Raw genomic sequence first — 1,153,433 nt, 5'->3', positions numbered from 1 at the left:
CCATTCAACATCCAGTCTGCCCATAGTTTTTTCTGGGAAAAAGATCCCATACAGCTTGGTGTGCAGATACAGTGCAGTGGCCGAGTGCACTACCCTCTACCATCTGCATTATTTGCCTCATTCGTACATCAGTATCGTTGAACAGAGTAGACAGAGTTTGTTCTGAAAGAAATTCGTGTACATTCTCCCATTCAATCCGTCGTAAGAAAAAAATGGGGGAGGGCATCCCGTACTTACCTATAATTCCACCCCAGTAACTGGTGGTCTGTCGATCCATTGTTGTCGATAATCTGCTTCACACAACCATTGGGGGTTCACTAAAGCCCACTATTGTTTGGCAGTACGGTTTGACACACCTTTGCTGAAAAATGTAAGCTGGTCTATGAACTTAGTTTCTGAGAAACCCAATAGGTAGGCTTAATGCCCACTTACAAAAAATAAAGAGATTGGCCTTGTCTTTCCTTGAATGCCTTTGGTGCATGTGCTGGTATTAGGGTGCACATTTGAGTCTTTCAAAATGCGATGCACCATGCATCGTGAGATCTATAACTCCCTAGCGAGAAGCGTTGTACTGTTGCGTGGATTACTGTGTACCACACCCAATGCAATGTATTGTTTCAATTTTGCACAGCCCTACTTTGCTGGCGTTTCACCAGGCGCAAGTACCTTGAGTCTCTAACTCGTTCTACTACAGTCTAAAATGTGTCTGCACAAGGATGACTTCCAGATATCTTTCAGCGAGCACCTGAGCTGCCTCCCCGGCAACCTCATTAAGCATGCCTAAACATATAAAATTCATAGTGGGATGCACTATAGTAACAACAACTAAGCAGGATGCTTGTACAAGAAAACGTTATTAGCATCAACTCATTATCAAAATCAAGTCTGTTATTTCTGAAGGCGTGTATTATTCAGCAGTGTGGCATGGTGGAAAGAAAACTTACATGTGTCCACTATGTAAATCACTCTTCCATTTTAATAAGCCAACTTGCACAAATTTGGGTGTCTGAAATTTAATAGGCAATCCGTCTAGATGGTTACGGCAGCATGGAGGGCGAACTTGTATCCAAGTTACAGATGCCGATTCAAGAAAGTTCTTAACCAGTTGCCTGCTGAAACATCCCATATTTACAACTCCAATAATTCTGACCACAGCTGCCACCAAAATACTGTCATTAATATGACGAAGTTAAATGAAACTCATAGTGATTTGACAACGCTCGTTTTATTACAATTTAAACACAATCCAGATGCTCACTACGGGACTCATCACTCTTCCTCTGCAGACATTCATGCACTTAACACCGTTGGAATAGAGTTTTCCATTGTTGGCAGATACGTTACTGACGGTTTTAATTGAAGAGATGTTTCCTGTCTCTCTGAATACCTTCAGTTATAAGAATTAATTTTTATGCCCTGTCGTGCATAACATGCACACTCATGATCTTTTTTTTATGAAGACTCAGGCGGGGCTTAGAAATGATATTATCGTATCAAACTATTTCTTTTCTATGCACGATCACGCTGTGTGCGAGCAGCCAGGTCCTGACCCGCAATGTTACTCAAGCTCGCCTTCTCACTTCCGTGGCAAACCGTAGGTAAAACCTTCTAGTAAACAAGGGTTTCCCCAACAGCGAAGGTAACTCGCTGGAGCAAGGATGTGTAAGGGCAGATTGGGTCTGTCCATGACAGGGTTTGTATCTGTACCCTTACATCCCCTCAACAAATTTTTCCAAAATCAATGCGAATTAAAGGATATTTGGAAAGAAAAGAAAAGTCACCCAGTTTAATGATGTGAAGAAAAATATGCAAATTTGAACCCAAAAGGTAATGGAAATATCTCAGCAATAGAAATCTAATTGGGGATTGCAATGGCTTTCTCATTATTCTTAGCATTCATCTGAATGTCAATATTTTATAAGCACACGCTTCACTTTCATCCATCCCTACCAGACTATATTTCTTACCAAGTTTCTTTATACACAACATTAACTGTTTAAGAAAAATCGTGACAAGTTAAAATATTCTTTAGTTTTAGATCATTTCTATTTCTTCAAAACATGTTCAAATGTGTGTGAAATCTTATGGGACTTAACTGCTAAGGTCATCAGTGCCTAAGCTTACACACTACTAAGACCTAAATTATCCTAAGGACAAACACACACACCCATGCCTGAGGGAGGACTCGAACCTCCGCCGGGTCCAGCCGCACAGTCCATGACTGCATTTCTATTTCTCTTGGAATATTATTTCCCAAAGTGAAAGAAAACATCACATTAAAATACAGACATCACCTAATGTAGCGAAGCATACAAATTGTGTACATTAATGGTAAAATATATTTCTGTGTCCCAAGGTATTAGTCAGCACTTTCCAAGCAGCCTTATTTAGTCAAACAAGTTGAAAATTAAGTAAACATCAGAGACAGAATTCGACAATATGAAAATTTTGGGAAAAGTTAGTGTTGCTGGAAGGAAATAACGAAAGAACAACAAATGATTTCATCCATTTAAGAGCAAATCTTTTCACTGATAACTTTACTCACAGTGGGACACGACTGGATAGTATGGGGCTCACACACACTCAGCACATAGCTATTGTGGTGCTGTGCTGACTTGCTCACCCCACATGCCGCTACTGGTACAGTGCTGTGTTGCAGAGCGCAACGACTAATCAGCCTCTCATTGTCTGTTCCACATCAGCAGTGCTCGGCCGATGAGGTTCGTTCACCTCCTGAAGCCCCAGACGCTCCCAAAACGATCCTTGCTATGCAGCATTTGGCTGTCTCCACAGCAATGGCCGAGTGCTGCACTCTCTCGCCTGTGGCTCGCAACATTGTGGGTATGAATGCCATGCCGTCAGTGTTTATCGCATGGCGCGTCTTACCACTTAATTTAAAAGGGAAAGAAGTTAGGACTGCAATGGGAAAAGGGCCAATGTTATTCAATCTGTATATTGAGAAAGCAGTAAAGGAGACAAAAGAAAAATTCAGAGTAGGAATCAAGATCCATGGAGAAAACTAAAAACTTTGAAGTTTGCCAATGACATAATTCTGTCAGAGATAACGAAGGATTTGGAGCAGAATGGACAGTGTCTTGAAAGGAGGATGTAAGAAGAACATCAACAAAAGCAAAACGAGGATAATGGAATGTAATCGAATTAAATCGGCAGACGCTGAGGGAATTACATTAAGACACGCGACACTTAAAATAGTAGATGAGTTTTGCTATTCGGGGAGCAAAATAACTAATGATGGTCGAAGCAGAGAGGATGTAAAATGTAAACTTACAATGGCAAGGAAAGTGTTTTTGAAGACGAGAAATTTGTTAACATCGAGTATAGATTTAAGTCTCAGGAAGTCGTTTCTGAAAGTATTTGTATTTAGCCATGTATGGAAGTGAAACATGGACGACAAATAGTTTAGACAAGAAGAGAATAGAACCTTTAGAAATGTGGTACTGCAGAAAAATGCTGAAGATTAGGTGGGTAGATCACATAACTAATGAGGAGGTATTGAATAGAACTGGGGAGAAGAGGAGCTTGTGGCACAACTTGACTAGAAGAAGGGATCGGTTGGTAGGACATGTTCTGAGACATCGAGGGATCACCAATTTAGTATTGGAGGGCAGCGTGCAGGGTAAAAATCGTAGAGGGAGACCAAGAGATGAATACACTAAGCAGATTCAGAAGGATGTAGGTTGCAGTAGGTACTGGGAGATGAAGAAGCTTGCACAGGATAGATTAGCATGGAGAGCTGCATCAAACCAGTCTCAGGACTGAAGACCACAACAACAACAAAATAAATGTCACACTAAACTAATCTGGGACCGCTCTCCATAATGGGTACATAAAATTCCGCTTTGCAATTCATTTTATTCTTAACAGGAAACAAACCAACACTTTTCACTGACACTAGACGTCGCATAAAAGACATTATGAGCCCTTTTTGGTTGGGTTGACTACAGTCACTCAGTGTTCACAAAGAATTTCATATATGTGCTGAACCATCAAAGAAAATGCGCCTGATGGCTATTAGGAGGACACCCTGTATATCACTTCCTGAATATGTTTCATTAACATAGTCAAAATAAACGCATAGCACTGCATCTAACTTCATCATATGTATTTATTGTGTTAGTTTCACGCATCATTTTCCTTTAGGACGTGTTACCTGCACTATACTTCTTTTCAAAAATGTTGCCCATGGCGTCCCTTCCAATACTGCAGCTAGTGTGCGTCATTGTATCTTCTTGTATTTGTCTTTGTTTGTTATACAGAATGCATAGGTAGGAAATAAGCTTACGATGTTTCATTTTACTTTCCTTATAGTGGCTCTTTCCTAACTTCAGCTGACTTGGTGAAACTGCTTATAATTCTGTTAGTCTTCTTGATTCCTTCTGTTACAGACTCGTGATATCAATTACTTCCTGGCACATCTTATCTTTCAAAGTTTGAATTTCTTTGATTCTTCTTCATACATCACAATTCCATTGCATTGGTTAGTGATCATCATTGCATATATGGCAATAGTGGAGTAGGGTCAATACAAGTGGTGAATGTGCTGACATCAGCATCAGAGCTTTACTTATTTAATTATATGAAAAAAATGTAAATTAGTTACAAACTACGTCATGCACACACATTATTCAACAAGTAAATGTCACTACAGATATTCGGATTTAGGTTATGGCATTCGATATGCTTACCACGATTGGCGATGATGTGGCGCAGACGAATATCGAAATTCTGCATGTCCTGCTGAAATGTCACAACATCGAGGTTGTCGATGACCTCCTGAAAGGCTGTTTCCAGCTCGGCAATGGTTTTGGGGTTATTTCTGTACACCTTGTCTTTTATATAGCCCCACAAAAAAGAGTCGAATGCATTCAGATCCAGAGAATATGGCGGCCAATCTATGCCCTTGCCAGTGGCCTCAGGGTACCCCAGACCCAAAATGCCGTCCCCCAAGTGCTCCTCCAGGACATCAAAAACTCTCCTGCTTCGATGGGGTCTAGGTCTGTCTTACATGAACCACATCTTGTTGAACTCAGGGTCACTTTGGATAATGGGAATGAAATCGTCTTCCAAAACCTTCACAACTGTTCGGTAGTCACTGTGCCATCAAGGAATATTGCACCAATCATTCTGTAACTGGACATTGCACAACACAGAGTCACCTGTTGCCGATGAAGAGACTTTTCTCACGCGAAATGCGGATACTCGGTCTCCAAAATGCGCCAATTTTGCTTATTGACGACCATATCCAAATGTAAACGAGCTTCATTGCTAAACCAAAACATATTCACATCAAAGACCTGTTCATCAGTTCTGTGAACAGTAGTGATGGAGAACCACAACCGCTGTTCCACAGCCATGGGGCTTAATGGTTGTTGGGTTTGAATTTTTTATGAGAAGAGATGCAGGTCTTCAAAAACGATACGTCGCTGTGTCTAGCCATCCATTCACACCTGTTGTGCAGCTCGTCTGATCGATTTTCTGGGGCTGGTTTGAACCACAGCAAGTGTCTTCTTGATGTTTTCAGGAATGTTCATCCTTTTTGGACATGCCCAACAATGTCATCACAAACACTACCCGCTCTCTAAATCTTGCGAATCAAATTCTTAATTGTTAACGTACTTGGAACGATTGTCTTCAGCTTGAACTCAGGCGCAAACTTCCTTTGAGCCGTAGTCAGGCTCCCACAGTAGGCCATCCCAAGCGCTATATACTCACGCACGCTGTACTGTGACATTATCTTGTGCAAATGGCCGCCAACAACAAGGCGCATCCACATGAGCATACTAATTCCCATCATACCCCGACGCCAACCATGAAGTTTGAACGTCTTAATGCAAACTGTTCATAAGTTATGACGACTTTATTTCATGTGGTTCAATAATTGTCACCCTGTATGTTTGGTGTCTTATTACAGCTGAGGCACATGCATATGTTGTATTTTTCTGACATCAATATCAGCACTTTCTTATATGTGGTGTCATATTACAGCTGAGACAATTGCATTTATCAAATTTTGCTGACATCGGCAACAGTACTTCCTTATGTTCAAGGTCATTTCAGGAATCGTGACATACTGACACTTGCCAAGGTCAAGGAGAGCAAGGGAGGGCCAAGGTCCCGGAGGGCGCACCAGCCATGCAGTTATGCACAAAGCAGCCCCCACCCTGAGTGCCCCACCCTGCAGCCAAGTAAAGTATTGGCGCTGCCAAAAAAACTTCTTAACTATTTTTCCATTAATGACTACTAAAAACTAATTTAAGGATTGGCTAACACATTGGAAACCTTCAATTGCCTTGCTCCTGTCACTGGCAGATGGGTGCACTGTAAAACCAAGGGAAGTTTGAACTTTATACTATGATTTCGTGCTGCAACCAATTTACTGCTGCACAGTTTAGAACGCGACAGTGTAGTAAATCAATTATTTTCCACGTCTAAGATGTTGAAGAAATTCTAAAACGTCAGCAAAAAACGTCAATAGCGCGAAAAGTACGATGCTCATATTGCTAATGAAAAAAGCATTAGGACATGAAAAAAGCATTAGGACTCAAATGAATAACTGTGATATCACAATATTGAAAAAAAAACCATCTGCAGCGTAAAAGAAAGTGTACATATTCTCCAAATTGGTGCCCAAAATTCTAAAGTATGTAACCCAATGCCAAATTCCGTGTGCAATACCAGCTGACATTTTAGAAGTTAGCGTTAATAATTCGATGTCATAAACTAACCTGATTAGCCTTATAACTGCAGAAAAACACTTGTTAGCTAAAATATACTGCCCTAAGCAGGCAAACAGACAGACTGAATGTACAGAACTACGCTCACAGTTCAGAAGGTCGCAACAAATCCTCAAATGTAATATTTCTACGTTCAAATGGTTCTCAAGCACCATTTTAGGAGGGACAAAGAAATTGGGTCGTGTTATTCGCTATAACTATATAACAATGCAATAGATTGCCAATATTTGTTGTTATACAAATGACACAAGCCTACTGGAGACTATGTACAATAACATCAGTTTGCAGTCAGACCTATGGTAGTAATCGCAACAGAGTGGTAAAATAATTATTTCCCATGTGTAAGATGTTGAAAAAATTCTAAAATGTCTACAGAGTGTAACCTTGCAACAGTAAAAAATATAATTATAGTATTCATTCACATTCAGCGTGACACAGATAAAAATACCTCCCAACAGTAAAAAATAAGTAATTATTATTCACATTCAGTGTAACCTCCCAACATTAAAAATATTCCGTAACCTCGCAATAATAACTTGACTAGCCTCTCAATAAAACTGTGGCTCACTTATAACCTTTCAATAATTGACTGTGAACTTAAACTGGTAAATTTGGACGTCAGCAGTGCTGTGTCATGTCCCTGAAAGATCGTACTGAATAAATTGAAAATTCTTACCTCAGTAAGGTCGCCGGATAACGCATATATATCTGCTCCTATAAGAAATGTTTCTGGCACAGCCCAGTGCAATGCTGGCCGATGGATTTGTCGTGTATCGATGGAAACAACTGATTTTTCATTACAATAACCAGGATGGCCAGGGATTGGAGAAATTAGTAAATTCTTTAAATTGAGATGAATGATTATCAAAAGTTAATTTTTATAAGAAAGATTATTATTAAGAGATTTTTTTAAAAACATTTACATGGGACTTGATATAATAACAGTACATATGCGTGAGGCTGCTTTTACCTTATACTACATCACTCAGGCACTGCCATCGCTCCCCACGACCGGCCCTGCCAACTCCATCCACCAGACCGCTATAGTTCAATTCTTTTATCTTGGCGGCTCGCGCATGCCCGCCCAGACGCTGGAGATTGCTGCGTTGCCAGTTGCACACGACGCACGCGCCAATAGAAGCAGCGCCATAGTATAGCATAGTTCGCAAGCTTACGTGTAGGGGGGAGCGCGCAGTTCATGAAGTAAAGCCACCACGGCCGCATTAACCCTTCCGCTGCTACAAAGGCGTGCTCCCTGCATTCCGCGCTGTGGGCGATTTTGTCACTGCACTGCTCGCCTGTGCAGACACATTGTGTTCCAACTGCTTTGACACTCTTTATCATTCGATTCCACAAAAACTATTTGGCTCAAAAATTAGATTTTTACCTATCTTCTTGACTGATACCTTCCCCCAATAAATGACTTAATTTTGTTTCGATGTTCAACGCAGTTATTATGCAGCATTAAATATAGTAAACCTTTGCACGAAATTTTGCAGAGTTTGCAGAGGTAAAAGTCCATAGAGTATACTTTCCGTATGGTCGATTTTAGTTGCCACAATGTTGAGAATGAAATGTGGACAAGATACCCATATATTTCATTTAATTTAAGTACCACATACGTGTCGTATGTAATATTGAGAAGTATTCCACCTTTCGCGACTGTAACAAAAGTTTTACTTACACTGGGCACGTTTGGCTTTATTTTAAAGCACTTCAATCAATCAAAAGGAAGTAGACAAAATACATTAAACAAAACTGTGGACTTACAAAAACATTAGGACTTGAATATACCGTCTGTCAGTGAAGTGCTCAGAGCTATGTCAAATATAATTTTGTGTGTGGCACACAAATACAGCATTTATTTGCTAAAACACTGATGAGCCAACACAAACGTTGAATATTGTGCTACCGCAGCACAAAACTACGAAAGGTGACTTGGCAATGGAGGACACAAAATACAGTCCTCTTATAATGCTTCAAAAGAGAGAAACGCGTCTGGTCTAAATAAGTCGCTTATTACAGTTGCAGAAGAGGGATATATTTCAATACCATTGGTAAAACTGCGACTGTGGAACAAAAACAAGAAATAGAACATGAATACCATTGTGTATGTCCCATACCTTTCACCGATGGAAGTGCTTTAAAATAAAGCCAAACGCGCCGTGTGTACATAAAACTTTTATTACAGTCGCGAAAGACGGAATATTTCTCAATATTACATATGACATCTATGTGGTACTTAAATTAAATGAGATATTGTTATACAGTAAATATTATATGAAATTTAGGTATCTTGTCCACATTTCATTCTCAACATTGTGGCAACTAAAATCGACCATACGGAAAGTATACGCTATGGACTTTTACCTCTGCAAACTCTTCAAAATTTCGTGCAATGGTTTACTACATTTAATGCTGCACATCAAAACAAAATTAAGTCATTTATGGGGGGAAGGTATCAGGCAAGAAGACGCGTAAAAATCAAATTTTTTGGCCAAATAGTTTTTGTGAAATCGAATGATAAGTATGTCAAAGCAGTGGGAACACCATGTGTCTGCACAGGCGAGAAGTGCAGTGATGACAAAATTGCGCACAGCGCGGAATGCAGGGAGCACGTGTCTGCAGCAGCGAAAAAGTTAATGAAGAGGCAAAGCACTAGAAATTTAATTCAAACGAATAAAATTCGTGAAGTAAGGCACTCCAATATTGTTTTTAGATAAAGACAATATTAAGCACTGCTCAAGGTTTGAACTCATAACCTTTCACTTGGCAGCCCAACACCTTAACCGTTCTGCTACCTTAGCTCATAGAACAGTGTAACTCCATAAGGACTCTAACACCTCATGCAAATACTTATAAACACTGTTGGTACGACTATGAATTACTCACGCTTCGTCGAAGTGCAATAGGAAATAAACAGTTACCGCTGTTCTTTATTGCGAAGAAGCAGTTTGTGAGATTGAAACAAACACCTTTCCTTGCTATCGCCTGAATTAGGAGTCTTATTGCTTGTTTGGTTTAATTAATTAATAGAATATGAAGCAATTGGTATAAAGAATGCTTTTTCCAAACTTTCTGTAAAAGAAAGTCTGCTATCAAGACATTGCTTTTGTTCTATTACTTTATTTATGACTGAACGTTTCTAAAACTGATGACACTTGTCCGTGCTCTGCACTGCTGTCGAGATCTGGCAACGTCGTTCTCTGTTCATTGGCTGACTGTGTTTTGTGACGTCAGATGCGCAGAACGAACCTAAACTCGGCCGCCAAGATATATGATGCGCACTTTAGCTACTACTTACTTGTACTGCCACACAGTTCTTACTGCATACAACACTGCTCTCTGGTCTGAGATTCTCTTATAGCTTGCATATCACAGGCAGCGTGTGAGCAATCCATCGAAATTACATCTGCTTGAGTGCACTAGCAATAAATTACTTAGTCATGGACCTCTTACAAGAGTATGCAGGCAGCACAAAAAAGTACGACACTAACATTGCTGGTTGAGATTGGGTTGTTTTGAAAATCAGTCTTATGCAAACACAATTTTTTTTTTATTTTTGTATTTACCCAGACATTTATGATACCTATGCGTCATCTTCTGTGTGTCAAAATTTTATTTCTTAAAATTACATCTCTAAATGAACTGCATTATTATACACCCGTTTTTTGTGCTCTTTTTCATCGTTCTTTCGACAGCATGTCACCTGCAAGAAAAAACTTTTTCGCCCTGTTGCGTGTCTGGTTGGTGTCTCGACCAATGGCTATTCAAGTGTACTATTTCCACACACTTTTTCACACAATTTTTGCTCACTAGTTCACTTCACATGCACTTACACAAAATGTGAAGTAAACTAGTGAGCAAAAATTGTATGAAAAACTGTGTGGAATAGCCATTAATCAAGACACCATCCAGGCACGCAACAAGGAGAAAAAAATTTTTGCAGATGACACGCTGTCGAAAAAACGTCGAAAAAGAGCACAAAAACAGGTGTATAATTACGCAGTTCATTTAGTGATGTAATTTTAAGAAGTAAAAATTTGACTTACACATGATGACACATACGAGGGGCGTTTGAAAATTCCGTGCAAAGTCTGAGAGATGGTACCACTGGTGTGTATCGAGGTCATGTTTAGTTAGTAGCATCTCTGGAAAGAATCCACACCAAGTTTCAGCCATATTGGTCTATTTCATTGTGTCTGGCATTAGTGTCAATCAAGGAAGTCTAATGACTGTCAAAAAATGGACGAAGAAGAATTTCGTGTGGTGATTAAACATTACTTCATGAAAGGCAAAACGAATCAGGAGACTAAAGAGAAGCTTGATAAACATTACGGTGACTCTGCACCTTAGATTAGAACAGTTTATAAGTGGTTTGAAAATTTTCAGAATGGCCATATGGGCACAAGTGATGCTGAACTTTCTGGACGCTCTGTGGAGGTTACGACTCGAGAAATCATTCATAAAATCCATGATGTGGTGATGGATGACAGAAGAGTTAAGGTTCGGGAGATTGCTAGTGCTGTGGGCATCTCGAATGAATGGGTACATAATATTTTGCGTAAACATTTGAACATGAGAACGATATCCGCAAGATGGGTTCCGCAATTGCTCACGCTTGGCCAAAAACGGAATCGTGTGAAGTGTTGCAAGGATGGTTTGCAGCTGTTCAGGAAGTATCTGCAAGACTTTAAGCATCGTTTCGTTACTTTGAATGAAACATGGATACGTTGCCATACTTCTGAGACCAAACAACAATCTAAACAATGGGTTACCAAGGGAGAATCTGCACCAAAAAAGGAGAAGAGCAGTCCTTCGGCCGGAAAGGATATGGTGACTGTCTTTTGGGATTCGCAAGCGATAATCCTCATCGACTATCTGGAAAAGGGTAAAACTATTACAGGTGCATATTATTCATCGTTATTGGACCATTTTAAAACCGAGATGCAAAAAAAACCCAGGCGATGGGACCGCAAAGAAGTCCTTTTCCATCACGACAATGTACCAGCACACACCTCAGCAGTTGTGGTCGCAAAATTAATGGAAATAAGATTCCAACTGGTTTCACATCCGCCCCTATTCTCCAGACTTGGCTCCCTTGGACTAATATTTGTTCCCTGATTTGAAGAAATGGCTGGCGGGACAAAGATTTTATTCAAATGAGGAGGTGATTGCAGCAAGTAATAGCTATTTTGCAGACTTGGACAATTCCTATTATTCAGAAGAGATCAACTAAATAGAACAGTGTTAGATGAAGTGTATAAGTCTAAAAGGAGACTATGTCGAAAAATAAAAAAGACTTGCCCAAACATGTAAGTAGTTTTTATTTTTGCATGGACTTTTCAAACGCCCCTTGTAGATGACAGAACATGTCTGGGTAAATACAAAAATTAAAAAATTGTGTTTGCTTAAGGCTGATTTTCAAAACAACCCAGTTTAAAATCACAAATACAGAAGAACATCAAGAGTAGCTACCAACCGTACTAAAAATGAGTATCTTGCTAGCTGAGGCTAATAAATGAAAAAAAACACTTTAAAACTAAATCAATTAATGTACAATGTAAAAGAAAGTGTGGGCTAATTTCCACTTATACACATTTTCACCAAATCAGTGCCCAAAATTCTAACATATGTACCCCAATACTCGATTTCTATGTCTTATAACAGTTGACATTTTAGAAGTGCGCCCTAATATATCGATGTTGTAAAACTAACTTTACCAGGCTTCTAACTGCAGAAATAATATGTCTTAGCTAAGGAGGCAAATAGACAGACTGAATAAAACTAATTAGGCCTACTTTTGATGTAAGTCACAGAAAACCCTCAAAAGACACCCATCAAAAAAAGTTTTGCATCAGCCCTGTTCCCAGAATTCCGGAAGATAGACGCTGACTGTCGATATTGTTTCACATACACAGTCCCTCTGACTGTTCATAGATGTCACTTAACCCACCCAAGGATGTAAACAACTATGCATGAACAGCACCTATTAGATGGAGGGGGTCCGACAGCCAATCAGTTCCAGTCATTCCGCTAGGAAGGAGGTACACGGCTCATGTTGTCTGTAGTTCAACCATGCCTAGATGCTCAATACCTCGGTTCGATCGTGTCAGCATTGTTACTTTGTGTCAGGCAGAACTCTCAGCAAGGGAAGTGTCCAGACATCTCGGAGTGAACCAAAGCGATGTTGTTCGGACATGGAGGATATACAGAGAGACAGGAACTATCAATGACATGCCTCACTCAGGCCGACCAAGGGCTACTACTGCAGTGGATGACCACTACCGACGAATTATGGCTTGGAGGAACCCTGACAGCAACGCCACCATATTGAATAATGCTTTTTGTGCAGCCACGGGACATCATGTTACGACTCAAACTGTGCGCAATAGACTGCATCGATGCGTAACTTCACTCCTGACATCCATGGCAAGGTCCATCTTTGGAACCACGACACCATGCAGCACGGTACAGATGGGCGCAACAGCATGCTGAATGGGCCGCTCAGGATTGGCATCACGTTCTCTTCACTGATGGGTGTCACATATGTCTTCACCCAGACAATCGTCAGAGGCGTTTTTAGAGGCAAACCGGTCAGTCTTAACGCCTTAGATTCAGATTTGGATTTAGATTCAGTTTTAGTCCCCTAGACCCAAAAACTGAAATGATCTCGTGGATGTGGAACATGTCAGAAAGTGTAACATAAAACATTTGAATATAGTACTTACTACCCTGATCATTTTTCAGGAGATTGTCTAAATAGGGAATACAATGTGGTAAATTGGAACAGCTAATATTTACAGAATTAACACGCTCTCAGAATGAAACATTGTTATGCACTATTAATAAATTTATCATATCAAAATACCTAATCTTGTCTGTTGTGACCAAGTGCTATCAAAACTGGAATCCAACAGACATTTTTAATTAAGCTGGCTTAACAGTCTCTGTTAAGACACTGAACTATAGAGTAGAAGGAACTGCTTACCAAACTCTTTCAAACTCTGTTTAAACCGTGCTTTATCTGAAACCAAGTTTTTAATAGTTTCTGACAATTTACTGAAAATGTGTGTTCCTGAATATTGGACACCTTTTTGGACAAAGGTAAGTGATTTTATGACTTTATGTAGATTGTTGTTATTCCTAGTTGACACTATGTATTTAGCTATTGGTTAGAAATAGAGATACATTACTTGCAACAAATTTCATTAAGGAATAAATTTACTGAGAAGCAGTGGTTAGAATACAAAGTTCCCTGAACAGATTTCTACACGATGTTCTCGAATTTACACCATAAATGATTCTTATCACACGTTTTTGCACCCTAAAAAGTTTTGCTCGGTTTAACAAGGTACCCCAGAATATGATGCTATATGACATAATAGAATAAAAGTAAGCAAAGTATGCAAGTTTTTTATATCTGTATCTCCTATATCTGACATCATACTCACTGCAAATAGAGACTTGTTTAGGCGCTTAAGCAATTCAGTGGTATGCCCTTCCCAACTTAATGTGTTATCGAGTTGTAATCCCAGAAATTTAACACTGTCAACCTCTTCGAACTGCATGTCTTCATATGTTATACACATGCTGGAAGAACATCTCTTCCAGGTTCTGAACTACATACATTGGGTCTTCTCAAAGTTTCATGACCATGAATTAGCATTAAACCATATATTAATGTCAGTAAAAACTTGATTAGCAGCTATTTTTTAATCTATACTTGACTTGCTGCTTATTGCAATATTTGTATCATCTGTGAACAAAACAAACTTAGCATCTGGCAATGTAACATATGAGAGGTCATTGGCGTACATAAAAAAAAGGAATGAACACAAGATGGAACCTTGAGGAACACTATATATATATATATATATATATATATATATATATATATATATATATATATAATTAATTCCCAATCAGATGAAAACTGACTGCTTACTGCAAAGTTATTTTGCAGTGACACCATTTGTTTCATGTTAAATAGATAAGACTCAAAACATTTTGCAGCATTGCCAGTGACACCATAGTATTCTGATTTACTTAGGAGAATTCTGTAGTGAACACAGTCAAACGCTTTTGACAGGTCACAGAAAATACCGGTAGCCTCTAATGTATTATCTAATGAATTAAGTACATTCTCACTCTAAGTGTAAATAGCTTTCTCTATATCAGAACCCTTAAGAAATCATACCGAGCGAGGTGGCGCAGTGGTTAGCACACTGGACTCGCATTCGGGAGGACGACGGTTCAATCCCGTCTCCGGCCATCCTGATTTAGGTTTTCCATGATTTTCCTAAATCGTTTCAGGCAAATGCCGGGATGGTTCCTTTGAAAGGGCACGGCCGATTTCCTTCCCAATCCTTCCCTAACCTGAGCTTGCGCTCCGTCTCAAATGACCTCGTTGTCGACGGGACGTTAAACACTAACCACCACCACCTTAAGAAATCCTGTGACATTGACCATGTATTATTTGCAGTCAGATGCTTAAGGAGATGCTTGAACACAACCTTTTCATATATTTTTGAGAAAGCCCTCAAAAGTGAAATTGGTCAATAGTTTGATGGTATATCTTTATCCCCTTTCTTGTAAAGAGGCTTAACTTCAGCATATTTTAACCAGTCTGGAAATGTTCCGCTGATAGAGTTATTATACAAATAACTTAAGATAGAACCCAATTTGCATGAACACTCTTTGATTAACTTTGTTGATATGTTATAATACCCACTGGAATGCTTAGATTTTAAGGATTCTACGATGGATGCTACTTCTTTGGGAGACGTGAGTGTCATTTCCATTTTACTGAAGTTATTTTTAAAACCTGGTCTCAGATACTCCATTGCGCTGTTCAATGACCTTAAAACCTCAAGCTGTCAGAAACAGAAATGAAGTACCTGTTTAAGAGGTTTGCAACATAACATTTATTTTTAGAGCTACCTGTTAATCTTCGTTTTTGGCTCCACCTGTCACTGTCTTCACTATATCCCATACAGTGTTTATTTTGTTGCCTGATGTAATTATTTTTTTCTCATAATAACGCTGCTTGAATTTCTGGATTACTTCCTTCAATATTTTTCAGTATTCCTTATAATGCATTACAATTCAAACATCAAAGCTGCTCCTACATAGTAGATGCAGTCTCCTTTTTTCCCACATGATATCTTTATTCCTTGTGGAATCCCCAGTTTACCTTTTGACTTCTGTGTGATTTGAGTTACCTTTAGGGGAAAACCGTTTTCAAAAGAGGAAGTAACTTTATTAATCAATGATTTGTATTTTCCATTTATGTCAGAAGTATTGTAAACATCTATCCAGTTTTTGTCTGAGCAGTTTCCTGAATTTATCAATTTTTGACTTATTTATTACCCTCTCGTACTCAGATTTAATAGAATTTTTATCCTGACAAGCTTCAACATTTAATACAAGATGCTGCATGTCATGATCAGATAGCTCATTTACAATCAGTTTTGTGATATGACCTCTATCCTTAGATTTGTCTACAAAGATATTATGAATAGCAGTTTCAGAGCATTTACATATCCCAGTTGAAAAGTTCACAGTAGGAACTAACTTAAATAATAGTGTTATTGACTGCAATAACTGTTCACTGACAGAGCTTTGCAATAAATCTACATTAAAATCAACAGCAACCACTACTTCCTTCTTTTTTTACTGTGAGCTGGGACAAGAGAACTTCCAGATTTTTTGTGAAGAGGTTAAATTTTCCTGAATATGGTCTGTATATACCTATTACTATGAAGGACTTATTATGAAATATATTCTTTTGCACAAGCTTCTAAGTGCTGCTCTGAGCAAAATTAATTAGTATCAATATTCTTGAAATCAAAACTGTTTCTGCCAAATGTGGTAACTCCTCCTTTCTCCATATTTTCTCTACAAAAGTAAGACGCTAACTTGAATCCTCTAACATTTAACATATCTATACCAATGATCACATGATCAGAGGCAGATTATATCAACTGGTTTGCTCAACTCTAATTCTTCAACATAAATAAGCAACTCATTACTGCCGCACGGGGTAGCCGCGTGGTCTGAGGCATCTTGTCATGGTCCGTGTGGCTCCCCCTGTCAGAGGTTCAAGTCCTCCCTTGGGCATGGGTGTGTGTGTGTGTGTGTGTGTTTTCCTTAGTGTAAGTTAGTTTACGTTAGATTAAGTAGTGTGTAAGCTTAGGGACCGGGTCCCATAAGATCTTACCACAAATTTCCAATTTCCAATTCATTACTTTTACTCCTTAGTCCTCGGATATTCTGATGTAACAAGGATAACTGATTTTGTGGACTGGCTGAATTACAACTGGATGAACCTAATTTTCCATTCAATTTTTGAGTGTCTCTAGTTTCTATCAGAGGCTGTCTGCATGATTTGTGTACATTATAATTTGCTTTCTGGCTGCCTTTGTTATCAATTTGAATGTAATTTTCAGCCTGTCTCTGAACATGTTTTGTTTCTGCCCTCCCTACCCTAAACAAACTGCTGATCTGTCACTTGTAACCACTGGTACTTTACCACTTGTGACAGTGTCCCCCCCCTTAAGTTATTTGCTATTAGCCAAGACAGTTTTCCCTTCGCTTTCCTTTTGAGGTGAAAGCCATAGCTAGTATGGTCCCACCTGCTGATAGAGTCAACAGGAACCACACTGATATGAGATCCCATACCTGATCCAAGAACAGGTTCCACCTCTAAATTAACTCTCCTAACAGAAGACTTTAAATGAGGTCGGTCATGGAGCCTCAGAACAGATCCAAGCTGGACACCATTATGTCTCGTTGCTGAGGCTATCAGGTCACTCTCAATTGAATAATTAGGTTTCCTATCTATGCTGTTGCCCACACCATGCACTATTACCATTGTGTCTTCGTTTGTAAAGTCTTTACAAAATGAACCTACATCCTCTATCACCTGACCCAGACTTGCACTAGGCTGAGAAAAACTTGTGACCTGATAACCTGACCCTAGTTCATCCTGCAACAGTTGGCCAACACCTGTAGCATGTGACCTACCCAACAACAAAACTTTCTTCTTCACAAACTTTTTCTGACTTCATATTTTTCAAACACTCTTCGAAAGTTTGTTGTGTCCTGTCTACTGCTACATCTACTTGTAGCTCAGCAGTTTGCAACTGTGACAACAGACCAAACCTGTTTTCCACATTCACAACCACACTGCCTGAGTACGTCCTATTCCTATTTCTTCTATAATCTGTTGTCACTTCCCGCCTTTCTTTTCCCTACTCCTCACTTAACCTTTCCAGATCTTGTTTCGCATTATCTAGTTCCGCCTGAAGGGCAGCAATCTTTTCCTCCTGTTCCACTATCTTTCTGTCTCTACAGCAAATCCTACACTACCAATGAGCCTTGTTTATTTCCCCAGTTCCCAAGCCGCTACAATCGCCCACATGAAAGAAAATGCAACAGCCCTCACACCACACCCAGGAACTAACAATCCTACGGCAATTCATACACTTCTCACTCACAGCAAACGAATTTTAGCTTTAGTCCAAGTTAAAACGAGAATAACTTCATAGACTATGAAACGTCCCCTTTTTAGAACAATTATACAAGACTGTGCTTAAACTGACACACAATATTTTTAGCGCAACGCAATCTGACTTTCTAAAATCCCTACAAAAGAATGGTCCTGACTAACATTAACATATACCTTTCACAAATCACTTACCTCACCAAAAATCTTCGTTACTCGAACTACTGCAATACAGCGAGCGCCACTACTGCCAGCTAAATAAAAGATTCAAACTACCGAAGGCACTAACTACTGATAGGCATAGTTAGCAAATGAAAGATTTTAATAGAGGACAAACAATGTATTTACCTTAATAATGTTGAAAACTCATAATATACATAGCAGTTCATGACACACAGTTTTAAAAATTTCACAACTCCGCCATCTCTCTCCCCACATCCACCACTGCTGGCGGCTCACCTCCAACTGCGCAACGCTACGCGCTGTTCACATCCAGCTGCCGCTGCCCAACACTACAATGGCAGACAACAATGCAAACTAGCCACAGACTGCACACAGCACAGCCAGTCATTTTTCATACAGAGCGCTACGTGGCGTTACCAATAAGAAAACCTAAACAGCCTACTTACATAGCCCCCATGCTCCCCACAAAAAATTTTACAAATTGTTTTGGGCAGTGGCCAATAATGATTTGATAAAATTTTTTATAATTACAATAACAAATATATCAAATGCACACACTTATTGATACAAAGTTGGTCAAAAGCTAAAATTTTCTCACAGTCTATAAAGACAGTCCTGATCATTCATCACAGTAAAACTGCCGTTTCTTTTCTCAAAGTCTGAGCAGTTAAAGACAATGCACAAGGAAGTAGTGGATTTCCATGCAGTCTTGAAGAAGTAGTGTTGTCCTTCCAACAGAAAGACAGTGCTGACTCTTGACATGCAGACAGGTAATGGGTCACAACAGGGCAAACCCACAGCATAGTCATTCGAAGTTTTGAAGAATATTGGTAGGTAGGTCATCACAGAGTAGACCCACTGTAGTCCTGGTAGAGATTACGATATTGGTGGGCCACAAGAGGCGCAGACCCACTGCAGTCCTTGTAGAAATAATGGTACTGGTGAGTCAGCAAAGACGCTGACCCACTGTAGTTCTTGTAGAGACAGACAGCAGCCATCTGTTGCAAATGTGCAGGTGCACAATCACCATCGAAGAGTCTTGCGGACATTATAGCAAGTCCATAAACCACCACTTGCGCACACACAAAGTTTTTGAATTGTCCTTAGAACCAGCAATGCTGTTATCCAGTCCCTTGCTGAATTATTAACACACGTTCAAACACTAACAGTCGCTACTTCTCACATATTGTCCATATAGTATGACCAGCAGAAATGTGTGCAGTGAAATGAATGCTTACAAGTTACTTAATTTGCTGAACTGGTGTCAATTACAATATTATAACATGAGAATACAATAACTAAGGTACAAAATATATCATTAAAGAACATAACAATACAGATAACATTTGTGGTAATACAGACTTTACAAAAGAATTGAAGTAACATATACATCAGTGTTACAAGAATTATGACATAAGTAAATACATAAAAGATCAGAATAACTTTTGAAACATCAACTTTACACATGAGCATTAAAACAAAAAAGAATAAATAATGTCTTGGCATATTTACAAGGTAAATAACATATTATCAGAAAAATTCTACAACATAACTCTTATTAGCTAAACACATAAAGACAGGAAAAACACAAATACACAAGGGAACACAAACACATAGTGGGATAACACAAGGAAAGGACAGGTTTTGTTTTATTGCAGTATTTTGCAAACAAAACTTTCTTTGCTTCTTGGAGATCTCCCTTTATTCATCATTATTATTCCCAAAAAGTCCTATCTATACCTGCTTTCTGTATTCTATTCATATTTCTTTCAAAATAATTATTTCTGATTGTACAATACTCATTTTGGCCCAAATCTTTTTCATATAACTTCGCAATGCATTCTTTACCTATTCTCCATAGTCAGTTTCTTATATAGTCTACCCCCTCTTAAGCTAACTTAAATCTACTGAGCTCAGATGCTAAACTAAGGGACGAGGCAATGCAGCAGCACAAAACAATTAACGCAAACAGCAATGAAAAAAAATGCAGATTTGCGAAGCAAGCAGCATTATAGAAATTAGCAAAGCAATTGCAATATTAGAACTAATATAAGGCAATGTGCAGCAAACAAGAAAAATAAATCATTAGTAAAACTGGCTTAACAGAATAACGTAAAGTGAAATTTAGTAGCACTATGCCTGGCAAACAGCAGAAGCAAAAGCAATAAATTATATCTAAACACGACAATGCTCAAGCAGAAAAATATTACAGTAAAGTAAACAATCAGACAAGGGAAATGTGTATTTACATCGTAATGTCTATGTAATTAAAGTGGTGCACCACAAAAACTAATTCTACAAAAAATTACCAAGTACTTGAAAAGAAAATTATATATGCAGTTACTGTTATTAGCCCCTTCTTATTGTTCTTTCCATTCCAAGAGCTCCTTTTTCAAAGAATGTGGATCATAAAATAATTATTTAATAGATCTGTTGACAGAAAGTGTTCACATTAGCAAATGCATTTAATTTTAATTTATGAAACCAATGCTGCAAGACAGCTGGAAACCAGATATCAAATGAGATAAGCAACTATGTACAAAGTAAAGCATAAAATAGTCATTCAGTAGTCATGAGGCATTTCATAAGTTCGTAGAAATTCTCTCAGTTCTCGTAGAATTGTGGTGTGCAGATGTAAGAATGTTTCCAAGTAATGAGCGTGTCGTATTTGCGATGTTTTCTACAAAGGAATGTCAATAGCGAGGATAATGGCCTCTTTTTCTTCTCCACCTAATGGCTTTCTTTTGTCAGACGACTACCTCTCAGCTGGGCCCAAAAACGCATTACGTCAAGGTCACTTACCTTTCTTACTGGAATATCTACAACACCAGTTTGCACTACAGTGAGAGTCTAATAAAAAAAATTCACCGGTCGAGAATTTGTGCTGTAAATTTGTAGAAACAAAATCCTATGAATATAACAGTGTTCAAAAAGTTTTCGTCGGCATTGTGATACATTCGCGCATTTACACACATTTCATAACTCTTAAACTACGATTCTTGGTTTCCAACAACCTTTTTCACAAACCAGAGTCCCTAACCACTACTCGTTATTCCTTACCTTATTCGTCGACACTTCTTCAATATTTCATCATAACAAATACGTAGCATACTCAAATAACTCATATAGCATCAGCTTATTAATCATAAACATACCGCAACAGCATAATACACATCGTCGTCATAAAAATAGCATCATAACACTTCAGTCAAATCTCGAAAACGTCGTAGCATTCTGCAATAATGTCAAAACCTAAAAAAATTCTCTGCTCATGTCAGTAGTGTCATTTACCTCAAACTTACTTTAAAAATCATGCTCCCTTACCAAATACATCATTCAAAGCTCTCATGGTATCACAATGGTTCCGGAAAAATATGAGCATTTCACAAAGTACAGACAAAATACAATTTCATAAGTGTGAAATTATCCAACTGTGTAATTACGTAAACATCTGTCACTGATGTAGTAAAAAAATTTCTTTCTTTGTTAAATGATCAGATAGCTGTGTAATTCTGTGTTTGAGAAATATGGTACCGATGTGTGAAGTTGTATAAGCAAATACCATATTAGCTAGGGCTCCTTGTGCTTGCCAAACACATGGTACACAAAGTACGCGTGTACCCCCCTGAGGATTAATGTAATTATACCCTCAGGTGTTACAGATTATTGCAATGGAATAAAATGTATCACGGAAAACTTTCTTTGTAATTCAAAAACCTTTAAAAATAAATGTTTTAAGTATAAAATTAATCACTCAAATACATGTACTGTAGTGCTAAACTGTGCGTCTTGTTGTAAGATAATCTCTGTGGAAGTGTCTTAGTTGTCGTCCTCCGAAAGCTAAGTTCTACAGAAGTCAATGTACTTACCTCATGATAAACAAAAATGAAATGCTTTGCGTATAGATATCTTTGTTATTACGCTTATTGCCGTGATGAAGAAAGTACTGTGTTGTAACATATTGTTGTGCTACGGAAAAGGCTGTCTCATTGTAACTATACCACAAAAGTTACTACTAAGACATGTTTTACTTTCCAGAATAATTCAGAAAAACTGTGCAGATATAAAACAGAAACACCGCAAAAGCAACATTGTAAATTGTCGCTCATTAGTAACGTCGTGATATAATCGTGTAGCTGTCACATAAACTAACCACTGTCTCATCTGGTATCTCACAGAAAGTACTTTAAATCCAGAATGTACTTTCAAGTAAACCAAAATGTTGCATTAAAATCTCATTAGCAGTACTGGTAAATGTTCTAAGTGTGTAAGCCTTATAGTCGTTACATAATCATGCAACTAACAAGCAAGAATGTACACACACAATAACACTGTGACGTCTGTTCACTATAACAATGCATTAGTAATTTCTGTTTAAATAAGTTCTCTTGGTTCTTGATTGGATATTTAACTTCAAACATTGTTGTATGTTAACAGATTCTAAGTCTGACAAAGCATACTAGCAATGTAAAGTGAAAAGTTATATGGCAAAGAGAAAGTTAAAAAGCAGATTATCTTTCAATAAACGGTTTTACATCTGAAATGTGGTGTAAACCTTTACTCTTCCTAGTACGCAGAGTTTCAACTTCAACGCAATTATCATATGGTATACGTCGGATTCTGTAAGGTCCATTGTAAACTAGAAAGAATTTGTGACTCAAGTGTTTCTTCTTATGTGACAATAAATGAGCTTTAATGAGAACTTTCTGACCAATATACAATTTCTTTGCATTTGCTTTACCGTGTAGTTTTCTCCTTTTGTCTGCTGCAGATTTTATATTTTTAAGAGCCAAATCAATTATGTCTTTGTGTCGACGTTTACCTGTATTCGGGAAAGGTACAAGCTCTCTGATTCTGTTTGGTGGTTCTTCATTCTTTAGTACAAGAGTAGGTGGTAAAGCAGTGGAATCATGAGGCATTTCATTCAGTACATTTTGAAATAAGTGTAAATATCTGTCCCAATGCTGATGCTTTCTGTGACAATAAAGTCTGCAAAGCTTACTGATTTCTTTCATAATCTGTTCAGACGGGTTACAATGTGGTGAGTACAATGAAATAAAAACAGGTTTGATTTTATGATTCTGAAGCATGCGCGACCAAACAACAGATCTGAATTGCGGTCCGTTATCTGAAATGACTTTAGCAACGTGGCAAACTTCACGTAAGAAATTTTTAACAAAGGCGTTGGATACAGACCGTCCAGTGGCTTTACGTAACGGAGTGAAAGAAACAAATTTTGAAGTAAGTTCAACAGCGACTAGAACGTACGCAAATCCATTAAATGTTCTGACAAGCGGTCCCAAGAGATCAACAGCAGCAAATTGTTTTAATTTAGAAGGAATGATAGGAAACAGCGGAGCACGATGGGAGATAGTAGATGGTTTCGCCTTTTGACAAAGTTTACAAATAGACAAGACTCTTCGAATTCTCTTTTCCATATTGTTAAAATAACAAGTCGTTCGAAGAATATGATAACATTTTCGTGGGCCAAAATGTGCATAGCTGAAATGAATGTACCAAATGAGCTTATCAACAAAATCATCTGCAATGCAAAGTACCCATAGCTCGTCATCAACAGTGCAGCATTTGAACAGTATGTTGTTTCTAACCAGATAATAATGCCAAATCTGTGTGTGTCTTTCCATGCCATTTGCTCTTGATGTCTTTCCAAATCGGATCTTTATCTTGTTCATGAGCAATGTCCTTTAAAGATGTGGTGATGAAGTTTTGAAAGGCGACTTTCTGAATGTAAAGAATACTGAAATTTTTTTCGAGGTTGCCTTCTGTGTTACTTTTCTGAAGCCCAGCCGGTGCGCGTGACAGTGCGTCCGCAACAATGTTCTCCTTGCCGGGAATGTAGACTATTGTGAAGTGGAATTCTTGCAGAAACAATGCCCAACGTTTTAACCTTTCATGATTTAGTTTTGAAGACATAAGAAATTGTAATGCATGATGATCACTGTATACTTTTACGTGCTTACCAGAAAGAAAGAAACGGAACTTGTTAAATGCCCAAACGATAGCTAAAGCTTCTAATTCAGTAACGGAATAATTTTTTTCAGATTTTGTTAGCACTCGGCTAGCAAAAGCAATGGTTTTCTGAACGGTAGTGTCATTTTCTATGGCTTCTTGAAATAAGTGGGCAGCAAGACTGACTTTAGAAGAGTCCGTGCTAAGGCAGAAATCTTGTGACAGATCTGGATGAGCTAGTATTGGCGTGTTAAGTAGCGATTCATTCAAAGAATTGAATTCCAACTGTGCTTGTTCATCCCAGTTCCAAATAGTATTTTTTCCAGTGAGAGAACAAAGTTTTGGTGTAACTAGAATTTGCATATTCAGAAAACGACGGTAAAAATTTACAAGACCTAGAAAACTGCGGACTTGTTTTTTTGTGGATGGAACTGGAATGGCTGTTACTGCATCTAACTTTTCAGGATCCGGCTGAATACCTTCAGAAGAAATAATATGTCCCAAAAACCTCACCTTTGACCTACCAAATTCAGACTTTTCCAAGTTAACTGTAATTCCAGATTCTGCAAAAATACGTAACAAACTGTTGAGGATGCGATTATGTTGTTCCCATGAAGCTTCTGCTATTAGAATATCGTCCACATATAAGGTGATTTGACGTTTTAAGAACTCAGTTAATATGGAATTTAGCCCGTGAATGAATGCTGCCGAAGAAATGTTCAAACCAAAAGGAAGTTTCCGAAACTGATAACAAACGCCGAAACAAAGGAAAGCTGTGTATTTTCTACATTCTGGATGAAGTTCGATCTGATAAAAGCTGGATCTGAGATCAATGGAAGACAACACTTTTACACCATTAACGTTTGCGGCCTGTCTGTTTCAGGAATAATGATAGTATTGATTTGTCTCTAATCTATGACAAGCCTGATCGATCCATTTTTCTTCTCAACAACATGTAATGGATTGTTGTATGAGCTTACTGCAGGCTCAATAATGCCCTCGTCAAGCATAGATTGTATTTCTGTTCTAACACGGTCCCTATAATGTGCTGGAATTACGTATGGTCTAACACAAAATTTAGTATGCTCACGAACACGAAATTGGTATTGAAATCCCTTGATTGTTCCTGTTTTGTGAGTAAAAACTGTGGAATGTTCTTGTAAAATCTCAAAAAGGTCCTGCCTATCAGTGTCATTACAATTCTCAATTGTTTGAATTTTATTCTGAATTAACTCATTAATTTCAAATATCATCCCTGTCAGTACTTGCAGAGTGATTGTTAGTGTCTAGTTCCGTAGAAAATTCCGAACTGTTGTCCAACAGAAGATAAAGCCGATTAATTTCTTCGTCATGGTTTGAGAGCCAATCTTCAAATTTCAAAGCTATTGACTTACCTTCCTTCTCTAAACTTATTTCAGCATCGTGAAAGTTTAAGATTGCTTTTTATTCATTCAGAAAGTCTACTCCCAATATAATTTCCGTCGACAATAATGGAACAATAAGAAAGTTCATAGAGAAGCTGTGGCTTTGGCAAAAGAATTCTAAATTAGTTTGTTGGCGTACATCTACACTTTTTCCAAAGATTGCACCTTGTAATTTAATCTTACATAACGGAAGTGTGGGGCAATCGTTCGATTTGTTGCATTTGCTAAAAGCTGTTTCACTAATTACTGAAATGGGACTGCCAGAGTCAAGTACTGCCATAAATTTTACGTCATTTACAGTAATGTGAATCACAGGATATGCAATGTTGTTATGTTTTACGTCGTGTTCCTGGAGTAAGATGTCCCTAATGTCTTCCATTTTTACGTAATTACCAGCTACGGCAGCTGCGTCGTCAGTTTCATAAGTACGTTTTGTGGCTGCCAGCGGTGTGAGTCATTGCCTATTGTCTCTTTGTTGGCGCGCGTCATTATTGGGATTTGGAGACCTAACTTCTACAAATTCACCGTGACGAGAGGGCCTTGCCCTGTTTAAATCCCGCCAGTTCTGATGAAATTCAGGTCTGTCGTTACGATCACATCGTCTGTCGTCATGTCGGTAGTTCCTGTAGTTTCTTTCTTGTCGGTTAAGTGGTGGAGAATTTCTCCCTGAATCGTAACTGCGCGCTGGACCGTTGCGTCTAAAGTTATTCTGTCTCCCGTAATAATAATTATTTTGGTTCCCATATTGTCTGTTTCTCTGATTGTCTCTGTGATAGTCATTACTGCGGAGAGGTGATCTTTCCCTGTAATTATTACTACTCTGCCAACGGTTGTCATACGGGTGGTGTCTGTTTTGGTCACGATTTACGTTATAAGAATAGCCCTGTCGTGTATTATTTCTGTCATCGCGGAATTGTGACAGATGTGACCTGTAATTGTTGTGCTCCTGTTTTCGCGTTCCGCGATTGTCAGTGTCAATTTCCAGTTCTTGTAACAGTCCCTGAAAAGCTTCAATGTCGTCTTTGCAACGTCCTGCTAAAATAATATGCCGTAAATGTTCAGGTAATTTGATTAAGCAAATGCGGATGAGTTCTGAGGGGCTGTATGGGTTTGAAAGATACTGATTCTTATGCAACATGTCTTCAAAATATTTCATAAGACTGGAAAATTCAGATTGTTCGAAACGTTTCATCATTATGATGGTATGTTTTACTTGGTCTTGTGTAGCTTGAGACCAATACGCTGAGAGGAAGGCATGTTAAAATTCTCCTTCACTGTGACAATCGTGAATGACCGATCGCATTCTTACAGCTGGTTCATTCTCCAAGTAGCCACACATTAATTCTTACCTGTGCTCCAATGACCAGTTGGGAGGAAAACAATGAGAGAACTGATGGAACCACGCTTGTGGATGAATGTCGTTGGCAGAATTCTTAAACGTTTTGAATTTACGTGTAGTAATGAACAGCTTATAGTCAAAATAATCGGGTCGGCGAGCAGCATATCGGTCATTGTTACGTCGTGTCGGCGGTTCCATCTCAAAATCCAATGCGCCTTGCCAATTTCTTTCATAATTTCCGAAGTGTCCTGTGTTATTATTTTGTGGTTGTTCCATATTTCTATGTCCCTCTTCCCGTACTGGAGCGCGAGTGTCCTCTGAAATATGTAATTCTTGTATTACCTGTGTCAACTGATCTTGTACTTCCCGGATTTCTCTTTTGTACTGTGTATTGATTTGATTTTGATTTTGTTTGAATGTTCTAATTTGTTCATACTCTTCTGTGTCAGTGAAGGCTACAGGTCTTGTGTCATTCAGATCATCATCTACCTTTGTAGATAAGTTAGTGACCTGATCCGAAAGTTCGGCTACTTTCTCCGATAGTGAACACATTTCCTCAGTGTGTTTTTCTGAACCAAGTTTCAGAGTGTCCATTTGTGTTAAAATCGAATCTACTGTGTCCTTTAAGTTTTTCTGAGTTTTTGCAAGTTGCGTAACCGAATCGGTAGCTGCAACTGAGTCAATTTTAGCCCACAAGGTCTCATGATGTTCATGAACAATGGTTTGCAGTTCTTTTATGGCTGCTTCGTGATTCTGTAATGCGTTTTCATGCCGCGAATAAATAGGTTGAAAATGCTCACAAATTTGTGTTTTTACGTCATTACAGACTTTTTGACATATCGATTCAATGTTATGTAACTCAGTAGTTAAATCTTCACGTGTTTGTTCAAGCGTGGCGTGAAGATTTTGTTCCATTGCGTCTAACTGTTGCTGTGTTTGTCTCTGGTATTGTTCCATTGAGTCTAACTGTTGCTGTGTTTGTCTCTGATTTTGTTCCACTGTGTCTACCTTTTTGAGATTTTGTTCCACTGTGTCTAACTGTTGCTGTGTTTGTCTCTGGTGTTGTTCCATTGTGTCTAACTTCTGAAGATTTTGTTCCATTGTGTCTAATTTTTGTAGCCTTTGTCCCATTTGTTGCATTAACTGTAATAACAATGCACTGGTGTCTGAAACATGTTCCTCAGTGCTTTTCGGCAGTGAAGTTGCACCGGCAACATTCACATTTTGACAAGCAGAAAATGTTTCTTGACTCATTTGAAAAAACGGTGAGAACCCAAAGCCTGAGTCTACAGTATTTGCAATATTGTGTTCTGTCATTCCCGATTCCTGAGGCGAGCTGTTGCCGACCGATCGATCGATAATGCTTCCCTGTTCACTACCTGTTTCACTGTCTACACCATTATTTCACGCCCGCTCCATTTCCCTATGCACAGTTACCAAATTACTACTTTGAATGTCTGTTAATTCATTACACAGCGGTGCTGGTAAGCTACACTCGTCGTCACTATTATTTCTCAGTTTACTTTGGAGCCTAGTGTTACGTTTTTCACATGCCATTATTGTCACAATATTTCACACGATAACACAGAAAACCACAATTTGAAGAGCGAAAATAAGAGAACACATTAACATAGCACTGAAAATAATATCTCGTTAATTGCAAGCGCAGCAGCGAAATACTTGGTGCAAATCTACATGCATGCCACAACTGTTTTACTGTACAACAATGAAAGGCTGCAACTATAAAGGAGATTCTCTCTACAATTACGCGCTAGCAATAAACAATAGCTACACTAATTACACAAACTACAAGAAAAAAATCAGAAGATTCCAGTGAGGTATCCTGGCAGGGTCGACATATGAAACGTCCCGTTTTTAGAACAATTATACAAGACTGTGCTTAAACTGACACACAATATTTTTAGCGCAACGCAATCTGACTTTCAAAAATCCCTACAAAAGAATGGCCCTGACTAACATTAACCTATACCTTTCACAAATTACTTACCTCACCAAAAATCTTCGTTACTCGAACTACTGCAATACAGCGAGCGCCACTACTGCCAGCTAAATAAAAGATTCAAACTACTGATAGGCATAGTTAGCAAATGAAAGATTTTAATAGAGAACAAACAATGTATTTACCTTAATAATGTTGAAAACTCATAATATACATAGCAGTTCATGACACACAGTTTTAAAAATTTCACAACTCCGCCATCTCTCTCCCCACATCCACCACTGCTGGCGGCTCACCTCCAACTGCGCAACGCTACGCGCTGTTCACATCCAGCTGCCGCTGCCCAACACTGCAATGGCAGACAACAATGCAAACTAGCCACAGACTGCACACAGCACAGCCAGTCATTTTTCATACAGAGCGCTATGTGGCGTTACCAATAAGAAAACCTAAACAGCCTACTTACAACTACTCAATTAATATATCAAATTTCTTAGAAAGTTTAGGCCTAAAGTTTGGATACTAGTTCAAAACATCTGGAGAGATAAAAATGATTTAACCTGTATTGTTTACATGACTAAACAGAAAGTAAGAAAAGAACTGGGCGTACACTACATAAACTTTTCACTGATTCTGGAACTTTTTACTCCGGCTACTTACTAAGAATCAAAAGGATAGCGTGCAAGAACACACTAACAACACAAACTTTACTTTATCGAAATAATCACGTAATTTACAGTATACCACAACGTAAACAAATCCTAGTCCAAGATTCGCACCTGTGAAATGTTTTCTTTTTTCAGAAAATACGCAAAGAATGTCAAACTTTCAATTTATAGCTTACAATAGGTATTAATTTACTTTTTTATGGTGTTATATTGCGTTAATTTATTTTTATTACGTAATTAAACACTAATCTTTACGAGAGCTGTGAATGTGTACCACTTGTCAACCGAAGATGCAGCAAAGTGGAGGTTCCCTGCTGTTTTTGGGTGACATTATATGGGGCCGACGTACGTTGCTGGTGGTCATGAAAGGCGTTGTACCTGCTGTACGATAGGCGATTGCCGTCCTACAAGCGATAGTGCAACCAGATCGGCAGCATATTGGCGAGGCATTCGTCTTCATGGATAACAATTGGCGCCCCCCATCGGGCACATCTTGTGAATGACTTCCATCAGGATAACGACATCGTTCGATTAGAGTGGCCAGCATGTTCTCCAGATTGAGCCCTACTGAAAATGCATGGGATATATTGAAAAGGGCATTTATGGACAATGTGGCCCACCAACCACTCTGAGGGATCTAGAATCGCCGTTGAGGAGTGGGACAATCTGGACCAATAATGCCTTGATGAACTGGTGGATAATATGCCACAACAAATGCAGGCATGCATCAATGCAAGAGAACGTGCTACTGGGTATTAGAGGTACCAGTGTGTACAGCAATCTGGACCACCACCGCTACAGGTCTGGCTGTATGGTAGTCCAACATGCAATGTGTGGTTTTCATGAGCAATAAAAAGGGCGGAAATGATGTTTATGTTGATCTCTATTCCAATTTTCTGTACAGCTTCCGGAACTCTCGGAACTGAGGTGATGCAAAACTTTTTTTGGTGCATATATATATATTCCCACATTTAAAAAGTTCTCAAGCACCACTTTAGGAGTGACAAAGACAATCATTGTTTAGGCACTGGAAAACATATAAACAATGCTATTCATTGGCAGTTATTGCTATTATTACAAATGACACAGGTCTATTGGAAATTATGCGTAACAGCAGTCTGCAATCGTAAGGCTTCCTAAAAGCTTTGTAGACTGTATTTTTCCTATAATATTGCTCACAATGTTCTAAAACTAAGTCAGCAGTGCAAAAAGTGTGATGTTTATGGTGCAAAGTGTGAAATATTTGTGAAAACAAGGTTGACACTCGGTGTGGTGGTTGATAGGTATGACTATAAATGGGAAATACCTTTACAGTCGCTCCCATCAGCCACCATGCCGAGTGTCAACTTTGTTTGTGCATATACTACTCAATCTGTGCATTTACCTTTCCAAAAACTATGGCTTATGAAAATAAAAACTTGTAACCAAATACGCCACCATGCACACACACACACACACACACACACACACACACACACACACACACACACACACACAGCCCAGCAATTTCTTAGGTAAGGAAGGAAGCAATTAAGTGTTTCTTTACCAAGTATTACTCAGGTTACAAAAAACCATACACTGTTTGTAAACACACGACCAAAGATGGCAACAGAGGCAGATGTAACAGTTTCAAAGGCCATGTCAGAGTCCTTATCGTGAAAGAACTACGTAACATATACTGCGAGGTATCTCCCACTTAGCAAGTACAAGTTAAATATTGTCACATCTAAGTCGTTAAAATTCATGTTTATAGTAATATAAGCAAAATCGCCCCCCCCCCCCCCCCCCATGAACCATGGAACTTGCCGTTGGTGGGGAGGCTTGCGTGCCTCAGCGATACAGATAGCCGTACCGTAGGTGCAACCACAACGGAGGGGTATCTGTTGAGAGGCCAGACAAACGTGTGGTTCCTGAAGAGGGGTAGCTGCCTTTTCAGTAGTTGCAAGGGCAACAGTCTGGATGATTGAGTGATCTGGCCTTGTAACAATAACCAAAACGGCCTTGCTGTGCTGGTACTGCGAACGGCTGAAAGCAAGGGGAAACTACAGCCGTAATTTTTCCTGAGGGCAAGCAGCTTTACTGTATGATTAAATGATGATGGCGTCCTCTTGGGTAAAATATTCCGGAGGTAAAATAGTCCCCCATTCGGATCTCCGGGCGGGGACTACTCAAGAGGATGTCGTTATCAGGAGAAAGAAAACTGGCGTTCTACAGATCGGAGCGTGGAATGTCAGATCCCTTAATCGGGCAAGTAGGTTAGAAAATTTAAAAAGGGAAATGGATAGGTTGAAGTTAGATATAGTGGGAATTAGTGAAGTTCGGTGGCAGGAGGAACAAGACTTCTGGTCAGGTGACTACAGGGTTATAAACACAAAATCAAATAGGGGTAATGCAGGAGTAGGTTTAATAATGAATAGGAAAATAGGAATGCGGGTAAGCTACTACAAACAGCATAGTGAACGCATTATTGTGCCCAAGATAGATACGAAGCCCACACCTACTACAGTAGTACAAGTTTATATGCCAACTAGCTCTGCAGATGACGAAGAAATTGAAGAAATGTATGATGAAATAAAAGAAATTATTCAGATTGTGAAGGGAGACGAAAATTTAGTAGTCATGGGTGACTGGAATTCGAGTGTAGGAAAAGGGAGAGAAGGAAACATAGTAGGTGAATATGGATTGGGGCTAAGAAATGAAAGAGGAAGCCGCCTGGTAGAATTTTGCACAGAGCACAACATAATCATAACTAACACCTGGTTTAAGAATCATGAAAGAAGGTTGTATACATGGAAGAACCCTGGAGATACTAAAAGGTATCAGATAGATTATATAATGGTAAGACAGAGATTTAGGAACCAGGTTTTAACTTGTAAGACATTTCCAGGGGCAGATGTGGACTCTGACCACAATCTATTGGTTATGACCTGTAGATTAAAACTGAAGAAACTGCAAAAAGGTGGGAATTTAAGGAGATGGGACCTGGATAAACTGAAAGAACCAGAGGTTGTAGAGAGTTTCAGGGAGAGCATAAGGGAACAATTGACAGGAATGGGGGAAAGAAATACAGTAGAAGAAGAATGGGCAGCTTTGAGGGATGAAGTAGCGAAGGCAGCAGAGGATCAAGTAGGTAAAAAGACGAGGGCTAGTAGAAATCCTTGGGTAACAGAAGAAATATTGAATTTAATTGATGAAAGGAGAAAATATAAAAATGCAGTAAATGAAGCAGGCAAAAAGGAATACAAACGTCTCAAAAATGAGATTGACAGGAAGTGCAAAATGGCTAAGCAGGGATAGCTAGAGGACAAATGTAAGGATGTAGAGGCCTATCTCACTAGGGGTAAGATAGATACTGCCTACAGGAAAATTAGAGAGACCTTTGGAGATAAGAGAACGAATTTCATGAATATCAAGAGCTCAGATGGAAAACCAGTTCTAAGCAAAGAAGGGAAAGCAGAAAGGTGGAAGGAGTATATAGAGGGTCTATACAAGGGCGATGTACTTCAGGACAATATTTTGGAAATGGAAGAGGATGTAGATGAAAATGAAATGGGAGATATGATACTGCGTGAAGAGTTTGACAGAGCACTGAAAGACCTGAGTCGAAACAAGGCCCCCGGAGTAGACAACATTCCATTGGAGCTCCTGACGGCCTTAGGAGAGCCAGTCCTGACAAAACTCTACCATCTGGTGAGCAAGATGTATGAAACAGGTGAAATACCCTCAGACTTCAAGAAGAATATAATAATTCCAATCCCAAAGAAAGCAGGTGTTGACAGATGTGAAAATTACCGAACTATCAGTTTAATAAGTCACAGCTGCAAAATACTAACACGAATTCTTTACAGACGAATGGAAAAACTAGTAGAAGCCAACCTCAGGGAAGATCAGTTTGGATTCCGTAGAAACACTGGAACACGTGAGGCAATACTGACCTTACGACCTATCTTAGAAGAAAGATTAAGGAAAGGCAAACCTACGTTTCTAGCATTTGTAGACTTAGAGAAAGCTTTTGACAATGTTGACTGGAATACTCTCTTTCAAATTCTGAAGGTGGCAGGGGTAAAATACAGGGAGCAGTTATAAGAGTCGAGGGGCATGAAAGGGAAGCAGTGGTTGGGAAGGGAGTAAGACAGGGTTGTAGCCTATCCCCAATGTTGTTCAATCTGTATATTGAGCAAGCAGTAAAGGAAACAAAAGAAAAATTCGGAGTAGGTATTAAAATTCATGGAGAAGAAATAAATACTTTGAGGTTCGCCGATGACATTGTAATTCTGTCAGAGACAGCAAAGGACTTGGAAGAGCAGTTGAATGGAATGGACAGTGTCTTGAAAGGAGGATATAAGATGAACATCAACAAAATCAAAACAAGGACAATGGAATGTAGTGTAATTAAGTCAGGTGATGCTGAGGGAATTAGATTAGGAAAAAAGACACTTAAAGTAGTAAAGGAGTTTTGCTATTTGGGGAGCAAAATAACTGATGATGGTCGAAGTAGAGAGGATATAAAATGTAGACTGGCGATGGCAAGGAAAGCGTTTCTGAAGAAGAGAAATTTGTTAACATCCAGTATTGATTTAAGTGTCAGGAAGTCATTTCTGAAAGTATTCGTATGGAGTGTAGCCATGTATGGAAGTGAAACATGGACGATAAATAGTTTGGACAAGAAGAAAATAGAAGCTTTCGAAATGTGGCGCTACAGAAGAATGCTGAAGATTAGATGGGTAGATCACATAACTAATGAGGAGGTATTGAATAGGATTGGGGAGAAGAGAAGTTTGTGGCACAACTTGACCAGAAGAAGGGATCGGTTGATAGGACATGTTCTGAGGAATCAAGGGATCGCCAATTTAGTATTGGAGGGCAGCGTGGAGGGTAAAAATCGTAGAGGGAGACCAAGAGATGAATACACTAAGCAGATTCAGAAGGATGTAGGTTGCAGTAGGTACTGGGAGATGAAAAAGCTTGCACAGGATAGAGTAGCATGGAGAGCTGCATCAAACCAGTCTCAGGACTGAAGACAACAACAACAACAACAACAACAACAACAACAACAACATGCAAAATCGCTACGAAAATTCAATTTCATACACGTTGCAAGCAAAATTAACCATCGAAAGATCGCCTAATGCCCAATACAAGACATTCAATGATCACACTGCATGACCATAAATGCAAAACAAATGTTGCAACACATGTAAAGATGATATTATCCGCCACAATGTATAGATATGTGGATGTAGGTGTGGCAGTCGTCATATTAAAAAATAATTTGGGGATCACAACCGGAAATGATGTTAGAGACTGTGCCAACCCATCATGCTGCTTCAGCTGAAGTATACGCTTAACATCAAGTCCTGAGTCTCATTGTGCATATCTTAATCGAAGTGTCTGTAAATATTGCGAGATATGGTACCTCAACATTGCGGTGTGATAACATGAGTGCCAGTTTGCAGAGATGAAGATACCGACGTCTTAATAGATGGAAAAGAAAGACGAAATAATGTGCTTACAGCAGCAATAGCGATGGGAAGTTACCAATAACTGGCATAGTGACGTATTTATATTCCATAACGGAGCAGTTGATAAGATATATACAAGTCATCGTGTACATACTTGAACAGTCTTGCACAGGGATCAAACACACAGTCCATCTGTAGTGGTCTCTAGCTAGGTAATACCATGTTCTTTAGGCAAAGAAGATGTAAAAATTTTCCTGTAGTCACAAATCTTCCTACTCTACAAAATGATAAAGATTAGATTAGATTAATACTTGTTCCATAGATCATGAATATGACACTTCATAATGATTTGGAATGTGCCAGGTTAACAAAAGATGTCTGAACAACATATTACATTACACAAAATATTGCATGACACTAATGTTTAACGTTTTTTCCCCCTTAATTTATATCTAAAAATTCATCCAATGAGTAGAAGGAGTTGTCATCTAGAAATTCTTTTAATTTATATTTAAATGTTAGTTGGCTATCTGTCAGGCTTTGGATGCTGTTTAGTAGGTGACCAAAGACTTTTGTGGCAGCATAATTTACCCCTTTCTGTGCCAAAGTCAGATTTAACCCTGCATAGTGAAGATCATCCTTTCTCCTGGTGTTATAGCTATGCACACTGCTGTTACTTTTGAACTGGGTTGGATTATTAACAACAAATTTCATAAGTGAATATATATATACTATGAGGATCCCTAGATCCTTAAATAGATGTCTGCAGGATGACCGTGGGTGGGCTCCAGCAATTATTCTGATTACACGATCTTGAGCAATGAGTACTTTTCTACTCAACGATGAATTACCCGAGAATATGATGCCATACAAAAGCAGTGAATGAAAGTAGGCACAGTAAGCTAATTTACTGAGATTCTTATCACCAAAATTTGCAATAACCCTAATAGCATACGTAGCTGAACTCCGACGTTTCAGCAGACCATCAATGTGTTGCTTCCAGTTTAACCTCTCATCAACGGACACACCTAAAAATTTTGAAAATTCTACCTTAGCTACATACTTCTGTTCAAAGTCTATATTTATTACTGGAATCGTGCCATTTACTGTACGGAACTGTATAAAGAGTGTTTTATCAAAATTTAAAGAGTCTGTTTGCTGAGAACCACTTAATAATTTTGTGAAAAACATCATTTACAATTACATCACTTAGTTCTTAGTTTTTGGATGTTATTACTGTACTTGTATCATCAGCAAAAAGAACTAACTTTGCATCTTCTTCAATGTGGAATGGTAAATCATTAACGCATATCAAGAACAGTAAAGGATCTAAGACTAAACCCTGTGGGACCCCATACTTGATAGCCCCCCAGTTTGAGGAATCAGCTGTTTTAACATTACATGAACCACTTATTTCAACTTTCTGCATTCTTCCAGTTAAGTATGAATCAAACCATTTGTGCATTGCCCCACTCAAACCATAATGATTTAGCTTATCTAAAAGAATTCCATGATTTACACAATCAAAGGCCTTTCAGAGATCACAAAAAATACCGATGGGTGATGCCCGGCTATTCAGATAATTTAATATTTGATCAGTGAAAGCGTATATAGCATTTCCTGTTGAAAAGCCTTTCTGAAAACCAAACTGACATTTTGTTAGTACTTTATTTTTACAAATATGGGAGGCTACTCTTGAATACATCACTTTCTCAAAAGTTTTTGAAAGAGCTGTCAGAAGAGAGATTGGGCAGCAGTTGTTGACATGCGACGTATCCCCCTTTTTATGCAATGGTTTTACAATGGCATATTTCAGTCTATCGGGAAAACACCCTGCTCCAAAGAGCTATTACATACGTGGCTGAGAATCCTACTTATCTGTGGGGAACAAGCTTTAAGTACCTTGCTGGAAATGCCATCAATTCCATAAGAGCTTTTACTTTTCAGTGAGTTTATTATTTTACTGATTTCTGAGGGAGAGGTTGGTAGAATTACAGTTGTTTCAAACTGCACAGGTATGGCCTCTTCTATTAGTAGCCTTGCCTCTTCTAGTGAAGGTCTAGAATCTATTTTCTCCACAACATTTAAAAAATGATTATTGAATATATTTTCAGTTTCTGATTGTGTGTTAGTACACTTGTCATTCAGTTTTATGGCACTTAAGTCTTCCTGTGCTCTTGGTTGCCCTGTTTCCCTTTCAATAATATTCCAAATTGCTTTAATTTTACTATCAGAGTTACTGATCTCAGACATGATACACATCCTTCTGCACTTTTTAATAACTTTTCTTAGTACCGCACAATAGTTTTTATAATATTGAACAATTTTGCGGTCAGTACTCCCTCCTGCTGTTAGATACAGTTCTCTTTTATGGTTGGAAGATATTCTTATTCCTTTAGTTAGCCAAGGTTTTTTATATGTTTTCTTGGAATTATGTTTAACTATTTTCTTGGGAAAACAATTTTCAAATACCCTTAGAAATGTATCATGAAATAAGTTATATTTCAAGTTTGCATTGGGTTCCTTATACACTTCATCCCAGTCTAGCTGCTGCAGGCTTTCCCTAAAGTTTGCAATATTTATATTGTTAATTGACGCACTGCTTTGTAAGTCTGATTTGATATACTGCATGGAGCTATGTCATCTACTGTAACTAGCTGTGCACCATGATCTGAAAGACCATTCTCAACAGGATAAGCATTTATGTCCTTAAACTTATCTTGGTCTATAAAAAAGTTATCAATGTACTGCTGTTCTTTGTTATCCGAGTAGGAAAATCAATGACGGAGCTCAAATTGAAAGAACTGAGTAACACTACAAGGTCATTCTTCCTATTACACTCTTTCAGGGAATCAACATTGAAATCCCCACAAATGATAATTTGCTTCCCTGTCTGACAGACAGCACAACAAAGCATCCAAGTTTTCTAGAAATAGCTGGAAATTCCATGAGGGGGACCTATACACTGTTACAATTATGAACGTGCCATCATTTAGTTTAAGTTCAGTGGCACATGCTTCAATATGTTGCTCTACAGAAAATGTTTTAGTTTTTAAATTTTTTACACTGTGGAAGCTTTTGACATATGGCAACTCCTCCTCTCATCATATTATCTCTACTTACATGTGCAGCTAATTTGTACCCATTGATGCAAACTTTTTGCATATCAGTGACAATGTGGTGCTCAGACAGGCATAGTACATCTATTACATTCTCAGTTTCTATATCTTCTAAACAAAGCAGAAGCTCATCAATTTTATTCTTCAGTCCACCAATATTTTGATGAAGTTAAGATGAGTGAGAAGTAGATTGTTAGATTACTCAGACCTTAAAGCCATTAATACCGGCACTCCTGAACACTGCTAAAATGAATTATAATCCTGTCTCTTGATGGACAAAGAAAATGAATGTGCACTATAGGAAGACCCTAAACTCCAGACCAGTCCCGATCCTTAACAAATGTATCCAATAGGTTATAAGTTATACTAATAATTTTCCACTTCTTCTGTTTCATATTGTAAATAAAAACCCGGGAAGACACTTGAATTCCTGGCACCACAGTGGAAAGGACAGATGTACTGCATGATGAACGCCGTAGACAGCTAACACAGAAAGTGAAAGCATCACGAAGTGCAGTGCTACGTTATTAAACTGTAATTGAACCACAATGAGTCAACAGATGCTCGAACATTGTCCACTCTAGTTTAGTGAAAATAAGCACTCACTGTACTCATATATTAATTGTTAAGCTCAAGAGAAAGTAATTTCTGAATTCTATCCCCTGAAGAGCGAAATGAACGTTCACTTATTGTTATAAGCAAATATAGACCAAACTTAAAAATGCACATAAATGTTAGTCTTGGTATTATGGAATGAAGTGACTGATGAACAAAGAATGAAAAACTTTATTTTGAAAAATGATAAATATCTGATATATGTTTATAAATGTAATTTCAATTTAAGTACATAGTACACCAGTAACATTATGTAAATGTCACACCAAAAATCACGAATATCTCATGAGGACATGAGGATCGAGGTAATCCTTCGGCATTCCCTCTCTCCTCATGGGAGGCAATGAGATATTCGCTATTTTTGACTTCATTATAACAGCAAATACGAGTAGTTAATACTTTCAGCCAGAAGGCAAATACTTGTTTGTAAATAATGATTAATGTATAATGAGGCGTCGCATAGCGACGGTGGAATTTTCTAGTGATGTAATTTGTCGTCTTTGGGCGGCAATAAAAACAGAAAAATACGGATAGATATACGATCCTTCACTATTTTGTTCGCTGGAGAACAAATGAAGCCTTGAGCGCTAAGAAGACTTGTGCTGTTTCTCTGAAGTAAGACGGACGCAGATCTGTGTCAGTCTGATCTAATTTTTTACTAAATGTATAAAAACGTGTTATGTTTAAGTTTGAGTGAAGTGTAAAGAACTGTTATAACTTACCGTGACGACGCACGAGCGACTCAAAGAAGACAATGGCCATATAAAAGAGCGCTCAGTGGACATGATACGGACATAAAAATCTACCGTCATTGTAGTACTAAGCTTAAGGTACGAAACGTTTTAGTTTATAATAAATATTTGTTCTGGGAATACTGAATCATTTAGCAGTGCTCATTCCTATTATCTCCTCAGTATTATTTTCATTTTAATTATGCATTTTGCTAATATTACAGACACCAAGATCAGCAGTCTAATGTGCGTGTTACATTGATAAAAAGAAAACTGTTTTATCGTCTTCTTGCATCAGCTTTAATATCGAATTTCCCTTTTGTGTGATGTTACAGTTGTTTTTGCGCCCTTAAGAACTTTCTGGTCCCTTAGGAAATTGTTTTGTCATAACAATAACTTCACAACCGGGTATGATCGTATCTACGATCATGAAGTAATTAGAAAGACGATAACGCAATTTCTTAATCAATAGCACGCTAGTTGAGACTGCCTCAAGCCACGCGAAACTGCAAGTAGAAACTATTCACATCTCATAATGCAATATTTTATGACAATGGTCAATCCATGATTCTTACGCCAATTGCGATTGATAAAACAGTAAGCTAAATCTCAATTTCCAACTTTCCATTGAATAACAACATCACTTTTATTTTGTAACATCACACTTGGCGCCCGAACAGGGACTTGACCAAAAATTAGTTCAAATACTTGGAAAATTTTCTATGTGCTTTTGTTAATAAATGTTCTGTCGTTTCATGTACACATCACCTCTCTGTGAGAATGACGTAAAATATGCTGGTCAATAACGCAGTTTAATTACCGAGAGAAAAGAAAAGAAAAGAGACGTGAATTTGCTGAGACAACATAGCGGTAATCAAGCCATCAAAAAGTAAGTCAGAATTTTGCATACGCAGTGTAGTGCTTCAGTAGCAACGTTGCTTTTCCAAGTCGATCCACATCCTTTCTATCTCCTTCCCGCTATAGAAAATCTGCTTTATTTTATCTTTCAAAGTAAAATTTTTCGTAGTCTGATAATAGAAATTATTTCTCCCCATTGTTAGTATAGCTGTATTACATTTTCAACATGGTGGATAGTGTGTGCAATTTGCAGTGAAGAGCATCTTCATTCATTTGTCTGAAACGTTTAGGTTCCATCTTGTCTTCTCGCCAGATAGAATTTCATTTGTTGCTCACGCGAGAGTGGTGCTCTTAGCGGACTCACCACGTCACTGACAAACGACGAAAGCCTTGCGTAGCACGTGGTTTACTGACGAAAATGGCAGATAGTAAACAGAGACAGGTGACAACAGGAGACGGGAGTGAAGACGTTAATAGTATCCCATACCCTTTACGATCGCGAACGGTAGGTTCCCGTGTGGAAACTGAACTAACCATGTCTGTAACAGGGGAAAGTGACCCTAAAGTCCAAATTCTTCCCGCTGCAGCTACAAATGACCTCAGTGCGTTAATGGAATTGCTGAAACAACAGTTTGACGCAGTAAATGAGACTATAAAAACACAAAATGAGACTGTTAACGCCCGATTAAATGCTGTAAGCGAATCAGTAAAAACACAAAATGAGACTGTTAGCGCCCGATTAGATGCTGTAAGCGAATCAGTAAAAACACAAAATGAGACTGTTAACGCCCGATTAGATGCTGTAACGAATCAGTAAAAACACAAAATGAGACTGTTAACGCCCGATTCGATGCTGTAAGCGAATCAGTAAAAACACAAATTGAGGCTGTTAACGTCCGATTAGATGCTGTAAGCGAATCATTAAAAACACAGCTAGGCACAATCAAAACAGATCTGCGTAAAGAAATTACGGCTGAATTAAATACCCATTTGGGTGAGGTGCAAACTAAGATCAGTGATCAAATTCAGAAAATGCAGAAACAGGTGAAAAGTGAAATAGCTGAAGTATCTGGAACATTAAACACAAAAACTCAGGCAGCTACCAAAGAAATAAACTCAGTTAGACATGCAGTATCTGACATTGAAGGTGTAGTGGAGGATCTGTCGAGGCAGATAGACTCAATCAATATTGAAGAACAGGTTAAGAGCACCGTGAAAGCACACACGGAGGCATTGTCGGAACACTACGGTGAATGGATAAAGGGTAAAGATATTTTTATCGAAAAGAAGGTCAGGGAGGAGCTTAGGGAGACTGTCAAGGATGTAACTTATGAAATCTTAGCTGCTCCTGGTAAGTCTGGAGACACAGTGGTTTCTGAATTGGGACAGATTCGGAGGACACTTACACGGGATCTTCCCGAGTGGAAGCAGCAAGTAGTGGACGAAGTCAGAATGCTGAGAAACTGGGTAGAAAATCCGCACACGCATACGCAAACTATAGGGAACAACTCTTTAGACGGTGACGAATGTCAGTCAACTCCTTATCGTTCACCGCCTGATTACATGCAAAACGACAGTCCTGTTGAGTCCCGAGTAGGGAAAATAAATGATCCGCCCACAATCGTGAGTTTAATGCAAGAGGAAAGTGTGATTAAGCATCGCACTTTTCCTGTTTTTCATCCGCAGAAGCGAGAAATACACCCCATCGTGTTCCTAAAGAATTTTTCCGGCATATTTCCCAGGAGCTGGACAGACAGACAGCGTATTCAGTTCGTCACTGGCTTTATTTCTGGTGATGCAGCATTATGGGGAACGGAAATGGTAGACACGTGTAGGAATTATGAAGAGTTTGAGAAAATGTTCTTGGCAAAATTTTGGAGTAATGGGGTATAGCAAAGATTAAGGAAGGAGGTGTATGGTGCGGAAATTTTCAATGAGAAGCATGGAAGTCTCCGGCGATACTTCGAGAAGTATCTAGCAAAAATTAAATTCTGGGATTCTCCGATTTCTTCCAAGGACGTAATTATGATTCTCAAAAGCAAACTCCCTGTGTCTATTAGAGAGAAACTAGTAAATGTGTCCGAAGAAGACACGGATGCATTCCTTTCTGTGCTGGATTCCTTAGATTTAATTAGCGAGGATGTGCGCTCCAAGGTTGGCAGCGGCAAATTCTTCCCTGGCTGCCAGCAGAATGCATCGCACGCGGACAACAATGCGCCGAAGGAGAGAGCGAGCTACTGCGACCGCTGTTGCCAACCTGCCAGCCGTTATGAAAACGCAAATGGCAATAACTTTAAATGGAAGCAGAAAACCAATTACAGTAATCAGCAGAGATACCACCCAATTTACAACCACCAGGAACAACATCAGTACGGGAACCCACCCTTTAATTCTGCGCCTGAGCAGTATGGAAATTCTCCACAAACGATTGGTAATTTTTCAAATGGACCACTGTACAATCAAAGTTATAGGTCGAAAAATAGCAAGTGGCATGGGCAAGGCGGAGGCCACCCAGCACATCAGAACAACTTTTCACAGAATAGAGGACCGCGGAACAATTTTCAAACGGTACCAAATGCGAACTTTCCTTCACAAGGAAATGATTCTGCCGGCAACCAACAGATCGGGCGACAGCAGCCGTCTCAAGTATTTTATTCACAAGTGAATGCACCCAGTGGATTTTACCCCTCTACACCGGCATTTGTACCACATAACCAGCACCAATATGAAACGGAACAAACACTTAAGGCCATGAATGACAAACAGGTTAAACATCCTGCGGAAAATTAGAGGCAGCACCTTTCAGCCTCCTAGAGGTCGCTGCCGGTTCCAGTGGGGGTACTAACGAATACTCTGATTCTGAGTATGTTAATGCGATACGGTACGACCATGAGACCGACTTACGAGATGACCTTGCACCTGACCTAGAAGCTCAAGACATTAATGACATTTATGATGAACAGGTCCAGGCTTTGATTAAGATTTCTATTGCCAACATTCCTGTCACAGCCATTGTTGATGCAGGAGCAAACATCAATGTGATGTCATCATGTCTGTTCAGACAGGTGTCTTCTGTTTCAGAAGTTTTATCATTGCCGATTCAGGGCTGCTCCATATCGGGAGCGACTGGTCCATTGAAACAAAGAGTTAGTTTACAGACACAGCCTCAACTGCAGATAGAATCTGTTTCGGTTTCCTGCCTCTTGCGTACTGGAAATTTCCTTGTGTGAACTGTTAATAATAAGTATTGTGTTGAACAGCGCACTGACTACATGGTAACGGCTACTACATGTAAACTTTAAGTATTAAATGTTAAGTATGGAAAAATTGTTTATAGTGATGGACATTGAACTGATATTTCTTCAACAAGCTGAAGCAGGAAATAGGGGTTGCACCAAGAATTTCAATTTAATTTTAAGTTAGTATTAAAAAAAAAAGTGCTTGCGAGGCGATTGCCCGGAGCTATATAAATATGTAAAGGTGAGAAATGGAGAAGGATGCGTAAATAAGCACTTCTCTCAAGGTACAAGAAGATAGATTTATTTTTAGTAATGTAAGTACTTGAAGTTCTGTTGTAAAAGCCCAAATTACCTGCTTAAAAAAAAACAGGGTACATGTTCAAACACTCCAGACAGTGGACAGGAGTAGAAGAAATAGCTTAAAGTTCAGTTAAAGCGTGCTGTTAAATGGAAAAACAAGTGGTAACCCGCATGTGTTCACGCAAGGAGACAATAAGCTGTAGTAAACTAAGTTAGGTGAAATACAGTACAAATGGAGGCAAACCATGAAGCATCAATAATGTAGTGTAAGTACTCCACGAGGCCATTAATTGCTATGAAAGTATACTATTTCCCTGTGATCTGAGTCCAAGGTAAAGAGTATATGAGGAATGTTAGCTGACGAATTGATTTCAGTAGAATAAAGGTACTAAATAACCACACAGCAAGCCCCCTGTATCATAAATAAGTCCAAGTAAAGATCTTCAGAAGATTTGTAGTGTAATCTAGCGACCATTCAATACCCTAATTGAAGGCTAATCCAAAGAACAAGCAATTCAGAGATATTTAAACTTAATACTGACTATAACCAGAGTAAGACGTAGAAGTAGCAAAGCATGCTGTAATGAAAGACGTTGAAATTTATATATGTGCCTATGTTTATTATGATAATTTTATTTACATGCAGATTTTATTGTAAAAATGTCTCCTAAGACACTCCTCTTATGAAATCCATTTTCCTTGTGCCCGTTCCTTTTGATCCTGGTTCATTAACCCAGACCAAGGGTCGACTTGTAAAAGGCACGTGTGCTTCGAGGCAAAGCAGTGCTTATGAGAAATGAGACACGTAGCGTGATGAACTTCGCTAGCTTTGGTAATGTTTGTTATGGACCGGTTGCGTAAACCCAGTGAACTGTCGGTAATTCCATTCATCCGAAAAAAAAAGTAGACACGCGTTACCCTATTTTTTTTTAAACAGAGAACGATTGCTGAGTACATGAAGCGAAGAGGGAGACCTATTGTTATCCAGTCTGCCCTCAAATATAAAAAAAAAAAAAGATTCAGCGTTAAATGCATACTCGTTAAGTAGTAGATATTCTGCGTGGCAGTAGAAAATGATCTTGGGTGCACTAAAGAATAAATGCAACGAGTGTTGCGAAACCTGTAGTTCTCATAATGAGGAGATGAGCCCTTAAAAGAAAGTTTGAAAGAATATTTTTAGGTTCACTAGTGAAAGTAAACCTTGAGATATAAAGAGTCCATTCATAAAGCAGTTGTTCACTGGACATAACAAAAGGAGTGACCATTAATTGTAAATATTAGCTCGTAAGTGATCTTTTGTAAATAGTAGAATATAAGTCTTTCTGTACCAATGGAGGAAACCTGCAAAATTGGTTGTTTTGTAAATGAACTCTATCGGCGAAGGAACTAAGCACGAATGCTGTGTGAAGATGCACACTAAAGTGCGACATGCATAATAAAAGTAACTGTTCACTGTATATTAGTGGTAGTGTTGTACTGCAAGTGCAAAAAGAAGTCAAGGCTACGACAACAGGTGCAACGCGAAGTTCAGTGTTGTTCTAAGTGCAGCGACAGCTAAAACATTCGTCGTCACTTACCTGTGAGCCTCATGGGAGGCAGTCGACAGAGAAGTATGGAGGCAGCTTCAGTATCTGGCTCCTCCGATGGAAAACGCGCGCGAGGTGTTTGTATCGATGCACTCGTGTGATACGAAGTTCACAAAAAAAAAGGAGCACTCGACGACCAGCAGCTCTGTTACAGCCTGAGCGCGAACGGATACTGAGTGTTGGAGCTCACGCAACACTGTGCAGCCGCTGTGAGTGGCTGACGTGTGGGTGACGAAACAATCCAAACTTTAAACTGCTAACCGCCATGACTTCCATCGTACATACTGGAGGAAAGACATTTGTACACTTGTGTGACTACATCTTCATATGTAAATTAAGCGATTTTCTTGAGTTGAAGTTAAGATGAGTGAGAAGTAGATTGTTAGATTACTCAGACCTTAAAGCCATTAATACCGGCACCCCTGAACACTGCTAAAATGAATTATAATCCTGTCTCTTGATGGACAAAGAAAATGAATGTGCACTATAGGAAGACCCTAAACTCCAGACCAGTCCCGATCCTTAACAAATGTATCCAATAGGTTATAAGTTATACTAATAATTTTCCACTTCTTCTGTTTCATATTGTAAATAAAAACCCGGGAAGACACTTGAATTCCTGGCACCACAGTGGAAAGGACAGATGTACTGCATGATGAACGCCGTAGACAGCTAACACAGAAAGTGAAAGCATCACGAAGTGCAGTGCTACGTTATTAAACTGTAATTGAACCACAATGAGTCAACAGATGCTCGAACATTGTCCACTCTAGTTTAGTGAAAATAAGCACTCACTGTACTCATATATTAATTGTTAAGCTCAAGAGAAAGTAATTTCTGAATTCTATCCCCTGAAGAGCGAAATGAACGTTCACTTATTGTTATAAGCAAATATGGACCAAACTTAAAAATGCACATAAATGTTAGTCTTGGTATTATGGAATGAAGTGACTGATGAACAAAGAATGAAAAACTTTATTTTGAAAAATGATAAATATCTGATATATGTTTATAAATGTAATTTCAATTTAAGTACATAGTACACCAGTAACATTATGTAAATGTCACACCAAAAATCACGAATATCTCATGAGGACATGAGGATCGAGGTAATCCTTCGGCATTCCCTCTCTCCTCATGGGAGGCAATGAGATATTCGCTATTTTTGACTTCATTAAAACAGCAAATACGAGTAGTTAATACTTTCAGCCAGAAGGCAAATACTTGTTTGTAAATAATGATTAATGTATAATGAGGCGTCGCATAGCGACGGTGGAATTTTCTAGTGATGTAATTTGTCGTCTTTGGGCGGCAATAAAAACAGAAAAATACGGATAGATATACGATCCTTCACTATTTTGTTCGCTGGAGAACAAATGAAGCCTTGAGCGCTAAGAAGACTTGTGCTGTTTCTCTGAAGTAAGACGGACGCAGATCTGTGGCAGTCTGATCTAATTTTTTACTAAATGTATAAAAACGTGTTATGTTTAAGTTTGAGTGAAGTGTAAAGAACTGTTATAACTTACCGTGACGACGCACGAGCGACTCAAAGAAGACAATGGCCATATAAAAGAGCGCTCAGTGGACACGATACGGACATAAAAATCTACCGTCATTGTAGTACTAAGCTTAAGGTACGAAATGTTTTAGTTTATAATAAATATTTGTTCTGGGAATACTGAATCATTTAGCAGTGCTCATTCCTATTATCTCCTCAGTATTATTTTCATTTTAATTATGCATTTTGCTAATATTACAGACACCAAGATCAGCAGTCTAATGTGCGTGTTACATTGATAAAAAGAAAACTGTTTTATCGTCTTCTTGCATCAGTTTTAATATCGAATTTCCCTTTTGTGTGATGTTACAGTTGTTTTTGCGCCCTTAAGAACTTTCTGGTCCCTTAGGAAATTGTTTTGTCATAACAATAACTTCACAACCGGGTATGATCGTATCTACGATCATGAAGTAATTAGAAAGACGATAACGCAATTTCTTAATCAATAGCACGCTAGTTGAGACTGCCTCAAGCCACGCGAAACTGCAAGTAGAAACTATTCACATCTCATAATGCAATATTTTATGACAATGGTCAATCCATGATTCTTACGCCAATTGCGATTGATAAAACAGTAAGCTAAATCTCAATTTCCAACTTTCCATTGAATAACAACATCACTTTTATTTTGTAACATCACACTTGGCGCCCGAACAGGGACTTGACCAAAAATTAGTTCAAATACTTGGAAAATTTTCTATGTGCTTTTGTTAATAAATGTTCTGTCGTTTCATGTACACATCATCTCTCTGTGAGAATGACGTAAAATATGCTGGTCAATAACGCAGTTTAATTACCGAGAGAAAAGAAAAGAAAAGAGACGTGAATTTGCTGAGACAACATAGCGGTAATCAAGCCATCAAAAAGTAAGTCAGAATTTTGCATACGCAGTGTAGTGCTTCAGTAGCAACGTTGCTTTTCCAAGTCGATCCACATCCTTTCTATCTCCTTCCCGCTATAGAAAATCTGCTTTATTTTATCTTTCAAAGTAAAATTTTTCGTAGTCTGATAATAGAAATTATTTCTCCCCATTGTTAGTATAGCTGTATTACATTTTCAACATGGTGGATAGTGTGTGCAATTTGCAGTGAAGAGCATCTTCATTCATTTGTCTGAAACGTTTAGGTTCCATCTTGTCTTCTCGCCAGATAGAATTTCATTTGTTGCTCACGCGAGAGTGGTGCTCTTAGCGGACTCACCACGTCACTGACAAACGACGAAAGCCTTGCGTAGCACGTGGTTTACTGACGAAAATGGCAGATAGTAAACAGAGACAGGTGACAACAGGAGACGGGAGTGAAGCCGTTAATAGTATCCCATACCCTTTACGATCGCGAACGGTAGGTTCCCGTGTGGAAACTGAACTAACCATGTCTGTAACAGGGGAAAGTGACCCTAAAGTCCAAATTCTTCCCGCTGCAGCTACAAATGACCTCGGTGCGTTAATGGAATTGCTGAAACAACAGTTTGACGCAGTAAATGAGACTATAAAAACACAAAATGAGACTGTTAACGCCCGATTAAATGCTGTAAGCGAATCAGTAAAAACACAAAATGAGACTGTTAGCGCCCGATTAGATGCTGTAAGCGAATCAGTAAAAACACAAAATGAGACTGTTAACGCCCGATTAGATGCTGTAACGAATCAGTAAAAACACAAAATGAGACTGTTAACGCCCGATTCGATGCTGTAAGCGAATCAGTAAAAACGCAAATTGAGGCTGTTAACGTCCGATTAGATGCTGTAAGCGAATCATTAAAAACACAGCTAGGCACAATCAAAACAGATCTGCGTAAAGAAATTACGGCTGAATTAAATACCCATTTGGGTGAGGTGCAAACTAAGATCAGTGATCAAATTCAGAAAATGCAGAAACAGGTGAAAAGTGAAATAGCTGAAGTATCTGGAACATTAAACACAAAAATTCAGGCAGCTACCAAAGAAATAAACTCAGTTAGACATGCAGTATCTGACATTGAAGGTGTAGTGGAGGATCTGTCGAGGCAGATAGACTCAATCAATATTGAAGAACAGGTTAAGAGCACCGTGAAAGCACACACGGAGGCATTGTCGGAACACTACGGTGAATGGATAAAGGGTAAAGATATTTTTATCGAAAAGAAGGTCAGGGAGGAGCTTAGGGAGACTGTCAAGGATGTAACTTATGAAATCTTAGCTGCTCCTGGTAAGTCTGGAGACACAGTGGTTTCTGAATTGGGACAGATTCGGAGGACACTTACACGGGATCTTCCCGAGTGGAAGCAGCAAGTAGTGGACGAAGTCAGAATGCTGAGAAACTGGGTAGAAAATCCGCACACGCATACGCAAACTATAGGGAACAACTCTTTAGACGGTGACGAATGTCAGTCAACTCCTTATCGTTCACCGCCTGATTACATGCAAAACGACAGTCCTGTTGAGTCCCGAGTAGGGAAAATAAATGATCCGCCCACAATCGTGAGTTTAATGCAAGAGGAAAGTGTGATTAAGCATCGCACTTTTCCTGTTTTTCATCCGCAGAAGCGAGAAATACACCCCATCGTGTTCCTAAAGAATTTTTCCGGCATATTTCCCAGGAGCTGGACAGACAGACAGCGTATTCAGTTCGTCACTGGCTTTATTTCTGGTGATGCAGCATTATGGAGAACGGAAATGGTAGACACGTGTAGGAATTATGAAGAGTTTGAGAAAATGTTCTTGGCAAAATTTTGGAGTAATGGGGTATAGCAAAGATTAAGGAAGGAGGTGTATGGTGCGGAAATTTTCAATGAGAAGCATGGAAGTCTCCGGCGATACTTCGAGAAGTATCTAGCAAAAATTAAATTCTGGGATTCTCCGATTTCTTCCAAGGACGTAATTATGATTCTCAAAAGCAAACTCCCTGTGTCTATTAGAGAGAAACTAGTAAATGTGTCCGAAGAAGACACGGATGCATTCCTTTCTGTGCTGGATTCCTTAGATTTAATTAGCGAGGATGTGCGCTCCAAGGTTGGCAGCGGCAAATTCTTCCCTGGCTGCCAGCAGAATGCATCGCACGCGGACAACAATGCGCCGAAGGAGAGGGCGAGCTACTGCGACCGCTGTTGCCAACCTGCCAGCCGTTATGAAAACGCAAATGGCAATAACTTTAAATGGAAGCAGAAAACCAATTACAGTAATCAGCAGAGATACCACCCAATTTACAACCACCAGGAACAACATCAGTACGGAAACCCACCCTTTAATTCTGCGCCTGAGCAGTATGGAAATTCTCCACAAACGATTGGTAATTTTTCAAATGGACCACTGTACAATCAAAGTTATAGGTCGAAAAATAGCAAGTGGCATGGGCAAGGCGGAGGCCACCCAGCACATCAGAACAACTTTTCACAGAATAGAGGACCGCGGAACAATTTTCAAACGGTACCAAATGCGAACTTTCCTTCACAAGGAAATGATTCTGCCGGCAACCAACAGATCGGGCGACAGCAGCCGTCTCAAGTATTTTATTCACAAGTGAATGCACCCAGTGGATTTTACCCCTCTACACCGGCATTTGTACCACATAACCAGCACCAATATGAAACGGAACAAACACTTAAGGCCATGAATGACAAACAGGTTAAACATCCTGCGGAAAATTAGAGGCAGCACCTTTCAGCCTCCTAGAGGTCGCTGCCGGTTCCAGTGGGGGTACTAACGAATACTCTGATTCTGAGTATGTTAATGCGATACGGTACGACCATGAGACCGACTTACGAGATGACCTTGCACCTGACCTAGAAGCTCAAGACATTAATGACATTTATGATGAACAGGTCCAGGCTTTGATTAAGATTTCTATTGCCAACATTCCTGTCACAGCCATTGTTGATGCAGGAGCAAACATCAATGTGATGTCATCATGTCTGTTCAGACAGGTGTCTTCTGTTTCAAAAGTTTTATCATTGCCGATTCAGGGCTGCTCCATATCGGGAGCGACTGGTCCATTGAAACAAAGAGTTAGTTTACAGACACAGCCTCAACTGCAGATAGAATCTGTTTCGGTTTCCTGCCTCTTGCGTACTGGAAATTTCCTTGTGTGAACTGTTAATAATAAGTATTGTGTTGAACAGCGCACTGACTACATGGTAACGGCTACTACATGTAAACTTTAAGTATTAAATGTTAAGTATGGAAAAATTGTTTATAGTGATGGACATTGAACTGATATTTCTTCAACAAGCTGAAGCAGGAAATAGGGGTTGCACCAAGAATTTCAATTTAATTTTAAGTTAGTATTAAAAAAAAAAAGTGCTTGCGAGGCGATTGCCCGGAGCTATATAAATATGTAAAGGTGAGAAATGGAGAAGGATGCGTAAATAAACACTTCTCTCAAGGTACAAGAAGATAGATTTATTTTTAGTAATGTAAGTACTTGAAGTTCTGTTGTAAAAGCCCAAATTACCTGCTTAAAAAAAAACAGGGTACATGTTCAAACACTCCAGACAGTGGACAGGAGTAGAAGAAATAGCTTAAAGTTCAGTTAAAGCGTGCTGTTAAATGGAAAAACAAGTGGTAACCCGCATGTGTTCACGCAAGGAGACAATAAGCTGTAGTAAACTAAGTTAGGTGAAATACAGTACAAATGGAGGCAAACCATGAAGCATCAATAATGTAGTGTAAGTACTCCACGAGGCCATTAATTGCTATGAAAGTATACTATTTCCCTGTGATCTGAGTCCAAGGTAAAGAGTATATGAGGAATGTTAGCTGACGAATTGATTTCAGTAGAATAAAGGTACTAAATAACCACACAGCAAGCCCCCTGTATCATAAATAAGTCCAAGTAAAGATCTTCAGAAGATTTGTAGTGTAATCTAGCGACCATTCAATACCCTAATTGAAGGCTAATCCAAAGAACAAGCAATTCAGAGATATTTAAACTTAATACTGACTATAACCAGAGTAAGACGTAGAAGTAGCAAAGCATGCTGTAATGAAAGACGTTGAAATTTATATATGTGCCTATGTTTATTATGATAATTTTATTTACATGCAGATTTTATTGTAAAAATGTCTCCTAAGACACTCCTCTTATGAAATCCATTTTCCTTGTGCCCGTTCCTTTTGATCCTGGTTCATTAACCCAGACCAAGGGTCGACTTGTAAAAGGCACGTGTGCTTCGAGGCAAAGCAGTGCTTATGAGAAATGAGACACGTAGCGTGATGAACTTCGCTAGCTTTGGTAATGTTTGTTATGGACCGGTTGCGTAAACCCAGTGAACTGTCGGTAATTCCATTCATCCGAAAAAAAAAGTAGACACGCGTTACCCTATTTTTTTTTTTAAACAGAGAACGATTGCTGAGTACATGAAGCGAAGAGGGAGACCTATTGTTATCCAGTCTGCCCTCAAATATAAAAAAAAAAAAGATTCAGCGTTAAATGCATACTCGTTAAGTAGTAGATATTCTGCGTGGCAGTAGAAAATGATCTTGGGTGCACTAAAGAATAAATGCAACGAGTGTTGCGAAACCTGTAGTTCTCATAATGAGGAGATGAGCCCTTAAAAGAAAGTTTGAAAGAATATTTTTAGGTTCACTAGTGAAAGTAAACCTTGAGATATAAAGAGTCCATTCATAAAGCAGTTGTTCACTGGACTTAACAAAAGGAGTGACCATTAATTGTAAATATTAGCTCGTAAGTGATCTTTTGTAAATAGTAGAATATAAGTCTTTCTGTACCAATGGAGGAAACCTGCAAAATTGGTTGTTTTGCAAATGAACTCTATCGGCGAAGGAACTAAGCACGAATGCTGTGTGAAGATGCACACTAAAGTGCGACATGCATAATAAAAGTAACTGTTCACTGTATATTAGTGGTAGTGTTGTACTGCAAGTGTAAAAAGAAGTCAAGGCTACGACAACAGGTGCAACGCGAAGTTCAGTGTTGTTCTAAGTGCAGCGACAGCTAAAACATTCGTCGTCACTTACCTGTGAGCCTCATGGGAGGCAGTCGACAGAGAAGTATGGAGGCAGCTTCAGTATCTGGCTCCTCCGATGGAAAACGCGCGCGAGGTGTTTGTATCGATGCACTCGTGTGATACGAAGTTCACAAAAAAAAAGGAGCACTCGACGACCAGCAGCTCTGTTACAGCCTGAGCGCGAACGGATACTGAGTGTTGGAGCTCACGCAACACTGTGCAGCCGCTGTGAGTGGCTGACGTGTGGGTGACGAAACAATCCAAACTTTAAACTGCTAACCGCCATGACTTCCATCGTACATACTGGAGGAAAGACATTTGTACACTTGTGTGACTACATCTTCATATGTAAATTAAGCGATTTTCTTGAGTTGAAGTTAAGATGAGTGAGAAGTAGATTGTTAGATTACTCAGACCTTAAAGCCATTAATACCGGCACTCCTGAACACTGCTAAAATGAATTATAATCCTGTCTCTTGATGGACAAAGAAAATGAATGTGCACTATAGGAAGACCCTAAACTCCAGACCAGTCCCGATCCTTAACAAATGTATCCAATAGGTTATAAGTTATACTAATAATTTTCCACTTCTTCTGTTTCATATTGTAAATAAAAACCCGGGAAGACACTTGAATTCCTGGCACCACAGTGGAAAGGACAGATGTACTGCATGATGAACGCCGTAGACAGCTAACACAGAAAGTGAAAGCATCACGAAGTGCAGTGCTACGTTATTAAACTGTAATTGAACCACAATGAGTCAACAGATGCTCGAACATTGTCCACTCTAGTTTAGTGAAAATAAGCACTCACTGTACTCATATATTAATTGTTAAGCTCAAGAGAAAGTAATTTCTGAATTCTATCCCCTGAAGAGCGAAATGAACGTTCACTTATTGTTATAAGCAAATATGGACCAAACTTAAAAATGCACATAAATGTTAGTCTTGGTATTATGGAATGAAGTGACTGATGAACAAAGAATGAAAAACTTTATTTTGAAAAATGATAAATATCTGATATATGTTTATAAATGTAATTTCAATTTAAGTACATAGTACACCAGTAACATTATGTAAATGTCACACCAAAAATCACGAATATCTCATGAGGACATGAGGATCGAGGTAATCCTTCGGCATTCCCTCTCTCCTCATGGGAGGCAATGAGATATTCGCTATTTTTGACTTCATTAAAACAGCAAATACGAGTAGTTAATACTTTCAGCCAGAAGGCAAATACTTGTTTGTAAATAATGATTAATGTATAATGAGGCGTCGCATAGCGACGGTGGAATTTTCTAGTGATGTAATTTGTCGTCTTTGGGCGGCAATAAAAACAGAAAAATACGGATAGATATACGATCCTTCACTATTTTGTTCGCTGGAGAACAAATGAAGCCTTGAGCGCTAAGAAGACTTGTGCTGTTTCTCTGAAGTAAGACGGACGCAGATCTGTGGCAGTCTGATCTAATTTTTTACTAAATGTATAAAAACGTGTTATGTTTAAGTTTGAGTGAAGTGTAAAGAACTGTTATAACTTACCGTGACGACGCACGAGCGACTCAAAGAAGACAATGGCCATATAAAAGAGCGCTCAGTGGACATGATACGGACATAAAAATCTACCGTCATTGTAGTACTAAGCTTAAGGTACGAAACGTTTTAGTTTATAATAAATATTTGTTCTGGGAATACTGAATCATTTAGCAGTGCTCATTCCTATTATCTCCTCAGTATTATTTTCATTTTAATTATGCATTTTGCTAATATTACAGACACCAAGATCAGCAGTCTAATGTGCGTGTTACATTGATAAAAAGAAAACTGTTTTATCGTCTTCTTGCATCAGCTTTAATATCGAATTTCCCTTTTGTGTGATGCTACAGTTGTTTTTGCGCCCTTAAGAACTTTCTGGTCCCTTAGGAAATTGTTTTGTCATAACAATAACTTCACAACCGGGTATGATCGTATCTACGATCATGAAGTAATTAGAAAGACGATAACGCAATTTCTTAATCAATAGCACGCTAGTTGAGACTGCCTCAAGCCACGCGAAACTGCAAGTAGAAACTATTCACATCTCATAATGCAATATTTTATGACAATGGTCAATCCATGATTCTTACGCCAATTGCGATTGATAAAACAGTAAGCTAAATCTCAATTTCCAACTTTCCATTGAATAACAACATCACTTTTATTTTGTAACATCACAATATGGAGAGACGAACCACACCGCCCACCAGCAGCGCCCTCGCTGGTGGAACTGCAGAACTCAGCTGTCTTCGGCGTTGTCAATTGCCGCGGCCATCGGAGTACTCTGACGTCTTCGTCTGGAGCAGATCTTAGAGATGACGGGGTTCCACGCATTATCTAGCTGGTAGCCATTGTCACGGTTGCTAAGATTGTCTGTCATGCGAATTTCCACTGATTCTTTTATGACAGCGTCCCAAAAGGATGTTGCTATGGCCAAAATTGTTGTCTTGTCATACTCCATTGAGTGTCCAGTGGAAATGCAGTGCTCAGCAATTGCAGACTTGCTAGGTTGCAAAACGCGAGTATAGCGCTGATGTTCAGTGCAACGTTCTTCTACTGTTCGCAATGTTTGTCCTATATATGACATGCCACACTGACAAGGTATTTTATAAATCCCCGCCTTCCGCAATATCAGATCGTCTTTCACTGATCCTACCAGGTCGGAAATCTTCGATGGTGGGCGGAAAATTACTTTCACTTCGAAAACGTGGAGGATTCTTGCAATTTTGAAGGAAATGTTGCCAACAAAGGGAAGAAAAGTTAAAGATTTAGTAGACGTGCTCTCTTCTTTCTCCACTCCCTGTTTCTTTGGCTTAATTGCAAGTGCCTTGCTAATTTGCCGGGCAGAATATCCATTCTCTTTGAACACCCCCTTCAGATGGGCAAGCTCTTCAGGTAAACTATCTGCAGCTAACACTGCATGAGCTCAGTATACAAGTGTTTTAAGTACACTCATTGTTTGCGATGGGTGATGGCAGCTGGACGAATTTAAATACAAATCAGTATGTGTGGGCTTACGATAAACCGAATGCCCCAGAGAGTCATCACTCTTCCGTCTAACTAGCACATCCAAGAAAGGGAGGCAACCATTCTTCTCTAATTCCATGGTAAACCGAATGTTCTCATGAATGGAGTTGAGGTGATCTAAAAACTCCATTAATTTTTCTTCTCCATGAGGCCACACTACGAAAGTGTCATCCACATACCTCCAAAAAACAGTTGGTTTGAGGGCTGTTGATTGAAGTGCTCTCTCCTCTCCAAGCTAACGACGACCGGCTGCAAGCCCGAAATCTTTTTGATTATTCAGTTCGCCGGGAAATTTTTAAATTTCACATGTAAATACTGTTTGCTAATGCGAAATTCCAAATAAAGTCTGAACCTCATTGTCTGAACGTTATTGTACATGATCCAGACACTCACTAATAGCACTGTTTAATAGATATACACAACGTATCACAAAGGTCATGTGTAGGATTATAAATAGCATATAGCTACATATCTGAGCATGCTTACAAAAAAAAAGACATTTACTGTGCTTTACCACAGATACACATTAAGTTATGAACTGAGGAGTTTCACATATTGCAAGGGCAAAAAACACATTATTTGCTGAATCTGTCTTCATTATGTTGAATGAATACTGTAACTGTAGATGCTACATTCTCCCAACGCGGAACACACGAGGAATTCGTGCCTATGAAATGTTTGACACAGGCAGCAACGTGTCCACATGGATGGAACATTGCACCCACCTCTTCCTTGAAGCAAATTTTACATAGGTGAGTACCCTCAACCACATTATGTTCAGATGACACCACTCAAGTTTAATGTTTAACATGTCATATGCTGTAATGATCGCATTTTCCGTTCGAGAGATAGTATCCACAAAGTCAGTGCTCTCTGTACAAATCAGAAACATGCATTTAGTGAACCACAGACCATGTGCTGTCCATGGATCATCTTTTTCACGCCACAGCTTCAAATCACCACCATAAACAAAACGGACATTTCTACATCTACATCTACATTTATACTCCGCAAGCCACCCAACGGTGTGTGGCGGAGGGCACTTTACGTGCCACTGTCATTACCTCCCTTTTCTGTTCCAGTCGCGTATGGTTCGCGGGAAGAACGACTGCCTGAAAGCCCCCGTACGCGCTCGAATATCTCTAATTTTACATTCATGATCTCCTCGGGAGGTATAAGTAGGGGGAAGCAATATATTCGATACCTCATCCAGAAACGCACCGTCTCGAAACCTGGACAGCAAGCTACACCGCGATGCAGAGCGCCTCTCTTGCAGAGTCTGCCACTTGAGTTTGCTAAACATCTCCGTAACGCTATCACGGTTACCAAATAACCCTGTGACGAAACGCGCTGCTCTTCTTTGGATCTTCTCTATCTCCTCCGTCAACCCGATCTGGTACGGATCCCACACTGATGAGCAATACTCAAGTATAGGTCGAACGAGTGTTTATAAGCCACCTCCTTTGTTGATGGACTACATTTTCTAAGGACTCTCCCAGTGAATCTCAACCTGGTACCCGCCTTACCAACAATTAATTTTATATGATCATTCCACTTCAAATCATTCCTCACGCATACTCTCAGATATTTTACATAAGTAACTGATACCAGTGTTTGTTCCGCTATCATATAGTCATACAATAAAGCATCCTCCTTTCTATGTATTCGCAATACACTACATTTGTCTAAGATAAGGGTCAGTTGCCACTCCCTGCACCAAGTGCCTATCCACTGCAGATCTTCCTGCATTTCGCTACAATTTTCTAATGCTGCAACTTCTCTGTATACTACAACATCATCCACGAAAAGCCGCATGGAACTTCCGACACTATCTACTAGGTCATTTATATATATTGTGAAAAGCAATGGTCCCATAACAGTCCCCTGTGGCACGCCAGAGGTTACTTTAACGTCTGTAGACGTCTCTCCATTGATAACAACATGCTGTGTTCTGTTTGCTAAAAACTCTTCAATCCAGCCACACAGCTGGTCTGATATTCCGTAGGCTCTTACTTTGTTTATCAGGCGACAGTGCGGAACTGTTACCATTACTGGTGTAGATGCACCCCGTTTTACTTAACCCATCTGGTTGCTGCTTAGTAGCAAAAGGCCAATCATCAGATTATGCTAATCTAGCCTCTGGCCTGCTGTACTTCACCCACACTCGTTCCAGAATGATTTCAGTTCAGCTGCATATAGGCATTGGTTCTGGAATGGCATGGGGAAGTGTTTCCGTCCACAAGGCTCTTCTAGCTGTTGGCAAAGGTTGAGAACCTGGGAACCGATGACTTGGTAGCATGCTTGTTGGTGCAACTAGAGAACAGACGGGTCTCCCAGTAAGGAGCATCATGTGTGCCACGTCTGCTGGAGACATAAATTGCCAGGAAGCGAGTTCACTCTCTGCACACTGTGTGCACATCGGTTTATGTATTATACGATTGGGCCTTTAACATATATAGAGAGGCTCAGAACGAACTCTACATCCAAGCAGCAATCAACTGGCACTTTGATCACTGTATTGACTATGTCTCCAAAATTATTTCTCCTACTCTTGAAGTAGGGTACAGACGACATACATCTGTGAGTTGTTTGAAACCTGTGAGTGAGGAAGTGGACAATACAAAGTGAATAAATAGGTAACTAGATCTGTTCACAAACAAAATCATTTTTTGGTGGTCTCTGTGATGGTATTTTTGTGGACGCAATCAGTCTAGAGCATATACTCACGATGCAGCTGACCAGGCGATAGCTGCCCCAGATAGTTCTCAGCAGTCATACTAAACACAATATACAGAATGACTAATGCCCATTGCCTGACATCTGATGCCTGACACCTGATGCCAGACACCTGCTGCCTAATGCAGTAGTTGTGCATTAAAGCCACAAGATGCAGATAGATACTTGCTGTGCTCTACGTTTATATATACACTACTGGCCATTAAAATTGCTACACCACGAAGATGACGTGCTACAGACGCGAAATGTAACCGACAGGAAGAAGATGCTGTGATATGCAAATGATTAGCTTTTCGGAACATTCACACAAGGTTGGCGCCGGTGGCGACACTTAAAACGTGGTGACATGAGGAAAGTTTCCAACCGATTTCTCATACACAAACAGCAGTTGACCGGCGTTGCCTGGTGAAACGTTGTTGTGATGCCTCATGTAAGGCGGAGAAATGCGTACCATCACGTTTCCGACTTTGTTAAAGGTCGGATTGTAGCCTAACGCGATTGCGGTTTATCGTATCGCGACACTGCTGCTCGCGTTGGTCGAGATCCAATGACTGTTAGCAGAATATGGAATCGGTGCGTTCAGGAGGGTAATATGGAACGCCGTGCTGGATCCCAATGCCCTCGTATCACTAGCAGTCGAGATGACAGGCATCTTATACGCATGGCTGTAACGGATCGTGAAGCCACGTCTCGATCCCTGTGTCAACAGATAGGGACGTTTGCAAGACAACAACCATCTGCACGAACAGTTCGACGACGTTTGCAGCTGCATGGACTATCAGCTCGGAGACCATGGCTGCGGTTACCCTTGACGCTGCATCACAGACAGGAACGCCTGTGATGGTGTACTCAACGACGAACCTGGGTGCATGAATGGCGAAACTTCATTTTTTCGGATGAATCCAGCTTCTGTTTACAGGATCATGATGGTCGCATCAGTGTTAGGCGACATCGCGGTGAACGCACATTGGGAGCGTGTATTCGTCATCGCCATACTGGCGTATCACCCGGTGTGATGGTATGGGGTGCCATTGGTTACACGTCTCGGTCACCTCTTGTTCGCATTGACGGCACGTTGAACAGTGGACGTTACATTTCAGATGTGTTACGACCCGTGGCTCTACTCTTCATTCGATCCCTGCGAAACCCTACATTTCAGCAGAATAATGCACTACCGCATCTTGCAGGTCCTGTACGGGCCTTTCTGGATACAGACTGCTGCCCTGGCTAGCACATTCTCCAGATCTCTCACCAATTGAAAATGTCTGATCAATGCTGGCCGAGGAATTGGCTCGTCACAATACGCCAGTCACTACTCTTGATGAACTGTGGTATCGTGTTGAAGCTGCATGGGCAGCTGTACCTGTACACGCCATCCAAGCTCTGTTTGACTCAAAGCCCAGGCGTATCAAGGCCGTTATTACGGCCAGATGTGGTTGTTCTGGGTACTGATTTCTCAGGATCTATGCACACAAATTGCGTGAAAATGTAATCACATGTCAGTTCTAGAATAATATATTTGTCAAATGAATACCCGTTTATCATCTGCATTTCTTCTTGGTGTAGCCATTTTAATGGCCAGTAGTGTAGATTTTGTTATCACCAGTAGTAAATTTTTGTTAGTGTAGTGATGCATACTGAAGCTCAGCAGTGCTAGATAATGGAAAATTAATTAATGCTGTTACTAATATTGGTTATACGTTACCTCATTGTGACAGTGTTGATGGATGGCTTTTTTGAAAGTGAATAGAGCTGTTGGCTAATTTCATATCAGTCGATAGCTATTAGCGTGTAATACTCGGAGAGTGACGTTGATATGTGGTGTCTACGTGCCGACGCGAGTTGTCATTTTCTGGACTACTACGAAAAGTTGCGTGCCAGTGAGGAGAGCATACTCAGGTTTCAACGTTTTTTAATGCCTGCGAAACTAGTCTCATAGGTGCTGGATATCGTAGCAATTCTGGAATTATTCTTGTTAATTAAAGTCAGATGCGTTATCCTAAAACTTTTTCAACTACGAAATCTAACTAACATCGGCCTTCTAGCCCGAAATTGGTATTTGTCAAGGTTCAGATTGGTATTGTGTTTATCAGCGGCACTCTTCCTTCGGAGATCACCCATTAGTTTCGTTGTTGGTGAATTCTTCATTGTAAACGAAGTAATCACAGTTCACTTTTGGTCAGGATATTACAAAAGTGACTCGTCTAACAAATCGTTACTGACCTTCCATGTAGTTCCATCATATGCAGTGCGGTGTACCACCCATTGTTTATCGTCAATTGGACTGGATATACCAGGATTGAAAAGGCGGATTTTTTATAATCTGTCCACTGTGACACGAGGTGTCAATCTAATCTGCACAACGCATTACAACAGCCAGGTCGCTGTACTCAGAGCATTTATGGCCTCCCAATTCATCTCTCTCCCTGCTCTCCGTCGCCTCTACTACGACCCCTCTATTAAAGGTTACACAAGCACTTATAAGAACACTCTGCCCTCAGTTTCCTCATGTAAAAAAAAATCATAACCCACACATACTAGATGTAGTACAGGGGAACAACGAAATCAAGACTTACAATATGAATGTTGATCTGAATGACAATGCTGTTAAAGTGAGAGAGTGGCATACCACCGTTTATAGTGTGTGGACGTTATTTTGCTGTAACCATACATAGCACAGTTACGCCATTTCATGTGTTGGCTTGCAGCAAGGACCCACACTCTGTCCCTCCACTGACTCCAGAGATGTCATTGAAGGTGGTTGCAGCATCGGCAGTGGTGGCATCTGGTATCGGCTTGGTGTTGTATCTGAAAGATGGATCTTCCTGTGTTAGGTGTTGTAATATTGGTAATGGTGGATGCAAGATGGGGTACATCAGGAAATAATGTTCAGGCTAGCTCCAGCTTTTGGTACATTCAGGGATACTGTTCGGGGAGGATCCACATGTGAAAAGTCTTGTATAATGCTTGGGGTGGATCTGTATGCACATTAATTCTTGGATAATGTTCTTTATAGATCCAACCATATATCTGGGGTATCATCTGAAAGATGGATCTGTCAGTGCTACGTCCATGGACATTGTTGGAATGCACCCAGTATGTGGTAGATCGGGGAATATTTTCCAGACTAAGTCCAGCATTTGGTACATCTGGTGATACTGTTCCAGGTAGATTCACTTGTGTGAAGTGCAGGGTAATGCTTGGTGTGGATACGTATGTGCAGTAATTCCTGGATAATGTGAAGTATGGATCTGTCCACATATGATCTGTAGCAGCATCTAAAAGTTGAATCCTCCTACGTGAGATCCAGTGTTGCTGCTGCTACCACTGATGCCACTTCCAACAATGCCTCTGGCGTTGCTGGAATGAGGGAGTGGTGACCCCTGCTGGAAGCCAACATATGAAATAGCATAACTGTGCTTTGTATGTTTACAGAAGAATAATGTCGCCACTAGCACTAACAGCGATCCATGTACATGTGTATGTGTTTATTTTAGCGTTGACTTTGGCGCTTAGTGTTGCCATTTCGGTGAATAAGTAGATAACCTGACTAGGCTTGGACTCAAAATTGGATAGTGTAGAAAAAATAGCAAACCACATCTGGTTTTGTAAGCTGTAAGAACGTATTTATACTTGTTAATTTACATATCAAATATGGAAAAAATGGATATACACTCCTGGAAATGGAAAAAAGAACACATTGACACCGGTGTGTCAGACCCACCATACTTGCTCCGGACACTACGAGAGGGCTGTACAAGCAATGATCACACGCACGGCACAGCGGACACACCAGGAACCGCGGTGTTGGCCGTCGAATGGCGCTAGCTGCGCAGCGTTTGTGCACCGCCGCCGTCAGTGTCAGCCAGTTTGCCGTGGCATACGGAGCTCCATCGCAGTCTTTAACACTGGTAGCATGCCGCGACAGCGTGGACGTGAACCGTATGTGCAGTTGACGGACTTTGAGCGAGGGCGTATAGTGGGCATGCGGGAGGCCGGGTGGACGTACCGCCGAATTGCTCAACACGTGGGGCGTGAGGTCTCCACAGTACATCGATGTGCACGTGCCCGTCGACCTGGGACCGGACCGCAGCGATGCACGGATGCACGCCAAGACCGTAGGATCCTACACAGTGCTGTAGGGGACCGCACCGCCACTTCCCAGCAAATTAGGGACACTGTTGCTCCTGGGGTATCGGCGAGGACCATTCGCAACCGTCTCCATGAAGCTGGGCTACGGTCCCGCACACCGTTAGGCCGTCTTCCACTCACGCCCCAACATCGTGCAGCCCGCCTCCAGTGGTGTCGCGACAGGCGTGAATGGAGGGACGAATGGAGACGTGTCGTCTTCAGCGATGAGAGTCGCTTCTGCCTTGGTGCCAATGATGGTCGTATGCGTGTTTGGCGCCGTGCAGGTGAGCGCCACAATCAGGACTGCATACGACCGAGGCACACAGGGCCAACACCCGGCATCATGGTGTGGGGAGCGATCTCCTACACTGGCCGTACACCACTGGTGATCGTCGAGGGGACACTGAATAGTGCACGGTACATCCAAACCGTCATCGAACCCATCGTTCTACCATTCCTAGACCGGCAAGGGAACTTGCTGTTCCAACAGGACAATGCACGTCCGCATGTATCCCGTGCCACCCAACGTGCTCTAGAAGGTGTAAGTCAACTACCCTGGCCAGCAAGATCTCCGGATCTGTCCCCCATTGAGCATGTTTGGGACTGGATGAAGCGTCGTCTCACGCGGTCTGCACGTCCAGCACGAACGCTGGTCCAACTGAGGCGCCAGGTGGAAATGGCATGGCAAGCCGTTCCACAGGACTACATCCAGCATCTCTACGATCGTCTCCATGGGAGAATAGCAGCCTGCATTGCTGCGAAAGGTGGATACACACTGTACTAGTGCCGACATTGTGCATGCTCTGTTGCCTGTGTCTATGTGCCTGTGGTTCTGTCAGTGTGATCATGTGATGTATCTGACCCCAGGAATGTGTCAATAAAGTTTCCCCTTCCTGGGACAATGAATTCACGGTGTTCTTATTTCAATTGCCAGGAGTGTATATTGAAAAAATACGTGCCTTATCTAAAGCAGCCACATCTCCATGCTCATTGAGGAAAACGTGGACTGCTTGGGTATCGTGGTGTATAAATGTGTAGCAGGTAGATGCCTATGTATATCTCTTGAGCCTTACAAACTACAGATCTTGTGATTATTAACTTTAAATTCACAAAGTGGTTCTGTCTCACTGGAGTTACATTGGATGCCTTGATTCTCTGCTTGCTTAATACCTATATCACTGCACCACTGGTTACGTGTTGTACCTGCATGCCGGGCTTCAGACGTCAGGCATCAGATGTTGGGCGTTGGGCATTAGGTGTTCCATGTATTATGCTTAGTGTGAGTGCTGAGGGCTGTTTGAGGCAGCTATCGCATATGATCAGCTGTGTCGTGAGCGTATGCTCTAGACTGGTTGCTTTCACAAACAATACTGTCAAAGAATCAACCAATTATTTTTTTTGTGAGCAAATGTTTGTATTTATTTATTCACTTCCTATTTTTCACTTTCTCACTCATAAGCTTCAGGTGGGTATGTAACATACGTCTTCTGTGCCCTTCTCGAGGAATAGGACAAATAATTTGGGAGACATTGTCAATATGATGTTCAAAGCGCCAACAGTCAATTGTTACTTGCATCAAAGATCTCTCGCTAGCTTCTCTGTATATGGTAAAATCCCAGTCATCCAGTACATAAACTGATGTGCACATAAGTTCCAGAAAGTGAACTTGCTTCCTGGCATTCATGCCCCCAGTACATTTGGCACAGCAGTTGCTGCTAACCAGGATACCAATCTGTTCTCTAGTTGCACCAGCAGGTCCCAACAGACAAGGTGTCAAGTCGTCGGTTCTCAGGATATTGCGGAGACATGGCTTAGCCACAGCCTGAGGGATGTTTACAGAATGAGGTTTTTCACACTGCAGTGTGTGCCAGACCGAGACTCGAACTCGGGACCCGAGTTCGAGTCTCGGCCCGGCACACAGTTTTTATCTGCCAGGAAGTTTCATATCAGCGCACACTCCGCTGCAGAGTGAAAATCTCATTCTACTATCACTCTGTTACAGCAGGTGCCACTCACTGCATTCGATCACCCAACCAGGTGACGTGTTTTCTACGTTTGTGTGCTGTGGCCAGCTGAAGTGGCCGTGCGGTTATAGGCGCTGCAGTTTGGAACCGCAAGACCGCTATGGTCGCAGGTTCGAATCCTGCCTCGGGCATGGATGTGTATGATGTCCTTAGGTTAGTTAGGTTTAACTAGTTCTAAGATCTAGGGGACTAATGACCTCAGCAGTTGAGTCCCATAGTGCTCAGAGCCATTTGAACCATTTTTGTATGCTGTGGCTATAACAGTTCTACTAGCATTGGATCGGAAGTTCGTTGGGGTGCAATGGTTGCATCTTGATAATGGCGAGTCCTGAGTAAGAGTATTAAACGCACAAACGAAGTTGACACTCGGCGCGGTGTGTGATGGGAGCGACTGTATATGGCAAATGCCTTTACGGTCGCTCCCAGCAGCCACTGCGCCGAGTGTCAACCTTGTTTGCGGATACAGTACCGTAACTGTACTGTGCCTATTGCCTCCATGTGCTGTGAACGATTAGTGTACAGAGCAGTCACAGGATGGTGCTTTAACAATATGTCTGTTGTTTGTCAACTGCTGTATTGGTGACAGGTAATTACATTCTCTCTGCATACTGCTATAATAAGCTACCCTGGCTGCAACACAAGTTCTGTATTAGAAGAGGGAAAGTGTTGTTCCGCACAATACTATCAGCGGTACAGTCTATTCATTGCAATCTGGTACACAGTCACACAAAAATGGCGGAATTTACCACTAACTTATCCCGTTACGTTATTATTCGCTGCCGGCCGGGGTAGCACAGTCACCGTGGTGTAGTGGTTATGTTACTAGACCCCAGCATGAAGGGTCGTAAGTTCAAAACTCACTTGAATCGTAAGATTTACGCCGGCACGGTAGCTCAGCGTGTTCGGTCAGAGGGCTACTCGCTCTCTGTAATAAAGAAAAAAACTGAGTTAATTGATTAACGACGAACGAATCGGGTGTCTTGCGACGTCCGCCACGAGCAGATGCAACGAACGAAAACGAACAAAATGAGAATAAAAAAAAAAAGAGCGGTTCTAGGCGCTGCGGTCCGGAGCCGCGCGACCGCTACGTCGCAGGTTCGAATCCTGCCTCGGGCATGGATATGTGTGACGTCCTTAGGTTAGTTAGGTTTTAGTGTATCCAGAAAGATATCGTTCGGAAATATGCCTGTGTAAGACTAAAATCGAAGATTGCTGCTTCTAAAGTGGCATTAGACTTCGCACGAAAAACATGGATCAAAGAAAAAATATAATGGTGGTACAGCAGTTGGGATCACGTGAGTGCACACCTGAAATTAACGCACATACGAATTTCCTAAACCTTCTCATAGACTTACTAGATAAATAAGAAGTTAACCCAGTGTCACAGACGACATAAGGTTAGCTACAGTAACTTGTCTAACACAAAATTATTTCTGTTTCAATTACAGAATATACAAACAGTTGGACAGTCTAGCTATGTGATACCCTGAGTCCAGTCCTTGCTAAAATCTTCATGGGCAATTGTGAAACACAGTTTTTGGAAAATAATCCTCTCTTGCAAGGCTGGGTACTGGTTTAAGTATGTTAACGATGTGTTGTGCTTATGGACGGGCACTACCAGACAATGTCAAAAATTCCTGAAACAACTAAATTCTAAACACAACAGTATAAAATTCATTATTGAGTTTGGGGATAATTGCATACATTATTTAGATCTAACCATAGATATCAGTAATTGCATCCATACTTTCGAGAATTATAGGAAACCTGCCACCACAGATATAGTAATACGGGCCATTTCTCAACACTCATGTTTCATGTATTTGGTGGAAGACAGAGTTAGTGTTCCTGACTTCCGGACAGTGTTAAATGCATCGTGTGCTGTGGTCAAGTGACTTTAGCACTGGCGACTGCTTTTCGTAGTAAAATGTCATGGATAAGAAGGGAACAGACTATCACTCTCGTAAAACGTTGCTGTTTCGTCATGTAAGTTTACCATAGCTGCCTTTCATTCTACGATACATTGGCTAATATCCATCCTGATGAGTGAAGGCAACTTGCAAATGGAATTAAATGCAGTCAAACAAATAGCATCAAACAATGGCTATTCCCCTACCTTAAAAGAAGAAACAGGCGAACTCTCTTCTTTACCCTGTCATTGATCAACCACCTCAAGAACGCAGTAATTGGTTAAAAAAACAAACAGTTTGAACAGTAGTGCTGCTGACAAGATGACTCTCGCATATGCTGTTATTTATATGTATTTGACAATGCTGGTGCTGTTTTTGTCCTTAACATTTGACGACCCCCCCAAGGCTATAGTACATTAGGGCCAGTATGCCAGAATTCCACACTGTTATAAACAGCCCAACAGGTCTGAGCTGGATTGTGATGCCACAGAGCCAATGCCAGTGACAGTATTCCAAGACTTGGAGTCTTGCTGCTAGTTGACCCCTTTTTCTATTCCACCTGCATACGTAGCAACTGGAAAACGAATAAGTGCCTCTGCCAAGCAACTTAAAGCGTTCAGTTGTAGTGAACCTGTTGGGAAACTCAATTTATGGTGGTCATATCTTAAATGCTCTTCAACCATGTTTCATGTATTTGGTGGAAGACAGAGTTAGTGTTCCTGACTTCCGGTCAGTGTTAAATGCATCGTGTGCTGTGGTCAAGTGACTTTAGCACTGGCGACTGCTTTTCGTAGTAAAATGTCATGGATAAGAAGGGAACAGACTATTACTCTCGTAAGACGTTGCTGTTTCGTCATGTCAGTTTACCATAGCTGACGATTATTTTATAGGGGATGATGTGAACATATCATAATTTCCAAACTGTAACTAGATGCGAATTTCGCAAATAGTTGCTGTTAACAACTTTGGGAACCTATGAATGGGTTGTGTCAGTCAGAATGAGTGCTGTATTTTGTACCCAAGGTAGTAATTTCACCCTCTTAAAGTTTGAGACCATAGTGTGTAAATTTGCTAGCTGGGTATATGTTTAAGGACTGTTGGATGCCGTTGTATCATCATCAGCAGTTTCGTACTGTGGGTGTTCTGAATTCCCACCTAGTATGCACAAGTCTGATTCTCAAAGAAGACAGCAAAATTGTCTCCTAATTCAAAAACTGCACTGCTCGTGAGCTCCAAGGTGCAGTCGTTTCTGGCCTGTGGTAGAAATGTGAATACCTTAACGTGATTATCCAATGAATAGTACTTCTATATGTAAAAACTACGCCTGTTCTGCTAGTTTGAAGTTGTAACAGAAATGTAAAAAGTACTGTGCAAAAAATAATAGTGTAGATTCATGCAACCAAAGGTCTATATCGCCGTCGCTAGTCGGCTGTTCAGTTTTGGAGAAGTTCTTGTACCCTCTCTGGAGACAGAATAATAACATATATACCTACCCTTTCAACCTATAATGTGCTTGTTTCATCCATGTAATACAGAATCGCCACACTGAAAAGAGGCGAACCAACACAGCAATATTCTGTGTTGAGTTCCAAGAAATTACAGCACGAGCAAATACAGAATGTTAATGCAGGTATTATGAATGAATTGATGCGTTCCTACTAGATACCATGTTGTTCTTAAAGGAGGGGGGAGAGCGGGTTGGAGGGGGAGCTTTCTGTATTCGTTCACTACGCTGGATAATGTAACTTTCGATACGTTTTTCGTTAATTTCACCATAAAATTGACATGAAAATTCCCCATTACACAAATGAGTGAGGGCTCTATTCACTTTTAGTCCTTGGGCCATATCGACAGGATGCACTGTGACCTAGCTTCTGATACTGCTGACAGTTTTTTCATGTTGAAATGCTGTGGAGAAGAAGGATGCACGCTCTTACTATTGTATGGCGTCACTGTTTCTCATTATCTATATTTCTTGCAGTGTGATGGGCATGATTCAAGTTGTAAATAGGTATAGGCGTATTTCATTCCCAAATTTCTATGCTACGTGGTTTATGCTTATATGTTCGTGTGTTTGACAGTTTTGTGTATCATCATAGGCCGCACCACCCGCTCCTTCCGTCTCCATGATTTCTACCTCACCATTTATGGTCATCTCATCCAGCCCACTCCCACCCTGAGATATCTTGGCCTCACCCTCGACCGTCACCTCACCTGCACCCCTCATCTCCTGACCATCCAACAGATAGCCCAGTCCCACCTCCTGAAACTCCTGTCTGGCCGGACATGGGGATTGCATCCTTCCACCATCCTCCACACCCACAAATCCCTCATCTGTCCTATCCTCTGTTATGCCAGCATTGCCTGGATCTCTGCCACTCCCCACTTTTATATGGCCCTCCAAATCATAGAACGTCATGTGCTCTGCCTTGTCTTCCATATCCGCCTTCCGTCCCCCACACAACTCCTGTATGACCTCATCCCCTTCCCCCACCTCCTCCTTTTTCTCCAACATATACACATCCTTTACATTGTCCACGGCTTGATCTCCCCCCCCCCCCCCACATCCCCTGGTGTTCTCTTTCCTCTCCACACCCCACCCATTGTCGTGCCTCTATCGCAGTATCCCTCCCTCTCTCCACCTCCACACCATCCATCCCTTTCATCAGGGCAATTTCCGGCACCTCCCCCTCCCGGATGATGAACTTCACCGTAACATCTACCATTCCTACCAACTGTAGGCTGGGCTTGTTCTTCCCCTCCCCAGGGACACCCTGTTTCCTCTCCCCTCCTTTTCCTCCTCCCCCTCCATCGACTCTCTGCACCCCATCCTTGGCAGTTTCCCTCTCCCATCCTTCCCTCCAAAGTCCCCTTTGGCGAGTCCCCTGTTCATCTCCCCCTCTCTCCCCCCTCTCGCCCACCCCCCTTTTCTTCCTTTCTCCCTCATCTCTGTTCCCCTGGCAGATCGTCTCAGTTTGTTTGTTATCATCGGTGCGCTATGTCTGTGTTTTTTTTCAGCTTCAGAGCCTGCACACGAATGTCAACTGCCAAGAGGACGAATATGCATCTTCTGAGTTTCAGTTTCGATTCAGAGTGTATACGAGGTGTGATTGGAAAGTCTTAAGAATGCATCCGCTACTGCTTACTGGTTTGGCAGGCAGGTACATGGAGGGTGGAGAGTGAGTCATTGCCTTGTCCTTGAACTTGATCACCCTCTGACAGGAAACTGCGTTTCCTTTATTCAGTTCATTGTGGCAACTGGTTGAGTGCGGGACTGTAAGGGCTTGTTGCGGGATTCTGTCTGGGGGAAAATGGACGTAAAAATTGAGTTGGTGTGAAATTTTGTTTTAAAACCGGGAAATCAGTTGTATGAGCTAGTCAAATGTTTTTGTCTGGTTCAACAGATTTAAAAATGGCCACGAACCATGGTCCAGCCGTACTTCTACCTCAAAAACGAATGAAAATGTTGTGAAAGTTCGCGACTTAGTGCACTCTGATCGTAGACTTACAATTAGGGAGATGGCTGATGAACTTAATTTAAGTTTCTATGCAGTTCAGCCAATTTTAACCGAAGATCTGAACATGCGTCGAGTGTCCACAAAATTCATTCCAGAAGTGTTGTCAAGTGATCAGAGACAATATCGAATTGAAGTGTGCCAAGAACTGATTAATCGGATTAAAAATGACCCAGATTTGTTAAACAGGGTAATTACAGGTGACCAAACGTGGATATATGATCCTGAAACCAAAGTGCAGTCTTCGAAGTGGAAGACTCCACGTTCACCACGACCGAAAAAAGCACGACAAAGTCGGTCGAATGTAAAGACAATGTTGGTGACTTTTTTCAATTCTACCGGTATTGTGCATCATGAATTTACAGACAATTAACCAGGAATACTGCAAATGTGTCCTTGAGCGTTTGCACGAAAAGGTGATGAAGAAAAAGCCTGCATTGTGGAAAGACAGGAGTTGGGTGCTGCACCATGACAATGGTCCAGCTTATCGTGCCTTACATAATTGAATTTTTGACCAAATTCAAAATTCCTGTGCTTCCTCAACCGCCATATGCCCCTGATTTGGCCCCTGCGGCCTCCTGCCTGTTTCCTAAACTGAAATTTTCACTAAAAGGGAAGCGATTTGACTCGTTTGAAGTCATCCAGGCAAATATGGAGAGAGTCCTTGACACACTTCAGGAATAAAATTTCCAGGAATGTTTCCAAAACTGGAAACACCTTTGGAGTCGGTGTGTTCAGTCAGAAGGGGACTATTTTGAAGGAGATGCATCACATTAGCATGTAAGTACCACCATTGTACAATTACAAGCCCATCCTTAAAACTTTCCAATCACACCTTGTATATGTATGTACATTTGGGTTATAGACTATTGGTGCTTCTCACTAGCTGTCTCAGCGTTCCTCTCTCATTGCCTCTAGGGTAGATCTGGCTGGAGCAACTCTCTGGTGCGTCTCTGCAGTAACCATGCCAGCATATTCCGTATTGAGTAGACTTGGCTGGAGCAGCTCTCCTTTTGCTTCTCAATCGCAGCATTCCTCTCCCATTCCCACTGGTGTTACCCCTCACATGTCACTTGGGTTGAAGTACAAATGTTTTCACGTTTCTCATCATTTTCACCCCTCATGGCTTACGCAGTGCTGCAAGCCCTACAAACCTCTCTTCTGGCGTCAGCTGTGGTGTGTGGTGACATGGCTCTTAGTATCCATCATTTTTTAAACATAGAACATATGGAGTTAAGCTCAGGACAAGGTGTGTGGCTGCAGCGCTATCCTCTACTTCAGGGGTCTCCAAACTTTTTAGCCCACAGGCCACATTGACTCCTCCACGAAGTCATAAGGGCCAAGATGTGTCTAGTGGGATTAAAGCACCCTAGCACTCCATGATCACCGTAATGTAAGGCTAAAGGAAAGATAAAATCCCAAAAATCTAAGGTTGTGGGAATAGCTAACACTGAAACGAACTACTATTTTTATTTAATTACATAATTTTGATTGGTGGACATACCTGACCGAAATTCTGGCGTATTTTATTCTGGCGAATTTCACCGACTAAAAAGTATGTCACTGCACATTCTTCATGAAAGCGTCCTGCAAAGTTAACAAAATCTCAAAATCATTGTTAGCAACACTATTACTACAAGACGTAACAGGAGTAGAGTATGTCAACGCATTGTTATTTCAAGGGGCGCAACAATAAGTTTAGTTATGTAGTCTTGTAGCGAATAGCAGAGCCAGAGAATGTATTTGATAGTTCTGTTGCGTGATTGCGTCTTTGTTGCGAATGTCTCACGAGTTTTTTAGTGTTTTATGCGCTGTACTAGTAGGTGAGACGACGAAGTGTCAGACAATTCAAAGTTTGAATTCGAAGAGACAAGGAAAATCTGAAAATCAAAATACGTAATGCACGACTTGAGTATTTTTCCACTGCTTTTTTTTTTTTTTTTTTGTGGAACTACAGTGTAATTGTGAGTATTTAATTTAGTAATTAAAGTACCTTAAAAATAAATTCATTGCATTTTGTTTAGGCAGACTACTCCCTAGTTTTATTAGTATTAAAGTGCACGATTTTATTTTCAGGTTACAATCTTTTTTGGAGTTCTGTACAAATATGGAAAAGAAACGAAAGCTTGACAATGAATGTAGAATTTTTAAAGAGCAATGGGGATGTCATTATTTCGTAGTGGAGTCAAGCAACAAACCAATGTGTATTATTTGCAATGAAGCAATATTAGTCTTCAAAGAATACAATATAAAACGTCATATGAGACTAAGCACTCTCAGAATTACTCCAAGTTTACAGGATGCGAACGATTAGAAATGTACGAGTCTCTGAAACGCCAGCTAAAAACCCAGCAGTCGCTGTTTAAGAAAGTAAATGCTGAACAACATGCAGCAACTCGTGCTAGTTTTCGTGTGGCTCATTTAGTAGCGAAACAGTGTAAGCCATTTACCGATGGTGAATTGATTAAGAACTGCATTATTGCAACAGCAGGAGAAATATGTCCAGAAAAAGTTAATTTATTTAAAAACATAAGTTTGTCGGCAAACACTGTGGCTGGAAGAATAGATGACATTGCACAAAATATATCAGCACAACTGCGTGACAAAAATCAAAACTTAGATTGGTTCTCTTTGGCCGTGGATGAGTCAACAGATGTATCAGATACTGCTCAAGTACTACTTTTTATTCGAGGGATTGACAAAAATTATGAAGTGTATGAAAAGCTCCTTGATGTTCACAGTATTCACGGGACGACCACTGGCGAAGATATTTTTAAAGGAGTGGAAAGGGCAGCTCAGAAAAACAATCTTCAGTGGAAGAAATTAAAATGTATTACAACTGATGGTGGCAAAAACATGTGTGGGAAAACCATTAGTAGTGCATTGTATTATTCACCAACAGTATTTGTGTGGAAAACATTTAGATATGTCAGAAGTTTTAAAGCCAGTTATTTCAGTTGTTAATTATATCAAATCCCATGCACTCAGCCATCGCCAGTTCCGCGAGTTTCTTGAAGATATTGAGGAAAGCGACTTGCCATATTATGCTGCAGTGCGCTGGCTTAGCTGCGGTAAAGTTCTGACCCGTTTTTTTGAACTCCGAATTGTAATTGAAATTTTTTTTAACGAAAGGAATCGCCCTCTGGCTGAGTTACGGAACGGTGAGTGGTTATGGAAGCTAGCGTTTTATACAGGCTTAACTAAACATGCGAATGACCTTAATTTAAAATTGCAAGGTGAAAACCAGCTTCTTCCTGATTTATACATGCATGTTAAGTCCTTTTGCCCAAAGATTGCTTTGTTTCAATCTCAGTTGAACAAAGTATGCTTCACTCATTTTAATACGAGCCAAACATTCAGTCAGCAAACTGAGATTCTAGTTTCCTGTAACTTTCGCAATTTTGAATCACATTTTTCAGATATCGATGCAAATTCAAACAATATCAAGATATTTCAAAATCCCTTTGACGTCGATATAGAAGAGTTACCCGCAGAACTTCGGTTTGAAATTATTGATTTGCAATGTAGAGACTTTTTTAAATAAAAACATTCAAAGTCAACATTACTGGAATTTTATAAGCGTCTTTTATCCACACAGTTTCCAAATGTACATAAATTTGCCCATGGCTATTTTTCCGCTTTGGCACTACTTATTTGTGTGAAAAGACTTTCTCCAAAATGAAACATGCAAAAAGTATTTATTGACCAAAATTAAGTGCCGAGCATTTGAAGCCATTGATGATTATCTCTACCACTAAACTTGATCCACAGCTGGAGGTAATTATGAAAGGAAAGTTGCAGCTACATAAAAGTCACTAATTATCACTAAGATGTTAAATTTCTTTACGTGAATACTCTAACACTGCGAGTTTTCAAGATATAAATTAATTACAGTTATTTTTATATATCAGTTACAACTAAAATATCCAATATCATTACGTACACCAGGTATTGTATTTTCTTTAAATTGCCTTTAAATAAAAATGTTTTATACAATTTACTTGCTATGTGTATTTTACAACGTAATCAAAAGAAAGTGAAACCTCGCTTAAGAAGCACCTTCCATAATGACTGATTACTAAGGCTAGTCGCCGAAATGGCGTCCATTTGAAAGACTTGCACCAGACTAGTGAGTAGAATAAAATGCAAAGAAGTTTTCACTTACAATGTTTTCGCCAAACTATCTGTTAACCGTTCTTTTTATCACTATCGCACGAAGAATGGTCTGTCTGTTTATTGTGGATAGCCACAAGTTTAACCACGACCTTCCGCTCTGTAAAGATAGAGCTCCGACAATGTCGCGGTGTATTGGTCGCAATAGGCCTCGAAACTCAATTGTTGGCAGTATAGGTACCACCTCAAATATTTGGCGGACCGGATACCGGGGATGTCCGTGCAGCTAACGCGGGCCGGTTTTGGCCCGCGGGCCGTAGTTTGGAGATCCCTGCTTTACTTCATGTAAAGTTGCTGAATCGACAGTACACATGTGATGGTCCTGTACATGGAACTGTCACTGGTGCGACTCCAGGGCGAGTTAAAGGAAATGGAGTTAGGAGGAGCAGTATACAGAAATCCTATAAGAAACTATACACATATGAATAAGAGCCTTTCGCTCCCAGTGTGTGTTGAGATATAAAATGGAAAAAAATCAAATGTAGAGTTAGGAGAAGCAGTGACCATATACCTATGAGACAATAGTAGCTGGGGAAAAAATGATACAGGCCTGGACCTGCACAAACACCCTTTCCTCAGACATCACATGACCAGTATTCCGCAACTTTCATTCTGAAGTCATATAATCTGTCCCAGTATCTCAAGTCTGGGCCGGTTTCCTGGAATTCCGTACTGTTATAAACAGTACAACAGGCCTGAAGAGGATTGTGATGTCATAGAACCAGGACGAGTATCTCAAGTCTGTGCTAGTATGCCCCTGGTCACCATCTTGCATTCCAGGTCAGACATGTTGGATTTTGACATCATAGTTAGGCTGATGCTTACATTCCAAGTCTTGAGTTGTGATGTCATACTAAGATTGCACCAGAATTCTAGGTGGTCAATGTTTTATCCGGGTTGGCCATTTTGCATTGCCCCTATTTTCTCCAGGTCTGCCATCTTCTATTCTGACATCATAGCAAGACTACCAGTATTCCAAGTCTTGGATTGCAGGGTCACACTAAGACTACAACAGAATTCTATGTTGGCCGTGTCATATCCAGGTCAGCCACCTGATCTTGGAAATATATATTATCCAGGTCCGCCACCTTTCATTACTCTCTTGTATTCTGGGATCTTAGTACGTCTACACCAGTATTCCAAGCCTTGGGTTGTGACATAATACTAAGATTGCACCAGAATTGCAGGTCCGATTTCTTGTGTTGTCCATATTTTATCTGGTCAGACATATCTTGTATTCTGTTGTCATAGCAAGACTGCACCAGTATTCCAAGTCACAAATTCCCTGCCCCAAGCCAACCAGCATGACATGCACCATTTCGAGTTTCCCCCCATTTCATACTTAGGACAATAACCCTACTTTCACACCAGCACAATTGGGCTATTTTTTGAATTTCACACCAAAATTTGAATTCCCGTCATTTTGTACATAAGGCAATTGGCATTTTCTAGGTGGGGGTGGAGTGGGGAAAATCCATGACTCATAGATGAAACCATAGATGATGGCAATACACCAGGAAATCACGCCAGAACCAGTCCTGAATACCTAGTTCAAATGGCTCTGAGCACTATGGGACCAACATCTGAGGTCATCAAGCCCTAGACTTAGAACTACCTAAACCTAACTAACATAAGGACATCACACACATCCACGCCTGAGGCAGGATTCGAACCCGCAACCGTAGCACCAGCGCAGTTCAGGACTGAAGTGCCTAGAACCACTTGGCCACAGTGGCCAGCTCCTGAATACCTACTGGTGCATTATCTTTATCTCTCCTAAAATGGTGTTTGAGGGCAATTTAAGTGTTGGAATATATATTTTGAGGATATGTGGTGACCTCCATCATAAGTAGGCCTAATTTGTTACATTCACTCTGTCTGTTTTCCCAATTAGGACAGTATTTTTTCAGCTAGCATGAGTTTTTCTGCAGTTACAAGCCTGGTCTGGAAAGTCTAACGACATAGAATTATTAGCCCTACATTGTAAAATGTCATCTTTTCCTAGGGGCTAAAATATAGCACTGGGGTGTATGTTTTAGAGTTTTTGGCACTAATTTGGAGAAATGGTGTATACATGGAACTCAAATCATGCTTCCTTTTATAGTGCAGAAGTATGTTTGCAATATTGTAACATCACGTTGAATGATTTGAGTGCCACTGCGATTTTTCATCTATTAACCTCAACCAGCAATGTAAACAGTGCACTTTTTGCGCTGCTGACGTATCTTTTGGACATTTTAGAATACTGCAACATATTAGCTGAAGAAAATAATAAATTTATGACACTGTTATATTTTGTACTATAGAGTCATCTGTTAGCAACAGTGAGAACTACTTACTCATGGTACAACCAATGAACTTAGGACGATTTCAACAGTGGAGCCATCTATTGGCGTGGTACAAAGATCGAACTACACTCGATTTTTCGGTGCAAATATAAGCTAGTTACAGGAGGACATGGGATGTGAAACAAGACTTCCTTTTGTTTCGCGTTTTCTGTGGGGTAGTATTTGAGGTAAAACTCGTATTCAGCAAATACTAAGTCCTAATTTGGTACTTGTATTTAATAAGCAAATGTTGGTTTCTAATTATTTATAGAGAAATATCGATTTTTCAGCACAGCTATCTGCTGGTGATAGGAGGAATTGAGAAGTGAAACAGGACTTGATCTTCCTTCGTGTTTCCAGGGCTTGTGAGATAGTATTGAACATAAAATTCCTTTTCAGCAAATGCGAATTCCTGTTTCTTATTTATATTTTACAAGCAAATGGTAGTAATGAATTATTTATAGAGAAATATGCTGTCTACTCGTATCAGTGTTCTATGGGGCATCATATACAGCTTCAAATCAATGTTACCAATGCAACTGGTGAGTGAGTCCTTGAACGAACCTTTGGAAGTCAGTTATGCAAACATGGTTGACAAATTTTTCGGCTGTTCACATACTTCACCAGTGTTTGGCTGCAGAGTGGGGTTGCTCAGGTTGGAAGTGTGCTTCATGCAAATTGCAGGAGCATAGGGGAGGCAGGAGAGCCCTCCCCTCCCCCAGACCCTCCCTCCCTTCTTTGACCTTGGAATGTGGCAGGACGTCACGATTCCTGGAAGGACATTGGAGATCAGGAATGGCTGAAGCTGACATCAGCGGAATACGACATGTGCAATTGTCTCAGCTATAATATGACACTTGAAAAATGTTCTGAAAACTGCTGATTCAGGATTTTGATCAAAAATGTCTACTAGCATCATTCTATTGTTCACCTATATAGTATAATCTTAATATTTGCATAATTATGGCCTTCTTGTTTAAATGCATTTAATTCTTGTAACTAACCTTCTTGTACTTCATTTAAACTTCTCTTCTCACAGATTCCTGCCTCTGATTGACTTCCTGGTGTGCATCCATTCTCCCTGCGCCTTACTCTTCTCCACTTGGACTACACCCCTCCATCCTCTGCCTACTACCTTCCCTTTGCTGCTTCATCCGAAATGATATCTGCTGCACTCACCAAATTTACTGTCTCTTTCTACTCTGCAACGAATTCTTTTACTATGTCTGCCAATATCAAAGACCTTACTTTGCATACTATTCTTCTTGGTGCCACTGTTCTTACAGTTGTCTCTGTTAGGAGGCTGCAAATCTCATTTTCGATCAGGGTGAATATTACTCGTACTTGTTCTATTGTCATTTATTTATTTATTTATTTACTTTATTTGTCCAAGAATCATTTCAGTACATGTGATATATGACAGTGGTAACCCTAGTTAATTTTCAAAACAGTAGTCATTTTGACTACATTGTTGATATAATTGAAATGCATAATAATGTAGGTTGATGTACTACAGTGCTTCTGCATGTGATAATAACAGTTATTAAGTGAGAAGACATGGTAAGCACAATGTAAACTATATTATGAATTGACAATTAGTAAAATTTGGTAAGTGAGCTTTACTTATTATGGTGTTCCAGAAATTCTGACAACGAATAGAATCAGTGGTCAAGCAAGAACTGTTTTAACTTTTATTTTAAGTTCATTTAAAGTTGGTATGCACTTTAGGTAACAAGGCGGATGGTTATATAACATAGTTCCAGCATGATATACTCCTCTTTTGCATACGTTTGTATTTACTGTGTTCATGTGCAGGTTCATTTCTGCCTAGTTTCACATGTGTCTATATCATAGTTCCGTCTGAAGAGGTTTCCCTTTTTTGAGATGATGCCTTTTGTGAAAATAAGTATTTTGTATGAATACAAGCAAGGCGGCAGCAATATTTTGAGAGTTTTAAAAAGGGGCCTACAGAGATCCTTGCATTTAGGTTTTTTTATCGCCCTGATAATGTGTTTCTGTATTTTAAATGTTTTTGTATAATTTGTGGAATTCCCCCAAAAAATTATTCTGTACATAAGTAGCGAGTGTGTACTTCAATGGTACATCGTCAGCATTGATGAGCAGCTTGTATTCTGAGTGAGGATCCTTACAAAATATGATAGTGAATTCAGTCTCTTATTTAAATTGGTTAGGTGTACCACCCACTTCAGATCTGCCTAAATATGAATGCCTAGAAATTCTGTATGACTGACCTTTGACACAGTTTTTCCTTTGATAGTGAAAACAGGGTTTGTAGGGTGGAGGTTTCGTGTGCTGTGGGACTTATATGCCACAGTTTTTTCAGAATTTATAATGAGCCTATTGGTCCTGAAGCAGTGCATTAAGGTATGCATAACTGATATTACAGTCTCCTGCAGCTTTTCCTCATTCTGTGATTTAATTTGAATATTAGTGTCGTGGGTGAAAAAAGTACAATGGATCCATCAAGTATTTTACCATCCAAGTCATTTATATACAGCAGAAAGAGGACAACGTCCAGAACTGACCCTTTCTCCTCCTAGAAATTTTTTTTGTTTCACTATCTTTGTGTTTTATTTCTATAGTCTGCTGACAATTACTGAGGTAAGACTGAAGCCACCTTTCAGACTGGCCTCTAATTCCATAATTACTTAATTTACTCAAGAGAATGCCATGATCAGTAACGTCAAAGGCTTTATTTAGATCCAGAAAGATCCCAGGTATATGTTGCTTATCATCCACTGCTTTTAATACCTCATTTAAGAATGCAAAATTTACTGTCTGAGTTGTCTTTCCAGCTCTGAACCCATATTGGGAGTCGCTTATCAGCCTCTCTTTATTTAAGAAAACTGTTAATATCCTAAGGAACATATTTCCATAATTTTGTTGAAGCCTGACTATGCTGAAACTGGCCCATAATTAGCAGTATCACTTTTTGCACCCATCTTATGCAAAGGTGTTACTTTTGCAGTTTTTAGAGTATTTGGAAACACACCACACTCAAAAGATGAATTTACTATGTCTGTTAGTTGTTCCACAATAAATGTTGCGCTAACTTTGATAATAGCATTTGGTACCTCATCAACACCCACTGTATATTTATTAGGTAATCCTTTTAGGATTCTTGACACCTCCTCAAGTGTTGCTGGATACATGAATAATGTGTTTGAATGCGTTTTTTGATCTGAGTGACTGTCTGGCTGTTTGTCAAGGTGTGTATTTATTAACTATTGTGTTACATTAGACAAAGTTTTCTTTAGGTCAGAACTTTCTGATTGTGCTTCTTCACACTAATTCTACCATAGAGTCGTTTCTAGCATTTTTTGCCATCTACTTTCCAGTAGAAACTGTTGTGGACTGCCATTTATCGTCTGTTACTTGTTCCGTTAGAGTCTTTTTCACCCATTCTTGCACAGGTTCTTGTACATTGTGTGTCACTTGGCTTGAACTGTTTGCTTTGGATCCTATCTGGGTTAATGTCTTCATTGCCATTTTGGGCTGTTGTTACTGTTTTTCTGGTATGAGTGTTATTTATTCATCACTTTCCATATTTAATTCGTCAGATTTATTTTCTTGCCCATCACTTGACTCTCTTACTTCAGCTACAATATTTTCTTCCATTTCCTCGATTCCATAATGTTTCTCTTACTATTTGAGTAATATAATCTAATGACCAATGTAGTCCTGCCTTTGTAAATTTGTCAAACATGACCTTACTTTCATCTTCAACTTCTGTGGACCTGTTGTCCTTAGTGGCGTATAATATTATGGTGTGTTGATAATATTTACTTTTAGATCATCTAATTACAACTGAATGAAACAAAATTTTCATGCCATACACGTTTCGGCTTTATCCTTTGCAAGGCTTGGAATATGAACAGCATACTATCTGGTTTCCTCTACGCTGACTTCTTTGATTTGTCGATCTTCTCAGATGTTTCACATTTTGAATAAATCTACTCAAATCTTTACGTGGTTGACTGTTACTAGTGTGGTCTGCGTCACTACAATATAATATGCCCATTGGTGACCCCAGGCTGTGTTCCTCTCTGCGAAAATATTTCGATCGGTAGTGTTGTTTACTACGCACAATGGACCTTCCGCCATTACCAAGACATTTCCAGGTGCTTCCACAAGGCATTTAACATCAAGACTGTGAGACACCAGTGCAACATAAGCTCCAACAACCATTAAAATGGAACGTGCATCCGTCGTTTCGTCGTATCTACATGGCTAACCTATACGACTCCACAACAGCGTGGTTTTGGCATCTTACATTCCACATCTCTTCTGGGATTGAATTCTGTGTGCCTGCTCAGATTCCTCAACTTTCACCTCATGTGTGTTTCGAAGCTGACCTTACCACACAGTGTGGCTCCAGTACGTGTTCCTCCAGTGAACAGACATTTTGTGGCCAGGGTCCCACAAATTGTTACATCACATACTCGTTTTCGTTATCTGCAGCGATGGCTGTGCCTGTCACGCCGGGCGGCTGCGTTTCCGTGCACCTCCCCTCCCAGCATTGGGACCTTGGGAGACACACCATATGCCACATACATCGTCCTCACACTTTCACCCCACTCGAATCCGGCGATGGCGATCGCCGAAGGCACGCCGTTCGACCGAGCTGGATCCGCACCTATTCTGTGCCCTGCACATCATTATCACCACAGTGAGACTACATACGATGCACCCCACAATATGTTCGCATGCTCCCTGTTGTCGCATCTGATGATGGTGGCATCTTCTACCACGCAAGTCGACCTTTTCTCTGAGCCTGCTACTTCCCTCAGCGACCACCATGACAGCCCAGGTTGACGACCTCCTGAAAAACCCGCCGTACTCAATCAAGATTTCGCCTCTCAGTGCCGCCCCAGCTACCTCCCACACTGGCCTGCTTACTCACTCCACTCGCTCAGGGGCAAATTGCCGAAGTTGCCTCTACTCTTAATGGACAACCGACGCAATTGGTTTACTCTCGTCGAGAACAAATTAAATTTGCATGATATATTGGACGATGATTCTCATTTTGTGTACCTAATCACTCATCTCCACTACTACAAGGACCTAATTAATGACTTGGTGCTTTGTCCCCTCTCTCATCATAATTACTCAGTCACGAAGAACACAATTATCGAGTGTCTTTCCATGCTCCATCGGCAGTGCTTTGCCAAATTATACACGAAGTGTCTCTGGGGGATAGGATTCCTTCACAGCGTACCTGCTATACTGGTTTTACTCCACGTTCAAAGATGCTGCATGTAACTGTCGTCCGCCTTGCACATACCCAAACTCCATACATGGTACGGCTTAGGCATGCTGAACTGTGTGACTTCCTCTCGAGGCCTACAGATGCAACAGCCACCATCTGCCATGACAGACACTGGCGACTGCCTCTGCTTATTGAACAGTTTCTCCAGCTATAATTTTTTGGACAATACAGATGCTGAGACCAGTATGATAACCGCTGCACTAGCTCCAGCAAAAACGATGCCTACTAAATCGACATTATGCGCTGTGAGCAACTATTATTAAAATCCTCATTGCAGCTGAACTTTCAGTACAGCTCGCTCCTGGACTCATTTTTGCGTGGACTTTCCATGTGGCAGACACTGACGAACCTATTCTAGGCATGATCTTTCTACAACATATTCACGAAGCTGCCTTGCTGCATCATGCTTCAAGAACTTTAATTCCAGCTCGTTTGGCGGTTCTTCCTGCCTTCCACTCACACACTCTTTGGTCGCTTGCTCATCTCTAATGGCTCGCCTTTCAACTCTACCGCCTATCGCGCTGCAACCGATGCTTTCTGTAAGCACAACAACGTCCTATGACAATGGATCGACGCTGCATCTGAGAATTAGTTCAGGCACATCGGCTGCTGCAACAACTGTTATCTACACACCGATGTCACCACTCCATCCCGCCAGTACCGAGTGTGGACCTCACAACTGCTGCCTTAACTACTCACATCAGTAACACCATCCTTTTGGTACCAACTTACAGTGTTTTCCCCCTACACAAGTCGACCATGAAGTTCCCTTGTGGTGACAGATAACTCTCGCCCATCAGGCATTAGTAACAGTACTTATCATACAATCAATACTACTGAGGGGCCTCCTGTTCGTCACAAAGCCCGTTGGCTAAGTCCAAAAACACTGTGTCGGGCCAAATCCATCGTTAATGAGCTGCTTAGATCAGACATCGTTCGGCAATCAGATAGCAACTGGTCTTCTCTCATAAACCTCATCCATAAGAAATGGGTTTGGCCAGGCTCTGTGGTGATTATAGGGCTTTTAACACTCACACCATACAAGACTTTGCACAGCTGTTTAGTAGTGCACGGGTGTTCTGTGTTTTTCCTGCAAAACCTGTCATCAGATTCTAATAAACCCAGAGGACATTCTGCCGACCACCGTGATTACATCCTTTGGCTTCTTTAAATACTGTTATATGCCATATGGCTTAAAAGACGCTGCCCAGACCTGGCAGCGCTTTATTGATTCCCTTCTTTTTAAGGCACCATATGTGTATGCCTACCTAGACGACATATTCATTTTCTCCTCATCTGAGGTTGAGAAGGAATTACGCCTTGCTCATGTTCTGAACATACTACATAGGAACAGTATTGAGAAAAACCACGAGAAATCTCAGCTGCACCAAGGAGACATAAGCTTCCTTGGCCACGCAGTTTTGGTGGATGGCATCTATCTGCCTCTGACTGGGTTGATTTCATTAAACACCTCTCTCTTCCCAATGACTACCGATTTCTTGGCATTATCATCTTTTACAGACGGCATATTCTTCATGCTGCATCCCTTCAGGCCCACCTCACTGATGCCCTTAACAGCAAAAACATCTCTGGTGCCAGGAAGGTTCCTTAGATGAAAGACATGCATCAGGCTTTCGATGCCCTGAACTTGGCTCTTTCCCACACTGTCACTTTGGCCCATCCATACCAGACACTCGTACTGCGCCACATTGCTTCCACCACCGGTCCCTGCTGGCTGTATTTTGAAAGACGTGCATTTTGTTGCATTTCTCGTGAAGTAGTTGCTGCTGCAACTCATTCATTTTCAGTGTGTTTTATTTTATTACTGAAAAAAGTGAAAACAGTGGTTGGCAGCTTCTGGAACTACAAGAATAACAACCTTTGTTTGATATTATAAAAAAATGGTTCAAATGGCTCTGAGCACTATGGGACTTAACATCTATGGTCATCAGTCCCCTAGAACTTAGAACTACTTAAACCTAACTAACCTAAGGACATCAAACAACACCCAGTCATCACGTTTGATTTTATATGTGTGTTTGTGTGCGTGTGTGTATGTAACCAAGGTCATTTTCAAGGGTTGGATCCCGTCACTTCCAAGTCAGAGGATTACACTGCCTGGGCTACACCCTGGATGGAGTCAACGTATTTGGAAGAGACCCCGGCCCCTGCTGCTGCTGCTGCTGCTGTTGCTGTTGCAGCCGCCGCCGCTGTTAGTGGGAGCCAGCCAGCCAGCCAGCCATCGGTCCGTCAGACCATCCACCTGTCGGTCCATCCGTCAGCCGCATCCGCTAGCTGAGGATACCTGGCCGCCCCTGGTGCTGTCATCGTCCAGTCAGTGGCCTGAGACTGTTACCGCCTGCTGGAGGGGCTGCCCTCCCGCCCCCCACCCACCCACTGAGGGCTCCCTCGTTGCTGCTGCTGCTACCATCGCCATAGTCCTTCGCTGCCACTGCCGTTTCTCATCCCTACCACCGCCGCTGCTGCCACTGTCACCATCACCATCTTCACCCCCCACTTTCTCACCACCACCGTGGCCTACCCTACCGCCTCCATCATTTTCACTCCCCCTCAGCTGCTCCAAGCACCATCAAATGGAGCCCTACCATGGACCCCATCCCCATTCTCCCTTCCCTCCCTGTCTGCCCCAGTCCTGCGCCATTTTCAGCAGTCACTTCCCCTGACTCTCCTTCACCCTTAGCTGTCACCCCGTCACTATCTACAGAATTCCCACCACTCACTGCACCACCTACATCAGGCTCCCAGCCAGCACGGACCTCAGTTCGCTGTGCCACAGTCTCTGCCACACCCATGCCCCCACCCTCTGCTTCACCTGCCCCTCAGGGAGGACATGCCCCCTGACACCTCCCCTCCAACCCATCCCCAAGCCCCCTTCCCAACCTGTCCTGTCCTAGAAACCTACTAAACGCCCTAATGTTGACCCTGTCCCCACCCTCACCATAAAAAAAACCCTGTTCCCCGTGACCCACTCACTCCCATGGATGCGACCCCATCCCCAACTCCTACAACTCCTTCAACCCACACCTTCATCATCTCCAATCCTGACCCTCAATTCCTCAATGCCCATACCCTCACCTTGGCCATCCGTAAATACTCCTCCAGTGTCCCCATCTCTCTCCTCATTCCTCACAAGGACTCAGTCCTCACCAAATCTCTCAATGCTTCCTCCTACACCGATCTCCCCTCCAAAATCCCACATATCCAATTTGACCCATAGGCCACCCTTATCCCCTACCACACCCCTCCTCTCCCCAAAAGCTTCACCCTCTGCCGTCCACTGATCTTCACCACCGTGATTGCAAAGCTTAGCCCTGTGACCATGGAGGCTGAGGTGTTGGCAGAACTCAATTCCCATCCCGACATTGAAATCTGCTCAGCCTGTTGCATCTTTAATGATGCTGGGCCAACATACATTATGCAACTATTCACAGAATCCTCCTCCTCCATCGACCGCCTCCTTACAGGGGAACCCACAGCTAAAATAGATGTCACAAAGTGGATCCCCCCCATTTGCCCCTCCAATCCTACCACTATCAACATTGCCTTAAGTATAACGACCATGTCACTGCTGCTTGCAAGATTCCCCCAATCTGTCCCCATTCCAAAGATTCCCATTTCCTGAAGAACAGTCCCAAACTCGCCTCACACCCCTCCTGTAATACCTGTAATGAACCCCATCCTACCTACTCCTCTAAATGTAAAGCCAAACCTCCTCCCGTCACCCCAGAGCTCACCAACCCTATCTGCCACATAGATGATCCCATCCACCCCAACAACATACTCTGCCCTCCTCCTACTACAGAGGACATCATCCACTTTGTCACCATTGTCCTACAAAACATCCACCCCTTCCAACGCCTCCACACCATTTCCCAGATCACCCTCACTGTCCATTCCATCTTCCACCTATGCCACCTACTCCCACAATCAGGCCCATTTCAACTTTACCCCCTCACCACCCTTGTCTAAACCTCCCCTACCATGGTGTGACAACTTTACAGTATCCTTTACCATAATATCCTCTCCCTGCCCACCCACAAACTCCACTTCCTCCACACCCTCAATCAACACTGTGTGGATGCCTACAGCCTAAATGAAACCTTCTTCCAACCCCATTTCTCCATCTCCACAGCCCCTTAAATCCTCCACTGCACCGATAACCCATACCCTCTAGCATGTGGTGGGGTTGCTATCAACCACCTTAAACATCTCCCTGTTTGGCCCCAACATTTCCTCAACAGTCCCATCGAGCATCTCACCCTGAGCCTCTTCTTCCCCACCCTTACCATCTCCTGTGTCACCACCTACATCCACTCTCGTACCCCCATCCCAAACGATTTCCTGTCCCACATTGACCGCACCTTTTCCACCTACATTATTGCCGCAGACCTCAGTATCCACAGCCATGCTCCAGTCGATCTCCAGCAGTGGCATTGGTTTATCACCACCTTCCAGGGGGACCTGGTTCCCCTCCACCAACACACCCGACCCAAATATAACAACACTCCTGATGTGATCCTAGCCTCACCCAGCCGCCTTGGGCACATCACCGCAGAAGTCCTTACCTAATTGGCAGCGACCATGGCCCTGTCCTTCTCACTATCTCTGATGGTCGCCGTCCCCGCCACATTCCATCCGACCTCCCTGCCCAGCTCTGCCCCCACAGGTTGTCCTCCTTCGTGAATCCCATCGCCTCTACCGATCCTTCCTCCATGCTCGTGGTGGGACACACTCACCTACCATCAGCAATTTCAACGACACATTCCAGATGATCCCCAGTTCAATTATTCTCTCTTCCACGATGTCATCAATACCTCTGCTCCTCCCCTTGCTCCTTGCTTCCAGTACTTGCGCCACAAACCACCATCAGATTTTAATACTCCCATCACTAAACAGGACATCAGCCTCACACTCTGCACTAAACGCAACACCAACCCCGGCAACGCCCGCATTACCTAACGCCATCTCGAACACTGCCCTCCTTCCTTGCAGTGCTTGCCGCCCTTGTCACCAGCTTCTACCCTGACCTGTGGAAAATCTCCTGTATCCTGATTTTCCCCAAACATAATAGGCCTCTGTCTGATGCCTCTTCCTATCACCTATATGACTCACCTCAGTGTTCAGCAAGCTCTTGGAATCCATCCTTACCTGCCGCATCCATCACCACCTCCACTGACACCATCTCCTCTCCAACACCCAATGTGGCTTTCGTCTTCCTTCTCTGCTGACAACCAACTCCTATGCCTTACCCATCTCCTCTCCCTCCTGCTTAACTCCCGTTGCTCCACTATTTTTGTCTCCCTAGACCTCAAAAAGGCCTACAGTCGCATATGGCATCCTGGTCTCCTGTTTAAACTCCAGACCTACGCCCTTCCTGTCAACTATGTCCGTCTGATTGCCTTTTTCCTCTCCCGCTGCCCCTCCATAACACCAATTCCTGCACCTTCTACCTCTCAGCAGGTGTGCCCTATGGCTCTGTCCTCTCCCCTCTCCTCTACCTCCTGTGCACAGCAGATATTCCCCAACACTCCACTTCAGTCGACCTCCTGCAGTATGCTGATGACACCGCCTTCATTGCCTTCGCTCCTACCCTTCAACAGTCCCAGCGCCTTCTCGAGAATCATCTTTCCAAGACCCAGTCAATAATCATAGGTCATACCACTTGCTTCTTCTGGCTTCTTGATTTTTCCCTTGCCATCTGCACCTTTCCTGTCCACCTCTCCCCCACCCTCACCTACCTTGGACTCGTCATTGACTGTCACCTCACCTGGATCCCTCATCTCTGCTCTATTCAATCCAAAGCCCACAGCTGCCTCCATCTCCTTAAACCCCTCTCTGGCCAGACTTTGTGGTTGAACCGCTCTACCATCCTCCACACCTACAAATCCTTGATCCATCCCATCCTCTGTTATGCCAGTCCTGCCCAGATATCCGCCCCTACCCCCAAATTCTATAAGTCCCTCCAGATCCTCAAATGCCATGCACTCCACCTCACCATCTGTATACGCCTCTCGTGCCCCACATGGATCCTCTATTACCTGATTCTGTTCCCCCATATGCTTCTTTTCCTGGAACGTATCCAAGTCCTATACACCTTCTGCAGATTTGATCTCCCCATACCCTGGTTGCTCCTCTCCTCTCCACTGCCACGCCTTCACCATTGTGTCCCCCTACCCTCCACCTCTACACCCTTCATCTTCTTTTTTTCCAAGGTGGCTTCAGTCAACTCCCCCTCCCAGATGATGCCCTCTCCCCCTCCCTTTATCTCTTCTATCAACTCTGATCCTCACCTCCCCCTCCCTACATCTGTCCCTTTCCCATGCTTCTCTTCCCCCCCACCACTTTCTCCTGTTTTTGCTGCCTACCCTCTCTTTCACTCCATTCTCTCCCCCGAGTCCTTTTGAGTTCCCCTCCTCTGTCTTCCTGCCTTCCCCACTCCTCGGCGTCCGCCCTGCCCCCTGTTTTATGTATCCTCTCCCTCCATTGGCTCCCCCCTTTTTACTTTTCCTCTCCTCCCCCTTTTTCCACTCATCTGTCTGGGTCCTCCCCCCCCCCCCCATTTATCTGCCTTAGGCTGTGGTGTGCTTTCTTTGTGTCTACTCTATAGTGCAGTGTTTAAGTGAGTTTAGTGTTGTGCGTCCCCTTTTTAAGTGTTGCAAACAGAAACCAGACTGGTGCCATGTTTTTTTTTTTTAAATTGGGTGTGCCTGTCTACTTACTGTGTGTCTTCAGTAGCATCATCAGCCCCATATTTTTATATTTTAACTTCCACAACTGTCTGCCATTTTACAGTTTTTAAAAAGTCACCTATTTATCGCCTGTTTTTTATTGTTTGGTATCTTCTTGTTCTGTTTTTAACCCTTCTGTAAGCTGCTGCCAGCCCACTCCCCCTCTGGAGGGGGAACTGTTAAACCAAAAATTAGTTATTTTAAATGCGTACATCAACAGATATAATAAGACTCTAAAATCTTGGGAGTGTGGCGTGTCTACAGATAATATTTGATTTGATTTTAACAGGGAAGCTAAAACAGCTTAGGTCTAACCCACCACTGCCCACACCAAAACTAATTTTATTACGTGGTATCGCTCCCTGTCTATCTAGTAAAGCCAACTAGTGCCCTTAAATAGTGCAAGGAGTCGCTCTACCAGTTTTTTGTTAGATACAATTTCTTCAGGTCTAGCTGTCCCAAAGATTCTGTATCTTTTACTCTCCAGTGCCATGCATACGAAGATTAGGTGTGATGCACTTTCTTCACCCCAATCACAGATCCTACCTATGGGGTTCTCTTCCGTTATACCCATTGTGTGTAGGTGTTTTTTGAAATTCCCATGTCCAGTCATCAGTTCAGTCATGAGTTTGATCCCTTTCCTGTTCAATTCCATGATTAACGAGCTTTTTTTAAAACATGGGTTGGACATCATTACCTTACCATATTTCTGTTTATGGACCTTGGTCCAATATCCTACGTGCTGTTTACTAAGCCAGTTCCATAGTTCTAATTTAATCATAGCCTTGGTGATTGTCAGGACAGGTTCCAGTCTAATAAATGGAGTTGTGGCCCCCATCCTAGCCAACCTGTCGGCTTGCTCACTGCCACAGATCCCTGAGTGGCCAGGGACCCACACTAGGTTTACGCTATTGCTTCCCCCTAGCTCCATCAGAGCCCTGTGGCATTCTGCAATAATCTTAGATCTTGTTGCAGGAGCTGCAAATGATTTCAGAGCTGTCTGGCTGTCTGAATAGATGTAGATGCTATGGTCCTTGTATCACCTGCGCATATTCTCCTCCACACATGCCGTGATTGCAGTAATTTCAGCTTGGAATACAGAGGCCAGTTTTCCTAGAGAGATGATGCCCTCCAGTCTGAATCCCATACACCCCTGCCCCAACACCTTGGTCTGATTTCGACCCATCGTTGAACCAAACAATGTCCACCGTATGGTGTTGAACTGATTTTTCCCACTGCTCACTGCTTCCAATTATTATAGTGTAAGGTTTGTCAAAGCAGTTGGGAGTCATTATATAGTCGGCAGGCATTTCCCCAGCTATTCCTATATTTACCTCACTCACAATCTTAGTGTGTGCTTCTGGATATCCGAATGAGACCCAGTTTTTGCCAGTTTTAAGTCTGTTTGCCCCAGCTGCTGCCTCCATCTTGAACCAAAGGTGTAGTGGAGGCATGTCCAACATGGCTTCCATTCCACCGGGTGGTGTGCTGCTAATTCCGCCTGTTATGGCTAAGCAGGCCAATCTCTGCACCTTAGCAAGCTCCTTAGCTGCAACCCACTGTTCTACCTTCTTCCACCACACTACGGCCCTGTAGGAAGTCCTAGGTCTCACCACTGTGGTGTATATCCAGTGCATAGCCCTGGGGCTTAGGCCTCAGTTTTTGCCACAACCCCATCTAGCTCACCAGAATACTTTTTCCCTTGGAGCAGTTACTCTTAATGTGAGGGGGTCCATGTTAGGTTCTCATCTAAGCTTACTACTAAATACACTCCTGGAAATGGAAAAAAGAACACATTGACACCTGTGTGTCAGACCCACCATACTTGCTCCGGACACTGCGAGAGGGCTGTACAAGCAATGATCACACGCACGGCACAGCGGACACACCAGGAACCGCGGTGTTGGCCGTCGAATGGCGCTAGCTGCGCAGCATTTGTGCACCGCCGCCGTCAGTGTCAGCCAGTTTGCCGTGGCATACGGAGCTCCATCGCAGTCTTTAACACTGGTAGCATGCCGCGACAGCGTGGACGTGAACCGTATGTGCAGTTGACGGACTTTGAGCGAGGGCGTATAGTGGGCATGCGGGAGGCCGGGTGGACGTACCGCCGAATTGCTCAACACGTGGGGCGTGAGGTCTCCACAGTACATTGATGTTGTCGCCAGCGGTCGGCGGAAGGTGCACGTGCCTGTCGACCTGGGACCGGACCGCAGCGACGCACGGATACACGCCAAGAGCGTAGGATCCTACGCAGTGCCGTAGGGGACCGCACCGCCACTTCCCAGCAAATTAGGGACACTGTTGCTCCTGGGGTATCGGCGAGGACCATTCGCAACCGTCTCCATGAAGCTGGGCTACGGTCCCGCACACCGTTAGGCCGTCTTCCGCTCACGCCCCAACATCGTGCAGCCCGCCTCCAGTGGTGTCGCGACAGGCGTGAATGGAGGGACGAATGGAGACGTGTCGTCTTCAGCGATGAGAGTCGCTTCTGCCTTGGTGCCAATGATGGTCGTATGCGTGTTTGGCGCCGTGCAGGTGAGCGCCACAATCAGGACTGCATACGACCGAGGCACACAGGGCCAACACCCGGCATCATGGTGTGGGGAGCGATGTCCTACACTGGCCGTACACCACTGGTGATCGTCGAGGGGACACTGAATAGTGCACGGTACATCCAAACCATCATCGAACCCATCGTTCTACCATTCCTAGACCGGCAAGGGAACTTGCTGTTCCAACAGGACAATGCACGTCCACATGTATCCCGTGCCACCCAACGTGCTCTAGAAGGTGTAAGTCAACTACCCTGGCCAGCAAGATCTCCGGATCTGTCCCCCATTGAGCATGTTTGGGACTGGATGAAGCGTCGTCTCACGCGGTCTGCACGTCCAGCACGAACGCTGGTCCAACTGAGGCGCCAGGTGGAAATGGCATGGCAAGCCGTTCCACAGGACTACATCCAGCATCTCTACGATCGTTTCCATGGGAGAATAGCAGCCTGCATTGCTGCGAAAGGTGGATATACACTGTGCTAGTGCCGACATTGTGCATGCTCTGTTGCCTGTGTCTATGTGCCTGTGGTTCTGTCAGTGTGATCATGTGATGTATCTGACCCCAGGAATGTGTCAATAAAGTTTCCCCTTCCTGGGACAATGAATTCATGGTGTTCTTATTTCAATTTCCAGGAGTGTATTTCACTATCCCCTTCACAGGCAGAGTTCCACTGAAGAACTTTAGATTCCAACTTGAGTGTTGAATATGTCTCTTTGTAAATGACATTGCAACAATCTTCTTAGGATTAACTGTCAGATCCTGTTTAATGGACCAATTTTGCACAATGTCCAATCCTCCTTATGCCATATTTCTAACTGTGTCAGTAAATTTGCCAAGTACTACTATGACAAGGTCATCTGCATACCCTTGGCAGAAGCATTGTCTGGAATTTAGTTCCTCAATGAGTTCGTTCACCACTAGATTCCACAATATAGTGAACAGAACTCCTCCTTTTGGGCAGCCTCTAGTGGTGTTAATTACCATGTTTTCATTCACCATGGTAGTTTCTACTTTTCTTCCACTAATCATGGCCCTGGTCCACCTGCATGTAGTGGTCCCCAGGTCATGCACCTCTGCTGCCCTTACCTTGGAATCGAAGGTCGTGTTACTGACGGCCCCCTCGATATCCAGGAAGATGCAGAGGGCTATTACTTGGAAGTGGAGTGCTTTCTCCACCTTCCCAACAAGTTGGCGGAGAGCTGACTCGCATGATTTGCCTAGTTGATTTGCATGCTGGTTTGAATGCAGAGGGGCCCTACTTAGCCTCCTCTCCCCAACATATACATTAACCAGTTTTTCCAATGTTTTGAGAATGAAGGCAACCTTCACTGCCCTCCAAGCACTGGGAATAATTCTTATTGATAGGCTAACCCTGATTAGCCTGCATATGACTCTCATGAGATTCTCTCCTGACTGTTGTAGGAGAGCTGGAAAACTTCCATCTGGGCCAGGTGACTTGAATGGATGGAATGTTCCCACCACTCATTGAATTTTATTAAAGTTCACACACTCCTTTGCTGATTCCCAGTACTCTCTTCGAGTGCCTGAGAACCGTAGTCTCTCTGGGATCACATTCTGGACTGTGTCGTCTGGCAAAGCGTATTGAGGATAGAGAGTTTTGAGGAGCAGTTCCAGCATCTCATGTGCTGTCTTTGTATATTCCCCATCTTCCTTCTTCAACATACCTCCTGGATTGGTTGGTACTCTAGTGAGAATCTTGTGCAGTCTGGCTTGTGCAGCCGTGCTCTCCACTTCCTCACAGAATACCTTCCAGGATGCCTCCTTTGCTTGTCTGATTGCAAGATTGTAGTTGACAAGGGCCCGTTGTCCTTTACGTCTCGCAATATTAAACAGTATCTGTACCTGTTTTCTTTGCATTTCTAAGTTGTTATTCCACCAAGGCACACTCCCATTTGTGCACTTCTTGGTGATTGTGCAGTTGTCCTGATATGAGATTACTATGACAGAGGTAACAGCCTCTGCAGCTTCCTCCAATTCTACTGGATTCCTTATCGAGATTTTAATTTTCGATAAGCCTAAATTGAGGTCCCTCCTATATGTCTCCCAGTCTGTTTTCCTGGGATTCCTGGATAAGTATCATGCTAAAATCTGAGACTGCAGTACTATAGGTCTGTTTCCCTATTTCTTGCCTCGGTTTTTTCTGGACTCGCTTTTCCAGGGAGGAGGGAGTCTTTGATTCCTCCCTTATCCGCTTGCTACCTGTAGTTGATGTAGTGGGGGTCTGCTTATCCCCTTCAACCTGAGACAGTTTCTTCCTGGGGTTCTTAGGTTCAAATCCCTTTAATTCCCTCCACTTGTCTTTAGGAAGCCATTGTTTCCCTTCCTTTTTCCTCTGTTCCCTGAGTAGTTTCCTCCTCTGGGCCCCAGACAACCCTTTGATCTTAATCTGGTTAACCTCTTGGTTACAGTTACCACTTCTGGCTCAAATCAAGATCCTGATTCAGTAGTGGGAATGTCTTCCATCAGTACCGATCACGATGTTTGGATTTCTGAGGTGTCAGTTTGTTTCTCTACGTTTTCTTTAATAATGTCCATATTGGTCCCACTAGATTTGGGGATTACAAGGTCCACACGAATAGCCCACATGGTGTAAGGCTACTTACTCAGGGAGGTCACCCAGTATCAGTGAGACACATCTTCCCATGTGCCATGCACCCCTCAGTACGGATCGCATCACACCTTGGGTTGGGTCAGGGAGTTGGGTAGGACTAGGAGTGGACAGGGAAGATGGGACGTTGTGGGACGCTGTTAGTATGATCCGTTGGCTGAGGCCATTCCGGCAGTAGGTCCTATCTTCGGCATAGCCTTCAGCTTCACGCAGATACCCAAGCCTCCCCAGCTGCACAGACAGTGCTTTGTCAAGATGGTGTCCCCCGGAAAGGAGATAATATTTACACACCAGATATTCGTTGCTTTGCAGTATCAAACAACATTTTCATCATTATTATTTCTTTTATAAATGTGTTTATGGCTCTTGATTTACTGCTATGAGAAAAACATTTTTGGTTACAATATTTGTATTCATCTTCCTTGTATTTAACTGTTGTCATAGCTCTAATGCGACATCCTACACTATAGCATTGATACCCACCTATTATGAATTCAGTTGACACCAACTGCTTAGAATTTGTGACGTCCTGTGAGAGCGGTAGCTCATGATGCCACTAATGTAAGCTGTAAGCTGTGATGTCACATTAGTTGTGTGTATGGCCTAAGATAAATACAGGCAAAGCATATGTCTGTGTGACGTCAGCAATGTAGTGTTAACAGCTGGCCGACACAAACACATGCTTAGTCAAAGATTTTGTGAAACTTCTTTCACCAAATTACTCCAATGGAGCTATCACACGATCGTAAAAATCATAGTTGTTCGGGAACGGATGACAAATAGTAACAAACAGCATATATTGGTGGTGAGCACGTTGCTGGAAAGGACAGAAATGCAAACGATTGTGGGTAAAACCATCGACACCGAGTGGAGAAGCTCTAAGTGTTCACATGAATTTGCTTTGTGAACTACAGTGCGAGGACATTAAGAACAACGAAAATTGTTTGAGAATGAGCGAACAAACATTACAGTTTGCCCTCGTGAAAGTGGTCTCTAATATTTGCATACACAACAGTCATTTAAGAAATGCCATTTCTTAATTTCATTCATTGTAATCGATGTTTTTTTATGACTTCAGTAGTGAAATACTACGCTAGTTACGTATTTTTCATGCTTAATATGACGGTCTTAGAGAATTTATTCTCATTAGGAAATATGCACATAGGTATTTTATGTAGTGTTTGTGTGTGTATTGTTCCGCCTCTCTTGTCCTGCAGTTGCTATTATGGTCAACCACAGTTGGACAGATTTCCTCAGGGCGATTTTCCGAAACATCATATAAAATACCTATGTAAATATTTGCTCTTGATTATGAGAATAAATGTCCGCAAAGCCTTGTGCAAATCGTAAATAAAAAAAAATGAAAAGAAATTATGTAACTGGTGCAGTGTTTCTTTCTGTAAATCATAAATGCTCATTCTGCTAAAGATGATCTTGTGGCTAACGTAAGATTTTTAGCAACAGGGGAAAGCTATTCAAGCTTTCAATATAGTACTCAGCTCCCACAATGTACCATTTTACGTATTATCGCAAGAAAGTGTGAACCAATATATAAATCACCCAATGAGAAATTCATGAAGATTGTGTTAGGTTATTTGGAGTACAAATAAACACTTTTATGTCACTTATGTACACGTTGAACACACATGGCTTTTCACACCACCATCTCCTTCCATATCCTTCGTTTTTTCATGTAAGCTTAACAAGAAAATTCACTAACAAACAAATAAACGTTTTTATACAGAGACTAAGTGTAGAAACCTGGTATGAAGTGCATGCTTGTGAAAATACCAACAAAAAGTTTGAAAAATTCATGGAAATCTTCATGTCATACTTTGAAGCTGGATTTACATTAAAAAAAATTGTCAACTTAACTTCAAAAACAACAAATGAATTACAATAGGTATTACAATCTCTTGTGCAGAGAAAAGAAGATTACACAATACAGCAAAGACACAGATCATGCCTTATGAATTTCATTTGTACCTGAAGAATTACAAGAGAATCCTCAAAAAGATTGTAAGGAAAGCTAAAAAATGACAAATTACAAATACATTGAAAATTCGAAAAACAAATGTAAAGCTATATGGGGAGTTATAAAAAATCAAACAACAAGTGAAATCAAACAATATAAAAATATAAACTGATGTTATGAAGGACAAATGATTTCTTCCCCAATAAAAATTACAGGGACCTTCAACTAATATTTTGCAAACATAACTGAACAGTTGGTGAGTGGAATGGAAAAATACAGCGAAATATCACCTCCATCATCCATTAGCTTGAGAAATGTGTTTCCATCATTGTTCCTTTCACCCACAAATACTGAAGAGATTTTATCAGATATAAAAACCTTGAAAACATGGTACTCATATGGAATTGATGGAATACCAGACGCAATTATTTAAAAAAATGCTGTCTTGCCTTAGTCGAACCCTTGACACACTTGTGCAACAGCTCACTGGCGTCAGGACCTACCCTTCATGCTCAAAAACAGCAAAACTGAAACCACTGCTCAAAATAGGAAATCCAGAAGATGCTTCAATAGACCAATAGCCCTACTGCCTATATTTCCAAAAATTTTAGATCTTTTTAATAAGGGATTGTCTGATAGCCTAAATAAAAATAAAATTCTCTCCCCCTCACAGCATGGTTTCAGGAAAGGCTATTCAACTGAAAGTGCAATATTTGAATTTCTTAATGAAATCTATACTGAACTGGATGTGACTGAGTTTGTGATGGGCATATGTCTTCATTTATCCAAAGCTTTTGATGTCATTGACAATAATGCCCTTCATCAGAAGCTTGACCAATTAGGAATAAAAGGTATATCCAATGAGTGGCTCAGGACATACCTACATGGTCGCAAACAGGTGATTGAAGCGCAATATACTGACCATAACAAAATCAGCTACTACTATTCGGGATGTGAAAATGTGAAATATGGCGTCCCTCAAGGATCAGTATTAGGGATCATTCTGTTTCTCCTCTATGTCAATGATCTTATCTACAACAAATATTGCCAAACTACCCTCCAATTTGCAGACGATACAAGCTTCATTATTAGTGGTAAAACAGGAGAAAAACTTAAAGACTCCGCTATCCAAACAATGAACAATGTGGAACAGTGGTTCAGCTATAACAAGCTTATTATAAACAAAGAAAAGACAGTAGCATTGAACTTCTATAATCTAAAAGGAAGACACCACCCAAACATACAAATAGTACTAAGGGACAGAGTTCTTGAAAGTGTTGACAGCACAAAATTTCTGGGACTCTGGCTCCAGAACAACACAAAATTGGAGGTACTCATTGAATATTTGCAAAGAAAACTAGGCAAAACCTGCTACATGATAAGGATCTTAAAAACTTGTTGCAGCAAAGCCAGCCTGTTAAACGTATACTACTCCTATGTGCATTCTGTAATTAAATATGGCATAATCTTCTGGGGCAATGCAACAACAAATATTAATTTTTTCAGGATGCAAATGACAATTTTAAGAATTATTGAAGGGATAAACAATACGAAATCATGCAGACCCATATTCAAAAAACTGTCAATTCTCCCTCTTCCTTGAATTTTATCTACGAAAAATCAGTTTTCATCAAACAATATATTGATAGACATCCAGATATCTTACTAAAAAATGAAGATATACATGCATACAATACAAGGCAAAAATCTGACCTTCATATGAAACAGGTGAGAATATCACTGCGCAAAAAAGACACTTTACATACTGGGATAAAAATTTACAATAACCTGCCTAACCATATTAATTCAGTAAGGAAACTCAGTAGTTTAAAGGCTGAACTAAAGGCATATTTAATTGATCATTGCTTTTACAGTCTGGCAGAGTACCTAGAAACTAAACAACAAAAATGAAGATGCATTATAAATATTGTACTTTGCATGTTGCCTCTAATGTTTGTTTCTTTGTTAAATTACTTCAATATCTAGTCCTTAGGATTACAATACAAACTGTATTTTATCTTGTTAAGACCTAACCATGTCAAATATCCTTCTATATATTTTACATATGTCGGATTTGAAGGACTAAACAAAGAAATAAATAAATCATCAACAGGGCAGTAAATTCGAATGCTGCTGATTGCTGTAGCTACAAGATTGCAACCACTTAGTACGGTTTTTGTAGTCAGCTTGCTTTGTGGTCTGAAGAACTTCGTATTTTTCGTACTTTGCAACGATCACTTTGGTGGTACCCATTTTGGCTGTTGATATTTTAAAAATACGGGGAATCCGATATATTTATATTGAAAAAATATCAATGTATAATCTCTAAATATCGAGAAAGAATGTCGACAAATCGATGGAAAAAGTATTGACGTGCATGCCCATAAAAATATCGCCTTCGAATTGTAAATATAATGCCAATTTTAGAGCTGTATATTTAAGCGTTGATTTATTATTAGATATTCTGTACATCAACAAACCAGCAGCCTGCCTAAAACCCTTAGTATAAGAATTGAGAGGAAAACGATGCACGTTCACACGTGGCGATAACCACTTTGCTAACAACAGTAACTGCATGTAAGTAGCTTAATAAAAGGTGTCCTGTAAGTCCAACGCTCGATTTCGTCACATATCGGATTTGTCCAAAACACTTCATGTCTACTTCCCTGTTTTGTTTTTTTCATTCTGCCAGCGCTAGCGATCTAGCAGTTGTAGTGTCAAAACAGCATGGTGAAGCTAAATGCTGCAGTTTCTGTTGGTAACGCGAAGCGCCGATTGCGTCAGTATTTCCCCTCACACGTCTCCATCCAACGACAAAGACCATTCTCGTCATTTTAGATTTTTGTTCGTAATTTTCAGCAACTGTTTTTAAAGAATGCCGATGAGAAGAAGTACCACACCAGTTGCGTTAAAGACTGCTTTTTAACGTAACTGGTGTGCTACTTCTTCACATCAGAAATCTTGTTATTCCATTCATACTTCCCCCCTCCTTCCAACAGCATTGCAATTGGACTTCCTCTTTTGTGATATGATTCCATTGTTGTTTATAGTTTTTAAGCTGTACACCTTTGCAGAAAATTTGGTAACTGGTTCATTGTGCCCCACATGTGGGGTACAGTGAACCACTTTAGCCAGGTTCATTGAAAGAACCAGTTTAGCATACAAAGTAAGTGTAAATGTACTTTAAACATAATGTTTACATATATTCCAAGTGTGAATCATATAATTAAATCTGTAGGCACACAATCATGTAACTTATTTTGGAATTACTGAACATCAATGGCCTCCAAGCTGATTCCAAATTTGAAATATGATTTTTGTCTCTTTGTCACATCATCACTAGCAGGTTGTGGGAGCATTTAAAGTATGTTGCTAGCTGGAACAAAAGCTTCATTCTTTACCTGAGGAAAATAAAACTTCCCTCCCATTTTTTCACTTTTCCTCGAAAATGATACCTGTTAGTGTCCTGCATCATCCTTCAGTTTCAAAATCTTCCCCACTTAGTAAACGGGTGTTTTGTTCTACAGTTCAAATTTGGTCAAAACGAAATCATCTGTTTCTGGTAATGTGTCCAAGTCTTCAGAGTTGTACTCACATTCACCAGACACATCCACGTTGACATCGCTCTCTTCATAATGCGCCTCACTAATGTCGTCATCTGATTCCTGTTCATAAAGCTAAAGGTTGACCTTTTTGTTGGGATGTTTTGTGGCTTGCAACAAATCTTTCTCCAGTGTATCAGTTGCAATTAAACTTCGTCCTCTATTACATTTATTGCTCTTCTTTCTGTTCTCTCTTTTTGGGTATCCTTGAATTATTTCAGGAGAAACTCCATTAGGAAAAGCTGTTTGGGCGTTAATCACTGCAGATGGTCCTGCTTGCTGCAGATCTTGTGACTGGCTCACATTGACTGACGCTTGTCCTGCAGATTGTGCATCCTTGATATGATGGAGAGAATTAACATCTGAAGTTGTTCTGTTTGCCTCCATGGCCCTGTCTGTTACTTTGCTGACCATAAGTCTTCGTCAGTGCAGATGTCTTCATTAAATGGAAATATTCCACATTTCTTGAAAGCCATACATATGTTAGTGGATGTCATTGATCTGTTATGAGCAATTTTGACACATGCAGCTATATCATACGTAGTGAGAGGAGTGCCTTTCCTGTGTAGGAGTTATATATATATATATATATATATATATATATATATATATATATATATAGCATAGCCCCCAATTGGCTTTTGCTACATCTATTACCTCAATTGACAGATTGCATTCATGATTGTCTAAAATTAGAAGTGTAGGATTGTCTTTGCTACTATTGGATTTGTGAATAAAATGTTTCATGACATCCACAAAAACTTCGCTATTCATCCAGCCAGTCTTTCTTGCCAACCCCAGGGTTCCTGTTGGTGCATTACTTATCATATGTTCTTTAAAATGTACTCAAGGAAGTATCATTGCTAGGGACAGGAAAGTACCACTTGCACTGATTATGCAACAGATGGTCGCTAAGACACCACGTTCTCCACTAGTAGCTTGAGCAATCTGTTTACTTCCCTTTTGTGCTACTACTTTTGGAAGCCTATCTGGTACTGCTTTAATCCAGATTGAAAACCTTTGTACCATCATCGAAAGTAGGGTATCTCACGTAAAGGCCTTTCAAGTTTTTGAAGAAATTTGAAACAGTATACCGATTAAAGGACATTGCTCTGGATAAGCTGCAGCCCTCTGGGGTTTGGATACTTAAACTGGGACTTCGTTTCATGAACCCATAGAACCAGTGTACCCCAGCCATTCCCTCCATCCAGTTCTCAGAACATTTCAGACCATTTTTCAAAGCCAGCTCACTTGATAAGTGACTGCATGTTCCAGTGTCAACACCAAAGCACATCTTGGAAGAATGCAACAAATACTTCACTAATTCTTTCTCTTGCTCCACAGAAAATACCTTACGATTGTCATAGTTTGGTGTCAGTCTTTCACTGGAACCAAATATAAAGTTTTGAACATATTGTCGAAGAGTAGGGTAAGGTACAGAATGAGATTTAGCTGCTTGGCGAACTGCCATGCTCTTATTAGTAACATCCTATTCAGCATCTTGCATAACATGATGGTCAGTTTTACCTCTGTTTGTCTTCCTGCGGTATGAATGAACCATATTCAAACCTGATAATGTAAAACAGGAGTGCTAATCGTCTGTAATTTAAAAACCTTACATACCTACACATATGTTTTTACCCATGCTAAGGAAACAAAGTACAGAGTGCTTGTATTGGACAATTGAAATATTCCTGGGGCACAATGGACCACCCTGGGGCACAATGAATCATGGCTCATTGTGCCCCAGGAGAGCTTGGTTCAATGTGCCCCAACAGTACATATCTCAAACAAAGCTCAAGTGAGGTTATGTATGAACATTGTTAACATTTGAAGATCTATATCATTAAAATACAGTATTGATATTGTTAGAATGACTTACTTTCTCTAAAATTTGGTGACAAAGGATTGGAGAAAATTCAATCTATCTATGTCTCCAAAAATTACTTCACTACCACGAAACTAACATATCACCAGTACAACACTAATGGCGGGAACTAGATTCCGCAGAAAACAAATGGCAGTCAGTAGAGCAGTACTGACAACATATGCACAGAGGAAAAACTAATTTACCACCTTATACTGAAACTATGCTACCTGATTCATTGTGCCCCGTAGTTCAGAGTGACTCACTCTCCCCTACTTGTTTCACACCACCATCTCCTTCCATATCCTTTGTTTTTACATGTAAGTTCAATATCATCAACATGGCAGCAACTTCGAATGTAGCTGATTGCTGTAGCTATAAGATAGCAACCGCTTAATATGGTTTTTGTAGTCAGCATGCTTTGTGGTGTGAAGAAAGATTGGACATGCTGGACCTCAAAAACTAGAAAGACTCCTTCACACAGTGAAAGTAAAATTTTGTTCTACCACAGTTTCAAAAGAACAACTTCAAATTTGTACCGAAAATTGTGAAAAAAATAATATGGCTGGTATTACACTACAATATTTTTTTGTCAAAGATTTGATGAAAGTTGTGATCAAATATTCGTCAAATATATTTGACAAAGATCTTTGACGTGGCGCTAAAAAGGGGTATTACACTGTCATATTTTTCGTCGAGGTTCAAGATGGCTGACAACAACAACAACTTGTTATTAGCCACAGCAGTTGCATGTACCACAATTGCGCTGTGTGGACATGCGGAAGAGAAGCGGGGGAATTAAAAAGGAAACGTACCTGGGTGAAGCCATGGGTTTTACGACGACACGATAAAAGCATTCAACAAAACTTGTTAGATGAGCTTATAGTGGAGGACGTCAAGTCATACATCAATTACTTAAGAGTGGATAAGCATACATTTCTGTATGTGCTCAGTGAAGTGTATTCTCATATCACAAAGCACAATTCTCACTTAAGAACTGCTATATCTGCAGAAGACAGGTTCACTGTAACACTCAGATTCCTTGGTACATGAGGGAGTTAGCTTAGGTTAGGGACTGATGATGACCTTAGCAGTTAAGTCCCATAAGATTTCATACACATAGGTTAGGTTAGGTGAGGTCTCCAATCTTCTTAATCTATTTTTGTATTCAGGGTGCCTCATGTTGTAAAGCGCCTCATTAGACTCATACGGCTCTATTAATTTTGTAGTTGTCTGTACACACCAACTGTATTTACCGGCAATGTTTATAAAAACACTACAGATGACAGAACTCTGGAGCAATGCTAGCACTCAAAGTGGTAACATGTCACATTGCAGTGGAAAGAAGACAAGCGACTTCTTTGATCAAATCTACAGCGAGACCTTAGATTTGCTCAAATATTTGACGACATTGGACAAAGTTCACTATTACACCATCAAATTTCTTTGACAAAGATATGGACAAAGAAATTTGATAGAGTAATACCGGCCTATAAAATAAAAATATCGGCACTCGATATTGCCATTTTATTATTGATTTATCAGCATAACGATGGAAATAATATTGCCGGCATATATCGTTATCTTTCGGAAAATATATCGATATTTTACCAACTGCCTGAAGCACCACCATTTTGGTGTGTGTGTGTGTGTGTGTGTGTGTGTGTGTGTCCAACGTTAAGCCCGGTCCACACGCAACGATCTGTCTGTGCAGACATCGGCGCACATGTCTGTACATGCAAAAGATCGCTGCAAATGTGGTGTGTTCACACGGCACAAACCCCAATCCACTACTCGCCCGCCATCTGACGTTCTAGAAAAGAAATATCAGTGACAAGCGACTACGCTCCCCGTAAACGTCAAAAATTTATTCAGTTATTTTGAAATATAGAAATGGAGGACGTTCTGTTGTGGTCTGTGTTCGCAACTTGTGTTGCAAGAAACATTCAGACCAACCGCAGGAAACAGAGAAAGTGGTCAAAATGGTGTGGACAGTGGCTGCTAAAGCGAAAGCAGTTTTCTCACGTAAATTTACTGCGAGAGTTGCAGGGCGAACCTGTTTTGTTTTACATTACCTCGTGTTCCATTTCCTCGCACACTGACACTCCAATTTCATCTTCAATTGTACTCCTGCTTGGTCTTGGCGTTTCTTTATCACTAAGAAAGCCAAGCAGATCAAAATACCATAACGTTGGCTGGTATACTTGAGCTACTCCTACACCAGACCTTCTAGATTTCTGAACTTTGGATAACTCTTTTCGGTAAACAGTTCGCTGACAGACTTAATTTACTCGACTTGCCTTCATGAATTCATCCTTCAGGACAGCGTAAATAGCCTCACATGTGTTGGGTATTATTTCACTCAACGCTTGTTTCGCTATTGCAGTTGAAAATTCCAAATCCTTGTAGCTGCTTCCTGTTGCTAGGAATCTTAGTGTTACCGCCAGCCGTTCATGAGGAGAAATTGCCTTTCTCATACAAGTATTTTTTCTCGTAATATGAGGGGTTACAAGCTTTAAAAGATAATTATAAGTTTCGACATCCATCCGAAAATAATTTCACCAGTTCGCAACGAATTCATTTTTTTATTACTGTTTCTCTGTTTGCCGAGGCGTCAACTGCCCGCAATTTTTCAGTTAGAGCATTGTATGCTGCTGTCTTTTTGTATTGGTCACTATATTCTTTACTTTTAATCTTCCAAAAACATGGGTGGTTTGTATATATTTCAATGAATTCACTTACAAACTCTCGAGAACACTGACGAGTATCAGCCATTTTAATGCACTGTGCGCACAAATACAAACACTAGACTGAGCAAACAGCTGTTTCGCGACATATTTGCGGCGATCTCCTGTCCACACGCTCCAACTTGTCTGCGCAGATGTGGTTTGAACCCACAGATTTGAGAGGTTTCGCTCAAACCTCCAACTCCAACTTCCAGGTTTGCACACACCTCAGGTTGGTGCAAATCTTCTGTCCACACGCAACGATCTGTCTGCGCAGATATGATGTGCGCAGACAGATCGTTGTGTGTGGACGGGCCTTTAACACCGGTTGCCGTCAGATCACCGAAGTTAAGCGCTGTCGGGCTGGGCTAGCACTTGGGCGGGTTTCTATCCGGACTGCCGAGCGCTGTTGACAAGGAGTGCACTCGCCCTTGTGAGGCAACACTGAAGGGCTAGTTGTTTGAGAAGTAGCGGCTCCGGTCTCGGAAAATGGCAAACAAAAAAAAAAAAAAAAAAATGGCTCTGAGCACTATGGGACTTAACATCTTAGGTCATCAGTCCCCTAGAACTTAGAACTACTTAAACATAACTAACCTAAGGACATCACACACAGCCATGCCCGAGGCAGGATTCGAACCTGCGACCGTAGTAGTCCTGCGGTTCTGGACTGCAGTGCCTAGAACCGCACGGCCACCGCGGCCGGCAATGGCATACAGCTGGGAGAGCAGTGTGCTGACCACATGCCCCTCCATATCTGCATTCAGTGACGCCTGTTGGCTGAGGATGACACGGCGGCTGGTCGGTACCGTTTGGCCTTCATCGCCTGTTGTGGAGAAGTTTGGTTTTAGTTTTTAGTGTGTGTATGTGTGAATCCAGTTATAAGTTGCGCGTAGGTATACATGCATGACGACATCTACACATTTACATGCGACACATCTTCCGAAGGACGAAAACCGAATTTACAAAACCGTTTCTCGCTGTCTAGTTCACATGTTAAGATGTGTAAAGGATTTGCTAGCCCATTTAAATATGGCGCCTGGAAAACAGCTGTTACAGTTTCTGATTTAGTCAGCACGATCACTGTTTCTCTTCAATTAGACGAGGTATAAACAGCTTCAGTCAAATATATCTACTTATCCTTCAGTGTACAAAATGTCACTCGTCCATATTATCCGAATATTTTTAAAAACAAGACGAAACCTGACAGCCCAGCACTTTCCCAAACCTGCTGCGTTTATATGCGTGATTGCGTGCAAAAATCGATTGCGGTATTGAAAAATCGGCAACTGGAGGGAGCCCCATCTAAACGGGATGATCGGTTGCATGCAAATGCTTAAACGTGGATAAATGTATAGGCTACAAGAAATTAATAACACTTGACTTCTAGACTACGACTCATCTAAATCGCGTACTTCGAATTGAAAATACGGATTTTCTGGTTCTTATGTTCTCGCATCTAGAGTTCGCTGCCAGACCACTAGGAGAACTGTTGTCTTTTTGTTTCCTTGTCGTATTTGGAACTACCTCAGCTTTGAATCAAAAGTGGAAAACGTGTAAACCTAGTCTGTTGCCAGGTGGCGTTGGTACAGTAGAGGTGGGCCAAACGGTTATTCTGGAGTAACCGTTATCACAGTTCCAGTTATTCTTTGATAACCGTTATTGTTAACGGTTATTAATAACTGCCAAGTTATTTTTCGCTAGCGAATACTCGGTAATACTGAATACTCCGAGGAGCTACAGTTAAATAACGACATAGTTGGAATCCATCAGTTTAGTTATCAGTATAACTGCGAGTAGTGTGAAATGGCAGGAATGTCGTATGAATCGTGTCATAACCTTAGCTTATTAACTCCGGGTACATTTTAGTTGATGTTAGAACGGTTATTAGTGTTTCTTATTGTATGTTTGTAGGTTATCGGTCGCTATTAGAAGTATTATCTTCGCAGCTGCAACAGAAAGTACACGGAACTTCGCCACAGCACTGTTTAAGTAAAATGTTAACAACGTGCGTATGAAATAATATGTAAACTGAGTACTGTAGGTTAAATTCGAAGCTTAATTTCTTGTGCTGCTCACGTAATAGATAAAGTGTACAGCCTTGTAATACAACAAAAAATATACGTAATGGAGGAGGAGGAGGATATTAGTGTTTAACGTCCCGTCGACAACGAGGTCATTAGAGACTGAGCGCAAGCTCGGGTGAGGGAAGGAAATTGGCCGTGCCCTTTCAAAGGAACCATCCTGGCATTTGCCTGAAGCGAATTAGGGAAATCACGGAAAACCTAAATCAGGATGGCCAGAGACGGGATTGAACCGTCGTCCTCCCGAATGCGAGTCCAGTGTGCTAACCACTGCGCCACCTCACTCGGTAATATACGTAATGTGACAGATTCGTTTACTCCTGTGCTGCAAAAGATGTCCTGTTGGGGAAAGTGTTAGTACGCTAATCCAAGTTTTATGTGAGATTTGGAAACCGCTCGATTTCACCAGCTACAGCATGTTTATAACATATGAAGACATGCAGATCGAAAAGGTTGACAGTGTTACATTTCTGGGACTACAACTCGATAATAAATTCTGTTGGGAAGGGCATACCACATTTTTTCACTCTATTATTTCATAAGGGAGCATATTCTGTTGTAACTCGTCAAACGTAGCAAAAGTTTTTCGCATGTAAAAGCGTGTAATAAAAATCGTTTGTGGTATAAATTCAAGAACCTCATGTAGGAACGTGTTTAAGGAACTTTGTATTTTCATTTCATTTTATTATTTTCCTGTAAATCATTTACATGATGTAGGAATTGCCACAACAAAGTTATCATACTAGTACAAGTACTACAGGCATAATAATGGAATATCACTTTCAAGGCATTTTTTAAAAGTACAAATTTAGACATAGGCTATAAATTAAAATTTTTGGCAATAAATTTACACACAATCAAAGTACTCATCTACGTCGTAGAAAGTTGTGCTTAAAAGGTAATTTTAAAGCTCAGTCTTAAATTTTACTTTTCTATTATTCCTTCATGTACGCTGGCAGAGCATTTTAAAGTTTTATTCCAAAATAACTTACATACTTTTGGGTTTGTGTTGTCGTTACCCTTTCTGCATACAAACTGTTACAAGTTCTAGTATTATAATTATGGCAGTCCTCATTTGTATGTAGATTTTTCATATGTGCTCTTGTACACAGAATGCTTTTAAAAATACACACTGATGGTATTGTGAGTATTTGCAGTTCTTTGAAACGGGGCCTACAATGAGTTCTTGGAGAGTTATGTGTTATGATTCATATAGCTCTTTTCTGAAATTTGAAGATATCTAACCACTGCTTCCTAGTATATTTATTCCTTACTGAAATTTGTTACAAGTATTTCCAACCAATAGCTCAATAAAAAATATCAGTACTAGAAATAGGAACAGCAATCTACATAAAGACCTAAAATCACTTACCTTGGTCCAAAAGAGGTCCAATATTCAGGAACATGCATTTTCAATCAACTGCCAGCAAGTCAGCAACCATTAAACACTTGGTTTCAGATAAAGCACTGTTAACAGTGTGTTTGAAAGACTTTTTGATACAGAAGTGTCTGATTCCAACCGTCATCAATATGCCGGAAATGGGTATTTTAAGTGTGTCTGTGATGTCACTACATACACATGGCAACAAACACGAAGATACATATAAATAATACAATAACATCTCCCACCAAAAATACAATGAAACCAAAATGATAACTGCAGGAAGTTGGGGGTTTTAGGGTGAGGACAAGCTAGTAAAAAAAACACACCATGATCTCAAAACACAAACTGAAGAAGAAAAAGAAAAAAAATACAGCATTCTGCTACACCAACAAAAATCTGCAGGAATTGGACACTTCCCTTGAACACTGTAGGTCAACCATAGGTGACCATGCCAAAACACCAATACCCACAACTAGAAGTACGAAAATTGGAATCGGACATTTCCCTTGACCTACATTAGTCAACCTCAGATGACGATGTACATCAACACATACAACTATGAAAATGGGAATCGGTCATTTCTGGTGACTTATATAGGTCCACCACAGCTACTGATGCCAAAAAACCAACACCTACAATGCGAAAAATAAAACCACAATCCCAAAATTCCACAAATCAATCATCCCTACATAAATTAAATCACATTCAATACTCCATAAATACACAAAACATCACAGCTAGAAAAAAATTAATTACCACCAGTAAATTCTGGCACTCCAAACTAGATCGGCCAGCCCCCCTCCCCCACCCCACACACACAAACACAAACTCATAAACACCGTGCCGTAATGACATTCACACGCCACAACACGTTTACGTCGAAGCAGACGGGTGGAATCGGACGCTTCCATTGACCCCTCCTTCTACTCTGTAGATGAATATCGTAACAGAGACTGATAGACCAGCTTAGGTAAAAATTCTGCTATATTTCAGTTTTGACAGCACTTGGTTGCAACAGTCAAGATCGGGTATTCTCTGTATGATAAATTTATTAAAAGTGCGTAACTGTGTTTTATTCTGACAGTGTATCAGTTCTGTAAATATTAGCAGTTACTGTAACATATTCACGTATTTTGACAATCTCCTGACAAATGATGAGGATAGTAATTATTATATTCAGCTGTATTATGTTATACTTTCTGACATGTTATTTGTCATTCGCGATGGCCAGTGGTATTTCCGAAGAAGTACGTAAATATCTGTTCGCTCCACTAACTATCGTCTCTGAAATATCGCCAGGGTCTAAGACTGGAGTCACTGTGTCAGAAACACAGAGACACAGTTATTCCGTTACCAACTTCCAGGTTACCTGTAATGGTAGCCCGATAACTGCCAGAGAGCGAGAACTGTGAGCCAATAACGATTACTGCCAGAGGATAATACCGATCTCTGACAGTTATTTCCATAGTCGCTCGAATTCCTTATGGTATCTCTCTTTATACTACCCGTCCAAGCTAAATTGACATATGAGGCGGTGGCTTAAGGGAACGTCCGTACTTGTTAATGCCTGTACTGCAGCTCCTATCAGCCACAGCTCCGACATTAACTTTATTTAATTGTTTGTGCTAAAAGTAACGAAGGCGTACGATATAGTACATAGTTCTTATCAACAGATGGCGCGCAGTCTCACAGTGATTCCCATGACCTATAGAACCCCTTCCAAATGGTCTACCCTCTCCTTCGTTCCTAGACAGATCTCCGATGAGTTGACGGGAAAGCGTAGTACGATCTTCGGTCAACAGATGGCGCGAGGCACTGTTGACATTAGACAGTTATTGAAATAAGGCCGGTATTACACTATCAAATTTATTTGTCCAATATCTTTGTGAAAGATATTTGATAGTGTAATAGGGACTTTGTCAAATGTCGTCCAATATTTGATCAAACCTAGGGCCTCGCTGTATATTTGATCGCTTGTCTTCTGTTCACTGCAATGTGACATGTTGCCACATGGAGCGCTAGCATCGCTGCAGCGTTCTGTCATCTCTATAGTGTTTTTATAACCATTGCCGGTAAATACCATTGGTGTGTGCCAACAACTACAAAATTAATAGAGATGTCTGAAGCTGATGAGGCACTTTACAACGTGAGGCACCCTGAATACAAAAATAGATTAAGAAGATTGGAGACCTAACCTAACATAACATAACCCTCTCCTGTAGCAAGGAATCGGAGTGTTACAGTGAGCCTATCTCCTGAAGATGTATTTATTTATTTATTTATTATCATCCCAATGATCACATTAGTGATATAGGATTTGCCAGGGTACATTTTAACAACTATATAATATCTTTACAAAATTTGTATCTGTGCTGAATTCATACTAATCTATCTTATGTTTAATACAATATACAACTAATAAGTGTTTTTATAACATAATTTATTATGCACTGATGTAATTTCATTTGTCACATTAACTTAAACTATTATTTTATACAGTTGCGCAGAGATATTCACTTATGCTGTAATAGCATTTGTGAAGCATGTGGTTCTTTAGAACAGTTTTAAATTTATCCTCATTTTCCAGCTCTTTGATATGTTTTGTTAGTGCATTAAAAAGTTTGATGCCTTGATTACATACATGTTTCTGGCTTCGGGTCCTTGTTACAGCTTGTATGTGGAGATCTTTACATTGCCGTGTATTGTAATTATGGAAGTCTGTATTGGTTTTCATTTTGTCCTGATTTTTTTTGATCACCAACAGACATTTCAGAATGTATAATGATGGAATTGTTAAAACTTTCAATGCTTTAAAAACGGGCCTACAATGTGTTTGAGGTGGGCTGTGGGTCATTATCCGAATAGCACGTTTTTGCAATTTGAAAATCTCATTTAGACGACAATTTGTTTTTCCCCAGAATACTATCCCATAGGATGCAATGGACTGAAAATAGCCAAAATATACTAATCTGGTACAGTCATTACTACAAACTCTTGAAATTATTCTAAGCACAAAACATGCTGAATTTAGTTTTAGTGCTAAGTTCACCACATGGTCCTTCCAATTAATATTCTCATCAATGTGCATACCCAGGAATTTTGCACACTGTACTCTTTCAAGTTGTTTGCCCTCCATGGTGGGATTTAGGTCGTCCTGTTCACTTATTTTTCCATATTGCACATAATTAGTTTTTTTTTGCATTCAGTGTTAGCTTGTTAGCACTAAACCATTTTTGTATATCTTGTAGGACATGGTCCACAGTACTGTGCAATGACTGATTCATATCACTAACTATTAAACTAGTATCATCAGCAAATAACATGATTCTAGCTTTTCTCTCTGACACCTGAATATCATTAATGTAAATGAGGAACAGCAAGGGGCCTAATACACTTCCTTGAGGTACTCCTACTGTGACCTCCCTTGGATCTGATCTTAGTTTAATTTTTTGATTAATATTTGGTGCTGTAATTTCAACCACCTGCATCCTCTTTTCCAGATAAGACTCAAACCACTTTTTTACCGGTCCTCTGATACCTATAGCTTCAAGCTTTTTCAAAAGTATGCTGTGGTCAACAGTGTCAAAGGCTTTTGACAAATCTAGATTTATCCCAACTACACTATTTCCCTCTTCCAATTTAGTGATTATTTCTTTTGTGTCTTCTAGTACAGCTGTTTCGGTACTTCTCCCAGCTTGAAATCCATGCTGATTACTGTTTATCAGATTGTGCATATTAAGATAATGTGTGACTCTATATTTCATTAGTATCTCTAAAACTTTAGAGAAAGTTGGGAGGAGTGAGACAGGTCTGTAGTTTTCTATTTTAAGTTTATCACCCTTTTTCAACAGGGGAATGACTTTAGAAATTTTCAGTTTTTGTGGAAACACGCCCTCAGCCATTGACAAGTTTGCTATGTGCGTCAATGGTTTCGCTATCTGATTAGCTGTTTTCTTTACTAATATTATTGGCACCTCATCTACTCCAGCTGACATCTTGGACTTCAGACTTTTAATCACTTTTAAAACTTCTTTTTCGTTTGTTGGAACTGCCATCATACTGCTGGCTGCCTTGGGTGCTTCCATTTTAATCTGCTCCCCAAGATTCCTGCTTAATGTCTGGGGTACATATAAAAAATAATTATTTATATAATTAGGCATGGCATATTTATCTACCATTTTATTCTCCTCATCTTTTAGAATAATTTCCTTGTCTTTGGTAGGTACCCCGGTTTTTTTTCTCACAATTTCCCATGCTATTTTAGTTTTATTTCTGGACTGTTTTATTTCCATATTATTACTTAATAACTTTGCATTTGCAATTACTCTGCGGTATATTTTCCTATACCTCTTTACATATTCTATAAAATCAATATTTGTACACTCCCTCAACTCTGAATTCAGTTTTTTCATGTTTTCACATGATTTCTTAATTCCAAGACTCATCCAAGAACTTGACTTTATGTATCCAGTAGACTTGACTCTGGTCAGTTTCTTTGGAAAACACATCTCAAAGTTCATCATATAAATCGATGCAAATACACTATATGCCTCATGTGTACTTGACTGTTTCAAAACATCTAACCAATTTTCATTTTCTAAGATACTTATGAACTGATGACAGCTGTCCACAGAGAAGTTTCTTTTGTAAATATTATTTACACCTTTATCTTCCTTTGACCTTAAAGGGATTTCAATGGTGAGAGCATTGTGGTCAGACAATCCTAAATCTATGTTTGTTACCTCTATGTCAGTTTCTGACATATTTGAGAAAATGTTATCTATGAGGCTATTGGAGGTGTTTGTTATTCTAGTTGAATTGTTTATGTGTGGTGACATGTTGAAACTCTTTAATATGTCCAAAAATTGCCTTTTTTGTTGACTTTCAACTAGAAGATTAATATTGAAATCACCACAAAGAATAATCACAGTTTCTTTTTTGTAAATAGTATTTAGCAACAATTCTAATTTATCAAAAAAGACTTCTATGTTTCCACATGGTGACCTATACACTGTTACGACTATGACTTTTTTCATCAGGCCATATAGCTGGACAGCACCTGCTTCAAAAAACTTTTCAATACTTAAGTTCTCTGCTTCACATCTCTTTTTAAATTCTAACTCTTGTCTAAGGTAAATACCGACTCCACCACCTTTTGCAATTTTCCTACTATAATTATTTGCCAGTTTAAATGGATTAATATGAATACTACTAATTTCTTGGTCCTTACACCAATATTCTGTAATACACAAGACATCAGGTTGGGTCTTACTTACTGCTATTTCAAGTTCACAATATTTGTTCTTGAGGCACTGCACATTTAGAGTCATAATCTTCAGAACAGGGGAGTGAGCACTGGTGGTATTTCTCCTTTCGTTTAACACTGTTATCTTGGAGTTTTCGTTGTGGCTGGATACCAAAAATCCTGTTGTACCACAGGTTTCTTGTTTCTGTTGCTTTTCCTACTTGAAGTTGATGATGCTGATTGATTGTTTATTCTAGCTGTGGCAGCTGATGACATTTTAATATTTACAATAGCAGATGATGATGTTTTTAGTGCTTCAGCAAATGTTGCTCTTGTTAAGGTTTTCTTTTCTTCTGCTTCTGTCCTCACTTGGAGTGGGATTTTAGGGAACTTTTCTACTGTTATGCGGCTTATTTCTTCTAGTATCTTTTCACCCATCATCTTTTTTCCATAATAGTTCCTGTGCTGTCCATGCCTCGTGAAATGATTTCTCACTGAGCTGTTTGCATCCACAAAAGTCGCACACTTAAAAGCACAGCAGATCTTCCTGAATTTATTATTTGCTGACTTTATTTCTTTGTTTACACATGATTCCTCGATTAGATCATGTCTATGTGGCACACTTACAACGAGAACCTTTAAATTTAGATCTGACAGCTTTTTTAGAGCTGTTTGAAGTGCCCTTGTCGCTAGTTGGCTTTCATTTTTGTATATGTCATTTGCTCCACCTATTAGCACACAGCATGTTCCAGTCTTAACTAAGTTTTCACAATTATTTACTATTTCATTAAGGGGAGCACCAGGTTTGACAATGGCTGTTACTCTGAATTGCGACTGCCGATCATTTATTATTTGTGCCACACCCTTTGCATGACTATCACCTAATACACAGACTTGATATTTGTTGTTCTCCAGGTGCCCTCGTTCCGTCGTTTTTATAGTACACTTTGGAGAAACATTTCTCTCGTTAGAACACATAGATGATCTAGATTCGCTTTCACGTGTCTTATTTTTTGAGTTCACATTTCGTCCTGTCATGTCTTTATTACCCGTTTTTCTTTGCACTCTATTTACTGACGATGTCATACCGCCAGAAAGATTTCGTTTACTACTAGCAGAAGTTTTGTTTGAAACGAAAATTGCCGGTATGTTTTCATTACACTCGTTTTTTAAATCGTCATAATTCCGCTGCTTTATCAGTTCCTCTAACTTATTTACGTAACGATTTGCAAGCACAAGGTCTTGCTGAAGCGATGTAGTAACACTTTCTTCTATACAGTTATCGTATCTCGACAAAGCTACCGTTAGTAGATCGCAGCATTCCATGCCACAGTCACATTTCGCGTCCCATTCTTCCGTTCCCACGAAACACTTTGTATGAATCCATTTTTGCGACACTGCACATAACTTGATACCTTTCGCGGTGTAGTTATTGCACTTTATACAATTTATACTCGATATGTAGCCATTTACCGTGGAACTATTTATACACACTTCTACACGCGACGCCATCTTATACCTTCATCATGTAGCAGTTCTTAAGTGAATATTGTGCTTTGTGATATGAGGATACACTTCATTGAGCACATACAGAGATGTATGCTCATCCATTCTTAAGTAAATGATGTACGACTTGATGTCTTCCACTGTAAGCTCACGTAACAAATTTTGTTGAATGCTTTTATCGTGTCGTCTTAAAACCCACGGCTTCACCCAGATTAGATTAGTTTTTCGTTCCATAGATCCGTGCTGAGGAGATCCTCGTGGATGTGGAACATGTCGATTTTTTTAAAGCTGAAATAACAATACTAGTAGTATGAATAAATGCATCATTTGTTTCTATTAAAAATTTCGCCAATGGAGTAGGAGTTGGCCACTAGTAAGTCTTTCAGGGTCCTTTTAAACTGATCTTTATTTCTAACTAAATTTTTTATGTTTGCTGGCAAATTATTGAAGGTGAGTGTTCCTGAGTAGTGGATCCCTTTTTGAACTAAAGTAAGTGCTTTTAAGTCCTTGTGCAGCTCCTTTTTTTCCTGGTAATGTATATATGAACTGAGTTGTTTGCTGGAAAAAGAGATATATTATTTAGGACAAATTTCATTAAGGAGTAAATATATTGAGAGGCAGTAGTTAGTATACCGTTCTTTGAAGAGGTTTCTGCAGGACGTCCGTGAATTCACTCCACAAATAATACGTATTACACGCTTTTGGACTCTGAAAACTCTTGTTTGACTTCAAGACTTACCCCAAAATATTATCCCATATGACATTATGGAATGAAAGTATGCAAGCTTTTTCATTTTATGTTGCCTATGTCTGCTAACACTCGAATTGCAAATACAGATTTGTTAAGGCGTTTCTGCAGTTCTGTGGTGTGCTCCTCCCAACTGAATTTATTATCAAGTTGTAATCCCAGGAATTTAAGACTGTCAACCTCGTATGTATGGTTCCTTTTTTTCCCCCACTTCTTTTCCGCATGTGCACACAATGCAATTGCGGTACGTGCAACTGCTGCGGTTAATAACAAGTTGTTGTCAGCCATCTTGAACTTTCACGAAAAATTTGATGACAGTGTAATCCCCTTTCTAGCGCTACGTCAAAGATCTTTGTCAAATATATTTGACGGAATATTTGATCAAATCTTTGACAAAGAAATTTGATAGTGTAAAGCCCGGTCCACACGCAACGATCTGTCTGCACAGACATCGGCGCAGATGTCTGTACATGCATAAGATCGCTGCAAATGTGGTGTGTTCACACGACACAAACCCCAATCTACTACTCGCCCGCCATCTGTCGGTGTAGAAAAGAAATATCAGTGGCAAGCGACTACGCTCCCCGAAAACGTCAAAATTTAATTCAGTTATTTTGAAAAATAGAAATGGAGGAAGTTCTGTTGTGGTCTGTGTTCACAACTTGTGTTGCAAAAAACATTCAGACCAACCGCAGGAAACAGAGAAAGCGGTCAAAATGGTGCAGACAGTGGCTGCTAAAGCGAAAGCAGTTTTGTCACGTAAATTTACTGCGAGAGTTGCAGGGCGAACCTGTTTTGTTTTACATAACCTCGTGTTCCATTTCCTCGCACATTGGCACTCCAATTTCATCTTCAATTGTACTCCTGCTTGGTCTTGGCGTTTCTTGATCACTAAGAAAGCCAAGTAGATCAAAATACCATAACGTTGGCTGGTTTACTTGATCTACTCCTACACCAGACCTTCTAGATTTCTGAACTTTGGATAACTCTTTTCGGTAAACAGTTCGCTGACAGACTAATTTACTTGACTTGCCTTCATGAACTCATCTTTCAGGAAAGCGTAAATAGCTTCACATGTGTTGGGTATTATTTCACTCAATGCTTGTTTCGATATTGCAGATGAAAATTCCAAATCATTGTAGCTCCTTCCTGTTGCTAGGGATCTTAATGTTACTGCCAGGCGTTCATGAGGAGAAATTTCCCTTCTCATACAAGTATTTTTCTCATAATATGAGGGGTTACATGCTTTAAGAGATAATTATAAGTTTCGACATCCATCCGCAAATAATTTCGCCAGTTCGCAACGAAATTATTTTTTTATTACCGTTTCTCTGTTTGCCGAGGCGCCAACTGCCCGCAATTTTTCAATTAGAGCATTGTATGCTGCTGTCTTTTTGTCTCGGTCACTATATTCTTTACTTTTAATCTTCCACAAACATGGGTGGTTTCTGTATATTTCAATGAATTCACTTACAAACTCTCGAGAACACTGACGAGTATCAGCCATTTTAATGCCCTGTGCACACAAATACAAACACTAGACTGAGCAAACAGCTGTTTCGCGCCAGATTTGCGACGATCTCCTGTCCACACGTTCCAACTTGTCTGCGCAGATGTGGTTTGAACCGACAGATTTGAGAGGTTTCGCTCAAACCTCCAACTCCAACTTCCAGGTTTGCACACACCTCAGGTTGGTGCAAATCTTCTGTTCACACGCAACGATCTGTCTGCGCAGATGTGATGTGCGCAGACATTTGCGCAGACAGATCGTTGCGTGTGGACGGGCCTTAATACCGGCCGTATCAGAGGAACGGTTATCGCAGTAACCGCTACTTCTCAGTAACCGGTTATTTCTATCAGTTACGTTATTTTTTGCCACATCTATGGTACAGCTTTTAAGTGCAATTGAATGTCATGATCTTTTGCCCAATAGGCTCAAAAAAATTTTGTGGCCGTTAATTACAACAAAGCCGACCATGAAGATGAGGCATACGTGTATTATTTATGTTTACGTCAAATAGTTAAATGATATCGAAGCGGTGATTTTCATGTTTCATCCAACCCTAATAGGGCATTGCTTGTATACTACTATCTACAGACTTAATTTTTCTTGGCAAAGTTTTCGAAATAGGTGTGTGTAAGTTTTTGAATAAAGTGGCTTGCCTGTGGACCCAGTAGTGTGTGTGTTTCAAGGTGATAGTTCCATATTAATAAAGAATAGCCATAAGCACACTTAGCCGTCACACTTTTGTCTAGTTTGGTATTGTTCGTTAATGGTATTACGCACCAATTAAGAGTAATGTGACACCATTGCACTCAAGTCGTGTTAATTGGCCTCACTTCGGCGGAGAACGGCTTTGACGTACAGTTTCAACAGGTGATTATTAGAAAATTGGCTGTGTTGTTGCTGTGTGCAATCGTTCGTTGAGTGAAGGTAGGCTGTCGTGGACGCTATGCACATAGTGGTGGTTATATTGGACAGTAATTACAGATTACCTTATGATCTTGTTGTTATCAGAGTATTTCCACATCAGTTCTTCGGTTAATACCAGATAAGGTCATAAATGCCTCGTAAGGTGCCATAAGTGCCTATCCAAGCGCATGTGAATAATAAGGTAAAGGAAAGCGAATCTCCTTGTATCCGACAAAATGGAAAATTTCCATAACGACTGTTCACCCTGGGAGTCCCGTGATGGAACATATGAATGGCTGGGATAAAGAATTACACCGATATCTAATGTGATTAGCAGATGTACAGTATATTAAGGCTTGGTATGTAAAGTTATGGTAAGTGAGCCGTTCGCACAATTGACTTAGATCTTCCAAAAATGACAAGCTATTAATGAACTGCTAACAACCACCGATTTTGTACGGTAGACCTTTATTGTTATTGTTAACGGGTCGTTCTCTGTGAACCAAAACCAATTTTCCCTCAGTAAAAAAGAAATCAGATGAATCTGTGTGGTAGAAAACAGTTCTTGCTGAGTATATCCTAAGGATCTAAAGTGTTAACAGTTACAACGCTGTGTACACACAAGTATTTGATGCAAACTAAGAAAAACCACAAAAGTGTGCATAAAACCAACGTACCTTGAGAGGTGATTGACCCAAAAAGAAACAAAGATAGTTACATAAATGTAATGATAAATCTCTTTAGTAGCCTCCGGACTCAAATGTATGGAGTGTCATTGAATGCCCTCAGAAACACCCAACAAAAGCAGTAGAGGCAACATTTTTATTTTAGAAGAGTAAAAGATGGGATAATACCTGTTAATGCTGCCATAGCTCGTGTTGTTAATATAATGCGCTTCTGAATGTGTTTGTTCGTCTGCAGTGTACCATTTGAGTACAATGTGTGTGGGGCATAACTCATTTATGTTGGTAATGCACAGGCTTTACACACAGATGCCATCAATTACATGATGTGCTTGTAGATATATAAATTAACTCAAAGTTTTCAACTTGTCATTGTTCCAGTTACACTGGACAATCTGTTGTGTGTTGTTAGCTGTTGTTGTTGTGCACATACAGGTTTGATGCAGCTCTCCACGCTTCTCTGTCATGTGCAAGCCTCTTCATCTACTGCAACCTACATCCTTCTGAATATGCTTATTGTATTCATTTCTTGGCCTCCCTCTATTGTTTTTACCCCCACGCTTCTCTCCAGTACTAAACTGGTGATCCCTTGATGCCTCAGAATGTGTCCTACCAACCGATCCCTTCTTCTAGTCATGTTCTGCCACTAATTCTGTTCAGTACCTCCTCATTAGTTATGTGCTCTACCCATCTAACCTTCAAAGTTCTTCTTGTCTAAATTGTTTATTGTCCATGTATCACTTCCATATGGGGCTACACTCCATACAAATACTTTCAGAAAGGACTTTGACACTTGAATCTATAATTGATGTTAACAAATTTCTCTTCTTCAGAAACACTTTTGTTGCCATTGCCAGTCTACATTTTATATCATCCCTACTTCAAACACCATCAGTTATTTTGCTTCCCAAATAGCAGAACTCATCTAGTACTTGCAGTGTCTTGTTTCCTAATCTAATTCCCTCAGCATCACCTGGTTTAAGTAGACCACATTTCATTATCCTTGTTTTGCTTTTATTGATGTTCATATTATACCCTTTTTTCAAGATGCTGTCCATTCTGTTCAACTGCTCTTCCAAATCTGTTGTTTCGGACAGAATTATAATGTCGTAAGCAAATATCAAAGTTTTTATTTCTTCTCCATGGATTTTAATTCCTCCTCCAAATTTTTCTTTTTTTTTCGTTTGCTGCTTGCTCAATATACAGATTGAATAACATCGGGGATAAGCTACAATGCTGTCTCAGGCCCTTCCCAACCACTGCTTCCCTTTCATGCCCCACCACTGTTATAACTGCCATCTGGTTTCTGTACAAATTGTAAATAGCCTTTCACTCCCTGTATTTGACACCTGCGATCTTAAGAATGTAAAAGAGAGTATTCCACGCAACATTGTCAAAAGTTCTCTCTGAGTCTACCTATGCTAGAAACGTAGTTTTGCCAAGTCTACAAATGCTAGAAACGTAGTTTTGCCTTTCCTATCTTCTGTGGGATTTCTCACATGTTCCTACATTTCTCCTGAATCCAAACTGACCTTCCCCAAGGCCAGCTTCTACCAGTTTTTCCGTTCTTCTTTAAAGAACTCATGTTAGTATTTTGCAACTGTGACACATTAAGCTGATAGTTCAGTAATTTTCACATCTGTCAGCACCTGCTTTCTTTGGGATTTTCAGCTACTTCTCTTTTTCCCTATTTGGTCACTTGTGTTATTACTTTAGACAGTGTCCCTTTTGTAGCCACATGGCTTTTTTCCTGAGCTGAAACATAGTGCTGGCTTCATATTTAGCTTTTTCTGTTTGTTATTAGGGATATGAGCAATGATGTAATATCTTCAGAGTTACCTTGTAAATTTAAATCCTTTGCATATATTTTGTTTCTTTTGTGAATGTTCTATATTTCAGAACTGTAAAATGTAATTGAAGTACTACAATATTTAAAAGATTGTTTGTCTACAGATATTACTCTGCAAACCATTGTGAAGTGCATGGCATATGGTGCTTCTCATTGATTATTTGGGCTCTCTCCCATTCCATAACTGTTTCTGTGTGTGATGTAATTTGTCTAATCTTGTCTTTGCAATCCCTATGGAAGCAGTAAACAGAGGGCTGTAACATATTCCTAAATTTATCACGTAAAGTTGCTTCTAGAAACTTGCCAAGTACACACTCCCAAGGGTCTCACAAACTTGCGACAATTTGTGCTGCCCTTCTTTGTTTCTGTTTAATATCTCCTGTAAGTCCTATTTTGTATTGGTCCCTTACACATAAGGGGTGTTCTAGGATGTGTTGTGTGAGTGTTTTGTATACAATCTCATATGTAGATTGATTGCATCTCCCTAGTGTCCTATCAAGGAACTGTAGCCTGCCACCTGCTTTACCTATGACTAACACTATGGGATCATTCTGTTTCGTACCTCTACAGATTATGACACTCGGGTCTTTGTATGACATGACTGATTCCAGCAGTGATTCACTGATATTGTAGTCATTGGGTACTATGTCCTGTTAAGTGCACAATTTTACATTTCTGAACATTTGACACAAGTTGCCATCATTTGCACCACCTTGAAATCTTATCATGATATGGCTTTCAGTGCCTTCTCTTTTAAGAAATTTATTATGTTTTACCATTTGCCATTTCAAGAATGTCTTGGTTTTGCACCTTGTATCATATTGCAAATATTTGTAAGAAAGCTGGGCAGTTAGTGATATAATCTGGACACTATTACAGTACTACAGTGCTCTGAGCTATTCTTAAATTAAAAAATATATGTAATAGAGGGAAACATTCCACATGGGAAAAATATATGTCTGCTTGTGTCTGTTATGTGCGGATGGATGTATGTGTGTGCGAGTATATACCTTTTCCTTTTCCCTCCCAAGGTAAGTCTTTCCGCTCCCGGGATTGGAGTGACTCCTTATCCCCTCCCTCAAAACCCACATCCTTTCGTCTTTCCCTCTCCTTCCCTCTTTCCTGATGAAGCAACCAGGGGTTGCGAAAGCTTGAAATTTGTGTGTGTGTGTGTGTGTGTGTGTGTGTGTGTGTGTGTAAAAAATAAGTGGTATGCCTCCTGTTTTACCAACTAACACAGTGGAATTTCATTTCTTTTCCTAGCATAGTTTTGTCTCTTGAAGTCGTATGGACAGTGTGTTAAAAAATGCACCTGTAAACAATCTTTGCAGACAACACTCTTCTTGTGATAAAGTATCCTCCTGTCTAGGTTCCATGAAAACTCATCACATAAAAACCGTACAATGTAAAATACTATTAGTTAGATATGTGTGATTACTGTAAATCACAAGAGCAATAACTTCTCTCATTTGAAGTTGATGGTAAATCCACATAATAAAGGGTGCTTCTGTGAAAATGGCCATATATGTATTATAATTATCATCTTATTAAGCCGAGAATGCTTCTTGTAAGTATTCAGGACTGTAGGACCATCCCAGTATTCGAAAAAAGTAAGTGATAGAGAGTTGTCGATTCTCAGCAAATTTCTATTATTGAATATTCACCGAAGGTAACAAAGAAACTCATGTACAACCATTTAAAAACAGTTCTTGATAAAATCCAGTCCTTTGACAGAGCAGCAGTTAGCTGGATGTTACAAAAATAGATGTATTAAAGACATTTCAGATTTGTTATCCAGATTTTTAAATCTGTTTAATCACATGTAATTCACAACTGGGAGTTTTCATCTATTGAACTAAAGCTTCATCTAGTGTGAGATTCCAGACAACATGCATGACTTTTCTATGATAGTAGACTTGGTAGAACACTGGTAAGCTACCTTTGTAATCGGTAAATGACTCTGCACATATTTGCTGACAGACTTAAATATGCTGTAATTACACACATATAGAGTGGAGTTTTGCACTCTGGTGCAAAGGTCTTCAACAAGCTCCCATCTAACATAAAGCAACAAATTGGGAACCTTTCTAGTTTGGAAGAAAATTAGATGTGACTCAGTCCAAATGTCTGAAGCTATGACACTAAGACTTCTTAATCTAGTTTACTGAACATATAACAATATTATGAGAAGGATAGATTGCTACTCATCATGTAGGGGAGACATTGACTTGCCTACAGGCACAATGAAGAGATTGCTTCTCCAAAAATAGAAAACACACAACATTCACACGAGCGCAACTCTCACCTCACCTCATCATGCATGCATGACCACTACTGTCTCTGGCTGCTGTGTGCGCACCCACAGTGGCTAGAGACGGGAAAAGGGGGGGGGGGGTGCTGACTGATGCTGTTGCACTTTATAAGGGGAAAATGTTATTACCAAAAATCTCAAAGGTCATGACCGATGTACTTTAAATTTTTGCACAATGCTCTAATGAAAAGTCAGACAAAAATGAACTATGTATTTTTATTATATGGAGAGGGGGAGAAAGGAGGAGGACAAGGACAGAGATAGGGAGGGGAGAAGGAGATTAGGACATATACTCAATCCCCCAGACATGTTAGAAATGCATGCTTTCTTTTCTGTTTTCTTTCTTTTTCGTGTAACCAGACTGTGCCACAGTAAAATGTGGCTGGGAACAGCTAGTGGATTACTAAGAACTTGCCACTAAAAAGGAGACTGAATTGTGCTGCTGACCAAATTATTTTTCAAATGTTTTCTGACTACTCCCATCAAGTTGATCACTTTCAGTTTCATTATTTCCACTTTGTTTGTTTGTTTGTGCCAGTAGAACAACATTCTAGTCTGAGCGATTCAAGTATGTTGTGGTGGCCTCTTTCCTGATCATGTTCCAGTATTGGTTTAGGAAGTCGTTTATGACAGCTGCATCAGATTTTTGTGCATATTCTTCTACTGCAGCCATAAAAAGTTGTTATCTGTTCTGTTCTTTACAGATCATGGCAATGAAGGAAGGTAACATTTTATCCAAACTGTTTATGATACACTAAGTAAAGATAGTTTCCCTTTGTTTATTAACAATACAGAACTTACACGTGTTTGCTCTGCTGCTTGAGTACATTGTCAGAAGTGTCTGCTCAGATCACGTTTTGTCACATTTTGTGAAAATGCATATGAGGTGAAGTAGAGAGTGGAAACTTGTGAAAACTGAGTGAAAACAATGCACTAAATAGCAGTTGATCGAGACACCAACCAGAGACACGAAACAGGACGAAAAATTTTGCAGAAGACACGCTGAAAAAAAAAGCACTAAAATGGATGTATAATAATACAGTTCAGTTAGTGATGTAATTTTAAGAAATAAAAATTTGACGCACGGATGATGACACACAGGTGTCGACACGTCTGGGTAAATATTTCAAAACAACCCAGTTTTTTAGTTAGATTTGTTTGACTAATACCAGCAAATGACTTAAAGTAAAGCTTTGTATGTGTGTTAGTTCCTCATAATTTTCCTTCATTTACACCTATACTCCACAGGCGACCATGTGGTGCATGGCAGAGGATACCCTGTACCGCTGTTAGTTATTCCCTTTCTTGTTCCACTAGCTAATGGAGCAAGGGAAAAATGACTGACTGTATGCTGCCATACAAATGTAGTGAGCCATGCCATTCCCGGAAGGGCATGTATCATCTATGTCAAACATAGAGCTCGGAGTAAATAAGTGGGCAATCACAGTTAGTTTGCGAACATCAGGCCACATACTGTGGGAAAGTATTATTCAACAGGTGTGGAATCTACCTGCTGGAGAACATTTGTAATCTCTGTGTAGCAAGGAGGAATGAAGGAGCTCCGGCACCAAGGAAGACAAATATGTTGTATACAAGTGACTGTTGTTATATGCTATTCGCAGAATGTTAACAACAAGAAGTCTTTGAGACAATAATTTTAGTTGGTTCCCATGTAACCTTTTGGAAAGTTTGTGATAATATACAAAGTTAATTGGGACCAATCTACCCTTCATTTAAGAAGAGAGGCAGTGTTTTGTTTTATAGCCACTTCATGTTCAGAAATCTGCACGGAAGAAAGAAGTTCGATGCTGAGGAAGAACAGGGCACAGCATAGCAGGACCCTAAGGTAATACAATGGAGTTGCAAGGCTGAATATCTACACCAATCTAATAAAGGAGTATTAAGATGGTGGTATTAGGTATAGCTGCCTGGAGTAATAGGTCTAGAACAGACCATGCTCAAGCAGTCAAAACATTGTCCCACTAGTATTTCTTTACAGATAATCATTAAACTAAAAACAAAAAATCATGAATTTAATATGTAAAATAATAATTTAAAATGAAAAACAAATATAAGTCAAAATAATTAGAATAACAGTGAACATTTAGATTATTATTTTAATTAGGTACGTTGAAAATATTCCAACAGCATATTGTGTACAGCTTATTTTCATAAAATGATATTACAAAACCATGTTTAGTGCACATGGGTGGATGTGGTGAGAAAGATCCTGTAACTTCCGTTATAAGAAAAGTTTTCATTTTTTATCAGTAATTAATGGTGGTGGGACATTTTGCAAAAATTTCACATTATTACAATAGTTGGTTATACAGTTTTAAAGAAAGTTAATTACATTTCAACTTTTATTTGAAACACAATTTTTTATATATAATTGTTTTGAAGATATTACCTCTAAACCTAATACACCAAATTACCGTTTGGATTGTGTTTTACCTCTTAAAAGGGAAATTGGGCAAAAACAACAAAATATGTACAGCACTACTTTGATCCCTTTACATACCCACCAAGTTTCATCAAGATCATTTATTTAGACCAGGGGATGACCTATTGTTAGAGAAATGTGTGACAAGTAAAGATGTGAGGGATGGGAAAGACCAACCAGGGTTGGACAGATGTGTTAGAAATCTGCTACAAAAGCAAAGAGACCTGCACTCCAAATTTAACCATAGCAAAAACCTCACAAACAAATAAGAATATATAGAATAACCAGATCACTTTAATGAGAACCCAGTTTGTACATAGCTAGGCCGATTCCAAACAAATAACTAGTGCCCCGTGCCCTGTCAGGTGTGCGCAGAAATGAACTATAAATGGGGGGGGGCAGGGGGGGGGAGAGAGAGAGAGAGAGAGAGAGAGAGAGAGAGAGAGAGAGAGAGCACCAGACATACAGCCAATCCAACCCTGTCTACAGGATTATAACAGCTACGTTGCTAATCTGATTCACAAGGTGGCACTGTCCATGGGCAGTGTGTGCTGACCTGGCTATGATGCTGCCGTCGCTATTTGATCATGCCACTGCCGTGTCAACTGGACCCTGCCCCCAGATACTGGTGCAGGCAAGTAACAAGATGAGCTGGTGCCAACATGTCTTGTCAGGTTCACGGCCAGCTTGGCACCGACGATGTAATGCAAAGTTAGCACAGTCCTTTCCCGTAGTAGGATGACAGTGAGACTGTACACCTCTGATGGCCCCTCCCCCACAGCATGGGATGGCATACAGAATCCAGAAAAGTGATGTCCATATCTTCTGGGACTCTATTCACAGGTGCACATGGAGAACCAAAAGTCCTGTCAGCCAGCACTGGGGAATAGGGCTGGAAATGACCCTGGTAGTGACAGGTTGATTACCTGGGGATGTGCGCTGGGCAGATACCTGCTCCAGGAAATTCCAACGCTGGATGGGATCCATGGGTGGTTTGGGACTTAGGGGGAGTGGGCAGGAGCTGGTTGGTGTGGCACCCATTGACCATCTAGCCCCACCATTTACTGCTGAAGATCATACATACTCAGCCCCTGATGATCGCTTGGAGGGCTAGAAAAGACATCAGCAGATTGTGAATTAGGCAAGATTGGGCTGGGTGTAGCAGGTGTGGGCAAAAATGGAGAAGGGGGCCACAAGGATGGTGGGGAATGGGAGGATCTTGAGGATGCAGTAGTCGTGTGCAGGGGCGGCAGAGGCCGATACCCCACCTGTGGGGAAAGTTGGTTGCAATGGTGGGCCACGAGCCTGTCCTCTGTCTCCACTGAAAAGACTCTCCAGCCCTGCAGGCCTTGGACAACTACCTGGGTCTTACTCATGGTGATCAAAAGTGCGAGCCCAGGTAATGGCCTCTGGTGTGTATTATAGCAATGGAGGCATCTGAGGGGGTCGGGAGAGGCAGCAGGAGGTTGCAGACTGTGTGTGCCTGGCATCTTCGAAGCAGTTCAGCCGGGCTCTTCTCGCGCAGGGACATGGACCTATAAGAACTGAGAAAATGGGTGAATGCATCATCAGCCGGGGCATCCCCTATGTATTTCTTGATCTGTGTCTTGGAAGTTCAGACAAAGCATTCTGCCTCCTCGTTCAACTGGAGTGAAATGGGGTTGTCTTGATCTGGTGGATACCGTGTTGTGCACAAAAATTGTGAAAAGTTTATGAGATAAACTGTGGGTCATTGTTGGTCGCCAGGATGGGGGGAGACCTGTGACAGAGGAGAGCCAGGTTAGGTCTTGCACTGCTGATTCTGCCGTGTCAGGAGGCAGTTTATGATGTACGGAAACTAAGGATAGGATCTGTGAGCACTGACCAGTAAGCGTCCAGAAAAGGGACCCACAAAATCAACGTGGATTCACTACCAAGGCTGAGAAGGTTCCACCATGGAGAGTAGCACTGCATCGGGATGGCTTGGTGGCTTGCACACTTAAAGCAAGGAACAATGAAATGTTCAATTCGCTATTGATCTGTGGCCAGTAGACATGTTGGTGGACCAACTTCTTCATTTGTGATGTGGACCAGTGACCAGTTGCTGGAGGCAAAGGATGTCCTGCCTGAATGATGCTGAAATGACCACGCACGGCACAGTGTGTTTCGTAGACAAAAAAATAACTCCATCAACGAGTGTCAATCTGTGGTGCAGCACAAAATAATTATGAACGGGATCTGATGTATGAGCTGCAAGCTGTTCTGGCCACCCATGCTTTTGCTAAATACAGTGCCACTCCTGGCTAACACACAGAATCAGGCTGACCGTGTAGGTGAAGCAGGAGCCAGTAATAGGGAACTCACCCATTGTCTGTTGAGTTTCGTCATCAAAGTATAGACAGAGAAAATCATTGTGGTTGAAGCTGGGCTTGAGACACATAGGAAGGCAGTAGAGGGCGTCATCATTTGAGTGTTGAGCTGTTGGGCGAAAGTGGGTCACTTCGTGATAACCACTGAGGAACAGAGCCCAAAGTTGAAGTCTGTGTGTTGTCTTGCCTGGCAGATGTGCCACGGGCCTAAAGATGGAAGCTAAAGGCTTATGGTCCGCAACCAGGTGAAACTTGACACTATAGATAAACACATGAAGCTTCTTGAGTGTATAAATAATGATGAGGGCCACCTTCTCAATTTGCAAGTAATTTTTCTGTGCCAAGTTGAGCATCTTCGAGGCAAAGGCAATGGGCCTTTCCAAACCATCTGTAATATGGCGAGACAGTATGGACCCCATGGTGTGCTGCGGTAATTGGTAGCCACCATAGACTGGTGACCCATGCAGTATGTGGCCATAAACAGTGTGGAACACTAAACATGTTTCATTTTCTGAAATATTTGTTTACAGATATGGGTCCAAACAAATGATGCAAATATGCGACTATGGCTAAATATGCTGGAGCCTCTTCACATTAGTAGGACTTTGGAGGGCCTCTGTAGCCAAAATATGACTGCTCATTGGCTGTATACCCTGACAGGAACTGACATATTCCCAGGTATTCAATAGAGGGTTGGAAGAAAACGACTTATCTACATTACGCTTGAGATGTGCATCCCACAGTTCTGTAACAGAAGCTGTAGGTTGCGAAGATAGTCCTCAGTGGCTGGACTGTGGCAACAATCTCATCATGGTAGTTGATACAAGGAATTTGCTGCGTGAGTTGTTCCAAATAATGCTGAAAAAGAGCCAGAACGCTAGCAACTTCAAGAACAAACCACAGTACTGTTAGGTGCCATATGGCTTATTGGCAAAAAGCAACTGGCGTGGCTGACTCTTCATCAGACGACAGCTGCAAATATACTCCTGACAAATCCAATTTCGTAAAATACTGCACATCACCAATTTTGTCATGAGTTCTTCCAGTCATGGAATGGGGTACATGTCGACCAAAGACTGCAAATTGACCATCACTATCAAAGCAGAGCTTGCCCATTTGTTTCTTAATAATCGGTAATGGCATAGCCCATTGATGGGACAGTATAGGTTCCATAACACCCTACCTAGTTCTTCTTTTACTTGGTCACTCCTGGCCAGGCAACAGAAAGGGAAGGGGCAGGGGTCAAAGGAGGTTGTGCACCATTTTTGAGGGTGATATGTGCTGTGAAATATGTGGCCGTGCCTAGCGAAGGCAAAAAAAGTACGGAAAATTCCTTGCACAGGCATCCAGTTCTCGAAAGGGCGCAAGGTCTGACTAAATTTACTGAATTGGTGGCTGTGCTTCTGGAGGTGAGGAAAGCATCCAAGCCAAACACATTTTCGTAAAGGCACTGTTCACCACAAGGAATGTCAATGAACACGCTGCCAGTTTGTTTGTCATCTCTGTTGTAAATTGTGCCAGAATAGGAAATTGTTGTAGGTTATAACTGGCAAGATGGCATGAAGTGGGAAACAGCAGAGGCGAACCGAGACACAGGTAAGTCTTAAGAGTTCAGAAATGATGCTGCCGCATCCATATCCATATACAGTGGAATGGGCATATTATAGGGAAACACATTGATTAACAGTTTTGTTGAAACAATTGCAAAATTAATACATGTGAGGCTAATAACTATAATGTCCTTAGGCTGAGGGTTTGAAGTCACAGATGGAACCGACCAAGAGTTGCACACGTTTGCTAAGTGTCCTTTCTTTCAACAGTGCTCTCCTATGCTGAAGGCAGGATGACGGAGCATATTGAACAGAAAAAGTAGGACAGGAAGGCAGGGGCTTGCGGAAGTTTGTCCACCGCTCCCGAGCTTGTGTGGAGTGCAACAACTGGAGCTGCTGTACTACTATGAGTTAAGCCCCTGAAGGCGTGATGAAACGTGTGCCTGCTGTCACTCGAGTGACATCAGCCCAGGAATCTGACTGACGGCCTGTGGTCCGGGAAACTTCAAATGCTTGTGCTATCTTGGGTACTACTTCTCGAGAGGGGGCGGGGGGGATGTCTTAAAAGTGCAGTGCCCATTGGCAGATCTCTTTATTGGAGCTGACATAATGATAGTGTCCCGAACCACTGTGTTTGCATAAGATTCCTTAGATTGAGCAGTAATGAAATGACCCCTTCAACTTATACATTGCATCTCCACAGCCCAAGTCTGATAAGATTGACAGGGTTGCTTCCTGCCCTGATAAAACTCCATTCTCATGGAAACCACATGGGTATGCTTGTGATAATATTAAGTCAGCAAACAACACATTTCTTGAACGATAGAGGCACAGGATCCTGAAGGGAACATAACTTCCCTAACAGATGGTTCATTTAGGGAGATAACCATGACAGAAAGAGAGTTTTAAGAGTGTCAGTGTCTGTTACATTGAAGGCCATGACGTGTTTCTGTAGGCATTTCTCATATGATTCTGTCTTTGGCAGCTTCGTCATAAGTGGGGGAAGGTGGTGGATAGGACAGAAAATTTTGAGGCCACATTAACGGGCCTGTCAACTCCCTTTCCGGCATGGCCTTGTGTTTCTGCTGCATTTCTAGCCTCCTTTTGATTTCCAGTTGCTGCTGTAGTAAACTCTGAAAAACAAGTTCCAAGGATGCACCTAACTCCATTGCAACTTTGTCAAAAAAAACATGAAGAACGAACCATACTTGTTGCCATTTGCATAGCAACATACACAAGTAATAATGCATAGAGTAACCAAATCACTTTAGTGAGAATAGGGTTTAGAAGTTCTATACAAATTCCATGCACATAGCTAAGCAGAGTCCTATATCATAACAAGTGGCCTGAGAGGGGAGTCAAATGAACACATGAATGAAGCATAACAGAATGAGAGAGAGGCCCCCCCCCCCCCCCCCCCCCAAATTCCAGGATTGTAACAGGTAGGTTATTAATCTGCCAGAAGGTGGTGCGGATGAGTTAAATTGTAACAAGATGAATCAGTGTCACATGCCTTGTTATGTTTGTGGTCAGTGTGGTGGTGGCACAGTAGATGTGATAACATAGGGTTACCGCAGTTTCGATCTTATGTTAAAACAGTAAATGGATTGAAGCCATCTGTCCAGACATTGTGACCATAATGACGTTGAAGTGGAGGGTGATAGAGGGAAGGCTGTCAGGTTAAAAACTGTTTCACTAAATAAGTTCATACTATGATTCCTCCATTAAATTGTTGCATGAATGTCAACACCACAGATATCGAAATGGGTGACCATGGGATAGAAAAGCTACTAAAATTACTAAACAGTGGAAAGGCCATTGGATCTGGTGGGGTACCAGCACAATTCTACATGTAGTATGCAAAAAAACTTGCTCTGTTTCTAGCAGCAGAGTACTGTAGCTTGCTGGAAGAATGAAGTATTTCTAATGATGGAGAAAAAAAGCACAGATCATTCCCATTTTCAAGAAGGGTTATTGAACAGATGCACAAAACTATAAGCTTCATATCTCTGATGTTTGTCTGTTTTATTTTGGAACATGTTTTATGCTTGTATGTTATGACATTTCTGTAGGAATCAACATGTGAAATTTAACTTGCTCTGTTTGTCTACGAGATCCAGAAACAATAAATACTGGTTGATGCTGTGTTACTTGATTTCTGAAACCTGTTAGATACAATTCTGGACCAATTCATAATGAACAAATTAAGACTGTACACAGTATCAGACCAGCTGTGTGATTGTATTGAAGAATTTCTGGCAAACAGAACACAGCATGTCGCTCGAAGTGGAGAAGAAAACTTCAGACGTAGATGTAACATCAGGGTTATTCCAGGGGAGAGTTGTAGGTACATTGCTTTTCGCAGTACATGTAAATGACCTGGTGGGTAACATCAAAAGTTCCATGAGGCTTGCCATGGTGATGCTTTTATATACAGAGAAGTCACAACACCAGCAAACTGTGTCAAGCTACAGAAAGACATACATAGGTCTGATGCTTGGTGCAAAGATTGGCAGTTGATGCTCAGCATAAACAAATACCATGTTCTGTGGATAAATAGGCAGAAGGATTACACGATTGCAGAACAATTACTGGATGTGGTCACATCCATAAAACATCGAGGAGTATGCATATGGAGTGATTTAAGGGGAACTAAATGGAGGTTTGCCAACAATTGTTCTTCCCGTGAACCGTTCATGAGTAGAACAGGAAAGAGGGGGGAGTGATAGTGGCATGCAAAGTACCCTCCCCCTCCTTTCCATCCCCCTGCCACATACTGTAAGGTGGCTTGTAGAGTATACATGCAGATGTACTCTCTGTGAAACTGAATTGGTATTTCATCTGGAACTGACAACTTATTTGTTTTCAACTCCTTCAATGCTTTTTCATTATCAGGGATGCCTATTTCTGGCATCCATAGGCACGTTTGCGTGGTGGTCAAATGATTGGATTCCTGCAATACTCTGTGTGAATGATTTTTCAGAAGTGAGATGTAAAACTTCAGCTTTCCTTTTGCTGTCTTCTTATGCCACAACAGACATATCTACAAGTGAATGAATAGAATCCTTCGACCTTCTTAGTGAGTTTATGTAGGACTAGAATTTCCCAAGATTCTTGGCACTATTTTTCTTTCACTAACATATGACAATGGAAGTTGTGTGCTTTGCACAGACCTTTCATTGGTGCATGGATTTCTACTAACTTTTGTCTGTGGGTATTTCAGCATTTATATTTGAACAGTGTGTGCTACAGTCTGTTTTATTGGCATTTTCTAAGTTTTGTTATTAAGTCATGGTGGTTCTTTGCGTCTTTCATCCATTTACTTAGCACGCTTCTCCAGAGTATGATTTACAGATTTTCAATCCTTTCAAGGTCTGCTATTGTCATTTCAAAGAAATCTTCTAGATCTCCATGTTAAGCTTGTCTGGTACAGCTTGTAACAATGTGTCTGATCATCTGATGTTTATTGCCAGTGTCACATTGAGATGATGTAGCCTTTCCTGATTGGTGGAGGCCTTCTGCACAGATGCCATGGCCTGTACAAATTCTGTTAGTTGTTTTCCAAGCACATTGTGCTAATTCCATTCCAGCTGGTCTTGTGCTGGGTCTTAAGAGTGTCTCATATTCCTCATGGGCAGTATTTTCCCTTGCTTCTGACCATTTCCTGCTCATGTTGGAATCCACTGCTTGTGCCGATATTGACAATGTGATAGGTGACTGCCTGACTTAAATCAGCTCATTTTAAGTGCAGGCAAGTGAGAGTGAATTGAAAGCTGAGGATTTTTAATTAATTTTTGATATTCCTTGAGAAGGGCATTCTGTCTTTGAAGATCTGGTGGCACAATGTGTCATAGAGTTGGTAGCCAGTGAAGAGGGGTAGATCTGATGCAAGCTGTATTGCCCTCATTGCTGTGGTTGGCTGAAAATTGATTTCTCTCACATGTGAAATATTTAAATCACACAGAAACAAAGTAGATTGTCTGGGAAGTCTTGGTGGTAGAGGATATGACCATTAAAAGTGACATGTGGCTTTGCATTGGCCATTCCACAGTTAAAATAAAGCAACTAACTTCTGCCAAATTCATGCCAAATAAATTAACAAATGATGGGTTTTTAAAGTATGCTAGTGGCAAGGTAGTCAATGCCTTCTCTGCTTGATAGCAATGGAAATACTATCAATGACAGTGCTGTGAAATCAGAGTCACTAAACACAGCCTTTCAAAATTCCTTCACCAAAGCAGAAGAAGAAGAAGTAAATATTCCAGAATTCGAACCAAAAACCACTGCCAGCATGAGTAACTTAGATGTAGATATCCTCGGGGTGGTGAATCAACTTAATCACTCAGTAAAAGCAAGTCTTCTGGTCCAGACTGTATACCAGTTAGGTTCCTGTCAGAGTACACTGATGCAATAGCTCCATACTTCACAATCGTATACAACTGCTTGCTCAACAAAAGATCTGTACACAAAGAATGCAAAGTTGCACAAGTCACACTAATATTCAAGAGTAATCCACTAAATTACAGGCCCATATCATTAATGTCGATATGCAGCAGGATTTTGGAACATATATTGCTTTAGAACATTATGAATTACCTCGAAGAAAACAGTCTGTTGACACAAAGTCAGCATTGATTTAGAAAACATCGTTCTTGCGAAACACAACTAGCTCTTTACACACCCAACGTAGTGCGTGCTATTGACAAGGGATTTCAAATTGATTCCATATTTCTATATTTCGAAAAGGCTTTCGACACTATAACACACAAGCACCTTGTAATGAAATTGGGTGCTTATGGAATATCGTCTCAGTTATGTGACTGGATTAGTGATTTCCTGTCAGAGAGGTCACAGTTCATAGTAACTGACAGAAAGTAATTGAGTAAAACAGAAGTGATTTCTGGTGTCCCCAGGTTAGTGCTATAGGCCCTCTGCTGTTCCTTAACTATATAAATTATTTAGGAGACAATATGAGCAGCCATATTAGGTTGTTTGCAGATGATGCTGTCATTTAATGTCTAGTAAACTCATCAGAAGATCAAAACAAATTGCAAAACGGTTTGGAAAAGATATCTGAATGGTGCAAAAATTGGTAATTGACCCTAAATAATGAAAACTGTGAGGTCATACACATGAGTGCTAAAAGGAGTCTGTTAAACTTCGGTTACATGATAAATCAGTCAAATCTAAAGGCCCTAAATTCAACTAAATACCTAGGAATTACAATTATGAACAATTTAAGTTGGAAGAACATAAGGAAAATGTTGTGGGGAAGGCAAACCAAAGACTGTTTTATTGGTAGAACACTTAGAAAATGTAACAGATTTACTAAAGGTACTGCCTACACTGTGCTTGTCCATCTTCTTTTGGAGTACTGCTGCATAGTCTACCTGATAGGATTAACAGAGTTCATCAAGAAAGTTCAAAGAAGAGCAGCAAGGTTTGTATTTTTGCGAAATAGGGGAGAGAGTGTCACCGACATGATACAGGATTTGGGATGGATGCCATTAAAACAAAGGCGTTTTTCGTTTCAGCTGAATCTTCTCACAAAATTTCAATCACCAACTTTCTCCCCCAAATGCGAAAATATTTTGTTGACACTGACCTACATAGCTCACATGTAAAGATATAGGTGTTCGTTTTTCTGCTTGCTGTTCAAGAGTGGAATAATAGAGGATTATTGTGAAGATGGTTCAATGAACCATCTGTCAGGCACTTAAGTGAGGTCTGCAGAGTATCCATGTTGATGTAGATGAACTTCCTCAACTCTGTTTCAGAGAGATCAGATGTACATAAGTTGAAAAGAACTAGTGCTAAACCTTAATCCAGGAGAAGACCATTATTAAGTTTCTGTTTGCTTAATTGATTGCCGAGGACCACTTAGATATGTACCTCTCAGATGACATGTTATTTGTGAGCCTATTAATGGTTTGACACTGTATAACACTTGCAAGTTTGTATAGGAGTCCCTGTTTCCATAATATATCATAGGCAGCTTCAAGGTCAACAGAAACCACTGATGTTTTAAGTCGTCATTGAATTCCAGCTTCTATATGTGTGATTAAGTTAAGAACTTGGGTCTGTAGTACAGCTTCTGTGAGGTCTCAGTCCTGCTCGGTAGGTGGGAGTAACTCATGGATCTTTGGACTGATTCTGTTAAGGATAAATTTTTGTAATAAAAGCTTGTAGCAGCAGCTCAGGAAGGTGACTGGACGATAGCTAGCAGCTTTATTTGCTGGTTCAGCAGCCTTTAGTATAGCTACAATTTTTGTTCTTTTGATGGTTTTTGGAATGTTTCCTGAAAGCATAAATTGGTGAAGTAATCACTAGCCATGTGTGTGTCTTGTTTCCGCGATTGATGAGGAGCTCTGGGTGTACCCCCTCAAATCCTGGAGCCTTTATTATTATTATTATTATTATTATTATTATTTCTTTTTTTTTCATTTCTTTGAGTGCTGCATTGATCTCATGTAAGGTGAAGTCTTTGGAGTACTCTGATGTATTGGTGCCTTCTGCTTCATGTTGCTGAATTCGTTCTAGGTCATTCTTGTATGTGTCTTATATGAGAGTGCTCTGAATAGGGAAGTTGCAAGATGGGTGCTGCAGGGCAGATGAAGGAAAATTTCCCATTTGAATGAATTAAGGAGTTCTTTAGTGGGGTTCGCCATGTAAGGTCAGGCAGTGTCATGCAAAAACAAAATTTTGGACGTCACCTTTCCTCGGTGTTAGTTTTGAACTGCTCTTCCAAGGCTGTGCAAAGTTTGACAGTACTGGGCAGAATTTATGGCTGCTCCACATTCGAGAAAATCAGTAAGAAGCGCACCTTGCCTATCCCAAAACGCTGTGCCATCAACATGTTTGCAAACATTTTCTTGGTTATTGGGAGGGACCTTGTGTGCCCCCACTCCATGGACTGTAATTTTGTCTCGTAATTGACGTGTTTCACCCAAGTCTCATCACAGGTTTCGATTTGATCCCGTAATGAATCATCTTGTTTGTGGTAGGCCTCCAAAATTGTCAACGTTGCTTCCATACGCTGCTCTTTATGGTGCTCTGTAAGCATTTTGGGCACCCATTGTGCACAAAATTTGTGGTAGCCTAGCTTTTGAGTGACAATTTCAAACCACAAAGTCCATGGAACTTGTGGAAAAGAAAGTAAAAGCTCCGTTATTGTGAAGCAACAGTTTTCATGAATTGTTTCATCAACTTTAGTGACAGGATTGTCAGTCACAGTGCTCAGGCGTCCACTCTTCTCTTCATCATGAACATTAGTTCTGCCATTTTTTAGCCGAATGCACCATTTCTGGACGGAACATTCACTCATTATGTTGTTTCCGTACACTTCATACAGTTCACGATAAATTTCTGTAGGTTTTAGGTTTTTTGCCAACAAAATCTGTATTGCAGACTGCACCTCACAAATGGCGGGATTTTCGATTGCAGTGCACATTTCAAATTCGAATATTGAAAAAACCAGATGCGCAGAGACGTTCCCACTGTCACAGATGGATGCCGACTGAGCTGCCGAGCACGCACATACCAAAATATACGCGATCGGTGCACGCCTAGCGGCGTCAGTCAGAAACGCTCCCTACTTTCTGAATAGCCCTCGTATATTTGATTCTGTTTCGAGCTGTGATCTGATTTTTTGGGAATGTATCCAGGTCTCATACTGTTTTTATATTAAGAACCAGGCAGAGAAAATAATGTCATTTAAAAAGAAATGTTTACATTGGAGGCACTTTCTTCGCAGTTTAAAATCCTGGCCCTAGCGTATCTATACATACTTAACTTGTTTCACAATGCAGCATTAATGGCCAATCCTATGATATAAAAGCAAGAGTCACGTATATGACAATTGTGTAAAGTTTGGTGATCAAAATCCAGGGTAATTATAGAATCCAGGGGACTTCTCTCTCTCTCTCTCTCTCTCTCTCTCTCTCTCTCTCTCTCTCTCTCTCTCTCTCTCTCTCTCTGTGTGTTTGTGTGTGTGTGTGTGTGTGTGTGTGTGTGTGTGTGTGTGTGTGTAATGTGGCTCCAGCAAGTTAGTTTTAAAACTGCTGACAAGGGACCCACGAACCGTAATTGCTGAAAATGTAGGCAGAGAAGGTATTTTATGGGATAGAATTTGCCTGTTGTCTTATGGTAGTGAGTGTACAAAGAGCTTTTCATTGTAAGTTTCATGAGACACCACCACTTTATACAACAGTGTAGAGAAATGGTACAGAGAGGGTAAAGGTTTGTGCAATGCAAAACATTTGGGGCACCCAGACATGTCAGGACAGACATTTGGCCATGTGAGGGATCTGATGGTCTGAAGTCCCACAGACTCTATCTATCAAGCTAGTGCAGAATTTAACAGCCAATGGTGTGGAAAATCCTTCGTAAGTGTGGTAAGAGTGAAGCTGTACAAACTGCAGCTTCTGCAAACCATAAGCTATGATGATAAATTGTGCCATCTGCAGTTCTTTATTGATATGCAGAATCATCTTGAAAATGATGACTTCACAAACACATTAATCTTCAGTATCAAAACCACTTTTCATTATTTAGGGAAGGGAGCAGACCCAACATATTCGTATAGGAAACATGTACTGTTGAAATCATCTGGAATTCCAAGAAAATTGATTTATTCTGTGCCTTGTCTAATAAGACAGTCTATGGATCCTCATATTTGGGAGGATAACAGTTCTAATACCTGTCTAGCCATCCAAATTTAGGTTTTCTGCAATTTCCCTAAATTGCTTCAGGCAAATGCTGGGATGATTTCTTTGAAAAGGGCATGCATGATTTCCTTCCCCATCCTCTCACAATCCAAGCTTGTGTTCCATCTCTATTGACTGCACTGTTGGTGGGATATTAAATTCTAGTCTTCCTTCCTCTTCACTGAGAAAACTGTCAATGATATCACGTATCTTGATGTGTTGCAGTTGTGACTTATGCCACAACTTGAAACTGATAACAGGGATTTCACCTTTCAACAAGATGGCACCACACCACATTTCCGCAATTGTGTATGCCATTAACTAAATGGGACATTGCTACATCACAGGATAGGTGTGTTGCAGTTGCTGACCTTGTGCTATTTCATTGTGAAGTTGCCAGACTTGATGCTTTGTGATCTTTTTCTTGTGGGGTTACATCAAGGATAGTGTTTATGTTCACCAACTGCCACATAACCTGGACAACTTGTGACATTACATCTTAGCAGCTGTTCTTAACATCACTCATGACATGCTCTGCCAGGTATGGGCAGAATTAGACTACTGATTAAAATGTGTGCTGTGCAATGAAGGGTGGACACACAGAACATTTATAAACATTGTAAAAAGCTGTGAGAGTTTGTACTTCGTATACTGTTTCATTTGCTATGTTGTGCTTGGCCATTTATCTGTATCAGTTTTTTGAAGTATTTCATGGACTTTATAGTTAGCCTGTATATAGCCATCTTTCAGTGGACTTCATACCAATCAGACCAATAATATAAATGAAAGTCAAATTCAGACAACTATTGTTTTATCAGTGCTTCTACACTGTTAAGCAATTTCAAGAAATTGTGGGGATATCGACTGTGATATGCATCACTGGCGAATGAGGAGAGAAACATCTGTGTATGAGTCAAAGACTTCAGTGTATTATGAGCTTTGATACATAGTGGATATGCTATTGTATCGCGCTTTGTGAAGAAAATATTTGTACAATTGACCACCTTGTCTCCATTATTGGAGTCCCATCAGGAAATACTTCTATAAAATAAAGTTCTAATGCTTTAAATCAGAGTATTATATGAGGCTGGTTTGATAAATCTGGTAAAAAAGGAAGAGAATTTTTTTTTTCATAAACAAATCACCTTACTTCCTGAGATAGTCTCCTTTGACGGTTATACACTTGGTCCAGCAATCTTCCAGATTTTTCATCCTATGAAAAAAATACTTTGTCAAACTCTGCAGATTACTCATTGACTGCAATTGTCACTTCATCATTTCACGAAAATTTCTTCCCATCAAGCCAAGTTTCAAGTTAGGGAAGGGAAAGAAGTCACTTGGAGCTAAGCCTGGTGAATATGGTGGATGAGGAACCAGTTCAAAGCCCAATTCATACTCTTTCACCATTGTTATTGTTGAAGTATGGGATAGTGAATTGCCCTGCTGAAAGAACACTTTTTGGTGTGTCAACCTTGGTCCTTTTTCAGCCAACAATGAAGCTAGTAGAGTCCAGTTATGGTTCTGCCTCTTTGCAAGTAATGTGTGAGGGTTATTCCTTGGGAATCCCAAAAAACTGGCCACCACCTTGCCAGCTGACAAAATACTCTTTGCCTTCTTCGGTGAACTTTCACCAGTCTTTGTCCATTGTTTTGACTGCCATTTTGACTCTGGTGTGTAATGATGGATCAGGTTTTGTTAAGTCATAGATCGGCTCAAAAGGTCTTACAGTCTGTGATTAAACATCACCAGACCTTGTGTTGAAATGTTGTGCCATATGTGCTTTTGGTCGACTGTGGGCAATCATGGCACACGCCTTGCACACAGCTTCTTCATAGCCAATTCTCCCATGCAGGATATTATGCACTCATTCAGTTGAGATGCCTACAGCCTCATCAGTCTGCTGAATTTTTTTTCGATAATCTTGCATCACCATATCATTGAATTTGTCAATGGTTTCCTTTGTGGTGACCTCAGTTGGACGAGCAGAGTGCACTTAGTCTTTATTACTTGTCCAACCACTTTTAAATTCATTAATCCAAAAGTAACTGGTCTTTTATGATGATGCAGAGTCTACATGAGCTTCTTCCAAATTTGATTTGTGCAGCAGTCCAACCCTTCAGATGAAAATGTTCAGTAATAGCACAAAACTCGGTTTTCTACATTTTCAGTCTGGCCAATTCAGATGGATGTCAATAATGAACTATTCAGTGTACATTGTTGAAATTCCTTATGTGATCCTTGGAATAATCAAGCATACCAACCATGAAGGTACAACAAAAATGAGCCATTCTTCCATGGAAATTTGCCAGATTTATGAAACCACCCTTATATTTGTATGTATGTAATGTACATGTAAGTATTAAGGATATGTTTGTGGGAATTCCAGATGGCTCAGTATGTCCATTGTAGTTTTTTTATCCTATAATGGTTGTTTATTCTATAAGTCACAAGGTATGTTAACTTTTCTTGTACTAAAATTGCCTATCCCATATCAACCATAGAATTATGTACTTAATAGATTTGTAAGAGGAATAATTTATTTGCTTGTATATTCACTCATTCCATCATTTGATATTTACGGTTGATACATGTTGAATCATTACATGTAGGCTCTGACATTTTCTCTGTACGGTGACATTTACAAGGTGTACTCTACTATATAAACTATAGAGAGAACAGATTACAGCACAATAAGAATATGACATTTTGCAGTGTTTTAAGTTCTCCCTTGAAGTTTATGACTAATTCCATAATGTTTAAATTAACATACATTCATATGTTTACCAAATTGAATGAATCCTACTTCCGTTTTCATGCTGTTGTGTGTGTCATATTTTTGGGTTTAACTTCCAACAATCAGAAAATTCATTTAAGGAATAAAATGGATCTTTATGCAGTATTTATGTGGCTGTATGCTTAAAGGAGTTAATGTTCTTTATTTGGCTGGTATTGTTTGGAAGATAATCCATGTATCCGCATGTATATTATGCTTTTCTCATAATGACCTGTCATGTGTTGAATCACTCTTAGTTTCGAACAACTTCTTGTTCCTTATTGATGTACTTCCTCATTTTCCTTTAACTGGCTAATGTTTTTCTTAGTGTGTATGTAAAAATATCTAGAAGTTTGAATTTTGGTCTGCAGCTCGTTCAGTGCTCCTCATTGGTCCTTGTGTGAATAGCCATCTTCTGTATGATAAATACTTTCTTCATATTTACTGAGCTTCCCCATAACTCTGTTCTACATGACATAATTGATTAAGAGTTATAGAGTAAAACCTTTTAAGGGCTTCCATACAGTAGATCCTTGTTATTATGAAACTGGATGAACCGAAAACTTAGTTAACCCGTACTAGCTGTTCGGGTCCGGTCGAAGTACACTGAAAAATCTACTGCTTATACTGAATTTCAGATAATTTGTACTGCAAACTAAAATTTGATCTCAAACTTACAAATTTCATATCTTATTTTTTGTGTAAACCAAATAAGTATGTACTTATGTAGTGCTGTGCACAACAGTATTTTACATTACACTTTTCACACAATTTTTCTCACTGTACTGTAATTTTGCACCAGTGGCCAGATCACTTGCTTGCTGATCGTGTGTCACTTTGCACAGCATTAGACCCAAGGGCAGGGGAAAAGAGGAATTGCTGAGCAGACCATACACAGCACGACATGCAACAACATATTGAGCTTGCTGACTGTTTGAAGACAGAGAATAGACAAGCACTTCATTTAATGGAAAGAGCAAGTGCACGAGACCAGTGAAACATGAAGAAATGGAGGGTTTGTGGTTCAAATGGTTCCAACACATGCACTCACGGATTCCATTGTCTGTCCCCATGCTTCAAGAATAGGTTCAAAATTGTCCAGGAAAAGGGAATTTCTGGGTTTGAATATCAACAGTTATAGAAAGGGTAGATTGCACTCACTGTGAAGATGACACATTGAGTTGTAGACAGCACAATTAAAAAAAGAAAAAAATGGTTACTCATTAAACCTACAGCCAAAGCCTTAATCAAATAAGGAAAAACCACTCTTGCTTTCACACAAGTAAACATACATCACACACACACATGACTGTTGTCTCTGGCTGCTCACACTAGACTCTTTGTTAGTGACCATAGCAATTGAAAAAAAGAACTCAACAGTCACATATTTTTACCCAAAAAACAAAACAAAACAAAAAAAACTCATTAATTCAAACTTTGTTAAACCAGATTGGGCTATTTTTCAATCCCTTGAAATTTGGCTAAATGAGGGTCTACTGTACTAAAAGTTTTGGCTAACTACCATAATGCATAAGAGACTGAATTTGATTTACTACTTATGTTGTTGATGTGCTTCATTAATGTTAGTTTATCATCAAGGTGGAGACCCTTCTTTTCCAGGGTAGTATCCATTTATTATTTCCAAACCGACTGTCTAGCCTAAATAAAGCTCTTTCAGCTCTGTTTGTAGCTTCTTCCAGATCCACACCCACAGTTAAAATATTGATGCCATCCAAAAATAGGATGGATTTCTGTTGAACTTCATAAGGAAGGTTGTTAATATATACCAAGAAAAGCAGTAGTCATGGAACTCTTCCCTGTGATATACCATTTAGAATCTTCCCCAAGTCTAAGTAATATTTATTAAAGATTAAATGGATAGCTGATTGGTTGGACACACACATCAGATGTCCAGCGATCTACATGTTGGATATCTAGTGGCCGGATATTGAGATGAACAAGGCTACAGAGCATGTCATAACATGTATGTCTGAACAAGCTTGCAAAGATCATATGCAGATGTTCAGGTGAATTTTGACAAATTCGGGTATTGTCATTCATGAGTGAAGTGCACTAAAGATGATCTTAAGTACCGGTACTAATATAGTTTCACTTAGGTTAAACTTATACATGTAAATATAATGCAAATACCTTGTGCAGCATCAAGGACAAATTTTTGTATCTTATTAGACAATAATGATCTGCAATATATTACACCACTTCTGTTAGTTATGTAAACTGTATATGTACACAAATGACATCAATTGCATTTTTTAATGCCTAAAGATGGATAATAAAATAAATAAACAAATGAGGTATTGAGCGATTGACTTAGCTATTAGATTTGTTGGGAATTTGATCACTTTCAGTTGTTGTTATTTGAGGTTATTACTGAAAATAATTTGTTAATTACAAGATAAATTTAAAAAAATGTCCTTTGGGAATATTCTAATATAAACAGTGATAATAAAAAGTTTGTTTTTGATGCTGAGCTCAAATTTCACATTTTGGAGTTCTCACTTTCACTTGTTACTTAATGCTTGTACTGAAAATAATTTATTGAAAGATAAATTACGAAAAAAGCATTGGTAAAAAAACCTCACCTGTTCGGGTATATTTTATATAAACAGTGACAATAATGAAGTTTGCTGTTTGTTTATGGTACTGAGTTCAAACTTCTCATGATGGAGAGGGAAATAGCTTTTGTTTTGAATTTTTTAATTAAACTGATCAGTGAGGTATGGGAGGGGGTAATCAATAGTGACACACATCACTATCCAGAGAGCAGAATAATATCTATTACCTATGAGCGTGTCAAAGAAAGCAGTGTGTTCTGAGTCATGATATGATGTAGGCATGTTGATGTACCATGCTTTGTGAATAAAGTATTAGGTTAGTACATAAGTTTGTACCATTTTTCTTTTGCATGTTGGTATTCTGGTTGCTATGGGTTTATTTATCAATTGTCAGTGTTGCTATTTGAGTTTACGTATTGCCATTTTGAGCTGTGGACACTACAGAATGGAGTGCCAAGTGGAGAAAACATAACATTTCCAACATATTGCTCTGTTCTGAGTTCAGTACAGGGGTGACACAGTGACGGCAGCCACAAACATTTGCACCGTGTATTAATCCACAATGATGCTCATCAGTGCACTTGAGAACTGGTGAATGTGTTGAACTGTGATCATTCCATCATTGTCCAACATTTGCACTGGTGGAGAAGGTTGAAAAATTAGTTGTGTGGGTACCACATTCTCTAAGCCAAAATCACAAAAATCAGGAGGTGGAAATACATGCATCTCTACTAGTTTGTCATCAGTTGGCTCATGGACGACATGACCATTCCTATCCTGCATCATTACTGGTGATGAGAAATGATGTCTTTATACTAAGACAGGTTGAGCCCAAACAGAGCAGCAGCTCTCTGTACAAAAACCTGTGTGCATCCATAAAAGATAATGTTATGCATCTGTTGGAACAGCGACAGTGTGGTGTACTGCAAATTGCTCCCCGAGATATAACCATCACTGCTGACATTTATTGTCAACTACTGAGATGTCTTGCAGGTGAAAACAACAATGACAAGGAAGACTGTGTGAAGAGATGCTACTTCACGATAATGCCTATCTGCATTTTGCTGATCTGACAGAAAGCACTATACAGGAGTTGGGTTGGGAAGTCATTCTGCACCCACCTTATTCACCTGACCTTGCACCCTCAGATTTTCTTCTTTTCCGCTGTATCCAACAACTTAAAGGAACTTTCTTTGCAGATGAAAATGTCCTCTGAACATGGCGGGTGAGTTAATCACCTCAATACCAGAAGTTGCAGAATCAAAAAATTACCCCAGTGTTGGCAGACTGTTGTAAACAGTGAAAGAGAATATATTATTTATGACTAAAGTTTCTGTTATGTGTACCTTTTGTGTTTATTAATAATATGAAAAAAACACTACGAAGTTATGCAACCAGCCTGTGTATTCACCATCAAGCTTCTCAATTCTGTGTATGTGTACATTCTGTGTCACCTGATAGGGAAATACTTACATAGTGGTGACCTTGTGTGAGCCGCAAGATGCATCATGCAAGTTTTTGTATGAATCATTTTAAGTCATGTTAACATTGTGGCCATCTTTTGCTGTAAATGCAGCTCTGGAAGCTCCACAGAACATCATGTGCTGACAGTGCAGTCAATGTGTAGATCACTGACCTGTGATAAAACACAAGTTTACCATGGCTAAGAGTCCAGTGTTTTGACTGACCATAATCAAGCCATGTCACAGCCATTACCTACCTCACAGACTCTGTTCCCAGCGTAAATTGCCACCTTTACGACCAGAACAACCCGCTTCATGGTTCACTGCCATGGAGTATGTATTCAGTTCATTAGGCGTTCCAGATGCTGACATCCGATTCGTCAATGTGATCTCGGTCATCTGGTGGAACATACCAACCTAATCAGTGTCATTATATTAACACTACCTACCTAAAACAAGCATGATGCAACCAAATCTGCACTGTCACAACTCACAGAAAACTGAGCTATCTATGATGAACAATAGGATGACTGAATACTGTCTCAGCTTTGGTGATGACTCTGGGCTATACTTGACATTAATCCCATGCTGCATGCTGCCCTTTTGACACTCTGGATTGCTAAACTTCCACGACAACTACAATTGGCTGTGATATCACATGAAGCTGAATCCCTGGAGGAACAGTTGACTTAGACAAACAGAATATTTACAATATTACTGCCCAGCCAGAAAATCAACAATGTGAATTAGTCCACACCATGCAGTACATGACCATTGCCGGACTCCCTGCTGATTGATCTGACTCAATCCTCCACAGATACGCATGAAGGTGATGTCACTGCCTCCTGCCCAAAAGGAACAATGAGAAGCCTACGCACCACATCAGCATTACCTGCCAACAAAGTCACAGATGCTGCAGGTGCCTCAAGGTCGCAGCTGTGCTGGTACCATTGCCAGTCTGTCACTACCGCATGTAACTGTTGAGCACCTTGTGCATTCCCACACTTCATGCATGGGCTGCAGTATGCACATTGGCTTGCTTTGGACTGTCAAATCTCTGACCATCACTTAAGATGACTCAAGCACACGTGCCCTTGATTGCACATCTGGGATCCTGATTGTACATATTCGCCCTCAATTCAAGAAAGCACTTTTTGGTGGACGCCAGATCTGACATCAACTCAATACCACTGAAGAGGACATTGACATTTGATGAAATGTCAGCACCCACAATTGCTTGTGGATAATAAATCAAAGAGTACACTGCACGGATCTACCATATGTACCTTACAACTGGCTCCTCATCACCAACTCGCCTGGATCTCATGGAACCTGTAATGGGAATCAAATTCCTGCATCACTTCCATTTCTCTCTGGACGTACAAAATGCTATGCTCCTGTACCACGATACAGGTTGCTGCATTCAAGGGCTGTTCACACCAACAATTTCATTCTTACACAACATAACGCACTGCCCATTATGATGATTTCACATACGTCAACACGTTCAGGGAGTATGTCATTACATCAGAAAAACTGTCATTGGCAGATCAGCATTATAACAATTGTCGTGCAGCTTCTAGTGCTTTCTGTGCCAGGAAGATGATGTTCATACGGCGCATCAAGGACACATCCACTGCTCGGTCTAGTGCATGAGGAACCCAAAGTCTTCCCATGCACCTGCCACTCCATATAGCTCAAGGAGGCGGGCACAGTCTTGTTCTCACCAACTGACCATGACTCTCTGCCCACCCTGCTAGTAAATGCATGGCCAGTGACTCGGAGCACATGGCAAAAAAAGGCAGCACTTCAATGACCGGAAGCTTTCTCGGTCTGATTTCTGTTACACCTGTCTGGATGACATTCTCATTTTTCGGCTGTGCCTGAAGACCATAACTGACACCTTGAACTAGTTCCTCATGCCATAAAATATGGGAGTGTTATGCATGATGAGGACAAATCCTCCCAGTTATCAAAAACGGAAGTTACGTTCCTTATCACATAGTTTGTGCTGCAGGGATGAGACCGACCCTAGATCAAGCCAACACCATAAGACAGCCTCCCCTTCCCCAAAATTCCCAGACTTGTCATAAGCTTCATCGATTCTTAGGAATTATGAACTTCTATAGGTTCTCCTGCTGCAAGCATCGGCTGTACAAGCACCCCTCACCAATGCACTGGCAGAATCTAACATGCAAGGGACAAGGAAGATTGGATGGACTCCAAAGATGAAGGATGCATTTGAACTCACTAAAGACTGCCTTACATATGCAGTCGCATTGGCCCACCCCATCCCAAATGCACAACTCCTAATCATCACCAATGCAAGTGACACTGCGATTGGTGCCGTACTGCAGTAGTTAGTGGCTGGGAGGGGGGGGGGGGGGGGGGCGGCACAGCCCCTTCGAGTCTTCTTGCGAAAACTTACATCCTCTCAGTTCAAATAGTCAACATTTGACAGAGAACTTCTTGTCATTTATGAGGTTGTGATCTACTTCCATGAAGATATTGAAGATTGACATATTATAGTGCTTAGAGACCTTAAACCTCTTGCCGATGTCATATGCCGTCCATCGGAGGACATCAGCCCCCCAATGCTATCAATGCCTGGATATTTTGTCCAGTATTGTATCGACTTCCACCACCTGACGGTCTTACCACTGACTACTTATCATGAATCATTTTCATTTCCCTCCATTTTGATTATGAGGAGCTAGTCACGAGCCAGTGCAACAATGTAAGCAATGCAGAATTGATGCACATTGATGCTACCAACCTACAAATTGGACGGTGCACTGTTCTGAGCAGTGAAACACCGATCTTCTGTGATGTCTCTCTTAACATGTTACAACCTTTGGTGCCACAAAAAATGCATCAAACAATTTTTGACTAACTCTGCAGGCTGTTCCACATAGGTGTACTGTGCCAATGCAGCAAAGTCACAAGACATGCACAACCACAATTAGTCCAAAAGCTTGCTTCCACAATGTCCACATCGATCTCTTCAGTCCTCTTCCAGAGTTAAAGGGATTCAGGTATCTACTCTCAACGATAGAATGTCCCATTGGGTGCAAGCGGTCCCCCTCAAGGACATCATGGCCGAGTCTACAGCCCACACCATTGTAGAAACATGGATAGTGCATTTTGGCACACCAGACATAATAATTGCAGATCAAGGCTGCCAGTTCAAGTCAACACTCTTTGGCGCACTGTGTAACCTTTGTGGAATCAAAAGCAACTGCACTACAGGCTGTTGCCCCCAGAGTTAATGGGCTAGTCTAGTGGTGCAATAGGACTCTCAAAGCAGCCCTCATCTGCCTTGGCAGGTTCTGGACTGAAGCATTATCATGGGTAGGACTCGGCATCTGAAACGCTTTGAAGAAGGAGCCTTGTCCCTCGCCGAGATATTATGTGGCAAATCCCTGGTGCTTCGTGCTGAGATCATTCTACCCACACAAGACCTTGAGCAAATGGACCTGCTTGCACTGGTTCAGGGGCAAAGTTCTCTCACATTGCAAACACGTCACGTTATTGGATGACGTGGTCCAGTTGGCACTGTAGCCACTGTACAGAGGACCTTTCAAAGTCCTGTGTTTGGCATTCTAATTAATGATAAATCAACAAATGCTTCAATTAACCGCATGAAATCAGGCTGGTTTCTCCTGGAGAACATTGTTCCAAATGACAATAACAACAATGGTTACAACCAGCCACTATCCAGTGCGTAGGCAGCCAACTCCCAATGCAACACACCCTGTTATCATTAGGCTCGCTCCCAGAACTTCAAACCAGATGACATTACTGTCAGACTCATTGATAATGACCTGTGCCAAATTGCCTGCAATGACGACAAGCTCACGTGGTGTTGCATGCATGCAATGGTTAGACTTTGGACATATTGACACGCATCGCTGGCCAGAGAGCAGAGGAACATCTGTGGGGAGTTACAAACAGCAATGTCTTCAGAGTCAGAATACGATGTAGATGAGCAGATGTAGTTACAAAAAACCAACTAATAGAAAAACCTAACCTACCTTAAACCCAATGATATATACATATTTTTAACAGTATTCCACCTATGAAAAATCATTTGAATTTAAAACATCCAGATAATTTCGATGCAATTAATAAAGTTAGAGCCACTGATGTACCTACACAGTTGTTAGGCACCCATGGTACAAGTTTGTTTTCCAAATTGACAGAAAAGCAATTGACTATGGCAGAATCATTTTAAAGAAGGTTGCTTTTGGATGTAAATGATGCAAAAGTGAAAATAATCATTATTTTGTAGCAGAAATGATTCCACTAAACAATGCATCATTATCAAAGGAAGGACCAGATTTACAAAATTCATAGAACAAGTTTTGCCCCACTATAAAATTCCAAGCTTTATATACATTTCCCAAAATATAAATCCTTCCATCTACAACAGAATTTATGAAAAAGAATAAAAAGAAGCACTTCAGATGCTCTCACAATTACACAGATGGAACACAGAGTTCTTTCTATGAAACACTGTCTAGGTTCTGGCACTGGAGAAAATATAGTAAGGAAGCTTGATACTATCACAGATCATTGGGAAATTGACCAAAGCAAAATACATTTACTCATTCGTTATAGTGGCAGTAACATAGTGAAAGGTGTTTGAGCAGCTAAGTAGGATTCTGGTAGATATTTCACCCATTCGCTTTGGAGGTTTGTAACTGAGTCATTGAAGGTCCAGCCTGAAATTGGAATTATCACTACTGGTTGACATCTCATAATGTACTTAAGTCATTCAAGCTTAGCTCAAGAAAAGAGTTAGCAATTCCAAAGCAGCTAACTTAACCCAAACATGGTGCAAGGTACCAGTATGAGGTGGAATCCCATCCTTTATGTGGTAGAGCGCCTGTTGAAACAAGACCAGACTATGTCGCTGAATGCAATATGCATACTAATTTGATATCTCATCAGTGGTGTTTGATGGAACAATGCATTAAGCTTTTAAAGTCATTTGCAGAAATTACAAAAATAAATTCTGATCTCTCCTGTATATCTGAAGTAATAACACATGTTGTGGCATTAAATAACAGTTTAAATAAGGACAAAACAGCACCAAGATCCCTTGAGTTGCCACACGATGGCCTCGTTGAAAGTTGGATTAGAAATCTGTTTCTTCTCCTTAAATGAAGATCAAAATTATTGGATTACAACATGTCTAGACCTAAGACTTGGAGGTTGCTAATGATGAAAGAGCTTACCAGAAGATCCTTCTCATATTTTGCAAAGAATCTTCCAATGCCTGCTAAAAGAAGTAGAAGAGATGAATCTGAATCAACTTTTACTTGTGAAGGTCGCAACATGATCTGGGATTGCTTTAACAAGGTGGCAAATGAAAATTGGAATAACAGTCAGTGTGAGAATCAAGAAACGTTTGCAATTGTGGCAAGGGTGACTGTCATTTGAAGACAGTTCAGATTGAAAGCAATCTCAAGCCTTATATTTGGTGATCACCTAATGTTATTCTGTTTGAAACTGAAACTCAGTTCTGGTGAGATTGCACATCAGCATACTCATGTGAAGATGACAGCCAGTTGGTCCATTGAAATATTATGTCAAGATGACTAAATTATCCAGCTACATACCTGAGAAGAGTATCAATGCAAGAACTTATTGGTTTTGTTCACAAAACACTTGACAGGAAATAGTAATTGGGGTGTTCCGCAACCTGTCAAAAGCTTTTGATTTAGTTAACCACAAGATTCATTTTGAAAAGCTAAAATTCTTGGGTATGAATGGCACAAAATTCAATATATAAAAACTTACTTAGTGAACAGGTATCAGAAAATAGAAATATTAGATGAGGAGAGTAATAAATATTAGAGATGAAACAGATATCTCGCAACTATCTGGTTTCTGGACTATACAGCCTAATTTTACCCAGTTGGATACCAATTAGTAGGTCAACATGTGGTGGATACAAGAGTTCAATAAATTATGAAAAGTTCATAAAATTGACATGTGCAATGCTCCAAACACAAATAAAATCACAGTATGTTCAAATCAAAACACCATTTATTAACATTTTGACAAAATAATAAATTATTACTCATACTGAAGTAGAGGCAAATTATGGTGAATGAATGCAAATTTCTCTGCATTAAGAGGTGATAGCCAATTTCACTTGTGTTCATAAACAAGGCCAGTTTTGGAGGAAAGTCTTTCACAATATACAATGTTGCAAGGTGTTGAAAGAGAATTGTGATAAACTTTGCTAAATTCAGGCACTGTGTTGCATTAAAACCCTCTGAGCAAGTCTTGGAAGACCCAACAGTATCAACTGATGACCAAGTCATCCTCAACCAGCTGGCATCACTGGATGTGCATGTGAACTAGTAGCACACTTGTGGAAAAAATAAGCAGAATGATATACCACTAGCAGAACACTAATTAAAAGAAACCGCTGTGCTTAATGAAGACTGTTGTTGTTGTTGTTGAAATAAGATAAAATTGAATTCCACATCTTACTTAAAGGGAAATCCTTATCTCTATTAATAATATTATCAAATAATCAAAATTCAGTAGATTTCCTTAGAACACATTCCTGGTAGCAAGAAGAAGGAATGATCATTTGTGCCACATTACATATCATCTTATGTCCCTCATTAAGACAGTGTTCTGCAATTGCCAATTTCTCTGTAAGTGTGACAGTGGTGTTCTATGCATCAGTGTGGGTAGTTTGGCCAGTATAAGCCATCCCATAGTGTTAAGGAATATTGTATTCTCTGGGTTCCTTCAGCCCCAAGTCATCCTGTACTGATCCAAGAAGGGCTTAGCCAGTGATATACACACATCAAAACAAGTTTGCATCACCTCAGTTCTGAAAGTTCAGGAACCTGTACAGAAAATTGGAATAGAATCAACATAAACATTATTTCCGCCATTTTTACTGCTCATGAAAACCACACACTGCATGTTGTAGCACCATACAGTGAGACCTTCATAGGTAGTGGTCCAGATTGTTGTACACACAGGTACCTCTAATACCCAGTAGCACGTCTCGTGCATTGATGCATGCCTTTATTCGTCGTGGCATACTATCCACAAGTTCGTCAAGACACTGTTGGTCCAGATTGTCCCACTCCTCAATGACGATTTGGCGTAGGTGCCTCAGAGTGGTTGGTGGGTCATGTCTTTCATAAACAGCCCTTTTCAATCTATCCCAGGGATGTTCAATAGGGTTCACGTCTGGAGAACGTGCTGGCCACTCTAGTCGAGCGATGTCATTATCCTGAAGGAAGTCATTCACAAGATGTGCGTGATGGGGGCACAAATTGTCGTCCATGAAGGTGAATGCCATGTCAATATGCTCTCAATAGGATTGCGCTATCGGTTGGAGGATGACATTCACGTATTGTACAGCTGTTATGGCGCCTTCCATCACCACCAGTGACATACATTGGCCCCACATAGTGCCCCAAAAACAGCAGGGAAACTCCACCTTGCTGTACTTGCTGGACAGTGTGTATAAGGTGTTCAGCCTGACCGGGTTGCCTCCAAACATGTCTCTTTGAAGGCATATGCAACAATCATCAGTGAAGAGAATGTGATGCCAATCCTGTGTGGTCCATTCGGAATGTTGTTGGACCCATCTGTACCATGCTGCATGGTGTCGTGGTTGCAAAGATGGACCTTGCCATGGACATTGGTAGTGAAGTTGTGCATCATGCAGCCTATTGTGCACATTTTGAGTTATAACACGACATCCTGTGGTTGCACAAAAAGCATTATTCAACATGGTGGTGTTGCTGTAAGGGTTCCTCCGAGCCATAATCCATAGGTAACGGTCATCCACTGCAGCAGTAGCCCTTGAGCAGCCTGAGCGAGGCATGTCATTGATAGTTCCTGTCTCTCTGTATCTCCTCCATGTCCGAACAACATTGCTTTGGTTCACTCAGAGACTCCTGGACACTTCCCTTGTTGAGAGCCCTTCCTGGCCCAAAGTAACAATGTGGACATGATCGAACCATGGTATTGACCATCTAGGCATGGTTGAACTACAGACAACATGAGCCGTGTATCTCCTTCCTTGTGTAATGACTGGAACTGATCAGCTGTCGGACCCCCTCCATCTAATAGGCACTATTCATGCATGGTTGTTTACATCTTTGGGCAGATTTAGTGGCATCTCTTAACAGTCAAAGGGACTGTGTCTGTGATACAATATCCACAGTCAATGTCTATCTTCAGGAGTTCTGGGAACCGGGGTGATGCAAAACTTTTTTTGATGTGTGTAAATACTCTTTTGATGTCATATCTTCTTAAAATTATTGAAATTTTCCAGGATGTACTTGCAGCAAAGGGTAAAAAAAAGTAACAGATTTGGTCAGTACAACCATCGTCGTAACTGCCGTCTGCTTAACGTCTGCTGTGCAGTGAGCTACCTTAATTTAAGTATTAACTGTATTTTTCTTACTTGTCACTTCTTCTTCCGTGAGCTTTTGCTTTTAGGAAGCTTTAATTGTCATGTGCTAGTAATAGTGTCCCATAGATTTCGTGTTTGTTTTGAATACAGTCAGAGAGCGTCCCTTTAGTCAACCATGGTGCCAGTAGTGCTAGTGTTTGTTTTCAATACAGTCCAGAGACAGGTAGTGCTATTTTCATTGTTTTCTACAAGAAGTGGCTAGCAATCACAGTTTAGTCAACAATCAGCCACCTTTAGTGAATTAGCAGTCTAGTTAAAAGTTGATTAACTCTCTACAGTAAATTGATTTCTTAGGATGGATAGGATGTGTGACTGCTGTGTATAGATGCAGGAGGAGCTGGCCACTGTTTGCGAATGGCTGAGCGTGTTGATGGCCACGGTCAGCTGTCTTCAGGCTGCTGCCTCAGAGTGTAGCGCCAGTGGGGAGTCTGGTGCGTCACGTGGTACACCCCAGGTCTTACACGCTTCGCCCACGGTCCCTGCTGTCGAGACATCTTCGTGGGTACCGGGTGCGGTTGGGCCACCCTCTCCCCAAGGGGAGTGGCGGGTTCAGCGGCATTCGCGGTGCACGAGGCGGAGGGTAAATGTGGAGGCTGACCGTGTGGCATCGCCCGCTCTGCCTGTGGGTGGACATGTGGCTGCTCCTTCAGCAAGGTCCGAGCAGGCACACGGGGAGAAGGGTTTATTAGTTATTGGGAGCTCCAACGTTAGGCGGATGGTGGAGCCCCTTAGGGAAATAGCGGAAAGGTCGGGGAGGAAGCCCAGTGTTCACTCTGTCTGCTTCCCGGGGGGTCTCATCCGAGATGTGGAGGAGGCCCTGCCGGCGGCGATAGAGAGCAATGGGTGCACCCGACTGCAAATTGTTGCTCATGTTGGCACCAGTGACTCCTGCCTTCTGGGTTCAGAGGTCATCCTCAGTTTGTACAGGCGGTTGGCGGAATTGGTGAAGGCGGAAAGCCTCGCTCGCGGGGTGGAATCAGAGCTAACTATTTATAGTATCGTTCCCAGAACCGATCACAGTCCTCTGGTTTGGAGCCGAGTGGAAGGCTTAAACCAGAGTCTCAAACAATTCTGCGGAGGTCTGGGGTGCAAATTTCTCGACCTCCGCTCTCGGGTGGAGAAATGTAGGGTCCCCCTGAATAGGTCAGGCGTGCACTACACGCCAGAAGCGGCTACAAGGGTAGCGGAGTACGTGTGGAGTGCACATGGGGGTTTTTTAAGTTAGAGAATTCCCTCCCTAGGCCCGACAAGACGCCCCCTGAGACGCAGCAAGGTAGGAGTAGGCAAAATGCAACAGGGAATAACAATATTAATGTGCTAATAGTAAACTGCAGGAGCGTCTATAGAAAGGTCCAGAACTGCTCTCATTAATAAACGGTCACAACGGACAGAAAGTTGGCTGAAACCAGACGTAAACAGTAATGAAATCCTAAACTCAGATTGGAATGTATACCATAGAGACAGGCTGGACAGTGAAGGGGGAGGCATGTTTATAGCGGTAAGAAGTGCAATAGTATTGAAAGAAATTGATGGAGATCCGAAATGCGAAATAATTTGGGTGAAGGGCATGGTTAAAGCAGGCTCAGACATGGTAATTAGATGTCTCTATAGGCCCCCTGGCTCAGCAGCTGTTGTGGCTGAGCACCTGAAGGATAATTTGGAAAATATTTCGAGCAGATTTCCCCACCATGTTATGGTTCTGGGTGGAGATTTTAATTTGCCGGATATAGACTGGGGGACTCAAATGTTCATAACGGGTGGCAGGGACAAAGAATCCAGTGAAATTTTTTTAAGTGCTTTATCTGAAAACTACCTTGAGCAGTTAAACAGAGAACCGACTTGTGGCGATAACATATTAGACATTCTGGTGACAAACAGACCCGAACTATTTGAAACAGTTAACGGAGAACAGGGAATCAGCGATCATAAAGCGGTTACTGCATCGATGATTTCAGCCGTGAATAGAAATATTAAAAAAGGTAGGAAGATTTTTCTGTTTAGCAAAAGTGACAAAAAGCAGATTACAGAGTAACTGACGGCTCAACACAAAAGTTTTGTCTCAAGTACAGATAGTGTTGAGGATCAGTGGACAAAGTTCAAAACCATCGTACAATATGCGTTAGATGAGTATGTGCCAAGAAAGATCATAAGAGATGGAAAAGAGCCACCGTGGTACAACAACCGAGTTAGAAAACTGCTGTGGAAGCAAAGGGAACTTCACAGAAAACATAAACATAGCCAAAGCCTTGCAGACAAACAAAAATTACACGAAGCGAAATGTAGTGTGAGGAGGGCTATGTGAGAGGCATTCAATGAATTCGAAAGTAAAGTTCTATGTACTGACTTGGCAGAAAATCCTAAGAAATTTTGGTCTTATGTCAAAGCGGTAGGTGGATCAAAACAAAATGTCCAGACACTGTGTGACCAAAATGGTACTGAAACAGAGGATGACAGACTAAAGGCCGAAATACTAAATGTCTTTTTCCAAAGCTGTTTCACAGAGGAAGACTGCACTGTAGTTCCTTCTCTAGATTGTCGTACAGATGAAAAAATGGTAGATATCGAAATAGATGACAGAGGGATAGAGAAACAATTAAAATCACTCAAATGAGGAAAGGTCGCTGGACCTGATGGGATATCAGTTCGATTTTACACAGAGTACGCGAAGGAACTTGCCCCCTTCTTGCAGCGGTGTACCGTAGGTCTCTAGAAGAACGTTGCATTCCAAAGGATTGGAAAAGGGCACAGATCATCCCCGTTTTCAAGAAGGGACGTCGAACAGATGTGCAGAACTATAGACCTATATCTCTAACGTCGTTCAGTTGTAGAATTTTGAAACACGTATTATGTTCGAGTATAATGACTTTTCTGGAGACTAGAAATCTACTCTGTAGGAATCTGCATGGGTTTCAAAAAAGACGGTCGTGTGAAACCCAGCTCACGCTATTCGTCCACGAGACTCAGAGGGCCATAGACAGGGGTTCACAAGTAGATGCCGTGTTTCTTGACTTCCGCAAGGCGTTCGATACAGTTCCCCACAGTCGTTTAATGAACAAAGTAAGAGCATATGGACTATCAGACCAATTGTGTGATTGGATTGAAGAGTTCCTAGATAACAGAATGCAGCATGTCATTCTCAATGGAGAGAAGTCATCCGAAGTAAGAGTGATTTCAGGTGTGCCACAGGAGAGTGTCATAGGACCATTGCTATTCACAATATACATAAATGACCTTGTGGATGACATCGGAAGTTCACTGACGCTTTTTGCAGATGATGCTGTGGTGTATCGAGAGGTTGTAACAGTGGAAAATTGTATGGAAATGCAGGAAGATCTGCAGCAAATTGACGCTTGGTGCAGGGAATGGCAATTCAATCTCAATGTAGACAAGTGTAATGTGCTGCGAATACATAGAAATATAGACCCCTTATCATTTAGCTACAAAATAGCAGGTCAGCAACTGGAAGCAGTTAATTCCATAAATTATCTGGGAGTACGCATTAGGAGTGATTTAAAATGGAATGATCATATAAAGTTGATCGTCGGTAAAGCAGATGCCAGACTGAGATTCATTGGAAGAATCCTAAGGAAATGCAATCCGAAAACAAAGGAAGTAGGTTACAGTACGCTTGTTCGCCCACTGCTTGAATACTGCTCAGCAGTGTGGGATCCGTACCAGAAAGGGTTGATAGAAGAGATAGAGAAGATCCAACGGAGAGCAGCGCGCTTCGTTACAGGATCATTTAGTAATTGTGAAAGCATTACGGAGATGATAGATAAACTCCAGTGGAAGACTCTGCAGGAGAGACGCTCAGTAGCTCGGTAAGGGCTTTTGTTAAAGTTTCGAGAACATACCTTCACCGAAGAGTCAAGCAGTATATTGCTCCCTCCTACATATATCTCGCGAAGAGACCGTGAGGATAAAATCAGAGAGATTAGAGCCCACACAGAAGCATACCGACAATCCTTCTTTCCACGAACAATACGAGACTGGAATAGAAGGGAGAACCGATAGAGGTACTCAGGGTACCCTCCGCCACACACCTTCAGGTGGCTTGCGGAGTATGGATGTAGATGTAGGTTCTGCTCAAAAATGGCTTTAAGATGGTCCAATTTCTGTATTGAATTTTCTGTTTTGTAAATAGCATAGGCTCTCCTCACCAAAGTCTGCAAGACCACAGTTGCTTTGGTGTGGTGGATGACAGCTAGTTGCATGAAGATAACAATCAGTACGCATAGGTTTATGATATACACTGTGTCACCATGCCCCAAAATCCCACCGTCATTTCTGTGAACCAAAATATCAAGATGAGGAAGTTTTCCATCCTTTTCAACTTCCATCGTAAATTTGACAGTAGGATTAATAGAGATAAGATTTTCCCTTTAACTAAGAAGTGGAATCCAATTGTATCTGATATTCAACAACAATGGTCTTTGTTTTGATCAGCAGCTTCTTTTCATTAGTATTGTCTGCATGAATGGCCACCAACAAACTGTGACCAAGAAACAGCTGGACCACCCAGTTGCTGAGCGTGCTGCCTGACACAATGTCCTTCATACAATGTAGGCTTTCACGGCCGGTGTTGTATTCAGTTAAAACTTCCGGGCTGAGAGGCCGTGGTCGATGTATAAAGGAAATTTTATACATTGACCACGGCCTCTCAGCCCGGAAGTTTTAGCCGAAGACAGTGTTCTTCATTTCAGTGACTGCTTCATAGCCTCTCATTTGGACCCTTCCTACTAACACCAACTTTTCTGAATTGCGTGGGGGGGGACTCTCCCTGAAATATATCCCATCTTCCCGTAAACCTCCTGGCCTCGGTCTTCATCAGTCATCGTCCTTTACCCACCTGTTCCCATTCCAGCACTACACAGCCCTCTGTTCTACCAATGCACCCACAGTTTTTTTTTACTTCTTTTCCACTGCCCTGCCCCCCTTCTTTCCATCTAGCCTCCACACTGCATCTAGCTGCCCTACTCTCTCTCCACCTCGTCCCTCTATGCTGCTACAAGCAGCACTTTATTTCCTTCGCCCTCCCCCTCTCCACCCCAGACTCCTCCTTGCTCCCATCATCCAGACTACTTCTCCCATCATGCACTGCTGCTTGCAGTCTGGCCTCAGCAGCTAGAGACTGTGGTCATGTGTGTGCGAGTTGCATTTACATGTTTATATGGTTTTTTGTCTAGTTCTGATGAAGGCCTTTTTAGCTATAGCTTTTGTTTGACTGTCTTTTGTTGTGCCTATCTGTACTCAGCATCACCACTATATGGTGAGTAGCACTCTATCCTTTTCATAATATTGTCAGAATATGTTCAAATTTTTTTTATATTAATGCTATTATACTAACAGGTCAGTAGTTTTCATGTTATATTTAATCACCTTTTTTGTGCATGGTAACCACCAGCAATTTTAAACTCTCATGATACAATCCTCATGTGATGGCTTCGCTAATCATGTCAGTCAGAGGGTTAACAATCAATTTAGAAGATAGTTAGATAATATTATTTGGAATACCATAGCTGCCCTTGGTCTTGATGTTATCAACTTATTTATGATTTTTGTTATTCCTTTCTCACTTGTTGGAAACAGGTATATGGAATTTCTTAGTGGGCATCTTTTCTGTAGTAAAACATTTATAGCACTTTTTGGAGTTGGCATATTCTTTGTTATAAGAGGTGATCAAAAGTTTTCAGTCGAAGGAAGAGTCACTGTGAGCATTGAGGCAATCATCCTACTGATGCTCCAGATGAAGATACCCAGATGTAGGACTAGTCGACCCTCCGACACCTTTTTTAAAGGACTGAAGGTGTGATAAACACATGGGGAGAGATCAGGTGTGTAAGGCGGATGCTGTTTTGTGTCCCAGTGCTGTGAGTCTAGCCTACCTAATTGACCAGCATTTTGTGTCAAATCGCGACCAGCACAGAATCTTGTGCACTATTGCACAGTGGTGGTTTCCGAAAGACAAGCTGCCCCATAGACATTCTTCATTGTCTGATGGATGCCTACTGGTGTTTGTCCTCCAGCATCCAAGAAAAGAATAACAGTAAGTTTGCCCTGTTGGGATGTATTTTGGTAATAAGATTGCATGTTTCCGCATTTACCGCACAGTCGCCAGATAGATACAAATGCTATGCTAATCCGTTGCCTACATGTTGGTGGTTATATATCTTCATTGGAGTTGTGCTACATTGCTTAGATGCTGCAGCACTTCTCTCAAATGGAACTTTTTGATTGCCCCATATAGATTTTTGCATATGTTTATGAAATAGTCATTAAATGCTTTAGCTATAGTTCCTGGGTTTCTTTGTAAAGAATTATTTCAGCTAATTTCCTTGTGGCTTTGGTCTGTTCTATTTCTCAATTTATGATCAATCACACTGTTTTTGCCTTATCATCTGAATTGATAATGACCTTTTCAATATCCATTTCTTTGCAAATTTTAAGACTTTGGTGTAGACTTGTTTATATATATTCCTTGCAGTACCATTGAAAGTACAAGCAATTGGTTTTATATGTACTGATTCTGTGTAGTACTTTAAACCTTTTGCTTGAAACAATGCTGCCCTTTGTTATACATTTGTTTTGTCTTTCTTCATTTGTTTCGCATATATTTTTGATAGAGAATGGCTCTTTAAAATATTCAGAATATCTAGTTATGAAGAAACTAAAATTGTTTACACTGCAGTTGTCACTTTGGATATCAGTCTAGCCTTCATCAGTCAGATTATGGTTGAAGGTGCTTATGTTACTATTATGCATTGCTTTGTGTTTACTGTAGTGCTTCCTAGGCTTCAAATTTTATTCTACAGAGGGTACCTCTTCTCTTTGATTAGACTGATAATTCTCAATTATCTACATATATGTTGGTGACAATATAGTCTATAGGAGTAGCACTGTTTGTAGCTGTTCTAGTACAGTCATTGACTGTGTTATGTGAATTCTATGAGGTTGTGGGAACAAGAGACTGACCAGTGAAGTTTATTCCTCAGAAAAGTACCTGTTTGACAGTGAAGTGTTCTGTTCTGTTGACGTCCATTGTGGATCTGCCTATACTTTTTACAGTATTTATATTGCATCATGGAGCTACTGTTTCTAGTTCATTCCATTCAAGAAACTGAAGAAATTAAACAGACAATATGTTATTAAATTTAATGCTCATCAATATTATTTCAACATGTCAATATTTCGAACTTGAAAAACAGGAAGTGGCAATTTTGTGAATAAAGGGATGTGGCAATTTTGTATTGTAACAAATGTTATTCCTGCCAAGATAGGTGATGTGGTGAAGGAAGATAATACAACTCTGTATTGTACTGTAGTGCTGTTGTATAGTGATGTCGAAGATGTGGAGATTCACCTGGCGATGATGAACAGTGATGTGTTATACAAAATGTGAACAGAACACATTCAGCATTTGATAATGAGCTGGACTTCCAATTGTAATTCGAGTAAATAAATGTCTTTAAGTATATGTGTGTCTGATTTCTGATCTACAAGGTTGTTAGTGAGTAAATATCCTCTTAAATTTGGATAGCTTACCCTGTATAATCAATATTACAATTAGCACATGGTATTGTATTGTAACTATCTTTGCAACTGCTAGCCTTATTTACCACACAAGTTAGTTTTTCAAAAATGTCTTAGTGCTACTATCAGGCGAACAGAAAACATTAATGATGATGTATCTTGCAATATTAATTATAGTTTCAATTGACGAATGCTTGAAATGTCTTTCAGTATATACAGCTGCTACGATTTTTATAATCTGAGCAACAAAAGTGTGATTCCAATGAAAAGTTTTGCGTGTTACACAGAAGCCACGGTTCAGTCGCCACGGTTCAGTAAAACACACCACTGTTGGACTATCCACAGCACCCAATAGTGCTTGTAGGATTAAAACTTTACACCTTAAAGACTGAATATTTTGCTGCATGACTGATAGTTCTTTTTTTAGTGATTTTGACTTTGACATGCTTGTCCATAAAAAGAAATCATTGCTTTTGATACTCACTTTCTTGTTTCTGACTGACATATGAGTACCAGCAGTATCCTTCCTCTTGTCTGCAGTGGTGGCTGTGACTGCAATTTTAGTGCTGTCAAGGTAGCTGCTGGTAGCTGCAGGGACCTGTGAAGTTGCCTTTGCAGTGTGAACCAATTCAGCTGTGTCATTTATTTTACCTGCTTCTGTATTTGCTACACAATTGATTTTTTTCTGATTTCTTCATTCAAACAAAATTACATCATATCTCATATATATGGGGATACTAGATACTACCACAGCTGCATGCTTTAGCGTACATGACCTTAATCAATCAACCCCTGTAGGCTTTTCTTCACTATGGGATGTACAGAAAGCAATGTGTGAATGAATGACTAGAATAAGATAACTTCTTTAGGAGACCACTCACAAAAGAAAACTTGCTAGCTTTCAAGTGAAAGTGCACACTCGTTCTCTCTCTCTCTCTATCTGACACACACACACACACTCTCTCTCTCTCTCTCTCTCTCTCTCTCTCTCTCTCTCTCCCTCTCTCTCTCTCTCTCTCTCCCTCTCTCTATGCCCCTACAACATGGCATCAGCTGATGCACAAAGCCAGTGCTGCAGTATGGCTGATAGACTAGGTTGGAGTTGGGAATGTATCAGGTGAGGTGGGTAGAAAGAGGCAGAAAGAGGAGCTGGGGGTGGGTGGCTAGTGGCTCAGAGGGAGGTAGCCAGTCTGCTGGCTAGGAATGCAGGAGAGAGGGATGGCAAGTGCACAAACCAGGCATATGATGCATGGGTGTAGGAGCCGGTGGAGAGTGGTGCACACTGGAGGTGAAGTAGAGACATGAATTTGGGAGGAATGATAATATAGAGAGAGGGAAAACTGTGGGGAGGTTGTGACAACATTGGGTTACCAGAGATTGTCGCCAGGACAGCTGGTTGGAAGCCATACTGACACAAAAGTGGACTAGTGTTTCCAGCAGAGTTGATATATGACATGACTACTTTCACAAGTGCTGCACCCCCTGATAGGATAGGATAGGATAAGCGTGTAACAGGGCTGGAGCAGGAAGCGCCACCTGGATAAATTTGGGAACCTGACTGATCCACCTATACAGCGCTTCCTACTTTACGCTTCCTACTCCATTCCTGTTCAAAATGTCATTTTTTTTTCAATATATGTTTGTTAAGTGCTATTTTGTTCTAAGTACTCTATTACATGTCCCTAGGCTTGATCTTGATCCAGGTACCTAACACAGAGAAAGTCTTTCAAATATATGTTAGTAAATGTTGCATGGTCTTTGTGCCAAGCTATGCTTCCCTGTGGAATTCCGTAATTTAAAATATATGAGAATCAGTTTTTGTTGACAACAGTTCTACTTGCTAAAAACCTAACACTGTGTTTCTATGCTTACGTTATCACAAGTAAAATGTAGAGACTCAGTATTAATGGCACTTGAAACAAACATTTCATTTTGTTGAAAACTGACATTTTTGAGACCATGGGTACCGTATATAAAAACACGTATTAATGCTTGTAAAGAAGAAAACAGCAATCAGCCAGTGTTTGCTATTTATTTATGCAAATAGCACTGTTACCGTTTTCGAACTGATTGCTGTTCACATTTATATTACATTTGTTGTTGTTAATGTTAACTGTTGGAAGGAAAAAACTGGTAGCAACTAGTGTCAACAGCAAAGAAATGTAATACATACATGAACACCCATCTGAAGATGAACCTATCATTTCTAAATAGAACAACAAGCAAAAAGTCAAACACCAAGAATCCCATCCATAGAAAATATTTTGATCCTTTTTTTCCATTAGAGATGCTAGTGCAAAAAGTAGGGTAAGTGGTCGAACAAAAAATGATGTGTTCTATGTAACTAATTTTAGATTGCTCCATTAGAATGTTCAATCACTGTACAGTAAATGTAACAAGACAGAAATAATGTTAAATGATCTGAATGATATTTCTGCCCTATGCTTTATCTAACACTGGATTACACAAGATGTGTCAAGAGTTGATGTACCTCTGCAAGCATGTATTGCACAAAAATATTTATTCATGGGGACACCTGTCTATGTGTTAAAAAAATGTTGAATTCAACAGTGTAACTAAATGTCACAATCTGTTCAGTAAAAATGATTATAGAACTGGCTATATTTGAATCACCAAGGCAAAATACAATTATTATTTGTATGTACAGGTCACCAGATGGAGACAAAAAAGTGTTTTCTAATCGCACGGAGAAATATTTTCTTCCAATTATAATGGCAAAACAAAAATGCTAGAAATCACATAGTTTGTAATTCATGTCATATAGCTTATAACAGGAAAATGTATTTCTGTATACTTCTTGTGGACAATGGTATTTGAATGAAAAGATTTTTTTATGTTTTACATCTGTCAGGCTTACCATACCTACTCTATCCCTCACTCATGCTTTGCTGATGCTCAGTCATGTTTAAGGTGTTTGTTTATTATACGATCTCATCAATTTCATCTTAAAATGTTTTGTAACACTTTTTGCTGTCTATCCCTCATTCATTGTCAAAGGTGAACACTAAATCAGCAGAACCAGTCTAATAACATACAAGTTATCTCTTGGCAAATGCCAAGGTTATAGGTCATACTGATAAAAGTACATGTTTACATTTGCTCTCAGCTGAGACACAAGTGAGACATTCTTGATTTTCATGAGTTACTTCTGTTATATTTTTAGTCTTTTCAGGGAAACTTAAAAATGACAAGTTTTGTAAAACACATGTGGGAATATTTAAAAGGGAAGCAACAAGGTAGAGAGCATGTTTCACTAGCCCCTTGTGTGCTAGCACTTTGACAACAGATATATGTCTGACCATGCCATTTTGACAAAAGTACACGCCTAGTCTTGCTACATTCTCATGCATCTGTTGACACAAATTTCAAGAATGTCTATATCTGTCTCAGTATCTCCTATGTTTGTTGAAAATATATATTTTCTGAGTAATGCTCTCACCTACCACAAAGCTTAATTTTATAGCTCTTATCAAGCAAAAAAACCCAAGAAAAAGTAAATAACATGAATATAAAAGTATAAAAAACACTGCAGTACTTTTCATTATAATGAAATAACAGGTTAATAAGCTTGACTTGCAGTCGCATTGAACTACGAAAGTAATGATGTTAGAAATTTAGCACCTGTCATTTCATGTATACATGTGTGTACAGGTATTGCTGGTTTTGTTGTGAATAGAATTGTGGCATATTAACAGATACAGCCACATTTATTTTATATTATGTTTATGTCTTTTCTTTCATTAAAGCAGTGGTGAATTTCTTTCAAAACTAGTAATTAGCTTGAGATATTAATTTACAACATAAAAATACAGTAATTATGTAGAAGGTTTCACTTCCTAAATATATGCATGTTGTTGGTTTTTCCTCATACATTGAGAAGGGAAGAATTTTCAGTGTGTAACAGCTCTAGACTCTCCTTTTGAGGAAACACTAAAATCTTTATAAAAAACAGATTTCCTTGTTGTGCTCTGGCTATCAGAGTTGATCGAAAAAAAAAAGAAAGAAATTCTGTTGGCAGCACCAAACAAACTTAGTGAGTCCATATACTAGTATATTATAGTAAACATTAAAAAATCTCTCTAAGGAGCCCCTTCAGTACATTTTGTTACTTACTCTCTAGATTACAGTCTCTAAGGAAACACAGATAACACAATAACAAATTTTTATGCCTGTAAAAGTTATCAGCATTAGGTCAGTGGGTGAAAGGGGTGGCATTTTCAGTCTATTTCAGTTTATCGTTTATCTTACTATCCAGGTAGTTTAAGTGTGGAGCATGGCTATTATTCAGTTCTGTTTGATGTGTAATCTCTTCTCTACAATTCCTTTCTTACTGGCATACCAATTTTTGCATATCTTTAGATTTCTGCATTTGCAGTAAAGCTGGTGTTATTATTTTCTCGTGAGATTTTGACTGCTTGCTTAGCTCTCTTCCTCACGTGTGTCAAGCGCAGCTTTCGGGTACTTGCTGTGTTGGTGCCAACCGGCTTTGAATGGGATAAGCTGTGCACTACCTTTTATAACAGTGGCTATACTGACAGTAAAGTTCTATTGCAAATTTGTTTCAATAAGTTTTTGTATTGGGTGGACATTGTTCCAATAAAGAGAGCACTTAGAGAGCAGACTCTTAATTGAATACCATTGTCAGCGCTGGGAAACAATCACAGACATAAAAGGTGGTCCACAGTCTGTCTAGTTCACAGTTAGGTTGGAGTCCAGCCAATGAGCATATGAGATTTGTACTCAACCACATGAAGAGGACTTTTAGGCAAACTTAAAAAAAAATCGTTAGTATCCTCATTGACTGCAACCTCAGAAGTTAGAGTAATAAAGAAGCATGATAGTGCACATTTTTTGCAACTGAAGGAATAACTTGATAACTTGCGCTCTGCTCTAAAATAAAATTACCAATTAAAACTTTTATGAGGCTGCAGTTTTTGAAATTACTCTTTTCCAGATAGCATTGCAGGGCTATAAACATTAATGAAAGTCTCAATTTTTGTTTCAGGCAGTATGGGTAGAACGGGAAGATTAGGTCCTTTAGTTGGAGCAATTGATGAAGGAACAAGCAGCGCAAGATTCTTGGTGAGTAATATTGTTTAATACTTACATCTGAGTGAAAGCCTTGAGAATAAGTGTTTAGTACTCCAGTTCACTTTACTGCTGCCGAAGATGTAAATGAAAGTCATTTCAGTACATTTACTAAGGAAAAGAAACAATGTCAGATAATACAGAGTGATTATAATTAAAGTTAAACTTTCAAACTGCTGTAGAAATAACACCACTGGTCAAAATGATGTCAAATTGTAATGGAATATTATCGGAGAAGGGGAGAAATATATGGCAGAAGAAAAATAAATAGTTACAAAATGTAGCAATAGATGGCACTGTAAGAATCATAATTTAGTAGTGGTCGACTAAAAACGACAAGTGAATCATACAGCAATGCCTAAGGTGTATGTTTGGCGTTAAACAAATTGTACTTCTCAGTGTGAATGTGTTACAGGTGTGATACTGTTAGTTACATAACCCCATCCACCACGGCAATGCATATCACATTGGATGGGAAAAATTGGTTTTTAACTGTCCTGAGGCCATGAACTGCATAAAAAGCATCACTCACATCGGTTTTTAATTGTCCTGAGGCCAAACACCGCTTAAAAAGCATCAATCAAAATCAAATCGGATTATCTATTTCCATGTGACTGGCACAAAACATGTTCGATATGCTGTCCATTGTTTTCTGCAACAAGTTGAAATTGAGAAACGGCATGTTCCACAGCTGATCGAAGTGTTTCCGGGGTCACGTTCAGAATGAGTAGCGCAATGCAGCTAAGTTTGCAGTTGGAACATCTTTCAGATAGCCCCACAGCAAGAAGTCACACGGATTAAGATCAGGTGATTGGGATGGCCAGGCTGTAGGGAAATGGCAGTTCATAAATGTAGCATTTCCAAAATGGTGCTCCAACAGCTGCTTAACTGATTTTGCAATGTGTGGAGGTGTGCCATCTTCCATAAAAATTATCCCATCCACACATCCACACTATTGGAATGCTGGAATGATGTAGTTGCGTGAAAAACACTCATAGCAATTACCAGTGACGGTACAGGTAATAGGACCGGAAGCGCTTGTCTCTTCGAAAAAATATGGCCCTATGATAAATGATGCTGTAAATCCGCACCACACAGTGATCTTTTCAGGATGAAGTGGTACTGGTTGATTTGTGTGGATTTTTCATTATACATATTTGACAGTTTTGTGTATTGACATATTATGTCTGATGGAAGTGGGCTTCGTCCATCCACAAAATCTTCCACAGCCAGTCAGTGTCCACTTCCGTGCAATAAAGAAATTCTAAAGAAAATTGCTGGCAGGTCAACAGGAAGCGACTCATACACATGGTTAATTTTGAATGGGTTGCAAAGAAGGATGTTTTGTAGGATTTTACACACCGTGCCCACGGGTATGTCCAATGTTCGGGCAATTGTCCGTGCACTACACATTTGCACACCACCACTCGTCTCCTCCTGCATTTCTGTGGCCCCTGCTTCCACTGACATCGAACCAATTCGTTTCCTCCCTCTACCAGCTTGCATACCAAAAGAACCCGTCTTTTCCAATTTCCGGATCATTTTCTCCAGACCCACGGCAGTCATTGGACCAAAGCCTTTTTTCAAATGCTTCAGTGTCCATAACTTCTGCAGAGTGACGTGTGTACAGTGTAATGTAATTAACTGTCAGAGATAAAGTTTATCTCATGCGAAAAGTACGATGCCCACAGTAGAGAGTTAAGGTAACTTCATTATGTTGCCATACAATGTGTTTAATTTATTTATTTATGAATATTTTCTTTTATGATAAATAATGGATTTGTTTGAGATGTTAAATGTTGTATATTTATATATATTTATTTATAAGTGTCTTTGGAGAGTATTAAGGTCAGAAGACCAAAGAATCTGGAATGCAGGAATGTCTGCAACTTCCGGGCACATGTTGGCTTGCCCGCCACTTCTTTGTCGGTATTGGAGGGAGATGGACGTGTTTAAGTGACCAGTACAATATGGTGGCATCGTCCGGGATTATTGAGAATGTTACCGAAATAAACTACCACCGAGATTGCGAAGAAAACGACAGAATTCGTACATCCTGGCTGAAAATGTTAAAGGAAGTCGAATGCTGATACCTTCAAGACAAAGGAAGTCGAATGCTGATACCTTCTAGACAAACGAGATCTGCAGTGTGTAATCTTTCAGCAGCTACTAATAAATATGCCTTGCTGAAATTGTGCTGGAACTACTCGTATTATTATCAATTACAAACACGTGGTGCGAATGTGGTCTTACCACAATATACCGCGTTAGATTCCACATCATTCAGTTATCAAGAAACGAGATAGGTAACAACCAGTACAACGGTCATCATTCTTGTAATACACCTTTTTTCAAATGCTTCAGTGTTCGTAACTTCTGCAGAGTGACGTGTGTACAGTCATCACTCTTGTAATACAGCTTTACAAGCAGTGTGCGATCCAGTATTGAGACAGTCATGGCGAACATTGCAGACGCGAAAGGAGGAAAAGCCGTGTACCCAGTGTGTTTATACCAACTTCATTGGGTTGTGCACATGACAGATGTTTCATTTACATATTCTGACACACACAGCACCATCTATTGATCAATTTCCACACTTTTTTTTTCTTCTGCCGTATGTTTTCCCCCTTCTCCAATAATATTCTATTGCAATTTGATATTGTTCTGAGCAGTAGTGTTATATCTACAGTGTTTTGAAAGTTTAACTTTAATTATAATCATCTGTATAATGATGTAATGATAATAGTACAAGGGCATGCTGAAATGTAATGCCTCAAAATTTTTTACTTGAGGACTTGTAAAGCTTTTTAAATAAAACATGCTTTATTAACATGCCACATCTTCATTTCTCAACATAGTCACCCAGATGATGAACATGTTTCTTCCAGTGAGAAACCAGTTTGTTGATACCATCACAGTAGAATATTGGACTTTACCAATGGAGCCACAACTTCACCTCTTCTTGCACCGCTTCATTGCTATCAAAGTGAAGTCCTCAAAGGTGTTCTCTAACTTTTGGAAACACATGAAAATCAGGTGGTGCCAAGTCAGGGCTGTATGAAGGATGATCGATGACAGTGAACCCAAGGCATCAGATTATTGGATATGTCACAGCACTCATGTTTGGTCAGGCATTGTCATGCTGAAGTGGATGATCCTCTGTGTGGATGAACTCTCCTGTGGTTAGAATCTCGATTACAGCATGCTGTTTCTCACACACAAATGTTTTTACATTACACACCGCTATGTTATGCACCACAACTCAGAGCCCTCTACCAGCAAAGGATTGCAACTTGGGTCAGCAGTGTGAGAAACTTGACAAAGTAATATGCGTGATGTGTAACACCTCAACTGATATTGAGAACAGAATAAAATATTTGGGGGCACCACTTTTCAGCACACCCTCATAGTTAATGTTGATCAAACAGTCCAAGGGTGGACTGCCTGTTCTTATTGTCCAACGGGCACAATATTTCAGTGATTAGGCATGTCGACATTGTCAGGTGTGCTGACAAACTGAACTCCTGGTGTCCTCAGGCACAAGGGCTACACTGAGAAAATGGAGGGTCTGTTAGCTATGACTCCTACTGACAGATCGATACGGACTTCTCCAAGAATGTGGAAAACAAGACTAGGCCATTTCTCAAGGACTTGGATTTACCAGAGAGAGTTATCAAGAATTTGTTATAATGAGGACCTTTACCACCAAGGCATTATGGAGCTTCATAAGGTCCACAAAGAGGAGGCGCAGTTATGCGCCATAGTCAGCATCATTAGGGCTTGTACATATTTGCTAGCAAAATATCTAAAAAGCATAATAAATCCCTTTGTGGGTAAAAGCTTGCTTCATGTCTGCAAATCTGTGGATTTTGTGAAATATTTACAACTTTAAGCTGAAGGACTTTGACATCCTAGTGGGGTTTGATGTCATTTTGCTATTCACCAGGATGTCTCTATGAGAGTTGCTAGAAGTCGTTGGTCAGAAGTGTGACTCAAAGACCACTGACTTTTTCAGGCACATCATCATTGCCTCCATATATTTTCTACTTATTATACAATACTATGAATAGATGGAGGAAATTGTAATGGGCACCACAGTCTCACCTGTGGTTACAAATCTGTATGTGGAGCACTTTGATGAAGAAGTCCTGAAGCTATCCAAATGGAAATCCACTTGGATTTCCATTATGTTCATGACACTTTTATGATCTGGCCTCATAGAAGAGACAAAACTCAATGAGTTCCTTGCACATTTAAACTTCATACATCCCAACATCAGATTCACTGTGGAGACTGAGACAGAGGGAAGTCTATTATTCCTGGAGATCAAGAGTGGACGACATCCTGGGTCACAGTGAATGGAACTGTGTTCTGGAAAAATGGTTACTCAGAATGGCAGATTAGGTGCATTCTGCACCCTACCACTACAGCAGAACCTGTGGAGATTGACTAAGTTGTGGAAAAAGTGGCAATCTCTGCCTTTATACTGTTCACTGGCTTAACGTCAGGAAAAATTGGGTGCATACTGAAAAATCACTGAATAGGGCTTGTCTTTCACCCACCCAATAAAACATGAGTGTTACTGGGAAGCACCAAAGATGACCTTTGTTTTAGGAGGGGTGGGGTATATCAGAGTCCTTGGCAATGTGGTAAGACATATTTTGGATAAACAGTGTGCACCATCAAAGATGAATGCTGAGAACACTCTAATGGCTCTTACCATTCACTTCCATATCACCGAAATCTAGAGTGAAAATACCATGACCCAACTTGTGAATTAGTTTTCCCAATTGACAAGGCAAAAAGTCTGATCAGACTTACATTAGTTGTAATAAGTCTTGCCACCGAGAAACTGAGTGTAAAAGTCCTTACTCACTTCCTCCTAGTCACTTTGACACTGAATTAAATTTTCTTTAAATCTCAATCAGCTAGGTAGTATTATGCATTTGAATGAATGAGTTAATTAATCACTCTCATTAATTTAAATAAATACTTTTTTGAAGAAACTACTTTGATAAAATAAAGTAAGGCAGTTAATTGCTTTTGGTTATGAAAAAATTAAATACATAAGAACTGTTTGCTGTACACAATAACTAACCAGTGAACTCCTGAAATGATCCCATGTGCCTAAAACCATGACTTAGGTAATACGTAGTCTGGTACTGTGCGCCGCGGATTTGAATCCATGCCAGACGTCATGGACGTTGAAGACCCATAGAGGTCTCTGCACCATCGCGCCGTTAGCTGTGGCGGCGTGCGCCTCCTGGCCCACTTTCAGTGTGAGAGCGCCACAGTGGAACACGTGGTTCCAGTGGCCAATAGCAGCACGCCCGATAGCGTACTTAAGCGCCTGCCTCTCGCTCAGCCAGCCAGTCTAATCTCGCTTACGTCGGTTGACACCTCGTCTCGCGTTAGACAGCTTGCTTCCTTGTTCTGTGTACGAGTGGATGTGTTTGTTTCCTTGTGACTCCGTTGTTCGATCTTGTTGTATTCGTTCTGTCCTTTGTTGGTCCTGTCCGTCCTCTCCCGTTGTGTTGTTGTTCGCGGGCCTCTCCAAGGGTCCCGCCGCGCTTTCCGTCATTGCTACCCCGCAACCTTCCCGGTCGCAGTTACAACACATAGGCAATTAGTAACTGAAGACATAATGACACATAAGAGATTGGCTGTTGATGAACACCAACTCTTTATATCTGATTTCCTTCTTCTTTAGTACAATTTGTGGTAGTGCAATACGCCCAGCTAACCATTACTTACCATTAAACCATCCACCTGGAAGTTTAATGATATTGTGAAAGTCTTTGACTTGAAAACTGTACTGGCCTAGAAGTAGTAGTTAACTTAAATTTTGAAAAGTAATGCAGATCCTTTGGATAAAAGCATAAACTCTAACTTGGAAAGCTCTTATAGTATCTTAAAACATGAGTTGTTATTGTCAGTTGCGAGGGCTCTCTCCTTTCTGCTATGATCTTCTTACTTGTTTAGGACTCCACCAGACTTCTCTTGTGAAATGACTACTATTGCACAGTAACAGACACTAGTAGGTTTGCAGACAATGGTTTATTATTCCAGTTAAAAATTGGTTTAACTTATGATCACCGATAACTTCCTACAACCACTAACAAGAACAGACTCTCATGATGCCTCTGAGCAAACGGAATTCTGTACTATCTATGTGTCTCCCTCATTACCAAGTCCCACAATCACAGAACTTTCCCATGGATGGAGCTCCATGGCATGCCACACTGCTCTGCAGACTCTGAGCCCCACCTACTCTGATGTCACGAATAGCCGTCTGGTACCCCCGGAATATCTCCAATATAAATTGCCACACAAACCCAAACAGAATCTAATTTCCTTTTGTCTATATCTATTGTTACTTAAACCTAGTCTTTCACAGTTCATCTCTCAGCCTTATATATTTTCTGTAAACACAAACACACATGATCTCACAATCTCAAATTAGCGGTAACAGTTCACATCACCAACTCCCATTGACCACCATGCTCATTTGCATCAATATACAGTGTTAAAGATAATACTGTGTCAGTTAAAATACTGTGCAGCTTTTAAAGTTTTCTGTCTGCATGAATCTAATAGACTATTAACACTACACTCATGCTTAAGGATAATGCTGATACATGGTGAAACAACACTCCTGCGGTCATCGCACAGTGGTGCTGGCAGCAGTCCACATATGCAGAGGTGTGTCAGAGTACGGTGCAGCGAGTAAGTGTGCAGACGTTTGCAGACATGCTAATGGTGACTGTGTGTTGAAAATGGCTCAAAGAACACATATTGATGACGTTATGGGGGGTAGAATACTAGGGCGACTGGAGGCTCGTCAAACACAGCAGGTCGTAGTATGGGCCCTCTGTGTGCCACAAAGTGTGATCTCAATATTATGGCAATGATTCCAGCAGACAGGAAACGTGTCCAGGCACTACAGTATGGGACGACCACAGTGTACAAACAAATTTACGTAAAATGGAAGGGTCAAAAGAGAAGATTTCATTCAGCAGCAAACACTAAACATATTTGTTTTGTATTGTTCAAATTAGAAAAACCTTAATTATCTGCACCCTATTACAAAAATATAACTATGCAAGAATTCAATGTTGGCCTTTAGTGTACATGGTCAATAAATTATGATTTTGATTTGTGGTTGCTCTTAAATATGGCTCCATGTAACAGATATCAAGTACTTGTATACATGTTATCCTCTTGAAGTACCATTACATGCATTTACAATGAGGTGACAAAAGTCATGGGATAGCGATACATACATACACTCCTGGAAATTGAAATAAGAACACCGTGAATTCATTGTACCAGGAAGGGGAAACTTTATTGACACATTCCTGGGGTCAGATACATCACATGATCACACTGACAGAACCACAGGCACATAGACACAGGCAACAGAGCATGCACAATGTCGGCACTAGTACAGTGTATATCCACCTTTGGCAGCAATGCAGGCTGCTATTTTCCCAAGGAGACGATCGTAGAGATGCTGGATGTAGTCCTGTGGAACGGCTTGCCATGCCATTTCCACCTGGCGCCTCAGTTGGACCAGCGTTCGTGCTGGACGTGCAGACCGCGTGAGACGACGCTTCATCCAGTCCCAAACATGCTCAATGGGGGACAGATCCGGAGATCTTGCTGGCCAGGGTAGTTGACTTACACCTTCTAGAGCACGTTGGGTGGCACGGGATACTTGCGGACGTGCATTGTCCTGTTGGAACAGCAAGTTCCCTTGCCGGTCTAGGAATGGTAGAACGATGGGTTCGATGACGGTTTGGATGTACCGTGCACTATTCAGTGTCCCCTCGACGATCACCAGTGGTGTACGGCCAGTGTAGGAGATCGCTCCCCACACCATGATGCCGGGTGTTGGCCCTGTGTGCCTCAGTCGTATGCAGTCCTGATTGTGGCGCTCACCTGCACGGCGCCAAACACGCATACGACCATCATTGGCACCAAGGCAGAAGCGACTCTCATCGCTGAAGACGACACGTCTCCATTCGTCCCTCCATTCACGCCTGTCGCGACACCACTGGAGGCGGGCTGCACGATGTTGGGGCGTGAGCGGAAGACGGCCTAATGGTGTGCGGGACCGTAGCCCAGATTCATGGAGACGGTTGCGAATGGTCCTCGCCGATACCCCAGGAGCAACAGTGTCCCTAATTTGCTGGGAAGTGGCGGTGCGGTCCCCTACGGCACTGCGTAGGATCCTACGGTCTTGGCGTGCATCCGTGCGTCGCTGCGGTCCGGTCCCAGGTCGACGGGCACGTGCACCTTCCGCCGACCACTGGCGACAACATCGATGTACTGTGGAGACCTCACGCCCCACGTGTTGAGCAATTCGGCGGTACGTCCACCCGGCCTCCCGCATACGCCCTCGCTCAAAGTCCGTCAACTGCACATACGGTTCACGTCCACGCTGTCGCGGCATGCTACCAGTGTTAAAGACTGCGATGGAGCTCCGTATGCCACGGCAAACTGGCTGACACTGACGGCGGCGGTGCACAAATGCTGCGCAGCTAGCGCCATTCGACGGCCAACACCGCGGTTCCTGGTGTGTCCGCTGTGCCGTGCGTGTGATCATTGCTTGTACAGCCCTCTCGCAGTGTCCGGAGCAAGTATGGTGGGTCTGACACACCGGTGTCAATGTGTTCTTTTTTCCATTTCCAGGAGTGTATAAATATGGTGATAGTATTGCGTACACAAGGGCAATGGAATGGTGGATCTGTCATTTGTACTGAGGTGATTCACGTGAAAATGTTTCCGATGTGATTATGGCTGTACGACTGGAATTAATAGACTTTGTGCGTAGAGTGGTAGTTGGAGCTAGACACATGGGACATTCCATTATGGAAGTCATTAAGAAATTCAATATTCTGTGATTCACAGCGTGAAGAGTGTGCCGAGAATACCAAATTTCAGGCATTACCTCTCACCACTGACAATACAGTGGCTGATGGCCTTCACTTAAAGACTGAGAGCAGTGGTGTTTGTGTTAAGTCGACAGTGCTAAGACACAATGAACACTGCATGAAATAACCACAGAAATCAATGTAGGACACATGACGAATGTATTCATTAGGGCAGTGCAGCAAACTTTGTCTTTAATGGGCTGTGGTTGAAGTGTAGCACTGGCTCTGTGAAGCCATGGACCCAAGTTGTCAACGAGGCACTGTGCAAGCTGATTGTGGCTCCATAATGGTGTGTGCTGTGTTTACATGAAATAAACTGGGACCTCTGGTCCAATGAATTGGTCATTGATTGGAAATGGTTATATTTGGGTACTTGGAGACAATTTGCAACCGTTCATGGACTTCATGTTCCCATATAAAGATGTTGTGTTACTGGGCCAAAATTTCTCGCAATTGGTTTGAAGAAAATTCTGGACAATTTGTGTAAATGGTTTGGCCACCCAGACTGCCTGATATGAATCGCATCGAACAGGTCGAAAGGTCAGTTCATGGATAACATCCATAACATCCTGCACCGGCCAAATTTTCACATTTATGGATGGCTATAGAGGCAGCGTGGCTCAGTGTTTCTGCAGGGAACTTCCAACATCTTGTTGAGTCCGTGCCATGTTGAGCTGCTGAACTATGCCGGGCAAAAGGAGATCTGAATGATTTTAGGAGATATCTCATGGCTTTTATCACTTCAGTGTATACTCTGCACACTGCATGTGATGTAGACAATTTATTTTTAGTTTTGGGAAGAGATGGAAGTCTGACGGTGCCATATCAAGTGAATAAGGCGGGTGTGGTAACAATTTATACCTTAGTTCGTGTAATTTTGCCATGGTGACGGCACATGTGTGCGGATGCGCATTGTCTTGTCGTGGCACCCGTCTTTCAGATAACTTTTTCATTTCTAACTCTTCAATTAAAATGTGATATACCCTTTCAGATGACATTTGGCAAGCATGTGCAATTTCATGCACTTTCAATCGGCAATTCTCCATGACCATTTTGTGCACTTTCGCATTGATTTCTGGAGAAGTGACAAATCTTGGCCTACCACTGCACGGATCATAATATAATCTCTCCCAACCAAATTTAAAATCATTTGTCCACTTGGCATCAGTTGAATATGAAGGAGCAGAGTCCCTCAGTGTATTCTGGAAATCGGCATGAATGTCCTTTGCTTTTGTACCTTTCTTTATGATGTACTTAATCACTGCTCAAATCTCGATTTCCCCCCCCCCCCCCCCCCCCCCATCTTCGCAAATCACTACATGGGAACAACAACAGAGCCACGTTACCGCCATAGCTCTCTTCCAAGAGCATTGACAGGACACGTGTTTCCAGGCAACAGTCCAATGAATATCACTAGAACAACTCGTTGTGCTAGCAATGACCTCACAGTACATCTACTTCTCTTCCAAGAGCATTGATGGGGCACATGTTTTCAGGCAACAGTCCAATGAATATCACGTGAACAACTCATTGCGCTAACACTAACCTCACAGTACATCTACTTTAATATCATTCTTGTGTCAGATGATAGATTAGATACAGTTTTACTTGAGCACACACCAAAGTACTTCACACAATGGCACTCAAATGGTAGTTATGAAAAATGAACTTCATACACAAAATAAAATTCACATTTAGCACTGGTCAATCTTTTACTGACTTAGTATGGCTGTTTTCATATTGAATTTACTACAGTAGAACTATTAATTCCTCAAAGTTCTGACTCCACAGACTACACTGACTGCATCTCACTCTTTTTAATGGCCTTCTTCAAAACTGCTTTCTGGCATGTGCACTAACTTTGTGTGTCCTCCAAGTGATCAGTACATCCGTGCAACAGAGATGCAAACCTATCGATAATATTCAAGGTGAGGTTATACATCAAATTTTACATTACTATGTTCTTTGACATATTTCTGTTCAGTTTCCTTTATCCTAATTACAGTAGTATACAGCTGAACATAACTTGAATTTACATGAAATAATTTCAGTAAAACATTTAATAAAAATTCACAAGATATGTTTGTATAATTTTTTGTTCTTATGTTAATAGTTAATTGGTATAGGTCCATTACTAATGGCCCACATTTCTTTTAGTTATTCTGCAAAGGATGCCTACAGTAAAATGTCAACTGTCTGCAACTTATGTAGTAAGATTTGGGTAATATTACATATCAACAACGGTTATGTCAAAAGTTCTGCACACTGCACTTGTCTGACCATTACGGTGTCGTTACAAAGTTGAAATTCATGTCAGTTGTGAGTGGGACTTCAGGCGTGATGGTCATATTTGTGTCTGCTGGTTCATATGGCTGTGTCATGATTGAGTTTTAAAATGGAAGCTGAAACTGAGTCCTGTCAGATCATAAGTAGTGACCAGCATTCCTACCTGAAAATCGAATCCCTATATGGAAAGAGCCCAACTGCAATTTACAATGCTTTGAGAGAGGTGTGAGGTAATAGTGTAGATCGTAGCACAGTATCACGTAGTCTGCTTGTTTCTGTGTAGATCGAGTAAGCACTGAGAACAATACAAGAAGTGGAAGGCCATCAAACTGCAACAGACTACACCTGTCAGGTTATTGTTAATGACATTTTGAGAGAGGATCCACAGAAAACATCTGAAGAAATTGTACATGAGGCCAAAATGTCTGTCACTTCAGTTTACAGAACCATAACTGAAAAGTTGAAGATGAGAAAAGTTGCTTCCAGATGGGTTCTGCATGATCTGAGTAAAGAGCAGAAAGCAAGTTGCAAAAGAATCTCAGAAAAATTTCTTTAATCTTATTGAACAGAAGGAGAACAGTTTCTGGAAAGGACTGTTGTGCTTGATGAAATCTGGATAGGATATTTTGAGCCAGAACTGAAGTCTCAGTCATTACAGCGGAAAAGCTTGGACTCTCCATACCTAAAAAAATTCTGCCGAAAACTATCAAAAATGAAACTGATGACAATCTTTGCATATGCCATGAATGGAGTCATAGCTACAGATAGAGTGACGCAGGGGACATTTGTAACAGGTGTATGCTACAAGTTGTTTCTGTAAAGTTATGTGTCCAAAAGTTTGGCAGAGAAAGCCTGACATGCCTGCACCTGGTGTCCTCATTTTGTATGATAATGTGAGACCGCTTATTGCTCTATCATGTAGAGAAATGCTCGACATTATGAATGGAAACTACTTCCCCACCCACTGTACAGTCCTGATATGAGCCCACCACACTTTGAATTGTTTCCCAGATTGAAGAAACAACTCCATGGAAAATGTTTTTAGACAATTGATGAAGCTTCCAGTAATGTGACCCAAATAATGATACAGCTCAGCAGTGAAGGTGCCCTATCCAGAATACAAAAGTTGTCAAAACACTGGGAAGCTGTCATAAAGAAGAATGGAGATTATATTGAAGGCCTACAAAGGAATTTTGTTAAACAAATTGTTTTCTTCAGCTCTAGTTTACAGTGTGCAGATCTTTTCAAATGACCATCATATTTTATGCGTGACATATTATTCAATCCAGAATTAATATTCATATTACAGATATAATCTGTATTCATAAAAAATCAATTTTCACATTCCAGAATGAGATTTTCACTCTGCCAGTAAGGCCTCCAACTTTTAACATGAAAACTGTTATTAACATTCTACATCCTTACTCTTTATGGTTATATATTTATTTCTCAAAAGTCACTCAAACAATGACTCCCAACGAGAGAGCAGTTTGTTGACACTATCTCTGTACAATGCTTGAATTTGTTGACAAAGCCAGAACCTCACCTCCGTTTGCACTGCATCTTCACTATCAGAATGAAGTATTCAAAGGTGTTCTTTAACTTTTGGAAAGAGATGAAAATCAGGTGGGGCCAAGATGGGACTTTGTGGGCAATGATCGATCACAGTGAACCCAAGGTGGCGGATTGTTGCAGATGTCACCTCACTTGTGAGTGGTCTGGCATTGTCATGCTGAATGAGAGTGTGCTCCATGTGTGGATGAACTCTTGTGTGGCTAGGAACTCAACTAGAGCATGCTGTTTCTCATGCACTGAAGTATTTATGCTATTCACTGCTGTGTTACGCACTATAAATGTGGGAGAGGGCTGCAAATATGTTGACGTGAATAATAAAGATGTAGAATGCTTTTTTTTTCTTTTTTTTTCCAATTACCACTAACATACATAGATATAATCTGCATTTACATAAAGGAGAAAGGCTGGGCCTCATTTTTAAGGAATATAACATCAGATCTAATTTATTGTTTAGTTTTATGTATGTAATTGGTTTTCTACTTTACTTTGATTGTGCCTAGTTACTATCTTTTGTTATAGGGTGAAATCAGTAATTGTTTTGTAATGTAAATTCTGTTGTTGACGTATAAACAAATATAAATTCTGTAATAATTATAAACATTTGGGAGACGAAACAATTGCATTCTTTAAGTATTTATTTGGCTCTATTCGAAAAGCTGCTGAAAATTACATTAAAGAGCTCAAAAGGTGAAATTACTTAAACTGGTCCTACCTAATGACACAACAGTTAATTATATAATCTAATTTAGCTTCAAAATTCTATTAAAAATGAGGTCTTATGTTGCATTTGGAAGGACCCCCACTGATATGAGGTATACTTATGTATGAATGTATGAGTGTGTATGAAGACAAATGATCTGTGGAGTAGCAAGGCATATATGAATACTCATTACTGTGGGTGTAAAAGTAATGATAACTGTGACATAAGAGCTGAAAATGTATGCCAAAGTGTTCTGATACACACAGTGAGTTACAGGAGAATGACTGAAGTATCAAGTTATATATCAATTGACAGCATATGTTTTCACCTGCTAATGTAAAAATCTAGAATGAAATTTTCACTCTGCAGCAGAGTGTGCACTGATATGAAACTTCCTGGCTTAGCCACAAGTCTCCACAATATCCTTTCTTCCAGGAACACTAGTTCTGCAAGGTTCGTAGGAGAGCTTCTGTGAAGTTTGGAACTTAGGAGACAAGGTACTGGCAGAAGTAAAGCTATGAGGATGGGGCGTGAGTCGTGCCTGGGTAGCTCAGTTGGTAGAGCTCTTGCCCACGAAAGGCAAGGTACCGAGTTCAAGTCTCAGTCTGACACACAGTTTTCATCTGCCAGGAGGTTTCATAATGTAAAAATATTTAACAATATAAAGCAAACCTAGCACTTCACTTTCCATCACTCAGTTTACAACCATTTGCATTTTACATGAATTTAATATAGAACAAGTAATAGACAATAAAATACTTGCAGAAACTACATTTGTGAGCCATTCACAACATAAATACTAAGTAGAATACTCCGCGTTGGTTGTCCGTAAAGACAGTACATTAGTAAAATATTCACACATATCCATATAAGAACGTCAAAGAAATATGGATTACTGAAATTACCATGCAGGAGAACAAGATTAATTACGTAAATATAGTTATAAGAATGGCTGGTGGAAAAATGACCAAAGGTTGCTACATACTTCCTCACTGTTCAAAAGGTAAAATTACTGTTGCAATGGTGAACATTTATCTGCACATATTTAAAAAGTATTGAAGTAGGAGAGGTACAAACAATACCGCTAGTGCGAATTTGAAATAACATTTTGACACAACATAGTGCAAATACTATGTCACCTCCTATTTGGAGACATCTATATGTTTACATATACATGTTATAAGTAATAAGTAGGTAAATGTTAAGTTACACCACACCGTCTATTTTAATGTCTGTCTCAATGACATATTCCCATTGTAGTTTGGTCATGCCTTTTGTATTTGTAGTAGAATATGTATAATGTTGAATCTTATCTTAATTTCTGTGACTGAAAGACAGCTTTTGAGAAGATAAAGTAGTAAACTCTTCCGTAGATGCTGTTGAACCTAATTGCATTTTTGTGGAATATGGATTTTTGGTTAAGATTTTCCAATATTCAGTGTGGAGTTGATAATAATGTGTCTTTAAAATGAGAATTTAAAGAGCAGTGTGAAAGTATATATGGAAGACAAACTTAACTAGGACTATCATCATAACATTCAGTGAGAGATAAATGGGACTCGTGTAAAGTGAAGTTTGTAGAAAGGAAAAGTGATACAAGTCTACAATTAAAACCTCTGAATGGTTTTCAGTTAATGTATTAAAGTGACTTGTGCAGTAAAGTGTAGGCTTCAAAGCAGAATCTCAGGTACGAGTGAAGCTCTGTTGCCATAAGGTGGACTACATCAAAGTAAATTACAGGTACTTGGCAAAATTATCGGACTGATGTCTTGGCTGTGTATGCCATATCTTGTGTCATCTTCAGTTTCCACCAGGCCATGAGTGAACTGTCATAATATCCTGGTGATATATCATGAAGCCACAAGGCAGACACTGGTTTACAGCGTAGTCTACTTGTGCCAGCTGTTCACTCATGTGAAATGATGTCCTGACATTCTCTCTGAAGGCCAATTGTTAGTCCAAAACAATGCATCATGATAGGAAAATGGTGTTAGAAACATTGCAATCATAAAGCTGAATGTACAGTGTTGATTGCCATGAATTAATGAAAATATATGGAGTCACTCCCTAAGAAATAACGAAAAGACATTGCTTCTGTAGTAAATGCTCTCCTGAAAAGCATTTTTAAAAAAAGGCTGTTCAAAAGCAATAACCTTTATGTAGTCTTAAATATTTTATAATTGTTGTTTATAAAATTTGTTTTTCTGTTGAATGGAAGCTTCAGCTTTCATTATGGGCAGACAAATTGTGGCGGTTTGCCTACTTTGTTTTTTCGTTTGCTGTCCTCGGTGTCGAGGTACTGGCTGAAAAAAAAAAAATAGGGGGTGAATATGCAGTACTGTCTACTGTAAATGATGTAGCCGACAGATGCACAGTTGCATTTCACAGTCTTTTACTTTCACTTTTTACAACCCCCCAATAATACACAGTTATATATGGCCAGTGCACTGTTGTTCTAACTTCCCATAATCCTCATTAATAGTTAGTAGCCAAAAACCCACATACTGCTACAATAGTTTACTGTTGAACATCTACAAGCAGTAAAAGCCTAACCACAAAGTACACAGTTTCTGAAGAATGGAAAGGTACATATGGAGCAGACACAGTCACTGTTTTAACACACAACCTAATTGTATAACACTTATTACACTGTTAAGTTGATGCATTGTTGTCATTCTAACCAACACAGGTTCCTCATCTGAAACTCGACCGTAGACTGACTGTCTCATGACCAAAAATTGGGCTTTGCTAACATGTTTTTGAATAGAGCCAAATAAATACTTAAAGAATGCTATTGTTTCATCTCCCAAATGTTTATAATTATTACAGAATTTATATTTGTTTATATGTTAACAATAGAATTTACATTCCAAAACAATTACTGATTTCACCCTGTAACAAAAGATAGTAACTAGGCATAATTGAAGTAAATTAGAAAACCAATTACATATATAAAACTAAGCACAAAATTAGATCTGGAGTTATATTCTTTAAAAATGAGGCCCAACCTTTCTCTTTTATGTAAACGCAGATTATATCCACGTATGTTAGTGGTAATTGGTGAAAAGTGAAAAAAATGAATTTAAGGAGGCAGATGGCAAAACAAGAGGGGGAGTAAAATTATCCTGGCTTGCTTCATCGCATCACTCCCTCATTGGATTGACCAGATAGATATTGCAAATAACTAACTGGGCAATTAGTGATCACAAGTGACCCCAGAAATTGGGTTTAAAATCCACACACACAAAAATTACGTAAGTAATCTTATAAAAACTACACAGTATGTATGTTTTTTTTTTCAAATTTATACTCATGTGAAGTGGCCATACAAAAATCCCCATACAAAATATTTACATACAATGTATTGGAGAATGTCACAAAAAATCCACATGTTATACTTTTAACAGATAATTAGACATCTTAATCATAAGTGCTGTCCTTTTTGGGTAAGCGAAGATTACATTTAAAGATACATATCATTTGATACAAGTCCTGTCTTGCTTCAAATAATAAGTCCTCGTGGATTGCAATAGACAGAAATTTCACTTGCTCAACGTTTAGTATTTTTCACAAGCACATTCAATTTTTCAACGAGCTTTTACACATTTTCTCACCAAGTTGTCCACACCTTCAACAGGTCCAAGTGGTAGTCAGTAAGGACATGCACCACTATTAGTTCCCTTGGAGGTGGCTGTCCTCCTCCACAGTACATGAAAAAATCTGACAAAATACCCTACTTTAGTACACTTGCTTTTACTTGTAACTTAAATATAAGAAAAAAATGTTTAACGCTAATGGCAAATGATATACATTACATCATAAGTAAGTAATTACATAGTTCTCATAACATTACAATAATTAGCACTAAAATTGACTTTAGTACAAAAGGTGTCGACTAGTAAAATTTTAAAATTAAGTTCACATTACACTACTAAACATTAAACTAAGCCATAACTCTGCCGAAGCTGGTTAAACTTGAAAGATTTTTGTTTCCTTCTCATTTGCTGAAGCAAAAACTTAAGATGGATAAATTTACTAATCATTATGTTATGAAAAAAGAGTAGTCACCATTATCTAGCTTAATTACTATTCAACTCAAAATTAAAGGGATGGATGTTGTACCAAATCATTGCCCTATTCCTCCACTCTGAGTACTACTCTCATTGAACCAGAAAATTAAATCCTCACAAAATGTTACCAAATAGTTTACCTGTCAGAATATTCACATCAGTGTAGCACCACAGTTATCAGTTAATCAGCAAAATTACCCTTCCTTGCTCCAGTATTATCACCTCAAGCTCATAATTCCTCAGAATACAAACAGAATTTTTCAGGTAACCTATAGCTCCAATGGTCCAGCATTATATTACTTGTACTTCACTAAAATATTGCTCTTTCTGTTAAGCTCTCATTCCCAGCTGCAGTGTCATGAATTGCACAATATACACAGTACCCAAGATCATCTAGTTTAAAATTTAGATCATCAGTACAGTTACACCACATTTGTTTGTATGCAGTTATCTTTTTCATTACTCAGTCTTGACTGTCAGCTCCATTATTTTACTTTCATTTCTTACCTTGTTAGCTAGGGGAGTGCATACTCGAAAAGTATTCCTACTGGAGAGGCAGGCTCCCTAACCATTAAGACCCTAACATTATTCATTACTTTATTATTTCATTATTGTTTCATTATCTAATAATCCCCCCCCCCCCCCCCCCCCCCCCCCCCCCCATGGACCATGGATCTTGCCGTTGGTGGGGAGGCTTGCGTGCCTCAGCGATACAGATGGCCGTACCGTAGGTGCAACCACAACGGAAGGGTATCTGTTGAGAGGCCAGACAAACATGTGTTTCCTGAAGAGGGGCAGCAGCCTTTTCAGTAGTTGCAGGGGCAATAGTGTGGATGATTGACTGATCTGGCCTTGTAACATTAACCAAAACGGCCTTGCTGTGCTGGTACTGCGAACGGCTGAAAGCATGGGGAAACTACAGCAGTAATTTTTCCCGAGGACATGCAGCTTTACTGTATGATTAAATGATGATGGCGTCCTCTTGGGTAAAATATTCCGGAGGTAAAATAGTCCCCCATTCGGATCTCCGGGCGGGGACTACTCAAGAGGACGTCGTTATCAGGAGAAAGAAAACTGGCGTTCTACGGATCAGAGCGTGGAATGTCAGATCCCTTAATCGGGCAGGTAGGTTAGAAAATTTAAAAAGGGAAATGGATAGGTTAAAGTTAGATATAGTGGGAATTAGTGAAGTTCGGTGGCAGGAGGAACAAGACTTTTGGTCAGGTGATTACAGGGTTATAAATACAAAATTAATTGGGGTAATGCAGGAGTAGGTTTAATAATGAATAAAAAAATAGGAGTGTGGGTTAGCTACTACAAACAGCATAGTGAACGCATTATTGTGGCCAAGATAGACACAAAGCCCATGCCTACTACAGTAGTACAAGTTTATATGCCAACTAGCTCTGCAGATGATGAAGAAATAGATGAAATGTATGATGAGATAAAAGAAATTATTCAGGTAGTGAAGGGAGACGAAAGTTTAATAGTCATGGGTGACTGGAATTCGTCAGTAGGAAAAGGGAGAGAAGGAAACATAGTAGGTGAATATGGATTGGGGGGAAGAAATGAAAGAGGAAGCCGCCTTGTAGAATTTTGCACAGAGCATAACTTAATCATAGATAACACTTGGTTCAAGAATCATAAAAGAAGGTTGTATACCTGGAAGAATCCTGGAGATACTAAAAGGTATCAGATAGATTATATAATGGTAAGACAGAGATTTAGGAACCAGGTTTTAAATTGTAAGATATTTCCAGGGCAGATGTGGATTCTGACCACAATCTATTGGTTATGAACTGCAGATTGAAACTGAAGAAACTGCAAAAAGGTGGGAATCTAAGGAGATGGGACCTGGATAAACTGAAAGAACCAGAGGTTGTACAGAGTTTCAGGGAGAGCATAAGGGAACAATTGACAGGAATGGGGGAAAGAAATACAGTAGAAGAAGATTGGGTAGCTCTGAGAGATGAAGCAGTGAAGCCAGCAGACGATCAAGTAGGTAAAAAGGCGAGGGCTAATAGAAATCCTTGGGTAACAGAAGAAATATTGAATTTAATTGATGAAAGGAGAAAATATAAAAATGCAGTAAATGAAGCAGGCAAAAAGGAATACAAACGTCTCAAAAATGAGATTGACAGGAAGTGCAAAATGGCTAAGCAGGGATGGCTAGAGGACAAATGTAAGGATGTAGAGGCTTATCTCACTAGGGGTAAGATAGACACTGCCTACAGGAAATTTAAAGAGACCTTTGGAGAGAAGAGAACCACTTGTATGAATATCAAGAGCTCAGATGGCAACCCAGTTCTAAGCAAAGAAGGGAAGGCAGAAAGGTGGAAGGAGTATATAGAGGGTTTATACAAGGGCGATGTACTTGAGGACAATATTATGGAAATGGAAGAGGATGTAGATGAAAACAATATGGGAGATAAGATACTGCGTGAAGAGTTTGACAGAGCACTGAAAGACCTGAGTCAAAACAAGGCCCCGGGAGTTGACAACATTCCGTTATAACTACTGATGGTCTTGGGAGAGCCAGTCATGACAAAACTCTACCATCTGGTGAGCAAGGTGTATGAGACAGGCGAAATACCCTCAGACTTCAAGAAGAATATAATAATTCCAATCCCAAAGAAAGCAGGTGTTGACAGATGTGAAAATTACCAAACTATCAGTTTAATAAGTCACAGCTGCAAAATACTAACGCAAATTCTTTACAGACGAATGGAAAAACTGGTAGAAGCGGACCTCGGGGAAGATCAGTTTGGATTCCGTAGAAATGTTGGAACACGTGAGGCAATACTAACCTTACGACTTATCTTAGAAGAAAGATTAAGAAAAGGCAAACCTACGTTTCTAGCATTTGTAGACTTAGAGAAAGCTTTTGACAATGTTGACTGGAATACTCTATTTCAAATTCTGAAGGTGGCAGGGGTAAAATGTAAGGAGCGAAAGGCTATTTACAATTTGTATAGAAACCAAATGGCAGTTATAAGAGTTGAGGGGCACAAAAGGGAAGCAGTGGTTGGGAAGGGAGTGAGACAGGGTTGTAGCCTCTCCCCGATGTTATTCAATCTGTATATTGAGCAGGCAGTGAAGGAAACAAAAGAAAAATTCGGAGTAGGTATTAAAATCCACAGAGAAGAAATAAAAACTTTGAGGTTCACCGATGACATTGTAATTCTGTCAGAGACAGCAAAGGACTTGGAAGAGCAGTTGAACGGAATGGACAGTGTCTTGAAAGGAGGATATAAGATGAACATCAACAAAAGGAAAACGAGGATAATGGAATGTAGTCAAATTAAATCGGGTGATGCTGAGGGAATTAGATTAGGAAATGAGACACTTAAAGTAGTAAAGGAGTTTTGCTATTTAGGGAGTAAAATAACTGATGATGGTCGAAGTAGAGAGGATATAAAATGTAGACTGGCAATGGCAAGGAAAGCGTTTCAGAAGAAGAGAAATTTGTTAACATCGAGTATAGATTTAAGTGTCAGGAAGTCGTTTCTGAAAGTATTTGTATGGAGTGTAGCCATGTGTGGAAGTGAAACATGGACGATAACTAGTTTGGACAAGAAGAGAATAGAAGCTTTCGAAATGTGGTGCTACAGAAGAATGCTGAAGATAAGGTGGGTAGACCACGTAACTAATGAGGAGGTATTGAATAGAATTGGGGAGAAGAGAAGTTTGTGGCACAACTTGACTAGAAGAAGGGATTGGTTGGGAGGACATGTTTTGAGGCATCAAGGGATCACAAATTTAGCATTGGAGTCAGCATGGAGGGTAAAAATCGTAGAGGGAGACCAAGAGATGAATACACTAAGCAGATTCAGAAGGATGTAGGTTGCAGTAGGTACTGGGAGATGAAGAAGCTTGCACAGGATAGAGTAGCATGGAGAGCTGCATCAAACCAGTCTCAGGACTGAAGACCACAACAACAACAATCTAATAAATAAACACCTGCACTGCTTATCCAATGCAAAATTACTCTACTGAAAAACACTCCATGGTAACAGATCCTTATGCTGATGCAAACTTAACTCTCATTACTGACCAGACAAAATTATCACTGTATCCCATCAAATTGCTTAATATTCCAGCCTGAAGGGCGCTATACATCCAGATCTTGCTTATTATTTCCACACATTACTCCAAGCAACTATGTTTAAAGTTGTAATTCCTTAATGTTAGAAAAGACTGTATGATGACACAGATAGATAGTTATCTCCATATACTGACTGCACTGAACACAAAAACTTCTTATACGAAGTCTTCACGGGTTGTCAGCCGAGTAGCATCGTCGTCTCGTAGCAACGTTTCGATGGAATGCGTCTCCATCATCTTCAGGCAAAGTGTCGGGATATCGTCGGTCACAGGCTTATATCTCTGCTGGACTGCTCTTCACTTCCCGCGGCCAGCCAATCACACACCCGCGGAATCGCCCGATGCACCTGGATCGGGCGGTGGTGGGGGGGATGCGTGCGTGGGGTTCGAGTCCCGGCGTCCGTCTCTGTCTGCTCCGTCCGCGGCCCTTGGTGGAACGGAACATTCTTTTCTGATTTTCCTGATTGCAGGCTCCCAGGCTGTGCTGAGATGGTAGCCACTGTCGTGGTTGATTAGGTTGTCGTGTAACTGTATTTCTATGGACTCTTTGATTACTGAGTCCCAAAATCTGTTTGTACTGCATATTTTCTTTGTGTCCTCGAAATCGAAGGTGTGCTTCTCGTCAATACTGTGTTCTGCCACAGCAGATTTGTTGTTCTGACCCAAGCATACATGCCTAATGTGTTCACTGCGGTGCTGTGAGATGCAACGCTGCGTCTGTCCTATATATTGCATCCCACATTCGCATCCGATCTTGTACACACCTGGTGCCGTCAGACCTACTGGATCCTTGGTTGAACTGAGAAGGTCTTTGATTTTTCCTGCTGCACAGAAAACAGTCTTCACTTTATTTTCTTGAGAATTCTCGCGATCTTGGACGTCGGAGGACCCGCGTATGGCAAGAACCGACAGCCCATTGCTTCATCTTAATCCGGTCTCTCTTCTCTCTTCTTGTGGTCAGCCTTCAGAGCTCTCCTTATTTGTGTCTCACTGTATACATTTTTCTTGAAGATGTCCTTTAGGTGTTGCAATTCTCCTGGCAAACTTTCCTTATCGCAGATGGACCTGGCCCTGTACACTAAGGTGTTGAGTACAGCATTGCATTGCGCAGGGTGGTGGCAGCTATTGGCGTTTAGATAGAGGTCTGTGTGTGTTTTCTTTCTATACACTGTGTGTCCTAGCGTGCCGTCAATGTTTCTTGTGAGCAGGATATCCAGAAAGGATAAGCTTCTGTTCTCTTCTATCTCCATGGTAAATTTGATATTTCCATGTATGCTGTTGAGGTGTTGATGGAACTCTATCAGTTTGTCCCTGCCATGTGGCCAAACTACAAAGGTATCGTCAACATACCTGTAGAAGGCTTTTGGCTTGTGTTTAGCAGTGTCCAGTGCTAGCTTTTCGAAGTACTCCATGTATAGGTTGGTTATGCCTGGTGCTGTGGGGGAGCCCATAGCTACAGCATCTATCTGTTTGTAGAACTTCCCACCGCACTTGAAATAGGTGGTGGTTAGAACATGGTGAAAGAGCTTGATGATATCCTTCTCAAAGTGTTCTTCGAATAAAGCCAGGGAGTCTTCTGTCGGTACTCGTGTGAATAAGGATGTCACATCAAAGCTGACTAGTAGGTCTTCATTTTCCAGCCACATTCCCTGTAGTACTTTCACAAACTCAGCCTGAACTCGCATATAACAAAAACTTCTACCCTAATTAATATTAAGATCTCATATTTAAGATTGTTTTATACTGAATATTGCCTCTGCTGCTGCACCAATGAGCTGATTACTTCAGATGGTAACATTTTCAGTTAAGCTGCACCTTCTCCTCCACATATGCTGACCCTTTGTATTTTCTGTTTACCTTACCTCTCTTGATGGAAATTCTTTAACCATTGTACCAATTTACTTTCTTCCATCCTCTTATGATTCCATTACTTACAACTAACACAACATAATATAGATAAACACACAGATAGCACTAGTGAAACTTTTTCTAACATATTTCTATACTTAAGTATCCTACTGCACAAAACCACAGGAAAGTAGAAGATAGAATGGTTCTGATTTACTTATGAACTATAGATAGGATAGGAGAAGAGTTTGACTGCCTCAGGAAACATGAAAAATGAGACAGACAGCTGGGGTAAGCATTATCGCCACATAATGAATCCAGCACAGAATGTTGAACCCCCTACTTGCTAATTGCACAAGAAGTACGTCCCAAATATTACATCACTGCTGAGATTTTGAATTACCTAGAAATTGCAGTCCAACAGCTGTCCTGACAATTCCACAGTTAATACTACCTCTTGTGTCACACTCAGTGATAGCTTACTAGTAGCACAAATAATTTTTATTCCAGACACATGCATCACTCTGTGTTCTTAATAGATTCAAAACATGCCTGTGAAATGCCATTCCAATCACTACCACTGTCCAATAATGTCTTCTTTCGTAGCCATATTATTTATAATTTGCCTTACCATTGCTTCCAATTTTCTGTAACGACTATTGTTCTGCGAATCAGTCCCTATTAAGTCTTTCTGTTTATTTAAAAACTTAACCTCTACAGCTTTGTCCTCAGTCCCTGTCATGTTCATTAAGATCACTCATTATGTACCTCTTAATACAAAACAGCTTTTGCTATGAAATTATCTTATTCTCGTTCACTCTTCTTCTTCTTCTTCTTCTGCTGCTGCTGTTATCTGGATCTGCAAGGCTGCAACAAGTTGTAATTCTCTCGGCAAAGCATCTTGTTTATCTCGATCAGCTGTGCCTCTTGGCTGCTCCTGTACTCAGTGACTGCCTTCCTTTTAAAACTGTAAACTGCTCAAGTTCACACTTCACTGTCAAATTTCGTGAGTTCTAGTTTATTGTGCCCACGTACAATAGTCCTCACCCGGGGCACCACATGTAGTGGTTTGTTTCTTCATTTGTTGTTCTCAGTGTCGATGTACTGGCTGAAAATAAATAAATAAATAAATAATAGGGGGTGGATGTGCAATACTGTCTACCATAAATGATGTAGCTGACAGATGCACAGCTGTGTTTCACAGTCTTTTACTTTCACTTTTCACAACCCCCCAATATTACAAAGCAAATATGGCCAGTGCCCTATTGTTCTAACTTTCCATAAGCCTCATAATAGTTAGCAGGCAAACATACACATACTGCTACAATAGTTTACTGTTGAACAGCTACAATCAGTAAAAGCTTAACCACAAAGTTCACAGTTCTTGAAGAATAGAAAGGCACATATGGAGCAGACACACTCACTGTTTTAACACACGACCTAATTATATAACACTTATTACACTGTTAAGTTGATGCATTGTTGTCATTCTAACCGACACACATTCCTTGTCTGAAACTCGGCTGTGGACTGACTGTCTTGTGACCAAAAATTGGGCCCTTATATATCATCACCATAATAGGTGGCGAAACTACTCATTAAATTAACTGAATACATCGAAAAAATGGTTCTTTTTGACAGTTTCTTCTACTACAAGAGTTCAGCTGAATTATTTGTTTAAATGATGAAATTAACATATATAGCTATGCAAACAATACTTTTGATGAAACTGATAATTAGTTTGCAATTAATTAAGGCCTGGCTTTGCTAACATGTTTTCGAATAGAGCCAAATACTTAAAGAATGCTATTGTTTCATCTCCCAGATGCTTATAATTATTACAGAATTTATATTTGATTATGTGTCAACAATAGAATTTATGTTATGAAACAGTTACTGGTTTCACCCTATAACAAGATAGTAACTAGGCATAACTGAAGTAAATAGAAAACCAATTACATACATAAATTAAGCACAAAGTTATATCTGGTGTTATATTCTTTAAAACTGAGGACCAGCCTTTCTCTTATGTAAACACAGACCATATCTACGTATGTTAGTGGTAATTGGTTGAAAGTGAAAAAACAAATTTAAGGAGGCAGATGGCAAAACAAGAGGGGAAGTAAAATTACCCCAGCTTGCTTCGTCACAACATGATGATAATAAAGAGAAGGTATAAAACAATTCTTGACTACCCCATACCTATCCTTGGTCCAGTAATAAAGAAATTATATCCCAAGACCATGATCCTAATCCAATGGTATTCAAAGACACAAGAAAGTCAAAATTGTACCTTGTAAGTATAAAAACTATAGAAACTAATTTGAAACCTATGTCATTGTTTTATGGCATTGTTATTGTACATGTAAACATTTGTTATTTTATGTGAGATATCCAACTACTGTCTGCTATCATCGACAAGACTGAGGTGTTTGCTTCCAGCAGACAGTGGGGGCATATGTGATGTACCCTAACATATGTGTAGAAAAATGAAATGATAATTTTTAATGACAAATGGTACAGGGATAGATGACAGAAACAAATTTTTATTGACAGTCTGTGGTTATATTGTATAAAGATGTACAGTAAAGTTTTGTTGTTGTTGTGGTCTTCAGTCCTGAGACTGGTCTGATGCAGCTCTCCATGCTACTCTATCCTGTGCAAGCTTCTTCATCTCCCAGTACCTACTGCAGCCTACATCCTTCTGAATCTGCTTAGTGTATTCATCTCTTGGTCTCCCTCTACGGTTTTTACCCTCCACGCTGCCCTCCAATACTAAATGGGTGATCCCTTGATGCCTCAGAACATGTCCTACCAACCGATCCCTTCTTCTAGTCAAGTTGTGCCACTAACTTCTCTTCTCCCCAATCCTATTCAGTACCTCCTCATTAGTTATGTGATCTACCCATCTAACCTTCAGCATTCTTCAGTAGCACCACATTCCGAAAGCTTCTATTCTCTTCTTGTCCAAACTATTTATTGTCCATGTTTAACATCCATACATGGCTACACTCCATACAAATACTTTCAGAAACGACTTCCTGACACTTAAATCTATACTCGATGTTAACAAATTTCTCTTCTTCAGAAACGCTTTCCTTGCCATTGCCAGTCCACATTTTATATCCTCTCTACTTTGACCATCGTCACTTATTTTGCTCCCCAAACAGCAAAACTCCTTTATTACTTTAAGTGTCTTATTTCCTAATCTAATTCCCTCAGCATCACCCAACTTAATTCCACTACATTCCATTATCCTCATTTTCCTTTTGTTGATGTTCATCTTATATCCTCCTTTCAAGACACTATCCATTCCGTTCAACTACTCTTCCAGGTCCTTTGCTGTCTCTGAGAGAATTACAATGTCATCGGCGAAGCTCAAAGTTTTTATTTCTTCTCCATGGATTTTAATACCTACCCAAAATTTTTCTTTTGTTTCCTTCACTGGTTGCTCAATATACAGATTGAATAGCATCCGGGAGAGGGTACAACCCCGTCTCACTCCCTTTCCAACCACTGCTTCCCTTTCATGTCCCTCGACTCTTATAACTGCCATCTGATTTCTGTACAAATTGTAAATAGCCTTTCGCTCCCTGTATTTTACCCCTGCCACCTTCAGAATTTGAAAGAGAGTATTCCAGTCAACATTGTCAAAAGCTTTCTCTAAGTCTACAAATGCTAGAAACGTAGGTTTGCCTTTCCTTAATCTAGCTTCTAAGGTAAGTCGTAGGGTCACTATTGCCTCACGTGTTCCAATATTTCTACGGAATCCAAACTGATCTTCCCCAAGGTCGGCTTCTACTAGTTTTTCCATTCGTCTGTAAAGAATTCACGTTAGTATTTTGCAGCTGTGACTTATTAAACTGATAGTTTGGTAATTTTCACATCTGTCAACACCTGCTTTCTTTGGGATTGGAATTATTATATTCTTCTTGAAGTCTGAGGGTATTTCACCTGTCTCATACATCTTGCTCACCAGATGGTAGAGTTTTGTCAGGACTGGCTCTCCCAAGGCTGTCAGTAGTTCTAATGGAATGTTGTCTACTCTCGGGACCTTGTTTCGACTCAGGTCTTTCAGTGCTTTGTCAAACTCTTCACGCAGTATCATATCTCCCATTTCATCTTCATCTACATCCTCTTCCATTTCCATAATATTGTCCTCAAGTACATCGCCCTTGTATAGACCCTCTATATACTCCTTCCACCTTTCTGCTTTCCCTTCTTTGCTTAAAACTGGGTTTCCTTCTGAGCTCTTGATATTCATACAAGTGGTTCTCTTTTCTCCAAAGGTCTCTTTAATTTTCCTGTAGGCTGTATCTATCTTACCCCTAGTGAGATAAGCCTCTACATCCTTACATTTGTCCTCTAGCCATCCCTGCTTAGCCATTTTGCACTTCCTGTCAATCTCAGTTTTGAGACGTTTGTATTCCTTTTTGCCTGCTTCATTTACTGCATTTTTATATTTTCTCCTTTCATCAATTAAATTCAATATTTCTTCTGTTACCCAAGGATTTCTACTAGCCCTCGTCTTTTTACCTACTTGATCCTCTGCTGCCTTCACTACTTCATCCCTCAAAGCTACCCATTCTTCTTCTACTGTATTTCTTTCCCCCATTCTTGTCAATTGTTCCCTTATGCTCTCCCTAAAACTCTGTACAACCTCTGGTTTAGTCAGTTTATCCAGGTCCCATCTCCTTAAATTCCTACCTTTTTGCAGTTTCTTCAGTTTTAGTCTACAGCTCATAACCAATAGATTGTGGTCAGAGTCCACATCTGCCCCTGGAAATGTCCTACAATTTAAAACCTGGTTCCTATATCTCTGTCTTATCATTATATAATCTATCTGAAACCTGTCAGTATCTCCAGGGTTCTTCCATGTATACAGCCTTCTCTTATGATTCTTGAACCAATTGTTAGCTATGATTAAGTTGTGCTCTGTGCAAAATTCTACCAGGCAGCTTCCTCTTTCATTTCTTAGTCCCAGTCCATATTCACCTACTATGTTTCCTTCTCTCCCTTTTCCTACTACCAAATTCCAGTCACCCATGACTATTAAAGTTTCATCTCCCTTCACTATCTGATATAAGATATAATATTGCTGAGGAGGTCAACAGAATCTTAATTAAAATCAACATTTTCACTCTACTTTATCTTCTATGATCTGTTCTGTGCACTTGCATGAGCTGCACATAAAGTAGTGCCTGTCAGAATAATTCATGACAGAATTTGTATATCTAACTGAAACATACTTAAGCAAAGTGTGAAATATTGTCTCTGTGAGTTATTTAAAACCAGCATGCAAATATTAATCAGGAACAGAAGAGAAGATAGCACTCCAAACAAGTATGATCATCTTCCAGTAGAACTTCATGCTGCAGAAAATCTTATTAGAAGAATGGCAAAATCTACCACCTCCATAGATAATAAAATCTTCGAAAAGGTAATCTTTATTGAAAACCAGTTATAATTTCAGCTGAATGACATTTGAAAATACAGCAAAGAGTGTTACATCCAACTTTAAAGACAACTCTAAAAAATTTATTTTCTTTGCTTCTAACATTAATCTTCCTTGTGAGGAAAGCCATTTTTTTTCACTCTAATATAATAATAATAATAAATATTTCAAGCCATTCACCCCAGGAGTTATTAGAAAATATGAAAATAAATAGAGAATTTGGAGTTTGTTATTTCAAAATATCAATAGTAAAATATCATTACTCCTTTAACCAATTGTGATAGTCATATTCAGAGTCAGAGATCACAGGTTGCAGCAAAACCATAAACAGATATCTGCAAATGAATGACGATATTAGATTGGTGATGAGATCAAATATGAAAGCCAAAATATACAGTATTATTTAAATGTAGAATAAAAATTGAATTTGTAGATCTAATTCAGTCAAGAAAAGTTATGTAAGAAGTAACAAGCAAAACAATGTGGTAGTGTGAAGTACATAGAAGAAAGACGATAGAATGGCTAAAGGAAAGACAAAAGCATTTAGGTAAAGATAACAATTTCAGATGTGAAACAGGAAGCAGAGAGCACACTGAAATGAAATATAGTTATATAATATTGTGATAATAAGAAATTTGGGCTGGAAATGATGTAAAGGGAGTGGAAGCACACTCTCACCTGCAGGTAAATGAGTGGCTCATAGACATACTTAACAGTCAGATAATTACACTAGCATTTGAATCGGTACTTCTTCTACCTTTAATTTGAAATGCGATACTGTGGGTGACCCCCCCCCCCCCCCCACACACACACACACACACACTTACCTCCAGTGCAATAATAGACATGGAGGTAAGCATCAGTAAGTCTCTCTCTCTCTCTCTCTCTCTCTCTCTCTCTCTCTCTCTCTCTGTTTGTGTGTGTGTTGGGGGGGGGGGGGGGGGGGGAGGGGGTTGGATGGGCATGCCCACATGTGAAATACATCAAAGAAAAATCCCAGCTACCAAGAAATGAAGCTGGGTCCTCTGCATGGCACTCAGTCATGCTGATCGCTCAGTTTTGAGGTAACAACATAGAGGCATATGGTCAACAATTTATCCCTTGGTCAGTACACAAGTGGAATAGGAGGGAAAAACTGATATTAGTACCATTTACCCTCTGCAATACATTGCACAGTAGCTTGTGGAGTATGTGTGTAGGTGGAGATGGAGATATAGATTGGCTGCTCTCCAAACTGAACTGTAGACACTATAATAATTCAGTGTCTTCAACACTTTATAGTTAAATGTGTTATGAGTCTCTCGATCATTGATTGATAGGTTATGGTAGTATTGATATGAGGTAACTGTTAGCACATAAACAGCACATGCACTTCATAGGGATATGAAATGTAATCATTACATCGGATCTGTGATAGGTAAAGCAGGTGGTAGACTTCAGTTTGTTGGTAGAACACTGTGAAAATGCAATCAGTCTACAAAGATGGCTTACAAATCACATATGTGACCCATTCTACAGTATTGCTCAAGTGTTTGGGACCCATACCAAACAGGACTAACAAGGGATATTGAACATCTACAGAGAAGGGCAGCACAAATGGGCACAGATGAGTTTGATCCATGGGAGACTTACAAAGTGCCAAGAACTGGCTCTAAGTGACTATAGGAATATATTGCAACCCACTATGTATCACACCTGTTGGGATCATGATGACAAGATTAAATCAATTATAGTGTGCATGAAGGCACTTAACATGTTGACTGCTGCTTGCACAGTGGTGGGTGTTTCATTGCCAGGCCAGGCCATGGCACCAGGTTCTGCTGTGGCCATTATCAGTTTATGACATCAGGTGTAAGTGTATGCTGTGGCCATTGGTGGCCTTGCAGCAGTCATCATGCTAAACAAGCATTCTTTCTGTACTCCTTATGTGAATGAAACTGGAAAAAGTCCTAATAAATGGTACAATGAGACAAACCCTCTGCCAAGCATTTCCTAGTGGTTTGCAGATGTAGATGTAGATGTGGTCATGTTAATCTCATGCTATGAGATCTGGGCTGTAGCTGCAGTGACCATGGCATCTGTGAGGATTACACTGTTCATGTGTCCCATGTGTGTCAAACTTCTGGTCTTTGTGCCGGTTAGAGTACCTTGGGTAAGGTTGTTGGTAACCCTACTGCGTGTGAGTTCCTAGAATGTTGGTATTCCAGCCCAGTTGAAAATATGTTGAAAGTAGTGGTTTGAGGTTCCTTAGGCATTTGCTTTTTGCCACAAGGCATGCCAAGTTACTTCAGTGGCTATATTTTTCTATGCAAAACATGGGTAAATAAACAATAACTTATATTACTAACTATTATGCTAACTTTTGTTTGAGGATAATAAACTGTACAACTTAAGCAACTGAAGATGCGTTAGTGGAGTAGGAAGAGCGATTAACAACATCAGTTAACATGTAGTTGGATGTCTGAAGTGTAGCAAGAAAACTAAAGACAAATAGAATCAAAACCAGAAAGTATGTTTTATTGTAGAGCTAAAGACAATGGTAGAAATTCAATTTGTAGACATGCTGTAAACAATGAAATTAAAAACAATGTTGCTGATAATATTAAAGAAATCTCAGACTGAATGAGAAGACTTGTTTCAAAATGAATACAAGACATTCCATAGAAATCAATGTACTATGTACACCAGTTTGGTCACGTTTCTATGAACTATTAGAAACCTTGTATGAAGAGTTACAGAAACTGATAAATGATAACAAATCCCACTACAAGGTGATATTTGGATATTTTAATGCAACAGTGGAATCAAAAGTAAGAAATGAAGCTTCAATAATACACTTTTAGTATGATACCGTAAATGACAGAGATCATATACTAGAAGAATTTGCAGAGAAGACTAACTTCTTAAGTCTTAATGAAACTATAATTGTAGGCGATGCTATATTGTTAGACTATAAGGAATAGTACATGATATGACCGTTCTAAATTGTGTTGACTTTAAAGCACCTTAATCATAGACTATGTAGACTACTGAGTGCAGAGGAAACAATGCAAAACAAGAAGGAAATAAACATGTAAGGCACAAAATCAGGAATATACAATAAGAGAATTAATATCATCATCAAGCATTGGACATCTCATGCAGAATAAGATCTTCTCTAGACTTTTTCAGGTATTATGTTCTTCAGTGATATTCATCCACAATGCTCCTTTATGTTTTCTAGTTTCATCTACCCACCTCCTAGATTATCATTTCAGTATTTTCGTATCTTCTACAACTTCCCAAGTACATTTGCCTGACAACATTTCCTCCAACCTCCACTTCATTTTCATGACATTTTCCATATATTTCTTTCTTGCCCTGATCCTCTTACTAATCTTACTAATTTCTGACATGGATCTCACCATTGTCATTGAACAGTCCTTAATTTTTCAAAGGTATTCTGTACTGTGTGCTAGTGGCCATCATTACAGTTTCAGTTTTGGCACTCAGGTATGCCAGTTTACATAAATCGGTGGACACAATCCTCATTTTCGTTTTTACCTGGACAGTCAGTGCCTTGTCAACCTATTGTGCAAATCCAGTTGTTGTATAGGTAGCTGTGGTGGATGGGAGAAAGAATTCATCTGACTACTGCAGGAGCTCACGATATGCAGGCTCTGCCACAGACAATTGACATTTCTCACAGTGTGCAGCCTGAGGAGTACCAGCAAGAGTCTGTCAACCCAAGACCCAGTTGCATGGCACATGACAGCACCCTTAAGAAAGTTATGTAGGTATTCTACCATACCATTAAGTGTGATATGGCATCATTCTTCTGAGGTGGATGCCAGACAGTAATAACATGGTGCAATCTACTTCAGCCCCCTTTTGGCAGTCTTTCCTGGCTGGCAACTTTTCTACACTGCCACTGTGTACTATTCACACCCTCCACTACCTGACCTTGTAGTGGCCCCATCATAAACCAATAAATCACTGTGAGACACTAACATATGTTGTGAGATGCAAGCAGCAAGTCAATGAAAACTACATGCAGGTGTGCAAATTGTACATCAGGACTAACCAAGTTTCCAAGTGGTTAGGGCCAGTGCCATATTTCAGCCAGCAGATTTCAGTGAGCTAATAATGGTGTAGAATGATGATGCAGAACTGAAGGATCTGCAGACCTCCAATTGTGGCACATGCGCACTGATATAGCAGTACACTACAACAAATCCACATGTCAGCTGCAGCAATATGAACTCACATCTCTACAACATCACATACTCAAGTCCTTGCATGCACTAACTTTCCAGGCATCCATGCTACAAGGGCACTATAGGCACAGTCCTTTGTATGATCTAGTGTGCAGAAAAGTTACTGCCGATGAACCCAGGAATGTGTCCCCTACAATAAGAGTAAAGTGACATGCCATGCATAACCATCACTTGGAAATTTGGTTTCTCATGATGCACAATTTTGAGACCTGCATGTAGGTGTCATTGACTTGCTGCTTGTCTTCCACAACTATGTCAAATTACTAAGTGTGTCTAAGGCTTCCATCGAATCACTTATTGACCAGACTGGTGTGGCAGTAGAAGACAGCAAAACGAAAGCTGAAGTTTTAAATTTCATATTCAAGAAATCACACAGGAGAATTGTACAAATATACCATCATTTGACCATCAAACAGACTCCTGTAAGGATGGCATAGTAATAAGCATCCCTGACAGTGATAAAGAATTGAAAGAGTTGAAAACAAATAAGTCACCAGGTGTGGATGGAATCCCAATTCGGTCTTTCAAAGAATACTCTATGGCAGTGGCCTCTTACTTAGTTTGCATTTATTGCAAATCTGTCACTCATTGTGAAGGCCCAAGTGACTGGGGGGAGGGAAAACACCACATACACACACACACACACACACACACACACACACACACACACACACACACGAGACTCCTATGTATAAGAGTGGACCCACAAAATTACATACCAATATCCGTAACATGGGTTTCCTGCAGAATTCTTGAACATATTCTCAATACTGAGAAGCTTATGCCCACAAATGAGCATAGTTTTAGAAAGCACTGTGTGTGCAAAACTCAGTTTACCGTTTTCTCACATGATATACTGCAATTCATAAATGAAGGGCAACTGGCAGATTGCCTATTTCTAGGTTTCCGCAAAGTGTTTGACTCGGTGCTCCATTGCAGAATGTTAAAGAAGAATGGAATAGATTCACTGATATGTGAATTGCTCAAAAACTTGCTAAGTTATAGAATCCAGCATGTTGCCCTCAACAGCGAATGTCCATCAGAGTCAAGGGTATCATCAGGAGTGCCCCAGGGAAGTGTGATAGGACTGCTATTATTATCTATATACGAAAAATGACTGGCGAACATGATGGGTAGCAGTGTAAGGTGTTGAAGTGATTGTAGGAGGATACAGGATGACAGAGAGAAAATTTCTAGTTGTTGTGATGAATGGCAGCTAGTTCTAAATATAGAAAAATGTAAGTCAATGCAAATGAACAGGAAGAACAAACCCATAATGTTCAGATACAGCATTACTACTGTCCTGCTTGACACAGTCATGTCATTTGAATATTTGAGTGTAATGCTGCAAAGCGACATGAAATGGCATGAGCATGTGAGGATTGTGGTAAGAAAGGCGAATGGTTAACTTTGGTTTATTGGGAGAGTTCTAGGAAAGTGTGGTTCATCTGTAAAGGAGACCACATATGAATACTGGTGTGATCTATTTCTGGGTAGTGCTCAAGTGTTTGCGATCCGTATCAGGTCAGATGAAAGGAAGACATTGAAGCAATTCAGTGGCAGATTGATAGATTTATTATTGGTAGGTTCAAGCATCACACAAGTGTTGCAGAGATGCTTCGGTAACTCAAATGGGAATCCATGAAGGGAAGGTGATGTTCTTTTTGAGGAACGCTATTGGGAAAACTTTAGAGAACAAGCATTTGAAGCTGACTGCAGAACGATTCTATTCACACCAACATACATGGTGACAATTATTGAACTATATGAAATAAAACATCATAACTTATGAATGGTTTGCATTAGGACATTCAAATTGCATGGTTGGCCATGGGGCATGATGGGAATCAGTATGTGAATATGGTTTGGTTTAGTGACAAGGCCCACTTGCATTTGGATGGGTTCATCAATAAGCAAAACTGGCATGTTTGAAGGACTGAGAATCTGCATTTCACAATCAAGAAGTCTCTTCACCTTCAACGGGTGACTGTTGGTGTGCAATATCTAGCCATGGAATAATCGGTGTGCTATTCCTTGATGGCACGGTGACTACTGTACAGTACATGAAGGTTTTGGAAGATGATTTCGTCCCCATTATCCAAAGTGACCTGATTTCGACAAGATGTGGCTCATACAAGACGGAGCTCAATCCCATCGAAGCAGGTGAGTGATGTCTTGGAGGAGCACTGTGGGGACTGCAATCTGGCTCTGGGGTACCCAGAGGCCGCCAGTATGGGCCTCGATTGGTTCTTTTTTGGGGGGCCTGCGTTAAAGATGAGGTGTACAGCAGTAATCCTAAAACCATTTCTGAGCTGAAAACAGCCATTCAGGAGGTCATCGGCAGCATCAATGTTCCAACACTTCAGCAGGTCATGCAAAATTTCACTATTCACATGCAACACATCATGGCCAATGATGACTGTCATAACCTAAATCTGAATATCTGTAGTGACACTTACATCTTGAACAAAGTGTGTGCATGCCATAATTTGTAACTAAAATATGTTTTTTATATAATTCAATAATTGTCACCTGATATATTGTATGTAAGGCCCACTAAGATAAGCTACGAGAAATTAGGGCTCGTACAGAGACATATAGACAGTCATTTTCCCCTTGTTCTATTTGGGAGTGGAACATAAAATGGAATGACTAGTAGTGGTATGGGGTACCCTCCAATATGTGTCATACAGTGGATTGCAGAGTATCATTGTAGATGTACAACCACAGTTTTGGTACCAGTATGTGCCAAATGTTGGTCATGAACTGGACAATGAAATTCAGATGATTTAATTCGACTGGCAGATAGTTATTCCAGGGCTGCAAAAATGCTCCTTTAATAATGAAAAGGCTGCTGTCCCTCTTCAGGAACCATCCTTTAGTCTGGTCTCTTCAAGGTCTCCTTTGATGTGGTAGTGCCTACAGCATAGATGCTGATGCTACTGCTAAAGCTGCAACCATCCTGCCCAGGCCTGGAGCAATTCTGCCCTCTCTGAAGATTTCTGTGCTGAGTAACATAGGAACACTATATTGCTCTGGCATGAAACATTGATTTTCACTCGGTGAGTTCTCTTTATCCATCTCAGTGTGAAGCAATATATTGGGCAATCATTGTCATCTGTTTAATTGCAACCCTCTACCACTTTATACTCACTGTGCACTATTTTATAACCTATTTTTAGTTTTTTAATTTCTTACATTTTAATGTGTGTTCATTGTCTAAGCTATCTGAGGTTTTAGCAGATGCAGCACAGGCTATATAATGTCTTATTCTTTATGCTCACCATAGCAACATAGCAAAGGAGATATAATTTTTGAGAATAGTCACTAGTTGTCTCAAAAAATTTAATCAGCCAACCTCTTGAAGGGGTAAGTAGTACTAACTGTTCTTTATGCCTGTCATTGTGTCTGTTATTCTTTGAGTAGCATTCCAGGTCCGGCGTCATTAGTCCTTATAGTTTTACCCACCGTTTAGGTTCATATGTGCTACCAAATTCAAGAACCATGGAATTCTTTATTTTTTAAGTTATGATTTGGATGCTTTATGATCTCAGCTGCTTTGTTCTCTAAAGAAAGACAGGAGGGAAAGAAAGGGGGGGGGGGTCCATAGTTCATAGGAGGAACTTTGTAATTGGGTATAGTTGGTCACATGAATGCAAGTGGAAGTGAGACTTTTATGTATTAGTTTGTAACCATCACTCATTTACATTTTTTTATGACAATAAGTAGTGGAGTAACATATTTCTTGGGACATTGCCTGCATTATGTCATAGAACCAACCACAAATTAACGCTAAGATGAAGCATGCATATTTTACTTTGCTACAACTTCTGTAAGGAGACTGTATCTATTGTTTCTTTCCCAGGTGTTCTCTGCTCGAACATCTGAAGTAATAGCCTCCCATCAAATAGAATCATCATACATATTTCCACAAGAAGGATGGGTGGAACAAGATCCGCTGAAAATATTAGATGCTGTTAAGATATGCATTGAAAAAGTGGCAGAAGAACTTCAAGAGCAAGAAATAGAACCAAGTGATATAGTTACCATTGGTATAACTAATCAGAGGGAGAGTACAGTAGCCTGGGATTCCATCACTGGGAAACCTCTTTATAATGCTATAAGTATGTTGTGTTTTTATGTGTTTTAATATTTTTGTATTAACAATTGAAAATTAAATAGGATAGGTAACTTACACACACACACACACACACACACACACACACACACACACACACACACAAACAAATAAATGTACAACTTCTTGGATGTCATAATACTGATCAGGCACCATGCATGAAGATGACTGTCAGCAAAGAGGAGGCATATGTGCAAACTGAAGCAGCAAATGAAAATTTGTACCAAGGCTGGGGTTTGAAGCTGGAGCTCCTGCTCAGTAGACAGATGCACTAACCACCGCGCCAATCTGACACAGTGGCTTTGCACAACTGCTTGGACTACTGTAGCAGGCCTCCTCAGTCCACAAAGTCCCATTCATGCCTCAGCCCACTTAGTGTTCCCCGTGGCCTTGAACAACGTTGCAGAGACTCTACGACTGTACTGGAATAGTGCCTCAGCATAGAACATAATGTGGGATCCTGTATGAAACCTAGGCATAGGTGCTTTAATGAAATGTAACTCTATGTTTCCAGAGATCTTTACAAGTCTCAAAGTATAAATTTTGATTTGTCATTTCAGTCTTCATATGTACATCTTAGTATCTAAGACCTGAAAAGGTCTCTGGAACCATGTGGTTTCTTTTGAAAGAGAAAACAGTTGGAACTTTTGGATGTGTGTGTGGTGAGAGCGGCAATGGAGGCGGCACAGCCAGAAGCTGCTAAGGGATATGGGAGAGAAAACGTACAGTTGTTAATGATTATGAAAACTTTTTATTTATTTTTATTTACATGTCAAGTTCTGTAGGACTAAACTGAGGAGCAAATCTCTAAGGTCATGGAACATGTCAGTACATGAAATTACAACATAAAACTAATAACAGATAAAAATAAAATGTTTATGAACACAAAAAGTCAATCTATAAGTTTAAGTAAATGCAATCAACAATACAATAAGAATCAGCTTAATTTTTCAAGAACCACCTCGACAGAGTAGGAGTGACCCACGAGGAAACTCTTCAGTTTTGATTTGAAAGTGCATGGATTACTGCTAAGATTTTTGAATTTGAGTGGTAGCTTATTGAAAATGGATGCAGCAGTATACTGTACACTTTTCTGCACAAGAGTTAAGGAAGTCCAATCCAAATGCAGGTTTGATTTCTGCCGAGTATTAACTGAGTGAAAGCTGTTTATTCTTGGGAACAAGCTAATATTGTTAACAAGAAATTACAGTAAGGAATACTAATATTGAGAGGCCAATGTCAAAATACCCAGACTTGTGAACAGGGGTTGACAAGAGGTTCATGAACTTACACCACTTATTGTTCAAGCCACCCACTACTGAGTCAAAATTATCCTTTTTATAATGGGAAGAGTTACCCCAAAATATAATACCATATGACATAAGTGAATGAAAATAAGCAAAGTAGACTAATTTTCATGTCGAACGATCACTCATTTCAGATACCGTTCGAATAGTAAAAATGGCAGCATTAAGTCTTTGAACAAGATCCCAAGTGTGGGCTTTCCAGGACAGTTTACTATCTATCTGAACACCTAGAAATTTGAGCTGTTCAGTTTCACTAATCATATGGCCATTCTATGAAATTAAAATGTCAGGTTTTCTTGAATTGTGTGTTAGAAACTGTAAAAACTGAGTCTTACTGTGATTTAACATTAGTGTATTCTCTACAAGCCATGAACTTAGGTCATGAACTGCACTATTTGAAACTGGTCCAGTGTTGCACACAACATCCTATACAACCAAGCTAGCGTCATCAGCAAACGGAAATATTTCAGAATTACCTGTAATACTAGAGGGCATATCATTTATATAAATAAGGAACAGGAGTGGCCCCAACACTGATCCCTGGGCCACCGCCCCACTTGACTGTATCCCACTCAGACCCCACATCACAGCCATTAACAACATTGTTAATAATGACCTTTTGCTGTTTGTTGCCAAAGTAAGAGGTGAACCATTTGTGAACTACTCCTGGTATTCAGTAATGGTCCAACTCCTGGAGCAATATTTTGTGATCAACACAATCAAACGCATTAGTTAAATCAAAAAATATGCCTAGCATTTGAAATCTTTTGTATAACCCATCCAGTACTGTGCAGCACAGTACTTTAATATTCTGCTAGGCACTCCATCATAAACATGAGAGTCCTTAGTCTTCAGTGATTTAATTATTGACTCAATCTCCCCCTTGTCTGTATCATAGAGGTTTATTTCAGACATCAATCTTGGAAAGGCATTTACCAAGAATGTTGTGAGATTCCCTGTAGAAACTAAATTTTTATTTAATTCACCAGCAATGCTCAGAAAAGATTGTAAAATACTATACGTACATCGGATTTATCAGTAGCTGAAATATTTTTACTACAAACTGACTTTATATCGTTGACCTTGTGCTGCTGACCAGACACTTCCTACACAACTGACCATATGGTTTAAATTTTATCCTGTGAATTAGCTATTCTATTTGTATACCACATACTCTTTGCCTTCGTAATAACATTTTTAAGCACCTTACAATACCTTGGGTCAAATCTACAAATAATCAAAAATTGAAATGATAATGTGTTTTTGTGTGATAAATAGAGTGAAAGAGAGAAGGAGAATGGGGTAAAATATCAGATTGGGGGAAGAATTGGGGGTGGGGGTGAGGTGAGTATTTACATCAGGAAAGAATGAGGTCAAGGGAATGGAGGGAGTTAATGTGGTGCCAATGGACAAGAACAAGAAGAGGCTTAGATCGAGGGGTCTGTTGAAGTGGAAAATGTGCCGTAGGTCAAGCTAGACTTCTGGAATGGAGTCACAGTGGTGTGGTTTATATCTGGAAGTACTCGAAAGCAAATGGAGACCTGCAGTCAAATAGTCATTGTGATTCTTAACCTGAGTGGTTAAGTCCTTAGTAGCAAGATGAATGGTTAGGTCAGCCTTGGCTTTTAAGTCACAAATAGCCAATTGATACATAGCTGTGCTTTCTGACTTAATGAGAGAGGACTGGAAGGCAGGTATTCATCTACAGTTTTCTGTGAGTGGCTAAGCAGAAGAATGGAAGGACAAATGTCCACAATGCCATTATGGTGGAAGACAGTGTGTCCTAAAGTCTTAATGATCACCTCAAAGAGAAGTTGTATAATTAATTTTTAATTTATTTGTAGGCCTATGTCTGCAATCCGAGTACACATTGAAATCCCCAATGCCACAGTTCTGTAGCATGCCACTTGAGGAGCCAAAACAAAATGGTGTGGCCCATTGATAAAGACGACTATTGTGAGATAACATTTTTCTTTTTTTTCACGTTTGAAGGGGAACAACACTACAACAATCCAGGCTGAGTTACCAGAAATGTGTGGCAACAATTCACCGTCATTTGGCACTATGATTAGGTGGCACAGCTCTTCCAGTGTGGTCAGATAAATCTGAATGAACAAGAACAAAGTGGTAGACCATCTCTGTGTGAAGAACTGGGAATTGCAGGAGAAGTAGAGACCTTGGTGCTTAAAGACCAGTATATCACAATTGAGATGACAGTGGAAAAAGTGAAAATCAGTCAGCATCTTGTACCACATTTCAAACATGACAAAGGTTGTTGTACCTATCTGAAAAGCCCACAGAACTGGGGTAGCAACGAAAATGTTGCAACTATGTCTGTGATCCAGATGCCTTTTTTAGCTGCCTAATTACTAAGGATGGGTGCTGGGTGTATAACTATAACTCTGAGACAAAGGAGCAAAGCAAGCAGTGGAAACATGTGAATTCACCACAACCGAAAAAGTCAAAGACCCAACTATCATCAGTCACTGTGATGTTGAAAGTTTTTTGGGGCTGCCTCAATGTGGTGGTAACAGATTGTTTGAGAGGGTCGAACTGTCACAGGAGCATACTAATGAAATCTGCTGATGAGCTTATGGGAGGCCTTCCAGATGAAGCAGTGTGAGAAACTAACCAGGGGGTGTTTCTGCTCCACAAAATTCCCCACCTCAAGTTGATTTTTTTAAGGTGAAATGCTGTTGAACAGGTAAAACACAGATTTCTATAACCAAGGACTCTGTTAATTCATCCATTGTTTGGAAAAATTAGTCACATTGAAGGTTGAATTTGTAGAGAAGGACTAACACAATCACCAAGTTTCATGGTCACAGCTTGATTTTTCTTTTTTTAAATGTTGATTAATATTTATGACAACCTCTCTTACAGTAGTGAATCTGTCTTAAACACTGGATCATGAGGACATTTTTGGGATGAAGCAGTCATTAACAGAAAGCCTTTAGCACACATACCCCAATCAGTTTATGTTTGGCTTGCCCTGATAAGCTATCTGTCTGTGTCAACTTTCTTTCCATAGCTCCTTGCAGTGGTTCTATGTAGCTTACGGATTCTCATAAAATTCTTGTAATGGCTTCTTTGCTAAATCATTCCTATAGGGACCATCTGTTGTAAATATAAACAAAACACATGAGAAAATGTTTTACTTATTATTATACATCTAAATATACACCTGACCGGCTCCTGTAAAGTGCATGAAAGAGGGTACTGCATATTTGCATTTAGAGGAAGGAAAAGATGACTATCTGTTTGCCGTGGTTTGCATCCTTATATCTTTTGATATTCTCATGGTCCCTATGCTTAGGAAAACACAGGGGCAAAGAGTCATCTATCAATGGCAAGCCCGTTAGATTTACTTACACAGGCATTGGATGCTCCACCACCACACATCTGTTTAGGGGATCATAAAAGTCATTAGGCCACTAATAAGTACTAAATCTTTTGGCTATGATGGTATTTCAATTAAAGTACTAAAATCTTTTGCTAATGCGATATTGTCCCCCTTGAGTTACCATTGTAACCAGATGAGGATTCAGTTTGTATTTCCTGAAAGACTAAAGTAGGTATTAGTAAAATCTAAATAAGTTGAGACAAGCAAGTGTCCTCTAATTATAGGCTGATCTCCCACCTGTTTATGTTCTTGATAATGTTTCAGAAGGGAACTTAAAGCACAAAATTGAAGTACCTTTCTGAGAATATTTTTTAGTTCAGTTTAGCTTCTGTAAAGGCATCTTTACTGAGAAAGCAAAACCTTTTTTTAAAAAAAATCACCAGTCTTCTGGTTGTTTTGATGCAGCCCACAATGAATACCTTTCCTGTGCTAACATTTTCATCTTGGAGGAACATTTCACCCTATGTCCTCATATAATTGTTGGATGTCTTCCCATTTCTGTCTTCCCCTACAGGTCATTCCCTGCTGTCTTAACACATGTCCTGTCATCCATTCCTTCTTATTGTTAGTGTTTTACGTACGTTCCTTTCTTCACCGATCCTGCAGAGAACCTCTTCATTCCTCATCTTACCAGTTTATCTAATTTTCAGTATCGTTCTGTAGCATCACATCTCAGACACTTCAGTTTTCTTCTTGTATGGTTGTCCCACACTCACAGTTCATGAGCATACAATGCTGTGCTCCTAACATTCATTCTCAGAAGGATCTTCCTCAAATTAAAGACTATGTTTGATGCTAGTTTGCCATGATATGCAGTTGTCCTCTGCAAGTCTACTTTTTATATCCTCCTAGCTTCATCTGTCGTGTGTTATTTTGCGTACAAGGTAGCAGACATCCTTAAATTCATCTAATTTGTGGCCACAAATTTTGATGTTAAGTTTATGGGTAATGACATTTCTGTTATTCCTCATTATTTCCATCTTTCTTCGGTTTGCTCTTTTAAGTCCATGTTCTGTAGTCACTAAACTGTTAATTCCATTGAGCCGATCATGCAATTCTTCCCCAGTTTCACTGAGGATAGCGTGTGAATCTTATCAGTGATATTCTTTAACCCTGAAGTTTAATCCTTCTCTTGTACCTTTCATTTATTTCTGTCATTACTTCAAAGTTTCAAAATTTCCTGAAAATATCATCTTAAGAACATACGGTAGAAATCTTGATGATCTGCCATGAAGAGAAATTATAGAAGTGGCCATCCCAAATTGGTACCTTTGATACCTAAAAATCATAGTTTTTAGAAGTTTTCTCAGGAACCACCATGAACAAACTGTGCTGTTATAAGCTGCCAAGGTCCATCCTAGACCACACCTAAAGTAAAATAAGCAACCAATTTACTCAATTTGTCTGGGCTGGGAGAATTGCATTATGTTTAAATTTTGACCTAGTACTATGGGAATGCTACATTATGCCCATTCTTCCAGTAGGTATGGAAAGGACTATTGAAAACACTTCACCCCTGATCTCTGTGATGAATAGAACTCGAATATGACCCGTTTGCACAGGCTGATAACATGTTGCCAATACACATTCAGACAGTACATTGAAAATCCACAGTAATCCAAAAACAAAATAAAAGAATACCTCATTAACCATTACTACAATTTGTCAAAATATTAGAACTCAGGGATGTAACTTTCACTTAAGTCTAATTCTAATATTTGCATCAAACAAATCTGGTGTTTGTAGTATACAGGATAGTAGTTTATGTAACTTAAATGTTTTGTTAAAGTGCTAGATAAAAACAGCAATTGATTAGAGTCAGAGGAGGAGCAATTGCTTTTTTCGTAGTACCTGTCTTCCACGTAGTATGCTGATATAAATTAATTCCCATAAGTATCAGTGTGAGTTTATTTGCACTAAATGTAGCTTTTTCTTAGTGTACTTTACATAAGTAACCTGCAGAGGGCACTTGTGCCTGTTGATGTGTAGCTCGACTCATTCCACATCCCTGAAGGCTCTCCTTCATTATGGGATTAATGGATCACAATGTGTAAATTAATTAGAAAAACTAAAACATAAGGATTAGTGGCATCAGTATATATGTAGTTTCCTTTACAGATGTATTGCAATTTACTAGATCAAATCTGAGATTTCCATTCAGCTTCCATGTGTGGCACAGGAAACGGTGAGAGTGGGAAGTGGCTGGAGTGCTGTGATGGCATAAGTCTTTAACAAGTTTTACACACATTTATTAATGAAATTCACCAAATCAGAGTTCATGCATAAGATGGTCATAAGCAAATAATCCAGCGCCCAGTTTACAAATACTATCTTACTATTCAGTACTTTATAACATATGGTAAAGCTTCTACCCCTCAGAATATCTTCAGTTTTACAGATAACGGGCATGAAACAATATACTATAACTGTAAATTATAGAACACAGCTTGGTTAATAAAACATCAACAAAGTTACCCACTGCTAACCACAATCCACAATAAATGAGAGAGCATTTCAGTCAGGGCCAGCAGTAAAACAAGATCAAAATTTTGTACAGCACAATAAGCAATAAAATATAGATTGTCAGAGTTTAATACACTATGCCCTACAGCAGCTGCATTGTACTGGCAATATGACCTCTTCCACAATTTAAATTGCCGAAGCCAGACACAGTCATCAGCACAGGGTTTGCACTGAACAGGGTTTGCACTGAACAGAACTGGCGCAGCCTCCTTTAACTTTCATAGCTGAGCACTTGCTGCAGTTAATAACAACTTGTATCCTGGCAGCACCACATTCCTTGGATCCACAAAACTGAGCATCGTCTGCTTGTCCAGACCAGAACTGATGCCCCATCTGGACAGCATGCCACCACATGTCCAGACCACAGATTCCACCAGACTACTTTCACTGCTTTGCTGCATGAACTTCCACTATGCCTCATCGAGCTGGTTGCCCTCTTAGACAGCTGCTAGTTGCTGTGCCTTCCTGCTAGCCATCTTCATACTGGCACCTTTCCACTGAGGTTGCACACTGGTGGCAACAGCGTCCATCCTGTCCTCCTAATACAGTGGGCCACTATCATGAGCAATCTCCATGAGCCAGCAACGCCATGATGTAAATGTGACTAGGCACCATAAGTACTGTGGCCTTCCTACTGGGTCAGTATGCCAGTTGTCACCTTGCTGCAATGCTGCAAGTCACTATATAGCTGCTGCTGGTGTGGTCTGCTGTTATGGAAAGGAACACCAGTACTGATGTCAACTGCCAGATTGGGCATATGACTGTGCTGTGAGAATGGCTGGTACCTTGGGGTTGTCTCATTTCATACCTCTTTTTAGTATCGCTTTTACTTGTTTAACGGATGTGACAAGTTGCAGAAGTTAACCACTTTTCTTATAATCAGATACTACTGGATTCTTTCCCTTTGTTGTGTGTGTCATCAGCTATTAATCGCCACACGGTTTGAGACGTCCTGTCACAGGCTGCATTGCCCCTCCCGCCGGAGGTTCAAGGCCCCCCCGCCCCCCGCCCCCCCCCCCCCCCCCCCCGGGCATGGGTGTGTGTATTGTTTTTAGCATAAGTTAGTTTAAGTAGTGTGTAAGTCTAGGGACCGATGGCCTTAGCAGTTTGGTCCCTTAGGAATTCCCAAACATTTGAACATTTTGTGTAAGTCTAGTGACTGATGACCTGAGCGATTTGGCCTCGTAGGAATTTACACACATTTGAACATTTTGTTATTCACCCACATTCAGTATACCATAACATACTGTATAAGTCATTCTACATTTCCACACAGTCATCCAGTGATGATACATACATTCCTGTAGAGATTAGCTCCATCAGTGAACAATTGAGGGATAATGCTACCCTTATCTGTGAGAAATCAAGAATCTATTAATTAAATATGAGAATAGATTGCTCACCACACAGAGAAAGCACTGAGTGGTGATTAGTCACATTTAAAATTAGGCTAAGCTGGTAGACATAGTTCTGCCTCAGACGTAATACACACACACACACATACACACACACACACACACACACACACACACACACACACACACACTCACTCTCTCACTCTCTCTCTCTCTCTCTCTCTCTCTCTCTCTCTCTCTCTCTGTTGTTTCCTCCAGGTGCTGAGGTCCAAAAGCAGTGAACAATGTTTTTGACTGGGGCTGGGGGGTTAAATAAGATGTGTGGGGTAGACTGTGGACCTGTTGTTGAAGTCAAGCACAGAATTTTGTGCAGTATACTTGGTGACTAGATGGTCCAGTCGTCTCTTGGCCACAGTTAGGCAGTGGTCATTCATGCAGGCAGACAGCGGGTCAGTGCCCATGCCTGTGTGGAATACCACACAGTGTTTGCAGCTAAGTTGGTAGACCACATGGGTGCTATCACTAGTGGCCCTGCCTTTGACAGGGTAAGACATGCCTGTGACAGAAATGGAGTAGATAGTAGTCGGAGGATGTGTGGAACAGGATATGCATCTACATCTACTACAGGGATATGAGTTGTTGGGGTGTGGAATGATGTGGACAATTATATTGCATAGGTTGGGTGGTGATAGAGGGATATTTCTCATTTTAGGATATAACAAGAAGTAGTCAAAACCCTGGCATAGAATGTGATTAAGTTGCATAAGTCGTAGGTGGTAGTGAATCACAAGGGGGCACCCCTTTGTGGCCAGTTAGTAGGCATGGGCATTGGTATGTGACTTGGCAGACAAAGCATGGGAGATCTGTTGCTGGATAAGGTGGGAGAATCATGTTACACCATGTGGTGATCCGATGGCAATTCAGAGGAAGAGATGAAAATTTAATAGTCATGGATGACTGGAATTTGACAGTAGGAAAAAGAAGAGAAGGAAACGTGGTGTGGTTGTGTTTTTTATGGAGGGTGCTTGCAGGAGTGGGTTTAATAATCAATAAAAAAATAGCTACTACAAACAGCATAGTGAACGCATTATTGTGGCCAAGATAGACACGAAGCCCACACCTACTACAGTAGTACAAGTCTATATGCCAACTAGCTCTGCAGATGATGAAGAAATTGATGAAATATATGGTGAGATAAAAGAAATTATCCAGATAGTGGCGGGAGACGAAAATTTAATAGTCATGGGGGACTGGAATTCAATAGTAGGAAAAGGAGGAGAAGGAAAAGTAGTAGGTGAATATGGAATGGGGATAAAGAATGAAAGAGGAAGCCACCTGGTAGAATTCTAGAATTCTGCACAGACAATAGCTTAATTATAGCTAACGCTTGTGTTAAGAATCATGAAAGAAAGTTGTACACATGGAAGAGGCCTGGAGACACTGGAAGGTTTCAGATAGATTATATTATATGGTAAGACAGAGATTTAGGAATCAGGTTTTATATTGTAAGACATTTCCAGGAGCACGTGTGGACTCTGACCACAATCTATTGGTTATGAACTGTAGATTAAAACTGAAGAAACTGCAAAATGGTGGGAATTTAAGGAGATGGGACCTGGATAAACTCAAAGAACCAGAGGTTGTACAGAGTTTCAGGGAGAGCATAAGGGAACAATTGACAGGAATGGGGGAATGAAATACAGTAGAAGAAGAATGGGTAGCTCTCAGGGATGAAGTAGTGAAGGCAGCAGAGGATCAAGTAGGTAAAAAGACGAGGGCTAGTAGAAATCCTTGGGTAACAGAAGAGATGCTGAATTTAATTGATGAAACAAGAAAGTACAAAAAAGCAGTAAGTGAAGCAGGCAAAATGGAATACAAACATCTCAAAAATGAGATCGACAGAAAGTGCAAAATGGCTAAGCGGGGATGGCTAGAGGACAAATGTAAGGATGTAGAGGCTTATCTCACGAGGTGTACATGATCAAGGGCAGAGCCACGTGTGAAAGCACCCATGTGATTTACCAACTGACCTGCCTATCTAATAATGTACAAGCTTTCTATGTGGGAATGACCAGCAACAAACTGTCCATTTGCATGAATGGACACAGGCAGACAGTGTTTGTTGGTAATGAGGATCACCCTGTGGCTAAACATGCCTTGGTGCACGGCCAGCACATCTTGGCACAGTGTTACACCGTCCGGGTTATCTGGATACTTCCCACTAACACCAACCTGTCAGAACTCCGGAGATGGGTACTTGCCCTTCAGTTTATCCTCTCTTCTCGTTACCCATCAGGCCTCAACCTCCGCTAATTTCAAGTTGCCGCTGCTCATACCTCACCTGTCATTCAACAACATCTTTGCCTCTGTACTTCCGCCTCAACTGACATCTCTGCCCAAACTCTTGGCCTTTACAAATGTCTGCTTGTGTCTGTGTATGTGCGGATGGATATGTGTGTGTGCGCGTGAGTGTATACCTGTCCTTTTTTCCCCCTAAGGTAAGTCTTTCCGTTCCAGATTGGAATGACTCCTTACCCTCTCCCTTAAAACCCACATCCTTTCTTCTTTCCCTCTCCTTCCCTCTTTCCCAATGAAGCAACCTTTGGTTGCCAAAGCTTGAATTTTGTGTGTATGTTTGTGTTTGTTTGTGTGTCTATCAGCATGCCAGCGCTTTCGTTTGGTAAGTAACATTATGTCCAACATGATGTGCTTGACTTCAGTGTTTGCTGCACAGCCTTTGCCATCTAGAACCTTCCTACCAACACTGGCTTTCCTGAATTGCACAGATGAGAACTCTCTCTGCAGTATATCCTATGTTCCGGTAACCCTTCTGGCTTCAACTTTCATTAGTCACTGTCCTTCATCTACCCCCCCCCCCCCTTCCCTACTCTCACTCCAACAATACACATGCCTTGTATTCCACCAATACACTAGTCATTTCCTTTCTCTATACCTCTCCTCTTCCCTCTCCCCCGGACTGCCTCCCAAATCTTCTACTAGCAGCCCTGTCCTGTCCCCACCATGCCCCTGCTCATTCCCTCAGTAGCACATTGTCATCCTCCCCCTACCCTGCTAACCCTCCCCCTCTCCGCCACATGCCTCCTCTTTACCCCCACCATCCAAGCCAGATTGCTGCTCTCAGCAGATGTACATGCAGCCCACATAGGACCCAAGTTGCTATAAACATTAACCATGCAAGTGTATATCATACTGTTATGAGAGTAATGTGTTTTTTCTGCTTTTGAAGGAGAACTTGATCTGAAAGTTAAAAGTTTAGCAGTCTTTTCATTCTGTCTGCCTGGAATCTCAATGACTCCTCTACTGGTGAATAGCAATCTATCCTTTTAATATGTTGTTATTCCGGCCTGGACTTCTCATTGTATATACAAGGTATCCCAAATACAATGTGACAAATTTGTAGGGGAGGTGGGTCATGTCATAAGGATTGAGAATTGCATAGCAACCCATAGCTGCAAACGTTGTTGTATGCCTCTAGGTGATCCTGTACACGAAAGTACTGGAGGGGAATGCTGCTTGTTGGTGCTGTATATGAAAGCACTGGAAGGGAACACCACTAGGTGGTGCTATATGTGAGGGTACTGGAGGGGAATGCTGCTAGATAGTGCTGTAGATGAGAGTACTCATTGGGAACAGAGGATTTCCTCAGTCAAGCACTAGCCAGCATATGAGGAGCATGGAATGGAATATGAATTGTGAGCTTACAGACATGCATCTAATGTAAGGAATAGCTGAGTGCAGTGGACAATCTGGAGGACTCCTTTATTGAGAATACTTCCAAGATATACATCAACCACACCACAGTTTGTTTGTATCAAAATTTGTGCAAGTATGTGTCATTAAGAAGGCATGCTATGATTGGTGCATTCAGTCATTAGGGAGAAGATGTGTTGGATGCCATTGAATTAATCTAAGCACCAGCATATGTGACACTGCCTCAGACTTAAGAATGTTTCATAGCAGTGTCCAGCGTGCTTTGAACACTGAGCCGTTACATGCCTTCCATCTCTAAAGGATGCAGTTGCAGCACCGATGAATATCCTGCGCACATGTGTTTCGCAAAGTGGTTTCTACAACAAAGTGACAGACGTGCATGCCCCAGCTTATGTGTTGTTCACTAATGAGGCCACATTCACTAGGGATGGCATCACAATGGAGTATCACTTGATCAATGAGCTTATTGAATCTACTACCCGTAGCTGCCTTTTTTTCTTGCACTTATGTAATGCCACAAGTAATGAGGATAATGGGCAAGGGGTACTACATTCATAGCGTTGTTGTTGTTTTTAGGGAAGAGACCAACAGCAGGTCATCGGTCTCATCGGATTAGGGAAGGATGGGGAAGAAGTCTGCCGTGCCCTTTGAAAGGCACCATCCTGGCATTTGCCTGGAGCGATTTAGGGAAATCACGGAAAACCTAAATCAGGATGTCCGGATGCAGGATTGAACCATCGTCCTCCTGAATGCGAGTCCAGTGTGCCAACCACCGCGCCACCTCCCTCGGTATGTTCAAAGTGTTTGGATAAGTTGAGAATTTGGGTCTGATGGGAAGTGAGCTAGGGCAGCCTTTCCAGTTGCAATGACCACTGTGTCTGGATGGCTCAGTGGTCAGAGCATCTGCCTAGTAAGCGGGAGATCCAGATTCAAACCCCAGTCCAGCACAAATTTTCAACTTTCCCCATTGATTTCAATCAATGCCCACTTGCAGCAAAGGTCTGTAATTCCTTTGTGTCTTAATTAGTAATGGATGCTGGATAAAAAAAAATGGTGCCTGCTCTTTCGGACAAGTCCAAAAGAACAGACGCCACGTATATACATATGGTAATATCAAAACCACGTTTAAGGCATTTTGAAGAGAAAGGTGAATACTTTCTCAGTTGTATAGTAACCATTTATGAGATGTGGATTCGTCACTATGAACCACAGAGTAAGCAAGAGAGCATGTTGTGAGAAAAGGCATCTGCACTTGCAGAAAATAGTTCAAAGCCAAGCATTTTCAGGAAAGTTGATGATGGCAATGTTTTGGGGTATGTAAGGTTCACTCTGGAGGGTCAGACAGTTAATAACAGTAGCTCCTGTGAGCTACTGCAATATCTGAAACTCAAAATCAAACCAAGGAGGACAGAAAAGCTTTCAAAGTGTGTGATTTTGCTTGTGGATAATGCCTGTTCTCATACAGCTGGGAAAACAATGTAATGCATTCAGAAATATTGGTTTGAGCTGCTTGCGAACTCACCATACAGTACTGTCCTAGCTTCAAGTGATTTTCACCAATTTGATCGGATGAAGAATTACCTGCACAAATCCCAAGCTTTGTCAGATGATGAGGTCTGTAGACAGTGCAAGAATTGGCATGAATTGTACTACAAAGCTACTTACGGGATGAAATTATGACACTTGTCAAGGGATGAACCAAATTCATAGAGAATGGCAGAGATTATTATATAGAGAAATTATGTTACATATAATGTTGTTTTCCCAATAAAAAGTTTCTTTTAAAAGCATTGACTTTTCTTTTTAACCTGTCCTCATAAAAGCCAGTAAGTAATTGTGTTTCTTTTTTATGTGTGTTATTGTACATGTTTGACCCTATTTTCTGCGTTTTGACACATAGATAATTATTTTCACATATTATTTGTCTGCATTTTATGTGCATATATTTAAATTAAAACTGTCACTCTGTGGTAGCAGTATTATACCATGCATTTATATCAGGCATTTTTGAACATATCTGTATAAACTTTTTATCGAAACAGATGTAATGAAATTTCTCCAGCTCTGTTAATGTTGTATAATTATTATTTGATTTTACAGTATGGTTAGACATGCGCACAACTTCCACAGTAGATGAATTATTATCCAAAGTACCCAAGAAGAATAAGAATTGCCTAAAACAGTTATGTGGTCTGCCACTAAGTCCTTATTTCAGTGCTTTGAAAATGAGATGGCTTATGGAAAATATCCAAGAAGTTAAAGATGCAGTAAAAGGCAATCGATGTTGTTTTGGAACCATAGATTCATGGCTTATATGGGTATGGACCCTTGCTTTAGATACTACTTATAAACTATATCTGATGTTCAGATTTCTCTTTTCTACTTTTTCCATGTAACAATGATGTGAGATATTATTATGAATATTTCAACTTATGAATGGCATATAGACCTTCAGACAGATGAGTATAATTCAGTTACCCACCTGTGATATGTGTTTGCAGTAATTATTTCTTCTGTGTATGCATGTTTTTAATCAGATATCTTGGTCCAGTTTCTCACATAACAGGCCCATGTAATATATCCAAGAAAAGAAATAATAACATCAGACCTAAAATAGAACACCACATACCAGCAATGATAATAGCAATGTTAAATTCTAAAAATTGAATTTCTGGTTATATAACCCCAATGTATCTTGACTGCAAGATTTATTCATCTGGGTTATTACACTTGAATGAATAACTTGCCACGAATGGTAAATTCCATTTATTCAATAAAGACACAAGAAAAAATGTGCAGACTGGTTGTACTATTCAACAAAAATTTTACTTCATTGTTCATATTGCAAATTGTACTTTTACTACTGATTTTTTTAAATTTTATACATCCATTCCAGTATTGATTTAATACCCAGTATTGGTATTCAAGATCTGTCCACATATAAGCTAGAATTATTCAAAATGTTTTGTACAGCTGCAAAATTGTTTTGCCAAACTGTCTGATTATTATCATAAAGCATGCAGAACATCATTGTTTTAAACAGTGATCTTCACATCATGAATACAGCATTAACTGCTACATTTAATATGAAAATGTGTTTTAGATTCAAACTAGACTACTAATCATTAACTATCTAATGATATTTATTACAACAAAGACAATCAATTATTGACAAAATAATTTAATTGGATAAATAAAAAATTTAATTGTATAGATAAAAAATTTCTATGTGTATATTCTGCCGCCACTTGGTGAGTAGATTTTGTATCTGTCCAATTAAATTATTAATGATATTTATTATTTGACATAATAGAAAGACAATATTTCAATCACACATTTGCAGGTATCAAATAGTTCATTATATATTGGTATCAGTTAGCACATTAATTCCTAATATCTCACTTACATCACAAGCTTTAACAGAGTGTACATGCATTCACACACCCTCCTCCCCACATACACACAAACAGTGTTTTTTTATTTATTTATTTTTGTGTGTGTGTGTGTGTGTGTGTGTGTGTGTGTGTGTGTGTGTTTAAGAACTGGCAAGTAAAAGGTAATACTTGTAAAAGATACATACAGCAATGAAGAAATGGTAACAAGCTTATCAACGGAAACAATTTCTCCAAGATGACAACAATGATGGTGATGACAGCATAAAGATACATATTGAACATTACTGCCAAAGGTGCATATGAATAGCAAAGTAATTGCCTGCTTACAGTAGCTGATTTTTTTAATAATAAGAAAAATAAGTGAAAAATAAGTAAGAAAACAGTTTGATAATGTGAGAGAACAGCTTTCAATAAGAAGGGGGAATGGAATAATGGAAGTCACTTTCAGGCTAGAGAGAGGGAAAATGGTGTGACATGAACTAATGCTGGTTATGGAAACAGCAAAATGACATTTTACATTTGACAGGAAAAAATACACACACTTACGTGAAGAACAATCAGCATTAAGAGTGGAAATCAGGCTTCCTGATAGAAAATATAAATTGTGAGAAATAAAAACAACTGTTACCTAATTTATGTATGAAGTGTTACACAACAGAAATGTATTATGGGCTAATGTAAAATTATCTGAGTCTTCTCCAACAAGCACCAAACTAAGCCAAGTGAGACCAGTGCCACCTGCCCCAGTCAAAAAAACAAACATGCAGAAAGCCAATATTGTGGAAAGCAGGACAAACCCAGAAGATATAGCCTCAGCTCACTTGAGCAAGAGGGGCCAGCAACATGACTCCAGCGAGCAGAAGGCATCTTGTCATTCTAACAGCATAGCTCGATTTTGTAAGAGAGAGTAAAAGTTCCACAAGAGCGCCTATCAGCCCGCTGCTTGAAAGGTAACAAGGTGAAGCCCTCAAACCCTTTCTTGCAAAATAGAGGGCTGGTGAAGAGCACTGATGAGTCCCAGAAAGGACATTACACTTGGTCATTGCCAGCCAGATGTAATGTCATTGCATCAGATAAGCAGTAATAAATATTCATGCTTTCGAGTTTGGTCTCCATCTTTTACCTTGCATTACACTGCCTATGAAGCTGAACCTGTGATGTGCTGTTACCGTTTGCCAAGATGACTTCCGTCTTTGAGACTGCTGCTTGTCTGGTCTGCCTTACGTGGCTGATGTGAGCTGCTGATCTCACAACCACCGATGAGAAGACTTGAAGACTTCTGCCTCTGGCTTTCTGAGCCGAGCTGATGGTGTCTGGTGCACTGTCCACCTGTCACAGAATTTGGGAGGTGCGCTAACCGCTGCTGCCCCCAGCTACTGCCTGTAAGTAGTCATCGACATTTCTACCCTTCCTTGGTGGAAAGACTTTGGTGTTGCTCATCTTCACACTGTGCGGAGTTACTGAGAGATTACGTGAGCACACCCCTTCAGTGTCTACTTGAGCTCTCTGATAAAAATGCACTCTCCATCGTTGGAAGCAAGGCCTGTTGTACAGTCTACGCCAATTGCCAGCTCAAACTGCTGCCAGCCAGACACTATGGTTACATGAGCCAGACACTCCAGGATAACATCCTCCAGAGATTGCTGAAACAGTGCCAGCAAGTCCCAAGGACACACATTGCTCTACCACCAGTCTGGGTGCTGATTCAGAGAAGGATGCTCTAATGTAAATTCTAATTCCACTACAGTTTATCATTATCATCCAGTGTGCAGACTGGCCTGCTCCACAACACGCTATGCTCTGCCATTGTGATACAGCAGGGGCAAAGTAAAAATAATTTAACAGAATTTGTTGACCAAAGTCAGATATATTTTGCAGCCTACCGTTATTCCTGTATGTATTTTATGCTTTCTTAGGGTATTTACAGGAGTGCCAGTATAGCTGCTCCATGAAAGATACTGCCAGTTCCTCTCCCATTCTTTTCAAAACTGATCTACTGTTCCATTTCTTGTGAATGCACTGCTGACAATAATAGGGTCTTTATGTAACTATGTTCCTGTTGTTAGAAAAAAATGACGTCATGAGAATCAGATACTCATTTGCCAACTATCTGAGACATTTGTAGTTAAAAGGAGATCAAGACAAAACAGATACTTGTATTACTTTCATTTCTTCATAATAATGTTACATGGTCTATAGATTTTATAATTAAGGAAATTAATGATTGATTAATGCAGCATCTGCTGTTGATTTAATTCCTTTTATCGTAAATGCTAAGTAGTGGATAGGTACTGGCAGTTTAGATGTTGCAGTCAGGTTCTTAGACTCACTTGCATAACTCATCTGGTATGGGAATTTGCCACAAAATTCAAAGGCCTGGATTGAAGTCTCTGTCCAACACACAGCTTTAATCTGTCAGGAAGTTAGCATGGAGTATACGTTCCACTGTAAAAGTTATTGATTCATTCTCAAAATAATTCCTACATCATTGGCTTAGTTACTTTTGGCAGCCTAACCTCCATGGACTGTGGGAAAAGAAGAGGAATTACTGACGTATTGAAGCTTTGAGTGTGGTCATTAGACTTGTATAGCTAACTAGGGGATGGTCTACAAAATATGAGAGTCCTGGTTCAACTCCTTGTCTGACATACAGTTCTTAATCTGTCAAGAAATTCCATTACAGCATACACTCAGCTAAAGATAACAGGATTCATCTAGAGATCTCCAGACTGAAAGATTTTACTAGATATTTCAATAATTGTGTACCTGCCCAGTCCATGTCACACAGTAATCCTAAACTTTTTCTGGTGGTCTGTACCATAAAATAAAGTGATGATGGATGCTAAGTCCCTCATTTTAATGAATTTCCTATTCAACACTTTCTCATGCCTACTCCTCATGTAAAATGATTTTTTATTTGTTCACTTATATCTCCCAAAGTTAAAACATAGAACATTGCCTGACATGTTGTATTCATTATCGTTCAGCAAGAGGTCTTTTATTCAATTGTGAAGTACTGTTTAAATAATTTCAGAATCTCACTGGTGGTAGTAATGGTGGTCTGCATCTAACTGATGTCACAAATGCCTCCCGGACAATGTTAATGAACATAGCTACATTAAAGTGGGATCCTGAATTAAGCAGGTGTGTAAAGTGAATAAAGTGTATTTTCTTGTGATGTAATATTGTTAAGTCATTTGATTTGCAGTTCAGGCTGCATTTGAAGTTTTAAATGAAAAGGTTGCTTAAATAATGAAAAAAAATGACTTTTTTTTTTTTTTTTTTTTTTTTTTACAAATTGTTGTAATACGAAAATGTTAATACATAAGACTTTGTTGTCATGTTCTATTATTTGATAATACTAGTTCAGTGAGTCAGCAATATTCAATTTCATTATTTTATTTTGTGCAGTTTACAGACTTGTAAAGAACTCAACCGAGCAAGGAACTTTTCAAACATAAAAACAAAGAGTAAACATAACAGCAGTAAGATACAGCAGTAAGATGTGCCTGCAATCCAGTGAACAAATAAAATCAAATTTGCATCTTAATCTGAAGTCAGTGCTTCCACACAGCTCCACCCTCCATTGCAAGAGTGTAAAAACTGCTTTGAATATGCTAACGTAATTAGAGTGTCCAAAGCTCATGGTATAGTGGCTAGCATTGCTGCCTCTGGGTCACAGCTTCGATTCCTGGCCAGGTCAGGGATTTTGTCCACCCAGATACTTGTGTTTGTGTTGTCCTCATCATTTCATCATCATCATTCAGGAAAGTGATGAGACTGGACAGTGAAACGATTGGGAATTTGTATGTGCACTGATAACTTTGCAGTTGAGTACCCCACAAACTAAATATCATCATCATCTAGGTTAGAGAATTAAAATGGCCAACATATTTTGTTTAGCGCCACTCAACAACACAAACATTCCAATTCTCAAAGCCACAGGTATTATAAAAATTAATTTTTACACCTCTCAAAAGTATGCATTGGAAATCTGTGAGCTATTAGAAAAATTCCTGTCTTTTATTTATTTTTAATTGGTGAATTTTGCCATTTAAGATCAAACTACATCTCATTATGTTCTCTTTGTCCAGAATTTTGTCTGTTTCCAATGTTCCTTTGTATGGTAGCTTTGATGTTGGTCTTGTTATTCTCTCCATGTTCTTCTGGTCTTTATAGTTCTTCTTTCAACTTGAGATACTTCCAACTTTGTATTTTTTTTTTTTTTCAAAACATCTCCTATTCTAAAACGAGGGAGGGATTCTGGGGTGTTGGACCTCTCAAGGTCTCTCTGAGCTTTTTTCATTCCATGTGTTGGTTGTCTTCTAGTTCCAAAGGCAATCAGATATTTATTTGGACAGTCTATTTTTGTCCATTCTGTACAGGTGTCCAGAAATACCAGGCGCCTTTTCCTCATATTTTGCGAGATACTCTCTGCTTCTTTCCACTTCCTTGTTGCTCCTCAGTTTCCATCTAACATTAGTCTTGTTATACCTATGATTTTTTGGTAGGATTCTGCTTTTCAATACCTCCAACTTGTTTAGTTAGCCCTTTTGCTCTCTCCATTCTTGAGATCTGATTGTCTATTGCAGCTGTGTCTATTACATTTTCTTGTATGATTTCACCGTGGTACTTGAATTCCTTAATCCTCCTAATTTGACCTATCTCTGTTTCAAGGAAGTTCAGCTTATATCTCTCATTCATTATGAATGCGGTCTTTTCTATTGAGATCCTCAGCCCCATTCTGCCGGAATTCCCTTTCAGGAGGTTGATTTGGGTGTTCATTTCTTCTGTACTTTCCTAGAGCATTGCAATGTTGTCTGAAAAGACCAGGCAGTTGCCTTTAATTCCTTCAGATTTTTCCCTACTCCTCTAGCTGTTTAGATAGTCACCTCTTTTCTATTGAGAAGTATTTCTGATGGATTTCATAGGTGACCAGGAGGAGAGATACACCTCTATAGTTGTCAGTGTCATGTTTGTTCCATGTCTTATGAAGCAGGACAATAAGTGCTATCTTCTGTTCTTCTGGTAATTTCTTGATCTCCCATAGTGTCTCAAAGATTCATTGTAGGTCATCTAGAATTTTTGGTTCTGCCCATTTCAACATTTCTGCCATTGTTGAAACTTGTTTTTAAGGCTTTCAATGGCTCCTTTAACTTCTTCCTTCTTTGGCAGTATATCATCTCTTGGATTCTACTGTGGTGCCCAAAGACTCAGTTTGGAGGTTGGAGTTGGGCAGTTGAGGAGATTATGAAAAATATGTGACAAGGATCTCTTAGTTTTTTCTTGGTTGTGCAATCTCATTTTACTCCACTCATTTCTGAAACTGACTTTTGACACTTGATACCCTCAAAATTTGTTCTTAACAGCGTGGAAGAAATCACTGGAATTGTTTTTGATAAAGTTCTTCTGGAGATTTGAAACTGCACTTTTTCAAATGTTAATTGTATTCTTGGAAGTATCTGGGACATTTTTTTTTCTTTGTTGTTTAAATTGTTCCAGATGTTCCATCTTTCCAGAACATTTCCTTCTTTTCATTGCTCTGATCTCTTCACAAGTATGTCCTCATATTCCGCATTCCATCAGATTGCTCATTTCTTCTTTGCTAGCCTGAGTTCCTTCTTTGCAACTTTGTTAATCCTTATGCTAAGGCCTTGCCAGGGTTGGCCAGTGGTATAGATTTATTCTCTGATTTTTTTTAGTGAGCTTCATATATTTAGCGTCATGTCTGGGCATTTTTTACTTGGTGGGAGGATGCAGATTTTGATTTTGGAAAGGCACTGGTCTGAGTTGAATTCAAAATTTCTGATCATCTTGACAGTGATTATCCCTCTGGTACTTGTCCTGGTTATTGTCACATGGCCCAGTTGGAATTTTTCTAAGTTGGCATTTTGAGATATCCAAGTCTTTGATTCTCTTGGCAGTTTCTGGAAGTATGTTGACATCAATCTTAACTGAAATGCTTTGAAGAGTCTAGGGAGCCTTTTCCCTTTCTTGTTATCCTCCTATATGCTGGGTATTATTCTACCAACCACCAACAATACCTCCAACATGACAGCTGCCACCCATTTCATACCATGAAAATACAACCTAACTACTCGTGGCCTTCGCATCTGTAGTGATGTGCAGTCACTCTCCAAATATGCCAGAGGTCTCACTGAGGTCTTCACAGACAAAAATTATCTTCCCACTCTGTCCAGAAACAGATCTCCCATGTCTTGTCTCTCCAGTCACCTACCACTTCCCAAATGCCCATTGTCTGGCCATAAAGAAGCACTCCTCTCATGGCCCAGTACCATCCAGGACTGGAGCAACTAAATCACATTCCCCAGCATGGTTTTGGTTGCCTCTCATTGTGGCCTGAAATGAAGAATACCTTACCCACTCACCCTTCTCAGTGTGGTATTCTGCCACCCAATGAACCTATACAATATCCTAGTCCAGCCCTACTTCACACCTATTCCCAACTTCTTACCATAAAGCTCATATCCCTATGATAGAACCTAGATGCAAAATCTGTCCCTTACATCCTCCCACTACCACCTACTCCAGTCCTGTCACAGGCATCTCTTATTTCATCAAAGGCAGGACTACCTGTGAAGGCAGCTCTGTGATCCAAGCTACAACTGTGCAGCTTTTTAAGGGGTCATGACAACTAACAACAAACTGTCTTGGCCACCACTGAACTGTGCCCAAGAGACAGCTGGATGATCCATTTACTGAACATTATGTCCAACATGATGTGCTTGACTTCAGTGTTTGCTGCACAGCCTTTGCCATCTGGAACCTTCCTACCAACACTGGCTTTCCTGAATTGCACAGATGAGAACTCTCTCTGCAGTATATCCTATGTTCCGGTAACCCTTCTGGCTTCAACTTTCATTAGTCACTGTCCTTCATCTACCCCCCCCCCTTCCCTACTCTCACTCCAACAATACACATGCCTTGTATTCCACCAATACACTAGTCATTTCCTTTCTCTATACCTCTCCTCTTCCCTCTCCCCCGGACTGCCTCCCAAATCTTCTACTAGCAGCCCTATCCTGTCCCCACCATGCCCCTGCTCTTTCCCTCAGTAGCACATTGTCATCCTCCCCCTACCCTGCTAACCCTCCCCCTCTCCGCCACATGCCTCCTCTTTACCCCCACCATCCATGCCAGATTGCTGCTCTCAGCAGATGTACATGCAGCCCACATAGGACCCAAGTTGCTATAAACATTAACCATGCACGTGTATATCATACTGTTATGAGAGTAATGTGTTTTTTCTGCTTTTGAAGGAGAACTTGATCTGAAAGTTAAAAGTTTAGCAGTCTTTTCATTCTGTCTGCCTGGAATCCCAATGACTCCTCTACTGGCGAATAGCAATCTATCCTTTTAATATGTTGTTATTCCAGCCTGGACTTCTCATTGTATATACAAGGTATCCCAAATACAATGTGACAAATTTGTAGGGGAGGTGGGTCATGTCATAAGGATTGAGAATTACATAGCAACCCATAGCTGCAAACGTTGTTGTATGCCTCTAGGTGATCCTGTACACGAAAGTACTGGAGGGGAATGCTGCTTGTTGGTGCTGTATATGAAAGCACTGGAAGGGAACACCACTAGGTGGTGCTATGTGTGAGGGTACTGGAGGGGAATGCTGCTAGATAGTGCTGTAGATGAGAGTACTCATTGGGAACAGAGGATTTCCTCAGTCAAGCACTAGCCAGCATATGAGGAGCATGGAATGGAATGTGAATTGTGAGCTTACAGACATGCATCTAATGTAAGGAATAGCTGAGTGCAGTGGACAATCTGGAGGACTCCTTTATTGAGAATACTTCCAAGATATACATCAACCACACCACAGTTTGTTTGTATCAAAATTTGTGCAAGTATGTGTCATTAAGAAGGCATGCTATGATTGGTGCATTCAGTCATTAGGGAGAAGATGTGTTGGATGCCATTGAATTAATCTAAGCACCAGCATATGTGACACTGCCTCAGACTTAAGAATGTTCATAGCAGTGTCCAGCGTGCTTTGAACACTGAGCCCTTACATGCCTTCCATCTCTAAAGGATGCAGTTACAGCACCGATGAATATCCTGCGCACATGTGTTTCGCAAAGTGGTTTCTACAATGAAGTGACAGATGTGCATGCCCCAGCTTATGTGTTGTTCACTAATGAGGCCACATTCACTAGGGATGGCATCACAATGGGGTATCACTTGATCGATGAGCTTTTTGATTCTACTACCCGTAGCTGCCTTTTTTTCTTGCACTTATGTTTTGGCATTCAAATTTTGCAACAGCAAAAGAATCAATAAATAAACTTTCTATTCTAAAAGCTTTATCTGTGTCATCATTTGGCTTCATGAGCAGTTGTACAGATGTTCCAATGTCTTCTAGTTCACTATCTGACAAGCAGTCACCCAACCCATAACTCTGATCATGCAATGAAATGTCCCATTCACGTTCATTATAACCATATAACATTCAGATGTCTTTTCTTACTCTCTGAGGTTTAATTCCTCTTGCTAATCATCAGAGAGAATAAAAGAATCAGTGCTTTTGACAGGTAAGATGTTAAGTTTCATCTTCCTTTTCTTCAGAGGTTGAGTTCCTATTGCACACAATCCTGCAGGTAGTTGGTGGAGGCTTTTTTCCAAGTTTGTGGACGTCCAACTTCATGTTGTGTTTCAGTAGTCAGTATTCTCTTCAGCACGTCAGTTTTATTTAGAGAATAAATTCCAATTCCTCCAAAACCACCTTTGATGTTTTCTTCTATAGATCAATTGCTGCCTACACTGTCAAGATATGCCTTGAGCAATTCCTAAGCCAGGCTCATCCAAGAATTGCACCTGGCGGGTGTGCCCGCGCCCTGTGGGCACAAGGCAGTGTAGTTCAGCACCCCATCCGCAACCGTGTGTCGCTAGTGTCGCCATAGGAACGAGAGAGAGAGAGAGAGAGAGAGAGAGAGAGAGAGAGAGAGAGAGAGAGAGAGAGCTGCGGAACGAGTGAGAACGCACAGCACTGCTCTGGACTGTCCCGCGGTCATATCCAACGTAAACAAAATAACAGAGGAGGCGCACCTCTGTAAAAGAGGTCAATGAGCAGTGAAACAAGCAAACCATTTACTGTCTAGGCAACAACTAATGTTCGTGTGGCAGAATTACTGCGCAAAGCTTTAGGAAACAATATCCAAAACAAGAATCGAAGAACAGCTTAGTAGTTTTCTGACCCCAGGTTGATTCTATTAGTACTACACAAGCACACTCGTCATATGTACAATAGGCATCTTCTGAAAAATATATAGTCATAAATATTCTATTTTAGAAATAATTTTATGTAAGGAATATAGAGTCTCATTCTTACTGTTAGTAGTTACAAGTATATATTTTTTGTTGTACTTCATGCTACAGCTTTTTGTATCCCTTTTCAGAGTTTAGAAATCAGATGCTTAGTTTGCTGTTTTATATATAATAATTTTCACTGACCAAGTTTGAAAACTTATTAAAAATAGAATTAAGGTTATAAAACACTTTAATTCTTACAGTCATTTTTGTTAAAGAAGACAGTTAACATTTTACACGTTTTTCTTTTTCGAGGAAACGATTTTGACTAGGCTTGGAACAACATTCTGTGAGACTGCTAACCTCAAAGAATTAGCCAAATTTTTATCGCCAAGTAATGAACAGTTCGTAGTTTTAGCAAGCTTTAAAAGAGAGAAAAAGCGCTCTCCAATATACGTGGAGCCAAACATTGAGAGAACTTTAGCCGCGTGCTTGTGCAAAAGAGGATATTTCTCTCATGGAAGACAGCTATAGAAGTCATCCAAAGTTTTACACGTAAGAAAGCGGTCCTTCAGGCGGATATTGCATTGCAGGTCAATCAGCTCTAGTTGAAGCACTTGTGAGACGTCCTCTGCCCGAAGGCAAAACAGGCGAACAAATATATCTAAGGCCAGTTGAAGCTTACTTATCTCCAAAAATCTGTTTTCAAACTGTTCTTATAATTCACAAATGATTTGAACATAATCTGAAAAATCCACATCTTCTTCAATGCTGTTTAGTGCAGGAGAGTGTCCACAATTCTTCTCTCGCAACTGTTTTTCCCACAAAATAAGTTTTTTTTAATGCTTGAATTGACTGCACTAAATCAACAACAGAGTGATGCTCACCTTGGAGTGAAATGTTCAAAGTATTTTAATGACCAGTAAGGTCACTCAAAAAATCCAAATTCGCCACCCACTTAGGATCACAAAGTAATTCTTCTGGATGTCCTTTCATTTCCAAAAAGGTATTTATTTCGCCCCTCAAGGAGAAACACCGATGAAGCACCTTTCCTCTGCTCAGCCATCTACTTCAGTGTGGTAGGGTATGTCCAGGTATTCCTCTTCAATATCAGCCAGAAATTCTTTAAATTGGTGATGTGTGAGTCCATGCGATCGCAGATAATTAACCATTTGAAGAACTGCACCCATACCATTTTTTTATGTTGGCAATCTTCGCACAAAGTGCCTGGTGGTGTATCAGACAATGGATTGCCGCGAATTAGGAACAGCCAACTTCAGCCATTTTTGACCTGACAAAACTCAGAAAAACAGTGTGTATCCCTCATAGCGCAAGGGTTCCATCCGTTGTTACACTGGTCAGGCATTCCCATTTTAAACCCATTGACTCTAACATGTTTTCTACGGTTAGAAAAATATCCTAATTCGTGGTTGTGTCTTTTAATGGCATAAGGTCGAGAAATTCTTCTGTGACACGCAGATTGTTGTCGACACCTCGAATGAATATGACGAGCTGAGATGTGTCTGTAATGTCCGCAGACTCGTCAAGGGCGATGGAAAATGAAATGAAGTTTGCCGCTCTCTCCATTAATTACTGCTCATATCTGAGGCCATATTTTTAACTCAGCGAGCAACAGTTTGAGGGGAAAGAGCTATTTTTTCAAATTTTTCCGTGAGGTCTGCTGGACAAATACAAGCCGCCGAGATGACCAGGCAATCCTTGATGAGATTCCCAGCCGCAAAGGGTTTCCCTGCTTTTGCAATTCTCAGCCAGCATTTGTAGCTTGCGCGCAAACTTTGCCCACCTGTTTCCTGCTCCTACTACAGCAAAAAAGAACATACAATTAATTTTGTACAATGCTGTTTTTTAAAACACTTTTATCATTTTAACAATTAATTGTTTCATTCATTGAAACTCAAATAAAAACTAAAAAAAAAAATAGTTTTAGGTGCATTTTCCCCCAGTTCCTCTGAAAAGCAGCCTTAGACGCTGGCGAGAACAGCGAAATGTGGTTGCAAAATAAATTTTTATCTATTGGAATATTTGTGTTTTAATTAATTGAAAACATTGATGAAACTACAATATATGTTTTCCTATCCATAAAAACACAAATATACAAAAACAAAGAATGACTCTTAATGACACTTTGCTGCCCGAGAGAGTGTTTGTGAAGGTTTTTCAGAAAGTGGCAAAAAATCATGCACCTGAAACTTCTTATGTCTGTGCAACGCGATTTAATGCAACCCAAATATAAAAATTAACCGAAAAGAAATGTTCCTTGTTGCTGACAATCTGATATTCGATTACTGGCACATTGCAAAGTGACATATTAGATTATAAAATATAGTTTTATTTGTCATCTTTATAAATAATAAAGAGTCATACGATTGGAAACACTTAGTTCACAGTGATGCTGCTTGAAATTTTATTTCAGTCCTTCAAGCTTTCACTGGCGTTCCTCTTGTGACAAATTTTCAAACTGATATTTGTGACAGGTATTAAAGTGCCGTTCAGTCGAGTACTTTTTTTAAATACATGAGGTTCCGATGACATACTAAATACTTGGCAGGATTTTCAACAGTAGTACAAAGGAAATTAATTTCCCACTCAGTTTTAAATAGTGTGGACATGCCGCTCCTCTTTCTTTTTGTCTGCTGCTGTTGACCGTACATCTCAATCCACTGTAGCCTTACGTCTGTTGACTAATGGCATTGTTTCGTATCAATGCTTTTGACCACTGCTGGTGCAGCGGGCGGTCTGTCGTCCGTAAGAAGCGCATGTACAGGGGCATAGTGAGGCTCGGCGGGCGGTCCGCACAGCCAGCTAAACGATATGGCTTGGCCATTGCGACAACACACGAATTCGCCTGGGGCGCTGGCCGTGGGCGATCACAGGTGCTAGCGCCCCAGGGGCACAGTTTGGACGAGCCATCAGGATACACCTTGAGCAATCTAGGAATGTTATCTTGAGGCATTGTTCCTCCATGTTTGGATTTCCATTGATTTCAAACTTCAACCCACTTCATTTTTAATGTCCTGGGTAAAAAAAAAAAAGTCTCATTACTTTTGGCAAAGCACCAAGACCTAAACAAAAAAAGAGAGTAAAAATTGAACCATTCATTTTTTTTCAGTTTTATGGCATACCTTTGGGTCACCTTACAGTCCATAAATTGTACATGTTTTCTGCTTGATATACTATATGTGGTGGAGACACACAAACTAGTCTGACAATGGTCAACTATCTCCTCTGAATGATGACATCCTTGTATGGTTATAATTTTATCAGTGGTATTCATTTTGTTATAGTTCACTGTCAGTTCTGGAAAGACACCAGGCAAAGAAGTTTCTAATTTAAAATATTCATCTATGTTTGCATTCAATACTTCTGCTCTGGAACACTTGATGTTTCAACACAGGGATTCGGTAAATCTTATCTTCTGTTTGAGGAACCCAAGAACCCGTGCTTTTCCAGGCATATTATTCTTGAATCATTTCTTTAGTACAACCTTTTGGCCAGGAAAAGACTTTACTATCAAATGAATGTCAAATTATGTGAAAGGAAAACCCCAATCTGAAGATACATTGATGTACTCTATCAATATATTTTTGTCTTCTTCGATTAAAACATATGCTCAGTCAAATTTCTGGTCTTTTTTTCCTTTTATGTGTCTTTCAGTTCTTGACTTATTAATATCATATTTATCAGCTGCTTTCCTATAATGTGATCCAGCTTTTACAAGTGCCATTGCTTTTTCCAAATTTTCATCCATAAAAGCATTTTAAGTCCAGGTACCAACAGGTACGGAGTGTGGTAATTTATCAATTTTTTCTGCAATGAAATTAAGAATAAAATTTATGTACAATGTGTCCTTTCAGAAGTTCAGTACAGAAAATATATAAAAGTTTATGAGTTTAATTGATAACTTGAGACATGCTTGTAACTTGGGATGCACTGTCCCAAGTGGGCATCAAAGTGTCGATGAAGACTGAATGATGTTACATCATGACTCATGACTGAGGTTATGTTTGATGAAATCACAAAAGTCATAACTGCTTTTAGTTTGACTGTGGAGTGAAAGGTTTTCAATGTATTATTTTAAATGGAGTGTATCCAAAAAATTAAAATGAATATATTAGTAGATATAAATAAAATAGAAAGAAACATTCCACATGGGAAAAATATATTAAAACAGAGATTCCATGACTTACCACACGGGAAAGCGCTGGTAGACAGGCGCAATAAAAAACACACAAACACACACACAAAATTTCGAGCTTTCACAACCCCCAGTTGCTTCGTCAGGAAAGAGGGAAGGAGAGGGAAAGATGAAAGGATGTGGGTTTTAAGGGAGAGGGTAAGGAGTCATTCCAATCCCGGGAGCGGAAAGACTTACCTTAGGGGGAAAAAAGGACAGGTATACACTCGCGCACACACACACACACATATCCATCCACACATATACAGACACAAGCAGACATATTTAAAGACTATATATATTGTACTATACACTACACTTTGAAAAAGTGATACATCAAAACTGAGAGATGTGATCACAGAGAAATTTATTTCACCAAAAGGGTCATGACACTACACAAATGATTACCATTATAGACCTATATATGCACTGTGACTGTGGAAATTCAGTACCGAGTACATCACCTCGTGCTGCAATCAGAGCCACTAGGCACTGTGGCACAGGCTCAAAGAGCACATGAATATGCTGGGGAATACTCTGCCACATGGTTTGTAGAAGCATCCACAAAGCATCAACTGTGGCTCCAGGATGACATGAATGAACAAGTTGCTGACTGACCATATCCTAAACATGTTTGTTGAGTGACATGTCAGTGAATGGGAATGCCAGGGAAGCAGTGATACTGTCATTCTGTGAAGAGGGTTTGCACACTTCTCACTACATGCAGCCAGGTAGTGTTCTGCTGAAATGTGGCATGTGGAATGACCTGCAGGAGGGGCAGTGCCTTGGGCTATAAAACCCTCCTGATGTATGGTAGCTGTTCAAATTACCCTCAGGATGCGGGAGGCGAGATTGCACGTTATAGGCAATGTGTCTCAAACCATCACACTTGACATTTGTCCACTATACTGCTCAGCAACATCGTTTGCTCAATTGTGTTCACCACGGTGGTGTCAAACGCATGTGTGGCTATCACTGTAGGACAAGTTGAAGTGCAACTCATCCATAAACACTACATTTTGCCTCTCAGCATGTCAGTGTAGGTGTTCACATGCCCATTGCCATCTGTGATGTTAGTGGGTTCTGGTCAATTGAATGGCCGGTGTGCCACCAGTTCAGCCTGCAGAAGATGGCATCAAACCATCAATGGAGACATGTTCACACCTGTTGCAGTGCTCCAACATTGCGCCAGCACTGTGGCTGGAGCTGTTCTGTTTATCAGAGCCAAGCGGACAAGATGGCAGTCATTTCAAGCTGTTGTCACATTATGTCATCCGGTATCCTGTTGGGACTGTGAACAACCTTCTTCACTCCACAGGTTCCACACAAGCCTCACCACTGAAGTAGCATGCCCTGTACAAGCCGCAGTGTCACGGAATGACAGCCCCACCTCCCGGATACCAATCATTCTATTCCACCCTGTGATGTCAGTGAGGCATATTGGCACTTGGTTACGTGTTTCCACTTTGTACGGTGGCTCTTCCCCAACTGTCCCTGTCTGTTCACATAAATGAGGATGCTGTTGGATGTATGTCTCACCATCTCTCTGCCATTTAAATCACTTATTATGGTTCTGCTGTCCTGCACATCTCCTTATCGTGGCATGTTGCAGATCTCTGCTTCTGAGTGTTTCACTTTCTACAAGCAGGAGTGTATAAAGACTTATGTATTTATGGATACAGATAACTATTTCTGCTGAAAATACAAATCCAATTGAGTAAATATTCAGCTACCTTTGGAAGATACTGAGCTGATATTTAATATAACTGGCAACAGCAGCTTTCTTTTAAATTGAAGTGGCATAGCATGAATAGTATTAAGCAGTATAGTATAGTGATTTTTCTAATTATCATAGTGTATAAATTAAGCCTCTGTGATTTACTTGTTTTAATGTATACCTTGACTCACTCTACATCCTCTAAGGTTCTGCATCTTAATGGGACCTACAGAGCACGATACATGTATGAATGAATTAACACCTGGCTACATGTTCCTCCCACCTCAGTTTTCTTTTTGTCACAGTAAGAATTATGTCTGTTACTCTAGTCTACTCCCTGTTCCATTTGCTTGTTTCCTGTATTTGCTATTAGTGGCAAATATGCATCTCCCCATTTCTAACTGAACTACACATTGTCTTTGACTGGCTTTCCATTATATTGTGTCACTGGACACAGTCATTAATCATGATACAGCTTTAATCATTTCTAATCACTGGGTCATTGAGTTTAGTTAAACTATGAATAAAATGGAATTTATTTCATACAGGGTTGTCACAAATAAGCAAAAATACATAGCCTGTAAACCACTCTTAAATGAATCATTAGCCCAGTCATTATAGTCCACCCATTAACAGTCCAATTGCGAACAAGAACACAGCTATGAACACAGCAGCATCATAATCATAGAAAACTGAATGGAGGTTATTACTGGCTTCATAAGACGCTATGAACCAAGTGTGGAATGTTGGATTTGGCTGCCTTTCTACAATATGCATGTCAGTGGGACTACACATTGTACTCCCTTGTAGTGGCCTCAGCCTGTGTAATTCCATATCAGTAAGTGTCTGCTCTGCATAATATCATCAATGCTATCTATCTTGGTATCTGTGGTGACAGTATGCATGACTTTAGAGAGTACCACACCACAGTCGATAAGCCGCACTTGAAACACTCATAACATGGCAGCTGCATGGGTTGGCAGTACAAACTGTATCGAAGTCCACCAGGGGCAGCAGCTGCCAACCAATGGCCGTCATGTGTGTGGATAGTGATTGTTTGATGCCGTTTTAAATACTGGAGCACTGAGCTACTGCAAATAGTACACCAAGCTGTTTACAGTCTCCAGTTACCACCGAGTCTACAAGCTGCATTGTTTGTCCACTGTCTTTGAGACTTAAGCTCTGTAGCCATCATAGGCCAGCCATGGACACTACATAGGCATCTCTCAGAGGCACATGGCAGGACTTTAATATTTTAGAGGACTTGTAATAATTTCAAACATCTATTTGTTCTGGACATTTCACATGAAGCAGTATCATTTAAGTTGAGTATTTCTTCATATTTAATAAATATCATTTTACTACTAATTGTTGGGAATCTTTCTGATAGAAGACAACCTACGCCATCCTCCTGCATTCCCAACAGTATCGCTATCTGGTAGTGTGTCAATCAAATTGATTTTAACATCACTTTCTGGTTTTTGATTTACCCACTGCACTGCAGACTATTTATACTTTTCTGCTCATTTTTTTTTCTGTTCGTTTAGACATTGTCTTCAATTGGTTTTATACAAAAAGTCATTGATTGCTTTTTTTGTGCTACTAATATTTTTCATATATTGATTATACATTATTTTAGTCATATTGAAATTGATTTTTAAGCCTACCTTCAAACTGTTTTGATAATTTTTTCCAGTAAGTGTTAAATTTTATCTGCACCTGATGCTAATAGCACAATGTCATGTGTTAAAGAAAGGTGGTTCAAATATTTTTCATTAACACTTGTTCCCTCTTCATTTCTTCAGTTTAGGTTTAATAATCTCCTCAAACACACACAAACACATTTAATTACTGGAAATTAAGAATGTTTCAATTGATTTCAGATTTTTCAACATACCAATAAACCTTTTACCTGCAATACACAGTTCTTCAGAAATTTATGGACACATATCTGATGGACCACTAAAAGGAACACCAATATCTGGAGTGGGTAGCTAATATTACATGCATGTTTCATATGTTAAATTATAATAGTCAAGAAATGGTAATTTATTTTTCTTTTATATTTTAGCTAAGGTATTATTTTGGTAAGATCAGAACATTCCTTTTTATAACCATTGGTTTATATTTTTCTGTAGTGTCTAGGTGATCAACAGTCTGCATTGCTTGGTCAGATGTGTCTAAAAGAAGGACAAGCAAAATGCACTTATGGTACTGGATGTTTTCTTCTGTATAACACTGGGACTAAGGTAAACATCCTCAAAAAAATAAATATTGTAGTGTAGGAACTGTCAAAAAATGCAACAAACTCTTTCAAACTAAAGATATTCACTAGAAGGTCTTGATCTGGAATTGTTGGACACACACACACACTCACACTCACACTTGTTCATTCTCATCATGTCCTGTAAATCAAATCATAAAGGAGAGCCTTAAAGGATGAGAAATATATCTAGTTATAGATTAACAGGCAGAAGCAGCCTCAGCAGCCTGTATGTGTAAAGTATACTAACAATCGGCAGTGACTACAGGCAACTCAGTCATATTGATAATTATGAAAATAACCCTTCTACATTACTTTTATATAACTATTTTAGGGAAATTCAAATATTTGGTTTAGTCATAGAAGGACACTGTTACACATCATGTTTGAATACCTGGAAAAACAAATATCCTTCCTGATTTCTGTTTAAGACTTTTGCTCCAGAATATGATACTCCATTCTGAATCTTAGACATGGCTGCAAAGTCTGTATGGGAATCATTTTTACCTGTAGCTTTGTAGCTGTGAATTTTACAATTGTTCTTAATTTCATTCTTATTAATTATTAACTTAAAAACCATTAGGAATTAAATGTCTTGGGATATAAGAATATGGCAAGAGTGAAGTTGGTCTATAATTAGAGGTTACTTGCATAGCTCAACTTTAATAAATAGGTCTCACCACTACATATTTCGGGCTCCAGGAAAGATACATTAACTGACTACAAAGGTAACTCAAGTAGGACACTATAAAGTTGGCACAATATTTCAGTGCTTTGGCTGAAACACCATCAAAGTCAGAAGAGCTACTGCTCTTAAATGAGCTAATGATTTTTTCTTCTTGTATTTTATCTGGATAGAGTCATAGGTTTATTTTAGTAATGACTGGATTTTTATGTGCTCTACAGCCATCTGCAGAGCAGTGTTGCATCAGAAGCTTTATAAAACAGCTAACACCTGTCATTGTAAAAATAAAATCAGTAATTGTTCTTAGTTATAATAAAAGGAAAAAATAATCTTTTTAGTCACAATTTTCTACGAACTGGCAATTATGCCATACATTTCACAAAAGTAATGGTTTTTGTGATCTCTCTAACAGCTAAAGTGGCAAAACTGATGTCTGCTGTTGCAGTATGCAGTGCCTCTCCAAGCAAGTTTAATGGACTTACTCTATATGATCAACTTTTATACCTGACAATGAGAAACCCAGGATGGAATAATGTCAATATTATGAAAAAGATATTTGCTACTCATCATACAGCGGAGATGCTGTCTCACAAACGCAGGCAGAAGCAGCCTCTCTCTCTCTCTCTCTCTCTCTCTCTCTCTCTCTCTCTCTCTCTCTCTCACTCACACACACACACACACACACACACACACACACACACACACACACACGACCACTGTCTCTGGGAGGTCATATTGCAAGCATCAGCGCATGATGGGAGAAGGAACTGGGTGGCGGGGGCAAGGAGGATGGATAGCAGGGTAGGGGTAGGGTATGGGGTATGGTAAAGTACTGCCTGTGGGAGCCTATAGGGGTGAGGTGGAGAGAGGGTAGGGCAACTAGGTGCAGTTGGAAGGTTAGACAGATGGCAAGAGGGAAGGGGGGGGGGGCAGGGGAAAAGGAGAGAAGTAAAAAGACTGTGGGTGCCTTGGTGAAATAGAGGCATGTGTATGGATGTAGTGGGAACAAGGAATGGGATAGGTGGGTGTAGGACAATGTCTGACAAAGGTTGAGGCTAAGAGGGTTATGTGTTCGGCAGTGGGCTCAGTAGATGGGTGGTCCAGCTGTTTCTTAGTCACAGTTTGTCAGTGGCCATTCATGCTGACAGACAACTTGTTGGTTGTAATGCTAATGTAGAACTCAGCACAGTGGTTGTAGCTTAGCTTATAGATCAGATGATGGTATAAGTGATGATTGTGGCCAGACTGGAGTAGGTGGTGGTGGGAGGATGTATGGGACAGGTCTTGCATCCAGGTGTATTATGGGATATGAGCCATGAGGCAAGGGGTTTGGAGCAGGGGTTGTGTAGGGATGGACAAGGATATTGTGTAGGTTTGGTGGGCAGTGGAATAGTACTGTGCGAGAGGTGGGAAGGATAGTGGGTATGACATTCCTCATTTCAGGTTGTGCAAGGGATAGTCAAAACTCTGGTGGAGAATGTGATTCATTTGCTCCAGTCCTGGGTGGTTCTGAGTCATGACAGCAATGCTCCTCTTTGGCTGGGCAGTGGAACTTTGGGAGGTGGGGGTTGACGTGAGAGATAAGGTACAGGAGTTCTGTTTCTGTACTCTGTTGGGAGGGTAATTAAGGTCTGTGAAAACTTCAGTGAGACCCTTGGTATACTTCAAGAGGGACTGCTTGTCACTACAGATGTGTTGGTGACAGGCTGTTACTATTGGAATTTCTTACTGGCAAGTGGTTACTATCACTGGATGGACACAAAAACAATAAAAAGTAAATCTGACCCTGAGTGCTGTTGGTAAATTAAATAAATATTCAAAATGAAGCTTTTATTGTAATGAAACTGAACATTATCAAGAACTTCATATTAACTGTTTTGACTCATAACAGTGGCCATGATCTTTTAAAAGAAAGATTATCCAAAATTTGATGGTGGCTCTTTGACTTATGGAAAACACATGTTGCAAATTATTAGGAGAGACAGGAATGCAAATAAATGGATTAGGGAACAGATTAGAATGAGAGACAACTATCATAATGATTAAAAAAGTGGAAGTTGGCTGGACAGTACTCAGGAACTTGTACGGTAGGTTGCCAAAGGAATTTCTTTCCTGAGTTCCAAGAAATGAGAAAATACCTAGAGTACAAACTTTTGGACAGTAGGTAGATGACATTAGAAGACAGGCAAAAGTAACATTGATTCATGTCCTGAACACTGTAATGCATGAAAATGTCTGGAGGAGGCTTTTATACAGCAGTGGATATCAGTTGGTTGCTGCAGATGATGGTGTGTTATATTTGCTGCCTAACAAAACAGTGAAGCATACAGAGGACATGGTCAGATGTCAGTGTAAATTCATAAATGAGTCCATTATGAGCAGGTACATGGACACACCGTTGACAGGTATGTAAATGATTGCAGTTGCAATTCTCTGTGACAAACAAAATGACCAATAGAGTGCAGTAGTATTGTTTGTGTTTAGTAATGGTATCAAACCTGTAAGCAGATGTGAGGACTGTGAATGGCATCAGATGTTGAGTGATCACTGTAAAGGATGGGGAGATGCCACATAGTTGTGTAAGACAGTATTACCAGCACATGACACAGTTTGAAAATGGTCTAGAGTGCATATGGCACTTGGCAGAGTTGTTGGTGGTGGTGATTTCCCAGTGGCCCTAAAGACACACTGCTGACCAAGAGAAATGTTTTATTAATTTTCAATACTCATTACGTCATTAGTAAGAAAACACACGTCACTCCAGCGACCCCATCCAGCACTGGGTCATGGACAGCTGCTTCCGCCCAGCTGAGACACCTTGCTATGTTGATATCAGACCAAGTGATGACTGGTGGCCATGAAGTTGACAACAGCAGCCTTCCTCTGCTTTTGCTGCTTTCACTGACTCAGGCCCCACACACGTGCCCACTGCAGAGGAGGGTGGCGGCTGCTATGGACAGGGCACCACCTCTGCCCTCTGGCGGTAGTCTGGCAATGACATGCATGGACAGCAGTTCAGTGGTGCTGTGGCATCAACTCCCACAAAGATACCTTGTGCTGGTGATGGCTGGCCCATCCTGTTATTGAACCAATGGTGGCAGCTGGCAGTGCCCAGTCTTCTTGCTGTCTGAAGTGGTCCTGGACTCATGGTGGTGCTGCTGTACCCTGAATCAATCTGTCTCAAACCTTGAACCTATTTAAATGGCTGTGAAGTGCCTTCATTGCATTATGATCTGGCACCTGGTCACGTAACTCACAACAAGGGTCTTGTTCTGGTGTGGTGACATCGCTGTCCCTCCTTTGGCTATTACCGTTGCGTAGGGCAAGTTTCCACTGAGTATGGCTAGCGTGACACACGATCCTTTTGCACACAGGTTATTCTGACCCACATGTCACCACACTGCACTTCCTGGCCTGTGGTTGCTACCACAATACTTTGTGGTGACTTTCCTCTCTGTATTACTAATTTCACTAAAAAGTGGGTAGTGATACTACACTGCCCCCCTCCATGGGGAAGACCCAGCTGTCTGGGACATAATCAGGACTGATTCTCTTTCATAACTATGTCCACCCTTGACCTATAAAATCAGCACATGCTACTAGACTGGTTATTCTTAAATGCTGTAAACTTAATGCATTGACCTTTATGGCTGCACTCCATGTTCCTCAAGCACTTGAAATTCTTCTTTTTATGTATTTTTACTACTACAATTCTCACACATTTACTTTGACTATCATCACTTTGGAATCTTTCCTTGTATTGCTAAATCTCACATCATCACTCAAGGGTCTTTTGCCCTGCGCATTAACTCAGATATTGCAAGGGATATTTCACTGCTAGACCTCTTGCCGTGCTTATGCACAACCAGCCTTTAACTGTCCCTTCCACACTTACAAAGCAAAAATGGCATTCTTTCTTTCTTAATAAATTACCTTAATGTTTCACCTCAATAAAACATGGACTGGTTTGATTAAACTCTTACACTTGGCATCTTGTCTGTTTATCCTGTAGTTTTTTAACTGTAATTTTTAACCCTTTTTTTAGTAACCTTTGGAACGTTTCCCTTATGGGAACAGTTCTCCCCTAACAGTTCTCCCCTATACCTCCCAAGGAACCATATTCCCAAAACTATTATCACAAGAGAATCACATACACCATTACCATTCACAACACATTGACAGGTAATTCTACTTATCTCTCCCACTGTAGTGCTCATCACAAAGTAAATTGATTTTCTGGTATTCCTGCTCACCCAAAATAACTTCCTGGTGGCTGGTGGCACTATACCACACCAATTGTGCCTTACTTCATTTGTACATAGTATAACTAGTTTGTCTTGTACAACAGAAACTCCTCGTGACAGCTCTTCACTGGCAACAGCTTTCTGTCATCAAATGCTAAATCTGGCATGATATTCAGTCAGAATGTTTATTTTCAGACTTGCATTGTACCATTCACCCGCTGCATACTCCTTGCATGTATCAGACAGTGACTGTGCTGTAAACAGCTTGCTGTCCACATCATCTGCTTGCCCTAAAAGGCTGTGACCCAGTACTTGCACTCATGCTATCTTCTTAACCTCTGGCTGACACTCTTTTAACAGATTCAGCCCTGTCAACTAGATTGTCCACTCTACTAACTCATCACCTCTTCTTTTACCTCCATTCAAATTGCTTCTGAGAAAATACGTGTGCTTGTACCATTTCTGACACAACACCTGCCCAACTATCAACAACTTCTTGTACATTCCCTTTAGTATCTAAAACAACACCACCATCTGCAGTTCCACCCTGCAAGAAGCAAAAATCACTGACAATGCACTCTCTTGTGCATCTGGCCCAAGCTCTCCGGCTTCAACACAGCATCTGTTAAATCCCACCGGGGCTCATACTGCTGCACTTAAATCACTCATGTTGCAATCTCCACACTTAATCACTTTGCTACAGCCCACACTAGTTCTGGCTGCCTCAAACTCCATGAGTTCACTTGATATCACAGCTGGTACTTCTACAGTTTTCACCTTAACTTCAACAATGTCATTACTCTGTGCCTAGTTTAAATTCTCAGGAACTCATACTATGATGTCATCTACAAGTAATTCAATCTCCCCACTCAAAAGACCATCATCTCCTCTGTGACATTCTTCCCTACTCTACCCAGGACTGGCCAGTTTGACTATGTTAATGGTAGTCTGCCATCCTGCAGGAACAAATTAACTACTTACAAGCCCACTTCTCTCTCTTTCAGCTTATCCTTCTTCCTCCTCTCTGCAGCCTGTCTTTCCTTTTTCTTCTTCTTTTGCATAATCCATATATTCCTCACCTCCTGATCATTTCCGATCAGTCATGTGCTCTCTCCATAACTTCTCATTAGACTCCGGAGATTTGCGATAAGCTGTTTCCTTCTAGTCCGCTTCAAGGCTTCTGATCTCTTGAACTGCTTTGCATTGCCCTTTGCCTATCCACAGCTCGGTGCCTTCATTTAGGTAAGCAATCTTATGCAGGTCACCATCTACATTGTACACCTTACATCTGTCCAATCTGGTCCCTGCCCCACCCACTATCACTACCTGGTCATCTTTTGAAAAATCATTACACAAAGGCTGCCTACCCTCTATTACATGATCCAGCCTAGCACTCGGCTTGAAAATGCTGATGACCTGATACTACTCCCCTAATTTCTCCTGTGATGGACGGCCAACATCTCTGCTATGACTGCTGCCTAGCAGTAGTAGTCTTGTTTTCTTAATATTTGTGCCTTTCCTATCCTTACTACTAATGGGCAGAGTCTACTGCACATATCCCACTCCATCACCATCTCAAAGCTTTCCACTGAGCTCAGGCAGCTGGAACCTGTTGCTGGTCATCAGAACAAAACTGTATGACTGTTTACTCCTCCTACAAACTGCCAGTTCCAAACCACACCCATCACTTCTATCTTTCCTGATCCTCCCTAGTTCTGTCCTAGCTCAATCCAACTGTGCATGAAAAGCACACATCTTCCCTTCTTGCTCCTCTATTAACCAATTCCTGCAGCATATTTTACAATTTCAGAAGAGGGCCTTTGCGACCTTCCCATAGTCCTCTCCACTACATTCCCCTGCCCTGCCCCCCCCCCCCCCCCCCCCCCCCAGTGAAGCCATTACTACAGCTCCCACAGTCTCCATTTATGGTCAAATAATATCTATAGTGAAGAAAAAGAAATTTAAATGTGAAGTACTAAAGCAATATTGTGACATCTATTATATTTATTTCACAATGAAGAGAATGTAACCTAGTGCAAGTTCAGTAATTCAGACGCAAGGTTGTTCTATAAGGTTAAACGTACATACACAAACATTTGACAGTAGTAGATTCTAATAGAAATTTAAAACAACTTGAGATGTTTCATAAGTCTAACACAGAGATGTCAAATCTCCCATTGTGTGACAAGAAAAAAAAGACACTAGTGCAGCTATTCACAGCCAAGATTTTTTTATAAAAATATGTGCAATACATGTGACTGTACAGAGTTCATTACAAGCATTGAGTTTAGTATGTAAACCAAAGTAGACACAGAAAACAACTATCGGAACTTCAGTATAAGAGAAAACTTATGATATAATACCCACTAAATATACTGCAGAAGGTACTTAGAATGTAAAACAGACAGAAAAGAAAAAAAATACAATCAGAAAATATGATCAAAACTTATATTTTGACAAGCACTATAATCATGCTTATCACTTGGCTGCCATCTTGCCCTCGCCTACTGTATATGGTAAACACTAACTAAGAGAAGAGATAGGTTGCAGGACATGTGTAAAGACTTCAGGCATTAATGTCTATGAAGCTAGAGGGAGCTTTGGAAAGCAAAAATTGTAGGGGAAGACAAAGGTTAGAACATAGGCAACAAATAATTTAGGACATTTGTTGTATGTCCTACTCCAAGATTAAGAGATTAACAGAAGGGAGAAAATTATGTCAGGCCATATCAAACCTGTCATCAGACAAAATAATTCACTCAATGTGCTGTGCCTAATTAAAGTTGTATAAACAACTCTCCTTCCATCAGAGTAAAGTCTAGTTGAATTGGCGGGACATTGCTTTAAGATTGCACAAGATGAATCACTTGACTCTTAAAAGAGTCAAATTGGTTTTAGTCTTCCTACAGCTGCTATCGAGACTTGGGTTTAATATGGTTTTCACAGATACTTCAGGTGACTGATGAAGCTGTATCTTTCCCCCAACATTCCTAATGTGGGACTCTCATATTATTGAAACGCTTAACTGTTGATACAAGAAAAATCAATATTATCAAACCAATTACAGAACAATCAGAGTTACATCATAGGATGACTCTACTTTATAACTCAGGAGAAATATACCAGAAAAATAAAGAAAGTATGAAATAAAATCCCCTGTCGTTTGCATCTTCTTGTAGAGCAATAAAAGCTCAAATAATCTGTATACGCATATTAGTAAAATATCAATTGAGTTAGATTACTTCCCAGCTAAATGAGCAAAGACAACTACAGTATTATTAGTTCTGATGTATCTTCAGATTTTATTCTCATAATCAGAAATGAAAGTGTATTTCTTCTTAACTCCCCCTACTGGATCACAGAAGGCTGGCAATAATGAAAACAAGAACATGCATATTGTATAGCCGGACTTATTGAGGAAGATACGGAATCTTAGAGATTTAGCATTTTTTTAAATAAGAGAGCAACTAATTCATTCGTTCTTCTTGGAACTGTTACAATGTGAAGTCTGTAAGTGTAGGAAAGAACTGACGGGCCTAGAAATAATAGTTGTTTAAAACTGGTTATGTACTTTACTTGAATACTTTACTCAGTTATTTGTTGCATATGTTCTAATCTTGGTCTTCCCCTGCGATTTTTGCTTTACTCAGTACTTTGTGCACTTATTAAACTTCGGATATTGATTGCTAGGAGAAAAATCACATGTAAATGATCATATTTAAATTATGTACCTACTGGGCGTGTGACCTGTAGCATCTATAGTTATGTCAGAAGAGTTGTCTGGAGGGGATCATTAATCCTGTTATACTTTGCTCTGCCTGCATAAAGCAGGTGCACCTGTAAACAAGAGAAAGTTGTACACTGTGCAACATGGCCTAATACATTTTCTTACAAACACGGACATTAAAAGTGATGCATTTTGTCACCATTTATGCCCACAGTTTGGGGGAAGAATGTTTTCATGGCCACATATGAAGCACATAAGAAGTGTGGGGGAAAATGAGAGAGTGTTGAAAATATGGATCACTTGTACCATCACTGTCCTAGCATCCCACTGTAGAACATGAAGGTTATTTGTGAACTTGTAAAAAGTGACATTTATCTGAGCCTGAAATATCTCAGATATGGAAATCAGTTATGGAAGTATCCAGCATTTATCATTCAGAATGATTGTAGAATCATTAATTTACTGAATTTTGAGCTGCACATGTTACTATTTCTTGCACATTTTTCACAATGTATGCTTTTTTGATAAAAACTGTCACATATCAAGAGACTTGGTCTATTATTGTACCACCGAATTGAAGAAGGCCAGTATAGGATGGTGGGGGAGCAGAGCAGTGATAGGACATTGATGGTAGTTTAGTTGTCTACAGGCAAAATTGTTCTGTTCATAACTTTCCTGCAAGAATGCTGGCTCATTTATTCTGCCCCCTGATGCAGTTTTCTATGCCAAGTTTGAGCTGGAAAAGCCACAGCATCTGATTCAGATGTGTTGGTGCCTCAATGCAATGCTACAACTCACACCATGACAATCTCAATATTTTTTGACCAATATCCAATTGTACCGCCCTTGAACATCTAGACTGCAGCCACTGATTTGTCACCATGTGATTTCCATATGTTTAGGTCACTCAAGTAAGTTCCTGGTAGAGTGTGCTTCATGGCCAACACAAAGGTGCAACAGTTATTTCACTACTGGTTTCAGTCACATGCTCATAATTGTTTTGAAAATGGCATTACAAATTTTGTAACCAATGGAAAAACTGTATCAATAAGTTGGATGGGTTGGTAGAAAAATTACAGGTAATTAAATTTTGCTTAATAAAAAAAATAACGAAATGCTTGTTTATATTTGATCTATTTTCATGATAGTAAAAATCTGTTTCAGTTGAATTGTACTTTACCCAATAATATTCAAGATGACAAAATAATTTCTGTGGTCTTGGGTTGAGTGGTATTCTGTTCTCTGTACTCTGTTCTCCGTTCAATAAGCTCACATGTGACTTACACATCTAAATAAATATACCCCACAAGCCACTCTGCAGTGCATGTTGGAGGATACCTAGTACGAATAATTAGCAATTTTCTTTCCTATTCCAGTTGTGTACGTGCCTCTATAGGCATATATATCTATTATCGCATTATCATGATTCCTAAATGAGAGATGTGATGGTGGAAGCAGAAAAGTCATACTATCTTTTTCTGATATATAGGATGACTATAATTAAAGTTATAACACATTAGATTAGATTAGTACTTGTTCCATAGATCATGAATACGACACTACGTAATGATGTGAAATGTGTCAGGTTAATAAAAGGAGTCTGTACAAGATATTACATTTCACAAAATATTACATGACACTTAAATTTTTTTTTTTTTTTTTTTTTTTTTTTTTTTTTTTTTTTTTTTTTTTTGGGGGGGGGGGGGGGGGGAGGGGGAGATTACCCACTTACTATATCAAAAATTCAACTAATGATTAGAAGGAGTTGCCATTAAGAAATTCTTTTAATTTCCTTTTAAAAGCTATATGGCTATCTATCAGACTTTTGATGCTATTAGGTAAGTGACCAAAGACTTTTGTGGCAGCATAATTTACGCCCTTCTGAGCCAAAGTTAGATTTAACCTTGAGTAGTGAAGATCATCCTTTCTCCTAGTGTTGTAGCCATGTACACTGCTATTACTTTTGAATTCGTTCAGATTGTTAATAACAAATTTCATAAGTGAATATATATATTGTGAGGCTACAGTGAAGATCTCTACCTCTTTAAATAAGTGTCTGCAGGATGATCTTGGATGAGCTCCAGCAATTATTCTGATTACACACTTTCATGCAATGAACACTCTTTTACCCAATGATGAGTTACCCCAGAATATGTTGCCATACGAAAGCAGAGAATGAAAATAGGCGTGGTAAGCTAATTTACTGAGATGTATATCGCCAAAATTTGCAATGACCCTAATAGCATAAGTATCTGAACTCAAACGTTTCAGATCTTCAGTGTGTTTTTTCCAGTGCAACCCCTCATCAATGCATACACCTAGAAATTTTGAATATTCTACCTTAGCTACCAATTTCTGATCGAAGTCTATATTTATTAATGGTGCCATTCCATTTACTGTGTGGAACTGTATGTACAGTGTTTTGTCAAAGTTTAATGAGAGCCCATTTGCAGAGAACCACTTAATGATTTTCTGAAAAATACCATTTACAATTTCACCAGTTAATTCTTGTCTGTTGCGTGTATAGCCATACTTGTATCATTGGCAAAAAGTACCAGCTTTGCATCTTCGTGAATATAGAATGGCAATTCATTAATATATATTAAGAACAGCAGAGGACCCAAGACCGAACCTTGTGGCACCTCATTCTCAATTGTTCCTCAGTTTGAGAAATCGCCAATGTTTTGTGTATTATGTGAACTGCTTATTTCAACTTTCTGCACTCTTCCAGTTAGGTATGATTTAAACCATTTGAGCACTGTCCCATTAATACCACAGTACTTGAGCTTATCTAGAAGTAATCCATGATTTACACAATCAAAAGCCTTTGAAAGATCACTTCTGGTTACTCAGAGCATTTAATATTTCATTAGTGAAAGTATATATAGCATTTTCCATTGAAAAACCTTTCTGGAAACCAAACTGACATTTTGTTAAAACTTAATTTTTACAAAGGTGTGAAGCTACTCTACAATACATTACTTTTTCAAGAATTTTGGATAATGCAGTCAGAAGAGAGATTGGGCGGTAGTTGTTGACATCAAATATATCCCCTTTTTTATGCAGTGGTTTAACAATGGCATACTTCAGTCTATCTGGGAAAATACCCTGCTTCAGAGAGCTATTACATATGTGGCTAAGAATCCCACTTATTTCTTGGGAACAAGCTTTTATTATCCTGCTGGAAATGCCATCAATTCCATGTGAGCTTTTATTCTTGAGAGAGTTTATTATCTTCCTAATTTCAGAAGGAGAGGTGGGTGGAATTTCAATTGTATCAAATGGTATGGGTAAGGCCTCTTCCATTAACTGCCTTGCTTCTTCTAATGAACATTTAGATCATATTTTCTCAACAACATTTCAAAAATGATTATTCAAAATGTTTTCGACTGCCGGCTTGTTGTTTGTCAAGTTTCCATTCACTTTGATGGTAATGCCGTCATCCTGTACTCTTGGTTGACCTGCCTCCCTTGTAATAATATTCCAAATTGTTTTGATTTTGTTATCAGAGGTATTAATCTCAGACATGATGCACATGCTTCTGGACTTTTTAATAACCTTTCTTAATGTACCACAGTATTTTTATAATATTTGGCTGTTTATGGGTCATTACTCTTTCCTGTTGTTAGATACAGTTCCCTTTCGTGGTTACAAGATATTTTTATTCCTTTAGTAAGCCAAGGTTTTTTGCATGGTTTCTTATAATTAGAGTTAACTACTTTCTTGGGGAAACAGTTTTCAAATTCTCTTACAACTGTATCATGAAATAAGTTATATTTTAAAGTAGCATAGCATCAAGTTCTTTGCACACCTCATCCCATTCTAACTGCTGAAGATTTTCTCTGAAATTTCTATTTGTTGAGTCATTAATTGAATGCACAACTTTGGAGGGTAGTTTTGAATTACTGAATGGAGCTATGTCATATACTGTAACTATCTGAGCACCATGATCAGAAAGGCCATTCTCAACAGGACAAGAATTTATGTTTTTAAACTTAATTTGGTCTATAAAAGTGTCATCTATCAATGTGCTGCTGTCCTTTACTACCCGAGGAGGAAAATTAATGACAGATGTCAAATTGAAAGAACCGCCCAAGACTTCCAGGTCATTCTTCCTATTACCCTCTTTCAGTGAATCAACATTGAAGTCCCCACAAATAATAATTTCCTTTCCCCTATCTGACAGATAGGCATCCAAGTTTTCCAGGAATAAATGAAAGTTTCCTGAAGGGGACCTATATACTGTTACAATTATAAAAGAGCCCTCCTTCAGTCTAAGTTGACAGGCACATGCTTCTATATGTTGCTCTAGACAAAACATTTTTTGTATATAAACTTTTTACACAGTGCTAACTTTTGACATACATGGCAACTCCTCCTCTCATCTTATTCTCTCTACTCATATGTGCAGCTAGTTTATAACCACTGATATTTACCTTCTCCATATCAGACACAATGTGATGTTCAGACAGGCATAGTATATCTATTACATTATCAGATTCAATGTCATCTAAACAAACGAGGAGATCATCTACTGTATTCTTAAATCCTGGAATATTTTGGTGAAAAATGGTAACTGGTCAGGATGACATCAAATTGCAATGGAATATTATCGGAGAAGGGGGAAAACGTATGGCAGAAGGAAAAAAAAAAAGTGTGAAAATTGATCAATATATGGCACTGTATGTGTCAGAATACATAAATGAAAACACCTGTCATGCGCATGACCCACTGAAATTGGTATAAACATGTCGGGTACACGGCTTTTCCTCCTTTTGCGTCTGCGATGTTCACCATGGCTGTCTCAAAGCAGGATCGCGCTCTGCTTGTAAAGCTGTATTACAAGAATGATGACTGGGCACACATCACTCTGCAGAAGTTCCAGACACTGCAGGGTTTGAAAAAAGGTGTTGGTCCAATGTCTGCCGTGGGTGTGGAGAAAATAATTCGGAAATTCAAAAAGACGGGTTCCTTTTGGTGTGCAACCTGGTAGAGGGAGGAAACAAATTAATTCAACATCAGAGGAAGCAGTGGCCACAGCAGTGCAGGAGGAGACGATTGGTGGTGTGCAAATGTGTAGTGCATGGAGAATTGCCCAAACATTGGACATACCCATGAGCACAATGCATAAAATCATCTGAAACATCTTTCTTTGCTATCCATTCAAAATTACCCATGCGCACGAGTTGCTACCTGTTGACCTGCCACCAAGAGAGACATTTGCTTTAGAATTTCTTGCTCGCATGGAAGTGGACAATGATTGGCCGTGGAAGATTTTGTGGACAGATGAAGCCCACTTCCATCTGACAGGATATGTCAGTACACAGAATTGTCAAATTTGGGCAACAGAAAATCCACATGCAAATCAACCAGTACCCCTTCATCCTGATAAGGTCACTGTGTGTTGTGGGTTTAGGGCATCATTTATCATAGGGACATATTTTTTTGAAGAGACTGGTGCTTCCGGTCTTATTACGTGTACCATCACTGGTAAGCACTATGAGTGTCTTTTGTGCAACCATGTCATTCCAGCTCTCCAACAGCATGGATGTGTGGATGGGATCATTTTTATGCAAGATGGCGCACCTCCACACATTGCAAATATAGTTAAGCAGCTACTGAAGCACGATTTCAGGAATGCTAGAATTATCAGCCACCATTTCCCCACAGCCTGGCTGTCCCAATCACCTGATCTTAATCCATGTGTCTTCTGGTTGTGGGTCTATCTGAAACATGTGTTCAGTGTTCCAATTGCAGACTTAGCTGCATTGAAGGCATGCACTGCGCAACACATTCTGAATGTGACCCCAGAAACACATCTGTCAGTTGTGGAACATGCTGTTTCTTGATTTCAGTTGTTCCACAAAATGGTGGAAAGCATATTGAACATGTTTTGTGCCAGTCACACAGAAATTAATAATCCAATTTGTTTTGGTTGATGCTTTTTATGCAGTTTTTGGCCTCAGGACAGTTGAAAACCAATGTGATTGATGCTCTTTATGCGTTTTTTGGCCTCAGGACAATTAAAAACCTCTGTGATTTATGCTTTTTACGTGGTTTTCGGCCTCAGGACCATTAAAAACCTCTGTGATTGATGCTTTTTACATGGTTTTCGGCCTCAGGAAGATTAAAAATAGAATTTTCCCATACAATGCGATATGACCTTGCCATGGTGGATGGGCTTACGTAACTAACAGTATCACACCTGTACACCCATGCATATTGAGTAGTACAGTTTGTTTAATGTCAAACATACACCTGAGGTATTGTTGTATGATTCATTTGTAGTCGACCACTATTAAATTATGATGCTTACACCGCCAACCATTGCTGCGTTTTGTTACTATTTATTTTTCTTCTGCCATACATTTTTCACCTTCTCTGATAATATGTCATTGCAGTTTGACATAATTCTGACCAGTGGTGTTATTTCTACAGCTGTTTGAAAGTTTAACTTTAATTATAATCACCCTGTAGATTCTCTAAATTTATTCAATGGGGCTTCATAAGGATTATGTCATCTTTCTTCCAAGGGTTCCCGTTTAATTTGCCTGTGTGTTCTGTTACACTTTCATGTATATCATATTGTCCTGTTATGATCCTAGCAGTTCATCTCTGAATTCTTTCAGTATCTGTTGTACACCTATTTGATAAGGACTCCAAATGCTAGAATAGTGTTCTAGAACTGATCACACTAGTCTTGTATGCAATTTCTGTACCATATTCAGTGCACTTTTCTGGAATCCTTCCAATAAATCTGTCTTCCATTTGTCTCCCATAATACTGAGTTTACATGATCATTTTAAGTCACTTCTTAGTACTGCCCTAAGTCCTTATTTGGTATGATGTGTGCAAAATGTTCATTTGTAATCTTGTCATGGTTCTTTATGTTTTGTTTTGTGTGTGTTGTGAGAAATTTTTAAAATTCAGAATAAATGTCTCTGTAACTAGTAGATTATCTTGTTCATTCATTTGCCTGTTTTACTTTATCATTGAAACATGCAATGCTGAACTTATTTAATGCAAGGTTATTCTGTGTTGTCTCCCTAAAACATTGTTTATTGGCACCTAACTACTTCACTTTTGAGACCCAGGTGTACAAACAAATCAGAGAGGCTGTCACCCACCGTCACTGTCTGTCTCTTCCTAATCTGTAACATCCTGTTTAAACTTAATGACTTCCCCAAACCATTATTTCTATTCCAAGATCCCTACATATGCAATGTTCCACTGTGGAACCAGCTGGGTGCACCCATCCATTACAACCTACTCCTGTCCACCACTGGTAAATCAAACAATATCAGAGGTAGAGTAACCTGCAAAATCACTCATTGTTAATCAGCTAACTTATGTCCACAGTGCTGTGTGTAGGTATGACCATTACCAGACTGGCAGAACACATGAATGTGCATAGAAAAACTGTTCTACAGCATGATCAAGAGACACGAGTGCTTTCTACACTTCATGGGCTATTTGTATCCTCTCACCTAACACTGGTTACTCTGAACTCTGGATATGGGAACTAGTCCTGTAACACATCCTTTTGTCCTAATGCCCTCCAAGATTTAATCACTATAAATACGATTGTGTCTCTCTTTCTCCATTATACTTTTTTATTTATTATGATTCATTTATTTTCTGTGTTGTTGTTATTTTTTATGTTCACCCCGCCCCTCCCCCCTTTTTCTCATTTTTCCCTTCCTGCTGTATTTATTTCTCTTCCCCTAATCTGTCTTTACTTCTCACTCTGTTCTTATCATTCCTAGACTGAATTTGTCAAACTATTTGCCAACATACTATCTCTGACATACTTTATCTGATGCCTTCTTTGTCTATTCTTGTCCACGCTATAGGTGATTCACTCTTGTCCTGGTGTCTGAATGACCAGCCCATCATCTGTAATGCTCTCCAACCTACCCCTCTTTCCTCAATAAGGAAAGCACCATTAGTTCTGAAAGTTAGGCAGTGTGTAACTTTTAATTTTATATGTCTCTGTCAGTGCTGAAAGTTTTGTCTCCTGATGGTAAGAAATAGCCAACAGTTGTGTCTCATAATTTATTATTTGTTCAGTCTTTCACTTATTGTCTACCATAAAACCCATCTTACAGAACAGCACTCAGAAGTGCAGAATTAGTAAAAATTAATTGGTAGAAGTGCCCTCTGCAGATTATTTCTGTAAAGTATACTAACAACCAACTACAATTAGTGCTGATCTGCTCACATGGATAAATGTAATAATTGCATTCTAATTAATTTATTATTACAATGCCTTACATTTAAAAAATGCTGTTTTTCCTGTCATTTTACACATCTACCACTTTTACCTAATACTTTAAACAAAGCATAAACATTATGATCTTTCAGTTTACTAGAAAATTAGAATTTATGTTCAGTGTGAATGTTAGTGTTAACTAGAATTTATATCTCCAAGTGTAAATATTTCATTAAAATATAGAATAATGGCTAGTATTGGATCATAGTCCTGCATGGTATATTTCACATAGCCCATATAATTTTTTTCTGATCTTTATTCAGTGTGCTTTTATACAGATCCACATTCTGTTTCTCATTTATTACAGACTAATTCAGCTGTGTAACAATGAATTAATACAATAAAATTTTGCTCTTTTTGAGCTGGTCGAGTCAACTCATGGCCTTGTGACAACTGTGGCATACCAGATGGGCAGTTCACGTGCACCAGTATTTGCCCTGGAGGGGTCCGTTGCTGTAGCAGGAGCTGCATTGAGTTGGTTGCGTGACAATGTCTGTCTCTTGCATGACGTGTCAGAGACTGAAAGTCTTGCTAGTACTGTGAAAGACACCAATGATGTCTATTTTGTTCCTGCCTTCTCAGGGCTCTATGCTCCACATTGGCAGAAGGATGCGAGAGGGTAAAAACCTTTATTGTTACTGTTTATTGCATTATTGTGTGTTCCTATAAGTTTCTGAAATGTATCGTATATACATATAGCACTGGACCAGAAAAAGAGACCAAACATGAGGCTGAAATTCCTTTAAATGCAGAGTTCATAACTGTCCATTTGAAGGAAATAAACTGAAGCACAGTAAAAAGTGCTGTAAATGTTATTAAGAGTGCTAAAGTCATAGAACAGATGGTTCCTATCTGGAATCCAAAAAGAATAAAATGAATATAGCGATTGGTGAGTGTCTCCAGATGTATACTGTATTTTACAGACTGTAAGTTCCTATGGACTATAAGATGCATATTAATTTTCAAGCATTTTTCTAATGTTTTTACCATTTTTATTATTCGATTGCAAAGCCAGACTAAAAAAAATCTTAGTTTATAAAACCGAACTGACTTTTAAACCCATGAAAATTGTCATCTGAATTTCTTCTTCTTCTTCTTCTTCTTCTTCTTCTTCTTCTTCCTCTTCATCATCATCATTGTCCTCTTCATATATAAGATGGTCTTCACTGCGATCAGGAGCATTACTTATACCACACTTCTTCAAAAATTTAACAATAATGTCTTCTTTCATTCTTAGGCCATGACTGTTTTATCCACTAACTCACTTATTTGATTGTAGGTTGTTTTAAAGCTCCCTTCAGCATTAATTCACGTTGTTGGGTTTCATCCATCATTTGTTCTGTTCCTCTCTCATGTACACTTTAAATGGTTTATTTATCGAGACATCAAGGGGCTGCAGTTGTGAAGTAAGTCCTCCCAAAATGGCAGCAAGCTCTGTATTTCCCTGCCTCAATTTGTCTTTCACAGAATTTTTCAAATGACTACTAAACTGATACAGCACAAGAAGTGAACTCATCTTCAATAAAGCATCTTTCTTTCTCTCCCACACTCCATTAATCTGTAATTTCATCCCACCATTTTCATGTACGTGAACAACACCTGGCAGTATTTCAGGAGGTTTTGGCATTGTTTTGTGCTTAAAAATGATCATTGGATTGAGTTTAATACTGTCAGCACAACATGAAAGGACAACAGCTTAGTGCATTTTTGCATGTCCACTTGTTTTTATAGTTACAGTTTTAGCACCTCTCATGGCAACAGTTCTGTTACTCAGCACATCAAATCTGAGGAGTTTTGTCCATGTTCATTAGTTGGCTTGGTTCCACAACTGGTTTTCTGTCAATGTGGAATATGAAAGAAATGGAAAGATAATATTTTCTCTTTATTCTCTTGTGGTATTTTCTGAGATATTTTGGTTTTGGTTTTCATGCCAAGTCCGTGATGCTTCATAAACTGTAGAACCAACCAACTCCCCCCTTATAACTCCACTGCAGCACTAGCTTACAAGCATGTGTTTGGATTTTTGTATTAATTCCAATGCCATTTTGACAGTGTCTGTGAATCCATTTCAATACATCATCTACTAGTTTTGGCCATTCTGCAATCAGTCCTCTGTTTGCACATTTAGACTTGCTCATTTTTTTCAGTTCTTCTTTAGTAGCCCGCCAATCATGAATGGTTTTTATGTTGGTGGAGGCCAAAATTATACTCTGCTGCTCTGTTTCTAATTCCTCTGCATATGCTATTACTTTCAATTTATAGTCTGCATCATATGAACACCTTTTATTCCTTTCCATTTTGAAACTAGCTACTAACAAAAATATTGTACTATTACCGATAATGCAAATCACTTTTAATTCAAGTTCACTGGCACTGTTGACTGTAATGACACATCATAAGCTAGACAATGTTCTAGCTTTGTGATGGTGGGGTGGGAGGGAGACCGTGTTAGCAAGTTTGTGAATCCCCGCAACTCATGTGCATTGCATTGATCCACTGCTGCTGCCAGTTGAATCTAATGTTGCCAGATAGAGAGAGGTTTCCAATGGCATCAAATACATGGTCATGTTTAAGAATGGTGGGAATTTTAAACCAAACACTGGACATTTTTATATTAATTTCAAGTATAAGATGCACCTCAATTTTTGAGGCAGTTTTTCAAAGAAAAAAGTGCGTCTTGTAGTCCGTAAAATACGGTATACAGTGTGAGGCATCTGAAACAGACCACCCAAAAGGTATTCAGAATGAGTAAATACATTGAGGTGTGATTTTCACTAGATTATGGCAGATGATGAGGCAAATTTTCTAATGTACACAAGTAATGCCAAATTGTGAAACCAATTTTTTTTATGAAACTGGAAAGAACCTTTCAAGGGCTCTAGAGTGATATAATGCATGCAGAACTTGAGCAAATAGTAAAAAGATAACAGTGCCACAAAACACTGTCTCAAGGTCAAAAGAAGAAATCTCCCAAACAATTGCCCTATTGTACTAAATGTAAGCAAACATGTGACCAAGGTACAGTTCATGTGGGTAGCACATAAAATTGAGTAACAAATGTGAATATGAATATAAAAACTTTAAATCATTTGCCAGATTAAGTAATTTCAATATGTAATACAAGATTTAGGTAATAATTTATTGATTAACTAGCAAAAATGGCTCTTCAATATAAGAGAAAAATTCAGCTTTCCTTTCTGGCATATTAATCATTTTTATATTAAAGTATTTCTCTTTTCACAACATGATACTTAGTTCTTAGGATATGGACCCTGCTAATGGTATTAATGACTTGGGTAAATAATTACTGTAGGGTTAGGATCAACTATAACACACTCTGTTATGTTTGGAGTTTATGAGGGCATGTACATTTCAGTGTGCAACAGCACCACTGTTCTAACAGTTTGATGTCATTTGCCATACATGGAAACCATTTCCACTGTCCTAACTGTCATATATTTTCTGAAAATCTGAATTAGCTCTGCTCATGGAGTAGACTTTCTGGAAATGGAGGCTACACCCCATTTCTCTCAAAGACTCTTACTCACTCTAGTTAGAAACAAAGTGTGAGAAGATCATGTAAGTGAATCGAGCTCACTGCCTTTTGGTTTCTTCAGAAATTTTATTGGATTTGGGTATAATAATCCTCAGAAATTATTATGTTTGTGTACATTTTAGAAGGTTAAAATGCGGAGAAGAAGATTTTATTTTTAAATTTTCTATTACATTGTTGAATGCACAGGAGTAAAAGGTCCAGATTCATAATAGTGAATAAGCTATAAAATTGGCTTCGTGTTCGGGAGATGTTTTTCCTAAGAGAGATAGGTATGGAATGGTTTCTAGAGCACAATTAAATTCAAAGAAATGGAAATATATTTAGTTTTAACTTGAAGTTGTAGTGATTCGAGAATTTCTGTGTAAATTCTAGAACCACTCAGCCTTCTACCATCTCGAACACACAATATTCTAGATATGAGTGTGGGATTCCCTAAATTTAAGCCAAACAGAGATGTACATCTGACCCATTTCTTAGTAGGATTTAACCAAGCATTACCAAAAATTGGGAAGATTCTAAGAAAATTGAATTTGCTGTGGAGTACCTTCCAGGGGAAGCCTCAGAATGGGGAACGGTAAATATTGAGAATTTTTCCTCTTGGGAGGACTTTCGAAGGAGATTTAAAGAGAAATACTGGTCTGCCAGTGCCCAAGAAAAGTTGATATCAGATCCACGGGACCCGGGCAGTGTCATCTATGCCCCAGGGAGGTTAACATTCTAAGTTAACAGGTGGAGTGACAACCATCGGATCCTGAGTTGTTTTTGGTGTTTCTTACAAAATAGTCTTCCTGCACTGAATTCCTTTGAAATCTTAAACTATTCAGTCATCAATCCTTTAAAATCCAGAACTATCCTGGAGACTTATTGCTTAGAAAACTGGATATGACTATAAAATAGAGAACAACTTAAGAGAATCACAGAAATAAAGTGATATCTAAACAAAATAAACTGTATAGAGTATTATATTTGTGGCAAATGTAATAAGATGTGATTAGTTAAACAACTGCGATGCCATAGTTTATAGATTATCTACTTTGTATAGAGTATTTTATATCCCTTATGAGATGTGATATAGATGGGAAAGTTTGTATAAATTTTGAAAGGGGTGGGTATTGTAGATAAGGGCATGATTTACATGAACAGTTAAATCATGACTAACACAAAACACAGTGCACACCTTTCAAACAACCCTCACAAACAAGTGTGCCTGATTCTTCATCATTTGCCGTTTACATAGGGTTGCTAGGATTTCCTTCGGGGACCTCAAAGGGTGAAGGTGGGACAAGTCTGTTCTGTAGGAGATGATTTAACACCAAACCTCCTCCGGCGTCTCACTCAAGTATCTGAGAGGTAGGGATCCTGGGGAAGGGGGGTGGGAAGGGTTCCCTGTCTTTGGGGCTGTCTTCTTTCTCTTCTTTGATCCTAGCATCCACATCTATTTTTTCCTTTCTTACTTCTCATTTGAGGACCTGTCTATTTTTTTCCTCTTTCCATATTCATAAACTTCTATCACTGAAGTCCTTCCTTATTTCCATGGTTTCTCATAACCTACATTTTATCTTTAGATACGAAGGCTGAAGAATCAGACTACACAAACACACATCGACATATACACAAGTATACACTTAGACACAAACATACAGTTACAGACTAGAAAGCCTGTCACGATGTGAGAACTGCCAAGTGTTGTAGGAGAAAATGTGGGTACATCTAGAAATATGTACACATATATAGGAAGCTATGATGGTTCTACATCGGATATACATGAGAAAAGGTGTATATAAACTAAGAAAGAGGCATGAGCAAAGAGAGAAAATGAAAGCAGGAGAGAACATTAATCATGCTGATCAATAAGAAATGTCAGTATAATAAATACTCTAATGAATTGAATGATATATGTTGACATAACATCTTTTGAAAGTATAGAATTTGATAAGTAGAGGAGGACTCTAGGGAGAAAATGATGTATTAAAGAATAAATGTGAAGCTTAAGATAGATTTATATCTTTAGATTTATATCTTTACCACACTAACCAAAACGGCCTTGCTGTGCTGGTACTGCAAATGGCTGAAAGCAAGGGGAAACTACAGCCGTAATTTTTCCCGAGGGCATGCAGCTTTACTGTATGGTTAAATGATGATGGCGTCCTCTTGGGTAAAATATTCCGGAGGTAAAATAGTCTCCCATTCGGATCTCCGGGCGGGGACTACTCAAGAGGACGTCGTTATCAGGAGAAAGAAAACTGGCATTCTACGGATCGGAGCGTGGAATGTCAGATCCCTTAATCGGGCAGGTAGGTTAGAAAATTTAAAAAGGGAAATGGATAGGTTAAAGTTAGATATAGCGAGGAATTAGTGAAGTTCGGTGGCAGGAGGAACAAGACTTTTGGTCAGGTGAATACAGGGTTATAAATATAAAATCAATTAGGGGTAATGCAGGTGTAGGTTTAATAATGAATAAAAAAATAGGAGTGAGGGTAAGTTACTACCAACAGCATAGTGAACACATTATTGTGGCCAAGATAGACACGAAGCCCATGCCTACTACAGTAGTACAAGTTTATATGCCAACTAGCTCTGCAGATGATGAAGAAATTGATGAAATGTATGATGAGATAAAAGAAATTATTCAGGTAGTGAAGGGAGATGAAAATTTAATAGTCATGGGTGACTGGAATTCGAGAGTAGGAAAAGGGAGAGAAGCAAACATAGTGGGTGAATATGGATTGGGGGAGAGAAATGAAAGAGGAAGCTGTCTGGTAGAATTTTGCACAGAGCATAACTTAATCATAGCTAACACTTGGTTCAAGAATCATAAAAGAAGGTTGTATACATGGAAGAGTCCTGGAGATACTAGAAGGTATCAGATAGATTATATAATGGTAAGACAGAGATTTAGGAACCAGGTTTTAAATTGTAAGACATTTCCAGGGGCAGATGTGGACTCTGACCACAATGTATTGGTTATGAACTGTAGATTAAAACTGAAGAAATTGAAAAAAGGTGAGAATTTAAGATGGGACCTGGATAAACTGACTACACCAGAGGTTGTACAGATTTTCAGGGAGAGTATAAGGGAACAATTGACAGGAATGGGGGAAAGAAATACGGTAGAAGAAGAATGGGACACTCTGAGGGATGAAGTAGTGAAGGCAGCAGAGGATCAAGTAGGTAAAAAGACGAGGGCTAGTAGAAATCCTTGGGTAACAGAAGAAATATTGAATTTAATTGATGAAAGGAGAAAATATAAAAATGCAGTAAATGAAGCAGGCAAAAGGGAATACAAACATCTCAAAAATGAGATCGACAGGAAGTGCAAAATGGCTAAGCAGGGATGGCTAGAGGACAGATGTAAGGATGTAGAGGCTTATCTCACTAGGGGTAAGATAGATACTGCCTACAGGAAAATTAAAGAGACCTTTGGAGAAAAGAGAACCACTTGTATGAATATCAAGAGCTCAGATGGAAACCCAGTTCTAAGCAAAGAAGGGAAAGCAGAAAGGTGGAAGGAGTATATAGAGGGTCTATACAAGGGCGATGTACTTGAGGACAATATTATGGAAATGGAAGAAGAGGTAGATGAAGATGAAATGGGAGATATGATACTGCGTGAAGAGTTTGACAGAGCACTGAAAGACATGAGTCAAAACAAGGCCCCAAGAGTAGACAACATTCCATTAGAACTACTGACAGCCTTGGGAGAGCCAGTCCTGACAAAACTCTAACATCTGGTGAGCAAAATGTATGAGACAGATGAAATACCCTCAGACTTCAAGAAGAATATAATAATTCCAATCCCAAAGAAAGCACGTGTTGACAGATGTGAAAATTACCGAACTCTCAATTTAATAAGTCACAGCTGCAAAATACTAACGCTAATTCTTTACAAACGAATGGAAAAACTGGTAGAAGCCGACCTTAGCAAAGATCAGTTTGGATTCCGCAGAAATGTTGGAGCACATGAGGCAATACTGGCCCTACGACTTATCTCAGAAAATAGATTAAGGAAAGGCAAACCTACGTTTCTTGCATTTGTAGACTTAGCCAAAGCTTTCGACAATGATGACTGGAATACTCTCTTTCAAATTCTAAAGATGGCAGGGGTAAAATACAGGGAGCGAAAGGCTATTTACAATTTGTACAGAAACCAGATGGCAGTTATAAGAGTCGAGGGGCATGAAGGGGAAGCAGCGGTTGGGAAGGGAGTGAGACAGGGTTGTGGCCTGTCCCCGATGTTATTCAATCTGCATATTGAGCAAGCAGTAAAGGAAACAAAAGAAAAATTTGGAGTAGGTATTAAAGTCCATGGAGAAGAAGTAAAAACTCTGAGGTTCGCCAATGACATTGGAATTCTGTCAGAGACAGCAAAGGACTTGGAAGAGCAGTTGAACGGAATGGACAGTGTCTTGAAAGGAGGATATAAGATGAACATCAACAAAAGCAAAATGAGGATAATGGAATGTAGTCAAATTAAGTCGGGTGATGCTGAGGGAATTAGATTAGGAAATGAGACACTTAAAGTAGGAAAGGAGTTTTGCTATTTGGGGAGCAAAATAACTGATGATGGTCGAAGTAGAGAGGATATAAAATGCAGACTGGTAATGGCAAGGAAACATTTCTGAAGAAGAGAAATTTGTTAACATCGAGGATAGATTTAAGTGTCAGGAAGCCGTTTCTGAAGTATTTGTATGGAGTATAGCCATGTATGGAAGTAAAACATGGACGACAAATAGTTTGGACAAGAACTGAATAGAAGCTTTCGAAATGTGGTGCTACAGAAGAATACTGAAGATTAGATGGGTAGATCACATAACTAATGAGGAGGTATTGAACAGAATCGGGGAGAAGAGGAGTTTGTGGCACAACTTGACAAGAAGAAGGGACCGGTTGGTAGGACATGTTCTGAGGCATCAATGGATCACAAATTTAGCATTGGAGGGCAGTGTGGAGAGTAAAAATCGTAGAGGGAGCCCAAGAGATGAATACACTAAGCAGATTCAGAAGGATGTAGGTTGCAGTAAGTACTGGGAGATGAAGAAGCTTGCACAGGATAGAGTAGCATGGAGAGCTGCATCAAACCAGTCTCAGGACTGAAGACAACAACATCAACAACAACAGAAAATACTTAATTATGTTACACACAGAAATGTATACTAGGGTAATGAATCGTGAGGCCTACTCAGAAAGGATAAGGGGGGCGTACCCAGCATTCACTAAGTATAAAGATCAGGCATACCTACATGGACATAGGATAATCTGTGACCTAAAATATGTGGATGTTTTACAAGGGGCGTACCTACCAGAATGGAAAGAGGAAGTGCTCTCATAAGGTCAACCCACAAGCAAGCTATAGGTACTGATCCTAGGAAAAGGGGACAGTATCGTGACAAAAGTCACAAATTTTATAAGAATTATTTTGGAAAGGGTGAATCTATGGAGGACTAGCAATATTAAGTTTCATGTAAATAAATGAGTGCCCAAAAGAACACTTTTATTTTGCCCAGAGTACCTCCAAGCTACAACTAATGAAAATAGTACATACTAGGAAAAAGATAGTACAAAAAGTTAAGAATAGAAAATAGATTACTCATGTGTCATAAACACCTGAAGTTTTCAATCGATAAAGAAAAAGAAAAGTCCTCTCAATTCCTAAATATTTAAATATTAGTAAAGCTGACTAAAACCTTGAGTGAATGCTCATGTCTTAATGTCAAAGTAAAATAAGAATGAATAGCAAAACAGTAAGCGAAAGATTGTTCACGATTATTGAAAGGAACTAAATGTATACTGCTGAAATATAAAATGTTATTATGTGTGATATTAGTTGCATAAAGATTATGTATAAGATATTGTGTGTTCAATCAAAAGGGGGGGGGGGGGGGGTGTATATGAAGTGATTCGAGAATTTCTGTATAAATTATAGAACCACTCAGCCTTCTACCATCTCAAACACACGATATTCTAAATAGGAGCGTGGGATGGTAGAATCCTACCCACTGCGTGTCCCATGTTTGTGTATGCAGGTTTAAAGTCATTCACGAGAAGAAAGTAGATGCGGCGGTCAAACGGCATCGACAAGTACCTGTCGGACAAAACATAAATGGAACTTCCTGTCAGATTAAAACTGTGCGCTGGACCAAGACTCGAAGTCAGGAACTTTGCCTTTCGTGGGCAAGTGCTCTACCAACTGAGCTACCCACGCATGACAAATGACCCGTCATCACAGCTTTAATTCCGCCAGTACCTCATCTCCTACCTTCCAGACTTCACAGAAGCTCTCCTGCATACGTTGCAGAACTAGCACTCCTGGAAGAAAGGATATTGCAGAGACATGTCTTAGCCACAGCCTAGGGGATGTTTCCAGAGTGAAATTTTCACTCTGCAGTGGAATGTGCACTGATATTAAACTTACTAGCAGATTAAAACTGTGTACTAGACCGAGACTCGAACTCGGGACCTTTGCCTTTCGGGGGCAAGTGCTCTACCAACTGAGCCACCCAAGCACGACTCATGACCCAGATCCATAGATGTGTTAGTGAGTGTGTATAGAAGAACCATGCAATCTATATGCAGATCTGTGCCTATTGTGTCCATGACTAAAGTTATGTGAAAGAAGAACAGTTGAAAAAGTAATCTTGTGAACTCGTAATCCAGCCTTATTAGAGGCAAGACCTATTTTATGATTCATGTGAAGTAGAGTCATGCTTATAAGCCATCACTTTTATAAATGTAGGTAAATTTTGTTTCTGATGTTGGACGGAGCAAGTGACTTACTAGAAGTCATATACGTATGTGGAAAGAGAAAATTGTATCTGTATGGAGTTCAAATATACCGTTGGTTGACGAAAAGTAAAGTTTGCGTATCTACTTATTTCACAAGTAGAGAGAGAGGCTAAAATATTCCTGTACCTGGCATCATTCTACGGAGGAGAAGTCAAGAGAGTTTTCCAGTAGCCAGCTAGCCAGCAAAGAAGATCGGCTGCTAATTTCAAGTAAGTCACTTCGTATAAAAGAAGTGTGAAGTTTGTACGTCTACTTCATGCTTTAAATTGGCATCAAAACTTTAGAAAGAGACTCACAAATAATTGATGTTTCCACAATGGAAAACAGAAAAAAGGAAAAGAAAAATTATTTCTCCAAAGGTGAATTCTCGAATTCAATTCTCCGAAGTCACTCATTCACTTTTGACAACTGTCTATGTACAGTTATGTGTGGATTGTGATTTTTGTATGATTGTTGTTGTGGTGGTGGTGGTGGTGGTGGTCTTTAGTCCAGGAACTGGTTTGATGCAGCTCTCCATGCTACTCTATCCTGTGCAAGCTTCTTCATCTCCCAGTACCTACTGCAACCTATATCCTTCTGAATCTGTTTAGTGTATTCATATCTTGGTTTCCCTCTACGATTTTTACCCTCTACGCTGCCCTCCAGTACTAAATTGGTGTTCCCTTTATGCCTCAGAACATGTCCTACCAACCGATCCCTTCTTGTAGTCAAGTTGCACCACAAACTTCTCTTCTCCCCAATTTTTGTCAACACCGTCTTATTAGTTATGTGATCTACCCATCTGATCTTCAGCATTCTTCTGTAGCACCACATTTCGAAAGCTTCTATCCTCTTCTTGTCTAAACTGTTTATCATCCACGTTTCACTTCCATACATGGCTACACTCCATACAAATACTTACAGAAATGACTTCCTGACACTTAAATCCATACTCGATGTTAGCAAACTTCTCTTCTTCAGAAACGCTTTCCTTGCCGTTGCCCATCTACATTTTATATCCTCCTTTCAAGACACTGTCCATTCCATTCAACTGCTCATCCAGGTCCTTTGCTGTCTGTGACAGAGTTACAATATCACCGGTGAACCTCAAAGTTTTTATTTCTTCTCTATGGATTTTAATTCCTACACCGGGTTTTTCTTTTGTTTCCTTTACTGCTTGCTCAATATACAGATTGAATAACATCGGGGATAGGCTACAACCCTGTCACACTCCCTTCCCACCCACTGCTTCCCTTTCATGCCCCTCGACTATTATAACTGCCATCTGGTTTCTGTACAAATTGTAAATAGCCTTTCGCTCCCTGTATTTTACCCCTGCCACCTTAAGAATGTGAAAGATAGTATTCCAGTCAACATTGTCAAAAGCTAGAAATGTAGGTTTGCGTTTCCTTACTCTATCTTCTAAGATAAGTCATAGGGTCAGTTTTGCCTCACGTGTTCCAACATTTCTACGGAATCCAAACTGATCTTCCCCGAGGTCAGCTTCTACCAGTTTCTCCATTCACCTGTAAAGAATTCGTGTTTGTATTTTGCAGCCGTGCCTTATTAAACAGATACTCTGGTAATTTTAACAACTGTCAACACTTGCTTTCCTTGGGAATGGAATTATTATATTCTTCTTGAAGTCTGAGGGTATTTCACCTATCTCATACATCTTGCTCACCATATGGTAGAGTTTTGTCAGGACTGGCTCTCCCAAGGCTATCAGTAGTTCTAATGGAATGTTGTCTAATCCCGGGGCCTTTTTTTGACTCAGGTCTTTCAGTGCTCTGTCAAATTCTTCTCGCAGTATCATATCTCCCATTTCATCTTCATCTACATTCTCTTCCATTTCCATAATATTGTCCTCAAGAACATCACCCTTGTATAGACTCTTTATATACTCCTTCTATCTTTCTGTTTTCACTTCTTTTCTTAGAACTGGGTTTCCATCGGAGCTCTTGATATTCATTCAAGGGGTTCTCTTTTCTCCAAAGGTCTCTTTAATTTTCCTGTAGGCAGTATCTATCTTACCCCTAGTGATATATGCCACTACATCCCTGCTTAGCCATTTTGTACTTCCTGGCGATCTCATTTTTGAGACGTTTTTATTCCTTTCTGCCTGCTTCATTTACTGCATTTTTATATTTTCTCCTTTCATCAGTTAAATTCAATACATCTTCTGTTACCCAAGGATTTCTACCAGCCCTCATCTTTTTACCTACTTGATCCTCTGCTGCCTTCACTATATCATCTCTCAAAGCTACCCATTCTTCTTCTACTGTATTTCTTTCCCCCATTCTTGTCAATCGTTTCCTAATTCTCTGCCTGAAACTCTCTACAACCTCTGGTTCTGTCAGTTTATCCAGGTCCCATCTCCTTAAATTCCCACCTTTTTGCAGTTTCTTCAGTTTTAATCTACAGTTCATAACCAATAGATTGTGATCAGAGTCCACATCTGCCCCTGGAAATGTCTTACAATTTAAAACCTTGTTCCTAAACATCTTTCTTACCATTATATAATCTGTCTGAAACCTTCCAGTATCTCCAGGTCTCTTCCACATATACAACCTTCTTTCATGGTTCTTGAACCAAGTTTTAGCTATGATTAAGTTATGCTCTGTACAAAATTCTTCCAGGTGGCTTCCTTTTTCATTTCTTACCCCCATTCCATATTCACCTACTACATTTCCTTCTCTTCCTTTTCTTCTATCAAATTCCAGTCACCCATGACTAATAAATTTTCGTCTCCCTTCACTACCTGAATAATTTCTTTTATCTCATCATACATTTCATGAATCTCTTCGTCATCTGTGGAGCTAGTTGGCATATAAACTTGTACTACTGTGGTAGGCGTGGGCTTCGTATCTGTCTTGGCTACAATAATGCGTTCACTATGCTGTTTGTAGTAGCTTACCCGCATTCCTAATATTTTTTTATTCATTATTAAACCTACGCCTGCATTACCCCTATTTGATTTTGTATTTATAACCCTGTATTCACCTGACCAGAAGTCTTGTTCCTCCTGCCACCGAACTTCACTAATTCCCACTATATCTAACTGTAACCTATCCATTTCCCTCTTTAAATTTTCTAACGTACCTGCCTCATTAAGGGATCTGACATTCCACGCTCCGATCCATAGAAAGCCAGTTTTGTTTCTCCTGATAACAACGTCCTCCTGAGTAGTCCCCGCCCGGAGATCTGAATGGGGGACTATTTTACCTCTGGAATATTTTACCCTAGAGGACACCATCATCATTTAACCATAAAGTAAAGCTGCATGCTCTTGGGAAAAATTACAGCTGTAGTTTCCCCTTGCTTTCAGCTGTTTGCAGTACCAGCACAACAAGGCTGTTTTGGTTAGTGTTAAAAGGCCAGATCAGTCAATTGTCCAGACTGTTGCCCCTGCAACTACTGAAAAGGCTGCTGCCCCTCTTCAGGAAACACACATTTGTCTGGCCTCTCAACAGATACCCCTCCATTGTGGTTGCACTTGCAGTATGGCTATCCGTATCACTGAGGCACGCAAACGTCCCCACCAACGGCAAGGTCCATGGTTCATTGGGGCAATGTATCCATATCTGTTATAGATGCACTTGAAAATGCCTGAAACTAATAGTGCTGAATAAAATACAGTTTTAAAATACAGCATAGTGGAACAATGTCTTCAGATACTTCCCGTTGCTGTTTCATTTATCGTTTGGACTGTTTAATCTCAAATCATATGGAAATACAGAAATTCTATTTTTTTTTTTTTTTTTTTTTTTTTTTTTTTTTTTGTTTGATACAGTGATCTTCATGTCTTGGATGTTTTATAAGAGCTTTCCTTATTTTATTTTTCAAACAATTCATCCACAAGTCCAGTACAGGCCTATACTTGTTGCTTTGGGCTCAGTTTACTTGTTTCTGTTGTCATTTGTTATAATTTTTTCTGTAAATATATGCTGTATTTAGTCTCTAAATCCCACTTAGTAGTGTGTTCAGTTAGACACCATAATCATTTATATTTAAATACATACATTGCAAGCCTTCACAGCGTGAACGCAGAGTATACCTCCTGCCATTGCCGGTCATTTCCTTTCCTGTTCCAACTGCAAATGGAGCAAGGGAAAAACGACAATCATACGCCTCCATACGAGCCCTGATTTCTCTTATCTTCTCTTCATTATCCTTAAACAAGATATATGTTGGTCTGTAGCCTGTCACAAATGCAAGTTCTCTAAATTTTATCAGTAGTGTTTAATAGACAGAGCTTCTTTCTTCCATGTATTTCCATTTGAGATGTGAAGCATTTCTGTAATACTCATGTGTTGTTTGAAGCTACTGATAACCACTTCAGCATCATGCCTCTGAATTGCTTTAATGTCTTCCTTTAATTTCAGACACACATAAGCAGTACTCAAGAGTGAGTCACACAATTGTCCTGTATGTGGCCTCCTTTTTAGATGACCTATATTTTCCTGGAATTCACCCAATAAACTGATTTTGTTTTCTTTACAACTGACCATATGTGCTTACTTCATTTTGTGTTGCTTTTCTGTGTTATGCGTAGACATTTAATAGATGTAAATATGTAAAGCAGCACTCCAGCAATACAGTATTGAAACAGCAGAGGATTGTTTTTCCTGCTCATCTGTATCAACTTATATTTTGCCTGCGATTCATCAGAGCAAATAGAAATTTCATACTGTATGCTCCCGGTCAGTCAACAATGACATTCCCCCATACACTACAGTGTCATTAGCAAAATCACATTTTGCTACTCACACTTTTTGTCAGATCATACTGAGGGAAAGAGGAGTTCTGTCACATTTTCCTGGGGAAATTCTGATAATATCTTTGCCTCCAATGAACACTTCCTGTCGAGGACAATACACAGTATACAAAGAAAGTCTTAGAGCCACTCACATAGCAGAGAATCTATTACATATACTCATTAATAATCTGCAGTGTAGCACTATTTCAAACACTTTCCAAAAAGCTTTCTGTTACCCTTCATCCATGGTTTGCAGAATTTTGAGTGAAAAAGTATGATTTGTGGATAGACACTTTTCTTGCTCAAGGAAATTTATTAGATTTGAACTTAGAAAATCCCCGAGAATTCTGCAGCAGACTGATATTGAAGATACTGGACTGTAATTTTGTGGGTCTGTTCTTTTCCCCTTCTTATACACGGGACCATTTGCACATAATTGCTATTTGTATTTTTATCACTTTGTCTCCCTAAAAGGTTTGTTTAGCATCATTAGTATTTGAGCTTGAAGGCACTTACATGTTTATTATTACTGTAACATCTATATCACACCTGATACCATCCATATCACACCTGGCCCCCTCCTGTTCTGTGTAATTCATGTAAGATGACTCTTTATTTCAGCCTTCAAAACAGCTGCTATACATGCCCTGCCTGTAATGTTGAACACTGCAGTATATCCATGAAGAGTGATTATTTTATCAATATGCACTTCTTGTGACAATCTGATGTCAGTTTCTGAGGCACAGATCCTTAGACTTGTATTGTATTGTAGTTGCTAACTTTTGAATTAATGAAATGTGAAAAGATGGACATTACGTTACATTTATCATTTTCCATGGATCCCTTGGTGAGGAGTCTCTGGGATGTGGAAAGAGCTTCTCTATAATTGCCTGATCTAAAGTGACCTAGCCCAATTTTTCATCCACCTGATTGCATGCATCTTGTAATGAGACCAACCAAATTGATATGGGCTCCTCGATAGTTGTGTTGCTAATACCTGTTGTAGACTGATGACCATTTCATCAGATTTACATCTTTGATTACCAGTAATTGTGTCAATATATTATTTTCCAATGTTTGGTTCCATTTGAGTGCCTTGTCATGACATGTATTGTAACCTTCTTTCATTTCTCCATTTCTTCTTTTACCTCTTCCAAATTGTCTGTATTATTGGCCTCTTCTTAAATGCTACAGTCCACTCTCGTAACAATTATATCTTAAATGATTAATTTTTGTGTATTTTCTGTGCCTTTGGTTGTCACATCTATTGTTTGTCTTTTTCTAAAATTCTACATGACCCACTATTCAGTTCATTTGTGTTTTGTTCTTGTATCATTTGCATCCTGTACTTTTTGTGTTTTGTTTGTTCATTATTGATCTCATCTGTATACCAGATTACTTTGCATTCACTGGTGTATGATATCCTAGACCATGAGTTTTTACTTCTGTGGATTCATTCTGGGACACTTTTTTTATCGTTTTCTGGTTGTTAACCTTGTTGGACATTATTGGGACTAATGACTATTATGTATGTCACAGTTTCATGTTCATTCTCTTTTATTGAAGCAACAAGTTGCAGTTGTAGTTGTGCAGGTTTTCTGGTATTGGAATCCACTCTGATGTGGTTGGGGGAATTTCAGTATGTATGTGTTCTGGATTTTCCATCATAACTACAACACCCCTACACTCTTCAACATGTATGTAGAAAGGTATGTGCTTCTCTAATAACACTTTCATGTTTCATGTCTTACTTTCTTCTGAGTATCTAATGTTACCCACCCACGTGTTGCTTCTGGTGTTTGTTACTGTGAATACATTGACAACTTGATGAAGTATTTAAAATGTCAGATTAAAATTTCTGATGTTTTTTATGTTTACTCCTTTTACAGAAATTATTATGTCACTTTTTACTCTATCCTGATGTTAAAATTTAGCTCCATTAATAAATTCATCCTTAATCTTCACATCTGCACTCATACTTTTCAGTTTTATATTGTGAAGTCACACTAAATTCAAATATCATCACCTAGAAGATCGTACATCCAGTCTTGAACATTAACAGCTTTTGGTTGCACTACATTTTCTACAGACACGTATGTCAGAGTATCATGCCATATGCATCTAGTCATTTCATTGTATTCCATATCATAGCTGCACAGCACGGTTAATGTACCTTGTTGCTAACACAAACAAACAGACCTCCCCATTTGATCATTGTCAGCTGTAAAACTTATTCTCATTCCTGCCGGTCCTCAACAGCCACAGGTTGCAGACTGGATTATTGAGCCACTGTGCAACACCACTTGTATTTTTCTGCACACAATATATTTTATGGTTACAAACATTATAGTCTTCTCAGAGAAAAGGCTGTTTTATGTGGCACATGAAGTGTACCACAAGTACAGGTGTCAAGGAGCTGTTGCCCTGGAGGACGATTGATTCATGCCCTCCCATCAGTATGATGAAGAAGGTATCAGTATTCTTCAGACCATGCAACTCTCTGCCACTGTGCCAACGTCCAGTGCTGATGGTCATATGAACATATCAGTCATAGTTGCCAGTGTCATTGTGTTAACATTGTCTGATGCTAGTCCCACCACAGCCCTGCTTTATCAGTCTGCCCAGCCTATGACGTCCGACATTTACAATGAGGGGTGGCTCCCCAATCCCATTTTGTCTGGAAGTGATTTCACCTTGATTTTGCCACATATTGAAGACACTCACCCCACAGCACTCCTCGAACCCCCAACAAATTGAGCAGTTTCCGAAATGCTCGTACCGAGCCTCCAGGTCATCACAATCTGCCCTCAGTCAAACTACATCTACATCTACATCCACATCCACATCAAACTCCACAAACCACCTAATAGTGTGTGGCAGCAGGTACTTTTTGTACCTCTAACTGAGTCTTCAAACCGTGTTCCACTCGCAAATAGCGTGTGGAAAAAATGAGTGCCGGTAAGCCTATGTAGTGGCTCTAATTTCTCAAATTTTTTCCTCATGGTCATCAAGCGAGATGTATGTGAGGGGAAATAATATGTTGTATGACTCTTTCTGGAAAGTGCTGTCTCAAAATTTCAACAGTAAATCTCTCCGTGATGCACAGCACCTCTCTTGTAATGCCCGCCAATTGAGTTTGTTGAGCGTCTCTGTAACACTCTCGGGCTGGCTAAATGTCCTGTGACAAAGTTTTTGCCACTCTTCATTGGATGTTGTCTATCTCTTCTATCATTCCTATCTGTTATAGATCCCAGATATGTGAACAATACTCAAGAATCGATCAAACAAGCACCTTATAAGCCACTTCCTTTGTGGATGAGTCTGGTATCTGATTTTCCCACTAATTGTTTTATGTAGTCATTCCACTTAAGGTCACTCTGGATAGATACTCCTAGATATTTTACATTAGGTACTGTTTCCAGTAGTTTGTATCAATTGTGTAGCTGTACAGTAGTGGATTTCTTTTCCTGTGTATCACAATATGTTGCATTTATTTACATTCAGTGTCAACTGCCAGAGCCTGCACCATTCATCAGTTCTCTGGAGGTCGTTCTGCAAAGCGTTACTATCTTTGGCATTGCTACTATGTTAACCGCATCATCTGCAAACAGCCTTAAAGAGCATCCAGTGCTTTTGTACTAAATCATTTATATACATTGTAAACAGTAATGGTCCTATCACACTCCCTTGGGGTACTCCAGAAGTTACCTTTACATCTGTAGATTTTGTTCCATTAAGAATGATGTGTTGAGTTCTATCTGCAAGGAAGTCTTGATCCAGTCACAAATCTGCTCCAATACTCAATAAGCTCATATTTATTTCACTAAATGGCAGTGCGGGATGGTTTCAAATGCCTTCCTGACGTCAAGGAACGTGGCATCAACGTGAGCACGGCACAGTGGATCTCATGGAGGAACAGCAAGAGCTGATTTTCGCAGCATCTCTGTGTGTGGAATCCACGTTGATTTTTATAGAGGACATTTTCACTCTCCAAAAACTTCATAATTCTTTAGCATAAATATGTTTCATAACTCTACCACAGATTGACGTCAACAACATAGGTCTATAATTGTATGAATCTGTCCTGCGGCCCTTCTTAAAAACGGGAGTGATCTGCACTTTCTTCTACTTGCTAGGTGCCCTTCATTGCTCAAACTATATATGATAAATTACTACTAGAAGGCGAGCAAGTTTTTTTGCTTGATCTTTGTAGACACCTATAGATATCTCTTCTGGCCCTGACGCCTTTCCACTACTAAGTGATTGTAGTTATTTTTCTATTCCATGATCGGTTATATCAATATCTGCCATTTTGACGTTTGTACAGTGATTGAAATGAGGGACAATGTTACGATCTTCTGTGGTGAAACAATTTTGGAAAACCAATATCGCTGTTTCAGCCTTCTCTCTGTTATCTTCCGTTTCGGTGCCAGGATCATCACTGAGTCAATGAATAGGTAATTTTGACCTGCTTACTGATTTTACATACAACCAAAACCTCTTACAGTTTTTACCAGGTCAGTTGACAAAATTTTACTTTCAAAGTTATTGAACGCTTCTCTCATTGCTCTCCTTATGCTCATTTTCATTTCATTCAGCTTGTCAGCTATGTTTGTAATTTTCTTGAATCTGAGATGAAGTTCTCTTTGTTTAAATAGCAGTTTTCTGACAAGCTATTAAATAGTGGTGGGTCTTTCCTATCCCTTAAGACCTTACTCAGAACATACTTGTCTAAGGCAAATTGCATATGCCTTTGAATTTTTTCCATTTGTTCTCCACATCTTTGTCCTCATCACCGAATATTTGATGCTGACAGCTCAGATACTCCGAAATTTTTATCCTGTCACTCTTGCTAAGCAAAAAATCTTCCTACTTTTCTTGACATTCTTTCTAATACCCATTGTCATTGATGCTATCACAGCCTTATGATCACTGATACCTTCCTCTATATTAACTGATTCAATAATTACAAGTCTGTCTGTTGCCAGAAGATCTGTGATATTACCCTCATGAGTAGGTTCTCTATCTGCTCAAAGTAATTTTTGGTCAAGACATCCAGAACAATCTCACATGAATTCCTGTCTGTGGCACAAGTTTTGATAACATGACACTCCCAATCTATTTCTGGCAAGTTGAAGACACCCCTTATTACATTGGCAAGAAAAGAAGAATTATTAATGGTATTCTGCAAGTTCTGTCTGAAGTGCTGTACCACTAGAGCTCCTGATCCAGGCGGTCTACAAAAGCATTCAGTTACATTCTTTGATACTTAACTTCACCCTGGTTAATTCACAATCAGAATCCGTGATAACCTCACTACATTTTATAGAATTCTTTACTACAATAAATATTTTGCCACCATTTGTGATGAAGCAAGCTGGGATAAATTTAATTCCCCTTTTGTTTTGCCATCAGTCTCCTTATTTTTTTTCTTTCAATTTTAACTGATTACCATTAACATATGTGAATAGAATCTGCATTTTCATAAAAGAGAAAGGCTGACCCTCAGTTTTAAGGAATATAACACCAGATCTAAATTTGTGCTTAGTTTCATGTATGTAATTGGTTTTCTAATTTATTTTGATTATACCTAGTTAGTATCTTTTATTATAGGGCAAAATCAGTAATTGTTTCGTAACTTAAATTCTATTGTTGATGTATAAACAAATATAAATTCTGTAATAATTACAAACATTTGGAAGACGAAATACTAGTAATCTTAAAGTATTTATTTGGCTCTATTGAAAAACATGTTAGCAAAACCAGCCCCTCATTAATTCCAAAGCAATTAACAGTTTGGTCAAAAGTATTGTTTGCATACCTATATTTGTAAATTTCACAATTTAAACAAATAATTCGCCTTAACTCTTGCAGTAGAAGAAACTGTTAAAAAGAACCAATTTTTTGACGTATTCAGTTAATTGAATGAGTTAAGTTTTAATTGTAATTTCTGTAAATTAAACTTTGAACAATGTGTAATTTCAGCACCTATTATTGTGATGATACATAAGGGCCCGATTTTGGGTCACGAGTCGGTCAGTCCACAGCCGAGTTTCCGACAAGTAACCTGTGCTGGTTAGAACAACAACAATGCTTCAATTGAACTGTGAAATAATTGTTAAACAATTAGGCCGTGTGTAAAAACCAATGACAGTGACTGCTCCATACGTACCTGATTATTCTTCAAGAACTGTGGACTTTGTTGTTATGTTTTTACTGCTCGTAGATGTTCAACAGTAAACTAGTGTAGCAGTATGTGGAGTTTCGCCTGCATACTATTAATGAGGCTTATCGCAAGTTAAACAGTAGTGCACTGGCCATATAACACTGTATTATTGGGGGGCTGTGCACACTGAAATTAAAGTACTATGAAACACAACTGTGCACCTGTCGGCTACATAATTTGCAGTAGTTAGTGTTGGGATCCACAACCCATTTTTTCAGCCAGTGTAGCAATGCAGTACTTTGACACTGAGGACAACAATCAACAAACGAAGAGATAAAGCAGGTGGAACCACCACGCACTGGCGACTAATCTATCCTTATGACAAACATTCCAATCTGAACTTAGGATTTCATTGTCATTAATGTCCGGCTTCAACCAGATTTCTGTTCCTAACACTATCTGCTCATTATAACCTTCAGTAAGTGATACTAATTCTGGGACCTTTCCTTGGATGCTCCTGCAGGTTATTAAAATCATATTAATCTTTTCTATCTCTGATCTGTGGCAACAAACATTCTCTGAGGACATTGTAGCTAATTTATCAGGCAAATTGTCTTTGATCCCAAGAGAGGATATCTGTAACCTAAAAAAGCCCCAGATGCATGCTACATGTACTCTGCTACCCTAGTAGCTGATTCCCAAGTGTAGTGCATGCCTGAACTATTAAGGGGGAACACTACAATTCTGCACCCAATAGTGGTGGTCAAGAAATTCACATCCAGTACCGTCACAGAGTCATATGAGCCCCTGGTTTAGACTTTCCACTCTGCTCCAAACTAGAGGACTGCAATCAACCTTGGGTATGATGCTACAAATAGACAGTTTATCCTGCACCCTGCGTGCGATGCCAGTTGGTTTCACCAAATCAGCCATCTGCTGAAAGGAGCCAAGGATGCTCTCAAAGCCAGGCGATAGGCATCATTCATGCCAACATGTGCTACTATACGCAGCCGGTTGCTCCCAGTGTGCTCAATAGCCCCTGTCAGGGCCTGCTCCACATCACAGACGAGATCCCAACCAATCATACTGAGTGCACACTGGCATTCTTTCCTACTTTGCCTCCTATTTTCCTGAGGGGCTCCATCACCCTCTTAACATTGGAGCTCCCAATGACAAGCACACCCATCCACTGCATTTGTCTGGACCGGGCAGGAAAATCAGCTAACGGCCCAATGGGAGAGGCATCCCGTGCTGGCTCAGGCTTACCATCAACAGTGGGTAGCAACTCATATCTGTTGCTGAGGCGTAGGGAGCTGGTCGCATGACCTGCTCCCTCTTGTGCCTTCCGCCCAGTGACATGTGAACCTACCACTGTCTGCCACCCACTCTTGAGTGAGGATGGACCAGTCAGCCTCAGCTAGATGGCGTGCCTTCCCCATTCTACACATGAATAACTTTCATTGATACTACATGTACCTCGTGTGGGTCTCACTAGCAGTCATTCCTCACCAGGTGACACTGCTATCACCTGGATGGGTTTATATCAATAGTGGGTCAGTGGTCATAATGTTCTGGCTGATCAGTATACATAAGAAAATTCAGCACACTGTCTAGTATAGCTTAGCAAATGTTGCACCTCAGTATGTTTACTCATTCTGGATATATTTGTGGTGGCGTATCTTTGCTGCCTCACCCTGTATAGTAATGGAAACTACAGGCCTTTTAGTAGAACACCAGTCAAAAGAAACATGACTGTGATATTGAGATTGCAGTAAAACCATCTTCTACCTGAAGTTCTGCTTAAGTTAGTTATATCTTTACCTTCTTTTTCTTGCTGCTATGTACATCCACTGATTATTTATAACTTGAAGTGAGAGCTTTTGATTCTATAAACTAAGGGTTCCATCAAATTTTTCATGTGACTGTGTTTCTTCGCATCTACATGTTATTATTGTAAATGTAAGGTGCATACTGTTACATATTATATTAAGCATGTTCTTTGGAAAGCTTTATTTATGTTGTAGACTTTTGAATAAAATTTCATTTGTAAGTTTTTGTTTTAGTACATCCACAGTATATGCTGCTTAATGTTTTCATTGCATTGTTGGATTTTGTTTGTGGCTTTTCCTGTCCTTATCAGTGCTAGATATACAAGTCAGTACACGCATAAAAAAAATTGACACGGAGTGGACTTGTAAATGACGATAGGTTTCCTATAAGTTTTACAGAATCATTGTGTTTGACGTTCAGGAATGGTTTAAAAGCTCTTTACTATGACCCCCATCCCATGCCCTGTTCTGGCAGAAAACAAAGATTATGTCATTGTAATGTATCCTAGATATTTTCATAAGCTGTGCAAAATCAACTGAAGGTGATCTGCATTTGATAAAATCAAGAGAGTGTGATTCTTCACCACATACTGAATTAGGGGACAGAAAGATTGTGTGTAGTCTGATAACTATTCCCAACCAATATTTTCAGGTTGAAGACAATCTTTACATACGTTAATACACCTAATTCCAGTTATAATTGTCGTACACATTGTTATTGCCTCACAAAAAATTTATGTTTTTTTAATTAAATTTAGTTTTAGTTTGGATATTTCTTCATTATTTTTATTAGAATGCCAAATAAGGGTGATGCTACATAGGCAACTATTGTGCGATAGTTTATTCACAGATGGGCTATATCAATCATTTTTATCCTTCTTACAGAACAATATGTGGCATTAGTGAAGATACAACACAAAGGCATATAATTCGTGCTGCACTTGAAGCCGTCTGTTTCCAGATAAGAGACATCCTTGAAGCTATGAACAAAGATTGTGGAATTCCTCTTCAGAAGCTACAAGTAGATGGTGGCATGACTTCTAACAACTTATTAATGCAATTGCAAGCTGATTTGACAGGGATTCCCGTCAGTAAGTTACTGCATTGAGGCTGTACATGATTTTGCAACTGCTTGATATTTGTGAAGTACAATAGTACACTGTGTGGTAATTTTTTTTCGAACAGGTATTGGAACATTAGATATGATATGGAGAAATATTTACGAGGCACCCTGAGTCCTCTACTGCAAGCAGAAAAGGGATTAAAAATAAACAAATAGCAGTACAGTGGAACTTTGACAATTAGCATAATTCATTCCAGAATCTTAATTGTAATGTGAAACACTCATTAAATGAAATATTTTATCCCATATAAATTAATGTAAAATACAATAATGCATTCCATGCAGAAAAAGTTCTAAAAGTTTATCTTATTCATGCCATTTACTCAACAAAGATAATACATACATTATTATGTACTTTATTATTCACGATACATAACTAATTCTTTGTTACTAGGATGCTATCTATAGTCATTTGTTTCTGCCAATGCTTTGACACTTGGCAAAAGTGCGATACAGCAAGGCCTCTGTCAAAAATAGATCACACGGGAGCACGTGCTCGCACCCCCCCTCCCCCCCCCCCCCCCCCCCCCCCCCACACACACACACACACACACACACACACACACACACAGCAGTGCGTTTGTGCGCGAGTGCAAACACAATTCACACACACATGACTTTAGTCTCTGTCAGCTGCCAGAGACTGCAGTCATATGTGTGTGAGTTGTGTGTGCATGAGTGTCAGTGTGTGTGTGTGTGTGTGTGTGTGTGTGTGTGTGTGTGTTGTGTCTATGGCTGAAAACTTATTTTGTGACGTCTTTTTGTTGTGCCTATCTGCGACTCAGCATCTCTGCTGTATGGTGAGTAGCAACTATCCTTTTCATAATATTGTACATTCCTTGCTGGATTTTCCATTGTTTGGTTACTGTCAAACAAATTTGTAGCACACGTAGCCACTGCTTCATTAGGGTGATGATTTTCAATGTATGATGCAACCTATTACCATGCTTTCATAATTTCTCTTATTGCATCAGAAGATTGCTGCTTTGTTGTTACAGCCTCCTCCTCCTCCTCCTCCTCTGAAGAACTCTCCGCAACTTCCTGCTGTGAAACACACTATAGCTCCATAAGCTCTTCAGTGGTCATTTCTTGGCTGTGATTTCCATAAGCTCAGCGATGTCATTGCTATCCACTTCTAGTCCCATGCTCTTGGCCAAGGACACAATCTCATTGACTGCAGGCACCACAGGTACTGACTCAAATGCCTGAGAGTCACATTCAACAATGCACTCCAGGCAAAGCTTCTTTGAGGCAGAAGTGAGAGTTCTCTTGGTAACCCCTTCCCATGCCTTTCTGATCATCTGGATGCAGGCAACAATGTTGAAGTGATATTTCCAAAACTCTCTGAGAGTAGCTTCAGTCAACTGAAGGCAATGCTGAAAGAGTCCTTTGGTGTAGAGCTTCTTAAAGCTAGAAATAATCTGTTGGTCCATAGGGTAGAGTAACAGAGTGGTACTGGGAGGCAGAAATTGGATCTTGATGAACTAAAATTCTTCCAGGAACTGGTCTTGTAGGCTTGGAGAATGGACAGCAGCATTGTCCATAACAAGCAAGACATTGAGTGGCAGATTCATCTGAAGCAAATATTTTGTCACCAAAGGACCAGACACTTGATTGATCAAATCACAAAAAAAGATCACATGTCACCCAAGCCTTCTTGTTGGACCACCACATCACATTCGACCTGTTCTTCTGGACTGTACACTTCTTGAAGGCTCAAGGAGTTTCTGAACAACCAGCAGTTTAATTTTCAAATCACCACTTGCATTGGCATAGAACAGCAGTGGTAAATGGTCATTCATTGGCTTGTGATCGGACAAAGTGTTCTCCTCTACTTTTATAAAGGTACACTTCGGCATCTTTGTCCAGAATAGACCCATTTCATCACAATTAAAAACCTGTTGCGGCAGATAATCCTCAGAATTTGTGAGCATCTTGAAGTAGCTGATGAAGTTCTCTGCTGCCTTGTGTTGGAGCTGGCAGCTTTGCCGTACTCTATCTATCTCCTTCATCTTTTCCTTGTTCTTGAGGACAGTGCAAATAGTTGATGGAGACAAATTGTATGTGTGTGCTAAATCAGAAGTGCTCACACTGTGTCTGTGTTTTTCAATAATTCTATATTTCATTTCTAAGGTCTGTTTCTTTCTCTTATGGTCATCTTGTGGATTTATCTTTGGGGACATTTCACAGTGGTTACTAACCTGAAACTACATTACTTGTGGAAATGGAGTTCTACAGGTGGTTTGTTTATGTGCTCTTTACTGTTTGGCAGCATGCCATCTTTACAGCTACTTTGCAGATAACATGCTGTCAAATGGTAAAAGGCATATAAACAACCCAGCCTGTAGAAATTCACTTCCACAGGTAATGTAGTTTCAAGTGCGCAATTGAAACAAAATGAAATAAAATGCACATGTTATAGTTTTTAGGCTTAAAGTCATAAAACAGCCATGAACTTTGTGTGTTCAAATCAAGAGGCACAGAAGATGACATATAAGTGCTGAAACATGTCTGGAAATATAAAAAGAAATACATTGTGTTTTGTAGAAATCAGAATTTAAGAACCCCTAATTCATGCCACCACCTGGTTACCTCAACCTATGGTTTTTAGTATACCATGAATGAAGAGCCTGAGTTGCATTTTGTATGATTAGTGTTTGTGGAATCCATGCTTATTTGCAATGAAGAAAGCTAGTTTGTTATGTTATGATTGGTTTGTTATGAGTTTCTGTTATTCAGCAGCAAAATGGGATGATTGGTGTACAATGGTAGCCCTATATTACTTCCAACTGTTACCACTGTGGGTAAAGAGAGCAGACTAGAGGATGTCCCATCAGGTGCCGCACAAGCTTATTGTGGGTCGGTTTTGATGAGAATGCTCAACAACAGCATTAAAAATGCCTTGTAGCATGCATACAGAATTGCAAGAAGTTTGTGCAAGAGTATTGTTCTGCTGTCCCTGTCCAGCATCAAAGGAGGCATTTGATTCTACCCCAGAGTAATAACTGGCAGTTGGTCCTCACCATGTACCACAAGGTGATGCTTCATGCAATTTCTGAATGGCTTTGTGGTATTCAGGTGGGTTATTAAATACCCTTGCATGGGTCAGTGATTAAGCAGGTGGCCCACTGATCACCATGGGTAAGACAAGAAATTGAGAGGAAATGAAGTGCCCTCTGCAGTACAGAAGCAGCTCACCAGCTTCAGCATAGAAACTGGCTATAGGACTGATACTAGAGGCCCCTGTGGTCAGCTAATTGTTTCATTATGGGTAGTGGGATGATGTTAGGCATATAAGTGTGGTTGACCCATATAGATGGCGCTGATAACCTAGTCCAATTTGAATGAAAGTATTGTAGAATTTGAGCAAATATAATCTGCCCTCTGATACTTTGGCTTAAGTACAACATTAAATGTTATGGAGTGTCTAGCTTTTATTCTCTGAGGGGTGGTAACCATATAAGTTTATGGTTGGAGAACAGACCCAGAAACACCACTGAATCTTGTCATGCTCAGAATGGTGTGTCTCAGTCACAAAACAGGCAGATAGAAGAAGATATGTCAACATGGTTGTAATAGGACCACAAATCCTTCTTCATCAAGAACTGGAAGTCATGAACTGCCCACTTCTCCAACCTCGTAGCTGCAACTGATGCAGCCTGTCTGCAGGATTGGAAGAACAGCAAAATACAATAATATTATCTGTGTATAATGAGCAATGTAATGGCTCTTAACAGTGGAAGTACTGACATTAATAACACTGACAAAGATGGTGGCAAAGGGGAACACCGTTCTTACATATGAAATAGTCCAACCGACTTAGAAGAACCATATGTAGATGGGTAAATCCCTATAGAATATCCATTGATATAGCTGCCTAAGAAAACAAGGCTCCAATGTATCATCGACATCTCAAGATTGCTGCATCTAGCAGTGTCAGTTTTATCAGTGAAGGAATGATACATGAACCCATTATATAAACAACTAAGGAACTGCCTGGATTCAAGAACCCAGACAAGACAGCAGTTTCATGTTAACTATTCAAGTCTTCTACGGTTTCTGTAAGACTTTTCCTATCATTAGTTAGCTGAAGTAATTCCTACCAATTTTGCCTCCAGAATGCTAGTTAGTATTCTTTTGTTCAGCTAGTTTTCTTATTATTATTGTCTCTTTTTCAGTTAATTCTGTATTATTATCTCTTTTATTCAGGATGTTTACATTCCCAGATAATACTTTCACTATTTTCTTCAATACTTTCATTTTTAGTATTTATTTCCTCCAGATTTATTATTAGAATGTGTGGGAATGTGAAATTTGAAAGTGTTTGTTTAACATGCTCCACTGGTCACAAACATACAAACTATCTTTTAGGCATTACTCTGTCATTTAATTTAAATAACACTCTTTGCACTTTTGTCTCAGCTCATCTGGGCAAGTCTAAAAAAAGTGGAGTTCAGTAGGTGTACCAGTGGTGACCTACCAGTGAGTATTTCACATCAACTGTTATACATTCCCTGATATGCATATCACCTTGAGAGTGTCTGGTATCCCAGCTCAGGGAGTTTGAAAGCCTGCACTAAGGCAAGGCCAACCTTTAGGTAACACTGCTTCAAGCTGCAAGCAATGCTGTTGCAGCTGCAGCACTGGCTATAGAGTCATTCCCATCTGGCGAGCCTATTAGCACTCAAAGTTGTCCTTTAAAGCCAGCAGCTCAGTCAGTCAGACCATCAGTCAGTTGTGACTTCATTGTACTCTGGTGTTGATCTTGTTGCATATCATTGTCTTGGGACTAAACTCGCTATGTCTTAGGTTGTTATTCCTCTGTGCCATCTCTGTTGTCCATCCTCGTGTTGTTGTCCTACTGTTTACATTTGGTGACCTGCTATCAACACCTCGGCCGAGTGGCCAGTTGTCAAAGTCATTCCCGATCATATCACATTTCAGTCACCATAGACTGAGGTGTCAGTCGTAATGTTTCCTGTTTCATCTTGTGTGGCCTATTTATGAAATGGCATATTTTAACCAATCTGGAAAACATCCCTCTCTGAAAGCTTAGTTGATTATGAGCGAGAGGGGGTATGCAATACTATAACATACTGATCTCATTATTCTAGTGGAAACCTCAACCCAACCTACTGTGTGTGTGTGTATATATATATATATATATATATATATATATATATATATATAGAGAGAGAGAGAGAGAGAGAGAGAGAGAGAGAGAGAGAGGGAAACATTCCACGCGGGAAAAATATATTTAAAAAACAAAGATGATGTGACTTACCATACGAAAGCGCTGGCAGGTCAATAGAAACACAAACAGACACATACATACACACAAAATTCAAGCTTTCGCAACAAACTGTTGCCTCATCAGGAAAGAGGGAAGGAGAGGGAAAGACGAAAGGAAGTGGGTTTTAAGGGAGAGGGTAAGGAGTCATTCCAATCCCGGGAGCGGAAAGACTTACCTTAGGGGGAAAAAAGGACGGGTATACACTCGCACACACATATCCATCCACACATATACAGACACAAGCAGACATATTTAAAGACAAAGAGTTTCAGGCATGTTTGCGGAGGGAATGTAAATAAAACTTAATGGGGTCGTTGTGGGGGTGTTGTGAGGGTGACATGGTATTAGAAGGTGGAAAGTGTAACATGAGGAAATGAAAATGAAAATTAAAATATATGGGGAGGGATAAAGGTGGACTGGAAAGTAACTGGAGATCTGGTGTGAAAAAAGGCGAAAAGGTGTTGGTTACAGGTGGGCTATGTTGGACTTGGGTTGGTAGACAACGATGTGCACAAAGGTTAGATGGTTGTGTTGACGCCAAAACACGTTAGAGGACGGAGAAATTCGGGAAAATTTCGAAAAAACTGCGGCGTGTAATATATTAAAAGGAGTGGTTTTGTGGTGGCAGATTATGAAAATGAGGCTAACAATTGTCTGACGAAGAAATAATGACGTTAAAACCTGTGGGAAGCGGCTAAAAATTATCAGTGATGTGGGAAAAACGGAAATGGAAATAAAGCGAAAGTTAGTAGAACTAGCCGAAATGGTTGTTTAAAAGGTGAAAGGAACTGTTTGTGAACTAGAAATGGTGGATTTTATAGCGGCGGTAGTGTTGAAAGCGTCAAAAAAATTTTTTTGGTTATGGTTTGGAAGTGGGTTACATATTATTGAGTATATATAGGCAGGATAAAATTGTATAGCAGATTACGGTAAAAAGGAGAAGGTGAATACAAAGTGAAACTACTGGCAAAAACAGAAAGCGAAAATAAGACGACAGAAAAGATTTCGAAATGCAACAGTGACAATAACAAACGTAATTGTTGGGTTCAAATTAATGATGTCAATATAATAGAGGGAAACATTCCACGCGGGAAAAATATATTTAAAAAACAAAGATGATGTGACTTACCATACGAAAGCGCTGGCAGGTCGATAGAAACACAAACAGACATACATACACACAAAATTCAAGCTTTCGCAACAAACTGTTGCCTCATCAGGAAAGAGGGAAGGAGAGGGAAAGACGAAAGGAAGTGGGTTTTAAGGGAGAGGGTAAGGAGTCATTCCAATCCCAGGAGCGGAAAGACTTACCTTAGGGGGGAAAAGGACGGGTATACACTCTCACACACACACACACATATCCATCCACACATATACAGACACAAGCAGACATATTTAAAGACAAAGACTCTTTGTCTTTAAATATGTCTGCTTGTGTCTGTATATGTGTGGATGGATATGTGTGTGTGTGCGAGTGTATACCCGTCCTTTTTCCCCCTAAGGTAAGTCTTTCCGCTCCCGGGATTGGAATGACTCCTTACTTCTCTCTGCCATACTAGGAATTGTACTAGGTGGCGAGCAGTCACCAATTTTGTTACAACTCATAAAGATATATCTGAAGTATTCACATATGGCACTGGGATCTGTAACGGTCCTACCATTAATCATTATTTTAGAGAGACATTTTCCTCTCCATTTCACTGCAAACCCCACTTCTTATAACGGACCAAACAGCTTTGGATTTGTTTTTTGCATTTAAAATGAATGTCTTCTTTGCAGTCAATTTATTAGTTTAACTATTTTTTCAATTTTTCTGTATGTGCTTACATATTTAAGAAATTCTGGATTTCAATTAACGTTTGCCTCCAGATGCAGCTTCCTCTTCTTAATGCTAGACACTCTACTTCCTTTTGTGACCCATGATATACTTTTATGAGACTCAGTCCATACTGTAGAAAAATTGTCATTTGTTTTAGTGTGTTTGCTGACTGACCATATGGTAGGCTTAGTTTTTTAATAAATAGTTCCACATTTTCTTGGCTGAAGTTCCTACATCTATTTGTTGTGCCACCTAAATTTAAGTTTGGTAGTGATTCAAATAGTGCTGCATAGTCTGCTCCTCCTAAATCTAAAATACATTTTTCTTTGGCATTGTATTTATAACTACTTACAATATTATCAATATATGTTGAAGTAGTTTTCTGCAACTCTTGTGCATTGGTCAAAATTTAGATTTAGTGCATTTATGGCTATCAGATTCTTTAAATGTGAAGCAAATTTGTCTTCAGTTCTTACATCTGTGTTGCAGTCAGCACATATAAATACACACATCAAAAAAGTTTTGCATCACCTCGGTTCTGAGAGTTCCAGAACCTGTACACAAAACTGGAATAGAGATCAACATAAGCATCATTTCTGCCCCACACATTGCATGTTGGACTACCATACAGCCAGACCTGTAGCAGTGGTGGTCCAGATTGCTGTACACACCGGTACCTCTAATACCCAGTATCACATTCTCTTGCATCAATGCATGCCTGTATTCATTGTAGCATACTATCCACAAGTTCATCAAGGCACTGTTCGTCCAGATTGTCCCACTCCTCAACGACGATTTGGCTTAGATCCCTCAGAGTGGTTGATGGGTCACATCGTCCATAAACAGCCCTTTTCAGTCTATCCCAGGCATGTTCGATACGGTCATGTCTGGAGAACATGCTGGCCACTCTAGTCGAGTGTTACCATGAAGGATGTCATTCACAAGATGTGCACGATGGGGGCATGAATTGTTGTCCTTGAAGACGAATGCCTCGCCAATGTGCTGCCGATATTGTTGCACTATCGGTCAGAGGATGGCATTCAGATATCATACAGCCATTACAGCACCTTCCATGACCACCAGCGGCGTACTTCGGCCCCACATAATGCCACCGCAAAACAGAAGGGAAACTACACCTTGCTGCACTCGCTGGACAGTGTGTATAAGGCGTTCAGCCTGACCGGGTTGCCTCCAAACACATCTCCGATGATTGTCTGGTTGAAGGCATATGTGACACTCATTGGTGAAGAGAATGTGATGCCAAACCTGAGCGGTACGTTCGGCATGTTGTTGAGCCCATCTGTACCATGCTGCTTGGTGTCGTGGTTGCAAAGATGGACCTTGCCATGGCCATCAGGAGTGAAGTTGTGCATCATGCAGCCTATTATGCACAGTTTGAGTCGTAACACGACATCCTGTGGCTGCACAAAACATCATTCAACATGGTGGCATTGCTGTCAGGGTTCCTCTCATCGACAGTTCCTGCCTCTCTGTATCTCCTCCATGTCCAAACAACATCGCTTTGGTTCACTCCGAGATGCCCGGACACTTCCCTTGTTGAGAGCCCTTCCTGGAGCAAAGTAACAATGTGGACGCAATCAAACTGTGGTATTGACCATCTAGGCATGGTTGAACTACAGACAACATGAGCCGTGTACCTCCTTGCTGATGGAGTGATTGGAAGTGATCGGCTGTCGGACCCCTTCCATCTAATAGGCGCTGCTCATGCATGGTTGTTTACATCTTTGGGTGGGTTTAGTGGCATCTCTGAACAGTCAGAGGGACTGTGTCTGTGATACAATATCCACAGTCAACATCTATCTTCAGGAATTCTGGAAACTGGGATGATGCAAAACTTTTTTTCATATGTGTAGTTTCTTATGCAGTTTTTCAGTTAGTAATATATGTAACAGAGTTTCAAATTAACTAAGAACATACAGCTTATATGAACCCCAGGTATGCAATATATACTAATGATTAACATGTTACACTCTTTAAGTTTTGTATACAACTACTTTCAAGTTCTTCATTGAGATGGCTAAAATTCTGTCTGATTTCATAGTTTACTGAGGAATGAACTAATATGCAAGAGCCTCCATACCCGTTAGTTCTACAAAAGCTTGTGGCGAATTTGTAGCCTGGAAGTTTGTTGAGATGGTTGATATTTTCAGTTTTAAGCCAATGATAATTTAGACATATTACCTTTACTGATTGTTTCATACTTTCTAACAGAATTTGCATATCATAGAGCTTGCTGATCATTCCTTCAGACAGACCTCCAATGTTCAAAAATGCATAATGAAATTACTACTGCATAAATTATCAGGTAAAGCACCTTTAAAATTAGTTTGTTTACATGGTAAAGGAACTTCTACCTATGTATGGAGCACTTCTTCTGTATTGTTAGAGGTGGGCCAAATCCAACTGGGTTTTGCCCCTTTCACTAGTTTCCCTGCTAGCAGGCACTTAAGGATAATTTGCTTTTGCAGCTGTTTTCATGCATTATTTTGTCAACAGCCTTGTTTATATCTGATGCTAATCTCTTCTTACCAGATCAATTCTAGTGTTGTACATGTGTTGTAGAACTAAATTTTTCATAATTGTTGACATCAAGAAGTTTAACATTTTTAAATTTCAAACGGAAGTTTTTCACTCATTTGTCAAATTTCACTGTTTACGCAAGACCAGTCTGCCGGATCAAACGCCATACGCAGATTCGTTACTATAACGTTTGTAGTCAACAACAATTGCAAAATAAGGACCAATTTTTTTTAGAAATGCATTGGTCTCGTTGCAGTAAACATCGTTTGATCCCTCTATGAGAACAACGCAGTTTTAGTAGAAATGGCACATTCTTGTTTGACACTGTAATCACATTTTTGAACTTTGCTCCAGGCTTAATAAAACCTGAGACACTTGTGTTTTCTTTTGCAGAGTCTGATACAAAGTTTGAAACATTGTGTGCAGATTTTGTATCAGTTTTTGATAGTCAACTTTTGCACATAATTATAGGCAGGACAAGGGAGCTAAATATTTGGAAACATTTATTTTTGACCACTTTTAAACTCTTGCTGTTCCCCAGAATTTTCCATCTGTGTTCTAAAGCAGCACATTTCATCTGTAATGCTTCAGTATCACTTTGCAAAACTTGAATTATTGAATCCTTGTCTCTAATAATGTTTATATATTTTTCACAGTTTCAGTTGCACAGCCACCACATGGTCATAAGTAGTCCACAGTCACCAATGTTATGTTTATTTTGCAACAGTTTTCATGAAACCACCATTTACAATATTTACTCTGAATACCTTTCCTGACTTTCCTGTCACACAAGTTACAATTACTACCACTTTTGGCTCATTTTTATCATCTTGTCGACACCATCTTGACTACTTTCAGTATCTTCTTTATGTCAGCAACAAACTGTCATTTATGACAGGCTGTGGAGTTCTGTTGGGGCTTTTTATGACAATGATAGAACTCTATATGCACAGTAATGGTATGCACATATTTATGGTGATAATTTGACAACAATGTACACATTTATGTGAAAGTGATGCAAAGAGCAACAGCTGGTAGGTTCGAGGAGTAATCCAAGAAAAGAACAAAGCCTTACACATGTTCACATCAGTGACGCCAAAGGCGAGGAAGTGTTGCAGAAGCCACTTCTCAGAGGCCTCTCAGTCTTCATAAGGGGGAAAGGATGGTAAGTAAGCTGTAGGTGTTGAGCCTACATAGTCACTGTGGCTGACAATTTCATAATAGCAACCATAAGAGCCTGCTGCTGCTCAAGGAGAGACTGGAGCACTGCCTCCATTGCCAGAAGAAACAAAAGAATAACCAATAGACTGAGCACACAGAAGTGAACCCCACACTCATCACAAATTGTGTCATAATGTAAGACACAAACAACAGTATAGCCACAATGAAGCAGTTTATTCTTCTTCTACATACTAGCGAATAACAATTGAGGAATAGCCACATACACAGAAACAATCCAAGTACTGATACAAGCAGTGACAATAAGTAAGAACATATGATGAGAGCGAGTGCCTGCTGCATAGCAGTAATAAAGAGGAAGGCTCCGGTAGATGGAGCGGGGGATGCCATGCCATGTACACAAGTCATGTGGCCCCTGCAGATCACCTCTTGTGGCCAGCTCGAGCAGATGCCGTTGGCAGAATATTCTAAGTGTAGTGCACTGGTGGCATTGCGCCATGGTGCATATCTAAGTATTATGTACAGGGTTATAGCAGTTTCTTCCTTAGCCATGTACCATCCTTCCCATCCAGGTAGTTCAAGACAAGATTCCCCCATGTCAGGATATGCATTGTTCCACCATTGTGCCAAAGAGCACTAACTGAAGCATACACATGGTTGTAGTGCTCCACATTCACTATTTACTTTCACAGAAAAACAAAAACCAGAACTGTGAGCACTTCAATGAAACATGAAATTAATATTCACAATAATGCTAGATCAGAATCTGAATGCCAAACACATGGCAGGCAAACCCAAATATTGCTGTAGTTTGTCTCACATAAGATATGGCCTGAATTACTTCATAAAGTGTTACTTGAATCACTGCTGCACTCCTGATTATGTCCAGTGCATTGCATTACATTACAAACTGCCCTTGCTGCCTGTAGATTGTGCTGCGTTGCCTCTGGTTTACAGACGTGTCCATCAGTCACCAAACTGTGCTTGATAGGAGGCAACCTCTTTAGCTCAAGTTGGAAGTTGACACAATGCCCACTGTTTATATTTCTAGAAGACTGCCAGTGTTTTTAACACCCATAGCTGGAAACCGTGGCTTGCCAAATCTTTATCCAGCCAGCTCTGACCAAGTTCCCTGAGCTGCCCTCCTCCTTTCTGTCCAGTTCTGTGTCCTGGATTCAGTGTCAATTGTTCCTTGTTTTCTGCCCTCTTGCCCCACTAACACTTGTCTCTTTCTTCATCTCCTGAAGAAGTATCTAAGGTTCCACCCCCCCCCCTCTCTCTCTCTCTCACTCTCTCTCTCTCTCTCTCTCTCTCTCTCTCTCTCTTTGTCTCTGTCTCCCTCCCTCTCTCTCTCTCTCTCTCTCTCTCTCTCTCTCTCTCTCTCTCTCTCTGTCTCCCTCCCTCTCTCTCTCTCTCTCTCTCTCTCTCTCTCTCTCTCTCTCTGCCTCCCTCCCTCCCTCCCTCCCTCCCTCCCTCTCTCTCTCTCTCTCTCTCTCTCTGTCTCCCTCCCCCCCTCTCTCTCTCTCTCTCTCTCTCTCTCTCTCTCTCTCTCTCTCTCTCTCTCACACACACACACACACACACACACACACACACACACGAAATGGCCAGCTGCTTATAGGTCCTCAGTACTCAGTAGATTTTGGATGGTGTGTTAGACCATAATCATATCACCAGATAGATACCACCATAGGTGCTAGAGATCAAATCTAGACCATAACTACCTAAAGATGAGCATTAAAGCCTAGAAGTGTATAATACATTATTTGCAAAACTATTTGTGACTAATTACAATGACAATTTTTCTTTTATAGCCTAATACTTAATACTCTAAATTTTTTCATACAAAAATATCACTTTTCAGTACTTAGCGATGCAGTATTTTGTCAGTAATAATCTAGTTCATACAGAAATGGATGAATATTAATCATTTAAGGTAATATTATGAAAAGGGATAAGCTTAAATGTATAACAGCTTTTTCATTGTGTCTGTCTGCAACTCAGTGTCTCCTCTATGTTGCGAGTATTAATCTATTCTTTTCATAATATTTTTATTATTCCATTCTGAACTTCCCGTTGTTTAAATTCTGTTATATTTGTTTTACCCCATGTTATGATTGCTAATGTCTAACTCTTTCCCATTAGTGCTAATTTAAAACTGGGTGCCATGTCAGAGCTCAAACTCAGACGCTAGTTGTCATCCGTGGGCAGCAATTTCCTTCTTCTTCATCTTCTTTTTCTCCTCCTCCTCCTCCTCCCTCTTTTTATTTTATTTTATTTCCTTTTTTTTTGGGGGGGGGGGGGGATGTGGTTTGCATGTTATTCATTTCATTACATACATTTTCAATCTGTCTTGTGCACAGGAAGCATGTCAGAAATGTACATTACAGTTACAATAATTTTTACACCAATAAATAACAATATAACACTAAAATTATATTTCTGTGAACAGCTGTACACACTTAGTAGGGTATGTAACAAGTTGCATCAATTCAATCTAACAGTTTGTGACATTACCAGAGACTTGCTCGTGCAACGAGGGTCAGTGCACCTCATATTGTCACAAGTTCATCCTTCATTATTTTGTCCACTGAGCAATTGCATTTCACTATCAGTGCCTTGTATAGCTTTCTTTTCAGCGGACGTAACTTCATATCCATTAATTTTATCCTTTTTAATTTGTGATAAATTTTGATTCCTTTGTATTGAGGAACACAGGCATACAGCTTGTGACAGTTAATGGGAAGCAACAGTTTTTGTTTGTGTCTTGTGTCATATGTAAGAACAAAGTAATTTCCTTGAAATAATTTCTGTTTGATTAGTTGCTATAATAATTTCATAAACTTATAGGGATGGGAGAACTAATATTTGTAGGCTTCTAAATAACAGGCAACATGGTTGTTTCTGATCTACAGTGGGCATATTCCTAGTGATATTTCTTTTTGTATCTTTAGTACTGATACCACATGAGCCAAGTTTCACCAAAAACCAATACCATACATACTAAAGGATTCAAGTATATGCTACTTTTTACATGTCCAGGCCAGCTGAAGTTGATAATATTTGAACTGCAAATGAAAAACTGCTCAGTTTGTTAGCTAGGTACTTGATATGTGCCAGCTAGCTCAAATTTTTATGCAAATTTTATCCTAAGAACTTGACTGAGTCATCATTTTCTTCTATATCTTGGTTGTTGTGAATAATCTTAACCTGCTCATATTTTGACTGTTCTCTTTTGAACTGCATCATGTGGGACTTAGATACGTGAAGACACAACCTATTTAAAAGAAACCCAGTTTCTAAGCTAATGAGGATACTAATCAATGATTTGCTTGAGAAAACATCATAAGCCAAGCCCTCTCCATTGACAAATGATTAAAACAGTAAAATATTTTTAAGCTCATGGTGCTCAATTTCACAAACCGATACTTTATTTCATGTGTTGCTGTGCAAGAAACTGCGTAACATTTTCTTTTATCTTTGCAGAACGGCCAGTGATGAGTGAAACAACTGCCTTAGGTGCAGCTATGGCTGCTGGCAGTGCCGAAGGAATTGAGGTCTGGGACACCACAGAGCTTCATCCAACGCTCTGTGATGAATTTAAGCCTGCTATAAGCAATGAAGGTAACTATTTTGAATAACTTTCAAGAAAAAAGTTTAATTAAAATATTTGATAAAATGTTATTTTGAAAAAAGGTATTTCTTTCCTTTTATTGAATCATAATTATGAACGACTTAAGGAAGACAAAGCTTCTGAAATATTACTTTTCTCAGCCAGTGGAAACAATTTTTCGTTTTCATGCATGCACATTACATAAACAAAGCTGTGCACTACCCTACATCAATGTTTTTAGCCTATCCTTTACTCTCATTTCCTCTTTTCCTCACTCTTCCCCTCAACCAGTACACCTCCCCACTTTCCAAATACTCTCAGAGGCTTCCCCGCATATCTTACTGTACTAGTACCCTAGAATGTGGAATATCTGAGAGAGTTACTGGTAGCTAAAGCTCTGATTTGTGCTGTAAGTCATGCCTTGGTAGATAAATTAATAAGACAATGAAAATGATCAATTTTTGACAGTATAATGTAATTCGATAGATAAAAAAATCTGCTTGCCAAGTGTCGGCATGAGAACACACATTTAAAAATAGGTTTTAGTAGTTATACAAATTTTCACAGCCAGTGGCTCCTTCTTCTGGCAGAAGGGTTGAAAGGGAAGGAAGAGGGGTGAAGGGAAAGAAACTGGAGAGCTTTAGGAAAGAGGGAGGGGGAGGGGGAGTCACCCAGAATCCCGGGTCAGGGGACACTTACTGCTTGGGATGAGAAGGAAGTCTTTCTTTCTCATCCCATCCAGTAAGTCTCCACTGACCCGAAGTTCTGGGTGACTTTTCTGAACTCTAACCCTTTTCCTAAAGCTCTCCAGTTCCTTTCTCTTCACGCACTCTTCCTTCCCCTTCCACCCTTCTGCTAGAAGAAGGAGCCACTAGCTCTGAAAGCTTGCATAAGTAAAACCATTTTTTATATGTGTGTTCTCCTGCCGCCGCTTGATGAGTAGATTTTTTATCTATCCAATTACATTAAGTCGATAAGATGATTGATCACGAAAGCAAACTGCCTAGTTTAAGCCCTGGTTAAGTGTTCATGTTTATCAGTAAGGAAGTGTTGTTACAGTGAATGCTCCCTGCAGATTTGATCTGCATGACTCTCTTATAACTTTCTTGTATAGTCCATTTCTTCCAGTACAGATTTTTTAGGTTAATTAATTAATTTATTTTTCAGCTGATTTGTACAAAAGGCTCAGTAGTTTATCGACTTCCTCATAATTATTTTTATGTACTTAATTAATATCAAAGACTGTAACCTAATACAGGTACAAAACTTTTCTGGTGTGACACAACAGACATACGCAGAAACGGAAGGTGCTACAAATGCTAGATTTTGTAATCAGAGGTTGCTTCTTTCTGCTGAAAAAATGAAAGTATTTGGTGAATGAAACCATTTATAAATTACAGAAAGATTCTATACTCCCAAGACTCAGCAGTAAAGGACAAGAATAAAATCAGCAATGAACTGTTGATGACAGATAATGGTAGGGAGGAAAATTGAGAAGTCCGAGATAAGCGAAAAACAGACAAATTGAAGCACACATCAGCTGACAACAGGTAATGAAAAACAAAAATTAAGAAAGTTTTGAAAAAAATGTTCAAGGACAGGAATGACATTAGAAGCTCTGATATCAAAAGCTAGCATTTGTCTACATGTGATGATAGTTTCATTTCAAGAAATAATGTCTTACTCATATTCTTGTTTAATAAACTCATTTTCAATATTTAATACAGAGATTGTAATATTACACACTTTTGTTTACAGAACGAAATCTTCGATATTCAAAGTGGAAAATGGCAGTAGAAAGAAGCCTTGGTTGGCAAGTGGCAGACTCAAATGATGAAATATAGATATCTAAATGGTAGATGGGATTGTTTAATGTGACCTAATATGCTTGTGAATCAGATTTTTTTTTTGCAACTATCACTAAATGTCAACGAGTAAAGAAGAAAAAGAAGAAGAAGAAGAAGAAGAAGAAAAAGTAGTAGTTTCTCAGAGTCTGATTAATACTATGTCCTTTTCATATATGATGACTGAGCTTAAAGGTTTCTAGGTATCAGAGGAAATGTATTCATAAGAAGCAAGCTAATCAGTAAGAATGAATCTAATCAATCAATCAATCAATAATGTGATTCTCATTATCAGCTACTGCTACATCTAGTGCTAGACACACATGATAGTTTCTATATTTCAATTTGGTCTGTGTTTGTTTTTGAGATATGTTGTTTTTCAGTCCTACTTTTATTCTTATATCCATCTGACACCCAAGTCCAATTACTGATTTCATTTACAATTATGTGAAACAGGGAGAAAATTAATAATATCTAATGGAATGGGGTAGGGTATGGTGTGTGTAACATTTGAGCACCGTTAAAAGAAAATGGAAAAAGTATTACAGATGGATCAGTGACAAAGTTAAACTGGCATTATAAAAGTATAAGAGATATGAAGATTAAACTCACAGTTTTTTTTACCATCATGCAGAATGGCTGTGAAGTATGCGGAAGATATTAAACAACCAGCCTCCCTGAGTTCACAGAGACTAATATCCATCCAACGCTTGGTTGACCATTGTCATATCTGTACTTTCCATGTGATAATCATAAATTACTTAGCTGTCAGATGATGTTGCGTTTGCCAAAGGTGAAGCTTTTCAAGGGATTATATGATAATGAGCTTACATTACTTAAATTTGAGGCAAAAATTTTATTTGTCCTCATATACAGATTTATAATGCATAGAGCTTTGATTTTTTGCACAAATGTACACTGTACTGCATAGAGCTTGGATTTTTGTACAAATGTACAGATTAATAAAAATGTTGGAAAGAACTGTTTATTACAGCCTTATTTTTGGTTATAGCCTTATTACCAGATCAAAGAAAACTGGTATTTACTCTCGAGTATTAATCTAAAATGGTGGTGCTCTTCATGCAGCAGTATGTGTCTCAAACTTGACAGTACTTTGGTAGTTGATTATGAAGAAATTGGAGTTCTTTGCAGTGCAAACATTTATAGCTTCATTACACTTCTACTCCAACATATGATTCAAATTCATATAGTTATAAACATTTAACCAATGAGAAAAATATTTATTAGTGCACAATGACCACAACTTTGTGTAAATATTAAATCTTTTTTCAAACTGAAGTACATCCTTTGGACTTTGTGCCCTCCACTGCTAGAGATGTTAATTATATGAACAACAACTTTACATGACTGGTTTCGATTGTACCTAGCAGATAGGGTACAAAGAGTAGAGATAACACATACTTCAAATAGATCCAAACATTTAGTAAAACACTTACCAGAACCGAAATACATTAATATAGGGGTTCCGCAAGGTGGCATATTAGGACCAATACTATTCCTAATATACACCAATGACTTTCCCAGTAGTGTTACTCATGGTGAAAAAATTCTCTTCGCTGATGACAGCAATATTATAGTCACTGAGAAAACAAGAGAACTCCTTGCAGAGAAAGCAAATGAAACTCTCAAGGAAATTTATGATTGGTCAATAAGCAATAAAGTGACATTGATCATAAAGAAAACTGATGCCATGAATTTCAGTTTGAAGAGGAAAAATGACAATGTTAAGTTAAATGTAGGTGGCACCTCTATAAACAAATGCAAAATTTCTAGGAATGAATATTGATTCTCAGTTGAAGTGGTGTGAACACACGAAGGTACTTGCAAACAGAAAATCATCAGCATGTTATGTCCTTAGAATCCTATCACCAGTGTGTAACATGCAGTGTCTTTTAGTTACATATTATTCATATGTACACTCAATTCTTAGCTATGGCATTCTTTTTTGGGGAACAAATGCACAAAATATGAACACAATTTTAAACTCAAAAAAAGAGCCATAAGAATAATAACCAAAAATACTAGTCAAGCTCATTGTACTGCTCAAAACACATGTGAATACATTTACCAGTCAGTTGTACACATCAAAAATAACATTGGTAGTTACTCCACAAACAGCTCTGTCCTTGACCATGCAACAAGAGCTAGACTCAACTTACATTTGCCAAGAAAAAATAAACATAAAACTCAAAACAGCATTTTCTACCAAGGAATAAAACTGTACAATAAATTACCAGAAGAGATTAAAGAAATTGCAAAAATACACTTATTTAAAAAGACAGCTAAAAAGTACCTGTTATGCAATACATTCTGTACATTGAAGGATTACTTAGATAAAACAGAGTAGGGGTTTGCTAAAAAAATGTTATACAAATAAATAATAATAATGATTATAAAACATCCAATATTCCACATAACACCTTCATATTATGTATTTTTTTACTTCTTTTTTCCTTTCTAGAAATACTTACCCCCAAGATATGCATTGCACAATACTAACACCTCTTCCTCTTTCTGAGCTCAACATCGCACTCATTATAGAGGGATGCTGATTCAGTTTTTCAGGATAGCAAATTGGAAGATGTGTTCAGAAAATGGCCCAGAAATCACCAGTGCATGTGTGTGTGTGTGTGTGTGTGTGTGTGTTGTGTGTGTGTGTGTGTAGAGAGAGTGAAGTGAAGTGGCATCAAACAATGTGTGTATAGTGTGTGCAGTGACTGAAAGTGAGATATGAGTGAATAGTGTGGCATTAAATTTAAGTTATTTTTTTTTTAAAAAAAAAAAAGTGTATACCAGGGGTAAATCTAGTGATTGTCTCTAACTAGAAGTCTGTAAATATATGTGTATATGAATTAGCTTATTTTAAATTGGTCTAAACTTGTAAATACTTTGACATGTCCTATATCCTTGTAAAAAGAGGTCTAACAGATGAATAAAGCAACTACTACTACTACTACTACTAGATGGAGACAGGAAGTTGCTAACTCACAATATCTTGCCTATTATTATCCAATTTTTCAAAACTGTGAACAGGTTTTCTTTGACAAAAGAGTGCTTATTTATATTAAACATAATTACGGTTCTCGAGGCTTTAAAAAAGAAACATAAACATCAAGTGTAATATAACTGCTATTTGTTATTTTAATTTTCAATTCCTTGTGTGTTTGCATATTTAAGAGGTGAAGTTTCACATTTTAGAAACTGTGTAGTGTAGATTTACGCAGTCTGTACTGCAGTTGTCATTTGTTTTGAACAGCCAGGGTTCACTGGAGACAGCTCAGTCAGGTACTAGCCTCCATTTGTGACACACTAAGACAGTAGCAAGTTACATATTTTGCTTTTTCTGTTGTGTGCTTTTATAATTTAATTCTTAATTTAGTTGTAGCAGGATGGATATTGTATGTGCACGCAATGTGTGGATGCAGAAGGAGCTGGCCACAGTTCGCAAACAGCTGAAAACACTGTTGGCTGTGGTCACCATCTTTGGACTGCTGCCTCAAGGTGTAGTGACGATGCAAAATCTGGCACTTCACATGGGACATGTCAGGTGTTACTTGTTTCACCCACAGGCTCTGCAACTGAGGCACCTTGCAAGGGAACCACACTCACCGCACTGTGATTGGTTGGTTGTAACGCATTCGTGTTGCTCGGTGTAGAGAGCCACTTTATAGAAACTACCAAAAATTACTTATATCTGGTGATTTTAGTATTAATTTTATAAGTAAAACAGGAATTTTGTTAGTAATAGGGTAAATAGTCTTACAGACCATGATGAACAAATTTTAACACTAACACCAATTTGTGCCCACACGTGCACGCACAACACACACACACACACACACACACACACACACACACACACACGTTTTTAAATATAATTACAAACTATTTAGAAATTTTGATCCAGTGGCAAAAGAAGCTTTCTTAAGCCTCATCAAGAAACAAAAGTGAAAAGTTGTTTATAACTCTGATAATATGGATGATAAATATAACGTGTTCTTCAATAAATTTCTCATGCTCTTTGAAGGTAGCTTTTCAGTAGAACATTTAAAATAAAGTACTAGCATTAACAGGAAATCAGAATGGCTGACTACTGGGATAAGTATACGATTATAACAAAATGAGAACTATAATTAGAAACATATAGTCAAAACTGAGCTACTGTGGCCTACTACAAACAGTGCTACAAGGTGTGGTAATTCTCAGGGTAAAAATAAAACCATATGGTGATTTATGAAGGAAGTGTCTGGCCAACAGTGCAAGATTAAGAACATAAATCCAATACATAGTAAAAATCTTTTTGCTACTGATAATCAGTTTAACAGTCAGTCTCTGAAAACAGTGGGTGAATTCAATACAAACTTAGTTTCCACAGGGAATCATACAAATCCCTTAGAAAATGGCTTTTCAGTACTGCTATCTGAAATACACCTCCATGATACTGACAGTGGAGAGATTGGGTCAATAATTAATTCACTGAATGCCAGACTCTATCATGGATATGACAGGATATCTAGCAGAATACTAAAGCTCTGTTTTGCATATGTTAGCCCAGTAACAGTAACTTCTGTAATTTTTCTTTAAGGAATGGTCAGTTTCCTGAACAATTAAAGTACTCAGTAGTGGAACTGTTTTATAAGAAAAGGTAAACAGGTCGTATAGACAATTGTAGACATATTTTTATGCCACTGGAGTTTTGTTGTATATTGTAAAGGTTGTATATATAGAAGTAACAGATCATTTCAGTTCATCTGATTTGCTGTCAGTGTAGTTTGGTTAAAATTGGTTTAACAGCTGAAAATGCTATACTCTCTTTTCACTGAAGGCACTGGACAGATTAAACAAAAAGTTGTGAACACCTGCATCTTCATTTCATTGTGGTTCAAATGGCTCTGAGCACTATGGGACTTAACATCTATGGTCATCAGTCCCCTAGAACTTAGAACTACTTAAACCTAACTAACCTAAGGACAGCACACAACACCCAGCCATCACGAGGCAGAGAAAATCCCTGACCCCGCCGGGAATCGAACCCGGGAACCCGGGCGTGGGAAGCGAGAATGCTACCGTACGACCACGAGATGCGGGCATTTCATTGTGTTGAACACAAAATACTACTGGAGAACATGGATCATTATGGAATGAGAGTAGCTGCTCACAATTGGTTTGTCTGATACTTTAAGAATATACAATTAAAAGTCATTCTCTACAGTAATGAGAACTGGAGTCTGATTGGGGAATGGTTAAGTGGAAGGTGGCTCAGGGGTCTGTGCTGGAGCCACTACTTTTTCTGATGACCTAGCTTGGTAGTGAAGGATGATGAGTGCAGAATAGGCAATGTGTCAATAGTGCAGTTAAGACTCAAGTTCAGGCTTGTAGGAAATAAATGTATGCTAAATCACAGTAAGACTCGGTTTTCAGTTTCTAACATACAATTCAACTATAATTAATACTTTGGTTACACACAATTGCCACACAATTAGTGAGTCAGAATCATACAAATTCCTAGATGTTCAGATATGTGGTAAGCTATCAAGGAACAGTGATGTTCATGATCTTGTTCAAATGCTGAATGCTGCTATAGTTACCATTAGAAAAATATCTGCAATAAATGATAGTACACCATGAAAATTAATCTACTTCGATTATTTTCACTCTCTTAATACATATGGAATCATATTCTGGGGTAACTCTTCCCATTCACAAAGGGTATATTTTGGCTCAGAAAAAAGCAATTTGAGCAATACATCATGAAAATTCATGAACCTCTAGTCAGTCCCTGTTCAGGAGTCTGGGAATTCTGACAATTGTCTCTCAATATATATTTTCTTTATTGCCATTTGTTGCTAACAATATGAGCTCCCACGAATTAGAAGCTTTCACTCAATTAATACTAGGCAGAAATCCAATCTGCATTTGGCTCGCATCTCCTTGATTCTTTTGGAGCAAGGTGTGCAGTATTCTGTGGACCCATTTTCAATAAGCTACCACAAAAATTAAAAATCTTAGCACTAATCAGCACACTTTCAAATCTAAACTGAAGAATTTCCTCATGTCTCATTCCTTCTATTCTGTTGGGGAGTTCCAGGGGAAAAATTAAGCAAATTCCTTTGTTCCATTGCTGATTATGTTAGTAAACACTCGGCAGCTTGTCGTCTGCATAGGATTCACATAAATTTTATTTTATCCATTATTAACCTTTTTTATGTTAATTTCTTACACTGACTTGTTCCAAAACAATGGAGATTGGGTCCTGAATTTGGTCTTATGGAACTAAATGTGTTAAATAAAATACGGGGACTGGGCACCTGGTCTCGCCCATTCAGACTGTGAGTGAACAAGTGGCCACTCCTTCCAAAGGTCTGAACGGGCACACAGGAAGAGGGCTTTGCTAGTTCTAAGTAGCTTCACTGTTAGGCGCATTATGAAGCCCCTTAGGGAAACAGTGTCCATTCCTGGAAAAGAGTGTCATGTGCAATTGGCATGTCTGCCAGGAGTCTCACCCGACACATGGAAGAGGCCTGGCCTGTGGTCATCGAAGGTGTAGGGTGCAGTCATCTTCGAGTTGTGGCTCATGTCTTTACCAGTGATGCCTGTTGCATGGATTGTGAAATCATCTTCAGTTTATATGGGCAGCTGACAGGAGTGGAGGAGACTGCTGGCCATGCTCAAGAGTAGCAAGCAGAGCTCACAATTTGCAGCATCATACCCATAATTGACTGGTATTCTTTGGTTTGGAGCCAGATGGAAGGTCTCAAATAGAGGCTTCATCTATCCTATGACAGTCTTGTTTGCAGACTTCTGGGACTGTGTTATGGGGTAGATAATTGTAGGACTCCCCTCACAGGAAGCAGCCACTCAGGTAACAGAGTGCTTGTGGAGAGCACACATTGTTGTTGCTTTTTTTCTTTAAAGAAAAAGAAAGACTAGGCAATAGTTTGAGGCCCTCTGATGAGTGGTCTTTAGTCAATACACAGAGAGCAAAATCAGATTGCATACAAAATACAGATACTTCAATTATGAAAATTGTAACAGTAAATTGCCAAAGCATTTGTAATAAAGTTCCTGAATTAGATGCCACAGGTGTGGGGAAGGGGTTGTTTAATGTGATCAACAAAAATGTTGTGTGTATTGATGCAGAAATTAAATATGACTGTGAAGTTATCTCCACACGAGCATCTGGCCTAGAAGAACTAAAGTTGATCATTGGATTTGTTTATTGGCCACCTGATTCTGCCGTAAGTGTTGTAGAATTGCTCAAAGAAAGTCTACACTCAGGAGTGCCGAAATACCCTTATCATCCAATATTACTTGGAGGCAACTTTAACCTACCAAGTATAGACTGGGACATCTATGGATTTATTGCAGATGGTTCAGACAGACAGTGTTGTGAAGTAGCTCTGAATATGTTTCCTGAAAATTGTCTTGAACAGCTAGTTCAACAACCCCCAAACAATGGAAATATTTTTGACCTGGTAGCTACAAATAGGCCTGACACTACCAACAGTGTCAATACAGAGACAGGAATTAGTGAACATGATGTCATCATAGTGATGATGCTTACTAAAATTAACAAATACATCAAGAAGGCTAGGAGAGTATTTACACTGAAAGAGATGATAAGCTGTTGTTAGCATCCTACTTAGACAAGGAATGGGCTTCATTTAGTTTCAATGTGATGAACACAGAAGAATTATGAAAACCACGTTCTGGAGAAATATGTGCTGAGTAAGTGCATTAAGGACAGAAAGGAAGTTCCTGACATGGAGAAGCAACTGTAAGAGTTGAAACCAAATAAGTCACCAGGTCCACATGGAATCCCAGTTTGATTTCAAAGAGTGTATCTACAGCAATGACCCATTACTCTTGCCTAGCACTTTCCAGTGACAGGGAAAAAAATTGCAGGTGACTCTTGCATGTAAGAAGGGAAAGTTACAGACCAATATCCATAACATTGGTTTGCTGCAAAATTCTTAAACATGTTCAATGTTCAAATATAATAAATTTCTTTGAGACAGGAAAGCATGTAACAAGAAGTCAGCAAGAATTTAGAAAGCATCACTCGTGAAATTCAGCTTGCCCTTCTCTCACATGATATCCTGCAACCTAATGATGAATACCAACCAGCATATACCATATTTCTAGATTTGCAGAAAGTGTTTTGACATTGCAGACTGTTAATGAAGGCCCAAGTACACAAAATAGGTTCCCAGACATGTGAATGACCTGAAGACTTTTTAAGTAATAGAATACAGCATGTTGCCCTGGTTGGCTAGTGTTCTTCTGACACAAAAGTATTGACAGGAGTGCCCCAGAGAAATGTAATAGGACCAGTCTTGTTGTGTAAATACATCAACAACCTTACAGACTGGGTGAGCAGTAATCTGTGACTGTTTGCTGATGATGGTGTAATGTGGAAAAGTGTCATCAGTGAGTGACTAGAAGAATGTAGGTTGACTTAGACAGAATTTGTATGTAATGTGATGAATGGCAGCTTGTCCTAAATGTAAAAAAAATTAAGTTAATGCAGATGAGCAGGAAAAACAATTCTGTAATGTTTGAATATAATATTGGTGGTGTGTTGCTTGACGTGGTTACATCAATTAGGTATCTATGCAGAGCGTTGCAAAACAATGTGAAATGGAATAAGCATGTAAGTTCAGTAGTAGGGATGGTGTATGGTCAACTTCAGTTTATTGGGAGAATTCTAGGAAATCATAGCTCATCTACGAAAGACGACCTCATATAGAACAATAGTGTGATCCATTCTTGAGTACTACTCAAGAATTTGGTATCCCCACCAGGTTGAATTAAAGGAAAACATCAAAGCAATTCAGAGACAGGCTGCTAGATTTGTTACCTGTAGATCTGATCAGCTCAAATGGTAATCTCTGGATGTAAGACTATATGAAACACTGTTGAGAAAATTTAGTGCCAGCATTTGCAGCTGACTGCAGAACAATTCCACAGCCGTCAACGTACATTTCACATAAGGACTGTGAAAACAAGATAGGAGAAATTAGGGCTTGTATGGAGGAATATAGATAGACTTTTCTCCCTTGCTGTATTTGTGAGTGGAACAAAAAAGGAGATTGCTAGTAGTGGTACAAAGTACCTTGTGCCTGGCATCATACGGTGGACTGTGGCATATGCATGTAGATGTAGATGATGTGGTGGCTTTGAAATGGTAGTAATAACAATATGGAGAGGACAGTCACCACATAGAGGAGGCAATGAGCCACAGACAGGTACAACCAGACAGAATGACAGAAATTTTCAGCTATCAGACTAAGGTCTTCATCAGACAAAGAAAACACACACATTCACACATGACCACTGTCACCTCTAGGCATGAAGGCCGGACTATGACCGTGTCTGAGGTGAGTACCAATGATTGCTGGGGTGGGTAGTGGGGCTACAGAAGAGGTGTGGAGCGAGGAGGGATAGGATACCATGATAGGGGTGGGGGAAGATACTAATACTGCCAACGTCAGCATGCAGGAATGTGATGAAGACAGAATAGGGATGCTAGATGCAGCATCAGGTATGTGTGCCGGGGGGGGGGGGGGGGGGGGGGGAGTAGAGAAGGGAAGAGGATTGTACAGATGTGTTGGCTGGATAGGAGGTGTGTTACTGGAGTGGGAGAGAAGGTACACAGGCGGAGGATGAGATTAGTGAAGGTTGAGGTCTGGCATTTACAGGAACAGAGGATATGTTGCACAGAGAGTTCCCACCAGCACAATTCAGAAATTCTGGTGTTGCTGGGAAGAAACCAGACAGCACAGGCTGCGAAGCTGTCGTTAAATTGCAGTGCATCATGTCAGGCGGCACACTTAGCCACTAGGTGGTCCAACTGACTCTTGGCCACAGTTTGGCAGTGGCTATTCATGCAGACAGACAGCCTGTTAGTAGTCATGTCTATGTAGAATCCAGCATGTTGTTGCAGCTGAGTTGGTAGATCTCATGTCTGCTTTCATGGGTGGCCCTGCCGCTGATGATGTAGGAGATCCCTCTGACAGGACTGGAGTTGGTGATAGTGGGAAGACATTTGGGAGAAGTCTTGCATGTAAGTCTATTGCAGAGATATGAGCCTTGAGGCAAGAGGCTAGGAGCAGAGGCGGAATAAGAATGATTTTACAGTGGACTAGGTGAGGTCAGAAAAGTGCACGCTTGAATAAGGAAAGAGAAGGAAGGAAGATTAGAGTGTAATGTCCCATTGACAGTGAGGTCATTAGAGACATAGCGTAAGCTCTGATTATGAAAGAATGAGGGAAAGAATCGGCCATGCCCTTTTTTAAAGCAACTATCTCAGCATTTGCCTGGAGCAATTTGGAGAAATTACAGAAAACTTGTACCTCGATGGCCACACAGGGTTTTGAACCATCGTCCATCTGAATGCAAATCGTGTGTGCTAACCACTGTGCTGCACCACTCAGTAATAATGAAAGAGAGGGGAGGGGAAATGTTAGGTACAAGGTGCAAGAAAATACATGTAGTACAGGAAGGAACAGGAGAACATAAGAAAATAAGTGAGGATAAAAGGTAGTAGCGGAAATTTGCAGGTGTAGGAATAATTACCTTGATGGGAAGAACATGGCACATGAGACACTGCACCTACAATCAATGAGGGCATGTGGCCAGTACTTGTTGCACACGGATGAGACCATTGATACAAGATGGTTGAAAAGACAGATCTTCAAAGGATATGTCATTAGCGATGGAGAGTTTGTATGGCTTGGAAGGTGATAAGTAAATAAAGGAACAAAAGGATGAATACTGAGTAATGTAACGTGACAGCAAATAGTAACAAAGAGAAACAGTGCTGGGTTGTGAGATGCAAGGGGAGGACTCTTTTCTCCCCCCAACCCGTACCCTGCTATCCCTATCCCTTCCTTGCCCCACTCCAGATGGCTATTCACATGGAAGTCGCATTTCGATTGGAGCTGCTGGACGTGATAGTCATGTATGCATGAGGTATGCTTGCTTGTGTAAACATGTGTGTGGTTTCTGCACTGGAGAATGCTTTGGCTGAAAGTTTTAATGTGCAACAGTCTTTTCGTTGTGCCTGTCTGCAACTCAGTGGGTCACCTTTATGGTGAATAGCAATCTATCCTTTTCCTAATATTGTTGATATTCCAACCTGGGGTTTCCATTGTTTGATTTTGCCCAATGGCATTCTTTCATCCCACAATCCTGTGTTGTTTTCATTTGTTACTATTCTCTAAAGTATTACTTTTCTCAGTGTTCATTCTCTCTCTCCTCCTTCCTGTGTTATTTCATCACCTTCCTAACTGCACACACACTAACTTATAAGCCCCACTGTGTGAATGATCCTGTCTGCACACAACACATGATTACATGGCTGCATTCTTGCAGCAACTCATGCCACAGATTCTTCCGACCGATAATTATAATTATTCCTAATGATCATCCCCACGTGTTCAAATGTTCTTTCCACACCTACTTGTGAAACACAAACCCCCATGCAGTGTCTTACCTTTAAGAAGACAGAGTTTGAAGGGGCAGCATGGAGCAAAGGAAGCAAGCCCAGAACTCCTCAATGACGGACACGCAGGAATGGAAACAACACGAGGCTCTACCAATATCCGAACCATGTCTTCTGAACCCTAATCAAGCAATGAAAAGTCAGAACTAGAAGGTCAGTTGAAAAGCACTATGTTTTACCTGCATGCAGGATTATATTTTAAACTAAGTTACACAGGCTTTGTATTCTCACTTTCTTTTTTTCCTGTTTGAAGCTTGTAGCAAATTCAGCATCATTATTTCCGGTGATAACATTGTGGACTAACAGAAGAATGAAATATCTTGAGTGAGTGAATCTCAGGAATTGCAATATATTCACAAAAGATGACAGCTAAATATTTGTGACAATGAACAATGTAAATATCATTTAAGCTGTTCTCTTAGATTCCTGCCTAACTGCACTCTCATAAATCACAACATATTTGGAAATAAACAGCAAATATTTGTGACAAATGAGGGAAGCAGGAAAGTGCCCTAAACTGAACTCCCCTCCCTAAAGTAGGCACCTGAGTCTCTCGGTTATACTTTCTCCTGAAGTGCAGTGGAACAAAGTGTAAATAGTAGTTTAGGCTTCTATCACTCTGTAGAGAGGTGCACAAGTCACTCACTTCACTTATTACTTATCAGTTCATTATTATATACCGTACTTGTCCACGCAAAAAGTTTTACATTGTCATATACGAGGTGCAACAATAAAGTAATGAGACTGATGTGAAAAAAAATGTTGCTTACCGTTTTAGACAAGTTTAGTGTTATCTCCCTCAAAGTAGTTCCCTTCTGATTGCACACACTTTCTCCAGCGCTTCTGCCATTACCCAAGACCCTCACCACAGCTTTTTGGACATCTTGTGTTGTTTGAGGTGTCCCTTGACCGCTGTTTTGACTCTTGGAAGTAGAAAAAAGTCGCACGGAACAATATCTGGTGAATAAGGCGGCTGTGGTAGTACTGAAATTTGTTTTGAGCTTAAAAATTGCTGTACTGACAGAGCAGTATGGGATGGCACATTATCGTGATGCAGAATCCAATTATCAGCAATGTTGGCACGGACACAAAGAACTCTTTTTACGAAGTCTTTCTAAAATTTCTTTGTAGTAATATTGGTTAACTGTTTGTCCAGGAGGCACGCACTCTTTATGAACAATTCCCTTGGAATCAAAGAAGCACACAAGCATGCATTCCACTTTTGACTTTGACATGTGAGCTTTTTTTGGTCTGGGTGATCCCTTTGAGCACCATTGCGAACTTTGGCATTTTGTCTCTGGATCGTACTGAAAAAAACAACTTTCACCACCAGTGATAACACGGCTCAACAGTTCTGGACTGATTTCCATTTGCTCTAACAGATCAGCTGCCACATTTTTCCGTGTTTCTCACTGTTGTGGTGTGAGATTTTTGGGGACCATTTTTTGCATAAAGCTTTCTCATGCCAAGATCTTCAGTTACTATTAGACGGAGTGTTTCTCAATTGCTGTTTAGTTCTTCTGCAATCATTTTCATGGATAATCTTCGATCAGACAATACGAGTTAACGCACCCTGGCCAAGTTGACATCCATCTGTGAGGTTGAAGTTTGTCCACTGCGGTCTTAATCTTCAACATTTGTTCTGCCTTCACTAAACATTTTATGCCAATGAAAAACTTGCGCTCTCGACATAACCTTCTCTCCAAAAGCCTTCTGAAGCTTACCGTAAGTTTTTTTTGCTTTTTCACCCAATTTAATGCAAAAAGAAATGGCATACCATTGAGCAATATTATGCAGTTCCATTTCCATGACAAGAGACACAAACACATGTTAACTTATTACAGCACAACTCACGACTGAGCTGTTGCATCGATGTGCCGCTTGGACTAGAAGCAGTTTATAGACCAAGGTCAAAGATATTGTGCCTATGCAAGCCTGCAGGGTTGCCACGTCTTGTAAAGAAAATCAGTCTCATTACTTTATTGTCACATCTCATATTTTTGATAATTTGTCCTAGATTTTTAGTAGGTAAGCCTTTCAGCATGTGTGTGTTCTTGAATAGTAAGGTTTAAGTTGAATGATTGTGATTAAACCATTCGATTTAGATGTTTGGTTTGAAATTTACTCTGTTACAAAATTTTGGCTTCACTCACACAAACTGGGCCACTGAAGTTGCTTAAACTGGATCCCTTACTTTTTAATTTTAGTCTGCTTACATTAGAACACATCTTTATTCCCTTGGAATTCTCTTGCTGATAGGGAGGGTTGAATGCTATTCAATGATAACAATGCACCTCAAAAACAGGTAAGTTGGAAGGAGGTCAGACTTGGCAGAAATTCCTAAGAAATTTTGGTCTTATGTCAAAGTGGTAGGTGGATCAAAACAAAATGGTACTGAAACAGTGGATGACAGACTAAAGGCCAAAATACTAAATGTATTTTTCCAAAGCTGTTTCACAGAGGAAGACTGCACTGCAGTTCCTTTTCTAGATTGTCGCACAGATGACAAAATGGTAGATATCGAAATAGATGAGAGGTATAGAGAAACAAAATCGCTCAAAAGAGGAAAGGCCGCTGGACCTGATGGGATACCAGTTCGATTTTACACAGAGTAAGCGAAGGAACTTGCCCCCCTTCTTGCAGTGGTGTACCGTAGGTCTCTAGAAGAGCGTAGCATTCCAAAGGGTTGGAAAAGGGCACAGGTCATCCCCATTTTCAAGAAGGGACGTCAAACAGATGTGCAGAACTATAGACCTATATCTCTAACGTCTATCTGTTGTAGAATTTTGGAACACGTATTATGTTCGAGTATAATGACTTTTCTGGAGAATGGAAATCTACTCTGTGGGAATCAGCATGGGTTTCGAAAAAGACGATCGTGTGAAACCCAGCTCGCGCTGTTTGTCCACGAGACTCAGAGGGCCATAGACACAGGTTCCAAAGTAGATGCCGTGTTTCTTGACTTCCGGAAGGCACTCGATACAGTTCCCTACAGTCATTTAATGAATAAAGTAAGAGCATATGAGTTATCAGACCAATTGTGTGATTGGATTGAAGAGTTCCTAGATAACAGGACGCAGCATGTCATTGTCAATGGAGAGAAGTCTTCCGAAGTAAGAGTTATTTCAGGTGTGCCGCAGGGGAGTGTTGTAGGACCGTAGCTATTCACAATATACATAAATGACCTTGTGGATGACATCGGAAGTTCACTGAGGCTTTTTGCGTATGATGCTGTGGTATATTGATAGGTTGTAACAATGGAAAATTGTACTGAAATGCAGGAGGATCTGCAGCGAATTGGCGCATGGTGCAGGGAATCGCAATTAAATATCAATGTAGACAAGTGTAATGTGCTGTGAATACATAGAAAGAAAGATACCTTATCATTTAGCTACAATATAGCAGGTCAGCAACTGGAAGCAGTTAATTCCATAAATTATCTGGGAGTTCGCATTAGGAGTGATTTGAAATGGAATGATCATATAAAGTTGATCGTCGGTAAAGCAGATGCCAGACTGAGATTCATTGGAAGAATCCTAAGGAAATGCAATACAAAAACAAAGGAAGTAGGTTACAGTATGCTTGTTCGCCCACTGCTTGAATACTGCTCACCAGTGTGGGATCCGTACCAGATAGGGCTGATAGAAGAGATAGAGAAGATCCAACGGAGAGCAGCGCGCTTCGTTACAGGATCATTTAGTAATCAAGAAAGTGTTATGGACATGATAGATAAACTCCAGTGGAAGACTCTGCAGGAGAGACGCTCAGTAGCTCGGTACGGGCTTTTGTTGAAGTTTTGAGAACATACCTTCACCGAGGAGTCAAGCAGTATATTGCTCCCTCCTACGTATATCTCGCGAAGAGACCATGAGGATAAAATCGGAGAGATTAGAGCCCACACAGAGGCATACTGATAATCCTTCTTTCCACGAACAATATGAGACTGGAATAGAAGGGAAAACCGATCGAGGTACTCAAGGTACCCTCCGCCACACACTGTCAGGTGGCTTGCAGAGTATGGATGTAGATGTAGATGTCAGTAAACAGTTTAATATTCCTAAAACATCATTTATAAGGGTGTCCAACATGAAGTACAGTACACCTGAAGAAGAGGTGGACCTACAGTTTTCTGTAACAATCTTGAAGCAGAGTTGGCTTAGTATTGTCTTGCTATGGAAGCTTCTTTCTTCATGCTTACTCGCAACGACTTGCAAAGAATGGTTGTGCAACTGCCAGAGAGAAATAAAATTGAATGTCTTTTCAAAGACGAATATGTTGGGAACATTTGGGTTAGTCTTTCCCTTTATGTCGCAGTAAACCAAACTGTCAGAAAGTAAGTCTGTAGGTACATAATATAGCAGTTCCCTTGACTTCACTAAATAAAATGCTGAGAAATTCTATAGCCTCCTGGAAGATGTTATATTATGCCTAATTTGAAACTAGATTATGTTTTCTCTGATTACATACCTTTTTTCTAATTTTGTGTAGTGCTACGGTACTTTGATTATTTTTACAAGGGGTCCAACTGTGGCAGCTACTTTTGAAACTAATTACATATAAAGTTCTTTTTAAAAATAGTCTTTCTCAGAATAACTCTTTGCTATATTTTCTATTACCAAAATGTAAACAATGCATAATATTTTAAAGTAAATTTCACATGCTTTTAAAATACATTTTTTTACTATTTTATATTTTTTTTAAATCAAAAATGGGATTGGGGTCCCCTTTTAAGCACTTATCTCTCTAAATGCCACTGCTGCTCATTTATTCACAGTTTATTTAAGCTGTGCTCTCAGTTTCCTGCCCAAACACACCCACAGAAATGCGACATAGCTGGAAAAAAAACTTTCAAATATTCATGACAATTAAGAAAACAAATATCATTGCTAGGCTCAGAATCCATCACAGATGTGACGATGACGAAGAAGAAAAAAAATTGTCACACAACAATCCATAAACCCTGTTTCCTTTTAGACAGTAATATGTTGCCTCTAACCGCATGGCCGCATTGAACAGTGGGAACTCATATCAAAGTTATTGTTCATATTAGAATCTCCTAATGATTTTTACTATCACTGCATCATTAACTAATATTTAGTTATAAAATAATTATCCTACCAAGGGTGACATGTGAGACCTCTTCAATGCACCAAAACAACTATGGTGATAAAACGAATTTCACCCTGCACGCGGTGAAACTGCACTTTTTGTCTGGCCTGTCAGTTCTGACTTTTCATTGGTCGCTTGGTTAGAGCTCAGATGGCATGGTGGGGATATTGCTATACAGATCCCATGTTATTTCCATTCTATCTTACTTCTAGCGAAAGCCAGCGAGGCAGATGTGTGGTCTCTGCAACCTGCTACGCTAGCAAGGCTGATGCAAAGCTGTGACGGCGTGACTGTGCTGTGTGTGATGATGTTTGGTTCGTGGGGCGCTCAACTGCGTGGTTATCAGCGCCCGTGCAATTACCCAATCTTTGCTCAGTCCAATTTCGCCACTTTCCTGGATGATGATGAAATGATGAGGACAACACAAACACCCAGTCATCTCGAGACAGGTGAAAATCCCTGACCCCGCCGGGAATCGAACCCGGGACCCCGTGCTCGGGAAGCGAGAACGCTACCGCGAGACCACGAGCGGCGGACGTGACTGTGCTGTGGCGAGCTTGATTATTGTATGTCATTTTCATGACTCAACGCAGATTTGTTGTGTTTCACGCCACAGCATGGTCAGACAAATCAAAGAGAAGAAAGCTGATGCAGTGAAGTGGCCTTCGGTCATACAGATCATCGAGACTGCCGATCAACAGACCACAGAAGACCTCTGTACGTAAAATGCAGAGGTGCAGGTTGGACAGAAGTGTATGATTAGATAGTCTGCTGCTGCAAACACAAGTCTGTTGACTCTGAGGTCACAATCGTACTGCAAGTGCCAAACATGGCCGATCACAGTTCTCTCAAGAGCGCTGTTGCCATCCACATTGTGGAGGCACGTGGAAAGAATAAGAAGTCACCAAAGACGCATAAAAAGATGACCAAGGGGCTCCTCAATGGACTGCCCTAAATACATGACAAGGCAACAGTCAAGGAAGAGCTTTTGTTTTCTGGTTTTGGGAATGCAGCAGTCAGCTTGCACAACTGGACAAACGGGAGGAAGCTGCTGCTGTTGTAGTGGGAGGACCAATGACAGAAGGCATCTTCACCTTGGAAAACCTCTTAAGCTTCCAGATCCAAGTAGAAGCTCTTCCTCTAGGCCTGGACCATAAATGCCAGTGCTTCAGGTGCCAGGAAGAGAGCTATGTGGCTAAGTTTTGCCACAATGCTCTGATGTGCGTGAAGTGCTCAGGATGGTATGATAGCTGCGCCTGTGACAGAAAAAGAGAAGAAATACCAACATGTATCTTTTGTGGTGAGCCTCATATCGCAAACTGACGTGGCTGCCCAGCCCTCTCCGGACAAAATCAGGACGTAGATGGGGAGACCACAGCCAAGCAGAAACACAGGTGCAGGGGAAGGTGCAGAAAGAAGACAAAAAACAGTGTGCAGTGAAGGGCCCCACCACCACATAGTGATAGTGGTAGTGGGACGTGGCCTGATGCCATGTGCTGCAGCACAGGTCATTATCATTGAGCTGACGGAGTGGATGGCCGCACAGTTGGTGGCAGGAGTCATGCTGGCAACCATGCTGTTACCACACACCAATGCATACTGAGGCAGCCACAAAGATGGAGAAGCCAGCCACCATTGTGGTGCCTGCAGTGATACAGACGAAACAGGAGACTTCATGGGCAGCAATTCAGGCTGAGCTGGTGACCATGGAGGTGACCAATCAGACAGTCATTACAACTCATCACCAGGACAGAAAAGGATACAACTCGTCACCAGAACAGAAAAGGAGCTGCAAGATATCAAAGGACTGCTCAGGGAACTCAACACAAGATCATAATCCCTCTCACTAGAAGCATGTGGTAATGAAGCAGCAGCAATCCTGTGCAACATGGGGTGCCTTGTCCAGTCCCCGGCAAAAGTCAAATTACCAAAGAGGTCTCAGAAGAACTATAGCCCCCATCCCAACTTGCCCTGATGTGGTTATTATCCCTGCCTTACACAAGTCAACTGTGTCTCGTAAATCAGTTCTTCCAACGTGCTATCTCTGTCTAGCAAGCCAGGAAGTTATCTTCAGGTAATGAGGGAACAATCCTGAAAACATATCCAGGTCCCAAAAACCACCATCCCAAACACCACCAAACGTGTTTCAGGAAGTCAGATGGGCAAAGCCCTGTGGTTCTTCTTAACATATCGATTACAGATACACGAAGCACTTCTTGTGACAGGTGTGGGTGAGGAGCCATGGGGGTGAGAGAGGAGACGAGGCAGGCTTCCCCCTGCACTGCTGGCACTACATATGCACATCATGCTTGGAAGTAAAGTCACACATGGGAGTTAAAGTCACTTTAAATATTTTTGTAAACGGAACTGAAGTCATCTTACACATTAACATGGTTAATAAAGATCCTAACTGCAGCTACTAAGTATCCTTATTGCAAGGAAAGGAAACATTATGAAAGAGAAATAGAATTTACAACACAATGAAAGGCAGGCTAGTTGTGACATTTATTGAGGCTGTCATACTTTCGTAAAAGCATTGCAAACCGAGTGGTCATTCACTCATGCTGAGATGATTTTTCATTTATTTGTCTGATTCTTCCTTACTTCATCTTATATGTCTGTATTAATGATAATTTCATCAGCTGTGAGACTGTACTGTAATATGAATGTTTTATGAAATAATATAATAACCAGTGGTGTTTCCATAAAAAACAATACCGCAGTAATGAAAGGAACAATATAAAGTAATTCAGACGAAATGGAGGGCTTCATGACAACTACCTTGAGCATGCTATCTGAAATGGAAACAGATCTGTCGTTTCCAGGAGTTTTCAGTGATTCACCAGGAGATTCTTGGAAACTGTGTGAACCTTCCAATGCTACACATGCTTTGTCCTTTGTACATAGCAGCTCTCGGAGAAGATTTGTAAATGGAGGGTGGAGTAATTCTTTTATCTCACTTTCCATTTTGCAGTTGCACACAATATTATTTTGTGTGCATCACTACATACCACTGATTTCCTTGTAACGATAGGGCTACTGGTACCTGACTCCCTCATACCTCATTTTGATAATGTATGGTACTGCACAATAAAGAACACTCAGAACAGTTCAGTGCAATACAACAACAAAGCTGATGACAGTAGGTACCTCACGCAATATGTCAGCTACTTGGCTACTGCCAAAAACAAATGACTGCCGGCCAAAGCCTAATGACAACTACCGACTTCTACCGGTTCAGGACCAGGAAACGGTCTGCCAACTAAAAGTTAACACACTGTACCTCCCAAGTTCATTTTTTTCCACGTTTTTGTACGCTTTTTTCTTATTTGTGCAGCATATTTTCAAATATTTGTATGTTTCTATGTAATTGTGCGTGGTTTTGCTTGCCTGTACATATTTTTGCGCGAATTTTTCTGCCATCCGGCTCCTCTCAACAACCACCTAAACCCAGGCAGCTGAAACATGTCGCTTCAAGGTCACTCTCCAAGCGCCGTAGAGTTGGTAGTATAACTAACAAACAAGTGAGGAACGGGAGGCGCCGCGTCTTCTGAACCAATAACAGCACCAAACAAAAGCCGGTTCCGGTGTCGACGCTACCACGTTGCCGGTTTCCGTGTAAACATTGTATGTTAGTGCGCGAAAGCCTGCTGTTGTGTTGTGTTACTGCCTCACCTACAATTTTTGGTTTGTTAAACAATGTCACCAAAACGATGTCATTCACCAAGCGACAATCCGTTGTGCCGTAGAGTGCCATTAAATAGTCAGGCTTTGGAATTGCTACGGAGGACAGAAAGAGTTTTACGAGCAAGAAAAAGAATTTGTTTCTGGTCATGGGCATGCATCGATTCCTGCTGATAAAGTTTTAGAGTGTACCTCGAAAACTCTAGGACTCAGTGAAAGAATAGTTATAAGGAAAGGGGTGCTACTTCAAGACTTAAAAGACAGTGAAGTAAACAGTGTGGAAGAAAGCCCCTGTGGAAAAAACAGTGTGTTTTTAAGTACTCTGGGCAAGAAAAAAAAAAAGCAGCCTCGTCCTGTTATAGATATTGATTCTTTCCAATCCGATGCAGTTTGTCGGCACATATATGGATACTATAAAAGGAAATAATACCCCACAATAGTGAAGTTGCTAATTTCTTTAAAAGAAAGTGAACTTTTCTCAGGGGGGGAAACGTCACTTAAGATGATATTAAAAAGTATGGTCTTCCATTTTAAAAAGTTAGATGGATGAAAACTCTTACTAGAAAAAACTCATGTCATTGTAGCTCGTACCATTTTCTTACACAAAATTATAGGAAAGGGCATACACTCAGTTATATGGTTAAATGAAACCTGGGTTAATGCTGGAGAATCAGTCGAGAAATGCTGGACAGATGATACTCCGAATAGGAGCAGTCATCAGCCAACAGGAAGAGGATCCTGATTAATTGTGGCCCATGCAGGATCTTCAAACGGCTTTGTGCCTGAAGGACTTCTAGTTTTCCAATAGAAAAAAACCGGTGACTATCATGAGGATATGGACCACCCATGGTTTCTACGGTGGTTTAAAAATTTGTTGCTCCAGATTAGTGTTCTGACAGTTTTTGTGATGGACAATGCACCATACCACTCCGTGATTTTAGATAAAACTCTGACCACTAATTACTATACTATGGGGCAATGGTTGCAGGCGAGAGACATTGCTGCGGACATGAGCGTGACAAAGCTACTGTTATACTCGCTCGCGAAACAAAATAAGCCTGTGACACCTAAATACGTTGTAGATGAAATTGCAAGTGAACAGGAGCAATTGGTAATTAGGCTATCACCTTATCACTGCCATTTTAATCCAATTGAATTGGTTTGGAGTGAAGTCAAGGCATACATTAGAATTAAAAACAAGATTTTTACTATAACAGAAGTGGAAAGACTGCTACGTGAAGGTCTTGCTACTGTAGACACTATCTCATGAAAGAAAAATGTAGACCATGCTGCTAAACTCATAAGAGAAGCACAGACTATAGATGGCATTATAAATGAAAACGAGCAATTAATGATTTCTCTTGATGATGATGATGAGGAGGAGGAGGAGGAAGACAACGATATTGGCGTCAATTCCAATTATAGTGAAGGAGAACTGGATGGAATTGCGCCATTGACATCGTAAACTGGTGAGTGTAACGTATACAGGATTAATTATTTTTCTCTCTGCAATCGGGTAGGCTATGCATGTTTTGCTTTATTTCTTTCTATGAGTGTAGATAGCATGTTATTTGGTATACTTAGAGTTACATTATTATACGACGTTTTGCATGCAGCTATTACTGTAACTATTTGGAATGACTTTTCATAGATATTGTCATTAACTTCGGGTCTTTTTATTTCCCAGTTTCAATACTATCAAATGCTTAGTCTCTGTCGTTGTTCTCTCCATTATTAGAAAAACGTACTTTGTTGCACATTGATTGTAGCTTACATTTACAAAACATACTTTGGAGTTGTGGGCGTGTGTGGTGGCAGCTACTGCAACCTCGCAATCACAGTGTAGCCAACCATATGCAAGCTGTCAAGTGACATGTTTCACTGGCTCGAGTATAATGCCTTAATTTGCCCATTTCCTATATCATTTGCCGTTCCCCCAATGCAATCCTTGCTACAGTGGACCCCTGTGCCACCTTTCTGCACAAGCTTAGAAAAATAACCCTTTCCCTGTGTTATGTCCGCACTATAACACAACAAATATTCCGTGATAACCAAATTTATTTGACCTTCTGTCACTCAAAACAAAACTTATGTTTGACTACACAACGCTTCACTGGCTGTAGCGCCAAGGAGAAATCAGAGTCACTAGTAGAGAATACAAGTCCAAACCACTGCCAACCATTCGATACCGCCGCGTCGCAAGTTTCCAGCCAGGGAGGCCACAGTTCGGTTCGGTTGTCGTGAATCCAGCAGCCGGATAGCAACACAGCCATCGGCGAAGATTGAACTGTTTAAACGGGCTCAGGGAGCTTGCTTAAATCCACAGGTCCGGCCAATCAGAGTGTTGGTAGATGGCACCCTTATACGGTTGCTCACTCTGGTGGCACGGGCAGCTGCCAGGGTAATCCATACTGATAGTGCTGTGTACGCTGCCGCTAACCCCGCAACGATGCATTCACTTGCGCCAGTTGTCAACATCGTGTGCGGTGCCAGCAGTACTCGCTGTGTGCCGCGCATGTTGTAGCACGCTGTGCCGAGTTGACGGGTGCTGTGCGGTGGCCGATACGACACCCTGGCTAAAAAATACTGCCTAAACCATGGAATCTTCCCCTTCCCCTCCCTCTCGCCCTCTAAACGGCCTATCCATATACAGGGTGAAGCGAAATTCGTGCACACGGGCTTTGCAGCACGACTCCTCACATGCCAACGATAAATAAATGTCTGTCACAAAATTTTGTCCAGCGTCTAAATCCGATAGAAAAACGGCGTTAAAGAGAAGCAGTCGGACAACACGATAACCACATGTATGGTAACTACCTCTGTCAGCACCAATTAGTCGTGCTGCATGGTTTGTGCAGTTTATAGAGTTTTGGGTTAGCATGCAGAAGATCCAGGGTTGGAGCGCATTTTTATATATATATATATAAAAAATAGAGGGAAACATTCCACGTGGGAAAAATATATCTAAAAAGAAAGATGATGAAACTTACCAAACAAAAGCGCTGGCAGGTCGATAGACACACAAACAAACACAAACATACACACAAAATTCTAGCTTTCGCAACCAATGGTTGCCTCGTCAGGAAAGAGGGAAGGAGAAGGAAAGACAAAAGGATATGGGTTTTAAGGGAGAGGGTAAGGAGTCATTCCAATCCCGGGAGCGGAAAGACTTACCTTAGGGGGAAAAAAGGACAGGTATACACTCGCACACACACACATATCCATCCACACATACACAGACACAAGCAGACATTTGTAAAGGCAAAGAGTTTGGGCATTTTTTGGGCAGAGATGTCAGTCGGGGCGGATGTACAGAGGCAAAGATGAAGTTGAAAGACAGGTGAGGTATGAGCGGCGGCAAATTGAAATTAGAAATTAGCGGAGATTGAGGCCTGGCGGATAGCGAGAAGAAAGGATATGCTGAAGGGCAAGTTCCCATCTCCGGAGTTCTGACAGGTTGGTGTTAGTGGGAAGTATCCAGATAACCCGGACGGTGTAACACTGTGCCAAGATGTGCTGGCCGTGCACCAAGGCATGTTTAGCCACAGGGTGATCCTCATTACCAACAAACACTGTCTGCCTGTGTCCATTCATGCGAATGGACAGTTTGTTGCTGGTCATTCCCACATAGAACGCTTCACAGTGTAGGCAGGTCAGTTGGTAAATCACGTGGGTGCTTTCACACGTGGCTCTGCCTTTGATCGTGTACACCTTCCGGGTTACAGGACTGGAATAGGTGGTGGTGGGAGGGTGCATGGGACAGGTTTTACACCGGGGGCGGTTACAGGGGTAGGAGCCAGAGGGTAGGGAAGGTGGTTTGGGGATTTCATAGGGATGAACTAAGAGGTTGCGAAGGTTAGGTGGACGGCGGAAAGACACTCTTGGTGGAGTGGGGAGGATTTCATGAAGGATGGATCTCATTTCAGGGCAGGATTTGAGGAAGTCGTATCCCTGCTGGAGAGCCACATTCAGAATCTGATCCAGTCCCGGAAAGTATCCTGTCACAAGTGGGGCACTTTTGGGGTTCTTCTGTGGAAGGTTCCGGGTTTGAGGAGATGAGGATGTGGCTCTGGTTATTTGCTTCTGTACCAGGTCGGGAGGGTAGTTACGGGATGCAAAAGCTGTTTTCAGGTTGTTGGTGTAATGGTTCAAGGATTCCGGACTGGAGCAGATTCGTTTGCCACGAAGACCTAGGCTGTAGGGAAGGGACCGTTTGATGTGGAATGGGTGGCAGCTGTCATAATGGAGGTACTGTTGCTTGTTGGTGGGTTTAATGTGGACGGACGTGTGAAGCTGGCCATTGGACAGGTGGAGGTCAACGTCAAGGAAAGTGGCATGGGATTTGGAGTAGGACCAGGTGAATCTGATGGAACCAAAGGAGTTGAGGTTGGAGAGGAAATTCTGGAGTTCTTCTTCACTGTGAGTCCAGATCACGAAAATGTCATCAATAAATCTGTACCAAACTTCGGGTTGGCAGGCCTGGGTAACCAGGAAGGCTTCCTCTAAGCGACCCATGAATAGGTTGGCATACGAGGGGGCCATGCTGGTACCCATGGCTGTTCCCTTTAATTGTTGGTATGTCTGGCCTTCAAAAGTGAAGAAGTTGTGGGTCAGGATGAAGCTGGCTAAGGTAATGAGGAAAGAGGTTTTAGGTAGGGTGGCAGGTGATCAGCGTGAAAGGAAGTGCTCCATCGTAGCGAGGCCCTGGACGTGCGGAATATTTGTGTATAAGGAAGTGGCATCAATGGTTACAAGGATGGTTTCCGGGGATAACAGACTGGGTAGGGATTCCAGGCGTTTGAGAAAGTGGTTGGTGTCTTTGATGAAGGATGGGAGACTGCATGTAATGGGTTGAAGGTGTTGATCTACGTAGGCAGAGATGCGTTCGGTGGGGGCTTGGTAACCAGCTACAATGGGACGGCCGGGATGATTGGGTTTGTGAATTTTGGGAAGAAGGTAGAAGGTAGGGGTGCGGGGTGTTGGTGGGGTCAGGAGGTTGATGGAGTCGGGTGAAAGGTTTTGTAGGGGGCCTAAGGTTCTGAGGATTCCTTGAAGCTCCGCCTGGACATCAGGAATGGGATTGCCTTGGCAAACTTTGTAAGTAGTGTTGTCTGAAAGCTGACGCAGTCCCTCAGCCACATACTCCCGACGATCAAGTACCACAGTTGTGGAACCCTTGTCCGCCGGAAGAATGACGATGGATCGGTCAGCCTTCAGATCACGGATAGCCTGGGCTTCAGCAGTGGTGATGTTGGGAGTAGGATTAAGGTTTTTTAAAAAGGATTGAGAGGCAAGGCTGGAAGTCAGAAATTCCTGGAAGGTTAGGAGAGGGTGATTTTGAGGAAGAGGAGGTGGGTCCCGCTGTGACGGAGGACGGAACTGTTCCAGGCATGGTTCAATTTGGATAGTGTCTTGGGGAGTTGGATCCTTAGGAGGATATATATATATATATATATATATATATATATATATATATATATATAAATAATAGAGGGAAACATTCCTCGTAGGAAAAATATATCTAAAAACAAAGATGATGTGCCTTACAAAATGAAAGTGCTGGCAGGTCGACAGACACACAAACGAACACAAACATACACACAAAATTCAAGCTTTCGCAACAAACTGTTGCCTCATCAGGAAAGAGGGAAGGAGAGCGAAAGACGAAAGGATGTGGGTTTTAAGGGAGAGGGTAAGGAGTCATATATATATATATATATATATATATATATATATATATATATATATATATATATATATATATAGACACACACACACACACACACACACACACACACACACACGTTTTTCTAACAATGGAGAGAACGACGACAGAGACTAAGCATTTGATAGTATTGAAACTGGGAAATAAAAAGACCCGAAGTTAATGACTATATATATATATATATATATATATATATATATATATATATATATATATATATTTTTCCTTATTTCATACTGTAATATACACTGTTTCTTAGGTCACATGTATCCTAAATTTACAACATTTTGTAACACTGAACACAACAAATACGTGGTTAGACAAATAAGAAATAGACAGTGGAAACAAATGACCTGTCATAGGACAGAATAACTACAAAAACAATCTCAATTTCGAGATGCTAAATATGATGTCACAGTAAAATAATACAACATCTACTTGTCGTTTGTAATACATGTAATATGAGCACTCAGATATCGTGCATTAGCAACCAGCGACAATAATAATGTCCATATTAATGACTGCATGACCTTCACCACAGAATATGTTGTCCTCAGAACAACAAATGGTCAAAACAGCCTCCCTGCACATCCAAACATTGCGCAGCCTGTCAGATCATACAGCTGTGAACCCTTTGCAGCAAAGCTGCACCCACAGTAAGAACAGCAGCATGAACATGCACAACCAATCCTTCCACACTTGTCAGCGGACTAGAGTACATGTGCTCCTTCAGGTGTCCCCACAGAAAGAAATCCAGGGGATTTAGGTCATGTGAACACAGTGGCTGTGCAACTGGACCACCAAGTCCAAACCATTTCCCTGGAAATGTTCTGTCTAAAAGCTGTCGCTCATTAATTCCAGAGTTTGGGGGAGCTCCATCATGTTGCATCCATATCCTCTGCCAAAGCACATCAGGCAGATAGTTTGAAAGAAATGCATGAAACCTTTGTGCAGTCAACCGGTCCCGCAACAAGTAGGGGCCGAAACTCCTGCCACCCAATATTCCATCCCAGACGTTGATACCACAGCAAACTAGATACCCGTGGTCACGGGTTAACCTCACACATTGGGATATTGAAGAGACCCTCATGAGTGACTACTGCTTCATCTGACCATATTACGGTGTTCAGGAAGTCATCATTGGCTTCCTGTTGTTGTTGGAGCTATTCACAGAACTGCATCTGCTGATGGCGATCTGCAGGATGCAGGTGTTGGGTGAAAGCACAATGATAGTAATGCAGCTCATGCTCATGCATCACGTTAATGGCCATGTGTTGCAACACATGCAGCTGCCTTACTATGCTAAGTGTACTTGGCTGAAGTTCTTGGTGTATGACCTCCAGAATAGCTTCCTCAGTAGCAGGAGTATGACGAGTCTGTGGATGACCTCTGTCACTCAATGGTGGAAGGAGAGAACCTGACTCCTGAAGGTGCAGATGCAGGTGACGAAACATATTTTTATCTGGATGTTGTCGTGTCGATAAAGGATATCTAGCAGCATACCGTATTTACTCGAATCTAAGCCGCACTTTTTTTCCGGTTTTTGTAATCCAAAAAACCGCCTGCGGCTTAGAATCGAGTGCAAAGCAAGCGGGAGTTCTGAAAAATGTTGGTAGGTGCCGCCACAACTAACTTCTGCCATCAAATATATGTAGCGCTACACAGGCATCCTTTGTAGGCACAAAGATAAATACTGGCGCCAAAACCTCTGCGTCAGTAAATAAATTAAGAAAAAAAAGGTGGAAGACGAGCTTTTTTTTCTCCGCCCCGAGTTTTGACCACTGCGTTTTCATACATTATCCAACGAATTAAATACAAATTCCGTATTGTTCATCTTCGAATGTAGCAGAATTTCAATGTACTACGAAAATCTGACTGGCAAAAATTTTTGGGATGTTTGTCAATATGGCCAACTCTACGTTCTGAATTTTTTCCTACCTGTGAGAAGAGATGGTTGCTAATAGGAACCTGATGAAATGTGAATCACATGCAGTATTCTCTTCACCATAAGAATAATACGAATATAAACATTTTGCCATGTATTCTTTCGTGTTTGCTGCTATCTCATTTAAATCCTGTCTGCTTAATAAACTACGAAACTAGAGTGAAACAACAGCAAACGTGGAAGAATATACGTATCGTGTCATGTTTATATTTGTATTATTCTTATGCCTAATAGTGATAGTCAGAAAGGAAGTAAGGGAACTGAATAGATTTTTAAATCTAAGATGACTCTAATTTCTGTGCAGAATTTGATGTACTAAAGAAGCGGCCGCAAAGATTTTCCAACGGAGAAATATTTTCACAGTGTAAGTAACAACAAATAGCAGTCTCTTGCCATTGTTTCGCTAATGAGACAATTCCTCTCTTTTTTTTTTATTGTAAGCGGCGGTAGCGCACACAAAAGCAAGCCATGCCTCGAGCGGCAACAGGCCGTAAACATACAGTATCAGAATGCGACAAACAATGCATGACACAGTACAGTAATGTATTTTCAGCTTAGAGTGATGTAAACACCTATAACAAAGAAAATGGCACTTATCATATCAAAGCAAAATAAGCAATCGATTCAAACCAGACAAAGCACGTGAAAAAGGAATGGTACCCATGTAAATATGGACGGAGCACCTGACGCATAGCAATGGCTACCTGGTAAAGTTTAACTGCTAAGCTTACGACTCGAACCAAACTACTGTAGCTCTATCGTCATTCACTCGACCTAAATTGTGTCTCATATTACAATGGACCAACTTTGTTTCGATTTGGAGGTGCGGCCTAAAACTTCCCTCTCCCCTTGAATTTTAAGTCTCAAATTTCAGGTGCGGCTTAGATTCGGGAATTTTTTTTTTTCCTTTAATTCGAGTCTCACTTTTCAGGTGCAGCTTAGATTCGAGAAAGTACGGTATTCGTGAGCAGCAACACCAGCCCAGTTATCAGATGCATCAAGGACCAGAATCATACCCACATATTCATCATTTGTCCATGCCATATGTCTGCCACACTAGTTTAGAGGTTTGCAATGAGAAAATTCAATATGTTTATGCATGTATATTGAAGTCTGTCATCAGCGTGGTACTCTTCACACAACTAATCCCTGTCTGGGGACAGTGCATACAGTATAAACACGCCGTCAGTCCTGGGTGCTACATTACCTCACTCATAGATACCGTTCTGCATGGTTCATCCCGACACCGTTAATTGTGAAGTGTTCAGTTTCGAAGTACACTGTTTCCCTGATGGTAATTGATGTGATGTTTCCACAATCCCATTGATAGAATAATAATAATAATAATAATAATAATAATAATAATAATACTTTGAGATATGCACTAAACAGCATGTGGTTACCAGACTTATTGTTGAAATGCATAACTAGTGGGACCACGGTGATAACACATACAAATAGTAACCGAGTTTGGACATATTTGCAAAAAATGCTAGTCCTATTGGTAATGTAAGCCCCTAACAAAAGGTAATGCAGCTGAACAAGGCAAGAATAATAGTTGGTACTAATCTATGGGACCATTGGAGAAGGGTACAAAGAAAACAGGTTTGGCATCTAGTAGATGAAGTGGTGTGAATAAGTTCATGCCCACGATGTAGGAAGGGCTTCTTTCAAAGCTGACCAATCTTCCATTTCTACGATTGTGGTATGTAACTGCAAATGGTTTCTACAGGACCCGCTGCAATCGCTGTTGACAATAAAGATGCCAGATACTGTACCACCTGGACTACATTTACCAAATAAAAAACATATGCCCCTCAACCTGGGATCGAACCATTGATCTTCTGCATGCTAACCCAAAACTCTATCCACTTCACCAACTGTGCAGCACAACTAATGGATCCTGACAGTGTTGTTGTGGTCTTCAGTCCTGAGACTGGTTTGATGTAGCTCTCCATGCTACTCTATCCTGTGCAAGCTTCTTCATCTCCCATTACCTACTGCAGCCTACATCCTTCTGAATCTGCTTAGTGTATTCATCTCTTGGTCTCCCTTTTCGATTTTTACCCTCCACGCTCCCCACCAGTACTAAATTGGTGATCCCTTGATGCCTCAGAATGTGTCCTACCAACCGATCCCTTCTTCTAGTCAAGTTGTGCCACAAATTCCTCTCCTCCCCAGTTCTATTCAGCACCACCTCATTAGTTACATGATCTACCCATCTAATCTTCAGCTTCTTCTGTAGCACCACATTTCGAAAGCTTCTATTCTCTTCTTGTCTAAACTATTTATCGTCCATGTTTCCCTTCCATACATGGCTACACTCCACACAAATACTTTCAGAAACGACTTCCTGACATTTAAATCTATACTCGATGTTAAAAAATTTTTCTTCTTCAGAAACGCTTTCCTTGCCATTGCCAGTCTACATTTTATATCCTCTCTACTTCGACCATCATCAGTTATTTTGCTCCCCAAAGAGCCAAACTCCTTTACTACTTTAAGTGTCTCATTTCCTAATCTGATTCCCTCAGCATCACCCGATTTAATTCGACTACATTCCATTATCCTTGTTTTGCTTTTGTTGATGTTCATCTTATACCCTCCTTTCAAGACACTGTCCATTCTGTTCAACTGCTCTTCCAAGTCCTTTGCTGTCTCTGGCAGAATTACAATGTCATCGGTGAACCTCAAAATTTTTATTTCTTCTCCATGGATTTTAATACCTCCTCCGAACTTTTCTTTTGTTTCCTTTACTGCTTGCTGAATATACAGATTGAATAACATTGGGGATAGGCTACAACCCTGTCTCACTCCCTTCCCAACCACTGCTACCTTTTCATACCCCTCGACTCTTATAACTGCCATTTGCTTTCTGTACAAATTGTAAATAGCCTTTTGCTCCCTGTATTTTACCCCTGCCACCTTCAGAATTTGAAAGAGAGTATTCCAGTCAGCATTGTCAAAAGCTTTCTCTATAGTTATAATACATGTGGTTACAGTGTTGCCAGATTGCCACTCTTTAACATCCTTTTTCTGCTGATTGTACTCGTCGCACGAAATTCTGTGACAGACATTTTTTTATTGCTGCAGTGTGAGTTGTCGCACTGTGAAGCCGGAGTGCGCAAATTTCTCTGGATCCCACCCCTCCTTTCACAATGACCACTTTTTCAGATTCCACCAGTCCATGTCCCTCACAAACCTAGTACTGCAAAAACACAGTTCTAAGGCACAGGCATCCAAGAACCATCTCTGCTCCCTCTGCGAGATACTGCTACTGTGCAATCTCTGTGCCATACATGACATCTCTAAAATTGAATCCCTTGCTATCCAGCACCTGGAAAAGTATTCCATACACTACCTCCATAAGTTACCCAACTTGCTGCTTATGGGGCACCACTATCCAACCCCTATCCTATCCACAGTGTTCCTCCTCATAGCACCCAGATCCTGTCTAGTGGACCTTTTCAACTTACCACATCCACCAAAACTCCCTACCAACACTCCTAATCCAAATCCAGAGCCATAATAATCCTGAACACCAAAATCCTCAGCCACACACAAGTTTCAATCCTATCCAAAGGCATCACCTTCGGCCCTATACCCAAATTTAACCATGTTGACTTCTCAAAAACCTACTCCCTTTCTCCAGATCCCTTCCCAAAAACACCAAACATTCTGCAGAGGAGAGACAGCCATACACAGGCTCAAAACTAATCCTGATCTAATCATCCTCTCTGCAGATGAAGGCTCCACTGCTGTCATGATGAGTTGCAGTGACTACCTGGTAGAATGCTTCTGCCAGTTGTCTGACTCATCCACCTACAAACTCTGCCAGAGTGATCCCATCCCAGAAGTCAAACATAATCTCTAGTCACTGCTTAAAGCCTTAGTTCCTTCCCAGAACCTCTGTCCTAAATCCATTTCCCTGCTCACGCATATGACACCCTGCCCACCCACATTCTACATGCTCCTCAAAAGTCACAAACCCAACAATACTGGACACCCCTTTGTAGTTGGTTAGTGTGTCTCCACTGAAAGGATTACAACCCTCATTAACCAGCACCTCAAATCAACTGCTGTAATCTAGCCTCCCACATCAATAATACCAACCATTTTTTTCACCAACTCCCCACCATCCCCACCCCTTTACCTTCTGGTTCCCTACTGGCCACTGTTGATGCCACTTCCCTATACACAAATATCTGTCATGCCTATGGCCTCGCCACAATTGAACACTACCTTTGCCAACGTTCTTCAAACTGCAAACCCACTGCCTCATTCCTCATACACCTAACTAAATATATTCTAACACATAACTACTTCTCCTTTGAAGGGAAAGTATACAAACAAATCCAAAGCACAACCATGGGCACCAGTGTGGCTGCCCCCTATTCCAACCTGTTTATGGGTCATGTAGAGGAAACCTTCATAGTCCCCCAAAACCCCAAACCCTGGTCTGGTTCAGGTTCATAGATGATATCTTTATGATCTGGACACGGGCCAACACACATTTTCATTCACAGCCTCAACACCTTCTCACCCTTATACTTCACTGGTCCTCCACAACCTAGTCTGCCACCTGCCTGGACGTTGACCCCATCCTCTCTGATGGCTCCATCCACAACTTTGCCCACATTAAACCCACCAATCACCACAAAATCCCTCCCATATAGCATTTCCATACAGGTATGGCATATCTGCAGTAACAAGGACTTCCTTGCTCAGTATGCTGTAAGTCTCACCAAGGCCTTTACAGACAGGCTCTATCCCCTGGACCTAGTCCACAAATTGATTTCCTGTGCCATTTCCCCAGCCAATCCCAGTCTCCAACCTCTCCCAAAAGCCAGCTACAAAAGAATGCACCTTTGGTCACCCAATATCAGCCCAGACTGGAAAAACTAAAACACATCCTTCATTATGGCTTTGATTATCTATCATCATGTCCTGAAGTGAGGGACATCCTACTCAACACCCTTCCCACTTTTTCTAAATAGTGTTCCATCATCCACCCAACCTCTACAACACCCTAGTCCATCCATATTCCACTTCCAATCCCAAATCCTTGCCACAGGGAGATTTTCCCAACCCCCCCCCCCCCCCCACACACACACACACAGCACTTCCCCTTCTTCTCCTGTCACAGGTTTAGATGACCCCTATCAAAAGGCAGGCCACCTGTGAAAGTAACCATATCATATATCAGCTCTGCTGCAACCATTGCACAGTTTTTTTATATTAGTAAGACTACCACATAGCTGTTCACCAAGATAAACAGCCACAACCAAACTGTGGCCAAGAGCAAAGTATGACACAACATGCAGCTGAACATAAAATGCTTGATTTCAGTGGCTGCTTAACAACCCAGCCTATTTGGACCTTCCACTCCACCACCAGATTCTCTAAACTGTGCAGGTGTGAGTTTTCCACAACACATTCTGTGCTCCTGAAATTATCCTGGCCTCATCCTATGGTAATCTACTTTCTCCACATCCTCCACCCAACACCCTCTATCCTGACACCTCCTCCCTTCTCATGTCTCATCACCCTCATTGTGTGCTGGCCTCTGCCAGTGCACCTGCCTGTCCTTTCGCCTTCCCTGCTCCCTCTTCTTTCTCCCATACCCCATCTCCCAACACTGCACTTGGCAGTCTCATAAGGCCGCCATCTATTTCCTGCATACCCCACCAGACAAAGCTCTTCTCTCACCCCACCCTTACCCTGCTATCCCTCACCCTTCCCTGCACCACTCCAGATTGCTGTTCATGTGACAGTCACATTTCAGTTGGAGCTACCTGTAGCAGTAGTGGTCATGTGTGCATGAGGTGTACATGCTTGTGTGAATGTTTTTTTTTTTCTTTGCTGAAGAAGGCTTTGGCTGAAAGCTATCACATGTAACAGTCTTTTCATTGTGCCTGTCTGCAATTCAATGGGTCATGTTTATGGTAAGTAGTAATCTGTCCATTTCCTAATATTGCTAACAACAGGGAAAGGATAGATAGCTATTCTTCACACAAAGGATGCGATGAATCACAGATAGGCATAGTGAAAAATGAAAAAGAATGCTAGAAATATAACTCACACTAACATGTGGCCACTGTCATCTCCAACTGTTAAGGCCTAACTGCAGCTGCATCTGAAGTGAGCACCAATCTTTGCTGGGGTGGGTAGTGGGGGTACAGAAGAGGTAGAGGTATTGAGTAGGAAGGGGAAAGGATAGCAGCATCAGGGAGCATTCAGGAATGTGATGTGGGCAGGATAGGACTGCTGTGTGCAATATTAGAGTGTGTGGTGTGAGGGGGGGGGGGGGGGGGGGGGGAAGGTGTAGAAAGGCCACAGGACTATATATATACAGGTGCACTGGTAAGATGGAAGGTTACTGAAATGAAATGGGAGCAAGGGAAGGGGATAAGTAGGTGGAGGACAAGGACTAGCGAAGGTTGAGGCCAGGGGGTTACAGGAATGGAGGATATGTTGCTGAGAGAGTTCCCACCAGTGTATTTCAGAAATGCTAGTGTTAGTATTACAGCTCCAGGTGGTATCTAACTAAACGTCCAATCACTGTATGGTGCCCAAAGTCCAAAGAGGGCCCAGCAATACTGGTGTGATACAAAATAATAATATGGCTTTATGTATGAAAAAAGAAAGAAACTGAAAAGTATTCTCGTAAAGAGATAACATACTGAATAGGAAGCTACAAGTTTTCATATAATAATACTATAATGAATATTTTGCTAGTTAAAGAAATTATTATTTTCTAATGTGCATTTAGTATTTACTTTTTAATGGAGGGAAAACTGAATGATTGCACATTGGTTGCTCTGACATTTGTGACAAAGAAAGGAGTGGATTACAGTCAATTTCAGATAAGACAGTCACGAAATTAAATGAATATTGCATCATGATCAAAGGATCACAGTCAGTTATGCTTGTGTTTTGGCTCCAGAGGTTTCTTAGAGCATCTGTTGAGTTCTCCTTTGAATATTTTGGTTTAATTTAATGCAATAGAAACCCATCATTCCCAGGGGACTAAGCTTCGTGGATTTAGTTGCTAAGTGACCGCTTGACATAGCATGACAACATTAACAATGTATTATTTCACGTGTACATCACAGAAATATGTCAGAAGTCCAAGTTACTGGTGAAGATTTAATATGTACTGCTGGTTCAACTTTTCCTTACCTGCCAGTGTACGTTTATTTTATGGATACATATATAAAGGCCCTTGTTAATGATCAAACTTGTTTGTCAAATTTATTCTTACATAGTCAAGGATTTGTCAAACAAGCCCATACAAATACCGACAAAATTTGTCAATTTAACCTCACCGTTGGAGAATAAGCTATTTGTGTACCTAGTCTGCTGTATTTTGACACTAATGGAAATGGTTAAAAATGCAGATAAAGCATTTATAACATTGACTCTGGCACTGCGTTTAAGGAAGAAGAAGAAGAAACAACAAGATGCTTCTCCAGGGCATGGCTTAAAATGAGGGGGAAATATACACACAAAAACCTGTTAAAGGAAATGTTACACTTGGAACCTGGCAATTACATCAACTTTCTGCAAATGGACAGTGAAACTTTAATAACTTGTGAAGAGTTACTTCACCTTCACATTGAAAAAGAAGACAAGTATGCGAAAGTTTATTCTCCTCCACTTGGTCCTCCAATGAGATTTCACTAAAATCCCACAACATGCAGTCTACATCGTCTGTGGAAGAACCCGAGAACAACGATCTTTTTTTTTATTGCACTGTCACATGCTTGCTGTGCGTAGGATATTGATTTTCTTCTTAATCTCTCCTTACGTAATATGTGGGAACTTTGTGACAGTAAACAATATCACTGGTGGTCAACTGAGACCACGCACGAGTGATCTCTGACAAACAGTGTGGCTAATGTCTTCAACCAGTGCAGACGTAGCTCTACTGTACCAACTTTGCATGATTCACACGTCTGGAGAGCAATTCTCGAATTCTCGTACTATGATATCCAGTGTTATTCATAACATCCTAAATGCACCTCAGGTTGTCAAAGTTATAGTGGAACTCTTTATGACAGTAGACAATGATGCCGTACACTGGAGTGTCTTAGACAACCTACTCTGTGACTGCTCAACAGACTCCACTCTGCCAGCAAACTGGTCTACTTTCAAGCCATTACAAACTGACCGATTGGATTCTTGTTCATTCTCTTTGACCGAAGTGTCACCCGTACCTTGTATAAAATTCATTCGCTCCAGGTCTCATGCATCTGGCTGTATTATCCTCCGACTCACCTACTGCACATGAAGTTGTGCCCTGCATGGAACCAAACTGCACAACTGCTCTTCCTCTACAGATGTTGCTGCGGCAACCTTTTGGCCTGAGGACTCATCTTAAGCTGGATCAACCATGCCTGTTGTTCACCATCATGGAGAAAATTTTTGCTCTGTGTGATGTTGTCAGTGGCAGGGAAAAATTCATCACTCTGTTAGTCACTTGGGTGAACACATGGATACAGTCAGCAAAATCATCCTCGAGCAATCTCAACCCTTAAATACAAGGCTGCTAAAACAGCCCTCCTCCTCCACCTCTCCTGCTCCCAGGAAGAACAGTTACACCACATAGTACATGGCGAAGATTTAAAGGACAGAACTGCATCGTAACTATGGTGGCGGTTATGCACTCGAATAGACTTGCACCTCATGCCCGACTATACATGATGAATATTATGGGTTGCCACGCTGTCTCACAAGTTCAGCTACCTTTGGTTACTCATGAGCAAAAGCCACTAGAACGCACCTCAAACTTGCAGATAGAATATTTGCATCATTCAACATTCACAATGTATTAATATGCAGACAACAATGGCATTTAGTCTTACTTGCAACCAACCTCTAGCCTTCCACGAACCGAGCCAATCTTGCCAGACCTCTAGTGACACATCACTGCCGCCAGCCGCAGTGATGACCTATGCGCTGTCACAACAAACTCCTGTCCACCAGCTGCTCCTGCAAAGAACTGCTTCTGCTGGTTCCTCACACAATTCAGTGATTTAGCTCACAACTGTTGCCTGCCACGCAACTACCCACACTTGATGCAATGTGAACTAAAGCATGCGTGCTATCTAATCTGCTTAGGCACTCGTAACGACGACATCAGCTCTCTAATGCCTTGCTCTCATCATAACAACAGGCTTTTCGTTCTAAGCCATGTCAGCAGCTAGTACTTCCTTGTCGACGCCAGCCTAGAAGTCAGAACTTGGCTGCCCTCTTCTCCATCCCTGATGCCTGCTTGCTCAGCCATGTTTTCATCAGGACATTCATTGTTATAGATGCTAGTGAGGCAGTACTTGGCACACACTTCCGTTGAAACTTCCGCTGGGTTCCCAACCTGTATAGTGTCATTTTGACTCACACAGCTTGTGGCCGCTCTGCCACAGGTGTCACTGACCACACCCTTTCAGTGGCTCTCTGCAATGGCAACACTCACTTTACACAACAGCTTCTACCATTTACTCAAATGGCCAACGGCTACCGGTACCTTCAGGGCTGCCTTGATGCTATCGACCATATTCAGAAACTACAGCATCTCTACTTCAACTTGCATATGATGAACATCCATTTGCAACATGAAGATGACGCCATCCAGTATAGAACTCACAAGCTGAGGAAGCACCACCTCGACCAGCTTCATCAACTGCTCGACATCTCTAATCTTGAAGCTCTTTCGCCATCTGCGGATACACCTACACCATCAACGAACACAAAGATCAGTACCGCACTTTTTGTCCATTCTCTTCTGACATGTCTCCATGCTCCTCCCTGCAAGACTGGTTTGTGCAGTGTGGCATTAAAAACCGAACCATTCATGACATGAACACTACGTCCACCCCCACCCACCACTATGGCACAGACTCTGTGTAGATTGCCACCAGATCTACTCAGGGTCGCTAAAGCAGCAGTTAATGAACTCTTACAGGATGGCATTGTGCTGCCCTCCATAGGTCCTCGGTTTCATCCATCAAATTAGTTTAAAAAGAAGATAGATCCATCTTATTGTGTGGTGATTACAGGACTCTCAAAGCTTTTATCATACTGGATAGCTACCCAGTCCCAAACATCTAGGACTTAACTCATTATTTGGTGGACTCCTCCATGTTTCGTGTCATTCACTTCCAGAAAGCATATCTATAAATCCCTATGTGCCTGGAGGATATCCACGAACCGTCTTTATCACACCTTCTGGTTTGTTTGAGTTTATGTTTCTGCCATATAGACTCAAGAACACCGTTCAAACGCAGCACTATTCAAGATATGATTCTGTTACACTTATCTTGACGGCTGTCTAATAAGATCATGCATGAGTGATCTCTGACAGACAGTGCAGCTAATGGATTCAACCAGTGCCCATGTAGCTGTTTAGTACCAACCTTTTTTTATAATAATGTGTGCACTTATTCAAACATGGGTTGTGTTACTATACATTCCACGTCCCATCTAAAATTGAGCACTACAAATATATGTTCAGGAAATATGTAAAACCTCTACCATTTCAGCAACTGCCAGTGCTATTTTGTTTTCATCAGTTATCATAGTTTCTATAGTTGTTGACACTCGTGAGACAGTGACATAAATTGTAATAAAAATATTGTTTGTTAAACATCAACACAAATAACATTCGCCATCTTGTCAAATTTTCTGTCAAACAAAATTTCTGGCATGCATATCAAATATGCCCAACATTTCACAAAACAGTGAAATGTCACTGTGCATGGTCATATACAGGATGTCCCACATAAAATCAGTATGCCTCACATCCAAGATTCAAGTAACAATGAACTAAATAAAATGAACTGATGTTAGTAACATTAAAATAGGTAGTTACCTGTTTATAAGAGACGCTGGAACTGGTGGCCATGGGCATTCAGGCATCGCTGACTTTGTGTGATGACGTTACCAGCAACAGGCTGTAATTCTGCAGGCATGTTGTTGTTAATTTCTTAAGCAATGTTCCATTTAAGATTGTCTGTGGTGAGGTTTGTGAGCATACACATCGGTTTTTAGTGTGTCCCATAAATAAAAGTCATACGAAGTCAAGTCCGGGGACCTTGTGGGCCAGAGGCCTCTACTGGCAACCCAATCTTCAGGGAACATGTTGGTGATGTGGGCCATACTTTGGTTGGATGTGTGAGCTGTTGCTCCATCTTGTTGGAATAAGACATAGAGCTTCTCTGTATCTTTTAATTTGCTTTGGAAGAGTCAAAGATTTCTAGGTATCTGGCACTGTTTAAGGTGTAAGTGAAAAATATGGGGCCGATAAAGTGCATGCTGGACAATATGCACCAAACATCTATCTTCTCTGAGTGGAGGAGTTCTTCATGCAGAATATATGTGTTGTACTGCGGCCAGTATCTGCAGTTCTGGGAGTTTACATAACCTGACAAATGAAACCTGGCCTCGTTAACATAAAGTAAAGAAAGGTGTCCAAGCAACCATTACCAATTCATGTTAACAACCAGTTATAATACTGAACTCTTTTTTTTTCCCTTATCCTCAAATTTCAACTTTTGCACCACACTCACATGGCAGGCTTTTAATTTCATATCCTTTAGTACACAATGATATGATGTACAAGATACATCAGCCTGCTGCAATAACGCCCTTACCGACTTGGTGGGACTCATAATGTCCTTGCAAATTCTGTCTATAGTTTCAGGAGTCCTCACTGTCGATCGCCAATTCCTCTGCTCATTTTGAATGTCCTACAGCCCTCCATTTCCTGTACAGATCGTGGAGAGTGCTGATCTTGGGGATTTTTTACCAGGATACTTCTCTTGAAACATTTCCTTACATTCCTTGATGGGGCCTGTCTTTATGTCACACTCCATGACATCAATTCAGTGTTCTAATGCAGACTCCTCCATTACTTCTTACAACAGACGCGCTGACACGCAGCTACACTGAACTTCCCAATAAAATGCAGTGCCCGTGTCGCTAACTTTCGAGACGGTGTTGCCACTTCACAAGCAATTCGAGTAGGGATGATTATGTGGGACACCCTGTATTTGGTGAACATATTAAAACACAAATTGTTTGATCATTTATAGGGTCCTTATTATTTCTTTTTTATTTATTTCTTTCCTTTTGTGACAAGCCCATAAGGATAGGGAATATGTCTTCTTTTAAGTTGTAGATGACGATCCGTATGCTCTTTCTAAACATATCAATACATGGGAAATAATGGTATAAAGAAGAAAATTGTCATACCAGATCACAGTTACATTATACATGAACTAAACATAAAGAATTAAAAATAAAAAACGCGTATCTACATAATTTTTCAATCTTACATTATATTGATTCATACGCATATTTGCTAAGTTCTATGCGGCTTTTTCTCTACGACTAAAAGACACATCTGAAGTGTAAAATACCTTTTCCAGGATAAATGGGGTCAGAGGCTTCTTAAACATGGACTTGTTACCAAACTTGCAGTTAACATCTGGAGGGATAGCATTTCAAACTTTTGTGTCAGTATACTGCACACACTCCAGCACCACGGCCAGACTTGCAATCACTGTGTAAATTATGCTTTCTCCTTGTATTGTGTTCGTGATATTATTTCTTTTGTACAACCCAGTATTTTTACCAATGAAACACGTAAGTTAAAATACAAATTGAGAAGTAGTAAAAGACTTTTTGGTTTCCAGAAAAGATTTGTACAACTACATTTAAAAGCAACACCACTCACTATTCATACAACACGTTTTTGGACCAAGAATACTTTCATTGCTAGCAATTGATTTCCCCAAAATGTAAGTCCATGTCTTGAAGTGTAACATATCAGTTCATAAAAGTGACAAATTGCTATTGCGTCTGTTAACGTCGAAAGATGATTGTCATTTGCGCACAGAAATTGCACAAGTCTGTAATGAATGAGAAAATGAATATTGTCTACAAATTCGTTCATATGTACGTGAAATCAGGAGACTGGACCCTGCTTTTCTACAAGACACCCGTAAATCAGGGTTACTTTGCGCCTTGAGGGGCCACACTGCGACTCTGCGTCGCATTCCGAACGACTTTTGAAACGTATCTACATACATATAAAATCTGTGCATAGTGGCAGTGGTGTATTCCCTGCCGCCCACCCTTTCCATTTCACGCAGTTCTGCTGCGATGTGGGCGCCAACGGTACTGTAGCGGTCTTCATGGACAGGCATGGTTCTGGCAGCATCAGCCATAGCCTGAAGTGTCCTGCTGGCCTCCTCCATGACGTTAGTTGCCACGTCTGGCGTGACTTTCCTCTTTTTAGTGGGAGGCCGCTCTTGACGCAGGGGCTGTGCCTCGCTACATGCGACAGGCTCTTGCATCTCATGCTATAAAATAAAAGATAAAAGCCATTAGTTACGTACTTCCTTGCACATACATAAATCTTATTTATTTACAGGTACCCACAAGCAGAGGAGAGTGGGAGCAAATTGCAGAGGATTTCGAGAAGTGGGACTGTTATAACACTATAGGAGCAATGGACGGAAAGCACACTCGTATTAAATGTCCACAAGCTAGTGGATCTCACTTTTTCAATTATAAATCCATCAACAGTATCATTTTATTTGCCATGGTAGATGCTCCCTACAAATTTTTGTATGTAGATGTAGGAACTAAAGGGCGTGTTGGTGATGCTGGAGTGTTTTCAAAAAGCAAACTACGTGAGTGTCTCATTGACCGATCTATGCTCAACATTCCTGAAGGCAGGAAGCTTGGGAATACAAACATTACAACTCCAATGGTAGTACTGGCAGATGACGCTTTTCCTCTGAGTTATAACATTATGAAGCCATACCCCTTAAAAGGAATCACAAAAGAAGAAAAGGTTTTCAATTACCGACTGTCATGAGGGAGAAGATTAGTGGAGAGCAGCTTTGGCATTCTTGCAAGTCGTTTCAGGATTTTTCTTACTACCATTAATCTGCCTCCTGAAAAAGTTACCACAATAACACTGGCTGCCTGCACATTGCACAACTTGTTAACTGAAAGAAGAAAACACTTGTACACACGTCAGGAAACAGTGTCTGCCGTAGTAGGAGACTGCACTTATCTTGAGACACAAAGCACTGAGGACCTACAGCAAATGGAACCAATAGCTTGCCAAGCTGCTTCTGGACGTACAATACACGGGAGAGCAGTTAGGGAATACTTTAAGACATTTTACAATGGCGCTGGGAAGGTGCCCTGGCAAGATAATCACATTTAGTAACGTAAAATGTAAACAAATGTACATACCGCAAACATTTCCTCAAACGTCGGTGTGGCACGTTCACTTCCAGTTTTACTTTCCGTGCTCTCCAAATTGCACATACTCTCGTCGGCCTCTGTTGACTGGTCTAGAAATTTCAGCATTTGAAACCAGTCCACTTGTGGTGTATACGCCGCCTGCGCACTGGCTCCACTTTTGCTTTTATGCATCTGCAATATTAATAATGAAAATAATTTAAACTACTTGTAGGTTACGTAAACATTATTGTATGCTTCAAGTCGCTGCAGTGAACAAATTAATGCTAATCATTTGTATGACATGTACACTTTACTTGCATAAATAAATATAAATGAATATGTCAATACGTACTTTTGCTTTCTCGTACGAGTAGCTAGTACGGAGGCCATTTATCTTCCTCTTTATATCCTCGGCCGTACATCCTGGCCGTATGTAACGGCTGATAATCTCTGCCATATTTTTATAACTCTCCAATCTTCTTAATCTGTTTTTATATTCAGGGTGCCTCACATTGTAAAGCGCCTCATCCGCTTCATACATTTCAATTAATTTTGTGGTAGACGCCACACACCAATTGTATTTAGCAGCCATGTTTACAAACGCAAAAGATGACAGAACGCTCCAGCGATGCTGGCGCTCCGCGTGGTAACATATCGCATTGCAGTGAACAGAAGACAAGCGATTTCTTTGATCAAACATACGGCCTCGGCCTAGATTTGATCAAATATTGGACGACATTTGTCAAAGATCCCTATTACACTACCAAATATCTTTGACAAAGATATTGGACAAAGAAATTTGATGTGTAATACCGGCCTTAGGTATTTGCCATGTAAATAAAATTAAATAAATAAAATAATAACAATTTATCTTCATGAACATAAAGTGTATCGAACAGTTATTTACCTTCAGACAATGGTCCTTTAGTGCTTTATAAATTGCTTCACACGTTTCAGTCTGCAGCGGACATTAATGGACAGGTGGGATTTGCAGCATGCGACAGCCCGTGCACAACCGTCCACCTCTGGATATATCCAGGTTGCCTTGCAGCAGGCTGGAATAGAGGATGAAGATTCCATTCCATAAATATATATGTGTGTATAATTTTTGTATGTCTCCAATCTTCTTAATCTATTTTTATAATCAGGGTGCCTCACATTGTTAAGTGTCTCATCCGCTTCATACATATCAATTAATTTTGTGGTATCACACATCTCATTTGCCATGTAAATAAAATTAAATAAATAAATAAAATAATAACAATTTATCTTCATGAACATAAAGTGTATCGAACAGTTATTTACCTTCAGACAATGGTCCTTTAGTGCTTTATAAATTGCTTCACACGTTTCAGGTATTATTTTACTTAATGTGCATTGTGGAATTCGAGTGCTATACTGTAAGCTTGAGTAACTTTCTCGTGTAGCAAGGAATCGTAGTGTTACAGTGAGCCTGTCTTCTGCTGATATAGCAGTTCTTAGGTGAGTATTGTGTTTTGTGATATGAGGAATCACTTCACTGAGAACATACTGAAAAGTATGCTCATCCATTCGCAAGAAATTGATGTATGACTTGGCGTCTTCCACTATTAGCTCACGTAACAAGTTTTGCTGAAAGCTTTTTTCGTCTCGTCGTGAAACCCACGGCTTCACCCAGGTACGTTTCCTTTTTTTCCCCCGCTTCTGTATCTCATGTGCACACACAGCAATTGTGGCACAAGCAGCAGCTGCTGCGGTTAATAACAATTTGTTTTTGTCAGCCATCTTGAACTTTGACGAAAACTTTGATAACAGTGTAATACCCCTTCTAGCGCTACGTCAAAGATCTTTGTCAAATATATTAGACGGAATATTGGATCACATCTTTGATCAAATCTTTGACAAAGAAATTTGATAGTGCAATACATGAATCGATGATCGATAATTCATCTTTGGTTCGATAGTCGATATCGCGCAGCACATTTCGGAAGATATTTGGTTTTAAGAGACTTCTTTGGTTTGTTGTGGCTAGTAGTGGCTATAGGGGAGTGTCTCCCGACAGTACGCACTTGGCTGTTTTGACGTTTGGCTGCCGGAAGTTACGTGACTGTCCCTTCAGTAAACACTTGGCTGCGAGGACGGTTTTCATACAGTTGCACCTAGTGATGGGCTAAACTGCGATTTTCCGATATCAGTGATTTATGTGAATGCTACTTTTCAGTATCTGTTATTCTTAACTGTGATTTGTCGCAGTTAAGAGTCGCAGTTAAGGAACCTAAGTCGCGTATCCCTCCGCCACTGCTACTTCTGCTACTTCCGCGATTTCTGCGACTTCTGCTACTTCTGCGACTTCTGCTACTTCTGCGATTTCTGTGACTTCTGCTACTTCTGCGATTTCTGTGACTCCTGCGATTGCTGCGACGTACCACCGTATGAAAAAGTTACATCTGTCCACACAGAAAATTGCATCTCAACAAACCTGTCATTGGTAAGTATGTTTTACGTTTATTCTTCCGTTGGCTTTAATTTTGTATTAAAGAAACAACTGTGAAAATATTAATAGTGTAATTAATATGTAAGTAGCCGCACAGTACCGTAATAGTTCGTGTTTAGAAAATGAATTCTAACATATTGTTATGTTCATAGGTACCTGAACTACATTTCAGTCACTCAGTAAAGTGATAATTCAAAATATCATTGTCAACAGATCTGAAGAAATTGCCAGTCTTTAGACCGTTTTTCGTCAGACGAGAGGTTAGTTTCTAAGCGTTTTGATGGACTTAATTACTTCAGTGAGATCGTTCTTGCGAATGTGATATAGCAAATATTAGCAAATGTGATATAGCAAATATTAGCAATCTACTCTGTCAATTATATTGCTAGTAATTAGTGACAGCAAAAATTGTTTAATAATCCTTGTGTTTTTGCAGACGCAGTTCTGACTGATTACTGGTTGCTGTACGTATCTATCCACATCAAGGCTGTTGAGAGAGACTCGTGAAGATTCAAGACAGCTCTTAGAGGATTTGCAGTTTAAAAGTGAAATAATTATGAAATAAGTGTATGACTGATTAAAGTGTTTTATTGAAGTTGTTGTGCGATTTTAAAGGAATAATAAATGTTAAATACATTGAGTGAATAATAAAAATCTCATTTTCCACATGTTAAGCCGTCCTATACCCGTAATTTTCCGCCACTTATTTATTGGTAAACACTTGTTGGAGAGTGACATGCCGCCCCCCCTCCCCCCCCTTTCTCCACAATCTTGGTGTGACACTGACCTGTAACATATCCCGAAGTCTACAATATGCATTTTGAGGCTGTTGATATGAAAGTGGGAAGTACAGATCTTCCAGTTAAATCAGGAATAGCTTAAGTGCATTACTTGAAAGTGACACAGGAAAAGCTTACTTATGTAGGTGGTAGTAGTGTCGGCAAAAAGTTCTTGTGTGTGAAGTTGCCTTGTAGAACACCAGGTGTAAAACTTTTCTCCCGAGTCTTGAACTGTGAGGCATTCATATGACTGTTTTCATTTCTCTACACTTATACAGATGTCTGAGTTCTGCTATGTTAACATTGCAAAGTCCTGTAGGCATGTGGAGTATTAAGCAAAACTGTCATATTGGAAGCAGAATCAAACACATTTGTTACGTTACTCGATATTTTCAGGAGAAAAAGGCAATGTCGCTTCTTATTAATATAATACATTCAGAGTCACAGCAGTATTTGACCAACCATAACTGATGCTGAATGTGCATGTCGTCATATAATATGAAGGGCTTATTTCAATAGTGGTACAAGTCCATTACCTACACTTTTCTGTCTATAATGCTTCTGAAATTAGTGATCCAAACAAACATAAATAAAGGCTCATCTCTAGCAAGAAGCCATATGGTGAATATTTCTGGTATCTCAACTGCAGATTTTTCAGCACTCATTTAACTTTACGACTCTATATCTCAAAATTAACAAAAATGGACTTGTACCACTATTGAAATAAGCCCTTCACATGCACACACAGCACATCGATCTCGTGAGGCACAAGGCTCTCATAACGTACATACGTCGGTCAACAGATGACACTAGGAGAAGTATGTTAACTGCGCTTTTTAGTTGCTACTTGCGACTCTTAGTTGCGATTTGTCACAGAAATCGCAGTTTGACTCGGTAGCGAATAGCGTAGTATGAACTTTGCTCAACAGATGGCAGTGCTAACTGCGCTTTTTAGTTGCTACTTGTGACTCTTAGTTGCGACTTGTCACGGAAATCGCAGTTAGACTCCATAGCGTATCGCAGAGATGGACGTAGTACGAACTTTGACCCACAGATGGCACTGTTAACCGCGCTTTTTAGTTGCTACTTGCGACTCTTAGTTGCGACTTGTCACGGAAATCGCAGTTAGACTCCATAGCGTACCGCAGAGATGGACGTAGTACGAACTTTGACCCACAGATGGCACTGTTAACCGCGCTTTTTAGTTGCTACTTGCGACTCTTAGTTGCGACTTGTCACGGAAATCGCAGTTAGACTCCATAGCGTACCGCAGAGATGGACGTAGTACGAACTTTGACCCACAGATGGCACTGTTAACCGCGCTTTTTAGTTGCTACTTGCGACTCTTAGTTGCGACTTGTCACTGAAATCGCAGAAAGCAGTGCTAAATTCGACCAATAGATGGCTCACGTCTTTCAATGTGAAATACTACTTGCGACTGCTAACTGTGACTGAAATCGCAGTTAGATTCTGTAAAGTTGCTACTGTGATATCTGTGACTTCTCAGTCACTGTGATTTCTAACAGATACGCGATTTCCTGCCCACCACTAGTTGCACCCGTGAAGACTGAAGAAATGAGTTAAGCTTGAAGTAATTTCTATCTTATGTTTTAGTCCTTCATGTTCAATAAACAGAATAGTGTAAAAGTTCCGCAGTAGGCCCATATTGAAATTTACGTTATTGATATATGTGCGTACAGATACGCCGAAATATTCAGTCGATTAGTGTCGGTTTTTTTTCTGTGGATCTTAGTTGTTATAACGAAATGTGCGTTAAATATGGAAAATAAATGAGGCTAAAAAGTTAACACAAGGCTATACTGCTCCTAAGTTTGCTACCTCGGTTTATTTCGCATTCACATGTAGGGGGACCAAACCGGGGAATATCAAGTATTTTTAATATTTTGAACGACGAAAAGCGGCTTTGAAGTAGCCATAGTATAGTTCCAGCCCTGTTGAGAACCTGCATAAGGAATGCTGTATGGTAAAAAAAGATCATGACTACACCTGAACAGAGTCATAATTTGTACAACTCTATAAAACGTCATTAGCTTCCAGCAAAACAAAAAAAAACTTCCCTAAACATAACAACTTGACAGCTGAAAAGCTTTAAAGTGTTTACTCTGAGCTTAGATATAACGTAATGGATAGTGCTACATGGCCCAAAAATACTGCGATGTATCGTTTTTTTATTCCAGAGAGTCGCCAATATTCCTGTGAAATAATCTTTTCTGTGACAAACAGAAAGAAGAATTAAGTGTAAACGGATCACATACTACTCAGAAAGTTACTCCCATAATCACAAGCAGTGCCTGTGTCTTAGAACTAAACTTGGTGTGTTATCACTCTTTATAGAAGTGAAGCCAATTTTACTGTGTCTGTGTTAACATTGGTTATCAGCACAATAAACATCAACATGAATGGCGTCTTAGAACAGGATGCCTCGTCACGTGAGACCAACTTCCGGTCAGTAAACGTCAAAACAGCCAAGTGCGTACTGTCGGGAGACACTCCCGTGGCTATAGGTCTTCGACCATTATCTATGGTCGAAGCTATAGGTCCGCCTCCGCCATGTTTGAAGCAAATTGAAGTTCTGTCCGCCATGTTTTCTTTAGTCAAGGCATTCGTCTGCTGTGTCCCGCCCCCTTGTAACTAACTGCGTTTGACTTACTTGGAATAGCCCATACTAGCTTTATTTTTTCTAAAACAAGCAATAGACAGCAGTGATTTCAGTGTACACAGACAGGAAAAAGGGGTGTTTTTGTCGAAATATGGCTAAACTTTTCGATGTAGATAACACTACAAGACAACTCAAATAAGTCTGTCCATCCACTATAACGTTACTTGTTGCCCATAAATTAATGCAATTAGAGCAGGTACCACCAGAATATTACGGTGAAACTTCTAAACATGCTGTGGTTAACTATTAGAAACAGTAACGGGCGCAGAAATGCGATATTTTTGTCGCTATTTCAAAGTAAACTGTCAAAGCCTCAAAAACCAGTACACTGTGAACGAGAATATTATTTGAAATATGTGTTACAAGTAGTTAACACAAGCATAGTAATTCAATAATAATAATAATAATAATCATCTACAAGAAAAGTAAAATAATTTATTAACATTTAATTTTTACAATGTTTTAACTGACATTCTTATTTTTTCAGTCTTTTCACTGACCTTTAAATAAAATAAGCTTTGTGTATAGTTGTCTCACAACTTTACCTCTCTGCTCAGATGATTTTGATTTGCATAAGTGATTTATTCCACATACAAAATAATGTTTGAGCAGCAGTTTTATCAGTTTAACATAATGGGTTTCTTCACCAAATTCAGTTTCTGTAAAAAGATGTTCACTGTTTAAAATAAGGAGCCTCTCACCAATTGCAACACTTCTGTCTGGAACCTCAACAAAACGTTTTTCTGACATTTCAGGATTATGTCCTCATTATTTCTGAAAACCTTCTCAGCAACATTACAAAGCTTAACATCATTAGCTGGATTGTTTAAACTAGTTTTCACATCTTTCATTGCAATCAATCCAGTTCTTTTAGCCTCAATACAAGCAAAAAAAACTTCTAAGCAGTCAGTACAGTTAATTTTGTTTGTCACCTGTCTCACTATACTTCCAGCTATGTACTCAATGACATATTCTGAGTACATACTCAGTGAAGCATAATCTGGCACATAATCATGGTCTACAGCTGCAGGGCTTACCTTAGCAAAAGGAAGTGATGGAACAGTAGCAGGAGGTAGCATACTAGTATTTGATTCTTGGCAATTGCCATTTTGAGAACCTTCTACCTGTGCAATTAAGCATTTCCTGTAATCTGATCTAAACTGCACAGCATTTGGGTTATTTCTGTTTCCTCCTCTACTACGAATACTGGAGAAAAATAATTCCAAGTTATCTTGACTTGTTCTACGGGTCAAAATATAATTGAGCTCTGCATTTTCTTTCCAAACATACAATTCTGCAATTTGCCTTATGCTCATTAAATAATAACAGGACTTCCATAAGAAAGCTTTAAAGACTTGAAACACTTACTGCATTCATTGATCCTTTTACAGACTGTGTCTCTGTTCCCTCTGAAAATTGGTGCCTTAGTGCCCTTGCCATTGTGTGACAAGAATTTAATAAATCAAAGGCACTGTCTAACATTTTGGTATATTTAACTGTTGCCTCACACCCATAAAATTCTTTAATGCCTAAATCTTTGCAGAACAACATGGCATTTGCAACAGAATTGCTAAGGGTTTGTGCTGCCAAAGCCACTTTCATTTTTTGAGTATGGTACAGAATGTGCTGCCTCCTAAGTTTGTTTGCAGCATGCAAACCTTCCCTTTCATGCAAGTCCACTAACTTTTTAAAATATTCCCATTTAATTATGTTATCACTGCCTGACATGGTACCATCTAACAAAAAATTCTTTTCTGCAAGTAAATTAAGTGCCAGCTTTAGCATGTGAGCTGTGTCAAACATGCAAAATACCCTCATATTATTTGAAGGGTGGGGAAACCAACACTGTGCTCCCTGTTCATCGCATCTGATCCCTAAATTTGCCATTAAAGATCTACTTGTGGCAGTACCATCGCAAACCACAGCTACTATAGTAACACCAGTGTCTTCAAGTTTTCGGAGATTCTGTTGTACCAAATTTAGCTTTACAGTAGTAGATAGGGAGTGAACTAAACAATAACCCACAGGAATTTTCCAATTTCTGTTTAGCGCTGTGACCATGAGCACAAGAGCCTCTTTTGCTGCCTCGCTATCATCACTTTCTATGCCACCCTCCCCAAAATCAACATAGCCTCTTATTTTTTCCCCATCCCAAACAAGGTCCTTCTTAATTGCCATCTCATCAAACATCAATGTTGCAAACATTTGGGTTGTGCTATTCTCAACTTCAGAGGCAATTTTAGTGAAACCCTCCTCAGTAAAACCTGGATGGCCACCCACTGACATTGCCCAACGGCGAAGCGTTCTTGGGTGGGGTAATTTCACAAATTTTCGTAAGTAGCTGTATGCCTTGGCAGAATAAAAGTGTAGGGTCAGGGCAAATTTCCTTATTTGCTGAGAATAATGGCATACTTTAGCACTGCACTGAAGTTCCAATAGCTCCTTCAACAAACCAATTACATGTTCACTGTTTAACATATCAGACACTGAACTACATAGCCTTCTGCTCAAACCAGCACCTAAAGTCTGTAACTGCACTATTCTTCTTTTCTGTCGTACACTAAGTTGCTTCATTTGCTTTATCCGCTTCTTTAGTCGCACATTCTCTGCTTGTACTCTGTTATGTTGTGTTTTCAATTTCTTAGGGCTTGGTAGACAGTAATTGTGGTCAGCAGAAACAGATGTGGGTCCAACAGGCACTGAAAGAATGCAGTTACATCCTAAGTTTATAACAGAGTTACACCATAAGATTATAATAGAAAGTAGGTAATTCAAAGTAGTAAGAACACCGAGTAAAATTAAATTATTGACTTACTTTGTGCTAATGTCGTCACTGTAACAGCACTATCTTGCACATTGTCGAAAGATCGCTTTCTGGGTTGTGGTCGTTAATACTTTATCTTGCTTTTGTAAATGTGGTTGAAAGTTAAAGATAGTAGGTACTGCTTTTGACAAAAGGCGCCTCTGGACATTTGTGTGGTGCATATATTTCTCTTCAAAATGAGCTGAACAGCGGTAACTGGCTGTAGTAGGAAACGAGTTTTCTCGCTTCATATTTATAACCCATCTTTTTGTAATTTCCTTATCTTTTAAAGGAAATCTGTAACCAACGATATATAAATTACTTTCCTGCATTTGTCTTAAGCGTAATTACAGTTCCACTGCAAATGACTCTTTAATAAACATTAAAAAACGTGTGTCGTATTTCGGTATTGATATACTTACTTATAATATGAAATATTTGTTGTTTTATCGCTGCGATTTGTGCAGTTGAACGCTGAACACACTGCAGGCATGTTGACTTTATATTTTGTAACAAGAAAGCCATCTAGAAAAGCTAAATATTGCAGTAATATCACAACAGCTGACACACTTCCAACATTAACAACAGCAACGCTTTCCTAATGTTTTGACTAAGGAGAACACGACGGCCGAGTTAGCGTTGGTTGCCGCTAGGAGCGCTGTAACTAGTATCTCAGCCACTCTATGAAATTTTAACTCGTTGGGCTAGTACACGAAATTTTGCGTGTATTTAGTCCATAGTTTTGGCGTTATTTCTTTCGTGTGAGATCCACTATCTGAAAGTAATTTTGAGGTAAGGAAAAGTACATTGATTTGCAATTATTTTAAGATTTCTGTAACCTAAAATGTATTACTGAAAGTTAATATGCAAAGAGACAATTAAAGAAAGTGTAACGGCATGTCAACATTTAGGTTGCATTGGGGTTACATTGCGCCAGCTGTGTTGTGGATCAAAGTTGCCTCATCAGCTAGTTTCTAGAACTGATTCCCAATAATACTATATTACCAGCTGTGTTTATACTTTGTCCTTGATTTGTTATTCACACGACCTATGTTTCAGGTGTTGAATCATAAACATGCCAAGGAAATATACAGGGCTATTACAAATGATTAAAGCGATTTCATAAATTCACTGTAGCTCCATTCATTGACATATGGTCACGACACACTACAGATACGTAGAAAAACTCATAAAGTTTTGTTCGGCTGAAGCCGCACTTCAGGTTTCTGCCGGTAGAGCGCTCGATAGCCCAGTGAGACAAAATAGCGACAGGAGCCGAGAAAGCGTATGTCGTGCTTGAAATACACTCACATCAGTCAGTCATAACAGTGCAACGACACTTCAGGGCGAAGTTCAACAAAGATCCACCAACTGCTAACTCCATTCGGCGATGGTATGCGCAGTTTAAAGCTTCTGGAAGCCTCTGTAAGGGGAAATCAACGGGTCGGCCTGCAGTGAGCGAAGAAACGGTTGAACGCGTGCGGGCAAGTTTCACGCGTAGCCCGCGGAAGTCGACGAATAAAGCAAGCAGGGAGCTAAACGTACCACAGCCAACGGTTTGGAAAATCTTACGGAAAAGGCTAAAGCAGAAGCCTTACCGTTTACAATTGCTACAAGCCCTGACACCCGATGACAAAGTCAAACGCTTTGAATTTTCGGCGCGGTTGCAACAGCTCATGGAAGAGGATGCGTTCAGTGCGAAACTTGTTTTCAGTGATGAAGCAACATTTTTTCTTAATGGTGAAGTGAACAGACACAATGTGCGAATCTGGGCGGTAGAGAATCCTCACGCATTCGTGCAGCAAATTCGCAATTCACCAAAAGTTAACGTGTTTTGTGCAATCTCACAGTTTAAAGTTTACGGCCCCTTTTTCTTCTGCGAAAAAAACGTTACAGGACACGTGTATCTGGACATGCTGGAAAATTGGCTCATGCCACAACTGGAGACCGACAGCGCCGACTTCATCTTTCAACAGGATGGTGCTCCACCACACTTCCATCATCATGTTCGGCATTTCTTAAACAGGAGATTGGAAAACCGATGGATCGGTCATGGTGGAGATCATGATCAGCAATTCATGTCATGGCCTCCACGCTCTCCCGACTTAACCCCATGCGATTTCTTTCTGTGGGGTTATGTGAAAGATTCAGTGTTTAAACCTCCTCTACCAAGAAACGTGCCAGAACTGCGAGCTCGCATCAACGATGCTTTCGAACTCATTGCTGGGGACATGCTGCGCCGAGTGTGGGAGGAACTTGATTATCGGCTTGATGTCTGCCAAATCACTAAAGGGACACATATCGAACATTTGTGAATGCCTAAAAAAACTTTTTGAGTTTTTGTATGTGTGTGCAAAGCATTGTGAAAATATCTCAAATAATAAAGTTATTGTAGAGCTGTGAAATCGCTTCAATCATTTGTAATAACCCTGTAACAGAAAGCTTGGAAGTAGTCGTTATGCAGACTATTATTTGGAAATGCTACAGTCATGTTTGAGAGCAGTTAAGGATGGAGTCTTGTCAGCTAGGGTTGCAGAAAACCAGTTTGGAATACCAAGGCGTACAATAATAAATAAGTTAAAAGGTCACCATCCTTTGAAGCCAGGTAAAACAGCTATCTTCACTGAGGAAGAGGAGAAAGCGTTTGCTGACTGTGCTGTCACAATGAGCAACTTTGGATTTCCTGTAGATGGGTGGGAGCTACGTTCCATCATTGCATCCTACCTCCAGAGAACTGGGAGAAAGGTAAAAGAGTTCATAAACAACATACCAAGAAGGGAATGGGTCAGCAGCTTTTTGAAGAGGAACTTAGAATGAAACGTGTTTTTTGCTGCTAACATCAAGAGAGCAAGAGCCGCAATTGCAGAAGAAACTCTTACTGATTATAAAGATAATTTAAAACAGGTTTTGGAGAGAGTACCTCCAGAAACTATCTGGGACTATGATCAGACAAATCTCACTGATGATCCAGGTTCAGAAAGGATCATCACTAAACGAGGCATGAAATATCCTGAGAAAATCTGCAATGCATCCAAAGCCAACATACAGTAGAGCGTCGATTATCCGAAGTAATTGGGGGACATGGGTGTTCGGAAAACTGGTTTGTTCGGATAATTGAACTGTACATGTTTCTTTGCCAGAAAGAAGTACTGTACAGTAAATTTATTCATAAAAACAGGCATCTCTTTTAGTATTACAAAGTAACACACAAAGGCAACTTCAGTAGGAATATATAGTATGTGGCACAGTTTATTAAACAAAAATATATACATATTACATATGCATTTTGCATGAACAATACACACAGTATACAAAATCAGCATTTAAAAAAATCCTGTGTTTTGGTCTGTCTAAGCAAGCCTACACGCTTACGAGAAGCTAAGTCACGTACTTTCTTCATTACAGATATCTGAAACTGGTCACTTTCATCTTGGGCTTCAAACCATCTCAAGGCAGTATCTAAACAAGTGAACGCCTCAGAAGCTGTTGGTATACTTTCATCCTCACTTTCTGGAGCACTGATTGATGAGATGCTGGCGGCGTGATCTTTATCAGTGACGACGTTTACAATTTCGCTGTCCTGGATCTGCATCATCGATATTTATCCATTCATGAACGTCTTTTTCATCACATTCATGGCAATCTATTTCTTTTAGCATACTGAGAATTTCGGACATATTATTCTGTTTGTCATTTTCAATCATACCTTGTGAATTGCCTCCTGTGTCCAAAATTTTATTCCAGGCTGTCTTCAAATTATCTTCCTTTACACTGTTCCATGCTGTGCTGATCATGTAGGACACGTCTTTCAAGTCAATATTCTTATGATTTCTTAAGAGACTTTCTTCTCCATCCTCTTCTCTTTCTAACAATAACTTACACAACTATTCTTTCCTGTAATATTGTTTGAAAGTCTCAATAACGCCTTGATCCATGGGATGTAATAGGGAGGTTACATTAGGTGGACGAAATATTACCATTATGAACTCGTCTTTTTTGTTTAAAATATCACATGATGGATGAGTTGGTGCATTGTCAAGGAGAAGTAGTGTTTTCTCCCTCTTCCCATTCTTTAGATGATGAGCTTTTACAGAGGGTACGAAAACGTCCAGAAATATTGGAATTTGCGCAGCTGAATAAGAATTAAGGAGAAAAAAAGGACATTTTACTAATAACTATATTTGCACATTCAAGAACAAAAAAATGTACAGCGAACACAACAGAATAATTAGCGCACACAAAGAGCGTTAGGCAATGCCAAAGAGGTCTATTTTACACAGAGCACTTGGCGCCGTCACACACGAAATATATTGTTCACACAATTCCAACACCCCTCCTTGAACTTATATTTTGTGTGTTGCTTCCACAAGATAAACCAAATAGTCCCACAATCTTCTCAAACTGCTCCATTTCCAAGGGTTTGGTCAGAAGGTCAGCTAACATGTCTTCTGTGCGCAGATAGTCCACGGCAATGTTCTGTCGCTCTATGTGGTCCCGAATGAAATGGTGCTGTATATCAATATGCTTTGTCCTAGCACTAATAACATCATTTTTAGCTAGGTTTACGGCTCCCTTATTGTCACAGAAGATGGTTGCAGGTTCCTCAATTAAATTGGGTTCTATTTCACTTATTAATGTTCGTAGCCATAATGCTTCCTGTTTGGTGTAAGATAGTGCCATATACTCGGCCTCTACGGTGCTCAATGCAACAGTTTTTTGCTTTTGACAGGACCATGATGTGAGGCCCCCCATTAATTTAAAACAGCAGCCAGTGGTGGAGTATCTGTCTCCCAATTCACTCCCCCAGTCCGCATCACTATATCCCTCTAGTTTTGCGTTACCATTTCTATGGTATTTTAACTCATAGTTAATCCTCTTTACAGCTTTCCACTGCTTTTTCTTTGGGTCTCTGCAATATCTGATCACTGCATTGGTGGCAAAAGCAATGTCGGGTCGTGACGTTTGAGACAAATATAACAGACTCCCTACTGCTTCTAAATAAGGAACATTCTTGTCACATTCCACATCAGTCTCATTTACACCTAACTTCACTCCTACTTCCATTGGAGTACTTATGGGTTTGCAATCACTCATGCCAAATTTCTTTAATATTCTTCCGTGTATGATGATTGACTTATGTTCAATTCTTGTCTTTCTTCATCCTTAGTAATCTGCATAATTAAATAACGTTTGACTTCTCCCAAATCATGCACCTTAAACTTGGTTTGCAGCTGTTTCTTGAAAATTCTCATTTGGCCTTCACTTTATTTCTTCTTTTCTCCCCTTACAGTAAATGCTGGGATCTGCCTTGGATTGCTTCATATTCATATTTATTAGAGTTTCATGTAGACATCGATTCCAGCAACGTCCACTTTGTTTAAGTCCATAAATACTTTTTCTCAAACGCCAAATCTTTTTACTTTCTGATCTGGTTTTTATGGCTTCCCTTGGTGGAATGACATATATCTCCTCCTCCTATTTCCCATTTAAATATGTCGTTTTAACATCCATATGATGAATTATTAAATTTCGTTTTACTGCCAAGGCTAAAAGATATCTCAATGATGCATACTTGACTACAGGTGGAAAAAGTTTCTTCGTAATCTACCCCTTGTTTTTGTGAACATCCTTTTACCACAAGTCTTGCTTTGTATTTTGGTGATGAGCTTTCAGGGCTCTTCAAATTGAATACCCATCTTGCCTGCAGTGGTTTCTTATCTCCTGGCATATCTACCCATTCAAAGGTTTCGTTCTGATATAAAGATTCTAATTCTCTCTTCATCTCTTCTTTCCATTCTTGAGAGTTTGGGCCACTCATTGCTTCTTCTGCTGTTCTTGGCTCATCATTAAAAGACTGTGCTGTATACATCTCAAAATCCGGTTATTCCTTCGGTTTTGGTACACAAGAAGAACGCCTTACATTGTTTTCTTCATTTTTTTCATCCTCTAACTCATTGTCATCATAAATTGTATCCATTTGTCCTTGGCTGTCGTCTTCCTCTTCTTCACTTTCTATTTCCTCACACAAGATTTCACCTTCTGAACTAGGTGCAGTTGACTTAGTGGTTTTACTCTCTTTTGATTCCTTTCTATTTTCAAAGAATATTACATCTCTACTTGTGACAATCCATTAATCGGTAGCCCATTGAATTTTCACAATAGCCTACAAAAATATACTTTTTAGCTTTCGGATCCAGTTTTTCCTCTTAGCTGTTTTGGAATATTTGCCATTGCATCACACCCAAAAACCCTTATATTGCTTAGATCAGGTTTCTTTCCTATCCATATCTCATAAGGGGTTCTATTCTTTAATGCTTTTGTAGGTGATCTATTGTTCAAATATACAGCTGTTGACACTGCCTCTGCTCAAAAATCTTTGGATAATTCAGCATCAGTCATCATTCTCCTTGCCCTCTCAGCAACCCCATTTTGAGATGGGCTGTACCTTATGACAGTTTGATGCCTGATTCCCTTTACTGCCAGAAGTTTCTTTAATTTCTGGTTAATATATTCTCTCCCATTATCAGACCTGATGATCTTGATCTTCTTTCCTGTCCACCTTTCAACCATATTGCAATATTCCTCAAAGATATCTCTCACTTGGTCTTTAGAACTACGAAAATAAACATGAGTATATCGTGAGTAATCATTAATAAACGTAAGAAAATAATTACTCCCACCTATGAATTCACACTCCATCGGGCTACATACATCTGTGTGGATTAACTGTAAGACTTCTGTGGATTTACTCTTACTAGTCTTGAAGGGTAACCTTGTTTGTTTTCCCTTTATACATGTCTCACAAGGATCCTTGGACACACTAAAATTCTGTATTCCCTTTACCATATCCTTTATTATAGACACACTCTTTCTATTTAGATGTCCAAGCCTCCGGTGCCATAAAAAACCTTCTGCTGAATATACTGAATCACTAACATTTTTATGTTTACTGTCAATGGTATCCAACTTAAAAATACCCCTTTCGTTACTTGCTGTAGCTATAACTTCACCACTTTCACTGATTACTCTTGCACCCTGCATGTCAAAAGTGATTGTATTTCCTTTCTTGACAATTTCCCCTACAGACAGCAGGTTAGTTGCCACATTTTTCACATAATGAACGTAGTGTGCTGTAACCATATCTGATTCACCATTTACACGTACATGTAGATCTAGTTTCCCAGCCAGGTGACACTGGAGCTTGTTGCCATCAACAGTAGATATTCCCATATGAGTCTTATCTTTGATGTCATAAAGAAGTGATTTATCTTTAACAATATGCACAGATGCACCTGAGTCTAAAATCCATTCCATATCACGATTACTCATCCCACCAAAAGAATAAAAACATGAGAGTGCCTTACCTTTGTTATTGGTCCTTCTCTCTGGGCTATCAGTAACATACCTCTTTTGCTGAGTGTCTGATCTTGGGCTTACTTTTTCTTTGCACTGAGACGCAATATGTCCCATGTTCTGACATTTATAGCACCTCACCGGTTTCTCCTTTTTGTTTTTTGAGTAGAGAGCAGACGCACCTTCCTTCTCCAATGTACAACAGCCTGGAGCACTCTTTACGTCCTGCAGGATTTTCACCTTAACACTGTCGCCTGTGATTGGTATACTCGAGCTTTCAAGTCCCATAATCATAGGTGCATACCTTTCGGGCAGTCCTGCCAACAGCAATGTTCCTATCCATTCGTCAGCGATCTCTAATCTGATGTTTCTCAGTCGGTTCGACGTGGTTATTATTTTGTTAACGTATTCGTCTACACTCTTACATTTGTCCAGACGAGTGGTAATTAACTCGAGTAATAATCCTACTTTTCTCGTAAGACCACCATCCACGAATGCACTTAGTAAATTGTCCCAGACTTCTTTCGCTGTAGCAACTTTTTCAACGTGAACATAATTCACCGAATCAATCAGTAATACCAATTTTGATTTTGCTTTCCTATCCTTACTTGAATAATTCTGATCTGTGGATTTCATTGTCCCATCTACCACGTCCCATAGGTCGTCTAAACGTAAATGTGCTTCTACTGCGAACTTACAGGTTGCATAGTTTTCGCGACCTATAAGTCTTTCAACCTGTGTAATTTGTGCCGCACTCATTCTTAACGGTAACTTGCTTTTTATTGCCGTAAAGAACACCAAAAAATAATGCGGAAAAAAATTGCGAGCGTCTTGTAAGGATAACTCGCACTTCACGTAAATTGGAACTTTTCCCATACTTTCTCCCTACTATTTTATTGATATACTTATTCCAAATGCAGCCTGGGCCCATAAACTATTGGAATTTGCACAGCTGAATAAGTATTAAGGAGAAAAAAAGGACATTTTACTAATAACTATAGTTGCACATTCAAGAACAAACAAATTTACAGCGAACACAACAGAATAATTAGCGCACACAAAGAGTGTTAGACAATGCCAAAGAGGTCTATTTTACACAGTGCACTTCGCGCCATCACACACGAAATATATTGTTCACACAATTCCAACAAGAGACCACTTCATAAAAATCGTACTATCCATCCAGGCACTCTTTTGTGAGGTGTACACAACAGGCAAGGCTGACATATTAACGTGCTTGAAACAACGCGGTTTTTTACTTTTACCAATGACGAACATAGGCAGTCGGTGACTTCCAGTAGCATTAGCACAAGCCAAAGCCGTAATACGATCCTTGCTTGTTTTAGGACAGGTGCTGCTAATTCATGATGTGAAACAAGAGTTTTTCTCGGTAAAGCTTTCCAGTTAAGTCCAATTTCGTCAGCATTGTAAACTTTTTCGAGAGCATAATCTTCTTCCCGTAATACGTCCCTTAGTTTGACTTTGAAAGAATCAGCTGCTGAAGAATCAGCCGACAGCTTTTCTCCCTGTATTGTAAGCTCACGAATGCCGTGTCTTGACTTGAAGCGTTTTAACCAGCCTGTGCTCACTGTAAATTTCGAAGGCCCTCCAAGTTTTTCGTTGAACTGCGTTGCCTTCTCACACAGAATGGGACCTGAGATAGGTTCTCCTTCCGATCTCTTTTGTGTAAACCACTTGTAAACAGCATCATCTAGATCTGTGTTAGTGGCGAGCTTCATAGTTTTACGGCTTGTTGATCCATCAGTAGAATCAAGCATAGCTACAAAATTTGCTATGCTCGTCTATTGTTTTTTTTATATCCGTAATTGTCGACTTCCCCACCTTGTACTCATTGGATAAAGTGGTTGCAGATTCACCTTCTCCTAACCTTTTAATAATCTCGTACTTGTCCCTCATAGAAAGGACAACACGTTTACGTTTAAGCATTTTGTATCGTCAAGTTCACGTCTTCACGCAGCAGCACACAAGTGGTCGTAACAGAGAACAGAAGGTGACTGTTTGCACCGTGAGAAGCTCTTCTAGGGGGCGCGCAGTTCTTCAAACTGCGCGGAGCGGCACGCCTCAACTCTAAGCTGGCACAGCTGTTGCTGTGAACGAACAGCTTTGATACTGCCGCTACTTTTACTGCCAGTGTCAAGCCGACAGAAGTGTGCTGATTGTTGAAACACAGCGACTGGCGGCTTGGCTGGTCAGCAGCGCCTTGTGAAGGCCCCATTAGAAGCAATGTTCCACCAGCGGTGGCCCAGCGCGGCGACTACTGTGGGAAACTTCGTTTGGGAGTGAGGGGGATGATGGACGGTAGGGTGGGAGAGTAACAGGGGCGAGCGAGTACACAGTTCGGTTGAGCGGTCGTTCGGTTGACCGACGTTCGGAAATCGACGCTCTACTGTATCTGTGATGGTGAGTGGATCAGCTGCTGGTGAACTCCCACCATATGTTGTTTACCGGTTACAGCATTTGTGATCAACTTGGCAAGAAGATGGCTCAAAGATTTGTAGGTATAATAGTTCAACATGAACAGTCAGCAATCGGTTGGAGAATCAACTGTGTTGGTTGTATATGAGGGTAGGATTTCTGGAAGTTTATTACCCCTGAAGAAGACATGTGGGGAATTTGTGATTTTCACTTATGGAATTGAACTTTTCCCAGGAAAAATAACGAAATGCAACAGTGAAGAAGTGGTGATTTCTTCCATGCAAAGATCGAAGAAAGCATGGAAGTGACCAGTGACAGCTGATATTTTAACCTATGATTGGGAAGATGTTTAGGGTTCCATCAAACCACCGAAGCAATTAAACAATCGTGGTTACTTCAGTGTGCCTGAATTAAATGAAATTTGGATGTAAACTGAATTTTCAGAGTTTCTTGTGTAAAAGACTGCCTATTTTTAAAAAAATTCTAAATTTTCATATGCCTTATAAGTGCATTTGTGTATTTAATAAATAATTTCCCTTTTTAAAATTGTATATTTTTATTAATATAGTCCGAAGTAACGTTACCAAGTGGCAACTTTGCTCCACATGCATTTCTTGCTCTATATTGCACGCAATTCTTAAGTTGGTGCAAAATATCCACCCCCTATGAGGATACTTTGCACAATTTTTTGTTTGTGTATTAAGATGAAATTAAGAAATTTACAATGGGGAACCAATATACAACTGAATGAATATACCTTTGAAATTATCCATGCAAAAAGTAAATTTTGTACATCCAATGTGGGGTGCTGCAGAAGAATTTGAAGAAAAAGTGATGCAAAGTATACCCAGTTTACGGCATAGAAATCTTTGAGCGCCACTGGTCCATACAATACCTTTTTTGTTTTCAATTTTGCACGTGCACATCAATTTCTAACAGCGCAACTGTGCATGTGCATTTGTGCATACAAAATTTCCTGGAAATGGGGGCCATGCATAAGCACACCACATCCTGCCTTTGGTGAGAATCTTGGCGCTTTTCAGCAGATGACTGGCAGCTGTGTATTTGATTGTGTTGTGTGTTGACCTGAAGGCCACATCACATTGGCCATCATGTCACGTCATGTCCCGTTCCAGCAAAACACTCTGTGTAGTGCCTTTCAAATAGCAGCATCCACACTGGCCTTCTCATTTTTTACACTTGTCTCAGCACTGTCAATGTTTCTTGGGGAGAAAGTTTCGCTGGTGATCATCATTCATGCGTTGTTGACCACATGAATCCCGAGCTCATTTCCTCCCAGTACACAGCCAAGCCCATATCTCCATATTCCGTTTCACTGTGGTTTTTGTAGTTAATGTCAGTTGTTTTTCGTTTGTTATTTATTTTGTTACAATGTATAATAAATGACGAAAGATTAATTAAAGGAGTGAAGCAGCAACGGGAATTGTGTGGCATGAGTGTACTAGATTATTGTCCTCTACTACATTTGTAAAGTGGATTTTTGTATATACTGGTATTGTATTTAATATTTTACAATGAAACGCAATGCAATATGGCTCCAACTTGAAGTGGAAAATGTACTTTGGGTAGAATAAGATTGAGTAGTAGGTGGAATTTATTTTCATGTTGTCAGGAATTTGTGGCGTTTCATAAGGAAATGGACAGAAACATTCAGACACATCAAGTTGCTTGTTCAAATATTTGTTTGTGGAAGGCTTATTTATTGTTAAGTAGCTCTCTGGATTGGGTGGGATGCAGTTCTACAAGCGTCAGTGGTTAATATATATGTTGTTTCACTAGCTAACACCAGTACAAATAAAGCACTTGTGCTATTAAAGGCCAAATAGGAGACATAAAGAAAACATAAATCTTGAAGGGGAAGGTGTTGAGGGAGGTATGACTATTGCATACAAATGTGCCCTGGATCAGCAATTAAACTTATCCTTAAATAAACCAGTTTTTCACAGGATTTGAAGACAGCATGTAACACTGTGATCCTTCTAGTAATTTTGGGTGCAGTTTGACACTAGAAATGAAAAAACTGATGCTTCGACTATCTAAAATATATAACGAAGATTCGTCTTCCTCGAGCTGCATGTATAGCTTGTGAAATTACCCTTCTGTACCACTTAACAGCATTTTTCCGACCCACACCCCTTTTTTATTGTTGTTCTGCACTTCTGTCTTACTATACAATCCATCCCTGCAAGCTGTCAACCATTTTTGAGTCCAAAAAATGTCATTTTTGTAAGAATGTGGACTCCAGCATCCACGTGCAGGAGCTACCATTTTGTGTATGAGCACTTTTAGTGTAAAAACAGCGGAAAATCATCTTGGGAAGATCGCAATTCTCACGAAAAACCAGTTAAGAACAGCCATGCGAGTTGACATCACGTGACTTGAATTCACTTGACGTGCAGTGACATGGCAGACAGTGTGAATAGACCTTGATGTGATGGTGTCGTGACGTGATGGTACCGTGATGGCCAGTGTGATTTGGCCTTTATGCTGCAAAGTGGCTTATGTGCAATAATGTCTGTTGATTCCAAAGGAAGCACACTTAAATTTCTAGATTATTGTGGAGAAGAGAGAAAAATAAGCCAGAAATTTATGAAATGTGTATATGAAAACTGTGAACAAATATTCAATCTATGGTGATTTAATAGCGCAACAAGTGAGCAGCCTGACGTCTGAACAAAACAATTGATGTGGTATATGTAGATCCTCAACAAACTACTAGCAGTAGAAATGAAGGAGACTGCTGCTGCCAAAAATTAAAAAAATTGAAAATATAACCTTCGTTCTAGTGGATTCTGGCATCAATGAATTTTCCAAATATGTTGAGTCTGAAGATGTTAATCTACACAGCATGCTCTAAAATTCGTTATGTGAAGGTTAATTAACTTTCAATGGATGATTTGTATTGTATTTATAAAAAAATTGTTTAAGCAACTTTAATGACGAAAGAATATGTACAAGACGTTCTGAAATCCCTCTTACAAACTTCTAGGATTTATAGAGAGGACTGAGTATACAATATTTTGAATTGGAATCCATGTCCAGAAAACATATCATATGCAAACATGTTCGTAAAGTGACCACTTTTACAAGTAATTTGTTAGACGAGACCCAGTAAAGCTCTTGTTATACAATTCCACTCATTAATCACTAAAGAAACAAAAAGGAAAACTTATAAGCATTGTTGTTTACAGTTAATTCGAGTGTGTGTCGTCTTCACAGTGCTGACAGTGAGATACCCATTTCTTGAAGTCATTGTATAATTTTGGTTAAAAGGGTACGTGATGGAGTCAGACGTTGTGGATAACGATCTTGATAAAGCGACAAGCAGATCTTGCTTTACTGTAAGGTTAGCCACACAGAAGGATCATGTCGGTATATTTTGAAAATGAGTACTCAACCATATTGCTCACTGACACATGAATGAGGCTCGAACCAGATCAGAGAAGTGACATGGACGTCAAATGACATCTACCGATCCAAAGTAAGCGCCATACACGATGACTACCCTGTTCCATACCTACCTAACGTGCATGTTTTCAGATGGCTGTAGCAGAGAAACACCCTGGTTCACACATGCAACAAAATTGTCGCCACAGGTAGTGGCATACTGCAGTTACTTGTGTGAACTCTCAGTTTTTAGTGGCGCAACATATGTTATGCAGGTTTTGTCATGCCACAAAAAGTTCAGCTTGGTTGTTTATTTTTTATTTATTTTTTTTATTTATTTTGATCCAACATCAAGTGATTACAAAAAAAGGTTTTTTTGTTCCAGTCTTCCAGATAAGTCAGAGCCTTACTTACTAGTGTCACATATTATTGCCTGGCACTTTTATTTACACAACTTTTACTAAATTTGGTTGAGAGAACAATGTTACATATATGGACTATACATAAAAACAATTTCTTATTGCAATACTGAGATTAAGGAATCTACAATTTGTGACACAGTATTTAGATCTGAGATTCAAATATTTGCAGTTTGTGACAGAGTCTAAGATCTGAGATTACATATATTTTTAGGTAGATAGTCTTCCATCATATGAGTGTATTAAATCTAGAAACTCATTTATTGAATATACATGACTGTTTAGGAGCAATAATTTTAATTTATTTTTTAGTTTTGTAATGGGCAATTTGGAGATATTAGGATGGAATCAATTCAGTAGTTTTATGCCTGCATAGCAAGGACTTTTCTCATGAAGTGTTGTTCTATGAGATATGATGTCGGGTCTCTCTCTACCTCTAGTGTTGTGATCATGGATTTCTTTATTAAGTGTTTTGTTACTGTTTACTGCTATAGTGATTATCTTCAATACATACAGGTTATGAATAGTTAGTATTTTAAATTCTTTAAACAAATTTCTGCAGGACTCCCTGGCACATTTCTTTCCCATAATTCTAAGTGCCTTCTTTTGTAAGATAAATACACTTTTCATATTAAATTTGGTTTTCATGAGTTTTTTGCCTCCCAAGATCAAATTCAATATAGACAGATTTATTTGTATTTAATTTTAGTTTGTTTTCATTAAAATACTGCAGAATTAAGCCTGCTGCAGTATTGGATTCCACTTCAAGCTGTGAATAGCTTGGTTTGCTGCATATTAACGTGGTATCATCGGCATATAAGATAGCTGTTCCATGGTTTGTTATGGCCTGAATATCATTAACATAAATAATAAAAAGAAGTTGTCCTAATATTGACCCCTGTGGAATACCAAAATTTGTCGATGGTGTTTAATTTGTATGCTCCCTATGTAGTGCTAATATACACAAACTGCTTCCTATTTGTCAAGTAGGACCTCATCAACTTAAGAGCTGTGTCCCAAATGCCATAGTTCCACAGTTTGTCCAGCAATATGGTTGTATCAACACAGTCAAATGATTTTTGCAAGTCTAGAAAGATGGCACATACATGTTCGTTATTATCTATTGTTTGAGTGACACCTTCGATTAAGTTGGATGCTGCTGTAATGGTGGATGACCCCTTGAGAAACCCATACTGCCCCTTAGAAATCACTTTTTTGCATACCAGGAAGTTCCAGATTCTTATGTATATTACTTTCTCAAAGAATTAGGATATTATTGGAAGAAGAGAAGTGGGTCGAAAGTTTTCTACTAGATTTCTGTTTCCTTTTTTAAAAATAGGCACAACTCGAGCAATTTTCAACTCATCTGGAAATAGACCATCTTCCATATGAAAGTTGATAACTGTTGATGAAGATGATGCAATTTTATGTCTACATTTCTTAAGTGTGTCCAGACTAAGACCATCATATCCTGCTGCATGGGAATTCTTTCTGCTAATCACTATTTTTATTATTTCTTCTTATTTGTTAGTGTCAAAAATATACTTCCTGACACTCTGAATTTGTATTTATGATTTTTAAGCTGAATGTTTATGGAGGAGCCAACAGAAGCAAAGTAATTGTTGAATAGATCTGCTATCTTATTCTGATCAGTTTCTATTGTGCCATTTATCAGCAAGTGATTTTCAGTTGTTTGTTTCCCAGATTTACCTATTTCTCTATTTACTAGTGACCATGATGTTTTGCAGATTTTATTTGAGTTCTGAATGACACTTTCAAAATGTTTCTGTCTTTCCGAAATTAGGAGGTCTACATAGTATTTCCGATACTTTTTGAACTCTTATTTTAATTTTTTATTGCTCAAGTCATATAACATAACATACTCATACCATCTCAGTTTTTCTCTAGCCTCAGTGACTGAACTTGATATCCAGTTTCGGGTTACAGCATGTGACTGAATTCTCTTTTTTAGTAATGGGCACACTTGGTTGAGAATGTAGTATTGTTCACTTGATAATTTTCCATAACTATTATGTGTCATTAGAATACTGTTCCAGCCACATTCCTTAGTATATTATTCAAATGATTTATATTTTGGTCTGTATTCATCCTAATATATCTATAGCAACTATGTGTAGGAACCTTTTTTTATGTGCACACTTAGTTCTACTGCATGGTGGTCTGACAAAGCACTTACAATAACAGAAGATGTAAGATCATAAAGATGAATACCAGTGATTATGTGATCTATTGCAGACTGGCATGTTTCAGTCTCCCTGGTTGCAGTGTTTATCAGCTGTCTTACATTATATTCAAGCAGAGTATACTTGAATAGTCTAGTGTGTAACTTATCTGGTAATACATTTATGTTGAAATCTCCTATAACTACTAACTTGTTCGGGTGTGATATAAAAACATTCTCTATCATATCACAAAACTTTGTTAAGAAAACTTCGAAGTTTCCACCTGGCAGTCTATATAAACAAATAAGATAAATTTCATCATTTGGTACATTTATATATGCTGCACATAATTCAATTGTTCATTCTAATGAATATTTACTCATATTTACTGAATTAAAATCAAATGTGCTTTTTACATACATTGACACACCCCCACCTCTGATAGAAGATCTGCAAAATTTATTTGCTAGTACCATGTTTAGATGTTTAAAAAGTTCTAATTTGGCATCAGATAACCAGTGTTCACTAATACCGACCACATCAGGCATAGTTTCATTTACAAACACATCTAATTGTTCTTATTTCTTGCTCAAGCCCTGTACGTTCTCGTGGATTATTTTTAAGTTGCAAACACCTTGCTGTAGATTTCTCTGCTTCTCCAACTTAAATATGGTCATATCTCTGTTTCTCTTGTGGACTTCCTCCTCTTTCTGGTTTCCACTAAAAATCATTTAGATGGGATGGAGGCACTCGCTTCCATCTGCTGTCTGAAGTTTTTTTAGTTGACATTACTGGTTCTGCTAATGTTGGAGTTGATTCTGCTGCTATTGTGGATGGTTCTGCTGTTGCTAATGATGGTTCTGTTGCTTTTGCTGTTGATTTTCCTGCTGGTATTGCGGCTGGCTCTGCAGTTGATGGAGCTATTACTGCATTTGTTGTTGTTAGTGTAACTGCTCTTGATGTTTTTACTACTTTTGGTTGAGTTGGTCCTGCTACCATTGATTCTGTTGCCACTGCTGGTATCAGAGGTGGCTCTGTTGTTGATGTAGCTGCTGTTGCTGCTTATGTTGTTGTTGTTGCTGCTGTGATTATTTCTGATGCTTTTAGCATTTTTTATGGAAATACTTCTGCTGGTGGTTGCTTTAAAACTAATGGAGGTAGGGTGCTCATCACAGTTTGTCCTTCTTCACACAGGATTTCTGGCTCTGCTTCTTTTGTGTCTTTAATGGAAGGTGTATTTGCTGAGAATTTATGCTTGGAAGAATGGGCTGTTGGAGCTAATGGTAATGACATGCTGTCACTATGTTTCTTGTAATTCGTTGCACTACTTTCCTACCACCACTGCTACCTGACAGTAGTACCGGCCAAACACAAGCATTCTGACACAGTTCTGGTGGAGTAATTCCTGCCATACTCCATTCGATTTCAGTATGTTTTCATTTTATTTCTGAAAAAAGTGAAAACAATGGTCGGCAGTTACATTTTTGCAGCTTCTAGAACAACAAGAACAGCAACCTCTGTGCAATTTTCTTCAGCAGTGTGTGTGTGTGTGTGTGTGTGTGTGTGTGTGTGTGTGTGTGTGTGTGTGTGTGTGTGTGTGTGCTATATTTGCAAACCAATGACATATCCCACGAAGGAAGAAATAAATTAACTCAATATGTGTAGCCGAAAAAGCGAGTCATATGAACTTCGTAATCGATGAGACCAAGCAGTGCATAAATTGTGGATTATATATAGGAAATAGTTCCAGAGTGTGATGTAATTAAACTAAAAATTGGTTGTTCTAAATGCCTGTATCAACGAATGCAATAAGATTCTAAAATATTGGTAGAGTGGCATGCCTGCAGGTGATGTTTACATGCCTGCTGTTAGTATGCCATTGCTGATAGCATTTTCGTCTCTGAGTGTTATTTCTTTTATAAATGTGTTTGTTTCCTTTGATGTATCCCTGTGCGAAATCTATTTTCGAATCAAGCATTTTGGTTTCGTTCTTCTTGTTTTTAACTCTTGTCATAGCTCTAAGGCCATAACCTGTAGTATAACATTCATACCTGCCCATAAGATTTCAATTGACGCCAAATTGTCAGCTTTTCAACTACATAGGATTTGTGATGTCGTATGTGAACGGTAGCTCACAATGCCACTATAGCAAGCCACAAGCTGTGGCGCCACGTTAGATGCGTGTATGAACTCGGATAACGCTACGTTTCCCGACATGGGTTCCAATTAAAAATATTGTCTACTCAATCCCCTCTACAAGTCTTATAAGTTTGTAAGGGGAATTTTAGAGCAGCCTGCACATATTTTTTCATCATTAAAATTATGTAAACAAATTTTTATAAGTAAAATACAAATGATGCATTGAAAGTTAATTGATCTTCCGCGTAACGACTAAGAACCTCCCTGACGTATTTCTCATTTACAGGAATAATACGGGATTCCTGTGTTTTGAAATGCAAGTAAGTAGCTCAAACTGGTATATTACTAGGTAATAAAATGTTATTGCCAGCCTTGTCTCTGCAGTTTCCAAGCAGAAAATCTAAAGTCTTAGTGTGATCTCATTCTAAAATTTTCAAATAAAATTTTATCGTCACTTCATATTTGTCATATCTCTGTTATTTAGATACTTCATTATCTATAGTTGCTTTCGCGTTTACCTTTTCTGTTGGCTTTTTATCACAATAAACGCAGCACAAGCTCCAAAGCAAAGTGGGGGAGCCACAGCATATAGCTTTCGCAATGATGCAAAGTGTGGACACGAGAACGTTCATGCATAGATGTGTTCTTTCCACAAATTTTTGTGCATGTACTTTTATTAACGTGCGTCTGCAAGTGAGCACGTGGAAAGAGGAAAAGAGGCATCACACTGACGTACCTTTAGAGGTTTGAGCAAAATTTCTCAAGTCTGTGGGCACCGGCTGTACTCAGACAAATCATAGAGTGTGAGCAAGAGATCGCCGCAAATCTGCCGCGCAAAAACTTCTCTGAGTCAGCTATTTGACCAGTCTACAGTTTGTCGTCCGTAAGTGCACAGTTAATTTTAAATGGCAGATACACGTCAGTCTACTAGAGAGTTCATTTCTAACTTATTGAAATGTGTAGGACTCATACCCATTTGTGGAAAATTAAGAGCAAGGAATATAGCGATAGAGATAAGGCAGTTGCTTAATAGAGCAATTTCGGACGGTTGACCCTACGGCAAACAGGAAAACGGCAATATAAATAATAAATTCGCTGCACACTGTTTACTTCAAAAAGCTAAGCAAACAAATGAAATCTGTTCGCCCTGACACCAGAGACGACGAAATATGTAAGCCAAGTTTGTGATGTTAAGTCCCATAGTGCTCAGAGCCATTTGAACCAACCAAGTTTGTGGTACAGGTAGTTTGACATCTTCTGCTTTCTGAGTGATTACATTGAAGATGGAGCATGTGAAAGACAGTTTAATATTTATCTTGTAGATAACTTGTCTTTTGCAATTATATTCACACTCAATTCCTCTTTTAGATGTTACTGATAGAAACTGAAGCAACAACAGCATGTAGATAAATTAACCAAAATTCTCAGTTCTGCTTAGTTTGAACTTAAGAAATCTCTGCCATTATATTAATCTACAAAAGGGCTTGGTAACGTAATTTCACTAAGAACTGTCCATGCCTCAATCTTACGTGACAGTGTACCAAAAAAGAGTAGGCTCTGTTCATGATAAAGAAAAGTGCAGTCAGCACATCATGTTACATTTAAGCCGATAAAGGAAGATCTTGCGGCGATACCTTCAGAGACATAGCGATTCTTGCACGTCTTTTATTTCCTAAAATAATCTGTGGTTCAAAACAAGAGTGAATTAGAGGTGATTTTGTAGAATTCACTACCATAATACTAGAAGTATTACTTCTGAGACAGACTATGAATCCCTGCCTAGAGTTCAGAATGGAGTGTCATATTCAGGTGCAAAAAACTCTATAACAGTTTTTTGGTACAGTGTCCCAACTCAGGAACAAACCAAACTATAGTTCACTGGCCACACCCATAATTTCTAAGAGTATGTAAAGTTTCAAACACGTCAAAACTGTACAAATGTTTTCTGTAACTTTTCGGAATTGGTATATTGTGATATCTGACAATAAGACCAACATAAGTAGAAATAGTATTTGTATTAAAGTTTAAGTATCTTTTGTAAAAGTATATGTTATTTTTGTTCTTTGATATTCGAGTTTGACTCTATGTTTGCGTTGTACAATAGAGTGTATACATGTTTTGGTTTGAAACACTGCATGCAGCTGCCTCCTCCCTCCCCCCCCCCCCCCCCACAGTATTGATCATTGCTTGTAATAACTATGCTGCGTTTCTTTGAAAAATCTCTATGAGGAGTCGATAAGTTTATAGATGATCTTTGACTTCCCAAACTATCTGCACTTAGGCATTGTTGTAGTGGTAGGTAGGAGGTTTTAACAGTGAAAGAATGGAGCTGAAGTGTGTGGTCAGCAAGATCAAATGGAAACGAATGTTTTTCAAAGTTGCTGTGTTATTTGTATAATTTAGTGCGTAATTTTGTGTTAAGCAGTAGTGATCAATAAATATCTTGAGTTTAAATTAAAATTTTTGATTTCATAAACAATATAATGGTCATGGAAAAAATAATAGTAGCTGAACAACTAAAACAGTACTGTAACCTGAATCTGTCTGACCAATTGGAAAATCTGCAGATGATATGCAAAATTGGGTGTGAAGATAGGCAGGATATAGTCAAGTGTGGTAAGAGCTAGCAAATTAGTGGTGACTTATTAGATAAGGACCAGTTCTTGGTGGATGGAGTAAAAGAGAACCATCCAGTCATTCAAGATGAAACAGAGGACATTCCCATGAAGGCTTATGTACATAGTGGAAGCAAGATATGTGGGATATCTAAGGCATTGGATGAGTCAATGGCTAAGTGGATGTAGTTTGTAACCAAGCCAGTAATGGGGTAAAGATTACTGGGACGGCTGGCAAATTGATGAAAGCAATTAAATGGCAAGTTTTGATGGATATTTCCATACGTAGACACATAACAGAATCTCAGTTCTTAGTGATTCCTGTACTAGCGGTAGGATTACTTTTTGGAGTAAATCTGTTCAACAAATTGAAAGGGAAAACTGATGTTGCAAAAGGAGTGTTTTACTGTGATTTAGATGGGAGTGTTCAGGAGGTTCCAATTGTGAGGTGAGTGGAAAAAGTCATGTGGAACTACCGGTAAGGTGCGTTCATATGAAACGGGGTATAATGAGGATGAGGAAGGGATATGGCATGAAACATCAGAGGTGTTGTGTGACCAGGAGGAAGAGAGGGGTATACAAGAACTGACAGACAAATAGTGGAAAGACTTAAAGAAGGATTTGGAAATATAATGGCGTTTTCTGATGCACCAGGACTTGCAAAATGGTTTGAATGTAAATCAGAAGAGATTGACCATATTCTATTTTTTGGAAAGCCATGTTGTATACTATTTTCAAGACAGCAAGCGATACATACAGAAATCCAAATAACGTTGGACTATTTGGTCATTGAGTGGTGCCAAAGTGTGTGTGTAAAAACCCCTTAGTAACTGTGGGGAAGAAAGATGGATTTGTGTGAGTGGTGATTAATGCACAATATTTGATTTAAATTGTACGGCAGTTTAATAGGCCAGCCAATATGGAGGACATGCTACAGAAATTTTATGGGGACAAATACTTAACATCACTAGATATTACTTCCAGAGACTGAAATATAAAGCTTGCAGAAGAGTCGAGAAAGTACACTGCCTTCTTACACAAAAGAAAGTGATTTAAATTTCGGGTGCTACCTTTTGGGATGATTGTGGCGGTATGTGTCTTTATTTGGTCAATGGATGAAGTGTTAGGGAGGACTTTGTTGAGTAGGATTAGCATTTATCTGGATGATATTTTTATTTCAAGGAAAAGATGGTAGAAGCATTTGTACTTTGTTGGATGATGCACTTCTACTTTGGATAATGGGAGGGGTGGAGGTAAAATTAATAAAATCGGAATTTGTGTAGAAGGAAGTGAAGTTCTTGGGACTTGTTACTGGTGGAATGGGGATAGCAGCAGATCCTGAAAGTTGAAGGCAAGAGAGGAATTGGCAGCGCCCACAAACCGAAAGCAATTGAAAGTAGTATTGGGACTATTGGTCGTCTGTCACAAATTTGTGAGTAGGCACTTGCTCAAATACCTGTGTCTGATCAGTTACTTAAGAGGAATTCCACTTGGATGCGAACTGAGCGATGTGAGATGGTGCTTAGAAATCTGAAGGAAGAACTGCTCCTCAAGAAAATATTCTACCATCCTGATTGTAGTATCCCATTTCGTATTGCTAGTGATGCACATCAGAATAAACGATAGAGCACAGGAGAATTGCGTTTGGTAGTTGAACAATGACAGCCTTTACAGAGGAATTATATTGTTTCTGAACTGGAAGCCCTCACCGTGGTGTGAGGGATCCAGAAATTTGAACACTGCTTATTTGGAAAAAAATCTATTGGATTCACATATCACAAGGCATTAAGTTTTCTTAGAACTTGTAGACTGCTATAGTAGACTCTCTGTGTGGGTGCTGTATTTGCAGCAATTTGAAATGGAGATATGTTAGATAAGAAATGGTGAGAATGTATAGAAGATACTTTGTCTTGGATGCTGATGGTGAGTACAATAGATCAGAAGGTGTTGCAGGACAAGGGTGGGTTAAAAATACTATGCTTTGAAAAAGTGAAAGATGAGAACGAGATTAGGAAGGTTGGCATGAGCAGAATGCAGATGAGAACTTAAGATTGGTCAAGTGTATTTGAACTCTGATGGTTATCCAAAGATCAAGGTCTATTATAAACTGCCTGAGGGATTTCTTTTTAGCAGGAAGGACGATAAAGTGCAAGACTGCAAAAATTACTTTCTGGACCATCATTAATTGATCTAGTGCATGAAAGTTATGGACATTTTGGGCCATATAAGCGTATTGCCAAGTATCAAGCAAGTGTCACATTTAACAATTTGTGGAGGGGGGTGAGAAAGAGCCTGTCTGTGTGTGATATGTGTCAGAATGTGAGGGTAACTACCATGCCAGTTCAGTGTTTGAAAGAAAGTGTAGTCTCTACTAGACCTAGAGAACTAGTAGCAGTATATTTGTGTGGCCCTTTGTCAGTGTCAAGAGGTTGTATATACATTTTTGTGGTTCTAGACACATTTTATAAGTTTGACAAACTCTGTTCTATTAAGACAGCGAGTGCAAGGACATTTGTTGATAAACTGGAAAAGGGTTATACATCTCAACTGGGAGAACCATATGCCTTGCTGTCAGACAGTGGTCTCCAGTTTGTTTCTAGGTGATTTAAACAGTGCATGGAGGGAAATGGTATAAAGCACATTAAAATTTGAGGTTATTTCCCATAAGGGAACATGAGTGAGAGGGTTATTAGGGAGCCGAATAGGTTGTGCAGCACCTACAGACATAGAAAACATAATTTTCAACTATGTACACACATTTGAGACAATTATAAATAATATATGGCATGAAGTCACAGGTTTCCCCCTATGTGAGCTCATGATAGAAGTGAAACCTATTAATTTGATAAGGAAAAAGGTTGACTTCCTTGTTATTCAAGAGTTAACTCTTCAAGAGAAGTACTGGATGAGGAAAACGAAGAGACAACATGACAGTGGGTTGAAACCTACTGTATTTGCGATTAGAGACTTAGTTTGGTTAAGATCAAGGATTGGCCAAAGAACAGGGACTCAGAAACAAAGAAATTTTGGTGTGCGCACAATGAGCAATTTGAAGTAGTCGAAGCCCCATGAAGTTGTGTGTTTGCTGGCATACCCAAGATCTGAAAAAAATTAGGTTTCAGAAACATCATGGATTTGAACCCATATCTGCAGGAACATGTATTTGATTCAGACTGTTGGAGGTAATCTTTTTACATGCACTCTTTATAGTAATTTAAATGTACTGAGATAAAAGTATGTCAATATATCAGGTAGAACATGTACTGATATGGTGGGGCCAAAGGAGATTTCATAAAGTATTTCAGTTACTTAATCTGATGATATTTATTGGAACTATATGATGGTGTTTTATTACCTAACAGAGACAGTGATAATTTCAGTAGATGTATATGAATAAGCTTAAATAGTAAGGCTGTGAGATTTAATCAATTAGCAAGTTAGTGGAGAGTTCATTTTTGATATGTACCCAAGATGGAGAATCTTGCTGAGAATTGGTTTACCATAGCAGAAAGTTTCATCTGAAAATGATGAAATTAATATTTTTCGTATATATCATGATTTTATGAATAAATATCTAAAAGGAAGCATTGTAGTAGGATACGTACGAGTAGTATTTGCCTAACTCACTCAATGACTTTCCTTAGTAAATTGTAATATATTTTCTTTCTGCTATTGTGAAAATCATTACTTATCACACATTTTATCTTGTTATTATAGCTAAATTGTCAGGGTTTCAAGTCATCCATGAATTATCTTTGGAGAACTATTTGATGGGTATATGTAGGTTACATTTGGAGAAACTTATTTATTTGTTCTTTTGAAGGGATTAACACTCTGTCTGTGTGGTTATTAGGTGTTAAGTTTATTAAGTTTTTTTTAAGTTTTTATCATGTATACTGGTGAAGCCCATGCACTGTAAAATCGTATCACCAAACCATCGGAAAGCATCTCATTAAGTTCTGACAGAGACACACAAAATTTATACAGAGGCAGGTGGCTGGGCATAACAGGGACAGTATGGCCAGGAGTAGTGCGAATGATATGTTGAGTTGAATGGCAGCGGCTACACCTACCCAAGACTGGGTCTGTAAGCACTGATGTGACCTACTGGCATCACATAACAAACGACCTAGTGTGGCAGAGTGAACAGAGAGCATCGTATTCTAACTAGACACTTGTTCACTGATCAGACATTATGGAGAAATAACATAAGAAATCAGAACCCAAGACAGCACCACTAACAGCTGCTACAATGAAGACCCATGAAATATTTTATTATTTGTATTGTTATTAAATATCAAATTTATAATATAAAATGTATACCTTGTACTAGTAATATTGTTTAAGAAACGTCTGGCTGGTGCAAGTGAGGTCTCTATTCACCTGTATTCAGTGGATTGGTATGTAGATCAGATACCAGTTCCAGTGTTTGTTCTCACTGGCTGGATTTCATATTCTTGGAATCATGTACAGGCTATGAGGCTAGAGTTCAGTGGCAATGAAGCTCAATACTAGTTGTACAATACTAGTAACACAGAGGATACAATTAAGGACCTGTGTGTTCCAGATGGATGATTTTATTGTATGGGGGAAAATAGTGAAATAGTCGATGTATTTAATATATCACATTTATCATATTTGATATACATTAAATTATTATCGTTTAATGAGTATCTAATGTGTGTATGAAAGTGTATATTCTGTTCTTATGGTATGTGCAATTGCTAATTAGATGAAATACAAGAAAGGGACTTATGTATTTAGATAATTTCTGATATTGGTGATATTATGTTATTCTTTTTCATTGGGCATGACAAGTGTTAGTAATATGGTATGTACTCTGTGGACAATTAGTTTTCTTTTTTCAATAGTAATTAAGAAATATGTTTATTGACACTGACTTTTACAGTGTACTATATGCAATAGCTGAAAGTAAATGTCAGTGGAGGATAGTGAAATATTGCTTGTAGCTGCCCCCCAATATTGATCTTTGCATATAATAACTATGCTATGTTTTTGTAACATGTCTGTGCGTAATCAATAAGTTTAGAGATGGTATTTGATTTCCCACACTTTTTTGTTGTAGTCATAGTCAGAAGGTTCTATGGTGAAAGAAAGGAACTGAGGTGCGGAGACAGCAAGGACAATTCAAAGTGGCGTTTTTTGTATTATCTGGTGCATAATTGTGTGTTAAGAAATAGTTATCACCAAATATCTTGAGGTTAAATTAAAAATCTGTATTTCATAATTCAATATCATGTTCGAGTGCAGAGTGAATGTGGAACAGTGAAATTATATATGAAGTGGAGTAAGCTAACTTCAATACTAAGTGGCTAGTTTACAAATTAATGAGTGTTAAATGTGAAAATAAGAGGTACAGTGCACTCACATCCCGCATACATCCTTTTGTTAAGGAGGAAATCTTAAATTTCCCACAGTGGTGACCCCAAAACGGGTGATTATCTTCTGAAGTGTATTACTACAAACCATTTGCAGTATGGCTTTCAGCAACTCCCCTTCTATAAAACAAGAACCTCAAACTCAGCAGCAAGATTGTGCTACTGCATCTGCAGCGACAGTAAGCGCCAGCAATCACATGGGCCACAGGAACAGCAAGATTCACCTTCCCCACCCTCCCCTATTGGCCTACAAATGTTCAGTTGTGTATAATGCAAGTGGAAGCTATCGTTCTTTTCCACAGCATTATGTCGTACTTGGGACAACTCATGGTGGTTATTGCATAATTGGACTTAAGTATTAGTGAGCAACTGAGTCTTTTGCAATTCTAAAGCAAACAAGTCTGCAACATTATGTGCTGCTGCCAGTATCACAGCTGCATAAGATCACTGATGGTGAAGTGAGTACCAGTGGTTCCCTCTCTCAAGTCCTCCATTTTCTGCGCGACCTGGCAGCACAGGACCCACTGTCTGAAGAGTCTCTGAAACTGTTTGGCTCAATCATTAACCTCAGCATGTTTGGTCTATTTTTTTCAGCCTTCACAGAGTTGCCTACAGATGAATTTGTATGCAAAGCTGATGGTATTGCTATTACTTATGCAGGTGTTAATGTGACTGCAGTGGCATCAGAGATTATTGTGGGCCGCCCTGAACCAGCATAGCAGTGGTATTTACTTCAGTTGGCCGCACATGGTGCATTACAACGCCGCTGTCTCACAGTTCAGCACCAGAGCCATCTACGAGTAAGTTTGTCAATGAATTAGATTCAGATTGTAGAAGCATCAACAGACAGCACAAAGATCAAGGCCACAAATAGTGTTGGTTTCACCAACGTTTCCATAAGGCTTCAGGAAGATGTTCCAAGCCATATGCCTATCCAAACTCCAAAGAAGAGAGCCAATAAGTGCGTGCAACTATCTCCACCAGTTGAAGTACCTACAACCAAAATGAAATTAACCAGTTTCTGCAGTGATATGTTCAGTTACAATTTTTGTCAAAGACAAGCTAATGAGTGACCTTTTCCTAGTTGTCTCTGGGTCAGAGATAAGTGTGTACCCAAAATCACATGTTCCACCAGACCAATACCTATTCTCGCTAATGCCAATATTTCGCTGATTTCTACATTAGGAAGGATAAATTTGACTCTGGACTTGGACAAGAACTTCTACACTACATGGGTCTTCATTTTAGCAGCTGTTAGTGGTGCTGTCTTGGGTTCTGATTTCTTATGTTATTTCTCCATAATGTCTGATCAGTGAACAAGTGTCTAGTTAGAATACGACGCTCTCTGTTCACTCTGCCATGCTAGGTCGCTTGTTACGTGATGCCAGTAGGTCACATCAGTGCTTACAGACCCAATCTTGGGTAGGTGTAGCCGCTGCCATTCAACTCAACATATCATTCGCACTACTCCTGGCCATACTGTCCCTGTTATGCCCAGCCACCTGCCTCTGTATAAATTTTGTGTGACTCTGTCAGAACTTAATGAGATGCTTTCCGATGGTTTGGTGATACGATTTTACAGTGCATGGGCTTCACCAGTATACATGATAAAAACAGGAATGGTTGCTGGTGTCTGTGTAGCGATTAAAGAGGGTTAAATGCCTGTACTATCACAAGTGCCAAACACGACCTGCTTTCTACATCAATATGGCCATTGCATTTGTCTTCAGTGTTGTTGACTGCACCAGAACTTTTTGTCATATTCCAACAGCTAATAAGGACAAACAGAAAACTATGATTACAGCACCATTTGAACTTTTTGAGCCCAATATTGTGGCTTACAGTTTGCATAATGCTGCACAAACTTGGCAGCTCTTTATGCATGAGGTACCCCATGAGTTGCCGTTCACCTTTTGCTATTTTGAAGAAATTCTGATTTTCTCAAAGAGCCATGAGGAACACTGCCAACATTTGCATCAAGTGTTCAAGAGGTTACAGAGTTGCGGCATTATTATAAATTGAAAAATGTACATCTGCCACACAACGAATTCAGTTTCTCGGATACACGGTCTTGCATGCTGGTATCATGCTGTTGCCTGGAAAGGTGAACAGCATTATGCAGCTGTCACCACTGATCAACTTCAGAGGTCTCTCGCGCGTCTTGGAGATGCTTAATCACTGCAGACATCATCTGCATCACGTGGATGCCCTTCAAAAACATATTAACCTCTTACTTACTGGCAAAATCACACTGGAAACCAACATGTTCTATGTACTTCTGCAAGCATTACTGCTTTCAGGTCCATGAGGACTGCACTTGCTAATGCTGCATTGTTCGCACGTCTAGTTGTGATGGCACCCATCGCTTTAATGGTTGAATCATGACAGACAGCTGTCGACGCTGTTTTGCAACAATGTGTTTCCTCTTCAGCCAACCTCTAGCATTTTTCTCAAAAGGTCTGTCCCTGCAATAGGAAGACTGGAGCACCTTTGACAGGTAGCTGTCAGCCATTTACTTGGCCATCAAGCTTTTCTGGCTGTGACTTGAGGAACAATCTTTTATATGTTCATGGACCACAAGGCCCTTACATCAGATTTTCCACAAAGTTACAGAGCTCAACTTACCAAGTAATTATCGGCGGGCAGCTTTCATTGAAAAATGTACTGCTGACTGACACATCTCTGGCCTGGACATCGTCGCCGACAGTTTGTCTCAGGATTGTGCTTCGATTACAACTTTTGACTGGGTTGCCTTGGCTGTTGATTAAGAATCAGATCCCTTGAGATCCCTTCCTTCTCCAGTGTCAGCAGGATCCCTCACTACTTGTTTCGCATCTTGAAATCCTTTCACTGTACGATTCTTGTTAAAAGGTATGATGTGACATGTTCTGCAATAAGGTTTGTCCTCTCATTCCTGGTCAATGGCACCACTCCATTTTTGACATTTTTCACAACTTGACTCACCCAGGTATCAAGGGTAGCACTAAATTAGTGGCTGATAAGGTCATCTGGGCCTGGCTGCAAAGGTACTGTCGCCAATGGGTGACGTGTTGTTACAAATGCCAATCTTCAAAAACTGCTCGCCTTGTTTCTGTTCCCTTCAGCCAGATTTTCACATATCCACTTGTATATTGTTGGCGCCCTTCACCCTCTCGTGGTTACCGCTACTTAGTGGCAATAATAGACAGATTCACAAGATGGCCTGAGTCTGATCCAGTCACAGACATTTCTGCTCCCTCCGTCACCTGGACTTCTTGGGTTTCATGATTTGACATCCCTCAGAGTATAACTACTGATGGAGGTACGCAATTTGAGTGCCTTTTTCTTATGCATGTGTGTGGGTGTAGTCCTGTAACACCGAAAATGCAGGATGCATGGCACCTGCTACCGATATGTAAATTTTTTTGTTGAATTGTATGTAAATATTTGTAATTTAAATGCTTTCTTTTAATAAGTAAGGACATTGCTTCACTGTATGTGTAAATTTAGGTAAAACTCTGTTGACATTTCATTGTATTTATCTGTGTCTTCCTGTGAAACATAAGCTCTGGGAAAAAGCCAAAGGAATTGTTATTTGCATCGACTAGCAACGATAATAGCAGTGCTTGTGCGTTGTAAAACCTTTGGGTAAGTGGTTATTGCACGAAGCGCGTGGAGAGAGAGAGAGAGAGAGAGAGAGAGAGAGAGAGAGAGAGAGAGGTTCCAGCACTTGTAGTGTGCGGAAGTGTGGTGTTGACACTCTCGCAGTAGAGTGTACTATTTCGGCGGCATCATGTACGCACTCCTGCCAGATGTCTAGTAGCAGGAGTAAGGACAGCGGATGGGTGGAAGAGGCTGTATTAATTACGATTGCCCGTTCTTGTAATTAGCTGTGCTTCACAAGATGCTACCATCTTCAACAGCAGCAGTTCCAGAAACACAGATTCGTCGTCGGATACGTGTTCTGCAGTATGCACAGCATAGGCTGTTCATTGGTAGGAAGTATTAATGACTAACCCAGCAGCAGAACTGAATGTGATTTGATTGATTGATAAAACTTATTTAAATAATAATCAGTTAAACTCAGGGCGATTGTGTCCTCATTGTCCTCAGACGTTGTTACCAAGCAGGGTCCTTGTCCCTTCTTTTCATTATATGCTAACCGAGTGTCATAAGAAACAAATTGAATAATTACAGCTAGTTTATTAATGAATAATTCCACTTTTAAGAATTTTAGCCTCAGTCTACTTTCAATTAACTGTTGTACAACAGAGGCTTCAGTATATGAGTGAAGTAAAGCAATTTCATTTTTCAAGTTTGAGAATCAATCGTTGGAAAAAATCCAAATCTAAAGAAATGCACAATTAAGAGTGCGGAAGATTTATTTATTTTACATATAGTGTGGAGCACATGGCTGTTTGGTTTGGTACATATTCTGTTATTCATTTCTGTTCAAGTCAGTAAAAAAAGGTTCAGTTGTTCAGACAATAATTTGAATTCCTATTTGCAAAATAAGTAACTGCAAACTAGAAGTGCTTGCTTTTTATTCTAAATTTCGTCAATGAAGTTATATAGAGGTCACTGAAAGTCATTGTTCTCACAACCAAGTTCAATACTAACATGCAGTTTAATTATATATTTTTAAATCATTACTCGATTGTTTTTTTTTTCAAAATTTAATGACAAACATAATGTAAGAGTGACTTCTCAGTTTTCTTTACCATTACATACTCACTTAAAATTAGTGTCGAAAAACGTGACAACCTTCAGTTGCCACATCAGTGTTTAATAATACATGTTTTTCTTTCCCATCATCTTGTACAGGATTTTGGATGTAAATTATCCTAGTGGGCTGGCGACCGTTAATTATTTCCCTTTTGTTAATTAGTGTAACTTTTGGATTCATTATCAGTGGTACCCCTTTTCTGTCCAGCGTTGTTTGTGAGTGGATGCAAAAAATATCTTTCATTTTTCGTAATTATAACACTGTTTTGTTTTTATTTTTAGTAGACTTTTCCATCAGTAGGGTCTGTTGTACACCTTCCTCGTACTTATCGGTATTATTTCTTCAGGAAAGATAACCATATCCAATTAGTAAAAATCCATTAAGCATACATGCAATCCACGCTCATATTTTAATCGCAAGCGGGATAGACCGATTAGTAAAGGGGGAGGTTACAATCCCACCAGTAACACGATGGTGTAGAGTGCCTATACCATACTTTGAAGGTCATCCTAACATTGTCTTCTGTTTCTTGGCCTGACGCCTTACCTATGATTCTTCTAGGCCTTTGCACCACTGTATAAGAGGATATCGGGTTCTTTATGGGCCAGCTTGTCTATGGAGAGACGTTGAGGGTCCCAGGTGAATTTTTTCCACCACACCTCTTCCTGACCTTCGTACCCGAGACTCTGAACTTTCTTACAGAAGCTGCAATCGCATAAGCAGTTCATTTTACCTTTGAACATCGTACATCACAGTACAAAACTTGTTTTCTGCTACAAAGATTTACTTGCATGTCTTTTTGTCTGGTTGAGTGAGGGGGCTGTCAAGCCTCTACTCTTCCCTTTATATAGGGCCCCATTGAGATGTAAATGGACACTGAGATACAGTGTCAATCGACCGATTGAAGCAATCTTATGCAGAGGAGTTTTCAGGTTCTACAGATGCCCCGTGGGTGCCACAAGTGCCTCGATCAGTCTCACCCTCTCCCCCTTCGCTTCCACTAGTCATATTTTCCTGGCTGGCAGGTAGATTTCTTGTCGCTTTCCACACATTCAGGAGGCTCCTGGTTTTTCTCAAAGATTTCAGGCACATAACGTCAAGTGTCTCGATTCAAATCGAAGAAAATTTATTTACTGCGCTCTGCTGTTAAAAACACAAAACTGAGAGGCGCTGATGTGACGACGTCAAGCAATAAGCCTGACACAAGTCGAAACAAGTTGAGCATTAAAGTTGAGGGATCTTTTGTAAATGTGTGTGTTATCTTTGTAACTTTGTTCTTTGATACTCGAGTGTGGTTCTATGTATGCATTTTACTGTAGATTTTATATAGGTGTTCAATTAATGCGTGTTAACTCTATGTATGCATTTTACTGTAGATTTTATATATGTGTTCAATTAATGCGTATTAACTACGAAAATAATGTGCACAGTGTATTCACAACCAACTTACATCCTGTTATTGAAGTAACGGTGCTTTATTTGCCTTCACGAAACCTCCTTCAGCACAGCATTAAGAACTTCACATGGGTTGGGTATGATTTCACTTAATACTTATTTCGAAATTCTAGCCCTTTGTAGATTCTTTCTGGTGACAGGACTCTGAACATTCGTAACAGTTCACATAATATGCAAAAAACTGGTGATTTCTCAAACTGGGGAACAATCAACAATGGGGTGCCGCAAGGTTCAGTCTTGGGTCCTCTGCTGTTCTTAATATACTGTATATTAATGACTTGCTATTCTATATTCACGAAGATGAAAAGCTGGTACTTTTTGCCGATGGTACAAGTAATGCTATCACACCCAACAGACAAGAATTAACTGGTGAAATTGTAAATGATGTTTTTCAGAAAATCATTAAGTGGTTCTCTGCAAATGGGCTCTAATTAAACTTTGACAAAACACAGTATATACAGTTCCACACAGTAAGTGGAATGACCCCCATTAATAAATATAGACTTCATTCAGAAATCGGTAGCTAAGGTAGAATATTCAAAATTTCTAGGTGTATGCATTGATGAGGGGTTGAACTTGAAAAAAACACACTGAGGATCTGCTGAAACGTTTCGAGTTCAGCTACTTATACTATTAGGGTCATTGCAAATTTTGGCGATATACATCTGAGTAAATTAGCTTACCACGCCTATTTTCATTCTCTCCTTTCATATGGCATCATATTCTGGAGTAACTCATCATTGAGTAAAAGAGTGTTCATTGCACAAAAGAGTGTAATCAGAATAATTGCTGGAGCGCATCCAAAATCATCCGGCAGACACTTATTTAAAAACCTAGAAATCTTCACTGTAGCCTCACAATATATATAATCACTTATGGAATTTGTTATTAACAATCTGAACGAATTCAAAAGTAATAGCAGTGTACATGGCTACAACACTAGGAGAAAGAATGATCTTCACCACTCAAGGTTAAATCTAACTTTGGCTCAGAAGGGGGTAAATTATGCTGCGACAAAAGTCTTTGGTCACTTACCTAATAGCACCAAAAGTCTGACAGATAGGCATATGGCATTTAAAAGGAAATTAAAAGAATTTCTTAATGGCAACTCCTTCTACTCATTAGATGAATTTTTGGATATAGTAAGTGGGTAATTTCCCAACCTACACAAAAAAATTATTGAGTGTCATGTAATATTTTGTGTAATGTAATATCTTGTATAGACACCTTTTATTAACCTGACACATTCCACATCATTATGAAGTGTTGTATTCATGATCTATGGAACAAGTACTAGTCTAATCTAATCAGCATCTCATGTGGAGTAATTGCTCTCCTCATACAAAAATTTTCCGCATTGTACAGGGGGCTACGAGCATCAAAAGATAATTATGTGTTTTCAAATCCAGCGAAAAATAATTATGCTAGTCGTCAGGCTCAAGCTGCAACTCGCAAAGTAAATTTATGTGCAAAAATGCAGCCGCTTAAGTCGCTACTGTCTACTCTAGACCATTTTGACCGATCTTTCTGCTTCTAGCATTTTGTTTGATTTTCTTGGAATACAAGATGTGAACATAAACTATAACAGAATTTCCTCTACCGCTCATTTCTAAGGAAAGAAAATAAACTTGAAGGTCCTGGCAGCCTAATAGCTTGACACTGAAATTTCATTTTTAGACGGACAGGTGACAGGTGAGCAGTAGATTTGAACTTGTGTCCTGCTTACACACCAAATTTGTAGTGATATATTGCACACACAGACATTTGTGCCGATAGATTGTTGACTGTAGCTGAGCCTTTAATCTGGATACTGGACCGGGATTTGAACTGTCATTTTTTTTGAATACGAGTCTAGTTTACTAAATAGAAAAGCGTATCAAACACAAGACATTAATATTTTAAGATTTAAATTTTGATGTAAAAAGAAAGACACACAGAAATGGTAATTTGCTTAACGTGCTGTTGTTGTTGATCTTGTTGTGATCTTCAGTATAAAGACTGTTTCGACACAGCTCTCCATGGTGCTCTACTGCATAAAAGCCTCTTCATATCTGAATAACTACCGCAACTTACATTCATCTGAACCTGCTTGCTGTATTCAAATCTTGATCATTGTATAAAACTTTATCCCCCACACTTCCCTCCAGTACTAAATTGGCAGTCGCTTGATGTATCAAAATGTGCCCCTTCCTTTAGTGAGGTTGCGCCACAAACTTTTTTCCCAATTTCTATTGAGTACCCCCACATTAACTACATTCAGAAAAGACTTTCTAACACATTTTGGCGGCTAATGACCACAAAAAACGTTATTTGACTTGTGGACTCTTAAACTCTTTGATCGAGGATCTGTAATATGTTTGTCTTTGTGTGGTTCTTCTCTCGAATGTTCACGCTTTGTGTATGTATGCTACAGTTATTTAAAAGTGGAAGATTTCTCAAATAATGCACACTATTTTTTTATTTACACGTTTATTGTTTTCTATATCTCTTTACAGTCTTTCAGTATAGTCTCCCTGCTTCTCTATGACTGAATCCCAACGTCTCAGAAGTTCTTTTAACCCATCCATGACACCAGTTTTGTGGCTCAGGTAACAGTGGTAGAAAGCTCCTCCAGATAAATATAATGACGTCGACACTTATGGTTTTTTGAACTTTGGGAACAAATGAAAGTCTGGTGCACTCGAGTCTGGGCTGTAGGCAGGATGTGGCAATACTTTCCATCTGTATTCTCACAGTTTTTGGGCTCCAGCATCGCCAATATGGAGGTGAGCATTGTCATGAAGAATGATTGGCCCAGTCTCTAACAAATGAGGTCGTGTTTTGTGCAATTTTGCAGAAAATTACGATAATACACTGCTGAATCCTTGTACACCATGGGCTCTTACTGTCATGATGATTCCTTCGTAATCAGAAGCAAAAACCACCATTTGCTTGAGCTTTGTCTGAGTGTGTCAAAATGTTTTTGGACGTGGAGAATCTGACCTCTCCACTCATTGGATTGTGATTTCAACTCTGGTTCAAAATCTTTAATCCACTTTTGACCAATAGTGACGTTTCTACATGAGAACCCTTGGCCCTCACAGTTGAACCGTTGTTTGAGCAAGGCTGCTTCCCTTCACCAGTCTAACAGTGAAAGACCTATCTTACAGAAATTTTTCTCTTCTTCAAATCATTTGTCAGAATATGGGATATCGATGCTGGGGAGTTTCTGTGGCTTCAGAGAGTTCCTCACAATTTGCACAACGATCTTCTTTAAGAGCATCTGCCACAAGTTCCACACTTCTTTTATCTGTTGACTTTTTGGCCTTCCAGGTCTTGGATTATTGTCTATACTCATGCGACCACCACAAAAACGATTAACCCAACGTGAAACTGTAATACAGTTCCACCGTAAACTCACTGTAAACTTCACTTAATGCACTGTGGACTTCTGTCGGGGATTTTTGTAGTGCAAAGTTTCGATCTTGATGTTCGATCTCTGGTCTTCAATTGTTACAGTACCCAAGACCCCTGCAGGGTCCTTTTCTACCTCTCACTAATTTAAAGATATAGTACACAGCAAAAAACAAAAACACATCCTCTTCCTCAAGCTCCCAAGCACTTCCAACAAAAATTTAATTGTTGTTGCTTCAAAATAATCCACAGTAACACCAACAAGTGCATTATTTATGAAACGTCCTTCATAAAAGTGTGGTGAAGTACCCCTTATTTGCAGACAAGATCTCATTTTACTTTATTTCCAGTTTTGCTATTTCACATACGTGAAGTGAATGTATCAGCACTGCAGTATGTACAGAGCAAGCAGTGAGTGATAGCTTCCAACACTGGCTAGCAGAGTTGGTTGACCATCTGGCCTTTTCAGAGTCAATGGGATGAGGTTCCGATTTAGAAATCTCTCGTGACGTCAGCGAAGAAAAAGTACGTTAATTCTGACGCGAATCAAGTAATTGTTATTAATAAATATTCGCTAACAAGCAGCTTTACTGTATGATTAAATGATGATGGCGTCCTCTTGGGTAAACTATTCCGGAGGTAAAATAGACCCCCATTCGGATCTCCAGGCGGGGACTGCTCAAGAGGACGTCGTTATCAGGAGAAAGAAAACTGGCGTTCTACGGATCGGAGCGTGGAATGTCAGATCCCTTAATCGGGCATGAAGGTTAGAAAATTTAAAAAGGGAAATGGATAGGTTAAAGTTAGATATAGTGGGAATTAGTGATGTTCGGTGGCAGGAGGAACAAGACTTTTGGTCAGGTGAATACAGGGTTATAAATACAAAATCAAATAGGGGTAATGCAGGAGTATGTTTAATAATGAATTAAAAAATAGGAGTGTGGGTTAGCTACTACAAACAGCATAGTGAACGCATTATTGTGGCCAAGATAGACACGAAGCCCATGCCTACTACAGTAGTACAAGTTTATATGCCAACTAGCTCTGCAGATGACGAAGAAATTGATGAAATGTATGACGAGATAAAAGAAATTATTCAGGTAGTGAAAATTTAATAGGCATGGGTGACTGGAATTCGTCAGTAGGAAAAGGGAGAGAAGGAAACATAGTAGGTGAATATGGATTGGGGGGAAGAAATGAAAGAGGAAGCCGCCTTGTAGAATTTTGCACAGAGCATGACTTAATCATAGCTAACACTTGGTTCAAGAATCATAAAAGAAGGTTGTATACTTGGAAGAATCCTGGAGATACTAAAAGGTATCAGATAGATTATATAATGGTAAGACAGAGATTTAGGAACCAGGTTTTAAATTGTAAGACATTTCCAGGGGCAGATGTGGACTCTGACCACAATCTATTGGTTATGAACTGCAGATTGAAACTGAAGAAACTGCAAAAAGGTGGGAATTTAAGGAGATGGGACCTGGATAAACTGAAAGAACCAGAGGTTGTACAGAGTTTCAGGGAGAGCATAAGGGAAGAATTGACAGGAATGGGGGAAAGAAATACAGTAGAAGAAAAATGGGTAGCTCTGAGGGATGAAGTAGTGAAGGCAGTAGACGATCAAGTAGGTAAAAAGACGAGGGCTAATAGAAATCCTTGGGTAACAGAAGAAATATTGAATTTAATTGATGAAAGGAGAAAATATAAAAATGCAGTAAATGAAGCAGGCAAAAAGGAATACAAACGTCTCAAAAATGAGATTGACAGGAAGTGGAAAATGGCTAAGCAGGGATGGCTAGAGGACAAATGTAAGGATGTAGAGGCTTGTCTCACTAGGGGTAAGATAGACACTGCCTACAGGAAATTTAAAGAGACCTTTGGAGAGAAGAGAACCACTTGTATGAATATCAAGAGCTCAGATGGCAACCCAGTTCTAAGCAAAGAAGGGAAGGCAGAAAGGTGGAAGGAGTATATAGAGGGTTTATACAAGGGCGATGTACTTGAGGACAATATTATGGAAATGGAAGAGGACGTAGATGAAGACGAAATGGGAGATAAGATACTGCGTGAAGAGTTTGACAGATCACTGAAAGACCTAAGTCGAAACAAGGCCCCGGGAGTAGACAACATTCCATTCAAACTACTGATAGCCTTGGGTGAGCAAGATGTATGACACAGGTGAAATACCCTCACACTTCAAGAAGAATATAATAATTCCAATCCCAAAGAAAGCAGGTGTTGACAGATGTGAAAATTACCGAACTATCAGTTTAATAAGTCATGGCTGCAAAATACTAACGCGAATTCTTTACAGACGAATGGAAAAACTGGTAGAAGCGGACCTCAGGGAAGATCAGTTTGGATTCCGTAGAAATGTTGGAACACGTGAGGCAATACTAACCTTACGACTTATCTTAGAAGAAAGATTAAGAAAAGGCAAACCTACGTTTCTAGCATTTGTAGACTTAGAGAAAGCTTTTGACAATATTAACTGGAATACTCTCTTTCAAATTCTGAAGGTGGCAGGGGTAAAATACAGGGAGCGAAAGACTATTTACAATTTGTACAGAAACCAGGTGGCAGTTATAAGAGTCGAGGGGCATGAAAGGGAAGCAGTGGTTGGGAAAGGAGTGAGACAGGGTTGTAGCCTCTCCCCGATGTTATTCAATCTGTATATTGAGCAAGCAGTAAAGGAAACAAAAGAAAAATTTGGAGTAGGTATTAAAATTCATGGAGAAGAAGTAAAAACTTTGAGGTTCGCCGATGACATTGTAATTCTGTCAGAGACAGCAAAGGACTTGGAAGAGCAGTTGAACGGAATGGACAGTGTCTTGAAAGGAGGATATAAGATGAACATCAACAAAAGCAAAACGAGGATAATGGAATGTAGTCAAATTAAATCGGGTGATGCTGAGGGAATTAAATTAGGAAATGAGACACTTAAAGTAGTAAAAGAGTTTTGCTATTTAGGGAGTAAAATAACTGATGATGGTCGAAGTAGAGAGGATATAAAATGTAGACTGGCAATGGCAAGGAAAGCGTTTCTGAAGAAGAGAAATTTGTTAACGTCGAGTATAGATTTAAGTTTCAGGAAGTCGTTTCTGAAAGTATTTGTATGGAGTGTAGCCATGTATGGAAGTGAAACATGGACGATAACTAGTTTGGACAAGAAGAGAATAGAAGCTTTTGAAATGTGGTGCTACAGAAGAATGCTGAAGATAAGGTGGTTAGATCACGTAACTAATGAGAAAGTATTGAATAGGATTGGGGAGAAGAGAAGTTTGTGGCACAACTTGACTAGAAGAAGGGATCGGTTGGTAGGACATGTTTTGAGGCATCAGGGGATCACAAATTTAGCATTGGAGGGCAGCGTGGAGGGAAAAAATCGTAGAGGGAGACCAAGAGATGAATACACTAAGCAGATTCAGAAGGATGTAGGTTGCAGTAGGTACTGGGAGATGAAGAAGCTTGCACAGGATAGAGTAGCATGGAGAGCTGCATCAAACCAGTCTAAGGACTGAAGACCACAACAACAACAACAACAACAACAGTTGCGTTTTGCCACTCAGACACTGGGAGGAGTCTGGTCATAAACACTATCTTTCAGTAATTTTACGATGCCAGGATGTGTCACAGAATGTTCTCACCAGCAGGTTACCTAAACTGAGCCCCCCTCTGAAAGACAACCCTTGGACCTGTTTCGGACTGATTGTCAATCTTTTCGATCTGCACAGCATTGCAGTTGAGGACTCTGCCTAGTGAGCCATCTACCTGATCACACAGACCTTGTCCTCTGCCTGCCTACTCTAAGGAGATACTCAGCTGCCAAAGCATCGATAACTGGGCGTCTATTTCGTCCTACATCCGATATTATTCGTCACATTATATATGAAGAAAACTTGGGTTAGCGAACTCCATCCCATCTCTGGCGCTGGTATTGGGCTTTGTGGATACGCAGTTCATGCCTGATATCGTATTATGGGCCTTCTGGTTCGTCAAGCAACTGTACTAGCTTCAACGTCAGTTCTTTTCTCATACTTCAGATTCTCTGGAGTCTAAACTACTCCTTGCAGACTAGGCTTATAGCGCTCATCGTCAAAGGCACCTACTCACCAACCCTGATGGGCGTGTGGAGGCCAGCGTTGGTACTACTGACGACCTCCTCCCACCGTTCTCCATCTCATCAATCTTGCTTAGGATGCACAAGAACATGAATGGCACTTCAAGAGGACAGTCAGCCATCTGGTGGGAGTCTTCAAGTACTGCCTGCACCTACCATCTGACTGTTCCAGAGCACTAACCAAGCCCCTTCGAGCACTCAGCTGGCTCATTGTGGAATCCAATAGATGTCACACAGGTCCTACCCCCCGACCCCTACCTTAAAGTACCACCTCTGTAGGTTCCACACTACCCTAAACGACGCCCTGTGGTACTGCCTACCTCCTTGCACATTCCAAAACTCTGCTCGCAGACCAGTTTAGGTGCTCAGGTCCACGCCGCCTCCACAGTGCATCTTATGAAAGAACATTCAGCGAACACCACCTCCTCTTTCAGTGGCTGTATCTATGTGATGGATAAAAAATTTGTTTTTGATACAGGTGTAGAGGCTACTGTCATTCCTATCACACTGGCCTTGCTCACACATCTACATCTACATCTAGATGCAAGTAAGCTACCATATGGTGTCTGGGGGAAGATACCATGTTCCATTACTAATCACTCCTTCCCCTTCTCCATTCGGGAATAAAGCGACGGAAAAACGACTGTTTATATGCCTCCGTATGAGGCCTAATTTCTCGTGTCTTATCATCTCAGTCATTACATGTAATGTATTTGGCAGCAGTAGAGTCGTTCGGCAGCCAGGTTCAAATGCCATTTCTGTACATTTTCTCAATGGTGTTCCTTGAAAAGAAACGTCGCTTTCTCTCCATCGATTCCCATTTGAGTTCCCAAAGCATTTTACGAATCTACTGGTAACAAATCTAGCAGAGTGCCTCTGAACTGCTTCGATGTCTTCCTTCAATCCGACCTGGTATGACTCCCAAACACTCAGGTATTCAAAATTAGGTCACACCAGCGTTGTATATGCGGTCTCCTTTACATGTATACCAAACTTTCCTATAATTCTCCCAATAAACAGAAGACGACCGTTCGCCTTCCTTACCACAGTCCTCACATGATCATTCCATTTCATATCACTTCGCAAGTTATGCCAACATCACCAACCGAGCTAACCTTATATGCGGCTAACAACTCTAACGTCACCATCATTGGCGCTGCAGAGCTTCAGGTCCACATTACTCCCATTCTTCATTTTCTATGGATTTCCATTTCACAGATGTGGACGAACCTTTACTGCGTACAGATTTCCTTAAACATTTTGGGTTATCAACTGATACTCAGTCGAGCTCATTGCTCCATCACACCTCCAGCTCCCTCATTCTGGGCTTGTTCGATTCTACTCCCTTTTTCCCCTTTAAGGACCTCCTCCTTACCTCGCTCTCTGAGTACTCCAATTTAATGGCTCAACTCACCACATCACTGCTCTAGCTTATGCTTGAGTGCTCTGCTTCTGATGCTCTACAAGTGCAAAACGCTCTGCCTCGCTGGGTAATCGACACAGCATCTGCACAACTGGCGGGAGCTCATCAGACACTATGCCAGCTCTTCGTAGAGCACCGATCACACCCTGATGACTTCGGCACCCACGATCATGCCTTCACCGGCGCCACATTCTCCACAGAACTCCAAGGTCAGTGATATTTTGCTCTATGGTGATTGCTCCTAGTCCACCCTACTCCCATGGACCAACAATGACATTAATCCCATGGATTCATACAATGCAGACAAGGGTACGTTTGCTAATGTTGCTTGTCACTGAACCAACACTGAGGGAGGAATCCCCAATAGGACACAAGGCTTACCCTCTCATTCGCAAATACTGCACCATGCTAAATCAGCTGCACCATGCTAAATCAGCTGCACCACGTTAAATCAGCTAGTAGTGAACTACTTGATGTGGGCATTATACAAAGGCAAGGACTACAGGGTTCTGAATTCTCGCACTATTATAGACAATTATTCGATCCCACACATCCAGGACTTCACCTAATTGCTCAAAGGTACACATTTGTTCAATGTACTTGATTACCACAAAGCTTACCATCAAATTCCCATGTTGAAAGAGGACATCTGAAGACTGCTCTCATTACTCCATTTGGACTATTCGAATACTGTTCGATGCCACATGATCTGAAAAATCCGGCGCAGATGCAGCAGTTTATTATTCTTTATTGTTCATCATCCCACTCACATATGCCTATTTAGGTGACATCTTGATTTTTTACCCCTCCACAAGGAACATATACAGGATTTGACACAATTCGAGGACACACACCACAATAATGGTATCGAAATTAACCACGAGAAATCTCAACTATCATACAACAGTGTAACTTTTCTTGGCTGTACGGTATCGGCTGAGGGCATATGTCCAACATCCGACCACCTCGGGTTTGTCCATAACCTCCCTCCATCAATGGATTGTCGTGAATTGAGAGGATTCCTAGATATTGTAAACTTCTACAGTCTCACCTCCTTCATGAAGCCTTCATCCAGGTAACGCACATCAAAGCCCTGATCGGTAAAAACACTGCAGGTTCAAGATAAGTTCCGTGAACTAATGACATTATCGAAGCATTTAAGTCCCTGAAGTTTGCCCTCATCCACGTTGTCACAAGCCCTCATCCAGTAGCTGACACTCCCATCTCTGTCACTGCTGAAGTAAGTGATGAATCAATGCGTATGGTTTTGCAGCAACAGGCCGGCGATACTACAGAACCTCTCTGATTTATCTCCAGAAACACAGCTCAAGTGGTCTACTTGCGAGTGCGAACTCCTTGTGGACTATGAGGCACTCAGACGTTTTCTTGATGATATAGAAGACCATGAGTTTACAACCTTTCTGACTATCAGCCACTTGCAGATGCCATCTGCAACCTGAACAAAGATGTCCATCAACAACGCCTGTGGCACATAGACCTAGTTAGCCAGTATTTGACAGACATACGCTATATGTGCATTTCTGACAATCATGTCTCCAATTACTTGTCCTAGGTGAACATTATCGCGTTCCCCATTGACTTGGGCAAGCTGGCCCACCTGCAAACCGACGACACTGAGTTGGCAGACATGCTAAAGGAGACAAAATGCGCACTGATCCTCGAACCACACCAACTACCTGGCTCAGCCAACCCCATTGCGTGCGCAACTTCAACATGTAGTTTCAGACCTGTGGTATCTACCCCTCTGTGACAAGTGGTTTTCAACTCCCTAGACTTTCTCGCTACCCAGGCATCAAAGCTACTACTGGTTACCGAACAATTCTTCTGGCCAGCGGTTAAGAACGATTGCTGTGATTGGATGTGGGCCTTGTACCTTGCCAGAGAAGTAAAGTTGGACGACATGCACAGCCTCCTCTAGGACAGTTTAGCATTCCCAAAGAATGGCTACATCATGTGCAGTCAACATCGTGGGTCTTCTCCCTTTCTCACAGGGCTTTCGACATATACTCTCAATCATCTGCTGGATAAGGAGGTGGGTCAGAGCTGTTCCTCTGTCCAGGTTTATGACTGATTCGGTCGCCCACGCCATCGTCAACTCCTGGATTTCTAGTTTTGGTCGCCCTTCATCTGTAACAACTGGCCAGGGCCACCAATTCGAATCCTAGCTGTTTTCTAAATTCCTCGACCGAGGACAGAATACACTGGACATTTTATTCAAATGGCAAATGCCTAATAGTCTCATCAAGTAGGGTAGAGCCAGACTAGTCATTAACAGACAATCTACAGCTCTCTGTTCCCACAAGTTTGCTCGTTACAGTCAACAGTGCATCTCCATGAGACACAATGCTTGGAGTGTGCGATGACTTCACTTCCTAGTGTGACACCACGTTCTCAACTCCTTCACCCCCTCTCAATACGGTGTTTATCGTCGACATCGCAGATATCAACGCAGACCACCTCTCCATCGAGGTTCGAGACAGCACTGTCTTCATTTTCGCCGACCTTCCGACGACACAACACCACGCTTCAACTACTCACATACACCTACTGAAATCCTTGAAGCTCCCACCAGGCACCAAGCAGAACCAAGAAATACCATCTTCGAGGCAGACTTGTATACTCTTTGATTGAGGATCACTGATACGTTTGCCTTTGCATGGTTGTTCTCTCGAATGTTCAAGCTTTGTGTATATGTGATGCAGATATTTAATAAAAGTGTTCTTCAATGTACATTGTTTTGGTGATTGTTATTCGCTTTCCATACACCTAAAGGAAGAGAATTACCACAGCTTAAATCTATATTCGATATTAACAAATTTCTCTTCTTCAGAAACGCTTTTCTTGCCATTTCCAGTCTGTATTTTATAGATCTCATAATCTCTTCAGTGCAATTTGCAGTCCCACAAGACAACTCTTTTGTCTTGAGAATTTTATTACAAGTGTATATAAAGACGATTTTGAACTGGGGCTACTTAAAGTTGACTCTCTGACAGGTCACAAAGGTTTATGGTTAAAACTAGGATTTAATGAAACAAAGATAGATCGTGAACCAATTCAATGTAACCAGTGATGAAAGTGTAAACAGCTGCATGAAGAAGCACAAGGTACTAAATGGAATAAAATAATATATGCTTCCAGCAATGTTGAGATTACTTGTAGCAGGTTTATTAGTATGCTGCCTGGAAATTTCGATACCTTTTGCCCAGTGGTTACCAAAGGAAATAAACCTATAGTAAGCAAGTATTGCCAAACAACTGTACACTAATGGGCCACACATCATTTACAGAAATTAGGATCAATGGGTTTGCGTTGATAAAGCAGCACACATTAGCCTCAAGAGACACTACAGTTCACTAATCAGATTAGCCAAATGTAGGGCAGATTGTAGCTGCATTGAAAGCTCCAATAACAAATGCAAGTCTTTGTGGAGAGTCATTCAAGTAGAATTAGATACAGGTAGACGTTGTGTAAAAGATACAAATGATGTTAATGTCATTGCAAGTGAATTTAATCTTTTTTATCAATGCTGCAAACCCTAATTTCTCACATCCTTATAAGAAAAGGTGGGATCTTGCACCAAAACCTAATTCACAATATAATTATGTAAACCAATTTTCACAAAATTTTGGCTGACACTGTGCCAGCCTATATTTGAAGAAATGTGGAAGCATGGGATGTAATTAAATCAGTATTAAAATTAAGTGGCTTCTCAAATTTTGTGATTAAAAAAATGGACTTAATATCATTCCCTTCCTGCACATTTATAAACTATATGTTTGTTAGTGGTATTTATCCAGAATGTCTAAAATAGTAGTCAGTCCTTTACACAAGAAGAGTGATAAATCCTGCAATAACAATTATTGTCTACTTTCTCTGGTACCTATTTCGAATATCGTATATAAAAGCAAGTTTGCATGCATCTGTCAAAAAACAGTACATTAACTAAGTCTCAATATGGATTTCGATACAAGCTATCAACAGCTAAAGCTGTTGAAAATGTTATTTCCATTGTGAAATGCTCTTTTGAATCCAAATTGTCGGCTGAAGCCACACAAGCGAACTTAAGTAAGGCATCTAATACTATAAAACACAGAATGTTAGCCAGGAAACTATGGTGTTTTGGTATTAGGGACCTGGAACTCTCCCTCGTTAAATCCTGTCTCAGTTAAAGGAAACAAATTGTAAGCTACAACGGTCAAAACTCACAGTTTCTACATGTTACTGGATGTGTTCCCCAAGGATCAGTGTTTGGGCCACTACTGTTTGTAACTTTTATAAACGACCTGTCCCGCAGTATGGCATGAAAATCTGTGCTTTATGCAGATGATAGCACCTTTATCAATTCTGGGAAGGACTTAAATAAACTGAAGGAACAAAGTAAAGAGCTCTTCAAATTATCCAACATGTGGTTTGAAGTCAATGAGTTAGCTATTAACCATGAAAAGACATTAAGTATCTCCTTCAGCCTATCCAGTTTCGATCTCGGATCCGCTTCTGCCAAAGTCCTTGGCATGTACCTAGATAGAAAATTAGCTTGGGAGTGTCAATATACTATACAGAGTGTCCCAGAAATGTTACGACAAATTTCAAGGGACTGTAAAGGGCGTCTTGAGTAACAAAGTGAGGATAGGAACCTGTGATTGGAAAAGTCATCAAAGGCGGTGTAGAGCGTCGAAGTTATAGGTGCCAGAATATACCTCTAGGCCATCCCTTTGGCAGCACACGTGACTTTGTACACTGATGAACCATAGGCAGAACGTCTTGCAATTTGTTTTTGTTATTCAGTGATGCAACTGTTTGCAACTCTAGCCAGTGGAGAAGATGGAGCTAGCTGCTGCAAAGGAAGGCCTTGTCTCCTATGAATGTGATGCTCTGTTGCCTTGGGCATAGGTTTCCATCCATTGTATATTTTCCTCTGGAACCCTTTAAAACCTACAATGTTTTTCGATATACAAGAGAAAAATAAACTGCAGATGAAAACCCATGTCAGAAACCATCATCCACTGAGGCAGCCGAGAATCACATTCATAAGAGACAAGGCCTGTCTATACAGCAGCTAGCTCCATCTTCTCCAGTCGTGGCAATCAGTCACGATCGCTGAATAACAAATAACATTATGAGATGTTCCACATATGGCCCATCAGCATGCAGTCACGTTTGCTGTCGAAGGGGTGTTCTCCAAGACACACTGTACAACCCCTTGAAGTTTGTCGCAACATCTCTGGGATACCCTGTATATCTCGAAACCTTTCACAAATTATCTGTCTACTGAAAGAAAATGGACATCTGTTTCAGAAAAACTGCTGATTAACTCCTACTATGTCTTCTTTCATTGCCACCTAATTTGTGATATTCTTCTATTGGGTAATTCTCCTGGTGCCAGGATTTTTTTTTTTTTTTGCCAAGGAATTAGAGATAAGAGCATATCCTTATCTTTTTACATACGGCTGCCTTTTGCACATAAAATAAAATCTAAACAGTTACAACCTTAGGCAGTCCATTCATTATCATAATACTCATGAAACATTAAAGATAGACATACCTACAACTCAACTGAAAAAACACAAGGCAGTTATGAATATGTAGGGATAAAGCTACTCAACACATTACCTGGGCAGGCACATCCTGCCTCTCTTAACATCTTTAAAAATAAGATCCAAAAATTTGCTGAAAGAAAAAGTTTCTTACGCTCTTAAAGACTTTGAAAATCTTTCAGAAATAGACCTAACCTACTAAATAACTCATAATACCATTTGTTTGTCAGTTCCCTCTACCCCTTTTTGGCCCCTGTGGTATTGTGTATTATGTATATAATGAATATGCAAATAACTTAATAATTTGCCTACTATGCATATTTTGCTGATAACCACACTGGGACATTGCTGCTTTCTATTCTTTTACTATGTGAAATTTCGTATGTAACATAACAATGTTTAGTTCCATATTTGACTGTTAACGATGTGAAGGAATCTTTATATATTATATATGACCTTTTATTATGTGTGCTTTAATTATGTGTAGTACTCATCCTCAGTGTTATTTAATCTGTACATTGAGCAAGCAGTAAAGGAAACAAGAGAAAACTTTGCAGTTGAAAGTTCAGGGAGAAGAAATAAAAACATTGAGGCTTGCCAGTGACATCGTAATTCTGTCAGAGACAGCAAAGGACTTGGAAGAGCAGCTGAACGAAATTGACAGTGTCTTGAAGGGAGGACATAAAATGAACATCAACAAAAGCAAATCAAGGATAATAGAATGTTGTCGAATTAAATCAGATGATGTTGAGCAAATTGGAGTAGGAAATGAGACAGTTAATGTAGGGGATGCGTTTTGGTATTTGGCAGCAAAATAACTGATGATTGTTGAAGTGGAGAGGATACAAAATGTAGACTGACAATACCAAGAAAAACCTTTCTGAAAAAGAGAAATTTGTTAGCATCAAATATATTAAGTTGGTGCATAAGTTCCTAGCGTTTCTCCATGAGTTTAATAAACACAACAGATACATATAAAAGAGAGTTTCTTCACCAATAATATATTCTCCTTCACTATTTACAACTGTCCGACAATGTTTGGGTAACTTCTCGATTCTGCGACTGTGGAAATCATGTGACTTTGAGGTGACGAACTGGTCGAGCCATATTCGAAGCACATTTTCATCCAGTAAGGAAATTCCTTGGAGATAGATCGATAGAGAATCGGAAAGGTTAACTAACATCTGAGAGTGCAAGATCAGGTGAATAAGTTGGATGCAGAATGCCTTCCCAGCTCAACTTCTGTACAGCGCGTTTTTGTCAGTCTAGCAGAATGAGGCAGCTGTTGTTCTAGCATCACTTCACATAGTCTTTCTGTACATTGTTCTTGGAATGCATCAAGATGTCTCAGTTGTTAACAATGAATGTCAGTAGTGAATGCTAGACTTCAGGCAAGCAATTCGTAATACACCACACTGTTGCTGATCACAAGTTGCATATCTTGTATGGAAGCATTCAGATCTCTTTACAGATAGTTGCTGCTTTGTTTCGACTCAACCATTCCTTTCTTTTATTTATTTTAGCATAAAGAATCCATTTCTCATCACCAGTTATGATACAGCAAAGCAATGATTGATGTTTAAAAATGGTTCAAATGGCTCTAAGCACTACAGGACTTAACATCTGAGGCCATCAGTCCCCTAGACTTCGAAGTACTTAAACCTAACTAGGACACCACACATATCTATGCCCGAGGCAGGATTCCAACCTGTGATTGTAGCAGCAGGGCGATTCCGGACTGAAGCGCCTAGAACCACTTGGCTACATCGGCCAGTAATGGTTGATGTTGTCATAAGCCAGTTGATGATGAATAAGCAGAATTTACATATGACCACAAGCTGATTTTTCGTGGTTTTGGCTTAAGAGTGAGTGGTTCCCATACACCCAATTTTTAAACCTTCTACATTGCAAAAAAAATGTCGTATGCCGGTGAAATGATCACAGTTAATCACATTTGCTAGTTCCTGTGCACTGACGTGGATCATTGTGGATTAATGGGTTTAAACGATTTTCATCAATGCTGAAAATCTTGCTGCACATGAAGAGTCACTTATGTCATAACGAGAAAAACATTTTCTTGCCGTGCTCTGTCCAATGGCGTTATCCCCATACACAACGAAAATGTTTCTGGGTGCCTCCGCTACTGTAACACGTCTACTGAACTCAAACAGAAGAATGTGTCGGAAACGTTCCAATTTCTTCACTTGTCACTCCATTTTCTAGCGCACAAAGCTTAGCTCACTGCCTCAAAATGACAAAATGGCAGTATTTAAACTCAAATAGCAACAGTGATCTACAAATAAAAAAATGAAAATCGATAAATAAATGTATATCAGCTGGAATACCAACATGCAAAGCAAAAACGCTGCTAACTTATGCACCAACATAGCAGATACAAGTGTTAGGGAGTCTTTTCTCAAATTATTTGTATGCAATGGAGCCATGTATTCAGGTGAAACATGGATGATAAACAGTTTAGACAAGAAGAGAATAGAAGTTTCTAAAGACGGATGTTGACGACTGGGTGAGCAGATCACGTAACTAATGCTTATTATTTCATTATATTATAACTAAAAGGAGGTACTGAATAGAACTGGGGAGAAAAGAAATATGTCGCATGATCTGACTATGAGAAGGAATCGTTTGATAGGACGTTCCTAGAAATCAAGGGATCACCAGTTTCATATTGGAGGGAAGTGAAATGAGGGGTTGTAAAAGCTGTAGAAGGAGACCAAGGAATGGACAGTGCAATCACATTCAGAAAGAAGTGAGTTGTAGTGGTTATTTGGAGATGAAGAGTCTTACACAGGATAGAGCAGTATGGAGAGCTGCCTCAAACCAATCTTTGCACTGAAAACCACAAGAACAACAAGCACCATAGTGTACTGATGGCATTTCCAGCAGGATAATAAAATCTTGTTCCCAAGAAATAAGCGGGATTCTTAGCCACATATGTAATAGCCCTCTGAAGCAGGGTATTTTGCCAGATAGACTGTAGTATGCCATTGTTAAACCACTGCATAAAAAGGGGGGTACGTCTGATGTCAACAACTACCGCCCAATTTCTCTTCCGACTGCCTTATCAAAAATTCTTGCAAAAGTAATGTATTGTGGAGTAGCTTCACACCTTTGTAAAAATAAAGTTTTAACAAAATGTCAGTTTGGTTTCCAGAAGGGTTTTTCAACGCAAAATGCTATATATACTTTCACTAATGAAATATTAAATGCTCTTGAGTAACTGGAAGTCACCTGTTGGGATTTTTTGTGATCTCTTAAAGGCTTTTGATTGTGTAAATCATGGAATACTTCTAGATGAGCTCAAGTACTGTGGTATGAATGGGACAGTACTCAAATGGTTTGAATCATACCTAACTGGAAGAGTGCTGAAGGTTGAAGTAAGAAGTTCACATAATATGCAAAAAACTGGTGATTTCTCAAACTGGGGAACAATCAAGAATAGGGTGCCACAAAGTTCGGTCTTGGGTCCTCTGCTGTTCTTAATATATATTAATGACTTACCATTCTATATTCACAAAGATGCAAAGCTGGTACTTTTTGCCAATGATACAAGTATAGCTATCACACTCAACAGACAAGAATTAACTGGTGAAATTGTAAACAATGTTTTTCAGAAAATCATTAAGTGGCTCTCTGCAAATGGACTCTCATTAAACTTTGACAAAACACAGTATATACAGTTCCACACAGTAAATGGAATGACACCATTAATAAATATAGACTTCAATCAGAAATCGGAAGCTAAGGTAGAATATTCAAAATTTCTAGGTGTATGCATTGATGAGGGGTTGAATTGGAAAAAAACACTGAGGATCTGCTGAAACGTTTGAGTTCAGCTACTTATGCTATTAGGGTCATTGCAAATTTTGGCGATATACATCTGAGTACATTAGCTTACCACACCTATTTTCATTCTGTGCTTTCGTGTGGTATCATATTCTGGGGTAACTCATCATTGAGTAAAAGAGTGTTCATTGCACAAAAGCGTGTAAGCAGAATAATTGTTGGAGCTCATCCGAGATCATCCGGCAGACACTTATTTTAAGAGCTAGAGATCTTCACTGTAGCCTCACAATATATATTCAGTTATGAAATTTGTTATTAACAATCTGAACGAATTCAAAAGTAATAGCAGTGTACATGGCTATAACACTAGGAGAAAGAATGATCTTCACTATTCAAGGTTAAATCTAACTTTGGCTCACAAGGGGGTAAATTATGCTGCCATGAAAGTCTTTGGTCACCTACCTAATAGCATCAAAAGTCTGACAGATAGGCATATGGCATTTAAAAGGAAATTAAAAGAATTTCTTAATGGCAACTCCTTCTACTCATTAGATGAATTTTTGGATGTAGTAGGTGGGTAATTTCCCCAACCTCCATAAAAAAATTAAAAATATTAAGTGTCATGTAATATTTTGTGTAATGTAATATCTTGTATGGACACCTTTTATTAACCTGACACATTCCACATCATTATGAAGTGTCATATTCATGATCTATGGAACAAGTACTAATCTAATCTAATGTCAGTATATTTCTTATCAAGTCTGTCATACTTTATAAAATCTCTTGTCCCATTACTTATGACGACATCGACTGTATGCAAACGCTTAAAGATGGACGAATAAAGAAATAAATAACCACTGTGCCACCTCATACACTATGCAGCAATTGTCTATGCCAGGCCCAGTAATGGTGTGCCAAACCACATGAGGGGGATTTTTTCGGCCAGCACAACTCTCTTTAATTCGTCACTGTTTACCCTTCGCTGTTTGTTTGTGGTATGAAGGATGTTAGCAAATCCAGTGGCTGTCTACTCTAAAACAGGCAGTGTAGCGATCTGTCATAACAAGTCTTTAAAACTGAATGAAAGTGACAGAAGAGAGGAATGAGAATGCTTTATATCTGTTATGCAAATTCATAATTGATGTGTACTGCAAATTTGATATGAAATGACATTAGAGTACGATTCATAAAGAATTTGAAAAAGTTGTATTTGACGATGAAAGAACAAAAAATACAACGACCAACAGATGGAATTCATTCATCTGTGCACCAAGAATCCCCTTGTGCTAAATCTGCAGGCATAGAGCACATGAAGAAATTGGTGGTACGAATATTAAACTTTCTGAAGTTGCACACATAATTCTACTTTCTGTTGCAACAGTTTTCGATGGAACTGAACGAAGATATGGAGACTTTATATGTTACTGCAAAGTGCATTGGCTAAATCAAGGGGCGCTCTGGGAACAATTTTTCGGTTTAAGACTCGATATTGTTAATTTATGAAGGAATAAGTTGTGAATGAAAGAAAATTAGAACATCAGTAATAGATTGCAGACATCGCATTTTGAGTGGACTTGGCTGCTCTCCGCACACAGTGAGACATTGCAAGGTAAGGAACAGCGTGTTTTTGATATGATGGGCATGTGTATAAAAAGAAGCTTGTGTAGGTAGCGGGAAGCAGGTGTGGTACTTTCGACGATAAATAATCGCTCGCACTCCCGTCTCTTACTATGAATACTTTTACCATACCCCCAGCACAAGTGCGGAGCACGGTGACTTGTTATCGTGGTGCATTGTCGCACTGGCGATGGCAAGGACTGACATATCGTAGTCCACCAGGTGCCTGGGCGGCCGTAAGGAGCGGCCAGCCCGTGACGTCAGCGGCGGTGCCTGTAGAGGCGTTGGTGGTTGGTGGCGTGTCGTCTGGTGTTGGTGAGGCTGTCGGCCCGCTGGTGGCGGTTTCGGGGGTGGCAGTTGTTATGATGTGCTCCAGGGCTGACACAAGCAGGTAGCCGTCCGAAGAAAGAATGGATTTCAGATCTGCTGAGTCGATCGTAGACGGAAGGTTGTATGGAGTGCTCTAATGACCTCAAGACTGTGTGGTAGCCCAACTGTCTATTGTCGAATTTAGCCATAACCATAAGTAGTGACTCCTGCAGTGTTACGAATATGTCTGCTGGGAGTTAGTCTTGCAAGTCTAGGCAGACTGTAAATTGGCTTGAGGGGCATGGAGCAGGGGCCAGTGGAGGGTAAACACCGTGTGTGTCCACTAGAGTCCACACCGTTTTTAGGCAGTTGAGTGATACTGCTGTCGTTTATCCAGCTTGCAAGATATCTTGTATGGGCCACTGTACGCAGGGTGGAGGATGTGTTTGACAGTGTCAGTCCTGAGTATGACATGTGTACACGACTGGAGGTCCTTGTCCACAAAGACGGTCGGTTTGGCGTGGTGGGATGCAGACATGGCGGATGTGGCCCCTGACACATTTTAGTAGGCCCAGCAGGTTGATATCCATGGGGTCGGTGATTTGAGACACAAACTCTGCTGAGAGGGTGATCGGTGGCCTGTAGAGCACCTCTCCCACCGAGGCATCCAGATCTTCTTTGTAGGCAGCTAGTATGCCCAGCAGCAACCAGAGGATGGCCTCCAATCACTCCTGGTCATGGCATACGAGTGCTGCCTTGAGGGTGCAGTGACTGTTCCACAAGTCCGATAGACTGAGAATTGTAGGCTGTTGTGCGGAACCGCTGCCAGCTGCAGACGTGGCAGAGATGGGAGAACTGGCCCGACTCGAACTCGCGGCCCTGGTCAGTTGTCAGGGGGCAGCCGAAGCATGCAATCCATAGTTTGATGAAAGCTCGGACGATGGTGTTGGCTCAAATATGACTTAGAGGTGTGGCCTCCACACATTGAGTTGTCCTGTCTATGGGTGACAAGATGTACTTGTATCTGTTTGTATCTGGGAGTGGCCCCACCAGGTCTATGTGGAAATGTGGGAAAAGGCCAACAGGATGGGGAATTCCATGAAGGGTGGTTGGCCGTGACATCATGTCTTGACCCATTGACACTGGAAGCAGGCTCTTGTCCACACAGTACAGTCCCATTTAATGTTGGTCCAAACACAACGTTCTGTTATGAGTTTCAATGTTGGGCATACCATGCTCAGCTAGTTTGTCGAATATTGCTTGGAGGTGTTTCTCATGACCTTGAGTTGCTTGTGAGAAGATAATTACATTGTCCAAGTAACAATAGCAAAAGGGCACAGTAAAAAGCAAGCTGTCAATGAACCGTTGCCAAGTCTGGGCTGTGTTCTTTAGTCCGAATGTCACGAAGAGAAAGTCAGATAGGCTGAACGGTACAATTATTGACGTCTTTAGGATGTTCTCCATGGCCATTCGTATCTGCAAATAAGCTCTTTTGCAGCTGATCACTCTAAAGATGGCCGCACCAGCTAGTTCCTGGGAGAGGTCCTCAATATTGGGCACAGGGTAACTATCAATGGTGGTGCACGCATTCAAATGTCTATAGTCCCTGCACAGGTGCCACATTTTATCTTTTTTCTTTCTCATAGTAATTGGTGAGGACCATGCACACTCTGATGGCCTGATGGTGCCCTCGCGTAACAGCTCTTTGATCGCGGCCTTGGCTGCCTTTAGTTTGTGAGGGGTGAGGTGGTGGGGCAGGCTTCAGACTAGTGGACTGGGGCTAGTATTAATTCTGTGTACAGTACCATTGCATAAGATGTTAATCTTTATATTGGGCTAATGTAGAGTAGCTTGTGAGCCACACAATCCGCTCGCGAGGGCAATATCACTGTTTACATTTGACCCATTCCAGAGAGCAATATCACTGTTTTTGCACGGCCTGCTAGCGGGAGCATCGTCACCAGAAGTAAGGTAGTTGCAGCAGGTTTGTCAGTTATGTGGGTGTCATGAACGATTATCATGGGACGTGGCACGGGTGTCGCGGCTGGTGTTTTGGTATCATGGAGGATGGTGTCGTAGTGGGGTACCGAGGAATGGGGTGTGGTGGACGGGTCCTGGTTGGTGGCGATCATCGCAGATGGTGCATCAGTGTAAGTCACCCAATGCAGCAGCTGTTGTAGGTAATATTTGTGTACCCACTGTGCGAGGTTGTAGTTGCAGTCAGGCTCGTCTTATTTATATGCTGTGGTTGTGAGGAGTGAAAACCCTGCACGGTTGCAGGTAGACATGGTGTGCCTACTTGTTGAGTGACGCCATGTGTGTGTAATCCTAAGGGACCAAATTACTGAGGTCCTTGGTTCCTAGACTTACACACTACTTAACCAAATTATACGAACTTATGCTAAGACCAACACTCACACCCAAGCCCGAGGGAGGACTCTAACCTCCGGTGGGAGGAGCCGCGCAATCCGTTGCATGGCGCCTCAAACCACGCGGCCAAACACGCAAGGGCACGGTTTGTGGTCTGAATTCGTCGCCGTCCCTGGTGTAGAACATTTTGATTAGTCTTTCCGTTTCTGCATTTTTTTGCGATACGATTGCGAATCAGAGCACAAATGTATTTTCGCCATTATGATGTTCTGAATAAATGAAATAAACTTTGAAGCTGTCAGGGCGCAGTCGCTTGTTGCAGCAGGTGGTGGGCGTGCAGTAAATTGGAGCTTGTGTCTTGTGAACATTCCAAATTTTCAGCGATTTATTGCATGCACAGCATTTTGCGCAATCAGATCGTTGTAAATGAAAAAAAATAAAATAAAAAAAAAAACACGGATCAAACGCGGCTGGGTGTTCCGGACTCTCGCACACAACTTCGCATAGTTCTTCTGCTAGACTCACTTGCAGTCACAGAGTCGCCAACAAATATTTTCGGGAATGCTACCTCCGAAAGCATGGATTTAACACAGCAAAGTAGCCATAGGCCTGGCGTAATTCAGTTTAAGCAATTTTTAAAGTGATTAACTTTGGTGCGGAGCAAGAGGAATTGTAATGCAATCGACTACTGGAAAATGCCATGTAATCGAGATGTGATTTGATAGCTGCTAGTGTGGGAATTCTGAACAAGTGATGACCGAATGAGATAATGAGATACTCATTCTTAAAGCTGGGAAATACGTAGATACGAAAAAAAGTAAAATAAAAACAAATCATCGCAGGGTGATCTCCACTGAAAGTCAATATTGTTTTCATAACGTTGAGCCGAGTCATCGCGAGAGACTAGAAGTACTGCAGTACTGTTCATTACTGTATTCTTATCGGGACGTTGTTGTTTAGGTACTGTTGTGTCGTCTGAATAAATTTAATGCTTGAATCTGAATTAATACTATCCGATCTGGTGGCTAATGTTAGCAGTTATATTAAAAAGTTAAAGATGTGAGCATTAAGTTTGTTTACGCTACTTCATACAGTTACACGTTGTCATTCATTCTCTCGTATTTGCCATAGACAAATTTTGTCAGTGTTGTTTGTGAGGACACACACACAATATAGATAAACGATTCTTGCGTACCAGCTTCTCTGAAGATAAGCTGTTGGGCAGTAGCGGTATAATATTGACTGCATCAGGAAGAAAAACACCAATAGGAGACGTACCGTAGCAGAAAACTCGCTTCAGATGCTAGTATTAACGATTTAATTACTGTAAGAACAAAATGAAAATACGTTACTTTTGCTAATTTTAATCATGAAAAACACAAAACTTACAACAGCATTGACAGAAACTGTATTATGTTCACAGACGAATAACACTTTTGTGTCTAGAAGCAATAAAATTAGAAAATGCCAGTACGAGGTAGATTTGGCCCCTTGGTTGGGGCAATAGACGAAGGAACAAGCAGCGCCCGTTTTCTGGTACGTTGATAGCTTTATTTCCATTGGAATTCAGTAATTATTACTCTAATTTTGTCTTTACTTTCTACATTATCTATGAGTGTGTGCCTATTTGTGACTTAGAATTCTTATTGCCATTCTTCCCCAGATTCCTTCCAAATAAAGGTACTTCTTATGTATTGTTTTAATGTTTAGCCTGAAAAACTGAGCAGTAAGTCTGAAGTGTGAAGACTTCTGCAGAACTGAAGCTTATAAACTGATGTACGTTCATGTCCTGCCTTATAAAGTCAGTTCTTGGTTCTCATGTAACAGCCAAGAGCTATAACCAATTCTGATATATCACAATACCCTTAACAAGGACTATTTTCTTTACATTAATAGTTGCTTTTAGCTGTGCTAAATAGGCTTGTTCCATATATACTTTGAGAACTAGTCTCGTATTTGTGAATTCATTAATAGGATACTTAAGTATAATCTTGCAACACAGTTTTTGTAGTAACACTTAAGTGATTGTTTCTCATGAAGTAACAATAAAATATTGTAGTTCTGATAAGTGTCTGTATTAAATTTCATTCAAGCAGTAATGCGAATATGTGTGATTTTAGTTGGGCTTTTCATAACCAAACAATGGTACAAAACATTTTTGACTGTTGTATATATCTATTTTGTGTAATGTCTTGGTTGATGTTCCAACTGACAGTATGCCAGGTAACTGAAATGGAAATATACTTAAGTCATCAGCATTAGTTTGCATGAAAGTGAACGATAGATATTTCTTTAAGATCACACTGTGAGGGAGCTTCACTAGTTTTGAGCAGGAATTGCTGGATAATGTTTTTCAATTAACAGAAAATTTTTGTAAATGTAGTTATAATTTCAGTGAGAATCCAAAATAAGTGATATTCCTATGTCAAAAACGTTAAAATGTAGAATAACTTTGTCAGAATACCTGGTAAACATTAGATAGTGGGCCACCCCCTTTCCTATATTTTTCGTAGTCTGTCTGGTACCTAATATAGCGTTTTTTAAATTTACCTTTCGGCTATAAATTTTATAGCAAAAAAGTACTAAATGTGGTGCATGCACTACAGAGCATTCCATTGTCAAAACTTTTATTTTGGAGTTACATATGTTGGCTGTGCCAACTCTCGACCAAAATTCCTTCCAACCTAACCAAGGCCTCAGGCTAAGTGTGTGGAAAGTTTTGTCTGTTTCATAAATTGAACAAACAAGCTAACAAGTTGTTTGCTGTTTGTTCACTGAAAAATATGGTAGGGATGTAGAGGGCAACTGTTACTTAAGTGAAAGTGATTAGCAAAGAAACATTTTGAAAAAAATAGTTCCCAGGTGAAATAGTTAAAGCAAGTATAATTATGGTGATACTAATGTTGCCTGTTGTAGCACAGTACATTTAATGAAAAGTGTGCAATTTGGACTAGAAAGATGTTTCCAGAATGAAAGATGTTAACTGAACCATTTCTTGCTGCAAGGACACTGCACAGAACATACATTCAGTTTTGCAGCAGAGTTATGTCGAAAGACTTTGCACAAATGTATTGTACAGTAATAGTAATAACTATCGATGTTCCAAGGAAGGAGATAAACAGTTATTAAAGGAAACAACCAACTCTCACTCGTTGTAAAGGTTTCGTGTGGCCGTCGTTGATTTCATTTGTATGTCAAGAAAATTGGTTCTGCAAAAAAGTCTTATTCACACAATACTCAGTAGTGCAGAAGCTGAGTGAATAATATCAACAGTTGCAAACTGAAGGTTGAATTATTCAGTTTTTTTTCAAGTATTCATTAACCAATTGAAGTAGTGGTAATTTTAGCACTATTTTAAATGGCATGCTATTGAAGTACGAACAGTTACTGGCATTGGTCCCAGTGGTGTTGGAAAGGAACTAACTTACAAAAACTCAACAAAGTCATGGGGCCCATTGTACTTGCATTGTAATACTATTAATGAGACTTACATGTGACTTACCTCTCCTGATAAACATTAAATATTACCTATTGTGTGGCAGAAGATGCCATTACAGGGTGTTTGTTGGTCGTAGCCGTAATGAAATTCAGTGAGTGGTCATGAATTTTTTGTGTGCCAATCAAGTGTGGTTCCTAAAGGGAGTAGAAAGTTAATTCTAACTCCAAAAATGTTGTATCCAACAGTCAATGTAATAAACAATACCGGTAATATAAAGATTCAACAGAATTCTGAAGAAGTCTTTTTACCTATAAGGAACTTCTATGTTCATCCGTGCAAGACATGTCAACACAGCCTCTTCAGCGGCGGTTTGGAACCTTAAGGGGTAGGGGAAGAAATTTTGAGGTATGGTATCATTAACACACAGTTGTATGAGGTGTACGCACTTATTGGAAACAACATGTAAAATATAGCTCTGCCCAAAATGGCCCTGCAGTCTAATGTGTTAGGGGAAGAGCGTCAGTTGGAAAAGCTGTTTTTTAATTCTGTTCACTCCCTCTTCTATGTAAGTCTCTTGAACCCGCGTGTTTTTTAAAGGTCTTCAATTATTAATATAAAACTACTGTAATTTTAATATCATTTTAAAGGCATTAATGATGATCAGAGCAAAACTACTTTCGTGCTGGCTGAAATACTTCCCATGATTTATTAGTGCATGGTAGCTTGTTGTTGTATCTGCTGTTTTTCTTTTAAAGTTTGATTTCTTTATGCCACATGAGATGTTACGAGCATGGTGCATGGCGAACAGAAATGCATACTAGAAAATGGTTAACATTAGCTCAGAAGGCATTGTTAACCATTTCATTACGTGTTTCTGTGACACACACCAATCCTCTACAGGTAAATGGCATAACAGTAGGCCCTATTAGTTTTCTGTGAATGAAATGAATGCTGTAGCTAGTTTGAGTCATAAGTATTATCCTTTACGTTCATTAAAAACTAATGTGTTTGTCATTGTACACATGCATTTTCAAGGGGTCACGACTTTCAATAAAGAGGTAATGGAAAAGTCATGAATTTGATCCTCTGAAAATCTGTAGAAATCCTGCCTTAGTAACTAGAAAAGAATCAGTAGCATCACTACCTCTGTGGTTTGTGCCATTTGTGATATCTTCTACATCTACATCCATACTCTGCAAGCCACCTGATGGTGTGTGGCGGAGGGTACCTTGAGTACCTCTATCGGTTCTCCCTCTATTCCAGTCCCGTATTGTTCGTGGAAAGAAGGATTGTCGGTATGCCTCTGTGTGGGCTCTAATCTCTCTGATTTTATCCTCATGGTCTCTTCGCGAGATATACGTAGGAGGGAGCAATATACTGCTTGACTCCTCGGTGAAGGTATGTTCTCGAAACTTCAACAAAAGCCCGTACCGAGCTGCTGAGCGTCTCTCCTGCAGAGTCTTCCACTGGAGTTTATCTATCATCTGCGTAACGCTTTTGCGTTTACTAAATGATCCTGTAACGAAGCTCGCTGCTGTCCGTTGGATCTTCTCTATCTCTTCTATCAACCCTATCTGGTATGGATCCCACACTGCTGAGCAGTATTCAAGCAGTGGGCGAACAAGCGTACTGTAACCTACTTCCTTTGTTTTCGGATTGCATTTCCTTAGGATTCTTCCAATGAATCTCAGTCTGGCATCTGATTTACCAACGATTAATTTTATATGGTCATTCCATTTTAAATCACTCCTATTGCATACTCCCAGATAATTTATGGAATTAACTGCTTCCAGCTGGTGACCTGCTATATTGTAGCTAAATGATTAGGGATCTTTCTTTCTATGTATTTGCAGCACATTACACTTGTCTAGATTGAGATTCAATTGCCATTCCCTGCACCATGCGTCAATTCGCTGCAGATCCTCCTGCACTTCAGTACAATTTTCCATTGTTACAACCTCTCGATATACCACAGCATCATCCACAAAAACCCTTAGTGAACTTCTGATGTCATCCACAAGGTCATTTATGTATATTGTGAATAGCAACGGTCCTACGACACTCCCCTGCAGCACACCTGAAATCACTCTTACTTCGGAATACTTCTCTCCATTGAGAATGACATGCTGCGTTCTGTTATCTAGGAACTCTTCAATCCAATCACACAATTGGTCTGATAGTCCATATGCTTTTACTTTGTTCGACTGTAGGGAACTGTATTGAACGCCTTGCGGAAGTATAGAAACACGGCATCTACCTGGGAACCCGTGTCATTGCCCTCAGTCTCATGGACGAATAGCGTGAGCTGGGTTTCACGCGATCGCCTTTTTCGAAACCCATGCTGATTCCTACAAAGTAGATTTGTAGTCTCCAGAAAAGTCATTATACACGAACACAATACGTGTTCCAAAATTCTACAACTGAACGACGTTAGAGATATAGGTCTATAGTTCTGCACATCTGTTCGACGTCCCTTCTTGAAAACAGGGATGACCTGTGCCCTTTTCCAATCCTTTGGAACGCTACGCTCTTCTAGAGACCTTCGGTACACCGCTGCAAGAAGGGGGGCAAGTTCCTTCGCGTACTCTGTGTAAAATCAAACTGGTATCTCATCAGGTCCAGCGGCCTTTCCTCTTTTGAGCGATTTTAATTGTTTCTCTATCCCTCTGTCATCTATTTCGATATCTACCATTTTGTCATCTGTGCGACAATCTAGGGAAGGAACTACAGTGCAGTCTTCCTCTGTGAAACAGCTTTGGAAAAAGTATTTCGGCCTTTAGTCTGTCATCCTCTGTTTCAGTACCATTTTGGTCACAGTGCTGGACATTTTTTTTTTGATCCACCTACCGCTTTGACATAGACCAAAATTTCTTAGGATTTTCTGCCAAGTCAGTACGTAGAACTTTACTATCGAATTCATTGAACGCCTGTCGCATAGCCCTCCTCACACTACATTTCGCTTCGCGTATTTTTTGTTTGTCTGCAAGGCTTTGGCAATGTTTATGTTTGCTGTGAAGTTCCCTTTGCTTCTGCAGCAGTTTCCTAACTCGGTTGTTGTATCACGGTGGCTCTTTTCCATCTCTTACGATCTTGCTTGGCACATACTCATCTAACGCGTATTGTACGTTGGTTTTGAACTTTGTCCACTGATCCTCAACACTATCTGTACTTGAGACAAAACTTTTGTGTTGAGCCGTCAGTTACTCTGTAATCTGCTTTTTGTCACTTTTGCTAAACAGTAAAATCTTCCTACCTTTTTTAATATTTCTATTTACGGCTGAAATCATCGATGCAGTAACCGCTTTATGATCGCTGATTCCCTGTTCTCTGTTAACTGTTTCAAATAGTTCGGGTCTGTGTGTCAGCAGAAGGTCTAATATGTTATCGCCACGAGTTGGTTCTCTGTTTAAATGCTCGAGGTAGTTTTCAGATAAAGCATTTAGAAAAAATTTCACTGGATTCTTTGTCCCTGCCACCCATTATGAACGTTGAGTCTCGCAGCCTATATCCGGCAAATTAAAATCTCCACCCAGAACTATAACATGGTGGGGAAATCTACTCTAAGTATTATCCAAATTATCCTTCAGGTGCTCAGCCACAACAGATGCTGAGCCAGGGGGCCTATAGAGACATCCAATTACCATGTCTGAGCCTGCTTTAACATTTTGGATCTCCGTCAATTTCCTTCGATACTATTACACTTCTTATTGCTATAAACACGCCTCCCCCTTCACTGTCCACCCTGTCTCTGCGGTATACATTCCAATCTGAGTTTAGAATTTCATTACTGTTTACGTCTGGTTTCAGCCAACTTTCTGTCCCTAGTACTATATGGGCGTTGTGACCGTTTATTAATGAGAGTAGTTCTGGGACCTTTCTATAGACGCTCCTGCAGTTTACTATTAGCGCATTAATATTGTTATTCCCTGTTGCATTTTGCCTACTCCTACCTTGCTGCGTCTCAGGAGGCGTCTTGTCGGGCCTAGGGAGGGAATTCTCTAACCTGAAAAACCCACATGTGCACTCCACATGTACTCCGCTACCCTTGTAGCCACTTCCTGTGTGTAGTGCACGCCTGACCTATTCAGGGGGACCCTATATTTCTCCACTCGATAGCGGAGGTCGAGAAATTTGTACCCCAGATCTCCGCGGAATCATCTGAGCCTCTGGTTTAAGCTTTCCACACGGCTCCAAACCATAGGACCGCGATCGGTTCTGGGGACGATACTACAAGTAGTTAGCTCAGATTCCACCCCGCGAGAGAGGCTTTCCGCCTTCACCAACTCCGCCAACCGTCTGTATGAACTGAGGATGACCTCTGAACCCAGATAGGAGAAGTCATTGGTGCCGACATGAGCAACAATTTGCAGTCGGGTGCACCCAGTGCTCTCTATTGCCGCCAGCAGGGCCTTCTCCACATCTAGGATGAGACCCCCCGGCAAGCAGACCGAGTGAACACTGGCCTTCTTCCCCGACCTTTCCACTATTTCCCTAAGCGGCTCCATCACCTGCCTAACGTTGGAGCTCCCAATCACTAATAAACCCCTCCCCTCCGTGTGCCTGCTCGGACCTTGCTGAAGGAGTGGCCACATGTCCACTCACAGGCAGAGCGGGCGGTACCACACGGCCAGCTTGTAACTATCACTTGTGTGTTGGTGACATACAATTGTATCCGTTGCCAAACCTAAGAACAGATGGCTTCTACCATATTAGGAATGAATGATGACATTTTTTCAGTATAACAAGCACTAAACCTTGGTCTCAAAACTGAACCCTAGTAAGCCACAGTTGTCCTTAATCACAATGACTGTTGATCAGTGAACATTTCTGCAAAGCAGGTCTTCCCATACTCTCTGAAGTTACCCAATTACACTATCAAGAAACAATAGTAGATCTCGCAATAATCCTGGATGAGCATGTAATCTGAGAAGAAAAAACTGCATGCAGGTAATCTTTCTTTCCTGTCTATATGCAGCTGAGACATAAAAAAAAGCCCCATCTAAAATAAAACCAAATTTTGCCCCATCATTATTCTTGCTGAATCTCTACTACTACAATGTAGTTCAACACCACATAAATAGGCAAAACTTCAGATGGCTTGATTGAGCCCTGTGTGCTTGTGTGAGATAATGTGACATTTGGTTGTTTGAACATATCACTTCTCCATATGCTCATTTCAGGTGTATAAATGTAGTATACATCTGCAACCAGATAGGTGATGTGATTTACACACACATTCTGTTTTTAGTCTCTGGTGTCCTCAACACCTTTCCTAAATGTCAAATACTTATAGTTATTTATTAACTGTAATATTAGATCTGGTAGAGCCAGCATCTTTGCTCTACTTCTGTAAAACTAATTTTCTCTCCATTGCTTTCATTCCAGCCATGTCTCAGAGCAACAGACTACCTGGTAACCTGCACTTGTTCCAAATACACACTGCATTCAAGAAGAGAGTAGGCCTAAAGCTTTTCCTGTTATCATCCATGTAGTTTCCCCATCAGTATATCCAACCTATTGTCTTGAGCAACAGCGAACCAGTATTTATATCGGATTAACAACATGCTTTTACTTATCTATTCCCCTATGTATTTCTGTCCCCCTCATTGTCCTTTCTCTCTCTTCTGCTAACAATAGGCTATTCCTTGCTCTTCCTCAAACCAATTAAGTTCTTTTCATTCTTTATGCCCTGCTGTCATGCATATCTGTTAACATTTCATTATTTGCACTTGTCAAGAATGTTGTTTTTTCAGACTGTACTCAATACAACTGTTGTTGTTGTTGTCATCCTGGTGGTGGAAGATTCTTCCTTGTAAGATGAAGGAATAGGCTGAAGGCTTAAATCTTGTTAGGAAAAATAAATGCATAAATAAATATTTGGAGAGTGGCAGGAGAAAACACACATAAAATTATGGGAATGTGCAGGTTTTCGGAGTCAGTAGCTAAAGGAAAAGGGCTGGTAAGGTTTAGGGTTTCTAAACCTCTGCATCTACATACATATTCCACAAGCCACTGTATGGTGGCAGAGGGTACCTAGCACATCAACTAACCATTTCCTTTCCCATTCCTCTCATAAATAGAGTGCGGGAAAAATGACTGTCTTATTTGTCTCCACGTGAGCTCTGATTTCTCTTATCTCCATGGTTCTTATGCAAATTGTACATTGGTGCAGTACAATCATTCTGATGTCAGCTTCAAATGCTGGTTCTTTGAATTTTCTCAACATTGTTCTTCAAAAAGAATGTTTCTTTCCCTCCAGGGATTTACATTTGAGTTCCTGAAGCACCTCTATAATCCTTGCATGTTGATCGAACCTACCAGTAAAATATCTTGTGGCCTGCACCTGAGTTGCTTTGACACCTTCCTTTTATCCGACCTAGTGTGGATCCCAGACATATGAACAGTAATCAAGAATTACTCACATTAGTGTTCTATGTGCAGTCTGCTTTATATATTCTCCCAATAAAGTGAAGTTGGCCATTCACCTTACATACAACAGTCCTTGCAGAATCGTTCCATATCATATCACTTTGCAGCATTATGCCTAGATATTTAATTGACACATTTGCATCAGGAAACACACTATTAATATTGTATTTGAACATTGTGAAATTGTTTTTCCTACTAATGTGCATTAACTTACATTTTTGTACATTTAGAGCTAGCTGCCAATCATCACACAAACTAAAATTTTGTCTAAGTCACCTTATATCCTCCTACAATCACTCAGCTGTGGCAGCTCCCTCTACACCCCATCATTATCAGCACATGGTCACAGATTGCAGCTCACACTGTCCATTAGATCATTTATGTATATGGAGAAGAGGAGTGGTCTTATTACACTTCACTGGGGTACTCCTGATGATACCCTTGCATTGGATGAACACTCACCACTGAATGCAATGAACTGGTCTCTGTTACTTAAGAAGTCTTTGAGCCCGTCACACTTCTGGGAACAATATGCAATATAAATGTAAAATTGAATTGTTCCATATCATAGTGAGAGATCACAATAATGATCCAAAGAACTGAGCAGCTAACTTTCAGTTTTTAAGATGACTTTTAAAGAAAGTATGAGAAATTACCCTTTTTTCTTAGGTACAAATTTTTTGCAGCAGGATACTGTAACTATAACAAATGCCTTAGCAAGATTAAGAAAAATTCTTTTAGCTTGACACCTCTTGTTAACAAGATTAAGAGAAAAATGTGGGAAGCTGTGTATTGCACAAACTGCATTTCTTTTTTGAGTTAAACTGAGCAGATGTCAGAGTTCTTGTTCAGTTTCAAATTGAACATTTGTTTTGGTGTTTTTCGGGCCAGTACAGTGTACGAGAATATTTATACAGTCATTTATGGAAAAATATATACCTGTTGGTGTTCAAGACAGAAGGAGAAAATTTAATGTTTGTCTTTCAAGATATTATTGTTGCCCACTCGGTGCTGCATTGAAACTATTTTAGATTGGGTTGGGTAGATCAGATGTCAAGTTATGGAAAAGAAACTCTGAGCAGAGTCAGGATGTTGTAACAAATAGATTAACATGTTCTTTCTTATGTTGAGAGTAAAGGCATTTGAGATCCTTGCCATAAATAACATGCTTTTATTGCACCTGAGTCCTGTGCTTTGAATATAGTGACAACAGGAAAATAGGGAATGTGTTGAGCAGATGTCCTGCGTAGATTGATTCTATTTGATGTGGCAGCAGTAATCGTAATCACTCACTCAATGATTGAAGTGTAGATAGGTGTGCGTGCGTGCTCCCCCCCCCCCCCACGGTTCTCTCTCTCTCTCTCTCTCTCTCTCTCTCTCTCTCTCTCTCTCTGTCTCAATCAATCAATCAGTCAATCAATCAATTTTCTGTGAGCTAATTCGACAAGCTGGTCTCTGGCTGTCGTGTGTGTGTGTGTGTGTGTGTGTGTGTGTGTGTGTGTGTGTGTGTGTGTGTGTGCGCGTGCGTGCGCAAGCGACTGCGCATATGGAGGAGAGGGTGGCGTTAGTCTGTTAACATCAATGAAGTTCACTGTCCAGAAGCTTAGCTTCAGGTTCAGTCTTGTTGACACCCTAGTCCACCACTCAGTGACTCAGCTATACATCTTTGCTCCTTACATTATTTGTTTCCTCCCATGACTACAGTATTGTATTCACACACAGTGAGTTAAATTTGAGGACTCTGGAAATCAAATGTGTATAATTGGTTTTTTATTGGCAAAAGATTTACTGTTTTTTCTCAATTACAATTTATTGTTTATGTCCTATTATGAGTTTTTCGTATACAGGTATTTTCTGCGCGGACTGCAGAAGTTCTAACATATCACCAGATCCATATAGCACAAGACTGCCCTCGTGAGGGATGGGTTGAACAGGATCCAGTAGCAATTTTATCTGCAGTGAAGGAATGTATAAATGAGACTGTAGAGAATCTGAAGAAGCTGGACATTGATCCTGCTGACATTGTGGCCATTGGAATAACAAATCAGAGGGAGACAACCATAGTATGGGACCCAAAAACTGGAAAGCCTTTGTACAATGCAATAGGTAAGTTTAAAAACGTGTATCATTTTAACTTGTGCCAATTTTGAAGTTGAATGAGAGACAATGCAATTCCTAATCTCTCACCTTTTTATAAACTACAACAGTCTTTACATTATCTATGGCGGTTGCTCAGAAAGCGATGCACCACATTTTTTTTTCTCAGCTGAAAACAATGCTATGAAAGCAAAACATTATGTGTGTATTATTTGAAGTTTCCTGAGTGAGCACGCTAATTGTTTGTTGTTTCCGACAGATAGAGCAGCCGCAGGATGTTTGTTGTTTCCGACAGATAGAGCAGCCGCAGGATGGTTTCAAAATGGCATCTGTAGGTGATGTACATTATAGGCAACATGCTGTCATTGAATTTCTCACTGCAGAGAAAGAAACTGTGGGGAACATTCACAAACACTTGTGCAAAGTCTCGAAGCATCTGTTGCCGACAGAAGTACAGTTAATCTTTCTGGGCAACCCTCCTGAAAATAACCATAAGCACCTACAATTAGTTACACTTTCTTTCTGAACTCAGGCATCTCATTGTGTCTTTGGTGTACTATTTTGATGGAGGTTTGTTAATCTACTTTCTACCATATGCAGTATTTTGCTATGTTATTAGGCGCACTGCAGTGTCATTGTTTGAGAAATGTTTTAATAGGTTTTTCATGATTTGTTTCACGATGTTATGAACTTTCTATATGACTGATAGTGTGTTTTTTGGTAATATACTTCCCCATGCTAGAACTTGTTTGGTGTAATGCATATAGCATCACATGAGCCTGATAGAGGTCTTTCTTTTCCATTTAATTGAGTTTATTAATAATCTTTGCAATCAAACATGTCTGTAACTTTCAGCCTTAACTGCTTATTATGAGCATAAATCTTTGATTTATTTGTTGTAACAAATAAGATTAACTGTCAGTAAAGGCTATGGATACAAAAATAAAGAAATTACATACATAAAGAAATCAGAAAGCATATAAAGTGCCAATAATTGAAAATTACTGTGGTACATCACTACTGATTGGTACTGATTTTTCAGACTGCAAGTGTTTTGAAATGCTGGGCACTGCCTCTGTTACAAGTCAATGAATAATATATTGTTGTTGTTATGGTGCTCAGTCCACAGACTGGTTTGATGCAGCCCTCAATGCTACTCTATACTATGCAAGCTTCTTCATCTCCAAGTAACTACTGCAACTTACGTCCTTCTAAATCTGCTTAGTGTATTCGTCTCTTGGTCTCCCTCTATGATTTATAGCCTTCAAACTGCCCTCCAATACTAAATGGGTAGTCCCGTGATGCCTCTGAACATGTCCTACCAACTGATCCCTTCTTCTAATCAAGTTGTGCCACAAATTCCTCTTGTCCCCAATTCTAATCAGTATCTCCTCATTAGTTATGTGATCTACCCATCTAATCTTCAGCATTCTTCTGTAGCACCATATTTTGAAAGCTTCTATTCTCTTGTCTAAACTTGTTATCATCCATGTTTCAATTCCATACTTAGCTACACTCCATACAAATGCTTTCAGAAGTGACTTTCTGACACTTAAATCAATACTTGATGTTAACAAATGTCTCGTCTTCAGAAATGCTTTCCTTGCCATTGCCAGTCTACATTTTATATCCTCTCTACTTCGACCATCGTCAGTTATTTTGCTCCCTAAATAGCAAAACTCATTTACTACTTTTAAGTGACTCGTTTCCTAATCTGTTTCCCTCAGCATCACCTGATTTAATTCGACTACATTCCATTATTCTCATTTTGCTTTTGTTGATGTCCATCTCATATCCTCCTTTCAAGACACTGTCCATTACGTTCAACTGCTCTTCCAGGTCCTTTGCTGTCTGTGACAGAATTACAATGTCATCGGCAAACCGCAAAGTTAGTATTTCTGCTTCATGGATTTTAGTACCTACTCGAAATTTTTCTTTTGTTTCCTTTACTGCCTGCTCAATATACAGATTGAATAACCTCGGGGATAGGCTACAACCCTGTCTCACTCCCTTCCCAACCACTGCCTCCCTTTCATGCCCCTCGACTATTATAACTGCCGTCTGGTTTCTGTACAAATTGTAAATAGCCTTTCGCTCCCTGTATTTTACCTCTGCCACAGAATTTGAAACAGAATATTCCAATCAATAATGTCAAAAGCCTTCTCTAAGTTTCCAAATCCTAGAAATGTAGGTTTGCCTTTCCTTACTCTATCTTCGAAGATAAGTCGTAGCGTCAGTATTGCCTCATGTGTTCCAACATTTCTAAGGAATCTAAACTGATCCTCCCCGAGCTTGGCTTCTACCAGTTTTTCCATTTGTCTGTAAACAATTCTTGTTAATATTTTGCAGCCGTGACTTATTAAACTGATGGTTCAGTAATTTTCACACCTGTCAACACCTGGTTTCTTTGACATTGGAATTATTATATTCTTCTTGAAGTGTGAGGGTATTTCACCTGTCTCATACATCTTGCTCACCCAAGGCTATCAGTAGTTCTAATGGAATGTTGTCTACTCCCGGGGCCTTCTTTCAGTGCTCTGTCAAATTCTTCACGCACTATCATATCTCCCATTTCATCTTTATCTACGTCCTCTTCCATTTCTGTAATATTGCCCTCAAGTACGTAGCCCTTGTATAGACCCTCTATGTACTCCTTCCACCTTTCTGCTTTCCCTTCTTTGCTTAGAACAGGTTTTCCATCTGAGCTGTTGATATTCATACAAGTGGTTCTCTTTTCTCCAAAGATCTCTTTTAATTTTCCTGTAGGCAGTGTCTATCTTACCCCTAGTGATACATCCTTACATTTGTCCTCCAGCCATCCCTGCTTAGCCATTTTGCACTTCCTGTCGATCTCATTTTTGAGACATTTGTATTCCTTTTTGCCTACTTCATTTACTGCATGTTTATATTTTCTCCTTTCATCAGTTAAATTCAAAATCTCTTCCATTACCCATGGATTTCTAGTAGTCCTAATCTTTTTACCTACTAGATCCTCTGCTGCCTTTACTATTTCATCTCTCAAAGCTACCCATTCTTTCCCTGCTGTATTTCTTTCCCCATTCTTTTCAATTGTTCTGTAATGCTCTCTCTGAAACTCTGTACAACCTCTGGTTCTTTCAGTTTATCCAGATCCCATCTCTTTAAATTACCACCTTTTTGCAGTTTCTTCAGTTTTAATCTGCAGTTCATAACTGATATATTGTGTTTAGAGTTTACATCTGCCCCTGAAAATGTCTTACAATTTAAAACCTGGTTCCTAAATCTCTCTTACCATTATATTGCCTTCAGCAATCCTCACCATGTAATCCCTATTAGCAAAGAAGCTGTTTCTTTTCTAAACCTGAGTACTGTATATTAATTACAGGCCCACACCACTTTCCAGTCATAATTTCACCACTGAGGGGGTGTACAAACTGGCATCAGAATCAGAATTCCGAATTCATCCAGTTTTCAGATTTGAAGTTCTACGTACAAATTACGAAGCCACGAGTGGATGTGTGAAATTCTTGTGTAGGGCTGTCTGGCTCTGTGCTGCGATGCAATAGACGAGGGGTTAGTGCAGTCATTTCGGGCTGCATGCCACAGTCTACCTTGAGCTGTTGCCACTGATTCTGTATGACGCCATCCAACCTCCCAGCCTCCTCTGTCACTTTTACACAAGGCCGTGGTGCAGGTACTATGACCCACCCTAGCGTAGGAAACGATGTGCTGCTGCTTGACACTGCCATGTTGTTTCATCTATCAGCAAGTATAAGTCACCAACTTTGCTTTTAGGGAGATGATGCCACCTGGGCCAATACTGCCAGAGATATCACCAATAGCTGCCACCAAAGACTTTTTGGTTGTTTGTTTGATGCTTGTAGTTCAAAGGGATGTTCACCACTAGGTCATAGGGCTAGCTGGAAATGGATCCAGAAATGCAAGCAAGGCTGGAGCAACTCACAGTGGAGAATGAAGATCTGCGAAGGCGTCTGAATGAGGCATTAATGAATGTGACGCCACGAAGCAGCACTGTGCCTGCTGTTAGCCTTGGTTCCTCATATCCTGGGTTCCCATGCCTGGTACCATACTGCTTAGTACTTGATCTTGCAATGGGTTTGTGGGTTCCCACTTACTCAGGTACACCGGCAAAAAATCTACACTTTCATACAGAATTTAGTGGAGACAGAGAAAATTTCGGCATGGGGTTATGAATTGTTGGTAGGAGTTGCTGGAGGCATGTGCTTATGTAAATTCTGTGGAAAGACTGCAAAATACCAGCGCATTTGACATTGTTGCAAAAGGGCTAATTGGTAGACGCAGAGATACGCATATTATCTGCTGTAGAGAAAAACTTTCCATCCTGAATCAAAAGTCTGGAGATGATTTAGAGCATTTTGCTAACCGAAAGAGAGCAGTATCACGCTGTATGCATGCACCATGGGACAATGATGAAGAGAATGAGCTACCACTCAGCAAAGCAGATGCTCGGTTTGTAGATGTATTTGTTTATGAGATTGACCCACACATAAGTGCTGAGATGAAGTGTGCTTTGCCGAGTACAACTTGCATTTCTACGTGAGGAGTCCTGGCAGTTCATCCGCTGTTCCACCCGGGTAAACCCAGTAGATGTGCATTCATTGCTGAAGTGCTCTGCACTTGTTGCAGATGGCCGGGCTACAAGGCTCCTGAGTGTTTAGCATTGTCATGTGCCTATTATTGAAAGATTGAACACAAGAGAGCAAATTGCCCATGTCTACAAGTTTCTTGACTAAGCAAATAGGCTGCTGAGTGCTCAAAGGAAAGCAAATCTGGGAAAAACGAATGGGAGTAATCCTGCCACTGCTCCCTGCTGCCATGGACTGCGCAGACGGGTTTTACCTTTTCTGCAGACAAATGTGTGTGTGTTCATTTTAATCGTTCTCGACGTCTTTTTACCTCCCCTGAATTGCGTCTGAGGGACACCATTCTTCCTTTTAGAGACACTGTGAGGTTCCTGGGCCTCACTTTTGATTCGAAGTTGTCGTGGTTGCCTCACCTTAAAGACCTCAAGGTGCGGGCCCTGAAGGCACTGAATATTTTGAAGTGTCTGAGCCATCGGTCCTGGGGAGCAGATCGGGCGCGTCTGCTGCAATTTTATAGGGCTTTCGTCTGATCGCGTCTTGACTATGGTTGCACCGTATATGCGTCAGCAAGGCCTTCGTATCTGAAGATTCTTGACGCAGTACACCATGAGGGTATCAGGCTGGCCACTGGTGCCTTCCGTACCAGTCCCATTCCCAGCCTGTGTGCTGAGGCAGGGAAACCGCCGCTCACCATCTGGCGGAAACTCCTCATGGTGCGACGGGTGTGTCAATTCCTTGCCTGTCCTACCTCCCCTGCGTACCCTACCGTTGCCCGACCGCCTATGGAATGTCTCTTTTTCCAGTCGTCCCTGGGCAACGAGACCATTTGGGATTCGTGCCAAGCATTTGCTTGAGTCCCTTGGTGTGGAGCGTGTGGCCCCCCAACGACAAGGTTTTACTCGTCTGCCTCCCTGGTTGCTCCAGAGGCCCAGCGTCCTTTAAGACTTGTCGGAGTACCGGAGGAGCTGCACTCCTGCGTTTGTTTTTACCTCCTTATTTTCCGATCTTTTACACCAGAATCCGGACCATGTACCAGTATTTACAGATGGCTCTAAACAGGGGGACTCTGTTGGTTGTGCTGTTGTTTTCCCTTATTGAGTCGTCAAGTTCCAGTATCCTGCGGCGTTTACCATCTTTGATGCCGAATTGTTTGCAATCTTGCAGGCGTTGGAGCAGATGAGATGTGTTCCCAGTCTTAAGTTCCTCATCTGTTCTGACTCCCTGAGTGCCCTTGAGACTATGAAACACTTGTACCCAGCGGATACGGTCATCCAGAACATCCATGATGCCCTACTCCACCTGCAACGGCAGGAGGAGGAGGTTTCTTTCTGCTGGGTGCCGGGGCACGTGGGTATTAGGGGAAACGAACTGGCGGATGTGGCTGCCAAAGATGCATGTTCCCTCCCTCACGTTGTTGAATGTGCCGTCCCCCTCCATGCTCTTACCTCCCTCCTGCGTTTTCGTGTTGTGCGTCAATGGGAAGAGGAGTGGCTGGCAGTCGGTGACAATAAGCTGCGTCTGGTCAAGGCCACCACACGGCCATGGCGTACGTCCTACCAGTCATGCAGGCGGATGAGGTTCTCCTCACTCGCCTCCGCATCGGGCACAGTCCCTCAACACGTGGTTTTTTACTCCGGCGGGAGGACCCCCCAATCTGCAGTGCTTGTGGCGTCCAGATTACTGTCCGTCACATTTTACTTGACTGTCTTTTATTCTCTGACCAGAGGGCGGTGGTTTCCTTGCCACCGGATTTGCTCTCTATTTTGCAAGACGACGCAACAACTGTGGTTAAGGTCTTACGGTTTTGTGTCCTGTCCAATTTGTTGCCTCGGATTTTAGGGAGAGGGTTTTAATGTGCTGCTGGGTGACTGGTTCACCCAGATTTTAGGTAAGATGTCCACCAGTCACTATTACCTCCTTCTTTCCCTTCGGTATCTGTTCTCTTTTCCTTGTGTTTTCTTTCCTTTTTTAGTGCGTTTCTTCTCCTCTTGTTTTGCTTCTGTCTGTGAGGATGTGGAACTGCGTTAGGTCTGTGTCTTTTAGCCGTTCTCCTTGTTTGCTGTCCGTCTTAGTCCCTTCACTGCCTCTGTTCCTGTTTTTATGCGTTTGGGCGCTGATGACCACGCTGTTTAGCACCCGTAAACTTCAAACACACACACACACACACACACACACACACACACACACACACACACACACCCTGCTGCCCTTCTGCAAAGTGAATCCAATAAGACTGGACTTGCTCAGGTGGAAAAGGTAATTTTGCTAGGTAAAATCAATGGTTAGACAGTCTGTCCTTATCATTGATACAGGTGCACAAACATGGGTTTTGTTTGTTAAATCTACAAGTGGTCAAGAACAAAACCACCACATTATAGACTTAGTGAATTGGGAAAAAAGGTAATCTGTCCAATGCATTCGCAAAACATATGGCTGGAAATAGAAAGAAGAAAGTACCAGTTCACAAAAGAAATGGTTTGGAAATGTGACCGTGATTTTGATACTATTTTAGGTAACAATTTCCAGTGTTCTCCTCATGAAAGCTTTCCTCAGACATGATAACTAATTGTAGTTTATATACTTTACAGTGCAAATATGTAATAACTAAACTAACTTGTCAGGCACTCAAAACACTTTGCCTTATAGTTTTATGCGAGACTGCACATCTATTTCACTGCCTACATTAACTGAACTCACCAGATAAGGTTAGTGGTAAACTGTTAGCTGGAACATGGTGTAGGGCCCCAGACAGAAAATATGCCAGACTGCCACCTTCAGGTTGCGATGTTTGGTTGTCATCATCTGCTCTGAGCTGCAATCGCCAAGTCGCAATGTCTCGTTGTCACCATCTGCAGTCTGTGTTTTTAGCAGGCCTATCCCTTGTCTCTTACCAAAGTCGTCAATGGTTGCAGGCTACTGCTATACGGCTACTCGCCTGCCTCCACACCCAATCAACTCAGTTGAGCCCTCTTCAGTGGATTCTCCAGTTTTAGTCTCTCCAGTGTCCTCTCTCTCTCTCTCTCTCTCTCTCTCTCTCTCTCTCTCTGTGTGTGTGTGTGTGTGTGTGTGTGTGTGTGTGTGTCACCATGTGCGATGTAATGCTTCTGTTCGAAACGAAAGTATTGAGTTTAAAATAATTTGCCTTTTTAATTAAATAAGTGTGACCATGCCCAGATATACAGATATCAGTTATCAGTCGTTAGCCAAAAACTCACTGCTCTGTTTTATCAGGATTTGACTGGATTGGGAAAAAATTGCAATCACTCATTGTTGTAAAAATGGGTTATTCTTATGGTAATCAGTCTAAGATGTTTTATTTATATATATAATCACTGAAATCCACACCAGAACTCATTTATCTCAGATTGCATTAGCTTTCTCAATAAAATGAACCAAACTCCAAAATTATTCTGTGATTTGTTTGGAATTGCATGCATGTACAGCATATGAACTGTCGTTAAATCATTTTCTTAAAGTAGAATTATGTTTCCTACTCTGAAAATAAGTATATAGTGAAATTAACTTTCAACTCATAACACATTTATTTCTATGGTAGTACAAAAGACTGTATGAATGCCATCAATGGAAAATCTGACTCACTACATGATTACATTTCTATTAGAGATATACAGATTTCCATTTTTTCATTTAATTACAATTGTATGAGTTAGTGTCCAAGAAAAATCTGTGGTTAGCAACAGTCACTGCTAGGATTTTCTTGCTTCAGATGTGGCAGTGGGCAAATACATCACCTGTGGCTGCCGCAATGTAGATTCTACCATCAGTGTGTTAAATCACTTTTGGTCTTGACACACAATCAATCATGTAATAAACAATTATGTAAGACAAAAACAGGGTATAAAATTTCAAACCAACTGACTTGACATGCCTTCAGCTTTTCACCTGTATTTGCTCGGGGCAGTAAGAACATTGGTGTGACAGTGTCCTATTTTCTCTTACGCCACAGTTGGCAATTTCCTTTTTTCTTGTCCATTACAAAGATTTCTTTAAAGTGAAGCAAATTATTGTGATCTATGTTTATTGTTGTTGTTTTCAGTATTATTTTTCATTCTGGTGTTATATAGTTCCAGGTGTACAGTGATTCTCTTTTTCTTTCTAATAAGATATGGGTATTTTATAATGCTGGAAATTGTATCTTTACAACGTCAGTCCAATTGCAGAGAAATTACAGAAGTGAAAACAAAATGATGAAAAAAATCAATTTCAGGAATGTGATTTTCCTGGCATACTGCAGCTTCTATGAGATTTTGGGACTGTAACCAGATCATGTTGACTTTTGCTGCAATATTTCGGCTGGCAACCATCCAACCACCTTCAGGTGAGCACTCGCCACTGGAGACTGCTAGTTCTCAGTGTCAGCTTTATAGCAAAAGTTGGCACTGAGGTGCAAGCACATTGGCAGCTGTCACAGGAGTGTATCGAAATCTGCAGCCTCTACAAATATTTTTCCATTTGTTGCACTCAGGCGTACGGTGAAACTGCATATCCTCCCTCTATGGGAATGCGCCCTTGCATCACTAAAAACAAATACCAGATGTCGCCAGATGTGTCATTAAAGAAATTCTCTCTCTCAGAAGAAATTAATGAGATCACAGAGTCCCAAATTTTGTCCAGATGGAAGATGCCGCCACAATTTATATGATTTTGTGCTAGGTGTATGTCCACAGATTCTTTAATTACTGAATCCCTAAAGGATCTCGCCAGGGCCAAGATTTTTATGGCAGAATACTCCATGGAGCACAGTGCAGTAATGCAGTGCTCAGCTATGGCTAGCTCAGTGGACTGTGAAAAGGCGAGTGTGGCATTCATGTTCAATGCACCTTTCATGTACTCTGTGTATCGTATGGACTGTGTAAGGTTTGCCACACTGGCAAGGAGTTTTGTAAATTTGCAGAAAGCCAGAATTTACTAACTTTCTTACCATTGTTGGAAAGCTTCATAGGTCAGATGATATGCACAGTACATGAAAGGTGCATTGAAAGTGGGTGCCACACTCACCATTCCCAGTCCAGTAAGTTGGCTGCAGCTGAACATTGTATTACCACAGGACACTCTATGGATTATTTGACCACAAAAATCTTGGCCCCGGAAAATCCTTTAGGGATTCAGTAATTACAGAATATGAGGAAATACGTCTAGCACAAGATCATATAAATTGTGATGGCGGCTTCCATCTGGACAAGGCTTGGGACCCGGTGATCTCCTTAATTCCTTCTGAGAGAAAACATTAAATTCATAAGGACATGTCTGGTGACATCTGACGTTTGTTTCAAGTGACATGAGCGTGCATTCTGACAGAGGGCGGACTTTTAGTTTTACCAGTGTGCATTTGCCTGTGTCCCACAAATGGAATAGTAATTGTAGATGGTGTGGATTTCAATAGAGGATGCTCCTGCGATGGCTGCCGATGTGCATGTGTCTCTGTGCCAATTTTTTCTATAAAGCTGACATCGGGAATTAGCAGTCTCCAGTGACGGACACTCACCTGAAGATGGCTGGACGGTTGCCAGCCGAAATGTTGCAAGAGTCAACGTGATCTGTCTGCAATCCCAAAACCTCATAAAATTTGAAGAATGTGTTGATGTTCAGCGTTATCTTTTCAGATCGATGTTGGTTCAGAAGTTGAATTTATTATCAGTAAGGTAACTCTTCATGCTGTAATGTTTCCATGTTGGTTGTTACTCTCAAAGTTTGGATTTTATCATGAGTTTATGTAGCTTGCCTTTATTATCGATCATAACTCTGTATTCACAATTTTCTTGATTGCATAGGAAAAGACGTACAATGGTTTACCATAACAATCTCTTATGAGCCATCTTAGAACTAGTATCTTGTTACAAAAGTAACACACCAAACACTCATTTAATACCCATCTCAGTCACTTGACAACAAGTTTATGACAATAAAGTCACGTGACATCAACTGGATTGCAGGTCCAATGCAGATCAAGATAACTGTGAGTAAAAAAAAAAAAAAAATATTCCAAAACAGATTGTGTTCTCCAATTTGATAATGTCGAATTTTGTTGTTTGATGTTTGTTTATGTGTGAAACCATGTGCTTAGTATTGTCTGCACGATTGCATACAAAAACTGATTGACTCTCGAACTTTTGACTTTCCAGTCTGGCTTGATGTAAGAAATACAGAGACAGTTGATGACTTATTAAAAAATGTACGTGACAGGAATCAAGACTACTTCAAACCTTTATGTGGGCTTCCAGTAAGCACTTATTTCAGTGCTCTGAAACTGAAATGGATGATGGACAATGTTCCTGAAGTACGAGAGGCAGTTAAGAATAAGTCATGTTTATTTGGCACTGTGGACACTTGGCTCATATGGGTAGGTTTTTAATCTTTCTGCCTATTTTGAGTAATGGTAAGTTGAATGCTTATACACTTCTGACATTGTGAGTGTGGGCAATCTGTAGTATTGTGGACACTGAATAAATTTTCAGCTGCCGAGATTGCTAAGATCATTTTTTCATATAGACGACCAGTTTCGGCAACTCTCTGTTCCCATCTTGGTTCTAAGCTTACATAATTCCATAACCTTCTCCTTCAGTACATTACTATGCAAACAGCTATGTACACACACTTGTAAAACAGTACACTAATATGTGTGTATATAACTGTTATTTTAAAACTGATATACCAACTTTTAGTATAACTCATGATACTACTTACTGTAGTCAAGGAGAAGGCTATGTAACGATGTAAACATACCTCCAAATATTTATTTATTTATTTACATTTTCTTTGCATGGAGCCATCATAATGATGGCTTTTGCAAACGTCAGACTTAATACTATGGTTATATTTACACTCACTATATTCTGTAGCTGTTGCTTCTTATGTCTATTTCTTACATTTATCACATTACAACTGATATGCTAATGCCTCACGTTACAACCACTATCTTAAATTTCGTTGAAAGAATATAAACGTTTTTCTATTAGAAAAGATTTTAATTTTGTTTTAAAATCATTTCGCTTGTACGTTCTTAGAGAGTTTGGTAGCTTGTTATACCAAATCATACCACTGATATATGGACTTCTGTCAGTCATTTTTAACTTTGTTCTGTTACGGAAATAGTTATACTTTGTTCTAGTGTTGTGATCACGTACATTACTGCCCTTGATAGCTTCTGTTGGTTGACTTATAAAAAATACAACTATTTTGAAGATGTGCAGAGAATATATTGTCAGATATTTGTGCTGCACAAACACTTCACAACATGAATCTCTATGTCCCATCCTATGTAATGTCTTATTGCCCTTTTCTGTAGTAGTAGTATTCTTTTTAAATGTACATCAGCTGCACAGCCCCACATTTCAATTTCGTAATTGAGAAAGCGGTAAAGTGTTCCGTAATATACTAATTTCAGTGCTTGGCTAGAAACGATCTTTGCGAGCTGGCATATGAAATTAATGTGGTATGTCCACTGCAAATTTTCATCAACATACACACCCAGGAATTTACAGTTACCATTTTCTGTTGCAGAGATATTACAAACACTGTTCATATTGTTGTGGTGAGAACTGCCTGTTTTAAATGTCAGTAGTTCAGATTTGGTGTCCTTCACCTTGAGACCCTGATCATTGTAGTATTTTGTTACTTCTGTTACACCACTAGTAGCAAGAGATTCTAGCTCATTAGATTCACTCCCATAGAATAAGATTGACATGTCATCTGCATAACTTACAATATGGGAGTTAATGGATTGTGCAATGTCGTTAGTATAAATAAGGAAGAGAAAGGGTCCAAGGATTGAGCCCTGTGGTATACCTTATAATACAGGTTCACTGGTGGACTGGGAGTTCATGATTTTATTATCTAGTTTGTATGACAATTTAGTGTTTTGCTTACAATTCAGCAGGTATGTGGTTAGAAGATGCATGGCTTGATCCCCAATACTATAAGATTTTAGCTATTTAAGAAGTACGCTATGGTTTACCGTATCAAATGCTCTTGTCAGTTCCAAAAATATACCTGCAGTCTGCATCTTCTGGTCTAACAGACAGTAAACTTCATGGATGAACTGTGTAACTGCTGTGGTTGTACTTAGCTCTTTTCTGAAGCCATGCTGCGAATCTACAAGCAGTTTATATTTTGTGAAAAAGGCACTTAGCTGAGAAAGGATAATGCTTTCGAATATCTTACTAAAAGCGGGAATTAATGACATTGGTCTATAGTTGGAGACATCTTCCTTACTTCCCTTTTTATACACTGGTTTCACTAAACTCATTTTTAGAACTGTTGGATACATGTTTTCTCTAATGCTGCAATTAATCAGGTGAGTAAGAGGTTTAGAGATTTCTTTTAAGCACGCTTTAGTAATAGCACTGGATACACCATCCCATCCAGATGAAATTTTTTTCTTTAGCAAGTATATTGCCCTGCAAACCTCCTGCTCATTCACTTCCACAAATTCAAATTTGGTACACTGGGTGAGATGGCATCGAGTCTCTACCTGTGGATCTATAATATGGGTTGATTGTTCACCAGAAATGCAGTAGTTATTAAAAATATTACATATAGTATCTGGGTCTTTTATAATGTTACCATCATGTCTTGTGCTGAGCAGTTCCTTGTTCATCTTGTTGGGACTTTTTCAGTATTTTTCAATCAGTTTCCAAGATGCTTTGCTTATGTTGTCAGACTGTTCTATTGTTTTGCTGTTAATATGCTTCCTTAGGTTAACAATTTCAGCTTTAAAAGTTTGCTTAGCCCTATTGTATTTTTCCTTGAAAACCTGCATAGTAGTAGCTTTATAAAGCTGGTTTAGATCATGTACTTACTGCCTGAGCATAGTCAGATTTGTTGGGGGTTTTAGTCTAGGATTACTTCCATTTTTAACTACCTATTGGATTTTTCTGACTGGAAAACTATATTCATAATGATCCAGTAGGGTTGAGTAGAATTCATTCCATTTCTCATCCGACCCTTTTACATGGTACACAGAATCCCATTTCTCATTCGCTAGTTTGTCCTTAAGAGCATTAATATTTGAGGTATTCAGTATTCGTTTCTGTAGCACAATTTTTGTTATTTTATGCACAACTGAATTGTTGTATTCTATCACCTGACAGAAGTGGTCAGAATAAAGAAAATCGAAGGTACTGTAGTTTACCTTATCTATAGCATCTTTGTTCATTATAGCATAATATATTCTAGTGGAACATGTGTCTGTCACTCTGGTGTCAGAGTTCACTGTATTTACAAGATTGTATGAGGTCAGTATATCACTGAGTTTCAAGTTTACTATGCTATTGGAGTTTGCATCTATATTAAAGTCAGTTAATATAGTAAGGTCATTAGAACCGGCCTGACCAATAACTCTACAAAGTTTATCCATAAACTGCATAACATCAGCATTTGGTGGCCTATATACTCCAATCACTTTATGCTTTGGTAACTTAAGATCATTACTGTGGAGTACAATACCTGTCATTTCAATTGATCCTTCTTTGGTGTGGTGTTCAAGAAAGTAATTTTTTTTGGCTTCTATATCCTTATTAACATAAACTAGCACACCACCACCTTTACGGTTTTGCCTACATTAAATATTTGCTAGAATGTAACCTTCTAATCTATAATATATTATTTCACTGCATTTTAGCCCATGTTCCGTTATTACTAGTACATGTGGCAAGTGTTCCTCTATGAATATTTGTAGAATGTCTAGTTTGTTTCTGAGATATTGCACATATAACAAAAGAGAATTACTGAAAGCGATAACTTGTATGAATAGATGATTTTAGTGATCTTGGGAGATGAAAATTTATTCATTATTTATGGTCTGTAATTTATCTCTACTATTTCCCTTCTCTCATGAGTCAGATAGCATGTAGATGAAAAAGTGACAGTGACAAGTTTGTTCGGAGTGGACTAACTCTTTTCTGCATTTTAAGGGCTCATTTTCCTAAACTAGCTGTAACTTGCATGGAAAACTATGCCGAAATTCAATATAAACAGAATTGTATAGGTTGTGTAATCTTTATTAATGTGCCCTAGTTCACTACTAAACCCCCTTAATTTCATTGCAAGTTGTATCTTTCCATTGGTCCAATATTGTGTACTATTTGTATGCAATGCAGAGTTTTCAGTTTATTTTCCTTGTTTGTCAATCTGATTTTATTTCATAGAATCTTACAGGAGGGCCTAACGGTGGTCTTCACATAACTGATGTTACCAATGCCTCAAGGACAATGTTAATGAATATTCGCACACTGCAGTGGGACAACACTCTTTGCAAGTAAGTCTTATATTGATATGTATTTTGGTTTCTCCATAACAATAAATAATAACGATTTCTGAAACATCGACTATGCACTGCTAATGTACATTTGAAGAATGAAGGAAACATATGTCTTAAACATGACCAGCATTAAGTACGCTCCCAAGACTCCCAAGATTTTGTAAAAGAGAATTTTCTGAAATTAAAAACTTAAATGTATGTATTTCATTGTACATGGAAGATTGGCGTGGTACAAAGAAATTACTGAAATAGTGCTTGGTAAAAAATTGTTAATGGCGTATGGTATATTTTGACTCATTTGAAGCCCTTTTTTTTTTTATAGGAATTAAATGCTGTAGTGGGTTAGAGTAGTGAATGAATGTAGGCACCAGGGAACTGTTATCAGTAGGTAATGCAAAACCCATTCAGTGAAACTCAGAAGGTTTGAAAATGAAGAATTATGGAGCTTTTGAGTGTAGAAGAGGGGGTAGATATTTCAAAAGTGCATGTGTGAAACTAAACCAATGACAATTAACTGCCAAGTAAATGTATTAAATTAGCAAGGGACACAAAAATAATCCAGAACTTTTTTAGGAAAAGACTCACTAAATTTCCTTGGCTGATTTAAGTGTCCCAGCTCTAGAGCTTGACTGGGATGAGGAATAGGAATATGGCTACTGTTAGTTCATCATGGTGCAGTCCCTGTGCATTGGTGGGGTAGCTCAGAGAGAGCAGTGGAAAAAGGAGATGAGGGGGTCAAAGTAAGTGTAGAGATTAATTGAAGTGGGAGGAATGGAGCTAGGATTGGAAGTGGTTAGCAGAGTTTAGGACCAGGGCAGTTAGGCTTGAAGGATGTGTTGTGAGAACAGCTCACATTTATGTAATTCATAGAAGCTGGTGTTCGGGGTGATACAGAGTTACAGATTGTGTGGCTGCCATTGAAATCAAGCACATTATGCTGTGCTAGTGGACGATCAACTGTGCTCTTGAACAAAGTTTGCCAGTGGCCATTCATTTGAATGGACAATGGGATGGCGGTCATGCCCACACAGAAGGCTGTGCAAAACCTACAGAAAAGCTTTTATATGATATGCTATTTTCACAGATGTCCCAGCATTCTAAAGGGTAAGATATGCCTGAGCAGGATTGGAACAGGATGTTCTGGGTGGGTGCATTGAAAAGGTTTTGCACCTAAGTCTTCCACAGGGATGTTAACCCTGTGATACATGGTTGGAAGTAGGTGCAGCATAAATACAGAGCAGGATGTGTCATAGGCTGGGTGGGTGGTAGAATACCACTTTGGGAGAGATACGAAGGATTGTATGGTGGATTAGTTGAAGAATGCTGTTACGTTGTTTCAGCTGGGGTAATACTGAGTAATGAGGATGTCATTTCATTGCAGGTAGTTCAAGGGGGTTGGTCAGAGGATTAGAGGTCCATGTGGATATTACATATGAGGTCTGGTTGTGGAATAGGTTTGGAGGTAGGCCTAATATTGGTCTGTGGAGATCTTCATAAGACATTGAACATACTGGGTAGGATTTTACTTGTTACTCCAGATGTACTGTCCATGAGTGAGCAGACTTTATGTTACAGACTTTTTAGTGGAAGGAACATCTGATATTAAAATATAGGTTTTGTTGATGGTTCATGGGTCTGATATGGACAGTGGTCTCCATGGAGCCATTGGGGAGGTGTAGGTCAATGTTGAGGGTAATGACATGCTGGGCTAATTAGGGCCAGGTGATGTTGATGATGGGAAAGAAGGGACTGAGTCTGTGGGGGAATGAAGATAGTGTGTCACAAACTGTAAGATTTCTTGGACTGCTCTTATTTTGCTTTGTGGGCTTTGGCTGTATTCGGTGCCACTGGAGTCATGCTTACATTGTAACAGGTTTTTCTTCTAACGACATGCTTGACTTAGCCAATGATGGACTGAATCCTTATCGTGGTTTGTTTAGCACTGGAGCAAAGCGTTAGTTTACATGCCTTGTACAAGTCCGATCCCAACTGAACCAATCTTTGAGATTTCACGAGCAGCAGAGCAGACTTTATCAACAAAGTGTAACATTTCCAAAGTTTCTCATCCACCACCAAGGATTCAGATTTATTGCTCATCAGGCTGCTCATGAAAACAGCAACATAGAACTGTTTTGTCAACCAGTAGTGTTCAAAACAACAGGCCTCTCAGCCGTTGCAGTTGCAATTCCAATTGTCCACAGTAATGCTCCAATTATGAAGCCAGCTCCAAACTAGCTTCTAAGTTGGATATAACTAAAATTCACAATGGTCAATCTTACTACTGTGACACACTATATGACACCATAAATCTGCATCTTCATCTACGCCTATACTCTGCAACCCACTGTGAAGTGTGTGGCCAATGGTACATTCCATTGTACCAGTTGTTAGGGCTTTTCCTGATCCAGTCACATGTAAGTGTGGGAAGAATGAATGCTTAAATGCCTCTTTGTGTGTTGTAATCAGTCTCATCTTGTCTTCATGATCCTTATGCAAGTGACACGTACGGGGTTGCAATATATTCCTAGCTCCATCACTTTGAGTTTGGGTCCAGAATATTTCTAAGTAGGTTTTCATAGGATAGCTAGTGTCTGCCTTCAAGCAGCTGCCAGTTCAGTTCTTTCCACTTCGTTGTGACACTTTTCCATGGATCGAACAAAACCTGTGACAGTTCATGCTACGCTTCTTTGTATTTGTCCAATATGCACTCTCAGTTCTATTTGGTACGGGTTCCACACACTTGAGTAAAGCACTTGGTTGTTACACATGAGTATTTTGTATGCAGCCTCCTTTGTAGATTGATTGTACTTCCCTAGTATTCTACCAGTGAACCACAGTCTGCCACCTGCATTACCTATTATTAAACCAATGTGATTGTTCCATTTATATCCCTACAAATTGTTACACCCGGTTATTTATGTGACTTGACCATTTCCGATTGTGAGTCATTGATATCATAATCATATTACACTCTGGTTTTTCATTTTGTGGAGTGCATAATTTTACATTTCTGGATATTTAAAGCAAATTGCAAATCCTTGCAACACTTTGAAATATTATCAAGGTGTGATTGAATATTTCTACAGCTTCTTTCAGATAGTACTTCAGTACGGATAACTGCATCATCTGCAAAAAGTCTGAGGGTATAATAACACTGTCTGTAAGGTTATTAATATACAACATGAACAGCAGGGATCTTAATACAATTTCCTCAGGCACACCCAAATTCACTTCTATATTTGTCAATGACTCTACATCCAAGATCGCTTTCTGCATCCCCCCTACCAAAAAATACTCAGTCCAGCCACAAATTTTGCTTGATACCCCGTAGATCATAATTTTGATAATAAGCATGGATGTGGTAGTGAGTCAGATACTTTTAGGAAATCAAGAGATACTGTGCCTAAATCATGTGAGAAAAGTGGGAAATGGGTTTAACATGGTTGATCATTTTTAGAATCCCTGCTTGTTGGCATGGATGACGTCCTTCTGTTCAAGATACCTCATTACATGTGAGCTCAAAATAAATTCTAAGATTCTACAACAATTGGCTATCTATGATATTGGACAGTAGTATAGTGGATCACTTCTGATATCCTTCTTGTAGGTAGTAGGTGTGACCTGTGTTTTCTTCCAACTACTCATCATGGGTTTTTATTCATGGTATCTATGATAGTTAAAGAGGGACTAACTCAGCCGGAAATTCTGTATAGAATCTGATAGGGATTCTATTGAGCTCTGGGGCTTTGTTTAGTTTTATTGCTTTCAGCTGTTTCTCAACATCATTGACACTAACACTGTGGAACACATTAAAGGCTCACTTTTTTAAAACCACGTAATTGTCTCCCATTGTGATGCAGAAGTTTGAAATTTGGCTCCAGTGGTACCTACAACCTTCCTCAGAAATGGTTCAATAGTGTGACACCCTGCAATGTCACCCTCAGGCTCAACAATGCTTCATATAGGGAGATGCTGACACATGCTAAAGATGACCCAGACTCAGAAGTTCATGTGATATGTAAGGCAGATTAATGATTTCACATTTGCACAAATTTTGCCACAATTCTGTCCCCGCCAGCATGGTTATGTCACTTGACGGGAAGGTTGTCACACCCAGCCTGCCCACAATTCACACCTTCTCTTGATGCCTCTGTGATGGAAGTGAGAATTGTGATGCCCAGTGTGAAATCACATTGTTTTCTAATGGGTGGCTGAGGAAAACATTTCAGAAACTCTGCCCTCGGAATCGATAAGAAAAGTCTTTGGTGAGGCATAAAGGGTAATGTCGAAACCACCCCTTTTCTTGGGTTATTGATTCCCACCCTTTTTGCCTTCAGAAACAACAGTTCACAGTGTGATGAGCAACAGAACAACATTCTAGACAACCTTTGACACTGCTGACATCCCCTGGATGATTCATCCTTCTCTAAGGACATTGTGGCACTCAAACCCCATTGAAAGTTGGTGGACCCCTTTGAAATTGCAGCAATATGGCAATTTTTGCTCCGGTGTATAGGTTGGAACTACTAGGGACCTTTTGGAACCATTCAATAAAATTTGAATGTGATTCGAAGCAGCAAACAATGATTATGCTTTATCCATCCTGCTGTTTTGCATCTTCCTGGGGCATGAGATGATCTCAGAGGAGGAGGAGGGGGAGGAGGTTGAAAAGGGATCCTCCTAAGACACTCCCCGCACCCCTCCCCCACCCACCCTCACAATTCCCCCATTTTGGCAACATCCTTGGTGCCACCTGCACTCTGTTGGGCACTTCAAAAATGTGCTTGTACAGCGATGGCCATTCAGTGATTCCAAGATGCTGGCATGACAGGCATCCCTTTCAGCACCCTTAGATTTTGTTTGTGGCCAGCAGAAACTAGTTCAGTGATGGAGCACGACTAAGCTGATTTTTGTTGAAATGGTTGCCTTTCAAACCAGCGCCTAAGAGTCTGTGAATGCCCATTTTTGTACAGAGTCATTTTAAAGTGGGTGGGTGGCGGGTGGCACTGAGGGTGCTGCAATACGGGTGGGGAGGGGGGAGCTTATTAGAGATACCCTTTGCAGCATTTAATTCATGTGTGTGTCAACATCACTTTCCCCCCCTCCCCCTCCTCCATTATCACATCATTCAAATTTCGCCAAAAGGTTTTGAAAGGGCACTAGTTGTTCCACCCTATATATTGGAGCAAAAATTGCTGTTATGCTTCACTTAATGTGGCCAAATCATGTTCAATGGGATTGGAGTCCCACAGTGTCCTTATAAAAGGGCGCTGAATCATCGGGGAAGGAGGTGGGGTGGGGGTGGGGGGTCGGGAATGTCAAAGGTCATCTTTACAATGAGTAGCAGCCTATCTTTCACTTATATTGAAGATTTCTAGCAACATATACAGAGCAACACCCATCAAAGCTGTTGTGTGGCTGAGCTGCTTCATGGCCACCCTCGTTGGACCCTCTGCACTCTGCTATTCCCACCTGTAGAGAGAGAGGAGGATACGACCACACTGTTCCACATCAGATCCACAGGGTGTATATGTATGTTTTTGGACCATACCACAATGGATCTAGGGATCCTTAGTTGTTTATGGCTGCCAGTTGGTGGCAGTTGCAATTTCTTGCATCCAGCTGCAACATCATCATCATCAGCTGTTGTTGCACCACTTCAATCATGTGAATTTCATATGAAAATATTAATATCATAACTTAATATAAACAGAATTTTGTGGAATTTTTTTTCGATCTTGTGACAGATGCTCACTTCTTGGGCCACATTGATACTTGCTGTGGGCTGCGTGTGACCCGTGGGCCATGGGTTAGGAACCCTGTTCTGGAACATCCAGCAGGTATACTGTAAGCTGCCTGGTGTAATATCTCCAGCAATGCATTATGGGAGCTGGCTCTCATGGTTAATTATAGACTGGCTGCAGTCTGTTGTAAATCATTTCACTTTGTGTAAGCCAGCATGTGCATCCTGTGAGAAATGGTTCAATTACTAGAGTTATGTTAGTTTACTATTCAGACTTTGCCAATATCAGCTACTACTGGACTCCTGCTTGGATGTGGCATGTGATAGGTTTTCTTCTCATGACTTGCGTGCCTTAGCTTATATTGGACTCATCTGTTTCCAGATTTATAACACCCAATTTATATGCATTTGTACCAGGTTGTATATGGAAATAAATGTTGAGTGGTGTGTGAAAATGTTTTTGTAATTACGAAAAAAAGATTCTTCAGCATATTCACTGGGATCAACACTGTCTGAAGCTAGTGTCTAAGTGGAAGAACTTTGTGCTCATTCTTTCTCAGAGCATTTTCACTTGTAGAAGGGGATATGTACATGAGAAACCATCCTTTTGCAATGGAGTTGATTTTAGGCAACCTGTGATAAATCTTGCTGTCATATTTGAAATGACAAGTGTTGACTTACACTGTAGAGATAGCATACTCCAATGTGAAATATCACATGGCAAGTACAGATGTCATCAGTGCATGTTGTTGAGTATACTACCTGACAGCTCATTAATTTTCTGATGATGCAGTTTCTTGGCATACTGTATGATATTGATACAGTGGTGGTTAAAAGTCAGCATATCATTCAAAGATACACCAGGTACTTTTATGTATATTAGTCATCCAGTTTGACGACATTCTGTTTTATACATAAAGTTCTTCCTGCTTCCTCAAGTGGGAATTGTTTTTTGTGGTACCTAGGCTTCTGCTAATTGAAAATACATTGAGTTAGATCAAATGATTTCGTTAAGGTTATCTCAGTGATTTCGAGAACATATCCTTGGATTCCAGTTACCGTATCATTAGCATAAACAAGCTTGTGGTAACTTCCAGCAGAGGTTGATCATTTTTATACACATGGAATAAGGGTGGGTGCCATTGTTCTACTCGATGGATGATATATTTATTATAACTCACTCTCCGAGCTCCTGTCATTTTCTTTTCTTTGAAGCCATCCTTAGTGTACGGCTTTAGATTGAGAATTTGGGATAACAACTTGTCTTCCTTTCTACTTTATAGATCCAAAGTTAGCTGGCTCTGTTATGAAGAAAAAAATCTATTTGTTCTGATAGTTGAGTCAGAATCAGGCATTCAGTGATCTTGGTTAGATGGCTCAGGAAGATATTGGCCTATATCTTTTTGGATTGTCTGTAAGCATATTCAGCTTCAATACAGACACTGTATGGGCCTTTATCTAGACATTAGGAAACTGATGCATATGATATTTGTGTGGAAATCTAATAAATATTTCTGGGCCTTAGGGTAGAAAGGTTTGATTTGATTGACCTGGATCTCATCAATACAAACTTCTTTGAAATTCTTGCACCAGCATGAGCTTATTCTAATTTCTTCATAGTGAACCTCCATCTCTTCTTTATTTCGGTTAGTTCCAGCTGTAAATGTTTTACTCCGGTGTACCGTTTGAAGGAAGCCAGTGGACAATTCTGTTGGTGTTGACATTAATGTGCACTGGTCATTTGGTTACAATGATATTGTGACAGTTTTCTACTCTCCAAGTTTTTTGACTGCTGTGGCTCATGAGCATTTCTTTCCTAACTTTGTTCACCTTTATGTTTATGGCAAACAGTGGATTCCTCCAGTCATGGTAATGCTTCACCAAAATGATTTGCTTTGAAAAGACAGAAAAACCTGTGTGTAAATAATTTGTCTCTTATGTTAACCTTCAGACACAAGCATACCTGCAAACTTAGTGGAAATTTTAGGGAACATTTTTGATGGGTTAATGAACTTGTCATATGATTCTGATTTAGGTTTGGTAGTAGTGATTGTGTTATTCATGGCCACCATTAAGTCCAGCTGTCCTTTCTGGAGATGAGTCTTCCATAAATTTCGTAATCTGAGGTGGAACAATTACTGTGACCTGAAATGTATTGGACATGTGTACCATCCATTGTGTCTGTGCCAGTGTTACTCCATTTTCATTATTATATGTTCAGTGATCTGCCCCCCTCCTCAACACTCACAGAAATGCGAAACTCACTGAAAAAAATCTTCTATTACAGTCTTAACTGATTCATTATGGAAGGTGGTGGATCACTGTGAGAGATGTTTATCGTTTGTTGATGGAAGCTACTGCACAGCTGCTTATCTCTACAGTTAATATTTCTGTTTTCTAGAGTGATGGCTACGGATTCATTTTGAAAGCCTTGTTTAGTGAATACTTTTGTTCAGTGATCATAAGGATGTATTGCAGCCTCAGTCCCCATACTATTTAATCTCAGGGGTTCTTGCATACACAAGATGGAAAGAAACACAAAGGAAAGTGTTTGTGGTTTTGGTAGTTACTGCTGCAAGACACTATTAAAGCCACCTGAGTATATCGAATAGTTGTTTCCAAGAAATATGATGGAACTTACGCATTATTTTCCAGTGGTAAACTTGAGAAGTCTGTTTTGCATGCAGTTACCTTGTTTCCAGATGTCCTAAATTAGCTTGTATCTGGTCCTAGTTTTTGTGTGCGAAATTTACGACTCAGTTCCGTGCAATACGAAATATGTTAAAGGATAAGCTGACTATATTTAAGATAGGAACATTGTTTACTCATTTGCTATCAAAACAAAAATAACAGATACGCACAGTTAAAAAAGGCAGCTATACTGAAATCTCTCATGTGCTTTCAGGTTTATTTCATTTTGGCCAATAATAAATGTTACTGTACCTAATGACACTCATGATTCAGGATGTTGAATTATTGTTCCTACTCTTCAAAAATTTGTTCATTTTTTCTTTATCCTGACAAAAGCAATTTACTGTTCCTATTCTTGTTTTTGTAGGTAATAAGTAGATGGTTATCTTCTGTCTACTTTTGAGGACATAAAATAAAAATGTTTTAACATAATAATCCTCAGAGGATTATTACAATATGAAAAGAGGAGGTATAGTTTTTTTAGGAGAATTATTGCAACAGTCTTCACATGTCGTACAGCTCTATTCATGCTTTAACATATGCTACTGGCCATTAAAATTGCTACACCGTGAAGATGACGTGCTACAGACGTGAAATTTAACCGACAGGAAGAAGATGCAGTGATATGCAAATGATTAGCTTTTCAGAGCATTTACACAAGGTTGGCACCGGAGGCGACACCTACAATGTGCTGACATGAGGAAAGTTTCCAACTGATTTCTCATATACAAAAACCGATTTCTCATATACAAACAGCAGGTGACCGGCGTTGCCTGGTGAAACGTTGTTGTGATGCCTCATGTAAGGAGGGGAAATGTGTACCATCACGTTTCCGACTTTGATAAAGGTCGGATTGTAGCGTATCACGATTGCGGTTTATCGTATCGTGACATTGCTGCTCGCATTGGTAGAGATCCAATGACTGTTAGCTGAATATGGAATCAGTGGTTCAGGAAGGTAATACGGAATGCCGTGCTGGATCCCGACGGCCTCGTATCACTAGCAGTCGAGATGACGGGCATCGTATCTGCATGGCTGTAATGGATCGTGCAGCCACGTCTTGATCCCTGAGTCAACAGATGGGGACGTTTGCAAGACAACAACAATCTGCATGAACAGTTCGACGGCGTTTGCAGCAACATGGACTATCAGCTCGGAGACCGTGGCTGCGGTTACCCTTGACGCTGCATCACAGACAGGAGCATCTGCGATGGTGTACTCAACGACGAACCTAGGTGCACGAATGGCAAAACGTCATTTTTTTTCGGATGAATCCAGGTTCTGTTTCCAGCATCATGTTGGTCGCATCCGCGTTTGGCGACATCGTGGTGAACGCACATTGGAAGAGTGTATTCGTCATCGCCATACTGGTGTATCATCCGGCGTGATGGTATGGGGTGCCATTGGTTACACGTCTCAGTCACCTCTTGTTCGCATTGACGGCACTTTTGAACAGTGGACATTACATTTCAGATGTGTTACGACCCGTGGCTCTACCCTTCATTCGATCCCTGCGAAACCCTACATTTCAGCAGGATAATGCACGACCGCATGTTGCACTTCCTCTGTGGGCCTTTCTGGATACAGAAAATGTTCGACTGCTGCCCTGGCCAGCTCATTCTCCGGATCTCTCACCAATTGAAAATGTCTGGTCAATGGTGGCTGAGCAACTGGCTCGTCACAATACGCCAGTCACTACTCTTGATGAACTGTGGTATCGTGTTGAAGCTGCATGGGCAGCTGTACCTGTACACGCCATCCAAGCTCTGTTTGACTCAATGCCCAGGCATATCAAGGCCGTTATTACGGTCAGAGGTGGTTGTTCTGGGGACTAGTTTCTCAGGATCTATGCATCCAAATTGTGTGAAAATGTAATCACATGTCAGTTCTAGTATAATATATTTGTCCAATGAATACCCGTTTATCATCTACATCTACATTTATACTCCGCAAGCCACCCAACGGTGTGTGGCAGAGGGCACTTTATGTGCCACTGTCATTACCTCCCTTTCCTGTTCCAGTCGCGTATGGTTCGCGGGAAGAACGACTGTCTGAAAGCCTCCGTGGACGCTCTAATCTCTCTAATTTTACATTCGTGATCTCCTCGGGAGATATAAGTAGGGGTAAGCAATATATTCGATACCTCATCCAGAAATGTCTCGAAACCTGGCGAGCAAGCTACACCGCGATGCAGAGCGCCTCTCTTGCAGAGTCTGCCACTTGAGTTTGTTAAGCATCTCCGTAACGCTATCACGGTTACCAAATAACCCTGTGACGAAACGCGCCGCTCTTATTTGAATCTTCTCTATCTCTTCCATCAACCCGATCTGGTACGGATCCCACACTGATGAGCAATACTCAAGTATAGGTCGAATGAGTGTTTTGTAAGCCACCGCCTTTGTTGATGGACTACATTTTCTAAGGACTCTCCCAATGAATCTCAACCTGGTACCCGCCTTACCAACAATTAATTTTATATGATCATTCCACTTCATCTGCATTTCTTCTTGGTGTAGCAATTTTAATGGCCAGTAGTGTACTTTCTTTTGCAGATATGGTACTCGTATACTTGGTGTGTTATTTCTGTTCTCACCTTTAGCACTGAACTGCTCTCCTGTGCCATCATTTTATTGACTTCTTTTTCTTTTTCCCTGCTAGTCCATAAAGTGCTAAATTTCCTCTTTGGAATACTGATGCCGCACATCTGCTGCCTCTTCGGATGGGTCTCATTATACTGTGCTTTAGAGCAATTGTAAAAGATTTGTATTGGTCTTTCAAATTCTGCAAAAGACTTGTTTGATCTCAAGGTTAAAAAGCTTGATGCTGTTCGTCTTTATAGTCATCAGTATAAGAAATGAATTGTGAGGAATTCAAATGTAAGGGACGGGATACTGCTTGAGCCATAGCAGACAAATGGTGGCACTAAGAATAAAAGACATTCAATACATGGCCAACTACCTCCAGCTACTAACCCAGTTCTGTTCATTCACAAGAGGACATCCATATAACTGATAGTAAGACCTCCTTTTGCCACTATTACATTGTTTAATCCGTAGGATTCCATTGAGTTGTGATACACTTAGTGTCAGATTTCTGATTTGAGTGAATAGTTCTCACTGGATTTTTGAGTGGCAACCTCGATACTAGTTCATATCCAAAAAGATGCGCAGTGAGACTCATGGAGACAGTCAGTCCCGCTGATACCCTTCAGACACTGATTCAGTGACCTTTACTTTGTGGGTAGAATGGGTAGCAGCATTATAATACTGATATGGAGAAGTCAGATTCCAAATTGTTGCCACAAAGCTAAAAACATGTTGCATGTTTTTACAAACATCTGTGTTCATTTTCTAATTGACAAAAACAAATAGTCTGAATCAAAATAAGGAACTGCAGCCCCAAATATCTATTTCCATAGAATTTCACTGTTGCTATAATGTTCTCAACTAAATATCATTCCTTATACATCTGCCAGTTCCACACATGCACATGTCTACCACAAAGTCAACATGATGTGATATTTCAGCAGTTCGTTCGACCACTATCTTCAGGGAAGATGCTGTTTCTGAGTTTCTCTAAGCTGGTACCAGTTGCCGAAATATTATAGCAAGTTTATTTTGTAACTGGCAGCCATGTTGCCAGGAACATCTTTAAATAAAACCATGTTTGTAATTACATGCCTCTTCTGTTTATCATCATGACTGGTACTTTCGGGGCGTTAGCATGGTCTTGAAAATTGTACCCTCCCCTCTCACTTGTGGCGGATTATTCAGTCACTGATGTCTGTATCTATATTGCATTTGAAATCCTCTGCAGTTAATGAAAAGGACGTGTGACAGTTTGTTCATAAACTATGTCGAAGAGTTTGATGGCACTATCAGTTAATTTCTGAGTCATACTAAACAGTAATTAAGTTTAATGGTTTCTTGGCATTTCAACTTCACTACAGCATAGCTAACTGTAGATCTGAGCACTTTTACCACCATCTAAATCTCCGATAGAATACCTGAACTTGTAGGAGCTTGTATTTGTAACTTATAAGAACTTGCTAATTACCTCTGTCACCTTCTCTTTAACAGAAAACATTTATAAAATGTTGGCACTTTGAACCTTCATGTAGGCAATTCAACCTACACAACCTGCTGTCAAATGTATCACATTTGGTGAGGTGTTGGGGGACCCGTGAGGCAGAAAGGAACTGTGTGACAGAAGACCTAAAATTCTGATTCTTAGCTGGTACCTCTGATAGTAACCTGGTTCCTTTTTATTGATGTAGTCTCATTAAGATATCTTTGCCAGCATTGTGCTAATTTCTCCATGTGAGCTTATTTCCCTTATAATTTTTAAGTGCCATTTTAGTCCATTTTAGTGTAATAAACTTGTTGTTACCTTTTTTTCAGATTTTTTGGTATACCAAAAGAAATCTTGCCTGAAATCAGAAGTTCATCAGAAATTTATGGATACGTTGCTGCTTCTCCTTTGGAAGGAGTGCCTATTTCAGGGGTAGGTTGGTTTAAATGTCTCCATGAATGTTTCCTAAATTTTTCAGTCACTGTATTTATCTTCTACATCTACATCTGCATGATTACTCTGCAGTTCACAATTAAGTGCATGGCAGAGGGTTCGTCGAACCACCTTCAACCTACTTCCCTACAGTTCTTTTGGGTCTACGGAATGAAAACTGAATCTAATCTAAACTAACAGCATGCAGGAAAAACAAGCACTTATATCAGGGGCGGGCAAATGTTGCACGCGGCTCATAAGCGCACAGCGCTGCACGTGTGCTGCTCGCATGCAATCATCGACTGGAGCACTGTGACAGCCGGCAGGTTGCGGCAGCGTAGTGCCAGGCTAAGCTGCGGACGTTGATGCATAGCGACCACTACGTAGTGAATGTTGTATTTCAATAACCGGAAAATGCAGAGTGAAACAAGGAAACGGAAAAGCAGAGATTTGCTATCTTTTAAAAAGTAATGGGAGAATCTTTTTTTCTTTGTGCAAAAACGTGAAAATTCGAAATGTTTAATATGTGGTAGTATTCTCGCTGGTCAGCAAAAGTATAGTATTGAAGGCCATTATAACAAATTTCACAAGGACGAGTACAATTTATTGTCGGATTCTGAGCGGATGGGGAAATTGAGCTTAAGAAGAGCGATCTGATGATTCTAGATGAATGTGTCGTAGTTGCTGTGGTCACGAGAGATCTGCGACTTCCTTTCGTCGTATCTCTCATTTAACTGATTTAACATTTTATGGAGCACTGTTTTCAATTTTTCAGGTTGACAACAATAATAGCCCAGCGGTACGTGCAAGTTATAAGATTGCGCTTAATATAGCGAGAGCTGGAAAACCATTTCCTGAATTAGTAAGTGTCGGTTAGGAGCAAACATCAGTGATGAAAATTTAAGTAACTGTTTGTGTTTGTCTGTATGTAGAAATTTTGTTCCACTCCACCTGTGATAATTAAATAAAACGTATCGTAGGTAATAGGTACTCTTTCAAAACACGGCATCTTTCAAGCACTCCTACTAACCTTATTTCATTCCACTCCACCTGTGATAATTAAATAAAACATATCGTAGGTAATAGGTACTCTTTCAAACCACGGTATCTTTCAAGCACTCCTACTAATCAACTAAAGCAAGCTACGAAACAAAACGCATTGCACAGGAAGGAGCGGACAGAAGGTATGGTGGGGAGGGGAGATAAGTGGGTGGCCAGCTTGCCCCTGTGTGCACGCAGAACACCTGTTAACTGCACGCGTGCAAGTGCACCGCACACGTGCAGGATTCCTGCCCGCCCCTGACTTAAATCTTTCTGTGTGAGCTCCAATTTCTGTTGTTTTGTCATGATCATCATTTCTTGCTATGGATTTGGGAACCAACTGAATATGTTTGCATTCAGAGGAGAAGGTTGGTGATTGAAATTTCAGGAGAAGATTCTGCTGCAACAGCCTTTTTTTAAATGACTGCCACCCTAATTCACACATCATGTCCGTTGCACTCTATCTCCTGTTCCGCAATAATACAAAACGAACTTCCCTTCTGTGAACTTTTTTGATGTCCTCCGTCAGTCTCATCTGATGCGGATTCCACACTACACACCAATAATCCAGAAGAGGACGGAGAAGTGTGGTGTACGCAGTCTCTCTAGTCAACCTGTTGCATTTCCTAAGTGTTCTAGCAATAAATTGCAGTTGTTGGGTAGCTTTATCCACAGTGCTATCTTTGTGAACATTCCAACTGAAGTTATTAGTAGTAATCCGTAAGTATTTAGTTGAATTTACAGCCTTTAGATTTGTTGCATGAGTTACTGTGTAACCAGAAGTTAGCACATTTCTTTTAGTACCCATGTGGATAACTTCACACTTTTCTTTATTTAGAGTCAATTGCCATATTTTGCACTATACAGATATTTTGTCTAGATAATTTTGTAGTTGGTTTTTATCAAGATGGCAAATCACAGCATCATCTACAAACAATCTAAGACAGCTACTCAGATTGTCTCCTATGTCGTTTATGCAGATCAGGAACAGCAGAAGGCCTACAACACTTCCTTGGGGAATGCCAGATGACTTCCGTCAATTACTATGAACTGTGACCCACCTGACAGGAACTCGCGAATCCAGTCACACAACTGAGGCAATAGTCCATAGGCATGCCATTTTAACAAAAGAAGCTTGTGAACAATGATGTTGAAAGCCTTCTGGAAATCTAAAAATACAGAATCAGTTTGACAACCCCAGTCGATAGCACTCATTGCTTTGTGAGAGTAGATAGCTAGTTGTGTTTCACAAGAACAATTTTTCCTGAATCTGTGCTGACTATTAGTCAATAAATTGTTTTCTTGTGGTAATTCAGTATGTTCGAACACAGAATATGTTCCAAAACTCTACTGCAAATCGATGTTAGTGATACGGGTCTGTAATTAATTGGATTACTCCTGTTTTTTCATTTTTCTTTGGTGTTGGCATAACTTGTGCAATGTTGCAGTCTTTAGGTACAGATCTTTCAATGAGCGAGCGGTTGTATGTCATTGTTAGATATGGCACTATTGTATCAGCATACTCTGAAAGGAACCTGACTGGTATGCAATCTGGATCAGAAGCCTTGCCTTTATTAACTGATTTAAGCTGCTTCACTACATTGGGGATATCTTCTTCTAAGTTACTCATGTTGGCAGTTGTTCTGGATTCAAGTTCTGGAATATTTACTTTGTCCTCTTTAGTGAACGAGTTTTGGAAAACCGTGTTTAGTAACTCTGCCTTAGTGGCACAGTCATCAGTGACATGACCGTTGTTATTGTGCAGTGATGGTATTGATAGCGTCTTGCCGTTGGTGTACTTTACATGTGACCAGAATCTCAATGAGTTTTCTGCCAGATTTTGAGACAGAGTTTCATGTGGAAACTGTTAAAAGCATCTTGCATTGAAGTTTGCACTAAACTTTGAGTTTCTGGAAAATTTCGCCAATCTTGTGGATTTTGCATTCTTTTAAATTAGGCATGCTTTTCTCGTTGCCTCTGCATTAGTGTATGAGGGGGAGGATCAGCACCATTGCTTATTAATTTATGTGGTATATATATCTCAATTGTCATTAATACAGTTTTTTTGAATTCAAACCCTGTGTAGTCTGTTCTTACATAGTCAGATTGGAAGAAGTGGAGACTGTCTCTTAGATAGGTGTCTATTAATTTGTATCTGTTTTTTTTTTTTTTAATAGATGTACTTTACATTTATTTTTGGTGGGTTTGGTTGTTATGGTGTTCAGTCTTGCTACAACTGCCTTGTGTTCACTAATTCCTGTACCCGCCATGATGCTCTCTATTTGTTGCTAACAGAACAAGTACGTTTTCGCAACCATTTGTACTTCGATTGGGCTCCTGAATTAATTGTTTGAAATAATTTTCTGAGAAAGCATTTGGTAAAATTTTGGATGATGTTTTATGCCTATCGCCAGCTAGCATGTATTTTTCGCAACATATTAAGGGCAGATTGAAGTCACCACCGACAAAAATTGTGGAACTGGGGTACCCGTTTGAAATGAGACTCAAGTTTCCTTTTAATTGTTCAGCAACTGCATCGTCTGACTTTGGGTCAGTAAAACGAACCAATTATTAATTTATTCTGGTCGTCAAGTATAACCTCAACCCATATTAACTCACAGGGACTATCTACTTAAATTTCACTACAAAGTAAACGACTTCTGACAGCAATAAACCCTCCAACACCGACTGTATGTAATCTGTCCTTTTTGAACATGGTTGGGTCGTTTGAAAAAAATTTGGCTGAACTCATCTTCGTCTTCAGCCAGCGTTCTGTACCTGGAACAATTTGGGCGAGTGCTTTCTATTAACGCTTGGAGCTCTGGTTATTTCCCAACACAGCTACAATAATTTACTACTACAATATCAGTTTTTGTTCTCTGTACCTTCCTGCGTATGCCCTGCGCCCTTGTAGACTGAGACCCTTCCTGTAATTCCCGGAGACCCTCTAACCTAAAAGAACTGCCCAGTCCCTTCCACACAGCCCCTGCTACCCGTGTAGCCACTTTGTGTGTGTAGTGGACTCCTGATCTAGTAAGCAGAACCCAGAAACCCACCACTCAATGGCGCAAGTTGAGGAATCTGCAACCTACATGGTCGCAGAACCTCCTGAGCCTCTGATTGATACCCTCCACTTGGCTCTGTACCAAAGGACCACAGTCGGTCCTGTCGATGATGCTGCGGATGGTGAGCTCTGTCTTCATCTCGCAAGCGAGACTGGCAGTCCCTACCACTTCAGCTAAACTAATCTCAAGAGAACGCGCTCTGCCAAAAATACTTCACCAAAATTAGTTTTCTGTGCATTTTCCACTGATATCTGTGATATTTTGTTTAAATAATTGGTCTTTGTAACATGTTATTTATGAGAGTCACTTAAACAGCAATGTTTACAAATATTTCAGAAAATTGGGAGACAAGTGGAACACACTTAATTTCGTTCTTCTATATGGGATACATTTACACTAATCAGTAACATTAACTAAATCATGATGGCTAAATTCTAAACTTAATTCAATTATTGCCTATGGTGCTCAGTTTTCTTTTGACATGCTGTCCCCAACCTATCAAAATCCTTGAAAATACTGAATGTGGGTTATTCTCCTCCAGCTTAATGTAATTCTTCAGCAGATGCAATTGATGAATAAACACTTTAAGGCTCTCATACATGACAGTTCAGAAATCCCCCTTGAGGAAATGAAGGTTTGGCAACATTGCTGATGTGCTTTGTTTAAAAAAACGGAATAATATTGTGTTGTAATGCTATGTTAGGTGCAGATTGCATTTCATCATTGCAAGTTTGGTCAACAGTGTTTGGAAATGATTGGTTGTTTTCATAATTATGGAGGTTTATTATCTTTTTGCTAATTCAAAGTAAATGTTACCATCTTTTTAAGTAGGGCAAATTCTTTTTGTGGGAGAGTTAGCTATGGTAAGTAGTTGTTTTTTTCTGAATATTTCTCTAAGGAAGATGATGTGGTATTTTGTGATGATATTGCATCTTTTATGGAGCTTTATTGAGCATAATTTTAGTGTTGAGTTATGCCTCTTCGTAGGTAGTATGAAAGCAAGACTTCTCCACAATGATAAAAATCTCCTGCTGTTCTGATTGGTCATGTAATTAACGATGAGGAGACATTAGAAAACTTTAAACTGTTACTCTCACTCAAACAATACAAGAAATATGAATACCATGTATGTGAAGATCTCAGAATAATGCATTTTGGCTGAGTGTGTAGCTTTGGTACACAAAGCTGAGCTGCATTTCACACGAGGGGGGCAGAAGAGGGGAGAAAAAACATATTCTGAAAGTAAATGGTGTGTTCAGAATGAAACTTTGATCTCATATCATTCCTCTTCTTGGTCAGAAAAATGTGTACCTGCATCCTCTGCACATTAAATTGGGTGTCCTCAAAAACTTTGTGCAAGCTGTGGAGGAATTATTTCATGGATTCATATTCATATATTTACAAGAGGAGATCCCATGGATCAGACTAGGAAAAATAAAAAAATTAGATTTTGTAAGACGATAAAATAATGAAGTAATTATTAATGAGCATTTGCATGGTTGTGTTTCATAAAAAGTCGACAAGACCATTTTAGGCAAACTTAAGGCAGAGAACTTTCACAATATCATATATGAACCATGATACATAACATGTCTTGTTTGATCATTTTGATATCTTCCCAGATAGCTTTGATGTTCTAATAATAATAATAATAATAATAATAATAATAATCACAAAATGTCGAGTGTTGTCCATTTCCTATTAGACCTTATAAAACTTTCCTGGGGCAGATCATCATAGGAATTGATTTCTCTGTCATTTATATTCTCAGCTCTTGTTGTGAGAGCAAAACCTATTTCAATATACATACACTATGTGATCAAGAGTATCCGGACACCTGGCTGAAAATGACTTACAAGTTCATGGTGCCCTCCATCGGTAATGCCGGAATTCACTGTGGTGTTGGCCCATCCTTAACCTTGGTGACAGCTTCCACTCTTGCAGAGATATGTTCAATCAGGTGCTGGAGGGTTTCTTGGGGAATGACAGCCCATTCTTCACGGTGTGCTGCACTGAGGAGAGCTATCAATGTTGGTCGGTGAAACATGGCATGAAATCAGCGTTCCAAAACATCCCAAAGGTGTTCTATAGGATTCTGGTCGGGACACTGTGTAGGCCAGTCCTTTACAGGGATGTTATTGTCACGTAACCACTCCACCACATGCTGTGCATTATGGAAAGGTGTTTTTTCACTGTTCAATCGTCCAATGTTTACACTCCTTATACCAAGCATGGCGTCGTATGGCATTTACCAGCGTGATGTGTGGCTTATGAACAGCCGCTTGACCGTGAAATCCTAGTTTTCTCTCCTGCTGCCTAACTGTCATAGTACTTGCAGTGGATCCTGATGCAGTTTGGAATTTCTGTGTGGTGGTCTGGGTAGATGTCTGCCTATTAGACATTACAACCCTTTTCAACTGTCAGTGGCCTCTGTCAGTCATCAGACGAGATCGGCCTGTACGCTTTTGTGTTGAATGTGTCCCTTCACATTTCCACTTCACTATCACATCCGAAACAGTGGACCTAGGGATGTTTAGGTGTGTGGAAATATCGTGTATAGGCGTATGACACAAGTGACACTCAATCACCTGACCACGTTCGAAGTCCGTGAGTTTCGCAGAGTGCCCCATTCTGCTCTCTCATGATGTCTAATGACTACTGAGGTCACTGATATGGTGTACCTGGCAGTAGGTGGTAGCACAATGCACCTAATATGAAAAATGTATGTTTTTGGGGATGTCCAGATACTTTTGATCACACAGTGTATGCTGATCTAAGCACTTACAGAAATTATCACGTAAAAACAGAAATTCTGGATTAAGATCTGGCTGGCTTCAGAGCAGAATTATCTTCCAGAAAAAGTTTGTTTTGTTCTTGTTACTGGGATAAAGTTTTAAAAACCAGTATAACCCTTAAATGATGAGCTAATTCTCTTAATAGAATGTTTTTAAACTGATACCACTATAATATGAAAATGCCCAGTTTTTTAATAAATGTGAAATATATTTTCAGTGCCACTTTTGTGTTGTCTTGTAGCCATACACATGAGATTAAAGCCTAGGATAGTGAAAATAGGTTACAATGAGGAAGATTTTACATAATTCATTACAGTTCTGTTCATTAACTGTGGCCATATCAATCTGCATTCATCATGAATTGTTTTGATGTCTTTGAAACCAACCAACCAATCAACCAGTTCACTAAATTAAAGAACCCGAATGACTACCTGCTATTTTGATTTGCTTTTGCAAAGACTTATTTTATTGTATTTTTTTCTTTTCTTCATAATTTCTTTGTCATGTACACAGACTGATTTTAAAACTTCTTTGACTGTGTTAAAGAAAACAACAACAACATTTAATAACAATATGCTGACTTAAGAAATGTATGCAAGGGAAGCACCAACTGCCTGGGACATCTCAGAAATTCGGCTTTATAATATTCACCCATTTTATGAAACATAAGTTTGATAAATTTTCTGTTGTAGTGCTATGAAGCAAACTGTTTGTAGGTGTTGTTTAGGAAAAGGATAAGTATAAACATATTGTCTATGCAGTGGTTGTATGTACAGTATTTTCAATGACTGACATCAATGGGGATATAGAAAGAGCTTTATCTTGATTTGGAAATTTTGTTGTTATTTGCTAAGTACAGTAAAAAACACTGCCAACTTCGAAAATGGTGCTTTGATAGGTGGAATTTGATATTATGCATTCATGTTTCCAAAAAAGTCGCACTGAAGGCAATAGCTGTATCAACAGCACCGTGTACCAACATTTACAACAAAATTGGTTTTAAACATGATTGAACCATATTAACTGTAATAAACAGCAAAAGTGCAATATTTGAATAGAAAAATCTTGGAACTGTCTTGATGTGTTTTGACATGATCAACAGTTTCTGTGACAACTCATCACTGATGAACATGTATTCTATGCAGTTCTCTATGCATAATCCAAATAACGTACGAGTACTGAAATGTTCCATTGATGTTGGAAATCTTTGCCCTTGTCACCTAACAAAAGATAGCAAACAGATTCAGTGTATGGTTTATGTAGACCACCTATGACAGGAGAAAACTGTTACTGATGAGTGTTATAAGACTTTGATTAATCAGGTGCATCAGTTTTATATTTTCAAGATCTTTGTGCTTTCGTATGAAAATGGTGCAGTAGTTCACATCATTGACAGTGCTATGGAATTGTGTAAGTTTGACTTTAGAGTGTTGTCATGTGCACTGTACTTGTCAATTGTAACAATAGTTCTTGTCATGTAGGAGAGTGCTTCCACACAGAAGTAGAGCGATAGGAAAGTGTGGAGGGCATGAAGTTTGCATAAATGTGATGCAAAGAATGGACAAAATCCTTGTTGCCAAACAACAATCAGGGTCATTTGCCTATGGTACACCGTGTTACACATTCAAATCTGTGATGAGAATAATACATTTTAAAACCAAATTCAGTCAGTTGCCTACCCATGAGAGATGTGTCAGTGAAGTTGCATTCACTGCTCCACAGCCGTAGTTGATGTCATCTCATAAGGCGAGACATCTGATGCAGCTTTGTGAATTATTTGAAGCACAAACTGGAATCATTTGTTTGTGTGACATATGTGCCTTATAGTGTAGAAGACCACTGATATCCAAATGGGTAACTCTCCTTGTAATTTTAAGACATTTACCAATTCATGCCTTGAAAATGATGGTGTTATCTGTCAGAATATCATAGTTTTTGACAGATTTATCTGGCCGCATTCTTGCAAGTTGTTTGTAGAATAGTAAACAGTGGAAAAAGCTTAAATTTCACAATGAACTAACTAGCTTCTACTTCCACTTATGAAAGACATTGAAAATTATATACTTCTTAGAATACAAATTCCTAATAAATACAGGCTAGGAATTCCTCGTACACTATTTATGCAGCAGATTTGTTGTCAGACAAAAACATTTTTTAAGCCATAATCCTTTAAATCAAAGAACCATTATTACCTTTCTTTGTTCCAAGGTCTACGTTGGAATTCCGTCGTCATCCCTGCCTGAGTATATGTCTGAGCCATCTGACTGTAAAAATATGGTAATAGGTTCAAGGCTTATATCCATCTTCACCTCCCTATTAAAGTCTTCTGCCTGAAGCTTTTCAGAGTGCTGCACTCTGCCCAAGCTGAAGGGGAGATTTGTCTACTGCTCATCCACAGCCAATTCAGTGTCTGCTATCTTGAAGGTTTTGTTCTTTTCCACCAGATAGCTTTTAATGTGTGCCCAAATTAATTGAATAGATTGTACTGACTGCGGTAGGGGGTAAACACAAAACTGTGTGACCAACTTTACATACAAGTAAGTAAAGTTTGTACGTTTTGTCCTATGAGTTGTACAAATTAATGAGTTGCAGTAGTTTGGTATGAGTACGGATTATAACATGCAGAATATTTTTCTTTTTAAGACAGATGCAATATCTACTTTCCTGGCGTATATGCTTTCTGTACAGCTAAATGTTTTCTCTGTACAGCTAAATGATAACTAGCACAAAGAGAGTACGGGGACAATAATAAGGAGGTGATAGGACAGAGGAGATGGAAATTGCTGGTTGGAGGGTGTTGGGACAGTAGGTTGCCATAGGTTGAGACCGGGATAGTTTTGGGTGTGGAGAATATTTGTAAGGATAACTCCCGTCTGTGCAGTCCGGAAAAGCTGGTGGTGGAGAGGAGGATCTTGTTTTCGAAGACTGCTTCACTAATTGCGCTATCTGGATCTTCCCCTCCATTGCTAGCTTTTCTGAACTGCACAGATGGGAGTTATCCTTACATCACATTCTCTGCTCCCAAAATTATCGCAGCCTCAACCTGTAGTAACCTACTGTACCCACACCTTCCACCCAACAGTTTCCACTCCTTCTGTCGTATCACCTCACTATTCTCATTCCCTCACCCTCTTTGTGTGCTGCCCACTGCCAGTGCACCCACCCATCTTTACCCTCCCCTGCTCCTCCTCTTTCACTCTCCATTCTCCCCCCTTCCCCCTCCCCCCTTCCCCTCCCTCCTCCCCCTCCCCCATTCCCTGTTCCACAGCCTCCCGATGCTGTGCGTGTGGGCAGTCTGGTCCCTGTAAGCTCCGTCAGACAGCACTCCCCCCCCCCCCCCCTCCCCCCTTCCATCCACACACTGCTATCCCTTCCGCTTCCTCTTTCCCTTCCCCACCCTTCGAGATTGCTGCTTTTGTTCTACTCAACAACAGTATTCTGGTCTGAGTTGCTGGAGATGGTAGTTGTGTATGTGAGGTGTGCTTACTTATTTGAATGAAAATGTGTGTGTTTCCTTTTCTGATGAAGGCTTTGGCTGATGGATAATATGTAAGGTCATTTCGTTGTGCCTGTCTGCAACTTGACCTGTCATCGTAACAGTCAGTAGCAATTTACCTTTTCCTTATATTGTTGTTATTCCAACCTCGAGTTTCCGATGTCTAATTGGAAAGGTATTTGTTCAAAATATAAATCACGTATTCTTAATTTTAAGAGGTTATTTATTTTATTGTTAACATTGGAAAAATTAAAGGAACTAAAATGTTCTTTGCCTAGATAGTGTTGGAAGGAGGATGCACTGAAAAACAAAAACCAATTTACAAAAACTCGTATGTTTTTTGTGTGGGAACACTGATAAGTGATTCTTGTATTATTCACCCTTTACTTATTATTTTTTAATGCATGTAATGTATAATTCCACACGGGGTGTAACATTTCTTCTTTTTTTTATTTCAGTGTCTCGGTGACCAGCAGTCTGCTCTTGTTGGTCAAATGTGTTTACATCAAGGTCAAGCCAAGAACACTTATGGAACTGGATGCTTCTTACTGTATAATACAGGAACAGCTGTAAGAAAATTTAATGTGAAATAGCCTCCAGGGGGGCTTACAACTGTTTTGTGAGTACAAGTGTGGCGAATAGGGGGCCACAAGACATTGCAGTACTTCTTCCTTTCAGATTTGCTGCTGACAACAGCTTGCTCACAGGACATCAGTTATGGCTTTTCTATTTTGATTAATTCATGTTTGGTCCCCACAGCTGGGGTTTGATTTCCACCTTTTCAAAATATTTTTACAGGCATGTGGGGTGTCTGGGGAAGGTCACTCAGTACTGAGCATGGTAACCAGTTGGTGGTCATCTGGTAACTGTAAGGTTGTAATCCCTGACTACACAGGAAGCACACTATTCATGCCCAAACTGTTGCCTCCCTGCGCATGCCGAGGAGTAGGTGCCTGTCTGTTTAGGGCACCAGTACTCTGGGTAGTGATCTTATGGCCAGATAGATGGTCATTGTCCTAACTAGATGGAACCTGTGGGAGACCCTTCTTTCAGAGCAGGAAGGTATCTGGCACCATAAAGTAACCTAAGTTTTCAGCCAGTGGTTGTGAAATTCAGACCAGAACTCTTCACTGCATATTGTTACAACCCGAAGAACTTACACTCCTTGGCCATTCTGCAGGATGAAAGCAAAACCAAACGAACTGCGGAATTTTACTCCCCTCAGTCCCCAGTTTTGCAACCATACAGATGGAGAGTCCCTTCTATCTACTAAGCCAATATTTCCTAAACAGAATACCAAAAATGTGTAATGAGAAATCTCTTCCCACACTACATTACAAAGTGTTTCTATCTTAATTAAACAGTGAATTCTACCCAGTCCCAGGAATTACTATCTTGTAGAAAAAACTCTGTGATGTCTCTGTTACTGTAATACTCCATAAAAGCCAAAACATTGCACATGGTTTAAATTTGACAGGAACTTAAAGCTGCAGACAGATGAAGAACAATGTGAACATTTGGAAAAGTAAGGAATTCACCGCATACATTTTGTATGTTCAGGCCTGCCAGACAACAAGTGTGACAACACTGAAGCATTCCTCCTTGCTTTTTAGGAGATTCCCTTCCTGATATGGTCAAAATCATGGTTAACAGTTTTGTTATGAAGCTGTGGCATTTTAAATACCAATACATGGGAATACACATCCCCGGTGTTCATACTACCTGATTTTTGGAGACTCTTGTTGACTGCTTCATGAAAACTCACTATCTAAGCTACCCCCTGTCTCTGTGAATTGTGGAAATGACCACCTTCATGATCCCTCAAATGTGCTACCCTAATTAAGGAATACAAATCCAAGAATATAATGTCTACAATCACCTCACATGTTTTTAACTTCCTAAAAAGTACTATATTTTACATTCTGTTTCAGTGATATTGGCTTTCGTGTCTACTGTGGTCTGGTTATCTGCAGTACTTATTGTATTTACTCCCTCTCCAGTGTTGCACAAGTAAAGTAGACTATGAAAATTTCCCCTCTTGGGGTTCCTGATGCACTAATTTCGGGGCTCCCAGCCAGAGAGGCGTCCACCTCCTTCGGTGTCTGTCTATCACAACACCTTTTTTCAGAAACACTGTCCTCAGAAATCTACAGACTGCCACCCCAACACCAGTCAGTGGCTGTAGGAGCCACAGCTTATGGGTTCCATGGCTGCCTGTTTTTCTTAGTTTCCTACCACTACAGTTTATAAGCCCTGACAGGAGTCCTGACTGCAAAAAGAGGAGAAATGTTGGAAGAAAGCTATGCCAGTGATCTTGGAGGCAGCGGAACCTCCCATTCCATCAGATTCCAAACTATGGTCATTGATGTTGTTCCTCTCCCACCAGTGACAACAGTGATCCTGGGACGTAAACTGTCCTCTTGGCCTTTTCACATGTGGCTGAAGACTTCTGGCGTAAGAAGTCACCCTCATTCTGTTAATGGCTTTGTCAAAGAGGGCATAGGAGTGGGCAGAAGTTGTGGGCACTCTCTTGGCCTTGGGCTGGGAAACTTACACTAAGATGAAGAAGAATAAGCAGTGATCAGTGACATGTGGATGCAGAAGGCAATGGAAACCACTGCATTGAAGACATAATGTGTATCTACGTGACAAGTCTGTAATTGAAAAGTGTCATGGTCACCTCTCCATTTGCAGCAAATTCCAGACTAGTTCTTCAGTTCCTCATTCGGATCTCTGGAAGGGGACTGTCCGGAGGCTGAGGGGTGGGGGGTGGGTAGGGGATGACCATGAGAAAAAGGTAGAATAACCAAGGAAAGGATAATGTTCTATGAGTTAGGGGATGGAATGTCAGAAGTTTGAATGTTGTAGGCAAGTTAGAAATTTGGAAAGGAAAATGCTAAGGCTCAGTCTAAATATAGTGGTGGTCAATGAAATAAAATGGAAAGAAGACGAGGATTTCTGGTCAGACGAGTGAAGGCAATATCATAACCCATAACAGTTCAGTGACAAGGTTGTTCTCATCAGAATCAACAAACCAAACACAGACAATAACAGTTCACGTATACATGCTGTCATCGCAAGCAGAATATGAAGAGACAGAGAAATCGTATAAGGATATTGAAGATGTAATTCAATACATAAAGGGAGATGAAAATCTAATAGTCCTTGGGGATTGGAATTCAGTTATAGGGAAAGGAGTAGAAGAAAGGGTCATGGGACAGTATGGGCTTGGTGGTAACATTGAGAGAGGAGCAAGACTAATAGAATTCTGTAATAAATTTCAGTTAGTAATATTGAAAACTCTGTTTGAGAATGATGAGAGGAGGAGGTATACTTGAAAATGGCTGGGAGATAATGAGAAGATTTCATGACCAAGCAGCATTTCTGAAATCATATATTGGATTGTAAGGCATACCCAGGAGCAGATATAGACTCAGATCACAAATTAGTAATGATGAATAGAAGTGGGATACGGATGTAATGAGGAATGAAGAAATATGCTTGAAGCTCTCCGAGGCTGTTTCTCTTAGGCTGCAGGTAGTGTGATAATGAATGTATCAGTAGGCAGTTCAGTTGAAGAGAAATGGGCATCTGTAAAAAGAACAATCACAGAAGTTGGAAAGAAAAATGTAGGTACAAGGAAGGTAACTGTGATGAAACCATGGGTAATAGAAGAAATACTTCAGTTGATTGACAAAAGAAGTAAATACAAAAATGTTCAGGAAAATTAAGGAATATAGAAATACAAATCACTTAGGGATGAAATAAATAAGAAGTGCAGGGAGGCTAACGAGAAATGGTTACATGAAAAATGTGAGGAAATCGAAAAAGAAATGATTGTTGGGAACACTGACTCAGCATATCAAAAAGACAAAACAACTTCCAGTGGAACTAAAAGGAACTGCATTAACCTTAAGAGTGCATTGGGAATTCCACTATAAAACGCAGAAGAGAGAGTGGACAGATGGAAAGAGTACAATGAATACCTCCCTATTAGGCGGAGAGCTTATCTGATGATGTGATAGAAGAAAAAGAAGTCGATAGGGGATCCAATATTAGAATCAGAATTTAAAAGAGCTTTGGAAGATCAGGTAAGGCAGAAGGTATAGATAGTGTTCCATTGGGATTCCTAAAATCATTTGGGGAAGTGGTAACCAAACGATTATTCATGTCGTCGTAGGCTGTATGAGACTGGCGATATACCATCAAGACTTTCGAAAAATCATCCACACAATTCCCAAGACTGCAGGAGCCAACAAGTGTCAGGATTATCGCACAACCTGCTTAACAACTCATGCAACCAAGTTGTTGACAAGAATAATATACAGAAGAATTGAAAAGAAAATTGAGAACCTGTTGGATGGTGATCAGTTTGGCTTTAGGAAAGTTAAAGGCACCAGAGAGGCAGTTCTGATGTTACAGTTGATAATGGAAGCAAGACTGAAGAAAAATCAAGACACTTTCATAGGATTTGTTGACCTGGAAAAAGCATCAAATGTTGAAAGGTGATCAAAATTCTGAGAAAAATAGGGACAACAATGTAGGACAAAACAGATTGCTACTTACCGTAAGGAAGATAAATTCATTTGTAGACAGGCACAATTAAAAGGCACTTACACAAAGCTTTCAGCCACAGCCTTCATCAGCAAAAGAGATACAGGGAGGCACACACCATTCATACACACAAGCAAGCACACCTCAAGCACTCATGACCTCCAAATCTGGCAACTCATTCCTCCACATTCCTGTGTGAAGTTTCCATTGTTTGAGAAAAGTAGGGGTAATCTATAGAAAAAGATGGGCGACGCATTGAAGAAGCAGTGGATGAAATAAAAGAAAGTTTCAAGAATGGGATTAAAATTCAAAATGGATGAATATCAGTGATAAGATTCCCTAAAGCCATTGCTATCCACAGAGAAAGTGAAGAAGAATTACAAGATGTGTTGAATGGAATGAACAGCCTAATGAGTACAGAATATTGATTGAGAGTAAATTGATGAAAGACAGAAGTAATGAGAAGTAGCAGAAATGAGAACAGTGAGAACCTTTAATATCAGAATTGGTGATCATGAAGTAGATGAAGTTAATGAATTCTGCTGTGTAGGCAGCAAAGTAGCACATGATGGATGAAGCGATGAAGCAAGGAGGACATGAAAAGTAGAGCATCATTGGCAGAAAGGGTGTTCCTGGCAATGAGAAGTGTACTAGTATCAAATATAGGTCTTAATTTGAGGAAGAAACTTCTGAGAATGTACATTTGGAGCATTGCATTGTGTGATAGTGAGATGTGAACTGTGGTAAAACTGGAACAGAAAAGAACTGAAGCATTTGAGAGGTGTTTCTGTAGAAGAATATTGAAAATTACATTGTCTGATGAGTTAAAGAATCAGGAGGTTCTCTGCAGAATTGATGAGGAAAGCAATATATGGAAAACACCAGCAATAAGAAGAGGCAAGAAAATAGGACATTTGTCAAGACATCATGGTGTAACTCCTGTTGGTTGGAGGGAGCTGTAGAGACTATAAACTGTAGAGGAAGACAGAGTTTGGAATACATCCCACAAATAATTGAGGACACAAGTTGCAGTCGCTGCTCTGAGATGAAAGGTTGGTACAGGAGAGGAATTCGTGGTAGGATGCATCAAACCAGTCCCCCATTTTACCACTACATTGAAATTTCAGTGCAGACCAGCTCCTGTGAAGAAATAATGTAAGCAAAACACATTTATAAATCAAATGAGAAGTGGAACACATTTGTAAATCAAATGAGAAGTGGATGCAGCATAAAATTCCTGAGATCAGGTGGTATACCCATGTCATCTGGCAGAAGTGTTCTGATTGACCAACTTCTTTCCAATATAGATCTGTGTCTGCTAAATGACAGTATTCCTACCTGCTTTAATGCCACCCATGGCACCTTTTTGGTTATTGACTTTATGATCTCTTCTCTCAATCTTGTGGCTGTGATCCTGTCACTTCCTTGTCACCACCTGATGGTCAAATTGCCATGTTGGGCTCTGTGAAGAGCCAAATGGCAGATGTATGCCTCAGCTGTGTCCATCCAATTTCATTGACGAGTTTGTGAGACATGTCTCAGATCATCTACACGACTGGAATTTCTATCCCTCTTTCTACAGGCGCTCCACTGGCGGCCAGCACCAACTATTCAGAACTGTTAAATGCACAGCCACCATCTCAAGCGACATGCCTATAGACCACCCTCATCACTTTTAAATGGCTCTTTGCAAAGGCTCACTACCTAATTAAATGCAGTAAAGGAGTGTTGTGATTGCTGCATCTCCTCTTTGGGAACATTTGCCTCTCTGTTGCAGATGTAGGCCAACTTCTGTAGTCTGCTGGGCAGTCCAATAGCAACAACTGCTCTGGGTCTCCTCCTGTATAGTGGTATTTATCCCAATATGAAGTTGGTTCTTATTGAACAACTTGGAACCCACTTTCCGTCAGTGTAAATATCAAAAAATGGTTCAAATGGCTCTGAGCACTATGGGACTTAACATCTGAGGTCATCAGTCCCCTAGAACTTAGAACTACTTAAACCTAACTAACCTAAGGACATCACACGCATCCATGCCCGAGGCAGGATTCGAACCTGCGACCGTAGCGGTCTCGCGGTTCCGGACTGAAGCGCCTAGAACCGCTCGGCCACACCGGCCGGCGTGTAAATATCATTCTCTTACTGTTCAGTGACTGGGAAATGCCTTAATCACTTGAATTGTCAGGCCCTCATTCAGTTCATAATTAGGTGATACAGAATCTTAATGTGACTCAAGTTGTCCACCTACGCACGGTTGTCAGTCATACAAGGCATGATCAAAATATAATGGAAGGTTTGTTTTTCGTAGAGAATTTTTATTTATCCATGATCGTCAAAAACTTCGTCTCCTTCAAAGTAATCCCTCTCAGATATAATACACATGTGCCAGTGCTTTTTTCAATTTTGGAGGCTCTTCTGAAACTCACTTTTCATTACAGTACACAGCTCCTTCAGCAAATCTGTTTTTATCTCACCGATAGTGGCAAAACAACATCCTTTCATAGTTCTCTTCAGGCTCGGAAATAGAAAGAAGTCATAAGGAGTCGTGTCTGGTGAATACAGTGGTCGAGGCAATGAAACAGTTTCGTTTTTTGTCAAAAAATCACAGAACAAGCACTGAGGTGTGAGCAGGAGCATTATCGTGATGGAGTTTCCACGAGTGGTTTTACCACAATTCTGGTCATTTTCTTCAGATTGCTTCATGCGAATGGCACGTAACTTCTAGATAATATTCCTTACTGACTGTGTGACCATAAGGCAGGAACTCATGATGCACAATATCATTATAATTGAAGAAAACATTGAGAAGAACCTTCACATGTGATTGAACTAGTCAAATTTTTTTTGGTCTTGGCTCTTCAGGCAGTTTCCATTGGAGCAATTGGGCCAATTTGAGAACTTTTCCCCCACAAGTGACTTACCAGTTGCCTCCCCCCTCCCTCCCCTCTGTTTCCCTCATACACTTTCACCCATGTCAGTTTTCACTCTTAATTGTGACATGCACTGTATAAAAATGTTGCACTTGGGTGACCCTGGCTCCCCTCTCAGCTTCGTGCCCCAAGTGGCCACTAGTTACTCTGATATGTCCTGTACAGGAATCTTGTAGTTGTGTTGCCTCTGGTGCCTCAAGCAGTGCCTTGTCTTGCATGGGCATTAAATTGGCCTTGTTTGTACACATGTTCATAACCTGTTATAACTTTCTTTAGAAGTTCTGGATCATTGTTGACTTCATTCAGCAATTCCTGAGTGATGTTTATGCAAAATTCAACAATTTTGGAACAAACTTTGCTGCTACACGTTTCATGCCCATAACATCCAAAAAAATTACTATGCATGAGCCAGAGGATATGTCGACATCATCAGCAAACCTCCCTAATGGTGATTCGACGATCTTCTACAAGCATTTTCTTCATTTTTTTTTCGCATCATCATCGGTAATTGAACTTTCAGGGGTTCCAAGGTGGTCATCATCTTCAAAGTATTCTCACCCCTCTTTGAAATGTTTGTACCACTCATAAACTCTTCCCTCGCTCATAGTAGATTCGCCAAAGCCATAGTCAACATTTCAAATGCGGTGTTGCACTTTATTTCTTTTTTCAAGCAAAATTTAATGCAAATTTTTTTATCCATCTTTTTCAAAATAAAAATTTTCCAGCACTCAAAAACACTTACAACATTTTTGACTGTCAACAAAACTAAATATTCAAAACATCTGAAAATGCAAACGTACACCAAGAACATGTGTATCAACAAGATGAAAAAATTTGAAAAAGGGATGTATGCAGACATCAAAATTAAAAGATTCCCATTACTCTTTGATCACTCCGCGTATTTCGCTAGTAGGTGATTTTTCTTTACAATGGCAGGATGGTGTCATATGCCGATCATTAAACCAGGCAAAAACCCAACATCCATTGCCAGCTACTGACCTGTTGGCCTAACAAACAAGCTCAGGAAACTGCTTGAAAGGATGGTAACACAATGATTATCCCTGTTCTCGAATCATTGGGCCTTTTCTCCCCCCCTTATTAGTGTGGTTTCTGGGAGGGGTGATACACAACCGATGATCTGGTTAGATGGGAAACAACAATCTGAAAGGCTTTTCCTAAATGCCAATATCTCATTGCAATTTTGTTTTGACCTGTATACGACATACAAAACCACTTGGTGCCCCGGAGAAGAGTAAGTCTTCTTTGGCACCTCTCGCTAGGAAGGGGTCCCTTTGGTTCACTCCCTTCCCAGGTTTCTGCTAGTGGGAAAGATGACTCCCGCCAGTGGCTGAAGTGCCCCAAAGTAGCCGGTAGTACGGCTTCACAATCATCCGCAGTCCCGGAGACTGAATCAGTCAAGCCCTGCCAGTCAGAGAAACCCAAGGAGCAGCAAGAGAAATCCAAAAAGAAGATGCCCAAGACCAAGGGACTTGTGGTGGCACACACAGTGCTGCTACCTACAAGCTTTGCTTCTGAGGATGAGGTGGAGATTCTGGCGTCTGCTCAGGACCTAGATCTCGCTGGACCCTCAGACACCATGGATACAGACTGCTCAGGAAATAAATCGGTGGCAGCAGGTGACCCTGAGGCGTAAACTGCCTCATTGGATGTTCCATGCCATCCCAGCCTCACGATCATGTCATCCTCCAGTGGAATTGTGGCAGTTTTTTCCACTGCCTGGCTGAGCTATGGCAACTGTTAAGCTTTACACCTGCTTTGTGCACTGCCCTCCAGGAAATCTGGTTCCCGGCAATGCAGAACCCTGCCCTCCGTGGCTATAAGGGATATTACAGGAACCATAGCGGCTATGATCGAGTGTCAGGTGGAGTTTGCGTGTATGTCCTGAACTCGGTGTGCAGTAAACATGTGCCTCTTCAAACCACTGTTGAAGCTGTGGCTGTCAGGATAAGGACGACACAGGAAATACCTGTCTGCAATGTATATCTTCCTCCAGATGGTGCTGTACCCCTGAACGCATTGGCTGCACTGATTGATCAACTCCCTAAACCTTTCCTTGTTTTGGGAGATTTTAAAGCTCATAACCCCTTGTGGGGTGGCACCATGCTTACTGGCCAAGGCAAAGATGTCGAAAATTTACTGCCACAACTCGACCTCTGCCTCTTAAAAACAGGTGCCCCCACACATTTCAGTATGTCACATGGCACATATTTGTCTATTGCTCTCTCGATTTGCAGTCCTGACCTTCTTCCATCTATCCACTGGAGAGCACATGACAACCTTTGTGATAGTGACCACTTCCCCATCTCCCTGTCGCTGCCCCAGCATCAGGCCCATGGACCCCTGCACAGATGGGCTTTAAACAAGGTGGACTGGGAAACTTTCACCTGTGCTGCCACTTTTGAATCACCCCAATGCGGTAACATTGATGTGATGGTTGAGCAGGTGACTACAATTATCATTTCTGAGGCAGAAAATGCGTTCCCTCACCCTTTAGGGTCCCTGCAGTGAAAGGCAGTCCCTTGGTGGTTGCCGGAAGTCACTGAAGCAATTAAGGATCGTCGGCGAGCTCTACAGCGGCATAAGCAGCACCCTTCCTGAGCACCTCATAGCCTTTAAATGGCTCCGTGCCTGCGTTCACTATCTTATCAAATGATGGAAGCAGGAGTGTTGGGAGAGATATGTCTCGACTATTGGGTGCCATACGTCACCTTCCCAAGTCTGGGCAAAGATCAAACGTGTTTTCGGGTACCAGACCCCAACAGGTGTCCACGGTGTTAACATAAATGGCATGTTATCTAATGACGAAAACGTGATTGCTGAGCACTATGCTCAAGCCTTTGCGTCGGAGAATTACCTCCCAGCCTTTCGCACTCTCAGATGGTGGGTGGAAGGGAAAGTCATCTTGTTTACTACACCCCACAGTGAATCCTATAACGCCCTATTTATGGAGTGGGAGCTCCTCAGTGCCCTGGCACCTGGACCAGATTGGATCCACAATCAGATGATTAAACATCTCTCATTTGACTACAAGTGACATCTGGTCATCTTCAACTGGATCTGGTGCGATGGCGTTTGTCCATCACAATGGGGGGAGACCACCATAATTCCGGTGCTCAAACCCAGTAAAAACCCACTGGATGTGGATAGCTGTTGGCCCTTCAGCCTTACCAACGATCTTTGTAAGCTGCTGGAACATATGATGTGTTGGCGGCTGGGTTGGGTTCTGGAGTCACGTGGCGTACTGGCTTCATCTCGGGGCGGCTTCTGCCAGGGTTGCTCTACCACTGATAATCTTGTGTCCCTTGAGTTTGCGATCCACACAGCCTTTTACAGATGCCAACACCTGGTTGCCGTCCTTTTTGATTTACAAAGAGACCCGCTCCCGATTTTTATCCAAAATTTCCTGTCAATTCGTATTTTATGTGTCCAAGTTGGTGCCTCCCATAGTTCCATCCATATCCAGGAGATCCGTATTTAGTGTATCTCTGTTTTTAGTGGCCATTAACAGTCTAGCAGCAGCTGTAGGGCCATCCGTCTCACCTTCTCTGCATGCGGATGACTTCCGCATTTCTTACTGCTCCTCCAGTACTGGTGTTGCTGAGTGGCGCCTACAGGGAGCCATTCACAAGGCGGAGTCATGGGCTCTAGCCCACGGTTTCCAGTTTTCAGCCGCGAAGTCGTGTGTCAAGCATTTCTTTCGGCGTCGTACCATTCATCCGGAACCAGATATTTATCTTAATGATGATCCACTCACTGTAGTGGAGGCATATCGATTCTTAGGACTGGTTTTCGATGTCTGATTGACTTGGCTATCTTACCTTCGTCAGCTTAAGTGGAAATACTGGCAGCACCTCAATGGCCTCCACTGCCCGAGCAATGCCAACTGGGGTGCAGATCGCTCTACGCTGCTGGAGCTCTACAGAGCCCTTGTTCAATCCCACCTCGACTATGGGAATGTGGTTTATGGTCTAGTGGCACCCTCGGTGTTGCTTTTACTCGACCCAGTGCACCACTGTGGTGTTCACCTAGCAACAGCTTCCTTTAGAATGAGTCCAGTGACCAGTGTCCTGGTGGAGGCCGGAGTCCCTCTATTGAGGCTAGGCATGCACAACTGCTCGCCAGTTACATTGCACACGTTCGTAGTTCTCCTGCGCATCCGAATTACCGTCTCCTTTTCCCACCCGCAGCAGCCCGTCTCCCGCATCAGTGACCCAGGTCAGGGCTAACGATTGTGGTTCGCATGCGATCCCTCCTGTCTGAACTGTAGTCCTTCCCTTTACCACCTATACTAGTGGTCCATTCACGTACACCTCGATGGTGTACAACTAGGCCGCGGCTTCACCTGGACCTCACAGATGGCACTAAGGACTCAGTTAACCCTGCGACTCTCCGCTGTCACTTCCTCTCGATTCTCAACATGTACCGGGGCCATGAAGTGGTTTACACTGATGGCTCAGTGCCCAATGGTCACGTTGGCTTTGCCTATGTTCATGGACATATAGAACAGCACTCTTTGCCTGATGACTGCAGTGTTTTCACTGCAGAGCTGGCGGTCATATTTCGTGCTCTTGAGCACATCTGCTCATGCCCAGGTGACTCATTTCTCCTGTGTACTGACTCCTTGAGCAGCCTACAAGCTATCGACCAGTGCTTCTCTCGTCATCCTTTGGTGGTGACCATCCAGGAGTCCATCTATGTCCTGGAATGGTATAATCATTCAGTGGTGTTTGCCTGGACCCCAGGTCACGTTGGAATCCCAGGCAACGAACTTGTCGACAGGCTGGCCAAACAAGCTACGCAGAAACCACTTCTGAAGATGAGTGTCTGCTCAAACAGTTCATTGACATATTTGGTGTGCAAGAAAAGAGAAAAGTAAGATGCAGTGGAATAAAAAATATTTAAGAACTTTGGACTTGAAGTACAAGGGGTTGCCTCACAAATAAAGGCAGAGGATATAAGCTACTGAAAAGGAAAATTCTGAAGAAAACAACATTGCAGCAACCGAACAGTTTGGAAGATAAATTTAAATAATATCTGCCAGTCATGATTAAGGAGTTTACTTAATGACATCTGCATTATGAGAAAGATGAGGATGAAGTCTTATGAGACCGTGAGCCAGAGAGAAAGAGTTCTTTTCCCTAAAGCCATTAAAGGGGTGGTGGTGGTGGTTTTGGTTGTGGTTATTGGTTAGTTTTGCATTTTACATGGATCGTTGCCACAAAAATCTTAATGATCTGCAACGAGTCATTTTACATGTGACACACACACACACACACACACACGCTCACGCACACTCACACTCACTCACTCACTCACTCACTCACACACACACACACACACACACACACACACACACACACACACACAGGATGCACAGAAGATGGAGAAGTTGTCCACAAATAAGGAACATAGTACTGGACGTCGCAATGTGGTTGTAAAACTATTGATTGCGATGGCGAAAGCCATGACACTTAAGACACTCCTTTCAGAGATACCATTCTCCTGCTTAAAATGGTCAGATGAGACATTCCCAACCCTGTATCTAAAATATCCATCAGAGAGAAAGGACCGTATGAAGGTCGGTAGACATCCACGGAATCCCGACTGATGGAGCTGTGACAAAATATTATGCCTCCAGGTAGTGTTGTAGGCTTTTTCAAATTGAAGACAACACTGATAAGGTGTTGCTTACGAAGGAAAGCTTGTTGAATTGCAGCTTTGAGCAGGGTTAGGTTATCGAGAGTGGAGCGATACCTCCTAAACCCACACTAGGTGCTGATTGACCATATGCTCCAGTGTCTTTCCTATGCAGCTTGTCAGGCTAATACTACGATAACTACCAGGGTCTTTCCGATCCTTTCCTGGTTTTAAAATTCTGATTAAAATAGATTCCTTCCATGAGTTGGGAAAGTCACCAGTTATCCAAATTTTATTGAAGAGCTGAAGGAGGATCGTCGGTCCAACTGTTGTAACACGCAGTAGGTTATCAGGTCGTTTCCTGGGGTCGTATCACAAGCAACTGACAGTGCAGAATCCAGCTCCCACAGAGAGAAAGGCTGGTTGTACTCTTCCATGTTGTTGGAACAGAAATCAAGATCAGCCTTCTCCTGTACCTCCCGATATTGACAGAAGGTGGGATCCTGGTTGTAATCAGCTGTGATGGATTTATATGATTCAGCCATTGTCTGAGCTATATCTGTTGTCGATGTTACAAGAGACACCTATATTCATACAGCTGCTATTGGCGGTCGAGAGTTGTACCCTGAGATCCTCCTGATGGCTTCCCATACTTTAAATGCGGGTGTGGACCTATTGATGGAGTTCAGGAACTCTTGCCAAGACCTCTGATTACTCTCCCGAATTATTCTCCTCGCCTTGCACGCCCCATTCGAAAGTTTTCAGGATTCTCATCTGTAGGGCATCAATTGAATCTGTGCATTGCTGCCCTCCTGTTCCTAATTGCAAGACGACACTCATCATTCCACCAAGGGACAGGTCGCCTCCTAAGCACTTCCACAGACTTTGGGATGGATGCATCAGCAGCATGGTGAATCACAGCTGTAATGTGATCCACCCAGTCCTGGATGCCATCACATTGCTCGAAAACAGTTAACTGCCTGTAAAGCATCCAGTTAGCCTTCTTGAATAACCATCTCGGTGGCTTTCTTTCAGGATCTACTCCATCAGGCAGATGGATCCAGATTGGGAAATGGTCACTACCATGAAGGTCATCGTCCGCTGCCCACTGATCAGTCTCCCTAAGAGCAGGCAAGCAGAAAGAGAGGTCTGTGGCTGTAGACGAACCTGTAGTGGTGCTAAAATGTGTGGCTTGACCCATGTTCAGCAGTATAAGATCTTTTGTGTGTAGCATATCCTTAAGTACCCGACCCTTGGGGCATGTGGTATTAGAACCCCATAGTGTGCATTGAAGTCCCCCAAAAGGAGGAAGGGTTGGGGTAGTTCATCAAGAAGATGAGTGAGGACCCCACTATCAAGAGGCTCGTGGGGTGATAAGTACACAGAGCACACTATGATGTCAACATGGCCCACTATCCGAACAGCAACCGCTTGCTGTGTTGTTGTTAAGGGAATAGGTGAGGAGTGAAAAGTGTCATTTACGAGCACTGCAACCTCACCTTTTGCCTTGGCAACAGTAAGGTCGTCGCTTCTATAAAGGTGATAACCTCCAAGTACAGGTGTGTCAGTCTCTTGAAGGCAGAGGTAAAAGGGTCTGTCCTGTACAAGGAGTCTCAGCTCCGCCAGATGAGTGCTGTACCCATTTATATTCCATTGAAGTATGGGAGCCATTTCGTCAATGTGGTCTTGATTTACCCCTGTCTTTGTGTCAAGGTGGTGAGACGCTTGAAGAGTGAGGCGGGGTTTTGGGACTGACTGGGTCTGGTGATGAGGCATCAAAATCCATGATGACCTCCTCATCGGTCAGACATGCCAGAATGACGTCTGATGGCACCCAGGTCAGCTTTTGACCCATATGTTGGGATCCTTTCCCTGACCCATTTCCCAGCAAGGATGAGGGGGAAAGGAGGTGGTGAGAGCCACTTTTCTTCTAAGAAACTTGGTGTTGAGGGACACTCTGCCATCGGGCTGTGCACTGTGAAAGCATTACTGGTCTCTTCCATTGTAGCTGTTTGAATCGCTATGTCTTTCACTTTACTTTGACACATACAGGTGCAAGAGGTGGATAAGGGAACACTGGACGTTGAGGGGGTTTCATCACCTGATACCCCTTTTTGGCTTCTGCGTATGGGATCCGCTTAGTCACTTTGATTTACGGAATTTTGCATTCCTCTGCAAAAACAGGGCAGGCGTGGCTCCAAACTGGGTGGCTTCTAGAAAAGTTAATACAGACTGCTGGAGATGGACAGTCCGTCCCAGCTTCATGGGCTGCCTTTCCACACATCCCACAAGTTGCTTCACTCAGCAGTGTAGGGCCAAAGCACCGGCATTTGAAGCATCACATAGGGTTAGGTACATAGGGCCGAACCCCAAGTCAGAGGAAATCTGCCATGATGTGTTCAGGTAGTGTTGGAGAATTGAAGGTCACAATAAAAGTGGCACTCTTCTCAGTCTCTCCATTGTTCTTGCGTGTCCTTTATTCCACATCTATGGTCCCCTGTGGTGCCCATTCTTGTTTGAGTTCAGCAAAATCTATATCCATAATATCACGGCAGGTTACCACACCTTTGCTGGAGTTAAGGGATTTATGCAACTCAACAATGATGTTGTACTCACCCAATTCCTGTGACTTCTTAAGGAGTTCCACCTGCTTTGCCTGGTTAGTCTCAACAAGCAAGGAACCATTGTGCATCTGCTTAGTAGACTTTAGGGTACCAGCCAGCCCTTCTAAGCCTTTATGGATATAGAAGGAGGACGCTTTTTCAAACGTCTCCTCCTTCCTCTAAATTGCTACAAAGACATTATGATTCATGACTCCTTGAGCCCTGTTTCTGACAACAATTTGATTATCAGGTGGACTAGGCTCCCTCATTCTTTTTGATGAATGGGTGTGAGAACTCCCAAACGGTACACCCTTCCCGCTGGGAGGAGAGGAAGAAGATTTCGAGGATTCCATCTCGGTCCCACAAGCAGCTGGGGAAATGAGGGTCCACTCAGACAGAGCCCCACGTGCCTGAGTAAGCCTTATACAACTGAGGTGTGGCAGGTTCCCCAAAGGTTGCCCGCAAACAACTGTTACACCTCAACAGTCGTGCATCTCATCAGCGCGCAGCACCCCTTGAGATTGAGGGTTTTTTTTTTTTTTTTCTTTTTTTTTTTTTTTTTTTGAGGTTTATTCCATCCTCGCAATCCACACAGTCAATCCGAGATCCCCATTCCCTGTGACACAACGTTCCTCTGCTGTGTCGCACGGTGGTCACTGAAGCATGCCCAGACCTTACGGTGATGGAGGACTGGCGGATCTTACCAGTCCCCAGGTCAGGAACCCCGGGGTCGCTAAGCCCTTAGCCAGCAAGTGAATGCCGAGCCCCTGGGGGCAACAGAAATATGCCTCACATGTCTTCACACATAACAAGACAAAAGAATCACACAGAAGGTGCATCATGAGTGATACACAGAGCAAGGGATGTGAACAGTACCAACTAGAAGAACGTAGTGTGCGTGAGTCAGTGCTGTTCTACATGTACGTAGACGCGAGTTGCCGGTAGATGACGTGATGGAGACTCTGCCGTCTGTGCACTTCTCATAAGTGATCTCTACTGGCCGGTCTGCTCTGATACAGTTGGCAGCTGATTTAAGTTCACACTTGCAGCAACACTACACTCAGTGCACTCACACTTACATGCACTAACAGCAGGGTACAGCAAAACCATTTATGTTACTGGAATCGTTATATATTCTTATTAATTATCTGAATAATAAGTGTAAATATAAATTTGCATAAATAGTATTTTGGAATATTTCTGTACATATTACATATTTTGTGTGCTACTGTGTTAGTTAGAGCCGGCCGCGGTGGTCTCGCGGTTCTAGGCGCGCAGTCCGGAACCTTGGGACTGCTACGGTCGCAGGTTCGAATCCTGCCTCGGGCATGGATGTGTGTGATGTCCTTAGGTTAGTTAGGTTTAAGTAGTTCTAAGTTCTAGGGGACTGATAACCACAGCAGTTAAGTCCCATAGTGCTCAGAGCCATTTTTTGTTAGTTAGAATGCAAAATTTGGAAAAAAAAAAGTTGGTTATCAGTCGGATTAGAAGACATACCAGGTGGACAGTTTCTGACTTGCTATGTCTCAAGTTTTGGCTTATGTTGCTTATTTTCACTCCCTGTTTTTTTTATGGAATTATCTTTTGAGGCAGTGCACTAAAGTAAATGAATTGTTTAGCAGAAGTGAGCAGTAACAATATGGTGTAAAGAAGATAACTGTACATCTCGCAGAAGCATTAGTAAGGGTTTTTGAATACTTACACTTCATAGTACAGTTGCTCCTTTATGGTTTTTATTGATGATGATGAAAATAAGATTCTGCTAAACAGAGATATTCACAGTCATAATACAAGACACAAAGATAAATTTCAGGATTCAGAATGGTGTTACATATTGTGATAGTAGATTCAAGTTCCCTTGTAATGTAAAGCAAGAAATTAGGAATCTCTAACAGTTCAAAAGAAAATTACCATTCATCCCCATATCAGTGTGGCTTGTGGGAAGGACGATCTACAACTGACCATTTACCCAAATTGGAAACAGAAGTCCGACAAGACTTTTACTAACCCCTGATGGTTTGTCGCAGTCTTCTTTGACGTACATACGGCGTATGATGTGGCTTGGTGCCATCAAATTTTAGTTAACCTCCATGACTGGGGCTTTTGTGGCCCACTTCCAATTTTTATTCGTGAGTTTTTATCTGACCGGCTCTTCCGGATTTGAGTTGGCACCACCTCAGTCATCATCGCTCGGACCCAGGAGAACATTATCCCACCAGGTACTGTGTTAAGTGTCGCACTCCAGCTCATTGCCATCAATGGGCTTGTACCTTCTGTTGGGAATTGTATGTCGAGTATTTTTGCATCTGGTACAGTTGCCACTTGTAGCATCTGCTGAACACCAGCTCCAAGGTGCCATCCCATAGGTCTCTGTGTGGGCCCTTTCCCATGGCTTCCAGTTTTCTCCCTCCAAAATGAGGGTTATGCATTTTTACCATAGACCTAGAGTACACCCTGATCCAGTTAGGTGACCAGCGCATATATGTTGTAGCACAGTTCCATTTCATGGGCCTTCTCTTTGATAAAAAGCTGAACTGGCTGACCCATATTTGTCACCTGAAGACTACATGCATGCAGAAGTTTAATGCTCTCCGCCTCCTGGCCCAAATGTTTTGGGATGGAGACCATGTTTCTGTTCTCCATCTTTACCATGCTCTGGTTTTGTTCGGGCTAGATTATGGTTGTCAGGTTTATGGCTGAGTGAGTGGCTCCTTCCACTCTGAAACTAGTTGACTCTGTTCATCATTATGGAGTGCACCTGGCTATTGGTGCTTTTCGCACTAGTCTCGTCAACAGCCTCCTCACAGAAGCGGGGATTCCCCCTATACAAATATGTTGGAGGCAACTCCTGGTTTCTTATGCAATCACTGTTCGATGATTCCCTGACCATCCCATGTACCCCATCTTCAATGCAAATGAGGGCTGCCTCCCTCCTGATACCCTCCCTCAAGTGGGATTGCTAGTTGGAATGCTCCTGACTTCCCTCTGTCAGGATCTTCATCTCCAGTCACTGGAAAGTGCCCTGTATATTTCTTACCGCAACCCACCTTGCATGGTGCCTCGATTAGGACCGACCTGTTCCAGGGTCCAAAGGGCTCTGTTGCCCCTATGAATACCAGCATCATGTATGTTCTGTCCTCGAGGAGTTCCAGGGTGCTACCATCTTCTGTACTGATGGTTCTAAAATGATAGATAAGGTGGGATACACTTTTATATCTGTTACTTGCAAGGAACTTCATTTATTTCCAGGATCATGTAGTGTGTTCACAGCAGAGCTGCTAGCGATTGATAGGGCCCTCCATTTTGTTAATCAGGCTTCCCTCCACAGTATTTTAATATGTACCGACTCAATGGCCAGTCTGCAGGCTGCAGACGAATGCTACTCTCGCCACCCTTTGCTATTTGCTCTCCATGACCTCCTCTCTGCCCTTGGTGGTCTGACTGCTCAGTTGTCTTTCACTGGGTCCCAAGTCCATGCGGGCATCCCAGTGAATGAACTGGCTGACCATTTGGTTAGAGAGGCAGATAATTATCCCCCATTCCCTTTCATTATTCCAGGTGTAGATATGCAGATTCACAGCAAATCTCTTTTTGCCTAAAAATGGAATGACATCTGGTGCACTACTGCTCTTAGTATTTTCTCTTGGGTAACGAGCCAGACCCACAATGTGCTTGCGGAGCCAGAATGACAGTAACCCATGTATTGGTGGAATGCCCCCTTCTTTTGGCCCTTCACACTAATTATGACCTACCAAATGACTTGCTGTGGGTGGCTGAACTGGTCCTCAGTTTCCTCCATGAAAGTGGTTTTTATTTTCAGTTCTAAGATTTTGCTTTCCTCCTAGAGCAGGGGCAGGGTGGTTGTGTTTGGGACCTCTCCTCGTATTTTCTGGGTCAGTGACCCATGACCACTCCCGCATGCAAAGACCACTCTTTTATCCCTCTGTTTTTCCAGTTTTTAGATGTGGCCTACCCTTTTATGCCTTTTACTGTGTGTGTTTTTAGCTTCCTTGTTTTATAGTTTGCCCCATCTGGCTGGATCCGCCCACTTTTGAATTGCTGGACTGAAGACCTCATTGTTTAGTCCCATAACCCCTCTCAATCAATCAAAAGAAAATTAAAAACACACACAACTGGTCACTCTTTCTACAAATTATCTGTACTTCTAGATTCAGGAACTGAAAAGCCTGTTAACTACATGGTAATTAGCAATCTTTGCTATAAATCTGTAAGACCATTAATAATATACTATAAATTGGATTCACTAAGGAGGCTGCACTTTTTGTCCATAGTAGTAGCAGCTTTCTTACTAATTTTTTCAATTAAATTGGATGCCATAAATGTGAATAGCACTAAGCAGTATAGTGATACTACATTTATTGTTAATACAGTACAGATTAAGTTTCCTGCTAATACAGTAGAGATTGAATTTCTATGATGTCTTTGTGTAATGTTATGTATACCTTGATTAGTTGCACATCTCTGATGGTTCTTCTCCTTGATGAGGTTCCATAGAACACAGTGAATGAATGAATGAAAAAATAAATGTTGTATTTTCATGACCTGGCACACAGTATTAGTGATAACCTCAGACTTTTTGCAGACACTGCAGTTATTTATAGTTATGTACTGTCAAAAAAAAAAAAAGCTGGACCAGTATTTAGTTAGATATTGAAAGACTTCAAGAATGGCATAGCTCGTTAAGAATATAGCGCACTGGATCTTTGTGGTCTTTATGCGCAATGTATGTTGGAGGAGCAGATTCTTCAAATGCTGGTTCTATAAATTTTCTCAGTAGCGTTCCTTGAAAAGAATGTCACCTTTCCTCCAGGGATTCCCATTTGAGTTCCCGGAACATCACCGTAACATTTGCTAGTTGTTCAAATCTACCAAATAGGAGTGGAATGAACTTAATGTCAGTTGTGCAGATTACAAAGCAAAAAGGCAACCAAACAACAACTGAGTATATTGTATAATTTGCTCACCATGTTTAGCATTAGACTTTATACAGGAGGTAGCCGCAAAAGCCCTTGGACCTTATCATCTACCCAACTTTCTCAGATGTGACACAGGTAGTATGTGGTGTCACATGCCCAACCTACATTTGGAATGTTTGGAAAGAAGACTGGAACAAGTACACTACTCTGCTTTTGGGAAAGGTACAATGATTTTCAGAATTTGAAGGAACAAGAATAGAATATGCTAATTTTATTGCTTGTGCTGAAGAAGCTGCAATGAGTCTATAAATCAAAATAAAGTGTTTGATCTGAAAATGGAAACTTATCAATATAATGAGATGAGGAATGCAATAAAAAGCACTGCGGGAACAAAGGGAACCACTAAAACTGCACAACTGGTCACTCTTTCTACAAATTATCTGTACTTCTAGATTCAGGGACTGAAAAGCCTGTTAACTACATGGTAATTAGCAATGTTTGCTATAAATCTGTAAGACAATTAATAATATACTATAAATTGGATTTACTAAGGAGGCTGCACTTTTTTCCATAGTAGTAGCAGCTTTCTTACTAATTTTTTCACCTGTGACCACCTGTGTCACATCTGAGAAAGTTTGGTAGATGATAAGTTCCAAGGGCTTTTGCGGCTACCTCCTGTATAAAGTCTAATGCTAAACATGGTGAGCAAAGTATACAATATACTCAGTTGTTGTTTGGTTGCCTTTTTGCTTTTTAATCTGCACAACTGACATTAAGTTCATTCAGAAGAAACTTACATAAAATTAGACTTCAGGCGAAAATAAAGCAACTATTCAAAACTAAGAAGAAATCTGCATGAATAAACGTCTGTGACTACCTTAACAAAGATGTACCCAGGTCAACCATCTGGCAATGAATAAGACTTATACGTTGAGCTTGGAACAACAGTAGTACAAAAATGCTTCTGGAGAAACTAGTTACTGACTTTTTGAAACTTTTGGCATTAGACTCAGTTGAAGAATACAAAGAGGAAGCATACCATTTGCTGAACGAATGCTTCACTTTTACTTGGGAGAAATAGTGCCCCAGGACTAACAGTATACATTACTGCATGTTCTCTTTCTTAACACAGAAAGAGGGGGAACCATTTTTGTAGTATTTTTAATAATATTTGGAGCAAAGAAATTGATATCCCTGAATGAAAAAAATAAAAAATAGTGCCAATAGGAAAACATGGTAAACCACCTAATGAAGTAACATCATGTCAGCCAAAAATGCTTCATAGCTGTGCACGGAAAGTACTGGAAAGGATGTTGAAACGTACACTTGAGTGGTGGTATGAGCACCACAACGTTTTCTCCAAAACAAATTTTGTTTTTTGGAGAGAACATGGGACGGCTGAGCATTTATGCTGCCACCTCACCTCTCGCAGTGTGAGTCGACAATGATGAATCAGACCCACTGCATTTTACCGGTCCATTTAACCTGCATCATTACTGCTCGCCGCACTGCTCTCTACAATCCTCGCAAGGCGACGATATCAAAGTGGTTTGTGTACCGCACTGTGACCATCACCATACGTTGTAGAACTTGAGCTGTGACTGGCTGCTTTTGAGATCACTTTAGCAGTGTCATTATTGACTTCTCCTCATTATGCAGTTTCTTTGCACACCATATATCTGCTTTTACATGTCTATCTACATACATACTCTACAAACTTCTGTGAAGTGCATCTCAGAGGGTACTTCTCAGTCAAGGTTTCTCCCCGCTCCTTTCGCCTATGGAGTTTGGGGAAAGATAACTTCTTAAATGCCTCCATGCAAGCTGTAATTAGTTTAACTTTGTCTTTGCAACCACTGTAGGAGTTGTATGCAGGAGGCGGTAATATATTCCTTGAATCCTCACTTGATTCTGATATTTGAAAATGTTGTAAGTATTCTTATGAGAAGTAGTTTGCACCTGCTAGCTCAGGTTTTTCTGCATTTCTGTGACATTGTGTTGTGGATCAAACAAACATGTGACTATTGGTGCTGCAATTCTTTTTATACATTAGTATCCACTGATAGTTCTATTTCATATTGATGCAACATATTTGAACATTGTTCTAAGATGATGTTTTGTAAGCAGTGCCCTTTGTAGACAGACTGCATTTTGACAGTAACCTACCAATGAAACCACCATACACAGATGGTAATGTTTGTTGTGAGCTTATGAGATAATTTCAAGAACAACAACTGCAAGTGACAGCTTTAGACAGTCACGTACTTCAACCTTTTTTGGACGCAAAGATATCAGGGACTCTATGGCATACAGACATGACAGCCTCTTCGTTAGCCGTAATGATTTTTGGAAATTATCTTTCTCTGTTTCACCTAATTTATAATTTTCTTTTTTGATGTTAATATCGGAACAAAAATCTGTAAGTGGCAGATGTCGTACGTGAAGCAGATATAAATAAAAACTGGCAAAACGTTACATCAGAGTAAGTAGGCCTACAAATCACTCTTTACAGAAATTGTGTGAATAACGGTGGGTCAAATCTTCTTATCTTTAACTATTCTGACCTAATAATATTTGAAATAAACTGGAAAATGTGTTGTAACATTCTTAACTATCTGAAAAAGTGCTCTGGATAATTTTTGAGTTGTTGATAATCTGCAGTGTGGATGGTCTACATTCAAAGGGTGGATCCATATCTCTTCTTTCTCCATTTTAATAAACACATTTTTGGCACTACTAACCACAATTACTGTTGTCAGACTATGTTGAGATAATTGTTTTGATTCACACAATACAATTAATCCATTCAACTAGTCATCTGAACAGAAGCATGTTACAAATATTCTGTGAGAGTTAAGGTGCCTGCACAACCAATGAGCAGTGATGTGCCAGCAGTGAGCCTGCAGTGTAAATGCAACAAGTCATCTGAACAGAAGCATGTTACAAATATTCTGTGAGAATTAAGGTGCCTGCACAACCAATGAGCAGTGATGTGCCAGCAGTGAGCCTGCAGTGTAAATGCAACAAGGCTTCCTGCGAGCAGCGAGGTGTGATGTGCTTGCAGCAAGGTGTCGGCAGTGTAGCTGCAGTATAAACATTCCCTAAAAAGTGCTGGCTCCCAATATGCGAAGGAACAATATTCCCACTAGCTTCATGAGCAAACTTATCTAGTTCCTTTCCCATTGATTGCTGATAATAAGAAATGGAAATAACTGTGGGGCTGAGAATGACAAGTGTAGGGTTAGCCCAGTAAGCTGTTGTCTCTCCCCTGCTGTTCAATGTATTTACATTGGACCTACGTCCCAATTTACCTTAAAAAGTAACAGTTTACAGTACGCTGATGACCTGTGTATTTATTCAGCGAGTGACTCACTTCCTGGTGGCTCCAGAAGATATATCAAGCTATGTCTGGACTAAACATGTATCTGGTGAAGAGAGGTTTTGATATATCGTCTTCAGTTCTATTCAATGCCAGATACAGGATTCGTCCCTTGGAAGCACTGGAGTTTGGTTTGTATGTACTACCAGTCAAGGCAGCAGCCAATATTTTGCTCAGATCCCTGTAGGGCAAATAGTGGCTATGTAATAAACAGGAATCATCATCATAATGATACACTGCACCAGATGCACCACAAATGATAAGTTCTGTGGATGCTGATGGTTTTCAGTCCTTTTATGATTGTGATTCTCATTGATTACTTGACAACCATTTGCCATTGAGGGGCCTGATAGTGGAGTGAACAACAAAAACTGGTCACAGTCTTCATTATTAAAATGCTATCTCAGAACCCAGTACCCAGCACCAGTTGCAGTCTAGCACTAAAAAAATTTTATTTTCCATACTTCACATAATTATTGTCTGAATTTATAAATTTAAAATGCTGCCATGATTCACTCATTAAGAGGTATAATCTTATGTTTAACTTTTAACACAATAAGACAGGTATTACAGCTAGAAACTGTATGTTTGTTTTAAGGCAGGGTAACTGATGGCATGCAAATACATGGACTCCACTCATTGAGTTTTTGAGAATGAGAGTACTTAGTGACTTCCAACAAAGTTTACACATAATTTCAAACATTTGCAAAAACTTTTTTTTTTTGCTGACTCCCCCCTCCCCCCCTCCCCCTCCACCACAGATTATGGAAGGGAAAAGGTTAATCACTTTACTGTTTCACTGGTTGTCCAGTCAGACTTGGCATCATCCATGATGTTTTAATTTATTGCTTCTTTACTACTAACTGTATTTGCAACACAGTTTGCAGACAGTATCTACGTATACCTCTAAATGTACCTGCAAATTTATTTCACTGTACGGCGTAATTCAGGAGATATTATGTCAGGAGCACAGAGAGGCATAAACACTAGCTTTTGCATAAAATTGAGTGCAGATTACCCAGTTTAAATTCGTCCAGTGTTTCATAATGAGAGCAGCTAGTGACTTCCAACAAACTGTAGGCATAATTAAACACATCAACTCATTTGTAATGTAATCAAACATTTGAAACAGTTTTATACATGGGAGTTCGATTCTGTTAAAGAATGGGGTTTACTAGTTGGATAATAAAAAACAAACACGCAGCTAAGAGTGTTATTTATTGTACCACATACATATTACAGAACCTGTCGCAAACTGCAGAAAGTCCATTACTATATTGCGAGCTCTCATGGATTTGAGGTGGGGAGTGGATGCAGACATTGCACTAAGACTGTTTCGTGCTTTGGTACATCCATACATAGATTATGGCTGTCTTTGTTTTGGGTTAGCTCCAGAAATGTGTTGAGAGAATTTGACAAACGTGAGTTCAGTGCTGGAGGCAATGCAGTCTACACTAACCTAACACTCTTCTAGTTAAGCAAATGACCATCCCCTAAATCTATGTTGCGAATATCTGAGAGCAAAATTTTTACTCATATGGTCACAGCTCGGTCAGGATCGTACATTACATCATGTATACCTTAACGCGGTTGTGCAAATTCTGGATCAGTGTAAGTCTTTCTCCCCCTGTTGCCACATACATGGATACCAGTTCATTTCCCAAATAAAGTGTGTCTGCACAATAATTACTGTTCTTTGAAGAAGACTACCATACAAGTGTATGTTGTGGTCTTCAGACCTAGACTTTGGCTGTGGTTATTAAAGTAATTGCATTTTGATTGACTAGCTCTCCAAACATAACAATGTAAGATTCATCTACACCAATGCTTCAGAGAATAAAGGTGGTGGTGGATGTGGTTGTGCTTACTGGATAGCAGCTGTCATATTGAAATAAAATTCAAGTTCCATAAGGAAATTGTGATTGTGACACCTGAGCTTGTGGCTATTCTTCAAGCCGTTCAGTATGCCATGAAGCACTTGGACTCTGAGTTCGTTATTCTTTCTGATTTCAGATTAGTGCTGGAATTGTTAAGACATTTTCACAGTGAAAAATCCAGCCATACTATAGTGTATGACATCATGAATATGACAGTACAGATCACAAATAGGAACCAGTAAGTTACCAATTGCTGGGTAAAAGCACACTGTAGGATACCTGGTTGTGAGGCAGTAAATAAGCTAACCAAAACAGCAGTCAATGCAGAGCAAGGGCACATGGAATTATTAGCTATAGATCTTTTAAACATTATTAAATCAACAGTCAGAGAGAAGTAGAACATAGAATGGCAAGAGACATCCATATACAAAGGCAAAGATTATGGCCAAGTGAACACAATCTGATGCTTAACTTCCTACATGAGAAAAAATCAGTGCACCAGAAGACTCGCGAACACTACAAAGCACCTAGCATTCAACCACTGCTTTTATAGGAACCATCAACAGTATATTGGTCTGGTCGCATCCCCATTATTTGAAGGTGATGAAAAAGATGACGTGGATCACATTATTGGCTGCACAAACAGATACAGTGCAACAAGCTACCTACAATAACATCTGGTCACCATCAGTGCTGTTGGCCAACTTTTATCACCATACTACTCTGCTTGAAACTTTTGAGAATAATCATATTTTACATGCCTCTTTGCTGGAAGAGCAGATCAATTTATAATATGATGTGATTGATGTGATCCTACTGTAACTTATGATGGTACATTAAACCTTATATGTAGTATGATGGCTGTATGAGTTCTGCTTAGGGAGGGACATAGGTAGACACACACACACACACACACACACACACACACACACACACACAGAGAGAGAGAGAGAGAGAGAGAGAGAGAGAGAGAGAGGAAGGGAAGTAGTAGTAGTAGTAGTAGTAGTAGCAGCAGCAGCAGCAGTAGCAGTAGCAGTAGCAGTGTGAGTAGTAATAGTAGTGTTGCTAAGATTGACATCCTACCTTAAATGTTCAGAAATATATAATTATGGATTTCACAAAAAGTAGGATGACTACAATATCAACAAGGCAACAAGACGCAACTGGAATCCAGCAACTACATTCAATGTTTTTGGTGATATGACATGAAATGATCACATAGGCTCAACTTAAGGTAAGGAGGTGGTAGGCCTTCGTTAATTGGTAGGATACAGGGAAAACACATTCGGACTGTAAAGCATATTGCTAACTAAACAGCTATGCAAGCCATCCAAAATATTACTCCGTTGTGTAGGAGCCATATAAAATAGGACTAACAGATGACATAGAATGTGTACTAAACAGCTATGCAAGCCATCTAAATATTACTCGGTTGTGTAGGAGCCATACAAAATAGGACTAACAGATGACATAGAATGTGTGAAAATAAGGGCAGCACTGATAGATACATGTGTTTGAGATCCATAGAGGAGTGTGACAGAAATGCTGAAAAATCTCAACTGGACGATGCTTGTAGCAGATGGCAACTGTCCCACGAGAGCATACTTACATAGTTTCAAAAACGAATATTTAGTGAGGAATCTAGGAATGTACTACAACTGTGTAAGTATAGCTCCCTTAGGGACCATGAGGACAAGATTAGGCTTTGTACAGCTTGCTCAGAGACACTTGAGCAACCATTCTTCCTATGGTTTATAGATCAGTGGAATGGGAAGAAACCCTAATACATGGTACAGTAGGAGGTATCCTCTGCCATGCAGTTCAGAGTGGTTTGCAGAGTAGGTGTACATGCAAATTGTATTTAAAAAAAGCAAAAATTATGTGGGGACGGATACTGAATCCTTTTTTTGTACAATGAAGAATGATGGAAAATAGTTAATGTAGATGTAATCTCATATATGACCAGACACGTAATTATGGTTTGTCAGACATACAATGATGGATTTTACCTTAAACAAATGTTTTTCCAACTTTCTGTACCCACCTTATCTGTAGACCATTCCACCATGTCATCACTTATCATTTTCAATATTTTTGTAAAAATGTCTGTACTTATTACAGGTAGTGCACTCAAGTCATGGCCTTTTGACAACTGTAGCCTATCGCATGGGAAAAAATACTCCTCCAGTTTATGCCCTGGAAGGTGCCATTGCCATTGCAGGTGTTGCATTTAGTTGGCTGAAAGATAACATTGGTATTTTGAAAGATATTGCTGAGTCCGAGAATATGATTAAAGAAATGACAGCTCATCGTGAAGTTTATTTTGTTCCAGCATTCTCTGGACTTTATGCTCCATATTGGCGAAAGGATGCTCGCAGGTAAAACCCTCAAATACCAGTTCTTCAGATTATCTTTTCGTATTGCACTTTTAATTTATTGTGACATTTTTTATTTTTTCCCCAAAAGCGATACTTGCTTTTGGTTTTTCTATATTTTCCTTTAAGGGATAAACATGTACTGATAATAATAATAATAATAATAATAATAATAATAATAATAATGAGAAGCCGTGAGGAAATTGTAGGGTAACAGGATGGTTATCGAGCACGTACTTTCACAAGGCAAAATTCTAGTACTGCTGCTAGACACATTTAAAAGTTCCAACTATTCCTAACTTTCAGAACTGTTAGTTCCTTCCTCAGAGAGAAAATAGGTATTTGTTTTGGAGAAGCTAGTCACTCAGACTCTGATTTGAGAGGGATGCACATGTTGGGAGAATGAGAGATGACAAAAACCTTTCAAAGATGAATGACCTATCATCTTTGCCTTTCTTTGCCCTTAGAATGGAGGGGTTCCATTTTATCTGCGATGTGAATGACATTATCCTCCTTCCCAACTTTTCATAATGTATGTAAATGTAAGTGATGGCCATCCATTCTGTCCCCTTATAATTTACGAAATAATAAGTACTTGAAAATACGAAACAAACCTGCTGATAATCAAGAAGAGAAAAAAAAGTTGTGGGTCCATCTCATGGCTGATCACTCGATGGTGATAGTTAATTTTAATTATTATAAGTAGTTTATCAAACTTGTGTGTGTTCAGCTATGTCTACAAACTCCCAGCAAAGCAGTCAGTTACTATTGTAAACACATGGACAACTAGTCAGCTGTGACAAACATAGGATTTAGAAATGAGATATTGTATGTGTCTGGGCACACTATTACATCTGATGTACTTTCTCTCTGATATCTATATGCTACTATATTTCAGTGTGTATCTATAGTTATTGTTGAAGGTCATTTGAGGTAGACATTCCCTTACCACAAAGAAAGTCGATGGCCTACCATTCCAATCAGTTTCTCATTACATATGTGTGTATCTATGGTAGGAAATAAGTATTCAGAATAAGCTTGTGTGACTGGCATGATATTTCTGCATGATTCATCAGGAAAAAAGAAACTGTTGCACAAAGTTTATGCATTTCATTGGATTTCCAGCTAGCAAAATGAGACATGGAAAAAAAGGAAAACAGTGATGGAAGTAATTTGTTTTCCTTTTTTGTCCTTTTTACAAGACTGCAATAATGACTTAAGGACACTCTTCTGTGTTCTTTCTCCTAGAGGTACTAATCATGCAGCATATTAGCTGGAAATGTACAGTGGAAAACAAATGGCAAATTGAAACTTTTGGCTGATACATAAAACAGAAATGCTTGGATTGTTTAACAGGTTGCTCATTGTCTGTGAAAGGCAAGCATCTAGGTTTGAGTTCTTGTAGGCTTAAATTTGTTCTCACCTACACATTTTGGATTGAATCTGAATGCATTTTACATCAATACACAGTGTATAAGGTCAGTCAAATGAAAATGAGACAAATAGGAAAAAAGTAAGTAAACTGTTTATTATTTCTAAAGTAATTGCCATAATTGTTAATGCATTAATCCCACTGTGAGATGAGATGGTCAGTGCCCTCATGGAAAAATGTTTGCCCTTGCCTGTGGAACCACAGTTGTACCCAGGCATGCACTTCTTTTCTTAAGTAAACTGACAGCCACAGATGTCTTTCCTTAGGGCTCCAAAAATATGGAATGCAGAAGTTTCACTGGTAAGCCCTTTCACATCCTTCATACAGTCCCAATTTCTCCCCATGTGATTTTTGAATTTTGGAGCTTTGAAGAAAGAGATTGGTGGCCCTCGATTTGCTTTGGATGAAGAGTTGCATTTCTGGGTGCAATCCTGTTTTTGTAGGTAATCACAAATATTTTTCCATGAAGGCAATGACCGTATAGTATCAGAGTGAGATAAATGTATTAAGAGTTACGGTGATTACTTTTGAAATAATAAACTGTTTACTTACTTTTTTTCCCATCTGTCTCAGCCTTATATTTCATATATTACCAAATATTTGAGAACAGTTAGCATAATATTGGTTTTGTTGTTTGGTCAGGTTTTTCTTTGGAGTCCACAAAAGTTCATTGAAGTGTGATGATTTGCCATTTACATGATCATCCCGTGTACTTCTGCGAGGTGACTTCACAAAATAAGTTACACACTATTATGACAGGATGAGTAATTTTTACACTTTTATGGAATGCTGCATAGTATTTAAAGTGACACAGATACATATTCACCTAGTCTCTGTAAAACAACAATCTGAACATTCTACTAATCATTCAATTCCTTGAAAATAGAAAGCTGGTCCTCGGCCATGTAGCCATTGGGGAACCACTGTGTCAATGTCCTCATCATCAGAAAATCTAAAATTGCTGTGAATCATCCCTCAATCACCTGGAAATTGTTGTCTATGGTTGATATTGATATCTATCCTTCCATCTCGATCAGCATCACCCATGTCTATGCTGCCTTTGTCAAATTGTTGGCGTCGTTTCTCTACAGCTGGGCGCAACATTGTGTTTGATCCATATACTGCCAGAATTTCATGGTGATTGTGTGTGCAGTTTAGATATTTTGCGAACAGGAATTGTACTTAAATGTAATGTTATGGAATCGAGGAAAGTGAATCAGTTCTCCGGAAGAAATGACTTGTTATAGTTTGACTCAGTTTGTCAGCTTATTGCTTATGAGAGATGATCACACCTGATCACTTTTGAACATACACACTTATACACTTGTGCACTATTTGTGATATACACACACTTAACACACACTTAGCATTACCTCTGGTGTAGTAGATATTGTGACAAAGTGCTGCTCCTGCCTGCATCCTGAATCATGTGGTGGCATCCTGGCTTGTCAGCAATGAATATCGGACCTCAGCTCAGTGACTCACTGGCTTGTCACCATCTGACATATTCTGTGGCCGTCTCAGCTACTTCTGGGGTCTGCCTAGGGGTAAGTCTTCTGGTTCATTGGCTGGTTTAGTATACCGCTGTTCTAATGTGGCTTTACATAATTCAAATGCACTACGATAGAGCAAAATGGTGATTGGACCTATAATGTATCCACGGAGGTGATTTCAAGGACTTTATATGGGCTTTTCCATGCAATGTAAACTTCTTGGATTGAACGAATAAACAAAGTCTTCAACACAATATTTAGGTATAACAGCTCCATGGTCACGTTGAGTGGCCTGATGGAGAAATGCCTGTGGGTTTCAAGCCTTTATGTACTTCATACGTCATTTAGTTTACTGACTAAGTGTCTGATGTGTTCATTGATGCTGCCTCTTGCTGATGTTGCAAAGTAAATGGTGAGGTCATGATGAGGTAGACTATTTGGTAAGGGCTGAGTGTGTTCTGTTGTGGACCTTTGTGTTGTATTTGCTGAGATGTATGGTGTGTCTATGTCCCAAGAATCGTGCTTACCGCCAACACAATTTTCTTAATGGTTTAATGAACTCTTTCGACCTGTCCATTCCTGTTACTGATGCATTGTCCGTAGCTTGTTAATTTTCAGCAACAGGCAAATTTGCTGTAGTAATTTGGAAGTAAAATTGGAGCCTTGGTCACTAACCATGGAAGGTGTGCCATATTTCAAAATCTTGATAATCACACATGCCACAGTTCTTAGCACTTTGGTCCAGGATAGATGTCATTAATAGGTATCTCAAGAAACGACCCAAATTAGTCAAGCTGTAATGATTTCCATTCTTTGGTTTTTGGTAAGGGGCCCGTTTAAGGAACCTGTTCATTCAAAAAATTTGCTTTGTTTCTGGGAGTTCTTACAGAGCTGCTTTGGTTTTGGCCACATCATTTTGCTTATTTCATGAATCACAGCATGAAACATAAATGTAAGCCTTTGGTTTCCAGTTCAGCCACCAATAGTTCTGGGCTACTGACAAATTAGTAACTCTTTTGCCACTGTGCTCTGTCAGTGGAATGTTATGACTTATTTTATCACTTGTTCTTGTAGGCTTTCAGGTATAAAAATACATTTTCTCCTTAGCTGTGCTGTTGTAAAGTATTCCATCAACAATTTCAAAATTGGGATCTTGTTTCCAGGTTGAATCTTGTGTGTTAATGAATTCCTCTTCCCTGCCAACTGTGAATATTTTCCTGCTTGATCCATCTGCATTGCTGTGCAGCTTTCCAGGTCGACAAACTACTTTCAATTGGTACTCATTTCAATGCAAGGCTGCTGCTGGGATCCTTAGGGTTTAGAAGCTATTTCAGTGCTGCACGATCTGTTACTACAGTGAATTATCAGTCGGGTAAGAAAACTAAACTGTAATTTATGCCATAGACAACTGTAACTAATTACTTTTCTGTTGTCTAGTAAATGAATTTGGTTGATTTCAGGAGATGAGGAGTGAATGAAATTAGGCACTCTTCTCTGTTGATTTATTGTGATAAAGACCACCCCGACTGCAAAATTACTAGTAGCCAATATGGGAACTATTGTCAAAGCTATTTTCAGAGCTTTCATTGACTGCTAAGTAAAACCTGCTCCTTCTTTGTGCAGTTGAGTGATTGGATATGCTATGCTGAATAACTCATCGTTAAAAATTCGCAAGGCCCAGAAATGCCTGCAGCTCTTTCACATTTGTCAATTCTGGATATTCGTCACAACTTTTTAAATTAGATTCAGCTCGATCTGTTGTTATCCTATGTCCTAAATATTCTACTTCAGTTACAGCAAAATGAAACTTTTACACGGATAGGGAATGATTGGCACTGCTCAGTCCCTCAAATACTGCTCTTAGTAACGTTATCAAGGTAAACCAGAAATTGTGTGAATACGAATCCTCTGAGGACAGTATCGCACCTGTAGTTGTTAAAAAATGTGTTTTAGCTCTGTCATCTGGATGTACCTGGTGCTTAAATCAGATTCACCGAAGATTTTGCACAAATCAAGATAATTCAAAGAGTGTATGAGATTTAGTATCGGATGAATATCTGGTAACACTGGAGCATTCATCTTCCTGTGATCAGCGCAAAACCTGTAATGCTGTTCCCCTGTATGTGATTTTTTTTTCTTGATAATTGCTATGACGGATGTTCACCTTGGATCTGGTTGGTTCTGTGGGCTTAGTGAATCCCACTTCCAGCTGTTCGACCAAGGATAAGTTGTGTTGTTGTTGTGGTCTTCAGTCCTGAGACTGCATTGATGCAGCTCTCCACGCTACTCTATCCTGTCCAAGCTTCTTCATCTCCCAGTACCTACTGCAACGTACATCCTTCTGAGTCTGCTTAGTGTATTCATCTCTTGGTCTCCCTCTACGATTTTTACCCTCCACGCTGCCCTCCAATACTAAACTTGTGATCCCTTGATGCCTCAGAACATGTCCTACCATCTGATCCCTTCTTCTAGTCAAGTTGTGCCACAAACTTCTCTTCTCCCCAATCCTATTCAATACTTCCTCATTAGTTATGTGATCTACCCATCTAATCTTCAGCATTCTTCTGTAGCACCACATTTCGAAAGCTTCTATTCTCTTCTTGTCCAAACTATTTATCGTCCATGTTTCACTTCCATACATGGCTACACTCCATACAAATACTTTCAGAAACGACTTCCTAACACTTAAATCTATACTCGATGTTAACAAATGTCTCTTCTTCAGAAATGCTTTCCTTGCCATTGCCAGTCTACATTTTATATCCTCTCCACTTCGACCATCATCAGTTATTTTGCTCCCCAAATAGCAAAACTCATTTACCACTTTAAGCATCTCATTCCCTAAGCATCACCCAATTTAATTCGACTTCATTCCATTGTGCTCGTTTTGCTTTTGTTGATGTTCATCTTATGTCCTCATTTCAAGACACTGTCCATTCCGTTCAACTGTTCTTCCAAGTCCTTTGCTGTCTCTGACAGAATTACAATGTCATCGGCGAACCTCAAGGTTTTTATTTCTTCTCCATGGATTTTAATACCTGCTCCGAATTTTTCTTTTGTTTCCTCCACTGCTTTCTCAATATACAGATTGAATAACATCGGGGAGAGGCTACAACCCTGTCTCACTCCCTTCCCACCCACTGCTTCCCTTTCATGCCCCTCGACTCTTATGACTGCCATCTGGTTTCTGTACAAATTGTAAATAGCCTTTCGCTCCCTGTATTTGACCCCTGCCACATTCAGAATTTCAAAGAGAGTACTCCAGTGAACATTGTCAAAAGCTTTCTCTAAGTCTGCAAATGCTAGAAACGTTGGTTTGCCTTTCCTTAATCTATTTTCTAAGATAAGTCGTAGGGTCAGTATTGCCTCACGTGTTGCAATATTTCTACGGAATCCAAACTGATCTTCCCTGAGGTCGGCTTCTACCAGTTTTTCCATTCGTCTGTAAAGAATTTGCGTTAGTATTTTGCAGCTGTGACTTATTAAACTGATAGTTTGGTAATTTTCACATCTGTCAACACCTGCTTTCTTTGGGATTGGAATTATTATATTCTTCTTGAAGTCTGAGGGTATTTCACCTGTCTCATACATCTTGCTCACCAGATGGTAGACTTTTGTCAGGACTGGCTCTCCCAAGGCTGTCAGTAGTTCTAATGGAATGTCGTCTACTCCCGGGGCCTTGTTTCGACTCAGGTCTTTCAGTGCTCTGTCAAACTCTTCACGCAGTATCATATCTTCCATTTCATCTTCATCTACATCCTCTTCCATTTCCATAATATTATCCTCAAGTACATCGCCCTTGTATAGACCCTCTATATACTCCTTCCACCTTTCTGCTTTCCCTTCTTTGCTTAGAACGGGGTTTCCATCTGAGCTCTTGATATTCATACAAGTGGTTCTCTTTTCTCCAAAGGTCTCTTTAATTTTCCTGTAGGCAGTATCTGTCTTACCCTAGTGAGATAAGCCTATACATCCCTGCTTAGCTATTTTGCACTTCCTGTCGATCTCATTTTTGAAACGTTTGTATTCTTTTTGCCTGCTACGTTTACTGCATTTTTATATTTTCTCCTTTCATCAATTATATTCAATATTTCTTCTGTTACCCAAGGATTTCTACTAGCCCTTGTCTTTTTACCTACTTGATCCTCTGCTGCCTTCACTACTTCATCCATCAAAGCTACCCATTCTTCTTCTACTGTATTTCTTTCCCCCCATTCTTGTCAATTATTCCCTTATGCTCTCCCTGAAACTCTATCTCTGGTTTAGTCAGTTTATCCAGGTCCCATCTCCTTAAATTCCCACCTTTTTGCAGTTTCTTCAGTTTTAATCTACAGTTCATAACCAATAGATTGTGGTCAGAGTCCACATCTGCCCCTGGAAATATCTTACAATTTAAAACCTGGTTCCTAAATCTCTGTCTTACCATTATATAATCTATCCGAAACCTGTCAGTATCTCCAGGCTTCTTCCATGTATACAATCTTCTTTTATGATTCTTGAACCAAGTGTTAGGTATGATTAAGTTATGCTCTGTGCAGAATTCTACCAGGAGGCTTCCTCTTTCATTTCTTACCCCCAATCCATATTCACCTACTACGTTTCCTTCTCTCCCTTTTCCTAGTGATGAATTCCAGTCACCCATGACTGTTAAATTTTCGTCTCCCTTCACTATCTGAATAATTTCTTTTATCTCATCATACATTTCTTCAATTTCTTTGCCATCTGCAGAGCTAGTAGGCATATAAACTTGTACTACTGTGGTAGGCTTGGGCTTCGTATCTATCTTGGCCACAATAATGCGTTCACTATGCTGTTTGTAGTAGCTTACCCGCATTCCTATTTTCCTATTCATTATTAAACCTACTCCTGCATTACCCCTAATTGATTTCGTGTTTATAACTCTGTAGTCACTTGACCAGAAGTCTTGTTCCTCCTGCCACCGAACTTCACTAATTCCCACTATATCTAACTTTAACCTATCCATTTACCTTTTTAAATTCTCTAACCTACCTGCCTGATTAAGGGATCTGACATTCCACGCTCCGATCCGTAGAACGGCAGTTTTCTTTCTCCTGATAACGACATCCTCTTGAGTAGTCCCCGCCTGGAGATCCGAATGGGGGACCATTTTACCTCCGAAATATTTTACCCAAGAGGATGCCATCATCATTTAACCATACAGTAAAGCTGCATGCCCTCGGGAAAAATTACGGCCGTAGTTTCCCCTTGCTTTCAGCCGTTTGCAGTACCAGCACAGCAAGGCCGTTTAGGTTAGTGTTACAAGGCCAGATCAGTCAATCATCCAGACTGTTGCCCCTGCAACTACTGAAAAGGCTGCTGTCCCTCTTCAGGAACCACACGTTTGTCTGGCCTCTCAACAGATACCCCTCCGTTGTGGTTGCACCTACGATACGGCTATCTGTATCGCTGAGGCACGCAAGCCTCCCCACCAATGGCAAGGTCCACAGTTCATGGGGAAAGCAAGGATAAGTGTCTATATGGAATTCTGTTTGCTCATTGAGTGATGGGTACTGCTTCTCCTATATGTATCCTTTGTTGAACTAAAGGGGTTGCTGGAAGATTGTGCTGTTCTCAAAACATATTGGAGAAGGCAAGTAGCAGTGAGTGATAAATGAGTGAAATGGTTCAGTTGCTTTGTCAGTTAATTTCTTCACACTGTCTTAAGGTGGACAATAATTAACAACCTACATGTCTTGTTCGTTAATAGGTACTTCAGTTTCATCTTATGCACTGTATTCAGTATTGCTGCAACAACAGTTTCTTGTGGTAGTTCCACTTCAGTGTTACTCATATTAGTAATGCTTGCTGGAATATGCAATTCTTATTTGGTTCTTCTTTAATAACACTGACAGTTCTTGCTGCACAGCTGTGTCTCTGATGTAGCAAGTTACCATTCAGTATGTGTCTGTTAACAACACATTACTTCCCCGTACTATGGCATCTTCATGTCAGTATACAGAGTTTTTCCTGTTCGCAGGGTGTTGCACTCACATTCAGCCAAATGTACAGGGATTCGGAACAGCAGAACTGCATCGCTACTTGATTTGTGCATTATCTTAGTAGCACTAACATTCCTTTGAGTCTGATCTTTAGAGTTTGTCACGAACCCGCTCTACTGTGCAGGAAAAGTTATCTCCATAAGGACACCGTTACGGTGTGGCTAATGGCTGTATAGTACTTTAGTAGAGCTGGCCATGATGTCTCCTTTGTTGATGCTGCTGAGTCTGCATTGTCCATGTGGTTTCTCGCTGTCTAGGCGATGATTCCTTTGCTGCTCTGGGTCCAAGAAAAGGTGCGGGTTTTTTAATTATTACTGGACTGTCGAAAAATGACGCAGTATTCCACGGTTTCTTTGTATCAAAAACACATTTATTGCCAACACTATATACACAACTACACTCAACCGTGGCCAACACTCAAGTGGCCGAAAACCCGTTGTAGACCAAAGATCACGATCATAAGCTACAAAGAACATACAGTTCCAATATCGATTATTGATCGCAACACCTAACTTAGTATTATCTTAAGCAAAAGCTTTTTTAACACGACTTCAGTGTATAATAAAATAAAATGACGTCTATTTGTCAGTTCCATTACAATAGCCCCCCAAGAATTTTGTAAGTATGAAAATGCGAACAAAATTCTGACACCAGAATAATGGAACTGCCAAGAATATGTTTTTAAATAAATTAAAATTTTTAATAGGACTGTTTCCTTTGAATTATGCTAACACTGAAATTGTTATACTCAGTAAAGGAAAACATACAATTTTTAACCTTAGAGTAAATGAAATATGAAAGAAGATTCACAATTTTCACTTAGAAGGGTCCATAATGTTGTAGCACTTCACATGAAACCATTGAAAGACTGTAACTTTTAACTCCAGGCTTGTTTTATTTTCTTTTGTTGCCCACTTTTCACACTACTCACAGTCTGTCCCACATTTTCCATCTGCACATAGGTGGCTTCTGTTAAAAGGTCTGATTTCTGCTTGTCCTGCAGTGCGTCTGTTTCCAAAGCTTAGCTGTTTGTATCGCTTCATTGACTATAAAGCCATGTTATCTAAAAATCACATACAGAGATCACCTTTTGGTTACATAATGTTTATATGTAAGTACATGGTTAGGATACATAGTTAACCGTCTGGTAATGTTTATCTAGTGGGAGAAGTTTACAGTATCTGTCTGAGTAATACTACACAGATATGAACTGGTCAAAAAAAAGATTCTTTAAATACTAATAAATTCAATAAACATGTAATACAAATGCATTAACATATTGGGTGTAAAATATCTTATCACAGAGACATTACTCCAAGGATAAAAAAATTCAATTGTTTTCAAAAGTAAAGTTACAGGCAGTTTGTTACGAGGATTCATATTCACAGTAAAAGTGCAAAGGTAGAATCATGGATGAAAGTTTTGGAATGGTATGTATTTATCAAAATTAAAAAATATTACTGCCTTTGCATTTGCAGTGGTTGAGAGAGAAATATACAGTAAATCATGTGGTTTACTGAAAATGATTGTCTCCTTGTAGAGTTGGACATTTCAAGCACTTATGTGTGTAGTAATTAGGACTCTGCCTTTAAGAGTAAAAAATTTAAAAAACTTAATTGTTGCAAGACAGATTTAGTGCTGATTAGTGGCTTGCATTTTACATGACGTCTCAACAAGTGTGGTGTGAGAGTTACACAAACTAAAATTACACAAATTATTAAACATAAATCAAATTGCATAAACATACAGAAATATCAAAAACTAACATGGCTAGAATATTACACAGAAAATTCATTGCAAACACTTCATACAGTGAATACATATTAAACAAATAATAAACATTTTCAAGGGCACAAAACTGTATCAAAATCAGACAATTTTTTATATACAAAATTTCTAGTGAAAAACTTTTGTTTGAGTCACCTTTTAACTTTCTCAGGCTAGTCTTATCCCTTTTGTTTATACAATTTCAACGAAACAATATTCCTCAGCCCGAGAACTTTCCTGGATTTAGGATACACCAACCGGTATGCATTTGGGTGTGGATGCTCTGCAATCTCGAATGGACCCATGTATATATCAAAGAATTTCTTTATTTCAGAAGTTAGAATTTTTGATTTCTCATGTGTTTTTACTAAAACATAATCTCCTACTTTAAACTTGGATGCTTTGATCTTGCCATCATCTCGTCTTCTTCTAATTTCCCCCTGTTTTATCATTGTTTCTTTGACTATGGCTTCACGTTCATGCATAGTCATCATTGTACGTGGTAGAAATTCTATGAGTTCAGTGATAATGTTGTCTGGTTTTAGATGAAACATAGTTTCATAAGGTGAAAATCCTGTGGAAGTGTGCTGCAAGCTGTTCATAACATCTTCAAAGTCTCGTACATGGTCGTACCATGTAGGATGTTTGACTGCAATATGTACGACATAAGCCACCAATCTCACGCATATACCTCTCAGCTGGGTTTGACGATGGATTATATACAGATATTTGAACATGTTTGATTCCCGATTTATCAACAAAGGCTTTCCAAACTTTTGACGAAAACTGAGAACCGTTATCCGACAAGATTGCTTTTGGTTTACCAACATTTAAGAAATAGTCTTTTTCAACTTTTGTAACTATCTCTTTACCTGTGGCTTTTCTGACAGGATACAACTTGATTAGTTTAGTAAATACATCTACCATGACAAAAATGTAGCAGTGGCCACTCCTACTCCTTGGAAGAGGCCCACGGAAATCGACAGCAACTAAGTCTAGAGGTTGTACAGGAATAATGTTTTGCATTTCACCTTGACATTTTCTGTTACTTACTTTGACTCGTTGGCACTTATCACAAGTTGACGATTCTTTTCTAACTTTCTTGGCCATATTGTAGAGTATATGTTTTCTTGTAATTTCTGCATACACTTCTGTATGCCACAATGACCATAGCTCTCATGAGTATATCTAATTAACCTCTCAGCTTCCTCCTCAGGCCAGCACAGTTTCCAATTGTCCGAGTCTTCATCAGTTCTCCTAAACAGAGTACCTTTAAACACCTTATAGTACTTATCTAATTTTTCATAGTTCTTTTTCCCTAAACAGCTCTTTACTAATTTCCAATTTGCATCACGGTTCTGGTTCCTCCTGATTTTATCACACAATTATCTAACAACTTTTTCATCTGGGACCCTTTTAATATACCTCATTTTAAACTGATTTTCTTCATTCTGATCAAAAATTTCTGTTTCCCCTCCTACTGGTAGCCTTGATAGAGCATCCGCAACTATGTTGTCAGTGCCTTTAATATACTTAATTTCAAAGTTGAATTGTTGTAAATACAACGCCCATCTTGTAAGCCTATCATGATAGAGCTTGCATTCCTGTATATAGCTTAAGGCTTTATGATCAGAGTATACTATTACCTTATGTCCAAGTAAATAGGTCCTGAATTTTGAAAATGACCACTGTATGGCTAATAGCTCTTTTTCTGTTACTGTATAGTTCTTTTCATGCTTCAGTAACATTCTGCTTGCAAATGCAATTGTAGCATGAACTGTCTCCCCATTGACTTCTTTTACTTGAAATAATTCAGCACCTAGCCCATAATCACTGCTGTCAGTATGTAAACAGAAAGGTAAATTGAAATCTGGTCTGTGTAACAGGTTCTGGTTATTCAGTTCCTTTTTTATTATGTCGAAAGCCTCTTGACAATCTTTACTCCATATCCAAACAGTGTCCTTCTTTAACAAGTTACTTAGACAGGGTGTGTTTAAGCTTTGTTTACTTACAAATTTTCTGTAGAAGCCACATAGCCCATAAAATGATTTCAGTTGTTTTCTGTTACGGGGTATAGGAAACTCTGCAATAGCTTTAATTTTGTCTGGATCAGCCAAAATTCCTTTTTCTGTTATGACATGTCCCAAAAATTTTAACTCAGGTACTGCAAATTTGCACTTTTCTAGTTTTAGTGTCATTCCCCCTCTTCTAAGTTTCTCACATGCCTGTCTTAAAAGCCCAAGATGCTCATTCCAATCTTGTCCAGTTACTAAAATGTCATCTACATAAATCACTAATTTGGATACAAGTTCCTGCCCAAGCACATGGTCTAAAGCTCTAATGAATTCTGCTACCGATGAGTTCAAGCCAAATAGGACTACACAATACTGATAGCAACGGCCATTGTAAAGAAAAGCAGTGTATTTCCTAGATTTGGGTGCCAGGGGTACTTGGTGAAAGCCTGAGGTTAAGTCTAGACTTGACATTAATTTTATGTCCTTGAACTTGTGCAACAGCTCATCAATGTTTTCAGGGTGGTCTGTTTCCCTGTATAAGATCTTGTTTAAAGGCCTGGAGTCAAGAACTATTCTCACTCCCCCACCCCTCTTTGACACAACTACCAGAGGGTTATTATAAGCACTGATACTCCTTTCAATAATGCCACACACTTCCATCTTATGTAATTCTTTCTCAACTGCTGTACGTTTTGCTATGGGCACACCATATGGTTTTATGACAAATGGGTCATGTGGTCTTACTTGCAAAGTACATTCGTAACCCCTAACTTTCCCTGGAATGTTGCTAAAGACATCACTGTATTCCCATAACAAAGACTCCAGTTCCTGTTTTTGCTCATTGCTTAGACCGCTAGCTTCGGAAATCTTTGTGTTTACCAGTGTGTTGAAATCTACTTCACTTAAAACTAGCTCTGTTATGTGTTTGTCAACATATCTTTTCTCCTTTACAAGATTTATAGTGTTAAATTTATCATTACACAAACTGTATTTGATCTGACAAACTCGGTGGAGATACACCCCCCATTTGGTGGTGTTATGATAAGTTTTTGTCCTCCCCAGTCAAATCTTGCATCTACACTCTGAATCCATGACATCCCAAGAATACAGTCCTCACTGAGGCCTGGTATAATTAGGCATCCATGTGTAAATGTGACTCCCTCAATTGTAAAAGATAACAAAGTTTGTCTTTTCACAGTTTTACTATGTTTTCCTGTAGCCCCTCTTATTTTCACCCCAATGACTGGCATTTCAATGTAATCTTTCTCGCACTTCAGCTTTTTGCTTAGAATTTCAGATATTCCTGACACCTGACTCCCTGTGTCTATAAGGCACTTGCCTTCCCAGGTACCAACTTTTGCTCTAAGAACGGACTACCTATATCATCACCTTTTTCAGGCTGAACATATTCATACAATAAATCATTTTGAATTTCACTGAAACAATGACTTTCTGACTTACAAGTACCTATATTACTGTCACCTTTATTATCTACGGTCATTACATTAATACACACATCATTAGCACTGTCGCTTGCATTGATAATTTCATTGATCCAAATATTTTCACCCATATAACATTGCTCACCACTAAGGTATTTATCCTTCAGTTGTTCAACAATAATATGTTTAGTGTTTTGCCACCAATCAGGATATAATATTTGAGACATATTAAGAATCATTTTTCTAAAATTGCTATCATTTTTAATTGCATCACTATTTAGCGACATATTATAAAGAAATAATTCACCTTTGTTCATTGCAAATGGTAGCCTACTTGCACGGTCAGTTTTACTGTTCAGGGAATCTTTATCAACTGCCCAGGTTCCTTCATAAGATGTTGGATTACAGAGCCTATTGGTTGTGACACTAGCATTAACACCACTTAAACTGTTAATAACATCCTTGGGTACATCTACAACATGCATATCAGTTTCTCCCACAACACCTAATGCCTCCATTTCCTCTTTCAAGCAAACAAAATGTTTTTCACCATCATCAAGTATCATTAAATCTTCATTTTCCCAAATACTACAATCATCAACCTCTCTCTCCCGAAAACTTAAAATGTTGCTTTCACACCCAAGTTTGCTCATTAAATCAGTGTCAACAATTTGCTCACCTGGTTCCTTCATCAGTGCATCAATTCCTAAATCATTTAAATCGTTAACCTGCTGGTCCTCTGACAAACTACAAGCTTCTGCCCATTCATAAAATTCAACTAAGTCAATTATTTTCTGTGGCTCTTTATTATAACCAATGTGTTCATTCTTAACAGGTACTGTGTTTAGAGGGTAGTACACATTCATAAGATAACTACTCATTACTTGAGACGTATCTCTTGGTGCAACGTAGTCACTGTTATTGGTCCATCTATTATCTATGCTTTTCGCCCCTACCTTGTGGACCGACAATGGAGCGCATGCTAGCTTTTTACTTCATGACTTCCCATAGCATTTTCGCTCCTGGTGTCACTATGTTCACGCCAATTCCTGTTTTCAGACTCCCTGTTATTACTTCTGTTTCAATTGTTCCCAGATTGTCCTCTTGAATGGAAATTATAGTTTTCCCTTGAATGGAAATTATTATTAATATTGTGACTATTTTGTTCCCTATGATGAAAACTATGGTTGTTAGGCCTACCGTTTTCCCTCCTGTTAAAATTAGTGTTTCCCCAACTATGATCCCCACCTCTTTGTGCGTGATTGAAATAGTTTTTTGGTTTCCCCACTGTGTCTATAATCCTGTCAAGTTTGTCCACATAGTTTAAAAATTGTTCAATGTTGTCATCTGGTCCATACACTAGGTCCCATTGCACATCTGTTGGCAACCTTCTCTTTAAAGCATCTATCTGTGTGAGCTCATCAAAGGGTTTACTCAAATGTACAAGTTTCTTCAGTTGATTCTTACAAAACTGTTTCATAGTCCCCTGTGTTTCTCTATAATTTGGTCCATTCAGGAACTCGCTCTTTATCCTGGCTTGTTCAGTTTCTGACCAGAACCGTTTTAAGAACTCAATTTCAAATTCTGCATAAGACATGTCCGTAGAAAAATTTTGATTGGCCCATGGCAAAGATTCCCCCTCCAAAAATTTTTTAACAAACTTAATTTTGAAACTTTCACTCATATTGGGCAAAAAATTGTCTCTACAACTCTGCAGAAAGTCAACAGGATGCAAACTACACTCATTAGAAAAGTTTTTAAATGGAATATTGGATAATAAGGTACATGTGTTCATAGAAAAATTTTTGGTAGCTACATCATTGCTAAATATTTCAAACTTTTGGTTTAACTCTGATACTGTACTTTTTAATTCACTAACATCTGTCTTAGTTTCAATCTCGTGGAGTTTTACTGTGTTACTGACTGTTTCCACTTTATCATTCACAACATTTAGTTTCGAGTCTACTCTACTTTCAAGATCTACTGCCACAGCTTTTACATTTACACAAACTGTATCTATTTGACTATTAACATTAACAAAACACTTTGCAATTTTCTGTCTGTGACCAGTTTATTTTTTACAGACTGAATTTTGTTACTCAGACTAGATTTTACTTCTCCCACTTTAGATTCTACCGCCAAAATCTTTGTTTCTGCCTTGCTAAGTTTCTTGTCTATCATTGATATATCGTTGCGAAGTTTATTACCCCAAAGTAAGACATTATCAAATTTTTTGTTCATAGCTCCCTCTAGACGTGACACTTTCTGATTTATAACACGAAAACTGTCCGCGACCGTGTGATTCATGCTTTGCAATTGTTCTTCATTAGCTTGTAAGCGGGCTGCAATAATCTGATTTAAAGCTAACGATTGTTCCATCATTTGTAACAACGATTTAATGTCCGACGTCTCACGTTCTGATGAATTAAGACTTTGATCCGCTTCTTTGACTGACTCATCTTCCGTTTTTATCGGCATGTCTACGTCCCCAAAGACTAACAAATTTTCACAATCCTGCTCGGATTCAGCACCACTTTCCTCTTTCACAGTGGTCATTTTCGTGAAATTTCACACACAAAATAATAAAAGGAATAAACAGCACTACACAAATGTACTTATCTTTTAAGTCTGGGTCCTCACACGTGTCGTCAGTCCACTTTATTGCTTCGTTTCGTGTCCCTTGACTTCCATGTATAGCACTTCTTCGTACCACGTGGTCATTAGACTTCTGCACAACAGATTTCGTCAATCCAGTACATATAAATGTCTTAATCCCGGCAAAGAGCCCCCAGTAGTCATGAACCCGCTCTACTGTGCAGGAAAAGTTATCTCCATAAGGACACCGTTACGGTGTGGCTAATGGCTGTATAGTACTTTAGTAGAGCTGGCCATGATGTCTCCTTTGTTGATGCTGCTGAGTCTGCATTGTCCATGTGGCTTCTCGTTGTCTAGGCGATGATTCCTTTGCTGCTCTGGGTCCAAGAAAAGGTGCGGGTTTTTTAATTATTACTGGACTATCGAAAAATGACGCAGTATTCCACGGTTTCTTTGTATCAAAAACACATTTATTGCCAAAACTATATACACAACTACACTCAACCGTGGCCAACACTCAAGTGGCCGAAAACCCGTTGTAGACCAAAGATCACGGTCATAAGCTACAAAGAACATACAATTCCAATATCGATTATTGATCGCAACACCTAACTTGGTATTATCTTAAGCAAAAGCTTTTTTAACACGACTTTAGTGTATAATAAAATAAAATGACGTCTGTTTGTCTGTTACATTACAAGTTCACGATAATTGTTATGAGCGAACGGGATTCTCTTTCTTCTATACTGATCAGAGTGTGGTTAGCTACCATGAAATACAACTTTAATATACCTTCACAGCATTTTTCTCTACTCCGTATCACAAGCATTTCCATCATGTAATCATCTTGGCCTGTCACAAAGCCAGTCAGAACTTTTCCACAATTGTGCACGTGGTTGCCATTTAACCCTTCAATTGTACAGGTTGCTTGCCACCAACTTTTGTCCTTGAATATTTTGCACCACATCCAAAAAAGGAAACATATTTTTCCCCTGGTAAATTGTGTTGGCAAGGAGGCCTTTGGAATAGTGGAGCTCACAATAACTAATATTTCTTGGGGAAAGGGGGGGGGGGCAGTGGTAAAGGAGTGGCCCTTTGTCCCATCAGCCTTTGGTGTACTCCTCCAAAAGCTCTTCACTTTCAGTCTTGTGTTCCCTTCTTACACTTTCAAACTGCGTGTCCTTCTACTCTGCAGGTAAACGTCAAATGCTTTTCGTATGAGAAGTTGTACTTTATTGCCTGTTCTCATGATAGCTGATTTCCCACAATTTGTGATTAATTTGAGGTCTCTGTAGCTCTTCAAAAAATTGAATTGCTGTTTATATTGCTTCTCCATTTGTTTTACAACATGCCAATCGTACTACTCAGTCGAGTTCAACCTGGAGCCCTTTCAGAAAATGTATCTAATGCCATTTGTCCAGAGCTTCTAACAGTTTTGTCCCATTGTGTGAATTGTCTTCCTGAGCTCATACATATTAGCATTAGTTTTTCTAATGCAATTCACAAATTATTGGGTGGATTCTCTGTCCAAAATAAGCATACTATGCAGTTGTGTCATGTAAAACCTCACAGTGTTTTTCCTCTTGTAGTGTGACTGTTTAAAATTGCAATAAGTAACTGCATGACTGGACATAGAATCAAGTGTAATAAAGTCAAGTACTTCATCTTGGATTGACAATTTGGCCACAGTTTCTTTGTCAGAGTTTCTCCAAGATGCTAAATTTGCTGCATTCTCAAGTTTACTGAAAGCATGTGAACATACTTATCTGATCTTTTATGAAAAACTAGAACTGTGCACTTTCATTGGTCATACTCCGAGGCAGCTATTTACTTGACCTGCGTCCTTTCTACCTCTTGTAGCTCCTTTTAACTGACAAATTTCTGAGTGTTATTGCTCTGTAAGCTTGTAAATCCACACCTTGCTGTGTATCTGTCATTACTGATTATCCGGATTCTCTAGTTAATAAAAATTTGTCATCATTGCAATTCACATACCCACCAAGCAAAGCCAGTGTTTGCGGCACTCCTGTCTTCACTGCTGGGTCTTGCTCTGCTGCATTACTGAAGAAAAATGCTTCAATGGAAGAATGTTGTCTGCATCAGCCTACATTTGGATACCACACACAAATTTTCACAAACATTACTGGTCACTGCTTCACCCAATGGAAACTTGTCAGTTTTCTTCCCTCCTCAGGAGTAGTGATGGGTAAAGGAACACTGAGGGTCCTACATCGGCCAACATTTTATGTGGTACATCATGCAGAATGAGCAGTGGTGGTTGTGGGCTCATGAAGAGTAAGCAAGTGATCGATACTAATAGCAAATAGTCCAGTTATTGCTCATGTCTACTGACTTAACCTGGTACTGATGTCAGTGGTGGCAACAACACCACAACAGACAACCAGCAACTTTGATTCTACACAGACAGCTTTTTGGGACTAAAATGGAGTCAGCTGACAGGAATGTGCATACTGAATGCTATGAGGAGACACTCCCACCCTACTTCTGTGGGCTCTTCCACTTCTGAAATTTTGTATATTGAATGTGGAAAATTTTAAGTTTTAATACATGATTTGTTTATTGGTTCAAGTCTTCAACAGATCTGTATTTACTTATTTCTGAATACAAAATATTACTTTTGATAAAGATACTATAAGGATATACATCAAGCATACTGAAACATCAGTCTTTGTTATAATTGATGATCTACATTTTAAAATTTGGTGTGGTTATTACTGGAGTTCAGATTTACATAAAATGACATAAAATCTTAAAACTTTACAATTTTATGCCATGAACACAAAGAATAAAATTGTTCCATGGCTGCATTTGGACATGACAGAATCAAACTTCCTGGCAGATTAAAACTGTGTGCTCGACCGAGACTCGAACTCGGGACCTTTGCCTTTCGCGGGCAAGTGCTCTACCATATGAGCTACCGAAGCACGACTCAGGCCCGGTACTCACAGCTTTACTTCTGCCAGTACCTCGTCTCCTACCTTCCAAACTTTACAGAAGCTCTCCTGCGAAACTTGCAGAACTAGCACTCCTGAAAGAAAGGATATTGCGGAGACATGGCTTAGCCACAGCCTGGGGGATGTTTCCAGAATGAGATTTTCCCTCTGCAGCGGAGTGTGCGCTGATAAAGTTTGGAAGGTAGGAGACGAGGTACTGGCAGAAGTAAAGCTGTGAGTACCGGGCGTGAGTCGTGCTTCGGTAGCTCAGATGGTAGAGCACTTGCCCGCGAAAGGCAAAGGTCCCGAGTTCGAGTCTCGGTCGGGCACACAGTTTTAATCTGCCAGGAAGTTTCATATCAGCGCACACTCCGCTGCAGAGTGAAAATCTCATTATGACAGAATCAGTTGTACATTCATTATTTCAGCATATTTATCTCAAAAAAGGAATCAAAAAAGAATTAATTTAACCTCACATCACAAAAATTACAATGTGAAATAATTGATACCATACTGCAACAATAAAGAAAGAGACAGATACCCAACGGCAAAAATTCCATACACCTACAAACATTATATGTTATTATATATTTAATTTATCAGAAATGTTCATTGCAGCATATGCTCCACTACAGAGTAGAAAAGTGTCGTGTAATTCATAGTATTCTTCTAGCTCCACACATGTAATTCAGTATGTATTTATTAACAAATCATTGTACATAGGAATCAGTTGTGGATGTTTGACAAAACACAGCACACTCACTTCTTTCAATTGCTTATTCATACAACTTTCTGTTTCAGAAACAGCAAAATTATGTAGAAACTAAAGCTTTTCTTGAGAGTCCTTGATAGCCATCCTTATCTAGAAACATGTACCAGTCAGGTTACAAGTTTTGTTATGATGTCAGTAAATTGAGACATGAGCTTGTGCACCATAGTTTTCCATGTACCTTGACCTCACCCATAGCAAGAATTAGTAGCTGCCAATTCTTTTTGGCTCATGTACATTAAACTCTTCCAATACATATTACTCTTGTATTACCCATATTCTTAACTTTTTGTTCCTTCAAAAAGTATGTACCATATTTTCTTAGATAAATGTAACTGTGATGAAACTAAAGACATATTTAGTTTTTTATATTGTGATCCCCATCAAATATCAATGAAATATGACAAAAAAATGGCAAGAATAAATGTTTTCATAAGAGATTATTTCTTCTCTCTTCAAAGTTTACTTAGCAGTTACTTTGTGGCTCCTTCCTCCCAAATGTCTTGTGATGGAAAACAGTCCAGGTATGACTGAGCCTCACTGGGTAAATAATCTTTGTTCATTGTAATCATTGTGCCAGTATACATGGATTAGATGCTGACACTACATCTCTAAATTCACAGTTGAAACCAGTGTCCAATCCTCAGTTTATTTTGTCAGTAAATGCTTTCACTTCAATCCTTGGTTTATTTTGTCAATGAATGTTTACACCAAAGGTTAAATTTAAATTTTAGTTTCTACATCAATTAGCCCTCTAATAATCAAACAATGGAAAATCCAGGAAGGAATGTACCGATATTATGAAAAGGAAAGTTGCCACTCACCATATAGCAGAGATGCTGAGTCGCAGATAGGCACAACAAAAAAGACTGTCACAATATAAACTTTGTCAAAAATAGACAACAGACACACAAACACACACACGCACACGCACACATGCAAACGAAACTCGCAAACACAACTGCAACCTCTGGCAGCTGAAGCTAGAAGTGTGGCATCAGGTTGGTCTGTCTCATCTTGGGGTCTGGGTGACTTGACTTTGCAGCCCAACCTTCCAAAACCTGTCTGTCTTTCCTCAGTGATGAAGGAGTTTAAGGTTCCAGAAGCTAGGAAATAATTTTTGGACTTTTATTTCGTCTCTCAGGAATAATAGTACTTTATCTCCTGAAGATAAATGAAGTCCAGCCATATTGCCTCCTTGTCATTTACAGTTTTCTTAAGTGAATTCTCTTTTTTGTAACTTTTCTAACTTTGAGTGTAAGATTAACATGAAGGAAGAAAATGAATATTATTATTATTTCAGTGTTATATGCGGCCTGTCAGAAGAAACAACTAAAGCAGATATTGTGAAGGCTGCTATGGAAGCAGTATGCTTTCAGACACGAGACATCTTAAATGCTATGAATAAAGATTGTGGAATTCCACTAACAAGACTTCTTGTGGATGGTGGTTTAACTGTAAATGATACAATTATGCAGCTGCAGGCAGATTTGTGTGGAATCCCAGTTGGTATGTATCACATCAAACTGTTTTGTGTTGTAAATTATGTCATATTTGTGGATACCCTGAAGCTTAATTTGCATGTGTCTGTATGAGGAAGCTAGTTTTTGCTATTGTGTTGATGTCCAGTAAAGTTTGTAAAATTCAGTTTTGAAGCTTCAGCTCCAACTGTGATGACTAGGTAACTATTCCTGTACAAATCTAGTTGGAGGCAATATGAAACACTACATTCATGTTCGTGAGAAACGCTATAGCATATTGGTTTATATATCCGTAAATGCCCCTTGTGTCAATAAGTTTGTTCCACTCAAGATGTGTACTAGTGCTCCATCTACAATGACCCTGTGTTTGAAGGAACAACAGGTTGTATATATTTTGCAATTACAGTTACACATGTCCATTCAGTAAGCACATTGCTATGATATGGAATAAGTCAAGTTTTACAAGGCACAATTACAATGATTTCAGTACACGAAGCATAATAATGATAATTGTAGACAGTTATGTAAGACATTTACATTTGGTGTACATTTAAAATGGGACAAATACACTGAAGGACACATCCAAATTCTTTCTCCATCCTTGTACAATCAGAGTTTGTGTTCTGTCTCTGTCGAACCGGTCATAGAGAGACAGAAACTGTAATTTTCTTTCCTTCCTTAAATCATAATATTAATTACTACGTCTTACTCATGGGCACAGGAGCTGTAAATGATTTGGCAGATATTAGCAAGAGTGAATTGTGAAGGAATGGAAGAAGAAGGTAGATCAATTAATATAGTTGACATTCATTTACATATCTAACATTCATCTTTGCTGTGGCATCTCAAAGAAAATAAATATTAATAAACTCAGTAACACTGTGATTGGTATAAAGCTTTTCAGCACCATTTCAAAATTGAGACAGACTTTAAAAATGTATGAAGTTTATACTATTGTGTAACAATCAATCAGAGCTGTTTTTTTAATGTTTTATTTGCCACTATGGTTTTGAGCGATGGCTCATTCTCAAGTGATATCTAGATACAACCAGATTATTATCAGTGGGTGTACGAGACGAGTCCCCCCCCCCCCCCCCCCCCGTCCCCTCCTCCCTCTATGGCCCTACCCCCAACACACACACACACACACACACACACACACACACACACACACACACATACACATACATACCATATTGTACACCAAGCACAGCATAACCACTTCACATCTGGGCCTGTAGTCCGAGAGTAAGTAATGGATTCTCTGCAGCATTCTGTGTCATCCCACACAATTGGTCAGAGACTAACAGCCAACAGACTTAGGAATTACCTTCACTTGCATAGGCTACCAGTAACACCATACCACAAATGGCCACATTTGGAATGGTTTCATGACTCTGAATCATGGACTGTTGATGAGTGACACCACATTACGTTCACTGGCGAATACAGCGGTGGCCGTGGCCGTGGTAGAGGTCCCATTCTTCCACTGTTTTGGAGAGAGACTGGCGTTACTCTTGCTGTCATGGTGGAGGGGGTCCATCAGGTATGACTTCTGGTAGTGATTGAGAAAACTCTGATGGCATAACAGTATGTCATTGACATCTGTCACCTCTCATGAACAGTATCAGGGTTCCGTCTTTCAATAGGGTAATGCTCAACAACACATAGTACATGTCTCTATGAACTGTCTGCTTGATGTAGAAGTACTTCCATTGCCAGCAATATCCTCAAACATGTTCCCGGATAGAACATGGGACCAGCTTCCATATCAAATCAGTCCCAGTGCCATTATCCAGGATATCAATGACTTTGTACAACAGTTGTGAGCCAGCTTGCCTCAGGAGAAAAGGCAACAGCTTTATGCCACCCTCCCCATCTGAATCATTCATTTCATTTCCTCCTCATATTCAGAGCGATTCACTTTGATCTTTTATATTTTTTGTGTCAGAAACTGTATGGTTTTTAGTTGTTCTTCAGTTATGACCTAGTTTTGTTTTGTCATACTTATGCAGGAATATTATAATATTGATTTACATCAAAGGTATAAATTAAAAAAAAAAAAAAAAAAAAAAAAAAGAAACAAAAACTATATCATTGACACACAAACCGATATTGTAACAATCATGCACAACCATGATGAAACAAACGTAGATCGTAATTGAAAACTAATATTTAAGATCTTATACCACAAGTAAATCTTGTGGAAGCAACCAAAATTGTACATTTGTATCCAGATACGTGGATGTACATGTCAATAATAGCCTGATTATGTCCAGGTACCACTTGAGAACGAGCCATTGCTCAGAACTGTTAGTGGTAAGTAAAATATACGAAGAGTAGCTGAGATGGATTTTTGTTACAATGTTAGACATTTCATATAATTTGTTGGGGTGCATAGCAGTACACACAAGAAATATTCAAGAGTTCTGAAACTAATAAAAGTTTAAGGATGACAAAGAGATTGTGAAGAAGCTCATAACTTCATTAATCTTTTAAATATAGACAATACTGGCGAAGAGTAACTATTTGTGTTTAAGAATGGCAACTGAGAACAAAATAATTATTGTAAGTGTTCATTTTTTTGTGCTTTTTGGAATTTAAGGCACCATAGTCAGGTGAGATGGTTAAAATAGAGTGAAATATGTGTTGATGGTGATGGTACACAGAAAAAAAAAGCTCACTCTCAGGTTATCTTTCACAAGGTTTCTGTACAAAAAGGTTGTGCCACCAAAAATGTCATCTCTTTGTGGTGCTCTCCCTATTATAGAGAGTTTTGCATACATCACCTTTTGTACTTTCAGTTGCATTTTTGGGGGACTACTGTTAATACCTCCCCCATGAACCATGGACCTTGCCGTTGGTGGGGAGGTTTGCATGCCTCAGCGATACAGATGGCCGTACCGTAGGTGGAACCACAATGGAGGGGTATCTGTTGAGAGGCCAGACAAACGTGTGGTTCCTGAAGAGGGGCAGCAGCCTTTTCAGTAGTTTCAGGGGCAACAGTCTGGATGATTGACTGATCTGGCCTTGTAACATTAACTAAAACTGTGCTGGTACTGCGAACAGCTGAAAGCAAGGGGAAGCTACAGCCGTAATTTTTCCCGAGGGCATGCAGCTTTACTGTATGGTTAAATGATGGTGGCGTCCTCTTGGGTAAAATATTCCGGAGGTAAAATAGTCCCCCATTCGGATCTCCGGGCGGGGACTACTCAAGAGGATGTCGTTATCAGGAGAAAGAAAACTGGCGTTCTACGGATCGGAGCGTGGAACGTCAGATCCCTTAATCGGGCAGGTAGGTTAGAAAATTTAAAAAGGGAAATGGATAGGTTAAAGTTAGATATGGTGGGAATTAGTGAAGTTCAGTGGCAGGAGGAACAAGACTTTTGGTCAGGTGAATACAGGGTTTTAATACAAAATCAAATAGGGGTAATGCAGGAGTAGGTTTAATAATGAATAGGAAAATAGGAATGCGGGTAAGCTACTACAAACAGCATAGTGAACGCATTATTGTGACCAAGATAGACACGAAGCCCATGCCTACTACATTAGTACAAGTTTATATGCCAACTAGCTCTGCAGATGGTGTAGAAATTGATGAGGTGTATGATGAGATAAAAGAAATGATTGAGGAAGTGAAGGAGACGAAAATTTAATAGTCATGGGTGACTGGAATTCAACAGTAGGAAAAGGGATAGAAGGAAACATAGTAGGTGAATATGGATTGGGGTAAGAAATGAAAGAGGAAGCCCCCTGGTAGAATTTTGCACAGAGCATAACTTAATCGTAGCTAACACTTGGTTCAAGAAGGTTGTATACATGGAAGAATCCTGGAGATACTGACAGGTATCAGATAGATCATATAATGGTAAGACAGAGATTTAGGAACCAGGTTTTAAATTGTAAGATATTTCCAGGGGCAGATGTGGACTCTGACCACAATCTATTGGTTATGAACTGTAGATTAAAACTGAAGAAAGAGCAAGAAGGTGGGAATTTAAGGAGATGGGACCTGGATAAACTGAAAGAACCAGAGGTTGTACAGAGTTTCAGGGAGAGCATAAGGGAACAATTGACAAGAATGGGGGAAAGAAATAGAGTAGAAGAAGTTGGGTAGCTCCGAGGGATGAAGTAGTGAAGGCAGCAGAGGATCAAGTAGGTAAAAAGACGAGGGCTAGTAGAAATCCTTGGGTAACAGAAGAAATATTGAATTTAATTGATGAAAGGAGAAAATATAAAAATGCAGTAAATGAAGCAGGTAAAAAGGAGTACAAACGTCTCAAAAATGAGATTGACAGGAAGTGCAAAATGGCTAAGCAGGGATGGCTGGAGGACAAATGTAAGGATGTGGAGGCTTATCTCACTAGGGGTAAGATAGATACTGCCTACAGGAAAATTAAAGAGACCTTTGGAGAAAAGAGAGCCACTTGTATGAATATCAATAGCTCCGATGGAAACCCCGTTCTAAGCGAAGAAGGGAAAGCAGAAAGGTGGAAGGAGTATATAGAGGGTCTATACAAGGGCGATGTACTTGAGGACAATATTATGGAAATGGAAGAGGATGTAGATGAAGATGAAATGGGAGATATAATACTGCGTGAAGAGTTTGACAGAGCACTGAAAGACCTGAGTCGAAACAAGGCCCCGGGAGTAGACAACATTCCATTAGAACTACTGACAGCCTTGGGAGAGCCAGCCCTGACAAAACTCTACCATCTGGTGAGCAAGATGTATGAGACAGGTGAAATACCCTCAGACTTCAAGAAGAATATAATAATTCCAATCCCAAAGAAAGCAGGTGTTGACAGATGTGAAAATTACCAAACTATCAGTTTAATAAGTCGCAGCTGCAAAATACTAATGCAAATTCTTTACAGACAAATGGAAAAACTGGTAAAAGCCGACCTTGAGGAAGATCAGTTTGGATTCCGTAGAAATGTTGGAACACGTGAGGCAATACCAACCCTACGACTTATCTTAGAAGAAAGATTAAGGAAAGGCAAACCTATATTTCTAGCATTTGTAGACTTAGAGAAAGCTTTTGACAATGTTGACTGGAATACTCTCTTTCAAATTCTAAAGGAGGCATTGATAAAATACAGGAAGCGAAAGGCTATTTACAATTTGTACAGAAACCAGATGGCAGTCATAAGAGTTGAGGGGGCATGAAAGGGAAGCAGTGGGTGGGAAGGGAGTGAGACAGGGTTGTAGCCTCTCCCCGATGTTATTCAATCTGTATATTGAGCAAGCAGTGCAGGAAACAAAAGAAAAATTCGGAGTAGGTATTAAAATCCATGGAGTAGAAATAAAAACTTTGAGGTTCGCCGATGACATTGTAATTCTGTTGGTTGGTTGGTTTTGGGGGAAGAGACCAAACAGCGAGGTCATCGGTCTCATCGGAGTAGGGAAGGACAGGGAAGGAAGTCAGCCGTGCCCTTTCAGAAGAACCATCCCGGCATTTGCCTGGAGCGATTTAGGTAAATCACGGAAAACCTAAATCAGGATGGCCGGACGCGGGATTGAACCGTCGTCCTCCCGAATGCGAGTCCAGTGTGCTAACCACTGCGCCACCTCGCTCGGTGTAATTCTGTCAGAGACAGCAAAGGACTCAGAAGAGCAGTTGAACGGAATGGACAGTGTCTTGAAAGGAGAATATAAGATGAACATCAACAAAAGCAAAACGAGCATAATGGAATGTAGTCGAATTAAATTGTGTGATGCTTAGGGAATGAGATGCTTAAAGTAGTAAATGAGTTTTGCTATTTGAGGAGCAAAATAACTGATGATGGTCAAAGTAGAGAGGATATAAAATGTAGACTGGCAATGGCAAGGAAAGCGTTTCTGAGGAAGAGAAATTTGTTAACTTTGAGTATAGATCTAAGTGTCAGGAAGTCGTTTCTGAAAGTATTTGTATGGAATGTGTGAAACGTGGACGATAAATAGTTTAGACAAGAAGAAAATAGGTGCTTTCGAAATGTGGTGCTACAGAAGAATGATGACGATTAGATGGGTAGATCACATAACTAATGAGGAGGTATTGAATAGAATTGGGGAGAAGAGAAATTTGTGGCACAACTTGACTAGGAGAAGGGACCGGTTGGTAGGACATTTTCTGAGGCATCAGGGGATCACAAATTTAGGTTTGGAGGGCAGCGTGGAGGGTAAAAATCATAGAGGGGACCAAGAGATGAATACACTAAGCAGATTCAGAACGATGTAGGTTGCAGTAAGTACTGGGAGATGAAGAAGCTTGCACATGATAGAGTAACATGGAGAGCTGCATCAAACCAGTCTCTGGACTGAAGACCACAACAACAACAATGAAGGTATAAGTATATGGGATAAGTTCACAGATATGTGAGTGGCTTGAAGACTTCTCGCATAATTGAACCCAGTATGTTGTCCTCAGTGGCGAACGTTCATTGGAGACAAGGGTATTGTCAGCAGTGCCCCAGAGAAGTGTGATAGAAATGCTGTTGTTCTCTATATACATAAATTATTTGACGGACAGGATGGGCAGCAATCTGTGGTTGTTTGCTGATGAAGCTGTGGTGGATGGTAAATTGTCAAAGTTGAGTGATGGTTTGAAGATATAAGAAGACTTAGACAAAATTTCTAGTTGGTGTGATGAATGACAGCTAGCTCTAAATGTGGAAAAATGTAAGGTAATGCACAGTAAGTAGGAAGAAAAGTATTTGTGTGGAATGTAGCTATGTATGGATGTGGAACATGGACAATAAATAGTTAAGAGAATAGATACTTTCAAAATGTGGTGCTGCAGAAGAATACTGAAAATTAGATGAATAGATCATGTATCTAATGAAAAGGTACCGAATAGAATTGGAGAGGAGAGAAATTTGTGGCACAACTAGACCAGAAGAAGGAATCTGTTGGTAGGACACATTCTGAGGCATCAAGGGATCACCAATTTAGTACTGGAGGGGAGCGTGGAGGGTAAAAATCATATAGGAAGGCCAAGAGATGAATACACTAAGCAGATTCAGAAGGATGTAGCCTGCAGTAGGTACTCAGAGATGAAGAAGTTTGCACAGAATAGAGTAGCATGGAGAACTCCATCAAACCAGTCTCTAGACTGAAGACAACAACAACAACAACAACAACAACAACAATAGGAAGATCAAACCTGTAATGTTTGGCTACAGAATTAGTACTGTCCTGCTTGACACAGTTAAGTTGTTTAAATATTTTAGTGTAATGTTGCAAAGTGATATGAAATGGAATGAGCATCTGAGAACTGTGGTAGGGAAGGCGAATGGCCACCTTCAATTTATTGGAATAATTTTAGGAAAGAGTGGTTCACATGTAAAGGAGATTGCATATAGGATGCTGGTGGACCTAGTCTTTAGTACTGCTTGAGTGTTTGGGATCCATACCAGGTCGGATTGAAGGAAGACATCAAAGAAATACAGAGGTGGGCTGCTAGATTTGTTACCAGTGGGTTTGAACAACATGTAACTGTTATGAAGATGCTTTGAGAACCCCTGTGGGGAGGGAGACATTATTTTCAAGAAACACTATTGAGAAAATTTAGAGAACTGGCATTTGAAGCTGACTGCTAAACGACTCTACTGCTGCCAACATACATTGCACGTAACGATCATGAAGATAAGATGATAAATTAGGGCTCATACAGAGGGATATAGACAGTCAGTTTTCCCTTGCTCTACTTGTGAGTGGAGAGTGGAACAGGAAAGGAAATGACTGGGTACCCTCCACCATGCACCGTATGGTGGCTTGTGAAGTATCAATGTAGATGACCATTCCCCCCCCCCCCTCCCCCCCCAATAGTTTTTTTTTACGCAGTCTGTTATTGTGAAAGATAGTAGTTACTCCTCTTCTCTCTGTAACTTGGAGAAACAAAATCCTAAACCACATTAGTTGGTACTGAACTAATGAACCCAGCAAGATAGATCCAATTTACCCCAAAGAAACTGCTTCCCTGTTACCAATTAGACAACCATACTTCAGCAGCTATCAACTAGTTACCTCCAAACCATAAACTCAACTGGTCTAAAAAACCAATCTTATGCTGAGTTTGAAGTACAAGAAACAAAGGCACAACATTATTTGCACTTTCTAGCAATGATTGGTTTATGAAATGGCTGCTGTTGATTTCTTAACAGCCAGCTTTGATGCTGTGGATGTTCATTACTGTCTATGGCATGTACTCCAGATTTATGTATAATTTCACTGTTCAGAAAAGCTGGAAGCTTCTGCTTCCCCCATAAACTTCTTTAACATTAAAATAAAATTTTCATATTAATTTCAGTTTTAATAACAATCTTTATATTTATTAATCAAACAATGGAAAATCCAGTATGGAATGTAACAGTATTATGAAAAGAAAAGTTGGCACTCACCATATAGTGGAGATGCTGAGTCACAAACAGGCACAACAAAAAGACTGTCACAAATAAATGCCACAAATATTTTGTGCCTAACTGCGACTCAGCATCTCAACTATATGGTGAGTGGCAACTTTCCTTTTCATTATATTTTAATTTATTATTTAGCTAAACATTTTTCTGTAGGTAAGGTGCTACAGCAGCTTTGTATGTGGTACACTATACTTATTTTGGCCTGTTGCACACTGTACAAAGAGGGTTTGGCTGTGTCACAGGGGAATCTCAGTACACATGATTTATGAACAATTCTGTAAAGCCTTGCTAGATTACCAGTAGTTGCTGGAGTATGGTGGTAAATACATTGCTTGACAATAAATGTTTAGTAGGTGATGTCTCAGGTGAATACACATGTCAGAAGAAGCAGTGAGACCATTATTCTACACAGAAGACTTCCTCATTTCTCATCATATGTGACCATGCTCTGGCACATGGAATTATGGCATCAAGAAGTGTGTGATGATGATGATCAGATTGTCTCAGTACATAGGAGTCCAAATTAATCTTTGCTCCATTGGTGCCTCACACTGCCACATTTTTTGTGTGTTTTGCTGCTCAACAATGCATGTTGCTTGATTGTAGTCAGCATGATAGTATACAACATAGAGCCAAGTGTGAAGAATGGGTTGAAGCGAGATGTGTGTGTATAGCTTTCTGTTGTCTCACTTTTCCTACTAAGCAAATCTTTGAGGTTTGATTATCTCTGGACAGTGTAAGCCTAAATTGTAGAATGCATGATGGAAGCCTGGTCCACAGCAGACAGCATCAAATTGTTGATGTAAATTGATACAGTATTTCAGTCTCAAACTAACTCTACTGGTGAAGCAGTACAGTCTGTTGCGAGCATGCGAATAAAATGATGGACGTCACATGTTGTGAACACTGTGTGTAATCCACTGCATGCTAGCTGCTTTGTACGTTTCTCTTCTGTCCACTGGTTCCTAGCACCCACAAGTGTTGCAGCAGCATGCTCTGCACAAATAGAAATGTTAAGCTGTGAATAATGTATTTCCTTTAGACATATCAATCTGCCATATTCAAACCTGCTCACATTGCTGTGATATACTGTGCTGCTACAAGACCAAGTATGAGTGTAACATAAACATCATTATACATTCTATACTTTTGATGCAGTTATTTTTCTGAGAAAAATTTTCTTATCAAGTATGCAGAGAATGTGGCAATTGATATGGTAACATACTTGTAAGATAGCTGCTACTAATTATTTGTTTACACTGTTGCTGTAGTGCTTACAGTAGTGTGCTTTATATTCAGTGCCGAAGATATTATTCAGCTTCAGAAATTTATTAAATTATTTTTCGTAGTCTGTAATGTATACAGTACTTGTGTGTACTTTCTCCTTCTATCATATTCATATAAAATTTAAGTTTATTTTAAAACCTTGTTAGTATTTCAGGTTGTCTTTATTTTCATTAAACATGATGATTAGTACCAAAATATAACCTCTGCTTTTCCATGTCTCTTAGCTTTATGAAAAAATGTTCTTTTCCTTTCTTAAAGAAAATAGGATATTCTGGCAACTAATTCATTTTCAGACTTCATTCATAAAATATTTCTTATCACTTTTTTGTAGAAGTAGCAAAACTAAAAATTTTTTGGTATCATGATCAGTGTTATACGATTCCCAAATAAGTCCTATGACATGCAACCACTCGGTATATATACAAATGGGCAACTAACTGTAGTACAACATGTCAACATGTTTATTGCAAGTTATTTTCTTCTTCTGCTGCTACTGCTTCTACTACTACTACTACTACTGGTCGCTGGCTAAATGTGACAGTCTGACCAGTGCAGCGATGGTCCTCACCTAGTGAAGTACACTAAGCTGTGTTGCTCTGATCGCCACTCATTCAGCATTTAGTAATTATTTCTAAATTATAATTGACAAAAATTCGTTAAATGTGTTTTATAAACAAATTTTACCCTAATTACTGAGGGAGCTTGCGCACTAAAACAGACCGATGACCTCAGCAGTTTGGTCCCTTAGAACTTCCACAAAACCACTTCTACAAATAATCAAGAAAATATAGGGTTCTGCTGTATCATACACAATTTTCTTCTTCAACATCCATACATGTTTTGCTGAACTTTCACCATGCTCAGTGTTGTAACAGGCAAAAATTTTGCGTGATAATGTCAAGTTTTGGGCTTATGTTAATTACATTCACAACATTATTAACAGAATATATATCTTAATACTACATACTGATTTTTGTGTAGTTGTCTTTGTCTGCAGTACAGCTGATATTTTGCTGCAGTTTGTCATTTGCAACTAATCGGGATCTCTTGCTCCTTTTACTGTCGAAGATGCATCTGGCACGTGCTTTCACATTCTCAGTTCATTTGATAATAGGCTAGGTGGTGCTTTGGTAAGACAACAGGTTCACATTTTGGGGAAATGAGGTTAAATCCACCATGTGACCATCCAGATTCATGTTTAAGTTGATTTATGTTAATTGCTTAGATGAATGCCAGGAAGGTTCCTTTGGAAGGGATGTGGTTAATTTCCTTCCCTACTCTTCTTCGATCTACATCTGCCCTTCACAAACTACAGCAAAATGCAGGATGCAGGGTACTTCCTGTTGTACCACATATTAGAGCCTCTATCCATTTCATTTGTGTATGGAGTGGAGGAAGAATGAGTGTTTCAGTGCCTCTGCATTTGCTGTAAATAGTCTCACCTTTTCTTCATGGTCACTATGGAAGTGATATATAAAGGAGGCAGCAGAATATTGTTGACACAGCAAAGGGGAATAAGACTTGGCCATAAATAATTGTATAATGAAGTGTTTGCGCAACACAGATACTTAACAGTATATTCTTTATTCATATTTAAATTAGTTACATTTTTAAGGGTGGACCAACTTAATTAATTAGACCTCCCCAGATAACCACGCACATTACAGCACCCACTTCTGAGGCGTGAGGAGGTGCACCAATCCTGGATCAAATCTGCCTAGCAGACTAATAATGAGGGCTGGTGTGCTGTCCAGCCTGGCATTTTCCACATCCAACTAGCTGAATACCATACTGGTACACACTTACACTTTCAAACACAGTTGTGTGATTCGCAAACATTTAGAAAATATTCTCAAACTTGCACATGAGAGAACTCTAGATGCAGAGAGAAGGTGTACGAAAGCTCTGTCCTTGGAGGGAGGGGGGAGGGGGGGGGGGGGAGTGGTGGCTCAGGAATGGCAAGCGATCACCCACTACCATAACCAGCATCAAATCCAAAATAACATGCCAACCCTGTGGAGATGCAGGGTAAGTCCAGGCAGAAAAAGAAGAATAACCAACCTAAGTTCAGAATTAAAAGGAGAGAATGATAGATCCAAGCCCATGCATTAGTGGTTTGATTTGGTTTAACATGCTACCAAACTCTCTAAGAACGCATAAAGGTACTGATTTCAACATATGAATTTTAGTACCTGGTGGGCAATATGAACCAGTGACTATATAAATTAGGAAAGATTTATACTCACTGCATTGGGAGGCATTCAGCAGCAGGCACATTTCAAGGTAGACTGTTGGATATTGTTAAGCTATCTGACGAAGTCATTCAACACACACACACACACACACACACACACACACACACACAGTGTATGATCACTGTCATCTCCAGGTGCTGAGGCATGAGGCAGTCAGGTCTCAGGGCCTGGAGACAACAGTAGTCATATGCAAGTGAGCAGTGTGTGTGTGTGTGTGTGTGTGTGTGTGCCACTCAACACCTTTAAAAGGTGAGCAGCGATCTATCCTAATTCATATTGTTGTTGTTCTAGCCCAAATTTTCCATTGTTTGAAATGTACAAAATAGGTATAAGACCTGCAAAGAACATATGTAACATATTTTGTAAGTATAATTATTGTAATACTATTATTTGTGACATTTGCAAAAGCCATCATTTTGGTGGGTCCATGAAAATAAAATTTAAATAAACAAAGTATATTTTTTGATTCTTCAGTTTATACTTGTTCTTCAAACTTCATATGTAGGCTTTCGCAGGATAGTTGTTGTCAGTTCAAGTTTTTCAGCATCACTGTGACAGTTGCCATAAATTAAATAAACCTGTGACCATTTGTGCCACACTTCTTCGTACATGTTCAGTAACCCTCATTAATGTTATATGGAATGGGCTTCACACACTTGAGTAATATTCTAGAATGGGTCACACAAGCGTTTATTAAGCATTCTCTTTTGTAGAACGACTGTGTTTCCCCGGTATCCTGACAATCAACTGATGCCAGCCATCTGTTTTATTTGTGAGTGGCCCAATGTGATTATTCCATTTCATATCCATACAAATTGTTGCATACAAGCAATTGTATTAGTTGATTGATTACAGTTGTGACTCATTGATATTGCAGTCATAGGGTACTACATTTTTGTGTCTACTGAAGTGCCCAATTGTACATTTCTGAACATTTCAGGCAAATTATGTATCTTTCTTACACTTAGAAACCTTATCAAGATCTGATTGAATATTTGTACGGCTTTTCAGACAATACCTCATTATATTATCCACTTAATCAGCAGAAGGTCTGAAATGATTATTGTCTGCCATGTCATGAATACACAATATGGACAGCAAGCATCCCAACACTCTTCCCTTGGACATGCCTAAACTCGGTTTTTGATCTGTTGATGGTTCCACATGATCATACTTTCATTAATAAGTATGGGTATGGTCCTGAATTAAATCCTTTTTGGAAGTCAAGAAATATTGCCTTTACCTAACTGCTTTGTTCCTTGGTTTTCAGAATGTTGTATGAGATAAGCACGAGTTGAGTTTTGGATGACTTGTGCACCTCTCTGATGAACTCATTGCTGTTGTAATGTTAGACCTCAATCTACTTTCCTTTCTACTTCATTTGACAGCTCTTCCTTACCTGAGCTTGGACTAACACTGATGTCCTTAGTCATACAGGAGAAGGTACTTCCTAGCCTATGTACATGTCTGCATTCTTAATTTTTCATGTACATTATACACATTCTCTTAGTTTGGATTTATTCACGTGTGAAAATTCTCAGGGTGAAAAATTTTACAAATTAATAATGGCACAACAGGGAATATGCAGCACACTAATAAATGCTCCACCCAGCTTTCGGTGATGTTTCACAGCACACACCTGCTCTGAAGTGATGAATAATATTTCTCGACTAGAAAAATGGTAATAGAAACGAGCTGCGCTAAATGTATTTACAGGGTGAAAAACATTTTCAGTTTCAACTCTGGCTAATTATCAAGTGAGAGAGATTCATAGAACAAATACTCTGTTATATTGTCAATTTTATGTACAGTTTTGCACCACCAAGTCCACACTAGTTACAGTTTAAAATACAACATTCACTAGGTTTTGGCTGCACAGCACACCATGTGGAAATTAAGTTACTTTAAATAAAGCTACAATTCAAAAAAAAAAAAAAAAAAAAAAAAATGGAATTTGCACAGTCATCATTCAAGTTCATTATATAATACTTTACGATACTTCGTGATCTTTTAATTCTTGATAATTGCGATTATTCACATGTCAGATATTCGTTCAATCACCCAAGTTACAAAACAATTGCAATTGGTATTAAATTATGAAAAAAACATGATCTCAATAAGAATAAAAATTGTTATGGAAATAGTAAAGTGTTTTACAGAAAACTTTATCCTTGTTTCTGGAAAGCTATAAATTTCTTTAAATTCCTTCATTGGCTGTTCATTACTACTTATGAACACAGGACATTGCTGATTTTTGAAAGTTCTAAATAATGTGTTTTGTGTGGTTTTCTATATCTCTAAGTTTACTACAGATATGATGCTGAAATTAACACTGTTGTTGGCTGAAATTAACACTATTGTTATCTACTGGCATAATGAACTGTCACACCAGGTTCTGTTCCATTTGTCATATGGCAAACGTGGAATTTAATTTAGTATAATGTATGTAACATTCCAAGGCGTGGATGGTAGTGACATCTCACGGCTGAAACTGTTAGCTGGCTCACGTGAGAAAACATGTAACAATAGAGATATGACTCATTGCAACTATGAAGGTAATTGCTGTCTTGTTCCGTTTGGGTGGTGTAAGTGGCTATGCCACAATAGGTATACTACCACAGATAATTTTTCTGTTCTCTGTCTATGGCTTGCTATAAAAGTTTGACAGGAAATGTAAATCTTCATAAAATATGTGTTGCAGTCAGACCACTGATGACTGAGGCAACTGCTTTAGGAGCTGCTATAGCTGCTGGAAGTGCAGAAGGGATAGAAGTATGGGATTTGCATGAGGTTCAGTCTGTTCCCAGTGATGTGTTCAAGCCATCAATATCAGAGGACGGTAAGTATACCTATAAATTTCAAACAAACTCTCTCTCTCTCTCTCTCTCTCTCTCTCTCTCTCTCTCTCTCTCTCAAAAGCTAATAAACACCTTGAATTTACTGTATGCGCGCCTTTCCTCAGTTTTTTGTCGTTGTTTCCATTCTTTAACTCGATTATTGTAGAACTCATTGAATGATACAATACAGTACTCAGTGATCATAATGAGATTTTGGGCTAACTAGGTTCTCTAAAAGGCATATTAGTTAGAAAACAAATGTATAGTTTTGTAGCCAGTGAATTTATTTTCATGCCTTCTTTATTGAATTAGATTATATTTCCTAGTTTGAAAGCATGAATAATTTATATTGCATTTCACCTATGTGTTTACATAACTTTATCTTACTGTTGTTGTAAAAAGTGTATTATCAACAATTTTTCCCAAACAAGAAATATTACACCTTTAATGAGGTTGTAATACATTAATTCCATACATCAGATGGAACAAATTTGGTTTTAGTTAAAAAAAAAAAAAGCCGTCCAGGTAGTAGTTACAAACCACAAATATCGCATAAATTTTCAGTTTATTATTCCATAAGAGATAGTGTGTATTAAGTTTAAATATAGAATTCTGGTCAGTGAGCAGAATGACAGGAAGTTTGCAGTCATACTATGGTGGAGAGTATCAGTTAAATAATACAGTAGCGGTAGTAACGTTACCTGGCATAACAGTGGCCATGACATCACTTGCGAGCGGAAGACCAGAGAGGACGGAGACAAAGTCAGTCTGCATTGTGAACTTTTCAGAAGTCATATGCTGTAATACAATATCATATGGAACGCATATAATGGAGGTGAAATACAGACACAATAATGAAGCTTCATGTGAATTTATTTTGTCGTGATTGATGTTGGAGATTTCCAGGTGGTGCAGACGTGGCATCATCGAGAAAGAAGCCTGTGGCCTCAAGATATAGTAATGTGGTCAAGTCAGATGGTTAATATAAACAAGTAACAGTGGCCTCAAAAACTTCTAGGCTACAATGTCCACCTCCAGAAATTCACTGAACAACAGCAGGTGCACTACATTCGAAATGCTTGTCAAAAAGTTTTGCAACACCTTTCACATCTGTTACCAATGTCTCATTTATTAATGCTACCTGCTCCCTCTTCAAGTCTGGTTCTAGCAGTCTCGTCCTTCACTGTATTCCATATTGCATATATTTTGTTATCTCATTTGATTATCTTTTTCTCATTGCATTTGCTTGATGTTCATATTACTGTATTTAATATTTTTCAGTATGCATCAACATCAAACCTGTTTGTGACTGACAGATACAATTTCCTGTTTGGTTTGCAGATGTCTTTATTCTTTGAGTTGTCCATGGTTTCTTTGTAGACTTTAGTCTAATCTGGGGTATTTTGGGGGGGAAATAGTACTCAAATAAACTAAGGGCTTAAATAATAAAAGTGTTGTATTATTCATTTGTGCCATGGGCACTGTATCCATCAGTCCAGTTCACCTCTTGGGGAGTGTCCTGAAAATCAATTTTTGGTGTACTGACTACCATCTTGAACTCAGATCTAATAGATTTTATATCCTGTTCAGTATTCAAATTAACAAAATGAATTGCACATCATGATCTGAGAGATGATTGACTATTGGTTTTGTGATATAATGTTGTTCATTAGATGTTTCTACAAAGATATCAATGGCTGTTAGTGAGAAATTAGCTGCCCTAGTTGCAAGTTTATGGTAGGAATTAAGTTGAATGATAATGTTACCAAACTGGGATTAATTCTTACTGGAAGAGTTTTTAAGAAAATGTACATCAAAATCACTAGCAACCACTATTCTTTTGTTATTTTTACTTTAAAATGGGTCAACAGAGCTTCAATGTGGTTTATGAGCAGATTAAAATTACTTGCAGGTGCTGAGTATATGCTTACTATTATGAAAGATTTATTATGAAATATGTGTTTCTGCCGGGCATGATTCCATATGCTTCTCTTGACAAAATTTATGTGAATTAGGACACTTTCTGATGAATTGAGGTGCTATTCTAAATCGTGTAATACTTAAGGAATTCAATAGATAGAATTACTTTCAAACACAAACTGAAATCATATCCTCTGATAACTCTTTCTAGAAATGTATTGTAAAATTGATTTGTTTGGCATCAAAGTGACAGATCACAATTATGATACATGGAACATGCAGCTGACAAACTAATACCCTAATCTTTCTCTATCTCTTCTTGGTTTTTTATACATCATAAGGAAAGTTGTGGCTGAATATAAATAATTCCATCCATCTGGTGTCTGTCCACATCTACTGCTGACTGTTGCAGGTTTTCATGGAGGCCATTAGTCTACCTCCAACTTGTCCTTCCCTGTGTCTCCTCCTGTGTGGAGGCCACCTGTAGTCTTCCATCCAATTGAATTTTCTCATTTTGAGAAAACAATTGGAACAGTCTGTTTTACTTGCTGTAGGGGTGCTGGTGGTCATTGACAGTTGGTGACGTGCACCCTTACTGCTGAATTGAGATTGTGAGAACATGTGTATTTGCGTTTATAGAAATATTTATAATGCTGGGAACTGAGTTCCAAAAGATGAGGTTTAAGTAATATTAGATATAGGTAAAAGGAAATTAGGTTCTATTTGGATTGATGTGAGAATTTATTTTGGAGGTGTTGCGGGGGCACCAAATGGCTGCTTGTGACGTCAGAGCAGTTGGGGCTCAGAGTCTGCAGAGCAGTGCAGTGTGCCACGGAGCTCCATCCACGACAGAGTTCTGCAATCGTGGGACTTGGTAACCAGGGAGACATAACATCGAACTGAATTTGACTCAGAAGCATAATGAAAGTCTGTACTTGTAATTGGCTGTAAGAAGTTATTGTCAATCAGAAGTTAAACCAATTTATAATTGGATAAATAAACCCTTGTTTGTGAACCTACTAGCACCTGTTACTACATTTCAGTAGTCATTTCACAGGAGAAGTCTGGTGTGAAGGTTAGGTCCCTCCAAAATGAGTAAGAAGATCATAACGAGGAAAGAACCCCCTGCATTGCAAAAAATTAAAAAAAAGATGAAGTCAAGATTGCATAAATATTTCTTTATTTAAAACAGCCAGTTTCGACATACTCTGCTGTCATCTTGAGGTCTTAAAGTCATCTGTGCCACAAGTCCAGCTCACTTTAGCTGCCCTTGCTTCTGACGATTCCTGCTATATATTCATCTCGGTACTGTTTATCTAGGTCATGGTTGTGGCTGATCCTCAATTCACCTTTGACTGGCTAGAACATCTTCCACAATACTTTTGTCTCAAATATAATCTCACATCTCACAGCCATAAAGTACAGTGGGTTGAGTCAGTGGTTTATGTGACCAAATCTTGAACTTTCTCAAGAGAACCAAATGTGTTAGGATGTAGGAGGATCAGTTTCCTGCTTGGATCCTGGCATTCATCCCTGATCTATATAACAAGTTTTCTGTGAAAAGTGCTCCCAGGTATTTAAATTCCTGAACTCTCTTGTAGGACTTGTCATGCCCACATAAAATGCTGTGCAGAAATTCCAGCGAGTTGATATGTGACGTGGCTGGTTTCACAGGTGGCTCTGCTTCTGATGTGATAGGATAAGCCTGTGACAAGAGTAGAGTAGAATGTGCTGGGAAAGTGAATTGAGCAGTCCTTGCACCAAGGTCTTGCATAGGGATATGACCCTTGTTACAAGGGAGTGGAAGTGGGAGTGGCATAAGGATGGACCAGGATTGTTGTGTAGTATGGGTGGGTGACAGAATACCACATGAGGATGGGTGGCAAGTAACAGAGGTGGGGTTCAATAGCACCAAGGCTGTGGGCATGAGGAATGTTGGTTTGTAGGAGGTGGCGTCACCAGTGACAAGTAGGGATCCATGGTATATTTCCTTTTGCTGCTGCTTCTTTTAGTTTCAATGTCAATTTCCCCTTCTGTGGTAAGAATTTTACAAGGTCTTCTGTGTTCTACCTTCCATTTTTTACTTTTTCTCTACTTAACTTTTAACACCCTTTCCAGAGGTATGTGGCACCAGATGTTTATGCACAGGTCACATAGTTCCCATAAATTACAGTTCTGTGTTTAGTGGGTGCACAGCTCCCAGTAGTGACCCAAATGTGTTCCATTGGGTTCAGATCAGGCAAATTTGGTGGCCATAATGTCGACGTGAGCTTGTGATGGTGCTTTCCTGCATTGTCCATTATGCCCTTGGAGTCTTGATGATCAAAGTGTTGTAGAACGGCCCCCAGTAGTGACCCAGATGTGTTCCATTGGGTTCAGATCAGGCAAATTTGGTGGCCATAATGTCGACGTGAGCTTGTGATGGTGCTTTCGTGCATTGTCCATTATGCCCTTGGAGTCTTGATGATCAAAGTGTTGTAGAACGGCTGTAAATTGATTTCCAGGATTTGTACTAATGATGTACAGACACAAATTTTCATGTGAGGAAGCTTTTTTTCTTGTTTATTGTCACCACAAACATTACAGTTTCCAGATCCAATTTAATGTCAGACATCATATGCAAGTGGATACCATCACTCTCTATACATGAAAGTGCATTAACAACATAATCACACTATGGAGTCATAGTTCTTTTTGAACACAATATTAACAGAACACAATGGCTGCGTGGTATTGAAATAGTGCACACACTAGTTTTTGATAAAGTCACAGAAATGAATAAATATTCAAGTAGTAAAAATTATGGTGCTGGTTCAAAATATCATAGATCCACAAATATATTCATCAAAAATTATTCATACAAAATCATGCATCTCATCGAAGTTCACATATTGAGTCACACAGATATATTAAGTGAACATCACTGGTAACATACTTATGTACAGTTTACGAGACAAACTCTCATGACTATATTACATAATCGCTGCATGTTTGATAGCTAACTGCGGACATTTTGCTCACGAGAGTAACGAGGAGATGTCAGCGTAGTGAGTGACTCCCACAGAATGACTATTTTGGGGTGGAGTGAGCTACTGTATGTAAAGATTGGAATACTAGCATACTATGATTTTGTAATCTACATTTTGGTTTGAAAAATGCCTAGGTTAGATTTTGCTAATTCACTAAATGTTATGACAGTTCTGTTGTTTATAAAATATGTGTTTTTAGGGAAAAAAAAGATAATGGAACCATATTATGCACCTTTGCTACTGTGAAATGATTCTCTTTTACTGAACATGTGCACATCACTCTGTTGGAGCCATGCAACCATAAATATTAACTCTCTCCACAAAGTTGGGAAACTGAAACAAACGAAATACTTTTTGAACAGCAACAACATGCTGCTGCCAGCCATCCAAGAAACAGGGTGTGCTAGTGACCTAACACTAGATTGTGAGAACTATCAATTTTTTTAAAGGTAAACCGGTAGTTAGAGTTTTCATCTCAAGTCTATGAATTTTAATAACGGCCTTCTTAATTCAATAAAGTATTATCCAAAATGTTTATTTTTAATCCTTCAGTGAAAGACACTGTTATAACAATAAAATTCAAGAATAAATATTGCTAAATATTCTGTTGCCCAGCACCAACAAATGAAGACAAGAGAAACTGAGGCAAAGTAGAAAACTTTTGGGAAGATCTGGAAAACAGCCTGTTGAAAGTTCAAAAAAGAATGTAAGAAAGGAACTACAACAAATGGTCAAGATTAGTAGATATTTACAAGTCATTTTATCCTAAAATCATGACAACACACTTTAGAAAAATACATATAAAGTAAAAAACATGGATATCACCAAATCCCAACTTGGGAGAGTTTCAGATTGATCGTATCACTATTTACATATATAATTTTCAAGAAATCAGGAACATTAGAGTCAAGAGAGAAATGGAAGTTAATTCAATCACTACCCAACTGAGACCCACATGAGATTTATTCCAAAACATAAAATCATGAAACAAACCAATAAGATAAACGGAATTAATAATGAAACTATGAAACAAAAGGAATGCAATTTTCAAAAGATGCAGAAGGAAGTGAAAACTGATCCAACAACTTTACAGAAACAAATATATTGCATTTGAAACAGCTCCAGAGAACAAGCAAAGAAAACACAGATGGTGGAATGGTTCAAATGGCTCTGTGCACTATGGGACTTAACATCTGAGGTCGTCAGTCCCCTAGAACTTAGAACTACTTAAACCTAATTAACCTAAGGACACCACACACATCCATGCCCAAGTCAGGATTTGAACCTGCGACCGTAGCGGTCGCGTGGGATGGTGGAATAATAAATGTAATGAAGCACTTAGAAAAAAAAGAGGGCTTGGAACAGCTAGTATAGCAGGCAAAGAAGCAGTAATTGGAAAATCTGTCTGTTTGAGAAGAAGAGAACAGATAAAAGTATTACGACACAAAAGATGTACTTTGAAAATAAATAACTTAAAAGTGTAGAGGCATATTAAAACAAAAAGTAATACAAAGACTATTACATAACATTCAAGAACTATATCTCAGGGCACATTCTGCAAATGCTATGCTTCAGCCAAGTGAATGGAAAATCTGCACTTAACAGTGAAGAAAACTGTAAGTAATGGCAGCTTATTTCAAAAAGCTATTGAACTGTGAAAAATCGACCAAACAGCTGTTATTCCATGATAATATTCAAAATGAAAATTCAAAGTATAATTAAAGTTTACTTCAAACAATTAAAATTCAACAAAGCCACAGATGAAAGTGGCCTCACAACAGAAGTCCGAAAAGATAGTGAAAATTTGGGTGTCACAATTATAGAAAAAAAAAAAAAAAGATAATGTAGGGGTCACTGAAACAATTCCAAAAAATTGGAAGATTGTGTTAATGAAACAAACTCTTACTGAAAGCTCTTCTGGATATGTTAAATCCTTAGTTAGATAAACAGATTGGAGAGTATTAAGTGGAGTTTAGAAGTAACAGATCCTGTCCAAAGCTAATTCTAAACCTTAAATAAATAATTGCAAATATGTAAATATCAAATAAAATGATAGTGTTAATATTTGTCAATTGTAAAATGGCCTATGATTCAGTAGACAGAGGCTCCAAAGGAATTTGTGCTAGATAGGAAAACTTTGGAAATAAGCGAGCAAACTCTTACAAACACGATATCTAAAGTTAGCTTTCTTGGAACAACTTCTTGTCCCTTTCAACTTCTATCAGGAGTAAAACAAGGAGACAGCATGTCACTGTTATTATTCAACTGTGTGCTGGAAAAAAGTTATAAGAGAATGGAAAATAGAGGAAGACAAACAAAAAGCTGATAATTACCTAAAGTTGGGTAAGTTGAAAGAAGCAATAAATTGTTTTGCCTTCGCAGACAGTCTTGTTATAAGGAGATAGAGCCTGGGAAAATGCAAAGAAAAGACTAGAACTTCTGAAGAAAATAGCTGAGAAGGTAGGTCTACAAATATAGTTTGGAAAGACAGAATATATGACCAATGAAAATAAATCACCAAGAAACTCAAAAACCAATTATGGTGTCATCTATATAATAAACAACTTTAAATATATGGCTGAAAACATAAACATAAAAAGTGAAAAAGAAGCAATTAAAATCAGGACTGAAAAAATGAAAAGAAGATACGTGAAAGTGAGAAATCTGTACAAAAAAAAAAAAAAAAAAAAAAAAATGTTTTTCTAAGGATATTAAATACTGACTTTACAGTACAGTTGTAAAACCAGAAGTCGTGTGCAGGTCAAAAACACTACTGTAACCCAGACGCAAAAGACACTAGAAGATTGAGAGAAGACACAAAGAAGAATCGAGCGAAAAATATTAGGTCCAATCAAGAACAAAGACAGCAATGGTGTTTAGAGACCAAATAAGGAAATATTCATTCTGTCTTAATAAGACAGATGAGATCAGGGAAAGACGTGTTACACTCTGTGGACATCTAATGAGACTGAACGAAGACTTCCTAAACAGGAAAACAGGCAACGAAAACGGGTGGGGAGGCAGAACAAAAGAAAATGTAGAAGAAATTAAGATTGAACAAGAGACCTTACTCAACAGAGACAAATTCAGACCAGAAGTCAAGAAATTCAGAGATCCTCAGGAAGCTAAAACAAACAGAAAAACAACTGGTGCCAAGTGGTGAGATGAAGGACATCATTATGAGAAAATGAAAGAGGTTTGTTGGAAAAGAAAGAAAAAGCGAAATAAATAGTTGTCTTGACATAGTCCTTGATTCCAGGCTGTGTGTTTCAAGTTTACTATTATGCTCCTCAAACCATTGGTTCTGGCCTTGTGACATGGATAATTTGTGATATAATATAATTAGAATTCCTTGTGCCCCACTTCATCTGAGAATACACTTACAGTTGCAGCTTATAGCTCTGAGGAATTAGGAGATTGTCCGGGATTTATAATCAAAAACGATTTTCTAAAATAGTTGAGTATATTCTGAAAGTCACAGATGAAAAACAAAAGAATCCACACAACCTAACTAACAGAGCAGTTCAGAGTCTAATGCACTGATGCAACTATAAATATCCAAATTAAATGTCAAAATGAATGCTTGCCATAATTTGATGTTTAGGTTCATCAAACGCCACGCTAAATAATGGTAGAATGTTTGTCCCGCGGCGGCACGTGAAAATACGACAATACACAAACTGAAGCTAGATAAAGAAAATCATCCCAGAATTAACACTTCACTTGGAAATGATTTCATGGTTACGCGTATCTCGAGTAACTTAATACGGCATCCGAGGCTGTTTGTAGCAATGATATCGACGCGACGCGACTCCCGACACAGATGGCGTGCTGTTCAGCGTCTGGAGAGAACTGGGGTCTTGCTTCCTCGCGCAGTGTTCCTATATATAAAGCCGCGGTGCGGACGGCTAAGGGAACGCCTGATCAAATCGGCTCTCCCGACTAGCCGCTGGGCTAGTAATGCACCACTTTAAGTTACCTAATAAATCATAGCTTCTCTTGCTGATGGCCGATGAAGCTCTTAATTTAAATGTGCATTCAGCACACAGGTAAGTATTGGTAATAAAATTTTGACGTGGCTAAGTTAAATATTTTGGGCGAGAGAATTAATTTAATTACACTGCACGCGGTAGACGAGCTCTGAACTGGCCCTTTGGAGATACGCTGTCGCTATAGTTTTATAGGTATTCAAATGAAACTTTTCACATCTTCATAGTTATAGTGGATCTCCAACCTACTTAAATACGAGGGCGGTTCAGAAAGTAACCTCCGATTGTTCACAGTGCGGGTTGTGGGGGGAGTAGCGACGCCATCTGTGCGTTCACGCACTCAACAGGTCAGTCGGCATCAAGCCGTGGTCGAGTGAACGTCGTACCTGCGCTAGTTTAGTTTTTGTGGCAGTTTGAAATGTGTGCTGCAATAGAAAACCCCGCCAAATGTGAAGTGCGTGCTGTCATAAGGTTTTTTACAGCCAAAGGATATTCTGCAGCAGCTATTCATCGTGAGCTTTGTGCCGTGTACGGACCAAGAGTTATGAGTGAAGGAGTTGTCTGTGAATGGGTACGTTTATTTAAAAGTGGACGAGAAAACGTTCATGATGAAGAGAGGAGTGGTAGACCATCATTGGTGACTGACGAACTCGTTCAGACAGTTGATGCAAAAGTTCGTGAAAATCGACGTTTCTCAATGTCGGAGTTGTCTACTGGTTTTCCACAGATTTCTAAGACTCTTGTACGAGATAGTGACAGCAAGATTGGGTTACCGTAAGTTCTGTGCACGATGGGTGCCCAAAATTCTTACCGACCACCACAAAACTCAAAGAATGGCCTCTGCATTAGACTTTCTGTCACGTTATGAGGACGAAGGAGAACCACTGTTAAACAGAATCGTGACCGGTGACGAAACCTGGATTAAGTACGTGAACCCTGAGACAAAAGAACAATCAAAGATGTGGGCACATTCAAATTCTCCTACCAAACCAAGAAAAGCCTCGCAAGATTTTTCTGCCAGAAAACTGATGGCAACGGTGTTTTGGGATGCCAAAGGGGTGTTGTTGGTTGAATTCATGGAACGTGGTACGACCATTAATCAAGACGTTTACTGTGAAACAATAAAAAAGTTACGACGGGCTATACAGAACAAACGCCGTGGTATGCTGACTTCCGGTATCGTTTTTTGCACGATAACGCCCGTCCTCACTCTGCTCGCAGAACAACGGCCCCTCTTGAGTCCTTCAAGTGGGACGTTATCAGCCATCCACCTTACAGCCCAGACCTGGCGCCAAGTGATTATCACCTCTTCATACATTTGAAGAAATGGCTCGGGTCACAGCGGTTTGATGACGACGAAGAGCTCAAAGATGCGGTCACAGGCTGGCTCCAGGCACAAGCGGGTGATTTTTATGCAGAAGGAATTTCAAAGCTTGTGAAGAGATACGATAAGTGCCTCAATCGCTATGGAGACTATGTAGAAAAATAGTGCAAAGATGTAGTTGTAAGATGTATATATTAAAATATTTTTATTTAACTTAGTGTATTTTTTTAAATCAACCGGAGGTTACTTTCTGAACGGCCCTCGTATAAACATCCTAGCCTTATTTATTAGCCTACTTAATCTATCTTGCTTCCTTAAGTTTTAAGACAAAAACCAGAAAATCATGAATTTCCACTAAAATTTTAATTTGTGAAACCCAAAGTACTGTTTTTATTAAATTATTATGAAAAAGGAAGCTAATTATAAATTTTGGAGTCTCTAGCCAATGATTTTTACAGAAAAACGTCCAAATTTCGAAAATGGCTAAAGTTATCGAACTGATATTCAACACATATTACTTTAGTATTACTCCTGACATGCTATAATCGTTTCAGGTTATTTGCTTAATTTTTAAAGTATTGCGCAACATTTATGACGTCAGAGCTAGTTGCAGCGGACTGGGTGGCACACAATGGAAAGACTGATGTGAATTTACTACGGCGTGAGTAGGCTGCTTCCCTACAGTATATCGTTGTAAGATATATCACACAAATGTGCCAGTACATTTTTTTGAATAACGACATAATCTTCTGGGCTATAAATTCTTCTAAGTGGCTCGTCATCAAAGAGCTGATTTTTAAATGAGTCCCAGATTCCCAGTGAAGTATGCATTGACCTGATATTAAGCTTTTCAATGTGGTTTCGGGATGTAAATTTCCTTGGGTACCAGTACTTTGTTATCTCATGTCTGGTTCTTTGTTATGGCATAATGCCATACGTGCTAGAAGATGAAAACATACACTTGAAATGCACTGAACAGTTGAAACTAGCCAATAGTTTGAAATTAAACCCTTTGTTTCAAATATACTGACTGCCTCAGCAGAAAAGATTAATAAAAGAAAATTTCTTCAGCAAACCGATAAAAATAACTTCATTGTTCCACGTTACAATTAATGCTTGACTGGCAGAAAAGTGGAAATAAAATAAAATCTGAAACTAATAACATATTTTAGCCATCCGTAATGATGTGACTGTATTTTAATTCACATGATAGCTCCCGGCCAAAGAAATCAATTTTGTTTTCATTTGACGTGAGTGAAGTAGGCAAAGAGGAAACAGCAAAATCACTAAATGTAAACACGGGTCACAAGGAGACTACCCGCTTCCCTATTATAACTCAGACTGCTCTGCACATCAGACCCGTATCTACGATATTTCCGAACCGGGGCAATAGTAGATAGTGGCGTCCGTCGAGCATTTGAGATAGGACGTCAAAAATTTAAAAAATCGAATTTTCAAAAATACATTCATTTTGTAGCGCACATCTTTCTGAAGACTCCGATAGAGACAACATACGTGTCTGAGGAATTGTAAGACATGTTATCTGATCTTAAGTGCGCCAAAGTGCAGCGTCACACCTCTTCACACAGCATTCTTCTATCACACGTCACTGTATTTCGGTCTGTGGAATTGAAACGTGTATATTTTGTACTAGATGCCATCAAACTATATTCAGGACAGCGGAAATTAAAACGTCCAATGGTGCCTCACCTGCTTCCAGTTGGCCGGTTTGACATCCTGCACCTCTTTTTTTTTTCTTTTTCTTTCTATCTTTCTTTCTTTCTTTTTTTTTTTTTAAAAAAGCTCTTCAGAAAATTTGAACTCTTTATTCCCTATTTGCTAACAACTTGCTGCTTTGCATGACATAAAATTAAGTATAGGATACAGAAAGCCAGTAAAGAGAAGAGACAAGCAAGACAGTACACATTTCTTCAATCCTTAGCTCCTAGAATTTTTTCTCTCTAATCTTGCTACAGCCTTACATGGCGTGGTTTCCTTTCTGTGAAAAGATCTGTTACCTCATCAAAGTTCGTCAAACGTTTTGCTACTTGAAAAATCGAAATGTCGTTGTCTAATACTGAAAAAGCTGTAAGCACAAATAGGCCCAAGACTGGTGTGGTTTCTCGACCTGATTGCCTGTGTTTTGTCACTGTCTGCGAGGTAAAACAAAATAGCCCTTTATAATACTCCAGCAATTGTAACACACACCAAATAATCGAGACTGTTTTGGCAGAAATGGTCATTTTTATAACACGGCAGAATAGAATTCACGAAGTACCAATATCAAATGCCTGTTAGGACTACTACAAGCAAAGACCTTTATGTTAGGAAATAGTTTTACACTTCATTCATACGCTCCGGTTTCTCAAGCATGAGATTGAAAATTAGTAGTGCGAAATTTTTATAGAAATTTTGAATCGTCTTATTCTTCCATAATTTGTGTGACGTCCCCGTTTCTTCTCCTTCCTCGTTCTAACAAACAATGTTGTCATCACTAATTCTGTGTCTATTCCTGCCAATGTCAAAGATTATTCGCTGGTTAACTTCACTAACTCTGCCAGAATCACCAGTTTAGTTATCCCGCAATTATTTTCCGGTTAGGCATTGTTACGTGTTTGTACAACGCGTTTTCCGCACTACTTCCAGAATAGACCTGCTGCTAGACCGGCTGCTACCCGGGACTGTACAACTGGCCCTTGCTAGTGCAGCGATATGGCCGAACATTTTCTGTCAAAATTTCATTTTCTTGGATACACCGAGAAGATGCTTACACAGCCAACAGCCACGTTTCTGTAGGCAGAAGCGGAAGAAGGTACTACTCAACTGCGCATGCGCATGATCCCACTCGTAACTGCTAAAAAAAATCTAATGTTAACAGTTGTGACGTCATGCTCATCGGAGGCAATTTGTTGTTACGAAGCATTGCATAGTCTTCCTAAAGCCTTTGACACATTTTGCTGTTGGCAGACGCTTGTAGGAGCACTGTGTTTTGTTGCTGTATATGGCACATTTCTTTTGCAATTTGTTTTATTTTAGTTTTTTCTCTCGTTCACGTTTTATTGCTGCAGTATTATTCTGCAGTAGCAGGATACAGTAATATCCTTTGTTAGAGTATTGGTTCTTACCAGTCAAAATTGCAAAAATTTAACTGAGAACAAAAACAATGAAAAATTCCCGGAATTCGAAAAAATTCCCGGGTTTTTCCTGGTTTTCTCCCGGATGAAAAAATTCCCGGGTTTTTCCCGGATCTCCCGGTTGTCCCGGGTTGTAGACACACTGCTAGTGGAAGTACACACATTCACAGACACAATCATACGGACACCCAAACGCACATGCCTGTGGCCACAGCAAGATTGACTGTTGACTATCGATAGCAGCTGCCTGGCAGATGGAGGTGGGTAAGAACGCATGAGATGAGGAGGGGATACTGGGACAGTGTGAGGCAGGTCTTTCCAGCACATTCTGTGCTCAAACAATCCCCCTTGCCTAAACCTCTGCTGATCTGTTCCCCACTGCCTAACCTTATTGTTTCCCTTCTCTCTACTGTCCACATCACTCCTTCCCCATCTAGATGATGTAGTGCCTTCTACTACCTCTTCCTCACACCTTTGTCCCCCTCCCTGTCTCCTTCTTTCCCATCTCTACCATCCCTCTCCCTCTCTGCCTTGACTCCCTGCCAACTTCCTCATCTCCACCTTCCTCTCCTTTCCTCCCATCCATTTCCCCCTCCCCCTCTCCCTCTCCCTCTCCCTCTCCTTACCTCTTATATGCTCTATCCACTGAACTCTTATCGTCTTACCGTGCAGCTGCTGAGTCAGCTGTCAACAGATCTGCCTCGCACTATCCCATTACCCTCTCCTCACCTCATGTGTGATTCCCCACCTCCATCTGCCAAGGCAACTACTATCGATAATCAACAGTCAGTCTTCTGGTATCATGGGCATGTGTGTTGGGTGTCTGTGTGTGTCAATGTGCGTACTTCCACTAGAGAAAGAGCAAAAGCTCAAAACCCTATATAAATAGTTTTCTGTCGAGTGTTTCTATGCGCCACATCCGTGCCCTGAAATGAGAAATGTCCTGCCCACTATCTTTCCCACCTCTCCCACAGTGGTATTCTGCCATCCACCAAACCTCCACAATATACTCGTTCATTCCTAAACAACCCCTGCTCCCAACCCCTTACCTCATACCTCATAGCTCTGTAGCAGACCTAGAAGCAAGACCTGTCCTGTACATCCTCCCACCACCACCTACTCCAGTCTAGTCAAAAACATCACCTATCCCATCTACCTGTGAAACCAGTTATGTGATCTACAAGCTCAGCTACAACCACTGTGATGCATTCTGTGTTGGCATGACAACCAACAAGCTGTCTGTCCACATGAATGGCCACCGACAAACTGCAACCAAGAAACAAATGGACCAGCCTGTTGCTGAGCGTGCTGCCCAACACACATTCTTTGTCTCAATGACTGCTTCGCAGCCTGTGCTATATGGATCCTTCCCACCAACACCAGCTTTTCTGAATTGTGCACATGGAAACTTTTCCTGCAATATATCCTACGTTCCTGTAACCCTCCTGACCTCAACCTTCATTAGCCATTGTCCTTGCCCATCCAGCCCCTTCCCTGTTGCCATTCCAGCACTACACAGCCATCATTTCACCATCGCACCCAGTGTTTTTATTCCCTCCTTTTCCGCTACCCCGCTCCCCACCCCCTACCTCTCCGCTGCCCTCTGTGTAACCTCCCGACTGCACATAGCTGCCCTACACTCTCTCCACCTCATCCCTGCATGCTCCCCATCAGCTCTTTACTGTCCCCTACCACCACTCTACATTCCCCCCCCCCCCCCCCCTCTTGCCATTCCAGCCTCCTCCTTACCCCCACCCCGTCGCTACTCCCATCATACACTGTTGCTGCTGCTCACATTGTGGCTTCAGTTGTCAGAGACTGCAGTTTTTTGTGTGTGTGTGTGTGTGTGTGTGTGTGTGCGCGTGTGTGTGTGTGTGTGTGTGTGTGTGTGCGCGCGTGTGTGTGTGTGTGTGTGTGCGCGTGTGCGTGTGCGTGTGCGTGCGCGCGCGCTTGCATGTCTGTCTGTCTGTCAGTCATCTATTTTTGACGAATGCCATACTGACCGAAAGCTAATTTGTGACAGTCTTGTTGTTGTGCCCATCTGCGACTTAGCATCTCCGCTATATGGTAAGTAGCAACTTTCCTTTTCATAATATTGACACACCACTCAGCTATAGGTGCCTTTCCTTTACTTTACATATTATTCCATCCGGGAATTTTTGTTATTGTTTTTCGTAATACTTTGCCTAGAAAAAGTCCTATTACTGTTATGTAATCTTCTGATCAAATAGAATTGTTTGATGTGCATCGTGATAATGTTGTTAGAATTTTATTTTTGTATGTGTTTAAGCTTTTCAAACCAACTCAGTTGAAACACTGTAAACACAATTTGCATGCAGCCAGAACTGATAATTTACGAGGGATTCCCAATGTCATTTAGATGCACTGAACTATCTATTATTATTAGCCATTAACATATTGGAAATTTACACAATGTTTAATTTGAGTCATAAGACATGTTGCAATTTTGACATAGGGCTTATGTAATGCAGTGGGAAGTATAACAGTAGCCTTTAGAACAAAAGTAGCAGCCTCAACTGAAGGGGAGTCTTTTCCGGCAATAGCACTTGTGTAGGTGATTGTTGTGATGAAAGTCCAAGTGTGTATGTTTACAAGATGATGCCACATTGTTTTTTGCTTAGAGTGAAGAGGGCAACACTGTCTCACTGAAGCAGCAAGAAATGTCAGTTGTTCAATGCATATATCTGTTGTCTGTGTGCAGGACAATAAAAGACTAAAATTATTCCAAGTTTTTTTTCTCTTTATAAAGTTTGAAAATCACCTCGAACATACATGTGATGCAATAAAACTATTTGGTACACGACTGCTGCTCGACTAACGGCTGACTGTTGTTAGTCGAGCAGCGGTCATGTACCAAATAGTATTATCTTGTGACTTCGGTTTTACATATCTGATGGAAAAGAATGACCTAGAGAGCAGTTGTTTTGTAATTTTTTGTGACAATGATTTTAAATCGGCTGGTCTGCCTCATGTATCGTTATATCTAAATGGTTTATAAATGTTAAGCTACATTCAGATCCAATGATGGCACCTTTAGTGTGTTGAAACTGGTTATCCAGTAAACAGTATTTATGAGATCTTGGCTTTTGAATTATTTCTATAACATGTTTCCATTGGTCCACAGTCCAATCTCAGTTGTACCATGCCTGCTGCAGTTCTGTTAGAACTGAGACTATGCAATATAAAAGCCATGGATTCTGTTCACAAAATCACTGTATTTATTCAAAATAGTCTCCCCCAGGATCAAAACACAGCTGAAATTGTTTTAGAAGTGTTTTGAAGCAGTCATTGTAGTCCTTTTTTGGAGTTTCATTTAGTACTGCAGTACCATTTCCATGGATGTTCTTAACTGCACCATAACAGTGTCCTTCCATTGCAAACTTCAATTTGAGGAGCAACCAGAAGTCGGCTGGGCCAAAATCTGGCAAATACAGTGGGTGGTCTAAGACTTTAATCCAGTTACTGGCCAAAAACTAATGCACGGTCTTTACTTTATGAACTGCAGTGTCATCATGGAGAAGCAACAAGGAACCTGTCTGTTCACTTTAGGGGCGAATTCAATGAATTCTCTCTCTAAAATGCTGGAGCAATCAGAAAACTTAATGTTGCCATTTTCCAAAGAGTATCACACACGTACTGTTACATTCACGACCATGCTTGCTGCAGCACTGCTAGCACTTTGAGTTTCTACGCAGTTGTTTTTGAAACTTCAAGGATTGTAACACCGCAACTCGCCATGAGGTAGCATTGCAGATCGCTGGCTGTCTTGCTTTACAGAGCGGGCAAACCTCCAATGTGAAAAGGCACCCTGTTGCCTGTTTATGGTTTCACTGCCCTTCAACTAGTTTCCATAAATGTACATAACAGTAGCACATGAACAGGCTACCAGATTTGGCATTTGCAAGATGCTTATTCCCAGATGTCAGGCCATAACAAACTGCCCTTTGATCAACATAAACTTTCTTGTGTTAGTATATTTTCCATTTGTGCCCTGTACCATTGTTATTATGATTCCCTTTCACCTATGCTCTGCATATAAACTTACCTTAACATATGAAGTGCCTCCATTGCCACCAGCTGGCATTCAATCTCATGGTGGGTGTTGGTCATGGTCATAGTGTTTGGCTCATTAGATTTCTTTCTGAAGTTAGCTTGTTGCAGATTGAATTTTATTATGAAACCATTGTTTTATTTTTGTACAATAATTTGCATAGTTAAATCAGAGATGTAACTGAAGTAACAATATTTCCAATATGTCTTGCAGAGCGTGATATGAGGTACTCGAGATGGAAGATGGCTATAGAGAGAAGTCTAAACTGGGAACCAGAGGCTGTTGAAAAGGAAATAGGTATGTGTAGTTGATCCTAGAATTTATTTCACATGTTAAAAGTGTTGCCTTTAGAATCTGGTGTTTCAAATAATAGTATTCTAAGGTTCTGGAATGTAAAAGCAAGTGGGGAAAGTTGTGTGTAACAGTGGTTGACTAAACAATTGGGAAACTAAGGATAAATAATAATAGTAGTAGTAGTAGTAGTAGTAGTAGTAGTAGTAGTAGTAGTAATAATAATAATAATAATAATAATAATAATAATAATAATAATAATAATCCCCGTGGAGGCCCGGGAAAAGAATAGGCCTCCGGTATGTTCTGCCAGTCGTAAAAGGCGACAAAAAGAACAAACCACTAATAGGGCTAACCCCCCTTTTAGTGTGATTAGTTGGTTCAGGACAGAACTAAAGAAGCCTCGGACAAGCACCGTCATGGTCGGGGACGACGCTTGAACCCTATGCCCGCCCACAATGGTAACGACACTGCTAGCCAACTGGAAAATGATTTAAATCCAAATAGAGATGTTTTGCAGGATATGCTTCCTGCAACCACCCTAGAAGGAAAACAAAGACAGAGGATGAGATGGTCAGATGAAGTTAATCGACACCTCATGTTCTGTTATTACCAAGCAACAAACCTAGGAACCAACACAACTGGATACAGATCACAAGTATACACAACATTTATTACCAGATACCCAGAATTAAAATTTTTAACAGAACGACGACTAGCTGATCAGATCCGTGTAATAATAAAAAATAACAGGATACCCCAGTCAGAATTAGGAAACATCAAACAACAAGTACAACAAATACTGGAACAAAATAATGTGCAATCAGAAGAAGAAGAAAATACAGTAATGGACTCAAACATCCCAGAGCAAACAAACAAAGAACAACACGCACCAATTAAACAATCAGAGGAATCCGAAATCTTAAGACAGCCACCAGAACAAGCACAAACAGAACATGAAGTGACACAGATGTTAGATATAGAAGAAAAATTTCAGCTAACATATATAGAATACAAAGACACAAATACAGACATTAGACCATTCTTGCATAGACCACCAAATAACCCACAAGTCGAAACAACAATAAAAACTATCAACACAATCATACACAACAAAATAAATGAAAACACAACTATGGAAGAGTTACAACTACTGGTTTATATAGGAGCACTCACTACACTAAATATACACACTAGGCAGAGATCAGAACCAACCAACACACAGAAGAAACCCACAAAACCAGCATGGCAACACAGGCTACAGATCAAAATAGAAAAACTGAGAAAAGACATCGGACAGCTAACACAATTTATAAGAAATGAAATCTCGGAAAAAAAACGAAAAGGTTAGGTAAAATTTCACAACAAGAAGCGACAGAGCAATTAGACGAAAAGAAGCAGAAATTACAAGCATTAGCCAAACGACTCAGAAGATACAAAAAAAGTGAAAATAGAAGGAAACAAAACCAAACATTTAACACAAACCAAAAGAAATTTTACCAGACAATAGATAACACACACATTAAAATAAACAATCCACCAAACATAACAGACATGGAACACTTCTGGAGCAACATATGGTCAAACCCGGTACAACATAACAGGCATGCACGGTGGATACAAGCAGAAACAGACACATACAAGATGATACCACAAATGCCTGAAGTGATAATTTTGCAACATGAAGTCACCCAAGCAATTAATTCTACTCACAATTGGAAAGCCCCTGGAAATGATAAAATAGCAAATTTCTGGTTAAAGAAGTTCACCTCAACACATTCACATTTAACTAAATTATTTAACAGTTACATTGCAGACCCATACACATTCCCTGATACACCTACACACGGAATAACATATCTGTAACCTAAAGATCAAGCTGACACAGCGAACCCAGCTGAATATCGCCCCGTAACATGCCTACCAACAATATACAAAATATTAACTTCAGTCATTAAACAGAAATTAATGACACATACAACACAGAACAAAATTATAAATGAAGAACAAAAAGGCTGTTGCAAAGGAGCACGAGGATGTAAAGAGCAACTGATAATAGATGCAGAGGTGACATATCAAGCTAAAACTAAACAAAGGTCGCTACACTACGCATACATTGATTACCAAAAAGCTTTAGATAGTGTACCCCACTCATGGTTACTACAAATATTGGAAATATACAAAGTAGATCCTAAATTGATACAGTTCCTAAACATAGTAAAGAAAAAATTGGAAAACCACACTTAATATCCAAACAAATTCAAATAATATCACATCACAGCCAATACAGATTAAGCGTGGAATATACCAAGGAGACTCATTAAGTCCTTTCTGGTTCTGCCTTGCTCTGAACCCACTATCCAACATGCTAAATAATACAAATTATGGATACAATATTACTGGAACATACCTACACAAAATCACACATTTGCTATACATGGATGATCTAAAACTACTGGCAGCAACAAATCAACAACTCAACCAATTACTAAAGATAACAGAAGGATTCAGCAATGATATAAGTATGGCTTTTGGAACAGACAAATGTAAGAAAAATAGCATAGTCAAGGGAAAACACACTAAACAAGAAGATTACTTATTGGATAACCACAGCGACTGCATAGAAGCGATGGAAAAACAGATGCCTATAAATATCTAGGATACAGACAAAAAATAGGAATAGATAATACAAATATTAAAGAAGAACTAAAAGAAAAATATAGACAAAGACTAACAAAAATACTGAAAACAGAATTGACAGCAAGAAACAAGACAAAAGCTATACATACTTATGCCATACCAATATTGACCTATTCATTTGGAGTAGTGAAATGGAGTAACACAGACCTAGAAGCACTCAATACACTTACACGATCACAATGCCACAAATATAGGATACATCACATACATTCAGCAACAGAAAGATTCACATTAAGCAGAAAGCAAGGAGGAAGGGGATTTATCGACATAAAAAACCTACATTATGGACAGGTAGACAATTTAAGAAAATTCTTTATAGAATGAGCAGAAACTAGCAAAATACACAAAGCAATCACTCATATAAATACATCGGCTACATTATTGCAGTTTCATAACCACTTCTACAACCCTTTAGATCACATAACATCAACAGATACAAAGAAAGTAAATTCGAAAAACAAAACACTACACGGCAAGCTCCCGTATCATCTAACACAGCCACACATCGATCAAGACGCATCCAACACATGGCTAAGAAAAGGCAATATATACAGTGAGACGGAAGGATTCATGATTGCAATACAGAATCAAACAATAAACACCAGATATCACAGCAAGCATATTATTAAAGATCCCAATACCACAACAGATAAATGCAGACTTTGCAAACAACGAATAGAAACAGTAGATCACATCACAAGTGGATGTACAATACTAGCAAATACTGAATACCCCAGAAGACATGACAATGTCGCAAAAATAATACATCAACAGCTTGCCTTACAACATAAACTTTTAAAACAACACGTTCCTACATACAAGTATACACCACAAAATGTACTGGAGAATGATGAATACAAATTATACTGGAACAGAACCATTATAACAGATAAAACAACGCCACATAACAAACCTGACATCATACTCACCAATAAAAAGAAGAAATTAACACAACTAATCGAAATATCCATACCCAATACAACAAATATACAGAAGATAACAGGGGAAAAAATTGAAAAATACATCCAACTGGCTGAGGAAGTCAAGGACATGTGGCATCAGGACAAAGTTGACATTATACCAATTATACTATCAACTACAGGAGTCATACCACACAATATCCACCAGTACATCAACGCAATACAGCTACATCCAAACGTATATATACAACTACAGAAATCTGTAATTATTGATACATGTTCAATTACCCGAAAGTTCCTAAATGCAATATAACACATACCGTACAGTTAAAAGGAAGTGACGCTTGATCAAGGTCCGCGTCACTCCATTTTTAACCGGACTTAACGTCTGAGAAAGTGAAGGATAATAATAATAATAATAATAATAATAATAAGCACAAATAGAACACGAAGTGACACACATGTTAGATATAGAAGAAAAATTTCAGCTGACACATATAGAATACAAAGACACAAATACAGACATTAGACCATCCTTGCATAGACCACCAAATAACCCACAAGTCGAAACAACAATAACAACTATCAACACAATCATACACAACAAAATAAATGAAAATACAGCTATGGAAGAGTTACAACTACTGGTTTATATAGGAGCACTCACTACACTAAATATACACACTAGGCAGAGATCAGAACCAACCAACACACAGAAGAAACCCACAAAACCAGCATGGCAACACAGGCTACAAATCAGAATAGAAAAACTGAGAAAAGACGTCGGACAGCTAGCATAATTTATAAGAAATGAAATGTCAGACAAAAAACGAAAAAGGTTAGGTGAAATCTCACAACAAGAAGCGATATAGCAATTAGATGAAAAGAAGCAGAAATTACAAGCATTGGCCAAACGACTTAGAAGATACAAAAAAAAAAATGAAAATAGAAGGAAACAAAACCAAACATTTAACACAAACCAAAAGAAATTTTCCCAGACAATATATAACACACACATTAAAATAGACAATCCACCAAACATAACAGACATGGAACACTTCTGGAGCAACATATGGTCAAACCCGGTACAGCATAACAGGTATGCACGGTGGATACAAGCAGAAACAGACGCATACAAGATGATACCACAACTGTCTGAAGTGATAATTTTGCAACATGAAGTCACCCAAGCAATTAATTCTACTCATAATTGGAAAGCCCCTGGAAAAGATAAAATAGCAAATTTCTGGTTAAAGAAGTTCACTTCAACACATTCACATTTAACTAAATTATTTAACAGTTACATTGCAGACCCATACACATTCCCTGATACACTTACACATGGAATAACTTATCTGAAATCTAAAGATCAAGCAGACACAGCAAACCCAGCAAAATATCGCACCATAACGTGCCTACTAACAATATACAAAATATTAACTTCAGTCATTACACAGAAATTAATGACACATACAACACAGAACAAAATTATAAATGAAGAACAAAAAAGGCTGCTGCAAAGGAGCACGAGGATGTAAAGAGCAACTGATAATAGATGCAGAGGTGACATATCAAGCTAAAACTAAACAAAGGTCGCTACACTACGCATACATTGATTACCAAAAAGCTTTTGATAGTGTACCCCACTCATGGTTACTACAAATATTGGAAATATATAAAGTAGATCCTAAATTGATATAGTTCCTAAACATAGTAATGAAAAATTGGAAAACCACATTTAATATCCAAACAAATTCAAATAATATCACATCATAGCCAATACAGATTAAGCGTGGAATATACCAAGGAGACTCATTAAGTCCTTTCTGGTTCTGCCTTGCTCTGAACCCACTATCCAACATGCTAAATAATACAAATTATGGATACAATATTACTGGAACATACCAACACAAAATCACACATTTACTATACATGGATGATCTAAAACTACTGGCAGCAACAAATCAACAACTCAACCAATTACTAAAGATAACAGAAGTATTCAGCAATGATATAAATATGGCTTTTGGAATAGACAAATGTAAGAAAAATAGCATAGTCAAGGGAAAACACACTAAACAAGAAGATTACTTATTGGATAACCACAGCGACTGCATAGAAGCGATGGAAAAACAGATGCCTATAAATATCTAGGATACAGACAAAAAATAGGAATAGATAATACAAATATTAAAGAAGAACTAAAAGAAAAATATAGACAAAGACTAACAAAAATACTGAAAACAGAATTGACAGCAAGAAACAAGACAAAAGCTATAAATACTTGTGCTATACCAATATTGACCTATTTATTTGGAGTAGTGAAATGGAGTAACACAGACCTAGAAGCACTCAATACACTTACACGATCACAATGCCACAAATATAGACTGCATCACATACATTCAGCAACAGAAAGATTCACATTAAGCAGCATCGACAGAGATCCTGGGTACAGTATAGAGTGTGACCTGGTAAAGATTGCTTCGGCATCGAGACACACCAGTGTTGAATTTGTATCTGTCCTGAGACGCCATGATCGGCCTCATTTGAACTCGTCTGTTGGGAGAGTTAATTTGGAGTTGGAACGGCTGTTTGGGTCGGGTGCGGGGGCTCATATTGGTGTGGTTCCTGTTGATTATCTCAGTAGGTGGGACTATACCAGGCACGGCCTACATCTCAACAGGAAAGGGAAGGGGAAACTGGCTGGGGTAATAGCAGGAAATTTAAGGGGGGGAGGCACTGCCATGAATGGTAAAATACCAGTGGTTACAGGTGTTGGAGCAGCACCTTTTTTAGGATAGGTAAGACAGAAAGATGTCAAGTTCTTCGAGAGGTCAGGATTGAAACAAATCTTCAGTTTAGGAAAGAAATTAAACAGCACAATTCTAGCACATTGGATCACCAATCACAGCTGTCAATTATAAATTTTCACCAATCACCAGAAATTTTATCTCCACCAAGTTGTATCTCAGTCCTAGGTAATTGCATTGATGAATTAAAGTCACCCAACCCAGTTGACATAATCTGCCTCTCTGAGCACCATGTGACCACTGGTATAGGAACTAAGCCTAAGCACAATGAGAAACTCAGACAGGAGAGTACTGCAAATGTTAGAATAAGGAAAGGTTCTCATAAAAGTATAATTAAAAATAATGTAAGTATATTTCATCAAATTATTGGGAGTTTAAAGAATAAAGTAGATGAGCTTCTGGTTTGTTTAGAAGATTTAGAAGCTGAGGATGAAATAGATATACTATGCCTGTCTGAGCATCACATTGTTACTGATATGGACAAGGTAAATGTAAGTGGATATAAGCTCTCTGCACATGTAATGAGAGAAAATATGGAGAAAGGAGGAGTTGCCATATATGTCAAAAGTTATCATTGTGTAAAAAGTATAGAAACAAAACAGTTTTGTGTAGAGAAACATATAGAAGCATGTGCCTGTGAGCTTAAATTAAATAAAGGCACATTTATAATTGTAACTGTATATAGGTCCCCATCAGGAAATTTTCATCTGTTTCTGAAAAATTTGGACTCCTTGTTGTGCTATCTGTCAGACAGGGGTAAGCAAATTATTATTTGTGGGGACTTCAATGTAGATTCTCTGAAAGAGGGTAATAGGAAAAATGACCTTGAAGTATTACTCGGTTCTTTCAATTTGACACCCGTTATTGATTTTCCTACTCGGGTGGTAAAGGATAGCAGCTCATTGATAGATAACTTCTATATAGACCAAGATAAGTTTAACCAGATAAATGCTCAGCCTGTTGAGAATGGTCTTTCTGATCATGGTGCACAGCTAGTTACAATATATAACATAGCTCCATTCAGCAATACTAAACAGTCCTCCAAAGTAGTACGTTCAGTCAACGATTTAACAATTGCAAATTTCAGGGAAAGCCTTCAGCAGTTAGACTGGGATGAGGTGTACCGTGAACCTGATGCCAATTTAAAATATAATTTATTTCATGAAATTTTTGTAAATGCATTTGAAAACTGCTTCCCCAAGAAAATAGTTAAATATACTCGTAAGAAACCTTGTAACAAACCATGGCTTACTAAGGGTATAAAAATATCTTGTAACCGGAAAAGGGAAATGTATCTGACAGCAAGAAAGAGTAGTGACCCAGAAACTATCAAAAATCATAAAAACTACTGTGTTATATTAAGAAAAGTTATTAAAAAATCCAGGAGTATGTGTATCATGTCTGAAATCAGCAACTCTGATAATAAAATTAAAACAATTTGGAATATTATTAAAAGAGAAACAGGTCAACCAAGAGCAGAGGAAGACAGTATTACCATCAAATTGAATGAAAACTTTACGAACAAAAAGTCAGAAGTTGAAAATATTTTTAATAATCATTTTCTAAATGTTGTGGATATAGTAGGATCCAGGTGTTCATTAGAAGATGCTAGGCTGTTAATGGAAGAGACCATACCTATGCAATTTGATACAATTGAAATCTGACCCACTTCTCCCTCTGAAATTAGGAAAATAATAAACTTGCTTAAAAGCAAAAACTCACATGGAATTGATGGCATTTCCAGCAAAATACTAAAAGCTTGTTCTCAACAGATAAGTAAGATTCTCAGCCACCTGTGTAATAGCTCTCTGGAACAGGGCATTTTCCCTGATAGACTGAAATATGCTATTGTTATACCTTTGCATAAAAAGGGGGATGGATCTGATGTCAACAATTACCGTCCAATCTCCCTTCTAACAGCTTTATCCAAAATTTTTGAGAAAGTAATGTCTTCAAGAGTAGCTTCACATATATGTAAAAATGAAGTACTAACAAAATGTCAGTTTGGTTTCCAGAAAGGTTTTTCAACAGAAAATGCCATATATGCTTTCACCAGTCAAATTTTGAATGATATGAATAACCGAACACCACCCATTGGGATTTTTTGTGATCTCTCAAAGGCTTTTGATTGTGTAAATCATGAAATTCTGCTAGACAAGCTCAAGTATTGTGGCATGAGTGGGACAGTGCACAAATGGTTTAATTCGTACCTAACTGGAAGAGTACAGAAAGTTGAAATAAGTAGTTCTCATAACATGCAAAGATCAGCACATTCCTCAAACTGGGGAACTATCAAGAATGGGGTTCCACAAGGGTCAGTCTTGGGTCCTTTATTGTTCTTATTATATATTAATGACTTGCCATTCTATATTCATGAAGAGGCAAAGTTAGTTCTCTTTGCTGATGATACAAGTATAGTAATCACACCTGACAAACAAGAGTTAACTGATGAAGTTGTCAATACTGTCTTTCAGAAAATTACTAAGTGGTTCCTTGTAAACGGACTCTCACTGAATTTTGATAAGACACAGTACATACAGTTCCGTACAGTGAATGGTATGATGCCATTAATAAATATAGACCTTAATCAGAAGCATATAGCTAAGGTAGAATATTCCAAATTTGTAGGTGTGTCCATTGATGAGAGATTAAATTGGAAGAAACACATTGATGATCTGCTGAAACGTTTTGAGTTCAGCTACTTATGCAATAAGGGTCATTGCAAATTTTGGTGATAAACATCTTAGTAAATTAGCTTACTATGCCTATTTTCACTCATTGCTTTCATAAGGCATCATATTTTGGGGTAATTCATCACTGAGGAATAAAGTATTTATTGCACAAAAGCGTGTAATCAGAATAATAGCTGGAGTCCACCCAAGATCATCCTGCAGACATTTATTTAAGGATCTAGGGATATTCACAGTAGCTTCTCAGTATATATACTCTCTTATGAAATTTGTTATTAGCAACCAAACCCAATTCAAAAGTAATAGCAGTGTGCATAACTACAATACTAGGAGAAAGGATGATCTTCACTATTCAAGATTAAATCTAACTTTGGCACAGAAAGAGGTGAATTATACTGGCACTAAAGTCTTTGGTCACTTACCAAATAGTATCAAAAGTCTGACAGATAACCAACAAGTATTTAAGAAGAAATTAAAAGAATTTCTGAATGACAACTCCTTCTACTCCATAGAGGAATTTTTAGATATAAATTAAGAAAAAAAATTAAAAAAAATAAAAATAAAAAAATAAAGAAAAACAAAAAAACACAAAAAAATAAAGTTGTTATATTAACTTAAGTATGTTGTTAAATTAACCTAATTATGTCAAATTCCTAAATGCAATGTAACATGTACCGTACAGTTAAAAGGAAGTCACACTTGATCAAGGTCCGCATCACTTTCCATTTTTAACCAGACATAACATCTGAGAAACGAAAGAAATAATAATAATAATAATGTTCATAAATATAAATTTGGAGCCAGATTTGATAGTGTTTGTCATTAGATGATTCCTTTATGAAAGAGAGAGACACATGCTAAAATTGAAAAATTTACTTTAAATTATTTACAATGCCAAACTGACCCTTAAAAACACCATTAAACAGACAAAAAATCACAGCACAGAAAGTTATCTACCTTTTGAGATACTATTCTCTCATACCCATGACCCAGAAGTCACCCAAATGTGCCCATCTGTGACATTAGAAACATTTTTTCCATCATGGAATTCCCATTGTTGTAGCTAACCAGACAAATACTGTTATGGCTGTATCTGTTTGACTAAAATTTTGTGAGAAAATGAAGAGAGATATCCCTTGTCCTACTAATTTATATTTGTGATTGCTGGTGTATTTTTGAAAATATGATTTATTGTGGAAGATAAGCTGGAGTCAAAAATTTTATGAGTTTGTTGTCAATGTGCCCAGTCAGCAAAACAGGTACAGTGACAAATATTCTTGTTGACTAACAGAGCAACCTGCAGAAAAAGTGATGTTGCCCACTTGACAATCTCTGTTGAATCAGCTGCTACTCCAAAAATCTTCTCTCCAAAGCACATATGTTCTAGGCTTTGTTTTATTACATAAGGTTGTTAGAATTGCACAGACATCTGTTTCTAACAGTAGTATCCTTTTGTGGTCCACAACTGTTGACTGTTCAGATCAACAGCTAATACGTTTATTGCTTTGTTCTGTGTGCCTCCTAAGAAGAGTTAATTACTTAGTGAATCTAAGTTCCCAAGATGTCTCTGTCATCTACAGAAATTTGAAAGTTGAATGAAAACTTGTACTAACTTTAGTACTCAGAAGTGACACCTGTTTGCAATATGACAGCAAGGTAGTGACTATGGTTAGAATATATCCACTCTTAGCTGCGGCAAGATAGATAAAATAAGTAGATGTTTCCTGGTAGTATAGTTAGAAACAAAGAAGAAAAAACACAGCTGATATAAAAAAGAAGCATCTCTAAAGATATCTAAGAAGTCCAAGAAGTGTCATTGAAATGAAAATAACATTGGGCAGTTTAGATGGAGGAAGAAAGAATGTTAGATTTATTAGATGTTATATGTCAGTGAAAGCAAATCTGCAAGCTTGCTCACTCAGTGTATCAAAATCCGTTTCATGCAGACTATTCATTAGCGAGCACAATTTACAATACCCTGGCAAAAGATAGAATGATTACTGGCGATGTGACTCCAGGTAAGCACTCTCTAAAATAAGCTTGTAAAAAATACTCAAGCAATATAAGAAAATCATCACAGATTTTTTTACTGTTCTTTGGAGCAGCATCCAGGGCCAGAGGACATATCAGAAACAGACAAGGAATGAAGACCATTTTTTGGTTGCACAACAAAATTAGAGGGAAGTTCTATTCTGTGAAGGATAGTCTTAGTATCAGAGTCCCAGGTACTTATAATTTTTTTGGTATATATGGCCAATGCCAGGGACAGTCCATTCAGAGTGTATCCCAGTACTGCACCCAACACCAGCAGAAATGTTGGAACCAAGATTCAGTTATCAAGGTTGTCATGGAAATTAGAATATGCATTAACATCATTCATTGAAATACAACCTAGGTATTGAGCAATATGTGGAAGTGGATGTTTGATACAGAGAGACTACAAAGAAATGTCCCCCATATCTTATATCATGATGAAATCAATGATACTATAGGTGATGTATTGTCGTTGGGCCTCCCGTTGTTGATTGTAGGCACTCGGTGGCTGTGCATATCTTTGTTGGCAAGTTGGAGGGGTAAGTGCACCATCAGGGCACAAATCATGGCCCTCCTTGCCTCCTGGCACATAATCCTGTAATAGGTCTAGAGGAAAGACCTGCTCTACACATCCTCCCACCATCACCTACTCCAGTCTGATCAAAAACATCACCTATCCCATCATAGCCAGGGCTACCTGTGAAACCAGTCATGTGATGTACAAGCTCAGCTGCAACCACTGTGATGAATTCTATGTAGGCATGACAACCAACAAGCTGTCTATCCGCATGAATGGCCATCGAAAAACTGTGGCCAAGAAACAAGTGGACCAGCCTGTTGCTGAGCATGCGGCCCAACACGCATCCTTTGTTTCAGTGACTGCTCCACAACATGTGCCATGTGGATCCTTTCTACCAACACCAGCTTTTCTGAATTGCACAGGTGGGAACTTTCCCTGCAATCTGCAATATACTCTACATTCCCATAACCTTCCTGGCCACAACCTTTGTTAGTCATTGTCCTCACCCATCCAGCCCCTTCCTGTTCCCATTCCAGCACTACACAGCCCTCGTTCCACCATCTGACTCAGATCCAGTACAAACATCACCTGTTTTACATATATCAATAACAATTTTCTGACCAAGAGAAGAAATCATTAATACACACTACATAAAAATTCTCATTACTCTCACATTCTGGTTTGTGATTAGTGCCTACATCACTATAATCAAACTTAGTATCCCAAAACTTTTGATCAAAACATAAATGAGAAATCTGATGTTCCTTCTGTTCAACTTCAGATACCTGTGCCCCATAATGTTATTATTGTCTAATTGTAAGTGTAAATTGGGGGTCCTGTGGTTGTGGTGTTTCATTGCCCCAAAACTGTGGGCCTTCATTGAGGCGGACTGCCGTTTCCTGAATATATAATTGCCCATGGTTATCCCTATTATTCCTATTCTGCTGATGTTCAAGATTTCTGTCTCTATTACCATTTTGACCCTGATATAAATTACCACTATATCTGTTTCTGTAGTTATTACCATTGTGATCTCCGTCATTTCGATTATTATGGTACATGCTTCTTTCTACTGCCCTATCCACCCTGTCAACGTATCATAAAAATTGTTCAAGGCAATTGTCAGGTCTGTGTACTAAATCCCACTGCAATTTTTCTGGTACTTTCCTTTTTAGTGCATCAATCAATGTCATTTGGTTTGTCAAGATTTTTTTAATTTCTTAAGTTGACTCTTACAGAACTCGTACAGGATACCGTCCCTATTCATATAATTTGGACCATTCAGAAATTCACTTTCAATTCTCCCCTGTTCAGCTTCTGACCAAACTTTATCTAAAAACTTTTTCGAAACTTTGGTATGTTTCCCACTGAATTAAACTGAGATTTACTCAGACAGACTTTGCCTTCAAGACATATTTTAACAAATTTAATCTTTTGGGAGTCATTCATGCCCAACAAAAATATCTCTACAGTGGTGTAGAAAATGGATGTAAATTGCCCGATGGAAAACTTTTGATAGGAATGTTGGATCACGCAGTACCATTGTTTGAATAAAGATTTTTGCGAATACAGTTTTCCTGAACTACTGAAATATTTTAATCTAGAGTATTTACATTAGTTAGCATACTGTTTTCAACATTTAAAATTTTTTGATCTAAACCACTAAAGTTCTGTTCCATTTTTTCTGCGATGGCCTTCTGTTCAACTCTGACGTCATCAACATTCTTTCTTAGTCTCTTCATTATTTTCAAAAGAAAAACTTTTTACATATCTTCATTTTCTCTTCTTGATGTTGGCTGCAGTTCTCGCATCTAGGGATACATTCTTGAGGCTGAAATTCTTTTTTTTTTTGGGTTCCTGTTGAACTGAATAATTGATGAGGCTGAAATTTTGGTTTTTAGGTTCCTGTTGTCTGTTTCCATCAGAGGCATGCACGCTACTCCTTATATTCTTTGGTACTCTCAATATTCCAAAGAGTGTACAAAGCGAAAGGGCTTACAAACTTTCTTGACAAAAGAAGAATTTCCACCAAGTTATATCATTATTTTATAAATGAGTCCGGAAATAAATTTAATAATTAGTGTTGGATTGTGCTATTAATAATATGAATTTTAAGTATGACAAATATATCGAAATTTCTAAAAGAAGAATAATTTTAGCTGTATTGATTGTAACAAATTAATTTGTTTTTATACATTTTTAGCCTGAAATATAATACATCGTATACAAAATTGTATGAAATTCCTTTAGTGAAACAGCTGAGATAATTTTAACCTATACAAGATTTAAAGTACTTTTTGGCATTGCCTATTTGTATAAAAAAATGTCATGTTAGAAAAGGGTGTCTCATTACAAGTCCCACAGAGGATTGCAGGCATTGAAGTCCCCCAGTAGGAGGAAAGGTGGAGGCAGCTGTTCCACCAGCTCTGGCAGCTCGTAATACGGTATGGTTCTGTCTGGGTGTAGATGAATACTGCATTTACCTGAGTATAAGACGACGCTGATTATGAGATAATGCCCATTTTCAAGAGGTTTTTTGAGAAAAAATTATTTTTAACTTATTATGACTAATCAAAATTACAAACTGTTTTATTGGCACAAAGTATCCGTCTGAAAAGTTAACATAACACCTATTCTAAATTTATGCCATTTATTGATTGTCTACATTTTGATAATATAAGGAGAAATAAAATAAATGAAAAGAAATGGTTTACATTAATTTGCAGATCATTTTATTTTCTACATTTTCACTTAATAACCCTTCATATGTGGTATTTCTAATTTTAATCATCATGGCAAAGCTGTGAAATTTATATCTTCATTATCACAATTATTTGCTATTTCTTCCAAATATGTTGCCATTTTTGAGGTTGTGGTTACCTTGGAACCTGAGAACACAGCTGTTTTTTATCTGAATACATATATCGAATTTTGCTCCCATACTGACATAAGATAGTGACAACGTCTCTTTCTTTCAGACATATTGTCCGCCCCCACTATCTCATTGGCTGTGTAGAAACAACAGCTGACATGCCCCTTTTCATTCCCATCAATCGTCACCATCAGCGTTGGCAACATTGTAGCACAAAACATATAAGTACACCATTGGCACCTATGTAGACTTTTATTGTTTCCTGCAGAAATGAATACTCTTGTTGTGTATTTGTCCAAATTTAAAGTCAGTTTGATACTGACTACAAATAGACCCAGGCAAATTGCAGTTTAAACATGATAGATGTGGCTAAAAAGCCAAAGTACACGTGGTTGGCCAACACGGTGCAATTTGCTGCCTGCTCACTACTCCCCTCCCCGCACTCTTCTAGTTGTCAGCCAAGCTGATAGCACTATCCCCCCTCCCTCCAACCCTTCCACAGTGCTGAGCTTGAGCAACTGTGAAACTCTGACTGCAATATCTTCCAGGTTGGAAGTCATTCGTGCATTTGCTTGACCCGCTATCTACTGAAGTCTGTCGAACCAAGTAATGTTTTCTGAAGGACAACATTTAAGTTTTTGAATGTTATCTTTACTTAAAAATCAGCATAATGTTTTACACTGTATCCATATATGACTGAGAATTTTTATTGCAAACCTTTTCAAATACAGCAAGAGTTTGTAAGTTGATAGAGTTTGTTGCTCTTTCATCCTGTGTTTCACAAAATTGTGAAATTGTAAGCAAACAATATATTGTTGTAGTGGCTAGTTCATAGTTACTCATGTATCCTTAGCACTTCCACTGCATGAGTCAGATGTCATGTGGTTGTTGTAGCAATGTCAACAATGTATTAAACGCTGCAACACATCGGGAAATATTAAATCTGTTTGAATGTGAGTATCATTTGCCCAGCCCTGCCCTTCCAGATTCTTGAAAATAAATCTGCATGTTACCTCGGTAGCCAAAGCTTTATCTGTAGATGTAAGACGACCCCTGTATGCTTTGTTAAACAACATAAAAATGTTAACCTAAGTAGCAGTAGTTTTATCTACAAATAAAAGATGTCACTGTATATTTCAAATGATGAATTGGGGAAAAAATTGTGTCTTATAATTGGGTAAATACACTATTACATAGTCTTACCGTAACTGACAGGCAGACATGCACGGCCACAGCTTCTAACACAGTGGTTAGCGACATATGCTCATCGAAACTATCTGAGTGTGCAGGGCATGTTAATGCACGTTTTAGAATATGATTTGTTGTTGATAATAGGAGGGAGATGGAGATATGAGAACTGTCTCTCCTGAAATGCCACACCAACTGCGTAGTAAGTGACCATTAATTGATGGAGTTCGGCTAGGTTGTGATGATTGCCATTACAGTTTCTTTGAAGGACCATCATATTGGGATTAGAGAAAGCAGCGAACAGAAAGCAGAAGTACAAATTACTTTGCTGCTGAGCCATGTTCCACCTGAATGTGTGTCTCTCCATCAGTGTTCATCAACTTGACTTCTGGGGTGATCGGGGTTGGATCATCCAGAGAAGCAGAATTTGGTTTAGCTTTCGATTTATCCTCGTTGCCCCACTGATGGGCTGGTACTGTGGGTTTATGGGTCGAGGGAGCGGATGTCCTTTCACTCAACTGAAAAACTATCACTGACATGCCCCAAAAGTAGTCTCGTTGTTGCAGTGGGAGGGTAGATGTCCAAACCTCTGGCATCTAAAGCATCTCACAGGAGGAGGAAAATATGGCCTGATGTCACACCTATAAACCATGACCTTAACTTCCTCAGCTAACACATTTCCATCAAATTTGTAATAAAATGGGACACCTGCAGTTGTCCTTTTGGTGTTATTTATTATATAGCTACCAGTTTCAGTGACTCAGTAAAACATCATCTTGAGTCAGTGAGGGTGGTAGTTATATAATAAATAACATTGAAAGGATGGCTGCAGGTGTACGATTTTGTTACTTAAGTGAACAGCCAAAGGCTTAAAACCTTCAATCAGAAGGATGGATGTACAAAAAATTTCCAGCTAAGGTGAATAAAATGGACTCCACATCACTCCAGGTTAGCACAGCGTTCTACATCTGTCTGTGCTGTAAGATCCTAATGGAAGATGACACCTTGAATCCTGTTGAGTTTGTTTGGGGAAAGATAGTAAGTGGTGGACCCTGAAGCTTTCACATGCCTGAAGTGCTTGTGATTGGTTGCATTCAATGTTTTGATCAACAAAGACCTGTTTCTTGTTTTCTCTGTTGCAGCAGATTTTCTGAACTGATCCTCAATATTTTCAACAAAAAACAGTGGCTTTATCGTTGCAGAAAATTTTTCATCAGTTCTGGAGCATACCAAGAACTTTCCACCTCAATTTCTCTTGCTTTTTACCTACTGAGATGACCGTGTTGGCATGGCCTCCGATATGGGTGACTCTGATCCATTTCATTGCATTTAATCTGCCCTCATATCATTTCCAAGTAGAGGCTGTTCCCATGGGCAACTACCTCACCAAGGCAAAGGCAGCTGGTATAATAGCTGTTGACTGAAGTCCTGATGTAAGATGAGATAAAAGAAATTATTCAGATAGTTAAAGGAGACAAAAGTTTGTGATGTTTAAAGCTTTCCCGGCATACTGATTGTTCCATAAAAACACGGGAGAACTGCTGGATATCAGTAACGTCCTGCCACGATATTTCGGTACAGTGTCTTCTGGCCATCTTCAGGTGAGTGCCACTGTAGTAGTACTGGCAAGAACGCGCTGAACTCTGCTATTTAAAGCCGTACTGAGGTGACATTGCACATGCGCTGCTCAGCGTGCGTGTTCATAACGGCTCCGTGCGCTGCGCCTCGCGCCCTCCACTGTGAAAGCCTGGCGTATCGGTATCAGGTCGATTTCCATCTTTATGCAGATAACTACGTTGACTATGAAGTTTATCTATAACAGGAAATCAAGCAGAGTTTAGCTGATAACCGTTATCTCGATTGATGAGAGTCTCATTGTCAGACAATCTTATTTCCACAGATTCATTGATAATCGAGCTCCAAAAGTTTGATGTATGGGCCAAAAGTTTTGTGTCGTTGTAATTCTGTGGAAATACAATGTTCGGCGATTGCGGACTTGGTGGGTTGGAGAAGGCGAGTATGCCGTTGGTGTTCCACAATGCGTTCCTGCACAGTTCGTGTTGTTTGCCCTATATGTGATTTGCCGCATTCACACAGAATTTTGTAAACACCTGGTTTATGCAGGCCCAGGTCGTCTTTAACGGATCCAACCAGTGATGAAATTTTGGAAGGAGGGCGAAAGATGACTCTCACTGTGCAGGAACGCATTGTGGAACACCAACGGCATACTCGCCTTCTCCAACCCACCAAGTCCGCTATCGCCGAACATTGTATTTCCATAGACCATTCCATGAATTACAACGACACAAAACTTTTGGCCCATACATCAAACTTTTGGAGCTCGATTATCAATGAATCTGTGGAAATAAGATTGTCTGACAATGAGACTCTCATCAATCGAGATAACGGTTATCAGCTAAACTCTGCTTGGAATCCTGTTATAGAGAAACTTCGTAGTCTACGTAGTTATCTGCATAAAGATGGAAATCGACCTGATACCGATACGCCAGGCTTTCACAGTGGAGGGCGCGAGGCGCAGCGCACAGAGCCGTTATGAACGCACACGCTGGGCAGTGCATGCGCAATGTCACCTCAGTACGGCTTTAAATAGCGGAGCTCAGCGCGTACTCGCCAGTACTACTACAGTGGCACTCACCTGAAGATGGCCAGAAGACTCTGTGCCGAAATATCGTGGCAGGACGTTACTGATATCTGGCAGTTTTCCCGTGTTTTTATGGAACAGACAAAAATTTAATTGCAATGGGGGAACTGGAATCTGATAATAGGAAAAGGAAGAGACGACAAAATAGTAGGTGCATGTGGACTAGGGGAAAGGAATGAAAGAGGAAGCCGCCTCATAGAATTTTGCACAGAGCATAATTTAATCATAACTAATACTTGGTTTAAGAGTAATAAAAGGAGATTTTATACATGGAAGAGACTGGAGACACCAGAGGGTTTCAGATTGATTATATAATGGTTAGACAGAGATTTAGGAACCAGATTTTAGATTGTAAGACATTTCTGAGGTAGATATGGACTGTGACCTCAATTTATTAATCATGAACTGTAGATGAAAACTGAAGAACTTGGAAAAATGTAGGAAATTAAGGAGATGGGACCTGGATAAGTGAAAAGAAGTAGAAGTTGTCGAGAGTTTCAGAGGGAAGCATCAGGCAACAGTTGACTATAATAGGGGAAAGGAATACAGTAGCAGACGAATGGGGAGCTTTAAGAGATGAAATAGTGAAGGCAGCACAGGATCAAATAGGTAAAAAGACAGGGCCTGGTATAAATCCTTGAATAACACAAGAGATATTGAATATAATTGATGAAAGGAGAAAATCTAAAAATGCAGCAAAAGAAATAGGGTAAAGGGAATACAAACATTTAAAAAATGAGATTGACAGAAAGTGCAAAATGACTAAGCAGGAATGGCTAGAGGACGAATGTAAAGATTTAGAAGCATATTTCAGTAGAGGAAAGATAGATACTGCCTACAGGAAAATTAGAGAGATCTTCGGGGAAAAGAGAAGCAGCTGTATGTATAGCCAGAGCTCAGATGGAAAACCAGTCCTAAGCTGAAAGGTGGTAGAAGTTTATAGAGGGTCTATACAACGGAGATGAACTAGAAAGCGATATTATAGAAAGGGAAGTGGACATAGATGAAGAGGAGATGGGAGATTTGATACTGTGAGAAGAATTTATTGGAACTCTCAGAGATCTTAATCAAATCATGCCCCGGTGGTAGACGATATTCCGTCAGAACGAAAGATGAAAGGAGAAAATCTAAAAATGCAGCAAAAGAAATAGGGTAAATGGAATACTAACGTTTAAAAAATGAGATTGACAGAAAGTGCAAAATGACTAAGCAGGAATGGCTAGAGGACAAATGTAAAGATTTAGAAGCATATTTCAGCAGAGGAAAGATAGATATTGCCTACAGGAAAATTAGAGAGATCTTTGGGGAAAAGAGAAGCAGCTGTATGTATAGCCAGAGCTCAGATGTGGGAGAGCCAGCCATGACAAAACTCTTCCATCTGGTGTGGAAGGTGTATGAGACAGCGGAAATACTCTCAGACTTCTAGAAGAATGTAGTAATGCGGTTTTGTTGTACATAGACGTGATTGGAGTCCATGGCTGTTATATAAAATAAATTGTTGATAGTGTACAGCAACCAGCCACAAATTGCTTTCGGGTTACTTTATTCAAAAAGTACCATAATCGATTTCGAATTTTTTACAATTTGTCATCAGACATAGGCCCAATATCATACCAAATTGCAAACTTATTTAAAAAGAAAAATATTAATTTAGCTTCTCTATTAACAATAAATTACAGCAAAACGTGATCCATGATGTACATCTTTCCAAGGCCCCCTACAATAAATAAGGAATTTACAAGCTCCAATGTTATTCATGCCCAAAATTCTACTTTGATCAGACAGGCGGAAGTTTTGAGATTACGTACAAAAAACACCTTAAGACTTGGAAACGAAAAAATCTACATTTGCAGCCCACATCACAGAAGAAAACCATTCAGTAAAAAACATTGAAATCAATATGAAAATATTAAATTAAGCAGAAAAAGGAGCCGCTATGAATATGTTAGAAGGAATACACCAAAAATATTTCCCCTGATAACATCCTTAATGAGCAGACTGAATTGGCTAACTCACCTTTCCTGAAAATCTTCCAGAAAGTACCTCCTGTGTACAATATAAATTATATTTTTTGCACTTATCTGCAGATCAGGTAACAAATCTTATAATTTTGTATGTACCTTCAATAGTCAGTGTTATTTAGGGCTCTAAATACTAACAAATTCTAATGTGTTATAATCATTTATGTTCAAATAAGCCATAAGAATTCACACACTTCTTGCCCACACTTGTATCTCTGTCATTGTATAAAATAAATTTATAGTGCTGTAATTCACAAAATCCTATGTATTTATTGTTTCTGTCTGCATTTAATGTCCTAGATTTAATGTGAAACACTATTTCAATGTAATGTAACTGTAATTCACCCCCCCCCCTTAAAAAACCATCTTTGTATGACTGCATTGTAGCATATTTGATACTGATGTACTTTGCAAACTGTGTGTTTGTTTTCATGTGCTGTAAACGAAAATATGTGGTGCACATTGAAAATTTGTTTTGTGACTGAACAACAGTGGTTTTGAGTGTGAAAATAGGAACATCCTTGAGAATGTATTTCATTGCAATAAAATAGCTAATACAAATGCACCAGATGGACATTTCACGTAAAGAGTCAAGAAGCACGGAAGGGAAGCGGTGGTGGAGAAGCGAGTGAGACAGGGTTGTAGCCTATCCCCAATATTATTCAATGTGTACATTGAACAAGCAGTAAAGGAGACCAAAGAAAAAGGAGTAGGAATTAAAGTTCAGGGAGAAGAAATAAAAACTTTGCAGTTGCCAATGACATTGTAATTCTGTCAGAGACAGCAAAGGACTTGGAAGAGCAACTGAATGGAATGAACAGTGTTTTAAAAGGAGGGTATAAGATGAATTTCAACAAAATTAAAATGATGATAATGGAATGCAGTCGAATTAAATCAGAAGATGCTAAGGGAATTAGATTAGGAAATGAGACACTTAAAGTAGTAGATGAGTTTTGCTATTTGGTCAGCAAACCAAACCAAAAATTTGAAACCGGTAATGGTACTTTTTGAATAAAGTAACATGAAACCAATTTGTGGTCAGTTGCTGTACACCATCAAGAATGTTGTAATTCCAATTCCAAAGAAAGCAGTTGCTGGAAGTTGTGAAAGTTTCCGAACTAAGCCAAATAAGTAGAGAAGATATAAAATGTAGACCCACAATGGCTAAAAAAGCACTTCTGAAAAAGAGAAATTTGTTAACATCAAATATAGATTTAAGTGTTAGGAAGTCTTTTCTGCAGGTATTTGTTGGAAGTGTAGCCACATATGGAAGTGAAACATAGATGATAAACAGTTTAGACAAAGCGAATAGAAGCTTCCAAAATGTGTGCTGCAGAAGAATGTTGAATGGGTCGATCATGTAACTAATGAAAGAGGTACTGAGTAGAATTGGTGAGATAAGAAATTTGTGGCACAACTTGACCAAAAGAAGGGATTGTTTGCTAGGACACATTCTGAGACATCAAGGGATCACGAATTAAGTATTGTGGGGAAGTGTAGGAGTTAAAAATCATAGAGGGAGACCAAGAGATGAATACAGCAAGCAGATTCAGAAGGATGTAAGTTGCAGTAGTTATTCAGAGATGAAGAGTCTCACACAGGATAGAGTAGAATGGAGAGCTGCATCAAACCAGTCTTCAGACTGAAGACCACCACAACAACAGCAAGGTGTTCCCCAAGAGGCCCACACTTCTGTGAACTTTAGAAAAGTGGAGGTCAAACCCTGAGAGGGAACCACAACAAATTAAATGAAAAAGATTGAAGGAAAGATAGTGAAATATGAGTTGAAAATGAGGGCATCCTAATAATAGCTGAGTCGTCAATGTGAAAGCTTCTCTAGCTACAGGACTCTTTTTAGTCACCTCTTATGACAAACAGTGAATAGCTGTGGGTCTGCTCTAACCCACAACACTGCAGGCGTACTTAACTACAGTAGTGGCATTAATACTGGTCACTTTGTACAGATTCATTGAATATTGCATTCAGCAGTGTATTTTTGTAAAAATATACATTATAATTTATTACAAACTTTCAGGGAACACACTCTTTTGTCTGTTGGTTGAAAATTTGAGTTAAAATTTAAAAAATCAATTAAACATAATTAAAATCAAATAAAATAATCACAACCTGACTATTTCAAAAAGTTACGAATTATTTGGTACATAACTAATTGCAATTTTTCTCAGTATTTTGCGGGATATCCTTTTGAATTAATTAGTGCCTCAACTTGTCCACCATCAGGTCTACCAAATGTCAGAGATCTTCTGGTTTGATCATTCGGAACCATGAGTTGACAGTGGCCTATAGCAACTCCCTTTTGTTACTGGTATTCCATTGTGAAACCATAATTTTCAGCTTGGGAAGTTAGTCAGTTGAGGTCGAGACTGTTGATAGGCCAAGTCTTCACACTAATGCGATGCTCAGCAAATTGATTCTAGCGTGGTGACATGACACACTGTCTTGTTAAAACATGCCCTGATGGTTGTTACTTTCAAATAATTCACTGATAGAGGGCAGCAGTTCCAACACTGGCTTTAATATTGCCCTGTAACACTTGTAGATGCACAGTGTCATGTCTTGTCAGGCATTGCCAGCTATGACATATGGATGCTTCATAGTGGCAGTGCTGCACTCAGGCAACATGTCTTCTCCTGGTTGATGACAAACTTAATTCAATCGCATCCAAAGGTGCTGATCCTAGTCTCATCACTCCAGATGACACTAGACCCACCTTCTAGCATCCACTCCTTGTGTGCTAAAGCCAGCATCATACATTTCTGCATCTGCATTTTGTTAAGATCAGGCTTCTTTCGCAGAGTCCTCATTCATAACCCACTTTCACAAAAGTTTTACTTATCATCTGATCAGAAATTTCAACCTTTGAAGTCTGCAGCATTGTATTTTCATCCTTTGAGGCACATCAACATCTTGTAGATAAAGATGGCAGATTCTATGACAGTTGCAGTTGCATGGACATGAAAAATAGTGAAGATTTTAAATTTTTGTCAGTTAAGTGTAATTATTTATTTATTTTTCATAAAAATAGAACATGCCACATTTTCTAAAAATGATAAATATTTAGCATGCATATCATAAAAAAAGAAGTGTAATTCATTGATGTAGTATACCTCAAATTACTTACATCTCGTAATATTAAAATGAATGAATTCCAATGAAATGTCTCGAAATAATGCCACCAGTGTAGAGCCTGGAAAGAAAAAAAAAAAAGTGTTATTAACACTTCTGACAATAGCAATATTGTAGGTAGTGGCTGTCTGTGCCTTGTTACGGGCCAGCTTCAATGCCAAAAGCATCCATTAACATCGGTGGAGTGTGCACACAACTTGCCTTCATTTCCTCTGTGTTGGCAGTTCCAAAGCTTCTACCTTCCTCTTATTTCCCTAGTTAATAATTAGTCCACTTAAAGACTGTATGGTGGTGTAACTACCACTCTCTTGATGCCATAGCGTTCAGTTTTGGCCCATCAGAACTTGCTTGTGCCATATTACATGTTTATTTCCACAAAGAAAAATATAAAGAGAGAGAAGTGTGGGTTACAAGGTGGTGTGAGGACAGAGGTTGCTATTGACATTTGTCTGTACCATGTGAGCTCCCTGAGAATGATGATGATCATTTTAAAATTTCTTTACTTGTGAACATTGCCACATTTGAATACAATCGAGGTTAATTACGCTCTTGATATTGACACAAACTACCTTTATGAGCAAATGAATAAGACCAATGAACATAGAGGCAGACGTCATTTGGAATTGCAATAATTATATGGTGTACTTCAGTACTGGTAGCAAAACACCATGGCATGATGATATTTAAGAGGACTTGTAATAGCATAATCAATTAAATAAAATGTTATATATACAGTATAATAAAAATTCACCTTTATTTATGTCTGTCCTTTCCAGACTTAATTGGAAATTTCATCCAACACTCTTGCTCTTCATTGTTAGTGTCACAGTCAGTATTACTAAATGTTGCTGGTTGGCTCTTTTTGATTTTGTGTAAACTCTAGCAAATCAAAATACCATGGGTTTGGCATCTACAAATCTTCCTCAGACAAAACACTCCTCCTTGAGTGATAAATTTTCTTTAATTCCTTTGGAAAGGAAATGTGTATATTGCGAATCTTTTTTCACCACAAAGTCTTTGGTTGTGTCAGGATATATAGTAGTCTTACAGAACTGTCAGCTCCTTCAGAGAACTATTGCATTCATTTGACTTAGGATTCAATATTAAAGCGTGCGATTTGCATTGAGTATGCACTCCTGGCATTTGGTACATCATGGATTTACATGCGCATTTTTGAACAAGTGCACACCTGCAAGGAAGAAGTGAGAGCCAAGAGTGCATTCCTGGCATTTGTTATGTATTGCATTTACATGCACGGTACTGGTGTGCACACTTCGAGAGTAAGCTCCAAAAGTGTTGGGAAACAGTTCTGGTAAACAGAGCTATTACCATACTACCCCTACTAGCCTCGCTCCATCTGCAACCCCCCTTTTTCCAAAACCCACATACTTTCTTCCATTACCCAATTAACTATAGTCTGATGTGACAGGATATGTCCTAGCAACTGATCCTTTGTTTTAGTCAAGTGTGATTCAGTTATTTTCTCCCCAGTTTGATTCAGTAAGTGTCATTAGTTACCCATCTAACCCGCGACATTTTTCCATGTGAATGTATGCTTTCCTGGCCAACATTCTTCCACATCACCACATTTCAAAAGCTTCTATTCTCTTCTTGCCTGTGCTGTTTATTGTCTACCTTTCACTTCCATATAAGCCAAGACTGTATACAAACGGTTTCAGAGAAGATATACTAACACTTAAATTTATATCAGATGTTAATGCATTTCTCTTATTGAGAAACTATTTTGTTTTTATTGCAGGTTATATCCTCCTTACTTCTGTCAGTGTCAATTTCTTGCTCCCCAAATAGTAGCTACCTTTAGTGTCTCATTCTCTCAGCATCTCCTGATTTAATTTGCTACACTCCATTACCCTTTTTTACATTTTCTCCAATAATGAGGTGTTTATGAGTTGACAGAACTTCTTTTGGGAAATATGTCATTCAAGATGAACTTGTTTCACATAAGGGAATACTTTTCCATAATGATTTAGATAGAACTGTTATTCTGGAGCAAAACTGGTAAAAACAAACAGTAGAAATGATGTTGAAACCATGTTAAGAGTAACAGTACTACTTTCTTTGACAAGAACGTATTACAATTATGAGTCTTTCTTTTTTGAATGTAAAAGCTTGTGTGTATCCTATCACAGAATAGCGCATGGAAAACACTTTGTAGCCTGTCTTTACTCACATGAGTAGCATATTATAATGTTACTTGTGGAACTGAAAATTGATTTTCCTTCAGACATTTCTGATCAAGGGCAACTTACAGTTGTTGATACCCAACTTTTAATACTTTCCAAAATAAAATGTCCTAAAGAGAGTTGATGATCATAGTGCAACTATCATTGTCAACTCATCTTTAGACCCATCTACAGCCAAAGACTAAGATGTAAAACCAGTAATAAATTTTTTATGTGACATGATTATCAAATGTTCACAGTAAAAAGATGTGATACAACAGAATCATTACCAAGTGTTGTCATGATGTTAGGGAGAGCTCATGGGAAGGAGAGTGAGAAGAGTTTTGCAAAACATATCTTTTGTAAATTGAGCAGATAACTAATTAGGAGGTAATCAAATTGTGGAGAAAAGAAATTTATGTCACAACTTGTTTTTATTCTTTTCTTTTCTTTTCTTCTCTTCTCTCTCTCTCTCTCTCTCTCTCTCTCTCTCTCTCTCTCTCTCTCTCTCTCTCTATTGTAAAGAAGAAATATTGTTGACAGTACATATTCTGAGGCTTCAAGGAATTGTCCATTTGAGATTGTAGAGGGAGACCAAAGTGTGACTACAATAAACAGATTCAGAGAGATGTATGGTGTAGTAGTTATGCAGAGGTGAAGATAATTGCACAGAGTAGGTTAGTGTGGACAGCTGCATCAAACCAGTCTTCAGATTGAAGACCACCACATACTGTAGATGAAAATGTATTTTTTTTCTTAAGCATATTCTTACAGCACTCTTGAATCTCTTTCCTCCTCTAAAACAAATGAGGATAAACTTAAGGAGTAGCTAGGTCAGAGATGAATGTCAACACCTATAATATAAGTTTACTGTGGCGTAATATAGAAAACAATAAACAAAGCTGAGGATAGGCAACAACTCACCTGTACCTTATTGGTGTGTGGTACATAGAAACACACAACAGTACATATAATTTCACTAAGTTTTGAGTTATCACTCTTCTTACAGTGCAAATATGTAATCTCTCACACACATACACCCAAAACCACCCAGCCTGCACCCATGGAACTGAATTTTTCTGAATTTCACCTTTGGGTTTTTCACTGATGTAAGTGGCAAACATTCAGTGGCATCTTGCATTGTCAGCTGCAACAGGCAGAAGACATGCTTTGTTGGTGCTGCTCATTTTAGAGATTTTCACTGAGATAAACTCACACTGCAGTGTTCTTTTCCGGCATGCCATTGTAGAAGTGGCACAGAATCAGCTAAGTGAAAAATCTGTGCAATATGCATGTTTGTTTACGTATATAAGCTGACTTCAGAATTTTCCCTTCATGAACAAGAACTGTGTGCCAATTTGAAGCTCTAGATTCACTTATTTTACTGATTGTGTTCCTTCTGCATAATCTTTCTTTGATTGTATCAGTACCTGTTTGTATTGTTATATGTTGTGAAATCTCGAACATTCGTAAGTGCCACAGTAAACTTGTACGACTGTCGTCAATTATAGGCTTGAACTTAATTGTGCTCTTTTAAAAGTTTTGAGAACAGTAGGCCTGTTCTTATTCTAAACAACTGTTCTCTAATGTCATTGTACAATTATGTGAGATATATGTTATTTTTGAGAATTTTTGGACTCTTAGAAACTACATTTTTGAAAGTTACAGGAATGTGTGTTGTGAATATGTGGCTTATTTCATAGCAGATCAGCGTTTGTGGTTTGCAGTTGTGCCAAGAATACATCACCCCTGAATTTCATTGTATATCAGCGCAAATAAATACACATTTTTGAGAATATTTGGAAGTTACCATTTTCGTGTTCATAATCCACAAGCAGTTTGTAGTAAATCTGCATTTGTGATGTAGTTACGGTACCAGATATTCTAGCATATTGTATTACATCTAGTTTTTCCTTAAAGAGGTGTAGCCTTATATATTATTGGCATCTGTCACAAATAACTCTGTATTTGAGTTTGCAAACAACTGTAATTAACATAAAAAGTTTTAGGGAACTAGTAATTTCTACTACGGGCTTTTACGTTGTCATAATAGAAACCTCTTTTCGTGTATAGGAATTAGAATCAGCAACTTTTTAGTTCAACAGATTAAAAAATAATCAGCAGGCTTAATTTACAGTTATTTGCTCACTGCCTTTTAATACATCACACCAGCCAAAATGCAGCTCCACTGTGAATGCTTTCTCAAGTTATGGAATGAATTGGTTGATATGTGTAAGCAGCTGGCAGTCACCTTCACTACTGTCAAATGACTGGCAGCTATTGCGAATCAGTGTTTTGGAAGAGCTCCCAAGAGTCATGTACCTGGATACCAGTACCAGAGGTACCTCAAGTACTATCCTCTCCTGTTGAATCTGTCTCCTCTGTAGAAAGTACAGGATCTGTCATTACTCATCCACTTGACTGCATGTAAAGTGATGTGTCAACTGTAGATCTAAGTGGTCTCTACAAGGTGGACAGGGACAAGGGAGGACCCAGGATGCTGTACTGATCTCTCTAATCAACAAATTTGAGGAGCTCATTGTGACTGAAACTGAGCCAGTGAGACTCACTACACCTGTTATGGAGGAACCTGTGTTGTCCAGTGTCAAGAGGAGGCAAAATGCTAAATGGTTGGGGTCCATTAATCATCAACAGTTGAAACATATTGCAAATGATGGTACCCTGTAGGGAAATTGCAGCATGAGGCACCAGGTGCTCTCAGTGAGTATACCTGGAGGCCTCATTCAACGTGTTAAAGGGGCTGTTGAAGCAGCCATTGTGGGAACAGGGTGCAACCAACTGCAGCTTGTGGCACATGTTGGTACCAATGATGCCTGTCATCTGGGCTCCAGCGAATGGCAGAGAAGGTTGAGAAGACTAGTCTTGCACATGGTGTTTCAGCGAAGCTGGCAATTTGCAGTATAGTCCCCAGAACTGAGTGTGGCCCTTTAGTTCTGAGCCGAGTGGAAGGACTGATCCAGAGACTTTATGGTTCTGTAACAAGCTAGGCTGTGACTTCCTGGACTTGTGCCATAGGTTTGAGAACTTTAATAGCCCCCTAAATGGGTCAGGTGTGAAATACACATAAGAGGCTGCTACTCAGGTAGCTGACTGTATGTGGGATGCACACAAAGGTTTTTTTAGATTAGTCAACTCTCCATCCAATCCAGATAACGATAGCTGTAAGAAATCCAGAAGTTTGAGGGTAAGGTCGAGAGAAATTTCTCTCAAAGGCAAAGGTATTAAAATCCTTACGGTACACTGCCAAAGCATTCACAACAAAGTGCCAGAGTTTGAAGTGCTCATGAATAGCAGTGAAACTCACATAATGCTAGGTACAGAAAGCTGGTTGAAACCCAAAATTGACAGCAGTGAGGTTTTTGGGGAAAATTTAAGTGTATATTGAAAGGACAGGCAAACAGGAAACAGAGGTGGTGTATTTGTCACAGTAGACGAGAAACTCACATCCATCGAGATAGAAACTGATGCTGCATGTGAGATAGATTGAGCAAGACTCCGTATCAGGAGCAGGCATAAAATGATAATTGGATCCTTCTATCACCCACTAGACTCATCTCCTTATATAATCAAGAAGTTTAGAGAAACCGAAGTTCCCATGTACATAAGTTCCCTAATCATACTGTAATCATTCATGGACACTTGAATCATCCAACAATCTCCTGAGATACTTATAGTTTTTTAGTGATGGGTGTGAAAAGACATCCTGTGAAACAGTACTAAATGCCTTTTCTGAAACCTACCTCACTCACGATGGAAACATATTGGACCTAATGGCAGCAAACAGACCTGACCCCTTTGAGGATGTCCACATCGAAACTGGTATCGGTGACCATGACACAGTTGTATGAACAGTGCTTACCAAAGTATAGAGGACAACTAAACCAAGCAGAAAAATATATAAGTAAACTGGGGGAAAAAAAATAAAATAAAAAAAATTGGTAGTTTCATATCTCAGATGCACTGGGTAGAGATGTACGCAGTAGAACAGTCCATAATGAGAGGGATCCTGCATGGTATACAGTCAGTGCAAAGAAAGTTCTAAAGAAGCAGAGATCACTGCATAATAGATGTAAAACAAATCTCAGGGCTGTAGATAGAGAGATGCTGAATGAAAAGCGTTTGGCTGCCAAGAGAGCTATGTGTGATGTCTTAAGTGACTACTATAACAGAATATTGTCAAATGAACTTCCACAGAACCCAAAGAAATTCTGGTCATATGTAAAGGCCATTAGCGTAATCAAAGTTAGTGTCCAGGCCATAGTGAATGAGACAGGAACTGAAATTGAGGATAACAAAGCCAAGTCTGAAATGCTTAACTCCATTTTCAAATGTTACTTTACAAAGGAAAATCCTGGAGAGAAACAGCTGAAACCATTAAAACTGAACAAAGCTCCAGGGCCCGATGTAATCCCTGTCAGATTGTGTACTGAATTTGCACCTGAGTTAGCACCTCTTCTAACTATAATCTGTCACAGATCCCTAGAATAAAAAACTATGCCCAGTTCTTGGAAAAAAGCACAAGTCATACCTGTCTACAGAAAGGATAGTACAAACAATCCATAAAACTAACGTCCAATATCCTCGATGTCAGTTTGTTGTAGAATCTTAGAACATTCTGAGGTCAAATGTAATGAGGATCTCGAACAGAATGACCACCTCAGTGCCAGCCAGCATGGATTCCGAAAACATCGATATGTGAAACCCTACTTGCTTTTTTCTCACATGACATACTGAAAGCTTTGGATCAAGGCAGTCAGGTAGATGCAGTATTTCTTGGTTTCCAAAAAAACTTTTGACACAGTACCACATCAATGCTTATTGTCAAAAGTTCGATCATATGGGGTATGAAGTGAAATTTGTAACTGGATTTTGGAATTTTTAGCTGGAAGGACTCTTAACATGTTACCTTGGATGGAGGGTCATTGTCAGATGTAGAAGTAACTTCAGTTTTACTCCAGGAAAGTGTGTTGGGTCCCTTCATCTACATCTACATACATACTCCGCAATCCACCATATGGTGCGTGGTGGAGGGTATCTCATACCACAACTAGCATCTTCTCTCCCTGTTCCACTCCCAAACAGAACGAGGGAAAAAGACTGCCCATATGCCTCTGTACGAGCCCTAATCTCTCTTATCTTATCTTTGTGGTCTTTCCGCGAAATATAAATTGGCAGCAGTAAAATTGTACTGCAGTCAGCCTCAAATGCTAGTTCTCTAAATTTCCTCAGTAGCGATTCACGAAAAGAACGCCTTCTTTCCTCTAGAGACTCCCACCCGAGTTCCTGATGCATTTCTGTAACACTCGCATGATGCTCAAACCTACCAGTAACAAATCTATCAGCCCGCCTCTGAATTGCTTCTATGTCCTCCCTCAATCCGACCTGATACGGATCCCAAACACTTGAGCAGTACTCAAGAATAGGTCGTATTAGTGTTTTATAAGTGGTCTCCTTTACAGATGAACCACATCTTTCCAAAATTCTACCAATGAACCGAAGACGACTATCCGCCTTCCCCACAACTGCCATTACATGCTTGTCCTACTTCATATCGCTCTGCAATGTTACGCCCAAATATTTAACCGACGTGACTGTGTCAAGCGTTACACTACTAATGGAGTATTCAAACATTACGGGATTCTTTTTCCTATTCATCTGCATTAATTTACATTTATCTATATTTAGAGTTAGCTGCCATTCTTTACACCAATCACAAATCCTATCCAAGTCATCTTGTATCCTCCTACAGTCACTTAACAACGACACCTTCCCATACACCGCAACATTATCAGCAAACAGCCACACATTGCTATCCACCCTATCCAAAAGATCATATATGTAGATAGAAAACAACAGTGGACCTACCACACTTCCCTGGGGCGATCCAGATGATACTCTCACCTCCGATGAACACTCACCATCGAGGACAATGTACTGGGTTCTATTACTTAAGAAGTCTTCGGGCCACTCACATATTTGGGAACCAATCCCATATACTTGTACCTTAGTTAGGAGTCTGCAGTGGGGCACCGAGTCAAATGCTTTCCTGAGGTCAAGGAATATGGCATCCGTCTGATACCCTTCATCCATGGTTTGCAAGATATCATGTGAAAAAAAGGATGAGTTGCGTTTCGCAGGAGCGATGCTTTCTAAAGCCGTGTTGATGCGTGAGACTTCTCTGTCTCAAGGAAATTCATTATATTCGAACTGAGAATATGTTCGAGAATCCTGCGACAAACCGATGTTAAGGATAGTGGTCTGTAATTTTGAGGATCTGTCCTTCTACCCTTCTTATATACAGGCGTCACCTGCACTTTGTTTCTGTCGCTCGGGGCTTTACGTTGGGCAAGAGATTTGCGATAAATGCAATCTAAGTAAGGAGCCAATGCTGTAGAGTACTCCCTGTAAAACCGAATTGGAATCCCATCAGGACCTGGCGATTTATTTATTTTCAACCCATTCAGCTGCTTCATAACCCCAGGGATGTCTATCACTTTGTCCTCCATACAGGAATATGTACGAGACTCAAACGGTGGTCTGTTTGTACGATCCTCCTGCGTGAAAGATTTCTCAAATACTAAATTTAGAATTTCAGCTTTCGTTTTGCTGTCTTCCATTGCCAGGCCAGACTGATCAGTGAGTGGCTGGATGGAAGCCTTTGACCCGCTTACCGATTTTACATAAGATCAAAATTTACTTGGGTTTTGAGGAAGATCTTTTGCTAAGATATGACGGTGGTAGTGGTTGTATGCTTCGCGCATCGCTCTTTTTACAGCAGCACGAATCTCTACTAACTTTTCATGTTGTATATTAATGACTTTGCAGACAGTATTAATAGTAACATCATGCTTTTTGGAGATGATGCAATTATTGATAATGGAGTACTGTCTGAAAGGAGCTGCATAAATATTCTGTCAGATCTTGATAAGATTTTAAAGTGGTACAGAGATTGGCAACTTGCTTTAAATATTCAGAACTGTAAAACTGTGCACTCCAGAACATGAATAAAGATAATATCCTTTGGCTATAATATGAACAAGTCACTGTTGGAATTGTTCAACTCATACAAATACCTTGGTGTAAAACTCCATAGGGATATGAATGGAATGATCACATAGGCTCAGTTCTGGGTAATGCAGTAGACATCGTTTTATTGATAAATACTGGGGAAGTGCAATCAGTATGCATAGGATATTGCATAGAATCACTTGTGTGACACATCCTATAATATTGGTCAATTGTGCAGGACCCATACCAGATAGGACTAACGAGGGATATTGAACGTACACAGAGCAGGGCATCGTGAATGGTCATAGGTTTGTTTAATCCATGGGAGAATGTCACATTGATAGTGAAGGAAATGAACCTATCTGGAGAAAGTCTGTTAACGAAGTTTCAAGAACTGGCTTTAAATGATTGTTCTAGGAATATACTACAATCCCCCTGCATATTGTTCACATAAGGATCATGAGAATAAGATTAGAATAATTACTGCATGCACAGAAGCATTCAGTCATTCTTCCCGCTCTCCATATGTGAATGGAACAGGAAGAAAGCCTAATAACTGGCACAGTGGGACGTATCCTTTGCCATGCACCTCACAGTGGTTTTCAGAGTGTCGATGTAAATGTAAAAGAAAGGTAAACAATTTAAATTCATATTTATAATTATTTTTATTGTTCAAGGGCATGGTGAAAAGAAATGCTTCTGAATTTTTATGTAATAACTCTTAAAGCTTTTTAAAGAAAACATTGTTAACATTCTACATCTTTATTTATCATGACTACATATTTATTTCTCAATGAAGTCACCCTGGCGATGCAAGCATTTATTTCAACAAGAGACTAGTTTGGTGATGATATCACTATTGAATGTTTAACTTTGTTGACAGTGCCACAACCTCTCCTCTGCTTGCACCGCATCATTACTATCAAAGTGAAGTCTTGAAAGGTGTTCTTTAAGTTTTGCAAGCAGATGAAAATCTCATGGGGCCAAGTTGGGACTGTATGGTGGATGATCGATGACAGTGAACCCGAGGTGTCCGATTGTTTTCAGATGTCACAGTGCTTATGTGTGGTTGGTCATTTTCATACTGAAGAAGAGGGTGCTCCATGTGTGGACGAACTACTCAAATTTCAAACTCGATTACAGCATGTTGTTTCTCATGCACCGACTTAGTTACATTACACACCACTACAATTCAGAGTCCTTTGGTGGTAGAGGGCTGCAAATATGTTTACATGAAGAACAAAGATGTAGAATGTTAATAATGTTTGTTTTCTTTAAAAAGCTTTAAGAGTTATCACATAAAAAAATCAGAAGCATTTCTTTTCACCATGCCCTTGAACAATAAAAATAAACATATACCTCAATAAAACATGACTGCTCTTTCTTAGGTAATGTTGCTGGTACTGCGTAATGGGCTTGTCATTTACTTACCCCACTGTACTCCCCTCCTCTCCCTGCGACTGTCTGTCCAAGGGCAGAGCTCCTTTTGCCTCTCTCTCACAAGCCTATAAGAAACTTTTTAAAGAAAAAATTAATTAAAATTATTTCATTATTTGTTTGGACTGTAGTTTTTAATCTTTTTTTTTTCTTTATCCTTTGTTTCAGATAAGGAACACTGCATTCGGTCGTCGATACCAGTTGGCCTGTTTGTTGTTTCTGCATTTTGTCTCTTGCTAATTGCCAGACAATTAAAAAAATGAATAGAATTGAAAATTTTAGATCAAAATTTATAAATAATGCAGAACAGTATTCAAGTATCTGTACAATGAAAGGATGTCGTGGATGACATTTTGTGGTTTCATTAATGTGGCCTTCTCGTTCTGGCCGGCTCACATACTTGTTGACTTCTTGTGCTGCAAAAGTTATAGCTCAGGGCTGTTGTACTTACTGAAGAATATAATATTTTTGTAATATATAATTTGAAGAAGAAATGTTAAAAGACTTGTAATTGCTGTTTATTTGTCAGGTTAATGAGATTGATGTCTGCCAAATATCGACAATATCAGGTGAATCACACTTGTATTAGAAATGAAACTGATATATTTGAAGAGTATTGTAATGTTTTTAATGGTGATTGTGGTGGAGTACTTTGTGGTGGACTGTAATTGTAGTTCTTTTTAATTGTTGGTTGTTGGGCACATGCTTATTGTTCCTTCAAACATAAGTGGAGTTATTATTTTCAGTAATATTACTCATGTACTTATACGGCTGGTTGTGATTAAGTGTGACATATTGAAGGAGAATTGCCATATTGATTTTTGGTATCTATCATATAGTACAAATTATGAATATTTTCCTCTTGCAAGTGTTTGTAGGAAAAGCCATTTTCCTTTTTTAAATATGTACTTGTTTCAAAGATTTTGTGTGTGTTTCTGTGGCTGACTATGCTGCAGACGTGTGTGTGTGTGTGTGTGTGTGTGTGTGTGTGTGTGTGTGTGTGTGTGTGTGTGTGTGTGTGTGTGTTTTGGTGAGAATGTATGCCATTAGTAAAATAATAATATTCTTGATCAGTATTAAAAAACAGTGTTATCGATATTCATTTTATTCCCTCCTAACTAGAAAAGTAAATATCAAGATTTGACTCTAAATCAAGTGACAGAGGGAGCAAAACATACTCACTGACACAAGCACAAGTCAATGCAAATGCTTTTACTACTTTCTTTTTTCTAGAAGGCTAAAATTGATTAGATGATGTATACATTGGTGTAGCTATCAAACAACTTCTTTCATGTGAACATTAGAGAAAAAGCATTGTTTTCACTGTGAAACTTATGTGGAGGCATTTTAAAACTGAGATTAGCTCTCTGATTATCATTATACTTTTGCCACTGATTGCTTCATCTGTCACATGTATACATCTGTTCACGGTGATACAAAAGCACATGACAATTTAGTTTACTTGTTTATTATAAAACTAATGAATTATTGAAATAGTGAGAATGCAGTGCTTTTTAATTGAAAGGTGCTCATAATCCTCATTTATTAAAGAGATGTTCCTGCTGTTTTAATGCAATACATCTTAGAATTTCATTTTACTTTTATTAGGTTCACCAAACAGTTTGTTTACAAATAAACAAAGTGGGATGCAATCAACCAAAGTAAAGATTTTGCAAGCATTTTGCGACATACTGAGCAAATTGTTTCATCCTTTTGACTGTAACCATGGATTATTCTCTCACACTAGATACAATTGATATGATAAAAGTATTACATGTAAGTTTCACTGCACTTCAACATTCAAGAGAGAAAATTTTCACCATTTATGTTCCCTTATGTGAAGCATATGCTGACATCATTTATTAAAATCTGCTTTTTTTTAAGTATTGATATTTTATAATATTAAATTTAGAGTGCTTTAGAGCTGTCTTTTCACTAACCTTCACTTGATCATTGAATAGCATGTCACAAAGCAATTTTATACACTGCATTAGTATATAAGCAGTTGTTGGCAGAACAGACTTTTGACGTTTTTAAATTCTAGATGCTAATTTATGAAGTACCATGTTTTTTCATTGGGTACATTGCACCTTCATAGTCTGTACTGAAATTTTCAATTTGTCTACAATGTATTTAGATTGGCACAATAAATTTTCTCAGTGCAAACTTCCTACCACAAAACCACTATTTGACACTTCATATCTGCAAACATGTGAACAATAATATCACTTGCAAAAACAAGGCTCCATATTGTGAGGTCACAAAAGTGCCACAACACGTGATTAGGATATCCTATATCCGAGATTATTCTTGTGTGATGCAAACTGTATTGGATGGACAGTGAGTTTCTCTTATCACTAAAGGAAATTGAAAAATCAAAATTATATTTCTAGAGATGTGTTACGTACAACAAGACAGTATTTGGAACTCATAGAAACTGAACAGATGCTCCTAGGTGGATACAAGATGGTATCATATTACTGTAGGCACTTTGAGGAAAGAGGCTGTCACTATATAATTAAGTTACTAGAGGATGCATTTTTTTTTTTATTTATTTATTTATTTATTTTTTTTTTTTTTTTTTTTTTTTTTTTTTTTTTTTTTTTTTTTTTTTTTTTTTTTTTTTTCCAAGACAACCTCAGAAACACTTCTTAAACTACCAGAGCATATGCAAGTACAGTTAACATCACTCTTCCAGTCTGTAGGTAGAGCAAGTCTTACAAAACTGAACTACCTCATGGAGTGTGATACGGGAAAAATTGTCGTTTCTTCTATAGGTAAATTGTTTGATCCGAGAAACATAATAAACGGCAATTTAGACAGTGCTGAAATATCTCAGCTGATAAAGAAAATTCTCATTCTACAAGAACGTCCAACGTCAGAATTTCTTGTACCATACACATTGTTTAGGGATTTAGTAGCTAGTTCTTGTAGAGAAGTTGAAGATGTTGATGTGATTGGTATTCTTCTTTCCCTGAAAGCAGGGTATGGACTTTTTGTGGAAGCTGCAGTGAAGGCTTTGTGGATCCCAGTCAGTAATGTTGATAGTGAGAAGTCATTCTCTAGATATTGCAATATAATGTCTGACAGGAGAACAGCTCTGACTCCCAGTAATATGGAAGTCATGGTAGCCTTGTCTTTCTCAGACTGACTTGTGTGTTGTGTACATAGACTAGGACAGGATAAATGTTTTTCAAACTTTCATGATTTGGTATTTCTGTTTTAATAAGATTTATAATTTTTGTGCTTTTTCAATTTATGTAAATTAGAAGATTTTTCACTGCAAATGTGCCATAAATGTATTTCCTTTACCTTTTACTGCTGAAAATTGGAAATAAAATTTAGCGAAATTATTGATGAAATGGAAAAAAAACCTAGCGAAAAATATACTGAAATAACTTTTAAAAAATGATGAAATTGGGCAAAAATTTTCACCACAAACAGGTGCCTATATGCATTAGTATATAAGCATTTGTTGACAGAACAGACTTTTCACGTTTTTAGATTCTAGATGCTAATTTATGAAGTACCATGTTTTTTTCATTGGGTACATTGCACCTTCATAGTTTGTACTGAAATTTTCAATCTGTCTACAATGTATTTAGATTGGTACAGTAAATTTTCTCAGTGCAAACTTCCTGCCACGAAGACACTATTTGACACTTAATAACTGCAAACATGTGAACATTAATATCAGTTGCAAAAACAAGGCTCCATATTGCGAGGTCACAAAAGTGCCACAACATGTGATTAGGATATCCTATATCCGAGATTATTCCTGTGTGATACAAACTGTATTGGATGGACAGTGAGTTTCTCTTATTACTAAAGGAAATTGAAAAATCAAAAATATATTTCTAGAGATGAGTTATGTACAACAAGACAGTATTTGGAACTCATAGAAACTGAATAGATGCTCCTAGATGGATACAAGATGGTCTCATACTACTGTAGGCACTTTGAGGAAAGGGGCTGTCGCTATATATACAAAAAATAAATAAGGTCCTAGCCATAGGCATAAATGAGTATTGCACTGAGCTTCTTATTGAATGTATTGCTTCAATAATAAACCTGGTTACATATATGACAGCAGTTCAGACAGTCCTAGGCATAGGCATAAATGAGTATTGCACTGAGCTACTAATTGAATGCTTTGCTTCAATAATAAACCTGGTTACATTTATGACAGCAGTTCAGACTGTGTATAGACCTCCACCAGTAAATATTTTAACTTGTTTTAATCAGGAGTGCTGGTAATATTTAGTAAAAATAGTCGATAAGTAATTGCATATGATGATTTCAGTATTGTCTTTATTTAGGATATGATGCATTTTAGTGTAAATACAAGAACCACTGACCTTGCTGAGATGGTGTGGGCTGTCTGTGTGCCTTAATAATACTAGCTCTCCATAAATACACCACAGTGAAGGGTTATCTGTGGAGGGGCCAATCTGTGGTTTCTGAAGAGGGGCAATAGCCTTTTCAGCAGTTTTGGACATGAACAGTTTGAATGATTGACTTATCTGGCCTTATAACACTTAGCTAAATGGCCTTGCTATAATGGTTCTATGAATCACTCAGTGCAAGGGAAGATTATAACTGCTATTTTTCCTGTCATTCAGCTCTACTGTGTGGATTAATAATGATAAGGTCCTCATTGATAAACTATACCAGAGGTAAAACACCCCCCCCCCCCCCCCCCCCAATTTTAAATCTCGCAAGCATTAATTACTCACGAGGATATCACCAGCAGCAAGAACAAATTAACATTATACATGTCAGAGTATGGAACATTAGATCCTTTAACCTGGTACATAGGTTTGAGAATTTGAAAAGGTAAATGGACAGGTTGAAGTTAGATATACATTGAAGCACCAAAGAAACTGGTATAGGGATGCATATTCAAATACAGAGATTTGTAAACAGGCAGAATATGGCGCTGTGGTCGGCAACATCTGTATAAGACAAAAATTGTCTGGCGCAGTTGTTAGATCGGTTACTGCTGCTACAATGGCAGGTTATCGGGATTTAAGTGAGTTTGAACGTGGTGTTAGTCGGCACACGAGCGATGGGACACAGCATCTTTGAGGTAGCAATGAAGTGGGGATTTTCCCATACGACCATTTCACAAGTGTACTGTGAATATCAGGAATCTGATAAAACATCAAATCTTTGACATCGCTGCGGACGGAAAAAGATCCCACAAGAACGAGACCAACAGACTGAACAGAATTGCTCAATGTAAAAGAAGTGCTACCCTTCAACAAATTGCTAAAGATTTCAATGGTGGGCCATCAACAAGTGTCAGTAAGTGAACCATTCAACGAAACATCATCAATAAGGGCTTTTGCAGCCAAAGGCCCACTCGCATACCCTTGATGACTGCACGACACAAAGCTTTACACCTGGGCCTGTCAACATCGACATTGGACTGTTGACGACTGGAAACATGTTACCTGGTCGGACGAGTCTCATTTAAAATTGTATTGAGCGGATGGATGTGTACGGGTGTGGAGACAACCTCATGAATCCATGGACCATGCATGTCAGTGGGGGCTGTTCAAGCTGGTGGAGGCTCTGTAAGAGTGTGGGTCGTGTGCAGTTGGAGTTATATGGGATCCCTGATATGTCTAGATATGACTCCGACAGGTGACACGTATATAAGCATCTTGTCTGATCACCTGCATCCATTCATGTCCATTTTGACGGACATGGCTAAATCCAGCAGGACAATGCGACACCTCACACATCCAGAATTATTACAGAGTGGCTCCAGGAACACTCTTCTGAGTTTAAACATGGACAGGGACAAAGAAACGAAGGGGGAAGTTGACTGGTACAGTTTAGCACAGAGAACAGCTTAACCCATTATATCCCATCGTATGATTTATCATACACTTGCTCTTCTCAGGTATATTTGTTTTCAGAAGCTCTTTGTCAACAACTGAAGTATTTCTATTATGTCCATTGTTGAAAACAGTAGGAGTGGAGATCAGGATTGTTTATTTCATGGTGGAAAGCATTTATTCTAATGCTACTGACTCTGCTGCTTCTTGTCATGGACAGGCGGTAAGTAATTATAAAATTATGATGTGCAGGTTCATAACGTTGCTCATATTATTACACATTAGTAATTTGAATACTGAAAAGAAATATATAAGCACAAATTGGAAAATAGTACTTTATCTGCTTTGTTGTGGTACTGGCTTATATCTTTACATATGAAATATCATACGGTGGGTAGTAAGGGGTCATTTTCTCACAGTTGGTCCTATTTATTTTAGATATAATTTGGAGAAGGAGAGGAACTTAGAAATGGTTCTAGACACATATGATACATGTCAGGAGCCCGAATTTGTACTTGTTCCACCAAATAATGGTGAGGACACTGATAAAGGTGATGCAGGTAGTGATGCAGAACAACAACCTGCCACTGCTCCTAGTTTAGAGAAGACACATTCTTCATTGCCGCAAAGTGGAAACCTTTCTTCTGAGTGTTCCTCCAGATTCTGATTGTCAGCAATAACTGACGGAACTATTTAGCAAAGCTGGAAAAGGGACAAAAGATGGAGATCAGTAAATACTGATGACTTTGTTGAAAATGTTACATCCTTTTCCACTCAGGAGGAAAATCCTTGCTGTTCCAAATCACGATCGCGGTCCCGAGTTAGGAAAGCAAGGCACTGGATAAAAGAAAGACTAGACTCTTCACAAAAATTTGAGGTATCTTGTGATCCTACACCTGACACTACAGAACACCTCTGCACATCAAACTTGACTCCAATAGATCTTTTTAGTAAAGTTTTTGATTCTGATTCGGGTGAAATTCTGATGAGAGAGACAGTAAAATATGCTGCTCAAAAGGGACACAACGTACAAATAAGTCATGATGACATCTACAAATACATCGCTATTTTGCTGTTATCTGGATATTTTAAGGTCATGTATAGACATATGTACTGGAAGATCAGACCTGACACAAACAATGTCCTTGTTTCGAATTCTGTCTCCAGAAATACTTTTGACAAAATTCACAGTTTCTTCCACGTCAATGATAATGACAGCATTGAAAAAGAAGATAAAGTTTATAAGGTTCGGCCATTAATTTCACATCTAAATAAGAAATTTCAAGACATCACTGAGCCTCTAGTGTCAAACTTCTCCTTGGATGAGGCCATGGGGCCTTATTATGGCCACCACTTTGTGAAACCTTCTTTCTTGATGCAATAATTTACCAACAACCGTTTACACGGAGAAGAAAGTTGCATATAAACTAAGGGTAATGTCAAGTATGCAAAGGCTGTAGCTGAAAAAATTATAAACAATGTTTTATTTGCAGGGCAAATAGGAAACTTGATTTCCATGCCAAACTTGAGACAAAATACTACAGTGATAAATAACAGTACAGGTGAAGAAATTTCTCCATATTCAGAGGTAAACAATTTTGTGTACAATTTTGACCCTACAGTGTAATGTTTAACCCTACAGTGTAATGTTTAATTTTTTGCATTGTGCATTTTAAAAATAAAAAGTGAGTTAACGGAAATTTCCTTATGCATATTGCCTTATAATTTCCTCGAGTTTTGTGAAAGGCTGCACGTTTCTGGAATTATCTTCCCTAAAGACTGGGGCGATATCATTGCTGAGAATTTAAGATATTCATAAGATCTTCTGGTTGCAAGGAATCTTAACGTTGCTGTGAGGCGCTCATGAGCTGATAATGATTGCCTCATATTTGTGTCTCTTCTTTACATTTCTGGGGTTACAATTTTTAGTAACTCCCAGATAAGTGCTTTCCGTCATACGCATGTAATTATGCCAGTCTTTTGGCTGAAATCTTAATTCCTTAAGTAAATTTGTATGAATAACTTTTCTCTCTTTAAAGGTCAGTTTTTGGTCCTGGTTTTTCTCTTCCGAGAATTAGTATATCACGCAACACAACTACGGTAGCCGCTAAACACAGCAGTTCAGTTTCCATTTTAGAATTGCAGCGTTAGTATGACCGGGTGAGCTCGGCAAATCGCTCTTGTGTGGCGGCCGGCGGGATCGTTTTGGATCGGGACAAGCGACCGATTGCATGCGACAGATCGCTGCGAATTCGTCGGCCGTGTGTGCTGCTCCTGTGTGGGAGCCTTTATGAACTTCAGCTTCAGCAGAAAGGGACGGTTACCATAGCAACCAACTCAGAAATGTAAACAATTTTTTGCCGTTGTGGTGTACTAAGTAACAGTTGCTATCAGTAACAGAAGCAGTAAAAGATATGAAAAAAAGAGTGAAGTGCTTAATTTGAATCCTAAAAATGAATATGCAGAAGAAAATCCTTTGTATTTTCTCCGTCATGAGAAACAGGCCTGCTAATCAGTTATAACGTGTCATGTAGCTGTATGCGCCAAGTTTTACACTGTATACATACAATTGGTATTCTGTGTCATCCAAGCACTACTTCATGAAAGTTTGTCTTCCGCACTCTGAATCACCTGATCAAGCCAGCTCAGATTGCGTTTTGTGAAAGCCAGCAGTTGGTCAGTTGCCATAGCAACTACTCTGGAGTATAAACAAAGCTGTGGAGTTGTGGAATACATCTTAACCATTATCTACCGATAATAATAGGATAAGCAGACATCAGAAAATGAGGTGAGGTCCGTAATCTGAAGACTAAAAATGAATCTTCTTCATAATTATTGATAATAATATTATTTGTTTAAACACGATACACTACATCAAACTTAGCATCACAAAATAAAGTATCGGCATCATTTAGTATAATACAGTTTTGCCATTGTGGGTTGTTATTATTATCTAGTGCATTTTGCAAATAGTCAAATTTGCTAGACCAATAGTGGCTTAACTTTACAACGGGCTGCACCTATTTACTCGTGTTGTTGTCTTGACACCAATGTTATGTTTTTTGTCTGCTGCTACAAACTGTAACAGAAATATAATGTGTGAGGATTCCTTTCCAAGTGCGATTTAAAGCATCCTGATATTCTTTTGACATAGGAGAAATCGCGCAATAAAATGAAGTTTAAATAATAACGGTCGAAAATCCAAGGTATTCGTATGGTAAGACAATACAAATTATATCATATTACAGTATTAAAAATAATTGTCCATCGTAACTAGTGCAGCAAACTCAGATACGTTCAATAATACCAACCTGCCATTGGGGTGATGCTTAATTCTTTTCGCATCTCGTATTCGCAACACGTGGCCTATTGGTTGTTTTGCTGGTGCTAGATCCTAAAACCCGCGCCCAACTCCCGGCTTGGTCGGGATTTTCTTCGCTCAGGGACAGAATTCCGTGTTATCATCGATGCGCATTTCGCGAAAGTGGCGTCAAATAAAGAGAATCGTCCTAGGCGGTCGAACTACCGATGTGTTTTCTCGACCAATAATACCATAAGATCATTTCATTTCGTATCTCGTGAAATCTATCAAAGAACTTCCTGAGTCTATTTTCCATTCAAACCGTTGTTTGTTGTTGTTGTGGTCTTCAGTCCTGAGACTGGTTTGATGCAGCTCTCCATGCTACTCTATCCTGTGCAAGCTTTTTCATCTCCCAGTACCTACTGCAACCTACATCCTTCTGAATCTGCTTAGTGTATTCATCTCTTGGTCTCCCTCTACGATTTTTACCCTCCACGCTGCCCTCCAATACTAAATTGGTGATCCCTTGATGCCTCAGAACATGTCCTACCAACCGATCCCTTCTTCTGGTCAAGTTGTACCACAAACTTCTCTTCTCCCCAATCCTATTCAATACTTCCTCATTAGTTATGTGATCTACCCATCTAATCTTCAGCATTCTTCTGTAGCACCACATTTCGAAAGCTTCTATTCTCTTCTTGTCCAAACTATTTATCGTCCATGTTTCACTTCCATACATGGCTACACTCCATACGAATACTTTCATAAATGACTTCCTGACACTTAAATCTATACTCGATGTTAACAAATTTCTCTTCTTCAGAAACGCTTTCCTTGCCATTGCCAGCCTACATTTTATATCCTCTCTACTTCGACCATCATCAGTTATTTTGCTCCCCAAATAGCAAAACTCCTTTACTACTTTAAGTGCCTCATTTCCTAATCTAATTCCCTCAGCATCACCCGACTTAATTAGACTACATTCCATTATCCTCGTTTTGCTTTTGTTGATGTTCATCTTATATCCTCCTTTCAAGACACTGTCCATTCCATTCAAGTGCTCTTCCAAGTCCTTTGCTGTCTCTGACAGAATTACAATGTCATCGGCGAACCTCAAAGTTTTTATTTCTTCTCCATGGATTTTAATACCTACTCCGAATTTTTCTTTTGTTTCCTTTACTGCTTGCTCAATATACAGATTGAATAACATTGGGGAGAGGCTACAACCCTGTCTTACTCCCTTCCCAACCACTGCTTCCCTTTCATGTCCCTTGACTCTTATAACTGCCATCTGGTTTCTGTACAAATTGTAAATAGCCTTTCGCTCCCTGTATTTTACCCCTGCCACCTTTAGAATTTGAAAGAGAGTATTCCAGTCAACATTGTCAAAAGCTTTCTCTAAGTCTACAAATGCTAGAAACGTAGGTTTGCCTTTCCTTAATCTTTCTTCTAAGATAAGTCGTAAGGTCAGTATTGCCTCACGTGTTCCAGTGTTTCTACGGAATCCAAACTGATCTTCCCCGAGGTTGGCTTCTACTAGTTTTTCCATTCGTCTGTAAAGAATTCGTGTTAGTATTTTGCAGCTGTGACTTATTAAGCTGATAGTTCGGTAATTTTCACATCTGTCAACACCTACTTTCTTTGGGATTGGAATTATTATATTCTTCTTGAAGTCTGAGGGTATTTCGCCTGTTTCGTACATCTTGCTCACCAGATGGTAGAGTTTTGTCAGGACTGGCTCTCCCACGGCCGTCAGTAGTTCCAATGGAATATTGTCTACTCCGGGGGCCTTGTTTCGACTCAGGTCTTTCAGTGCTCTGTCAAACTCTTCACGCAGTATCATATCTCCCATTTCATCTTCATCTACATCCTCTTCCATTTCCATAATATTGTCCTCAAGTACATCGCCCTTGTATAGACCCTCTATATACTCCTTCCACCTTTCTGCTTTCCCTTCTTTGCTTAGAACTGGGTTTCCATCTGAGCTCTTGATATTCATACAAGTCGTTCTCTTATCTCCAAAGGTCTCTTTAATTTTCCTGTAGGCGGTAACTATCTTACCCCTAGTGAGATAGGCCTCTACATCCTTACATTTGTCCTCTAGCCATCCCTGCTTAGCCATTTTGCACTTCCTGTCGCTCTCATTTTTGAGACGTTTGTATTCCTTTTTGCCTGTTTCACTTACTGCATTTTTATATTTTCTCCTTTCATCAATTAAATTCAATATTTCTTCTGTTACCCAAGGATTTTTACTAGCCCTCGTCTTTTTACCTACTTGATCCTCTGCTGCCTTCACTACTTCATCCCTCAAAGCTACCCATTCTTCTTCTACTGTATTTATTTCCCCCATTCCTGTCAATTGCTCCCTTATGCTCTCCCTGAATCTCTGTACAACCTCTGGTTCTTTTAGTTTATCCAGGTCCCATCTCCTTAAATTCCCACCTTTTTGCAGTTTCATTCAAACCCTACCCATCTGAAAGATTGTCATGTTGGAAGTCCATATTTCACGCAACTCAAAACTGGCAATACACATTCATTACCAGTTGTTCATGGAACCGTGAAGAGGGGAATACATAGTTATAATACCTAGCAACTGGAAGCTTATTTGTAGAAACTCAGATTTGCTTCAAATAAGCATTGACGTTTGTTAAAAAAAAAAATTATTGATACAATGCTATAGTTGTCATATATTATATTTAATTTCATGCATTTCTAATAGAACCGATGATGTAGATTAGCGTATAACTTGTTGGTAGAATATTTTTTAGGTGAATTACTTTAAATTTGTTCACGTAATCATCTATGTCATTAGTGCACTATTATTTATGCAATCATCTATGTCATTACTGTACTGTTATCTATGTTGTTATCCGAATTTTTTGTGTAATTATTTGACATGTGGATGTCCTTTTTCATGTATCTGATTATATATGTTAAATTGGTTGCCTTATGATCATCTACATGTGTCTATTACTGTAATAACCTGACACATTCTACATCCTAGCGATACATTTACGTCAAAGATCCATGGAACTCGAAAATAAATTAATACATAAAATATTATTTGTTTGCAATATTTGTCACATGTTTCCTACGTCAGTGTTCAAAGCTGACAACTGGAATTGAATTTTCTTATTTATCCACTTTATTTAGCATTTTTCTATATCATTATGTACAATGGTAAAGAATTTGTTATACATGAACCAGTTTTACAATTACATGTTGACAGATAAAATTTTCTAATGAACAACATGAAACCACACACTCCTAACAACAGTTAGAGTACACCTACACTAAATTGGAATACTAAAAGGATTTTCATTATGTCCATGTGAATACAATTTATTTTTTCAAATGAGCACTTCAGTTACTATAATGAAGGAAATATGCTGCTCTACCATGAATGCTGATGGTGCAGGTATTCTTTGACACTATAAAAACACTAGCATATTAGCATTTTTTGAGTTACTTTTAAATATGTAGAGTTCTGATATATTTTTTCATTCAGTAATTCATTAAACAGAATTTTTGGCTACTGAAGAGCACTTTTTTAATGCATGACTTTTGTGTGCATTTCACCATGAAAATTGTTGCTGTTTCTTGCTACATAGCTATGGACTTGACTGCTTAAGACTAAAGTTCCTAGTGTGCTTTCAGGAAACATATACTATCATAAATGTAGACAAAATCGTTGGGTCATAATGTTTAATTCCTTGAAAAAGTTCTTACATGGTTCTTTGTGTGCGCCATTGCTTTGATTTTTAATATTGTTCTCTTTTGAAATAAACATAAGTTTTTAGCTAGACTAGTATTGCCCCAAAACATGCCTTATCTTAACATGTTATGTATGAGTGCACCATAGGAACATAATACCGTGTTAATAGTACAGGAATTTTTAAGCACTCAAAGAAATATAACAAGACTGACTTAATCTGTTGTTTAAAAATAATGTATGTTTACTGCACCTTAAATGTTCATACAGCTATACGTCTAAATATTTAGTAGGGAATGTTTGCTCTATCTCAAAGTGCCCCTGTTTTACAGGTAGATTGCTTCCTAGTTTGTTTGTTATATGGCTGAAATTTATCCAAACTGTTTTTTCTTCACAATATAATATGAAGAGCAGCAGTGGACTCTCTTGGTTTGCTAATACATGAACTCTACCAATATGTAGTATTCTACCTTCTGATACCTATTAGAAAAATATGATTTGAACCAGTCAAATGCTACCAAACAAATCCTGTAGCAGTGTAGTTTCCTGAGCAATAAATTATAGTCAGTGACATCAAACACCTTAGGCTGTCCTAAAAGCCAGATATCACTGATGTAGATCAGTAATTAATAATATCAGCTTTGTAAATTGGCTAGACAGTTGTGTGTGTGTGTGTGTGTGTGTGTGTGTGTGTGTGTGTGTCAGGAAAGGTAGTAAAAAAAAAGTAAACCCTGGGAGATAATAAATAGGAATACAGGTAAATAAAAAAGAAGAAAAACCTACAACTTTATTATTAAAAGTGAAGTTAAAACTGTTGAGAAGGACTCACTGCAGACAACCTAATTCACTAAATGTGATTTCAGCCCAATAGTGCAACTCCCCATGAAGGTTAAGACCACATTTATATAATCTGAAATGGCATTAGAGATACAAAATGTAATTAATAAATTTAAAAATAAAATTTCATGTGGTGGTGACTGGATTCCAAAGTAATGATATACAGATTTCCAGTTTTAATTATGTCAGCAAATTGTAGTTTTTTTTCCTTCTGTTTTGTTTACCTGTATTCCTGTTTATTATCTCCTAAGTTTATTTTATTTTGTTACTACTTTTCTCTGATACATGACTCATTGACAAGCTTCTTAATTGCTATTATAACTTTCTTATATTCTTTCCTGTAAATCAGTGTGGTGATTCTTCTGTAAGACCTGAAATTCTTAGGGAATTACATTTTAACTTGGAAAAATCAGAGAAATTTCACAGAATTCTGTGTTTTGAATCTAGCATTGGAATTTAATTTTATTGAGTTTTGTAAACCACAAATTGTAAAATTATTAATACGTCAAAGTGTGTTAATTATAAGAATATTATTCCATATAAATTATTGATGTTTAAAAACTGGATTCAAACCACCTCAGCCATGAGGAAGAAAAAAGTTTGTTAATTTGAGAAGCTCTGTCCCCCCTCCCCCCACCCTTTTCGCCACACACTCATTGTTCATTATCAAGAACTTCTTATGATGCCATCTTGCTCCCCATACGTGGAATTCAGAGGGAATTTTTTTCCATTGCTTTGATTTTAATTTTGAGCTGCTTAATTAGAAGTGAAACATCTTAACAATACTTTTACCTTCATCCAGTTCTACGACTTCACTGTTTGTTTGTACCATCTCGTTTTTGATGTATTTGTGTATACATTAATTAAGTTACCATATAATTGAATTTCATGCTTACTGTCAAACTCATTCTGTTAATTTCGTACATTCACTATTCAAGTTGATTTGCACTAGAGGCAAACGGTAGAAAGGTTCAGGAATGCCATGTTATTTTATTCTTGGTTAAGTTCCCTTGTTAAATAATACTATTTTTCATTTACAGTAGTATTCTTTTTATTTTATGTTGTATGAACTTATTTTATTTCTTAAATCTAGTGCACAATTCCACCATTAAATACATTCTCATAATCTACATTTATGACCTCTAGCACATAAGGAGAAATGTTCAGTACTAGTCAGTGGCTTTGACCAGTGATGTAGAGAACCACAATAAACAACATAAACAACATGACGATTATAACTTCATATCAGTGTCAGTTTTTCAAATGGTATGAACTACAGATCAGTGTGTCCTTATGACCTGGCTTTTGCTTTCACATTTGTTGGTTTTGCCAACTCACAATTAGTCACCTTCGAACTTGAACTTGATCTTGACCTAAGCTATAGATCAGTCTGTCACTACAACCAGGTTTTTTGTTATCACATTTTTTGGCTTCACCAACTAACAACCCAACTGACAGTGACGTCACAACAACCATTGACATTATGTAACTGATCAGAGCCAATAACTAGTACTGAATGTTTCACTTGACCCTTTGTTAGTTAGTTTCATGTCCCATAGATCATTTGAATGATTCTTTTATTGAAATGGTGTGGAATGAATCAGTTTATAGGACATGTATACATGATTAGAATTAACATTAATGGACTCATTATTTTTTAGACCTACTCATGCAGCAACACTTAAAATCAAGGTGTCCCCTTCCCTTCCCTTACGTTACCAGTTTTGTCATGTTACACGTACTTGATACTCACCTCAGTGTGGGTTTACCAACTCCAGTATTGCAGCAGAGTCTCCAACAACCCTGCCCAGGGTACACTGACCTGCCAGTGTCTGATGAGTTTGGCAAGACACATGACCATCTGTAAAGGAAGGAAGATTAGGGCTAGGTCAAAAACCCTAACTCTGGATCACCAGATGGGGATTTGAACTTTCATTCTCTTGAATGCGAGTACAATGTGCTGACCACTGCGCCACCTCTCTGCCTCTCTGAGTGAACACTGGGCTAATGAGAATGAGCTTGCAGTTACCAAATTCGACAATTATAGTATAGTAAATAGCTACAGTAGGAAAGAGCACATTAGAGGTGGTGTGGCAATTTATTTAAGCCAGTCACTCAATTGTACAATAACCAAACTAGGCCTAAATTCCTTGTGTGATGAACAGCACTTTGAAGTTACAGGCATAATCATCAATAGTCATAAGCTAATAGTAGTATCCATGTACAGATCACCAAAGGGAAGCATTAACATATTTTTAGAAAAAATGGACATGCTACTGAGTGAATTAAGTAATATTAAATGGCTGCACTATGATATTTCAATTGGAGGTGATTTGAATACTGATTTTGATGTTACTAAATGCAAGGGTAGTGTTGCAGATATGGAAAACTTACTAAGACAATACAATTTACATCATGTCAATAAAAGGCCCACAAGAAACAAAGCATGTTTAGATAACATCTTTGTAAACTTCAAGACCACTGAAAACACATGCGAAGTTGTAGTGTTCCCATTCTCTGACCATGACTCCATATCCCTAAATTATGCAAGTAAAATTACCCTCAATAGGAGCAATGCAAACAGACCTGTCCCAACAGTTGTGATTACCAGACCCATAACTGAGGATAAAATTAACACATTTCGTAATTCCCTTGCTGACAGAGACTGGTTTGGCCATTGTAGTGTTGGTGGACATTACACATCAAGTAATTACCTGCCAGCCAAAATAATATTTGATAGATATTAATGCATTCTTGACCCTATTTAACCATAGTATTCCCATAAAGAAACTCAAAATAATGGACAGCAGCCACAAATCCAGATCTCAAAACAGACAAAATATATGGTACACTAAACAGCTGACAGATCTAAAGAAACAAGTTTTGTTACTGTACAACATATACAATAGTATGAAGTCTGACTATGCCAAATCAGCCTATGTGGAATGCAGGAATGAATACAACAAAGCCATCCTGCAAGCCAAAAAAACCTACAATGCCAACAGCATACATAATTCCACCAATAAATGCAAAACTGCTTGGAAAGTAATTAACAGTGCTGCCACAGATACTAAAAAAGACAAAATTAATATCCCACCTCAAATACTCAATGAGTTTTTTATTAATTCAGTGAAAGAAATAGGAGATGCAATTGTCAAACCAGACATTAGTCCATCACAGTTACTCTCCCAAAATTGGGGTAGACAGTCACTAAATACAAGCATGCTAACCTTCTCCGAAGTATCGCCTAGATTTGTACAAGGTGTCATAAAACAACTGAAATCATCTGATAGCTTAGATGTATATGGCATATCATGCAACCTGCTAAAAAAAAGTGTGTGATTGCATTCTGTACCCTTTAATCCATTGCATAAACAAGTACATACTTGAGGGATATTTTCCTGATGAGTTAAAACTGTCTAGGATCGTCCCAGTATACAAAAAGGGAGATAAAGACTCTCCATCTAGTTACAGGCCTATTTCAATAGTACCCACATTCTCCAAGGTAATAGAATGCATCATGTACCAACAATTATCATCTCACTTTGAGAATCTAGGAATAATTAATGCTACACAAGACGGGTTTAGGAAGAATCTGTCGACCATTGATGACATCAACACGGTAGTCAGTTTCATCCTCAAAGTTTTTGAGAACAAAGGCTTTGCTCAGGTCTCATTCTGTGACCTAAGCAAGGCCTTCGACTGTGTTGAGCACACGCCACTACTGGAGAAACTAGAATTCTATGGCATCAAAGGAAACAGTCTCAGACTATTAAAAGCTTATCTCAACAACCGTAAACAGGTAGTTTGTGTTGGTAAGGAAATGTCAAACATAGAAAATGTTAATATAATAGAGGTAAACATTCCACGTGGGAAAAATTATATATAAAAACAAAGATGAGGTGACTTACCGAACGAAAGCGCTGGCACGTCGATAGACACACAAACAAACACAAACATACACACAAAATTCAAGCTTTCGCAACAAACTGTTGCCTCATCAGGAAAGAGAGAAGGAGAGGGAAAGACGAAAGGATGTGGGTTTTAAGGGAGAGGGTAAGGAGTCATTCCAATCCCGGGAGCGGAAAGACTTACCTTAGGGGGAAAAAAGGACGGGTATACACTCGCACACACACACATATCCATCCACACATATACAGACACAAGCAGACATATTGTCTCTGTATATGTGTGGATGGATATGTGTGTGTGTGTGTGTGTGTGCGAGTGTATACCCGTCCTTTTTTCCCCCTAAGGTAAGTCTTTCCGCTCACGGGATTGGAATGACTCCTTACCCTCTCCCTTAAAACCCACATCCTTTCGTCTTTCCCTCTCCTTCTCTCTTTCCTGATGAGGCAACAGTTTGTTGCGAAAGCTTGAATTTTGTGTGTATGTTTGTGTTTGTTTGTGTGTCTATCGACCTGCCAGCGCTTTCGTTCGGTAAGTCACCTCATCTTTGTTTTTATATATAGAAAATGTTAAAGTAGGTGTGCCTCAGCGATCTGTACTGGTCTCCTTCCTGTTTCTGATAATGATCAATGACCTCCCCTTGTTTATTAGATCCACCACTGTATTGTATGCAGATGATACGACTTTTCTTCATAGCAGTAACAATCTTAATGATCTTAAAACCTGTGCTGAAAATACACTCACTCACACAGCATATTGGTTCAGAGCAAATGGTTTCCTGCTAAATGAAAATAAAACTCAGCAGATAATCTTCACTCTAAGAGGCAAGCCACTATCTGATGACCCTAGTTCTGTTAAATTCCTGGGAGTTTATTTAGACAAAAAGTTATCCTGGGGCCAAAATGTAAACTATATTAGTAGTAAGCTATCTACACTCCTGGAAATTGAAATAAGAACACAGTGAATTCATTGTCCCAGGAAGGGGAAACTTTATTAACACATTTCTGGGGTCAGATACATCACATGATCACACTGACAGAACCACAGGCACATAGACACAGGCAACAGAGCATGCACAATGTCGGCACTAGTACAGTGTATATCCACCTTTCGCAGCAATGCAGGCTGCTATTCTGCCATGGAGACGATCGTAGAGATGCTGGATGTAGTCCTGTGGAACGGCTTGCCATGCCATTTCCACCTGGCACCTCAGTTGGACCAGCGTTCGTGCTGGACGTGCAGACCGCGTGAGACAACGCTTCATCCAGTCCCAAACATGCTCAATGGGGGACAGATCCGGAGATCTTGCTGGCCAGGGTAGTTGACTTACACCTTCTAGAGCACGTTGGGTGGCACGGGATACATGCGGACGTGCATTGTCCTGTTGGAACAGCAAGTTCCCTTGCCGGTCTAGGAATGGTAGAACGATGGGTTCGATGACGGTTTGGATGTACCGTGCACTATTCAGTGTCCCCTCGACGATCACCAGTGGTGTACGGCCAGTGTAGGAGATCGCTCCCCACACCATGATGCCGGGTGTTGGCCCTGTGTGCCTCGGTCGTATGCAGTCCTGACTGTGGCGCTCACCTGCACGGCGCCAAACACGCATACGACCATCATTGGCACCAAGGCAGAAGCGACTCTCATCGCTGAAGACGACACGTCTCCATTCGTCCGTCCATTCACGCCTGTCGCGACACCACTGGAGGCGGGCTGCACGATGTTGGGACGTGAGCGGAAGACGGCCTAACGGTGTGCGGGACCGTAGCCCAGCTTCATGGAGACGATTGTGAATGGTCCTCGCTGATACCCCAGGAGCAACAGTGTCCCTAATTTGCTGGGAAGTGGCGGTGCGGTCCCCTACGGCACTGCGTAGGATGCTACGGTCTTGGCGTGCATCCGTGCGTCGCTGCGGTCTGGTCCCAGGTCGACGGGCACGTGCACCTTCCGCCGACCACTGGCGACAACATCGATGTACTGTGGAGACCTCACGCCCCACGTGTTGAGCAATTCAGCGGTACGTCCACCCGGCCTCCCGCATGCCCACTATACGCCCTCGCTCAAAGTCCGTCAACTGCACATACGGTTCACGTCCACGCTGTCGCGGCATGCTACCAGTGTTAAAGACTGCGATGGACGTCCGTATGCCACGGCAAACTGGCTGACACTGACGGCGGCGGTGCACAAATGCTGCGCAGCTAGCGCCATTCGACGGCCAACACCGCGGTTCCTGGTGTGTCCGCTGTGCCGTGCGTGTGATCATTGCTTGTACAGCCCTCTCGCAGTGTCCGGAGCAAGTATGGTGGGTCTGACACACCGGTGTCAATGTGTTCTTTTTTCCATTTCCAGGAGTGTATTTGCCAGGTGCTTACGAAAGTGCAGAGCAGTGTAGCCTGGAGTGTTGTCTTCGTGGAGCTCTCCTTTTGCACTCTAAAAACTGATTTTTGCAGTTCTGTAAGCACGTCAAAGTAATGGACAGCATTCATGGTTTGGCCTGGAGCAACCCTCTGTGCATTGTGCCTTTGGCACTGAAAAGGACAATCAACGTTATTTTCACTTTTGACTTGCTTATTCTTGCTTTTTTCAGATGGGGATCTCAAGGTGTACCACTTGCAGCTTTCTCATTTTGTTTCTAGGTTATACTCGAAACACCATGTTGCCGGTAATAACACTTTCTACGCATTCAATAAGTTCACTCATGACAGTCACCTGGTGATTCTTCTGATCGTCCATCAAAAGCTTGGGAACCAGCTTGCACACACCTTCCTCATGTGCGATTTATTTGTCACCAGTTTGTGCACAATTGTTCTGGGAATGTTGAAAGTTTCTGCAATCATGTAGACACTAAGCCACCAGTCAGCATTTAACAGATCAAACACACAGGCCAAATCGCCATTGGTTATACTGGCTGATGGCCGTTCAGCGTAGGATTTGTCAACTATCTCTTCCCAGCTTTCCTTAAATGCTTTCAACCACTGCAAAAGCTGTGAATATGATAAGGCTGTATCACTGTAAGCTTGCACAATCAACTGTATGAGATTTTCTGGTTTCAAGAAAAACTTTATTGCATAACATAGCTTGAGTGATGATTTAGTCACATTTTGTGACACTGACAATAAACAGAGGTGCACAATGCCACTGATTTGATGTCCCAAGTGCAAGGAGCAGACTGGCGAAGGCATTGCTTTGAAGCTTAGAGCCCCCTGTCATAATCGAACCTATCGGAACTCACTACAGCCACTTTTAAGTTCCGGCACAAATGCAATTACTTTCTGGACCCACATTATATGTATGTTTTTGTTACATCAAGAAAATTTGTTTCAAGACACTAATACAGAATGTGAATGCTATGACTTCCTCAAGTGCTAACTCTGTGCTATTAACTGAGAACCTAAAAGGAAGAGGAAAATCCAGCAGGTTGTGACAATACCTGGAGATTAAGTATGGCTTTTAATTTGACATTATGTGCTATGACTGAAAGCAAACCTAATAATCACCCTCCGGCTGGACAAGCATGCATCTTAGAAAACTACGTGACTCAGTAGGGGTTTGATTGCTTACTGTCACCTTTTGGCCCAAACAACATAAATCTCATGTGACATGCAGAATAGTTTTTCAAATAATAAAACTTTGTAACTAAGCTGCTATGCAAATAAGAAGTTATGTAATAATGATAAAGGTAAATGTATCCCAAGGGATAAATAATGTTGGTGAAATGCACTGAATCACATATTAACTTGCAGTGTTTATTTCAAGTAAGACAGGAAACCTCCAAATAAATCATGTACGAACTGTGGCCATATGATTCTACTATGAATACGAGTTTCTCAGTCACTATTGAAAACAAATAAACAATGAGTAGCAAGCAGAGTGATAGGTAATTTTCAGTGCACTATTTATCATTAAAGTTTGTACCCCAAATAAGTCACTGTAATTATCAACAGCTATGTATGAAAAGTTCTACTCACACTCTCAGATATACCATTATAAAAGTCTATCACTACCAAAAGTACTATCATTCACACATGGAGCTTTTAAAAGTTCAGTGTGATAACAGAAATTTATGCAAAGTCCACAAAGCGCAGATACAAAGCACTCTAAACACATGTGACATTCTGAGCACCCAACATCTCATAAGTTTTACCACGAACCAACAGTGAAGCACCTCAGCAAATGATATAGGCCAAAAAGCCTCAGGGCTCAGCCTGCTTCCACCTGACTTACTGCTGTGTACAACACACGTTTCCTCAGGCCACAATATTGTAAGGTTTACAGTTTTTTCATATTCCATTTAATTTATGTATATATAATAGACATACTCATAAATTCTTACATATCTACATGTTCAATATTGAAATAGTTTTTGACAAAAATTACAGAAATTACACTTGTACTGAGCTCAAGTTAAATGTGTGACACCTTTGCGTACTGTTACAGTACCATATTGGTCAAACCAAACACTGTTCATGTTAATAATTGTACCAAAACCAACTGTGAATTGTGAAAATTATAAAGGAATTAGCCATGTAAACTCAGGCTATAAAATATTTGCAAAAATAATCAGTAATCATTTAAGAACCAAAACAGATAGTCTCATATTAGACAATGTGGATATTGGAGAGGACATTCATGCAGTGAAAATGTATGTGCAAAAAAAAAAAAAAAGTATATATATATATATATATATATATATATATATATATATATATATATATAGAGGGAAACATTCCACGTGGGAAAAATATATCTAAAAATGTCTGCTTGTGTCTGTATATGTGTGGATGAATATGTGTGTGTGTGTGCGAGTGTATACCCGTCCTTTTTTCCCCCTAAGGTAAGTCTTTCCGCTCCCGGGATTGGAATGACTCCTTACCCTCTCCCTTAAAACCCACATCCTTTCGTCTTTCCCTCTCCTTCCCTCTTTCCTGATGAGGCAACAGTTTGTTGCGAAAGCTTGAATTTTGTGTGTTTGTTTGTGTGTCTATCGACGTGCCAGCACTTTCATTTGGTAAGTCACATCATCTTTGTTTTTATATATATATATATATATATATATATATATATATATATATATATAGAGAGAGAGAGAGAGAGAGAGAGAGAGAGAGAGAGAGAATGCAGTTTAGAGACACTTGTAGCTTTCATTGACTTTGAAAACGTTTTTGAGAGTGTGTACAAGAAGAAATTATGGGACATAATGATTGAAGCTGGATGTTCAAGACATCTTATTGAAGCTACATGAAGCTTATACATGGACACAAAAATAATCATAAAAGTTTATAATAATAGAACTGTAGAAATAACTATCAATTAGGGACTCAAACAAGGCTGTAGCCTGTCACCAATCTTATTTAATGTAAATATAAGTCATTTGAGTAAAAACTGGAGATAGGAAGTAAATTTGGGTTGAAAGATTAACAGAAATAAGTATGGTATCCTTATGCATGCAGATGATGTTACCATTTTGGAAGAAAGTGAAGATGAACTACAAAAAGCAGTTTGTTAATTACATCAATTAGGAAAAAGAGAATATAACCTCCAAATATCAACAAAGAGAACTAAAATTGTGACTCATCATGGGAAATACTCCACCCAGCCAAAAACAGTAATACACCACTTAAGCAGGTCTCCAGCATTAATTTTTTAGGATGCAACTTAAGTTATTGTGGACAAGGACATAGAAAGTAAGGTTAACAAATATTAGTCAGTGTGTGAAATGATGAACACAACATTCCAGAACAAAATTCAAATTTTATAAAACAATGGTACAGCAGTATTGCTGTATGGAAGTGAGCCATGGATCCCTAAAAGACATGATAAAAGCAAACTACAAGCAACAGAAACAAGATTTCTTAGGAAAGTGAGAGGTGTTACCAGGGAGGAACATATAAGAAATGGAGATATTTATAATGTTGATGTGAAGACCGAACAAATAAAATGTTATGGAAAAATCACTTACAAACAATGAGTGCAGAAAGAATCCCACACTGGCCAAGCTGTATCAACCAAGAGGAGGAAGGGGCATAGGAAGACCCAGAATGAAGTGGAAGTGAAAAGTGAAGACAGAACAAACACAAGTGCCTAAGCCTTGAAATGCAGAAGAAGAAGAACAAAATCTATTTGCACTAATAGCTACTGCATGGTACTTATTGGAAATGGAACATGCTGCTGCTAATAATTTATCCAGATGTGGAGAACTCTGTTTTGGTAAATGTTTCAACAAGAATAAATAATAATTTGTTTAATATAATAGAGGGAAACATTCCACGTGGGAAAAATTTATCAAAAAACAAAGATGATGTGACTTACCAAACGAAAGCGCTGGCAGGTCGAAAGACACACAAACAAACACAAACATACACACAAAATTCAAGCTTTCGCAACAAACTGTTGCCTCATCAGGAAAGAGGGAAGGAGAGGGAAAGACGAAAGGAAGTGGGTTTTAAGGGAGAGGGTAAGGAGTCATTCCAATCCCGGGAGCGGAAAGACTTACCTTAGGGGGGAAAAAGGACGGGTATACACTCGCACACACACACATATCCATCCACACATAAGCAGACACAAGCAGACATATTTAAAGACTAATAATTTGTTTAATAATTTATATGTGTAATATTGTATCACCACTCTTGCTCAACATGTAACGAATATCAGTTCCTTTCTTTTGGTGTGCCATACTTGTCCTTAACTTGTCTGTAAACAGCAGTAACAATTATGAATAATACATGTTTCAAAAATAATAGTTCTTAATCCATAAGTTGTACCATCTTGGCGTGAATTTTTTTGGAGCCTAGAGCTTCTGACAACTCTTTGGATTCTCCGTAGTAATTTTAACAGTTTCTTTAAATGTATAGCATTTTCAGCCTAATATTTCAGGCGTCAGTTCATGATGGCTTCCATTCTTCACTCACACTGGTCAAGCCGGTACCTGGAACACCGTCACTTAAGGGCTCGCTGCTTGTCACCTCATGTCTAACAAGCCTTCCCCTCAACACACACCAACTCCTTGGTCCAACTGTGTTTAACAATCTGCCAGCTCTTGAAGCTCAACTGATTTGCAACACAAACAGTCATAACAGTCCGTAACATATCTGATCAGAGACGAATCTGAAATTATTACCAAAAAGGCTAAAATAATTTTGGCAGTTGAGCCTTCTATTAATGTGTACCTACAGAAGATGCCGGTGGTGGAAGAAGCATGGAGTAGACTGAAAGAAATCTATGAAGACTCGTTAATGAGTTAAAGGAGTCAGAACTAAAAAACATTGATGTGCAAGATGGCTCAAGGGAAGCCAGGTCCAACAATTGCATCTCACAAAAATGAGGCTCAGTCAGAATGAAAGAAGACTGTGAACCATCTCAACAAATTTGACTCCTCAGAAGATCTTTCTGAATAGCAAGACCAAAGAAGATGGATTGTTAGGTGTCCTGTCATACTAAAGATTGACAAGTATCGGAACTGTCAACTTTGGATGAAGCATTCTAATCTAAGGACTCAGACACATGGCTTCATGCAACTTAAGAAGAATTAAACTCACATGCAGAAAATAAAATATGCAAATCAGCAATCCAACCTAAAGACAAAAAATCTTTTGATGCAAAGTGGGTTTTTAAGACAAAAACAGACTTACAAGGGGATATAATTTACAATAAGCTTGTCTGACAGTTGAGGGATGTGCCCAAGTTTTACTTACTGGTGATGTGATACAGTTCAGATATTTGTGCATGCTGGCTGCTAGATACAACTTGGACATTGATCGCTTTGGTGTAGTTACAGATTTTTTGTAACATGACTTGAAAGAACAATTCTATGTAAAAATTCCCATGGTTGATTATATAATGAAAATAATAAAAGACAAAAATATGAAAAGACTTAAGAAAGCAGTCTGATTGCTAGAAAATCAAATTGGATAAAGCTCTAGTAAGTTTAAATTCCAGCAGGTCTACAGCTGACTCCTGCATTTATCAGAAAAATCAAGCAAGCGACATATTCATCAATTAAGTTTAGATAGATAAAATACTGATTTTTTTATGTAACATTCAGAAGAAAGAAAAAAAGAGAGAAAAAAATAAGGAACAATTTGAACTAAAGAACTTTGGAGAAGTATATAATTGCCTGGGGATCCGAGTAAAGAGCACCTGCAGATGTGGACTTGTATGAATGGACCAGTCCCATTATACAGGGTCAGCACAAAGTCTTGACCTGATTTTAACAATTTATTACAGAATAACCGTTTGACATAATAATTTACATTTGATGCCGTTACATAGGTTAGTGTTACTGTGCTCCCTCGGTAGCTCGGAGAATATCAAGATGGTACTCTAGTTCCCGCCAAGTGTTTTGTAACATGTGTTCTGTCACAGTACCCACAACAGCTTGTATCCTAGCCTTCAGCTCGCTGATATCAACCACTGGTGTGAGGAAGACTCTGTCTTTGATATAGCCCCAGAAAAAAAGTCAAGGGGCTTAATGTCTGGAGAGCGGGATGGTCAGGGTGTTGGACTGTTCCTTCCAATCCACCAATCTGGAAATGTTTCATCCAGGAAATCACGCACTATCAAAGCCCAGTGAGGGGGTTGGGGGGGGGGGGGGTGCTCCATCTTGCTGGAAAATTATCCATGGTTGATATTCTTCTAACTGTGGGGCAATGAACTGTTGCAAAACATCTAAGCAAATGTTAGTGGTAATGGATTTTTCCGTGAAGAAAAATGGTCCAAAAACCGTGTTATACATGAGGCTGCACCAAACATTCACTTTTCCACTGTCTCGCTGTAACTGTACAGTAGCATGTGGAGACTCTGAACCCCATATACGGACATTATGCCTATTTACCATTCCACTGACATTAAAGGCAAATCATTTGGTTGCAAGGCCGCACAATTTGCACTTTGTAAGCATGCAACCTAAGCCTTTCATGAAGAGTCTTCACCACACTTGCTTGCGGTATTTGAAGTTCACATGTTTCTTGACGAGTTGATTTAGATGGACGCCGTTGAAATGGTTACCAAACACGATCAACAGTTGCATCACTTACACGAGGCCTGCCACTTTGAGGACGATCTTCAATGCTGCCTGTTTCTTTGCATACTGTCGCTTTATTGATTTAATGTCAGGAGGGCTGTGTCTATAAGAAGCCTGAAATTTATGCTGAACACTGATGGGCGATTTTGTTTCATGAAACCAAAGCACACATTGCACTTTCTCCTGCTTCGACGCCATTTCACCAGCAACTAACGTGACCTAACAGACCACGTCGGTGTTGTGGAGCATTAGCACATCTATTGGTACAACAACTAGTAAGACTAACCTATGTAATGCCATCAGATGTGACTTATTATGTCAAGCGGTTATTCTGTTATAAATTTTTACAATCTGGGCAAGTCTTTGTGCTCACCCTGTATAAATCAGTAACATAGTACTCATTGTTATATTGTCTTACTTTCCTCTAAGCAAAGAAGTATGTATAACTATAAATAGAAAGCAACAGTTTATGTTACTGACCCATAAGGCAGTGAAATACCACTTTTAGCCTTGGCACATTTCATTTTAACTATACCAGTGCTGTCTACAAGGACTACCAACATATCCTTGACTTACCACTCCCTGTGATAGCAGTATGCTGGGATGGAGCAAGTTATACAGTTCATCTAAATATCATTCCATACTGTGTAGGTTCATGGCAAAAGGCCAACTAGGAGCGTATGATAATTGAAGGAAAGTAAAGAAATCCAGAAATGCAAAGAGACTATGTAGTTACTGGTCATGCTCACATGTTTACTGCAAATCCATGAAACATTTTATCCCAACAATAGATTGAGATGATCCGAAGCAGCAACAGAGTAAGCTCTTGATTTATAAATTCTGTGTCCCCTTTTCTGATCTCAGATTGATAGCAATGTATAAAACACAAGTTTTAGGAAGAGAACTTTTAAAGCTCAATAACTGTCAATGAGATGATAATAGACTGTGGCGCCGATGAGGTCGACACCAACATCGATATGTGTTCGTCTTTGAACTCTGAGCATTGTCTTTGGTTTCTTCCACCATGTTTAGTTCTTTGTGAGCCTTGCATGTGTTTAGGTGAATAAATGAACTACTGCTAAATGGGGGTTGTTTGGTGTAACCAACCCGAACTTCCCCTCACTGGTGACCCCGAGTTGTAACATCTTCTGTTTTCACCATTTTACTGTGTCCGCGACCTCTGCCTCGGTTATTTTCGCATGTATTACATCGACACAACATTCGAACAATGACTTCGGCCCAGTGCCTAACGCCGGACTTTGTGATCGACATGCATCGTGTTGTGGGCGATGTACACCCACGAGGACTGCAACACGATGCCTCTCACTCGACAATTACGTCGATTTCGCCAGATGTTTTCGAGCCTGCAACAATAACTGAGGTTAGGAGTGCACATGACTCTGGCTATCAAACGCCTTTGTTCCCGCCACATGTGCCCTCCCTCATCGACTGTGCAGTTACCTCTCATGGATCTCTGTGAAGTGCGGGACCAATGCCGATTCCTGCAAATGGTTCGTTGGACAACCTACTATCGCCAGGACAACGATTTGCCATGCCGCAATTCATGCAATACCATGCGGATACCTGCCACATGGCTGGAACTGCTTCATTCACAGGTCTACCTCCTCAGCATCCGACCAAGCTCGCGCATGCCTCGGTTCAGCATCAGCACAGTCGTTCCTGCTTCGATACCTCGGCCTGCAACAGGAACAATAACTTGTTACCTGTGCCTGACCTCCACCTCTGTCCCACTGCTATGCTTCAGTGTTTTGTGCCACGACATTCACCTTATCTGCACACCATTTTGAGTGGAGTGACTATGAACAGTGAACATTCACACATTCTGTCCCATGTTCGACATTTCCCACACTGTGCTTTCTGGACAACCCGCACCTCTGCAGCCTCCCTGCAACACAAGTGGCCCTGGCTCTGATCATATGTCAAGCTATCCACGGACTAACATGCATTCTCAAACTTTGAACTTTTTCTCACCTGTCGCCCCTGTGCCAGCTCCAGTCGAGCTTCCGCTACTGTTCTCGGCACATCTCGGTGCCTCATCCACGTCGGTCTTCCGTGACGCATCAATCTGAACACACCCGCAACGTGTTGACCTTCCGCAACCGCAATCAACATATTACAGTGTCTCACCTGCATCAGCCTTCCGCGTCGCGACAGATCGCGCTCAACCACAACATGTCACCTTCACACTGCCACCTGAACAACCGTCATTGCCACATCCCCTGGAGGCACACTCTCCTGGAATACTACAGCAACAGCAGCTCGATTCAGGCAGTGCCTCGCCGAACTCAACTCAAGCTGTTCTTCCGAACATTCTACAATGCCTACCGACGCTGCCGCCGTTTAATCCTGACAGAGCAACAACCTAATTCAAAATTGTGGATGAAGTGTTCGACCATTACAAACTTGACGACTCAACCAGGTTTCTGTGCCTCATCACCCACCTGCACGACCAGGAGGACTTGATTGCCAACCTGGTCGACTCCCCGGACTCATCTACCCGGTACACTCTAGCCAAAAAGGCAGTTCTACGTCAGCTTGCACGCTCAACTGAGGCAGCAATACGGCAAGTGCTCCACGTCGAGCAACTAGGCAACGGCAAACCTTCCCAGCTCTGGAGACGGCTACGTGCCCTGGTCAGCGCCGATCTATTCTCTGATACAGCTCTCCCCACCATCTGGTCAGATAAACTATCTCCTCACATCCACTTTGCTCTGCCCCCCCCCCCCCCCTCCCAGTGCTCCATTCTGTCTGGGAACAACTGGATAATTGTCGACGACTTTACATTAAAGACATTTAGTCGGGCTACCTTTTCCTAGTGGACACAGGCGCCGATGTTTCACTGCTCCCTACATCCTTAGCACCGTCGAACATCTGCCCTCATCATACTTCAGTGCAAGCCGTGAATTCAACTAAACTACGATGCTCCGGTTCAACTTCCCACGTCGTCTCACTCTCCGAAAACTGCAAACTCGAGTGGACTTTTTTAGTGTGCGAAATTGACGAACCTATACTAGGCATTGACTTCTTGCAACACCACAAACTTTCACCGGACCTAGTGTGAAACACCATGTTTCATCATCCGTCCAAGACTCACTTCCCCTGTGCTCTGTCAAGCAACCACCCACCCCCTGTGACACATCGGTCCAGGTTCATCTCATCCGTACATGCTCGTCTCTGTCGATGATGTTACAAGAAATCACGCACAATTGCCTTGTCGAGCTTGAACAAGTCGCTCACCTACGCAAGGAAAACTTCAAGCTCTCCCTCTGGCTCCATGAAACACAGCTCCAGCTCTCCATTGCAGCAAAGGAATTACAGACACTACAGCAAGGACAAAGTAATGTCAGTAAGTGCGCTGAATCTGCTTGCAGTCTCAGCAATCGAGCCTCCATGTGTTTACCTCCTGTTACCCCTCACAACTGTACTATCAAGACTGCCATAACATGTACTGACAGTTCTGCAGTGCCACACTCTCCTAACACGGCAGTGGTTGACACTCGGCCAGACACAAGTGCGCATGCGCGACGAGCATCACGTGTTCCCGAACTGATGGCTCCTACCATGCCCCTCATGTACAGCACCTCAAACTATGCAACTTCGGCTCTTGCGTGACGCCGTGCGACCACCACTGACAACACAAACAGTCCACTCGCGCCAAGCGTTTCACCCGTGACCGTGCTGCCACAGGCCGTGCCCTCGGACAATGGACTCACTAACGGCTCACGAACTCTACCGAGCTCACCCGACTCCAGTGCCACTGCTTCGGGCCGGCGGCCATCTTGTCGCGTTGACTCCTGGGACTCTTTGCCACCTCGGCTCCCTTCGGTTCCGCCAAGTGGCTCCAAACGCCACGACCATGCCTGGCCTGCCCCACCCACCACACATTGTAAACAAACCGCCTCCTGTGCCGCCAGAAACATTTCTGTCATCACCAGTGGCACATTTCACAAGCTTTGTCTCACGCCAGGTCCCCCAATGTCCAGTAAACCATGTCGGCTTTGTCCCGAGCGCCTCTCCGACCTTAAAAATCAGATTTCTGAACTACTAAGCTCCGGCATCATTGAACCCTCTGCCAGTAGCTGGTCTATGCCCATACATATGACACCCAAGAAAGATGGGTCCTGGCGCATGTGCGGAGACCACCGTCAACTAAACGCATGAACAATTATGGACACCTACCCCGTACCCAACATTGCTGACTTTACCAGTTCCCTCGCAGGTGCGACCATGTTCTTGGTCATTGATTGCAAACGGGCCTACCACCAGATCCCCATGGCACCTGAAGACATTGAGAAGACAGCAATCACCACCCCGATCAGGTTATTTCAGTTTTGATTCATGCCCTTCGTTCTGAAAAACGCAACCCAGACCTGGCAATGCTTCATCAATGAAGTGCTATTCGACCTAAAATTCTGCTTTGCATATCTTAATGACATTCTTGTGTTCAGCTCCTCCGTCGAGGACAACATTCGACATGTGCAAACTGTTATGAACACTCTCACGGCAGCAGGCATCGAGACCAACCAGGACGAATTGCAGTTGCATCAACCCACTGTCACTTTTCTTGGTTTTCAGGTCTCTGCCGACGGCATTTCACCGCCCCCTGAGAAAGTACAAACAATACTAAACCTACCCAGACCTTCGTCATTCAAAGAACTCCGGCGCTTTCTGGGGACAGTTAATTATTATTGTCGACATTTACCTCAGTCTGCGGAGATTCAGGCTCCACTGACGGATGCCTTGGCAGGCACTGACACTTCTGGATCTCGGTCCGTTCCATGGACCCCTGCTATGACTGACTCTTTCACTGCTCTCAAAAATCTTCTTGCCGAGGCTTGCACCATTGTGCATCCTCATTCCAATGCGCAGCTTTTCATCACCACAGACGTGAGCGATACTGCTGTCGGCGCTGTTCTCAGCCAGACAATCGACGGCCATACTTCGCCCCTGCATTTCTTTTCGTGCAAGCTCACCAATGCACAACAGAAATATTCCGCGTTTGACAAGGAGTTGCTCACGGTCTATGAAGCGATCAAGCATTTAAAGACTGACGTTGAGGGACGCCATTTCTATGTTTTAACGGACCACAAACACCTGGCTGCGGCCATTACAAACCCGGCAGCTGACCCACCTCCTTGCCGCTTCAGTTACATGGACTTCATATCTCAGTTCACCACCAATGCCAGACACATAAAGGGTGCTGACAATATAGTTGCTGATTTCCTTTCATGAGTTGACGCCGTCCATTCGCTGTTAGACCTCTCTGAACTGCCTAACCTCCAACCCGCCGACGAGGAAACACAAAACCTGATTTCAGACTCTACTTCTTCACTACACTTTGTCCGCACCACCTTCTCTGGCATTTCTGGTGAGATCTGGTGCGATGACAGTATGGGCACGTTACGCCCCCTCATCCCAACCACGTTCCGTCAAGCTGTCTTCAACACTTTGCATAATTTAGCCCACCCCAGTGTTCGTGCATCCGCCCGCCTCATAGCGGAGCGCTTTGTGTGGAGAAATGTCAACAAGGACTGCCAGCAATGGGCACACTCCTGCGTCATGTGCCAACACTGCAAAGTACACAAGCACACTTCACCCCCCCCCCCCCCCCCCCTCCCCCAGCTGCTTTTCGATCCCTCCTGGGCGTTTCCAGCATATTCATATTGACATTGTCAGCCCTCTCTCCCCATCTAATGGCTTTCGTTATGTTCTCTCGTCTATCGACTGAACAACTTGCTGGGTCGAGGCTGTCCCCCTCCCCAATATTATGGCAGAAACTGTTGCTCGAGCTTTCGTCGAGTCATGGATATCGTGTTTCGGATGTCCAGCTATCATCACGACTGACCAAGGCAGACAATTTGAGTCGGCCCTGTTCAACAAGATTTGTAACATTTGCGGCATCCGGCACATCCATACCACTGCATATCATCTACAGAGTAACGGGCTAGTCGAGCGCTGGCACCAGACTTTCAAGGCAGCTCTTCAATGTTACGACTCTGCATGGACAGAGGCCCTTCCCCTTGTACTACTCAGCATTCGTGCGATCTATAAGGAAGACCTCAAAGGCACAATAGCCGAGTTCGTATACAGCCAGAGCATTGTTCTCCCTGGCGAACTTGTGAGCCCTTCCACTTCTCTCCCTCAGTCTGACTTACCTTCCTCCATGGACCGCGTCAGATGCCACTTCATCAGCCTCCATATCCCTCTGCCTGCCAGCCATTCCTGCCCTAAGGTTCACATTCCGAAATCTCTGGACAATTGCAAGTACGTCATGCTTCGAGATGACACTGTCCATGCTCCGCTCCAACCTCCATATACTGGCCCGTATTGAGTTCTCTGGTGCTCAGCCAACACCTATGACATCAAGATGAAAGATTCAGCTGTTACAGTCTCTCTCAACAGACTTAAGCCTGCTCATGTCGAGCCTCCTTCTACTCCCCTTCAGGCCGCGACCACGACACTCACTGTCGTGGCTCACAACGCTCCGACCATTCCCTCCATGTCGGACTTACACACTCGATCGAGTGACTTCCAGCTCCAATCGTCGAGCTCTCCTCTGACCTCGCCCTCTACTCCGGTCTCACGCACTCCTTCGAGTGATCACAGGCTCCCCACGTTGGGCTTACCTATGACCACGCCCTCGCCGCCGGGCTCTTTGCCGGTCCCTTTGACCTCTCCACCAATGCCTGCGTCGCCCTGTCAAGGTTTCTCATGCCCCCCCCATCTTGAACGTGCTCTCACTCGAGGTGTTTGTGCCTGTCCTCCTGGACATAATTCATGACATCTCAATAATACTGTGCAATTATACACTGTTCGTCATGTGTTTCTCTTCATCAAGTGATCATGACACAACCTCCGCCATTCCCTGCCACCTGGTGAAATGTGTTCTCCTCCCACCCGATCTCGACCTGGACATGCTTCGTGTGTTCGCCACGCCCACCGGAGACATCGTCATCATCGCTCCATTCCACCTGCAAACCGCCGGCCTACCTGTCGCCGCACGCCCAGTATGACACCCAGCTTGCTTCAACGACTTCCAGGTTTGGTGGCCGAACCTTCCTTCATGACATCTACCCACACAGCTCCCCGAAGACGCTGTCGAACTGACCATGGTCCAGCTGCCCCCCTGTCGACACCTTAGTCAGCCCCCCCTCTGCCTCTCAAGAGTACTCCGTTCTGCGGGGGGGGGGGGGGGGGGGGGGAGTTATGTGGCGCTGATGAGGTCGACACCAGCATCAATATGCATTCATCTTTGAACTCTGAGCATTGTCTTTGGCTCCTTCTGCCATGTTTAGTTCTTTGTGAGCCTTGCATGTGTTTAGGTGAATAAATGAACTACTGCTAAATGGGGGTTGTTTGGTGTAACTAACCCGAACTTCCCCCTCAAGACAATGCCTGATGTTAGGACATTCCCAGCATCAATATGTAGCTGTTTCAGCCACAATGTGGATGAATGGGTACAGCTTTTAAATCCATCTTTTCTCAAATGTTATTGCAGAATTTACTCCAATGAGTCTAATTATTATAACCAGCACCCACCACGAGATTGAATTCAGCCTGGTAACATTGCAGTCATGTGACATAATAAGGAAAGTGTATAAACAGAGCAGAGATGAGTGGAGATTCATTCTAGTGATGATACATGTTGCAAATTGGAAAATCTGTTGACATAAATGACTTCAACACATCAGTGACTTTGACAAAGAGTAGATTGTTGTGCACCAGCACCAGGGAATAAGCATTTCAGTAATGATGAAGCTGATCACCTGTTCGCTTTTTATTTTATTTATTTCTTCTGTGTGATCTGATGGTACACAGTATGTTGCAGATGTCAGAAAATATCAGTTAACATTATCAACATACAGGGTGTTACAAAAAGGTACGGCCAAACTTTCAGGAAACATTCCTCACACACAAATAAAGAAAAGATGTTATGTGGGCATGTGTCCAGAAACGCTTAATTTCCATGTTAGAGCTCATTTTAGTTTCGTCAGTATGTACTGTACTTCCTCGATTCACCGCCAGTTGGACCAATTGAAGGAAGGTAATGTTGACTTCGGTGCTTGTGTTGACATGCAACTCATTTCTCTACCGTACTAGCATCAAGCACATCAGTACGTAGCATCAACAGGTTTGTGTTCATCACGAATGTGGTTTTGCAATCAGTGCAATGTTTACAAATGCGGAGTTGGCAGATGCCCATTTGATGTATGGATTAGCACGGGGCAATAGCCGTGGTGCGGTACGTTTGTATCAAGACAGATTTCCAGAATGAAGGTGTCCCGACAGGAAGACGTTTGAAGCAATTGATCGGCGTCTTAGGGAGCACGGAACATTCCAGCCTATGACTCGCGACTGGGGAAGACCTAGAATGACAAGGACACCTGCAATGGATGAGGCAATTCTTCGTGCAGTTGACGATAACCCTAATGTCAGCATCAGAGAATTTGATGTTGTACAAGGTAACGTTGACCATGTCACTGTATGGAGAGTGCTACGGGAGAACCAGTTGTTTCCGTACCATGTACAGCGTGTGCAGGCACTATCAGCAGCTGATTGTCCTCCACGGGTGCACTTCTGCGAATGGTTCATTCAACAATGTGTCAATCCTCATTTCAGTGCAAATGTTCTCTTTACGGATGAGGCTTCATTCCAACTTGATCAAATTGTAAATTTTCACAGTCAACATGTGTGGGCTGACGAGAATCCGCATGCAATTGTGAAATCACATTATCAACACAGGTTTTCTGTGAACGTTTGGGCAGGCATTGTTGGTGATGTCTTGATTGGGCCTCATGTTCTTCCACCTACGCTCAATGGAGCATGTTATCATGATTTCATACAGGATACTCTACCTGTACTGCTAGAACATGTGCCTTTACAAGCACGACACAACATGTGGTTCATGCACGATGGAGCTCCTGCACATTTCAGTTGAAGTGTTCGTACGCTTCTCAACAACAGATTTGGTGACCAATGGATAGGTAGAGGCGGACCAATTCCATGGCCTCCATGCTCTCCTGACCTCAACCCTCTTGAGTTTCATTTAAGGGGGCATTTGAAAGCTCTTGTCTACACAACCCCGGTACCAAATGTAGAGACTTTTTGTGCTCGTATTGTGGATGGCTGTGATACAATACGCCATTCTCCAGGGCTGCATCAGCGCATCAGGGATTCCATGCGACGGAGGGTGGATGCATGTATCCTCGCTAACGGAGGACATTTTGAACATTTCCTGTAACAAAGTGTTTGAAGTCACGCTGGTACGTTCTGTTGCTGTGTGTTTCCATTCCATGATTAATGTGATTTGAAGAGAAGTAATAAAATGAGCTCTAACATGGAAAGTATGCGTTTCCGGACACATGTGCCCATAACATATTTTGTTTCTTTGTGTGTGAGGAATGTTTCCTGAAAGTTTGGCCGTACCTTTTTGTAACACCCTGTATATTAACATAGGCCTATAGTATCCTAATGTATTATATTGCTCAATGTTTTCAATTTAACACAAATAGCAAGATTACTGTTCTAAGTATTCATTTACAGAGTAAAAACAGTGACACAACAAATATGACTTCACGGCTTTGTTAAATTTTATGTTGTCTTCGATGGACTTAATACTAGTGGGAAGATTGTTGAACAGTTGGAGGCCCATGTTGAAAGCTCCCTTTTTAAACATTAAAGTGTTTGTACTTATAACATACAGATTTGTGTTTTTCCTGGTGTAGTGTTCATGTATTTCATTATTTTTTACGACTCTGGGGTCAGTTGGCACTATGAGGTTTCTGAAAAATTTTAGAGTCTCGAGAATGTAGAGGCAAGGCAGTGTGTGGAAAGTGATTGAAGATTGGTGAAACCGTGAGTAGGTGACAAGGTGTGCAACCTCCTCATCTTGTAACAGCATGTGAAGACCAGAGACATACGTGCTGTAAAGCAGGATAGGCAGCAATGTGCGGGAGATTTGATGACTGTTAACAGTGCAGGTGCAGGCACAAATGTTTTAGAGCACTCAGGTGCTCATGGTTGAATATGGTTCCCCACAGCAGACGACCACTGTGTTCATGTCCCAATGGCATCATTAATTATGATCACAGTGGACACGGGGTCATTGAGATGGGGCTGTGAACCATTGTAAACATGTCAAATAGTCAGATGAATCACATCTGTTATTACACCCGGTCAGTAGTTGTTTTTGGAAATGCCATCACCCAGGCATAAGGCCGCTTGATACGTGGACTGTGCTACAGGTGCATGCTGGTGGGGGGTCATATTACGTTAGGTGTGGGATACGGCTGGACTTCCATGGAACATGTGGTAGTAATTGCTTGACATGTGGGTAAACATTGTTATGGAGCTCCTGAATTCCTTTCTGCTTGAATTCTTTGGCAATGTGATTGTTCCAGCATAATAACTATCCATGTCACAAGGCCAGTGGTTCGAGGAACATGTTTGTGAGCTTGTGTTGATGTCTTGCCCACCAAATTCACCTGATTTGGATCCACTGGAACACAACTGTGACACTACTGGGCACCTACTCTGCTCCCACAAACCACTAGACCATAATTTATGGAAATTGTGTGACCTGTGTATAGACATGTACCTCCACAAACCTACCAAGGACCTGCCAAATCCATGCCATGTAGAGTTGTTGTTGCTGTATTGTGTTCCAAATGTGGAGCAACACACTATTAAACATATGGTTGTAATGTTTTGGCTCATTGATGTGTGTTGCTTAAGAAATATTAATTGTGAGAGGTTTTGTGGTATTATTCCTTATTTCCTTAGAGCAATGATTCATGTTGCTTAAATCAGAAATAGTAATTCTGGATTTCTTACTCCAACTTTCTTACATCCTGTTTATTGTGCCTTTAATTGCACTAAATTTACTTCATCATTGCTGTTAGCTTCCAATTTATTCTCTGTGTACTTGCCTCCCCCCCAGAGAAATGAAATTATTATTTTTCTCTCAAAGGTAATGATTTTGATATGTCCTGTATACATCTAGAAACTGAGGAATTTGATTAACATCATGGACACTACCAACGTAGATGTCACAGGCTCTTAGTCATAGCAAGTTATGCATTACTTAACTTGCTCTTTATTGTTGTTTGAGTGTACAGGTTAAGTTTCTGTGATTTACTTCCCTTTTGTTAATTTATACCTTGACTTGTTCCACATCTCTTGAAGGGAAGATCTCTTTCTTGATGGGGTGCACAGAACATTATGTTGAATGAATGAATATTTTGTGCAGTCCCATAGTAGGTAATTATATGAGCCCATGTTCATGTAAAAGAACTTGCTCTAATTCTAACAACAATTTATCACTGGTCACTGGAGCAATGTGGAGTTTCAAGTGATTGGAAAAAGGAAAGGATCATTTCTATTTTCAAGAAGGGTCACAGGACAAATGCACATAATTAAAGGGCAATATCAGTCACATCAGTCTGTTGTAGAAATGTGTATTATTGTCCCTGACTACTAACCAAAACATCTTAGGTCCTGTATTAAGTCCCAACTACTGCTTAGCTTTTGCTAGAAATTTATCGTTAATTATGGGCAGAGACTTCCAGCATTGGGAGTCATCCTCATTCTGCCAAGTGACTTGTCACATGGGGTGGAGGTGTGGGTGGAGATGTTACTATGCCTTCTTTGGGGTGGCAGTTCTGCCTCTTGAGACAGAAGAATCAACAATAATGAATGGGATCTATATCTGTAATGTGCAAGCCACTATATGCTGTGTAGTGAAGTTTCCTTTGTATACCACTGTCACTATCCTCATTTCCTGTTTCAGTTCCAAATGATACACAGGAAAAATGATTATTGATTTGCCTCTATGTGATCTTCAATCCCTCTAATTTTACCTTCATTGTCTTTTTGTGGGATATATGTAGGAGGAAACAGTTACTTGTTGACTCTTCTAGGAATATATATTTTACAATTTGAACTGTGAACCTTATGTGGTTGTAGCATCTGCCAGTGATGTTGCATGAGAATTTGCATCATGCTTTTGCACTTACTAAGCGAACATATGACGAAATGATTGGTCTTTTTTGGATTGTCTCTGTTTCCTCTATCAATCTTGTGGGTTTCAGACTGACTATCAATACTTGTGTTTTCACCGAACGACAGTTTTGTAAGCTACCTTCTTCATAGGTGAACTACATTTTGTGAGGATTCTTCCAGTGACTTTCACCTTGGCATCTACCTTTCATACAGTTAGGTTTATATGACCCTTCCACTTTAACTTGCTCTGTACTCTCAGATATTTAATGGACATGACTGCTTCCAGTGATTGCTAGGCAACCGTGTAATCAAACAGTAATGGGTATCTCTATCTATTTATATGCAATATGAGGTCTGTTCGAAAAAAATTTTTTTGTACACATATCATTTACTTATTGTGCATGGTCTCCTTTGAAATACTCTCCTCCATGATTGATACACTGCTCCCAATGTCATTTCCACTTCCCAGAAGCAGTCTTGGTATGTATCTTGCTGGATCACACGAAGTGCCATCTGTGTTTTCCTTTTATCTCTTCTATCATCCAAATCAATAGGGTTTTCAACTTTAGAAGAAGTCCCCAGTGACCAGGTCTGAAGAGTATGGTGGATGAGGCAGCACAGTGATTTCGTTTTCTGTGCAATAATCATGCACCAACAGGGATGGATGTGTGGATGCGTTATTGTTGAGCAATAGCCATGAATTGTCTTGCCATATTTCAGGCAGTTTTCTTCTCACATTTTCTTGTAGGTGTCGCAACACATTCCGATAGTACCATCGATTAACAGTTTGTTCCTGTGGCACTAATTCATGATGAACTAATCCTTCAAAGTCAAAGAAAACTATCAGCATGACTTTAACATTTGAGCTGACATTACGAGCTTTTTTTGGCCTTGGAGAACTGTGTGAACCATTCATAACATCGAGTATGGATTAAGCACTCATCACCATAGGCTTCCTTCATCAATTAGTGTGTCTCTGTAAAGATTTTCTTGAATTTCATGCAAAATTTAATACAGACGCATTGCTCCTCTAACTCTACGATGTCGAAATTTGCAAACTGTGTGACACAATGTTCTACTCAATACAGCACTGAACAATAACTGACAGACATACAACAATGGAACTTCTAACAATTACACACTATACTCAGGCATGTGCAGGATGCCAACCGCATTTCGCTCCAACACACCATTGGCATGAAATTACGAATGCTGCAGAATTTTTTGAACAGACCTCATATGCTACATTTCTTCATGTTGAGGGTCAACTGCCTATCCCTTTATGAATGACCTATCTGCATTTCACTACGATTTTCATGCATTGTGTGTTCTATGTATGCGCAGCAGTAGTGTGCACGTACAACTGCATGGAGGAGGAGGAGGAGGTTAGTGTTTAACGTCCCGTCGACAACGAGGTCATTAGAGACGGAGCGCAAGCTCAGGTGAGGGAAGGATGGGGAAAGAATTCGGCCGTGCCCTTTCAAAGGAACCATCCCGGCATTTGCCTGAAACGATTTAGGGAAATCATGGAAAAACCTAAATCAGGATGGCTGGAGACAGGATTGAACCGTCGTCCTCCCGAATGCGAGTCCACAACTGCATGGAACTTCAGATGTTATCCACTAGGTCATTTGCTTGTTTCATGAACAGTAATGGTCCTACAACACTCCCTTGGGATACACCCCAAGCTATTTTTATGTCTGTAGATTTTCCTCTGTTAAGAATGACACAACATGTTCTATTTTTAACTGCGTAAGGAAGCAGAAGTTAATGGAAACCACTACACTGAAGATACACAATGCGTATCACCAGGATATGTAGTCTGTAATGGAAAAAAGAGTTACGATGATTTCTTCATTTGAAAAATATTTCAGATTATTTCCCTATTCAGATATTGAGACAGGGGAATGTCAGAATTGTTATTGGAGTTGGGTAGCTAGGAAATCTGAAAAGAAAAATGCAAAGGCTTAATCTGGATATAACGAGAGTCACTGAAGCGGAGTGAGTTATTGTGAACAGTTCAGTGACAGGACTATTCTCATCAGAATCAAGAGCAAAGCAATCCGAACAACAACAGTTCAAGTATACATGCTGATGGTACAAGCAGATGATGAGACACAGAGAGGGCATATGAAGGTGTTTGATGCGTAACTCAGTATGTACCTGTAAAGGGGGAGAAAAATCTTATAATTGTGGAGTGCTATAGTAGGGGAAGAAGTAGAAGACAGAGTTACAGGACAATACAGACCCAGTACTAGAAATGTTAAAGGAGAAATACTCTCTGAGTTCTGCAATAAGTTTCATTTAGCAGAGGCAAACACACTATTCAGGACTCACAGAAGGAGAAGGTATACTTGGAAAAGGCCAGGAGACACAGGAAGGTACCAGCTGGATTGCATCAAGGTCAGACAGTGGCTCTGAAATCAGCTATTGGATGGTAAGCTGCACCCAGTTTTAGCCACAGACTCAGATCACTGTTTAAGAACTTGATGAAGAGCTGGTTGAAGTTTAAGAGAATCATTGGAAAGACTCAATGCATAAAGAAGTAGGAGAGTAAGGTACTGAGGAATCAAGAAGTGCATTTGAAGTTCTCTGAGGCTGTAGGTATTGTAATGAGTAACACAGTCCCAGTTCAGTTGAAGAGGAATGGCCGACCATTGTGGCTGAGTGGTTCTAGGTGCTTCAGTCTGGAACCCACTTCCTCCAATACTCCAATACCTATTTGCTAATTCCTTGTTGCTTTAGAATGTACCCTGTCAACCAGCCCCTTCTGTTAGGTGAGTTATGCCATAGATTTCATTTTTCCTCAGTTAGAGTCAGTTCCTCCTCAATAGTTATGTGATGTACCTGTCACTTCAGTATTATTCTATAGCACCTCGTTTAGAAAGTTTGTATTCTCTTCTCATTTGAACTGCTTATCTTTCCATTTTTACTTCCTTAAAGGCTACTCTCCAGACAAATGCTTTCAGGAAAGATTCCTGACACTTTAGGTTTATATTCAGCATTAACAAATTTCTTTTTTTTTCAGAAATTCTGTCTTTGCTACAGCCAGTCTGTATTTTGTAATCACTCTATTTTAGTCACCATCAGTTTTTTGCTACCTAAATAGCAAAACTTCTCTACTACATTTAGTTTTTATTTCCTGATGTAATATCCTCAGCCTCAGCAGATTAAATTCAATGTACTCTTTTACCTTTATTTTACTTTTTTCATGCTCCTCTTGTAACCTCTTTTCAAGATATTATCCATTCCTTTCAACTGATCTTCTAAGTCGTTTTCTGCCTCTGACAGAATTACAATGTCATCTGCAAACCTCAAAATATTAATTTCTTCTTCCTGAACTTCAATTACTTCTACAAATTTTTGTTTGGTTTCCTTTACAGCTTGCTCAGTGTCGGACTGAATAACATTGGCAATAGACTACAACCCTGCCTGTCTCTCTTCTCAACTACTACTTCTCTTTTACATCCTTTTAACTGTTATAAATGCATTATGATTTTTACACAAGTGTAGATAATCTGCTTCCTGCATTTTATCTCTACTACCTTCAGACTGTCAAAGAGTTGTTTACAGATCTTTACCTATTAAACTGATGGTTTGGTAATATACACACCTGTGAGCACCCTCTTTATTTGGAATTGGAGTTATTACAGTCTTCTTGAAACCTGACAGTATTTCATCTGTGGCATATATCTTGCATACATGTGGAATAATCTTGCATGCTGGCTCTCTCAAGTATCTCAGTAATTCTTAGGGAATGTCATCCACTACAGGAGCTTTGTTTGTTTTGACTCAAATCTTTCAGTCTGGTGTCAAATTCTTCCCAGATCTCCAATCTCATCTTCATCTATTTCATCTACCCTTTCTGTAATATTCTCTTCATGTTCATCTCCCACTTAGAGCCCCTTTATATATTTCTTCCAATTTTCAGCTGTCCTTCTTTTCTTAGTACTAACTTGCCATGCATGCTTTTAATATTCAAACAGTTGCTTATTTTTCCACAGATGTTTCTTTAATCATCGTACAGACAGTGCTATCTTCCCACAAGTTATAAGAGCTTCTACAGCCTTGCATTTGTCTTCTAGCCATTTCTGTTTACCCATTTTACAGTTTCTGCCGCTCTCATTTTTAGTCACCTGTATACACTTTCACCTGCTTTATTTTCTGCACTTGTATCAGACAAATTCGATGTCTCCTGTGTTCACCAAGAATTTCTACTCGTCACTGTCTTTTTCCCTACTGGTATTTCATTCTCTGCTGTCTTTGCTATTTAATCTTTCAAAGCTACCCATTCATCTTCTATTGTATTCTCTTTCCCAGTTTCAATCAGACATTGCCTAATAATTTCCCCCAGTCTGCTTTTCCTACTTTTTTTTATACTCTTGCTTTTCCTACTATTGAATTCCACTGCCCCATCACAATTAAATTCTCATTTTCTTTAACTAAATGAATAATTTTTTAAAATTCCATCATACATTCTTTCAATCTATTCATCACCTAAGGGTATTTTTGGTACATAAACTTATATTTCTGTGGCAGGTATTGGCTTTTTGTGTATGTCTTGGTTTTCCTAAATGTTCACTGTGTTTTTCATAGTAGCTGACCTATATTTTTATTTTCTTATTTATTATAAGACCTGCTCCTGCATTATGCCTGTTTGATTTTGTGTTGATGATCTTGTACTGACCTGACCAGAAGTCCTGTTCTCTCTGCCACCACACTTCACTAATTCCTACTATATCTAACATTAACCTATTAATTTTCCTTTTAAAATTACAAAACTTTCATACCCTATTAAGGGATCTAAAATTAAAAGCTCTGACCTGTAGAATACCAGTTTCATATGTGCTGATTATTTTACCCTCCTGAGTCCCCAGCTGCAGACCTGAACTGACTTGGGGGAGGGGCGGGGGGATTTTACCTCCAGAATATTTTACCCAAGAGGATGTGATCATCATATAACCATACAGAAGAGCTGCATGGTCTCAGGAAAACAGCAGCTGTAGCTTCCCCTCCTTTTCAACCATTCCCTGTACTAGAAAAGTAAGGCCCTGTTGACTACATTGCAAGCCCAAATCAGTCAATCGTCCAACTATTGCCCGTGCAACTACTGGAAACTCTACTGCCTCTCCTCAGGAACCACATCTTTGTTTGGCATCCACACCGATACCACTCCATTGTGGTTGCACTTTTTTTGAGTCCCAAGTATTCTGATGGGGTTTTGCTGCAGCCTGACAAGAATCCCTTTCCTGTGCCAACCTCTTCATATCCTCAATTATTTGCTGGATGTATTCCAATCTCTTATCTTCCTTTACAGTTTTTACTCTCTACAGTTCCCTCTAGTACCATGGAAGTTATTCCCTGATGTCTTAACAGATGCCCTACCACCTATCCCTTTGTCTTGTCAGTGTTTTCCATATATTCCTTTCCTTGCTAATACTCTAGAGAACCACCTCATTTCTTACCTTATCAGTCCATCTAATTTTCAACATTCTTTGGTAACAACACATCTCAATGGCTTCAGTTCTCTTCTTTTTTGGTTTCCCCACAGTCCATGTTTCACTACCATAATATTCTGTGCTCCAAAGGTACGTTCTCAGAAATTTCTTCCTCAAATTAAGGCCTTTGTTTGATACTAGTAGACTTCTCTTGACCAGAAATGCCCTTTTTGCCATTGCTAATCTGCTTTTTATGTCCTCCTTGCTCCAACTGCCATGGGTTATTTTGCTACCTAGGTTGCAGAATTCTTTAACTGCATCTACTTCAAGATCACCAATCCTGATGCTGAGTTTCTCACTGTTCTCATTTTTGCTACTTCTGATTAGTTGCATCTTTCTTTGATTTACTCTCAGTCCATATCCTGTACACATTAGACTGTTCATTCCATTCAGCAGATCCTGTAATTCTTCTTCACTTTCACTGAGAATAGTAATGTCTTCAGCAAATCTTATCATTGATATCCATTCACATTCAGTTTTAATCTCATTCCTCGACATATAGATTGAACAGCAGGGGCAAAAGACTACAACTATTACATTCTTTTTAATCTGTGCACTTGGTTCTTCATCTTCAATTCCTATTGTTCCCTCATGGTTATTGGATATATTGTACACTACCTGTCTTTCCCTATAATGTAGCCCTATTTTTCTCAGGATTTTAAACGTCTTGCACCATTCTACATTACTGAATGCTTTTTCCAGGTTGACAAGTACTATGAACATGTATTGATTTTTCTGTAGTATTGCTTCCATTATCAACTGCAATGTCAGAATTGCCTCTCTGGTGCCTTTACATTTCGTAAAACCAAACTGATCATAATTTAACACATCCTAAATTTTCTTTTCCATTCTTCTGTATATTTTTCTTGTCAGAAATTTAGATACATGAGCAGTTAAGCTGATTGTGTGATAATTCTCATGGTTGTTGGCTCTTGCAACCTTTGTAATTGTGTGGATGATGTTCTTCCGACAGTCAGATGGCTTACCACCAGACTCATACATTGTACACCTCAATGTGAATAGTCATTTTGTTGCCACTTCCCCCAATGATCCTAGAAATTCTGATAGCATGTTATTTATCCCTTCTGCCTTATTCAGTCCTAAATCTCCTAAAGCTCTTTTAAATCATGAATCTGATACTGGATCCCCTATCTCTTCTATATTGTCTACTGTTCCTTCTTCTATCACATCATCAGACATGCCTTCCCCCTCATAGAAGCCTTCAATGTACTCTTTCCATCCATCAACTCTCTCCTCTACATTTAAAAATGAAATTCCCACTGCACTCTTAACGTTACTACCCTGCTTTTACTTTCACCGAAGGTTGTTATGACTTTTCTGTATGCTGAGTCAGTCCTTCTGACAGTCATTTCTTTTTCAGTTTCTTCACATTTTTCATGCAGGCATTTCACATTAGCTTCCCTGCACTCCTTATTTATTTCATTCCTAAGTGACTTATGTTTCTGTGTTCCTGAATTTTCCTGAAATTTTTGTGCTTCCTCCTTTAATCGATCAGCAGAAGTATTTCTTCAGTTATCAAAGGTTTCTTCGCAGTTACCTTCTTTGTACCTGTATTTTTCTTTCCATCTTCTGTGATTACCCTTTTTAATGATGTCCATTCCTCTTCAACTGAACTGCCTACTGAGCTACTCCTTATTGCAGTTTCTATAGCCTGGGAGAACTTCAAGCATTTCTCTTCACTCCTTAGTGCTTCTGTATCTCACTTCTTTGTGCATTGATTTTTTCCTGACCAATCTCTTAACCTTCAACCTGCTTTTCATCTCTACTAATCTGCATTCTAAATCTGTATCTGCACCTACAGTACAGCTATCTGTACTGCTCAGGCAATCGAGCCATCCCATCTTGGTAGGGTCCATGATTCATGGGGGAAAAGAAGTGTAACTGCAAAGAAATCATGAGTAACAGAAGAAATAATTCCACTAAACTTATAAAAAATCTACTCATCAGGTGGTGGTAGGAGAGCCCATACACATAGAAGTCAGGGAAATTTGCAAGCTGTCGGAGCCAGTGGCCCCTTCTTCTGGCTGATGGGAAGAAAGTGGAAGGAAGAGGGATGAAGAAAAAGGATTTGTGAGATTTAGGAAATGGGGAGAATTTGAAAAAGTCATTCAGAACCTTGGGTCAAGTGAGAATTATTGGACTTGGTGGAGTCAATTTCGTGCTTTAACAGTGTTGGTATGAAAATTAAAAGATCTTGAAGTTGCCAGAAATGGTAATCTCTTGCTGATGTTGCTCTTCTCAGGCCTTATCCTGATTTCTCTACATAACCACCAATTTTCCTCTATTTTCTTATGGTTCAGGAAATTGTGGAAGATTTAGTTCTTAACACTTGTACAACTTAATGCATACCATCTTCCACAAATACAGCAACTTTTGGTGCATCTCAGGGGTTAACGGCATGTTTTCCCAACAAAGCTGATTATGATAGTCACAGAAAGATCCTACAAACACAAGTGATTGGAAGAGGGACAGTCAAAGTACAACAATAAGTACTACAAGAGCAGGAAAACATTTTTGCCTCACATTCAGTAATGTGAGTTTCTGGTTGTGGGGAAAAACAAAGCTAGTGCAATAAACAATCAACACTTCATTGTTTCCTCACAGAACAATGCCAATAACATACCCCATCTAAAAATATAGAATAATGTGCTACACTTTGATTAAATAGATAATTGCACATCGTTTATTACATGTTGTGTTTTTGTGCTGGTCAGCAAAAATTATTTGGTGGAAAATGTTGGAAGATCCATGAGGTATTTATGGGTGATGCTGCTATATATAAAAAATGTGGGGGGACCTACAGAGGATCAATGCTTAATACAGGAACTAATGGTTGATCCTCAACATGAATAAATATGACATATTGTGCATAAACACATAGCAAGACTCATTTCATTATTGATGATATGTCACTGGAAAAAGCACAAGTCATAAAATATCAAGGAGTACTGTTTGGAATGATCTGATGTGAAATAATTACACAAAACAACTAGTTTTAGGAAAAGCATGCTGAGATTCACTGGAAAAAACCTAAGGAAATGTAATTCACCTCTGAAAAGAATAAACTTGCAAAACACTCATTCTATCAATTCTGTATTATTGCTTATCAGTTTTGGGCCCTGAACAAGTGGGATTAACCAAAGAAATAGAATCTCCAAAGAAGTGTCCTGTATTTCATCAGTATTTGATTTAGTGAGCATGAGACCAGCACAAGGGTATACTGACAGTCATTCTTCCCGCACACCATTCATGAACAAAGTGGGAAAAGGGGAAATAATGGTTCTGGCAGTATCATCCATCATGTACAAATAGAATATTGTTTGTAGTCCAGATGATACATGACCTCTCAAATATGCTGATATTACAAGGCACCAGTGAGTAATATCTTAACCTTCACTGTACAATTTGAATCAGCACTATAAGAACAACAGTAAGATCATTGTATGTAGAAACTATGAAACTGGATTTCCATCAGATAACAGAAACTTGAGCTAGTTAGAATCATACGACACTGAGTTTCTATCAGATAACAGAAACTTCAGTTAGCTAGAATCAATCTTAAGTTTGAAATACACTACAAAGTTATGCTGAAGATATAACTCGCAGTTGCGTAGTGGGAATTATCTTGCTGCTTCAAATTTCTGTATTAGCTTTAATTTATCAGAGGAATCATTATTACTTTAGTTGTAATGCTCACATAGTCCTTCATTCATTGTGTTTAAAAGTTGTTTAACGGCACAGAGCATAACATCTAAGCTGAAGTTAGAAATAAAAGAGTTACAAAGACCAAATGATATCATTGATAGTATGCCTCATGCGAGGGCATGCCAGAAGTGGTACAGCATTGTTTATGCAGTGAATGTGAGATAACAGGATCCTGAAGTGTCAGTTTTGCACCCATCCGTGTCCCTAATATTTGTGTATGATCTTCTGCTAAACACATATCAGTCAGAGTTAGTTCATTTTCTCAAAAGCCAACAACTTTTCTCTCTTTTGATGCTTTTCATTCTCTCCATCACCATAAACTGTTCCTTTACCTCTCCCTTTTTGCCATCTATATATTTCCTCTGAAGAACGAGTCACTTGAAATTTACATCAGCTCAAAATCTAATGTCTGGCTTTCTTTTCTGTTTAACAATGTAAAGAAAAGGTAGACTGCTACTTACCATAAAGATGACACATTAAGTTGCAGACAGGCACAATTAAAAGACACTTACACATTAGCTTTTGGCCACAATGTTCATCATAAAAAGAAAGAGAAGCACACACACATTCATTCATACAAGCAAGCACACAAGCGCACCTCATGCACACGACTACAATCTTCGACATCTTAGACCAGAACGCAGGTGTCATATGGAATGAAAGCAGCAAGCTGGAGGGCGATGGGGAAGGGAAAAGGATAGCAGTGTATGGGTGAGGGGCAGACAAGAGTAGCACTGTCTGGTGGAGCATGCACTGGCTCGACTGCCAACAGGTGCAATGTCAGAAGGCTGATGAGCTGGGAGGTGGGTGGGTGGGGGGCAAGTATGGAGCAAAAAAGGAGAGGGTTGGGAACAGATGGATGGGTGCATTGGCAGAAAGCAGCACAGAAAGAGGGTAAGAGAAGAGAATAGGGAGGAGGTGGTAGGACAGAGAAGGTGGAAACTGTTGAGTGGAGGGTGTGGGAACAGTATGTTGCTGTAGGCTGAGGCCTCTCAACCTATGGTAACTTTCTGTTCCTACACCCTCCACCCAACAATTTCCAGCCCCTTTGTCCTATCACCTCCTTTTTATTCTCATCTCCCAACTTCTATGTTTGCTGCCCTGCGCCAATGCATGTTCTGATCTTTTCCCATTCCTCTCCTTTTTCACTCTGTGTCCCCCCCCCCCCCCCCCCATCTCCCCCCTGAATGTCCTCACCACCTCCTTGCCCTCAGCTGTGCCAGACCAGACAGTATTGCTCTTCTTCTCTTCACCCCCCCCCCCCCCCCCACCTGTACACTGCTACTCCTTTCTTTTCCCTCCCCCTCCAGATTACTACTTCCATTCCATGTGTGACAGTTGCATACTTGTCCAAGCCACTGGAGATGGCAGCCATGTGGATGTAAGGCATGATTGTTTGTGTAAATGAATGTATGTGTGCTTCCCTTTCTTATTCTGATGAAGGTTGTGGCCGAAAGCTAATGTGTAAGTGTCTCTTAATTGTGCCTGTCTGCAACTTAATGTGTCATCTTTACGGAAGTAGCAATCTCTCTTTTCATTACATTATTGGTATTCCAACCTGGAGTTTCCATTGTTATCTTTTCCGTTTGTGAGATTGTACAGTTTTGCTGATGGCTCGTACATAGTAAATACATCTTACTGTGTGTCATCCAGTCTCAAGCTGTTGATTAAACTTCTGAATTTTCAAGAAATTATCTCCAAGTCTTATAAAATACTGGATGAAGCCAAAAAAAGCCATAAATTCTTGAATGACAGGTTTAGAGAAAGTTGTGTACTGTCTCTCACATGGGCTGTTAAAACTTATGTTAATAAAATGACATGTTTGCTGTGTATTTTTTTAAAACTTTGATTACATTTTGAGATTTACTAGAAAGCTCAGCTAATCAAAACCAGAGATGGAGAACAGGAAATACATAAAGCTTATCTTTATGATGCATACTAGTTCTAACAGCAAACCTAGAGTATCATCATATGCAAAGTAAGTGATTGCATGTGTGTGTATACTTGCTCATGCTCCCTGTACAACTATCATGTCTCTTATTTGTTGTCTTTGTTTTTTAATACTTTATTTCAACAGTTTCCCAATACTACATCTAAAAGTATTTATTTAAATTCTCTCATTTCAGTCTTCATTTCCAGTCAGAAAAGCATATGGAAAGGTTATATTTAATGCTGTATTTCTTTGTTGCAGTGGTGCCATGAAATGGCAGAAGTTCATATAATTGGACAAATTGTTGGAGCAAGTCATTTTCCAAAGCATAGTTTATTCTGCAAATGGCAGATACATTATGGTAAGACAGTGTGTAATTAGACTTTATTTAATTACTTTTAATTGCATTTTGGTGTTGCTGTTTTAGTAAACCTCTTTTCTTATATGTTTTATCGATGTGAACAGCAACAGCACTCTCCATTCAATACAGAAGGTGATATGTTAGAAATATAGATTACATACCAATGGAATTAACTTATTTAATGCTTTAAAATTCAGCCTCATGTAATGCATAAATGAAGACTAATGTGAATGAAAATATGCTAAAAATGTAGCCCGCAAGCTGTAGGTGGTTGCTCTACAGGTCTCCTGTATCAACTATTGAAATAGCAGAATGCTTCAGAGGACCAGACCAGGAATCAAGCAAAAGCAAGTTATTTTGTCCAGCCATTGGCCAAAAGCAGTACATTTACCATAGTTGTAGTTCTCTTACATCCACACTCTTTTACCACTCTTGCTATGACCTAAATATTCCTTACTGCTCTTGCAAGATCATGCACACAAGAAAGAATTGTTGGGGGAAGAGCACATCTAACTTCTTGCAGCACGGTAAATAACTTTCCAGCCAATTAACAGTACACAAAATGTGTTAAAGCATTGATGTTACTTGATCTTGATATGTCTCTCTTGGTACCTTAATTTCCGGGTGCCATTTCATATGCACTTCCTCTTCAAGTCCCGATTGGTCGGAGTTGAAAATAAATTCCTTGCTGAATGATGGGATAAATTTGTTTATCTCATGTACAAATTTTCAGGCCAGTTCTGCAGTTTCCTGTGTGCCGTCAAGATGATGCTTTGTTTGAAATTTCTTAATCTTATATCTTCCACTTATGTAGCACTGTTTGAAGTTATGCAACCATCCAATACTTCTCTTGAAATCACTGTAATCCGTCTCATGCACAATTTGATATGAATAACGTAGTAGGTAAACATCATGCACATCCTGTAAAATGTATCAAGCATCCTCGAAACACATAAACACCAGTTTTTGTATCAAGTACGAATTGTCTTCCCTTAAATATCCATAGTTTTTCTTGTGCACTATGTGGTTATATTACTATGTATTTATTCAGAATCTGTTCATTTTTTTTTTTATTTTACTATGCAGCAGATGGTCTTCCATTTACCATAATTATGTTTAGTACCCACTCCTTGGATAACTATAGTCCTTTACTACGTTTCTCTGGAGACAAGATTTGTGTCACCTTGTCAAACAAGGGTGATGAACTACAGGACTCATCATGTGTTTCAGTATCACTTTGATTTGTTAAGCACATATTGTCATTATTGTACTCCTCATGTACATTATCTACACATTTGAGCATACATGACACCACACATTTCACTGACTCATCTTGCAGAAATGCTAATATTTAATTTGCCATTTCTTTCTCACCAGCAAAATTCCTTGGGTTCCTTTCTGTCATAATGTCAACTTCAGCAGGTGTTGTTGTAGATACAATACAATGTTCTCTTTGTTTATCATTGCATTTGCTCTGCTTGGTATCACTGTAGCACTGTCGTAAGTTACTCGTTGACTAAGCGGTTCAACTACATTCTGTAGCCTCACACTTTGCTAGCCATTGGATACTGCCAGTGCCACTGCTTTTTGCCCTGAGCAACCAATATTTTGGTTGCACAGTAGACAGTATGTGAGGTGCTGTATGCTAGAAACATCATTGGTGTGTTATGACCTTGCACTCAAGGGGTTACTTGGGAGTGTTGTTGCATTCCATACCATCAGTCGTGTCAAGGCAATGTTCTGCAATAGCCGATATGCTCAGCTGTTTTAAGTGTGTTGGATACTTATGCTCAGTACACTGTTCCTCTGTGGTCCTAATGGTCTGACCAACATGTGACATGCCACAATACAAGGAATGTAATAAATACCCATCTTACAAAAACAAAGGTCATCCTTAATGGGACCTAAAAGGACCCTAATCTTAGATGGAGGTCGGAAAACATATTTCACATCATATTTACGCAAAATACAACCAATCTCATTGGAGATGCTCCCTGCATAAGGCAGAAAGGCTGTAGATCTCGGTGCCAACTCAGTATTATCATCACTCACCCGGTGCACAGGTGGTCAACAGTGCAATACGTGTCTGGTGTGTCCTTCACTATATCCATTCTGATAAAATGTGACCTCAAGATGAATTATCTCAGCTGACAAACTCTCAGGGTCTGAAATGAAATGGGCCCTGTGAACCAAGGTACGAAGTACCCTTTTATGCTGAGCCAGATTGTGGCAACTATCAGCCAGTAGAAACAAATCAGTGTGAGTAGGCTTCCTATACACAGCATGTCACAATGTGCCATGAACTTCCTCCTGACCAATACATCAAGGAAGGGAAGGCAGCCATTTTTTTCTACATACAACATGTCCTTAGTTCTCGCCACCCACCTGGCCTTAATCTACGTTAATTTCTTCCTTCTCAGCTTTTCTTCACTGTAACTACTCTTTGCTTCACTCCATTTTAGTTTTCTACATCTTTCATTGTCTTTCCCGTCTATTTTTCACTGCCCCCTCCCACCTCTGTTACATACAATGCACTTAGCTTCTCACTCTTATTAACTCGGGCATGATGTTTACTAAAACTCTATCTTGCATATTACCCTGCCTTCCATCTTTAAGCTCTCAGGTTTTCAAATCTCATCTGATGCAGTTCCCAACAATCAGTCTCTCCTTCTCACCCCCTGACCAGCGGTTCTGGGTGACTTTCCCAAAATCTACCCCTTTTCCTAGATCTCTCCAGTCCTTTTCCTTCACCCTTCTTCCTTCCCCTTCAACCCTTCTGCCTGAAGAAGGAGCCACTGGCTCTGAAAGCTTGCCAGTCACAAGTCTTTTATGTGTGTGTTCTGCTGCAGCTTGGGTAGTAGATTTTTTATCCACCCAATTAAATAATTTTATCAATAAATGAATGCTCAAGTGGATAGAATTTAGCTATTCTAAAAAGTTGTTCAAATTCTCATTGCCATGAGGGCAAAGTCTTCATAGCTGAAAAAATAAGCAGGTTTCAAAGCCGATGACTCCAAAGTACATTTGTCAAAGTCCTCCATAAACAAATTTGCAATAACAAATGACAATGGTTTCCCATGGCAACTTCATCTGTCTGCTAATAGGTCTGGTCATTCAATAAAAAGGAAGTGAAAGTCAACACACACTGAAATAGGTACATTAATTCAACATCAAACCTAACCTCAATTAACCATAACCAGTCAGACAGAGGAATATTAATGAAGAGAGAGACCACATCAAAACTTACTAGAATATCAGAGTCATTCAGACACATTCCCTCTAATTGACATAAGAAATCTGATAATTCTTGATGTGATGTTCACATCGACCAACTAGTGAGCTCAAAAGAGTAGCAAGGTGTTTTGCTACATGATATGTTTGAGCCACCAGTCTTACTGCAATGGGATGAAGAGGAACCCCTTCTTTGTGGATCTTTGGAAGGCCAAATAACCTAGGGGAACACCGTAGTAAGTAGTACGACTGTTGGTAGTCTACTGCAACAAGGAATTTTCTTCAACAGGATGTTAGTCTTTCTCTCAACACTTTATGTGGGGTCAGCACCGACCCTGTGATGTGCTGAATCAGAGAGTAAACAATGCATCTTTTGAACATAATCCTGAATGCCCAGAACAGCTGTGGCATTGCTCTTGCCCACAGGTAAAATAATATCCAGATCAACTCAACGTGAATGTAAAGCAGCCCTCTCTGCTGTTCTTCTATTATTCTTGAGTAGATATGCCTGAGTCAGCACAAGATGTGTCTCCCTCCTAGCCTCCTCTGCAGCCTCAGGAGGTAGCTGGAAAACAGCCTGTTCAATAGAACTAATAAAATCAATACTGGCAAATGCTTGGGCATCAGTGTAAAATTTAAACCTTTTCCTAGAACTGGCAAAGCTGCATCCTCCAAAGCTTTCTCCATGAGATTTATCATAGGTCGCTGAGATAAAGTATTAGACCCTCGGCCACAGAAATGTGCAAACTTCACCAAATGCTGGCAAGATATGGAATGAAATTTCCAGTCAGACTTTGAACATGAAGTTGTGTTTAGCCAATCCTAAGAAAAAGCAAACATTTTCATAGCAGTCATTAAACTGAATCCAAAACAATTCCTTGGAGACAAAATCCAACTGTCGAAGAGTGTCATGAATCCTTTTGCAAACAAGAGTGATGCCAATGCAGTTTTTGATGTGATTGGCAGCAGGAGAATTAATATGATGCACAACTTTGGCAAATGTTGAAACAATATTTTGATCATGATACCTCACCAAAATGACAATGCACATTGCAGTCTTGCTCTACTGCTGCAGAGTTTGTCCAACCTTCACAATCAAGGATACATTTCTTTCCCATATAGCTAAATAGCATTCAAATAAATTAGCAGAATGTAGCCAGGTAAAGTTGTCGACAACTGCTGGTATTTCGACAGGTGCACAACCTGTCATTTTAAAGGCAAAACTGCAGCAAGTGAATTTAAAATCTCTGTTTGCAGAGACACTCTGGAAAAATAAAAACTCTCTCTCTCTCTCTCTCTCTCTCTCTCTCTCTCTCTCTCTCTCTCTCTCTCTCTCTCTGTACACACTAGCGCCACCACACAGACCAAAGAAGATGACCAAAGCTAAAAGAAAAGGATCCATTATACTTGTCGACAGTTGGATTTTGTTTCCAAGGCATTGTTTTGACTTAATTCTCTGGTACCGTGCACCGCGGAATTTGAATCCCTGCCAGACGTCAGGGACGTCGAAGACTCATAGAGGTCTCTGCACCATCGCTCCATAAGCTGTGATGGTCCGCGCCTCCTAGCCCGCATTTAGAGTTAGGGTGCCACAGTGGAACACATGGTTGCAGCGGCCAATAGCAGCGTCCCTGAGTACTTAAGCGCCTGCCTGTCACTCAGCCTGCCAGTCTAACCTTGTGTACATCTCAGGACATATTGCCTCGCATTAGACAGTGTGTTTATTTTCGTGTTTTCTTTACGATTGGACGTGGTTGTCTTATTTGGTTTTCTTGACTCTGTTGTCCCTTCTTGTTGTTGTCGTGAGGTCCTTTGTTGGTCGTGTCCGTCCTCTCCTGTTGTGTTGTTGTTCACGGGCCGCTCCGCGGGTCCCGCCACGTTTCCGTTGCTTCAACCCCGCGACTGTTCTGGTCGCTGTTACAACAAATTCAGTGACTGCTTGAAAAATGTTTGGCTTTCTCTTGGGATTGGCTGGATGATAATTCATGGTTGCAGCCTGGTTGGGAATTTCATTCTGTATCTGACCATCATTTGCTGAAGTTTGAAATTTTTGTGGCTGTGGTCTAATACTATATCGCGATATTCTGTGATAAATGTCATGGAGAAAACTTTTGATGACACGGCTTTATTTGGGCTAGAGAAAGGTTTAAATTATGCACCAATGCCCAAGCGTATGCCAGTGGTTGCTTTTATTAGTTCTATTGAACAGGATATTTTTAAATTGCATCCTGATGTTGCAGAAGAGGCTAGGAGGGATCTGTGTTATGTGTTAATTGGGGCACACCCACCCTAGTTTTGGAGGCATGTGTGAGGACTGATCTAAGAATTTTGTAGACGAGTAACTAGATGGTGCAGGTCAGGAGCCTTGGTGATAAGAGTCTTGTTTAGCTAAATAGGCTCTATTGCCTGCTGTTATTCTCCATTTGATTTCATAGGAAGTGTTATTTGAGTTGGTGGCCGACAAACGAAGGTACTGCTCAACTCTCTTAAAGGTTTAGTTTTATAGTTTTCCACCATTATTGAGGTCAGCATGTTCTCTTTTTGTGGATTTCCAGCAGCCTTTTTTAGTCTAAGAATGAAGGAAAAAAGTGGGATGAAGAGTGCACCATGAAGGAGTTATGCAAATTGGTCGCAAATTGATATTCATACAGGTATTCACAGAAAATGTAAAATTGTAAACTTTGGCAAATGGTGGATGACACTGCAGTGCAATTTCACCATGCAGCTGTCACGGATAGTAAACAGGGTCCATGTCGGTACCTGGGCGTAAAGTCTGTGCATCTTTCATTCTGTGTACTCAGTTGGACAGTAACTGTGCCTCACAGACAGGTGCTTGAACAATATATGCAGATTGAAATTTTCACTCTGCAGTGGATTGTGCACTGATATGAAACTTCCTGGGAGATTAAAACTGTATGCTGGACTGAGACTCGAACTCGGGACCTTTGCCTTTCTTGGGCAAGTGCTCTACCAACTGAGCTACCCAAGCATGACTCACACCATCCTCACAGCTTTAATTCTGCCAGTACCTTGTCTCCTACCTTCCAAACTTCACAGAAGCTCTCCTGTGAACCTTGCAGAACTAGCACTCCTGGAAGAAAGGATATTGCAGAGACATGGCATGTTTCCAGAATGAAATTTTCATTCTGCAGTGGAGTGTGTGCTGATATGAAACTTCCTGGCAGATTAAAACTTTGTGCCAGACCGAGACTTAAACTCCAGACCTTTGCCTTTTGCGGGCAAATGCTCTATCAGCTGAGCTACCCAAGCACAACTCACGCCCTGTCCTCACAGCTTTAATTCCACCAGTACCTTGTCTCCTATCTTTTAAACTTCATAGAAGCTCTCCTGAGAACCTTGCAGTAAGAGAGCTTCTGTGAAGTTTGGAAGATAGGACACGAGGTACAGGCGGAATTAAAGCTGTGAGGACAGGGCATGAGTTGTGCTTGGGTAGCTCAGTTGGTACAGCACTTGCCCGCGAAAGGCTAAGGTCCTGAGTTCGAGTCTTGGTTCGGCACACAGTTTTAACCTGCCAGGAAGTTTAATATATGCAGATGTTAGCAATTGAGAGAGGAGGGCATGCAGTTGGGCTCAAAGAAGGCGGTTGAGTAATAGGCTAATCACTCAACGTTTGAATTGGGGCAGTGGCACTATACAACGATGTTGGCAGCAATGGGTGAATCATGGCTGAACACAACATTAAGAAGGAATCGGTTGACCTAGAGAGATGACAGACAGAGAGGGGCACTCAAAGCCCTGGATTCATCATCACCATCCAACCAACATGCAGTTGGTGCTTCAGTGACCACAACAACGATTAATAGGTGGCTCATCCTTTGCACCTGCTACCACATCCTTTGCACCTGCTACCATTGGCCTTTGTACAGCAACAAGCCCATTTTCAATGGTATCAGACACATTTGGCATGGAATTTCGTTGACTGGAGTAGAATTTTCTTCAGTGATGAGTCATGCTTCAAACTGAGCCCTGATGACGAGCAAAGATATGTCTGAAGATGCCCCAGACTGCGGTGAGAGACTAACCTGTCACCTGCCATACGGCCTGACAACCAGGTGAGATGGCCTGGGCTGTCATTTCGTTTCACAGCAGGACCCCTTCAGTTGTCATCTGTGGCATTTTAGCAGAACAGTGGTATGTCGATGATATGCTATGTCCCAGTTTGCCTTTCATGGAAACTCATCTAGGGCTTACGTTTCAGCAAGATAATTGCCACCTGTACGTGGTAAGAGTTTCTACTGCTTGTATTCATGCTTGCCAGACCCCGACCTTGGCCAGAAAGGTCTCTGGATCTCTCATCAGCTGAGAATGTTTGGAGCATTATGGGCAGGACTCTAACCAGCTTGGGGTTTTGACAATCTAATGCACCTATCTATTGCACATAATCTGGCACCATATCCAGCAAATCTGTCAATCAAAAAACTGCTTGCATAAGTGCCAGAAGTGGACCATCACATTATTGACTTGCCCAATTTGTGATACCCTTTCTGTTGAATAAATCATCCAATTCTTCCGAAATTGCGATCCTTTCTTTGTCTGCACACGTTTGGATAATTCAGTGCTCTTTTTATTTTTTAGAGTGTGTTTTGTTTTCTGCTGGTTGATGTTTAATCACATGTTCCTGCTAGCCTGTTCAAGGATGATAAACGTCTTTTCCATTACGTGCTGGGGTCTTTCCACTGTATGTGTGTCATATACATAATCAAGTATCTGCTGTGATTTATAGAAGATCATCTATCTGCTCCAAAGGTTTACATCTCTCACCACCTTTTCCAGGGCAGCATTTAACAGCATTTAAAAGGAGACAGGCCAGCACATCTCCTTATTGTACCCTGTTTTTGATGGCTAGTGTGTCAGACATCATTCTTCCAGTTCATGAAATGTATTAACAGTTGTGAATAGGGAAACATTCAGTTGTATAATGGAATGATGACAAAGAAAATTTGTGCTGGACCTGAATTTCTCACTTATCACAAGCGGTCATCTTACCATTTGGCTATCTGAGCATGACTCATAGTCGGACCCAAACTTCCATATGATGTGAACTGTGTGCCTACAACCTGTACTTGTACATCCATTATGTATACTTTCATCCAGGAGAGATATTTTACTTGAAAGCTCCTTGCCTAGTGTCAGCAGATATATACGATTTGAGCATAACTTATAGTCAGACCCAAATTTCCATATGTCATGAACTATGTGCATACAACCTATACTCATACATCCATTATGTATATTTTTGTGCAGGGGAGACATTTTACTTGGAAGTTGCTTGCCCAGTGTCGGCAGATAAATACGATGTCGCAGTGCTTGTGTTATTGTGAATTATGATGCATTATTGCTATGGACATGCATGCATGCAACTGCGAATACATTTCATTTATTTCATAATGAGTGTAGTCTCTGCAGTGCCTGTTCCTACAGACATGGATGCATATCCGAAGGAAAATTTTATCATAATTCGGAATAACACAGGCACTGCAATATCATATTTATCAGCCGACAATGGGCAAGAGCCTTTCAAGTAAAATGTCTCCCCTGTACAGGAATATACATAATGAATGTATGAGTATGACTTGTAGACACATGACTGATGTCATATGGAAGTTTGGGTCTGGCTGTGAGTCATGCTTGGATAGCCAAATGGTAATGCGACCACTTGCAATAAGTGGGAAATACAGGTTTGAGGCCCAGTCCAATACAAATTCTCATTGTTGTCATTCTATTATACAGGTGATAGTTGTCTGTAATCACAATTGCAAATTCATTTCATGTACTTCATAATGGCTGTAATTGATATAGTGCCTGTTCCTTTGGACATGCATGTCCGGAGGAACATTGCGTCATAATTTGGAATAACACATGCACTGCAATATCGTATAATTCTTCCAGTTCTTACGCTACTTCATATCTCATACATTGTCGTTCTCATTAGCCTAATCAAATTTCTAGGGATTCCCCATTCAACCAAGACATGATATAACTGCCTTCTATCTATATTACCATATGCTGCTTCATAGTTTATAAGGAGGTGATACATGCCAGTTCTGAATTTGATTGTCTTCACTGGAGTTTGTCTTCGAGTAAAGGTCTGATATGCTGTTGACTTTCCTGGAAGAAATGCACATTGCTATGCCCCCATCTCTCTCTTAATTATTGGCAGGAGGCAGTCGAATAATACACTGAAGAATACTTTATACCCCAAGTTAAGTAATGCGATCCCCCTATAGTCATCGCATTCTAACTGAGTTCCCTTATTATGTATGGGTTATATTATTCCTGCTTTCCATTGCTGGGGCATTTTCCTCTTTTCCGATACTAAGTAGCCATCTTTAAGAACAACTCCAGTTCACTAGCTTCTTGCTTAAAAGGTTCTGCCAGGATATACTCTGTTCCTGCTGCCTTCTTTTTCAGTTTCTTTCTGACAATCCTTATTTCTTCTAGGGTTGGGGGATCTGTGCTGTCAGAGTCATTTTCTTGATGTACCTCTGTTGGGTCTCTTGATGCTACTTGGGGAGTTTGTCCAAGTGTCAGTGCCGTCTTTCACAAATCTCTCTTTCCCTTTGCTTAAAATTTTTCCTGTTCCATCTTTTATAAGGATTGCTTTATGACTACAAGGTTTCTGTGCCACATTTATTTCTCTGTGGAATTTCCTGGCCTCATCCTTACTCCTCTGAAGCTCAATTTCTTCAATGTTTGTATCCTCCACCCTATCTTTCTTCTTTGGTGGGTCTTCTTTTCAATTGTATATTTCTCTTTATAGTTTGCACTATCCTTTTTGTACACCATGATTGTAGTTTGCTTTTATATGCCTTGTTCTTTTCTTCTGTTACTATTTTGCATCCAGCATCAAACGATGGGGATTTCATATGTGTTACTTCACTTCCCAGTGTTTCACTTTTTGATGTTTCCATTGCACCTTTAATTATTTTCCGTGGTATTCAATGTTACCAAGTTCCACAGCATTTTTGAATACCTTTATTATCCTCTCCTGGTACTATTATTTAATTTCAGCTGGTTCTAAAGCCACTATATTATATTTTGGCATATTGGAAAATTGTGACTCCCAGCCACTCAGGGCCTTGTGGTATTGCAGTGTCAAAAGTTGAAGATTTATGCCAGACTGTGACTTGAGCCCGGATGCTCCACTTCTCTAGAACAGTTGCCTTAACCATCTCAGCCACCCCTACCTGCCTCCTTGTGAACCCATGTTCCCAACTTATTGCATGCTGCATTACATCATCTCTCTGCCATTACACCTCCTCCTCAGAAATTCTTGATTCTCATAGGAGTTTGAACAATAATTGTGCATCCACAATGAAATATATGCCATAGAGCCATCACTCTTGATTATTTTAATGTAACTGAGTGTTGCCTGTTCTTTTGAACATGTATATCATTCAAACTCCAATCGGAATCAAGAATTTGCAAGCAGGAGTTGTAATGGGTGAGGGAAACTGCAGTGCAGCATGTGATAAGTTAGGAATTTGGGTCGGACATGTATGACAGAACAGACAACACTCAGGTACATTAATATTATTTTAGTGTCATGACCTAAACAGCTGTTGTATGTCCTTTCCATAGAATACTTCTTTCTCTTCTTACTCAGTTTCTTCCATTGTTGCGAGGGAGATAACTATAGAAAATCGAAGAATTTACGCTTTGCACTTAGTGTTGATAATCTTGGGCAAATAGGTAAACACAGTTACTTTATGCTTTAGTTGGTGATGTACCACAACCCTGTACCAGACTTGTTCTTCCTCTCACTGCTGCTGTGAACTATATTAGCTTCTCTCTTTTCTAAAATCCCATTCCATCCACCTTATTTCTTGCAGTGCTGTGGTGCTATGCTTCAGTTTTGTTGTTTGATCCATCAGCACTCTCAAAGGCTCCTGTGGTATACTTAGATTTCACATTGCAGGTTCCATTATATAAATCCAATTTATGCTTTATTTCATATTGACATTGCTAAAGTTATTTTTAATGGCTTTTCTGAGAAATTCCATGCCAGCTTCTGCTGAAAGAGATAACCCTGCCTTTACAGTAACAGTTACGAAATTCTTGATAAAAGGTTTCAAAACACTGCACTCATCTGTTACCAATATATCATGTATTCTCTGGGAAAAAAGTTATAAAGGGATTTGGAGTGAGAGGTGAGGTACCAGGATCACAATCACACCACTATGGAGTTGGTCAAGTGCCAGTCAGTGGACCACGTGCTGAGTGGACCAGCACATCATCCATGTCATAGGCCACTACATGACAAACCAGGCCAGACACCAGGAAGTACTACAGCCCAACCTGCTGCCAGTTACAACAATGTTATTGCCTCTATTCCAGATAATTTGGTATGACACGCAAACACCACAGTCAGTGGGAAGCAGCAGGATTTAACATACTGTAACCTACAACCATCTCAAAAATGAGATCGACAGGAAGTGCAAAATGGCTAAGCAGGGATGGCTAGAGAACAAATGTAAGGATGTAGAGGCTTGTCTCACTAGGGGTAAGATAGATACTGCCTACAGGAAAATTAGAGAGACCTTTGGAGAGAAGAGAACCACTTGTATGAATATCAAGAGCTCAGATGGCAACCCAGTTCTAAGCAAAGAAGGGAAGGCAGAAAGGTGGAAGGAGTATATAGAGGGTTTATACAAGGGCGATGTACTTGAGGACAATATTATGAAAATGGAAGAGGATGTAGATGAAGATGAAATGGAGATAAGATACTGCGTGAAGAGTTTGACAGAACACTGAAAGACCTGAGTCGAAACAAGGCCCCGGGAGTAGACAACATTCCATTAGAACTACTGATGGCCTTGGGAGAGCCAGTCATGACAAAACTCTACCATCTGGTGAGCAAGATGTATGAGACAGGCGAAATACCCACAGACTTCAAGAAGAATATAATAATTCCAATCCCAAAGAAAGCAGGTGTTGACAGATGTGAAAATTACCGAACTATCAGTTTAATAAGTCACAGCTGCAAAATACTAACGCGAATTCTTTACAGACGAATGGAAAAACTGGTAGAAGCGGACCTCGGGGAAGATCAGTTTGGATTCCGTAGAAATGTTGGAACACGTGAGGCAATACTAACCTTACGACTTATCTTAGGAGAAAGATTAAGAAAAGGCAAACCTACGTTTCTAGCATTTGTAGACTTAGAGAAAGCTTTTGACAACGTTAACTGGAATACTCTCTTTCAAATTCTGAAGGTGGCAGGGGTCAAATACAGGGAGCGAAAGGCTATTTACAATTTGTACAGAAACCAGATGGCAGTTATAAGAGTCGAGGGGCATGAAAGGTAAGCAGTGGTTGGGAAAGGAGTGAGACAGGGTTGTAGCCTCTCCCCAATGTTATTCAATCTGTATATTGAGCAAGCAGTAAAGGAAACAAAAGAAAAATTCGGAGTAGGTATTAAAATCCATGGAGAAGAAATAAAAACTTTGAGGTTCGCCGATGACATTGTAATTCTGTCAGAGACAGCAAAGGACTCAGAAGAGCAGTTGATCGGAATGGACAGTATCTTGAAAGGACGATATGAGATGAACATCAACAAAAGCAAAACGAGGATAATGGAATGTAGTCAAATTAAATCGGGTGATGCTGAGGGTATTAGATTAGGAAATGAGACACTTAAAGTAGTAAAGGAGTTTTGCTATTTAGGGAGTAAAATAACTGATGATGGTCGAAGTAGAGAGGATATAAAATGTAGACTGGCAATGGCAAGGAAATCGTTTCTGAAGAAGAGAAATTTGTTAACATCGAGTATAGATTTAAGTGTCAGGAAGTCGTTTCTGAAAGTATTTGTATGGAGTGTAGCCATGTATGGAAGTGAAACATGGACGATAACCAGTTTGGACAAGAAGAGAATAGAAGCTTTCGAAATGTGGTGCTACAGAAGAATGCTGAAGATTAGATGGGTAGATCACGTAACTAATGAGAAGGTATTGAATAGGATTGGGGAGAAGAGAAGTTTGTGGCACAACTTGACTAGAAGAAGGGATCGATTGGTAGGACATGTTCTGAGGCATCAAGGGATCACAAATTTAGCATTGGAGGGCAGCGTGGAAGGTAAAAATCATAGAGGGAGACCAAGAGACGAATACACTAAGCAGATTCAGAAGGATGTAGGTTGCAGTGGGTACTGGAAGATGAAGAAGCTTGCACAGGATAGAGTAGCATGGAGAGCTGCTTCAAACCAGTCTCAGGACTGAAGACCACAACAACAACAACAACCTACTCATCAGCTATTGAACAGCTGGACAGCTATGTGATGTTGAGCCTGTGCTGCTCAGCACTGTGCTGAGGACACAAATGAATCTGCCACCATTGCTTTCTGCCTAAGCATATGGGTACCAGTGCATTCCCACACTCAGGTGTGATATAGCCAAGTGATCTTGCAGTAGCTGCTGTCAGCCACACCTTCCTTGTCTGGGGAATCTGAGAATCTGGTGACACAGTAGTAGTAGTAGTAACAGCAGCAGTAGGCTGCACAGTCAATGACCAAGGGCTGACATGCCAGGAAATGCCATGATATTCCCCTCACCTGCCATTGTTAATTGCAGTTCCCAGCCAAAGATTGTAATGTGCTGCAGTAAAGAAGTTCTCATAACCCTGATCGGACCTCCTTCACTTGCACACCTCCTCCTCCTCCTCCTCCTCTTCCTCTTCCTCCTCCTTCAGCAGAGAATCACAACCTACAATGAGCCATCCTGGAAATCCCATGTGCAGGTGTCAACCACCCTCAGCAGTCTTATAACTCACAATGCTATCTGCTCCTCTGCATTTCTGATTCCAGTGTCTCCTTCATCGCATTATCCTGTACCATCTTTATTTTATTACCTGGTGTAACTATGTTTTCCTGGTAATGCTTTTGCTTTGATATCTGTGTTATATCTTTTTCTCTTAATGCATTTGCTTTCGTGTCTTTATTACTATCTTCAGTATTATTATTTTATAATTATCTATATAATCATCTTCAGAATTGATCTTAGACTGACAGATAGGTTTCCTTTTTATCTTGTGAGGTACCTGTACTCCTTTAGTATTCTATGCCTACTTTGTAGTCTTTGGTCTAATCTGGGCTAGCTTTTTGGGAAAACAACATTTTTCATTGAGGCTGTAAGCACTGTTTGCATCAGTCCAATTCAAGTCTTGGAGGACATTCCTATAGTAATCAATTTTTGTCTTACTGAACTCAGATCTAGTAGATTTTGTACCACAATCATTATTAACATCTAATAAAATGAACTGCATGCCATGATATGAGAAGCCACTGGCTATTTGTTTTGTAATATCATTCCATTCAGTAGACTGTTCTAAAAGACATTATCAGTGCCTAGTTTTGAGCAGTTATGTCCCCTGGTTGGGAAATTTGCAGTTGGAATTATGTTGGATGATGATGTTACAGATAGCAATAAATTCTTGCTAGAAGAGTTTTTAAGGAAATCTACTTAAAAATCACCGGAACCTACTGTTTCTTTCTTTTATACTTTTAGATAAGTCAATAGAGTGCCAAGGTGATATGCGAAAAGTTTAAAATCACCTGCAAGTTCTTAATATGCACTTACTGATATAAAGGATTTGTAGTAAAATTCTACTTCTGCCACACATGCTTCCAAATGCTGCTCTAAGCAAAAGTTGTGAATAAATGTGTTGTTAAATTTATGACGATATCTGATGAATGTAGCAACACCTTTCTTCTCTCCTGCTCTACAGAAGTGAGATACTAACCTAAATATTGTAGCAAAACTCAGATGAGTGAACAGTCTGTTGCAGTCATGTAATTGCAAAAGAGACTGTTCATTCATCTGAATTATTTATCTACTGCTGCTGCACCTGTCATTATGGAATGGGATACTTGTAGCAACATGTGTATACAAGTGATCACATGATCCTCAGAGATTACATCAACCGGGTTTGACAGGTCTGAGACGTGGGACTTACTGGAATTAAGGAAAACGTGGGAGGGTGGACCCACCAATATAACTTTCTTTTCACACAACCTGTTTATTTAACAATATATAATCATAAATTTTGTTTTGTTTTTTTACAAAATGAACAAATTTGTAAAATGACCAAGCTTTTGCAAGAGAAATCAAAACAACAAACAATATGACAATAATTACAAGATGACCAGACCTGCAGGCCGCCCATTATCGGGTGAAACAGCGGTGTTTACTACCGTGCTGGACACAGTTTCTCTTATTAAATGCCCTTCTGCAACACATGAAAACTATACAGGGTGTTACAAAAAGGTATGGCCAAACTTTCAGGAAACATTCCTCACACACAAATAAAGAAAAGATGCTATGTGGACATGTGTCCGGAAACGTGTAATTTCCATGTTAGAGCTCATTTTAGTTTCGTCAGTATGTACCATACCTCCTCGATTCACCGCCATGATTTCATACGGGATACTCTACCTGTGCTGCTAGGACATGTGCCTTTACAAGTACGACACAACATGTGGTTCATGCACGATGGAGCTCCTGCACATTTCAGTCGAAGTGTTCGTACGCTTCTCAACAACAGATTCGGTGACCGATGGATTGGTAGAGGCAGACCAATTCCATGGCCTCCATGCTCTCCTGACCTCAACCCTCTTGACTTTCATTTATGGGGGCATTTGAAAGCTCATGTCTACGCAACCCCGGTACCAAATGTAGAGACTCTTCGTGCTCATATTGTGGACGGCTGTGATACAATATGCCATTCTCCAGGGCTGCATCAGCACATCAGGGATTCCATGCGATGGAGGGTGGATGCATGTATCCTCACTAACGGAGGACATTTTGAACATTTCCTGTAACAAAGTGTTTGAAGTCACGCTGGTACGTTCTGTTGCTGTGTGTTTCCATCCATGATTAATGTGATTTGAAGAGAAGTAATAAAATGAGCTCTAACATGGAAAGTAAGCATTTCCGGACACATGTCCACATGACATATTTTCTTTCTTTGTGTGTGAGGAATGTTTCCTGAAAGTTTGGCTGTACCTTTTTGTAACATCCTGTATGAGCACCAGTGATGACAAGAGTGATTCAATTACTCAAAACAGATGACATAATTTTTAATTTGAAAGCTGTTTGTCTAGAGGTTTGGGGTTAAGATGTGCACCTGTGCTTAAAGGTTAAATAGATGAAGAAACAATATGACAATGATAAAGCTTACTTCAAAGCAAGCAACCTCTTAATTTCAATCGGCAACCAAGATGTGACTGGATCCCAACCCGTTTCATTTCACAATCTTATTTTGACTAAAGCCCTGATGACAGTTGTCTGTTAATATTTTCACAGTTAAACTGACTGCCAGTTATTAGGACTGCTCTGACAGAATGTCTTAAATCATTACTTGTGAACACTTATTACAAGAGAACTCACTCAGTGAAACCACAAGATCCAGCTAAAAATACACCAATAATGACCCAGTCTTTCAAAGATAGCAACATACAGCTTAGTACAACAGGTTGTTCAGATTATAACTAATGCAATTACAATCAAAGAATTGAACTGGTTAACATCTAAATCTAATCACAAGACCCCTGTTTTGTTTAATGGCAACCTGTGTCTTAGTACAATTATTCTGGCTGTATTTATGACCAGGAACTGATTGATTTGAACATTAATAATTGAGTATAAACCAGAAAGGAAAGGCAATATAATAGTGGAACAATGACAACTGGTGTCTTAGAGCAATACTATGGCCTATATTTATTACCAAAGGGCTGACCGAGTAAAAACCAGAAAATAAGTAGGAGGGCAGGTAGACAATGACGCAAATCACCATGAGGATTACAGAATGTTACTCCGCTTTAGCAAAAAGCAGTTTCATGGACCCACAGTGCATCGTGGCGGTTACTGAGTGGTGCTGATGAAAGCCAGGTAGAACAGGTTAGCCAGGTCATGAGCGGTCGTCTGACACAAATGTTGCCAACCAACCAATGGGATGTCACCCTTTCATTTATAGTCATCACTGACCATGGTGAAGTACTCCGGTATCTTCGCTCTGTGCAGGCTCTCCTTGCGTAGCTCATGGCTTCGGCTGCTCGGACCTTGTGACCACCTCTTTTTGCTATGCTACCGCCAATCCCCAAACTTCATGCCTCCTCACTCGGGCCAGCGAACCCCATATATATATCGGCAAGCAAAGACCTTCCAAGGACACAATGCACAGATACCAACTCTTCCTCACAGATACTGGCAGTGGGGTCGCAGGAGGGATAGTCGACACTACACCTGAGCCAGTGGCGCCAGACAGAACAGTCTCCTAGCTCAATGGCACCACTGGCCAACATCAAATTTCATTGAGTGTAATGTGAAGCATAAATGCAGCTTCAAATTCATTACTTTTAGCCAGTGAATTAAACCTTTCCACTTTCATTATCCTGAGGCATATTGTGTGGAAAGGTGCACACAGTCTTATTTTTCTGCTATTTACACTCTCTCCCTTTGCCCCTGAAAACATCAAAGAATAAGTATATGGATACAGGTAATGATAAGTGACAACCTGACTTTTTATCTGCCACCAAGCAATGCTTTTATGAAGTCAGTACTTAATTTCCCCTTTTTGTTTCAACAATGAGACCTTACCCTGAGCAATATTCTGTCCTGTTTTACCTTAAGATATGATCTGAAGCAATTTATGTTCTCTTGCATTTTCAGCGTATGTGGGGTAATGTAACAATAAGTTATAAAAATTGATATGTGAAAAATTATACATGTGAACATAATTCAGGCCACTTTTAATTTAAAAATTTTAAGACACTCTCTTTTCAAAGATGTGTGGCTTGCACATTATTACAGGTAATGGATGGCGGCTGATATCAGGACTGAAAGAAGGGCAGACTCATGTTGACAATCCACAGTATGATGAGAAAGCTTATTGGTCTCATCCAGTAGACATTCACTTTGCTACAAAAGGAATACAAGGTAAATGGTTATAATGTTACTATTCTGCAGGGCTTCTGTACAAGTAATCTTGCTGGCAAGGTGAAAAGGCAATAAGATGTTAAGCTATTTTCATGTCCACAAGTCTTGCTGGAGAATATGCTATTTTGCAGGGTGGCCTAAATTTCATGTTCAAGTATACCATCTTGATCACTGGGGACGCAGTGAACTTTATGGATATGGATTTTGTCATGTTCCTGCATCAGCTGGTACCCACGTTGTTGACTGTGTAACTTGGAGACCAGTAGGTAAATGTAACCATAAAAAAAAGATGTACAGGCCTGCATGGTCAGCATTGTTGAAACTGAACTTCTCTAATGCATATCATGCACTATAAAGCTTCACAACCACTTAGCTTAGTAGTTTTATTTTCTTATATTAAACTTATGTGTTGTAAAAGAGCTCATCATGGTATCTGGCTGACTGAGAGTTCTTATTGTGAATGGTATTTTGCGTAAGGAACTGCACATGTGAGGGCTATCTGGAAAGTAACTTCTGTTTGTCTGTAAATAAAGTACTTGAATAGTTATAACAAATTTTGTAGGGATTTAAAATTACACCTTTGTATCACTTTTCTACATAACCACCATTGGGACTGAAGCATTTGTCATACTTGATTAACAAGTTGACAAATAACATCAGTATAAAATCCTGCCACGTGAGATGCAGCTAACCCATGGCAGTATTTTGAAATTCATCATCAGGATCAGTGTTGGGAGCCAAGCCACTTAGCCACTTTTTCTTATGAATGAAGAGGTGGGAATCATTTGGAGCCAACTCCGGACCATAGGGCAAATAGTCAGGCATGCACCATGTGAACTGGGGCAATCATTCTTGTACTTCTCAGGCAGAGTGTGACGAGCATTGTCCTACAAAAACATGCCCCTGGTAGTCCAAAGTATGTCTTTTGAAGGCTCTTCTCTGTATTTGTGTTCATGTTTATGCTTCAGAATTACTTGTCCTTCTACATTGCATAAAACTATCAGACAAGATTTCTTTAGTGTCCCAAATAACAGTAGCTATAATGTCTCTGGATGACAGAGTTTGGCATGATTTTCTTGGTTTGTTGGGCAAAGTGGTATGATCCCACACTGTTGAGTACTGTTATGCGCATGAACTGACATAAAGAGTGCATGTTTCATCACTGATGATGGATCTGTTTTGTATGATTTCTCCTTCAGTTGAAACAACAATGGAAGTCCATAGAATCAGTCATCCATGGAGTTTTTTTGTTCTCAGAAAGGAGTTTTGTAGTACTCTAATTGTTTGGCCACACTCTCATATAATATATTCTGAGAAATCTGTGGAAGGTTGTCTGACTTTAGTGATACCAGAAATTCCAGTTTTAATAAATTGTTTTGTCTGTTTTCTGTGGCAATTTCTTGCTGTTTATCAACAGATGGTCTTCTGTCACGATCACAAACAGTTCTCCTTCCACTCATAAACAAATGCGTGAAAACAAGAAGAGATACCACTTTCATGCTATCACAGTTCTAATCACACTGACATCCTGTCACAGTCAGTATAACACCTGTTCCATCTCCCAAAAGCAAACAAGGCAGCAGTGAATCAGAAGTCTCTCTGACATTGAGAGATGGTGATGACAGTATGGTCCTTCAGCCATCAAAGGAAATGCAACCGGTCTGATGCACGTAAATGACACCAGGATAAAACTGGATCATGGCTACAGGACCTAGGCTGCAGGAGGCTCAAGAAGGATTCAGCTTTAACAACAACCAGTAAAATGGTGGCTCCGTTGAAGAGCTCAGATATATCAGAAATTGTGAAGAAGCAGCTGTATCTTAGTGTGCCAATGACACATGCAAGTATTACTTTCCAAAACCACATGGAAAAGGTGCCTCTGCAGGCAATACTAGACACGAATAACTCACACAATTATGGACTAGCCAAACTTCTGGCAATTCTTTTAAAACACCATGTGGGACACTGCAGTCACCACATGAAGAACTTGGCCAATTTTGTTAAAGCACTTATGGACATGTGACTATTGATGTGTTGGTAAATGTGCCAACACCTTGTAGATAGAGTAGGCCGAAATGCTTGCTATCTAACGCAGACGGGCGTGAATTCTGGAACAGGATAAGTAGTGAATTCTCATAAGAAAAGTATGCAGCTCCTCGAATACTTATCTTTTATTCTTTGATGTGAATACAGCATTCTTGATGAGACATTTCATATGATAACTATCAAACTATGTAAGGCTAATGGCGCCTTGCTAGGTCGTAGCTATGGACTTAGCTGAAGGCTATTCTAACTGTCTCTCGGCAAATGAGAGAAAGGCTTCGTCAGTGTAGTCGCTAGCAAAGTTGTCGTACAACTGGGGCGAGTGCTATTCCGTAACTCGAGACCTGCCTTGTGATGGCGCTCGGTCTGCGATCACACAGTGGCGACACGCGGGTCCGACATGTACTAAATGGACCGCGGCCGATTTAAGCTACCACCTAGCAAGTGTGGTGTCTGGCGGTGACACTACAACTATAAAGCTTTAATTCTATGACACTCCTTAATCAACATTTTGAGCCACCTGCTTCAAGTCAAAGGAGTGTTTTATGAGTAGTTAGATAGAATGGCCATGGGATCCTTATTGGCTGCTGAGATTACTAATCTTTACACGGAACACTTTGAAGATGTCGCCCTTGAAAGCTCTCATCAAAAACCCAAGTGCTATTTCCACTAGGTTGATGATACTTCTGTGATGTAGGAGCATGGCAGACAAGTGCTGGATTAGTTTCTGGACCACCTAAATAGCATCCATCAAAGCTTTGCATTTTTATGAAAAGAGAGGAGAATGGTTATTTCCCTTTCTTGTACAAACTAAAAAAAGAAGAAGGCAAGTGGTACAGACCACCAAACAATAAATAGGAAGAAGACACACACAGCCCTGTACCTACATGCAACAAGCTGCCACCAACCAGCACAGTGGCAGATAGTGATAACCATCCTGGTACACTGAGAGCACATCAACTGCGAAAAGGAAAACCTACCACTTGAACCACAATAGTTGAAGGAAGTGTTCCACAAAAATGGGTACAGTGAAGCACATACTAGTAACATGTTCAAGAAGGGAAAAGATGCAGCTAACCAAGAAGAGGAGGAAGAAGGCAGATGGCTCTCTTTCTCTCTATACTAGCCAAAATTGGTGAGGCTGCTTAAAGAAAACAACATAAAACTATCTTCTGCCCACTGCCTAAGTTGAAATAGTGTCTTGAATATGCAAAAGACACACTAAAACTGACTGTACCTGGGACAGACTGCATCTCTTGTGAATGGACAGACTGCATCTTTTGTGAATGTGGCAACCAATACACCTGGCTAATGAAGTATTGTGAGAAGTACATCACACACATCGTGCATGTATGCTTGGAACACAAAAAGAAATCAGTGATTGCAGAACATAGCACCACACTTTTGACTTTCAGAAAACTGAGGTGCTATGCTGAGCAACTGGCTGTTGGGATAGTGCTATAAAGGCAGAAAGTGATGCACAATGAAGGTGAGGGGATGTGAACTGGGAGGAGGTGATAGGACAGAGGGAGCCTGGGTAGATCTTATGGGGACAATAGGTTACTGTAGGTTGAGGACCAGGATGATTTCAGGAGCAGAAAATGTGCTGTAAAGATATCTCCCATCCATGCCGTTCAGAAAAACTAGTGGTTGACGGGTACATCCAGAAGGTCCAGATTGTGAAGCAGACATTGAAATCAAGTATGTTGTGTTCAGCTGTATGCCATGCCACTGAGTGGTGCACTTTGCTTTTGACCACAGTTTGGCTATGGCAGTTCTTTCTCATGGACAGTTGGTTGGTAGTTGGTGGTCATAGCAATATAAAAAGTCGCACAATGATTGCAGCAGCTAGTATATAACATGGCTGCTTTCACTGGTGTCCCATCCATGGATGGAATAGATAAGCTTATAACTGGACTGGAATAGGAAGTGCTGGGTAGGTGGATTGGGCAGGTCTTACACCTCGGTCTTCCACAGGGATATGATCCCTGTGGCAAGGGGTTGGGATTGGGCATAGCATAGGGATGGACTAGGGTGTTGTGCAGGTTGGTACGGAGGGGTGGAAAGTAGTGGAAAGGATGTTGTGTAGGATGTCCCTCATTTCAGGGCATAATGATAGATAATCATCACCATTACAAAGGATATGGTTCAGTTGTCCCATTTCTGGGTGGTATTCACTGATAAAGAAGGCACTCCTTTGTAGATGGTTCTTGGGTGGGGTTGGTGGAAAGGGGGGGGGGTGATACAGCACAGGAAATCTGTTTGTGGAACAGTGCTGGAGGAGAATGCCTGTCCGTGAAAGTTTTGGTGAGACACTCAGCATACTGGGCAAGGGAGTTCTTGTCACTGGCGATATATCTCCCCTGGGTGGCCAGGCTGTTATGGAGGAGTTTATTTGGTGTTTAAGGGATGACTGCTGTTGAAATACAGGTACTGTTGGTGGTTGATGCATTCGATGTAGATGGAGACATCAGTGAGGAGGAGGTCAACGTCCAGGAAGATGGCAAGCTGGGTTGCGGAGGACCAGGTGAAGGAGTGAGAGAGAAGGTGTTGAGGTTATGAAGGAATGAGAATAAGATGACTGGGTTCTGAAACCAGTTCATGAAGATCTTGTCAGTCAATCTGAACCAGACCAGGGGTTTGGGGTTTTGGGAGACTAGGAAGGTTTCCTCTAAATGGCCCATAAACAGCTTGGCAGAGGAGGCTGACATGCAGATGCCGAGGACTGTGCTGCCAGTTTGTTAGTGTACCTTCATTTCTAAGGGGAAGCAGTGGTTTGGTAGGATAAAGTCAGCAAGATGTATGCAGAATGAGGTACTGAGTTTGGAATCTAAAGGACATTGGTAGACATATTGTTGATTACCAGCAAGATCATGAGCATGGTCAATGTTGATGTGTAGGGAAATTGCATCAACAGTAAGTAACCAGTAGCGATCTAGGAGGTAAAGGGGTGAGGATGGCAGAGTGTCAGTGAAATAAGTGGTTGGTATCTTTGACATGGAAAGCTAGATTACAGACAATTGGTTGGAGGTGTTTGTTAATGAGACCTGAAATAATTTCAGTGGAAACACAATAACCAGGAACAATGGGGAATTTAGGATTGTTGGGTTTTTGAATTTTGGGGTGCATTTAGAGGGTGGTTGCGTGGGATGTTGTAGGAATGAGGAAGGAAATGGATCCATGGGAGAGGTTCTGGGAAGGGCATGAGGCTGTAAGTGGGGAGTAGAGGTAATGTTGGACTTCTAGGATGGGATTATTATTGCAGAGTTTCTGGGTGGAGTGGTCAGACAATTGAGAGAGGCCTTCCACTAGGTAGTCACTATGATTCATAATGACTGTGGTGGAACCTTTGTCTGCATGTAGGATGATCACATAAAGATCTATTTTGAAGCTGTGTTTGGCTGTCCTTGCTTCTGCTGAAAGGTTGGTGTACTTAGGAAGGGACCTGGGGAAGGATGGTGAGGCCAAGTTGGAAGTAAGGAATTTCTGCTAAGTGACCAGGGGTAGTTAGGTGGCAGGAGAGGAGGATCACAGTTGGATATTGATATGAAATGGGAGAGGCAGGGTTCACTGTTGAGATTCGTTGGCTTTGGTTGAAGAGGTTGGTGGCAAAGAAGTGTTTCCATCATAGGGATTGGGAGAAAGGGAGTAGGTCTTTGACAAGTCCAACATGGTGAAATTTGGGTGTAGGGATAAAGGTGAGGCATTTGAATAGAAATGAAATTTCTATGGGGCTGAGGATTTTTGTGGAAAAGTTAACAACCGTGTTCTGGGAATGTTTCAGCTCTGGATATAGTGGAGTGTTGGTAGGGAGATATGGCAAGCTGAAAAGGTCAGCTAGGCAGGAGGCATGATATCTTCATGTTGTGAGGAGTTGATGAATAGGAACACTGGTCAGGATAGGATTGGATAGTGGTGCCTGAAGACAGGATTCCAGCAAACTGGATAACTTTTGGAGGTGGTGTCTGGAATGCTCATCCTGGTGCTCTTGAGGCTGGAACAGACGTGGTTCTGGGATGCCTGTGCCATGGAGGTGTTTTCTGCAGTACCAGGTTTCTAAGGGACGGGGAACAGCAGAATCTGAAAAGGGTGAAGCTCACTGTGAAAGGAGGTGTCGGATTCAGAGATAGTAATTTGTATGGTTAGATTGTTTGGGGAATATTCTGTGTTTTAGGCAGCATTTAAGGAACAGCTTGTATGGCTGAGTTTTAGACAGGGAAAGGAATACTTTTCTGAACTAATGCAGAGTGATAGGTCAGGGATCCACTGTGGTAGGGATGGCGTTGGGGAATGGAAAATGATGTAGAAAATGGGCAAATTGAAGCACTAGGTGGTTCTGATGGGGAACCAGTTAAAAGAAAAAGCTATGTAAAGATACACACAGATACACAAAAATGTGCACAAATACATAAAAATACCAATATATACGTAAAAAACATACAAAAACATGAGAAAAAGGATAGAACGAGTGAGGTATCTGAGTATGTGTGTGTTGGGGTAAGGGAAGAGAGGGAGGAGGGGGGGGGAGAGAGAGAGAGAGAGAGAGAGAGAGAGAGAGAGAGAGAGAGAGAGAGAGAGAGAGAGAGAGAGAGAGAAGGGGGGGGGGAATTGAGTTGGTTATGTTGAGGTTCACAAGTTTATGTGACACAGGAAGATGTGGAAAATAACATGTGAAAATACGTGAGGATGGGGGAGCAAATGTGATCAGTAGGAGTAATTATAATTATTGGCAGGAAGATTTTGGGGCATGAGATGCTGCACCAACAATCTGTGCTGTCACATAGCTGTGTGTTGTGCATAGATGAGACCTGGTGCAGTGTGGCTTAGATATCAGAGCATGCGTGGTTTGGGGGGGGGGGGGGGGGGGAGGGGGGGGGAGGAAAGAAGGGAAAGAATGGACACTGGTAGAGCAATGCTTTAGGGAACAGTAACAAAGGAAAACATCACTGGGTTGTGGGGTGGAAGGAAACCCGTTAGTAAAAATCAAACAATAGAAAGTCCTGGCCCTTGGCACACTTCTAGGCCATCTAGAGGAAACCTACCTAGCCTCCCAAAAACCCAAACCTCTGGTGTGGTTCAGGTTCATTGATGACTTCTTCATGATCTGGACTCAGAGCCCAGACCCCCTGTCCTCATTCCTTCACAGTCTCAAAACCTTCTCTCCTATCAGCTTCACCCAGTCTGCCTCAACACACTGTGCCACCTTCCTGGTTGATGACCTCTCTCACAAGTTAAGGCCATCAACCTCCATGACTACCTGCTTTTCGACAGCTGCCATCCCTTCCAAACAAAAAAGTCCCTCTCATAAAGCCTGTCCATGTGGGTAGGACATATCTACAGTGACAAGAACTCCCTTACCCAGTTTGCTGAAATGTTTTATGAATGCCTTTACAGACACACATTCTCTCCCAGACCTAGTCTGCAAACAGATTCCCCCCTCCCACACACACCCAATCCTCCCACCACACCCAAGAATCAGCTACAAAGGAGCATCCCCTTCGTCATCCAATACATCTCGGACTGGAACAACTGAACCACATCCTCCATAAGGGCTTTGATTGTCTGTCATTATTCCCTGAAATGAGGGACATCTTGCCCAAGACTCTTTCCACTCCTTATAAAGTGTTGTTCCATCACTCATTCAATCTCTGCAACATCCTAGTCCCTCATTATGCCACTCCCAGTCCCAGTCAATCCCAGTCCTTTGCCACAGGGATCCTAACCCTGTGTAAGATCCAGCTGCAAGATGTGCCCAATCCACCCACCCAGCACTTCTTATTCCAGTGCAGTCACAGGTGTAGCCTGCCCCATCTGAGGCTGGCCATATGTGAAAGCAGCCATGTCATGTGCCAGCTCTACTGCAATCATTACATAACTTTTTCTATTGATATGGCTACCAACCAGCTGTCCTCCAAGACGAATCACCACTGCCAAAGCGTGGCCAAGAGAAAGTAGACCACCTTGTGGCACAGCATGCAGCTGAACATAACATACTTGATTTCAATGGCTGCTTCACAGCCTCCCTTCCACTCCTCCCCTCCAACTGATGGCTCTTAAGAGAGACACCCTCATATACTACACTCTAAGACATGAAAAAATGACACACCAGAAAGGAGTTATGCAAAATTGTAAACATTGGCTGCCAATAGTGAATGTGTGACACTGTGGAGCAGTTCCACCACACAGCTCTCAAGGATAGTAAACCAGGGACATTTTGATACCTGGGCATAAAGTCTTTGCTAATTTCATTCTGTGTACTCAGCTGGGTACCAACTGTGCCTTGCAGACAGGCACTCGAACAATATACTCAGATGTCAGCATTTGAGAGAGGACGTGTAGTTGGGTTCAAAGAAGCCAGTTGGAGTAATCAGTTAAGTGCTTGGCATTTGAATAGGAGCAATGAAATATTTGATGATGTTGACAGGAATGGGTGAACCATGGATGAGCACAGCATCAAGAAGTAAGTGGTGAACTGAAAGAGATGACAGAACGAGAGGACAAGCAATCATCAGAAAGGCACTCACAGCTCCTGATTTATCATTATCATTGATCCGATGTGTAACTGGTACTTGAGTGACTGCAAGGAGCATTAATAGGTGGCCCACAAAAAGGGCACTGAGCCCACAGTGCCTCTTGCTCCAACTACCTTTGACCTCTCTACACCAACAAACTCATTCACATGGGTATCGGGCACATTTGGCCTACAATCAGGTTGAGGGTGCCATTTCATTTCAAGCAGGACCCATTTGGTTGTCATCTGAGGCACCCTGGAAACACAGTGGTATGTTGACAATATTCTATGCCCCAGTTTGATGGCAAGCCATTCTGGCCTTACATTTCAACAAGATAAGTTTCTGCTGCTTACTTTTGTGCTTGCCAAACTCTACCTTGGCCAACGAGATTGACATATATCTCCCTAATTGAGAATGTTTGGAGCATTATGGGCAGTGCTTTCCAACCAGCTTGGGATTTTGGTGATCTAATGTGTCAACTGGACAGAATATGGCATGATATCCCTCAGGAGGACATTTGACAGCTCTTATCAATCAACACCAAGCCAAAACAATTGCTCGCATGAGAGCCAGAGGTGGACAAATGTGTTACTGGCTTGCTATATTTGCAAAGCTCTTTCTCTTGAAAAAATCATCCAGTTTTTCAGAAATTTTAATCATTAGTTTGTCTGCATATGTACATCACATCTACCGATTTCTGTCCCATTTGGGTAATTGCTTCAAGGTGCATCTTTTTTTCCCCAAAAATCTCAAAAAGTTCTTCCTTCAGTGTTTGTCAAGATGCTGTAGTGAATGTTCAGATGGATATAGGCTACATATTGAAGACAAATCATTGTTGCCAAAAATATCAAAAAGTTTATACTGAAGGTAGCTACTAGAAAGCTATTAGTAATCAAATAAATTGTTGGCTGGGATCTGATGCAACTGTGCCATTTAATGGTTCATTGCTGTGGGGCAAGAGACTGATGCAATGAAAGTTTAAGTAAACAGTGCTTTAGCTCATATTATGTAAATTTATTTGATCATTGTTTAATAAAACTAAGATTAAACTTTGGTTTTGCTGATACATAATTACCTTTGTAACATAAAGACAGTCATTCTTTACACGTGTACGAAGTACACTGGGTGCCTGCTCAGGTTATGAAAAATGATCCATCCACTCGAGTGTTAATTCCAAAGTATTTATGTAGATTAGTGTAACACAAGAAAATTTTGAAGGCCAAAAGTTAAGCTAGTGTTCAATGGACCCTCAAACAACTTTTCTTTGAATGCCGAATGATGAAATGTGGTCCTGCTGTGGCTGAATATATACAAAATTGTTGTGGATCAGTTTGTTGTTGTCACATGTGTTACAATGTGCTTAATATTCTGTCAGACCACCGTGTATTCATTACACATTTGTGCTTATTCTTTGTAGTCTAGTAATTTTTCTGTATAATTTTTTCCATAGTTTTCATATTTTTCCTACAACCTCCCTGTTCTTTGTGACATTATCAGAAAACAGTACTACAGAATGAAGGTACATTATTCTGATCTGGATTTTCATGAAATTTCTGTTTGAAAATTATAAAATCAAATTGTTTTTGAATTTTATGTACACTTCACTTGGGAATATCCTTTGACTATGACTTACTTTATCTTTCAGGTACACTTCGTGATCAAATACGGCAATATTTTGTTGGGGGTGGACCGCAGTTGAAGAATGTTGAACTTGCTTATTGTGGATATGACAGATATCGATTGCAGACTGAAACTATGGGGATTGTTCACATGGAACTGGGAATTATCTTAAGGCACTTTGATAAGTTTGGTGTTGAATATTAGTTACAAATGTATATTCTCTTCATATGAGTTATGGTAATAGTCATCAGAAAATAAGAATGTTGCTTCCTTTAGAATTGTTGGAGATAAAAAGTTTACAATGGTCTTTCTGAATACATTATTACATCTGTTAACTTTCAGTCTATGTTTATTTAGGCCTATTGAAATGCAAGATTTATTGTCTTCCCCAAATAATTATCTTTCTTATGAGCATAGTGAAATTTGTAATAACAATGAGACCCTCTGTACAACAGAAATATTAGAACTAGGAACTAATGAATCAGATGTAAATTCCACACTAACTATAGTTTCAACAAACTTTGGAGATCATGATGAGAATCTGACTCTGAATAATGTTACACAAGTGGAAAATCATACCCTGTCAGTTACTTTAGAGAACACTTTTTTGGTATCAGAACCATCAAGTAGCAAGTCAACAGAAAGTTCATATGTGGCTGTCACTACAAGTGTATTGCCAGTGAGTGAAAAACCACGATGGATTCCTGAGGAAAATTGTGCCTGTGATTTAGAGGTAAGTAATTTGCAGTCCTAGTGAAAACAGTTTTTTAATCATTGTCTCTACCTTCCTGCCTGTGTTGTTGCATGAAAAGATAGATTCTTCAGTTGAAAGAAGTCTGAATCAGTCATACCCAAAACAGAAATAATACTGCAGTGTTTATAGTACATATAGTGACAATCAAAACATATTCGAACTGGGAATAAAACATCAGGTATAAAATCCTGAAATCAGTCTTACCTGAGACGGGGCAAATATTGTTGTGCATGTTTCCAGGTTTTGTCATCTGCATGTTTACATTTATTGAGTAACAATTTCATCACAAAAATTAATTATGAAAACTAATCACTGTTGCAGTGTAAGAAGATGAAGAAGGAAGTTAATTCTGAAGCAAATCATTCACATTGTGAATTCTGAGAGCTCTGTAATATTTGAGTACATGTATTATCCAGAATTTCATACAAGCTCTCGTTAAGGACTTGGGAGCCTGCAAATAATTTAATTGAGAGATGTCTTAAGATTTCATAGTCGTGATGGAGATTTATTTGGAAAAGAACATATCTGAAGAAATTTAATGAATTTGGCCAAAATAAAAAATTTCCAGTGGAAATTTTTTACAGAATATTAACATACTGGCCCAGAAACCCAGCACAGCCTGGGTACTTATTTATTCCAGTCTTCCATTAGTTCACTTCCACCTCCCTCCTCTCCTGCCATTTTTCTGTCCAGCTGTTCTTCCCCCCTCTTTCTATCCATCTCCTCCTCCCATCTTTGTCTGCCCATCTGCCCCTCTCTCAACATGTCTTCTTCTTCCCCCTCTCTCTATGCATCTCCTCTTCTGCCCTCTCTTTCTCTACATCTACATATACACTCCACAACCCACCATACAGTGCATGCCAGAGAGTACACTGTACCATTACTAGTCATTTCCTTTCCTGTTCCACTCAAAAATAGAGCGAGGTTAGAAATGACTATGTATATGCTTCCATATGAGCCCTAATTTCTTATATCTTATCTTCCTGATCCTTACACGCAATTTGTGTTGACATCAGTAGAATCATTTGGCCGTCATCTTCAGATGCTGTTTCTCTAAATTTCCTGAATAACGTTTCTTGACAAGAATGTTGCCTTCCCTCCAGTGATTCCCATTTGAGTTCCTGAAGCATCTCTGTGACACTTCAGTGTCATTCGAATCTACTGGTATGTCATTCGAATCTACTGGTAACAAATATATCAGCCTTCCTCAGAATTACTTTGATGTTTTCCTTCAATATGACCTGGTACAAACCCCAAACACTCAAGCAGTACTCAAGACTAGGTCACACCAGCATCTTATATGTTGTCTCCTTTACAGGTGAACTTCTCTTTCCTTAAATACTCCCAATAAACTGAAGTGGACCATTTGCCCTCCCTATCACAGTTCTCACATTCTCGTTCCATTTCATATCACTTTGGATCATTATGCCCAGGTATCTATATAGTGTGACTGCATTGAGCAGGACACTGTTAATACTGTACCCCAACATTACAGATATTTCTTCCTATTCATTTGCATTCACTTACATTTTTCCACATTTACAGCTAGCTGCCATTCATCACACCAACTAGAAATTTTGTCTAAGTCATGTTTTATCTTCCTACAGTCATTCAATTTCAATGCCTTACTGTACACCACAGCATTATCAGAAAATAATCACAGATTGCTGCCCACCCTGTCCACCAAATCAATTATGTATATAGGGAACAACAGCTATCTCACTTCTTTGGGGCACTCCTGATGATACTCGTGTCTCTGATGAATACCCGCCATCAAGGACAACATACAGGGTGCTATTACTTAAGTAGTCCTTGAGCCACTCACACATCTGAGAACTTCGTAGACAGCGTGCAGTGGGGCACCATGTCAGATGTTTTCCAGAAATCTAGAAATATGGAATCTGCCTGTTACCCTCCATCCATAGTCCACAACATATCATGTCATATGAGAAAAGGGCAAGCTGAATTTTGCAGAAGTGATGCTTTCTAAAACCATGCTGCTGGCCGAAGTGGCCGTGCGGTTCTAGGCGCTACAGTCTGGAGCTTAGCGACCGCTATGGTCGCAGGTTCGAATCCTGCCTCGGGCATGGATGTGTGTGATGTCCTTAGGTTAGTTAGGTTTAATTAGTTCTAAGTTCTAGGCAACTGATGACCTCAGAAGTTAAGTTGCATAGTGCTCAGAGCCATTTGAATTAAAACCATGCTGATTTGTGGACATAAGCTTCTCCACCTCCCCCTCTTGCTGTCCATCTCCTCCTGCCCCTCTCTCTATCCATCTCTTCCCCCCCCCCCCCCCCCCCCCCTCCTCACACCTCGTCACCTCTTTGTCTTCCCTCTCAATATCCATCTCCTCCTCCACCTGTCTCCGCACAGTCATTGCTGTACACTTGTGTGCCATCTGCAGTGCATTCATGTCCTACCCATATAACATGTCAGTCCTGCAGGAAGTCCATTTTATGAGAGATGGAGATTCTGTTTTTGACTGTATAAGTGTCGTAACCATGGTGGGACACAGATGTTGTACTCCCTGCCCTTGAATATAACAATTTACTCAAACATTGTGAAAGAAAAAAAAATTGGAGGCTAACTATTTCTGTAATGGAAAAAAAATCAGCTTATTGTTCATCAGGAACTGAAAGAGGACAGACAAACACTCAGAGTTGAAGCTACCTTAAGCTTTAGGCGTTTTCAAAAGGATGAAACCAAAGATCAGGGGAGAGGAAAAGTCACTTAAAACCCTTAACCGGGCAGTAGATAGTGAAGTAAAAATTGGTAGTTAGGGTTTATAAACCTGTTTTGACGCACTCTTAGTGAGCAAGCAGGGTTACAAATATATTCACTATTTGTAATGACACTTAGGTAAACCTTTTTGAACAATAGGTATATTTTGACAAGTAATAAGTTCTGTGCACCACCACAGCTAACTGATATTTTGGTAAATAATACACCAGAAAGCTGTTATTCATGCAGAGCAAGAACTTGAATAGGGGAGATGCTATGGCTTTGTGGATGGGCAAAGTAATGACTGCACCCACAGGAAGGGTGAGAGGGATAATCCTCTATCCAGGTCATTATGTAACACCGAAGTATTACAAGAAGAGACTCATCACTTGAGGATAATATCTCTTCAAGTAGTTTTTGACTGCAGTAGATCATGCTGAATGACACCTGTCATATTATCCATTGCCTGCAAAACAGAAACAAATAGTAAAAAAACGTTTTTTCATCATTTTAAAATGGCATGGCGGAATTTATATATTCACTTTTGTAAATCCAGTGCTACATTAACGCCCCTGCAGTAGAGATTGAAGCCAACAGGGGCATTGATCCCAAAGTACCAAGGAGCTTATGTTCTCCATAAGCTCAAGGCGATTTCTGGGGAGGTAACACTTGAATAAACCCTGATAGGAAACTGATAGGAAATTTAACACCAGTTTGCATGTTTCACCTGCACTCATTAAGAAGGGACACTGTTTCTCTTAATATGTGGAGTTTTGTAGATGCTAATGTTGCATAATGAGATTGATTGTCTAAAAACCAACCATGTAAGTTAAAAAAATGTTTAACAGTGGCAGTGGATGGGGTTATTCAATGTGCTCCTGAAGTAATTGAGTCTGAGGCCTTCATAAATGTCATCAAGAAGTGCAAAATCTCACATCTGCAGAAAGGATGTAACATCCAACAAGGCAGTGTGCAATGCACAACCTTGTCCATTATGCAAATAGTGAGAAAATATTCTGAGGGAGCTGATATTATTATGTTGATTGCAATGTGTCCCTCTGTGTTACTCCCTGTTTTCATCTTCAGCACACTACTGCAACCATTTCAATAAATATTTTCTATGTGAACAGTGTCGTAACTTATAGTAAGATTCATATTTTTATTAATTACAGTAATCTATTTAAATAAGACTTTCTTTGATTCATTTGTTCAAAAATTCATGCCCAAGTTACCCCAGGACAATATTTTGCATCATTGGGGGTCTAATTACACAATTTCATAATTAAAAATACTCCATATTATTTATCATACCTCTTAATTCTCTAAACTGCAAGAAAAAATATATTTTTTGGACATATAATCAGAATATAAACTGTATATGTAATTGTTAGCTATAAAATTGAATTATGAAAAAATGAAACTGACCTTTCCATCTTCATAGGTTCTTGAAGTTGGTAGTCACCTTTGTAATAATCTCTATCTCCATTCTAAAAATCCTGAGAATTAGTTTTTGTGCCATACATTTGAGAGATAGTATTTTCAGGATTACGTTCAAGGATATCTCTCCTTACTATTCACACTGATTGTTTCATTACTTGTCACTACCTAACACACAGAAATTAGGGGCCACTGATGTTACATGTTTGGATTCTTGCCAAGTAACCAAACTGAGGCTGCATTTAAATGTTTCTCCAACTGCTGTGGCAGTGTCTCAAACCTAGTAAGGTCCCAGGTACCTTACTTTGGAAATTCCCTCAGTGTGATTTTGCACACAATATTTTAATGACTGACAGGTACTTTGAGCAGAGGTCTTCCGTGCACCAATGACCTTTGCTCCGGTCTAGTTGAAGCCAAGCACAAAAACAGATTAAGGCCATTACTCAAAAAACTTTGTGATGATGATGATGATAATGATGAGACAATGAGCACCCAGTCCCTGATTATCTGAAGATGCCTAATTTCCTGCCTTATGTCTTTTCCCCACATTATGAAAGATTATTGCACTGTTACACGTAATTCACTTTGTACTTTTGAGAAATATGGAAATCTGTATGTAAATTTTGTTTAATGTCTTTAAGTGTGCATGTATAATCGTAAAAGCATGATGATGTAAAGAGAATTAAATTATGATTTAATATCATATTTTCTTTTGCAGTTAAATTCATGTGACATAAACTGCTGTTGTGATGCTGACTGTTCAGAGGAGGACCGATTAGTTTTCCTCAGATGTGAAGAAAAACCACCATTGTCTCCAGATCCTCGATATTGCTACAGAACCCAGTTTATATATAAAAACAACACAAAATATAAATTAACTACTACTAGTAATGGTCTGTTTTGCATTGTGAAAGAAAACCTTCCAAAGCATTTGAAATATATGGAGGGAAAGGTAAGACTGATGTTTGACTATAATAATATATATTTCCAGTAGCACCAACATCTACATCTACAGCTATGCTCTGCTAACCACCAGGAGGTGCATGGCAGAGGATACATCCCACTGTACCAGTTATTAGGATTTTTTCCTGTTCCATTCACATACAGAACACAGGAAGAATGATTGTTTGAATGACACTGTGTATGCCATAGTTATTCTAATCTGATTCTCATGATCTCAATGTGAGCAAGATGTAGGGGATTGTAGTATATTCCTAGAATCATCATTCAAAGCCAATTCTTCAAACTTTGTTAATGTATTTTTTCAGGATATTTTATGTCTATCTTCAGGAGTCTTCCAGTTCAGTTCCTTCAGTATCTCTGTGACACTTTCCCACAGATTAAACAAACCTGTGACCATTCATACTGCCCTTCTCTGTAAACATTCAGTACACTTGTTAGTCCTATCTGGTATGTGTCCAACATACTTGAGCAATATTCTAGAACTGGTTGCAGAAGTGATTTTTAACCAATCTCCTTTGTTGGCTGATTGCACTTCCCCAGTATTCTACCAACAAACCGAAGTCTACCACCTGCCTTACCCATGAATGAACCTATGTGATCATTCCATTTCATATCCCTAGTCTTACACCCAGGTATTTGTATGAGTTGGCTGAATCCAGCAGTGATGCATTGATAGTTTAGTCATAAATACTACCTTTTTCATTTTGTAAAGTGCAAAATTTTACATTTCTGAAAATTTAGAGCAAGTTGCTGATCTCTGCACCACTTTGAAATCTTAACAAGATCTGACTAAATATTTATGCAGCTTCTTTCAGGCAATTTTTCATTATAGATAACTGCGTCATCTCCAAAAAACCTGATTTTGGTATTAATATTGTCTGCAAGGTCATTAATATACAACATGAACAGCAATGGTCGCAACACACTACCTTTGGGCACACCCCAGGTCTTTCGACATCCATCCAAAGTAAAATGCTGTGTCCTCCCTACCAAAAAGCCCTCAAACTAGTCACAAATTTCACTTGGTACTCCATATGATTGTACTTTTGACATAAGTGAAGGAGTGGTACTGAGCCAAATGCTTTTTGGAAATCAAGAAATATTGCATCCATTTGATTGCCTTGATCCAAAACTTTCAGAATGTCATGCGAGAAAAAGTATAAGTTGGGTTTCACATGATTGATGTTTTCAAAATCTATGCTGGTTGGCATTGAGGAGGTAATTATGTTTGAACTCAGCATATGTTCTAAGATTCTACAACAAATTGATGTGAAGGATATTGGACAGTAGTTTTGTGGCTCACTTCTATTACCCTTCTTAGATGGGTGTGACCTGTGGCTTTTTCCAAGAACTGGGCACAGTTTTTAGTTTGAGGGATCTAAGATAGATTATAGTTAGAAGAGGGGCTAACTGAACTGCAAATTCAGTATAGAATCTGAGGTGAATGTGTGCTATTAAGATTATACCTCAGACAGTCTTAAGAAAATTTTTAGAATTGGTTCATTTGCAGATATGAAATAGAAACAGAGTGTCAAAACCAACCCAACACCAACAACTATAGCTGAGGTATAAATTCCAGTTTTACAAGTAGGGAACTGAACAGACAGCTTAGCATTAAAGAGAGACAAAAAACTAATAATCATAGGGGGAATGGAATGCTGTATTAGAATAAGGAATAAAAGCAAAGTTATGGGTGAACATGAGCTTGGTGATAGAAATGAGTGAGGAGAAGACATTTTGAGCTCTGTTGTAAATTTTAGCAAATGTGCTGTTCAAAAATCATGAGGGGAGAATGTGTACTTGTAAAAGTAGTCACAGGAAGATATTAGCAGCATTGCTTCATGGTGAGGCAGAGATTCCAAAATAAGATACTGAATTGCTAGGTGTACGTAGTAGCAATTATAAAGTTGGATCATAATTTATATGTAAGAAAATTTTCAGGAAAGAGCAAAGCCAAAATGTGAGTAACGGGTTATTGAGAAATTAAGGTGTGCATTTGAATTTCTCTGAGACTGTGATAATGAATATCATGTTTGGTAAGTTACAGAATCTTTGTTTTTAGATATATGAATACTTTCTCTTTTTGTTTGTGCCAGTAGTTTCACTTTGTATTCACCTTCCCCTTTTTACTGTAAAATTTGTTTGTGTGTTTATTGCCTCTGTCAACATACCAACGCTTTCGTTTGGTAAGTTACAGCATCTTTGTTTTTAGATATATGAATACCATGTTAGGTAGATCAAAAATGTAGGAAAAGATAGATTGCTACTTATGTAAAGATAACACACTAAGTTACAGACAGGCACAATTAAAAGACACTTACATATAAACTTTTGGCCTCAGCCTTCACTGGAAAAATAGAAACACACACTATTCATTTACACAAGCAAACACACCTCACACACATGACTGCCAACTCTGGCAGCCTGGGCCAGAATGCAATTGTCACATGGGATGGAAGCAGCAGTCTGGAGGGAACAGGGAAGAGCAAGGGCAAGGGAAAAATGATGGCATAACAGTGCACAGGTGGGGCAAGAGAGGACCCTGTTCGGCAGAGTTTGCAGGGTCTAGAATGCCAATAGGCACAGTGTCACCAGATTGTGGAGCAGGGAGGAGGGGAAAACAGAGCAAAAAGAAGGGGAAAGATGGGTGGGTGTGTTGGCAGAGGGTGGCAAACAAAGAGAGTGGGAGATGAGAATGGGGAGGAGCTGATAGAACAGAGGGGATGGAAACTGTTGGGTGGAGGGTGTGGGGAGAATATGTTGCCATAAGTTGGAGGCTCCTTTCACAGTGACTCTCACCTTTTTAGATACCCCCAGCCCTGTCTCTCACAAACCTGGCACTGCAAAAACACATACATCTCCATGGGACAGACATCCCAGAACCATCTCTGATCCCTCTGCAATATACTGCTACTATTCAGTTCATGCTTCGTACATCTGAAATTGAATCCATTGCTCTCCATCACCAGGAGGAGCTTTCCACACACCGTCCACATAAGTTATCCAACAGGCTGACATCCTACTGCCCCTATCCTAGTAACGGTGTTCCTCCTCATCCATCCCTCATAGCACCTAAATCCTGCCTATCTGACCTTCTCAACTTGCCACATCCCCAAAAACTCCGTACCAACTCTGGACCAAATTCACAGCTGAAACATTCCTGTAACACTGCTGTTAATATTTCCACCAAAACCCTCAGTTCCACAGAAGTTTCAGTCCTATACAAAGGCCTCACCTTTTGCTCTACACCCAAATTGAACCATGCTGGAATTGTCAAAGACCTACTCTCCTTCTCTCAATTCCTTCAATGGAAACACTTATTTGTTGTCAATCCCTCCATCCAAAGACAACCTAATTCCAACATTGAATTCTGCCTCTCCCAGTTCATACCACCATTCAACCACAATCCTCCCACCTCCTCTCTCCCACCTAAATACCTGCTGGTCACTTTCCAGGGATTCCTTACCTCCAACTTAGTCTCACCATCCATCCCTAGGCCCCTTCCTCACAACGCCAACTTTTCAGCAGAAGAAAGAATAGTCAAACACAACCTCAAAACTAATCCTGACCTAATCATCCTATCTGCAGACGAAGGTTCCACCATTGTTGTTATGAGTCACAGTGACAACCTGGCAGAAGGCCTCTGCCAATTATCTGGCTCCTCCACATATAAACTCTGCCATAGTGATCACATCCCAGAAATCCAACACAACCTCCAATCCCTGCTTGAAGCCATAGGCCCTTCCCATAACCTCTTCCCTAAATCCATTTCCCTCCTGACCTCAATGACATCCCGCACACCCACCTTCTACATGCTCCCCAAAATCCACAAACTCAACAATCCTGGATGCTCCATTGTGACTGGTTATTGTGCCCCTGCTGAAAGAATTGCAGCCTCATTGACCAGCATTCCAACCAACTGCCCACAATCTAGCCTCCCACATTGAAGATACCAACCGCTTCCTTCAACGACTCTCTACCATCCCACCCCTGTACCTCCTGGATTCCTACTCATCATTGTTGATGTCACCTTATAAACCAACATCCCACATGTCCATGGTCTTACTGCTACTGAACACTCCCTTTCCCAATGTCCTTCAGACTCCAAACCCACTACCTCATTTCTCATACACCTTACTAACTTTATTCTAACCTACAACTACCTCTCCTTTGAAGGAAAGGTATACAAACAAATTTGGGGCACAGCCATGGTCATTCACATGGCACCCTTCCATGCCAAACTGTTTGTGGGCCATGTAGAGCAGATCTTCGTAGCCTCCAAAAACGCCAAACGCCTAGCCTGGTTCAGGTTCATTGATGATATCCTAATAATCTGGACTCAGGGCCAAGGCACCAATCATTGTTCCGCCACAATCTCAACACCTTCTCTTCCATCCACTTCACCTGGTCCTCTTCAATCCAGCATGCCACCTTGCTAGACATTGACCTCCTCCTCTCTGATTGCTCCATCCACACCTCTGTCCCCATTAAACTCACCAACCACCAGCAGTAGCTGCATTTTGACAGCTGCCATCCCTTTCACACCAAAAAAATCCCTCCCTCACAGCCTTGCCACACAGAGATGGTGTATCTGCTATGTCAAGAAGCCCCTTGCCCAATATGCTGAGATTCTCACCAAGGCCATCACAGGTAGGCATTATCCCCCAGACCTAGTCTGCAGACAGATCTCCCATCTTATTTCCTCTCACAACACCAGCCCCCCCCCCCCCTCCCCCCACCCACCCTAAGAAGCAGCCACAGAAATGTGCCCCCTTCATCACCCAGTACCACCCCAGACTGGAACAAGTGAACCACATCCTTTACCAGGGCTTTGATTATCTATCATCATGCCCTAAAATGAGGGACATCTTACCTGAGATCCTTCCCACCCCTCCTAAAGTTGTGTTCCATCACCTACCCAACCTCCACAACATCCTAGACCTACCCGATGCCACTCTCAATCCCAACCCCTTGCCACAAGGATCATATCCCTCTGCAAGACCCTGGTGCAAGACCTACCCAATCCACCCACCTGGCACCCCCTATTACAATGTTCTCACAGGTTTATCCTACTCCATCAGGGGCTGGGCCACCTGTGAAAGCAGCCATGTCTTTTACCAGCTCTGCTGCAATCATTGCACAGCTTTTTATATTGGTGTGACTACCAACAAGCTGTCCACCAGGATGAATGGCCACTGCAGAACTGTGGCCAAGAACAAAGTAGACCACACTGTGGCATAACATACAGCTGAACATAACATGCTTGATTTAAATGGCTACTTCACTATCTGAGCCATCTGGATCCTCCCTTCCACTACCAGCTTTTTTGAACTTCACAGAGGAAGTCATCGTTACAACACATTCTCTGCTCTCTTAATTATCCTCGACTCAACCTATGGTAACATACTGTCCCGACACCCTCCACCCAACAGTTTCTACTCCATATGTCCTAACACCTCCTCCCATTCTTGTGTCCCAACCTCTTTGTTGCACCCACCCATTCTAGTCCCTGCATACACTGCCAGACAGTGCTCGTATCTTCCGCCACTTGCACATTGCTATCCCTTCCCCTTCACCTTCCCCACCCCTCGAGATTTCTGCTTCCATCCTATGTGACAGTTGCTTTCTGGCCCAAGCTGCAGGAGTTGGCAGTCGTGTGCATGAGGTGTGCTTGCTTGTGTGAATGAATGGTGTATGTTTCTCTTTTTCCAACAAAGGCAGAGGCCGTAAGCTTCTGTGTAACTGTCTCTTAATTGTATCTTTCTGGAACTTAGTATCTTATCTTTATGGTCAATTTATCTTTTCCTACATTGTCAATATTCTTACCTGGAGCTTCCATTATTTGATATTTGGAAGTTCAGTTGAGGAGGAAAGTTCATCTAAAAAAATGGCATGAGAAAGGTGACTACAAAGAAATTGTGGGTAACAGAAGAAATGCAGACCAATGTGTGATTTTAGGCTTTCCTAGCAAATTAACTATTTGTACTCTTTTTCAATATCCAGCTGGATGCATTCATTTTTGTAACACAATATTTCAATAGCATACCTTGCCATCATCTTCAGTTGATATAGGTACGACGAGCAGCTTGGCTACATCCCGCCTCCTTTATGCTCTTATCATCCCCCACCCTTTCTTCCACTGCAAGTTGCATGTTGTGATAGGCAGAGTGGTGGGGGGAGATGGTGCCACCAGATGCTGGATGCGAACTCTGGTTCCTCAGTACCCCTGTGGCCTGTGTTGAGCACAGAAGTCGCTCTCAGCCAACGCTGTTATTTTAGGTGGTTGAGTGCCGAGTCTCGAACTTTGCTGAGAGTGAACCCATTGTCTCTGTTGATCAGCCTGTCAGCCACTTGTATTTCAGTAGCCTTCTTCAGAACACAGTCCCAAAGTGACAAGCTCTGTCTTAGCACTTCCTTTTCTTCATACTTCACAGAGTCTGCTGTAGCCATGCAGTTTTCTGCAACTGCAGATTTTTGTTGTTTGCTGAAGTTTGGTATGTCACCTGTGTGTGTTGGATCTTTCTTCAGTTGCCCATACAGTCTCCCCAATATATGCCTGACCACATTTACATGGAATATGGTAAAAACCTGGTTTATAAAGCCCCAAGTCATCTTTCACCATACGTAATAGGGCGTGTATTTTTGTAGATGGATGGGAAACATATTTAAGTTACATTTAGCCAGGATTCAGCTGATTTTGTTTGATACCCTGTAGGCATAAGGCAGATACACCATTACCTCCTTCTCGTTATTTTCTATCTGCTAGTCTTGTACTTTCTGCCTGAAAGCCCTTCAATTTGTCGCTTGCTGTAGCTATTCTTTTTGAAATATGTGCGTAAATTTTTTAAGCTCCCTTTGTAGGCTTTCTTCATCCAATATTGTGCAGGCCCTGTGTACCTCTGTATGTAGCACACCCTCATGCTGTGCAGGATGATGGCAGCTAGCAAATCAGTGTTGGTGGCTTTCCTGTACACATTGTATCATATAGTGCTGTCTGTTGTGCATTTAACTAAGATGTCCAAAAAGGGGAGTTCACCATTCTCTTCCATCTCCTTGGTGAATTTGATGTTAGTGTGCAAAGAGCTCAGATATTGGAGGAATTCCAGTTAGTCATTGTAGGGATGAATTTCCACTAATCAATTTGAGGTAATCAGTATGCTGCACTCTGGTGAAGAGTGATACCACACCAAAGCTCACTATAAGGTCCTGGTCATGGAGGCATAGGTCCTGCAGTTGTTGAATGAAATGTACAGAAATCCTGATGTGGTGCTGACATTTACTGACATAGGGGCTCATATTGCCATTAGATGTTTGGTTAGCTGGTATGCTGGTGTGCGTATGATGCTTACAATAGGACAGAGAGAAATATCCTGTTTGTGAACCAGTGGTAAGCCATAGGTCTTGGTGGTGCAGCAGCTTGTGGTCAAAGCTTCTTAACAATTGCCTTCGACAGGGATTGTTGCCGAAGCTCAATAGTCTTCTTCTTGACTCTGTTGGTCTGGTCTCCTTTCAGTTTTCAATAAAGGAAACAAAAGAGAAGTTCGGAGTAGGTATTAAAATCCATGGAGAAGAAATAAAAACTTTGAGGTTCACTGATGACATTATAATTCTGTCAGAGACAGCAAGGGACTTGGAAGGGCAGTTGAATGGAATGGACAGTGTCTTGAAAGGAGGGTATAAGATTAATATCAACAAAAGCAAAATGAGGATAATGGAATGTAGTCAAATTAAGTCGGGTGATTCTGAGGGAATTAGATTAGGAAATGAGACACTTAAAGTAGTAAAGGAGTTTTGCTATTTGGGGAGCAAAATAACTGATGATGGTCAAAGTAGAGAGGATATAAAATGTAGACTGGCAATGGCAAAGAAAGTGTTTCTGAAGAAGAGAAATTTGTTAACATCGAGTATAGATTTAAGTGTCAGGAAGTCGATTCTGAAAGTATATTTATGGAGTGTAGCCATGTATGGAAGTGAAACATGGACGATAAATAGTTTGGACAAGAAGAGAATAGAAGCTTTCGAAATGTGGTGCTACAGAAGAATGCTGAAGATTAGATGGGAAGATCACATAATTAATGAGGAGGTATTGAATAGAATTGGGGAGAAGAGAAGTTTGTGGCACAACTTGACAAGAAGAAGGGACTGGTTGGTAGGACATGTTCTGAGGCATCAGGGGATCACAAATTTAGCATTGGAGGGCAGCGTGGAGGGTAAAAATTGTAGAGGGAGACCAAGAGATGAATACACCAAGCAGATTCAGGAGGATGTAGGTTGCAGTAAGTGCTGGGAGATGAAGAAGCTTGCACAGGATAGAGTAGCATGGAGTGCTGCATCAAACCAGTCTCAGGACTGAAGACCACAACAACAACAACAACAACATATGTTGGATCCTAGAGTAGGTCATAAATTTTGTGATTGTACTCTGACACCAGTAACAGTACAGTGGCATTTCCTTTGTCCACAGATAGAATGACTATTTCAGGACCATTCCATAGTTCTCGAATGGCAGCTCTTTCCACTTTCATGACATTCATTCTTGGTGGGATGGTTCTAGTGAGCATGCAACGTGTTTCTGGATGTATCTCTTCTGCATTGGTTGTAGGGAAGGTGGAAATTACTGGTTCTACAACCCAGATGAAATCTGCATCAGGCATAGCAGTCAGTGTTGATGCAAAGTTGCATCAGAACTGAGTTTGCTGCATCATCAATCTCTTTGCCTGTGAAGTTGATTGTGGTTCATTGTTGCTCTTCTTGTGGCTGTTGTTCTCTTACTTCCATGTGTTCAAACTTGGAGACTTGTTTGGTGGTAGTATTACATCGATATCAGCCCACATGATCCAAAGAAATGGCATCAGCCCACCTCCAAGAATCAGGCAAGTGTTAACAACCATCTATAACTGGAGTGCGAGTAATTCCATAGATGTTGTATCCAGTTGCCAACAAGTGTACCAGATCATTTCCCTTACAAGTGCCAGACTAGCTATTCTTGTGATCCAATGGGCATTGCAGTTTTTATATAATGGACAACCCTTGCTAATGTTGGTATTATCCTGTGGTCACAGCACCTCATTGGAAAGGTGAGGGAACTGAGAAGATGCTCTTTTCCATCACAAAGTTTATCCAGTTGCTTAAGTGTCTGATGCATCTCCTCCCTTTAGAGGAACCTGATGTTTGATCTTAGGCTTTCATGGTGAATCAAGTATTTGTACTGTTGTCAGGTGGCCAGCCAGCTGCAGCCATTTTCATAACACAATATTTTGACAGTGCACCTTGCTGTCACCTTCAGATGATACCTTAGAATGAGCATCTTTGCTACATCTCTGCTCCTTTATGCTTTTATCGCCCCCCACACGCCCGCATCTCGTGGTTGTGCGGTAGCGTTCTCGCTTCCCACGCCCGGGTTCCCGGGTTCGATTCCCGGCGGGGTCAGGGATTTTCTCTGCCTCGTGATGGCTGGGTGTTGTGTGATGTCCTTAGGTTAGTTAGGTTTAAGTAGTTCTAAGTTCTAGGGGACTGATGACCTAAGATGTTAAGTCCCATAGTGCTCAGAGCCATTTGAGCCCCCCCCACACCTTTCCCCACTACTGGCCACATGCTGAAATGGGTAGAGTGGGAGAGAGAATGACACTGCGAGATACAGGGCTCTGGCGCCTCAGTACTCCTGTGGCCTGTGTGGACTGCAGAAGTTGCTCTGAACCATCACTGTGATTTTAGCTGCCTGCAGTTTGTCTGTTGATCAGTCCATGGGCCACTCATATTTCAATGTGGACCAATCATAACACAATGCTATTACCAAACAAGTGTTCAAATTTGAATGACTGGGTGGCAGTAAGAGAACAACAGCTGCAAGAAGAGCAGCAATGAATCATAATCAATCTCATGGGCAGAGATCAAGCAATGGAAAATCCAGGATGGAATGTAACAATATTATAAGGAAAGTTGCTACTCACCATACAGCAGAGATGCTGAGTCACGGATAGGCACAACAAAAAGACCCACACAATTAAAGCTTTCAACCATTGGCATTCGTCAACAATAGATACACACACACACACACACACACACACACACACACACACACACACACACACACGATTGCAGTCTCAGGCAACTGAAACCACACTGCGAGCAGCAGCACCAGTGCATGATGGGAGTGGTGACTGGGTGGGGATAAGGAGGAGGCTGGTTTGGGGAGGGGCAGGGATAGTATGCCGAGGGTGGCAGATAGTGAAGTGCTGCAAGTTAAACAGAGAGCAGTGGAGATGTGGGGAGTGGGGGCGGGGGGTAAGTAATGGAAAAGGAGAGAAATAAAAAGACTGGGTGTTGTTGTGAAATGATGGCTGTTAGTGCTGTAATGGGAACAGGGAAAGGGCTGACAGTGACTAACAAGAGGCCAGGAGGGTTATGGGAACATAGGATGTATTGCAGGGAAAGTTCCCACCTGTACAATTCAGAAAAGCTGGTGTTGGTGGACGGATCCATATGGCACAGGCTGTGAAGCAGTCATTGAAATGAAGGATATTATGTTTGGTAGTGTGTTCAGCAGCAGGGTGGTCCACTTGTTTCTTGGCCAGGCCATTCATGCGGATGGATAGCTTGTTGGTTGCCATGCCTACATAGAATGCCGCTCAGTGATTGCAGCCTAGCTTATAGACCACATGACTGGTTTCACAGGTAGCCCTGCCTTTGATGGGATAGGTGATGTTTAATATCAGGCTGGAGTAGGTGTTGGTGGTGGTGGTGTTGGTGGTGGTGATGGTGGTGGGAAAATGTATGAGACAGGTCTTGCATCTAGGTCTATTATGGGGGTATGAGCCATGAGGTAAGGGATTGGGAGCAGGGGTTGTGTAAGGATGGGCGAGTATATTGTGTAGGTTCAGTGGATGGCGGAATACCACTGTGGAAGGGGTGAAAAGGATAGTGGGCAGGACATTTCTCATTTCAGGGCTTGACGAGAGGTAATCAAAACCCTGGCGGAGAATGTAATTCAGTTGCTCCAGTCCTGGGTGGTACTGAGTTATGAGGGGAATGCTCCTCTGTGGGCGGATGGTAGGACTTTGGGAGATGGTAGGAGACTGGAAAGATAAGGCATGGGAGATTTGTTTTTGTACAAGGTTGGGACAATAATTACAGTCAGTGAAGGCTTTAGTGAGACCCTCAGTATATTTCGAGAGGGACTGCCCTTCACTGCAGATGCGATGACCATGGGTGGCTAGACTGTACAAAAGGGATTTCTTGGTAGGGAATGGGTGGCAGCTGTTGAAGTTGAGGTATTGCTTGTGGTTAGTAGGTTTGATATGGACAGAGGTACTGCTGTAGCCATCTTTGAGGTGAGGTGGAGGTCAACATCTAGTAAGGTGGCTTGGTGGGGTGAGTAAGTTCAGGTGAAGCAAATGGGGAACTTGTGGAGGTTCTAGAGGAATGTGGATAGGGTGTCCTCATCTTCGATCCAGATAGCAAAGCTGTCATTAATGAATCTTAACCAGGTGAGGGATTTAGGAATCCGGGTTTTTAGGTAGCATTCCTCTAGATGGCCCGTGAATAGGTTGGCATAGGATGGTGCCATGTGGGTGCCCATAGATAGCTGTATCCCAGATTTGTTTGTAGGAAATGGCTTCAAAGGAGAAGTAATTGGGGGTGAGGATATAGTTGGTCATGGCGACTAGGAAGGAGGTTGTTGGTTTGGAATCCATCAGTACTTGGGAAAGGAAAGGTAGTGTTCAATAGTGGTAAGGCCATGGGCATTAGGAATGTTAGTGTACAGGGAGGTGGTGTCAATAGTGATGAGCAGGGCATGTTGTGGTATAGGGATGGGAACTGTGGAGAGTCGGTGCAGGAAATGGTTGGTATCTTTTATATAGGAGGGAAGGTTCTGGGTAATGGTTGAAGGTGTTTGTCTGTGAGAGCAGAGATTCTCTCAGTGGGGGCACAGCAACCGGCCACAATGGGGCATCCTGGGTGGTAGAAGATGGGAGTGCATGGAGTGGTAGGGGCAAGTAGAGAGATAGACTCTGGGGAGAGGTTCTGGGATGGGCCTAAGGTTTTGCGTAGTGACTGGAAATCCTGCTGGATTTCTGGAATGGGGTGACTATGGCAAGGTTTTTAGGTGGAAGTATCTGAGAGCTGGTGGAGTCCATCCACCAGGTAATCCTCATGGTTCAAAACAACAGTGGTGGAGCCTTTGTCCACAGGTAGGATTATTAGGTCAGGATCAATTTTTAGAGGGTGGACTGTGGTTCTTTCTGCAGTTGTAAGGTTATTTTGCATGTTGAGGGATTTGGGGGAATGATAGTGAGGCAAGGTTCAAGGTTAAGAAATTCTAGAAAGTTAACAGGGGGTGATTTGGGGGCAGTGGGGTGGATCATGGTTGGATGGAGGAGTGAACTGAGTTAGGCAAGGTTCAGTATTGCTCTTCGGATGAGTCTGATTGGTAGGGTTGGTGGCGAAAAAGTGTTTCCACTGTAGGGACTGGGAAAAGGAGAGAAGGTGTTTAACAAGTCCTGCATGATTGAATTTGGGAATGGGGCAAAAGGTGAGGCCTTTGGAAAGGACTGATAGGGCTAAGACTTCTGGAGGAAAGGTTCATGACTGTGTTATGGGTCCGGTTAGGTTCTGGATTCTGTGTGGTGGTGGGAGGGAGTTTTGGAGGGTGGGGTAATTGTAGTTGGTCTGCAAGACAGGGTTTGTCAGCTATGAGGGAACATGGGGGAGGTTTGGAAGTTGTTGTAGAGGTGGTGGACAGTGGTACTCCAAGGTGGGAATAGGAAGTGAGCAGGATGGGGAGCTTTTTGGTGTGGCATTGTGCATGTTGCTCAAGTTCCTGCAGGGCAAGAGTTTCAGTGTGTGTTACGGGTTCCAGGAATTTGGGATTGCATAGCTGGAGAATTTTGTGGATGGAGAGAAGGTACTGCAAGGAGGTTTGGGCTTGGTTAATATGGTTTTGCAAGATTATGTTGGTTAGGGCTAAGGATTGGTGGAATCTGAACAGGTGGAGCTAATTGTGGAAGGAGAGGTGGCAGCCAGAGATGGGTAATTTGATGGTAAGGCCATTAGGCGGGATTCCATGAGCCAAGCAACAACGCAGGAACAGTATGTGGGGCTGGGATCTGGCTAGGGATGGAAGGAGCAATAGAGTGAAGAAGAAGATTATTGAGCTTCAGTGACAGTCACTGCTGAAGGAAATCATCAAGAAGCTTTGACCACAAGCTGCTGCGCCATCAAGACTCTATGGCTTAGCAAAGGTTCACAAAGAGGATGTTCCTCTATGTCCTATTGTAACCAAAAAAGCACACCAACATACCAGTTGGCCAAACATCTAATGGCAATATAAGCCCTACGTCAGTAAATGTCAGCACCCCATCAGGATCTCTGTACATTTCCTTCAAAAGGTGCAAGAACTGTGCCTTCATGAGCAGAACCTTATGGTGAGCTTTGGTGTGGTATTATTCTTCACTAGAGTGCAGCATGCTGATTTCCTCAAGTTGATTTGGGTAAATTCAACCTGACAATGACTAACCTCTGCAAATTTGTCCTCACATCAACATTCTTTCTCTTCAGTGGTGACTATGATGACAAAATGGATGGTGTTGCCATGGTGTGCTCTCTGTTACCAATTGTGGCAAAATTGCTTATGAAGGACTTTGAAGACAAAGCTTTGTAAATAGCTGCACTGAGGTCTACAATTTTTCTGATATGTTGATGGTATGTTTGTGGTGTGGTCACGTAGAAGTGAAAGACATTTGTCTCTCTGCATGCTAGCATCAAACTCATCATGGAGGTGGAAGAGAATGGTGAACTCCCCAATTGGATGTCTTAGTCAAGTGCAGAATGGAGAGCACTATAGGATGTAGTATGTACAGGAAATCCACCCACACTGATTTGTATCTCTCCACTGCCAGCTGCCATCATTCTTCATATTGTGAGGGTGTGCTACGTGCAGTGTTACACAGGGCCTGCTCTGACCATCTCCACCCTCTTGTTGCCCAATGTTGGTTTATTAATTTTTTTATTATTTTTCATTTAAACATCAGGACCAAATTGAGGAGCAGATCTCTAAGGTCATGGAATGTGTCAGTACATGAAATTACAACATAAAAGTAATAACACATAAAAATAAATGTTAATGAACCTGAAAAAAGTCAATCTATAAGTTTAAGGAAACACAATCAACAACACAAGAAGAATCAGCTTAATTTTTCAAGGAACTCCTCAACAGAATAGAAGGAGTGACCCATAAGGAAACTCTCCAGTCTCGATTTGAAAGTGCATGGATTACTGCTAAGATTTTTGAATTCGAGTGGTGGCTTATTGAAAATGGATGCAACAGTATACTGCACACCTTTTTGCACAAGAGTTAAGGAAGTCCGATCCAAATGCAGGTTTGATTTCTGCCGAGTATTAACCGAGTGAAAGCTGCTTATTTTTGGGAATAAGCTAATACTGTTAACAAGAAATGACAGTAAGGAATATATATATTGAGAGGCCAATGTCACAACACCCAGACTCATGAACAGGGGTTGACAAGAGGTTCGTGAACTTACACCGTTTATTGCCCGAATTGCCTGTTTCTGAGCCAAAAATATCCTTTTAGAATGGGAAGAGTTACCCCAAAATAAAATACCAAATGACATAAGTGAATGAAAATAAACAAAGTAGACTAATTTTTGTGTCGAACAATCACTCACTTCTGATACTGTTTGAATTGTAAAAATGACAGTATTAAGTCTCTGAACAAAATCCTGAATGTCGGCTTTCCACAACAGCTTAATATCTATCTGAACACCTAGAAATTTTAACTGTTCAGTTTCACTGATCATATGCCCATTCTGTGAAATTAAAACATCAGGTTTTGTTGAATTGTGTGTTAGAAACTGTAAAAACTGACTCTTACTGTGATTTATCATTAGTTTATTTTCTACAAGCTGTGAACTTAGGTCATGTACTGCACTATTTGAAACCGAGCCAGTGTTGCACACAACATATTTTACTACCAAGCAAACAGAAATATTTTAAAGTTACCCATAATACTAGAGGGCATATCATTTATATAAATAAGGAACAGGAGTGGCCCCAACACTGATCCCTGGGGCACCCCCCCACTTGACAGTACCCCACTCAGACCCCACATCACAGCCGTTAACAACGTTGTGAATAATGACCTTTTGCTGCCTGTTGCTAAAGTAAGAGGTGAACCAATTGTAAGCTACTCCCTGTATTCCATAATGGTCCAACTTCTAGAGCAATATTTTGTGATCAACACAATCAAATGCTTTAGTTAAATCAAAAAATATGCCAAGCATTCGAAACCCATTGTTTAGCCCATCCAGTAGCTCACAGAGAAAAGAGAATATAGCATTTTCAGTTGTTAAATGACTTCTAAAGCCGAACTGTACATTTGATAGCAAATTGTGTGATATAAAATGATCAATTATCCTTACATACATAGCCTTTTCAATAACTTTTGCAAACACTGATGGCATAGAAATATGTCTATGTTTGGAGTAAGTTAGTAACTTGGGTAGCTGATCACATTTTCACAGCACTTGCCATGCTGAGATAGTGACACACTGCAGCAAGTGACAGTGACAGTCAAATTTAAATAACCAGTACTGTTGTTAATACAAATACTCATATTTTATGTTGCCCTTCTTTGTTGTGTACTGATGGCTTGTTGTGCATTTGCTTTCTGTGGTTTATCTTTCTGTAATTGTCTAGAGGGTGATCGGGTTGATGTTTCAATAATAATATGAATTCTGGTGGATTTTCTGCAGAATTACACACAAATTTTCAGTCGCTTCGCTTCACAATACAAATCAATAAAAAACACACAACTCATTCTCCATCCTTGCCCTTCAAACTCAAACAACCAACTGCACAAAAGAACAAAGATTTACCTCTAACAACATGTAGCAAAGAAATTACTATCATGTTTCGATCTATTTATGCAAAACAATCTTTGGAATATACATTTTGTAAATAAAATACGATAAATTTTTCAATCTTTTTTGAGAACTCCATAATCATCATTATAATTACATTAAATATTTCTAAATGTTGACATTTAAACTTTTTGTATAGCTATGCAGTAGTGGATTTTTGGTTTTTCTGTCTTCGGTGTAGTATCGCTTACTTCGTATGATCCAAGATTGGTTATTATATTTATCTCTCCATAATTTGTTTTCTTACACTGCACAATATTGGATAAAGAAAACCTACCAAGGGAGTGCAAACTATTTAAGCACAGAGACAAATTGACAAGCTTTCAGGCAGAAAGTACAAGCCCAACAGACAGATTAAGAAGAGGAGGTGCAGTGAATGACATGTCTGCTGTACACTGGCAAAGTATCAAACAAAATCGGCTGAATCCTGGCTTGACATAACATTAAAGGTGTTTACTGTCCTCTGAAAATGCATGCACTATTAAGTACAGTGAAAGATGACTTGGGGCTCTGTAATCAGGTGTTTACCGTATTCCACGTCAATGCAGTTAGGAGTATATTCGGGAGTCTGTATGGACAATTGAAAAAAGATACAGGGGTCACAGAACACATCGAACTTAAGCAACCAACAAAATATGTGGTTGCAGTACACTATACAGCTGCAGGGGACTCCATGAAGTATGAAGAACCGAAAGTGCTAAGAGAGACCTTGTCATTTTGGAACTGTATTTTGAAGGAGGCTATTGAAATATGAGTGGCTGATAGTTTGATCAACAGAAACACTGGGTTCACTCACAACAAAGCTTGGGATCCATCACACTCAGCCAACTAAAATCACATCTGCTGAGAGTGACTTCCATGCCGTACGTAGGCCACAGGGGTACTGGGGGACCAGAGTTTGCTCCCAGCATGCAGCAGTGTTGTCTCTCCCCCGACTCCACTCATTGCAGTGTGTGAGTGGCACTCGAGGAAGGGGTGAGGGGTGATGCGAGTATAAAGGAGGTGGGATGTAGTGAAGATACTCATTGTACAGGTATCACCTGAAGATGATGGCAAGAGTGCTGTCGAAATATTATGTTATGAAAACAATTGTATCCAGCTGGACAATCGATAATAATACAAACAAATACAAACTAATTCATCAACAAAAGAAGAAAATATGAAAATATTCGGAGAACAATGAATTAAAGCAATATGAGTTACTTATGTATGAAATCATTAGGAAGTGCAAGGAAGTTACATTGAGGAGACAAAAGTCATGGGATAGTGTTATGCACATATAGAGATGGTGGTAGTATCATGTACAACAGGTATAAAAGGGCAGTGCAATGTTGGCGCTGTCATTTGCACTCAGGTGATCATGTGAAAATGTTTCCAATGGGATTATGGCCACACTACTGGAATTAACAGATTTTGAATGTGGATTGGTAGTTGAAGTTAGATGCATGGGACATTCCAGTTTGTAAATCAGTAGTTAATTCAATATTCTGAGATACACAGTGTCAGGAATGCTGAGAATACCAAATTTCAGGCATTACCTATTACCACGGGTAACACTTTGGCCAACGACCCTCACTTAATGATCGAGAGCAGCGGTGTTTATGTAGAATTAACGACCCTCACTTAATGATTGAGAGCAGCGGCGTTTATGTAGAATTGTGAATGCTAACAGAAATGCAACACTGCATGAGATAACCACAGAAATCAATCTGTGATATATGATGAACTTATCTGTTAGAGCAGTGTGGCAAAATTTGATGATAATGGGCTACGACAGCAGTTGCCCGATGCAACCGCCTTTTCTAGTTGCACAACATTGCCTGCAGCCCCTCTCCTGAGCTCATGATCATATCAGTTGGACCCTAAATGACTGAAAAACCGTGACCTTGACAGGTGAGTCCCAATTTCAGTTGATAGGAGTTGATGGTAGAGTTTGAGTGTGGCACAGACCCCACAAAGCCTTGAGCCCTGGTTGTCAACAAGGCACTGTGCAAGATAGTGGAGGCTCCATAATGGTGTGGGCTGTGTTTATGTGGAATGGACTGGGTTCTCTGGTCAAACTGAACTGATCATTGATTGGAAATGGTTATGTTCAGCTACTTCGAGACCATTCACATCCATTCATGGACTTCATGTTCTGAAACAACAATGGAATTTTTATGGATGACAATATGCCATGTCACCTGGCCACAGTTGTTTGCAATTGGTTTGAAGAACGTTTTGGACTGCTTGAGCAAATGGTTTAGCCATGTGCGTCACACAACATGAATTCCATCAAACATTTACGAGATGTAATTGAGTCAGTTTGTGCACAAAATCCTGCACTGGCAACATTTTCTCATTTGTGGATGGCTATAGAGACAGCATGACTCAACATTTCTGTAGGGGACTTCCAGTAACCTTTTGGGTCCATACCATGTCAAATTTCAGCACTACACCAGGCAAAAGAAGGACCAACAGGATATTAGGAAGTATTCCATGACTTTTGTTACCTCAGTGTAAAGCAAAAAGGCTGGTCAGAAAAAGTGACTAAATCAAATAAGTAATGGTTGTCAGGGCATATTCAGCATACAGAAATGGCAGTACATTACTACTGATTTTGAACATCGTAAGAAGGAAAATGTACTTCCAAAAAATAACTAATTTGGTAATGATCTGATATTTTTGTCAATGAAAATTAGCATTGAGGTAATCATATTTGGGGATTTGAGGTAATATGTGATCCCTTAGAGGCAAAATTCCTGACATACTAGAAATTATAACTCAAGATGTGCATTTTCGAGAACACGCTCAGAATATCACAACCAGAAAATCTCAGAATTAAGTGTTGATATACAAGAAACAGAAATGTGTTGAATACAGCAACACTGGCTAAATCAAATTTGTCAAGTGTGTACAGTTCTGTCATCAGCCAATGGGAATGCAGCAGAAGCCATTATGTCAGAGTGTAGTCTAGAGGTGAACCTGGCATGTGATGTTAGTGAAGATGTTAGGCTCAACATGGTCATACCTATCCATGACATCATTACGACATGTAAGAGCCAAATTTCAACTGTTGGGGATGTCTATCAATTTTCATGGTTGTGCAGAGTTCTGAGAAGTAAGAATCAGATGGACGCCCATTCTACATCTACATCTATACTCCGCGAGCCACCTTACGGTGTGTGGCGGAGGGTACTTATTGTACCACTATCTGATCCCCCCTTCCCTGTTCCATTCACGAATTGTGCGTGGGAAGAACGACTGCTTGTAAGTCTCCGTATTTGCTCTAATTTCTCGGTTCTTTTCGTTGTGATCATTACGCGAGATATATGTGGGCGGTAGTAATATGTTGCCCATCTCTTCCCGGAATGTGCTCTCTCGTAATTTCGATAATAAACCTCTCCGTATTGCGTAACGCCTTTCTTGAAGTGTCCGCCACTGGAGCTTGTTCAGCATCTCCGTAACGCTCTCGCGCTGACTAAATGTCCCCATGACGAATCGCGCTGCTTTTCACTGGATCATGTCTATCTCTTCTATTAATCCAACCTGGTAAGGGTCCCATACTGATGAGCAATACTCAAGAATCGGACGAACAAGCGTTTTGTAAGCTACTTCTTTCGTCGATGAGTCACATTTTCTTAGAATTCTTCCTATGGATCTCAACCTGGCGCCTGCTTTTCCCACTATTTGTTTTATGTGATCATTCCACTTCAGATCGCTCCGAATAATAACTCCTAAGTATTTTACGGTCGTTACCGCTTCCAGTGATTTACCACCTATGGCATAATCGTACTGGAATGGATTTCTGCCCCTATGTATGCGCATTATATTACATTTATCTACGTTTAGGGAAAGCTGCCAGCTGTCGCACCATGCATTAATCCTCTGCAGGTCCTCCTGGAGTACGTACGAGTCTTCTGATGTTGCTACTTTCTTGTAGACAACCGTGTCATCTGCAAATAGCCTCACGGAGCTACCGATGTTGTCAACTAAGTCATTTATGTATATTGTAAACAATAAAGGTCCTATCACGCTTCCCTGCAGTACTCTCGAAATTACCTCTACATCTGCAGATTTTGAACCGTTAAGAATGACATGTTGTGTTCTTTCTTCTAGGAAATCCTGAATCCAATCACAAACCTGGTCCGATATTCCGTAAGCTCATATTTTTTTCACTAAACGTAAGTGCGGAACCGTATCAAATGCCTTCCTGAAGTCCAGGAATACGGCATCAATCTGCTCGCCAGTGTCTACGGCACTGTGAATTTCTTGGGCAAATAGGGCGAGCTGAGTTTCACATGATCTCTGTTTGCAGAATCCATGTTGGTTATGATGAAGGAGATTTGTATTATCTAAGAACGTCATAATACGAGAACACAAAACATGTTCCATTATTCTACAACAGATTGACGTAAGCGAAATAGGCCTATAATTATTCGCATCTGATTTATGACCCTTCTTGAAAATGGGAACGACCTGCGCTTTCTTCCAGTCGCTAGGTACTTTACGTTCTTCCAGCGATCTACGATAAATTGCTGATAGAAAGGGGGCAAGTTCTTTAGCATAATCACTGTAGAATCTTAAGGGTATCTCGTCTGGTCCGGATGCTTTTCCGCTACTAAGTGATAGCAGTTGTTTTTCAATTCCGATATCGTTTATTTCAATATTTTCCATTTTGGCGTCCGTGCGACGGCTGAAGTCAGGGACCGTGTTACGATTTTCCGCAGTGAAACAGTTTCGGAACACTGAATTCAGTATTTCTGCCTTTCTTCGGTCGTCCTCTGTTTCGGTGCCATCGTGGTCAACGAGTGACTGAATAGGGGATTTAGATCCGCTTACCGATTTTACATATGACCAAAACTTTTTAGGGTTCTTGTTTTGATTGTTTGCCAATGTTTTATGTTCGAATTCGTTGAATGCTTCTCTCATTGCTCTCTTTATGCTCTTTTTCGCTTCGTTCAGCTTTTCCTTATCAGCTATGATTCGACTACTCTTAAACCTATGATGAAGCTTTCTTTGTTTCCGTTGTACCTTTCGTACATGATTGTTATACCACGGTGGATCTTTCCCCTCGCTTTGGACCTTAGTCGGTACGAACTTATCTAAGGCGTACTGGACGATGTTTCTGAATTTTTTCCATTTTTGTTCCACATCCTCTTCCTCAGAAACGAACGTTTGATGGTGGTCACTCAGATATTCTGCGATTTGTGCCCTATCACTCTTGTTAAGCAAATATATTTTCCTTCCTTTCTTGGCATTTCTTATTACACTTGTAGTCATTGATGCAACCACTGACTTATGATCACTGATACCCTCTTCTACATTCACGGAGTCGAAAAGTTCCGGTCTATTTGTTGCTATGAGGTCTAAAACGTTAGCTTCACGAGTTGGTTCTCTAACTATCTGTTCGAAGTAATTCTCGGACAAGGCAGTCAGGATAATGTCACAAGAGTCTCTGTCCCTGGCTCCAGTTCTGATTGTGTGACTATCCCATTCTATACCTGGTAGATTGAAGTCTCCCCCTATTACAATAGTATGATCACGAAACTTCTTCACGACGTTCTGCAGGTTCTCTCTGAGGCGCTCAACTACTACGGTTGCTGATGCGGGTGGTCTATAGAAGCATCCGACTATCATATCTGACCCACCTTTGGTACTTAACCTAGATTATTTCACATTCGCATTCGCTAATAACTTCACTGGATATTATTGAATTCTTTACTGCTATAAATACTCCTCCACCATTGGCGTTTATCCTGTCCTTGCGGTATATATTCCATTCTGTGTCTAGGATTTCGTTACTGTTCACTTCCGGTTTTAACCAACTTTCCGTTCCTAATACTATATGCGCACTATTTCCTTCAATAAGAGATACTAATTCAGGAACCTTGCCCCGGATACTCCTGCAGTTTACCAGTATTACGTTAACTTTTCCTGTTTTTGGTCTCTGAGGACGGACGTTTTTTATCAACGATGATAATGTCCTCTCTGGTAAGCCGTCAGGTATTTTATCATTTCGCCCAAGGGGGGGTCCCTCTAACCTAAAAAACCCCCGTGTGCACGCCACACGTACTCTGCTACCCTAGTAGCTGCTTCCGGTGTGTAGTGCACGCCTGACCTGTCTAGGGGGGCCCTACAGTTCTTCACCCAATAACGGAGGTCGATGAATTTGCAACCATTATAGTCGCAGAGTCGTCTGAGCCTCTGGTTTAGACCCTCCACACGGCTCCAAACCAGAGGACCGTGATCGACTCTGGGCACTATGCTGCAGATATTAAGCTCAGCTTGCACTCCGCGTGCGATGCTGGTTGTCTTCACCAAATCAGCCAGCCGCCGGAAGGAACCAAGGATGGCCTCAGAACCCAAGCGGCAGGCGTCATTCGTTCCGACATGTGCTACTATCTGCAGCCGGTCACACCCAGTGCGTTCAATAGCTGCCAGAAGGGCCTCCTCCACATTACGGACGAGACCCCCCGGCAAGCACACCGAGTGCACACTGGCATTCTTCCCCGACCTACCCGCTATTTTCCTGAGGGGCTCCATAACCCGCCTAACGTTGGAGCTCCCTATAACTAATAGGCCCGCCCTCTGTGACTGTCGGGACCTTGCCGGAGAATCGGCCACTGGCCCAACAGGCGAGGCATCCTGTGGTGGCTCGGAAACGATGTCATCACCACTAGGAAGCACCCCGTACCTGTTGGAAAGGGGTAAGGCAGCTGCCACGCGGCCAGATCCCACCTTCGCCTTTCGGCCAGGCACGCGCGAGCCCACCACTGTCCGCCATTCACCCTGGAGTGATGGCTGACCGGTAAGATGCTCACTGCCGGAAGACGCAGCGACATCAGGGGTTCCATGTGATTCCAAGGCCACCGAAGTAGGCATAGGTCTCACCACAGTTGCCCCAACGCCACTACGAGCCGACGCCTGCGCCTCGAGCTCGATGAGCCTAACAGACAAAGCCTCCACCTGCCCCCGAAGAGTGGCCAATTCTCCTTGCGTCCGCTCACAACAACCACAGTCCCTACACATGACTATGTTTACCCTACTCTATACGGTGACAAATTCCCAAGATAATCTTCTGATGAGCTACTCTGATAATCAAGAAACACTCACTGAAATACGAGATGCGAAAACTACGCTAGGTTTTCCCAGAAAAACTATTTAAAAGCTAAGCACAGCAAATAAGTACAAAAACGCTTTATACAAACAGTACTCGCTGCTGCTGGTGCTCTCGCTCTGGCTGTCACAAGACAACTGCTGATTCAAGTGACTAGTGGCTAACGGCCGCGAAACAAACAAAAGACGGTTTTAGGGCGCTTTCTGTTCCAAACGATCAAGAAAACACTAAGAAATCTAACACGAAAACTACGTAAAGTTTTATCAAGAACTGTTAGTTACTATGCAGAGCAGATAAACACAAATAGAATCCCTTCCTTAGTGGAAGGTCGTAAACAAAATGCAAAATAAACGCTTTATACAAACAGTACTCGCTGCTGCTGGTGCTCTCGCTCTGGCTGTCACAAGACAACTGCTGATTCAAGTGACTAGTGGCTAACGGCCGCGAAACAAACAAAAGACGGTTTTAGGGCGCTTTCTGTTCTAAACGATCAAGAAAACACTAAGAAATCTAACACGAAAACTACGTAAAGTTTTATCAAGAACTGTTAGTTACTATGCAGAGCAGATAAACACAAATAGAATCCCTTCCTTAGTGGAAGGTCGTAAACAAAATGCAAGATAAACGCTTTATACAAACAGTACTCGCTGCTGCTGGTGCACTCGCTCTGGCTGTCACAAGACAACTGCTGATTCAAGTGACTAGTGGCTAACGGCCGCGAAACAAACAAAAGACGGTTTTAGGGCGCTTTCTGTTCTAAACGATCAAGAAAACACTAAGAAATCTAACACGAAAACTACGTAAAGTTTTATCAAGAACTGTTAGTTACTATGCAGAGCAGATAAACACAAATAGAATCCCTTCCTTAGTGGAAGGTCGTAAACAAAATGCAAAATAAACGCTTTATACAAACAGTACTCGCTGCTGCTGGTGCTCTCGCTCTGGCTGTCACAAGACATTGAAGGAGGGTTTCATTTGGCAGTGCTGTTGGCACCATGATGGTGTTGATACAATGGCACCAGCTAATAAACATTTTTATAACAACAGTTTACTGGTTTATGCCAAGTGTAGAAGGCAAGTAATGTGGCTCAAGGTGTATGGTATATTGGGTGCTGTGACTTAATGATTTTTAGAAATAATGTGACTGGTGGCTGTTTTCAATACCTAATTAATTCCAAGCATGAAAGTAACATGTGGATAACCAGGTTATGTTCATTTCAGAAATGGTGTCTGCAAATTCACAATCATTATGTTAGCCTCATTAGTATTAAAAAAATGAAAACATATTTATAGGTTGTTCACCAGTGTATAACTCATACATTGCCTCACTTTTTTGATTTTTATTTGTTTATTGATTTTGTTATAACTGATCTATTTATTCACTTGAAGCCCATACAAATAATATAATATTGTCTAAGAATGTGTACAAAACTAAGTCTACTTTGTATACCAAAATAATAAATGTAGTATTACTACAAGACTCCTCTGAAACTGTTAAAAAGATAGTAAATATGGAGTATTGTCATGACTGTTGTAGCCATTCTTACAATTTTAAGTAGCAGCTCATTATATCTTCATCTGTTCCATTCACTACATACTTGGGAACTTTTTCTGCCTTTTCTTTCTTGGTAAGTGAGAACCTGTCAACCACTTACTCATTATTTATACACATGTTACAGAAATTACTTAACAGTAAGCTCCATCACTAGTAAAAGTGTGATGGTTGTGTAAAATAAGTTCCACTTTTTGCAAAGAGAAAAAATTACAATTCACTGTGACAAAAATAAAATTTGTCATTGGCACTTGAACTGAAACAATGAGAAAAAAACAGCAGCAGGAACATTCCTATATGAATACCAGAATGCATTTTCAGGGTTGCCACAAGTTCTGGAAACCAAGGAAATCTGGGAATTTCAAACATATCACTGGAAAAATCGCATTTTTGTCTCAGTAGCATGAAATTGTTTGTTTACTGAGATGTCATGCCTCTTCACTGGCAGGGCGCAGCTGAGTATGTGTGCTGCTTCCCTACTCTCTCATTCTTACTGCTTCTCCCCAACCCACTTGTCCCCTCAGCTTGCAGTCAGTGCTGCCACCACTACTTGCTGCTAGCCTAGCAGCTGCTGGTGAGAGGCAGGGAAGCGTGAGGAATGGTTTGTTCAGATCTAATTCTCAGAGACTGTTGACACAGTGGCCAGAGACAATGGTCATGTGTGCATGAGTTGTGTCTGAGTGATTGTGTGAATGTGTGTGCACTCTCGTTTTCTGACAGATGCTATGTCCAAAAATTTAGTTGTGAGAGTGTGATTGTCCTTTCTATGTACCTGTATTTGGCTCAGCGATCATCTTTATGGTGAGTTGCTACCTATCATCATTAGCATTGATTCTCGGAGTATTTGCGCGTGTTATCTGTTATGTGGGTGATCACTGTGGTTTCATTTCATCAACATGATGTCTGTGACACATGAATAGCTGCCTAGATGACAAACCAAAACTGCAGGCCATTTCTGTGGGTACCTCTAATGGATTGGGTCTGCCAATCTGAAGCCCATAGTTTCCCACTAATGTGTGGGCCCTGCCGTTGGATCTAGTCTCACCTATCTGCTCGCAGGCTGGGCCTGTCTGTGTGTGGCATAATGTGGCAGATTTTCATGGTTTATCCATGGTCCCAAGACTGCGGTGCTCCTTGTCAGGCCAGAGGCCACAAGCGATGGATTTCAGGAATTGTGACTGTTTCATCACAAGTAACGGCAGCCGCCAAGCTGAGAGGATGTGCAGCAGCAGCAGCTGCTGCTGCTGATAAACAGTAAATTAATTTAGTTTTTTTCCCCACGTGCTTCTGCAAAGTAGTGATCTATATTTGTGTATTTTACTGTATAGACTAGAGGTAGGATAATTAATCATACTTTTTGTTTTTGCCTAAGTCTTGTGAATATACTTGTGTAGGGTGGCTGCTTAGTGTAAATTCTCCCATCGCCAGAAACTCCATCATGCCACTGAATTTTAATTTTGTGCTAGTAGACAGCGTACAGTTTAGATCAGGGTATTCTGGTTTTAACATTTATCTCATGCATTCACTTTTTGGTAAGCAGGATGTCTAATAACAGATATGTGTAAATACTTCAACTTCAGTAGAGAAATTTGTTTCTGGTTAATAGCTTGTGGTCTCAGAGTACAGTGAGAAATCTGAACAGCAACTTTTAGTGTTACTCTATTCTCCTTTGGTATATTTTGTACATATTTCAAAATCAGTTACGCCATTTGCATCTTTATATCCATTTTACACACAGCACAATATGGCTACGGACTATGCTTGTTGTGAGCAGACACAAGGAGAGTTTGCTGCTGTCTGTAAACACCTGGAAGTTGCGTTGACTACCATCAACAAGCTCCTAGCTAATGGTCAAAGTTGCTGTGACATCAGGGCACCAGTGACGGGACCTGTGACACCTTTGGTGCCAATGGAATCCCTTGGTGACTCGTGCGTCGCTGCATCTTCTGATATGCAACATCTGACCAGTCCGTCCTCACTCCAGAGTGGGTGGCAGACAGTTGTGGGTTCACATGTCACTGGGCGGAAGGCAAAAGATGAGCAGGCCATGCGGATGGCTCCCTACATCTTAGCAACAGGTACAAGGTGCTACCCAGAGTTGATGATAGCTCTGAGCCAGCATGGCCTGCCTCTCCTGTTGGGTCAGCAGTTGATATTCCTGCCCAGTCCAGTTAAGTACAGAGGGTGGGCATGCTTGTCACTGGAAGCTCCAATGATAGGCGGGTGATGGAGCACCTCAGGGAGACAGCAGGTAAGGTGGGAAAGAATTCCATTGTGCATTCGGTATGTTTGCTGGGAGATCTTATTCGTGATGTGCAGGAGGCACTGCTGGCGGCTATCAAGCGCACTGGGTGCGATCGGCTGCATGTAGTGGTGCATGTTAGCACGGATGATGCCTGCTGCTTGGATTCTGAGTCCATCCTCAGCTCCTTTCAGCGGTTGGCTGATTTGGTGACGGCCACTAGCATGGCACATGGGGTGCGGGCTAAGCTGTCTATTTACAGCATTGTTCTGAGGGTTGATCACAGTCCTCTGGTTTGGAGTAGAGTGGAAGGTCTAAACCAGAGGCTCAGATGACTCTGCGACAGTATGGGATGCGAATTTCTTGACCTCCGCTATCGGGTGCAGAATTGTAGGGTTCCCCTACACGCAGGAAGTGGCTACTAGGATAGCAGAGTACATGTGGTGTGCACGTGGAGCTTTTTTAGGTTAGAGAACCCCTCCCTTGGATCAAAGATGATTTGCCTGTTAAATCAGCCACAGTGATCTCAGATAATCTTGGTCCTTGCAGATCAGAGATAGAAAAGATTAATATGATTTTAGTAAATGACAGGAGCATCCAAGGAAAGGTCCCAGAATTAGTATCGCTAACTGAAGGTTATAATGCACAAATAGTATTGGGAACAGAAAGCTGGTTGAAATGAGACATCAATGACAACAAAATCCTAAGTTCAGATGGGAATGTTTATCATAAGAATAGGTTAGTTGCCAGCGGTGGGAGTGTGTTAATTGCAGTAAAAAATTCGATAAAATCCAGTGAGGTTATCATGGATTCTGAATGGGAATTAATCTGGGTGAAATTGAGTATCTAAGAACGATCAAAAATGGTGATTGGGTGCTTTTATAGACCACCTGGGTCAGGATCTGTAGTTGTAGAGTGCTTCAGACAGAACTGGAAGAATATCATTAGTAATTTTCCTGACCATGCCGTTGTAATAGAGCATGACTTCAATTTGCCAGGTGTAGATTGGGAGCGTTATGCCATCAAAACTTCAAAACTGGTGCCAGAGACAGGGATTCATGTGGCATTGTTCTGGATGTCTTGTCTGAAAATTACCTTGAGCAGATAGTTAGAGAACCAAATCATGAGGGTAATGTCTTAGACCTCCTGGCAATAAACAGACTTAAACTTATCGAATCAGTTAACATAGAGGAAGGTATCAATGATCATAAGGCTGTGACAGCATCAATAACAGTGGGTGCTACAAGGAATGTTAAGAAAGGAAGGAAGGTATATTTGATCAGCAATGGTGATAGGATACAAATTTCTGAATATCTCACCAGTCAGCATGAAATATTCAGTGATGAGGTCAAAGATGTGGAGAACAAATGGAAAAAATTCAAAGGTGTCATTCAGTTTGCTCTACATGAGTATGTTCCGAGTAAGGTTTCAGGGGATGGGAAAGATCCACCATGGTTTAATAGCCATGCTAGAAAAGCGCACTTCATCTCAGATTCAAGAGAAGCTGACAAAAAATAGCTGAACAAAGAGAAAATGAGCGTAAGGAGAGCAGCAAGAGAAGCGTTCAATGATTTTGGTTGTATGTAAAATCAGTAAGTGGGTGAAAATCATCTATTCATTCTCTTAGTGACCACACCGGCACCGAAACAGAAGATAACAAAGAGAAGACCAAAATACTGAATTCCGAAGTTGTTTCACTGCGGAAGGTTATAACACTGTCCCTCCTTGCAGTTGTCGTACGAACATCGAATTGGCAGATATTGAGATAGCCGATCGCAGAACTGAAAAGGAGCTACAATTGCTTTGTAGTGGAAAGGTGTTGTCAGGACCAGATGAGATACCCATAAGATTCTATAAAGATTATGTGAAAGAACTTGCTCCTCTTCTAGCAGTAATTTGTTGTAGATTGCTTGAGCAATGAAAGGTACCTAATGACTGGAAAAAGTGTTATATCCTAGCTAGTAATGCCAACCGAGCCCGCTGCCAAAAGGTTGGCAGCATCAAAGTCTGGACGCCGTCCGCATAAGCAGCGCCAGCGATACAGCAAATCGCCGCAAGTCTGCGCGCGCCACCGCTGGCTTCTGGCTTCTTAAGCACTGGAGTCGCGAGCGCTAGGACAGTTCTGTATTCGCCGCTCAGTTGTATACTCGCCACCGAATTGTGTACTTGCTAGTCAGTTGTGTGTTCATCGCAGCAGAGTTGTTGTTTGTCGTCAGCCGACGCTGACCTAGCTGCTCCGACTCGAACTAGACAGATTTCTATAGACACGGAGTTCACCCCTGTGTTTCTGTATCTTCTTTAATAAAGATAAGTACCGACTTTTATTTAATCAGAGTGTTTGTGTTTTCATCTTTCTGTTCACTGTTCCAGCGGACCGGTCGGCCTGCTATTAAAAGTGTGGCGGTGACTTCGTAAGCCGTTTCTACAGCGAATTGCTTGTCGCTACGAACACCGCCACAAAAAAAAGTGCAGGTCATTGCTGTTTTAAGAAAGCCTGTAAGACAGATTCACACAATTATAGACCTATATCGTTGATGTCAATCTGTTGTAGAATTATGGAGCATGTTTTTTGCTCAGGAATTATGACATTTTTGGAAAATGGACATCTCCTCTATCAAAATCAACATGGATTCAGCAAACAGAGATCCTGCAAAACACAGCTTGGTCTGTTCCTCCATGTGATCCACAATGCAGTGGACAACGGCACTCAGATTGGTACCATGTTCCTTGATTTCAGTAAGGCTTTTGACACTGTCCCACATTGCCATTTAACGGGGGGGAATACAAGCTTATGGAGTATCAGAGCACACTTGTGATTGGAATCAAGACTTTGTTGCAGACAGAACTCAACACATCACTCTTAATGGAACAAAATTGGTGGATGTAAAGTTAATATCTGGAGTACCACAGGGAAGTGTGAAAGGACCACTGTTGTTTACAATATATGTAAATGATATAGTAGCTAGCATCGGAAGCTCTATAATGCTATTTGCAGGTGATGCAGTTGTCTATACCAAAGTAGCAATACAAGAAGATAGTAAGAATTTGCAGAATGACCTGTAGAGAATTGATGACTGTTTCAGGCTCTGGCAGTTGACCCTGAACGTAAATAAATACAACATAGTGTGCATACATAGGAAAAAAACACTACTGTACGGCTACACTATTGATGACAAACAGCTGGAGACAGTGTCTGCCGTAAAATATCTAGGTGTAACTATCCAGAGCAACCTTAAGTGGACTGACCACATAAAACAGATAGTGGGAAAACCAGACACCAGACTCAGATTCATTGGACGAATCTTAAGGAAATGTAACTCATTCATGAGGGAAGTGGCTTATAAGGTAGGCAAAAACAAAGACCAACGTTGCAACTTTTGTTCAGTATGGGCCGGAACTGACTTTGACAGGTGGAACAATGACGTCAAAGGCTTATGGTCGGTGACCAAATAGAACTTTTGACCATACAAAAAAATCATGAAACTTAGTGACTCCATATATAATAGCTAAAGCTCCTTTTTTGATTTGAGAATAGTTTTGCTGGGCAGAATTGAGCAACTTAGATGCAAAAGCAATCGGGCGATCGGCAGAATTAATGCGGGTTGGGAGAACTGCTCCGATGCTATGAGAAGATGCATCGACAGCCAAAACACCTGGTTTGGAGGGATCAAAAGGAATCAAACAGCGATCACTCAACAAAGCAGATTTGAGCTTGTGGAAAGCAGCCTCACATTCCGAAGACCAAACATAAGGAACATTCCTACGCCGAAGGCAATGCAAAGGCACTGCAATCTGCGCTGCATTTGGTATGAACCGAATATAATATATAATATTGCCCAACATTGACTAAAGTTCTTTTAAGTTCCTGGGTGCTGGCAAGTCTCTAATCACACTGAGATGTGACAGCGGGGGATGGATACCCTATCCGTTAATCATATGTCCTAAATACTGAATGTCGGTTTGAAAAAATTTGCACTTGTCTCTGTAACACTTTAGCCCTGCCTGCAAAAGTACAGTAAATAAGGCACGCAAATTCTGTAAATGTTTGTCAGGGGTGTGCGACCTGATACAACTATATCGTCCAGATAATTTGAGCAACCAGGGACTGTGGCAAACAACTGCTGCAAGTAAGATTGAAAAATAGCAGGAGCTGAAGCACAACCGAACGGAAGGCCGTGAAACTTGAACAAGCCAAGGTGGGTGTTGATCACGAAATAACGTTGTGACTGTGCATCGAGCGGAATCTGAAACTATGCATCCTGCAAGTCAATCGTGGAAAAGAATTTTCCCACACCAAGCTTATCAAAATGTCCTGAGGACGCGGTAAGGGAAACGTAGCTACCACTGTCTGGGGATTTACTGTAGACTTAAAAGTCAGCACAAATACAGAGACAATCATTTGGTTTCATCACACACACTATAGGCAAAGCCCATGGCAAAGCAGAAACAGGTTCAATGACACCACTGGCCTGCAAATGCTTAAGTTCAGAAGCTATGGTGTCGCGCAGTGCGTGCGGTACTGGGAGTGCATGCCAGAAAATAGGCATGGCATTGTCTTTAATTACAACATACGGTGCAATGTCTGTGGCACAACCAAGGCCATCAGAAAAGAGTTCAAAGTCATTGCATAGTGCAGCAACACTGTCTGCATGGTCACTAGCGTTGATGCAAAGTACATTGTCCTGAATTGCGAGGCCGAAAAGTTCAAATGTGTCCATGCCAAAAAAGTTCGTAACATCACTAGAGCGGAGCACATGGAAAGACACTGCACGGGTCGTTGCACCATACATGGCTTGCAAACTACACACGCTGAGCACTGATATTTCCTGTCCAGTAAATGCAGTCAGCGTGGAATGAGAAAGACAAAGTGGGGGCGAACCAAGCAAGTCATACGTTGATTTGTTCAATAGAGAAACTGACGCACCAGTGTCCAGCTGCATGCGAACAGAACATCCACAAATATGCAAAGTCACAAAAAGTTTCCTTGCACTGCTCTGAATGCAAGAGGAAGTGTCTGGCAAAACTTGATTCACACGATGAGCTGCTGACACACATGAAGCAGAAGGCTTTGACATGTGGCATTAACGTCCATAGGCTGATGTGAATCATGATCATGGCGGTTGCCGTTGCGGTGACGCCCACGCGAGTCATGTGAACGGGAGACGAGTTGTGAATTAGTGTTTCTCTTACTGCACATGGCTTTTATATGCCCCTTCTTATTACAAAAATAACACTGTGCTTGACGGGATGGGCAACTTTCCCGTGGGTGGGCACGAAAGCAGTTTGGACATGATTTCAGTTTCTGAGAGGGTGCCAGGTTTCAACCATGTTTACGTTTGCGTGAGCAGCGTGGCATGGCTGGGCCAGCTGACTGGTCTGGAGGGCGGGAGGGCCCATGTTGTGCCACGCTAACTGTACACACACACCTGGGATCACGTCAAACGTGGAAGTAGCCATGTCTAATGTATCTTGTCTGTCTAGCAAGTCCACTACTTCCTGCAAAGACGGGTTTTAAAATTTGAGGATTTGCTTGCAGATATGGTGATCCGCCACATTCTGCAATAGCGTCTCTAATCATTATATCTGCATATGAGCATCCACATGAGCAATTAAAGTCACAATCAGATGTTAGTCCCTGAAGGTCCGCCAACCAAGATTTATTCAACTGTGTAGGGCCACACCGGAGGTGAAAGAATTTGTAGCATGCAGCTACCACATTTACACTGTCACGGAAGTGGGAGTTCAAAGCGCCAATCACTTCGTCGTATGTTTTAGTTTCAGGGTGGGTGGTGGGAAACAATTTCACGAGCACACGGTACAACACAACACCCGCATTGGCAATGAAAAAAGCAAGCCGCTCTGTACCTTATGTTGTATGATTCGAAGTGTACCTCAAGCTGGACGATGTATTCTGGCCAGCGTTCAATGTCTGGATTGAAGGCATGAAATGGTGGCACTGTCGGCTACGGCGTCAGTACAGGCGGTTGTGTCAGAGGCTCCAAAGTAGCTGCAGTTGTAGTGTGACCGGTCCATTTATGGCAGCAAGCAGCTTCATCATTTGCTGAGCATGAAAACGTACAAGATCAGACAGCAAAGCCTGTTCCTGTGGTGAAGCCATGGTTTACACAAATGAGAGTCTTATACTGAGGCTAGCACGAAAAGAAAGCAGAACTGAGCAAAAACGGAAATGATAGGGAAAACCTCATCACCAACTTTTGTATCCCTCCTCGAAGGCGGCATGTGGATAGGAGCGGGAGAAGGTGAAAATCTCTCAGTACTGCAGTGTGAATTAAAATCACTTTTACTTTAGCAACAAGAGTAATACATAACTTTGCCCTGAGGTGCGAAGCTGTAGCGAAATGTTCCGGCAGTCTGCTCTTGATCAAATGGCCTGTTAGAGGGCGCTGTTGTCGTTGTCTGTCATAGTGCCAACTTAACTGGCAGCTATGTCGTGGCATCCTAGCTGTCGATACCACAGTTGAGAACTGTAGGGTCCTCCTAAATGGGTCAGGTGTGCACTACACATCAGAGACAGCTACCCATGTACTGACTGTGTGTGGTCTCAATACAAGTTTTTTTTTAAATTAGGTGACTCTCCATCTGATCCAGATAATGATAGCCTTAGCAGACCCAGAAGTATCACTGTAGAATCCAAAGAAATATCCCCACCTGCCTGTCTGCCCCCAAAGGTGAGAGCATTAAAATCCTGGTTGTTAACTGCCAAAGCATTCACAACAAACTGTCAGAGTTTGAATAATTCCTTAGTAGGATTGAACCTTACATGATTATAGGTACAGAGAGTTGGTTAAAATAGTAGTCAAATTTTTGGCGAAAATTTAATAGTACACCAAAACGGTAGGCTAAGGGGAAATGGGCAATGGCCTTGCCGCAGTGGTAACAGCAGTTCCCATAAGATCAATGAAGTTAAGCACCATTGGGCTGGGCTAGCACTTGGATGGGTGACCATTCAGTCTGCCAAGCACTGTTGGCAAGTGGGGCACACTCAGCCCTTGTGAGGCAACTTGAGGAGCTACTTGATTGAGAAGTAGCAGTTCCAGTGTTGTAAAGTGACATACGGCTGGGAGAGTAGTGTGCTGACCACATGACCCACCATATCTGCATCCAATGACACCTGTGGGCTGAGAATGACATGGCAGCCAGTCAGTTAGGGTAAGGTTTTAGTTTAGTTTAATGGGAAATGGAGGTGATGTATTTGTTGCAGTAAATGAGAAACCAATTCCACTGAGGTAGAGATTGAAGCTGCATATGAGATTGTTTGGGCAAGACTCAGTATCGAGGGTGGGCATAAAATTGTAATTAGATCCTTCTAGTGACCAGCAGACTCACCTTCTGATGTAATCAGTAACTTTAGAGGGAACCTCACTAAACCTACTTTTAATTGTCGGAGGATACTTTAATCATCTAGCAATAAGTTGGAATAATTACAGATATTTTAGTGGTGAGCATGACAATTTATCCTGTGAAACATTACTAATCACCTTATCTGAAAGCTGCCTAGAACAGATAGTTCAGAACCCCACTCATGTTGTTGTTGTTGTTGTTGTGGTCTTCAGTCCTGAGACTGGTTTGATGCAGCTCTCCATGCTACTCTATCCCGTGCAAGCTTCTTCATCTCCCGTACCTACTGCAGGCTTCATCCTTCTGAATCTGCTTAGTGTATCCATCTCTTGGTCTCCCTCTATGATTTTTACCCTCCACGCTGCCCTCCAGTACTAAATTGGTGATCCCTTGCTGCCTCACAACATGTCCTACCAACCGATCCCTTCTTCTAGTCAAGTTGTGCCACAAACTCCTCTTCTCCCCAATTCTATTCAATACCTCATCATTAGTTACGTGATCTACCCATCTAACCTTCAGCATTCTTCTGTAGCACCACATTTCAAAAGCTTCTATTCTCTTCTTGTCCAAACTATTTATCGTCCATGTTTCACTTCCATACATGGCTACACTCCATACAAATACTTTCAGAAACGACTTCCTGACACTTAAATCAATACTCGATGTTAGCAAATTTCTCTTCTTCAGGAACACTTTCCGTTCCATTCCCAGTCTACATTTTATATCCTCTCTACTTTGACCATCATCAGTTATTTTGCTCCCCAAATAGCAAAACTCCTTTACTACTATAAGTGTCTCATTTCCTAATCTAATTCCCTCAGCATCACCCGACTTAATTCGACTACATTCCATTATCCTCATTTTGCTTTTTGTTGATCTTCATCTTATAACCTCCTTTCAAGACACTGTCCATTCCGTTCAACTGCTCTTCCAAGTCCTTTGCTGTCTCTGACAGAATTACAATGTCATCGGCGAACCTCAAAGTTTTTATTTCTTCTCCATGGATTTTAATACCTACTCTGAACGTTTTTTTGTTTCCTTTACTGGTTGCTCAATATACAGATTGAATAACATCAGGGAGAAGCTACAACCCTGTCTCACTCCCTTCCCAACCAGTGCTTCCCTTTCATGCCCCTCGACTCTTATAACTGCCATCTGGTTTCTGTACAAACCGTAAATAGCCTTTCGCTCCCTGTATTTTACCCCTGCCACCTTCAGAATTTGAAAGAGAGTACTCCAGTCAACATTGTCAAAAGCTTTCTCTAAATCTACAAATGCTAGAAACATAGGTTTGCCTTTCCTTAATCTTTCTTCTAAGATAAGTCGTAAGGTCAGTATTGCCTCACATGTTCCAACATTTCTACGGAATCCAAACTGATCTTCCCCAAGGTTGGCTTCTACCAGTTTTTCCATTCGTCTGTAAAGAATTCGCATTAGTATTTTGCAGCCATAGCTTATTAAACTGATAGTTCGGTAATTTTCACATCTGTCAAAACCTGCTTTCTTTGGGATTGGAATTAGTATCTTCTTCTTGAAGTCTGAGGGAATTTCGCCTGTCTCATACATCTTGCTCACCAGATGGTAGAGTTTTGTCAGGACTGGCTCTCCCAAGGCTGTCAGTAGTTCTAATGGAATATTGTCTACTCCCGGGGCCTTGTTTCTACTCAGGTCTTTCAGTGCTTTGTCAAACTCTTCACGCAGTATCATATCTCCCATTTCATCTTCATCTACATCCTCTTCCATTTCCATAATATTGTCCTCAAGAACATTACCCTTGTATAGACCCTCTATATACTCCTTCCACCTTTCTGCTTTCCCTTCTTTGCTTAGAACTGGGTTTTCATCTGAGCTCTTGATATTCATGCAAGTGGTTCTCTTTTCTCCAAAGGTCTCTTTAATTTTCCTGTAGGCAGTATCTATCTTACCCCTAGTGAGATAAGCCTCTACATCCTTACATTTGTCCTCTAGCCATCCCTCCTTAGCTGTTTTGCACTTCCTGTCGATCTCATTTTTGAGACGTTTGTATTCCTTTTTGCCTGGTTCACTTACTGCATTTTTTGTATTTTCTCCTTTCATCAATTAAATTCAGTATCTCTTCTGTTACCCAAGGATTTCCACTAGCCCTCATCTTTTTACCTACTTGATCCTCTGCTGCCTTCACTATTTCATTCCTCAAAGCTACCCATTCTTCTTCTACTGTATTTTTCCCCAATTCCTGTCAATTGTTCCCTTATGCTCTCCCTGAAACTCTGTACAACCTCTGGTTCTTTCAGTTTATCCAGGCCCCATCTCCTTAAATTCCCGTCTTTTTGCAGTTTCTTCAGTTTTAATCTACAATTCATAACCAATAGATTGTGGTCAGAGTCCACATCTGCCCCTGGAAATGTCTTACAATTTAAAATCTGGTTCCTGAATCTCTGTCTTACCATTATATAATCTATATGAAACCTTTTAGTATCTCCAGGGTTCTTCCATGTATACAACTCCACTCATGATGAGAATATTTTGGATCTAAGGCAACAAATAGACCTGACCTGCTTGAGGATGTCCACATTGAAACTGGTATCAATTACCATGAGGCAGTTGTAGCAACAATGAATATTAAAGTACAAGGGGCAATTAAAACAAGTGGAAAGATTCAAATGTTCAGCAAACTAGACTAAGAAGCAAAAGTGTCATATCTCAGTGAGGAACTTGAAAATTTTAGCTCTGGACAGGAGCATGTAGAATCACTATGGCTCAAGTTTAAAAGAATAGTTGACCATCCACTGGATATATATTTGCCCAGTAGAACATTTCATGATCTGAGGAACACTATGTGGTATACAGTCTCTGTAAAGGAATTTCTTGAGAAAGAGAGAATATTGCATAATAGGTCTGTAGACAAAGAAATGCTTAATGAAAAGTGTTTTGGTATAAGGAGGGCAATGCATGGAGCCTTCAGTAACTACTGTAGCAAAATGCTGTTGAAAGATCATTCACAGATCCAAAGAAATTCTGGTCATCTTTAAAGTCTGTTAGTAGCACCAAAGTTAGTCTCTAGACGTTAGCAAGTGAAACAGGAACTAAAATTGATGGTAGCAAAGCAAAAGCTGAAATGCTTACCTCTGTTTTCAAAAGTTCCTTTAGGAAGCAAACTGCAATAGTATTGCCCCAATTTAATTCTTGTTCCATTGAAAAGATGAGAAAAATAGATATTAGCGCCAGTAGTGTTGAGAAACAGCTGAAATCATTAAAACTGAACAAATCCCAGGGCCCAATGGAATCCTTATATCAGATTGAAGTCTGAGTCCCATCCTTTGCTGGTGAGTTAGCCCTCTGTTGATTATAATCTGTTATAGAATTCTGTAACAAAAAACTGTTCCCAGTAGTTGTAAGGAAGCACAGATCACATCAATCTACAAATGGGTAGCAGGAGTCAACTTCTTTGAAATCCATTTGTTGCAGCATCTTAAAACATAGTCTGAGCTCAAATATAATGAGGTTTCGAATGAAATGGCTTCCCCCATGCCAATCAGCATGTGTTTCAAAAGCACCAATCACACTATTCTCACGTGACATACTGCAAGCCATGGATCAGAGCACTTGAGCAGAGGCAGTATTTCTTGATTTCAGAAAGAATTTGACTCACTATCACACTTACATTTACTATCAGAAGCAGTATCGCATGTGATATCAAGTGAAATTTGTGACTGGATTGAGGATTTTTTGTTGGGGAGGACACTGCAAGTTATCTTAGTTGGACAGTCATCAACAGATGTAGAAGTAACTTTGGGTGTGCTCCAGCATACTGTTTTGCATCCCTTCCTGTTTATTAGAGATGAGAAAAACTTCTTTTCAGAGATTGGATCGGACCTTCATTGGAATGAAGTAGCTCTTTTTCATGACTCACCACTCACCATTCACTTAACAAAAATTAGTAAAAGGAAGGTACATTGCCATTTTAGTTCAGGTATCTAAACCTGTATTTTTATCTAATTTGGTCCTATTTTGAAAGAACATATAAAGAGGAGTAACAATTTTGTGTTATGTTCCTAGTAATTTTCAGATACATATGTTTTAAATTTTGTCTCCTGTAAAAATTATAAATATTATAACCAAATTCTAACTACTTTTTTATCAAGACATAAATTTTAAGAATGAAGACTGATTTGTGTTATATTTGACACTTTTATTAAAAAAATAATAAAAAAATAAAAATTGTTACAACTGTAGTTGAAGTGTATCTGCAGTCATCATCTACAGTCACTATTGCAATACAAGTTCCCATAAAGGAAAAATTAATCAATATTATTGTTTATGAATAAAATTTGACCCATTTTAGTTTATGTGAGAGTCTTCTTCTTCTTACTGCACATTTGTCCTGCTTTTGAAAATATTCGTTCACATGATGCCGATGTTGCAGTGATACTTAATAGTTTTAGAACCAATTGATCCAGTGCTTGTCACAGCAATAGTCTTGTTGTCCATTCATTTAAGGAAAAGCTTTTTCTAGCAAAATAACCCTCCACTAATATTTGTGCAGTTTAACAACTGCTGGACTTTCTGGGTCATGACTTGCTTGAAGCTGACTAACAGTTTCATTGAACTCCTCCCAGATTGAAGAAGTCTCACATGTCACAGTGGTAACTGGTTGGCTGATCAGCTTGTTGTTGGAGATAATCCCAAACCACTCTGATAACCCTTTAAGCAAATTATCAACCAATGACTCTGTTTCTTGAGGACATCCTTTATTTTTGTCTTTAGAAGATTTTACTTGCCATTCCATTAATCTTGACAAGATTTTCAATTTTTGAAACCGAGACTGTTTTCTCTGTGGACACTTCTTTGATTACTTTATCAAAAACTTTCAAAATCTGTAAAGCCTGTTGCATTGTCCCCCAGTCTGTACCTTTTAAGTTTAAGGTGATCAATTTTCCACCTAAAATATTGAGGTAAGATATTATGGCATCTTTATCCAAAGTAAATCTTTGCAACATTTTGTAAGTGGAGTTCCATCTGGTTGGGACATTCTTCTTCTTCTTCTTCTCCTCCTCCTTCTTCTTTTTTTTTTTTTAAACTGATATTGTATTTTGGATAAGAGACTTTACCCAGTTTGAAATGAGTTCCACAGTGTGTCCGTCACAAATTCGGAGCACTCTGACGTGTATGACTTTAGTTCATTCTACCCATCTATGAAAAGTGCAGTGAGTGCTTAGATATTGTTAGTTCACTTGTCCATGCATCAGATGAGAGGCAGACTGCCTTTCTGGTGATCAATTCATTTTTAATTTTATCAAATAACTCATGGTTCAGACTGGGCATTAGAGAGTTTGACAATGGAAATAAATCAGGACTTATTCCAGAACCTGATGACACTGGTGGGCTGAATACAGCTTGAGACTCAATTTGCCTTTCTGGGAGGATACTTTCATCTGAGGCAGGAGCAGACATCATTGACGACAGTTCATGAGAAATGATTTCTTGAATTTCTGCATTGACTGATGGTGATCTTGATCAGCTTCCTGACCCACATTGTTCCAGAGGTACTGTAGTTTTGGTAAAATGTTACCAAACATCGCCTGTAATTCTTCTAGGTGAAGGAAAAGTGGATGACATATTGTTGTGCAGAACTGAAAAGCACACAGGCAAAATTAAAATATTTACTAATAACACAGTGATATTAAATTGTAAAAGCTTAAAGTGAGAACAAATGTACATGCAGCACATTCTATAATCAAAAGTTATAGAGTAGGATGTAGAAAGTTGTGGTCTACAAAACCTAGATCCACAAACATGAAGTATGTATCATATATGAAAAGGTCTGAAATAGTTATTGTGGTTAAGAAACTTGCAAAGACAAGCCTGATAATATGTGAGAATATCACTGCTGAAAGATAAAAATTTTGAATAATGTGATATCCAAATTGGGCTACCTAGCGTGTGGGCAAGAGGTGTCAGGATAATGGTGCAGATAAAGGATGGAGAAAAGCAGTGCAAATGAACTCTAAAGCCTGTGCTTTAGGAGGTATTACCTTGTCTACTCATGCAGCCACTAGTTCTACCAGTGTGTCTGTACTGTTACTGTAGGACATAGTTGGCCATTACTGTCAAATCATTTTGACAAACTTCACCATATATTTCAGAATATCACATCCATGTCTTTCATCTTATGAACACAGACACCTGGCTCAAGCTGAGCACACTCTCCAGTTCCCTAAATATAGACTCCACTGTCCAAAGACACCACAGAAGTAACAGATGAGCAGGTGAAGTAGTGGCTTATGAACGCTTTAAATTATTGCCGACTATGCTGCTCCCATCCAATAGTAATGAAGACAGACAAGTCAAATATATGTTCAAACCTCTTAAGAAAATTTGCCTAAAGTGCATCCTCTACAGACCACCAAAAATAGGCAGGATAGCTTGTTTCAAAACTGACCTTTCAAAATTCGATTCGACTTAGAAGCATATAAATAATGCTAGGAACGCTAACATAAATATTCTGCTCCTTCACTGTGAAATTCAAGTGTGTAGTTTCTTCTTCAAATGTAGCATATTTCAGCTTGCACCTACCCATAATATAGCCTATAGTCAGGCCCCCATACATATTTTTGCCATGAAATCCACAAGCAAAGAAATTCATGCATGGAATATCAGCTGATAACATCATATTCATGACTTACTACTTAATATATGCAAGGAATAAACTGTTCCAACATACAGAGACTTTAAGCATATTATTGTACTTGAACTTGCATTGGAGGCACAAGAGATAATTTGGGAGATGACTTCCGTACCATTACTGGACATGAAAGAGCAAGTCATGGATTTACTAGCAAACTAACTCTATTACACAATAAATGTGCTCCCCCAAAGACCTGAAACCTGAAGGGAAAACCTGCACCTTGGGTAGTGGAAGAGCTAAAACAATTCATGAATCTCAGTGACACTGCGCATCGGACTTACAAACCAGCTCCTACCATTGAATATAAAATTGATTACAAGCACAAAGCAAACAGAGTCAATCAATCTGAGAGAAGTGATAGCTAAGACATGCCAGTGCATTAATCTAAAACATAAGGACCAGATGCTCTATGGAAAAGCTTATGTGCTCTATGGAAGAGTAGGCAAAGTAGAAGCTGCAACTGATTCTATTGTTCCAACCAAGGAACTAAACCAGAACTTGACTTCAGCAATAACTTTCATTGAGCCAAAAATGAAACATAGACTTACTGATTATTTCACAGAGGTAAATGATTGTAGTCGCAAAAAATTCTTTCTTGAGCTGGCAATGCCATAGAAAAATCCTTCAGCTAAGCATTTACTGTACAGGTTGATGTCACTGTCCAAATAGTCAGGCTTATTGTTGAACTACTACTGCTCATAATAACTACTGCTCCCTAGACCGTGAAGCTCTTTCCTGGACAATATAGCAGAAACAGTTGCTCCAATCAGGCTCAAAACATTTGTGGTATTGATGAAGTGTGTCGGACTCATATGTGTTGGATTCATACCAAATAAGATTAAAAGAGTATACTGAATGTATACAGGAAAGGACAACATATGAGGGGGGGGACCAAAAAGAAACCGGATTGTTGTCATAAAAAATTTATTGATGAACCTTTTTACAAAATTACTTCAGTCACCTTCAAAATACTCTTCATTACATGCGATGCACTTGTCAAACCTATTTTCCCACTGTTGGAAGCGTGTTTGGAACTCTTCAAGTTTGATATTGTCCAGTGCCCATTGTGAAGCTGTTTTTACCGCCTCCACATCGTCATAACGCTCCCCTTTTAGCGTTTTTTTTTCATTTGTGGAAATAGGAAAAAGTTGCACAGGGCTAGGTCTGGTGAATATGGAGTGTGGGGAGCTACAGACCACCTCTGAGATGCCGAATAGTGGGTCACTCGTAAGGCCGTGTGTGCTGGAGCATTGTCGTGATGCAGAAACCAGTCACCTGATCGCCAAAGTTCCAGGCGTTTCCTCCTCACATTCTCTCACAGATGCCTTAAAACATCCAAGTAAAAGTGCTGGTTAACAGTCTGGCCAGGGGGTATGAATTCCCGGTGCACAATTCCACAAACATCAACAAAGACAATGATCATCGTCTTCACATTTGACCTCACTTGCCTTGTTTCTTTTGGTCTGGGAGAGTTGGGAGTCCTTCACTGGCTTGATGCTTGCTTGGTTTCTGGGTCATACCCATAACACCAACTCTCATCCCCTGTAATGACTTTGTTCAAGAAGTTTGGATCATGTGCAATCACTGTTTTGAAGTCCTGACACACACTCATGCGGATGGTTTTTTGCTCCTGTGTGAGAAGGCGCGGAACAAATTTAGCAGCAACACGTCTCATGTGCAAATCCTCACTCAAAATCCACTGGCACGAGCTCCAACTGATTCCTGTCTCTGCTGAAATTTGGTCGATTGTTTGGCGACGATCCTCGTTGATGTTTTGTTGGACCTTTTCAATGTTCTCCTCATTTCGCGATGTTGAAGGGTGTCCAAAACAAGCTTGGTCTTCAACACACATCTCACCACATTTAAAGCACCCAAACCACTCGAAAACCTGTGTGCAGCTCATAGCGTCCTCCTGGAAAGCTTCCTGAAGCATTTGGTGTGTCTCCGTTGCAGTTTTTTCAACCAGGAAACAAAATTTCACACACACTCTTTGTTCTTTTAGAGTTGCCATAATGACTTCGCAAAGGTAACCCACCAACAGTCAGAGAAACACAATACCACTCTTGCACGTTCAGCTCTACACTGACACCGTCTGCACAGGTGTTTCATGAAGGTCTCTGCTGACAGCATCTAGCGTGAGAACCCTGCACTACGTCTATGAGTGGCAGCGCCCTCGGAGTCTGGTTTCTTTTGGGACCCTCTCGTACAGGGAAGGCCAACAAAAATGGTCTCAGTTTATTTGACCCATGTGAGAGTGCCCCGGAGATATTGAAAGACCTGAGCTGGCAGACTCTTGAAGGTAGACATAAACTGTCCTGAGGAACCTACTTAGAATAGTGACTCTAAGAACATACTAAAACATCCTACATATCACTCCCATAGGGATCATGTGGGCAAGATTAGATTAATTACAGCACAAATTTAGGCATTTAAACAGTTATTCTTCATGTTTTTCATGTGTGAATGGAACAGAAGAAAGACCTAATAACTGCTACTGTGGGACTTGTCCTCTGCCGTGTACTTCACATTGTCTGCAGCGTATGGATGTAGATGTAGGTGTAAATGTAGAAGTAGATACAGCATATCTGGGGTATGAGCTGCACACTGATCAATTAACAGGATGAGTTTCCTGTTTCTATCACCCAACCTTGCATCCCAGGCATGCAAGAATTGTTCGAAGATAGTTGTTGTTACCCATGCTTTCATATTAGGTGTATTTTTACATGGAAATGTCTGTTATTTTTAAAGCATTATTCACTCTTTGCCTTTCCAATTATTAGTTGCACCCACTTTCCTGTTTACTTTCATTACAGTATACTAAGATAGACTCTCTTAACTAAATTTTGTGCCATAATATTTCTCTCCTCTGAACTCAAGAATTATGTGTCAGGCAGAAGGTGAAACATTAAGCCTATTTCACCTGCATTAAAAATGTGATTAGGATTGTATCTTTGTATGACTAATGGAGGAGTATTTGTCTGTGAATGAACTGTGTCAACATTTATGGTTCCAGCCTCTTCTCAAACATATTTATACAGTAAATTATGTCAGTTCTTTAAACTTCCAATCCAACCATTGAATGCTTTGAAGTCTGTGAATCCCACACTTTGTGACAAATTTATTGTGTTTGCATGAACCATAGTACCATCAGTTCAAATATTTGAAGCACAAGCTGGTTTTATCCATTTCAGTAGCACATTTTCCAGTTTGTGAGACTAACCATCATGAACTCATTTTCATTTGATGTCCCCTCCTTCCAGACATACTTCTTCAGTTATTTTTCATTCACCCACTATTGTACTTAATGTTGATGGTGGAATGTTCAATTTCCATGCAACATCAACACGCTTCATGTGTGAATTTTTGTCCACATCATGAATAATGTTCATGTTTCTCCAGTTGTTAATTGTCTCAATGTAATTTTGTCCTTGATGTTTTGTTACATCATTCAACACGAAAAGAACAGGCAATAAGAATTGGCCAATTGGTAAACAAACAAAGAAAAACTTTGACTGAGTTACTTGCTAAAAATATTTGGTTAATTTTTTGACCTCTACAACTTTGTCCCTGCCTCTGATCGGTACGTGTCAATAGAAGTGGTGTGTCACTGGAGCTACTGTCAACCTATACCAACTAACTTTCTGCTTTTGCATGTCATTTCTACCATAGCAATCGATCTGTATGACATGCAGAATTGCTAGCACTGAACAGCACTGTTTCCCTGGACATTTCCTCTGTCCGCAGCTGCAAACTTGCTGCTCCCTTTTGCCCCAGAACATTTGGCAACAAAGTTGCAGCAGCAAAGCAATACTGATACTGCCAAATTTGAACACACTAAGCAGGAGTGAGAGCATATAAATGAGTTGTTTTAACATGCATTTAAAGGAATTGTACTTATTATGTACAAAAATGGATGTGCTATGTGGGAAAATATGGCAGTGAGGGACATAGTAATGAGAGCCACTGTATATGTTTCTGAGAATTTAATAGCAAAGGCCTCAGTATTAAGTGAACAGAAGGAATTCCACAGTTAAAAGTATAGGAGACAATGGGACAATGGATGGGTGAAAAGAGAGTATTGAGGGCTGCTAAGTGGAGTTGGGACTGTATGCTAACATGATGGAAGCTGAAATGAGTGTCAGCTTGGGGGACATAAGGGATCCAGTATTGAAATCAGAATATGACAGAGCTTTGGACAGTGTCACCTACATCTATACTCAATGAGCCAAATTACAATGTGTGGCAGAGTGTATTTTGTGTACCACTGTCACTTCCTCCTTTTCTGTTCAAATTGTGTAAGGTGCTGGGGAAGAATGATAGTTGGCTAGCCTGTGTGTGAACGCAAATCGCTCTAATTTTATCTTCATGATATTTTCACAAGATATATGAGTACATAGGTAAACTGGAAGATCTTCGTGGTCTTTCTCCAAGTTATTTGTAGGAGGAAACAATATATTGATTGAAACTTCCTGGCAGATTAAAACTGTGTGCCCGACCGAGACTCGAACTCGGGACGTTTGCCTTTCGCGGGGAAGTGCTCTACCATCTGAGCTACCGAAGCATGACTCACGCCCGGTACTCACAGCTTTACTTCTGCCAGTATCTCGTCTCCTACCTTCCAAACTTTACAGAAGCTCTCCTGCGAACCTTGCAGAACTAGCACTCCTGAAAGAAAGGATATAGCGGAGACATGGCTTAGCCACAGCCTGGGGGATGTTTCCAGAATGAGATTTTCATCTGCCAGGAAGTTTCATATCAGCGCACACTCCGCTGCAGAGTGAAAATCTCATTCTGGAATATATTGATTGACTCTTCTAGGAATGTACACTCTCATTATTTTAATTGTAAATCATGTAATGAAGTACAGTGCCACTCTTCTAGCTTCTGCCACTGGAGTTGGATAACATCTCCGTGACCCTTTCTCACTTAGTAAATGAACCTGTGAGGAAATGTTCTACTCTTCTCTGTTAATCCTATCTAGTAATGACCCTAGACTGTAAGCTATACCAAAGGAATGGTTGAATGACAGTTTTGTGAGGTCATTCAGTCTTGCTTCAGCCTCTGTTGGCGATACACAAGGAGAACAGAAAGTTACTTTCTTAGCTTTTTCTGTATGCTTTCATACTTTAATTCATGAATTCCTTGTGTGTTTTTGTTTTTAAGAGGTGTAGTCTCACATTCTAGTAACCATAAAGTGTATATCACCCAGACTATGGAGCATTTGACTTTTCTTTGTTTTGAATTGCTGGCTACATTGCTCAGCAAGATACCAGCTTCCATTGGTGGCATGCCAGGAGAGTTGTGAGTTACTTATTTAGCTTCCTCTGTGTGTTTTATAGTTAACTCTGAAGGTAGTAATATTACTAAGACAGATGCATGCTGTGTGTGGATACAGGAGTACCTGGTCACAGTTCATAAGGAGCTGAAGACGCTTTTGGCTCTGGTCAGCTATCTTCAGGCTGCTGCCTTGAGGTATAGTGGTGGTGAAGAATCTGGTGTATTATATGGCACTTATCAGGTCTTACTTGTATCACCCACAGGCTCTATTCCTAGCCACCTCACGGCATATCCAATTTGGAGGACCTACCCTCACCGCAGGGTGAGTGGCAGATTGTATCGCATTTGTGGCACATGCGGTGGAGAGTGAATGTGGAGGTTGGCTGTCTTACCCATTCACCCCGTAAGTGGATAGTGTCCTGTCTGTTGGCGATGACCAGACAGGGATTTCTGGCTATCAAATGCTCCAATATTATGTGTATAATGGAGTTCCTAAGGGAAATAGGACCCAGGGCTGGAGAGATGTCTATTGTGTGCTCAGTATGTTTGCCGGGAGGCCTCATCTGAGATGTGGAGGAAGCCCTGCCTGCAGCTATCAAGAGTGCTGGGTGCAGTCATCTGCAATTTATAGCTCATATTAGCACCAATGACATCTGTCACTTGGGTTCTGAGGCGATCCTCAGTTCTTACAGGCAACTGGCAGAAGTGGTGAAGACTTCTGGCCTCACTCTTGGGTACAAGTAGAATGTACAATTTGCATTATTGAACTCACAGACCACCATTGGAGGTCTGGAACCAAGATGAGGGTACATCCAAAGACTCTGTCAATTCTCTGACATTCCTGGCTGCAGATTTAATGATCTGAATTATGGTATGGAGAACTGTAAGTCTCCCCTTGATAAGTGACAGGTGCAAAAGAAGCAGCTGCTCGGATAGTAGAGTACTTGGGGAGTGCCCCTGGATGGTGCTAAGCAAGCAGCAACATAGGCTGTTAGACAGTCTTTGTGATTTCCTAGCACAATACGTGTCAATGGCTCCTAACATCAACAACAGTTTTTTTAAGGATTGGAGACCTAGATATTTGGACCTAGTATTAGAATTTTACTGATTAACATATGGAGCATTAGTGGATCTAAATACTAGTATTTATCAAAACTCTGCCTGGAAAATAGTATTGATGTGATTACTATCAAAGAAACACGTGCAGATGGTGTAGACCAACTCAAAACCAGGGGTAAAATATGAGGATACAATCTCCTTGGTGTAACCAACCATCCAGCATATGGGATCACCACATATGTGTCCAATACAACAGAGAATGTTTTCCTAATCTGAACAGTAACCCTCAACAGTATCAACAAATTTGCTCTAAACTTTGATATTTATATGTTGTGAACATGTACAAACCTTCAGCAGTTCAATGACCATCTCAAGCCCTTCACCCACTCTCCATTCAGCTATTTACTTGGGTGATTTCAACAGCCACCCCATGCAATGGAAGTATAATTCCAATGACTCTGATGGAGAAGCTTTATTTTTGTGGGCAGAAGAACACAATGTACACCTTATTTTTGATACCAAGGACCGATCCACATTAGGTCAGTTGCATGGAGCTAAGAGTACAATCGTGATCTATATTTTGCATCTTCAAGTGATAACCTTCAGTCACAACAATCACATGGAGAGTTCTACGTGACTTTCCTCACAGCCTGCACTGCCCAGTAATACTGGAAGCAGGTTTGCAGATCCCAGTGGTAAGTCCCACTCCCCACCCACACTGAAAATTTCAGAAAGCAAACTGGTGTGACTTCTCTAAAGATCTTGATAAGATCATGGGATGGATGTCTGCCTTGAGCAATAACAGTGAAAGATTTGGGGGTGCAATATTAAACATGGCAATTAAAGTTTAATCCCACAGGTTACCAGAAGGAGTGCATCCCTCAGTGGTCTGAGATCAGTGGGAAACTGTATGAGGATTTTATCTTCACTGGAGAACAAGAAATAGCAGACAAACTGCTGCATAGTCTTGGCACCATGCACCACCAGAAATGGCAGGACACTGGTGAAAAATGTGACTTTAAACAATCAAACAGAAAAGCCTGGTCTCTGCTACAGATTTAGGAAGCTGCAAATTGAACAAAGGGAACAAAACAACCTCCTCATAAAATCAAATACATTTGCTGCACACATCATCTCAACATCTAGAACAATTAGATCCTTACCTCATACCATGCAAGTGAAGTGAGGGCTGGAATGTTCACATCATAGATCATATTCTCTCCTATTCACTCCTGAAGACATTTCAATGACTGTACAAGACATTAAAATAGATAAAACTACAGGTTTTGATGTCAGACACCCAGAGTTCCTTCTCCACTTGGTAAATATGTTAAAACATGGCTGGCCCAAATTTTCTCCATCACTCTGCACGCAGGATCTCTTCCATGACTTATGAAACAGACAAAGATCATTGGTGTCAAGCCCACCCACAAACCTCAAGATAAGATTAGATTAGATTAGTTTTTCATTCCATAGATCCGTGCTGAGGAGATCCTCATGGATGTGGAACATGTCAATGATTTTTTTTAAAAAAGCTGTAATAACAATACTAATAGTATGAATATATACAATACATCATTTGTTTCTATTAAAGAATTCATCAATGGAGTAGAAGGAGTTGACCACTAGTAAGTCTTTCAGGCTTCTTTTAAACTGCTCTTTATTTGTAACTAAATTTTTTTTGTGTTTGCTGGCAAATTATTGAAGATGAGTGTTCCTGAGCAGTGGACCCCTTTTTGAACTAAAGTAAGTGCTTTTAAGTCCTTGTGCAGATCAGTTTTGTTCCTGGTATTGTATGTGTGAACTGAACTGTTTGTTGGAAAAAGAGATATATTATTTAGGACAAATTTCATTAAGGAGTAAATATACTGAGAGGCAGTAGTTAGTATACCCAGTTCTTTGGAGAGGTTTCTACAGGACGTCCATAAATTTACTCCACAAATAATACATATTATACACTTTTGGACACTGAAAACTTTTGTTTGACTTGAAGAGTTACCCCAAAATATTATACCATATGACATTATGGAATGAAAGTAGGCAAAGTATGCAAGCTTTTTCATTTTTATGTCGCCTATGTCTACTAACACTCGAATTGCAAATACAGATTTGTTACGGCGTTTCTGCAGTTCTGTGGTGTGCTCCTCCCAACTGAATTCATTATCAAGTTGTAATCCCAGGAATTTAAGACTGTCAACCTCTCCTATCTGCTCTTCTTCATACTTTATGCATATGTTGGGTGGGAATCTCTTACAAGTCCTGAATTGCATATAGTGAGTCTTTTCGAAGTTTAATGTCAGTGAGTTGGCTTAAAACCATTTATTAATATCCATGAAAATATCATTAGCAGATCTTTCTAGAACTACACTCGATATACTATTTATTGCAATACTTGTGTCATCTGCAAACAAAATGAACTCTGCTTCTGGCAGTGTAACTGATGAGAGATCATTAATGTATACAAGAAAAAGCAATGGCCCAAGATGGATCCTTGTGGGACGCTACATGTAATTTCTTCCCATTCTGATGATGACTGATGACTTAATTCACTAGTCCCTTGCACTGACACCCTTTGTTTCCTGTTAGCGAGGTATGACTTGAACCATTTTGCAGCACTGCCCGTGACACCATAGAATTCTAATTTATTTAAAAGGATGTTGTGGTTCACACAATCCCTTTGACAAATCACAGAAAATACCTGCTGCTTGTAACTTGTTATTTAATGATTTAAGCACATTTTCACTGTAGGTGTAAATAGCCTTCTTGATATCAGAACCCTTCAGAAATCCAAACTGTGTTCTTGATAATATGTTATTTGTGGTCAGATGGTTGAGAAGCTGTCTGTACATTACTTTTCCTAAAATTTTTGAGAATGCTGGCAAAAGTGAAATTGGTCTGTAGTTTGATGGTATCTCTTTATCCCCTTTCTTGAATAGAGGCTTAACATCTGCATATTTTAGCCAGTCAGTAAATGTCCCAGTTATAATTGACTGGTTACACAAGTAACTTAGAATTGTACTAAACTCACAAGAACATGCCTTAATTAACTTCATTGATATTTCATCGTAACCATTAGAATGCTTTGTTTTTAAAGATTTTATTATGGAAGTTATTTCTTTTGGTGAAGTAAGTGACATTTTCATGTACCTGAAGCTATTTGTAAAGGCTGGTTTCAGATATTCAAGGGCATTATTTACTGATCCTGACAATCCCATTCTATCAGTAACGAATATAAGGTACTTGTTAAATAGATTTGTCACACTATGCCCATTGGTTACTAATATGTCATCTACCCTTAATGCTATTTGCTCCTGTTCCTTTCTGGTTCTACCAGTCTCCTCTTTCACTATATCCCATATTGCTTTTATTTTGCGTCCTGGCATCGCTATCTTCTTCTCGTAGTGCATTTGTTTAGACGTCTGAATTACTTTTTTTAATATTTTACAGTATTCCTTGTATTTAGCTAAATCATCAGCATTGGAGCTATTCTTGGTTGACAGATAAATTTTCCTTTTTGTCTTACAGCAAATCTTTATTCCTTGTGTAATCCATGGTTTTATTATAGACTTCTGTTTATTTTGAGTAACTTTTTGAGGAAAACAGTTTTCAAACATGGTACTGACATTGTTCATGAATGTGTTATATTTTTCATTCATGTCATGAGCACTATAAACATCTTTCCGGTTCATATCTTTGAGCAGTTTTCTAAAACACTCAATTTTTGGTTTATTGACTACTCTCCTGTACTCAGATTTAGCAGTCTTGATAATCTGCTTAGAATTTACATCTAAAACAAGGAGCTGCATGTCATGTTCTGATAGTCTATTTCTTACAGGTTTTATGATATGATTTTGTTCCTTTGATTTGTCTATAAAAATGTTATCAATTGCTGTCCTTGAGGTTTTTGTGATCCTAGTTGGAAAGTTTACAGTGTGAGTTAGATTGAAAGACAACATTATTAACCGCAGTAAATGTTTACTGGAAGATTGCATTAGAAAATCTGTATTAAAGTCACCAGCAATTAAAATTTCTTTGTTTCTTCCTGTTAAATAACCCAAAAGAGCTTCTAGATGATTTATGAATAGATTATAATTTCCTGCAGGTGCTTGATAAATAGTTACTATTATATAGGATCTGTTATGGAACTCTAATTCTGTTGCACATGCTTCTAGATGCTGTGCAACAGAATTTATTAATGTCAATGTTCTTGAATTTATGGCAGTTTTTAATAAATGTGGCAACTCCTCCTCCGTCCATATCTACTCTGCAGAAGTAGGAAGCTAGCTTAAATCCTGAAATGCCTAACATATCTATACCAGTGGTCACTTGATGTTCAGAGAGGCAGATTATGTCAATTGGGTTAGATGAATTCATTTCGTCGATAAAAATAAGTAGTTCATCAACTTTATTTCTGAGTCCTGGAATGTTCTGGTCACCATCCTATTGCCCTTCTGAGTATGATGTACAAATTACTTGAGAACTGCTGTATAACAGAATGTGTATCAAGATAGTTGGAAATATTCCTGTTGAATGTGCCAGGTTCTAACTAAACTGTAGCTGTTGATCAAGTACTTTCATTGACACATAGAAACTGGATTTCAGAAACAACTAAAAACAACTGCAGTATTTATTGACCTGTCTGCAACTTATAATACCTTGTGGAAGCAGGGAGTTGTCTGTCAGCTGATCACATGCAGTGGATGTATTTTAAAGCTTGGAGCTGCAAACAGGTCTGACTCTGTTGACAGTCTCAGTATAGAGATGGGGATTAGTGGCATTGTGTCATCATAGTGACAATGGCTACTAAGTAAATAAAACCATGAAGAAGGTTGGGAAGTATTTTTGTTGTAAAGAGCAGATAAGCAGTTGTTACCATCCCACTTAGACAATGAATGGACATTATTTGGTTCCAGATTGTTAATCACACTCGGGGAAAGTTTGTGCTAAGTAAATGGGTTAAGAACAGAAAAGACCCACTGTTGCTTAATAATAAAATTCAGAAAATTCTGAGGAAGCTAAGATTGTTTCACTCTTGGTTCAAAAGAGAATGTGCAAATGACAACAGGCAAAAGTTAGTAGAAATTTATGTCTGTAAAAATAACAATACGGGGGAAGGAAAGTTGCTACTCACCATATAGCGAAGATTCTGAGCCATGATAAGCACAATAAAAAGATTGACACAAACATAGCTTTCAGCCATTAAGGCCTTTGTTAGCAGTGCCTGCCGCGGCTCAGCATCTCCGCTATATGGTGAGCAGCAACTTTCCTTCTCTCGTATTGTTACATTCCATCCTGGATTTTCCATTATTTGATTTATGTCTGTAAAAAGATTTATGTACAAAGCATATTGACTTCCACTGATATATCTTCGCAAAACATCTTGCTGAGAATCCAAGAAAGTTCTGGCCCTATGTAAAATCACTATATGTGTCTAAGGTTTCTATCTGTAGTCACTCATGACCAGCCTCGTGTGGCAACAGAAGACAGCAAAGGGAAAACTGGAGTTTTAAATTTTGCGTTTAAGAAATCATTCGCACAAGATCATTGTACAAACATACCATTGTTTAATAATCACACAGACTCTCATAGGGAGGACACAGTAATAGGCATCTCTGGCTTACCGAAGTAACCGAGGGAGTTGAAAACAAATAAGTTGCAAGATCCAGATGGAATAACAGCTCAGTTTCACAGAGAGTACTCTATGGAATTGGCCCCTTACTTAGTTTGCATTTATTGTGATCTCTTGAGTAGTGCAAAGTCACGAGTGCCTGGAAAAATGCACAGGTGACTTCTGTATATAAGAAGGATAAATGAATGGACCCACATATTATAGACCCATATACTGAAGATCAGTTTGCAGCAGAACTCAACAACATATTCTGGGTTTGAATATAATAAATTTCCTTGAGACAGAAAATCTTCTGTCAACAAATCAGTATGGATTTAGAAAGCATAACTCATGCAAAACTCAGCTTGCCCTTTTCTCACATGACATCCTGTGAATCATGGATGAAGGGCAACAAGTGGATTCTATATTCCTAGCTTTCTGGAAAGTGTTGGACATGGTGCCTCACTGCAGGCACAAGGTCCAAGCATATAGAATAGGTTCCTAGATATGTGAGTAGCTCAAAGAGTTCTTAAGTAGTAGTAGAATGCAAGACATTGTCATCTTCATCAGTAACAAGTGTATCAGCGGGAATGCCCGAGGGAAATTTGGTAGTACAGTTCATGTTTTCGATACACATAAATGAGCTGATGTATAAAATGAGCAGCAATTGACAACTGTTTGCTGACAGTGCTGTAGTATACTGGAAAGTATAGCCATTGGGTGACTTTTGAAGCATACAGGATGGAATACACAAAATTTCTAGTCGGTGTGAGGAATGGCAGCTTTCTTTAAATGTAGATAAATGTAGGTTAATGCAGATGAGTACAAAAAACAGTAATGTAATTTTTGAATACAGTGTTAGCAGCATGCTACTAGACCAAATTGTATTGATTAAATGTCTAGCTGTAATTCGGCAGAGTGATTTAAGTGCAATGAGCATGTGAGAACTGTGGTTGGGAAGGTGAATGGTCAGCTTCAGTTTGTTTGGAGAGGTTTTAGGAAAGTGTGGCTCATATACAAAGGAGACCATGTGTAGAACCACTTGTGCAACTCATTCTTGAGTACTGTTTGAATGTTTGGGCTCCCCACCACATTGATTTAAAGGAAGACATTGAAGCAACTCAAAGGCATGCTGTTAGATTTGTTACTGGTAGGTTCAGTCAACTTGCCAGTATTTTGAAGATTTTTGTGAACTCAAATGGGAATCCCTGGAGGGAAAACAATGATCTTCTCATAAAGCACTGTTGAGAAAATATAGAGAACTAGCATTTGAAGCTGAGAGCAACATGATTATACTGCCATCCATGTACATTTTGTGGAAGGACCACAGAGGTATGATACGAGAAATTAGAACTCACACAAAGACATGAAGACAGTTATTTTTCCCTCACTCCATTTGCAACAGAGAAGGAAATGACCAGTAATGGTACCAGGTATCTTCTGTCATGCGCCATATGGTGGCTTACAGAGTCTGTGTATAGATGTAGATGTAGATAGGCCCAACAAAAATACTGTCACAAAATGAGCTTTCAGCCAATGAGGCCTTTGTTCGAAGGAGACAAAACACACCACACACACACCCACACCCACACACACACACACACAGATGATGAAAGTCTCTGGCAGCTGAAGCCATATTAGGAGCAGCAGTGAATGATAAGAGAGGCAGGGTAGGGGCAGGGATGGTAAAGTGCTGCTAGTGTGAGTGTGCAGGGACAAGGTGGAGAGAGGGTAGGGCAGCTAGGTGCAGTAAGGACGTTAGACAGAGGGCTAGAGAGAGAATGGAGGTAGTGCAAAAGGAGAAAAGTAAAAGACTGAGTGCATTGATAGAATAGATGGCTGTGTAGTGGTGGAATGGGAACAATGAAGGGGCTAGATGGGTAAAGACAATGACTATTCTAGGTTGAGGCCAGGAGGGATAGGGGAAAATAGGATATATTGCAGGGAGCGTTCCTACCCATGCAGTTCAGAAAAGCTGGTATTGGTGGGAAGGATCCAGATGGTACAGGTGGTGATGAAGTCATTGAAATGAAGAAATTCATGGTGGGTGATGTGCTCAGGAACAGGGTGGTCCATTTGTTTCTTGGCCACAGTTTGTCAGTGGCCATTCATGCGGACAGACAGCTTGTTGGTTCTCATGCCCAATTAGACTGCAGAACAGTTGTTGCAGCTCAGTTTGTAGATCACATGGCTGATTTCACAGACTGCCCTGCCTTTGATGGGATTGGTGATGTTTATGACCGGATTGGAGTAGGTGGTGATGGGAGGATGCATGGGACCAATCTTGCATCTAGGTATATTACAGGGATATTAGCCATGGGGGCAGGGGTTGTGTAGGGATGGTTGAGGATATTGTGTAGCTTTGGTGGGTGGCAGAATACCACCTGGGAGGGGTGGGAAGGATAGTGGAACATGCACAAAGGCACCTCAAAAAATTCTCCACCCTGCTCTCTTCTTACTCCTGCATTGGACTACCGCTGTCCACAACCTCCAAACCTCCCCCACATCTCTCTCAAAGCTGACAAACCCTGTCTCACAGACATACTACATTTACCCAGACTCAAAAACTCCCTTCCACCATCATACAGACTCCAGAACCTTAGCCCACCTGAAACATAGTCATGACCCTTTCCTCCAAAAGGCTTAGCCCCACCAAAATATCACTCCTTTCTAAAAGCCTCACCTTTTGCCCAACTCTCAAATTCAGTTATGCAGGATTTGTTAAAGAACTTCTCTCCTTCTCCTGGTCCTTACTGTGGAAACACTTTATCGTCACCAACTCTACCAATCAGACTCAATCAGAGACCAATGTTGAACCCCGCTTGACTCAGTGCGCTCCTCCACCCAACTGTGATCCACCCCCACTGCCTCCTAATCACCTCCTGCCAACTCTCCCAAATTTCTTTATTTTGAATCTTTCCTTGCCTCACTATCATTCCCCAAATCCCTCAACTTGCAAACTAATCTTACATACACAGAAAAAAACTACTATCCACCTCCTAAAAACTGATCCTGATTGTATAATCATACCTGGTGACAATGGCTCCACAACTGGTGTTTTGAACTGCAAGGGTTACCCGCAGAAGGACTCTGCCAACTGTCAGATTCATTAACCTATGTGCCCTTCCATAGTGACCCCATTCCAGAAATCCAGCAGGATCTCCAGTTTCTCCTCAAATCCTTAGACTCATCCCAGAACCTCTCCCAAGAGTCCATCTCTCTCCGCACCCCTACCACTCCACCCACTCCTTCTACATGCTTCCTAAAGTCCATAAACCCAACCACCCAAGATGCCCCATTGTGGCCAGTTACTATGCCCCTACTGAGAGAATCTCAGCGTATTGCTCGCAACCTACCCTCATATATAAATGATACCAACCATTTCCTCCACCGACTTTCCACAGCACTGTTCCTTTACCATACAGTGCTCTTCTCATCAGTATTGATGGCACCTCCCTTTACACTAACATCCCTAATGCCTATGGCCTTAACCGAGCGAGGTGGCGCAGTGGTTAGCACACTGGACTCGCATTCGGGAGGACGACGGTTCAATCCCGTCTCCAGCCGTCCTGATTTAGGTTTTCCGTGATTTCCCTAAATCGTTTCAGGCAAATGCCAGGATGGTTCCTTTGAAAGGGCATGGCCGATTTCCTTCCCAATCCTTCCCTCACCCGAGCTTGCGCTCCGTCTCTAATGGCCTCGTTGTCGATGGGACGTTAAACACTAACCACCACCACTAACCACCACCGCCTATGACCTTACCGCTGTTGAACTCTACCTTTCTAAATGTCCTATGGATTCCAAACCAACAAATTCCTTCCTAGTCGCCATGACCAACTATATCCTCACCCAAAATTACTTCTCTTTGAAGGCATTGCCTACAAACAAATCTGGGGTAAGGCTATGAACAGCCACATGGCACTATCCTATGTCAACCTATTCATGAGCCATCTAGAGGAATCCTTCCTACACACCCAGAATCCCAAACCCACTGCCTTGATCAGTTTCACTGGTGATATCTTTGTCATCTGGATTGAGGGTGAGGATGTGCTATCCACATTTCTCCAGAACCTCAATGCCTTCTGCGCCATTCACTTCACTTGGTCCTACTCAACCCAACAAGCCACCTTCCTCCATATTGACCTCCGTCTCAAAGACGGCTACATCAGTAGCTCTGTCCATATCAAACCCACTAATCACCAGCTACCATCCATTCCATATCAAGAAGTCCTTTCTGTAGAGCCTAGCCACCTGTCTGTCACACCTGCAGTGACGAGCAGCCCCTCTTGGAATATACTAAGGGTCTCACTGAGGCCTCTACAGATGATAATTACACTCCCAACCGTGTAAAAATCAGATCTTGTGTGCCTTATCTTTCCAATCACCCAACACCTCCCAAAGTCCCACCATCCGGCCACAGAGGGGCATTCTTCTCTTGACTCAATACCGCCCAGGACTGGAGCAATTCAATTACATTCTCTGCCAGGGTTTTGGTTGTCTCTCATCATGCCCTGAAATGAAAACTGTCCTACACACTATCCTTTCCACTCCTTCCACAGCGGTATTCCACTGCCCACTGAACCTACACAATATCCTCATCCATCCCTACACAACCCCTACTCCTTGCCTCATGGCTTTTATTCCTGTAAAAGACCTAGATGTATGACCTGTCTCATACATCCTCCCACCACCATCTACAAACATCATCCATCCCATCAGAGGCAGGGCTACCTATGAAACCAGTCATGTAATCTACAAGCTAAGTTGCAACCACTGTTCTGCATTCAACATGGACATGACAAACAACAAGCTGTCTGTCCACAGGAATGGCCACCAACAAACTGTGGCCAAGAAACAACTGGACCACCCTGTTGCTGACCACCCTGCCCAACATGACTTTCTTCATTTCAATGACTGCTGGATCCTTTCCACCAACACCAGCTTTTCCGAATTGCACAGGTGGGAACTCTCTGGGAACTCTCCCTGCAATATATACTGTGTTCCCATAACCCTCCTGCTGCTCCCAAACTTCATTAGTTATTGTCCCAACCCATCTACCGCCTTCCCTGTTCCCATTCTACCACTATACAGCCTTCTATTCCACCAACGCACTGAGTCTTTTCTTCTCTCCTTTTCCACTACCCCCATTCTCTCTCCCGATCTCCATCTAACCTCTTTACTGCACCTAGGCACCCTCCCCTCTCTTCACCTCATCCCTGCACACTCCCACTAGCAGCAGTTTACCATCCCCCATCCCTACCCTGCTATCCTTCCACTTCCCTGCCCCAGCCTCCTCCATACGCCAACCCTGAATTTTCTATTGTTAGATGTAGACGTAAATACATCATTCATTCATTCATCATGTTCCGTAGATCCCATCAAGAAGGAGAACCTTCAGAGGTATGGAATCAGTTGAGGTATATGTTAATATAAGGCAAACACAGCACAGAAACGTATTCAGTGTACTTCTTTAACAGCAAACTATCACTGTACTACTTAATGCTATTCATGCTAATGCCACCCAAATGTCATCAAATAAAAAAGTAGGAAACTGCTTCCTTGGAAAAAAAGAGACAGAGAGAGAGAGAGAGAGAGAGAGAGAGAGAGAGAGAGATAGAGAGAAAAGAAACTGTCGCGCCCTCAGTTTTATTATATAGCTGCTGATTATCTACTGTAAAAATCTTAATATTTACTTAATTACATTGATGCTTTTCAAAAGAATTTTTGTTTAATTACATAATGATTTTTGGCACTAACACACTCACTGAATCTTGGAGACATACTAAAGAAGTTATTACAGTCAGATATTTGGTTAATACTTTGTATATAATACAAGAAGATTCCAAATAGTAGTAGTATATAAAATAATAATATTATATATCAAACAGTATACTTTTTAAGTACAATAATATTTGAAAGCTGGTAAAATATTGAAACTATTAATGACAAAATTTAACAGTGATTGTTAAACATTATCCTTGATGTGATTTTTGCTTTTGGTTGTTCAATTGATATAAGCAATAAAAAAGTAAATTAGTCTGACACATTACAACCCTAGACAATTTTTCATATTGTGCTTCATTCAGCGTATGACCATTAAAGTCTACTACTGGAGCTAAAAGGTCTTTTTTTTTTTTTTTTTTTTTTTGAAACTGCATAACATGAGTCACTGTCAGATTGAAATGTTTGCTGTGAACCACTTGTAGGCCTGTTCACTGAATTTGTGGGCCATTGGGTTGAAAGTGTCACCATTTCTGCCAGTGCTATTTTGTGGGGGCTCAATTTCAGTTGGGCAGCTAATTTTGTTTGTTTTTTGTCTTATAATGTCCAAAATAGTTTTTGCTTTATTCTTGGAGTGTTTTATGTGTTTGAGCATAGTACATAAGGTTTCCTTTTATAATAATAGAGTGGAGCATTTAACAATACTGGTGGTAATAACCTGTTGAGTTTTGGTCCTGTTGAGTTTGGGACCAGGCATTCTGGCCTGAGATGCCAGAGATAGCAGTCATGTGTGCATGAGATGTGCTTGCTTGTGTGTATGAATGGGGTGTGTTTTTCTGTTTCTCTTTGGCTGATGAAGGCTGTGGTCAAAAGCTTTGTGTAAGTGTCTTTTAATTGTGCCTGTATGCAACTTAGTGTGCCATGTCTCAAGTAAGTTGCAATCTACTTACACCTAATCACTGAAGGTTTTTTGGGTCTATGGGAAATGGGAATATGGATAACTGTATACGTAACCAACTATTCCCATAAATATTTATACATACATATATTTCAGCACGAAGAAAGATACACATGTACACTGTACAAGGTACAAAGGCTGACTGGAACATTAACATGGTGGCTCGTCAGAGTAGTTACAGTTCAAAGATCATGCTTTACGTGGTCGATGTGATCTATTGACGCTGATATCGGCCCTGGAGGCCTAGGTTAAAAGTCTGTTTGCCAGACAGCAACTCTGTCAGAGGGGCCTGCACGGCAGCAGCAGAAGGTAGATGCTGGCGGTAGTAATTTATAGTACCGAGGAAATGTCGGAGTTCTTTGTACGTATCCAGGGGTGGCAATGACGTGATAGCCTGCACGCGGGATTTGGGAGCCTGTATTCCATCTGCAGAGATGGTGTAATCCAAAAATGTCACAGAAGACTCGCGCAATTGTAATTTACCTTTGTTGGCCTCGATGCTGTTGGAGTTCAAGGTCTGGAGGACCTGGCATAAATGATCTTCATGGTCCTCAGTCGACTTGCTGAAAATGAGGATGTCATCCAGGTATGCAAAGCAGAACTTGAACTGTCGTAAGATTGAGTCAATGAAATGTTGCCATGTTTGTGCCACATTCTTCAAGCTGAATGGCATGAAGTTGTATTGGAACAAACTGAGCAGCGTGTCTACCAGCACTATGGGAATCTGGTGATAGGCATGTTCACAGTCAATCACACTGAATATTGTGGCGCCCAATAACATATGGGTGAAATCGTTTATGTTCGGCACTGGGTAATGTCTATGATGGTACAAGCATTTAAGCATCTGTAATCAACACACATTCAAAAAGAACTGTTGTGTTTGGTGACGAGGTGAATCGGTGAAGACTAGTTGTCCGATGACTGTAGAAAGCCTGCCACCAGAAGTTTGTTAATTTGCTGCTGGGCTGCGCGCAACTTAATGGTGTTGAGGCATCTAACCATGTGCCTAATAGGAGGGCTGGCAGTGGTAATTATCATGTGTGTTGTTTCGTCAGTGACAGAAGAGACAGAACTGCACACAAGGCTGAGTAATGTCCTGAGGTGAAGTGGGGTGCGATGAGGCATAGCCGTTAGCATGAGTGGGAAAAGGCAGCATGAAAGTCACATGCCTATTACATAGGTGCAGTGTGCGCTTGTTTGGAGAGGTCTGCTGCATGCACAGCACCGAGCGGATCGGGGCGTGCAGTGACTGTCTGTTGTTAGCTTTGCCTTTAGTAATCGGCATGGGCAAGAGAGGCGTTGGCATTGCACGGGGAATGACGATGGCCACCAAACTATGTGGTTGACGCATGAGAGAGGGGGAATGTTTACCAACACATGGGGCGGCTGCCTGCGCAGTGGGCCTGTTTGCATTAGGTGCGTGACTGTCATTAGAAGCACTGTTTGAAACACTTGGTACTGCATGTAGCAGGTGTGATCACAGAATGCGATTCATCACATGAATTAAATGCTTTAGATCTAATCTGATGAGTGTCTGTCCTGTTTCTGCTGATGAAGGTCGATGAGGTGAAGGAACTGTGGACTGCAGCTGCAGCAGCGAGGTACGAACTGCGGTGAGCTCTTCGAAAGTGTGAGTAATTCATTGCCTCAACTCATCGTTTTGCTGACAGAGTTGCACTGCTGCATCATACTCTGACAGTAGATTAGTGATGCAGGTCACAATTTTGTCCGCGAGGGTAAGGCACTCGCGAACCAAATTACACGTCGCGACGTAAACGGAACGATGAGCATAAGTGCCTGAGCACGGTATCTGAGTGTCAGAAGGGTGGTGTAGCACTGGACCTTGGACTATGTTCAGGGAGAGTTGGTAATTGGACAAGAAACCCATACCGAGAATTGGTTCATCATCAGCCATGTAGAAAGTCCACGGGAAACGTAGAGACGGAGATTGATGCACCATAACTTCAGCAGAGCCGACAGTTTGTAATGTTGATTCATTGACAGTGCACAGAAGTGACTTTGACAGTGAAAAACTGGGAGGAGCCAATGATGTAGGTATGATGGACATGTCAACGCCTGTGTTGACTAGGAAAACAAGCCACGATGAAATGTCAGTCACGTATAAATGACCGCTTGGCCGAGAGGACAGTGGAGGAGGTTTTTCCATGTTGATCTGTTCCAGAATGTAAACCGGGACATATGGTGCATGTGCGATTCTTGAGTGCTTGGAAAGAGGATAGAGATGGCGTGCAGGTGGAATGAACCCTGCCTCTGCCCGCAGATGGCTGATAAACAGGAGGCGTAGTGCCAACCAGCGGTGAGAGGTGCGCTGGTTGTTTTTGTCACAGTAGTGCATACAGCTGATCTGCGATGCGAAGGGGAGAGCCAATAGACTCGAAGGAGTGTGGTAGCAGGTGTATTTGCAGGTCAGTAGGTAACTTGGCAGACCATACCACCCACAGGGTAACATCCGGCATGGTGTGTTCACTCACAAGTAGCCGAAGACAACACCAGAGTTGTGACGGAGTGCGGTCCCCCAGGTGTTCCTCGTACAGGATCTTGATTATTAATTCCTGTGGCAAACAGGTGAGTCAGTCCAGTATTGTCTTCTTGGCGAACTTGTATTTAGGTTGCGGTGGTGGCGAAAGGAGGAGGTCACAAATTAAACCTGATTGGTCATGGAGGTGTGTGACGAGACATAGAAATTTAGAGTTGTTGTCAGTCACCTGATGTAACTCGAAAAGGAGCTCCACAAGCGCGAACAATGAAACGGGGTTGTCCTCATATAAAGGAGGTAGCTTCAGCAGACAGCCAGGAGGTGCATATCTTGGAAGGCCTGCTGTCCTGTGGTAGGATAGGCTGTCCTGTAACTCAGCACTACTGGCGTGGGCGTGTTACTAGCAAACACGTCCCAAACAATGGCCGGTTGCAATGTCCCTGATGAGTCATCGAGGCACGACGTGGAAGGAACGGTCGGTACTGTGGGAATGAACAGATGAGCAGTGCATGAGTTAGGCCCGTAAACTGGACCGGAGGTTAAAGGCACAGTACGTAAATTGTCCGCCTTGGAAATGACGGTACTGCGGAAGGAGAGATTGGCTGTATGGTCAGAATCAGGGCCCCCCATGAGCGAGGGGTGAGGGGTGGAGGGGGTGGTTTGGTACTCGGTGTGGCAACAGTGAGAGTTTTCTGTGCACATTGGAAATGCACCCCATGTGGTAAGACCATAAATCACTGGTGAAACCTGCTGGTGGTCACATTGCTGTGGTACAACGTTCCTGGATGGCGAAGCGCTGTCGGGTGTGCTCGAACCCATGTGGATGAGAAACTGGACGACAGATCTGGTGGTTGAGCCTGGCAAACTTGATGTATAAAAGTGTCCATTATTAAATTGTGAGGAAGGCAAAACTGGCATAGCTTGATAGCAGTTGACCGCGTGTGCGTTTTGCAAGAATGGCGGCGCTGCACAATGCACTACTGTAATCAACGTTGCGGCACATAGGGGATCAAAGCACATGTGCAAATTTGGGTCCCTTTGAACACTACACGATTGATCGATAGTTACACGATTCACCTTTCACATGTTGGCGTGCACAGTCCGGTGACACAAAACCTGAGTCCATTGTTTGAGGTAATGGCATAACACTCTACCGTTGTAGAGATGCAAAGTTTGAGGTTAACTTCATTGGAGATCACAAATCACTGTCCGTTAGCAGTGAAACAACCATTGTCAGGGGATTGGAGTGGCCTGGTAGTAGTAGCTGAGCCTCCAATTCCTCGTATATAAAACTTTGGGTAAGGCACCATGACGTCGAGCGTAAAACCAGTTGATTCTACACAGCTGGTGCAGAAGTCGTGGAAGAAGTTGAAACTTCGGGGTCACCAGTATGGGAAACGGGAATAGGATAACTGTATATGCAACCAACTGTTCCCATAAATGTCTATACATACATATATTTCAGCACAAGGAAAGATACAAATACACACTGTAGAAGGTACAAAGGCTGACTGGAACATTAACGTGGTGGCTTGTCAGAGCAGTTCGAGTTCAAAGATCATGCTTTACATGGTCGATGTGACCTATCAACGCCACAGATCTAAAAATAGATTGTCAGTAGCTGTTGCACTATATCCTGGAATCCTTGTTGGGCATTTTACTATGGAAAATAATCCAAAGCTGGACATCAGCAACTCTTTGTGCACTCAGTACTGTTTGACAGAAAAACCTTGTTGAAGTCTTTCCAAATAGTTAAGTTTTCATAACTTTATTAAAATGGTTTCTATTGGCTTTATGAATTGTAACATACTTCATACTCATGGTCTGTGAACTGGCAGGACTACAGGCTTGTGTGATTTTTGACTCACTGCTGTGACACAGTGTTCAAAATGCTGTTCAAAATAATTCAACATAATACTTGTTAACCTGAAGGCCCTTTGGTTAACTATACTTTCTGCATATGTAGCCACTATGCCTTTCTTTTTATTGGTTCTACTGTAGTATGATATTAGCTTGTGTCCCTCAAGATGAATCTGTTCCATTTCATTGATTTATATATGATAACCGGATATGCAGAACAAATCTGCTGAAATTCCATCTACTTCATCAATTTTCTGAATGGATATGAGATTTTATTAGGTTTCTGATGTTTTGATAGAAGACACTAAATGAATTTTCTTTAATGTTCTTGTCTTTGTCCAGATTGCATTACCGTATATACTCGAATAATCCACTCATGTTTTTTCCCGTATTTTAGGACGAAAAACTGGGATGCGCGGATTATTCGAAACATTGTTGGTACTGTTCTGCCTCCAACAATACATCCCATTATACTACTGTATTGTTGTGGCCTCAGTCTGTGACGCATCAGTAGCACATTAGGAGTGAAGTATTAACGTCTTCAAACTTGTTAATTATGGCTACAAGTTCTCGTTATCGCTCGTACACTGCTAAAGAAAAAGTGAAAATTATTGAACAAGCCGAGAATATTGGAAACCGTGCAGCAGGAAGAAAGTGCGACATGAGTGAGAGTTGTTCAAATGGTTCAAATGGCTCTCAGCACTATGGGACTTAACTTCTGAGGTCATCAGTCCCAGGGAGAGTTGTAGTCGTGACTGGCGAAAAAATAAAACGCATCTTCAAAAAACTAATAGTAATCGCCAGACGTTTTGAGGCCAAAAAGTGAAGCATCTGGACATCAAGAAAAGGCTCTGCGGTTATGTAGATGAGAAGCGACAATACGGATGCGCGGTAACTAGTGAAATGTGCCAACTTCAAGCATTGTCTTTAGCCAAAGAACTAGGCATTACCAGTTTCAAAGCTAGCCGGGGCTGGCTATCAAGATTTTTCAACTGAAATGTTTTAGGATTCCAGAGGCAAACTACTATCGCTGAGCAGCTTCCAGGTGATTACGAGGAAAAAATAGTGAATTTTCATCGTTATGTGATAAATCTGTGCCATAAACCATCCTATATATTATCGCAAATTGGTAATGTGGATCAAACGCCAGTCTATTTTGGGATGCCACTCGACAGCACAGTGAACAGGAAAGGAGAATCCAGCATCATGATACGAACTGGCGGCAGTGAGAAACAAAGATGTACAGTGATGTTGTGTGTAACTGGCGATGGACGAAAGCTACCACCTTACGTGATATTTAAAAGGAAAATTATTCTGAAAATATCGGTAAAAGGCATACTGGTGTTAGTGAGAGTGAATCCGAAGGGTGGATGGACAATGAACTTATAACTGACTGGGTGACACATGTTTGGCAACGTCGTCCTTTTGCGTTACTGAATTTACGCAACATGTTGGTCCTGGACAGCTTCCGCAGACATACAACTAAGGAAGTGCGAGACAAATTACAAAAAGGGAAAACTGACTTGGTCATTATCCCTGGAGGCCTAACATCCATCCTACAACCACTAGATGTGTGTGTAAATCGGCCATTCAAAACTGCACTTAAACTGCGATATATGCAATGGATGGCTGATGAAAACCATAAGTTCACACCTAGTGGAAAAATCAACCGGCTGGATTTGTCCCAGATTTGGGAATGGGTAAAAAGTGCATGGGACTCCATTCCACAACCACTGGTGGAGAAATCCTTCAAAAAATGTGGAATCACAAATTCACTGGATGGAACAGAGGACGACGCTCTATGGGAAGATGGTGAAGACGACAATGATTCTCCCGCTAGTGATGATGATGAAAGTGATGAATAGTGGTAAGAGAGGAAACATACTGGTATTGACTAAAATATTTTGTTGCACATACCGTATTAACAAATTCTTAAACAAGATAATTCATGTTTCTTTTTTTTTTGCTATTCTAGGTACGCATCGAGTCTCGGCTGGTGGTGATAATGTTCCCCGGCCGCCCGCCCATCTAATGGGCCAGCCGGCCAGCTGCACGCTGCTGGCCGCCTGGCTGGCCTGCTGGCTGGTCAGCTGCACGCCACTGAATCGGTTGCATTTTAACGATGTATCAACCTGTAGAGCAGCGTTGCTTCATACCAGTAGTTATTATACATACTTTTGAACACATCATAACGTTGGAACAATTTTTTTGTAAATAAAACAAATTAAAGCAAAAAATAATTTTTTTTCCTCTTCCTCAAAATTGGGGTGCGCAGATTATTCGAGGGCACGGATTATTCGAGTATATATGGTATTTTGTTGTACTTGTAGCTGCTTCAACAGTAACTGTATAGTCATGACTCATCTACATCTACAGTCATACTCTGCAAGCCACTGTATGGTGTATGGTGCAAGGTACATGTACCCCAACTAGCCATTAGCTTTACTATTCCACTTGCAATGGGGTGGGCCATGCAAGTCCTAATTTCTCTTATCCTTTCTCCAGAGTCCTTACACACAATGCATGCTAGTGGAAGTATAATTGTTCTGCAATCAGATGCAAATGCTGTCTAAATTTCCTCAACAACGTTTTGTGAAAAGAACATCTTCTCTTGAGGGATTCCCACTTGAGTTCATGGAGCATCTACTCAACACTCGCATGATAATTGAATCTGCTGGTCACACATCTAGAAGCTTGATTCTGGGATGCTTTGATGTCTTCCTTTAATCCAACCGGGTGGGGATCCCAACCTCTCAAGCAGTACTGAAGACTGGGTCACACAAGTGCTCTATATGTGGTCTCCTTTTATATGAGCTACACTTTCCTAAAATCTCTCCAAATTAACCGAAGTCAAACATTCACCTTCCCTACTACCTTCCTTATGTGCATGTTGCATCTGGTACCACTTTACGAAGTTACACATAGATATTTAATCGATGAGACTTTTCAAGCAGTACACTACTAACACTGTATTCAAATATTACAGGATTGTTTCTCATACTCATCTACATTAACTTACATTTTTCTGCCATTCCTCACACAAGTTAAAAATGTTGTCTATGCCATCCCAAATCCTTTGACAGTCACTCAATGGCTACACTTCCCAGTATACTAAAACATCATCAGCAGTCATAGACTGCTGCTCAACCTATCTGTCAGGTAATTTATGTTTATAGGAAACAAGAGCAGTCCTACCACACTTCCCTGGAGCAATCCTGATGATACCCTTTTTTCTGATGAGTATGACAGCATACTGCATTCTATTACTTAAGAAGAATTTGAGCCACTCGCATATCCTTGGAACTTATTCTGTATGCTCGGACCTTCATTAACAGCCTGCAGTGGGGCACCATGTCAAATGCTTACTGGAAATCTAGGAATAAGGAGCTGCTTGTTTCCTTTCATCCATGGTTAACAGGATACCAGACAAGAAAAGGGAGAGCTGAGTTTTGCATGAGTTGTGCTTTCTAAATTTATGCTGGTTTGTGGACAGTATCATTTCTATCTCAATGAAAGAAATTCATTACATGTTGAGGGGCTCTGCCACAAACTGATGTTAAGTAAATGGTTCTGTAATTGTGTGAGTCCATTCTTTTACCCTTCTCATATGCAGAAGTCACCTGTGCTTCTTTCCGGTGATTTGACTGTGTGTGGGATGAGAGACTGGTGATAAATACAACCTAATTAAGGGGCCAGTGCTGCAGAGAACTCTCTGTGAAAACGAATTGGGATTTCATATGGACCTGGAAACTTTTTTGTTTTCAACTCTTTCAGTTGCTTCTCTATTCCAGGGATGCCAATTTCCATGTCCTCCATCCAGAAATCTGTGCAATGGTCAAATGGTGCTATGTTTCTATGATCCTACTGATTGAAAGATTTTGTAAATGAAGAATTTAAAACTTCAGCTTTCATTTTACAGTCTTTCTATTACCACACCAGACTGGTCAACCAATGATTGGACAGAATCCACATAGTGATTTTACATAGGACCTGTATTTGCTATAGTTCTCACCAAGATACTTCACTGTGGTGGATGGTGTTGCATGCTTCACACATTGATCTTTTTATAAACACACAGATTTCTGCTAACTTTTGTCTGTAAGCATTTTCACATTCTCTTCTGACCCAAGAGAACAACAATCTTGGCTTTCACAGCATTTTTTGAATTTTGTTATTAAACCACAGTGTGTCTTTTCCATTGTTAATCTACTTACTTGTAAAAGTTCTCCAAAGCAAGATTCACTATCAGTTCAAACTTTGTAGTAATTCCTCTATGTCTATCATATTGAAATTAAGTGATGTCCATTCACTGTCTAAATTGGATGCTAGCAACTGCTGATCTGCTCTTTCCAGCATAAATATTCTCCTAGTCCTGATAGATTTACGAACTTTCATAATCATTGTCACTTTGACTACACAGTAACCATTAAATCCTGTCTTCGTACTGGCACTGTCAATAGACCCCATCTGTTTGTAGTTGCTATGTATAAAATATTTCCATTTTGTGTGGGTTGTTGAACTAGCTACTCAAGAAAGTTTTTAGAAAACGTGTTCAAAACTACTTTGCAAGACGACCCTTGTGTGCCACTATAGTGAATCATTTGGTGTCCCAGTGTATACTTGTTAGGATAAAGTCAACTCAAACTAATATTTAGTGACCTGTGTATTTCTGTGCTGCTGAGTGTAGACTTTCTTTGACTGATTCTGCCACTGTTAGGGTAGAATTGGATGTGTGGTAAAAACTTCCAATGATTAACTTGAGGTTACTTAGCGAGTTGCTTGTGTCCAGATAGCTTCACAGTTAGACTGAGTTTCAACCTCAGTAGAGACAATATTTGTACTGACTGTAGTGAACGCTTCTCCTGCTATGGTGTGTAACATGTCATTCTGATATACACTGCATGCCTCCTTAAATGTTTTGGAGTTTTCTATTTCAGGTTTCATCTGGCTCTCAGATCTGAAGTAATTTGAGTGAAGGGGCAGTAAATTCAGGAACTTTGTTACAAATGCTATGGCCATTGTAAACATTCCTCTCCCCTGAGCGATTTTTCCAAGCTGCATGTTAGTATACCACAGAATGTTTCATCCAGGTCTTATCATACCACTACTGACTTCTGGCTCTCCTAGATGAATAGAGCATGCTGATTTTTACACAGCCGTTGCTTGCAGAATCCATGTGGATAAAATCTCCTCAGGTTATCAGCCAAGTGGTGGTGTCATCATCTCACAACATTTCAGTGAGTTTCATAATCATCATCTTCAGACCCTTAGAAAAGGTGTTGTAATTAAGAAGTTGAGTATTTATGGACATATCAAGAATTCTCAAAGCTTTTTATTTTTTATTTTTTATTCTTATTATACAATAACGGTGAGTGCAAACACTGCTGTTAGGGAAGAAGACCATGGTCGAATAGAAGATGCATTGAACCACAAATATGCACATAAGCGAAGCATTGAGTATTAAGCTTTTGAACTTTTATTCTTCAACACACTATGCACAAACCTGATGTCCCAAACCTCAGTTTAGGATCCTGTACCATCCATACAATTTTGACCCTAAAAGTTTGCGTACCCTGTATAACACATAAATAGCCATTCTTACTACGTTATGTCCTGACTGTCTGGTGGAGAGAACCAGTTCAACAGCTGAGTTACAGTGTTCTGTATCTTATTTATGTGTACGTTCTTTGTTCAACTCTTCTTCACATGATGAGGGGTTGTTATCTTCTTAGTCCATTATCTGTAGTTTTGTTTTCAACATGCAAAGAATGTGTTCTTGAATACTTACTCCTTGCATAACAACAGATTTGTTATCTGTGGATACGTTTCATACAATATAATGGATACATAATGAAAAGCCTTATTTTTATATCTGCATCTATATTCTGTACACCACAATAAAGTGTCTGATGGGAGGTATTTGTGGTAAGACCTTCATTTCCCCTCTTTTCTATGCCATTCATGTGTGGTTCATGGGAAGAACAATTGTCAGTAGGCCTCTGTATGAGCTATATATTCTTTGAGTTTCTTATCTTTCTGTCCTCTGTGTATGTGCTGCACAACACCTGTGGTATGAGAATCTTCATTACTGCTATCTATGAATGGAATGGCGAGGCTGTCAGACACACTAATAATAGGTGTTCTATCTCGTAAAGTGGTATCTGAGCCATAAATGTAGCTGTAGAAGTAGAAGCTCAATTCTCCTATAGTTATTGACTGTACAAAAAGTAAAATTTTCATTCTTAAAATGTCAAATCTCAAATTTTTAAGATTAGTTAAGTTTTATCAGAGTATAAGGCATATTTACTGAAAAATAAAGTAACATGATCTGTCATATTTTCTCTGTGTTATTGATTATGAATGGACACTGTGAATCAGAGGCAGCTGCAGAGCTGCTGATGGTTTACTGTAAGGGCCTGTTGTCAAAACACAAGCAGTTACTCTTTACATTTAACTGAAGAACTGAATTTTTGAAAATGGAAAGAATGATTACTGTTGTTTGCTAGTGAGATTTGTGTCTTGATGTAGCTCTAAAAATGAGAATCCATGTGGCATCTTCTAATAACAGCTGTACCTCTATCAATCAAGAGTTCTTAATGGTTTATGATATGCTCTGGTATCTTATTGCTGTTCTTTATTACCCTTTTCCCTAATACGAGGGTTGGAACTTAAATAGTGGCAACTATGTATTCACATCTGATACAAAAGAGTTACATGTTTGCACCTGTTACTGACCTTCAAAGTAGTCACCAGCACTGTATAGAACCCGTTGCTAGTGATGTGGAAGGCGTAGTATACCGTTAGCAGAGCCTGTTCTGTTGATGGTGCGAATGGAGCGGTCTACTGCCTGTTGAATTTCTGGAACAGTTCTGAAATGAATGCCACAAAGTGGTTCCTTCATCTTTGGAATCAAATCAAAGTCACAAGGACTTGAGCCCGGGGAATATGGTGGATGGTACAGTATTCCCAGTCCCATTGACCGAACAGAGCAGCCACAGCTTGCGCTGTATGCGCTCATGCATTGTCGTTCAAAATGATGGGTGGATTGTGCAGAAAGTGTTGCCACTTCTTTCACAAAGCTGATCACAGGTGATGCTCCAAAAATGAACAGTAATACTGTACATTGACGGTCTGCTGTGGAGGAACATAATTCGTTAGGATAACACCATCACAGTCATACACGAGAATCACCATAATTTAGGCCGCTCCATTTGCACCATCAACAGAACAGGCTCTCCTAACATATACTACACCTTCCACATTGCTGGTAACGGGTTTTACACAATGCTGGTGACTACTCTGTAGGACAGTAACAGGTGCAGACATGTAACTCTTTTGTATTGATTGTGAATAAATAGTTGTCACTATTTAAGTTCCAAACCTCGTATTATAAATGAGATACACAACTATAGGGTTCATTAAATTTTATGTAACCATACAAAATCAGTGGATCTTGATTCATGTAGATTACAGTAACAGTTTGTTACATCACAAGTCAGTATAAAAACAGATAAAAATTAAATAGGTTCCTGGCAATCCACATTTTTTATGTTGTGTTTAACTATAATAAATATTTTTTTAGACCAGAAGTTTTTCAACTATAATATGTTTATTTAGCCTGCATGTAATGCCTGTCTTTTGTGTGTAATTTTATAATATTATAATAAGCCATTTCTTTCTCAAAGCAGGTTGTCACAAACATAGAAGATTTTAAAAATGCTCTGCCTATAAGAAACACATACCCTTGGTCAGAGAATTTTGCAAATCACAGTGTCTTCAATTTCAGTGAAAATTACAAGGCAGCTGATATAATTTGGACCTTTCACAATTATACAATGCATCCATTAAGTATGTTAATTGATTACTATAAAAATCATATTTATTAAATTATTTTATTAACTTAAAATAAATTACTTACCTCACTCATAAGTGTAATTTCCAATTCTCATCAGGTTTCCCAACAAAGTTAACAAATGAATACTGCCAAGTGACACATACACTTCAGTATTTGAGGGAATGGTCAGGCCATTGCACTCGCATTGTAAGGTCCTGCGATGCTGATGATGGCCTGAGTGCAGCCTGGTATTATAAACATTTCACCATTCTTGCTGATCCTCTTTCTGTCAACCAGAGTCATCTTGACACATTTCTTGAGGTACAGTTATATATGTTATTTATTGACCATTATTTCTTGTGTTTGTTTTATTAATTAATAAAACAAAAAATAGCATCATCAAATGTAGTAAAATGTCTGCAGGCATATAAATACAAGCAACATATAAGACATCTACATCTATGTAATATACTGCAGAAGACACTTTATGGTTCATGTTGGAGGAGGGAACTTTGTGTCATTGCTTGTCATTCCCTTTTATGTTCCAATTGCAAATGGAATCAGTGAAAAGTGACTTTCTGTGTGCCTCCGTACAAGCCCTAATTTTCCTATCTTCTCTCTGCAGTCCTAGTGTGAGGTTAGAATTAGGCAATAGAATCATTTTTTCTGCAGTCTATCACAAATGTCTGTTCTCTAAATGTTCTCAATAGTGTTTCATGAAAAGAACATCGTTTTCCCTCTGGGGGTGGCCATTTGAGTTCATGTAACATTTCTGTAAAACGTCTGATGAATATACCAGTAACAAATCTAACAGCATTCCTCTGAATTGCTTCAATGTCTTTCTGTAATACAACCTCATGGGGATCCGAAACATTCAAGCAGTACTCAAGAATGCGTTGCACACTGTGGCTTCATTATAGATGACCTCCACTTCTTTGGAATTCTCCCAATAAATCAAAGTCAATAATTCATCTTTACTACTATTGACCTTATGTGATCATTCCATTTCGTATTGCTTTGCAGTGTTACACCTAGACATTCCATCAACATGACAGTTTTCAGCAGCACATCACTAACACAATATTCAAAAATTACAGGACTGTTTTTATTACTCATCTTCATTAACTTTCACTTTTCTACATTTGGAGCAAGATGCCATTCATGTAGAAATTCTAAGTCATCTTGTATCCTCCAACAGTCACTCACTTGACAACAACAGTTTACCATATATTACAGTGTAATTAGCAAACAGTCACAAATCATAACTCACACTATCTGTTAGATCTTTTATGTATGTATAGAATAAGAGCAATCCTATCAAATTTCCTTGGGGCACCCATGATGATATCCTTGTCTCTGATGAACACTCACCATTCAGGACAGTGTGTGAGTTCCATTACTTAAAAAGTCTTTGCGTCACTCACATACCCGAGAAACTAATCTGTATGCTCAGACCTTCATTAACAGGGTGCGATGGGGCACTATGCAAAATGTTTTCCATATAGGATATCGTGCGAGAAAAGGGCAAGCTGAGTTTTACACAAGTGATGATTTATAAATCTGTGCTCGTTTATGGACAGGTGGTTTTCTGTATCAAGGAAATTTATTATATTTGAACTTATAATAAGCTCAAGAATTCTGCAGCAATTAAATATTAAGAATATTGGTCTGTTATTTTGTGGGTCCATTCTTTTACCCTTCTTATATATGGGAGTAACATACACTTTTTACCAGTCTCTTGCAACTTTGTACTGAACAAGATATCACAATAAATGCAAGCTAAGCAAGCAGCCAGTGCCAAAGAAAACTGAACTGAGGTGTCATCTAGACGTAGTGACTTATTTGTTAACAGCTGTTTCAGTTGTCTGTCTATACCAGAGGTGCCTATTTTTATGTCCTCTATATGAGAATGTGTGCAAAGTGGCAGGTGGATTTGGATGACAATAAGTTTTGCAAAGTACAAATCTAAACTAAAATACAAGTCTAAATTTTTCTGTCTGATATTTGTCAGATGACTGTTGAAAACACTCATTCGTGGGGGAGAAGTTAGATTGTTTGAAGGCACCCCTCAGAATCAGTGAAATGTGTTAACTCAAGTTGGCATCATTTTGCAAACAATTGCTGAACATTGGTGTGTTACTCACAATTTATTTGCAGTCTGAATAGTGGCAGAATATGTGAATGGATAAATAGTGGAAACTGATTAATAATTGCTGCTTGAATACTTTAAAAAAAGTTAATTGGAAAGAATAAATGAAAGAAATTAGGAAGTACACTTTTGGGTGAACTTTAATTGGTGTTAATATCAACAGACCTCCAATGTCAATACATTTAAGATCAATATTCATCATTTAAGTTATGTACTTCTTCACATTAATTCCATTGTGTGTAGTCCTGATTATGACAATGCTGATGCAGGATTGCTCCTCCACTGCTTGTGCTAATTCCTCTTGTCTGCTCTGAACCTCTGGATGCAGGATTCTCAGCAAGGGCGAAAAGATGGACAGACAGGTGTGGTCGATGTGAATATATGAATAAAACTTTACTTTCCTAATAACTTTTTCTAACACTTTTAATGTATGCTTGAAATACAGATTTTTAAACAATACTGGTATGACAGATCTTGTAATACGTCTGCCTGCTACCACTTATAGAATCAATACCTTTGACTTTGTGTGTGTGTGTGTGTGTGTGTGTGTGTGTGTGTGTGTGTGTCTATATATATCACGTGTATAAAAGAAAAAGAACAAATAAAGAAAAAAAGTAATGTGATCCATTTTAAGTCATAGTCGCACAAGTCATACACAACACGGCTGGTTTAATTATGTAAGAGTGCAGCTATACAGGTAAACCTAATTAACATTCAATATTTGCTATCAGTGAAATTAAGACCAAGCTCAGCAAGAAGGATAATAACAACCTCAATACCAGTACATTATTAACATCAACCTTTAATTCTGCACTTGTGTAAAACTTTGAATATCTGGGATCTGATATTAGTAAGACAAATTCTGTGTCAACCGAAATGAAATCAAATGTCTTAGATGCTGGCAGATGCTTCCACTTGTCTAAGAAGTTACTGGCCTTCAGGGTATTAAACAGTCAGACTAAACTGCAATTATGCAAAGTTATGATCAGACTAGTCATAACATGGAAGTGAAACATGGACATTATAGAGTACTGATGAGATGCATTTTAATGCATGGAGCAGTTCAAGATAATAATGGTGGATATATAGAGCAAATGCTTTTATGATTCATGATTTAGTGGAAGAAGACAAAGGATGACCACAAAGTGCTGTGGAAGAGGTTATAAAAACTATTAGATGTAGTCGATGGCAGAGAACCACACTGTAGAGGGCAGATTTGAAGAAATTTGTTGAAGTGACTAATATGCACAGACTCATAATGCCACACGAAGAAGAAGAAAAATATCAGTATTTCTACCTATAGTTCCCACAAAGAAACATTAAGAGGATAAAACTGTACATAAAGTAACAGTGTCATTCTACTCCTGTAGCAGATCACATTGTGATGGTGAAAGTATGCAGTTGTATCAAAAGCAATATTCACTTGAGAAAACTACAGAATTAAAAGGATACAGAATGACTGACCAATGCTTATCTGGAGTGGTACTTTTGATAGACAGACAAAAAGAAAAAAATAACTACCTTCTTCATCAAGGAGAAAAAAGGAATAGTTTTGGGAAGGTTAGGATAGAGGGGCAGGTACTCAGACCTTACACTGAGAAGGACCCACTTAAAATGCTGAATGTTTGCAGAAGTACAGGGTTGGCATGCACTATGTACTGTTTAACCTCCATTTACCCACATCTCCTCACCTCCAAGACAGCCTTGCCTTAGTTTGTTGGATGTATCAATGTCAGTGACAGTGGCGGCTCATGAATATACATTCTGGATGTTCCCAAATTTTTTGAATCAGGCAATTTCAATGTGAAATTAATAGCATCTGCTGTATAATAGTTATGCGTATGAACAAATTTATACAACAACTGCCACTGTCAATAATAATAATAGTAATAATAATAATATGCATTACTTGTCTGACAAAAGAAGGAATTGTTTTGTGGAATTTTGTTGCTTTGTGCACAAGTGCAGTTTAGAGCAAGAACAAAATGTGTAAGCACATTTTTGTGTAAGTGGGTGTTTCTAAGCTTTTTAATTTTTTGGGTAAATGTACCATGTCCCCAACACCTGTATTAGTTCCCAAATTAACTGTAGGGCTGAAAAATCAAACAGTCTTACATTGTACCCACACAACAGCTTATGCTTATCATATAGTTCTTTGTTAAATGTTTTCTTGTAGTCTCAGTTATTTGATTTCATCACTTTTGATCAATGGATCTGTTCTGGGAGGCTGCAGTTAATTCTTTCGTGGCTAATTTTTCCTGGTAATTTACTTTTCTGTTAGCACTCAAAACAGATTCAACATAGTTCATGTTGACACTGCACATTCCTCCACAGTAACCATCCGGTTCCAAACACAAACTACTGTTTTTGGAAATAATTAAGTTCAAGTAGTAATGTCTACCAACGTAGTCAATTGACTAGAGTGCAAATGAGTTGCTGAGAACTGCAAGGGCCAAAAGCACACCGTCATCGATCCCACATTTAAGTGAATATTAGAGAAACAAAACAGCTTTTTGTGAATGCCAATACTCGTATATACACTGTGGGCCTACAGCACAGATAAACCTGACTCACCATAAGATCAACTGATGTCAAAAGCATGAATAAATGCTAGTCTCGGATTTGACAATGATGTGCTTTAGGCCCTTATGGTTCTCAGTGCCTCAAATGGATCACAGTATGATAAAATCCAAAATTTGATATACTGTAACTCATCCAGAAACCCACAAAATAGGTTTTTCTGTCAGTACAACTATAACATATACTAAAGTACAATCTATTTATAGTACATAGCGAATGAACTGGCATATATGAGGATTGTGCCAACGTCCAGCATGATTTATTCCAAGTGAACACGGGTAAGTCTGCCGCAGTGTGCTACCACCTGGTTGCATTGACGTAAACTTGTAGTTGAGTGGAAGGGCTAGCTGTGCATGCTGTGAACTGAGTACATTGATTATTGAATCTGTATGTATTTGGCCTGTAAGGCAAATGTGCAAAAGCATCTTAAAATGTGCACAGCTGCAGGTGTGCTCATGACACTGATGCCAAGTTTCACAGAGTCAAGAAGAGTGCCAATGTTGCATAGCATGGTAGATTCAGTGCCGTGTATTTCAGACTATTGTATCTATGTTACGTTTAACACCATTCAACGAAAAGTAAACAATAAATCCACAAGGTGGCAAAAGTTGGGGTGTTCACTTGCTCTTGTGCTCCATGAATGTCTGTACAGCCTTTACACAAGACAAGAATTTTCTTGAGTTTTGTGAGAGATCCTTCAGTAATATTCTGCTGTGGTAGTCACTGAAGGATTTGTTCATACACTTATGATATACCATGGATGGCCCTCGCCTCATGAAATTTTCCACTATGTATGTGTCTATCAGGTCAACTATTCTTCTAATCTTGAGGTAAAGTTCTCTTACATGATTCTCTTCAGAACTAAATGTTCTGCATTTCTTATTGAGATAAGACACTACTGCCTCTTTATATAGTTTGCTGAGAATATAAATCCTTCTATTTGTTTTAGTTGCCCACTGTATTTGCTAATCATTGTTGCTTCAACAGCCTCTTTGTCACTGATACCAATTTCTATGTGGGCATTCTTTGTTGCTATACAATCTCATATATTTTTATGATAGGTGAGCTTGTGAACAATCTTTTCCAGGTAGTTCTCAGATAATGCATTTAATAATGTTTCCCAAGATGTCTTGCCACACACACCACTCACAGAACTGTAATTTTGCCAGTTGAGTGTTGGATGGTTAAAGTCTCCTCCAATGATAATATGATTAGGGAACTTGCATGTTAGTGAATGTAAGTTTTCTCTAAAATTTTTCCTAGTTGATTGTTGGATGATTAAAGTCTCCTCCAAAATATGATAAAGGAACTTACATATTGGGGAACTTAAGTGTTCTCTAAAATTTTTCAGAAGGTGAGTGTTATGGATGACAGAAGGATCTGATTATAAGTTTATGCACACCCTTGATATTGAAATCTCGTCCAGTTAATCTTGCACGCAGTTTCAATCTCATTCTCATTGGTTTTAGTTTCTTGTCTCCTGTGACAAATCTAGTGCCTCCATTTACCATTGGCATACCCTTTCAATGTACACTTAAATTTTCATTAAATATCTAAATGCTGTCAATATTGGGTCATAAGCAGCTCTCTGTGCCTAGTATAATGTGACCTCCACAGATTTTTAGGAGCACTTCAAACTATGGCACTTTGTTTCAAAGGATTTGGCAGTTAATTACTAGGATTTTAATACCCTCTACTATGGCAGAAGTCCAGCAACTAACAGTGTAACTTGTTACAGATCCTTCAAAGTCTGTGGTTGAGTTCTTCCACTGGACTTAGAACCATGGGGCCACAATCATTTCTGGAGACAGTGTTGCAAATTTTAGCTTTGTTGAAACTCCTGGTCTTTTCATCCTTCTCTGTTAGCCACTGGAATGACGCAAGTGTGACTTCAGAGCCCAGATGATGAGCATAATTTGTGACAATGTATGCCTCAATGTGCAACTGATTCACCCTGTTATCTCAGTGTTTGCTGGACTTGCCTTTCCACTCTTCAACATATTGAATGACACCCTCAGGCATATATACTGACTGCATCTAGAGTTCCTTCTCATTCCTTGCTGCCATTTCCCTAAGGAGTGCTGTTATTAGCCATACTTTTGAACTGCTGATGATATTCAATGGCTTAGTTTTGGTCTCAGTGAAAAGCAGCACATCAAACTTGTTGGTTAGGGGCATGCATATCACACTCACAGTTCTCCCTGAAATTCTCTATGTAAGGTGCTTATTCCTATCTCTGACATGCCTTTCTGTAAAGTGAACAAGTAGTGGTAGATCTCTTACTTCCTGTAAATGAGAGAGGATTCACAGGAGAGGATAGTACTCGAGGTGCCTTTGGTATTTTTGATACTCAACACCCATTCACATCAGCTTATTATCATTTGACAGTAGCCAGAGGATTTCTAGCTGCTTATGAACATCAACTAACCCATCCTGTGTTCAAGAATAGCATTCACAATGGGGCTGCATTGTGGACGGTGCAATGTTTTACAGAACAATAAACATTAAACTATATTTAAAATAAGCTTGCTGACTGTCTGTTAATTTCTGGATTTGTTAAGCTAGAATTATTACTAATTCCCTTCAAGAGCTGAAGCAATTAGTTACAGATAACCCCGGTATAAAAGTTACTAATGTTCTGAAACTTTTTTTGAGGCTATTCATCTACATCTACATAGATACTCCGCAAGCCACTGTATGGTGCCTGTACCACTAGTAGTCATTTCCTTTCCTGTTGCACTCGCAAATAGAGCAAGGGATAAATGACTGCCTATATGCCTCCATATGAGTCCTAATTTCTCATATCTTATCTTTGTGGTCCTTACATGCAATGTATGTTGGTGACAGTCAAGTCATTTGGCAGTCAACTTCAAATGCCGGTTCTCTAAATTTGCTCAATAGTGTTTCTTGTCTTCCCTTCACGGATCCCTACTTGAGTTCCAAAAGTATCTCTGTAACAGTTACATGTTGCACAGACCTACTAGACACAGGTCTAGCAGACCGCCTCTGAATTGCTTTGATGTCTTCCTTCAATCCACTGTGGTATTGATCACAAACACTTTAGTGGTAACTCAAGAATAACTCGCACCAGCATCCTATATGCGGTCTCCAGTATAGGTGAACTACTGTTTCCTAAAATTCTCCCAATTCCTCTAAATTTTCTCAGTAGTCAACCATTCATCTTCCCTACCACAATTCTCACATGATCATTCTATTTCATATTGCTTTGCAGAGTAATGCCCAGATATATAAATGATTTGACTCTGTTAAGTATGACACTAGTGATACTGTATCTGAACATTACATGTTTGTTCTTCTATTTATCCACATTAATTTATATTTTTCCACATTTAGAGCTAGCTTGAAATTTTGTCTAAGTCATCTTGTGTCTTCCTACAGTCACTCAACTTTGGCACCTTACCATACACCACAGCACCATCAGCAATCAACCACACATTGCTGCACACCCTATCTGCCAAATCATTTATGTATACAGAGAAAAACGGTGGTCTTATCACACTTACCTGGGTCATTCCTGATAATACCCTTGTCTCTGATGGACACTCACTGTTGAGAAAAACATATGGGACACATTACTTAAGGAGTCTTCAAGCTAGTCACATATCTGTCAATTTATTCCATATACTCATGCTTTCATCAACAACCTGCAATGGGGCAGCATGTCAAATGCTTTCTGGAAAGCCAGATATATGGAATCTGCCTGTTGCCCTTCATCCATAGTTTGCTGTGTATCATGTGAGAAAAGGGCAAGCTGAGTTCCACAAGAACAATGTTTTCGAAAACCATCCTGATTTGTGGAACTAAGCTTCTCAGCCTCAAAAAAGTTTATTATATTTGAGCCAAGAATATGTTCAAGAATTCTGCAGCAAACCAAAGGTAGATCTGTTTTTTTACCATTCTTATATACTGGAGTCACATGTGGTTTTTTCCAGTCACTTGAGACTCTGCGCTGGGCAACAGATTCATGATAAAAGCAGGCTAGGTAAAGGATAAATGCCACAGAATACTCTTTGTAAAACTGAATTCAGCTTCCATCTGGACCTGGTGATTATTTGCTTTCAAATCTTTCAGTTGTTTCTCTATGCCAGGGGTGTTTATTACTATGTTGTCCATATGGGAAGTGGTCTTCTGGTCAAATGACAGTATGTCTGTATGACTCTTCTGTGCGAATGATTTCTTGAACGTGAAATTTGAAACTTTGGCTTCTGTTTTGCTATCTTCAACTGCCACACCAGACTGGCCAACAAGGAACAGAATTGAAGCCTTGGTCCTACTTAACGATTTTATGTAGGACCAGAATTTTCTTGGGTTCTCTGCCAGATCTTTTGCTAAGGTGTGACAGTGGTAGTTATATGCTTTGCAGAGAGATCTTTCCACAGATGCACGAATCTCTACTAACCTTTGCTTGTAGTGATTTTTGCATTCCCTTTTGAACTGAGAATGCAACAGCCTCTGCTTCCTCAGCATCTAAATTTTGTTGCTAAACCATGATGGGTCTTTTCCATCCAAATCCAGTTACTAGCTACATAACTCTCTAGACCACGATTTACAATCCGCTTAAACTTTGTCCATAATCCACCTTACTGGAACTAAGTGATGTCGGTTCACTGTCTAAGTGAGATGCTGACAACTGGTTATCTGCTCTGTCTAGCAGAAACACTCTCCTAGCCTCCCTGAGTGATTTGCTAACTTTCGTGATCACAGTTGCTGTAATGATATCATGATCGCTAATCCCCATTTATATCTGACATTGTCAATAAGGGCCAGCCTTTTTGTAGCTACAGGGTCTAAGATATTTTCATTGTGTGTGGGCTGCCAAACTGGCTGCTCAAGACACTTTACAGAAAACGCATTCAAAAGTATTTCGTGTGACTCTTTGGTTGTACCCTCCGCAATGAATCTGTGGACATCCCAGTCTATACTTGTTAGGTTAAAGTCACCTCCAACTAATTTTACATGATCTAGGTATTTATGCAGTGACCGAAGACTTTCTTGAATGACTCTAGAACTGTCACAATGGAATCGAGTGTCCGGTAAAAACATCCAACCATTAACTTGGTTTCACTTACACCTGTTGCATGTGACCAGATAACTTCACTGTCACGCCCTACTTTGACCTCAATAGAGACAATATTTTTATCGACTGCAATGAACACTCCCCCTCTGATGGCCTGTAATATGTCTTTCCGATATACATTCCATAATTTGCCAATGATAGATACTGCCTACCCCTCTGATGGCCTGTAATATGTCTTTCCGATATACATTCCATAATTTGCCAATGATACTGCCTACAGGAAAATTAAAGAGACCTTTGGAGAAAAGAGAACCACTTGTATGAATATCAAGAGCTCAGATGGAAACCCAGTTCTAAGCAAAGAAGGGAAAGCAGAAAGGTGGAAGGAGTATATAGAGGGTCTATACAAGGGTGATGCACTTAAGTACAGTATTTTGGAAATGGAAGAGGATGTAGATGAAGATGAAATGGGAGATATGATACTGCGTGAAGAGTTTGACAGAGCACTGAAAGACCTGAGTCGAAACAAGGCCCCGGGAGTAGAGAACATCCCATTAGAACTACTGACAGCCTTGGGAGAGCCAGTCCTGACAAAACTCTACCATCTGGTGAGCAAGATGTATGAGACAGGCGAAATTCCCTCAGACTTCAAGAAGAATATAATAATGCCAATCCCAAAGAAAGCAGGTGTTGACAGATGTGAAAATTACCGAACTATCAGTTTAATAAGTCACGGCTGCAAAATACTAATGTGAATTCTTTACAGACGAATGGAAAAACTGGTAGAAACCGACCTTGGGGAATAAGAGTTTGGATTCTGTAGAAATATGGGAACACGTGAGGCAATACTGATCCTATAACTTATCTTAGAAGCTAGATTAAGGGAAGGCAAACCTACGTTTCTAGCATTTGTAGACTTAGAGAAAGCTTTTGACAATGTTGACTGGAATACTCTCTTTCAAATTCTGAAGGTGGCAGGGGTAAAATACAGGGAGCGAAAGGCTATTTACAATTTGTATAGAAAGCAAATGGCAGTTATAAGAGTTGAGGGGCATGAAAGGGAAGCAGTGGTTGGGAAGGGAGTGAGACAGGGTTGTAGTCTCTCCCCGATGTTATTCAATCTGTATATTGAGCAAGCAGTGAAGGAAACAAAAGAAAAATTCGAAGTAGGTATTAAAATCCATGTAGAAGAAATAAAAACTTTGAGGTTCGCCAATGACATTGTAATTCTGTCAGAGGCAGCAAAGGACTTGGAAGAGCAGTTGAACGGAATGGACAGTGACTTGAAAGGAGTGTATAAGATGAACATCAACAAAAGCAAAACGAGGATAATGGAATGTAGTCGAATTAAGTTGGGTGATGCTGAGGGTATTAGATTAGGAAATGAGACACTTAAAGTAGTAAAGGAGTTTTGCTATTTGGGGAGCAAAATAACTGATGATGGTCGAAGTAGAGAGGACATAAAAAGTAGACTGGCAATGGCAAGGAAAGCGTTTCCGAAGAAGAGAAATTTGTTAACATCGAGTATATATTTAAGTGTCAGGAAGTCGTTTCTGAAAATATTTGTATGGAGTGTAGCCATGTATGGAAGTGAAACATGGATGATAAATAGTTTAGACAAGAAGAGAATAGGAGCTTTGGAAATGTGGTGCTTCAGAAGAATGCTGAAGATTAGATGGGTAGATCACATAACTAATGAGGAGGTATTGAATAGGATTGGGGAGAAGAGAAGTTTGTGGAACAACTTGACTAGAAGAAGGGACCTATTGGTAGGACATGTTCTCAGGCATCAAGGGATCACCAATTTATATTAGAGGGCAGTGTGGAGGGTAAAAATCCTAGAGGGAGACCAATAGATGAATACACCAAGCAGATTCAGAAGGATGTAGGTTCCAGTAGGTACTAGGAGATTAAGAAGCTTGCACAGGATAGAGTGGCATGGAGAGCTGCATCAAACCAGTCTCAGGACTGAAGACCACAATTACAACAACAACAACTTGCCAAATATCTCAGAACTTTCCAGTTTGGGTTTCAGCCAGCTCTCAGTCCCAATAATAATCTGACTGCAAGAACTTCCCTGGAGTGCAGTAAATTCAGGAACTTCATTATGAATACTTTGACAGCTTACTGATAAAATTTTGGCAGTCAAAGTTTTGACTTCCCTTGCTGCTTATTGACTGGTGAGTGTTCATCAGAGCACCTCAAACTACTGTCTAGCCTAAAAACACTCTCATGTGCACTCACAAGTACTGTGATACCTGAGTAGCTGCTTCCTTTGTGTAGTGCAACCTGTCAAGGACAATCCTACAAATCCCCACAGGATAACACAGGTCTAGAAAGCTGCAGCCAAGACTTTCACAGAGTTGACAGAGCCTTTGGCTGACACACTTCGCTCAGCTCTAAACCGAAGCACCCTAATCAAGTCTGGGAACAATGTCACAAATTGTGAGCTGTGTTTGCATCCCATGCATGAGGCCGGCAGTCTTCACCACCTCCGCCAGCTGCCTGTATGAACTGAAGATGGCCTCAGAACCCATGTGACAGGTGTCGTTGGTGCCAGTTTGAGCCACAATTTGCAGATGAATACTCCCTGCACAGCCACAGGCAAAGCCACCTCCGTGAATCGGGTGAGGCCCACCAGCAGATGTACCAAGTGCACATTGGCTTTCTTTCCACTCCTGAATGCTATCTGCCTAATGGGCTCCATAAAGTGCTTAACATTGCAGCTCCCAATAACTGCCACGTGTCTGCTCAGCCCCTGCTGAAAGGGTGGTCACCTGTCCACTCACAGAGTGACTGGGTGAATGGAGGTGGCCCGTCTCCACATTGGTCCTCCAGCTTGAGCGACGCAAACACATTACCACCCGCCACTCATGCACCAGTGAGGGCAGGTCCACTGCATCGGGTGCTCTAGGAGGTGCTTTGGGCAAAACAAGCAACACCTAAGGTGTCCCATGCAGTGTGCCAGATTCTCTGCCATTGCTATACCCTGAGGCAGAGCCTGAAGGTGACTAAAGTGCACTTAGCTGTTCAAGAACTATTGCCAGTTCCTCCTGCATCCACACACAGCATGCACAGAAGCATTATGTTCGAGTATAATGACTTTTCTCGAGACTAGAAATCTACTCTGTAGGAATCATCATGGGTTTCGAAAAAGACGGTCATGTGAAACCCAGCTCACGCTATTCGTCCACGAGACTCAGAGGGCCATAGACACGGGTTCATAGGTAGATGCCGTGTTTCTTGACTTCCGCAAGGCGTTCGATACAGTTCCCCACAGTCGTTTAATGAACAAAGTAAGAGCATATGGACTATCAGACCAATTGTGTGATTGGATTGAGGAGTTCCTAGATAACAGAACGCAACATGTCATTCTCAATGGAGAGAAGTCTTCTGAAGTAACAGTGATTTCAGGTGTGCCACAGGGGAGTGTCATAGGACCATTGCTATTCACAATATACATAAATGACCTGGTGGATGACATCGGAAGTTCACTGAGGCTTTTTGCAGATGATGCTGTGGTGTATCGAGAGGTTGTAACAATGGAAAAGCATACTGAAATGCAGGACGATCTGCAGTGAATTGACGCATGGTGCAGGGAATGGCAATTGAATCTCAATGTAGACAAGTGTAATGTGCTGCGAATACATAGAAAGATAGATCCCTTATCATTTAGCTACAAAATAGCAGGTCAGATACTGGAAGCAGTTAATTCCATAAATTATCTGGGAGTACGCATTAGGAGTGATTTAAAATGGAATGATCATATAAAGTTGATCATCGGTAAAGCAGATGCCAGACTGAGATTCATTGGAAGAATCCTAAGGAAATGCAATCCGAAAACAAAGGAAGTAGGTTACAGTACGCTTGTTGGCCCACTGCTTGAATACTGCTCAGCAGTGTGGAATCCGTACCAGATAGGGTTGATAGAAGAGACAGAGAAGATCCAACAGAGAGCAGCGAGCTTCATTACAGGATCATTTAGTAATCGCGAAAGCGTTACAGAGATGATAGATAAACTCCAGTGGAAGACTCTTAAGGAGAGACACTCAGTAGCTCGGTACGGGCTTTTGTTAAAGTTTCGAGAACATACCTTCACCGAAGAGTCAAGCAGTATATTGCTCCCTCCTACGTATATCTCGCGAAGAGACCATGAGGATAAAATCAGAGAGATTAGAGCCCACACAGAGGCATACCGACAATCCTTCTTTCCACGAACAATACGAGACTGGAATAGAAGGGAGAACCGATAGAGGTACTCAAGGTACCCTCCGCCACACACCATCAGGTGGCTTGCGGAGTATGGATGTAGATGTAGATGTAAACTATAAAAGCATACAGGTTCTTAGATATGCAACTTGCTACACTCCTGAGATTTCACCAATGGAGACTGATACATTAATGAGCTGTGTAGCTGGCTGTTGCATGAGAAACTGTGGCACTACAGACTGAATGAATTTACACTTATAAAAATGTGAGATTAGACCTCTTTAAAAGAAAACATGCATAAAATTTAATAAACACACTATGAGGAAAACAGAGAAAGATGAACACTTAACTTGCTGCTCTGTAGATGTATATCAGCTGAGAGCTGTCATTAACAAACTTACAAACAGTGTTAAATGCAGATATATACACTGATGTTGAAAATTAAGACTAAATATATGAAAATATATTAGTTATAACATGATACAGTAACTTAATCTAAAACATCTAATTACTACAAAATAAATGCAATACACTTGTAACTTCAAAAAATTCTCAAAAATGTGTCTTTATTTACGTTAATGTACACTGAAATTTGTGATGAACAATTCTTTGAACAATAACTGTGAATTACAAAAGCCTATATTGATCATACAGTGTAAGCTTTCACGGCTGGTGTTGTCTTCACTTAAAACTTCTGGGCTGACAGGCCGTGGTCGAAGTATAAAACTCTCTCCTGACGTTTCGTCTCCGACTGCGGGAGACATCCTCGGAGGCGAGCAGTTCGCCGCTTTACCTCCGAGGATGTCTCCTGCAGTCGGAGAGGAAAGGTCAGGAGAGAGTTTTATACATTGACCACGGTCTATCAGCCCGGAAGTTTTAAGTGAAGAAAAGCCTATATTTTACAAAATACGTAATGCACAATCAACAAAACTTCTCAAAAATGTGCATATGCAAGCAGCTGTTTTTCACATAACTATGCAATGAATTTAGTGGATGATTGTGAACAAAGATTGCCAAAAAGCATGATTTAAGTTTACAATTGATGATGTAGTAAATGTTTTTCATGACACTAGTAAATGTAAAAAATACATAGTATATCCTGATATACATCAGTATTGATGCAGTGAATTGAAGATTATGAGAGAATGACATGAACAACAAATTATCAGAACCTATAATTATGAACCTGTTATACATGATCTCACACAAAGGGAAATCCAAAAGTCAGCCTGTATATGTAAATTAGTGTGTGAATGCAAAGATTTTTTTACTTAGCTGAATTTGTGACACATTCAACACTGACGTACCAAAGATGAACACTGTTGTGTCAGTTTATCATGGTCAAAATTGTGAAAACTTTGGAGCACCAACAAAGCATATCTTGTGCTTAAGCAGCTAAAAATGCTGTGTAATGAACTAGAATGTATTGATCGTAAGACCCTCAAATACCATACTTACAGTTACAATTTATCACTTTTTTGCTGTCACTTGTTTTGACTACATGGAGATGATCTGAGGGGACAACAGTTCATTGGTGATGCAGCAGTAGAAGAGTTCACACAAAGTGGACACCAAAATATCTCACCTCTTTATTCAAAGTTTCTGGAAAATTAATATTCATAATAGATTGGAAAATCAGCCAAACTGTTGCAAATAAAGGATTATTATATAAAGGGATAATAAACCTTTATTTGCAACTGGTTGGCTGATTTTTCAACCAGTTGTGAATTACACAGTAACTGTCTCACAGCCATGTTTTAAGATTTTGAAATATTCATAATAGTTATAAATCTGGAAGTTTGCAGAAAATAAGATACGTATCTTTAACTTCTAGCTTCTTAGGCCTAAAAAAAGCTGATATTTATTTCAGGCAGTTAAAATGGACAGAACATGTAAAAGCTTTAACAAAGAGACTATCCACAGCATGTTTGCTCTATGAATACTTGCACCAGTGTGCAATATTTCATGCCTCAAAATGACATATTTTGGATACATACCCTCAGTCCTCAGTTATGGAAGCATGTTTTGGGGAACAAGTGATAGGAATATTCAATCTGTCTTCAAGGTGCAGAAAAGATCTGTACGGATAATAACAAATAGCAGCAATAGGACCCATTGTACTGATTTATTAAAAAAAACTAGAAATTCTGACTGTCCCATGTGAATACATTCTCCAGACTGCAATGTATGTAAGGAAAAATGTTCATCTGTATGCTACAAACAGCTCAGTTTATGGCTGTGAAACTAGGTCCAGCCACTACTTATACCAAAACAGGAAAAAAAAGTCCAAAACACAGAACAGTATGCCATATAATGGCCTAAAACTGAACAACAGATTGACACAGGAAATAAAAGGTGTAAATGAACTTCATATCTTTAGCCAAAAGCTAAAAACATATTTATTAAGCAAAAGTTGTTACAAGGTAAATAAATATTTAGAATGATTGTAGATAGCTATTTAGTGGACACAAATACCACATAGGCCTATATAAAGTGACAGCATATGATATAATTATAAATATTGTAAGAATTGACCTGTAAAAATTATAAGAATAGAATTGTAAATATTGTAAGAATCTATGTATGTTTTAGTTCATAAGACACAATTGACGACATCCATACAATTTATTGTTATACAGATGAATAAACATATCAATCAGTCAATCAATCTACTGTTAATTGGTATTGTAACATTACATTTGAAATCTTGCAGCTATTTCTGAGTCTTGCCACAAGTAACCACATAAAACCATGAAAAATATTTCTCCATGATTTGCAGTTAATGTTTTTCATTGTGGTTTATTTTCATACTTGTTCACCTTCTTTTAAAATAGGGTTTCTACAGTTGATATCAATATAAATTTTATGTTATACAAATGCAAAATCAGCTTGTATGTAAATATCTCTTACCCATTTGTAATGAGATAATCACTGTAAAGTTAAACCCTTCTTGTAAGTCCTTAGACAGTGGATTAACTTTTTAACTGTATTTTCCTTACACCTCACACTTTTAGTAATTGCTAAGCATTGTTCATACTAAATAACTGACAATTGTTTTCTGAATAAAAAATTTTATAACTTTTTTTAAAATTTAAATGTTATTTTATTTTCCTTCTGCCAATAAAAATAGTGTAATATAACAGAAGCAGTAAATAATTGATTGATTTCTTTTAAGTGTTTTGAAGCAGGGAGTTAGTCATGTAGACACATGATTGTTGTAAATATGCTAATATTATAAACTTACTGTGTATTCATTGGCCTTTTTTATTGTTTCAGTCATGTCCTAATAATACCTGCCTTCAAATAATACCATTCTTTTGTGATGGTACTTCCACTGACATGGACGAATGTGTCGAAGTGGATGGAATTGAAACTCCATCTTTGGACAATGACATGATCAGATGTACAAATGTGGTTCAAACTGTGAAATATGTGGTACATCACAATGGTAGTGAAGGAGTTTTAAAAATGGAAGCTTTTTTCTGGCTCATCAACATCACATTAACAGAACAAGTTTTTACCCAGGACTTTGAAATTTTGTTCACCTGGTTTGGCAAACAGAGGAAACCATTCCAACGCAGTGGCAGGCCAGGTTATATTTTTGGTAAGCCCATTATGGCTGGAAAGAAAGTTTTTCAGCCATCTGCACAGGAGCAGGAACCTGATCGAGAAGCAATAATGCTAAGTGATGATCCACTGGGGTGGCTGACTATTGCTAGACCTCTGTCTGATGGTTCTTGTGGACTAGTTCATGAATATGCTAGCAGAAGCATTGTGACATTTGGCGAAAATCAGAGAACTTCATGTGTCATGTATCTCCATTTATCTGACTTCAGTAATATGACATCGTGTACCTCAATACAGAGGAAGGTATTTCATATAATGCTTGGCAACAATGCTGAAAATATAACTGAACTTCAATTATTCAATCTTTATGTTGCTACATTTGGAGATTCCAGTGTGGAGGATACAGGTGACTGGGTGCCTGTATTATTTGAAAATATTCCTCAGTCTGAAAGTTCTCTGGATAGAAATGGTAATATTTTTAAATGTAGAAATATTATCACTACATTTCATACTTCTATTTTGTATTCATATACTGGATCTGTTCTTAATCCTCAGGCAAAAATAATTGGCACATCCTTCAGATTTGGCACACCACATGATCTTATTTATAGATGCTTGCACCCAGGTTGTGAACAGATTCAACTGTCAAGCAAACAAATTCAGATAGTCAGTTCTGTTTCATTTTATGATGTATCTTCTGAACCAGAATTATATTTTTCAAAGCCCCCAGTATATGAAGTGAAACTTCCATTTGATTTCTTTTATCCTTTTTTATCAAACACGCAATCAACAAATGTTGTTAACTACACAAAAATACTATCTATTTACTTCTTTTTGTTTACAACACATACATTTGCATATAATATACTTTTTGAAGTGAATTAATTTTTTTTAAATTTTACATCATTTAAATAAATCACATAAATCAGCTTTTTGTACAGACAAAAAATGTGTTGTCAAAGAAAATGATTTATTTCATTAGATGCTGTGTTAAATCTTGTAAGAATGTCATTTTCAATTTGGTACCAACTAAGGGTGTTGTATAAAAATGATTTACTTTATTGCCGGTATAAATTATTATGCACAGCATTCTTGACAATGCTCTATTGAAAAATTTCATTGCTTCAGAACACTGAGTAATGTGCATTGTGTCTAATACATTGAACAGTATATATAGTATAATTACTTAATCTCTTGTTATTGAACTTGATGGCAGTTGCATTGTATCAGTTACTGCAATGAAACTGGTTTAGGTTTTTTATTACGGGATACATTAGAACTACATATTGTTTTATATCATAATTGAGATTGTCAATTTACAGTTAGGAATAATTGCAGAAATAATTATAATGTCAAAAACCATTTGGAACAAATGTCATAATGAAAAGAAGTGGAGGATGTGGTGTACTGTGTGCTGTTTAAATGTGTGTTCTATTGTCTGTAATCACAGTATCACTTCCAGTGTTTCATTGTCATATGTTGTATTTAAAAGTAAACATAAAATCATATTTAATTCAGTTGTGTATTGTAATTCTCTTGACAAATGCAGAGGAATTTTATGTATTATTATTATTATTATTATTATTAAAATATCTTGTTGTTTCTGTCTGTGTGTTCAAGTTAATCATTGAAAGTCTGCGGGGATATTGATACAGTTTTCACTAGACACTAGACTGATTCACGAGAAAGGTTTGTGGGCATGGGATCCAGGTATAAAACCACCCGACTGTAGAGCCAGGTCAGCATATGCTGCCATCGACTTTCAAAATGACTTGTGGTGAAGGATGTATCAGATAACAACATGTTTTTTGGTATAGAGTTGATGTTCAAGGGGTGTGAAGGGATATATGGGAGATCATCGTGCAGAGAATGAAGCTCACTCTGGACTGGCACTGGAGGTGGCTGGATGGTAAGTTGCAATAACACACACAGAACTTCTCTGTGAGTGGGTAGATTGTACTGTACTAGCACTGCAGTCAGATGGCTGGCATATGGCCATAGCTTGCACCACACTGATACTGCAATCAGGCAGATGGGGGTACGGTAGCTTGCAGCTCCCATCATTGCCGTGAGATGTCACTCCAAATGCTTATTAAAAGTAGAACAGATAACATTTGTGCCTACTAGGAACTTTCCTGGTGTACACTCCTTAAATTGTTTAAGTTTCATAAAAGTGATGATATTCACTTGCCTATTATTGTTCACAAGCTTTATTGCTCTAGATACTTAGTGCTGTGTCTGTGAAGATGTGGTGGGTTGCTACTTTCACTATAATTTTAAAATATAACAAATAAGTTGTTCACACATTTCATCACAGTGACCATCATCAATTTTCTTACTCTGTGTTCATTTAATTTGTAGTTACTATTTTAAGCTAGAGTTGTTAGAAGATACTCCTTGTAAGATTGAACATTAATTTCTTGTACAATTAAGGCGTTCTTGGAGAGCTCTTCAGATTCAGCATAATCCACAAAGAATGCACCTCTTCCATATCTCCCCTGGACTTCCACAAAGACACCATACGAGCTAGCTTTTGTGATCAGGTCTGGATTAAGAAGAACTGCAGCAGAAAGTGCATCAGCACATATCCAATATGTTTCATTAGCTTCCAGTTGGTAATGTTCTATTTTATTAAGGAAAGAAATCTGTAAACTATTTGCCACTCCCAGTACATTCTTTCGCCAGTCCTGAAAAACAAAGTTTCAAAATCAGTGTAAATTCATATTGGTCTTACATGTAAATGCTTGTAAAACTGTATGTACAAATATTTAGAAAAGCAGTACTCCCAAAAATGATAATATCATAACATGACTGAAAAAAATCTGTGCTTGGAACTTTTATTTCTCTGTTCATATAGGGTGTTTCAGTACTTAAATAGCATCCCTGATCCAATACTTCCATATTTCATTGCCTGGCTGCTTGACAAGTACGAACAATTTCTTGTGGTACCTTAGTACCCAAGACAAAAGAGGCATTTGTGCGCTGGATGTGTGTTGCTACTGGTCTGCCAGTTTCACCAAAATATACTTCTCCACACTCACAGTCCACCTTGTACATGCCTACAGTGCATAGGGCATGTATCTTGCCCTTTGTGGAACTTAATCCATTCTGTGTCTTATAGGTGCTGTAAAAAATGGGCTGGAAACCAACCCAGAGAAGCTGTTTGCTTGTTTGATCACTGAGACCTTTTACATAAGGTAGATACTAGTACTGTTTATCTATGTCCTGCCTGTCTGTACAAAGAACTGAGAGTGGATCCCATCACTGAGGTAATTTAAAAAGCTGAAGACTTTAATCAAGTTCACAAGAACTGATGCTAATACAATCAAAACTTGTGCACAAAACTCCAATTTTATCTAAAATTTATGAAGTGCCAAACAAGCACAAAGAAAGCAGCCCTTTCAGATCAATAGCAAATAGGATTCACTTGCGTACATACAAGCTACATCTTATAGTTGGCAAAACAGATTTCTTCATGAAGAAGTCTGCAAATATTATACAATGCATAAAGGAAGAGACAGTTTTATACATTGACCAGCTGGTTCAATTTGAAATGAACCATGCACAACTCACCATCACCCAGTGCTGAAGAACTTGGTCATCTGCTCACTGACCACTCACCTATAGCAGCTAAGTGGTGCTCACAATACAACATATGAGCTTAAGAGGCCATGAAAAACTTTCCCGGTCAGTGTGTGTAGCCTCAAATTGATACGCAGAGCAATGGGCAAAATGAAAGCAAGAAATACAGGCAGGACACAGGTAAACCGCCTTCAGCAGTGCACTTACCTCGCTTCCCCAAAGTGTAGGGGTGTATTATCTGCTGGAACTTGCCGTTTCGGCACTATGTCATAAACTGCATCTCTTGTGGTTATGCTGTCAGCTGAACACAGAAAATTAGCCATAATTACTGACTGGGCCTTCACAACTGCTTCTGGAGGTGGTAGCTGGCAGTTGAAAAATGACATGTCATTAGGAAGCTGGCTTTGGCACCCATCCATCTGTGTAACATTGGTCTGTAGAACTGTGATGTCTGGGTGTACATGGATAGACCAGAGCTAGTCTTTTCTTATATTGAACACAGTACTGAATAAATGTTTTTAAATCATCATGGCCTTGGTTATTTGGTGGACTCAGTCCATGGAACCTGAGACCCCAACTGGTGAGCTCACCTGTGGAGAACATTGCTGGAGCTGCCACTGCAGCAACTGGTAGAGCAGAAAGATGCAACTGTAGGCCAGTATCGCTGACATGCTAACTTTTACAGCTCACCAGGTATATGTTAGGTTGACCATCCTGACATATCAGGTGAAGAAATGCTGCCCAACTGATGCCGGAGGCTGAGGTGGCATGCACAGTCTATTTGCTTAAGCCTTTCCATCCTTACTACCCAGTAGTTAGAATATGTGTGTGGGCAATAAAGTTACCATACAAGAGGTGATGTAACAGCTGTTAAATGAATCTGCAAAGATGGTTGTAGATAAACAGAGCTGGATTGAAGAGCTAAATATCTTGAGGATAGCCAGAAGGGTGGAAACACCTTCACCATGCAGTCTCTTTTTCCCAACTGTTTACTTAACCATATCCCCTTTGGTAACAGCTTTTGGGAGGAAACCTGGGGAAGAAGTTAAAATCTGGGGACTGAAATGACCTTGAACAAGGACCAGAGGACTAACTGCTAACTTAGGATGGCTTAAGTTCACAGGTGATTTTTGAGTGTGCTTTTGTAAAATGTCATGAGAAATTAAGATGTGTATAAACTTTCACAGGTTTGATAACTAGATTGTTGGAATGCTACCAGTCAGGAAGTACCACTAAGCAGCACTGAGAGTTATTTAAAAGCATATCTATGAAGCAGGCAGGAGGACACTTACACTTTCACGAAATCAATACAAATCCATACATTCTAACACAGAATCCAGCAGTGAATCACATAGTGATCCAAGAGACCAAGGAGCTTGCACACATTTCTGACCAGACTACCAAGTGATGTGTCGAAGAAGGTCTGACCAGATTTCCCCAATACTTTAAAAAGAGTAGCACATCCACGACACATCTGACAGAAATGGAATCCAACAAGCAACCATGGGAATGGAGGAATGAGTTTGGATCTCAAGTGACAAGTTATCAATCACACCACTTGGGTCACATGCAGTAGGTATTTCAAGGCACTACAGTGTGGAAATGGCAGTCAGTCGGGCCACTGAATAACAGGATGTGAGCAATAGTAAATGTCTTCATGTAGCACAGCATGTGCGCATTAAACAGATGAGTGAGCTGTGCTTTCACTGCCCAGTGACAACAGCACTTTTTGGTGAATGCAGCCACAGGTCAGCAGAAAACAATGTCAGTGGCAGACTTTTGTGTAACCAACAATATAGAAGAGCAAGGAGGAAAACTTTTATTACACCCTAGATTGCAGGTAGCCATAGGTTCTTCATGATAGACAACATAACCCTGTCTAGCTGTAAATTAGGCAAAGTAGAAGGAAGTATTATAAGTTTTTCCTTCACAAGACGAATGTTGTGGATGATGGCAATGCAAAAAAATTTGTTATTATAAGCTTGGTTTGGTCAAAAACCATTTCTTAGATCCTGTTTCCACATTTTTCTTGAAATATGTCATAACTTAGGCAGGAATAATGAAACTGTCCTCTCACTGGATTACATGGCTTTGCATTGTGCTGTAGTTGATTGAAAGTGGCATACTGTGATGTTTGGTGCGTGATCCATTCCCAAATGGTGCCACAGCTGACGATACTACATTCATGTGGGGTTATATTAAAGGAATTAACACTATTGCTAAACTACGACTGTGGTGTCTCAAGCTAAATTCCCCTGATAGGACTTTGGAAAGAACAGAGCAGACATTGGGGCCACATTGCTGATTGATGTATTGTATGTTGTGGAGCCATTGGTGTACAGTCATGAACTAAATAGAGCATTGTATGTTGTATGCTCAAAATCATCATGAACATTGTGTAATTCCTGTCAGAATGGATAATTTTGGAGAAGTGGAAGCTAAATTAGCTTGTTGAACAGTGATTGCAAGCTTGTAATCATTAAAAGAAGAAGGGTTAGAAAAGGAAGAAGGTTTCTGTGGCCCACAGTGAGGGAAAGCTGCCGACAAGCTAGTATGGGAAAGTGGCTTATTTGCCTAAAGATGCTCAGAAAAGAATTGTTATGCTACTCAATGAGTATATAGAAGTATTTAGTCCCAGTGGACCACTTCAGCACTGTCAGATTCCCACCAAAGATGTGCAGGCAATGTACAAGAAGCTATAATTTATACTGCACCATCTTAAACCAGTCTTGGAGAAGTTGAAGACACAGCAGCTCCAACATGGAATTATAGAGGAGAGTGAGAGCTCAAGGGTAACACCAATAGTTATTGCACCTAAGAATGAGGGTGCATGCCTTTTTGATGAAAAACTGCCATGGTGACATCCCAACATGTGCTAGAGGGCGTTTTGGCCAATGTATATAGATAACATTCTTGTTTTGTGTAGGAACATTGATGTCACAGTGCAATGTTTCAGAAAGTGCTAGAAGAACTGAGGGCTGCACACTTCACCCTAGCCTGTAGAAATGTCACTTCACCCAAAAAGAGCTTTGCTCTTTAAGTTCAAATGGTTCTGAGCACTATGGGACTTAACATCTGAGGTCATCAGTCCCCTAGAACTTAGAACTACTTAAACCTAACTAACCTAAGGACATCACACACATCCATGGCCGAGGCAGGATTCGAACCTGCGACCGTAGCGGTCGCTCGGTCTTTATGTCATATCATTATTCAGAGAGAAGCAGAATCCAATCTGCAGCTTGTCAAAGCTGTCCACAACATCCACAATATGTGAAATGGTAAAAGAATTCCAGTCTTCAAAAATAAAAATAAATAAATAAAAATATGGCAAATAAAAATCGAAAATATGGGCTTGACTGCAGAAATTGTAATTGCTGAAAAAGGGTGCCAAATTCATTGCATTGCAGAGTGTGAAGAATCTCTTGTATGACTGAAGGAGTTACTAGCCCCATTCTTGCATGCCTGGATATGAAAAACCCTTTATACCCCCCTGGGAAAAGTGCTGTATTTGCCCCAAGATGCTCAGGGAAATTGGCTGCACTACTCCCTGAGTATTAATAGTACTCAGTGCCAGTAGATAACTTTCAGCAATGCCAGATTATCACCGAAAATGCACAACCAATGTACCAGGGAAAGCAAATGGTAATGCAGATGTTGCAAGTTGGAATGTGTGTGCATTGTAGCAAATCAGTTTGAGCGAGAAGCAATTGAAGCACCCACAGTGCAAGGGTTCACAACAGTAATGATTGTGATGCATCCAAAATTCAGTACACACAGTGTAATACCTTAGCAGGAAACATACTAGTGTCAGAAAGTTGTGGTCCCAGACAGTTTGTCTGGTGAGGTGCTATATCAAGCCATGATACAGTCTTTGCAAGATACAGCGAGAGAGGTGTGGCTGTTTGTCACATTGCAGAATTTTATTACTGGTGGAAACACATGAATAAGGAAGTTGAGCAATATGTAAAAGCAAGTGTGCCTTGCACTCGGTAAGCTAGACAAATGAACAAGGAGAACACCAGCTACAGAACATGTGCGACCATAATCTGGAGCTGCAACCACATTCAAAAGTTTAAGTTTATTGTTGCAACATAGGTGTAATCCCTCATAGACTTTAGACAGCTACATCTGTTTCTTTTATGTGTAGTCATCTACTTTTTATTTTGTTGTGTGATTGTACTCTTACCATTCCTTTAGTTGTATTAAACAACCACTCTCCCATTACACATTATGAGAACTGCAACTGTCAGTCCTGGGCTACAATGCCTTTCCCCATAATTATTGTTCCCTGTTATGATGTTTTCTGTGCCATCTCCAGTCAGTTTGACAAATTCCCAAGTGCAGTGTAAATGCTCTTCCATAGAAGGGAGGACACGTAATGGTCTGTCAATTGCTTCCACAAGATACAGTGAACCATGATGCTCTGTTGGCACTTCCACTCATTGGGTCATCGCAGTCATTCCTGGAAGTCACTGATCACCATAAACTGAGTCTGCTTGCAGCCGATAAATATGGTCTTGACTTTCCAAAGGAAGCAGGTGTTGGTGCTTCACTGGAGGTGTCAAGGTCTGGAGGCATCAAGCTGTCAGTTAAATGAACTAGACCATTAAACATCTTGCTGTATATGGATAGGCATTTTCCAGTCTTGTCTTGTACTGCATGCAGTATTGAGCATATGTATTAAATGAAAAGCACAATATTGTTTATGTCCTGCAGGATTAATTTATTTAGGCAACCTGTTTTTGGCTTACAAGGCTATCATCAGATTACAAGTTCTGTCAACAAAGAAGCTACAGTATTTGTAAACAACAGTGGAAAAGATGTCACTCATCTGAACTGAGACACAGACACAGAATAAATGTCATCTTTGACAGTTTGGTGGTAATTCAATAAAATGGTAAAAAGTTATACAATAAAGGCAGGAAACTGTGGAAAACATTAGCATTAAACATGAAAAGTCTGCCCATATAACAGTTAATATCAAATTAACAATCCTATTTAAAACAAATTAGTACTTGACATACTATTAAAGACTTGTTGGGAGAGGTGTTACATACGAGGTTTGATCAGAAAGTAATGGGAATTTTCGATTTTGTTAAAGAATCTTTATTTATTCATCAACATCAACTTTTTCCCTTCCAAAGTAATCCCCTTTTGATATAATAAATGTGTGCCAGCACTTCTTCCAATCTTAGAAGTACTTCTACAATTCAATTTTCATTACAATTTCAGCTCCTTTAGCAATTCTGTTTGTATCTCATCAGTGGGGGCAAAATGACGTCCTTTCACAGTTCTCTTCAGCCATGGGAGTAGAAAGAAGTTGCAGGGGGCCATGTCCAGCCAATACGGTGGCTGAGGCAACATAATGGTTTTGTGTTTTGCCAGAAAATCATGAACAAGCATTGAGGTGTGAGAAGGAGCACTATCATGATGCAATATCCATGAGTGGTTTTGCCACAATTCTGGTCGTTTTCTTTGGATTGCTTTATGCAAATTGCACATAACTTTGAGGTAGTATACCTTACTGACCGTACAACCATAAGGCAGGAACTAATGATCCACTATCCCATTGTAAGTGAAGAAAACAGTGAGAAGAACCCTCGCATGTGATCAAACCTGTTGAATTTTTTATGGTCTCGACTCCTCAGGCAGTTTTCATTGGGATGATTGGGCCTTGGTTTCAACATTGTACCCATATACTCTTGTTTTGTCACCTCGTTTAAAAGTTCTGGAACATTGTTGACTTCATTCAGCAATTCCTGAGTGATGTCTACGCAATATCGTTTTCGGTTGAAAATCATTAATTTCATAAATAACTTTGCTGCTACATGTTTCATGCCCAAAACATCTGAAAAAATTGCTTGTCATGAGCCAAAGGATATGTCAACATTATCAGCAACCTCTCTGGTGCTGATTCGGTAGTTTTGCAGTACCATTTTCTTTATTTCTTCCATATTGTTCTCAGTAATTGATATGCTATGGAATATCGATTATTGTATATTGGTCAATCAGCCAGAGACTTAGCAATTAGGCTGGTTGAAAATCAGTGCAACTGAAGATTTCAGAATTAAGGTTCCACATTTTCTGAGAATGTAATGAGTGAGGACCACAGCTGCCAGCCACAGTCCCATATCCTTCACTTAGCAAACAAAGGCCACAAACACAACTTGTTGTAAGCCCTGGAAATCAACAACCATTTGGCCCAAAGTCCTGATTTAATATTGAATGACCAAACAGCTCAGTACTTCCCTCTCCTATTCTTGACTAAATCCTTTCAGCTTTCCATTACGTACTATATTGTCTGTTCCTTTCTATTCCTCCATTTTCCTGTATTTATTTGTTTTTATTTTATTGTGATTGCCTATGTATTCCATATTACCTGTTGTGATTGTCAGTTCTAACTTTTATTGTGTTTCTGTATCATTTTCCATGTTGAATACCTCTTCAAGCTATTATTTAGTGATCTTATCAAATAATTATTTTATTTTATTGGGATTGTTAAGTTAATGTAAATTGTTTTATAGACAGTATTATGAAAAGGACAGATTCTGCTCACCATATAGAGGAGATACTGAGTCACAGACAGGTACAGCAAAAAGACAGCTGCTCTCTGTGGCCAGAGACAGTGACCATGTGTGTGTGAGTTTGGCTTGCATGAATATGTGTGTTGTCTACTTTCATAGAAGACCTTTTTTGCCAAAAGCTCACATGTGTAACAGTGTTTCAGCTATGCCTCTCTGTGACTCAACATCTCCTCTATATGGTAACAGTCTATCCTTTTCATTATTCCATCCTGGATTTCTCATTGTTTGTTATGTAGACACTGTTTTTGAAGTTTAGTGTTAATGTTTTCCCTGGTTTGCTCCTTTTATATTTACTTAGTGTACAATTGTTTACATCTTTACATCGAATTACCGCTGTAGTCACAAAGATGATTTTTACTGTGTGTTTGTGGTTCAGTCTAGATGAGTAACATCTTTTCCATTGTTGTTTACAAATATTGTAACTTCTTTGATGATGATAGTTAAAGTCTGATGATGACCTTGCAAGCTGAAAACCAGTTAACTAAATAAATTAATCCTATGTAACATACACAGTATTATGCTTTTCATTTATTCCATGAAGCAGTGGAAGAATTAGTTGATATGAGTAATGGAAGTGGGTATTTGCTGTCCATTAAGTCTGGGATACCAGCCAGATGAACACAGCTGTGAGGAACATTGCTGAGGCTGCCACAGCCAACATGTAAATCCCATATAGCTTACCAGGTCTATAGCCATCCTGATGCACCACAGATTATATGACACATAACAGGAAAACATCTTCATCTGATTGGTGTTCCATCCAGCTTCTACAACATGCATAAGATCCAAGATGCATTCGCCTGCACCAAAAACAAGAAGGTTCTCTGTACACTGTATTTATTTGTTTTTATTTTATTGTGATTGCCTATGTATTCCATATTACCTGTTGTGATTGTCAGCTCTAACTTTTATTGTGTTTCTGTATCATTTTCCATGTTGAATACCTCTTCAAGCTATTATTTAGTGATCTTATCAAATAATTATTTTATTTTATTGGGATTGTTAAGTTAATGTAAATTGTTTTATAGACAGTATTATGAAAAAGACAGATTCTGCTCACCATATAGAGGAGATACTGAGTCACAGACAGGTACAGCAAAAAGACAGCTGCTCTCTGTGGCCAGAGACAGTGACCATGTGTGTGTGAGTTTGGCTTGCATGAATATGTGTGTCGTCTACTTTCATAGAAGTCTGAAGAAATACTTAGTAGTAAAAGTGACATGCCAGCAGCAACAGACATCTGCAACCATGTGCACTACATTTGACTTGGGCAGCACAAGTGATCAGTAGTGACCAAACACCAGAAAGACTGCAGCAAAAAAATAGAATTCAATGACATTTGTGTACTTTCCAAGCAGCCAAATATATTTATTTATAAATGCCTGCCTTTATCATACATGTTGTACAACTCACATTCTGGTTTCGGCTTATTACCATCATCATCTGTTCCGGAAAATAGATGAAACAGTACTGTGACAAGGCTAAATGTACAGAAAACCTAGGAATACATAAAAATATAACTTGTTTAGCAGCTATATATACCAACCACACATACCATTAAAAGTATTCAGATAAGAATATCATTGTTGAATAACCTGTATAAGTGGGTATGTAAAAAGTGCTGGTAACAGTCTGGGGGAACCTATATTTACACAAATATAACTATGCCAGTGCTGCTAGTGCTGCAGTACATGAGTAATCAGTATCATAAATTCAGTAAATTAAAACAGAATATGCATGATAATTAATTAAAATGATTTCATATGGCAGACTGTGTGTCTTAACAATGTAATACGATATGTAGAACTAAAATACATGTCAGAGGCAAAAGATTATTTATAGAAGCCTACTGATATTATAATATAAATAATACAACACTGTGTGGAAGTCAGAACAAAAGGTGTAAAACGTAATATACAGTAGAATCTTAATAGAAAACTTTCTAGTATGACAAGGTGTACAAAGCACAATCTTATGTGAAGATGGACAATAAAAGTATAATTATTAGAGGAATGTCCCAATAGTCGATAGTCGAGAGTTGCTTGTGGAATGAAGCCCAATCTCCGTACCGCCATTGTCTCTTGTCCACGGCTACATGCCAAGCTGCTGTGGTGGTTGACACTGTTCACTCAAGTAAGTTCCTGAATACATCAAAGTAGGCGTCAAGTTAGGTTCTCACTGTAGATAAAGCAGTAATCCTGGTTGCCATTTTCTATGGGTATAGATCTCCATTTCCTCAAGTAGCTTTAATATTTGCCCTTGTGATGACCTATGTAACTCTTCGATATTGTTGTTGTTGTTGTTGTTGTTGTGGTCTTCAGTCCCGAGACTGGTTTGATGCAGCTCTCCATGCTACTCTATCCTGTGCAACCTTCTTCATCTCCCAGTACCTACTGTAGCCTACATCCTTCTGAATCTGCTTAGTGTATTCATCTCTTGGTCTCCCTCTACGATTTTTACCCTCCAAACTGCCCTCCAGTACTAACTTGGTGATCCCTTTATGCCTCAGAACATATCCTACCAACCGATCACTTCTTCTAGTCAAGTAGTGCCACAAACTCCTCTTCTCCCCTATTCTATTCAATACCTCCTCATTAGTTATGTGATCTACCCATCTAATCTTCAGCATTCTTCTGTAGCACCACATTTCGATAGCTTCTATTCTCTTCTTGTCTAAACTATTTATCGTCCATGTTTCACTTCCATACATGGCTAGACTCCATACAAATACTTTCAGAAACGACTTCCTGACACTTAAATTTATACTCGATGTTAACAAATTTTTCTTCTTCAGAAACGCTTTCCTTGCCATTGCCAGTCTACATTTTATATCCTCTCTACTTCGACCATCATCAATTATTTTGCTCCCCAAATAGCAAAACTCCTTCACTACTTTAAGTGTCTCATTTCCTAATCTAGTTCCCTCAGCATCACCCGACTTAATTCGACTACATTCCATTATCCTCGTTTTCCTTTTGTTGATATTCATCTTAGACACTCCTTTCAAGACACTTTACATTCCGTTCAACTGCTCTTCCAAGTCCTTTGCTGCCTCTGACAGAATTACAATGTCATTGGTGAACCTTAAAGTTTTTATTTCTTCTCCATGGATTTTAATGCCTACTCTGAACTTTTCTTTTGTTTCCTTTACTGCTTGCTCAATATACAGATTGAATAGCATCGGGGAGAGGCTACAACCGTGTCTCACTCCCTTCCCAACCACTGCTTCCCTTTCATGTCCCTCAACTCTTATAACTGCCATCTGGTTTCTATACAAATTGTAAATAGCCTTTCGCTCCCTGTATTTTACCCCTGCCACCTTCAGAATTTGAAAGAGAGTACTCCAGTCAACATTGTCAAAAGCTTTCTCTATGTTTACAAATGCTAGAAACGTAGGTTTGTCTTTCCTTAATCTTTCTTCTAAGATAAGTCGTAGGGTCAGTATTGCATCACGTGTTCCAACATTTCTACGGAATCCAAACTGATCTTCCCTGAGGTTGGCTTCTACCAGTTTTTCCATTCGTCTGTAAAGAATTCACGTTAGTATTTTGCAGCTGTGACTTATTAAACTGATAGCTCGGTAATTTTCATATCTGTCAACACCTGCTTTCTTTGGGATTGGAATAATTATATTCTTCTCGAAGTCTGAGAGTATTTCGCCTGTCTCATACATCTTGCTCACCAGATGGTAGAGTTTTCTCAGGACTGGCTCTCCCAAGGCCGTCAGTAGTTCTAATGGAACATTGTCTATTCCCGGGGCCTTGTTTCGACTCAGGTCTTTCAGTGCTCTGTCAAACTCTTCATGCAGTATCATATCTCCCATTTCATCTTCATCTACATCCTCTTCCATTTCCATTATAATGTCCTCAAGTACATCGCCCTTGTATAGACCCTCTATATACTCCTTCCACCTTTCTGCTTTCCCCTCTTTGGTTAGAACTGTGTTTCCATCTGAGCTCTTAATATTCATGCAAGTGGTTCTCTTTTCTCCAAAGGTCTCTTTAATTTTCCTGTAGGCAGTGTCTATCCTACCCTTAGTGATATGTGCCTCTACATCCTTACATTTGTCCTCTAGCCATCCCTGCTTAGCCATTTTGCACTTGCTGTTGATCTCATTTTTGAGACGTTTGTATTCCTTTTTGCCTGCTTCTTTTACCGCATTTTTGTATTTTCTCCTTTCATCAATTAAATTCAGTATCTCTTCTGTTACCCAAGGATTTCTATTAGCCCTCGTCTTTTTACCTACTTGATCCTCTGCTGCCTTCACTACTTCATCCCTCAAAGCTACTCATTCTTCTTCTACTGTATTTATTTCCCCCATTCCTGTCAATTCTTCCCTTATGATCTCCCTGAAACTGTCTACAACCTCTGGTTCTTTCAGTTTATCCAGGTCCTATCTCCTTAAATTCCCACCTTTTTGCAGTTTCTTCAGTTTTAATCTACAGTTCATAACCAATAGATTGTGGTCAGAGTCCACATCTGCCCCTGGAAATGTCTTACAATTTAAAACCTGGTTCTTAAATCTCTGTCTTACCATTATATAATCTATCTGAAACCTTTTAGTATCTCAAGGGTTCTTCCATGTATACAACCTTCTTGCATGATTCTTGAACCAAGTGTTAGCTATGATTAAGTTATGCTCTGTGTAAAGTTCTACCAGGTGGCTTCCTCTTCCATTTCTTGGCCCCAATACATATTCATCTACTATGTTTCCTTCTCTTCCTTTTCCTACTGTCGAATTCCAGTCACCCATGACTATCAATTTTTCGTCTCCCTTCACTACCTGAATAATTTCTTTTATCTCATCATACAATTCATCAATTTCTTAATCATCTGCAGAACTAGTTGGCATATAAACTTGTGCTACTGTAGTAGGCGTGGGCTTCATGTCTATCTTGGCCACAATAATGCGTTCACTATGCTGCTTGTAGTAGCTTACCCACACTCCTATTTTTTTATTCATTATTAAACCTACTGCTGCATTACCCCTATTTGATTTTGTATTTATAACCCTGTATTCACCTGACCAAAAGTCTTGTTCCTCTTGCCACCGAACTTCACTAATTCCCACTATATCTAACTTTAACTTATCCATTTCCCTTTTTAAATTTTCTAACCTACCTGCCCGATTAAGGGATCTGACATTCCACACTCCGATCCGTTTGTAGAACGCCAGTTTTCTTTCTCCTGATAACGACGTCCTCTTCAGTAGTCCCCGCCCGGAGATCCGAATGGGGGACTATTTTACCTCCGGAATATTTTACCCAAGAGGATGCCATCACCATTTAATCATACAGTAAAGCTGCATACCCTCGGGAAAAATTACGGCTGTAGTCTCCCCTTGCTTTCAGCCGTTCACAGTACCACAACAGCAAGGCTGTTTTGGTTAGTGTTACAAGGCCAGATCAGTCAATCATCCATACTGTTGCCCCTGCAACTACTGAAAAGGCTGCTGCCCCCCTTCAGGAGGAACCACACGTTTGTCTGGCCTCTCAACAGATACCCCTCCGTTGTGGTTGCACCTACGGTACGGCTATCTGAATCGTTGAGGCACGCGAACCTTCCCACCAACGGCAAGGTCCATGGTTCGTAGGGGGGTCTTCCATATTATCCTGCATATTTCCTACTACTGCCCTTACCAAATGAGTACCAAATATGCTCTTATTTTGGCTGTATGTGTGTTCCTTGGAGTGAGCCTTGAAAATCCTTTCAGTCTGACCAATACAAAACCTTCCACAGTTTTGTGGCAGTTGTATTTGCAGACTCCGAATTCCAGATATTTGTTCTTGTTGCTGGATTTCTTCATATAACAACCAACATCAGACCCATCTGAAGTCCACTTAACTTGGCCTTGTAACATCAACCAGCACAGCATTGCTGTGCTAATGCTGCGAACGGCTTAAAGTAAGGGGAAACTACAGCCTTTTTTTCCAAGGGCCTGCAGCTCTACTGTATGGTTAAATGATGATGGCATCCTCTTGGATAAAATATTACAGAGGTAAAATACATGTATGTATCAAAACATGTGGTGCGTGGTAGAAATGATCTCAGCGACAAATCTAAAGTGTTCAGTGAGAACTATTTACTTGTGCAACAACGAGGATGCAGTGGGAATGCATTTACATCTGTTGGATGAATGTTATGAAAACAAATAGTCGAAACTGACATTTCACGACAATTAATCTGTAAAAACGCACCACATATCATAAAGAAAGCGTGTAAACCGTCTGAGGATGAATCACGATTCGAAACTGGTAACGGTATCCTTTGAATAAAGGAACTGAAAGTAAATTTTTGGCTCGTTTCTGTCTTAACACCATCAACAAAATCGGGGAAAATCAGATTCGATTATGGAGAAATGTAGGAACATGCGAGGTGGTACTGACCCTACAATTTATCTTAGAAGGTAAGTTAAGGAAAGGCCAGCCTACATTTATAGCATTCATAGATTTGAAGAAACCTTTTGAAAATGTTGACTGGAATACACCCTTTGAAATTATGAAGGTAACAGGGGGAAATACAGGGAGTGAAAGTTATGCACAATTTTTACAGAAACCAGGTGGCAGTTATAAGAGTCAAAGGTCATGAAAGGGAAGCAGTGGTTGAGAAGGGAATGACACAGGGTTGTAGTTTATCCCCAATATTATTCAATCTGTACATTAAGCAAGCAATAAAGGAAACCAAAGAAAAGTTAAGAGAAGAAATTAAAGTTCAGAGAGAAGAAATAAAAACTTTGAGGTTTGCCAATGACATTGTAATTCTGTTAAGAGACAGCAAAGGACGTGGGAGAGCAGCTGAACATAATGGACAGTGTCCTGTCAACAAAAGCAAAACAAGGTAATGGAATGTAGTCAATTTAAATCAGGTGGTGCTCAGGGAATTAGATTATGAAATTAGGCACTAAAAGTAGTAGATGAGTTTTGAGCAGTAAAATAACTGATGATGCCCAAAGTAGAAAGGATGTGAAATGTAGACTGGCTGTAGCAAGAAAACCATTTCCAAAGAAGAGAAATGTGTTAGCATTGAATGTAGATTTAAGTATTAGGAAGTCCTTCTTGCAGTTATTTGTCTGGAGTGCAGTCTTGTATGAAAGTGAAATGTGAACTGTATGAAAGTGAAATGTGTACAAAAAACAGTTCAGAAAAAAGGAGAATAGGACCTTTTGAAATGTGGTAGTACAGAAGAATGCTGAAGTTTCGATGGGTAGATCACGCAACCAGTGAGGATGTACTGAATATATTTGGGGAGAAAAGAAAATTGTGGCATAACATGACTAAAAGAAAGAACCGGTTGACAGGACACATTCTGAGACACCAAAAGGTCACCAATTTAGTATTTGAAGGAAGTGTGTGTGTGTGTGTGTGTGTGTGTGTGTGTGTGTGTGTGTGTGTGTGTGCAGGGAGGGGGAGGGGGATCATAGAGGGAGATGAAGAGATGAATACATCAAGCAGGTTCAAAAGGATGTAAGTTGCAGTAGTTACTCTGAGATGAATAGAGTAGTGTGGAGAGCTGCAGCAAATCAATCTTCAGGCTGAAGGTTAATGTTTGCATGTAGAAAACTATAAATCTTTTGTCTATTCCATAATGTACGAGATGGTTACTAAACTTTATAATTGTTGAAAGAACTCCCTAGAAAGAAAAAAAGGGAAAAAAATATTTTAACTGAGGAATGGGGCAGAAATAGCTCAGTGTATCATTTGCAGTTTTGTGAACAATATTATTGAATATAGCAGTTAGTATGAATTACCAATGCTACAGGAATTTATAGATTTTGAGAAAATTTTTGTCTCAGTTTCAACTAAATATGTACTAAGTGCCCTCTTGAAATGAGGCATTTATTCTTCATTTGTGTGCTGAAGAAATATGGTAATGGGAAGTCCTGAGTGGAATATAGGTACTGAAGAAATAAAAGTTCAGTTTATCATAAATTTGAGACAGTGACACTGTAAACATAGCTAAACTGTAAGACAATCTCCTCCTTCAGAGCTAATTAATACAAAAATGCACTCAGTCACATGGTTACATCATCTCACCTGACCACATTGTACTGGTGCTGCAGCATGACACGTGAGTGTAATATTTCACTTGCACTGAAAACTGTTCTGTGCGAATTAGGATATCTTGATTACTCATTTTTTATGTAGAAAAATGATGTTAATGAATTTGTGTCATAGTAGCCTCTACTTTCTATAACTGAATTTTTTACTATAGTTTTAGTGCTTGTGGATTATAAAATACTATAAATGATTTAAATTCAATAAAACAAATTTTATTCAGTGTATCTTTTGTGTCAAATCAAAGTTTTTGTATTTATTTTCCTAATATCATTGTAGGTTGGTTTACAATTAATTCATAGTTGAGGTTTCATAATTGTTATAGAATTAATTGTAGAAAAGAAATGTTAATTATTATTAAGGTGTCTTGTTTCTTTAGAAAAAATATGATTTGTTATGACTATTTTGTTTCATTTAAGTATTTAAATTGATATATTCACAAATTTACTATTTTGGAGATAAAATATACAGGTGGGAAACATATATTTCCTTAAATACTGAATATAATATACCACTTATCCTCTTTATTGCATTTTAGTTCATTAGTTCTTTTATTTTATAATTATTTTTAAATTAAGGTTTAAAATTTCATGCTCCAATTTTAAAAAGCAATGTATTGCGATGGTGCAAAAGTAACACAATAATTAGTTTCTTAATTAGTGGCTGGAATGAATGGCTTGATAAAAAATCAACTATCTTTTATTAAATCCTAGAATTTAACTTTTTATGATTTTAACTATAGGTTTTTGTCATACTTTTATTTAGTCTTGGTGCTTTTATTAATTTTATTTCTCTTTCTGTCCATTTTAATAATGTCTTCACCTTGTGCTGCCAGCAGTTCCTCAGTTCTGTTTTAGGTATTCCCACTGTGCCCACAGTTTTTTTATCATTTGACAATTGCTGTCAGTTAACTTTATTGTAATGTGTATGGCACATACACTTATTTGCAGTTCCCCTTAGAATTTAAACTGATATTTCCCTTTTGACTCATGACTATAAAGCCCTTTTAATTGAATTTTAAGGTATTCAATTAAGTTGTGTGCAGACATAGTCTAAGATTACATTTCTAAATTTGTGTTACACCATTGTAAACTGCAGTCAGCCAATGATATGTAGCTGCCATGCCCCCTCAGCTGTTTGCACTGATGTTGTAAGCACAGTATGCAAGCGATGACCCAACTTTAGGGGACATGTATTTTATCATGAATTTACTCTGTGACAATGCCACATATGGCTATACATTTTGATCAGTTTTTCTGTTAACTTCACTTTGCCAACTTTTCAGTCTAAGTGCATTATGGTATTGCTTATTGCAGTTGATAGCCTACCATTGTGTACATTTTTCTACATGTTTCTGTATTTAGATCAGTCTGAAGATAAAAAAAAAAAAAAAGATCAAAATAGATAATTGAATAAACAAATATTTCCAGTCAGTGACTGTTACAGCATTTTCAGAATTTTCCTTTAGGATGAAAATACACTATAGAACTTGACAGTTTATTTTTATACTTTTTTTGTGGTCTTTGCGTATTTAATGAGAATGATGTTTTGGTGTAGCATGAAGAATGAATTATTGAATCAATAGTTTGTGTTTTATTTTGATCCATAGTTCATTAACATAAAATTAAGTTACTTTGGGGTACCAGTGCCATTGTTTCTAGAGCTCATAGGGATGACCTCGAAGAAACTGGAGTAGCAACTACATGCACAAATGTGAGTTTTGTGAAGTTCCTGCAGTGCCGTGATGAGCCCTGGGTGAACACTGAGTTCAGCAGGCTACTGCTGACTGAAATGATATCTCATTTGAGTGCAGTGCCTGTTGCTACAGTTGGGAGATGAGGTTATTCTAGACATGGCCTACACATGAATAAGAGAGGGAAAGGTAGGTTGACTGAGCTTATTGCAGATAATATACAGGGGGCACCATCACACCAAGCAAGATCTCTGTGGTTACTGGTGTCAGAGATGCATCTTTTTTAGGTTAGAATCAGGATTCAGGCACCTTGTTTTGAAAGAATTCACAATAATAGAAGAGCCCCACAAAATGCTTAAGTATGCACAGAAAAATAAATTTAGCTTATTTCATCAAAATATTAGAGGATTGGGTAATAAGGTAGAAGAGCTTCTTGTCTGTTTGGAAAATTTAGACAGCTCTGAAAACATAGACATCCTATCTAAGCACCATATAACCACAGGGTTAAATAAATTACATATAAAATATTGCACTCTATCAGCTTACTCATGCAGAACTAATACGAGAAAAAGGAGGTGTTGGTACATACATTAAGATGGAACAGAAGTTTAAAAATATTGAGACAAGTAGATTTTGTAGCGATCAGCACATATAAGTGTGTACTTGAGAATTAATACTGAAAAATGGTTCAATTTTCACTGTATATAAACATCATCATCATCTCAGCCTTTTCCCACGTCATGTGGGGTCAGTGTTGCTTTGCTGGACCCTTCTCTTCCATTAATGCCTATCCAGTGTGTCTTCTCTGAGCCATCCTTTCTCCCGTAGGTCCCCTGCTACCTTGTCTTTCCATCTCAGTTTCGGTTTTCCTCTTCTCCTTGATCCTTCAATTTCTAGGTCTTCAACTCTTCTCCCCATGTAGTACTCCCCTCTTCTCTGCACATGTCCATATCATCTTAGTCTATTTTCTTGGATCAACTTCCCTATGGCCCTACTTTCACTGTTCCCTTGATGTACTCATTTCTTAGTATATCCTTTCATGTCACCCCACTCATTCTGCACTATACAGCATCACAGGCCTCACCACAGCCTTGTAAAGCTTTTCTTTCATTCTGCAGCTAACCTTCTTATCACACAGTACTCTGCTCAGTTTCCTCCAGTTCATCCATCCACTATTTATCCTGTTCTGTATTTCGGCCTCCAGTCCTCCATCACTTTGCATGTAAGAGCCTAGGTATTTAAATTTCTTGACCAGCGTCAGTTGTTCTCCTTGCAGGTTAATATATATATCTTTGGCATCCTTTGTACACATATACTCTGTTTTCACCCAGCTAATTCTCATTTCCCTTTCCTCTAGAGCTTTTCTCCACTGTTCAAGCTGGTCTTGAAGTGCCTCCTGGGTGGGTTCATGGATTACAACATTATCGGCAAGCATCATGCTCCAAGGTGCCTTTTTTTACACATCTTTGACTAGTACATCCTGTATATACTGTATATAAACCCCACTGTGATATTTTGAACTTTTTATGAGGAGTCTGGATTCCTTACTGTGCTAGCTGTCAGAAAGCAGCAAGCATTTAATAACCTATGATACTTCAATGTAGATTTTCCAAAGGGTTCTGATAGGGAAAATGATCTGGAAATCTTATTTTGATCCTATACTTTGATCTCAGTAATTAACATTCCAACACAGTTGGATAAAGAAATTAGGATTCCAATTGATAATGTATTCCTTGGTGAAGGTCAAACCAAGAAAATACAGTAAAACTTCATTTATATGTGTGATTTTTTTCCCAGCAAAATATCCACGGTGTGCACAAGTTATGATGCAGTGTTTCAGATTGGGTTGCCAATAGTGGATTGGTAAGGCCGATAATAGACTATAATAAAATTTGATAGTGTAATAAGGAACTTTGTCAAAGTTAGGCATTGGTCAAATTTTCTTTGATCAAATCTAGCACCTTGCCTTAGATCTGATGAAAGGAAGTGTTCTTCTTGTTTACTGCATGGGGAAATCAACTGCTTGGAGCACTAGCATCGCTGCAGCTGTCTGACCCACAATGTTTATCAATATGACTCCCAAATTTACATGGTGCATAGCATATAAAACGAAATTTATAACGAAATTGATAGAAATATTTGAGGCTGACGAAGCACTGTGTAGCTTATGACTTACTGAATACAAAAACAGAATAAAAAATGAGACCTATAATAAAAATTGTGGATGCTATTAGCTGTGAAGTATGGCCAGGATATACCCCCAAGAATATAAAGGAGAAAATCTACAACTTCTGTGGAAATAAAAATTTTTCATGACTGCAGTACGTATTAAATTTATTTGTCTTCACATATTCCACCTTCAGTGCATTACAAATAGCTTCAAACGGTTCTGGTATTGTTTTCATCAATGTGCACTGCAGCACTGAGTGCTATACCAGTACTGTAAACTAGAGTAACTAGAAATCACAGTATTATGGTAAGTCTGTCTTGCGCAGATGTAGCATTTCCGAGGGGAGTGTTCAGCTTCATAATATGAGGAGCCGCTTTCTTGAGCAGATATTGAAATGTACTCTCATCCATTCCCAAAGGGATTTTCATGTGACTTTACATCCTCAACTTGCAGCTCCCATAGCAAGAAACTGACTGTGAGGGGTGATACAGAAGAGCCTCAGCATTCCTCCGTGACGTTTAACGATGCAGTAAATGTGTTAGAAATAATCAAACAATTTGTTATGCGCTACAATTTTTCTGATGAAATAATGACAGAGTTATCACGTTTTTAAGGGTATAGTGCATGCTATTGCCTAATCAAAGAAAAACAAGCAAAAATTATGGACTTTTTTATGAAATGGCGTTTTCTTATGTGTAGAGGTTTACATTTTTCTTTATATCTTTGTTAAGTATGGTACCTAGTAAGCCTATATAACATGTTGTAGAATGTAACTTTTTATTTACTGGATTTTTCATTTGTGTTTACAAATTAATTTGATAGTATGGTGCTATATTTTATATATACATTTTTCACACTTACACGTTTCTTTTTCTGTAGTCCATTGAAAAACGTATAAACGAAGTTTCAATGGAACTGTTTACCAAGTAACAAATGTTCTCTCTGATCACAATGAACAGTTAGTTGGGATAAAGAACTAGTTCTTTACAGGATGGATACTCCTCAGTGGAAATCAGAATAGTTGATGGCTCTAGGACAAATATGGCTCCAGGACAAATGTTTTGAGGTATAGTTTACAAGAGATGATCTGGAATGAAATTGTAATGAACCAAATGCTAACATAAAATTTAATCTGTCCATGATAAATTCATATCATTAGCTAAAAATAGCTTTCCATATATGCTAATCAGAAAGGAAATTAAACAACCATGTGAAAAACCATAGCTCACTAGAGGGATTAAAGTACCTTTTGAAAGGAAAAGAGAATGTATCTGTTGTCAAGAACAAATAGAGATCCTGCAGTAGTTGCGTAATGGATCTGGGAGGTGTGTTATTTTCTACCGGATTTGTCGATACCAAATTGTAAATGTTTTCTTATATTTTTTGTCAGAATTTTTTTATTGTAATTTGCCTTATCTTATGTTAATTTACTTATATTTTTGAGAGTGACAGCATATTGATTACTATTAGTAAATGTGTTGAAGAATAGCAAAGAGACTGATTACAAGTGGAAGCTTGTGTGTTGTGTAAAATGTTTTTGACACTGGAGTCGTCTTTGACTATAGTCAGTCGGCAGTTAACTCTTGGTGTGTGTTGATGGTAGAACAATGTGCAGGTCACCGTCATAAACAATTTGTTAGTGAACAGAAAGAAAAAAACTATCGTTTTTTATATAAACTTTAGGAAGAAACTACATTCGAAGAAATGGTATTTGAAGCACCAAAAATGAGGCAAACGCATTGAACCAGGTCATTTCTGCAGCCGACAAAACTGCAATTGTGGAATCATACTTCCACTAGACAACTGAAGCCAAGACCAATATCGCCTTGTAAACATCTAACGGAAAAGGTACTGCCACGAAATATGCCAAATTTAAGTAAATAAAAAATAGTGAGCATATTTCAACTTTGTGTCTTAGCCAGGATATCATATTTCAGTTGCACAGTACAAAAACTGCTCAAATTTACTAAGAAACGTTATTTTAAAAAATCAAATAAATGCACATAATGTCTGAAGTCAGTTATTCTGACAACAGACTTAAGAGTATATGTAATGTAGTGAAACAAGAGATGGTATAAGCAGCCACAGAACAGGATAACAATGGTATTGAACTGAATGGAAGGGCTGTTTATGATGAGTCATATGTAGCAAATATATTTAATAGTCATATTTTAAACATAGAAGAAAGCATAGGGAAAACAGGTCAAGAGAAAAATCAGAGCAGTATATGGAAAAAGTAACTTTCATAAAATTCAATCATATGAATGGATCACCAACGTCTCCTTCTGAAAACAAGAGAATTATACATTCTGTCAAAAATGAAAGCTCATTTGGTTTTGGTGGTGTTTCCAATAGAGCACTAAAAATTTGTTCCCATATAATAAGCCCAGTTGTATATGAAATACGTAATGCATCACTAACTCAAGGCATTTTTCCAGAGAGACTGAAATATACCATTGTTAAACCCTTTTTAAGAAAGGTGACAAGAGAGATGTCAACAGCTAATGACCTGTTTCAATGCTGACACCATTTTCCATAATTTTCAAGAAGGTGATATATTTTGGAATAGTGTCTCACCTTGGCAACAATAATACCCTTAGTGAATCACAATTTGGGTTTTAGAAGATTGACTCTACTGAGAATCACATATGGGGTTCTCAACGCTCAGTCTTAGGTCCAATATTGTTCCTCATATATGTGAACGATTTTCTGTCTAATAAGCAACAAGCATAATTACTTCTTTTTGCAGATGACACAAATATTGTAATCAATCGAAGCATACATACAGAAACAGAAGAACTGGTAAACAATGTTCTTAAAAGTGTCACTGACTGATTTTCTGTGAATGGTTTCACCCTCGATTTTAAAAAGACACAGCTTATTCAGTTCTGCACATCTAGGAGTACTACAACATTGATAAGTGTAGCACATGGCGAGGAAATAATAAATAGGGAGTAAACTTAAAAATTCTTAGGCATCCATATTGATGAGAATTTAAACTGGAGAAAGCACATGTTGGAGCACGTAAAACAACTTAGTTCACCCACATTTGCACTTAGAACCATTGCTAAACATGGTGAAAGACAAATCAGTAAGTTGATGTATTTTGCATATTTTCATTCAATAATGTCATATGGAATAATGCTCTGGGGTAACTAATTTTAAGAGAAAAAGTCTTCATTGCTCAAAAGCATGCTGTAAGGATAATATATGATGCTCACCCGTGATCATCTTGTAGACATTTGTTTAAGGAATTGAGCATTCTGACTACTGCTTTGCAATACATTTCCTCAGGGAAATTTGTTGTACATAATCCACTACAGTTCCAAAGGAACAGTGATGTACATAACTACAATGCCAGAAGGGGAAAAGGATATTTATTACTCCATTTAAGGATGTCTTTAATACAAAACAGGGTGCACAATGCTGCAATAAAAATTTTTGTACATTTGCCCAATGATAAAATTGTCTGACAGACAGCAAAGTAAAATTTAAAAACAAAATGAAAAAGCTTCTCCTTGACAACTCCTATTCTGTAGAAGAATTTCTGTTATTGTAATGTATAAAAGGTGGCGAGTAGGAATTACAAACTCACAGCTACACATTAAAAAATAAAAATAAAGTGTAATAAAGTTAAAAAAAACTTATAAACATTCAGCATAAAGCCATAATTAAAAATTAGTTTGTGATGTGAATGTAAAATGACTTACTCCAAATAATTACAATTTATCGTGCAATATGATCCATGGAACATGAAACTGACAACAAAGCAGAATACAAATTTGACGTATGACTATAAAAATTTTAGGTACAAGGGCTCAGTAATTAGATCTGTTTATTCTTCAAAGTCTTATACTATCTGAGTTCAAACCCAGTCATTTTCTATCAAAAGTTGAGATTCAACACTTTTTTATTTTATTCAACCAGGTCAATGTGTTGTGTTGTGTGCATATGTGTGTGTGTGTGTGTGTGTGTGTGTGTGTGTGTGTTTGTTTGTTTTAGTTATTAAGCTAGCTCTTAGTAAGGACATTGCCCAAAATCTCAGCCATGTTTCCAATTTTGTTCATGGGTCTATTGGCTGCTCAACATTTCAACTATATGATGTACTGAAAAATGTATATAACAGTGCTACAGCTTACATTATAGTAATCAAAATCATGGAACTTTTGAAATTCAACCAAGAGTCAAGCATTCAGGTTCCATATCACCAAAACTGTTTTTAACAGCCTTCAGGACACTCTCAGATCCCCAAACTTGGAGAAACATGAAGTGATATGTGATACTAAAACATCCCAGAACCACCTTGGTTCTTCTGGTGACATTGTACTTTTGTTTCTAGTGCATATAAATTTCCTTAACTAAAAAAAGGACTAACTTGATAGACCCAGTTTGAGAGTAGAACTGAAAATTCAGTTTCTATAAGACTGAAATAATATGCAAACAAAACTGATCAGTTAACAATGAAATCATAGGTTCTGTTAATGGGGTTCTTTGTTTACAGCAGTTGAAGAGAACACCTATATGGGCAACAAAAGAAATAGTCAGAAGATTAAAAATGGGCTGCTATACAAAACATAATTTTCAAAGTAGCTTTTGATGTGTATGGAAAAAGAAGATTCACAGCCTGTGTATCTTTCCAGTTTTAGCTTCAGACAGTGAGACACAGACCTTTATTGCAAAAGCCATTCAGAAAATGAGGTTTGTTCAGTGTGCAAAGTATGCTCGGGGCTTAATATCCTGTGGCTAACAAATTCATTAGAGACAAGGTACACAAACAAATTGAGGAAACTTTCTGGTATTTTCATTATGTGATTTAAAGAAACTACAGAAAACCTAAATCTGGATAGTGATTTGAACTGCTATCCCCCCAAATACAAATGCCCACTGTGGAATCTCACTCAGTACAAGTCAATGAGAGATGAATGTTTAAAATTACTGGAGAGGCAGAAAAACAAACAAATATATTGAGGAACAAACTGGACTAAAAGAAGCAATTACGACTGTAACGAAAATGAAATGGGGACAGGTTTAACACATATGCAGGTGAATGAATGATAGATAAAACAAAGTAGTTTTCTGCTGAAATCTAAGAAAAAAGAAGAAAAGAAGATAATGACCTAATGACAGCCAGGTAGATGACATTAGAAAACATACGAAAGCAACATCAATGCATATGCAGAAGATCTATGTCCAACAGTGTAAATCCAGTGGATAAATGTAACAGTTGCATTACAATCAATGTACAAATAATTCAGAGATTTACAGCCAGATTTATATGTCCAGCAACCACATAACCTTGGCAAACAAACAAGTTGGGATTGTCAGGTGTGATGATGATTTCATCAGCACAGCTGTTCAGCACAGCTTCACTATTTCCCAAAATGTTATGCCCATTGGACACCAAGATCCAGCCAAACACTCGTGAATATTTTTGTCACCTATTATGATGGGAGAAACTGAAGGATCACATCCATTATGATCTTTATCTGTGGGCAGTAGGGAGAAGGCAAATTTTTGGAGCTCTATCTTACATCCTCTGACTGATAAGGACAGCATGACCTTCCCCTGTCTATTTTGTTTTCCTACTCTTCTTATGTTGTCCAATCCATTATTGTTAATATTCCCATAATTTCAAGTAGGTGTACTCTCCAGCAAGGCAGTGCCTGTACACTCACTTTACACACTAGGAAATACTCTGTCCTATGAATATTATCACATAGCCTGTCCCTCACTGAGCATGTGTGGGACTTGATGGATCCACACCTAGTCAAATCTGCATTATTAGCAGCTAACTGTCACGAAATGTGGATGTGGACTGGAATACAATTTCCCGAGATGACATCCACGTCTACCTATGTCTACATGTACATCAATACTCCACAAGTCACCTGACAGTGTGTGGCAAAGGGTACTTCTGGTAGCTAACTGACCCCCCCCCCCCCCTTCCCCAATCCCTGTTCCATTTGTGAATGACTTGTGTGAAGAGCGATTGTCCATAAGCCTCTGTATTAGCTCTTAATTTCTCAAATTTTATTGTGGTGGTCATTTTGTGGGACATGTGGGAGGAAGTAATATGGTGTCCTCCCCTTCCCAGAAAGTACTCTCTCAAAATTTCAATAGTAAACCTCTTTGTAATGCACAATGCTTCCCTTGCAGCATCTTGCCACTGGAGTTTGTTGAGCATCGCTATAACACTCTTGCACAAACTTAATTATTCCATGTTTAAACACACCAATCTTAGTTGGATCGTCTGTATCTCCTTTATCAGTCATACTTGATAAGGGTCCCAGATTGATAAGCAATACACAAGCATCATTTGAACGAACACCTTATCAGCCTCTTCTGAGGTTAATTTCCTTAAGAATCATCTTATGAATCTCTGTCTTACATTTGCTTTTCCTACTATTTGTTTTAAATGGTCATTACACTAAAGTTTAGTCCGGATAGAGAGCCCTAGATATTTTACAGTTGTCACTGTTTCCAGAAATTTCTTATCAATAGTGTAGTACAGTAGTGTATTTCTTTTCCTATGTGTGCAAAATATGTTATATTTGTTTATGTTCATGATCAATTGCCAGTCCCTGCACCATTGGCATTGCTACCTACTTATAGACAATAGACAACCACATCATCTATGAACAGCTTTAAAGAGCTTCTGACATATTCTGCTAGATCATTTATATATACTGTAAACAGTAACAGTCCTATCACACTTCCTTTGGGTACCGCAAAATTATCTTTAGATACGTTGAATTTGTTTCATTAAGAACAAGGAAGTCTTGAATCAAGTCGCCAATGTGGCCCGATAATCAGTAAGCTTATAATTTTTTTTTCAATAAACGGCATTACAAGACAATGTCAGATGCCTTCCTGAATTCGAGGAACACTGCATCAGCATGAACACTACTGCTGAAAGTACTGTGGATCTCATGAAGTAACAGAGCAAGCTGAGTATTGCAAGATCTCTGACAAATAAACCAAGAATTGAAGTGAAAGCATTTATTGACAAAATAAACTGAGGATTGAACACTGGTCTCAACTGTGATACACACCATTCATACACACAAGCAAGCACACCTCACGCACACATGACCGGCAACTCCAGCATCTGGGCCCAAGATTCTGGAGTTGATGGTCGTGTGTGTGTGTGTGTGTGTGTGTGTGTGTGTGTGTGAGGTGTGCTTGCTTGTTGTGTGTGTGTGTGTGTGTGTGTGTGTGTGTGTGTGTCTTTTACTGATGAAGGCTGTGACTGAATGCTATATGCGAGTGTCTTGTAATTGTGCCTGTCTACAACAAGAAGGCTGTGACTGAATGCTATATGCGAGTGTCTTGTAATTGTGCCTGTCTACAACTTGACGTGTCTTCTTTATGGTAAGTGTCAAAATTTGTATGAGGACGGACCGTGTTACATTCTTCCACAGTGAAAAAGTTTTGAAAGACTAAATTCAGTATTTCAGCCTTCTCTTTGTCATTTTCTGTTTCAGTGCCATTATGGTCACAGAATGACAGAATAGGTGATTTTGAACTGCTTACTGATTTTATGTAAGATCAAAACCTCTCAGTTGTCAAAATTTTACTCTCAAAGTCATTGAACACTTCTCTCACTGCTCTCCTTAAACTTATTTTAACATTGTTCAGCTTTTGTTTGTCAGCTAGGTTTTGACTTCTCTTGAATCTGTGATGTAGCTCTCTTCATTCATATAGCAGTTTTCTGACATGGCTATTAAACCATGGTGGCTCCTTCCCATCCCTCAAGACCTTACTAGAAACAAACTTGTGTAATGCACATTGAACAATGCTTTTGAATTTTTCCATTTGTGCTCCACATCTTCATCCCAAGCACTGAATATGTGATGTTGTCTGCTCTCATACTCTGCAATTTGTATCCTGTCACTTTTGCTAAGCAAAATATTTTCCTAGTTTTCTTGACATTCAGTCATAGATGCTATCACAGCCGTATGATCACTATTATCCTCCTCTATATTAACAGATTAGAGAAGTTCAAGTATGTTTGTTGCTATGAGGTCTAAGACATTACCTTCATGAGTTGGTTCTCTCAAAGTAATTTTCAGACAAACAATTCAGAAGTTCAAGTATGTTTGTTGCTATGAGGTCTAAGACATTACCTTCATGAGTTGGTTCTCTCAAAGTAATTTTCAGACAAACAATTCAGAATAAAGTTAGGTGAGTCCCTGTCTCTGGTGCCAGTTCTGATAGCATGACTCTCCCAATCTATACCTGGCAAGAAGAAGTGATCCCTCTATTACAAAAGCATGATCAATAAATGTAGTATGACCTTTTTTGTCAATGTTTTCGTAACCGAGCAAGTGATTTATATGGCTCAAAGACTTATTACAACTGTGAGTGGCAGATTTTCTCTAAGTCATGTTATAAAACTCTGTGGATATAATGTGAAACATTACAAGTACAGTGGAGTGACTTACTTCTGTTTTAGAATTGCAGAGAGTAGGATCACAGCAGAACTGTAATGAGCGCCATTATTCTAAGCTGCCACTTTGAATACCGAATGTAATTTGATTAATAATGATAACATTTCATTTCATACAAGAAGATGGGGTATGCAGAAATGTAGCTACAAAAATCATTTACGGAAAAATATAATGTCATGAATGGAAAAGGTACGTTTAATTCTTTGATTATTTTAAGTTCCCGTTGTCTGTGGCTCAGAACATTATTTGGTGTATCATAACTTGTAGGGAACTTTGTATCCTGGGAAATCAGTAGAGCCTGCAACACAGTCATTTATGCTCTATTCTGAGAGATTAAATCTTGGACTTTTATTGAAATTAACACAAAATTTGGACACTGATTCCCATGCTGCAGAGTGAGTATGTCATAGCACCCAATACAGCTTCCCCATGATGTATGATTGTGCCTCTGACCATTTAAGAATTTTCAGAGCCAACATCTGCCAGAATTGTACAGAGTCACAGAGATTTTATTCCAGGTGCTGACTTCAACATCGAGAGGCAGACAGAGTAGGATTATGAACTGTAACTGTCTAATCATTTTGTTTTATTGACTTAAGAATTCAAAAAAGTAAGTAAATTTATGCCCAGGAGTGTGAGAGATACTTGTGTTAAAATATTAGGGAAGTTTCCATTCAAGTAACTAGATACTATTAATTTAACTTCAACTTCATGGGGAGGAAAGTTAAAGAAAGTTATTAACAATATTCTGCAAGTTCTCTCTTAAAGACTCTACCACTATAGCTCCTGACACAGGTGGTGTATAAAAGCACCGATTACCATTTTTGACTGACCTTTGATGTTAACTTCACACATATTAATTCACATTCAGAATATGTGATAACCTCACTAGATAGTATCAAATCGTTCACTGCAATAAATACACCACTGCCATTGATGGCTAACCTATCCTTACAGTAGAAACTCCAGATAGGAATATCAACAATGTAGGAAAAGACAGATTGACACTTACCATAAAGAAGACACGTCAAGTTATAGACAGGCACAATTAAAAGACACTCTCATATAGCTTTCAGTCACAGCCTTCAGCAGTTAAAGACACACACACACGCATGCACACACACACACACACACACACACACACACACACACACACACACACACTAAAAGGAAGCACACCTCACACACACACACATGAACATGAACTCCAGCATCTTGGGCCCAGATGCTATAGTTGGCGGTCATGTGTGTGTGAGGTGTGCTTGCTTGTGTGTATGAATGGTGTGTATCACAGTTGAGACCAGTTTCCAACCTCAGTTTATTTTGTCAATAAATGCTTTCACTTCAATCCTTGGTTTATTTGTCAACAAATGCTTTCACTTCTTTTGGGCCTAACAAAGGTTAAATTTAGATTTTAGTTTCTAGCCCAGTTGTCCATCTAATATGTGAATGTCTTTTAATTGTGCCTGTCTGCAACTTGACATGTCTTCTTTACAGTAAGTAGCAAGACAGATTGCTACTTACAATCTTTTCCTACATTGTTGCTATTCTTACAATAAATATTCCAGCCTGAATTTAGGATTTCATTGGTATTCTCTTCTGGTTTCAACCATCTTTCTGTGCGTGTGCATACTGTAGGACTTCTATGAAGTGTGGAGGATGTTGTATTTATGTAAAACAAAATTATCAGTATAAGACCAGAAGCGATTTATGTGTAATCAGTGAAGAGCAACATTTTGAACTGACAGCAGTTGAAATCAGGGACCAATACAGGTGTAGGAATTTGATTATCTTATGTATATACAGATCTCCTAGTGGAGACTTCAATATCTTTTTCTCCAAACTTAATCATGTTCTTGACAAGATATCCACTCCAAAGAACCACATTCTCATATGTGGAGACCTAAATGTGGATAAACTGAATCCTGATTCTACATGGGACTCATTACAAAGTCTTGCTCAAAGTTTCAATTTAGTTCCAATGGTTAACAGTGCAACCAGAATAACAAAATACTCAAAGACAGCTGTTGATCAGGTATTAACAGATTTAGGCAAAGAAAACTGTAAGGTGGTGATAGCAGAGCTAGGATTATCTGATCACTCAGCTCAAATCATTAATATAAAAGTGGCTCCAGAAGAAACAAAGAAAATGCATATTTACAGACGAATTTTTTCTAAAAAAAATAGACATGAGTTTGCCAAACAGATAGCAGGACAAACATGGGACTCAGTATACTCAGAGGTAGATGCAAATGAAAAATTCAAAAATTTCATGACATTGTTTAAATTAAATTTTGAAGAAACATTTCCTAAAGTATTATGTCCATAACCAACAGCAGGAAAAAGCAAGTGGGTCACAAAAGGAATCAAAAAATCATCTGAAACACTAAAGTACCTGAGCTCCATTAAACACAGCCAAACTAATCCTGCTTTCTCACTCTTTTATAAAAGATATAGGAAAACATATAGGAAAATATTGTTTGCAGCAAAGAGAGCTCATAACTCCAAAATAGTGCACTCTGCTGAAAACAAAAATAAGGCAGTATGGAAGATTGTGAAGCAGGAAACTGGTACCAGGAAAATCAATCTGTCAAACTTGAAAATCAAAGAGGAAGGGACTTTAATAAAAGACCCAATATATTTGGCAAACTATATAAATGATTATTTTAGTAGCATAGGAATAAAATTACAGGAAAATTTTCTAACAGCCCCTCAGGTCAAAAAGCCAAATAATGGTGTATCACACTCAATGGTGTTATTCCCTACAACACAGGAAGAAGTCTATAAAGCAGTCAGCAAACTGAAAAACAAAAACTCAGCTGGTCTGGATGAAGTCCCCATTTTTATAATTAAGGACTGTATCAAGAGCCTACTTCGCTTTTAGTTGATATTATAAATCAATCTTTCAAGCAGGGCTACTTTCCAGACTATTTAAAATATGCGAAATTACTACCTCTCTTCAAAAAAGGTGATGCAGGAATAATTGAAAATTATAGGCCAATTTCTCTACTATCATGCTTTGCAAAAATATTAGAAACTATTATGAAAGATAGGCTAATCAATTATTTAAATAAATACAACTTACTGTCTGTTGACCAGTTTGGATTTCGATCAGGGAAAAGCACAGAATCAGCAACAGCACACCTCACAAAACACATTCTAGAAGCATTAGATAAAGGGAACTACACAACAGGTATATTTCTTGATCTAACTAAAGCGTTTGATACAGTAGACCACAACATATTGTTAAATAAGTTAGATGAACTTGGAATTAGGGGACTTGTGAAAAAGTGGTTCCAGTCATATCTAAAAAATAGAAGACAGATAACTGAAATCTCACATATTTCAAGTTGCTCAAACTATATTGTAAAGTATACTTCAGACCCAAATTATGTAAATATAGGTGTCCCACAGGGTAGTGTCCTTGGCCCAGTACTATTCCTCATTTACATAAACGACTTCCCACAGAGCATCAAGCATGGACAAACAATATTGTTTGCAGATGACTCAAATGTTCTAATCAGTGACAAATCACCAGATGCACTAAAAGAAAAAGCCGAACAAACACTAAACAGTGTACGTGAGTGGGCATCCAATAATAAATTAACACTAAATCTTAAAAAAAACAAATGCTGTTAACTTCTATGTCTGCAAAAAACCACACTTTAACAACTTTAAGTTAAACAATGAAACTATAGAATGTGTAGACTACACAAAATTTCTTGGTATGCATGTTGACAGTCAGTTAAAGTGGGAAGAACATATTAAAATACTTAGTAACAGAATCGCTACAGCATGCTATGCTCTGAGAATGCTGACTGCAGTTTGTGATACTACATGTGTCAGATCTGTGTACTTTTCTTATATCCACTCTGTTATTACCTATGGAATAATATTTTGGGGAGTCAACAGTAAAAATATTCAAATAGTTTTCAAATTACAAAAAAGAGCAATTCGTATAATAACCAAGAGTGGCAGTAGGGCTCACTGCCTTGAACATTTCCAAAAGCTGGAAATCCTAACTGTCCCCTGTGAATACATTTTTCAAAGTGTTATGTATGTAAAAAAAAATATTGACTGCTATATGAAAAATTCATTAGTACACAGCTATGAAACTAGAAACCAATTCAATCTGCATCTAGAGAGGAAAAATAAAGTTAAAACTCAGCAGAGCTTGTTGTACAATGCTGTTAAATTATATAATAAATTACCCCAAAAAATAAGAGATATTGACACAATCGGACAGTTCAAAACAAAACTAAAATTTTTTTTATTAAATAAAAGTTATTACGCAGTAACGGACTATCTGAATTAAAACATGTAGTGTAATTAAAGTAGCCTGCATTGTAATACTTGAGGAAATTATTATGATATGTAATCAAAAATTGTACAGTACTATAAGAAAATTACACAAGGATATAAAACTAATTTAAGATACCTCAAAAATGTGTAAATACTAATTTTATGTGTATAATTGTAGGTATATTGTATTGTATATGATTTTGCTGACGAAATCCACACAATGTAAATTGTTACATGGATTAATAAAGAAATCAATCAATCAATCAATCCAAATACTATCTGGGCATTATAACCTTCAATAAGTGGTACTAATTTGGGACCTTAATATGGACACCCCTGCAGGTTACTAATAACACATTAACTTTTCTACCCTCGATCTGTGGGGAGGAGCATTTACTGTGAGGACAAGCATATGATAAATATGAGTAAAATTTGGCACTTTTTATATGTGTGACTACTTACCATTGTGATATAGTTTCTCATATTAACTGTTTCCCATGGTGTTAATAAGACTTGTTTGCTTTCCGATGTATTCTCAGCTAATGAACTGAAAACTATGCTTGCTGCTTCAGGGTCCATGAATATGTTGAACTCAACACCTGGTTTTCTGTTACCAACACCTGAAAGTAGATGCTCTAGACAGATCTTAAAAAGACATAAGCATATAAAGCCACAGTTTTGATAGAGCTTACTACAGTCATTACTCACTGAACATGGTGTCCATATACTTATCTTTGGCAACAAGAAACAATTTTGAATCTCAGGCTTATGGAACTAATGACTTTATTTATGTTCTAAACAAATCTCATGAGAAAAATGGTACATTAAGAGTACAGAGATTTAATGTAGAGAGTAAATCAGATTGAGTAACAGACTAAAGCATAATACTGGAGAAAAACAAAGGAGGATAATCATAACATGATGTAACATAATAAACTCAACTTTCTGAAATATGGAATTAATTTGTAAATAAAGATAAATTGTCTTTCATCATTTAGAGGAAGTGTAAAGTGATAGACTGGCACGTAGTAAGAGTGATGAGTGTTACTTGGCTTTTGTGTGTATCTCTGTGGGCACAGGAGGGGGGAATGATACTTCAGCTTAAATGAAGAAAGTAATGGTCTCAAATCTGGAGTGGGTATGACAATAGGCAGGAGGAGAAGAAACTGGTAAATGTAAAGTTCAGAGAGTGAAAGTGAAAGAATAAAATTTTTTTCAAACAAAAATTTATTTTTACAGGAATGAGCATTTCTTAAACTATTTTTCTATATACACACATCGGAAAAAGTTTTGCACCACGTTGGTTCCAAGAGTTGTGGAACCTGTACAGAAAATTGGAATAGAGATCAACATAAACATCATTTCCACCCTTTTTATTGCTCGTGAAAACCATACATTGCACGTTGTACCACCATACAGTGAGACATTCAGAGGTGGTGGTCCAGATTGCTATACACACTGGTACCTCTAATACCCAGTAGCACATCCTCTTGCATTGATGCATGCCTGTATTTGTCATGGCATACTATCCCCAAGTTCATCAAAGTACTGTTGGTCCATATTGTCCCACTCCTCAATGGTGATTCAGCATAGATCCCTCAGCGTGGTTGGTGGGCCACGTCGTCCATAAACAGCCCTTTTTAATCTATCCCAGGAATGTTAGATAATGTTCATGTCTGGAGAACATGCTGGCCACTCCAGTTGAACGATGTTGTTATCCTGAAGGAAGTCATTCACAAGATGTGCATGATGGGGGCATGAATTGTCATCCATGAAGACTAATGCCTCGCCAATATAGTTGCAGTATCGGTTGGAGGATGGCATTCATGTATCTTTCAGCCGTTACGATGCCTTCCATGACCACCAGCGGCATATGTCAGCCCCACATAATGCCACCCTGAAACAGCGGGGAACCTCCATCTTGCTGCACTTGCTGGACAGTGTGTCTAAGGCATTCAGCCTGACCGGGTTGCCTCCTAACATGTCTCCAATGATTGTCTGGTTGAAGGTATATGCGACACTCATTGGTGAAGAGAACATGATGCCAATCCTGAGTGGTCCATTCGGCACGTTGTTGGGCCCATCGGTACCACGCTGCATTGTGTCATGGTTGCAAAGATGGACCTCGACGTGCACGTCGGGAGTGAAGCTGCACATCATGCAGCCTGTTGCTCACAGTTTGAGTCATAACACGACGTCCTGTGGCTGCACAAAAAGCATTATTCAACATGGTGGCATTGCTTTCAGAATTCCTCCAAGCCACAATCTATAGATAGTGGTCATCCACTGCAGTAGCAGCCCTTGGATGGCCTGAACGAGCCATATCATCGACAGTTCCTGTCTCTTTGTATCTCCTCCATGTTCAAACAACATCGTTTTGGTTCACTCCGAGATGCCTGGACACTTCCCTTGTTGAGAGCCCTTCCTGACAATGCGGATGTGATCAGACTGCTGTATTGACCATCTAGGCATGGCTATAATACAGACAACACGAGCTGTGTACCTCCTTCCTGGTGGAATGACTGGAACTGATCAGCTGCCAGACGCCCTCCGTCTAATGGGCACCACTCATGCATGGTTGTTTACATCTTTGGGCAGGTTTAGTAACATCTCTGAACAGTCAAAGGGACTGTGTCTGTGATACAATATCCACAGTCAACACCTATCTTCACGAGTTCTGGAAACCGGGGTGATGCAAAACCTTTTTTGATGTGTGTAGTTGTCACCATTGCTGAAACATTTGTCGTAGCAGGAAATTGACTTTTCATTGTCTTTTTCATAGAAAGATGCTGCCTGTGAAGACAGCTACTATTGAATACCATTTTTTGTGACTTTTCTGTTTGCTGAGTTCTTTTGCAGAGGTGAAACTATCAACTCTGTATGATTCTGTGAAACACTGACAAAACCTCAGCACGCAGTTCAAAACAAAGGCATAGAACGTTCAGTCAAGACATTGTGTTGTTTTATGACAAAGCCCATCACCATTCTACTGGTGTCACTCAAAACTTTCTTCTGCAATTCAGTTGGGAACTGTTCATTCACCTACCACACAGCTCTGATCTTGCACCTTCTGACTACCACTTATTCTTGTATTCGAAGCGTGATTTTGGAGGAAGGCACTTTAACGGTGATGACAATGCAAAAATTGAGTTCAGCAGCAACTGTCTTACTGGTGACACCTTTCTATGAAGAGGGTGTAGATAAGTTGATTCCCCACTGTGGCACATGTCTGAACAATGGTGGCAGATATGTAGAAAAATAGTTTAAGAAATGCTCTCTCTTGTAGAAATAAATTTTGATTTGAAAAGATGTTTTTATTAAACAATGCAAAATCTAAGTTGGAATATCAGCAATATAAGGAAAAGATAAATCGCTACTGACCATAAAGATGGCACACTGAGTTGTGGACAGGCGCAACAAAGAGACACTTACATATTGGTTTTTGGCCAAAGCCTTTTTCAGAAAAAGGAAACACACACACATTCATTCACACAAGCAAGCACATCTCACACATACATGACCACTATCTCTGGCATTCCAGCCCAAGCTGCCAGACATGGCAATCATGTGTGCAAGAGGTATGCTCACAGTGTGTGAATGAATGTGTGTGTGTTTTGTTTTCTGCAGAAGGCTTTGGACAAAAGCTAATGTATAAGTGTCTTTTTGTTGTGTCTGACTGCAAGTCAAAATGTTTTTATGAGTTGTTTTTTTTTCCAAAATGGTACTTACTTTCTGCACATGCCTTGTGTATAAGTAATTCCTTTTATATGCTTGTATGTTACTCATTGCTTCCTCTTTACAGTGAATGATGATGTATCCTCACACTATTTGTAAAGAACTTAACTTTATTTTTTCCAAACTTAAACCTTGTGCAGTGTGTTTCATATATATGTCGCTACTTAAATGCCAATTTTGTGTGACTTATCTTTAACTATTTTCTTACTTTGCTGCTCTCTTTCCTGTTTTGCTTAATTCCTTAAGAAAAAGGGTGTAAATCTGAGGATTGTTAAAATTTTCGTGCTGTTGTTGGCTTTAGTACAACACCTGTACTAATTACAACTATTTCATAATTGTCTGTTGTACTTTAAATACAAATTCTTTATATCTTACCCTCAACACTGCCTCCCAAAACAGCCACTTGTTTCACATTTTGAATAAAACTAGGATCCTTTCGTATCGCTAAAGCAATGTTGGTCAGAGGTGCTAATGCCAGTAGTGTGATGTTCCCTGTGAACAGTTTCAATGAGATCATAAAACAGCCATTTTAACTTATTCATTCAAGTAAGCTTTGAATACACAAAGAGAGGAAAGCAGCACAGAATTGCAGCAATTAACAATAAAAAACAGATGAAGATGTCACATACTGAAACTAAAGAAAGAACTCTAAATGAAAAATATATTTTGATTATTTTTTATTCATTTATTTAACTAGACAATGATTAATAGTTTTACTTTTGGAATTATTGGTTTCAGCTGTCACAAATCCTGCCTCGGGCATGGATGTGTGTGATGTCCTTAGGTTAGTTAGGTTTAAGTAGTTCTAAGTTCTAGGGGACTTATGACCACAGCAGTTGAGTCCCATAGTGCTCAGAGCCATTTGAGCCAGCTGTCACTAGAGCCATCCTCAGATTAGTGTGCCGCAGCATAAGGAACCTTGTAACGTGGTAGCACATACACTTTTCATCTGGTTCAGCAAAAGAGAAAAGAAATAAATGATTTTTTTATTACAGCATTCTCCAAAGTAACAATTATGTCATATTCCATTCAAGTATTTGTTTCACTTTTTCAGGCAAGCAGGTTTAATGTAGGTGTTTCATGTGTGAAGACACCATTTGTTCCATGACTTATAAGGTTTTTGAATTATGAACACACACAACATTCATGATGTACCTTGTGTTAGAGCTTCAGATCTAGCAACTCACGAGAAAATCTATTTCCCTCTCTGGACTCAAGAATCATATATCTGGAAATTGAGAGATATCTTCTGAATAGTAATGAAATGATGTACAGAAGTAAGCTTCATAGATATGGGTACTGAATACCAGCATAACATTCTTTTACAGTCAGCATCAAGAAAAGTGGATGGTCATGAACAGCTATGGTGACATGGAAGTCATTGATTTTAAACACATATGCTGAAAAACCAGAATTGACTGTTGCTTAAAGATAGGTGCCAGTTATCCCACCAAAACCTACTTACAAAGTTTTGAAAAACAGTATTAAGTGAAGAATCTACAAATGTTGTTCAACCTGCTTATACCATTTATGTAAGGATTGCTAAGACAAGATTAGACTAATTACAGTATGCACAGAGGCATTTAAACAGTCATTCTCCCCACACTCCATTTGCAGCTGGATGGGGAAGAAATCCTAATGTGTGGTATCATGCAAGTACCCTTTGCTATGCACTTGCAGAGAATATATGTAGATGTATATTGTGTTATGTAGTTCTCATTATGAAAAAACATATCGGGAAAGGGAATGAGTCATTTGTGAAGAAAAGGAACTTCTGTAACCTACTCTTGTATGCTTCACAGACTACTGTCCAGCTTCAATGATAGTTAAATTACCAGTGGCAGGCAGTGGTGTGTGACCTTTGGTGTGCTGTTCAGTGTGATAAAAGTGAAACACAGGGCACGTGTTTCCACATTTAGTCCTCACAAAGAGAAGTGCATAAGTAATTTAATACATTATTTACATCACAGAAAGTGGCAAAAAAGAATCAGATCCAATAGTGTGAGAAATTTAGAGGTATGTACTTCCTTTTTTATGTCTTAAGGAAATCTTTGCTGTGAAGATTATATCACCCTGGGTTCCAATAATAGTAAAGGAAGGAAGACAAAGTCTAAATTGAAATTACAATGAAATGAATACCCCTGTCAGCATACAGGCATTGATATAAGTCAGTGGGGACAGTTGAAAATGTGTGCCCTGACCGGGACTCGAAGCCGGGATCTCCTGCTTACATGGCAGATGCTCTACCCATCTGAGCCACCGAGGACACAGAGGATAGTGCAACTGCAGGGACTTATCTCTGGCATGCCTCCCGTGAGACCCACATTCGCAACTTATTGTCCTGCACTATATGCATAGTGCCCCTGCCCATTGTACTCATTACTCGTGGCCTTACTGCCGATTCCTGTAAGAGACAGAGTTCGGGCACTGTTTGTGCATCTGCATAGAAGAAGATGGTCAAATGGCTGGTGAGCCTTATATATGAACGAGCTGCATGGTCAACAATGGTATCTGTTCTTTCAGACATGTCCGAAAGAACATATACCATCTTCATATATATGAAGTCTAAATTTTTGAAGAAAAAAATGATCTGTATATTATTTCGACCACTTTATTTTACATGATCTTGTAATACAGAAATGGAATGCTTTCAGGTATGAGTTCTTATTTAAAGAGTTGCTTGGTCTCCACTACAGTCCATAAAAGTATGTGATGAAAATTTAGAATTATCCACATCTCTTTAAAAAGCTTAGCATTTAAAATTTGTAACTTTTATTTGTATACAGGTATTACCTCCTTAAGCTGCTATGTATGCTGACAAACCATGCAGTTGACACTATTCAACATGTGTGGGGTGATATCACTTACAGAGATGCAGTCTTTCAAACTTTTTATATATTTTAACTTACTACAAGGATTGGAACTTTAATAGTGGCAACTATTTATTTACAGCTCATAAAAATAGATACATGTTTCAAAGTTTTACTAACCTTCAAAGTAGTTACCAGCATCGTGTATAACCCATTGCCAGTGATGTGGAAGTTGTAGGATACTCTTAGCAATGCCAGTTGTGTTGACAGTTCAAATAGCACGGTCTACTGCCCGATGAATTATTAGCAGTTCTGAAGCGAATGCCATGAAGTGTTTCCTTCAGTTTAGAAATTGAGTTGAACTCACGAGGGCTTAAGTGAGGGGAGTGAAGTAGGTGGTATAGCACTTAGCATCCCCATCAGTCAAACAAATCAGTAACAGCTTGCACTGTACGTGCTTGAGCATTGTCCTGCAAAATGATGGTCAGGTCCTGCAGAAATTGTCATCACTTCTGTCTCTAAGCTGGTTGTAGGTTGTGTTCCAAAAATGAACAGCATAGAGACAGAAGTGATGACACTTTCTGCAGGACCTGACCATCATTTTGTTGGACAATGCTCAAGCACGTACAGTGCAAGCTGTTACTGATTTGTTTGACTGATGGGGCTGCTAAGTGCTATACTGCCTACTGCACTCCCCTGACTTAAGTCCTCATGAGTTCAACTTGATTTCTAAACTGAAGGAAACACTTCACGGCATTCGCTCCAGAGCTGCTACAAATTTGTCGGGCAATAGACCGCGCCGCTCGAACTGTCAACACAACTGGCACTACTAAGAGTATCCTATAACTTCTACATCACTGGCAACAGGCTATACACAATGCTGGTGACTACTTTGAAGGTAAATAAAACTTTGAAACACATATATATTTTGTATGAGCTGTAAATAGATAGTTGTCACTATTATAGTTCCAACCCTCGTACATTTATGATTAATTTTCAGTAAAATAAAAATATGGTTCTATTCATTGTCGTGAATGACTGAGAGATAGTACAATATCCTAATAACAATAACTGAAGAGGTTTCTGGTGAAAAACTAAGCATTATTGCCTGGAAGTATACCTCGTATACCTCCGTACACTACAATGTGAAGTGTAAGTAACACACAAAAACTGATATGTCTTAATAAACATTTGTTAACTTTGACAAAACAGGAGGCATCCGCCATCTAACATTGCTTTGTATGAACTAGCGTCCAGGCTGCAGAGAATCCTCACCTCCACTTCACAGTGCTAGTCAGTGAGTCTCTTTGTCTTGACTTCCCCACAGAACCCTTCCCCCTCCCCCTGGAGTGAAAAGCACTGGAGGCTGGAAAACCATTGTCTGTGAGGTATGCAAGCTGATGATCATGGGCGCTTGCTGTAGTGCACAGATGGTGAACATCTGGTACAGATCAAACCAAAGAGGATGGTGATATGGCTAACCGTAGTGGGAAGAGGGAGTGGCTCTTCCACTTTGAGAGCAGCACTGAATTGTTGGCTGATGTGGTGTGATTCAGGAGTGTGTTCAGGCGAGACAAACTGGTCATGGTATTAAGGGGCAGGCTGATAGGTTGCTGACAAGCGAGAGTTGTGACAACACTGCTGTGAAATCCATCATCACTGGCATGCGGATGGTCCGAAGGAGGTGGTAGCGATTGCCTTTGATGTGATCTATGGAGCTGTGTGTTTTGCTTGTAAGTGTAGGTTACTGTTGACCAAATTGACTGCTGTTTCTTCCAGATGAAAGTCTCTTACATCAGTCATGATTGTTTCTAGTTGCACAGGACATGATTTACTCAGATGAGGGACGTCCAGGTCATCATGATTCTGTAGGTTATTCATGTTGTCTTTGCTGATAAGAGTCCATGCTAGTTTCAGTGTGTTGATTGAGACTGCCGTGGTGCTTCTGTTGACCTCAGTATCAAACATGTGAGGTCCCAGTCTGGCCACTTGGAATGGGCTGTTGTAGGATGGTCATAATGCTGTTCATACTGTATCATCACATAGCATGATGTGTGTGCACTCCAGCAGTCTCTGTTGTGTGAATAGTTTGGGGGCTGTGCAAACAGATGAGGTACCATTGAATTTCTAGTGTGATTCTTCACATGTTGCACTATCAAGTGAAGATCCAGTGGGTTGGGACAAGGAGAACACATAGGAGAGCTTCCATCCATGTGCCCCTGAGGCACATAAGAGCTGTCTTCATTGTGCGGTGCCATGGTATGATGGTGAGAGGTGCTACAGAAGTTAGGAACAGCTTCTACACAGTGTGAAAGTCTGTCAGTCATGGTTAGGAGATATCTGTAGCCCTCTGACTGTGGTAGAGGTCCTGCAAGGTCTAGGTATAAGTCACAGAAGCACCCATGTTGTATTTCGAAACTGCCAAGTGATGCCTGCGTGTTTCAGCCCATCTTGCTTCATTGACAGTTGAGGCACATGCTCATCCAGTCGCAGCAGTTGTGTCTAACGTCCAACCAAATAAATCACTCAGTGACCAGCTGTGTCATGGATTGGATGCCTGGTGACTTGGCAGGGAGTTCACAACATTAGCTTAGCATGAGGTCAGGAAGCAGCCTGATTTTTTGGAGCATGTGCCAACTGACTGAGCAGAGGAGGCAGGAGTGCCAAAATTGATGTTCTGCCTGTGTTGAGCCACTGAATATAATCTGTATGCTAGTACCAACTTCCTTCTGAGTGGCTCTAACTCGTGCACCACAGTAATTGTGAGCTGTAGCTGGGATGGAAGTTTCACAATCCATAATGTCCAAAGGGTTGAGTCTAGCATTAGTGTGAGGTTGACTAGCAAATGTAGATGACTCCAGAATTGTGAAGGCATTTTCTTGGTGAGCTGTTCCTCATAAATGACTTGCCACACCTGTTGTTCAGAAGTGGGGGCAAGTCATTGTAATAATGCTGTTTTTGCTTCATCGCACTTGTTGTGTGGTGAAGGGGAAAGGATAATATCACTTATTAGTTCTGCATGTTCCTCGAGATTCTGGATTAACACACAAATTTTGAAATGTCATTGGAAGTGCCTAGTGAAGTGAATGTACACTCAGCCATTGTGAAACACAATGGCACTTCATCAGGTTGGAATGGTGGGAGTTTCAGTTGTCGTGCAGCTCTGAACTATTCTGTGAATCCAATAATGGTTGTACTGCCTGAGTAAAATGGAAAGGTACGACCAGTGCTGGGCCTATGAGTTACAGGATGGTTGGAGCTGGGAGCATATCATTGACATTGCACAAAGGTCAAGAACATCAATACCCTATTCTGTGGAGTGAAAATAAACTTTCAAAAGGATTTGAAGTAACAGGAAAGACTGATACACCACTACATCTGTTTGCAAAAGATGTACTGAATCTTGAAAACAACTGTGAAAAGCTTTCTGATAATGTTGATTTCAACCCACCTCACAGTAAAAAATGATCTGCGGTTAAGACAACAAAGCAAGAGGACACAAAATAATTGTCAATTGATAAATCTCTATTTTGAAGGCATCCATGGATTTATCTATGTCGTGTGTTGTGTCCACAAAGACTTCCAAAGAGATCAAGTAGCAATTTTTTACAATTATGGAGACATTGAGACAAAGGGAATTGCTGACTAGTGCTGCTTAGTGTGGGCATGGATCCTCTGCACCCTGGATGCCAGTTCGCATCAAGTGATGTTATGTGGTGGATTGTATGAAGTTAATAAATGTTTATTTAGACACATTGGTGTTTATGTGTTACTTACATGCCACTTTCTACTGTGCAGAGGTGTACTTCCACAATGGTGACCCCAAAACAGAGAATGCCCCATTATTTATGAAATATTGTTGTTTTCCATGCTATAGTAAATTAACAATGGATAGTTCCTCTTGACTCTGTGGCTATTAATTCATCAACATTGACTGCAGTGTAGTGCAGCCATTGGCTTCATCTAAAAACTGTGTGGAATATGGAGCAGTAAGGAGCACAAATGTCGCATCACAAAATACAGTTACTGGGACTCAATAATGGCCGCCATCAGAGCCTTAATTAATGGACTCGCATGCTGACCCCACACTGACTTTTTCGACATCAGTTCACATTTGGTTTTCATGCAATCAGATATTGTGCCGATAGTGCCTTCTGTGTCTATCATACCGTGATCAGCATTCCGATCTGAGCTACTGGAGATAGTGGTCATGTGTGCATGAGGTATACTTTCTTGTGCGAATGAATGTGTGTGTGTGTGTGTGGGGGGGGGGGGGGGGGGGGTTCCTTTTCCAAAGAAGGCTTTGGCTGTAAGCTATAAAATTCTTGTCATTGGTAGGGTACCTTTTTAATGCATTGTGAGGTCATATATGAAAAGATAACCTATGTAGTCATATGTTGTTCATTATCAGAATGCAGAGAATGTGTCCATGTTTTAAGTGGATATCTAGATGCAGAACTTAAGATTATCCAAGCTAATGTCATGATTAGAGATTGATTAGATTAGTTTCTTGTTTCATAGATCCGTGCTGAGGAGATCCTCGTGGATGTGAAACATGTCAGTTGGTTTAAAAAATAAAAAATAAAAAAAATAAAAAAAAACTGAAATAACAATACTAATAGTATGAGCCTATACCATACATCATTTTTTTAAATCTGAAATAACGATACTAATAGTATGAGTATATACAATACATCACTTGTTTCTATTAAAAAATTCGTCATTGGAGTAGAAGGAGTTGGCCACTAGTAAGTCTTTCAGGCTCCTTTTAAACTGATCTTTATTTGTAGCTAAATTTTTTGTTTGCTGGCAAATTATTGAAGATGATTGTTCCTGAGTAGTGGACCCCTTTTTGAACTAAAGTAAGTGCTTTTAAGTCCTTGTGCAGATCATTTTTGTTCCTGGTATTGTATGTATGAACTGAGCTGTTTGTTGGAGAAAGAGATATATTATTTAGGACAAATTTCATTAAGGAGTAAATATACTGTGAGGCAGTAGTTAGTATACCCAGTTCTTTGAAGAGGTTTCTACAGGACGTCTGTGAATTTACTCCACAAATAATGTGTATTACATGCTTTTGGACTCTGAAAACTTTTGTTTGACTTGAAGAGTTACCCCAAAATACAGGGTGATTCAAAAAGAATACCACAACTTTAAAAATGTGTATTTAATGAAAGAAACATAATATAACCTTCTGTTATACATCATTACAAAGAGTATTTAAAAACGTTTTTTTTTTTCACTCAAAAACAAGTTCAGAGATGTTCAATATGGTCCCTTCCAGACACACGAGCAATATCAACCCGATACTCCAACTCGTTCCACACTCTCTGTAGCATATCAGGCGTAACAGTTTGGATAGCTGCTGTTATTTCTCGTTTCAAATCATCAATGGTGGCTGGGAGAGGTGGCCGAAACACCATATCCTTAACATACCCCCATAAGAAAAAATCGCAGGGGGTAAGATCAGGGCTTCTTGGAGGCCAGTGATGAAGTGCTCTGTCTCGGCCGTCCAGAACTTTTCCCTTTGCACAAACACCCATTCTCTGTAAACTGTTTATACCAACGTTTAATACACCACCTAACCGGAGGTTTAACACCATACTTCGTTCGAAATGCACACTGAACAACTGTCGTCGATTCACTTCTGCCGTACTCAATAACACAAAAAGCTTTCTGTTGAGCGGTCGCCATCTTAGCATCAACTGACGCTGACGCCTAGTCAACAGTGCCTCAAGCGAACAAATGTACAACTAAATGAAACTTTATAGCTCCCTTAATTCGCCGACAGATAGTGCTTAGCTCTGCCTTTTGTCTTTGCAGAGTTTTAAATTCCTTAAGTTGTGGTATTCTTTTTGAATCACCCTGTATTATACCATATGACATTATGGAATGAAAGTAGGCAAAATATGCAAGCTTTTTCATTTTTATGTTGCCTATGTCAGCTAACACTCGAATTGTAAATACAGATTTGTTAAGGCGTTTCTGCAGTTCTGTGGTGTGCTCCTCCCAACTGAATTTATTATCAAGTTGCAATCCCAGGAATTTAAGACTGTCAACCTCTTCTATCTGCTCTTCTTCATACTTTATGCATATGTTGGGTGGGAATCTCTTACAAGTCCTGAATTGCATATAGTGAGTCTTTTCGAAGTTTAATGTCAGTGAGTTGGCTTTAAACCATTTATTAATATCCATGAAAATATCATTAGCAGATCTTTCTAGAACTACATTCGACATACTATTTATCACAATACTTGTGTCATCTGCAAACAAAACGAACTCTGCTTCTGGCAGTGTAACTGATGAGAGATCATTAATGTACACAAGAAAAAGTAATGGCCCATGTTTTAACACAACAATGCAGTATTACAGTACCTAGCAGGCTGGTATTGCATTTTATGAATGTATTTCCCTCTATATGAATCAAACAATGGAAAATCCAGGATGGAATGTAACAATACCAGAGGAGGAAAGTTGCTACTCACCATATAGCGGAGATGCTGAGTCGCGATAGGCACAATAAAAAGATTCACACAATTAAAGCTTTCGGCCATTAAGGCCTTTGTCAGCAGTAGATACACACAAGCACACACACACTCACATAAACGCAACTTGCACACACATCTGCAGTCTCAGAGAGCTGAGACCACACTGCGAACAGCAGCACCAGTGCATGATGGGAGTGGCGACTGGATTGGGGTAAGGAGGAGGCTGGGGCAGGGAGGGGGAGGGATAGTACGGTGGGAGTGGCGGACAGTCAAGTGCTGCAGTTTAGACGGAGGGCAGGAGAGAAGGTGTGGAGGGGGGAGGGGGTAAGTAGCGGAAAAAAAAGAAATAAAAGAAATTAAAAGACTGGGTGTGGCAGTGAAATGATGGCTGTATAGTGCTGGAATGGGAACAGGGAGGGAGCTGAATGGGTGAGGACAGTGACTAATGAAGTTTGAGGCCAGGAGGCTTACGGGAAGATAGGATGTATTGCAGGGAAAGTTCCCACATTCAGAAAAGCTGGTGTTGGTGGGAAGGATCCATATGGCACAGGCTGTGAAGCAGTCATTAAGATGAGGGATATCATGTTTGGCAGCGTGTTCAGCAACAGGGTGGTCCACTTGTTTCTTAGCCACAGTTTGTTGGTGGCCATTCATGCGGACAGACAGCTTGTTCATTGTCATGCCTACATAGAATGCAGCACAGAGGTTGCAGCTTAGCTTGTGAATCACATGACTGGTTTCACAGGTAGCCCTGCCTTTGGTGGGATAGGTGCCTTTGATGGGAAGGTGATGTTAGTGACTGAACTGGAGTAGGTGGTGGTAGAAGGATGTATGGGACAGGTCTTGCATTTAGATCTATTACAGGGGTATGAGCCATGAGGTAAGGGATTGGGAGCAGGTGTAATGTAAGGATGGATGACTATATTGTGTAGGTTCAGTGGATAGCGGAATACCACGGTAGGAGGGGTGGGAAGGATAGTGGGCAGAACATTTCTCATTTCAGGGTAATCAAAAACCTGGCGGAGAATGTAATTCAGTAGCTCCAGTCCCGGATGGTACTGAGTTACAAGGGGAATGCTCCTCTGTGGCCAGACTGTGGGACTTTGGGAGGTGGTGGGAGACTGGAAAGATAAGGCAGGACCTCATTCATTTAAAAAAACTATAGTTCTCTCACTCTTGGTAGACAAAGTAGTTAAGAGTATTATTCATACTGTAAAATATTCTTCAAATTTTGTAGAATCTCTTGTCATTAAATCATCACAGTCTCTTGCACTGTTGATTACATAAGTTTATTCACACTATACTACACACACTACTAATATTATGTGACTGTCAAAATTTAAGTTTTTATTGAATGGAAAATTTTAAGCGTTTGTCATCTCTGTGTTTCAATAATAAAAGTTCTGCATAGTGTTCAAAAGTAGTGGTCTATTTCTATTATGAATACATGAGTAAGGCTGAATACGTCCCTTCTGCCTCACACAAAGTAGCAAATAGAGTTGCTCTCCAAGTAATTTGTATTAGGGGTGGGCGATTGTGGTCAGCGATTGTGTTCTTCCAACGCTGTTGTTCCTTCAGAACATTCCATTGCAGCCACTACACTCTGCAGCCACAAAACATCGGATGTTACTTATGCACCTGTAGTGTCTTTGTTCCTTCTGAACATTCCATCCCAACCATCCCATGCGGCAGCTGTGACTCACCAATAGCCCAACTGGGCAGGTGTAACTTGTAACTTGAATGTGTTGGAGCCAGCCGTTGTGGCCAAGCGGTTTTAGATGCTTCAGTCCGGAACCGCGTGACCACTATGGTCGCAGGTTTGAATCCTGCTTCAGGCATGGATGTGTGTGATGTCCTTAGTTTAGTTAGGTTTAAGTAGTTCTAAGTTCTAGGGGACTGATGACCTCAGATGTTACGTCCCACAGCGCTCAGAGCCATTTTGAATGTGTTGGTTCCTTCAGTGACAGTTATAATCAGTCTGCCAATTGGAGAGTGAGCAGTGCTTGTGGTGTGGGAAGTGGGCTTTCCCAGAATAACACTACAATTGCTTACAGGCGCACTAAGAATCAGTTTCCTATCTAGTAGTGCAATACAGCATGTAGTGATTTAAGTTGATTCCGCCATGTGTGTTTCAAGCATTCCTTATGTTAACTACTAATTTCTGTATTCTGTGCGGTGTTAACACATTTAATGAAATATAAATATACCCTGGCTGTGTCTGTGTACTAGGTCAGAACTAGGATTGTAAAAGTAATGAATAAATTTTGTACCTGTGTACCACTGAAACACCTAAGTGGAAACAAAGCCCCTGGAGTAAATGACATTCCTTGAGAATTATTGAGATCCTTGAGAGAGCAAGCCATGATAAAACTATTCTACTTGGTATACAAGTTACATGAGACGAGGTGAAATTCCCTCGGATTTCAAGAAGAGTGTAATAATTCCAATTCCAGTGCTGACAGGTGTGAATACCATTGAACTATCAGTTTAATAAATTATGCTTGCAAAATATTGACACAAATTATTTATGGAAGGATGGAAAAACTGGTAGATGCTGACCTCAGGAAAGATCATTTTGGGTTCTGGGGAAATGTAGGAACCCACAAGACAATACTGACTCTATGATTTCTCTTAGACGTTAGTTTAAAGAAAGGTAACTCCACATTTATAACATTTGTAGATATAGAGAAAGCTTTTGACATTGTTGGTTGTACTACACTTTCTGAAATTATGCAGGTAACAGGGACAAAATAAATGGAGCAAAAGGCAACCTGCAGCTTGTGCAGCATCCAGACTGCAGGTATAAAAACTGAAGAACATGAAGAAAGTTAAGCAGTGGTTGAAAAGGTAGTTTATCTTGTTCCTGATGCTATTCAACCTATACAATGACCAAATACAGTGTAGTTGAATTAAATTTCCTGATGCTGAGAGAATTAGATTACAAAATGAGACAGTAAAAACAGTAAATGAGTTTTGGCAGTACATGCAGAGTTGGGGCAGAAAAATAACTGGTAATGGCTGAAATTGAGAGGATAGAAAATTCAGACTGGTGATAATAAGCAAAAATTACCAAGAAGGCTGAGTTTGTTAACATACAATATAAATTTAACACTTAAGAAGTCATTTCTGAATGTATATTTCTGGACTGCAGCCTTATTCTGAAATGAAATATGGATGACGTGTAGTTGAGACAGGAAAAGAATATAAGTTTTTGAAATCTGCTGCTACAGGAGAATGCTGAACATTAAATGGGTAGGTTGTCTAACTAATAAAGGAGAACTGAAACTGGGAAGAAAATAAATTTGTGTCATAAACTGACCAAACGAAAGTATTGGTTGATAGGGCACATTCTGAGACATCAAGGAATCATCAGTTTAGTACTGGAGGACAATGTGGAGTTAAAAACTGTAAAGGGAGACAAAGAGACAAATACAGTAAGCAGATTCAAATGGATGTAAGTCGCAGTAGTTATTCAGAGATGAAGGGATTGGCTCAGGATAGACTAACGCAAAGAGCTGCATCAAACCTGCCTTCAGACTGAAGTCTGTAACAGCAACATATATTTGATATTGTTGACATACATATTCATTACAAAGTATTCATTTGACAGCACAAGCTACGTTTGGGGAAGAAGACATGTGAGTCATGAATTGTATCCATCTGAGTCTACAGAGGATAATTGTGACTTCCCCTGAAAGTCTCACTGAAATTTGCATTTGTCATCATGCCTGACATGGGTTCAGCACTATAGACTCCATTTCTATCCCAAGAAAATAAGGGAGCACAACATACTTAGCTTTGTTCTTGAAGATCTCATAGGAGTCAAAACTGTGCAATTAGTATCCCCAGATTTGCAATTGCAGCTTTGCAGAAATTTCCCTAATGGCTTTTATCATGTTAATTGTAAGAAATTAAGAATAGGCAACTAATTTCAGCAACCTTCCTCACTGTGTTTTACTTCTTACACCACTTGTGGATCAAACACATTAAAGTTTCAACATGGGCACTAAAATTATGCAACAAATTAACATACATAGAAACCGAGCGAGGTGGCGCAGTGGTTAGACACTGGACTCGCATTCGGGAGGACGACGGTTCAATCCCGCATCCGGCCTTCCCGATTTAGGTTTTCCATGATTTCCCTAAATCGCTCCAGGCAAATGCCGGGATGGTTCCTTTCAGAGGGCATGGCCGACTTCCTTCCCCGTCCTTCCCTAATCCGATGAGACCGATGACCTCACTGTCTGGTCTCCTTCCCCAAACAAACCAACCAACCAACCTAACATACATAGAAATTGCAGAACACATCTTTCTCATAACACATCTGATGAGCAACTCATTTTCCTGTTTCTTCAGGCCAAACATGATGCTCCTCTCCAAAGTCAACCCCTTTTTTTTTTTTACATCTGACTTCGTTGTGCAGTTCACTGATAATTGGTTAAATTTAAGTTAAATATTAAAGATATGCTGGCAACTTTAACATAATTTCTCCACTTCTTTGTTGTAATCAGATTCTGTTGTTGTTGTAGTCATCATCATTGTCATCATTGTTGTGATCTTCAGTATGAAGAGTGATTCGATGCAGCTCTCCACACTACTCTATCCTGGGCAAGCCTGTTCATCTCAGAATAGCTACTGTGACCTACATCCTTTGAATGAGCTTACTATAATCATATCTTTGTCTCTTCCTACAGTATTTACCCCCACACTTCCTTCAGTGCTAAGCTGGTGATCCCTTGATACCTCAGAATGTGTCCAACCAACCGATCCCTGTTTTGTCAAGTTATGCCACAAATTTCTTTTCTTCCCAAGTTTATTCAGTATCTCCTCATTGGCAAACATGATGTAACTGGCAAACATGATCTTCAGCATTCTTCTGTTATATCACACTTCAAAACATTCTATTCTCTTCTTGCCTGAACTGTTTATTGTCTACATCTCACTTCCAAACAAGCCTAAACTCCACACAGATTCCTTCAGAACAGACATCCTAATACTGAAATATACATTCAATATTGACTAATCTCTGTTCTACAGAAATGCTTTCCTCATCATTGCATTCTACATTTTATATCCTCTCTACTTTTGCCATTATCAGTTATTTTGATGCCAAAATAGCAAAAGTTACAAAACTCATCTACTATTAGTTCTCCAACCCAACTAGGCAGCCATGTGGTTCCATATTGCTGAAGAAATCCTACAGAGCCATGGCATTATAGATGACACATCAAAATTTGCAGCATTATTGAGCAACATCTCTGAGTACATGTATGTGGTCAGTGACGTCAAAAGTGTACCATACATTACCAGCAGATACAACGCAGCTAAAGGTGCACTTCTACAGTGCTTCGTTAAAACACTTTTGTATGAAAAGAAGATTGACACAAAAACACATTTGCAATTTAGGGGACATCTGCAAGCAGTAGTTGACTGTAGCAATATCCCAGATGTTGTGCTGTGGTCTGTTTGGATATTAAGATTACCTCCCTCACTACAGTCAATGCTAATATTGAGGGAATGGGTCCTAATTGATATTAAGCTAAATTTGGCAGACAGTCATAAAGCAGTCCTACACAGACAACAAAAAGCAATTTCAAGACACAGCAATGCCTTGGACTTCAAAACAATCCATCCCCCCACAGTAGCCATGAACGCACAATGACACTGGACACCGACCAAGCACAAGCACCACTGACAGCAACCGAGTGCAGGATGCAAAATGCAGATGCATGCAACTCATCCCCATTCCTACTGTAAACAACAACAGAGTGACAGTTGACGTGGGGGCATGGCCTTGTTTTTGCTGGTTTCATACATGATTCAGCAGGAGAGCACGCAACTGTTCAAGTCGTTGCGAGTTCTCAAACTCTGACAGTGGTCCACAGTAGAAGCACTGGACCACCCAACAAAATGAAGATGCCTAAACAATGAGGATAAATGCCACATCAGTTTGCCTATTCCTACAGACGATGCCCAACTCCACGTATTTGTTCACATGTCAAAGAAAAAGTTATTGGCAGATACAGGATCGGCCGTGTCATCCACGCAGATCTCCACCATTGACAGCAGTATCTTCACATACACAACTGAGAGCAGCTAATGAAATATCAGTACGATGGTTCAGAACTGTTAAATTAATAGTAGATTTTTGACTGGCGACAAAGTGCACATGGCTGTTCATAATAGCAGACATGGCTGAATCAATCTTAGGTGCAGATTTCCTTGACTATTTTCGCCTTGTGCTGGACTCGGTGACAAAAGTACTTAGGCAAACCACTTCATGTGAAATTGTAAATGGATACGCCAGTTCCTAAGAAGAACTTCACACACTGAATCTACAGGCTTCTCCTCCTGCGGGAAAACCGAATCTCATACTGCTAGATATGACTGCAAGATACCAAACAGTCAACTGTGAAAGAATTCAACTATTGGAAGAAAATGCAGCACTTAAAACTTAAATACAGACAGCAGAAGAAGAATTCAAGTCAGTCAGTATGTATTCAAAGTGTACAAGTCTCGCCATTACGTAATGCTCATATCAAACAATCGCAACATGGACAGGGTCCACAGTGGGGAGTCAAACACAGTTCTGTGCATTGTATACACGCTACACCAGGATGGCTGGTGCATTTTAAACTGCAGCACCTAGTGCCACATAGACTGCATGTGGCTAAAAACTGACAGATGAGTTACTGGATGTGGAAATAGTGCAAAAATAGTGTAGTCACTGGACAGTTCATGTGCCTTGCCCATAAATTTAATACCAAAAACATGGTGGTTTATACATACTTTGTTGGCCTGTCAGCTTCTGAATGCATAGCCAATACCCAAAAGATATCCAATCTTGAATATCCAAGACTTTTCCCATGCATTGGCAGGTGCCACAATTTTCAGCTTAACTGCAAGAAAGAATATTTGCAGATTCCTGTGCTGAGCAAAGATGTGCTAAAAATGGCTGTCATCCCTTTCTGTTTATGCTGTACATGTTAGAAAATGTTTTACAGACCTAGCAGCGCTTCATTGACAAGTTATTACTCCAATTTGTTTACCTAGATGACATCCTAGTTTTCTCATCTTCCCCAGATGAACAAGAGGATCTCCTCCACATGGTTTTTAATAGGCTAGAACAGCACAAAGTAGTAATAAACTAAGACAACTCGCAGCTCCCATACAGATCATTGCCTGCCAGCAGAAGCAATAAGAAATTCAAGCAGTGTCTTTTCACCAAGATGATTTCAAAATCTTGACTACATCGATCAATTCACAACTGACAGACAGCATATCAGAGGAGACAAAAATGTTGTGGGTGACTGTCATGAATCAATGCATTGTACAAGAACATAGGTTATGAGGAGATTGCAGTGGCACAGGAATGATACCCACAAATCCAAGAACTTTCGCACAGTGTGAACACCAGCCTTAAGCTTGAACATCATTTGCTCACCAGATTGGAGAATCAGATTGGCTGCATCATTTTGCAGGGCAGGGCTCATCCATTGGTTCCTTTTACTATGCGGAAACACATCTTCAATCACTTGCACCAGTTGTTTCGCCTAGGACAGGATATGTCCCTCAACGAAATTGGTAACAATCTGTTTCATGAGGCCAGAAGTAACGAAAAAAGTGGACACACGACAGAAGTATGTGTAGTGTGTCATGTTCACTTTTATTTGATTGTGCTCCTTGTGGAGTAAGATGATTGTAGACATATTCTCTCAGTGGTTGATTGTGTGAGACAGTGAGTGGAGGCAGCACCATTGGCAGAAATCACCACAGAATTAACAGCTAAAACATTCATTCAGTTGTGGATATCTAGATTTTATTGCCTGGGTGTGATTACCACTGGTCAGAGTTGTCAATTTGGGTCAGCGTTGTTCACGTAACTCTGCAGGCTTTGTGGCATCAGATGCTTTTGCTCCACTGCCTACCATCCTCCAAAGGGATGGGTTGGTGAAATGGTGACATTGGATTCATAAGGCAGCTTTAATGTGCCATGGTGGACAATGGTGTGATGCACTTCCTTTTGTGGTGTTGGGCATATGCACTTCCTTCGAAGAGGACTTGCAGGCATGACTAGTGGAAGTCTTGTACAGTGAAGCTTTACATCTCCCAGCAGAATTTGTTAAACCTGTTGAACCATCAAACGTGTAAACACATTTCACAGATCTGCACACTACAGACAATACCACATGCTGTACCAAAAGTTTTTGTGCATAATACCTTCACATGTTGTGACTACCTAAGGTTAAGAGACAACACCATAAGATCAACACTGCAACTCCCATATTCAGGACCACTCAAAGTTCTCCAACAGGGAGACAATACATTTGTCACTTTACTGCATGGCAAGCCAACAGTAGCCTCCATTCATCATTTGAAACCATCCTGAATACTCATGATGATCCATTCACACATACTCCAGACACTGTGGTGGACATGCCAGGGGAACGTCAACCCTTTTCAGCACCCTGCATTAAACCATTAAACAACAAACATTGTTGCCTCCAGCTGTGCCCATACCCATGCATCCGGTTGATGGATGAATAGTGCTCCTGTGTTGCTCCCCCCCATGCACTGGCACTTATAGGATTACATTCTGGACTCAACATGCTTACCCCCCCCCCCCCCCCCCAATCAACCGTACTCCATGGGGGGAGGGGGAGAGAGGGGTGTCACACTATGGGGACTGCAGGATCAAAACAGTCAAAAATGTTACAAATGTACAACCTCTGACAAAGTAAACTCTCTGATGTCCACCTAAGGCAGATTAACACAGACATTCTTTGCTTCCAGCCATCTGAGTCTGGCTATTGAATTGTAAATATGTGCTTTTAGCTTGTGCAGTTTCAGTCAATAAAGTGTCATTTGTCAACCGTCATTTTGGGTTTGCCTACTTGTATTAACTTCCCTATGATGACAATGACACATGTATCTGTAGTCAGTCAGATGCTTTCAACTGTAATAAGCAGTCCTAATTCAGCATTCACATACTTACCTTTTGCTTTCATGTTTCAGAGGTTTCAGTGTGCCTCATGGCATACTTAGAACCTATCAAGTAATGAATAGGTTTCTGAAACATATCACCTTTTTGAAACTGGAATATTGTAACATATTACTCATAATTAACAGATTAGCCTTTTCCTATTTTATATCCTCAATGAGATATTCTGCAAAATGGGAAAAAATCTGTTTAGCTATTATATTCTGCTACATCACATTCAAATAAAGCAGTAAATAACTCCAAGTACATGAAATTGTACAATCATAATAACACCAGATACTCATGCAACACATATCATTAGTAATAATGGGACATCAAATGGCTGCTGAGTAAATTAATTAAGCTGGAAAAGGAAAAGAGTGTGAATAATTTTCCCCACTGTTTCACTTATCATCTGGTTGATGATTAATCCTGTGACTGTCTTGTTCAGAACAGAAAGGCTAGTGACAGGCAACATCCTATTTCTCAAGTTCTTGAGTGAACAAGGAGGATAAGTTTACCTGGATTCTCTGAGACTATCCTAACGAGAGCATCAACAGCATGCTCCTTCTGCAAGTACTCAGCAGGGTCTGGTGCATTTGGGTACTCGATGTCACCGAACCCATCCTCGCCGAAGTAGTTGTCTGACTCAGGTGTCTCCAGAATAGACTGTGAGGCACCCGCATACACTGGAATCTGCAACATTAACCATGACGGAGGACTGCTTGTTTGTAGCTGTGTATTGTAATTCTTCACTATCACATGGATCATAAGAAAGAGGAGCAGCCAGGAGAGTGAAGACAAGAGGCGGGGAAGAGGAAAAGATAGACTGTGATTGTGATTGGCAAATAATACATTAATATTGCATGAACTATTTAGCGAAATCAGATGAATCTTTTTTAATATGTACAGTTTTATTCTCCATGTGTTCATTCTTCATTAATAGTCTTATCATTATGGTGCAACATGATAGAACAAATTTGGAAGTAGGCTTGATCATCGATTGCAATAAGAATAAAATAATGTATGATGCACACTATGAGCCAAATAGTACACATTAACTATAGCCCTATAGGAGCATGTTATGGAACTGTGTTTTCATAACAGTCAAGGAAATCGACTGAATGGATGGCAAGAAAAGGAACAAAGAGTAAAAATCACCAAGAGATTTTTTCATGTCTGAACTGTAAAGTTAATAATCAGTGCGCATTACCAGTTTTGACTTAAGGCAATTAGATATGGACTTTTAATGTGAAAATCTTTCAAAAATGAGCAGATACACATTGAGAATTATTAGAAGAGACAGGGAAATGAATGTCAGGGAAAAACTGGAGTGGAAGGTGTAATTATTGACCACAATGAGAATGGAATGGAGGTTGTGGAACATGCATCTGATGTATGGGTTTTACATGAATGAAGAAAGTTATTCATGGGATTCTAAGACATGATAAATGGTTGAGGCAATGGTAGGTGCTATAATTACCCACATAAAAAAGTCCAAAGTACAAAGCCAGACCAATTCCACAATGCAAATCACAATATGACCCAAAAGCAAAGTGAAGCTGCTACAAGGAAATATAATTGTGAAATGAGAGAGAGACTGCTCTACTCCAGAATTACATGAAATTAGTTTGTTGATCAGTATCTTGAGGTGGCATTGGCCATCAGTGGCATGTATAGAACTTGAGGCAGTGTGGTATTTTGATTTTTTATTGTGCTGCTGCCTTGTGGGTGGTGTCATGCTGTCTGGTGCTGGTACAAGCAAGTTGAATAGTGGTGGCTTGTCTCAGCACCTCAAGAAATGTTGTAGCCACAGCAGTGGCGCTGGTACAAGATGAGTGGTAACACAGTGTGTTGCCACAGTCCTCTCCCTTTGAGGGCGGTAAGGGGGTTAGTGAAGGTGAGTCATTGTGACACTGGCCTCGCTACCCCACAATGGGGCCTATCTCATGGTACAGAAGAAGGCAACATCCGTGGCCTTCTTGGCCTCAAAGACCGAGACCACCAACCTTGGCCCTGACAGAAGTGCCCTGTTAGCAGTAACTGGAGGGTAGGGCTGGAAGTGACCCTAGTGGTGATCCTGCTGTGGTCAGATGCCCTGCAGCATGATGTCAGCCATCAGGAGCACTAATGCTGTCACAGATGGGAGCCATGTGAATGTCCGGCTTTTCAGGGGCAGGAGTGGGAACATGCTGGGGTGGCTCCTGCAGTCCACCTGGCAGCTCTGCCCATGCTAGAACCTTGTTCAATACCAGCCGCTGATGATCCAGCAAGGGGCTGGTATAGACAGCAGATGAGGGGGCTGAGGACGAGAGGGAGTACAGTGCAGGAGAACGGCAGAACCAAGGAAAGTGGAGCTGCTCCTTGAGGCTGAGGATAGGACAAAAAATCTGGTTCCAAGAGGTGTTGGATTGGAAGGCGCATGTGGGGGCATTGGAGTCCGACCCACCACCTGTGGGCATAACTGGTTGCGATAATGACCCAACAACCTGTCACTCTTATGTATGCTCACTCTTATGAATGATCACTGCAGCCAAAAGTGCAAGACCAGGTGGGGGAACCTGAATGGATGGAGGCAAGTAAGGAGGGTTAGATGTTGACAGCAGGAGGTTGCATTGGTGGACCACCAGCCTGTCACCTCTCTGATCCTGCTGACTGTGAAGATTGCCAGAATCCATTGCTCATGGTGGCCAAAAGTGGAAGCCCTGGTGGGGGACCCTAGTGTGTAGTGCAGCAGCGGAAGTGTACGAAGCGGGTGAGGGTTCAGCAGTAAGAGGTGAAGAACCATGCATGGCAGGCACCCCTGCAGCAACTCTGCTGGGCCCTTCTCATTAATAGAAGTAGCCCTGTAGAACTTAGAAAATGCATAAGCATGGCTTCTGCTGGAGTGTCTCTGATGTACTACTTCATCTTAATATTGAAGACCTGAATAAGATGTTATGCTTCCCCACTGATCTGTGTGTTAAACAGGGGCACCTGACACATTGGATACCAGACTTGGAACAAAAATGCTAAAAGGTCTAAGAGGTGAATTGTGGCCTGTTTTCTGTCATCAGGGTAAGAGGAAGACCTTCAGTAGAGAAGATCCAGGAGTGGGCATACACAGTAGACTCCATCATCACAGAACAGTGGTTGACAATGTATGGGGAATGGGAGTAAGCATCAATGATAAGCAACCAAAGTGCATCCAAGAAGGGGCACACAAAATACTGATAGACCTGTTTCTTTGGCTGTCTAGGTGCTGGCCACAGTGAGTAACATTGCCTTGGGGCAGCCAGATGACCTGTACACTTGGGATTCACAGCAATTAAGTGTTTCTTTTCCTATTTGACACACAGCCAGTAGACATAGAGGCAAGGAAGCTTCTTTGTCCATGAAGTCACCCAGTGACTGTGGTGTAAGAGCCAATGGACTTTTCACTGGAGGGAACCAAGAATGACTACCTGTGGCGAGGCATGTTTTGTCGTCAACATGATGATCCCATCGATAACTCAGTTTGTGGCACAACACAAAATAATTATGGACGGGGTCCGAAACTAAGGCCGGAAATCTTCAGGCCGCCCCTAATGTATGTGTTTCTGCACATGTTGTGAAATAGGATCCAGACTACTTTTATGAGAGGTATGAGAGCCCATAATAGCAAAACCATCCTCTGCCTTTTGAGCTTTCTCATAAAGATAAAAGCAAAGAACTTCCTCCCAGTTGAAGCCATGGTTGGGACCCATAGGAAGATGTGAAAGAGCATCCATGTTGGTGTGCTGAGCTGTCAGCTGGATGTGAATATCATTAAGGTAGCAACTGAGGAACATGGCCCATCATTGCATTCCTTGGGCGATCTTGTCTGCCTGGTGGGCAGCGGTGCCAAAAAGACAGGCTAATGGCTTTTGGTCTGTGGCAAGACGAAACTGTGCACCATACAAAAATACATGAAACTTTTTGATTGCATAAATAATAGGAAGGGCCTCCTTCTTGCTTTGAGAATAATTCTATTGTGCCACTTTGAGCATCTTTGAGGTGAAGACTATCAGCCGCTCTGAACCGAGTTTTCAATGGTGCAGCACAGCTGCTATCCAAAACTGGAATGCATCAGTAGCCAAGACAAGCTGCTTACCCACCCAAAATGAAGTGAGGCCAAAAACTGAGTGGAGTTAATTAGGAAACGAGACACTAAAAGTAGTAGATGAGTTTTGCTATTTGGGCAACAAAATAACTGACAATAGCAGAAGTGGAGAGGACATAAAATGTAGATTCACAAAGGCAAGAAAAGCGTTTCTGAATAAGAGAAATTTGTTAACACAGGATATAGATTTATGTGTTAGGAAGTTGCTTCTGAAGGTATTTGTCTGGAATGTATCTTAGTATGGAAGTGAAATGTGGATGATAAACTGTTCAGACAAGAAGAGAATAAAAGGTTTTGAAATGTGGTGCTATGGAAGAAAGGTTAGATGGATAGATCATGTAACCAATGAGGAGGTACTGAACACAAAAAAGAAGTTTGTGGCACAGATCAGGGATCAGTTGATAGGACACATTCTGAGACATCAGGGATCACCAATTTGAGCTGGCAGTTGGTGTGACTTTGCTAGTACTCTGACCAACAATGCCATATGTTCCTACTGTTGCAGTTCCAAATGCTGCTGACTTCCCAGCTGCTGCTGCTGCTGCAGCAAATGTTGACGCACAACTTCCAGGAATGCACTGATCGCTATCATCAAATCAGCAAGAAACATGTGTGAAAGGTCCAGTTGCTCCTGTCACTGCTCATTTTGTAATTAACCACACAAATAAGAACCTGCAAGAAGTTCTAAACGTTTTAATGCAAATACAGTTACATTATTCCATACAGGTCTAGAGTACGAAGCCTGGCCATGTCCACAGTACAAACCACAATGCGTCCAGGGAGCAGAGTCAAGTTACTATGCAGAAATAAAATAGTGAAATGAGAGAGAGACTGCGCTGCTCTGGGGTTATACCTGTATGAACATAATTTTTTCAGTGTCTCAAGGTGGCATTGGTCATCATCGGAACGTGCAGGACTGAGGGCGGTGTGGTCTTCTGGTGTTTGATCATGCCACCACCTGACGGTCAGCCCCATGCTGTGGGTGTGTTGAATGGCAGTGGGTCATGTTGGCAGCTCACAAAATGTTGAGCTAATCATGACAGTGGCACCAGTATAAGATGAGCAGATGGATTACTGCAGAAGCTGGTAGGTGACATTAGAAAACTTGGTAGAAGCAACAAACTGAAGACTGCAATGCCTGAAGATGTCTGAAGGAAGACTTTATTGAGCAGTGGATGTCAAATGGTTGATGGTGGTTGGGACAATGTGACTGTGCCCTTGGTACCAATGAAGGAGTGCTGACTCCTGATGAAGAGTTGTGTGTGTGTGTGTGTGTGTGTGTGTGTGTGTGTGTGTGTGTTGGTTTTCTTCTGCATAAATATAGAATATAAGATAAATATAAAAGTAAATATAAGTAAGCCAACAATGAACCTACATGCAGTTTTGCTCTTTCCTTGATCTTGCGGTAGCCTCAGAGTGTCTCCCTGTGCCTTCTTCATATCTTCAACCTGGTTGTCTTTCAGAGCAAAGATTTTTCATTTGATCCATATCAGTCACTAAGTGCTGAATGTCTACCTGTGAGGATATGATGCCTATTTGACCATTAGTACAGGAGTGTTCTACAGCCACAGCCAATCAGTAAGCCATTGCCCACCTTGCAGGACCACTTAAAATATTTTTCCAATTATTTAAACTTTACTGTATACTGATCTATCAGTTTGATAGAGCTGTTGTATTCTGGATGACTAGACATGCCAGGAATCTGAGTTTTGTGCTCTTTTGGGTAATAATTTGGAAATTGTAAGTGTTTTATTGACATTTGTTTGAGATTGAGATTGACCCTGGAGTAAAAGCTATGAACACTAAATTTGGTATGAGACTCTAGTTAGGCATTATACTCTTGGTAGACATCATCACCAAAACCTAACCAATTCTTGCTAAAAAATATAAATTAACCTGACCCCTCAGCATTATGAGAAATGTATTGTGTTGAAATGAACATGGAACACACATATCCATGCAAGAAAATGATTGCTGTTTGGAACTGAGTGAACACTATTATAATGGCAACTACCATAAATACAATAAACATTGACCAGGTTTGCGACCAGCCTGGGAGTCTTATTTGAGGTGTACATGCTGATCCCAAAAGCAGCAGAAGAAGAGATAGAGAAAATATGAATGGAATGAACAGGTAACATAGCATGATATCTAATTATCATGGGAGATTGGAGCAGTGTCATAGGAAAAGGAACTGAAGACACAGTTACGGAAGAATATGGGCTTGGTAGTAGAAATGAGAGAGGAGAAAGTCTAGTAGAATTCTGCAGTAACTTCAGTCAGTTATATGGAATAACTCTTCAAAAATCAGAAGAGGATCAGGAATGCTTGAAAAAGGCCTGGAAACATGAGGAGATACCAACTGTATTACACAATGGTAATGAAGAGATTCCAAAATCAGATAATGGATTGTAAGGCATACCAACTAACAGACACAGACTCAGACTGCAATTTAGCAAGGATGAAGAGTAGGTTGAATTTTAAAGAGAATCATCTGGAGAAATCAACATGGAAAAAAGTGGAATGCTGAAGTACTGAGGAATGATGATGTATGTTTGAAATTTTCTGAGGCTGTAAATGCTGCCAGACCACAGTAAACAGTTCATATGGTTACAATCACAGCAGCTGAACAGGTGGTTCCAGGAAAAATGTAAAGAAACCAAAGAAAAATGATTGTTGGAAGGAAAAATTCAGCATATAGAAAAGTCATAACACCCTTCAATGAAATTAAAGGCAAGGGTGTCAACATTAAAAATGCAAGAGGAATTCCACTGTTAAACACAGTGAAGAGAAAAAATACATCAATGGCTTCCACAAGGTGGAGGAGCTTTCTGATGAAACGATAGAAGAAAAAGTGGGAGTCGAAATGTAAGACAAGACATAAGGGAACCAATATTAGAGTATGGGTTTAAGAGAGCTTTGGAAGACTTGTGATCCAATCAGGAGGAAAGCAAAGATAACACTGATTCTGAATTTCTAAGATCACTGAAAAAAACAGCTATCAAGTGAATTTTCAAGTTGACATGTAGAATTTATTAGCCTGATGACATACTGACAGATAGAATGTTATCTACAAAATCCCAAAGATAATAGGGGCAGGTGAGTGTGAATATTAGAGCACAACCAGTTTAATGTCTCATGCACCTAAGTTACTGACAAGAATACTATATGGGAGAATAGAAAAGAAAACTGCGGAGCTCCTGGCTGATGATCAGTTTAGCACTAGAGCTGCGGTTCTGACACTGTGTGTGATAATGGAAGCAAGATTTAAGAAAAATCAAGAGACATTCATAGGATTTGCCAACATATCACAAGTGTTTGACCACGTAAAATGCACAAGATGTTCGAAATTCTGAGAAAATTGGGAGTAAACCGTAGGGAAAGCCATGTAATATACCAGAATCAAGACGGAAGAATTAGAATGGAAGACCAAGAATGAAGTGCCCCGATCAAAGAGTATATAAGAGAGGCATGCAGTCCTTCTTCCTACAGTTCAATTTATACATCAAAGAAGTAATGATGGAAATAAGACATAGGTTAGGAATGGGTCTAAAATTCAGGGTAAAACAATATCAATGAATAAGATTCTCTGTTCACATTTATGTCCTGGGTGAAAGTGAGAAAGAATTACCTGACATACTGAGTGAGTGAAAGTGAGGAAGAATTATGTGACATACTGAATGGAATGAACTGTCTGCTGAGCAGAGAATACAGTGTAATAGTAACCTGAAGAAAGACAAGAGTAATGAGGAGCAGCAGAAATGAAATTGCTGATAAACTTAAAATTGGAGACCACAAAGTATATGAAATAAAGGAATTCTCTTGCCTGGAAGCAAAGGAAAAATCAAGGAGGACATAAAAAGCAGAGTAGCACATGCAAAGAAAGCATTCCCGCATTCCCAGATAAAAGTAGTCAACTAGTATAAAACACTGGCATGAACATATTGAAAATATTCCTGAGAATATTTATCCTGAGCACAGCATTGGATCAATGTGGATCAAGAAAGGTGGGGAAATTGGAAAAGAAGAGAATCGCAGTATTTAGGGCATAGAGCTGTAGAAAGATGTTGACAATTTGGGGAACTGATAAGAAATGTGATGCTTCTCTGTGTTGCTGGTGAAGAAAGGAATGTGTGTCTAGAAGAAGGTACAGGGTGATAAAACATGTGTTAAGGCATCAGGGAACAACTTCCATGATACTAGGGTTACCTGTAGAGGGTGAAAACTGAAGGGGAAGACATAGATTGGAATACATCCAATGAGTAATTGCAAACATCATGTTTAAGTGCTACTCTGTGATGAAAAGGCTGGCATAGCAGAGGATGTTGTGATGGCCCTAATCAAACTACTTGGAGGACTGGAAACCAAAAAAAAGTAAGTGCAAACATGGTGTCATTGACAGAAATAGATATTGTGTAGTATTTTGAATTTGTTCACATTTACAACACTTGCAGCAACTACAACTGCTCCCTGAGTGAGAAACTTTATGGAAATGAAAAGTTCCACATTGAGAACAGTCAGACAGGCAGCAGTTCTGCTACCAAATGTGGGACTTCCTGCCTGTGCAGCAAAGACAGGTTGCATCGAGCAAGAGTTCTGCTGTATGCTGGGAAGATGGGCTGTAGGAACTGGCCTAAGTGTACTTACATCGAGCCTGCCCGCGGTGTCCAACGTCTTGAGGACGTTGGCGACCACGTTGTCAAGCATTGTGTTGCCATTGGCACAGGTAATGGCTTCCACAGAGACACCTGGTGTGCCCAGTGCTATCAGCAGTGCCACCGCATCGTCAGCACCGGCATCCGTGTCCACCACCAGCTGCACTGGCCCATCTGTCTGGTGCAGCTGCCGCACCAGCCTGACAAGAGTGCAAGCACACATCTCAGTTTTCAGAATGGCATTTTTACTGGCCATTGCAAACAATACAATGTAATGCGATGAAATTCTTCATTGTATAATCAATTACAAGTCATGGGTTGTGTTTCAACATTCGGTCATAACCATAAGGTGGTGGTGTTGTTGCTGTTGTGGTCTTCAGTTTGGAGACTGGTTTGATTCAGCTGTCTTTGTTAGACCAAGTCTGATGCATGCAGTCACAACACCCCTGTTCATTTTTGTTCTACACTGAGACAGCAGTGCTCCAAACGGACAGTAAGCTACACTTCTGAATATGATATCAGATAAGTGCAAATAGTATCATTTACATTGATTTGGAACATAGTTTTTACAAAAAGTAACATATGAAGTATAATAAAAATTGGCAGTTGCTAAAAAATTACACAGCATTTGTCCCTCTTTAGTTTCCTGAGGACCCTGTGAGTTATGACACACTACATTACAGAACAGTTTAATTATAATGCATTTGTAACATACAAATATTTACTGAAGAATGTTTTTTTCCCTTTAAGAACAAAAACTGACTAGTAAATATAAGATTATCTTAATCTTTGCAGAAAGACATTGTATATCTACCCAACAACGTGAAGTTTTGCTGACTACATTAACAGCAAAATCACTTAATGTGACATGTAGGAAAATTGTATGGAATGCAATACTTATGTTATTTAACGTACCAAATAAGCAACCATAACTGTAGCTGGAAAAAAAAAGCCACACACACACGATAATTAAATGTCAAAAGCGATAATACAGTTTCCCAACACAGAAGAAACCATTTCTTGCTACCTCTAAGGCGCAAACAGTAAGAACATCAACACAGCCATCTTTTGAAGAGAAAGAATAATTACATTTACAAAAATATTTGTATATTAGAAAGTAGAGTGAAGTGTAAGAAAGTGCAAAAAAGTGTGCATCATTAGACTCCAAACAAAAAAGTTCTACATCAAAAAAGGTGGCTATCATACTAAGAACAGCCAGCAGAAGAAATGTACAGTTGTCAAGCATAAAATGCTGTCCAGAATGAGATTTTCACTCTGCAGCGGAGTGTGCGCTGATATGAAACTTCCTGGCAGATTAAAACTGTGTGCCCGACCGAGACTCGAACTCGGAACCTTTGCCTTTTGCGGGCAAGTGCTCTACCAACTGAGCTACCGAAGCTTCGGTAGCTCAGTTGGTAGGCAAACTGAAGGCAAAGGTTCCGAGTTCGAGTCTCGTTCGGGCACACAGTTTTAATCTGCCAGGAAGTTTCATAAAATGCTGTGTTTATATTACATTGCATTCAGCTGAGTTAGATGCAACTGTACACATATTCAAAAGTATTTCTTCATGAATAAGCTGTAGCTTATGTCACAATCAATTTGCATCTCTTGATAATTTACTGATGATTGGAATGCAAAAATATAGTGATTATATCTTTAATTAAGTACACATATAAGTAAAAACAAACATCAAGCTTACAGCTGGCTTTCTCACCACGAGAATGCTAGTGTTGTTCCAACAGTCAAACAATAATAACTTTCACAGCAGTGTCTGTAGTGACTGTTCATGTTAGTCTGTGGCTGGGGTCTCCTGTGCAAGCCGTTTTGTCTCTCAATGACTGCTGTAATCTACATCCAGTTTAACTTGCTTACAGTAGTCAAGCCTTAAGATGAATTTCCACATGCAACAATTTTTATCCTCTACATTTTGTGCTGTTACAATTATTGATAGCAACACTGATGTCTTCCCCATGTGAGTTTCATCAAGTAAATACTTATAAAATATTATTTCAATGTGTTTATGTTACATTTATTTCCAAATGAACACACAATTTTATTTTCTGTTTCATTTGGAGTTGTATGCGACAATGTGGCATTGTAGTTTTCTGTGAAAATGGTACTTAGCTGTGCAGGTCACTGCCATGTTTGAACCTACAGCCAGCAGAAGTGAGAAGGTGGGATCTGCATTATCAAGAACCTCATTGTGCTTTTCAGTAATTAAAAAATATTGAAATCAAAATCTTCCTAGTTGGACCTGTAATTGATGCAATGAAAACATTGGTTAATGGAAGATGTCCATTTCACACAGAGTATATTGGTGTTTTATGCAGTCATACTGATAGAGGAATTATCTTGCAGACAATAAACATTGACCTGAGAAGATTTACTAGAGAAAAATATTGTGTGGATATTTTATTTCATGAACAATAAATATTTCAGAAACCTGCATCTGAAATGAATGAACTTCATATACATGCAAATATTAAATATCTTGACTGAAAATGTTATTCTCCAATACCGCTAAACTTTGATTATACTGTCATTGAAAGATAGTCATTTCTGACTTAATAATTATGAAGTTTGATGGTTTATGTAATTAGTTAACTCTGTTCTCTACTTAGAGCTGTCAACCAAAGCTGATTATTTACAGGAAAAGTACTTGACAGCTTCAAGTAAACTAACATTTTATGACCATAAAAAATGAGAAAGGAAATTAATACAAAAAAGTTGAAGTTATGTGATGTTACATCAAGTTTCCTACAGCCTTGATGTCTAGAAATTTATAGACGCTATATGAAGCACAAACTTCCTCCATTATCAAACAACCAATACTGTAATGACTCAGTATGGGTCCTTTCAAATGATAGTTTTCTGTAGTCAAGCTGAATCAAATATTTCTTTTCTCCCCACTTCATTAGTTATTTTATCCACCATCTAATCTTCAGCGTTCTTTGCAGCACTGCACTGAAACACTCTTATCCTTTTCTTGTCTGAACTGTTTATTGTTTTAGTTCCCCTTCCATACAGTGATATACTCCACCTTCAGAAAATACTTTCTACACTGAAATTTATATCCTTTATAACAAGCTGGTTTTTTTCCCAAAATACTTTTCCAGCTAATATAAGTATACATTTTACGTCCTCTCTACTTTGCTCATTATTTATTTTGAGCCCAAATAGAAAAATTGATCTACTACATTTCGCACCCCATTTTCTAAACTACTAATTCCCACAACATCACCTGGTTCAGTTTGACTACATTCCATTACCCTTGCTTTACTTTTGTTGATGTCTATGCACAGGTCATGTAATTCTCCTAAATTAGGTGCTGGTCCCCTATATGTCCAATAGCATCCCACATGTGTTCCATCGGATTCAGATCAGGCAAGTTTGGTAGCCAACACTATAGTGTGAGTTCACTACCATGCTCCTCAAACCACTGTAGCATGATTCTGGTCTTGTAACACAGACAGTTATCCTGCTGCAAGATGTCATCACCATCGGGAAGACATCAAGCATGAAGGGATGCAGGTGGTCTGCAACAATGTTTATGTAGTGCACAATTGTCACGATGCCATGCAATACCAGGTGAATGTCTGCCACGGCTCGTGTGCGTGACCTGATGCATGTGTTGAGCAGCCATTTGCCTGGATGACAGCATATCATGGACATGACCATTAACCTGGTATAACAAGAAACATAATTCATCCAACTAAGTGACATGTTACTATTAACCCACAGTGCAATGCCAATGATCCCAAGCCAGCTACAGTCATGATTGATTATGTCATTGGGTCAACATGGGAACATGTAGGGATCATACAATGTGGAGCCCCATGTTCAACAAGGCTTAATTGTAGAACACTTGTGGCTGCACCAGCACTTTACTGTGTGAAATCAACCACAGAATACCGTCAATCTTACTTCACAGAGCAGGCAGTCCTCCAAGCTCCATGTTCTGTGACAAGGCATGGACATCCAACACATTGTTGTCTTCCTTCAGCCAGTTTGCGGAGATGCTTGTGTAACTATCATGAAATATTGAGGCTGATATCTACTGCAAAGGCTTGCCAACAGTCTGCTTTAGCCACTTATAAAGCTAATAAAGTGTTGTTTATAGAACTGGGAATGGTATAACTGAGTACTTCTACAATATAACCAACTTCATAATTTGTGGAATGTTGTTTAGCACACCATCCACCTGTATAGCATAGTGAAATTGCAGGTAATGTAAGGAAGAGATGTGGCATATGGCTGCACTTTGAAACAATGCTAGGGTGAGTGAATTTAACAAACACACAGACAGAACAATTTACTGTCATACCAGCAGGGATGGTAAACTGCTAACCATTTGCAATAGTAAGTAAATAGGGCACTCACAAGCTTACACAGAACTTTTTGCAGGAGAACTGGCTACCTCTGACCCATTAATTGGGTAAAAAAATGTATGGCTTAATCTGTCTTCATCCATAGTATCAATAACTGAAGCTGAAGGTCTGGTGAAATTCGTGGGAATAAGGAGCATGAAGGTTTACATACTTGAAAATATTGTCGATTCGACTGTTGAAAACAGATTGTGTTGTGAAATCTGAATCATTGTTGAATTCTCACAGTAATTTAGGGAATGTATAACTTATATTTTCCTCATGACCCATGTGTGCTACTCTATGCACTATTGTAATTGCTACTCTTTGCAATATTGTAGTCACCTCAGCCAGTTCCTGGTTGCATGGGGAAGATGACAGGCCAGGCTTTCCCTGATGCTCCTAAATGCATTACAGTCAGAGCCTATCAGTCTGATTTCGAGGGCAAGTAGTTTCCCCATGATGGTCAGTTTTTTCTGACACTGGTTACAGAAAATTTATAAAAGTCCTGCCAAGAAGCAGCACTTTTTTTGTGTCATCAACCTTCTGGCTGGTTTGATGCACACAGCCCACCACAAATTCCCCTGCTGCACCAAACTCTTCATCTCATAGTAGCACTTGCACCCTAAGTCCTCAATTCTTTGTTGGATGTATTAAGTCTCTCCCCTACAGTTTCTACCCTCTACAATTCCCACCAGTACCATGGAGGTTATTCCCTGACGTTCTAACTCATGTCCTATCATTCTTCCCATTCTCCTTGTCAGTTTTCCAAACGTTCCTTTATTCCCAACTATGAAAAAAAAAAAAAAAAACGCCTCATTCCTTAACATACTATCAATTCACAGTTTCCAACGTTCTTCTGTAGGACCACATCTCAGACACTTCAGTTCTGTGTTACTTTTCCTACAGCCCATGATCAACTACCACTCCAAATATGCATTCTGAGAAATTTCATCCTCAAATTAAGGCCTATGTTTGGTCCCATCAGACAGCTCTTGGCCAGGTATGCCCTCTTTCCCTATGCAAGTCTGTTTTGTATGTCCACCTTCCTTCGTCCATCATGGTTTATCCCTTTCACTACTGCAGATACGCTCTTTGCATTCCGTACTGAGCATGTTTTTGATAATGGTTACACTGTTCACCTGATACTAGTGCCTGTATTGAGAGATGGCGTTCCTGCCGATATCAAACACTTATAGTTCGACTTTTCGAAAACTGTTGGATGAAAAAATTTGATTTTTGCACGTTTTACAGTATGATATCTTCACTCGGTAAGGAACTGAATTTCTTTTATTATCCATCATACTTACTGCACTGCATCAAATTAAGTAAAAAGTTGCCTGTGATGAGAGACAATGTTCCTACCAATATTAAATACTTATCATCCGATGTTTCGAAAACTATTAAGTGAAAAAAATTTGATGTTTGTACATCTTACAGTCTGATATCTTCACTCGATAAACAACTGAATTTCTTTTCGTTGTCCATCATACTTACTGTGCTGCAGGGTGCGATTTGTGCTTTTACCAGTGGGGGGGGGGGGGGGGGGATGTCTTAGGGGGTTAGTAGAATTATATATGTTGCTAGCTTGGACCGTGGCGTTACGCATGGTTAAACAGCTATTTTTAAATATATGTTAATGCCGAAACTCACTATTCACGCGTATGCACTATCAGAAAAGCCATCCCTTGTTATATCTTTAAAAGTACATTACAGGTAAAGCTTATTTACAAAATCATCTACATACAGGTATACGAGAGGGATTCAAAAAGTAGAGGCACATTTGTGAAAATCTGTACTTATTCTGATGTTAGATAACGGAAACATATTAATAGTATTAATAGTAAGACTTACTAAAAACTTTCAGTGTTCGGCTCCACAAATTTAAATTATAAGTAAAGTTTTATTCCAGAGCGTGGGAAATAAACATCCCAGGTCGGGATGCATAAACTAAAACCAGAGGAGGGGATGGTCTGATGCAGAGGGGGGAAATCCCCCCATCCCCCCCCAGCAAATCGCACACTGCTGTGCTGCATCAAATTAAATAACTCATTGCCTTCGTTGAGAGACAGCGTTCCAGGCAATATGAAATAGTACTTATCATCCGATTTTTTGAAAACTAAAGGTGAAGAAATTTAATTTTTGCACATCTCACAATTTAATAACTTCGACTGATAAAGGACTGAATTTCTATTCGTTATATGCCATAGTTACTGTGCTGCATCAAATTACGGAAAACATTGTGCAAAAGTTTAAAGATTTTGCAAAGGTAAAAACACATTACGCTAATTTTGTGCATAGTTGATTGTAGCTAATACATTGCAGTGAATGAAACGTAGATAATATCGAAATTTTAGTTAAAACTGAGAGCAGAAGGATACCTCATTTCGTTGCCGAGTAATTGGTTTTATTTCCGAAGGACGGTACCGCAAGACACGCCCAATCACGTCATTGCGCATCGCTAATCAAGTGGACATAACCATCGTCATATCTCATAAAAGATTCACGACATTGAAACGAAGTTACCTGCAAATGATAGCACGCAATGTGGCACACATGATGTATGATAAATTCTCGAAGCTTTCTTATTATCTGTGATATGGAAGTAACTCATCCATGGCAGTGAGATGTTGGCGATTCAGGACGCATTCAGCCATCCATATCACTGTAGGACATCCTCAGAAATTTCATACTCAAATTAAGACCTATGTTTGGTCTCTTGTAGGACCACATCTCAGACACTTCAGTTCTGTGTTACTGTTCCTACTGTCCACGATCAACTACCACTCCAAATATGCATTCTCAGAATTTTCGTCCTCAAATTAAGGCCTATGTTTGGTCCCAACAGACTTCCCTTGGCTAAGAATGCCCTCTTTCCCTGTGCTAGTCTACTTTTTATCTCCACCTTGCTTTGCCTGTCACGGTTTCTTTCGCTTGCAAGATAGAAGAGCTCCTTGTTGTTGTTGTGGTCTTCAGTCCAGAGACTGGTTTGATGCAGCTGTCCATGCTATTATATCCTGTGCAAGCTTCTTCACCTCTGAGTAACTACTGCAACCTACATCCTTTTGAATCTGTTTAGTGTACTCATCTCTTGGTCTCCCTCTGCAATTTTTATCCTCCGCACTTCCCTCCAATACTAAATTGATGATTACTTGATGCCTCAGAACGTGTCCTACCAACCGATTTCTTTTTCTAGTCAAGTTGTGCCACAAAGTCCTCTTCTCCGCAGTTCTATTCAGAACCTCCTCATTAGTTACATGATCTACCCATCTGATCTTCAGCATTCTTCTGTAGCACCACATTTCGAAAGCTTCTGTTCTCTTCTTGTCCAAATTATTTAGCGTCCATGTTTCACATCCATACATGTCTACAGTCCATACAAATACTTCCAGAAACGACTTCTTGTCACTCGATGTTAACAAACGTCTCTTCTTCAGAAAAGCTTTCCTTGTCATTACCATTCTACTTTTTATATCCGCTCTACATCGACCATCATCAGTTATCAGCGACGGCTTTAGGGTGGGGCGACTCGGGCGGTCGCCCAGGGCGCCGGGGGCCCAAGGGGCGCCACGTACTAAACGCATGTAAAAAAAAAAAATTACAATTTACAATCACCCATTTCGCGAAACTAAAATATTATTCAGTCTCATTCAACATACGTCGCTAATCTCACGAATGCGCGATGAATTCGGGGTAGCAGAAGAGAAATCATGCTGAATGCAATTTTCGTATTGTCTGCAACCATCCATGTTTGACGCGGGCTAGCACGGGCTCTACCAAAGCGCCTCTCTTATTTGTTTCAAGAACTGCAACAAGGAAGAGCCCATGCAGCCGCACCATCTCTCGTTTACAACAGAAACTACCGGTCGCTCCAAATAAAAGAAAATACAGACTGTGAAATATACACTCCTGGAAATGGAAAAAAGAACACATTGACACCGGTGCGTCAGACCCACCATACTTGCTCCGGACACTGCGAGAGGGCTGTACAAGCAATGATCACACGCACGGCACAGCGGACACACCAGGAACCGCGGTGTTGGCCGTCGAATGGCGCTAGCTGCGCAGCATTTGTGCACCGCCGCCGTCAGTGTCAGCCAGTTTGCCGTGGCATACGGAGCTCCATCGCAGTCTTTAACACTGGTAGCATGCCGCGACAGCGTGGACGTGAACCGTATGTGCAGTTGACGGACTTTGAGCGAGGGCGTATAGTGGGCCTGCGAGAGGCCGGGTGGACGTACCGCCGAATTGCTCAACACGTGGGGTGTGAGGTCTCCACAGTACATCGATGTTGTCGCCAGTGGTCGGTGGAAGGTGCACGTGCCCGTCGACCTGGGACCGGACCGCAGCGACGCACGGATGCACGCCAAGACCGTAGGATCCTACGCAGTGCCGTAGGGGACCGCACCGCCACTTCCCAGCAAATTAGGGACACTGTTGCTCCTGGGGTGTCGGCGAGGACCATTCGCAACCGTCTCCATGAAGCTGGGCTACGGTCCCGCACACCGTTAGGCCGTCTTCCGCTCACGCCCCAACATCGTGCAGCCCGCCTCCAGTGGTGTCGCGACAGGCGTGAATGGAGGGACGAATGGAGACGTGTCGTCTTCAGCGATGAGAGTCGCTTCTGCCTTGGTGCCAATGATGGTCGTATGCGTGTTTGGCGTCGTGCAGGTGAGCGCCACAATCAGGACTGCATACGACCGAGGCACACAGGGCCAACACCCGGCATCATGGTGTGGGGAGCGATCTCCTACACTGGCCGTACACCACTGGTGATCGTCGAGGGGACACTGAATAGTGCACGGTACATCCAAACCGTCATCGAACCCATCGTTCTACCATTCCTAGACCGGCAAGGGAACTTGCTGTTCCAACAGGACAATGCACGTCCGCATGTATCCCGTGCCACCCAACGTGCTCTAGAAGGTGTAAGTCAACTACCCTGGCCAGCAAGATCTCCGGATCTGTCCCCCATTGAGCATGTTTGGGACTGGATGAAGCGTCGTCTCACGCGGTCTGCACGTCCAGCACTAACGCTGGTCCAACTGAGGCGCCAGGTGGAAATGGCATGGCAAGCCGTTCCACAGGACTACATCCAGCATCTCTACGATCGTCTCCATGGGAGAATAGCAGCCTGCATTGCTGCGAAAGGTGGATATACACTGTACTAGTGCCGACATTGTGCATGCTCTGTTGCCTGTGTCTATGTGCCTGTGGTTCTGTCAGTGTGATCATGTGATGTATCTGACCCCAGGAATGTGTCAATAAAGTTTCCCCTTCCTGGGACAATGAATTCCCGGTGTTCTTATTTCAATTTCCAGGAGTGTACATTACATTATGATTTAATTAATACGAATGTATTTATATCGAATATTTGTGACTTAATGACTCATGTACATTAATTAATAGATCATGCAATGCGTGCACTGCATTCATAGAGAATTCTCCCCTAACTTACTGAAATAATACAGCGCCACACAATGTTTGTTAGACTGCATTTGTTGGCAGCGCTACGATTTGCACCCGCATGTCAGTAACTGTCAGTAAGAGTCGGAGGCAGCGGTCATGTTTTCGTGGCTGAATAATTGTGAGTGAAACGAGTGTCGTGACTGTGTCAACATTTTAATTTTCTGGTAGGTGCGAAAAACATTTTTATCTTTCAGTTCATGTTTTTTTCTAGTTACGTCTACTGATAGGTGAATTTCTTTATTTGTTATAGATCGAATATTGTGGTCGTGAAATAGAGCAGTGTCCAAGCAATAATTTGTCAAATTATTAAATCATGCCAGAAGAGAAGGAAATGATTTAAAAAAAGCTTTCTGGTTCTGAAAATCGGAAAAGAAAAGCTGAAAAAGAAAAAGTTCTTGAAGAAACTAAAAAGCACGTGAATATTTATAAGTACCTTGAAGGAAATTCTAAGGCAAATACTTCAGATATTGAATCAAAAGTCCATGTATCAGCAAATATTTCTTCAGACTGTGAACAATTATACACAAAAAATATACAATCACCTATTGAAGGTGATCAAATTGACCAGCGCAGTACATCTTTGCATGAATCCTCTGATATTTCTCCAAGTCAAAATCAACACATGACATCTGTGGTCGATGAAAGTATCAACGTTCTTGCAATAAAAGAATACAATGTTTCTGATGTAGGTACGTGGCCAAAAGTACTTAATGCTATAGATATAGATCGCATTATAATATGTGGACCCTCACAAGTATGTCTAAATAACTTTCCAAAAGATGAAAATGGGCGTCATTTCTCTTCAACTCATTACACAAGAAAACTATCAAACGAAGAAACTATCAGACGACGGTGGCTAGTTTATTCTGTATCAAACGACAGTGTCTTTTGCTTTTGTTGTCGACTGTTTGATTTAAAGTCAACTACTAATTTGACTACCACTGTGGGTTTCAGAAATTGGAAACATTTAAGTGAAGCTCTGAAACTGCATGAAAATAGTCCTAACCACAAAAAAGCATTTACTCAATGGACTGAAGCTGAAATCAGGTTTAAAGCTGGATTAACTATTGACAAGGAAGAACAAAAGCTAATTTCTAAAGAAAGTTTACGATGGAGCAATGTGGTTCAAAGATTGATGCACATTACTTTGTATTTGGCTGAAAATAATATGGCATTCAGAGGGTTATCAGATAAATTATTTACGCCAAATAATGGAAAATTCTTAGGTCTTGTGCAGTTATTGGCAAAGTTTGATCCAATCATGGAAGAGCACGTCAGACTGGCATTGAATGGTGATTTGGCTGACCATTATTGCGGCAAAAATATACAAAATGAATTAATAGAACTCATGGCATCACACGTTGTGTCTACAATCGTATCCCGCATAAAGGGTTCAAAGTATTATGCAATCATAGCTGACTGTACTCCAGATATAAGCCACAAAGAACAACTTTCGATAACTTTAAGATGCGCCGACATAACAGAGGATGGCGTAAGTGTGAAAGAAGATTTCATCTCATTTCTGCAAATAGATGATACAACCGGTGAAGGCCTCACAGAAAGCATTTTAAAAACATTGAGTGATCTTGACCTTAACATTAATGACTGCAGAGGACAGGGCTACGATAACGGCGCGAACATGAAGGGGAAAAATAAAGGCGTCCAGAACAGAATTAAGAAGTTAAATCCACTAGCTTTTTTGTGCCATGTGGATGCCGTAGTTATAATTTGGTATTGTGTGATGCGGCAAAATCATCAGTAAAATCCGTGACACTGCTCGGAATGTTACAAAAAATGTTTAATCTATTTGCTGGATCGGTAAATAGATGGAAAATTTTGACCGACCATTTGAAGATATTCACCCTGAAAAATGTAAGTGACACACGCTGGAAAGCTCGAATTGATAGCGTCAAAGCGGTTCGTTATCAATTATGCGAAATGCATGACGCTTTGGTTTCCTTGGCCGATGCTACTGAACAAAGCGATGCTGCGGTGTCACACGAAGCGACAACACTAGGAGGACAATTAAAAGACTTCAGCTTCATTGTTTCTCTCGTGACATGGTATGATGTTCTGTTTCAAATTAACGTTGTGAGTAAAGCAAGTCAGTCACCCACAATCAACTTTGTCGAGTTTATGGGAATCCTTGACAAATGTTGCTCTTATTTGGAAACATATAGACAAACAGGTTTCGAACAAGCTATTGTAACAGCAACTGAACTGGCTTCGGATCTTGATACGCAGCCATTATTTAAACCACAAATGCGATTAAGACGTATTGAACGCAGGCCGGCTGAAGAGGCTGTTGATGATCAAATAACTGACCCAAAAAAGAAGTTTAAAGTAGAGTTTTTCAATGCACTGTTGGACACCGTGCACATATCCATGAAAGAAAGATTTGAACAGATGCAAGAATTTTCTGCGACGTGGAGTTTCTTGTTTGACATTAAAAAAAATCAAAATAAAGAAGAACTAATACAATGCTGTTCTAAATTACAAGAAAAGTTAACTGTCAACATGAAGTCAGATATTGATGGAAATTTGCTGTGCGACGAAATTTTAGGCCTGCAACACTATCTCGAAGACAGCCAGGCAACGCCTATTGAAGCCTTAAACTTCATAAAAAAGCATAATCTTCAAGAGTTATATCCCAACATCTGGATAACGTTACGTATTTTGCTAACAATACCAGTGACTGTCGTAAGCGGCGAACGCAGTTTTTCCAAACTGAAGTTGATAAAAACGTACTTGCGGTCTACAATGTCTCAAACAAGACTAACCAGTTTGGCCTCACTGTCCATTGAAAATGAAGTTGCAGAAAACCTGGACTTTGCTAATCTGATCAGAGACTTTGCCGACAGAAAAGCGAGAAAAGTAAAATTTTAGTCGTTTATAATTGTTTTTCATTAGGCGTAATATGTTTTGTGTTCAGATGACTGACAGGAAATATAGGTTTATGGCTTACAGTTATATTAAATTCAATAAAAATATGGTACCCAATTCAAAATTAGTGTTTTTTCGTTATACATATTACCTCCTATATATAAAAATCAATTGTTGTGTGTTAGTCTCACCAAAACAAAGAAATGGCTTGACCAATGTGAATAATTTTTTGTTTTGTTTTGTTCGCTTTAGTACAGGGGTGCTTCAGAAAAGAAAAGAAATATTTGGGATATACAAGCCTGTTTCAACCACATTTTACGCATCTTTTCTTTGTTTGGAACACACAAAAACAATTTGCTGGAGTTGTTGTAGATGTACAGTGCAGTACTACGCAATATTTTTAGACAATTTCCCAAAACGTGAATGCCCAAACAATATATCACTGCTATACTGACTGTTACGGCAGCGACAGCAGCATGCTGGACTGACGTCACAGGCTACACAAGACTCACATGGAGCGTCTTAGCGGGCTTTCAGATTATTTGGATTTCATTTCCATTTAAAAAAATAAAATACTCAAATTTACGATGGAAAAAACCATGTTATGATCATAAGATGACGCCATTAACCACTTAAGACGATTTCTAGAAAACAGTCAAATACCGTGTTGCAAAGCACTGCCAGGTTCGCTATTTATACTCGTACAATAAAGGCCGCCAACTGGACGACTCGCCCGGGGCACCTGGATGGCTAAGGCCGGCGCTGTCAGTTATTTTGCTCCCCAAATAGCAAAACTCGTCTACTACCATACTGTAAGTGTCTCATTTCCTAATCTAATTCCCTCGGCATCACCTGACTTAATTCAACTGCATTCCATTATCCTCATTTTGCTCCTTTCAAGCCACTGTTCATTCTGTTCAACTGTTCTTCCAGGTCCTTTACTGTCTCTGACAGAATCACAATGTTGTCTGCAAACAGCATACAGAAACATGGGAAAAAGTCTCAAGCAGATCAATGTTTCTGTACCCATCAAATGTAGAAGAAGTACAGGTTACAATAAAAAGTCTCAAAATGAAACACACTGCATGTGTAGATGATATACCTGGTTTCATTATAAAGAAGTGTGGGGACTTGATTACTGAGCCCTTAATCCACCTATGTAACCTATCTTTTGCTACAGGAACTTTTCCATCATGTTTGAAAGTAGCAAAAGTAAAGCCATTATACAAGAAAGGAAACAAAGATGATATTTCCAACTAGAGACCACTGGCACTTCTGTTTGTTTTCTCAAAAATATTAGAAAGGCTTTTCAATGAGAGACTAACAGACTTCTTAGAGGATAATGGCATTCTGTCAGAATAGCAACGTAGAGCAAACCACTCAGCCGAATCAGCAGTTCACTCCTTTCTATTAGAGGCGCTGATAGCATTAGACAACAAAAAACTTACCATGGGCATATTTTTAGATTTGTCAAAGGCATTTGACACCATAAACCATGACAAATTGCTACACAAGCTAGAAAATCTTGGCATTAGGGGAACAGCTAACAACTGGCTCAGCTCTTATCTTAAGAACGGGGAACAATAAGTGGAAATACATCAATAAAGGGACAATGTCATTAGGAAATATAATTCTAAGCTAGTGACTGTTAAATATGGAGTGCTACAAGGATCAGTAATGGGTCCTGTTTTGTTCTTACTCTATGTAAATGACCTAAACATAAGCAATGATAGCAGTAAAATATTTCAATTTGCTGATGATACAAGTGTTCTGATTACAGGAAACTCAGAAGAAACTCTTGTAAAAAACATAAAAGTAGCCACTGACAGGCTAACATGTTACTTTGATGACAATGACTTAATAATAAACACAGAAAAAGTGTAGCTGTGGATATACACACAGCAGAAACAAAAAATCTGATATCTGATGTTTCTTGGACTTCATCTACAAGACAACTTGAAATGGAAAGCACATATTGAGCAAATGAACAAAAAATTAAGTACTTCTTGTTTTGTGCTGCGTACATTAAAAAATTGTACCAGCTACAACACCCTTCAGTGTGTATATTATGCAGTTGTACACTCTCACCTCTGGTATGGGATTATGTTCTGGGGAAATTCTGGAGATGCCATCAAAACATTCAAAATTTAAAAAAAATATAGGAATAATGCAAGTGGTATATAATCGCAAATCATGTAGACCATTGTTTCAAAAAAGGATGATCCTGCCACTTCCTTGCATATATATACTTGAAATATAATATATTTAAAGCAAAACTTAAATACAAAAAGACCACTCATCACTCAAAATCACACAATACACAGCTATGATACAAGACAGAAATTGGATGTACATATTCAAAGCGCCAACACAAAGTTATTTCAAAACAGCCTTATCCATCCTAGTATCAAACTATAGAAAATGCCTTACCAGATACCATTAAACACATACAAAACATTGGTCACTTCAAATGTAAACTGAAGTCGTATTTGGTTGATCACTGCTTTTACACAGTAAATGAATACCTACAAAGCTAAATTTTTGTGTGTTTACTCAATGTAGTCTCATTCAGAAGAACATTTGTATTTTATGTCTCTGTATATATTTAAGTATGCATCATTAATTGATCTATTAATGTATGTTATTATGTACAAAGGTTTATTATATGTAAAACTGTTAATATTAACAAAAAAATCCAAATATCCCTTGCACATTTTGCAGCTGTAGATGAAAATGGATGAATAAATAAATCAATCAATAAAACCTTAAAATTTTTACTTCTTCTCCATGGATTTTAATGCCTACTCCTTTTTTTTCTTTTTTCCATTATGCTTTCTTAATATACAGATTGAATAACAATGGAGATAGACTACAACCTTGTCTCACTCCATTCTCAACCATTGCTTTCCTTTCATGCCTCTCGACTCTTATAACTGCCATCTGGTTTCTGTACAAACTGTAAACAGCCTTTCGCTCCCTGTATTTGATCCCTGCCACCTTCAGAATTTGAAAGAGAGTGTTCCAATCAACGTTGTCAAAAGCCTTCTCTAAGTCTACAAAAGCTACAAATGTAGGTTTGCCTTTCCTTAATCTATCTTCTAAGATAAGTCGTAGGGACAGTATTGCCTCACGTGTTCCAATATTTCTATGGAACCCAAACGGATCTTCCCTGAGGTCGGTTTCTACTAGTTTTTCCATTCGTCTGTAAAGAATTAGTGTTATTATTTTGCAGCTGTGACTTATTAAACTGACAGTTCGATAATTTTCACACCTGTCAAAACTTGCTTTCTTTGGTATTGGAGTTATTATATTATTCTTGAAGTCTGAGGGTATTTCGCCTGTCTCATACATCTTGCTCACCAGGTGGTAGAGTTTTGTCAGGGCTGACTCTCCTAAGGCTAGCAATAGCTCTAATGGAATGTTGTCTACTCCTGGGGCTTTGTTTCGACTTAGGTCTTTCAGTGCTCTGTCAAACTCTTCATGCAGTATTGTATCTCCATCTCATCTTCATCTATGTCCTCTTCTGTTTCAATAATATTGTCCTCGAGTACATTACCCTCGCATAGACCCTCTATATACTCCTTCCACCTTCCTGCCTTCCCTTCTTTGCTTAGAACTGGTTATCCATGTGAGCTCTTGATAGTCATACAAGTAGTTATCCTTCCTCCAAAGGTCTCTTTAATTTTCGTGTAGGCAGTATCTACCTTACCCATAGTGATATAAGTGTCTACATCCTTACGTTTGTCCTGCAGCCATACCTGCTTAGCCATTTTGCACTTCCTATCAATCTCATTTTTGAGACATTTTTATTCCTTTTTGCCTGCTTCACTTACTGCATTTTTATATTTTCTCCTTTCATCAATTAAATTCAATATCTCTTCTGTTACCCAAGGATTTCTACTAGCCCTCATCTTCTTACCTACTCCGTCCTCTGCTACCTTCACTGTTTCATCTCTCAAAGCTACCCATACTTCTTCCACTGTATTTCTTTCCCCTGTTGTTGTCAATTGTACCCTAATATTCTCTCTGAAACTCTCTACAACCTCTGGTTCTTTCCGTTTATCCAGGTCCCATCTCCTTAAATACGCACCTTTTTGCAGTTTCTTCAGTTTTAATCTACAGTTCATAGCCAATAGATTGTGGTCAGGGTACACATCTGCCCCTGGAAATGTCTTACCATTATATAATCTATCTGAAATCTTCTAGTGTCTCCAGGCCTCTTCCACACATACAACCTTCTTTCATGATTCTTAAATCAGGTGTTAGTTAGGTTATGCTCCGTGCAAAATTCTACCAGGTGGCTTCCTCTTTCATTGCTTACCCCCATTCCGTATTTACCTACTACTTTTCCTTCTTTTCCTTTCCCTACTATCGAATTCCAGTCCCCCATGACTATTAAATTTTCGTTTCCCTTCACTATCTGAATAATTTCTTTTATCTCATCATACATTTCTTCAATCTCTTCGTCATTTGCAGAGCTGGTTGGCATATAGACTTGTACTACTGAAGTAGGCATGGGCTTCCTGTCTGTCTTTGTTACAATAATGCATTCACTATGCTGTTCGTAGTAGCTGACCTGCGCTCCTATTTTTTTTATTCATTATTAAATCTACTACTGCATTACCCTTATTTGATTTTGTATTGATAACCCTATATTCACCTGACCAGAAGTCTCGTTCCTCCTGCCACTGAACGTCAATAATTTTCACTATATCTGGCTTTAACCTATCCATTTCCCTTTTTAAATTTTCTAACCTACGAGCCCTATTAAGGGATCTGACATTCCATGCTCCAATCCGTAGATCATCAGTTTCCTTTCTCCTGATAATGACGTCCTCCTGAGTAGTCCCCACCCGGAGATCTGTATGGGGGACTGTTTTACCTCCAGAATATTTTACCCAAGAGGACGCCATCATCATTTAACCATACAGTAAAGCTGCATGTCCTCGGGAAACATTATGGCTGTAGTTTCCTCTTGCTTTCAGCCATTTGGCAGTACCAGCACAACAAGGCTGTTTTGGTTAATGTTATACGGCCAGAGCAGTCAATCATCCAGACTGTTGCCCCTGCAACTACTGAAAAGACTGCTGCCCATTTTCAGGAACCACATGTTTGTCTGATCTCTCAACAGATACTCCTCTGTTGTGGTTGCACCTATGGTATGGCTATCTGTATGGCTGAGGCACACAAGCCTCCCCACCAATGGCAAGGTGCATGATTCATGGGAGGAGGTAGAGCTCCTTAACTCTGTCTATTTCATGATCACCAGCTTTGTCTATTTCATGTAGAGCTCCTTAACTCTGTCTATTTCATGATCACCAGCTTTGTCTATTTCATGATCACCAATCCTGTCGTTAACTTTCTCAATGTTCTCGTTTCTGCTACTTCACATTACTTTTGTCTTTTTCTGGTTCAGCCTCAGTCTATATTGTGTACTCATTAGACTGTTCTCTCATTTCAACAGATTCTGTAATTATTCTTCACTTTCAGTGAGGAGAGCAATGTCATCAACGAATCTTATCATTGATAACCTTTCAGCCCCTAATTTTAATTGCACTCTTGAACCTTACTTTTGTTTTCATCATTACTTCTTTGACGTGTAGATTAAACAGCACGGCCGAAGGACTGTATCCCTGTTTACACCCTTTTCAATCCGTGCACTTCATTTTTGGTCTTCCTGTCTTATTATTCCTTCTTGGTTCTTGTACATATTTTATATTGCTCACCCATTGCAATGGCTTTATCTTATTTTTCTCAGAATTTCGAACATCTTGCTTCATTTTACTTTGTTGAATGCGTTTTTTAGACTGACAAATTCTGGTCTCGATTTATCTTCGGTCTTGCTTCCATTATGACAAAATATGTCAAAACTGCCTCCCTGGTGCCTTTATCTTTCCTAAAGTCAAACCGACCATCATCTAACAGATACTCAATATTCTTCAGTATATTATTCTTGTCTTGGATACATGACTGTAAATTTGATTGTGTGGTAGTTCTCACACATAACTGCCCTGGCTATCGTTGGGACTGTGTAGATGATAGTTTCCTGGAAGTCTGGTGATAGTCACCAGTCTGTCAGATTCTACGCACCTACTTGGATAACTGTTTTGTTGCTTCTTCCCCCAATGACTTTAGAAATTCAAGCTTATTACTGGGAGCTGGAAATGGCCAATGAAAATGCCTTCATTCTGCTCATGTTTTTAATGCACTGGAAGGCCTGAATGTAAAGAATTCCATGGAGACGTCTGGAGTTAACGAAATCCGGAAGTTAGCCGGCATCCCTTGAGGGGTGTAGGAGCCACGTGACCTCTGGGGCAAAAGTTTGTTTCCGCAGTGTATTTCAGGAGCCAGGAAAAGGTTGCTAAAACCCGTTTTACCGACTTTCTGGTCAAAATCGATTACTCGAAATGCATGCACCTTTCGTGCCCGCTATATTAGCACCAAATGTTTCTGTGACGTCAATAATTGTGCCGAGTGTGGAGTTCTATTTCCGAATATGTTGCACGCTGCACATGCACAGTAACAGCGGAAAGTGTCGGCGTCTGCTAAAGCTTGAAGTGCACCTATTCTGGCCGAGCTCATACGTATTGTAGAAATGGATATTGTGCCTTCGTTTGTTCTTAATCTTTCTTGTTTTCTTTGCTTTGTTTTCATGACGCATTACAAAGGTTGCACAAGGCCTTGGTATTATCCCTGCAGTGTCCTCCTACAAGAAAGACGAATATCTGAAAGCAAAAAGGTATTTGCATTTTGTAGAGAAATAGCCTACAGTATGCATGAATAAGAACCTAAATAGGTAAACGTGTTTTAATGAAAATTATTTCAACAGTTAAAAAGACAGAATTACTTGACAGGAAAAATTATTTTTGATATTATTTCACAGCAAGAAAACAAACGATAAAGAATGAATTAAAAAGACGCTATATTGAGTTCTAGACTATGTTTGATGTGTTTGCTCGTATATACTTTCTTGAGCAATTAAATGTATGTGTTTTGAAATGTATGGAAGACACTTTCCCTATACTTTAAGTTCTCATGAGTAGGCCTATAGAGAATTCACTACACGACTTTTCACAAGAACATCCACTATGGATTTTGTTTTGGTAATTAATAAAGTCTATTATCATTGCTTGTTCCTACATTTTGTTACTGTATTTAGATTTTTTCACAAAAAGGATAGCCCCTCATAACCTCAGTTTGCCAAACTGCACAGCAGACAGTTCCCATAACTGCTCTTACTACATTTATAAAGTGGATTTTGATACATAGTGGTACGTTATTTAATATTTTATAATAAAAGCCATTGCAATATAACTGAAACTTGAAGTGAAAAATGTAATATGGGTAGAATCACATCGATTAGTAGGTGGAATTTATTTATATGTTGGCAGGCATTTGTAGCGTTTACAAAGAAATGGACTGAATCTTTCGAACATTGCAAATCGTTTAAATATGTGCCTGTGGCAGGCTTCTTTTTTGTTAAGTGCTTCACTGGATGTGTGTGAAACAGTTTAACAGGCATCAATGGCCAATATTTATATGGTTTCACTAACTAACACAGTACAAATAAGGCACTTGAACTATTAAAAGCCAAATACATTAAGTAAAGAAAACCTATAAATCTTAAAGGGAAAGGTACTGAGGGAGATATGACTGTCACAACAACAACAAAAATTTCACTGGACTAACAACGAAACTTAACCTTGTTGTTGTTGTTGTTGCTGTGGTCTTCAGTCCTGAGACTGGTTTGATGCAGCTCTCCATGCTACTCTATCCTGTGGAAGCCTCTTCATCTCCCAGTACCTACCGCAACCTACATCCTTCTGAATCTGCTTAGTGTATTCCTCTCTTGCTCTCCCTCTACGATTTTGACCCTCCACGGTGCCCTCCAATACTAAATTGGTGATCCCTTGATGCCCCAGAACATGTCCTACCAACCGCCCTTCTTCTAGTCAGGTTGTGCCATAAACGTCTTTTCTCCCCAGTCCTATTCAAACAAACCAATTTTTCATGGGATGTGATGGCAGCTCGTAACACTGTGTTTCTTTTAGTAATTTTGGTTGTAGTTTGACGTTACAAATGAAAAAGTTAATCCTTCGACATTCTAAAATATAAAATGAAGATTCCTATTCCTAGAGATCTTTGTGTAGTGTGAAATTCCCTGTCTGCCCTATGTAATGACTTTTTTTGGACCCACACTCTTTTGTGTTGTTTTGCCCTTCTGTCTTCCTTCTCTGATATACAAGCCACCCTTACAAGATGCAAACCTTTTGAGTCCAATATATTTCATTTTTGTGCAAAAGTGGACTGCAGCATCCATGCATATAAGCTACCACGTTGCGTATGTGCTCTTCGAACTTAAAAACAGTTGAAAATTATCTTGTGAAGATTGCAATTCCTGCGGAAAAAAAAGCAGTTGAGGACAGCCATGCGAGCTGAGATCACATGACTGGAACTGATTTGACGGGCAGCTTGAATACACCTTGACATGACAGTTCTGTGATGTGACGGTGCCGTGACGACCAGTGTGAACTGGCCTTAAATACTATGGTCGCTGCAATAGACTCATTTGTCTGAGTAAGCAATACAGACAATAAATTCGATCGTTTAAAAAGGGGGCTTAACAATGTGCAACTTCTAAATGAGGAAGCAAGTAGGACATGGTGAAAAGCTACAGGAGCTCTGAAGAAAGGAACATTACAAACACACATGCAACGGTGTAAGAACCCACTACGGAACTTGGCAAATGCCACAAAAGAAAGGGAAAAATGGGTGTTGTCAGAGGGGAAAGCGTTTCCTATGTACTCTGACCATGTGCACTCATGCAGAGTAGCTGCAGTACTGTTCCACCTGTATCAGTGACTCAATGGAAGGTAACAATAGAATTGGGCCCTAAGCTGCCTACAACCTCCCTCTGCAATGGTACTAAAGTGTGGCGTCCTGTTACGTCACCCTCGAGCTCGGCGCTCTTCAGACAGCATGGTCTCGACACATCTGAAAAAGGCCACAGCTCAGAAGATCACGTGAAGTGTAAGGTGGGTGAATGACGTCACATTGCCACCAAATTTCATCAGAGACTTGTCCAGTGCCACCAAGGGAATCAATGCCTCAATGGCAGGTGTGATTTAACTGACGCTATTTTTGCCACCTCATGAGGCCTTTTCATGTCAATTCTTAGTGGCAATGTGACTGAAATGTTTTTCTCGACCACCCATTAGTAACATGCGTGATTTCAACGCTGGGTGTCATGGTTCTGCCCTGCAGCGCGGAGGCGTCAAACGAAAGGGTGAAATGTTAGCAAGATGGGGTGTAACGACCTTCCCAACGTTGGACACATCAACAGAGGGCGTTGGGCTTAATTGTGGTGAAATTTGGTGCCAATATATACTGACGGTAAAAAAATAAGAAAAAAATGCAACACCAAGAAGGAGTTGTGTGACATACACTCCTGGAAATGGAAAAAAGAACACATTGACACCGGTGTGTCAGACCCACCATACTTGCTCCGGACACTGCGAGAGGGCTGTACAAGCAATGATCACACGCACAGCACAGCGGACACACCAGGAACCGCGGTGTTGGCCGTCGAATGGCGCTAGCTGCGCAGCATTTGTGCACCGCCGCCGTCAGTGTCAGCCAGTTTGCCGTGGCATACGGAGCTCCATTGCAGTCTTTAACACTGGTAGCATGCCGCGACAGCGTGGACGTGAACCATATGTGCAGTTGACGGACTTTGAGCGAGGGCGTATAGTGGGCATGCTGGAGGCCGGGTGGACGTACCGCTGAATTGCTCAACGCGTGGGGCGTGAGGTCTCCACAGTACATCGATGTTGTCGCCAGTGGTCGGCGGAAGGTGCACGTGCCCATCGACCTGGGACCGGACCGCAGCGACGCACGGATGCACGCCAACACCGTAGGATCCTACGCAGTGCCGTAGGTGACCGCACCGCCACTTCCCAGCAAATTAGGGACACTGTTGCTCCTGGGGTATCGGCGAGGACCATTCGCAACCGTCTCCATGAAGCTGGGCTACGGTCCCGCACACCGTTAGGCCGTCTTCCGCTCACGCCCCAACATCGTGCAGCCCGCCTCCAGTGGTGTCGCGACAGGCGTGAATGGAGGGACGAATGGAGACGTGTCGTCTTCAGCGATGAGAGTCGCTTCTGCCTTGGTGCCAATGATGGTCGTATGCGTGTTTGGCGCCGTGCAGGTGAGCGCCACAATCAGGACCGCATACGACCGAGGCACACAGGGCCAACACCCGGCTTCATGGTGTGGGGAGCGATCTACTACACTGGCCGTACACCACTGGTGATCGTCGAGGGGACACTGAATAGTGCACGGTACATCCAAACCGTCATCGAACCCATCGTTCTACCATTCCTAGACCGGCAAGGGAACTTGCTGTTCCAACAGGACAATGCACGTCCGCATGTATCCCGTGCCACCCAACGTGCTCTAGAAGGTGTAAGTCAACTACCCTGGCCAGCAAGATCTCCGGATCTGTCCCCCATTGAGCATGTTTGGGACTGGATGAAGCGTCGTCTCACGCGGTCTGCACGTCCAGCACTAACGCTGGTCCAACTGAGGCGCCAGGTGGAAATGGCATGGCAAGCCGTTCCACAGGACTACATCCAGCATCTCTACAATCGTCTCCATGGGAGAATAGCAGCCTGCATTGCTGCGAAAGGTGGATATACACTGTACAAGTGCCGACATTGTGCATGCTCTGTTGCCTGTGTCTATGTGCCTGTGGTTCTGTCAGTGTGATCATGTGATGTATCTGACCCCAGGAATGTGTCAATAAAGTTTCCCCTTCCTGGGACAATGAATTCATGGTGTTCTTATTTCAATTTCCAGGAGTGTAAATGAAAGTTGCTAGATGTGTTTTTACTTCCAAAACATGATATCTATTCAAATTTCGCGCTAGTCGCATAAGAGTGACGCTAGTAGCGCCACTATGAGGATGCAAATCAGGTTTGCTGTAAATACATGCTGTATCGGTCATGAGTTGCCTTTGAGACTGCACATGGTGAGTTGATGTTTGTTAGAAATACCTTCAAGGCGATTGGTTGCAATTCATGAACAATGTTCCAGGTGGAGTTTACCAACAAGATAACACTTGTCCACATATCACTGTTGTAATGAAACATGCTCTACATACTGTTAACATGTTGCCTTGGCCTGCTCGATCACCAGATGTGTCTCCAATTGAGTACATGTGGGACATCATCAGACAACGACTCCAGTGCCAGTAGTAGGGTGATGGGGGTACCACCCCAATCTGCATTGTTGTCAAATTAATTCAAGATGGAATGAAGCCACCAACTCACTCTTCACTGTTGCCAATTTGTTCAAGACAGAATGGGGGCACTGCTTCACTCTGCATGGTTGCCAAATTGATTATCCCCCATGACTGATTGTTCTTTTCCATGTCACCCCTCACCTTAACCTATTGTTCTGTTTTCACCCCACTCTGCATAGTTGCCAAATTTATAACCCCCTTAACCTATTGATCTATTAAGTGGTTTTCCATGTCACCAACTCCCCCTCTCAGAAATCCCCAGCCTTCCTCCCTTCCAGAAAACCTGCACCCCTCCCAATACTAAATTAATTGACTAACTAATTAAACTGATCAAAAATTGGTGGGAAATATCTCATCCACTCTTGCAATGTCAAGGACTTCCCTCACACAGTTAGGTAAAAAATTTTACTGCCTCCACTGAGAAATCCCCCAGCCCTCACTTCCTTCCCTCAGTCCCTCGGGCCCTCCTTCATTTGGAGATTGGCAGGAAAAAGACTCAATCTGTGATGGAGAGAAAGGAGCTTATGATACAAAATTTAAATCAGTGTCAGTTATGTAGCAGAGGATTCAATTTTCAGTGGTTGGAGCTCTTTATTTGGCGGGAAAAGCTCACATCCAGCAACTACATTATTATGTAATTACACTGCTGTGGATTGGGGGCATTGTCTTGTTGGAAAATTTTCATATGTGTCCTCGCCTTGACATGCAGGGATCGACTGAGCTAGTGCACAATGCCACCACCAAAGTACATCCCACCCCTATCCTTCGCCTCCTCCCTCCCCCCCCCCCCCACCTCTCACACAAAAAAATTAGTGGGAAAAATCGCTCAATCTGTGCTGAGTGGATAGACTGGAAAGATCCCATGACAGGAAATTGAACTACATTGCAGAGGACATAATAATATTTTGTTTATTTATAAAATTCAATTTGCATACGAATTCACAGAATTTGGATATCTTTATTTGGTGGGAAAAGCTCATCATTCTCCACAGTTTACTTGATTTTGGAAGATGCAGGTCTTGTAAAATACATCGAAAAGACATGCTTAAATACTTAAGTAAATCACTTTTTTTTATCGAAAAGGATTACTGTCATGAAATTGACATCAACATAAAACACTCACCACACACAACTACAGTTTTTTTTATATGGATCACACTAAACATATCTGGCAAAAACCTCCCAACCATGTATTCACACGCGCGGCACCACACCACAGGCACTGGGACCTCTGGCAACACTTTGAGTCCCAAGTGCTGGACTGGCACTGGTCGGATGTGAAGGAATGCATGATAATGGATGTTGGCTTCCCTGTTTTGGTACCAAACACACACATTCCACACACCAGGACAGTGGACGCAGCTGCTCTGTGTGCTAGCCCTGCTGTGTGGATACTGACTGAGTTAGTTCACAATGCTACCAGCAGAGGACGCTCGTATAAGTGACCTCTCAACTCCTCCTTCCTCCAATCCCCTCCTCCCTCGCCCCTTGGGTTACTTCCTATTGGACAAAGCATCAGGTTACAGCAACCCTTTGATACTGATGCCTCGGAAATTCCTGTCAAAACAAATGATCTCTCTCTCTCTCTCTCTCTCAAGTTCTGAACAAAGTAGTTGATACCTGGCAAATCCCCTGTCTACCATCCCCCACCCCACCCCACCCCAAATGCTGGGCTGTAAATGTCTTGGAAATAGTCCCTTTGTGCTACCCGCACTCAATCAAATCGATTGACTAATTAATTAAATCGATACCCTCTGTGTGGGGCAGTTTTTCCTTGCTTCCCATTGGTGGATACTATGACTGGCATTTTTGGCGGGAAATTCTGGGCTATCCAGGATTCGATCCTTCAGCTGTCCAGTTTCTAAGCCCTACTGATCCTCCTTCTGGATTTTCCTTGTCTTCTATTGGAGGATATTGGCACAGTTACGTTGTTTCGCGGGAAATCCATTACATTGGAGGTATACGAAAATGGTAGAGAGAATTTCAAATTTCAGGTCAATTGCGCTATGACCTTAAGCAATTTGCAAGAGATGGGACAGGGGTTTGACTGGAGTGTGCTCGCAGTACGACTATCCGAAACAATAAATTGATCAATCGGGAATTTGAGGCCTTGATTGGAAGCAGTGCTATATAGAATGATAGTTTTAACTACGTATTTCGACGGGAATTCATACTGTCATGGTTGTGTAATTCCCAAATACCTACAGGTTCACTGTGTATTTTTTAAAGTACTATAGTATTTCCAAGTTGGTTCTCTCAGCTACACCAGGTAGAAGATGGGGGGGGGGGGGGGGGGGGGGAAGGGGCTACTGTGCGATAGCATAGTAACAACAACAAATCCACCGTTATTTAAACAAATACCATTTCACCTTTCCTCTCTAACACAGAGTCCCCTGGGAAGTACTGAGAAGCACCCAACACCACACACAGCCGTGTCGCCATGTGGACAGGGTATTTAGTAAACACATACACTTAAACCACAATCCATTCCATAGTAGCTGTCATGGACAGATGTCAGAGATCGCAGAAACTTCTGTAGACCACCGTGAGCCACCGCCACGCATTGGCTATGCTGGCAGCTGCACGTTTTATCTCCCAGATGCTCAGAGGACACAGAGACCACCGCCATGATCACCCGGCTGTCAACCGGTCAATTTACTTTAGTTGTTATGTGGGGGCTGGGGGGGGGGGGGGGAATAATCGTCCAGTGCAAACACTCGACATATTGAATCTTCTCACTTTTTCACGTAAAAATCGAAGAACACTGTTAACACATGTGATCACGAAGGCTGCCCAACACAACCTGAGTATTAGTTCGCTATTCTCCTGCCCAGAGAAAAATATGGTCAGGTTAACCGCATCATTGTACCCCACCACACCGGTCTAGAAGGATCAATGTCAGCTTGCATCTTAAGCTGGCCTCTTTCTACCTCCACCATGCACCCAGACACAAAGCAGTGTCGTCTTAAGAAACCAGCCACATACTTACCAGCGCCATCTGGTGACGTTCGACAATCAGCGAAGTAGTGTAAATACCTCCTCCCAATGACTGTGGCTCTGTAAATATCAATTTCTCACGTAAATCTATGTCCTTCTTATGAATGGACATAATTTTCCACATAAAATCTTTCATGTCCCTTATAGCTATCGATGTCCAAGCTATTCACCTCTTAGGACGTCCTTTTCCCTCCAAATAAAGAGATCCAACCCCTGTGAATTGGTATGCAACTCGAACTTTATAAATAAACATTATTTTATTGTATCCTCTGCAATGTAGCTCAATTTCCTGTCGTGAGATTCTTCTAGTCCGTCAACTGAGCGCGGATTGAGCGATTTTTCCCGCCAGTTTTATTGTGTGAGGGGTGGAGAGGGAGGAGGTGAAGGATAGGGGGTGGGACGTCCTCTGATGGTGGCATTGTGCACTAGCTCAGTCGATCACTTCATGTCAAGGTGAACACACATATAATAATAATGATAATAATAATGGCGTGTGACGGGGTAAACCGCTCGCCTGGTGCAAGTCTTTCGATTTGACGCCTTTTTGGGCGACTTGTGCATCGATGGGGATGAAATGATGATGATTAGGATAACACAACCCCCAGTCCCTGAGCAGAGAAAATCTCCGACCCAACCAGGAATCAAACCCCGACCCTTCGGATTGACAGTCTGTCGCGCTTACCACTCAGCTACCAGGGGCGGACAACACACATATGAAAATTTTCCAAGAAAACAATGCCTCCACCTGCAGCAGTGTAATTATATAATTACGAGATGTAGTTGCTAGATGTGAGCTTTTCCCGCCATATAGAGAGATACAACCCCTGGAAATTGAATTTTATAAATAAACAGTGTATCCTCTGCTACATAACTGACACATTTCAATTTTGTATCATGAGCTCCTTTCTCTCCATTACAGATTGAGTCTTTTTCCCGCCAGTTTCCAGGTGCAGGAGGGGACAGGGGAGTGGGGGAGGGCGGTTAGGGCTGGGGTAATTCCCAGTGGAGATAGTAACGATTTTGACCTAACTGTGAGAGGACAACCCATAATGTCATCAGAGTGTATGAGGTATTTCCCACCAATTTTTGATCAATATAATTAAATAGTCAATTAATTCGATATTAGAAATGTGCAAGGTTTCTGTGGTGGAGAAAGGATGGGCATTTCCGGCCGGAGGAGGGGGTGACATGGAAAACCACTTAACAGAGCAATAGGTTAAGGGGGATTATAAATTTGGCAACCATGCGGAGTGGAGTGAGAACTGGACAATAGGTTAAGGGGAATGGGAGGAGCGACATTGAACAGAACAACAGGTCAACGAGGGATTAACAATTTTGATATCATGCAAAGTGGGGTGATGCCCCTACTCCATCTTGAACAAATTGGGCAACAGTGAAGAGTGGGGTGGCGCTCCCATTCCATCTTGAATAAATTTGACAACAATGCAGAGTGGGGTGGTGTCTTCTTACCCTACTAGTTGCGTCATCCTCAAACTGCAATGACCATTGCTGTGTGACCCACCAGTTGCAACAGGCATGGAACTGCACCCCTCAAAATGACATCATGAACTTGTACAACACAATGGATGCACGTTTGTATTCTTGCATTTCAACATTCTGCCGGTTCCACTGGTTATTTATATACCGGAATTTCACATTTGCAAAGGCTTACCTCGCACTTACATTAACCTGTGATCAGTTAATTTACATTAACCTGTGTAAAGCTGATCACTTAAATATGTTATTTAGACAAATGTATTCCCAAATTTTAATTACTCTGCATTGATTATTTTTTGGACTTGTGACTTTTTTCCGTCAGTTTACGTTTGTCTATATAGTGTCCAGAATTGTGCAACAACCTTTGTATCGCCTAGTTGGTCACGTGGGGAAGAGACTATGAGGACCCACTTTTGTATGTTACTTGTCCACACTGCAAGCTTCAGCACTCATTCAGACAGAATATTGCTGACAACTTCCTTGTTCTTGTCAGGAAAAGATTTTGGAGTCACCTGCAACAATCAGAAATATGCATCTAATGTTATTACACGCAAGTCCTGATCTAACAACATTCTGTAACAAAGAGTAATTTTTGGCATACACGTGAGATGTGTTCTTGGCCTTGTGATTGCAACAAATGTTGCAATAACATACGACTGGGAGAGTTTCGGTGTTTGCTCAGCTGTCTTCCAAACGCAGATGTTAGGTACTGAAGCAACTCCATCTTTCATTTCTTAATCCATGATGACAGACAAAACTATCTTATCTCTACAAAGAGGATACTAACTACCCACCGCTTCATCATCAGGAGATTCATTCACCTTGGCTTTGGTGTAATCTGGTGAATCTCTAGATAACATACTCATGTTTACCTTGTGCCTCCGTCACTTGTTACTCTATCATGCCAAATGGTACATTTCGAATATCATGGAGAGCAAGTCGATCCAATTTATTATGTGCTTGGCATAAATATTAAGTGCTTGCCTCATGAAAATAAAAGGAAATTGTTATATATTGCAGCGATACTCGAGAAATATTAAAACATGCAACTCACGACTGATGTTTACGGAAATGTGCCACTTTTTTGCAATTAGCCTGATACTGTCCATCTCTTCCTACCGTTTCCAGTTTTACGTACCTATTCATAAGCTGTTTTAGGAACCAATATTGTAATCTTAGTTTGTTCCTACAGCTTTGCACTCTACTGGTCTCTCCAACGTTTAAAAGTTACTGGGTACTTGTGCACATACTTGTCTATTTATGTATTTGTTAGGTCCAAGAGTGAAAAAAAATAGGAATTTTTAGTGAGCAGCCAAACTTGTGCACTGGACTGCAGATGAAAAAGGGTTTGCTTTATTCATGGGTTAGTAATAAAACGGCCAAACGCAGTGTGAAGACAATGAACCTGTCGTCATCCATCAAATATCCATGAAAGGGATGCCCTAGGCCAAGATAGTATCGAACTATATGGGAATTATGTCGTCATTTGGACGCGGGCGTGAATAGTCACATGTCAATTCACGCGAATTTTTAGCAATGCAGTTCTGTAGAGACACTATTCTTAGTGGTTATCACTGAGCTGCTAGGTACGTGGAGTTCTGATGCACAGAACAGAATTATTGTCCCCAACACACAGACACGCAGCTCACGTGACTCTGGTATGGCGTAGTTTGCGCATAAAGCACTCTACTGATTTTTGAGCGTCATTACATCACTAGTACAGACAGATCCCATTCAAAAGTACCATGCATTTTGCTTATTCACTTCACGGTGAATAGTTTCTACTTGATATTTGGAATGATCTTGATTTGAAGCTAGTGACAAGCGACAAAGCCCAAACGTTAAGTATTTTTTGTTATGGAAAAAGAAGTAATAAGTATCCACTATATTACAGGACGAATATCATGTGAAAGAGTCCAAAACTGAATAAATATACAACAAAGCCCAAGAAACAGTTACAAAATACTTTTCATTTTTTTGTGCTCTCACATTCAAATAAAATTTGCACGACCTTCTTGTAAATAAAGTTGTGACTAGAAATATTTATTAAAGTGAGAGATGGACGTGACATCGAAAGAGAGTGAACGGGATTTAAATGGCATTTTATTTATCACGTTGTTAATCAAATGGGGAAGACAATAACGGGAAGTCTAGAAAGGAATCACCAGCCTCGCTTTAATTGTGAGACAGGATTAAAATTCTCATTACGCTTTAGCATTAACAAATTTCCTCTAACAATCAAACTACTTTCAGAAAGAATCACATCTAGCCATCAGATTGGAAAACGTAAACCGCAAACAATCATTACATCGCCTCCAGGTTGTTTCTAGCAACATCCAACAACAGTCTCTCCCAAAAAACAAAACAGAATAACAACTCGTAGGCAAAATGTAGGGAAAAAACCACTTAAGCAGCATATTTCAAGTTTCCACGAGGACAAATCGTATTTATTTCCATCAATTATACCTAGCCAAGCCCGCTGCGTTCATTATTCCTTCCAGTTAAGTAACGGCTCCAGCTAGCTAATGGCTCCAACCCCTCCTGCGTGGTCTGTACCCACCGACAACGTGAACACTCTTAGAAAAACTCAAACAATATGGAAACGATGGTTTTACATGCAGCTGGTTTGAATCATGCTTAACAAAACAATAATAGAAGTTGTGCTAAAAAATTCGAACATTGTTAGCAAGGTAGAAAATTCTAGTAATTGGGGAGAAATTACAAACGGTGTCCCACAGAGTTCAATTTACAATTCTTGCATTCAAAGTGATCGCCATTAGCAGCCAACAAAGCCGATGACGCTGAAATGTTAACTGAACTATGGCTGTCAATGTTGCTGGTGTGTTGGCCACACAGGACGCCTCGGTGGTTTCTTGCCGCTCGTTTAGTGTAACTGGCTTCTGCTGATAAACTTCATTTTTCAAGGTCCCTCATAGTTAGAAGTCAAGAGGTGTAAGGTATGGAGACCGTGGTGGGTACCTGACAGCTCCCATTCGACCTATCTATCGTCCAGGCAGATTTTCATCCAAGTAGGCTCTGACATCTCTGTGGTAGTGAGACGGAGAGCAATCTTGTTGTAGGTAAGAATCTAATTTCCAAACAAGTCTCAGATGGCAGGTAAAAATCAATGTTTCCAGCATATGAAGATACACCTCACCAGTTATGGTACCTTCAGAGAATAACGGGCCAATCAAACTGCATGATGACAGACCACACCACCCACACCAGTAGATTAGTATGTTTGTCCACGTGAAAGTGAAGATTTTGAGGAGTCCAGTACACGCAGTTGTGGCGGTTTACACTACCGTTCAGTTTGAATTGTGCCCGAAGTACCAGGTAACCATCTCTGCAAATTGTTCATCCACACAAAGCATGCGTTCATATCACTGGCAGCACTCCATCCTTCGATCCGGATCATACTCATTCATGCCATGCAGCGATCAGAAATGTAAACTTTCCACTTTGCAGTCTCTAGAATTGGCTTGATCGGCTTACCCCGCTTTCACAGATTTTTGAGGTGACCTAGTAAAATGTTGCAACACAGCAGGGCGGAAAGCTGGACTTGTTAATGTTTTCGGTCGGCCAGACCTGTCCTTATGCACATTCTGAACAGAACCGTCGGCTTCAGATTTATCCCGAATACCTTAAACTCTTGTACACGTTGGTGGCTGAGTTCCGTACACATTACACCATTGCCGTTGTACCTCCCTCATGTTTTCGTGATTCCAGTACCTCTTCAACACGGCCTTGCGTCGTTCAAACGACAATCTTACTCATCCATTGCTGCACTGTCATCTGCTGAAAAATGCGCACCAAGATCTGCTGAGAAAACAATGGACTACGCTAAGACGCAAAATTGTAACGATGTGTCAATTTGTTCCAAAAATTTTAACTATCAAAGAGCGTCTACATTTTTCTGGGCCACTACGCACACACACACACACACACACACACACACACACACACACACACACACATTTATAAGATGTTAACTATCAAAGAGCGTCTACATTTTTCTTTCCCCTACGCACACACACACATATATATATATATATATATATATATATATATATATATATATATATATATATATTTGTGTGTGTGTGTGTGTGTAGGGGCCCAGAAAAATGTAGACGCTCTTTGATAGTTAACATCTTTGGAACAAATTGACATATCGTTACAATTTTGGGGTCTAGCGTAGCAGGGGATACAAGCCGTCGCTTTGAACAATGACGTCACAAGTCGCCAGAGAGCATGTATTACAAAGGTGAAAGAGCTGAGGAGAATGTTGAGAAACCAAGGAATGCGAGAGAGATAAACTTTATTTCACATATGTAAGGGCCAGTAGTATTTTCACGTTAACGATATCACGTATTTGTATCTTAGTATTTCTCCGCAAAATACAATGGAAAGAAGTGAATGAAATTACTAGCAAAGAATACATCACGTTACATGTTTGTCAGTTGTATCTCGAAAGTCTTTCGAACTGTATTGCTTAAGTGCAGTACGGGATACAAGTTCAGCGTAGTCGATTTCTTAGTTTCAATTAGCATTGCTGTCCTGTTGTTCACTTGAACTATGTATCCCCTGCTTCACTAAACCGCAAATGAAACCCGATACAAATTAAAAGCTCATTCGAAGTGTGTTGCTTAAGTACAGTCCGGAATACACGAGTTTGTCGTAAGGTGATTTCTTCGTTTTCACTAGCATTACTGTCCTGTTCTTCACCTGAACGATGTATCCTCCGCTTCAGTAAACCCTAAGTGGAACACGGGATACAAATTGTAGATGTGCTGTTTATTTCGTCTCCGCTATTACTAACATAAAGTAGGATCAGTTTATTCTATCTCGTGAGATTTTTTTTTTTAAAGCCAAGAAAATTCAGTAGAATAAACTGATCCTAAGATACAGATGCTTCAGTAGCTGATAAGTGTTTTTTGGCTTTTAAAAAAAAAAAAATCTCACGAGATAGAATAAACTGATCCTACTTACGAATAGGTGGAAATACACGTACGTTACATTTGCAGCCTGTTTCATTTTATGTTTTGATTGTTTATTTAACCTTTGTGTTTCACTTGTCTATTGCTGTTATGTTTTAGTTTAGTTTTTTTTATTGATTGCTTAATAAAGTAGGATCAGTTTATTCTATCTCGTGAGATTTTTTTTTTAGCCAAAAAACACTTATCAGCTACTGAAGCATCTGTATCTTAGGATCAGTTTATTCTGTCTCGTGAGATTTTTTTTTAAAAGCCAAAAAACACTTATCAGCTACTGAAGCATCTGTATCTAATATCAAGCGATCGCTTTTAGAGTCACATTCAATTATTTTAATGACAGCGCTTATTAGAACACAGAACTGCTTTATTATCTATGCCTCGAAGTGAAGACATTACTATCTATGACTAAGGAATGACGTCATTGTTGCAAAGCCGACGGGTTGTATCCCCTGCTGCACTAGACCCCAATTTTGCGTCTTAGTGTAGTCCATTGTTTTCTCAGCAGATCTTGGTGCGCAATATATATATTCTATTGATCGTGACCGGGCCAATTATCTCACGAAATAAGCGTCAAACGAAAAAACTACAAAGAACGTAACTTGTCTAGCTTGAAGGGGGAAACCAGATGGCGCTATGGTTGGCCCGCTAGATGGCGCTGTCATAGATCAAACGGATATCAACTGCGTTTTTAAAAATACGAACCCCCATTTTTTATTACATATTCGTGTAGAACGTAAAGGAACATGAATGTTTTAGTTGGACCACTTTTTTCGCTTTGTGATAGATGGCGCTGTAATAGTCACAAACATATGGCTCATAATTTTAGATGAACAGTTGGTAACAGGTAGATTTTTTAAAATTAAAATACAGAACGTAGTTACGTTTGAACATTTTATTTCGGTTGTTCCAATGTGATACATGTACCTTTGTGAACTCATCATTTCTGAGAACGCATGCCGTAACAGCGTGATTACCTGCCAATATCACATTAATGTAATAAATGCCCAAAATGATGCCCATCAACCTCAATGCATTTGGCAATACGTGTAACGACATTCCTCTCAACAGCGAGTAGTTCGCCTTCCGTAATGTTCGCACATGCATTGACAATGCGCTGACGCATGTTGTCAGGCATTGTCGGTGGATCACGATAGCAAATATCCTTCAACTTTCCCCACAGAAAGAAATCTGGGGACGTCAGTCCCGGTGAACGCGCGGGCCATGGTATGGTGCTTCGACGGCCAAACCACCTGTCATGAAATATGTTATTCAATACCGCTTCAACCGCACGCGAGCCATGTGCCAGACATCCATCATGTTGGAAGTACATCGCCATTCTGTCATGCAGTGAAACATCTTGTAGTAGCATCGGTAGAACATTACGTAGGAAATCAGCATACATTGCACCATTTAGATTGCCATCGATAAAATGGGGACCAATTATCCTACATTAACCCGCCAAGGTCGCTGATATTCCACTTGTCGCAGCCATCGTGCATTTTCCGTTGCCCAGTAGTGCATATTATGCCGGTTTACGTTACCGCTGTTGGTGAATGACGCTTCGTCGCTAAATAGAACGCGTGCAAAAAATCTGTCATCGTCCCGTAATTTCTCTTGTGCCCAGTGGCAGAACTGTATACGATGTTCAAAGTCGTGGCCATACAATTCCTGATGCATAGAAATATCGTACGGATCAATCGATGTTGATGTAGCATTCTCAGCACCGACGTTTTTGAGATTCCATATTCTCGCGCAATTTGTCTGCTACTCACGTGCGGATTAGCCGCGACAGCAGCTTAAACACCTACTTGGGCATCATCATTTGTTGCAGGTCGTGGTTGACGTTTCCCATGTGGCTGAACACTTCCCGTTTCCTTAAATAACTTAACGGTCGGGACACTAGGATGATGTCGTCCAGGATACCGAGCAGCTTACATAACACACGCCCGTTGGCATTTTGATCACAATAGCCATACATCAACACGATATCGACCTTTTCCGCAACTGGTAAACTGTCCATTTTAAAACAGGTAATGTACCACGAAGCAAATACGGTCCGCACTGGCGGAATATTACGTGATACCACGTAATTATACGTTTGTGACTATTACAGCGCCATCTATCACAAAGCGAAAAAAGTGGTCCAACTAAAACATTCATATTTCTTGACGTACTACACGAATATGTAATAAAAAATGGGGGTTCCTATTTAAAAAAAAAACGCAGTTGATAGCCGTTTGACCTATGGCAGCGCCATCTAGTGGGCCAACAATAGCGCCATCTGGTTTCCCCTTTCAGGCTAGACGAGTTTCGTTCTTTGTAGTTTTTTCGTTTGATGCTTGTTTCGTGAGATATTTGGCCCAGTCACTATCTATAAACCACCCTGTATATATAGTCCGCAGAAAGTACCAATTCTACTTGTTGAATAGTAAGTGCATGGTCATTGAACCACACGTGCACACACACACACACACACACACACACACACACACACACACACACACACGCACACACACATTTTATATATATATATATATATATATATATATATATATACACTCCTGGAAATTGAAATAAGAACACCGTGAATTCATTGTCCCAGGAAGGGGAAACTTTATTGACACATTCCTGGGGTCAGATACATCACATGATCACACTGACAGAACCACAGGCACATAGACACAGGCAACAGAGCATGCACAATGTCGGCACTAGTACAGTGTATATCCACCTTTCGCAGCAATGCAGGCTGCTATTCTCCCATGGAGACGATCGTAGAGATGCTGGATGTAGTCCTGTGGAACGGCTTGCCATGCCATTTCCACCTGGCGCCTCAGCTGGACCAGCGTTCGTGCTGGACGTGCAGACCGCGTGAGACGACGCTTCATCCAGTCCCAAACATGCTCAATGGGGGACAGATCCGGAGATCTTGCTGGCCAGGGTAGTTGACGTACACCTTCTAGAGCACGTTGGGTGGCACGGGATACATGCGGACGTGCATTGTCCTGTTGGAACAGCAAGTTCCCTTGCCGGTCTAGGAATGGTAGAACGATGGGTTCGATGACGGTTTGGATGTACCGTGCACTATTCAGTGTCCCCTCGACGATCACCAGTGGTGTACGGCCAGTGTAGGAGATCGCTCCCCACACCATGATGCCGGGTGTTGGCCCTGTGTGCCTCGGTCGTATGCAGTCCTGATTGTGGCGCTCACCTGCACGGCGCCAAACACGCATACGACCATCATTGGCACCAAGGCAGAAGCGACACTCATCGCTGAAGACGACACGTCTCCATTCGTCCCTCCATTCACGCCTGTCGCGACACCACTGGAGGCGGGCTGCACGATGTTGGGGCGTGAGCGGAAGACGGCCTAACGGTGTGGGGGACCGTAGCCCAGCTTCATGGAGACGGTTGCGAATGGTCGTCGCCGATACCCCAGGAGCAACAGTGTCCCTAATTTGCTGGGAAGTGGCGGTGCGGTCCCCTACGGCACTGCGTAGGATCCTACGGTCTTGGCGTGCATCCGTGCGTCGCTGCGGTCCGGTCCCAGGTCGACGGGCACGTGCACCTTCCGCCGACCACTGGCGACAACATCGATGTACTGTGGAGACCTCACGCCCCACGTGTTGAGCGATTCGGCGGTACGTCCACCCGGTCTCCCGCATGCCCACTATACACCCTCGCTCAAAGTCCGTCAACTGCACATACGGTTCACGTCCACGCTGTCGCGGCATGCTACCAGTGTTAAAGACTGCGATGGAGCTCCGTATGCCACGGCAAACTGGCTGACACTGACGGCGGCGGTGCACAAATGCTGCGCAGCTAGCGCCATTCGACGGCCAACACCGCGGTTCCTGGTGTGTCCGCTGTGCCGTGCGTGTGATCATTGCTTGTACAGCCCTATCGCAGTGTCCGGAGCAAGTATGGTGGGTCTGACACACCGGTGTCAATGTGTTCTTTTTTCCATTTCCAGGAGTGTATATATATATATATGTAAATGGCAAAATTGGCGTCGAACGATTACTAGCAAAGACAGTAACTTTATCCAAAGCCCAACAATCAAAATGCCCATTCCGTACGAATGAACCAAAGAAAGTTTGCCCAATTCACAGACAAAAGAAAGGATTGAAGATAAAGTGGGCGATTGTGGCATGTATGGCTTGGAAAAACTGAACTGCATGTGGTTGATGCCAAAAGGACCGTCAGTGGTGATAATCGTCGGGAAAGGATTGTTCCTGTCTATGCTCGAACAATCCAGAATGGCCTCTTCCTCAATCCAATTGTTACACTAATAGCTTGATGTTAATAAATTCACAATAACACTCTTTATTAAACTTTCTTGATATTTTATTACAACCACTAGGATATTTCGAATGTAACGATTTTATGGTGGCTATTACTTCTGCTGGAGTGAAACTATGTGTAATGGCTAGTCTGAGATATTATGTGGCAATGTCTACTAAATCTGACAACTCCATGTTTTCGGTAACAGATATGAAATCTTGTTAAAGAGTTTTGCGGCACTGTACTCATCTGTTACCATTCTGCTCCTCTTTACCTCTGCTTCTACTAGTTTTCTGCTTCACTATATCCCTTATTGTCTTTATTTTGCTACCTGATATACTATCTTCTTGCAATGCACTTGCTTTGATGTTTGAATTACCATCTTCAGTCCTTTGGAGTATATCTTGTAATGCGCTGTAGCGTCAACATCAGAGTTGTTGGAGATTAACAGGCACAGTTTACTTTTCGTCATACTAGATGGCTTTGTTCCTCGAATAACCCATGGCTTCTTTTGTTGATTTTGATCTAATCTGTGATAGTTTTTAGGGTAAACCACTGTACTCATCTGTTACCATTCTGCTCCTCTTTACCTCTGCTTCTACTAGTTTTCTGCTTCACTATATCCCTTATTGTCTTTATTTTGCTACCTGATATACTATCTTTTTCTTGCAATGCACTTGCTTTGATGTTATATATATATATATATATATATATATATATATATATGTGTGTGTGTGTGTGTGTGTGTGTGTGTGTGTGTGTGTGTGTGTGTGAGTGACCTTACACTTAATATTGGTAGTTTCTGCAGACAATATCACTGTTATGATGTACCTGTATGTCATTAGGGAGAAAGCCACAGAAGTGATTGTTAATGATTTTCCCAAAGAATTATTAAGTAATTCTTCGAAAATGAACTTTCTCTAAATTTTAGAAAAATACTATATTCAGTTCTGTTAAACATACAGGGTGGATGGAAAGTTTCCCCACTTGTTACTAACGGAGCCAACAAGGTTCTATGCTCTGTGGAGATAGTGCCACTTTACAGCAACACATGGTGCTGGTTGTATGAGTACATGTCAGCCTGTATTACTTGGTGAGTCATAGAGAACACATTCCCACAGTTGTTTGCCTGCTATTGGCAAGCGTTGTTGTGATGGTGCACTTCTTCTAAGCAGATCATTTTCATAAATTTAGCACACCTCTTCTTCGTAAGTTAATGAAAATTTGTCAGTGAATATTTTTTACATTTTCTTATGTTGTCAGCTAATGAAAGAATAGAAAAATAATTAGTGTTGTCTCTAAATTTTAGTTAGGGTGGTAAAAAAAGAGCGTTGTAAAAGTTTAATTTTTTCAGTAGAATGGATTTACAAATTTCTTATTTAAATTTTTAACTTTGTCTCTATACTGCTTTAATCTTATTTGTCTTTTCGTCCTTTTGAAGACATCACTAAACAATGGGATCAAAACGTGAACATGCTCGTCCCCATATTGGAGACCTCCATGCCAGTGGAATGTATAACACCAAAATTGCTCGGACTTTTGGTATTGATCCGAAAACTAGTAAACTTAGGGTTAATAGAAGTGATGGTGATGTTAGTGATAGCAACAGAGTTGAACAACTACCAAAACTCGCACCAAACACTAAAAGCAGAATCAGATGTAAATGGCAAAATTGGCGTCGAACGATTACTAGCAAAGACAGTAACTTTATCCAAAGCCCAACAATCAAAATGCCCATTCCGTACGAATGAACCAAAGAAAGTTTGCCCAATTCACAGACAAAAGAAAGGATTGAAGATAAAGTGGGCGATTGTGGCATGTACGGCTTGGAAAAACTGAACTGCATGTGGTTGATGCCAAAAGGACCGTCAGTGGTGATAATCGTCGGGAAAGGATTGTTCCTGTCTATGCTCGAACAATCCAGAATGGCCTCTTCCTCAATCCAATTGTTACACTAATAGCTTGATGTTAATAAATTCACAATAACACTCTTTATTAAACTTTCTTGATATTTTATTACAACCACTAGGATATTTCGAATGTAACGATTTTATGGTGGCTATTACTTCTGCTGGAGTGAAACTATGTGTAATGGCTAGTCTGAGATATTATGTGGCAATGTCTACTAAATCTGACAACTCCATGTTTTCGGTAACAGATATGAAATCTTGTTAAAGAGTTTTGCGGCACTGTACTCATCTGTTACCATTCTGCTCCACTTTACCTCTGCTTCTACTGGTTTTCTGCTTCACTATATCCCTTATTGTCTTTATTTTGCTACCTGATATACTATCTTTTTCTTGCAATGCACTTGCTTTGATGTTTGAATTACCATCTTCAGTCCTTTGGAGTATATCTTGTAATGCGCTGTAGCGTCAACATCAGAGTTGTTGGAGATTAACAGGCACAGTTTACTTTTCGTCATACTAGTTCTACTTTGTTCCTCGAATAACCCATGGCTTCTTTTGTTGATTTTGATCTAATCTGTGATAGTTTTTAGGGTAAACCACTGTACTCATCTGTTACCATTCTGCTCCTCTTTACCTCTGCTTCTACTAGTTTTCTGCTTCACTATATCCCTTATTGTCTTTATTTTGCTACCTGATATACTATCTTTTTCTTGCAATGCACTTGCTTTGATGTTTGAATTACCATCTTCAGTCCTTTGGAGTATATCTTGTGATGCGCTGTAGCGTCAACATCAGAGTTGTTGGAGATTAACAGGCACAGTTTACTTTTCGTCCTACTAGATGGCTTTGTTCCTGGAATAACCCATGGCTTCTCTTGTTGATTTTGATCTAATCTGTGATAGTTTTTAGGGTAAACCACGTTTGAAATAGGTAAAGAATTTTTTTACTAAAAGCGTTGTATTTTCATTCTTACTTTGTACTTTGAATCCGTGTCGCAATTTATTGCACAGTAAAGCGTTTCATTATTTTTTTGCTCTAAATTTTTGTTCTCATAATTGATAATGCAATTACAGAAGGAACTATGATTTTGATATATGTTCAAACATTGGAATTAACGTACTGGAACTTCCAGAAGTTGCAAAAGTGGTGAAAGCAAAGCTACTGAGAACAAATGAATAAAATAAAGAATACGATTTTCTTTTATTTTCTGCTTGTACTATCGCCTTTCTGTCGTTAGAGCTCTAGCTGAGCGGATGTTAGTGTATATCGATATTAGTACGATAAAGGTTATTTAAATCTGTCTGTTGTGTTGGCTCCGTTCAAGCCATTACCTTGTCTTTTAATCATTTATGCTGTTTCATTCACATGTTACGGGCAAAGTAGGCGAGATTGACGGCAGATTATTCGGACACGAACGATCGGATATAATTAGTGTCCTTTCGTTAATTTATCTTGAGTTAAGTGCCCGAGTGTTTATTCCGATAATTTCCCGAGTTTTTTTTAATATTTTGCAATTAAATCTGTGGAGTTCTGATCGGATTATGTTTCCGAACAATGATTTGCCCCAATCTACTCAATGGCCTAAGACCACGCAGATCTGCAAATAAGAATAAAGCGGATGGAATTCAATAGAGCAAATTGTTGTGTTAAAACGGAGAATTTTCCTGTGACGCACTACATTGTGCATCCTCAATGCACGTTCCCTCCATATCGCGGCAATTCGATTGTCCTAATTTGCCCCATTCGTAAACTGTTAATTCTTGCTGCTTCTTTGAGTAATGCTCTCATCTGAAGAACGGAGGAAAAAACGTTTCAGCAGCATGGTGGTCTTGTTCGGGTTCTTAAAGAAATGTGGAACGCACACTCATCACCACACCCATCAAGTTTTCGAACCATGAACATGCGAACATGATTTCCTACCTGAAAAATTACCTGTGCACCGTGCCGCTCAGCATATTAACTCTTTCGGGGCTATAGTCGTTGTATCTACCTTAAACTGGTTGTCAGTAGGTTGCATTACTGATTAGAACACCCAACATAACACGAAGAAACTTTAATATTCTCAAACTTTGATGCCCTGCTTTGTGTAAACTGTGATTTGCGGTCATGAGTTTTCGCTTGAAATTTTGTAAATTTGCCATACTATACAACATACTAAGCGTTGTCAGGGTTTTTACTTTCTATACACAGTGTGGATAATTAATAAGTAAACCATTTGCGGAAAAAAGTGCGCGAAGTCACGAGTAATTTCAACTAACACTCATGTGATATATGCAATCAGAGCTAACCTTTTGAAATTTAATGATTTTTAAATTCTTGATTACGTAAAAATAACAGGTATTTTGTGAGAATATTGACCGAAACTGTTTTTTATATTATAATCATTCACAGTAACAACAATACAAACCATAATTCTAACAAAGGAAAATAATTATGAACTCACTTTCCACCTGGATGCATCCTGGTGATTCTTCAGTAACATAATCACTAAATCCGAAGCTAAAACCGCTCAATATGTTTAAAATAACAAATTCTACGTGTAAATAAACAACACTGAACCGAACGAGAGGGCCATATCGAAATCCAAAACCTCTGGGTACAATCGAAAAATTGGCAGGAAGACCGATCGGTATCAGGTATCATAAGCTTACTGAATAGGACCTTCGGATAAAGACGTCACTATCGAGGCTAACCTACTGCACCGATCGGTACGAACGATACAGAATGGGGCCCCTGGTTGAAAGTGGCTGATACATGACGAAAACATCATACCTTTTGGACAGTTCTTAAATTGAAACTGTAACTTTCACTCACCTGACTTGTTTTGGTGATACCTTTCAGCAACTAACGCATCTTTTTAATAGTAAACGTAAGTAACGGTATCATCCTTCGTGCTATGAAACAGCCATATATGTACTGATGAGCCAAAACGTAACGACCACAGCCAATAGGGAGAGTGAATGCGCCTTACGCCGTTGTGGGCATATGAAACAAGGAAAGTATACAGGGAGTCCCAGTAGCGATCATTAGTATTCAGGGATATGACAGGAACGAAATGATCCGCACCAGCTGCACAACACTTTTAGTAAAAGCCACGACCGGTTTCGCGTCAATTGAAGCCGCACAGTCAGGTGATCTGTATAAAATTAACAAAGAAAATGGTTTTTTTTTTTCGAAGAATTCTTAACAATGGCCCGAAAATTAAATTGATACTGAAAAATAGGATCATACAGCAATAGTTGAAGAGTAGTCGCTGAGATTCTCTTTAACAAGTCATAGCGAAAAGGTAACCGCCTTAGAGCTACTCCTCATCACTCACGTCAAGCTACAAACACACGCCACGCTTAAAGCGTTAGTCCACAGTTAAAATGAAGGTCATAACAGTATCATGCCAAGAGCAGGAACGTGGTTGAGTGGCAGCAAGAGAGGCAGCTGCTCGTGGCACGGTTCTGCTATACCCTTCATTTTAACCATGGACTACCGCTTTTAGTGTGCTGTGTGTTTGTAACTTGACTTGAGTGATTGGGTGGAGGGGAGCGGGGGAGGAGGGGGCGCTCTAAGGTGGTTACCTTGCCGCTCTGACTTGTTACAAAGAATCTCTGCGAGTTCTCTTCAACTATTGCTAAAGATCCTCTTTTTCAGTATCACTTTATTCTTCAGACTTTTGTTAAGAATTCTTTGCACAAATTTTTTTATTTGTCAATTTTTGTGTAGATCATCTGAGGATGCGTTCACAACTGATGCGAAACCTGTCGTTGCTGTTAATAAAAGTACTTTACACCCAGTGTTTATCATTTCATTCAAAATGTGAAAATTTGGCTGCAGTCGCCCACAGTTTAAAATAGCACGCTCACATCTTTATTTTCGATACTATGAAACAATCTCTCCTACTGCAAGTTCTTTGGTTTCTATATTCTGAGGTATGGCAGTATGGACCAAAACAAGAAAAAAGTGTCCAGTAAACCAGTAAAAGTGGGCCCAAAAGTGCATACGGTAAGAGCTATGAGCACTTGTTCATCTTCGCTACTATGAAACATCTCTTCTACCGAGCAAGTGCTCATAGCTCTTAAGATATGCATTTTACAGCCCATGTTTACTTGACAATTTTTTCTTGGTTTGGTCCATACCACCTCCTTCCCAAAATCTGGAAGGCAAAGAGCTTGTGGTAGAAGAGATTTGTTTCGCAGTATCGAAGATGAGGAAGTGCTCATAGGTCTTAAAGTATGCGTGTGAGAACCCATGTTTAGCAGACGTTTCTGCACCGAATTAACGGTCTTGTCATACCCCTGAATATTGACCATTCATCCTGGGACACCCTGCATAAGCGAAAAGGGGACGAATGGGGAATCGTTCTAGCCACGATATGGGCCGCAGTTGGGGAAGTCCACTGACATGAGCGACTTGGGAAGATTGCTAAGTTCTGGCGCCTGAGAACAACCATCTCAGAGAAACTGACCGGCTGTTCTCGGGTTCCCGCCGCGAGCATCTGTGGAAAACTGGTTGTACGATAATGACACCACGAGTAGGCAACAAGACGTTTTGCCTTCATGCCTCATCATTGAATGTGGAGGTCGGTGGTTTGCCCGGTCTATAACGCAGTATAGGCGGCGATCTGTTGCACATCTGGCGACGAGGCGCAGTTCTGGTGTAGGCATCAGTGTTTTTGAGTAGAGCGTTCAGCGCTCATTGTTGAACGTGGGGCTTAGCAGCAGTCGAGCTCAACGTACATCTACATCTACATACATACTCCGCAATCCACCATACGGTGCGTGGCGGATGGTACCTCGTACCACGACTAGCATCTCTCCCTGTTCCACTCCCAAACAAAACGAGGGAAAAATGACTGCCTATATGCCTCTGTACGAGCCCTAATCTCTCTTATCTTATCTTTGCGGTCTTTGTACTGCAGTCAGCCTAAAATTCTGGTTCTCTAAATTTCCTCAGTAGCGATTCACGAAAAGAACGCCTCCTTTCCTCCAGAGGCTCCCACCCGAGTTCCTGAAGCATTTCCGTAACACTCGCGTGATAATCAAACCTACCAGTAACAAATCTAGTAGCCCGCCTCTGAATTGCTTCTATGTCCTCCCTCAATCCGACCTGATAGGGATCCCAAACGCTTGAGTAGTACTCAAGAATAGGTCGTATTAGTGTTTTATAAGCAGTCTCCTTTACAGATGAACCACATCTTCCCAAACTTCTACCAATGAACCGATGACGACTATCCGCCTTCCCCACAACTGCCATTACATGCTTGTCCCACTTCATATCGCTCTGCAATGTTACGCCCAAATATTTAATCGACGTGACTGTGTCAAGCGCTACACTACTAATGGAGTATTCAAACATTACGGGATTCTTTTTCCTATCCATCTGCATTAATTTACATTTATCTTTATTTAGAGTTAGCTACCATTCTTTACACGAATCACAAATCCAGTCCAAGTCATCTTGTATCCTCCTACAGTCACTAAACGAAGACACCTTCCCGTACACCACAGTATCATCAGCAAACAGCCGGACATTGCTATCCTCCCTATTCAAAAGATCATTTATGTAGATAGAAAACAACAGCGGACCTACCACACTTCCCTGGGGCACTCCAGATGATACCACCACCTCCGATGAACACTCACCATCGAGGACAACGTACTGGGTTCTATTACTTAATAAATCTTTGAGCCTCTCACATATTTGGAAACCAGTCCCATATGCTCGTACCTTAGTTAGGAGTCTGGATGTCAGCTCAACGACGTCGTCAACTGCGACTGTAGGGCTCATGGGATCATCGAAATTGGGCCGTGGATCAATGTAAATGCGTCGCTTGGTCGGATGAATCAGTTTAATCTTAAACATCCCGGCAGATTATAACTGTGTGGCGGACCGAGACTCGCACTCGAACCTTTGCACAATTAAAGCTGTGTGGATGGGTCGTGAGTCGTGCTTGGGTAGCTCAGTCGACGGAGCACTTGCCCGCGAAAGGCGAAAGTCTCGAGTTCGAGTCTCGGTCCGGCACACTGGTTTAATCTGCCATGAAGTTTCATATCAGCGCACACTCCGTGCAGAGTGAAAATTTCATTCTGGACGTTTGATGTTACTTGTCAATGGTCAATTGTCGGGGTCAAGATAGATCGTTTCAGAGGCGAACGGCTGTCCAAAATATGCACCTACTGCGACACAACACAGACCAGTGGGGGCAGTATTGTGCTATGTGGGGACATTTATCTGGGCTTCCATGGGATCCACTGTAATAACTGAATGTACCTTGACAGGAGTAGCCAACGTGAGCGTTACTGCTGACCATCTGCATCCCTTCATGCTTGATGTCATCCAGATGGTCATCATGTTTTTCCTTCGAGTCTGTAACTTACGTTTGTGCGTAATTCTAACAAATTCGCCTCAAGGTACTGATAAGTGATATACATAGCTGAGACATGAAAAATGTATTTATGAATCTTGAAATTACTGTTTCTGCTACACAAACTTAAAATGCTAAAAAAAAAAAAAATTTGTGAGAACTAAAATTTTATAGTGGAAATGTGACCTTTGAGTAACTAATATGAAACGGGTGGTCGGTCACGAATGATTATATGCTACAAGATATCATTGTTTATACCAAAGGAATGCATATGGGCGCCAGTCACACAGTAGCACTTTCTTCCAACCACACGGATCAGTGCGACTGGAACGTCTGTGGAAAAGTTGTTGAAGAATTGTGAAACCACGAATAGGCAACTGGGTCTCCATGCCTCATCACATAACGTGAAAATGGTCATGAGCTTATCAACATTGACGGTTAGTTCTTCACCCAAATACTAAGTCTGAACTGCTAAGTAATGTAAATGTAAATGTGTGATTGACGTCTGAGTGACCATAAAGCGCATTTACGGCGACTACATTTGCGAGGCCATGGCTGTACCATGACAGACCATCCATCAGTATCATCTGTGGAGTGTCGATGACGTTAACATCTCTACTTCGTTTCTTCTACTGAATCACTCATATAAACACCACATAGTACTCGAATGGATTCAAAATCCTGATCCTCTGTGACTGATTGTAACGTAACAGCGCTGATAAATTTACCAAAATAGTCCCAGACAAGAAATTAATTCTTTTAAACTGTTTTCTACTCCAAACTGGATCAGAACAGACTGTTTTATTTCTAATAAAAGGCCACTTTGCACCGTTAGGGCCTCTAAGTGTTAGCAACATTGGATGCTACTGCTTCTATGGTATATGTCAGAGCAAGTACGTGGAACGTCTGTACTGAGACGTGTAAGTACACTGAAACGCCAAAGAAACTGGTATGGGGATGCGTATTCAAATACAGAGATACGGTTGACAACGCCTATATAAAACAACAAGTGTTATCGCATTTGTTAGGTCGGTTACTGTTGCTACAATGGTAGGTTATCAATATTTAAGTGAGTTTGAACGTGGTGTTATAGTCGGCACACGAGCGGTGGGACACAGCACCTCCGAGGAGCGATGAAGTGGGGATTTTCCCTTATGACCATTTCACAAGTGTACCGTGAATATCATGATCCGGTAAAACATCAAATCTGCGACATCGCTGCGGCTGGAAAATGATATTGTAAGAACGGGACCAACGACGAATGAAGAGAATCGTTCAACGTGACATAAGTGCAACCCTTCCGCAGATGACTGCAGATTTCAATGCTGGACCATTGACAAGTGTCAGCGTGCTAACCATTCAACGAAACGTCATCGATATGGACTTTCGGAGCCGAAGGCCCACTCCTGTACTCTCGATGACAGCATGACAAAGCTTTACGTCTCGCCTGGGCCCGTCAACACCGATAATGGACTGTTGATGAGTGCAAACATGTTGCCTGGTCGGATGAGTGTCGTTTCAAATTGTATCGAGCAGATGGACGTGTACGGGTTTGGAGACAACCTAGTGGATCCATGGACCCTGCGCGTCAGCAGGGAACTGTTCAGGCTGGTGGAGGCTCTGCAATAGTGTGTGGCGTGTGCAGCTGGAGTGATATGAGACATCTGATACGTCTAGATACGACTCTGACAGGTGACACATATGTAAGCATCCTGTCTGATCACTGCATCCATTCATGCCCATTGTGCATTACGATGAACTTGGGCAATTCCAGCAGGACAATGCGACACCTCACACGTCCAGAAATGGTACAGAGTGGCTCCAGGAACACTCTTCTAAGTTTAAACACTTCCGCTGGCCACCAAACTCCCCAGATATGAACATTATTGAGCATTTCTGGAAGGCCTTGCAACGTGTTGTTCAGGAGAGATCTCCACCCCCTCGTACTCTTTCGGATTTAGGGACAGCCCTGCAGGATTCATAGTGTCAGTCCCTCCAATACTACATCAGACATTAGTCGAGTCCATGCCACGTCGTGTTGCGGCACTTCTGCGTGCTCATGTGGGCCCTACACGATATTAGGCAGGTGTATCAGTTTCTTTGCGTCTTCAGTGTATATTCTTACCAAATGACTCATATTCTGTTCGCAGTGTATAGTATGACAACTGCCAAGAATACAAAAAGAGAACAGAGACGTCAGTGATCGGACGGACAATTCACAATTTTATGAAAAAAAGGGGACGAGGGAAAAAAAGCGATATTTGAACAGGGATCACCTACTTCGCAATCCAACACCGTGACCGTATAACCACGACGCCGAGGCTCTTCCAATCCACTGGGTGTTGCACATCTTCAGCTTGTTTTGGCTTTTTTTCCAGAGTTCAGCAAACTTTCTTCCTGTTTTCAAGCTTAATCTCTGTACAGTTTTTGACAAGCTGTCCACTGGACACTCTTACTACTAAATCTGAGGGGAGTATGAAGGGGAATTTCCCTTGTTTAAGTTGCAATACGCGCAATATAAATAGTCAGCCCCTTGAGTACGAGGTCGCAAAATCAACCTTTAGTAAGGCTCATTTGAAAGTGTTGCGTTAACAGTTATGACAGGAAAAATATTAGCCGCTAATGACTCACCACGTGCATCAGGAGGGAGACAGAAAATGTGTCCGGAAGGTGCAGAGACCAACTTTGTATGGGCTGTGTGTATTAAACTTTAGAAAACGAATATCATTGGCTTAAAAGAAATGTTCAAAACAAACCATTAACTTGCACCATGAACATCGAATGAAAATGACGCGCCACATTGATCGCAAAGCAAGATCGAAGGATAACCCCTTGTGGGCTGCAAATCATGCAGAGCGTTCAGCTGGGTGTTGACTCCTAAGGCTTGCGTACAGAAACATACTGGTGTAAAGGAGTGATGAGAACTGATGGAACATGATGGCATGTAACCGAATACGAAACAGTCTGTTGTGGAGCTTATCGTGAAACTGTCTATCATTTAAGACGTAGCTGCAGATAGTGCGACAACATGTTTTATAGGTACGGAAAAAACATCCAGAGGCTGAATTTGTCCAGTGGGTCAGGTGGTATGAACTGCAATGTCACACAGTTTTCAGGAGAGATAGTTTGCTATCAAGGATGATCACTTTTATATGCAGACCAGAAATCAAGCAAAAGCAAGCTATTTTAACCAATTACTGGCCAAAAACAGTGCTTGTACCATAGTTGTAGCTCTCTTACGCCCGTTTTCCCACTCATGCAGTGACGTAAATGCTTCCTCCTCCCTTTGGAAGATCACGCACACGAAAATGAATGTTAGGGGACAGAGTACCTCCAACTACTCGCAGCACAATAAATAACTTTCCAGCAATATACCACCCAGATTAACAGTCAGCATAATTGTATACGAATGCGTTAAGGTATTGATGTTAAGTCGATCTTGATACAGCTCTTTTGATACCTCTAATTTCCAGGGTACCATTTACGTGCATTTCCTCTTCAGAGCCCGACTGGTCGAAGGTGAAAACAAATTTCTTACTGAACGACGGAATAAGTTTGTTTATATCATCCAAAAATTTTCTGGCCGATTCCACGGTTTACTCTGCATCGTCAGTTTGACGCTTAGTTTTTATCGTAAGTCTTCCATTTGCGTAGCACAGTCTGAAGTTATGCAACCATCCACTGCACCCTTGAAATAACTGTAATCTACACTATGTGATCAAAAGTATCCTAACACCCCCAAAAACATACGTTTTTCATATTAGGTGCATTGTGCTGCCACCTACTACCAGGTACTCCACATCAGCGACCTTAGTAGTCATTAGACATAGTGAGAGAGCAGAAGGGGGGGTTCCGCAGAACTCATCGACTTCGAACGTGGTCAGGTGTTTGGGTGTCACCTGTGACATACGTCTGCACGCGAGATTTCCCCACACCTAAACATCCATAGGTCCACTGTTTCCGGTGTGATAGTGAAGTGCAAACGTCAAGGGACACGTACAGCACAAAAGCGTACAGGTTGACCTCGTCTGTTGACTGACAGAGACCGCCAACATTTGAAGAGGGTCGTAATGTGTAATAGGCAGACGTCTATCCAGACCATAACACAGGAATTCCAAACTGCATCAGGATCCACTGCAAGTACCATAACAGTTAGACGGGAGGTGAGAAAACTTGGATTTCATGGTCGAGTGGCTGCTCGTAAAGCCACACATCACGCCGGTAAATGCCAAACGACGCGTCGCTTGATGTAAGGAGCGTAAACATTGGACAATTGAACAGTGGAAAAACGTTGTATGGAGTGACAAATCACAGTACACAATGTGGCGATCCGATGGCAGGGTGTGGGTATGGCGAATGCCCGGTGAACGTCATCCACCAGCGTGTATAGTGCCAATAGCAAAATTCGGAGGCGGTGGTGTTATGGTGTGGTGGTGTTTTTCATGGAGGGGGTTTGCACCCCATTTTGATTTGCGTGGCACCATCACAGCGCAGGCCTACACTGATGTCTTAAGCACCTTCTTGCTTCCCACTGTTGAAGAGCAATTCGGGGATGGCGATTGCATCTTTCAACACGATCGTGTAACTGTTCATAATGCACGGCCTATAGCGGAGTGGTTGCACCACAATAACGTGCCTGTAATGGACTAGCCTGCACAAAGAGCTGACCTGAATCCTGCAGAACATCTTTGGGATGTTTTGGAACGCGTCTCCTCAGTGCAGCACTCCGTGAAGAATGGGCTGCCTTTCCCCAAGAAACCTTCCAGCACCCGATCGAACGTGTGCCTGCGAAAGTGGAAGCTGTCATCAAGGCTAAGGGCGGGCCAGCACCATACTGAATTCCAGCATTACCGATGGGTGGCACCACGAACTTGTAAGTCATTTTCAGCCGGGTGTCCGGATACTTTCGATCACATTGAGTATGTCACGCGCAGTTTGATGTGCATAACGTAGTAGGTCACTATCTTGCACATCCTGTAAATTGTGTCGAGTATCCTTGAAACTCGCAGACATCAGTTTTGGTAACAAATACCCCTTATTGTCCCTTGAATGTCCGTAATTTTTCTTGTGCACTACATTCTTATATCGCTGCGTACTTATTCGAAAACTGTTCATAATTGTTTGTTTACTATACTGCGGATAATCTTCCATATACTTAATTATGTTTAGGACCCGCTGCTTGGACAACGATTGCCCTTAACTAATTTTCATTGGAGACGGGATTTGTGGCTCCCTGTCGGACAATGATGGTGAACTACATGGCTCGACACCTGTTTCAATATCACTTTCACTTCTTAAGCACGTATCGTCATCATTGTACTCCTCACGTATATTGTCCACAAAGTCAAGTGTATATGAATCACATTTTCCGCTGACTCATCTTGCAGAGAAGCTAATACATCATCTGCATTTCTTTGTCGCTGTGCGAAATTCCTTGGGTGCCTTTCGGTCGAAATGTCAACTTCAGCAAGTGTTGTAGGTACACTAATGGCCATTAAAATTGCTATACCAAGAAGAAATGCAGATGATAAACTGGTATTCATTGGACAAATATATTATACTGGAACTGACATGTGATTACATTTTCGCACAATTTGGGTGCATAGATCCTCAGAAATCAGTACCCAGAACAACCACCTCTGGCCGTAATAACGGCCTTGATACGCCTGGGCATTGAGTCAAACATAGGTTGGATGGCGTTTACAGGTACAGCTGCCCATGCAGCTTCAACACGATACCACAGTTCATCAAGAGTAGTTACTGGCGTATTGTGACGAGCCAGTTGCTCGGCCACCATTGACGAGACGTTTTCAATTGGTGAGAGATCTGGGGAATGTGCTGGCCAGGGCAGCAGTCGAACATTTTCTGTATCCAGAAAGGCCCGTGCCGGATCTGCAACATGCGGTCGTGCATTATCCTGCTGAAACGTAGGGTTTCGCAGGGATCGAATGAAGGCTAGAGCCACGGGTCCTAACACATCTGAAATGTAACGTCCACTGTTCAAAGTGCCGTCAATGCGAACTAGAGGTGAGCGAGACGTGTAACCAATGGCACCCCATACCATCACGCCAGGTGATACGCCAGCCTGGCGATGACGAATACACGCTTCCAATGTGCGTTCACCGCGATGTCGCCAAACACGGATGCGACCATCACGATGCTGTAAACAGAACCTGGATTCATCCGAAAAAATGACGTTTTGCCATTCGTGCACCCAGGTTCGTCGTTGAGTACACCATCGCAGACGCTTCTGTCTGTGATGCAGCGTCAAGGATAACTGCATCCATGGTCTCCGAGCTGATAGTCCCTGCTGCTGCAAACGTCTTCGAACTGTTCGTGCAAATGGTTGTTGTCTTGCAAACGTCCCCATCTGTTGACTCAGGGATCGAGACGTGGCTGCACGATGCGTTACAGCCATGCGGATAAGATGCCTGTCATCTCGACTGTTAGTGATACGAGACCGTTGGCATCCTGAACTCACCTAGTCCATATTCTGCTAACAGTCACTGGATCTCGACCAATGCGAGCAGCAATGTCGCGATACAAAAATGGCTCTGAGCGCTATGGAACTTAACATCTGTGGTCATCGGTCCCTTAGAACTTAAAACTACTTAAACCTAACTAGCCTAAGAACGTCACACACATCCATGCCCGAGGCAGGATTCGAACCTGCGACCGTAGCGGTCACGCGGTTCCAGACTGAAGCGCCTAGAACCGCACGGCCACACTGGCCGGCAATGTCGCGATACAATAAACCGCAATCGCGATAGGCTACAAACCGACCTTTATCAAAGTCGGAAACGTGATGTTACGCATTTCTCTTCCTTACACGAGGCATCACAACAACGTTTCACCATGCAACGCCGGTCAACTGCTGTTTGTGTATGAGAAATCCGTTGGAAACCTTTCTCATGTCAGCACGTTGTAGGTGTCGCCACCGGCGCCAACCTTGTGTGAATGCTCTGAAAAGCTAATCATTTGCATATCACAGCATCTTCTTCCTGTCGGTTAAATTTCGCGTCTGTAGCACGTCATCTTCGTGGTGTAGCAATTTTAATGGCCAGTTGTGTTTAATGAAATGTTCGCTTTGCTTATCGTTGCTATTGCTCTGCTTTGCAACACTGTAGCACCGTTATTCTTCGTCGACTAAGCAGTTCAACTGCGCTTCGTAGCCTCACACTGTGCTCGCCACTGAATACCTCCAGTCCCTCCTCTTTTTGCCATTAGGAACCAACATTGTGGTTGCGTAGTAGACAAATTGCGGGCGTCGAATGCCGTATACATCACTGGCCTTTTACGATCCTCGCACTTAAGGTGTTCCTTGATGATGATGTTTGGTTTGTGGGGCGCTCAACTGCGCGTTCATCAGCGCCCGTACAAAGAAGGCGTTCCTTGTAAGAAGGCTATCGGTCGGGTGGGTTAAAGGAGTATCTGTACCCGTAGAAGTCGAATGGCCTCGGTCGGTAGCGACAGCTTCCAGTGCACAACTAACCCAGTCAGTCTTAGTAGACAACACTGTGTTCATTACGTCTACGTACTCATAAACGAATTAAACGTAACATTCGGAGTTAAAGATCAGAGAAATATTGTATGAAATTGACAAGGAAACGTCACCAGCTCGACTCAATATTTTAAAGAACAAAAGCACATTTGCAACGTATCAGCCCCAGAAATCGACCTCGCACGAAAATGTGGGCCGTAATTTGACCGTCTGCTGTACAGGTTTTAAACTTAAGCGGGCGCAGGTTGTTTGTCACTCGCTCCGCAGAGAACTGTGGATCGAAATAACCAGAGGCCTCCTGGCTCCTATTCGCGTGATTTCGAAGGTGAGGAACGAGGAAGAGGGAGATGGACATATCTGCCCAACGTGTTCTGGAATATTTTCGTATGTTATTGTATGCAAAAAATAGGTAAGTAATACACATCCAATCTTATTTTAACAGTACTCTCGTGTTAATAGTCTGCAGCTACATGTACGCGTCAAAATCAAAATGAATAAACCTGAGCAACTGAAGAATTATTATGAAATGTATTTAACGATTTTCGATTATAATTTAATGATGCCAGTCGTGTTGAAGAATAGTGCTTCTCCCGAAAATGAACTTCACTTTAACAGAGTCAGGTTTAAAATCCAAGAAAATAATGCACAACAGCGATGTTAATAACTAAACACCGCTATGCTACGTCTTTATGACACACTCATTCGTTTCACTCATTTACACTGCATTGGAGAATCGAAACATAAAAATGTTCATCGCAAAGAGATCTCTGGCGCTATCTACAGGTCAAAAATCGCACACTTTGACTCAGTGAACAGGGCATGTTAAAGCAATATTTCACAAATTTCTTACTCACTCCATTGTACAGCCTTGGCTCTCGTGCCTTAGGCGGCTAAGTGGGGCAGAGCGAGTGACAGTAGGTGCGCGCATGTTTAAAAGCTCTGCATTCAGGTTATAATGGCGTACTGCCAGAACCATGGCCCAAATTTTTGTGAGGAATCGATTTCTGTGGCTGATATCTTGCTAGTGTGCTATTTTATCCTTAAAATATGAGGTCAGGTTGATGACGTTTCCTTGTGAGCTTGAAGTATACTGACGAAAAAAAAAATCGCAACACCAAGACGGAGTTATACGACATAAACGAAAGCTGGTAGGCATGTACGTACACCTGAAATAGCTATCAAATTTCGCACCAGTCGCTTAAGAGTGGGACTAGTAGCGCTACGATGAAGATGCAAATCAGGCTTGCATTAAATACGCTCTGTACCGGTTGCATCTGAGATTGGAGGTGGAGAGTTGATGTTAGTCAAGAATGACTGTAAGGCGAGAAAGACGCCATTGTCAGCACCTCACTGAGTTCGAAAGAGGTCGTGGAATAGGGCTGGATGTTCCTGCTACGATACTGCAGAAAGACTTGGCAGGAACGTAGCTACTGCACGTGACTTCTGGCAGCTATGATCACGAGAATGTACGATCGCTAGAAGGCCAGGTTCCGGACGGTCACGTGGCACTACTGAGAGGGAAGACCATTTTGTTCGGCGCATAGCTCTGTGCTGCATCTGCAGCAGCAATTTGAACGGTAGTTGGAACCACAGTGACACAACGAACTGTTAGAAATCAATTACTTCAAGGACAGCTCCGAGCCAGACGCCCTGTAGCGTGCATTCCACTGGCCCCAACTACCGCCGTTAGCGACTTTAGTGGTGCCAAGTGAGAGCTCATTCGAGGGCAGAGTGGAGCTCTGTGGTATTTTCCGATGAAAACTGGTTCTATGTCGGTATTAGTGATCGTCTTTTGTTGGCTAGAAGGACGCCACTTGAGGGCCTGCAACCAACCTGTCTTCGTGCTAGACACTGTGGATCTGTGCCTGGGGTTATGGTCTGGGGTGCAATTTCGTATGACAGCAAGAACACTCTCGTGGTAGCCCACGCACCCTGGCTCCGCCAATCTGGTGATTCGACTTGTTGTGCTGCTACTCATAACAGCATTCCAGCGGGTATTTTCCAACAGGATAACGGTCGCCGACATACAGGTGTTATAAACCAAAATGCTCTTCAGTGTGTCAACATGTTGCCTTGGCTTGCTCGATCACCAGATCTGTCTCCAATCGAGCACGTATGGGACATCATTGTATGAAAACTCCAGCGTCATCCACAACCAGCATTGACCGTTCCTGTATTAACCGAACTAGTGGAACAGACATGGATCTCCATCCCACAAACTGACATCCGGCACCAGTACACCACAATCCATGTACGTTTATATGCTTGCATTCAACATCCTGGCGGTTACACCAGTTATTAATGTACCAGCATTTCATATACGCAATGACTTGTCTCGCGGTTACATTAATCTGTGATATTGCTATGTTAGTCACTTGAATATGTTACCTAGACAAATGCATTCCCGAAATTACATTACTCTACTTTAATTACTCTTTGGTGTTGTGATTTTCTCCGTCATTGCAGTTTAAACACCTTGGTTGGTTGGTCTGAGAGAGGGGACCAAACAGTGAGGTCATCGGTCTTAAGTACTCTGATATGTTCAGTGAACATACTCTTTATTTTGGAACACGTATTGTGTTCGAGTATAATGACTTTTCTGGAGACTAGAAATCTACTCTGTAGGAATCAGCATGGGTTTCGAAAAAGACGGTCATGTGAAACCCAGCTCGCGCTATTCGTCCACGAGACTCAGAGGGCCATAGACACGGGTTCACAGGTAGATGCCGTGTTTCTTGACTTCCGCAAGGCGTTCGATACAGTTCCCCACAGTCGTTTAATGAACAAAGTAAGAGCATATGGACTATCAGACCAATTGTGTGATTAGATTGAGGAGTTCCTAGAAAACAGGACGCAGCATGTCATTCTCAATGGAGAGAAGTCTTCCGAAGTAAGAGTGATTTCAGGTGTGCCGCAGGGGAGTGTCATAGGACCGTTGCTATTCACAATATACATAAATGACCTTGTGGATGACATCGGAAGTTCACTGAGGCTTTTTGCAGATGATGCTGTGGTGAATCGAGAGGTTGTAACAATGGAAAATTGTACTGAAATGCAGGAGGATCTGCAGCGAATTGACGCATGGTGCAGGGAATGGCAATTGAATCTCAATGTAGCCAAGTGTAATGTGCTGCGAATACACAGAAAGATAGATCCTTTATCATTTAGCTACAAAATAGCAGGTCAGCAACTGGACGCAGTTAATACCATAAATTATCTGGGAGTACGCATTAGGAGTGATTTAAAATGGAATGATCATATAATGTTGATCGTCGGTAAAGCAGATGCCAGACTGAGATTCATTGGAAGAATCCTAAGGAAATGCAATCCGAAAACAAAGGAAGTAGGTTACAGTACGCTTGTTCGCCCACTGCTTGAATACTGCTCAGCAGTGTGGGATCCGTACCAGATAGGGTTGATAGAAGATATAGAGAAGATCCAACGGAGAGCAGCGCGCTTCGTTACAGGATCATTTAGTAATCGCGAAAGCGTTACGGAGATGATAGATAAACTCCAGTGGAAGACTCTGCAGGAGAGACGCTCAGTAGCTCGGTACGGGCTTTTGTCAAAGTTTCGAGAACATACCTTCACCGAAGAGTCAAGCAGTATATTGCTCCCTCCTACGTATATCTCGCGAAGAGACCATGAGGATAAAATCAGAGAGATTAGAGCCCACACAGAGCCATACCGACAATCCTTCTTTCCACGAACAATACAAGACTGGAATTGAAGGGAGAACCGATAGAGGTACTCAAGGTACCCTCCGCCACACACCGTCAGATGGCTTGCGGAGTATGGATGTAGATGTAGATGTAGATGTATTGAAAACTGTGCCTGGTAGCAACAAAAAACAAGTGAATATCGTTGAGAGTCACATAACGTCTTTCGACTTTTGTCTATACAGCAGCAGCTATCAGCCACCAAATTGAGCGTCTTCGTCGAGTGATCGATTGATACAATGCGCGTTTAGAGCTCGCGTATCACATTTTTATGCACGCTACTTCGCTGGTTCGTTACCATGGGCTTGGGCAGTAATGTTTTGTAGTGACCTGTATTGGAGAGGCAGCACTTACTCCGGTATGTGGTGTGCGGCGGCGGTCGGCAGCTGCCCCCGCCACCCCCGCGGTCTTCCCGCGCCGGCCAGCACGCAGACGGCCGCTCCTACGATCAACAGTGCCAACGCTCCGCCTTGCATGGTTGTTGGTTGTAACTTGCAGAGTCCTCCGCCTCGGCGTCTCTGTGCACTATGTAGTTCGTACCTCTGCTTCTGCCCCCACCACGACGCGCACGCCAGATAACGAACGTCTCGGAATGGGCTGCCGCCGAGAGATATATTTCATTAGTCGTGACGAACTCCTTCGGTCGAAATAGCCATGCCTTCTGGGTCGCCGAAAACTTGGCCACCACCGTATCTCTCTACTTTCTTTTAACCAAACGTTGCATCCAAATAAGGTGCGCAGTGGCTAAGCTTATTTTATTAGTACACTGACGAAAATGGAAGTAACAGTCCGATATTAATCACACTTTGTGTAGATGTTCGCTATGTAACGCGTATTACATGATTAAACTTGCATTCTATTCATTGTGTCATCAGTACCCTTTCTTACTTAAGCGATATGAGTAGTCATTATTATTAAAATGAAAAACAAATATACCATCCAAAAATACAATACTTAATAATATTGCACACACACCTACATGTATACTCTGCAAACTATTGTGAAGTACATGGCAAAAAGGGGGGGGGGGCTACTTTACCAGTTACTAGGGATCCATTGACGTATGGAAAGTTAAGAATGATAGTTTAAATGCCTCCTTGTGTGCTGTAATTAATCTAATCTTGTCCTCAAACGATCCCTACGAGAGTGATACGCCGAGGGTGTAATATATTCCTAGAGCCATCATTTAAAGTTGGGCTTTCTCAGTATTGTTTACGTCTGTCTTAAAGAGTCTGCCAGTTCAGTTTCTTCAGCATCACTGTCACATTCTCCCATGGATCAAACAAACCAGTGACCATTCGTGCTGCCCTTCTCTGTATACGTTCTATATCCCTTGGAGTCTTATTTGATATGGGTCCCATACACTTGAGCAATATTCCAGAATGGGTCGTGTGAGTAATTTGTAAGCAATCTCCTTTGTATACTGATAGTTCTTCTCCAGTCAACTACCAATAAACCAAAGTCTACCACCAGTTTTACCTACGACTCAGTTTATGTGATCATTCCATTTACATTTCCCTTCAAAGTGTATTTGTAAGAGTTGGTCGATTCCAACACTGATTCACTGATACTACAGTCATAGGACCAAACGTTTTTTCGCTTTGTGTAGCGTACAATTTTACGTTTCTTAACATTTAAAGCAAGTGGCCAATCTTTGTACCACCTTGAAATCTTATCAACATATGACTAAATATTTATGCAGCTTCGTTCAGACAGAGCTTCATTATAGAATTGTGAATTGTGTTTTATTGATCTCATGACGTACATTGTCAATCCATTTGGTTTACATACAGGAGACATGTCAAAAATTTATAATGCAGTTACAATGAATTTTACATTAATAACTAATAGCACTACAATCAATAATAACACTATAAGGATATTTCTTGGAATATGTAACGAATTGTATCTAGCTCAAATTACCAGTTTGTCGTGCATGAATACATCAACTGAGTAATAACACTTCAGTGTCAGTACCTCATATAGCTTTCTTTGAAGTGAACCTACATTCATTTGCATCAACTTGCTCCCTTTTAATTTATTACAAATTTTCATTCCCATATATTGACGTCCCTGGGCATACATTCTGAGACGATGGGTGGGTAGCATTTTCTTTGTTGCTAGTATCATGTGAATGGACAAAATGGTTTCCCTCAAATAATTCACGTCTGGTGTACAAAAATATAATAATCTCATATATGTATAAGGATGGCAGAGTTCATATTTTAAGTTTTCTAAATAATGGTCGACATGGTTCTTTGTGATCTGCAGTGCACATATTTCGAATGATTTTTTCTGTATTTTTAGTATTCACACTATGATTGTTGAGTTACCCTAAAAACCAATACCATACCTAACAATGGACTCAAAGTAGCTTGTATATGCTACTTTCAATGTGTCCATGTCAGCTGCAGTTAATAATATTTGAAGTGTAAATGCAAAGCTGCTCAGTTTGTTTGCTAGGCATTCAATGGTGTGTGCCTGGCAGCTCAAATTTTTATCTATATTTAAACCTAAGAATTTGACTGCGTCAACTCCTTCTATATCTTGGTTGTTGTGTAAAATCTTAAACTGTTCACATTTTGACTGTTTGGTTTTGAACAGCATTATGTGAGTCTTAGATATGTTTAGATTCAACCCATTTAGCTGAAACCAAGTTTCTAAGGTACTGAGGCTACTGATCACAGATTTGGGAATTTTTTCTGAATCCTGATCTTCAACTAAGACAGAAGTATCATCTGCAAACAGAACTGATGAGGAGCTGATATTTAATGGCAAGTCATTAACATAGCAGAGATATAGGAGTGGGCGTAATATGGAGCCTTGTGGAACACCCTGAGATTTTTTTTTTTTTTCCAGTCAGAAAAATAATATGCGCCATTTGTAGAGACTCTAACTCTTTGCTTTCTGTTTGATAAGTAGGATTCAAGCTATTGTAGGGCACTGTCGCTAATGCCCTACTTTTCAAGTTTGTAAACAACCAATGCATGGTTTACAGAGTCAAACGCCTTTGTGGCGTCACAGAAAATTCCTGCCACCTTGTTTCTCTTGTCTAACGATGTACTTATTTTCTCAGTGAAATTGCTTACTGCATCTATGACGTTTTTCCCCTGCTGAAAACCAAACTGATTGTTTAGAATAACAGAATATTTTGCAATGAAGTTTTGGATTTGTGCAACAGCAGGTTCTTCAAATATTTTAGATAGGACTGGGAGAATCGAGATAGGACGATAATTTCCCATGATTTCACTTGACCCCTTCTTGAAGAGTAGATTGACTTCCACATGTATCAGTACCTCTGAAAAACAGCCCTCTTCAAAATGTTGATTTACTATTTGAGCTAGTGGGTTGCAATTCTGTTGCATACCATTTTAATAACTTTGGTGGGTATTCTATCCCAATGTTCCTGTCTGCCTGTTTCTTAATGTTTTGTTTATTAATGTTAGAATAGCATTTTCTACATCCTCCACAGAAACTTTTAAGAATTTTGTAAAGTTTTCCGATTTGTCACCTAGGCCAAAGGGATTTATTTTGTTGTGATAATCTGTTACATATACATCAGACATTGCAACATTTATGACGAATTCATTAAAGTACTCTGGTATTTGAGTTGGACTTACCTTAGTACTTCCTTCAATATCAGTTTTTGAAATTTCTTGCTTACAGACTTTAACTCAGACTTTATGACTGACCACACAGAGCACGTCTTATTTTTATGATTTAAAATTAGCTTGTTATTTGGCGGTTGTTTTGCTGCCCTGACAACTCTTTTAAATATGGTTTTATAGAGTCTGACGTACTTAATGACATCAATATCTTTGTTATATTTTAGTTCTCTGTGCAGTTGCTTTTTCCTTACACTGGAAATTTTTATGCCCTGGTTAATCCACTTTAATTTATTTGTTGTTTTATTGCTGCAGAGTCTAGGTGGAAATGTTTCATTAAAGGCACCAAGAAAACTAATTAGGAATTTCTCAACATTTTCATCACCTGAGTTACAATGATCAAAAGGCTATGTTTTCTCTTTTAGCTTCACACTAAATGTTAGCAAGTTTTCTTTGTTAAAGTTACTGCTCATTTGGGTTTTCATACATGAAATGTTCCTGTCTGCCTGTGGAACCTCAATGAAACAATATGCAATGATCTGAAATACCTAGATCTAACAAACTTTATACACATCTTCATATACATAATTAGTTAGAATATTGTCAATACATGTTGCTGATTACCCATTGTCTCTGGCAGATTGAAAGAACTTCAAATTGAAACCACATTTCGTAACTAAGTCGGTGGATCTTGAAGTGTAGCTACTAACACATGTGATATTAATATTAAAATCAGCAGCTATTACATTTTTTTCTTTTTTTCCTCCACAAAGGACTTCTTGCATAATCTGAAGCTTAGATCAGAACAGTGCTGTTGTTGACATCCCTGGAATTATGTATATTGAGATTATTATAACATTTACTAGTGAGTCCACTATTTCTACATAACAGCTTTCAAACACGCTTTCTTCATTTAAATAATCAAAACAATTTCTGGCCTCATAATTTACATCACTATGTAGAAGTATGCAAGAGCCTCCACATGACTTGTCTCTTCTGAAAAAGCTACTTGCTAATATGAAGTTCCCTATTTTGTTCAGAATTTTAATTGAGTCCTCAGTAAACCAGTGCTCATTTAAACAAACAACTCTAATATTTGCACATGCTGGCAGAATGATTTCCAATTCGTGTATTTTGGATCTTTTATTGCTTGAAGCTCAGTGTTTAAACTATTTATATTCCAGTGGATAACATATCTACTTTAACTATTAGTTATTGGCCTTAGCACATTTCTTGGCAGATAATGGTTTGGTTTTGTCTTCCTTAATGCTACACAAGTTTTTTCACCCCCATCACTACTTATCAGTTTCCCTTATTTTTTATGACCTGGCAAGTATCTATGATAATCTTAACGAATATTTTTTAGCCCAACGTATTCAGATGGACACCATCTTAGGCAAGACACTTTGCACTTAGAAATTTGTTGGGATTAATGAAAACGACTCCTATTTTATTGCACTGTTCCTTGATATTGCTGTTTATTCTCTGCATATAGCTGCACTCACCGATCTCCTGTGCACAGCGCCGCTTATTATTATTCCGGAATTCGAGTAGAGTCTTTTGGCTGTTCGGATGAGGTTCCTTGTGTGGTTTACTGTCGCTTCCTCGCTGTTGCTTCGAAGCGAATTCGTTCCCACATAGATAAAAAACATCTTTTGGATGTCTGTTACGCTTACCTGCTGCATTCTCTGTTGAGTTTAAGACGTTGTTTAGGTGTGTATGCAATTGATGCGTCCTGATTCCTGGTCGAACGACGATTTCGGAGTTTGGAACGACTATGTTTTTCAACAATGAGTCACCTATAACAAAGAATTCATTTTCTGTCTCATTATAATAGTTCTTTCTGTCTTTTTTATACGGTACGCTGGTCCACTTATATTTGTTTGGTTCTTGGATAACTGTATCATGTGCAAAAAAGCCTGTGGCTACCGTCAGTATTGTCCGCAAGGTCAATAATAGATAATATGAGTAGCAACAGTCCCAACACACTTCCCTGGAAACACGCAAAGTTACTTCTACATCTGTCAATGACTCTCCATCCAAGATAACTTCCTATCGCCCCTACCAAGAAATCCTGAAACCAGCTACAAATTTCGCTTGATACTCAATTCGACAGTACGTTTGATAATAAGGACAGATGTGGTAATGAGTCATATGCTTTTTATAAATCAAAAACTGCTGCAGCTACCTGACTGCCTTGACCCAAAGCTTTCAGTAAATCAAGTGAGAAAAGTGTGAGCTGATTTTCACATGACAGATATTTTCGAAATACACGCTGGTTGCCAAGGAGGAGATCATTCAGTTCGAAATATCTCATTATGTTTGAGCTTAGAACATATTATTGTCATACATTTAAAGTATTGATAAATCAGTTTACTGTGTAAATAAGGCTGGGTGATTTCACGATTAACCGATCATCCATAAACACATTAAAATCTCCTTTCAGTCGATTTGGGCAGGAGTTCTGATGCCACACAAAATTACAGCATTTTTCTTGTTGTAGTTTAAAACTGAGGACACTTCCCATGGTAGGTAATAGGCTTTGGCCGACGGGCTCCAGTCCTGTTTAGTAGGCGGTGGGTTGGCAGCACCGATGTGGAGCAAAGTGAACATTCGCTCTCTCATGAACATGGCAGCTAAACAACTGTACATCTGCATCACGCACGCCTTTGAGGTAAGCCACACACTACAATTGCACGTCCAACAATCATAACAACGATGTCCGTTCTTAAAAATTGTTTCCTCAGTTCGTTCTGGGACAAAATCACATTTTGCAATACTGGTAAGTGCGATGAGTACACTTCACAGTTCTACACAAATTTATACTGATGTTCATGTGTTCATTGGATTATGAGCGGTAGAGTATTTGTTACAGTACGAACAATAGAATTTAGTGTTTTATCTCAAGGGCATGCGCATGGAGGAAAGCGGGAGAGTACTAGCGTCGCTGCGGTGTGGGGTGATGTGAGAGGGGGATGCTTATGTCTCCGGTTCCGAGCTGAAACCGACAAGCGCATTATACCATAAAGCTGCAATCGTATGAATTTGACACAGAAGAAACACAGATTAGGGATTGCGCGTTTTACAGATAGACGCTTATTTTTAAATACGTTGCTCACATGTATAAAAAAAAAGAAACTGTTTTAAAGGTGTTGTAGCACTAAGCAGTTAGTAGAGAAAAACGACATTTCAAAAACGTATTGAGCATTTTACGTCATATAAATATATCAGTGTTGAAAGAAAAGTAATGCCTCCACCTTCGTTAATTTGGTTTGGATGGGAATATCTTAATAAATCAAACGCATAAATATTCCTTAGAATGTGATCTTTAATTATCAATATTCACATTGCCACATAATCACCAGCCAATTGGTTACATTTCTGCCAACGATGAACAAGATTTCTGAAGCCGTCACGTAAGAAATCGACACTCCATTTCCGCAACCACAGTCTCACAGTTCTCTCATCGTCCTCATCATTCTCATCGTTCAATGTCTTATTCATTCTCGTAACGCGAGAGGAGTTCCTGGAAAATTTCAAGTCTGTGCGCTTTCATTTCAGGAGTCAGCATCCGGGGTACCCATCATGCACAGACCTTCCGATAGCCAAGCAAAGCAATAATGTGGCCCACACGTTCTTGTGAAATAGCGATTGTGCTTGCAATTTCTCTCTGAGTGATACGACCATCGTCCTCAATGAATCTGTCAACATTTTGCTTGTTAAACGCGGCAGTTGCTAACACAGGACGTCCAAATCTTTGTTTGTTATGCAGGTCAGACATCAGTAAACTTACTCGCCCAGCGACGCATAGTACTCACTGTGGTGTCACCGCCAGACACCACACTTGCTAGTTGGTAGCTTAAATCGGCCACGGTCCATTTAGTACATGTCGGACCCGCATGTCGCCACTGTGTGATCGCAGACCGAGCGCCACCACAAGGCAGGTCTCGAGTTACGGAATAGCACTCGCCCCAGTTGTATGACGACTTTGCTAGCGACTACACTGACGAAGCCTTCTCTCATTTGCCGAGAGACAGTTAGAATAGCCTTCAGCTAAGTCCATGGCTACGACCTAGCAAGGCGCCATTAGCCTTACATAGTTGGATAGTTATCGTATGAAATGTCTCATCAAGAATGCTGTAATTCACATCAAAGAATAAAAGATAAGTATTCGAGGAGCTGCATACTTATCTTATTAGCATTCAATACTTATCCTGTTCCAGAATTCACGCCCGTCTGCATTAGATAGCGTGCATTTCGGCCTCCTATATCTACAAGGTGTTGGCACATTTACCAACACATCATTGGCGACGAGTATTGGTGACGCGCCCACGTTGCAGTCATTTTGATAGTAACTTGCTCTGATTTACTTGTGTCATGGCTTCGCCAGATGTACTGTCCGAATTTTATCGCTTGCAGAATCAGCAGACGCAGGCGTTATTGGATGCCCTTGGACAGCTCGTCCAGGGTCAACGTGCCCTTCAAACCGATGCGGCAGCCGCCGCTTCACCGCTACCGCAGCCACAACATGCAGTTGCACCGCCTTTTAGGCCCTATGACCCTGACGTGGAATCGTGGACCGAGTGGTCCCGCCAGTTTGGATTTCATCTCGCCGCCTACAGAATTCAAGGTAACGAGCGGCAGCCTCATTTATTGTTGTGTGTAGGGGTGCAAACGTACCGTGTGATAGTGAAATTGTTTCCCCGACCCGACGTAGCAACTCTGTCCTACGAAGAAATTTTGTCGGCATTGGACGCCTATTTCAAAGAAACAGTTAATGTAGTTGCAAAAAGGTATACTTTCTTTCGTACAAAACGTATGGCCGGTCAAACTAATCGGGAGTGGGTTGCAACTTTGCAAGGCCTTACTAGGGATTGTGCGTTTGAATGTGACTGTGGCCTTCCTTATTCAGATACTATGGTACGCAATGCAATTGCACAGAACGTTTCTGATGTTCGCATTCGGGAACAGATTTTGAAACTAGTTAATCCCTCCCTTCAGCAAGTGATAGACATATTGGATAGACAAGACACACTTGACTGTGCTCAGGAATCTTTTGAAACTTCGTCAGCAGTGTGTAACATTAACCGGCCCGTCGGGCGCGCTGCGCGGCCCGGTAAACTGCCCTCGCGCACGTCTGCGCAGCTGCCGCCACGCTCTCCACCAGGTGTGCCGCGCCAGCACACAACTGCAGTGAAATCATGCCCGCGGTGTGCTACTAGACATTCGCGTGAAAATTGCCCGTCACGCCAAGCTATTTGCTTTTTCTGTAATAAGAAAGGACATGTTCAAAGTGTTTGCCAGAAAAAGCTCAGATCAGACACTCTTAATCATTCCTGGCCCTTTGCTTCGCGCCGGAATCGAACCAAGGACGCTCAGACTCGTGAACCTTCGCCCATGGACATTCATGTAGTTAATTCCACTCCGCCCAGTGCCACTTTCTCTAACAGTGACTGTGTTCGTCCCACAAAAAGTGTGCGTCGACGTCGCCGGAAATCACGTCAATTAGCAAGTGATTCTGTACCAGTGTCTGTTCAAATTGCACAAAACAGTCGCTCTTGTCATCAGCAGGACAATAAACTTTTTATAGATTTGGACTTTAATGGCAAGGTCATACCATTCCAGCTCGATACCGGAGCTGCAGTTTCATTGATCAATCACGACACGTACAAACAACTGGGCAAACCTCCGTTGCGTGCCGCAAATGTTCAGTTATAAAGTTATTCAGGACAGCAGATCCCTGTGTCAGGACAGTGCACTCTTCTTGCAACATACAAGGGACAAACAAAACTTGTGTCATTTTACGTTCTTCGTTCTTCTACTGCAGTGAACTTGTTTGGTTTAGATTTATTTCAGTTGTTTAACATGTCTATTGTAAATCAGGTCCTATCAGTGAATCAGACTGTGCCTTCAGACAGTGTTTCTCGTCTGTGTGAAGAATTTTCAAACATTTTTGCACCGGGCCTGGGTTGCGCTAAAAAAAATGAAGCACATTTGGAACTGAAAGTAAACGCGCAACCGAAATTTTTCCGAGCGCGCAATGTTCCCCACGCATTGCGTGATGAGGTCGCAAGAACATTAAACGATTTAGAATCACAAGGTGTCATTGAACGTGTGCAAGCTTCTCTCTGGGCCTCACCCTTAGTAATTTTGCCAAAACCTTCCGGAAAACTGAGACTTTGTGTGGACTTCAAGGCAACAGTGAATCCACAACTAGTGACTGCAACTTTTCCCTTACCCCGCCCGGAAGATCTTTTTGATAAACTGTGCCCGGGTAAATACTTTTCCAAGTTGGACCTAGCAGATGCGTACTTGCAAATCCCAGTGGACGCCGAATCCCAGCGCGTCTTGGTGGTTAACATGCATCTTGGTTTGTACCGCTTCAAAAGACTGCCATTCCGGTGTGCATCCGCCCCTGCATTGTTTCAGCAATATTTACAAACTGTTTGTGCGTCGGTCCCTACTGCTGCGAACTATCTGGACGATATTGTGATCTCCGGAAAGACAGCCGACGAGCATTTAGCACACCTACGTATATTATTTCAGGTATTGCGACAAAATGGTCTTCGCTTGCGGAAGGACAAATGTGTGTTTTTTGCTCGGGACTTGCCGTATTTGGGACATGTCATCAATGCCCAAGGCATACATCCGAGTCCAGAGCACCTCCGTGCCATACAAGATTTGCCTTCACCACAAAATGTGAAGCAGTTACAGAGTGTGTTGGGTAAAATTAACTATTATCATCGCTTTCTGCGCAATGCCTCTTCCATTTCAGCTCCGCTTCATAGCTTACGCCGTAAGGGTGTTCCGTTCGTCTGGACGACGGAATGCGAACGCGCCTTTCGCCAGTTGAAATCGGCGTTGCTTTCAAATACTTGTCTTACGCCATTCGATCCCCAGAAACACCTTTTGTTGATGGTAGATGCATCGGATTTCGGGATCGGTGCTGTGCTTGTGCACAAAGTTGGCTCGCATGATCGCCCTATTGCCTTTGCGTCCAAATTGCTCTCGTCTGCGCAAAGAAATTACTCACAGATAGAGAAAGAAGCTTTGGCTCTCGTCTTTGGTGTTACAAAGTTCCATGATTTCTTGTATGGTCGTCACTTTACCATCATAACAGACCACAAACCTTTGACGTCGCTTTTTCATCCGAACAAGCCTGTACCTCCGCGTACAGCGCAGAAATTCATTCGCTGGTCTATTTTCCTCTCGCAGTACCACTACGATATCTTGTATCAGTCCACTGCTAAGCACGGCAACGCTGATGCGTTGTCCCGTTTGCCTGTTGCTGAGGATAAAGCATTCGATTCTTCCGAACTTGCTTGCATGTTCATTGATGCGGAAACCGATGAAGTGGTCGAATCGTTTCCGATTGATTTTCGTCGTGTAGCTACAGCCACAGTTGCTGACCCTGTCCTTGCTACTGTTTTGCGTTTTGTTGCTACGCAATGGCCTTTGTCAAAGTCTCGGATCGAGGATCCGTTGGTTCGCCGATTCTTTGCTCACAAGGAGAGACTTTTTGTTCGACGTGGTGTTTTGTTGTTGCGTTCTGATAATGATCAGTCCAGAGTCGTGGTCCCACGTTCGTTACAGTCCTCTGTCTTACGGCTTCTTCACCAAGGACATTGGGGTATAGTGCGAACGAAACAACTTGCTCGTCAGCACTGTACTTGGTTCGGAATCGATGCTGCGATTACGAATATGTGTTCTTCTTGCATGGCGTGTGCCGAACAACAGTCCGCACCGCCGCGGAAAGTCTTTGCATGGCCAAAAGCCACTTCCCCTTGGCAACGCTTGCACATCGATTTTGCTGGTCCGTTCTGGAATGCTCGATGGTTGGTTCTGGTAGATGCCTTCAGTAATTTTCCTTTTGTTGTCCGGGTGTCTTCCACGACGTCCTCTGCCACCATCCAAGCGTTGTCTGCTATTTTTTGCATTGAAGGTCTTCCGCAGACTATTGTTTCCGACAATGGCCCACAATTCATGTCCGCAGAATTTCAGTCATTCTGCAAGGCCAATGGTATTCAACATCTGACATCCGCGCCGTTTTCGCCTCAATCAAACGGTGCCGCTGAAGGATTGGTCCGGACTTTCAAGTCACAGATGTTGAAGTTGAAAGAGTCGCATTCTCGGGAGGACGCCTTGTTGCTCTTTTTGTCATCGTATCGCTCTCAGCCCCGAGATGGTCGCTCGCCGGCTGAGTTGCTCCATGGTCGTCCTCATCGAACCTTGAGGTCTTTGCTGCATCCGCCGCATCAGGTTCCTGTGCAGCGGCAGACTCCTGCTTTTGCTCCAGGCGACGTTGTATTTTATCGCAACTATCGAGGTTCACGGCGTTGGCTCGCAGGGCGCATTCTTCGCTGTCTCGGCCGCGCGATGATTTGGTTTTGGGGGCCTCTGGTGAGGTGCGTCGGCATCTCAATCAGCTGCGCCTCTGTCGTCGCACGGGTTCTGCCGCTCCCCGTCTGCTTTCAGCGACGGTGCCGTCCGGTCAGCGCCCTGGGGACCCATCTACTGGCTCGCCTCATCCCCAGGTGTTACCGACGATGCCTTCCATTTTGCCCCATTGCGACGCGCCGCTGCCGCCTCCGCCGCCGCCGCCTGTCCTCCAGCCGGCGCCGCCCGCAGTGGACGCTTCGCTGCAGCCGCCAAGCGCCTCCCTGGGTCACGCGCCGCCGATCGCTTCCCGTGACCAGCCGTCCTCCGCCATGGAACTCTTGCCCGCTCCGGACCACATGGTGTCATCGCGCGTCGGGTACCCCGACGCAATGGAGGTCGACCCTTCGGCCCCTCCTGTCTCCTTACGGGCGCATACACCGCATGTTGACGTGCACCCTGGACTAGGTTTTCAGGCGTTTCCTAGCTCCCCTCGGACCGAATGGCCGGGTGCGGGTGGCACAGCCTCGCCTGTTGTTAGGCTCCCCACCTCATCGCATACGTCAACATGGGGTCCTCCCCACGGCGGGCGGAAGCCTTATACTACGACCGTTCGCCGATTTGCGAGGGAGGAATGTGGTGTCACCGCCAGACACCACACTTGCTAGGTGGTAGTTTAAATCGGCCGCGGTCCATTTAGTACATGTCGGACCCGCGTGTCGCCACTGTGTGATCGCAGACCGAGCGCCACCACAAGGCAGGTCTCGAGTTACGGAATAGCACTCGCCCCAGTTGTACGACGACTTTGCTAGCGACTACACTGACGAAGCCTTCTCTCATTTGCCGAGAGACAGTTAGAATAGCCTTCAGCTAAGTCCATGGCTACGACCTAGCAAGGCGCCATTAGCCTTACATAGTTGGATAGTTATCGTATGAAATGTCTCATCAAGAATGCTGTAATTCACATCAAAGAATAAAAGATAAGTATTCGAGGAGCTGCATACTTATCTTATTAGCATTCAATACTTATCCTGTTCCAGAATTCACGCCCGTCTGCATTAGATAGCGTGCATTTCGGCCTCCTATATCTACAAGGTGTTGGCACATTTACCAACACATCACTCACATCAACACAATCACCATAAATCGCTTTCATTCTCTGATGAATCTCCTTGGGGGTGACACTTTCTGCCAGGGGAGCCGACTTATAAAAAATATTGAGGGTGGGGGGGGGGGGGGAATTTTCATAATTTTAGATTAAAAACAGTGAGTTTTAAAGCTATTTAAAGTATTTTAGAGTCATATGATCAACATTAGAACCCCGAAAACTAGACTCTCGATAACTCAACACTCCGGGAAACTCGACAAGCCTGACACATTTTTTGCCTTTGAAAAAAGAAACAAAACATAAACACACATGGTATTTTTGTAAAAAGCAAATTTAATTTACAGTAATAATCATGCTTATAGACTATTACACAGCAGTGAATATATAGCTCTGAAAAGACTGAAATTATATTTAAATAAATCCTAATCTATCATAAAAAGAAAAAAAAACATACAATATTGCAGTCGCACAGTAATAGCACTTTGATTAGTAAGTGAAATAGCTAATTTAAGCTTACTTTGAATAAGGCTCAGGGTTCATTAAATAAAAACAATATCTCAAAGTTAATGCTGAAATACAGTTAATAAAGTTAAAACAGTATGCCAAATACTTTCAGTCAAAAAGTATGTAAATAGCGGGTTTTCATTGGGTTTTACGCCCTAAAAATATTTAAGTATTTGAAAATAACTAATGCTGTACTATAGTAATATACTAATACAGTACTAAACTAATACTAATATTTCGAAACTGAAAATTTAACATTATGTATGTATTTAATTCTCTATTTTATAAGGATTTTTAATATTGCTCTAAATGCCATTATTAGGCTAGAGTGTCTTTAGAAAGGTGCAAATGTCGACCGTTTGATTGGATTACGGAATATGAAGTCGTTGATGACTGGTCAGATATCCAATTCATCCAAAACATCTCGGTGGGCATAAAGAGCAGCCAAGTTGTTCAATCGCTTCTGTCCCATTGTTGATCGGAGATGTGACTTCAGACGTCTAAGGGCGCTAAATGACCGTTCTGCTGTTGTTATGGTGGCTGGAACTACTTGCAGAAGCTTAATGCACTTTACTACATAACGTTTCTCCAACTGCAGGCTGTTGTGTAATGTACTTTCATACATCACACATGTTTTTCAAGACCAGTTGTGTTTTATTAGCGATATTGGTTAACATATTCAAGTGTAAGCGAAGTCTCTCAATGTGTAGGTCATTTTTGAAAAACTGTTGACTTTTCCAAATTTGTTTCACCTCTGTTTACTAAAAGCAAGCACTCTTGTTCAACTGCAATGACCTGTGTGAGTCCAGTTGAAGCAAACCGATCAGTAATGCAAGATTGCACCGTTTCACAAAACTTCAATGTAAATAGCTTAGTAGCATTCCTTTGGGGTTTTGAAATGTCTGATGAGCTGGCTTCGTTGTTTCCATACTTCTTTGGTATACTTCGATTCCGAGAAAGCGAAGGACCATCAACTTGTGAAGGTTTTTCTTTCAAACGCAATTCCCAAAAGTGTTCAAAACTATCACGTCTTTCATTCAATATACAAATCAAGCCGTCATATATTTTTTCCAGATCAGCAACACTTAGATGAGAGCATTAAATTTTTTCATTGACATCCTCTACTGGGTTCATTGCCTGGCAATAAAGACGTAAAAAGAAATAAGTCTTGAATTGTAACATTGACTCAAGGTAGCCTGCACATTTGTAACCTGCCTCTGTTTTGTCCTGTGCAGAAAAGTTTAAAAAAACTCTAGAAGTTCTTCAAAGTTTTTCAATATTCTCAAGATACTAGAAGCTCGCACAGTCCAATCGAGTCGGGCAAAGGGGTCGTAGACCAGCTTGGTCATTGGCGCTCTCACAGCGCATGTTTCTGAAAAGTCCCATCCATTTGTTGGATTCCATTACGGTGTTTATGAAGTCCTTGGCTAAAGCCATAATATCCCTAAGATGGCGAAGACTGTCTACAACTGACAAATCTAAACTGTGAGCAGTGCAGTGCACATAACGTGCTTTTGGTTGTATATCCAAAACTAGCTTCTTTAGTCCTTTGAACTTACCTCTCATATTTGAGGCACCATCATAACACTGTCCTCTTAAGTTATCCATTGACAAATCAAAACGAGCAAAAACGTCTCTTGAAATACTAATCAGAGTTTGTGATTCAGTGTTGGGGGTCTCGTATAAGCCAATAAAGTCTTTGCTGACGATTAAGGAATCATCGACAGTACGAATACAAAATGACACTTGTTCGTGAACCGAAGGATCACTTGTTTCGTCAACCATAATAGAAAAATGTTCCGTCTTCTTGACTGAAGCCAATACCTTTCTCAACACAGACTTTCGAACGCCCTAACCAATCTTTAAACTCAGGTATGTTATTCTTTCCTCTAATTGCTAGCCCTTGTCGGCATAGAAATTGCACGGTGGTGAAAATTGTCTCAAGAGCTAAACGGCCTTTCTTCATATCACTATCTAACTGTTCATTCAATTGCGAGGCCACACTTCGGTTAGCGATAGAATTTAGTTTCAGAACACCTTCTATATGCGTAAACGTATTTTCATGAAGACAGAATTTTTCCAAAGCCTTTTTCCAGTTAGAAAACCCTATAGAAGTAAATGCATCTTCTTTTTTTTTTTTGGATAAAATTGTTATAGATTTTTAGCATCTGCTTCTCTGCAGGTTTTGCAAAAAACTTTTTCGGTAGATGCTTCATATTCTAGCCATGTATATTTGATCAACCAAGACTTCTGAAATGATCTTCCCTTCCCGGATTGTCCAGGTTTCGGCTGTGAACGGTTCTCGCCTGAAGACGACGAAACAATTGACGACACAGTAATTGCTGGAGGTTGACTTGCCGTATCATCAACATCCAAGCGCGCCTTTTTGGTAACAAATTTATCCATTGCAAACTTAACTCATAATACACTAAGAGACTAAAGTAAACGAATAAAATATAGTCATATAAAATAGTCCACTAGACACTAAAGTCAAAACACTAAAAACGTCTGCAACGAAACTATCTACACTGAATGACTGCGACAGTAGGGTGGGCTTTATATAGCCGCGGCATCGTAATGTCTCGAAGCCTCAAGGCGACGCAAGGCGGAGGGTTCCGGGCGCTTCTGCGTCAGTCCTTTTGATGTCGCCGCGGCCGCAGCGCTGGCGCCAGACTTTACCCAAAGGTGCGCGCACTGGGACAAATTCTAAGTGTGCTTGCAGCACCGTAACACAGTCATGATTCACACCACTCGTTTTCAGTTGCCCTGCTTACTATCGTAATAATCATTTGTTTTAACTCATTACTGAATGTATTTTAAAAGGTAACCATCGTCAAACAAGGAAAATAAAAAGTTCCAACATAATTCTGTGATTTTACAAAGCATAATATAACCAATAATTGAGGCTCTGGCTCCCTCAGGCCCTATGCCTTCTGCTGTCAGGAACTCAATGACTGCACGTTGCTTAAATCGCATCGCCCGACCGTCTGCGCAGGATTCCATACTTTACACTGTAACAACACAACTGTTCAACGCTAAGGCTTTCCGCCCACTGGAGTTGTAGAGAAGAGGCTACGGAACAATCCAGTACCTGCTGCATACCAAAGCTGCCAACTGTTGAAGAGTTACGAAGGTGGAGGCATTACTTTTCAGTCAATCCTCGTAGTTATTACCGCTAGTAATTAATTGCTCATTTCCTTATTATTTAAATTACCAACGCCAGACAATTCATCACGACACCGCCCCAATTGCCTCGCATCTTTAGTGCCACAACAGTAAGACTCTGACGAAGGCGCCAATCGGAAAAAAGGTTTATCGGTACGAAATGTTCAGACTAGTTCTGACATGCCACTAAAAACGTGCGTAGTGTACTCCCCTTAGCCACTTTCCTTTGCGGGTGAGGAGGAAACACTTTTGTTTTGTCGACTAACATCTTAACATAGACGTGTGAAGAAAGTGATTTAGGCGAATTGTATTGTATTTTTCACAGAATTATATGAAATAAAGCCCTCCAAAAATATCCAAAAAATTTCAGTTCTAAAATAACAATTAATTCAACCGAATTAACACAAATTTTACGTAATCTTCAATTTGGTCGTAATTCACATGAGAAAAAGAGAGTACCTATTACGCCTGTGTAAGTTTTTGCAACATCTCCATTGAAGCTAAGAAAATTATTTGTATCCCTTATAAATTTTTCCAAGGTCTTTAGTATGGGCAGGGGCTGTGATTGCTGCCTGTGGATGCGAGCCGAGTTGGTGGCACTTCACCCTCAGCTCCAGGCTGTGACGGCTTTGGTTACACAGCTTAAAGCTGCATTGGATTGACATCAGTGAGTCCACCGATCGGTCCGCACCGCTGACCAGCTCAGTCACTGCTCGCACTGAGATTGACTCCTCACCTGTGGTCTAGTCGGAGGCTGTGGTTGGCGACAAAAGACTTCCCAGGGGGCTGCACGTAAGGCCTCCCATGTTAGTCTGACAAATAAGTTCCAAGTGCTGTGGCTGTCACTGTCCCTCAGCCAGATGCAGTCGCTTATTCTGTTTCAGAGGAAACCTTTCAGTCTGCAAGTTCCGGGCAAACACAGAGGGTGGGATTATTGGTAGTTGGGAACTCCAGTGTTAGGCGCATTATGGGGCCCCTTAGGGACATGGCTGCCAAGGAGGGGTTAGAAAGCCAATGTGCACTCCGTGTGCATACTGGGTGGAGTCGTTCCAGACAAAGAAGGGTCCTTCCCGATGCAATGAAGAGCACAGGGTGCAGCCAACTGCAGATGATGGCTCACGTAGGTACCAATCATGTGTGTCGCTTTGGATTGGAAGAGATTATCTCCGGGTAAGAGCGGCTAACAGAAGTGGTAAAGGCTGCCAATCTTGCTTGTGAAATGAAAGCAGACCTCACTATTTGCAGCGTAGTCGACAGGACTGATTCCGGACCTCTAGTACAGATCCGAGTGGAGGGTCTGAGTCAGCGGCACAGATGTTTCTGTGACAATGCAGGCTGCAGATTCCTCGACTAGCGCCATGGGGTGGCTGGGTTTCGAGTTCCGCTGGATAGTTCAGGAATCCACTACGCGCAGGAGGCGGCTACACGGGTAGCAGAAATTGTGTAGCATGGACTGAGCGTTTTTCTTTTTTTTTTTTAGGTTAGAGTGTCTCGGAGAAACACAAAAAGGGCTTCAGTTTCAAACGGTGCAAGTCAAACACAGGAAGAACGTAGATTCGGTAACCATCAGTATAACAGTTGTAAATTTTTGTAGCTGTGTCGGGAAAGCACCAGAGCTGCAAGCGCTAATAGAAAGTACTGATGCTAAAATCGTTATAGGCACTGAAATCTGGCTAAAGCCGGAGATAAGTTCAGCTGAAATTTTTGCGAAGGACCTAACGGTGTTCAGAAAGGATAGGAGAAATACAGTTGGCGGTGGCGTGTTTGTTGCTGTTAGAAGCCGCCTGTGAGGTAGTATGGACAGAGATCACCCCTGGCAACCGCAACAAAATAATAACTGGATCATTTTACCGACCTCCGAACTCAGATGATACAATTGCTGAAAGGTTCAAAGAAAACTTTAGTTTAATTTCAAGCATACACCCGACTCATACAACTGTAATTGGTAATGACTTTAATTTACTCTCGATATGTTCGCGAAAATACATGTTTAAATACGGAGTTACGCATAAAAATTGAGCTACATGTATTCTCTGAAAATTATTTTGAGAATTTAGTTCATTAGCCCACGTGAATAGTAGACGGTTATGAAAAACACTTGACCTCTTAGCAACAAATAATCTTGTGCTAATGACGAGCATCAAAACGGATACAGGGACCAGTGAACACTAGGTTGTCGTAGCGAGATTAAATACTGTAACTCCAAATCCTTCAAAAATAAACGAATATTCCTGTTCAAAAAATCAGATAAAAATTCTCTTGACGCCTTCCTGAGGACAATCTGGACTTCTTCCAAATTTACAATGTAAGTGTAGACCAGATGTGGCTTGAATTCAAAGAAATAGTATCGACAGCAATTGAGAGACTTATACCAAATAAATTAACAAACGACGAAATGTCATTGAGAAAAACAGAAGTGATTTCTGGCGTTCCCCAAGATAGTGTTATAGGCCCTCTACTGTTCCTTATCTATATAAACGATTTAGGAAACAATCTGTGCAGTCGTCTTAGAATGTTTGCAGATGATACTGTCGTTTATCGTCTAATATAGTCATCAGAAGATCAAAACAAATTGCGAAAAGATATAGAAAAGATATCTGTATGGTGCAAAAATTGGCAATTGATCCTAAATAATGAAAAGCGTGAAGTCACCCACATGAGTGTTAAAAGGAATCCGTTAAACTTCGACTACACGATAAATCAATAAAATCTAAAGGCTGTAAATTCATCTAAATATCTAAGAATTACAGTTACGAAAAACTTAAATTGGAAAGAACAGATCTACTAAAGAGACTGTCTACACTACGTCTGTCCGTCCTCTTTTGAACTACTACTGTGCAGTCTGGAATCCTTACCAGATAGAATTAACGGAGTACATCGAGAAAGATCGAAGAATAACGGCACGTTTTCTGTTATCGCGAAATAGGGGGGAGAGTGTCACTGACATGATACAGGATTTGGGGCGGACGTCATCAAAATTAAGGCGTTTTTCGTTGCGGTGGAATCTTTCCACGAAATTTCAATCACCATCTTTCTCCTCCGAACGCGAAAATGTTTTGTTGACCCCGACCTACGACCTACATAGGGAGAAACGATCATCATAATAAAATAAGGGAAACCAGAGCTCGCACGGAAAGATATAGGTGTTCTTTTTGTGGTATCAACGTTCGATACCACACTTGTTAGAGGTTGCAGATATCGACCGCGATCCGTAATAGATATCGCTGGACCCGTGAGTCGCGACCAGTGCAGCTAGCACCGCTCCGCGGCTTGTGACAAGTATCTAGCGAGCTCTCGCCCACTTTTGCTCAGGACGTCAACTAGGAAAGTAGCTTAGCCTTCAGCTGGTAGGAAGCCACCTATAACAAGGCGCTTAGTCAAGTATGGCGTAAGTAATGCCTCTCTAGATATCTGTTTGTAATTATATGTATGCAGCATATGAAGAAGCCTGTAACACAAGTTAAGTACAATATATATTATTTTTTACCAACGACTACTAATTATTTCAGACGTTGCAGTTACAGACAATGCAACCAGTTCCTTACCGACTTCACTGCCAAACCTGCAATATGTTTCTACACTCCTGGAAATGGAAAAAAGAACACATTGATACCGGTGTGTCAGACCCACCATACTTGCTCCGGACACTGCGAGAGGGCTGTACAAGCAATGATCACACGCACGGCACAGCGGACACACCAGGAACCGCGGTGTTGGCCGTCGAATGGCGCTAGCTGCGCAGCATTTGTGCACCGCCGCCGTCAGTGTCAGCCAGTTTGCCGTGGCATACGGAGCTCCATCGCAGTCTTTAACACTGGTAGCATGCCGCGACAGCGTGGACGTGAACCGTATGTGCTTTGAGCTTTGAGCTTTGAGCGAGGACGTATAGTGGGCATGCGGGAGGCCGGGTGGACGTACCGCCGAATTGCTCAACACGTGGGGCGTGAGGTCTCCACAGTACATCGATGTTGTCGCCAGTGGTCGGCGGAAGGTGCACGTGCCCGTCGACCTGGGACCGGACCGCAGCGACGCACGGATGCACGCCAAGACCGTAGGATCCTACGCAGTGCCGTAGGGGACCGCACCGCCACTTCCCAGCAAATTAGGGACACTGTTGCTCCTGGGGTATCGGCGAGGACCATTCGCAACCGTCTCCATGAAGCTGGGCTACGGTCCCGCACACCGTTAGTCCGTCTTCCGCTCACGCCCCAACATCGTGCAGCCCGCCTCCAGTGGTGTCGCGACAGGCGTGAATGGAGGGACGAATGGAGACGTGTCGTCTTCAGCGATGAGAGTCGTTTCTGCCTTGGTGTCAATGATGGTCGTATGCGTGTTTGGCGCCGTGCAGGTGAGCGCCACAATCAGGACTGCATACGACCGAGGCACACAGGGCCAACACCCGGCATCATGGTGTGGGGAGCGATCTCCTACACTGGCCGTACACCACTGGTGATCGTCGAGGGGACACTGAATAGTGCACGGTACATCCAAACCGTCATCGAACCCATCGTTCTACCATTCCTAGACCGGCAAGGGAACTTGCTGTTCCAACAGGACAATGCACGTCCGCATGTATCCCGTGCCACCCAACGTGCTCTAGAAGGTGTAAGTCAACTACCCTGGCCAGCAAGATCTCCGGATCTGTCCCCCATTGAGCATGTTTGGGACTGGATGAAGCGTCGTCTCACGCGGTCTGCACGTCCAGCACGAACGCTGGTCCAACTGAGGCGCCAGGTGGAAATGGCACGGCAAGCCGTTCCACAGGACTACATCCAGCATCTCTACGATCGTCTCCATGGGAGAATAGCAGCCTGCATTGCTCCGAAAGGTGGATATACACTGTACTAGTGCCGACATTGTGCATGCTCTGTTGCCTGTGTCTGTGTGCCTGTGGTTCTGTCAGTGTGATCATGTGATGTATCTGACCCCAGGAATGTGTCAATAAAGTTTCCCCTTCCTGGGACAATGAATTCACGGTGTTCTTATTTCAATTTCCAGGAGTGTATTTAGCATTGGCCACCTGTCATTATAACAACAGACGACGAGAATCATAACACTTTTCTCCGCGCGCTGTTCGAGATTGGAATAAGAGAGAACTACTGTGAAAGTGGTTCGATGAACACTCTGCCTGGCACCTAAGTGTGATTTGCAGAGTATCCATGTAGATGTAGCTGCCAAGATTTGTCGACGTTTAACGCAGTGAGTTAAATAATATTGGGATTCTTTCCTCTGGCCATCTGCACGAATCGTGAGCGAGATCTAAGCATGGACGGGGCGTCGTCTTTGCATACGCCGATCAGATTTTGCCACGACAGTTCACGTTTGGGGTTGCAAAAGAATTCAGATATCGCTGTCATTAGATGAATTCCTTTTGAAGTAGCCATTACCTCTGTAGAAAATAGCATCTCGTTTTTAGTTGTTTCCTTTTGTGTGTATCGAACGAAAACTAACAGTTGGCAACAATTTATAGCATCTGTATTGCGAAAAATTCTGGTTCTTTCAAGGCCTGCAGTACCTGATTTGTTACGCCTTCGGCAATATCATCAATGCGACGTTCCACAGTTTTGTCAGAAAGTGCTGTCCGTGGAAGTTTCTGGTCCAAGAACATTAGCGGCTTTCAACAAACAGGGTTTGATAAGTGTCTCTCCGACAATACGACTTTTCATAGACTGCGATGTTAACGGTAACTCATAGCAAGCAAGGATCGCTTTTTCAGAAAACTGAGCAATGGATCAGTACTTTTCAACTTCATACCACCGGCTTACGTTTTTAAGCGCTATGTTTAGTCCACAAATGCCGTCCGAGATGACAAGGTCGCATGGCATCATTGCTCAGTACTTCATAACAAATAACACATTGCGGCTCGTCGTCACCATTGTTTTGTACGGTAACAAAACGGTATTCAATGTAATCATCACTGTATAACCGTTTTTTTTCGATAAACTCAAGACGAAATAAGAAAAAAATTGCTTTACAAGTCGATAGTTCACGTTCACATTAAAAGTACACACGACTAAACTGCTTGTTTGATGGATACTGATTGAACAACTCAGTCCGACTAAGACTCCAGCGCCAATGCTGCTTAGAAACGGAGCCACTACTGGCAACAATTAATACATATGTCGTTGAATTTGCGAGAAAACCTATACAGAAGACAATTGGCTCGAAGTGTGCGACGATCGGCCAAGTTTTCGCACACCTACTGTACTCGTACGCTACGAATTCCAGCGGTCGGATTGGCTATGGTCAGTTACTGCGCTTACATTCAGGCTGATGATCTAAGACGAAAATGAATCTCAGAGTACATAGGAAACACTGGGAACCCAGCAGAGAGTTCGTCGTAAATACTACCACATTTGTCTTGATTAAATAGCTACTTTTTTAATAAAGTAATGCGTTGGTGCCGTTTGCCCCGGTGGCACCCTCTTTTATGCGTCCCCACACCCCCCCTCGGCGGGCGCGCCACGCAGTTTGGAAACGAATGCTCTAGAGTGCAAAAGAGTTTGCTTTGATGACATTCGGTTTTTAAATGACGAAACATAAACGGCATATAGTTTTTGTTGGAATTATATTAACTCACGAACTAATGACTCACTGAGATAATTGGTACTGCTTGTTTCTACTGAAAATTTTTCGTAGACTGATGAACCAATTCTCAGTCCATCGCTAGCGCTACCTACAACTCCTTCCCAGAGAAGAGAGGTAACTATTGACACTCAGGGTAAACACTTATTACAAAATATTCTCCCGCTGCACCACACCTCTCCGTAGCGACGCTTACTTCACATACACCTTGCACCCACTTTGAAATCAATCGGACTGAAGTGCTTTAGCTATAATTAGGCGTCCCGTTTGTAAATCACTTGGTTACTGAAGACCTTACTCCTGAACTGAAAGAAGCTAGAAGACTTCAGGATGCGAATTCTCTGTGTATGACGACTGCCACTTATACGCTGGGCGTAAAAATCGTAACATCAACAAAGAGTTGTGCGACGTCGACGAAAGGCGTGTTTCTACATCAGACAGTTGGTTCGCGTGCTTTTACATCTGAAAGTTGATGTCTACTCCAACTTCGCGCCAGTCGCATAAGAGTGGCGGCTGTAGCGCCACTATGAGGATGCAAATGAGGTTTGCTTTAAGTACACTCTTCGATGGTCATGATGGTTAGTTACCATTGACGTTGAACGTGGTGAGTTAACGCTAGTCAAGAATACCTTTAAAGCGACAAAGATGCCATTATCAACACCTCACTGAGTTTGAATGTGGTCGTGTAATGGTACAACGGGAAGCTGGATGTTCCTTCCGCCACACTGCAGAAAGACTTGGCAGGAATCTAGCCACTGTACATGACTTCTGGCAGTGCCGGTCACGGGAGTGTACGGTCGCTAGAAGACCGGGCTCCGGACGCCCACGTGACACTACCGATAGGGAAGACCATCGTGTTCGGTGTATGGCTGTGGCGCATCGTACTGCATCTGCAGCAGCGATTCGCGCAGCAGTTGGCACAACACTGACACAACGAACTGTTACAAATTGGTTACTTCAAGGACAGCTCCGAGCGAGACGCCTTGTAGCATGCGTTCCACTGACGCCAAATCATCGGATTTACGACTTCATTGGTGATAAGCGAGAGATCATTGGAGGACGGGGTGAAGATCTGTTGTACTGTCTGATGAAAACTGGTTCTGGATCGGTCCCAGTGATAATTCTACACTCCTGGAAATTGAAATAAGAACACCGTGAATTCATTGTCCCAGGAAGGGGAAACTTTATTGACACATTCCTGGGGTCAGATACATCACATGATCACACTGACAGAACCACAGGCACATAGACACAGGCAACAGAGCATGCACAATGTCGGCACTAGTACAGTGTATATCCACCTTTCGCAGCAATGCAGGCTGCTATTCTCCCATGGAGACGATCGTAGAGATGCTGGATGTAGTCCTGTGGAACGGCTTGCCATGCCATTTCCACCTGGCGCCTCAGTTGGACCAGCGTTCGTGCTGGACGTGCAGACCGCGTGAGACGACGCTTCATCCAGTCCCAAACATGCTCAATGGGGGACAGATACGGAGATCTTGCTGGCCAGGGTAGTTGACTTACACCTTCTAGAGCACGTTGGGTGGCACGGGATACATGCGGACGTGCATTGTCCTGTTGGAACAGCAAGTTCCCTTGCCGGTCTAGGGATGGTAGAACGATGGGTTCGATGACGGTTTGGATGTACCGTGCACTATTCAGTGTCCCCTCGACGATCACCAGTGGTGTACGGCCAGTGTAGGTGATCGCTCCCCACACCATGATGCCGGGTGTTGGTCCTGTGTGCCTCGGTCGTATGCAGTCCTGATTGTGGCGCTCACCTGCACGGCGCCAAACACGCATACGACCATCATTGGCACCAAGGCAGAAGCGACTCTCATCGCTGAAGACGACACGTCTCCATTCGTCCCTCCATTCACGCCTGTCGCGACACCACTGGAGGCGGGCTGCACGATGTTGGGGCGTGAGCGGAAGACGGCCTAACGGTGTGCGGGACCGTAGCCCAGCTTCATGGAGACGGTTGCGAATGGTCCTCGCCGATACCCCAGGAGCAACAGTGTCCCTAATTTGCTGGGAAGTGGCGGTGCGGTCCCCTACGGCACAGCGTAGGATCCTACGGTCTTGGCGTGCATCCGTGCGTCGCTGCGGTCCGGTCCCAGGTCGACGGGCACGTGCACCTTCCGCCGACCACTGGCGACAACATCGATGTACTGTGGAGACCTCACGCCCCACGTGTTGAGCAATTCGGCGGTACGTCCACCCGGCCTCCCGCATGCCCACTATACGCCCTCGCTCAAAGTCCGTCAACCGCACATACGGTTCACGTCCACACTGTCGCGGCATGCTACCAGTGTTAAAGACTGCGATGGAGCTCCGTATGCCACGGCAAACTGGCTGACACTGACGGCGGCGGTGCACAAATGCTGCGCAGCTAGCGCCATTCGACGGCCAACACCGCGGTTCCTGGTGTGTCCGCTGTGCCGTGCGTGTGATCATTGCTTGTACAGCCCTCTCGCAGTGTCCGGAGCAAGTATGGTGGGTCTGACACACCGGTGTCAATGTGTTCTTTTTTCCATTTCCAGGAGTGTATATCGGTTATGAGGAGGACATTTGGGGGCCTGCAACCAACCTGTCTGCTTGCTAGACACACTGGACCTTCACCTGGAGTTATGGCTTGGGGTGCGATTTAGTACGTCAGCAGGAACACTTACGTGGTTATCCCACGTATCCTGACTGAAAATTTCTACTTGAGTCTGGTGATTCGACCTGTTGTGCAGCCATTCATGAACAGCATTCCAGAAGGTGTCTTCCAACAGGATAACGTTCCTCCATGTAATGCTGTTGCATCCCAACATGCTCTACAGAGTGTCGACATGTTGGCTTGGCCTGCTCGATCACAACATCTGTCTCCAATCGAGCACATGTGTGACATCATCGAACGACAACCCCAGCGTCATCTACAAACTGCATGAACCGTCTCTGTGTTGACCGAACAAGTGCAACAGGCACCGGCACATGTACAACAGGATGCATGTACGTTTACACGCTTGTGGCGATTACACCTGTTATTAATGTACACGCTTGTGGCGATTACACCTGTTATTAATGTACCATCATTTCACATTTGCAACGGCATAACTCATACTTACATTAATCTGTGATCTCGCAATGTTAATCACTTAAATATATTACCTGGACAAATGATTTCCGAAATTTCATTGCTCTGCATTAATTTTTTTTAGTTCTGCAGTTTTTTCCGGCAGTGCATATGCATTATGCATATTTTCATCCCTAAAAAGGTCAAAATATGCATATATGCACGGAAAAGGTATACATATTTTTAACCAGAAAGTAATAAAATGGATAAGTACTAAGACTGAGTTGTTCCCAGTGATGCTGTAAAAACACACATTTGCATGGATTTCCGTCCTTTGACATCACCCGCACTGGAGAGCTGTGGGTCTCGAGAGTAGTTGCAACTTCTGACGTCTCATAAGGTCGTCTATGGACACGCTGACACGGATCTAAACGCCACAGACTGAAGTGGATTCATCGCTGAAAACCACATAGTGCCACTCAGCGTCCTGGCTGACTGTGGCTCTACGTTCAACATTCAACCCTCTGTTGTGTCATGATGTCAGTGGTAAACGATGTGCGGCAGCACGAGGCATCAATGTAGCTTCCAGTAATCTGCTCGCGATTGTCAGTGGTGACGCGCTACCAGTAATCTCAGCCTGGATTTCAGTTGCTTTCGCACATTTGTTTTTTAGAAACAATCGAACAGTCCTATGTACTTCTCCTGGTGTAGTCTTTCTGGAAGATCTCTTGCATATTCTTGTTGCCACACTGTTGACTTGAGTCGACGTCGCCACTACTCGTTCTATAGTCATTGGACTACACCTAACTGCCTGTGCGAATTGTCCGTATGGTGCCTCCATGTCCCTCATGACAATTATTTGACCTTTCTCTAAGTCTGATAATTGGTGACAAGCTGATGTGCTCTGGGAATGCTGTATTGCGATCTACACCTCAAAATTATAGTAACATTAGACACACCCAGTAACCATCATACACTCATATCATTCTTCATTTGCAGGAAAGGCTTTTTTCTGTGCTGAAATTAAGCTCACGTAACAAATGTTTCACACAGGCAATAGAGTGACATCAGCTACGCAGAATTTACGATCGCAACACCAAATAATAATTAATGTAGAGTAATGAAATTTCGGGAATACATTTGTCTAGGTAACATATCTAAGAGATTAACTTTGCAAGATCTCGAGTTAATGTAAGCGCGACATAAGCCATTGCAAATGTGAAACGCTGGTATGTTAATAACCGATGTAACCATCAGAATGTTGAATGCAAGCATGCAAACGTGCATGTATTGTGTCGCACAAGTGCGGGATGTCAGCTTTTTGGGATGGAGTTCCATGCCTGTCCACCTGGTCAGTCAATACAGGTACGTTTCATGCTGTTTGTGGATGACGCTGGAGTTGTCGTCCGGTGATATCCCTTATGTGCTCAGCTGCAGAGAGATCTGGTGATCGAGCAGGCCAAGGTAACATGTCGACACTCTGTAGAGCATGTTTGGATACAACAGCAGTATATGGACGAGCGTTATCGTCATGGAAAACACCCAGTGGAACGCTTTTCATGAATGGTAGCACAACAGGTCGAATCACCAGATTGACGTAGAAAATTGCAGTTAGGGTGTGTGGCATAATGACGAAAGTTCTCCTGCTGTCATACAAAATCGCACCCCAGGCCATAACGCCATGTATAGGTCCAGTATGTCTAGCACACAACAGGTCGGTTGCAGACCCTCAACTGTCCAGGTCATCACGGCATCGAGGCGGGAGCAGCTTACATCAGAAAACACAACAGACCTCCACCCTACCCTCCAATGAGCTTTCTCTTGACACCACCAAAGTCACAAATGGCGGTGGTTTGGGGTGAATGGAAGACACGCTACAGGGCTCGGAGCTGTCCTTGAAGTAACCGATTTGTAACAGTTCGTTTTGTCAGGCTGCGCTGCCAACTGATACTCAGATTGTTGCTGCAGATGCAGTACCATGTGCCAGAGCCGTTCGCTGAATACGATGGTCTTCCCTCTCGTTAATGCCACATGGTTGTCTGGATCCCTGCCATCTTGCGACCGTACATTCTCGTGACCACCGCTGCCAGCAGTCATATACAGTGGCTACATTCCTGCCAAGTCTTTCTGCAATACCGCAGAAGGTACATCAAGTGACTCGTAGTCCTATTTCACGACCTCATTCAAACTCAGTGAGGTGCTGATAATGGCGCCTCTGTCGCCTTAAAGGTATTCGTGAGTGGCATCAACTCACCACGTCCAGTCTCAAAGGTAACTAATACTCAGACTAGATTTTCTGATGGGTGTAGATACCCCTGTAGTCAAAGGATCGGATCGACTTCTGTCATCCCTGCCTTTTGTCTGATGATAGTGGTAACGGACTGATGGGATTAAGTGTCGTGAATCTGTGGTCAGCTTGGATTTCTAAGGTATGGGTTTTTCTGGGAATGGGATATGGTCGGATTTCGGCGTCTTCTTGGCTTGCTGCGCCCCAACGTGCCGATGACGTTGTGGTTCGGTGAACACGCATGACCACGCTTTGCGGCCAGTGTCGTCGTACCCGGCGTCTTGTGGTGAGAATCGGATGGCTGTTGGCTGCTGTGAAGCAGCCTTCTTCCGATTTTCAACGGAAGTCGGGGCTGCAATCAGCTTGGTGGCTGCCTCAACCTTTTGGGAGGCGGCCAATTAGAGCTACCCTTGTAGGTCCTTGGAGATCCTCACCGCCAGCTTCTTCTTGGGCGGCGGCAGGATTGGATCTGGCTCCGATTCCGTAGTGTCCATGTTCTCTGTGGTCTCCCGCCCCGAGGGGGGGGGGGGGGGGGCGGCGCAAGGCTTTCGTGGCAGAAGCCACTTCAGCCCCCGCAGCCGCTGGATTTCCCCGTGCGCCGCGGCCAGTTCGTCTCGTAGGGCGGTCCTCTCTGCCGCGAATGCAGCTTTGAGGTCCGCTATTGCGTCTTCTGTGGCCGCACGGAGCTTGTTGTGCGGCACAGCGTCGTTAACACTCACGACCGTTAAAGCGCGTATTTAAAGCAAACCTGATTTGGATCCTCGTAGAGGCGCTACTACCGCCACTCTCAAGCGAGGGGCGCGAAGTTGGAGTAGACTTCAACTTTCAGATGTAGAAACACGCCAGCCAACGTTCGCTATGTCGCCCAACACCCTCTCGGTGTTGCGATTGTCTTTTTCTGGCAGTGTAACTTACCTTCAGGTCCATCCTTAAATTTCTACCAATTTTGGTCATCACCAAGAGTAGTACGAGCCATGAGATGAGTGTACCGTCGTGTTAAATTGTGCTTCGTCAAGAAACCGATCTGTATCTATGTTTATAGTCCGTCAGCCCTTCCTCCTCTTTCCTGTTCCACTCGCGAACTGCTGTCGTTAAATCTCCGTATAAGCTCTAATTTCCGTGACTTTCTCGTCGTGGTCATTTCGCGAGATAGATGTGAGAGAAAGCTATTTGATTTCCGACTCTTCTTAGAACTTACGAGGTGCGACAATAAAGAAATGAGACTGATGTGAAAAAAAATGTTGCTTAGCGTCAAGTTTAGTGTTGTCTCCTTCAAAGTAGTTCCCTTCTGATTGTACATGCTTTTTCCAGCGCTTCTGCCATTGATGGTAACATTTCTGGAACTCATCTCCTGTAATATCCTCCAAGACCCTCGTTACAGCTTTTTGGACATCTTGTGTTGTTTGAAAATGGGGTCCTTTGACCGTCGTTTTGACTCTTGGAAACAGAAAAAAGTCACACGGAGCGATATCTGGTGAATAAGGTGGCTGTGGTAGTACTGAAGTTTGTTTTGAGGTTAAAAATTGCTGTACTGACAGAGCAGTATGGGATGGCGCATTATCGTGATGCAGAATCCAGTTATCAGCAATGTTGGCATGGACACGAAGAACTCCTTTTACGAAGTCTTTCTATTATTTCTTTGTAGTAATATTGCTTAACTGTTTGTACAGGAGGCACCCACTCTTTATACACGATTCCCTTGGAATTAAAGAAGCACACAAGCATGCATTTCACTTTTGAAATTGACATGCGCGCTTTTTTTTGGTCTTTGAGTACCATTACGAACTTCGGCGTTTTTTCTCTGGATCGTACAGAAAAAAAACAACTTTCGTCACCAGTGATAACATGGCTCAACAATTCTAGATTGATTTCCGTTTGCTCTAACAGATCGGCTGCCACATTTTTCCGTGTTTCTCGCTGTTGTGGTGTGAGATTTTTGGGGACCATTTTTGCGTAAATCTTTCTCATACCAAGATCTTCAGTTATTATTAGACGAACCGTTTCTCGATTGATGCTCAGTTCGTCCGCAATCATTTTCATCGATAATCTTCGATCAGATCGTACGAGTTCACGCACCCAAGTTGATATCCGTCCGTGAGGTTGATGGTCGTCCATTGCGTTCTGCCTTCACTGAACATTGTATGCCAACGAAAAACTTGAGCACTTGACATAACCTTCTCTCCAAAAGCCCTCTGAAGCTTACCGTAAGTTGTCGTCGCGTTTTCATCCAATTTAACGCAAAAAGAAATGGCATACTGTTGCGCAATATTATGCAGTTCCATTTCCGTGACGAGAGACAAAACTCATGTTAACTTATTACAGCACTACTCGCGACTGAGCAGTTGCATTGATGTGCCGCTTGGACTAGAAGCAGCTTATAGACCAAGGTCAAAGATATTGTGCCTACGCAAGCCTGCAGGGATGCCACATCTTGCAAAGAAAATCACTATCATTACTTTATTGTCGCACCTCGTATTACGCTGTCGAAATTTCAATAGTTAACCTCTCCATGATCCACTAACACCACTCTTGTAGCCTCTGCCACTGTTTGTTGAACGTCTCCGCAAAGCTATCGCCTTTACTGAATGATACCGTGACGAAATATACCACTCTTCGTTGGATCTTGTCTATCTCTTCGATTAATCCAACCTGCTAACGATCCCAAACTCATGAACAATACTCCAGTACACGATTGACATGATGGCAAATGGAAAGTCTAGTGCCTACAGGATTGCAGAACTGGAGTACTTCACAAGTGTGGAGGCCCCAAGATGAACCTATTATGGCAGGTGCCGCAGTTATACGACTTGTGATCCTGTCAGCCAATGGTCTGTCACGTGAGTTGCAGAACTATTCTATTAACCTTGGCAACAGCGCTTCTTTTCCAACGCCACAGCTCTCTCTAATTCAAATAATCGAGCTCGGTGGCTCCGCGGTTTCGTCATTAAAGTCTCATTCAGGAAGGATGTTTGGGAATCAGCGTCCCATGTATGATAGTAGACACGTGTCATGAGCCGAAGGTTGGGGAGCGAAATCAGCTGCATACTCGTTAAAGTAACAGTTCCAGAATCTGCTGTGAGTTGAGGGAAAACCAAAATACGGGGATCTGAACAGCCGACGTTCTGAGAGCGAGGCCTGCCTCTTGCCACTGTGCCATTCGCTTGGTAGGCTCTCGGGAGAAACGGTGTTCAAATCCTACCATCTAAAATTAAGTTTTGCTCTGAGCTCCGTGAATCGCTTGAGGTAAGTGACTAGATATTGCTTGACAGTCGTATGCCAGATTATTTTTCCCACCTTTGTCGAACAGCAGCCTGAAGCTCCGCCTCTGCTGATCTCGTTATCGATGGGGAGCTAGACCCATCTGCTTCCTTCCCTTCTAATTCAGCTACTCTAGAATGTAGATAAGTAATTATTTGGAACATTCTTGGTGACCATCGTTCTGCTTCTTACAGCTATCAACATACGTTCCATTGTAGTCAGAGGTAGCCAAGAACGTCAGTGTGGCGCCATTACTAGCGATCGTAGCCAACATGACTTCCTTTATTGTTTGCGTGATTGTTTATTAGAGTGTAAAACCAGAGCTGTACCGAGGTGACTTCGCGATCTTGACATAACTGCCAAAGCTGCGTACCCTCCCCCCCCCCACCCCCCCCCCCCCCGCCCCACCCCGTCTTGGATACAATTTTTTTCTACTCCTATTTAGAAAACTTTGTGATTTGTATGCTAGGCTTAATAAAGATGAAGCGGTATTGAAAAATATTACTCAAATGAGCTTTATAAATAAAAAATATTGCACCCAATAATTTATGTTTAATTATTATCATTATTATGTATCATTGTAGTAAATGAATTGTAAACTGTATAGTTCAAAATGGTTAAAATGGCTCTGAGCACTATGGGACTTAACATCTATGGTCATCAGTCCCCTAGAACTTAGAACTACTTAAACCTAACTAACCTAAGGACATCACACACATCCATGCCCAGGGCAGGATTCGAACCTGCGACCGTAGCAGTCGCGCGGCTCCGGACTGAGCGCCTAGAACCGCTAGACCACCGCGGCCGGCAAACTGTATAGTTAACTAAAAAATTCAAACTGTAACAAAATGTATGTCTTATTGTTTATGGCAGCTAGTGTATTTTAGTATGATGTGCAATAAAGGACATTTTATTTGCCCCCTCATAAAATGCTAATGTGCATAACCCATTAATTCGAAATAAAAGAAAACGGTCTATAATTAAGTGTTCAGAACACATTCCTTTCGAAGAATTCAGTTTTTAATATAGCTTTACCTGCCATTTCCTTGCTTCGAGCAAAGAAAACACATAGATTATTGCACTAAAGTCAAATCAGCATCTGGGTCGTATTCTATCGACAAGATAACTGATTTGACCGTCTGCTTCAGCAACGCTCGGCCCCAAGTTTTTAATCCGCTGAAAGTGCCAAGATGCTGCAGTCACTAGAATTATCATAAATATTCTCAAAGCTATTTCGATATTTAGACAATCACCTCGTGAGCCACACTTTGGGAAAAAAATAGGAAGCTATGTCTGTGCTTCATACGTTCTTTCAACCAGAATTTGAAAACCGCTTTTTCGCTTAGATAGCTCAGTTGTGTCGATATTTCTACTACATTTATCGCTAAAATCTGCTGTATATTTTGAAAAATAACATACAGAGCTTTCTTTCAAGGCGTCCCCGACAATATATTAAAGTGAGATGAAATGGTGTGTTACATGTAAGACGTGTTTCCCATATCACATACTGTTGTTGTTGTGGTCTTCAGTCCTGAGACTGGTTTGATGCAGCTTTTCATGCTACTCTATCCTGCGCAAACTGCTTCATCTCCCAGTACGTACTGCAGCCTACATCCTTCTGAATCTGCTTAGAGTATTCATATCTTGGTCTCCCTCTACGATTTTACCCTCCTCGCTGCGCTCCAATACTAAATTGGTGATCCCTTGATGCCTCAGAACGTGCCCTACCAACCGATCCCTTCTTCTAGTCAAGTTGTGCCACAAACTCCTCTTCTCCCCAATTCTATTTAATACCTCCTCATTAGTTATGTGACCTACCCATCTAATCTTCAGTATTCTTCTGTAGCACCACATTTCGAAAGCTTCTATTCTCTTCTTGTCCAAACTATTTATTCCATGTTTCACTTCCATACATGACTACACTCCATACAAATACTTTCAGATACGACTTCCTGACACTTAAATCTATACTCGATGTTAACAAATTTCTCATCTTCAGAAACGCTTTCCTTGCCATTGCCATTATATCAAATACTTTGAAGAACTCTTGTTTAATAAGTCTCACTCCAGTCCCCAGTTGGATGGAATCGGAAAAATTGGAAGCCCTCCCTCAAATAGCGTAACTACTTCAGCTCCTGTATGCCAACCTTTGCTAGCTACAATACCGTAGCGAAGTAGCAACAATACACCATTGTTAAGCATGACCAATTGAGTAGGCGGCAGGTGTATCAATGACAACAGCGTGCGTTTACAGTCTCAGGCCAAGGGAAGGCCTTCTCACAGACAGAAAATGAGAACACAAGGATTTGAAGAACTCACGTAGGCTGCATCTCCCGGGTAATTTTTGAATAGCCCTTTTTCTTGTCAGCCTCTGTGCCCCTCTGTATCTGCGCCCTTGCCGGTGGCCTACTTCGCCATGGACTCGTACGCTGTCCAGTCACATTAATGACCACCTGTCAAAGCCCCGAATGACTGCCTTTTGTAGCGTGGGACGTGCAGGAAAAGTCATCGAAATTCTGGAAGGTACTGACAGGGATATGGAGCCATGCCGACTCCAGTGCTTTGGCCAGTTGCGCTAGGTTTCTCGGTTGAGGATCCAAGACGCCAACAACCCGATCGAAGTGATCCCACAGTGTCTCGACTGGCTTTAAATCCGGGGGTGGCCAGGGGAGTACAATAAAATCATCCTGGTTCCCTACGAAGCTCACACGTACATTGCGAGCTTTGTGACACATAACATTGTCCTGTTGATAGATGCCATTTTGTGGAAGAAAATCAAACTGCATGTAAGAGTGGACATGGTCCCCAAGACAGATGCATACTTGTGTTGATCCATTGTGTCTTTCAGAATGACGAGATCACCAGGGAATGCCATGAAAGTGTTCCCCAAACCACAACGCTCCCTTCTGGTTTCAGGGTGTTTGCTTTCACTCGTCCCGCGTCGTACATGTCAACGGTCTTTGCTGATGTCGTCTATATTGCAACAGAGCAATGCTCTCAACTGTCTGTATTTCATAGTTTTTAAGTCTTGTGTAACTGTTTGCTGACATGCCCGGAACATACGCCATCATAGTTTAATTCCGTCTAATAGTACATTTTCATGGGATATTAAGGTGTGTTTTTAAAATCTTAGTCCACCACAAATAATTTTCAATTAATCAAAATGGATTTTAATGCTTTGCATTAGTCAAGGAAAAAAAAAGCTAGAAAAGAAGCCAAATGATTGTGAAGAAAGCCACATTTCCGGGCCGCAGCTAAATCGCTCTGACTGGTCCATGTATATAAGTCTAACAAAGTTTACAAAAACACCCAAATACAAAATCAACGATTTCATTCTAAAAACATCGTATGGAAAACCCACGAAAGGAGAATCAAAGAAATTTTATAAGTTATATACAGGATGTAAACGGTATAAGCTGCCAAAATTATACACACGGTACATCTCGGTGTCATTCACAAAAAAAGCCTAATGAAACGTCAGGTATCCCGCATTTTATTTTTATTTTTGTTTTTGTGAAAATTATTTGCAACTTGATAGTAGCCGCATTTCTGTTTCATTGTCAGATTGCTTGTGTATTGCCGGCATCGACGCGGCAGGCAGAAAAAGGTAACGGACGAACCAGACCAACGCCAACACTGGATGTGTACAACGACCCCGTGCGGCGTCTAGCTAGGTATAAGTTAATTAAAAGTCTCATGCTAGCCCACAATATTTAAAGCCACCCCAACCAAAACCATAAAATATATAATTATAAAAATAAAAATATACACTTATACCGTGATAGCTCTTTGTAACAAAAAGCGCTGTGAGAATTCTCGTCGCGGAGGGAAATCTTGCTTTTCCAACGCTTGTACGCCTTGAATATGGTAAGGCTGCAGACGTTCCTCTTTCAAAGTGCGATGAACCAGAGTGTCCGATACGCCTACTTGGCTGCCAATGCTTGTAGTACTCTGTGTAGGATCTTCGTGAATGGGGTCTAGAATTTGTTCTTCAGATTCCAACGTACGTTCTTCGCGTTGTGGGCCTCTGCCTTCCGCACATAGTAGTAAAGAACCAGTATCTCTCAATCTATGCAAATTAAATATGTACTTCTAAGCTATATTCTGTGGTGATTTACTTATTAATAAAATGAAGGCATATTAGAACAGACAATACGTTTCGCATATAGAATTAGAGTTAAAAATAGCTACTGCACTTTGTTACGAATGAATCGCAAAATAATCGAATAAAAGTAGAGAATTGCGATGATATAAACCTATGGTGAACAGCGATAAACGTCGATCGTGCAGGAAGTCTTCCTAGTGGGAAGCGTTCTCGAAAAACTCGTGCAGCTGCCTTGCAACACCTTTTGCCTCGCCATAAATCAAATGAATGTCGCATAGTTCAGTGGTAGGTAATCTCCCTTCTATCCTAAGGTTTACAGAGTTGCAATAACCGTGTAGCGACCCACGCTCGCGATGTCAATACGCGCAGTTGTAATGTCTGCTTTTCCAAGAAACATTGTCCCCAGATGAATAGTTTTTTTTTCTGAGACAATTAGTTGCGTTCTACTAACAGGAGTTTTTTGGGAGCTTATACCATTTACATTCTGCATTGTGCCGCAATATATATATATATATATATATATATATATATATATATATATATATGCTCGTTTCTTGAAAGCATGAAGTCTCGTAAGTAATGTGAACAATGGGAGAAGATCACAACGTCGTTGAGGCGGGAAAAGCTGTGTGGAAGCGCCTAAAAATCAACAACTGACGGCGAACAGTACCTTGAGGACCATTACTGAGGGGAGGACCCAATGACCAGGTGGCGTGACTGGGTCATTAGAGCGGCAACTGGGATGTTGACACAAGGCAATGGAAATGTTAAGGATCTGTATCACTAATAACCTGGTAAGCCAGGGATGACCATGGATTTCTTACTCTCTCCAATTTCAACTTCAGGTCACAAAATGGAAAGCTCACATAATGGATATACTACTCCAGGTGGTAACTCAGATGCAGAATCCACTGTAACGTCTTTTAATGCATTGACACCTGAGAGTTTGAGGAGTCCAAACATCAATGGTGAGGAAAAAACGGAATACACAGAAATACCAGCTAAGTTAAAGAAGTACTACATTCACAAGCTGTGACATTGTCGCGAATAAAACGGTGACCTGTATATAGAATTAATTTCCTTTAATTTACGTCTGTGGTCACAAACATTTTGTTGGCAGATTACCAGTTTCGATCTATAATGACCATCTTCAGATCTGTGTTTTATAAAAACAATGTCCTAATGTACTGCAGCCATAATGGCAACGTCAAGTGTTAAATGCAAAATCAGCACCAGCATCGTCATATACAGGGTGTCCCAGCTATCTTGTCCACCCAAAATATCTCTGGAACAATAACAGCTATTGGAAAACGACTTTCACCGGTATCAATGTAGGGCTGGGGCCCATGAATGTACATATTTGGAAACATTCTAAAACGAAAGCATATGTGTTTTTTAACACAAACTTATGTTTTTTTAAATGTACCTCCTGTATTTTTTCTTCAGCAATCCATAGCATGACAAAGCACATACACAATGGAATTGATTGCATCGCAATATTCCCATTACATCCCGAGATATTAAGACGCGAGGTCGACGCTTGAAACACCCGACATGCGCTGCTAGCGCACGTCCTGAGGCTCAGGCGTGAACGCCATGCTGTCCGTAATCGCGATGTGATTGACATGCGCAATCACACTTCCATACTTATCAAGAGGTCCGAAACGAATAATACGGTCTGCTGCCATCCTGCATTAACGTCGTACAGTCCAGCAGGTATTTATTCCATAGGCTAGGGGTGATGCGGTTCTGTAACATGTCTGTGTACCGCAACGTTAGTCGCAAAGTTAACTTCGCTTATCGTTAATCCGTTGCTAAAAAGGTAATGCCGTTCAACGTTAAAACTTTACTTTACTGTACATCTACCGAAAGTGACAGTTAATCATTCACTCGTAATAGTAAAATTCATGTTGATGGTTTTAGTGAAACGAGCAAGTGGACTAAAAGTTTTACCGTTTTTTAGGTAAAAATGTTTTGATTTGGGAAGTTCAGGTAGGACATAGAAGATGAATGTAAACATGTTTAACCAATTAGTTTTATTATCACATAATTATCAATGTTATGTTTATCTAATGCGTTAAATGACAAATTGTTGCGAACAAATGTTTCTTAACATCACTGGGTAAAATGGCCCTTTGTAGAAACTTCCACTGTGATACCAGCACTGCATACTAAACATAGCGTTCACATCTCATGCTCAAAGTGATGCCCATTGGCTTGCATACATAGGGTCACTCTGCAGATGAAGGATGCCCTACTTCGTGCTACTGTGTCCTCTTTGAGGGCTGTACAAGCATCAATAATGCGTTGCTTCATGTCCTCTGGTGTTGTTGGTTCATATTGGTAAACAGCATCCTTCACTGCTCCCCAAAGAAAATAATCCAGCGGTGTAAGGTCCGGAGATCGGGCAGGCCACCTAACTGGGCCACCTCGTCCAATCCGCCTACCAGGGAACTTACGGTTCAGAAGTCGTCGTGCTCGTAAGGCGTTATATGCAGGGCATCCGCCATGCTGATACCACATGACCATTCTTCGGTTCAGAGGTACGGTGTCCAAGAGAACAGGAAGATTGCGTCGTATAAATCTGGAGTATTGTCTGCCATTTTGGATGCCATTTATAAAGAAAGTTCCGATAATGGTATCTCCAATAATCCCACACCAAACATTAACTTTCCACGGACGTTGATGCTCTACCTGACGGAGCCATTTTGGATTGTCTGCGGACCAATAATGCATATTCCTCATATTGACAATTCCTTTGTTGGAGAATGATGCCTCATCGGTAAAGAGAACATCTGCAAAAAAATTTGGATTAGTCAGAAGTTTTTGCTGAGCCCACCGACAAAATGTTACCCTATTGCGGAAGTCATTTCCAAGAAGATCCTGGTGTAAATGAACATGGTAAGGATGAAATTTATGACGTTTAAGAATACGCTGTGCACTTGATTTCGACACACCAACTTCACGTTGAGGATTCACAGCTATGGTAGCGAGCACAGCAACTTCAGCATGTTCATCTGTGCGTGTGCTGGGACGATGTCGAGGTCTTGGATTTAAGCTTCCCGTTTCACGTAGACGAGATGTGAGACGACCAAACATCCGGCGTGAAGGCGATGGCTTGTCAGGGAATCGTCTTCTGTACAGTCGTTCTGCCTGAACAGCATTTCGTCCACCTACAGCAGGGTACAGTACAGGTATGTAGAGTAGGGTAGAAAACAGACATATTAAGTTAATAATCATAATGTTCGCTAACAGTACTATCAACAAACAAGCAATCTCATAACGTATTTCCCGTCAACGTACATTCTCCGTAGATCAGCAGCATTTCTACGATATCTTCATGTGTGTACATTATACTGTACAGTATAAGTTCCACAACATAACGTTTATTCACAATGTGTACTACCTCCGTGCCGTCACTAGATTACTCTGATGCACGACTACACTGGCAAGCGGTGTACTGCACGCCAAAGCAACAACAAATGGGATTTTCGGAGGGTGGTGGAGTACAGGAGTTTGCATGGGTCGCAAATCATAAACAAGGCGAAGTGGTAACTGTGGCAGTAGTGGGAACTACGTTGGACACTTGACTAGGTAGAGCCAGGCCCTGCGCGACAGGCACAATGGGTCATATAACTCATTAGATAAACCTTATTTTGGGTGTGCAGGATAAATAAGACAACCTGACGGGTGTACACCGGTCGGTACTGGTTCATATTATGTACGTAGATACGTAAAACGTGCAAGAGGGAAACCATTATGTGCTTATGAGAGTTGATGGCAGCAGACCGTATTATTCGTTTCGGACCTCTTGATAAGTATGGAGGTGTGATTACACATGTCAATCACATCGCGATTACGGACAGCATGGGGTTCACGCCTGAGCCTCAGGACGTGCGCTAGCAGCGCGTGTCGGGTGTTTCAAGCGTCAACTTCGCGTCTCAATATCTCGGGATGTAATGGGAATATTGCGATGCAATCAACGCCATTGTGTATGTGCTTTGTCATGCTATGGATTGCTGAAGAAAAAATATAGGAGGTACATTTAAAAAAACATAAGTTTGTGTTAAAAAACACATATGCTTTCGTTTTAGAATGTTTCCAAATATGTACATTCATGGGCCCCAGCCCTACATTGATACCGGTGAAAGTCGTTTTCCAATAGCTGTTATTGTTCCAGAGATATTTTGGGTGGACAAGATAGCTGGGACACCCTGTATATATATATATATATATATATATATATATATATATATATATATATATATATATATATATATAATAAAGGGAAACATTCCACGTAGGAAAAATATATCTAAAAACAAAGATGATGTGACTTACCAAATGAAAGTGCTGGCAGGTCGACAGATACACAAACAAACACAAACATACACACAAAATTCAAGCTTTCGCAACAAACTGTTGCCTCATCAGGAAAGAGGGAAGGAGAGGGAAAGACGAAAGGATGTGGGTTTTAAGGGAGAGGGTAAGGAGTCATTCCAATCCCGGGAGCGGAAAGACTTACCTTAGGGGGGGAAAAGGAAAAAAGGACGGGTATACACTCGCACACACACACATATCCATCCACACATATGCAGACACAAGCAGACGTATTTAAAGACGTTCACTCGACTAGTCAGATCAATAAGACAGAACAGGAAAGAGTAAATAACATGAGAATGGGGGACAATTATGTACCTGCTTCGCATGTTTCACACGAAAATCCGCCGTTCTCAGCCACTTATAATAGAATTTGCGGGGTACAGATAGGAACGTGTAGTCCTAACAGTGAACCGTTGAATGGTGCAGGGACTGTGTCCACTGTATCTTCAACAATGATGGAAGAGAGTTTAATTAAACACCACCCTTTCCAGACCTTCTCAACCGACGAGAAAAAGATTCACCCGGTTGTATTTATGAGGAGATTTCGAAAAATACTGCCCAGAGCATGGACCGAGAAACAAAAGATACAGTTTATTGTTTCGCACATAGTAAGAGATGCTGCTCTATGGGCGACAGATGCAGCTGAAACCACCTACACCTGTGAACAATTTGAGAAGGCATTTCTAAATAGATTAGATTAGATTAGCTTTTCGTTCCATAGATCCGTGCTGAGGAGGTCCTCGTGGTGTGGAACACGTTAATTTTTTTTAAGCTGTAATAACAATACTAATAGCATGAATATATACAATACATCATTTGTTTCTATTAAAAAATTCGTCAATGGAGTAGAAGGAGTTGGCCACTAGTAAGTCTTTCAGGCTCCTTTTAAACTGATCTTTATTTCTAACTAAATTTTTCATGTTTGCTGGCAAATTATTGAAGATGAGTGTTCCTGAGTAGTGGACCCCTTTTTGAACTAAAGTAAGTGCTTTTAAGTCCTTGTGCAGATCATTTTTGTTCCTGGTATTGTATGTATGAACTGAGCTGTTTGTTGGAAAAAGAGATATATTATTTAGGACAAATTTCATTAAGGAGTAAATATATTGAGAGGCAGTAGTTAGTATACCCAGTTCTTTGAAGAGGTTTCTACAGGACGTCCGTGAATTTACTCCACAAATAATACGAATTACACGCTTTTGGACTCTGAAAACTTTTGTTTGACTTGAAGAGTTACCCCAAAATATTATACCATATGACATTATGGAATGAAAGTAGGCAAAGTATGCAAGCTTTTTCATTTTTATGTCTGCTAACACTCGAATTGCAAATTCAGATTTGTTAAGGCGTTTCTGCAGTTCTGTGGTGTGCTCCTCCCAACTGAATTTATTATCAAGTTGTAATCCCAGGAATTTAAGACTGTCAACCTCTTCTATCTGCTCTTCTTCATACTTTATGCATATGCTGGGTGGGAATCTCTTACAGGCTCTGAATTGCATATGGTGAGTCTTTTCGAAGTTTAATGTCAGTGAGTTGGCTTTAAGCCATTTATTAATATCCATGAAAATAACATTAGCAGATCTTTCTAGATCTACACTCAACATACTATTTATTGCAATACTTGTGTCATCTGCAAACAAAACGAACTCTGCTTCTGGCAGTGTAACTGATGAGAGATCATTAATGTACACAAGAAAAAGCAATGGCCCTAAGATGGATCCTTGTGGGACACCACATGTAATTTCTTCCCATTCTGATGATGACTGATGACTTAATTCACTAGTCCCTTGCACTGACACCCTTTGTTTCCTGTTAGCGAGGTATGACTTGAACCATTTTGCAGCACTGCCCGTGACACCATAGAATTCTAATTTATTTAAAAGGATGTTGTGGTTCACACAATCGAATGCCTTTGACAAATCACAGAAAATACCTACTGCTTGTAACTTGTTATTTAATGCATTAAGTACATTTTCACTGTAGGTGTAAATAGCCTTCTCGATATCAGAACCCTTCAGAAATCCAAACTGTGTTCTTGATAATATGTTATTTGTGGTTAGATGGTTGCGAAGCTGCCTGTACATTACTTTTTCTAAAATTTTTGAGAATTCTGGCAAAAGTGAAATCGGTCTGTAGTTTGATGGTATCTCTTTATCCACTTTCTTGAATAAAGGCTTAACATCTGCATATTTTAGCCAGTCAGGAAATGTACCAGTTATAATTGACTGGTTACACAAGTAACTTAGAATTGTACTAAACTCACAAGAACATGCCTTAATTAACTTTGTTGATATTTCATCGTAACCACTAGAATGCTTTATTTTCAAAGATTTTACTATGGAAGTTATTTCTTTTGGTGAAGTGAGTGACATATTCATATACCTGAAGCTATTTGTAAAGGCTAGTTTCAGATATTCAAGGGCATTATTTACTAATCCCGACAATCCCATTCTATCAGTAATGGATATAATGTACTTGCTAAATAGATTTGCCACACTATGTCCATCGGTTACTAATGTCTCATCTACCCTTAGTGCTATTTGCTCCTGTTCCTTTCTGGTTCTACCAGTCTCCTCTTTGGCTATATCCCATATTGTTTGTATTTTGTTCCCTGACATTGCTATCTTCTTCTCGTAGTGCATTTGTTTAGATGTCTGAATTACTTTTTTAAATATTTTACAGTATTCCTTGTATTTAGCTAAAATCATCAGCATTGGAGCTATTATTGGTCGACAGATACATTTTTCTTTTTGTCTTACAGCAAATCTTTATTCCTTGTGTAATCCATGATTTTATTATAGACTTCTGTTTACTTTGAGTAATTTTTTGAGGAAAACAGTTTTCAAACATGGTACTGACATAGTTCATGAATGTGTTATATTTTTCATACATGTCATGAGCACTATAAACATCTTTCCAGTTCATATCTTTGAGCAGTTTTCTAAAACACTCAATTTTTGGTTGACTGACTACTCTCCTGTACTCAGATTTAGCAGTCTTGATAATCTGCTTCGAATTTACATCTAAAACAAGGATCTGCATGTCATGATCTGATAGTCCATTTATAACAGGTTTTATGATATGATTTTGTTCTTTTGATTTGTCTATAAAAATGTTATCAATGGCTGTCCTTGAATATTTAGTGATCCTAGTTGGAAAGTTTACAGTGAGAGTTAGATTGAAAGACAACATTACTAACTGCAGTAAATGTTTACTGGAAGATTGCATTAGAAAATCTGTATTAAAGCCACCAGCAATCAAAATTTCTTTGTTTCTTCCTGTTAAATAACCCAAAAGAGCATCTAGATGATTTATGAATAGATTATAATGTCCTGCAAGTGCTCGGTAAATAGTTACTATGATATAGGATCTGTTATGGAACTCTAATTCTGTTGCACATGCTTCTAGATGCTGCTCTAAACAGAATTTATTAATGTCAATGTTCTTAAATTTATGGCAGTTTTTAATAGATGTGGCAACTCTTCCTCCATCCATATCTACTCTGCAGAAGTAGGAAGCTAGCTTAAATCTTGAAATGTCTAACATATCTATACCAATGGTCACTTGATGTTCAGAGAGGCAGATTATGTCAGTTTGGTTAGATGAATTCGTTTCATTGATACAAATGAATAGTTCGTCAACTTTATTTCTGATCCCCGGAATGTTCTGGTGTAATAAAGGTAACTGATACTGCATACTAATGGGATTATAACTGCTTTGGCGAAAATGAACTGGCAGTTTCTGATTACTTTCTGTTGGTTGGTTGGTTGTTCTGGGGAAGGAGACAAGACAGCGTGGTCATCGGTCGCATCGGATTAGGGAAGAATGGGGAAGGAAGTCGGCCGTGCCCTATCAGAGGAACCATCCTGGCATTTGCCTGGAGTGATTTAGGGAAATCACGGAAAACCTTACTTTCTGTTAAACATTGTTTAAATGGAGGCTGTATGCTAAAATCTGACTCCTGTTCATCTGTTTTCTCAAACTGAGTGTGTCTGCCAATATCTCTTAAAACTCGTTTTCTTTCCTCCTTCCCTATCCTAAAAATGACATCCCTCTGACACCTGTGACCACTGGTATTTTACCACTTGTGACAGTGTCCCCCCTTAAGTTTTCTGCAATCAACCCAGACAGTTTTCCCTTCCCTTTCGTATTAAGGTGAAGGCCACGTCTAGTGTAGCACCACCTATCGATAGCATCCACAAGAATCGACCCAATATGGGACCCTGTACCTGTCCTAAGCAGCCACTCCAAGTTCACCCTCCCTACGGAAGAGTTCAAATGAGGCCGATCATGGCATCTCAACACAGACACAAATCCCACACTCATATGCTTCGTTGCTGATGCTATCTTCACCAGGTCACTCTATATGGAATATTCAGAGTCTCTGTCAATGCTATTTCCCGGACCACCCGCTATAACCACGGCATCCTCCTTTGTGAAATCCTTGCATAAAGAACCTACATCCTCTGTTACCTGACCCAGATCTGCTCTAGGCTTGAAAAAGTTTGTGACCTGGTACTCTGGACTTAGATTTTCCTGCAGTAGATGGCCAACACCTCTACCATGGGAACTAACTAACAACAGAACTTTCTTTCTCTTTACAAATTCCCCTACCTTTTTCAAGTCCTTGAAATGTTGTTGTGCCCTTTCTACAGCTTCAGCTACATGAGGCTCATCCGATTCTGACTGAGGCAACAGGTCAAACCTATTTTCAAGATTTATGACAAAGCTGTCTGATGCTTTCCTTTGCGTGTTCCCGCTATTACCTGTTACCACTTCCCACCTCTGTTCACCCTTCTCCCTCTTTAACCTGTCCAGATCCTCCCTTGCCTTGTCTAGGTCAACTTGAAGAGCTGCAATTTTCCCTTCCTGTTCCAGTATTTTCCTATCTCTACTGCAGATCGTACAATACCACTGGTGAGCCTCATTTATGTCCCCATTTCTCGCGCCACTACATTCGTCCCAATGAAAGAAACTACAGCACCCATCACACCATACCTGGGAACTAACGATCCTACGGCATGTCACACACTTCTCACTCATGGTAAAAACAGAAATCGTATAAACTGATTTAAGTACTGACTAAAACATAAACAAAGAACCCTAGAAACTATTCAGGCAGATATAAATAAATTGAAAGAGTAATGAATAAAAAAACTGGTGATTACATATAAGTTTAAGTCACTGTTTACTTACGATACCCGAGCGTGAAATTGAGCCTAAAATCCTTGCTATAGGCACGAGAAGTAAAATAAACTTCTTACCCCGTTTAATCTTCTTTAACACTTCACTAACACTTCCAAGAATGTAACAACACTTATATTACATTTATACCAACTGATCGCCTTGTATTCAGGAAAAACTTAGAAAAGAAGTACACTACTGGCCATTAAAATTGCTACACCACGAAGATGACGTGCTACAGACGCGAAATTTAACCGACAGGAAGAAGATGCTGTGATACGCAAATGATTAGCATTTCAGAGCATTCACACAAGGTTGGCGCCGGTGGCGACACCTACAACGTGCTGACATGAGGAAAGTTTCCAACCGATTTCTCATACACAAACAGCAGTTGACCGGCGTTGCCTGGTGAAACGTTGTTGTGATGCCTGTAAGGAGGAGCAATGCGTACCATCACGTTTCCGACTTTGATAAAGGTCGCATTGTAGCCTAACGCGATTGCGGTTCATCGTATCGCGACACTGCTGCTCGCGTTGGTCGAGATCCAATGACTGTTAGCAGAATATGGAATCGTGCAGCCACGTTTCGATCCTTGAGTCAACAGATGGGGACGTTTGCAGGACAACAACCATATGCGCGAACAGTTCGACGACGTTTGCAGCAGCATGGACTATCAGCTCAGAGACCATGGCTGTGGTTACCCTTGACGCTGCATCACAGACAGAAGCACCTCAGATGGTGTACTCAACGACGATCCTGGGTACACGAATGGCAAAACGTCATTTTTTTCGGATGAATCCAGGTTCTGTTTACAGCATCATGATGGTCGCATCCGTGTTTGGCGACATCGCGGTGAACGCACATTGGAAGCGTGTATTCGTCATCGCCATACTGGCGTATCACCCGGCGTGATGGTATGGAGTGCCATTGGTTACACATCTCGGTCACCTGTTGTTCGCATTGACTGCACTTTGAACAGTGGACGTTACATTTCAGATGTGTTACGACCCGTGGCTCTACCCTTCATTCGATCCCTGCGAAACCCTACATTTCAGCAGGATAATGCACGACCGCATGTTGCAGGTCCTGTATGGGCCTTTCTGGACACAGAAAATTTTCGACTGCTGCCCTGGCCAGCACATTCTCCAGATCTCTCACCAATTGAAAACGTCTGGTCAATGGTGGCCGAGCAACTGGCTCGTCACAATACGCCAGCCACTACTCTTGATGAACTGTGGTATCGTGTTGAAGCTGCATGGGCAGCTGTACCTGTACACGCCATACAAGCTCTGTTTGACCCAATGTCCAGGCGTATCAAGGCCATTATTACGGCCAGAGGTGGTTTTTCTGGGTACTGATTTCTCAGGATTTATGCACCAAAATTGCGTGAAAATGTAATCACATGTCAGTTCTAGTATAATATATTTGTCCAATGAATACCTGTTTATCATCTGCATTTCTTCTTGGTGTAGCAATTTTAATGGCCAGTAGTGTACACTTTACACAAACAAGTAAGTTGCACTTGGGGTGTCCATCATTTATCTCACATTGTTTAAAAGGCACTGCGCCTTTTTGGTTAGCGAAGTGCTGATGCCTGTCGCCCCAAAGTGGCCCAGGTGCAGTAAGCAGCTGCCAGCTCATCTGCCGGCAGGATGTCAGTATGCCCCAAAGAGTGTGGTGCATAGTAGCAGTTGACCGAAGAAATGGCGGGGGTTGAGATTGGTAAAGGCTATGGCAGCTGCCTGTTCTCCAAGCAGCGGACATTTTAAAAAGCGATTTGGAGAGTTCTCCGAAATTTCGTTGTTGTTCCAGGGGGTTCAGCATATCCGATAAATAATTCCAAGAGATTGCATGAAGCGTGAGGTTCTTGTCTTTTGTATATCTGTAATTGATTTTCTCATACTGGATACAGTACATCATTCCCACCAGAAGGATCTCTTTGTGCACCATCAGCTACAAGATAGACCAAGCCTCTATACCTATGTATGGTGAAGAGAGGGAAGGATGAGGGGTGGTAGCGGTAAGAGGCTAGGACTGCCTCTAAGATGGTTAGTTCATAACCGGTCATCGAGTAGGACACAGCTGCAACTGCCGACACCCACCATCCTCCCCCCCCCCCCCCCCCCTCTTGAGGCAATTTTGTGGGGTGGGGCCAGTTTTTGAGATAGTTGTGTCATTACGAAAATTTTCCCCAAGACATGTGTTGCATTATGATCTGTTAATTATGGGTGCTGTTTTTTTACGACAATTTCGGTGTGTAATTAGAACAGTGAAGCATTTTCCATCAGCTGTGGTGGTGTGTATTGGCCTCGATTACCTGGGATGCATAATGATTGTCGAGCAATGCAGGGGAAGGCGTCGGTAGCGAACTCTGAATTCAAACAGCGATAGATACAGTTCTCTGCCGTATGCTTACAGGTAATACACTTATTAATTCTTCTCAGTGCAACACCAGCATTTCGTCAGTTGAACATATTTCACGCCAAAAAATAAAGATGGTTCCTTCCACTCTACCCTTTTTCCAGCCAGCTTATAGGTGAAGGGTACAGATGGAGTACGTCTGCCACTAGTTTTGAGTGGTATTGTGAATTGTTTCCCAGCAAGATAACACCAGTTGTATGGCATCGTCCATTTTGAGCTGTATTGTGCTTTTAGGCGCTCCTCATGTAGCACTATGCATATAGTTGAGTAATTAGGACCTATCTTTATGATTAACTATGTAATTAAGACCGATCTTTACTTCAGTTTCCCAACGAAAATAAATGAACTAGCTAACCTGACCTTCCTCTCCTGCATCTGGGCAGTTTCCATGTGTTATAGGTGCACTTTGGCTTTCTTCCCAGAAGTACCAGCGTTCTAATCCTGGAAAGTGCACCGCGATTTTTAATTTCCCGTCATTTCCCGGGTTGTAGGTAGGGTGAGACGTCAGCATAGCCCTGGGACAAAAAATTCCCACCATTTTCGAAATTCCTTACCATAATTCGAAATTCCTGCCAAAATTCGAAATTCCTGCCGAAATTCGAAATTCCCACCAATAGGATAGGCAGTGAAAGGTAGAGGGGAAGGTGGGTGGGAGGTCGAGGGAACCCACATTCTGCTGAGGAAAACACATGACGTTAGGTGGGGGCGGGGGTGGGTGTGGGTGGGGTGGTGGGTAATTGATTAACAAATTTAATTAATTTGCATATGAAATCGATATCAAAACTGCGCTCTTGAAGCCCTTACCCTACTACTTGTATTAAATTTCAAATAAACAGTATTTAAATATACTCCAATGTTGCATGGGGGCTTAATTAAAATGCAATAATTTTAGTAGTTGTGTGTCTGGTTACGAAGTCTCGTAACCGGTTGGCCCTGAATAGTATTAGTACGCAATCTGACTGCATGAAATAACAATAAAGAATGAAAGGAAATTTCCGTTAGCACAATTGATTAATTAAGTCCCCTGCAACTATAAAAGCTACGAAACAACAAAGCACAAGTGTAACTGTTCTGTGTGTGGCAGTGTGATTCAACGTACATGTATCTGGCACGGTTCTTCCTCAATACGACAAGATATTTTAAACACCATTTACAATGAATTAATTGAAAAACCAGAAATACTATAATTGCACATATAAACCAGGATGTAGGTTGCAGTAGGTACTGGGAGATGAAGAAGCTTGCACAGGATAGAGTAGCATGGAGGGATGCATCAAACCAGTCTCATGACTGAAGACCACAACAACAACAACAACCTGCACACGAGCCAGATGCTTTGTTGTGTGAACGTGTGACCAAGAGGCATTGTCATTAAGGAAATGCGAAATAAAAAAATTTTTTTTTTTACCTCCATATATATTGACGAAAAATACACTGTGATCATTGCAACATCTTCTATCTATACATTACGCCAGCCGAACAGCATCTACTGTCTCGCCCAACAGAACAACAACTGCACAAGACATGCTCTCAACTAATACTGCTCTCGACATCCTCTCAACAAGTACTATCCACGGCAACCTATGAACTACTACTTCACCAGTGGAGGCGACGGAATAATAATCTTTGGCGCAATCTCTGGCGCTGTGACTCAGTGTAGCCAGCTTTCATATGCCCCTCCTCCACGGGCTAGAATTTGATGGTATTTTTGTCAGCATTGGTGGTGAAAATACCACCAAATTCGTCCAAAAAATACAGACGAAAATAAAAGATGATATTAGTAAGTAAATATCACATAACTAAATAAATTTTGGCTTTTCACTGACCCTTCAATAATCTAATATATAAAATACAGTAAGGAATACAAATGCTTGCGTACATGTGATTTTACATAATAGTTTACAGAAGTATCATTTGTTGGAGTGGTTAAACAATTCAATCAATGGCACCAGCAATGACGAATAGGTGCAGGTAAGAGTCTCATAGCATTTCATAAACAGTAAATACACAAAAAATCAGTTTATACAAATATTCACATAAAATCTTTTCAATAGTTCAATAAACAAGTAGCACTCCTCAGAGTAGTTGACAGTTCCAACAGTAGCACCCATCAATGGTCAACAGGCGCAAATAGCAGTCCCATAACATTTCATCAGCAGTATTTAAACAGCTCCAACAGTGGCACGCAGCAATGGCGAGCAGGCGCAGACACCAACAAGTGACATTATCTCAGTAGCAGCAGTTCCATCAGTGGCACCCAGCAATGTTGACAGGTGCAGACAGCAACAAGTGACATTATTTCAGTAGAAGCAGTTCCAACAGTGGCACCCAGCAATGTTGAACAGGTGCAGACACCAACAAGTGACATCATTTCAGTCGAAGCAGTTCAGTCAGTGGCAGCCACCAATGTTGACAGGTGCAGACAGCAACAAGTGACATTATCTCAGTAGAATCTGTTCCATCAGTGGCACCCAGCAATGTTGAGCAGGTGCAGACACCAACAAGTGACATCATTTCAGTAGAAGTAGTTCCATCAGTGGCACCCAGTAATGTTGAACAGGTGCAGACAGCAACAAGTGACATTATCCCAGTAGAAGCAGTTCCATCAGTGGCACCCAATAATGTTGAACAGGTGCAGGTAACAGTCCATAATATCATCAGAGTTTCTCAGGCAGAAATTAAACATTTCCAGGTGGCACCCATTAATGTTGAACAGGTGCAGGTAACAGTCCATAATATTCACTATCAATAATTAAACAGTTCATCAGAGTTCATCAGCAGTAATTAAACATTTCCAAGTGGCACCCATCAATGATAATAGGTGCAAGCGCGAACAACAGTTTGAATGCACACACAATTGCTTTTACAAAATTATTATCAATGCTCTCACACTAAACATACAAATTATAATAAACACACAAATGATATCAGATGATTGTCATATTAACTATTACAAATACACAAATATCAGTAAACCTATAATATTTATGGGTGTCAGTGCAAGCCACAACAAACAAGTAAAATAATATTTAGGAGGTATATCGGCACCAATTATTTGGGATTATAAAGGAAAACACACAAAGCACACTCATTCATCTTTGTAATTGAATAGTGTTAACTGTGTAAATGCAATTCTGTCAAAATTTGATGTTCAACATGTGTATCAAGTAGTAGTGACCCCAGCAGTGTATGACAGTCAATAATAGTTAGTCAACGTCATAGTCATCATGTCAAGACCAATGTTTTCCAAGCCAAATCAAATGTACAGTTGCTGAACAACTGTCAGTGTGCCAAGATATGCAAATACTTCCTCTCTCCAAAAAAAAAAAAAAAACATACTGCTTATTGATTTAACAAAGTGTGTGTGTAGACAATCTTCCTTCCACTGGAGTGTTCTAGTCTGCCATCTTCATCCTCCTTGTTCCATATAAACAAAAAAAAAAACAAAAAAAATGCACCTCACTTACTTTACCTCCTATCCACCAAAACTCCAATAATCATCAGCATCACATAATCTTAATACTTCAATAATACCTCTTACATGGATACATATAAACTTTATCATCAATATCATTTACCTTACCTCTTGTCCACCAGAACTCCAATAATCATCAACATCACACAATCTCAATACCACAATAATACCTCTTCAATACGTCGATACATGTAAACCTTATCACCAATATCATTTCACTTCCATAACAACTCAGTCTCCTCGAACAAGTACAGATAAAATCCTAGTGCAAACTTAAATTCATCATCCCATACAACCCGAAGACACAATGTCCACACACAACCTCTGTGTGATCCACCTGACCCAAATCTTCTACTCATTATTAATTATAAAATACATTTTGGTTACCTTGCCCATCATAAAATAAAAGAAATGCATACATGACCTCTAACAGTCTTTAGTTTGAATAACTTTCATTAAGTAAGTACGAGTATGGAGTATAAATGATTACATAAGACATTGAATGAATAAATCGTAATATTTCACAGTGTGCCCACCACTTCAAGAATCATGGCAAAACAGAAGCAAACATGTGGAGTATTTTTTTGTGTCAAGTGTCACTTGCTATTTTAATTGCTCACGAAGAATGCAGTGTAATAACTGTCAATGGTCTAAACCTAGTGTTGGTATTTCATGTCGTTAGCTTCCTTTCTATTAGCATAAATTTATACAGCTTACATAAACCTCCAGCTCATGTGAGTTCAATGAAGTTTCTTGTGCCAATGTCGTTCGTAGAATTATAGCAGTTCATTTTCTTGTCTTAAAATATAAAGCACTGAGCGTAAGCAAAACATGCAGTAGCGAGTAAATATACCAGTAGAGAACAGAATGTCAACAAGTGGATGTAGCACAATCCCTACAACGAGGCTCTGCCAAGCGAACGATCTATAATTAATACCATAGTGTGACCTAAACTCCTTGTTCGTACACGTATATTAACATTTCTATATACCAAATTAAAGAGTAGTTATGACAACAAAACAGAAATGTGTAAATATGCAATCCATACGCAAAGCAGCAAATATATATCTTACATAATAAACAGGTCATTAGCATCATATCAGCATAAGCAAATAAATGTTCATATGTAATCTTAATAAGTAAACATGAAGGCGCAAGCAGATAAATCACGAAGTATGACTTACATACATAACTATATCAGCACAACTAATCAGGTGACAATTATAATTTAAATAAATAAGCACAGCAGGCACATAATAAAAAATATGACATCAGTGAAAAAGCAGAGCAGCCAAGCGATGCATAATATACATAAGTAACAACCCTGTTCATTGATCAATCATTGTCAAAATCAGTTAACACAAAGTATAAATCACGTAATCGCGAGCAGCAAATTACGTATAAAGTACATACCTAAGTAGAAATATGTTACCTGAAAAATAAACTCAATTAATAGTTACCTTTTTCGTTTATTACTTTCTTCTTCGAAGTTACATTCTTCTTGAAATTTTCTCGATAGCAAGTCCCCGTAACGTCGGACACACACAGAATTTACCTGAAGTTCTTAAATATTTTATACAACTGTATCCAGAAAAACCTGAACGTTAATAACATAATTTATCAAGTCACTATAGCTTTATACTGAATTTAATTGGAGAAATTAGACTGCGCATTTGTTTACGGCTGTCAGTGCATTCGCACTGAGCACTCGATCAGCGTAGGAAGTAATTGTTTGCGGTCAACGACTGCCTTGTGCGGCGCGCAGACTCGACTGTCGCTTTGAGTATGTGCCGCCGCCAAAACACGGCGCGGTATCCTTGTACTCTCTGCGTGTTTACGTGTAACTGTTAGTTTCTCAAAAGTATGTCATTCCACAAAAATTTTAACGTTCGATATATGATGTATTCCCTTAGAGGGCCATGATTTAAGAGTTTCTACTTCGACAGTGTTATTATGAATAATTTTGCGAACTCTATATGGACCGTTATAAAGCAGAAAAAAATTGCGACACAAGCCTTTTCCTTTGTGAGACAAACGATCAGACTTAATTAACACCTTTTGACCAACTGACAAAGTTTTTAAACGACCAGGACGTTTAGCTGATTTCTCTCTTCTAGCAGCCGCAGATGCAATATTTTGTAGAGCCAGGTTGACAACTTCAGAATGTCGCAGTTTCCGTGTAGGTGGAAAAGGAACGATTTCAGAAATGCGATTTGTCGGTGCTTTATTTTTTAATATCAATATAGGCGGTAAAGAAGTTGAATCATTAGGGAGTTCATTCAGAATGTTTTGAAAAATATGAAGATACTGATCCCATGTTCTGTGATTCTGATGACAATAAAGACGACACAATTTGTTGATTTCCTTCATCCATCTCTTTAAAGTGTTAGATTGAGGGTGAAAAAGTGAAATGAAAATTGGTTTAATCTTACGACGCCGTAGAGTACGAAGCCAAATTTTAGAGCGAAACTGTGATCCATTATCTGATATAACTTTATCAACATGACCCACTTCTTTAAGAAAATGTTTGATGAATGCCTTAGATACTGAACGAGCTGTTGCTTTACGTAAAGGTGTAAAACACATATATTTTGATGTCAATTCCACTGCTACCAAAATGTAAGCAAAACCATTAGTAGTATGAACCACTGGACCGAACAAATCGACTGCAGCCATCTCCTTTAATTTCGCTGGAATGATAGGAAACAACGGTGCTCTGTGGGAAATAGTTGGCGGCTTAGCCTTTTGACATAATTTGCTTTTGGCAAGAACAAATCGAATACGTTTTTCCATATTACTGAAGTAGCAATTTTCTCGTAATTTATGAAAGCATTTTCTGGGAGCGAAGTGTGCATAACTGAAATGTGTATACCAAATCAATTTATTAACCCACACATCAGGAATGCAAACTAACCAAACAAAGTTGTCGACCGATTTTCGTTTAAAAAGAATATCATTGCTAATTAAATAATACTGTCTAATCGCTACGCTTTCCTTTCTCCTCCACTTCTCCTTAATGTCCTTCCAGATTGGGTCCTTGTTTTGCTCCTTAGCGATGTCCTGGAGCGAAAACGACATAAAATTTTCAAACGCAGCACCTTAAATATACATCAAACAATAATTGTTTTCTTTGCAGTCCTCCTCAGCACTATGTTTCAAACCCATAGGTGCACGTGATAAAGCATCAGCAATAATATTTGAAGAACCCTGGATGTAAACAATACTAAAATCAAATTCCTGTAGATACAGCGCCCATTGTGACAATCTTCCATGTGTTAATTTTGGTGACATAAGAAATTCCAGTGCTCGATGATCGGTATAAACCTTAGTAGGTCTGCCATACAAGAAGATGCGAAATTTTGTGAATGCCCAAACTACAGCCAAAGCTTCAAATTCCGTAATCAAATAATTCTTTTCTGATTTAGAAAGAGCACAACTTCCAAATGCAATAGTTTTCTGTACTACAACGCCGTTTTCTTCTATCTCTTGAAATAAGTGTGCACCTAGGGCTTTATATGATGAGTCCGTCGCCAAACAAAAATCTTTAGATAAATCCGGATGTGAAAGAAGTGGAGCAGCAACTAAAGCATCACGAAGTTGTTCAAATTCTGATTGAGCTTCCTCATCACAACACCAATTAGAATTCTTTCCAGATAGTTCACACACACGAGGTGTGGCCAAATTGTCCCATCTAACAAAGCGTCTAAGAAAATTACAGACACCAAGGAAACTACAAACATCACGTTTAGTGGTAGGAACAGCATAATTACGAATAGCGTCTAGTTTCTCTGGATCAGGAAGAATACCTTCTGTAGAAATAATATGACCAAGAAATTTCACCTGAGAATGACCAAATTCAGATTTTTCCAAGTTCACTGTAATGCCAACTCTTGCAAAAATACGTAATAATGAATCCAAAATTTTGTTATGCTCACTCCAAGAACGTTTAGGAATAAGAATATCGTCAACATATGAAGTAACATTGTTACGAAGATAGACAGGTAAAATTTCGTTTAAACCACGAATGAATGCTGCTGAAGATACAGTAAGTCCAAATGGTAATTTCCGAAATCACTTTTGGGTTAAATAGTCATATCCGGTTATTCTTTACCGACTCCTTTTCTAGATAGATTGATAGTTGAAGAGTTGTTTTGATAGATTCGAAGAATAGTAAACGAGTAGGCAGCAGTGCAGAAAACTAAAACGGAAATAGCACAACTACAGCTCGGGGCCCTGTGCATGCTACGGCACATATTCACTTAGTGTAGTGAATCCCCTGAGGACCTAAATAGCCACACATAAATTCCTGTTTGTGATTTAGTGGCCGACTTGGCGGAAGTGCGTACATAAATTGATCTACCCATGAACATGGATGTATGTCATTATTAGAATTGCGAAAGATCTTAAATTTCCGAACAGTTAAAAAGTGTTATAGTCAAAGTTTTCGCCTCCTGGCGACAAAGACCTACCGCGTCTGTCCCAGTCCGAATGTCGATTATTGTCAAGTTCGCGCGCCTGGCGCTCTCTTGTTGCATCTTGTAAATGAAATAAATTATTTTCTTCAAAACCCGCTGCTATCGGTGATTCCAAATTTCTTCTACTGTCTTTTCCTACGATTTCGCTTTCAATTTGTTTAACTTGCTTTCATAACGCCTCAAATTCCCATTTAACACGTTCATTACATTTTCCCTGATTTTCAACATGTTTATTTATATTCTGGTAATCTTCTGTTTCTGCAAATGGCAATGGAGCTGTATCATCTGAATCTCTATCCCCATTTAAACTAAGATTTGTCAATTTATCTGAAATCTCCTCAACTCTTTCCGATAAGTCACCCATTTGTTCTTTCTGTTTATTTACGTCTTCCGTAAGTGTCGCGACTCGGGTTTCAGTATTGACATTGACACATTTAGTAGCTAACTGTTCATACTGTTGTCTTAGGTTATTTATTCTGTCATTTGGTACGGATTCCTCGATTCTTTCAAATATTTCTACCTTATTGTGTGCACGTTGAAGATTTAACTCTGAAAATTTTTGTACTATCACGCGATCTCTTTCTTCCTGTTCTCTATCCTGTTCCTTTTGTCTAATTTCTATTGAAATTAATCTATTATTGTGAGCATTCAAAATCGGTTGTACTTCTTCTCTAATTTCTTTCTTTAATTCATCTTTCATGTTTTTAAAACATGTCCCTATTCGTGAGTCTAACTGTGCTTCCATTGTTCCCATCTCTGTTTTTAATTGAGATCCTAACTGTGATCCCAAATTTAATATTGCACTTATCAACTGCTCCATATTAACTGGTTCGAAATTCTTTTCGCCTCTAACATTTCTCGTAACACTAACTTCCTTCGTCGTAGCTGTAAAGCTATCTGTGTTCGATACTATTCCAGAATCTTCTGTCGTTAATCTCTTATTCTGTGAATACTTTGATTGTGAAAAATTTTGAACTGGTTCCGGACTATTTTCCTGGCTTATTAAATTGTTTTCTACTTCATTATTCATCATACTGTTCTCCTGTGTTGGCGAATTCGCCATGTTAACAATTTCGTTATTCTGACTATCCATCATTTTTGCCTTTTTCATCGATTGCGTAATCATTTACAAAACATACAAAACTCGTCACTATACGAAAATTACACACAATATAACACTTTATCCCCAACAATACCATTCACACGAAATGCTTCCCGACAAACACGATTAACGAACAATTAAAATCATAATTGCACAAAATTGTCAAAGCCGTATACGAGACATCAAAAATTAAATTCTGCAAAATACGATTAGAAGAATGATAAGACAACTACAAATGTTCAATTACCAAATCTACACATGCAATATAGACTACAATTACTAAACTACAAATTACTACAACAATACTACTGTATGCTATTTTTACTACAGATGAATTCCAAGGGACGATCCGAAGCAGCGGTCGCCACGTGCATGGGGGCTAAATTAAATTGCAATAATTTTAGTAGATGTGTGTCCGGTTACGAAGTCTCGTAACCGGTTGGCCCTGACTAGTATAAGTACGCAATCTGACTGCATAAAATAACAATAAAGAATGAAAGGAAATTTCCGTTAGCACAATTGATTAATTAAGTCCCCTGCAACTATAAAAGCTACGAAACAACAAAGCACAAGTGTAACTGTTCTGTGTGCGGTAGTGTGATTCAATGTACATGTATCTGGCACGGTTCTTCCTCAATACGACAAGATATTTTAAACACCATTTACAATGAACTAATTGAAAAACGAGAAATACTACACTCCTGGAAATTGAAATAAGAACACCATGAATTCATTGTCCCAGGAAGGGGAAACTTTATTGACACATTCCTGGGGTCAGATACATCACATGATCACACTGACAGAACCACAGGCACATAGACACAGGCAACAGAGCATGCACAATGTCGGCACTTGTACAGTGTATATCCACCTTTCGCAGCAATGCAGGCTGCTATTCTCCCATGGAGACGATTGTAGAGATGCTGGATGTAGTCCTGTGGAACGGCTTGCCATGCCATTTCCACCTGGCGCCTCAGTTGGACCAGCGTTAGTGCTGGACGTGCAGACCGCGTGAGACGACGCTTCATCCAGTCCCAAACATGCTCAATGGGGGACAGATCCGGAGATCTTGCTGGCCAGGGTAGTTGACTTACACCTTCTAGAGCACGTTGGGTGGCACGGGATACATGCGGACGTGCATTGTCCTGTTGGAACAGCAAGTTCCCTTGCCGGTCTAGGAATGGTAGAACGATGGGTTCGATGACGGTTTGGATGTACCGTGCACTATTCAGTGTCCCCTCGACGATCACCAGTGGTGTACGGCCAGTGTAGTAGATCGCTCCCCACACCATGAAGCCGGGTGTTGGCCCTGTGTGCCTCGGTCGTATGCGGTCCTGATTGTGGCGCTCACCTGCACGGCGCCAAACACGCATACGACCATCATTGGCACCAAGGCAGAAGCGACTCTCATCGCTGAAGACGACACGTCTCCATTCGTCCCTCCATTCACGCCTGTCGCGACACCACTGGAGGCGGGCTGCACGATGTTGGGGCGTGAGCGGAAGACGGCCTAACGGTGTGCGGGACCGTAGCCCAGCTTCATGGAGACGGTTGCGAATGGTCCTCGCCGATACCCCAGGAGCAACAGTGTCCCTAATTTGCTGGGAAGTGGCGGTGCGGTCACCTACGGCACTGCGTAGGATCCTACGGTGTTGGCGTGCATCCGTGCGTCGCTGCGGTCCGGTCCCAGGTCGATGGGCACGTGCACCTTCCGCCGACCACTGGCGACAACATCGATGTACTGTGGAGACCTCACGCCCCACGCGTTGAGCAATTCAGCGGTACGTCCACCCGGCCTCCAGCATGCCCACTATACGCCCTCGCTCAAAGTCCGTCAACTGCACATATGGTTCACGTCCACGCTGTCGCGGCATGCTACCAGTGTTAAAGACTGCAATGGAGCTCCGTATGCCACGGCAAACTGGCTGACACTGACGGCGGCGGTGCACAAATGCTGCGCAGCTAGCGCCATTCGACGGCCAACACCGCGGTTCCTGGTGTGTCCGCTGTGCTGTGCGTGTGATCATTGCTTGTACAGCCCTCTCGCAGTGTCCGGAGCAAGTATGGTGGGTCTGACACACCGGTGTCAATGTGTTCTTTTTTCCATTTCCAGGAGTGTATAATTGCACATAGAAACCAGAATTACAAGTCTAATACCTGAACACGAGCCAGATGCTTTGTTGACTGAACCTGTGACCAAGAGGCAATGTTATTTTGGAAATTTGAAATATTTTTTTTTTGTTACCTTCATATATATTGACGAAAAATACAATGTGATCATTGCAACATCTTCCATCTATACATTACACCAACCGAACAGCATCTACTGTCTCGCCCAACAGAACAACAACTGCACACGACAGGCTCTCAACTAATACTGCTCTCGACATCCTCTCAACAAGTACTGCCCATGGCAACCTCTGAACTACTACTGCACCAGTGGAGGCGGCGGAATAATAATCTTTGGCGCAATCTCTGGCGCTGTGACTCAGTGTAGCCACCTTTCAATGTGTTCTGTCCCAATTGGTTTAATGTGGAGTAAATTATCAGGCAACTTATAGAACAGTTGCTGTGTTCAGTGTGCCACAATTTGTGTGCTGGATAAATAACAATAAACCCAAGTTGCCTGATGTGCAACTAATCCTTCCAGTCATTCAAGACAAAGAAAAGATTGTAAACTACAATCTTAATTGTTTAACTGTGTTGTACCACGACTCCGTAAGGTATGATGAACTGCTCTTGCGACTCTCAGCAAAATGACGTCAATGGTAGTCAGAAGTTGAAAGGTATGTGCTAAGGTCTGATCAGAGTAGATCCAGAAAATAAAGTCGGTAGTTGCCAACCGCAAGGTGGAAAGAGTATAATATCTTTGAGTAAGAGGAGCTTTGATGGTTAAGAGAGCCAGGTGCTCTCAGTAAAAAACTGTGGAGTCGCAGGTACGTGCCTGGAGGAAGCAGACGTGTGCACACAGCTTTAAGGTAGGAGTCACGCTCGATGCGCATCTACCCTAAGAAAACTTTAGCACATAAATGAGAGAAGATATATAATGATTTCAAATTGGTTTTTGTTAGATAATGTTCAGAGTTAGGATTTGTATGTCCAAGGTTCGACACGGTAAGCGTTTTGTAAAAATTTTTTGTAAGAGTGATTCGTGCTACAAAAATGTTGGAAATGGTAGGTTTTGTGTATGACTTAAAATTTTAACAAAATATGTATTGAGATCATCATTGTGTTTATATCTAACAGCCTGAATCATAATCCACATCCTTTGCTTGTATTGAATATGAAAATGAGTAGTAAAGTAAAGTTATCCACCAATGAAAGAAAGTAAAGAAAATGAGGCCTCTATGCAATATATATGTACAGTTCATGGTTTGAAATCGATTTCGGTATAACTAGCGTTATCAGAGCAAAGTTATTTCAAATAACTAATTTTATGCCATTGCACAACTTCCATTATTCAAGTAAAGATATAATTTCATCAAGTAAACATAAGGGCCAAAAGTTAATTTTCCAGTACCATCTTAATGCCATTGCACAAACGGCATTATTCTCTTAAACTTGATTGCTGAGTCAAATACATGTTGCATTTCTTGCAAAATGGAGGAGTGCAACAAACAAGTTCAGAGACGCAGTCAGATGCAGGTTTGTTGAATAATTAATTTAGAACAATCTTATCATTGGTACTTTCACAAATAAAAAAGGATACAATTTTGGTCAGATACTTTCAAAGTGTTCCGTGTAGTTATGAGTCCATTCTACTGGGGCCAAGTGAATTCCAGCATATGGTCGTATGGCGGGTGCTTCCGTAATCAAGAAGCCGAAGTGTTTGGTGTTTCAAGAGGGACTGTACCAAAGATTTATACCACACACAGAGAAAGAGGAGAAGCATCATCCACTAAGTCACTATGTTGAAGAAACTGTGTTGAATGATCGTGACGAACGGTCATTGAAGGGCCTTACGATGAAAACTAAGAGGACGACAGCTGCAAAAGACACTGCAGAAATGAATGTCGCACTCACGAACCCTGTCAGCACTAAAACAACACGAAGGGGGCTCCATATGCAGGGAAATGCAGAGCGAGCAAGAATTCCAAAACCACTTATCAGTGATGCAAATGGCTGTAACAGGAAAACGTGGTGCCGGAGCCATAAAACCTGGACTATGCAGCAATGGAAGCGTTTCGTTGGATGAGTCTTGTTTCACATTATTTTCAACTTCTGGTCGAGTTTACGTCCCAAGAGTGAAACAAGGCGGGGGTTCGCTGATGATTTGGGCAGCCGTATCGAGGTACTTCATGAGCCCCGTAGTTACTCTGCAAGGTCACACTGCAGCCAAAAATTACGTGACCATTATGTCTGATCACGTCCATCCCATGAACGTTCTCAAATGGTGATGTTGTGTTCCTAGACGTAAGGGGCCCTGCTCACACAGCTCGCGTTGTCCAGGACTGGTTTTGTGAGCACGAGAATGAATTGTCACATTTCCTCTGGCCACCACAGTTTGCAGTTCTCAATATTATTGGCCATTTGTTGTCTGTTTTACAGAGGAGGTTGCGTGATCACTGTCCACCTTCGTCGTCGTTACCTGATCCTGTCAGTATTTTGCAGGAAGAATGGTATAAGACTTCCTTGAAAATCGCGCAGGGCCTGTATTTATCCATTCCAAGACGATTTAAAGCTGTTTTGAATGCCATTCGTTTCCCTACGCCTGGTAAAAATGGAAATGAGCGTTTGGCGTCATTGGCCGGGAGGCCCCTTACAGGGCAGGTCCGGTCGCCTTGGTGCAGGTCTTATTACATTCGACGTCACATTGGACGACCTGCGCGCCGGATGGGGATGAAGTGATGATGAAAACAACTCAACACCCAGTCCCTGAGTGGAGAAAATCTCCGACCCAGCCGGGAATCGAACCTGGGCCCTTATGACGGCAATCCGTCACGCTGACCACTCAGCTATCGGCGCGGGCCCTACGCCTGCTTAAGCAGGGTAATGCGCTGCGTTTTTGGTGTTTCCATATTTTGTCCCCCCCCCTCCCTCCCCCCCTCGCCGTCCCCTGTAAGTAGCGATATGAAATAGAAAGAACACACATATTCACTAGTAGGAAAAACTAGAATTTGTTGGAAGGGTTTTGAAACATTACAATTCCTCTCTAAAGCAAACCACATACAGCCTCCTAGGTGTAGTTACGAAGTACCCATGACACCAGACATTGAATGAATTCCAGGATGCGCTGCTGGCATGGCACCAAATTGCTACAGTCCATACGACAACGTAACAAAGATGCTCAGGGGACTTAATTGTGAATCTTTGGAAGAAAAGTGTCTCTGCTGTCGCGAAACCCTATTCAGTAAGTGCACAGAATTGATATTCAAACAACACTGAGGAACAATTGTGCTGCATTCATTATACTACTTACACAGGGACGATAAAAATAAGATGCGTGTGATAAGGCACCTACCAACGCATATGGTTCTTTTTCTTCTCGGTCAGTATGCCAGTGTATTAGGATAGAAAATCGCCAATATCGGAGCAAAGAACCCTCTACAACAAGGATCACATAATGTAGATGTAAAGGACACGGAGTCCACCTGTCTGGCTCTACATTCGTTCCAGTCATATTCCATTCTTTTATCTGAGCGGAATGGTGGGTTTGGAAGATGTATTCTTCACATAAAGTTCGGTCTTCATCAAAACAGCCCTCGACGCTCCAGTGAAGTGAGGACCACAATGCTCCCTTCTTTCTACGCAAAACATTTCAGTCTAGGCAACATAAGAACTGTAGCGTCCCAAAATTTATCAGGTTTCCGTAAGTAACAGGACTGGAGTTGGCTCCTTCCTTGTCCTGCATTCGAAAAAACGTCTTTAGCTCTTAGCTTGAGGAGACAATCTGTGACACAGCAGTCACATGTCGCTAAGAGATGTTTATCTCGTTATTTTCTCATTTTTGATTATGCTTGAGGAAAACACGAGGCTAGCTAGCAATGGAGGAAGGTTTCAGTTTGCCTTGGTGGAAAGAGAGCAGGTTTAGTGGCCGCGTAGCGGTTCTGGCGTGATCGGAGGTCTGTCACGAAGGCTCTGGTGGAAGGACAGCGGACTCTCTCATGGCTTCTGCTTTTCACAGAAACGTCTATAGTAAGCCGCTCGCTGTCCAGTCTGGCTACGAATACGGTTTTCTACTTTGAAAGAAGTTGCTTACTAGCCCCCAGAGAATTGCCATGCGTGACGAGCTCACCTTCAGGTACACAGAACGTAAAAGAGAACGATATAAGGCAGCACGTGCGAAAACTCGTTGCCTTCCCCCCAAATTCTGGTTATCCAATCATATGAATCTTGTTCGACAAGGTGCTTTGGCGCGAAGGACTCGGCCAATAAGTGGTACCTGGCTAGGAGCCAATACCAACCTCCTATATACTAAAATGCATCCAGTGAGCCAAGAATACTAAATTCTGAAAGTTTCCTCTGTGTTGTGGAGATGAGAGCGAAATTCTCGCTTGTTACTGTGGCAATGGATGGGGATCCTCCCCTCCAGGTTGATTTTTTTGAGGGGTGGACATGCGGCTATTCCGTGGAGAGGTCCTTTGGACATACTCTGACATTAGAGGAAGCTTTTTCGGCCGCCAGCTCATTCGGTGCTGACTTGTGCGTTGCGTCTCGTGTTCGCTGAGTTCTAAATCCGGATGATGAAGATGTTTGGTTTGTCTGGCGCACTACTGCGCGGTTATCAGCACCCGTACAAAATTCCCAATCTTTACTCAGTCCAATCTCGCCACTTTCATGAATGATGATGACATGATGAGGACAGCGCGAACACCCATTCCCCGAGCGGAGAAAATCCCCAACCCGGCCGGGAATCGAACCCTGGACCCCGTAATCCAGAGGCTGCAACGCTAACCACTAGACCACGACCTGCGGACTGTAAATCCGGGTTCACACACGGAATAACAGTGCCGCCACAGTTAGTGACATACTGCAGTGGCATGTGTGAACTCAGTTTTCAGTGGAGCAACTTAAAAGACGCAGCTTTTGTCATGCCACAAAAAAGTTATACTTCATTGTACTTTGTTACGCACTTTCCTTCCTCCACTGCTCCCTGATGGCTGTATTTCGAATCACGAGATTCTGTTACTATTAGCCGTGGAATAATTGCTCTGTTTTCATTTTATTACTGTTGTTGTGGTCTTCAGTCCTGAGACTGGTTTGATGCAGCTCTTCATGCTACTCTATCCTGTGCAAGCTTCTTCATCTCCCAGTACCTACTACAACCTACATCCTTCTGAATCTGTTTAGTATATTCATCTCTTGGTCTCCCTCTACGATTTTTACCCTCCACGCTGCCCTCCAATACTAAATTGGTGAGCCCTTGATGCCTCAGAACATGTCCTACCAGCCGATCCCTTCTTCTAGTTAAGTTGTGCCACAAACTTCTCTTCTCCCCAATCCTATTCAATACCTTCTCATTAGTTATGTGATCTACCCATCTAATCTTCTTCTGTAGCACCACATTTCGAAAGCTTCCATTCTCTTCTTGTCCAAACTAGTTATCGTCCATGTTTCGCTACGCTCCATACAAATACTTTCAGAAACGACTTCCTGACACCTAAATCAATACTCGATGTTAACAAATTTCTCTTCTTCAGAAACGCTTTCCTTGCCATTGCTAGTCTACATTTGATATCCTCTCTACTTCGGCCATCATCAGTTATTTTGCTCCCCAAATAGCAGAACTCCTTTACTACTTTACGTGTCTCATTTCCTAATCTAATTCCCTCAGCATCACCCGACGTAATTCGACTACATTCCATTATCCTCGTTTTGCTTTTGTTGATGTTCATCTTGTATCCTCCTTTCAAGTCCTTTGCTGTCTCTGACAGAATTACAATGTCACCGGCGAACCTCAAAGTTTTTATTTCTTCTCCATGGATTTTAATACCTACTCCGAATTTTTCTTTTGTTTCCTTCACTGCTTGCTCAATATACAGATTGAATAACATCGGGGATAGGCTACAACCCTGTCTCACTCCCTTCCCAACCACTGCTTCCCTTTCGTGCCCATCGACTCTTATAACTGCCATCTGGTTTCTTATTACTGAAGAAAGTCAAAACAGTGGACGGCAGGTACACTTTGGCATCTTCTGGAACTACATGAAGAACAACATATGTTTAATTTTCTGTAGGAATGTTTCTTTGTGTGTGTGTGCGTGTGTGTGTGTGTGTGTGTGTGTGTGTGTGTCAGTGATGTGGCCTACAATCCTGAAAGGAAAAATGAAATGATCGTATGGCACTGTTGGCCGGGAGGCACATCCAAGTTTTGGACGAATAAATAAATAAAATTAATATGTAACCAAAAAAAACGAATCGTATAAACTTGGTGTTTTGTGAAAACAAGCACTGTATAAATTGTTGATTGTATAAGGGAAATAGCCCCTTAGTTTAATGTGGTTCATAAAATTTTAGTTATTCAAAATGCGTGGATCAACAGATACAATAAGATTCTAAAATCTTGGAAGGGTGACGTTTGTGCAGATGATACATGCCAACTGTTGGTTAGTTTGCTATATCAGACAGCATTTTCGTCTTCGAGCGTTATTTCTTTTGTAAATGCGTTTGTGGCCCCTGATTTAACCCTGAGCAAAATCTGTTTTCGGATCTAACATTCGGGTTTTGTCTTCCTTGTATTCAACTCTTGTCACAGTTCTAATGCCATAACATGCACTATAACATTAATGCCCGCCCATATGATTTTAGTTGCGCCATGTTGAGAGCTCTGAAACTAAATAGAATCTGTGGCGCCCTTTGTGAACAGTAGCTCACGGTGCCACTACAGAAAGCCACAAGCTGTGACGTCACATTATTTGCGTGTGTGAACCCGGCTCCAGTAGGTTTGGCATTTGGCCATTAGTGCCGATCATTATCTGTGCACCTCACAATCTGCAGGATTTGCAGCGCAACTTGGGTTGCTTTATTACTTCTCTTATTTCGCGAGTTTTTTACTCGTTTGCTTTGCACTTGCGAGCTGTGCAAGTTCTTGCTGCGCTTCCCAAGCAGTTAGATTCGACGTATCTTCCAATGTGTTATGGGCATATTCAGATACAAATAAACTTCTAATGAGCCACCTTTTGCAGTTATTGTTGAGAGAATTGATTATATTCACGATTGTAGTTGCTTTAAAGTCATTTTCTTTGGTTCATGTAGAACTTTGTTCACAATAAACCGATATAGTTCAGTGCATTCTTACTTTGCAATTGTAAATCCGATTGTCCTACAACTAATCGTAACTAGGTGACATGCAAATAACAAAGTTACTTAAATAGTTAGTTGCTTTATAATTTGTTATCTCACTGTGACGGTATTTCCGTTACAGTACAGGTGCCCACGCTTCGAAGATTTTGCATAATTTGTTTAAATTAATGTATAGCGAGCATTGCACTCGCTCCAGCAAGATTTCGAGACAATGTCTCATTGGGAAGCTACAGTGAACACTGAAAAAGGGTTCAATTTCAAATTCTATGATATTCAGTTCCAAAACAATGCCCAAAAGGTCACACATGCAGCATATGATATATCTGAATACATCTGAAGTTAGTGGCTCACGTTCGTCAGTTTTCATATTCTACATTAATTTACAAAAACACTACATTTGAACAGTGCAGTCACGCTGACTGAACTTTTTAATATTGGGAGCTTGAAATAATTCACGCTGTTGACGAAGAGTGGGCAGTAGTTGTACTAGCGCAACAGAGCGGACAGCGGCCTATCTAACACAAGAAACATTAGACTTTCAGATCTGTGTGTGACGTTCGAGTGGAGTGAAAAGAGTATGTAGTATGTTAACTGTAAGACGACAGAGTTGTGAGGGGAGTGCGGGGAGAGGAGGAAGCAAGCATTGGCTGGCGAGGGGAGAGGAGCCGTTGGGGGGGACAAGGCACGCCTACCAGTTGCAGTGCTGGCACTACAAATTGCACGTCATGCTTACACGAAAGCAGATGAGAGGCTTGGAGTAAAACTCGCTCAAAATGTTGTTCGTAAACGAAACTGAAATCGTCATGTACATTAAAATCTCTCTCTCTCTCTCTCTCTCTCTCTCTCTCTCTCTCTCTCTCTCTATATATATATATATATATATATATATATACTGTTTTCGGGCGTTCAGAGAACAACTCACCAAAGTTTCATTGCAATCGGATGAATGGTTTGTGAGCGCATAGTAGACAAACACACACACATATATATATATATATATATATATATATATATATATATATATATATATATATACAAACCATTCATCCGATTGCAATGAAACTTTGGTGAGTTGTTCTCTGAACGCCCGAAAACAGTAATAGACAAAGTTTCAAGAGGTACGTCACTGTTACGTGCGTTGAGCAATTGATTGGCTAAAGGCTTGTCATGCAGCGGACACGGGTCCGATTCCCACTGCTCGCAATTTTTTCTTTTCATTTTATTTCATTCGCCGCAATGTTAAACTATTAATTATAAAATTTAAATGTACTTAAACAGGTCATATAGTATAACGTAACTGTCAATCTCTATATATAAAAATAAATGTACAGTGTGTAAACTTTTAGATGGCAGACCTCTCCCTAGTCCTGAATTGGTAGAAGTCGGTAAACGTCGGGAGGCTTCGTTAGGCACGCAGTTTCGACTGCTGCCAACGTTACGTAGCTGACTGTGTTGTACAAGGTAGCCATTGTTGTCTGCTTCGTTATTGTTTTGCGCTGTACTGTTCTGCGTGTTTTTATTGTGCAGTTGTGCTAAACATTATCAAAATGAGTGAAGAAGCAGTTGCTGGCCCATCTCGGGAGACGCCAACAACCTCTACCGGTAGGCATACGGTTAGAAGGAAACCAGTATTACGTAGCGATGCTCGCAAAATTATATTGCGTGTGATTGAATGTTGCGAAAGGGAAAGGGAGCAGAAAAAATTGCTTCACACTATTTACAAATCTTCAGTGAGAGCTGCTACATACTCAGGACAAAGCATGCGTGGCATTGGAAGATTCAAACAGTTTTCCAAGAATCATCCTGGCGTATCACCACAAACGCCTGGCAAGAAAAGGTGAGTTTCCATTTCAGATATTTTGTTTGCGATCACTTTGAAGAAATCACCAAAATTTCATCGCAATCAGATGAGTGGTTTGGGAATGCACAGAGGGCAGACATACATATAGTGTGTTAACTGTAAGACGCCAGAGTTGGGAGGGGAGTGTGGGGAGAGGAGGAAGCAAGCATTGGCTGGCGAGGGGAGAGGAGCCGTTGGGGGGGACAAGGCACGCCTACCAGTTGCAGTGCTGGCACTACAAATTGCGCGTCATGCTTACACGAAAGCAGATGAAAGACTTGGAAGTAAAACTCGCTTTAAATGTTGTTTGTAAACGAAACTGAAATCGTCATGTACATTAAAGTATATATATATATATATATATATATATATATATATATATATATATATATATATATGTTTGTCTACTATGTGCTCACAAACCATTCATCCGATTGCAATGAAACTTTGGTGAGTTGTTCTCTGAACGCCCGAAAACAGTAATAGACAAAGTTTCAAGAGGTACGTCACTGTTGCGTGCGTTGAGCAATTGATTAGGTAAAGGCTTGTCATGCAGCGGACACGGGTCCGATTCCCACTGCTCGCAATCTTTTCTTTTCATTTTATTTCATTTGCCGCAATGTTAAACTATTAATTATAAAATTTAAATATACTTAAACAGGTCATATATTATAACGTAACTGTCAATCTCTATATACAAAAATAAATGTATGTATATCTGCCCTCTGTGCGTTCCCAAACCATTCATCCGATTGCGATGAAATTTTGGTGGTTCCTTCAAAGTGATCGCGAACAAAATATCTGAAATGGAAACTCACCTTTTCTTGACAGGCGTTTGTGGTGATACGCCAGGATGATTCTTGGAAAACTGTTTGAATCTTCCAATGCCACGCATGCTTTGTCCTGAGTAAGTAGCAGCTCTCACTGAAGATTTGTAAATAGTGTGAAGCAATTTTTTCTGCTCCCTTTCCCTTTCGCAACATTCAATCACACGCAATATAATTTTGCGAGCATCGCTACGTAATACTGGTTTCCTTCTAACCGTATGCCTACCGGTAGAGGTTGTTGGCGACTCCCGAGATGGGCCAGCAACTGCTTCTTCACTCATTTTGATAATGTTTAGCACAACTGCACAATAAAAACACGCAGAACAGTACAGCGCAAAACAATAACGAAGCAGACAACAATGGCTACCTTGTACAACACAGTCAGCTACGTAACGTTGGCAGCAGTCGAAACTGCGTGCCTACCGAAGCCTCCCGACGTTTACCGACTTCTAACGATTCACGACTAGGGAGAGGTCTGCCATCTAAAAGTTTACAAACTGTACCTACTTACTGCCCTAAACGTATCAAGTGTGTACATACAAAACAGCATTCTAGCAAAGTATTACTCTTCTGCATTCATCTTAAGAAATTTGCTGCGCAGAGTCATCGTTTGCTAGTGCAAGCATATGGAGAACAGGCTCTGTCGAAAAGAAAGTGCAGAGACTGGTTGCGAGGGTTCAAAGACTACAATTCTGATGTGAGTGAAAACAAGCGTCCTGGTCGGTTTGGTGTGCCGTGAGCTACTGCAACCGCACATTGGGTTATAATCCCGAAAAAGTGGCCATTAATTTAAAAAAAAATTTCGCAGTTAAGAAGTTTCGTTTAATAGATTGGCTAGAGTAATGTTGGGACTACTGGACCCAGGTCTTAAAGCGGCCAGCTGTTTCTTCATAATGTTAAATTTCAGATCGAACGCGGCATTCATTTGTGGGCCGTTCACCGAGCTAGGCGGAATGGAAAAGTACAGCGTCGTTCGGATGAAATATTTTTGTTCAGCGAAATCAGACCGCAATTTTTTAAATGGAGGCTATTCCAGAACGTCTATACTTAATTATAAACAAATATTTCATTACTTAATCATTAATTATTAATTAGTTTTCGTTAATTAACTTCTTACCGGAATGCAAACAAGAAAATTGTGAAACGCGAGCGAAAAAAAGAGGTAAGTTTTATATTCCACGACATTCTACCTTCTTCATTTCTTTTTTAATTATGTACTATTATATTCGCGAATCAGCCTTAAAATCCAACTATTAGCCGCGACTCCGCCTATGAATCATTTTTTAAGCGACAGTTGCAGAATGCCGTTATTTACGCTGAGAAAATAGAAACTGATGTCGAAAAGTTTCGAAGCTACGCTCTTGCAACAGCCAGGCTTTATGTCAAAAAGTTCTCGTAGCAAAATATGCCAACAGCAACCCATAGACTGCTCCACAGGCTGGACATAATTGCTTCTACACTTCTAACAATAAGCCAGCTGTCGAAAGTTGAGCAGGATAAAAAAAAAATTAATAAGAGAATATCGCTTAAGTTTTCTCAGAAAATCTTCTCACGTGAAAAATATGAAAGTTGTGTGCCGGAGACTTCTGGCAACAACCGATCCCTATAGTTCTTCTTTGCGGAAACTGTCTCCGAGGAATGTAAAAATTTTGTCGTCGGAAGTGTTGCCCTCTTGGCATTCGCTGCAATGGATTACAAGGAATCAGAAGCTACGGATGATGAAGACGATACAAATGTCGGTGAGGAAGAAGATGAAGAAAGAACTGCAGATGAAGAACAAGAAGCACAAGAGGAAGAAGATTAAGAAAAATAAAACTTACAATTGTTGTTACTAATAAATACAATAATAGAGGCAGTTTTGTAATAAAGTTTACCATTAAAGTTATAAACGTTCACCAAAAACATTTTTGGCCTTAATCCTTTCTCCAGATTCTTTTCGCCATCTTGGATCCGCCATTTTGAAGTTTTCCTTTTCATATTTGATGTATTTGAAATTTTGGGCATGTTTTCAGGATTCTGGCCCACTATGAATCAGATCAAATGTTGAATGTTGAACGCTACGAGGCACAATTTCTCAATATAAATCGCACACTTTAAGACAAATGCCCGAAATATGCTCAGAGATACGACAAAATCATATGAAGAAAACCTCGAAGGGAATTCAGTATGATGTCGTACCCTCCTACCATATTCACCAGGCACCACCCCTGCGATTACCATTATTTTCGGACCAAGAAGCATGGACTTTCTGACCAACATCTTACATCTTTAAACTATCTCGAAAATTGGTTCCATGAGTGGGTCGCCTCAAAATAACCTGAATTTTTTTTTATCGTGGAAACCTTTTTTACGCGAACTGTGGGAAAAGGCGTTAGCCGAAGGACACTACTTTCGGTGTATTATCTTCTACCATTCGTTTAAAGTAAGCATGTGTTTTCTGTTCAACAAACAGCGAGAATTAATTCAAGTACCTAATATTTCGTCACCAGTCGCAAAACAGATCATCGATGCTTGCCTTATCCCTCTGTATCATCTGTATCTTCTGCTGCGTATTCAGATAACAATGTAATCAATCTCCATCTGTTTTCTTGTTTTCTAGGTGGTAGACGGAGGGCTTAAGATAGTGGGTTCGAAGAATTATTATTTTGTACAGATGATGATAAAATAAGAGTTCATGAGCGAGTTGTCTCTTCTTTTATGACACAAAGGTATTGCGTAGGTTATCCACGTGTATGCTAATCTTCATCCTCCCACACGTGTCTCCTCGCACACCTGTTCACACTGCGAACTATATAGCTGTGTCTGACATACTGATCCTTTTGTTGAACGTAGTTGTGTTTGCAGCGTAGACCTACTGTTATCGCTTCACTACACAATAGTTGCGATAACTACAGCACTGGCCATTAAAATTGCTGCACCAAGAAGAAATGCAGATGATAAACGGGTATTCATTGGACAAATATGTTATACTAGAACCGACATGTGATTACATTTTCACGCAATTTGGGTGCATAGATCCTGAGAAATCAGTACCCAGAACAACCACCTCTGGCCGTAATAACGGCCTTGATACGCCTGGGCATTGAGTCAAGCAGAGCTTGGATGGCGTGTACAGGTACAGCTGCCCATGCAGCTTCAGCACGATACCACAGTTCATCAAGAGTAGTGATTGGCGTATTGTGACGAGCCAGTTGCACGGCCACCATTGACCAGACTTTTTCAGTTGGTGAGAGATCTGGAGAATGTGCTGGCCAGGGCAGCAGTCGAAATTTTCTGTATCCAGAAAGGACCTGCAACATGCGGTCGTGCATTATCGTGCTGAAATGTAGGGTTTCGCAGGGATCGAATGAAGGGTAGAGCCACGGGACGTAACACATCTGAAATGTAACGTCCACTGTTCAAAGTGCCGTCAGTGCGAACAAGAGGTGACTGAGACATGTAACCAATGGCACCCCATACCATCACGCCGGGTGATACTCCAGTATGGCGATGACGAATACACGCTTCTAATGTGCGTTCACCGCGATGTCGCCAAGCACTGATGTGACCATCATGATGCTGTAAACAGAACCTGGATTCATCCGAAAAAATGACGTTTTGTCATACGTGCACCCAGGTTCGTCGTTGAGTACACCATCGCAGGCGCTCCTGTCTGTGATGCAGCGTCAACGGTAACCGCAGCCATGGTCTCCGATAGTCCATGCTGCTGCGAACGTCGTCGAACGGTTCGTGCAGATGGTTGTTATCTTGCGAACATCCCTATCTGTTGACTCAGGGATCGAGACGTGGCTGCAGGATCGGTTACAGCCATGCGGATAAGATGCCTGTCATCTCGACTGCTAGTGATACGAGGCCGTTGGGCTCCAGCTCGGCGTTCCGTATTACTCTCTGAACCCACCGATTCCGTATTGTGCTAACAGTCATTGGATCGCGACCGACTCGAGCAGCAATGTCGCGATACGATAAACCGCAATAAGCTACAATCCGACGTTTATCAAAGTCGGAAACGTGATGGTACATGGTACGCATTTCTCCTCCTTACATGAGGCATCACAACAACGTTTCAACAGGCAATGCCGGTCAACTGCTGTTTTTGTATGAGAAATCGGTTGGAAACTTTCCTCATGTCAGCACGTTGTAGGTGTCGCCACCGGTTCCAACCTAGTCTGAATGGTCTGAAAAGCTAATCATTTGCATATGACAGCAGCTTCTTCCTGTCGGTAAATTTCACGTCTGTAGCACATCATCGTCGTGATGTAGCAGTTTTATTGGCGAGTAGTGTAGTCTGCCGTCAGCTTATCACAGTTCGGTAGTAGATGTCCCAACGCCATCGACTAAACTGCTAGTAATGCTGTCTTCTCTCAGCATCAACTGCCAAAATACTCTTTAACATGCGTTTCTGTATTTAGTGATAGGTATCTAGTTCCTTCCCATGCTGGACGCCGTAAGTTATGTCTTACCTACAAATAAATATAGTTTACTTTAATAAAATCCACCTTGAGGCTTGTATTTAAAGGATAATTAATTCTTTTGGGTTAGTCTAAGCTTAAGATTCAATTAACTCATTGACCTAGGTGGCAGGCTGGCTGCTGTAAGTCAATCAAAAGTGCTAAAGTGCGCATACAATTCTGAAAGAGAAAATGTCGGGATAGTGGCACAGAAATGTAGGGTACGTGGCAAATAAGAATTAAAGTTGCCAAGAACTAACTTGGGTGAAAAAAAAATTTATCTGATGCTCTGACAGTAACGACCTCCCACGACATATTGCTTGTGTGAAACTAAAGACAAATGCTACATAGGATTACCAGTCCCTTTCTACACTGAGACGAAGATTGAGAAAAGCAGTGGACTGCTACCAGACTTGCCCGACAGCGAGATGATAGTGGGTGGAAAGTCCACCCTCAGGACCGAGCAACAGTGGCAAAGATTACATCTACGTCTACGTGATTAATCTGCTATTCACAATAAAGTGCCTGGCAGAGTGTTCAATGAACCACCTTCAAGCTGTCTTTCTACCGTTCCACTCTCGAACAGCGCGCGTGTAACACGAGCACATAAATTGTTCTGTGCGAGCCCTGATTTCTCTTATTTTTTCGTGATAATCAGCTCTTCCTATGTAGGTGGGTGCCAATGGAATGTTTCCGCAAACGGAGGAGGAAAATGGAGATTGAAATTTCATGAGAAGATCCTGTCGCAACGGAAAACGCCTTTGATTTAATGATTGCCACTCCAATTCACCTATCCTGTTTGTGGCACTATCTCATCTATTTCGAGATAATACAAAACGAGCTGCCCTTCTTTGTACTTTTTCGATGTCATCCGTCAGTCCCACCTGATGCGGATCCCACACCGCATAGCAATACTCCAGAATAGGACGGACAAGCGTGGTGTAACCAGTCTCTTTAGCAGACCTGTTGCACCTTCTAAGTGTTCTGCCAATGAATCGCAGTCTTTGGTTTGCTCTACCCATGACACTATCTATGTGATCGCTCCAATTTAGGGTATTTGTAATTGTAATCCCTAAGCATTTAGCTGAATTTACAGCCTTAAGATTTGTGTGACTTACCGCATAATCGAAATTTAGCGGATTTCTTTTAATACTCGTATGAATAACTTCACACATTTCTTTACTCAGGGTCAATTTCCACTTTTCGCACCATACAGATACCTTATCTATATCATTTTGCAATTCATTTTCGTCATCCGATGGCTTTACAAGACGGTAAATGACAGCATCATATGCAAACAATCTAAGACGGCTACTCAGATTGTCTCCTATGTCATTAATATAGAACAGGAACAATAGAGGGCCTATAACATTTCCTTGACAGATGTGAAAATTACCGAAGTATCAGTTTAAGAAGCCATGGCTGCAAAATACTAACACGAATTCCTTACAGACGAATGGAAAAACTGGTAGAAGCCGGCCTCGGGGAAGATCAGTTTGGATTCCGCAGAAATGTTGGACCACGTGAGGCAATACTGACCCTACGACTTATCTTAGAAAATAGATTAAGGAAAGGCAAACCTACCTTTCTAGCATTTGTAGACTTAGAGAAAGCTTTTGACAATGTTGACTGGAACACTCTCTTCTATAGTCTGAAGGTGGCAGGGGTCAAATACAGGGAGCGAAAGGCTATTTACAATTTGCACAGAAAGCAGATGTCACTTATAAGAGTTGAGGGGCATGAAAGGGATGCAGTGGTTGGGAAGGGAGTGAGACTGGGTTGTAGCCTATCCCCGATGTTGTTCAATCTGTATATTGAGCAAGCAGTAAAAGAAACAAAAGAAAAATTCGGAGTGGGAATTAAAATACATGGAGAAGAAATAAAAACTTTGAGGTTCGGCGATGACATTGTAATTCTGTCAGAGACAGCAAAGGACTTGGAAGAGCAGTTGAACGGAATGGACAGTGTCTTGAAAGGAGGATATAAGATGAACATCAACAAAAGCAAAACGAGGATAATGGAATGTAGTCGGATTAAATCGGGTGATGCTGAGGGTATTAGATTAGGAAATGAGACGCTTAAAGCAGTAATTGAGTTTTGATATTTGGGGAGCAAAATAACTGATAATGGTCGAAGTAGAGAGGATATAAAATGTGGACTGGCAATGGCAAGGAAAGCGTTTCTGAAGAAGAGAAATTTGTTAATATCGAGTTTAGATTTAAGTGTCAGGAAGTCGTTTCTGAAAGTATTTGTATGGAGTGTAGCCATGTATGGAAGTGAAACGCGGACGATAAATAATTTGGACAAGAAGAGAATAGAAGCTTTCGAAATGTTGTGCTACAGAAGAATTCTGAATATTAGATGGGTAGATCACATAACTAATGAGGAGGTATTGAATAGAATTAGGGAGAAGAGAAATTTGTGGCACACCTTGACTGGAAGAAGGGATCGGTTGGTAGGACATGTTCTGAGGCATCAAGGGATCACCAATTTAGTTTTGGAGGTCTGTGTGGAGGGTAAAAATCGTAGAGGGTAACCAAGAGATGAATACACTAAGCAGATGCAGAAGGATGTAGGTTGCAGTAGGTACTGGGAGATGAAGAAGCTTGCACAGGATAGAGTAGCATGGAGAGTTGCATCAAACCAGTCTCTGGAGTGAAGACCACAACAACAATAACAACAACAACACGACTTTTCGTCTATTACTACGAACTGTGACTTTTCTGACAGGAAATCACGAATCCAGTCGCACAAATGAAGCGATATTCCATAGGCACGGAGTTTGGTTAGGAGGCCCATGTGAGGAACTGTGTCGAAAGCTTTCTGGAAACCTAAAAATATCGAATCAATCTGACATTCCATGTCGATACTACTCGTTACTTCGTGAGTATAAAGAGCTAGTTGTGTTTCACAATAACGATATTTTCTGAATCCATGTTGACTATGTGTCAATAAATTGTTTTCTTCGTGGTAATTCATAATGTTCGAACGCAGTATATTTTCCAAAACCCTATTGAAAATTGACATTAGTGTGATATGGACCTACTTTCCTTTTTGGGTATTAGTGTGACTTGAGCAATTTTCCTGTCTTTAGGTACGGATCTTTCTGTGAGCGAACGATTGTATATAATTGCTAAATATGGAGCTATTGTATCAGCATACTCTGAAAGGAACCTGACTCGTATACAATCTGGACCGGAGGTCTTGGCTTTATTAAATGATTGAAGCTGCTTTGCCACACCGAGGATATCTAATTCTATGTTTCTCATCTTGGCAGATGTTCTTGACTGGAATTCAGTAAAATTTACATCGTCTTCTTTGGCGAAGGGGTTTCGGAAAACCGTGTTTAATAACTTTGCTTTAGTGGCACTGTCATCAGTGACTTCACCGTTGTTATCGCGCACTGAAGGTATTGATTGCGTCTTGCCACTGGTGTGCTTTATATATGACCAGAATCTCTTTGGGTTCTCTGCCAGATTCCGAGACAAATTTTCGTTGTGGAAATTATTGAAAGCATCTCGCATTGAAGTACGCGCTGTATTTCGAACTTCTGCAAATCTTTACCAATTTTGGGGATTTTGGATTTTTTTTAAATTTGGGGTGCTTTTTTCGTTGCTTCAGCAACAGCGATCTGACCCGTTTTGTGTACTATGGGGTATCAGTACCATCACTTATTAATTTATGTGGTATATATCTCTCAATTGCCGTCGATACTATCTCTTTGAAATCATTCTATATCTTTTCTACGCTTACATGATCAAATCGGAAGGAGTGAAGACTGTCTCTTAAAAAGGCGTTAAGAACATTTTTTCTGCTTTTTTTAGATGGATATGCTTTGGGTTTCTTTTTGACGGCTGTCGGTGTCACGGTATTCAGCCTAGCAACAAATGCTTTGTGGCCGCTAATGCCTGTATTCGTCACGATACTCCCTATTTGTCCAGGATTATTTGTTGCTAAGAGGTCACGTATATTATTGCAATCGTTTACGCTTCGAGTGGGCTCATGAACTAATTGTTCAATATAATTTTCTGAGAAAGCATTCAGTACAATTTCGGATGACGTTTTATGCCTGCCGCTGGCTTTAAACGTACAGTTTTTCCACCATGTCGAGGGTATATTGAAGTCACCATCGACTATAATTGTATGAGTGGGATACCTATTTGAAATGAGACTCAAGTTTTCTTTGAACTGTTCAGCAACTATGTCTTCTACGTAGGGGAGGTGGGGGTGGGGTCGGTAAAACGATCCAATTAATAGTTTAGTCCGATTGTCAAGTACAACTTCTACCCATGCTATTTCGCAGGAACTATCTACTCCAATTTCACTGAAAGGTAAACTACCTCTGACAGCAATAAATACTCCACCACCAACTTTATTTAATCTATCCTTTCTGAATACTGTTAGGTCGTTTGAAAAAATTTCAGCTGAACTTATTTCCTGCTTTAGCCAGCTATCTGTACCTATAGCTATTTGAGCGTCAGTGCTTTCTAATAGGGTTTGGAGCTTTGGTTCTTTCCCAGCACAGTTACGACAATTTACAACTACAATATCGATCGTTTCTACAATTACCTTACTGTGTTTTAACTGCTCTCTTTTAGACGGGCACCCTTTCTGTAGTTTCCTGAGACCCTCTAACCTAAAAAACGGCCTACTTCCTTCCACACAGTCCCTGTTATCCGTGTAGTCGCATCCTGTGCGTATTGGACTCCTGACCTATTAAGTGGAACCCAGAAACCCACCACCCGATGTCGCAAGTCAAGGAATCTGCAGCCTACACGGTCAGAGAACAGCCTGCGCCTCTGATTCAGACCCTCCACTCGACTCTGCACCAAAGGACCACAGTCGGTTCTATCGACGATGCTAAAGTTGGTGAGATCCGCCTTCATCTCGCAAGCAAGTCTGGCAGACTCCACCATTTCCGCTAGCTGCCCGAAACTAGAGAGAATCTCCTCCGATTCAAAGCGACACTCGTCATGGGTAACGACATGAGCCACCACCTGCAGTTGGCTGCACCCTCTACGCTTCATGGCATCCCGAAGCACCCTTTCCACATCCGAAATGACTGCTCCCGGTATGCACACGGAGTGCGCACTGGCTTCATTTCCCTTCGCCAGACCTTTTGAGCTGAGAAGCTTCCTCTAGAACAGGGTGGACGACTGCATCCGGCTTAGAGACTTCGTCAGCCACAGATAACGTCCGAAACCTGTTCGTCAAATGAAACTGGGAGGCCCTATGATCGGTCTCTCGGCAAGTCTTTCGCTGCCTGCCAGACTTTGTGATGGTCCCCCACTCGACCACGATGAGGGGTCAGCCTCAGTGTAAGCAGTACCCGGGTCAGCCACAGCAGTGGACCAATCAGAGGACATTTGGGAGGTGCTCAACGTCTGTCGCATCCCTACGTCCAACACCCACAGTGATGCCCCTTGGCAGCATCCTCAAGCTGTGTGATGGAAGCCAACACAGCCTGGAGCTGTGAGTGAAGGGTCACCAACTCAGCTCGCATCTCTTCACTGCAATCACAGTTCCTGTCCATTGCTGAAGTCACTCCTGTTTGAAGCTTGTAAAAATATTTAACAAACAAACCATGTACTTGGCTTATTAGAAGCAGGAACTCAAAGTGCTCTCTCACTGATGGTCTAACAATCTCAAAAGGTGCAGCAGCCAGTGAGGCACAACGAAAACTCCAACAGAACAATATCATGTGTCCAAGCATTTCTCTACAGCATTCCAGTCGAACAGTACCTTATCGCCCAGTCTCTTCCACCGAGGCTGCAACTGAATGGAAATATTTCCCAAAGTATTCTTCTTCCGTTCCTTTCTTTTATAGCGGTTTGCTTTCATTGGTTCATCCATTGTATGATCTCCATCTATTGGTATGAGATGTTACAAACTCATGGCTTGCTGTAGGTCGTCTTATTGTGACTTTCTTCATCCACCAAAAAATTTCTCCTAGAAACAAGAAACAGTCGGAATTTTCATTTTCATTTTGTCTGCCACGTGCTTCTGGGCACAGAAAAGTTGAATTATTTCTACGAAGGACAAATTCCCATCGACTGGTTATTGTCCAGTAACACATTAGGTGTGTGTGATCCAGCTTGCCACAGTCGTTCTCCGTGGCTTAGATGGGTATGCAAAGCCGTATGTCAACAAACAGCTAACAGCAGGTTTCCAGGTATACCTCTTCTTGTCTTAACTGTATACCTTTCTTTCCCACGAACTGCAGTTGTGGCTGGAATCGTAAACAGGACCTCAATCAGTGATTGTAATCAACTCACAACCAAATATAATCCCAAGACATTTCTGTCATGGGAAGACTACAGAGCCAACAAACTACACTCCTGGAAATGGAAAAAAGAACACATTGACACCGGTGTGTCAGACCCACCATACTTGCTCCGGACACTGCGAGAGGGCTGTACAAGCAACGATCACACGCACAGTACAGCGGACACACCAGGAACCGCGGTGTAGGCCGTCGAATGGCGCTAGCTGCGCAGCATTTGTGCACCGCCGCCGTCAGTGTCAGCCAGTTTGCCGTGGCATACGGAGCTCCATCGCAGTCTTTAACACTGGTAGCATACCGCGACAGCGTGGACGTGAACCGTATGTGCAGTTGACGGACTTTGAGCGAGGGCGTATAGTGGGCATGCGGGAGGCCGGGTGGACGTACCGCCGAATTGCTCAACACGTGGGGCGTGAGGTCTCCACAGTACATCGATGTTGTCGCCAGTGGTCGGCGGAAGGTGCACGTGCCCGTCGACCTGGGACCGGACCGCAGCGACGCACGGATGCACGCCAAGACCGTAGGATCCTACGCAGTGCCGTAGGGGACCGCACCGCCACTTCCCAGCAAATTAGGGACACTGTTGCTCCTGGGGTATCGGCGAGGACCATTCGCAACCGTCTCCATGAAGCTGGGCTACGGTCCCGCACACCGTTAGGCCGTCTTCCGCTCACGCCCCAACATCGTGCAGCCCGCCTCCAGTGGTGTCGCGACAGGCGTGAATGGAGGGACGAATGGAGACGTGTCGTCTTCAGCGATGAGAGTCGCTTCTGCCTTGGTGCCAATGATGGTCGTATGCGTGTTTGGCGCCGTGCAGGTGAGCGCCACAATCAGGACTCCATACGACCGAGGTACACAGGGCCAACACCCGGCATCATGGTGTGGGGAGCGATCTCCTACACTGGCCGTACACCACTGGTGATCGTCGAGGGGACACTGAATAGTGCACGGTACATCCAAACCGTCATCGAACCCATCGTTCTACCATTCCTAGACCGGCAAGGGAACTTGCTGTTCCAACAGGACAATGCACGTCCGCATGTATCCCGTGCCACCCAACGTGCTCTAGAAGGTGTAAGTCAACTACCCTGGCCAGCAAGATCTCCGGATCTGTCCCCCATTGAGCATGTTTGGGACTGGATGAAGCGTCGTCTCACGCGGTCTGCACGTCCAGCACGAACGCTGGTCCAACTGAGGCGCCAGGTGGAAATGGCATGGCAAGCCGTTCCACAGGACTACATCCAGCATCTCTACGATCGTCTCCATGGGAGAATAGCAGCCTGCATTGCTGCGAAAGGTGGATATACACTGTACTAGTGCCGACATTGTGCATGCTCTGTTGCCTGTGTCTATGTGCCTGTGGTTCTGTCAGTGTGATCATGTGATGTATCTGACCCCAGGAATGTGTCAATAAAGTTTCCCCTTCCTGGGACAATGAATTCACGGTGTTCTTATTTCAATTTCCAGGAGTGTATTTAGTTTCTGAATCAGCAACTTTGCGCTGCATGCGTTATTGGAGTTTTTATGTTTTACCTTTTAACAGTGTTACATTCGTGCTAAATTTATTTTCAGCGTCATCAGACATATTACACTCGCGCTAAATTTATTTGCAGCGTCATCAAACAATTTGTTTCGAGGTCACTAACAACCTATTTATAGTAAATAATGTTATAGAATCTCGTAAATTTACGTTTAGGAACTGAGAGATTGACTAGCTACTGACTGTAAACGGTTACATCGATTGCAGTGGTGTTTAAGATTAGAGGGATTTCTACAATACGCTTATATTTCACATACAACTCAAGCACATAAAATATAAAATACGCTGAGTAAGTGTCTTTTTATGTGTTCCTCTTCAGTTCTCTCTGCCTTGTAATTAAGTTAATTACATATACTACAGACCATTTGAACCATTCTTTGATCGATATGATGTGGAACGAGTCCGTCGCAATGAATACCATCTCAATATTACTGTCACAGAAGCGTGGTAGAAAGTATAAAGTATACGTGTAGTGGGTGCACTATGTGAGGAAGATGTTCATACATGTATTTCAAAAGCTGTAACCTCCGCCTTCCCGGGCTCGATTCCCGGCGGGGTCAGCGATTTTCTCTGCCTCGTGATGACTGGGTGTTGTGTGATGTCCTTAGGTTAGTTAGGTTTAAGTAGTTCTAAGTTCTAGGGGACTGATGACCATAGATGTTAAGTCCCATAGTGCTCAGAGACATTTGAACCATTTTTGAAACCTTCACCACAAGGAGTCGTGCATTAATGCTAATATTTGAAAATAACCTACAAATATTGACAGCTTACGTAATCAATATTACAGTATGCAATACTGAAAAGCGTAATGATATTTTAAAAATAATTTAGTTTAGTGAGACCGAAACAGAATCGAAACCTTTCGTTTTTACATCATTAGTGCTGTTAACATTAATGAACCACCAAAACGCCAAGTTTTCTCCTTAGTCACTAAAATTTTATCTCCTTAGGGTATTGTTTGACTTATTCGGCGCAACTTCTTGCACCATGTTTGTTAAGTGTGATTCAAAGGCAATCAATTCCATAAAGCTTAAGTTTTTCTATGAGAGTAACGCAATCTACGCATTCAAATGCCTTGAAAAGATCGCAATAAATATAGACTGATGACACTTTATTATTTAAGGCTTGTAATATTTGGTGAGTGAATGAATAAATAGCGTTCTCAGTCGAGAAACCCTTTTGGAATTCAATCCGTTGTATACTAAGTAAATTGTTTGTATTTAAATATGAGACTACATTAATTTTTCGAATATTTGGAAAATGGCGCCAGAGAGGAACTGGAGTCTTTCTTGTCACCTTTCTTATAAAGAGGTTTGACGATTGCGTATCTTAAAATGTCTAGAAAAATTTTCTGTGACAGTATATTTAATTAAGAACGTTATTAAGTTAGAACAACCTATCAGAAATTCCTTCAGCATCATTAGGGGTTTTATTTTTTAGAACTTTTACAATGTTGGTGCTGCTAGTAGTTTTGTGGAATGACATTATTAATGTATTCTCTTCCTTTCTCAATTCAGTCATTTAATCTCACTTTTGCTACGACATTTAAAAATGTTTGCAGCTTGTAAATTATCAGTCATACATTTTCTATTAGTTTGATAGATATGGAAACTTGTACACTGACTGGTTATCCCGACTCCTGTGTCACACAATCCCACACAGTTTTAATCTTATTATCTGCATTATTAATTTCGTCTGCCCCTGGTAGCTGAATGGTCAGCTGACCCCGGTATCGATTCCCGGCTGGGTCGAGGAACTTACTCCGCCCAGGGACTGGGTGTTGTGCTGTCCTTATCATCATCCTCATCGACTGCAGGTTGCCAAAGTGGCGTCAAATTGAAAGACCAGCACATGGCGAACGGTCTGCCCAACGGGAGGCCCTAACCATACGATTAAATTAAAACAAATTATAAATTTCGGTGCAGGACACTCATATTTCTGGACATTTTAGTGACTTTCCTTAAAATATTACAGTAGTATTCTTAGCATGCAAGTAATGTCGTATCTTGACGTAGTGTGTCCTTCTTATAGCTTTCCCTTCTCATGTAACATGCGATTTTAATCCCTCTAGTTACCCATGGCTTACTTATTTTTTAATCGGCTTTCTAGATAACTTTTAAGGTCACCTACTTTCAGACATAAATTTATTACGGAATACATTTAATTTCACATTAGCATCTCATGCCAATCTCTTTTAACTTATTCTTAAGACATTGTACCTTGTTCTCATTAATAATCAACAGTGATTTGTATGACCATGTCTGAGCTGTAAGGCGCTACGTTGTTTATTTCTATTAATTTTGTATCATGATCAGAGAGTCCGTTAACAATTTGGCACATTTTAATTGAATTAGTGAGCACTGCCAATAAAAATGTTATCAGCCAGGGTCCTACTATCTTGCTGTACGCGAGTTAGAAAATTCTCTACTGAAATCAGAATTAACTAAAAAAAATAGTCAGATTGAACTAAACAAGTCCCTATCAGAATCTTTAAGAGATCTCCATAAACTGCTAATTGTTTCTTCTCATCTAACAGGTAACTCAATAATGCATTCGATTTCTTATAAATATACGAGTGTAATCCCAAAAGCAAGGTCTCCTATTTTTTTATAAGTACATAAACCTGTTTATTTCTACCATGGTTTACATCAGTTTACAGCTTGAACATTTAGCTATTTTTCGACATAATCAGCATTTCTGTCGATGCATTTTTGTAGACTCTGTGGCAGTTTTTGTATGCCCATGTCATAACATCTCGCCGCCATGCTGGTCAGAAAGTTATGAACCTCTTCTTTCACCTCGTCGTCGGAGCTGAATCGCTGGGAGCACAATTAACGCTGACAGGTACTGTGAGATTCTGAAAAAGCTCAAACGGGCAATTCAGAACCGGAGAAGAGGAATGTTGAACAAGGGCGCCACATTCTCCATGACAACGCTCGCCCACACATCGCTCGACAAACCGTTGCTCTCCTGCAACAGTTTCAGTGGAACATAATCACCCACCCACCCTATAGTCCTGACTTGGGGCCCAGTTCCCTAGGTTAAAAGAACATTTGGCCGGAAAGCGATTCAGCTCCGACGACGAGGTGAAAGAAGAGCATGGTGGCGAGCTGGTATGATATGGGCTACAAGAACTGCCACAGCGTCTACAAAAATGCATCGACAGAAATGGTGATTATGCCGAAAAATAGCTAAATGTTCAAGCTGTAAACTGATGTAAACCATGGTAGAAATAAACAGGTTTATGTACTTATAAAGAAATAGGAGACCTTGCTTTTAGGATTACCCTCGTATGAAAGTTGTACAGAGATGATCTGTAGACTGTTACAATTATAAGAAATGTATAGTAAATATGTACACAATCTACCAGTGCCTTATGAATGAACACGCGTTGCTCGCCATGAGGTTGTGAAGGGGCGTACGGACACGGACAGTGTGTTGTTTGACCTTCCTCGCCAAGTCCGGTAACTCCGTGTCATTAGGCTGTGTTACAGGGATTCCGAATTCTGCGGTCAGAGTGAAGCTTTCACCAAATAAAATTTCTGCTAAGAATGCTTTTTAGTCTTCTCTGTAGGCCGATAGGCCGATCGAGCCCCTAAGAAGCACGCTAGCCAGTGCTTCCGTCCACTGAGACCACTGATCTTTGTGGCACATGAATGCCGCCTTAATGGTGCAGTGCCAATGCCTTGCGGGACTTCTGCTCTGAAGACAGTGAGGCATTGTCCTAAACCAATGGTTCCCAACTTTTCTGAGACAATTATCCCTCAGCGTAATCAGATACTAGTTAGTAACCCTAGCCTCCACCATCCCTCCGCCCACCATCAAAACATTAGTTTCTAACTAAGCATTGGACTGAGAAAGAATTATCTTCGAAAACTTTTATTTTTAAAATGGCGAAAGATAAACGATATTTAGTGTTTTATTAAGCGAACAACTAACAAGTCAATGAGACAAGTGCTATTACTTATTTCTACAACCTTCATTTTATTTTATTTATAAAGCATTTCGAGATGAATCGCGATTGCTACCAATAACTGTATCTCAGGAAAGAAATCTAACTATCCACACTGAATGCAGACGGTCGTTGCAAAACCTGCTTCCTCTATATCTCACCTACACCTAACAACAGTTGTTTCACCCACACACTACACCGCTATTCAAAATGAAGTTAACAAGTGTGCACTATAATTACTGTCCGTAAATCATTTGATTCCTAGTGCGTCGTTAAGCCCCTGGTTCCGATGTACACTACTGACCATTAAAATTGTTACATCACGAAGATGACGTGCTACAGACGCGAAATTTAACCAACAGGACGAAGATACTGTGATATGCAAATGATTAGCTTTTCAGAACATTCGCACAAGGTTGGCGCCGGTGGCGACACCTACAACGTGCTGACATGAGGAAAGGTTCCAACCGATTTCTCATACACAAACAGCAGTTGACGGGCGTTGCCTGGTGAAACGTTGTTGTAATGCCTCGTGTAAGGAGAAGAAATGCTTACCATCACGTTTCCGACATTGATAAAGGTCGGATTGTAGCCTATCGCGATTGCGGTTTATCGTACCGCGACATCGCTGCTCGCGTTGGTCGAGATCCAATGACTGTTGGCAGAATATGGAATCGATGGGATCTGGAGGGTAATACGGAACGCCGTGCTGGGTCCCAACGGCCTCGTACCACTAGCAATCGAGATGACAGGCATCTTATCCGCATGGCTGTAACGCATCGTGCAGCCACGTCTCGATCCCTGAGTCAACAGGTGGGGACGTTTGCGAGACAATAACCATCTGCACGAACAGTTCGACGAAGTTTGCAGCAGCACGGACTATCAGCTCGGAGACCATGGCTGCGGTTACCCTTGACGCTGCATCACAGACAGGAGCACCTGCGATGATGTACTCAACGACGAACCTGGGTGCACAAATGACAAAACGTCATTTTTTTCGGATGAATCCAAGTTCTGTTTACAGCATCATGATGGTCGCGTCCGTGTTTGGCGACATCGCGGTGAACGCACATTAGAAGCGTGTATTCGTCATCGCCATACTGGCGTATCACCCTGTGTAATGGTATGGGGTGCCATTGGTTACACGTCTCGGTCACCTCTTGTTCGCATTGACGGCACTTTGAACAGTGGACGTTACATTTCAGATATGTTACGACCTGTGGCTCTACCCTTCATTCGATCCCTGCGAAACCCTACATTTCAGCACGATAATGCACGGCCGCAAGTTACAGGTCCTGTACGGGCTTTTCATGATGCAGAAAATGTTCGACTACTGCCCTGGCCAGCACATTCTCCAGATCTGTCACCATTTGAAAACGTCTGGTCAATGGTGGCCGAGCAACTGGCTCGTCACAATACGCCAGTCACTACTCTTGATGAACTGTGGTATCGTGTTGAAGCTGCATGGGCAGCTGTACCTGTACACGCCATCCGAGGTCTGTTTGACTCAATGCCCAGGCGTACCAAGGCCGTTATTACGGCCAGAGGTGGTTGTTCCGGGCACTGATTTCTCAGGATCTATGCACCCAAATTGCGTGAAAATGTAATCACATGTCAGTTCTAGTATAATATATTTGTCCAATGAATACCCGTTTATCATCTGTATTTCTTCTTGGTGTAGCAATTTTAATGGCCAGTAGTGTACATGTATAGCAGAAGATCAATTTTCGATTAATCAGCCTTGTACTCAGCTAAATATTTGATTTAATCTTTTTTGACCGTGTTCTTGTTTTGTTACGCACAGTGTAAGCCACAACTAAATTTTTGAAGTATTCAGATAATCAATTAGCAGATTAGAACGTCGAAAGGCCCTGCCCTCAGTAAAAGCACTTGCAGCTGTCCTGGTGGGAAATTAACTTCATCGAAAATTATCAGTGACAAAGCTCTCTGGGATGGGCAGCACCGTGAAGGCACTGACCGAAAAAAATCGCAACATCAAAATGTAATTGATGTAGAACACTGACATTTTGCGAATACTTCTGTCTAGGAAAGATATTTAAGAGATTAACACTGCAAAGTCCCAGGTTAATGTAAGTGCTAGATAAACTAATGCAACTGTGAAATGCTGGTACATTTTCGAGACCACCGCTGCCAGCAATCATGTACAGTGGCTTCATTTCTGCCAAGTCTTTCTGCAATATCGCAGAAGGAACATCCGGCTTCTCGTAGCACTATTAGACGACCTCGTTCAAACTCAGTGAGCCGTTGATAATGGCGTCTTTGTCGCCTTAAATGCATTGTTGACTAGCATCAACCCACCACAACCAATCTCAAAGGTAGCTAACACTCACGAACGTTATAGCGCGTATTTAAAGCAGAACTGATTTGCGTCCTCATAGTACCTCTACTAGCGCCACTCTTACGCTACCGGTGCGAAATTAATGTAGGACACGCCTATCAACTTTCATTTATGTGCCACAACTGCTACTTGATGCTGCCATTTTGTTTTCGCCATCAATCTAATTTCTGGGTGAACTGTCATATATGCGTAAATCATCAGTCGCAAACTATTTTCTATTCTTCACAGTAATTATCAGTCAACACAGTTAGAGTAACTTTCTGCTTGGTATTGTAAACAATCAATCTCCGTCTGCTTATGGAATGATAAGTTGAACGTTTAATTTTGAGTTCTTGCGGACTTTGTTACACACAAATGTGTAACAGCTCTTGACAGTCAGACGTGAATCATAAGTCCCATAATGCTCAGAGCCAAGACGTGAATCAGCATGCTGATCGTTATTTCATTACATTTTAGTCAGTTAACACAATGGTATTCATTTATTTTTTAAATAGTAATTCAATTGAGGGCAAACAGCGGCAACAGTTGCCGGCAAGAACGTCTTCTTCGCACTGGCTGTCGGTCAGTGTGTGGCACGGGTTGTCGGCTTATTACGTCTGGCAGCAGTGACGAAGATACTACCATCGGCGCACTGCAATAACTTGATTGTTAACGTACGATTACCTTATCTTCTCACATGCACACATTAGGGCGGTAAGATTCCTGATGTAACTGCCGCTGATATCCGTTAACCACACTGGCCTCCCAACATCTGTCAGGTCAGAAGTAAGAGGACTTCTAACTGCTAACACTTTGTGGCTGACCACTGCCAGAAAAAATAACGATACTGTTAATATTGTTGATAATACACTACTGGCCATTAAAATTGCTACACCAAGAAGAAATACAGATGATAAACGGGTATTCATTGGACAAATATATTATACTAGAACTGACATGTGATTACATTTTCACGCAATTTGGGTGCACAGATCCTGAGAAATCAATGCGCAGAACAACCACCTCTGGCCGTAATAACGGCCTTGACACGCCTGGGCATTGAGTCAAACAGAGCTTGGATGGCGTGTACAGGTACAGCTGCCCATGCAGCGTCAACACGATACCACAGTTCATCAAGAGTAGTGACTGGCGTATTGTGACGAGCCAGTTGCTCGGCCACCATTGACCAGACTTTTTCAGTTGGTGAGAGATCTGGAGAATGTGCTGGCCAGGGCAGCAGTCGAAATTTTCTGTATCCAGAAAGGACCTGCAACATGCGGTCGTGCATTATCCTGCTGAAATGTAGGGTTTCGCAGGGATCGAATGAAGGGTAGAGCCACGGGACGTAACACATCTGAAATGTAACGTCCACTGTTCAAAGTGCCGTCAGTGCGAACAAGAGGTGACCGAGACACGTAACCAATGGCACCCCATACCATCACGCCGGGTGATACTCCAGTATGGCGATGACGAATACACGCTTCTAATGTGCGTTCACCGCGATGTCGCCAAACACTGATGTGACCATCATGATGCTGTAAACAGAACCTGGATTCATCCGAAAAAATGACGTTTTGTCATACGTGCACCCAGGTTCGTCGTTGAGTACACCATCGCAGGCGCTCGTGTCTGTGATGCAGCGTCAACGGTAACCGCAGCCATGGTCTCCGATAGTCCATGCTGCTGCGAACGTCGTCGAACGGTTCGTGCAGATGGTTGTTATCTTGCGAACATCCCCATCTGTTGACTCAGGGATCGAGACGTGGCTGCACGATCCGTTGCAGCCATGCGGATAAGATGCCTGTCATCTCGACTGCTAGTGACACGACGCCGTTGGGATCCATCACGTCGTTCCGTATTACCCTCCTGAACCCACCGATTCCATATTCTGCTAACAGTCATTGGATCGCGACCAACGCGAGCAGCAATGTCGCGATACGATAAACCGCAATCGCGATAGGCTACAATCCGACCTTTATCAAGGTCGGAAACGTGATGGTACGCATTTCTCCTACTTACACGAGGCATCACAACAACGTTTCACCAGGCAACGCCGGTCTGCTGCTGTTTGTGTATGAGAAATCGGTTGGAAACTTTCCTCATGTCAGCACGTTGTAGGTGTCGCCACCGGCGCCAACCTTGTGTGAATGCTCTGAAAAGTTAATCATTTGCATATCACAGCGTCTTCTTCCTGTCGGTTAATTTTCACGTCTGAAGCACGTCATCTTCGTGGTGTAGCAATTTTAATGGCCAGTAGTGTGATAATAACACTGTGTGGCCTCTGCGGCAGTGTAGCAGGCATTGTACAGCTACTGCTGTGTCGTGCAGTCAATTAGTTCGTGTATCTGTCGCGAAGTGAATAATGAACCTATTTCTGGTCCGGTGAGGGAACTACCTGCAATCTGCAGAAGGCACTTTCATGAGATATTTTAGCATATGCAATGAATACCATCTCAATATTACTGTCACAGATGCGTGGTAGAAAGTATAAAGTATACGTGTAGTGGGTGCACTATGTGAGGAAGATGTTCATACATCTATTTCTAAAGCTGTAACCTCCACCTTCCCGGGCTCGATTCCCGGCGGGGTCAGCGATTTTCTCTGCCTCGTGATGACTGGGTGTTGTGTGATGTCCTTAGGTTAGTTAGGTTTAAGTAGTTCTAAGTTTTAGGGGACTGATGACCATAGATGTTAAGTCCCGTAGTGCTCAGAGCCATTTGAACCATTTTTGAAACCTCCACCACAAGGAGTCGTGCATTAATGCTAATATTTGAAAATAACATACAAATATTGACAGCTTACGTAATCAATATTACAGTATGCAATACTGAAAAGCGTAATGATATTTTAAAAATAATTTAGTTTAGTGAGACCGAAACAGAATCGAAACCTTTCGTTTTTACCTCTCAAGAAATTTTATTTTGCACTTCATGGCGTACGTATGCCAAGGATGGGAACCTCTGTCCTAAATCATTGGACAACACGCTGTTTGCACAGTTCAGAGAACAATTATTTTGATTCGAACTGGCGCCATTGTTCTGTGGGAATGACTGTAGGAGAATTGAACCGCACTATCCAAACTTACAGAAGTGCCTTAACTGTACTTTCTGCTGTCATATCCAGCAAAGGCTTCGCCGCTACCCTGTTGGTGATAGGATGTAACGTTAGTAGTTAGACTCGGATAGGTTTCCCACAAGGTCGATATGTACGTGTTGCAAACGTCCCTTCGGTATCATTTATCTGCCACGTATGGGGAATGCCAGACGCGCGACCTTGCTGCGCTGGCAGCTGATGCACGTATGTGTCCATGTTTTGTAGTCAGCTTCCACGTTACGCCAGACGAAACGTTCTGTGACCATCTTACTGGTTTACATTAAATGCATTCGCACTTGCGAATATGGACAGGGTGCTTAAAAAAAGTTTCGAATACTCTGAGAGGTGGTAGAACTCATTGAAACAAGAAAAATAAGTCCATTGAACATGGGTCCGGAAACGCATACTTTCCAAAATAAACGGGTGTGTATAGGAGGGGCTGCGCGACGCTTGGTTGCGGATATTAACGCAGCCGTTGCATTTGCCCTCCGTCAAATGCGTCGGTAGTGTATTATGATGTACACTGCTGGCCATTAAAATTGCTGCACCGCGAAGATGACGTGCTACAGACGCGAAATTTAACCGACAGGAAGAAGATGCTGTGATATGCAAATGATTAGCTTTTCAGAGCATTCACACAAGGTGGGCGCCGGTGGCGACACCTACAACGTGCTGACATCAGGAAAGGTTCCAACCGATTTCTCATACACAAACAGCAGTTGACCGGCGTTGCCTGATGAAACGTTGTTGTGATGCCTCGTGTAAGGAGAAGAAATGCGTACCATCATGTTTCCGACTTTGATGAAGGTCGGATTGTAGCCTATCGCGATTGCGGTATATCGTATCGCGCAATTGCTGCCTGCGTTGGTCGAGTTCCAAAGTCTGTTAATATAAGATAGAATCGGTGGGTTCAGGAGGGTAATACGGAACGCCGCCCTGGATCCCAACGGACTCGTATCACTAGCAGTCGAGATGACAGGCATCTTAATCTGCATGGCTGTAACGGATCGTGCAGCCACGTCTCGATCCCTGAGTCAACAGATGGGGACGTTCGCTCGGACACCATGGCTGCGGTTACCGTTGACGCTGCATCACAGACACGAGCGCCGGCGATGGTGTACCCAACGACGAACCTGGGTGCACGAATGACAAAACGTCATTTTTTTCGGATGAATCCAAGTTCTGTTTACAGCATCATGATGGTCGCGTCCGTGTTTGGCGACATCGCCGTGAACACACATTGGAAGCGTGTATTCGTCATCGCCATACTGGCGTATCACCCGGCGTGATGGTATGGGGTGCCATTGGTTACACGTCTCAGTCACCTCTCGTTCGCATTGACGGCCCTTTGAACAGTGGACGTTACATTTCAGATGTGTTACGACCCGTGGCTCTACCCTTCATTCGATTCCTGCGAAACCCTGCATTTCAGCAGGATAATGCACGACCGCATGTTGCAGGTCCTGTACGGTCCTTTCTGGATACAGAAAATGTTCGACTGCTGCCCTGGCCAGCACATTCTCCAGATCTCTCACCAATTGAAAACGTCTGGTCAATGGTGGCCGAGCAACTTGCTCGTCACAATACGCCAGTCACTACTCTTGATGAACTGTGGTATCGTGTTGAAGCTGCACGGGCAGCTGTACCTGTACACGCCATCCAAGCTCTGTTTGACTCAATGCCCAGGCGTATCGAGGCTGTTAAGCCAGAGGTGGTTGTTCTGGGTAGTGATTTCTCAGTTTCTATGCACCCAAATTGCGTGAAAATGTAATCACATGTCTGTTCTAGTATATTTGTCCAATGAATACCCGTTTATCATCTGCATTTCTCCTTGGTGTTGCAATTTTAATGGGCAGTAGTGTATTATTCACAGTACTCTACTTACGATTGGGTGGTCTGCAGTCAGCTATGTGGTTCGAGTTGTGTTGTAGGCTACGTAAGTATTCGTCGCCTTTGTGGGCCTTATTGTACAGTATTGTCAACCCTGGGTATGTATCATGGTGTTTTACCTTCTTCCAAACGCGGATTCACTTACGTGTTTACTGTTATTGCGTTGTTTGTACGTACTAATATGTAGTACATTTACATTTTCTTTGTTCCACCATTTGTTAGCTATGGGAGCCTACCGCTCGATTAGTGAAATGGCGGATATGATTTTCTGTTACGTTAGCCTGCGAGCTCATACCGTCTACGCTGAAAAATATCCACAGTGCAGAGTGCCTTCTGATAAGCTGTTTAGCAGGCTTTTCCAGCGTCTGAGGACACAGGTACCCTTGCGCCTCGGAAGACTGGCAGTGGAAGGCGCCGCACAGTCATGGAGGAGCCCGACATGGAGAAGCATGTGCTGCGCTCGGTGGAAGAAACCCCAGGGACTAGTGTGCGAAGATTAGCAACACCAAAAGGCATGTCTCACTCTCTTATCTGAGGATGCTTCATGAACAATTGCGGTATCCATGTCATCTACAGCGCATTCAGCAACTAAGGCCGCAGCCGGCCGCTGTAGCCTAGCAACTCTAGGAGCTTCGGTCCGGAACCGTGCTGCTGATATGGTCGCAGGTTCGAATCCTGCCTCGGGCATGGGTGTGTTTGATGTCCTTAGGTTAGTTAGGTTTAAGTAGTTCTAAGTCTAGGGGACTGATAACCCCAGATGTTAAGTCCCATAGTGCTTAGAGCCATTTGAACCATTTGAACTAAGACCACAGGACCATTGTGGCAGTCGGCGGTGATGGCAATGGTTGTTGCAGAAGTGCCGCAAGTCCACTGTCCACATCCAAGATTTTGTTTACCGATGACGCAGGTTTCAGAAGAGACGGAGTTGAGAATTTCCTTAACCAGCGTGTATTGGCAGATGTGAATCCCCAAGCATTTGACGAAAGGGGGCAACACCAATTCTTAATCAACGTATGGGCAGGCGTACTTGGCGGTAGATTGATAGGGTCATACGTACTACTACGAAGTTGAACTGCGGTGTGCTATCTGGGCTTCCTCATTAATGTATTGCCTACCCTGCTGGAGACTGTACCACTGCAGCAAAGAATACAAATGTGTTTCATACATGATGGCGCACCAGCACACTCGTCAAAATGTGCGCAAAGATCTGACGCAGACATTTCAGGGCTGCTGGATTGGCCCGGGGGCCCCATATCTTGGTCTGCTCGTTCCCCAGACCTTAATCCCGTTTGGTTATAGGGACACTTGAAGGAACTGGTCTACGCCACGTCAATCAATCATGTGCGGACGCTACAAGGTCGCGCCTTCAATGCGTTCAGCCGATACAGTAACAACCGTGTAAACTTCAATGGGTGTGTCATTCCTTACGCCGCAGGGCAGAGGGGTGCATTGTCATGAATGGACTCCACGTTGAACACCTTCTGTAAACTCAGGTTCATCGCAGAAAGTATGCATTTCTGGATCCATGTTTATTGGACTTACGTCAGAAAGTACGCACTTGCGCACCCATGTTTATTGGACTTATTTTTCTTGTTTCGGTGAGTGCTACCACCTCTATATATATTCGACACCTTTTATTGAATACCCTGTAAAGTGGAATGACTACAATGAAAATTTGTGCTTGACCGGGACTCGAAACTGGAATTCTCACTTATCGCGAGCAGTCGTCTTACCTTACCATTAGGCTATCCGAGCACGACTCAGCTCACGGGAAGACCCAAATTTTCATATGTTGTCAGCCATGTGTGTACAGCCTGCACTCGTGTATTCACTTGTATATTCCTGTAAGGGGGAGACTTTTTTTTTATTATTGAAGGTAGCTTGCCCGGTGTCAGAGGATAAATACAATCCTGCAGTGCCTTTGTTATTCAGAAATACGATGCAATACAAAACGAGCTGCCCTTCTGTGCGAAGTCCTCCTTCAATCCCATCTGTTAAGGATCCCATACTGTATAGGCATACTCTAGCACAGGACGGACAAGCGTAATACAGGCAGTCTCTTTAGTAGACCTGTTGGAGTTTCTGATTTTTCTGCCAATAAAACACAGTCTTTGGATTTCCTTCCCCACAACACTATCTGTATGATCGTCCAAATTTAAGTTGTTCGTAATTGTAATTCATAGGTATTTATTTGAACTGACAGTCTTTACATTTGTGTGATTTATCGGTCCAGATATCTCTCCAGACAGTTCAAGATTCGACTGTACATAACCCTGATCCAGCCTGTTGTTCTATATGGCTGTGAGACATGGAGTATCCGAAAACAGGACTTCCATAAGCTCCTTGTTTTTGAGAGGAAAGTGCTTCGGAAGACCTTCGGTCCGGTTCTGGATGCAGATACACGGGAATGGAGGATCAGGTACAACCAAGAGCTTGAGGAACTATACCAGCAGCCCAACATAGCAGGAACTGTCAAAGCCAAACGAATGCAGTGGGCCAGCCATGTGGCCCAGATGGGGGATCACAGATGGCCCTGGAAGCTCCTGGATTTCTCACCTACAGGAAAGAGACCGCCAGGAAGACCCAAGAAGCGTTGGAGGGATGGACTCCATGAAGATTTAAACCAAGTGTCAATAGATGTGAAAGGGTGGCGGATAGCAGCAATGGACAGAATAAGTGGAGGAGGAAACTTGTAGATGCGTGCGGTCCACTGGGCCTGATCACGTAGTAGTAGTAGTAGTAGTAGTAACTGAAATTTAACGAATTTCTTTTCGTATTCGAGTAGATGATCTCAGTTTTTCCTTATTCAGAGGCAATTGTCACTTTTCGCACCGTTCAGATATCGTGTCTAAGTCATTCTGTAATTGGTTTTGATCTTCTGGTGACTACTTAATGGTAAATTATAGCATCATTTGCAAACAATATCAAGCGAGCTGCTCAGATTATCTCCTAAATCTTTTATATGGATTGGGAACAGCAGAGGGTCTATGTAACACTTCCTTGGGAACGCCAGATATCACTTCTGTTTTTCTCGAAGATGTTCTTTCAGTTTCTACGCCCTGTGGCTTTTCTGACAGGAAATCACGAATCTAGTGGCACAACTGAAGTTATAATTAATGTGCACGCAATTTAACTGCAAGTTTCTTGTGAGGAACGGTGGCAAAATCCGCCTGTAACTCTAGAAATATGGAATCAACTTGAGACTCCCTGTCGATAGCACTCATTACTCCGATTCACAACAACTACATTTTCTGAATCTGTGCTATGTGTCAATAGACCGTTACCTTCGAGGTAACGCATAATGTTCGAATACAGAATATGTTCCAAAAATCCTACTGCAAATCGACGTCAGTGATGTCTGTCCGTAATTCATCGGATTACTCCTATTTCCTTTCTATATTACTGGTGTTACCTGTGCAACTTTCCAGCCTTTCGGTACGGTATCGTTTCTAAGTAGGAGCTGTTGTCTCAGCATACTCTGAAAGGAACCTAATCATTATACTATCTGAACCGAAAAACTTGCCTTTATGAAGTAATTTAAGCCGCTTCGCTACACCTAGCATATCTACTTCTAAGTAACTCATTTTGGTAGCTGTTCTTTATTCTAATTCTGGAATATTTACTTCGTCTTCTTCGGTGGATGAATTTCGGAAAACTGTCTTTAATAACTCCTCTTTAGCGGCGCTGCGATCGTTACTATTACCATTGGTATTGCACAATGAAGGTATTGTTACTTAACGCTGATTTACTTTACATTCGACCAGAATCCCTTTGAATTTTCTATCAGATTTCGATACAGTTTCTTTGTGGAAACTACTAGAAGCATCTTGCACTGAAGTCAGCGCTAAGTTTCGAGCTTCAGTAAAACATCGCCAATTAATGATTATTGTGTACTTTTAAATTGGTCACCTTTTTTCGTTGCTTCTTAAACAATGTTCTGACCTATTTTCTGTGCCATGGGGGATCGCACCATATTTTATTAATTTATTCAGCATAAATCTCTCAATTGTCGCTGATAAAATTACTTTGAATTTAAGCCACATCTGATCTACACTTTGTGGTGTAACATGTCGATTCTGCGGAAAAAGATGTTCCACTTCTAATCACTTTAGAAAACGAAGGCTGTTCGAGACAAGCAAGACGTTGTTTAGGTAGTGGAACATCACACAGTGTGCGCTCCGTCTTGTAGTGCATACTAACACAAAAGAAGTCATAATGAACCATATCGACAGGGCACGACGGCGAATGCGCTTCTCCCCCTGCAGTGGAGGCCCACTTATGCTCTGGGGCCGCGACTTTGCAGTGCCTTGGAAGTCGTGGAGAAAAGGGCGCCGGTGATAGTTCAAATGCGAGAGCAAATGAAAAATAAACGAGAACTGTCATTCTCTCTTGGTCATGCTGTAATGTCAACTGAGTACAGCACTACAAGTTATGATTTATTGTGAGCTATAAGTTATGAGCGATCTGTGTCATCCACAAATGTGAATACAATTGTGCAGGGTAAACATTGCGTTTATAATACAGAAAACTGATGACGTCATTTTAGTAGCCTGAATGTATCGGAGCTCTTTTTCAACACCCGCCCCCTACTATAGGTGAAGAAATCGCAGGTCATAGTCTGATGGCAGTGCGTAGCAAGTCCACTATAGAAAATAACTTCGAGAACGGCGGCCGCAAGATGCTTGTAATGTGAAAGTTGGCATACACGTCAGCAGGGGGATGCATCTTAAACCCAAAACTGTCTCCCTGCAACACTCCATCTTGGCCTCTAGTGCAAGACGCTATTTAGAGGTGTTAAAAGACGAGAGCTCTAATAATAACAACAAGAATTCTCAAGGCTTTCGATGAAAATAACGGCCGAAGATACGACGTTGTCCAGAACAACCCAAGTTGACAACTGAGACAATAAACGGGCACACGAAGTGGTGTTATCTAAACTAATTCCAATAGTTAAGAAGAAATTGGTTTAATCTGGTTAAGATCGAAGAAGTGCTAACTGATATTGCAGTATCGGCCGCCATCCAATCCGCCGCACTTTCAAATACGCGCGCCGTCAGTTACGCCGCCGCGTTTCCTACAACCGCCACTGTGGGGCGGGGACGCCACCACGAACGATTACGCCGCTGCCAATGAGATGCAAGCATCCCCTCTCCGAAGCTCCAGTGGCGGGTGCATATTAGTGCACTGACCCCATTTTGTGTGTTCGCCAGCTGAATAACGTTTACAGACTTTCGCAGTGCCTAGGATTTGCCATCTTCTGAATAACCATTGTATTGAAGGGCGACAGATTTATAAATATTTTGTATTCGTATGTATTTCTGCATTTAAATCTGCTGTTAGAAACTGACGCAGCAAATACAGCAACAAAGTTTTGTATTGTTGTTACTATTTGATATTAGATGCGGAATAAATTAATATCTAAAGTCTCTGTTCATGAACGCCATCTGTTCTTCGCTCCTATATCCACTGAAGAATCATACAGCGTGCAAAGGATGTTGTGGTCTTGAGTCCAGAGACTGTTTTGATGCAGCTCTCCATGCTACTCTATTCTGTGCAAGCTTCTTCATCTCTTAGTAACTACTTTAACCTACATCCTTCTGAATATGTTTAGTGTATTCATGCCTTGGTCTCCCTCTGTGATTTTTACCCTCTGTGTTTCCCACCAATATTAAATTTATCATACCTTGATGCCTCAGAACGTGTCCTACCAACCGACCCCTTCTTGTAGTCAAGTTGTGTCACAAATTCCTCTTCTCTCCAGTTCTATTCAGTACTCAGTCTAAATTTTATATCCTCTCTACTTCGACCATCATCAGTTATTTTGCTCCCCAAATAGCAAAACTCATCTACATTTCATCTTATGTCCTCTTTTCAAGACACTGTCCATTCCGTTCAGCTGCTTGCTCTTCCCGGTCCTTTGCTGTCTCTGACAGAACTACAATGCCGTTGGCAAACCTCAACGTTTTTATTTCTTCTCCATGGCTTTTAATTCCTACTCCAAATTTTTCTTTTGTTTCCTTTACTACTTGCTAGATACACACACTGAATAATATCGATGATAGGCTACAACCCTCTCTCACTCCTTTCTCAACCACTGCTTCCCTTTCATGCCCCTCGACTCTTATAACTGCCATCTGGTTTCTGTACAAATTGTAAATAGCCTTTTGCTCCCTGTATTTGACCCCTGCCACCTTCAGAATTTGAAAGAGAGTATTCTAGTCAACACTGTCAAAAGCTTTCTCTAAGTCTATAAATGCTAGAAATGTAGGTTTGCCTTTCCTTAAACTACCTTCTAAGATAAGCCGTAGGGTCAGTATTGCCTCACGTGTTCCAGCATTTCTATGGAATCAAAACTGATCTTCCCCGAGGTTGGCTACTATCAGTTTTTCCATTTTTCTGTAAAGAATTCATGTTACTATTTTGCAGCCGTGACTTATTTAACTGATAGTTAGGTAATTTTCACACATGTCAACACGTGCTTTGTTTGGGATTGGAATTATTATATTCTACTTGAAGTCTGAGGGTATTTCGCCTGTCTCATACATCTTGCTCATCAGATGGTAGAGTTTTGTCAGGGCTGGCAACCCCAAGGCTATCAGCAGTTCTAATGGAAAGTTGTCTACTCCTGGGGCCTTGTTTCTGCTTAGGTCTTTCAGTGCTCTGTCAAATTCTTCACACAGTATCGTATCTCCCATCTCATCTTCATCTATGTCCTCTTCCATTTCAGTAATATTGCCCTCAAGTATATCCACCTTGTATAGACCCCCTGTATATTCCTTCCACCTTTCTACCTTCCCTTAGAACTGGTTTTCCATCTGAGCTTTTGATATTCATACAAGTGGTTCTCTTTTCTCCAAAGGTCTCTTTACTTTTTCTGTAGACAGTATCTATCAGGAAGACATACAAGACATCAAGAGTTGAGAAAATAATACTAGTTGACCATAGCAACAAGGTCAGCAGTAAAAGAGATCACTTGCTCAAGTAACCTTGAGTGAGTAGAAAAGGATTTCATCGAGGACGCGGAAGAATTCCACGTGGTGTTTGAGGCCACATGCAGTCTGCCATGGGATAGATGCCATCCACGTTCAAGATGTGTCCCAGGAATGTGACCTCGTATTGTCTGAGCTGGTTTTTAGTTTTGTTAATTATAACCCCCCCCCCCCTTTTCAAGGAAGATGAATAAGACCTACTCTAAATGAATCAAGTGATCTTTGAGGTTTAGTGGAGCAGATTAATATATCACTCAAATATGTAGGAGTCCACGCTGCCACCTTTGAGGTGCATACTTCAAGCTGTATGGTACATATAGTACTTAAAGAGCCCAAATGGGGTAATAATGGCGGCTTTTGCAATATTGTCTGGGTGCATAGGATTCTGTTTACAGTCAATGCCACTGATCATTGTGGTGCACGCAAGTGTCTAAGTAAAAATGTTGCATGTTCGGAAGTGGGTTACTGTCATGAACTGTCCTTGAATTAAGAGCCCTGTAATAACCACAGAGCTTCATGGTACTGTCTTTTTTTGGGACAAGTTTGGTCGTGGGGACCCCGGACTGCCTGACAGTTGCCAAGTCCCCAATTGGAACAGTTAATCAATAGCAGTCTTCATGATCTGCAGGTCCACTGGACAGAGACGACGGGGTTTGTGAGGGTTTGATGTATTTGCTGATCGCAATATTGTTTGCCTAGGAAAGAGGGCACTTCAGCTGGTTCGTGTGTTCACTTGTCCATGTCAGGCCAATCAGAATGTGCTCTGCTGTTTTGAAGCCCAGACAATTTGCTGCCGGCCGAAGTGGCCCTGCAGTTAAAGGCGCTGCAGTCTGGAACTGCAAGACCGCTACGGTCGCAGGTTCGAATCCTGCCTCGGGCATGGATGTTTGTGATGTCCTTAGGTTAGTTAGGTTTAACTAGTTCTAAGTTCTAGGGGACTAATGACCTCAGCAGTTGGGTCCCATAGTGCTCAGAGCCATTTGAACCATTTTGACAATTTGCTCACAAAGCTATTTGGACTTCCACAGTGTATACAACTCGAGAAATTTGATGTGGCTTTTGTTTACTGTTCTGCCATGGCACGTTTCTGATAATGGCCACAGGAGGTCAAGTTCCATAATATTATGGTTTGGTAACAACCACCTGCTATGAGGATAAGGATCACAGATGGTTGCATGCCGATGTGACTGCTGAAGTGGTGGTTTCAAAGTGACATGTAAGAGAAGAATTCTCATGTTGTAGGTTTTATGATTGCAATTGACATTTGAGAATGCATTCATATGTCTGTAAGGATGTTGTTTATTGTGTGAGTGCATTTACAGAGGGTCTCCGCATAGGAATAATTGAAAACATGATGTTCTGATGGTCAGGTCACATCACATTGGATCATAAATGGGGAGGCTGCGATGACACCATCCACACTATATCCTGTCATATGCTGTGTGAGAGGGGCCCATAAGATGCCCATAAAAGTTGATTGGCATGTGGTAAATCAGTTCCCAAGACCGGCTCTGTGTTTTTTGTTACGTGGAAGTTGCATTGACATCTAATGTTTGTTGACATCATGCCATACACCTGTAACTTGGCATCATTAGCTGAGCAGAGGCAGAAGAATAATGTTGGTTGAAGTGAGAGTCAGCTAATGTCTGACCCTGTATCCACCAGGAAGAACGTATAGTTGGTAATTTCAAAGTCTAAATGACATCCTCATGGTTACATCAGTGGAGTGTCCTCTATCCATGCAATATCGGAGCGGCATAGACTTGTTTGATCTTAGCATCTAATTTGGCCTGTGGTTGGCGTTTGGATAATACAGGGTGATTCAAAAAGAATACCACAACTTTAAAAATGTGTATTTAATGAAAGAAACATAATATAACCTTCTGTTATAGATCATTACAAAGAGTATTTAAAAAGGTTTTTTTTTCACTCAAAAACAAGTTCAGAGATGTTCAATATGGCCCCCTCCAGACACTCGAGCAATATCAACCCGATACTCCAACTCGTTCCACACTCTCTGTAGCATATCAGGCGTAACAGTTTGGATAGCTGCTGTTATTTCTCGTTTCAAATCATCAATGGTGGCTGGGAGAGGTGGCTGAAACACCGTATCCTTAACATACCCCCATAAGAAAAAATCGCAGGGGGTAAGATCAGGGCTTCTTGGAGGCCAGTGATGAAGTGCTCTGTCACGGGCTGCCTGGCGGCCGATCCATCGCCTCGGGATAAGGTTTCATAACTAACCTTTTTCGTAGGACTCTCCATACAGTTGATTGTGGAATTTGCAGCTCTCTGCTAGCTCTGCGAGTCGATTTTCCTGGGCTGCGAACAAATGCTTGCTGGATGCGTGTTACATTTTAATCACTCGTTCTCGCCAGAACTTTTCCCTTTGCACAAACACCCATTCTCTGTAAACTGTTTATACCAACGTTTAATACACCACCTATCAGGAGGTTTAACACCATACTTCATTCGAAATGCACGCTGAACAACTGTCGTCGATTCACTTCTGCCGTACTCAATAACACAAAAAGCTTTCTGTTGAGCGGTCGCCATCTTAGCATCAACTGACGCTGACGCCTAGTCAACAGTGCCTCAAGCGAACAAATGTACAACTAAATGAAACTTTATAGCTCCCTTAATTCGCCGACAGATAGTGCTTAGCTCTGCCTTTTGTCGTTGCAGAGTTTTAAATTCCTAAAGTTGTGGTATTCTTTTTGGATCACCCTGTATATGCAGAGGCATAGCACCTACTTGCAGCTTGCCTGAACTGGTGACGTACTCAACAGACCGATTAGTCAGTTCTGGTTGTATCGACTTCTACATCATAATAGATACTCTACAAGCCACCATACAGTGCATGGCAGAGGGTACCCTGTGCCATTACTACTCAGTTCCTTTCCTGTTCCACTCACAAATAGAGCAAGGGAAAAACAACTGTCTATATGTGTCCGATGGGCACAAATTTCTCATATCTTATCTTTGTGGTCCTTATGTGTTATGTATGTTGGTGGCAGTTGAATCGTGCGGCACTCAGCTTCAAGTACCAGTTCTCTAAATTTTCTCAATAGTGTTTCTCGAAAAGAATGTTGCCTTCCCTCCAGGGATTCCTATTGACTTCCCAAAGCATCTATGTAACACTTACGAGTTGTTCAAACCTACCACAAATCTAGCTGGTCACCTCTGAATTGCTTTGATGTCTTCCTTCAATCCAGCCTGGTACAAATCCGAAACACTCAAGCTGTACTGAAGAATATGTTGTACCAGTGTGCTATATGTGGACTCCTTTACAGGTGAACCACTCTTTCCTAAAATTCTCCCAATAAACTGCAGTTCTCACATGCTCATTCCATTTCACATAATTTTGTAATTTTACATCCAGATATTTAAACAGCGTGACTATGTCAAACAGGACATTAGTAATACTGTATCTGTTATTTCTTCCTATTCATCTGCATTAACTTACATTTTTCCGCATTTAGGGCTAGCTGTCATTTATCACATCAACTGGAAATTTCATCTAACTCACCTTGTATCTTTCTACAGTCACTCAACTTCAACATCTTACTGTATACCACAGCATCATCAGCAAACAAGAACAGATTGCTGCCTAAGCTGTCAGACAAATCATCTATGTATATAGAGAACAACAGCGGTCGCATCACACTGACAGGACCGCTGATGATACCCTTGTCTCTGATTAACACTCGCTGACAAGGACAGAAGTTTTTGTGCTACTCGCATATCTATGAACTTATTCCATATGCTCATACCTTCGTTAACAGCCTGAAATGGGGCACCATGTCATATGCTTTCAGAAAACCTAGAAATAAGGAATCTGCCTGTTCCCCTTCATCCATAGTTCACACTATATCATGTGAGGAAAGGGCAAGCTGAGTTTTACACAAGCAATGCTTTCTAAAACTATGCTGATTCATGGACATAAGCTTCTCAGTCTCATGGAAGTTTATGTATTTGAACTGAGAATATGTTCAAGGTTTCAGCAGCAAACTGAAGTTAAGGATAATGGTCTGTAATTTTGTGGATCTGTTCTTTTACCTTTCTTATAATCTGGAGTCACCTGCACTTTTTTTGCAGTCACTTGGGACTTTGTGGCTGGGTGAGACATCATAATACATGCAGGCTAGGTAAGGGGTCAGTGCCATAGAGTACTCTTTGTAAAACCAAATTGGAATTCTGTCTGTACCTGGTGACTCATTTGCTTTCAATTGTTTCTCTACACCAGGGAAGCTTATTGCTATGTTGTCCATACAGTGTCATCCATATGGGAGTCTGTCCTATGGCCAAATGATGATTGTTTGCATGATTCTCCTGTGTGAACCAATTCTTGAAAGTGAAATTTTAAACTCCGGCTTTTGTTTTGCTATCTTCAGCTGCCACATCATACTGGTCAACAAGGGACTGAATGGAAGCCTCCTAGAAATTTTACATAGGACCAGAATTTTCTTGGGTTCTCTGCCAGATCTTCTGCTAAGGAGTAGTGGTAGTAGTTCATGTATGCTTCCCATGTAGATCTTTTCACAGTCACATGAATCTCTTCTAACCTTTGCTTCTCATCATTTTTGTATTCTCTTCTGAACTGAGAGTGCAACAGCCTCTGCTTTCTCAGCATCTTCCAAATTTCATTATTAAACCATGGTGGACCTTTTCCATCCTTTATCCAGTTACTAGACCACAATTTACAATCTCTTTAAACTTTGCCCATAATTTCTCTGCATCCGTATTACTGGAACTAAATGATGTCAATTCAGTGTCTTAAGTGAGATGCTAACAGCTGCTTATCTGCTCTGTCTAGCAGAAACACTCTCCTAGCCTTCTTCACTGATTTATTAACTTTTGTAATCATGGTTGCTATAATGACATCATGATTGCTAATCTCCATTTTTGTACTGACATTGTAGTTAAGGTCTGGCCTATTTATAGCAACAAGGTCTAAGCTATTTCCATTGCATGGGGGCCGCCAAGCTAGCTGCTCAAGACAGTTTACAGAAAATGTGTTCTAAAGTATTTTGCATGACTGTCTGTCTGTACCCCCTGCAATGAATCTGTCGGAGTTTGGGACCTTATCATTATAAATAACAACCCGTTGATCCACTTGTTAAAACAATGAGCACATTTGTTGTCACACTTCAGATATACATCATTACACATCGAAAGTATCACATAGACAGAACATAATGGCCGCGTTGGCCCAAAGAGTTTTTGCGCGCCAGAGATGTTATGGCATGTCAGTATTGCCACAGAGCCCCCCTCCTGCAGTGCGGAGCATGAGGCTCTGGCTGTTGTGGGGGGAGGGTGCAGGTGTCGCGCCGTCCTTGTCCAGAGGGGGAACTGGGCGGGGCGGGACCGGGGTTCGAGCCCTTTTGGATGGAAAAATGTAATCACGGTGCCACACCAGTGGGAGTATGCGGTGACTGGTTCATGAGGTGACAGAGGGGGTGGGGGGAATAGACGGAGACACGGGGTACAACACGTACAGTGTCCCCGTGGTGTCAATGAAAGATTGAATGAGGGAACGATCTAAGGAATTGGGGATCGGTGAGGAGTGGAGAATAGAAAGTTGGAAGGTGTCATCGTCGGTGAAGTGGGGGGGAGCGTGGATGAGTAAGAGAGAATCATTTGTGGTAGTTATACAGGTGTCAGACAGTGAAAAGTGTGAGATGTCGATAGAGACGGTAGTGGGTTGTTGAATGTCAGGTGAGAAGTGTGTGACGGGCATAGCAGGAGAGGGTGGGGTGAAGGGTGTGGACCCCGGACTCCGCCCCGTAAGGGTTCTCGGCATTGGGGAAGGGGGCATGGCTGGCATGTTGTCCCTTGAGGAGGTGGCAGTGTGGAGGTCGTCGACCATCGTGGTCGGTGGCGTCGGGTCGCTGGAGGTGTTGTCGTCTGCAGTGACCCATGCCGGCTTGAGTCGACACACTGACACTGCCTTTGATACAGATGTCGAATGTTTGACGAGTGCGTAAGTACCCTGTGAGGGCCTGTGTATGGGGGTTGCAGGGCGGGGTGCACTGTATCGTCCCTAAGCATCACAGCTTCACATGTGTCTAACTGCTGGAGCATGAATGTTTTAGGTGGAGTGTGTGATTTCGGAGCAGGTGCTCTCTGTGCTCATATCGTCTGTCATATGTTCTTGATTAGCGTGGGGTGTTCGATGGTATCTTGGAGCGGTGAAGGCTCGACAAACTCGACTGGTAGGGTAAACGGCTCGCCATAGAGCAGTTCGGCCACTGAGCACTGCAAGTCATCTTTATACACAGAACAGAGGCCTAGCAGTACCCAAGGGAGGGTGTGTAACCACCATTCCTTGTGGCACATTAGTGCTGTTTTTAATGTGCGGTGCCATCATTCCACTAAGCCGTTTGGTTGGGGGTGGTAGGCTGTCGTGCAAATGTGGCCGACGCCAAAGAGCTCGCACATTTTTGTGAAGAGGACAGCCTCAAATTGACAGTCTTTGTCTGTAGTAATGGTTTCGGGGCAGCTGAAATGTGTGACCCATGTGGAGAGGACAGCGTTGGTGACTGTTTCGGCCAAAATATCGGCTAGATGGGTTGCCTCGACCCATCTAGTTGTCTGTCGATAAAAGTAAGCAGGTATCGGTAACCATCCACCTGGGGAAGGGGGCCGACAATATCGATGTGGATGTGGCAGAGTCTGCCAGAAGGAGAGCAGAAGATGCCTGAGGGGGGCGTGCAGTGGCGTCCGACTTTGGACCGCTGGCACGAAGTACCAGTGTGACACCAGTCGCGACAGTCTTTGCAAAGTGATGGCCATACAAAACGCTCGGCGATGATGCATGTAATTGCGAGAATGCTCGGGTGGGCGAGACTGTGCAGTGCGTCAAACACCGAGCGCCGCAAAGAGGAGGGTACGAGGGGGCGTGGCACGCCAGTGGAAGTGTCACACCATAACTCCGAGCGTGTGCCAGGGATCGTCTTGCACGCCAGGCACAGAGAGTGATTATTGTCAGATAAAAGGCTCGCCAAGGAGTCATCATATGTTTGAGCTCGAGCAAGAGCGTCGAAGTTGATTGAGGAAGATGTGCCTGAGATCCGGGAGAAATAATCAGCGGCTATGTTGTTGGACCCTTGAACGTATTGTACATTAGTTGTGTATTGTGAAATGTGGTCGAAATAACGGAACCTCCTAGGAGTTGGGTCGGCTGGAGGGTTTGTGAGTGTTTGGGCGAGAGGTTTGTGGTCTGTAAAGATCGTGAGGGGGCGTCCCTCGACGTCTTCGCTGAAATATCTAATGGCTTTGTAGACGGCTATGAGCTCTCTGTCGAAAGTGGACCATTTGCACTGAGAGGGAGAAAGTGTTTTGAAAAGATCTTAAGAGGTTGCACCACCTCTCCTCTGTGTTGTTGAAGTACTGCGCCGATAGATATTTCGCTAGCATCCGTGGTGAGCGAAAGTGCTGCATCCGGGTGTGGATGGGCAAGTGTGATGTCTTCCGCAAGTGCGGTTTTGAGTTTTTTGGAAAACGCACGCATGACCTCTGCCCACGGCACGCGCCTGTCGCCTGACGTTTGTGGCCCACGCAGTGCATCTGTGACGGGGACCTGTAGTTCGGCGGGTCTTCGAATGTGGTGGCGGAAAAAATTGATCATTCCTAAGAACCAGCGGAGTTCATGGTATGTTTCTGGTATCGGCAGCTGTTTGATAATATCTATTTCATCGGCAGAAACTATGTGTCCCAAAAAAACAACAGAATCCTGTCTCAGTTTGCATCTGTCTTTGTTGACGATCACACCGTGAGATTGTAATGTGTCAAACAGCGCCCGGATGTGAAGCTCGTGTTCCTCGCAAGAGGAAGGAAAGATCAAAATGTCGTCCAGGTACACGCAGCAGAAAGGTAGGGGTCGTAACACTGTATCTAAGAATCTCTGCCAGGTTTTGGCGGCGTTTTTCAATCCGTAAAGCATGTAAACGTATTCAAAGAGGCCGAAGGGTGTGATGATGGCCGTTTTAGGGATATCTTGTTTGTACATTGGTATTTGGTGATACGCTTTCTCACAGTCTACCACACTGAAAATTTTAGCGCCTGCCAACTGAGAAGCGAAGTCCTGAATGTTCGGTACTGGATAATTGTCCATGATTGTGTCATTGAGGCGTCTATAGTCGCCACAGAGTCTGTAGGAACCATCCTTCTTCTGTGTGAGATGAGTCGGTGATGACCAGTCACTGGAAGATGGGCGTACAATGCCTGTTTTTAATAGGTCCGAGATGATTGCTTTCGCCGCTTTGAGTTTGTGTGGATTCAGGTGTCGTGGTCGGTGTCTGACAGGAGGGCCCTCAGACGTATTGAGTTTGTGACATGCGCCGCTCGTGATTGATAACATGCTACGCACGTGGGATGCGTCATTAGTGTTCGAAAACTCGTGCAATGAGTCAACGATTTGAGTGCACGCCGGTTTGTGCGAAGAGCGAATACCTCGAAGTGAGGTGAGTTCGGATTTTGTGCACTGTAATGTCTGTTCGGTATGCTCGATAAGGGAGGTGAGCTTGGCCTGTGTTTGCTTGAGTTCCATGATTTCTTGTCGTTGTAGTAGCATGTCACAACTTTTACTAGTTAACTTGGCCGCAAGAAGAGCACATTTGGTCTGCAATAGTGAAATGTCAATGTTTGTTGACCGAATGGGTGATACAGACGCAGTGGCCATAAGGGCAATAGTCTTTTGTGAAGGTTGGTGGACTAATGTACTTCGCGGAATGTCTAGCAAAAATTTGTGGTGTCGCAGAAAGTCAATGCCTAAGACCGGGCAAGTCACCTGTGCCACATGAAAAGTCCACGAAAACTTCAAGTCTTTTGACAGTTTGAGCGTTAAAGGCGCCGTACCTAACACTTTGATATGAGAGTCATTAGCAGCGCGTAACAGTCTGGGCGAGGAAGTTAACACGGTAGGTGCGAGAGCTGGGGGTATTACACTCGTATCAGCACCACTGTCAACGAGGAATTTACTTCCTGAGACTAGGTCAAGAGCGAATAGACAACCGTCAACGCTTACCGTCTTAGATGATGTTGCTGCTGTAAGGCGTCTTTTTTCCTGTGTGTGACACTGTGCCTATGGCGCCTCGTGAGTTGCATTTCCCACCGCGCAAGGGCTGCAATATTTCCTGGCCATGTCACCGAAGTTGGCGTGGAACCAACACAGCGGCCTGGCTGCGTTAGGCAGGGATGATGTAGAGCTCCTGGTGTCGGCTGTGTCCATTGTGGAGCGCTGCAGTGTGGTGTCAGTTGTCACGCCGGATGTCGTGCAGGCCGTATCTGATTCCCCACGACGGCGGGCAGATGTCACCACTGTCGTAGCGTGAGCGCTGAGGAAGTGAGCTCGCCTGAATCCCAGAGGGGGAAAGGGGGGTGGCGTGCTGTTGAGATCGCTACCCCCTCTCTTCATGCTGTGTGCTCGCCTGTTAATAATCCTGAAAGCTCGATCCAAGACCGAAAGCTTCTCGTCGAAGGTGCTGTTGGTGAGTGGCAGGAGCTGTAATTGTCATGCTTCCGGCATTTTGACGAGCCACATCGACCATAACGCTGCATCGGGTAGCAAATCCACAGGTGTTAGGGTGTGGAGTCGCCATAGGCCCGATGGGGCGAGGTCGTGCAGGTGTTCCTCGTGAATGATATGATGAATAATCTCGTCCGGAGCTCGAGAAAGTCTTTCACAAATGAGTCTTTTTGCATTCGTATATTTTGGTGAAGGTGGCGGGCTGATCACAATGTCTCTAATCAAATCCAAATGGTCACGCAAATGTCCCACCAAACACATGAAGCGTGATTCTTCTGAGTCAATGCCTGGGGCGGCGAAAATAGAGTTGACTAATACGAACCATGTGTTGGGCTGCGTTTTTGCAAAAGTCGGCAGTTTAGGTAACTTAGTTGGTTTGGAATCCACGACCACTGGGTGTGTAAGAGCCTAAGAGCCACAGGTGTGGGAGCAGTCAATATGGCGTCTGCCAGGGGGGTAGGCCCGGGGGCCCGTAAACTGTTACACCCTTCAGATCGGTCGTTATTGTCTGATGTCTAGCAAATGTGGGTGAGGTACTAGGAGAGGTCGCATTCACTATACACTGTTCAGTTCGATCATAAAATTGAGCCTGTGCGTAGCCAGGCACAGATGGCATGGATGATGTAGCAGCCGTGCAGTGGCACTGCTCCGAAAGTTGGTGCAAAGTTCTGAGGGGGGTTGCGCACATCTGAGCGTGCGACGTTAGCGGTGGAATGTCCAGATCTCTTTTCACACTTTGTCCTGTATGTTCGAAAGAGGCAAGATGTCAGGCGGTATGTACGCGTTGTCTGTGAGTGTTGTGGTACTGCAATCCACTTGCAGGTCGGAGGGCCTCGTAATGTTCGATGTATAGAGTCCATGCACAGTGCAGGTGGGTGGCATGGTCGGATTCTGACTGCAGAAATTATACGGCGGTACACCTCATTGCATAGGCCACATGACAATATGGGTGGTTCACTCGTACACACATGACTGTTATTGAAGTAAGGTGGAACACGGGAAGAGCGTCACAAACTGTCATCTGGGTCACCAATGTGGGAGTTTAGGTTTATAAATAACAACCTGTTGATCCACTTGTTAAAACAATGAGCACATTTGTTGTCACACTTCAGATATACATCATTACACATCGAAAGTATCACATAGACATAACATAATGGCCACCTTGGCCCAAAGAGTTTTTGTGCACCAGAGATGTTATGGCACTTCAGTGTTGCCACAAATCCATAGATGTCCTAGTCTATGCTCATAAGGTTAAAGTCGCCACCAACTATACTACATGATCTAGGTATATACACACTACTGACTGTAGATTTTCTCTGAATGAGTCTAGAACTCATCATCATCATTTAAGACTGATTATGCCTTTCAGCGCTCAGTCTGGTGCATAGCCACCTTATAAAATTCCTCCATGATCCCCTATTCAGTGCTAACATTGGTGCCTCTTCTGATGTTAAACCTATTACTTCAAAATCATTCTTAACCTAATCCAGGTACCTTCTCCTTGGTCTGCCCCGACTCCTCCTACCCTCTACTGCTGAACCCATGAGTCTCTTGGGTAACCTTGCTTCTCCCATGTGTGTAACATGACCCCACCATCTAAGCCCGTTCGCCCTGACTGCTACATCTATAGAGTTCATTCCCAGTTTTTCTTTGATTTTCTCATTGTGGACACCCTCCTGCCATTGTTCCCATCTACTAGTACCTGCAATCATCCTAGTTACTTTCATATCCGTAACCTCAGCCTTGTTGATAAGGTAACCTGAATCCACCCAGCCTTCGCTCCCATACAACAAAGTTGGTCGAAAGATTGAACGGTGCACAAATAACTTAGTCTTGGTACTGACTTCCTTCTTGCAGAAGAGAGGAGATCGTAGCTGAGCGCTCACTGCATTAGCTTTGCTACACCTTGCTTCCAGTTCTTTCACTATGTTGCCATCCTGTGAGAATATGCATCCTAAGTACTTGAAACCATCCACCTGTTCTAACTTTGTTCCTCCTATTTGGCACTCAATCCGTTTATATTTCTTTCCCACTGACATTACTTTCGTTTTGGAGATGCTAATCTTCGTACCATAGTCCTTACATTTCTGATCTAGCTCTGAAATATTACTTTGCAAACTTTCAATCGAATCTGCCATCACAACTAAGTCATCCCCATATGCAAGATTGCTTATTTTGTGTTCACATATCTTAACCTCACCCAGCCAGTCTATTGTTTTCAACATATGATCCATAAATAATATGAACAACAGTGGGGACAGGTTGCAGCCTTGTCTTACCCCTGAAACTACTCTGAACCATGAACTCAATTTACCATCAACTCTAACTGCTGCCTGACTATGCATGTAAAGACCTTTAATTGCTTGCAAAAGTTTGCCTCCTATTCCATACTCTCATAGAACAGACAATAACTTCCTCCTAGGAACCCGGTCATATGCCTTTTCTAGATCTATAAAGCATAGATACAATTCCCTGTTCCACTCATAACACTTCTCCATTATTTGCCGTAAGCTAAAGATCTGGTCCTGACAACCTCTAAGAGGCCTAAACCCACACTGATTTTCATCCAATTGGTCCTCAACTAATACTCGCACTTTTCTTTCAACAATACCTGAGAAGATTTTACCCACAATGCTGATTAAAGAGATACCTCTGTAGATGTTACAATCATTTCTGTTTCCATGTTTAAAGATTGGTGTGATTTTGTCCAGTCTGATGGAGCCTGTCCCGACTCCCAGGCCATTTCAATTATCCTGTGTAGCCATTTAAGACCTGACATTCCACTGTATTTGATGAGTTCCGACTTAATTTCATCCACCCCAGCTGCTTTATTGCACTGCAATCTATTGACCATTTTCTCCACTTCCTCAAATGTGATCCTATTTCCATCATCATTCCTATCCCATTCTACCTCGAAATCTGAAACATTACTGATCGTATTTTCACCTACATTGAGCAACTCTTCAAAATATTCCCTCCATCTGTCCAAGGCATCCACAGTATTCACCAGCGGTTTTCCTGACCTGTCCACAATACTTGTCATTTCCTTCTTACCTCCCTTTCGAAGACTGCTAATTACACTCCAGAATGATTTGCCAGCAGCTTGACCCATAGTCTCCAACCTGTTTCCAAAGTCTTCCCAAGATTTCTTCTTGGATGCTGCAATTATCTGTTTGGCTTTGGTTCTTTCTTCAACATAACTTTCTCTGTCTACCTGAGTTCTAGTATGTAGCCATTTTTGATACGCCTTCTTTTTCCTTTTACAGACTGCCTTGACTGTGTCATTCCACCAAGCTGTTTGCTTCATCCTGCTTTTACACACTACTGTTCCAAGACATTCTTTAGCCACTCCTAGTACTGTGTCCCTGTACCTTGTCCATTCCTCTTCCAATGACTGTAATTGACTACATTCAACTAACTGGTACCTTTCTGAGATCGCTGTTATGTACTTGTGCCTGATTTCCTTATCCTGAAGTTTCTCCACTCTTATCCTCCTACATATGGACCTGACCTCCTGCACTTTTGGCCTCACAATCCCAATTTCACTGCAGATTAAATAATGATCAGTGTCATCAAAGAATCCCCTGAATACACGTGTGTCCCTCACAGCCTTCCTGAGTTCCAGATCTGTTATTATATAGTCAATGACAGATCTGGTTCCACTGCCTTCCCAAGCATACCGGTAAATGTTCTTATGTTTAAAAAAGGAGTTTGTGATTACTAAGCCCATTCTGGCACAGAAATCCAAGAGTTGTTTCCCGTTCCTGTTGGTCTCCATATCCTCTCCAAATTTACCCATAACCTTTTCATAGCCTTCTGTTCGATTTCCAATCCTGGCGTTAAAATCACCCATGAGCAGAACACTGTCCTTGTCCTTTACTCTAACAACTACATCACTGAGTGCATCATAAAGCTATCCATCTTATCTTGATCTGTCCCTTCACAATGCAAATCTACTGACACAATCCTAATTTTCTTGCTAGACACTGTCAAATCTATCCACATCAGTCGTTCGTTTACATACCTTGTTGCAACTACGCTGGGTTCCATTTCTTTCCTGATGTAAAGCCCTACACCCCATTGTGCTATTCCTGCTTTGACTCCTGACAGGTAGACCTTGTATTCTCCCACTTCCTCTTCTTTCTCACCCCTTACCCGAATGTCACTAACAGCTAAAACGTCCAGCCCCATCTTACTTGCAGCCTCCGCCAGCTCTACCTTCTTCCCAGAGTAGCCCCCATTGATATTTATAGCTCCCCATCTCATTACCATTTGTTTGCCAAGTCGTATCTCAGGAGTCCCTGATTTGTCAGTTAGAGGTGGGACTCCGTCACCTCCAAAGGTCCGAGGCATTTTGCTCTTATTGTTGCCAGCATCATATTTAAAGTACCAGGGAACCAGGTTGCTAGCCATACTTGCCCTGAGTCCCATTGGGTTTTACCCCTAATGGTTGAGGGACTAACCAGTGGATTTGGTAGTCTTTGCCGTATGAGCACAAAGGTGACCACGACTCAGAATATGTCCGAAATGCCCAGCCTTATTCCAAAGTAGCTGGTATCCCGACTGTTGGGACCACTTATTTGGCCACATCAACATGGTGATGGACCTGCAGCTGTTCCTGATAACAAACACTACTGAACCACTTGAGCAACGACTCCTGCTGGCAGATTGTCTGTTCTCAGCAATCAGTCATTGTAACACCATTAACAGACAGTGCCACTCGTACATTGCTCGTGGTTCATGAACTAGGACATGACTATTGGAACCCACACCATGAACCACTAGAACCATCACAACAAAATCAGGTGGCCTTTAGAAACATCTAAAAATTAACTTGGTTTCACCTACACCTGTTATACGTGACCAGAAAGCTTCACTGTCACACTCAAGACAATATTTTTGTCAACTGCAATGAACACTCCCCCTCCTGTTGCCTCTAATCTCTCTTTCTGATATGCATACCATGACTTGCTAAATATCTCAAAGCTTTCCACCTCAGGTTTTAGCCAGCTCTCAGTCCCAAGAATAATTTGAGTGCGAGAACTTTCCTGGAGGGCAGTAAATGTCGGAGCTGTATTATGAATATTTTGACAGTTTACTGATCTTTCAATGTGATAGCTGCTTACTATGAAGGTGTTAGTTGTGTGGGAGGGCATGGCATCAGAGGCAGCTGCCATAAGGTGTGGCCTTCGTCAGCTGTCATAAAAGTTCACAGTGGTTTGGGTGGTGCAGAGTGCATTTGAGCACTGTCTGTTAATGGTGTTACAATGACTGATTGCTGAGAACAGACAATCTGCCAGCAGGAGCCGTTGCTCAAGTGGTTCAGTAGTGTGTGTTATCAGGAACAGCTGCAGGTCCATCAACATGTTGATGAGCCGTAGAGTCCATAGAGCTGTGTCAGATAGTAGGACAGTATCAGCACTCATTCATAGCTAGTGGTAGCGCTGTGAAGATCTGTCAACCTGTGGATGTTGTTCATAGAGTGCCTCACAGTGTTGTTATTCAGGGGTCATCTGTGGTGGTGTCAGGATGATATCACTGATTAGCTCTACCTACTTGCACAAATCACCGAGGATGTTCACATTTTTTGTGGTGCGATTAAAGATTCTGGATGACTCAAAAACACTTTTCAGCGATGGCAGACCACAGTGTTGGGCAGTCTTTGTCAAATGGTGGCAGTTTTGAGTAGTTAACAAGAAGGTGAAGCTTATGGGGCTCATATATGGGAGTTCTGTGAGGGTGAGGATGCCCATAACATGTCCCCTGTTGTGGCATTATGATATGCGCAGTTCAAGGTCATGGCACACAGGCGGCATGGGAGGTGCAAGCCTTGTAGGAAAGTTATTCAGAGAGATTTGAGCTTGTATAGCATTGACTGTCAGATAACTGACTTTTGTGCACTGATTAGCATCCATTGCATGGGATTGTACAGTTGCTGGTCTTTGAAATCGATGCGCAACTGTTTACAGTGAAGCAGAATGCAGATGCTCATATCAAGAATGCACTGCTGTAGGCGGGTGGCATGGAACCAGTGCTTGCTGTGGTGTAGTTGATATACATAGCTCTGGCACCTGCTACTAGTGCCACAAAGCTGCTCCTTGCTATTGGAGCATTGCTGACCACACCAGGGAGACTTAAGTACTAAGACAGTTTCACAAAAGTTCTCAGTGTCACCATTGGTGGCCTGTCCTGAAATTGACTGATACACAGATATGAGAGCAGTCCTATGCCAGGTTAATTAAATTAATATGCAAGTCCTTGCATATGTTTGTGAACTCTGTCTTTGAACAGTGCTACAAAAATATGTTTTTATCGAACAATGCTTTGTGTTGTATTAACAGTGATAGTCTATTTCATCACAAGTGTTAGACTTGTTATATCTAGGTATATAAGTGTACCTGTGCTCTGACCCACAGTCACAGCAAAGATGTTGTATAACAAAAGATAAGTGTTCATTTTGACTGTGTGTCTCTCTCTGTCATTTATCATCCATTTAGAACCCAGTTCATTTGTGACTACCCATCACAACAGTGCCGATGAGGATTACTATCAATTGTTTTTCTGTTTTGTGTGCCAGTATATACAGATATACAGCGTGTATCATGTATCTCCCTGCTCAGGTGCTGGACTTGTCATTGACGCAGATTGTTCAGTTGCAGAGCCAACATTTTGATCAGCTGCTTCGAAAGCTGCAAGGAGTAATGGATCTCACTGCCACACCATAGCAACATCCAACCCCAGTGTCAGTGCAGCCAGTGCATGACATTGTCCATACACCAAAATTCAGAGCATATAATGGTAAAGAGTAAAACCAGGTGGCGTACTCTGCTCAGCTTACAGCATATTTCCATGCCTCTAACATCACAGGTAAGAATATTTTCTTTCCACAGTAGAAACGGAAGTGTACCTGGGAACTGTGAAACTTTTCTCCAATGTTCATCCAGATGAAATACTGCACAATGACTTAGCATCTAAATTGTCAGAGTATTTTGATTCGCTGATCTATGTGGCAACTGATAGGTACAAGGATTCATGAGGTTGTCTCTGTACCCACGCATGTCCATCCACTTGATACAATTTGAAAAGAGACTCGTCTGACCAGGCAACATGTTTTCAGTCATCAACAGTCCAACATCGGTGTTGACGGCCCCAGGCATGGTGAAGGCTTTGTGTCATGCAGTCACCAAGGGTACACGAGTGGGCCTTCAGCTCCAAAAGCCCATATTGATGATGTTTTGTTGAATGGTTCACATGCTGACACTTGTTGATAGCCCAGCATTGAAATCTGCAGTAATTTGTGGATGGGTTGCATTTCTGTCATGTTGAACTATTCTCTTCAGTTGCCATTGGTCCCATTCTCGCAAGATCTTTTTCCTGCCACAGCAATGTTGGAGATTTGATGTTTTGATATTCATGGTGCACTCGTGAAATGGTCGTAAGGGAAAATCCCCACTTCATCATTACCTTGGAGGTTCTGTGTCCCGTCGCTCGTGTGCCGACTATAACACCACATTCAAACTCACTTAAATCTTGCGATTGTAGCAGCAGTAACCAATCTAACAAGTGCATCAGACACTTGTTGTCTTATATAGGCATTGCCAATGACAGCACCATATTCTGCCTGTTTATGTAACTCTGCACTTGAATAAGTGTGCCTACACCATTTTCTTTAGCGCTTCAGTGTAGTTTGAAACTACTTGTACTACCTTGTTCTGTTAATTAACCTATGTTTTCAAGAAACTTTTAATTATAAACATTGTTTTTGGAAAGAGGAAAAATTGGTCAAGGATATAGGCACTTAATTTTCCAGAAGAAAACTACATTTATTTTACACAAAATTTGTAATAATGATGTATACTGCTTGTTTTATCTAAAGGAACCTCCTTTGACTTTATTTAAAGATACAGTTTTGGTCTTGTGTCTTTGTGCCACACTTTTCCAGTAATTTTTTTGTCTCTCAGAGAACACACTTCACATTTTTTTGGTTTCTGTTTCTTCCCTATTTCTGTCTGAATTTTTTCCAGGAAATGGTTTCCAGTTGATAGTCTGGAGAGTCCTGATGTACTAGGTCGCAGTTCGAGACCTCTGCTTTCTGCAAGATCTGCACAGATAATTGTCATGAAGTATTATTATGTGGAATGCAAACTTTCTCCACCACTTCACAGTTCAATGTGGAAATCACTCCTACTTGACAATTGATGGTCTGGTAAGTCAACACCCAACTTGTTTTTATTACAGTCCATCACACAGACTGGCTTTGACTTCTCCTTGCCTCTCTTATCAGTGAAGGTTACCATCTCAGCAGTTTGCCTCTAATTATCATGGGCATGCTTTTTTGTCCTTCCAGCACAATGTTAAGATATTTCCTTTGTGCTTAAAAAGTAGTTCACCTTATTGAAATGTTGGATCCTTCACACCACAAAGTAATCCCTGTCTAGATTTTCTTGTACCTCCCACAAGAGCAGTTTTTGCATCTTCCAGTTCTGAAGCAAGGTCAGGACTGGTGTAGAATGTGCCTGTAAACAAACATTTCGATTACAGATTTCCAAGCAATGCCTTCACAAATGTCACTGTGTCAGACCTTTCATCTGTGTAAGCAGAAAAATTCCAAACATGATTTGTGTCTGACTCTGACAACATGTACACTTTTATCCCATATTTATTTGGCTTCTGTGGCATGTATTGCTTGAAATACACATGGCCATGAAATGTGCATGTGCCTTCATCTATTGTAATATTTTGAATGGTATATGTACGCTGGAAATCAGCAGACACCATATCCTGGAGGGGTCTCATCTTGTGTAGTGGATCATAGCCAGCTTCTACTTTTATCCTAGCTACTGAATTGTCATTGATATGAAAGTTTCTCAAAAAGGAAAGAAACCTGGTATGGCTCAAGCTGTTTGGACAGAAATTACACAACACAGCAGGATTCTTGGGCCAGTGCTCTCATATATGGGGTCTCACACCTACACGCATATGGAATATAATTGCCAAAAACTTTCTTATTTCTATGAGAGTAACTCCTTTCCACTTTGACAGTGAACATGTAAGTGAAAGGGAATTTGTGCTTCATAATTTCATTATACTTTGTTGTGCATGCAGGTTAGTTTGCTGCTTTACTTGATTAACTGTACTGTCCACATGTAAACATGAAAAGAAGTCTAGAGTTGCACTGTTTTGGACTAAACTGATACTGCACTTTCCAGACTGCCCTGAGAATAGCTAGATGTGTAATATATGATCAGTAGTCATCCAGCCTTCCTCAGAATCGGTATAGCGAGAAGTTATCGGCTTCATACTCGACTTTGGTCTTCCGCATTCTACAGGCATAGTAAGAACAGGAATAATGGCAGTACATGTTTCTGAAGAACTTGGAAGCATGGTCTTCTCATCTGAATCTACCACTATAGCAGTATTTGCAAATAACATCACTTCCTACAGTAATTACATACTGAAAGCTCCTTCAATTGATATCTGAATAAAAATATTGCTTATTTTGTTATCTGCATTCCTTACCTGAACACTCACAAATTTCTTCTTGAATAAAGTCTATGTCATCATCAGAATCATGCAGATCATCATCCTCTGAAAAATCAGTATCACTTTCTTCAGAATCACATGATAACTCATGAGCAATTCATCGTCTGTCAAACCACAATTTTCCATGTCGACGCAACTGAGCACACATGGCAGAAAATTGCTGCTCGTGAAGTCCCAGAAAAGCATCTTACCTTCTCGTCCCATACGGTAAGTCTTCCCTGATCTGCAATTCTGGGTGGCTTTCCCAAAATCTATCCCTTTATCTAGACCTCTCCAGTCCTTTTCTTTCATCCCTCTTCCTTCCCCTTCAGCCCTTCTGCCTGGAGAAGGAGCCACTGGTTCTGAAAGCTTTCTAATTACAACCATTTTTATGTGAGTGTTCTGCTGCTGCTAGGTGTGTAGATTTTTTATCTATACAATTGAATAATCTATTCATAAAGGTTATGACAACAGGGTTTAGGATCCTTGCCACGTACAGTGAGCATTCACCCTTCCTTCAATAAATGTCAAATCAGTCCTTTTGTGATATCCAGCACCTCCCCACACCATGATTCCAGGAGTTGGAGAGGTACGGGTCTCAGGGATCATTGCATCCTGTGACCTTTCACCAGGCTGTTTACAGGCACATTGGCATCAGTGGAACTACCACAAACAGAAGTGAGACTCATCGGTAAACACTATATAGTGCCATTCAATATCTCTACTGGAGAAGTGAGACTCATCGGTAAACACTATATAGTGCCATTCAATATCTCTACTGAGAATGCCATTTAAACATTCATTCACCAAATTTTACAAGGATCAAATAATAAAATAGCTCTATTTGGTATTATCTGTAATGTGTCTAAGGCATTTGACTGTGTGAATCACAGTGTTCTCCTAGATGATTGGAAGTTTTATGGGATTGATGGTACAGCCAACAAATGGATGATGTCATATCTAACCAAAAGAATGTAGGAAGTTGTACTTAGTGATTCAATCAAGGACATTATTCTGACTGGGGAGAAATCACCTATGGTAGTCCCCAAGGCTCAATCTTAGGTCCTCTATTGGTCCCCATATGTATAAACCATCTTCCATCTAATAGACAACAAGCAGAATTAGTTCTCTTAGCAGATAACACTAATATTAGAATAAATCCGAGCATACATACAGAAACAGAAGAAATGGTAAACAATGTCATTGAAAGCATGATTGACTGGTTTTCTGGAAAAAAAAAAAAAAAAAAAAAAAAACACAACTGATTCAGTTATGCACATCTATGGTTACTACATTGGTGATAAGTGCAATAGATATGAGAAAATAATAATTAGGGTGGAGCCTTCAAATTTTTAGGTGTCCACACTGAGCCGTGTCGGCTCATATCGATTTCTCTTCCGGGCAACTCGCTCTGCTTGGTTTCCTCTCTGGTCATCCAGTGGTGCTGCCACCATGCCACAGCCAGTGGGCTGAAATTTGAGGCATGCAAGCCTCATTTCGACACTGGTGGGAGGAAGTTGGGGCTCTGAGCTGGAGTGGTTGGGACGATGGCTGGCCGATCATGCAGGTAGTGACCAAAGTCTCCATTCCACGAGAAGCTGATGGCTATTGGTTTTCCATTGAAAATGCATTGCCACCCCTGCCCATTGTGTTGCCACCTGTTGAAGTGACTTCTTGGTAACAAGCTGTCAGTTGACAATTCACTTGAAAACTTTTCCCTGTCCTGTTATTTCATTGGGAACGACCGTTGGCTGATTGGTCACTCATCTCAGCAGATGGTGTGTGTTGGATCTTTTGGCTGCTTCTGAGTTCTGTGTAACCCTGATTACTTGCAGTTCATCCCTGTTGCTCCACAGTGACTGGATTTAGTATTGTTTGAGGTGCTTGTAATTTGGTGGTTCTGTCAAGGGGGCAACTATTAGGAGTCCTACTAGCAAGGACGGGGAAATTATTGCACCGAGTTGTTAAACTATTTTTTGTGTGGTGTTTTAGAATTACATTGGCCACCCAATCGGGTGCCTCTTAGCCCTAGCCACACAGGAAGATGGCTGTCATGCACAGAGAACACAGTGGACTGTTGATGAATGGCCTGTATTATTGGCAAGGCACAGTATTTGTATCTAATGAAATTTTTGAATGAGCAGCCAATCTTAATGCTGTCCAAGTACTGGATTTGTGGAAACAACTTTTTGTCATTACCTTGGATTAATTTTGTGTTAAAATATTACACTCTTGTTTAAATGTGTGTGTGTGTGTGTTTTCAGAGTTCTGGGGACAAATAAATGTTTAGTTACAGTTATCTTTGATTATTTCTTGGGCTTAAGTGTCATAATCTTATTTAAGAGTTATCTCTTTTTTTTAGAGGGAACAAATGCGCATAAGGTTCAAGTGGTGAATTATTCTTGTATTTTCAAGGATACTGTCTAGGTTGATCTAACACTAAAATCAAGTTGTCAGTTTTACAGGCTGGGCTAGTTCACTGTAGTGCATACTGACCCAGCTCCAAGGTATATGACTGGTCAACAAACTGGTCTGTTGTGCCTCACCAGCCAGCAGACTTGATGACATGAGAAGCAGTGGGTGTGACTCTGGGCAGAGGTCAGTACTAGGACCTCATGGGGACTGCTATTCTGTGCCGAGTTGCGGTTGTGGGTCATTGGTCACTTAAATTAAGTTCTTATGCTTATTGTGACACTCTGTCCTGTTCCTTGTTAAATCTGCCCTTGCCTGCCCTTCCCCCCCCCCCCCCCTCCCCGCAGAATCAAGCCTCAAAATTGTGTAAATAGGACGGTCACAAGCCATCAGAGAGTTACTAAATTTCACCAATTAAACACTACTGGATGTTTAGTTCACCATGTCAATTTACCAAACGTTTAAGCCCCTGCAGACCTGCTTGCTGTCACTGTTTTTACATTTGTTGTATTCATGGTAGCCGCCATTTTAGCCTAGTTGTTTTGAAGTGGGGCATTTACACTCTTAAATTGTTTTGGAAGAATTGTAAAATATCTTTATCTATTTCTGTTAAAGTAATTTTTTTTAAGGGAATATTTCTAAGGTTCTGGGGCTCTGTATTGATCTTGACCTTGTTGTAATACTTAAAAAATTCAAGGCAATGTCTAAGCCTTCTCACATTTGGTGAGTATTGATTTTGATCTTGTTCTAAATTTTTTTAAGGGAGAATTTTAAAATAAATTCTGAGAATTCTGGAGCCCTGTGATTATTGTCGTTGACCTTGTTGTAATATTTTTAAAGGGATAAATTTAAAAGCAATTTTTTTGGCCCTTCTGACGCTCTATGATTATTGGTTGTTGTTAACAGGCTTTTTGCTTTACTTCGTTGTAAAGGAAAATTTTAAATATTTTCATGAAATAATTCTAGATGTTGCCAGCCTTAAGTGGTGCTAAACTTTGGGCTTGGCCCTTCCATGAATGCCTGCTACCGCCATCAATGAAAGACTATTTCACACACTGATGAGAATGTAAACTGGAAAAAGTATGTTCTGGAAATCCTAAAACAACTTAACATGTTAGTTCAGCTACAGTTTGCATTTAAAATGATTGCAAATCCTGGGGAGACACATACCTGCAAGTTGACACATTTTGCATATTTTCATTCAAAAATATATGGAATAATGTTCTGGGAAAACTCATCTTTAGGAAAGTAAGTCTTCATTGCTCAAAAATGTGCTGTAAGAATAATATGTGGTGCTCACCTATGACCATCTTGTAGACATCTGTTTGAGGAGTTGGACATTCTGCTATAGCTTCAAAGTATATTTATTCCGTCATGAAGTTTATTGTAAATAATCCACTGCAGTTCACAAGGAATAATGATGTACATAATTGTAATACCAGAAGGGAAAATGGCATCCATTATTCCACATTAAGGTTGTCTTTAGCAAAGAAAGGTGATATAAAAGGTCTGACACACAGCAAAGTAAAATTTGAAAACAAACTGAAAAAGTTTCTCCTTAATAGCTGCTTCTATTCCTTGGAAGAGTTTCTGTTATTGTAATGTGTGGAAGGTGGTGGAGGAAGGAATTACTAACTCATATCTGTATGTATAAAATAGTCTTATCAATATTTAACATGTAGCCATATTTACAAATTAATTTATAAAGTGAATGTAAAATGACTTGATTTACTTACTTACTTGCTAGAATGTGCCTCTACACAATGCACATCTCTGTATTTTGGGGTACAGTGTCAGTGGTGAATGATGCATGTAGTTTGTTGTTGTGGTCTTCAGTCCTGAGACTGGTTTGATGCAGCTCTCCATGCTACTCTACCCTGTGCAAGCTTCTTCATCCCCCAGTACCTACTGCAGCCTACGTCCTTCTGAATCTACTTAGTGTATTCATCTCTTGGCCTCCCTCTATGATTTTTACCCTCCACGCTGCCCTCCAGTACTAAATTGGTGATCCCTTGATGCCTCAGAACATGTCCTACCAACCGATCCCTTCTTCTAGTCAAGTTGTGCCACAAACTCCTCTTCTCCCCAATTCTTTTCAATACCTCCTCATTAGTTATGTGATCTACCCATCTAATCTTCAGCATTCTACTGTAGCACCATATTTCAAAAGCTTCTATTGTTTTCTTGTCCAAACTATTTATCATCCATGTTTCACTTCCATACATGGCTACACTCCATACAAATACTTTCAGAAATGACTTCCTGACACTTAAATTTATATTCGATGTTAACAAATTTCTCTTCTTCAGAAACCCTTTCCTTGCCATTGCCAGTCTACATTTTATATCCACTCTACTTCACCCATCATCAGTTATTTTGCTCCCCAAATAGCAAAACTCCTTTACTACTTTAAGTGTCTCATTTCCTAATCTAATTCCCTCAGCATCACCTGACTTAATTCGACTACATTCCCTTATCCTTGTTTTGCTTTTGTCGATGTTCATCTTATATCCTCCTTTCAAGACACTGTCCATTCCGTTGAACTGCTCTTCCAAGTCCTTTGCTGTCTCTGACAGAATTACAATGTCATTGGCAAACCTCAACGTTTTTATTTCTTCTCCATGGATTTTAATTCCTACTCCAAACTTTTCTTTTGTTTCCTTTACTGCTTGCTCAATATACAGATTGAATAGCATTGGGGAGAGGCTACAACCCTGTCTCACTCCCTTGCCAACCACTGCTTCCCTTTCATGTCCCTCGACTCTTATAACTGCCATCTGGTTTCTCTACAAATTGTAAATAGCCTTTTGCTTCCTGTATTGGACTCCTGCCACCTTCAGAGTACTCCAGTCAACATTGTCAAAAGCTTTCTCTAAGTCTACAAATGCTAGAAACATAGGTTTGCCCTTCCTTAATCTTTCTTCTAAGATAAGTTGTAGGGTCAGTATTGCCTCACGTGTTCCAACATTTCTATGTAATCTGAACTGATCTTCCCCGAGGTCGGCTTCTACCAGTTTTTCCATTCATCTGTAAAGAATTCGTGTTAGTGTTTTGCAGCCATAGCTTATTAAACTGTTAGTTTGGTAATTTTCACATCTGTCAACACCTGCTTTCTTTGGGATTGGAATTATTATATTCTTCTTGAAATCTGAGGGTATTTCGCCTGTCTCATACATATTGCTCACCAGATTTTGTCAGGACTGGCTCTCCCAAAGCTGTCAGTATTTCTATTGGACTGTTGTCTACTCCCGGGGCCTTGTTTTGACTTAGGTCTTTCAGTGCTCTGTCAAACTCTTCATGCAGTATCATATCTCCCATTTCATCTTCATCTACCTCCTCTTCCATTTCCATAATATTGTCCTCAAGAACATCGCCCCTGTATAGACCCTCTATATACTCCTTCCAACTTTCTGATTTCCCTTCTTTGCTTAGAACTGGGTTTCCATCTGAGTTCTTAATATTCATGCAAGTGGTTCTCTTTTTCTCCAAAGGTCTCTTTAATTTTCCTGTAGGCAGTATCTATCTTACCCCTTGTGAGATAAGCCTCTACATCCTTACATTTGTCCTCTAGCCATCCCTGCTTAGCCATTTTGCACTTCCTGTCGATCTTATTTTTGAGACGTTTGTATTCCTTTTTGCCTTCTTCACTTACTGCATTTTTGTATTTTCTCCTTTCATCAATTAAATTCAGTATCTCTTCTGTTACCCAAGGATTTCTACTAGCCCTCATCTTTTTACCTACTTGATCCTCTGCTGCCTTCACTATTTCATTCCTCAAAGCTACCCATTCTTCCTCTACTGTATTTCATTCCCACATTCCTGTCAATTGTTCCCTTATTCTCTCCCTGAAACTCTGTACAACCTCTGGTTCTTTCAGTTTATCCAGGTCCCATCTCCGTAAATTCCCACCTTTTTGCAGTTTCTTCAGTTTTAATCTACAGTTCATAACCAATAGATTGTGGTCAGAGTCCACATCTGCCCCTGGAAATGTCTTACAATTTAAAACCTGGTTCCTAAATCTCTGTCTTACCATTATATAATCTATCTGAAATCTTCTAGTATCTCCAGGGTTCTTCCATGATACAACCTTCTTTCATGATTCTTGAACCAAGTGTTAGCTATGATTAAGTTATGCTCTGTGCAAAATTCTACCAGTTGGCTTCCTCTTTCATTTCTTAGCCCCAATCCATATTCACCTACTACGTTTCCTTCTCTTCCTTTTCCTACTGTCAAATTACAGTCACCCATGACTCTTAAATTTTCATCTTCCTTCAATACCTGAATAATTTCTTTCATCTCATCATACATTTCATCAATTTCTTCATCTGCAGAGCTAGTTGGCATATAAACTTGTACTACTGTAGTAGGCATGGGCTTCATGTCTATCTTGGCCACAATAATGCATTCACTATGCTGTTTGTAGTAGCTTACCCGCACTCCTATTTTTTTATTCATTATTAAACCTACTCCTGCATTACCCCTATTTGATTTTGTATTTATAACCCTGTATTCACTTGACCAAAAGTCTTGTTACTCCTGCCACCGAACTTCACTAACTCCCACTATATCTAACTTTAACCCACCCATTTCCCTTTTTAAATGTTCTAACCTGCCTGCTTGATTAAGGGATCTGACATTCCACACTCCGATACGTAGAACACCAGTTTTCTTTCTCCTGATAACGACGTCCTCTTGAGTAGTCCCCGCCCGGAGATCCGAATGGGGGACTATTTTACCTCCTGAATATTTTACCCAAGAGGACGCCATCATCATTTAATCATACAGTAAAGCTGCATGCCCTCGGGAAAAATTACGGCTGTAGTTTCCCCTTGCTTTCACCTGTTCACAGTACCACAACAGCAAGGCCGTTTTGGTTAGTGTTACAGGGCCAGATCAGTCAATCATCCAGACTGTTGCCCTTGCAACTACTGAAGAGTCAGCTGCCCCTTTCAGGAGCCACACGTTTGTTTTGCCTCTCAACAGATACCCATCCATTGTGGTTGCACCTATGGTACGGCTATCTGTATTGTTGAGGGATGCAAGCCTCCCCACCAACAGCAAAGTCCATGGTTGAGGGGGGTGGGGGGGAACAATGCATAACAATGAAAATTCGAAACCCCGCTTCCAGTAATCTCTTTCCAATGGTTCATGGTGACTCTCTACCTGAAACTTCTGCCCAGATTTCAGCTACTGTCAGCTACATACTTATCAGAATATCAATTTAGGCAATTTTAAGTTATCACATTTTAAATTACGAAAAGCACAAATGTGGATCTACACCTTTAATCGTCTATAGTTAATGTTCTGTTCCACCTATAGAATGGTTCTTTAAACATGTTTCTTCACCTCAATTTTCTCTTTCATGTGCTTCTGTTTCTATTATGTAGCTTTACTAGTAATGGTTTTATTCTTGCCATGGCTATGAAGTAATTCCCGACCTCCTCAGTTTCCACCATTAGAGCCCATCGTATCATACACAGCCCCTCATTGAGGAACTCCAAATACAATATCTTTTCAGTTTACCAGCTGCCCTCATGACAGCCATGGTCCATGGTCTACTTTGTGCTTGGTATGTCCCACTAGTAGCAGTGGTTCAGCTATCATCTGCTCAACATTGTCAGCTCCAATATACCACCTCCCCAACTATTTCCACCTGTAACCAGACTCATGACTCGTTGTGTTGTCTAGCAAACCTGCATGGGATAGCAATGCCTTTCATCTTATGATGTCATATGATAAGCAGCTTGAAATGTTCATCAGCCATTAGACTAATAAAACATTGATATGTGGAAATTTATTCATCTCTGGATGACAAAACTGCAAAGATACTATATGAATTAATCCCAATATTTTTAAAATGAAAATAGAAAATTAAATATTCAAATAATCAACTATACAGGACATTAATATGTGGACATAGTACCAAATCCCATAAAATAATGCACTTGGTACTTACAGAAAGTGATTGCATTTGTGCAATTGAAAACACAGCAGATGTGAATGATCTACAGTACATCGACCAGCATATCAACATTAGATACTTATATTCTTTGATGACTTGGACCACATAAAAGCTCACTTAGGAAGTAAAGGAATGTTGCAGGATGTTTATAGATTTATATGTTTTCTTTCAATGTGCTCCGCTCATGGAAAATTAAACAAGTAGCCTTATAGGCATAACATGGATTTGGTTGGTTGGTTGGTTTGGGGAAGGAGACCAGACAGCGTGGTCATCGGTCTCATCGGAATAGGGAAGGATGGGGAAGGAAGTCGGCCGTGCCCTTTCAGAGGAACCATCCCGGCATTTGCCTGGAGTGATTTAGGGAAATCACTAACATGGATTTATGTTAAATACGCCACTATTCTTTTTTCCATACATTTAAAAGTGAATGTACTGTTGTAGACTGTCTGATACAAGGGACTTCATCAGTGTTGGTTTATTTGTATGGAGAATAAAAAATTCACAGTTTGCATATCATTTATTTAAATACAAGATGGTCACAGTTACGTGACATGGAATTAACAAAAATTCTGTCACCTTACTAGCTGCCTTCAACAACTGCACATACATTGTGTCAAGTTTCTTATACATACCACATAAATATTAAAAGTGTAAATATATAAAAGTCAGCCTATCATAGTCAAATGTAATTGACATGTTAAGCAATCTGGGAGACAGTGGAAAACAAGTTGTACATTTCTCAGTGAATAAATAATCCACATACAACCTAAGACATTTAACTTCAGTCTCTGAGAAGTCAATAGAACACTTGAAGTGATGTACAAATATATTATAAAAATAGTTGCATTTATTTTATTTCCTGAGGTAAGAAAGATATAAAATAGTAATTATTACGATGGACTTTGTCTTATTTGATTACCAGTCCATAGAGAAAATTTTTTCACATCATTTTATTTGTTTTCACAGTACGTATTGCATAACAGTGCCAGTAATTAAAAAAAACTGGTACTTATTTGGATCAAAAAATCAAGTGATGTCATGGTAACACCGAACAAAAGAAAATATGCTGTACACAAAATGATGTTCCTAATTTGTCGTTTATACTGTTATTCACAAACAAACAGAATAACTTAGGAACTATTTCTAGTAATCCTTACATAGTGTAAGGAAATAGTCCAGAAGAAGTATATACATTGATCCATATAAAAGAAATCCATACCAAATGTACCCAAACTGCAGTACAAAACTTTGATGTTGAAAACATTTCTATGATGTGGCTCAGAGAAACAGAAATATTTGAAGCTGATGTTGGCAGCTCTGCAATAGTACCAGAAGTAGGGTAAAGATATCAAACTGTGTAGCAGTAACAGACGTTTAGTTGCCATGGAGCAGTGCATAGCAGTATTTGCCATCTGTCCAATAGCAGTATTTGCCATCTGTCCATTTGCTGACATGTTGACAGTTTTACATCTGTGCTATGAGAGTTTTGTGTCACTATTAGATCCTTGTGCTAAGTTCCATCATTACATGCAATTGCTATAAGCATTTTTAAAAGACTGGTTCACATTTAAAGAGAAAGCCTAGTGTGGTTACATGGTCTGAATGTACCCATGCCGTGCAATCTGCCATCGAAAGTGCTTCCTATCATTCAGTATCAAAACTTGTCACGTTGTTACAGTTTCAACAATGGTGTGTTCAAAGAATACTCCATCAGCTTCAATTTTGCCTGTACAAACTTGAGATAGTGCAACAACTGAATCATAATTAATGTATCTTGCACTGGCAAATTGTTGGCTACAGTCACTGAGGATACAAACTTTTCTCAAAATCTATGGATATACATGAAGCCTATTTTCACTCATGTGGTTACAAGAGTAAGTAGAATTTCCATTATTGTACTCAAGGAAACCCTTCTGTGCTTCACCAGTGACCATCTCATGGTAACAAAGTTTCCATATGGTGCACAGTATTGTCCTGTGGGGTGAGATGCCCTTTGGTTTCTGAGGGTGAACAAACCACACTGTGATGTATAAACATTATGTGAACTGTTATAGACATTTTTGGCTCCAAAACTCCATACTTTTCCAGATCTTGACATCCAGCACACTTGGTTTCTACCTGCTGGGACCACCTCATACACTGCTAGTTTAATGCGACATTACACTTTTGGGGATTTTGTAATTCCCAAGAATGCAATCATCACTTGGCCACTCCTGTATCCAGATCTTCCAGTTTGTAATTTCTTATTATGGGGGCATCTGCAGAGTATCATGTACCACACCAGACGAAGAATGCTACAGCTTAGATCGAGTTACAGGTTGAAGAGGAAATCACCAACATCCCAGATGACTAACTGTGCCACACTATCCAAAACATACTGAATGTATATAACAACATGGTTATCATCTGATTGATGTAATTTTTTAAATTTAGTGCCTGATGCAATTTCCAGTGCTGAACAACATATTTTGAACTCAAGTAAAATTTTGTAATGTTCCTTAATTTTTTAAAAATTATTTCAAATTATTCTGTTTCTCTGTACCATATTTCATTCTTGATTTCACAGCCCTATTTTTTGATAGACATAGATAAATGAACAGTATATTTGTCTTCTGTCAGCAGATCTGAAAATTTTAAGATGACACAATATTGAAAAGTGGTTTTTGACCATATCATACACAGAAATAAGAGTAACTGTTGTGCTAAAAGGTATTTGCTCACATACTGCATATATTCAAAGTGATGATTCCGTAACATGGGAGTCCCGGTCTGACTTGTCAGATGCATCATCTCTTTCTCGGATGCCAGTGAGATTGTTTCCACGCAATAGTGGTGAGGCAGCTGTTGGGCTGTGGGGTTCATCTGCACTACGTACAGAAAACTGCCTACTTAAGCGGCGACCAGTTCTCTCAAATATGGCATCAATTCCCTCTAACTCTTCAGGAAAGTAGCCTTCCAGTTCTGAAACACATTTCAGTGTTATTTTTAATGTCTGTAGCAAACAGACTGGAACACATTAATCAGAATGAGCAATGATTTTATTCCACATTTAATATATTTGCATTAGTCACATTAAAACCATATATTTAAGAAGAAACACAACTATGTAATACCTTTGGATTTAAAACTTAAATAACTGTTGTTCTCACCTCAGTTGATTTTTAGAGGTGAAGTTTCAATAATGATAAAATGGGGGGTGGGCTAATTCCAGAGGATTATTTTCAAAACTGATGACAAAACTACACCCATCCAACAACACTTGTGTAAGATATGGAAGATGATGATGCAAATCAATTTAATCAATTTGATGCAGTCCCAGAAGAAAAAGAAAAAGTGAGAGAAGAGAGGGGAGGCATAGTCAAAATAGTGAATTCAATTATATTTCACAAGTTTAACATACTGAGAAGACAGTAGTTGTTGTGAGTTTGAAGCATTTATACAGGCAAGGCACAGTGAACAGCATACCATTAATTTATAGCTGCACACTTAATGCCGGTGAAATGTGGAGCATATTTTAATGTTGTTATTGCTTCTTGTGACAGAATGGCTACATAAAAGCACTTGGTGTCTTGTAGTGTCCGTAAACAAATTGCTGTGCATTGTCCTATGAGTACTGGATACCGGAAAAAAAGTGCACAAGTTACTTCTGCTAATGTATGGAACCACTGGTGGCATTTTATGGTAATTGTATTGATGTAATGGCAAAAATTGTGTCAGCAACCAATATTGTGGGCATTGAGGATAATAACTACTGCAGGTAGAAGATACAAACTGAGCATGTTGTAAATGCAATAAACATATAAATGATAACACTGCGCACCAAATAAATCTGTAAATCATAAAATTGTCAGGCATAATAATTATGAATAATAAAAGAAAAAAGTATCAGCAGTTTCAGCTGTTTAATGCCAGAATCAGCATTCATTTCAAGATAACAAAGCATATATTTTTATAAGCGTCTGTGAAACAGAGTAGCAGCAAGCAGCGAAAGCTTCACTGAAGTTCACAACAAGGGACCACTACTTCCAAAAGCTTCAGATCAAGTGTCTTTTGCTGTCTCACATTTGGATCCATTTCAGAGTTGGTTCTTCCCTTATTTCTCAATATTGTATACAGTTTTAAAAATTCAAGAATAGATTAAACATATTAATGAAATAATATCGTGTCAGTGTGTATGGCAAAGTGTTTAATGTTTTTAATCTTTCTCTTTACATTTATCAGCACCCAGATACCAATCACATAAAAGACAATTTTCAGCAAAAGGTGAAATTCTCTGAGCTATGTAGCGTAACAATTTTCATTCACATGATGAGACTTCACCTTGCAAAGGTAATATTGAAAATTTTATTGCCAAACCATGCTATCCATGGAACATGAGGTAAAGTACAAGATTACATTATGATTATGACAACAATATTGACACTATTGTCTCCTAGAGTACCAGTATGATACTTCAAGCATGCCATAAATTAAGCTACGTGCGTAGTGACTGCTTACATGACAAACCACCATGAGTTGCATGGAAGAGGATACATCCCATTGTACCATTTATAAGGGTTTTATCCTATTCCATTTATGTATGGAATGTGGGAAGAATGATTGATTGAATGCCTCTGCGCATGCAGTAATTATTCTAATCTTATCCTCATGATCCCTGTGTGAGCAATACATAGGGGGTTGTAGTACATCCCTAGAGTAATCATTTAAAGCTGGTTCTTGAAACTTTCTTAATAGGCTTTCTTGGGATAGTTAATGTCTGTCTTCAAGAGTCTGGCACTTCAATTCATGCACTAGTTCTGTGACACTTTCCCATAGATTAAACAAACCTGTGACCATTCACACAGCCCTTCTCTCTATATGTTCAATATCCTCTGTTAGTCATATCTGGTATGATTCCCACACACCTTGGCAGTATTCTAGAACTGGTCACACAAGTGATATGTAAGTAATCTCTTTTGTAGCTGCCTGCTGTTCCCCAGTATTCTACCAATAAACCGAGGTCTACTACCTGCTTTACCCACAGCTAAACCTATGTTATCATTCCATTTCATGTCCCTACAAAGCATTGCACCAAGGTATTTGTATGAGTTTTCCATTTACAACAGTAACTCATTGATATTAAATTCATAGGATACTATGTTTTTTCATTTTATGATGTGCAAAATTTTACATTTCTGATAGAACAAGTTACCAATCTCTGCACCACAGTGAAATCTTATCAAGATCTGACTGAAATGTATGGAGCTTCCCTCAGATAGTAGTTCTTTATTGATAACTGCATCATCTGCAAAAAGCCTGATTTTACTATTAATACTGTCTGCAAGGTCCTTAATATTCAACAGGAACAGTGAGGGTCCCAACATTCTTCCTTGGGGCACACATAAAGTTACTTCTACACTTGACAATGACTCTCCATTCAAGATAACATGCTGTGTCCTCCCTACCAAAATGTTCTCAATACTGTCACAAATCACACTTGGTACCCCATACGATCATACTTTCAACGATAAGCATAGATGCAGTACAGAGTCAAATGCTTTTTGGAAATCAAGAAACACTGCATCTACCTGGTTGCCTTGATCCAAAGCTTTCAGTGTGTCATGTGAGAAAAGTGTGAGTTGGATTTCACATGATCGATGTTTTCAAAATCCATACTGATTGGCACTGAGGTCATTCTGTTCAAGATACCTCGTTATGTTTGAGTTCAGATATATTCTAAGATTCTACAACAAATCAATGTTAAGGATATTGGATGATAGTTTTGTGGATCACTCCTACTACCCTCCTTTTCCAAGAACTTGGCACAGTTTTTTGTTCAAGGGATCCACAGTAGCGCATAGTTGGAAGAGGGGTTAACTCAGCCACAAATTCACTATAGAATCTGACAGAGCTCTGTTCAATTTTAATGATTTCAACTGTTTCTCAACACCACACACACTAATACTTATTTCATTAATCTTTTCAGTGGTACGATTATTAAATTGGGGCAATTCTCAAGGGTTTTCCTTTGTAAAGGAACATATAGTCTTGTATAGACAAAGAAATAATAATAATAATAATAATAACAATAATAATGATTTTTGTTGTTTTGGCTAGAATCTGAAAGGAATTTAAATAAGCAGCAACACTGGTAGTCACATGAATTTCATTATAAATGGAGTAATTTAAGCCAGGTTGTTATAACACATAACAAATAAGTAATGAGGTTGGTTCACATTTTCTTATCAGTATTCATTAAAGTAACTGAGGTGGGAGCTGAAAATGTGTGTATGACATATTTTTATTAAAATCACTGTACTCCATCCAGCTAACACCCAAAGACAGATTCATATAAACAGTTATAAAACTGAAACCCAAATAAATATGAGAACATGACATGTCAAACTTACATCAGAAAAAGAATCAAGTAGTTGTAATTTCAGTAACTTACTGTACATAGGTGGACAGTCAGGTGACACACTCCCAGACAGTTATGCAGAATGGCAATAGTGATTATGTTCTTTATTGGCCAATTAGTGGTGCATGTATGGAGAGATCCTCAAAACATTAACCACTGCTAATTCATCTCATTCATATCCTAATACACTGTCATAGCAGGGGTGTGGGGGCGGAGGGAGATGGGAGGGAGATGATAATCCCACATGGTACAGCCCCAGTGGCAAATAGGGAATTTAACATTGTCTTACTGGTGGACTTGAGTAAAATAAAATAGTTTTTGCAGACCAAATACATCAACCCAAGCCAAACTTCAGGCTTTCTTCAAGGCTAACAACCTTGGCAGTATAATGGTCAGTGTGAAACATCACTGGCCACAACCTACATTTTTTCAGTTGTTTCAGTCATGGAGGAAAGTTAACCAGTATCTGCTACACCTGTACACCATCATCTTGAATGACGCAAGCAGGCTTTTGGTTTCTAGGGAACCTGCACTGACATGCTTTGAGGTATTAGACTCTCCAGGGAAGATCAGACACAAATTCTGAACTTTTTTTGCTTCTTTCAACACAAATTCTCTTCTTAAGACTGGCAAACTGAAACAAGTTACCGATGCTTTGTCACGATATCAGATGCTGATTGAGGAAGTTCAGGAAACAAGATTCACTCGTGAAAACTGCTTCAAGTCACAGGGTTATAGAAACTTTAAAGATTTGTTGTAAAAACCATCCCACACTCAGGCATGGATTTACTGCATTTAGGAAGGTAGGCTCAATTATGGGCTTCACCTCTCTCAACAGCCAAGTCTTTACCCTCTCTTTTTGGTGTACACATGGAGTTTGCACAATGGTAAATGTACATGGACCAATCAATCAGGTGAATAATAAGGACCCAGAAAGAACAGATGCATTGTGGGAGGAGCTTGAAGACATCCTCTCAAAAGTAGCTGATGAGGCATCATCACTCTGCATGGGAATTTTGTTGCCCAGCTTGACAAGGACAGAAAATATCAAAAAATTACTCACAAGATTACTGGAAACTACCCAGCTTTTAGGGGAAGTAATTATAATGAAGAGAGACTACTACCATCTGAAGGAAAAAGTTAGACTAATTCCAAGAAATACCAAAAGGGTTACTCCCAGAAAAAAAATATAAGTTCAACAGAGACAAGCTAAGGAGCAAACAAGAACTCACCCAAAAGTTGGAAACTTCAAATGCAGAGAACTTGGAACAATTACAGCAGCCTATAGTCAGAGTAGCTGAGGAGACAGTCCCACTCACGAAATCAAGAAAGTGTACTTTTTGTGATAAATGATGTGATTCAGCAAGAAATGGAACTGCCCGAAAAACGAAATGAACTTCCTAATGCAGGAAAATCTGCATAAAAAACCCTCCATGGGATGAAGTGTGTATTACTTAAGAACCAGTTGGTACATACTGAGCAAGACAGGATGTATATGACCTGGGACAATGGGGAGATCTGGGAAAACCCCAGGAATTTTTTCATCCGGGAGAAAACAGGAAAAAACCCAGGAATTTTTTAGAATTCTGGGAATTTGTCATTGTTTTAGTTTTCACTTAAATTTTTGTACTTTTGACAAATGAGAATTGATACATATTTGAATCAGGGGAATCCTCATCACATCTAGAAATAAACTTTCCTGAAGACAAAAGGGGACAGGTTTATACAAGCTGAGCAGAATAAAGCCAAATGGATTAATGCCAATTGCTGTTTATGTGTCTGACTGGGTTTGCAAATGGTCAGCGTTGTTATAATTACTGGCGGAATCCATAGATTCGGACTAACAGAGTGGAAATAAATGACTAACAGGTAAGAAAGATTATGTATTATCTTCTCATCCAAGAAAATGAAATTTTGACAGAAAACTTTTGGTCAGACCACTACACTAGTAAGGGCCAGTTATACAGTCCCCAGCTAGCAGCTGCTTAAGTTCTATACTGTAAGTTGCCCGGAAAACACGTTGTACGAACATGTAACAATGCCTAATCAGAGAATAGTCACAGGATAACTAAACTGGTGATTCTGGCAGGGTTAGTGAAGCTAACCGGTGAATAAGTTTTGACAATGGCAGGTCGATCTCATGCTTGAGAAACTGGAGCGTATGAATGAAATGTAAAACTATTTCCTAACATAAAGCTTTTTGCTTGTAGTAGGCCTAATAGGCATTCGATATTGATACTTCGTGAATTATGGTGTGTTATGAAAATGACCATTTGTACCAAAACAGTCTTGTTTATTTGGTGTATGTTACAATTTCTTCGGTATCAGAAAGGCCTGTTTTGTTTTATCTAGCAGAAGTGACAAAATAGACATAATGAGATCAAGAAACCACACCAGTCTTGGGTACTATTTGTATTAACAGCTTTTTCAGTATTAGACAACAACATTTCGATTTTTCATATAGCAAAACATTTGACAAATTTTAATGAGGTAATAGATTCTTTTGCAGAAAGGAAAGCATGCCATGTCATGCTGTAGAAAGATTAGAGAAAAAAAATGCTAGGAGCTAAGGATTAAAGAAATGTGTATTGTCTTGCTTGTCTCTTGTCTTTACTGGTTTTATGTACCCTGTCTTTAATTTTGTCACACAAAGCTGATAGGCAATAAAGAGTGGAAATTTTCTGAAGAGTTCTTGTTCTCCCAATTACAAATAATCTCATCCAGTATTAATTATTAATTGTGAGGGGCAGAATAATAAACCAGCCGACTGGGGCAGGAGAGGCACCACAGGACATTTTAATTTCCACTGTCTGGAATATATGTAGTTTGATGGCATGCATTACAAAATATACCCATTTCAATTCCACAGAACAAAATACAGTGCTGTACGATAGAAGAATGCTGTGTGAAGAGGCACTGCACTTTGACATCAGAAAGATGTGCACTACAAAATATTTTTGAATATTCGAAATATCATAAATCTGGGGCTGATGTGCAGAGCAGTCTGAATTACAGTGGGGAAGTGGGCAGTCTCTACATGACCCGTGTTTACATTCAGTGATTTTTCTGTTTCCTCTTCATTTACTGCTCTCATGTCAAATGAAAACAAAATGTATTTCTGTGGCCAGGAGCTATCAAGTGAATTAAAATACATTCACATAATTACGGAAGGCAAAAATATGTTATTAGTTTCAGATTTTATTTTATTTCCACCTTCCTGACAGTCAAGCATTAATAGCCTTGCAAAACGACAAAGTTATTTTTGTCAGTTCACTAAAGAAATTTGGCTTTTATTAATCTTTTCCGCTGAGGAAGTCAATATATTTGAAATGAAGTGTTTAATTCCACACTATTGGCTAGTGCCAACTATTCACTGCAGTTCAAGTGCATGTTTTCATCTTCTAGCACATATGCCATTTTGCCATAATAAAGAACTAAACATGAGATAATATTGTACTGGTGCTCCAAGAAAATTTACATCCCAAAAACCACACTGAAAAGCTTAACATCAGGTTGAGGCCTACTTTATTGGGAATCTGGACATCCCAATGTGCACTTGAAGTATGCACTTTAAATGTGCACAGTTTACTATGGTTCACGAAATTCTGATGCTCTCTGAGTATCCTCTAATTCTTGTTTCTTTTATGACATAATGTAAGATCTTTTAATGTTTTACATGTACAAACATGTGGGTTTCTTATATCATTGTAGCTGTGCAAGTGTGGCAGTGCCTGTTATCTGGTGCTCTCTGGCAACTGCTGAAACGAACCTATTTCTAACTGGTTGCAGGAAAATTTTGTGAATGGTGGTTTGAAAAGCATTACTTTCAGAGTAAATATCCTTTTACGCAAGTTGAACTACGATGAATTCAGCATTTGACTTTCATTTAAAAATCAACTCTTTGGTGATGAGCCATTTACAAGAATTTTGAGCCCACAAGATCAGACACTTACGCCGTTATAAAAAATTTTACAGGAACATTTGTGTGACATACCTTAAAGTGTAACATGCGAAAAAAAGATCAACATTATACGTGAAAGCTTAGCTTCTCTTGCAGCTTATTAACCTTAAAGACCAATATGATATGTGAAAACTTTGCTTTTCTTTTACCAACACTTTGTATATTAATTTAAATCATTAACTTTCCCTGTTTGTCTGTTCACACTACTTAACAGTGATGTTGCTATTAGCTGACTACATCATATGTCCTGTGCTCTGAATATCCACTGTCATTGGCTAGCAAGATCATGTGCAATGCGCTATGACGCTTACAGAAATGCATCACAATCTTGATTTCAATGTTTGGAAAGTAACATGCAGTGTTTGGTGGAATTCAAATTTATACTTTTGTAATACAAAAATATTCTGCATACATGTTGCTGCACATCAAAAGATCTTTCCAAAATGTGCTTTTTTCCCTGAGTTTTGTTTTCTAAAGTGCCAGGAAATTCTATGCCTGTGTATACAACCATAACCATTCAAAGAATTGATATGTTTTACTGTTTTGAGGGAAAAATATACTGTCACTTAACATGAAAAAAGTGTGTTTTCACGCAGGAGAAAGTGTATTTTTAACTGGGAAACCTGGGAAAAATCCTGGAATTTTTTTCCTTGTCTGTGTATACACCCTGCAAGACTTCCAAAAAATAACACACATCGTACCTAAAACCTTCATGCACAATCTTAACAAATACAAACCCATAAGCCTACAATTCAATGATTCCAAAGCAAATACAGTGCACGGACTTGAATGTCTCCCCAGCTAAGAGGCTTTAGAGAGTTCATTCATTTATGAAACCAATCCAAACATGTGCCCAGATTCATCTCCTCTTATGAAGGATGAAACCAGGGAAATCATCCAAGCATTGAAGAACAACATGACATCAGGTGAAGTCAGATAATTGGTGAACTATGGAAGCATACAGGGAATAAGGCAACTAGTAAACTTGTTGCAATTATTGAACTTCGGGAAAGCAAAAAATTTCCATGTGGGTGGACCTCTGCCTTAATTCATCCATTACACAAGAAGGGACAGAACAAATATGAACAACTACTGTGGCACCTCTCTCCTGCCAACAACTTGCAGGATCCTCTAAAAACCTCTACAGACTAGGGCAGAACAACAAATTGATCCACAACTGGAGGAATACCAAGGGGTTTCAGGAAGGAATAACCGTGTGCTGAACAGACTATTTCCATCATTTCACACCTGAAACTCAGAAACAGAGAATTTGTGGTACCAACATCAACTTATCAAATGTATATGATTCAACTGATCACACCAGCCTGTTTAAAATCTATGAAGTGTTTGGCCTACATAACAACAGAGAAGTGATTATCCAGAAAAGCCTAACCGACATCAGCTCTGAAGTGAAGTTCATAGGGATGTCTGATGCCTCTGGAATAGGATAGGCATGAGATAATGAGATGGACAATCACTTCTCCTCTTCAACAGTGTTTTAGAAAAGGTCAAGAAAATGGGGTAAGGCCTCGCTAGAAGTATATGAAATTTGCAATCACCTGTTGAGCCTTTGTGAATGATCCAGTGATCTTTTGAGACCCAATATATATGGCAGGAAAGCATTGTAACCAACTGAAAACACAGGCAGTGAAGGCTCTCATTGGAGAAGACATACTTTATGGCAAAAATAAAATCAGCACCAAGAGAACTGGAAGTCAGGCAAAGAAAAACTAAGTGGGCAGGAAAACTTAAATACCTAAGCTAACAGACACAGCCTAAACTATGAAACATAGAAGCCTTTGTATCGTGCATTAACAAAATGCAAATGGCCTGTTAACTAACTAAAGGCATCTACAATAAGAGACTGACATCCTTAAATGCCAGAATTAGACACTGTTGCACTGTTATTATATTGAAGGCTCTGCATGTGGTAGATGAACAAGAAAGGTCTAACGGAGAAGCATGAGGCCAAAGAAAGAAATATTTTGAGAAACATCCTGGATCTCATCAAAGAAAATAGTGGGTGCACAAAGGGTCACAACCATGAACTAGATAAACAGGTGGAGAAAATGAGTGACATGTCTCACAAAAGGATTGCCTTTTATGGTCATGTAACACAAATGAGTCCAGGAAGGGTATCTAAAATGATATTAACCTACTTTGAAGATAAGAAATTGAAAGGGGCTTGGTTCATAGAAGTCAAAAAGATTTATGAGGACTGGAAACTTTTCCTAAAGATATCCAGGAGCTTGATCCAGTTAAGGAGAAATTATGAATGCTGAAGTATTTGAAGGAAGAGTTGAAATTGAAGACAGGCAAGTCATGGATCCAGAGAAAAAGGTACAACACGAGAAACAAGTGCTGATGCACTGGACAACATTCAATGCTATGAAAATGGGACAGGTGAATTGACATGGTCCCTAATGGGCTGACATGAAGATACAAGGAAAAAACATAGTTAATAATAATGTTAGTGCAGTGTGTCAACAATGGATAGTTTTCAGTATAGCTCCTGTAATGTCAATAATACACAGTGTTGATTGTCAGGTTGAGCTCTGTGTCTGTGGAGGGACAGTACAGCCAACTGTCTGCTTGCTGCTGAGCTAAGTGCTAATTCTGTATTGCTGGCTCTTATGCTAGAATCATACAATGGTTTATTGTAACTATGGGCTAAGCTAGGGTAACATGTACTTAGTAAAGAAACATGGTTCAAAAGCTAATTTGATAATGTTCAAAGTATTTTCAATAAACATGGTGTAGTGTAATTTGTAGTCATTAGTTATACCTGATTATGTGAGTTACTTTGTCTAGCAAAGCACAGACCACAGAAAGTGTTCTTTGGGTGATATAAGTTTTCTAGGACTCAGGATGTGATATAAGGAATATGTTTGTGCCTGACTTTTGTCTCCTACTATGGGAGACATACCCAGGATCAGTTGCGATGTAGGTAGTTGATTCTCCAGTGTAAACTGCTTAGTTCGAGATGCAGGTAGTTGATTTGCCAATGTAAACTGCTTCAAAAAGCAAACCAATCAACATTATACTCGCTAAGCTAGCTGAAATTGCTGAACTGTTTATTTGTTGCCGTGCAGTGGCTGAATTTTTATGTCATCTTGTCAGTGTCAAAAGGCTAAGAGGACCTGTGCCCTCCACCTGCTGTGGCAGGAATATACCAAATTCCTTGTACATATGGTCATGTGTACTACTAATACAGTTATCATCACCCAGCTTAAATAAGACAATCGAAGACTGAAGACCACAACAACAACAATAATTAAAGGCATGATTATAGTTTCCCGCAATGAACGTGTTTGCCACTAAAACAGCTGGATGCAGGACACTCAACATTCTAAGTGTCATACTCATCATCCTCTGGCAAAGTATCAAAATGTAGGATATGTTCCCATTATTTATATATGTGAGGGGCAGTTGGTCCTATATCCCTGGGTGTGTGTGCGCCATGGCACAATGTGTACTCTTGGTGGGGAAGAGGTGTAGAGGGGGAGCTGGTGGCTGCACTTCATTACTTCTGTGGGCATACTGAACTGCCTGAACTGTCAACCACTCCTGGGGGTATCTCTGGCATATCTTCATCAAGTTCTGCCACTGCTGAATTCTCTTTCTGTTCCACATGCACTTGTGATGTATTTGATACATTGAGTTTACATAAAGTTTCTTGCCTGCATCCTTCTGCATAGTTGACACCATCGTTTTCTTACTGAGGAAACTTGTAATCTGGGATTCCCAAACGAACTTTGATGGTACACTTTTTTCAGATGCTGCAAATTGGCTGGGAGGTAGTATGAGTCTGTACCCTGTGCAACAAGGCAATTATCGCTATATGCCGCTGTGTTAAATAGCATGGAAGTACAGAGCCATATGTGTCTTCCTCCTGTAAACTGCTTGGCTTATTGAATAATTTGCCTTCTTCCTATCGAGGAGAAGAAGACATCTGTTTCCTTGTAGTTCTGTTGTGAGCTTAATGTTTGATGGATGCTGTATAGATGACCAAGAGAACAGCAACTGTTTGCCATGTACCCCTTCCATAAATGTGTATCATCGTAGTGAAAGAATTGGTAGGGTTTAAGCTTCAGTGAGATTAATAAATAGAATTTCTCTTTTAGAAAAAGAGTTACTCATAAACTATATGGACTGTAAAAGAATTTAGTTCAGTAACAGATAACATCATCATTAATAAATAATCACAGCAGAAACAGTGGCAAATGTTACTGTATATGGAGGCTAAAATATAGGTTTCAAGCAATTATGGACTTTTTATGTAGAATATAACAGGTGCCAGGTGGAAGCTGTAATCTATGAATCAGAGTACATGAGTAATCTATAAACACACACATCACAAGAAGAGAGCATAAAACTATTATATCAACAGCAGCTAAATTAGAAACTCCAAGAGAAAGAAAGGGAAACTGGTATAAAGAAAAAATGAAAAAGCACTGACATGCTGTGTACAAAATATTTACAAAACAACTATCTGATTAAGAGATCTAGTATATTACAGTTTGGTGCCACATTGTACAAAAGATCTTAATGCAACTCATGGTGGATTAAAGAATGTTGAATTTTTGCCAGCACTTTGATTCAGTGATCTGAAAAATATTGTTATTATTATTATTATTATTTTAATGTGGGACTTTTATCAAGTGAAAATTTAGAAAGACAGTAACATTTGTCCAATTTTCTGATACAAACATGAAGAAGATATGGGGGAATATATTTGGAAAAAAGACCCAGTCAAGATCACCAAAAAGACAGTATTAGAAAACTAAATGGAGAGAGTTATTTCGGAAAAGGCCAAAGGGCACGAAGAAGGAGGAATTAAGCCAACAAATAGGAATTCAGAAGTGGAAAGTATGCTAACTAAATTTAGTGTCATACTGTGGAGTTTTCATGTACCATGCACATTTTGATAAATAATATCTGCAGATATGAATAATATTATTATGGTTTGAATGGAAGTTGTAAGGAAAGAAGACTAGAAGAAACATTTTTTGTCAACTACAGCACATTGCTACTACTCAACCAGAAAACCTAGACAACACAATACTGTACTGTTGTATGCATGCTCAAAGCAGGGATCATATACACAATGGCAAGCTTTTAGTGGACTGCTGGATGCTTTCATATGAGTACTTAACTTGTGATCTGAAGACTGAACATCCCTGTTTTTTGTTAGTTCATTGGTTAGTTAGTGAATTAGTTAATTCCATGTTCCATAGACCACTTGTATGATTTTGTCTCATAATGGGCTAATAAAACTTATTTACAATATTCATGTCATCTTCTTTTTATACTATACCATTTCTCTCCTCCTGTTGCATCATTTTCATTAGTTTTGATTGTTTTCTGTTGTCAACGGTTTGCAACTTGTTTTGATACCCTAGAAAAACATGGTTTAGTTATGCAGCCATAAATATAATTTTGTTGTATAATCAGCTGACAATATTCCTGAGGCAAGTTCTTTCTGGCTGGTAACATTCCTGAAGAAAGTAATTTTTCCCCAGCACACAAGGCACTCATCACTCACTTTTATCTCTTTTGCCAATTTAAAGTACAAAAATTCTCATTAAAACTGCCACTGCTTAATGACAAGAAAGTGCTGTATTCAAAAAACTAGAGTTAAAAGTGCAATTTATTTGAAAATCAGCTAATGGCTTACGGGATTGTATCCGACGTCTGGGAAATCTGGGCTCATCTCCCAGTTGCGGTGATGATGATGGGTCTGACAGAGCTGAGCGACGATTTGCTGCTGCCGCCATTTGCGTAATTGTGCGTGCTACTAAGTGCCGACGCATCAGTTGTTCTTCAAGCTCTTGGCAGTCATCATTTATTAGGTTCCTATTGAACCTCTCATGGAACTGCAAAAAAATTTAAATACCTCGTGTAACATGATACAATATTTTAATATTAGTTTTTACATCAACAGCTGTTAAATTTGCAAATACCATGTCTCCAAAAACAGGAAAATAAAAAAAATTCAATGTGACAGAAGCTATATAAATTTGTAGTCTAAAACTTTATAATAAACTGACATTTTACATAATTTAAAAAAGAAGTTGGTACAGGAAAAACAAGTAATAAGAAATGGAAACTAGAGCCTAAAATCCAGAATCTAGAAGTAATAATGAAAGTAAGAAGTTCATCTCTGTCTGCTGAAGATTTTAGCGTTTTTTTAAGTAATATTTTGTATGTCTACAAAGACAGGATTAATTTTTTTTTAGTTTTCCACAGGGGTGAATATATCAATGAAATGTTGCTCTTGTTCCATTGGGAAAATGCACAGTAACATGACTCCATTATCAAGTTGATATGCAAAATAACTTTCCATGCGGCTTTTGGGAGTAGTCATGTCGTGCTTGTTTTGATAAATTAGTAAATTTTAATACCATATCATAATAAATTTCTTAGTTTTTCAGTGATTTACGACCATTGAAAATTCATATATAGCCACAGTAATCTACTCTTTCATTTTCAATAGCTAAAAATGCGTGGCTGACTTCAACTGAAACAAGATCACCCATGTAAGATATGTTCTGAAACTGCAACTACTGATGAAAAAATTAAAAAGATTAATAATATTGTATCAGATGAACAGCAGGAAAATGTGTATCAAATAGCTGATTCCATAATTAGAATACCTTCTATACGAAGAATATTCCACAAGAGACCTTTGTGCAAAGTGAATTCTGGCAAAAAGGAAATGGATAAATGGTTCCTCAGTTATATTTGGACCATTTTAAAGAGAATTCAACCAATTTTGTATGTCAGTGTTATTCTGCACAAAATGTGGGTCCAACAATAAAGCAGTGTTCAACAAACTGCTGCTCACGGATCACATGCAGCTCTTTGTCCCCTCGGGTGTGGCTCAACCACAAAACACCACTTCTGGGCTCACACTGCAGCTCAACTGAAACTTTGTAGTTCATATGTAGAAGTCAGTTTCAGTATAGCTTAGTCTATTTTGAAAAATTAGCATTAGATGAAATTGCCAATCTCTCTTGGTACTCAGACCATGTCCACTCATGCTCACCAGCATCACTCTCGCAGCTTACCATTGAAAGAGGTTGGTGCATAATGCTTCAAAGTCAGGTGCATGAGAATTTTTAACTTACATTAGATTTTGTAAGAGAAACTCTGATTCACCTTCCCAGCCTATTGAAACATTGCCAAGAAAATAATTCTGATACTGACATTTGCTATTTCAAAACAGCACTTTTAATTATGAGGAAAGCTTTTCTCAGCAGATTTCAGGAATTCAGAAACAGCAGAGTGACATTTCCCTTTACTAAAACACCTCTTAATGCTACTGTAACATAATTTTTCTCCCTATACTATTCACATTGGCAACTTTGAAATACAATTGCTGGAGTTAACAAACAAAGAATTGCAAAGCTTGAAATTTGGTCTTTGTGCTGATATAGAAATACAGGGAAAAACAAATGTGAACTAAATTCACAGCAAAAGCAGTCTGTTTTGAAAGACCTGGAGAAGGAAGATATGTTACTTTTAACACCTAGAATAGAATTCCTAATTCACAAAACCAGCTACTAGTGCTTACTATTGTTTCCTTATTCAGATCTGTATGTCCATGCAAACAATAATTTTCAAGCATGAACCTTATCAAAAGTAAATTTAGACTTTGTCTGATTAATGAGAACCTGATGCCATGCCTAAAGTTTACAACACATGAACCTGATTTACCCAAACATTCCAAGGAGATACAATGTCAGCTGTTCATATTAGTGTTTGTTATTGTCACAATTTAATTTGATGGATAGCTTAAAATTTATTTTTATCAATGAATAATATCATTATTGAGTATGATAACAAGTTTTATTCAACATAATGATAATTTAACTAAGACTTAAAACTTCAAGTAAGGTTCATTAATTTAATTTTAGAAAGTATGGGGGAATGAAAGAAATGTGGTATCGAGTACTAAGAAACATACATTGAGATGGTTTGGACATACAGAGGAGATAGATGAAACAACTATACAAGATGTGTGTGGATGGAAGAGATGGAACAGATCTGCCTCAGACTGACTGACGACATTTTTAGCAATGGCCAGCTCTGTAGCACCCTAACAAAGTTAATAAATTGGTCTATCTGAAATAGATTTATAAACAAAAGTAATAAATTTTTCGAACATATAATGAAATTGGATAGATAAAAAAAATCTCACCAAGCGGCAGCAGAAGAACACACATTTAAAAGATATTCAAGTCTGCAAGCTTTTAGAGCCAGTGGCCCCTTATTCTGGCAGAAGAGTTGAAAGGGAAGGAAGAGAGGTAAAGTAAAAGGACTGCTTATGTTTAGGAAAAGAAGTAGATTTCAGAAAAGTCATCCAGAACTCCAGGTCAGGGGAGGCTTACCAGATGGGATGAGAAGGAAAGACTGATGGTTGGAGGACTGCACCGGACAAAATTTGAAAACCTGAGAATTTAAAGGTGAATGATAGGGTAACACACAAGATAAGGATTACTACCAAAACATCATGCAGGAATTTATAAGAGTGATACACTAAGTGCATTGTATGTGATAGAGGTGGGAGGAGGGGGGTAGCAAAAATAGGCAGGTCAGAAAATCAAAGATATAAAAAACAAAAAGGGAGTGAAGAAAGGAATAGTTAGTGTGAAAAAATGCTGAGACAAAGATGTTAAATGTGAATTATGGCCAGGTGGCTGGTGAAAACCAAAGACATTTTATAGCATCAGTTCCCATTTGCGCAATTCTGAGAAATTGGTGTCTAGGGGAAGAATCCAGATGGCACATATAGTGAAACAGGCACTGAGCTCTTGACTGTAATGTTGCAGAGCATGCATTTCCAGTATACACTCTCTGCCTATGCCCGTTCATCCTAGCTGATAACTTGGTGGCAATCAAGCCAAAGTAAAAGGCCAAACAAAGTTTACATAACAGTGTTTAAATACCATCTGGTATCAACATGTGTCATTTCATAGTTGCCTTTCCCTTTGATAGTCTTATGTTTTGCCAGTTATTGGCACTATGTAGGTGGTGGTAGGAGGGGGCATAGGAAGTCTTAGCAGTAGCAGTACCCTGATTGAGTTACTAACAATTTTTCAAACTGTTTAGTTTAAGTTCTAAAAAATGTCTCTCAAAAGAAGTTACAATTGTACTGTTGATATTTGGCTCTGCTGATTAATGAGTTTGCTGACCACTACACTAGAGCAATGGGTGGAAGCCGAAGGTTCTGTCTCTGAGGTTAAATTACAACTGATTTTTAACAGTAAATTTCAGAGCAGGTGAAATGTTTTGTGAAGTGGTTGTTAGTAGATACAACTGTGAATTTTTTTAATTACTCGTGCGCATGAGGAATAACAGCAATAGTATGATTAGCATAGACTGCCACTCACCACATAGAGCAGGAATTAGTTTGCAGACAGGCATGAGGTTCACAAGTCTACACTGTGTATTATCATTACAACTAGTTTCTGTACAATGAATAACTTGTGTGAGATTGTCCCTAAACAATGTTTATTATGACAGTAATGAATAAAAGTGTGAAAAGTTAGATAACTGTTTCCATTGTCACAAATGAAATCATGTACTGAACTTAAGTATTTAAGGTGATCCTTAATAAGCTATTTTTCCATTCATGATCTAATAAATACGCACACCAAAGAATTTTATTGTTGTCAATGAAAAAGTGCATTAATTTTATTTTGGTCACCTTTTGATATGGATTACTACGCAGTGCTCTTCTCAATGTCACAGCATCAGAGGAAGTAGTGCTGTCAGGAGATGCTGGTGGCTGATGATCAGAATTTAAAGAATGGCGTAACTCAACACCAGGAAAAAGTGATGAAAGGTGAACAGCTCTGGCAATTGCTGGTGCAATGAACATTGCATCGCCATTCATCATCTCTGCTTTCTTAGATTCAACAATTGTCACGGGTCCATATAAATGAGCGTAATGCTCCCTGCAACATAAAACACAATTTTTACAAATTATGGTTACAATTATATGATAAAAATATAATTATGCAGCGTTGATTTTCATATGAACAATATAAGATAGCAAAATGTTTTCGCTTCATTGTTAGCTTTTTCTCTTTTTTTTAACTTCTTTTAAAAGTTTGCACTTCACTACAACTAAAAAGTTATTAATGTATGGGAAAATTTACTTACGCTAATGTCAATTTCTCATACAGTCGAGTGAAGTCATGTTCTGCTCCTGAGTGAAGGAATATTCTTTTGAGATACATGTCATCTATAGTATCGAATTTTTTCTGAAAACCAAAGCAAAGGATTGTACATACATTCATCATTATCACTGCCATTTATTGTTTTAATGGGCCATTAAGATCTACAGCAGAAAACAACAGAAAAAAACACACTAAAGAAGGAAAATAACTGTACACTAAAAAAATTATGCAGGAACACATTACAAAAAGCACTATAAAAGATGAAAGTCAGTCAGTCACAATGGACGGGATATCTACTGCAGATGATAGTCTATCACTGCTTCATTGTTATCATCATCATTTATTGTGTTAATGGTCCTTTAAGACCCACTACAGAAAGAAAATAAAAAAAACATATTTCACAACAAACATAAAAAATTTATACAGGAACACATTACATAAACCACAGTAAAAAGAGTATGCAGTCAGTCACAGTGGAGGAGATGTCTACTGCATCTTCCACTGCTCTTAGCTCCATTTGTTTAAGGATTGCTAGCACTCAATCCTTCCATCACATCCTTCAATGTCCTGTTTGGCATTTTCCAGCTGGTTGAGGATGGAGGATTTGATTAGGGCGGGATCTATCAGTTCAAAAGACGTGATCAAACCACTGTAGCCACTTCTGGCCTGATGTTCGGCCAGTTGATGGTTTTCCAAGCTGCTGGTACAGGTATTCTTTTGTTCTTAGTTTCCATTTGCCACCTATGGTATTTTAGATAGGTCCAAAGATCTTTAAAAATACCTTCCAATCGAAGGCATGGTGTTGCTGATGTTGCACAGGTTTCACAAGTATATAAAAGTATCATCTATGCTAGAGTCATGTACAGATGGATCTGATTCTTCTGTGATATTAGACATGACTTGCGTAGACTGTTCAGACTAAAAAAGATGCAATTAGTGTTTATTATTTATTGATGTACTTCTTTTGTCATTTCTCTTTTGTCAGTCAGTGTGGTTCCCAGGTATTTGAATTCTTGAACTCATTCAAAGGTATGCCTGTCAACAACAGTGGAGGGAAGAAAAACTTGACAGTATGATAAAACAAGATATTTTGTTTTCTCATCACTTGCCATTGTGGAGAAATCAGGAAGTATGGTGCATAATTTCTGCAGGGTGTTGCCAAGAATCACATCTTCAGCAAATGCCATGATTGGGTCTGCTCCCACCATTTCCATTTCTCTTATTTGACAAGTGTCATGGCTTACTTTTTCCAAGTAATGAATCCCTTAGTAGCTGGATACTTCTTGAAGATAGGACATGTAATTGCTTCCTCCTATTCTTCAGGAATTACTTCTGCCATCCAAACATTAGATATTAACAGCTTCAATGCATCCATGAATGTTTCAACTTCCAAGCAGAGGTCTCAGCTGTGATACAACTACCTCTTGGAGCTTTGTTGTTGTTGAGGGTCTTCAGTGCAATGCTAATTTCTTCTTATGAAGGTTCAGGTACTTCCACTGGGTCCACATCTGGGTTTTCATTGCTGTTGCAATGTCATGATAGTGTGTGAAATATTGGAATTACGCTTTGCAAAACCATACACATGACTAAATAATTTCTTATACATTCTAGTTATGGTTTTTTTAATATATAGTTCTCGAATAAAATGACAATAGTCATTGATTTACTTATCTTAAAATTGTAAGTTCTCTTTGTGTATAGTCAATATAAAAGTGCATTTTCAAAGTCAATATAAAAGTGCATTTTCAAAGTCAATATAAAAGTGCATTTTCAAAGCATCAGTAGCACAAAAATGAAATGAATCTGTATTCAAATAAGCCCAGAGTGATAGAAAATGTATGCTAGTGCAGAAATTTTGACAAAGATAAGGAGCAGTAAATGCTAATGATTTACAGAGTTGCAGAATCTGACTCTTGAGCCTCCTGATTCTTCTTCTTTTTTGAGCAATAGATGAACATGAGAAAAATGTATATGCACTTGAATAGTAGTAGTCTAGGTGTTGCATCTTTGACTAGTAATCCAAATATCCTACATCTGAACCTAGCCACAACTTAAATTTTAAATCATAATCATCAGCAATGGCGGTCAAAAACGTTTGGCACAGGATGTCACCCTTGTTCTGCCAATGGCCTTACCAAAGAGGGTGGAGGAGTGGACAAAGGTTCAGGCCACTACCTTGCGCTTGGGAAACTGTGCCTATAAGGAGGAAGGATCATTAATAATCAGTGGTATGAGAATGAAGAAAGCAATGAAAACCACTGCTTTAAGACACATAAGGTATATCCACAAAACATGTGGCCTTTAATTTGAAAAAGTTTCATGATGATTTCTCCATTGGCATAAGATTCCCTAGAAGGGAACTGATAAGAGGGAGGAGACCATGAGAAAAAGATGGAATAACCAATAAAAGATTAACACTCTACAACTTGGAGCAAGAAACTTCAGAAGTTTGAACATTGTAGAGAAGCTAGAAAATCTGAAAAGGGAAATGTAAATGCACAATCTAGATATTGTTGGGGTCAGTGAAGCAAAATAGAAAGAAAATAAGGATTTCTGGTTAGAAGAATATTGGGTAATATCAACAGCAGCAGAAAATGGTATAACAGGAGTAGGATTCATTAAGAATAGCCAATACCACCAACAACAGTTCAGATATACATATGAACATCACAGCAGAAGATGAAGAAATAGGGTAAGTATATGATACTGAATGGGTAATCCAGTGAGTGAAGGAAAATGATAATATAAGAGTCATGGAGGAACAGAATGTGGTTGTAGATGAAGTAATAGGAGAAAGAGTTATGGGAGAACATGAGCTCGGTAATAAGAATGAAAGTGGAGAAGAGTAATTGTGTTCTGCAATAAATTTCAGCTAGCAATAGTGAACACTGTTCAAGAATTACAAGAGGAGAAGGTATACTTGGAAGAGGCCAAGAGACACTGTAATATTCCATCTGAATGTTATCATGGTCAGACCTAGATTTCAAAATTAGATATTGGATTGGAAGCTGTACCCAGAAGTAGATATAGATTCAGATCTCAATTTAGCAATGATGAAGAGTGAATTGAAGTTGAAGAGAATCACTTAGAAGAAACAGTGTGGAAGGAAGTGGGATAATGAAATACCAAGAAACGAGATCTGTTAGAAGTTCGCTAAAAATGTGGATACTGCAATAAGGAATACCAAGGTACGCAGTTGAATACAAGAGGAGTGAAGATCTCTAAAAAGAGCAATCACAGATGTTGGACAGACAAGCAAAGTTACAAAGAAGGTAACTGCGAAAAAAACCTTGGATAACTGGAGAAATACTTCATTTGATTGACGAAACAAGAAAATACAAAAATGTTCTGGGGAAGACAAGAATATAGAAATATAAATCATGTAGGATTTAAATAAACAGGAAATGCAGGCACTCCAAGGTGAAATGGCTGTGGGAAAAGTACGAAGAAATCTAAAGAGGAGAGAGCACGTAGGTGGGAAGAGTGCGCTAAAGACCAGTATGAGAGAAAGGAATTGTATGATGATGTGATAGAAGAAGAAATAGGAGTTAATATGGAAGAGATTTGGAGATCCAGTATTAGAGTCAGAATTTGAAAGAGTTATGGAAGGCTTGAGGTCAAATAAGGCAGAAGGTGTAGATAAGATTACAATGAAGTTTCTAAAATCTTGGGGGAAGTGGCGACCAAATGACTGTTGAGGTTGATGTGTAGAATGTATGAAATAGGCAACATACTATCAGACTCTCAGAAAAAATGACATCCAAAGAATTCCAAAAATGCCAAGAGCAGATAAGAGTGAGAACTATCATGCAAGCAGCTTTACAGTTCATGCACCCAAATTGCTGACAAGAATAACGTGTGAAAAAACGGAACAGAAAACAGAGTATCTGTTAGATGAGAATCAGTTTGGCTTTAGGAAAGGTAAAGGGTTAAGAAAGATAGTCCTGATGTTGTGCTTGATGATGGAAGGAAGACTGAAGAAAACCAAAGTATGTTCATAGGATATTCCCTATAGAAATGATGGGTAATATACAATATGTTCAAGAACCAAGGGAGGGCAATAAGATTGGAGTACCAAGAATACAGTGTTACAGTAAAAAGGGTGTAAGAGAGGATTCTGTCTTTTGCCCCTACTGTTCAGTGTATATGTTGGAGAAGCAATGACAGAAATAAAAGCAAGGTTCTAGAGAGGGATTAAAATCAAAGGTGAAAGGATATCAATTATAAGATTTGCTCATGAGATTGCTGTTGTCAGTGAAGATGAAAAAGAATGACAGAATCTGCTGGATTGAATGAATGAATTGAATGAACAGTCCAATGAGTAACTGGAGAAAGACAAAGGTAATGAGAAATAGCAGAAATGGGAATAATGAGAAGCATAACATCAGAACTTGTGATAAGAATGTAGGTGAAGTTAAGGAATTATGCTGTCTTGAAAGCAAAATAACCAATGACAGATGAAGCAAGGAGGACATTAAAAGCAGACTAGCACAGGCAAAGAGGGTACTGCTAGCCACAAGCTGTCTATTAGTATCAAAAATAAGCCTTCATTTGAGGAAGAAATTTCTGAGAGTATGTTTGGGGCACAGCATTGTATGTAAGTGAATCATAGATTGTAGGAAAACTGGAACAGAACAGAATCAAAGTGTATGATATGTGATACTAAAGAAGAATGTAGAAAATTAGGTTGACTGATAAGATAAGGAGTGGGGAAAGGAAATACAGAAAATAATGTGCAGAATAAGAGGCATAATGGTTGGACATGTGTTACAGCATCAGGGAATAACTTCCATGGCACAAGAGGAAGCTGTAGAGGATGAAAACTGTAGAAGAAGACAGAGATTGGTCTATATCCAATGAATAATAGAGGATGTTGGGTGAGGAGGGTATTCTAAGATGAAGAGCTTTGTGCAAGAGAGGAATTACTTGTGGGCTGCATCAAATCAGTCAAAAGGCTGATGAATTGGGGGCAGGGAGAGCAATTGAGTAAAAGAAAGATTGTGGTCAGATATCAGAGGGTGTAAATTAAGTAGATTTTAAGAGACAGGGGCACATGGACAAGTGCAGCCAGAAAACATAAAGGAATGATGTGAAGGAATATAAAGGGTGCAGCAGTGAAAATGATGGAAGCCAGAAATTCATAATGTGAAGTGTTGGTTTTGAAAATTCACATTTATATTTTATTTATTATGGACAAAGCATTTTGAAGACTCTGTATTTAATGTCAGGAAAGAACAAATTAGTTTGTTTACCCAGTACAATGTTACTGATGGCTAAGCGAAATAGAATTACTCTCTACTACCTGTTGTGCAGAAGCAAGTTCAGCATAAAATCTTGATGAGAACCACTTGTTAAAAATAAGATAACACATGCTCTCTCACTTCCAAGAATACTACACAGACATTGTGCATCATCTTAAAGAAAAAGATTTACTTCACATAATATATGCTGTTATTTCAGTGAACAGTTTCTGTGTTCCTTCACTCTATTGTGATGTTCCACAGGTCCCATTAAGCATTAGAATTTTTAGGAGTTTGGTATGCATCAGGATATACATTAGCAAAGAGAAGCAACTGTCAGAAATTAAATTTGTATGCTGTATCAGTACCTAACAATCACTGTTTTCTGTATACCATCTGTATTTCCACAACAGCTAAAATGAACATATTAAAATTAGCATAAAAATCATTATTTTGAAAAAAGCTGCTGCTTCCTTAGTTATAGTGAACAACTTCTGATCATCTCCTCCTCTCAGCTAAACATTTATGTGAGTATACTGACACATACTAGAGAATAATATGTTTTTGACATGCTGTACAGAACTATTCACAATTAACATTAATTTTCTTTCAAATTTGTAGGGACTGAAATGCTGCATGAAAAATGTGAAGAAACTGAAAAAGAAAATGATTGTCAGAAGGACTGACTCAGCATATAGAAAAGTCAACCAACCATCAGTGAAAATAAAAATAAGGGGGTGAAATGCAGCAGAGAGAGTGGAGAGATGGAAAGAGTACACTGGAGGCCCCTATGAGGGGGAAGACTTGACCGATGACATGACAGAAGAAGAAATTGAAGTCAATATAGAAGAGATTGTGGATCCAGAATGTAAAAAAGCTTTGGAAGACTTAAGATCAAATAAGACGAAAGGGATAGATAACATTCCACTGCAATTTCTAAAATCACCTGGGGAAGTGGCAACAAAACGATTATTCACATTGCTGTGTAGAATATATGAGTCCAGTGATATACCATTTGACTTATGGAAAAACGTCATACATACAACTGCATAGATTGCAAAAGCTGACAAGTGAGAGAATTATCACACAATAAGCTATGCAGCATGTGCATCCAAGTTGCTGACAAGAATACAGAAGAATGGAAAAGAAAACTGAGAATCTGTTAGATGTCAATAAGTTTGGATTCTGGGAAGATAAGGGCACCAGAGAGGCAATTCAGACATTGCGGTTGGCAATGGAAGCAAAACTAAAGAAAAATCAAGGCACGTTCATAGGATTTGGTGGCCTGGAAAAAACCATTTGCCAGTGTCACATGGTTGAAGATGATGAGGTTCTCCAGAGAACCAGTGAGGAAACAAATATATAGAAAACACTAACAAGAAGAGAGGACAAGATGGTAAGAAATCTATCAAGACGTCATGGTACTAGAGGGAGCTGTAGAGGGTAAAAACTTTAGAAGAAGACAGAAACTGAAATAAATGTAGCAAATAATTGAGAACTTTGATTGCAAGTGCTAGATGAAAAAGTTGATGGTCATCACAGGAGAGGAATTCATTGTGGGCCGCATCAAACCAGTCAGAAGACAGATTAATAAGAAGTGCATTCCAAGTTTCTTGCATTATATCTGATATGAAGTGATTGAATACCTTAGCGAATAAACACAGAATCCCAGATAAGGATGCAAAGTCTAATGAAAAACATATTTGTGTCTTGTATACTGGTTGTGTAAACTAATGCAAAAACTGATTTTTATTATTACACACAAATATTATGAAGAGGTAAAAACTGGGAAGTGTGTGAAATAATTCTAACATTTTTGGGTGGGCCTCTGGTAAATGCAGTTATCTACTGTGAGTAGTTTTGTTGTTACTCTGCATCTATAGCTATAGTTCAAAAGCTGCCTTAGAGGTGTGTTTCCTAACTGTTCCAAAATAAACAATTTATTTACTTTAGTGACATTGCCATAGAAGATAATTCATTAGGCAATATTGAGTTAAAGTGTGCAACATAAGCTAGTCCTCCAGTGGTGTAATTAAGGCTCAAAGAAATGTGTCCAAGTACATGCTAAACTATGATTCTTGGTTTATGTGTCTATGTGTTGGTTCAATTGTTGTCCTTTCATAGGAAAGTAATGTTTTATACCAATTACTTGTTTTATTTCCTTAACCTGTCGTACTTGGTGTGCCAAACCTACAAATACTTTCCTAATCACTCTGCAATTTATTAGTAATATCCTCATTTTTTCCATTTTCCATTATTCCTTAGTTGCTTTCTAAATTTATGGAGGCATGTTCCATCTACACAACTAAATGAAAGGCAGTTTGTTTTTTGCCATATGCATTTTGCTTCTTTTATTTATGAAGTATCTTCAGTGACCTGTAATACATGTTTTCTTTTTTACATATAATAAACGTTCTATGTAGTAGTTATAATATGTTACTACCTTACATTTTGTCAGGGTTTTCTCTTGTTTTTCAGATTAGCACTTTCGTAGCACAAATTTTGTTAGGTTAAATTATTGTTAGGTGTTGCTTACAATTTCCAATGTTGTTATTCTGTATGTGTGATCCTGGAGATGTGTGCATTTGGTCCCCATGCTCGAGCTGGCTAATTTGTGGGACTTTTTCACCCATGTTTATTACAACACATCACTTGCACTTTTCATTTTATGATCAACATCCATGTGTTTACATTGTGTAGTATTGGCAACTGTCACTGTGTGTTTATCTTTCTTGTTTGTGTTGTGTGTGTAGTTTGATATTTCTCATTTGCTTTGTGTGTGTGTGTGTGTGTGTGTGTGTGTGTGTGTGTGTGTTGGATGGTTCATGCCCATCTTTTATCAAGTGTTCCACAAAGGTGGATGGGCTATTTTCATACCTCAAGCTTCTTATATGTTGTTTATACATAGTTTTGAAATGGCTGCCTGTTATCCCCAGACATACTGACTCACATTCTTGGCATTCTAACTGGTGTATACCTGATCCTTGGTATTTATCTGATTTGTCTGTTGCCATTTGTAAATGTGACTGGAGTGTGTTTCTTGTTCTGTAAACAATGTATAATCTCTGTTTGTTAAATATATTTGCAATCTTGTGTGTTGATTTCTATTTGTAAGTTAAAGTATACCATTTCTTTCTGTTAGTCATGTCATGAGTGTTTTTGTTTTGTGTTTTGCCATGTGCTGTAATGTCAATGGGGTTCTTTGGTGTTTGTGTTCTCTGGTTGTTTTCATTCTTCTTTAGTTGTGTTTTAATTTTTTGGTTGAGTCTTGTGGATATTGTATTCACAGTTTGTAGCTATGAGTTTTATTGGTTGTAATTCTTTTGTACAGTTTTCTTTGCTGAATGGAATATTACTTAGTCTGTGTATCATGTATCATAGGGGCACTAATTTTTTATTTTGGGGGGTGGTTGGATGAAGCATGTATAATTGTATCCATGGCTGTTGGCTTTTTGAAGATGTCAAATGTGTGCTTATTGCTGGCTCTCTTTATTGTTATATCCAAGAAATGTATTTGCTTTTGTGTTTCTTTTTCCTTGATGAATGGAATATTTGTAAGTATACTGTTTATGTCTGTATGCCAAGAATGTGACTCAGTATGTCTGGGGATGACATGCAGGAATTTCCAACTTGGTATAAAGAACATGTTGGGACACAAGCTCTATGGACTTCCGTCCCCAAGAATATCGCTGCAAAAACGGTAACTCTGCACCTTGGACAGTGTGTTCTGAGATTCCAAGTGTTTCAGTTGTATCAGTCCATATAATGTGTATAAATAAAAATTGTGTATGTGAATTGGTAACATTGACAGTCATTACACATTGTGAACATTGTGTTCATTACCCAAATCCTACGTTGGTGACCCTAAGTTTTTTGCCAACCATGCCGTGACATTTTCATGTGACACGTTGCTCCACCTCCACCCAACATGAGAATCCAACACCTTGCCATTGTGGATCCTACACACATCAATGGTCAGCCAGTTACAGTCAATGACAGCAAGTGTTGCAAGTGTTTATCTAATGACTTTTCACCACTACAAGATGGAAATTGAAATACTTCCATGTTTAATGCCTGCTCAACAATGCAACCATTGTCACATCAGGACTACAAGATTGAACTTCAATCAACAATGGTGCCTTTAACGAACACGGAAAATAGTCCTATGAGTGCCTGTATGGACACTAACCTTGTCAGACTACATAAAGAAGGGACAACGATGATCAGCGGTAATGAACAATGGCACTGCCTTGCCGCCCCTGCCATTCTTGAGTGCAGTATTCCAATTGATATACATTCAGCTAGTACTAATGCTACTCGCAAGTCTCCATACCAGCGAGTGACTGTACCATTATTGTGATGTCAGGCGTCAACAAGCTAATAACAGACACCAATCACAGTACATAACAAATGCCAAACAACCAGTGACAACAAACAAACATGCAGGTCAGTGTATTTGGTGGTCTCAGGGACAGATAGTGCTGGTTAACACTGATTTTGAACAGAATGGCATATTTCCATAAACCGCTTTCACTCTCACACATCATGCACGTGATGTCATGGCACTGTGCCACATACCAAGCTACACCTCACGTATGACATCACGCCCTGCCTGCCACATCACCTCCCACACTCCAGCTTGCATGCAGATGTAAACTATGTGCTGGTATAGACACATGACATGACTGTTTTACGACGACCACACATCAACAGCTACCAGGATGCCACAAAAGACACATCAACAGCACTACAACCACAAGATGGATATCAGAATTACAACCTGACTGCTACTGAAAATTAAGGGCATCAAGTTCAAACCAGACATCACCGCCATGCCTACAATGAACATCATACTATCATACTACGTGGGCCAATGATCTACCACAAATTTATCCAGCCGACGATGATTACATGACACGCTGCCAATCCTGTGGGCACACTGCATGGACCTCCCACGCCACAGTGGCCTCCAACTGACAGTGACTTCAGTCTCCTTACTGTGATGCACGTTACGACCAAGGGGTGCAACATCATTAACACAAACTTAATTGCTACACCAGCCGTGCCACAAACTACATTTTGTTACACCCACACCAGCACAGCAACCATGACAACTGTGACACGACTAACAGAACAGTGTGCATAGTGGACACATGGACAAACACTGCCTGAATACTGTGATATTCAACAGAACAATATTTCTCTGCAGTCCACCGATGCCTCCATACATCACATGGGTGATGACACAGAGATATCACCTGTGCCGGGACACTCACCACTCCACAGGTGTGATGTCACCACCTGGTTAGCCAGGCTGAATGCTGGACCACAGCTCCAACCAGAGTATCACACCACACCATGCCAACAGGTACAACAAACAGTGGCCATACGTCATCAGGCCACCACAGTCAATCCAACCAACACCATGCAACTACTGTGCAGCAACAACTCAGTGGGACCAACATAAAATGACCACTACAGGAAACACCTACTGTCTATCAAATTCACCTGCCGCCCATTCACACAGACTCAGCAGAAGTGTGGATTGCTTTATGCGAATGTATCATGAGGACAGCAGGAATTGAGGATGACCAGAGAAGACTGTTATTACTTCTCAACCACATCAGTGAACAAGAGGATCTTGTCAGCGATCTACTGCTAAATGCTCCTGACAGTGCACAAGTATTAGATGGTGAAGTCACTAATATTGCAATGATTATCATGCACACTGGACCAACAACTGTACCTCACCATAAATGAGATGACACTGGTCGACGACACACCATCGGCGTTATGGTGCAAACTGTGGCTGAAAATTGACAATAACCTGCTACCAGACCGGGCCCTATAGTCGTTATGGTTACTTAAGCTCCCAGAGCAAATACAGCCAGCACTTCTAGTACATGCAGACACACCATTGGAAACACACCTACAACTGGCTGATAGGATGCTGGCACTTGCATGCCACAGGACACTGATGAGTGCCAGGACACCTATCTACAACCACCATGCCAGCAATGGATACGGTGCAAGCAGGTTACCCATTGACAAGGCTACCACGTCTGCGGATAGATCAGACAATAGGATTCTGACCCCTGGACCACCTCTACCGAACAAAACAGTTAGCATAGCTACGGACAGCACTGTCCCCAGAATTAATATGACTCTGGGACCTCCTGTATGCCACCATCCCCACCGCCTAACCGCGCACAAAGTATAAAGACCCTCAACCATTAGCTGACACAATAAAGAATCTGTCTGCCAACGCCACATCATGCAGGATTAAGCACTTGGACCACATCTCACAGTTCACAACAGATGTTCGCCACATGCGCGGAGTGGGCAATATGGTTGCAGACTATCTGTCCTGCCCAGTGACCATGACCACTCAACTGGATTTTGGTAACCTCGCAGATGCACAGGCAACAGATACCAACCTGGAACGATTCTTGTCAGGCAGTGACACGAGATTACAACTACAACAATGCCCAGCGCTTGGGACCAGGAAACTAGCTTGGTGTGATGTGTCAATGGGGAGGCAATGACCTTTTGTCCCTGACAACTATTGCTGAACAATATTTGACTTGCTCCATAACTTGGCTCACCCCCAAGTGGGCCCCATGATGCTACTTGGATATGAGTGTGCATTCCTTGCCAGAAGGCAAAGACAGGATGACATAACCAGCCATCGTTAGGGAGGTTACCTGTACCAAAGAGTAATTTTTGCCATGCACATATAGATTTAGTGGGGTCACTCCTTGAATCTAGTGGATTTTGTTATATCCTATTGGTCATTGACTGAACAACTCGGTGGGTGGAGACCACCTCACTCAGGGACATATCAGCGGAGACTGTGGCGAGATCATTTATTGACTTATGGATAGCGAGACTTGGCTGCCCTGAGTCACTAACAACCGATCAGGGCAGACAATTCAAATTGACCCTGTTTACAGAACTGTGCCACCTCTGCAGCTGCCACCGATTCCATACTATAGCCTACCATCCACAGTCAAATGGTCTAGTGGAACGGTGGCACCGCCTACTGAAAATAGCACTGGTGTGCAATGACAATGAATGGTCAGAGGCCCTACCCTGGGTGCTGCTGGGTATCAGAACGGCCCACCAAAGAGGATCTCAGCACCTTGCTAGTAGAGATCCTCTATGGCAAAGTGAATAGCCTGTGAACAGAATTTGTCCCACAGATAACGGATGAAGATAATGAGTACCTCTGGACCTCTTATGATGGGTTAGAGTACAGATACAGAGCATCAGAGTCCCACTGCCATCTCACCACACAACACCCACTATATTTGTGCACAAAAACCTACAGACTTGCACTCATGTAATGCTATGCACAGACGCCATCAAGCCAGCACTGCATCCAGTGTACAATGGACCATATAAAGTACTAAGATCGAGACCCAATACATTCAAAATCATGCTAGCCAGCAAAACCACCACTGTGCCTGTCTGTAGAGTGAAACCAGGGGAACAGTACCACCCTTTTGACCTCACACCATGACACAACCCCCTTTTCCATCACAGTCGATGTCAAGCACTACCTTCCAGAAGGTATTACAGTGTCTCTACATGACACAACAATCGTGGTATCAGCCATATATGAAAACTGACAGGTCAGCCACAGGAGGGTGTCACGATTATTGTACCAATCCACAGCAATACCACAGTCAGTTGATACAACTGCACTGTTATCTATGCTATTCAGGGACGGCATCCTGCATGTGTCAGCCCCAGACCACAACATGGAAAACCAGACACAGGATCAGCCTACATCCCCATCACAGGATCACATACAACCACCAGTGGAGGACCTAATGATGGCACCTCCAGTACCACCTACTCGGCCAGTACTGACGTCACGAACAGGCAGACTGCTGCGCCAACCAAGGCATCTAGACAAGTACAAGCTAGACATCATCTCCAGAGATGGCCTGCACCACACCACAACACAACTTCATCACTCCATGCCTTTGAGGGGGGGAGGGGGGGGGGTGCCCTAAGCCTTGTAGACTTCCATCCCCTAGAGTTTTGGTGCAAAAACAGTAACTTCGGACCTTGGGATGAGTTTTCTGAGACACCAAGTGTTTAAGTTGTTTCTGTCCATATAATGTGTATAAATAAATATTGTGTATGTGAATCGATAACGTTGACAGTCATTACACATCATGAACATCATGTTTGTTACCCAAATCCTACAAACATATAGGAAGTTGGAAGTATGAAAATAGCCATTCTACCTTTGCTGACCACCTGATAAAACATGGATGTGAACCACGAAACATGGAATTAGAGTGAACAATCACAACATTACAAGAAAACTTCCAGGTACAAAGAGCCCTCACAATGGAAAAGAAAGTAATAAATGACCAAATCAATATAAGCAATAACTCACTGATAATGTTAGACTGTAAAACAATAACAAGCAGCAAACTAAAACAAACCAGAGTAAGTAAATAATTAATTAGTCTTCCTCTCCCCCCTCCTCTCTCTCTCTCTCTCTCTCTCTCTCTCTCTCTCTCTCTCTCTCTCTCTCACTCACTCACTCACTCACTCACTGTCACACACACACACACACACACACACACACACACACACACACACACACAAATCCACTTAAAAAAAAAGAACCAGGCTCTCACAAGGTATGACACAGCCACATATAACAAAATACACCTACACACACACACACACACACACACACACACACACACACACACACACAAGACAAATGAAAAATAGCAAACCACACTCACGAACACAAACAAAAGACGGGACAGTTGGCAACACTACACACTGTAAACTCACACATGTTAAACATAAAATGAAAAGTGCAAGTAATTTGCTGTAATAAATGTGAGTGAAGAAGGAGCCAGAAATTGGCCAACTGGAGCATGGGGACCCAATAGACACATCTCCAGGACCACACATGTGGAGTAACAACACTGGATATCATAATTAATGTGAAACGATAATTTAACCTAACAAAATCTGTGCTACAAAAGTTATTTCTAATCTCAAAACAAGAGAAAACCATGACAAAATGTAGCATAGTAATGTGTTATAGTGACTACATAATAAATTTATTATATGTAAAAAAAAGAAACATATTACAGGCCGCTAAAGATGCTTCATAAATAAAAGATGCGAATTGCATATGGTGAAAAACAAACTGCCTTTCATTTAGTTGCGTAGATTGAACATACCTCCAGGAATAATAGTAATATGTTTATTCAGTTTGTAATATTTAGAACTTATGTAAATATTATTAAAATATGAGACCTACTGTAAATTTTAATTGGAATCCTTGTGGAGAAAGTTATTTGTAGTAGTCAAAGTGGTTTCTATTGATGTATATATTAACTGACCAACTTTCATCATCTAATATGGCAGAGGCCTGAGTAAGTAAATAGCCAAGATGGCAATTTGAAGGCAAGTTGGGCACCATAGCAGTTTTCCTGGAGTCCACAGGCAGGACACTAGCTGGAAGAAAAGATACTGTGTAGTTACTCTGCCAGGACACCTCTTGAGAAGTACAAGGCTGTCATGTATCCTGAAATAATGCTACATATTTCTTTTTGTTGCTGCACAATCATCTTGATAAACAGCATATTGATTGGGCTGCAAAAGATTGCCTCCAACTAGGGACAGATTTTGGATACATTATTAAATGTAGGAAAATTTGATGTCGAAAGGTATGTTAACAATAAAGGTCTGAAAGCACTAGACAGGCTCCTAACCATGTACCAAGAGAAGGGCATACAGCCAACAGTTGTTGATGCCAAGTGTGTCATGTTACCTGGCTCAGCTGTTGTCAACCCAGACCCTCCACCTACAGACTGGGCAAGAGCAAAGCACATCTGGAGTCTGTCACAGTTGCTGACTTCACTACCAGCCAGTGAGAAATGACTTTTGTGCTTATTTTCTGTATGGACCTTGGAATCTATAGGAGCTTGACAGCAGAATGACTGAAAAACAGTCTGGAAATGTTCCTGTAAATGTGGGCACCATTTTGTTTCTTCCTGATGAAACTTCAAATTAAATCCATGTGAAAGCAACTCAGTGAGACAATATGCCTAGGGAGGTGTAAAAGCACTCTTCTCAGAACCACAGAAGCATGAGTTATGAACACTTTTGTACCAGTAATTGAAAGCCCATAGTGCACAGTGTTGTTTTTTTTTTTTTTTTTTTTTTTTTTTTTTTTTTTTTTTTTTTTTTTTTTTTTTTTTTTTTTTTTTTTACCCCACTTAAAAGGCCAAATGAGTTTGTAGTAACTGTACAAATAAATGAGTATTTATGAGGAATATCAATGTCTACAATACTTCTGCCCTCTTTGTACTAACTCCATAGCCTAGCTTCAAGTATTAGGAAATGCAACCTCAGTAGAATCTCCCACTGGTGCTTGAAAAGATAAGAATAAGGTGAGATCTACGTCAACATCCAGTAGAGTTAATATTGTGCATTTTGCACTACTTCACTGATATAGAACCTCTCTTACAGTGATCAAAAGCTTAACAGAGATCTGTAAAAAGGCAAGTATGCTGTATGCCGAAAGTTCAATTCTAATATTTTCTTTTTTCTATTTTTGTTATCAATGCAGTGTTTGGAAGTAGTGTGGCAATATTCAATTGCTAGAAAATTGAAAGATATCTACTACAGGAAAAAATATCTGTAACAAGAGAATGAAGCTACCACATTAAAACAGTATTTCTTTTATGATAGTGGATGTTTTACTTTTGCCTTTAAATTAAAACTAAAATGCAAATACAACAGTAACTACTTACCAGCCAGATGAAAAACACTGTCACCTGTATGCACTGTAAATATTCATTGCACATTTTTGGGATCTTCAGAAACACCATTTTTGACTATGTTATGATGATTTGAAAATGGGTATCAGCCCAAAACTAGTCATCAAATGAATAAAAAGTAAAAATTTGCAACTTGAACTGATTCTTTTGTTCTACTGATTAACACAAGTTGCTGACCCAAGCTACTCAAGCATACTCAAAGTTCATAAAAATGTAGTAAAAGACAGATTGCTACTTACCATATAGAAGACGTGGTAAGTTGGAGACATGCACAATTAAAAGATACTTTCCCACCTGCCTGCATCTTATCGTGTCTTCTTATGGTAAGTAGCAATCTGTCTTTTCCTACACTGCTGTGTATAAAAACACAGATGCAGAATGTAAGAGCTAATTTTCCTATTGCTGCCAGGAAATCAATCACATCATAATTTTCCATGTTTCAAGTGTGTGGCTGAAACAGGTCATCACAAGCCATCAAAATAATTTTGGAGACTATTCGAAGTTTAGAGACTTACCCGGATATAAAAGTCTCCTCTCACTCCAGTTATTTCCTCAATTCCAGCCATAAGGTTTGTTATTACCTAAACAAAAATACAAAAAAGGATTACTTTTTTGTCAATATTGTCATTCACAGTTTTAAGTGTAACTATTGTGTATAGGAGTTTTGCTCAGCTAGCTGCAAATGACTGCATATAGCAATGAAACAAGTATCTACATTTAGCCATCACCACAGTTTAACTTAATAATTGTTCATCATAAAAGCTGACTTATTGTCTGCTGTCTGTATTATTCAGGGATGCAACATCAGCTTGTGTCCACGTGATGCGCTCTGAGTAATAATAAAGAATGGACAACACTGGTTGCCAGACAGTCTTTGGATCTCCTGGCTGAAGAACATGATGCCTATCTTTACAGAGAATTTAATTAGCTCCTCTTAGGGCCTTCTGACAGGAAATCTTGGACCATCTATCAAGATCTGACAACTCAACACAGAAGGGATAAGCTGGGCCAAATGCTAGGTCCTGCATAAAATTCTGGTAGATAATGATATTGACATCTTAGCAATTTAGGAAAACCATTTTTACTGTGAAGACCAGGTAACCAAAACAGAGAAAATACCAGGATATGACTGGTTAGCAGCCAAATTCATCATATGCATTGACCTGCTACATTTGTCTGCTCCTCTGTGGAAAATGGAAATGAGCATTTGGCGCCATTGGCAGGGAGGCCCCTTACGGGGCAGGTCTGGCCGCCTTGGTGCAGGTCGTATTACATTCGATGCCACACTGGGCAACCTGCATGCCAGATGGGGATGAAATGATGATGAAGACAACACAACATCTAGTCCCTGAGTGGAGAAAATCCCTGACCCAGCCGGGAATCGAACCCGGGCCCACAGGACAGCAATCCGTCAATGCTGACCACTCAGCTATTGGGGTGGACCTCCTCTGTGGAACATACCCACCTGATTAAGACAGCCATCACCAACAATGCTAACACAGTCATCATCAAATTGGGAGAAATAACCATCAGTAATGTATGTAAACCTCCTGCCACTGATTGGACACCTGAAACTCTGCCTCTACTGCCCTACCCAACAATTTATGTGGGCAACTTTAACAATCCTCACACACAATGGAAATAAAGAACCAACTTTAGCCATGGAGAAACACTAATATCCTGGGATGATGGTAACAATCTGTTTCTGCTATTTGATGCAAAGAGAGAACGGATCTTTTAAATCAACAGCTTAAAACCTACAATATGACCCTGATTTGTGCTTTGTAAGCCAAAACAATGAGAACATACTGCTGTAAGAGACACACGCAACACTTCAAGACTTTCCACACAGCCAACATCAACCTGGCCTAATTGAAATATGAAAAGGCATCCCCTGGTCAGGTCCAAGCATACCCCTGATCAGGTTCTATCCCTGTCCAAAATGGAATTTTAAGAAGACAGACTGGAAGAACTTATCCAATCACCTTGATAATTATGTAGGCTGGATTCCACCTACTATCAAAAGCTAACAAAGGTTAACATGAGCAACAACTGAATCAGCAAGAAAGACCATCCATAGATTATTCTGCAAGTTGTAAATACCAGGATGGAATGCTCAGTGTGAAGAACTATACGAGGAGTTGCACTTTCAACATTGTAGCACAGTCAGCAATTGTGATAATCTAATATATAAGAAACTATCAGCCTCGATTGCGGTAATGAAACCAACCTTTACCTAGGTTTCAGCCCAAATTATTGAGCCTCTATTGAGGCTGATAGTTTCTTGTGTATACACGGAGTTCCTCCAATGAAGGCTCAGGGAGATAGCTGATGATCTGCTATACATACTGGACATGGCTTGACATGAGAAATGGACAGAAACAGCTTTGACCCAGGGCATCAAAAGATCTAGCAGAGAAGCCTGGGCTTACAGTAATTAGGCAGAAGTCATAAGGATGCTAGAGGTGAGGTGGCCTTGCACTCAGACAGGATTGCAAATCACAATGTGATCACATTGCCAACGATGTCTGTAGGAGTGATTTGTCTAGTGCTGTCCAAAATCTGAAGGTGGTATTGGACTCTAATAACAGCAAACACATGATCATCATTGAAATACCACTTAAATATGACATAAAAGACTCATGTGTAAATAGAGAAATTATTTATTCCATGAAACAGTTTGAAGAGGCATGCAAAATGTATCAAAACACTCAGTTTCTATCTGTTGACTACCTGCAGAGAGACAGTTTCACAAAGCATGGAATGCACATAAATGGAAAGGTAAGAGACTTCTCAGCTATAAAATTCTGGAAATGTTGATCACAGCTAGCAAAAGAATAAATGATGTGTCTAAAGTAGCAGAACCAACTGTAGGATGCCAATCACAAACAATAGCACAGTAGGCATCACCAACTGCAGCAGCTACTGCCACTTCAGCAGTACCAACACCAGCAGCAGGTAAATCAGCATTACACAAAAACAAAACTATTGTCAGAAGCAGCAGCAACAACCAAAAACACAGTGTCATCATCATTCTAGTCAACAGCAGAACCACAACCACCATTGGCAACAGCAGCAGAGCCACAGTCACCAGTGGCAGCAGTATCCCCAGAATCATTATTAACAGAAACACAGGCAACAAGGGAAGAATCAACACCAATAATGGAAAATGCAACATCAACACTAGCAGAAGTAGTAGGAGCCACTCATCCCTTTAGCGTACCATCTGAAGGAGCAGCCAACCTTGGAAAAATCATCAAATGGTCATATACTGAGGAAGAGGAAAGCAGCAGTTCCATTGCATCTCAATGATTTTTTGCTGAAGGGCTGCAGGAAAACCATAGTAGGATAACTATAATTGTAATGTACTTACATACTAATGTGCAGTCTCTTAAGAATAAACTTAATGAACTTCACTATTGGCTGGAAAACTTAAATTGCAGTGTGATTTCAATAAATGAAAACTGGCTTAGCAATGAGGAACTAAATTAAGTGTAACTTTTGAATATGAATTGGCAACCAGCTACTGTTGAACAAGTATTAAACATGGTGGTGTATCTGTGTGTGTTAAAATAGTATGAACCTAAAGATGTAAGTGGACTATACATAGAAGCAAAATTTGAAGCTGCAACCATAATGTTGCCAAAACAGGAAATTATAATAGCTTCAGTATGCCACCCACAAAACTCAGTGAAGACCTGTTTGAGGAGCTTCTGGAGAAATTGATACTCTTGTTATTCAAATACAAAGATTACAGAATAATAATGTTTGGTGATAGCAATATACACATTAGATTTAGGAATAGAAATGCTGGTCACTTGCTAAATATGTGAAGACCCCTTAACTTCAGTTGCATAAATGACAAACCCACAAGACAGGAAGCAAACGTAGATAACATAATATGTAATTTTTACCTAAAGAAAACAGAATTTGACACTGTCAAGCCAGGCATTTCAGATCATGAGGGACTTTGTCTCAGACAAACTCTTTACAGTAAAGCAACTGAAACTTCCGCAGACTGAAGAAAAATTATAGGACCAATTAATGAATCGAAGCTGAACAAGTTGATAAGTATTGAATTTAATAAAATGGGGTAAAATAATAACCACTGCAGGTGCAAATGAATCTACCAACAAATTTTTAGAACTGTTAACTGAAAATTTTGAAGCATGTTGTCCTAAACGCTGCAAGAAAATATCAAAGCAAAATCGTTACACCAAACCACAAAATCTAAAAAGCTGTTACACCCCACATCTAAGTAGAATAAGGATCATAATGCTACTATGTCATGATAGCTCTCAGCACAATAATGCTGACAAGGAAATGTATATGAAAGTGCAAAAGATTTACAGGACTGAATCCAAGGCAGCTAAGTGCAAAGCAAATGATACATATATACTAAACTCAGAGAATAAATGCAAAGCTGCATGGGAAATTATTAAAACAGAAATAAACTGTGATGATAAAGTATACCAGACACCAATTCCACCTGATATTCTAAATGCACATTTTGTCAGTCCTCAATCAGATAACAGCATACTGGAAGATGTGATTAAGGCAGAGGCACTGCTGTCAGAAATGAACAGTAAGCAGACAGACAGCTTTCACTGGACTCATATAACTGAAAAGATGCTCAATGAATCAATAGCTAAGCTCGGTAATTCTAGAGCAGAGGGGTACTATGGTATCTCAAATTACGTTATTAAATATATCAGACATGAAATTGTAATGCCACTGACTAAAATAATCAACAAAATTTTAAATGAAGGTAAATATCTAGAATGATTAAAAATATCCTTAGTTAAACCACTACATAAGAAAGGAGATATAGCGTCTCCAGATAACTATTGACCACTGTCACTTATACCTATAACATCAAAAATAATAGAATACTGCATGCATAAACAAATGAGTAAATATTTTGAACATAATGATATACTTACCTCCTCACAGTATGGTTTCAGATCCAGCCTCTTTACAGTCAAAGCAGTTGAGTTGAGAGTATGGTAGCAAAAATATACAATTGTATTGAAAATAAAGATATTATCTGTGCAACACTGTTGGACCTCAGGAAAGCTTTTAACATGGTTTCCCACAATATTCTTACAAAAAAGCTCTACCACTATGAAGTGAGAGAGAATCCTCTATACCTAATTCAGTCTTACTTGGACAACAAAAAACAGTTAGTTAAGGTAAATAATCAAATGTCACAATGTCTTCCAGTTGTAAAGGGTGTACCTCAAGGATCTGTTCTTGGACCTTTCCTTTTCATTATTTATATGACTGATTTACCTGCAGTTGTACCATGTGATGCAGTGCTATATGCTGATGACACAACACTCATCACATGTGAAACCAACCTTGAAAATGTGCAAAACAGCATGGCAGTGGCAATGAAGAGATGCACTACTTGGTTTGAGGTAAATGTACTGCGGAAGAGTGATAGTAAAACTGAATCAATTGTATTCGGTCTGAATGCTCAGTCATGATAATGAAATAGTAAAATTATTAGGAATTCATATAGATCAAAAGCTCAGCTGGAATACCCACACAGGGAAGTTATATGGAAAATTGGCATGTGTCATCTATGTGCTGTACAAGATCAGGAGCAGTGTCAATAGAGAACTTCTGCTATATGCATATTTTGTATTCTTCTGCACCCACCTGAGTTATGGAATACTATTATGGGGCAATTGCATAGGCTCAAAATTAGTGTTTAAATGGCAAAAGAAAGCCATAAGGTGCATAGCAGGACTTAGCCCATATGAATAATGTCAAGATTATTTTAAGAAATTAAATATAATGAGAGTGCCTGGCCTGTATATTTACAAGTGCCTTATCTTTGTTAAAGAGAATTTGAGTAAATTTGACTTAAGGAAGATAGTTCATGACCATAACATAAGAAGTGGACATACAATTAATATCCCATATGCTAGGCTTGCAAAGCCACATAACAGTTATAAATATCTTGGTCCTGTCTACTTCCACAAATTTCCTACAAATGCCTACACAGTGCCAGTAAATAAATTCAAAACTAGTCTTCTGAAGTGGGTGAAAGGTAAAGTAATTTACTCTGCTCGAGAATTCCTTGAGTATGTGACGCACTTTTGTTATGAGAATGAACAACAAATTAGCTACAAACTATACATACACCACACTGCACAACTATTTTATTACTGTTTCATGTATTTATTGTCAATTATCTGTTTGATTATTTATCTGTCATTTATCTTGTAATTGATCTGTTAGGAAACTTTTTGTTGTTATTGACATTTGCATGATGATGCACTTTCAAATCTTTAAGCTCACTACCATTTATGTAATGTGGTTTTCTCACGATGTATGGCTGCCACTACATTGGCCCTTATGTGATTTTGTCTGGCTCTAAAATGTTGGTTCCCTGCGAATGTGTATTAACTGGATTGTGAACCAGGTTTGTAATTCTGTCTTAAGAGCCATTATTGTCAATTTTAAAGTCTGACATATATACCGTGTGTGGGCTTCACTAATATAGTAATGTAATTTTTTATATTCTGGCTGTATATGCCACTGTGCGTAACTCTCTCGGCGTAAGTGCCACCTGCCATTTTGATGTATAACTACATTAATTGTATCAAGGCTCCCATACCGTTATAACGGGAGTGTTAAATGCTTTCCTTCTTTTTATTGTTACTTTATCTAAGGACGCTATTAATACTGATAATTTACACGTTGCTTTTGCATGCCAATCGGCACATGGTTCGCGGCATGAGTGCCACCTGCCCTGGCCGCAGAGTAACTACGCTGGCCGATTACACTCAGTCGGTTGTGAGCTCTGCAACATCCATGTACTAATTTATATTTACGTGACAAACCCTATTTCTAGGGCTATATTTTAATTTTGACAAATGGATCTATGCCGACATTTGTAAAAACGGCGATGATGCATCAGTCCATACTAATGTAAAATTGTAAGTACCAGTCGTCGTTCTCATATTTTTGTAATGCAAGAGCTCTCTAATTTGTGTTAAAATCTATTCTTGACTTAAGTTTCATACCTTTCTAATGTAAGCTATGATGTTCATTGTCCTTAGGCCACCTTCTGAAGAAGACAAATTTAAATTTGTTGAAACCTAGGTAAAGAATTCTTTATCCATTGCAACTGGTCGGCTGTTTATAGTTTTATTATTTGCATAAATATTTATTGTATCCATCTTGGATTATTATATTGTGATTAATGATGTTTGTCCAAGTTATTATTATAGTGCTAACACTAACACCAATTGCAAGTAAATATGCTCAAAGGTGGAATAAAACATTTGTATTTATATTTGTACATTGTGACTACTTGAAGAACCCCATGGGACAAAGCACATACCATGTGTATCAGTCATTAATTCACAGCTCTGAAGACACCTATCCCCCACCAGACAGTATTTTGCAGTCATTTAGTGTCAAGGAAATAACAATGGCACTCAAAGAAGTTAAAGCAGGAAAGGCACCAGGACCTCATGGAAATCATCCTGAATTCATGCTGAACAGTGGTCAATGTACCAAAAAATGGCTAGCAGAGTTCCTTACTGATATCAGATTGAGAGAAATGAAACAGTCCAAAGTTATCATTATCCTTGAGCCTCGAAGACCAAGCAACGAGCTGAAAATCCATCACCCAATAGCCCTTCTTAGTTCAACATACAAGCTTCTTGAAACAGTCATCTGAGAAAGAATCTCTGCTATAATACTTGAGAAAATTCTGACTGAACAAGCTAGTTTTCATCTAGGAAGAAGCTATATAAACCAGATAATATCACTCACAACCTACACAGAAGCAGGCTTTCAAAAGAACTCAAAACATCTACTGCATTTATAAATCTCTCAGCAGCTTATGACACAGAGCCACAGTCTTCTCTGCAGAGTCATTTAAATAATCCCATGCAGGAAAACAGTCAAGCTTATTAGTAGCATGTTTGTTGGTAGCTCATACTGCACAACAGGATAAGCTCGTCAAGGGTGTTAAATGATGGACTACCTCAGGGATCTCTCCTTGCTGCACTACTGTTTAGTCTGTACATTTCCATTATGCCTGAAACTAGGTCTCATAAGTTTGTATATGCTGATGAGTGGGTGCTGGCTGTGGGATATCAAAATTACAAAGAAACGGAAGTCAGCTTAACATCTGATTTGGAAATAATGGGAACTTATTTTTGGAGATGGAGACTGAAACCAAATCCAACATAGACAGAGATGGCTTGCTTTCATTTGTACAACAAAATGATGAATAAATGAATGCAGATACATGTTGGTGACTGAATACTTTCCTTCTCACCCTGTCTGGTAAGTCTCCCCTGACCTTAGGTGCTGCATGAATTTTCAAAACTGTGTCCCTTTCCCTAAACATCTCCAGTCCTTTTCCTTCACCCCTCTTCCTTCCCCGTCAACTCTTCTGCCAGAAGAAGGAGCTACTGGCTCTGAAAGCATGTAAAAGTTAAACCTTTATGTGTGTGTGTTCTCCTGCTGCCACTTGGTGACTAGATTTTTTTATCTATCCATTTATATTACATTGTCAATAATTTATTATTTTCCTTGTTATGTGTTGTTATTTGCATTATATTTAATATTGTGCGTAAAAGCCATATGACAAATAAATAAATGTATTACACACTGCTGGGTGTGGAGACTGAGAGGGATAAGAACATTTGGAAAGACAAAATCAGTCTTGATCTGATGACAGTTCATGCCACCAGGGGAATAATAAAAGTAGTGATAATGGTTTCAAAGTCATCTACTAGCAGGTGGTGTACTAGTGTAGCTACCAGTGTGCTATCTGTGTCTACCCTTAAAAAAGGAAATGCTTGTTTGTTGCAAATATTTAGTGCAAGCAGACACAAAGCCATGGAGATGTACTTGTGCTTTCTAAGTCAACTGAGCAAGTTTGAGAAGAGCCAAGCTGTGCCCTCCTGAGTGGCAGGATGGTCCTTTTAGATAATGCCACAGAAGATGGACCTGTCACATTGGTTGTGCAACAATGCTGGCAAAGTGGACATTCTCACATTTATGGGTGAGATTTTGGGAAACCATGGATCACAGACAGACAGCATGGTCATCTTTTCATAAAGGCAGTAATGGCACACTTTACAGCTTTCACAGCATAAATAAGTGCAGTTATAATTCCAGAAATGTCTTCATGAACTGTTGAAAACCAGTTGCCAACAGTGGCACTGTTGGCACGCACACCTCAAGCTCATCTTCCAGTCACAGCACAGCATCAACATACATGGCTTGACCAGTGTCACCAGAGGATGAAATTGAAGGTCTGCAGAGATTAATGCAGATCTTGTCTGCATGCAACTGAAAGTCATTCACGCATATGACACAGATCTGGTGAGTTCTGTTTCAGAGAGAGCTTTTGTGCAGGGGACGTTCTTCCCATTTCAGGCCTTGTGGTCTTGGGAGGGATAAGCTAAATGTTTGTTTATCTTTGGTGTCTGTGGAGGGAATGGTGACCATCATTTGGTATGTGCAGAATGCTGTTTGACAAGTTTACCTGTTAATCTTGCAAAACGAATATAACACAAAATAGAGAGATGCACTGAAGAATAGACAAAGAAGGAACTACTGAAAATTTATTAGATGAAAAGACTATTTAGTATTTGATGTGGTAGTTCATGAAAGAACTGGTACCTTTGAACTGTACACACATGGCCGTACATAGAGTAAGAAAAACACAGAATATAATAAGCAAGTTACTGACTCCATTTGATATACAGGATTAAAAATATTGGTACATAATATCAAAAAGATGAAGATGTTTTCAAAGCAGTCAGACTACGGTGAGTACTTTTTTTAAGAAAATTGGGACCAACCAGGTAGCTGGACTGTACAGTGCAATCACTGAACATTTCTACACAATTCAAGAGCAATGAGGTAGTGCTGAAAGTACAGTTTTCAACAGGGTACAATTGATTTATGTGTGGATACATATTATGTTTCAGCAGATTCTGTGTTGTTTGCCTTAGATGGATGATTAAATATGCAGAAGTTCCCAGTTCACTGGACATAAAATTTAAGTGTAACAATTGTGTAACTTTACTGAATTCAGAGAACGCTCTTTATATAACAGAGAAGGTAAAACTTGTTTAATGTGGATACGTTTATTAATTATAATTGACATCCTGGAGTTAGAATATACTGATAAATTTTGTTTTAATAAATTTTATAAATAAGACATTAATACACTATTCTTTTAATTTATTTTTATTGTATGTCAGATTAAATTTTTTTGCCTCAAGTCTGTCAGCAACTTGTATATTCGCTGGAATATAAAACTCCATTATACATCCTTTGTGGAAATTGGCCTGTGCTCGACAGTACACGGTACCATATGATCCATAAAGCTGCACATGAAAATGTGACTTTTCAGGGGGGATCATACCTTGGATTCTATTGATCATAGAGATAAGGGGTCAAGTGTTTTGGATAGCCCTTGGCTAGTGATCATTTGTATACCTATCAGAAGAACAGGAATACTGTAGCTTTCATACAGCATGGAGTCAAAATTTCAACTTTACACACTTCCTCCAGCCCAGGCACACTGAGCAAATCATTTGGTTCTGTGGAATTAGGTGTGGTTTATGATGAGCCTTAGATGGTTTGCAAAAGCAACCCCCCCCCCCCCCCCCCTAAAAAAAAGGCATCAAAAGCAGCAATTGTGGGGAGGGTTACTTTTGTAATTTCTGTTTGTGGTAAATCATCAAAATTTTTACCATGTGCTCTTAAGATGGTGTTTTCAGGAAGCTTCAAAACTTTCTTCAATATCAGTCACTGAGATCCAGAGATTCAAAGTTACCATACTTATGCATGTAAAATATGCATATAATATCAGGTCTGAGGCTTAAATGTAATTTTAACTGATGTAGGGAGCACATGGCAAGAGTCCTGGAGACACTGCAAGGAGCTCTGATGTCTCCAAGCTATTTTTTTATTGCCTTCTTTCCAACAATGAAAATTTATGACATGCTGTTTCTGTATAATGGACACTTCATGCCTATAGGGCTGTTTGAACTGGAAATTATTCAATGGTGCCATCTGGTGGTGCAAGTACCTTACAAAAAATTATTTTGTCATATGCGATTCTTTGTGCTTGCAAACCAAAGACCACATTTTTTTGTATACTGTAGGTGTAGCCTAAAATCCTTGTGTAAAGTAGCATAAAGTGAGCTTGCATTGGATGGGAGACGATTTTGTTTTAAGGTTATATTATGTGTAATTCTTTGTTGTTGATATGTGTCGAAGTATATAAGTTTGGCAAAGTATATAAATAAACTGTCAAAATTTTACTAGGCTACAGAATTCATTTCATATAAGCAGCACAACCTGCTGTAACAGGTAAAAAAGGGAACCAGTTGAAAAATGCTCCTGTCAGAGCACAACAAAGGAGAATATGCTCCTCCTTAAAAGCCACTGATAAAAAAGTGAGAAACCAGCTGCCTACATCCTCACCAAAAATTTTAACATGCAAACATTGGGGCTTTTTTTTGCTGAAAGGGAGTAGTGGAGAGAGAGAATGATGGTGGAATAGAGAGGACACATAGCCAGTGGGAGAGAGAGAAGAGACAACGATGGTTTGGGGGGGGGGGGGGGGGGAGGGGGGAACTGGCAGTGAAAGAGAAAGATAGATGGATAAAAACAATAGCAGTGGGAGCAAAAGAGAGAGGAGACAGTGGAAATGAAAGAGAGAGAGATGTATGGAGACCATACGTAGGCTTGGGACTCTGAACCCCCACTTTCCAGACTGGCTAACTTTAAAGTGAAAAAATTTTCCCACTTCTCCACACTTGCACAACCACGTTTTAAAGTTTCCCAGTCCAGGGGTCAAAACCTCAAGCAAACCATCCGCAAGGACATGTTGGGAGGGGAGACTGTAAGTAACAAAGAAAGAGACAGTGGCGATGGATGAGAAAAAGAATGGGACAAAGACAATAGCAGTGGGACAGAGAGACAGTGGAAGTGGAAGAAAGGAGACAGTTGTAAGGGAGAGAAAGGGATTAAGATAGTGATAATGGGAGAGGCAGGAGTTAGTGCCAACAGGAGAAAAAGAAAAGTGGGTGAGAGACATATCTAGACATTGGCAGTGAGAGGGAGATGCTGTGTATGAAGACTTGACTACAAAGAGTGATAGGGTAAAAGAATTTAGAATGATCTGTGTTAAAAGAGCATGAATATATTTTCTGTCTAAAATTACTGGTGAGGAGGGTGGAATGAGGATTAAGGCTGCTGGCTCCCCACTTCTCTGTCAGTCTTTCAAGGAGCAGCATATTTGCCTTTCTTCTGCTTTGAGAGAAACATTTCCCAACTGGTTATTTTTACTTCTAGTATGAGGGTTGCGAAATCCACAAAATACAGTTGGTGAGTAAATATATTTGCTCTTGTGTGTAAGAATACCGAGTCCCTGAAGGGGTTTCTGCAAGATAAATTCAGGTTATTGCCTTACTGCACACTTCAGTAAAATGAATACTTTTTTAATCTTAGTTGCATTGCCCCAGAAGATTGTACCATAGGATAGTATCAAGTGCAGGTATAAAATGTACGCTAGTAATTTGGTCTGGAGGCTGAGACACAGAGAGACATATCTAAGCAAGAAGAATTTATCCATGTCTAGGTGTCGCTATGTTATCCAACAGGATGCCTAGGAATTTCACACAAGTAGTTTCATTTAGTGAATGTTCATCTTCCCCTACTCTTTTCACCTGTAAATAATTTGAATTTGTTTTTAAGTACATGGTATGAATTATAGTAAGTGTACTTGCACCAACCGGAGTCAATACAGAAACAGAATACCTGGTGTAACATTACTGTCAACCACTGTGGTGCCACTACCCAGAGAGCACTGTGATCAGGAGCACTCTCTGACAGGACTGAACCAGATTCCAGTATGTAAACTTTCCTGTGGCTGGTCTGAGTCACTTGTGGTGTGATTTGTGAAGTGCTACTGGTTGAGCCAAAGTGTGACTATTGTGGAATCTGATTGTCACAGGTCAAATTTTGATATGGCATGGACTGGACTTTGCTTTCAAATATGAACTTAAATTACGTTGCACTGTTTTCAAAAAGGCATTCTGTACATATCTCTTGCTGTTAATAAACTGGTGCAAGATCCTGTTAGTTCAAGCATAACTCAACTTTACTAAAGTAGAGACAGCTTGAGACCCATGACAGTACAAATCCAACTTTGAACATTTTTGTCAACCTTGGAGGACAGGCAACAACTACTAACACAAACCTCACCCGTTTATCAGGAGCTAATGGGAACTATATTACAACAGTGAAAGCATTAGTAGCTGTAGCAGAAACATCTCCCATGTCATGTGTGTTTATACCTTTTGTATTGTTTAAATAACAACATGACGAGTGGGATGCTCACCACCAAAGACTGCAGTTATATTTTTCAGCTTGTACAATTTCTGGTATAGAAAAATGAAAGGCCATGTTCTTGTCTGAAAACTACAAACTTTATAATATAATATATAAAAATTGGAGTTGTTAATGAATCCAGTGTAATCAGAGTTGTTAAGAATATTTTATGTATTACAAAAACATTTTCAGTGAAGAAAAGTATTATTGCAGCCAGGGTAGACTTTTGGCTGCCGAAAAAGATCCCCAACCAATAATAAGCATACTGGGCCACCAACCTAATGGGTGTCTTTGCCACAGCTAAGAGGGAAGTCCAGTTCATCATACTGAAGTTAAGTAGAATTAAAGATTGAGTCAGGGCTCAGCAGATGCAACTGCAGTGTCCATACAGTCAAGTCACAGGGTGTGGTAAGGGGACCGTTGCATAGGTTATTTGACAAGATTTGTGAAGCAAGTGGCTGAGACAATAAGGGAATGGAAATGGTGACAGAATTAATGAAACAATATTGTTAGATGATAAAGATAAATAAGGTCCTTTGGCAATAAAGGGATGAGGCAGAGAGCAGGAGCTGTGAGGTGGAAAGGTTGATAGCTTGTGGTGGGATAGACGCTGTGACATAAGAAGCCAGTGAAAGACTTAGAATGTAGTTCTGTATCTTGTAGGGAATGGCTTCCTATCCCCTCCACTCAGACCCTCTTTGATAATAGAAGAATAATGCACAACAGTAGCCAGTAAGGCAGTGTGAAGCCTCTGACACTTCCTAATGTCATAGGCTGGCGGGGTCAAAGGAGAAGGCAAACAAAGTGCTATGATCAGGGTCCAGAAAGAGTCAGTCATCAAAGATATATGCAGGCAGAGTTTCATGGAGAGAGTACAGTTTAGAAATAAGAAACAGTTGTGAACAAAGGCAGCCAGAGTGCTAGAGTTACCGGGGATGAATTAGATACCTGCAAGACTCTGCTGATCTTAAATTCCATACAAGAATTTCAGTAAGCAGATAGAACAATGATTGTCAGTGTCTCTGTGTAAGGTCTTGGCTTTAGTGTACAGACACATCAGCTATGAAAGTAACTCTGGAATATCAGATTCACAATAATTGTATCTTTTGAATTGCTTATTCTCCTCGTAATTCTCCAATGCTATAAAAACCCAGCTCAGGAAATTTATGACAGACAATCAAGTCTCTCTCTCACATCCATCAACTGGTTGAATTCCCTTTAACATGAACCCCTCTGGTCAGTCCCTTGCAAGATCTATGCTCGAGACACAAATATTAGTAAATTTGGTGCCAGGTGTGGGGTCTTGTAGGTCATGTGATTAAGAATTGATAGGTTTTACTAAGTGACTGTAGCACCTACAAGAGGTTGTGACTTGCAACTGTCTGAAATGACAGAGGATAGAACAGGGACAGCAGCCATTATTTGAAACAGAAGGCACCACTCCATGGAGGCAGCAGAGATGTTGAGACATGACATGGGGATTAGTAGTTTTAAATGTCTGTGTGGGTATAATTGTGCAGACTTTCTAATCAGTGATGGCACAGTGTGTATTACCTCCAACTCAGGAGTGTGTAACCACACACAGAGGAAATCAATGCTAATGCTAATAGGTGAGGCTTATAAAACTGTTCATGCAGCTCAGTGTTTGTGTATGATAAGAAGATGTCATGGCAGTCAACTCTCTGGCAGCAGTCATGCACGATGTCATACCATCTCCACCTGAGCCCCAAGTTGTCCCATGGTCCAGATTATCTTGTAAACACCCATGGCTATGGGCCACCATGTCAGCAGCAGCGCCATTGGCTGGCTGCACATTGTTTCCTTCACCAAGCATGCAGCATGTACCCCCATCAGTGTACAACTTGTAATAGGCACAAAAAAGAGGCACTTGCAAGAGGTATGTTGTAGAAATTCCAATGCAAAATGTAGCAGTTCTGATGCACATATGTCGCAACCTATGGGAGTGTACCCAGTGAGTGACAGTGACAAATCTATCGAAGGGTAGATTCCACAGAACACAGTATAGCTAAAATACTTAAATATGCTGATTGCCAACCACCTTGTGAGGTTACTCTCAGACACAGGTGCTTCTGTGCCCTTGTTATACCACTTTTTCAGGCAGCTGGGATAAATTTTTGGAACTACATCATCAGGTGACCTTGCAAGGAATACTTACAGTTTACTCACAAACAAGTCAGTCACTGAGTAAATTTTCTTGTGGTAGCTGATCAAAAGGTGGACAATGTATTTGGGACAGACTCCTTCCATGTATTTTGGATTTATGATTCATGAAACAGAACATATCATGCAATCTGAAGAGCCTTGCACCACTTTAAAGACTCTCTGTGATAGATATGCTCAATCCTTCTCACCTGTACTGGAAAAGACAACTGATTTTGAAGCTCATGTCTTTCTTTGATAGCTACCCCTGTTTTTTTCAAAGCTCACCCCATGCCCCCAAAACAGAGCTGGATTCATTTACTCACGAAGATGTGTTAACACCTATTCCCCATAGTGAATCAGCCACTCCCTTGGTAACAGTAGGAGAACCCATTGGCACCTTGAGACTTTGTGGTGATTTCAAAGTAACAGTTAACGTACAGGCTGAAATGGAAACTTAACCCTTATCATCTGCGGATGAACTCTCTGCAAGTTTTTTTAGACCACAGAACTTAATTCAGTAAAACTAATCTTGCATAAGCATATCTTGTAATTCACTTGGATGCAGCATCAAAGACTTATCTCATGCTAAGTTTGCTATATGGCCTTTACCATTATAATTGTTTACCTTTTGGAATATCTGCAGTCCCTACCATATTTCAGATTTTTATGAATCACATATTATCAGGTGTGTCACATACCATGACAACATTTAGATCACAGGTGTGACTCCATCATCACAATTTCAAGTTTTGTTCTAGAGCATGACAGAAAAAGAGTCAAATACAGTGTTCACAAGTGTTCCTTCATGCGACCATCATTGACATATTTGGGGTTCAAACTTCCAGCACACTGACTTGCATTAATGAAGGACTACGTCTCAGCCATCATCTGTAAGGAAATGATGGTTAACACCATATTATTTGTCCTCTGTGGTCTTCTAATGCCTTACAGGGCCCTCAGATTGAAAACCACAGTGCAACAGAGTGGCTTCAAAAGCACCCATCACTGCACCCTCTTGGACATTGCAATGGAACTGCTCAACACACCTCTTTTTTCCATGAAGTACTGAAGAAGTCAATACAATACAATTTAGAAGTGAGTATATTTAAATTCAGTATTATAATGATACCGCTTTCCATAGTTATTCAAAAAGTTAAAACTGATAAAAAATGCTTTTGTTTATGAAATATTAACTGACTGTATTTCTTGGTTAAGAAATGTCAGTTGTATCAAGAATCTGTTTGTTGGTCAGTTAGGAATAGCATGTAATATGGAGTCTGTCTGTGTTGGTTGGTCTGTGGCGAAAGAATGTTAAATCTGCAAACTATGTTGTAAAGCTACAGTGTATGTTACCTACTGTCAAATCTAGTTGGATGTGTTCATTAAAAAGCTGATGTGAAGAAAGTAATCTGCATCATAATATTATTTCAACATGTGTATTTCCAAGTAACCACCCAACTATGTCTCACATGAAGGAGAATCTACCATCTACACAAACATCCAAACAAACAAAAATTTTAATGAGCACAAAGTTAAGTAGAAGTAATAAACTTTGATTATTCCACTTGCACTTGCTCATCCTAATAGGTTTTTATTATGCAAATGCATACAAAGTCAGTAGTTTGTGGAGTTTCCTAATATCTTTATGACTACAGTTATTGTAGTCAACAGAGCAAGGGCTGGGTTAGAACTTGGTGTTTCAATGTCTGGGACAGAAACAAACATAGATATGTTCTGAAATGATACGTATGTTGCAAGGCATCAAGGAAAAAAGGAAAACTGTTAACTGAAATAAAAAGGAAGTTTCCAAACAAAGAATGATAATTATTACAGACAATAAACACACTGGCCTAACCAACAAAATCAGTGCAGCACTTAAGTTAAGTAGTGATTACTATTCTATTTTGTTTCTCATGTTTGTGTGTAGAACAAAAGACAAAAAATTAAGGCAAAATCCAGAGGTGAGGAATGCTCAAAGGTTATGGAATCAAAATTATGGCAAAGTGTTTAAAGCAACAGAAAAATCACTTGAGCAATCTACACTACACCTTCACAAAAAATCTCAAATTTTGGACAAGACATAAAAACAATAGTTACAGAAATTTGGGAAATTACAAATAGAACTGTAATTGTAGCACCAACAGCCATAACTATAGAATACAGCAATAATGTTGAAGGTGATTTAGTAAATTTGTAAGCCGTGAATAACAATTTTGAAAGTCTCCTTGGGTTTGCTGCCAGACACTAAAACCAACTTGACGTGATATTTCAGTGATCCAACTATTCACCATCTTCAGGAGAATGCTGCTGCTACTGAGTCCTGCTGAAAACTGATACCAAGGCTGCAGATCATCTTCCTATATAGGTGTTCATACCATACATGGCACATGTGCCACCCATCATAGTTACTGCCCTCCAAGAGAGGGCAGGTGGCACCACCTTTAATAGAACATAGCAGCAACAATATATCACACTCAAAGACTATTTTCACACTTGGACTGGCTACATAGAAGAATGTTTTGTTTTAATGCAGGCTACTAGAGAGTTCCACACCCTGCTAAGAGAAAAGCCAGTGTCTCTATTAATCAAGTTGTCTGCCAAACTAATTTCAATTATGTCTTTATAAACACTGTCCCAGCAACTGAAAGTGTTGGCAACTATCACTGTCTTGTCAAATTTCATTCTGTGTCCCTCGTTTAAGTGATGTTCTGCTACAACCAGTTTTTCCGGCTGTTGTAACCTTGTATGATGGTGATGTGCTACGCACCTGTCCTGAACTGTGTGAATCAAATGGCTGATGTAAGCTTTCCCACACTGTCTTGGGCATTTATATATGCCAGGCTTTGTAAGCCCCAAATCATCTTTCACAGAGACAAGTAGTGCCCTAATCTTAGAAGGTGGACAGAACACACTCTTAATGTTAGAACTACTAAAAATTATTCCAGTCTTAAATGATATGCCCCCAGCACAAGGGAGGAAGGCCACAGATCAGTGCTCCTTTTTTTCACTTCCAGGGACAGTCCAGACACCATAGCCCAATGAATCTGCTTCTCAGAGCATCCATTTTCCTTAAAAACAACCATCAAAATTGCAGGTTCTTGTGTTAAACTGTCCTGTCAGAAATGGCCTTTACTCTGTGTACCAGAGTCCTAAGGATGCCAATGCATGGGTATGGTGGATGGCAACTCTTGGCCTGCAGATACCTATCGGTGTGTGTTGGCTTTCGATGAACACTATGTCCCAGACTACCATTTTGTTTTTTGTAAACCATGACATCCAAAAATGGAAGCACCCCATCACATTCAACATCCACGGTAAATTTAATTCTGGGATGAAGATTGATTGATTGATTGATTTCTTTATTAATCCATGTAACAATTTACATTGTGTGGATTTCGTCAGCAAAATCATATACAATACAATATACCTACAATTATACACATAAAATTAGTATTTACACACATTTTTGAGGTATCTTAAATTAGTTTTATATCCTTGTGTAATTTGTAATTTTCTTATAGTACTGTACAATTTTTGATTACATATCATAATTATTTCCTCATGTATTACAATGCAGGCTACTTTAATTACACTACATGTTTTAATTCAGATAGTCCGTTACTGCGTAATAACTTTTATTTAATAAAAAAAATTTTAGTTTTGTTTTGAACTGTCCGATTGTGTCAATATCTCTTATTTCTTGGGGTAGTTTATTATATAATTTAACAGCATTGTACAACAAGCTCTGCTGAGTTTTAGCTTTATTTTTCCTCTCTAGATGCAGATTGAATTGGTTTCTAGTTCCATAGCTGTGTACTAATGAATTTTTCATATAGCAGTCAATATTTTTTTTTACATACATAACACTTTGAAAAATGTATTCACAGGGGACAGTTAGGATTTCCAGCTTTTGGAAATGTTCAAGGCAGTGAGCCCTACTGCCACTCTTGGTTATTATACGAATTGCTCTTTTTTGTAATTTGAAAACTATTTGAAGACAGTAGAAGTGGGCCAAAAATCAATTGAGAGTATCATGTGCATGAGGCCAGACGATAAATACATCATCTAGTACCTCCAGAAGCATGTTGGTTGCAAGGTTGAAGTTCTCAATCCTGTATCCTCAAAGTCCTCCATAAATAAATTGGTGACTATGGATGATAAAGAACTACCCATACCCACTCCATCATTCTGTTTGAAAATGTTGCCATTAGATGAAAAACACATGGATGTCATACACATGATGACAAAACTTCACCAACTCTTCATCTAGTTTTTCACTAATCATACTCAAGGACTCTTCCAGTGGGACTGTGTAAATAGATATACCACATCAAAACTCACTAGCAAATCTGAAGAATCCAGCCTCAAAGGTTTTAACTGTTGCATAAAATCCATTGAATTGGAGATATAGTATTCACACTTGCCAATATATGGGCTGAGAACAGATGTTAAATTCTTCACTAGGTTATGAGTAGATTCGTGAGACTCAGCAGCAGCAGCATTTGCCTGAAGATGGTGAACAGTCAGATCACTGAATTATTGAATCAAGATGGTTTTAGGATCCAGCAGCAAACCTAAAGAGACTTTCATGATTTATTATGCCAGGAAAGACTATGAAGTCACATGTGAATGACAATATCATGGAAGATATTCATCTTTTGAATAAAGTAGACAGTTTTTACAAAAATCCCATAGATGATTCCATTACTGAGACAAACTGTTTTGCTGTTGTGGAAAACAAACTTTCAGCATTAGATGCAGGAAGTCTTGTAGAACATAAATTTAGTTTCTGTGAAATATTAAAGCTTGATTGGCAGGAGTACCTAAATGTATTTTGGCTTGCAAAAAACATTTGAAGGATAAACTTTCGCTGTTATTTAAAACAACAGTAAGCTAATATTGAAATGGAATATTCAACTTATTGTTTTTGATGGGCAACATTGCAGAAGAATCTTTCTTTTTGTTTTTCGTCAAGTACTATAGAAAAACTGTTGTGGCAAGTAGCAGGCATAGGTCCTTTGCAGCGGTATATAAAAACCCAAGTGCTTGTAGCCAAGCGTACGTAGGAACTACAAAAAGAAGCATTAACACTCCCCTCAAGGAACATAAGAGCAATTGTTGCCTGGGCAAAATGGATAAATCAGCAGCAGCAGATCGTGCACTAGGGCCAGGGAGCCACAAAATTCATTTTTATAACACTGTGGTTTTAGTAAGATCTAATGTTAGGATGTACAGAGAGGCCATAGAAATTCAAAACCACAAAAAGAATTTCAACAAAAATGAAGAAGAATTGAAATTAAACATGTTGTAGGTCCTAGTACTAAATAAAAGAAACAGCACCAACTCTACCCCTCTGCAAGCTCCATAGTATACGTCAGCATGACCCTGCAGGCTTAGGGAGTGGTCTTATGATCTCACAGACTGGTTGTTGCGCAGGTAAACATAAACAGTTCAATATTATGAGAAGGAAAGTTACTACTCATGATATAGCAGAGATGCTGAGTCGCAGACAGGCACAACAAAAAGACCTTCACTATGAAAGCTTTTGGCTTTTGGCCTTTGTCAACAATAGACACACACACACACACACACACACACACACACACACACACACACAAACGCAACTCGCACCCATGACTGAAGTCTCAGGCCTAAGACAGCAATCATGTGTGCGAGCTGTGTTTGCTTGAGGGTGTGTGTATATGTACATTTGTCAATTGTTTTGAAGGGCAGTGGCTGAATACTTTAATTATGAAAGTCTTTTTGTTGTGCTTATTTGTGACTCAGCATCTCTGCTGTATGGTGAGTAGCAACTTTCCTTATAATAATATTTTTACATTCCATCCTGGATTTTCCATTGTTTCAGAAACAGTTCAGCTTCCTGAGCTTATTTTGAGTCTGTAACCGATTTCTTAGTTGGCGAAGCCTCTGATGAAGTCTCCAGCAGTGGAATACAAAACATTAGGCAGAGAATTATGCCTTGGACTGCAACCGTATGTCCATAAATCAGATATCAGGAATACTGCAGATACCTGCCACGAGAGCCTACATTATATGATTACAAACGAGTTTATAACTATGATCAACAATTGTTTGCCTGATGAATTACACAATGACATAGTAATTTATTGGAAGAGAATGAGTCTTTTTTCAAAATCCTCTGTTGCCTACATTGCAAAATTTATATGAACTTCTTAGAAGAGAAAGAAAAAAATAATAATCTTACCATCTTACTGGGTTTACTGCACTGAGGTATTCTACATGAGCACATTTTCTTCGCCACATGTCTGCAGAGTCCATTGTGCACACAGCCTTCAGGTCTTTTGATATTTGATTACAAATGTTATATGAATACAACATACAAAAATATTAAACAATGGACGATCCAGGATGGAATGTAACATTACCAGAGAAGGAAAGTTGTTACTCACCACATAGTGGATATGCTGAGTCGCGATAGGCACAACAAAAAGATTCACACAAGTATAGCTTTCGGCCATTAAGGTCTCTGTCAGCAGTAGACACACACACACACACACACACACACACACACACACACACACCGCACACACACACAACTTGCTCTCTGAGACTGCAGATGTGTGTGCAAGTTGCATTTCTGTGTGTGTGTGTGTGTGTGTGTGTGTGTGTGTGTGTGTGTGTGTGTGCCTACTGCTGACAGAAGCCATAATGGCCGAAAGCTATGATTGTGTGAATCTTTTTGTTGTGCCTATCGTGACTCAGAATCTCCGCTATATGGCGAGTAGCAACTTTCCTTCACTGGTATTGATACAAAAATATTATTTTGACAAGTACAAGGAAACAACATACAGCACCAAAAGTGATGGGAGAATCAATATCCAACATCAGTGAAGCTGAATTATTTATTAGTAGCTGCTGTGCATATTTGCAACCTAGACTATGCCACTTCATGGAAAAATTCTACCTTATATGTAATTTTTATATTTTTATAAGTTTCATTCTGTACTTACTGTATTATTAAGCTCCTCATTAAGAGATGATTGACCCATTTTTGAAAGTTTAATGTGAAGTAATTTCACCAGTGGCTTTATTGTGCTGCCCTGAAAAAAAAAAAAAAAAAATAAATAAATAAATAAATAAAAAAAAAAATAAAATAAAAAGAAAAGATAAACGCTACATCAGCTTCTGAAATAAAAATCTAGCATGTACTGCACCCATGAGACTTTTAACAGAACCCTATAACTTTAATCTCTATTATGTGTTGTTGAAAACTACACTGTTGCCATGCAATTGGAAGCCAGTGTATAGTGTAAACTGCCCTGAAAAACATACTCCAGTGTAAGAAATCACACCCTAAGTTGTTATAAAATTACCAAGTCTTTGTTTCAAAGTTTCCACTTTGCTCCAACCCAGATATCAATGGCCTTACAGGAACAATTCATTTGACAGAAGGCTTTGTAATAACACCATACACAAAACCAGTTATTCCAACCTCCTCTGCCAGCCACAGGAATGAACCAAGAATGACCTTATACCCCAGACAAAAGGCAGTGTTTATTTTACAGAAAGCCAAAAGCCACAAGCATCTGTACCCCACATCCTCAGTAGCTGCTGAGGCATCCTCATCAGTACTTGGAATGTGTCATCTAGGTACAGATACTGAGTGTACACTTCCATCATGCTCTAAGGGTTATCAGTTATCTACAGACCATTCTCTTTTCATAATTTCTGAATCCTGATAATTGTTGTTGTTAGCTGTCCAGCAGATGAGGTGTTACACTGGATTAAAATAAGTTTCAGATTCCACTGCATATTCTTTGGCAGTGGGGGTGGATGTAAAACTCAGAGATCTTCCTTGACACTGTTTCCATTGTGAAGATCATCTAGTCCTGCCATGGACACACCGTTTACAGACAAATTGGCTTTTTCTAAAAAAAGAAGCAGTTTCTGTGGGTACCGTTAGTGCTTGGGATACCTCAAGTATATTTTTCAGGATAATTCACCCTACACAGCCATTTGCAGCACCCCCTAGCTGCATGACAATAGTCAAGATAGCTTTCAACAGTGCAGAAATATGAGGCAGCTAATTATGCACCTAGAAATGCAATCTGCAATGGAACTACCTCCCAAGACATTGGTGGATTCATACACTAAATTTGTAGTAAATAAAGAAATTCACACAGAAACACAGGGTGATGAGATTAAAGTCTGTGCATAGTAGTAAATAAAATGAAATTCCACAACTCTGTATGTAGAAATATCCATTGGATAATGAACATGTTAAAAGAGCCAGCTTTGGTCACTTAAACTTTAGTTCCATAAGAGTCTCTTTGGCAAATTACTGACAAACTGCTTTTACTAGTATACAAAATGTGATAGAAAGTGTATTACCAATCACATAAGTATATACTAAAATCAGCTAACATTATTAACAGATGCCAGATATTTGGTCCAGAATTTGTAAAATGTTGATTTAATTTGAATTACTTCTTTAAAACAATATTATGAAAAGGATAGATTGCTACTCTCAGTAAAGATGGCACAGTGAGTTGTGAACAGGCACAATGAAAAGACTTTTACACATTGAGTTTGGACCAAGCCTTCTTCATGAAGGAAACACACACACACACACACACACACACACACACACACACACACCTTGTGCAAGGTGCACTAGCGTATGTGAATGTGTATGTGTCTCCTTTCCGGCGAAGGCTTTGGTTGAAAGCTCAATGTGTAATAGTCTTTTCATTGTGCATGTCTGCAACTCACAGTGTCATCTTTATAGTGAGTAGCAATCTATCCTTTTCATAATATTGTTGGTCTTCCACCCTGGACTTTTATTGTTTTTCTTCTTTACAACATTTACAAAGTTTCAAAAATTCCAGTTTCATACATCTTCTTGGTCTGTTTACCTTTTCTGGTTTCTAGTACATCTTCTGTTCTCAAATAGATAGTTTTGTTATTTGTTAATGTACATTCAGATTTGTTCTCAGAATTTTTCATCCTCTAGTGGAAAGTAGCACAGGTCTCACCAATATTCAAGAAAGGAAATAGGAGTAACCCATTGAATTATAGACCCATATCACTGACCTCAATTTGCAGTAGGATGTTGGAGCATATACTGTACTCAAACATTATGAATCACCTTGAAGAAAATGACTTATTGATACATAACCAACACGGATTCAGAAAATATTGTTCTTGTGCAACACAGCTAGCTCATTATTCTCATGAAGTAATAAGTGCTGTCAACAAGGGATCTCAGATCGATTCCATATTCCTAGATTTCCAGAAGGCTTTCGATACCATTCCTCACAAGCAACTATTAATCAAATTGCATACATATGGAGTATCGTCTCAGTTGTGTGACTGGATTCGTGATTTCCTCTCAGAGAGGTCACAGTTCATAGTGATACATGGTAAATCATCAAGTAGAACAGTATCTGGCATTCCACAATGTAGTGTCATAGGCTCTCTGCTGTTCCTGATTTACATAAATGATCTTGGTCATAATCTGAGCAGCCCCCCTAAATGGTTTGCAGATGACGCTGTAATTTACCGTTTCGTAAAATTGTCAGACGATCAATTCCAGTTACAAAATTATCTAGAGAGAATTTCTGTATAGTGTGAAAAGTGGCAATTGGCACTAAACAAAGAAAAATTCAAAGTCATCCACATGGGTACTAAAACAAATCCAATAACTTTTGGGTGTACGATAAATCACACAAATCTAAGGGCTGTCTATTCAACTAATTACCTAGGAATTACAATTACAAGCAACTTAAATTGGAAAGACCACATAGATAATATTGTGGGGAAGGCAAAACGAAGACTGTCCTTTGTTGTCAGAACACTTAGAAGATGCAACAAACCCGCTAAAGAGACAGCCTACATTACACTTGTCCATCCTCTGCTGGAATATTGCTGCACGGCATGGGATCCTTACCAGGAGGATTGACGGAGGACATCGAAAAAGTTCAAAGAATGGCAGCTCATTTCGTGTTATCACACAATAGGGGTGAGAGTGTCACTGATATGATATGTGAGTTGGGTTGGCAGTCACTGAAACAAAGGTGGTTTTCTTTGTGGCAAGATCTATTTATGACATTTCAATCACCAACTTTCTCTTCCGAATGCAAAAATATTTTGTTGTCACCCACCTACGTAGGGAGAAATGATCATCATAATAAAATAAGAGAAATCAGAGCTTGAATGGAAAGATTTAGGTGTTTCTTTTTCCACGGACCATTCAAGAGTGGAATGGTAGAGTAGTAGTATGAAAATGGTTCGATAAACCCTCAGCCAGGCACTTAAGTGTGAATTGCAGAGTAACTGTGTAGATGTAGATGTAGATGTTTTCCATCATTCATTTTTGTCCTTTCTTTGCATAATTCATGCATAAACACAAGTGTGATACATACGATAATCTTTTCCCGAACCAGTTCATGAACTTCAGTCTGAATGCAAGTTATCTTTCGAATATATGGATGTTGCTTATATCTCATATTAACACTGTAGGAAAAGATAGGTTGCTTCTTTCCAGGCAGAGCCTTCATCAGTAAAAGAGAAACGGAGAAATACATACCATTCATACACACATGACTGTCACCTCTGGCAGCTCAGACCAGAATGCAACTATCATGTGGGATGGCAGTAGCAATCTGGAGATGGCAAAGAAGGGAAGGGATATGCTGATTATCTCACCAAACCTTCATAGACAGACACTAACCCCTAGACCTGGTTCAAAGACTGATCTCCTGTGCCATTTCCTCTCACACCCCCAATCCTCACACTGCCCCTAAGAACCAGCCTCAAAGGAGTGTCCCATTCGTCACTTCATTACCAACTACCAACTGTCAGAGGTATTAGAATGATATCTGCTTATAACTTTCAACTCTATCATTTCAGGCCCAGGATCCCTTACCTCAGACCATACTCCATCATCTCTGAAAGTTTGTAATATCATCACGGAATCTCTCTGTAAACTGGTTTTATATAAGGGTAGCAAACTTGAGGACAATACTACAGAAAGAGAAGAGGAGGTAGATGAAGAAGAGATGGATGAAATGAGTGTACCTTTCCATTGTACAAAACAGGTTTTGGACTAAATTTGTGGCCCCACACATTCTGGACCTAAAATGACTCTTCATATGGTAACAGACAGATGCCACTGGCTGGGAGTAAAATGTGATTGTCATTTGTGGGCTAAAACCTGGTTACCTTCTCAGTCAGTGAAAGTCATTGTACATATTCATTAGCCTCTCAGTTCCATTTGAGAAGTGATGTGCCATATTTCTCAAGTATCCTCTGGGCAATGATTCAAATATATTCTTAAGGCTACTGACAGGTCTACCTGCTGATTGAAATGGACATTTCTCCTGAGACAGTTGCACTAAATGGATTTTAAGGTTTGGGTGCCAAACAGATGTAACAGTGGATCAAGATCAATAATTCAGGTCCTTTTAGTTCAATGAACTAGCTACTTTATGGGAGTTCACTCATCATTGTTCCATCAGCTACCATCCAACAAACAACAGCATGGTGGAATGCTGTCCAAGACACTCAGGTCAGTGTTAATATTTCACAAGTCTTCCTGGTTGATTGCCTTGCAACTGGTGTTATTTACTATGTGGACTGCATTCAAAACTGACCTCTGTGCTTCAGCAGCAGAAATGTTGTATGATGAAACCTTGAGATTTCCATCAAACTTTTTTCCCCAAGCAACAAAAGGCCACACTGAAGAACCTCACTCAGTCACGCTACAAATGAGGAACTGTATTTTAAATTACCAAACTTCAACAGTGCCTGGCTATGTAAAGCCACTCTTTAGGCATAAAGACCTTGCTCAATATACCCATACCATGCTACACATGGATCTCATTTAAGTACCTTTACAACCACATTAAACCAGTCCCTTTCCAGTCTTGGAAAGATGCTCACACAATGATGATCTTAATTTAAGTCAAATGAAGTAGGATTTTCATTGAATGGGTAATACCAGCATACCTCCTCCCACAGATGACACTGTACAATGGCAGCCTTCAGCCAGACATGTCCTCTTGTAGACCTTCCCTGCTGATCAGGTCTCCACCCTACCAGCCCCACTGGCCACTCTGCAGTCATTACCAATGGAATCAGCTGCCACAGATGCTCACATGTCACCAGGCACTTTCTCCTCTCAACGAGTGCACTCACTCAATGATACCAGTGCTGGTTCACACGAGAGCTAGCAGAACAATTCAACACAAGTTTCTCTTTATCCCAGAAGCTCCGTTCTGTGGGCAGGGGGGGAGTCACTATGTGGTGATGAAAACAGTTGAACATGTAATTGGAAGTGTGGACTACATTTGTGCCTGTGTGATGACAGTCTAATGGTATCTTTGGTTATGTTTAATGACTTCATTTGAGTTATCTCTCTGGTTTTCACCTGAGTTTTTGTTCCTTAATTTTTGCATTTATTGTGGTAATAAAATGTACAGGACTTACAACATCTTTACCCAATTGACAATTATAGTACCCACAACATAATTACAAAAAGTTACTAAAGAAAAATAATACAATTTCAGTACAGCTTAATTGTTGGGTATTGTCTAAAAGTTGTACAATACATAATAGAAATGAGAAAACCATAAACATGGTAGGAAAGTTCTTGTAGAACGTTAATTCTTTAGGATTAAAGGAGACCATTCACCAAAACTGAAAGCCTTGAATTGTTGATAGGTGCACACAAAAGAATGAAAACTGCAATCTTTTAATGTTATTCTTTGACAAACTAGAGTAAAATACAATACACACACAGGCATGTGCTCATATGCATGCATGAATACACATGCCTGTGATCCTATGTCATACGCCTAGACTGACAGTGCCACTGCTATTTCTCGGCAGATGAACTGGTTGTGGCGGGATTAGTGTCAGGTGATGTAGGTAGAGGGAGAGGAAGATGGGAGGCAAGGAGAGGAACTGGAGTTAGGTGGCTAGTGGGTTGGATGGAGGTGACCAGTTTGCTGCCCAGGAATGTGGGAGGGAGAGGTGGCAGATATATGGACTGGCACTATACAGATGGGAATCACCCTTACAACACGTCCTCCACTCTCAAAATCAATGTGATCTCAATCTCAGGTGACCCAGTGTCCCTGCACCGCTCACCCAACAATTTGCCCTTTGTCTGTCCAGTCACTCCCTTCAAATTCATGTCCCCACATAGCCTTCAGCATGTGTCTCTTCCCACCAGCTGTTGCAATTGTGGCAGCCACTCCCAGTCCTTCCATCTGCATACTACCTCCCTCTTCCTCAACCCACCCCACCCGACACTACTCCCACCACAACCAGACCACCTGCTGAAAAGTAGTATTACCACTGTCAATCTAGCCAGCACCATGTAGGGGCATAGTCATGTATATGCATGTGTGTGTGTGTGTGTGTGTGTGTGTGTGTGTGTGTGTGTGTGTTTTATTTTATTATACCTTGTCAAAAGGTAACTTTGATAGCTATCAGTTTTCTTTCTTTTGTGTATGCTTATCAACAACTCACCATTTCTAGTTTTCAGTGAATGTCCTCCTATAATCCTGAAGTATTTAAAATCATAAACATTTTACATTAATTTTCATTATGCTATAGTTAATTATTGCAGCATGCAGTGAAACAATAAACTCAGAAGTGTTTATCCTACAGCAGAAAGTAAAGAGTGTAAAAACTGCAAAACCATGAACTTATCAAATATATAATTGATATTGACTTGAATTTATTTTACAACTCACTTGTATAAAAACTGTGAAGAGTATAACAACAAGGGTGGTAGTCACAAATACTTGACGAGGAGCAATCACATTCTTATCAAGCATCTCTGCCAGAGAAAAAGCCACAGCACCTCGGAGTCCACCATATCCCATAATAAACTGTTCATGTGCATTAATTTTATTCACTCGCAAAGGATTTGCTGTAGCTGTTAATAAAAACACCCCTGTGGAGCAGTAAATGTATTCATTCATTTATGTTGTTACAGTGAAATCTATCTTCATAAAATTTAACATTTTGTTGCATCAAAATACTCTGAAATTCTTCAATATATTTCATTATATATAATAATAAATACTAAACATAAATTTTGTTTAAATTTATACAAGAATGGCAGTCCGAAAACTGAAACTCTTTTCCTTAGTTGCAACTTTGATTGCCAATCGCACACTCTTGTGTCTCCTGGATGAAAGAGACCATGCTACTGGTTGCCATTTGTAACCAACGGTCTATGTTAACTGTTGCTTCATGTGTGCAATGTGACACATGATTATTACATGTCATGTTTGTCCCATGGATTTGAAGATTGTTATCACATTAGTAAGTTGGTACAAATTGAAATGGTAATAATCAAATTCATAATAATGTACTAAGACAATTTCCTTCAGCAGACACTGGAGAGGGAAAAATATTGTTTTCCACATTTGTTCCTGTAACAAGAAATTATTTTGCATATGGGTATGGAATATAATCATTTTCTATCAGGCATCCTTCATATATGCTAGCAGTCTATTGAGGCGGTTGACTGACCTTATCTCAGATATGTCAGTGGACCATATGTCAAGTGAAAATACCAGCCCGGGGGGGCCATGGTGCCAGTTTTTCTTTGAAGAAGACTTGTACATGCCGTGCGACATATGGTCATGCATTAGCCTACTGAAATGTGGCAAGTAAAATGCCTGCGAGAGGGACTATGCCTTGGGCTATAAAACCTCCCTGAATTAGCAGTTGCTGTTCAAACTGTCCTCGATACATAGGAGACAAAATCACATGTTATAGCCAATGGTGCCATAATCCATCATACTTGGCATTTGTCCATTATACTGCTCAACAATGCAGTCTGCCTGACTGTGTTCACCACAATAAAGTCTAACACATATGTTGCAATCACTGTAGGACAAGATGGAGGGGACTTATCCAAAAACACTACATTTTGTCATTCACCATGCCAGTCTAAAACATTACTGATTTTTGGTAAATGGAAGCTGATGCAATTAGATGCTTGCCAACAGTCCATCCCTCAGTAAATGGTGTCAAACATTAATGCCAACATGTCCATACCTGTTGCAAAGCTGCAATGTTGGGCCTTTGGATGAAGCTGCTCTGTTAGTTACTGCCACATGGATGAAATGTCAATCATCCTGCACTGTGATCACATTGTGTTATCCAGCACATGCTCATTTCTGTCTGTGACCCTCTTCTATCAACCAATTCCACATAGGAATCACTGTCATAACAGCACGGCCTGTGTGAACTCCAATATCAAGGTATGACAAACCTATTTTCCAGAGACTAATCATTCTGCTCCATTCAGATTCATTCACATGCTGATATTGTGCCCTTTGACACTGACAAAGCATACTATCACTAGCTTGCATGTTTCCACTTAGTTTGAGCTGTGTGAGTGTTATTTTGATTGACTGGAGGTTGATGCCCTATTGGAGGGAGGGGTAAGGTGGGGTGGAGGGGTGTTAAGGTCACCCTTGGAGGCAGTCAGGCATCGTCAGGTCGGTTTGGCAGCTTGCTGTTGTTTGGTGCAGCATAGCTTGTGTGTGTCCTGGTGCAGGGTATTATTGCTGGTGGTGTTGATACATTGTAAATGTTGCAGTACTGCAAAAATCGTATCCACCAATATTAAATTCTGTCCAGTGATTTGTGTTCAGGTGAGATGACTGTTATCTGCACTTGGGGTTGTAGTTTGATGATGTACAGAGTCCAAAGTGTGTGATCTGATCTGACATTAATGTTCACAGGCGAATGTAGCTGGCACCAAAGTTGTGAAGGTGTCCTGGTTCCCAGATGTTCTTCGTAGAATTTTTTTAATTGCTACTCCAGCATCTGTGAAAGGTGCTGGAACAGTGCTGATTTCACAGAGTCATATTTGTTGTTATTTGTGGTTGCCACAATGATGTCACTGATAATGTCTGCATTTTTGCGTAGGTGTCACAGTAATGTGACAAATTTTTCACTGTTGTCAGAAATCTTGCGGGTGGTAAATATGCAGTCAGTGATCATGAATTGCGTCATTGTTTGGTCTGGACAGAATAGTTGTAAGTCAAGGTTGAACTAAGGTATAAGGGCATGCTACTGGTGTGTGGGTGTGTTAGTGGCCATGTCAGTGATGAGTAAGGCAATTTCCTAATGTGGCATGGCTGTAACTCCATTGGGGATGTCCATAAATTATCCAACCAGATGGATCATATAGTGCAGTATGAAAAGGTTGACTGGATCTGTAAACAGCACAAAGGACTTGATAAAGTTGGAGAACATAGTAATTTGCATTTGCAGCAGTCTGTTGGACTTTGTTTACATTCGTGAACAAAGGTACTCAATAGGTCGTCCATGGGTACCCATTGTTTGGTAGCGTAGGTAGCATTTTCAAGACCAGTGGCACTAAACTGAAACAAGTTATTTGCTTGTTTCACAAGCAGCCATCGCTGAACATGTTGACATGAAGCATGGAATGGACTTTATGAAAGTCACTGTCTTGTCATACCATTTCCAGAACATTATAGTTGCAAGATGACTCCATTGTCAACAGACAGTAGCCAGTTCACAGAAAGCTTAAGGGTTTGAATTTGTTGCCTCTGGTCATTGCAGGTCATCAATGTGGATTTTATCCCAGGAAAGGATAAACCGAATTACTAACAGTGGCATGGTTATGGATAAAATGCACTTTATTGTTTACAATGGTACAACCTGCTATGCATCAACATAGATGTGAAGCTCAAAATACACTAACCTCCTTCAAGATATTCCACTCACAGCTGCTGCCATGCTGGTGAGAAAATCTGATCTTCTCTGTTGGCGCTACCACTGGCAAATCTCCCACAGAATATTTATGTTTAGATATATGGCCATGTTGTACCTTGGAGCAGTTTACCACATTTGGAAAACCTTACTTTTCTGGAGTACTTTTTTTTTACATTTCAGGAATAGACTGCAGCAAACATAAAGTGAATGCTATCAGTTCAAAGTGGAAGATGATAATATATTAAGCTTCTATTACAGGGGTCATTCGTGCCAAAAGTCTGAAAAGTGTTCCAAACTGCGATGCTCTCTCCTAGCATACTATGATTCTAAATTTTGATTTTAGCTGGAGGATATATTTAAATAATTTTCAAGTAACACTTATAACAATGGATCTTTTCAAACTTTTGAAGGGGGATGATGTGAAGAGCCTACATTGTTCTTCACATTTCTATAAAAATTCAGAATTTTAGAGTGTGCAAATTGGAGGAAATTTACAATGTTTCAGCCAATATCTTCAAATCCACTTCTTATATATGATCAGTATTGGATTGGAATCCATATCCAAACCTTTCACAGACAGTGCAGCACATGATTTGAATATTTAATTTGATCTTACTTCTCTCCAAACTTTTCAAGGTCTATATATAATACTGTATGCTGCAGACTTATGTGTTGACTGATTTTCAAGATAAATAAGAATCAATAAATAGAATATGTTGGACACATGAACTGACTGGTCAGGACTGACAAACTTGTTAGCTTCTTGTAGTGATGGACAGGAATGACTTCAATAGAAGACATCATATCTGCCACAAAATTTGCAGGAGGAATAGAGGACATAAGTGTCACATAAACCCAGACTTATTTCTCAGGTCATTGCAATGTATGAAAACCAAATGGTTCATAAGTAAACTAGGGTAGCCTGAACTATTTAATACCATTAATTGGTGCAGTAGGTTTATGTTTAAAGTTGCTAGTTTTTTAATTATCATTGTATTTACATGAAATTTTACCAATTATTATTGTTCTGTACCTGTTTTTTTTTTTTTTTGTTATTGGAAATGATATTTACAGTTTTGTTAAAAAAAACATAATTGTTCAGCATAAGAGTTAAAAATTATTATCCATAAGCATTTTTTTAAAACTTACCAAGAAACCTGCAAACTAAACATAACACAAGTGTCCACATAACAAAGCCTGTATGCCATATATGTCGATCACTCACTAGTACCATTCCTAAGAAAAGAAAAATAACAGCATCACTTGTGGAACTGAAACAAAGAAGAAAAATTATATTGATATCCAGTGATGTGTCACGTTGGAAAACAATTAATAGTGTCACTTTTTAATTTAAATATAAATACTTCTGAAACTTGCTGGTAGATTAAAACTGTGTGCCGAACCGAGACTTGAACTCAGGACCTTCCAGGAAGTTTCATATCAGCGCACACTCTGCTGCAGAGTGAAAAATCTTGTTCTATAAATACTTCTGATAGCACATCAATTTTCGCCTTTCCTGCTCCATTTACAAATGTGCTGCATGAAGAGTAATATTCAGTAAGCATCTGCTGAGGCTCAAATTTCTCCAACTCTTAGAATTTTACAGTAAAGCTCTCCATGATGTGTGAAGCTTCCTTTGTAGTATCTGACACTAAAGGTTAATGATCATCTCCTGGCCACTCTCATACTTACATTTCTCTGGATCATCTCTTTCTCCTCTATTAATCCTACCTGGTAAGGGTTGCAGACTGAAGAGCAATAATCAAGAACTGGTTGAATGGGAGTTTTGAGTAAACTACATTTCCTTAGGACTCTTCCAATTAATCTCAGTATGGCATCCATTTTTGCTATGACTAAGTCTACGTGATTGTTCCATTTTAGGTCACTCAGGATCAATACTCGCAGGTATTTCATAGTTGTTACAGTTTTCAGGGAATTATCACCAGTAGTGTAATCAAACAATAATACGTCTTCTCACGTTTTTCTGCACAGCAAGTTAAAGTGAGCAACTTCAAAGAGCTTCTGACATTATGCACCAGTTTACTGTAATGGTCCAATAATATTTCTTTGGGTGCCTTCAAATTTACTTCCGCATTTGTTAATATCACTCTCATTCTTGGACTTCTGAATTAAGCAAGTCCTTCTCAGAAGATGAATGACAGTGTTTGCAACCTTTGTTTTTGTTGTGATACACTATGAAGCATTTAAAAAAATAAATAGTCTCATTAGCCTTGCTAAGACTGTTTCTTCCATGAGCTGTTTTTGTCATGGAATAGTTTGATTTAACTATAATATTACAAACATATTAGAAAACAATGGAAACTCCAGGTAGGAACATCAACAATGTAGAAAAAGATAGATTGCTGCTTACTGTAAAGATCACACATTAAGTTGTAGACAGGCACAATTAAAAAAACACTTACACCTAACTTTTGGCCACAGCCTTCCTCAGAAAAAGAAGCGCACCATTCATCCACACAAGCAAGCACGCCTCACACACACCTCATACACATACACACACACACACACACATACACACACACACACACACACACACACACACACAACACACACACACACACACACACACACACACACACACACACCTCACAGAATGCAATTTAGCCTGAGCTATCAGAGTTTCTGGTCATGTGAGCATGAGGTGTGCTTGGTTGTGTTAGTGTTTCTCTTTCTTTTTCTGACACAGGCTGTGGTAGAAAGCTTATGTGTAAATGTCTTTTAAGTGTGCCTGTCTGCTAATTAATGTGTCATCTTTATGGTAAGTAGCAATCTATCTTCTTCTACATTGTTAACATGTTAGCTACATAGTTATTTCAACAGAAATTTCTTTCTCTTCTTCACTTCTTGGAGAAGGCTGCACAGCATATTCCAGAAGTTCATGGTGATTGTAGGCAGATAATCTTATTGCATTCTGTATAAATGGCTACTTGGAAATACATTACTCCGAAATTAAACAACTTCTTTCTGCTTCCCTCAACTGTCTACACTCTACCTTTTTCATATAAGACAACCACTCATGTCAGAATTTGATAACCCATCCTACTCCTACATGCTTAATTTGTTGTTTGGGTACCTATCAATTGCTCAATGTTTTCTCTACATGGTGAGTAATTGTCTTTAGTCATTCTATTGTTTATTGAAATTACATTCACTCAGTTTCTATCTTAAGCTATGCAAATAAGTTTAATGTAACACAAATGATGATAATTTACCTCAACATCCTTGTAAAATATTTAACTGTTGTGTATGATTTCCGTGAAATATTCTTGAGAGCATAGTGAGCCTGCACAAGACCACAGAAAGTAATACTGTAACAAACAATAATTTACTGACAATCAGTGACTTAAAATCATTACATGGCACATGTTTCAGTGACTTTATAAATGATTTCTAACCAAAGGAATAATTTGCCCACATTGAAATCAACACTAAAAAAAACTGTTACACTTACATACTATACATTACATTTTTGTGGCACATATTAATGCACTGAGTGGCAAAAAATTAGAAAATAAAATAAAATAACCCCAATTCCTTAAAAATTTGTTTAAAAGTTGAGTCAATTCTGTGACACTAATCTACTATTTTATGATAAAATATTGTGGTACAGTTGCATCTAGGTGTCTGACAATGAAATAAAAAACTGATTCTAAACAAAGTAATTCAGACACACAGCCACTTCAAGCAAATTTTGAGAAAGTTCATGAAGGTAACATTCCTCTGTTTTAGTTTTCTGCATCTCATGCTTCACTTCACAGACCTCTCTTTACATCTTCAAAAGTTTGCATTACCTATTCTTGAATAACTTTCCATTCTTTCAGGAGGGGCTCCCATAAGCCCTTCAGGGTTTCTGAATAGTTCTGCAAAGTCCTTCTCTCCCCACAATCCTACCTACTGACAATAGTATTTGCATCAGGGCTTTGAGCATGCCAAGCCATAGCAGGAATATCCACCTCATCCAAGAACTCTCACACAATTCTTACATCATGTGGGCATTTGTTATCATGCATTTGTGTAAAACAATTACTGATAAATGGACTGAAAGGCCAACATGCTCCAAAAGGATTTGCTCCACATGCTGAATTACTATAAGGCTCCCATTCTGCATGAGGATCAAATCCATCTCTGCAGTCATACTAATTCCTGCCTGCCCCATCAGAGAACCATCCCAAAAAGGGCACCTTCAATGAAAATGAGCCAGTGGCTACCTTTCCCAAGGCCTTATCCAGACCCTCTCTCTACCACCAGGTGATCACAGGGCAAACTGTGACTCACTGGTGAACAATAATTTCTCCCATCATTGCACTCTCCAACCTCTATTTTCACATGCAAACTCTAGTCAAGCTGTGTGATGCCCTATGGTGATTCTAGCACCTATAGCAGGTTTCTTGTATAGAAGATTGTCTTCTTCCAGTCTTGTCTGGACAGTTGTCTCACTAGCATTGACCCCTTGGACTTGCTGGAGTTTATTTCATGCTTTATTGGCCGTAGTGTAATGATGGTGGAGAAGAACGGTAAGTAGTGGTCATATTATGTTATGTTATGTTATGTGTTATGTGGTTTATTCATCTCATTACATACAATTTTCAAATCATTTGATTTGATGTACAGGAGACTCTCAGGCCATTTCCAGGTTTCCCTGCAGAGCCTCCAGTTTCCTTATGCCTTCTTATGGTTCTGGAAATCATGGACAGTGTATTTCTCACTGCTACATAATGCATACTGCAATCATTTTCCACCTAAGCAGTAGCTTTATCAGCAATTTCAGGACCTAATAGCATGTTTACTCTAAAAAGCTGATCACAATAATCACAGAAAGATTCTATAGACATGTGTGATTGAAAGGTGAGAAATACAAGGAACAAAAATAAGCAATAGAAGAGCAGAAAAACATTACTGCCTCACATTCAGCAATGTATCTTTCAGGTTATGTGACAAGTACCAATGCTTCACTTTTTACTCACAAAGCAATGTCAATAAATTATCGTCAACATATTCTGTCTAAAAATGGAGAATAAAATGCTACTCTTTGATTAAATACATAATTTTTTACATTTCATGCCAGTTGCTGTAGGTAACATATAAAGATAACAAAATATAGCTTGAAAATTCAAAGACAAGACTCATAACGTGGTAAACATATATAAAAAGTTATGTAATTAAACAGAGCTTGACAAAACAGATTCATATTACTTTTATTGGTGGTATTATGACTATGTGCAAAAAATTTGAGCACTTGAACAGTGAACATATTATTTATGCTTTATATTTGGATCACAGGAAGTAGAGTGAGAACCATGGAAAAATTATAAATTTAAATAGAATGTGTAGTAGTAAAGCAGTAATTATTTATCAATTAACTAGACAGGAGTAACAGTAGGTGGCCTCTGACTGGAATTCGAGAGTAGGAAAAGGGAGAGAAGGAAACATAGTAGGTGAATATGGATTGGGGGTAAGAAATGAAAGAGGAAGCCGTCTGGTAGAGTTTTGCACAGAGCATAACTTATTCATAGCTAACACTTGGTTCAAGAATCATAAAAGAAGGTTGTATACATGGAAGAAACCTGGAGATACTAGAAGGTATCAGATAGATTATATAATGGTAAGACAGAGATTTAGGAACCAGGTTTTAAATTGTAAGACATTTCCAGGGGCAGATATGGACTCTGACCACAATCTATTGGTTATGAACTGTAGATTAAAACTGAAGAAACTGCAAAAAGGTAGGAATTTAAGGAGATGGGACCTGGATAAACTGACTAAACCAGAGGTTGTACAGAGTTTCAGGGAGAGCATAAGGGAACAATTGACAGGAATGGGGGAAAGAAATACAGTAGAAGAAGAATGGGTAGCTCTGAGGGATGAAATAGTGAAGGCAGCAGAGGATCAAGTAGGTAAAAAGATGAGGGCTAGTAGAAATCCTTGAGTAACAGAAGAAATATTGAATTTAATTGATGAAAGGAGAAAATATAAAAATGCAGTAAATGAAGTAGGCAAAAAGGAATACCAACATCTCAAAAATGAGATCGACAGGAAGTGCAAAATGGCTAAGCAGGGATGGCTAGAGGACAAATGTAAGGATGTAGAGGCTTATCTCACTAGAGGTAAGATAGATACTGCCTACAGGAAAATTAAAGAGACCTTTGGAGAAAAGAGAGCCACTTGTATGAATATCAAGAGCTCAGATGGAAGCCCAGTTCTAAGCAAAGAAGGGAAAGCAGAAAGGTGGAAGGAGTATATAGAGGGTCTATACAAGGGTGATGTACTTGAGGACAATATTATGGAAATGGAAGAGGATGTAGATGAAGATCAAATGGGAGATACAATACTGCATGAAGAGTTTGACAGGGTACTGAAAGACCTGAGTCGAAACAAGGCCCCAGGAGTAGACAACATTCCATTAGAACTACTGACAGCCTTGGGAGAGCCAGTCCTGACAAAACTCTACCATTTGGTGAGCAAGATGTATGAGACAGGTGAAATAACCTCAGACTTCAAGAAGAATATAATAATTCCAATCCCAAAGAAAGGAGGTGTTGACAGATATGAAAATTACCGAACTATCAGTTTAATAAGTCACAGCTGCAAAATACTAACGCAAATTCTCTACAGACAAGTGGAAAAACTGGTAGAAGCCGAACTCGGGGAAGATCAGTTTGGATTCTGTAGAATAATACTGACCTTATGACTTATCTTAGAAGCTAGATTAAGGAATGGCAACCTATGTTTCTAGCATTTGTAGACTTGGAGAAAGCTTTTGACAATGTTGACTGGAATACTCTCTTTCAAATTCTAAAGGTGGCAGGGGTAAATTTCAGGGAGCGAAAGGCTATTTACAATTTGTACAGAAACCAGATGGCAGTTATAAGAGTTGAGGGACATGAAAGGGAAGCAGTGGTTGGGAAGGGAGTGAGACAGGGTTGTAGCCTCTCCCCGATGTTATTCAATCTGTATATTGAGCAAGCAGTAAAGGAAACAAAAGTAAAATTCGGAGTAGGTATTAAAATCCATGGAGAATAAATAAAAACTTTGAGGTTCGCCGATGACATTGTAATTTTGTCAGAGACAGCAATGGACTTGGAAGAGCAGTTGAACGGAATGGACAGTGTCTTGAAAGGAGGATATAAGATGAACATCAACAAAAGAAAAATGAGGATAATGGAATGTAGTCAAATTAAGTCAGGTGACGCTGAGGAATTAGATTAGGAAATGAGATACTTAAAGTAGTAAAGGAGTTTTGCTATTCGGGGAGCAAAATAACTGATGATGGTCGAAGTAGAGAGGATATAAAATGAAGACTGGCAATGGCAAGGAAAGCGTTTCTGAAGAAGAGAAATTTGTTAACATCGAGTATAGATTTAAGTGTCAGGAAGTCGTTTCTGAAAGTATTTGTATGGAGTGTAGCCATGTATGGAAGTGAAACATGGACGATAACCAGTTTGGACAAGAAGAGAATAGAAGCTTTCGAAATGTGGTGCTACAGAAGAATGCTGAAGATTAGATGGGTAGATCACGTAACTAATGAGAAGGTATTGAATAGGATTGGGGAGAAGAGGAGTTTGTGGCACAACTTGACAAGAAGAAGGGACCGGTTGGTAGGACATGTTCTGAGGCATCAAGGGATCACAAATTTAGCATTGGAGGGCAGCGTGGAGGGTAAAAATCATAGAGAGAGACCAAGAGATGAATACACTAAGCAGATTCAGAAGGATGTAGGTTGCAGTAAGTTCTGGGAGATGAAAAAGCTTGCACAAGATAGAGTAGCATGGAGAACTGTATCAAACCAGTCTCAGGACTGAAGACCACAACAACAACAACAACAGCAATAGTTTATGGTTTCTTTAGACCTAATTTGAATACTGTATTCTCCCTCTTAGTTAATACATTCCTTACTTCTTCATTGACTTCAAAGCTCAACACATAATATTTAACAGTGTCTATTGCTTCAACAGCTTTTGATATTGTAGGAACAGGCCAAGATTGTGGTTCATCTTCACTTTCTTCTTGTTTCTCCGCCATCTGTTCCTGCAGGACTTCATCACTTGTCATGCACCATCAGGTGGCAATATGTCCATTACATGCAACATATGCATTGAAGCTAATGTTCAGAGTTTTCTTCTTGTCCCATTATTTGCTGCCTTGTTCAGTTGTAATACCTTTTCTTCTGGTGTGATATCTTCTGTAAGCATCTGATGAATGCCAGGCTTGAAGCAGTTTGAGATTGTGGATTCTTGCATGAAATCCCAGGCACTTCTTACAAAATACATAGTGTTCAAGATCGTTACATTTCTCATTGCAGAACAAAGAAAGGCACACGTATCTTCCTATATTTTTCTTTCAGTCAATTTATAATGCCTTGGTCAAATGGCTGGAAGTAGCTTACACAGTTGGGAGGAAGAGACACATTTGTATTGCATAGCTGTGACTTAATTTAGGGATGCACTGCATGTTAGTCAATAAACAGGATGACTTTCCTATTTCTAACATACAGCCTCACATCCCAGGCATGCAAGAAATGTTTGAATATAGTTGTTGTTACTAATGCTTTTGCATTAGATGCATATTTACATGGAAATGTCAACAAATTTTTGAAACATCATGGACTCTTCACCTTTTCAGCTATTAGTGGCACCAGTTTTTCTGTTTGACTTTCAATATAACATGATAAGACAGTTAGCCACTTTTTACTAAATTTTCTCCCATAGTATTTAGCACCTTGCCAGGCAGAAGGTAAAAAAATAGTCCATTTTATATGCATTACAAACTTCATTGGGGCTGTACCTTTCTATAACTGATGGAAAAGTGTTTTTCCATGACTGAACAGTGCCAATGTTTACACTTCCAGGATTACCTTGAACATATTTCTTCAGTAAATTGTGTCAGTAACTTTCAATATAACCACTGGATACTCTGAAATCTGTGAGTTCCACCTTTTGTACCAAATACACTAACGTGTGAAACTTAAGAATGAAAGTCACATTTACAAGATGTGTCACAGTCAAATAACAAAGCTCAATGAAACTTGGACTATACATAAAAAGAACTGCTACATTACAGTACAGAAGGTAACTGCAAGAAATGCCCAATAAGATGATCAGAAGTTATACTTTTATTCACAAACAATAATTACCCTGAAGTCATCTCAATTTATAGTGATCTCCTGGACATTATAAAAGATGAGACATCAATCTTAATAGGGTGTGTGACCACCACAGACAGCAAAGCATGCTGGTCACGAGGCTGGTAAAGAGTTCTTATGGTAGGGCATTCCATTCCTCCAGCAGTCTGGTTGACAGCTGTTAGATAGTCATCAGTGCATGTAGACATGCTGCAATACATCTTCCCAATGCATCCCACACTTGCTTAATGGAATACACAATGGGTCAGTGAGCAGACCTGTCCATTTGCCAAATATCCTCTGGTTCCAACACCTTCTCCACTTGCACTGTCCAATTTGGTTGCAATTTGTCATTCATAAAAATGAAGTCAGAGCAAAATGCAACCCTGAAAAGAAGCACATGGGGAAGGAGTACAGTGTCACAATAACATTGAGCAGTGAATGTACTGTGCTCAAAGATTTGGAGGCCAATACACCCATTCAACATTATGCCTCTCCATATCGTAACACTGAAACCACTAAAAGAATCATGTTCATTAAAGTTCCTGGGTACATTACTTATGGTGAAAGGAGGCAATATGCCCATAAGTTTTGCAGACCAGTGTATATTGCTTTAGCAAGAATCAAAGTACCATCAACTGAAATATTTGAAGCATGAGATTGTTTTACTCACTTGATTAGCATGTTTTCCAGTTCTGGAAACTGACCTTCATATACTTATTTTTGTTTACTGTGTTCTTCTCCAGACATGCTGTTTTAATTATTTTTTGTTTGCTCACTACTGTATTTAATATGGAGGAATGTTCAGTTTTTGTGGAATATCAACACACTTCATCTGTGAATTTTTGCCCACTTCCTGAATAGCGGTCCACGTTTCTTTGTTTATTAACTGTCTCACTGTCTTTTTGTCCATGCTATATTGTTGCACCGTACGACACAAAAAAATCATGCACTGAGATTCAGTCACTAAATATGAACGAGGAACATTAGAAACTGTCTTACACAATGATAAATATATGGTTTATTGTCTGACTGCTACAACTTCATGCCTGCCAAAGATTGGTACTTGTTGGTAGATCTCAGAAGCCGTCGGAGCTACCACCAACTTATTCAAACTAGTTTCATATGTCATATCTACTGAAGCAAATGATACATACGACACATGAAGTTGCCAGCACTGAACAGTAAAGGGTCCCCATGCATTTCCTCACCCCATGGCTGCAAACGTCCTACTCCAACCATTCCTAGATCTCTCTGCGGCAAAGATGACAGCTACCAAATGGTAATAATACTGCAAAATTTGAACACACTAAGTAGTGTGGGAGAACATATGAATGATTCATTTTAATATGCATTTAACACAATTGGTAATGAGGAATGTGCTAATGAGATTCCATTGTACACACCTGTGCCACTGTGGCTACACTGACTGTTTACCCGGGACTGCCCAGTCAGACGTGCATTAAGGAAGAGAGAGACATGTGTGGCTATGAGAGGGAGAGAATAATAGGTGACAGGAGAAGACAGACAGAGGCATTTGGATTTATTTTATAACGGTCACCAAATTAACAGGGTGGAATCAGAGAGAGAGAGAGAGAGAGAGAGAGAGAGAGAGAGAGAGAGATTATGCAAGGAGAAGTATAATGTTGGGACAGAAGAGGAATAGTGTGGAAAATGACAGTGAACAGTAGACAACTGGTAGGTTGTCTTCCCATATATAATATAGCATAGTAATATCAGCAACACTGACATCTGATTTGATTGGTTTCACACATAGCCCTACATTTCATCAGAAGGAAAATGCCTGTGACTATTGTACAGTAGAAAATCCATTTATCAACTATCAAGATGAAAGTGCAATTTGTTCATCGGTCTGTAAAGATTCTTCAGTTTTATCAGTGTGTTAGGATAACTCCTGCTTCCCACTCTATAATTGGTGTCAACAGTTGTCAAAGCTATAGAGGAGATATTTTTTAATGTAGAATAAATGATAGCTGTCAAACTTGAGGTATTGATAGTGGTTGGTACATTTGATACAGAGCTTTTCATGGCAGCATCTGAGAGGTGCAAACCAACACCCAGGGACTAACTCATCAAAATGAGAAGAGCCAGGTAAGTGAATTTGAGAGTATAATTGGATGTTATGAAGAAACAAAGAGTAGAGGTCATCCTTGCAATATGTCCAGATCATAAATATATCACCAATGAATCTCAACAAATTGAGGAATTTAAGGCATTGGTCTGAGAGGATGGATTATTAATGGTGACCCACACATAGGTTCACACAGAAAGATGCCACGTAAGTACCCAAGGCTCTTCCACAATTTTTTGTAGATTTATCCTTCAAAGGAGGAATAACTATGGGTTGGAATGTGGATTAGGAAGAATGTGATAGTTTTGGTATTGTAATAATAAGATAGTGTTCTATGACAGCAATATCATGTTTATAGTGATATTCATGTATAGGGTACAGTATCCATGGTGACATATAAACTTCAAGAATTTTAATTCTCTTTCCTTTAGGTATAGCATTGAAAAACTGTCTTTTCCATCTCTTACCATTTTACACTAATCTTTTCCTCCTTTGTATGTTTATCACACCTACCACACATTTATTGTAATCTTTGTCTGCTAATGCAATTTTCCCCTTACATCTCTTGCCATTTACAACTGAACTATTCCCAGATGCCTTAGAATATGTCCCCTTAATCTGCCCCTTCTTGTAGTAAAAGTCTTAGCAGCATTTTAATGCCAAGACAACAATATACAGTGACAAAGTTCAAGAGTTGTAGTGTAACAAAGTTGAAAAGATCTGAAGGTAACCCACAATGGCCAAAACTAGTATTTACATTTATTAAATTGCAACCATGATTGAAATAAATAATCAGCTACAACTTTTATCTTTGTTGTGCTTATCCTTCACCTAAATTCAGAAAAGAGGGTCTTATCCTTCACCCTAGTTCAGAAATGAGGGTAGTGTTGATGGAGGGGTGTGGGGGTAGGGGGGGGGAGTAATAGAGAGTGATGGGGGAGGGGGGAGAAGGGAGGGAGGGAGTGGGAAAGAGAGAGGGAGGGAGGTGGAATGGGGAGGAGAAGAGACAGAAATGGGAGTTGGCAGAATGCAAACAAGTGTAAGAGATATGCTTCAAGTACCCATGTAACACAGTATTAAATACAGACAGATCACACTTAACATTTTATTTGATTTGATGTGTAGGACAACCAACTCCATTGTTTTAATTCTTTGCCTTATTACAGAATAATATTCAGAGGAATTTCTCCAAGACTGGGTAAACTTTTTCAGCAACTAAAAATGAGTTCTGCAAGTGCTCTGTGGAATCTGTTATTTGTAATATTACAGTGATTTGTTTTTATGATACTAGAGATTTTAAGGCTGTGTCTGTAAATGCACCAATTGATCCAATAAATTTTTTTCAAGGAATTATGAAACTATGACAGAAAATAATTTTCAGTAGGTATCTCCTGCCCACACAAAATCATGTAGAAGGACTATGCAATTGGCAATAAAAGCTTTTAAAAATTTTACACCTCACCGTAGTACAGCAAGCTCATGAAATAAAGGCATGCAAAAACAATGAAATGAGTTTCTCATAAACTACACATTTACTAGATCAACTTAATTTTTAGTGTCTTAAACTTCAATATTAATTACTACAGCCAAAAGATATTTTTTTTCTAAATAATCTGGATAGCAGAAAATAAATTGTTTGGATCACTGTGCAATCCTTAACAAATTACTAGTGACAAATTAATTATTAGTACCATGCAAATGGCATACTTTATTGAATAACTTATTTGAGGTCGGAAAGGAAAGAATCATTTATCAAACCACAACAGAAGAAAATATAGTCCACCTTCTCTCATGCCCCCCCCCCCCCCCCCCATGAACCATGGACCTTGCCATTGGTGGGGAGGCTTGCGTGCCTCAGCGATACGGATAGCCGTACCGTAGGTGCAACCACAACGGAGGGGTATCTGTTGAGAGGCCAGACAAACGTGTGGTTCCTGAAGAGGGGCAGCAGCCTTTTCAGTAGTTGCAAGGGCAACAGTCTGGATGATTGACTGATCTGGCCTTGTAACAATAACCAAAACGGCCTTGCTGTGCTGGTACTGCGAATGGCTGAAAGCAAGGGGAAACTACAGCCGTAATTTTTCCCGAGGGTATGCAGCTTTACTGTATGATTACATGATGATGGCATCCTCTTGGGTAAAATATTCCGGAGGTAAAATAGTCCCCCATTCGGATCTCCAGGCAGGGACTACTCAAGAGGATGTCGTTATCAGGAGAAAGGAAACTGGCGTTCTACGGATCGGAGCGTGGAATGTCAGATCCCTTAATCGGGCAGGTAGGTTAGAAAATTTAAAAAGGGAAATGGATAAATTGAAGTTTGATATAGTAGGAATTAGTGAAGTTCGGTGGCAGGAGGAACAAGACTTCTGGTCAGGTGACTACAGGGTTACAAACACAAAATCAAATAGGGGTAATGCAGGAGTAGGTTTAATAATGAATAGGAAAATAGGAATGCGGGTAAGGTACTACAAACAGCATAGTGAACACATTATTGTGGCCAAGATAGATACGAAGCCCACACCTACTACAGTAGTACAAGTTTATATGCCAACTAGCTCTGCAGATGACGAAAAAATTGAAGAAATGTATGATGAAATAAAAGAAATTATTCAGATTGTAAAGGGAGAGGAAAATTTAATAGTCACGGGTGACTGGAATTCGAGTGTAGGAAAAGGGAGAGAAGGAAACATAGTAGGTGAATATGGATTGGGGCTAAGAAATAAGAGGAAGCCGCCTGGTAGAATTTTGCACAGAGCACAACATAATTATAGCTAACAGTTGGTTTAAGAATCATGAAAGAAGGTTGTATACATGGAAGAACCCTGGAGAAACTAAAAGGTATCAGATAGATTATATAATGGTAAGACAGAGATTTAGAAACCAGGTTTTAAATTGTAAGACATTTCCAGCGGCAGATGTGGACTCTGACCACAATCTATTGGTTATGACCTGTAGATTAAAAATGAAGAAACTGCAAAAAGGTGGGAATTTAAGGAGATGGGACCTGGATAAACTGAAATAACCAGAGGTTGTACAGAGTTTCAGGGAGAGCATAAGGGAACAATTGACAGGAATGGGGGAAAGATATACAGTAGAAGAAGAATGGGTAGCTTTGAGGGATGAAGTAGCAAAGGCAGCAGAGGATGAAGTAGGTAAAAAGATGAGGGCTAGTAGAAATCATTGGGTAACAGAAGAAATACTGAATTTAATTGATGAAAGGAGAAAATATAAAAATGCAGTAAATGAAGCAGGCAAAAAGGAATACAAACGTCTCAAAAACGAGATCGACAGGAAGTGCAAAATGGCTAAGCAGGGATGGCTAGAGGACAAATGTAAAGATGTAGAGGGTTATCTCACTAGGGGTAAGATAGATACTGCCTACAGGAAAATTAAAGAGACCTTTGGAGAAAAGAGAACCACTTGTATGAATATCAAGAGCACAGATGGAAACCCAGTTCTAAGCAAAGAAGGGAAAGCAGAAAGGTGGAAGGAGTATATAGAGGGTCTATACAAGGGCGAGGTACTTGAGGACAATATTATGGAAATGGAAGAGGATGTAGATGAAGATGAAATGGGAGATACGATACTGTGTGAAGAGTTTGACAGAGCACTGAAAGACCTAAGTCGAAACAAGGCCCCGGGAGTAGACAACATTCCATTAGAACTACTGACAGCCTTGGGAGAGCCATTCCTGACAAAACTCTACCATCTGGTGAGCAAGATGTATGAGACAGGCGAAATTCCCTCAGACTTCAAGAAGAATATAATAATTCCAATCCCAAAGAGAGCAGGTGTTGGCAGATGTGAAAATTACCGAACAATCAGTTTAATACGTCACAGCTGCAAAATACTAACGCGAATTCTTTACAGACAAATGGAAAAACTCGTAGAAGCCGACCTCGCGGAAGATCAGTTTGGATTATGTAGAAACACTGGAACATGTGAGGCAATATTGACCTTACGACTTATCTTAGAAGAAAGATTAAGGAAAGGCAAACCTACGTTTCTAGCATTTGTAGACTTAGAGAAAGCTTTTGACAATGTTGACTGGAATACTCTCTTTGAAATTCTAGAGGTGGCAGGGGTAAAATTCAGGAAGCGAAAGGCTATTTACAATTTGTACAGAAACCAGATGGCAGTTATAAGAGTCGAGGGACATGAAAGGGAAGCAGTGGTTGGGAAGGGAGTGAGACAGGGTTGTAGCCTCTCCCCGATGTTGTTCAATCTGTATATTGAGCAAGCAGCAAAGTCAACAAAAGAAAAATTCGGAGTAGGTATTAAAATTCATGGAGAAGAAATAAAAACTTTGAGGTTCGCCGATGACATTGTAATTCTGTCAGAAACAGCAAAGGACTTGGAAGAGAGCAGTTGAATGGAATGGACAGTGTCTTGAAAGGAGGATATAAGACGAACATCAACAAAAGCAAAACAAGGATAATGGAATGTAGTCGAATTAAGTCGGGTGATGCTGAGGGAATTAGATTAGGAAATGAGACACTTTAAGTAGTAAAGGAGTTTTGCTATTTGGGGAGCAAAATAACTGATGATGGTCGAAGTAGAGAGGATATAAAATGTAGACTGGCAATGGCAAGGAAAGCGTTTCTGAAGAAGAGATATTTGTTAACATCGAGTATAGATTTAAGTATAAGGAAGTCATTTCTGGAAGTATTTGTATGGAGTGTAGCCATGTATGGAAGTGAAACATGGACAATAAATAGTTTGGACAAGAAGAGAATAGAAGCTTTTAAAATGTGGTGCTACAGAAGAATGCTGAAGATTAGATGGGTAGATCACATAACTAATGAGGAAGTATTGAATAGGATTGGGGAGGAGAGAAGTTTGTGGCACAACTTGACCAGAAGAAGGGATAGGTTGGTAGGACATGTTCTGAGGCATCAAGGGATCACCAATTTAGTATTGGAGGGCAGCGTGGAGGGTAAAAATCGTAGAGGGAGACCAAGAGATGAATACACTAAGCAGATTCAGAAGGATGTAGGTTGTAGTAGGTACTGGGAGATGAAAAAGGTTGCACGGGATTGAGTAGCATGGAGAGCTGCATAAAACCAGTCTCAGGACTGAAGACCACAACAACAACATTCTCTCATGGATGGAACTGACCACATCTTCTAAATTCTCAAGTAGCACAAGAAGGTCATAAATTGGAAACAATCAAGAAGCACTGCAACATTTATGACCTGTTCTTACCTTATGATTCCTGAAAAGTGCACTAATTCAGCTGTAATGTAGGAGAGGTATGCAACTCCCAGCACAGCAAGAGGTTCCACAACTGAAAATCAAAATAAATTCTATAATGTTAATGTAGACACCCAACAATTTCCTTTCTGTAAGTATATGAACAGAACTACATATTTTAAAGTTATTGTTCCCTAATAATATTTTATGCTGTGCTCTACTCTACATAGATTAACAACAAGAAATAAGAAAATAAAATAAACATGTGTCTTTTAATTGTGCCTGTATGCAACTTAATGTATATTCATTGTGGTACATAGCAATCCATCTTTCCCTACATTGTACATACCTTTGGTGCAGCTATATGCTCCATGCACATGTGAAAACCCCCAGCAAAACTCACACTCCAAATTTAGAAATGAATGTGTATACAAAATACATATTTATACAATTCAATGTGTATACAAAATACAATATTTACATATTGTGTCACAAGAATGAATCCTAACATTAGAAGTGCAATGTTCTGCTAAATAAGTCTTGAGAAAGACATAAATGAGGGGAGGTTTGGTGCCACTTATTTAGTCATTTTCACTGCATCATTATATTTACAATTACCTAAGCATCTTCCCAGACAAGCAATCTCTAAAGAAGCTTCAGGTCAAGACAGTAGGGGGAGGAGTGGTTGCATGAAATATTTAAAGCCATTTCAGATGAACTTTGCCAGTAATCATGTCCACTGATTTAAAGAAACCCAAATTAGGAATACCAAGAAGATGACTTGAAACCTACTCCTGAATATGAGTCTAGCACATTACTATTATGTTCCCTTGCTTGGTGTGCTTACTCTCAAAAGATGACAGAGTTGAAAAATTAACAAAACCTTATGGGTTTGAAAATGTGTACAAGAGATTGTGGAAAATGAAAGCTTTTTGTACTCTGTGAGCATAACTTTATTGGAAGTTTACTGACTATATAATATTCAACAATGGCAAATCCAGGATAGAATGAAACAATATTAGGAAAAGGGTAGTTGCTGCTCAGCATGTAGTAGAAATACTGAGTCATACATGTAGTAGAAATACTAAGTCATACATCGGCTATCATAAAATGTGCTTCTGGTCAACAAGGCCTCTGTTGGAGAATATACACACTCTGATCTTTCCACTAACACCCCACCCTCTGTCTAAGCTCCTGACTGCACCTAGCCCTCTCTCCACATCATTCTTATATGCTACAACAAGCAAAAATGTTCCGTACCCACCCCTACCCTGCCATCTCTCCCCTTTCGCATCCCAGCCTCCTCCTTATCCCCACCACCAGGGTGTGTCTCCCATCATGCACTGCTGCTCACATTGTGGCCTCAGCAACCAGAAACTGTGCTCATGTGTGTGTGTGTGTGTGTGTGTGTGTGTGTGTGTGTTCTGTCTCCCATGAAGGCTTTGTTGGCTGAAAGCTCATTTTCTGACAATCTTTTTGTTGTGCCTGTCTATGACTCATCATCTCCACTATATGGTGAGTAGCAACTAACCTTTTCATAATACTGAAATTCTTATAAGAGTAGTGGTGTGGTATACACATTAAAGTTGTTAAGATGACCCATCTCAGTGCTGACTGCTGCAGAGTGAAAAATTTCATTCTGGGGAAAAAAATCTTTAAGATATGTGTAACAGTTCCGACCTGCATCACTCTGGAAACTGAGTGGGTGGAGAAAGATTACTGTCAATCACTGTGGTGCCATTATCTACATGGGGCTTTTCACCGGGAGTACACTCTGATGGGACCCTGCCAAAATCTGCATACTAGGTCCATTCAAAAAATTCTGGAACTTTCATAATTTCACACCAATGGAGTGCTGGAGCAAAATGTGGTTGACATCCTTGCACACATCCATATTTAATGAGAAACTGTCAGAAGTTTCTCTGTTGTATGTCTGTTAGTTATTGTTCAGTGCTGTGTTTTTTTGAGTAGAATGATGTGTTACACAGTCTGCAAATTTCAAGGTGGCAGAGTTAGTGGAACAATGCTACTGCATTAAATTTTGCATGAAACTCAAGAAAAACTTTGCAAAGACACACCAAATGATACAGAAAACCTGTGGTGATGAGTGCTTAAGCTGTATTTGGTGTTACAAATGGTTCACATGGTTTAAAAATGGCTGGATGGAAGTTAAGGGTGACCCTCATTCGGAATGTCCTTAGACGTTTGTCAACAGGGTACATATCAGGAATGTAAACAAAATTGCATGTACCAATTGAAGGCTGACTGTCTGAGAGATGGCAGAAGAATGTAACATTTCAGTTGGATCATGTCATTAAATCCTGTGAGAAGGAAATGGCCTGAAATGTGGCGAGACAATTGACGGCTCTTGCATCCTGATAATGTGCTTGTACAGTCATCCCTGCAGAGTTATCAGGAGCTAATGATAGCAATGTTGCAGACACAACAAACGTTAGCAATTGTAACAGGAATGTTTTCTGTGCCACCCATATTTACAGCTTTCTCACCATTTAACAAATGAAGATAAGAGTAAGAGGCTTAGTGCTAGTGATTGCAATTCCATTTTACAGATTTCTGACACAGGAATAGAAAAGGCTACATTCTTGTCAGGATATCTAAAGCTGTATCATCTGATATGAAAACTTGAACCCTTAACATATCCAGTAGCACTTGAGTTGCCTGGAGTACTTTCTTAATTACAAGAACATGTTTTTATGAGGAAACATGTTATTGCAGCCAGAAAAGAATTTGGCAACAGAAAAAGGGCCCCACTCCCCCTATGCAGACTGGGTCACCAGCCTACAGGGATTAAGTGTTACCGCTACTTTTGTTGTGGCCTTCAGTCCAAAAACTGATTTGATGCAACTCTCCATGTTACTCTATCCTGTGCAGGCGTCTTCATTGCAACCAACATCCTTTTGAACTTATTTACTGTATTCGTCTCTTGGTCTTCCTTTTGCAATTTTTACCTCACACATTTTCCTCCAATACTAAATTGATGATCCCTCGATGTCTCGCAATGCATCCTATAAACTGATCCTTTCTTTTAGTCAAGTCATGGCATAAATTTCTTTTCTCCTCAATACTATTCAGTGCTCCCGTAATGAGTACCTTATATACTGATCTAATTTCAGCATTCTTCTGTTGCACCAACTTTCAAAAGCTTGTGTTCTTTGCTTGTCTGAAGTGTTTATAGTGCATGTTTCACATCCATACAAGGCTAGCTACACTCCACAAAAATAGCTTCAGAAAAGTCTTCCTAAGACTTAATCTATATTTAATGTTAACAAATTTCTCTTTTTCAGTAACCTTTTTAGTGTCATGGCCCATCTACATTTCATATCTTCCCTACTTCAGCCATCATCAATTATTTTTTTGTCCAAATTGCAAAACTCATCAATTACTTTTAGTGTCTCATTTCCTAATCTAATTTCCTCAGCATCACCTGATTTCATTCTACTACATTTCATTAACATTATATTTCATTTCTTAATATCCATCTGAGATCCTTCTTTCAAGACACAGTCCATTCCATTTCACTGCTATTCCAAATCCTTTGCTGTCTCTTGACAGAATTACAATAATATCAGCTAACCTAAAAGCTTTTATTTCCTCTCCCTGACCTTTAATTCCTTCTCCAAGTTTTTCTTTGGTTTGTTTTACAAACTGAGTAACTTTATTCAGTAAAACTGACCTTGCAGTGGTATATTTTTGAATTCTCTCAAATACAGGATCACAAGTGTACCTTGTGCTCAATGCACCATATGGTCTCTACTATTATAACTGGTTGTCTATCATTATCTCATCATCCCCTGGCATTTTCTAGTGTTTTATGGATCATCTACTACAAGGTATTCCATATTGTGCCATATATCTTGGTTTTGGATACAATTCCAGAGGACTGCATGCATAATTTCAAACTCTTGCTCCAGAGGGCTGTTTTTGTGTCACTACTCAGGTGGCACTTGTCATTTGGAGTACCATGCCAGAATCCTGCATTTAAGCTGGCCTAGTGCCAATCTGAGGCATATGTAATTTGAAACATTACTTATACAGTGACATTGTATGCTGGCCGATCTGTTTACGTATGTTTACTTTTGGACTCTGTTAGCAGACGACTGAAATCAGGCACTGCTGTCCAAGATGTATCCAGACATATCTTTGCTAGTCATTGGGGCTCAGTACAATGCAGGACTTATCACTGATTACATTCTACTCCAGTCAATGTGATTTAAAGTGGACCGAGCGAGGTGGCGCAGTGGTTAGCACACTGGACTCGCATTCGGGAGGACGATGGTTCAATCCCATCTCCAGCCATCCTGATTTAGGTTTTCTGTGATTTCCCTAAATCGTTTCAGGCAAATGCCGGGATGGTTCCTTTGAAAGGGCACGGCCGATTTCCTTCCCAATCCTTCCCTAACCCGAGCTTGCGCTCCGTCTCTAATGACCTCGTTGTCGACGGGATGTTAAACACTAACCACCGCCACCATTTAAAGTGGAGACATGTCTGGAGATGCCCTAGACAGTCTGGGTACCATTTCTTTCCCTAGCAGGACTGCTTTGGTTGTCATCTACAGTACCCTTACAGCATAGCAGCATGTTGATAATATTCAATGCCCTGTTCTGTTGCCCTTTGGGGAAAGCCATCCTGGGCTTACATTTCAGCAAGATATTGCCCTCCCACACATGGCAAGAGTTTCTATGGCTAGTTGTATGTTTGCCAAACCATACCTTGGCAGTGAGGTCACCAGATCTCTTCCCAACTGAGAATTTTAGGAGCATTATGGGCAGGGCCCTCCAAGCAGCCCAGAATTTTGATAATCTAAAGTGGCAATTGGACAGAATTTGGCATGGTATCCCTCAGGAGCTCATCCAACAGCTCTGCTAATCAATGCCAAGCTGAATAACTGCTTGCATAAAGGCTAGACATGGACCAATGCATGAGTGACCTGCTCAATTCATGAAGCTCTTTCTCCTTAATAAATCATCCATTTTTTTCTGAAATTGTAATCATTTGTTTGTATGTGCATGTACATCATATCTATCAATTACCTTCCTATTCTGGCAGTTCCTTTGTGGTCATGCAGTAAAAAGTGTATTTCAGCCTAAGGTTGCACAAATGGTATCATTACCATTTTTAATATATTACCACATCATCACCATTGATTTAATTGTGTTACATAGTAACTCAGTAACTGAAGTGGCCTGGAGAGGTACTCAGAGAGAAAACATCTCTTTTGAGGCTGAAATACATAATAATAAATTTAAAATGTTCTTAATATGTACTATTTCATAAAATCAATCAACCAACAAGAATCAACAATAACATAGCCTTATTAAATACAATGGAAAATTTCATGAACAACTGATAATCATATTGCAATATGATGCCTAAATGAATAAATCTGTCGGTGTCAATAAAGTAAAATGTAATTGAAATTTACAAATGCATAGTACACATATATGATTCATAATCAGTAAGCAAAACAAGTACATTTTCAAATATGATATAGATATTTGAGTTACAAGGAGTTCTGAAAAATCTATGTTTCACTTTTTGTAGCGTAATGATTTTTAGTATTTATCTCCCAAATGCTGCCTCTTTTACACCTCAAAATAACTACTGAAGGCTAGGGGGCTCAGTGGTACAGTGCTGACCACAAATCCAAAGGTCTTCCATTCAGTCACAGAATTTATGTCTGTCACTTATCACTTGATTCACCTCTGGCAGTGTTTGTTGACATGAAACATGCCAAATTACACCATGGTTTGGAATCCACATTAAATTTTAGCTCCCCCAATAAGTGGATTGAGTAAGTCAGGTCAAGTGTTGGAAGAAGTCAATGGCAATCCATTAGAACAATGACTAGTGATGCACTGTGCTGTTGAAAACAACTTTGGATTGATGACAGCTGTACTTTACGTATACAGGGTGTCCCAGGAGGAATGATTAATATTCAGGGATACAACAGGAATGATCGTTCAAAACAAAAAAAGTGTAATAAACACAGGCTCTAAAATGCATTCCTTAAGACTGTGAGCACCTGTTCACCTTCACTAATGTGAAACCCATTTCTTCTACTGAACAGGTGCTCGTAGCTCTTAAGGTTTCCATTTATTAGACCTCATTTTCTTTTGTTTTGGTCCATACTACCTCCTCTCAAAATGTTGAAAGCAAAGAGCTTGTAGCAGAAGAGAACTGTTTCAGAATATTGAGGATGAAGAAATGCTCATAGCTCACAAAGTATGCATTTTAAAGCCCAAATCAAACAATGGGCAATCCAAGATCTCCTCACCTTGTCCTGTATCCCCCACCATTACCCCACTATCCCTCTCCCTCCCGACCACAGCCTTTTCCTTACCCCTACCATCCAGTTTGCCTCTCCCATCATGCACTGCTGCTCGCAGTATGGCCTTGGCAGCCAGAGACTGTGCTCAGCTGTGTGAGTTGCATTTGTGTGTGTGTGTGTGTGTGTGTGTGTGTGTGTGTGTGTGTGTGTGTGCGTTGTCTGTTCTGATGAAGGCCTGTTTGCTCAAAAGCTTTGTTTGACAGTCTTTTTGTTGTGCTCATCTGCAACTCAGCATCTTCACTATATGGTCACTTTGGAGTCCAAGTTTACTAGACCTTTTTGCTTTAAATGACGATTCCTGTCATATCTCTGAACTCCTGGGACACCCTGATTTGAGATCTCTGTTGTGTGCTGCTTCTTTCCATAGTGCTGATTTCCCAATTCCTTTTTTAGTTTTGTTTTTATTTTGTAAAGAATCTGTCTTCTACAAAAAGTGACTGTGACCACTAACTCATTGTGCAGAGTATCATAACATACTGAAAATATTGTTGCTCATTTATGAACAAGCCTATACATAAATATTACTAGAAAAACAAACCTCTGACATCTGTTGTGCTTCTTGTCAGAAGAGCAGTGATCAGGCCAAAGATAATACCAACAGTTGCACCTCCCAAGCTGACTGTGAAGAAGGCAAGAGCTGCAAGAGCAAATTGTTCAGGTGGAACAACTGGCATCTCACAAAATGTGACCATTGTATTGTACAACACCACTGTCACAGCATCTGAAATTGTGGAATGAAATTAATATTACAGGAAGGTGCATCAGATAATTAATATTACAATATACATGTTGTACATTCTGTCTGTTCCAAAATATAAGTGATCATCTTTTAGTGCACTTTCAAGCATTCTATGAGGGCATCACCAGTACAAGCTATCCACTTGAAAGAGAGGCCCTGCCAAAGTTTGCAAATTATGAAGAGAAGATTTTATTGTCCTTAGATATCATTGATTAATATTGTATAATGCAGAGGTTTTCAATTGTATGTTGATGATTTATATCATATAAATCCTCTCTTGCCTAACACAAGCTCCTCTAAATTCTACAGGTAAAAACTGCCCCTAGAACACAATCCAAGTCCCAGCATGCTTTTCTCTGAATGCATCACCAAAAAACATTTTTTTCAAAAATACATCTCTAAAGAAGATTACAAAATTAATCAGGTCACTAAAAAGTTGTGATTCTGCTGGCTGTGATGGTGTTCCTAGCAGAATATTAAAATTTAGATATTATTATCCCGTAAGCTATCTTTGTAATCAATCAATGACTCAGAATATACTTCCCATCAGTCTATATTTCCTAAGACACTTAAACGTCTATGGTAACACCTGCAGAACTGGAGATAAGCCAAGCGCCTCTAATCACCAACTGTTTCACTCCTTCCTGTCTCTTCATTATGTTGAGAAAGTGTCGTATGACTGGCTACTGATGCATTTAACTGAGCAGAGCTTGTTAACTAGCTCAAGTGAAGCACTGGTGGGGATAAACATGAAAAAATATCCTATTGGTATTTTGTGGCCTAACAGAAGGTCTTTGACTGTGTGGATCATAAAATTCTTCTTTGCATTACTGGCATTCCTGTAGTAAAAAACAGAGGGTCTCGTAGACATAATGCATCACAAGCATGAAACTAACCTCATAATTAGAAAAATAAAACATGTAGGGTCCCACAAGGCACATTCCTGGGCCCAATATTGTTCCTAACCTACATAAATGATTTTAAATTACTTTAAAATGTAACATAATGTAAATATCAATCACTGATTAAGCTTCAGGCTTATTCCAACTGGATGACTACTGCCTACATGGCAGTACGAGGGATGGTATATGATCTGGAGTATGTGATCAACACGTTGCCAATCCCTTCAGCTGTTATTGCCAGTAGATGAATCCTGATGATGTTGCTTGTTTATTCTAGCAGCGCCTCATTTGCCATCACAAGGGCTGACTGGATTCTGTACCAGACCTCGCCACCTCAGAAAAAAATCTGAGAAGCTGCCAAGAATTGAACCTGGATACTTCCACACAGTAGTCAGTGATGTTAACCATTTTATTGTGGAGTCTTTAAAGGGTTGTTCAAAAACTAATATTCACTGGCAAGTATACCAATCAAGAGCCCAAACTCAAACTTTGGAGACATAGCTCAGATGATAGCTAAACCAAGTTGTAAGTTATTCTAAGGTAACAGTTTATTTCCTGTGTATGTAATTCATTATCGCAGGAAAACTTGACTGCACTGTAAGGTTTGACATAGCTAGTGGTATGAAATGTTATGGAAGAAGAATATAGATTCTAATTTGGTAACAATAGCTCTCCATCCAAGATAACTTGCTGTGTCCTCGCTACCAAAAAGTCCTCCACCCAGTCACAAATTTCTCTTAATAGCTCATATGATTGTACTTTTGACAACAAGTGTAGGTGTGGTACTAAATCAAATGCTTTTTGGAAATCAAGAAAAACTGCACCCACTTGGTTGCCTTCATCCAAAGGTTTCAGTATGTCATGTGAGAAAAGTGCAAGTTGGGTTTCTTATGATCGATGTTTTTGAAAACCATGCTGGTAGCTGTTGTGGAGGTCATTCTCTTTGATACCTCATTATGTAACCCCAGAATATATACTAAAATTCTTCAACAAATTGATGTCAAGTACATTGGATGGTAGCTTTATGGATCACTTCTATTACCCTTCTTGTAAACAGGTGTGGCCTGTGTTTTTTTCCAAGAACTGGGCATGGTTTTTTTGTCTGAGGAATCTACAATATATTATAGTGAGAAGAGGGGCTAACTCAGCCACACATTCAGTATAGAATCTGACAGAGATTCTATTGGGGCTTGGAGCTTTGTTCAGTTTCAACAATTTCAGCTGTTTCTCAACACCCTGACACTAATACTTATTTCATTCATCTTTTCAGTGGGAGGAGGATTAAATTGGGGAACTCTCCTGGGTTTCCCTTTCTAAAGGAACATTTGAAAAAAAGAGTTCAGCATTTCAGCTTTTGTTTTGCTACCCTCAATTTCAGTTCCTGTCTCATTCACTAGGGAGAGAATACTAACTTTGGTGCCACAAACAGCCTTTACATTTGACCAGAATTTCTTTGGATTTTTTTGAAATGTAATTTGACAATATTCTGCTATACTGGTCATTAAAGGCATCATGTATTGCTCTCTTGACAGCCAAACATTTTTCATTCAGCTTCTCTCTATCTATAGCCCTACACTTTTTTTACACCTGTTATTCAGTAATCTCTTTTTCTTCAGAAGTTTCTTTACAGCGACTGTATACCATGGAGATTCCCTCCATTATGAAATGTTCTACTGGGTACATACCTATCCAGTGCTTTGTCAGATATTCTTTTAAACTTGAGCCAAAGTTCCTCTACATGCTCCTGACCTGTGGTGAAAGTTTCAAGTTCCTCATAGAGATAATACATTACTGATTTTGTATATAGTTTACTGAACATACATATCTTTCTGCTTGTTTTAGTTACTCTTTGTACTTTGGTTATCATTGCTGCCACAACTGCATCATGGTCACTGACACCAGTTTTGATGTGGACATACTCAAAGAGGTCAGGTGTATTTGTTGTCATTAGATCCAGTATATTTCCATCATGAGTGGGGTTCCTAACTATTTGTTCTAGGTAGTTTCCAGAAAAGGCATTTAGTAAAGTTTCACAGGATGTCTTATCACACCCACCACTAACAAAATTGTAATTTTCCCAATTAACTGTTGGATGATAAAGTATCCACCAATGATTGTGGTATGGCTGAGGAACTTACGAACAAGTGAAGTAAGGTTTTCTCCAAAGTTTTTGGTTGCATCAGGAAGTAAGTCGAGTAGGAGATAGAAGGATCCAGTTATCATTTTACGTCCATCCTGATACTGAGTCTTGCCCAAACAATCTCACATGCAGCTTCAATTTCCACCTTGGTGGATCTGAGTTTTTTGTCGTCAGTGATAAATACACCACCTCCATTTCCCATTTATATATCCTTTTGATACATATTTAAATTTTCCCCAAAAATCTCACTGCTCTCGATTTCAGTTTGAATCAGCTTTCTGTACCTAGTATTATGTCAGCTTCACTGTTTTTACATGAGTGCCTCAAACTCTCACACTTTGTTATGAATGCTTTGGCAGTTTACCATAAGGATTTTAATTCTCTCACCTGTGGGAGACATTTCTTTCGATCTTATACTGATACTTCTGGGGACTGGTTGGATAATCACCTAATCTAAAAAACTCTTGTGTGCACCCCTCACACAGTCATCTACCTGAGTAGCAGCCTCTGATGTTTAGTGCATATCTGACCTATTTAGGGAGATTCTACAGTTCTCAACCCTACTCGCAAGCCCAGGAAGTTGCAGTGCTAACGGAAAAATACAATTACAGGGCAAACGGTTTCGTGAAGCCTTGGGCTCCATTAAGTGAACTGAAAAACCTTACAAAATTACGTGAAGTAATTAGTTTGTGTAAGGATGACTTTGTTGTATTGCTGGGAGGATCAAATGATGTATATAGAAATGAGTCGTTCAAGGCTAGCACAGAATTGAGAAAATGCCTCAATAATTTATCTCACACGAATGTACTCATTGTAAATATCCCGCATCGTCACGATTTACCAAGGTGGTTGTGTGTAAACAGTGAAATTCATGCCACAAACAAGAGTTTCAATGAAATATGTACTCACTTCATAAATACAGACATTATTGACATAAACAGTTTGGAGCGAAGGCTCCATACAGTTCACGGTCTTCATTTGAATGCATTAGGAAAGGAGGAACTTACGGAAAAAAATTTTACTAGTATTTCGCGGAGCAATGAAGTACCCAGGACAAGTGGAAATCGATCGCAAGTAACAAAGCATTCTTTTCATTCAGCAAACAATATAGCCATCAATCAGTGTCAAATCACGAAATGGTTTAAAACCAATAGGCCAGAAAGTAACATTCAAGCTGCGAAACAAACACAAATTACGAAATGGTTCAAGCCAAAAAGAAAAGAAGCACAAATTTTGCAAGCCCCAAAAATACTTGAAGACAAACAAGCTGCTGAACGTGTGTCTTCCGGAAGCAGGAAAGCTCCAGAGAGGAACAGTGATTTTTTATGGCTGGCACCAGGGAAGTCACTTCAGCACCATCCAGATCCAGTGCCATCAAGAATGTAAGTACACAATATCAAAGAGACAAAGAAATGTACAAGCCAAGAGAGCAAGCTGATGGGCTGCTACAGAGGAATCCAGAGCTACCCTTTTGTGAAGATGGCTCATTATTAAATATTAGGTCTTTAAAAAATAAAATTGATGATCTTAGTAGTAACTATATAATGCATTGTAATATAAATGGTTTAAGTGCTGAATACTCATGTGACAGAAGCTCTAAGTTAGATGAGCTACAAGTCTTTTTTATCTGAATTTCTAAATGTTAAAGTAATTTGTTTAAATGAACACGGCTTAGTAGTGATACCATAAAAATCTTAAATTAAATTGAAAACTTCAAGGTAGCTACCAGCTTTTGTAAGATAAATAAGTCACGAGGAGGTTCATGCATACTCATTCATTCTGATTTAGATTACCATGTAAGATGTGACTTCAATTGTTTTAATGAAGAGTGTATTTTTGAAAGTTGCCTTGTTGAGTTAAAGGACTTAAATGTTATAATATCAATTTATAGAATCCCAGGGAAGGTGACAACTGAGCATTTCCTGTGTAAATTTCAGAGTTTGTTAGAATACCTCAGTAAAGAAAAGAGGAAAAAAATTGTGGTTGCTGCTGATTTTAACATCAATGTGTTGAATGAAACATCTGAGGTATCAAAATTTACAGACTTAATAAAAAAATGTGGCTTAAAATTAAATTTTTTCTGAGTCTACACGAGAAAATGCTCAGTCAGCTACATGCATTGACAATATTTTAACGAATTACGTATTTGAAGATGGATATAAATTTTGTCTAGATCTAGGAATTTCTGATCATTCAGCATTATTCATTGAGCTACCCAGAGCAGGTAGAGACATCCCGTGTAAAAAAGCTTATGTAAAAAGGATCCTCAACCAAGAAACTTTGACTCTATTCCATGATAAGCTCAAGGCACTTTGATAAAAATATTTCATGCACGGCACATTTTGAAGCATTTCTAAGGGATTTTCTAAGTGTTTTCAATGAAATGTTTCCACAAAAAACTTATTTTAATAAAATGACAAAACTAAAATAGATCACTAAATGCATAAAAATCTCCAGTGCTAAGAAAAGGCAGCGACATAAAGAACTAAGACATAATAAAAAAATTGAATTTATTGAATATGTTAAGCGATACAAAAGTCAGGGTGTATACGACCCGGGCCATCTGGGAGATCCGGGAAAAACCCGGGAATTTTTTCGTCCTGGAGAAATCCGGGAAAAACCCAGGAATTTTTTAGAATTCTGGGAACTTTTCCTTGTTTTAGTTACCAGTTAAATTTTTGTGATTTTGACTGGTAAGAACCAATACTCTAACGAAGGATATTACTGTATCCTGCTTCTGCAGAATAATGCTGCAGCAAAAAAACATGAACAAGAGAAAAAATAAAATAAAATAAAATAAAACTTACGTCACAAAGGAAATGCGCCATATACAACAACAGAACATAGTGTTCATACTAGCGTCTTCCAACCAAAGTGTGTCAAAGGCTTTAGGAAGAATATGCAGTGCTTTCTTACAACAAATTGCCTCCGATGAGCGTGACATGACAGCTGTTTACATTTGATTCATTTGAGCAGTTGCTGGCGGGCTCTTGCGCATGCTCTGTGAGTCGCCTATGAGTAGTACCTTCTCCCTCTTCTGGCTACAGATGTGTGGCTGGGCGCCACTATCTAAATTGCTCCGGTTCGGAAATATCGTAGATCCAGGGCTGATGCACAGAGCAGTCTGAGCTGTAGTGGCGAGGAGGGTAGTCTCCACGTGACCTGTGTTTACGTATAGTGATTTTGCTGTTTCCTCTTCGTTTATTGCTCCCAAATTAAATGAAAACAAAACAGATTTAAAATACGTTCGCATAATTACGAGAGGCTAAAATATATTGTTAGCTTCAGGTTTTATTTCCACCTATCTGACAGTCAAGCATTAATCACCTTGCAGAACAAGGAAGTTATTTTTGTCGGTTTGCTAAAAAGATTTGGCTTTTATTAATATTTTGCCCTGAGGCAGTCAATTTATTTGAAACGAAGTGTTTAATTTCACACTGTTGGCTAGTTTCAACTGTTCGCTGCATTTCAAGTGCACGTTTTCCCTCTTCTAGCTCGTATGGCACTATGCCATAATAAAGAACCAAACATGAGATAATACAGTACTGGTACTCAAGAAAATTTACATCCGAATCCGGACATACGATTGTGCACTTTAAGCCGAATTATGCATTTTAGTATGGTTCACGAAATTCCGATGCTCCTTGAGTATCCTTTGATGTCTTGTTTCTTTTATGACATAATGCAAGATCTTTTAATATTTTACACGTACAAACATGCGGGCTTCCTGCGCCATCGTAGCTGCCCAGGCGCAGTGACGCCTGTTATCTGGTGCTCTCTGGCAACTGTTGAAATGAACCAATTTCTAACAGGTCATAGGAAAATATTGCGAATGGTGGTTTGAAAAGTGTTTTCAAAGTATATTTCCTTTTACGCAAGATGAACTATGTGCGAGAATGTACAACGAATTTCTTAAATCACAGAGCGTTTAACTCTCATTTAAAAATCAACTCTTTGAGGATGACCGTCTAGAAGAAATTCGAGCCCAGAAGATCAGACATTTACATCGTTATTAAAAATTTTACTGGCACAGTTGTGTGATGTATCTTCAAGTGTAACACGCGCAAAATGATCAGCATTATATGTGGAAGCGTAGCTTCTCTTGCAGCTTATTAATCTTCGAGACCAATATTATTTGTGAAAGCTTTGTTTTTCTTCTAGCAAAACTATGTGTATTAATTTAAACCATTAACTTTTCTTTTTGTGTGTTCGCGCTACTTAAGGGTGATATTGCTATTGGCTGACTACATCACGTGTCCTATGCTGTCATCAGCTGGTGAGATCACTGGCCGCATCGCAATCTCGATTTCTATGCTTCGGAAAGTAACATGCGGTCACTGGTGGAATTCGAATTTATACCTTTGCAACATGAAAATATGCAGCGTACATGTTGCTGCACATCAAAGATCTTCCAGAACATGTTTTTTCCGCCCAGAGTTTCGTTTTCTAAAGTGCCGGGAAATTCTACGTCGGTGTATAAAACCATGAACATTCAAAGAATTGATAAGTTTCACAGTGCTGAGGAAAAGTATACTGTCATTTAACACCAAAAAAGTGTATTTTCAACCGGGAAATCTGGGAAAAATTCGGGAATTTTTTTTCCTTGTCCACCTATACACCCTGAAAATTACATTTAAGAAAGTTGTCAAAGCAGCAAAGCAAGTGACAAATAATAAATTAATCTTAAAACATGAGAATAAATCAAAGGCAGTGTGGTCAGTTGTAAAACACAAATTAGGTATCAAAGCCTCTAGAAATGGAATTAGTACAATTAAGCTTGAAGATGAGATCATTGTAAATCCGGCTCAAATTTCAGAATGCTTCAATGAGTTCTTCATTAATGTAGTGAAACCAGAGGTTAATGTTGCAGATTATGAGAACAATGTATGCCCCTTTGGACTAAATCATAATTCTGAATGCCTCACAAAATTCAAAACAGTTTCAACAATAGAAGTAGAAAAAATTATATTAAAACTAAAAAACAAAAATTCTGCAGGTTGGGATGGAATACCAGCAAAAGTCCTTAAATTTGTGTGTAAAATAATAGGATACCCACTATCTAAAATAATAAACCAATCCTTTGAACAAGGAAGCTTCCCAGAGGTGCTGAAGTATGCAGAAGTAAAACTGTTAATCAAAAAAGGGTCAAGAGAGGATATGGGGGATTATCGTCCCATCTCCCTCCTTCCAGTCCTATCAAAAATCATTGAAAATACTGCTGTTAATCAGATTCGAAATTTTATGTGGAAATATGATATTATTACGGAAAACCAATTTGGTTTCCAGCGTGGCAACAGTACTACTGGTGCAATTAACAAGTTTATCGACAAGATCAGCACATCATTAGACAACCATATGTAAAGTTGCAGGAATCTTTTGTGATCTCACAAAAGCCTTTGACTCTGTAAATCATCCACTGCTCATCTATAAGCTTGACAAGTATGGTATCATGGGTAATGTTCTAAATTGGCTTACTTCATACTTATCAAATAGGAAACAAAGAGTGATTGTCACATCAAATGCAGCAAATTACTATTCAAAATGGAAAACAGTAGCACAAGGTGTCCCTCAAGGCTCGATTCTAGGACCTATTTTGTTCTTGTTCTATGTTAATGGTTTACCGAACAATATAAATGCTCCATTGATTTTATTTGCAGATGACACATCTGTATTAATTGAAAACCAGGAGCCAGAAAACATCCCTATCTACATAATAAACACAATCAGCAAACTAGAAACATGGTTCCAACTGAATGGATTAAGATTGAACATCCCCAAAACCCACATGGTCCAGTTCAGAACAAAACAGTCAAAGCCCCAAGAAATTAAAATAACTCATAAAAATCAGGATATAGAAGAAGTAGATTCTGTAAAGTTTTTAGGGTTAAACCTAGCCAAACATTTAAATTGGAATAAACATGTTGACTACCTGTTAAACAAATTATGTAGCTTTGCATTTGCTATGCAAATATTAGCTGGTGCAACAGTCATGAATACAAGGAAAATTGCATACTACAGCTACTTTCAATCAGTTGTAAGGTATGGTATTATTTTTTGGGGAAATTCTAGCAGTATATTGCGCATACTAAAGTTACAGAAAAGAATAATAAGGAACATGTGTACTGCCCATCCAAGGACATCATGTCGCCCACTATTTGAAAAACAACAGTTATTAACAGTTCCCTCCTTATACATCTATGATATTATCATCTTTCTACATAGCAATTTAGAGTTATTCGAGAAAAACTGTTTCAATCACGCATATAAAACCAGAAACAAAGACAATTTTATGCTTTCCACTCATCGCTTAAACCTATATGCGCAGTCTCCTCAGTATATGGCAATGAAAATTCATAACAAGCTAAAAGGAAAGAATGTTCTGAGTATGAACCTAGAGACACTGAAAACAAAGCTATATGATATACTTGTCAAACGCTGCTACAACACTGTTGAGGAGTTCATGAAGGATGAACTGAACATTTGAGCAGGATAAATTTACATATAGTCTTGTGTGTAAATGTAGCTGTCCTTCACAAAAGGGAGGAAAGAAAAATAAAAGTTTATATTAATGTTAAAATTCTTTGTACCAATTAGGCCTAAGTAGTGTTATCCATTTCTTTGACGTGTCTCCTGTACACTAATCATATGATTAGAAATTGTATGTTATGAGATGAATAAAACACTATTCACTATTCACCTTCCACTTGACTCAGAACCAAAGGGGCACTATCAGTTCTGGGACGATGCTGCAAATTGTGAGCTTCATTGAAACTCCATGTGCATAGCTGTTCTTCTCTGCCGGCCACTGAAATGATCCAAGAATGATGTCAGAACCCAAACAACAGGCGTCATTGGTTCCAATGTGCACTTCAACTTGCAATTGGTTGCATCCTGTTCCCTAAATGGCTGCTGGAATAGCGTCTTCAACTTGTTGAATGAGGCCCCCAGGCATACACACTAATTGCACCTGGTGTCCTTTCCTGTGCCTTGCTGCCATTTCCCTTAGAGGTACCATCATTCTCCATACATCTGAACTTCCAACAACTAATAGACCATTACTCTTTTGTGTTTGCCTCCTCCTGACACTGGACAAAACAAGTTTTCCAAAATCAGGAGATGTGAGTCACATTGGCTCAGTTTTAGTTTCATTGAAAGACAGCACCTCAAACTTGTTGTTTAGGGGGATTGGTACAACACCCTGAGTTCTCCTTGGTACATGTCCATGCTGTACAGGATGCCTAGATCTACCATTGACATGCCACTTATCATCAGGTGGACAAGTAACGACAGATGCTGTACTTTCTGCACAGGAGACAGGATCCACAGGAGAGGTTAGTACTCGAGGTACCTCTTGTACAGGTATCAAAGGTACATGACTCTCAGGAGCTCCTTCAACACACCAATTCACAGCTACTGTCAATCATTTGACAATAGTCAGGATGATTTCCAGCTGCTTACGAATGTCAATCAACTCATCCTGTGTTTGAGAAAAGCTTCCTCAGTGGGGCTGCATTTTGGCTGGTGCAATGTATTACAGGGCAGTGAACGAAGGACTTTAAATTAAACCTGCTGATTGTCATTAAATCTGTTGAGCCAAAAATTTCTAATTCCCTATAACAACTGAAGCAGATACATAAAATAAGATTTGTATTAAGGCAACACAAAAACCTGTGGTAGAAATTACTAGTTTCCTAAAATGTTTTGAAATTAGTTATAGTTGTTATCAAACTCAAAAACTGAGTTAATTTACAATAAAAGCTTGTAAATAGCAACAGAAAAACAATGAAATCAATTTGTGTTAGTTCAATATTTTGTAGCACTCATTATACATCCATTAGAGAAAGAATTCAACTAAAGGAAATTTTCTCAAGATTTGCTATTGTTTAGAGTAAGTGCAGGTGACATAGTGTTGGAGGCTCATTTACAAAACCACTGTGTAAAAGTAAAATATACATCATACAGAGTTCATAACAATTTAATAAGTACATGTAGTTCTGTGTTACAATACAAGATTGTTGATAAGATACACAGATCACCAGCATTTCCATTATTGGCTGCTAGAACAGCTGACATTGGTAGGAAAGAACAATTGTCAGTGGGAATACAATTTGTAGATGTAAAGGACAAATTTTTAAGGTTTTCAGAGCTAACTAAATTGGATACTGAGGGAATTTCTCCATCTGTTTTAAAATTTATTGAAAATTTGGATCATATGAAAAAGTCGGTTGTTTTGAGCTTTAGTGGCTGTTCAACATTGGCAGGCCATTACAATACAGTGCAAGCTAGGGTTAGAGAAAAGTAATTGTCATTGACAGCAACAGTGCCCAGGAAATTTGTAACACTGTCAGAACCATATACAAAGTTATTAGGTTCTTCAGAGAAAGTCTCATGAATAGGAAAGTAATACCAAGCATTCCTGTGTTCAGTGAAACTAAGTGGTCACATAAATATACACCTCCAAACACCTTGCAAAATTACAGTGGAAACAATCAAGACACTAGATAACATGCTAGCCAAGTAGACAGCACATCAACTACATTTATTATTTGTCTATACATTATACCAAGATGGTCTTCAAATCTAGAACCAATGGTGAACAAAATCTGGTATACTGATATGGATCTCCACTTAGTCTACAGGTACATGAACACTGACCTGGTAGCCAATTATCAAAAGCAGAGATAAAGTAATGACAAGTACGTACTCTTGAGGCAGTAAAAAAAGACTGCAAGGAACTTGACAATCCAATAGTGGCTGGAAGGCAGACTCACAGATCCAATGTGTATGTCCAATGCTCATTACCAGAAGACTATTTCAAAGTGGCAGTTTATAATCCGTACATGAATTCCATAATCACATACTTATCACAAGAGTTGAAAAAAATAAAGAAGTTCCTTTCAAAGGTGGAATTCTTCGCCATAATTTAATTAAAAAGAAGAGGAAAGAAGATCTCATGAGAGACATAAAAAACAGCAATATTTTTATCAAATTTGCAGCTTAGAAGCAGAAGCCAGATTACAGTATATAGTGTGGACAAATAAGGGGTGTTTGGAAAAAAACAAAGCTCCATGATGTACTAGCAGAAGCTATAGTTTACTCAACAGTAAGGTATTGTTTATATTCTGCCAATCCCCCCCCCCCCCCCCCCCCCCCCACACACACACACACACTCATGACTTCACTACTTGCGCCATACAGTATTCATCATTCATTGAGTACATTGTGTAGAGTGAAGATGTGGCTGAGAAGTGGACTGTCTTTCAAGCTTGTGCCCTTTCTTAGTGTCCACAGGAAAAGAGTGAAAAACCCTGATTTTGAGGACAAAGTGATTGACTTTACAGTAAGAAGAAAAGAAATTTAAAGTTTGCTTTTTCAGATAAATATTAGTTTCAAATCCATAAACTAACCTATGCAGAATAATTTACCTTAGAGTTTGTTTTTTATATCAGTACCACTGTAAAATCTTATGGGGTACTGAATGAGGTGGCGCTGTGGTTAGCACACTGGACTCACATTCAGGAGGATGACAGTTCAAACCCGTGTCCGCCCATTCTGATATAGATTTTCCAGGATTTTCCTAAATTATTTAGAGCAAATGATAGAATGATTCCTTTGAAAGGGCATGGTTGGCTTCCTTCCCCATCCTTCCCTAATCTGATGGGCCTGATGACCTCACTGTTTGGTCCCCTCCCCCAAATCAACCAACCAACCAATCTAATGAGGTGTGTGCTTGTAGTTTGTTTTCTATATTAACATATAAAGACTTTGCTTCGATATTAGCTGCTTACAAACTGGCATTTATCTTCCAAAATATTAAAAATACTTCATAACCCCAGGTCTGGGCCCCACCCCACAAACTATCATATGGACGTTCTTGATTCGAAGCGTCTACCTGTGAATAATGTTCTTTGTGAAATCTTATCATTAGCTGATCACCATGTTGCTATGAGAGAAATTAATGTGAAAACCAGTCAAATTAACTAAATTCTGACTGTGTGCACTATTTTAGAACTCATCATAATTCCAGATTACTGCAAGACAATGCACATATGAGCACTCAGTACAGGGTAATCAAGAAATTAAAGGTATGGCATATTCCATACATTGTTGTCCCCTTTGAGGAGTAGATGTGTATCATCTGTAAATATAATGGTTCTGTGAGCATCTAGACTCAGGCTTAAATCCTGACAGACAGAAGGAATAGTAGAGGTCCCATTACTGAGCCCTGAAACACACCTTGCTTTACTGCTTTACTTCCATATATAATTTCAGTTACTGAATTGAGTTAATTGTCTCTGAATATCAAAATGACCTATACAAATGATTGCTTTTGGCCAGGAAATCTATTACCATAATTATGCAGTCTTATACAGCCATTTGCACAGATTTGTTCTGCCTAAACCCCTGTTGAGATACATGCAGTACACCTTTTGTCAATGGAGCCCAAAAGATTTTTGTGCCTAATTTTTGCAGAAACTTTAGAGAAGCAGTATGAAATTGTGATAGGCCAATAAGTGTTCATGCCTTTTTCCACATGTTTTAAAAATGGGAATTACTTTTTTTGATTTTCAGTGACTCTGGGAAAGCATGTGTCTGAAAAAACAGTCACAGAGGTGAGTTAGTGTTTCAGTAATAGTATGTGCACATTTCTTGATGACAGTTGCTGGAATACCATAAATCCAAACTGTGCCAGAATTTTTTAATCCTCAAGGGGGATTTACATCATCATCTTCAGTGGCCGTACCATTAATATTAACCCTGTGAACATGTGAATTTTCCAATTTACTGGTTGATGTTTTGTGTTTGGGTCATTTATATCCAAATCTTCAGCAATGCTTGTAAAGTATTTGTTGAAAATGGTCTCTACAGCTTAAGGCTTACTTATCATTTAATTGTTGTATTTAGTTTAGCATTGTTTTGTCTTCCCTCTTTTCCTTTTATAATATTCCATTGTGCGGACATAACTCATTGGAGTCATGCGGAACAATATCGCTGCCCTGAGGCAGCTGAACTAACCTCTTTGGACCTACAGTTAGTTCACTCTGATCGATGTCTGTGACAATATGCTTTGTACCTTGTAGAACAATAAAATATATTTCTATGGAATCATATGACTTGTTAGTTGTTATTGTGCATAAGCACTATGCTGAGGACCAAACTTCCTACAGTGACGACACTGAAATTTCAACCGCATCGTGTCGAAAATGTAAAATCTCCCATGTTGGTCCACTGACCTATAATGCTGCAGCTACCTCCAGCTCAGCCATTTCCTGCTGTGTGGGGTGTTAATCTCTTGTCTTTGTCAGTGCCTGTGAATTCCACTTTCTGTGCCTGAGTTTGATACAATTTTGTCAAAACTTGGGCAAAGTGTCCAGTTTGATGTGTTTAGTAAACCAACAACAACGCTTCCATTGCTTCACATCTACCTTTCCAGACTCACACCACTTCAGGCCAAATTGGCCAATGATGTGTGTCAGATTCTCAGATTGACCATATGAGTGACAGCACTGTAATGATGCCAGGTGACTATTAGCATAGCAATTCAGCTATTACAACAAATGTGATTCCAGGCAAACGCACCATGCTGCCACCCCATTCATCAGCACACATAGTGCTCTGATCTTCCACGCAGGAGATAATTACACTTATTCCCACTGACACCTCTAGTGCCAGTGAGTCTATGTGCATTAACATTCCCAGCTTCTTTTTCAAAACTATCAAGAACCATGATGTTTACTCAGAGTCATCAATTTTTACAGGAATCATCTCACCTGTGCTGCTGAAACACTCTTGCCTCTGTCTGAACCACTGTATGGCAGGAACACCGACAACAAATTATGCCTGATGTGGATGCCTGGACTACAAACAGCCTTTGACAAGATTAAATCTGACCTTGAACACGCTGACACTCTCAACCTCCCATTACTGGACGCACACCTTGTGATCATCGACGACACTAGGGACTGTGAATTTGGCTCCATACTACACCAAGAGATCATCGGCGTAAGACAGATGCTGCGTTTTTTCTTTCAAAAGTTGTCCGATACTCAGAAGAAGTGGTTGACTTTCGATAGAGAGCGCTTGGCCTTCTATAAGACAGTCTGCTATTTCCAGGATGACATTGAAGGATGTCCTCTAACCATTTACACTGACCACAAACCTCTTGCAGATGCAATCAAAAACCATTCTGTTAACACCAGCTTGACCTGGTCTCCCAATTTACCACCAATGTCAGACATGTGTAAGGTGTGGAAAATATAGTCATGGACTACCTGTCTCACATGGCAGCCATATTAACTCAGATGGACTTTGATCTACTCACTGACACACAGGCCACAGATCCTTACCTACAACAACTACTCACCAGACACGGCACTTGGCTACAACTATGACAGTGCACACTGCCAGAAGCCCCCAAATCTGTTTGGTGTGATGTGTTGCATGATAGGATGTGCTCATTCATCCCATAATCATGTTGTAAAACTGTGTTCAACTTGCTGCACTTTCCTGCACATTTCTGTGTATGTCACACACTTAAATTAGTCATGGAATGCTTTGTCTGACCAAACATCAAGCGTAATTGCATTGCATGGACCAGGGTGTGCGTCCCTTGTCAACAGGCAGAGGTAGGATGCCCTGCTCAGCCCCCCTTTGGGGCATTTTAAACACATTCATATTGATTTAGTCCGGCCATTCCCTGAGTCGTAGGGTTCAAAGTACATCTTATCCATGACAGCCTGTATGATGCATTGGGCTGAGGCCACCCCAGACATTTCAGCTGACACAGTTGCTGAGGACTCTGTTAGCAACTGGGTTTCCAGGTTTGGCTGTCCTACATCACTGATGATAGACCAAAGCCAGCAATTTGAGTCTGCCTTCTTCAAAGGACTGTGCCAACTTTGAGGGTATTATTGTTTCAACATGATTGCTTACCACCCCCAGTCAAATGGTGTAGTGGAACGATTACACTGCAAACTCTAGGCAGCATTAATGTGCCACCCACAGTCATGGAGCAATGCCCTGCCCTGGGTGCTCCTTGAAATTAGGATTGCTCATAAAAAAGATCTGAACATCTTGCTGAGGTTCTATATGGTGAACCGCTCTGCCTCCTTGCAGAATTTGTCACTCGAGGTGTAGCTACACTGGACCATGACCTGCTGGAACTAGTGTAGGGAGGGCATGAGCATATATGCAACATCTGCGTGGCACCAACTACCCATCACATAAAGCCTATGATATTTTTTCACAAGGACTTACAACATCTGTTTCCATGGTATGCTGCACACAGATCATCTTGGGAAAGACAAGTTCATTGTCCTTAAGCAGACTAAAATCTGAATGGACTTTAGTCAACTCTCCAGTGACATGCCCTGCATTGGTGCCTCTGCAGCCAACGGACACTCACTTTAAAGTACAACTAAATATGAGTGACTTCCTGCTGGAAGATATCAATGTCACCCTATGAGACTTACTGTTAGGCATCCCCACCAGTTTCACAAATAGGTAGGCAGACCCCAGTGTATCTCCAGGTCAATCAAACATGCTATGCCCCTGCCCTCCTTTGTCAATACAGAGGGTTTAACATCTTGCTTCAGGACCAACAGAGTCATCCTCATCACCGCCCCTGTATACGCCACTCCCACTGCCAATGCTGAGGATGACACCACCTTTACCACCGCCTCTTCAGCCTCTAATCATCACACCAGGTTTGCTGCACCCTCCTCCATTGCCAGTGATGACATCACACCTCCTGCTGTCTTGCCAGTCATGGACCATCAAACTGCCTACACCAAACTGCCATTTCCCTCTCCACAGCCTCCTGTGGCTCCTCTCACTTTGCACTTTGGCTGTGCACTGCACCTACTGATGCACCTCACTGATTATGATACACACCAACATCCCACTGGTTCACACTACGGGGGGGGGGGGGGGGGGGGTCTCTATGGGGACATACCTCTGTGGAGTCACCCAGAATAATATTGCTGCCCTGAGGTAGATAACTAACCTCTCTGGATGTGAGGTTAGTTCACTAGTTCACTCTGATCAACATTTGTGACAACATGTCTTGCACATTGTAGGACAATAGAATATATTTGTATGGAACTGTACAACCTGTTAGTTGTTATTATACGTAACTACCATCCAAATACTGAATTTGCTGCACCATGTTGCTTTTACCTTATTGTTGGATTTGTCAGTGTCCTCTTTCTGTGCATCCTTTTAGCTTGTATTACAACTTTCTTAGGATATATGTATAATTTATATAGCATTCAATGAGTAATTATTGTTTGCACAGCTTATGCAGTATTCTCTTATTTTGGCAGGATGTTTTTATAGCTGGTGTAATCCTATTCTCTTTTTCTTACTGCAATTTAACCTCACTGTCTTTTATGTAAATGCTTCTTTGAAGTAATGACCATTGTGTCAATCAATATGTTAAATTTTTTGTTGACATCAATTACTACACACATCTGTGTCCATTTTTTTTGTTTAAATTATCACGAGTGAAATGAATTTATAAAGTTTGAGGTGCAATTGGATCTGAGGTATCTCTGTTTGCCTCAACATTTAGTTGTTTGTTTCAATAAGTGCTCTGCCTGTTACATAGGTTAAGTTTTGTTAATGAAAAACAGTTGTATGTTGGTGTGAAAGAGTTCTAAAAAATGGGGTTCTAGTTTGTAAACTTTTTACTAAAATAAAGCCAAACACTGGGGATAAATCCCTAATAGTCTTACACTAAAAACTGGCCAAAACTCTATTAAAGGGCAGAAAATATGGTGTACTTGGAAGAGAAGTTCAACTATGCTTTCAGATGTAGATCTGGATATTTAGTCACCCAACAGTTCTCATACACAGACTAAAAAAATACTGCCAAACTTCTGTATAAAATCTGTGCAGTAAACTCATATACATCTCATTTTAGGACCTTTGAGTAAATTATTACATAAATAAAATGAGACTTCATTACCTATCATACGATGTACTATCCTTGTAGCAAAAATAATAGCCCTCTCCACGGCCGGTAAGGCAGAATGAAAACACATTCTCAACAACAGTTTAAACTGGACTGCAGAAGAAACATAATATAAGACAATGTATCTATCCCTCTTGCAACAACGTTTTGTACTCTTTGGAAGAATATCGTGCATGTGTGAAATCTTATGGGACTTAACTGCTAAGGTCATCAGCCCTATGCTTACACACTACTTAACCTAAATTATCCTAAGGACAAACACACACATACCCATACCCGAGGTATGACTCGAACGTCCACCGGGACCAGCCGGGAAGAATATCAATGAGAGGAATAAATAAGAGGTGAAGGAAAGAAGTATACATAATGAAGAGTGAAAAACAGACTTAGATCCATTTTACATCTCAATCATTTTGCCCATCTTGTAGTATCACTCTGTAACCTGAATTCTGAGCACTTTTTCTTTGTTCACTATTTTCATCTGTTGTCATTCATTTTAATTTATCCTTTTAGCTGGTAGCGGCTGAAGCCAAAGCAGGAATGTGTGAGGATCGCCACTTACAAGTCAGCTATAGGGTGAGTTGGTTTTGCTGTCACACTGAAGCACTTTAGTCAGACAAAAGGCTTCAGGAATGGGATAGTGACAGGAATTGATAAAGGATATGTTTGGCAAATAATAAATTTATTTGTAACATATCAGTACATGACAAACTGACAATAAGTTTTACTTGTCATACCTATTCACTGGTAATCATAGTAAATGGCGTTTACACACAGTTTGGCTCAGTCACTGATCCTGCAGAACATACACAGTGATATGTGACCATAGGAATCAGTGTGAAAAGAACAACTTCCTACTTGACCCACAAAGCACCATGTCTTTTGCAGACATGAGAAAGACAAAACAAAATGAAATGGACATTGCCAAATTAATATCTACATGCATTAATGGTGAGCTTGTGTTATGCTCAACCCACTTGGTCAAAAGCTAGAAGAATCAAAGCCAAGAACACACGTCTACACGGTATCGTTCCTCAGCTTGCACTGCTTTTTTGGCCCTGCTCCCCTGCATGTCACACTAGTGAGCATGATGCAGTCCACTGGTGGCTGTGGTGGGGGTGGTCTATGTGCCTGTGGTGGGTGCAGTCCTGGGAGCTGCAACTACTGTATAAGGGAGGTGGGATGAGACTGGAGCATGCATGGCAGCACAATGACCGTTGACGGCATCTGTGGATCACTGGTAACTACAGGTGCTTCCCTGTGTGATGGTAGAAAATGTGTCATTCATCAACAGGTAGTCTTCCTCCAGGTCAAAGAACTGAATAATGGCTGGTGTGGTCAAGATGTAAGCCAGATTGACTTGACCAGTTGAGACTGTAGTCAACTTGCTATTGCATTTGATGTTGAGCATTCTTTCCCTACAGAGTAGGGTGGCTGAAGTTGGGGCTGCATCTCCATCAGTGCAAAACATGATTTGTATGTACAGTGCTTTGCCAGAGCCATGCCATGTATGAGCATGCCTTTGGGGGCAGGCTGTGTTGTGGATGTACAGATGCTCTGCCAGTGTTAGGGCTGAGGCATTATAAGTTGGTGGTATTTCCTCCACAAAATTACCAGGAATGGCAAGTGGTTGTCTATAGACAAGGTTGGCAGATGAAGCACCAATCTCTTTCTTCAGTGTTACTCACAGCCTGAGGAGTATTAGCAGGAGTGCTTCTGTCCAAGCAGTGTCATGCCAAGTTAGAGAGGCCTTCAGTGTCCTGTGGAACTGCTCAACCATGCCATTAGATGCTGGGTGGTAGCTGGTAGTTTATGTAACAGCAGGCTGCACAGTGGAGCAACATACATGAACAGTGCATAATCAAACTGGTGGCTGCAGTTTATTGAGATGCAACTGGATCAGCTGAAGTGCACACCGAGGTGTTGACAAAGGTGATGTCAGTGGTCTCAGTGGTGATGTCAGCTATGGGGGTCACCTCCAGCCAGTGAGTGAAGCAGTCCACCATTGTCAGCAAGTAATGCTTGCCATGGGATGCTCATACTGACATGTTCAAAATTGTGTGTTACATTGGGAAAGGTGCTGACAGGCACATGGGTGTGCCTCACAACTGTTGCATGCACGCTGGCAGTGTAAGTGTGGGCCTATTGAAGGCAGTCTTTCTGTAGACAAAATGTGGAGGCCATGAGCAACAAACTGGTTTTGATACTGGAGTGTGTTGGTCCAAGGACAGGGTCAAAGGCACTGCACCAAAATTTCCCCAGAAGAAATGGGCGGTGTGTACCTGTGGAAATTTCACACTGAATCTTGTAAGTAGAACTGTAAATGGGGACTAGCTCAAGTTGTAGGCTACTGAAGGTGTTGTGGTCAAGACTACAAGTTGCTTATTGCTCTGCTAACCTTGGGCAATGATCTCAAAGTTCATAGAAGGAGAGACAATGGCTCAAGGATGGGACAAGCAGTTGGTGACAGTATTGTTTATTAGAGAATTATGTTCCGTGTCTGTGGAGAACTGGGACACATACTCCAAATGCCAAAACTAGTGTGGTAAACTCTTGGTATGGTTGTTAAGAAGTGTATTGTTAAAAATGATGAAGGGACAGGATTGCAGAGACAAACAGAAGTATTTCACTGCTTCAAATACTGCAAGCAATTCACAGTCATAAACATTCCAAGTTCATTGAGACTCTAGCTTATATGAGGAGAACCAAAGTGACTACCAGCTGTTGCTGGCTCATTGTTGAAGCACTGTGCCTATGCCAGTCTGACTGGCATTCACAAACATGGCTAATTCAGTGCCACGCACTGAGTGAGCAAGCCATGTAGTTTCTGCAAGGTTCCATGTGGATCCCACAATGCTTTTCTCCAGTGTGGACACAGGTGTTGTTCCATTGGAGCTGGGACCATGTAGCGCTGAAGTCAATGCTTCTTGTGTAACAGTGTCATCATGCAGATGGCACAATAAAAGTTTATCATGCAGAGGTGGTGGCATAATTTTTTGTGCATCTGTGGACACAAATTCACTATTGCCTGCCACTCCTCTGGTAGCAGCATGAATCCACTAGGGGAGAATAAATGCTTGAGAAAATCCATTTCAGTCACTCCAAATAAGCAATTTAAAGGGTTAATGTTGATTGTTGCTTAACTCAGGTGCTGGATGATGGTTGTTAGGAGGAGACACTGGAACTTCGGTGACTTCAAAAGCACAAGGATGTCATCAAAGTATATGAAGCATGATGAGAAGCACTGCAAGACACCACCCAGTAACTGCTGCCAGGTCTGGGCAGTATTATGGAAGCTAAACATCATGAATATGCTCTCCAAAAGTCCAAATGGTGTATAACTGCTGTTTTATGACTGCCTCCAGGTGCCACAGTAGTCTATGTGAAAGCCTTCACAGTCAATTTTGCTAAAAATAATTGAGCCTGCCAAGGCATGTCTAAAATCCTGCAGGTGCAGTACTGGATATCAATCTGGCACCTTTTATGCATTTAAGGCACAATAGTCCCCATGTGGGAATCACAAATTATCTTTCTTAGGAACTAAGTTCAGGACAGAGCACGATGGACTGTTTGATATTCAAAGATGCTCTGTTACAGGGTAGCCACAAATCAGCCTTTGCTACAGTGAGTTTATTGGGCATGAGTTGACATGGATGGCACAAGGTGGGTGGACCAGACATAGTTACAGTGTGTGGACTGTTGAATTTCTGACATCCCTCAGTGTGCTAGGTGGATGAGCTCCAGAAATTTCTCCAGAATGTCTGTGCATGATCCAGGGCACATCATGCATCTTATGCTACAGAAAGTGGCTTACTGCTGCTGTCATGCTATCTTCAAACTTATTGTTGAGTTCATCAGATGGGTGTTTGTGATATCAGTAAACTGCTTGTAGCAGCTGAGGAAATCTGCACCCAGGATTGGCTTGTTTACATAACTGCATTAAATATCCACGCAAATGTTGTGGCACATGTTTTTATGGTGAAATAATGGTGAAATTGTATGCACCTGTAAGAAACAGTGCCTTGGCCGTCCTGCACTCCCTCAGCATAGTGCACAGGAATGTAGGCAGGTCAGAACCTGTGTCAACTAGGTATTTTATGGTGCCTGTCATTGCACTACAAAGAGACACATATACATCTCACTGGAATTGGGTGCATCTAGTTCTGGCACAGCTGGTATTTTGGTATGCACTGGGCAGCAGGCACTTAGCCGCATCATTACAGAAACTGGCACAGCACCAGCAAAAGCTGATCAGTGGCTGTTTTGGCATTGGCTGAGTACCATAAGAATGGTTGGTGCTATACTGCTGATTGCATGAGCTAGTTTGCTGTACCTAGGCCCACTGCTGCTATGATACCTGCTACCCTCTACCCAGGGGTTGCATCAAGCAGTTGATCACTGTACTTAATGCTGCCAGTGGGGTGGCCAAGTTATGAACTAGACAGTGCTGGTCAGTATCTGCAGTGGGGCTGCAGGCAACATGTGTCACCATAGAGTACAACTTTCTTGTGGGACTAAGGTGTCATAGGCCTTTGCAGTTGCAATATTGGGCACCATTTCCAATGCATCATGCACCATATCAGCCAAGTCCACTATGGCATCCAGCTGCATTTCTGTCTACACAGTAATGATGGTTTGCACTTGAGCTGGGATGCTGCACACCCAGATAAAATGCAATGGCAAGTCTGGAACCATACCATACTGCATGAGTCTCCAAAAACGGCACACAAACTGAGATGACCTCCTGTTGCTGCATTAATCTTGTTGCAGTAGTTGATGGCCCTCTTGTTCCTGTGACAATGAAATGCACCAGATTAACTCCTCCTTCAGTTGCTTGCATGAGAGGTACATCGACGTGGCAGTGATTATGTCCTGAACTCTGGCAGCATAGTTTTGGTTGAGCTGGCTCACAATGTGTCCAAATTTGGTGAGGTTGCAGGTGATATTACTACTTGGTTGACCCACACAAATGGTCACAGGACCAAATGGGCAGCAACTTAAATGACACCTGTCCTCTACATGTCACTGCTCTAGCAACAGCAGGAATTGTGGGTGTGTTGGCACTTTGCGTGTGTAAGTTTTTTTGAACTAGCTCTGTGGATTTGGGGTGTGCCTGCAACTTGCTCTGCACACTCTGATTGCATGGTAGCAGCTCTTATACTGTCTTTTGAATCTTGCTTTAGAACAAAGTTCTCACCAAAAATAATATAACACATGGAAGATAACACTAGAAAGTTCATGAACAATGCAGAGTTCATGAGTGAAGTACACACAATAAATAAAAAAATTGTTCACACAAAAAAACTTAATGGATTGTCCACTACTCAGTCACTATTTATATGTGAGGATGTAAGTGTCAGTCCACTTGTGGTTCCACATCACTGTCACCGATGAAAGTTCGTTACCGCATGTTAGCCTCAGACCATGTTGAGATCACCAGTGAAGCAGGAGCATGTGGGGATCATCAGTTACAAGTCAGTCATGCAATGAGCTGGCATTAGTGCTGCAATCATGCACTATGTTCAGGGAAGAGACTATGATGGCAGGAAATGATAAAGAGTATGTTTGACAAATAATACATTTATTTGTAGAAAATCAGTATTTAAACAACTGACACTAAGTTCTGTTCTATGCACTGGTGATCACAGTCAATGAGTTTTGCACAAATAATTTGACTGAAACATTTCAGTATATACACTCCACAGTGATACGGGCATGTCACCCGATCATATGTTCGTGAGAAACAATGGGTTCATCTCTGAAACAAACAGCTTCCTGTTCAACCCACAGGGTGCCATGCCTTTTGCAGACACAAGAAAGATGAAATGAAATTAAATTTAATGGACAGCATCAAATGAACTTCCATATGCATAGGTGGGAAGCTTGTGTCAAGCTCAAGCTTGTGTCAAGCTCAACCCATGTCATCCATGGCTAGAATAATCAGACTCAAGAACATGAGCCCACGTGGTACCTTTCCTCAGCTCACACTGCTTTGTTTGTTTCACTCCAGTGCACATGCCATACCTTGCCAAGATTTAGCGTACCGGTAAATCTTTCTGCCAGATGATGTCGGTTAACACTCGCTTTGTGCTAGCTGTAGCTGTAGTTCTCCCATTTATGCATTTCTGCAGCACAGCTGCTATAGCTAATGATTCATCAGTAGCTCTTCTGTATTTTTGTCTGCTCTGTCCATGATATTTAGTTTAGTAACTACAAGTACATGTGCTTTAACTGCCTTATGTCTTCACAGGCCTAAGTTATGTAATTATAATTTATGGTTAGTTTGAAAACATTACAGAATATTTGACAGTGAGATATTACAACAACCGCAGAACTTCTCCTTTTTCTGTGTCCTTAGTTCACATTACAACTTTGTTATTTTCCAATTTCAGCATGTGACTGATCTTAGAAAAATTGCAAATGCATTAAGACTGTTTCAATTTCAGCAGAAAACTGCTTCAGTTTCTTCTGTTAATTCAGTAAACTTTTCAACTATGAAGTATGTCGATGGTCATACACAACAATGTTACATTGTGAATTCTGAGATTCTTGATCGAAGTCCTGTCCATTTCCAACAATTCTTAAAACAATTTTCACACTTGGTAGCACCATCTTTGGGCATGTAAAGTTTACTATGAACACTACAGTATGAATTTCAGCTTGAACTGTGCTACCCTCAGGTGCCATATAATTCACGTGGTGGAAAGGCCCTAGCCAGCGAAGATGGTTAATGTTGCAAATTACCTCTCATAGCTCCCATACAAGCTCTGACACTGATACAAAAATTATCTTGTAGATGATGCCCCAGAATTACAAAATGAGGATCAAATAAGTTGGAAATGTGATGCACACAAACAACAACAATTATTGATGTATCACACTGTAGCCTTGGCAAAGACATCATGAAAAGCTCTGGTACCACCTTCCTCTGGTGTACAAACTGACATGTATTCAGTCAGCCTGCATCCAACTTGTTTACGAGCCTATGTATTAACCATGTGCAAAACAAAGTATATGAATGAAAGGCATTTGTTTGTTCTTCAAAAGGAAAAAAAGAGGATTTGCTGTACATGAAGGATGATTAAGAGTGTCTTAAATATTGATTACTTTCTATCATTTAAATTAAGACCATATGCAGATACTTGAAATCTTTATTGGGCTGTAGTAATCAGTGTTGTTTTAATAGTAATGTGAAGTTTCTGATATTTCTTTCCTTTCACTTATAATCTTCAATAAATACATACTAGATCCACTGGACAGAATCTAATTTCTTAAACTCTTTATTAAGATAAAATATTTGAATTAACAATTGACAACATTATAGTGTATCTAAGGAACATAAAAATGTTGTTTCCACCACTTCATTAAAATACAGAAGTAACAGATTTTATAAGACACTAAACACTTACCATTAAACAATGATTCACCAAATACAAGGAAATACAGATCTTTGTTAACACCAATTTCTTGGAATATTGCCAGAACAGCTACAGGATCTACACCTGAGATGAGAGCAGAAAACACCAGGCATTCAATCAAACTTAGGTCATGGAGTTCCAGAGCATTTCCCTGAAGAATGTAGATATCCCCCATTGCACCAGCCTTTGAAAGGCCAAATAGTATCGGGCCTGGAAAATGAGAGAGTGCCTATATAAGAAATGTCACTTAACACAGATTGACTTAATTCAATATTACTGATTAACCAGGTGTTGCAGTTGTGTGCCAGAAACTTAATTTGTTCATAAGGTGCATCAAAATTTAGTCAGATTTATAAATTTCTTAGAAGTGTTGCTATTTCGGTGTTACAAATTCACAGATGTTATGCATTTATATACTTTGTTCAACAGGATCTGCTTTCCTATTTTCGTAGTGTGTTCTATTTTTCTGTGATGCAAGTATAAATATTTACAGGTCATGTCTCACCTATTGTGAAGGTGTTGAACAAAGTTCCCTAGAAACAGAAAGAAATATACATTACCACATAATACTTCGACAAAATTGTACAGAAATTAAAAGTATGTTTGCTCACCACAACAGCATACAGCATTACAGTCCCAAAATTGTCAAAAAATGCTCTGTCATAAAGTGAATAGGCTGATTCAAGAATAACTCTGGAAGAAAAAACAAACAGAAAAATGGCTTTTTACACTATACATTATATTTTTCATTAAAAAGAAAAAAAAGGAAAATCTAAAAAAAAAATAAAAAATAAAAACAGCTAGGTAGCACACACTGAAGCCCTGCAGAAAACAGATAAACATTACAAGACATACATATGTGGAGTAAGCAGCAGTTATCAGTTTAAAGTAACAACTCTCCTGCCAATGTTACCATGTTACATTTGCTCAGAATCAACTTGAATAGAACATATCAGAGTAGGGGAAGTTTTTTAATCCAAAAATTAATTCTGTAGATAGTAACAGTGAATTCTGGTTGTTAAAATATGGGTGACTCACTCCAAAGTACTTCTTTAAGATTTCTAGAACACTGCGAATGAATAAATAAATAGAAGAAACTTTACATATGAAGCTGCCAGAAGTAAACTAAATAAACTATATAAAAATAAATATTGTTTTGATCAGCGACTATTACACAGCATAAATGCAGCCCTGAGAATCTGAGAACCCAGTACAGCTGTCATTAATCCAAAGGTGGGTTTGAATACCACAATGCTTCCACTAGGTTTTGTCATATTGGAGGTGGTATGTTATTGACTCTGAACTTTGAATTTTCTCACCCAACCACTTACAGGGGGATCTACTGTTTAACATGGCCTCTGAACTGTGGTATAACTTGAAGTTTTTTTGCTTTAGCAAGTCATTACTTCTGAAATAAAGCTTTGCTGGCAAAGCTGTTTCTTACAATTAATGTTGAATACATTCTCTGCTTCCGAAATTATTCCAGCCTCAACCTAAGGCAATGTACTCTACTCATACCCTTCACACCCTCTGACCCATCATCTTCTCCCTATTCTCATCTTCCACACTCTTTGTGTGCTACCCTCTGCAATGCACTCACCTATCATCCTCACACCTCTCTTTTTCTCTCCGTTTTCCCCACCTCCCTGCCCCACAGCCTCCAAATTATGCACCTGTTGCCATTCTAGTTCCTGCACACTCTGCCAGGCAGTGCTCCCATCTCCCCCTCCCCTCCCCCCCTCCCCCCTTGTATACTGCTACCCCTTCCCCTACCCCTTCCCCATCCCTTCCAGACTGCTGCTTCCATTCCATGTGACAACAGCATTCTGGTCTGAGCTGCTGGAGCTGGCAGGTCATACATGTGTAAGGTGTGCTTGCTTGCATGAATGAATGCTGTGTGTTTCTCTTTCATTCTGATGAAGGCTGTAGCTGAAAGTGAATGTGTATGTGTCTTTTAATTGTGTCTGTCTGCAGCTTAATGTGTCATATTTACAGTAAGTTGCAAACTATCTTTTCCTTACACTGCTGACACTATAAACTGGAGTTTCCATTGTTTGATTTTGCCAAACAGCTTTTCTTCCATCCCTCAACCCTGTAACATTTTCCTTTGTTACTATTCTCTATAGCATTACTCTTGTCAGTGTCCATTCTTTCTCTTCTTTCCTATGTTTATTCACCACCTTCCATACAACATCAACTAATGAGCTACACTGTATCAACAATCGTCCACGCACAGCAAACACCTTTGTGACTGTGTGGATTGTTGATGCAGCATCTGATGTCCTAAATTCGTCCCTCTGATAATTACATTTCTTCCTGTTAATCTTACTTCATCCCTCACCCTGATGTACTTTAGTGTTTTATTTTCCACATCTGCCCATGCAACAAGAATTTGTGATCCTTGACCTAACCCATCCCCTCTCTTCACTTATTGCAACACACACATATTCCCATACCTCACCCACTCCTTTTCTCTAACAGCTTTGTACACTTTTAATGTACTTGTGCTTATTTTTCATTGTTTCATGCAGTTTCATGCATTTCTGCATATTTATTCACATTTTTATGTATCTATGCATATTTTCTCTTATCTAGCATCCCTTTCAACCATCAACACTTTATTTTGCTCATTCAGCGTCATTCCTGTTCCCTTTATGCCATTCTTGCCACAATGGACACCTGCTCCTGAAAAGTATACCTTTTCCTAGCTAAGGCCCAGTCACACATTTTGCCACCTGGCAGAAGGCCTCTACCAATTATCTGACTCCTGCACTTATAAACTGTGCCCAAATGATCTCATTCCAGAAATCTAGCACAACCTCCAATCCATGCTTAAAACCTTAGGCCCTTCTCAGAACCACTAATGTGAATCCATTTCCCTCCTCACCCTTGTGACACCCCATTCCCTCACATTCCCAATGCTCCCCAAAATCCACAAACCCAACAATCCTGGATGCCCCATTGTGACTGGTTATAGTGCTACCACCAAAAAAATTTCTGTCCCCATTGACTAACATCAACAACCAATTGCCCATAATACAGCCTGCCACACCAAAGGCACCAACCACTTCCTCTGCCAACTCTCCACCATATCCATCCCTTTACCTCCTGTATCCCTACTCATCACTGTTGATGCCACCTCCCTTCACACCAGCATTCCTCATGACCATGATCTTACTGCTATTGAATACTATTAGGTTCACAATTTTGCTTCCACTGTTTTGCAATAGACTGCAGTAGTGGAAAGTAGTGGTGCCAGTCATTTGTCATAAGCGTCATACAGTAAGCTTAGGCATTTGAGAATATAATGCCATCAAAATATCAGTTGATTATTGATTGCATCATAAAGCTATTCTCGAATGAATATGTCAACTTATGAGCCCAATTCTCATCATCTGCAGGCGGTTTTAATTTTCTGCTTTGTATGAAGAAATCTGCAGCTGAGGCTCATAAAAAGCTGGGTAAGACCTATGATGAGATGCCTGTTAGTGACAGAACTTTGCAGAAAATGGTTTCCATGCTTCAAGAATGGTGATTTTGATGTTGAACACTGGCATGGTTGTGAAAGAGAGAAAGCTTTTGATGCTACTGCAACTGATGGGAACAATCACAGAAGATCTTTATCATAGCAATTGATGTGTTTGAGCTGAGCACTGAAAGACAAATGGCCACACTACAATGATAGACATGAAAAAATGATTTTGCAGCATGACAGTGCATGACCCCATGTGAAAAATCCCGTCAAACCATACTTGGAAATGCTGAAATGGGAAGTTCTACCCCACCCACTGTATTCTCCAGATATTCCTCCCTCTGACTGCCACCTTTTTCGATCAATGGCACACGACCTAGCTGACTAGCACTTGCGCTCATATGAACAAGTGCAAAATTGGATCGATTCATCGCTCCCCTCAAAAGATGCCCAGTTTATACACTGAAAGATTTGTATGCTGCCCTAAAGCTACAAGAAAGCAGTGACCAACGATGGCCAATACTTTGAATCATGAATTTTCTGTAAGTCTTTCACAATAAAGCCTTGAACTTTGAGAAAAAATAGTGGAAGCAATGTTGTAGACCTAGTACTTTTTCCAGCTTCCTTAAGACTCCAAACCCACAACCTCATTCCTCATACACCTTATTAACTTTATCCTAATTCACAACTACTTCTTCTTCAGAGGGACAGTATACAAAAAAATCTGTGGTGCAGCTGTGGGCAACATCATTGTGCCCTCATATGCCAACCTGTAACTTGTTTATGGACTATTTAGAGGAGACCTTCCTAGCCTCCCAAAATGCCAAACCCTTAGTCTGATTCAGGGTCCTTGAAGATACCTGCATGATCTGGGCTCAGGGCCAAGACATCCAATCTTCATTCCTTCATGACCTCAATACCTTCTCTCCCATCCATTTCATCTTGTCCTCCTAAACCCAGTATGCCACCTTCCTAGATGTTGGCCTCCTCCTCTCTGATGGATCCATCTGCACCTCTATCCACAATAAACCCACCAACCACCAACAGTACTTCCATTTCAACAGCTGTCATCACTTTCACACCAAAAACACCTCATATACATCTTAGCCACTCAAGGACAGCACATCTGCAATGACAAGAACTCCCTTGCTCAGTATGCTGAGTGTTTCACCAAGGCCTTCACAGATGGGTGCTATCCACCAGACCTAGTCCACAAACAGATCTCTTGTGCCATTTCCCCTCTCACCCCTAATCCTCCCACCAACCCCAAGAAACAGCAATAAAGGAGTGCCCCCTTCATCCCTTCATCACCCAGTACCGCCCCAGACTGGAACAACTGAATCAAATTCTTCATCAGACCTTTGATTACCTATCATAATGCCCTGTAATGAGAGACATCCTACCCAAGATCCCTCCTACCCTCCTAAAGTGGTGTTCCTTTGCCCATAAAACCTTCACAACATCCTAGTTCATCCCTATGCCACCCTCAATCCCAACCCCTTGCCACAAATATCATATCCATGTCCAAAAACCATCTGCAAGACCTGCCCAGTCCACCTACGCAGCACTTCCTATTCCCATCCTGTCACTGGCTGCTGTGGCCGAGCAGTTCTAGGCGCTTCAGTCTGGAACTGCACGACTGCTAAGGTCGCAGGTTCGAATCCTGCCTCGGGCAAGGATATGTATGATGTCCTTAGATTAGTTAGGTTTAAGTAGTCCTAAGTTCTAGGGGACTGATGACCTCATCCCATAGTGCTCAGAGCCATTTGAACCATTTTGAACCCAGCCTGTCACAGGTTTATACTATCCTATCAGGGGCTGGGTCACCTGTGAAAGCAGCCACGTCATTTACCAGCTCTGCTGCAGCCATTGCACAGCTTTTTGTACTGGTATGACTACCAGTCTTCTATCCAGCAGGATGAATGGCCTCCACCAAACTCTGGCTAAGAACAGAGTAGACCACCCTGTGATACAACAAGTAGCTGAGCATAAAAATACTTGGTTTCAGTGGCTGAATCACTAGGCCTACCTAAGCCATCTGGGTCCTTCCCTCCAGAATCACTTTTCTGAACTGTGCAGATGGGAGTTATCCTTACAACACATTTTCCACTCCTGAAATTATCCTGGCCTCAACCTAAGGTAACATACTGTTCCCACACCCTCTACCCAACAGTTTCCAGCTCCTCTGTCCTATCGCCTCCTCTCTATACTCATCTCCCACCTTCTTGGTTTGTCGCCCTCTGCCAATCAATGTACTCACTCATATTTCCCCATTCCTCTCTTTTTTCACTCCATTTTCGCCACCTCTCTGCCCCACAGCCTTCTGACACTCTGCCTGTTGGCAGGCTAGTCCCTTCACACACTGCCAGAAAGCGTCCCTCTCTCCCTCCACCCACACACTGACAACCTTCCCCTTCCCCACCCCTTCCACACTGCTGTTTGCAGTCCATGTGACAGTTGCATTCTAGTCTGAGTTGCTGGAATTGGTGGTCATGTTTGTGTGAAGTGTGCTTGCTTGTGTGAATCAATGCTGTGTGTTTCTCTTTGTTTTTCTGATGAAGGCTGTGATCAAAAGCTAATGTGTAAGAGTCTTTTAATTGTGCCTGACTGCAATTTCACGTCTCATCTTTATGTTAAGTAGTAATCCATCTTTTTCTTAGACTGTTAATGCTGAACATTGGATGCTTATTTATCTTTTGACAAATGTTTTTGGAGATACAGTTATACTATTATAAATATAATCTCATCATAAATACACTGAAGAAAATAATCACAACACCAAAAAATAAGTAATGTAGGGTAATGACATTTCAGGAACACATTTGTCTAGGTAATCTATTTAAGTTATCAACATTGCATGATCTCAAGTTAATTTAAGGGCGAGATAAGCCATAGGAAAATGAAATGCTAGTACATTAATAACTTGTGTAACCACCAGAATGTTGAATGCAGGCAGAGAAACAATCATGAATTGTGTTGTACAGGTGCTAGATGTTAGTTTGTGGGATGGAGCTCCATGCCTGTTGCACTTGGTCAGTCAATGCAGGGATGGTTTATGCTGTTGTGGATGGTGCTGGAGTTGTCATCTGATGATGTCCCGTACATCCTCCATTGGAGACAGATCTGGTGATCAAGCAGGCCAAGGCAACATGCTGACACTCTGTAGAGCTTGTTGGGTTACAACAGTAGTATGTAGGCGAGTGTCATCCTGTTGGAAACACCCTCCAGAAAGCTGTTAATGAATGGCAGCACAACAGATCAAAATACTAGATTGACATAGAAATTTTCAGTCAGGGTGCATGGGATAATCATTAGAGACCTCCTGCTGTCATAAAAAATTGCACCACAGACCATAACTCCAGGTGTAGGTCCAATGTGCCTAGCACACAGACATATTGTTTGCAGGTCCTCAACTGGCCTCCTCCCAAACAACACACAGCCATCACTGGCACTGAGGAAAATCCAGCTTTCATCAGAAAATACAAAAGACCTCCATCCTGTTCTCCAATGAGCTCTCACATGGTACCACTGAAGGCACAAACAGTGGTGGTTTGGAGTCAGTGGAATGCAAACTATAGTTGCATAGTTGTCCTTCAAGTAACAGATTTGTAACAGTTCACTGTGTCACTGTGGTGCCAACTCCCACTCAAATTGCTACTGCAGGTGCACCAAAATGTGCCAGACCCATAAGCTGAACATCATGGTCTTTCTTCTCGACAGTGCAATGGGGTCGTCCAGGCCCAGTCTTTTTGCGGCCATGCATTCTCATGGCCACCACTGCCAGCAATCGTGTTCAGTGGGTACATTCCTGCCAAGTCTTTCTGCAATATTGCAAAAGGAACATCCAGTTTCTCATAGCCCTATTATGTCATCTCATAGTCCTATCAAACTCAGTGAGCTGTTGATAATGGTGTCTTTGTCACTTTAGAAGCATTGTCAACTAACATCAATGCACTACATTCAGTCTAAAATATGACTGACCCTCATGACCATTACAGCATTTAATTAAAGCAAACCTGATTTGCATCCTCATAGAGGCAGTACTAATGCCAACCTTATACAACTAGCACAAAATCTGAGTAGACATCATCTTTCAGATGTAAAACCACACCTATCAACCTTTGTTTTGCATTGCATGACTTCTTCTTGGTGTTGTGATTTTTTTCTGTCAGTGCACTTGGAGTTATCCACAGATCAAAGAAAAATGGTACTTCATTGTTAGTAGTCTAATTTTACTGTGTGGCATTCATAGGTCATATTGACCATGATTAACACCATCTTTGGACTCTTATTGCTCTGCCGAGCTTCCATGTTAGCTTTTAATTCTGTTCTGTATCTCAAGCTGTGTACACATACATGACTTACTGTGAAATATATCTCTATGTAGAATTTAATGGGGATAGTTATTGCATTCAACTGATAATTGTATCCCGTTCCCATGCCGGTGACCCCGAAGTTTCTACATCTTCCATGACTTCCGTGCCAGGTGTTGTAAATCAACAGGTTATGCACATGATGCCATGGCTACCTCACCAAATGCTTTGTTTGAAGATTTGGAAGCACAACAATGATCACCGGATGACTTCATTCTTCATTCCTTCACCAATGGCTGGTTCTACATTAATTCACTGTGATTCGAGATTTCCAGCCACGTTAACTTCAAACTTTGTCACTCTACAATGGTCGGGTACTACGCTACTAACACGAACAATAACTTGGGTTTTGTGTCACCAGACTGTGCTCGCCAACATGTGAAGTGTGATGTGAATAATATTCAGAACAGTGTACCTACTGATTCATCGTATAATGCTCAAAGTGATCTACATTCACACACATACTTTGACTCTCAACGGACCACAACAATAGTTACGGTCATGCCGTGTGCAGCACAGCCGTTATTGCAAAGTTCACCTGCCCACTATCAACCACGACCTGTTACAATTTTGCCTCATTGGCAAACTAATCAAGAACATTTCAGTTTGCACAATTCTCCATGCTCACTTAAGAAGAACTTAAACTTTGGTCATACGAGTTACCGACACCCCCCCCCCCCCCCTTTCACTCACAGGGAGCCCTGGTTTCGGTCAGTCAGCTGCTCGCCTTCCCACAGCACCACCTGTGTCTGCTGTGCTGGTTTTCTGCGTAATGTCCGGGGTGGGTCAGTTCAATTCAGTACCTGTAATCTCCACTCCAGTTTATGGGACCCCCACATGTATTGTGCAACCACTCATTCCCACGGTACTGACTGTGCCAGCCATGTCCTGTTTTCATGACACGTCAAGGACAATGCAACCCGCTGTTGATACGGATGTGCTTGCCAGTAACACACCTATGCCTACTGTGGCAGTCTGCTGTACAGCCTCTCCTACCACGGACCAGCCGGTTTTCCAAGGGACACCAAAGCTGCCTTCATGCCCTCCCCCAGGTCATATGCTGGGGCCTCCTTTATATGAGGACAACACTGTATCATGGTTTGTGTTTGTTTTCGAGTTGCATCATGTGTCCAACAACAACTCTAAATTCCTGTGTCTCATCATGCACCTCCATGATCACTCAGACTTAATTTGTGATCTAATCTTCTCACCACCGCCTCCACCAAAGTATGAGTTCACAAAGAAAATGATCATGGACTGACTTGCCTGCTCACCACAAGAATTAATCATCAAGATCATGTACAAGGAACACCTGGGGGACCAAACTCCATCACAACTCTGGTGCCACCTTCGGTTACTCGTGAGTGAGCATACAATGCTGGACGTCACTCTGTGGGCAGTATGGTCCACCAAATTGCCTAGCGACCTACAGATTCACCTGCTACTGCACTCCTTCAAGTCAATCAGTTCTTGTCTCCGCATTGCAGACCAGCTGTATGCATTGCTACTAAAACACCAACCAGCTCACCACTTACCGCTGGTCGGCACAACTGCTCCTGTTTACCAGCCGTCTGCTGGCAGAGGCAGAGCTCGCTCCACATCCACCTTTCTACACTACCTGGCAGTATCTGCTTGCTCTCTCCACCATCTGAACATTCTAAGATCGCCCATGCACAATATGTGCTGGTACACATGCCAGGCTGCAGTCACCACCACCACCACATCCGGCTCATCTGTACTGCTGATCCCACAAGGTTTTCAGCGATAATGCTAAGAAGTGCCGGTTACTTGCCAGCACCCAAGCTGACTGCAGGATCTAGAAGATGCCGAGTCCTGCAGGGAACCTCACAGGCATCCCCATACATTGCACTCCATCCACTCATCCACCCAGCCAAGTGGTCATTTGTACGAGACTGACATTTCATCACGTCTCGTTTTCCTAGTCGACACTGGTGCTGATGTGTCTATCATAATGGATGGTTCCCCCCTTCTTTTCACCAACGAGGTCACTTCTGCGAGCTGTTAATGCATCAATGTTACAAACCTCAAGCTCTGGCAGAGTTATGATGCACCTATATCCTTCTTTGTGTTTTCCATGGACTTTCTACATTGCCAACATTGATGAACCAATTCTCGGTATGGATTTTTTGTCCCATTACAAACTCTCTCCAAACGTGGTGCAGGGCTCGATGCTACACCATCCCACTAACACTCAGATACTGTGCTCCTGCATTTACGTTCCAATTCCTGTTTCTCTCGTAACATGTGAGTTAGTGCGCGAGTGCTCCACCCTCATGGGCGACATTGTGACCTGGGTCACTAACCTACTGCTGACTCCATGGCACAACTCAGCTGGGAAAACAACAAGCGGAAACAACGAATAGCACATATTTACAACGAGCTTGTCACAGCTCGTACCTCACTACTGAAACTGCAGTCCACAGTGCTGCCAACTAACCTTGTTTCTCCAGCAGGCACCAGCTCAGACACTCAACAAGTTAGTCCAAAAACATTAATTGTGTGTGACAATTCACGCCAGGTAGACACCACATCCACGACACGCTCGCCTCTTTGAGTGTCATGTGTTTCAAGCAGTGCTTCTAAGGACAGTCACATGTTCAATACAACCACGTCCACCATGCAAGCAGCTGCCTGGCATGTTGATAAACAATCCCCCTCTCTTGCACGCCAACCACGTGACTCAGTGGTCATCGCTGTTCCCCGCACGACGCCAGCGTCTCTCTCCCCCGCGCTGGTTACCCAAGGCAAGGCTGACAACAGACAGTCACTGCATGTCCCGACCCACTCTGTGCTGCATGTGCAGCTGACCTCTCCAAACAAGTGCATGTGACAGGCATGTGACTTTCGTGCTGCCTCTTTCCACCCGCACTAACGGTTACACCTCATCATGCCCCACTTGTCCAAAAACTTCATGTCAGGACGTTACTCAGTCTTGTGTGCAGTTCTCAGTTTCTTCCGTCACTGACAGAACTACACACAAGATAATTACCATTGCCGGCCCTCCTATTAGGCACAGGGTTAGATGTCTCAACCCCCTTATGTTGCGCACGGCCCGACAGCAAATTAACTTACTTTTCGAGGCAGGTATTCTACAACCATTGGACAGCAACTGGTCTTCACCGATTCACCTCGTCCCCAAACACGACGGTTTTTTTTAATGTGCAGTGATTACAGATGCTTAAACACTTGTGCCATCATGGACAATTACCCCATGCTGAACATAAACGAATTCACTCATATGTTATCGGGCGCCACAATCTTCAGTGAGATTGACTGTAAATGTGCCTATCACCAAATTCCCATAGCGCCAGACAACATTTCAAAGACTGCTATTACCAAGCCGCTCGCTCAGTTTGTTCCAGTACAACTTCATGCCATTCAGCCTGAAAAACGTGGCACAAACATGGCACCGTTTCATCCACTCAATCTTACAACAGTTCAAGTTTTGCTTTGCATATCTGGATGACATATTCATTTTCAGTAACTTGGCTGATGAACATGAAAATCATTTATACAAGGTCCTCCAGACCTTGTACTCCAATGGCGTTGAGGTCAACAAGGACAAATTCCAATTGCGCCAGTCCTCTGTCACATTTTTGAATTACACCGTCTCCACAGACGGAATATAGCCTCCCAAATCCTGCGTGCAGGCCATCACATCATTGCTGCCTCTGGCTACTTACAAAGAACTCTGACTTTTCTTAGGTACAATTAATTACTACCGTCGGCATCTGCCTTCTGCCACTGCTGTGCAGGCCCTGCTGACAGACTCGCTGTCAGGCAAACAGACTTCAGGCCTTAAACCAGTTTGCTGGACTGAATCTATGCTGGAGACCTTCAAGGCTCTAAAAGCTTCCTTAGCTCATGCTGTGACACTTGCCCATCCCGACCCATCAGCCGAGTTGTTCATCACTACGGATTCCAGCGACATCGCGATGGGTGAAGTACTACAGCAATGCAAGGGCGACACAGTTTCTCACCTTTATTTCTTCTCTAAAATCTGTCTACAGCTCAGAAGAAACATTCTGCTTTTGATAGGGAACTTCTGGCAGTCTATGAAGCTGTCAAACACTTTCGCCCCAACATCGAGGGCCACTCTTTCTTCATCCTCAACAATCACAAACCACTAACAGACACTTTCTGCAACCCTCCCAAGGACCCACCCCATTGGCGTTTCCGCCACTTTGATTTAGTCTCTCAATTCACACCAGACGTTTGCTACATCAAAGGCACAGAAAACATCCCCGCTGATTTTTTCTCCCAGATCAATACTGTCTCACGCATCATCGACTTATACAACCTGGCCGCTCTCCAGGCCTCCGATGAGGAATCTCAAACTCTCCTCACAGATCCTCAAACATCTCTTATGTCTACCAAAGCCAAGTTCCCCAACATTTTGGATGAGATGCAGTGCAATTCTTCTACTGGCACCCTGCAGCCATTGCTCCTGCCCACATTGCACCAGCAAGCCTTTTACACCTTGCGTAACCTCGCTCACCCTGGCGTCCACGCCACTACATGGCTCGTATGCAAGCATTTCATTTGGAAAAATATTAAATGGGACTGTCAGACCTGGGTACACAGCTGCGTCCCCTGTCAATGCAACAAAATTGGCCGCTAATCCACCCCTCCACAAGGCAAGTTCGGCATTCTGCAAGAACGGTTTCGTCATGTGCATATCAATCTTATCGGTCCACTACTACCGTCAGAGGGCCACAGATATATTCTCTCCACAATCAACCACATGACTCGCTGGGTGGAAGCCATTCCTTTACCCAACATCACCACTGAAATCGTGGCCAAGGGTTTTGTCTCCTCATGGATTGCCAGGTTCGGTTGACTGACCACCATCACCACCGACCAAGGTCAGCAGTTTGAGTCTGCCCTATTCACCATCTTATGTAACATCTGCGGCCTTAAAAAAATTCATGCAACAATCTACCATCCACAAAGCAATGGGTGAGTTGAGCGCTGGCACCGCACCCTCAAAACTGCCCTCAGGTGCCACGACTGCCTCTGGTATGAGGTGCTTCCATGGGTGTTACTCGGCCTCCATTCGACCTTTAAACCAGACTACCAGGGGAACTTATCCTGCCTCAAGCACCCGAGGATTTTCCCCCCTCCCCAGATATCATTAGTCACATGCGCACTCACTTCAAACATGCATGGCTACACCTGCCTATCAGCCACTCTCGTCGGACGCTTACATGCTAACTGCACTCAACACTTGCTCCCATGTTATGCTCAGGGATGATTCCATTAGACAACCCTTGCAATCACTCTACCTCTGCCACTTTAAAGTACTCCAGTAGGGTGAGACAATGTTTGACATTATGGTTAAAGATCGTCCTCAAATTGTTTCATTGCACAGGCTCAAATCTGCTTTCGTGGACTCTGACGTCCCTCTGCCATCTTAGTTGGACACTCCTGGTGACTTTTCCACCACAGAGCCCAAAAATGCTTTGTCTCATCCCATGGCACTGTTTTCTCCAGCCCATGATTCATCATCAAGTTTTCCAGGCATGTCGCCATCCACCCCATGTGCGGGTTTTGCCGCCACTTCACCATCAGTGGAGACTCGCTCTCCCACATTCAATGTGTGCTGCAACATGCCACCACACCATGTGGACGAAGTGTCAATCATCACCTTTAATGACTGTGTGCTTGTGCTCCTAACAGACACCACGGCCTCGCCATCCAACGGGCAGTTAAATGCCAGTGTGGTGCATAGCCTGTCCCTCCCCTGCGAATGCGACCTGTCAGAAATTGGCACATTCATCTCGTTGGATGGCTCGATCTGCATACAGGGCAGCCACACCTGCACCACACTGCAGGCTGTTCCACACACCTGCTCTTGCACAATTCGAGACATCATCCAGCCCCGCTGGTTAACTGACTACGAGGCGGACCTGCCGCCAGTCACTCCACCTCCACACTCCGCCTCGACCGTGATGGAAATTCCGGTTGTGCGCCTGCCGATTCACATGACTATTACTCTTCACAGAAGGGCTTCTGTGAAGTTTGGAAGATAGCAGACAAGGGACTGGCAGAATTGAAGCTGTGAGGATGGGTCATGCGTTGTGCTTGGGTAGCTGAGGTGGTAGAGCACTTGCCCATGGAAGGCAAAGGTCCCAAGTTCGAGTCTCGGTCCAGCACACAGTTTTAATCTGCAAGGAAGTTTCACATCAGTGCACACTCTGCTGCTCAGTGAAATCTCATTCTGTTTAAACTCTGACCATAATTTCTCTATGGCCATTATCCCAGAACTAAGTGATTGCAATTCATTGTCTAAGTAAGATGCTAACAACTGCTTATCTTTTCTTTCTAGCAGAAGCACTTTCCTAGCCCATTTGACCAGTTTATTAGCTTTCGTAACCATAGACACTATGATGACATCATGATCACTAATTGCCATCTCTATAATGATGCCATCAATAAAGACTGACCCATTTGTAGTTACAAGATCCAAGATACTTCCATTGTGTGTTGGCTGCTGAACTAACTACTCTACACAGTTTTTAGAAAATGTATTCAAAAGTACTTCACAACACTGTCTGTCTGTACCAATTGCAATGAATACAGGCACATCCCAGTCTGTATTCTATAGGTTAAAGTCACCAGTAACTAGTATCGTATGATCTGGGTATTTACGCACAATTGACCATAGACTTTCTTTGGCTGACTCTAGAACTGTAACAGCAGAGTTGGGTGGTCAGTAAAATCATTGAGAAACTTGGTTTCACCTAGACCTGTTTGTACAACCAGGTAACTTCATTATCACACTCAATTTCAACCTCAGTAGAGACAATACTTTTATCAACTGCTTTGAACAATCCTCTCCTACGGCATATAATCTGTCTTTCTGATAAACATTCCAAGACTCACTAAATATCTCAGATTTCTATTTCAGAGTATGCAGCATTTCTTGTATGTGCTATTGTGAGCTGAACAAGCCTGTAGTCATACTGACACCATTCTACATATGTATTAAACATCATTATTTGTCACTAGAACTGACATATTCATCATGAGAGAATTCTGCAACTATACTGATATTGAAAAAAAATTATACATTGTTTATGTGACTGTTGGATTTCCTGGTGTAAACTGTGGATGAAGGTTTCTTGGGTCTCAGGCTGGGTGGTAGTGTTGACATACTGTGACGTTTTGTGAAGTGTCATACTACCCATCTTCTGGCAAAGTGTTGAGATTCGTGGAGAGCAGGGTGTTTGTATGCACAGTCACCCCCATCCACTAGACCTCGGGAGGCTGTGGTGGACTGGCAGCATGCTCACAGTGGTGGAGGTAGCAGTTGGCCCTGGAGGCCGTGTTCAGTTCTCGGTGAAAGCATTCTGTCTGTGTACACGGTGGAGGACGATGACAGGCGAGCTCCCGACAGATTGCCAGTATTGCAGGGTTCCATGCTGCACTGAGTTGGTATCCCTCATCCGTGTTGACCAGGTTGTCATGAATCCTTATTTCTAGGGATTCTTTGATAATACTTTCCCAGAAGCCAGATGGTCAGCACAGCACCTTTGTGTTTTCAAAGTTGAAGGTGTGTTCTTCATTTGTGCTGTTTCTGCTATGGCTGATTTTTCTGTGTGGCCTAGTTGCACACATCTGATATGTTTTTTGCAGCATTTAGATATACAGCGCTGTGTTTGTCCAATGTATTGTTTACCACATTCGCATGGTATGCTGTATATTTCTGCAGTGTTAAGCTTCAGCAGGTTTTTGGCAGAATCTAGGAGCTCCCTCATCTTTGGTAGTAAGCAGAGAATGGTTTTGATATTGTATTTGCCCAATATTGTATTTGCCCAATTTTGGCCGAGAGTGGACTCATGTACAGTAGGAGCATGAGTCGTTTGTTTCCTTCTTCTTCTTCTTCTTCTTCTTCTTCTTCTTCTTCTTCTTCTGAGGTTGTCATTGCTTCCTTCTTCCTTTTAAGCACCCTGCTGATCTGTGTTTCACTGTAGCAATTTTGGTAGAAGACTTCCCTCAGGTGTTGCAGCTCGGATGCTAGGATGTCTTTGTCACAGACGACATCCACCCTGTGTACCAGGGTGGTCAGTACTGTTTGTCTTTGTGCGAGATGGTGGCAGCTTGTTGAATGAAGGTATAGGTCTGCATGTGTCTTCTTCCTATGTATTGCATGGCCTAGTGAACAATCTGCTTTCCTCTTAATTAGTATGTCAAGGAAGGGGAGGTATCCATTGTCCTCCATTTCCATCATAAATTTGATATTCGGATGGATGCTGTTGAGGTGCTCCAGAAATTCATCTAGTGCCTGTTTTCCATGTCCTCACATGACAAAAGTGTTGCCGACATAGCTGAAGAAGTGCTTTGGTTTCTGTCTGGCTGTTTGAAGGGCTACCTCCTCAAAATATTCCAAATAGAGGTTCACAATCGCAGGAGCCAGTGGGGAGCCCATGGCCACACCATCAATCTGCTCGAAGAATTCCACATTGCACTGGAAGTAGGTTGATGTTAGTGCATGTTCAAAAAGGCTGACTGTTTGTGGTTCAAAGTGCTGAGCTAAAAGTGCCAAAGAATCTTGAAGGGGCACTTTTGTGAAAAGCAGTGTCACATTGAAGCTCACAAGTAGGTCCCACCTTGGTAGTCGCATGTCCCTGAGTATTTTTACGAATTCGACTGAGTTTCTCACATGGTGGCTGCAGTGTCCTATAAGGGTTGGGAGCAGTGTCAGTAGGTATTTGGCTAGTCCATAACTGTGAGCGTTGATGGAGTCCACAATCGGACTCAGAGGTACCCCTTCCTTATGGATCTTGGGGAGTCCATAGAGGCATGGTATTGCTGGCACTCTGGGGTGCAGCCGCTTCTTCACTGGCTCAGGCAAGCCAGATTTCTTCAGCAGAGCTATCATCTTTCTACTCATCATCAAGGTTGGGTCCTTCTTCAGCCTCTTGTAAGCCTCATCTTGTAGCAGCAGGTTTATTTTCTGCCGGTACTCGGCAGTACTTAATAGCACTGTAGTGTTTCCTTTGTCCACTGGTAGGGTTGTTATATCAGGGACATCTCTAAGGGACTGGAGAGCTGCTAGTTCTTCCACAGATATGTTATTGTCATTTTCCACTGTCAGTTGCTCATTTTTTAGCACTGTGAATATGCAATTGAAACTGGAAAATAAGCAATATACCATTTTTTAAAATTACTGTTTGCCAAACTTGATTTCCTACAAATGTTTTGTGTCTATTCATGCAGAACAAGTTGGAATTCAGGGACTTTCACTGAATATACAATTCATATCTACTCACATAAGCCAAATGTAATTAAATTTACAATTATAACAATGGAAATATTCGATTATTGATCCATCTCGGCATTTCTTTACAGTAACTACTCCTTTTTTTCACTCCATTTCAGTTTTGTACATCTTTCATTTTTCACTGTCTCCACTCCCACCTCTGTTACATACAGTGCATTTATCTTTTCACTCTGATTAATTCATGCACAATGTTTTAGCAGTAACCTTGGTCATACTAATTAGTCTTCAACTTTTAAGCTCTCAGGTTTTCAAATCTTGTCTAGAGCTGTCCCCAGCAATCAGTCTTTCCTTCTCATCCTGTCCGGTAAGCCTCCTCTGACCTGGGGTTCCGGGTGGCTTTTCTGAACTGTACCCCTTTCCCTAAACCTCTCCTGTCATTTTCCTTCACTCCTCTTCCTTCTCCTTCAACTCTTCAGCCAGAAGAAGGAGCCACTGGCTCCAAAAGCTTGTAAAAGTTAAACCTTTTTATGTGTGTGTTCCTCTGCCACCACTTGGCGAGTAGAGTTTTTTTCTATCCATTTACATTATAAATTTATGATTCGATATTTCTATAGACAACATAAGTGACACAATTGAATGTGTTTACTTTGTATTGTTTGATGTCATAATGCATAAAAATTTGGGCAATCCATTTTTCACTCAAAAGCAATCCATCATTGCCACACTTGACATTATTTCACAAATTTCATGTATATATCTATTCAACAAGCTGAAAAGTTTTACACTGACAGTAAATCCACTTGTGAATGAGATTTTTCCTAACAAATTTAATGGAATAGAAGAATTTGTTTAATGGTTGTAAAACAGAAAAGTTATCTATATGTTGTGCTCACATCCTTAAGTACTGCTGAAAAAAAAAAGAGTGCAACACTCTGTAAGATATATTTTAAATAGACTTCCAAGAATGTACTAGGGCTATCTACAAAGTACACTATGTTTTGGAATTAAAAATAAATAAAGTATTGGAATTTTTTTTATTATATACAGATGAAAGCCACACTTAAATACTACTTTTCTACATAGTTGCCATTTAAATTAAGGCACTTATCGTAGCGATGGATGAGCTTGGAAATTCCTTCATCGTAAAATTTGGCCACCTGCACCTTCAACCATGTGGTTACCTCTTCTTGAAGCTGTGCGTCGTCATCAAAACGCTGCATAGCCAACCACTTCTTCATTGTTGGGAATAAGTGGAAGTCACTCGGTGCCAGGTCGGGACTGTACGGTGGATGAGGAAACAACTCCCACTTAAAAGATTCGAGAACTTCATGAGTGGCATTTTCCCTGTGGGCCCTGTTGTCATGAATCAGCAAGATCTTTGAGCCCAACTTTCCCCTGCACTTGTTTTGTATTGCTCTTCTGAGGTTGTGCAGAGTTTAGCAATACCTTTGAGAGTTTATTGTAGTGCCTCTTTCCAGGAAATCCACAAAAATCACACCTTTTCTGTCCCAAAAGACAGTCACCACGTGGTTGAAGGCGCAGGCGGACGAATTTTATGACGAAGGAATTTCCAAGCTCGTCCATTGCTACGATAAGTGCCTTAATTTAAATGGCAACTATGTAGAAAAGTAGTATTTAAGTGTGGCTTTCATCTGTATATAATAAAAAAAATTCAATACTTTATTTATTTTTAATTCCAAAACGTAATGTACTTTGTGGATAGCCCTTGTAAATACAGGATTGAATAACAATATGAATTAGGATAGTTGGGTACTGACCAGTTAGAGAAGGTGATGAGTAGCACACAGGACAATTTAAAAGTATACTAAGCTATCAGACAAAGTCCTTTATCAGATTTAGAAAAATGCACACATATTCATGCAGGCATAACACACACACAAATGGTCAGTGTCATCTCCAGTAGCAATCTCAGCTGAGGTGGGTAGTGGGAGTACAGAAGAGGTGTGGAGCAGGGTGAAAGAAGGGTAGCAATGGTAGGGGTGGGGGAAGATGCTGTAGTGCTGCCTGTAGAAGTGTGTAATGATGACAGGACAGGATGGTGGGCTGCTAGTCACAGTGCTGGAAGGGGAAAAGGGGAGAGAAGAGAAGCAAGGAAGGCGAAAACTCACAGGGATACGAGCCACAAGACAAGGGGTTAGGAGCTGAGGTGGAATAGGGACAGACAAGTTCGGATTAGTGGTAGAATACCACTATGGAAAGTTTAGTGGTAGTGGGTAGGTTATTTGTCATTTCAGAGGATGATGAGAGGTAGTTGAAACTCTGGCAGAGAATGTAATTCAGCTGCTCTTGTCCCGGGTGGTGCTGAGTTACAAGCGGGATGCTACTTTGTGGCTGGTCAGTGTGTGTGTGAGGGTGGTGGGTGACGGGACACAAAGCAAAGCAGATCTGTTTCTGGACAAGGTGCAGAGGTAATTTCAGTGTGTGAAGGCCTTAGCGAGACCCTCAATATGTTTGGTGAGTAACTGCTCATCGCCATAGATGCAATGACAACATGTGGTTAGGCTGTATGGGAGGGACTTCTTGATGTGGAATTGATGGGAGCTGTAGTGTATTGTTGGTAGTTGATAGGTTTGAGGTAGGCAGAGGTACTGATGGAGCCATTTGTGAGCTGGATGTCCACATCGAGGAAGGTAGCTTGTTGGGCGGAGGAGGAGCAGGTGAAGTAAATGAGGGAGAAGGTGTCGAGGTTCTGGAGGAATGTTGGTAGGGTAAGCTAACTCTTCATCCAGATTTGAAGATATTATTAATGAATCTGAACCACATGAGAGATCTGGGATTCTGGGTGATTAGGAAGAATTTCTCTGGATAACCCATGAATAAATTACCATAGAATGGTTCCATGCAGGTGCCCCTATCTGTATCACAGATTTATTTGTGGGTGAGAAGTGATACCAGAGAAGGAGGTCTGTTCCATCTGGCTACATTTCACATAGGGTGCACATAGCAAGCAATTTTGGTTCAGCTCAAAACCAAAGTGACACAGAGCAACTGCACCAATGATCCTCAACAGGCATATAAGACCAAGTCTCAGTTCTTGTTAGGGGGCTTTTGACACAATGCTATCATCTGTTTGATATAAACTTTTGATGCATGCATGTCTTGCAGACATGAAATCACAAGAAGATTGCCACAGTGCAAGCATCTGCCACCAGTAGCAATTTCTTGAAGAAGATTAATAGTTACCTCATAGAAATATTGTGGAATTTACACAGCCTGATACAGCTGCAGACCTGAGAAGCATGTACTCGTTATATGAACTATGGAGAAGCAGGCTGGTACAACAAACACTCTGTGATGTTACTGCATACAGCTGAAATACTGGAAAGTTAGAGTTTGGACAATCCACATGACGTAGCTGGAAGTGGGGCATTCCCCTTAGTGTCAGTTCATACTGTAGGCAGACTCTTGGAGAGAGAAAACATTCAACATCAATGCAGACAGGGTTGACTGTATCCTACAACCCACAACTAAGAATATTGTCTATCTTCATGTGACTGAAAACATCCAACCAGAGCAGCATCTGCCCTGAATAGGCAGGGCCCCCATGGCAGTCTCTCAGTTACATGTCTCCTATAAGACTACGCCCTGTCAGCTTCAAAAGATTGCTGTATTTTCTTGTTGGTGCACTAGAAACATTTCACAGGAACAAAGATATTGAGTGTCTTGTTGAAGTTGTGTCTTACATGCATAAGCAGACACAATAATAGTAGTGTTATCCCCATGGATGAATCACAGTTCAACCTGGAGAGTGATTTTCACTGCCTGTTCATTTGTTATACCACTGCGACAGTTTACAATCTCAGCACGTTTGGGAAAAGGAAACCATTGTGATGATGCCAATACTCTCGTCTTAGGCAGCATCATTTTAGAAGCATACATTCCACTAAATGCTTTTCTTAGGGATATTGTGTCATGTAATAATATAGTTTAATGGAGCATAGTCAATAAATAAATAAATATACAACAGAGATATTGTGATCACTGTAACTTACAGGGATGATATCATGCAACGTTATGTGCATCTTTTTATGGTGAATATGGACTTTGGTTCAATCAGGTTGATATAAATGCCTGACAGTGTATAGCTGACCTGATGGACAAGTACCTGCAATATTAAACTGCTGTAGAGGTCAGTTTACTCTGCAGTCTTAAATCCAAGTGAACACTCATGTTGCACTGTAGGTCAAGGGACTGCAGCCCTAACACCACCACAGACTATTACTTAGCTGTGTAGGGGACTTGTCCAGTAGTAGGGGTCTTACTTTAAGCCATGCTATATGGACTGATCCATAGTATTTACCCTGTATTTCCATATTTCCATCAAACTGCACATCAACATTCTGTAGGTCCTAAACAGAAAGATAAAAGGTGTACAACTTTGCATCCGCCATTTGCCAATAGGTGGCGACAACGGTAAGTAGCAGTTGAAAGAAACAGATTTCAGACATCATGCAGTTAGCTTGGGCCTTGGTCAACATAACCTCACTCAAACATTAGTCAATTTGTGACTGCATCATAAAGTTGTTCTTGATTGAAAATTTCAGTTTAAGAGCCTAATTCTCATCATTTGTGGGAGGTGTTACTGTTTTGTTTCAGTATGAAGAAAACAGCAGCTGAGTCTCATCAAATGCTCTCAAGTACATATGGTAAGGATGCTGTTAGTGAAAGAATGTGTTGTGAGTGGTTTCAATGCTTCAAGAACAGTGATTTTAACATCGCAGACCAACATAGTGGTGGAAGAGAGAATGTTTTCGAAGATGCAGAATTGGAGACATTGCTGGGTGTAGACTCACATCATACTCAAGAAGAATTGGCATGATTAGTGGGAGTGACACAGCAAGCCATTTCAAAATGTCTCAAGGCTATGGGCATGATTCAGAAAGAAGGAACTTGGGTTCCGTGTGAACTGAAACCAAGAGACATTGAACGGCGTTTGTGTGTTTGTGAACAGTTGCTTCAGAGGCAAAAGGGAAGTGATTTCTGCATCACATTGTGACTAGGGACGAAAAATGGTTTCATTGAGATAACCCTAAATGCAAACAATTATGGGGATATCCCAGCCATGCTTCCACATCTACGGCCAAACCGAATATTCACGGCTCCAAGATCATGCTCTGCGTTTGGTGGGACCAGCTTGGTGTCATGTACTGTGAGGTGTTAAAACCAAGTGAAACAATCACAGGTGCTTGTTATCAGATACAATTAATGTGTTTGAGCAGAGCATTAAGAGACAAATGACCGCAATAAAGCGAGAGGCATGACAAAGTGATTTTACAGCATGATAACGCTCAACCCCATATTGCAAAAGAGGTCAAAACATACTTGGAAACGTTAAAATGGGAAGTCGTACCCTACCCGTCATATGCTCCAGACATTGCTCCCTATGACTGTCACCTGTTTAGATCAATGGCGCTTGGCCTGGCTGACCAACACTTTTGATCTCATGAAGAAGTCACAAATTGGATCGATTTGTGGATCGCTTCAAAGAGATGAACAATTTTTGCGATGCGGGATTCATACACTGCCCAAAAGATGGGAGAAAGTAGTGGCCAGCAATGGAAAATACTTTGAATGATACATGTGTAACCAATTTGTTTCATTAAAGCCTCAAATGTTGGGGAGAAAATGGCAGAAGCAAAGCTGTACACCTTGTACTTCACACAGTAATTGCCAGTAAAAGTTTAGTACCAGATTTCTCATATGCCTAATTTCTGCACCACTGTATAATGTACAGTAATATCTCCAAGGCACATTTTAGTGCATACATTACCTCCATGCATCATTTTTGTTCATAGGTCCCTTATCTATGAAAATGCTTGACAGACTATTGTACAACAGAAAATAGTTTATGCTCATTAATTAAATCACATTGCCTGCTAAGAATATAATTTAGTTGCTACATTCTATTGAATCTGACAAGCAAAAAAGTTCAATAATTCACATCTGACAAGGTGTGCACTTACGGTGGCAACAGAATCAAGAAAAACAGCCGAGGTGTAAATGTTGGCAGAGCAAGCTGGCTGACATCACTCTGCAGAACAACCCGATCTTCAACATTTTCTGGAATCCGTACACCAGTTGAACTGTGTAAAGAACAGATATTTTTATCAGCAGACACAAATTTTAATAACAAAATCATCACAGAAATGGATATGTATTTACTTCAGCAAATTTCATGATCTATGTTTCCTCTTCAATATGCAGGTAATATAACAATTTAAATAATGTTAGGTGAAGTCTCAGATGAATCACAGTGTTAGCTCTACTGAAGAAAGGGGGAAAACTCAACTTGTTAATCTGTGCACTTAAGAGGTGTGTACAGAGCAATTCAAAAAATTTGGAGCAGCAACAATGTAACAACTTCTCTGTCTCTCCAGTGGGTGTACATGAAGCTGAAAGATTCCGTAAGTTAGGGAAAAATATTCACACTTATCATTCTCAGAATCAGAAAATCCTGAAAGACCAAGGATGGAAAGGTCAATTCCAATATTGTGCTACTTGTTCAAAGTGTTAGAAGACACCAGAGTGTACCCATCACTGTCAGTCTGGCAATTATACAAAAAGCTGACAGTTTGTGCAATTCTACTTTTTACAAGTGTTGTGTCATTAAAATTAATTCAGAATGGCTAAGAATTAAACAGCAAATTTGGTAGGAATGATCTGCATTTATCTTTGGATTGTAACAGAAATAAAACCACACTGGAAGTTGTATTGCATATTTCAAAGTCTCTTTGGTAGCCACACTAGAAATGAGAACAGACGATACAAATTTACTGACATGCATAATATCACTCACATCCATGAAAGTGTCTCCAGTGGAGAGGCCACTGATATCACAGGCTGGTTACATAAAATTCTGTAGCAGCCAAATATAAGGCTACCTGGTGGCCAGCTTGCCCTCAGTTTCTCCTTTGCTAGCTGCTATTATCCAGCTCTGCCACTATGAAATGAACTACATGGACTAGACTGTAGTTGTGTTGGATAGTAACTGTTGTGTTTTCTGATTTACTGCATGATCAGAGAAAGGGTCCTGTTACTTGCATTCTACAAACTGATATAACATTTCTGTACAGTGCTTATGTTTGATGAGGATGTGGTTTCCATCACCATATGACTTATTTGGAATTATGCATAGTAATATAACTGCAATACATGTGCAAAACAAAGTACTCATGCTTGGGCTTACTAATTTCAACCAGGAACAATTAATGTTTGGTTTTATAGACTACCAGACTATATGTTGTAAAAACAAAGATGATGTGACTTACCAAATGAAAGTGCTGGCAGGTCGACAGACACACAAACAAACACAAACATACACACAAAATTCAAGCTTTCGCAACAAACTGTTGCCTCATCGTACACCAACCTATTCATGGGTTGCTTAGAGGAAGCCTTCTTGGTTACCCAGGCCTGCCAACCCAAAGTTTGGTACAGATTTATTGATGACATCTTCATGATCTGGACTCACAGTGAAGAAGAACTCCAGAATTTCCTCTCTAACCTCAACTCCTTTGGTTCCATCAGATTCACCTGGTCCTACTCCAAATCCCATGCCACTTTCCTTGATGTTGACCTCCACCTGTCCAATGGCCAGCTTCACACGTCCGTCCACTTCAAACCCACCAACAAGCAACAGTACCTCCATTACGACAGCTGCCACCCATTCCACATCAAACGGTCCCTTCCCTACAGCCTAGGTCTTCGTGGCAAACGAATCTGCTCCAGTCCGGAATCCCTGAAGCATTACACCAAAACCTGACAACAGCTTTAGCATCCCGCAACTACCCTCCCGACCTGGTACAGAAGCAAATAACCAGAGCCACTTCCTCATCCTCTCAAACCCAGAACCTCCCACAGAAGAACCACAAAAGTGCCCCACTTGTGACAGGATACTTTCCGGGACTGGATCATATTCTGAATGTGGCTCTCCAGCAGGGATACGACTTCCTAAAATCCTGCCCAGAAATGAGATCCATCCTTCATGAAATCCTCCCCACTCCACCAAGAGTGTCTTTCCGCCATCCACCTAACCTTCGTAACCTCTTAGTTCATCCCTATGAAATCCCCAAACCACCTTCCCTACCCTCTGGCTCCTACCCTTGTAACCGCCCCCGGTGTAAAACCTGTCCCATGCACCCTCCCACCACCACCTACTCCAGTCCTGTAACCCGGAGGGTGCACACGATCAAAGGCAGAGCCACGTGTGAAAGCACCCACATGATCTACCAACTGACCTGCCTACACTGTGACGCATTCTATGTGGGAATGACCAGCAACAAACTGTCCATTCGCATGAATGGACACAGGCAGACAGTGTTTGTTGGTAATGAGGATCACCCTGTGGCTAAACATGCCTTGTGCACGGCCAGCACATCTTGGCACAGTGTTACACCGTCCAGGTTATCTGGATACTTCCCACTAACACCAACCTATCCGAACTCCGGAGATGGGAACTTGCTCTTCAATATATCCTCTCTTCCCGTTATCCACCAGGCCTCAATCTCCACTAATTTCAAGTTGCCGCCACTCATACCTCACCTGTCATTCAACAACATCTTTGCCTCTGCACTTCTGCCTCGACTGACATCTCTGCCCAAACTCTTTGTCTTTAAATATGTCTGCTTGTGTCTGTATGTGTGTGGATGGATATGTGTGTGTGTGCGCGAGTGTATACCCGTCCTTCTTCCCCCTAAGGTAAGTCTTTCCGCTCCCGGGATTGGAATGACTCCTTACCCTCTCCCTTAAAACCCATATCCTTTCGTCTTTCCCTCTCCTTCCCTCTTTCCTGATGAGGCAACAGTTTGTTGCGAAAGCTTGAATTTTGTGTCTATGTTTGTGTTTGTTTGTGTGTCTGTCGACCTGCCAGCACTTTCATTTGGTAAGTCACATCATCTTTGTTTTTAGATATATATTTCCTACGTGGAATGTTTCCCTCTATTATAACCAGACTATATGTTGTTGCAGAAATCTAACTTTGTGTCCAATGAATGATTGGTGGCCCTAAAGAGAAGGTTACAATATTCTCCACCTCACTTGAACTATGGGGTTAATTTTGTAGGATCATCCAATCTTTGCTAAGATCAAATGTAAATTCACAGTAAAGATTACAGAAAAATAATCTGTATAACAACAGTGTCACACATCCACTCCTACTGTGTTTTCAATAACGACTAACTGAACATTTCTAACATCAGAGATTCCTTTATAGAGTGACCTGTCATTACTATCATAACAAAAAACATTTAACTGCTTCAGCAGCTTATGAGTGTATGATTTAATGATCAGTTCCCAATACAGCAAAATTGTTCTGGGTAGATATTCAATTGAAAATTAAAAACTATCCATCACAAGGAAAGTGTAAGGTTTCTAGTGAGATGTATCAACCCTTCTACAACTTTCGGGCAATCAACTCCCCCCACCCCCACACTCTCTTCCCAAAAAAGAAAATCACAATGTTTGTGAAGGTAGGATCTTCCAGTTATCCTGGGGTATGAGTGATTTGTCTTCCCTTTTAACCTTTCCCAAACTATCTTTCACTTCTCCCCAAGAAAGGAAGAAGAGTCATCAAAAAATTTAGAAATGATTTGAGGCATGCCCCAGGAAAATGTATTGGGACACACCCTGTTCATTTTGTGTATTATGACATGGTTGACGTTTTGCAGATGATGCCATTACCTACAACAAAGTACTATCCAAAAAGAAAACTGCACAAATATCCAGTCAGATACTGAAAGAATCTGAAGTGGTGCCTAAGTTGGCAACTTGCATTTAATGTTCAGAAATGTAAAATTGGTCACTTCACAAAATGCAGAAAATTAGTATGGCTACAATATCATTGAATCACATTTCGAATCAGTCAAATCAAATAAATACTTAGGTGTAATAATTTGTGGGGATATATAATGGAATGATCACATAGTCACAGTCATAGATAAAGCAGATGGCACACTTTGGTTCAATCACAGAACACTGGAAAAATGAAGTCTTTCTACATAGAAGATTGCTTACAAAACCTTGGGCAGCCCTTCCTAGAATATTGCTTAAGTGGGACCCATATAAAATAGGACCAACAGAGGATACTGATCATTTACAAAGAAGAGCTGCAAAAACACTCTCAGGTTTGGTTGACTTGTGAGAGCTTTACAGACACGTGAAAAATTTGTCACTGCAGTTTGTAATACAGTACATAATGTATTCCTTGACCTTTTCATAGTTTTGCATGATACTCTGGCTTTTTATGTAACACACAGTTTAGAAGCATTTAATCCATTTAATAGCCTGATTTCTAAGGAAAACCATTTTCAGAGCAGCCTGTGACTATGTTAAATATTTCAGTACAGCCAAGTGCATTGTGGATTTATTTCTCCACTGTATTTTTAAAATGCTTCTTCAAGTCGTCATTTATTTTTCCTCTTGCAATTTGCTATTAAACATCAGCTGTTGATCATCATGATCTGAGAGATTATTAACTATAGGAATTACACCACAAATTTGCAATCTAAGTGCACCTATAACAATGTGGCTAACAGCAGTACTCTTAGTTTCTGTAACTCTTGTTGCAAATTGTATGAGGTGAGTTACATTGGATTTAATGACAAGGGGCTTAAGTATAATATAGATATGAATACTCTAAAAAGTTTAAATTAAAATCTCGACTTAGTATTACTTCATTTTAAGTTTAATTCCCACACTTCATTCACAATAGGAATGGGAGAAAGCCTTAACATTAGGCACTGTGAAAAGTGCCCTCTGTCATCCATAGATGACATAAATCAAGATCAAAATTTTTATGAGCCTATTGGGTTTTTTGTTTGTTTGTATCATAAATCTTTATTAGGAAGTTAAAAATATCCTCTTTATATGAATAGTGTTTTATGCAAGAAACTAATCTGGTTTAATGATAAAAACCTCGAAATGATAAGCATTTGATTTGAGACAATAATACTGATTTAATAATTAAAGCCTAGAAACAGATCATTGAAATTATTTTTTCTGATATATTACTAATCATTTGAAGTTCTTCTTTCTGGCATGATCATGTAATGTGAACTATGGATATATTATATATAAAAACAAAGATGAGGTGACTTACCGAACGAAAGCGCTGGCAGGTCGATAGACACACAAACAAACACAAACATACACACAAAATTCAAGCTTTTGCAACAAACTGTTGCCTCATCAGGAAAGAGGGAAGGAGAGGGGAAGAAGAAAGGAAGCGTGTTTTAAGGGAGAGGGTAAGGAGTCATTCCAATCCCGGGAGCGGAAAGACTTACCTTAGGGGGAGAAAAGGACAGGTATACACTCGCACACACACACATATCCATCCACACATACAGACACAAGCAGACATATATGTCTGCTTGTGTCTGTATGTGTGGATGGATATGTGCGTGTGTGCGAGTGTATACCTGTCCTTTTCTCCCCCTAAGGTAAGTCTTTCCGCTCCCGGGATTGGAATGACTCCTTACCCTCTCCCTTAAAACACGCTTCCTTTCTTCTTCCCCTCTCCTTCCCTCTTTCCTGATGAGGCAACAGTTTGTTGCGAAAGCTTGAATTTTGTGTGTCTATCGACCTGCCAGCGCTTTCGTTCGGTAAGTCACCTCATCTTTGTTTTTATATATAATTTTTCCCACGTGGAATGTTTCCTTCTATTATATGGAACTATGGATATACACACATAACAGCATGAATTTTATGCCTGTGTGGATTCTAAGTTCCTTCTGTTCGTCAACTACTATTTACTGCAATTTAGTTTCTAAGAAGAACTTCTGATGTAAAGTGTACTGAATGAATGCCCTATTTTTGTTTCAGTTTCCAAGTATGAACTGTTATTCATAATGTAACTGCTCTTGTAAAAATTGTAATTATAGAAATTCAAGTAATGTTATCAAAAACAGTCATATATGAACTGAAACACAGTATATATAACATGTAAAGGTCATGTAATTAATAATTAATTTACTCACTAAATGATTGCTCCAACTGTCACACCCACAACAATCATAAGGCTGGAAAAAAACAGAAGTAGTTATTATATTTTTTGTTTATAATGTGTAAAAGAATAGCCTTACAAACACATAACAAAAAACATATTATTAATATATTTACATTGATTACTCCATGTGTAATTTGTTCATTGCTTTCATGTGGTGCGCTGTTTTAAGGTCACTCATGTCAAGTGTAATAGTATAGGTTGCACAAAAATAAGTCTCTGTGTTTCTTTTGTGTCATTATAGAATGCAATGCACATCTCTGTTCAGCAGGCAAGAATTTTCACACTATCATCATATAAACCTCAGTCTCCCAAAAATTTTGTAGTTGATGAGATGCATCTACATTTGTAAAGTACATATGTTGAAAACAAATGTACTCATTTTCACGTTTCCTAAGAAGTTCACAACAAAAACAAATCTCTATTGTGTCCAAATCTGCTAAAGGAATACAATGTGAATGTGACTACAGAGATTAACTTTAGGAATCCAATACTGACAGATATGGAACAATATTTTTAAGTAAAGGAACACAATTTTTAACATAAAGTTGTCTCCAGAGATGTGCATTTTTCATTGCAGATGAAAATATTGTTATTCCCTCAGTTGCATCATTGTTACAGATTGGTTGTGCAATGAATTTAGTCAGCAGTGACTCAATACTGGACTGCAAACAGACTGAGATGGTATTTGCAGAAAGCCAGTTGTATCAAAACCATCAGCAGGTTCATCAAATTTACTGAGAATTGTACCAAAATAGACCTTATTGCTTAAAATATAAAATTGTTATGGTATTTTTGGGTCCTTTAATATAAGGACTGGACAAGGAAAACATGTCAGTTTTCACATACACACACACACACACACACACACACACACACACACACACACACACACAGACACATGCCTCTCCCCTACATGTTGCCTTTAAGGGCTAACAATGCCAATGCTTTCCTTCTCAGCGGGCAGTCTGGTTGTGGTGGGTGTAGTGTTGGGTGAGGAGGGTAGACAGAGAGGGAGCTGGGAGGCACGTAGAGGGATTAGGGATAGCTGTCTAGTGCCTCAGAGGGAGGCAGTTGGTTTGTCAGCTAGGAGTGCAGGAGGGAGGGGTGGCAAGAATATGGGCTAGGCGTGTAATGCATGATTGTAGGGGCCATTGGGGAGCACACACTGAAGGTGACATGTGACTGTGAGGTGGTGGGGTGGTACAACAGAGGAAGGGAAACATTTGGTTGGATGGTGCAGGACAGTGGGTTAACTGTGACAGACCAGGATGATTATCAGAGCAGAGGATGTAACGTAAAGATAAATCCCATCTGCGTAGTTTAGAGAAGCTGGTGATGGAGGGAAGGATCAGGATGGCATCGGTTGTGAAGTAGCCATTGAAACTGAGCATGTGTTGCACTCAGCCACATGTGCTGCTGGTGAAGCAGCCACTGACATTGAACACATTTTACCCAGCTGCATGATGTAGCACCAAGTGGTCAAAGTTGACCAGTGGCATGACATGCGGCTGATCACAACTTGCTCAATTTCAATGGTGGGTTCACAGAACATGCCATCTTGCTTATTCCCTCCACCACCAGCCTCTCTAAACTATGCTGATGGGAGTCCCCCTTACAACACATCCTCCACTCTTGTAATCTTCCTGGATTCAGTCTAAGGTAATCAACCTTCCCTAAACACTCCACACAAAAGTTTCCCCTTCCTCTATTCTGTCATCTCATTCCAGTTCACATCCTGACATTTACTCTAGCTTGTCAATGGACAACTCCAAAATCTAGCAATTTTTCTTTCTTGTGTGCCTATTGACAACTCAGTGCTCCTTTTTTTCAGTGAGTGGTTTCCTTTAATCCAAAAGGAATGTATTACTTACCCAACATGTAAATCAATACTATGTGTAGCTCTTGGATCTTGTCAAAGGATAATTTCGAGTAAATTTTCCACCACGAGAAATGTTTGTGATTAGTAGATGACCAGTATCATGCCAATAGACTGATGGCATTATCATTGTTGTGTACAGATGAGCCTTAGTAGTCAATCAGTATTGGATGTCATGAACAACACAAAAGCATTACTAAAGCAGAAGCCAACAAACTAACAGTAAATCTATAGGAATTGGGGGGGGGGTTCGACAGATAAAACATTCAAATTCCAATTCAGCAGAATCTAAAAAAAATATTGAGTAGAGAGAGGCAGAGAGAGAGAGAGAGAGAGAGAGAGAGAGAGAGATGAGGGGGGGGGGGGGGGGGGGGGGCAGGAAGGCCCTATCATAACCTCACTACCCATCACTACCCACCCCTGCTGGACTGCTGCTAACCTTTCAATGTGTGTGAGGTTTCTACTTCTTATGAGGGAGTTAGTCCAAAAGCTGAATATTTCCAGCACTCTTTTTCACTGTGCCTCTCTGCAATTCCAAGACTTCAGGATACTGTTGCAACACTTCTGACATGGATACATTCACTGGCTTAATTATAAGGGTGTCATAAGGCCACTGTATCCCCCCTTTAGGCAAGAGAGCTCACAATTGTAGTAACTGACCCTTGATATCCTGGATGCTGGCACTGGAATGGAATTGACATCTGAGCTGATCACCTACATGTTCTATCAGGGACAGATTTTAGGATCTTGTTGGCCACAGAAGTACCTCAACATTAGGCAGACAGTTCGTAGAGACAATTGCAATGTGTGGGCAAGCAGTGTCCTGTTGAAAAATGTCACATTGATACTGTCAAATGAGAGTTAACTCAGGATGTCCATTACGTACCACTGAGCTGTCAGAGTTCCCTCAGTTATAACCAACCATGACCTGACAACAAACCTGGTGGCTCCACATATTACGACATCAAGAGTAACACTGCTGTGCCTCACCAAAATGTTGGAAGAATGGGACATCTTCCCAGGTCACCGCCATACCCACTGAGAGTGGTCGTTCAGGGTAACACAGAACCATGCATTATCACTGAACACAACATGATGCCATTCATCAACTGTCCATGCTTCCCGGTCTTCGAACCACTCCAAGGACAGCAGTAGAGCAGTTTGTATTTGTTGTGTTAGTGGCAGACTACTCATGGGTTGGTAATTCCCCAGTCCATCTGCTGCTAGTCTCCAACGAATGGTGTAGGATGACGCAGAATGTTGCAGGGAGTCCAACACTTGTTCTCGGATGGCAGGAACAGAAGTGAATGGGTTAAAGTGTTCTTGGCGCACAATACAGTGATCCTACCTTGTGGTGGTCAGAGGTGCTCAGTGGGAACCTTGAAAGAAAATATGCCTGCCCTCACATCTCATGCAGCACGTAGGGCCTCTGTCACATCTGAATGCCTCACAAATCTGAATACTGCATGATTCAACCATCAGGCAAATGAAGACTGACAAAGAGGCACCTTTCAAAGTGTGTCAGGTACTGATAACGCTATCTCGCATGAGTAAGTGGCTCTTCTGTACACTTCACAGTGAGCACTCAACATCTGACACTATTCATGGCTCTTTTATACCCTATCAACTCTGGTAACAACACTAACACAGACAATAATAATACACCCTGGTGGCTAGTTCATGTGTAGCAGAGACATCTACAACTATGGGGTTACTCTGCAATTCACACTTAAGTGCCTGGCAGAGAGTTCATCGAACCATTTTCATACTACTTCTCTACCATTCCGCTCTCGAATGGTGTGTGGGAAAAATGAACACTTAAATCTTCCCTACATAGGTGGGTGTCAACAAAATATTTTTGCATTCAGAAGAGGAAGTTGGTGTTTGAAATTTCGTAAATAGGTCTCACTGCAAAGAAGACCGCCTTTGTTTCAGTGACTGCCACCCCAACTCACGTATATCAGTGACACTCTCACCCCTATTGTGCGATAACATGAAATGAGCTATCCTTCTTTGCACTTTTTCAATGTCCTCCGTCAATCCTACCTGGTAAGGATCCCACACCACGCAGTAATATTCCAGCAGAGGATGGACAAGTGTAATGTAGGCTGTCTCTTTAGTGGGTTTGTTGCATCTTCTAAGTGTGCTGCCAACAAAGTGCAGTCTTTGTTTCACCTTCCCCACAATATTTTCTATGTGGGCTTTCCAATTTAAGTTGTTCATAATTGTAATTCCTCTAATCATTTATACCCATCAATAGTGTGGATTACTAAATAGTTTCATGTTGTGGGCAGCTGCAGCTGAAGTAGTCCATATTTAACAAATCAACCACTTCCAGCTGTATATGAAGCTTTATTTACAGGAACATAACCAGTTTCATGATATCAAATCATGTACATCTGAACAAGATACAAAGCCTACAGTTGAGATTATGATCCAAAAAATGGACACATATCCTAATATCTGAGCCATATGACAACCAATATAAAATACTCATACATCAGTGAAACTTTAAGCCAGTAATATGGGAAGGAGGGGACTCAATCTTCTCAAAATAAAATGCTGTTACCCACATGAAGCAGGACATCACAGATCAAATTCACTTGTTTAATAACTGACATGTCAATGCCACATTAACCCACAATGAAAAGAACAAAATAACAGAAGTCCCAGCTACTAATATTGAAAGCCTGATTGTTAAGAAAACTCAGATCATACCAGGGAACTGCGGACAGCATCCCTCCAACTGCCTCGCCATGCACGGCCACACTGCTAGTCGATGTACACATGTGTGTCACAGTGAAGGGCAGTAGCACTACCACACATGTAAATGGGGAAGTTCCAAACATTTTCCAAGTGTGTCCAAATATCACGTGAATGAGTGAGGCCCCCATTACACAGTACTACTGTGTGAACTATGAAATACTACACTACAAAAATAGATATACCCAAACCGACCAGATGCAAGAGTACATAACAACAAACCCAGGGTCAGTAACCGAGGAATCCTAAAAGCTATGAGAGTACATCCTTGGGAGACAATCAAAGCTGGATAATACATTGAAATGTCTTAACTCCATTTCAGTATTAAGAGTGTGTTGAGGGTATAGGTTTAGACTCCACATAGTTTCATCTCTTCAAGAATGTTTAAGGTCTGCTTCACTTCTTATCTGTGTAAGACTTTTAAATTTTTAGCTATACATATTATGGAATGGCCAAACTCATGTAAATGATTACTCAAAGCAGACTTTGAATTCCTCAGACATTGGCATTATATAAACCTAACTTTGAATTCCTCAGACATTGGCATTATGTAAACCTAACCCAAACTCCCTGTGAGCCTGCCCCATATACCTTGCAGGACAACTGTCACAACTGATTCAATATGCTCTAGTAGCACTGTACTTTCCACAAGCAAACTTCTCTCTATGTAAAAGTCTTCAGCCAAGATTCTGTGGAATAAAGAATGCTGGCTTTATCTTTTCTGTCCTAAGATTTTTGTCTACTTTTTATGAAATTGTGCCAAAGTATGGTTTCCTATGGTAAACAATGAAAGTCTGAGGAATTTGAAGTCTGCTTTTATGCAACCAGTTTTGTGATTTTGGCTCTATGTATACTGTGTAGATAATAATTTAAAAGTCTTACCCAGAGAAGAAAGGGGAAGACCATAAACATTCTAGAAGAGATTAAAAATATGCTGAGTCCAAAGTTATGCCCTTGACACAACCTAAATAGACAGGTGGAGTTAAGAAATTACAACATACTATCCAAGTTTTGATTGTCTTTAAAGGATGTAATGTAATATTTTTTTATTTTATTTATTTACTTTTTCTTAATTATTCATCCTGGGTTTCATGTTATGTGTTGTTGCATCTTGTCCATTTTATTGTATCTATTTTTTAATGGTGACATATTTTGTAGTTTGTGAGGTAGTATTGTGTAACAGGGGCCTCATTAATTCCCATAATATTTGCACATGTGCAAAAATGTTTGGAACTTTCATCAGTTATGTGTGTGGTGGCACTAGTGCTCTATGCTGTGACACATATGATTACACTGACTAGCAATGTAGTCTTTTGCGGCAATGTAGTCAGAGGGATGCTATTCACCGTTTCCTGGTATGATCTGAATTTTCTTAACAATCGGGCTTTCAACATTGCTAACTGGGACTCTTTCTTATTTTGTCCTTTCATCAAAGGTTAACACAGATCTTACATGAGTTTTTCAAATTGAGAATCTGATCTGTGATGACCTGTTTGCTGCAAGTATCAGTATTTTATTTTGAGAAGACTGAGTCCCCTTCTTTCCCAAATTATGAGTTCAATATTTCACTGACAAGTGAGTATTTCATATTGGTTGTCATATGGATCAGATTAGTACGATAGGTGTCCACATTTTGGATCATAATGTCAACTGTATGTTTAGTGTCTTGTTCAGATGTACACCTGAGGATGTGATTTGATATCATGAAACCAGTCATGTTCCAGTAAATAAAGGTTTACGTATAGCTAAAAGTGGTTTATTTGTCAAATGTGAATTATGTGTATGTATCCAACCCTGTCTTCTAGATGCTTCACTTTTTTTCTGCATACATCCTGTATCTGGATGTGGCAATGTTAGTGGCAGAGGCTGGCTGAATGCCCTACTTTCCACCAGCCTTCCCCTCAGGATGGAATCTGTGTACCCCGTCATTGTGCATCCACCCCATGTGAAAATATGTGAACATTTCGAAAACACTTTTGATTCATGTAACTGAGGTGAGACATAGGTACTAGCTCAGCATTCACCTAATAGGAAGTGGCAAACCATCTAAAAGCCACATCCAGGCTTGTCAGCACACCAATTATTATCATTGATCCTCTGGAGGGATACTGGCCCCAAAAACTTAAATCATTAAATGAAAAAATGATTACAAAATTAGCTGAATTTTGCCACAATCTGTAAATAATGTTATATGGATCACCATATATACTACAACCTTCTAGGTACAGAACACAACATGGTGTTTACGAAGATCCTCTCCCAGAGGCTTGTCAATTGCACCAGACCTTGTGAAGGCATTATCAATTACACACATAGAATTTTTTGCCATGATTTTCTTTTGTTCACTATTTTTTTCTTTTGTTCTTACCAGCATATGTAATTATGATGATGTAACATGCTACTGTGGTTTTTAAATGTAAAGATTTAATTATGATTATTTCATTTGTCAATTGATAAATATGTTTCTTGATTTGTAACTGTGGAAAAGTTTGTAAATTTCTTTTTTGGTATATTATTAATTGCAAAAATGCTGTCAAGAATATTTATAAAGATTCATTTAATTTATGATAATGATATAACATCTGTAGAGAGGGGACAGTGATAGCCATATCAACAGCCAAACAGAGGATGTGTAGTTGAAGGTATGGTGGGTGATGCGTCTATGAAGCGTGAGAGGAAAAATGATACTATGTTTTTATGAAAAGCACCTGGAATTGTATGGACAGTGATACCAAACTATGAGAATGTCAATTCACTTTACCACTGTGGCACATTATGCCATCACCAGTGAACTTTAGGAGCAAACATACTGGACTGTGAAAGTGCTGCTAATAAGACTTTAGGCGCTCAGTCCGGAACCGCGCGACTGCTAAGGTCGCAGGTTCGAATCCTGCCTCGGGCATGGATGTGTGTGATGTCCTTAGGTTAGTTAGGTTTAAGTAGTTCTAAGTTCTAGGGGACTGATGACCACAGAAGTTAAGTCCCATAGTGCTCAGAGCCATTTGAACCAATAAGACTTTGTTGTGACTGACACAAACAGTACTTTTATGTGAATGAACTTTGCTGGCATTGACATTCAGGTGGCGGAACTGTTGTCTTTCGCAATCTATCAAGCCGTGAAAATGGAGGCTTTAATGAACTGTGCAGTATATCTGACTTTCAATGATGTTACAGAAGTTTGAACTCCGAGAACAGATTGGACATTGTTTATGGTGTGCATCACATTAAAGAACAATTCTATGAACTGTGTATTTGTGTCTACAGCTATATGAATGTGACAAAGTGTGTAGCTATGGATGAAAGCATCACGGACAGTGCACAAAGTGTATAAACAAACGCTGTCTACTTAATGTACTTTGCAAGAGGGGACATGACAACAATGGCCACATACCAGCATCTTGTGGTTTGTTATTTGCCACTGGGTTACTGATTAAGCTGTGCAGAAACTTTGTTTACATTTTGCCAGAGAAGATTAACAAGCTCAGAACATTGTAGCCCGCTGATGCCGTGCTGCCTAGCGCAAAGTTTCTTATGCAACAAAAAGTTAAGATATTTTGCCGAATGCTATTCCCTAATTTAAAAGGTTTCTTTTGCTATTAAAAGTAGTAGAATTATGTACTCTATTCAAATCAGTTCTTTGCTTGTTTATGTTTGCTTTCTGCTATCAAAAATAAAGGTACCATTAATGAATGAATAGTTGCATGGTAGTCATTGTTGAAACACCAATAAATATAAACTTCTTCCTCTCATTAGAACTAGTTCTCTTATTGCAGCCACATTAATTTAGATGATGTTATGCACTGTTATGTGTACAGAATGTGACAGTGACTAATAAGAGTATTTTGTCATGAAATGAGGCTGCACACATAAATTACAGTGGCCGCTCTAGTTGCCTGAGATCCGACCAATTACACAAAAGCTGCTATTTCACCATCGGTACATTTACTGCTGTGAGCATAAATCATATATGTCAGCTGTCAAGACATGTGGGGGATGTTTGTACAGTATTAAATGCTTTGATATTGTATTGCTATGAGTTGCAGTATTGAGAGATGCAGGTTATACACAAAAGTGGGTAGATTTGTGGTGAATTCCCCCCAGTGTTCATGTAAATATTAACAGTGTTGTATGTGATTCAGCTAATTTTGTCACCTTTTGTAAATTCTGTCAAATACTGTCTTTGATGTTTTTGAATTTTTGGAGGATATATTAACAATTTTGTTGACCCAGGTTATTTCCAGAGCAGTTTCTCATAAAAATTTGGTGTTTCAGTTCGTATATAAAGTGGGATTGTGACCAATTGAGAACTACACAAATAGTATGGTATTCCAATTATAATTTTGGTGACTTCACAGTTCAGATTTTGACAATTATTTTTGCTATGGGGTAAGGTCATCACATCCTATACAGGTACAGTAAACAGCTTGATACAAGCAACTCTACCCTCAGTGTACTGCCATCTCCCCAAGATATACTCAATCGAGACATAATGTAAACAGACGTTGCAGTGACATATACAAGTGAAAGAAACAAACAAAATATCACATACAGCATGTGAGACATATGCTGTCACTTTTCAAAAAATATATCAATGTCTTGCGTTGTTCATTAGAACTAAATGTTACATTTATGGTTTGTGACAAGACATCACAATTCTTAACTTTCTGTCATCAGACTTCTTCACAGTTGAAATGATACATAGTGATCACGTTCATGAATGTTATGTGAAGAAATGTCAATGTATTTACGTATCACAGTTTACCAATATTTAAATAACATCTTTCCTGATAGAATACTACATAAAGCAGGCCTTGTTTCAAGGTACACTCAGTCACATTTACAGTGGGGCATACATGGAGGGTTAAATTTTCTACTATCAGTCTCTCAGATTTCAGATAGTTGTAAAACATTTCATTTGATTAAGGGACAGACCAGAATATTCAGACAAGAAAGAAGACCCACCTCATCATTTGATGTCTGGAAACTTGAACCTATGACTTTTAACACATAGCCAACAGAATTAACAATGTAATGAGTGGCATGCTTCATAATGTGTAAGTCTATTTCAAGACGTTGGCATAAACTTTCCATTCCTTCTCCTGCTGGCTATAGCATATCTACAGCTTTGATTCATTTGGATTAGTAATATAACAATTTATACTTACCAAGACTCTGGAACTCGTGAAGAAAGCCATTGGGCATGATGGAATCCTGAAATTTTTAGAAAAAATTAAAAATAACTGCCTTGGTGTTTAAAATATATGGGCAGACTATTCAAAAGCACACTAAGATAAATAACTAAATTAGAGATAACTGTCATGATGAACAGGGCTGCTGCAGGTGATGGAGATTTGATAGTTGGTATAGTCGGCTGAGGCAAAAGATCTCAATGTCAAAGAAAATTCCACTGACAGTCCAATCTGTGCACACTATACAGATGGCACAATATCTCCAAAAATATTTGATTTTCATCAGATAACCAGGAGCAGACATAGCTAGCATTAGTCCTAGAGTCAGGCAGTATTCTGTTTCCATATATACAACAAACAATGCTTTTATGTTCAACCACATGGAGATGATAAAGGTTATTAATAAATAGCATACATTGTAAATGCTAAGTGGCAGGAACATACAGTAAGTCACTTAACAATTCAGTATTGTGCAACACATGAGGGGTGTTGAAAAAGTAATGCAACACATTTTTTTCAGGGGAAATTTTGCTTGCAAAAATGTGTAATTTGTTGTGGGACATTGTAAAATATTCCTGATTCAGTTCCTATAGTTTCATGGCATTCTGATAGATGGCAGTGCTATATGCAGCCTTCAAAATGGCTTCTGTAATTGAGGTGCATTCCAATCAGAGAGCTGTCATTCAGTTTCTTTTGGCAGAAAACCAGAGTGCCACAGATAGTCATAGGCACTTGCAACACAGAGATCTGACAGTGAGCAAAAGCATGATGAGTCATTGGGCAAGGTGTCTGTCATCATCGCAAAAAGGTTGTACGAACCAATCCGATATCCCATATGCTGTGTGGCCACACACAACTGAGACTCCTGCAACGTCAGAACATGCAGACATTCTCATTCAAGGCGATCAACAGATCACAGTCAAACAACTTGCTGAACAACTGGATGTCTCTGTTGGTAGTGCTGACACACTCGTCTACCGGTTGGGGTACTCAAAGGTGTGTGCCCGTTGAGTTACTCGACACCTAACAGAAGAACATAATGAGCAAAGATGGACCATCTTTGTGGAATTGCTTGCACATTATGAGGCTGGCTGCGACAATTTTTTGTTGAAGATTGTCACAGATGGTGAAACATGGCTTCATAACCTCGAACCACAAACAAAATGGCAATCCATGGAGTGGTGCCAAGCCACCTCCCCTCAGGAGACAAAGTTCAAAGCTGCATCCACAGTCAGTTAACTCTTGGTGAATGTCTTCTGGGACTTTGAAGGGGTTATTCTATATGATGTCCTCTCTCATGGAGCAATCACCAACTTTGAAATGTTTTGTGTTACCATCAGGAAACTGAAGAAACAACTTCAGCATGTTTGTCACCACAAAAATGCAAACAAACTTCTCCTTATCCATGACAATGCAAGGCCTCATGCAAGTCTGTGCAGCTGAGAGGAGATCACAAAACATCATGGGACTGTGCTTCCCCAACCACCTCACAGCCCAGAATTTGCATCTTCTGACTTCCATCTGTTAGGTTCTATGCAGGATGCTCTCCATAGGAAGCACTACATGGATGATGGGGAGGTTACTAATGCAGCAAGATGTTGGCTCCAACACTTACCACTAGAGTGGTACCATGCAGGCATAGAGGCCCTCCCAGTATGGTGGCATTAGGCAATCACATTGAATGGAGATTATGTTGAAAAATAGGTTATTGTAGCAAAAAGAATGGCGAATAATATGGTGTATAAAATCAACCTGCTTTCAGAAAAAAGAAGTGTCGCACTACTTACTGAACCCCACTCATCTGAATAATCATACTATTCAGAATCATCTCTGCACTGTGGAATGCAAAAGCTGCTATCCCACACAAGTATCAGAGTGCAGAGATTAGCATAAACCCTGCAAATTGAATCTAGAAGCATGGATGTTTCCTTCTGAACTTATGAGTCAGGGTGCATGTTTGCTTATGCCAATGACAGGATACAAGGACGTTGAAAAGAATATGAAGTTGTAGAAAGCTCTTGTCAGTATGGTCTACAAGGGTGGTTCAGTAAGTGCCCTTGTTTGAAGACAGATGTCGACACTTATACCAGATGGTATTACCAGTGAGACTAAAACATAAATGAAAGTGATTAATAGTTGGTTGGTTGGTCCTTTAGGACACAAAAATGCTGAGGTGTTATAATGTAAGGATAAAAAAGAGTACTAATAAAAACCTCAGGGTGGAAAAGATAGAAACACAGTCAAGCAGCTTGAAAAAGGAGCAGCTAAGGACAAGGATGTCCCTAGGGAAAATTTCTCAAAATGTCATTGAGATGGTGGAGGTTCCTAGTGGGGGGATCAGATTTGCTTCACCATGCCACTGCAGCGAATAAAATGTAAAATGGTTCAAATGGCTCTGAGCACTAAGGGACTTAACATCTGTGGTCATCAGTCCCCTAGAACTTAGAACTACTTAAACCTAACTAACCTAAGGACATCACACACATCCATGCCTGAGGCAGGATTTGAACCTGCGACCGTAGCAGTCGCACGGTTCCTGACTGAGCGCCTAGAACCGCTAGACCACCGCGGCCGGCAATAAATTAAATGTAGGAGTTTCTTTTGTCAAATGATTGTCATCTGCTAAAACATCTGACAAAGTAGACAGCAGACATAGACATAAAAGTAAACAGTTAAAAAATGGGCACAGGATCAGAGAGTGACACACTGTCAAGGGTTGAGAGCAGTAGGCACAAAGAGGGGTAGGGTCACCACTTAATAAATGATGAAAACAACTGTGTCCTATACACAGCTGGGCTGAAATGACCTCCACATGATGTGAGGGCCAAGAGGAAGTCAACCAGGCAGGTGAGAGGTTTAATGTCCTGGAGTTTGTTCTGCTGGAGGGAAGACTACTGTGTACTCCAAAGTGATACAACATGCCAACAAACACTGATACAAAGATCATCTGAGGGAACAGAATGATAAGCAGGCCGAGGGAAGAGAGCTGCAACCTTAACAGCAACAGCAGCCTCATTCCCTGGCATGCCAATGTGACCAAGAACCCAAAGGAACACCACATTGGCTCTCCCCATAGGGTGAACGGAGGCATTCTTAGATCTACTGTACTGAGGGAAGAACTGAGAAAAGCACATGAATGTTCTGAAGAACATTGAGAGAATCTGAGCAGATGATACAATTGGAAGCCTGTATCACAGGATGTACTGGGTACCCTGATAAAGGGTGTAGGGCTCCGTGGTAAAAATCGAGCACTGATCAAAAGCCGATATTGAAAAGGATCATTGCCAAGTACAAAGGCACACCCGACACCATTGTGAGTTTTGGAACCATTGGTGCAGAAGGGTACACTGTCCCCAGGCTGTGTGCAAAGTGCGAGAAACTCACTGCAACTCACCAGGCTAGGAGTAGCGTCCTTAGGATCCAGATCAAGTTGAAAGTGTACAGTTAGCTTGGGGCAAAACCAGGGCAGTGAAGAGCTCATACCCATGAGGAATGTGGGAGAGAGTATAAAACTGTCAAAACAGCAAATAAAAGTGAACTCCGAGAGGCAACAGAAATGATGGGTGCAGTCCATACTAGCAGTCAAGGAAATAGTCAAAAATGGGAGCATAGGATGGGTGACCATGCGAGAAGACAGATGGCTCGCTTAACAACTGAGGAGAACATCCTGCCTTTAGGACAATGGTAAGTCAGCATCCTCAACATATTAGTCAATGGGTATAGAAGGTATTAGTAGCTAAACATAGCCCACAATGGTGGACAGTATTGAGACAACATAAGACAGGCTGATGTGTGGATGAATATACGATACATCCACAATCCAGTTTTGAACAGACAAGGGACTGGTATAGACAGAGGAGGATGGTCTGATCTGCTTCCCACAAGATACCACATCAAACACATAGAACATTGAGAGCAAGAGTAGGAGCTGCCATGTAAGAGACATGGGAGGATCAACAGAGTTTCCTATAAAACATGAGTCCCAAGAATTTTGTTGTGTCAATAAATGAAGAAGGATCGGGCTAGGACATAGGGTTGAGGGAAGGAACTACTGGCACCTTCAGAAGTTCATACAGACAGTCTTGCCAGTGGAAAATCATAAGTCATTGTTGATGCTCTACATGTAAAGATTATCAAGATGTCACTGAAGATGCCACTCAAGTAGACAGGTTCGTTGACCGCTGCAATAGATTGCAAAGTCATCAATAAAAAGAGAACCTGAGATACCTGCTGAGAAACAATCCATAATAGTGTTAATGGTTATGGCAAATAAAATGACACTGAGCACAGAACCCTGAGACACTCCATTCTCTTGAATAAAAGTGTCCAACAAAGCCAATCCCACATTTAGCTTAAAAACATGGTCTTTTAAAAATTCCTGGATAGAAATGGGCAGGCAACCCCGGAAGCCCCACTCTTACATAATACGAAGGATATCCATCCTCCAGCAGGTGTCATACACCTTCTTCAAATCAAAAAAACATGGCCACAGTTTGATACTTCTGCAAAACATTGTTTGTAACATGAGTGGATAAGGTAACAAGATGATCAACTGCAGAGCAGTGCCTATGGAGTCCACATTGAGTGTTCATGAGGAGATTCTGAAAGCTGAGCCACCACACCAGCTGACCATTAATCATACATTCGAACACCTTGCAGATGTTACTGGTGAGGGAAATTGGGTGGTAGCTGGAAGGAAGGTGTATGTGCTTAACAGGCTTAGATATGGGAATGACAATGGCCTCATATTGGTGACTGGGAAATGTGCCATCCATCCAAATGCAGTTATATGTATGGAGGAGAAAGCACAGGCCTTCATGAACTAGGTGTTCCAACATCAGAATGTGAACACCATCCGGTCCTGGAGCACTTGACTGGGACAAAGAGATTGCACCTTTAAGCTCCCTCATAATAAACGCAGTATTGTAACATTCACAATTCTGGGAGGAGAAAGATACCATCCTTGCCTCCACTACATGTTTCAGACAGAGAAAGGCAGGATGGTAGTGGGTGGAACTTGAAATGTCTGCAAAATATTGGCCCAAGGTGTTGGAGACATTCAACAGGGTCTACAATGACATTGTTCGCTATGGTCAGATGAGGAACCAGGGAATGAACGGCAATTCCTGAAAGCTGGTGGAGTTTACTCCAAACAACAGAAGAGGGAGTAAAACTGTTAAAATAGCTTTGAAAAGAAAGCCAGCTAGCTTTCTTGCTATTCCTGAAAATGTGGTGACACTGTGGATGTAGCTGTTTATAAACGACACAGTTCGCCATAGTGGGGTGATGTTTAAAAATGTGGAGAGCTTGTCTCCATGCAAGGATTGCATTGTGGCATGCCTCCATCCACCAGGGGATGGGGGTACATCATAACGAGGAAGAGGTGTAAGGTATGGAACATTTCATGGCATTAAGGATAGTGTATGTAAGTTATTCTACCTGGTCACCAATGCAGGGGAAAAGGTGTTCATCGAAAGTGGCCAGTGAGGAGTAGAGCTGCGAGTCAACTTTGAAAAGCTGCCAGTTGGTTGGATGCACAGAGGGATAGACATCAGCAAATGAGTGACACAAGGGAATTGATCACTCAAGTGTGTGTCGGAGAGAATGGACCACCCGATACGATGAGAAAGCTGAGTAGTACAGATTGAAAGTTCCAAGTGGGAAAAGGAGTGTGTCAAATTGGAAAGAAATGTGGGTGTATCTGTGTACAAACACATTAGATTGAACTGGTTGAAGATATTTACTAGAAGATCATCTGCGATCTAGGGGTAGTGTCTTTGATTAGTAATCAAAATGTCCTTGTGGAAACTGCCCTTAAAGGCGGAAGAATCATCAATGATCAACAGCATGAGGATGCAGAAGGCAATGGAAACTACTTTATTAAAGACATGCAGTGTGTATTATCCACAGGATATGTGGCCTGTAACTGAAAAAGTGGCGTGAAGATCTCTCCATTGGCAAAAGATTCTGGAATAGTCCCCCATTTGGATACCTGGGAGTGTACTGCCAAGGGAGTGGACTGCCAAGGGGGAGGTGAGCATGAGAAAAAGATTGAATAACCAACGAAAGCATAACATTTTAGAAGTCAGGACATGGAATGTCAGAAGCTTGAAAGTGGCAGGGAAGCTAGAAAATGCAAAGGCTCTATCTAGATATAGTAGGGGTCAGTGTAGTGAAATGGAAATAAGAGAAGGATTTCTGGTCAGATGAGTGTAGGGAGATATCAACAGCAGCAGAAAATGATACAATGGGAGCAGGATTCATTATCAATAGGAAAGTAGGGCAGAGAGCGTGTTACTGTGAACAGTTCAGTGATACAGTAACTCTTATCAGAATCAACAGCAAACCAACACCAACAACAATAGTTCAGGTATACATGCCAACTTCTCAAGCTGAATATGAAGAGAAAGCATGTGAGGATATTGAACAGGTAACACAGTACACAAAGGCAGATGAAAATCTAATAGTCAAGGGAGACTGGAATGCAGTTGTAGGGAAAGGAGTATAAGAAATGATTACAGGAGAATATGGGATTGGGCAAGGAATGAGAGAGGAGAAAGACTAATTCAGATCTGTAATAAATTTCAGTTAAAAATAGCAAATACTCTGTTCAAGAA

General features: G+C 40.3%; 7 protein-coding genes, 1 long non-coding RNA gene and 1 other non-coding gene across 23 annotated transcripts in view; 4 read left to right on the top strand and 5 right to left on the bottom strand.

The window, feature by feature from the left end:
• The first annotated feature begins 117,353 nt into the window (after nucleotides 1-117,353).
• Nucleotides 117,354-294,603, top strand: LOC126481645 (glycerol kinase-like). 6 transcript variants are annotated; one of them, XM_050105554.1, is made up of 11 exons: nucleotides 117,354-117,649; nucleotides 165,591-165,667; nucleotides 202,769-203,027; nucleotides 217,462-217,679; nucleotides 221,791-221,900; nucleotides 235,831-235,933; nucleotides 236,086-236,196; nucleotides 253,501-253,757; nucleotides 277,096-277,301; nucleotides 291,652-291,789; nucleotides 293,537-294,603. In XM_050105554.1, the coding sequence occupies exons 2-11, from the start codon at nucleotides 165,596-165,598 to the stop codon at nucleotides 293,620-293,622; spliced, it is 1,560 nt and encodes a 519-aa protein (XP_049961511.1). In that variant the 5' UTR covers nucleotides 117,354-117,649; nucleotides 165,591-165,595; the 3' UTR covers nucleotides 293,623-294,603. The 6 variants fall into 6 exon arrangements, with proteins under 6 accessions (XP_049961511.1, XP_049961509.1, XP_049961510.1 ...); XM_050105552.1 differs by lacking the exon at nucleotides 117,354-117,649 and adding an exon at nucleotides 117,680-117,833; XM_050105553.1 differs by lacking the exon at nucleotides 117,354-117,649 and adding an exon at nucleotides 117,815-117,890.
• Nucleotides 144,644-163,483, bottom strand: LOC126481647 (uncharacterized). The gene is made up of 3 exons (XR_007587603.1): nucleotides 163,448-163,483; nucleotides 144,828-144,969; nucleotides 144,644-144,743 (listed from the first exon to the last, which is right to left on the bottom strand). It is a non-coding gene; the product is annotated as an uncharacterized LOC126481647 (long non-coding RNA).
• On the bottom strand, nucleotides 263,123-263,199 carry Trnas-cga (transfer RNA serine (anticodon CGA)). The gene has a single exon. It is a non-coding gene; the product is annotated as a tRNA-Ser (tRNA).
• A 39,109-nt stretch (nucleotides 294,604-333,712) lies between the features above and the next one.
• On the bottom strand, nucleotides 333,713-336,622 carry LOC126481074 (uncharacterized). Its single transcript, XM_050104560.1, has 3 exons — nucleotides 336,227-336,622; nucleotides 335,884-336,066; nucleotides 333,713-334,976 (listed from the first exon to the last, which is right to left on the bottom strand). Exons 1-3 carry the CDS (start codon nucleotides 336,572-336,574, stop codon nucleotides 334,497-334,499), a joined length of 1,011 nt encoding a protein of 336 aa, XP_049960517.1. The 5' UTR covers nucleotides 336,575-336,622; the 3' UTR covers nucleotides 333,713-334,496.
• A 63,234-nt stretch (nucleotides 336,623-399,856) lies between these two features.
• Nucleotides 399,857-568,156, top strand: LOC126480993 (glycerol kinase-like). Of its 2 annotated transcripts, none has more exons than XM_050104437.1 (12): nucleotides 399,857-400,278; nucleotides 400,742-400,854; nucleotides 411,034-411,292; nucleotides 422,031-422,248; nucleotides 426,054-426,163; nucleotides 439,001-439,103; nucleotides 449,959-450,069; nucleotides 477,560-477,816; nucleotides 499,604-499,809; nucleotides 514,424-514,561; nucleotides 532,241-532,324; nucleotides 566,703-568,156. In XM_050104437.1, the coding sequence occupies exons 2-12, from the start codon at nucleotides 400,783-400,785 to the stop codon at nucleotides 566,795-566,797; spliced, it is 1,653 nt and encodes a 550-aa protein (XP_049960394.1). In that variant the 5' UTR covers nucleotides 399,857-400,278; nucleotides 400,742-400,782; the 3' UTR covers nucleotides 566,798-568,156. The 2 variants fall into 2 exon arrangements, with proteins under 2 accessions (XP_049960394.1, XP_049960393.1); XM_050104436.1 differs by having other exon boundaries at nucleotides 399,857-400,644; nucleotides 566,703-568,154.
• Nucleotides 568,157-574,773: 6,617 nt separating this feature from the next.
• LOC126481392 (B9 domain-containing protein 2) lies at nucleotides 574,774-645,268 on the top strand. 3 transcript variants are annotated; one of them, XM_050105118.1, is made up of 5 exons: nucleotides 574,774-575,168; nucleotides 616,598-616,697; nucleotides 634,754-634,879; nucleotides 635,011-635,145; nucleotides 645,080-645,268. In XM_050105118.1, exons 2-5 carry the CDS (start codon nucleotides 616,610-616,612, stop codon nucleotides 645,256-645,258), a joined length of 528 nt encoding a protein of 175 aa, XP_049961075.1. In that variant the 5' UTR covers nucleotides 574,774-575,168; nucleotides 616,598-616,609; the 3' UTR covers nucleotides 645,259-645,268. The 3 variants fall into 3 exon arrangements, with proteins under 3 accessions (XP_049961075.1, XP_049961076.1, XP_049961074.1); XM_050105119.1 differs by having other exon boundaries at nucleotides 574,774-575,173; XM_050105117.1 differs by lacking the exon at nucleotides 574,774-575,168 and adding an exon at nucleotides 575,543-575,597.
• Nucleotides 645,269-645,355: 87 nt separating this feature from the next.
• On the top strand, nucleotides 645,356-741,076 carry LOC126481390 (tectonic-1). Of its 2 annotated transcripts, none has more exons than XM_050105115.1 (5): nucleotides 645,356-645,787; nucleotides 650,685-650,918; nucleotides 722,455-722,614; nucleotides 722,719-722,921; nucleotides 739,853-741,076. In XM_050105115.1, the coding sequence occupies exons 1-5, from the start codon at nucleotides 645,356-645,358 to the stop codon at nucleotides 741,026-741,028; spliced, it is 2,205 nt and encodes a 734-aa protein (XP_049961072.1). In that variant the 3' UTR covers nucleotides 741,029-741,076. The 2 variants fall into 2 exon arrangements, with proteins under 2 accessions (XP_049961072.1, XP_049961071.1); XM_050105114.1 differs by having other exon boundaries at nucleotides 722,452-722,614.
• A 1,436-nt stretch (nucleotides 741,077-742,512) lies between these two features.
• On the bottom strand, nucleotides 742,513-863,525 carry LOC126481391 (uncharacterized). Its single transcript, XM_050105116.1, has 6 exons — nucleotides 863,402-863,525; nucleotides 805,759-805,966; nucleotides 797,513-797,687; nucleotides 779,089-779,205; nucleotides 775,441-775,598; nucleotides 742,513-742,830 (listed from the first exon to the last, which is right to left on the bottom strand). The coding sequence occupies exons 1-6, from the start codon at nucleotides 863,521-863,523 to the stop codon at nucleotides 742,513-742,515; spliced, it is 1,098 nt and encodes a 365-aa protein (XP_049961073.1). The 5' UTR covers nucleotides 863,524-863,525.
• A 126,979-nt stretch (nucleotides 863,526-990,504) lies between these two features.
• LOC126481181 (Na(+)/H(+) exchanger beta-like) overlaps nucleotides 990,505-1,153,433 on the bottom strand; it is a 1,115,178-nt gene continuing 952,249 nt past the window's right edge. For 5 of the 6 annotated variants that reach the window (XM_050104755.1, XM_050104758.1, XM_050104756.1 and 2 more), the window contains 18 exons: nucleotides 1,146,793-1,146,838; nucleotides 1,136,960-1,137,001; nucleotides 1,130,951-1,131,070; nucleotides 1,108,486-1,108,567; nucleotides 1,108,380-1,108,407; nucleotides 1,107,866-1,108,084; nucleotides 1,082,240-1,082,422; nucleotides 1,075,364-1,075,445; nucleotides 1,062,161-1,062,256; nucleotides 1,060,077-1,060,198; nucleotides 1,055,918-1,056,120; nucleotides 1,049,165-1,049,254; nucleotides 1,027,136-1,027,201; nucleotides 1,010,535-1,010,635; nucleotides 1,010,077-1,010,326; nucleotides 1,006,042-1,006,240; nucleotides 1,005,682-1,005,762; nucleotides 990,505-992,967 (listed from right to left, as the gene is read on the bottom strand). In XM_050104755.1, the coding sequence (XP_049960712.1) occupies nucleotides 992,741-992,967; nucleotides 1,005,682-1,005,762; nucleotides 1,006,042-1,006,240; nucleotides 1,010,077-1,010,326; nucleotides 1,010,535-1,010,635; nucleotides 1,027,136-1,027,201; nucleotides 1,049,165-1,049,254; nucleotides 1,055,918-1,056,120; nucleotides 1,060,077-1,060,198; nucleotides 1,062,161-1,062,256; nucleotides 1,075,364-1,075,445; nucleotides 1,082,240-1,082,422; nucleotides 1,107,866-1,108,084; nucleotides 1,108,380-1,108,407; nucleotides 1,108,486-1,108,567; nucleotides 1,130,951-1,131,070; nucleotides 1,136,960-1,137,001; nucleotides 1,146,793-1,146,838 (2,237 nt within the window). In that variant the 3' untranslated portion in view covers nucleotides 990,505-992,740. The remainder of the gene's footprint in view (nucleotides 992,968-1,005,681; nucleotides 1,005,763-1,006,041; nucleotides 1,006,241-1,010,076; nucleotides 1,010,327-1,010,534; nucleotides 1,010,636-1,027,135; nucleotides 1,027,202-1,049,164; nucleotides 1,049,255-1,055,917; nucleotides 1,056,121-1,060,076; nucleotides 1,060,199-1,062,160; nucleotides 1,062,257-1,075,363; nucleotides 1,075,446-1,082,239; nucleotides 1,082,423-1,107,865; nucleotides 1,108,085-1,108,379; nucleotides 1,108,408-1,108,485; nucleotides 1,108,568-1,130,950; nucleotides 1,131,071-1,136,959; nucleotides 1,137,002-1,146,792; nucleotides 1,146,839-1,153,433) is intronic. The other variant, XM_050104760.1, reaches the window with a different exon arrangement.

This window comes from Schistocerca serialis, chromosome 5 (assembly GCF_023864345.2).
Source record: "Schistocerca serialis cubense isolate TAMUIC-IGC-003099 chromosome 5, iqSchSeri2.2, whole genome shotgun sequence".
NCBI lineage: Eukaryota > Metazoa > Arthropoda > Insecta > Orthoptera > Acrididae > Schistocerca > Schistocerca serialis.
This window is presented reverse-complemented; position numbering and strand designations above follow the sequence as displayed.

What these genes read in the sequence shown, in the direction of transcription:
- LOC126481645 (XM_050105551.1), top strand. Translation starts at nt 163,770, where the DNA reads ATGACAAGTTTTGTAAAACACATGTGGGAATATTTAAAAGGGAAGCAA. An exon ending in TTTAAAAGGGAAGCAACAAG is followed by an intron (nt 163,822 to 165,590) that starts GTAGAGAGCATG and finishes TTTTTGTTTCAG; the next exon opens with GCAGTATGGGTAGAACGGGA. An exon ending in AAGGAACACCAATATCTGGA is followed by an intron (nt 235,934 to 236,085) that starts GTGGGTAGCTAA and finishes ATTTTTCTGTAG; the next exon opens with TGTCTAGGTGATCAACAGTC.
- LOC126481074 (XM_050104560.1), bottom strand. Translation starts at nt 336,574, where the DNA reads ATGTTTGATCAAAGAAATCGCTTGTCTTCTGTTCACTGCAATGCGATA. An exon ending in ACTCGTACGAGAAAGCAAAA is followed by an intron (nt 336,067 to 336,226) that starts GTACGTATTGAC and finishes TTAATATTGCAG; the next exon opens with ATGCATAAAAGCAAAAGTGG. An exon ending in CGTTTGAGGAAATGTTTGCG is followed by an intron (nt 334,977 to 335,883) that starts GTATGTACATTT and finishes TTTATTTTATAG; the next exon opens with CATGAGATGCAAGAGCCTGT.
- LOC126480993 (XM_050104437.1), top strand. Translation starts at nt 400,783, where the DNA reads ATGCCAGTACGAGGTAGATTTGGCCCCTTGGTTGGGGCAATAGACGAA. An exon ending in CAAGCAGCGCCCGTTTTCTG is followed by an intron (nt 400,855 to 411,033) that starts GTACGTTGATAG and finishes TTTCGTATACAG; the next exon opens with GTATTTTCTGCGCGGACTGC. An exon ending in GGCTGTTGAAAAGGAAATAG is followed by an intron (nt 532,325 to 566,702) that starts GTATGTGTAGTT and finishes CCTTTGTTTCAG; the next exon opens with ATAAGGAACACTGCATTCGG.
- LOC126481392 (XM_050105117.1), top strand. An exon ending in TGCTACAAAAGGAATACAAG is followed by an intron (nt 634,880 to 635,010) that starts GTAAATGGTTAT and finishes GCTATTTTGCAG; the next exon opens with GGTGGCCTAAATTTCATGTT. An exon ending in TGTAACTTGGAGACCAGTAG is followed by an intron (nt 635,146 to 645,079) that starts GTAAATGTAACC and finishes TTTATCTTTCAG; the next exon opens with GTACACTTCGTGATCAAATA.
- LOC126481390 (XM_050105114.1), top strand. Translation starts at nt 645,356, where the DNA reads ATGGTCTTTCTGAATACATTATTACATCTGTTAACTTTCAGTCTATGT. An exon ending in ATTGTGCCTGTGATTTAGAG is followed by an intron (nt 645,788 to 650,684) that starts GTAAGTAATTTG and finishes TTTCTTTTGCAG; the next exon opens with TTAAATTCATGTGACATAAA. An exon ending in TTATACAATGCATCCATTAA is followed by an intron (nt 722,615 to 722,718) that starts GTATGTTAATTG and finishes AATTCTCATCAG; the next exon opens with GTTTCCCAACAAAGTTAACA.
- LOC126481391 (XM_050105116.1), bottom strand. Translation starts at nt 863,523, where the DNA reads ATGCAAGGCGGAGCGTTGGCACTGTTGATCGTAGGAGCGGCCGTCTGC. An exon ending in GCCGCACACCACATACCGGA is followed by an intron (nt 805,967 to 863,401) that starts GTAAGTGCTGCC and finishes CACTCTTGTCAG; the next exon opens with GCTGGTGCGGCAGCTGCACC. An exon ending in TGAGAAACTATATCACAATG is followed by an intron (nt 742,831 to 775,440) that starts GTAAGTAGTCAC and finishes TTTGTTTTTCAG; the next exon opens with GACTGGCGAAAGAATGTACT.